Source organism: Aphis gossypii, chromosome 3, assembly GCF_020184175.1.
Source record: "Aphis gossypii isolate Hap1 chromosome 3, ASM2018417v2, whole genome shotgun sequence".
In the NCBI taxonomy this organism is placed as follows: domain Eukaryota; kingdom Metazoa; phylum Arthropoda; class Insecta; order Hemiptera; family Aphididae; genus Aphis; species Aphis gossypii.
In genome coordinates this window covers 42,423,815-43,362,879 of record NC_065532.1, presented here as the reverse complement: position 1 = coordinate 43,362,879, position 939,065 = coordinate 42,423,815, and the positions used below count along the sequence as shown (strand labels likewise).

Genomic DNA, 939,065 nt, shown 5'->3' with positions numbered 1-939,065 from the left:
TCTTTCTATTTTTTGTTATACTATCTCCCGGGCTTTGACACGACACTCATGGGAAATAGGTATAGCAGCGAAGTTTAAAGTTGTTTCCCGAGACTCATCCGTTCGTCAGTGAGGGATAATATAAAAATAATCATTGCGAGGAGAAAAAAATAAATGCATTAAAAAATGCTTTGTCCGTCGTTCTTCCTAATCGCTATAGAGATATATAATACTTGTGCGTTCGTTCGAAAGAAAGTTATTTATGACAACGGCAATTAAATATCAGATACTATTGACTTCTCCCCTCTCGTATAATATAATAGAAGAAAACTCGTAGCTTTACAGGTGTAGAGCATAACCGTACGCGGCGTGTTATTATATTATGTACTTAATAATATTGATGTACCTACCCGCAACTAATAAAGCGATTTGTAATTCTTGAACGCCACGCATAAATGTATTTCATATAACTCAATTCAATAGGTATACATATTTATTTATATTGCTTTCGTTTAAACGTTAATTGCCGTGCACGAGGACTTAAATGGAGACATCAATAATTATAATATTTTGTCACCACCAGTCACTTATCACGATTGATATATTAATAATAATAATATATTCAGCTTGTTGTATATGAATTTATCGAAAGTAAACGTGTCGAATTTCAAATTTAGTTCGCAGACGACGCTCCAAATTCAAAACAATATGTGTAACGTAACTCCTCTGTACCTACGAGAATCATAAATTAATATGCAAAATTAAAAATCCTCAATATAATTACTATTGTCTTACATGCGACCATAATGGATGATCTAATAGCTGGGGCGTTTCCATTCAATGTAAATTCATTAATTTATTGTTAACGTTAAGAAAGTTATAGTGTCACACGCATAGCTGATAGGTACATACTCGTAAACTAGACTGTAGGTATATTTATTAGTCGTTTGATTACCTTGAAGTTAGTAGAAGGATATTCAAATATTTTGTGTATTTGAAGACCGGAATTTCCAGACTTAAAACTTAAATCGAGTTTGAAATGTCGACAATCATAGAAGAATTATTATCACAGAAATAATAGATTATAATCAAATTAATTTAAAACCAAATAATAAAGGCGGTTATTTTTACAATAGATGATGTCAACTAAAAAATTAAGATATATAACTTCAAACTACTAACCACGCTCAAATAATTATGCAATCACTATAAATGCTTAATGCTCGTTTCGAAATCCCAAACTTTCAGCAATAACTAATAATTTAATGCATATTTCATTTTATATACAACCATTTTCTTATCTACTAGTAATTGATTATTATTTTTAATTTATATTCCAGACTCGGCGTATCCCAGATGTTTGATATCTACAATCTACATGTATAGTAGTATAGTTTAAAAGATTCAAAGAACTGTAAATGCAGATAAAAAGTTAATCTTTACAAACTTTTTAATATTTTTTGATTTGTTTTAAACTTATTTTAACAATACAAATATATATATATAAATAAAGAAAATAAATAAAAATGAAAAATAAGTTTATTCAAAGATTATTTTAAATGCATAATACATAATATTAGAACAATCTCGTCAACACTTGTTGTCAGACGATCACGTATTGTTTGACAAAATATAGAAATTCTTGGAAAACAGATTTAAATGTATAAAATTCAATTAAATTAGAAGATTCAAACTGAACAAAAAATATTACTGAGTAATGATGCACCACGATTAACATTTATCCTTCAAAATATTTGATAGTTAATTGATATCTGAAGGTTAGAAAATTGTTTCACTAAATTATAATCGAAAAAATTTAATATTTCAACGAATATTTATCTCAAAAATGTTATTATACATAAATTGTTGAAAATTATAATTATTACAAAACGAAATGAATACTACAGGCACCGAGAGTCAAAGGTAAAAATGCAGTTGTATGAATTCTAAAAATATGCAAAAATGTGTAAAATCCAAACATTAATTTTTAATATCCAAAAAGCAAAAAGATATTTCTATTTTGCTCGTTTTTACTACAAAAGAATATGCGAAATATTTTAACATTTTTATTAACGCCAGATGTTAAATAAATGATAAAGGATGCTGTGATCGCGGTTTTAAATTTTAATCGAACTCCAACAGACGACAGAGATCACAAATCACAATACACAGCAGTGTCTTGCATTTCGAATTTATTTTTAAAATCTCTAACAATACGTAAGAAAGTGACCTCATTGTAGTATTATGCAGGTTCATATTATGTAAATAATTTATTGAGATCATTAACCTAAATAATAACAATTAATTTGCCAATTATTAGAAAATATATAGAAAATACGAGTATATAATTAATATATATATATAAATATATATAATTATAATATTTCTATAATATAGAAAATACCCCAATAAAAATATGTTATCGTAATATACGTTTCTTTGACCCAACCACCACTTACTCTGATAATCACTACCACTTTACTACTCATTATTATTTTTCTGACGCTATCCCCACACCTGCGCTATAACTTACTGCAAAATAAGCAATTTCGAACACACATATCCAATAAGTCTCAGAGGTACCAACGCCGTCACTCACGAAATTCTATATTATCAAGACTCGCATTTATGGCGAAGTCATCTGAGGTAATTGACACGTTACGTATTCGTATAATATTATAGCTGGGTCAGAATCCGAGGAAAATATAATAATAATAACAACAACAACATAATAATAATCTAGACATTACGAGATGGCATATTATTACTATTATTATATCAAATGAGTAATCTGAAAAAAAAAACAATTACTCGACGACATATAAATAAGTAGACACAAACACGACACTTTATTAAGAAATTTTTATTTTTCAATACCATGGTTGTTTTATAACCAAGACACGTGCACGCACCAAAATGTAAAAGGTTGTCAAAAGCGTTAACATCGTTTAAAACGAAAATTTTACTCTGATTTATTTAAATTCTGAGTAGAACGTTCGACATTTTGTTTTTGGGTGACTTACATCACATTTAAAAGCAGTTAAACAATTTTCGATCTTCAACTTTGATAATAGTTTATGGTAAAAAAATGGATCAAGTCTAGTTAGTACATGAGAATGGGGAAGAGACAAAAGTATAAAATGTTGTTATTTTTCAAAATAATCGAATAAAGAAAATTATTTATGCGAAACCCCGCAGATATTCACAAAATTCGTCTTTTTGTTTTAATTTAATAATTAATTACCATAAACCTTCGAAATTTTCACAAAATAATAAAGTTTATATAATATAATAGAAATCTTCAAAATATTTTTGTTCTTTTAAGAAATTTAAAAAACATTTTAAAATAGTTTAGTTTTTTTCGATTTATGTTGATAAAATTACTTGTCAAAAACTATAAAATAAAATATTAATATTAAAAATATCTATTAAATATTATTTTATATAATAGTTTGAAGTTTAAATGTTTACGAAATATTTAACTAAAAATAACATTTTCCCCTCTAATAATTTTTAGTTATTTTATTTAATTTGAAAAATATTAATTCTTAAGGCTTTATAACTTAAAATCATTACGAATATTATTATTTTCTAAACAAAACTACATATTATAAACTATTTATACAATCATATCTCAAACCTATTCTATCCGTGCTAAAATATGTAAATACTTATAAGTTAAAACAGCAGTTACCTATGTCCTATATTATAATAATTAATAATATAATATACTAAATACTTATTTATACAAATGATGTTTTTAGCAAAAATTTATTCAACCTTCCGTTTAACTACCTGTAATAAACTAATGGAAGTATAAATTACTAATATTAATATAAATATGTTATAATATAATATTATATTACATTATATTATAATAGCCTTAGATGTAGAGACTGGCAAACTGTCTTTGCTCAGACTTGTTTTTTATATAATATTTTAAAATTAAATTCAAATTTAACACATCCATTACAATGACCTAGGTACTCAATGACGACCTATACTCGATATATTGCTTTATAGCAAAGTGACTTTCCCGGTTATTTATAATGATTATTTTCGTGTTTGAGAAACTGTCAGTTTACACAGTATACCAATACTCGGTGTTTATTTCCAACGTCATCATATTATTGTGTTCCACAATAAATTGCATTTTTTCTAAATTTTTCTACATATATTACAATATTGTAATATGTCCAGTAGTGAACTAATATACATAAATTAGACGTTTATACGAGTAAATAAGGGAATTAGCTAAATATGACTGTCTCACTAATGTACGGTACTAGTTACTACTCCACTAATACAAACTTTAAATACTAATATAAATAATAAAATATTTAGGGTTTAGTCGTTCAGTGTTCGACATATTTTATATACCAATGTGTTATAGACTATATGTAATATCAATATTCAATGGCGTAATTAAGAGGGATCAGAAGAGTTAGGCGCACCTGAGCTTATTCGCTAAGTGCTCCGAAGTAATACTTGATAGATTTAAACAAGTATTAACGCAATATGATATATTATATTATATAAAAATAATAATATTTTAACAATAATATTCCACCGACAACACTCAATTAAATAACAATATATAATATTTCTGTTTATTAATTCTACCTACCTCCACATTAGGACATAACATTAGTTATTTATTGAAAAATATTTCATTTGCTATAGTTGTTCTCAGTATTATATTATTGAGTTATTATACCATATAAATAATAATGTTATGGTGACTAGAAAAGAGAATTGTACCGACCGATGCATAAACGTAGACTAACTGGATACTGTACGGAAAGTAAAATTACAATTTTGTTAAATTCGCACCTCTGAATAACAAAATAATATTACATTACATTATTATTATTGTTATTATTATTACATATTTATTATATTACATATTAAGATGATTCATTAAAAAAAGTAACTCTCATTGTTTTCTTTAAAAATAGATTTATTCAAAATCTAACTTTTAGGTTTTTAGAAGATATAAGAACCATTTATAATAATTGAAGAATTTGAAAAATAAGATCTTTAAGCATACTTCTACTTAAAAATTCCAAAAATCAAAATTAAAATAAATAAATGTATAAGATATTAAAAAAATAAGAAATGCAGTAGTAAGTAATGAGTATATTACTAGTGAGTATAAAGTATAATATACTACACTGTATATTATAATCTGACTTAGGATTATAATAATACTGTATTATTATTATATTACAAAAACACACACACACACACGTTGTGGGTTTAAATTGTAATAGTACTAATAGTAATAACACGTGTCGCATAACAACCGTCGTTAGAATCTGCTGAGTCGTCATAGATAATTTTTACCTCCCGATCTTGGCGTTTCTAAACTTTGAATTTTAAACACTCGCATGTATGTGAAGGCGGTTAACACTCTTTACGTCACGACAACAATGGTACGATTGTTGCCCACCTGGACAAAATGGTTTACGGTAATGATATAGTATAAATATTGAACACTTTCAACAATTTTAACATGAAAACGAAAGTGAAATTTTTTCAAAAATCTATCATAAATTCTTAGGATTTTTAATACGTAGTTTCATTTATTTTTAGTAACAAACTGACTTAACCTATAAAAATTTTGAATTAGAAAAACAAATATTCTGTTTGATATAACAGTAAAATAATTTTGATCTCGAGAATACACCCGCGTTATTGTGTTCTATGTTGCACGATAAAGAGTGTACGTTTTTGCCATTTTAGTTTGCGAATTGCATCAGACTATGACTGAAGCTTGAGTATGCAGTAAACCAGCATAGAGTCGTAGAAAACTAACGAAACAAAATATATAAATCACAGACTTCTCCTTTCGATCCAAACACACGTACACTCACACACGAGCATACATCACATACATACAATATTGTGAACAAATTTGGTCCATTAATAATTATTACGAAAAAAAAAATGTCGATATCGATGGCGAGACATTGACACTCGGGCACAATAGGAGAGTTGCGTGAAAATGCGCAAGTATCCCTTTCCATCTCTTCCACTGCACTTCTCTCTCGCCCTGTCTTTCTATCCATCACTCTGACACCCTTTATGTATTATATAATATGTAAAATGTATATACATTTCTCGGTTTCTCTTTGGCCAATTGTAATCGAAAGCCCTGTAAATGTGATTCCCATTGTAGATGTGCATTTGCATTTATGTATAGGTATGCAAATTATTGTCTCGTACAACACTATAGTGCAACGTCGCATACTTAATAGTTAATACACATACTGTCGCTCTGCGCACAATATAATGTGAGTTTCTTCTATTAACTCACCACACTGCTGTCACATCTTTATTGCATGTGAGTGTATAAGCCACCCCAAAAATGGTTCTATCATAATTTTCCCGCTCCCTTCGGTCCGAACACTTTCGTCAGGTTAGAAGCGGCTTGCGACACTTAACGACAGCGGAAACATACAGCCTTAGGGAATAAATCTAAATCAAAATCGTCTAATGGAAAACGATATCAATATAAATAAAGCATATATTTTTAAATGTATTTTTTTTTTTTTTTTGTAATGATTTTAAAGCAATTTTATATTTTTCATTTCCTAAATCAAATAAACTTAAATATATACTTAAAACTCCGTATTATCTTTCGTTTTTTTATATTAGGTAATGGTTAAAATTGAATGCTACAGTTTGTTGATATTTTTAGATTATATTTCTTTTAAAACGTTTTCACTCACATATTAAATGAAAAATACCATAATAATTATTATTCGTTATAATTAATTCACTGTGTTTAACTTTAACCTAATTATTATGTACCTTCTAGTAAAATCAATTAGGTAACTTAATATTACGTACAAATGGTACAATTACCTTTCATATTTATATTAATAATGAATATGAAATATAAACAATAAAACAAAATATAAAATATACGTCAATGAAAGTACTTAGAAACAGTAAATCCCTTAATATCCCTTTGGTCTTACTATAAAGAAAAATATTATTCTTTTATTCTTTAAGCCTTAAGGTAATACTTATATTTATAAATTATTTCTTATATCAAAGTATTATATTGTTAAATATGATCTGAGATTTAAAATATTAAATCTGCCTATATACAAAACAAAAAAACGATTTTAAGGAACAAAATGTTTCAAAATGTGTGTTATCGTTCAAGCCTCATTAGACGTCCAAAATTATTCACATAAATCACGTGTATCTATTAAAATAAATTGTTCAGTCGTTTAGTCTTACAAATTACCTTGTCATATGGTACAAGTTGGAAAATTGGCAATGTTTTACGACCGTATATATTATGAAACAACGCCGGTTTTCGTAGTAGAACTTAAAGGCAATTTCCTATACCCACTAAAATAAACTAATCTACTTAGTTCTTATGTACGATTATAAACATTTCAAACAATACCGATTATTTTAATCCATAAATGTCATTATATTGGTCTTTAATCTTTTTTTATTTTCAATTTTATGATAATATAAAACTTAATCAAATATAATATTTATAATATATTACAAACATACAGAGCATTGTAATTATTCAGATACTACAAGTACTATAAATAATTCAAACTTCTAAAAAAACTAAGTTAATTTTTTCATGATTAATTATAATTATGTTAAAGTTAATTATAAACTATTAGCACAATTTTTAAAATTAGTTACAATAATAACTTTCTTAAAACTATATAATATGACTAAGCAAGTAACTAATAAATTATATTTCCCCGAAAAATAAATTTTAAATAAAATGTAACAAAACAAGTGTTAAAATTAAAATAATAATAACAAAACCATACTTTTTGGGGATTATTTTATTTATTTTTAAATTCTAAGTAAAACAAAAATAAATATTGGTTTTTAATAATATTTTTTTACACTATTTTGAATAAAAAGTTGCATTTTGCATCTTTATTCTCTATTGTACAAAAATTGAATCTGTAGAGTTCAATGAAATGATCACTTTTATCTTTCACTCTATTTGATGTAATTTTGTATACATTTTAAACTTAAAATAAAATTGTTTTAAATAATAATACTTTAAGATCTAAGTTCTAAGTTCTAATATATAAATTTAGTTATTTTATTTTTGCGCTGATAACCAGTAGAACAAATGTTATTAAAAAACTTAAACATTTTATTATAACTTAACTCGATATTTTCAAATTTTTCCTATTCTCTTTCCAAAAGAAACATTTTGCTATGTAATCACGACAAAAATATTTTAATAATTCTTGTTTCTTATGTAATATATTCTTCAACTATATTCTAATCACGTTTAACATGCATTGAGAATTAATTACTGTATATTATATTTAATTCGCACCTGTACTCTAAACTTACTGGAATGTTAATTATTTATAGATAAATGAAATATAAATATTTAATTAATTATTATTGTTTATTACCTATATTAAAATTTTATTTTATATTATTTTACTGATAGTTAATAATTAATATTTATAATAGTTACATAATTTTAATATTTAATTGCAGTTAATTACTTAACAATTTAAAAATTATTTACAACAGAAGTATTAAATTTAAATGTATAAAAGTATAAGCTTAAAATATATTACCAGTTTTAGAAATTAGAATTGTGAATGAAATTTAATACTGGGTTCTAACTATTAAACATTGTTTTGTAGTTTATAATTTACAATGCACTTTGAGTTGAAAATGGCTATGGATATAAAAATAAAATCGAATTAGATGTACAACTGTTTTGTGATAGTTTTAGGAATCGTAAAATAAACAATTATTGTAGTAATTTTTGGTTGTTCGTTTTGTTTTAAATCCATAATTCAGCGTATTAATAGTTTGCTACATTCAATACTTGTTTAGAATTGATAAAAAGTTTTTCTATAACGATTACGAAAACTTAGCTACTGCAAAGACCAACAGAACACTGAACGTGTAAAATGGGTGAAAACACGTATAAATCGGCTGGCGGTGTACTATAATAGAAACGAATGAAAGTGCGTATACAGCCGATCGGATAAAATTACTGTTGAAGAGAAATAAAACGGCTGACATTTACTGATATTAAAAAACAAATATACGTATATACTTATACATACACTATTATACTGATTAATTCGTTTAGGAATGAACACTCGTTATTCCGAAAAATATTAACTTTTATCGATTTTCCTTTATGAAAAATTGTATAAATACACTCATTGTATATCCCTTACTTCTTATCCGTCTTCAAATAGGTTAGTGATTCTATTCACGGGATACAAACCGAATATAGGGTGCTTGAGTATTACTCGTTCATAGACAAACGGACGTTTATCGTTGTTCGTTAAGTCGTGATTTTTACAAACATTTCCTCCGGCGAGTGTAGATAGATACCTACGTGGTTAAAATACGTATATTTAGTTTGTCGATAAAATCCTAAAAGCATCCATTCGGTGTGATCTCCGACTCCCAGTCCTTCGCATTTGGACTGGCATTGGATCGGATAATTCGTGCTGCACGGACGCGTGCATTGGTTTGATTCCTAACCAAACCAAAGAAATATGTCCAGAGATAAGTATTGTATCATAATAAAAATTGATAGAATTTATTGTGTAAATAAATGAAGACCACACGAAAAACCATAAATTAAGATATGGCATTCCATTAATCATTTTTAATCACTTTTATCAACGAAAAATTTAAAAAATGATTATAGCATTGTCTGTTTTTAATAATTTCCGCAAGTGTTTGTTTGTCTAAGCTTGAAATAAAAATATTACTGAAAATTTTAAAAATCGAACCATTCAATCCCGTAACATAATGTTCGAATAATTAACAAGTCAGTTACTAAATATCAGAGTTTAGACAAGATGCTGATAAAAGGAGGGTTTATAAAGAGCAAATGGATGTGTTTCGAAAGGGAAAAATACTGCAAGACACACGTGCATATTAAACTCATTTAATTACATTAGTACAGAGTATTTTCATATTATATTTTTAAATTATATATTCCTATAGGTAATAAAATACTCTTTACAAAAAAAAAAAAATATATGAATGTATATATTATATTAAAATCTTTTAAAGACGTAAATAATAATAATGATAAAGTAATAACTTAAAATAGCTATAAAATTATAATATATTGATAAGCATCATCATTTTTTTTTCCATTTATTCGTTCGTAGTTGAAATGTTACCGACAATCAATTGATCTCCCTACGCGTTATTTATACAGTGGATTATTAGTTTATGCCGTTTGGCGTTTTTCGCATCACCTTGGCCCTTGTAATATGATAATATTTCACCGTCGTCGTGAGGACGAGTTTCGGCCCAATCGCGTGCAGATGATCATCGCAAAAGGTCAAACCGAACAGCCTGCCGGAAATATTATGTACACGTCCGGTTAAGGGGTGTGCACAACGGCCAACCGATCAATCGCACACGTATATATTATAATATTATTATATTATGTTTATTGTGTTCTCGATCTGCGTGTAACGTTTGTCATAGCATTATTAATGATACGACAGTCATATTAATATATTATCGAGACGCGTCAAATGGGTTGGATTTACGACGTTGATATCGGAAATAATATTATCATTGGTCTAAAAAACAACTATACCGGCACCTCTGGTGGAATCGAGTCTGCCATAATAGTTATCTACATCGCATACATTCTAGTTTTTGTTTTTTTAACTCAAAACACAAAGGAAACCACTTTATCCTGTCGTACACACTAAATACGTCTTCTGTATTCCGGTCATTTGAAAAGTTAACATCATAATACAATATCACAAGTCAAGTATAGGTACCTATATATTATATAAATATCAGAGTCTTAGGCATTCGAACGGTTCGAGAGTTTTTGTTTAAAACTCTGTGACTATAGGATGTTAGGAGCGTTGGTCGTGAACAAGGATATTAAATCCGTCTACGGTCTTCTATGCACTAGAAAAATTTATCGTACTTGTTAAAGTTGCAAAATTCTGTCGTATACCAGACCTTCAGCCCATTTTACAACTTGCTTGTGTCATAAAGCGTGCAGATTCGGTAGGCGTAAAAATTCCTGCTGATTCGTTGTTTATTACATTTATTGAATTTTTATGCCAAACACGTATGGTATAACTGATGAGCAGTAGATATTAAAGGGCAAAGAAAATTATTTTATAGAACTGGAAATCAATATCAACTATCGATATCGTATCAAGCATTGTCCACGCAAAACTCAAAACTATCTCTTCGAATTAAAACTTTTAACACTTCAAAATCGTTCATTTCTACGGTAAAACAATATAATGTAGGCAATAGACAATAATACAATATAGTATATTATAATAATCAACGTATAATTAAATATTTTATCTTTTATGATAACATAATTATGATAGTTGTACAGGAAATATACCAAACACATTCGATTTAAAAAAAAAATCCAATTTTGTTTTAAAAATTTAGTCTGCATCTCATCACATCGAAGCAGTCCTTTTAATCTACCATAAATATTATATTAGGTATTATATGGTTATAATGGAATTAGTTGCCTGTATAAAGATACCACGGCGTGATATGTAGTTTTACAACAGATATGCTTGCGTAAAAAAAACGTTGCCTAATGGCGTGTAAAGTAGACCCGGACTATTAAACTGCAAGCCTTTGTTATAATAATAGTTTCAGGTACATTAATTCTACCTACAAACATTTCATCTGAAATTGGAGACGGTACACATTTTGTAATAATAATTAATATAATCGAAGGTAGAGTTTTTATGAAACGTTGCGCTTTAAATTGCTTAACGTCGACTCGATAAAACAACCATACAGGTAACTAGAATATTTAATTTTTTTTTGTAATTAAAAATGTTTGTTTTTTAAGTAGTTAGGTACGTATACCTACATAATTATTAAACTTCGAATCATATTTTAATAATAACTATTAATTTATTTATTTAAAACTTTTTACCATACGTTTAGTAGCTATGAACAAATATAACTGAAAAACTTAAAATTGAATATGCACTAAATCTGTATAATGTATATACATAAATATACACCAAGTAAATAAATTCATGGTTAATAAGTTATATAATATGTATTTTGTATATGCATATATATTTTTTAATTACCTAATACCTACACACAGTACTGTTATAAATACATTAAATAACTTGTTTGACGCGCAGAATATTCGTACAAGACTTAACCAAACAAAGTTTAGAGCTATAACTTCGGGGATAACTTATTTCTGCTTTTAGTTAAATTCACCATTGTTCATCCTTCCTCTAAATCCTTTATAAATCTACCCTATGCTTTCTTAGTCTGCGGTTTGTCAAATCGCTATTTTATTACCTATCTGTTCATATAGATGATAATTTTAAACCACTGAAACTCAATTTTATCAAATGTTTAAATAAATTGAATACATTTTATATTTTATATTCTGGTGATAACCACTCCAAAAATATAGTAATTTCTATTTTTTCCTAAAATGTATTTTATTTTTTATTTTTATTACCTCCCTTGACTTATAACAAGTGGTTAAACATTTAAAACTCAAAATAGCTTATTGATCTTAAGGTTGTAAGTAAATTTTCTTAGAATTATCGTCAACATTTCTTTTAAAAATATAAATACAACCTTTTTGAAAAAAAAATTAAACAATAGCCTTTGTTTGATAAAAAATAAAAATAAAGGTTAAATAAATACTTACTTAGAAGCCTCTTTTTTAAAGTTATTTAATATTTGATTATCGAAAAAATTAGAATACAAAGCAAATTCATAGGAATGGTTAAAAATTATAACTTATAAATGAAAGAAATAATATAATAAATAAAAACTATTTATTATATAAATTCTTGCCCATTGATATTATTCTTAATTGCTATACACACCTCATAAATTTTGAATTATTTTTATGACCACTATTACCTTGAATAGTTTAAAACTGTAATTCAAGTATTTTTAACTAAAATAATTAATTGCATTTAATCTATATTAAAAGGGTTCATTTCAAGTAATGTATATTATAGCCGTAAGTACTATAACTATACTTCTCATCAGATAAATTTTTTACGAAATTCAATTATTGGTCATTGTATATTTGTATAGGTAAATACATAAAAAGTAAACACGTTAAATAATACCTGATAAAATAAAATACAAAAAATAAAAAAATAAAAATGATACTATATTACTTAAGCTAATAAAAATTTAATAGCAAAATCTATTATAAATTTCTTATTACATTAGACAAATTTATCGCTATTGTAATGAATTTATTTATTTATTTATCGTATGGCATAGGTAAAGTAATGAATAAAATATTATATTATGTCTTTTGATATACTTTACTAGTATTACTAGTATGCGTAATGCACATCACAATAAAAGTATAAAGATTTTTTTTTTTTATTTAATGGGAGCTCAACCTACACACCTAAGCAATTCAATAATCATCACTTGATGCTTAATGAGAATAATAATATTATCATATAGCGTTATATAGATACTGCAAGATCGTTAAGAAAATACATATTTTTTAATTCATATTATTATTTAAACATAATGTTTAGGGTCGTCAATCGTGTAATATCAATTAACGTGTATACTGATTCCTGGATAAACGTTATAAAAATATTTTATTCGTAACTTTAAACATTTACTTTTGAACGATTTAAAATTCACGAGATATCACAATATTGCCATTATCGTGGAATAACTATACAGTAAATGTATACGACTAATATCATATTAGAATATTATATAGGTATGTGCGCAACTGCAAATTAAGAACACACCTGCATTGTTATCGTACAGGATCTTGTGTAGTACACACAAAATGATATACATTTCCTAGCAAATCCACGTACCTATACCATCCGCGTTTCGATTTCTTTTCCTTTATGCTCGGTGACTGTGTAGACGCGTTAATGTAATTCAAATCAACCTCTGACCCTTCTCTTCATTGTCGACGCGTGATTTATTACCCGCTATTTGCACATAATAAACGTACCTACAGATCAATTTCCAAAATATTATCTCCATTCTGTATAGATCATACTATTAGATAGTCAGTCTGTCACACGTGTATTACACCGGTCCGGCTGCACAACGCCATTACGACATAGGCTTCACGTCTTAGAGTGTAGTGACCTCTCCCTCGAGCGTCTGTAAAAAAAACCAATGGTTTTCCTATTATTCGATATTCCGTTGACTATTAATCACATTTCATACGTATTATACACATTGTCATCTTGTCAGATTTGCAAACATAACAATATGCAATATTAAAATCGTATGTCGTATTATAATTATTTCAATGTATTAAAATCTAAATAATGAAGCAATTATCGTTTTCTCTGAATGAAATTGTAATGTAAAAGGTGGTTTTGTAATTTTGTTGTCATACCTACTAATAAAAATGCACTCTTCTAATTATTGAACCAAGCTCCAAGTTAAATGTTTTGTATATTCACACGTTCCACTTAACATTATATAATATTTACTGTAACGTCAATATAATTGAAGTCAAGGACATTTTCATTTTTTGGTTGCTAGAAGACCAAATTTTTCTTGTATTAACTACAAATTACGACCATTTTAACTACCAAAAAAAATATTATTACTCAGTACTATTAATTTCCAATTGTTTTTTGAAAATTTCTTATTCAAAAATTGTAATTATTTTTCTGTTTTATGAAAATTGTATTTACTTATATCTGCAAGCGCTTTTTCTTTCAAATGGCAATTAATATTATGAAGTGAACGACAAAAGTAACAACATGATCATGTGTTTATATAGAGGATATTATGATGAAAAGGTTATTTCCATCCAAATATAAAGACAAGCTAATAGAAATACATTGATTTTAAATAAAAAATAAATTGAAACGATTCTTTGAGAGGAAAAAACATTGACATTTTAATCCAGCAGTTAGTTAGTTTTTTTGTTTTCGTTTTTAATTTGACAGAAAAAAAATAGCCCTCTGTAAAACAAACAACGAAATGAGTTATGGGATTTATTGATTCTAATTAAAAAAAAAAAAAAACAAAAAACAATGAAATGTATTGGTAATTGCCAATATAGTAAAACTCGGTGTAAATTTTACAACTATCGTTATAATATCATAAATATAGCCAATGATGTTTTAAAATAATTAAAATATAAACAATAATCAGACTCTATTTTCAAATTCAAAAACAAAAATATTATCATTGGTATTCATAAAATGGCTTAGACATGAATAACTCAAAAGTAAAATATAAAAGTTACTAGATTTGTGAGTTATAACTTTGATACAATTTCCCGTATTCATGATTTAGGACTTAAGGAGTATTACTATCAGATAATCTGAGTTTCACTGAACACATTAACTTAATTTGTAGTAAAGCTATTCAAAACTCGAGATTTACGAATCAAAATTGTATTACCTACTAATATTTAATTTATAATCGTATAGTCTACAACTTAATTAATAATTATTTATCTCATGTTGTATATAAATCTTTCCTAATATATTATTTATTTTATATTAAACGCATGCTGTAATTTTTATTGTCCTATATTACTATTATCTGTACTACGCATTAGTGTATTACTTTTTGAAGGGGTCTTATGAGAATAATTAATTAACATTGTAATTCCATCAACAAGAAATACGAGAACGAAATCTCGATAAAAATACAAATACAAATTTAATCGGATCAGTGGTTCCGGTAATGCTCAGTCGACCGCTATGGTACAAATGTAGCATATATCTAATAACTCATCGTCATAATGCGTATTATCTTCACCGTGCTTGACCTTGTATAACCTAATTTGTTTCCTATATTTAAACTTTAAAACGTAACTACCGAACTACTTGACGACTTTTAAAATATTTACATAAATCAATTCTAAAAAGTTGGCAATATATCTATAACAACGTAATTTATCTTCTTGGAAGTATGAAAATTGACGTATTCTTTTTTTATTTCAAGTGAGTTTAATAAACAAAAATATATTATTACAAGAAACCGCTGCAAGGTGGATCGGTTGCTGAGGTCATATACTACTATTGAATGAAATTTTATATGTATATCGTTCTTATATTTGTATACAATCATTAAAAAAAAAAAAAACCACGAATATAGATTTTTGCATTTTATAAACAAAGATTCCGAGGAAGAATCGTGGACGATCGTTCGGAGAAAGCACGGCGGAAGTACCGCTATATATTTACAACCATCGTGAGCATAGGCGATATAAATCGTGTATAGATTAGGTTAACAGTCAGGTTCAGTTAAGATGACAGAGTCCGCATTTCCGTTCATAAATATATATATAATGTATATGCCATACATATAATGTATAATGTATAAATTATAAAAAAATATGTATTATTATATAGATGACGATGATTATTATTATAGAATTTAATTGTTCCTAATTAATGTACATATCTGGAGTAAAATAACCATTTAAAAATAACTCGGATCAGTGTTAATTAAAAATTATTGAAGTGCTATCTTCTTTTTTTATAATTTTGTCAAAATAAAAATATAACCTAACCTTAAATACAGATACCTGATATGAAGGAAAATGGGTTAAGCTCATATATATCTTTAAAAAAAAGACACTTATAGATCACAGACCAAATTGTAGTCGTTACCTAATCTTTCGGGAAGCTTATTTCATAAATAACTGTCGATTCATTATAAAAAACCAACACGAATAAATATAAATCATCAAGTAAATTACAAAAAAAAAATGGTGGGTGTTTTACTTTAAATCATTTTACCAAAACTTGTGTTTCATTTCTGATTTGATCTGGATAAAAAATAATTCAACCTTTTATCTGCAATAATTGTGCAATAATATCAAAACATTTGAAATCCAAACATACGATTTAATTAAGATAACAGATTAGACAAGCAATAATTATTATAGCTAGTCTTAGCCATTTTAACTTAAAAAATTGGTTTATCGCAGAATTCAACTATTTGCTCAATTCAATTATTTCCCTTACACATATTTTTTCATGTCTCTGTTTACATTTCTTCACTGCGAGTGGCACAACTATTAAAATCAACAAATTAACTTACACTTCTCAGTCGGTGAACATTTCTGATTAAATTATCATAACTGCTTCAGTACTGAATTCAACAATTTAGCATAAGCTAATCAATAACGTTTTTTAAATTTGAAACTTTATTAATAATCTTAAGCACAACACATTGTTGATTTTTATAAAAAAAAATATTTCAGATGGAATTTGAAATAATAAGTGTATAACTAATGTATAGACACTGCATGACATGTATAATATTACTAGGTACAAACTACAAGTGCCTATATTATAACATAATATATTAATATCGTATCAGAATACGAAGGTAAATCAATAAGACTAAAAAATACGAAAAAAGACGTGAATACACTTTATTAAATATTTAATGTAAGTAGTTCAAGTTTAAGTATAATGTCCTCCGTTTGATTTTCAATGCATTTAGTACTGATAATATTAACATTTGATTTTTTTCTATTCAAAAATTTAAGAATTTTTCGTCTATGCTGTATTTTAAACATACAATATACCTCGTAATCTGTACTCAAAAAAATTTTTTCCACAATTATTTATTATTATCGTCATTATAATTACCCCAAAAACAGCTTTGCGAAATTGTATTTTGTCATTTTACGGCGATTAACATAATACTATTATATTTATATAGATGGTCGTGCTTAAAAAACCGTCTGGGTTCACACTGTTGTATTTGCCCAATTCGCTACGCTCAACCGGTTCAAAGGTCATTTTCGTTTTTAATTTTATCGCGCAGGACGATTTCCGTGTTTCGGACGAGTGTTACGTCATTCCACCAACGCGAAAAAACACGATTCCAAAACATTTCACGCATATATGTCTTGCGTACGACATTATCGTAAAGAAAAAGAAAATTCAAAGTTCAAACGGCGTGACAGCTAAAAAACGGTTCACACACACAGCGGCAGTCACACTTTTTCACCTTTTCCGAACCACCGTGACGCATTTTTTTTCATCGCTTTGTTCCCTTGTGTGCATGTGTCAGAAGTTATATATATTTCGAGAATTCGTCTTTTATCTACACACAGTTAAGTGTATATATATTATACGTGCATTTATATATATGATATATTCGACCCGGACAATTCTTTTCAAGAGATTTGCGCACGTCCCATTTGCTCGTCCCATGCTTCATTATTATATATATTTATATTATACAATACCTGCTATACACTGCAATTTTATATAAAACTTTTTTCATGAAACCGTTTTTTATTCTTATTTTTTTTTCTCCCTTCATAATAATTATGAGTAAAAACAAATACATAATAAATCAAGCGCCAAAGGATTCCACGACCAAACGAATGATGTACAAATTAAATCTTGGTACAACGATTTTTTGACTGATGCGAAACATTTGTAAAATTGCGTTTGAAATAAGTAATGATATTACATTAAACGAAACATCAAGTCTCAAGTGTAAACACTGCAACGGCGGTTTGTTGACAAAGAGTTGTTTTATCAATTATTATTTCATTAACAAAAACACAACTGTGAGAAATTAATAAATTTGAGTGGTGGTGGCGACTTGAAGTGGAAGTGACTGAAGCTCGATCTATTAATTCTATTTATTCCGATTTGTATCAAAACAGGAAAAATGCTCATAATAAATAAAATTTATTAAATGCTCTTATAGTTTACTCGTCCTAAGTTCGACAAACAAAAACTAAATCTTTCACCATTTCAAGTATGTATTTAATAATAAAACGCCGTGTTACAAAGCGTTGTTAATAGAATGGAAGCGAGCTTTTATCTGAATGATTCAATTAGTCTGTAGCAGAAAGAATAAATAAGGAAAAAAATACACAAGATTAAATTTCCAAGCACACTGCAAACAAAACGGCATTTGTGTATAATATTTTTGCTGCTCCACTCATACACCAACTATACCTACGTTTTTATTTCCCTTCTAATACGTTTGTCACAAAACATAATTTATCTTAAGCGCGCTTTCGATATTAATGTTGCGCCATGATGATTAAAATATCTGATCAAACACCGTTTATCTGATTTATGCATGAATAGACATTTATCGAAATAAATAAAAGACTCGACATCGAGTCCGTTGAGCTTATCCACGTTCAGCCTATACATTTTAAATAAATTTTTTTTAAGTTACGATCTGTAATGTTTTCCTGACGAATGAATAATTTTATGGACTGTAAACAGTAAGTCCGACCACGTACTATTTATCTTAAAACATTTTTATTGTGTTTCGTTTACAAATTATATTGTAATCAAATTATAACGATATGTATAGCATAATTAGTTAATTATGTTAGCCAGTCGTAAAAAATACCAAAACTTAACATAATACTAATGTTGTATAACTAGCTGTATTATATCTATGCAGTAATCGTTGTCCACTTGCATTATCATTTTGTTTTTATTTTAAATTTAGAAGTCGACATTAAAATACTAGGTACATATTATAATTGTTCTATTACATATAAAAGATATAATACAAAACCAAAATCATCTTTTCGTCCGTATATAATTAAGTACGATAATATAAAAAAAAAACTATTATGCACTTAGGTCATTTTATTTTTTTTTTATGATTACACTATATAGTTTTCTATTTTCTTAGACAATATTTTAGACTATTTTAGATTATATTTTTATAAAAACAAAATTAAAAAAATATATTTACTGATTAATTTTACTATACTCATTGAATTTATTATAATAATTATTACTTTCTGAACAGCTTGTCACGTGTGTCAGACATGCCTTTCTACGAGACTATACCTATTATGTACACATATTATAATAACCAATAAATATACTTTCGATCCATCCACCGATCTTTTTCACTTGCGGATTTCGAAATAAATTTCTAAAACCCATTTCTACCCCTTTCCAACGAAAATTAAACGTGTGGCGATTCGTTTAGTTTTCAGTAATTTTCATAGAACTATGGCCATTCTGCCCCGGGTGCTTCGGACGACAAGTTAAACCCGAACGGAAGGTATAAAAAAAAAAATTATAATAATAAAAATAAATATAGATAGAAAACTTATACACTGGCGCGGCGTCGACGTTTCTGGGTTAAGTGTAATTAGCGATAAGTTATACGCGTGCCGATTAATTAGGAAGAATAATAAGCTGTGTGCCCACGGAAAATTAGCCGACTGGAAATAACAACTTTTACTTTTCATTAATTTCACCGTTATTATAAAAGTTCGTGAATTTTCGTCACAGTTGACATTGATCCAACACACTGGCAGACCGACAAAATATAATAATATTATGTACCCGCCACAGTATTTATACCTACCGCAAATTACGCGTACCACTTATGCCTTAAATGTCAAGTTTACGACAGTGGCATAGCAAAATATAGTCACATAATAATAATTAATTTTTCCATTACCTACCACAAATCGTGCACGATCGGATCACAATAATTGATGTTTTTATCACGGTTATAAAATATGTATATTCAACGCTCTTCGCTCTAGTCACACGAAAATATACGCAGTAAACGCATACATGATTTATTTATGTGCATACTGTGACGTTAATTTATAATAACGCAACCCCGTAGACCAAACATTTTGACATAGGTAAAATAGTATAGTATTATTATTTTACACGTTAAGTGCGCTGATATCAAGTAACGAAGAGGTGTGACGATTTCTCGGAAAACTACTGTTCGACATTTTAACATAATAATAATATTATAATATCCTATACGAGACGATATTATAATTTTTATTTCGTGAATCTATACGAAAATCACACCGGTGGCACAATTTACTAAATACGAGGGCGATACGCCAAGTTCGGATCGATAGAGGGTAAAAGAATAAATAGAATGGAATTTCTGTGCAAACAAATCGTGTATAGGTATACCTATAATACTATTACACGAGGCATATATATATGTATACTCTCCGGCGGTGGTACAGACGTCCTTAAAATTAAAATAAAAAACACATATCTAAGCGATGCGATGGCGGTGATCGTACCAAGGTCTGTGCGACAGACAGTATTGCAAAGGTAAATATCCACCACCGGCAAGGTCTGGTCGGATAATACGATTGTAATGCTCTATTATTAATGCGCTATATAGCTCGTACGGCCGCCCCGAATTGAGACGACGGACTGCCGTAGCGGGACATTGGAAAATCGTAATTGTATTATGCTATAGTGAATAAATTATGTGTCTGTAGACGGTATATCACAATAACGTATTCTGCAATATTGTGTACCTATAATAAACGTATAAATTATAATTATATTATTTATCAATTTATATCTAATGGCCGTTTGTCTACAACAACGAAAACCAAAACTGCGCGCTCGTGATCCACATGCGGTAAAACGCCCACCGACTTAAAATCACTATACTAAAATAATAATATAAACGTATAACATGTACACATGTACACATATGTACATATGTATGTGCAACGTGCGTGTATAGGGTGATTCGAGAATCGTGATCACTCCCATTCTTTGATTTAAAAACGAAATATTAAATATACTCAAATCCGAAGAGTGCATTTTCTAATTCTTTGGAATTTTATTAGCTATTCAAAGAATGCGCTGTGATATAAACTGATGTTCTTCAAATAAAAACCTCCGTGTTTCACTGTAAACTATTTGGTGAATAATTGTCTTAAAAAAATATAAAATAAAATATGTAGTACCGGATCAGTATTTATTATACTTGGACCGTTTTTATAAATTATAAATATTATTAGACTAATATAAAAAATATTACTAACTTTTTCAAATTACCATAGCCCCTATGATCCATATCTTCCAAACCCATTACCATTACTTATTATCCTCGGTACACAAAAACCACTGATTATAATTTAGATTTTGATATGTCAACATTTTTAGAAAAATGATTTGCCGATACCATCTAAAAGGCGAGTTTTTCATTTGATAAACGGGACACACTCCCTCAGTAGTATAAAAATCTCATAGATATGTAAACGCATAGTCTTTAAGTACGCGGGTCTACTTAAAATTTTCAAAAATCAGATTTTGAATAACTTCGCCATTGAAGAAGAACGACGGTGAACATGCTTAGTGAATCATCCTGTACATGTAGTTATACAACGATATTATGATAATAATAACAACGACCGATGTTGTCTGTGGACCGTATTGCGTCATCGGCGGTGCAATTATGAATATAATTATTATTATCATCGTAATACCTACAGCAACTCAACCGAGTCGCACAGAAACGGTTCCCACAACCTGACACACACACTGTGTATCGTAACTTGCAGAAAAACGCATATTTTTACGCCGTTTCTCCTCGACGAACATCGCGATGTGTCCGATAAAAAATACCGCCGGGCGAACGCCGCACGAGCTCAACTTCGATCTCGTGTGTGCAATATGTTTAGAGAGGATAAGAACGGTCGATATTTATAATATTTTATATTATTGTGCATTATCCCATTACTTCGGAAAACACACACTCGACGTATATGAATAACAATTATTACGCGCATCTCAATCCACTCGAAGGCGGAGGTCGAGGACTGTCGAGAACATTATTTTCTCAGTCGTTATTATAATATACCATCGAATATAATAATAATAATATATTTGCGTCCAAAGACGGACCTCGAACAGACAGAAAGACTGTGATTGAATTAAGAATATTATATTGTCTCGGCAGGACTTTATTATATTACTGGATAAATTATTTTATATTATCATACCGGATAGCACCGGAAACTCGTCTAGAACGGAAGTATCCTCGAACCCATGCAGTCTCAGCCTCCTAAGATAATTTTTAATGTAATGATTAATGACTAATGATAATAATTTATTATTATACCAAAATTTTAGAATAATAATGAATTATTCGGTATTCAATACAAATGCAAAAACGTACGATTATCAATTGGTATAATATGCGGTGATTTTTTTCTTATGATCGGGCGCAATTTTCAACAGTCTTAACGACAATAAAATTTCAAAACTCCCGACAGCACTAGATGTTTGACAAATTCAAAACAACGTCAGTAAATATATAGAAACGGATTATAGGTGTTTCATTTAGAGATTATGGAGAATGGAGAGTCAATATATATATATATTTATATAATTCTTTAATAAAGTAGCTTATTAATATAAAACGGAATTATATTTCATTTTACATTTTCAAATCACTATTAAACAAACTTGAAAATATCACAATAAACAATTTAGTTTTTTATATTACTGTGTTATGTACTGTTTCAACTGGATCATTTTATTAATTAAAAGTAGGTAGGTACCTAACATTTTTTATTTTTATTATGATTATAAAACAGTTATACTTGCCGTTACTAGTTTGTAAATATTATTTCTTGGCTTTTTTTCTCTGTCCACAAAATCGATGTGATAAAAAACCTGCTGATGCTGAATCTGCTAGGTGGATTTTACAATGCAATTTTTACTTGTAAGAATATTACGTGTTTGCTTATTTTGCATAATATTAAATAATGTTTTTATAAAACAAACTAGTTTGTATGGTTGAAGAAATGTTATGTTTTATAAACTTATAAACGTATAATTCTATTATAGGTCTATTCTTATATTTAAATTGAAAATGGTTGCTGTAAATATTATAAATAATTATAAAAATCATAAAAAGAGTTCCAATTAACGTGATTTAATATCTGAAATAATAATGAGGGTTGCTATATATGTCAATAATATACTCTACCTATACCACGTTATATTTGGCTTTGTCAAAAACTTTTTTCTTATTCATATTATTAAAATACAATTCTGGAAAATTATTACTACATTTTATGGAAGAGGCACAATAAATTTGTATAATTTAACTCTATATACACTTTTGCTTTCTTATAAATAATTAAATAATTTATGTAAATATTTTAAAAATTGAATTATTAATAGACATTTAGTATTCAAATAGATGCTTAGATTTAAAGCTAAAACATATTATTAAGACAGGAAGATAGTATATAAATTATATAGTTGACTTGTGAATATGGTCGAAAACAAATAATGTATGTCGTAAAACCCTGATACCATCTGATTATAATATAAACTCGTATTTATTATTTATAATTGTAGGTTTATATTAAGTATGACAAGTTCAATAAAAAATTGTATTATTACCAAACATTTAAAAAGAACATAAACAATAATATTATAATTGAAGAAATTGAGCAAGTTATAAAACTAAAGACAATATTATCCGAAGAAAAACTTTCTTACTAAAAAAAAAAAAAAAAGAAAAAAATTAAAACCAAACTCACAATAATATATACGATAATATTATAATATAATTGTGTAAACGATACGACAGTTTCTGTTAAAATCTCGTTTAAAAACATGCTTGAAATGTAGTCAATTATTATGAAATCTGCGAATCGAAAATATTTTATCATAATAAAACAAATCGTCCGACATTGTATTATCCCCGATCGAAATGTTTCTCTGTGCACCGCTAACGAGCCGTATAAACGTATAATGATCGTCATCTCATTGTTGTACGCATCATTCAGTGGCCCATATAACTGCAGTGGTAAAAATTCAAACGATCACGGCCTGTGTGTTTGTGCGTCTTCGGTCGGCGAGGTCGTTCGTATAATCGTTATATTATTTCATTTTGTTTTTATTTCCACGACACTTATTATTATTATTATTATATAACCGGTACCGTGGTCAGACAAATGTTTGGAGAACTGTTAGTTACAAACACGCATCGCTTTGCGTTTTTCTTTTTGAACTTCGCCACCGCCGCTGAATACAAAACATAAACCTTAATGGCAACCTCAACGCCCGCCGTGTCATATAGCGTTTAATAACGATCGTGACGTCTTAGGATAAGTGCATTTGGACGCATATTGTGTGTAAATGCGTCTTTTCGGGTTACGTGCGTACCGTGTTTTTTGGTCATAGGAAGACCGATAATAATTCAAACGAGTTACTGCGAACCCGTGAAGTAACAAATTGATTGCTTTGAATATATTTACTGAATCGACAACGTATTTATACATATTTATTATTATTAATATAATTTCTTTTCGTTACGATACCTACTCGCATACCGTGTTTTTTATCCGTATTGTGTTTAAACAATCGTAAATACCTATATATACACATGTTTTTTTTTGTATATATTATCTATTATTACATGATATTGATAAATATTTATTATTATTATACGCTACGGCTATTAAATTTCGGTATTAACCGTCGACGGGACCTGTTGAACTCTCGTTCGAACAAACCCGTTGTCCGTTATTTCACAAAAATTATACTATTCCGTTCAACAAAATCATACTATCGTTTATTATGATTTAATAAAATCTATCCGTTTCGAAATGGTCAGGAGTTTTTCAACCAAGACAGACGCCGCGGCTATATATCTCATACCGTCGACGAACAGTAATTGTTATTCCACTCGTGACGCACGTGAAAGGTCTGCAGACTTGTGACTATTACATTATATACTCGCCTTCCATCGGTAAACCGCGTAATGATATGTAAGAATGATGGGGGATTCACCTTTGAGAACGTTGCACAATCCAATTTGCGAACGGAACCCTTCTACGAAAATGCGAGTATGAGAGTATAGGTAGCTGATACTTGCAGCGCCGACTAAAACAAAAAAACCCCAGTTGGCAAAATATTTCTCGATTCCATTGTTATCCAAAAAAAAAAATAAATAAAAAAAATACGTATATTTTCCAACTGCAAAAACCTAAAAACGATAGTATTATACTCAAATATTCTAGTATTGCAGTTGTTACATAATATTAGCTAATATTGCGCTGTCATCGTTCGTAGCCTCACAACGGGTTCGTTTTCTTCTCCCGTAATTCGGGTGAATGAACAAGTATATAATTATACAAACTGTAATATAACAATATTTATTGAGATGTATAAATACATACCAATAGGTACAGCGTTACGACTTAATAAAACGTAATTTTATAATTCGTCATTATACTGCGTGCGCACGTTATCTTATATTTACGTCGTCCGCCGTACGGAAATTGAAAATAATGTCAAAATGTTTAACTGCGTTGTATATTTCTCAAATGTAGATAGAATTCATATTTGTGCTCCGATAACCGTTCAATTATTTATTACTCATCAATCGAATTCCCGGACTGTCAATTAGCCATTCATTAATAAAACGTTCAAATTAAGCGATCAACAATAACTTATTCACAACTTTCACACCATCATAACAGTAATGGTACCTAATTGAAATCTATCATCATTTAGGATTTCACAAATAGTGTTTTCTTTCAGTAATTCGCAAGCACGGCATTTTAATTATACAATTACAATTTAATTTCTTATCAAAATTACGTCACGCTTATGATGTGTATACACTATATAGTATATATGCATCCAATAATCGTAATGCCGAGTGTTATGCAACAGATTTCATTAGTAAATTTTAGTGACAATAATAAAATATGATCAAGATTTAATAATATAATATATTACAGTGGCATAACTGCTGCTTAGTCTAAAATAGACTTTCTCCCAAATTCTTTTTTTTGATTTTCAATACACGATTTTTTTTTTTTACTACGTTCGGCCTGTTTTCCTCGGGGAAAATAGTATGCCCAAAGGACGTACTCGAATCCTTTTAAACTATACATTTCGATCGTTTTGTACATATCTTTTTTTGATTCCAATATCTCGTATTAAATTTCTGCGTATTTTAAAATAACCAAATCCTATATGCGACGCATATTTAAACAACTACGCCTATATTGGTTTTTGAGATTTACATCAAGTATACCTACATGATGATTTCGCAAAAAAATAACTTACAAGAGAACATATTATGATATTCAATTGAAACCCAATGACAATTGGATTTATAAAACGAATATTTGAAATTATAATGTTAACCAACAGCAGCAACAATATATAATATGATATTAATTTCATTAGGCTGACACTTATTACTCGACGACGGTTAAAGTTTAGATCACGGTCAATACTGTAACTACAGTAATGTTTACAGATCTGTTTGCAACCCTGCAGGGTTTAATAACGTCGTGGTCGGCATTTCTGGGATACAAATTCCAAACCCATATATAAATGCTATGTCCTTCCATGAGTGCGGTTGAATCAATATTTGGCCATAATTAATGTCAATCGCGGATCTGTACATTTGTACACCGCAGTGACTCTCCTAATTCGTATACAACGCGCCGTCGTTCGATAATGTTATACGTTATGGATGTATCTTATATATGCACAAACGGATCCGGTATGTACATACTAATACCAATACGTCGTTAACGCACAAAAGTGAACTGAAATATCGAAAACTGCAGTTGAACGAAGTTATTATATTATTAAATACTCTCAATTTAATGCATATCGAATTCGGACGCAAGTTTTTTCGATATACACCGTTGGTGCTTTTTCGCCAATTCCTCGAAATAAATGGCATGTTCATCCAGTCGGAAATCGCTGAAATCGCCCTGGAAAATAAAAACCACCGATATACAATATCAGTACGAAATTATCGTGGTTGTTTAAGTGTTAATTATTGTCTGTGAGATTTTTTTTTTAAATTTTTATATTCTAAATTATATACCTACAACCATGTAAGTAAATACATTTAAAACAAATGTTGATACAGTTGCTAATAATATATTTATTTATTTTAAAAGAAAGTTAGTTAATACTTTGGGGTCATATTGCTAATGAAAATATTAATATCATAGATTACATAACGATAAAATCGTATTATTGTTCAAATACATTTTGGTAAATTGATATTAAATGATGGCGCTTTGTTTTTAAACTCGAATGTCGACATATTTTGATCTCGTTTCCTCCTCATTTAAATACGCCAAACCGTATTCATGCATAAAAAATAGTACCTGGTAAACGGTATCGTGAAACCGGCCCTGGACGAACGCTTCCATCCACCGGCGCTTTTGAGCCGCGGCCAAACAGACGAAAAAGAACGCCTGATAGTCTACCGGGTTCACGACGATCAGACACAGCCAGCGGCAAATTTCGGACCAGTTCAGGCGGCCCCAGAAACAGTCGGATGCCCATCCGGAGCACAGAAGCCACCACGAGACGCCAGACATCTGTAACCGAATACGAGTTTTTAATATGACGTGATTTAGAACGCGATGATATTATTATAATGAATTATGCGAAACGAGCAATGATATGGCATTGACACACTCGGCGGATCGGACACAGTCGCGGTAATTATTATATTATCGTGTGTAATTTATATAATATGTGAAGTACCTACGTCTATATACGAACAATGATTGTCGTATCTCACTTATTACGGTGGTGAAACATATACTTACTACGAAACCACATAATATCGACTAGAAAAAAGTCATCAAAAGGTTAAACGTTCCATTGTTTGATTCGACCTCCCCGAGTCGTCATTATCATAATAATAATAATAATATAAATATTATGTTTTTTTTTCTTTTAATTTCTTGTCCCTACGCGATTCTGACATAAAAAAAAATGTAAAAAAAAAAAAAACCACTAATTAAGTTCGCATACGACTGTGTCGTAGTAGTGTGCGTATCGAGCCAAATGAACTTTTGTATTATAATATTGTAACATTATTGCGTGGAATAAACATACGTAAAGTATATAATAAAAATAACGCAACGCGCTTGGATACTAATTATAGGTCACAGTACTGATGTATCATCATGTGTCTCTAATATAATTTATTATAATATGTACATTTATATATATAATATACAAACGATTTAAGGCATGAGTACGTGTGTAGCGAGATTTATATGATTATAAATATTTTAATACTTAAATACAATATAATAGTAATTTATTTATAAACGTTACAATATAAAACGTTTTAAATTCAAAAAGCTATTACGTCAATGAAAATTAAACTCTGATAACTTTTAACGTCATAATAATGATATAAACTAATACTATGTAAAGTGCGCCGATATCAATTTTACAATATGAATAAAATAATCAAAATCAAATGAATTTGAAAACGATTATTTCATATTTGTACTAAAGTAGACTTAAGATTTCAATCCACTCGCGCGTATACTTGAATTGTTTTATTGTACAGAATTTTCAAATTAATTCGAAAACTGTTAAATTAATAAATAATATAATGTATTTAGTGAAGTTTGAGCCTCGGCCCTCGATTATTTCTCTAAATCGAATATTCATTCACGGCTTTGAAAACAATCTGCATAAATAATAATATCGGGACTAAAAATGATTGTGTAAAGGCCTAATGACTAATATGGATTTACATAATTTCTTTTAATTTTATAATACTGGAGTTAGCCTTGTGTTCACGATAATTATAGTCGTGTAAATTCCCATTTCCCAGAACTCTACTATTATAATACGAAGCTATAACGTTCCACTTTTACTCATCAGTATGACAGTATGTTTATGGTTTCATGAACGAATAAAAAGAGCTTATACTTTATGAAATAAATTTAAAATAATATTTATGCACTCTGCACTGCTTTAATACTTCACCGATTATCGTGCGCCGTATTTTTTTACCCATTCTTATTTTGAATGCAAATGCAATAACTGTTTTAAATCACACATACCGTACTTACTAACTAATAAATATGTTAATCTACGAGTATCTTTATAACTATAACCTATGATAAGATAGTGTACATAAACATTATTATTACATATTTTTATTGAGTTGTTACACCGACCGCATAATAAATATTTCCATTTTATTCATATTTTACGTTTTAAGTAATAACGACGTTGTGTCAAGCAAATATTATTTGATTTGTTATAAAATTAATATATTTTGACGTTTTTCAATATTCTACCCACTACAAGACCTGATCTAACATATAAGATTAAATGACATTATCCGTGGCCGAGAGAATCACTCATATAGTTTATAATTATACCTATTAATATTAATATACTTCATTTAATTTTAAACAACTGCCTTGAGCAATGAGCGATTATAATTGGAAACTGGAAACCGAGTGAAACGTAGGTTACTTGTACGCATAAATCACGACTATCAACGGGTCAATATCACGAGATAGGTACCTAGCTACTGATGAGCCAATTGAAAATTAACAGTAAAGCGCTGCTTATAACTACCGATCTTTTTTAATCTCGTATTCCTGTTTATATGATGGATATCGCGTATTTTATATACATTTTCCCTGCAGAGAACATAATGGCCCAATTAGTATGGCAGTATGAGAATTGGTTGTAAATAGTAACTACCACTCCCAATAAAAAGTCAACAGTTGACTAAAATTGTTTACCTATTTACTTTAAATATATATTTATTTTTCAGTTTTATCAAGGGATGAAATTATTACATAGTATTTGTTTTTAGAATTTAAATTTTAAATGTTCTATTTTGTAAATATACATATATAGACATTTTTTATATTATTAGCGAATCGGCATGAGCAGAAATTTTATAATTATAAAAATATATAAATTTGAAAATAAATTGATTTTTATTTGTTTTATATATTTAAGATAAAATTTATCTCGTTATATTTTAATAATGAATATTTTATTTCATTATCCTAGCCAAAAACTGAACAAAAAAAATGTTTAGTTACCTTACTAAGTTCTCACGTTTTAGTTTCTGAGCACGAATTTAGTGATTCTAAATTTTATACAACTTTCAATTTAATGGCTTTATGGCTTCATCTTGAAAATAAAAATATTAATAAAATATTATTCGTAAGTAGTTCTTATTGAAATCTAAAAAATTAAAAAAAATTATAATATGCAAAATTAAAATAAATATTTAAGTTAAAGTTGTTATTAAGTTAGGTATTTTAAAAGTAAAATAAAATTTTTACTATTTTGTTTAGTTATTTTTGTTTTCCAAAAATATTATTAGAAATTGTTATGTATATTATTATACGTTAATGAATTTACTATAAAAAAAATATTATTAAAAGATTTATGTTAATTTCCGTATTTATACCGTTTTATGTTAAGTCAATGTTGGCTCAAAAGTTAATAACAATAATGTAACATTGTTATATATGTATATTATGTATACAACTAAATAAGTATAGTTTATATACTACCTATTATAGTATTTAGGTAATTACTAATTACTCATACTAGTATGATAAATTCAATTTTTTTGAATTTAAAAAAATTAATTCAATATACCGTATCACTAATAATTGTAAAAATAATAAATAATAGAGATATTATTATAATATACAAATAGATCCGCTGATAGATCATTTCAGTTTAGAATTATTGTTTATCGTATTAAATAATTTACCATATCTACTACAATCGCACAATACACAGCATATAGCAGCCTCCCAATTATTTTTATTTTTTATTTACTAGAATTTCATTTTATTTTTGAAGTTATTTTTAACGAAATTAAATAAGTAAATTATAAATTCATTTAAAAGGTCTTATATTTATTCAGTTTAATATAATGGGTATATTACGTACTTATATTGCAATATGAATAATATTTATGATCAGTTCTTTAATCATAAAATATAACGTAATAAAAAAATAAAACTATTATGATTAATGATTAAAAGTTTATACTTCTATCTAACAAGACTCCCTTGACTTCCTTTTAAATCTATACTATAGATAAAACCGTACTAATGTTAAAAAAAATTGATTTTCGTCGTTCACTTTTTAACATGTGCATAATTTTTTATCACGCTCCACCCCCGCTACCCATATACTTATGCACGTAGCAATAAACCTATATTCTGCGCAATATTTCCTGACCTTAAACGCGTTGTATACTTCAGGTTGTTCTTGTTGTAACAACCCTTCGACCAGATGACCAAAAGCGGCCCTCCTGTCAGCGTCCTCGTCAAATGCCGGCGGCCAAACGTATCGTGTCGTTTCGTAGAGTCTGAGCAGTACGGCACATGCCTCAATACACCTTTATTACAAGCATAAATTTTATATAATTTTTTTTATAAAAACCTCTGCAGCCAACGCAGGTGTGTATCACAAACCCGTTTTTCGATCCTCTCGACGCTATAAACAACGTGCAAGTCATGCAATCGAATAGCCCCGAAGATCCTCGTCTTTCAACACTGCCGTATAGTTGTTCGAGCTCCGAGGACGTCACCGAATCTTCAGCCACCAACCCGACGCTTGACCCATACCTGCAACAAGAATAGTAATAATAATAATAATAATAACTAATATGTAGAGGAAAAAAAATTTCGTAACGGAGTAGTATATTATAATATTATAACGTGTTTTTGTAACCTCAGCGCAAATCGTATTCCGGTGACATCGAAATCGGTTAGGTTTAATTTATGATCGAACGCTCCCAGGTCGAGTTGGCCGTCGAAACGGCGGCGGCCAACCGAAGCTATTAAATCCATCGTCTCCGTTCCCTGCCAAAACGTGCCAGCTGTTATACAAACTCATAATACGCTTAAGTCGTTTCTATGACTTTTATATTACACCAAGCATACATACTCGCCCACGTCTTTTGATTATGCAATTATTTAAATTCTGATTTTTCAGAAACTATTAAAACGCTTACAACATATAATATTATTATTGCTACGTCGACGGGGATGAGCATGATAAGTGAATCAAACCTATAATTATCATGTACTAACGGTTATCTGGTCGGAACGGATTATTATAGAGCGGACCCTCTGTAACCAGACGCCGCCGTGATGGTGATTAGTGTTTGTCAAAAACCCAGCCAGAGCGCCAGGGGTAGACTCGGTGGAGCGCCGAGGGCCGTCCGACAGCAGAGGGCGTTGTAATTTTGTCAAAAGTTCGGTAGTTTCGTCGACGAAAACTATTTCATCTTCCGTGCGGCTCTCGGCGGACAGCTTTAATAATGTTTCCTGTCAGAAACACAAACAAAAAACCGCTCAAAAATAAACATTTCATAACATCACACACAACAAAACCCACGGGCGACCCTTCTCCGCTATCGACGGTTAAAACGAAACTTTTAGGAGTTACGGTTGCGCAACAAATTCAGTATTGACTTTCTATTCGGTTTCAAACAAACCGTACGGTATAATATATTATGGTATGTACACTGTGAGCTGCGCACACACGATCGCGTAACATTATTATTACGACTGGAGGGCAAAGACGATCATTATGATTAGTGATCGCTGCGCCGTCCAAACGGACCGAACTTTAAAACGGTACATTACCGTAAACGCATGCAGTTAGGTCATGAGTTATACGCGGTACACGAATAGCGTATCAATATTCTGTACGCGTACACTGTATTAAGTATGTTTATTTTTTTCATAACACTATCGTCGACCGTGGCTAACAACGGTAGGTACGATAAAAATTATTATTGTACGTTTATACTTGATATTTTAATTTTAAGTCCGCGTAAACACGTGAGCTGAACGTGTGAGTGGCCGCTTGTATTAACCGAAGCCACAGTATCACGAGAACATCTCTCGCAAAGGGATAGCCGTCAAAGTTTTTGAACGAAGCGTAATAAAGTTCGGTGAGTGTCACTATGCCGGTCACTGCGGCGTCCGGACCGTCGATTCGACGATGGTCGAGTACAACGTTTAACCCTGTAAAAAAAAAACCCCATAAATGGTAAAATTGAAATTCACACAACCGATATGAACTATCTATACGACATAATATGATGTTTAACAACGATTCCCAAATTATTTAAATATTTAAACGATGATGACCTACATATTTTGAATAAAAAATTCAGCCATAGTGCATGCTGTGAATAGGTACTATGAGGAACACAAATAATAAAAAAGCACTAGTTCTCTCATTGATATAACCGATTAAACTATAGATCGTCTTCGTAAAAATACCACCTATACAAGTATGAAAGTTGACTAAACTAACGTAGAAGTAAGAAGTCCCTAGAATTTGTGCATAATATAATGTCATCTATTTGCATTTGTTTTTGGTACTCATAAAAGGGAAAAACTATAAATATGCGTACGAGGTGAATATTTTAAATTGATAAATTTGGTCAAAACTACTAGACAGAATGAGGATGATATAATAATGACAATAAAGCTGACCTCCGGTGGACGCGCAACAGGAATAGGCGACGCGGACGATCGAGTCGAGGGACTTCCTATCGCCGTCCGGGTCCAAAGAGACTTCCGCTTGGCGCGAACGGTCCGCAACGAATCCGTCCAGAGAACCGAACGCGTTCGTCCGATGCAGCCAATGTCTGCCGGCGGCCGTGGTGCAGGCGACGCTCAGCATCAACAGGTGTCGCGGGTCCAACCAATCGAAGTCGTCCCGATCCGCGGCCGCGTCTTCCAGCTGCGGCGCGTCGTACAGGAGCGTGCCAAGAGGCGTGCCGCGCACGTTGGTCAAGAGCGACCGACGGTGTCCGCGGTCGGGACCGCGACGGGCGGCCGCGTCCTCCAAGAACGACATCCTCCTGGTGACCAGCCTCCAGATCTCGTCGTGACTTCTGTCGGTCAGCGCGGCCGCGACCGCCGTCAGGGAATCCGCGTCCGCGTCCGCGTCCTTCCAGCGCCTCTTCTCGAACAGCCCGTCCACCAGCTGTGGACGCGTGGCCAGCGCGTCTGAACGGTCCGCGACCTCGGCCAGTACGCGCAAGCCAAAAGCGTTGTCCGCGACCGAATCGAGCATCTCGGGATGGGACGCGGCGACGGCGGCCACCAGCAGGCAGAGGCCGTGCGCCAGCGTCCCGGGAACGTCCCGGCGGTTGGCCGACAGGAACCCGAGACAGTGGTTGGAAATGCCCGTGGAGTGGATCCGCACCGTCCGGGACACCTTGACGGGGAACATCGCCGCCGTGGCGCGGTACCTGAACATCTTGGCCAACAGGTGCGTGGCGTGCAGCGCGCGGGCGTACCGGACAACGGTCGCGATGTCCGCGTCGTCCGACCGTCGAGGGATCTCGGGTTCGACGATCCACTCGTGGAAACCGGAAACGACGGCCCGGAGCAACTTCCGGTCGCCGTCCAGGCACTGTGGTAAACAAAATATCGTACGGATCAATTGACGCAATATAGCCGTCAGTACCGTCAAGTACGCGCGTACTAAGAAGGTATAGCGGGCTACATATAGGCAAAAACGCAAGACTTATTATTCGTCCACGGTAGTATTATTAGGAATAACAGTTAGAACGTCATATCTAACGTGAACTTCAGAAATGAGTCACAATTTCTAAATGCTTTTTAAACAAAAAAAATAGGATATTACTCGAATGTATACAATACTGTTCTAAAAAAAAATTTTACAAAAGTCAATCTACCTATTCTTTAAGAACAGCGCGAAGAGATCACAATTGAATTTACAATAATAACTTAATAGTAGACTACTAAAAAAAAATAGAAAAAAAAACAGAAATATAGTAACGTAATAATTAATAACCATTAACAAATGTTTTAATTATTTTACTGACTGATATTTTTAGAGTACCATAGTAATTGATATTTTACTTCATAATTCATAAAGTCAAATATTGTACTCCCACGAGGTAGCTTATGGATTTTTGACAGCGGAATGAATTTGTGTAATTCATTTGAACTTCATAATCTATGCTTTGTCTTTTATTTTTATATTCAACTATATTATATCAAATATTTTTATTTTCAATCAATAACAACCTTTTTGTACACCGATTATACTGGTGTAATTCATTAAATTCATTATAATTGAACCTTCCATGTTTTGTTCATCCGCATAAATACAGATAATTTTATTTTGTTGAAATGATAATAGCTTGAAATTAATATCTTATGATTCACCACAGAATAAATAACTATATCAAAAAAACCGTATAATATAATGCTGTGTATTATATTTTAATCCGAAATATAATTATCATAATAATTTATTTTGATAATTACTAAATTAATTTAAAATAGATCAATTTTTCATGCATAATATATAAAAAGTATTTATCAATTAGTTTATTTCGAAAAATATATACGTCACAAAAAATAAATAATCAAATTTAACTCAAAATTCATGTAAATCAATTCAAGCCCAAATACCTGCACTAACCTAATAGATAACGACTGTATTAAAACATTCATAAAAAGAATAATTTAAATGAAGAATAATAATTTCGACGATGGCTAACCAACTGCAAACAACCTCAAACTAAAACAGTCAAGAATTTCTTTTTGCTTTTTACAGCACTTCATCGATCGTTTTGCACTTTAGCGTATACAGCCCTAACAGCGTTTAATCGTTTCAGAAGTCTGTTTCGCGCCTAACGTATACGAACCGTAATAGTGTAATATGTCAAATACTACCGTTTTAGTATATTTTATATTATAATATAGTTTTGTGGGATTTAACTAAATAGTTTGCCTGCAAACGTGCGATTTCGGCAGAGTAACCCCCCAAAACACCGCCGTAAAGAAACTTAAACTCCTGTGCAGAACGTGCGGTTCCGTAGAAAATAAATTTAATCTACAGACGATTCGACGGAGGAAAAGTGTAATAATAATATTATATACGATGCAGGTCACTCACCTGAAAAAATACCGATCGGGACGAGTGGTATTTAGAAACGGCGTCGAACCACGTGGCGGTGGGATCGGCGCAGCACAGGACGGCGTACGGGCCGCGGCCACCGGGGTCGGCGGCCACGGTGGCCACGAACTCGACGACGGCCGGTTTGACGGCCGCGCGACAGCCGGCGGCCCGGCCGCACACCGCGGACAGACATCGGACCGTCAGCGACACGGCCGACACAGTCTTGCCAAAGTCGCGACGCTGCCGCAACAGACAGCGCGCGTGAGCGGCCTCGCACAGCGAACAGAAACTCTCGGCCGCGGTCTCCGGGTCGGGCGCCGCGTCCACCAGCTTGGCGTACGCGCGGACCGCCAGCCCGAAGTGAACGTCGCCGGACAGGGCGCGAGACAGGCCGTCCGTCAGCCGCCGGAAGTACGGGCCCGCGTACGTGTCGTACGTGAACGGCAACCGGAGCAGCGCATTCAGGCTGCGGGCCGTGTCGCGGGCCGACCGACCGGGCCCGATGTCCACCAGGCCCGGCCACCGGCGGTCCACCAGCCGGCCGGCCGACCCGGTGGCCAGCAGACAGTCGCGCACCGCCGCGTCCAGCGCCCGGTCCACGTCGTCGGCGTTCTGCTCCAACAGCCGGTCGGCGATCCGTCGGGCGACCGAGTCGTCGTCCGCGTCGTCGTCCACGTCGCGGTCACCGCCGCCGTCCAAGTCGGACGACCAATCGGTCGAGCCGACGATCGACTCGGCCAACGAGTGCACGTCGTTAAACGCGCCGCTGTCCAACAGATACTCGTACAGCCGACCGTCCGGGTCGTCCGGGTCGTCGGCCGCCGCCGCCGAGTCCGGTCGCGCGTGGTCCATCGCGGTCACACCGACGTCGAGGTCGCGGTGATAATGGTTTTTTTTTTTGAAAAAGAAGAAAAAATTCGGTTTTTATTCTGTTCGGTAGATCGAGGTTTTTCGTACGATTCGCCGGCAATACGACGTGTTGTGTGTGATGTGTGTACCCGTTACTAAGGGGACGGCGCCGATCGATCGGATCAAAACGGCGCCGCGCGGTGGCGGTACAGCTGCACGCGTTATTTTTGGGGTTGGCGATTTGTCCATCGAGACCGCATTGTTATTATAATAGTCGAAATATGTTATCATCTGTGCGATAGACCTAAGTGATCAGTGCAGCGTTAAATTCAAAAGTCGGTAATGCCCCGACGCAGGTTTCTGTTTGATAACGCGACTTCAAAATATCGTATGTATACACATTAATACATTATAAGTAGCAAGCTGGTAACCTGCGCCGATCGTCACGAAACGATTTAATTCGCAACGCCGACAAATCGATCGCCATCTGTCACACTACAGTATATCGACATAAATTTAAAATGAAACTCTGTCTTTGATATACGTAATATACATATGCACACAATACGTATAAGATGTGACTTTGTGAAAGACGTTTGTTTTCACCATTATTATGATTATTTTAATTTTACTTTAAACAGACCGCATTAGACCACACCAACGATTAATGATGCGCGCTTATAATATAATTAAATACTCCTACGTACTCGGTGCTCATCTGTTGTGTTAACCACAATTTCTCGCATATAATTGGCATTTACATAATAATATTTACGTACATGATTTTACTGGTCGGAGCTGTTTTATTTGACCCTTTCTGACCTCTGCTGCCGTTAAATCGTCGTGTTGGATTTATACTTTTAGCTAATTTACAGTGCGTATAGTGCATTCATAATAGTAATGTACTGGCGATTGTGTTGCAGGCATACACATCAAATACGTTTCGTAATATTTTGCTACAGTGATTGTACATTTTAACAGCCGTTTCAAACACTGAATCTTCAAATCTGCTAAAAAAATATTTGTACGTAACAAGCAATAATAACAAATATTACGTGTTACGAAATTTAATTGACAAGTTAGTTTTCAATAGGTAACTTAATAGATGTACTATGCTTCAGTTGTTAATTATAAACCAATATGATATTACTGTGTATTAAGTCATAATATTATATAGTATAATTAAAAGTTTCCTTCCATTATAATTAAACTAAATTGTATATATACATAAATATTATATTAATTAGATAGATACTTTTGTTTACGATTTGTTTTTTGGTTTTGATTTATTTTTCATAAAAAATAATATACATTTATGAATTTGCCCTCTCCCCACACTTATTCTATAAGCTTAAAAATGCATGAATATCAAATTATAATTACAAAATATCTGTGCAATTTTTAAGTTTTTTGGATGAAATGAAAGGGAGAAACTTCATCGACATATTTTAATTTACTTAACTACCGCGTAAGGAACAACTTTTACATATAAAGCGCATTTTACTACAAGAAACAAGTTAATTTTAATTCGATTCAACATCATTTAAAATGTGTTGTAATAATTTACAAACATAACTAACACAAATACCTAACTAAAATTTTTAATATTTTTAATTTCGGATTCCATATTTTTTCTCTCAAATATTTTTACCATTTACGAATTAAATTCATTTAACAGATAAAAAGAACATTACGATATTCTAAGGGTTAAATATTTAACCCTCCATCGATTCAATGAAATAATCCATAAACCATATTATAGACGCCATGGTCATCATATTTCTCTCTCTTTAAATCATATAATCACTCATTATATTATTTTAAATTATAATATATACCTAAACAGAATTTATATATAATATGTAGATAAAGAGTTATAATATAAAACAACATAAACTTAATTAATAATGAAATCACAATATTATGTATTTATACTTGATAATCGGCTAATATATTTATAAATTATACAACGATTATTTGATATCAACTCCTTTGATTATGATATTTTGAAAACTATAATAAGGTATCTACATTATATGTACATAATATCATTGCATTGAGATTTGAAATGGACAAACATTCATAATAGACATAATTTTCTATTGAATTATTATTATGTATGTAATTAAATTCATATACATTGCACGCTTATTATTACATTAAAAAATAATGCATTTTTCAAAATATCTCTTCGACGTCTGTCGTAATAAAATTAAATGATAATAAAAATAAAAATATGACCTTCTTACACTAAATAGAAATCAACGTGGCATAGTTCAAGAATATAGACACTATATTAAAATTGAAAGCAATCATCACAAAAAATAAACGACTAAGAGTTGCACTTGGTTTACTAAAGTGGTTAAAATTTCGTCAACTTTAAATGTTTGTAAGAAATAACTTCTTAGAAATATTTTCAATTTATTTAACGTATGAATTAATATATTATATTATATTAAGTAATAATTGCCTTACAAAGACAGCGTTTAAATCCAAAAGTAAAGTAATTTTATCAATTTAACTATAGAAAAAATATATAAATAAAATATAGTGTCTTAATAATAATGTGTGGTGATGATCAATTTCATCATAATAATTCAGTCTTAAACACTCATAAAAATTAAACATTGAGATTGCAAAATACTATGATTAGGACAAAATATAGGCATCATTATATTAATTTTAAAATCATAGATATTCATCCAAAAATTATTGAATGATATTTTTAAATTACATATTATTTTTAAATCAATTCTGAATTAAAAATAGATAAATATTATCTTTTAAACTACTATTTTCTAATAATTACATTAAAATAACACAACTAGTTAATTTAAAACAATTTTCTCTCTTACACTTAAAAAATACTACCAAAATTAAAAAAATAATTCTCCAAAACACCTATCAGCTTAAGAATTTAATGTAACTATTTCTGAAGTAGATTACCGTAATATCTAATAAATAATAAAATATGACAATGACGTAGGTATTTAGTATTAGCAACACACGCTAGTTTGCTAGGGTCCAGGATATTTAAAATATTTAGTCCAATGGGAATGATAAATGATTAATTTCAGTTTTGGTGATTCGATAACTGTATTCCCATTACGATTTTGACTAATTACGGTTTATTATTATATGCACACTGCGATGTGACAATAAGTATCGATTATAAAGTGAATGGGTATATAAATATGCATAAATTATAGGTATAACAATTATATTTACGATACTTGATATTATCAACATTTAACTATCCGATATTTATTTATTTTTTCTAAAAATAAACCTATAAGAGTTTGATTCTACTCGAGTAAAAATTTAAAATTTAAATAAGAACTTTCGTTGTTAATGTAAAGCGGTTTTTAATGATTAAAATTTCTTTTACGGCTCTTAAGACTTTTTGTAGTACATATATAAGTTACCATTTACTAATTTCAAAGAGAAAATGTAAGCCTTAATATTTCATAATTTTAAAATCACAACAGGATACAAAGTTTTCCAATGCTTTTAATTGAGAGACTTCGTTCATTCCTATTCCAAGAACTTTTTGTCATTCCAAAAATGCACAACAAGTCGAGTATAACATAATTGAAAGTTTTATACGAAAAAAAAAGCTATGCTATTAATTTCATTTTTTAATACAATTTCAAATTAAAATGGAAGTTCGACTTATTATAATATAGAATTATTGAATTATCATAATATTATAACAATAAAAAAAACATATCGAAAAACCCTACCTATTTAACGATATTCTTTGTACAAATAGTATTCAATTTCCATGGAAAGTGTTTTTCGAGTCAGACAAAATAATTTAAATAGATCTAAGTTAATTTTAAAAATGTGTTAAAATAACATTTTGATTCAATACCTAATGTAGTAATATATTCAACCAATTATCACCACTGATATAAATACTGTAATTTATAATAGTGCTAAATTTTCAATATACTTATTGTTTTTTTTAAAATTCAAGTATAAACAATAATATTATATGAGATATTATCAAATTGAAATTAGTTTAGTCATAATTATTAAATATTCTAAAGACCACATTTTATTATTTAAGCAAAAAACAAAAGAACAGATAACTGAAATTTTCCCAACGTAACTGGTAACTATCGATATACCACTATATCATAATCTACATATATAATTTTGTCTGGTACACTGGATAGGGTATATTCAAAGTTGAATCTTAAAAGCAATAATATTACCAATATCAAAGTATTTAGAGAATTTATTCTGAAAAGAAATATCGATTTTTACTAACATATTGTATTTATTATTTTAAATTTTAAGTGGTCATAAAACAATTATGAGTAAATATTTTAGTATATTTTTTTCAATACTTAGGTTATAGACCTTAGAGTATAAAGTCAATGATTGAATATAATAATAAATAATATATTATCATAATAATATATCACGCGAGGAACCTTGTATTAAATTTAAACCGTAATTACATTATTTTTATTTAAAATTATATTCACAAAATTACTATATAGGTAATAATTTCATCATAATTTTTTTAATAAACACAGCTTTGCACCATAATTAAAAATTCAAACTTTAAAATTATACTATGTTTTAAATCGTATAAAATTATGGTTTTAATTTATAATTGTAGTGAATATACATATCCAGAGACTAGAAGTCTGCGGTCATTTACGTCTCAAGGATTATTGCTTATATTATTCTAAAAATAATTTAAACAATTTCCTCTTTAAAAAGTACCATCTGCAGTGTTCAGTTTCTGATCCATAGATGAGACTACTACCAAGTGATCGTGCAAACCATCTCGATAGTACCTAAAACAAGAAAATCCAGTTGCATTACCTACTTATTTTATTCACTAAAAACTCTGAGGACTTTACTATTATACCATACAAAATAATTTCATGTAAACATATCTTATTGCAAATTCTTATTATACTTCAAAAAAATATTTTTTTATTATTACATGAATGCCGATTTTTACAATTTTATATTGAAATTTGAAATCGATATTAATTGGTAAGCAATTGGAGTATTAATTATCAATACATTGGATCAATTAGTTTTACATTTTATATCTTACATTCATTCTAAAAGGTATTATTGGAATATTTGGAACTCATATTGTTAAGTTCATATCCATAGTTTGTAAGCAGTCGTTTTGCACTGACCGTAAATTACAAACATTATTCGTAAACCGTTCTTAACATTATATTCGGTTCGGACCGCTGAATTATAATTTAAAACGTTAAAATATAGGTACGCGTAAAATTTTATGGTATTCCAAAGAAAAGGAAACTCGTCGTGTTGTTTTGAATATTCGAAACATGCAAAAAACCGACCCACTCTTACCCTGCCATCACTTGACGCCAGAGTTGTGTGTATATATTTTCGCGTATACAGAATAACTCGTTGAATAAAATATAAAATTAGTTAATGGAAGCTTTTCACTCCGAGGGGCTTTATAAATTAAAAGCGCGGGTGTGTATTATATTCTTTTGTGACCCGGGGATTTTTTTTTTTTTACGGATGATATAGAACAGAAACGAATGAGCCTCATTGCAGCAATATATATTATATACCTACGTTTTAAGTACCTATACGCGCGCACAATACGCAAAGTGTATACTTTATATTTTAACATACGAATAATGTATATTTTTGTATACGGTGGTATAATAATTCGCATACACGATGTTTGAATAAGAAAAATCTTGAAACGCACAAAAACCACAGCAAAAAAAAAAATTAAAATATGTAACACGCACTATAAGTAAGTCCGTATAGACGCAAGCACGGATTATTGAGAAGTCTATAAATATAATAAGACTCGAATCTGTATTAATATTTCAATGTACCTATAAAAAAACATATATACCTAACACAAAATATAAATTTCATTAGAATATTAATTGTCTTTTGACTATAGGTACAATTTGGTATAGTTGCTACTGTACAAAATATGATCTAGCAAGTAGGTATAGTACCTGTCTATAGTATAAAATTGAAGAAACCGTGGTACGAACATAGATGTAGGTATTATTATACAACTTGCATACAAAATCGTGCAAAGTTCAAATTAAAAAAATATTACTAGCGTTTTCAAAAAATTGTTGCAAATGTAAACTCCCTTCGCCCTTCCTCATTAACAAAAAAAAATTGATGCCCCTGACGATGACGAACGTTTTTATTTACCGGGTATGGATACCTCACGTCCGGAAATTCGATATTTCGTTGTACTATTGTTATTACTATTATTTGTAGTAATAGATATCGCGTGATCGTATTTATATATGTGTCTATTAATGTTATATACCACCATCGTCTGTGCACACAAAATTATACACACTTTATCGTCAGAATGTATACCTATTATAAAATAAAGTATCGAATTCGAGCAATCAACAGACAATATTGATATGCGTCGTAATGTTATATACACATTGCGATCAAGTGGGTAGAAAACGAATGCACACGGTTATACGGACCATTGATTGACGTGTAATCGACGATGGACATTATCATTGTGTAATGTATATATATGTGCATGTGAAACCTTGAGCCATCAACCTTCCCTTGATAGTATTACAAAAATCATTTTTAATAGTAGTATTTTTATAAGCCCCACTCCTCCCAGAATTCAACCCTAAATCAACCACTAATGATAGTAACGATCTTAGATACATATTAATAAACTTAATAATAGTATATTATATGAGTGTTATTATGAACAAAGTACAAAATATATTAATAATTTATGCTTAATATTATTTTAATATAGTATAGTAATATTACAAACGAACTTTCGCGACTTGAACCTCACACCACGTCGGTAAGTCAAAAACTTCGACGACTCAAATGAACTGCTATAACTCGGTATTTTTTTTTTTTTTTACTTACTTATAGTCTCCTTCGGGTCTCTCGCGAATGATGGTGCGAATTATATTAGTACTTAACCATTGTTATTGTAGTGGTCCTGCGGTATTACAATGATTTATAACATAACAATATCGCCGTACCATCTATTCTCGAATTACTGAGTTCACGGTGCCAAAACAAATAAACATTGCAGCAGCCCACTGCAGTGGCCAGTACACCACAACCACAGTGGAGGACCGTCGAAACGGATTGTCGGCCGATTAGTTTTCATGTCCGGTGCCCAATTCCGCACACTCACGTACAGGTATATATAATATTACCTATTTATGATACCGCAGTGTAACGCCGTATTTATGTCTGCACTTGTACATTACGAATGTATGTGTGCTCACCTATACCTACGAATAACCCGAGGATAAAATTCTATGGCCAAGAACCCAAAAGTTATGAGACTAGGTTTTTTTCACGACACCTTTTTTATGCGCTCAATAACGTACATACCTGCGTGTATTATATCGTTCGGAAAAATGGATAATTATAAGTCCAAAAGCACTATTTATAATTGTGTTTTTAATTCAATTATTTCCCGTTGTATCTAAACACACATACTATACTTATAGGCTCGTGTTGTTTATAGTTAAATTACAAAATATAATAGTATAAGAACTTTAAAATATTTGCCGAAAACATCTATTTTGAACAAGTTATGTGTTACGTTCTCGATTTTTTTTTTCATTAATAATAAGTTATTATTTTATTTTCATTGTAATAGTCGTTAAAATACTGCACTTTCAAAAAATAAACGTTTTATATATGTATAATGACCAGTATAATAAATACCACTTGTATAATTGTTCAAGAAATGGCTAAAACATATACACTAAACGCAACGATTTGAATAATAATTGTGCAAAACGTGTATGATTACACGGTTTTATGTTTCATAAAATAACGCATAATACCGACAAACAAGGCAAGGTGAGGGTTTTAACATAATGTATTGTGTGGATGTGATCCCTCAGAGAATTTACAATGGTGGCCAAATGGCTAAAGCTCGTAGTGCTGCTCGTACCTACCATAGCTTACGCGTTGGTGACCGAAAGTTATGTACCTCAGCCATCACTACATATATTGTACAATGGTTTCGACTACATCGCGATAGCTGGAACATGCGTAGGTAACGACTTAAACAAACTTTGGTGTACTCACAAGTCGCGCCTGTAAAGAAATGAAAACTGACCCGAAAGAAACCATTTAGATACATCGTTATGACTCGTGATTTACAATGATTGCCGTCCCTTCTACAATGGCCGTGTATCTACAGTTATAGGTATAGATAGGTTCATACTTATACTCTCTTTTGGCAATCAGCACGATTATACTTTCAATCGAATACATTCAACGCTGTGTATTAATAATAATAATAATAATAATATTAGTGATAACAAGTAAGTAAGTAAATAACCAATATGAATAAGTCAGCAAGTAATCAAATGAACGAAGATGTACAATAATACTCGCTAAAGTATAATATATACTTATATCGACTTATGCATGATGCGTTAAAAAAATAACCAAATATATGTACGCCGTAAAATCAGACCCATTCTACAAATGTCAACAATCAACATCGTATTATAAATAATAATACCTTTTATATCAAATTACATCCGTCTAAGTCAACAACATACACTATAGCGGTGGCAGCATCGAAATCGTAAACAATAAACAAAATCTATATACTTCACATTTCCGTCCATTGATAGTGGTGACGTGAACATTTTTACCATTGAGAACTGAGAATCTATAATAGCGCAACTAGGCAAACTTACACTCCAACGTCACTTTTAATGAAATTTGTCAATCATAATAAGATCCTAACACATTTCATGATATCGAATTAATACCTATATATTTTGCTAAATTAAACAATAAATATTATTACCTGTCTGAATGTTTAGTTCTTTATTTAATCTATACTATAAAAGCTAGTTCCGATTTTTGTCACTCGTACAAATCTACACCGTTCAACGTATCGTCACCAATTTTTTTACAGTTATACCTGATAATCTGGAGATTTCAATACAACTTTTGTTTTATATTTTGAAATTTTCAGATTTTTACAAAAATATGTTATTTGTATCTAAACACACTATCTAGTGTGAAAAACGAAACAAATCTACAATCTACATGTCCTATAGTAACAGACAACAGTATCTTATAATTTCATTTATTTCGAAAAGGGAACAACAAATTATTATTATTTTTATTATTTTCATATATATTATAATAACCATATTATAATACATATACGTCGAAATTTAAATTTTACAGAAGAGACACAAAACTTATTTTGTGTAACTTATTATGTTCCCTTTTCAAAATAAATGAAATAAAGTTACACATATTTTTACTACGGTAACACGTAGATATGTTTCGTTTTCACACCAAATAGTGTGTTTAAAAACGAATAACATATTATTTCTGTAAAAATCTAAAAATGTCAAAGTATTGGACGTGTTCCCTAACAAAAGTGGTACTAAAACCTCCAGCAAACTGTCTGGTATAACAGTACCTAAACAATTTGTGTGACGATACATTGAACGGTGTGAATTTGTATGAGTGACCAAAAATCGGGACTTGCTCTTATAGTATAGATTATAATGTATTAAAATAATTTTTTAAAGCGTACCTATAGTTAAGCAATCGCCCAAGACTCACCACCCACCTCAGAATGTGAATATAGAATCGAATATGAATCAATTATTATTGTCGATGTATATGAGATGTAACAACGGCTCGGTGCTATGAACGGTCCTACGAGTTTGAAGTATAGATCACTGCGTTCTAACAACGACTGATTTGATCTTGAGACTCGAGTAGTTAAGATAAGTTAAAACACATCCAATAATAATAATAACCAATAGAAAAGTAGTATACTAAGTCAGTAGCGCGCTGATTGGCTGTATCAAGCTAAAACCCACAAAATGCCCAATGTTGTTTAATAATCATTATTATTGTTATTCATTCAACGAAATTATAAGATTAGGTATTATATAATATATTTTCTAAGTGTAAAAATAATTAATTAGTGTGAGAAATAAATCGTTTTTATTATCAATATTAAGTATATTTATGATAATTTACAAACACCTTAAGTTATTATTATTTTGCGTAGGTATAAGGTATGTACATTTATATATTAATTAAATATCGAATTAGGTATTGTAATAATGTAATAATGTACAGTTCATAGTACTTTACAAAGATGGTTTTAGATATTTTTTAAGTACTTTTCCAAAAAAAAATCTGAACAAAGTAAATGTATTTTTAGCTGTGTTAAAAGGTATTCTCCTTACAACTAAACGTTCAATTAATAAAAATTATGATAAATATCTTTATAAGGTACCTAGTTATTATTGTGAAAATGTAAAAATTTATTACTAAATAAATAATATAAATTTAACCTCTTTAACCTATTTTTTATCTTTTTTAATGGTAATCATTAATAGTAAACTTTATGAATTTTAGATATTTTATAGCCCTTTTTTTTATAAAACTATACATTTATATAAGTTTATGATACCCTGGTTACATAGTACCTATAGGCTACAGACCTACACTATACAAATTTGGTAGTTTTCATCATTATAATAGGAATATAGGATTCTCCTCTAAGTGGCTTACTTTCAAAGTCGGATTTAAAACAGGTGCCGCCCTTGGCCCTTTTAAATATACCGCCCCTATCCCAAGAAAAAAAATGTAGTAAATATTTATATAAATTTTTTTTCACTTCTTACAAATTTTGCCGCCCTCAAATAATTTCCGCCCTAGACGTAAATACGGCCCTGCTTGCTTTAAGTGTTGGTTGAGTAATAAAAAAAATGAATAAAATAGCAATAAAAAAACCTATGACAATAGATACACAATTATACTAAAATAAAAAACAACTATAATATTCAGTTTAAAATGTATATTATAATAAGTTATTATTATGTATAATTATGTCATATTATTTTTGGTAATTTTAGTATTTTAGTATTACATTATTTATGTAATGTGGACAACTGGACAAGTAATTTTTACTAATATTTAAAATACCTAATAATGTAATATCTATAATAATTTAGGTAACTCGGCTAAACAAGTAGGTAGTGATGAATATTATTGAATTGATTACAGTAAAAATTTTGGAAGTATCTTGTTAAACATCATATTTGTATAATATCAATTGTATTATATAAGTATGGTGTATTGATGCTGTAACATAACTTAAATTATTGTGTACCAATATTTTAAATAAAATGTACATTAAAATTAGTTGTGGATACAAAAATGTATTTTTATTTATTTAAAAAAAATGCATATGTAATTTACCTGTTTCAAAGTAAAGAGTTAATATTTAATAGTTCAAAAATTACGTAATGATTACTTTAAAAATATAATAATAATAGTAACTTTTTAAATTATGATAATTTCTAACCCGAAATATCCAAAATACCTACGTATCGACAAGTATACCTAGTTTAAATACATAATAATTGTATTGTATGATGTCATTACACTTTGAAACAGTTGTGTTAACATTCCGGTATTCCATATAGCAGTTGAAAATAATAATAATGTATAAAGACATCTAAAGAGTAATGATCATAATGAATTATTATTTTTTTCTGTAAAACCACGTGACTTACTATTTTAAAATATAATATAAGTAACTTAAGTATATCCCATTAATGAATTCTATAATGTTTATTCAAACTAATATTAATATTAATGTTTCTAAAATCGATAAAACAGTAAGCATACCTATTAGGTTACTAAATATATTTGATAAAGATAAAAATTGTAATGATAAATAAAAATCACAACTAATAACTGCTTAAAATTATCGTGCATAATAAATTTTACTTTTTTTTTCATCATTGAGTTGGTTTCTACTTCTCAGTCCATTGGATAAGTATAATATGTAGGTACTTATAAATTATAATATAGTATACATCCATATGCAGCACTAAAACAAAATGTCTAATAGTGTGTCCGTACGACCGTAACTATTTAAGCAAAGTAATAGGAAATAATATGTACTTAATTCGTTTTTGGCTCCGTAACATTGTTTCCGAAAAAAAATTACACTGCGTATATACATTATAACTCCTCCACTTAAACATATTCTATAGACTATATAGCTGACAAAATGTATTTGGCATTAGTACAAGTAAATAAAGATCATAAAATATATTATACAATTACGAATTACACATTTAATGATACTTGAACGAAATTAAGATAGAATATTATGCAATAGTACACCGAGCTCTGGAAAATCTGGATCCAAGCCCGGATTTTCGTTCGGGCCGTGCAAATGACTCTATATTATGGAAAAAAAAATACATCATAATAATATGCATCGACAACTAATAATTGCTTACCGTTAACTAATCGACAGCAACGTCTTATGTATTATTATTGATTATACTGATTATAGAATAGTCTGTTCTATAATCAATGGTATTAAGTATATTGTACATATATATATATACTCGTAATATGCTCATGAAATTACCATGTCTTTTTCAAACACGACGAGATATTAGACGACGCGACTGTCGAAATAAAAAATGTTTATTCTACACCGTTAAATCGGTGATGGCTATGACAGTGAAACAATCAGATCTGAAGTAGATTATAATTTATAACAAATACTACTTACGAAAATATACGACCGGTGTCGACTTAGTGCCAACGCCCAACTGAGAAAATTGCAGCGACTTCCGGACCCTGCTGGGTGTCACTATATACTATTGGCAAACGTTTCTGAGAAATAATTGACATCGTGAATAATTTATGTTGAAAAGGTTATTATGCCGTTAACATAGTGTTTAATACTAATGAAAATCCTTTGACATTCAAACCAGCCCCTCTTACTCGCGATTTATTTCTCTTTTTGTTTGATTCAAAAAATATTTCTAGTTTTGTTTTTTATTTTACTCTCATCTATTATTTAGTTTGTTCCACGGAATCAGTTACATACGTATTTACCGATTACCATCCCTTATTTTCCCTCCATCGTCATTCAAACTTCGCTAGTCTTACAAGAATAATAATCCTCCAATTAAATACCTATTATAATATTATGCCTATATACAATATACTGTACTGGGTATGGTCAGAAAAATGAAAAAAATGCATTTCATGAACATATAGGATTTACAAATGGACACATATTGTACATAGTATTATTATACATCAATAAAAACCAAAGAATGGTTAACGCTTCAAAAATTAATAAACGATAATGAGAGAGAAACGCTAGTTTTTAAGGGGAAAGGTGACCTAAAAATAATACGACCGATTATTTATACAAACATTTGTTCAAACTAATAGGTACTTTTAAGAATACGTAATAATATATTATGTAAGCAAACATAATTATATTAAGATTATTTAAGCTTCTTTAAAGGACTATTAGAAGAGTAACCAATAAAACTCCATTTCTTTAGTAAAATAAAATAAATCCAAAATTTTGATTATTAATCAAAAGTAAAACACACTTTTTCCTTTCATCGCCTAAAAATATGTCGACGATATTTTTATATATATATTATATAAATATTGAGATATTAAATATCTATTAATGATATAATAACGTAATATAACATTAATATAAAACATAAAAATAAATTCTAAATTGATCGTTAAATTATCTATGTTTATGCAGTTTTGATCAAGATATTTTATAATCCACAATTAAAGTAAATTAGTAGACATGCAAGACATAGATATTATGTTAATTTTTAATAATCAAAATCAAAATTACTTTTTTTAAATTAAGGAAATGGCAAGTTTAAATCAAATGACGAAATTGCAATCTTTTGGGACCCGAATATTTACCATTCTCCACAAATTGTGATAAATTTAGTCCCCCTCCTTAAATGTCTGTCTGCCAAGCTCTATCTAAGGCCTTCAATCATACATCATAATGATATATTTTGTGAGCGCTATTCCGCACCAGTGGTGGTCAAAATTGTATCTAGATAGTTATTCGAATAAATGTGTAATCGAATAAAAAAACAATTTAAATAATCTTCAATTATAATTTTTTGAATAAAAAGATGTTCGATTATTTTTAAACATAATTCTAATACTAAATAATGTATTATTTATTATTATTATTGTAGTACCTATAATTTATATTAATTATAATATTAGTTAATAAAAATTTTTTAAATTCTTCGTTGTGTAGTAAACTTACATATATGCCGTAATGATGTATGTACTTAGGTACCTTACTTTATGTATTGAATTCGTTATTATTATAATAAATAATCCTATCTAAAATAAATTAGTTATTTTGTTTTTAAATTCATATTAAATATTATTTTATTACATAGGTATTAAATTGAATAACATTTTTTAATAATTTATTTATCGGACATTGTGTTGAACTCATTTAATTCTCATCAATTTATTAGGTATATCTACAACTATAAAAAATTTACCAAATTGCAACTTACTATCAAATAACATATTTGAAAAAAAGTTATTTTTGAATTTAATTTAAAAGCTCTGTAGTGGGTATCTATATTGGTAGGCATTTGTAGTAATAATTATTTAATAATTTTTACTACTGTTTATTATTCTCATAATTACCTATTGGCTGTTACAAAATTGTATTGTTATAATTTATAATATATTAAAAGAATTTCTTTTATAGTTTTTATATGTTTTATTTGTAATATTTTTGCATTTATTCGGAATAAAATAGGTAACATTTTTAACTGTGTGATTTAAAATACAAAGCTAACTTATTATTTTTGAAATTCGTATGTTTAAAATTACAAACCATGAAATGTTTAATCTTTAATCAAATAAAAAAACAAATAATTATTCGAATAATTATGTTTAACATTAATCAAATAATTATATTTGTAAATTATTTAAATTGTTTTTTATTCGAATAAAACGTTATCTACATAATCATCTAAATACAATTTTATTCCAATATCGCTACTCTGTTCCGCGCAAATGGTGACCTATAAATTATTACACTTTAATATAGACTTATGGAAACGTATGTAACTATACGTAAGTAAAATAAATTTATTAACGAATTATTTTCATCGATGTGTCTACAATTGACTACCACATTATATGTATTATAATTTATAGTCGCTTGTTGAGTTTAAATAGTACCTTCTACCTATGTTCAATGTTTCGAAGTCTGATAGAATGACGTAAATTCAATAGTTATACGATAATATTTTATAATATTAAATATATATTATATATATAACGTGTAAAATATTGTATGTGCAACTGTACAAGTATAATTCTTCGTTGGAGTATAATATGTTTAAACTTGTAATAGGTGTAACTACGCAGTGTACGGAAATAGATATATTTCATTATGGTTACAGACACGAATTTAAAGTTGTTTTTTTTATTTCATCATAAGTTTTTATTGTTTTAACACGTCGATACTAAAATAAAAATGGTTCTTAATCAAACACGGTTCTGTAGTAGATGACGATATTGTATGCCTAGGTGTCAGATGCATTTCTATAAAATAAAACGTTTCTACAACTTTTTCAACGTTCGAATTAACTACGTAGCAATGATTTGTAGGTAGGTACACGTAATATGCCATATTATAATACACGATGTGCTATTGTGCTATAATGAATAATACAATTCTACAAAAAATCAACAGAATAGGTAGATTTTTAATAAAAACATAAGTACCTAATGCTAATACAAAAATTATTTTATCATCAATGATGTATAATGTATTTAAAGTCATATAAACATGTTATACTTATTTGTGCTGACAGTTAATATTTATCGAGACTTTATCATAACTTTTACTGACAGAGCATGCATGCCATAGTGGTGAGCACAAGCAATACAATGCTTGTTATCACTGTAAAATACTATTTATTCCGAATCTAAAAGCCTATTCCACTAGCAACTGCGATACTCACTACCCAGGGCATGTTCAATGCTCATTAAGTTGTGCTCAAGATTTGTATTACCTACTTACATTCGAATATATTATAATAATTTTTTTTATTATGGTTTTTTTTTTGCTATTTTTAATACTGTTTAGTTCTTAGTACTGTACCACTATGAATATAATATTAATGTATATATTGAAGAATTAATTGTATTCATAAATAAAAAAAATTTAAAAGTTACATACTTTGACTATCCTGATTAAAATTATTCAAGTATTGTGATAAATAAAAAATTATGTCTAGTATTATTGATTAATTATAAATAAAATAGAATTCATTTTTAAATTTACAGTAAAATCTCTTTTTTAAATATTTTTTCATAGGATAAATATGTAATACTATAACATACTATGCTAGATGAGCATGTCCATACTTCAGTCAACATTCACCACTGTTAAATTATCAGTTTTAAAGTACCTTGAAGTATTAATCATTATGCCTCAACACTAAGAAACAAGAATTAAAAATTGTTCTATAATTAATGATTTAAAATTTATAATATTATTAATATTTAGTTTTATTAGTTCTACTATTGACGCACAAAATGACACAATATTACTAATAATATAACTCCTGCAGTATCTTAACTGTGAAACTCCACTCCCATTGAGGATAACTTCAACCTAATAATAGATAGATGAATGTAGACATAAGCTACCAAAACTTAGAAAAACTAATGAAAGTAATAGCTATTAAATAAATTATTAGATAAAAAAAAGTTCAAAAATAACATATGCGAGAGCAGATATATTGCACTAATATGGTAAAATATAAACAGGTACAGATTTTTGATTCGCTTTTTTAACATTATCACATGAAAACACTATGGAACATAAAAACAAAACAGTTAGATAGCAATGTGCTAAGTACTAAAAATATTAGTCGGGTAATCCTTATATTTTAAGAATTGATGCAATTATATAAAAAGAAAACAAAACGAGAAACAAAAATCTATAAACCAAGATCTTCTAAAACACAAATCATTCGTTACAACTAATATCATACAAATAATAATTAAAAATACTTTAGTAAACTATCTTCGACTTTATATTATTTCTTATGACTTATTGGTAAATAACAATTTTACCAATATAAAAGGTGTTAATAATATTATAATTATTATGTAAAATAAACTTAAATTGAATTATAGTTTATACACAATATTACAGATATTGTTATAAATATATTATTGTTAGTGAATTAATTGCTGATAATTTAGCCTGACACAGGCATATCAGGCAAGTCTAAAATTTCAGACACAAATGATGCGACTAAAGCTGTTTGTGGTTGTTGGTGAGCAAGACAAAATGGATGGGCAAGTAGTTGGGAGTAATTTGGTCGACTCCGAAAATCTTTCTGTAAACTAAAAATATTGAAACAAATGAAAATTTATTTCAAATCAATCAGACTCAAAAAAGGTACAATTACAATAAATAATTAATTATTATAAAAGCTTACCATTGACAGATGAAATCCTCAAAGTATGATGTGAACATACCAGTAGATAGTCTCGGTGGTTCGTCTTTGACCACTTGTTTAAGTTGCTCAAAAGGAGTGCCCCACGTATCGTATGGAAACTTGCCTGTGGCAAGTTCCACAAGAGATATTCCTAAACTCCATATATCACTTCGAATATCATAATTTGATGGATTTCCGGTAGGATCTATTCGTTCAGGCTATAAATAAAAAATAAATATAAATCAATGTACTATTCATTTAAACATTAAGAAACAAATGTAATTACCGCCATGTACGGTTTACATCCTGCATCAATAGTCTTGGCCACAGAATCAACAAGATATCCAGATATACCAAAATCGCACATTTTTACATTGCCATTACGATTAATTAAAATATTTGATGGCTTGACATCACGATGTATTACTTTCAATTGAGAATGCAAATAGTGAAGGGCACTAACAACCTACAATAATAAAAAATTATTTAAAACTCAAATAAATCTATTGTTTATGAACACTAAACAAAAATGAGAAAAAGTATGAATTAAATTGATAATAATATTGTAACAATTATTATGATTAGCTTAACATTATAAGACATAGATATAGACATACAGCTATGGTATACTTAATAAAATTAGTTTTGAGTTTAGTTAAAAGAAAGTCACACCCACATGTGTTGTCTCCGGCTTACACACTTACGATAAAGTACCTACATTTTCAATAGTGTGCTTTTAAGTTTAAATATTATTAAGATATTTTAATTTTTAAGTGAGTTATTAACTTACAAGTAAGTTAAACATTTGAAAATTCACTTAAAAATTAAAATACCATGAAAAATCAATGATAAAACACAGATAATGTTCTTACCTTAACACTCTAATATAAAAACTAAAAGCATACAAATTGAAATTGGAGAATACAAATTAACTATGTAGAATGTATATAAGACGGCGACTACATATAAGGTTAAAACATCCTCTTAGTTAGGTATGTCTATGGAAATAGCAAATACATACAAACAAAACATAATTGAACAAATTGTTTTCTTTTTTGTTACCTACAATCCAAACTATATCATCAATTATTGTAAAATTTAATAAAAGCAAATTATTACCGCTACAGTAATAGGTCCAAGAATTTGTTCAGGAATCTTCCGTCCAAACTTGTACACTTTAGCATAGAACTTATCTAATGAAGTGTCCATTACTTCCATGCATATCCATACATCACCCTCCATGAATAGTGCCCCATAAAACTGCACTGTATGTGGACAAGCTGATGACCGCATGGATATATCCAGATCCATTAAAAGTCGTTTCTGCTCTTGGGTGTTGACTGTAGCTGCTATCCTCTGAAAAAGTGAGAAAAAACAGTACTCACATTGAACATATGTTTTGTAGATGCATATATCAAATACATAGCCATCAGTAAACTCACTTTGACAGCCATGATCGTGCCAGAAGGTATGTGCCGCATTTTTTCCACAATACCATAAGCACCACGTCCGAGATCACAAATTTTCTGCAGGTCACTCGCCTCAACTGTGGTTTCCTGGTCACCAATCGTGATAGTGGTGCGTTTGTCCAAGTTTCGAGGCAGGTTACTATGGGGAAAAAATAAAAGTCAAATTGCATTTAACGAACAATCATGAAACACGGATAGTTGTTTGTGTGGTGAACAAATAATAGAATAGGTAGGTATAACATATTATTAATCATGTTTATGTGCTTACACAACAGGCTGTTCTTCGGGTATCAGAACCCTCAGCGATGGTGGTCTCCTATTACTCCGGCCTAAAAACATAGTTTTACTATACTGCATCAATCAATCATTTAACTCTCAACAAGACAAATAAATAACAACGTTTCACTAACCAGACATTTTACAATATTATTTATGAAATAATATATTCAATAATACGTGCACCACAAACACGGGGGTAGCACGCGCTATTTCATGGTATCGGCGAAACACCGATAGTGCGAGGCTGAGCGAACTAGAAATTTGAAAAATATTCCCGATATTACAATCGTTTTCTTTTTTTTTTTTTGTTTTTAAGAATTTTTCACATTTTTGTCCTACGTTCGTCCTACGCACTGCTCTAACGACGTTGTACTGAACTTCAACATGCGACATGCGTAACGCATGCACACCGATCGTCTAACTTACGTGTAATTTATCAAAGCCGTGACAAATGACAATAATAATAATAATGCATTGTGCTGTACGCCACAACATGCTATGCACTTATAGTTGTATATATGTATAGTGTATACTCGTGAACGTTATCAGCGGATCAAACTTTATCAGCGAGCGGGCCCAATCAGATCTCACGAACAGTGTACAACGTCTTTGACTACGAAGTTTACACACCAGTCTACAACTTTGCACGCGACTATTTAAGGATATCCAAAAAATTAATTCCCACATAAATACAATGTTTATCCGCACGACTGCGTTCACGCTACACTAATCGTCTGTTCATTGAACCAAATAATTAAAAAAAAAAAAAAAACAATAGTAATTTATTGAAATTAAATAATATACTTGCAACTCACCAAACAATTGTTTAGGAAAAATAAATTTAAAAGGACAAATTTAAGTTATAACAATTTTTTATTATTAAGTTGATTATAAGATGAAATTTCGTTTCTCCTCGTGTCAAACTCCCGATAACGAGCACGCAAGGATGGCTAAACAATTAATTGATTTCGTTCCGATATAATTTTTCAATGTTAACAAAATTTATTGTACTTTGAACAGAGCAGTTGTAGGCCTACCAATGATAAATATAGTACCACAACAAATTCTTTAACTATAGTTTACTTACAAGAGTTACACGACAAACAGTTGTAACCAATTTTTCGCTTCAGCTCATTTTTTATAACTGTTTAAAAACAGAAATGATATAATAAAATAAAAAAAAAATTAAACCTACATACACAATGATTACAATTATATTTCATTAAAACAAATAAAATAATAAAATGTTAAAACAAGTTTTAGTTTGTTGTTGTTTTTTTTTTTAATGTGGGTATAGAGGGATTGACAAAACAATAAGTAAAAAAAAAATATATATACACATGAGAGGCAATAATGACGCAAAGGGCAGAAAATGAAAAAATAAAAATTCACCTTAAATCTAATACATATGTTTTATTATTAGACTAAATGTATTAAATAGATTTTGTATGATAAATATTTTAAATATTATCATTATAAAAGAAAATGCTTAAGAATGATTTAAGCATCAAAAAAAAAAAAAATTTATATAATTATGTAATAATGTGTAATACAAAAATTAGGTACCTAAATAATCTAGTCTAAATAATTGCGTTGAGTTCCAAGATCCAGATGTCATAAGCTGTCGCGATGCACTATTATTAAATATCAATCATAACAATTATAGGTACAATTAAGGTGTGATACAGACAGAATAACGACACATTTTAAATAAAAAATTTTAAAACTGAAAACTAGAGAAAAAAAATTACATTAAAATGTTCATTATTATTATTAATATGTATTTTATACCACCCGCACATGAATAAAAATAAAAGATTGATATCTTAAAAATACATTATTAAATATGTCCCATGATATTTGTACAATCTACAAAATGGATACATAAATTTCAAAGATACAGTCTTGCGCAAACTTGTATTTATATAATATAAATGGATGGATCAGCGGCGCCTGTAAACAAATTAAAAACAATGCATTGATGAATTTTCTCAGTAGTTATTGTTGACGGTGGTCATTTTAATCGGCTGCTTAATGATTGATGGACTTTTTCTAGGCAGACAGCAAACGCGCACAGATGGTCTCACACTTAAACACTAACTTAAACTATTATTTAAAAATCTTATGAATTTCATTAATAGTTATCATAATTAATTATGATAAAATCACATAACTCATTTTTATCTATTCTGGGGAAGATATTATATTAGTGAATTATTCAATTATATTAAAAAAAATTTCAATGATTAACATAATGTATTTTAATAAAACTTAAATGTCAGATTTATATTTGTAATATAAAATATAAATTAATACTTAATTTAAAAGTAATAAATAATACATTTTTTTATCTATCAAATATTAATAAAATGTATTTTCTATTTTTTTATATTATATATGATGTGCAAAAATACTTAGCCATTTTAACCAATATATATAGCGATGCAAAACCATACATAAATAATATTTCAGTAATTATTTAATTATATCTTAGGGATTTACTTTATCTCTGTTGAGAATTAGTTATTTCAAATTTTAAGCTAGTAATTAATAGTCTTAGATGTTATATACTTGTATTACTGTGCACAGTAACTTAAAAAATAAATTTAGGTGCTAACGCACAAATATCTTCTTACTTTATAACTATTCATTATTAATAACTCAGATGAGCCAAATACAAGGGTTTATATTAACAATATTGAAGTAAATGATTGAGAATACAATTTAAAATGTATTAATTAATACAATTTAACTAAATTAGTGAATTATATTTATTAATGTATAATTGTAAAAATACAATTTGTTTAAAATACAAATACTATTTCTAAAGCTATTTAAAAAATATACTTTATATTATAATTGTAAAAAGTTAACTTAACAACTAGTATTTTAAATATACCCAAATATATTATTCAAAAATTTTCAGAATTATAAAATGTATCATTTAATATAAATATATCTTAAAAAATTATTTAAAAATTTCAATGTTAGTGTATTTATATGAATGATGAATCAATACTTATATAGACATTATGATTGACAACCAACTTATTTTCTTTACAATATACTCAATACACATAGCTACTAAATGTTTCACACACTCAATAACCATGTTTTACTTCTCGAATAATAAATAATTCTAGGTACAGGAAAAACAAACACCAGGGACCAAACAAACAATATTCACAATAAAATATTGCACAATATCATAATTGTATTTTTTTAGAAATATTATCTTTCTTAAAAAAGTTATACCTTAAGTTCATTTGTATTGAAAATATTTTATCCAAAAATTGTTTTTTACAAAACTTTTACAAATCTAAATTAAAAACATACTCATTTTTACAAAATACTCTGAGAAACGGTCTAACCTGTTTAATATTTTGTATGTAAATAATCAGAAAAACCAAATTGATGATGTATATATACATATATATTAGATTGTAACTAAAAATAATAATAATTCCCCAAAAATTACTAGTTAATATTAAAAATTTGACTATGGTAACACTCAATTCAATAGTTTAAAGCATATTTTTCAATTACCACAAATTGAACTATTTTTTGTATTCACCATCAAAAATTATTTCTATTAGTTTAAAAACCTCATAACTATAAAATATTATTAATATCAAAAAATTATTTTAATATCGTCCCTGGAAACATAAAATAAATTATAGATTTATAAATTAAATATAATTCAATAATTGTATATAACATGTTTGGCTTACACCATCTTAATGTAAATATTTTTTTAATATTTCTATAAAGAAATAATTAAAAAACTAAAAATTAGTATCCTATTCAATTATTATTAAATAATGAATATGCTGCTTTAAGCAATATATAACAAAGCAAAATATAGTTCACATATGGGGAGAATTTGAATAATATAGAGAAATTGAAACCTATCCGATGAGTCAGTTGTCATGTTGGCTATTTAATCAATAGTTTCAGATATACTATTATTTTACATTTTATAAATACAGATGCAATATTATGTAACTACTACTAAATCAAATCAACCAATTAATTTAAAAAATTACTGTAGAAAATATAATGCCGTGATGGATAGTTGTTGAAACTTTTAAGCATATAAAAGATTTATAAAAAATTACCAATTATATTTAGAATTAGCGTGTTTGTCAATTACTTATTTTGACTGTTTTTAAATAGGTTTCCAAAAAATGATTGATTTGCACTACGCTTAAAACTTATAGAAAAATTTATTTTACTTTAAGTTAGAATAAAATTAGAAAACCTAATTTAAAATATATTGACTACTACAATAAAACATTCATTAACTTTTATATCAATGAAATTATAATTTTTTTGTTTACCCAACAAATGTTATATGATAACAATCCTAATATATTATTTACAAAATAGAAAAATGTTTAATCATTTTGAATTATTTATAGCTGTAATTTATCATACTAATACAACAAATTTGAATAGATTATCATGTAATGTTATTACTAATATTTCTTATTAATTAAAAAAGTTCCAAAGTATATGGTATGAAAAATGAAAATTAATTAAAAATAAATTTAAAAAAAATATGAGCACACTTGTCATTGAAAATTAATTTTGGATATCTAACGACAAAGATGAAATAAAAACCATGAAATTTAATCTGCAAGTGCAATGATACTATATAATTATATGAATGGTTTTGTGCAATTGGGTAAAATAATAGTACACAATATTTAAAATTTCCATATACTCAACAAAAGCCATCCTCTGAAAGTAATCTAATTCTTTATAAACTTATTGGAATGACCACCTTTAACAAGCTGTCCAGTTATATAACCAATAGTTCAGGTCCCTTTGATGACTGTTATACTGTTATATAGAAGTTTCACTGTATAATTTTGATGACAATAAATGTAACCAATAAAATATTGTTGATATTGATAAAAAGAACTCTTGCAAAAACTACTATGTAGTCTGCTTTTATGAAAAGTGATAACCAAGAATAGGAGTTTTATTGGTGTATAACCACAATCAACATTAATTATATAGAAGTATCTTCTAATATTTTCTTCAAAACATAATTATGTCTCAAAACAATAAAACTTGTTATTATTTCTTACCTAAACACAATCAGTCATTTTTTAGGGTTGGAGCAATAGCTAACAATAAAATTAAATATAAAGTATACCATTAAGATAATTGTTGATTAAAATATGTTAATTTTAAAAATATATAAAAATTATAAGTAGCAGCAATAAATGGACAAGATCTTAATCCTTAATACAATTGCAAAATATTTTAGTTCAGCACAAATTGTAAGATATACCATGTTGCTAATACCTCTAAGGATACACCAAAATATTACATCTTAATAAATTTACTCTTCAAAGTTTCCCTAAATACATTTTCTAGTATGTAGTGTGAAAACTAATATGGATAGAAAATCTTTCAATTTTAAAATAATTCATTATCAAACCAATATATTGTCAACTGTGAAAATAAAGGTAATCTGACAAAAAAAAAAAAAAAAAAAAATAGGTTTCTTACATTTATATATTGACTAGTAACAAAAATAATAGATATTATTCACATGAGATTATGTACATAAAGTAATTTTTATACATATTTATAAAATTATTGAATGCAAAATAGAGAACTTATTATGGACTGAACTTTTTTAAACATCGAAAAACGTTTGATGACAGAAATAATAATATTTTAAGTGCCTAAAACGGTAATCAAATAAATGTAATTCTTAGAATTAACAATCAAAATATATTTTTTAAATTTTGAAACATTCAATACAAAATTAAATACTTCACTATGCACTTAACACTTGTAGAGAAAAATAAATCATAAAAATGTTGATTTAATCATAGAAAAATATAATACATAAAAAGCTTCGTTTACTATGTATATTTATACAGTCAGTTTTATAAATGTATACTAAATATGTTAACCAATTGTAACAAATACAATTTAAACTAGACAATTATAACATAAACGAAGCTTTTAAAAACCTAATGAGGGTAAATAGCACATAAAAGAAACTCAAAGAATAAAAATATGTAGAAAATTATAAATTATAAAACTAGATAAAAAAAATTATATAAATACCAAATTATACCCTTTATGATATCTATCAATTAATGATAAGTTAAAAAAATATTTTCTTTGTTAAAAATAATGATAAAAAACATAATGATATTAATATTAAATGCACACAAGCATATTTTAAATAAAAATGTTTATCATATTAATTGTACTATCATTTTTAAAAGTAAACACTTAATATGTATAAATCTTATTCTACGCTTGATTTAAGTTTAACAAAAATTCATGCAAAAATTCTTAAATATACCTAATTCACTTGAATTTTATTTAGCATAACACATATTCCTAATACAACAATTATTTTTTCACAGATACACTATTATTAAATACAAAATTGTATTTAATGTTACATATTAAATATGTTATTTTTATCACAGCTCATATATCACAGCAATTGGTTAAAAAGGCTATATTCAATTATTATAGAAATGTATAAAAAGAAAATTGAATAAGCCTTTGCTTAATACTATTGAAGTATCTCTCATTTTATAAGTTTATAAACATTAAAATAATCATATATATGAATTAAGGAAAGACCATCAAACAAAACAAAAACTAAAATTAAAAACTAAAAATAAACTAATGAAAATTTAAAAAAAAAAAAGGATTGTGAAATTTGTATTATCTATACTAAAATTTAACAATCTAAATAAAACATCAATTGTCTAGTTTACAATACTTACAATAAAAAATACTTACCACAGATGTATTAATGTCTAGAACTACGATGTGAAGATTCAGCTCGGTCTTCCCTACGATCACGATCACGTTCAATATCTCTGTCTGCATCTACTGCCCTCCTACTAGATGTCGGTTCACGTTCTCGTTCACGTTCCCTATCACGTTCTCTATCTCTATCGCGTTCACGTTCTCTATAACGATCATCATAATACCTAAAACGATAAACAATTTAACAAAATGTAACAACATAGTACATAGCATAATTTACAAACAAGTCTATAGAATATTTATTATTATAATTATTATTATTATTATTATCATCATCAATTTTATTTTTTATTTTTGTTATTATTTATAGGAAACTTGATGAAAGGAAATGAAGATTGAGTGATATTACCTGGATTTAGAGGATACAGGAACAGACTCGGTTACGTCGGGCGGAGTGATTTTCCTATTTCGGCCGCTTGCTTTTACAGAACTGTTAAACAATAAACTTTACCCTCAACAAGTATGGATACTTTAAAAGCACAAATACTTCCAAGAAGAATTTTTCATGAATTTTAAAAATGATTCAAGAAACTTACCTGTCTTCTCGACTTCTCTCTCTGTATTCGCGATCCCTTTCTCTATCCCTATCCCTGTCACCGTCTCGTTCTGATGTATAATAACGGTCAACGTACCTGTTAACACATCTATGTTATGGCAACTTAATATATTTTTTTATACATATAGCCTTTATTAAGAGGATGATAAAAGGTATTCAATATCCATTATTATTGTATTAACAAAAATAATAATCTAGATTATCTTGAAATTATTATTAAAAACAAGGCTGAATTTAGACCACATACTATGTAATAATTAATTTAAAATAATAAAAAGCTATAGACTTGTTATAACTGAATAATAATACAAAATACTACAACATACTTGTCACGATCTCTTTCCCTATCACGATCACGTTCACGACTTCTGTCTCTATAGTCACGTTCACGAGATCTAGTGCGCTCACGCCTCGATCTTCTATGCAATCTATCACGAGGTGATCTAGACCTCTCTAAATAAAAACAAATATACGATAGAATACATATACTAAAAATGTTAAATCAATTAATAGTTACCTCTTCTTGAACTATAACTCTTGCTTTCGATTCCATGTAATGTATCGTGCAGAGAACTCACTAATATTTTACAGCGTTCATCACTAGCAACCTTAGATTGTTTTATTAATGATATTGCTGTAACCAACGTTTCAATAGCATTTGAGAATTCACCAGCTGCAGCATCGGCTACAGCTCGAGCAATAGCAGAACTAGAAACAGTTCTATTTCTACTCATAATTTCTTCCAATTCTTGTTCAGACATTCCCATATCATTATTCATATAAGGTCGAGAAGAAGGTCCATTAGGAGGACCATATCCTGGATGACCTGGAGGTCCCTGAGGTGCACCACTGGGCTGTTGGAAGAATGCCGGATTTACATGTGGAGCTGGTGCTTGACCCGGACCACCTGGCATCATTTGAACTGGTCCTAAAATTAACATTACAATGTTTAAATTATAAAGGTATATTAAAGATAATAACAATGTACTATAGTCGAGAGAACGAAAAGTATCCACTGATGTGAACACTTCCAGTGGTTGAGTTCTGTAACGGCTACCCAAAATAATGAGAAAAAAAACAGCGCGCAATTTATAATTATTAAGTATTATGTATTTAACTCAGTTTTAACCCCTGCTTATCAAGAAAAAAACTGTTGCTATCATATTTTCCAGCGGCCACTTTTCATTCTCTTGATTATAATACTTTTATCACATGAGACTTAGAAAACTAACCTTGGCCAGGTGGAGGACCTTGCATTGGCGGACCTTGTTGATGTGGAGGGAAACCAGAACCCGGTGGAGCCATTTGATGAGGTGCCATTCCAGGAGGACGATTCCAATCACCACGTGGACCTCCAGGTCCTGGTGGACCCTGAGGACCTTGTGGTGGCCCCATTCGTGGTGGACCTTGGCCTGGTGGAAACTACAAAAAATACAAATAAGTTTAAATTAAAAAAATAAATAACAACTATCATGATAATTACCATTCCTGGAGGTGGTCCTCTAGGCTGACCCACTGGTCCTTGAGGTTGCATCCCTGGTCTTGGAGGTCCTAAATAGTTTCAGATAACAAAATGGTTGAAAAATAATACAATAAATTAATAAAATATCATTTTTTTTTATACAATAATTACCCATTTGTTGGTTAATTCCATTCCACTGGTTTTGGTAACCAGGGGGAGGTGGACCTTGTTGATGGGGACCCATAGGACCTCCTGATTGCAATGGCATTCTATGTCCATTAGTCATTCCCATCGGTGGCTGCATACCTTGAGGAGGTTGTTGCATACCTTGCATTGGCATTCTATTTCTCATTCCTTGCTGTTGCATCATGGGTTGTTGTGGCATCATAGGACCACCACGCATAGGTTGCTGCATAACTTGACCAGGTGTTCTAGACATACCACCCATAGAAGGCATATTCTGATTGTTTGGTGGAGGCAATGGTCGAGTTTTGGATTGCGATTCAAACTAAACCAATAAAAATATATTAATAATTTCATACTAAACAAACATATTTAAAATTGTAATTACCTGTAAAAGGGCTTGTTTAGTTGGAAAAGTGACAACAGGTGATTGTCCATGTAGCTCTTTTTTTGGCAATCTATCCATAACCATCCGTAAACTATGCTCAGAGCCCAATGTAACAACACAAAATCCCTTCGATTGGCCATTTCCTCGATTTTCAAAAAATTTAACTTCAATGAAATCTGAGACACCTATGCTCGTAACACTATCTGTTATATCTTGATCAGTCGTCCACTATAAATTGGATTCATAAATACATTAAAACTTAATAAACGATTGTAAAACACTAACTAAAATTGATAAATACACTCATTTCACTTACCCATGTTAAATTACCAATATATAGTTGGTATCGGCGTCCTGTAGTAGAATTATTAGCGGAGCTATTAGTAGATGAACCATTTGTGACTAATGGTGTGCTATTTTGGTTATTCGCACTGGGAGGTCTATCTACTGGTTGTCTTGTCTGAGCACTATCGTTTGTTCCAGATATGACATCATCATACAAATCTACATTATCATTTCCAGCAAAATCCTCCTAAAATAATAGAAAACATATAATAAAATAACAATATAAATACTAATATCATGAATTTACAAAATATTGTAACTAACAATATTATTGTTTATGGCTAAATAATATAATGTCAATAAACTAGTCCTAGTAGCACAAATGTATTTACCACCTAACAAAATTTATCATAAATAGTTTCAAGTTATTCCAGAGACTTAGATATAAACAAATAGGTATAAACAGAAGTATATATTATAAGAAAAATTAAATTTATTTAAACTAACTTTAAATAGATAAATATTAGATACATTTCAAAATATAGTACCTACCTAACTAAATTTCTATATTTTTCATAACTATTGTAAAACATGAAATGAAAAATCATTAGTTTAAATGTTTCAACATGTTAACTTATGTTACTATTTTAGACTTCGAGAAAAACTATATATTCTTCTTCAACTTGGATTATTTTATCATACCTAGGCATAGGTATAGCTATATTTTTATTATACTTAATTAGATAGGTAATTACACATATGCCTATAACATAATATTTTATCAAAAAAATAAAAATAAAAACAAAGAAATAGGTAGATAGATAATTATATTATTTTTACTTTCTTATTTCCAAGATTGTACAATTAATATGCAATGTATCAATGCAAATACCATTAAAAAAAAAATGCTTAAATTTTTTTCATAATTATTATTTTAGCACCTATGTATTAATATACATTTTAGTTTGAGGCAGAAAAGCTATTAAGAACTATAAAAGATGAAATATAATAACTTGATTTTTTTTTTTACTACCTAGTAATTATTTTTCAAAACACAAAAAATACGTACACACTATCAACATCTTATATTTCTATTATTAATCAAATATTTAAAAGTAATAACATTATGCTTCAAATAATATGAGAAGTACCTAATTCAGTAGCATAATGTGTATGAGATAATAATTAAGATTTGTATGATTTAATTGTAATTTGTAAGGTAGTAAAACCTATAACCATATATTTAAAAATAGAGACTTAATTCACAAAACTTATTGAGTAAGCATGTTGGGTTTTGCAAATGAGAATGTGATAAAAAAATGTCATCAATGATGCGAGAGGTTTGGGAAAACTATCAACTACCAAAGTAACTTTAGTGACACCCTGGTCCATGATGACAAGGGTTAAATCACCAACACAAGAGGAATTATCGGACCCGAGAAACATGGCCTGGTATGTCCCCGATCAGTGAATTTGACATGGTCACGCGCGTTAGACATCACGTCTGGACTAGTGGCAAATGGGTGGGCTAATAGGTGAGAAAATGAAAGAATATGCAGAGAGAACGACAGCAACCGTGGAATGATGACATGCATAGGTCTCATGCAAAGGATGGTAGACAACTAAGTAACAGACTAATATTCCTATGAAGTTGTCGAATCCGGCAGAGGATAAATACGCTAGATCTACCGCCGCTACCGACCGGTAGACGCGCTAACAGTAAGTTCAGTAATGGAACTAATGGAAGACGCGCGTGCTTAACACAAGCACGACGTTGACGACGAATTCAAGTGGATTAGTAGTGTTTTACTGTCTTACCTGGGCGAAGTCTTGTTCCAAATCGTCGGCGTACAGATCGATGTCCACGCCGTCGGCCATTTTTGTCATATTATCCGGACCAGCGGATTATGGAGAACCTCGACAACGGCGGCTGTAGCGGACAGACACAGTCACACACACAGACGCGCCGCACGTACACTGCGCACGCGCAGAGTCCAAAAACTTGGTGGTGGGGGTGTTGGACGCCGAGCGAGGAGGTTTTTCGTTGTTTACGAGGGACGGCGCCGTGCCGCCGTTATTAGCTGCAGGATGCAGCCCAGCCCGCAAAAATATTATTTTGTTGTTAAATCGCGGCGGCATGCAGTGCGGTAATACCAGCGGGAGACGATTATTGTAACCGACACGGAATTATCTAACCGTTGGCCACACCGTCAATCACAAACAACAACAACAACGCGGTCATTTAAACACTGATAATAATTAATTAGTATTTTACTATTTAGTATTTACTATTTACCACGATTAAAAAATGCCTATACCAGTAACCAATTTAACTTGTTAAATTAATAAAATATATTTTAAATTGTGTTATTCACGCATAAATGTCAATAAATGATTAATAATAATATATCACGGAATACACTATAGACCGTAGTCCCCACTTCCCAGTCATGTTTTTACGTCTTTGACTTATTAATTATTTTAATAAATCTCAAACATATAATAATATAAATTACCTATTGTAAGTTTAGAATTATAATTGAGACTAAAGTATTCAGTCTACTTAATACTCCATTTGACAAATCAATTAATAAACGAAATAAGGTACCCTTGAAAACTATTACCATTGAGAGGAAGCTTCAGATCCAATAGAATAATATTACAGTATTACATATTTACATCCCTCCCAAAGTAGCTTTAACAGGCCAGACTTGACGTCTTATAATAATATGATGGTCAGAAAATTTGACTGAAATCAATGGCATTACATGTCAACAAAATGAAAGTACATTTTACAATTATTATAGGTAGTTATTGTAAATTTAGGCTCATTATAATTTTGATGGCAAGTAGGGTAAAAAGTGCTAAGACCTTTATTTTGAACTTCTGAGGAGGCTTAGTAAAATTTCTATCTATGGAGAAACACTTGTCTTTTTATCGGAAAGAAACGGCAACGTGGCAATAACGGACAAGAACATCATCGATAATAATGTTAATTGTTAACGTGTGACATGGTCACGTGGACTTTCTGACCATCCTGACAAAATGTCAGCATGCCGCAATGCATCATCTGATATCCCAATAATTTCTAACTTTAAGTTTTCTTTTCGGTGTCACACTATACATTTCTGTGATGTTTTGCAAGCTTAATTTTGAATTTTTTAATTACTTTTTCCACCTCAAAATCCAAAATTCACAAAATAAAACCCATGAATTAACCGGCCCCATGATTGGTTTACATTTGGTGAACAATTTATTTATCAAAGCGCATACGCGGGGACCAGGATTTTTTTCTTACAAACTACAGCGATACTAACGTTGTCAGTCGCTTGCTTTAGAGATGTCATATTGTCATTATGTCGTTCGCGAACGAACGGACCTAATTGAACGAATCAAAGTAGTGATATCAGTATATCACAGAACAAAATATGAACGATATGATTCAGATCGCCGAAACGAGGTGATCCGAATCACCTGATATTTTTTTTCGTTTTGGTTCACACTGTCTCTTCCTAATCCCGAACCGAGCGAATCACGAACGTGAATCACCGTGTTTGATCGAAACAGTAGAACTGAATATTCCGTTCAATAATTTTGATTCATTATAGGCTTGAAATAATCCATCAGATCGCGAATGGGTCTTTAAGCCGTATCTTTTTGATGATCTGAAAGATTCAGATAACTTAAATGAACCATAATCCCATCCCTAGGGCTCGCTTCGCTGCTCTTGGACAAATAAAACAAAAATATCCCTCGACTTGCTATGCAACACCATCTTGAGTTGGTTAATCACAGAAACACTTGTCTTTTTATCTGAAAGAAACGGCAACGTGGCATTAACGGGCAAGATCACCGTCGATAATAATATTATGTTAAAGTGTGACATGGTCACATGGACTATCTGACCGACTGACCATCTATTCTGACAGAATGTCAGCAATCAGCATGTCGAAATGCATCATCTGATATCCCAATAATTTCTAACTTTTAGTTTTCTTTTCGGTGTCACACTGACAACTTTCAACGACTATTTTCACGAACAAAAAGTCAAAAATTCAAAATGGGTTTGTTTCATTCTTCGTTGTTTTAATGTCAGTATGTCAGTTACTTAGTTAACGGTTCAAAGTTTAAACTTCAATTTAGTGTGGCCGTACTAATGCACTCTAGTGTTGTGTCTCATTCTAGTGCTTCTTAGTTCTTTTAGTTTTTTCTATTACAGCGGTAAACGAAGTTCGATCTTTGGTGGTTGGACAAATAAACGATTTTGGTGTTTACTGTTAATAATGTTAATACTATAGACGGCTCATTGTTTGACTCATTCAGTGACGTTCAATGGTTCAGTGGCTCAGTCGTTATCCATTGAGAAATCGAGTCTTCAATTCTTTATTATATTGCTCGAACATTGATGTGAATTTTTGTGTTTTATGCTCTAAGCCTCTAACCTTGTAGGAGAAGTGATTTTTTGGAGATAGTTTTCGATTGTGCGCTATAATACGTTATACGTCTATTATACTCCCACCTCCGTTTTTGTAATTGTGAATACGTACCTCCAACCTGTTCGATTACGTTGAACGAATAGGTACAATCATTATTAATATTTCTTATGCGTTTTGAACGATATCATAATGCGTTTTAAGAGATACCTACGAGTTTAACCGATACATTTGTACATTATTAATAGTGACAAACTGACAACTTATAATGTATGTGTATTGTTCATGAAGAAGTTGCAAATAATATTCCATAGACATAAATACAACTATATTTATATGCCTTTGTGATACATATACCAAATAATTACTAATTAGTCTTCGACGATTTCATTTCTACGCTTTCGTATTTTCGTCAATCATGATGGACGGTAAGTACCTATCTATTTAATTATACGAAATTATTTTTAGTACTTATAAAATTTTTAATGGATTTCGAAAAAGATAACATTTTATAATCAGTGTTTGATTCATATGTATATAGCATAGACCTATCAACTAGTTTATAGGACCATGGTATACCTATTTTACCTATATTTTTATTTAGTTTACAAAACCAAATGATTTAATGAATCTATTCCGATATATTATATTAAAGAATAATTGAATAACTTAGTTTTAGTAATTATTGAGCTATTACAGTTTAATACTAGTAGCTAATAAATAAAAAAATTTAAAAAACTTAGTTTTTTATGTAAATTTAAATTTTAAAGCATTTTTATGTTTATTTAAACATAAATATTACAAATTTATGCACTCCTAGTTTGTAGTAAATATATAAAATAGTAAACTTAACATAATTCTTATAATTCAAATAAAATTGATATTGCAATCAAAACATTTAAATAAATTGTTATTTCTGCAATCTGTTGATTCATTATGATCCCTACAATTTAATTTTGACTAGTAGGTACCTACTTATGCTGTACATAATTTTTAATATAATATTATGTATGTATATTTTTTTAAATTGTTGAATTTATATTTTATAAAAAATATTTAATTTATAATACACCAGGGATGGCCAAACTTTTTTTGGTCACAACTACTAAAAATATACTTAACTTTTGAGGATCGACTTCCATAGAAAAAATTTATTATTGAATAACTAATGATAAAAAAACATTTAGGGCGCGTGGCTCTAAAAATAAATTCTAACATAATTGACTTTGAAGTTATCCGTGATCGACTTTTTGGCCGCCCCTGTAATATATTAACATATTACAAGGTCCATGTAAATCTTAAAGGAAAAATATAATTTTTATTTGTTATTTGTGTTATCTATAATATATAGCTATAAAACAGAATTAAATTTTTTTATAAAAAGAATCCGATACATCAAAACAATAAATGTTTTTAAATTTTGATCATAGGTGCAATTAGCCTAATTTTTTGGGGTGACTAAAGCATGTATATTTAAAAAATATACAATATAATATATATTTAAAAAATATACATGCTTAGTACCACAGAATTTAAAAATTACTAGTAATTACTAGATTAAGGTCGGGGGGACTAAATACCATTTAACATTGAACATCGATGTTTAAAATATGGTCCTTAACTTAAATGCCTATTAAAGTACCTTAAAATTTCCAAAAAGGAAAGTTAATAAATGTTTATAATTATTTCTTAAAATCTAGTAATCCACTGTCTGTTTATTATAATGCATATTTTGTATTAGTTTAATATAATATATATTATAGTATCTACCTATAATAATAATTTATTATATTTTAGAAATTCAAACTTGGTGGGAAATACCAAGTATTGTGCATTTTTGTGAAGTTTTCACTCTTATCACTAAAGATGTCAGTCGAATAGATATTAATGTAAGTACAGAATGTTTTGTCAAAAATTATATTCAATTTAATGAAGAAAAAAAATTAACAGTACCTACTTAGTTTGAAATTATTTTATAAAAATTCATGGGACATGTTCATAATAATTAAATAAACATGATAGACTAAAATGTATATAACTAAATATCTTAGAAAACATTTAATCTTACACAATGAATATTCAACTAGATTTTATTATAAAAAAATAAAGTTACTATTTAAAAAAAATTTACAGGAATTTGAAAATGCAATTGAAGAGAATTCATATTTGTTGACTGATATGGCTATTCGATTTACTAAAATTTGTGGTTTTTATGACCCAGGCACAAATGAATGGTGGAGTATGATGAAAAAAATTTTTCAAAGAAAATGCATTGTAAGTGCCAACATATTAATATGTTATTAATTTTTAAACATTATTTAATAAATTAAATTGTTTCAAAACAGTGTATTGAAGTAGATTTTACACACTTTCATGTATATTTTTCATATAGTTAAATTCAATTTCTATTTTGTGCTTTTTTTTTTTTTTTTATCAAGTTTATTATTTTTATTATAAACTTAATTTTCTTTTATCTTTCTCAATTTCTCAAATTTTATGATTTTTTATTTGAAAAGCAAATAATTTGTTAAACACATAAAATATTTTAAAAATACACATAAGATGAAGGAAAGCAGTAGTTCTACATTTCTTATTATTAGATTATTGCTTATAAATTACTTGTTTAATCCACTTTTGCAATTGAATTAGTAATTTATAATTATGTGAATTGGGACCTTTTCCGTTAGTTCACTACCATTACTTTTTTTGGTTTTTTCGTTCATTCACTATCGTTAATCCACAAACATATTATTTAGATTTTGAGGGTATAAAGTGTGCTTTATGTGTATATATTTACTACCAATAACTATATGCGTTTTTGAGCACTCGTCGCTATGCTCCTCGGTGCCGTCACTCTGCTCCACACAAATCAAAAATATCCCTCGACTTTCTATGCAAATCCACCTCAAATCTAACTTTGTTCTCAACCAAGTAGCTATTCAGCATTGGTCGGTAAGTCCCCTGTTATCTACTTAAGATGGATTTGCTTAGCAAGTCGAGAGATATTTTCGATTTGTGCGTAGCGGAACGACGAGTGCCGAAACACGTGTGTGTAGTCATTGGTAGTGAATAAACGGAAAAGGTCCGTGAATTGTTTTAAATTTAAACAAATTTTAATGCCCAAAGATATATAGTTAAGTGTTTAAAGTCCCAGACCCTAGTTATATTATATGCTTGTAAAAGATATAAAATTATAAATTTATAATGATGTATTGAATGTATTTTCCAGCTCTACAACTTTAAATATTCACTGGATTCCGCAACATATTTTGATGATTTAACTCGCAAACAAAAAGTTGAAGCTCTATACATTTATTGTCATTTTATTCTTGATGTTAAGCATATTCAAGATAAAATATCTAATAAACCTAACATATTGCACTTGTTAAATGTAAAACCACTAGGATATGACCTAAATAAATCAGTGTATTGGTATTTTGGTAGCAATAAATTATATAGAGAAGACTTTGATAATATACACGATCTATCTTCTAACTTACCAGTAGAACATGTAAGTTAAATGGACTCCATAATATTTTGAATATTTATATCTCACATTTATATTATTTATTTAAAATTAATTACTGAAAAACTTGTATGTACTACTATATTTTTAGATTAACTAAAAAAAATTATTCAATTTTTGTTTTATAGAATATCAATGGAACAATTCCATTTGAACCTTATCCGTCGGGAGTTTATGGCTCAGGAAAATGGAATACAATATGTGATAATATTGACAATTGGTATTCATTAGCTGATATTACTGAATACAGTAAAAACATAAATATTAGATGTTTACATAAAGGAATTTGTAATATTATTATAAATCTTCCTAAAGTAAAGAGAAAAAAGTCTTACTATGTATATATAAAGCCTAATAGGCCTTTCAGAAGTACAAGAACTCTTCGATCAACAGATGTTCTATGTAATAAATCAAGTACAAATTCTGATGTTGATCTGCACGAACAAAGCTCACAAAATATTTTGGAAAACCAAATTAAACATAGGTATGATTCATCCATTTCTCGAAAAGATGCATCTAGAATTAATCTCAATGTACATCACCCAAACCAAAATATTTCAAACCCAATAAAAGTTTTCAAGGATGATATTAAGCAAATAGAAAAATGTAACAATAAAACACCATTAAAATTACAGTTACAAAGTAGTAATGTAAATGTGCTAAATAAATGTTTAAACAAAGTTACGGACTTTGACAGAGTTCTTCGTGTAAATATAGAACGCTTCGATCAAGAAAATGCTCATCATTATAATAATAACTTAAAACGTAAATTACGATCCTCAACAAACGGTACTGGAATACCGCCATTCAAAAATTTATTATTTTAAAATTATTACTCTCTATAAATGTAATGTCAACTCATAGTTTTGTATTTATTTTATTTTATCATATTTGTTCAATTTAATTTAACTTATAATGTTTTTTGAAGTGTTATATTTATTAAGATAATTATTATTAATGTAGATAGTTTCTTTAAAACAGAATATTTGTAATATACTTTAAAGTCTATAAGTAATAGTTTTACTTTTTTTTATAAATTAATTATGTATTAATATTTATATATATGTATGTATTAATTGCTCTCCCAATAAATATATAACAGAATTACCAATGATAAAATTTATTGTACTCCGGTTTATAATATCAAATATGAAGTGATAGGTACCTTTTTTTTGATTTGTGTGTATAATGTTGTAGAATATTTACACACCAATGTAGTAAACTTATAACTATTGTAACATATTCATTTAGAATTGTAAAAACTTTTTTTGTATTTTTAATTTTTCCAATTATTTAAACTTTTCAAAAAGTTAAAAACTATTAGAAGTGTATGAAATTCTTGTAGCCATTGTCTTGAATTTACTTTCAAACATTGGTAGCTTTACTTGATATGAAGATAAAGACAAATTTCAAAAATAAATCAAATTTACTTAAAAATATATTTTATACAATATTTCATACTTAATTAAATTTGTTAAATAACTTTATTTTTATTTTTAATAAATAGAGAATATCAATAATATATTGTTAACAATGTTAAATTTTGTAACATGAAAATATGACTCGTAACCACCATAATACCCATTTGTAGAGCGTGAAACTATTCTAGTTGCGGCACAAACCGTGTCTATACATTTTTGTTGGTATAAGGTGTAATTTATGGGCATATAATATTTTCAGTTTCGTTACCATTGTTCATTATAATAAAATTTCTGTCTGATTATGTTTAAATCATTTTCCAAGTCTTCGTTAAGAGTGTCAATCATCGTCATTATCCAATTCAAAGTTAATCTCATCTTAGTGTTATCGGACATGTTTTCCAACGCACATTGCATACTATCGCTAAAAGTAAACAGATCGTCATCAAGGGAACAGCGGTCCTTATGCGCCTGTGTACCCCACTTATACCATTTAACCAGATACTTAACAAATTTCATATCAGACTCAGGATGGACCTGAATCTGGTGGATATCTTGTAATATCGATCTAAATTCCATCGTGAAGCCCAGGCTTAACGTATGATTCGACATACTTTCGATCGCCGTGGCGATGGATTGAGCATTCCGGTTCCAGTAAATGGCGTAAGTACTTCGGAAATATTTACGAACATCGTCTCTATCCAATAACTCATCAATCATACTGACATCGTCATCGATAAAACACTCGGTAATCTCAAGTTTATTGATTTTGTCGTGGAGCGAGATGTAAATTTTGTTCTGATTGGTTTTCTGCAGTTTTTCGAACATTAACATTTCCATTACGTTTCTCGCACGCTCCCGGACTTTCAACACGTTTGCCGCTAACACGCGAATACTACAGTAACTCAGTTTTATTATAACATTTAAGTATGCCCAACACCGGCACCCAACTTTATTATCTACAAACGCGGTAAGTAGGTCCGTGGTCCCTTTAATCTGTTTTATTAGAACTGATGCGACTTTGTCAATCGACGTCGTTATCGGTTTGGCAGAGTCAGGCGCATAGACCACTATGGTCTCGTCGCCGATCAATTTCCAGATATAAGGATCGTAGTACTTGTTGAACGTATGGTAGAACACTAATGATACGTCATGAGACTTCCATAATAGCCGCTTGGGGTCGTTTACGAAAAAATATTTTATAAACAAAAATTGCAAATCTTTTTGTATAGCCATAGAGATCCTATCGATTTCTTCGACAAGCAGAAGAGTCGAATCGTAGTTGGACTCGATTATCCATTTCGTGTCTTCATTCTGAAAGACTGTTTTAGCGTCGACTTCAACGTAACATTCTGTCCTGTACATTTCCTTTACTTCGTCAAGAATCAATAACAACAATAAGTTACGATCAAACTCATTGGTAGTCATCGCTTTGTCTATTTTATACAAATTATGAAAACAATCTAGTTTTTGAATAAAAGGTAAAATGAGCTGAACTGTTGTTTTGATTTTTTTCAATATACTGCTGCTTGTTTCTGAAAATTCTCCCTTGTTTTGTTTTAATTTTTTCCTTAATAGTTTTTTGTTGGTTCTACTTCTATCACTTTTCATCGTTGATGTTTTTATTTGTTCAAGTTTTACTTCGATACTTGAAGTTTTATTATTTAAAATATCCGGCTTTTTTTTAAATAATTCGTTAATCATATTCATTCTACTGTTTTCGTTCTCTGTCGATCCATTTACGTTATTAATAAATATTCCATATATAATTATGGGTAATAAATGCCTTATACTTCTACAAACAATTGCTTTATTTTCTAAATTTAACAATGTTAGCAGACTAGATCGTATCTCGTTAATTTTTATGTTTATAACATCTTTCAAAGTTAAATAATCATCCTTTTCTTTCATAAGCCATCGGCAGTAATAAGTATCATAATATTTACCTGGTTTTTGATTATCGATTGAACACGTATATTGAATGATGTTCAAGTCATCGATAGTATTTAACGTTTCAAGAATTGTAGACGTATTCTGAGTGTCTGAAGTTTTCAAGTTTACTAACGGATTACATCGTATTACGCAAATAACCGCCAAACTGAACACCAATAGAGCATAGAACATTATAAGCTACTTATTTGATAGGTACCTATAATATCTACACTAAGTATAATGTATAGTATTTCATACTTCAATTAATGTTGCTTTTACTTGTGAATGAATTAATACGCGCGTGTTAAATGTATATACACTCGTGACATACTGCATAGTTAGTAGCCTTTTTACAGCGTAATATTTATAATAAATAATAATAATACAAACTTAAGCTTGGCCTATACGATTGTCGCACATATTTTTTTGGGATATGTGAGTCAGAATTTATTCATTTATCCAAGTGTGCATTATCCAATTCGTGTTTATTCCTATGTATATATATATATATATACATTATTATACACTTATATTCTTTAGCGAACGTTGTAGTCGCATGTGTTGTCTCCATCTCACGAACGTAAAACAGCAAATTTACGTTCAACGAAATCAATTGACAATTTTATGTTGTTAGCTTGTATGCTTTAATATTGTAGAGTCAATTTACCTCTTACTAAACTGTCTAAACTTAAAGGTGATATTATTATCTAGAGAATCTCATAGGATTTTATTGATTTTTTTAATTTTCAGTGAATTATATAGTTGTGTAAAATATTAGGTAAAACTTAAAATACTCGTAATCAAGTTAATTATTCAAGGACATGTTTGAGATTTTAAGAGGCCCGAACGTTGGGACATTTGCAGCCCCCTCCTCAATCTTTCGTATCTATTAGATTCATAAATGCATTAATACCTATTTAATCTGTTGAAAGTTTGTATAGTATTGTATTATAGTTTATAATAAATAAAGTCACATAGATAAATAAGGATATGATCATAGTTTAAATTTGTAACTTAGTAAAAAGTTTGTAATTATAATTGGTGTTCAATAAGAAGATATAGGAACATAAAAAATCTGTTTTTCTCTCCCCTTTCTTTAATTCAAAAATGTATGTTATATATTCCCTTACTGTGTTACTGTGTTAGTTATTAATTATAATGTTTAATAATGGTTATGTTGTTTTGGTATTATATAAACTATTATTCAATTAAATTGACAATATGCAAGCAGTGAACAAATTTATTATGATTAAAAATAAAATTTAAAAATACATTTACTTCTATAAATAAGGACCACCCTAATATACACATACATAGATTTCGAGTACACCTTGATATTGAGTAGTTCACATTCACTGCTGTAAGTATAAAGATGATTATGTTTAATTTGCATTCAAAAATATAAATCATTGAAAACAAAAAACGTTTCTGAGAGGAGGCATTTCATCTATTTCTAAAGATATATTTTTAATTATTTTTAAATTAAACTTCTATAATTAATTTAATACTTATTCATTGTTGTCAAAATTTGAACTTAAAATACTTATAAAAAAAAACGTATGGGTGTTTTCGATCATTTTAAATTATCGCACAAGAAATTTTGTATTGAATCTTCAAATATTTAAAAAAAATAGTTAAAGAAGAATCAAAATATTTGGTAAAAAATTATCATGTCTCTACAATTGTTCATTTTTGGAGTAGATACAACAAAAAACTAAATAAATAGATATTAAATTTTGTCAAAAAGTGGCGTCACCTAAATACTCTCGTTTTTCCTTAATTTATTTATAAATATTCCATTAGGTAAATTTAAAAAAATACTAACACAATGAGAAATTAATCTCAACATTGAAAATTAATAAACACAAAAATAAAATAATAGATGCTACGTTATTGTAAAACCACACATCATGCATACAACATACATCACTCTATTCAGTATCAAAAAACAATAATAATAATTTATAATTTTTTTCGTTTGTCTTAAGTATTTTTTTTAGAATTTATCATTTATTTTATTGAACATAAAAAATCTTCTTCGATAAAAAAAAAATCTTAAAATAAGAACGGTGACTATAGATATCTATTGTAGTATCAGTATGTAAACAATATATATTACTTCGATATATGTAGTCGAATCACTTTTATATAACCTAAGATAAATAGCTAGGTACATAAAATAATAAATGAATAAGTATGTCTATATTGTAAGACCTACAATGTAGATAGATGGTACCCAAATAATATTTTAATTAAACATTGGTCAATCAACAAAAACGAAATATAAAGATGCTTATATACCTGGTGGCTAGTATTATAGTGTACTGTACTCAATTATTACTATAATGATAATAAAAAAATGAGCAACAATTTTTTTAATTGTTTTTTTATAATTGTACATGTAATGCAGTATTCAATGAATGGGCATATAATATATCATTGTAAAAGTTATGTATTAACTATTTTTGTAACCGTAGGAGCTTGAACTGCGCAACCCCAAGCTCCAATATTTATATTATTATATTGTCATAAACGAGGACAACTAGTAGGGGTCAAGGATTCTACTTCACTTAAATATGCTAGTATCTAATTCTGTATTAAAATGTTATTTACTTATTCTTAATTGAATGTAGATAATATTTGTCCATAATGTTTTCATTTATAATCAGATAAACTATAAACATTATGGAAATACGGAGACTAGGAAGAAGAATACTCATAAATTACTAATTAATATGAATAATCAGGAAATGGGGTTATTAGACGCAATAAAAGAATCTAACAACCAAGGTCAGTCCTCGCCCACATAAGTGTAGTTGGAATAATTTAATGGTATTTACTTTTAATTTAATTGAATGATTCATTTGGGATTTTTCGTTATTTCTGATATCGCACCATCCACGTAAATGACCATTTAAATCAAGGACGACGAATTTCGATTTTGTCTTCCTGGTTTATTAAAAGATAGAATTTATTAATGATGTGTTTATAATATGGACTGTGTAACTATATGCAAGCGATTATAAGTATGGTCAGGAATTTTGAGTGACGAAAAGGTAAATTCTAAACACGACCCCAATTTTTCAAGCAAATGCAACAAATTTGCATTACATTATTACTAGGGCTGGGATTTTGATGCAAATGCATCTTTTTTTCAAGTGTTTCAAAACGTTGCTCCGTAAGTATAAAATGTGTTTTGAGTGATGCTGATTAATTTAAAATAATTTTTATTTTGCATTTTTTGAAGATTTTAGGGCATTTTCTAAGTTTTTAGAGCATTTTTCACAATTTGTTCATAAAATGAACGAAAATTGTTGCGATTAACAAGATATTTTGGCAAACTGCCGACGCTCGACGATACGATTTATAAATTATATAGCACGACAATCGATTATCGTCGATAACGATTTTATCATAGCTAGGACTTTCCGCTTAAATTATCGCCATTATATACCTATTGGCTATTATGTACTAACAAAAACAAATTAAAATATTAAACAATTTTTTTAATTTTTTTATTAAGCCATAATAAATATAAATGCATTTTTATATTGCATTTTTTGAGATTTTTCAGCGCATTAAAATCCCAGCACTAGTTATTACACTGTATTTTATACCTACAATAAATTATTATATATTAATATTATTATTATTATATATAAATTATATATTGTTTTATTTTCATTTTTAAAGGCTTAATAATATTCAATATAATTATTTTGTAATTTTTAATTAATCATTCGAGGGGAGATATCTTCTATTACTTACTTCGTTGTAAACTCAGTCCGTCAACATTAGATATAACAATTGACGAAAATGTACATTATTGTTATCTTGTATTTTCATTTACATGGAAAAATTTAAAAAAACGTCCAATTTAATTAAAAAATAACTAATTTATGAGGTCATACATGGTGATGAACACTATAATGGTAATGTATCGGTACATTTAAAAAAACAAAAGATGACCTTCAGTACTATAAATTTAAAATATAAAAACGTTTAATCCAAATAGATTTTCATTCGGAATAGAGTTAATTAAAAATAATTATTATTTCAATATTTCAATTATTTAATATAATAGTTATAGTTATAGTTTTATTTTTATTAGTTATTTTATTTTTTTAAATAACACCATAGTAAAGTAATTATACACTTACGGTAACTATTGTCCTAAACGAGAGTAATTCTTGATAGTTTACCTAAAATGGTTTTCTACTAAGTCTTAGATACCTAAATTATTAATTATTATTGTATCATATAGATACAAAAATATTATGAATAAAAGGAGTTATTGACCTAAGACGAGGCTATAATTTTAGAATTTAATAAATATGTATAACATATTATGTACCTAAAAATATGTCTAATAATAAAAAAAAAAAAAATGAGAAAAATACTATGTACGAGATTCACTTTGTATTAAACAATCAATATAAACATATGTTTAAAGACGTATAAGTATAAGTTACTTAATGTATTAATTAATCGTGTAAAACGTGCACCATACATATACATACCATACATACCATCAATGAATAATAATATTTTATTATTAGTTATTACATACCTATAGAGCTTATAGGTATTACCTATACGTATACCATAAAATGTATCATATTATATTATTTTAATATGATCGTGACGTCAAGCCGAATATTGATATTTTCTATGTACCTATTTTAAATAACAACGACGACCGGTTCGCGAATCGTAAATAATATGCCGTCAATAATACATGTTGTAATGTATACCATCATCATCATTATCCTTGAGCATCAAAAAAACCTTAATTACAGTTTGGTGGGAACATTATAAAACGACATGGTTTGCTTTGCCATGTTATAGTTTTCATTGTCATTCGACCACAGCACAACGTGCAAGTCTAGCTAGACCTAGGAGACTTCGACACGAAAACAAACTATAGGAAATAAAACATGTCTGCAACACAGAAAATGTTTACCTGCAGTGGCTTTATGCTCGTCGCCATGCTAGCGGTGTTCGCAAGAGCCGTACCTGTTCCGGTGCCCGAAGAAGCACAACCAGGTAAAATACAATACCTATAATAATTTATTAATAGGGCTCGGATTTTAAAGCATAATAAGCAACTAAAAAATCACACGCTTGTTTTAAAAAATCAAAAAAGAAGTATACTTATTTATTTTTTTAAAAATATGACTAAAAATTAACATGAACTAGTTATAAAAATTAAAAAGAAAATTTGAAAAATTAATTTAAATTAAAAAAAAGAATTAACTATCGTGTACTTCCATAGATTTTCAGTAGTGAAACTGACTACTTTCCGACAGAATATTTTTATACGTAGAAAATGAACTTTCTACATCCACTAAAGTGATCGGTACATACTTCGTACAAGAGGTTTCAAATTACAACCCTAAATCTTAAATTTTGAAATTGACGATATCGATGTTATAGGCGTACAGACCGTATAGAGTATAGACTATAGGTACTGCAGGCTATATGTAGATCGACATTCTATACGTTTAATATATTAAATAAACAACCCGATAACGAAAACAATAATAATCCAATATCCACATTCTGGGTTTTTACATCTCTTATTAATTTTTTTTTTTATTATTACAATAGCATAATAAACGTATAAAAAATCATTTACATAAGCAAAAATAAATTAGTTTATTTGGAATCAGAATGACGTGAAACGAATTTTATGTATAAAAATTAAACGTCGATCTTATATATAAAAAAAACAAGCATATGCTTTAAAATCCTAGCCCAATTTATTAATTATACTCATTTCTAAGTATATCAACATAAATCACCAGACCTTATTTTAAATAGGAGAAAAAATATGTCAGCAAAATAGTGCAAGTGACTTAAACGAATATTGGTAATATGATGGTCAGTTATAGAATAAAATAATATAAATGTATTATTTAATTTTCAAGATACCGCGCTTTGAAGTATAAAATATAATTTTTCAATAGGATTACCCATTATTGTCTCATAAAGCCATACATTTAATAAACTACCATTTTAGTATATACCCATATTACTTATTTTTAGTTTTTTTAGCACACTTTTCTGATAGGTATATACGTTATACGTATACCATTTACGCGAATATATTTTGGTAGTACCTATAAGTACCTACATTAAAAACATAGCCCTATATTAATATATTTTACTGATACGTGCATTTCAGTCGAATACAGACAATTCGTGTCTACCCAAGTGATGGCTGAGTCCGCCAACGAACCGGCACCGTCCGTATATCGAACTGTGCAAGTCGACCCCGCAGTGGTCAGGCCTGTCCGGTCAGCCAGTCCGTTCCTCGGCATCTTCGGTGGTTACGAAAAACCATACAAGTCCCAGCACCACCATCACCACTCTCATCACGAAGAGCAAGAGCACGAATACGAACATGAATACCACCATAGGCCCCAATACCATCATAAGCCACAACACCATCACCAGCAACAACCCCAACATCACGGTGGTAATAGCGGTGCGGGAAGTTTCGCATCGGCGGGAAGTTTCGCTGGTGGCCACGGTGGAGGTCACAGCCAAAGCGGAGCCAACAGCCAGTCCGCCAGTTTCGGGTTTGGTCCGTTCCAGGCCAGTTATTCGGCTAGTTCGGCGCACTCGGGCAGCCATTCTAACGGAGGGTAAGTTTCGATAGGACAACAATCATAATATATCTTATCGTAGAATTTAAAAATATCAATACGTACCTATGAAAAAATTATAAAAATAAATATAAATTATTACGAAATACAACTATGGTATAACTATACAGCAAAAATAATACAACTTCTAAATTATAAATCAAAATTTTACTAGAAAACTAGAAAATAACAATTCTTTATACCTATATATATATTATATATTATACCTACTATTTAATTTTTTTTTTTAATAATTTATATTGTATCGTATTATCTTATTTATAATACATAAAAATTAAAAAAATACCAAATGAAATGAAATAATAATAAAAAAAATATTTATTTATAATTTTTAAAAATTGAAACCGTAACTAACAATGAAAGTAATGGAACCGATTAAAAATAAAAAGTACCAGTTATTGATTCAAATATACGACATATTAAACAAAAAAATAAAAGGAAATAATTAAATAGCGAATTCCATTTTACACTTATTAGATTATCACCGGAGTCATCAGTTACATGCATTATCAAATAATAGATTAAACTAGTTAAAAAATTTGATATTTGATTTTATATAGGTAATAACTAATAATACACTAAATGTTTATACATATAATAATTTACATGTATATCTAAATTATTTTAACTATAATATTATTATTTTGTTATATTTCAGATATTCAGACTATTGATTACTACTTCCAATCAAGTTCATTTGAATTCTTAGCATGATAATTTAATAATTGTGATTTTTAATTTATTTGTTTATAATTTTTATATTACCTACTATTATATCTGTACTACCTACTATCTACTATGTATAATATTATGATGTATATATGGTGCCATCAAAAAATGTATTTAATTTGAATTTTATTATTAGCTTTTTGAATGGCTATAATAATAACGTATTATGCATTTTTAAATGATCTTCAATGAAATCTTTTATGGCATTAAATAATTTTTTTGATAAAAAATCGTCTATTTATTATTCAAAATTCATTCTAGTATTGTATTTATACTTGCACTAAGCACTTATATGGTAATTTAGTAATAAGTGGATTAAAATAAAAAGAGGATTATATATAATATTGAAATAGGAAACAAAAATTACACTTAAAATTTGAAAAGTTAAAATTTTTATAATAGCTACTTTCTGATGCGTTTTCTTACTTTCTTCGATATACCTAAAAAGTAAAAGCGGTTGTCTATTAATAATAGCTTAAAATTATATTAATACCTACTGAAATTAATTGAACAATCGCAAACATTTATTTATAAATTATAAGTTATAATACTAACTACTATAATGATAGTATATGATACTATTAGACATTTAAACTTCCGACTTCGTTAGTGTGTTACCTACTTACCAGTATATTTACACAAGATACATAACTGATATATAAGTTCATAATACTACGCTATTAATTTTTGGATAAATATGCATAATTCATATTATATATATTTATTTATATATTTGTGTACTTTGGTGAATAAATATAATCATAATATAGATACCAGAAAAATGGGCAAAAACCTACCATATATTATTAGTATTTTATAGTATACACAACAATTAATATGGTGATATGCCGATATGTATTCAATAAATTAGTTATAGCGAATTAATTTATGATTTGATAAATGACTCAATTAAATCAATTATTTTTACCTAAAAATTATATTTTATTGGTACAATTACCATTGTATAAAATTCAATTTTTTTTCTTATTTTAACATTATTGTGTTTCGAGTTCCTATTCAACAATTCCTAGTACTTACCTTCCTTTTATAATCGGAACAAAAAAAAAATTTACGCAAATCCAGTTTTTTTGTGGGGGGGGGTTAACCATTATAAATTAATAACATTAGATACTTGACATTTTTACAAAGTGTTTATGTAATCATTTCTATTACATGATAAAATGTTTATATAAAACTACACATAAGCTACGCAAATGTGATATGTATTTATTTGCATGCCAAATTTTCAATTTCTTTTTTTTTTGATTTTTTTCTTCAATTATTAAAATACCTCAAAATTACAAAAAATTACAAACTATGATATTGTTAAAAAATCATAAAAAATTTTCACTTTATAGGTATTTACTTAAATTTTTAAATTAAAATTGAACAAACCCATAAAAGTGACTACTTTACATCTATAATAAAAGCGGTATCCACTTGCCTAACTTTTTTATTTTAATATTTAATATTATTTTATTTTTTAATTTTTATTTGCAAATATATAAACTGTAATGATGGTTAAAATAACCACATACGCGCACAAGAAAAATAAGATATACATAACATAAAAGTTTGAGGAGCGACTGAACGTCTGAACGAATTACCCAGCAGTAAGTGATACTGTGATAGACTATGAAAAATAAAAATCGTATACGGCAGCGCTATCTAGTAGCTAAAGTGAACAAAGAAATCCTAAAGAGGTTTGGATTGAAGAGGGTTCAATACGAATTTGTATATCAGCTATTGACTATTCTGTATGGATAGAGACACAGAGTTTATTAATAACTTCCAACTTTTTATATAATAAATTGAATAAATCAGAAATTAATAGAAAATTTTGAAGTTTAAAATACTTCTTCAATTAGCTGCACGGGCGCACAGATAAAAACGTATTACTTATATTATTTATCCTCGGTCGCAATCATTTTAAGTCATTAATTACAGTTGTATATGTTTATCAGATAGTGCGTCGTGCTCACGATCACAATAATTAAAGATAATATTATAGTCAAGCACGATTTAAGATGTACCTTAATTATATATACATAGGTATTTATTTTTTTAAATCGTGTACTCGAGGTAGATCCACGAAAAATGAAAATTACGGATGGTTTAACCCAATCTATCTCTAGTCTTGACGGGTATATCGGTCTCACAGAGTAGCATAATATATTTTACATGTTTAACGTTTTTGTGTTATGTCGACAGTTGTAGTGTAAAAACTCAGAATAATATTAATATTAATTATTTGTATTCCGTAATGACTAATGAAACACTTTTCACTTTTCAGTTAAAAATTCACCATGGCTATTATCACTGTTATGGTGCCCTTATCATTTATCGTCAATAGATAATGTCAGATTCTGCCTACCAACAGGAAAATATGAAAACGAAAATATTATGTTTGCCAGCCTGACTTACCGACGGCTAATCGTCCCGTGTGCCGTGACGTTTTCCACGTCTGCAACTACAGCCGGCAACGTCATTAAGCCCATTGGCCACCGTGTGTGGACTCGTAACGATTAGGTGCTGTAGTTACTAATCGTTAGACGTGTCCGTTACTTTCATCCTGTCTTCATTCAGTGGTTGCGATTTCGAGGTTCCTATTTTGTTTTTCCCGTGCTAAGAAGTCCGATAACTCTAAGATGCAGCTCAAATGGATACTGCTGTGCTTGTCCCTGTTTGCAGCGTCCACAGGTATTTATACAGTAGTTGTATCTAATATTGTTTTGCTAATAAACCGATGACTAGTGTTCGGCCCATTTTATTTTAAAAAATTCTGACCCAAATACTTTGCGTGTTGTAGGTGTCGCGCGTGCCGAAGATGAGATCGACGCAGACGAAGAGATGATTGTCAGTGAGGACCAAGGATTAGTCGATTCAGATGGCGATGAGTCTACGCTCGAAGACTTGGAGCAGACAGACGCTGACACATACTTGCTGTTCACCAAACCAGTTTTCGAAGAAAAAGCTAGCATTGGTAAATTGAAAATCTCTTGTGCTCCTCTTGTATAGTGTTTGAAAATCAATATGTGCATAATATAGTGGTGTCTAAAACTACTAGATTGATAACATTGAGCCTATAATTATCTTAAGATACCTAGTTGTGCTCATTAAAACCCAACCATTATGTGTGATTATGTTATTTCTTAAATTTATTATACTGTATAATAATTTAGTCTACATTAATACTATAAATTTTTATTGACTTCCAAAAACTATATTAAAAAAATTTATGTATTATTCGAATTTCCTCCATTGGAGGGAGGCTTCTTCATTCTATAAAACACTTATTTTTTGCTCTCATCACATTCACTTATTTAAACAAATTGTAAAAAAAATAAGTTTTTGTGTCTTACGAGTTGTAATAATAATTGATTATCATTAATAATAGTATTGCTTAATCGTGAAAAATTCACCACATATATTATGATTAATAATACAATAATAAATCTTATATTTTCTTATTATTTATTCTTACTTATTTCTTATTTGTATCATTTATAATTTGTTTGATTTTGTTAAATTAGAATTGCCAGCTGGTCGTTTGTCTGAATTTCTTGTGGGATTTACGAATAAAGGATCTAATGATTTAGTCTTGGAAACTTTGGATGCTTCACTTCGTTACCCTATGGATTTCAATTTCCACATTCAAAATTTCACTACCGTCTTGTTAGAAAAAACTATTCCACCAGGATCTCAGGCAACTCTCGGCTATGCTTTCGTTCCAGCTGATGCATTTGCCGGACGTCCATTTGGACTCAGCATCAATCTTGCTTATAGAGACTATGTAAGATATTTGTTTTTTATAATATTAAAATTTTATTTCATAATCTTTTACCTATTTAGGAAGGAAAACAAATGATTAGTAAATTATACAACGATACTGTAAACATCATTGAAGTTGAAGAAGGTTTAGATGGTGAAACTCTGTTCTTGTATGTCTTAATGGCTGCTGCGTGCGTTCTTCTTTTGGTCGGTGGACAACAATTTTTATATTCGGTGGGCAAGAAACGTGTTGGTGGTGGTCTGCCGAGTCGCTCCAGAGCAAATTTGGAAACTGGAACAAAAAGCAGCAAACAAATTGATATGGACTGGGTTCCTAAGAATGTTATTAACCACCTAAGTAAGTTTTTAAAGATAAAATTAAGAAAATATTGTACTAAGGTTTGAATAACAAATAATAACTTGCACATTTTTTTTAACTTTAAGTAGTTCTTAAAATCCCATAAAAAGCAAATTGCCTATTTATGTTTATGACGAAAAATCGTCTGGTCTGCGCTGACGACAGCTAATGACCAATCAAAGTTTTCCTGACATTCGCCAGGGGGGTGAGACGACTGCCAGTGGCTCAGTTGCATGTGCGAAAGTGGGCAAGGTTATTCTGAATAGAGTATAGAAAGATAATTATTTCTACTTAATATTGTGAAGTTTTAATTGATGTTATTTAGTATAGTGTTTCATCCCTATAATTTTTTATTGCTTTTAAATTTAAAAAATGTACTACCCTATGATCTTGCCTACACATGTTGTCTGTATCTGTTGACCTTTTTCATAATGAATAAAAACATTTTTTTAATTATTATAGCTTTTATTATAATTTGATACCAAAGAATTCTTTATAAATTAGTGATATTGATCAATTGAATTATGAATACTACAGACATTTTTACTTAATAAATATTAATTATGTAAAATATAAATTTTTAATTGTTTTTTTTTTTTTTTTAATTCATTATAGATAAACAAAAGGCACAAAGTCCAAAGCAAAAACGTGTGAAAAAAACAGATTAATCGAGCAAAGAAAGACTTAAACTCATTCATTTTTCACCAATGAATGTGATCAATAATAAAATTCCTTCTTTAGAAGATTCTAAAAATGGCTGTTGTAATTCCATCTGACAACATTGTGAGATATAAGAATGCATTTCTAAAGTATTCTATTTTTGTTATGTAAATAGATACTAATTTAATTGGTCTACAATTGTAACTATTAAATGTATAGTTTTGTTTAAAATAATTAAAAAACAAAATTATACTTGTATGTTTAATGTTAAATTATGTTTTTGTATTGATCAATTTTGAAATAACATTTTATCATACAGATACATTAATAATTTTGTTTTCGTAGTTTATTAATTTTGTGAATACTATTATACAATTTTATATATTATAAATTATTCATACTTGTATAATACACTTATTTTAAAAATAAATGTGTTTGGAATAATTAAAATTAAATTTACATTATTTTTGTGTTTTGTAAAATATTATTTTTACTTTCATATTTCATTAAACTAGTGGTTCTTAAATTGTTTACAAGTTTTCTTACAATCTCACTTTGTAAAGTATTAAACTCAAACTTAGACATAGTTTTTTTGCTAAATTATTGGTGAAACCTTTATCTTAAACTTTAATAATATTCAAATCAATCAGTTTGTCAAAGAGGTTTATTTTTACCATTAATAATTATATGTGATAATAACTAATAAGGAAATAAAAACAATTATTACAAAACTTAATTGAGGCTAAAATTATTAAAATTTTCCAACTGAGTAGATAAATATAACTTAAATGAAGATAAATTGATATATTTTATAAAACCCACGGCTTTAGATCTAAAGCCGTGATAACACCTAAACTTTAAGGTTAATCACTCAAGTACACTTTTACGAGGAACAATTATTGATAAAACCTCTGCTAGTCGGCCTCGGAGTAGTAAATCATTGATAATTTGAAATTTCAATCAATTTTCAGATGGGTATATTATTAATATTTCATACTTGTCTTATCTGATATCTAGAGTCATTATAGTATTAAAATTAATATTATTTCATTGGTGATCAACAATTTTTTCTTATTTGTGCCAGTTATAACCTAGTAATCAAAATTACTAGTAAGTTGTTGGTTTGTCACTAGGTATTGCAATTTACTAATAAAATATCCAGGTATTTAAAATGGCCGTATAATAATCTAAGTCACAGGTGGGTAAATATTTTTTTTTTGGAATAGTTTCACTTGCAATAAGATTTTTTTTAAAGGTCCGAATTCTAAAGTATCTAATATGCAAACATTTAGTTCCTATAAGGCTATTCTCATCAATAATTTGTTTTCTTGACTAATGTGGAAAATAACAAGAAATTCTTTAAGTATCCATTAGTGAGAACAAAATATGAATTCAAATAAATCATGTACGTCGTATTGTTGTGTAACTGAAAAATTAAAACGTTACTATTTATTATTAAGTCATTTAAAAAAAAATTAAATTATAGTTAAATAAATTAAATTGGTTATAGAATGTTTTAAAAATGGAAAATGGATAATTGCATAGGTAACTTATAAATATACGTGTGTAAATATTTTTTGTAAGAAACTAATAAAATAATTTAAAGCAACTGTCAATGACGTTTATTATACGTCAAAGTACCTATTTTGCACATCATTCATCGATGCAACTGTTGCAAATTATCCCATTATTAGACACAAAATATTGAAAACTAAATTTTTATTAATTGTCAACAACTATTTTACATCGAATATTTTATTTTATTTTTTAAATTTTTGCTCACTTCTCAACCATTATTTTAAATCACTTAACAATAAATATTTCTCAACTAAACATTAGCAAAAATGTCAAGAATAAAAGAAAAATTTGATAAAAAATTCATATCATTTTTCAAAAATCTCATTGGAGAATTAAATAAATCGATATGATGACCATTGTTCATTGAACTTTAAAGCGGTTTCGCATGTGACAAATAGTGAGGTACTGAGATGTATAATAATTATGTGAATACGGAAGTTACACGTCATGAATTTATCATAGGTTATATGCACACTGCACAACCACTAATGTGATATTAGTAATCATTTACTAGTTACATAGCTTTACATAGCTCGTACACAGGTGGGTTACTTTGGTACCACTATGTTTGAATTTTTTTTTTTATTATTTTTAACCATTAATCGTACTATAATTTGTACCAACAATTTCAAAATTTGTGCCTAAATATTTCCACCGGAATAATCAATTTTTCCGCTGGGGTACCAGAGTAACGTTACCCCAGTACCTCTAAAATTAAATAATGTGCTTAATAATTTTTTTTTTTATTAATTGTACTTTAATTTGTACTACTTAGTACAACTATTTTCAAAATTTGTACCTAAAATTGGTACCTACAATAAACTATAATACAATTATTAATGGTTGAAAAAAAAAATAAAAAAATTCAAACATAGTGGAGCCAGGGCAACTCACCTCTCGTACACTCATATACTCGTTTTCTTCAGATTGCCTGTATGGCTATATTGAATCCTATAAAAACAAAATGTTTGGATATTAGAGTCTCCTTAAATATTATGTTTTGATGATAGTATGATACAATTCTTTTTACAGTACAGTAAATACTATTGTATCAACGTTTCGAATAGGAGTAAGTAAAAAATTTTTAATACTAGAACTCTAATCAAAAATAATGGGTAATTGATTAAATCAGGTTTTGTTAAAATAGTATAATTATTCATTATACTTTGTCACTTGTTTTTAGTTTGTTAATTCTAAGAATTCATTATAAATACTAGATATCATTATTAAATATATGTATATATTATTTGCAATATCGTACGAATTTGAATATAATACACTTATTGAATACTATTTTTAACTTTTATTACTAATTAATTTTGTTTTTTTAAGCTGTATTAAATATTTAGGCACTTATCAACATTAATATTACCATACCTAATTATTGAAATCACTGATAATCGTACCTACTTACATATCAATTATATAATTTATATAGGTATAATATAAGTAGGTATAAGTACACGTAATGTAGTAATGTACATTGTAATATTGTATACTAGTATACTGACTGAATCATAACATTAACATATATTTCTTAATCAGTAGAATGTTTATCTATTGTGGTGAACGGGCGGCACTTAAAATAGATCAAATTTGTTTTTAGTGACTAGTGTTGGTAAAATAATCTAAGCAAATCATAACATACACATTCATGAAATGAATAACCTTATATAAACTTTTGCTTATCAAAACATTATAGACAATTATGCATTTATACCTACCACGTTCAATGTACATAGTGCTCATACATTGTAAAATTAGGTAGGTAGGTATTTGTACAATTCTCACGATTCACGATACGTCGTACCTATATTATAAGTTATAACAGAGTTTGTGAATAATTAAAAATAGTTTTTATTGAACTGTTTGTTTATAACGTGATTTTATTCAATTAGTGAATTTCTCGTGTGCCCACTTAAAAATTATTAAGACTTCGTAAATGAACAGCACAACAAAAAGTAGATAATAAAATATCATTTTTTTTTTATACATTACTATTTTCATACAGTTTTTAACAATCTAACACCGTATGACTAAGTAGGCACGTTAAATTTGGAAATATCCACAATTATTTTTCAATTTAAACTTTGAAGAGTATTGCTAAAGTTTCAACTCTTGTGTAGGCGTGTATTAATCATATAAAACGTATTTTCACTAGATAGTTGATACATGGTGTGTAGGCCGTTAGCCATAAGGATAACAAATAACAAAATGTTTGCTATGGTTCACTAAGCACTAACCTGATTATAATTTATAATAAGATTTTTAATGTATAGGTAACCTATCCAAAACGATACTATTGACGCCAGTCCAACCATTAGAGTAATTAATTGTTTTATTATACTATCTAAGTATCGTATTTCACTATTTGTACAATTATTATCAATGACCATGTACGTCCATTTGTTCGTGGATATTTTTTCACTTGATATTCTTAGTCGAAGTCTATACTTACTCAAATTTCGATTTAGAATACATATAAATATCCAAAAAAAAAAAAAAATGTTCTGTTTAACTATTATTATATAGTAAAATTGTGTTGCTCGTTTGATAAGAAATTGATTATATCACTCTTATGACGACAGTGACGACACTCTTTAAATGACATAACAAATCTAAGTCATTGATAATATATACATGGTCTATAACTATAGGTATACCTACTGCTTGAAATTCCAAAAATCAAAATTTTAATAAATTTATAATTAAAGCAAATATTATATTGTGTGAGAATTGGGTCAAAGTAGGACGACCATTACTTGAGTTCTAATATAACACCAATATCATGGATTTGTATGATCCCGGTTAGTTATAGATTTGCTAACATTAGATATTTTTAAGTTTTTAACTGATTTTGTTACGAATGATTTATTATTTATTGTTTTTGAGTATTTATAAAGGCCAGTTAAATACATAAATATATTATAAGTACCTAATTAAACAGCAAGTATTATGTATACATTCAATTTCATTAAATAATTTCTATAGTTGTACAATATTTCAGTAAACAAGCTAGTATAAAAATAAAAACTGAATGCACAAATAATTGGAGTTCTTTAAAAAATATTTCATGAATAAAGAAACGTAAAATATTAATAATAATTGCATATTTTTTTAGGTAAGTAGCTGATAGGTCATAGCCTCATGTAGGTATATATATATAGTTTATTATGAATATTATTTCCTATCTTAGTTGCACTATTTGTTAATTGTTTATCTACTTATTGGTTTGAATATTATTCATTCCTAACCATTATAATAACCGTTTATCTTGGTTTGTAGAATAAAATAATTATTAATTATTTCAGTTTATAATTCATGAGTGAAACGTTGAATATTTTTCACGTAGGTGGATAATTAAATATTTCAATGAACTTGGGTATTATAAAACCGATAGGTACTGTAGCATTAAATAAATAACCTGATGGTGATGACGTGTCCAATTAAAAAAAAATAAATCATTAATATAGTATAGGTAAATAATGAAAAAAAAAATGAAACATGAAACATGATTTAAATATTTTATTTTAACATTTTAGAATACAGATATACTGTGTTTCCTGCAGTTACCGGTAATAAACAAATACCGGATTCCGGTAGGTATCAAAATTTAAATTCCTTGCTAGACCCTAGATTGTGTATATATAGTAGTGGCACTTCAGCACTTCACAAGCAGATGCCAACCCAGATTTAATATTTTTATAGGAGCGAATACAATACCTTATTTAACCAGTGTAATTCGCACTCTATATTATAACCGTGGTACAATTAAAAAAAAAAAAATACACTGAGTGGCGTATTAGATTCGCCAGAGGAGGCCGATACAATTTGCACTAGAGATGACTGACATCCAAGTTCAGCTTTAAGCGTTAATCTTCTTAACATACACAAACTATTTATCTCCTATAAAGTGTCAGGTAGTGACCACATATCAAAACACTTTTTTTTCACATTATTTTAACTGATATTAATATTTTAAATCGATTACGCCTATATTTTTTATTGATTAGATATAAGCAAACTATAAAACATTTACATAACATCTGTTTGTATAGAGACACAGATATTGTATACGATATAGTAAATATGATAGATTTGAATATGTCGCACGTGTTATAGTGAATTACTTGAACATATGTTTTACCTGTGTAGGAGTATTATAGGTTTAATATTATCAGTCAACAAAATTATTCGATCCTAATTGATTTAATTTTTTCTTTTATTACAATATACATATTTTTAAAAGTATATATATCTATAGAGCATGGGCACTATAAATAAATTGATGTTTATCAAGTTATGCGGGATTTGATAAAATACATACATAAAGTTATTTTCATAAAAAAAAAAAAAAAATGATGAATGTGCATTAATGAATATTTTAAAATGCCACCTATAATAATAAGCTCATAAACTTAAATATGTATATTGTACATGATAATATCATAACTCATAAATTAGTAGTACATAAAAAATTGTATTTACTGCAAGTATTTCACGTATAATATTTTACATAATGATTAATAATTTATTTTACATGCAAAGTACTCATTTTTATTAAAATAAAAAAGTATCATTACAATATTGACGTTTGACTTTGGTGTTTCTAAATAAATATTGATAAAAAGTAAATATGAAAAAAATATGCATGATAATAAATAATATTTATCGTATAATATTGGTAACAACTAATAGCAATAATGAGGAAACTTATATAACGATGATCATTAATCATATTCTATTATAATATATGTATATTGTATATACCTATGATTTCATGTGCAAAACCATGTTACTCCTGATGTTAACATTTTATATAATAGCTAGCTGATATTAAGTAATTACTGTGTATATATATATATATTATGAATTAATAACTATATGGCGGACCTGAATCTTAAGATTGGACTTAATCAATTATTTTTAGAAGGTTTATAAACATCCAAGAATCTTTGTACTTTGTATTTTTATTATCCATTTTTATGAATTTACTGATTCTTAATAACAAAAATTAAACTTATCAAAAAAATATGATGTGAATGGATATTGTATAAATTAATTGAATATTAAATTGTGTGTACATAGTGTATGCGGTGTGTGTACACCGTATAATCTACAGATTTATCAGAAATGTTACGTGGTTTAGTAGTTCATTACACTAAAAAAAAAAAATGTTGTGATAATTCCCACTAATTCTGACAGTTCAAATTATAATATTATGTTCGATAATTTTTAAATTATTTTTTACTGATTTTAATAATCACGAATTATGGTAGCTATGTTATAATAATACATCGTTGATTGACAAGATGGAACTAAGAACTTGGAATGAAGAAAACTTTGTTCAAAGCTTTAACGTGCATGGTGCACTAGTAAATAGAGAGACCTAAGACGCCTGACAGCAAGAGCATCGAAATTGGAAACTACACTATAGTGGTTCTTAGTCTCATTAGACTAGACCGCCCACCAAAAAAGTGTCCTATGTAGTACTAAAATATATAAGGATAAATATCGTTTGTTATAGTCATCCACCCACATTCCACCAAAATTTATCTTCGATAATTACACATTTACACCTATAGACAATTTATTACTATATATATAAATATAATAGGTATCTATTAGAAGTATAATACGGGGCAGTAATCAAAATTTGATGCATTTATAGTATATATCTATTATATTATAAATACATGGTAAAAATCTATAGTACCTATTTACAGTTATTAATTTTTGAATTATAATAATTTATAAAAAATTTAAAAAATCAATTTATTGAATACGAGAATTTAGTAATTATTATTACCATTTTTCCATAATTAATTTTTATATATTCTCAATTATTTTGAAAAAAAAGTAAGTACCTACTGTGAATTTTTTAATTCTCATTCCCTCATCTACATTTTGAGGCATTATTAAAAAAAATGCATACATCCCCTTAATATCAATATACTTATATTTATCTTTCCTTTCCTAATCTAAAATATATTAAAATACGCGAAGTTAGTGGAATATTCAGAGCACTAATTTCCGCTATATTAACATTGTTTGGTGGTAATAAATATTATTCAAAAAATTCTGATATGTGCAATATCGCATATTATACCTTAAATATTTTATTAATCTTTTTCTATACTGTTTTTTTAGCAAGAAAGTAATAGAAATGGGTATACTTAAATAGTTTATGCCACGCAAACACGCAGTCTCACGAGCAATTTGTTAGCTTATACAATTGTGTGGGCTTACATATAATTTGTCTAAAAATGTGTTGCAGAGGCCAAGCCTGCAGTGGGGAAAAAATTCCCATTTCATTTATTGGAATATAAATTTAGCCAGGGGTGGAGCTTCTGTCCCTAAGAATTTTAAACTTAACTGTGCGCATCTAATCCCAAGACATAGTATTTTTTTTTTATAGTCGTTTCGATGTCATTGTACGAGTAGTGTATTACATTATTACAGTATTAAAATAATTTAATGTGCACAATATAATAGGCATACCGCTTACACGATGATGTTAAAAAAAGAGTTCGGCAGTATATTATGGGCATACGAGACACGAACGCGTACGTATAAACGGGTTTTATCGAAATTCCGATGTCAGCTACGGTGTACGTACTACGCGCATGATACCGCGATGTAGTGATGCAAAGGGGAATTCGACGAATTCTCGTGTACAGCCCAAGTACCGGTACAGTGTTATAATTATTATATTATTACGTAGGTAGAGGTACTCGTAGTATTACAGTATTCCGGATCAGTACATTACCCGCGATCGTGTAGAAAAACTTCGAAAAAAAAAAAAAACAAAATCTATACTGTACGACTGCTGTCAGTATCGTTGCGGCAACGTTCGTTTGGAATAATAATAATTAAAATATATCCTAAACTGTCGGGAAAACGAAAAAAATAACCGATCGGATGCCAAAGATAAAATTAGAACGTGTATTTTAAAAAACGTGGGCATACGTTTTATGGGCCGTGGAATTTCTTTGTTTTTTTTTTTTTTTTTTATTTTATTTTATATAAATTATTATTTCTCGTCGTTTCTCTGCACTATTCCTTCGCCGCCACCGGTCAGGCTCCGGCGTACAATACATACACACACACTGCAGCGGTGTGATCTGTTATTTTTAAACTTTCACCCCACACCGAGACCGAGTGAAAGAAAGACGAGATCGAGAGAGAGAGAGAGAGTGAGAGAAACGCGTTGCAGTCTACTACGACGACTACGACGACGACGACGACGACGGACGGCGTGTGAGAGCCTTTTGTCCATTGGTCTTTGTTGTTGTATTTGTGCGTAGATGAAAGAAAAAAAAACTAAATATATATACATATATTAATATATATTATAAAACCGACGTAAACTGCTATCGTTCCAAACGATCGCATTGGTCGTTTTTGTTTAGTTCGCGCCGGAGCCGAAGACCGAACAGTAATAAAGTACACACACACACACACACACTGGCGAGTGCATTTGTATATATATATAATATATTATGTGTGAGTGTGTGAGTGTGTGTGTGTGTGTAATACTACTGCCCTAACCGCATTCTTTCGGGATAAAAAAAAAATAAATAATAATAATAAAACCGGACCCCTACCCCTCTCCCGAAAACGTATCTTCTTCGTTTTCCACTATCGTTATCATTACAATAATATGCGGTTCTTATTAAATTTCGTCGGGATCGATGCAGCAGGTCGACAGACGAGCGGCGGTAGACGTGTTACACAGCACCTATTCACCACGATATTATATTATTAAATACGCAGTCTCCGCCAGCGTTTTCATCGATATTTTGATTTTTTTTTTTTGCTATCAAATTTAATTATTCCGGCGCACTGCAGATTTCGTCCGAGGAGGATACTCGTTTTATCAGTGACGTCAACGAGAGTTTATAATTATTATAATTATTATTATATGTACGTATATTACAATATTATAGTAATATCGTCGTTGTGTTCACTTACAATAATAATATTATACATATACTACTACCGCCAGCACGGTCGGCGTGTGACGACGACGATGACTCACCGCCTTCGCTTCTACTTCTCTGTTCGGATTCTGGCGCGGGGAAACCGGTAGTCGTCGCCGTACACGCATATTATTTTCGTCGTTCCGTTCCGTCCGTTCTCACTCCGTCTCTGTCGGTCGTCTTTCTTATTATTTTTACTACGCCACACGTAGTATTATGTCTACCGTCGCTGAGCGGACGACTGCAGCGGGGGGGCGCATACCGGAGGAGGCGCCGCCACCGCAAGAGAGGTATACTACGCGCGCAAAGTCGTCTTCGTCGTCGTAGTAGTAGTAATAGTAAGTACGACCCCCACCCCATCACTGCCATCGATCCGACGACGACGTACTATAGTTAGTAAAATAATAGTTATAGGTACCGCTTACTACTATACACGTATATAAAATACTACTACGATACTACTATATATACGTATATAATACTACTACGATACTATACTATTATATATATATACTCTGTGTATAATATTACTACTGCACGGTGCGTATAGGTAGTATAATAAATAACAATACGTGTTTGGCCGACCGTACATGTTTCCGTAACGGCAACGCGAGTAACACGCTCAATTACGCGCGTGTGTATGGGTAATCTAGTTTTCATTCCGTCGTCTCGTTTTTTTTTTTTTTTTTTTATTTGTTAATTATTTTTTATCGTTTTCGTTTCGTCCACTGCTCGCCGGCTGCACTTTGCCGGAACCGCGGTCATCCGGAATCTGGTTTCAACGATCGTCGTTTCGGCGTAAATACGTCTTTTTAACGCTCCAGCAGCAGCCAAAACGTCGCGCGTTTACAGCCGATACGTCATTATAATGGGCAGCAAAAATAGTACCTAGCCAATAGTCGAACATAGCGCGCACTTACGCGATTCGTTGCATACGGTGCATAATATTATGGCCTTATTGACTATATTACAACGCGTATGTAATATAATATTATTTCATCTGCAGGTATAAGTACGACGTTTAACCTTGCATTCGTGTGTAGATGTCATCAACACGTTATAATAATACATATATATCTACGACCGTGGTAATGTGTAATATGTAAATTACTATTGAGAAATATTCTTAGGTAAGTCAGTCGGTGTATTGATCTATTCGATTTCATTAAATAGCACCGTCGAGTAAGTGTGTATATTATAATACTGCAGTATACATTATTATCATTGTACGTAAAAGGAACGTGTGTAGAACCGCAGCTAGCTAATATTGTGTCGGAAGTGCGATAGCGTGAATTCACCGAATTGTGAAAATTGTTCGAACAGCATTATAATATTGTATATTTTTATATTCGTTTAAAAAATATTGGTTACTCGTGACTGACTCCCCAATACTATCAGCATCTATCGTTATTATAATTATTACGCGTTCTAAACATATTATTATTATTACGATATAATTGCATCGTAAATAAAAGCTATTTACGTATAAATTAACACTATATTAGTGCGTATACTACTTTATTTTGTCGTGCAATGAATGGGATATCAGACATTATAAATCGTTTTCGTCGTCACAAGAACAATAATTTAAAAACGATAACTAGTATAATATTATTGACGCCTTTTATGGCAAGCACTTTTATACACATTAAACAGAGAATATATAAATATATAATAATAATAATAATAGTTTGGACGGAAAGTTTTATACTAAGATAAATATAAAATATTAGCATTTTATTTATGTTTATTCAATTGAATTAAGTGTTAACCCATTAACATTTTCACACATGGCCATACAAGATGTACTTATGTCAATGAGAAACGCACTAATTAACAAAAGTACCTAATCATTGCGATAAAAAAATAGCTGTTTTTTTTTTTAGTAACATTTATAAATATTCAAATCATATGTAATACATAATTATAATGAAATAAGTAATAATTACAAATATTACTTATGAGTTATGAATTATGATGTTTATGATAAAAATTCAATGTTTTAAAAATACAGACTATTTTTGTTGTTGTTTAATCTAAGTTTTAATTCAATTTGTAGAAACATATATGGAGGCCAAATTATGAAATTTAATAAAAAGCCATTTTTGTAGTATATTTATTCATAAGATTAATTTTAAAATAAATTGCTAAATAATTTGGTTGCCAATTTTATGTTGTACACATTTATTTATTAGTTTTCCTAGGTATACTAACTGTATTATAATTATACTTTAATTTGTTTAATATTATTATAATAAGATAATTAGGTGTTAGTCCTTCATATTGCATCATCTTTCATTAAATTAATTAAACTCGACATTAAATAAATATTAAACGATATCTACCTATTTACAATATTATTTATTGTATTGATTAAAAATCAACATAACCATTACAGATTTTGATTAAAAATTTAAAGTTTATCTTAAATCGAATAACACAGTTAATTAAAACAAATCTAGTACCTATACACTGAAATCGCTAATATTAATTAGTAAATATGAATCAATTGGTATTTATAGTTCTGTATTTTTGGATACCAATTATTAGTAATTATTAAAATACTCACCGTACAGTTCATACACAGTATTTATGTATCTATATTTCTATTAATAATATTTAAAACAGATTTGTTACTTCCCCATAGTCATTTTACAGCATCCTAATTAATTTTCTTCAAATTATGATACCTTTAATAGACTCACAGGGTACCTTGATTATTAAGCTTCCAATCATAATATTATAATAATATTTTTTTCTTCACACTCGTGCTCAGCAAATTTACTTTTTACGCTACGTTGGGATCTGAATCAATGAAAATAGATTTTCTCGATTATAATTATTACCTTTATCTTAGAAATACCATTTTTTTTTTACTTAATGACAAGTGATTCATAGTTTGATAATAATTTTATGAATAACTTTAAATTTGTCAACAACTAACTTTACATCAATATTTCTTTTTTTTTAATACCTCCCAATTTTTTTCTGAACATCATTATTTAAAATTATAAAATAAATAATTATAAACATTTTTTGACCAAGTATAAAAGTATTTAAGTTAACAATAAAAAAAGAAAAAAAGAAAAGTAGAAAAGTGAAATTGTTGATAAATTCAAATTGGTGTTTTGATTTATTATCTACCCATATTATGATGGACAAAAACAAAAATTTTAATTACACCCTTTTATTGAATAAAAACAAACGTTCTGCCACACTACTATACGTAATATGTGTGGCATGTGCCTATTCATGTTACTTATTATGACAGACAATAGGTAAAATATTATGCACACTACTGCACGACTGATGTTGCGAAAACACTCTTCATATTGCCTATATTTAACGCCTTAAAAACTGACTGGAAGTCTGGAACCCATATAAAGGTAATTGATCAACTATATCTTATTACAAAATCATATTATTATGATTTTTTTTTTTTTTGAAACAATAATATTAGTTCCGCCGGCCACTAATGATAACTTGGTTTTTACATTGTCAACAGAATTATCGCAGCTACATTATTTTACACTTACGAGTTACGTACTTATACGTTGAAAGTTTTGAAATGACAATGCCGCGATGGCCACTTAACTTTATGCTTGGATATGCGTTATTACCGATACGTGTGGAAAATGATATTATTATTTATTATGACTTGACCTAGATTCGTAGTTTTGATTACGATTTTTTTTTTATTTTGATTAAAATACTTTTTTATCCACATTCACATATGAGTATAGGTAATAAAATACTAAAATATAAGCGAATTTATCGTGGAAAAATTAGATAATGTAGGTTTAGTATGAGCATTTTAAATTTGTTTTTGTTTACATTATACAATATACAATTATGAGGACACCCGTAGTCATTAATATTCATTATAATATAATATTACAATTTACAATTACGATAAATAATGTATTATAATTTAGTCACGGCATAGATTATAATATCGTAAAATATATTAAAAAATTGTAATTGTTCCAAAAAAATGAATAAGAATAAAATGTTTACAATTATTCAAATTCAAATGGTTATTGTAAACACTATTATAACTATTATAGTTATTTTAATATAATATATATGTTTATGAAGATGAATACAAATATACAAAATGCCTTAATATACATATAAATGAAATAAATGAACCATATTTTCTGTAACTTGTAGCCAGTAGATACAAAAATAATAATTTATGATTCTAAATTTAAACTCTTATACAAAAAAAAAAGGTAAGCATAATAATATTATATTATAATTTGGAAGATTCAATTTACTTTTCTATATATTTTGATAATTACATCAAAACGATTTCTTTTGAATTGTTTAGTTTTATATTGTTGTTAAAACTGGTACCTAATCATAAACTTGAATACATGAAATACTGAAATATGCATAAATATATTTTTATGGACAATTAATTACGTCATTCAATCGTAACACAAACGTGTTATTATTTATTATAATAAAGTTTTTTATTCAAAATTTCAAAAAATATAACAATTTTTTTTTTTTAATTAACAGAATGTTATGCTAGTGGTATGATACTTTCTGTAAGTCCTAAACATAGAGAGAAAACTTGGCTTAGCCAATTGTTATTATTAGATATTTAAATATATTATGTAAATTCTTTCTGACTGCATCGTTCATTATTCTTAATCTCTCACGGGGCTGATGTTCAACATTTTTACCGTGAAAATAGTTACTACAGACTTTAAATAAACAGTGACATTTATTCATATTACAAAGTCTCATGGGTAATAAAAACATTTGTATTATAAAGAAATTTCTTGAATGAAATGAAATTAATTTGGTTCTCAAACGTACCTATTTCGTTAAACAAAAAATGTCGTTAAATAGAAGTTTGTTGTATAGAACTTTCACTGCGTTGTACATGCTTACAGTTCATACAGCTTTTAAACGTAGGGAAGTGGATACAGCTCTGTTGTACATAAAACATCAAGTGGAACTCGTTATTGAGTAGATCACTATTACAGTATTACTATACTTTGTTAAATTTGAATTCAATGCTAACCCATTGTATACGATGAAAAATGATTTCGACCTCAACCAACAGTATACATTTTGGTAGTTATGGTTATAAAACAATTTATTATATTAAAAATATTAATGGATTTGCTTAATAATTCACATTTTTTCTTGATTTTTATTTTATTTTATAGATTGTAAAAAATATATATAATTTCGACTTTTCTAAAATATAAATCATATCCATTTATCGACTTCTTATTGTATACACAGATAAAAAACTTATACATGCTCAATGCACATACATATTATTGTAAAATCAATAATTCATCACTTTGTTTAAAATCCAAAATCTAAAATCATGTATTGGAGTATCGTGTTAGGTGAAAAATAAAAAAAAATAAGTGTGGCATATTGTAATATTATAATGTGTTTACTTTCAACATTTTAAATTAAGTTAAGTTATTATGATAAATATATAATTATAGTTCTTTACAACTACTTTTTGTCCTATAAGCTGATCAGTTTTTAAATATCATCACAAACAGCCAACAGGAGTAAAATTGTATTCGTATAGAATATAGATTATAAATGTATAGTAAATGTGATAACACAGAAAACACAATTATAACTGAAAGCCATTTCCTGGTTTCTATTTTATATAACAAACTAAATAAACCGTTGTATTCTATTAGTACAAAATACTAGTTATAGATTATTTATTATTCTATATTCTATACCAGGGGTCTCCAAACTTATTTATTCGAGGGCCACATAAAATAAAAAAAAGCTTTTAGCGGGCCAAAATGTATGAACACATATCATTTTTAATTTTATAGAAATATATATATATTTTTTAAATATTTAAAAAATAATTCTTATAATATGCCTACTTAAACATACATAATTTTAATAATAATTTGTTGTTAATGAGAAGCATGAAATTGATGTTTTTCTGCCAATATATAATCAAATTCAGGTTTTGTGTTGATTGTTCCAATTTTCAAAATTGATTCCAAATGTTTGTCCGACATGAGTGATCTATATTTCGATTTAATATATTTCAATTTAGAAAATGTTTGTTCGCGCAAATAAGTAGTAGCAAATATATTGATATATATTCAATTGTAAATTTTTTTAAACTTAGATATTATGTATTCGGGAGAAATTTATAAAAATCAACCAAAGTCTCTTCGTTACATTTAATTTTTAATGCGCATCATTACATTGCAAATCAATCTTTTCCATTTGTAGGATGGGTGACAAATTTTCAATATCACAACTAAGTGGATTCTCAAAAATACTGATTTTTTCAGATTTGACGTCAAGGTCAGAAAAACGATATTGGGATTGAAATTCAAGTTCAGAAATTATTTTTTGAGCAAAGTTCATTGGAAATTAAGTTTTAGATTGTTCGTTAAATTATAATATTTATCATAAGCAAAAAAAAATGAGTAAAACAATTCTTTGAAATTTGTGTTTTAAATAAAATTAGTTTTTGAGTTTTATAGAATCTACACACACAATATACTGATAAATTAAAAATGAACGTCATTTTAACTTATGTGAATGTAATACTTTTCATTAAACATTTTAAATTTGATTATTAACGGACCAGAAAATTAATTTTATTAACTAAAATTATAATAAAAACAGGTTAGGGAATGAAGATCTTTAAAGGACTTTGGGATAGTACTTGATAAGTACTAACCCTATACGGGTGTAAAATTATTTACACATACAATTAGTACAATACACACGTGTACACCTCTATTCACTTTATACAATGTATTAGATAATTTGTTTGTATGATTGAAGTTTTATGTATTGATGACTAAGGTGAGTGATAATTATTAGTGATGACTAGAGTCACAACTTATGTATATAAAGATGATCCAAAAGTTGCCACTAAAAATAACTAAAGTTATCACCTAACAACTGTGGTCTAAGACGTATTATACTAAAGCTTTAAAGTTTAAACATTTGAATATTACATAATACATTAAAAACTATTTAATTGTATATTATTAATTATATATAATAATATTGTATTATTATTTATTACAATAATTTATATTCTATTCACAAACAAGATAACTCATAATAATTGATAGTCAAAATCATAATTTATGATAGATAATTTAAATAGGTATTTGAAAATAATCGAAATATATTTTAGGTATAATCAAATATTATTAATAAATTACCTATTAGGTATTCAAATGTTGGTGCTACATCATTGTCGGAATTTAGTTACAGCTATCGGGCAACAACATTTTTAAATACTTAAATAAATACAAACAATATTATATAACAGCAGATAATATTATAAAGTATTTAAGTTTTTTTTTTTTTTGTTTAGCTTGCATAGGTACCTATATCAATATTATAAGTATTAACTAATGTATACCTATTGTATATAAGCTAATATACGTTGTGATGATTAAATGTATTTTACTTATACGTATTTTAGATTTAGTTAAAATGTTTGAATATCGTTTAATTCCTTATAAGCTATTCTGATAAAAATATAAAAAGCTCTTTGCCCAATTTTTGCTAGTATACTTTACACATATAATTCGACGTAGATTGTAAAATATAGTATGCATATATTTTGACTACTTTTTTGTCGTATAAAATTAACAGGCATATGCACAATAGACAATAGTTGTAAAACGATATATTGTAAATCTTTGGATCTGCAGGATCCACCGACACAAACATTATTGAAAGCTTCAGTGGCGTTTGTGACCTAGCACCTATGACTATAGTATCGGCCACATTGTGTATGATACCCCTAACTATACATTATATTAATATATTATTATACAATTTAGGGTGGTCCTTTGTTCTTATTTATATAGGTTATTTTTTTTTTTAGTCGATTACTCTAAATTAGTTTCAATATGCTGAAAAATAAAGTATACATAATTTAATGTTGATTGGTTAATTTTAAATCGTGCCCCTAAGCGACCAAAGCCCTTAAAGTTCAAATTCATTTATTCTTTAAGAATATTTTTTTATTATTTTTTTCACAATTTTTCAATGCTGAAATTTTTTTTGTTGATCACCCTAAATTAGTTCCAATATGCATAACAATAAAGTATACAAAATTTCATGTCGATTGATTAAGTTTAACCCGTGCCCCAAAGCCCTTAAAGTTCAGAATCATTAAATCATGAATTTCCTTCAGAATAGCATTATTATTATTTTTTAGATTTTAATATTTAGTTAATATCTCATTTTAAACACTCCATATAATGTATTTTATATTATGTATAAAGCGATTGAATTAAATTTTAAATAAATGTTTTTAATATTTATATTTTAAAACAAGTTAAAAAGTAATTATTCTATTACAGTGTTATTATTACTATTAGATAATTTTTCCCGGTACTGTGCGACAACTTGAAGCGTATACTGTTTTTGTTCTTCGTTTTTTAAACCTATACAATTAAAATCTTCAATTAATTTAACATCTCGTTCCGCAATATAACTAACATCTTTTAATTTAAATGCTTTTTCATATCATTTTTTTTATTCTAAATTATTTTGCCATAAATTAGGTGATGATTAAATAAGATTAAAATTAATATTAAATTGTTTAAAAAAATTCTGGGTTTCACTCGAAATAAATTCTTCTATATTTTAACTTAAAATATTTGATACTTCACCAAATTTTAATTTTAAACGTTTTTTTTTATACTTTCATAATTTTCATCATCATTTATAACTCTCATTTTCAATATATTTCTTAAAGCTCAAGTCATTTTATTTTTTGTGTCGTCAGATATACCATCATCAAAAAATGATATTGCCACTGTTCCAAACATCAAATACCAAAAAAAGTTGACAAACTTTTTTAATGTTACTTATTTTTCGATATTCATAAAGATCGCGTAAAAATTGTAAATCCTGACGGGGAACAAAATAAGCTCCGAGAGCATTGAACCACGTTTTAAAATATAGACGAACAATAAAAATACATAAATCAATTATTGACTGGTATTCTCTTTTGTTCAAAAAACGAAGAATAATAACATTATACGCTTCAAGTTGTCGCACAGTACCGGGAAAAATTTTCTAATAGTAATAAAAACACTGTAATGGAATAATTATTTTTAACTTGTTTTAAAATAAATATTAAAAACATTTTTTAAATTATTTTTTTTCAATTTAGTTCAATCAACTTATACATTATATTATAAAGTAAATTATATGGAGTGTTTAAAATGAGATATTGACTAAATATTAAAATATAAAAAAAATAATAATGCTATTCTAAAGAAATACATTATTCTGAACTTTAAGAGCTTTGGGGCAAGGCTTAAAGTTAATCAATCGACATGAAATGTTGTACACTGTATTGTTATATATATATTATAAATATTCGTTATAACTTATAATATTGTTATCGCTGCTGCAGTGAATGTGATGGTAGGTATTACGCACGTCGTCACTTAATTCAATGTAATTTTTAGAAATATTATTAACCTGTAATGTTATATAACGCCATGATTTTAAGGGACCCAACAGAACACTAAAGTCGGTTTTGAAAGAGAATAATAATACGCCTATGCTCCACTTAAAAAAATCTCCGGAGCCTTTGTATGTGAGTTTACGTGATACTAACAAATAACAATCGTGAATCCTACAATAATAATAATAATAATATTATATAGGCAGAATGCACATATCAAATAATAATATAATATATATGCCCTTTAGCGTGAATGTGCATTTTTCCCGTATCTCGGACCAGCAACAACTCACGCGGTTGCCTCGCAACCGATGGTCGTCTCTTTCTGTTGTCGGTCCTGATCTCTTTTCTCTCTTAAAAACACGTTTTTACCTTCGAGAGGTGTCTGCGTAAAATATAATATACATATACATATACATACGCAGTATATTGTGTGCTGCATACGCAGCGGTGTTAAAAGATTTTCTTGGCCGTCATGCACATCGCGTTCCGGATGATGGGTCACAGATACTCCGGCACAATGTGCGTACGCACATAATATACTTTAATAATATTACTATCGTAGTAAATTATTAATAATAGTATGCGTATATATATATTGGTCCATGACCCCGACAGTGTCCGTCCGTCTAAGCTTTATATAAACACGAGAGTGAATCGAATTTACATGTGTTCGCCGTGTATATACATTAGATACATACAAATAATATTATATTGTCAAACCAGAGCTAATCGAATAAACGGCCATTGATTACATGCAATTTCTGCTTGCGATAATAATATACATGAGTAATATTTTACACATCGACTTACTATTTAACAATCTTAACACCGTAGCCACAATGTAATAATCTAGTTTTAGAAATAAACATTTACCGCATTGCAGCCACAGATTGCTGTTCTAGTGTACCTAAGCCATTAAATGTGGCGAGTGCTTAAAGAAAAAGATAGGGAAAATCAATTTACGATTTTTTAGATTTTAAGTCTTTTAAAAGTAAAAACGACGCCACGAAATTACTGCAACCTGTGATCAAAAAAAAAAAAAAAAATGTTTTCTTAAATAGATACTACATAGGTACTACATATATATACAGATATCATAGCATGGTGGTCGGTGGGAGAAACTTCATGTAAGTGTATCAAAACCTGTATGCTATAAAACTTACAGTTTTTTAATAAATATTTGGTACCTACAAAAAAATACATGTGCAGAATGCAGATATTGTATATACCTATAATATTATGTTGAACAATAAGTTGTAGAAATTTAAGAAATTAAATCTATAATATTAAAATATAATATGATAATCATTTGGAAAAATATTAAATTATGCACCAATAGATGAGATAAATCAATCTACTTTTATTTGATTTCCCAAAATGATCTATACACCGATCGCGACATACGAAAATATGATACGAGTAATTTATTACAGTTTAGTAGTTCATTTGTTAAAAAAATTGAACGTGGAGTTAAGTCTATAAAGAAATAAGGTTATCTTATAAAAACAAATTTATCAATTAACAAGACATACTAACCTAACAGCTGAATACAACTACAATGCAGACATGCAAGCTTTAAACGTATGCGTACAAAACTGTGATAATAACATATCGTCTGGTCTTAGGACTTGGGAGCTAAATAAGTATTACATAATATAATAATATTCTTATTAATTTGTATGACTCGTTTATGTATCTCTCTTTTTAATAGAAACTTACAAAGATTATACTTTAGATTATAGATACATAACTAAAATATATGTAAAGTTACAAAAAGCTAATCTCAGTCTCTTATTAGATCCCAAATCTATAATATAAAAGAATAGTAAAGTTATAAATGCACTACTTGTATAAATATTTAAATTTTTAAAAAACAATTATCATCAGGGTTTATAAATATATTTTTTTAATTTGCTCACATTTTTGACAATTGTTATTCTCAAATTGCAAACAAATGACTCGGAGTCTTCCACAATCCAAAAAGTAGCTACTATATTATAGGACATAGGTAGTTAAATAAAATTGCAATGGGCATCTGCTAAACATATGTGTGGTCGTTTATTGTTTGCAGGGGCCATGTGCCTTGGTCCATTTTATGATCTTGTCGCCTAAATTATAAGTTATAACTAAATAGTCAACAATTCGACATTGAATACAATATGACAGACGCAATGGAAACGAGTCGTCTGGAAATCTTTGAATATAATGTTGAAATAAGTGCTAATATCATATACATATATACTGTTATGAAAACCATTAAAAAAAACACGTACGTCAGACAGTATAATATAGAAACTTGGCGATGATGCATAAACAAATATAAAATTGCTCGTATATACTTTCAAGTAAAAATTATACAAATGACCAACTGAATATTTAAGCGACCTATTTAATACACTTGCATCTATATTATTATTATAGTACACAATACACATTAGGTAGTAGATACATTGCAATAATGCATAATTTATCAAAACTACGTGAATAATTCAATGCGATAAGAAAAATATTAAACAGTCTGAGTCCATATTAGGTATATATACCTACACCTATTCTTATTCTGCCATATTGCCATCGACATTAAATATGAGTTAATGTTTCCATTTGTATATGAATGTTTACTTATGATAATATTGTATAGTTTTTGACAAGCAAGAGTATAACACGAGAATAACAATGATGTTAATAGTATTATTGATTGAACGTTAATGTATTTTGCATGTCATTGATAATTTGCATGAATAATAAATAATTGATTCTGATTTTATTCTAATAGGTACATGTCATTTTTATTTAAACCCGCAATAGAGCTATATATGAATTTGAAATGTTCAGATATATTTATTAAAACAGTCTAAACAATATACGATGGAATAACGATTGCATAAAAAAACACTTGATAACATAATATTTCTCTCATGACTAATAAAACTCATAGTGGTTTCTTTTTAAATAAACGACAGAACAATGTCATTATATTACGTATAGGGGATATCATAGGCGTTTCAATTTTCTTTCTGGACTGATTTAATTCTAAATAACAAACTGAAACATTTAACTGAAACATTTAACTGAAACAAGTGTAATTGGTTACCGCTTATATGTGCCAGCAGTGTACGGCATTTGTTCGATATAAAATATTAAGTAAATATTGCAAATATGGAATTTATGCAGGTATAGAAACAGTGCACATGTATATTATAATAATATTTTATACTTATAATTGAATGGGGTCTCATGAATAGATATAGATGACTAATAAAATATGATAGGAATAAAGTGCATTACTCAATAGACGTAAGTTTTATAATTATTATATAGTACCTATTCAATGGTCGTATCCTGTAACTCTCATATCTGGTATAATCAATTTCAAAATGTTATTTGTGATATTGAACCTATATTATTTGTATACCTAACACAAAATATCAAACTATTTATTTCATAAATTATAGACATTTTGCTGTAAGTTAAAGTAGCAACTAGTATCGTGTTGTAACTTTGATGTTAATAAACTAGAATAGATATAAGATTTAACAAACTTGCAAAATGTGATGAAATTTGTAGTTCAAAATAACAACTTATAAGAAGATTACGAATAGAAACTATAATAAATCACTTTATCACTCATGTATAGTGAGTAAGAAGTAGGTAAAATATGTATAAATAGAAATAACTAATAGTATGTTTAACTCATAACTCATAAGTCAGAAGCCATAACCATTATTGTGCAAATATAGACCAAAATCATAAAAGACATAAAATAATGATTGTGTCAAGTATGACTTATTTAGTAAATATATTATTTATAATGTATTAGGTTTTAAATAATTAAACATTATAAATCAATTATGTATATTAACAATATTTCAATTGTACGTTATCTGCAGGCCATCTCCTTAAATAATTAATTTATCGATAATAAGATTATTTACATACTTTTACAACTACAAAAATTAGATTTTTTAAAATTTTTGTTTTTAGTTTTATATAAAAATGAAAATATGTCACAATTTTTAGTTAATTTTTTTATTATTTTATACGTTTATACCTACTTCATAAACATTTCATTTTAATTGACAAAAATAATAACTAATCATTTCATTGTAATTTTTAATATATTTTTTGAATTCATTTTTTGGACGACGAAAAACATTTTTTTATGAACATAATATAATTAAAGATGTATTTTATAAATCTTTAATTCACGTGAAAATATTAAATAGGCGTATCATATTATACTATACTGTATAGAGTATAGTATACCTACTACTTAGTATAGGTAGGTATGTACGAGTATTTGGTGACTTGTGCGGCATAAAGTTCACCTGTAAGTGTGCATGTATGTAGACATGTGGTGTATTGTATATGTGTAGTGTCTACAAATGAAAACGAAACGTCTGGATGAACATATTATAGTATGACGTACACGACTACGACGTAATTCTGTATAAAACAAAATTGTAGACAAAATCGATTCTCAGCTGATTCAACCGACCGGTCACTGCGCTGTCGGCGATTCATTCATTAAGAATAATACATAATGTAATTGAAATATCCTTAGATTTTAGATGTAGTTAGGTCATTCATTTTTTAATTACGATACTATATTATATTATAGATACATAACTATAAAATGTACCTATGTGTAAAATTAAAATAACCGTAAGTGTACATAAGTATCCATATTGATCTATTTAATCGAGTGGTGTGCGTGGATTGTTTTCCAACTATGTAGATACTATAGAACACCTAAATTATATAAACGTATACTTCAAAACCACCCGATAAAACTAAAAACAAGATGATATAGATATCTATTAACTCAAGAGAAAAAAGTCAAGGACCAATAGAGTCAATAGTTCAGTTATAAAAGGCCAGGAAAGTAGCTTTACTGTATGCTTGTATAGTAAGTATATCAAGTGTACATTGAATATAATATATAGGTCACTACTGTAATGGATATTTTAAATTTGAACTCAATAATAAATTATTACCTACAAAAAATGATTCTAAGCTAACCTTGTTAGCCTCTATTTCTATATATCTTCTTTAATAATTTATTTATATTACTATTTAAAATTTATTTTTGTATGAGTAGTAAAACACTAATACCTACATATTTTGGGTAAAAACATCACAATCTCTAAAATAATTAATTATTATAATACTATATTATATAACATTATTAACTATTTTTATTTATAAATACTTTTAAACTCTTAACTCAATATATAATACACATAGGTACTAGTAATTTCAAACACTAATAAAACAATTGTGCCTATGTATTTTTGATATTTTTTAATTGCTATATTTAAAGCTTTTCTATAGAACTAATCATTTTCAATCAAAATTTAGAAAAAATATTTAATTAAATTCAAAATTTCTAATACCAAAAAATATAAAATAAAATTACTTTGAATATTTTTAAAATTTCATTATGTATAAAAATAATAATTTAAATAATAGTGGAATGTTTAATGTTTTTACCATTACATTTTTTAAATAATAGTAAGAGCTGTTTGAGGTTATATTGTTTTAATATTATTCAAATATATACGTTTAAATATCTAATGCCATTAAAATGAAATTTAAATTTTAAAACATAAAAAAAAAATTAATTTTAAATTTCAGCCTTAAAACTTATAAGGAACCTTAAATTAAATTTTCAAGCCTTAGAAATTAAAATAATTAAAATTAAATTAAATTTCAAGTACAGAATAATTTATAATTTTTGTTTTGTTTTTTTTTTCTATTTGTTTATAAAGTACTGGGCATTTTTTGTTTTTTGGCCCCTTCAAAGCACCATCTAAATCCAATTTTCTATCTAAAGCCACATTTTAAGTTGAAAATTGAAACATTTTTACTTCTCCAAAATAAGGTGATGACAGACATATAAATATTTTATTTTTAAATCACACATTTTTAAAAAACCTATAGGTACATAGTATGTTATTTCGCTTACAATCTTAAATTAGTTATTAAAACAAACATTTTACAGATTTTATACTTAAAATTTAAAAATTATATTTAACGTATTGTATTTTAGTAATTCGTAATAATATGTTGTACGCTACTTCGAGCTCGAGAAATGCAAACTGAATACGTACAAGTCAAACAATTATATTATACCACAATATCATTGATCGTTTTAATAAGCGTAGGTACGCGGTGTGTTGATTGGATGCGTTTTGCGCACTTTCCGAGTATATTTCCCATTAGCAAATACATACAGTTCATAAATAGATATAACATAAATGGTTTCTCAAAAATCGAAGCATGTAAATAGTATACATACATATATATATATATACCCTTTCGTTCAGGCATTGGTCGGCGTCGTTCTCCTTCCCACTCTAAACCACTGGATCGGTCGTGTATTGTATTGCGCAGGGCCTCTCGTGGGCTCTATCGATTCACGGGAAACTCATCACTGGGAAACCATTTTCAGGGTCAAACACACACACACACATACACTTGAGCACGCGAACACGTACGCATACACGCAAGCGCGTGCAAGTATAACCCACTGCGCCACCACCGCCACCGCCACTCGTTTTACATTATACTTATTATATTTACTAGGTACCTAATTTTCTCTCGGCACAATATATATAATTTTTTACTGAGTTGTCCAGTTTCTTTCTTGAGCGAAAAATACTCATCAATTATTTGTATTATATTTTTACTATTTACTGTTTGAAATAGTTTAGGTTTTAGCTGTGTGACTGGAACAAGTATAGACAGTATAGTTTCAAGTTGTACCAAAATACATACATATTGTTATTATATTATTTTTCATTTTTACCTAAGTGCAAAATATTTTCTAGAAACTCTATCTGTACTATAGGTAGTATCTTATGTAATAGCTAATTTATCCTCAAAAGATTACAGCACAGTCAAACGTACAACTTATATTTTATAACTACGATCGTACACAAAAATGTATCGATTTCCTCGGCTACATAATTGAAATCCGGCGAAAACCCAAAACATATAGTTGATATCTATTTCGGGGATATATTAATTATTATTCGCTTTAACATAATACATTCTTAAATACTTAATTAACTTGAACTGATATATATATTGTATACTTATATAACACAATATTCTCAGTGTTATTAATAGTACGTCCTAAAGTTATTTTGTGTCGCTTTTCAGACAATTAATTTAAATGTTGCTTTAACTTCCAATTTACGAAAATATCTATTTCAAAGTTTTAAATAAACAAGTTTATTTTTTATAACATAAATAATAATTATTTATAATTTATAACACGAAATAAATTATAAAAACAATTTTGTTTTATATGTGATTGAAATTACAAATGAAAAAATTCAAATAAGCACAACCTTTAATGCTAAGAATAAAAACTGAATGTTATTTATTCTTCAACAGTTGAATTATACAACTGCCACTGTGATAGTTAAGAAAATTAGGTTGGCATAATAATTTATATGTTACTGACAATTTATTCTATAATTAGTATAATTGTATTCTGCAGTTAAGAAGATGACGTATTATCTTTGACTTACCGTTGCTATAGATACATAAATTAAAGTTATAAACCAAAAATATTATACAGAATCTAAATCCACGGTCTTACTAGTTTCTAACAAAATTACAAGAAAGTGGATTACATTTTGAGAATAAATTTTGCTACGTTGCAGGGTATTAGTAAAATGGACAGAACAGTATTGTATATACGGCTGTCGAATGTCGACTTCCTCTTAAATTTAAGATCATAAAAATTAACTTTTAATTTATAAATACTGCAGGACTCTTGTAAAAACAATATTAAAAAAAATATATATTTCAATAATTGTATGCTATTATTTTTTACCTTGTTTGTGTGTACAATAAACTTTTGGTATTATATACTCCTGCACATTCAGTGTATTTATTTGAGTGCTATTCATGTCGATTATTGTTGATTTTCTTGAATGATTATAACTTATAAGTTATAAGGTTCAAGGGTCTTAAATTGTTTTTACTTTTTAAATTTAGACCCTTTTCAGTACTAAATTTCAATGCTCCGCGGACATTAAACAATAAAACGGATCGTGATTTCGTTAATCCGTACCTATTACACGTATTATTATACCTACCTATTATACCTATTATACCTGCAGTTTAACTGTATACCACCTATATATTATAATATATATATATGTACAATGAGAGGACTGCTTTACTCAAATCGTATAAATATAATATATTATATATTTTGATCTTTTTTTTTCCAGACCACTCCCACGACTGCAGGGGGACAGGGTATTTCGGCAATAATACATATTATAAAATAATAATTGTTCTGTAAAACGTCGTTCGAACGATCGTTTTTCCCCCTTTGCCCGACTGGCTACATAAGTAATGTGGTTGGTTATAATAATAGTGTTTTCTTCCACGAAGACGGTCTTTGACGATCGGCGGTGGCGCATCCATCAACCGCCACTCCGTAGTTTCATTGTATACAATACACACTATATATAATATTATACTCCCCGTGGTGATCGAACCGGAGGAAGATTAAATATAATACAAGTATCAGCGGCAGCAGCGGTAAGATACTTATACTTATATAGTTATATATATGAGTTGGAGGCGGTGGTGTGTAATAAAATATTATATTATTGGGTATGTGTTTAATTAAAAGGTCCTTTATATACGCGTTTATTCGAGCCCCGAATCTTGTCGAATGCGCAGGCCCGCGAGGCTCAGTTTGCAGGAATGCGCGCGTCGTCCTTATTTTCGGGTACCATTGTACTAAACACCTATTCGAAAATATCCACTAATGCACGAAAAGATTGAGAAGTCTCGACGTAGGTATACATTACAAATTATAATACAGCATATGTTGGGTTAGGTCAAAGTGATGTATGATGAGGTACATACCACATATTATTGGTTGGTTTTTTTTTAATACAAAACGCTGACTTTCTCGGTCGATTTTTGTTTTGGAAAAAAAAACTTACACAAAAAACGTATTTTTATGTATAATTTAAACTTTAAAATATACTGATGTATCCATTATGTCTAAACAATTTTAAACGATTACTAATAAATAAAAGGTATACTTAATTACGTATTCTGAAAATGTTCGATATGTAGGTAAAACATCGAAGATTTAATCAATATTAGTTCTTATTATTAATTATAAGTGCTGAAAACGTTTCCATTAAATAATTTAAGACTTCAATTAAAGAAAATATTAGAATACCACTATGAGAAAAAAATTGTAATATTAATTTTCTTTTTACAAAAATGTAGTTTTATGAAGTTTTATAGTTATATTTTTTGTATACCGTAGTGAAATCGTATAAAAGTGTTTTTCTCCTATATAAAGGACAACATTGACTATCTGATAAAATGAGGGATTTATACGTTCAAAAAATCGCCATGATTATATTATATATTTGTACCGTAATACATGTAATGTATATATGCTATAAATTTTATTTTGTAAACATATTGTGTGTACTGGCATATAATACTACATGTATACAAGTGAAGTGTTGGACAGTATATCGTGAGCTGTTTTCAGGGGGGGAGAGGGGCGAGCCTCTCGCGCACAATACAACTGACAATGAATCGATGGCGCCAGTCCCGTTTCACAATGGGACCCGATGCTGCTCGGCGGAGAATGAAGCAAATTAGGTCCCCGTGGCGCGCGATACTGTGCTATTCAAGAAATAATAATATAATATAATACATATATATGTAAGTATAAATAAAAACCCCAAAGATGTACCTGTACACAATATAATATTATATTATCATACGCACTGCACAGGTATGTTATACACACTTGGCGCGTTATGTTGTGTACCGCACTACCCCTCCACTTTCACTGGCAGTCGGCAATAAGAATTATTGTTATACGACCGTATAGATCGAGTTCGTTTTTTGAAATAGTCGAAGGTTATAAGGCCCTTACACTTATATATTTGCGTCTCGGTTGAGACTGGAGACTTTCAGGTCACGACGAAGTAATAAACACGATCAACTATATATACAACGCGAAAATAGAGATTTTTATTTTCTTCTGCTCACTCTCATATTTTCACTCGCGAGTTTATACACATGGAGCAAAACAGTTCTGGAAGTTTATTACTATATTATGTAAAATTAGAGGCGTCATTGTCTAGCGGTCAACGAGATAATACATATTTCGGTCGAAATGACGATTAGAAAGGGGCACACACATACACACAAGAGATTGAGTAAATAATTTTATCTATTCGATTTTATTTTTTTTCTAACCAGCGGGGTCTTATTATATATACGCACATGCGACTTACACGTCATACAATAATGTAGTATTACGCAGCGGCAGCGCTCTGAAAAAACGGGTTCGCCTTTGTGATCGGAAAGTGGGTATAATATTATATATGTGTATATATTCTATACTCAGTTCTTTAGGAAAAAACACGTAAACAGGACGATTCATTAAGTAGGTATACGTCTGACCTATGTTGTGTATATAGAGCTATATATTATATATAGTTGTACACACAATACACATTTAATATACATCGTATATAGAAATTCCAATACCCACGTCCGACCAGTCGTCACTAAAAACCACATAATTATATTCATAAGAGCCAAAAGGTATTACATGAATATATGATTTATATACGTAGGTAGTATGTGTATTGTATACGAATGAGTGTATATAATAATATATTATTGTAATCAAAGCACCGAAAGACGGCCCGGGGAAGTGTGCTACAAATGGTTGCAATCCAGTAACCTCCCTAGATCTCTATTGCAAGTGAAAAGAGGGCTAAGTCGAAATAATGTAATATTAATATACATAATACTATATTAAATACCTATAGTATTTGTATTATACTATAATTATCTATAACGATAATGCTAAACATTAATAATAGTTAATTTATATTATAACACACACACACACGCATAATATATTGGTATACACATTACACATATACAATTATTTACATTTCAGGACAAAATAGAAGATTATAACCTATAAGGTTAACGAACCCTTCTGAAGGCAAGTGGCATGTTTAAGGAGATATTGGATGGATCATACCCCTTCAGCTCTTTGGGAGTAGATTTTGATTTTTTTTAGATATTTTTAACTGTAGATATCTATAATGATACTATTTCCTAATATAAATACAAAAGTACAAAATGAATATTACTGTTAAAAAATATTATGACTTCTAGGACTGTCGGAAGGGATGTTATTCATTTTATAAATATTACCTTAAAAATATTTGACTCAACTTAGCAGAGCTTCTGTAAATACGTCACTGTTAAGGACTGAGAACTGTAAAGTATTTAATAAATTTATAAAATGCAATAGTTATAGTTGAATATATTTAACTTGAATAAATGCTGGTGTAAACAATAAACAAAAAATATAAATAACATCATTGGTAGTATTATGATTTATGAATAACGAATTTATTACTTTAAATTCAATTAATTATAATATATAGTACCTACTTATTTATATACATATTATTGAAAGCTCAACATTAATCGAAAATTCTTCAAACGATTGCATTATTTTAATTCGTATAAAAAAAACATACCTAAGGGAAGAACATCGATGAAAAATGTCAAGTGTATATTGGTGAAAAAAATTGAAAATTTACGCCTGTGTATTACGTCGTTTTTTATGGAGCGTTGTACGAACACACTTACATTTTATAATGTAAACATTTTACGAAACACACGTTACCGGTATTGCTGCATCTATAATATTATAATTTATAGCGTCTGACGTATAATTTTTTACTCAATCATATGATTATACAAAACGGTTACCTATATATATACCAATGGTTATACTATTGTGTCGTTATATTAATATGTACATTATACAGCGGAATAGTTCACGTATATTTGCTGATTTTTTTTACGATGATGGTGGTATTTACTTATAAGTTATTTACTTAACTTATATTATATATTAAATCGTTTTCTTAAACAAATATATTTTCATTACTAAGTCTTAAATTAAAACCATCATTATATTATATACACTGTGACCAGAGTGTTAATTAATTAGAAAATCAGTAATGCTATAGTTGGAAATGTAGAACAAATATTTTAGTGCAGGTTTTTTCAATGTAATACATGACTCAGAGGATCCGCTATTTAGAGGTTTCACTGCATTTATCATAGTTATATATGCTATTTAATAGGTTTTATATTTGCCTCAACTACGACAACCCCTTTCCTACTAAGTAATATTAAGTATATCAATACAATATCATCATGTATACATAAATATTAAATATATAACATATAAGAACTTCGTACTTACAATACCAACATAAATTATAGTCAATGATTACAGAAATATATTATTATGAAAAAAAAAATGATAAAAATGTATAATTATCTTTTAATAGTGCCTAATATTATAATAAAATAAAAAAATTATAAACTAACATTTTTTTGAGTTTTAAATTTTTTAAACGTAGACTTCTAACCTAGATTTTTAACCTTTGTTTGATCAGCTAACTTATTACATAATACCACAACTGTTAGTTTATTAGTATTTTTTAAATATTGGACTTAAAATGTTTGTAACGAATAATCTCGACCTATAATAAATTCGAATATATTACATTAATTTGGCTAAATCCCTTTTCTCAATCCACCGTGAAAACATGTGAATTTTTATTAAAATGTCAAATTCTTTTTTATTAGTATAATTCTATTTTCAATTAATTTTCAAAAACCTATTGAATCATATTACTGTTTTTAATAAAAACTCATGTAATAATTTCCTTATATAAAGAATCTTCACTAAATCATATTTCATCAGTAAAGTAATAGAGTATTGGTGGTAATGTATATTTATTTAAAGTATGCATATAAATAAAAATAAAAAATCCTTCTACATTTTATTTCATGTGTTTACTTAGTAAAAAAAAAAAAACATAAATAAATTAACTTATCAAAAATTGATTTTAGTTTAAAAAGTTTAATCTTTCTTACTGGATTAAACCGAGTTGTTGAACATAGTATATTTTGTAAATTTAAATTTTCTAAGTTCTAACATGAACTTTCTGTTTTATTTTAAATGAATCAACATCTCTAAATGTATTTCCTCAACTTATTAGCACACAATAAAGTAATCGAATGACTTAATAATTCACGAAATAAATTTAACAATTCTTTAAGTACGTAACATACTAATGTTAAGTTTAATTCAAATTCTGAACTTCTCAATCGCTTACATAACCCAAGATGTATTATTTAGATCAAAATGTTTGATCTCTTTGGATATATATTTTGGAGAGTTGTGTAAGTGATTGTATAACGATGGAAAATTTTTCCATACGATTTCCACAGCTCTAATGATGGTTTTTTGATTATGGGAATCGATAAGATTTGTTCAGCATTTTTATTTATATATCAACTTGGTAGATTTATTAAAAGTATACGCCCATACTACATCCATACTTCGTATCACATATTATTTTATATATATTTTGTATAAGTAGATACTAATACTACTAAATACTAATGGAAAAACAGAGAAATGTATAATTACTCGTGTACACCCCCACTACACCAGTACATGTATATCAGTACATTACGTAAGTCAAGTATGTATATTTATTAATTAATAGTAATTGATAAATATTAACAACGTGTTTGAATAATATGTCATAACCTACTCATTAATCATCAATCATAATAATATGTTAATATTATTTATACATAAAACTCTATAATTAGAACAGTTTAATTATTAATAAAATCATTTAAGTAATTAACTTTTGTTTTTTAATAATGTAACATACATATTACTTGTCTCTAAATACATTTTAATCTTTATTGTTTATATATTAATCTGTTCAATAGAAAGAAGGAATACGATTCTGAAGTTCTATAATTTACCTATATAATTTATAATATTTAAAACCAATTATTTTAAGTCAGAAGTATAAACACATGATCATAGAGTGAAGGAAGTGATCACATGGTTTATCTCCTTTGCCCTCTCTCCACCTATTCCTTCCACTTGAATTATATATTTTAATGAATAAATTTTTAAGCTTTTGAGGTTTTAAACTTTTTTTAAAAAATCCTGTGTAAAGTATAATAAATAATAGTTACATACCCACACACATTTTTTATAATAAATATCATTATCTAATAGGTAATATGTAAGATAGAGCACCAACTAACGTATAATTAATTAGTATAAAAAAAAATAGGTAAATACATCCATATACGATACATATATTTATGTATATATAAATAATAAAAAGACACAACACTGGCACACTGCCACCAGTATCCTGCCACTATCGGAATCACTTGGTACATAAATATAATAACTTTAAAAAAAAAAGGAACTTAAACTGATGAAGAGCGATCGTGGCCTACAATATCTACACTACTACTGACTATATGAGCTATGGCTTAAGATAATAATAACAATAATAATAATGACAAACCGTTACAAATAACATATTTTTTAGAAAAAAAAAGACTTTTATGTAAATGTATACACTATACAGTATACTTATTAGGTAGGCACTTATTGACTAGTACATACCTATTAACATACACCATAGATGGAGCCAAGATATATGATGGCGTCCCTCCAAACAAACAAAAAGTTCTTTTCACATAGAATGAGTTATTGTGTATAATATATGACATTATATAATATTTAATATTTTTTATGAAGAGGGAAGGGTTATGATTTACAGAAATATTTGCATCCCCTGATTATGAAGGCTGGCACCGCCAATAACTTATACATATAATATATACTTAATAAACTTAGCTGTATTCGATACGATTATCTTCCAAGGCTCCATGCTGCATCGCACCCATCCTACACGGCCATATCTATGGAAGTAGCGATGACGGCCAATGATCCCATGATGCCAAATACGCTATTACTAATTCCGTTGCTTATACTCGAGTGGCTCGTCAAAAACTCTGGGAATTACTAAATATTGTGAGCTATAATGATGTAACGAACAATCGAATAACACAACGAATTTATTCATATAAGTTATTTAGAATAGTACTACACGTCACTATTAGGGCCTCGCGAATCTGAGTGCTGCAAATCGCAGGTGTACTTATAAATTAAAATACCCACTACAATATGTATTATGTACATGTATTTTATACTTGGAACGAAATAACGAATATTATATCACATGGTATTGTAATAGATACTGTAAAAATGATAGACTGGACGTATTTCGAATTTCAAACTTAATTTTATATCATAACCATAAATACATCTAAAATTATGTTGATGATAAATTTCAGATATAAAATTATGTAAGTATTTTTAAATAATTAAATATGTATTATTGACGTACCTATTGCGGATCTTCATTTATTCTCTTAGTGCCACTGAAACTTATGAATAATTAATAATTATTTATTCTGTATATCTCTAAAATATCTTTGGAACGATATTTAATACGATTAAGTATAAAAAAACTTTACTTGTGACTTTAAAGTAAACTATTTATTTAAAGAAAAAAAACCTTCGAGGAATTTTGTAATACATTTTCAAACCTTAAGTATTGAAATTAAAAATAAATGTTATGTGTCTTATTAACTATAAATATTAAACTATATTACCATATTTTTAACTAAAAATTAATAATAATACATCATTGTATCACCATTCACCATTTAACCAATATCTGCACCGTTTCGTTTAGAATAATCTAAAAATGAAAATAATACAAAATTATATTACATTTTGTAGATGACAGCTCCTTTTCCTATTATGTTAAAAATATTTACCCCTATAAAAATTTAGATGGTTATTTGATATTTCCACCTATTATAACACATTTAAATATTATTATGGTATCCCCATGATTTACTACACCCATTAATTACCTACTAATTATTATAAAAGTTATCAGTGATTTAACTCTGAATAACCGCAGATCAGTCTGATCTTGATATTATTTTAATAATTATATTAAAATATCCAGAATTTTTATCAATTTAAGTTAACGAATTAATTATTAGGATTATATAAACATATTGTATTGAATATTACATTAATATATATTATAATAATGATAATAATGTTGTGACTATGCAACATTCCTAAATCCAAAGGTTTTCAATTCATTGTCTGTGTAATTACACATATTAAGTGAACACTTAATATTGCAATTATATAGTACCATTAACTGTGTTGAATGAACAAATAATCTTTTTTATTAATTATCTGGTATTATTGTTTATTAATATGATTTAAAAATATTCCAAAAGTGAATAGGTTAAAATAACATAGTACAATAATCAATAGTACACTTAATTAAAAGCTACAAAATATTGATTTTACGGTTAAAAATAGAATTCCGATTTTTTTATTATTATTATTTAAAAGAGGTCTGGTGGACACTACACCTATCTAGGTTATAAAGGATATTTTTTCCTTGGATATTTTGACCTAGATATTATATAGGATATTATGACCCTGCAGTACATATTATCAAGTGGCCCACCCTGCTGCAACAGAGTGCAATGTAATTTGTATTATGTATACACACCGTGACGAATAACTGTGCGTATAGGGGGCAGTTTGTACCCATTGTACTTTTTGTACTCAAAAGACCGCCAATTTTGTATGTCCTCCCACGCACTGTACGTACACAAAAGAATACCGATAATGCTGCAGTGTATAATGTGCATACGTATAGCTATACGTATGTATACGAGTATATGGCGGTGTTAAGTATGTGTGGCTATTATGATAATACGAAATAATAAGAAATAATATAAGGGATTGGAAAAGAGAAGAATAGAACTGACATAGCGCCGGGACTGACCCTATACAACATGTACACATCTCAGTGCTCGCTATATATAAACGGCGCAGACGTATAAATATTAAACGACTACGTCACGCTGGGGTTGTTTCAAATAACAAAAACAAAATTTTTCATACCTGGAAAAGGGGAAAAAGTGATTTATCGAAGGGTCCCATGGATAATGGGAATCGTTTTTATCCCTATTATAATATATATATATATATGTGTGTGTGTGTGTAGTGCCTACCTCCTCTCTTTCTTTACATTTTCATGTTTCACTGTTTTAATGGACCGCCGCCGTCTATACTATAATATACCCAGCATCGTCTACGTCGAGATTTACATCTCAACTATTTTCACACGATTTTTTTACAAGTTTCAATCATTTTTCAATATATTTATTATAATGACGTTCAATATTTGTGTATTGTAGTATATTTTCTGTGTACCTATTGTTGTAGTGTTCATGTGTTTTCAGCATTTGTTCGATGTTCGCAACACGTTACTGAACTAAATGTATTATATTTAAGTATAAATGTTAAGTGTAAATATGTATACATATATATAAAAGTATTATTGTATTAAAACACTACATGATTTGTTTGTTATCTATAATTAATCATATTAGAGTAAAATTAAATTTGAAAAATATTAAATACTGTAACTGCAATGAACAATAATTCTAATAGTACCTAAATAGTAAATCATATTTTATGTTTACTTTAATTACAAAACGCTAGCCAATATTCTTTCATTAAATATGGTTTTTGTGTTTAAATTAATATTTATATATTTTGTAAATGATAACAGTTTTTCAATTTAGATGTATATCATCCTTGTAAAAGATTTCGGCGGACTCAGGTAGTTGGTAATAAACAGATAAGTGGAAGTTTAGCAGTATTTCACTTTCAAAGTCTTACCGTAAAGGTGTTTCTTTATAGGTATTCTTTTTTAATAGAACTTTTTGTTATGTTAACGAAATTAATCAAAATGAATGAATAGAATAAATAAAATATTTTACAAAACTGGAGTATTATATTTTTTAAGTTACCGTTAACCATAAATTATTGTGTATCTATAAATCACGGATAGTTTTTCTCAAATTTGTTAAAAACTATCGAGTATTTTGAAAAATTACCAAAGTAAAAACATATTATACGCTGACGAACTAATTAAAAGCTTGTATAGTAGTATTGTTATTGTGTAATTAAGGTTTCATTTTGTAGTTATGACCGTTTGGTTTTTCAATAATAGTCGATAAAAGATAAAAGCCGGTGTACATATATATATATATATTACGGACAAAGTATACAATTTGGGCATTTTCTTCAATGCCCGAGCGTTATATAAAATAGCTTTCGTATATTGAGCAATGTAAATGATAAAATATTTAATCGTTAAGTGTAGCCAAAATACCAGAGTCAGATTAGCTGCACTGATTATTATTTGTAGATTTGGATAAGTCAGTGTTTGTTCATTTGTTCTTATCGGCTTTTTTACAATGGGGCAGTCATTCTAAGCAAGTCCGCCTTTCAACTTTGTACAATTGAAATCAATTTGTAATTTTCAAACAAAGATTTCTGGAAGTCGATGATATGTCACAAACCAAAGTTTTACTCCGAGAGACAGTTGGAACATTTTCCAGTTTGGGTAGTCAGGACTACGACCAATGTAAGTGTGTACAAAAATATACAATAACTGCAAAGTGCAAAGCAGTTGACCGATATGCACATTAAAATACCACGGAAGTATAGACTATATAAGATTAGGGTAGCAGTATATGCGATAATAAATGATTATAAAAATAAAAATAAATTATTTTATTTTATAATAATATAGTGTAGTATAAATATATATTTATTATTCATTATATTTTGACTATACTTGACAATTAAATATTTTATTATCTATATTGCTTAATAACGGAAGCCATTTTATAGTTTATATAAAGCCCGGGCATTGTGGAAAACGCCTAAATTGTATACTTTGCCCGTAATGTGTATATTTGTATATGTGTGTGGAAGACTGACAGCGCCTAAGGGTGTGCACACAGTGTGAGCATAAATACTATTTTTTTTTATATACTTGAATCATTTGTTTATGAAATATATTGACAATAATTTGTTAGATTATGAATTTGTATAATATGCATTCTTCAAGTTTAATTTATAGATTTATAATAACTTGAATACTATTGAAAGTAGCTTGAATGGGAACAAGAGGAGAGTAGTTAAGACCTCAAGACATTAATAAGTGGTACGTCTTACAAGTTATATCACTGTTATACTAAATAGTCTAACCTACTAATCAATGTTTATTCTTTATTTAAATAATTGTTCCCTAGAAAAACGAAAAATATGAAAAAATGTATTATATTATATCGTTATGGAAATAATTTAAAATAGTTACAAATGTAACAATTGTATAGCGATTCAATCACTGATAAATGATAAATAGAGATAAAAACTACAATTATTTATGTTTTTAATTAAATTAATTGATTAGTATAATGCTTTGTAATACAATTATCAAATACAAGTCCTTTATTCAAAATATAACTGATATAAAGTGTAACATTAATATTGTATTTAACTTTGGTAATTAAAATGACAGAATCAATGATGTTTCTGTTTATATTATTACGGCAATTAATAACAAGTTATTATGTAGACTAATGAGACAATGAGTAAAGATAATTATTTAAACATTTTAAACATAATATTTACCAACAAACGGTATACTGTTTTTAAATTTATGATAATGATATATCCAGTTATTTTGGTTGCAATATTATTTAACTATTAATGTATAACATGACTAGTTTACTATATTTGACCTTGTATTATTATATAATTCGTGATTTAAACTCAAATTCTAACATTAATTTGCTAAAATAACGATGAATATGTTTACCGTTTATTTAAAATTTAAATGTCTAAATAATATCACAATTATTAAATTCACAATAAGCGTGTATAAATTAAACAAATAATAATACTGACATTCAAACATACATTTCCTTCTAAATAACGATCGTCTAATTTTACACGTGTCGCATACATTATTGTTGTATTATTCGATCACTTGTCAGGGTTAAATTTGATTAAATTAATATTATATTATTGTTAAATTCAATTACGATTTCCTATTAATGTACCGTCGAAATGATTAAAAAAAGCTGTCTGATGTTATAAGTTTTCGATTTTAAATTTCAAACTTTTATGTTTGGTAAACGTAGACGCTGTTACCTGCGACCTACCTATTATTTAATTATTATGGTCTATAATAATAAATGCAACTATAATATGCGCAAATGTGTAACGACAACTATAAGAAAAAAAAAAAATAACCGTCTACACCAAAAAAAAAAAGGTTGACCAGACGTAAGAACACGAGTGCGGCAGAATTAAAAAAAAAAACTCTATTTATTAGCATATTATGTAAGTCGTTATTATTATTGCTACTAAAATAGTTTAAAATTATTGTCGATCGAACACAAGATTATGTTGTCCGTCGAGTTTCTCGCGGCGGCGGGGATCGATGCTACTTTTGTTTTCATAATAACCGTAATATAAACAATAGCGGACTGCAGTCGGCGGAATTCCGGACAAGACGAAATAATCGTAAAACTTCGAGAAAACGCAATACAACGCGCGAACACGACGAGAAAACCTCGTATGTCGTGTACGCGTTTTGCATATTACGGTCGGGACTATACGACTACTACAGCGGCGCATAGCTCAACAGTCAGTCGACATATATACTACGACGTGGGAATAATTTTTATCAAAGGGTTTACGCGCGTAAAACGAGAACATCGTCCGAGGGGAGGGTGCCGCAGTGCCAATGCCAACTACACGCGACGATCCGGAGCCATCGATCTCCCCCCCGCGCGGGCGGCAGCGTGCAATAGTGAAAAATCGGGTGCGCCCGCGCTCCGCCGCCGTCGGGAAAATCGTCCGCGGCGCCCACCCCGCTCGCCGGCCCGAAACAAACAACCCGCACGCCGACACGTCGTCGACGGTGGGCGGGCGGGCTGGTGGAACTTCTCTCCGGAGTGTGAATGGACCGCGCCGACCAGAGCGCGGAGGGGGCAGGGGCGGCGCGCACACACACGGTATTTCGGTCACGGCGTATGGATCCACCTGCTGTACGGCCGAACCGTCGTGCCGGTTCGTAGTACACGGGTGTCGTCGTCGTCGTCGTCGTCGTCGCAGTCGGTCGGGGTCGGGGCCGGAGCACGACCAGGGCCGGGCGGGGCGCGCGGGTTACGACGATAGTGGAATGCCGTCGTAGTCGTCATACGCCACCGCCACCCCCCCGTCGAGGCTAGCGTGCGCGCGCACGCACGCACACGTAGTCGCGGTCCATTGTGCGTGTGCGCTTGTGTGTGTGCGTGTGCGTTTGTGTGAGCGCGCGCGCACGGTATATTCTCCGGCGGCGGCGTCCCATAGAAAAACATCGCCGCCGGCCGTCCTACCCGCCGACGCCTGATAAACGCGTGTGTATACACACCACCGTTCCCCGTGTGGTACGCTCGCCCCGTCCGCCGTCGTCGTCGTTATTTCGCATGCCTCGTCGTCACTGCGTCCCGGTGTATACACGGTGTCGGCGCGCGCCGCGCCCGCGCGTGTGTGCATGCGTGCGCGCGCGTATAATAATACACTTTGTTCAATCCGGGAGCGCGCGCCGCGTGTAAAGCGAGTGGTGTGCTCCGCGCCGTAGTGTGTAACGTAGTGCGTATATATAGTATATTATATCGTTGTAGTAGTGTAGTAGTAGTAGTAGTAGTATTGGTAGTATTAGTAGTAGTAGTAGTATTGGTAGTAGTAGTAGTAGTAGTAATAGTAGTAGTAGTAGTAATAATAGTAGTAGTGGTGGTGGTGGTAGTCGTCGCCGTCCACAACACATGGGAGCGCGCGTGTGTGTGTGTGTCTGCCGCGCGTCTTTCTCGCTCGCTCCTCGACGCGCGCGACCTTCTCTCCTCTCCCGGCGGCGCGAATATACCACACGTAAAACGTACTAACGTAACTCCGTAACCGCCGTCGCGCGAGTTAGTCGTTGACCGGCGTCGTAATTGTCGTGACGCGTGTGTGTTAGACGGAAAATGCTGATCGGCACCAGTGGCTGCACGACTATTATTATTATCATCGATAACGACTTGTCCGGTAAGTAGTATAGTGACGTTACGAACGGATATACAACGTTATTTATTATATATAATATTATTATATTTATTTATTTTATTTTTTTTTAAATTTTGTTTTTTACATAAAAAAATAATTTAGAATTTTTTTACCGTTGCGTATAAATTAAATTTTATCTCCGTTTTTTTGTTAAATAAAATAATTAAAAAGAACGAACATATTCCTCTCGGAACACCGGTTTACCGTGCGTCGACGAATCTTTCGATCCGTCCCGCACTTGTTGAACGCCGCGATCTCGTGCGCCTAAATCAGGTGTTACGGTTAAAAATAGCGCACAGGTGCGAAACGCGTCTCGCGGCTTTAGCCTTGGGACGTTCGGGGACTGGTTTCCGGCCACCACTCGAATTTCGTGGGCTCGTTACGGTGGTTTTTTTTTTAGGCGTTTAACGTCTTCTCGTGTTCTGCAAACCGCCGCCGTTCGAAAAACCAATGGAAATTCGCGAGTCTTGCGGCGTACTTTTGTGTGGTGTGTGTGGTGTGTCTGTCGTGCGTACGCGTGAGTTTCGCCCGTAGAAGAAACGAGCTCTCTAATCGTCGGCTTCATTGACACTTAACAACATTTCGCCGATGAGGTGTTGCGCGCTCGAGTTTTCGGCGGTTGGCTTTCGTTCCACCTCAAGGTCGTCACCGGTAGACGTGTGTGATGGTGCTGCCCCGTTTTGCTTGCCGATCGCGTATCGTTTACGGCGTCGTTCGTGTGAGTTTTCCGTTTTGCCCATAGCCCCGAAAATCGAAACCAAACGGCTCTAGATCGATCGCACTGCTCGCGAGCTGTGTATACGACGTACCTACCTCGGCTACCTCCTTTTAGTATCTGTATGTATATTAAAAAAAAATATTTGTTGTACGGCAGTGTAATATCTGTATCACAACATATTTTGTTATGCTGCTCTTTCCGGTGACGCAAACGACGGTTCTACTTGTTATTATTATAATAATTGTTTATTGGTACTAACACTCGAATTGCCGCGATGATGCAAAAACATAAAAAAAAAAATATACAAACGACCGCTCGAGTCGAATCTAATAATATGTACGATGTGCTTTTTTCGTTGATCGTCGTCCGTCCAATAAAATACGATTACATTTTATAAAACCAATGCGACGACAGAGGAGTGGAGCAGGCCTTTAGGCTTTAGTAAACGTAATACTATAATATAGAATCCGACACGTGGATTATGCCGTTTCCAAATACAGCACACACACACACACACCGTGTATTCTGTTTTTTAATTTATGATAACAATATTAATAATATATTATGATAATATCTTTGACGGGCGTTTGTCGTTTATTTATTTAGTATTCGCCAATAGTGTGCAATAAACAAATCGGGTGTAAAATAATTATATAATACACGGTTACAACGTGCCGGTGGTCGTATCGGCGCCGATGTGCGGCATATAATATAATATTACAATATATATTTTACTAAAACCATTAACCTTGCAACCGACAGTCCAGTGCATCTTTCATTAGTCATAATGTTAGAAGTCACATCGTACGTGCCTAGTGTCGGGTACGTTATCGTCAACGCGCGTTTATTATCTGCGCAACAGATTAGGTACAACTGTGTACGAGAGAAAAAACGCGTACGTACAATGTCGTTTATTGTAAATTACGCTCGCGGCTATCCGATTTCGCCCGCCGGAACTCGTCCCGAAGGAACGTACAGGAAGTCGGTCAGTATATATATACATAATACATATATATAGTGGGTGAGTGGCCGAGTACTTTTCGGGACGTTTGCGAGATTACCGGGTTTCTTCCGATAATATGCTCTTTTCGCGTTTCTCGATAAGTCGTCGTTATTATTATGGCATCGACGATAACAACGTGTAACACGTTAATAATAATCATCGAAATTATTTAATGAGTAAATGAGTGGTGTTGTTGACAGAGACCGCCGCGTCCCGGCATCGCCCATAAACGGAGGAATAAGCGCGCGCGGGTGTATACGCACGTCGTTTGCGTGCGTACAAAGGGCAATTATCTATCGGCGTCCTTATCGTAGATAAATTGGCCCGATTAATAATAATATAATCGTTTGAGTACGAATATTTTAAGTGCATGATGCATTTATTGTGGTATTTGCAAAATAATCTACTCGTTTCCGAGAACACAATTTTGCAGATAAGGCTCTTCGCTTTTATTGTATATTTTTTTTCTCCACGCCGCGCCGGGTATACAACATTTATAATATTAATATTATGTTCTCAACCCGCTGAACAAGCCTGTTTCGAACCTATTGTATGCGATGTTTTGTTGTGTACGGTTTTTTTTTTTCTATTAATTTTTTGCCGTTTATTTAAGATTTGTTTGAAACGAGATAAGCACGCCACACTGTTACTGTTGGCGTATTGTTCGAGAAACTGTGTGTACAAAAATTATCAGCACGCACGTGTCGAGTACGACTCTTTTTGTCTGTCCTTTTATTGTTGTGGTGTTTTACACTGCAGCGTGTCTCCGGTGTATACACATGATATTTATAAATATATACACATATATATATATACATGCATACGTTTAATAATGGAATATATTAAAATAATAATAATATAGTATAATGTTATGCCGAACTCGTTGAATGAAATTGTATTTTATCAGTAGGTACATGTTTGCGTGTGTGTCGAGACTCGAGAGGACAACAATCTCGTAACAATCGTGTATTGCTTTCTTTGTCTTCTTTTATGCGCGCGTGTAACAGAAAATTTACCGACTGCATATAATCAATATTATAATTTTATTATATATTTTTATTATTATTATTATTATATTGTTGATTTCTGAACGTTAGTTTTATAAATGTAATTTAATCATTCATTATATTTTTTTTAAAATTCTGTAGTGCTCGTGACGTAAATAAAAAAAATAAGAGCACCTATCACATATTATCTTCCAAAAAATCTACATTTATCTATATTTGTTTAAATTTAGCCCGTGCGGTTGCTGCAGGTTTTTAATTTTTTAAATATAATTTTAGCCGTTCTCGTTCTGATATTGTGAGCAAACTCATTTCACAATGATTTTGTAACACCTTACAATAATTGCATGTGTACTTCCCGGTTGGCAGAACCATGGCTTTTTTTTCAATTTCTATACGCGGCGACTACCGACGTTTGTCAAAAAATAAGTGAAAATAACAGAAACCACTTGTACGCACAACTCGGACCTCGAGTAATTGCCTACGGTTTTCATTGGCTTCTTTCGCAATTTATTATTATTGATATTTTATGGTTTGTCGCCTTCAGAGATACGCCCACGCCGTCAACATTCGCTTGCACACGTACACACAATGCATGTCCCGGGACAATAATTCCATTTTTGATATCGCTCGCAAGAGTTTCCGTTATGCAGCGGTCTTATCAATAAATATTTTAGTAAATAACACAGCGACGGCGTATAGGCTATAAAAAGTTGCGATTTCCTGACCGAAATTAAGTGTCAAGTCATAAACATGTATTCAAATTAGGTCAGAAATCGGGAATTTACTACAACGACGACGGTCGACAGTATTATCCTAATATCGTCATCGCATTAGTAGTTTTTCACAATTTTATTATCATAATAGTATATTAATATTTTTCCTATATTTGTTGTTTTTATTACTTATTAGATTATATAATTTCTAACTCGTGTGATTGGATTGTTTAGGTATTTCTCAACGATACGTGCAATGATCACCAGCGGTCTCGTGGTGGACGGCGTTAGCCACGGGCTCCAGGCTCATTTGCCGTACAACCACCAGGCTGTCCATAACCACCACCGTATGTCGTATGTGGAACCGTCGGCGTACATGAAGTCGGTGGGTCCGCCGCCGCCTTCGCCACAGCAACAACAACAGCAACAGCAACAGTCTTCCGAGCTGCCATCCACGCCAGAGTTCCTGCGGCCGTTGCCGAAACCGGCGCCCGTGAACCCTCTCAAGGCGCCCCGGGCGTCGTCAAAGTATTCGGTGGATTGCCGTCCGGTCAACCTGACGGCCCCGAAAGAACCGTTGCCGCCACCGTCGGTGGACCACCACATCAGATTGGACGACCGGCACCATCCGTACCCGGTGTACGGACACCCTCGGCTGTACGTTAGCGCGACGCCGTACCATCCGTACCATCCGATGCACCAGCCTGCACCGGCGCCGTACGGCGTGTACACTAGCCCGTACGCGCCCGTCATCCCGCGGGATACCAGGCACCATCTGATGCAGCCTCCGCAGGAACGGAGGTATCCGAGTCCGCCGAACAAGAGCAACGGCGTTAGCGTCGGCAATCGGACCAGTCCGTCGTCGTCGCCTCCCGAACAGTTCAAAGTTCCCAACGGTCGGGACAATAAACCACCCCTACAGCTGCAGCAGCAGCAAAGGATACTACCGCCTCCTCCTCCTCCTCAACCGGCCACTTCGGTAGCTACTGCCCCTGTCGCGGTCAACCACAATAACAACAACATCAACAACAACAATAACAACAACAACCACATAGGCGCCGCGGCGGAACCTTCGCCGAAGAAACTGCGACGCAACACGCCGGAACCGCTATCGCCGCCGGCGGCCAAGACGTCCAACTTCACCAAAGGTTCACTGATACGGTTGGCCAACGGCAATATAAAAAAAGTCGAAGACATGAGGACCGAAGACTTTTTGAACTCCGTGGAGAACAGCGACCTGCACAGGATCGATCCCAGCACGGTGGTGAGAATCGAACCGGATTCGGCGGTCAAAGGCAACATAAGGATCACGCTCAGCTACGGCGACCAAAGAAATCATCAGGTAAGCGGTATTTCGTTTATTATTATTATTATATGTTTTTTTATCGATAAGGAAGTCGTCGTAGTAGTTTTCGTAGTAATAGTCATAATAATAGTAATAACAGTAGTAGTATTATAGTAGTAGTATTAGTAGTATTTTCCACCGGCCGTACCTCTTCTTCTCTCCGTCGCTCCCACCACCACCACCACATTCGTCGTACACGCAAGACCGAAGCGGAATCTTACGTCGGTCGTACATTAAACGTTTACGTATAGTAAAATATATTATGGTCTCTTCTCGGGATCGGGTTTGGTGAAAGACCGGCCGCGGAGTAGGAGGTGACGACGACGACGACGAAGACTAAATACGAACATAGTAGGTGGACGAGACGCGGCCGCGGAGTAGGAGAACCATTAGCGCGGCGGTTTTAAAAACGAACCACTCGTCGCCGCCGCCGCCGCGGTGAATTCTGTTTGTAATAATAACTTCTGGAATGCAACCAAGACAATACGGGTTTTATTATTATTACTTTTTTTTATCACGACGACGGTGCGCTCGCGCAGTGGGTGTCGCGAGGCGGTCGGGTGGTGCGATGGGCATGTAATCTCGCTACGACCTTGGAAGTCCACGCGAGAGGAACGCGGCGGCGGCGGCGGCGGACCCCGTTCGACGTGGATAGTTGTAGTTGTTGTAGTGAGTAGTGACATTGTTCCGGACTGGTTCTAGTTCAAGAGGTGTGGAAAAACCCGGAGCTTGTGGAGGCGGCCATGTTGCGTGGCACGAGTTGGTCTTGGCGCGCGCGCGCCCGCGCGTGTGTGTGTGTGTACGTACGTACGTTTTAGTCGGTAGTGTTATTGTGTGCGAGCGTATAATAATATTATACTACGCGCGCGTCGGAATTCCTCGTCCTGGCCGACGACGACAAAAACGACGGTCGTTTTTGACTCGGTTTTAACCCCCCTTTTTGACGAGATTCGAGAGTAATACGATTATTACTATTAGGTAATTTAAACTTGTATCGCATGACGTGTCCGGTCGATGACGTACGATTTTCGAATTTAGTTTAAGGCCACAGATTTTTCCGACGCGTCCGACCGGTCGGTTTTGCCCATAGTTTATTGTTCTTGGTCCACGTGTACGTAGTATTCTCGTACGCAGGCTACCCACACACCACCGGACCACATCGTCGACCGTTGATTAACCGTTATCGCGTTTTTTTTTTTTATAAGTTTTCTCGTGAAAATCGAACACGACTATTGTGTGTCCCTTGTCGTTCGGCCGACGATGTCTGCTTGTGCGCGATTTGGAAATCGCTCACGTTTGATGTCACGTGTTCGGGGAGTTTATAGTACAATCATTGTGTAAGCACGATTCCCTGATACTTGAATGTCGAATCGTTGCCGGTTTTTATCCTCCACTGCGGCGGTGTTAATAATAATAATTGTCGTCATAATGAAACATAGTACTTTATACTCCTACTGCAGCTACAAAATATTATTTAATTAATAATTGTATATTGTTTTCGATTAATAACAATATTACTGTAGATCTAAATTATATGTACATAGTTTTGTTTAATTCTTAAAACTGTTGTATAATTAATAATTAAACATTATCGTGTCCTGAATAATTATGATGTCGTTAACACAGTCGTGTGGAAATTTACACTTCTATTATTGTACATAACTATGTCGATGCTCATTTTTTTTATATTTTATCAGTAACAGTGTAAAATACTCTAATTTTACTCCGCTCGCAACACAATTATTTCGAATACTTAAAACAATTGTAATAAAAATGATAGTTTGTAATTGTAAATATTAAGTAACAAATGGCAATATTGTTGTACGACTCTGTTCAATAAACACAAATGATTTATACTAAATTATTAATACCGGAATATCGTAAATGCATAAAGTGAAATATTGTACAAAACGATTTCTGCATGTGTGCAAACAAAACCATTCTATTTTTTATTTTATTATTTTTAAGTTTTGAAATATTATCGTTGTTATATTATTTGTAGTATCGTGACTCGCGCTGGTTACAAATTACTTCACTCGAATTTCAAATTAATACTGTCGCGTAGAATTGCATGCAAATTCATTTCAATTAATAATTTAATTTCTGTAGATCCGAGAACTCGGACGCTTTCGGAGAATAATCTAATGATATAGTATTTATGTTGTAATTGCATTGGTAAATATACCTACTAATATGATATTTATCTACGAATTGTCGAGTTTGTTGTATGTTTAAACCCATTCAAATGACATTATTAACTGCGCAACGGTCTTTGTTAAGACAAGTAACGTTGTTCGATTTAAATCGTGTTCATTGTCCAAAACAAGTTATAATACACAGTACACACGCTGCAGTATTATAAAAGTTTATCGATAACACGGTATTATTATAAAACCGAACGTTCGATTTCAAAATAATATAATATTTAATTAGTTCGGTCGTAGTATTATTATATTTTATTATTAGTGTCGTCGGAAACATTGTAATATTATTCGTAATGTCTTCTCGAAAAGTCTTTACTTGACATAATAACGGTTACCGACATTTTTTTTTTTTTACGTTTATTATCAACACGATAAAATCCAAATATATATATACAATATACATATAATGTACTTTCTCGTTTCGCGGAATTCTCTGTGCCGAGAATTAATAATAATGTGTATTTTTATACATCGGAATATCATATTGCATGTAATTTTTTTTTTTTTATCTAATGCGTAGTGCCCGTTTTCGCTGAGAATTCCTATTAAGCAATCAGGATCGTTTCCACTAACTCGTTCGAACCACACGACCGAGCGTTAAACCAAAGAAAATGTATTATTATTATTATTCATCATCATCGTGTAATGGATGTGTCTTTTTAACGGATAATTATCGCGTTAAAAAAATCCTTCTCCGCATATTTTGTTTTTGCGTTCCATTGTGTTTTTTCGATCTCGGGAGAAAAAAAATCGGTGTGCGCCGTTTTCAACGCAACACGTATACAATGTTATACGGATGTTTATCTCTGTGCATGCAGGCATATTGGCATGTGCAGTTTGCACCGTGGTTAGTAATGACTAATGAATAAAACGAATAATAATAATAATATGTGTCGACCGGGTTTGCCGCGGCGCGGCGGCGCGAGTGCTGCGAGCGTATACGCACGTAAAACGACTGGCACTGCGCGTACGGCTGAATCGTTGCCGCCGATGGGCGATAAATATAAAATTCATTCCTCGGCGAGCGTTTTATTATTATGAGAGAAAAAAAAATACACATTATCCAGTTCAAAGAGCAAAAAATTGATATCGTACGTTTTATTTTTTTCCACTCTTTTATTTTCGACGACGATGGCCGTGTGGCGCCGGTCGCGTTTCGCGTTACGTAACGCGTAATTTTTCGTGCTACGGTCTGCGGCGCTGTGCGTGTGTCGAGCGCGGCGGCAGTCGTCTCGTTATCGAAAACGCATAGATTTCATTCAACAACAGTAATATTATTAGCCGATATTACGCACGGGCGCGTTTTCGCGAGATACGGTCGATTTTTACCGGGTCGGTGTGGGTGGCTGGCGTGCGGGTGCGATCCGCCGCATAGGTGGCGATCGCGCGCGTCATTCCGTCGTCGTCCGTTTCTCCGGACGCGAGTCGCGCGCGCGGTCAACCCTTTTCCGCAGCAGCGTGTTCGGTCGTCTGCGTATTATACGTATTATATATTATGCGTACGTCCTCACCTCGCCGACCCCTTTGTTTTACTCGTCACAGCGTGTACGCTTTTTTTTTTCTCGCAAACTAGTTTCGAAAATGAACAAAAAAAAGATGCCTGAGAAAGGAAAGAACGAGTACACACACACACACACACACATAACGACGGCGGTGCACGTACACGTGTATATAGTGTGCGTAGAGAAAGAGAAGATGGCGAAAAAAAAGCTGATATCAAACACAATGCCAAAACGAACGCGTCGCCCCCTCTATCTATATAACTCCGCTCGCCATAACCCGATTCAGCGCTACGGAGAGTATTGTTTGTCAGTGTGCGTGTGCGTGTGTGTGACCTTTTTTTGTCTGAAGGTCGGAATGCAGACATCGATTGGAGATGCTAATACGGCGCCCCTTCCCGGCTCATCCCGCCCGTTGAGCGCACTGTGCTCGAGTGCACCCGTCGCGCATGTGCACCGAATAACCATCCCTGCCGACGAGGCAGTAAGTAGAAGGTGACTACGTGTGACCCTTTTCGCTCTTCCTCCCACCCGCGTACAGTCTTCGGAAATAGTAGTGAAAAATTATTCATCTTTGTTTACTGAATGAACCGATTTTAGTATTCTTCCTAACCGCTGCTGTGACTTATATTATTATACGTACCTACAACCTACTATGTTTATTCTACATAGGTACTATAATACTCCTACATGTACTTATATATCTTTATGTGTGCATTTGGATTTTATCCGATACACAAGGTCACGACTTGAACGCGTGTTCTACGTACTCGTAGCCCTACTATTGCCAATCATGCGTGTAAATTAAAAAAAAAAAAAAAAAAATGCAAAAACCCAGGGTCATAAATTTCAATCGATAATCATGACGGACAAATAAACGTGCAGCCTAACGTTTGGACGAGATCAAACTGCTCGATAGTCACCGTTGTTGCAGACTGTATAGTTGGGATTTTGGATTATCTTTACGGCATGATGGGTCAGGGTTATTCATGTCGGGAGAATAAGGGTTACATTGTAGGACTTGTTAAGAGTTTTAGACTAAATAATAGTATATACCATTGATTATAGAATAGAATTCTATAATCAATGTTATATACGTTAGGCTATTCTTTCGTTATTATACATCGATATCGCGAGTACAACAATAAATTTAAGTATTTCGAATCATTAATGGCTTCTATTATTGTATCCTATAGGCTATAGCTCAAGTATACCTTCTAAATTCTAATATCTTATAATTTGTAATTTAACATTACGAGATGGTTCTTAATCAATATCTCATGTTTTGCAATTAGTTTATAATAACTAATAACAATTTATAAATATAATATGATATAGGGAGAGAGGTAACCGGTATAGGTAATAATATTACTGTAATATTGTGTACTTATACGTCTTACATACATGTAATATTTAATAAATTTAATAAAATACCTACCTAAATACCTAATACTTATATACATATATATGTTTTTTTTTATTTACTTTTGATAGGTAAACCAATATACCATCATTAAATGTCATCGGATTGTAGACGAATCATAACGATAATGTACGACAATTGATAATACTTGATATTTATGTGCTATTGAATAATCTAATCTAATATAACATAATATAATGTTATCGGTTAGGATAGATACTAATCCTTACTTCTAGGCTCTAATATGGTAGTTGTAATTATAATTTAGCCTTTAATAATATACATCCATATGACTATATATATATTACTACTATATATTATATCAAGTAGTGATAATCGGAAATATTATTTTAAGTCTTGGTCACAAGTCACACACGGGAAGCGCCCTCTATTTCTGCCCACACTAAATAAGTACAAAAGGCTGTTCTATTATCTACTGATTAATATAAATCATAAGGTCAATGAGCGTTGTACTAAATGGACATGAGCCAGTTAGGCCTTAAATTAAATTTGAATTTTAGCCTTTAGGATCGGTGTATACCAATTGTGCTTCTTATATTTTACACTTTTACAGTCAGTTAGACAGTAAACCAATTGCGTTTTCCTTTTATTTTAACTTTCGAGCATAAAAAATATGTTTTTTCATAAGCGTGTTAGAAGTTTAGATTTTGACAAAAATCGTTAAAAGCATAAAAAATTACAAATTTTGAAACTTATTGCGACCTAATATGTTCTATTGTTATTTACACAAATACGAAAAACATAACTACTTAACTATGGTTCGTTCACGTATTATCTATTATCTTTCATCCCGCAATGAAGATGTCATCTGTAATAATGTATGTGTTTTACGACAAAGCAGAGTTTTCCAAGTCTTAAAAAAAATGTTCTTTGTAAGGAACTGAGTGAACACCAATACTCTGCCATTAAATCCAATATTTCGGTGGTTCTATTGGAACCACGTGTTTTTATTTCATATTTTAGTAGTTTAACGACATTTCTCCGTGCAAATCATATTTACCATGAGTATTGGCTACTGTTTTTGGTTTAATGAAGTGTCTAGCTGGTAATTTACTGTTTCAGATAGATAGCTGTGTTTGTTTAGGTTATTGAGGGGTATTTGAGGGGGTTCTATTCGTCTGAGTGAATTATGAATCTTAATTATGTTTCACGGTTAATAATGTGAAATAACATAGTTTTATATTTCTATTTTTTACTGTAAAAAATAACACACACGTCATTGTCTCACACCGTCAACGTCAGTTTCCGTCTGACTCGCAGATATCACCCAAGACCTAGGCGAGACGTAGATAACATACTATTCGATTAACGTTCGTATAGATAACATATCTATGCATGTTCATTATTTAGTAGTTTAAATTTTTTAATTTTAATACTCAAAGATTGAAAATGAAATTTAAGATTCCTCATAGTTTAATAGTTAATTTAACTATTGTATAGAATTGTATATTATTCTAACGTTAAAAACCAAAATTTTTACTCTAACTTTTTCAATATGATTTTTATTTTTTTCTTACTGCTGGTCCCAAACATGGAAACATGCCTTTCCGTTGTATGCGGAATAATCCTTATACACCACACACGTGATAATAATATCGTAGTAACAATGTATAACCGCATGGTGTACGGTCGCCGGCCGGCCTGTATACAATAATATGGAGCAATGTCAGTGTTTTGGTTGTAGGGGTGCGTGAGAGATGTGTTCTCACGTGACACATGGTTTTGACACAAACATCGCATGTGTTGATCGTAAAAACGAAAAGAAAAACACGGCGTTAGGGACACGATCGCGCTGCAGGGTTTTACTTTGCATTATATATGAACCTACTTATATATGTATTTAAAAACAATGACATGCTAGTTGTACATAATAGCAGTCATCACTTATATTGACGTTCGCGACGACTAGGCAATCATATGGTTTCACATGGTGGCTTATAAATAGTTATAATAAGTAATAATAACGGTTCGCGCGTAAACAAATACCTAAATCTACTATATATATATATATGGTTTTAGCTCATTATACACTATACAGAAACGTGTTTATCAATTCTAGTCTGTTTATGGTATTTTTGTTAAGGAAAAACATGTCAGCAAAATAGCTCTAGTCGTCAAAAATTCAAACAAATTTCGAAAATTTTAGCTCCCTCCGAAGACTGCGTGGCGCTCCGTGGGTTGACGGTGGTTGCGAAAGTTTCGTATGGCTTATGCGGCTATCCTTTGTTGTTCACTCTGCGATCCCGTCCGATCCCTGGCATTGCGCGCGCACGCACTTTGTTCCACGGAGCTTATGAATTGTGCAGGGGAATTCATTCATGTAACCCACCACCCGCGTGATTTTCGCGACGCCGCTGTCGGTGCCGGGTAGTCGTGACTCAATGGCGGCCGGGTGGCCGGCTACCGCGCTTGCGTCATTTTTATTATTGTGCCCGCCGTGGGTGCTTTTTCTAATAAAATATAAAGTGTAACGTTTTCCACTTTGCTTGGTTAACGTTTACTTTGATGTTTGAATATTTAAAACCATTATTTTTTTAAAAGAAAATTATAATAATATAATATGTAATAAATTTTATTTGAAGACACTGTTGACCTACGTCTAACGCTCACGCAACTCGATAAATATAATTTTCGTTAGTCGTTCATTATTGGCTATGGATCTAATCTATCATCAAATTTTCATTTACGAGTATTCACGCTGTCTGCACTGTTGCATTGTTGAACGGTGAACAATAAGTGTAAAGCAGTTTTTCTACATTTTTATCTTACGAGTTACGACCATGTTAATGAATAATGAAATATATTGTTAAATAATCAAAACATATTTTTTAAAATAAATTAAACTAAAAACCATAACAATACGAATGTAGTTTGATCAATTTTTAAACTAAGAATTCGAATTAAAGAGATAATGAATTAATCAACGTATTAATATTGACCTATAATGGCTATTATGGCTAAACGTAGTATTTTAAATTTTTCTACGAAACACCTTAAATAATATTCAATAATTCACATCATATACTGCAATATCTGTGTTCACATTTATATGAATTTCTGGTGTTTCAATACTTTTAATTGATTCTTCGAATTCAATGATCAAAAGGACAAAATACTAAATAGTAACAACAATCATAATAAACAATATTAGAGATAATACACCACTTGAAACGATCGACAACAATCTGATTAGTATATTATTACCGATTTTGTATTATTTCTATTTCAATATATTTTGTTTGTAGTTTCTCTTTAGTTCAGCATAGTAAAATTATTTACTATGTCGCAATCTAGAACAGTTAACAAATCCATATACCTAATTATATAATAATATAAATATTATAATATGTAATTGTAATAGGTACACAAACTCTATTTGGACGTCAGAAGTTATAAACGTGCACTATACATGTATAGTTTTGGTAAATATGATAATGATAAACGGGACTCATCAAAACTATGATTTAACTAAAGTGTAAACGATTGTATAAATGTTAGACAGAAAAAATGCTTAGATAAAACCGTGTCAGATATCAGATTAACAATAAACAATAAAAAACAAATAATGACCCGATGGAAAATTGAAACATCATAAACTGCGGTATGAACAACCAGTGAGGAGTCGTGCGTCGCGCCGCCGCTTCTCACCACATTGACCTCGGCATTGACGTTTTCTGCATAATCGGTCATTTACTGTCACACGTCATTCATAAAAAAAAAAAAACTATATATTATGCTCCTAAAACATTGTGTACAAATTCTACAACACACATATTATTATTATATTATAAGTACATTTTTCTGGTTATCAGCAGCACCCACTCGCGCGTGTGCTTGTTGTATAGTTCTTCTTTCTTTTTTCTCTTCGATACTGCAATGTTCAATATTTCGAGTAATTTTAAATTCGAGTTTTCAATTATCGAAATCTGATAATGTGGGTTTGCCAACAATTACTTAATAATTTGTTTTATTATTATTTCTTTCATAACGTGCTTAGATTACTTATTAATTATCTTCATATCAAATTCGTTTTTATCTGTGAAATGAACTCCATGAGTGCATACATTTATTAGCTATAGCCTATAACTTATAACTTATTACCTACTTACTATATACAATATACTATAATGTTTACCACTATAAAGTCAGTTTACAGATAATATTGATGTATTCCGTACATATAATATGCATAATATACATAATATATTTGGTAAACTATTTTATCAGACCTAACACTTGCGGAAGTCGTTTTCTTGGTGTTATATACCTAAATATTTTTGTTTTTGTCGTATAAAGAAAACCGGATTATTAATTATATTAAGTGTATACTAAACACATATTTTCAAGTCACATTTAGAATTTTTTTTTATTTATTAAGCGCATTGTTGAAGTCAAGCCAATTGGATATTACGTTAATTATTGATTATAATTTATAAATATCAAAAATATTAAATATAATATTAATAATCTATGGTTAAATGCAAATAATGCAATTTTTCTTTGTACTATATTACAACAACAATTTACCATTAGCGCGTAGGTCAGCTGTCTTTAAATTATTTTTTAAACAAACTGAGTATGCTTAAAACAACTATCTGCTATTCTGCTTGAATATACAATGAATCTGATTTGTAAGCATTCTAATGACAAGCTGTAGTGTGTGCATTATAAACTATAATAAATGAATTATTAAACATGAAAAGTATAATAACGATTTTATTTCGTATGTTCCATTAAAAACTATAGACGTGTCATGTATTCATGTGTATGTGTATAACGACTAATGACAATCGTAACAATAATAATTATTACTTATTAGTACGTCATAGTATACGTATGAATGAATTTGCGTTTTAAACACTATAATACCGAATAATATTTATTATCCTAAAATATAATAATAACGTCATAATTTGTTCCGTTTTCTAATTCGAGTATTGATTTCGTAACTGTGGAATTAAAATGTGTCATTTTTCTTTGTGTACAATTTCAAAATTTAAGTTTTACCATTTTTTTTTTTTTTATTATTATTTAGATATCATACACAATATAATATCATGTCTGCGTTTAGAAGTGTACGACTTGAAAAATATTTTATTGTCGTCAGGGTCGTATAGTCGTGAGTCGCGAGCGATGTCTGGACGTTAACGTTATTTGGACACGCTGTTATCGTAAGAATAAAAAAAAAAAAAAAAAACAAAAAAAATATACGATAATATAATAATATCAAATAAATGTTGTCGGTGAACACGATAATGTATTTATTATTTATTACTATATTATTGCAACGAGTGGCGGTATTATAGTGTGCAATGTGACAGCAGCGGGCGTCGGCATATATTATTATAATTATTATTACCATCCTGGCGAGGCCGCGTGTCCGAAATCGTAACGCCGTCGCACGCGTCGTCGTCGGCGTTCCCCGGTGCAACGTGGGCACGGTGCTGTATGCACATTTTCAAAAGCGTACTCTAAATATCTGCAGGGTTCAGGGAGCGTGCGCGAGTACATTATTTTAATTTGTTTTTTTTTTTAAATTCGCGTTTGTAACTCGACGCATATAGACATATATATAGTATAATAGGTATTCATAGTGCACGTCATCACTAGAGCGCGAGCAAACATCGTCGACCGGTGATGACGCGCGGCGGTGGGGGAATTTCGTCCTTGAGGCAAGGCAGGGTCATTACTATGTAGGCTAACGTAGTCGTTGTAGTAGGCTTAAAACATTATTATTATTATTATTATTATTACTATTATGTATCGGTCTCCCGTCCCCTCTCACCTGACCGTCCGTTCCCTCGCCGCCGCCACCGCCGACCGATTGATCACCTCTCCACCGCGCTCGCAGGTAACTCATCCATTCCCCTGGCCTTTTCCGAAGTCTACGCGTATAGTCGGACACACGCACGTCACGTATATATTAATAATAATAATGATAATACGATAGAATAATATGCTATTTTCCGTCGCCGTCGACCATCTCTCCGCGCGGCTACATCTCGCTCGCGCGTCGAGTTTGTTGACCTGTTGCACTCCCGACCACTGACCGACGTGCGATCGGGACGCCGGCCGAACGCATATTATTATTACACATGCGCGCCCATGGTTATTGCCAAAAAAAAAAAAAAGTAAAAAATAAAAAAATATAATAATAATAAATAAATAAAAGAAGTACAAATCCTGTTCGAAGAGTTGGCCTTGTTCGAGGACGAAGAAACGCGCGCGTACACACGTCACACATACATAATTCATACTCGCCGCACGCTCACCGATCCGCCGCGTTCGCGTTTCTTTCCACAACATTTACATAATCGGTTTTTGTTGTTATTATTTTTTCCATCCGTCTGGGCCCGCCGTCTGTATATAATAAATTGGTAGGCACCATTAGAGCAGCCACTCGACGACTGCGATGATGATAGTTTGTCTAAGTTTCGTCAAGGGCGTCCCCGAGTAGTCATATCGTAATGTTCGCGATATGCGCCGGATAACCGAAACGACGACGGAACGCGTTAGGGAGGCGTACGTTCATTATTCTGATGACATCCGTCATTCCTCTGTAGTGGTGGTGGTGGTGGTGCCCCGCATCGCATGTTACAAATTACAATTATAAACATCCGTGGGAGTGGTTGATGTCATTGTTCCCCATCACCCCTCATTCCACTCGCGCATACACTGCATCGTCACATGTTTATAATAATATAATGTCGTCGATACATATATTATAATGTAAATGCTAATGTGCGCGCGCATATATACGAGTACAATAGTCAATACTCGTAGGTGCGGATTTGAATATTATTGGCGTCCAAAAATATTTTACATTTAGGAAAACAAATCGTTAGGTTAGATCGTATTCTCAGATCGTAGGAGCTGCGTATAAGTATATAGTACACGCCTCAACATCTACTTATAATATTATAGTACCATATAACGATAATATAATAATATGTAAATTATCGTCACGATAGATTTATACAATTATATACGTATAACTAATCAACGTTTTCGCGTTTATATAGATCGGCAATGACAACAAAAAGGCGAATTCAGCGGCGGCCGTTGCGGCTGTGACGTCCAAGTCGCAACAGGTGGAAATGGAGAGCGGCGCCGAACACCCGTACTTCGTGTTTGGCCGTGGCTGGGCGTCGTGGAGTCCGGCTAAGACGCTGGCCAAGTACGGGTTGACGTGTCAGAGGTTGCAGGTGGGCGATGTGTGCGTGTCGCTGACAAAACGAGCTACGGCAGTAACCTCCGACTCGACGACAACGACAACGGCCACGACCACTACAACGCCACTGCACGGAAAACGACGGCAGCAGCAGCAGCACAACGTCTCTGCTACCGTACAACAGCAGCAACAGCAACAGCAACAGCACCACAATCATCAGCAACAACACCTCCACCATCTCCATCAACATCATTCGCCGGCCGTTCAAAAGGCTCAGCTGCAGCTGCAGCAGCAACAGTCTGCGATGGACGACGACAAGAACAGCAGGAACAAGAGACGGTGGTCGGCCCCTGATCCGGATCCCGCTACTTAAGAACACGATTTAAAAAGAAGACGACGACAAATCTCTGTGCCTAAATGTTTTTTTTTACCGCTTCTCGGTCTTTCTCAAATTTTATGAACGCGTAAACGACGACTATAATATATACGTTTACGCTATCGTGCTAACGTTATAGTCGTTCGTTTATTGTATATTTATCAATATATAAGATGATATTGGTACGCGTGAAATTTTTACGGGACAAAAACCACGTCAAAATAATCTTCTAGTCCCCTACCCCATCCTCCACATGTTTCCTTTCATCAATGACGTGATGATGTTTCGTTTGGTTTTTGTACATTTTTATATTTTTTGCCATGCCCGCCCGAATCGAATTGATCCCAGGTAGTCTCGTGGTGGTGTTTAGTTTGACATTTTTTAGGCCACCGTATGTGTGTTGGTACATGATGATTCTCGACTTCGCAGTTACTACTTTTACTTCAATAAAATGTGTAATCGTACAAAGACTGAAAATTCTTGGAAGGTTTTGAGAGATTGTATTTTGTATTTCGAATACTCGAGGTACAAAAGTATATCATATATCAATTATTATAACTATGCGATATATTTGACCAGCGAGGATTTGGGGAGGAAAATACTAAAAAAAAAAAAAAAAAACAAAACGTAATGATAAACTAAATAAGGATTCACTCGTTTTTTTTCTCAATATTATGAAATATATTAAAATATAATTTGTTATATGTAAAAATGAGTAATACCTATTTTTATCGTCGTTATTTTGTTAAAAACTCAAACAAAAATTTAGATTCATGTTATACATTCACTATTAAAAGTCTATAAAATGTATATTTTTTTCGGAAAAAACAATGTAAAAACACTTACCTATATTTCGTGTTTAATTATCTATAATAATATGTAAACCACCTTTTAATATTAATACGCTTAAAACTTAAATGCCATACATTATGTGTTATTATTATGTATAAGTTTGCAGTATTTCAAAAGCTCTAAATTTATTTCTGGATAGAATGATCTCATCGCGCGTAAATGAACAAATTTTTTTCAAAAAAATTTTAATTTCTCCTGTCTTTCAAAATTAAAATTTTTACGCATGTGATATTTTAAAAATGAGGTGGAAATGACCTTTTGATTTTATATTAAAATAATTATATAATAATATATATATAATATATTATAAAATAACTTAAAATAATATTACTATATACGAACATTTGACTCTCAAGACTATAGTTAAAAAATAATATATTTTTACTATGATTATTTTCTTTTAATTATTAATTATATACTTATAACTATTTTTGTTAAAAATCTGATAAGTTGAAGAGACTGACAAGTACATGATAATCGCGGTTGAGTTAAACCACTTCATTATTATATTTTTTCTATCAGGTCTTAAGACTGTAGATGTGAAATTCTTTTTACCTCTCAACGATATAATATTTATTTATTTATTTTTAGCCCATGCTTTTTCATGCACATATCCTCATATTGCTTAATGTATAAATTATAATATTTAAACGTATTGATGTATGATTGAAAATAAAAATTGCCAATTTGTATTTATTTTAATGTGTAAAGTGATACGAAAGTGGCAACAATACTTTGTGTTTACCAGAATGTTATTTTTATTTTTTTTTTTTTATTACATTATATATATATTATGTATGTATATTGTATACATGTTCATATTTTTTATGTTTTTGACTATATTTGATATTTTACATGTATCGGATAATAGTTACAAATTTACAATGTTTATTACCTTATAAAACGTGAAATTTGATTGTATTGTGTTAAAAAAATAATAATATTTTGTTGAGTCTATATTATGTACAAATCATACATATTGTTTTTCTTTTTTACACTCGTTTAGACCTGCATATATATATTTATTTATATTGTGTATAATTTAATTTATAAAGGTATTCTAATAATATATGCCATAGTTGTCTTACGGATGATTACATTATAATTTTAAAATTCATAACCATATGCGTTTGTTGTAAAACGTTTCGTAACATGGTTGAAATTTAAAACACGAATTTGCCCATTATTTGTCTTCTCTCTTTGACCCAAGTGCAACATATTATTTGCGTACAGCAGAACCAAATTCATTTGGTTACCTACCATTAATAATACAGTGAATTAACTTATTACACTTGAATATAGGATAATTGTCTGTGTTTTTACGTGGATTTCTTAGGAAATTGTTATACAAGTTATGAGTATGTAAAGTATTACGATTTAAAAATTTAAAAGTTGTAAATAGCCAGTGTATAAATACTTAATTGTAACTTTGAAATAATTTTGAATAAAGTTCAAAAAAAATAAATAAATTACTTAAATTACTTTAATATTATAACTAACAGTTAACGACAAAAATGGTTCTGCGAACGCAAATTTAACATTGCGTATGGATTAGAGACAGAAAATAAATAGTTTTGTTACATCGTCGTAAAGACGATGTTTTCTACCAATATTTTCAATTTACAGACCTGAGAGTTCTAATCGTTAAGTACATTCCTATTTTAACTATTGAAAATTTTTTCTTGCGTATACTTTGAAACTCTGATCTGTATAGAACTAATAGTTATGGAGCCTTTGCATGTATCTCAAATAAAATATTCAACCGTAAGACTTATTAATTTATAAGTTTAGTAAATACCTGCTCTTCAATTTTCAAATTATATAAAATTTTAAATGTTAAATTAGATAAAAGAGAAACTATATTTCATCCAAAGAAAATTGTTATTTTTAATGTCTTACTAAAAATTTAACTTCTCAAAAATACAATGATTAACTTATGCCTATTCGGTTTTAATTGTGTTTATTTAATAATTTATGGATATAATATTTGTCAAAATTAATAATTCAAAGAAGTATGTATTTGTAATATGTATATGAATGCTATTATAATTTATTATAATATATGTTTGTTATGTTATGTGACTTATAATTCACTTATTAGAGATTAAGTTTAATTGATAATAGACACTTATTATTATATTGCATACAAATTGATTATTATATTATTATAGTTTGCTAAATGAAAAAATGTTGTTTTCCAAATACAATATAAATGATTTTTAATAAATTGTTCGATGCATTATTTAAATTTTAGTCTTGTTAAATAATTGTATTTAATGACTTATTTTTATAATCGTTAAGGGGTTCCTATTAAATAGTTAAAATGTGTCATAACATATTTTATTTTTGGTTGTATACAAATCACAATTTTAAATTATTTGGTGTTCAACATAAATTATAGGAATATGAATAATATGAAGTATTGAGACCTAATTCATAGATAATTAGTAATAATACTTTTTAATTTTTATAAAACATTAATTATTAATTATCATTGATCTTATTGACCTTACTGGCTTACTGTGATAATAAAATTAAGTAAATATTTGGTAAATTGGTTGCCGATTGGGTATATACAAAAGTTGGTATCAACTTATACCAAGTGGAATTACTATATCCTAAGAATCATCGTACTTTTGTGGTAATAAGGTAAACACAATAATTTGAGGATACGTTTTAAATTATAATTTATCTAATTAAATTTGATTTTTCTAACAGTTTTGTAAATATTTATAATTTTAAATTATTTTTATTGTAGGTATATCAGTGGTAATTTCCGATTCGGGGCATAAACAGGTCAAATAGAAAAAAAGTGGGAAAAAACTTTGATCATCTGTCATATTATATTAAGTCAAAATAAAATTAACTTCATTGAAATCAGAATGATTCAAAACATATTAATATATAAAAATTATTTTTCTTTAGTGTAAATGGGTAATAGAATATAAAACACCTCCTTAGTAGCATTTGCTATAAAATCGAAGTTCTACTTATAAAAAACCGTATGTATTAAATATTCTACAAACCTAATGACATTTTTTTATGAATAAATAAAATTCTAAAAAAAAAAAAAAAAAAAAAAAATGAAATTACGAATGTCTCTAAGTAGTTTAACTAAATTTATAAATTTTTGAAAATTATATCATGTATAGTATAAATTGCTAAACATAAAAATTTAGTAAAAATGTCTAGTAGGTTTTTTCCTTATGAATTTCCGTTTTTCCTAAATTTTTTATTTCTGTTTCCAGGCATTTGTGAAAAATACTAAAAAATTTTAACTTTGACCACTTAAAAGTACAAAATAGATTAAATTTTTTATAAGAAAATACACTCAATGTTGAAAATCAAAAACATTTTTCTACTATTAATCGTATGTATTGCAAGTTATGTAAAAAATACATAATATATTTATTTTATTATTATTATTTTAATTAATATATACACAATCTGTACTATTTATCACAATCTCTAATCAGAGTATAAGATTACAGAACCAAAAAGTATTGAATATTTCGAATAAGAAGCAACCCATTACTCATTAGTGACACTTGAGTTGTTTGATTATCTAACTAAATTCATAAATTATGTATAATATATATAATTTTTCCTTTTTATATTAATTAGTTCCCTTACAAGCCACGGTACTTTTTTAGGTGACGCCTGGAGCTAATAGGTAACTGGTAAGGTATAGCCGTATGAATTGGTGGACAAGTTTTTTATGAGTAGATTTTGATGTCTTTGGAGACGAGTATGAAAGCTTTTATAGAAGTAGCGTGTATCTTCTTCTGTCACAGTTTTCATTAAAAGGTCATTATTATTATATAGATTATAGAGTATAATTAGATACAGTATAGGGCATTCTTTATCTTCTTAAGGGAAATATTTTGGAATTATTAGATTTTTTGGTGTTCGACCTTTTTGTAATACCACATAATTGAAAATCATATGTCCTTAATAGTTTAAATAAATGTTCATACATAAGAACTTTTTATCTGGAGTGTTTATTGTTTGAAAGTAATGTTCGTAGTATACAAAGACGTGCGTCAAGGCAAGTTATTTCTTGATACGAATAGGCTATTTCAAGTGAGTGGCTTTATCCAAGTTAAGTCCAAGGTATCTAGCAGTGTCAGATGTGGGAATACATATGTTATGTAGGTAAAGATTAGGGCAAATGGAGTAGCATAAAATACATGTTGTATGTAAGTACAAATTTATTTGGATTAGGCTTAATACGCCATTTTGTGTACCATTCAAACATTAAGTTAAAATGAGTTTGGGGATTTTAAAAGGTAGTAAGAAGGTTAAGAAGGTATTGTCAATTGACATTATGATGGAATTGTCATCCATGTAATCGCCTACAACAGTATTTTGGCAGGTAAGCTGGTCTGAGGTATAGATATTAAAAATAAATGGGGAAAGGATTCCACCCTACAGCGAACATTTTCTCAATATTTGATACTGAAGATCCAATCTGGATTTGAAAATGACGATCTTTTAAATAATATTTGAGTAATAAACATAAATATTAGTACCTACAAACTACAATGTAAAACATTATAATTATTCAATAGTAATATAATATAGGTAAACATTGGCACATCAAGTTTTGCCATCATGTGATTTTTAAAAATTTGACATACCAATTATATTAAAGATATATAAAAAAATATTAAATATCGTTTGAGGATAAATCATTATATATCTATCGTTATTTAAAATTCATATACTCTAAATGAAGATTCGAGTTTTCTATCGCCGGTTGTCATTTGCGCATTGCTATTGTTAATTTTCACCTTTTTTGTTGGACAGTTTAGCATCGTTCGATTTTTGAGTTATACTTATATATTATTTATCAATAGGACTAAAAAAATGTGTATATCCAAAAGTACTATTTGTTTTCTATCTTTGATCTTCAAATTCACACAACAACTTTTTAAATATTGAATAGATATTTCTGTTTTAATATATATAATTTGATATATTATGATTTATAATATGATTTTAAAGATTATATTCAAGAAAATTATTTATTCCTACCAGAGATGTGGGTAGAAAATCTATCAGATTTACCCAAAACTACTAATGGACCTAAGGCATTTCATTCATATTATAATGTAAGTATACAATTTATTTTTATTATAAGTGTAGAATAGTACCTATATTAATTGTATTTTAATTATGACTGTAATGTGCCAAAAATATATATATTTAAACAATTATGACTACAATTCAATTTATTTTAATTATTTGGATTTATTTATTACATATGATTTATAAAAATCATTAAATCTTCAATCAAAAACTATTTTTTATACAATTCTATTGTTCAGCATATTGATGTATGTCGTATGATATTTTGGTGCAGCTAAAATGGGTAATGCGTAAACAATAATTAGCGCTGATGCGCAAATGATATATACGGCCACGGTCGTTGTTTACTATCCGCGACCACCACTTAGGGTCACAGTCACACAGAGTGACTCGTTTGACTCACCCACTTTACCCGTTTGTTGGTGATGTGGGGGAGGAGGTGACCGAGCCGGTTGTGAACCGGTGGCAAAGGCCACGACTAGCCTTGGTGACGTCCTACGACTAACCAGGTCCGCGAAAAAAACGACTAACTATAAAAACTAAAATTATGAGTGACAGTATAAAATTAGTAATTCGATCTAATAATATCAAATATTATATTTATTACACAACCAATTTTGCATTTGATGTCAGATGTCTGTATTTTATCCTCACTTCTCACACAACACCAATTTTGACAGACAATGACTGAAGACTGAAGTCATCGCAATTCGCGTCAACATGTATTATTAATTAAAAGATTGAAACATTCCTCTTTCGATCAGAATTTGAAATATACGTAGCATAATATAAATACGGCCGATTAGTAAATTTTAATGACCATTTACATGAATATAAATAACTAATACTTACCATTTATATTTAAAAAAAAACTTGTCATCCTTAATCGAATAAAACGGTTCATATCTTGCTTTAAAATTTAAGTATCGTATTATCGTAATAAGGTATAATGTGAAAACAGTCAATTAACTCCAACAAAACTAATAAGTATTATTTAATATATAGGTATGTTTATATTTATATTTACCTAATTTTATATTTATGTATAGGTACTTATGTTTATTGTACATTTTTGTTAAAAATAAAATAAAAAGGTTAAAATATAAACATTTTATTGTATTAAATAATAATAATTTAGAGAAGTTGCACTACCTCTCTGTTCCAGAAATCTTTTTTTTTTTTTTTTTTGGTAGTACCGTATTATACTAAAATGTCTTATAAATTAGCTATATTATTAATACACATTAATATACTGCAGTTGTAAATTTATAATAAATAATTTAGAATTTGTATTTGTAAAATTTTTTTTGATTCATTTTTTAGTCATTCGTAATACCACAAATCATAATCTATAAATGCAAAATATTGATGATAATATTTAATAAAGAATTGAATCTAATAAGATACGAACTATAAGCTCGATATTATAATACATGTACCTATATATTCATGTAGATATTATTCTAGTATTGAAAAAACTGTAGAAAAAAATAATGGCCCAAATAAAAATAAGTCTAGATATATACAGCACTAAAAAGGAGTGTTGAGATGAGTTCTCATAACAAATTTACTTAACGTAAATTTCTCAACCCCTATCTCTAAAAATTTTAAATTTTATCGTGCACGTGTATGCATAATAATAAAAAAACACTGGCAAATAAAAAATTGACCGTTCGTGATTAGTGATCATTACAGAATACAGATATGATTTGCAATGTATGATCAAAAATAATATAATGTTTCGTTCATGTATTAAATATATTCTTTAATTCGAAAAATCAAAACCAATGTCAAATCCAATGAATATTGAATGTGTTTTATTATATAATAAGTATACCTATAGTATTATTTTATATTTTATCATATACGTGTGTATATATATGTACACAATTTCAAGGTTAACATACACACGCACGTAAGCTGTAAGTACCTACGTGGCTATACGTTTTGCTCGTACAACTGGTATGGTTAAATATCTAGACATCTGATATATATATATATAATATATATAATATATATTAAATTATTTAAACGTGTACGAAAACGCGGAAGAAATCGCGCTCATGTGTTGAGGATATCATTTAAAACCGACCTAACCAAACCGGACCGGTCTCTTCGAGATTTTAATTCAATATAGCATTTATATTATGTATTAAACGCTTGATGTCCGTGATCTCACGTCACTCAGTGCTCTGTAGTTAGTCGTCGTCGATCGTGTGATACTGTACCAAGACGAAGGTGTCTGAACGATTTATATTTTATAATATAGTACAATATTGCAGGTGTAATTGCTATATTGTATTTGGTAATATAGTCATTATCGTATTATTTGGATTTTCCTGACGTTTTTTTTGCGTCGAACCCGTATCGTTACACAACGGGTAAACCGAAAAATTTTACGTTGTTGACGCTGACGAAGGAATAACCATATTATACAGAATGACGACCAAAGTCGATTCAGTTACACAGTTTGTCGACAGATTCCTTGGATTGGGTATGAAAATTCTGGACGTGAAAGTAATTTTCAGCGCGCTCATGGAGACTTTGTTAGCTTTGTCCAGTAGTTGTTTCCCTGCAGGAATAGAAGCGTACGATGACGACGACGAAGACGAAGTTATGCAAACTAAACAAAATAAGGTAATGAAAAAATTATAATAAGCTAATATAAACCCCGTTTACACATTCTTCCACTGTCATAGTCCGTATTAAATAGTTTGTATAGGCATATACATCATATCGTATACGCTATATTTAGAGACCAAATCTTTCATCTTCATTTTGAGATCTTGTTATTGAAAAAATATAAAATTTTTTGTATCGTTAATTAGTAAAACTTGAAAAAGAATGTAGGCAATGCAAAAATAATACGTCCTATGCACAATTTAATGATTGTCTCTGTGCGTCATTTTTGGATTGTGTGATTTTTTTAACGTGAATCATTTGGCATTCAGTAATCTCCGTTCATTATTCTGTTAACATGTAGGTATGGGAAATATAATTTTACGGTAAGTTTGAACAAATTTTTGCTTATTTTAAGGTTTCTACATTTTTTTTAATGATAAAAAATTTCATAATCTGAAATAAAATAGGTACTTTATCAAAAAATTAGCATTAAAAAAGCCCATGTTCAAATAAATATTTCAAACAAATATATATGTATATTTTATACAGGGTGTAACATAAAATTGTGAATTTTTATACATGATATTTGGTATTTTTTAACTGATTTAAAAACTAATAATGATAAAAAGAAAAACTATTAAAACCTATTATTAACAATAAGAAAATATATGTATTTATCAGTGGCGTTTTCAAGAATTTTCAATTGGGGGGGGGGGCTCTGAAAATTTACTAAAATACAAAGAAGAGGGGTTCTGCCCCCCCACACACCCCGTTATCATAATAGTTCGTGTAATTAAATATTAATTATAACAACTGTAAATGCCTATAATATAAATAGCATAAAAATAAGCGAAATATTTTGAAAATTAAATCATGTAAAGTAAATGCCAATCTAAGTAACTGTTAAGATTTTCAACTTTTCAAGTGTCGACGACTTATACTTTTTGAATAATAACAAATATTTAAAATCGTTTGAGGATAATCGTTATCGTAACGTAATTTCGTAAAATTTTAAAATTCAAAAAATCATAAAATTTTTCCTATAATGATGTTTCGAGTTTTCTCTATAGCTATTTGAAGGAAAACTTATAGAATACTTAGTGTTGAATTTTTTAACCTTAGAAATGAACACAAACAATTTTATGATTTTTCAACTACAAAATTACTTGCAAATGTTCACGATTTTGATATATTTCGTAAAATATAAAAATTGTGATCAATGATTTAATTTTTTTATCGACATTTTAAAAATTAATAGTCTTTAAATAGCTCAAAAAAATTTAAAATATTTTGAAAATTTTACTGTATATAGGTGACACTAATATAAAGATTTGGTGAAAATTTCAAGTATTTACATTGATTAATTTTTGAGGTACAACCATTTAAAAAAATCGATTTAGTTGAAAACTATTTTTGAGTTAAAATTCCCGTTTTTTCGTCACTTTTATTTGTTTTTCTCGATTTTTTTAAAAACTGTTGGAAAATGTTTACTTTTAACCTCTATAATGCCATCGGAAACCACCTTCGAAGTTAAACCAATGAAACCTTTCATCATTTCGTTCAAACTCCATGACCCCCCTGTGAGTACTCCTCTTTTATCGGTAACAATCTAAAATAATAATAAAATGATGTAAACATTTTAAATGTTTATCAATAATAGCTTTAATGGAACAAAAATATTTTTTAAATTACACCATACTAAAAACGCTATTTTAAATAATTGTTGAACATTTTCAGTATTCGGTTAGTCAGTTTTGGAATCAAAACAAAAATAAATAAATTTATTTTAACAAAAACCAGTGTTTCATAAATAAATTAACATACCTATTTCCATTATTTTTATAATTTTGCAATGTATTAAGCTTTAGCTCAGTCGATTTTCATCTTATACAGTGGTTTATCCTTGAATTCAAGTTTAACGCATACATATTCATTACAAAAACAAAGTGTATTTTACACAATGCTATTTTTTAAATATTTAGATTAGTCGGTACTGACTACTGACTCAAAGTCAACATATAATAACAATATTCTATATTCCATTATAATATTATAAGTACCTATACCATATCAATATTATATTATTTAATATGATAATTATAACACCTATTAAAAATAAATGTACCTACCTTTACCTAATATTTTCTGCAATACTTAAATCAACCTATAGATTACTAGGTACCTAAAGGTAAAATAAATTATTGTGATGGCAATGTATTAAATATAGTTATTCATAGTAATTAAGCCTTCATTATTTCTATCAGGCTGACAGTACATCTCCGTTCAGAATCGTTTTACGAAAGCAATGATTTATAAATTATAATTATTGAACATAAATTTAATACATCGATTAGGTACATGAATGTATTCAATGACGAGGTGCATTCGATACCTACAACACAGTAAAATGGTTACCTATATACTTGTTTTTCTCAAGAATTGGGAAAAATCCAATTTGTTACTAAAAACCAAACTTAAGGTTAAAAATTGAATCGTTATTTTTACTGGTACCTATAGAAGGTGATTACAGTCCCATAAAAAAAAAACACTTATCATTGTAAAACCAATATATATTCATCAGAACAGATCGTTCAAAACCTAAATCGCACATCATTATTATAAATTCAAAAAACATTAGGTACTCGCTCCGCTCAGAATCTAAAAATGATGGTATTTAATCTATTTGATTTTTTGAATACAATTTTTCGTTGATCTATGTATTTATTATTTTATATTAATAGGTATGTATTAAAAAGTATACAAATATCACAATAATCAAAAAAATTGCAAAATACAATTTTAAATTATTCTGATAATTCTTTGTTTATCATGAAACAAATTTTAACCTAAATCTAGTATTTTATAAGCATCCTGCCATCCTATAAATAATACATAAATGCTTTAAAATCCCAACCATTTTTAATAATAATTATTTTTTTTCAACAAACAGTAACTAACCATCGTTAATTCGTTAGGTTAAGTTAGGTCAATACAATCAATATACGTTGAATATTACTTAATTAACTCTATTAGTTGTATACGATATAGGTAATATATATCATCACTATATAATTTATAAAATAAATGTTGTTGTAATTGTTACAGATTAAACAAAACTGAAAATTAACTTACAAAACCGGCTGACTAGAAAAGAAAAATGAAAAACTCTTCGATTGAATGAATAAAATCGATTGTTACCTACCCGTCCTGATTTACTATTTTTATTTATCTAGTTTTATGTGTATTTAAGGAAAACTCCTTTTTACAAGTATAATATTATGACGTACTTTTAATAAAGTATTAGTTATTATAAATTTGTTTTATTTTTCATGAAAATTACCTAATGCTTTTAGAAATACTTATACCTATAAGCATTTTCTAAGGTACTTGATTTACTTTAAAAATGCTTTATTGTAAAAAATTATATTCAATGCGTTTACCCTTTACTCTAAGTTTAATGATAACAATATTATGAAGTATATATTGATTTTAAATGGTTATTATCAATGGTAATATCATTAATTACCGATATATCATACTATCATAGGTGTATCGGATATAATATAATATAATATAATAATATATACACACATATTATATGGATGCATACCTACTTCTGGGTACTAATATAGAAATTAATTTTTGGGTAGTCTCAAAAATTTGTCTAAAACACTATTGCAGTTTAGAATATTTTATGTAACGTTGCCACATGAATGATGCCTTATTTTCACCTATTATTATGAAACCAAACTTTACGAGCCACAAATCATAAAATGAGCCCAGTTTTATTGACAATGTTATATCATATGTTAAAATATAATTTAACAAACGAGTGAAAGCTTGAAACTAATACTCAAAATTTAAAAATACCGAATCTTTACCTACTATTATAATTAAGTCAAATTCAAAACAGACACCAAGGTTGAAGATATATCAATTTAAAGACCGGATTTATATGAATTTTAAATTTTAAAATATGCATGCAAACAGGCACTAAAAAAAGTCAACATATGCAAAACATGCAAAATACAATTTAAATTTTTATAATATTTTATATTTAATTTTGCAGTCATAATTATTTATTAATTTTATTAAAATTTTCATAAACAAAAAGTTAGATGTATAATATAATAAATATCCAATACAAAAATGTGAAAAATATAATTTGTTAAATTGTAATTTAATTTTCAATCATTGATATATTGTAAAAATATTTTATTAAAACTAAATAGTAGATACATTGGTGATATATACTGATATAAATAGGAAAAAAGTATGAATAATTTAATGCAGTATGTTAACTGGAAAAGTAATGTACTAACCTATTTTAGCGTCCGTTTTTTTTCTCAACAACATTTTGGATCGTTATGTGTATATTTGTACGGATTTTTGTTCAAATATGTAAAAATATGTACATTAATATTTAATCAATCAAGAATAATGATTTGTGTCCACTCATTGACTGCATGTATATGATGTTGAAAATAGCAACATGCATTTTATGCAAAATCTAGTCTTTAATTGTTATTATTTATTACTATCAACAATTTTAATTTCACAATAATTGCAGTAACAAGTGATTAAATATTTTATAATTTTTATTATTATTAAACAGGTAAATTAACATATCAAACATACGTTACATACAAACATAAAATCGTATAATTTTTGAATTCGTACAGTATATTTTGTATTATCGTAATTATTTAAATTAATATTTTTTTTTATAATATAGTTCAAAATTGTAATCAAAAACACCACAATTCTTTATGTTTAATCGTGTAAGTTATCTTTTGTATTTGTATATTTTTTGATAAACTAAAAATGTTGGTCAATCGTGTTGTAAAAAAAGTTGTGTTCAATTATGTAAAAGCCATAAATTTAAGTATAAAAATAATACAGGTTAAATACTCGTTAAAAGGTAAAATTTAAATAAAGTATTAAAAATCAAGATCGTTGTTTTTAAAAATGTTTAGTGAGCTTCCCACCCACTGTATCCGAGCTTGCATACCTTACAATAGTATTACAAAGTACTTATCAATATTTCAATTTAATTATTATAATATCTAATGTAATGTATAAGAAATACATCTGCAGTGGCCAGTGAGTAACCTCCCGAGTCTACTATAATACTACCTGATGGAAACATGTTAACTCTCTCGGCATTTGTACTACTAATTTAGTTTAATAAAAATCATAAAACAAATCTAATATACTTACATTTAAGTTTCATTAAAAAATAGTCAATCCTATAATTTTGACAAGGGAAAGTTTACAATTCTTAAAAAAACGGAGTTTATCACCACCCTGAGTAAGTACTTATACTGGCTACTAGGTAAATCCGCCTAAGTAATAGTAGACTTATATTAAAATCAAAACAGCAATAAATAATTAAACTATTATGACATAAAATTTGGCCATATCACAATACATCGTATTAAAAATATTTGTTCAAATACATAATTTCTATTTGTAGCTAAGAGCATCACATTTTTTATAAGTTCAACAAATCCACCCAAATGAACTTTTAAAATTAAAAGGGTTCTTACCCACTTCACCAACGTCTCAATTTGTCAATAAATTGGTTTTATTCCATTTTAACAATATTCCCAATTCACCGACAAGTGACAATAATATTAACGATAATTGATATGACAATGATGTTAACACCGATAATGTTAAGTTATGTAGTAATATTTTTCTTCAAATAGAAAATATAAATTAAAATAGTATTATATAACAATGGTAATTTTAGTTTAGTTAATTTCTGCCATTTTTATTATGTATTACAACTATTATAGTTCAATAATTACTTAGTTAAGTGCTTATATCATATTCAATTTTACTTAATAATAAATTAAAACAGTACTGTGACATTCGAAAATATTCAAAAAATTTTGTTTCGTGATCTACTAACTCTCTATACAAAGTAGCAAATTCGCCTTCAATTTTTCTTTTTTTCCATAAATCATGAACCCAAATCCTTTTTTGTTTGTTGTTCTTTTTCTTTTCTTCATCCAGCAGCAAGGCAAGTACAGCTAGATCTTCTAGCGATTCTGCACTTTCAGTCATACTATAATTTTTTTCGAGTACCCAAAGCAACAGTGAAACACGGTATGTAAAACTCACGTCAGTAGATAGGTTCTAACAGCACTGAACGGGCACGAACAACGGATGCGGATCGGACACGGAACGGTATTGTGTAAATCCAAAGTACTGAAACTAAACGGACGGTACGGATACGGCACGGACACGGAACGGTTATGTGTAAATAGACCTTAATGGAATGGTTAATAATTAAATCTAAAAAAAAAATACCACAATTTATTAGTGGTGAATAATATTCATAGAATTAATGAAATTAGGGACAAAACTGAATACCTAATATAAATGCACACAAAATTATATATATTTTTTATATATCTATAGGTAGTTAGTTAGTTTAACCTCTATTTTTTTTCTTATTAGTGATAACAAATGTCTTAAATAATAATATATTTAATTATACATATAAGAATATATTATATTATATTTTAATTTTAATATTGATAGTCACTTATTAGTTATTGGTAGATTGGAAGTTGACAAATTTAGTTTTGTCGAAATTAGAAGACACCAGAAAAAGCCAACAGGTAATTTATATTATTTATAATTTGTATACCTAACTCAGATTTGCTGAGAATATAAATAAATGAGTCCTTAAACGTATTTTTACTTATTCATGTTTAAAATATATCCTTCTAGATATAAAGCATATTATTATATGCCATTATAATTTAAGATTTATTTTACCATATCAAACCACAATTATTATAATATATTCTTTACATAAATAGTACAATTAAAAATGTTTATACGAACAAAGAACAATAATGAATAGGTTTATACTCGTAGTATCTGTATTATATATAATGGAAATAATTTTATAAATAAAAATCGAAAAAAATTGCAACTTATGGATTTTACATTCAAAACTCATATTTATACTTTGGGCCGTATATTCCGGTTCGATTTGATAAAATATACAATAGATAATAATTATTATATTTGATCGTGTAATATAATAATATACTAATCGAATTTATGTGTATTATCGTGTGTTTAAACTTTAAAGTACTTACTGAATATTTCCACGTTAGTCGCTAGTTTATTTTCGTCATTCAAATGTCAAGACTGCAGGTTCACATTTTTTGTTTGTAAAAATAATAAATTACATTTTAGTTATTAAAATGTTTCAAAATAAATAGCGCAACATTTATATTAAATACAATTTTTTTGGGAATTTTTTATATTATAATATATTATTATTATATTTTACAATTAATACTCAATGACATTTTAAAAATATTTAACTATTTTTTATGTACACTATAAATTTATTTATTGCGTGAAACGGTAAATGATTATTGACACAAAAAGCTTAAAATAATAATATACCATGATATAAATGAAGAATAGAATTAATGCTATTATAATAAAAGCAATGTCTTTGCAATAATTAATTATACTTTCCGTAGTAAGTAGTAGGTAAAATAAAAATACAATAAAATATACTTAATAACATTGATTAGATTGATGTACTTACTGTTCCAAACGTATATAATAATTTTTCAATACACATCTATTACAGTTACCAGCTAAGAAGTAAGAGACCAAGTGCTTTTGACACATACAATTATATAGCAGAGCATGTTTCAAACTTTTTGTAGTCGAGTATATTTTTGTATGTATACCTACCTATAATTCAAAAATCTTAAACAATAATAAATTATATCCATTCATTGGATTACAATAATCTGCAATTCCACATCTACCTCATTCTTACTATATAAATGTTCCAATTATTTTATTAGAAAATGATCATCTTTAAGTTGTGAAATATCTAAAAAATATTCTTTGATACATTAATGTACCTATAGGGGCATTTTAACATGATTTCCATTAAAATTCTATAATTTTACAACTTATTAGAACCAATCCACAAATTAGTCATAGTTCTGTAACTATTTAGTTGTTTATTGGGTTTAAATGTGCATTAATTAATAGTGAAGACTCATTAGTCATTACAAACCATGTCAATTTTAGAACATTATTTAATTTGTATGTTTATTTAAGTCTTTAGAGCTGGATAAATTCTATTTTCATTAACTGAATAATGTATCAATTATTATAATGTATAAAATTAATACATTTCCAGAGAAAATTTATATTTTAAAATTTCAAACTTGCATCAAAGTTTCAGTATTTTATAGAAAATTGTCTAGGAAAAACCAGATTATATGAAAATATTTTGTTTGATTAAATCTTATTTAGGTATATTATGTACATTTTATCATATAACTAAGAATGTGTAAATAAACTAAAAGTTTATTTATAATATTTTTTTTAATAATTGTGAGAGGTCTGAAAGATAGTAAAAAATTACATTTTAAGATTTCTGAATAATTAACTTGTAAATTTAATATTGTTATTAATATAAAATAACTTATAGTCACATCACATATCACAGATAAATTAAGTAAATTTATAATACAATTACAATACCAAAATCATTCTTTTTTATGATTATAGACACAATATTATATTAAGCTGTGAAAAATGTATTATTTTGTATTAAATTAATAATCTGAGTATAAATTAAATTGTTGTTTATCCATAGAGCCAATAAATGTAATAAGAAGTTAGAACGAACTACATTTTGACAACATATATAATTATGTCACAAGTATGATTTACATAGTAAATTTAAGCTTTTAATGGCATTAATATTCATCTTAAAATAAATAATCAAGCATGTATTTTACAACTTACTGTAATCTTCTTAAAAATTCATAATAAATACAAAATATATTATAAACCAACAAAACAAAAAAAAAAAAAAAATATAAATCATTTTATTTTTGATAATATTTATTTTATATCACAACAGAATAATATATCAATAAAATAATATATTAATATGATATATTATGAAATATTAATACATTATATTGAAATAAAACTTAAATTAAAAGGTAACGCATGAATAAAAGTACTGCCAATGTGTTTAATTTGATTTCTAATAAAATAAGGAATTTGCCTTTTGTTACTATTAACCAGAAGAAAAAGAAATTTATAAGAATAATATCTGTGAATACTAAACTGTAATAATGTATTATAGATTATAAATATCACGCATACAAGCATACATGATATAATAATAGCTGGGAAAATACTCTGAATATAATATCTATATTTTATTATTTGTAATAATAAAAAATATACATGTAATTAAAGCAAAAGCCCAGGAAGGTCTGTATGTTATATACATACATTTGTATATTAATGCAAGTTTAAGTATATATTAGAATAGATTAGAATAGTATACTTGTGTGCTTTTTAATAAGCTCATTTTATAATTTTATATATCATTATAATGTAATTATACAAAAATAATTATTAAATGGCACACACAGGCATTTTTCAAAATATATAATTATGTATTTTTTTTCAAGGCAGTTACTTTCATCATATAGACATAATTATAAATATAAGATAAACTAAATATTTAAACAAAAACAAAAAAGTACATAAATTATGACTATCTCACTTGTTTTTTTAAAATTCTACAATAAAACATTAACAGTATAAATTTGTGCAATTATATTTGTTGTTTATATTCAGACTTCAAGTGTTAAAGTACATTTCAATTACACCAAATTTTCTGAAAGTCATAATTCACAAGAATCATTACAGATATGTGAACCATTTATCAGAATAGTTTGAATAAATTCTGTTTATATTTTTTGTATACATTAAGTACATTAAATAGTAAAGTTGTTAAAATTATTGCGGTTGGCCGGTTGTATGTGGTAAACTCGATGCGGACAAGCTCTGAATGTCACTTAACAAATTATTACCTGTAAAACAAAACCGTTATATTTTGAAGTTTTGTCGGTGTATCAACGACTGCCTTTCCCCTCCATTACTTTGCCTCACAACGGGTGGTTGCTGTAATTGTCAACTCGATTGGCGACTGGATGTCTGGGGCTGTCCATTGTTCGCAGTCTTATCATCATCTGATGCAGTTGGTGATATACGAATTGCCTGATACCATTGATTAGTTAAATCTGTCATCTGTGTTTTACAATCTTTCAATTCCTAAAATAATATTTTTTTTTTAGTTTTTAAAACAATTTTATACTTTACAGATTAATATTTTAATTATAATTTAATAACTAAAATTATTTTAAACTATACATGTAATAATGAGAAATTCATAATTAGTATAATTTTAATTTACTTCTTGTGTAAAACGTCTAGTGAAGAATGGTATGAAGTATTTTATGTCCATTTTAGCAAACCCACTAATTCTTGATTGGATAAAATTAACTTCCAATTCTTCTTCAGTTAGTTCTGATAAATGCTCAGAATCAATTGCTTGCCCCTAACATAAATGTGTACAAATAATTACTAACACACATAAATTTAAATGATTAATTAGTGTTTATTCTAATTACCCATTCTTTTGTTTTACTAAGAGATATAGCTTTGTCTTTTCTTCGACGGTGAGTGCTTCTCCCAGCTTTTGATGATTGTAAAATCTGGAAAAAAACACTTAAGTGGTATTGAATATTTTTTTTAAATTAGATAAATTACCTTCATTAGTGGCATTGTTGAACCACCAAACAACAAAGTTGTGACTAATATTATGCACAATGTAGTTGTGATAATCACATGTCTTGTTTCATTACTGAATTCTAAATGTAATGACAATGCATATGAAATAGCTCCTCTTAAACCTAAAACAAGTAATAATTTAATATTAATATTAACTTAAACAGTTATCTCTATAAAAAAAAAAATTAACTTGATTAGTTAAAATTTAACGATTATTGATGAGTTTTATTTTATACTTTATATTTCATTATTTTAGCAATCAATTATGCAACCATATAAATAATAATTTGTACACTACATATACATAAAAATACACAATATCTAATTAAAGTACAATTTTTAAGAAATCTTTATACTAGATAATTTAGCAAGGCAATAGGAACTCAGCTAAGATCTAACTCTTAACAAACATTGTTAATATATTTTATTTTTTGTTAAGGTTAAAAAATAATAAGACTTATGGTCGATGCATTAATATGGAATAATAGAACACCATAGTAATATTTAATTGTTATTCAATACTCCCAATCATGTACTGACATCTTAAATGTGAAATTATTAGAGAAACTAGGTAATTAACAATATATACAATATACTAATGATTTAAATAAAAGCAACACAGCTCATGTGATATATAGGGGGAGTAACCTACATATCTGATATTACCTACAGTTATCAGAGAAAAACATATCATGTTTAAGAAGGGAAATTAATTTCTAAAACTATATGCATTGTTTTAATGAAATTGAACTATTATTTAAAGTTTACTCTAAAAAAAAAGGATCTTTATATTGATGTGAAACATACCACTAAACCACATAATAAACATCATATGTTTTGTAATTTGATGTTCTCTGAATTTATTGCACAAATAAGCCAATGGGAATATATTGCAAGCACGTCCAATTAAACACAGAATTAAACTCCAAATGACTAAAGCTGGTTCAAAGTGTAATCTGAAACTGAATAATGCTAGTCCAAGATAAGCAAATACACACGTTTCTGCTATAAATGCCAATGTTCTCATTGTCTGTTGCATTGTAATTTGTGTGACTGTTGATAAATTGAAATGAGTGTAATGTGACATAACAATTCCGTTAAATAAAATAGCCATTATTCCTAAAAAAAAAAAATTATTTTTATTATACAGGCAAGGGACACAAATAAAAAGTGAAAACATGTGAGTATAAAAAATCAGGCAATAATTTACCTGATAAATGAATGCCTTCAGCCAAGACATAAGGTGCATAAGTGAATACCAACATCATAGCAAATTCTAATGAAGGTGTTTTCCTCAAGTCTACATATTTTAATAACAGTGCACTGATTAAGGCAAATATTACTCCAATACCAGCTGAAGCAAAAAACATCAAACAAAACTGCTTAATGCCAGTCAATACAGCTTCAGAAGTACTCATAGCTGGTCCATTGGACTGTAATACTGACGTAGTCAATACAATGGCAATCGCATCATTCAATATGCTTTCTCCAAATACCAACATATTCAACACAGGATCTACATCCAACGCATGGAAAATAGCTACTGTGGCTACGGGGTCAACAGCTGAAATTAATGATCCAAATGCAAAGCTTTCAACAAAACTTAATTTGTAAGCTACCTGAGCTAGACCAAGGACATAGATACCAGCACCAATAACTAAAGCCGATATAGTGGTGCCAATAATGGCAAACACTAGAATAGAACCGATGTTTTGAAAAAAGTTTCCTTTATGTAAATTGTAACCAGATTCAAATATAATCGGTGGTAACAGGACGAGGAAAAATGCTGTTGGAGAAAATGCTTCCTCGTTGCGCCAATTTGCAATATGCTGTTCCGACATGAGATTAATAATGAGACCAATAACAGCACCGAGAAACACTATCACTACACTTTCGGGTAAATACTGAAAATGCGTGGACAACATGAGATGAATGAGCAGTATGCCTAGGGCGAGAACGCTGAGCACGAAGAAAATGGCGATTGAACTGTTGCGTTCTTCTTCGGCCGATCCTTTTTTTGGCAATACTGGCTCACCGGGCGTGACTACTGTCGATTTTTCTGTCACATTGGTTATCGTCTCATTACTCGAGACCGTCGGAACTTCGGGGGCGGCTAATGTAGTATTACTTTTAACTTCGTTGTCTGCCACAGTAGGTTGAGTGGAACTCGACGGTACTGTTCCCTTGTTATCGCCGTTAATAAGTCCCGTGCCGCAAAGCACAAGAAATAGAATGCACACCGACGCCTTCATTTCAGATCTCTAGTATTCCTCAAACGATATTTTAAAATAATATATAATACAGCAACGCGAGGGCGAGACGTTCGGAAAACGGTGCCCGATCACATATGTGAAACTATTTTGTTGCGTCTGAGAATTAAGGCGGCGATTTCGACATCGTTCACAGTCGTGTATAAATCGGTCGACCGTTCATTTCGAGCATTGCGTATTACGAATTGCGATTTACAATTTTTTGAGCGGAAAAAATAAGCGCACAGTATAATGATTGTAATGTGTAAAAACGACAATGGGCCACGATAAAATATGATAATTGTTAATTGATAATGCGTCTGACCGTATAAAAAGTAAAAACTACAACCGGGCGCAAACTGCAAAATAAAAAAATTCATTCAACAGTCCTGAACAGAATGTAACTGGTGATAAGCGGAAACGGACCAAGTGATAAATGTTAAAATCTACAGAGTCGTGGACCAACGAGGACACGGTATTTCGAAGGAGGGAGGACAAGCTATTTCATTGGCTGCAAACTCAAATCATGGTCAAACGGCTTTTTCGTTAAATCGTTTATTTATTTATTTTTTTCATTATTATTATTATTTATTCAAATATTCAACCGTCGTCCGTTTATACTTTATAGTGGTTTCACAAATCACAATTCTCATTAATCGGACTATTTGGAGACAATTTCGGACTTCCACTTTCCACAAGAGCAAGTGTGCAAGACGTTACTACTTGAGCAGTGAGCACTATCATCATTCACTAATTTTTAACCACCTACTTACTGAGTAATGAGCTACAAGCGTGCGAATAGAACGTTGTGACAAAATCAACCTAAGAATCCGAAAATTCAAAGAAAGAAACACAAAGTATCTCACAATTTGACACAGGTACGATCTCGCTAAAATAAATTATAAGTATTTAGATATGAAACTATATCGACATAGGAAATTACAATTGTAGACATTTGTAGTTGATTGAGACCCTCTTAAAACTGTATGATAATTGTTTCTGAATCTACCTAGTCCAGAAAAAAAATATTATTATTCGCGTTATTGATTTTTGTGTTTTTCTATGATTAACTCTTCGAATCAGTGAAATAAATCATTACTGATTAAAAATCTAACACACTGTCTGTATTGGTTCAATGCTACTTTACTAGTTGCTTATCCAATAGTCATATTATCGGTGGTCAATGAATGCATTTTTCCAATATTAAGTATTCAATTACATATTTGAGAATTACATGGTTTTTTGTATTTTAAAAATATACATTAAAACGTATGTATTATGAATACTATTAAAAAATAATATTACATTTTACCAAATACCAAATTATCAATAAAATTTGAGTCTATAAATTTCAATGGAAAGAAAACCTTAAAATGTTTATAATTTTTTTCTGTAAAATGACAACACCTACCTAATTAAAATGCAGTTGAACATAATAAAACAAATTATTCCAAATAAGCTAAATAATATTGTATGTTTAATGGTTTTTTTATTCTTGTATAGCTTCCAATATCTAAAATTCTAAATTATACAGGTCAATGATTACAATATTGAATATTCATTAATTAAAAACTAGAAAATTAAAATATAATAATTAATCTTAAGAGTTTAATAGGCTGAAAACTACTAAATTTTCCCTGTTTACTTTTAATCATTGTTGAACATTATTTTATGACATAGATAGTAATTGTTTGTAATCAATTTATTTTTTGACTTAAATCTATATGACTGCTTAATTATTATTTACAATATTTAGTTCTTGGATTTAACAGATTATTTTTATTATTTCAGTTTGTATTTTTGTTAATCCTCAATTATATTATAATGGCTGTGGTTGGAGTAAACCATAAAATTGAATCTCAAAATGAAGTTGTCCAACACATAGAAAAAACTATGAAAGAAATTTATTCTAAACGACCAAAAAATCATCAGTGGAAACTAAGTGATTTTGAAATTGGAACACCTCTTGGTCGTGGGAAATTTGGTCGTGTATATCTTGCTCGAGAAAAAAATACAGAATATATGGTTGCTTTAAAAATGATGTTTAAATCAGAATTAGTAAAAGATCATATGGAACATCAAGTACGACGAGAAATTGAAATTCAAACACATCTTAGTCACCCCAATATTCTAAAAATGCTGACTTATTTTTGGGACGAGAAGAAAATATATTTGATTTTAGAATTTGCCCAAGAAGGTGAATTATTTAAAGTGTTGAACTCGCAGCCACGTAAACGGTTTGATGAACCAACAGCTGCATATTATTTACGACAAGTAGCTGATGCTTTAAGGTATTGTCATTCGCAAAGTGTTATTCATAGAGATATAAAACCAGAAAATCTCCTATTGTTTAGTCATCATGTTATTAAGTTGGCAGATTTTGGATGGTCTGTCCATGCACCATCCAAATGTCGAAACACAATGTGTGGCACTATAGATTATTTACCACCAGAGATGGTCGACTCTCAAACATATAATGAATATGTTGATAATTGGTGTTTAGGAGTGCTGTGCTATGAATTCTTGTGTGGGTCACCACCATTTGAGAGCTCAGAACAGGCAGAGACTTTTAGAAAAATTCGTGCTGTGATGTATGGTTTCAAACCTCATATGAGTGAAAGCGCTAGAAATTTAATTTCAAAGCTTCTAGTTAAAGTTCCAAAATCTAGATTACCACTAACTGATGTTATTGAACACCCGTGGATTAAAACAAATAGTGAAATATTTACTAAAACTAAACTACAATTAAAATAGTTTTACTAATTATTATTCAACATTTTATTGTATTTGTTTAATAAAAAAAAAGTAATATTATTTTCAAACTTATTAATATTAATTGTACATAGAATAATGTATTGATAACATCTGTTACTATTGTAAAAATTGTATATACATATTAATTTTATTACTACTATTTTTTTTTTTATGACGTCTATTTTGATACTTTAATAGTTAATTTAATTAAATTGTCCATTAAAATTATTGAAATTTCAATAAAAGTGTAATTGTCCACTTTAATTTTTATTCTATTTCTGTTCAAAATGTTTGAATATAGTGAAACCTTGAGAACTCAAAGGAATGCCTTATCCCCTGCTTTACAATACCTCTATATTTTATATATTTTCTGTGAGTTTGACTTTTCGATAACTCAAATTTTTTTTTTGCCCCCAACCGATTTGAGTTATTGAGGTTCCACTGTACATAGTTTTTGAGATAACCTAGCAATATGGTCCCATATGTGTTGGATTAACAAGACTTACCGTATTTTTTATAATATATTGCATTATATTATGAAATATTTTGTAATATTCAAGTGTTTTAATACATTTATAACAATTTAATATTTGTTTTAACTAATTTTGTATAAATATGTATGAAAATCGTACGTTATTTGTTTTATAAAATAACATTGATTACCCAAAAAAAAAAAATAAAACATTTAAATTACTAAAATATAAACAATGATTAGTTTTTTTATTTATTATCACAAATGTGATATTTGCTGGATACGAGTATGCACTTACATCTCATCAGCGCCCTAATTATATTTTAATGATAGAAGTAATTATTTTTAAATTTAAATTCTCCTCATAAATTTCTTAAATAGGACTTTATAGTTTGTTCTTTAAATTACTTATTAATTTGCTTATACTAAATCAGTTCAAATTTTTTTTTTAAAGGGGATTTAGATAATCGCTCTACTATACATAAGGTATTGAATTTAAAAAATAAAAAGTAAATTCATACAAATTTTTCAGTATGAACCTTAAATATTAGTTTAATAAATTGGACTTCACATTATTAAATATATCAACACTTTCCAAAAAAAATGATTATTTGATTATTTATTATATTTTTGATAAAGTTTGAAAAAAAATTCTTCTTTCTTTGTTATTTCTGTATTTAAATTTTATTTAAAGCCAAAAAAAAGTTCATCACTGACTTGTTGGTTTTCAATGAATCATTTCGATTCAATATAATGTATCTCATATCTATGCTTGTGCAAACGTGGGAATACATGTTCAGTGCATTCTTGTCACTTATTCATTATTGGATTCAATTTGATGTATCCATTACAGTTACCTATTCAATGTAAGCATACCTACTCAAGCATTTACTATACAGCAGAGTGGTCTTTTAATATAGGTTATTTCATCGTATATATTTTATAGCAAAACATTGAAATTTATTAGATAACAGATTAGAATTAGAATTGCAACATTTTAGTTTATAATAATATATGTAGTGGATTATATTTTTCAAAATATTGACAAATTTTATTTATTTCAGTATTAAATAATAAATATCACCTATTAATGTTTTGTACGCAGAATGCGCGATTAAATAATAGCTAATAGAAATAATAAAAAATTGTGGCAGTTTACACTTTATTTAGACAGCTGGTTAAATAAAAGGGATGTAAATTAAAACTTTAAAATCCTGTTTAAAAATATATTTTTATTTTATAGTTGTATGTGAATTTACAGTTTCTCTTTTTCGAAAACTAATAATATAAATATTGTTTTTTTATACATACTTAACTAAAAAATACATGATAGATAATTACTACTTTAGTAGTTACTAAAATATACAGAATTATTAATTTTTCATCATTAACAGAATTCATTGCTTATTTCAGATTCATCAAGTTTAATTTTACCTTCAAATGATTACACTACTGTTTACTGAATTATAAGACGATTCAAACAAAATTAATTCTTCCTTAATATTAGGATATTCGTTATTTCACAAAAATTGTTAAAAATAAATTCATTAGTCCCATCAATTTTGTTGTTACAACCATGAATCTATTTGCATCAAAAAATGTAAATGCATAATTTTTTAAAAATCTTATTTGTCAAATATTGTACAAAAGATATGCATTATAATATATAATTTTATAGTATAGAGTCAAACAACTTAATTATTTTGATTATTTGTCTGGCTTTCATTTTCAAATAATAGGTACTCTTTCAATGTTAACGTTTGTCAATACTCAATTATTAAGTTTTTGTTATCTATTACTTAAGCAAAATCTTTAATTTGTTCTTGAATTTCATTGAAATCATCACATATGCGTAAAATAATATATATTATTAAATAATTATAATTTTTATGTAAGAGTCAAAATGCTCAAGAGACCCAATTAATAGGTCAGTCTGCTATCACCGATCATGTCTTATTTTCTAGGAGTCTGCTAGTCTGCTGTAACTATATAATAACAAAATATGTAATACTAAAAACAACATTATATTACTTTATATTCATTTAAATAAAGCAAACTAATTTATAACATTTTTCAGTTGTACATAAAACAATTAATGCGATTACTTATAAGATGTAATGTATCAATTTTTTATGTCTATTTAATAAATATAATAATCATTGCCAACAACAACTAAACAAAACATTCAATCATCTAACAATTTTTTTAATTATAAATATCAGTAGCTAATAACAAATTATAAAAAAAATATTTTATATTAGTATACCAATTCAAATTAAGTTTTGGTCTATAATATGAGACTTTAAATATGAGTATTTTAAAAGCTCGGCAGTCTTTGCTATTTTATGTTTATTAAAAAAAATAATTGAATTGATATATAATAATTTCCTAGGAACTAATTGTTTTTTTTTTACCAAAGCAAGTAAATGTTGATCAGACAAAATTCCTAATTTATTGCAATAACAATTCTATTTTGTATGTTCCCCCTCATTTTTAATAATTTTCAAAAAGAAATAATGGATAAATAAGGAAAAACTTGTTTTTAAATAATTATTTTACATAAATGAGACTAAAAGCCAGAAAACCAGTATTCATAATCGTTGGGAATTATTATACAATATTTTTACAGACAATAAAAAAGTAATTTCAAATTTTAACAAACAACAAAACATTGGCTTTAGGTCTCATAATATTCAAAACAATAAAGGTTAAAAATAAAATGATCGCACATCAACTATTTTTTTTTTATACAAATTTCAGTCTTGTTCAGATAACTCACAACATAAATTTGTATAATGTGACAATAATAATAATAATAATAATTATAAAAAAAATAATAATAACTATAAACAAACAACAGTTCATTATACGAGGAAACAACAATTAACTAAAATCAATACTTTTACAATAATATTTTAAAGTTGGTATTTTTATAACATTGAATACTACTACTAGATAATACTAACTAACTACTAGTTGCCATATTTTCCCTTCTGTCCCATTCAAAGTGTTTAAAGACATAGATTCATTTCTACGATTTTGTACACAACAATGACTAATTATTCGCGCATGTGTTCATGTGTCTTTGATACATTGTGAGCTATGGGCGAGTCTGGTAAAATAATTTTCTAAAAAATATTCACTATATCAAAAATTTATGGCACTGATTTAGTGATATTGTTGTATAAACGTTTGATCCAATATGTGTCTAAATCAAATGCTTGAAAACCTAAAAAAAGTTAAAATCTGATAATAATTACAATTTTAATTTTAAGTAATTTTAATACCATTTAGAACTTCTGCAGTATTTTCAGGTTTGAAGTAAATTATTTTTTGTGAACCTAATAAAATAATAAAAAATAATATTACTTTATACAAATTTAATTGAATTCAAAACAATTAGTAAAATTAACATACTTTTAGATGATTCTTCATCTTCTATAACTGAATGCCAAGCTGAAATTTATAATTCATTAGTTAAAATAGTAAATAAAGGAAAATACAAATAACATCAAGTGTAAGATAAGAATTAAATTATTAATTTGTAAATATAATATTTTAAATCTTCAATATTATTAAGGCTTTAAATGCTACACTTTTTTTTTGTTTTATTCAATATCTGGTTTCAAAAGCAACATGTTGTGTTGAGAACTGACCATTGGATCAACATAATGGTATCGATATTCAGTTTTTTTTTTTCATCAGTGTGTTAAGAACCGATGAAAATGGATAGTGTGCTTACAGCTTACTGCTTACCACTAATATAGAAAACAATGTCTTTTCAAATTATTTATTATTGAAATATACAAAATATATAATTAACCTGCTGTATATTAATTGAGTCCCAGGTATAAAAGAGAAATATAACAATTAAGTTTGAGTATTTTGAGTATACATAATATAATAGTATAATATACATTATATAAAGATACCTATAATTTGATTTTTAAAATTTAATAAATTAAATACTATATTGATAAATCTATAAATCATAAACATGAAAAACAGAACGAATCATTAATTAAGTCAGAAAATTAACAATAAACTAAAACACAAAGCATTAAATGATTTAATTCAATTGATATCTTCAAAAATGAACCACAAACATCTTAGAGAGAATGATACGTAAACATTTAATACCTACAGTTTAAAATTAATTTGGAAAAATATAAATCATGCTAGAACATAGATAATGCCCAAATTACCAAAATACTTATTAGAATTACTTGCAGCTCTTTTTTATTTTAACACTAAAATGAAATATTTATATTGATCAATAATAAACTATAATTATAATAATATTTTCATTTGCCATCAATTAAATTCTTTTAATTATGTGTGATACATTATACATTGAAAGACTTTTAAGAACTGCCCAATATAATTTATTCAACTGTTTGCTGTCCACGGAATAAATAATAATTACTACATGCATTCAATATTTTGTTGACTTTTAGACAAAACTTCAGCGTATTGGACTTCTTATCAATTAATAATTTAAGAAAGTTAAAAACTTAATTTATATTTCAATCCCACAACTGTGTTTGCTGATTTTGAAAAAGCAATTCATATACCTAATAAGTATTAAGAAATAATACACTGTATTATGAAATAAGTTTAGTTCATAAATATTTCTAGATTTATAATTTAAACACAAGAATACAATATTATTCATTGTAGTTTGGTGGATGACCTACTGAAGAATAGAAAAATTTTCATCCGGTAACAGGTTCAGCTCAAGGGCTCAATGAGCAAGAATGAGCCCAGTTATAAACATAATTTTAAAAATAGAAAATTATACTTACAGTCATTGATATAGTGTATAAGTTTTTCGTGTTGGGGACTTAAAACATCTTGGGAAGATGGAGGACACTTGTTTAAAGCCTTGTGGCGGTGGCCATTAGAATGAAATACAGGCTTTGGTTCAGGACTTAAAGACATAACCAACAATCACATGAACAATCAACACATTTATCTGGCATTATAGTTTAAAATCTAATATTTAATTAATTAAGTAATAGGTACATACGATGGTAATTCTTCTTCTTCTGTCCCATTGACTTTTTTAAAATTTTCTCGAAAAGAATCGAGTCGATCAAAACTGTGGCGGATGCCTGGAACAAAAATGTAAACAAATGTTACATTTGAGTATGTAATTCATGTGATGCGTTATAAATAGGTAACCTTCTAGATCTATTATATAATAAAATTAACGCACCTCTTCTAGTTTTCGCTGTCATGTATTTACTGGGTGTTTTTACAGCGTACATTTCGTTGTGTATGATCGAACGTGTTAAAAATAATATTGATGAAATTGAAATAAAAATAAATGTTTCAAAAAAAGGTAAAGAAATTTAAATTAAAAGAAATTATTTGAATAACGAATTAAATTAAGTGCTTTAGAGTTAGGAACATGAAGTATGAAGTGTATGAACATCCCTCTATTCTTACTTCCTAGAATAGATAGTCGGTGAGAAAATTTTAAGTATTAACTAAGAAACGACATCTGATTAAAACCTATACGATTATTATATTGATGTTAGTAACAAATTATTCCATCATGTGATTACAATTTAGAGAAGATAAGATGATACCGCCCTTTGGCCTTATTTAAAAAAGAATTAAAAAATAAAACTTAAATTTTTCTTCAAATTTATAGAAATTATTATTTTGATTGTATTCCTTTATTAATTAATAAATAATACATTAATAAATACATTAAAATTGAATACATTTTTATGAAATAAATGGATTAGAAAATAATTGTTCTCGAAATTAAAATTTTTATTTTTAGCATTAGATCAACAATTAGTGTGATTGATGATTTCCATCATTCCCGATTCACCAATATTAATTTTGATAAATTCTGTAATTTTTGGTAATTTTTTAGAAAAAATAAAATTAATTATTTTGATATGTAATAAAATATATAAAAAAAAAAATTGGTATTCAGTATCAATATACTTAAGTACTTACTAACACAATGTTCACTGAGCACTGTTATAGTATTATTATTAAATGACATACAGGATAAATATAGATCCACATAGACGTAATATTACCATGTTTGAATAAGGGTATTACATTCTTGCTTTTTAAAAAATGTATATAAAAATTTAAAGGTAGGTAATTGTGCTTTGTGCACAGTCATTATTCTGACATAACCGTCTTAAAGCTAAAATTTTATGATGAGTACTTAACCTAGTAGGTATTATCTATTTATGTAATTTATATTTATACATGTCGCATCCACATAATATAGTGAAACCATTGATTTTATCATTGATATTTAATATTTATAATCAATGATTTTATAAACTGCAGGTAGTAAAATTTATCTAGATCGTGAATTTTGACGAAAATACATTAAATGAACATCCATTTCACGAAATGGACAATACGTTATGAACTTTGTGTAATTATTATTTGTTGTTATTTATCAATAGATGATATTTTATTACCTATATTTTAATTTATTTTACATAATCCCTACATATATTATTTATTATATGAATGACAATAACTCCAATATTATCTATCTATTAGCTATAATAAAAAAGTAATTTACTTATTATTTATTTTTGCATGACGGTTGATAATGACATCGATTATTACATAGCATGTAATTTTTAAAACATGCACACCTACTTAATTGGCAAGGCGTTTTTGCTTTACACGAATATGACAAAATTCTTTGACCTCCTGAATTTTTTTTAAATCATTTCTCGCACTGAAAATTCAACATTTTTGATTTTTATCAATTCAATCAGTAGGGATAAATTATATTGTTGATTTTTTCAAATATTTACTACTAAACCATATTTTATTCCAAGTTTATGCAATCCTAGTTGTTTTTATTCCGTGATCATACGAATTAAGTCGGGCGGATCAATACGTCCTTTATCAACTTTCGGTACTCTGAATAGGTACAACACATTGATTAATTTAAAATTCGTCTGCTCCTTTTTGTTAACCTGTTAAAATTAATTTAAATTAAGATCTAAAAGAACATTTTTACTATATTCCGTTATCTACCTTGATCACTTTCTCTGTAGCTATAATTTGTCTATTATGTCCATGTTCACATTGAATTTGTATTTTTTTTACTCAAATCACAGATGATTTCATTATTTTCATCAATCCCTGAAAATAACTTCAACTTCAACTTTACAAATGCTGCTGATAATTAATATAATAAAATGTATTGCTAAATATCAAAAAAATGTATTTATTGACATATTGTGCGTTTCATTAAACGGACATCCATTTAATGAATTTTTGTCAAAATTCACGATCTGGATATCTAGTTCAAAGAGAAATGAGTGGTTTCACTTTGTGGTCTTGTGGATGACACATTATATGCATTTATAATTTTTTTTATTTGTATTTTTGACTTTTATAACGGTTAGTAATATTAGATGAAATTAAATTTTAACAATTAAACTATATTTTACATATGTGGGTGTTTGCGTCGGAGTAAAACACGTTTTGGTTAGTACTAATCCCTTTTATTCAGCTAAAATAATTGCAATGAACTTAAATACCAAGTGCTATAATTATACGTGAACATCAATAATATTATTCACAACTTAGTACACTACAGTAATGTACCTATTTTGCCTATACTAGACGCCGGGCAACACTTAATGTTTGCACGAAGTATGTAGGTATACACTATGCAAGTATTAAACCATTTAACATTATTGGGTATAATACAATATTTAATATAATTGGTATTTATACATCTGGTATAAATATAAATTTTATATTTTTACCTTATGTACACGATACAGTCAATATACCTAATTTTTATTAGTATTTAAAACAATTATTAACATAGTCTGTAAATGTATTATATATTTTATTAAATTTTTTATTATAATATAATAATAAACATAAATATAAATTGGTTATTATCAAAACTCAGTGTTAGATTTAATAGGACAATAAGCACTAATAAGTCTAGAACAAAGATACAAACTATCCTTATAAAACATACCATCTTAATCTTATGGTCGTTTTCAGAAGTGGATAGAGATTAAACAATACTGTTACATCAGTTGCCAAATTGTCCCATCATATATTATAGTGTTACTATTCACACAAAGATCATAATATGATGTATTGAAAGTTTTAATATTATATAATAAATATTTACTACTAGTTATTCATTATATATCATCCGGCATCTGCTATTAATGACTTACAAATCATGAAGTATAATACAATTAATACTAATATATAATCATTCATTATATCTAAGACTGAAGAATATGATATGTATATTAATTAAGTAATGTATACACAATATATACGCTGATATAAAATAATATTTTATATCATATTATATTTATAATGAATAAAAACTAAAATTTTAAATTTACAAGGTTATAAGGGCCTAAAAAAGAAAAAAAAGAAAAAGAATCTTTCAATAGAAGGGAGGTAATTTAATGTAACAATATAAGTACATGGCTTTAATCAAGATATTTATTAGTATTTTAAATCAATTATTAAAATGCATGGTAGTGGAAAGGATGCACTATTATCAAAAATCATAGTTAAAATTTTTCATATTGTTTAAAGTTTAATTAAATTACTATAATAAATATTACTTAGAATTCCGGACAATTATAAAAGTTTCTAAATTAAAATTTGAAAAACAATGTTTTGTAATTTTTATTTATAAATAATATTTTAATATTTAATGCAACAATGCTATTGAATTTTCTAAATAAAAATTCATGAGATATTACAATAAAAACACGGAGTATAATAATATTATAAACAAAAATAGATATTTGAATAATCAAGAGTCAAGATCAGAGATGGTGAACCTATATCACGCGTGACACATGCAAGGTCTGTTTTTATCATTCAAGCCATGAATGTAGGCATTTTTAAGTTTAAAAAGGTCATCAAATTAGTTGACACACAAGAAAAATAAAACAGAATCAACATTTTTATTTGATTTGTGGATACAGAAAGGTTCGCCATCCCTGGTCAAGATAGTTAAGTTTGAACTATCCCTGTGCACAAATTCTAATAAACCTTAAGTTCTAAAAAATTAAAACATTTAAAAAAAAGGCCCAAAGCATCTGCACACATTTTATAAAATCACGGTGGCACAGTGAACACAATAAAATAGTTACATATATAGTATATTTATTAAATTTATACCTAAATTATATTTAGTTCCAAAATAAGTTAATAATCCCCATATCAATAAAGTGTATATGGTGCAACACAATACTTAATGCACTATAGGTATAATATAATATGACTTATATATTTTAAACAAATAAAAAATTTCAATATAAAGTGCATACAAGTGGTACATGGTTAACTAGTAAATGTTTAAAAATAAAATAAAATCAACAACAAATACATTTTTTTAATAAATAACAATTGGAATTCACAGGTATATAAAGATAAAAGAGGTAAGTTTTTAATAAAGAAAATGTAAATATTTCAACAAGTAACAACATACAACCAAATCACTAAATATCTAAGAATGTTGAAATCTTTTAGCGCAACAATAATTATTGTTTATAAATCTTAAAGAAAAATTAAACATAATACAGAAACTAAACTTACTATTTTTAGTTTTACGACAATGATAATAGTTTCAAAAATTAACCTATTGGAATAATGCAATGTTAAAATAATATTGTCAAAATGATCACTTATAGTCTACAGTGAAACAATGGAATGAAATTGTATACCTGTTATTGTAGTTAATTAACAATTAACAATTTGATAAAATTTATAAAAAATAATTGTGTATTATAAAAAAGTTAATATTATTCCTAATGTTTTGATTTACACAAGGAATTTGAAACAAAAATACAATTACAACCTTCTCTTAATATTGTACTTATATAAATATTTATTCCAATTGAAATATAATAGCTGGTAAAATATGTTTAGTAGTCCACAAGGAACAGTATTATTGAAAGAATAACTATATAGTTTTTAAAATAATTAATAAATAATTATTTTGGAAGTAAAAATTGAACTGATTTGGATGATTGGCTAAAACATATTATGGTTTCTCTTAATTCAGAATAAACTCTATAATATCGATTTACGCATTAACAAATGTATGATTAATATTCAATTACTGACTAAGAAATTAAATATTTCAAAATTATATGATAACACCTTACAAAGCAAACATGGTATCACCTTGTTTTTCTTTATTACGTCTTGGTTCATTTTCATTGTTTCCTGTGGGTAGATTTTCAGCAGCTGCTGCTCTTTCTGCAAGGAATCTCTCAAATTCACTGCTTGATAAAGATTCTTCAACTTCATTTCCAGTTCTTGTAGAACTTCCAGGCTAAAAAGTTTTTTAAAAAAAGTAGCCATTTAAAGAAATACATAAACACATTGATATTTAAATGAAAAAATTATAAATTAATTGTTCTGTTAAATTGATAACCTACTGGACTAATATAAAAACATTTTGAATATACTTAAAAGACAATAGTACAGGACTGCTATACCAATAGCAAAATCAAACCATTAAAAAGGAATTATAATATATTTTTATAAAAAAAATTAAACACAAATTATACTTAAATGAATACACTCAACAGCGCTAATACTCAATTCCAGTGAATTATAATTATGAAGTACAAAGTACAAACAACTTTACAAAAAATGTTTATAATTAAAACTTTATCTAATAAAATTAGCATTTTTCTAGTTATTTGACATAACTTTATCAGTTATTAAAAAATGTAATACTAATATATATTTATATTTTATTTACTTACATTTTCACTGAGCCAAGCTGCTATTTCATCAAAATCTTGTTCACTATGCATCTGAAATATTAAATCATATTTTTATAATACAATAAATATACCTAATAGTTTTATAAAATAAATTGTTAGAAATAATTAAATAATTAATCATAACATTTTACAAATAATAAACAGTTAAAAAGAAGCTTTATTTAATTATAATGTAGTTCTTTTAAACATTTAAATAAGTATATAAATTTCAAAACAATTAATGTATTAAGTAAGAAATTATACAAATATATTCAATATTTTTTTTATAATGGATAATATATAATATATAAAAAAAACAAAGTGTATTAACTATAAATTATTTATAATAGACTGTTAATTAGTAGGTGCACACATACTCAAATTAGAAGCATAGTTTTTAGATGAGTGCTCAAAATTGATTAAAGAATATATAATTATTATGTAGGTATTATTTTTATTTTCAAAAATATAATTAATTGCACTATATTAAAATAATAAAATATTTTAGGGAATTTATTTTATTTTATAACTCTTATTTAAATATATTTATTTTTAAGATTTTGTTGCATTGGTAGTGTTTGGTGTTTGTTAAATAAAACTGAAAAATAAAATTTTTACTAAAAATTGATAAAAAAAAAATAATTAGCATGCATTTCAATTAATACTGTAAGTATTGATACAAAAACATATGATGCATAATCTTAAAATAATGAGATAAATAATTGTTTTAATTTTGCATTACATACAAATCGAGATAGTCAGACAAAATTACTGATATAATATGTCAAGCAAACAATGTTAAAAATTATTATCAGGGCATAATTTCATTTTATAAACAATATACTCTTACCCTGATGACATCTTCATGAGCACAATCCTAAGGTCAGAACCCACACAATACACACACAAGTATTACAAAACATAATAACAATTGCATTATACAAACGTGATTTAAATTATAAAGAATATATAATCTATTAATTGTACATTAAAAAATTTAAATATGAATTATATAATAATGAAACTAAGAAATTTGAGATAGATACTTACATCTTTTGTTGTCACATTTTGTGATCGAGCTTGAGTCAAAGAAGCTAAACTGTTGACTTGATCTGGCTTTAAATTGGCATCATAACTACTTCCACTAAATATTTCATAATATTACTTTAATTTCTATGTCCAGAAATAAAATATTAGAATTATATTCAAATATTATTATTACCCAACTTTGGTGTTTTCATATGATACTGATCGAGATTGAGCAAACATATCAAAGTCATCTGTGTGGATACTAGTTAGCAAATCTGCAGGTGGATTTGGTTTGGCCTTTTCATTATTAACACCTAAGATTAATTAATTAATTATTAAACATAAAAATTGAATATTTTATAATTCATAACTAGTTAATAACTTATATGTTACATACAACAAAAGACAAAAGAGCTAACATGTTGCATTATTATTTTAAGTAAAAAAAATAGTTTTATCTTTTGGAGTAATAAAACATTTTAGTATTCAATAAGTCTATCTGCCAAATTTCTTTAAAACGTTCCCTGTGTACAACGCCAATTGGTGTCAATAGTGTCACTATCTTTGTGTAATTGACGATATTTCATATACTGGTTTTAATATGTTTATATTGCAGTTAAACAAATTTAAGATAAATTACGAGTATGTTTTGTTAATTTCTTTTATAGAATTCAGCCAGTAGGGACATATTATATCAAGTGAGTAGTTTTTCAATAGTGCTAATATGTCAAATGGCGTCGATGTAAATTTTATTTTGAAGATTGGGTATTCATCAAGGTAAGTGCTACTAAAATATTATATGCAGCGAATGTGTTATATAAAGCTAAGGTTGTAAGTAAAACATATATTTTTGACAAAATGTAAGCCAATGATCGGGTCAGTTATAGCAACACTGCCTAATAGAATGTATTATAGAATCTATGCCTTTATTTGTTGATAGTGAATCATAAACAATTTTATTATGTTACTGAATATAGAAAAGTGGTAAATATATTAGTATATTAGTAATAACTAATAACAAATATTAAGATTTAACTTTTATAGATAAATTATGGTGTTGTATTAAAAATTAGTATAATTACTTAGTTTTGAAAATTGATTTGAAGTTGTAGCAATTGGCTCATCAATAAAACCTTGAAGTAAATCAGTTGTTTTAATAGAAGGACCATCTACAGAAGTAGTACTACATCTTGCTTCTCTATTCTTTTCATATCTGCTATATCTATTTCAAAAAACATAAACTTTTTATTATATGTAATGCTTTTTAAAATGTTGAGTAATGTTAAAGCTAACCGTAGAAAAAGATTGTTTAAATCATCATTGACTAATAATAGCTGTTCAGTTAGTTCACCATCTGATAATTTAGCCAGGAGTTCAACAATTCTTTCTTGCATTGCTTTACATGTGGTGTACAAATCCTAAAAATAAAATGCTTTCATAAAATATTTTTAATATTTAACAATCATATCAAAATGTAAACAGTTCTGTTCAGAAACTTCTAATTTGTATTAACTATTTTTATTTTAATAAGATTTTACTGATAAAACAATTATTTAGAATAATATATATTAAGGAGGACGGCACACCTGATTAAGTTGCTCGGTCTTATAAACATAAAGTATAGCAAAATTTAGTTAAGTACCTAGCACCAATATTATATTTGAGTAATCAAATATTATCAAACATAAAGGTAAGATAATATGTTCTATTTTTTTTATGACATTTTAACATTTAAATGAGTATTTAATGGAGCATTTTGCTCTAATACTAAAAAAAAATTAAGTTAACAACACAAAATTAAAAATACTGGATACAAATTTGTTGTTTCCAAAATAAAGACCACATGCTTACGCGACATCCTCTTAGTTCAAATATTCTTAGTAATTGTATATATGCTAAATTTTAAACTACTTACAGTTAAAAGTTGTACATCTGATTCATCTTCTTTTCCTGGTACTAATTCTGAGAGCATTTCATTTAACACGGCCATATTGCCACGAACTAACTCCAAATCAGAATTCAGTTTATAAAATTGATCTGGTTTGTTTGACCGAATATTAGTTTGATCATTTGAATGTGAACTGACTACTGGTTTAGGCTCTTCAGAATAACTCTATTAAAAAGTATAGTATAGATAATTAACATTTAATTTTCATCTGTATAAAACTTACTTTATGTGGTGTATGTATAGGGGCCATAGTATCAAGATTTGTCATAGGAAATTCAATTCCTTTTTGGCGGAGTTCTCTATATACATGGTAAACTCCTTGTAAATCAGGTTGATTTCGAAAGGCATCTGCCCAACTTTGTATAAGACTTAAAACTTTTTCTTGAACAATAGTTGGTGGATCATTTTTTGGACCTATATTAGATCACATTTGATGTGAGTAAACAATTTATAAAAACAGTATTTAATTAGTTTACTTACCAATTAGTTTAATTAAATCTTGAGAAAATTCTTTGTTACAAACTAAAATATGAAATCGTTTACCACAATTTTTCACACATGTTTCCAAAACCTATAATTAATAAAATAATTTAAATCATCATAATCTATGATTTATAACAACAGATACTTACTGTTAAGGTATACATAATAATTTTATGATTTTTGCCTGCATTTTGAAGCAATCTTTTACGAATTGCTTTAACTGCATCTTTAGGGCCTTCTTCTGTATCATTAATCATATCACATATTTCCATATTAAGTGACCAGTTTTCAGAAGCCAAGCCCCCATCAGTTGCTAATTCTATTAATAAAAAATTAATATAATATTATAATTTAAAATAATTAGTTTAATTACATTCATACGAAATTGATTAATATTTTAAAAATAATATACTTTATAGGGATTATAAAAATTATGTTATTTCTGGTTTTTAAGATCTCAAAATGAAGTATAATGTATATTTAAAGTTAAAAACAATATTAAGTTAATTAAGACTAAGTTATACTGGCATCTATTGTCTTTTTAATGGATAACATAGCAAATTTAACATTCAGCAGAATTCATTTTTCTCAATTATTTTTAATATTAGAGTGAATTGATCTATTATCAAGTTTAAAGGTAAAAAAAAAATAGTCCAAGACAATTGGTACATTTTAATTTTTTACTTTAGTTATTAACCAAGATATGGACATTTTAAAAATTGTATAAATCATGCAATAGTCAGATGGAGATAATTCATATGATTATGTCTTTTAAACTAAATCCTTATTTTAGGCATTATTCATGGAAAATTTTAGGCATAAAAAGAATTACAAATAAAAAATGATTTTGTAAAGCACTACAGTATTATAACTTTAGAGGTATAAAAGGAAAATATTATAATTCATTTGAACATTAAGTACTAAATCAAATTTCAATTTTAAGATTTTATTCCCAATAACAGCAAATTAAATCAGGATTATTACATTATTATGATAGTAATTGTCAACAGTAAAACACTAAATTGTTGATAATTCCAATTGGTTAATTGACTATAAAATGATAAATTTGATGTTTTTGCCTAGATTCATGATTAATTACATAGTTAAATGATTATGTTCATCTACTTAGATGAACCAATTGACTATTTTTAATATTAAATTTAGATATTCTATAAAAGAAAAAACATTTATACTTTTTTATATTACGATGTTGCACTTGTTATGTAACAATTTAAAAAAAAAACCAAAAACCACTAATGATTTGTTTTGTTGTTATTCTCAGTAAAATATTACATATTATAAAGGATATGATAATAAAATGGTTGATTTTTGTTTTTAGATTGCTGATCCAATAATGCAATTACAATATTGTATTAATAATAAATTATAACACACACATTTATTGTAATTAATTTTAATATACTTTTAAATATATTTGAATAATCAAAATATAATGAAATGACCTAAAAGATTATAATTAGCATTATAAGCCACTGAAAACTATACGTATACATTTAGCGTAGGTGTGACGGTGTAAATTATTTTTAATATAAAATCCTTTGTAAAGATCTATATAGTTAATGCACTGTGAATGAAAACAGAAACTCACCAATTTTTTCACCCACAGGCGTTGAAAAAGGATTCAACGACACACCAAATATCGTAGCCATTCTTTTTTTTACTACGTATACGTTTAGACAAAGTAAATAATATAAAAACAACAAAATAATATTAGGTATTATAATGCAACTAAATGGCAAATGCTAAATAAATCCAATTTATAAGTCAGAATAGTTAATAGCCAATAGGTATGATTCTATTGGTACTACGGTGTTGACTCTAGGTAGATATAGATAAACATTAACAAAATTTGTTCAACCAAAACAAAATGTTACGTAATTTAAATTGGTTCTTAAAATGTGTGTTATTTTCATTTAATATCAATGGTGAAAACAGCCTGCAGTGTTCCCAACATCAGTACTCGGCGCCTGCGAATCACCGGCGTCAACGACAATAACGTTACTCGTTTGTAACTTCCAACTTAATGACGTTCTCAGATTCGGCGTTTTGACAAATGGCATCGGCAATCTTATATTTTTCTGTTTGACGTTTGTTATTGACTGTGCACCGAGGTGCTGATCAATATACATAATTTAATGCGTGTACAATTTTTTACACCGGAATCCGAATAAATATTTGAAAAATGATTTTTGTTTAGTGTTTAGAAGTATAACAATTGGGTTCAAACTACTCGTTTTACATGTAAGTAGTAACATTTTTGTTTCAATTACTTAATTTTAAAGTTTAAGGTGGTTTTGTTGTTGTTAGTTGTCAACATTACGTGTTAAAATTGTAAACGCTTTAAAAAAAATCATCAAAATGGCACATTATAAAGGGGCTGCTAGTGAAGCTGGCCGCGCTATGCAATTGATGAAGAAACGAGAGCTTGCTCAAGCAGAAATTGAGTTGCGTAAGAAAAAAATTGAAGAAGAAATGAAACTGTCAAATATTGAAAATAAGTTTGCAAAACATTATGACTCTTTGGAAGCACAACTCAAGAGCTCAACTATTGGTTTGGTGACTCTTGATGAAATGAAAGCTAAGCAAGAGACAGTTGTCCAAGAAAGAGCTAAGAGATTAGTACAAAAAGAAAAAGAAGTTGAATTTGAAAAGCAAAGACAATTAGAGGCAAAATTAGAAGAAAAAAGAAGACAGCAACGAAAGATTAAAGCGTTGTCATTTATTGAAGATATGTCTGAAGAAAGTGAAGTAGAAGAGAATATAGAAGAGGCAGAAGAAGAACCTTCTTTTCAACCTTTACCTAAAAAAATCAAAAAAAATCCTGATGTTGATACTAGCTTTTTACCAGATCGTGATAGAGAATCAGAAGAAAATTGTTTACGAGAAACATTAAGACAAGAATGGACTGATAAACAAAAATGCTTAAAAGAAGAAGAAATTAGTATTACATTCAGTTACTGGGATGGTTCAGGCCATAGACGTACAATTGTTATGAAAAAAGGTAATACAATTTATCAATTTTTACAAAAAGCACTTGAACAATTACGTCGAGAATTTGGAGAGCTTAAAACTATAATGGCTGACCAATTAATGTATGTTAAAGAAGATCTAATATTACCTCATCATTATTCATTTTATGATTTTATTGTTGCTAAAGCAAGAGGTAAAAGTGGTCCACTATTCACTTTTGGTGTACATGATGATATTCGAATGGTTAGTGATGCTAGTTTAGAGAAAGAAGACTCACATGCAGGCAAAGTTTTGCTAAGAAATTGGTACGAAAGAAACAAGCATATTTTTCCTGCAAGTCGATGGGAACCTTTTGATCCTTTAAAGACATTTGCAAAGTATACAATTAAAGATAAGACACAGAAACACGAAGCAACACAAAAAAATTAAAAATTGAATTAAAATAAATTGTAATATAAAATATGTAAATATAAAAGTTAACCAGTTTTATCAAATAGCTTCTTTGTTTTGATGTTTCAGGTATTAATCCAAATAAAATACAAATACAAGATTTTTTCAACTAGAAAATTTGGTCTCAGGTTTGTAAAAAATGATTTTGCTCCACTTATTTTTAGTGGCAATAACTGTTTCTACTACTTTTTCAATTGAAGTGAATCCTAAAATATTTATAAATAATGCTGAATGCTTAGTAGATTTAAGCACCCAATTAGTTAAAGGAGAATGTCGTCTATCTCTGGAAAATAATGATGACAAGCCAGTAAACTCTGTTTTGTATGCATTTGAACCTTCGATCAAAAGCCATGTTTCGTTCATTTCTGCTCATCAAGTATTTGAATCCAATCGCTTGAGTTTAAATGTGAAACCAGTGATATTATCTGGGCATGAAGATAAACAGTTTTATCAAATTGATTTTAATGCATCTCGGCCATTGCGATCAAAAGGTCGAGCACCACTAGTAGTTGAATATGTTTTAATTAATGCTTTGTATCCCCATCCTGAAGAAATAACCCAAAAAGATAGACAATTGATGATGTTTTATGGAAATGCTTATTTGTATTCACCATACAAAAGTCTTAAGTCTTCTGTTAAATTTCAAACTGGAACAAGACGGATAGAAGATTACACCAATATCAATCCGGTATCATTGAGTTCCGGTGATATAATTTATGGACCTTTTGGTTCATTAGAACCATTTGCATACACTCAAATCAGCTTACATTATGATAATAACACGCCATTTTTAAAAGTGACAAAATTAACTAGAACTATTGAATTATCTCATTGGGGAAATGTTGCTGTTACTGAAGTCATTGACCTTGTCCATCATGGTGCTAAATTAAAAGGTTCTTTTTCTCGTTATGATTACCAACGTGAAACTAATAGTGGAATATCGAGTGTAAAATCATTCAAAATGTACCTTCCAGCTTCAGCAACTAGTGTTTATTATAGAGATGTCATTGGTAACATATCTACATCAAATCAAAGAACGCTTTTAGACTCTGTTGAGTTAGATATTCGTCCAAGATTCCCTTTATTTGGTGGCTGGAAAACTCATTATACAATTGGTTATAATGTACCAGCTTACGAATATCTGTACAACAGTGGTGAAGATTATTTTTTAAAAATGCGTCTAGTTGATCATTTATATGACAATATGATAATTGAAGATGTAACAGTACGCATTATTCTTCCTGAAGGATCAGTCGATTTAGATTTAAAAACAACCCACCCAATTATACGTTTACCAGACAGCTTGCACTATACATACTTGGATACCATAGGTAGGCCAACTATACAATTGCAAATGTCAAATGTTGTAGAGAGTCATATTAGTGATTTTGAATTAAAATATAAATTCCCAAAAGTCTTTATGTTCCATGAACCATTGATAGTAATTATTGCCATTTATATTTTGTTTTTGACTGTAATTATTTGGGTTCGTTTGGACTTTTCAATTGCCAAGGATGGACAAAGTGAAACACGCCAACGCATATCTGGAATAATAAGTGCAATTATACATCATTTTGAAAGAAGAGCTTCCGTTTATAATTCTTGGGATGAGACTTTGAATAAATTGAAACATTCCAAAGACGTTAGTGCATATAACACTGCATCAAAACAAATTCAAGCTGATTATAAAAATGAATCAACTAGCATCAATGAATTGGCTACTAAGTTAAAAACCGAATCATCAGAATTATCAGATAAATTAAATGAAGTTCAAAAGGCAGAAAAAAATTTAAAAGAACTTTTTGGACAAACTCAATCTTTATACATTGATAAACTTATAACAGGTAAAGTTGGAAGAAATCAGTTTGTTGATTTGGATAGCGGTCTCAAACGAAAAAAAGATGAATGCCTAGAAAAAATCAATCAATTATTAAAATCATTAAATTAATAAAGTCCTGTTAATGCATATTTCAACTCATTGTCAAGTCATAAAATAATATTATCTTTTCATAACTTTCTAAAAACCAAGTTTATGTAATTATAATTTACTGTCAAAAATGCATATTATATTTCTTGCTGCACTTTTGTTAATAATATTTAATTGGTTTTAAAATTATATCTACTTAAGTTTTTAATACAAAATGAACACATTTTATTTATCTACATTAAAATAAATTTGAATTATAAAATGTATGCAGTAATGATGTAATATATATTTATTATTTATGTACAAATGTAATTTTGGAATTTACATTTTCATTACTTTTATTTATAGCTGGGTTACAATTATTTGGAATTTATAACTAAATTTGTTTGCATTTAGGTATATAATTTTATTAAATAAATAGTGTTTGTTTAATAATATAATATTCAATATTTATGTAATTAAAAAGTAATAAGTTATAAGTATATTTTTCTGTTGACTGATTATTTGCTTATATTCTGTTAAACCATTCTATAATCATAAATGAAATAATAAAATAAGTTTTGTATTAGTAAATAAAAGTATATCAATACATTAAGTGTGTAAACATTTCCATAAATATTAAACAAAAAATAGGATTATTCAACTTGTAGTTCTTTTAGTTGTCATTAAAATTATAAGTGTTTTTAAACCACTATTATTATTATTATTATTATATATAATTTTTTTCCATTTATTACTGTCTTTTTTTTCTTTTTTATGGTCCTTTAAATAAATACCAACTCATCCTAAGTTGAAGATTGGAGCTACAAAAAATATATATATATTGTTAAATCAGTATATTTATCTCAACATTTATTATAATCTATTTAAATGAATAAATATACATGTTATACTTGTTATATTATGTAAAGTACTAAAGTAATATATTAACATAACACTTATAGGCAGAAGTCTTGTAAAATTATTGGTAAATGATGGAGGAGGGAACTGATAAGTTAATTTTCCTTAACAGTTAACACGTTAAAAACATTGTATTGGTTCACTTGAAGGCACATTAATCATTATTACAATTTACAATTTTAATGATTTATTTATACATAACGGGAAGGGCCCAATTCATTATAAAATATTGTATTAACCCTTTCACTACCACATTCAATTTTAACTACAAAAAAAAAATGTTCATGAACATTATAAATACACTTATTAGATAACGAGTATCAATGAAGATAGGATAATTTGATAAGAAGTTAAAAGTTATAACTAGTAAGAGGTTGTAACTTGCAAAGTACATAGGTAGTCAGTACAATAAAATTTCATATTTATAAATATCCTTTTGGCTTTTTATATAATAAACGTTACTGTAAATAAATTGTAAATTATATAAAATATTCAAATAATATAATACTGATTGTGAACGATACTAGTTGCTCGACGACAGACACCATATATAAATAAAAAAATTTATAATAAAAAATATCATTAAATATTATTAGGGATGTGCCAGCTCTTAAAAAATGATCGGTTCCGGTTCCAAAATATACCCCTTCAATTCTCGATACCAACCGGTTCTTCTTTAAAATAATCTTAAGATTAAGAATTCATATTTTATGATTTCTGATTTATACTCCGAGTAATCAACGTTTGAAAATGCCGCAATTTCAAAATATTCAAACAAAATTTTTAGTTGTTAGGGGGGTGAAATTGGGGAAAATAAACTGACCGATCTCAAATAGACACAATAACAAATTCAAATTAGTTTAAAACAGTATTATCGCATTACTACATCGATCAGTATGATGGAATAAAAATTGGATGTTTTGGCTAAAATAACTATCCGCCACCGATCCCCTTAACTAGTATACTGTATAATACAATAATTTATAATAATATATAAATAATATAATAATATAATATAAATATCTATGATCGGAACCGACAAAAATTAGTACAAGAACTGAGGACCGGAACCGGCACATCCCTTATTATTATAAATGTATTTATGCGTGTAAAAAAAAAAAAGCATTCAGCATTGATAATAAATAATTTTAACTGTGAAAGTGTGAAGATAAGAAAAAACTAAGAAAGATATTTCTAAAGATAAATATAAAATAATATCGAGTTAATTATTGAACTATTTGAAATTTGAATTGACAACCCGTGGGTATTTCAATACCCACTAAGTTTATGATTAGCACCCACATAATCTAGTGGTCAGATTCTTCCAATTTATATTCAATCTTGCTATCAGGACACTGCCATATTACTACAATTTATTTAAACATCGAGTTATTTCTTAGTTAAGTGACACATAGGTACGTTACATCAAAAGACGTATAGTCAGAAAAAAAGAAAAGCACAAGAAACTTGAAATTTTTTTTTTTTAATTTAAGTTATATATTATTGCAACTTAATAGTATCACAGTTTTTAGCATTACCCAAAGACCTAAGATTAAATAATTAATAAATAAATAATTTAACTAATGCAGTAGCCAGTAACGCACATACTTAGTAAGTTATAGTCATAACTCATTAGTCATTAGTAAAAGTTAATCAAATAAAAATATTATATAATAATCAGAATAAACAAATAGACATTTATTTAACCTTAACAGACAAAATAATTAAAACAATTGATTAATAATAGTAAAAATGTATAATATTTTATTAGTGATTATTGATCCAGTAATCACTTTACGTTTACACAATATCTACCGATCGATCAACGACTCTATAATTGGCACAATACCTACATAATAATAATATGTCAAAATATGTTCAGTGTTTAGTTACTAAATTGCTCCTTATAAATTTAGTAAATGCAACTTAATATAATTAGTAACTGGTATCAAAGAACAAACTGGTATTAACCAATCTCTTATCAATGGTATAGAAGCACATTATGCAGCCATCCAGGAATTATCAACTTTGTCATGCTTCAAAACGAACGACACAAACTCACAGTTTTGAAGTTTTCAGTTAATACATTTATTATTTTACTACATAGTACATCATACTTCTCATTTTCTCAACGTTTAATGCTTGAATTTTTTAGAATATAGAGGTACATGTGAAGATATTAACCTCCAATTCTCAGATCATATTTTATTTTATTTTTAATGTAATTTTTAGTCTTACTTACATCAATTATGGATTCACAATCTTCTGGAGGAGCTTTTAAACGTAAACCAAAACGTATGTCAACTTACCAACGAGCCATGAAATTCTCCAAACGTGGAAAGTTTGGTCACGGTTTCCAAATTCAAGATGAAGACTTTCAATATTTCCTAAATATTCTCAAAGTATCAAAAGAAACTTTTGAAAGCAGCGATGATAAATGTAAGTATTATTTAAAATATCCAGTTGTTCAGGTGAATGGGGTTTCAAGTGTTTTAACATTCAGTCGCATAACTAGGACTACTCTGTGGGGGGTGATATAGTTATTTTTCATTTGTAAAAAAAAAAAAACATAGGTATCTCACAAATTATAATTCGTTATATTATAAAATAAAATGTCTATGTAATATATCACATACATCATCTCCCGTAGTTACGTCACTATTAACATTTGTCAGTACAATTTTGGTAAATATTCTCTGTGCTTATTTAATCAAAAATTAACAATATTGTTGTAGCTGAGTGGTTTCTACTGTCTCTGTTAGTCTGAGAACCAGCTTTTCTAGCAGAGAGTACTTATCTTTACTATAATTAACTTAAATGATCATATATTATCAACGGATATCTTCCCACACTTTATTATATTACATTTGTTAATAGCATGTTGTTACAAATTTTGTGCAAAACCACATTATTCCATTATCTAAAGATTATATAGGTACTCACGCTTACCTATTTTAAAGATATTTTATAGACTTACAGTCCCATTCATATAATTATTAATATGTTTATTTACTACATTTTTTATGTATATATTTATATATAAGTTACTACAGCTTGCTTCAGTTGAAATATTATATTAAATATATAAAAAAAAAATTTACAGGTATTTTTGTAGATAATGTGTTCAAACAATTGAATGGAAATGAAGTGAATTATTGTAGTAATCAAGTAGTATCTCGTGTAGTAGATGACTTATTACCTTCGGCTAGTGATCAGACTGTGTTAAATTTGATTAAACACTTTGAAATTGATCTGCGGCCTATATGCTGTGATCAGTTTGCTAGCCATGTGCTCCAACAACTATTACATGTTGCAATTTATAGAGCATATAAGGTATTTATATTTTTATAGCAATTAGTTTAGTAACTAATTATTAAAATATTTTTGTTATTCTTTATAAAAGGTCACCAATGACATAAATGAGACTACTAAAGAAAATTATTTCAATTTTATTAATAAACTGTGCAAATTTATAATTAACAATTTGGAAGAGTTTATATGGGATACATATGCTAATCATATAGTACGCAGTTGTATTGCTTGTTTATGTGGTCAACCATATTTATGTTCAAAAACTCCTCAGCAGAAAGGCGAAAGTATAGATATAAATAAAGATCATAAAGATTTATTAAAAAAATATTCCGACTGTATATTAAATATTCAACAATTCTCAGGTAAAAAATAAAAAATTATAACACTTCCAACTTATAACTGACTAACTTTTCTTTTCATTAAAATTATTTTCCGAATTATTATTTTTTAGAAATGCCTACAAATGATATTACTTCTGGATTATTACAAGTATTACTTAAATCAATTGCACCTATATCTAAAAAAAGATATAAAGCTTTAGTTGAAAAAATAATGAGCGAATGTTTTCCGAGTGATGAAAGTAGCTCCTTTGATAATGTTTCTTGGGCTCTTGAAAACAATTCATTTTCCAGGTACTTCTTAATTTTTATTTTTAAGCTTGTTAACAATTACTAGTTAGTAGCTGGTAGATAAAATTATGCATAATTTAAAATGTTTGTTTCAGACTTCTTGATGTTATAATTTCTGAATCACCAGATAAATTGAATAAATCATTATATGAAAAATATTTCCATAATAAACTTGCAAATTTATCAATTCATCACAATGGGAATTTCACTTTACAAAAAATTTTATCAACTACTGTAGATGCCACTAAAGTAATAACATAGTTAATGAAACAATTTAGGGGATCGAGTATTAACTACTCCTTCACATTATAAACATTAACCATTTATTAATTCTTATAACTTGTTTGCTTGGATAAAAATTTATTATAGTTATAATTTATATTTTTAGTTTGAAACAATGTTTGATGAAATAAAAGGAAAAATGTCAGAAATTATCAGCCTTGGTTATACTGGAGTGTTATTAGAATTATCTAATGCTTGTTTACGTTTAAAGTGTAAACAAGCTTTATTTTTTAAAGTAAATATAATAGTAAATAAATAAAACACTAGTTTTTATACATGGTTAATTTTCAATAGACATTATGTGAGTCATTAAAATGTAAAGAAGAAACTGAAGATGGCATTACTGTTTTAATACTTCTTGGGTTAAAAGTTGCCGACAATTTTGATAATTCATGTAAAGAACCAGCAATTAATATCCATGGATCTATGATAGTACAAAATATATTAAAATTTAATAAACCAATCAAAGTAAGATATTGTAGGGTTTGTATGCTTGAAAATAATTTATTATAATTGATTTATTTTGCAGATGGTAAATAATTTAAATAATTTAGATACTGAACGACTTGTTTATTTGCTTTGCAATGTAAAAGGCAGTTATATTGGAAATGCATATTTTGAAAGTGCATTTATTGGGGAAAGAAGTCGCGAAAAATTGATATGGAAATTAAAAGTAAATTAATAATTTGTTATTCAAAAATTCATAATATTAAGTACTTTTTAAAAAAAAAATTATTTGTTATTAGGATTATTATGTAACATTGGCAAAATCAAAAAGTGGTTCACGGGCTTTTGATTGTGTTTGGAAAGTGGCTGACTCAAAACAGCGAATTATGATAATGAATGAGTTTTTAAAACATGAATCTGATCTAATTAGCACACAATTTGGTTCTATTATTGCATCAAAATTAAATTTGGGTATGTTCAGACATAAAAAAGATGAATGGATAAAAGCTGATCAAGATAAACTACAGACTGTAAAAGTTTTTGAAATCAATAAATATTGTTGAATTTTTTATACAATTAGTAGTTTTATTTTACGAAAGTTACAAAAATAGTTTTTCAATTAAACATAAATATTCCAATTACTGCCATCTTCAGGCAAAAGTTGATTAGTGACTAACAAAATGACATCTAGTATCCACCAGACTCCACCACCTCCAAGTGTCAATAATTTTCCAACAGCTGTTCCAGTTTGTCCTAGACAAAACCGGTCCATACCAAGAAATCCAAGTAAAATTGAATATAGTAGAGTAGTTAGGAAATAATAGCCACCATATCTGTAATAATAATATTAATAATTAGTTGTTGTTTAACACATCATTTATCAAGAGGATAACATATTTTTAAAAGATGTCTCCATCCATCAAAAGCATAGCATATCAAATTTTACAATCAGAATAATACATTAAATTATTTTTAATAATGGAATGAACTTTACCAAAATATAGGTTTTTTTAATATTTTAGTTTTTAATTTGTGATGTTTTACATACTAATGTTTTGCTTGAAAATTAAAATATCAGGAAAAAACCAAATCTTAATTACAGATTATGCTCTTACCTTAAACTTTGATTATAGGTAAATTCACTCCAATATTAAAACTAATAATCAACTATGATAAATTAAAATTTGCAGTGTCGTAATTTTTAGGATAGACATGACATGTGCATAGGTAGTATTCTTTTAATAGTAAATTAAATAAAAATTCATTTGTACTTCACACAAGGAAATCCTTTCTTGTTGAATTTTCTATTACCGTGGCATTCTATACCAGGTAAAACCATGCATTGAACTGTTGTCTTTTCAACGTCTTCATATCTATAACTACCGCCATACTAAAATATAAAGTTATGATACATTATGTCTATATTTTTATGGTCCTAACTATGTTATACTTTTGAGCAGCCGCCTGTCATGGTATCATCTCTTGTCTTGTTTCCTTTTAAGTCAATTAGGTCTTCACATTCGATGAACTCCATTGGCCTAAATATTATTATTAAAACTATAGTAAATATTATGTTTTATTTAATTTGACATGTTGTAAGGCATAAGTTATAATTAAATATCAATGAGTATGCACAAAATTATTTACAAGAAAGAGCACATAACCAGCGGCCCAGATGGAACATAATTCAGTTCTGGATCGTTTTCCAACAATGAATCGTTTTTAAATCCTCCGCTGTCGCTTCTCGACATATTTGCATTCATTGCAGCATGACAACATAAAAGACTTGACACTAAATATATTAATATTGACCAACTATACTTGTCAGCCATTGTTAGTGATCATGACGAATATTAATACAACGTAAAATTTAAAGATTCTCACGTTTTCCTACCCAACAATATTTCCCAAATTATTATTATTTATTTAATGTAATCATTGTAATAAATTGACATTTGTTTTTTTATATGTTCATCTGATAACATTATCATATTATTAGTTCTTTATCAATAGTCGGTATTTACAGTGGTCATGGACTAGGTTACCATTGTGTACGTTCAGGTAACCCCGGTACAAAACAAAATTTATTAAGAAAATGGGAACTATTTTTTTTTTTTTCATATATATTTAACTCAACAAACATGAAATTGAATTATTGAAATAAGTCATAACCAGGCCCGGATAGACCCGGCGAGTTACCGAGTAAAACTCGGTGGGCCGCTTAAAATTTAGACCGACTTAGTAATATATAATCAAAAATATTTGAATACCCTAAACTCTGTTACTCTTAACAGCTCAAAAATGTATATAAATATGAATTAATGACTTTATATTATTGAAAAATGGGCCGCTAACATTTTTAGGGCTGGTTAAAATTCTAAAACTCGGTGGGCCGATACCTTCTCTATCCGGAGCTGGTCATAACTCACGTCTCATAGCGATTAACGAGTCGTACTTTATATAGAAGTCACCTAAGTACCCAGAGTAGCCTCCCAGCTCTCTAGTTTTGAAGTAAAAAAAAAAGAACAATTTTTTTACACATAATTTTTATGGAAATTGGAAATTTAATGTATATAAAAAAATAGAATAGTTTTAAACAAAATTTCGGTCAGAGAGAATTGCGTCTGCAGGTTTGCACAAAACATTTTGGTTATTATAAAAATGACTGCCTGGCAGCATCGATGTTTCAGTTGTTCGAGCAGTTCTAAACGGGGATTTTTTTCCTATGAATGTTGCTAGGGGCTTTTTTTTAGATTCCCTGACACTGCTATCAAATCTTATTCACGTTACTTTACAACTCATATTTAACTAAGCAAATATTCTAACAAAAAACCCAATTAAACTGATGATCTTTAACCCACCTACCCACCCACCTAAAAGAAAATGGTGTCACGACATACACTCATCTAGCACAACTCTGTAGTTTCAATTCAGAAGTATTCTCAGTAAACAACTCCATCTATATCAAGTCTCCTGTGGTCTGTACACAGTACACACCTAACATGTGTACGTCATTATAATTGTCAGTCTACACTATTTTTCCAAAAACTCGCACTCGACAACTCACAGTAAAATATTTTAAACAGAATGTAATATATTATTATATTCAATGAAGGTCAAGTTAGATTAGATTAAATAATCAGAGTAGATACCTATACCTATTCAATTTTATCGGTAAAAATATAATTAAGTCCACGACCTCTTTATTTGGAAGTAATATTGCCCGATAGAGTTTATAATTTATATTTCTTATATTAATCAAATTCTTAAAAAATTCTTATTGTATTATTTTTCGACTATCAAAATTTTACAAAATTTGTTATCGTTACAAAAAATTTACATTTTTATTTTGATGTGATCTCAGGATAAAAAAAAATTGTATGTAAGATTCCTCATAAATTGTGTTTATAATAAATTTAAAATAGTTTAATATTAATTAATTGTATTAAAATGATTAAATTAAATAATATTAAAAGTACCTACCTGCTACCTATTTTTATTTTATAGTATCAATAATAACCATACCTACCTATTTGTCCTTAAATTATAATTTTTTATATGCAATGCAATTTTAAAATTTTAGACTAATTTAAGCAATTTCTAGGCAAATTAAATTTTCAATATTTTTTGATTCTGTCTACAAATGTTGACAAAAAAACATTTTTATCAGACAAAAAATTAAAATTTTAAACTAGGTATGTCAATAAAATTAATTTTAACTGCTTCTAGAGAGATCTGTACATATTATTGTAAAACTATATTAGTTTGCTGTATATTAATTGCTTTACTCAGAATCTAAATTTTTCACTTTTCTACGTTAATCATTAACATATATTTAAAAAAATTATAATGAAAATGAAGAAAGCTCAGTTGTACTACCTATTATTAATAAATAAAAATAATGAATTAATATGATAAGAGAATTCTCGCTTGTCATCAAAACAAATATAATTAATTAAACTACAAAAAAAAAAAATGTGTTTTTTTTTTCAACACCCAAACACGAAAAACTAATAAAATATTAAAATAGGTAGTAATGAAACAACTTATTATTAAAGTTATTTAAGGTTTCTAAACATCCACAATTGTGAATTAATGTTAGTTAATAAGACTTGTAGTTGAAGGTATTAAGATTAAATAAAAATTACTATTAGATATTTAAAAAAACTAGAAATTGAATATTCTTTTGATTTCGATGTTTCATTAAAAACCATTTAGAAAAATGGTGTAAGGGGTAGGTAAAAGTTTTAAATCAAAAACAAACAGCTTATAAAACAACAGTCTTAAATAAATATAATTAAATTTCAAAAATAGAATAAGTATAATGAATTTAATTACTAATAAAATAAAATATAAGGCAATGATCGGTACATTTAAAATACAAATATCAAATCAAATAAATTTATAATTTTTTAATAATATTTGTAGATACATTTGGGTTTAGTAAACAAATATTATCAAATAACATGATAAAAATAGTTCGTCAAATAATATAAACAGGATACTTAAAATTTTAACATGACGTTTGAAAGTTAATATTTGTATCATTAACCTGAAATGTAAGCACACAACTATGGCGCATAAACATATTAACAGATGCCATAAATAAAAAAAAAAAAAACTCTGAAACTTAAATTGGGAGTGATTATGTGTACAATAGAAGGGAATGGAAAAGATATGATATTATAATAATTAGATTCATTGTTTAGAGCGATTTCTCAGAAGCCATGAAGTTCAATGCATTTGGATGCACCTTCAAGTAAATGAACAGCGTGATGAGAGCAAATATGACGGTCAAAGTGGGCAATACAACCGAAACAACATTTTTTTTGTTTTCCAAGAATTCCTTCTTTCTCTCCTTCTTCTGTTTGTTGGTCTCCTTTGGTTTGGCAGTACGTGAGTTCCTCATGTTTAATCAGACACTGTGACATAATAAAAAACAAATAATTATTGAACAAACATAGGTAAATACGTTAGGCACCTATTGTATAAACATTAAAAACGAGTCGATAAACAGTTGAATATCGTATTTTTTGTTTTTATACATATATATATATATTCAAGTTAAACACCATATTGTACAAACATAAAATGTGAATATCATTAAACAATACTATTTGCGGATTTTAAGGAATAGAATTTAGATATTGTCGGTAAATAACTTACACTAAAACGTCCAACGGTGCAGGGGAAATGGATTTTCCTGTTCGGGCGCGTCGAAAGATGACGGAATTTTCACAACAGTAAACTACGGAAAACAGTCGGTTGTTTACTGTGATACGGTCACTATTTTGTTTGCCACGAAAACAAAAAGTAGCCAAACACCACCAATACAACGACAGCACTAGTACACGACAGCACTAGTACACGACACACGTCTCCTCGGGGCTCGCGACTCGTACAGTTGTATTTGTTTACGTCAACCTCGTCGTCACTCAATGATAACAAATACAAATCATCGAGTACCTGTCCCGTCCTGTCCTATCAACTACGGGTAAGTTCGTGGCTCGAGTGAGTATCGATAATTATCGTTATGGTTTAAACGGGAAAGAACACGTAGTACACGATCGCAGTGTTGTATGCAGAGGTTTGTATCTGATATTAGGCCATACTGTAGGTTATCTAAAACCGATATCGTGTTCGTTTCGCATAATATTATTAATATATTCTGCAGTACTGCAGCTGTAGGTAAGTACTATATATATATAATATATATGTATATACCTAGTCGTAGCCGTTGTACCTGCTATTCTACATCGTTAATATTATTATTATTGATAAATAATTAATAATTAACATTTAATTATACAAGTTTAATGATTGGTGGTCATCCGTCTTAACTCTCGAGTTTTCACGTTTTGCGTTCAGCCCATGACCGGTACCGGAATTTGAACGTTATACCTTATACGTTTCGTGTTATTCGTCGTAGTTTTCAGCCAAGAGGAGACGTCACGTGCGCATAAGACCGGTCTCTCCAGCCTCACTCGACATTCGACATGCACAATCCTCTACTGGTAAGTTACCCAGACACAAAGCTATTACATAACGAACTCTAAGTCAAAACCCGATATTGTACGACTTTATCTGCCCGTAGTCATGTGGTTATACTTAATACGGAATTATATATATTGGTATTTGAGGAAAGTGATCAAATGGTTCTTGCGCCAGACCACTAAGCTCTGTGAACTCCAACGCATATGTTATGCGCAGCCGGTGGGTGCTCGTAGAACCTTGAATGTAGAACGATCTTTGCGCGATTCCAATAGGCCGCAAATACGCGGTCTGCTTACTGTGTTAGACGCTCGTGCGTCAGACCGAAGTTTCTACCTGGGACGATCCATTCAGATACCAAACGCCGTGTCGACAATCACACGTGTAAAGCGTATTGACCCGTGTGAGTATGAACGATTTAACAACGCTCTTGGACAATGTGTGAACAATATATGGTCATATATGCAACTAGTTGAAGAGATTAAGACGAGTGCAGCCATTCCATATGATTGTACTAACGATGTGCATGAAAAATCGTTGTTACTTTTATGGGATGAATTGATGCCAAATGATCGTCTAGAAAATAGAGTAACCAAACAGTGGCAGGACATTGGATTTCAAGGAGATGACCCAAAAACTGATTTTCGAGGAATGGGAACTTTAGGGCTGGATAATTTGGTATATTTTGCATCAAAATATACTCATTTGGCTAGATGTGCTTTATCACATTCAATGCATCCAATCCATGGATATGCTTTTGCAATTGTTGGAATAAATCTAACGAGTATGGCATTAGGACTGGTCGTTGATGGTTCAGCCAAGACTCATTTTTATAATAAGCGTAATGCACCTGAATATGAAGATTTCAACGAGTTCTATTGTTATTTATTTTGGAAGTTTGACAAATTTTGGTTGGACGCAAAACCAAAGGATCTCATGGAGTTTGCAATTCATCGTAAGCAATTTGAAACGATTATTAGACAAGAGCTGGAAAAAAGTGATACTGTTTTTCTTATTGATGTTCCTAATGATAATACAACTGATGTGTTAAATAGGTGAAATTATATTTTGTAAGTCTATTAAGTATACAATTAACTAGACTGCTACTTTAATTATATATTATACCTATCATTTGGCCATTTTTCTAAACATTTTAATAATTTATAAAAACAAAAAATGTATTATTATTGTTGTTTTGACATCATTCTTAACAATTAATGTATTAAAATTATTTAAAAATTATGATGTGAATAGTTTGTATTTTGTTAAACTCAAAAGTCAAAATATATTTCTTTTATACATTTTGATGTATTAAAACCTGATGTTTTTTTCATTTTAAAAGTATTATTATAAAGTTAGATAAATTAAACTAAATTATATTATAGTAGTTAGAAAACGTTTTAAATAAAAGAGATAATTAATTAATTATTCATATAATGCATTTTTCTAAAAATATTTAAAAAATAAAGTTTTTCCACTAGAACATAGATAAGTAAATCAAGGTACTAAAGTATCATATAAATTATTTATCAGATATTTCTTGATTTTTAATGCAAATTTTGTATTAAATGATAAATAGAAATTGGAAGTTCTTTTTGTTACTAAACAAGTTTCTGTTGGTAGATACTTTTTTTTTTGGTAATTTTTTAAGATTTGGAAGTTATAGACGACAATATAATATAGTATACAAAATTATTAATTATTACTTATATTATATTTTATTATTATTAAATAGCTATAATATTAATGAAATGTGGTGGAAAACTGTAATAATAATACATTGTTGTGACTTGTAACGCTTACTGATGTCAGACCATTACAAAAAGTTTTGTTATAGTGGATAAATTGGTGTTTTGGTACTTTACACAAATCTTTAGAAAGTCAAAAATATCTACATCAAACAATTAAGTATATAATACATAAAAATATATAAAAGTTAATACACTTTCTTGGTATAATTGACATTTGTGCAAAAAAATGTACTTCAAATTTTTGTTTTTAAATTAGTCATTATATAGAATGGATTCATAGATAAGTTAGTTGAAAATTTAGATCATATAATAGAAAAATATGCAACGCTCTTATAATTTCCAAGTCCTAGTCATTATTTATTTTATGTATGTACACAATGTGTATTAAATGTTATTTATTTTTAAGGTACAATTTTGTGATACTACTATTTAAATATGATGAATATATGACCAAATTGCTTGTTTTTGTTATTTGGGTGATAAACACGTGTACATAAGTAAATCCCAACATATTTTTTCTACCATGTTTTCAAAACTAATAAATGTAATATATTCAATACATGCTAAGCTTTTGGATCCTCAACATTTTTATTTTGCAAATATTCATAATAACTCATTTTAAAAAGAAATATAAGTTAAATATAAAATAATATTGGAATTTACATATGTTTGTAATTTATGTTGTCATTATAGGAATAATCACTACCTTAGATAATTTAGGTCTTAAAAATTTAATTCTATAGATAGGATAGTACATTTATTATTATTAAACATAATAATGAAGTTTAAACACTACATTTAAAATCTCTTAAATAATTAAAATTGTTTTATAATATTTAAATTTAAAATATGTACCTATGCATTTAATATATTACATAGTTATTAATTCTTATTTATAAAATCACAAATAAAAAGTAACTTAATCTGATAATAATTTTATTATTAAAAATAAGTGTTAAGCCGGTATGTTTTTATTAATAATAATTTACAATTTATTAATAAGGTACTGTGATGTAATAGGAAATTTGGATAACAATCCACATAAGATTAATTTTTTCATTAATTACAATATGAAAAATCAATTAATACCTATACAATAAAATCTATTAACTTCTAGTTTTTATTTATTCAAAAATAAAATATGATTTGCCTAAGTATAATAAATTCTCTAAAGGAATTTATTGTTTAATTGTATAGTTTATCAATTATAGTTGTTATCATAAAAGCCTATGTGTACACAATATACGTAGGCTAATGACGCAAGTGATATAAACTGTTAGTAATAAAACTACTAGCAGTAAAAAAGAATAACAAGTTATCAGTGGTCACTAGGCTTCAATCACAAGTCAGATTGTAATAGTCATTATCATTAATTATGACCTTTTAGACATTGATGTTACTTCCTATTTGTATCAACCGTTTCTAACCAATGTTTAAGGTTGATTTTTGGAATTAATAGAGAATCACAAGGTAGCAAATCATCTTCAGCAGATACAGGTTTAAAAAATACTCGTTGCTGCATCTTTGAGACATTGTCACTGTTGTCACAGAAGACTCTCGCAAGAGTCACTTTTCTGATTTCTGCCAGTTGATCTATGATTGAAAAATATTCATTTAAAATTAAAGTACATTCATCAAAAATAATTCAGTAATACTAACGTTTTTTGAATACTTTTGGCAAATCATAAAAATATCTATCTGCAGTTCTAGTTCTTATAAACTGTTCTCTGATGATACATCTCATTGTTGGGCCTACCATTGCATCGTCTTCGTGTTTTTCAAATAATGCACCAATCAATAAATCTATATCGTCCCAAGTTTTGTATTGTCTCAATAATTTATTAGTTGACTAAATATAACATACAAGAAGAGAATAATCAATACAGTACATTATTATGTATCATTTCACATTTTTTTAAACTTACGCCTTTAACCATAATTTGATTCAAATCTTGTACATTTTTTATGTCTTTTAGTCCACAGTATTTTCTAAACTGTGTGTAGCTGGGAATACCGTGATCACGACTTCTTTGTATATCTAAACTGACAATGTCCATCCCAAACATATTATCCGGATGACTGTTACTGTATAAGTAATTTGTTATCTAAAAAATGTAGGTAAACATAAAATATTATAAACATCTATATTGACGTCATCACAAATTATGTAAAAAAAAAAAAAATAGCCGTGTTATGACTGTCCCGATTATCTTAAAAAAAACATACCGTTTGCGTAAATAGCATATCGACTTTTTGTGTATTCTGCATGGATAGTCCTCTGACTAGGTGATCCATGTAGTTCATCTGTAAATCGGACGGTCGGTTATAGTGTTCCTTTAATGAAAGACTTTTGTTTGTCTTTCGATTTTCAAAGTATAAACTATGAATAAAAAAAGAGCACAAAAATTATAAGTTGCTTCAAGACTATAAGCCGCATTGTAATTTTATTACATTGGATGTTGGATGATTCTTTTAAATATTTGATATTTAATTAAATGTAAAATGAAAAATATAGATTGTTGTTTGATAAAAGTGAAACAAATAGAAAAAACATAATTACGTACGTACGTATTACGGCGTTTACGTAAGTATGTTCTTACTTCAAATTATGTTAGGTATATATTGGGATATCAAGCGTTGTGCTTAAAGTAATATATTTTTTTATTCGTGAGAAATTTGAAGTTTAGATCAGACGGTCGAAGTTTTGAGCGTACTAGGTTAACTCCCCAAAATGTGCAGTTGTGAACAACTCGAATAAAAACTAAATTCTTAAAAAGTAACGTGAACCTATAAGTGTTCATGAAAAATTCTACACCATATTACGAAATTAAAAATTTATAAATTTCCGTCCAAAATTCAAAAGCCTATTATACGTTCGGCTTTTATAATAACAACCGGTTAACACGAACCTGAGGGTCTCGTTGAACATGGAATTGACGAACGGCAGTATTGCGGTCGCGAAGCTATTGCTGACGGTCGGGTCGGCCGCCTCGTCGTACGCGTCGCTGTACCCCTTCGGCGACATTTCCAACCCGTTGCGCTTCGTGTACTTCTTGCCGAGCAGCGCCGGCAGCCACTCGCTGTACGTGATGTGCTGTATGGACGCCGTGACGATTTTCCTGGCCTCCTGGAACGCGCGCTCGTCGTCCCAGTGCGGGTTGATGACGGCCAGCAGACCGGCCACCCGGTTGTGTTCCCTCATCCACAGCGTGTGCATGGCCGTCAGATGGGGCTGAGCGTTCGCCCGGACGTCGCCGGCCGTGTAGCACGTGCCGGCGTAATCGCCGCCCGATTGGCACGCGTTCGATTCGCCGGCGGCCAGCGGCATGTACTGTGGCCGCAGCGGGTCGCCGTCGCTGTCGCTGTCGCTATCGCCGTCGCCGCCCACGTGCGTCAACATTTGACCGCGCGATTTGCTCCTCAGCGACCACGTCTGTTCCGCCGACGAGCCGTATATCATCGATCCGTCCAAATAGTGAGTGGCCTGGTTCAACTGCGAAACGTAAAATCGTCAAATAGACGGTACGAACACTATGAGTTTTCAAATCTGTAGTGTGTTTTTTCGGCGAATTCGTATACATATAACGTTAGTCTTAGTTAGACCGGAGAGGCGACTATTATCGAAAAGAAAACTCCCCCGTAGCGTTTTTCTACACGTTTTCATTTTTTTTTTGTTTAAATTCCTCGAATTCGAAGACAAATCAAAAAAAAAATCAACAAAACGTTCGTCGGTTATATAGTTTTTTAACATACTTTGCAATCTTTTTGTATACGTTTTTTTAGGGTCGTGCTCGTGTTTCCTATTCGCGATCATCCACTCCTATATTCATCCCCCCTCGAATCGGCTCACTCGCGGTTAACTATATACTTACATACACATGACTACCTATATTAATAATAATAATTTATGTTAAAATATTATATGACGGCTGTTACTTGTTCTCTGGGTCCGAATGTGCAATCGGTCCGCATCGCTGGCACCGAACGCACGTAGTTCATGCACGTGCGACGTAGAGGTGAAAAAAATTTATCGTCTTTCGGTATGATTATGGGCGCGCACGACGCGTGAGTGTACCGAGGCGATTGTTTCATTCCGTTCTCGTTACAACAGTCCACCGATTTGTTCGTTTGCACTATGGATTTTACATATACGTACGCATGCATTAATTACAATCAATTGGTTAGATTAGGTTATGTGTTAAATCCTACGCATGCTGGAAACAGCCGTGTGTGACAGGTCGTGACCTATGAAAATCGTCCAGTACGCCATCGCGATCGTTTTCACACTGTCGGGCGAGTTCTCGTCGTTGACAAGACCGGTGCTCAGTTCTCTAGAATTTGGCAGTTCTTTAATCGAGCTCAAACCTATATAGTAGTATATTTAAGATTAATGAAATCAAGTATAAGTAATCAGTAAATGCTATATAGGTACATGTGTTATACTATAATATTATATGTTGTACAGAATTCTAGTCCCGCAGGTGTAAATTGTCATGCAAATTATTTAAATAGCAGGGGGCACGTTCTATAGGATCGGTGTCGCGACCCCCCAACTAGGTATAAAATATGGTCACATCGCGATCTTCCTATCTATATTAAGTATATACTCTCAGGAATCACTAATTAATATTTTGTGCCTTTAGAGGGGTATTTTGGGAATTCAGAAAGTTTTTGGTGACTATCAAAATCTATATAGTGTAAAGGTACAAAATTAATTTCTTGTTTACGGGCTAGATAAAGTTCGTACACGGGTCAGGCCACTCGTCAGTCTAACCCATATCATATTGTGTTAAATAAAAATTACTATATACATTAGGTATGTTATATATGTATTGTATATTATGGAGGCGCGTATTATAAATACAATTTGGAAATATTACCATCTTTGTATACTGGAAATAGTAAACGTTTGTAAGCCGTGTTTGCCTTTCCCCAAAATGAATGTTTCAAGTTGTTACAAGAACCGTCTGCACTACGATACTTCAAGTTCTTTCCAACGCACGCTGTCTCGTTGAAATATTTGGATAAACACATCTCACCTAAAGAAGTCTGGTCTAGTTTCACTTTTGCTAAATCTTTGGCACATTGCATTTTACTAATCCCAGTGCTGAAATAATAGTTAAATTTATAAAATAAGTTATACGATTGAATTATTTAATTTTTTTTTTTCATTGAGATATTTGTTTGCTTTTACCCCAAACAGTGTTTGTTCATTATGTAATGTGAAGCTTTAATAACAATTTCAGCATTTCGAGATGCTAAATGCCCGTCTATTGAAGGCTTAGAATCGATCAGTTGTCCATGAGATGGGCTTCCAATTTTCACATGAACATCAGCATACGATAACGAATCCTCATGACGAGAAAGCATATTAATTTGTTGGGTACCATATTGAATTGCATTTTCTAGATCTTGGATTTTGAGATTTAGGAACTTGTTTGATGAGTCTATATCACCAGAAAAATGTTATATGATTTAATTATTGTAATCAACTTAAATATATAAAAAAAAATAAAACCAAAGTTAAAAATATAACTTATACCTTCTTTGTTTAATTCAGTTTCTCCACTTAAACACGATGGTATGAATACCACTATGCAAATCAACAATTTTATGGATATTGAGGAACTCATTTTGGTAATCAAAACTGTAATAATTTTTAAAATATATAATTATTAACAATAACTATATTATATATTTTTAAATTAATTTCATAGTTTTATAATAAATTATGGAGTTAAAATATATTTACACAAATAATATTCTTCGTGTATTAACCTTCAAAATATCAGCAGGTGTAATTTGTTTAAAGTTAACTATAAAGAAATTTCTAACAGTTAAAAAATAATTTTGTACATTAGCCTATAGTGAGTTCATTGATCTCAACTGGTTTCAGCTGCCAACTTTTAGATCCTGAGCTATAACCATTATTCATGTTATTTTATTTTATTATTTATTATTTATTTTTTAAATACATCTTACGTATTTAATTTTTTGGTTAAAAGAGTTCTAAACGTTTTGTGTAATAATATACTCTACAAATATTGGATAATTCTTATAAAAGTTATTCTCCATCTATCTAAAATATACATGATTGAAAATTCTTAGCTAAAGTGCAATATATTTTTGAATACCCAATAAAAAGTATTTAATGTGTATTATTAAATATTGTGTACATACCTAACTACTGATATTTGTTTCTAAAAAAAAAGAAGCTACGTGCTATGTAGCGATGACATAAACATTTTTCACCTATTTCGATAAATTAATTTATCAGTAAATTATTATGCACAATAATATTATATGCATATAGAAAAATGATTTGTTGTAATAACATTTTAATTTTTGATTCATTAGTATTATTTAATATTCATTTAATATTACCAATGATAGTAATAAACAATTATATTATGGAATTTATAGAAGATTAGTATTAGTAGAACACTAAAAAATAAAATAAAATAGATCATTAGTACTTGTTAAGATATTGCGGTTGTATATTAGTACCATATAATTGTTAAAGTATTGTTCAAATGAGTAATTAGGGGATATGTACCTATTAAAAATTAAAAATGTAATAATTGTTGACCAACTCAGATATCTACATAAAATGAAACATACGTATTTCCTTTTAACATAAATTGCATAATAGATTAATATTGACCTAACAATAAACTTATTCTGATATTCTGTATATTCTATAATATCTATCCAAAGTCTAGTATTTTAGCATTTCAAAACTAATTTATTAGAACGTGATTTTTCCTAACACAAGTGTGAGTCTAAACTATCAAATATCACCTGACCAATAATTTTAATCAAACAAGTTACAACTGAGTACCTATAATAACAGTATTAACTACCTAATTATAGTAATTATGATGTATGATGACATGCACGACTTCAAAAAACAGAATTAAATTGTTAAACGTTAATTCTTTACTTACATTATAAATTATTATAAATGATAACTATAAAAATATTCTTTTACTAGACATTCAAGACTAACTTTTGAATTAAAAAAAATAAACTTAACTAAAAAATAATTTTTAAGTAATAACATATATTCGAAATTCTCACTTTTGATCGAAAATATATTGTGAGCAGAATATATTTTTGTTTAGAAAATTTAAAACATATCATAGTTTCAAAAAGAAGGATCGAGTAAGTGCTTTGCTACATAGTAGATTTCGAATATACTTCATCGTTGAAAATTGAAATAAACACTATAGTAAATATTTTATAATATAAAGTTATAGTTCTGTAATGGATACAAATATTTTTAACAACAAAATAATTTTTTTATTTCTGTTATTTTAATGAAGTTCGTAAAAAATTAGCTTTAATGCTTATAAAAAATTGTGATTATATATTTTTAATACATTTCCAATTGGGGTATGAAAAACATTTTAAACCTTTTAATATATTTTCAAACTTTATTAGGTACTAACTAGCAAAAATGTTAACTAAAAAAGCAGAAAAATTAAAATGTCTATAAAGAGCACAAAAAGAGCCAAAATATTTAAAAAAATATAAATAGTATTAAAATAATGGTAATATCAATGAACTTTTTGTTAAATTTAAGTTTCTAAAAGTATTTATTTTTGAATTACTAAATAAATATATAACCTATATAGGTATAATGTTTTATATATTGTTTTATTATTTTATATATTTATTAAGACTCGGAACTTTAGGCATTTGTATATTTATTTAGAAAGTACATATTGAAACTCTGGATCAATACAAATTCGATCCGCGGTATCTAGATTTCAAATACGAAAATTTTTGTTACATAACTTTAAATATTTCATTATTTTTTAAGGAATTTGCATATTTTAGGTTTAAGAACTGCATATTTCATACAACTGTATAGTTCAACAAAAAAATATTAGATATATAACGACCAAAATTTTAAATTTGATATCCTTTTACGATTAAACTAATTCATTAACGGCTATTTCAGTACTGCTCCCAATGCACTTAACAATAATATTATAATTTCTATTGTATCATTTGTATCAAGAAATAGTATTAGTGACTTCCGACCGGTTCGTATTTATTTTTATTCAAATTTATAATACCTGCCATAATATTATAAATATTGATGATTTGATTTTTTAAAAATTTTGTTTTCGGTATCTAATTTATTCGATAAATTTCAAATTTTGTAATTTTTTACTACATATTATATGGTAATATGTATGCATATATTTGAGTATTTTAAAACGCATGAGGTTCTGAGCCTTATTCATTACCTATATAAAAGAAAAAAATAAATTTTTTTTATATCATACTCGATTGTATTGAGGAACAGATACCAAGAATTTTTTACTATAATTACCATAAGTACCACCAATTAGATAACATTTTCTAATAGAAACCGCCCTTTAAGTTGTGAATTGAATTAATTTAGCTGCTCTATATGGTAATGAAAAACAAAAGAAAATAATAATAATAAAAATATATAATTTTCCAATCATAACGGTTAGGTCATCAATCCACTCAAAATCTAGAATTATATATTTACAATTAATTATGTTAGGTTATTCTATATTACGCTTGGTACTGAATTCAAAAACATTAAATAATAATATAATTAATATACCAGTTTAACTTACTATACCAAAGTTCTAACAATATAATTTTATATGGAAATTACCCTTAAGCCTTAGTAAGTATATTATATTATGAATTATAATACAATAATGTATTAATGCTATTATTTTTTTTTAGTAAAAATATTTCTAAAAAAATGTGTTTAATTATTGTATTATCTGAAAAATAAAACAAATTTTAGCAGTCAACAATGACATTAAATTATTTATGTCGTGACATAAACATAACTAATTTTAAACTGTGGAATAATTGGTCTCTACAAGTATGCATCGAAATTTCCCTAATAAATAAAAATGTATCTATAACTACACTTTAGAATAAGGTCCGAACACCTTGTAATATTCAGATTGGTATTTTTATCAGTCCCCTCTTAAATTTTGAACTTTTGAATGCTTTAAATACGGTGCCCCAGATTTACACTTGTAAAGTACGTGTCCTTTAAGCCGTTGTTATAATTTATATATTATATTAATACAGTTTCATTATAATTCAAACTTAAGGTTTATGTATCTATTAATATATTTTTATAGAATTTATTATTATAATGTGTATTATATTTATTTAAATAATGTACAAGATTATTATCTTGTAAGTTAAGGGAAATTTTCAATACAATCTATGGCGATAGAATGTATAATTTTAAAAAGAAATGTCGCGCTACAAGACAAGTTTATAGAGAACTTTTATGTTTCACGTCATGTAGTTATTGCTACTAAAAAGTGTTATAAAATTATCATAATTATTTTGTTAAATTCAACATTCACTTCAGCTCTATGACAGTACTTTTTATATAATTTCCCTTAAAATATTATTATGAACTATTGTCTATTGTCATACTATTATTTTGATGACTATATTATTACTATAATATTACCAACATTTAAAATGTATAATTATTAAAAAAGAACCACTTTAATCATAAATCGTAATATTAAATAATAATAATTAGGGAATGCATAATATTATATAATGAATTATGTTCACTTATAAATAGTCAAATAGACAACAATAATTTCTTTTTAAAAATAACCTAATAAATAATTATTTAACAATCGCGTTTAGGTATACATTATTGTATAAATATCATGAAAATTATTTTAACTGTACTTAAAATAAATTATTATGTTGATTTCATATTTTTTTTTTCATATAGTTAAATCATATGTACTCGTTTATGAACCAAAACATTATTGATAATTAATAAAATAACTATAATATAAATTGCACCGGAGTTCATTAATATTTCATTTTGGCTTGTATAGTTAGCCTTAAATAAGTTGTTGTTTTTAGCCAATACCTAACCTTCACCTATTATTGAGCATTGAGCACATGCTGAGAATGTGATCACAAAGACAAAGATAAATAAACCTTTAGTTAGCATATATTAATAGATATAGTTATAGTTTTGTATCGAATATCGTGTACGAAACAAGTTGTTATTATGTTATTGTTACTTATAATAAAAGGTTCAAGTATTGAAGACAAAAAATAATGCTAATTATCCATGTCCGTAGTAGACGTAGTACGCAAAAAATATTATATAAATTACTTGTTTTGATGTATTATGTAAATTAATGTACAAAAATAATAATTTTATAAGTATCATAAATAATATATAATAATATATACGTATTATTTGCCTAACTGAACTCTGAAGGCTATAAAATAAAAATACGCATTATTTCATTATATGCCTTCTTGGTCTTAACGACGACAAAGATTGATATAAACAACAAACTAATAAAGACGTCGAAATAAAATATAAAATATTTTTTTAACGTTGGACGTGTTGGACGTGTTGGAAGCAGTGTGTTCCGCGAGTCTTAAACATTCGTTTCGACGTACATGCGTATATTTATATTATACTTATAGACTATAATATAGTATAAAAGCGTTTGTGCACACGCGTTAGTGTCGTTGTCCAAAGCTATTTTGTGAAATCGCCAGTACGATTTTGTAGCACTTTGCAACAATGTGTTTTAAATAGAGACGTGAAGATATTAATCTTACGCGATGCGAAAATAACGAAAAAATAAACGATCTGCGCGCGCGCGAGCCCGCGCTACATTATAGTACACACGATTTAACTTTATAAAAAAAAAAAAAAAAACCAAACGGGGTTGGCTACAATAGACTTAAATAGTAGTTAAGCGTACTCACTCAAAACGGACAAGTCGATGACCAATGGTGCTGGTGCACGTTAACGAACGCAAAAGAAACCATCGATATCGGTAGGTACGGTTACTGGTGGTGGCCGTCGCGGTATAATAACTATATTATAATATTGCAGCACGTCGTATTGCCCGGATAGCACTGAATGAAAATGCGTCTCGTCTTGAGCAAAACGCGGCAGCGTCTCCCTTCCCATGCGTAAAAAAAGATTCACCTTTGGCTTTGACAAAACCGCGAGTGGACAGCCGAGGCGGCGGCGGCGGCGGCGGCGTCTCTCGCCGTATTATATCGCGCGGCGGCGTCGACGGCGGCTGTACACAAACGGGATTTTGAACAAAGCGAGGGAAATTTTACCTGAAAGTTGACGGACGTCATTAATGAAAAAAAAAAAAAAATTATCATCTACTCGCGCGACACGTAAATATAAATCGTCGACAATAATATTATTATTATTTATCTCGGATAAGTGTGCGTTTTTTTTTTGTCTCGCGATTTTGACGCGCAGTATATACGCACGTTACACGCATACATACGCGCGCGCGAGCCGCACACACATGATATTATTACACACGTATACGCCGCTCATAGACGTGTACACACCTTACGTACACAATTTATCGGTACCGGAATAAATTTCTTCTGCTAACTCGAACGGCTCCGCCGCGTCGATTGAAATTATTATTATTATATATCGTCAAACCGGTTTCGATGTGATGTGCAACACTTCTTCGATTTGAGCGTAAAAAAAAAAAAAAAAAAGACGTGCTAAAATATACGTTTCATTGTGTTATTACTGTTTTTTTTTTTTATTTATATATACGTGTGCAGATCGCGATAAACGTTTATCGTCGACTTTACAATATAATATACAACGATGTATTGCTTTATCGGTACGATTGCGCTCACGTTTGCGGGTAGTGTATATAGGTATGCATCACGTGTTGCGTGCGAAACCCGCATATGCGGGCGTTTTTCGCGAAGCATGTTTTCGTACCCGCGTTACTCGCGCGAATCGGCGACGATTGTGTTGCGAACCACAACAAAATTCCTAATAATATTGCGAAACCGTATATACGATAATAATGTGACCGCGCGTAAACTCAGAGATGAACAAGCGGGTAAAAGCTGAAACGAAACAGTAAAAACACATTTCGTCGCTCGCGTGTACGTTTTTTACGTACGGGGATCAACGCACGCGACGATTAAAAAGAGAGAGTCATAGTCGATACGTATTTCAACGTGTTTTTAACGGCCGTTTTTCGCGTTTTTACGTGTTAATTTATTATGACGTTGAGACGTCTATTATAATTGCCCGCACCACTGCCGAATATAGTGGGAAGCGAGGAACGTCTTCCAATAGGTACACAAAAGCGAGATACGTATTTTATATTGCAATATAGTTGATAATCGCAATATATTACGACAATAATATTTGCCCGTCGGCTATAATATTATACTACAGTGCTATATACGTTTAAGTACCGGCTGTGTCAAAAAAATTAAGTTATCCGACCAATCGTCCTGCCCAAATGTTCCTATTACGAATGGCGGAGGGTTAAGTGATGTGTTATTACTTGTTATATGGACTACATAATATTATATATAATTATCAATTCAAGTGGCTGTGTTGTAAAATATTACGTATACTGTTATTGTATAGCTACGTGACTATGTGCATGTATTATTTATTATGTATATTGTAATTCTATTCATTTTTTTTGTTCAATGTTTCCTTATTATATTAATTTTTTCCTTTTAAAAAAAAATGCAGACTGCATTGATTAATACCTACACGGTTGGCGCGGCTATACAGTAAAAAATTAAACACGCTACATCAATTTTATTTTATGATAGGTACTTGTAAATGAAATAAAAATCGTATTTTAATTGTATATGTTTACAAATAACTGTACAACGTCAATTGATTTTGGTATAACTGTTTCAAGTAGTTGGCCAAATAATGTAGTTACTAATAGATAGGTATATCGTATACATGTATACATATAATTTTTTAATACTCTGTATTTATTTGTTTATTAATTTATTATAACGTGTCTACGCGAACTTGTAAATTTTTCGAATTTAATTTGTATTCTTTGACCGTCATCCACAAATGCGCCCTACTTAATCTGTAAAGTTAAAAATACATCTCAACCGGTATTTTGACATGCACGTACACACGCCACTGTGAGGAAGGCGAACAAGCCAAACACAACATAATAATATGCTTATACATGCGTATTATTAAAGCTTATAATCCCGCCGCGTGTTAACAAAAAATAACCATCTATGATCCATAGTATTATTTAATACATGTCAATCGATAAACACTTTAATCTTTATTCTTTAATGACTTATGAAATGTTGACGTGTCCATCGATCATATATTATGCAGATTGATCCCACATTTACACGATTACTATGATGTAATTATTTATATTTATATAGGAGTACCAATTATTACAGTGAAATAATATTAAACTTTTGCACTTTACTCATGAATCATTAACAATGGTATTTCCAAAAGAAAAACATGTATGGTTTCTACGAATTTAAATACTTAAAAGTAAATATTTAAATAATATACGAAAATTCCTAAGTTAATCATGTTTATGTATAAGTAATCATATTTATTACAAATAGGTAGTATACATCGTCACATCAATTGTACAATATACATGTACTTTTTATTAGTCTATTACTCAAATTAATTTTTACAGTGGTGTAGAAAGGGTAGTATTTAAACACCTCTCATCGACTGTATTCATGCAAAAATATTTGTATTATATAATAGATTTTTACAAAATATGTTGTCATTTATTATTATACTTCTATTTCATATTTAATATCATTAATATATGAATATTGAATATTGATGACTAATAATGAAGAACGTATACCTACCTACCGTATAAAACATTTGACAATTATAGTATTTAAATATAAAATAAAACACGTCCTTAAAAAAAACCCCAGGCCACGCCTTCGCGAGTGAGTTTTTAACATATATTAGGTAGGTACATAATTAATTAATTAATATATTATAATTATTAAACATTAAAGTAATTTAATTTGAAAAACGGTTACATTTTTGTATTGTATAATTTACGAAGGTAGGCTAACTTTCTGTTTATTTTTTTTACATAAATAGAAAACTTTTTTATTTTATAATTATTGATTATGGTCATCTTTTGAAGTTTTACCATACCATCTAAATTCATAAGCGGTTTTAAAAGAAAGTCAGAGAATTTCATTTGGCACTTAATAATGCATTTTAATTAATGTTTTAAATAGGTACCTATATCATATGAATACACAACTAATAAGTGTATTTAATCAAACTTTATGCTGTAGGTATGTTTTGTATTATTGTGTGGATTACAATATGCATATAGGTACCAAAATATATAAAATGTAAACATTACATACCTAAACCTAATATTTATTAACTATACAGCAACAGTATATAGCCTATAATTGTGTAAATGTATAGGTTTCTAATTTCTATGATTTTTGCTATATTAAAAGAAGCTATTCACCTGTACCATATATATCATCAGTGCCGCAACTATCGGGTGTGAAAAGTGTGCATTACACATCGGCCCCAAACCAATGTAGTATGTATATTATATATATATATATATATATATATATATAGGCCCCCAAATCGATGTGTTAAAAATGTTAAAATTATAAATAAGCCCTAAATTAAGGTTTGCACACCTATACTTCATAAAGCCGCATTCCAACGACTGGTGTACTTGCCAAATACGCTAATAATTGTACATTTGACCAGTGCACAATAATTACGGTGTTCACGCGACTGGCGTACTTGACAAGTAATACGAGTAATATTGACCGTTCCTTTGACTTGTGTTACATTTACCGACAACCCTCGGGAACGGCACCAGTTCCAAATATTGGCCAAGTACACCAGTCGTGGGAATGCGGCTTAATAATGTCTAGTTGCAGCACTGTATATAATGTATTAATATGCTATATTATGCATTATCATAGCAAAGGCATATCTATATATGAAAGATTAAAAACTGCTTTTGCAAAAACAAGGTACCATAAAAAGTTCCTAGGAAACAAAAATCGATCACTTATATGCAGGGTTGTCTGGTTTAAAGTTTTGCCTAATATTTTAATTTTTTAGTTTAAATCTTTTATGACCGACTTAAATAGTTACAAATTACAATATATTGTATAAATGTATAGTTAATTCTGTTCTAGACATTATTTCATATATTTTCAAACAAATAAGAATGATAGAAATTAATAAATTTTAATAGATTAATTAATCTTATATAATATAACTTGTTATATTAATTATGTTATATTTATGTAAGTGTGTATAATTATATTTTATATCTAGTAATTAGTATCAAGAATTTATAAATAATATGTGTATATAAATATTGGAAATGATGTGATACATTAATACTATTTACCTTTGTGTATTGGTTGTCTGCTTGTCTCGGTCTTATTTTATTTGCGTTACATATGGTATTTTATGATTTTAATTTTCATGGTAACTATGAACTTGATCAGTTTTTTTCTTTTTTCTTTGACCGTGTCAGAGGTTGGATAATATTCAAGGACAATACCTTCGAATTGGTTACAGATTTTTGATGTACCATTGTTATTATGAGAAGTTGCAATTTATAAGATAGTAATGATCGCGTAGTACAAGATATTCAATTTAAACCAGTTTCACACAACATTCACCAGGAAACCAGTTTTTTCTTGTTTAATAGTTTAATCTTTGATCAATTATCTCTAAGAATTTATATCTTCATAAATTTTATCTAATTTAGCGAACGAAATTATTAAAATAGAAAAAGTCACTAGATATAATAATAGATATTTAAGATACGATAGACAATACAACACCTATATAATTACCTACGTAAATTTTGTTTACCTATATACTTTATTATATTTTTAATTATATAATATTACTTATGTTTCTGTTGTTTTTTTCAACGTATATTAATTGTTAATACTCAAATGTATTGTAATCGTTGAGTTAGATTTGTAATAAAAAGCTAAATAAAAAAAAAATCACATGTTTTTGGTTTTTATCAATTTTATAAAAAATTAAAAATTAATTAATAATTATTAATGTTAAAGAATATTCACTTAAAATCAACTTGTTATAATATGGCTTATATTGATGATAGTTATATAGGCTTGAATGGGGCTTACAGCCAACAGTTATATTTGCAATAAACATAACCATTATAACTAGTAAACAAATATTAAAAAATAGTTTTACGATGTATTGTGCATTTGTGCCAAGCTAATGTTAGAAAAATTACAATTGGGGAAACTTGCAGTAACTAGTGCCAAAACAGACAAAAAATATAAATTTGAAAAATATCTTTCATATTACGACCTATTTATGAATAATAATGTACTTACTATAATATTATTTAACTTGTATTATTATAGACTTTATAATTTTTTCCGTTTTGTGCAAAACATTGGAGATAGTCTCTGCTTTCTGGTAACTAATTTGACGTAGTTGGTATATCGATGATCAACAGGGAAATTTCAGTACTTCATATTAGGAAATATCCGAATATAATAAAAACAGTAGAAAAAAAACATATGCAAACACTAATTTTTGAACAAATAGAATTAATTATTTTTTGTTACTCAGCAATGAATAATTAATTTTGACGAAATTGTATACTTAAATGAAAATAAAGTCCCATATTTTTCCTAAGTTATGTAAAAGAATTTTATTGTTGTTCGCAAAATATTATCTTAGAAACTTATATATAATCTGGACACAATAAAATAATATTTTGAGTGATATTGAACTATTTACAGTATTTATACAATAGACGTACTTTCCTTTTCTATGGTACATCTGAGTACTACCTTATACATGTTTTTTTTTGATAAAAAGTTAATTTAACCTACCAAATTAAGAAATAAAATATCCTCAGAAGTTTAGAATTATTGTTTTTTATAAACTATTGTTTGTTATTTTATACAACCAAATTCAAAATTTAACGCATTTTTAAAAGTAATCTACTCAAAACAACAACAGAAGAGAGTTCCATAGTTTTTATTCTTGACTAAACAGCAGGACCATGAAAAATATAACAAATGGTACATACTACATAACATAAAAAGACAATATAATATATCCAAATTTGAAATACGTTATTTAATTCTAAAATAATTGTTTCTGTAAGTAATAAATAATTATATATTTTTTTTTAAATTGGAAATACAAGTTTTACAAAAGTCAAGCAATACATTTGTTAAGGTTAAATGATAGAAAAAAAAACATATTTACTTATGGAATTACAATTTTGGGTTATACGAAAAAAAAAATAAGATGAAAAATAACATAACTATGAACCATATATTATTGATGAATAATGAAAAGAAAATGTAAAAAAAAAATCCAAAAGTAACTGAACTCCAGTATCATAACATATAAAATTATAAAATTGACGATTTCAAGAAACATCTAAAAGGAATAAGAAATAAATTAGAACATACAATTTTAAATATTAATAAATACATTTTTTATATAACATATTATATAATACTATTTAAACTAATAGATATGAGAAAGTATGGTGATAAGTTATATTAATAAAGATTAGATTTATGTTTTTGTGTATTGATATTGAATCTTTGTAGATATGTAGTCTTATGAGAGCAAAAATTATGAACGATTCATTTAATGCTGAGTTCATAAGAAATATATTTTTTTTTTGCATGTTTGAAAATATTTCACTTATTTAGCATATTTTGTAAATTAAGAAAAAAAATAATAATTTATAATTAATTTTATAATGGCATCGTTAAATTTATTTTTAAGGCATTTTTAATTTTTTATCATTTTGATAAAAACTGATCAGTGATGTCTTTAGTGTTTAACCAATATCAAACAAAACTTCAAGACACAAATTTAAATCTAATAAACTAAGTAGGTACCAAAAAAATGATTATATTAGAACATTTATCCCTTAGTAAAAATAATAAAATAAAATAAAGATATATATCATTAATATACTGATTTTTAAGTTCCAATTATTTTGATATACAATGTGCTATCACAATACCTTAGTCTGAAAATAAGAAATAAGTTCATTAACTCACATAAGAAGAATTATTATTTTCTTTCAAATCATCAATTGCGTCCTATTTATTGTTTAATGTCTAATTCATTTGTTTTTTCATTGGTATAGTTCTCAGATGATTGAGTACACAATGTAAATTTGTTATTTTCTTTTTTCCAATCTTCAAAGGTCAATATTTTGTCTTTGACTTCGTTACTTAATGTCGGTGTCACATTTGATTCCTAAATTGTTTGACTTTCATTTATATTTATATACAATATTATGATTAAAAAAAGCTAATTTTATTTACTTGATTAACAGGAAATTCACTGCCAGAAAAAGTGTTATTTGTCCAGTTACTAAAATTTTCATTAGTCTCAATTTTTTCAATTCTATTATCATAGTTTACAGAATTGACCAAACACAAATTTATATCGTTCAAAGTATTAGTAATATATGACGGAGGAGAAAAATAAGTAGTTCCTGAACTATCCATATAACCAATATTATTTATTTTACTTTCAGATGAAGTTGAATCTGACTTATTTTGTTCATTTGTCTGCGAGTTTACCTAAAATTGTATTATTAATAATTAGTAATTAAATTTGTTTATAATTTATAAATAAATTATGCTTATAATTAATACTTTAAGGAAAAGATCAAACAAATCCTTTATTTTATCAACAAGATGTTGAATAGTTTCCTCTTGTTGGCCAATAATAGCCTTCATATAAACCTCTTTAGACGAATTTAATGACTTATTAATAGATAAAGTGCAGTCATCATCTACTAGAGGAGAACTTTGTTTTTCTGGAAATTCTCTTACAACTGAAAACTAAACCATATAAATTAGATGTATTCATATTTAGTCTTATTATAATGTAAAATATTTTTATATTATTTACTAATGAGAACTGTTCTTATGAAAAATAATTAAAATTTACTTCTTGATCATGAGCCCAAAATGTTATCTTGCCGTCATTAACTAAGCCATCAACTAAATCATCAATGAATTTTTGAATATCACGTTTTTGTTGTGAAATGGCTGTGCTTAATTTAAATTGTTTATTAACTACTTCCAATGTATGAACCAAATCTTTTTCAAATGTCAATAAACGTTGCTCCATTACTTCATTATTTGTAGTTAAATCTTGAATCTAATTGAAAAAATTTGATTAAATTGTTTTTCTTGAAATAATTAATATTTTATATCTATACTTTTGCAAGATATGCACTTTCAAGTGCTGAAAAATTGGTTGGTGCATTACATTTAATACATTTATTTGCTGGCCATTGTTTTGATTTTAATTTATCACTTTTTCCAATACTATTTTGAGATTGAGGTCGATTTTTATAAAATGAACGTGGTGTTGGCGATTGTCTACGTAATGGTTTGTTGCTGCTAGAGGTTGACTAATAATTATACAAAATAAATAAATACAATGTTAGCAATATTTTTATGTATATAGCTTGTTAGATATGTAAGCAGTATTATTTATAATATGGTTATGTATTATATTTATTATAATAAATAATAAGTTTCATCAAAAGTTCATAAAAAAATAACTACAAGTTTACTTATTTTAAGACTTATGCCTTCTGCAGTCCCATCATTAAATGTTTGAATTCAAAATATTTATAATAATTTTTTTATTATTCAAATTCTAGTTATAATACAATTGTGTTAATATTCAAACAATTAAATTATTTTATATTGTACAATACAATAATTATAATTATTATAATTTTATACATTTCAGATTAAACATTGAAACGTGAAACAATCTAATAAAATGGATTTTTTAAACAATCTTGAAGGAATAGTTACTAAGAACGGGGACATGGTAACATTTATAGCAGAAGATTTGGAAAGCAAACTTAAACAGACCAGCCCAACAGTGCCTAACAGACCTTTAGGAAGATTTGTTTTAGATGCCAATTTACTAAATGATCTAGAGTTTGAAGCTAGAAACATTGCAGCATCTGTAGATACATTATCTGAATCTCTCTCAGGAGTTTTACATAGTATGTCTGCATTAACTGTTGACTGTTTGGAAATATACAGGGATGTGGTTTGTAAAACATGCGATTCAATTGATGCCAATATTAAATCTATGTATCAATTAATGGCTAAATGTGAAGAAGTCTCAAGAGAAATGGAACCTATATATAAATTGGCTCAACAAGTTAAAGATATAAAACATATTTTAGATTTATTTGAGAATGCAGTAAATTAATTTCATTTATAAAATGAGTCATTAAATTTCTTCTAACCTAACCTAACCTTGTTTTTGCTTTAATAAATAATATTATTACAATAACATTTATGGTTTTATAAATAATTAGTGTGTGTGTATTAAGAGATGGTTCTAAATACTTACAGATAATCTACTTTGCTTAAAATTATCTTTAGTTTCATTTTGTATTGAGGAAGAAATACAGTTGCAAGTTCCAGATTGATGAAGAAAAGTAAAGTATTCACTTCTTCCTAATATCTATTAATATAAGATATTAATTAAATACATATTAATATTATAATCATTATAAAATCTTACCTCTAAATATTGACTAATATACATAAGTTGATAATGTTTCCCACACTCAACAACATCTTGGAAACACTTTTTTTCCATTATAACTGATTTAATTGCTAAATTTGCCACATCACAATCACTATCAATAGTTTTATAAGCAACTTGTTCATCGACTCCAGACCACCCTTTAGGTATTAATGCTATCCAATCTTTAGGGGATACATTAATAAGAGCCTAAAAATAAAATAATAATTGTGAATTTATATTTTTTAACTTTCAAATAAATTTTAAACAAAAATTACTTCTTGTTCCACATTATAGTCAACAACCAAATCATTTTCTATGAAGTAACTTTGGTGTACAAAAATCTTGACTATTTGTTCCATATTGTCTATAATTAAAAAACATACTGTATCCAGTAATAAGTAGAATTAACAAGGGGGTTTAGCCCTCTAAAATATATGAACAAAGATATAGGTACCTAGTTATATAATTTATTAATAAATACTTTTCTAACAAGGGTAATATTATACAAATAAAATAAATTAATTTAAAAAAAAAAAAAAAAGTAAGTGATAGGGTATATAATAGGTCAAAAGCGTATGTATAAATAACCAGATAAGTTGGACTCTTCCCTACATTTAAAAGCGATGAAGAATAAACAAATAAATATTTAATTTACATTAATACCTTGAACCTTCCTCCTGATAATTAGAGGGCTCTTGAGGTAGTGTATTTGAGAATATGACCAAGTACACCTTAATATAAAATTGATATATAAATGATATTATGTTCATGCACTTTACCTAACTCACAGCTGTATAAATCTTATGCCATAGTTTAATTAGGTAACACAATTAAAAAAGCTTTAAACACTCGAATTCAAAAAAGTATACACTGATATATTTTGTTAGATTATAAGGCCCAGATGTCACTTACAAGATCTGGTGTGGTCAATATAGCTAGTGTGCATGCACTGATGAAAAATATGACAATCAGAAGGGCTGATGGCTTTATTTAAGGCTTCTGCGTTTTCAAGAAACTAGCTTTATTCTTGGTTGCAGAAACCCTTATTCAGCCAGCTTGTCACTGGCGGGCGGCGGCACACAGGTTGTGCGAGTCCCTACGTCACTTTTCTCAATTTCATCAGCGATGAAAGATTTTTATTTCATCATTATTTTTCTCTACTTATATTCATTAAAGGAAATATTATCTGTGTGCTATAACTTTTAGCAGTTTTTTATTAATTATACTCTTTAGAAGTGTTATGTGCAATGAATATATCAGTTTAATGTGGCATTTTACATATTGATTTAGTTATTAAGTTTCTATAAATATCTAATACATTTAAATATTTAATTAAATATATATCAGTTTAATTTTAATTTTTTTATTACATTTTATATTTTTATTATATTTTATTAAATTGTATACTTGTTTTACTATATATTACCTATGTACATAAATTATAAAATATATTTTATTCAAATTATTAGTTATTATTTTATGATCAAATTATGTTTAGCAACTTGATTTTAATTTTTTTATATGTTTTATTAAATAAATTAATATGGTCATAAATATTATGAATCATAATACTTTTGTGATAAAAATAATACATAGTTTTTTTTTTCAAATTTAATAATCACGGTAACCAAATAAATATAACTGGTGATAGACTAGCACAAAATCATTAAAATCAAAAAGTACCTAATTGTACATTGTTATAAAACTAGCTACATGGAAAAAAGAAAAAACAATAAAATAAATTTTTGAAAACATAATTTTCAGGTACTTAGGTAATAACTATTTATATACCAAATAAATACAAAAGTAAAAAAGACAATATAAGAGATACCTAGGTACTTGATTATTTATAAAAGCTATCCAATGGATTTCTAAAATATTAATATCAATACACTGTCAAAATGAGATAGGGATAAAAATATAAAATGTATAAGAATACAGTGTAAAATACATATTTATATTATATTTAAGAACCAAAACATTAGTTTATTTAATTTTCCTGTGCTCAGCATATTGATTAATCAATGATGCTAAAAAGTAAATTGTTAAAATCAATTCTAAAAATGTTTTTAACTCAAATGGGCACCTAATTAGAGTTTTATTACCTACTGCAGCAATTTGTAATAGAAGTTTAAGCAAATTTTTTTGCAAACCTACGTATGCAATAACCAATAAGTATCCATATTATATTATGTAATAATTAATAGCAAGTGAGACACTACGGTGTATGGCTCTGATAGTAATATAGACTTCGTCAGTGTATATTATTTTTTACTATGACTTACAATAGTTGTGATTTACTTACTGAGAAAATGCAAACGACAAAAAACCGCTTGAACAGTAGATAAACAATAAATGAAAAAATAAATAATACTACCTAATTGGCAAAATATATTAATCGAACGAATTATTGTTGGTATAACAAATGTTGACACCGTTGACGACGCACATAGTTACACTAACAGGACAAACATAGAATAAAGAATTGATATTGTAGTATTGTGTATAGCCGTAAGAGGTATATCAAATACTATTAATTATAAGTATTAAAAATAACGTATAGTACTAATATATTATAGGTACTCATTACTCAGTAACCGGGTAGGCACGTAGATAAACGTAATTCGCGTAATTGTTAATTGTAATTTCTGCATTTCTGCGAAATTTTCTTACGTATTAATATTTATATTTAGCTAAAACGGTTCAACATAAAAGCCTTTGTTAAACAGTCACTGAAAAATTCACCGTTGAACAGGTGACTCAAAGACGTTGTGCAAATATTATGAATTTCTCAACAATCTCCTGTTCCCGCCTTTTTGACGATATTTAAAAATCTCAAAAGTGCGGGATCTTTTCAAACTGACAAATGTCTTGACGTATTAGGATAATGAGCATTGGCCATCGGGTGTTAATTAGTTGAGTTAAATTGAAAAGTTAATTTTTTTAACGACTTGTTTAATTTGATTTCATAAAAAACTGGTTTTTTAGGTTGATTTAAAATTTAAAAAAAATTCATTTTGGGTTTTAATGGTTTCACATATTAATTACTGTAAGTCTGTAATACACAGTTTACACCAAGTTACGTTTTAACTTGTTTATAATAATATTTCAACGGATATTATGTCAAATGAGACGCCCATTACCTATTCCAGATAGAATTAACTATTTATTATTGTGTAATAATAATATAATGTAAAACTGTCAAATGTGGTATATAAAAAAATTCCAAGGAAGAAAAAACCCATAGATAATACATTATCTATGTAAAAATCACGGAAAAAATAATCAAAATAAAAAAACCAAAGGAAAAAAAACCAAAACGAAAATAATATAATCAGAGAATTAGTAGAATTAGTTAATTAGTTCAAATGCTAATAAAAAAAATGTGCCTATATGTATTCTTATAATTTTTCAATCATTATAAGAATAACTTATGAGGAACTTTGTATTCAATTTTCAAGTATTTTGACTCGGCCAAAAAATTTTTTATCGATATTTATAAAAAAAATAAACAAAAACGAATATTTCATATGCCTATTAATAGCATTAAAAATTAAAATAAGCGAAATATTTTGAAAATTAAATCACGTAAATAAAATTTCAATCTAAAAAACTGGTGAAATTTTCAAGTATCTACGACTTATACTTTTTGAATTATAACAAATATTTTATTTCGTTTGAAGATAAATCGTTATCGTTACACGATTTAGTAAACATTTCAAACTCAAACGCACATAACATTTTTTCTATTATGATGTTTCGAGTTTTCTCTGTAGCTATTTAAAGGAAATTTATGAAAAACTACGTGTTGAATTTTTTAACCCTAGATATAAACACAAAAAGTCTTATGATTTTTCAACCATAAAATTACTTGCAAATTTTCTTAACTTTAACATATTTCGTAATAATTTGAACTATAAACGCTTATAAAAAAAAATTGTGACCAACGATTTTTTTTTTAACTACAATAAGAATAACTCATTAGAAACCTTATATTAAATTTTCAAGTTTTTTTGGTTAACCAAAATTTTTGACAAATATAAAGATTTGGTGAAAATTTCAAGTATTTATAGTTATTAGTTTTTAAGTTACAACCATATAAAAAAAATCGATTTGGTCGAAAACTGGTTTTACGTAAAAATTTCCGTTTTTCCGTCACTTTTTTTGTGTTTTTCTTGATTTTTTTTTAAAACTGTTGGAAAATGTTTACTTTTGACCTCTATAATGCACTAAGGATATTCACTTTGCCATCGGAAACCACCACTGAAGTTTGAAATTGAAGCATTATTTCGACTAATTCAGCCGTACACAGACACCAAAAAACACACATCATTGTATAGAATCAATACTATATACTTCATCACTCTGTTCAGAATCTAAAATACAGTCATTTTTATTATAACTTTTATTTTATGTACGAAATTCATTTTTATTAGGTACAACTTTTATTTTATGAATTTTGTTTTTTTTCCGTTGGTTTTTTTTCCTGTTGGTTTTTTATTTTAGTTTATTTTTTACGTGGTTTTTTTTCCTTGGATATTTTTTCCGGGATTCGTCAAATGTACATCGTTATAAAACATGATTATAATTTATAGGCTATAAATACGATACAAATTATTGAAATCTAGCCATAAAATTTTCCTATTTAAAGTGTCCTGCACTTCCCGAATCGAAAGATTCACCAGTTCTCAAAAAAAATATTCGCTATTTGGAGGTGTCTATTAGGGTAAGTTTCACCGTACATAATATTATTTATTAAATAACACCATGTTGTATTTAACGTTATTATTTTTGCTTAATGTATATAAACACTAATCCTAAAATACGCGCAGTTTAGATAAAAATATAAAATGATCTTGCTCATAAAAATAACCTGCGTTGCACGGTTGAGGCACAAAACTGTATATAATGATCATATTATAGTTAACACTTAACATTAATATCTGACTTGATATGTACCTACCCACCCACATCTGCTGACAATTAATATCTTTATAATATGCTGCACGGTGCATAAGCGAACGCGTCGAGTATAGGTATACCTAATTAATTAATTAATCTATATTATTGCATAGGTCGCATCTACACCTGCAGGTGTCCTGACTCCCGATATACTATAAATACAGACATTTAGGTGACGCACATTCCAGAAATAATAAAATCGTCAAACCAGCCCGTCGTTGATTTTGGTTTTTACAACATTTCACTTTTCGAGGTGTAAATACATTTTATACATATAACGAAACGCGACAATATGAACCGCGGATTCGTATCTTCGGTGGAAGTCTGTGTACTCGTGTTGACCGCCTTTGCCGTCGTACACCACGCGAGTGCAGAGTGCTGGGACACGGGCTGTCAAATGGATTCGTGGCTGGTCAAGGGCTGCGAGAATTATGGCATGGCGGAGATCAAGCGCAAGCCGTGCGGCGGCGGACACGTGTACTCGTGCTGTCACCGTTCGAATTCGGAAGATTCTTCGAACGCGATCGAACGGCTGAACAAAAACGGAGACCTCACCTACTATAAGTTGGGGTTGACGGCGTGCGGCCAAGTGTACGCCGACAGCGACATGGTTGCGGCTATAGCTTTTGGCCATTTCACCGCGCCGAATCCCAATTCGGATCCCATGTGCGGCAGACGGGTGAAAATAATGGACCCGACCACGTCGAAATCCGTCGTGGTGACCGTGAGAGACAAATGCGAAGCCTGCAAGATGAACGATATCGACGTGTCTCCGTCTGCGTTTGAAAAACTTAAACCGAAGGCTGTTGGTAGATTCAAAGTGGTTTGGGATTTTATTTGATATTTTATTATTATATTATCGTATGCGTATATGTACGGTGTACTCGAGTGAACTTATTACAGCTTTTATTTAAAAGTATTTTATGATATTAATATATTATTGATTACTACCTATTATTTATATACAATATACATACCTACTTAAATACAGTAGGTCGTAGGTACCACCCATAGAGTAATATAAAAATATTACCTCCTATATATCTATAGATTTTTCAATTTTTGTACAATTATATACCTATGAAATTATTTATTAATATTTAATATAATATCAATAATAATAATGTATAATAATAATTATATTGTTCTGTGAGAGTGGCATCAATGCTTCATGGCGTTTATTGTAATCTATTTCGTTGAAAAACATTAAAATAACGTGTTAAATTGCTTAACATTGTATTATATTATATCTTACTGATTTTTGGATTTCATACTATCGTTTTAAATTATTAATGTTTAGTAATTAGTTAAATAATATATTATATAATATATAAAATATTGTTAGTATTATTGTGATAGTATTATTTTGCTTTTATATAATACATTTTATCTACCGATATAATATATAAAGTGTGTATTTAGAAATTGGCGATATCGCACTTTTACAATATATATTATATTTATACTGGCAATGTTAAGACTATATTATAATATTTAATAACTTAAAACCACTAACAAATACCCGAAGACAAAGAGAAAATTGTTACTATACCCGTCTATACTACAATTAGCAATAATTGCATATGCACTGCACCATACGCATTAAGTATTAAGTGGTATTACTTATTTATAGAATAGATTCTATATCTCTTTCCATTCTATAGTCAATGCCTATAGACAGTAAGTATACATCAGTATAGACGTTCGTCGAATTACGGACATTATATGGTATAGGAATTTTAATAAACACGAATATTGAGTAAGTAAGTACGTAAAACATGAACTATGTTCGAGCTTGGACATTACAATATGCAGGGCTGTCACCAAATTGAACTAAGTTTTTATTTAATTTCAGTAGAAACCAATGCATATTATTATACCTCATGATAATAAGTATGTAATTTATAAGTTTATAACGAACTAACTCCGTATTCGTATGATCAACACGAAGGTAAGATGGTTAACCAGGCAGATAAACATTTAAAATTTTGATAAACGACAAACCAATGAATGAAAATATATTTTGGGTAACACTGTGTATTTATAATGCTCAATATGAAAATAATAGTACCTACACTGAATAATAGTTAAATTTAAGTTAAATAAATCGCATTATTTTGAGTTGTGCAAAATCAATTACTCGCCTATTTTTTTTTTTTCATAATTTTCAATGTCATATTCACGAGGAGTTAAGGACCTGTTAGGCCAATAATTTATACAATTCATTGTTTGTTCGTTGTCGAATGGTTCAGGTTCATATTGTGTTAATCAATTTAGCACACAGTCATCGCGATTTATATCAAATTTATATATGCATTAAAAAAACAAAACAACTGAATATAAACGTACGTCATAGATATAGTTATAATAGTAACTAGTAGGTAAGTATACCTAAGCTTTTTATAATTTTTAGTTTTTACACCTTGAATACCAAGGCAATACATAATATGATATAATTGATAAAATTTAATAGTATAAATGTATAATAGTAAATAGTAAATACTATATCGATACTTTCTTAACCTAACCTAAAGTTCTATATAGGTAGTTATTTTATATTTATTCCCTATTTATGTAGTAATATTCAATTAAATTAATAACTATTAACTATATTATATAGGAAATAATAACTTTTTTTTTTGCTTAATGTAGCGTTATGAGTTGCAAATTGCATCTTAAATCCAATAATAACTTAAACCTATTCTAACGGTTCACTCAAAGAGGCGAATGAATAAATGAATTCATATTCATTCATGAGTTATGACCAATAAAACTTGGTAAATAATTTATAAAAAAAAAAAATAAAATAATTAAAATTAATTATAATAATGACAATCTAAACAACAAACGTTTAACATATTTTGTGATGTTGACATGTTTTATAGACACATTACAAACAGTAATATTAATAAAATATGCTATAGAATATGTATAGGTATACTAAAAAATAAAATAATTAAAATTAATTATAATAATGACAATCTAAACAACAAACGTTTAACATATTTTGTGATGTTGACATGTTTTATAGACATATTACAAACAGTAATATTAATAAAATATGCTATAGAATATGTATAGGTATACTAAAAAATAATATAATTAAAATAATCATTGAATGTAGAATTATATTATTTAATAGGTACTTTATTAATTTTAATATGCATAAATATGTATACATAATATGTATATAATATATATTCTATCAAGCTCTGGCGTTATTCGATGCACAATTACAAATTGCCAAAATATTATTATTGTATATCGATAGTTGATCGAAGAATAAAATACGTTAACCAAATTAGATAGATTTAGGTAACTAGAAGTATATAATATATAAACTATAAACCATAGGACACAACTCGTTACTTACCTATACTATAGTTTAATAATTGTAATTATTTTATATAAAACTATGACGGAAGTCACAATTATAAGTAAGTAAATACGAGAATGAAATTTTTTCATTATAACTTGCAGGGCTTGTGATTATTGTGAGTAACAGTCAAATTTTCATATTCCCCCTTTCAAAATTATCAAGCACGTATCTGAACCTATGAATTTATATATATTTGATATTGGTATACATTATATATCTACCATGACCTCATATAGTTACAAGATTACAAAATAAGTAGGCTGCGATGACTTAAGGGCAAAATATGACGTCATAATTGGTAGACGGGTTACCGCGACACGTAAACGTGCTGATCGTATTGTCGTAAGCGTAACTGTAAGCGTCCGGACAGGCTGCCTTGAAGTATGCAGGATAGTTTTTGAACCAAGAGCTGCTGTTGCAAGTCACTGAAGTATTATGGTAGCCTCGGCAGCAGTAAGTGTCTGTGTTGAACTTCGCACAGGCGCTCTTGCACGCCACCACACTGGAACCACCGGAAGTCCTGACTACCAGCTCGGACGGACATCTTTTGTTCAGATTGGACACACAACCGGCCGGCGTGCAGTCGTATTTGCCGTTTTTACTGCTCGTGAACTGCGCGGTCGGCAATATCCTGATTGGCAGGTTGTAGCCGTCCACCAACGACACGTCGTAGTAGTCCAATCCGCCAGGCCCGGTAAACGTCATCTCTGCTATGGATACTGGCGGCACGGCCCCGGTACCATTGCACTGGATCTTGTTCCCTGCATCATAAAATTATAACGCAATGAAATATACGCGCGATACCTATGGAATTGGCTAGAATTATTTGTAGATTATCATTGTTTTTTTTATTATTCGAATCTTAATATAAGTAGGTATTTATACTCGTATAATACATAATTATCATTATATATATTTCTTATAAGCTTAGCTTTAATAAGAGATAGAGGGAAATTAAAGTATTAAACTAAATTAAACCAGTTTTGTATGTATAAGTGGAAAATACCAAAAAATGAAAAACTTTTAAATAAATCTAAAAATAAACAATTATATAAATTTTATTTTTGAAATTACTTTGATTACAATGTATAATCAATGAAAGATTGACCTAATGATTTAAAAGCTTACTTTACAAGAATATTAAACTCAATTTGATCTTTTGTTTTCAAAAAATGGCGCTTACTATAATACTATACCTTTGATAAAATGTTAGGTTGTAAACATAAGATAGTTGATTTATTTTTTGTAAAAAAATTTTAATGAGTAGTGAGTAATTAAACATTTTCCTAATAATATTGTAAGAGTCGCAATAATAGCCTGTTACTATATTTAACCATAAGTCCATAACATAGACTTACCGCAATCGCCCGTTTCGCATTTTCCTTTGCTGTTGCATCTGGTCCTGCCCCAAATCCTGCCTGCCCAATCTTGAGGCGTATTAATTGTATGGATTTTTTGAGAGCCCTACAAAAATCCGCCATTTTCAAGATGACTGTGCTCTAAGATGCCTAGTATACCGGGCCAAACAGTAAACGGGCAGTTGTTTTTTATTGTAATCACGTGTGCCATAGCGATGGAAGCTGTTTGAATAAATAACAATATAAACTTTAAGTCCATCTTGAGAGTTGAGTCTGTGGGATTGTGATAAGTATAGCAGTAAGCGACAGAACCTGCAAGCTGAAGTGGCAATAACGTCGCACTTTATAATACTACGACTTGTTTTTATACTAACGCGGACCATTGAACAAAAATAATTTAGGATATACCTACATTGGCTATAGAACGTTTTTGGGAAGTGTACACGAAACATTGGCACGCCATCAACGAGTTTTTTCACCTATTTAGGTAGACGTACGGAAAGATTATTATAAAAATAATAAAATAATATGTGCTTACGGAAACTTTTATGTACAATTAAAATATATAATTTGTTTTTACTTCATACCTATATAAAACCTGTTACACGTTGTATATAATAGTACTATAATTTATTTATTAATTAATTAATATACTCAGGGCCGTATTTAGTATTTTGACACCCCAATAAACAATTTACAAAATTCATCTGTTTCAGTTTTCCCCTTCCAACTACACATTCACCCTCTGCAGAATTAAACAGACACCAATAATATAAATATATAAAAGTACAAAACCCTTACTTGCATTTTAATTTTTAATACATTTTGTAGTATAAATTATAATAGTAGGTACCATTTATAAATTTAACTAGGATTACTAGTAGGTACTCACTACTCTGTTAACTACCATGTACTTTTTCTATAAATTAAACATATTGAATATATTGTATATATATAATTAAATAAATACAAATTTTATTTCATGAAGACAGCTGTAGAGGAACAATTATCTATTATTAATGAATAGTGAAAAAGCTCGCCCAGCGCCCTAGTAGGTATATAATTATATAAAAATCAATTTATACACTCTCTTATTAGCAATAAATAAATAAATATTTTAATAAAAAAAAGAATATAATATATGATATGTATAATAGTTGAAAGTATACTATTATTAATTATTATACATTTATATGTAAGATAATGAGGAGGGCTTTCCTTACGTACTTTAGTACTTATCTATATAGATACAATGGGTACATGATTTGAGATACTAAACTATTGTCTATAGACAATATTTTATTGTTCCAATTTTGAGTTATCATAATTTATTGCAACAAAATTGTTGTAGTTATATTATAAACTTACATACGAGTAGATACTTTAAAGAAACAGTAATAAGTAAATTTTGATAGGTATTTTATTATTGGTTTATTACATACTTATATAGTGCGTCTTTAAAATTAAATATAAATACCTAGATAATCAAAACAATTAAAGATCATATTATTATAATTCATTATATATTATTATTTATTACAGACATAGTATCAGTGTGTAGCTATAGTATATAGCTGCATTACAAAAAAATCATTTTTGAGTTTTAATATGTGGCGTTGTTTAATTTACATAAAGGTACTATTTTAAGTATTTTTAACATATTTACGATTTTACAATCGTATCTTATAAGTTTTTATTTATTTATATTCATTTCTTAAACATTAACTTACAATATGATTTTTAGTGGTAGAAAATCGGATCTATAAATGGTACCAGTACCATCGAAAAACCAGATTTAATTAAAACCTTCTGAACAAATTTTGTTTATTTGCTGTAAAAACCTTGAAAATTTAATACGAGGTTCTTTTAAGCTGTTATTATAGATAATAAAGATAAAAAATTATATTTATGATTTATTATTATTGCAAACATTTAAGTTAAAACTTTAACGAATTTATAAGAATAACTTGTAAAAATGTTGTAATACAAAATTCTGTATTAATTATATATTTATTTAACACCTAAAGTGCTATAAAATCTAGATACCTGTTTGATCTAATGTGAAACTTACAGATAATTCTAAGATCTAAATAGACTATAATATTGTGTACAAAATTTAGGCTACCGCAGTAATACATTTATTATTATTTCACATCATGATAAATTGCTACAATAACGCCAATTTAAATTAGTACGATAATATATAAACAAAATGGATTTTGCTCTTGGATCAAAAGATAAGGTTGATAGTTTTTATTTGAACGTTTTAATTGCACATTTTTTTTAAATGCCATTGCTCTTCTACATTTTTTTAAAAAATTGTTTGCTCTAACAGGTTTTGCAATCATTAATTCTTTTTAAATTTAATTCGTAACACATTACTATTTTGTAAAAATTTAATAGATGTATTCGTGTTCGGTACGAAAACAATTACAGTTCTAAATTTTATAAGATTTGAGTCTGGGCAAGGCCCTGGTTCACGCCCGTGAATCATGCAGCGGTCGCTACTGCATGGCCGTGGAAACATTTGCGTGATCACGGATACGTGGTTGTAGGAAACCTGGGCTTAAATAAGATTATTTATCCGAATAAAATTACTTAAGTATCTTACATAAGTTTTTCTGTCTAAAATAATGGTATCAATAATACTTTAATGCTGATTTCATTAAGAAAAACTAGAAGTTTTACGCAAATCCAGTTGAAAAAATAACGATTTAATTAATTTGGTAAAACTAGAAACGAATAATCGTAAATACTTGAAATAATTAAAATCTAAACGCTTACCTGCATAAATTAATAATGTATTAATGTGACAATACCTACATTTTCAGTATTTTTTAATAATTTATAAGAAACTTTGTATTAAAGCATTTTCTCCGCAAGGTTACAAAGTCCCAACGAATAATTTTTTATCTACATATTATAAAGGATGGACATTTCAAATCATATATAACGACGAAGAAGATTTTATAAAATTATTAATTATACTTTACCTTTCTGCAGTTGTACTAATGTATGACGTATAATTTTTTTTTTTGAAGACTATTTAACTTTTTAAATTTGTAAAAACTGGATACGAAGATCAGTTTCTGCATAAAGACGGTTTTGGTAAATAGATTTTTTTTTATTTTATTTTGAGTATTGTAGTGCTCCCAAAATGAGCTAAAGGAATTGATGGATGGAATATGACAAGGCCTAGAAAAATTAGGAATGATTGAATAAGAACCAGGAGGCAAAAGTTAAGTATTTTGATATAAAAAATATCCCTCAATGGCATCAATAGATAATAAAATATCATTATTGCATGTGTATTAGTGCATTATAACATAACACTATGCCTCTTACATAATAGCTCATACAATCATGCAGCTCTTAGATTCCTCTTTTTAAAGAGAGGAAAGACGTATTTATTATAATATTATAAAAATTAAATACTCTTATAAATTCTTTTAAATTACACTTTAAAATTTAAATATACCTAATAATAATTCGATAACAGTCCATTATATGCACACATCCGCTTATGTTATCTCCTTGGCTTTTAATTTATAAACAATGCATAGACAATTTGTGTTGGTGAAACAGGACTAATAGGTACAAATATTATAAGTGCTCGGAGTACTTAATTAGTTTTCATATATTAAGATGACTTGACCTGTTATCAAAATTAAAGGTAAGAATATTATCAAAGTCATCTCGTAAGCGTTTTATGATATTTTTTTATCTTAAACTGAATTATAACTAGGTTTGTGAATAATAGATATTCGTCATCATAATATAGCTTTACAATTCTATAAGACTTTTAGTCACAACCAGTTTTTTCTGTATACTTATATTATTACATATCAAATTTAGGTTTGCAAGATATTCTATCAAGTTCAAGTGAGCAAAAAAAAATTTTTGGGAGGATGATATTATATACTAAAAAAGTAAAACATATGGGAAGGTATTAAGTTATTAAACATGTCATTCCTCTATACATGTAAATTGGTTTTAATTAAATCTAACATGATAAATTTAATAAAAATCGAACTTTTTTATTAACTACTAGAACAAATAATTCATGTTTTTATTTCCTGCTTAAGATTCGTACTCTTTTTGTTTTACCAAGGTCAGTAACCTGTTTCAAAGAATATTTCTATTAAAGTTATAAGTTGTAACAAATATACAATATACAATATACATACATATATATTAAATTAATACGATGATTATACTTAACGGTATTATCCGTACTTAATGTATATAATTCTAAAATATTCAATTAAGATAAAAATATAAAATAATGACCTTGCTAAAAGGATTGTTAGGTGACGGGTATCTAAAATAACCAGAAGTATGTCTAGCTATATGGCATAAAATTGTAAATTGTAATAATTAGTTATAACTCATAACACATACCATCATACTTTAATTTTAATAATTTAATATGACCTCATATATACTAACATATGCTTATAAAGTTATAAGTTATAACTGACACTTATATCATATGCTGCATAGTGTATATCCGAGTATATAATTTATTATATTATAATACCTATATTGTGTATTATGCGTCATACACCTACACCTGATAACATATAAGTATAGGTAGGTAATACATACTCCAGAAATGTTAAAATCTCCAAACCACGGTCCGTCGATGATTTTAATTTTTGTTATTTCATGTGCTCAATATTTCAAGGTAGGTACCTATAAAATTTTTTTAATAAAACAATAATATGATCCGCGGATTCGTGTCTTCCCCGTCGGTGGTGGTGTGCATACTCGTGCTGACCGTCTCCACCGGCGTACATCACACGAGTGCAGAGTGCTGGGACACGGGCTGTCAACTGGACTCGTGGCTGGTTAAGGGCTGCGAGCAGTACGACGGTATGACGGAGATAAAGCGCAAGCCGTGTGGCCGCGGCGGTAAGGGCGCGGGCCACGTGTATTCCTGCTGTTACCAGCGGAATTCGATCGATCCTTCTCAGCGGTTGTGCCGGGCCACAGGATGCGTATTGGATTCAGCAGGATCGGACGATCGCAATGCTACAGCAAGTAATGGCAGCGGTGGTTGCAGCAGCTCGTCGCAGTACCGGAACACGATCGAGGTGGAACGGTGGCCGTGCGACGGGGGCCACGTGTACTTTTGCTGCAACAGCACGAACGATCCCTCGGACGCGGTGCAACTGAACAAAATCGGGGACCTCACCTACTATAGTTTGGGATTGACGGCGTGCGGTCAAGTTTACGCCGACGACGACATGGTTGCGGCGATAGCGTTCGATCATTTTACCACTCCGAATCCCAATTTGGATCCCGTGTGCGGCAGACGTGCAAAAATAATCGATCCAACTACGTTGAAATCCATCGTAGTGACCGTGAGAGACAAATGCGAAGCCTGCAAGACAAATGATATCGACGTGTCTCCTTCTGCGTTTGAAAAACTTAAACCGAAAATTGTTGGTAGAATCAAAGTGGTTTGGGATTTTATTTGATGTTTACTATATTGTACCTGTATAATAATATGATGTACTCGTACAAAACAATATCTGATAGTATTAATTTATAGATTGTATAGTTTTCTATAAACTATAAACAATATTATACCTATGAAATTGTTTGTTAATATTATATCAATAATAATGTACCTATAGGTAATAATTAATAAGCACTGTGGCGTGACTTTTGTAATCTATTTCATTCGAAAAAATTACATTGCTTTATATTATATAAGTGTTTCTATATTTATTAATTTTTGATTATGTTATCATAAATTACCTATTAAATATAGTGTCACATTGGTTGTAAAAAGTTATAATATTTTTATCAAATCATTAAAGGAATAAAGTTCGCATCTCATAATGAAATTATTCATTGTTGTGCAATATTTTGATGTAAAAATGTGCTTTGAAAAATGAAAATTACATTTTAATATTTTATATTATACATTTATAATTTTATAAACCTATATTTTTTATTATTTACCTAAATATTTTTATTTACAATATACGTATATTAGGGCTAGGAACTTGATGATCTAAAAATATATAAAATACAACCTAACTTTCAATTGGATTATTTTGAAAAAAGTTGCATGATGAAATTAGCACAAACATACGAAGTTACGAATGTATAGCGTGAACTATATAAGACAGTTTAAAAACTGCAAAGCACGGTGGAAAAACAAAAATTTATAATCGAAAATAAAAATAATTTTGATGAAGAACTAAAGCATTTAAAATTAGACATGATAACCATTAAAAACAATTTGAACACGTTGATCACAAATATCAACGACCTGAGAACTAAATGATGTTTATAAAAAGTAATATTTAAATTATTGATACAATAAAGTAATATAATTTTTAATATAATAAATAAATTAAACATTTTTTTGACCAATAGGCAATAGGTAGTAAGTTTGATAAATTGAAAAATCGGATTGGAATCCTCGAAAGTAATTAGGAAAATATCAGATAATTATATTACCTAATTACTTATATGAGTTATAATATTTGTATCGTGTGTGTATGTGTAGAAGTGACAAAAAATTCAACTCATGAAATTGAAATAAATTACTCCTATCAGACATTGTTGTTTAATGCAAGAATAAATTTCGTCCTCGACATTTACGAATCTACCTAAAATTGTTATAATTTTGAAACTTAAAGGTTAGAAATTATAAACTTACGTACTCGGTACTCATCTCACGGGCTTCGGTAATATACTGCTCGCATGATCATAAGAAAATCTCGCGCAGTTACGGGCAACACCAAGTGTAATAGTTATAATATAACTTGACTAACTCACTGACCGATGAACGTAGAGGCTGAACAAGGATGGTAGATAGAAAATGTTCATTTTAAAGTGGTGCTTGCACAAGTTTTTGGGGTTTAAGATAGTCAATAAAAATATTATGTTTAGGTAACTAAAAATATATAAATCCATGGGACACAACTCATTACTTATACTATAGTTTAATAATTGTAATTATTTTGTATTAAATGCTGACAGTTTGACGGTAGTCACAGTTATAAGTACGTGAATAAAATTATTTTCATTATAATTTGAGCCTGAGTACTTATTATTGAGAATAAAAGACAAATTTTTATATTTCTCCAGCTCTCAAAATAACCGAGCACGTATCTGAACCTAGCAATTTATATATATTTTATATTGATGCATTATATATTTATATACCTACTTACCTACCCTGAACTCATTTATATATATATAGCTACAGTGCTACACGAATACAAAATAAACAGGCTGCGATGACTTAAGGACAAAATATGACGCCATAATTTGTAGAAGGGTTGCCGTATATAACACGTAAACGTGCTGGTCGTACGGGTCCGGACAGGCTGCCTTGAATAGAATGCAGGATAGTTTTTGGTCCAAGAGCTGCTCTTGCAAGTCTCTGTAGTGTTGTGGGAGCCTCGTCAGCAATAAGTGTCTGAGTTCTCCGCACAGGCGCTCTTGCACTTCACCACACTGGAGCCACCGGAAGTCCTGACTGCCAGCTCGGCCGGACATCTAATGTTCATATTGGACACATGACCGGCCGGCTTTCAGTCGTATTTGGCTTATTATTGTTTTGTGAACTGCTCGATCAGTAACGTTCTGATTGGCTGGTTGTAGCCGTCCACCAACGACACGTTAGAAGAAGAAGTCGCAAAAGTTCAATCACCGGTGAACGTCATCTCAGTTGAGAACGCATGCGGTTCCGTTACAATGAATCTTGTTCCCTGCGTCATAAAATCGTAACGTAACGATGTATAATTGGGTAGTATTTGCTATTTTGCTAAAATTCATGTAATTAAAAATATAATTTAAATAAAACTTCAATCAAAATCAAAAAGAAATGACACAATCCTGCAATCATATTATATACTGTTTAATGGTTTATCAGCCATTATTTGTTTTATTTTATTTTATTTTTTATGAACATTTAATATTTTCATGAATAATTTATTCGATATGACATCAAAAAAAAAAAAAATGTATATATATATAATACAATACAGCGAGAGCCGAGTACCTACTGAGTACCTAGTATATTTAATCAATGGTAATTATACCAGATACCTAGGTAACTATTTTTTTTTTGACCATGATGATGTCTACATGCGTTGTTGTTTTATCCAAGTAAATATTAGACATTTATTATAGTGTATTCTTTTCTGTTAATTTGGAAGTTGAGTGATAGCCGGTAGACAAATGTTAAATATTTAAATAACATATGATTAAATGATTAATGGTATTATGCTAATTTACTGAACAAATTCAAAATTAATGAGTAGCCGGGAGATCAGGAAAGGTATTTTCTCAGTTATAAATATTGGATATCTATTTTTGTACTGTTCATTATTAAAATTATCATAACTGTTTAGTAAAAAATTTAATTTGACAGTTGCGTAGAAAATAACTCCAAATTATTTTATTTTTTTCCAATTGATCTACGTATATGAATTTGTATAATAATATTTTTATTTTAACAGAAAAATGTGTAAGATTTATTATGAATTTATCCTTGTAAGTTGTTCATATCTCATTTAAAAAGTATTTATTTATATACATTAAATATATAAAGTTTAGTTGAGTGGCATGGTGTATGAGTGTCTAATATATTTATTTAAAATTTAATTTTTATAAATCGAAATTATATTCTGCTTCAAAATATGAAATTAAAAATGTTTGTTGTCATTTAAGTTTTTTCTAAAATTGTTGTTTTTATTTAAAAGTATCCAAAATAAATATTTTCAATAATGTTAGTGTTTTCTGAAAATATAATGAGTATCTTACCTTAAATGTATCACATCGTAATCATAAAAAATGTGAAAATATCAAATGTTTGAATCGCTTAAGCAAATTATCTCGTAAAGTCGTAAACCACTTATAGATAGTTAGGTATCCGAGTATCCGATTGTATTGTATTATTATTGTTTCTTTTAATGAAAAAGTGCACTCCCATCAACGAAGTATCAAGTGATAAAATAGGAAAATATCAGTGATGCCATCTACTGTTTAATGTTTTAGAAAATAAAATTTAAATTTAATACGAAATGAAAATTTTTCTTTGGCAATATTGAAAACAATACAGTTAGAAGAAATGTCAATATTGAATTTACTTACATTTTTTCTATCAATTTTAAAATAATTAAGTCATAAAAATCTATTAAAAAAAAATAATAAATTGTTAGTAAAATAGGTAGGTAGGTATACTATACCTATACATGATACGTCTAAGAGATACCTCTACCTAGTTATTGATGTAGCAGAAGCCCCATAAATAGGTTAGTTTGACGTAGATTTTAAGCGTATTTCCGATTCTATAAATTATTAACAATCGAGTACTTAATTAGTTTTTAAAATAATCGGCAAATATCACGCACATAAATGTATAAGAAATACGTCGCACCGTGTCGTCTGTAAACGATGAGAGTTGAATAAAGTTTGAATCATATATTATGTAAATTATGTACTTACCTGTGTTTCTGGAAAACTTAAAAAAAAAATTAGAATATAATATAATTGTTTTTACCATTTACCGAAGACTATTACATATAAGAAGAAACTGCTATAAAAAATATAGTAGGTAGGTTAGTTTCTGTATGACCTGACTACTGGCTGTATTTAAAATTTTTAAATTAGTTTAATGTTGTCAAATTCAACTCCTTTTTTTTCATCATTTATGGTATATAGGTACCGCAGAAACTGTGATCAGGTAATTTGAAGAGTAGAAAGATAAGATTGATAATTTTTATTAAATTTTTTTTTTTAATCCCATTGTCCTTAAACATTTAGTTTTATTTTTTTACTCATACTGCTTAAATAGGTTTTGTAATCATGAATGTTTTTTTTTTAAATTTAATTTGAAACAAATTATAATTTTGTAGAAATTGAATAGATAGTATTATAATATGTTGTCAGAAAATAATTCCAGTTTTGAATCTTGTATGATTTGAGTCCAGGTGAAAAAAATTACAAGGGTACCTCACATTTTTTTCTGGTAAAAATCATATATTTAAGTATTTGATTCTGTTAATTACTTTACAGTACATTAATCAAAAGCAAATATTTTGTATTTACTCAGAAATGTATAGAATATTTCAATACTTGTATATGTTTATTGAAGGAAATGAATAAAAAAAAAAAAAAAACAAATACAAATATAAATATTATAAATTATAGAGAAAATAGTAATACTATAAAAGTACAACACATATTTTTATGTATGGTATATTTAATTCAAATATATAATAATTTTACAGAAAACCATTCTCTTATTTCAAACAAATTTGTATAACATCAATTATTGATTTCATAAATAATTAAATAAAAAAACATTTGTTCAGATTTTTTTTTCGGTCAAATTATAACTTTTTATTTTATTTTGTAAATTATTTGAAAAATGATTATTTATATATATATATTATGAAATGAACATAAAAAACTAGTTACTTATTTTTTGATACAAAACAATATTATAAAAATAAGAAAAAATCAATATCCGAAGTAAATCAAAAATTGTTAATTTAATAAACAATTAAATGTTTAAATAATTAAATCAATGGTTACAAGTTCAAACAATAAAAAAAAATATTAATATCTGAATTGCACTTAAGAACTGAATCTCATACAGGTTTATTTTTGGTATTGGGTGGAGTCATTACAAGATCTTGTAGTTTGAATGATATATCTAGAAAGGAATTAAATTATATTTTATACATAAGAATTTAAATCTGATTAATGTATTTAAATACCATTGGATTCATCTTCTGAACAACTTTCATCCGGAGTAAACCGACATTCATTATTAAGATATGATTTAAGTTTGCCACTAGAAGCTAACATTAAACCTAAAAATGGAGGTGATGGTTTTAAAGGCCTGGTTAAATATTCTGGATGGAACTGTGTAGCTACATAGTACGGATGATCATCAAGTTCACATATTTCCATTCTAACTTTTTCTGTATCTGTTCCAACAAATTTTAAACCAGCTTTTTCTAAACGTTCTACATATTCAATGTTCACTTCATAACGATGACGATGCCTTTCTTCAATTGTTTCAAATCCTCCATAGAGTTTATCTAAATGTATACAAATTTAATTAGAATTATAACATTTACATTTAACCTTTAGTTTTACATACGTATAACAGATGAAATTCCTTTTTTGAATATAGTTGTTCTTTTACCAAGTCTCATTGTTCCACCTTTATTTTCAGGACAATGTTCAGGCATTTCAATTATTAATGGATCTTTGGCCTTTGAATTTATTTCAGTAGTATCAGCATTTTCCAAGTGTAATACATTTCTATGAATGTATAAGAATTTTTATGTTATTTAACATAACATTTTTAAATAATACAATTGCTTTACAAATTATCTACCTGGCAAATTCAATAACAGCAACTTGCAGACCAAGGCAAATTCCCAAAAATGGTTTACGATTTTCTCGACACCATTTACATGCTTCTATTTTACCTTCAACACCTCTTGTACCAAAACCTCCAGGTACAATTACACCACTAGTTAAGAAAAATAAAATAATATATAAATCTTTTGTTAAACGTGTAAGATTAATTAACTTACTCACTACGGCATAATTTCTGCCATGCCTCGTGATAATCAACTGGATTAGTTAATTTAGTTTCAATTTCAAGATTTGCAGCTTCAACATACTACAAATAACAGATACAATAAATAAAATTAATTGCTTAATATTGTTTTAAATAGGATATTAAGGTATAAAAAGTTATTACTGTAATAGCCACTTTATGGTTGATATGAGCAGCAGCATGAATCAAAGATCTAGAAACTGATGCATATGCATCAGTAAGTTGTGTGTATTTACCAACCAAAGCTATTTTTATTATTTTTTGAGAATTGTCAATTCTGAAAATAATTAAAAAAGTAAAATAACTAAATATTCAAATTATTTATATATATTGCATGATAGGTTCAAAAATTAATTACTCAATTTTAACCTCCTCCTCAATAAATATTGAAAAAATAAATTTTAAACATATTATGTTTTTAATTTTAAGTAACTTAGTAAAACTTAATTTATTTAAATATTTAACATATATTATAAAATAATATATAAAAATTATTAATATTTAATAATTAAAAAACAAAATATGTTCATCAGTTTTTTCAGAATCCAAAATAAAATATAGTATATTAATATACTGTAAAAATTAGTGCACATATTTTTAATATTTTTTAAGTTTATGAATTAGATGAAAAAAACTTTCAAAGTTCCAGTTTTAGAATAGAATTTATTTTATGTACGTTATAAATTATAATAAGATAAACTAATTGTGAATATAGTAATAATACAATGAATTATACTTGTCAGATAGTTTTTTCCACTGTTTCATAAAAATCCGATTATAAGCCACATTTATAGGGAAATTTAAACGATCTTGTAAAAATTCTAAAGCCCCTTGATTCTCCATAAATAAAGGCACTTTATATATTGAATCCAAATCATGCATAAACAGTACCTAAAAGAAATTACTATTTTAAGAATAAAAACAAATACTAATCAAATAGGTTAAACATACTTGTCTTGAAGCTACATCACAGAAAGTTGATATTTTCCTTTTAACTTGTTCAACATTAGAACATGGTTTTGTACTTCTACAAATAACAAGATCAGGTGTTAAACCTAAACCTCTTAATTCACGAACACTTGATTGAGTTGGTTTTGTTTTGTCATCCCCAGTTGCACCAGGCTATAAAACAAAATTTAATATAAATTAAAAATTTATCCTAATAGAATATTTATACTTACAAATAATATTATAATAAATAATAATAATTATATATTTACCTGGAGAATAAATGAAACATGGGCACACACAAAATTTTCTTTTTTTACTTTAAATTGAAATTGCCTAAAAGCTTCAACAAATGGCATACTTTCAATATCACCAATTGTGCCACCAAGTTCAACAACACAAACCTAATAACAAAATTAATATTAAGTATTCATCATTATTTAATACTACAAGCATATTCAGCAAAGTGGTGTTTGATATAGTGTCCAGTTAGTTACAACATTTTAGTTCAATTAAATATTTTAAAATCTCTAAAATCTAACTTTCTTCAACTTATAGTTACTACTTAATCTTGTATGCACGAGGATAAGTATCCATGTATATTTACTATTTATGCTTTGAGATGAAATGTATTGATAATTTATATGTAAATTATTACTTATTTAACAGATTACAGATAAATAAAAATATGTAATATACTAAACACTACAGGTAATTAAATATTATAAATAATCTTACATCGGGCTCTACTTTATCATCGCTTACTGGTTGTTTGGCCACACGTTCAACCCACTCTTGTATCGCATCTGTGATATGGGGTATAACTAAAAAAAATAAATATGAATAATCCTAATGTTTACGTAAAAATTATATTATTTAATACTTAAATAGAAAGAAATGGTGGAGAGCCAATTGCATAAAATATTATTGTTTTTAAAATCAAAGTTTATACAAATATTAAAAATTATTTGGATAAAGAATTGATTGTATTGCTGAAAATATTTTAAACATAATATTATATTTTATCCTTTTAGTATAAAGGAAGTAGCATTGAATAAACAATGTGTGTATATTGTTTATAATTATAAATACAATTGCCCAAATCAATACAACAATACTTATAACTAGGGCTCGGGAGTTGATGACCTTAAAAACTAAAAAAAAATATGTAAATGACATAAAAATGACCTTAAAAACTAGTGTGAAATCAGTAAAAATGACTAAAAATGTGGAAAAATTACTAAAAAGTAATAAACACCAAAAAATGCAAGATAAAAATTAGTTATTTAGATTCATGTACTAATAAAATACATTTTAAGTTCCAAAAAAAAGAAAAAAATGCATCAACTTCTGAGCGCTATTTATAACAAATACATTTAAGTATTTATTTATTAGAAATAGAGACATCTTAAATTAATTATTTAAAATCAAATTTACAATAAATATATCTTATAAATCTTATTCTAAATAGTTAAATTATACTTTTTAGAATTTTGAATTAACTTATATTAATATTATAATATATTTATAAATTATACTAATAGTTTGTCCTGAGTTCAATTTCATCAAAATAATGTGTTTTAAACTATGATAAAATACAACAATGGAAATCATTTATAGCAAAATATTGATTAGTACTAAGAATCAAATTAATTTGCCTCTATCATAACTATGACAGTCATAAACATAATTTATGGAATTATTTTATCATGATATATTCTATATAAAAATTAAGATTAGCCTATATAAATTTTAATTATATATATACAGAAACTATATCATATTTTATAGTATATTGTGTGGTGTGTAGAAATTGTCTTCCCACGCTAACTACACTACATATTCTATTTAATATCATAACTCTACATAATGAACTGTTATTGACATTCTTAGAATCTAAATTGATCAAGCTGTTATATAGAACAATATGGGAGTGAATAACATATCAGCAAGTATTTATTATAATAAATAAAACATTATTATGTTCATTTACATTATCCAATTTAGATACAAACTTATTTAGCAGAAATAAGTATCTATTTACTATCCCTTTCTACAGAAAATGGTCATTTTTCGACAGGTTAATGGACAACAAAAATTAAACTTTCAATACAGGAGTAACTAAAAAATACCATCCCGCACAAATTGACTCATGATGTTTACATAAATATATTCGGACAGTTAATTAAATTAGTGAGTTGTACCCATTAAGTAAAAATTTACAAAATATTATTATCGCTTTATTATTAAGCTGACCATAAATCTAGAATACCTTGGACTGTTTTTCCTAAGTAATCTCCACGTCTCTCTCGATTAATAACTTCCTGATATATTTTTCCAGTCGTAATGTTGTTCTGGCTATGCAAAGTAACATCTAGAAATCGTTCATAGTTGCCTAAATCCAAATCAACTTCACCACCATCATCCAACACATATACTTCACCTAGAAAGACAAAATTATAAATTTTTACTAGCACATAACACAAAGTAGTCAATCATTACAAAGGTATATTTATATTAGTAAGTTCTCTAAAATAGTCATGGAAAAGACATTTTAGTTTTAATCTAAGGGACATAAGTAAGAACCTAAATATTAAGAATATTTCTGTATTTTCAATTTTGAAAGTAAATAAAAAGATGAATTATAAATGCACATTTTTTCTAAAATTAAACTTGTACAGTATACATTCATGGAAAAAAATCAATTACCAATAATAAAGAGTATGATCACTTATTTTGGAAAATTTGATTATCTCGCTCAATTCGTCTAAGTCAATCTAAATTACATACTTTTCTATTTATGAAAGCTTGAAAAAAGTATTAATGCAATACAATTCGATATGATATGAAGGAGAGGGCTGAGGTATGAATTTCATAAATGTGTGAGCAAGAAAAAGTTGCAGTACAACCATAAACTTTAAGTATTAATATAAAAAACTATAAAATATTAGCATATAATGATTGTATTAAATTAACATAAAAGAGAACCGAAGTGTTCTTCTTGCACATTTTGAAGGTTCTTAGACAATCATTATTCGTTAGTTACATAAATTCGAAATGAGATCTATTACACCCACACACCGTGTTCGTAAGGCGAGAATGTCCCGGCGTCAATGTTCAGATACGGATCGATCTTAATGGACGTCACGTGGACACCACAGGACTTCAGGAGCGTGCCGATAGACGAGGCGATGATGCCTTTGCCCACGCCGCTCATGACACCGCCGGTGACCAAAATGTATTTCATGATTAAATATTTTTCGGGTCAAAAGGAATCGAAAAACGCCGAAAACGACCGGCGTGATAGTAAAATGTCACGGACGCGCGAACAAACACACTGAACGACCGAGGGTGGCAACAATATTAACGGGTATTATTATAGTATCGAAAATTGAAAAATAAAAATGTATCATAGAATGCAGACTACACACGACTAATTTAAACGAGGACGTTAGTAGTTATGACAGAAGATGACGTTGTGACGCACAACCGCGAAGTACCCACTATTGTCACCACCCAATGAGGACATCCACTAAGTGCAAGTCGCAACAGAGTATATAATAAGGATTACGGATTACGGAATGAGAAGTTGGCATTGTGTGCATGGCATTGTAAATACTATAATAAATAGTAATAATTTTAAATAGCAATTGGTGGTGGTGAGGGTGGTAGACGTTTGGTTGGCGTGCAAAAAGCGCGGAAAACCATAAACATACATTTTTAGGTTATTGTTGTTATCGTGGTTACTATCATTAATCGAACAACATATACCACGAACAAGGTGTAATATCAATACACCTTGACCACGAATGAATGCCGCGGTATTAACCTGTGGTAACATAATTCAAGATTATAAGATAATCAGTGATAACTGTACACTGATAATAATAATTTCTAGTATTTTTTTTACGAAATAAAAATATAGATCATGCATTAATTATTGCCATCTATGATTGAGTATTTGAGTATGATAAATTCATTTATTTTGTACCACACGGGCAAAGTCCTAGTTTCGTGCCGTTAAAATATTATAATTTATGGTGTAAAAATGTTGTACGATTTTTTTTCCTACAGGTGAATCATTCGTACCACTTCAAATTAGCTCACTGAAATTATCTCTATCACGAAGGTCAAGGACAAACGTGTATAAATGATAAGAAGTCCGATCAGCTTATTGAAATAATATTCAAACATTTTTTCACAATTTCTCCGCTACTTCCATATCTGCTTTAGTTTCACTTGACATCTTCTCGTTGACTAGTGACAGTAAGAAGTTTTTCTTCGTAACGTACCATATAATTCGTATTCCAAACATGTCGTCCAAACAAAAAGTATGCATTTTGGGATCTGGAAATTGGTATGTACCGTTGTTGCTTTAATGATTACCTATATACATTGAATGGATCGAAACATTCGAACCAATTAACTACTTTAGATTTATCCACCTTAACAACTTGTAAAAAACAGATCTGTTTTATAAAAAAAAAGTTTAGAGAATATTTTGCCCAGTCACTTAATAGTCTTCACAATTGATATTACTATTATTTTGGTTTTTTAGATTAAAATATTACTAAAAAATTGTATTGTTTTTCAATCATTGATACAGATAATGATCTGTATTTCGATTAAACTAATAATTAATATTCTAATGTTTTTTTTTAATTTAAATTGTTGATTACATTTCAATGCCATGCACATTATGAAAACATTATTAAAAGGTCATCAAAAGTTCATGAAAATCATTGTTTGACATACCTAGTAGTAGTATTCTGCATTAATGTTTGTGAAATAAATAATGATCTTTTATATACTTACAATACCTATATAAACTGAATTTTATGTTTTTATTTTAAGAGAACTGTTAAAATATTCTGCTTATTCTGCTAATTTTGAACCATGGATTTATCCCTACTTTATATTATTTAAAATATTTTAAGTAGGTATACATTTATCTTAAGTACCAAAATAGTTACCCAATATAAATTTAAGATAAATTATCTTTTAATTACATAACTTGTTTTTAATAAATCTAAACAAATAAAATTGTAATACTATTATTTTAAACTAATTTTTATTTGTTAAAAAAAAAATGGACAATTAGATAACCGTTATATTATATAGTAGATGTCCAGTCGTCCAGTATAATTCTTCCTGAAGTAGATCACTTAATAAAATTTGTAAAAATGTAATTAAATAATGATATATTACTAATTATTATATACTATTGAAAACAATTTGAGTAGTCAATTATCTGTCAGCCTAGGATGTATTATAGGATTATAGAGTGACTGGGTAGATTGAAAATAATAAGTACAAACTTAGTTTATATTTTATTTACAGACACTCATAAACAATGTATATTATACTAATATAGTATAAACTATAATATGTATTTTAAACATTTTTAAAACCCTAAAACTTATAAAATTAAAACAAAAAAAAAAAAAAAAAAATACATTTGATACTTTGCTCAGAGTATGCAATATTAAATCAATAATTTTATTTATTTTATGTGGTTAAAAAATTAATAAAATTGTTTTCTTAATAATATATTTTTATGTTGATAAATAATTGGTACATAGCATTTTTGAATTTAAATAAAAATACTATTATAAGGTATCTTATTCAATTTATAAATCATCTGCTCATTAGAAAAGTTATTTATGTAATTTCTACACAAATATTTTTTTGAAATAAAAATATTAAATAAAAATTGCAATCTATAACTATACATTAATTAAAGTGATTAATAAATCTATTGACTTGAATAAATATATATAATATATTATATTTGTGGTTTCTCTCACAAGAGAGATACCAAAAAAAAAAAAAAAATATTTGTAATAAAATGTGTGTAATAAGGGTGTTATAATTTGTCATTTATTTAATTTATAGGGGTTCATCGATTGCAAAAATAATTGGTACAAATGCTGCTCGTTTGGATTCATTCGATTCTTGTGTTAAAATGTGGGTTTATGAAGAAATGATAGATGGTAAAAAATTGACTGAAATAATTAATACTACTCATGAAAATGTGAAGTATTTACCTGGAAAAAAACTCCCTGAAAATGTGGTATGTTGTTGTTCATTTAATTATTATTATTTTATACTCCTTAAATCCCATTTATTTTTATTTATAGTCAAATTACACAAGACTAATAAATTTTCTTTCAAAAATAATAATAGACAACAATAGGTACTCAATATAAATAATTTATTGGCCATTACCCATTGAGTACTTCTGTTAACCTCTATAGTTAATATAAAAATAATAGAATATTGAGCAAATGTTTAAAGTAAGATTATACGGATAAAAAAAAAAAAAATATATTTATTTGATTAATTTGTACATTTAAATAGCAAACTGAATTATTGAATTATTAAATATGTATTTTTGTGTTAATACAATCACCTAATATTTATTTATATCATTGTAAGTATCAATTTTTTTAAAATTAAAACACCTATGTATAATTTATAAGACATAGTCAATATTCATCACAATTAAATAAGCAGATAATTACATTTTTGCAAATAGTGTAGAATTAATTTTAATTTTATATTTTAACGATAAGTATGTAAATATATGACAATGACATAGATTAAGGGCATTTAGTTATCTTCAATGTCATTTAATTTTTAACTCTCACATTTATTTGACTTACTGCCAATGTCTTGGCATTACAACATTAATCATGTAATGTAATGTAATTATTGTAAAAATTAAATTATATTACATAGCTTCTAAAAGAAATTATATTTACCAATTAATTATTTCAATTCATAAATTTTAAATGAAATATTTAGTTATACTATTTTGACAAAATTTATTATACTATTATTAACTATTTTTTTTTAATTGGAATTTTAACATTACTGTTAAATTTAATTTTGTTGTTATTAAAAATAAAATAATATACATTACTTATATTAAATATATATATATATCAGAGTAACTTGTTTTATTAGGTATTAATTAAGCCTTATTATATATAATAATTACAAAATAACTTTTTGTAATTATTATATATAATAATTACAAAATAACTTTTTGTAATAGCAACAATTAAGTTATATTTTACTTATTGGTAACAATTTTTACCTAAAATTTAATTAGGCTAGGTATAGCATTCCTCTATCAAACTTTACTTTATTAATCAACTTTTGAATATTATATCAAGTTAATAAAAAATAATAAACAATTTTAGGTTGCTGTACCTGATGCTGTTGAAGCAGCTAAAGATGCCGATATTTTAGTGTTTGTTGTTCCCCATCAATTCATACCAAAATTGTGTGCTAGCCTCGTTGGGTTCATTAAACCTTCTGCCACAGCACTTTCCTTAATTAAAGTATTGTCTAACAGTGATTGAAATGTATTATTCATAATTCTTTAATGCTATTTATATATTTAAAGGGATTTGATGTAGCTGAAGGTGGCGGAATAGCTTTGATTTCACAAATTATCCAAAAACAATTAAAAATTGATGTCTCAGTTCTAATGGGTGCTAATTTAGCCAATGAAATTGCTGATGAAAAATTCAGTGAAACCACTATTGGTAAATTTTTTTTATATGAATTTTCTGATTTACATAATCAAATTTTTTTTTTTTTAGGATGTAGAGATAAAAAAATTGGTCAAATCCTTAAAAATGTAATCCAGACTGACTATTTCCGTGTTTCTGTTGTTGATGATGTTGAAGCTGTTGAAGCGTGTGGTGCATTAAAAGTATTTAATTTAAGTTTATTGAATAAATCATTTTTATATTATAATATTTAAACATGTATGATGTTTTTTTTTTATGTGCATTTAGAACATCGTGGCTGTTGGAGCTGGTTTTGTTGATGGTTTGAAATTAGGAGACAACACTAAAGCAGCCATAATACGTATAGGTCTTATGGAAATGATTAAATTTGTTGAAACTTTTTACTCTGGTGCTCGACTTGGTACATTCCTAGAATCATGTGGTGTTGCCGATTTAATCACTACATGCTATGGTGGTCGTAATAGAAAAGTGTCCGAAGCTTATGTAACATCAGGAAAAGTAAGTAAAACCTATATGATTTATTTTATATCACAATTATAACTTTTAATTAAAGCTAAAAACAGTAAAAACCAATTTGATTTGGAAAATTATTTTGGTAAATAAATTTGTATGAGGTCTAATTTTCAATTATTTATAAAAACAATTTTTAATCATCTATCTAATATATTTATGAGTTTTATTCAGTATTTTTTGTCATAATATACTATTAATTTAATAATTTATAATTCTGATGACATGTTTTCTATAATTTTCACGTATCGTATTGTTTTGTCTTTTATAGTTAAATTATATGTTATTTAATCATAATTGTTTACCATATTCAAATGACCAAAGTCTGATGTGTTATGTAGTGCGTTTGAAAATTACAATGTCTGTTCTTTAAATTTTCAATAACATAATTTAATTTTTTTATCGACAATTGTTTTGATGATAGAAGTTTACTTTAATTGTTAATTTGTTTACAACAAAATGATTTTAATTAATAGTGATACACTGTAATGGTTATCTTGTTTTCAACAAAATATTTTAATGGTTTTTATTTGGAATTTGAATTTTATTCGAAAATCAATAATGAGTAATTAATAGTAGTCATTACCTCATATTGAACTAATATAATAAAATAAATATAATGCAGGTATTAAAAATATAATCCTAGATCATATCTATGTGTAAATGTTATTCCAATAATATTTAATAGATAATTTAAACTATTTATAAATGAGGAATAAAATGTATATTGAAAGAATACCTGGACAAACTTAATTGGAAAAATATTTAACTATGATTAAATTATTTATTACTAATTTTGAATGTGTTTTATGATTTATTAGTCAATTGAGGAACTTGAAAAAGAATTATTAAATGGACAAAAACTTCAAGGACCAATCACAGCTGCTGAAGTTAATTTTATGCTCAAAAATAAAAATATGGAAAATGAGTAAGATTAAACATTATGTTATTAAAAAAATTATTTATACCTTAATTTATTTTTCAGTTTCCCATTGTTTACAACTATCCATAAAATTTGTATTGGGGAATTAAAGCCTAGCGATTTAATTGAACAAATGAAATTAAATACCAACACGTAAGTTATTTATATACTATAGTCACCTAGCTATTAAAATTTAAATAAATATTATAGTGGTGTATTTATTAAAGATTATTAATAGAAAAGTATAAAGTATTGTTTAAAAATTATGAAAATAATATAATTGATTTTTATTTATACACAATGATTAAAAATATAAAAACTTGTATGTATAAGCAATAAACATGGCTCAATGAAGGAATCAATACCTTGCTATAAATACACCACTTATAAAATAAATATAATAATATGTATGTTACTAAATAGTTAATAAAATAATCATTAGTTTGATTTAAAAGTAAAATTCAATAATTTGTAGTAAATATTGTATTTGTTGAGCTTATGTAACAAAAGTAAAAGTAATTTTCATTGTAACTCTTAATTAGGTGTTTATTTTATAACTTAATATTCGAATAGATTTTTTATTTAATTGCATATTGTTAGAATAATTTAATTGTGGGATTTTAACTAATTTTTCTCATTTATAATTTATTGCATGTATATAAAATTTGTTTCAAATAATCTATTTTTATATTTTACTGCTTATAATGTAATTGTATGTATAATTAATAATTATTAATAATTATTGTTACTATATTTGCTTAATTATTTGTAATGTGAGCAGTACATTTTTATTTTGTTTTTGTATAATTTATTTTTCTGTAGAAAATTTTAATTTCTAATTCCCTAAAATCATGTTGTTGACATAAGTTAGTTATATTTCATGCATGCTATTCACTAGTTTAAAATAAACTACTAAGCATTTATATAATTTTACAGGTCTGACAAATTAAATCTGGATAAATGTAACCTGTAGGAATCATATTCATTTTTTTTGTTTAATTCAAATACAAATTTAAGTTATGTTTAATAAATTTTTATTGTTTTATTTTATTTTAGAAAAACTGAACAAGTTGATGGAGAATAAATGGGATAGTTGTTCCAACATTGTTAGGTTGTCATACAGTATGATTTTATTTCTGCAAGAGTTAGATACTATATTTATACAATATATACTCACAATTCACATCAATGTCAAACTGTTCCGAATCATTCTTGTTAAATTTATATAATGTAGGTATATTTATTTATGTCATATGTGTCATTTTTAATGTTAATGTCTGTTTTTGCACTACCTCAAACAAAAATGCACCAATTTTAAATGTTACCAAGTTTTATTGTATTAAAGCTATTCATAAAAATATAAATATATACATAGGTTTTATTAGTTAAAATAAATAAATGCCTATTACAGTAATGAAACAATTATCAACCCAGAGGTCACAATAATAACTAGTAACAATATTTCTTTAAAACTGCTTGGATCATCTGCATAGCGATTTTTGATGGTTAATCTTCGTTTTTTCATTTCAAATAATGGTATAATAATATTTAATATATCTGGTATCATCAAAAAGAGGTCTCTTATCACCTAAAAACAAAACTATTGTGAGTAATTTATAAACAATAAAATTAAATCTATTTAAAACATCAATCATTTTTTAGATAGTAAAGTAATGGCATTGGGATATTATTCAGAATAAATCAAAAGTTAAAAACAAATAAAACTAAAAAAAAGTATGCATCAACAAATTCAAAGAATAGTAAAAATATAGAGCTAGTTTTGCTTATAGAACATTTAATTTTAGCTAAAACTTGATTTCATAAGTATGCAAAATAAAAAATAAGTATCAAGTACAAATTCATAACTAAAACTGATAATACTGATAATTCATGACACGCTATGTATAAGTGTATAGCGTATTAACAGATAATATGTACCAAACATGATGTTTTCTTAGTATGAACTTGTATTCTAATGTATAATTAATAGAGTAGATTAATCACAGTTAAGCCGTATCATGTTGAACATTGAATGAGGTCATTTACTCGATACCAATAATAAATACTTAGTAAAGTTGATTAATTAACATACATTACAGATTAGATTAAATATAATACATCTATATTTTATTTTACTATATTTTAGGCTAACTTTTAATTAATTTGTAAAAAAATCTTACTTGATGTGCAAATCCACTTCCTCCAATTACATTAATAACAAACTGATCGAAGCCAGCAGCCAACATATGTATTAAGCCCACAGCAATGATAGAAAACAAATGGAATTTATTTATTTCTTTTCTGCGATCACATATTGTGTACAAAATACCAGTGGAATATAGTTCAGTAATGGTGAAGAATATCTGATGATTCCATTGCGAATAAAAATCGTCGTTCCAATAGTTGACAAACGACCACCTTGAAAATATTGCATTGTCAAAGCTTAGCAGCTAGTAAACACAGAAATTTATGCGAGCTGCGCATAACTAACCACGAGTAATAGTGAGAGAACATCGACAAAATAAACAACAACATCATGTTGTAGCGTATCTGCTTGTCGATGCACAGCCTGACAATGTTTTTCACGCTTTCGTACAGCACAATCGTGCATACAGCCGTAATCGCCCAGATTTTAAACATATTGTCTGTAGCGTTGAAGTACATATGTTTATATCTAGCAACACCTGCTTCGTAAGGACCTAAAACAAAAATTTCGTATTTGAAAACCAACAACCTATTCGTTTTAAAATCCTCTGTACAAATGTACGCAGAATTACCCATACCTTTGAACACAGTGTCCCAACAGGAACACGTACAGTGTTCCTTGTTGACGTTTACATTGAAGTCGCTCCAGAATTTTTCCAGAATCAGTATGTGGATTGCTGGTAAGAAGACGGGTACGAGGAGCGCTATGCATTGTGTTTTTTTTGACGGGACATTGGTCGGTGTGGTCAACATCATTGTCATTTATATAAAAAAAAAAATGACAACTTCCTACCTACTAATAGCCGCTACATACTGCGTTAAATATAAACATTAAGCGACTGGTCTGGAATTTTCCGAGTGATGGGTTTTTGTGTGACTATAACACAAAAACACACATTTACATTTGTTTGCGTTGTACACTTGTACACGCATTTGACGCATAAGTCATTACGCATGTCTCATATTGAATTTTTGGTTTATATTAGGTATATAAGCATAATCACGAAGGATCGACTGGCGACTAAATTCTGTTGACTGTCGTGATATCAGATATATTATTGTTTATAGGTAGTATAAACATGTCTGATAAGTGATAACCATTATCACACTTCATAACAGTCGTAGCTCGGAATGTCCGAGTCCGAGTACTCGTGTAACAAATATAGTGGAATGTGGATTCACACATTGTGACAAGTCAAAAGACAACAGTTACATAAATTTTACATAAACTAGTGAAAAATAACGTCGAACTACCAAATGATTGTAAAGGCTAAAGGTCGAAAACTCAAGTCTAGTGTTTAGTCAAATTTCTCTGAAAATAAAACTATTTAAAAGAGAATAACTAAGGATAGGAAATCTCAATTTAGACCTGTCTAAGGTTTTAGTGAATAAATGAACAAAAATTCTAAATTAAATTTTACATAATATTATTTATGCGTTCAAACATAACAATTAAACTTATGCGAATAGATATTTTTTGTAATATCTAAAATAATTTCCAGGCAGTTATTCAATTATTACAGTGGTTTAAAATTTAAACATTAAAATCGATTCTAATTATTTTAATCATAATCTGAAATAGACCAATATAAAAATTATTTTATAATATTTCCATTAATACTTTATAAAAACATCAATGAATTAATATGGTTCAGAGTTTCTGAGCCTATACAATTATACACTATATAGATAACATGATAATCACAATTTACAAAGATTGCATTGGGTGTTATAAATGTTTAGAGTAAATTTATCTCTATATAATAGAGAGTTAATTTTAAAATTTTAATTTTGTTGTTTTTTTTTTTCAGAAAAATGTAATACTATGCTGTAGATTAAAAAATAGTATTTACAAGTTTTCCTTCAAGTTTTGATATGACTGAATTTTAAGAATTAAAATTTTGTATAAAAATATTAGTAATTTATAAAAGTTTATATATTAAAATTTTGTTTGAAAAGAAGCATCTACATAATATTCAAAATCCTTATAGATTTTACCATAAAGCTATTTTGAACTTTTAGTTTAAATTAAAATAAAAAAAAAGTACAAACTTATAATTAAGTAATGATTAAAATTTGTTTTTATTATATTTAAATAAAATATAATAATAAATATGATTGTAATAATTAATATTGTATAATTTTAATAACAATTATTGCAATAGTCAATTTAATTTAAAAGATATCATATATAATATTATTTATAAAAATGTAATTAAATAATAGTTATACCATTAATTATACAAATAAAAAAAATAAATGTTTATTTGTGTACAATGTGCAATATTTTTAATTTAACACTTAACTTAAATAATATTAGTATATTTTTAAATTAATGCATGAAAATATTCCATACTAACGTGCAATTAAAATGAATAAAAGTAAAGAAATATTCAACAGGTCTATTTTACCAATTTATAATGATTCTATATCACTATATCATTCCCCATTAATTACGAATTGAATTAATTTATAGTTCATACATTAAATATAAAACACATGAAATATTATAGTCATTACACATACTAGATAATTATTGAAGAACACTCGCTGAAATAAAATATTTAATATTATAACTAATTTAAAATCTACTATCTTATCTTAATTAAATATTAAATACATAAATAATTCAAATTCAATTTTAAATTTAAACTTAAACTTATTTTGTTTATAGCTCTTTAATAAAAATGAACATGTTGTTATATTATATTATATATTGTAGTAATAATAAATTCATATTAAAGCTATTAATAATTTAGTATATGTAAACATGCTTTATTTACAGCCTTCAACATAATTTCCTGGGAATAAGCCTGTGATACCGTCCATTACACCTTCCCACCAACCATCATCATTTTTCTTTAAGACATAAATAACTGAATTTTCTTGAAAGCTTAATTCATCGTCTTTGTCAGCATAATAATCATAAATTGCAATTACTGAAATATAAATTATTTATTATAACTTAATATGTATAATATACATGACTAAGAAATTTCAAACTTACCTTTTTCCAAATAATTCTTAGGAACCCATCCAGGAAGATCAGGTTCTTGGGGCACAATTGGACCAGCAGCAATATGACCAAAATGATCTTCTGGAGGTGGTGGCAATGGTGGAGAAGCTGATGCTTGTCTAGTATGTTGTTGTTGAGGGGAAGTGACTACTGCAGATGAAGAATGATATTGAGATGAGTTTTTTAAAATACCTGGTAACTGTGAGGTATTTGCACGGTAGTGGTCAGTAGATGTTAGTTGGGGAATGTTCGAGCGATAATGATCTGTAGTTGGCTGTTGTGGGATATTTGAGCGATAATGATCAGTGGATGATTGTTGAGATAAATTTGAACGATAATGGTCAGTAGATGATAATTGCGATGTATTTGAGCGATAATGATCTGTTGATTGTTGAGATATATTTGAACGATAATGGTCTGTAGATGACTGTTGAGAATTATTTGAACGGTAGTGGTCAGTATTTGATGAAAAAGGAGCCTGATGGAGATGATGATCCAACAAATCTGGTCCAACTCCCATTCTTGTATTTAATGTATGAGGAGATGGCGGAGCTAAAATATAATAATGATTAATGATTATAGATTAGAGGTAAGATTCATAATACAAATTTAAAATTACGTACGAGGCATTGAGTTTAAAGATGAAGGCTGTTCAGATTGCTGCATTGGATGCACCATGCCAATGATTGGAGATGGTTGTATGCTACTAGACGAAGATGTGTGATGTAAAGGCAGAGTATTATAACCAGGTCCCTTTTCGCGTCTGACATGGCCAAGAGGATAATTAGGAGCATAATGACTGGGAACTTGAGGTGGAGCAACAGCAGGAGGTGTACGATATTCACGAGACCCCTTACTCAATGATCCAGTAGCTCGTATTACTGCTGGAGGAGTAGGTGGTTTGATTGTAGGAGCAGGACCAACAGATGACATATTAGTTGAAGCACTAGAACTGTTTGAAATTGGTTGACGAACCATACGGGGAGTATTACGAACACCATGGCCAATATCATCGAGTGCTAAAAAAATAAAATGAATACAAATTACATACAATTTGAAACAATTATTTTAAAAACTAAATTTTTCTGATGGTTTTGTTACTAGACAGTTTCTCCTTTCGTAACTTATGTAACTTATGATAAAAAAATGTTTGAACATTTGCTTATTTTACAAATAAATAATATTGATTATAAAGACTCTATTAATAATAATAATAAAAAATTTTTTAATTAGTTATGTCAGCTGGGTTTGTAAGTTCATGTTCTAAAAAATGACTAAATAAGCATGCGCTAATGCACTAAAAATCCAAAACCATGCATTTAAAATATGATTAAAAAAGAAAAAGAAATCATAAGTAATATTTTAATATTTTTTATTGATATTGATGAATTAAACAATACGTATACACACATCACAATAATGGCTGAAATAGTGAGACTCGAGAATAAACCACTGGAAAAAAATTGATTGACCAAATAAAAAAATGACTATAGTGTTATTTTTAAAAATTTTATACTGCGACAATTCCCATTTTATATTTTAGATAGAGCATTATTGTTTTTTTCATCAAATGTTGGCCAAAAATATACTAAATATATTTAATAAATAAAAAAACCTTAAATATGCAAAAAGAACTTAACCGTGGTACCTCAAAAAAGCTTTCTATCATCTAACATTAATATGGACTTAACAAGATTGATATGTAAATGCATGAACTCATGAGCCCTAGACTTATGTGGATTATATATTATATATTATTATTATTATGTTCTCAAAACAAAAAGTAATAGATACCTGTAAAATCGATTGGTTTTCTAACATATTTAATAGGCTTTTCTGGATTAGCTGGTGCAATGATTTTATACTGACGGTTGGTCGTTTTATTTGCTGTCAAAACACCAATTTCTCGTCTAGCAACTTTTTCTTTGTGAATCATTACATTCTAAAAAAAAATATATATTGATATAGTTTTTACGATTAGTATCTAAGTACTTATTATTCAACTCATACACATTATACATGTATATACTCAGGTCACAGAGTAGGTTTTACAAGAGACATGGGTTGGTTACTCCCTAAACCTTTTAAAGTGTAAACATATAGTGTAGTAACTATAATAGTGATTATAGACATCAAAATATAAAAACTATCATTATATAAGAAAAAAATATATATGTAATATAGAACATAAAATTACTTATCATGTACCTATAAAAAAAAAAAAGTGAGATGTATAAATGTAAAGTACATATTAAATATTTTCTCTCCACTCTTAGGATTGCCACAGTATCAGTAGGCATCTGGGACCTAGTATATATCATGTAAGGTAATCAAAATTGTTCATTACAAAAATAAAAAGATTCATGTAGTAAATAATTATTAACAATTTTTAATACAGATTTCTAATCATATAATATAATCACCACGTATTACATACAGGGTAATTCACCAATTATACTCAATTACTTAATTACTCAATTAGTTATTCAAAATTTGATTTTCGGAATTTTTAAAGACAATATTTTAAAATTCTTGAGATTTTTACCCTGTCTAGGAAATGTCTTGTGATGATACAAAATCTATTTTACAAATGAGTTAGTAACTTTCCTAAAGTAAATTATTTAACGGATATTTTTTTGTTGAAATTATTGATGTATTAAAATAAAATACTGAAAGAATAGCTTTTGAGTTATTTAACTTTGTATATTAAGGATAACAGATTCATTATATGATAAAGGGCTTAAAATACATGAAAGCTCTGAAGTTTTGAAGATTTTAATAATTAATAATAATCTATTAACATATTTTAAAATTGTAAAAATAGTTAATGTATAATTAACACTAGATCCTATATATTATTATATATTAAATTCAGTATTTAAAAATATATATATAATATATCTATGAAAAAAATTACTTGAGCAATGTGGTTGATTTGACTATCCATTTCAGATAGTTGAACTGTTTGAAGGTCCAATAATTGCAAAAAATTATAAGCTAGCGTATTTATTTGATATGCAACACTAGCTAACGACTGAGTAGTATAGTTTTTGGTTTCTTCTAAAGCTAATCGTTTATTCTCAGCTTGAAAATAGTTTCCTTCACAGTATTCAGCAACACGTTCTAAATTTACATGACTGTCTGACAAGCTGTTACGACCCTCCGGTATATCAGCTTGTAAAAGCTGTGCCAACTCAGCCATGTTATCAGAATCACTACCTAAACCAGATTCTCGACTTGGATCCGAAGTTCCTGGAAACAATATGAAAAAAATATTTATTATCATCATCTAAATCTATCAAAGAAAATAATACATTACAAATATTATAAACTATAACCTTTCTAATTCATTATTTAAATTAATTTTACAAAAAGTAAAAGAAAATGTAATATTTATAATAAAGAAAATATTACTTATGCTATTTTATTTTCATAAAAAATGTAAATAAAAAAATATATTAATATATTTATTATAAAATAGTATATGTTTATACAATAATCTGATAATAATTTATATGGATGCAGATTTATGCAGTTTTAGTAGTTATTTCGAGTTATTTTATAAGTCATCAACATCACCAGATGTTGTCTAAAAGTATAAGGTAATAATCATGGTATTGGGTTATGAGTTTATGACTGTAATGATAGTTATAATATAATATTATATAAGTATAATACTTATGTATAACGGATGAGAGTATTATAATTAATAAATTAAAATACAAAAAATTATAAGTCTGTGTAAATTTACAAATAAATTAAATTAACCAATTATTATTACCGACTTAAGTAAATAAAATTGGAACCGAAAAAACGCTTTAACAGTCAATATCAATATCAGTTACTGAGAAAATGAAAAAGAATTCTAGTTTTGATACTTTCAAAAGGTTTTAATTCTAATACCAGTATATTTAATTCTGAAGATACGTAGTTTCAAGACTTGGTTGATTGTTCAATAACACAGATAGGCAATTGATCTCTGTTTAGCGTGATCAGTGATTTATCCCTAGCACAGTTATAATTATTAATTATAACATCAAGTTTATAAAATATATTAAAATTTGTTCAACCTGAATTCGTAAATGTCGTCCACATTGCCATACTTCAATCACATCAACTTCTTAGAATTGATCAAGAACGAATAATTTAGAAATTTTTTTTATTATATTAAATAAATAATAAATTTCACATTGAAATATTAAACATAACTGATGAATCTGAGTATTTCGCACAAAGGCACAAATTAATTATTATTAATTTAATAGTCAAATTGATAGCAGATGACACCGCTACAATGTAAATGACAAGAATGACAAGAGTCAGGCGGGGCTTTTAGTTACAGACCTACAGTAATACCACTGACCTCGGTCTTGGAATATTATGGTATTCATGGTATAGTCGATGATAAGTTATCTTTGTCATTAATATTCAAAACTATAGGGCAACCTATGAAACCCAGGTTCTAATAATCCAAATTCCAAGGTTCTAAATTGTGTTGGGCCTCACATAATATTATAAGACTATGGTTGGGCTCATAGACAATATTTATAGATATTGTCTATTTATGTCTATAGTTGGGCTCTATATTACAATATAATATTATCCATAGTGCCCTAACCAGCTATAATAAATTGCTAACCATATAATAATAGGGCTGTACATCAGAGTTGCCAACCCATATTGTTAGTCGATAAATCGTATTAATTTCTTAAATTCGTAGAAACTAAAATATAATAATACATATAATATAATAGCAATAATAGGTATCACGATGTACTCGGTGCCGGTTTCAGACCTATCGTGCACTATGAAATGGGTAATACGTATTTAATATAAAATTTTCATTTTTCACTTTTCAATTTCGATAGGACAAATTCACAAATTAAAACGTATCCTGAAATCTTTGATTACAGGTATATAAACGTATTTTATGATACATAAATTCTAATTAATTTGTTTTATGAATGAGGTATTTTTTACCCGAAAACCACGAATTAAGATATTAAGGAATTTTCGTGCCAAAAGCCCAAAAACTAAAACTATTTCACTCGTCAATTTCCAGATGATAACTTAATTATTATATACCACAGAATTCCGTGTAAATACCTTTAAGGAGTTTCTTATCACATAAAGTGATAAATTGACGACACCTCCAATTCTTTGGTTTTCGAGTTGTATCTACAAACGTAGATCATGGCCATAATCAATGGTACAAAATATAAACAAACAAGTATTCTTTGATATTAGATTCAGATAGTACCTACTTTATACCATTAAGATTTAAATTTATTTGTTGATTTGTTCATTTCACAGTGACAGTTGTGTTCAATGCCCATTAGACATTACTCATAATTATTAATTACTCTTACATAGTTACATACTTAATATTTATTTGTTTTGATAATTTAATTTTAATGTCAAACACCCTAGTGTTATGAAACACCTCAATTTGTATTTCTTTTAATGTTTTGTTTTTTTTATTGTTTTTTAATAGTTGTTAGATAGTCTAAGTAGGCGTTATTTAGTAACAAATGTTACTGCATAATAAACGTCTTACATACTATTTCTTGGCAAGTTTTTCATTCATTCTAGGATGCACATTGACACTGTTTGTTTTGCATCCAATAGCATTAAAACCAAACTCTTCACCAAATGTACATAACATTAGGTTGCTTGTACTTGTCTTATCAGCTGTAAAAAATCTAAACCGTAGGGATGCTATACGTGAAACATGGGCTCAAACAAAAGAAGATGTTAAAATACTCTTTGTTGTATCAAAAGACAAATCTTTAAATGCTGAAAAGCTGGTACATGAAGACTTATTGGAGGTTGATGAAAAAGATGATTATAAATTACTCACTCATAAAATAATAGCATCATTTTCTAGTGTATATCACATTAACTTTGATTATCTGTTAAAATGTGATGATGACTCTTTTGTTAATATTCCATCAATTGTCAATGAACTAGAACATATGCCTAAAAATAGGTTCTATTGGGGATATTTTGATGGTAGTGCAAGCATTAAAAGAAAAGGGAAATTTAAAGAAACTCAATGGATAGCATGTGATAGATATTTGCCGTATGCCTTGGGAGGTGGCTATGTTTTATCCAAAGATCTTATCATCTATATAGTGAAGAATCGAGATTACCTAAGGTATGTTCAGTTGATCACAGCATAATAAAGTATTAATAATAAATAGTAAAAAATGTTGATATTAAGTTTAATAAAAAAAATCATTATACGATATCTAACCAACTATAACTATCTTATTTCAATTGTTAAATTTACTATTCTAATTCTTGTTGTCTATTTTTATTATTCAGTTTGTTCGCTAGTGAAGACGTTTCAGTTGGCGCTTGGTTAAGTCCATTAAATATTACTAGAAAACATGATCGACGATTTGACACAGAATGGTATAGTCGCGGTTGTCAAAATAACTATTTAGTAACACATAAACAAAGTCCTGAAATGATGAGACTGCACTGGTCACACATTATTCGGACGGGAAAAATGTGTGATAAAGAGTTCAAAAATATGGCTTCTTACGAATATAACTGGTCAGTAATGCCATCTAAATGTTGTGTCAGAAATTCGTCTTTAATTCCATAAATTAAGTTTTTAACATAAAAAGACTGTTGTAATTATTATTTTAATACATTTTATGAATGTATTTTGTTTTCAGTTTTGTATAAAATAAAATACACATGAATTAACAATATAGATTTAATATAGAAATTAAATTTTTATTATCATTTTACGTGTAATTCATGAAAATATTACAAATTACATTAATTTTAATCATTTGTTCTTACGCCGTAAGAAATATTAACATAACATTATACACTATATAATATAATATGTATGTATATATAAATTAAAAAAAGTTATTTCATTTTTAAGAAATCTTATTTTTTCTTTCTGTCTGTTATACATTTGGGACAGAACCATTTTCCTTTGGGCTTTGTAGTTAATTTGACACATGCAAAGTGGAACCATTCAATAGGACACTGAAATAATAAAAGCACACAATTAAAAAAAAATATATGATAGAAAACAATGAAAAAATAATATTTACAATAAAAATTAATGGTTTAAGTATAATAAATTCAAATTAATATTCTTACATCTGGATTATCACAGCCAATCATTTCACCATATGAAACTTGGTTGCATAAACAATATGTTGGTTCATTTGGATCAACCGGCATGTCTAACACTTCAGCCGAGTGTGCAACTCCAGCACCAACTAATGCACCAGTAAGGGAACTACTTTCTACTGCAACGCTGGTTATGCTATTCGTAGGGTTTGTTGGATTAGTGACAACATTGATTAAAGGTGTTTTACTCGGTGCTGTACTTGTCGTTTTTGTAACTCCTGAAAAATGTTGGTAATTATTATACGAAAAAATCAACTTAAATAAGGCTAAAATTATATTGTACACAAACCCTTTTTCAGTTGTTTCTTTTTAGAAGTTTTATTGGGAGCGGTTTCTTCTTCGCTTGATGCACTTTTCTTTTTAATTTCTTTATCTTTGGTCTTTTTACGTCCTCCTGAAAGTAATATGCATAAAGAAATAATCAAATACATATTGGCATCACAATACAATATATTGCAGAACACCTACGTTTTTGTGAATTTTCCTCTATATTTCTTGTCGCACTGATGGCTTTGTCTTGAATTTCTGCTTCAAAGCGTGCTAAATCTGAATCTAATTTCCTAATATGTTTATCTACCTGTAAAGTACAATGGAGTAGATTATTTTTAAGGTAACGCGAATAACTTATAATCAATTTACCAATTCATAAGTTTGTATAGCTAATTGAACTTTATCATCACCATATTCTTTTGCTTTATCAAACTGACGTTGTATGCTGGTTAAAGTTTCACCTTTTTTATCTGGTGCGTATCCTTTGCTATTTGATAAATAATCATCTGCCAATTTGTCAATGTTGCGCATCAGTTCTTGAGCTCTAGAATCGAGATCTCGCATCAGAGTAAAGTTCCGTTGCAACTCAACAGGAAGATTCTCTAAACCTGAAATATAACTCTGTTAGTAGGTACTTCGTTGAAATGCAAAATCGAAAGAAAACTTACTGTCCAAATAGTGTTCCAAGTAAAGCGCAGAAGTCATTGTTGTTATTTAAAGGTTTAGACGAGGGCTATACAAGAAATAAAAAAAAAGCGTAAGAGACTTGTAAACGACGGCCAACTGGAATTTTGTTGTACTTAATCGACTTTTAAAAATACGATATGTAGTAGATACCTATATATTCGCGCATCTTAAATTTTTTCTGTTGATATTGTTGATACTATCACAAAAAACAAAGTAAGGTAACACGATAGGACGTGATAGGACTACAAAACTGTCTGTTAAAAATTAACATACAAACAAATACACCAGTCTTGGCAACTGGCAACACTGTATAAATTCAAATTTTAAACATTTTTTAATTTTCAAATGAATCGATTATAAATTATAATAGGTATTCATTATTCAAGTAAAACGAGTAACGACATTTATTTTTTTATTTACTATGTAGACGGTGTATCGTCATTACATCCAATGGAATATAATTGAACATTTTAACGTTCGCTTGGTAATTCATATAAATATAAGTATAAAACAAATCAATCATAATTCATTGCATTATTAATGTAGTCATGGTTAGGTACTTATATTTTGTATACTAATTACTAACCTACTTTAAGTATTATACTTAGCCACGAGTACATTAAAAATATATAATATTAAAATGAACATTTATAAGAGCTGTTCAGGGTGGCTGAATTTTAAGGAAAGGCCAATACAAAGTTAAAAGTATATAAGGTTAGGTTGTCATGAAATTATCTTTAAGATCTTACCGGACTTACATCTTGTGACTTACAGTATTTTTCAAAAAACTCCTGTAAGGTGATATTGTACTTTTTTTAATCGTTAACTTCAAAAGTTTACACTTACAATAATAGTACTTAAATTTTTTTTATAAGCATTTTAAGTTCAATTTTTTACAAAATATGTTAAAATTACGAAAATTTGCAAGTAATTTTATAGTTGAAAATTCATAAAAATATTTGTACCTATTTATATCTAAGGTTAAAAAATTCAACCCCATGTTTTCTATAAGTTTTCTTTCAAATAGCTATAGGCCTATAGGCTATAGAGAAAACTCGAAGCGTCATTATAGGAAAACATTTTATGAGCGTCTGAATTTTAAATTTTTACCATAACGATAACGGTTTATTAACAAACGATTTTTAATATTTGTTATTAGGTATTTCAAAAGTATAAGTCGTAGATACTTGGTAAATTTCACTAGTTATTTAGATAGTTATTTTCTTTGCATAATTTAATTTTCAAAAAAATTCACTTACCTATTTTAAGGCTATTTACATTTTACAGGCACATTTGAAATACCTAGGTATATGTTTTTGCTTATTTTTTTTTTTTATAAACATCGATACAATTTTTTTGGCTAAGTCAAAATACTTGAAAATTTAATACAAAGTTTCTTTGAGTTAGTCTTGTAATGATTCAAAAATTATAAAAATATACATAGGCACAGTTTTTCTTTTATTAGGTAGCGTTTAAAGTTCAACTATTGAATGCAAAATTCGTCAAAATAATGAATGTCTGTAAGTTATTTTGTAGTTAAAAATGTATAAAAAAATATTGTATAAGTAGCTAAGAATCGAAAATTTAATACAACATTTTCCATAAGTTTGGCTTACAATAATTATGTACGAGGTCCACTCGATAACTACTGTACAACAGAGCGTTACCCACTTGACCACCCTTTTTATTTTATTTATTATTTTACTAATTATAACTATAAAAATGTAAATTTGTCACTATAATTTTTTAATCTTTACACTTTAATAGGTAATAGCCATTAGGTATACATATATACTTATTACCTACCTGTACCATTATACCAATGTAATGTTATGTTAAATGGCCATGTCATGGATAAATTATTAATAAAAAAAAATAAAAATTGAAACACTTACCATCTAAGACTAAGAGATATTATATATCAATAATATAAATACTTCTATACATGGGTTCGATGCGTTCACGGCCAATGGTACTGCTATCGAAATCATCGCTTATATCTCCGTGTATTAATTATCCACGCGCACGGGAATATTTTGTTATAGCACGTTCACGTGACCAAATTAAAGTCATAGGGAAAGGTATTAACTATTAATTTAGATATAAAAAAAGGGAAATAAATAAGACGATTTATTATGTAGATTGTGGATAAATATATATATAGGTACACGAGGAACACGCCCAATAAAAATATTTTTTTATCAACAAGCATATATCTGTTATATATTATAAAGGTATAATATATGGTGATCTCTGTTCAGCTGTGCAAATATGTATAGGTACAAGGTGGATACTGGGTAATGTATAATATATTTAGTGTGTTAATTAATTTTTTATGTATAGCCGTCACGGCGTCACATTATTATTATAGGTAAACTATAAAATCGGTTGTAACAATTAAAGCGATTTTTATATACACTCATGTAATTACATAACAATTAATAAATTCATTGTTTAATTATGTGTAACATTTTTCTATAAAAAACTTTTAAAAATATAAACTGCAGTTTTAAAAACAAAATTAACCAAATGATATATACATTAGTTTTTTTTTTTAATAATCGCGGTAACTTTTAATATCTAGTACCTACTTATTTACTTAGTTTTAAATTTTAATACAGGTAGCAGTGGCGTAGTTATGGGGGGGATATGGGGATAGATCCCCCCCAGAGCCTTTTTTTTTAATGTTTAAATCATTGACTTATTGAGCCCCCCACTTTATGTTTAACCAATAAATTATATATCCCCCCCAGAACAAAATCATAACTACGCCACTGACAGGTAGGTACTTTGGAAATAGTGTTTCTTCAGAGGCATCACATTTTAATTGTTAAGTGTTATACTGTATAGTGTATCAACATTTTGTTTAAACTGATTTTATAATTTATACCTACCAACTTTCCCTGTATAACATTTTCTCGTCCACGGGAAATTTATTAGGGAGGATAATAATAAAATCAATCATAAAAGTTAACACATTAAACAAATCTAAAAATAGAAAATTTATTTTAACAATAATAAAATTCAATATTTTCAAAATTATATTCTAAGTCCACAGGGGAGTAGGCAAATACCTAGTCTTGCCCCCCTCCGGGCACCCATATGACACGCGATGAACACCTGTACATTTTAATAAGAAAATTATATAAATTTGCGTAAAATAACATATTTCTATATTTTTTGGGTCCACATAATCTGCTTTAAAATGGCCTGTTTGGTTTTTATTTATGAATGGAACTCTTGATATGATTATTTTGATTGTGATTTGTGATCAAAAGACAACAATTTACCATATACCTGTCCTACCACAAGTCGACTTTTTTTTAAAGCGCAACATTTTTAGGTTCTTTAGGGACAGCGAGACACTTAGCTCGAAAGCGGGAATGTCCCAAACTCCCAAAGTATAAAGTATACACAATCTTAAACGGAAGAAAAAACTAAATGTTTCTCACCTCTTTCATTCACTTCATATTAAATATATTGGTGTTAATTCGGTATATACTTTTCATACATTGTTCATTGTTGTTTAGTTCAATATTTCATATTAATCTAATTTTAATATAGTATCTATCTTGTTATGATGTGAAAATTTTCTTTTCTTTTCTTTTCTTTTTTTTTTGATTTATATTATGTTTTAAATGTTTTCCAATAGATCGAGAAAAAAGTCAGTACTATCTTTGTAATTGTCTCCAGCTGTAACGATTGAAATGAAACTTTTAATGATTAACATTTTTTTAATAATTCACTTTTCTTGTTTAATCATGACCTTTCAATGCTTTATGACATTTGGTAACTTATTAAATGGTTGTATATAAAACCAAAACAATGGTTATCATTTACAGTATCAGTTTTAGTCTTTACAAAGATATAAAAAAAAAGGTATCATTGTTGAATTATTGGATTTATTCATGTCACATAGAACTATATAAAATAAAATAAAAATAAGAAACTTGATAATGAAAAATGAATTATTCATTTAGTCTTCATACAGAGGTGTATTATCGCCCATAGAAGATTCAATCATTGATCTAGGGCTATTAATGGTATGAGGAGTTGATCTACCAGACCGTGGAGTCCACCTTGAACCAGGTGATGCATACCTCAAGTCTGGATCATTTGCATCATTACGTCCTGAACGAGATGATGATGCATATACTCCAGGCGAGTCTTGCCCGGGATCCATTGTAAAAGGATCATATGGTGTACCAGAATTAGACGATGGACCTCGAGGTGATTTTGAGTTATGTGAAGAAGATGTATAATTATTTTTGTAGTTCTTTGATGGTGCTGGCGAATGATATCCGTACGACGAGGCACTTGGGGTTGGTGACGGAGCATCACTGCGAGGTGTACTAGATTCTCTTTCTCTATTCATACTGTATCGATGATTATTATACCTGAAATGTTAATAATCATTTTTGTTTTTACCTTGATTTTAATTATATATGAGATTTACTATAAGTTTTCAACTATACTTATGTAAATTTTTACAACATAGGTTATTAAACATATAATTATTATTTCTCCTCAAATAATTTTTGATATTTTGCAATATTTCATAAAAAAAAAAAAAAATATGGGCTGCATAGCACTAAAAACATGTATAAATATATATGTAGGCCAATAGAAAGTTTACATGGTAACTTTTAACTAGCTTGGCTTAAAACTGTTTGTGTTATGGCGATATATTTTTTAATACCAGTTTAAAAAATATTGGAACACACTAATATCCTAAGGATTATAAATCAGTAACAATAAAAAATGTTAAGTTAAATAAAGTAAAATAATAAATAATTTTATTTAAAATTATGTACATTAAGTAATAGATGTTTTATAGTTAACAAACATCATATTACAGTTTTATAATTTAAAATTTATTACTTAGTATCATGTTAACATCTTACCTGCTACGAGGTGTGTGTCGTCCCCCTCCATCTGACATGGGTGTAGAGTATCCTCCATCACCTCGTTGTTTAGCTTTGGCCCATTCTTCAGCCATTCGACGCCAATCACTTGGATCTGCTGATTGTACAGGTTGTCTAGAAGAAGATGGTTTTGGACTGCTTTGAACAATTGGCGTGAGAGAGCTAGGATGTAGAAATACACCATCATGAACTGGTGCTTGAGTAGAACCATAACGAGGAGTAGCATAATTGCCAATATAAGGAGTTTGCCCAGATGGTGTGTACGGCTAAAAAAAAAAATTAAACAAAATTTAATAAATATTTTATATAACTATGATTGTTAGACTATTAATTTACAGTGTTATATGCAGATGGTTGCATGTTGTTGTATGATGCATGTGGGGATTGCGAATATTGGGGTGTAATATTTGAATGGCTACTATGACTACGATTCATCGGTGAAGGTTCTAAAAATTAAAAGAATCAAATAAATAATGAATAATTTTAATATTTATTCATATTTAAAATATAGACATACCTGAATGCGGAGAAGGACCATAACTTTGTCCAGCAGAACGAGACGCTACTGGTGTTACATGAGGTGTAGCATCTCGGAAATGTTCTTTGTACCATCTGAATAAAGATCCAATAGAATCAAAATTTTGACTGCGGAAACGATAACCTTCCGGTGTAACAGTTATATATTCATGTTTTGATCTACGAGTAGGTAAACATGATAGAAGAAACTTTCCTGCATATTTCTGAAAACCAAAAAAATATAAATTAAAAATACATAAATAACTTTTTACTATATTACACTCTAAATATACTACAATACACTCATATATTATATAGTTTTATACACATATGGCCATGTCCACAGGGTCGGATTTTGGGGGACAGTTACTTCAGTGGTTAGGTTAGGTTAGTGAGCTACAACTTAGGGGCTCCCACAATTTCATGTTATTTTTATCAGTAAAATAATATATTTCTTATTTATGTATAAGGGGCCTCTATAATGCATTTCGCCCATGGGGCCACCCCATACCTAAATCTGCCCTTGCATATTATACTAGTATCCTAATTTAAGGAATACTTTATAATTTTGATTAATAATAAAACTCTAAAATAAAATAAATCCATAAATTAACATACCTGAGAGACAGATACTATGTAATGGATTTTTGAAGGATTATTATTTTTTTCATCTCGGAGAATTTGCTCAGCTTTTTCAATATTGCCTCCATCTGTATCTCGATAATACCTAAACCGTAATAATTCTCTAGCATTGCTTGCCATAGGAGTAATATGACGAGCAATTATTTCATCTAGGTCTTCAAATTCTTCAGTACCTATCCAAAGAGAACGCCCCAATGAAAAAGCATTGACTTTGCCTTTTTCTGTTATGTCAATGTGTTGGTAAACATTATCAGCAACTTTCCAAGTAACAGTCAAATGGTCAGCACCTTTACTTGATGGTCTAATAATAGCATCTCCTTGGTCAGAGTTATTCAATAATTTAACAGCTTCTGCAAATGATACATTGTGGAAACACGGATGTACAATTACACGTTTAATATATGTCTGAGCATTTTTTATTTTATTCTTGTCTAGTTCTGTTTTGCGTTGTCTGCTTTCAGTTTCATGGTCATAATAAGGATCTTTTTGGGGTCGCCATTGGTGTTCTTGATCTTTTAAATCTGAGCTTTTCGAAGTAGCTTCAAATGAGAATCTATCTGGTTCAATTTTAATAATTCTACAATGTATTGCCTGGTTAAAACGAACACGATCTTCAGGGTTGGCTACATGAGTATTCGATAAATTCTTCATTGCTATAAAGCCACTAATGCCATTATCTAATCTTATACGAATTCCTGATGCTTGACCAGGGCAACCACCAGCATCAAAATGGTTCCATACCTAAACATTTTTATAATCAAAATAAATAAAATTCATAAAATTAAGTTATTTTAAATGTAAAAAACATACATCTGATAATTCAAGGAAGTCATTCTTAAAACAAAATGGACATTGCCATAAACCACTTTCATCATTTCTCACTGGATTTGCTTTGTCAAGTTGATCATTTTGAGGTTTTCTACGTGCGATTCCAGTGACAGTAGCTAAAACCATTTTTCCAACAAAAAATGTTTCTTGGGTTTCCTTAGTTAATAGTTCAAAAACTTGAGCAGGATTTGGAGGCTTATATGACACTCTAATATCTTTATAACGATGATTTAACTCTTGGCGTATATCATAAAGCGTAATACTTTTATTACCAAAGCCCTAAAATATTTAAAAATTTAAAAAATTTAAATTTAATAAGAATATAAACGTAATATATATATATAACAATATCACAGCTTACCTGTCTTTCCAATTCTTCAGCAAATGCATCCAAATCCAAATCTTTAAGTCTTTCTGGAGCATCTAAAATTTCTTCTAGAGCTCCAGCTGGATTAGCTTCCTCATCATCATATTCTAGAGCATCTACAGCCATTTTTCTGGCCCATTCATATGTCTCTGGATGTACTCTAGATCCATCTAAAACTTCTACATATGCTTCAGTACTGTCACCCAAAGAGTTGGTATCAATTCTAATAAATCCAGCACAATTTATAAATATCTTAGGGCCCATATGGCATGCAGTAACTAATTGGGTTCGATTTTCTAATCGTTGATTTGTTTGTTTCATTAGTTTAATTAATGCAGTAGCTTTACGAGGTCCCAAACCACAAACAAATTGTAATAAGTTTGGTGCATAAACTCGCTGAACAACATCATTTATGTCAACACCCACTTCATTAGTACGATTAATAAATTCTTGGTATAAACCTTCCAGTAATTCTTCTTGACTCAAAACTTCCTGAAAGTAAAAAAATACAATTTTAAAGTAAGAATATTATGAGTTTTCTTATAAGTATTTTTTTTTTGGTATTTTAATGTGAAAGCGAGTTTTGAGTACTTTTAAATTTTGATAATTTTGATATTTTATTTGCTTGTTGAAATTTAAACAAAAATCAATTGAGTAAATTGGTCTATGTAGTTTGAATAAAAGGCTAGGCATGATTCTTTAAGAAGAGCAGCTTTTTTTTGTTGAGCATAGTATTTTTTCTATTAACGTTTATAAAATATAAAGAAAGGCAATAACTCTAATTGTCTATCAATTCATTTAAATAAGTCTTAATATTTTGAAAATGTTATTGTGTAATCAAAATGATAATTTAAGAACCAAATAGAATATTTTTAAGATTCAATAAGTAATATTTTTCAAATTACAATAAAGTATTAAAAAATGGTTTGAAGAATTATTATTTACTATGTGATTACAATATATGTAAAATTAAGTTTTAGATCTTTAAACACATTTTTGAAATAAGTGCACATATTTAGCTTAAAAATGATAAAACCAAAATAAATTAATGTTAATAATAATGTTGATAATTTGGATAATAAGTAAATGCACTATAATATTTAAACTAAGAACACAAAATAAGAATTACTGAAAGTTAATTTTAGTGTTATGTGGTAATAAAATGGAGACATAAGTAAATCCTAGTAATCACTAATCACCCATTAATTCAAAACTAAATATTTATGAGTTATTTTAATTCATTTAAATTATAAAAACAATTATCAAAAAAAAAAAAAAAAAATGGAGAATGAAATAAATACTTGATATTGATGATAGCGAAGACATAATATTTCATCATCTGTTGTACATAATTGAGAAAATTCAACTAAAGGATCTTGCATTCTACGTCCTAAAGAAATTGATTCACGTAGAAGTTGTGGATAATCTCTGAATTCATTCTAAAATAATAAAATAATTCTTTAATATTATAATTATTTTAAATTGAAATTTCAAACAAAAATGTACATACTTCGCCTTTAATAGAATTGGCATAAATTCTAGCTAGATGATTATCTAAGATTTCAACTTGTATCTGAGGAAATTGTTCATCAACAACTAGTTGGTCAACAACTGCTTTAATATCCCTAACTAGCCATAATGCATCTCTAGATTCTGCTCCAATTACTATGACATGGGGTTTTTTAAAAGTAATGAAGTTTCTTATATGATTAAAATCTCCATCTCTTTTTGCTTTTACATCATCATTGAATGGTCTTTTCATAATATATGGCAAACGTAAATGATCAACAACTTCACCATCAGTTGATAAAATACATGCAAATGATGCTTGTTCATGATCAGGCGAATAAGCTAATCCCATAACTCTAATGCCTTTACTTGTATCCCAATCATCATCATCTTCATCTACTTCTGGTTTATATGGACCTACCTATAACCATTAAATATTAATTAAATAATATTTAATATTAATAAATAATAATTAATTATAGTTACGCACAGCTATCCAATTTGATAATTTTTGTTTGCAAGATTTTAATATATGTTCTTTAGCTTCAGCCAGCAAAGAACGTCTGAGTTCTTTTACCATTTCAGGCATCAATAATTTTCTAAAAGCTAAATCAACACATTCACGCCTAACATCATTCCATTGTTGTACATTTGAACTAAATTCATCCTATGGATTAATAGGTTTATTTAATATCTAGTATCTAGTATAGTCTAGTATTTATCTAGTATCAGTTATAATATATATATATATATATTATATAACTTACTCTAATATAAAGCTGTTTAACTTCTTCTATATAAGGAAGGGAACCCAGACCATCTACTTCCTCATCAAATGAAATGGTTAGTAATTTATCATCTTCAGCCATTTGTAACTTTAAAAAGTCATCTCTTACTAAATCTCTTACTGGTTTACGACGAATGTACTTCATTCTACACCAAAATATAAATAATAAAGTAGTATTCTTCATTTTATATATAAATAATAAAATATGATAATTTTTTAGAATATAATTATTAAATAATGAAAATATATAAACTACTAACGAATAACAATTATGATTTTCATCAATTTCTTTGAGACCCCGTTTGGTTGGTACAATATTTATTTTAGCACGATCAAAGAAAGTCTCTCTCAAACATTTTCTTATGAGTGGTTCTCGAGATATTTGACAAGCTACCATATACTTGCCAGCCTTCAAAACTTCTTCAGGGGTTTTTAATAATCTGTAAATAATTGAATATAATTAAATATACATAATATGTAATTGGATTCATAATTATTGATACTTACTCATTGCAGTATTCACCAGCAAGCTTATAGGGATCGACAGATTCTTGATCTACTTCATGCCTTTGGTAGTTGTCACGAACATTTGCCGCAAAATGTTCAGGTTTTAAACCAAAACGTTTTGCAAACCCAGCTAGAAACATGAATATTTATACGTAGAATTCATTTATTTAATAAATATTTCATAATGACATACCGAGTCCTGATTTTAAGCACATTGTGTAAGGTCCTGAACTACTTGCAGGTTTAACTGTTTCAACGTTTGAATCCTCATCGTCTAAATTACCAGCATCTTCATCATCATCAGGAACTTCTTCACCAGCTTCTAAAGCAAGTTTTCTTCTTTCTTCTCTTAGTTCTCTAGCTTTTCTTTTCATTTCTCTTGATTTTTTTCTAGCACTTTCTTGCATAGCAGGGACATCACTGGCATAGTATAACATAAAATGACCTTGTATATCTTTAAGTTCTTCATTTGTTTGTACTGCACGCAACTTATCAATATCTTCATCTTTAATAATGCGAATATGATCTGGCATAGGAGCATTTGTATCCACCATTAACATTTCCATTTGATAATTTCGCATTTTTTCCAATAATTCAATCAACATAGTTTTGCGAGATTTCAATTGACACCACTAAATAAATAAAAAAAATGTTAATTTTTTAATAATTTATAGTTAATACCAGATTAAATATAAACTTACTTTAGCATCAAAATGGTAAACTCTCCATAACGCATTGATATCGAGTTCAGGTTCAACATATTCTTTTCTGTAGTATGCTAAAAATGGAACTTCAAAGTTTTGATTTCGCATAAAATCTAATGCTTTCTTAATTTTTCCAATTGTTTGAGGCCCTTTCTTGGATTGAAGTCGAGGATCAACACCACCTTTGTTTTCCTAAAAATATGAAAAATATTCATTATTATATAATTATGACATAAATAAGTTGTGAACTATTGTTCTTTAGATAATTAAAATGTATGATATTTAAGTACTCTTTAAACATGAATTTTTATTAAGCTAAGGCTAAGTATTAATATAAAATTATACTTGTGTAGTAATAGTTGGCTTGCAAAATGCTTGTTTGTAAATCCAGTCTGCTTCATCATCTAATTCATCAGAACCTTCGGGAACTGGTGTAACTGGAACTTCACGTAGTTGCATTCGTTCTGGTATATCATTATTACGAATCTAAATGAATAAACAATGTTTAAAGCTCATATAATATGATATTATAATAATTGTAGTATACTTGATTGTCTAAGTCCGTAAAATGACCTCTTTTCAACTCAATTGGTTCATATATTTCAAAAATTGATTTTCTAGTAGCTTTTCTACGTTTTTGAGGTTTTGGCCGTTGTCTTCTTTCACCATCTTCCTCATCTTCTAAATAGTCATCATCAGATACATCATCTTCATACTCGTCATCATATTTTTCAAACTCATCATAGTCAAAATCAACACCGAAAATGTCTTGTGCTTCTTGAAGGGCAGCATCATGATATATATGTTTACGTTTTTTCTTTTTCTCTTTAATTGGCCGCCCTTCATCATCTACAATAAATCCATCATCATCTTCATCAGAATATCCTTCTCCTTCTTCATCGCCTTCTACATCATAATTATCAACTCGTTCAGCTCTTGAAGAAACACGATCAGTTGTCCTTTCTTCTTCCTAAAAATTGTAAAAACAATTATAAACAATTTTTGTTATATATTACTTTAATTATATTACTTACATTGTCAGACATATCAAATAAAGTGTTAGCAATAGCTTCTCTATCTTCAGTAGCATTTTCACCAGTTCCTTCATCATCACTTTCTTCATCTTCTAAACGTCTTAATCTTTTAAATCGTTTCTAAAAATTATGTATTTATAATATAGTAATTTACCAAAATAAACAATAATAAAACATACTCTTCGTTCCACTTTAACGCCAAGATTTTCTTCAATAAGATCATAATCGTCTTCTTCCAATCGATCATCAAAGTCATCATCTGATTTTTTTCTCTTTTTTGAACCATCAGATTCATCACCAGAACCATCACTTTCTTCTATTGGATTATCGTCAATTAAGTCCTTTAGTTCTTCGCGAATTTTGTCTTCATCATCTACATAAATAGTTATTACAAATTATTCCAAAGATATAATATTAAAATATAATATCTTCATCTTAAAATATATTTTTTCTCAGATAATATTCAAGACATGTCATTCTCAATGTCTCAACAAATTCTCTAAGAATTTGGAAACAGAGAACGTTTCAGATTTGCGCAGTGATTAGTCATCATAGAAAAGTAAATGATTACTTAAAATAATTCTTAGCACGACAATTATAAATAAAAACTATACTACAACACTGATTAGTTAATCATGATTAAGTTTTTAAGTAATATACTATATTTATTGAACATTATAATAACTTACAGAAAATAAAAAGAATTTAAATACTTAAAATTATTTTATATACTAAGAAATAAGTAGTAAGTTATCTAAACTTTTTTCTCACACACACCACATATATATAAAGAGGGGTTGGGGTTAAAATTCCTTCTATTGATTTTACAACATGTTTTGTGTCTGTCATCACTTGTCTTTTTGAATTACCTAACAGTAAAAATGTTTGAATTTTCAACTTTGGAAGGAGTTACTGTTAGAAAATTGAATTTAGTTGATACCTTGGGATAGTCAAAAGTAAAAACAATTCTCATTATTTACTTAAAATAACTCAGAAAATCAATGTTATCATTACCTAGATTAATTTTAAGATATTATCTATTTATGCTATGAATCTATTTACACTAGTAAGGTGTTCATAACTATAATATATTAGGGAATTAATATATATTATTATAATAGATACCATTAATAATATTACAAATGTAATATTTTTCAGAAAAAATTAATTTGACCTACAGTAATACTTATAGTAAAACAATTTATTTTAATAGCTAGGTACTAGTTATAAGAAAAAATATAATGAAATATATTTATTTAGTGATATAGGTTCAGTTTGCAATCAATACATTAATATATCATTAAATTCAAATTTAACACATTCAATACAGTGACATATTATTTATTAATAATGTTCCTAATATATAATTATTTAAATACGGGTAAAATTGTTATAGAAATAAAGCATACCTTCATCATCGTCATCGTCACTTTCCATTGCTTTAATTTTCTTAGCTTTTTTCTTGTCAATTTCGTCCAACTCATCATCCTATAAACATTAAAAAAATGTTATACATTTAAAATTTATAAATATAATCAAAGATCAGACAATTAAACATTTATTTAAAAATAATATACAACATGAAATTGAATCTATAATAATTAAAATGATGACTAATACTTACTTCACTCTCCTCCGCTTCAGAATCTAGAAACTGAGACATTATTCTGTAAAAGTAAAATTTTTGTTCATTTAAAAATAAGTTCCAATTATTTTAAATTATAAGAGCTCAATAATAATTCCTATCATATTTGAATAAAAATGTAAAACATATTTGAATTCATTTGACTGAATATGTTAAAGACTTTTCTAATAGAATGGGATGGTAAAAGTAAAGATGGAAATGTGTATTTTCAAATATTATAAGATATGAGATGCCTTGAAGGTGACAAACTTTTATCTTATAAAATGAGACGCATTATAAGGTAATGGTTACACAGAAATGTTAATTAAAAATTATAATTAATAACCTACATAATATTGGGTTCAATTACCTAAAAATTCAAAATTGTATCTACCTGTGTAGGTTTCTTTACTTGATAAATAAAATTTGTAAAAATGAAATGTTTCAAATCTAAGTGGAATACCCGATACACTGTAGATATAAAAATTGTCACAGAAGATATAATTAGTAGTTAAAGGAATACATTTCAAAACTCAATCAATAAATAGTAAACAACCATTTATCTTTTTAATCACATATTATCGTAATTGTATTTGTTCAGGAATCATCATGGTTATTATTACACTACCTATCCTGTTACAGATCTATGAATGTTTTGGAGATATATATCATCTATTCGAGATCACGAAGTATGAATTAAGGTACAGACTATAGAGACCAAGGTAGACAGAGACAATATTTCTATTGCTACAAGCATTGATTTTATAATTAAATATCATTATAAAATCAATGCTACAAGTCTAGTGTTATCGGTAGGCGAATCAAGATGGAAAACCATGAATGATTTCGCGAACCATGTACTCAAAACGCGACCGATCGGATCACGTTTAGAGTGAGTAGGCACTACTGCACTAGGGCAGCATTACCAAAAAATCCCTAAAACAAAACACAAACCGGGCTTTCGAAAATACCCGGTTCGATGGAACGACACGTACGGAATGCGGCGTGGACGGCAGCCGTGCTCTTGGCGTTCTTGGTCGGTCGCGTATTACACGGTGGATTGCGGTCAGAGATAAAAAAAAAAAAAAAGTAGATTATATTATTGAGCAGCAAAAGTAGGTAGAAACTAGAAACAATAGTGTAGAAAATTGTTCGCCACTCGATGTTGTTATTTTCGTCGTCGCTACGACGGGCAACACCGAACGCCGTGTATAAAACGACAGGAGACGTAATCTCAGTAAATATTAATAATAATAATAATAAATAATAACATTGTTGTAAGGCAGTTCGTGGACGGCCATTTTGCCCAGTTATCATTCTCGAGCGATACGTTACAGAAGACGACGACGTCGATGACGATGACAGACAGTGTGACCGCCGGCACGTTTATACATAGACATATAAAATATATTTAAAATACATATATATATATATATATATTATCTATGATTTTTTTATAAAATGCTTAATATTATTATGTCTATAGATCAAGGTGGATATCCACCTTGCTATAGATTTAACCATTGATTTAATCAATGGTTTAACGGATTGGTGTACGGTTACTGCGATTATTCATTTATTACTATTTACCACGGACTAAAATATATCGATAGTGATGACGATCGTTCTGAATTTCTGATTACGGAACGAAGACGTAAATACTATAAATGCATAATCGTATATTCGTACGTCAATGGTCAATGGCCAATGGTCATCGTAGTCGTAACATCCCGCTGGGCGTAGAACGTAGTTAAAGTTTAACGATCGAAATTCTGGGATATTCTATGAAAAAGTTTTGAAAACAATATTTTACAGCTAATTCAGCTGTAAAATATAGAACACTAAGATTATGTTATTTAAAACGATGTATCATGTAGCCATGTAGGTACAACTTATTGCTTCTGAGTGCTGAAGACAGAAGGAGGGATTCAACCGTCTCTATAGTCTATACAGAATCTTTTTCCGTACTTAAGTATAGGTACAATGATTTACCCCCCCCCCCTTGGACCCGCCACTGCTATTATTTAGTATTGAATTCAATTTTACCATATCCATTATATTATAGTGGTATTAAATGACTAAGTAATCTTGATACTTCTCATAATAATTATCACTAAACTGAATATATATATATATATATATATATATACTATATATTCTAAATGTATTATTTGTTCAGTTCAGTTCAGTGACTGCTGCTATGTATCTAAGCGAAATTTTTGGCTTTTTTTGAATTTGCGTAAATTAATAAACATTATACCTAGGTACCTATAAAAGAAAAAATAACTAAATTGACTCATCGCACATTCGCACGTATATTAATTATTATGTTAATCGTAGTTTGTCAAGTAGGCAATTAAATGAGAATTATAAAAATATGGTTGTATAATATTTAATACATTTTTTCATATAATATTATACCTAATAAAAATTAAAAAAAAAAATAAAATTCCTAAGTGTATGGAAAATGTGTAATTTTGGTGTAACAAATAACTATAGAACTATGAATTTATTGCACTAATTAATTGGATAATAGTAGTTAAGCTATTAATATTTACAATTTGCGCGTTGAGTAAAAATTATTTTGGTACCTAGCTTAAAATGAACGTTTCAAATCTTAATTTAAAAAAGTAAACTGCCGGATTGAAATCTACTATAACCACCATTCGAATATGGCACGGTTATAGATAAAATAGCCAATATAAGTATTAACTATTAAATATTAATATAATATATGTACAGTAGAAACTGTTTATAATGACACCGGTTGTATAATGACATATTGGGTGTAATGACCTTAGATTGAAAGTCCCTGCAAAGCTCCTATATGGAGTTGTATAGAGTCCTATTATTGGTTATAATGACAAACGGTATAATGACCTATTTTCCTCGATCCCTTGAATGTGATTATAAACAGTTTCTACTGTATATATACATAATATATTATATTATCTATTACCGCGGAACGTGGGCAAAAGTAGTTACCACGATCTACCACGGTCGATGATCTTAAATAGTGGTTATACTACTACTAAATACTAATAACGGATGTTTTGAGAACGATGTACATACTATTATGTACAATGTACGCGAATACTCGGTGGATTTGGATTTGTCTTGATGATCTTCAATATTGATCTTTAACAATGTATTTAAATTGTATCAATTTTTCTTTAAAACGTGCTACTTATTAATACTAAATTTAAATTTAAAGAAAAAGTTAACAATAAAGTAATTAAAGATATGGGGTTTAAATAAAGATTTTGCCGCACGGCCCGCACCACAAAAGTTGCAACCTGGAGTAAATGCTCTTTTTATACACTTCGGTTATTGATGTTCTATAATGGTCAGTATAATATACCTATAATAATATTATTGATTATTGAGTAAAAAGTATTTCAAATATTATTTATTTTATATGCTAATTTTTTTTAAGAACATTCTAAGTATGTAAAAATGTAATTTTAATGTACCTATATCTATATAAAATTGTGAGTTTATTTTTATATTTTAAGAATAAGTTAAAACATAAAAAAAATAGTTTACGAAATGCGGTTAAATATGAGATATCGAGACTATTACAACACCTTTTTTAGTATCTATAAAATGTGAATACATTGTATATAGTGATAGTACGTGACCTAAGTACTAAAGTTATTTTGAATAAACTATAAGTATCTGAGTATGTGAAGTGAACTACTAACATTTAAAAAGGTAAATACATGCATTTTATTAGTTATTATTTATTACCCATTGATATTCGTCATTCGATTATAAGAATTTATTTCTCTTGTCTACAGAAACTCGGTACGTTGACGACGACAAATGTTTCGTTGTTTAATTTACACAATAAAATAAAAATAAATAATAATAATAAGTTTATAAATTTATCTATTATATGCAAACTTAAAAAAAAATAATAATATTGTAATTTTTAAATTTGTGAAGGATCACTATTTTTTTTATTTTTTATAGTTCAAACTATAAGTTCATATAGGGAGGTATACAATAGCTATAGCATAGGGTATAGTATATAAGTATATTGAAATTGAAATTCCATCATAGATTTGTCTCTATTAGCATACTGCGTCTTAAATATTGTGTTCAGTGTTGAGGTTTACAATGATGTAAATCGTAAATGTAATTGTTCGTATATGTATCATGTATCATGTATGTACTTATTTTTACCTTCAATTATTGAGGTATTTTTATTTTATTTGAAATGAAAGACTTACACTTAGGTATTTAATTTAAAAACACTAGTAAACACATTAAACATTTTTTTGTTTACGATAGAACGTTTTGTTTTCTGCAATTGATATAAAAATATTCTTTTAAATTAACATTTTCTTATATAAATACAAACAGGTAGGGGCACTGAAACGGCCGATTTTAAAAATAGATTTTCTCAGTAGTAAACTAGTAATTTAGTAATTAAGATAAGGTTTCTCATATTATAATATAATTATTGGTTCAAAGATAAAATATCATCGCCCATTTGGTGATTAGGCAATTAGAATAATTAGACCATTTTAGTAAACACCAAACACTGAACAGTGGAGTGGTGAGCATTGAGTCCATTGAGCACCGTGCTAATGCGATAAAGTTGATTACGTCTTAATAGTTCATTATAATCTTAAACGTCATGATTCGGTATCATGAGTTAAGGCTATCAAAATACGGACAACCAACTTTGAGGCCGGTGCCGCGGAACGTCCGCTGCGGAATAATCGCGACACGTAGCGCTTTTATTTTTTCCGTACGGAAATTTCGCTGTAATGTGTACAGTAGTATTTAAATGTATGAATTTCGATAATGCGAAAATTCCGCTGCGGATATTCCGCAAGTGTGACACCGGCCTGAAAAAACGGGTTCTGTATTTTAAAAAGAGGCCAGTACGAAGAAAAATTATTCGTACACCTAAAAAAGTCGCTGCTATCGGGGCTGCATCATAGAGTCCAAGACGTTCTGTACGAAAAAATGCGTTATCGTTAAATTTATCTATCATGTCTCGAGGACATGATTTTTAAAAAATAAATGGTAAGTTATGTACCTCATTTTAATAAATAATAACTAATTTTTATTCGTTTTTTTATTTTATAATTTATCTTTGAAACTCGTCCGTTTTAGTTCCCCTCCCTGTATAGTAGATAAATATTAAATTTTTTTACATGAATAAGAATTTATACATAAATACATTATCTAGAAAATTATTTACTACCATAATTCTTGAGTTTAGTGAATTATTAGTTATTACATTATGCATTATTATTATTATTATAATATCAATATATTAAATATATTTTATTATATTTGATCAATCAAAATAAGAAAGTTATATATTTGTAATATTGCGGGTTGGTTGGTATATCTACTTTACTGTAAAAACAATTACAACAGATAACAATAACAATAACAATGTCAACATCGAAAATTGAACGAATGTACAAGTAAAATTAATAATACAAACTTTGAAATGCTTTTTCTTTGTAAAAAAGGGGAAAGTAGAAGTAAAAAAAAAAAAATTTAAAACACTTAACAGCGATAAAACTACTTTATGAGCTAAACAAACATTTTTCGCCTATGCTATTTCTAGTGATAAGAACATCGTAAAATCTAACTTTTTCTTTGAGTTTGGTGCATGAAAGGAAAAATATTAAAAAAATGCGCGTAGATAAGTATGTTTTGTAATACTCATATTCATATACAATGTATGTTATGGTTTCTAAATGTTGTTTGTACTTGAACATTTTGTTTTAATTTATTTTTCCCAATAGAATCAAACTATAAAACAAAAAACATTCGTAAAAAACTAAAAAAGTAATAGCTGTTTGTCGTGGGTATATAATAGTAATAATACATATAACTGCATAAGTGTATAACTTAATGCGTGAAACCAACAATATTTTTCTGAAATAAAATAAACTACATATTTCCACCATATCTTACAGTTTTTATCACCGATTTAGAATACCAAGATATAAATCTAAATTAAACAATACATAGGAAAAACAATGTTTTTAATTTTATCTAAGTTATAACCTTAGTTGTGTTGTACATTAATTATTAATACAATTTTATAGTATATAATATACTAGTAATATTTTATTTAAATAATTTAAATTTCTTAAGTTACTTTAGGGGCGGTCAAACAGCCAATCGCGGACAATTTCAAAGTTGATCATGTTAAAATTTATTTTTAGGGCTATGTGCCCTGTATAATGTTTCTTAATAATTATAGTTATTCGATATTAAACATTTTTTTATGGAAGTCGATCCTCAAAGGTGAAGTATACTTTTAGTAGATCGAGATCAAATAAGTTTGGCCACCCTTTACTCCAACTGTGAGAGAGACTGCACAGTGCACAGTAGACTGTGATCAGTATAAAAAATTCCATTGAAAAATTGTTCATTCATCCCCCAAAAAATATTTTCTTATATTGGCATAAAAGTTAATACCAGCTAATGTATCACTGTGTCATAAAAAGGATTGATTAAGTGTATTATTGTCAATACCTGTTGTATTTAAATTGAGGTGATCTGTAACTAAAATTGTAAAATAAATAATAGAGTGTGGCGATTGGGTCACATCCTTTTCATGTCTTCCTGTTATTACACAATCACTGAGAGGTATTTTTATTATTAATTGTGTATATAATTACCAATTATAAAAAGATTACTTAATACATATTTATAAATAATATGGATTGAATTATTTATTTATTAATTAATTATGGTTAAATAACTTGATAAAAAAATAAATGAAGAAGAAGATAAATAGATAATCTTCACACGTTGGTTTGATAGTTTGGTTGAATATGTTAGTGATGTAGGATGGATGTATAATAAATAATAATATTAAGTCTGAAAGTGCTTATTATGATAGACAATCTGTGTAGTTTATTTTTTATTGAATTTAAGTACTATGAAGTTTTCAGAAGTTATGAAGATTGCATTTAATATGCGTAGGTATAAAGAACTTAGGAACACCTTTTTTTTTTTTTAATTTGACTCACATTTAGTATGTGGGACATTGGTTTATTTTGGTTTTTTTGTAATTTGTTATTTTATATTGCATTTATTAATATCACATTATCTAATATTGACTCATTCACTAATAGATTTATCATAGAAGTAATAATAAAAATATTACAACATGAACTTATTTGTATTAACTATTTATATTCATATTTAATTGTACTATCAAAAGTGTCTATCAATTTTATTGATAGCATCTTAAAGTGCAAACAATATATTATACATGGAATATTCTAGCGAATGTAAAATAATAATAATTATTAGAAAATATAATAGAAGTATGAATTAAGTTAATTTCTTATAAATATTTTCAGTATTCAATTTTTGTACTAATGATGTATTTTTTTTCGTATTCATTAGAAAATTTTATTTGCATTATTGTAAATATTATTTTAGTATAAAGTTTCTTTAATAAGGCTTTTTAAATTCTAAAGTTTTTAATTTAAAATAATTGTTTGAATATATTTAATTTTTACAAATTGATAGATAAAATTATAATTTGTAAAATGCATTTTTAATTTATTTATATAATTTATAAACATATAATGTACCATTAAGTAATTTCTGTAAGATTTTACCCTTAAAAATTAACCAAAAGTTTAATTTGTTAGCATCATAAAATTATTAATTATATTAAAAAATGAAAATATATCATAATTTCAACATTTCATAGTTTATAAAAATAAAATAACAATACAACTTTGTTTAGGTACACTTAAAATAATTTTTTTAATGTTTCATGTATCTTTTGACGTTTTGCAGTAGTTTTGAAAATGTTAATGACTCTTTAGAGTTAATATTATAATTTATAGGCCCGTTCTTGATAATTAAACATGGTTAAAACCACAAAATCTTTTTTACCCTACGCTACATTGCAATTTTGTCTTTACAATAGTAATAGTAATAACAGCTATAGGTTTTGAAAAGCTTCTTTCAATAGAACTAAGATTGGTTACCGGTATTGAAACAATAATCATAATGACATTAAAAGTGTAGATCAAAACTTGAAATATTTTTGAGTCTTCATAAATTTTATAAAAAAAGTATGTATTAAAAATTAAATACGGAAAAGTAAACAGAATTAGTAAATATCGTATAAGAGACTAGCCAATTGCATTTACTATGATTCCCGTTCACACGACTATGACTAAAACATTTATTTAGGTACAATAATCAGTTGATTAGGTAGTTTTTTTAAAATAGTTATTAAATATATGTTTTTTTATAAATATTAAAAGTAATTATATATATTACATGACTTACTAAATAGCTTTATTGCTTATAAAAGATTGATAATATTCCAAGTTAAATCTTATATTTCAGTTTATTTATTGAGACCAGATAGATGTCGCTCCTCGAATAACATGAAAATACGCGGGTGGCATCCCCAAGTCGGCAGTCTGTCGCCACCGTCCTTACTAAAAAGCCGGAAAACGTTCATTGTACTGCTTGTAATAATAACGGTATGTGTAAATATTTTTTTGTATAATGTTAAGTTCATACTATTTAAGTGTATGTTGAGTCATCTAGTCCAAATGAATAAGGTAAGTAAATTAATTTTACTAATATTTATTATCAATATAAATAGTTTTAACGCACAATTTAAGTTATTCACCGGCATTCTATATAGGAAATTATAATGTGCTTAAGTATATCAATAAATTATAATTATTTAAACATTATTATAATGGCCCCAAACAAAAAATAACACAATTAATTATTGATTTGATAAAACTTGTATTATACATTTTTAAAAAATGTTAAAAAAATGTTTAAATTATTAAGAAACGGTAGAATGGGATTACTTTGATATTGCAGGGCTACTTTGATAATTGAGGTATAGTCTATGTGATTTATTTTAAAAATGTATTATGAACTATAAAATATTTAATATTTATATAGTCATCAATTTTAAAATCAAATTTTTATTTTTATTTATCTAAAATTAAAAAAAAAAAATGAACTTAATTTTTAGATTTGTATTAGTGTTTTAACTATTTTTAAAAACTTATTATTTTGATTGGTACCTACCTATATCTATAAATATTTGTTGAATTGCATTAAAACTGCGAGTATAGTCATTATTTGAATTTATAATTAAGACATAACTAAAAACAATAACATAACTAATAATATTTTGTTTTTATTGTTATCTTTCTGCATATAATCATAAAATATGAGAATTCATAAATACAATGTTATTAGGTACCTACCTATATGAAAAATGTATCATATTGAATACGTATACTAGAAGTAATATTTATTCATGGAATTTAGTTGAACGAATATAAACTTAAACAGTTAAACCTGTAGACTTAAGCTAATGTCTAAATATATTAAATAATGTGACACATTTTCATAAAATTTAATTTTTAATTTATATGTGTTAATTTTGATTATTTTTCATAATGTGTTAGATAAAAATATTTTACTAAATTATTAAATTAAAATGATATATTTAAATTTAAAATTTAGGAACATTAGATTAAGTATATTGGTTATACAAGTATACAAAATAATATTCAAATGTTATTTTGTTTTAATTTTTCTAAAAAAAAAAAAATTAAAAAAATAATTTCGATAACTGATAATATAACAAATCTAACTATTATAAAGAATATCATCTAATTTAAAAAACCATAAACATTAATTTGCATATATATATACTTTATTAAACCATTCTAATAAGTCAATTTTAAATAAAGTTTATTTATTATAATACATACATTTTTTTCTTATTTATTTATTTTATTTCAACTATATTGTATAAAATAATACAATAAAAATACACAATTTAAATTAATTAGAAATACAGATACATGTATATTATGTAAAAATTAATTGCTCTTAAAAGATACCATTTTAAAATTATTTGAGGAAAATATACAGATACTTTAAAATACTTACAATTTGGTAACATAATATTTAATTTTACTTTGTAAAAGTAAACAGAATTTTTCAGAATTTTTATGTTTTACATTAATTTTATAAAGAATTTTACACTGTAGCATTTTATGTAACTTTAAATTACTCCATCTGTTTTCTTTGAAAATGTTTCTAAATTCTTGGTTGTTGTACATTTTCTTAAAACTAGTATAATATATTATTATAGGTATATAATAAGCATATGCTATATTATTATAGGTAAGAATTTCTAGTGTCCAGATATTCATAGGCAATAATTGTTTTTAAAAATAAACTATATCTGATAGTATTATGTATAAAATTATAATTCTGGTACATTTTGATATTTATATTTTTATATAGATTAAATTTTTTGACTTAAATTTATGCATACATTTAACATCTTTTTTTTTATTATTATTAAACGTGATTGAATTAAAAATAGAAAGCATTTAAACTAAAATGAAAACTAGTTGAAAATTAGTGAAAAAGATTTTAAATACAGATATTTTACGAAAATATTTAAAATAATTTTTCCAAGTGTTTTTTTAAAAGTATTTAAAATTTGAGTACTTATGAAGTTTTTGAATACTTTTACACAAGTGCTTTACAAGATTATCAGATTATGATGATGATAAGTAAAACATTTTGTAATGGGTGTGGTTTCTGTCAGCTATTTAGTTATAAGTGAAATAGTAGGTAGTTTTCATTATAAAATATTGATGAAAATAATATTGTGTTAATTTTATATTTTGTTATTTAAAAATATGTATAATTTCGTATTTATCGATTAAAATAATATTTGTGTTTTTATCGTAATATAGAATAAAACCATATAAAGTACAAAAAATATAAATTCATATTTTTATAAATGAGTACATTTTGATACGTTTTTAATCGAATAAAAAATACAATATTTGATTTTTTTTTAGAAAATACTATTCATGTGGTAAATATATCCTATCTATAATTTGTATAGCATACATATAATCGATCAAAAATTAAATGTACAAGTTGCTTTAGATATGTATAAGTTACAAAGTTCATAACATTTTTCAAATACAGTGGTATAGCTGATATAAGTTCAAATACTCATAATATATTGAGTTCCAATTACTGTCGACATTATATTATAATGATTGATCGTGTAGAAATTTCAATAAGCAACCCATTTTAAAAACACTAATTCAAGTTTTCTAAAATGTTATTTCTGTGAAAATCAATCTATAAAGAAATTTATTAAATCAAGCATTTAATCATAACTTCCTTATCATTGCTAGTAGGATGTTGCATCTACATTATACTTTATGTGGTTAATAGTGAAAAAAATATCTGGGGCTTTTTAGTTTAAAGGTAAATTTTTTACGAAATTTGTCAAATTATAAAAATATGTACCTAAATTATTTTGTAGTTTTAAATTTTAATTGCTAAATAGATAGACAATTGTATACAACGTTCTTTATACTTAGTTATTTTACATTATTTTTAATGTATAGAAAATACTTGTATATACATTATACATGCAAATTTGTTTTTATACATTTGTGTTCTATGATAAATCTTTGTTTAAGAAAAAAAGTTCTGAGGAAAGGTGGTGAGTAAATGTTCTATTTCTAAGATAGTGAATACTTTTTTTATATTATTATTATAAGTTTCTTAATTTAGTAGATTCAGTCATTTATTTTTTTCTAAGAACATTTCGCATGCAACTCTTAAGTTGGTACCGGTTTACTGGTTGTTACTGTTTTACTTAATAACAAAAATCGGGTAATTCTATAACTAATATATTCTGAATAATGTATGTTTTTGAAATAAAGTATCAATAATATTTAATTATCTGCAAAAAAGATCAAACGCACTTACAATGTGGAAAATTGAAGTTGTAATTATCTGCTCCAAAACGTTTAACATATATAAAACACATATTGTTGTAGAAACGAAATTCATTCCTTTTTCCATTCCAAATCTAAATTAAATCTAAGTTTAAAAAAAGAAGAAATATGCTCTTTGATTGAAATTAAATTATGAATCTCTATTTTGTTTCATTTAACATATAATGTACAAAAATAAAATAAATATGGATTAAATGTCTAAGAGTAATTTTATGTCTAAGGCATTTAACACTTAAGTGGTTTTTAAAGTTCTATTTAATTATTTTCTGTTTACCTCACTTTAATAACTTCGATTTTGATGAAAATTAGCCTTCATAATTTATTATCAAATAAATAATGTTCCAATTAATTTAGTTGTAAATACCATGGTTGTCTTTAAATGTAATTTTTAATTATTATAACCCTTAATTTATTAATACTTAAAATATGATGAAATCTTGAATTTATTATAAATCTATACATTTTAATCTTTTAATTATTTAGTGGAGATGTTACTCACGAGTACAGTTACAGTAATCTATACTGTTTAATTTTTTGTTAATAATTGATAATCTTATATTCTAACAACAGCTATTTAAATAATCCTAACTCCTATGATAGATGTTATGTATTTTAAGTGAATAATATTATGTTGTATGCTGTAGCCTGTAAGTCTTAAACTATAAAACAATAATGTGTAATAAAAATCCAGTGATTTAAAGAATACTCATTCTTTTTAAATTTTTAATTGATACCAATAAAGAAAAAAATTACTTGGAATTATTATTTTTATAAACTTAAAAGCCTTTATTTTTTTTTTTAATAATTTGAACTATCAAAACTATTTTTAGGAGTTATAGAAGGGAATTTATTTTTCTTGTGTTCTTTTTTAAAGTGTATGCATCTAAAAGTTTTGGTTGAGTATAAATACGACTTAGTTTTGGTAAAATTTGGATTTTGTAGGCAAAACTTAACTTTGTGTTTGAAAATTATGTAAGTAATTTCATGTAATGTTTATTTAAATTTCCTTGATCTTAATTATAAAAAAATATAAACCATATTATTTTTTTGGGTCAATGTTTATCAAGAATTAAAGTAAATCTGCTTGGAATAATATAGTCTACGGTGTTAGCGTTAAATAAGCAATAAATATTGTTGTTTAGGTCCTTTTTGTCGCACTAGAATTTATAGCTAAAATATATTTTATTACATTTCGGGTGCCCCAATCCCTTAAGTAATAGCCAATACGTTATACATTACAGAGTTTAACTTGTCAAAGATTTAAACCCTTTTCGAATATAATAGGTCATAATTGTTCTTAAATGCCCAGTTAATGAATTTATGTATTTTTCATATCATCCTATTAGAGACTTCATTTGTATTGTATATTGATAACAGATAATACATTTAATAAAGTTGAAGAATAAAATTATTTGAAACTCCAAATTACTTTAAAAACAAGTATATAATAAATAAAAAATACATTACTTAATTATTATGTAAAATAATTTTGTTGTTTAAAATATCTCAATTGTTTATGATTAATTTTATAGTATAAAATGCATTATAAATACTAAATATTACAGTAAAGGTAAATAATAATAAATATTATATAAATGTGTTAGATAAAACATAGCATACATTAGTCTCATCGAAAATAATTGTACAGATATATACAATATACATTATATTATATTATACGAGATGAAATCTAAAATCACATGAAAATCCGTGTTCGGTTTCACTGTATACTACTACTATACGTAGTATTTTTACAGAGGTATTTTGCAGTGGATTTATGGGGTCTTAAAGTTGTCTACTATCCTTGTATAATACTTGATCATTGGTGAGATATATTGTTGACTTAAAGACGATTGATGACACAATAGTGGCCTAAGTGTGTCGATGATTTTGAGATCAACGCCGTGTGTGATTTTTTCCTCGACTGATCGTATGGTACCATATAATATTACTAATATCGTGACGACCATGAATCTTTTTCTGTTCAAATTATTGCGATTTCACCAACCTGATTATCGTAGTGATTTACCGAAGTGTGATAATGCGTCTTTTATCCGTTCGTTTATGAGGCTAGACTTAGGGGGTAATTCGAGCGCTAGTTTCATATATATTGCATACCCGTCGCATACTATTCGATCGGTCTGACCAAAAACAAGACTGATGAGTGAGATTGGTCGGGGGACTAGTGAGGGGTGAAGAGTAGTGTACTGGAAGGCACGTATGAAAGGAAACGGATCGCATGCGTTAAATTGCCCACGCCAACTGCACGGGACGTGTGCTTCCACGTCGTAAATAACAATATTATGTATCGCGGCCGAAAATTCTACTGGTTGGTGTACTATATTATTATTATAATATAAATGAATTGCTGCATCCCTTTTCCAGTACCTCTCTTCCCACTGATCGAGGATAACGACAGTGTCGCACTAAGTCTATCCAAATGCGGTGGTGCATATTACATACCTAATATAAAATTACCACTTGTGTTGTATTGTGTCAAGTATCTGCGTGACGATTGGCTTTGTGTTCTGTAAGACCGTTTGGTATGCTTAGAAATCTTCATTGGATTGAACGTTATGATTATATAAGTTTTAGAGATAATATAAGAGCCGAACAACATTATTTTAATTTAGGTAATTTAGTTTATTTCATTTCTTCAGGGAAATGAATAACATTCTGATCTAGTTATTGATATTTTTAAGTAGATAACCACCCGTGATGTTGAGAAAACGACAGTTTTAGAGTTTAGAATACAGGAATCTTTAAAACAGATACGCTCCCTTGCTATCAATTGTCTGAAGTGAATAGTGATATTATAGTAGTTAGAAGTTATTGGTATATATATTGTTTTTGATGGTTGATATTAATTAGGTACCTATTCGTGAAAACTCGAAAATTCTAGTGGTAAATATTATACTGCATAGTAGGTAATAAATTAATATATTCTGTTAAAATGTATTTATTTTCTTATCAATTTGCATATTGATATCATGATTTTTTTTTTATTAGCATAAAGTATGTGCAAATGCGCTGAGGGTTTTTGATCTCAGCATAAAATTTAAAAACGTTTGCTCATTAATTATTTTATTAAGTCACTTAAAATTGGAATAATTTCCTGCTCAAAACTCATGCTACAAAAATCTTTTTTGTAAACTGTTTTAAATCAGCAATAATTGGTCACTGATTTAAATTGTTTAGTAATAATCGAATTTTTAACACAATTTATTATACTTGTAATATTATTAATTGAGATAGCAAATATTTTTAATTTTATTGGTAATATTAGAAGAACTTATGTTTGAAAATACTAATTATAGAGATTAATATTAATTAACCAATTTTACCATTTGTTACTTTAATCATATTCATAACAAACTCTTTGATCTAAGCTCACGTATAATCTAACATATAATATATCATAGGTATATAATAATTATACGTTTACTAATAAATTTTAGTATACTTATTGTGGTTACATATTGCTATACACTATGATGGTTCTTACTTCTTTTAAAGGTAGTCACTTATTTTCTCAAGAAGCTTTAACGTGTTTTTAAATATTTTTTTACATGATTTTAATTTATTATAAAATACCATTTTTGAAAAAAAAAATATTTTTCTTTAGTATTTTTTGTAACTATACTTTTTGATTATAAGATAAATTATTGTTATATATACATATATAATTATATATTATGTTTATATTGGCCTCTTCTGGTGAAAATTTCTGTGGGAACCATTGATGTTTTGTTTTTTTTTATTCTGATATCACTTTAAGGTGTCTTAGGTAAAAAATGATTTTCAACTGCGAGGCTAGTTTCTGGTATAAAATTGTAATTAGTTGAAACAATCGTAATTGAAAAATGAATAATTATAGGAATTTAAAATTTTCATCAAGTATTTTATGATATCACTTTTGAAACGTTAATGTAATATTTAATAATATGGTTTATGGTAACATATTAAAAATATTTAGGTTTTTATGATATTTAAATTTCTTTATTTTTACGATTTATGTATTATTCGATATTTATGTTAGATTAAAAATGTTTGAAAATGTAATACAAAGTTCCTTATAAATTTATAAATTTTATTATCCAATTAAAAAATATTAAAAATACACGGTAACAGTTTTTTTATAAGCGTTTGAAATTACAGTTTTTACAAAATTCGTAACAAAAATGAATGTATTATTTTGTTGTTGAAAATAATATGTTAACATTTTAATTTTAACACCAAAGGTTTGAAAATATATAGTATTTAATTCTTCAAAAATTTTTCTTGTTGCAATTAAAAATCTGAAAATATATTGGCATTATTTTTGTTCATAAGTTTTTGAAGTATATTATTATTTTGTATATTTTTATTATTTATTTGTTTGGTTCAATTGATTTTTCAATATATTTAGATTATTTTTAATCTCTTTATGATATTTATGCACCTATTTATATCGATCTACGATACGTAGATATAGGCTTATATTATGCAAGTCAAAAATAGTTATAGTTATATGTATAATATATGCGATTTGTTTTTGTAAAAATGAGTCAAATCTGGAGTGTTATAGAAAAATAAATTACTTATAGTACTTTAAATAAATAATAAAATACATTTAGAAATATAGAAGAAATATAGACTGACAGACCGTATCCACTCCGAATCGTTTTTTGTATGCAATAATTTATCATTGAATTCAAATTTAATACATCTACTCCTGCGGTGATTTACTCAATCTGAGAAACACTTAACATTTAAAATACAACAGTACAACTCCCTCGGTTTTTTTTAATGGAATTATAGAATCAGGTTTCAATAATTTAACGTTGTAGTATTAAAATTATGATATATTATTTTAAATATCAAACTAAAAAATTCTTTTATTATTTTTTGAAGTACCTATAATGAATACAAATATTAATATTTTAATTACATTTTCGACTTATTTAATTACATATATCATCTATGCGTTATGTTGTATTACTGTCTAAATTTTAAATGAAATAATGCAGTCGTATAATATAATATAATTATAACTATAGTTAAATAATTAAAAATTTAATTATTCATACGTCATTATATTTAATGAATGGAACTTATAATTTGCATACTATTACAATAGCTTTTTTTAGACCCTTAATTTGTGCTACTTATAAGCTAAACTACCTGAGGTGATACACATTATAGAATGTGAATAATAATATATTTGATATGAACAGTTTATTAATAATTAAATTACTACGAGTAGTTACTTTTATGTTATGGTATTATTCATGTTAAAATCACTTAAAGTATTTGCTAATTGTATATCATTTTTAAAATAAGTTACTAATATAGTTAAATATTAATGAAATAAGCACTAGAAACATTTATTTTTCTGTAGAAATTATCTTTGAAATTGAAAAGAAAACCGAATTGAAATAATCATTTTGTAGTATCCTATACATTTTTATAAGATGGCTTATGTCTTCTTTTTAAATTTAAAAATAAAAATAGAGGCAATTCTCGTGAGACTTCCACTGTGACAAATTATAATGTCAGTAACATATCAAACAGATAAAGAAAATGGTTATAATGATGAATACATTTTCAAAATTATTTATTCTTTGCAACATAAAAGCATATTTATATTATTGCATATCATATTATCAAAAAGTTATATTAATAATTTATCACTATCGAATCATTTTTAACAATTAAATTATAGGTATTTATTTTAATTATTATATTAGTCAAATATTATGTATCGACTAAAAAAGATACCTAATATTGTTTTTACAACTATTGTGTATTTGTTTTATTTTATGTTTAAAAAAATACTGTATTACAAAAATAAAATACATTTGTAAATTTGTACAGTTTGATAATTTTATTAGAAGACGTAGATTAAACATTTAGAGTTAATTATTAATACTAATTAAGATATTATGATAATTTAGTTCAATTTCAATGACATTATAAACATGTTACTTTTGTTAATTTGTAATTTTTATAGTTTATTGAAGTATTAGAAAAAATATATAAAACATGTTAACATGGTATAATGCAATATTTTTGCAATAATTTTGTTAAAAAGATATTTTTAGTATCGGTTAATTTTCTATAAAATCGTATGCTATACGATAATTTAAAATATTATTAAAAATTACAAGTAAACTTATTATTAAATACTTTAATCAATGTAATTTTATAATTCATTAACCTGATAATATTGTTTATTCAACTTATTCTATTTTCTTTAGACGTTGAAGTACTTATTAGTTTTTTCAGTTATAGATATTATTAAATTTACTCTAGGAAATTTAAATTAGAATACAGTATTGAGAAATTTGTCCAAAATCGTTACACGTCTTTAAGTGTTCATTTAGTAAAGTTTGTTTTGATTACACATGGGTCTTTAAGTTTAGTACATTTTCAGCAATCCTGATAAATTATTTGGTAAACGATTGAAAAAGACCAATCTTCCACGTTCTATTTTACAAAATTCTATTTCATTGTCATTTCAAATGATTATACTTATTTCATATTTTATTATGATGAACTAATAATAATAATAAATGTGGTCAAGTCGGTATTGTTCTGCTAAAAATTAGGTTGTCAAATAGGTGTTTTTAAATAAGATTTAAATGATTTAATAATAATATACCATTGTATCTATACGAATAATGATTTTACTATTAGTAGGTAGGTTGATTTAGTTTTTATCGAAAATATTGCATTTATTATATTATTAATATTTAATTATTATAATTATATGCTAATACCCTATTATATTATTGTCAATAACTTTTGAAATATCCCCATACCAGGATGAATATGTTCGTGTTATAAATAGATAATATCTTAACATGGATCTAAATATTTTTAAAATATCATTACGTATATATAGTTAGTTTAATAATTTATTATGTAAACATACCACGAAGTTACGAATAATGTTTTCGAATTATTTAAAATAATAAATATTGTTATTTATCTTTAAAATATTTAATTTCGTTCAAATTCGAATTTCAAAATATATTTACAAAAAAAATAATTACGTTTGTATACATATATTTTTTTAGATTTTTACACTAAAAAATGCTTGTAGTTGTAAAAGTTTTCGATTTTGAGAAATGTTGTAAAAATTTAAAATTTAAATGTATAAAAGAACAACTTATGTGGGATCTTGTATAAATATTCTATAATTTTGACTCTGTAAATAATGACTTATCGAAATTTAATAAAAAAAAGCTCAAAAAATATTTTGAAACTATATCCAGTGACGTATTTAGAGGGGCTAGGGAGGGGCTTGGGTTCCAAGCGGTAAATTTTGTAAAGCATTTTGATATAATACGGTACCTAGGTAATTTGGGTAGTGGCAAAAGTAATGGCACTCAGATAACCTGGGTCTCAAAATTCCTAAATACGTCTCTAATATAGTAGGAGTGTAGGAAACGTAATTATAAATATTCTATGAAAATTTTAAGTATCTAAAGTTATTGATTTTTAAGTTACACTAAATAAACAATCGATTGAGTCAAAAAATGATTTTACTTAAAAATTCTAGTTTTTCTTTAAGATTTTGTTTGTTTTTCTTGATTAATTTGACCTTTCCAAAAATTACCTATTAGAAATTTAAAATATATTTAAAGATCATATTATTAAATTCTCGAAATTTGTTGTATTAATTAAGGAGTGTGTATGGTGATACAAACTTCTATTTTTAAAATAATAACTACTCTATTTAGTTTATATATTATTAAACAAGTAATTTTTTTGAAACTTGAATGTATCTAAATCAAAACTCGAATGAGTAGTTTAGTTTATTGAACTTCATGTAGTTACTAAGAATATTAGTCCATGGTATTAGTCCGGCTATGGTTGTTTATAAAATTAATATGTATGCAAATTTAATATTTGTTTAGGCCATGTTCTTATTAGTTATTATTCAGAAAATTATTATAAATTATAAAATGCTAATAGATTAATATAGCTTACTTCCTATAATTTGTGAATCAATTAAAAACAAACAATATTTGTCTTTTCTATTCATAGAATTTCACATTAAACTTTTTTCGTAAATATGAACATATATTATAATTAGTACAGGTTTTATAACTAGGGAAATACTCGTCCGAATTTTAATTTAGATAAATAAACATTTTTAAAAATCATCAACTGAATAATTTTAAGTAAAAAAAGGATGGTTTTAATTTGATAAACAGAAGTTTATATCACCACAGGGCACCCCTTCAATTGAATAAAATATTTCAAGTATTTGAATATATTATAATCTTAAGTATATTTAAAAATTCCAAAATTCAGAGTTTTTGTAATCGCATTATTAAAGTAAAAAAATGGATAAGCATAATTGTGAATCACTTTGTAAATTTTTAAATTTATTTAGTGAAAACATATATAATATGTCTTATTATCATACATATTATAACTAATAAATATTGGAAATGTTTACTTGTAAGTCTATATTGTAAAATAATATTTTAAGTACGTTGTGCGAATATTTTTGTTTTATTTGGCATTGTTTGACTAGTGAAATGATATTTTAAAGAAATTGAAAAATAAATTTTTCTAAGATACTTCATTACAAGGTTTGTTTTATTTTAATAAAATATTGTTAATGCACATATTATATTTTATACATTTTAAAGATTTCATTGTTTTCATCGTAATAATTATTTTTTAAATAAAAGGGAGTGGGAGGATAAAAAAAAATATTTATATAAACTCAACAGCCTTTAAGTTATTTAGAACTTTAATAAATTTGGACAAAATATTTAATTTTAGTAGGTAAATCATGATTAAAAAAATTGTTACTGAAGAGGACATTTATATTTTGATGTATTTACAATTCCAAAATTATTATTACGGTAAACATAGATTAAACTAATAAGAAATTGTTAAAGCAAAATCTTAAGCTTTTGGATTACTTTTCTGAGTTTATAAGAAAGTCAATAAAATGTTACAAAAACTCCTTTATTAAGTGAAATACGTGCTTAGGATTTCTAGTATTTCATTTAGAATTAATTAAAAAAATAAAAAAAGTAATAAAAATAATAATGAAATAAAATACAAACCTTATAGTAAAATTAATTTTGTGTTTTAAATCTACGGAATGTTTTTGTTGTTGAAAAGTATAAGTTGTTTTGTTTACTAATTTTAATCACTCTAGTTGTTTAGTTTAATTTAATTTTAATCATAAAAATTATCACTATTTACTAGATGACTAACATCAACATTCATGTCATGAAGATACATAAATGTAGTATTTCTTTAGTATTCTTTCATTTATTTTTTACATTTGGTATCTACCACTCAATTATCTTAAGCTTATTATTTGTCATGGTTCTCTCTTATTCATTACTTTTACTCTTTGTAAAAAAACATAGTTATAGAAATATTTATAAAGGACAATTAATTTAATCTAATATATGGTATTTAATACCTATGGGATAGATATACCTACACTAATTTGAGTCATTTATATACCTGCAATATATTATGCGTATTAAATGTTAATGTGTAATAATTATACGCTATTAATTACCATTATCAGTAATTTGACTAGACGATTAATTTAATAAAACTTTATGATGTTACTATCTAGCATGTAATAATGTAATTTATTTAATGTAAGATAGTGAGTGTAATACTTGAACCATATATATATCTTCTTAACAAATATATTCTACCATCATCTCCTTATTATAAGAGGATTTCAGCTTAAAATGTGTTTTCTTTGTCCATTATGTTCATCACATATTATATGCAATGTGTATTGTATATATATATATCTACCTAGTACTACTATAGAAAAACCACTCTCTTCTCATTTCAAATTTAGTATCTAGCTAGTTAGAATAAGGGTAATATAACAACTACAGCCTACTATAATGAAGAGGACATCATCTAGTATTCAGATATTTTACGTATCCTTAAATAAAATTACGACTATGATAAAGCATTATGTAGAATATTAAATATGTTTTTTTAAATTTTTGTTTAATAGTATGTTATTTTACTATTTCCACGAGGTAAACGCATGTCTTCATAATAAAAAAATTTTTAAGTTTACAAATTATAGCAAATACTCTTTGATTTATAAAAAGTTAACTTTTACATCGATGCTTATAAATTCAAAAAATTCATAACTAGGTATATAAAAATGTGTCCAAATTTATATTTTATGCATAGATAATTCAATGTAAAAAAATATGAAGTTCATTTCACTTTAAATTATATTATACATTATCTAAAATTTTGACACCATTTAAATTTTGGTTGGCTTTAAATTTTATTAGCTATAGCTAAATACGAGTATAATATTATACTAAATTATACTTCAATACTTCCATGTGTTAAAGCTAATCATCGTTAAAATATAATATTACGAACTTAACTATATCTTATTATAAAAAGTTGAAAAATTGTTAATCGTTACTATGAATACTAATAGCAATATAAACTAGAAATGTCTTATTTTAATTCGAGCAGGTATTCCAATTCCATAACTGGAATCACACTAAGCGTACAGTCTTAAAATAATAAGTCAAGAATTATTTTTAAAATAATGTATATTTGATTGATGGAAACAAAAATTTCGATCGCATCATCATATATTATAGTTTTATGTATAATTTTATAGTTGACCTATAGTAGTTGATTGAAAGTTGTAAATGTTTCATTTTTATTCGAGTTGATACTCTGAAATATTTTGTATGATTTATATCCAAAGGTGAATGAAAATTGACATAATTTGGCAATTATTTGCACATTACGTTAGCGGGGGGGGGGGGATTGATTATGGGACTTAGATTGTTGATTTTTTAGTGCTCTGGCGGTGTGTGGTGACTACGGTGACTAGGTGTCTTAATCAAACTAAGTCCCTGTGGTACCACCAGAACCCGATATTGGATGGAACGTTTCAAGGTGGCTTTATGGTGAACATTAATTTAGTAATCAATTATAGATTATATATAAATAACAATACTTGGTAGTGTAACTGGTGCTATGAACACTGAACACGTTCAGTACAAAACTAGTTATAAATATAATTAAGGTAAGGTAAGACATTAACCGGCAGATTTTAGTTAACAAAAATATAAAACAAATACGCTATTTATATAATAATTATTACATTTTTTAAATATTGTAATAGTTTTTTTTTTTAATAAATTAAAATTTAAAATATATTTAAATAATTTATGCTATGCGATTGTTGTATATACATAGCATTGATTTTCATCCAACCATCTAATTCATAAAATAAAAAATAAATTTCTATAGATGCTATATAATTTATGACCAAGTCAAACATTTGATCAATTTGGAAATATTTTTAATAAAACAATATACTGCATTTTGTAGATTTATTCATGGTATATTTAAGGTATAACTCAAATCATTAATAACGTTTTTATTCAATATTTTTCTCTTCATTATAATGTGTTATCTTTTAACAAAATTTGATGGATGATTTTTTCTTTACTTGATTATTATTCCTTCAAAACTTTTATCAATTATATAATATTGAATATTCATTTAATTAATAAAAAAAATTTTTTTGTACTTTAGCTATTAATTAATTATAACATATCGAATAGCTATTAAAAGTAAACCTACGAGTGTGATTAAAATTGTAGTGTAATTCAATAGTTAAATTAGTTGTGAAAATCGTTAAAAAAAGTTAAAATAAAAGATAGGTATAAAAATATATAATACTTTTACTTTTCTGTATTGAAAAAACTTCAAATCTTAAATTTTGTTTAACTGGAAATTATTTATTGTTAAAATAAATGTTTAAACAAATTTGAGAAAACACATCCCTTCTCCCGTAGCTAGTTTATTCATTTGCTTGTTGGTATAGATGTTTTATGATTAAAGTAATATTATATTAGTTTACGAAATACTTTTTATTCAAGATTGTTTATGGTTCGGTATTTTAGACTAAAATTAGATCAAATTCGTTTACTAAAATAATGAGGTCATATGTGACTGTTCATGTTTTATTTGAATTTATTTATCTGGTTCCTGTTTGTTCCAATATTTTCCTATTTTTACATCATAAAATATACCCAATTAACTCACATAATTTTTTTAAGTTTAATACAAATCCTTATATTCTTTAACAAATCCTCAAAAACTGACTTTTTATTCACTTTTATGGTTTTTTTTTATTTAATTATGTTAATATTTTATTTAACGTCTTAAATCAAAAATAAGTACTATGTGTGTGTGTGTGTGTACATATGTATAAATTAAAATATACTAAATTATATTCGTATTAATAGTTTATTAAAAAACAAATTAATATTTTTGACTATTTTTATGAAAATTTAATGAACGTAAAGCTGATAATATGTAAAATGTCCAAGAAATGATGAAATTATTATTAAACTGAGCTAAACATCTTAAGTAATTTGCAAGCAACTTGCATTGTGTATCATTACAGTAACTGTACCCTTGGGTTGAGTTGGGTATAGTCTGATTGGTCCATGAAAAGTTTATCCCCAGAAGAAAATTATAATACAAGCAAATTTGAAACAGTCGCCAAAGGCACGGATAAGATTGATGTAATTTATCATGATATTATATTATGTAGGTATTTCTTATTCTAACCTGTATAGTGTATACATTTCAAAATAAAGATGTTTGCATAAATAAGATATTCAAAATTTTAAAATAAAATATCCAAAATATTTGTAAATTATAATAATTTATAATTTTAACGAATTTAATCACAAATTTACTTGCTTCATCGAAGAATATTGAAGCCTAAATTAACTTTTGTTCTATAAAATGTATCCTTTATGATTTATTATTAGATTAATATTTAACATATCCTTATTAAATTTATTTACTAAATGATGGGCTAAATATGAAATCTACTATACAGTAGAGTTACTTCACAGGATTTTCTATTATTTGGATGTTTATTTAGTAAAACAAATGAATATTCTATAATATGAAATCATATAAACTGTATTAATAAGAATACAAAAAATGTTTGTAATTATTGTTGATTGACGTTTGTCAAAAATGACTTTTATAACTGTTATTGATGACAGTTATGGATGTAATGTATCTATATTGTCTATATCGTGCACCGTCCAACATACTAATTATTGGTTTAATGTTTTAAATTTTGAGTTCTGCGAGGAATGTAATATATTCTTTTACTAGTTTATATTAATTTATTGTTTAAGCGTTAAGTTAGGTATTAATAAAATAGGTATTTTATTAACTTATCAATCTGTATTATTAAAATTTATAATATATCATAGTTGAAATCAGTTAAATTTTATTGAAGCCAAACTTTATACAGGTTTTGTGCAAGCCTTACTTAACTTTTGATACATAAAAAAAGCATGGTAAACCTTAAACAAGTTGATTACTAATTACATAAAGACAAGTAGTATTCTTATCCCATTGAATGTAAAAAAAAAATAACTATATACGGACTTAATTTATTTATTTTACTACTACAAGGAATTTATTGTTTATAATATACATGTATTCTATTAATTTTCTTTTTAAAGTATTTAGTAACAACCGTAGAAGTTAATTTAACTTAAAATACTTTTGGTATTGATATTATTTAATGAAAAACATCGGGAAAGTTGTTATAGTTTTGAGTGTACCTATTTCGTAATTAAAACTGATCAGTAATATATTTTCTAAAATTGAAATCAATGATAAATTATTGTATATAAAAAACGATTCTGAGTGGAAACAGTGAGCCGAAAATTAGATTCTATTTTTAAAAGTATTTTATAATCTACTTGTATTTATAAAACTTAAGTTATTTATGTTTTTACTATTGATATAGTATATATCGGATTAATATTTCTAAAAAATATCATATTAATCGTATTATTAACTATTATAATATTAATTTTATTAATTTATAATAGTTAAAAATATACTTTAAGATGTTGTGAATAGAATAATTGTGGTATAAGTAACTTAAAACTAATATGAATATTTTAAACATGTCATTGTCTATAGAAAATAATGATTTGTTTAATGAGTGGTAGTTTCAAATCTCTACAGCTAATATATTTTATATTTTAATAATATAATCAAAATTATTTCTTTTTGTTTAAATATCTAACTTTTCCAAAATTTAAAATTCAAATATTACATAAAAAAGTTGTACATAATATATATTTAAATATTTATAATTTGATTTAATATTAATAAATATATTATTATTCATTGATTTAATTTTAACTTCATATTTTTAAATTTTTATTAAAATAACTCATAATAATATAGGTCATAGAGAATTTTGTGTTACAAATTGTTTTGTAAAAAAAAACTGCATTTTGTAATTGTTTTGTCCGGTGATTTAAAAAAAAATTGGAATTTCTTATTTTTAAAACCTGATGTATAAGCTATATCTAATTTGTATTTTTGCTGTTTCAAAAGATAATGAAAATATTTTTGTTTTTTACATAAATATAATAGCATAAAATTTGAATATCAACAGATATATGTATGTATATTTATGGTTCCACTCAGCATTAAAAAAGGTAATACTTGTATAAAATTATGAAAGAAAAGTTTTTTATTTAAATTATAAATAAAGTATGCATTTAATATATGATGTCAGTGCACTATTTATTTTTATTTTCTGAGCCTCTGACCCATGAGCAATATGTAAAATTGGTGTCCAATAGAATCAATTTTGGGTTGTTATCTTTCTGATATAAAACTGAATTGATCTATTGTAAAACTTTAAGTTAGTTGAATAAAAGCATTATAGAAGTTTGTACGTTGGTTTTTTATAATATTTTATTTTTTTGCGATATACTTATAAAAGCATTTTTAAATGTTGATATTTTACATACATATAATTTGCATAAAAATTGAATTATGTTAAGAATCCAACGTACAAACTTATACAATGCTGTTAACTTTAATGTTAATAATAGTTAGTTAATATGTATAAATTAATTTCAATATTAAATCTTACAATAGAACTCACAAGATTAGATCAGTTGCTGAGTTTCTGAAAATTGTCCATGTTACAGATACAGGATCAGAGAAAGAAATCGAATAGTTCGCTGACATTTCCTTATACTAATTTTTGGTTCATGATTTGTATTTATGTATTTGAAATATCAATAATGATTTATGGTATTATTTATTATTCTAATATTTTTTTAAAAAAAATGGAACTACAAGAAAACAAATATCATTAATTTTCAAGAAAAATATTCTACATGCTTAAAATCGACTTTTGTATTTTATGATGTTTTTGTTTTTTTGGTATGAATATTTTCATTTATTTTTGTAGTTATATTTAAAACTTTATTAAAATAGCTTTACTTGTTTAATTTTCCCACGCTAATATTAAACTCAATCAATAAAAAACTACCAAGTAAATCTACATAGTTTCATTAAAGAAGTGTATTTACTTACGACGCAATATATAAATATATCACGGTTGAAATATTATTTAAAACGCGTTTTATTAGCAATATTTAATGTTTCGTTGTTAATAATATGTTTTTAATTATTTTATAGTAATAATGGGCCAATGATACTAAAAGTGACATATATATATATATATACTATTTTATTGAGAATATTTTTAATCTATCTTGTCAGGGATGGTCTGGGAAGAGTCTATCCCACTATTCTAAGTTCATTAGTTGTCCATATTATTAAAAGGCTAAGTCTCCTGCACTATAGAAAAAAAAACTCTAATTGTTTAGGCTGATAATATTTGCGGAAACAAAATATTTCAATTAATTTGTTTATAAATGTCTACAGCTTGTAAATTATTTGAAAGACAGTAGCTGTAATTCAAATTATAATGCAGTTACTGTATTGCAAATTGTTCAGTATAATAAATGACTAATACTATATCTTTCAACTGTATTAAATAAAATTCAAAATATTCATTTTGTTTGATTTATTTATTTGTAGTATGGAGAAAAAAACAATTTTGATATCGGTTGAATTTTGAATGAATGAAAGAAACTTTTTTTTAAAAAATACACCATCACAGTATTATTGTAAAATTGTATGGTTTTCACACTTTGGTAATTAAGAGTATTTAGGCTGTGGTATTTCACTGGCCAAAACATTATTTGTACTATGCTAATTTGAAGTATTTTTTGGATCTGTCTGGTTTTTAATTTTATCAACATTACCAGTAATTTGAAAACATTCTATTAATCTGTCTGAGCGTAGAAAAACATTGGTATTTTTTGTTGTGTAAATTGATAATAAATACTTATTTATGTGTAAGTTACTTACCAATATTACACTATTATATGATGTAGACCTTTCGGGATGTAGCTCATAAAATATTTTGGCAGTGACCTTTTGATTTTTATTATTTTTCAAAATAAATAAATACCATTTTTATGTACTCAAGAATAATAAATTTCATTTTATTAAATTTAAATTTTTGAACAAATTAAAAAACAATTTAAGTGGTTTTTGACTTTTTTTGACTTAAGATTATTTTAAAAGGTAAAATATTAATCATATATTACATTGAAAATGAATCGTGCTTCAATACCTGTATTATATTATGATCTAAATCTTCTGACTTTCCGATTAATTTATATTCTGTATTTTTATATTTTGTACCTATACTATGTGTAGTTTATAACGAGTAACGGTCGCCGCCATTCAATATGATAATATTATGTCATTATATAACATTAAACAAAAATGAAAAATGAAAAAAGGATAAATATTAAATTATATATATTTTATTGCTAGTGGCTCAAAACATATATTCTGGTAGCAGCCCACTGTTCTATGGAATAGTGGCACACCGGACTAGTCCACTACTGTATCTTGTATTGATGTTAGTTTTATGTCCATTATATATAATTGATGTATTGTAGTTGTACGTTTCCATGTATAATATACATTTAAATTTTAAATTAAAAACGAAAAATGTCTGATATTATAAATAATTTATAGGATTTATTTTGAATTATTGGAAGTTATAAAAATGTGTATTTTACATAGGAATTAGACTCGATCAGGGAAAATTAACTTAATAGAAAATAATTAAAGCAATCTTCTCTAGATAACCTAATATTAAATTTGTATAATTTAGTAATTTTAAGTTTTGTGTTTGAATACAAAATATATTTCAAACTTTAATCCGACAATTGCTACAATCGTTTATATATGTTAAGATTTACCATCCCTTTTGTAATGACCCAAATTATAATGATCATTCGGGTCGGCCGCATTGTTTGTGTATATAATATGTAAGGATTTATCAAGGTCATTAAATAAAAATACGATATTTTCTAAGAGTAGTTAGTAAAATTTGTTTTAATATAGTATTATATAATAAATAATAATTAAATTAAACACATTCAACCGTCTACTTAAAAAATATTAATTTTTATTAAGGAGATATAAGGGTATTTTTGATAAATGCTCTTTTACATATTAAAAACTATGGTATTAATTTATGAATAAAATTAATTTTTAAATATAACTAACTAGTTTTGTAAATGTAATTTTGTCTTTCGGTAGTAATTATAATTATTTAAGTTTAGTATTACATAGAATATGTCATTCAAAATATGTACTAATAATCTAAGTGAAACTTGTTTACTACTAAGTTTATCGTTATTGCTCACTTGAGGTTTAGTTGAAACTTTCTACCATATCATATTATATATTGTACAGTTTCTTATAATTATTAACACTATACTTCTACATTTTACTGACTTGTGAAGTTTTTAGTCTTAAAGTTTATTACCTATCTTTTATTTTAAAAATTTATTTTTACATTTATATCAAATTATTTAATAAAAACCAAGTACCAAGTAAAATTAAACCAATTTTCGTCAATTTTTTAATTCTAGTTTTCTATGAGATTCGTATTTATTTATTATGATAGGAAATATTCCAGTTTGTTGGTACATAGGTAGTTAAAGAATATATTTTTGTATTTTTGTTGGCAAGTATTCTTTTTTATTGTATTAAAATAGTAATACTTGTAATATTTATATTATTATACATAAGTCATTGATATTATTAATAATAATAATTAAAAACATGTTATGGTTATAATATTTATTAAAAATTTAAGTTTCAAGAATAACTATTAAATATTTAATTAAGTGTTTTATAGAACAAAAATATTCAGATAATTTAATTTTTAACTGAAAAATATAAGTTTATGTGTATAATTGATACAACTTGAAAGTGAAATAATATGTGCAATATTCACTTAACATCAGCGTTTTGTAAAAGGGTGTAACTATAAAACTGAATTAAAATTTTGAGAAAAAAATGTACATTTTTTTGTCATGGAAATTAATATAAATCAAGATTATAATCGTTTAAATTTATTTAATGTAAGTGCAATACAGCCTACACCATTCAATAACCAATAAAAATAAATAGCGAACATTTAAATTTATTTTATGTACAAATATTAACTATGTAATATATTAAGTATATTTTATTTCATCGAAAAATGAATGCTTCTAATTAGAAAATAGCGTTAACTACAAATACCATAATGTTGAATGATAATAAATATCATTTACAAATGCTTAAAAATATATAATGATAAACTTGACCAACATGTTTACTGCATTATTAATCTATGAATATTGAATGTGATATATTTTGAGATTAACCGATTTTGATTGAATCGTTTAACAACAAAATATTATGTTTTTTCTGAATAATTTTTATTATGTGGTTTATGTATACGTACACTTTTTACAAAATAAAAAATTTATAGTACTGCTCTAGTAATATTTTTGAATTTAAAATAAAAAAAGCTTACTCAATATTTATGATTTTGTGAACACTTATTTTATTTATTAATATTTTAATATGGGTGTCAAAACATTTAGATACGTCTTTAATTTAGATTTATGAACTGCGCTAATCGAAACGTATAAGAACTTAACGTAATGGTCCGTATAACTATTTAACCTGTTTACATATCACTAAATCTGTTAACTGTCATTCTCATATAATTTATGAAATGCATTTTTAAACGTCATAATAAAAAAAGACTATTAAAAGTAAGTTATACAATAAAATTAAGATAGGTAGGTTTGAAGTTATACTTATACTTCAATATATCTCGAATAGTAGAAGTATATAATTTATCAGTACCTACCTACTGATAAATTCGTTACGACTGGAATTACTTATTATTGAAGCATTAATATTCAAACAAATGAAATGTATTAAATTATTAAAATATAATTTTGGTTTTTGTAATTATATATCATAAATACTTCAAGATTTCTGCATTTGTTAACTCTATGGAAAATAAAAGTACTGTGTTGTTCTATAATCATAGAAAAAATAATGAATATAAATTAATACATATATCATATGTTTATGGTTTTCTTATCAAGGTGTTATTTTACAGGAGCTTAATTCAGTGATATACATTTATCGTGCTTTCTGTGTTAAAGAAGTTGTTAGAAACTATACATTTTGAATAAGTTTTGAAAACAAATGATGTGATGGCTTAAATAATGGTGACGACTATAATTAGCATTCGTTTTTGCTACATATTATATGTGCGTGATACATTGTTAATGAAGTTTGAAATTAAATTGGTTATGGATGCATTTAAACTGTATTAACTATCAAGTTTAGGCTTGTGGAATGTGTAATTAAAACCCATAAATTAGCTTTTAAACTTTCGTCTTCATTTTGGAATAACAAGCATATCTTGTTTATATGTTACTCAAATTGTGGGTTACTTGTCAAAAAATTACTCCGGGTCAATTATTATTATATATCTATTGACTTTAATTGAATTTTGTATAGATTATTCTGTTATTATTTACTCTTAATAACGATCCTTAATACCTTTTTATCCAATTGGAAACACAACTCGAGTATGTATTATTATTGTGATTAAATAAAACAACTATATAAGCAGAATACAATTATAGTAAATAACTTAATTCGAATTTAAACGAATTAATTTATTCTACTAATTATTGATAATGATTTTTAACTTAAAAATATGCCTTTTAAATATTATTATAATGTTATGAAATCAATTATTAATTAATTATATCTTAGTTTTTTAATGAAAATAATTATCAATTTTACAACCGTCTTGAAAATATGATACAGGAAATTCAAAATTGTTGGGAAAATAAAAAAGTTGTGTTTTGTGTATTACGATAAAATAATGTATAATATTATAGTCTAATGATTTTCTCTATACATTTTTTTCAAATAAATATATCATAATTTTAAAGTGGTTTAATTGAATTTTTATATTAATTAAATATCTTATGAGTATTGTGAGAATTGAAATAATATAGGGTATGTAAATTGTTTCTAGAATATTAATTTAATGTTTTTATTTTTAAAATATTATAGTCGGAAAATTTTATTTATGATGATTTAGAACTGTGTAATTCAAATTTTATAAGTAGATTAACATAACTTCAGAAAACATATTTTAATCTAAGAAAAAAAGCAAAAATATACTTAAAATTCTTTTAAAGTACTAGAATTTCTTAAAACATCCAAACTCTAGTTATAAATATTATATTAAGTTTTTTTTTTGTTCAAGTTTTTAAATAAATTGTTTTTTTTTTAGAATGGTACTAAAAATTACATTGTCTTTAAAAGGCAATGGTGTGATGCTATTCGTATTTACAATTTTTAAATTAAATTCTAAGTCTTAACTATTATCAAATTCTTTGTTATAAAATAATTGAAACTGTTACTATTGTGTAATAATAATTAAGTTTGTATGACTAAAAATTACCAAACAGAAGTATAGATTATAAAAACGTACATTTCAGAGGTAACGGGGTCTTGTGTATATTCGCATTATACAAGTTACATGTATTACGTGTAATATTGTATGGTTATAAATAAAACGAAGAGAATTATTTTATTATGCATACATATTACAAATTATGTATTATACCTGTGATACATATAAATTCTAACGCAAGGTACCTATAATAAAGCATTTATTAATATATATATATATATAATTTTATTTTATATATATTTTCGGTTAGTTAAATGTTTTATATTTTAAATACAAAAAGTAAAAAAAAAAAAATTAAAATATTAATGTCTAACAATAAAATTGATGTTGACAATTTGTATGGAAAGATTTTTAGTTTTCTAACTGTAGATATAATAATTAATTATTTATAACCCTGAAAGCTCTGCATGGTCCGCTTTTTTTATAGACCGGACCGGACTGATACATTTTAACAAAAACTAGGACCGGACCGGGTTGGACAAATAAAAAGGAACTCGGACCGGACCGGACTGATAACTTTTTACAAATAACAGGATTGGACAGGACCGAACCGAACCACATTAAATTTTAAACCACAAAGACGAAACGTGACAAACTATTTTGGTGTTCCAAAACAATTTAATCTAAATTAAAATAATATAACTAATATTATTATTATGTTATTTATTTTACTTCGTAATATAAAAAAATGTATACAATTAATATCACTAGACCAGACCATATAGACCGAATTTAAATTAAAGATGGATTGGACCGGACCGAACCGAACCACATTACATTTTAAACCACAACGTCCGCAGTCCAGTCCAGTCTGGTCTAGACCGTTCTAAATCGGACCATGCAAAGCTCTACGGTCTGAACGCTATAAAATTAATCGGTATAGTATAATTGTATGTATATTATCACAAGATTGATTTCACTTAATCTGTTATTATTATCTAAGACCAAATTCACAGAAATATGGATTTTTTTATTTTTACACACCGGTTAGAAAAGGCTATATTTTCATTATTTCTCATAGTAAATTAATTGTATTTCCATGATTTTTTAAAAATGCATTTAAATTAAATATCCAAGTATCGAGTTAAGAACTTTGTATGCATTATATTTTATTTATTTAGTTTTTAAGTTCAGAGAGAATAATAAACTATGTTAAAATCGTTTCATTTAATCTTCTGTTGGATTCGTAAAATTAATTAAAAAATAATAAAACACAAACATTCATGTATATAATGTATATATTTTTAAATAAAAATATAATTTGATTTATTATTCACACTACCCTTGTCTATTTCTGATAACTAAACTTTGTGATAGATCAACAGTTCTAGATCATTTTTTTCAGGAAAGAGAGGAAAGAGTGTGATATGCCAATGTTGAATAGAGGTATAAATGAATTCTACCGTGATTTTCAGCTGTTGTCTGACTAGGTATGATCACATGTGTGATTGGTTATTCGAAGACCTCATTATTTGCAGGACTGTGTTGAAAACACATTAACACAGCGGAGTGAGTACTCTACGCTGTTTTTACGATTTCCGACTGGTATTGTCTTGCTATACAGGACCATCAAATGTTACGTACTTGGACCTAATATTTTATCGTCTGTCGCAGAACCTGGGTGTGGGTTTTTTTACTATCAACTATACGTACTTTGGTGGACTTATCTGACACATTACCTAAAACGATGCTGTACTGTCAGTGTTATGACTCATGATTTTAAAAGAGGAGAGGAGAGAAATATATGAACTCGATTTGATTTGAAATTATTGACCATTCACAACTTTTGTTTTTAAGTGATAAACCCTAGAAACGTCTGTAATAACATTTTTTGGAGACTTTTTTACGTGTCGAATAAAAGTAAAGTTAGGAAGATGATGTTGGATTCAACTAAAAAATTTTGTCCTCTTCCGCCAAGAACAAATTAGTTTTAATCACCATTTCCATTAAACGATATTTCCGCCAAAAATATTTGAGGACGACAGAGAACATAAGGTAGTTTTTAATTACAAAAAATTAATTTTAAAATTTTTTTAGTAAAATTTATTATAATATGCACTGTGCAGGTATGATAGATGAACTATTATTGTATACTTAACCATATTATTTTTTTTCATGTGTTGATATAACGATTACCATTATTTAAGATACTTGATTTTATTTGATTAAATATAACTATTATTGTCATGATGGTACACTGATTTTTGACAGTTACTGTAGTATATCCTATAGATATAATAGGTAATAATAATGAAAATAAGACGTAATCGTCGAATAAATACGTGCTAATAAATAGTATTTAATATGTTAATGTGTGATTATTTTACAAACAATTTTATTCTTAAATTTATACCATTAGTTTGTTTAACTGTTGTTCATAAGTTTTATGTAAATATTTAATAACTTGTTTTTAAACATAATTCCTAACATTACCTCAAAGTTCATATTAAGCAATCTTAGTATTACAATTTAAATATATATTGTACCGTTTATTATGATATATCAAGCATGCTCATTTAATTTTTATCTGTTGATTATGTATTTATTCAAATTATAATTTTTTGAATTTTAAGTACACTTTAAGATCATATTTCTAAATAATCATATTGCTTATACCAATTAGGGAGTATTCCATGGAAATACAATTTATTTTTCAAATAAGTATAACCTTTTTTTAATGTTAATTGTTTTTTAGATAGGTATTTTTTTAAATGTTGATGCATTTAAATTTATAAATTCAGACAAGTTAGGTTGAAAGAATAATAGTCCAAATATATGAGTGATATGATGATTTAAATAATACTAAAGGCATGTTTAGTAGGTTTTAAGTTTATATTTGTTATACATGTTGAACAGATCATCCGATTAACTATTTACTCACTACTGTAGTCTGTGAGTAGTATCGGATAAGTAACAAAGGGAGATTTTATTAAAAAAAAAAAAAAAATAAGTTTTTTATTACTTCGTTAAATGGTATAAAAACTTAAGAGTTTGAAAATATATTGTTTAAGTGTACCTGAAAATTTGAATAAATGTATTATTAAAAAATAAAAAGAACGCCGAGCATGTTTGATGAATTTCTTCACATACTTTTTGTATTTGATTTTTATTAAATGTTCTTATTTTATGTGAATTCACGATTTTTATATTTATAAACTGTTACTAATATGGTTTTCAAATAATATATTTTGCTAGAAAGTTTTTTTACAAAAATATATTGTGATAAAAATAGAAATAGATCATGTATGTGACTGGTTTTTTGTCATAAAGGGCCAAGTCTGTTTGGCGTTTACCTCACAATAGTACTGTGTATTGGTCGGAGTTATCCTTCAAGCGTGGTCTGGGTTTATCGTTATCTAAGGTCGTCCACGATTCCGTTTCCGGTCGATATAGATTGTACACGTTATGTACGGTTAGTAGACACGAGTGGTAATATCCTTAGATCATTGTTTCAGCCTATATAATTAATATTATAATACGTTCGTAAGATTATAGTACGATCCTATTTTACCACTGTTGCGGAAGTATAGCTGTAATTTTGAAGTGCACAGTGTGTACGTATCTTAGTGTAGGTATGCGTCACGTTCCGCCGATCCTACAATTTCATCTCCCTGGGTGTTTTGATAAAATAGTGTGCGTTGGGTCACAAATTATCTCCAAATCAAGTAATGCAAATTGTCTGAGTGTCCGAAGTACATCCCTGAAACGATTCGTTTGCAGTAATTAAAATTATATACATTATAAATGAAGTACATGAACTGCCTAATAGTCGATATGTTCATGGCAAAACTCGCTTATTTTAACACATTGATGGACATTCTGAATTGTTGTGGTTTTTTTTGTGTAACTTTTGAAACGCAATTACATACTACTGCTATAGCAGTAGTAATTTGACTACTGTTATAACAGTAGTGTCCACCTACATAGTAATTATCATGTACGTATATCACTACTGCTATAGCAGTACCATCAAATAACTAAATATTATGACGAAACAATCGATAATTTATATAAATAAATAAATTATAAATAGTGAATTCAATATCTGATTGTTATTCGTTAAAATAAACAGCTGTCGTAAATAATTGTCAATAATATTACCGATAATATTATTATCATAAACAGCAAATACTAAAAATAGAAATAAGTGGTTTTAAAATACAGTGCCCAATGATCCGTTGAGTTGTAGTGGGGCAGTGGGAAATTCTCTACCGTATAAAACTATTGAAAATAGTACTGCTATAGCAGTAGTGAGTTTTAATAAACGAATATTGAACTACTGCAATAGCAGTAGTGATATACGTACATCAAATTTAAAAACTACTGCTATAGCAGTACTGTCCATCAATGTGTTAAGTATTGAAAAAATAATTTTATTTTTATAATCAATTCAAATAAGTTAATCGTGCAATTTTCACAATCTGTGACACATTCTACCACATTTAAAAAAGCAAATGAAATGATGCACATTAATTTGTGTAATGATAGAGAATAGGTCGGCAGACAAAAGACGGAGAAAAACGTTAGAAATAAAAGTCACTGCAAATTGCAAACCGTGAACAATTCGATAATTCGATCAAGCGAAATAGTCTCATGGGTCTTTTTAAATATAGCGGTGAGGAGGTGGCTATAGCTGTAGAGAGAGTTTTGTTTATGTATGTCTCTAGTGACCTACTTATATTGTTAGACTTTCTCAGAAACATTTTTGTTCAAAATTCTATATAAAAATGCTACATAAGTAATATTAAGTAGCATTATACAAGCATTTAAAAAAAAAAAATAAATTTCTAAAAGGCAGAAGAAATTTTTATATTTTTCATTTTTATTGTTTTTGTAAAAACAATATCATTTTAACTTTATTTTTTTCGACGCTACGTATTCATTTTTAGATGTTCCGTTAATCATTAAACAAATTAATGCGATTTGTCATAACAGTTTACGTGATTATGACTTTTTTATTTTTTATATTAAAATATTATTTTAAGTTTGATAATTTTTTCATTTGATTTTAACAAAAATATAGATGATGTAACAATATAATTTTGGATAAGTGAATTTTTAAAGCTGCAAATTTTATTAAATTTGGAAAGATGATATTATGTAGATATTATAAAAATTGTATTAAATATTAATACATTTTTGTAAACCTTAACTCTAGTATTTAAGACAGTAACATATATATGTGTATACTGTATACCCTTTCTTTCATAAGAAGATTTTCTATTATAATATATACTTATCTCCGAATACAATATGTAATAATATAATAGTATATTCAAAAAGTTTATAAATTCTTAAACGCGATTTAAACAAAATTAGTTATAAGTTATAACATTATATATTGAAAAGATGTATTATTAAAGATTTAATTTCTTTGTAAATATGATAGTCTTTATAAACTTCTACTAAACAAGACATCAAACAAATATTAAGAAAATAAATTCTTATAATTCATATTTTAATTAATAAAAAGGTTAGTTAATGTTAGATTATTTTATAGATTTTTAAATAAAGAATATGAAAAATGTTATTGAATTTTTAGATATATGATAATTTGGTTGCAAATAATAATTTAACATTAATTATTAAAATTAGGATTAATATTATAATTTTAACACATTAAATAAAGTCTGCGAAAATAATAAATTATAATATATTTTATTATGGCTATATTGGTGTGATTCTAATATTTTTTAATTTCATATGCTTAACTCATTTTAAATTATAATTGTGTGTTGTTATAAAAAACGATCTATGTAGATATACAATATTCATATTTTTTTTATTTCTGTTGTGCATTTTGACACATACCTACATAAGAAAGAAATCACTCATCAGTGACAGTTGTTTGTAAATATTTCAGTGAATTAAAAATATATAAGGTATTTAAAAATCATGCAAATATTATTTAAAATAAAAAAAATATTTTTGTTATTTTCAGATTGAAATTGACAAATAATTTAGATCAATCGATATTTCAGTGTTCCAGTAAAGGTAAGCAATTATGAATCAAGCTATATAATATTATTATACCAGCACTTAATATTAAACCACTTTGTTTTTATAATAATATCTATAAAAATTTAAAGTTTGATTTGGGCTACCAATGAAGTATGTAATGAGTTAAAACGGGGACATTAAATAAATGAACAATGTAGACTTAGTGTTTTTGGCATTTCGTTTTTGTTGGTATTAAAATGTTGATACTGCAGTTTAACTACTAGTTGAAGCATTCTACGTAAAACGTTTTGTGAATGTAAGAGCTACAAATTATTATTATCTTTAATGTGGCACGTCATTATTGTTTTGTAGAAGAATTAGTTTTTTTTATTTGAAAGAGATCTGTTAATGTTCGTTAACGATACAACCCATTTATGTTATTTTCCCCCGTAAAATGATCAAAAAATACCAATTTCCTTAGACGCACGTAAATATTTTGAAAATACATGGTAAGGTTTTATTTAATAAATAATATTGGTATGGCTTATTTTTATGTTCTATAATATGATATTCACTTGACAGATGTTTAGTATTTAATTTTTTCGTTTCATGTTAAGTGAAACTGTATTTTTTGAATGAAATATTTTTACATACTAGATGTATTGTGTATAGTTTATTCTTACAAAAGTAAATAATAACAATATTTTTTGTAGTCTAAATTATATAATTTTATGATGAAAATTAATGTCTGATTTTTTTATGTGATTTAAAAAAAATTATATTTATGAAAAAAACATTACAATGTGAACTTATTGTTAATGTGATATAACTGTTAATTAGAAACCTATAATAACATAATAGGTGATAGGTCAACATTAATTATTATTGATACTAAAATAGTTATAGTAGATTATCCCTATTGTAATTACAATGGGAAATTGGGAATTCACATAATTTATAGTTAATACATTATTTTTGATGGTCAATTTAATGATAATATTGTAAAGTTATTTTATGTATCATCTCGTTGTTCTAAAACATTTATTATTTAACTCGTATCATATAATGATATTATTGTAAACTAGACTATAATTCGCTGGTTTATAATTTGCTGTAGGTTATTGGAAGAATTTGTCAACTATATTTGACATTTAGGAAAAATTATGGTTTTGTGCTCATATATAATTGATAAAAATTTTAATTCAACAAAACAATAAATTATCAGTTAATCCTATAATAAATTAAATCAAAATTTTGTATATAATATGTACAGTGTGTATATTTTTTTATACCTTTAAAATAAAAACTATTCATTTTGAACATAAACATTGTAAGACTCACTTTCTTATCAACAATGTTGCTAGTTTACAGTTGTGTATAAAATATAATTTAACTATTGTAACTTCACAATATATTTCATAAAACGTATAATTTTATCTTTACTTACTTTAATAACTGCATACTAAATATTAAGTGGGTTATAACTTTGGTTGTCCATAGTCATGTTTGTATTTCCAAAGTTTAAATTAGGTACATTCCCCGAGTTAATAGAGCGATGGTGATCTAGAGTAGAAACTAGAAATGGCTTTGTAAAATTCAATCTGCCTTTTATAGTGGTAGTAGGCTATGCTTGTCGATGACTGTCCACTACGCGCTGTATATATATATATTATATTTATGCATATACATTTTGCACATAAGACCTATCGTGTTAGTTCCACATAACGTGACCAGAAATTGTCTTTCTGTTTTATTTTATTGGCCAACGCTTAGGGCACGTTCAGGGGCGGAGCTATCCAATTTTCCGCATCTGTTCTCGACGCGATTATTTGGATCGATATTTTCCCGCCGCCTGTTGTCGCCAAGGATGGTGGCGACGATGGCGTTATCGTTAGATAGTCTACAAAAAAGGTCTTTGGACCACTTCCAAGACTATCATCCATGATGGTTCTTTACCGGTGACGACCATTTACAAATTATCGCCATCAGGAGGTAGATTATATGCGTGGCAAAAGTCGAAAGTTTTTTCGGGGAAATAGCAATATATTAAATTGTGTACACGCTTTTGTAAAAATTGGCCAGTATTTTCCGAATTCATTGCCACTCAGCAGCGTTGTTTGAGTCTCATCTAATTGATATTCCATTAGCGTGAACCTGGAAAAAAAAAACAGTCAAGATAATTTTTTTGTCTGTTGTGTACTATCTTTTTTTTTAAGTATATATTTTTCTTTTACTTTAGAGCCTGAATGAAGTGAAGAAGCTATTGGTTTTAAAATAATGTATTTTTCAGAATAAACTTTTTGGTTCAGTAAAATCGTTAGGTACTAAAGTTGTGTATAAAGCCCTTATACGAATGGAAAGTGTACAATTGTGGTACTCTAAAGAGATCATTTTTATAACTGATTATTAGCTATTGAGAATAAAGTAAAATTAAATTTTTAATTTAAATAACATATTACACAATCCTTTGTAACTTCTTGTTTAATAAAATAAATGTATTTTGATTATTCATATTTGATTTTAATTGAAATTATAGTTTTAGATAAGTAATTTTTAATTTTCAATCAAATAGGTACCTACAACTGAATTTAAAAAAAATTAATTCTATCAATGCCAAATAAATTTAATATATTTCGATAATATTTAACTAATGTTAGTAATAAATATTGTTTTTATGAGAAAAACCATTAACTATTAGAGCTTGTTAACTGAGTTATACTTACTTAAAATTTTAATATTTTCGACCTGTATAATTATATGGAGTATATAGTTTGCATGTTGAGTTTTTTTTTTCATTTGGTTGGAACCAAACATAATAGTTTTCGCATATACAGTCAAAAGCTGTCTTGATAATTTCCTTAAGTATTATTAAAATCGAGAATATTGAAAAAAAAATATTCAGATTTTTGTAGTTAATTAAACTATATAATTTAATATAATTACATGTATTTTTCACAAATTCCTCTATATATTATGGTTCTTTTTTTTTTATCTTCTTCTTGTATATAATTTAAAATTATTCATTTTGACCATCTTAACTATGTAAGTTAATTTTAAAATTCCAAAGGACAATAATTTATGTTGTCATGGCTTTATCTTAATAAAAAAAAAAAAGTAAAATAATATATCACTTTCGATATAATATTAAGTATAAACAGAATAAAAATATATGCTCCTTTGTGATTTTTTTGAAAGGTTCATTATTTTAATTATCTATATTTTTTACAACCTAGTTATAAAGTTACGTTAAATTTCATCGTCATATTTTTTTCAGTACAATAAAAATACATACACACTATATATATCTATATAAAAAACACACATTAACACAGTTATAGTTTTTCTGTTTACTTGATGCACGAAGTATATTTATATGTTGAGTAATACAAACAAAGAGCATGTTTAAACATAAAGGGTTAATATGATTTTTATGCTGATCGGGAGGTTGCATTATTTATATAAAATGGTTTTGAAGAATAATCATTATACAATTATCATCAATGTGTATTGTGTATACATAAAACAAATGATTATACAATATAGGTTATATACTAGTTATTATTTACATACCCACATTAGAGTTATCATTATTAGTTAGAAAATTGACAGATTTTCTGCTTTATTCAGCGTGCCAGTGCACGAGTAATGTACTTGCAAAGTACTATTGAATCAAGTAATACTTAAATCGTGAATGCAATATTTATTCTTAACCTATTTTCGAAGTTCAATGCAATATTATAATAATCAAGTAAGTACGAATAGTGTAAAAGATTATGTTTTAGCTTAAAACGTGTCATCAAAATAAAGAAGTTAGCTTATAATCATTTAACAAAACAAATAGTAAACACATATAAAATCTATAATATAAAGGATTTACACACCATTTATGGAGATATTGCAAGTACATGAAAATGTTTGTAATTTACGACAAATTTAAGTTAATTAAATACGTATTATAATAACTGATGAAATTTAAATTAAAGAAAATAATAAGATTTAGGTTTATTTAATATATAAATAAGTATTTCTTAATTGTTGTCTTATTTTGACTTTTGTTTCTATAAATATATATATATATATCCTTTTTTGGAGCATAGAGTTGAACTTTGAACTTTTTTTCAGTCTGATTGGTAATTCTAAATGTAAATAAAAGGGTCCTTTCATTTTTGGTAATTTAAAAGGATACAGTTCCTACGATTTAACAGGTTTAGTATTTTGGAAATTTATTTATTGAGAAATATTAGAGTAAGCATCTGATATAAAAAATAAAAATCACAATTAAATACATTGAATATGAGTTTTCTAAAATATTTTATTATTTTACTTGTATGTGTTTTAATAAAAAAATACTCATATGTGTATGAAAGCGTTGATTTCAATTGTTTTTCAGACAAAACTTTTGAAGGTAGTAAAGTTTTCTAATATTTTTTCAGTACCTATATTTATTATAAAATGTAAATTTATGGAATTTTGTAAACATATTTTTTTTTTGTAATTTTGGATTTGAAAACATTTTTTGTTGAGTAAAAGTGCTCTAGAATGTTTACCTCGCATATCATTAAACTACACTAAGGAATATTTATGAATAAATTTCAAAATTTTGAATTCATACGTATTGAGATTCCCTACCATTGAAGTAGTTTGTTGTCTTTAAAGTGGCTCCGGGGAGTTGATCGGAGTAAAACCACAGTTTTCAGAAACATATGAGAATACGACATTTCAGTGTAAATTATACATTAACATGTGTGGCTTATATAAGTAAATTATACATCAAAAACTTTTAAATTTGGTAGATATAAGTAACACATATTTTCATGATAATTTAACATTTATATAACCTGAAAAACTAAAGTAGACTGAGATTATATCAGAACAAAAAAATGAAGTGAAGTGTTTTAAAAGAAAAAAAATGGTAGGTAATTAGTTTTGTAATACTGATTTGAATTAAAGCGATTGAAGTAAACCGAACATTAAATGTTCAGCATCTGCAACATAATTTGGAATGTGAATATTTACATACATAGGGATATAAATTATACACAATACACTATACTTTTGGGATATGAAAAATAGTAATTTATACTTGTTTAAAAAAAAATATATTTTATCTAATTTATCTTGTGTTTACAGAAAAATATGCATGTTGTACACTATACCTTTATTTATAAGCAATTTCATTTATTTGGTCTGATGTGAATTTTATTTCTCGAGCAAAACATTTGATAATAAAATAAATTTATTTTTCCCTGTAATATTAAAGTTATATATTTTACATGTTTTGTTTATTTTTAGTTGTATAATATAATCATTTTTGACACATAGTACATTAAAATCCAAGTTGAAAATTGTAATACTTAATTTAATTTGTGAAGGTAAAATATCGAATTTAAATTTTATATTTTATTTTTTCTTCAAACATTTCTTAATTGTGATCTTATGGTAAGACAAAGTTTAGTGAGTGTTACTTGTAGTTTGGTACTTATAATTTAATTAAATTTGGTACCCTTTAAGAGATATTTTTGTTAAAAGTTAAATTCATTGTTTTTATGTTTTTAGATTAAATAGGTAAACCCACAAAAATACAATATAATATATTCTAGACTAGACTAGATGTTTAAGAGTGATATTTTTATATACATATTGTATCATTTGTATTTTATAGTATTACAATATAATGTTTTGCATCGGACATATTATTATTATGTTTCAGTGTTTTTGATCGTTTCGTAATGTTTCTTAACTTATGAATTAATTCACTGAACAGTAATTGTTGCAGACATCTTAAGTTTTCTGTTAGAACATCATGGAATAATTTCATTTTCGTTAAAAAGAAACATATTTGTAACAAACTTTTACGAGATTAATGAAAGTGTTTTAATATTTCACTATGTGTATGACACTGGTTCCATTGATGATATTTTATTTTCAATGTTTATAGTTGAATATTAGTATTTAAGATTGCAGATTATATAATGGAAACGAGTTTATAATCTTCATAAAAATCATATTTAGTTAGGGAGGATTAAAATCTGTATGTAAAGTGTATTTTAGAATATATCGATCACGAAAATATTGCAAAGGTGATGTCATCGAAAATCATATAATTTCAAGTAAAATTTCTGGTCTCTTACTTACGCAGTATTTCACAGGATTATTATCATACAGCTTAGTTACTATCACCATATTTGGTTTATGTGTAGTGTGTACAAATTGTGACCCATTCATTTTTCTGTAGTCCGATCGATCATCATATTATTTGTCTATAACTATTTATTCGAATATATTACAATTTTTTTCACATGAGCTGGTATAAAAGTATAAAAGTTAGTTAGTATAAAAGTTTAATTTCAGATTCTAAGCGGAGCGATGAATGTATTGGATTTACAATAATGTGTTTTTGACATACCTCACATCACCTTTTGGGGCAATAAAAATGTTTCGATTTTAAACTTTGGGGTGGTTTCTAGTAGAAAATTGAATTTAGTTAATACTTAAAGAGATAATAAGTTAACAATTTTTTATACTTTATTTAGTGATTGGAAAAAAATATAAAATACAGGAGAAACCTGGAATTTTAATGAAAATCAGTTTTTATTATTTGTTATAATTTAAAAAGTAATAATCGTAGAAAATCAAAATGTTCACCAAGTATTTGTATTATAATTTATAAACATAATATTGTTTCAAAAATACTTAAGCTTATTTTTTATGTCAATAACAATGTTTTACTCTGTCACAAATCTTAAAAATTTAATACAAGGTTCCTCATAAATTGTTCAATGTTCATATACTAATTAAAAAATATTAAAGATAAATAGACATGAGTTTTTTTTTATAATCAGCTGTAGTTCATAATTTAACAAAATTTGTAATTTTTTTTCTGTAGTAAAAAATTAATGAAATCTTCAATTTGTATAGTTGACATTTGAGATAAAAGTTTATAAGTAGTTTATACTAAAATAAAAAAAGAAAATTAAATTAATCCAAGGAATATATAATCACAATTATCTTTTATAAATATTTGAAACACATAGGTATTAGGATGAAATTACAAATTTTAACTATGAATAATCATGTTAATTATTTTGTTATAATTTAATAAATCAAATTGACTCGAAATGTTAATGTGTGCTATGAATTGTACTACATTCAATTTATTTTCCTAAATATGTGAATTAATTTAAAGCTATTATAATTATTATTTATACTATAAACTTATTCAAACAGTTTTATGATTAGGTGGTATTTACTTAGAAGTCAATAATAATTATATAATATAGTATTAAGATTAAATATTAATAATTTAATAAATAAATGCATTGTTTACGAAAAAAATTAAATCAACCTATCGTTATACTATTAGCGAAATAGATTGCTTTAACATCAATATCAATAAACACATCATTTATACTTAGTGATGTAGGCTGATACACTGTCTTCGTTAAGAGTCGTTTTTATATAATAATGATACATCATTGAATATAAATTTAACGCATCCATTACAGTAACCTGCCGAACACCTATTGTACGGCAGAGTGGAAACAACTAACCTCTCATTTTAACTACTATTTCCTATATTTTCTTTAAGAAATTTTCTTTTCATTTTTAAACTTTCACCTGGTATGTAATTATTGTTTTTAACTTAATTCCAGATTATTTTTTTTAAATTGGTAAATAATAATAGTGAACACATTAATTATATATTTTTTATAGTATTTGTATTAGTTCAGAAAATAAAAATAAAGAAGAATATTCAATATTTATACTGTATACCTCAAGGTTAGGTATGAAGTTCTTATTGGATAAGGGTATCTCAGGGGACACGGGTGTTTCTTTCACGGTACATGGGTGTTTTCAACATACCTCCACTATATGGGCAGAGCCACTAGCCCTCGATGCAGTCACTGCACTTGCTTGTTGGATTCCGCTGTGCGCATGCTGTTCCGATGCCCACACTGGGATGGCCTAACATAAGTTTGGTTACTTCCCCCTCCTTCACCCAAATACTTAACATTCTGTATTGTCGTGTCTTTGAAGAGCTTCTGGTTAATCACACAGAGAGAGCCAAAGTACTCAAGGAAGCTGATGAGTAGTTCAGGATCTTCTATAAAATGTTAGAGGATATCCTGACTCTCAAAGAGAAGGGAGAACATATGTTTCTATCAGCTAAGGCAATTCTTGCATAGTTAAGCACGATACTTTAAGAACGGTGGGCTAAACCGTGAAGGGGACCTCCTGTGGCATAGGCCAGTTGAATTAATTAACTTAACAGCCTATTCTCAGGTCAACTGGAGCCTACATACACCGATAATTGCCGTGGAAAGTAGTTTTCTGTTTTCTGAGTGTTTTGTTATTGTTGTATTGTAATTGATTTATTAATTTCGTAAACGATGGCGGCATTGTAAAAGTAAAGCGCAAGCAGTTCCGGTAGTGTTGATACCACCAAAAAAAAGTAGGTATGTACAGAGTAACATAGTTTGGGTATATTTTATTTTATTGTGCATAAGCAATAGTTTCGTTCATAACGCCATGGTAACATTCTTAGTGTGGCGCACAAATTTTGAGAGTGATTCTCCAGTCATAACACAAAAAATATGTCACATAGCCATGTCAATATTATAATCAGTATATCATCTGAAACACATTTCCTATTTCTAGAGAAATATTTTTATACAACAGAAACATAAAAATATTAAATTTAAGTTTCAAATATATTACAATAATTGATATTATACAGATTCGAAAATGTCAGTGTATAATTTTAATGTGAATATATTTCCTGTATTTAAAATAGTTTAGTAGTGTTGAAAATACCAAACAGTTTGAACGCATACATATCATAATAATGAGTATAAAATATTATTAGGTAGTTTACTAAAAAATGCTAATTTTTTTCACAATGACCATAACAACTGATTACCAGAATAGAAGTATTTTAATCTTTTCATATTCATTATATTATATGATAGGTTAACCTAGTTATATATGATAACTAATCCTAAATTTGTGATGTGTAATAACTAACGACTTCAAACTTTAATACGTTAAAATAAGTTTTGTTTTTAACCTATAGCTTAAAATTTTAAATAATATTTATTTCTTACAAAAGACACATTTATCAATTTAGTTTTAATTTAAAAATACTTACTAAAGATTAAGTACTATTATTGTATTATAGTGAAATAAATTTATACATGAACCTATTAATATTTTTACTATGAAAATTTAACAGAGATTCACGGCAAACAAAAATATTTTGATTTACTAAATCTTTGCACTCCTATGTTAAATATTTAAGATAAATTCCTTATCCTCATATTTCCTAGAATTTAATTCTAACAATGTCAAGATTTCATACTCGAAATATTACAAAATTTATTTCATATTTATTAATATTAATAATAACAATAAAATAAAATGTAAATAATTTTGTTTAAAATAAAATTTTTTGATTTAAATTCTATGGAATTGAGTAAACTTTGACGAAGACAAAGCTAACATACTTCCAAACTATCGTGCTGATAGATTTATACCAAATAATATTATCCTCTTTCTAGATAAAATTAATATAGTTGAACAATTTTTTAACTCGCTATTAAAAAATGTCTTTCCCTCCAAGACATAACCTGTCTTTTTGAGGTTATTAGGTCAAGTTCACAATATTTAAACTTCTTCGGAAAAAATCTCTTGGCTATGATCTAATAACTTCAAAAATACTCAATCAACTTTTAAAAATAGTTCTTATATTTCTAATCTACACATTTAACTTAGTGTTTTGATTATCTTACTATGGAAGTATTCTACTGCCATAATCATTCTAAAAAAAATCCTAAATATTATTGAAGAAACGAAAATCTTACTGTATTGGTTAGGTTTCTGTATCAATAATTTCACAATCCATCAAATTTACTGAATAGTAGATAAAATATAATTTTCTCTAGATGAAAAATATTATTAAATAATATAATTAATACGTTTAGACTTTCTCAATCGTTCGAGTTTGGCACCCATGTTTTTGTGTTCAAATTGAAACTCATTCTATCATCTAGTTCAAACTTTATACTTAAGTCCTACTATACAAGATAGTATCTTCTCGGTACGTTATAGTTTATCTACCTCTTCATCAAAATCAATTAATAGTTACTGCTCCTCTGCTATATAACATGTTCATGTATGATCAATCTACTTACCTACTAGTCTTATCGGTGACTTTGCCGATGATAAAGCTCGTTCTTATAGGCAGTATATATGACCCAATTGTTGTTTCTTCATACACCCTAGAGCATCAATCCTTTCTTGAAAAATTATATTAGGAGTGGGGAGTGAAAATGAATATCACTCTCAGAAAGGGGAAAGCCTACTTATGACCTTAAATGAGGAAATTTAGCTAACCGCGCAGTGCATTCGCTACTTCGCTATCATTGATCAAATTTTTACCATGTCTTTGGAATAAACTTCTATTTTTAAACGATCGGTTTCATTTTCTTCGCTCTTTTCTAACCACCAGTCATATAAAATTACCAACAAAACTATTAATATATAAACTTTATCTCAAACTAATGTGAACGTACGGAATCTAATTATTTGGCTATTCAAAAATTTCAAACATCAACCGTATTCAGCGATTTCAATCCAAAACACTTCGAGCTATAAATAAATCATACATCAAATTGTTGCTCTTTTTATTTAACTTAAATTAATTTAAATTAATTTAACTTAAATCACAAAATCCTTTAATCAAAGGACTTGAGTTAGTAAATATACTCGATAATCCCAGAAAAATACGGTGATTGTCGGGACCTTCTAACTTAGCTATACCCGAATTATATTTATAATAAGTATTGCAAAGTATAGAAACTACAAATAATTGACAAAGTGCATTCACTGGAAGGTTTCTTAAATCTGTCATTAAAGCCATAAAATCGATCATTACTTTTACTTATTGTTTTATTTGTGATAGATTGTAGATAAAACTGTGAATAGAAAAAATATTCTAAGCAGATTAAAAATTAAAGTTTGATGAAATTATTATCTGGAAATGTTTTATGAAGCATTTATGATAATCGGGATATTAAGTTACTTTAGATAAAGAATTGTTCGGTTCTTACAGCATGTTATTTAAAAAGAAAAGTAACAAGAGTCAGGAAGTTCAGTAAAAAAGTTCAGTGGAAGTTCAATAGTATCTTGAGGTATATACGTTTCTAACAAAATTAATTTGATTAAATTGTCGTTATTAATAAAATAATAATTCTTTATTCTATATAGGTATATATGTATATATATATATATATATATATATATATATATATATATTATTGACCAAATGCTTGTTTAAATCTTATTTAAATACACAAAAAATTAAAATTAATTAATAAGTGTTCGGAATAAATAAAAATAATATTATTTGTTTTATTTATTTTTAAACGTGAAAATAATTGTTAGTACCAATGCCTGTAAGTTAATTAAAAAATGTAGGACTGAAATGAAAATTAATAATTTCAACATAATATGTTTAAGTAGGAGCAAGTAATTATTAACAAAAGCGTTAACCAAGATAAAAAAGGTATCAAGAAATTATAGTAAACTAATTAAAAATTTTATATATTTTTTAATTTAACGTGTGAGGTAAAATAAAATTTACTTATTTTCCTAGAGTATTGAATTTAAATATCATCCAAGTTTGTTTATGTGTAAAATATTCGAATATTGAATAAATAGATTTGTATAATTCAATTTAAAAAATTTAGAGTATTTGTTCATATGAAGCTAATTGTTTATTGTTTTTATAAGCTATTTATCTAATTTTTTTATGTTTTACTTAGAAAAAAATATTCAAATTTATTTGAATTGTCACGCAATGTGTTATAATATGTACTTGGAATAAAAATTATATTTAAAGACTAATTATTATAGTATTTCGTAATAATTAATAATTTTTGTATTTATTTAATTTATATTACAATCATTAAATTTGATTATTATTTTTTCTTGTATTTTCATAGTAAATATTACCCCCCGTACACTTCGTTGCTCGTATAAAATGTACCCGGGTTAAATTTAGTCACCTTACGCTAACATTTAGTGTAACGAATGTAGATAAATAATATTTTTGATTTTCTGATTTGGTGTACGTCTAGGCGTATAGTTGATATTTCTTACTTATCAATTGAACATATTGCTGTCCCGCTCAGCGTTTATTGTTTTGACTAGGTATTTAAAAATTCAAATTTTGGTTTTCCAATTTTCCAATTTTTGCAAAGTTTTCCTAATTGTTTGTGTTTAACCTTCTACGAAGTATTAGAAAATAGAACGAATAAAATTGGTAAAGGCGTTCTCAAGTTATAGTATGACCAAAAAAAATAGAGATTTATTTTTATATGTATAATAAATAATATAACAATATAGATTATAATCATACATCATATTTAATTTAAATGTTGACTAATTTTAGTGATTTTTAAAATCAGAGTTTGAAACAATTTAGCTTTTCGAAGTGTACCAATGTTTTGAAACCGAGAACAATAAAATCCATTAAAAGGGTTGGAAATGTCAAAATTTTGGCAATGAAAACAATGCATTTCATATTAACTCAATGGATGCTATAGTTTATAACACTTTATTTTGTATTTCATATTTTAAACTAAACTAAAGCCAAAATTTAATTGTCCAATAAAAGTTCATAAATATCTAAGATTATTTTCCAAACTAAATCTACGCCATGTACAATATAATTTAGTACAATGTGTTTAAAATATAAAGTAAAACCTATTGTTATGGGATTTAGCGTTCAAAGCCTTAAGATTGTAAATTTGATAATTTAATTCTTCGTACTATACAGACGGAAAAATACTATATTTTAAATTTCCAATTTGCTTATGATGGCGTAAAGTAGTTAGGTTAGCAGGATATTATTGCCCCAAGGTGCAATAGTAGTCTTACGAGTACCGTTCAATCGAGTTATGTGAGCCCTTTAGTGCGTGTGTGCGAAAATAGAGCGATTATATTGCGGTCGAAAGATTCTCGCGTTTTAAAAGAGGCGACAGGGGAGAAAAACGCGGCCAAGTAATTTACGACTTAGTTATTGGCAACGAAAGTAAATTGACATAGAATACGATAACTGTAGTACAGTATATACCATACAGGTATAAGATGAATAACGAATTGTGAGTGAAGATATTTTTCTTTCATTTTTACTTATACGAATGTATTATTATACTTTTTTTTCCTTTTGAAATATATACTTTTTCCAATATTTTTAAACATTTAGATTACATGTTAAACAATATGCGATCCACGGTTTGTTTGACTTTGGAAATATAATGAACACGACTCCTTGTTTAGAAGACGTATTAAATAACTCAAACTTTTTCTCATATTTTTCACTTAGAATGTACGTTAATGGTGGATTATTATCGCTCGGAAAGAATATATGATAGACGATTGTTATTTGGTTAAAAGCATCATTGAGTGTTTTAGTATAAGCTTCCATAAAATAGTAAACCATTTATAAGTCATTTTTTTCCCTAATCGAATTTTAATGTTGTATGTCGAGTGCATTCATTTTTTAAAAACATTTAATTATGTTTATAAATTGTACATGTTTAGTTTTCCTACTAATAAAGAAATAATTGTAATATGAATGAATTTTGATTTATAATGGAAGAATATTTTGTGATTTGTATATTTTAAAATATGATTATTATTTTTCTTTATTTGACATTGTAGGTATAAAGTTATAGAATTAGGAATAACAATTTTCATTGTTTACTTTTCAAAAGATAATCATGACATTTACGTTAGTCCAAATTAGTTTATGTTTATATATTTTTATTTACAACAAATGTCGAATTAATAGAAATAAGTGTTTCCCTGTGGTACACCTTCATTAAACCTATGTCCTCTTGAGATAATCCTCATACATAGTTTTAAGTTTATTTTGATAATGTCGAGATATATTAAACACTAATTTTAGCTCTAAACGTTTTGACTCATTAAACTCACTAGAAATATTGTTCAAGCATAAAAAACTAAAATTAATTATTTTAATAATACATTTAAAAATGGTGTATGTATTATTATTTTATGAGCTTATTAAAAATTGTTTTTAAATTTGAGGAAGGTTTATGCTCAATAATAAACATAAAATAATTATATTTTAGTGTAATTTAAATTAATAATATAAAGTATCAAATTTATTTTGTAATATTATTCATTAAAGGTATCTATAAAGTAAAATTAATTATTATTTTTTTTATGAAGTTTTTATTTATAAACAAAAATATATTGGATATTTTTTAGGATTTATAGTATTTATACACTATATAATGTAGCTTTTTTCCAAAAATGTTCGAAGAAAAACATTTTTTATTTCTAGAAACAATCGAAAAATAACCTTCAATAATTTATATAATATATTGCAATTTTCCTTTTTAAAACAACAAAGTTTTCATAGGAAATTATGAAATTAATATGACGTGACTTAGGTTTTAAAACAATCACCTATTTCACCTTAAATTCATTTTTTTTATGATTTAGTAATATATTATTTGTGTTAGTTTCACGACTACATGTACAGGAACTTGTTTTATTTTATACAAAACTTTATTTTAATTTTAAAATATAATTCTATATAAGTACCTATACTGTTCTTAAGTTTTTTTCATAGAATAAGCTTTTATTATTTATTGAAATAGTGGTAAGGTATACAGATACTAATATGTTGATGATTACTCTGTTGCAAAGGTGTCATCTTTTAGCAATGGTCACGTTCGTTAGTCGGGATATGATGCTGAGGACCGTGATTTAAGGTTTGGTCTGGAGGAGGACAGGGGATAATTCGGTGTCAGTATAACGTGCGCTTCCGAATTAAAAGTCAAATTGTTTTCCACCCAGTAAAAGCTCATTGTAAGGGTTCGAAGCTATAAATCATTCCCTTCCCGCATTACCAGGCCTTCGTTCACCACCTACTACTGTCGCTATGCTGGCTAGGATTTTGCTTTAGTCACCGCTGCCCTCCACATAGTGGCCGTGTCACATTTTCAGTTTAGGTCAACCAGTGAATTCGACTTGTGATATCTTTCATACAACGTTGTACCCGTACTCTGCCTAGCGTACGCATTATTCTCGCGAGTTCTACACACCACAACCCTCTGTTTCGTTTCATCGAATACTTTTCCTTGCCTGTTAAGATAAATCGTCTGACCTTGGCAGTTTTAATCTAGTTTTAACCACCTCGTGTATGTAGTTATGCGCATGTATATAACAGAGCAGGGGCAATATTATAGAGAAGAGAGAAATGGTAAAGTTTTAACGTGACAAACAAGATTAGGAACTAGAACGTGACGATTATTCATCACGGTCTTTTGGAATTCGGTTAAACAATGGGACTACACATAAGTGATATTCTCCTTAGGAAAAAAATTGTAACTCACATGATTCATATGCCAAGAGCATTTTGAATAACGCATTGGGATGGTTACACATTCAACATTTTACATATCGCCTTTTTTTTTTATACTTTTTTGTTTACGAAATCTAATTGATCAATATTCCTTTCGAAATCATCGTGTATATATTTGATCTGATTGACAATATCTTATATATTATGTAGATTGAAGACCAATACTTAAACAGCCTTTTTTCGAATAAGATTATTATTCTCCATTTTTTATAGCTCACATCTATATAAATGTAAATACAATAAGCTTGATTGAAATGAATAAAAAAATTCCAAAATCATAAAATATATTTTGTTTGTATTTGTCGAACAGACTATGTAACTAACTAAAAAATATAATACGTGTATTTGATGGACATTTATGCACTAAAAGATCAGTACCTAAACTAAGGATAATTGTTAAATATTTGAAAATAATTATTTCTTTATATCGTTTATAATTGAGTTGCCTAATATTAATGAACATGCAAAATACTACATTTTTCAAACGATACTATAAATCTCTTACAATTAAAAAATTATAATAAATTATAAACCAAAGCCAATAAAGTCTTTAGGTCTATAAATTTATAAATTCGTGATTAATTCGTGATAAATATTTAAAAACAATAACTGAGAGTTATATATTATTGCGTATAAATATTATATCATTTGTATTTGTGAAATACATATGATGTCTACAATTGAATTATCATGAACAAAATGATAAGTTTTATTTTAAAATTATTTATTTTACTGACACTGATTTTATATAATGTACAATTTATAAACTGCTCAATATAAACAAATATTTACTAGTATGTAATTAATAAATATATATTATATAAATTTGAATTTACCGATTTGTTCGAAAAAGTTGCCTAAATAGTGCAATAATGCTTTGTGTTGGTAAATACATCATAATATTACGAATACATATAAATCGTCACACTATCTTTAATCTGTTTAAATGTCAAATAATATGTAGAATCAATATTTAGTTTGACATATCAATACCTTCAATACAAGTAGTCATTTAAAAAAAATGTGAATAATTGTAAATGCGCTTATAATTAGTCTATATTTGTTTAAAATGTTGATACTTAATATTATTTAATTAAAATAAAATTTATTCAATGACATACTTAATATAAATTTTAAATTGACTTAAATTGTTAAAAAAAAAAAAATGGTTTTTTAAATTTTTTATTTATTATAATTAAAAGTTCATAGTAAAAAAATTACCCGTTTTTTATTATTTTAATTTCGTTTGTATTTTATATTATTACAATTATTAACTATTTGCTTAAAAACTCTTGAACTTACTAAAACTCTAACTTTTAAGTACTTTAAACTTTTAAACTGAAAGACTACAATTGAGAAACGTGTTTTTTTGAATATAACTTAATAAAAATGTTTTAAATGTATTTTTATTTGATTATGTTTGCAGTTCGTTATTTATTATTTTTATGATATCTTGTAAAGTCTAACACGTGTATAATATAGTACACCTATTTTGAAAATTCTTATATTTATTAAAACATCTAACGTTTATAATTTATAAGCCTATATGAACTATACTAACATAGACAATACAAATTATATAAAAACAAGAATAATCACTGTGTAAATATATCGTGTCATCTTATCTGCATTATTAAATCAGATTATAAAATATCATATTAAAAGAAAGTTATTTTAAAATTTAATTCAGTTTCTTCATCATTGTTGATAACTATTAATAGTTTTTCCTTATGCTTGAAAAAATACTAATAAAATTTATAGTCAGGATGATGGTAAAACTATCTATTTATTCCAAATTTGTTATCATGAACATACTATTATACTTAGTAGGTATACAAAGTTAAATAAATTAAAACTACTAATTTGAATTTAAATTTATAAATATCAAAAATTAAATTAAAAAATAAATTACTTATAATTTTGCAATTTAAAATAAGAATGATTTTCATTTAAAAGAAAGACTTTGGAATTTCCATAGGAAATTATTTAAATAGTATATAAAAAAATCTTAATATTTCAAACTATGGTCTTCATTATCACGAGTACATAAACATGTCAAAAACAAGAATTTAAATAAAACCATTAAAAAAAAATAAAAAATAAAATTAGGGAAAGCGGCATTGAAGAATTTTTCTGTGTTTATATCGTATAATAATTACAGAATCGAAAAAAGTGGTTCATTTCTTTCACACACGTATACTTATATAATATTTTGTACGCATATTTATATTTGTGGGTTTATTATGATTTACGACCTTTATGCACTATGTATTATAAATGTATTTGAGTATTTCACGTGATGATATGATGCTGTCATTGAAACTCTTTTCAGTAATTTCTCTTGATAAGTACCTACTAAATACATAGTAAAATATTATATTATTGCATTTGTCAGTCGTTTCCAGTGTATTAGGTGTGTTAATTCAAATAATTAATTTGACACATTTGAAATTAATGTTATTGTGTTTGTTAAGTATACGTATTATTTAGATTTTATACTGTTTGTGCATTTGAATGTTTATACAAAGTATTTAAATTATGCATCATAGTTATTTAATAGAATCAAACTTAAAATTATTACATTGTTATTATTATATTGTGAATCTAATATCATCATGGGTGTTTTGTTTGCCACATAATACATTAAAAAGTTATTTTTTATATTCTTATATTTTAACCATGATTAATGTAGTAATAATTTAAAAGATTATTTAGTGATGAATAATATAGGTAGGTAAGAAACAGCCTCCACGTGAAAATCCCTAGGCAATGCAGTGTTTGATTGGTACGAACATTATTGACGTACTTCATCAACATGTAGACGGCTAATCTTTCAGCGATTGGTCGACAAGACTTACCTATAGGGTCCTTCTCAAGATCAATTTTAGTGATGATATCACTTAATATTGAGGGATTAACATAAAAAATGAGAAAATAATTTAGAATATAGCAAAAGAAAAGAATGTAGACATGCTGTGTCTACTGGAAACTCACCAAAAAAGCTTGGACTACCTATAATCCATCCAAAACGTATATGAAAATAACAGGTCGATGGCCACACAGCAAAAATGGTAGCACAATTTTTATCAGAAACAAACTGGATGTTAAATTAATACACATAACAGATGAGAATGTAATAGAAATAATTACCATTGATTTGGGTAAAATCACAATATTCTCAATACATAAGACACCTAAAATATGGTTTAATTTATCAATTGTTGCGAGTTAATAGTTAAATTTAATCAAATTGTTTATTACTATAAGACGTTACTAATACTTTGTAATTTACCAATACAATAATTATTTTTCTATACATTGTAGACAAATGTAAAACAGACTAGTGGTCTGTTTAGTTTTAAATAAATAAATAATGTATAATTTATTTTGTATACATACATAATAAATGTCGGAAAATACAGTTTATTATTTTTTTTTTTAATGTTTGCGTTTTATATCGTGAAGGGGCTTGCAATAAATCAAGTTTTCAAGGATACAAAAACACATAAATATAGAATGTAAAAGTATTTTGAGTTGATTAAGAATAAGAGATATGTATTTTTAGCTAAAATAACACCAAAATATGCATTACAATTATTTAATAAATGAATAATATAATATATTATATCTAATGATAATAAATAAATAATCAATGTTTAATAAATTATAAACTAGCGTTACATTGAGTCACGATGGTTATTTTAATTTAATCAAACTTATGAATAGCTACGTCTATTATCGGAAAGTAAATTTTTGAAGCGTGAAAAACTTTGTTCATCATCTACTATAGCCATTGGAGTATATTTTGAAGAATGTAAGATCCTCAACTTTTAAATCTTATAACGTTATAATATTCATGGCACTACTCATAAACTTGCTACATTTGTTTTCGTAGTCTGTGGTAATAGTGACAACGGTGTTGGACGATGTTGCTTTAGAACTCCTTGGGTGTCTACTATCTAATGACGATATTAGCTGGTTGTGACTGTATTGGACAAATTAATCGACACTTAACGGTGACTTTGAATTACTTTTAATTAGTAGTGACAAACATTAAATCTTTATTTAATATAATATTATACTATATATACTTATATGATAGAATTAGCTTATTTTATAGTTAACTTAAAAAAGAAAATAATGGAATCAATATTTAATATTAATTATTTATTATTTGATTGTAATTTAAATTTAAAATACAAATATACAATGTGTGTTAAAAATCGTTTAATATAGTTCAATAGTTCAATATGTTATAGAGTACTATTACTGGTTAAATAATAATATGTGGTTAACACATTTCAACTGTACTTTATTCAGTTTACTTTTTATACTTTATTTGTCAGTTGAAATTAATGTTTTCACCATTAGATTATTTTTTTTTTTTGGAATGTACAGTTAGGGAAAAGCTGTTAATCTGAATGTCTAGCAGTCTTTTATTGAAACACGTTATACACATGGTACAACGATGTAAAATGCTAAAACTTTAGTAAGCATTGTTAATATTTGTAGACAGTTTTTAGTAGTAATAATATTGGAAATGTAAAATTTCATAATTTTTCTAATAACGTTAAGTAGTTTTAACTGTGAATTAAAAATCTGCTTAGTATTTTGTATAATTTTATATAATATCAAGAAAAAAGTTTTTAAAGTACAGAAAACATATCAGCGTATAACTTTTTTTTTTTTATGAAATTAATTGGTAAGAGTATGAAAAAAATACTATTTTTTCGACAGAATACATAACAATTTGTTGTATTATCATTTCAAAAAATGTATGGTAGAAAGTGTTTTGATTGAATGATTTTTATTTTATTAAAGATTGTAACATTTATAAATTAGTGCAGTGAAAAAAAAAATAAAGACCAGTAAAATTATCCTTTGAATATAAAATATACATATATAATTATATTGTTCAGAATTTAAATAAATATAATACGCTTTAGATAATGGTTCATTATTAACAAGCCTTTACTAATGTATTATATTTCAATTTCATTTTCAAAGATATAGAATAACAAATTTTATCATAAAAGGTGAAATTATTTTAAAAACGTTTTTTGTTATTTTAGTTGAAAATTATTAGTTAGAAGGATTTTGCTATTACAGATCTCTAGGGAAGTAAAACTTCTTTTGTGACGGAAAAATAAAATAGACTTTTTTTAATGTAAATTAATTAATACGTACATAAAAGTCCAATACGAAATCGCACTTACAAAAATATCACTACAATTTACAATACGTTAGACCACGTTAGACACTCACGAATGTATATATCGATGATACATCGCATATTATATCGACTACCTCAATGAACAGAAAAATAACTCGAATTTTATAATTTTTCACTTTTTGATGAAATCATTAAAATACGATAACGGAATTTTTTCTCTATTTTCTACGAAAACGACATTAACTTTACTATTTCAAAGAGGTTAGAAAACATAGTATTGAAATATATTTATAATCTCCTATGATAATGTCTCGGCGAAAAAAGACGTATCTTGTTGCTTTTATTTTTAAATCTACATTCCCCGAGATAATGGAAGTAACTCATTTTTTTTTTTAAATACATTAATATTAATAAATTTATTGTTAATTTAAACACTTATTTTATTGTTTTAAATGATAGCAACGATTATAGTATTGTTATCTAAGTAATAATATAAATAATAATACGATTTATAATCTTACTAAACTCGTGACTGTTTTTTCGTGTTTTATTAATTATAATACTGTCTTCTTTTCGTTATTAAAACTTTTCGCTGTTGCTTGCTGAACTTAATATTTTAAATTTAATATTTAACTACAAACCAATAGTATTAATAATCGTGGCCAACAAAAAAAGTGAGTCATTTGATTTTATAATATATATTATTATTTTATAAACATTGGACGGAAATAAAAATAATATAAACTAGCATTGAATAGTAGCAACAAATAATTATTGATAATTTAATTACATTATTTGCTCTGTCATGATCATACCAATACAATATTCATACGCTTGATTTTTTTCGTGGTCCTAAACTGAAACGTCACGATCCTCCCCCACGATAAAATCTATCGTAGCAGTCTAGCGTAATGAAATTTTTAGGAGTTCCACCCTCGCAAAAGAAGTTTTACTTCAAAAATAATAATAAATAAATTAGTATATCTACATTTATTTGTATAACTATAGATTATAGAATGTTTAGAAGATATAAGTATAAGCTTAATAACGGTATCCTTTAGACTATAATATTATATGTTGCAAGGAAAGTATTGGTTTTTAATAATGATTTTTTTTTGTATAAGTTAGTTGAGTAGGTTTACATTTTTTTTTTAATAATTTTATTAGAGAATATATAATACATATTATATACCCAAAGGCATAATAAGAATATGTGCTTTATTATATTACAAAACGTGAATAAAGTGAGGGAAGAAACCATCCAGTGATCGCATTTCATTTTGCTTAAATATATGTGTAACTATATTTTTTTTAATTATTATTATCAATTTTAGTTTAGTAGGTGTTCATTTTTTCGAATAAGATCCCCTAAAATTTTCAGTTGAGCTATTTCTCAGTTGAAATTATTTTTATGTTGAATTTATTATTTTTTGAGTTTCTAATGACAAATGAGCTTCGTTATGAATAAAAATATTTTTTTATAAAGATTCATGGAATTCGGTCTTAAAACGTTGGTTTCTAGAGATTTATTTTCATTGAACTCAGTTTTATGTATTCAAATATGACATTTCAATACTTAATAATTCATTTTGATACATTTATATTGAACAGTATCTTAAATGCAGTCATACAAAAGATAGTTAGGTATTATATTATGAACGGAATCATAGTTTTTTTTCAAATAAAATGATTTACGATTGCATTCAAATTTATACAATAAAGTACTAATGTAAATTAAGGGAGACAAGTGACTAACATGCTTGCTTTTTGTAATTTATAGTTATATTCTTCTTGTGATTTTCATCATAGTGGCTTTATACTTTTTGTTTTTTTATAGAATTAATCTTATAATTTTTAATACCTATATATTTTTAAAATAATCAAAATTAACAAAATAAGATTAAAATTAAATAAAAACAAAATTTGATTGTATACTTATTAAACTAATTTAAAGTCAGCTTTATTGCACTACACTGCTTTTTTTTTTTAGAAAGTGTAATTTAATAAAATTTACTTTGATTAATTTACCAAAAAACGTTATATTGTATTATTTTTTATTAAACTGCCAACACTTATTTCATCAAATAAAGTATGGATGAATTGTATACATATATATTTATTTAAACATATACCTAATGTAGTTTTGGATAATTTCTTTGTCTTGAGATTTAAGTAAAATTCTTCTGATCCAACATGATTCTATTGCGTTGTATATGTATATTGTATATGTAATATGTATAATACATCAAGTGGCCAACACACACTTCTTATTGTGTTGGTTATTTTATATATAAGTGAAGAAAAACGAAAAATAAAAGTTACCTACCTTTATGAATATATTTTGTGAATCCGACGTAAAATTGACTTGCTATGTTTTCAATCGTTGCTCTTTCTATGTAGGTAGATAGAATGCGTGTACATTACATGCATATTATTTTCGGTCTTTCATGTAGCTCATTTTTCTATCAACTTTTTTGAACTGTCAAATTCCCATCAATCGTTTACTGAGAAATAACAATTCTGACAAGATTTTCTAATTTCAGATTTTTTTTTACAATAATAAGTAATAGTAATAACTACGATAGAAACTTATTTACAAACTATAAAAATGCATAAATATTATACAAATATATCAATATCATCTTTCATAAAGTTTTTAAAGGTTTACTTACTAATGTACCTAAAATATTTCTATTTATTTATTTTTACATTCATGCTTGAGTGTTGTATTAAGTTCATTTTATTAAAGGGTTTTTTATATAAATAAATATATATATATATATAAGACGCGCTTTTAAATGTCACATCAAACAAAATGGGTTAGAAAAATTAATTGAATTCGTACTTATTCATACGTATGATGTGTATTAATTTGTTAGACTGCTCTCATAAAAATATTATTAAAAATAAAAATAAAAATATTTGAATAATTTCGTCGAGATATACGAGCATGAAACTATTACCACATAATATTAGATAACACAAAGAACACACATTTTAGATAATTTGATGGTGATCACGAAAGATAACTATGAAATGTTGTTTATTTTTTTTACCCATCTAATGGCCAAAATCTTTAGAGAGAAAAAACGAAAAAATAGAATGACTGAATTAAAATGAGTTTTTAATTATTGTTTTAAGTACTTACTAATTTAGTTTTAGTTGAATTATGATTAAATTATTAACTGATCAACATTTTATGTATATGGTTTAAATTAATTGTACTTAAAACTAGGTATATAATTAAATATTTGTATTAAATTATTAGAAGTGTAACTAACGGTTTTAGTTATAATTAACTAGGGATTTTTGTTGTTGTAGTATTTTGACATTCAACTACAGTAGTTATTAGCTATAATTGTAATATAATAATAATAATATTATATTATATAATTGGTAATTCCTATAACTCGAATTTTCTAAAATATTAAAATAGATTTATTTCAAGTATTTATATTTTTAGTTTTTTTTTTTTAAATTAAATCTATAAAATAATGATTATTGACATTTTTCATTTAGATAGGTACTTATTCAATATATATAATATATAATCATTAAACGATAATCTTATTTTTAATTAAACTATTTATAAAAATACACACATTGAAATATTTTTGGTTTTTGTCCCCTCCCCACGGTGGCTTTTGTGACATTTGTGAATGTTCTATAATAAATATAAAAGCTACTTAGAATCCTTTCATTCGTATTATTGTGACAATAAATTAAACGTGATTTATTCATGTAAAAAGCTTAATATAAAAAATAACAATAAATTATATATTTATATTTCAACATTAAATTATTATCAAAAATGTTATTTAGTAACTTTATATTTAAAAGTATGATCTTATATTAATAATTAAGTTCAGGTTTTTAACCATTTTCTCTAATAAATAATAATATATTATAATACAATTTTGTAGTAACTTAAAACATATACGATATACTTACTTAAACCAAATTAATTAAATTAATACACATATGTTTTACTAATGTATTAAATTAAAATGACTTTCAAATATTTAGAATCATGTCTGATTTATTACTTTCTATAAATATTTGAGATCTTAAATAAGTTTTTACTATATTTGAGTTTAATAAAAATATGATAAAATGATTATTTTATACAATTGACCATACAGGGTAAACTATAACTAATATAATTTACATGGTTTATTTTTAGTTATCGTTATAACGTATGAGCTATTAAAAAAATGTGTTATTTAATTATTTTTCTATACTTAACAGAAAAAACAGGGTGTGGTATTATGTATATATCTTATTTATCAAGTTCTAATTTCTATAGTACCTATGTAATCCACACTATTTTCGTTGTATACAATTTAAATATATTTTAGATTCTGAACGGGGCAATGAATGTATTAATTTTACAATGATATATGTTTTTTTTTTGTTTATGAGTACATGGTTTATAAAAGAAAAAATGCTTTGACATTAAACTTCGTGGTTGCGTTCATCTAAAAAATTGGACCTAGTTAGTAGTGTTATTGTATTCCAACGATTTTATTTTTATAAAGCATTTGTAGTATTTATTTTAACAAAATTCTTCAAAACTACGATTTATTTTGTAATTAAAAATGTATATAAATTTAAATTTATATAGTTAAGGCTTTTAAATTTGAAACTAGATTCCATGTAAGTACTTAATTTTGAATTCAGAAGATCTATAAAGTATTTAACGTATTTTTTTTATAGTCATTGAATATTCAAATTTGGATGAAAAATAAAAATTTTCATTTTTTCACAAATCAAAAATATTATTTGTGGACTCTTTAACGTTTACATATATTATTAAATTTTATATTCAAATGAATTTTTGACATCAAGTTGTCAGTTTTCAGAATCATTTTTTAAATGTAATGATTTATTATTTAATTTAAATTTAAAATATACATTATCGTAGTGACTTAGATCAGTTACTTACTTTTTTCTTTTTTTTTTTATAAATATGTTTTTCTTTTACTAAAACTAAACATGATAATGTGTATAGTTGTTTGGTGACAGACATTTAATGTGAATTTACTTGAAATATAATTTTTTGATCCTATTTAAGAGGTATTAAGTTTTTATTCCTTGAAAACTATACTTTTTACTACCTACTTAATTTCTAGAATATAGACTCACCTACATGCATATACATAAATACATTATACGCATGTATAGTCTGATGGCAGAAAACGGAAAAGTCGATGGCTCTTATAAATGTATTAAGTTATCTGAACTTTGCGCTTTATGTTCCACGGACATAATTTCTTTGAGCACGTGTTTATTCGTGTCACAAGCATATGATCAACCAAGAATACTTTAGCCAAAAGTTAGAAACATTCCTTGAGTCTATTCCATCGTATTTTAAAGAACCTTTTTCGGAGAAACTTGTAATGATTAGTGTTTCATTTGCAATGTTTCATGTTATATTTTGAAATATTAAATATTATTTGTTTGAAATAATAATTTTACATAATCAAATTTTACAAGATAATATTATATAGTGATGATTAAAACAAGACCAAGACCAATGCTTTCAAAATCTTGGTCTTGGTCTTGCGGACCCGGTCTTGGTCTTGGTCTTGGTATTGCAAACTCAGTCTTGGTCTTGGTCTAGGTCTTGTGCAAGACTCTTGCTATTTTCACAAAATATAAAAAAAACTAAATATCTACCTGTTATAGCTGTTTAGGTTTTTTATTTAAGTAGTTAAGTCCAATATATTATATAGTTTATTGATAATATAAAACAATCAAACAATTTAATTTTTGTTACAGGTACTAGTTTAAAACTTTGCATTTTAAAATATTATGTTTATACTATTTTATTTGTATTTGTATTTGATGAATCAATTTACCAGCATAATTAACTTTATAAGTTCCTATTACATTTATAATAAATATCAATAGATAATTACTAATTACTTATGTTTATATTAACATTAGTTTAAGTACCTACCTACATAATGTCTCTAGTACGGAAAAATCACACAAACTACGAACTAAAATATCAAAATGATACCTATCTACCCATAGTTCGTAATGACTTCCAGCAATTATTAGTACATTCGATTCAAAGTAAAGGTGTATTATGGACATAAGTCATACATTTTTCTATGAGCAAGACAACTTTCGGTGTTTTCATTGATTTTGGGAAAAAAAAAATTTTTTTAGTAATTACAAAGTATGAAACAAGTATCAACTATATTATGTTATTTTGTAATATTAATTCCAATTATTTCTAATCATTTTTTCAATAATTCGACATTTGAATGAATACTGATCAAATTTTATAACAATACAAATTATTTCTTATTATTTTCGTTATAGCTAATGAAATCTAGATAGTAGATAACTAATGTTTTCGGGGAAAAAAAAATTTGCAAGACTGCAAGAGTCTTGCAATGATGGTCTTGTTTTGGTCTTGGTCTTGCAGCTTCGGTATTGGTTTGGTCTTGTTCTTGTAAGCCTGATCTTGGTTTTGGTCTTGCTCGACCAGTACCGTCTAGGTCTTGATCTTGGTATTGGTATTGCAGCAAGAGTCTTGCGAGACCGCAAGACCAAAACCAAATTTGATCATCACTAATATTATAACTGAAAATTCTATCGATAAATTAGTTTCATTCAATTCAATGAGTTATACCAACAAATATCAAATGGAAAATAAATAATATGTTTATGAATTATTATATATAGGTAATGCATATAAATAGAATATATCAAATAATGTATCCATTATTTTGTCTTAGATTATTAATGTTATTTTTTAAAGTGAAAATTGAAAATTTTATTTTTGTACTAATATGCTAATTATTCATTATTTATTTTTTAAAACTTTATTCTGCTAAAAATAGTAATAGACTTGGCTGAATTGTTATTTATTTGATGGCTGAGGCGTCAATTATATGATGACGATAATACGATGTACAATTTGGATAAAAAAAGGATTTTTAATTATTTTTATAATAATAAATGTGTACAATGAACTACATTTTTTTTTATTAATTAAGGTTCATTTTAAAGTGTTTACAATTTGAGTTGTCTTACATTTTAATAATAATATAGAATAATATATAATATAATGTTTTAAATTAAACTCTTAGGTACTAAAAAAAATATGATAAGCTAAAAATTAAAATATTACATTTAAAAACATTTTAAAATATTACCAGAAATATTTTATTGGGGGTTTATGTTTAGTTGATATGACTAAAACTTTTTTTATCAATTTATCATAAATAAAAACACAGAACGGAAACGTTCAATAATAAAAATCTTGGTAAAAAATTAAATAATATCTTCTTTTTTTTCCGAATGATAAAATACGCAATTCTAACTTACAAGCAACACGAAAAAAGAATATTTTAAAAATTCAGTTAAAATACATCATAAACTATTCATATGATTTTTACTTGTCCCTAAGTCTCTTTGTTATAAATCTTAAGTTTAGTTAAGAGAAAATTGTGATTTTTTAAAATGGTTTTCAAATAAAATTAATTTTTTTTTATATATTTTAGACGATTAAATTATTTCATTTTATATTTATTGAGTAGTATTTTAGTTTATTTAGATTAAATAAATAGTTTATTATATTTTAATATAAATATTATTGTATTAAGTAAATTGGTCGTGGTATAACATTACATTATTAAACATAATAATTAACATTAGTAATGATAGGTACTTATAATAATTTAATTCTATTCACTTGTTAAATTTATAATATATTAATTATGAATATAAATAATGGTTAACTTAAAATAACAGTATAATTAAAAATGTAATAACAAAAAATATATTTAATTTGTACACGATTACGAATTTGAATTTGATTATTCGCTGTGAGTATATAAAACCATATTTTGTTGGAAATAAAAAAAAAAATCTTCAATGTGTGAAAATCAGTGTAGTTACTCATGCCCAAAGGTAATTCACATTCTATGTTTCATGTGCGAGTACACTACTTAGTTGATAGGCCATTATTGCGGAACAATAATATTAATATACGAATCGCAAACTTCAAACTATTCTGTACCTGATTAAAACAATTAACTTGAAACATATATGTTAATTGATAGTGATATTTTACGAGTGTTATTTATAGTGTTTCTCTCCATTATAATAGACATTTTAAATTTGTGGATACAAATTATTTGGGTATTTTTTTTTGTTCTTAAAATCCTTCTGTTTTTAATTTATTTTTATTTGAGTATAAATTTTAATATTTTATTCCCTAAAAATCAGTCAAATTCGATGAATTATACAGCAACAGTAATTATGAATGCAATATTTCATTGTTTCTTTTATTAAAGTTTACTATGTTTACGCGGGTACCTGTGTCCTGTATAATATCATATCGTATAGCAGTCCTTTTTATCGTTTGCGATATGACACAATTTATTTATATGGAAATTCATACTTTATTATCCAACATCTACGAATGAAATATGTGTTGTGCGAATGTGGATTTTTAAATAAATGCAATTTTATTCTATGGCAGTGATACATTTTTTTTTAAAATATGAACTTCATTTTAGGGTAATAAGTTAAATTACGTTATGAAATTAATTGTTATTTTTTACGTGTTCGTTATGCTATAAGATATATAACAACGAGTAAGGTTTTGATTAAAACCACGTATGTAAATTGCAAAAGATAGTTATCTGTAAATACTGTTCATACTCATGCATATTTCATGAATTTCGCTTTTTATCATTAGGAATCACATTATACAAAAAGGACAGGAATAGATCAAATGTTTGAGTAGACAAAATTTGTCTGACAATTTGTTATAGTCATTGAAGTTAACATTTGTTGAATAATTTTATTTTGGAAAAAAATTATTTATTCTTTTTTGAAACTATTTTTATACATTACATTATATTATACCTGCTGAGTTTTAAACAACAAGTTAAATTTATTTAATTTTAATATTATTTGTAGTTCATATAAATGATAAATAATTAAGTTTAAGAATTAATTTTCTTTGAATGCATTTAGATACAAAATTAAATGCGTATTTTGACTCAATTCATGTAAACTGAACTATGAAAAATGTATTGAAATATAAGAATTATGTATTAGAACGATCGGTGAAATTTAGAAATATGATATATATTTTTATTTATAAATAAGAATATGTCTTAAGTGTCGCGATCGAGTGATCTAATTAATAGTTGTATCCTAATTTAATATGTAATAGGATACACACACACAAAATCATTATTTATAAGTATAGCTAAATTGATTTTCGTGTAATTGTGTAAAATTATATTATAATATATTATTTTTATTTTGTTTAACTATCTGTGTTAATTCACATAATATCGAGTGATGTAATTTCTGGTAAACGAAAACACTGATGTCATAAGAGTTCTGACTCAAAGTTGGGTGTTTATACCTGTTAAATATTGAATTAAAAAAACTATTTTGTATAGAGGTTTGAAAAAAATTATATTTAGGTAGGTACTGACTGACATTTTAAAGTTAAAAATCTTGTTTACACTTGTTCTTAAAAAAATGTTAACTGCTATTGGTATAGTTTTTTATCACATTTAGAGAAATTATATTAACAGAATAAATATTAAAAATTACTTTTTCAAAGTATCGGCTCAATTTAAATTTTATTATTTAAAAAGGTTACATGCAACTTGTTGATTTATTCTTTTATTTAAAAATAAGCTCTTAGAATAGGATAACAAAAAAAAAAAAAATGTTCTTGTATAATTAATGTTTCTTGCTTTTCATTCATTTAAAAAATCTTTAGTTAAAACTCAATATCTTAGTAATATGTAACTTCAATATTAACTTTGATTATTAAAGAAATGTTATATGATATTACATTTAATATTTTAACATTGAGATATGAATTTATTTGTAAAAGATATGAAAGAAAAATTCTTTACTTAGAAATTCCAGTAATTTCATTAGATTTATATTCAAGTATTCCTTGTTTTAAAAAATGAATAGTTGTTCTTTTTACATTAATCTATAAGGTTTTTTTTAATCTAACATTTCTTTTATTCTTTTAAAAATAATTTTGAATATATTATGCTCCTGGTTGTTTCTGAATTTCTTATTGTTTAGTTTTTGTATTTATAAATTTATAATACATATTAACGTCCTTTAGTTAAAATACCATTTTCGATAGATATTTGAAGTAAAATCAATAAAAAGAAATTTATCAAAAGATTTTTCGAACATAATTTTATTTATTTTTTTTTTTGGTTTGTTAAATAGGTAATGAATTAATTATTCTAGTCAGATTGAAAATTTTCATTTATTTAGGCTAATTTGAGTTGACTATTTTAATCAATTGATTATTCGAAATGGTATTTTTGGACTGTGTATCTTTGTCACTAGATGTGTCATCTAAAGATATCTAATACCAGGATATTTTATTCCAGTCACTCATCTCAGTGAAGGTTTATGATAAGACGATTGTAATTTTCGCAAGGCTTTGTTAGGACAGTGACTAATGATGTTAAGGTCTTATATGCGAATTCGCTAAATTAACAATAGTTGATACGTGACATCTTTAATATAAGTATGGAGAGTTAATTAATTTTTATTTTATCTATAAAATAATGATTATTCAATACAAAATTATATTAACACAATGCTAGACTGATGTTGTTGGTTAGTAGATATAAAAAAGGTCTTATTATTACGAATAGATATTATGTCAAAGAAATATTCTTTTTATGGATTTTCATTTAACTACGGTCTACGATATATTTTTATAATACAAGTATACAACGCAACAATACTTTAAGTAAGATTATTTTTTTAAATATTAAATGTATTAAAATGATAAAATAGACATTAATTAAATTATACAGTCCATGATTTACGTCCTACGTGTAGTTATAATAGATTTTTTTCTTATTAGGATAAATGTACATAGTGTTTTTTTTATTAATATGTATTATTGTTATATGTTACACCTTATATATTGTTAGTAAAAAGTATGTATCACTGTCGTTAAAGATATTATTAAAAAATATTACCTCTGCCAAAAAAAGCTTTAAAATATTTGAAAACAAAGGATGTCGCTTTGATGTATAGTAGGTTTTGAGTAGGTATATTTTTATCATTGATTATGTAACTGTATGGATGTGTTGAATTTAAATTTAATAGTACCTAAATAATAAAATTTGAAAAACGATTCTTAGAAGATACTATGTTTCAGTCTCTGTATTTAAGGATATTTTATTATTTATTTATATTTTTATTAGCAATAGAGAAGATTGAACTAGTATTTTCAAATACATCGCTTGTATAATATAATATTATGGTTAAAAACGTTTGAGTTAATTGATAGTACTTACTTATAATACCGACTTAATAAAAAACGCGTAGTTTTATAAGAATAGATTTTGTTATAAACAATTTGCAAAATGCAAATAGTCTTAATATCTTGAAAATTTCATTAAAAATATTAATATACGATTTGGACTTGTTATAAATTATACAATTAAGCTTAACATCTGGGTCGCTAGATTCAAATTATTTACAATTTGATGATTATATAGTTTTATTTAACTCTTAAGTGTGTGTAAATTAGATAGGTCATCGATTCCTTAAGTTTGTTTTAGCCTATAATATTTTTTGTAGCTTATTAGTTATTGTCAATACATTTGCTGTCTCGGACTGATATTACGATTACTGTTAGATTGAACGTATGTGGTGTAATCGTATATAATAATTACTGCATAATATAATGTGAAAATACAATGTTCAATAATTATTATGGTTTGATAGTTTGTGATCAAAAAATTATCTAAAAAAATGATCAAGATTTGTTTATCGCCAATAATTAACATCGTTAACATAGTTAATTTTTATAATCCAAGCCAGTAATACGAGTATTTGTAAAGTTTTTCTCATACGCCTGATGAAACCGAGAAGTATACGTTTAATTAAATTAAGAACACTACTTTATTAAATTGGATAAAATAAGGTGTATCTAAATATCCGGGAGAAATGACATTTTATGTTTTTTTGTTAACTATTCGTTATTATTGTTTACTGCTGTAATGTTTATTTAGTTAATATCGTTTAGCTTATAAACTTTCATTATTTTTTAAAAGTAATATTTGTGTGTAAAGTTTTTCGAATTTCACGGGTGCTTTTGAAACAGCTGTTAATCCTAATATGCTTTCAAATGCTTTTTATTTATTATACACAATATAATAATGTATATATATGTTACATGGTGCTAAACAGCTCCAAATTTTATATTCTAAAGTAAATTTGTATGATGAATATACATAATATTTTAACAAAAAAAGTATGACGTGTTACTGTATATTAATTATATTTTATAGAATTTACTAGTTTTATTATACAGCTGAATTATAAACTAATATCGTTTTATCTATCAATAAATAGTCTTAAAAATCATCTTCACTTTATATTGAATAATATGAAATATGTTAAGTCATAATTTTTAGTAAATCAAAATTATGCATTTATTTATTTATTTTATCAATATTATTCATAATATTTCTTTTGTTTTTGACATATTTTTAAAAACTGAGTATTATATACCTAACAAACTATAATTCGGACACCAGCTAAAAAAATTACAACAGATATAAAGGGTCTTGGTTTTGGTACGTCATAAAGAAAAGTATCCATATTTTATTTCATGGTTAAGTACTCAGTAGGTACTATAAAAATGATGAAAAATCCCACAGACGATACTAAATGAACCGTTAAGTCTGTCTGTATTTCAGTTACCGTTTTACGTTTTATCCGGAAGTATATTCTATGTTTGCCCGTTCAGTCCTGTATACCCATACATATATAGAGTCCAATCAATCGGATATAATATAGTTTTAGAAACCTTAGTTTACACAGTTCACAGTGTTGGAACAAAAAATATTTTGAAAATAGGAGTGAAATAGTTAGGAGTACTTTTTGAAATGATTTTTGTTGTTCTATTTTACTTGCCAATAATTTTATAAAAATATTTTGCTTCGACATAAAATTAAAAATATAGTGATTATTACTTATATAATATATATATTATATACCTAGGAATACAAGTGTAAAAATTTATGGTATCACCTATAAAACATTACATTTGTATGTATTTTAATTTTTCTAAAAAATGTAATTGTTTTTGAAATAATAACTGATTAATCTTGAAGTTATCAGTCTGATTGGTTTATGTTTCAATTAACATTGATTTTAAATTATTAGCATAAATAAAAATTAAGACTTAATATTATTTATAAATTTCACTATTTAAAAGTTTGGAACTAATATAAGTTATATTATAACATAATATGGCATTAGTAGGTACGAGTACATTACCTATATGAAAGTAGTAATTAAAATTGAATTACGAAAATATGATTTAATATTTTATTAATAAGTAGATTAAAAGTTCTGTTGTTCTATTTTTTAACTGTTATTACTTAAATAAATAACATCTAATATCATTATCATAGATTTAATATGATTTCACAAAATTCTCTGTTATTATACAAATCGATGAAATACTTACAATTGGCAATATAAATAGTAAATTGTAATATTTTTCTTTTACAATTATATATTTTAATATTCAATAATATTTAAGATCAATATTAGGGATATTGTATTTGAGATTTAAATTTCTTTGTATATAATGATGCATTATTGATATTTAATCTGTAATAGTTGCATCGTGGAGTGTAATGTTTTGAGAAAAATGTTATGTTATATTTATTTTCATACTCACCAAATCCAGTATCATATTCAAACCCGTATTTAACTATATTAAATAAATCATACATTTGGTATATTATATTTATTATCCACATTATACTTTGAATTTCTATTTGCTTCATCCTGGTAAAAAAAAAACATTATTATGAATATTTTTATTTCTTTTATGGTTAAAAATAAATGTAATGTATGTAATTCAAATATTAATGTAATATTTTTTTACAAATACATCTGTTTGGTTAATTTTTATTTAGATACAAATTAGTTAAATATATTATTTTAAATTCTGAATGAAGTGATGACTGTATTGATTTTACAATGATGTGTGTTTATTTTTTGTCTGTGTATAGCATAACTTGTCGAAATAATGCTGAAATTTAAAACTTTATGGGTGAATTTTGATGAAAAATTGTATATATTTTGTGCATTATAGAGGTCAGATTAGAAGTTTCCAGTAGTTTTCAAAAAATTCGGAAAAACAAAAAAAAAGTGACGGAAAAATGGGAATTTTCACGCAAAACCAGTATTCGACAAAATTGATTTTTTTTATAAAGTTATAACTCAAAAACTAATCAATATAAATACTTGAAATTTTAATAAAATGTTTATATTACTGTTATCTATATACAGTTATATTTTTTTGAAGAGTCGATAAAAATATTTTGGATGCCCAATAAAACTTGAAAATTTAATATATGGTTTCTTATTATTTGTTCTTATTGCAGTTAAAATAAATCAAAAATCGTAAGTCACATTTTTTTTTTATAAGCGTTTAAAATTCAAATTTTTACGTAGTATTTTTTTTATATTTTAGTATGTCAAAATTGCAAAACTTGCATGTCATTTTGTAGTGGAAAATCATAATATTTTTTGCATTTATATCTAAGATTAAAAAATTGGCATTTTATGTACAAAATTTAATTTTGAGGAATTTAGGCCATTAAAAATAAGCCACCTTTTTCCCTACCCACTGAAAAATATATCTTAGGCTGACAAATCATTTCCATTCAGAATCGTTTTTTGTGTACAATGATACAAATCATTGTATTCAAATTTAACACAACCATTTTAGTTACCTACTATACAGCAGAGCGTTACTCACTCGACCACCCTTTATTTTATTTTTTAAATTTTTATTAGCTTTTACTAAAAGTTGTTATAATAAAATATTTAATTAGTTATATCGAAAAGTAGTTTTATCATAAAACGGATCATATTCTAATGTATTAAGTTTTGTTTATTTGTAATAATATGGATATCGCTAGTAATTATTTTTCTAACCCAAGATTAGCAACCAGTATATTTATTTATAAAGTTTTCTCTATATTTGATAAAAACAGTTAAATAAGCCGTATCTAAATATCTTGGAGAATACCATTTTCTATATCTTTAAATAATAATTGGTATTATTGCTCATTGTTGTATTGTTAATTTAGTTTTTATTGTTTAAATTTAAACTTTCGTTAATATTATTATTTTAAACCTGTTCAATAAAACTTATGTGTCGCGATTTAACGTTCAAAGTCATATTAAATCTACAATTTTAACTTTTGTTATTGAGTATTGAGTGGTTAATATTTATCTTAATAATATACTGTTAAAATAAATTACCTATTTAAATCCTTGTATATTGTAACTGTTTATAAACTATGCAGTATTGTGATGTTTATGAAATGTTCTCAAATGTGAGCTTATGTATTTAGTTGAAGTTATATTTATAACCTATGTATAATATTTGCTTGCCAAAGGGACAATTATTGAATGGATATCATAAACTGTTTAATTATTGAGACCTTTGAATTGCACCATACTACGTTGTGTTACTAATGTTATTTTGGTATGCATTAACCAAGGACCTTCTGTGAGTTGTAATGAGTTAATTATAATAAGTAAATCTGATATTAAATCAATGGTTTATTAATATCCTAATATCGTTCTATGTTGTTTATAATTAATCAAACTAGACTTATGACCCACATGATAACAAAATATAATAGGAAGTAGGTTTGCCATTAGAGTAGATATAGATAGATAGAATAGATAGGGAAAGATATATAACAATATTGTAACAGAATGTACGTCATTAAATTGTTGTCATATGATTTTATAATTACTAAACAATTATGTACAGTTATTTTCTTTTTTTTAAAAAAAAATATTGCATTCAATATTTTTTGAAAAAAACTTAGATAATAATAAGACAATAAAGATCGCTATATAAGAATTTATCCTTTGTAAATGTTGTATTTTAGTTTTTATAAAGGTAGCTAAATAATTGGCATAGTTTGAATATTATAGTATGTACAGTGTACACCGCGAATACTTTATATTTATTAAAACTAAATTTGTTTCTCGTCAAAGAAAAGTTTATTATTTTTTATAATATTTAAAATCAGTATGATTCATGAGTTTCGTTTTAGTATAAGAAGCTAAATAAATGTAACGCTTTCACAATGATTTGAACATTGGATTGTATTTAAAAAAAAACCTTTTGAGAATTGGAAACTTAAGTTTAAACATTTAAAAAAGTAACATTCATTTTTTTTAAAGCGTAACTGGTATATTACTGTAAGATATTAAACATAGGTTAATCTCAATGTTTTCATATTGATTGATATTGATTAACCATAATATAATGATTTAAGTTAACTATTGTTTTTGCTTTAAAAACTTTCACAATGTATTTTCTTAAATAATTGATTTTAACTATTATGGTATATATATAATATATATAATATATATATTTATAATATTTTTATTAGTCTTGAGAATAGAAAATGCTTAAAGATGTATATTTAATTTTAAAATATGTTAAAGAAAGTTTTTATACATTATATTTTATACAAGCTAATTTATATTTTTATAAAGACATCTTGTTTTTCATTTTGAACATTATATCCTTCAAAGTGTTGTCATGCAAACAGAGTTGTTATCACTACATAATTCAATGAGAAATATAATATGTACTAGTATATGCTATTACCAGTACTTATTGTTGGTTATGTTTATCAGAGTAATATTCGCAAATATCCCTTGAATAAATAAAATGCTAGGTTTATAGTTTAAAAAACGTAAGCGTTATTTTTAATTGAACAAAAATAAATTAGAAAGAATATAATCAAGTTTTGTCGATACTATTATATACGTGTTTGTAAAGTGGCATTTTGATACTCATGATTTTCCAATTGTCTGATTAAGGAAGAATGAATGTAATGAAATTTGTTCTTTTTTTCGGGAAGTGATTTTATACTTATAAACACACAACAGATACACATATAAGTAATGTGTACTTATATGTACACAAACACATACTCAAGTTTTTGTTTCAATTAAAATGTTACGCCTCCGAACAATAAATCTGAGTTAATTGCTTCCTTTTGTAAGACCGTTACTCCTACAACCACCACTGCCGTTGCTGACGATTTCGTTTGGAGAGTCCATTTACAATCTGAAACAATAGAAAATAAGAGGGGGTAGAGAAAGAGAGAAAGTGAAATAGCGAATGAGTGGTAGCCGCCAGTGTAAAGTTTTCGATAAGTTCTGAGCTGGGTTTCAAAAATGTCTGACATTCTCTCGACCATCCATACAGCTTTACTTTACCTCCACCAAACAACTATCGGTAGCTGGAACGGGGTAGAGGTAACGACACCCGTTGCCCCGGTTCGCCACCATTGTAATATTTATTATTTGGACTCCGGAGCCAAGAACCGTAATAATAAATGGTTTTTCTGCCGTCCTACATTTACTTGGCAACCGGGAAAGATAAAGTTTGTTTTTCTTTCTTCCAGTACTCTTCGACCATTACCTATCTACCACTATAATCCTGGTTAGTCACACCGTCACCGGTGAAAATGTTTATTATTCTAACATGTACATTTTCAAGTTTCATTACCGCGTATTGTGGCAAATACTAAGACATCACGTCACTTGATCCCGTAGCCCGGAGGGCTTTGATCTTAACAAAATGCAGATAAATACCAAATACTTTTTTTTCATAATGTAGTAAACGGTGCACACTACAAAATTGTTCGTATTTTATAATATTAGCTTAACTAATGTGCATATAATTTCATAATTCACAATATTTTATTATTTGTTTTTAATTGTTTGATAATATTTTAACACAATATGCCAAATTCAAGAATATTTATTTGAAATTTTAAAATAATATAGGTTTATTCACCATCAATTTGTAATTTGAATACTATATTTTTTATTTCAGGTCGTGAAGTTTTTGATTAATTATATAAGTATTTATAATACGATTTCGTTATTATACTTACTCACGTTATTATTGTAAATATGAAAGTACAAATCTGCATTAAAAAAAATTAAAATTAACTATTTTATTATTCAATGTACATATTATACTGATATTTAAAAATAATGATTTTTGATTTTTTCAGAAATATGTTTTGTCCATAAATATTTTGGATTGAAGACTTGAAATATTATTCATTTGGGTAAGTCTTATATATTATAAATACTATAGTTAAATTTCAGGAAGAAATTATATAATAAACTAAGTAAAATTTAGTAACTCGAAATTTGATTAAAAATATTAAATTATTAATTTATAAAATATTAATACTATTAAAGTGAATTAAAAATAGAAATTGTAATAATTTAAGTTTTTAAGATGAGTTGAAAAAACAATATTTTAAATGAAAATTCGTATTTTATTTTCAAATGAAAAGTATAAAATGATTGATTGCGTTTTTTGCAAATAGGAACCCTTATCGTTTACCAAGCTTACATTTTATGTCAACCTATTTCAACCTTTAAAAATTGATAATTATTTTTACGGATACAATTTAAAAGATTTTTAAAATTAATTTATAAAAGTAAACCATAAACACATTTTAAATCTTGTAATAATTATTAAATTTATTTTAAAACTTTAATACTGTGAATAAAAATATAAATATATGACAATATTAAAACATTAAATATTCTAAATTATAACTTCTTTGGAAAGTACAAGTTTTACGTTTTAGTTGTTTTTCCTGCAATATTTTGTTGTTATTTTTCTCTAAAATTGTATAAAATGTTTAAAGTAGTTAATATTATACTGTATAAAACTTTATTGTTGAAAAATGTTATATATTAGGTAAAGCATTATACAAAGCAATTTCTTTTTATAGTTATATATGTTATTTGAATAGAGAACTGTTTCAGAACTATTTCACTTTAGATTATAAAAGTGTGAATTATAATGGCGCCTACAAAAATATGTATATAATAAAATATAATAATTATTTATTGCAAATATCACTATTTGTGTAACGAAAATTACGAATTTACTTGAATGAAACAAGCGATTCGTGAATATTTAAAAATGGCTAAATTAATTACAATTTTAAACATTGAATCTCTATTTATAAAAACAAATTTTATATATTTTTATTATATCAAATTAAAAAATATGGTTCGATTTTCTTTAAAATAAGTTAGTGCTATAAATTATAAATCCATTATTTTTTCAAAACCTCCAAGCTATAAAATTAAGTAAACAAGATAGTTTTACAAAATTTTTCACAAAATAACAAATTGTTATGTGGAAATTAAGTAAAATTATTTATGAAAATAATTTTATATATTTTTTTTTAATATTAAGAAAAATTTACTTATCTCGAACTTGAGATGCTAATAATAAATTTAAGTTATAAGTTATTTGTATGTTAGTATGTATACATTATTGACTTGTGGCGGTTAATTTTATATGATTTCATATTTAAATTTGTACCATGTTGTTAAATAATGAATTTATTCAAATAATAATAATAATTAACAAACGTACATGTGTGTATAACGATAAGCATTGTGGTACACAAACTAAGAAATCAATTTCAAAATATATTTTCTTACAATCGATAATTAACGTCTTATTGAAATGTTCGAAGTAGCTGCACTTGTCTTCGAACTCTGAGTTGTCACCTTTCTATTTTATTTATGGGCTTTTCTGTCAAACACTTGTGCTAATGGTGGTTTGATTATATATTTCGACTATTCTTAATAAATTTGTTTCAACTGAATTGTCAGTTGACAGCAATACATGTACACTGCAGTACATTAGTAATATTAATACAAATACGGTTGTATTAAATCATTTTCCGTATCGTATTAGGATTTATAAATAAATACAATTATTTTAGTTAATTATATTAACTGATGATAAATTAGACAAAATATTTGTTTATAAAAAGTTATCAGTCAAATTCAAACTTTCGATATAGAAAAATTGACTATATGTTATCTATGATTATTAGTTTTTTTTTGTGTGACATTAATATAAATAATTAATGCCGTGATGATTTTATACATCTATAGAAACATTGTATAAATATAATAAAAATCAAATAAATAATAATTTATATATACAATTAATGTTTCTGAGTATTCTTAAAGTCTATGGGTTATAGAGAAAATTTGATATAATGATGTTAACCTAATTACTATGGTAGAGATTTTTAAAGGTATCTTGATTCTTACTTTCATACTAAGCATATTTTTGTATATCTTCTTTTTAATAGAAAGTCAAGTTTTAATTTATACGATATTAGATTACAGTAAGTTAACGATAATATTAAGAAATTATAAATGAAAATAGAGATAATTATTTGATTATTTTAATGAAAAATATTTATTTTATACTAGAATACGATTGAGCACGTTTGAAAGCTTATAATTTTATATGATATTGACAAACTCTCTCACGTATACAGAATAATATACTATATAGTATATACCAGAGACTACACTTTTGACGTAGTTCTTGAAAATAATGATTATTGGATAGTAAGCTTATGATTTTCTAATTATTTGATAATTTATCGTTAAATATTTTTCTTAAAAATAATTTTACATTAGGTATAACACAACATGTTTGTATTTAAAACTGAAATACTAATATTATAAAAATAAAATTTCAAAATATTAATTTTTTTTGTTCAAACGAATATTTTTGTTTCTTTTATGGTTAAAAATAAATGTAATGTATGTAATTTAAATATTAATGTAATATCTTCTTACAAATACATCTGTTTGGTTAATTTCTATTTAGATACAAATTAATATATTATTTTAAATTCTGAACGGAGTGAGAAATGTATTGATTTTACAATGATGTGTGTGTATTTTTTTTGTCTGTGTACAGTATAATTTTTCGAATTAATGCTTCAATTTAAAATTTCATGGGTGAATTTTGATGGAAAATTGTATACCTTTTGTACATTATAGAGGTCAAAAGTAAGAAGCTTCTAGCAGTTTTCAAAAAAATTGGTAAAAACAAAAAAAAAAATGTGACGGAAAAACGGAAATTTTTACGCAAAACAAGTTTTTGACAAAACTTTGTCGTTTAAAAATTGATTTTATTATATGGTTATAGCCCAAAAACGAATCACTGTAAATACTTGAAATTTTCACTAAATATTTATATTACTGTTGTCTATACACGGTTTTATTTTTAAAATATTATGGCATTTTTCGAGATATTTAAAGACGTTGACATTTTCGATTTTAAAAAGTCGATAAAAAAATTTTTTGTGCCCAAAAATACTTGAAGTTTAATACAAGGTTTCTTACAAGTTTCCCTTATTGTAGTTAAAAATAAATTTTACATTTTTAATTATTTTATTTTTATAAAATTATATATTATAAATTATGTCATCTTAAATAAAAAAATGTACAATACATAACCATAATACAAATTAAAATATTATAGTTAAAGTTAAGTTGTCACAAAATATTTAAGTGGTATAATATAAGAGTCATAATATGTAATATAAATCTACGTAATTTTATTAATTTAAATATACGTAGATATATAAATCAAAAAATAACATATGTATAATATCAGTTCCTAATTATTAAAATGTGTGATTATTTTAAAGTCCTTAAACGTCATAAAAACTATAATATTATATTATTAAAGTATCATTTGTACCAAAAATAAAAAACGGTTGTTATCGAATCATATAAAATGTAATAAGACACGGCTCTACCATTATTATCGTTTCCATGACATTCTCTAAATCAAGTTTTTATGTTCTACACTCTACAATCAAAACGTTGAGCACGTACAATGATACGTTTGACTCGATCAGCAATCCCATTTCCCTATCCAACGGTTGACGTTGTCGGACCTTATGATGAAACGACATATATCCCTCTAGTCCTTTGGCTATAAAGACTTAATAACTTGTGGGTTTCAAACATATATTTCTACAAGATAATAGCCTTCAAATGCGTCTAAATCCTAAAAGCACCACTTCGATCACCATTCTCTCCTACCATTCAGTAAACACAGCCGCTTTCACAGTGAGCGTTTTATTTGTCCTGAATAGCCAATTTTTAGCTATAACACAAACAGCCTACAAAATGGAAACAGTGCATTATATATGAATAGAGAACGGTAGGGGTCGTTTAAAATAGCAATGGAAGATTTTTCTTGAACAGAAATCGGGTCATCAATCATGTGTCGACATCGCCCAATGTTCCAATGCTTAGATTAGGCGCGTATCGATTAAACGTAAGTGAAAATAAATGTATGTTTATAAAATATAATACATACAAAAAAAAAACAGTAGTTTTAAATTAATTTATTTAGTTTTTGTTGGTGTAATACTAAACGATCATTCTGTTAAATGTGAGGAAAAATACTTTAAACAATTCCTTGATTATTGAGACACCGTACTATCGTACTATTCAGACGGTGATTTATTAATACTTATCTTTATTTTTTCTTTTAATAATACATTTTTTAAATTTGTGATTTGAAATGCATAAATATAAACAGTATATAAAATATTCAGATTTGTTATGACATTTAAGTAGCATCTTGTGGAAATATCAACTTATTTTTTCAAGTCACACTTTTTTTCGTGTAAACCGTTAAGAAAATGACGCTTTGAAAATGTTGATTTATCTATATTAAAATTCAAACGAGTAGTTTTCAAATTATTTAACTTTGCGCATTAAGAATTAATGGGTCTCTGATAATACATTTGGAAGATATGAAGGTTTTAATTATTTGTAAATTATAGTAGAAACCTAATTAATATTAATCTATATATTAATTACTGTTATCGCTAATATGTTCAATTTAATGATGTAAAAACTACTAGTTCGACTTTTGATTTAGATATAATCCGTTTAATAGTTTATATAAAAATAAAATATTGTTTCTGGTTTGAAAAAAAAGTTTTTACCACTCCCATTAAATAGCATAAAAAAATGTTATTATTTTAAAATTTAGTCTTAAAGTAGCCATACTTAAAAATCTCAGAAATTAAAGGAAAATATTGTGGCGAGAGCGCTTGGTAAATCATCCTATTAAGTTATTTTGTGCACATTATTTCATTATTTTCCCGAACAAACGATTTTACTCAAATATTTTTAATAAATTAGAAAGCAACATTCTTTATAATTTTTGGTCTACTACACGTATAGTGTTAATTTATATACTTCCACACACACACCCATCCCGCCTCTTGATTTATTAATACAAGATAACTATTTACACCTCAGTTAAGATTGCGTATATATATACGAATTTAGTTCCAAAGGGTTTTAATTGAAAAAGTTCATTGAAAACTCGGACAACGGGTTTGCAATTTAGTTGAATTATCGTATGATCGAGCTGACTGAGATTCATATACTAGTAAATATGTGCAGTTGTTCCAAAATATTATAGCGTATTGGTTAGTGATAAAGTAAACAATAACGTATTTCAACTATTGTATTTTAGAAATCCTTTTTAGAATAGACACTCGTAAAGGAAGCGTCGTATTGTATTATTATGCATTCATACTTTGAGTTCAGAAAAAAAAAAAAATACAACTCGTGAATACCAATGACTTGAATAAAATAGGACCAACAACGTCCCATGACAATTAACTTATCTCTGTACCTTTCGTTTTATTATACGCACACTGAACAGTGCTCTAATAATAGAATGTAGTTTTTCATTTATACTCAAGAATAAAAAGATTGTACGGACAGTAGTGTAGTTAAATGGTGATTTTTGACATTTTAGTTAACAAGCTTATAAGATAGTTACTTGTTACAATTTCTAATTTCAAATAAAAATAATACAATTATTATGTGAGTAATATCAAAAGTCAATCTTTTTTTTTATAATATAATTTAATATTATGATACACTTCTACTAAAATTAATTAATAATAAGTATATAGGTACCTACTTATAGCTTATAAATACTATAAATATTTTATAATATTATTAACATGTAACAGTCTTAAAGATTTATAGATTTGTAAAATTAGTAAAAATATTTAAAGTTTGTACTATCCATATTAATATAATACAAATAATTTCAATTGTATCTATGTCCTGTAGAATTTTAATATTTAAGTATAATAGTAAGGAAACAAGTACAATAAATTTAAAATAGAGATTAAAATAAAGGATTAGAGAAAAATGACATTTCTGACATTAAAAAAATTTAGGGCATACAACTTCTCCCGTTACTATGTAATATAGCAATAAATTAAATTAATTTTTTTAAATCTTCAAAAGTTTTTAATAGAGCTTACAGTAATCAGTTTTTTGTCTAATACATTTTTAATCGTGTTTTTTAGTTTATCACGAATTATTAATAAGCTTTTTTTTTTTATAATTTTATGAAAAATTATTTCAGATAGGTAATTTAATTTAGAATAATATACTGTATTTAAACATTATTATAATATTACTACTTCTCTAATTTTATTTTAAGTTTTATGTAAACGAATTCTATTCAATGCATAGGATTAAAATTGTAATAATTACTATTTTAATTTTTAATTTTTGTCATTGCTTCATCAACAAACTTAAATCATTAGTTGGAATCAAGTTGAAGCTCGTAGTTGTATGATAACTTAAAATTAAAATCAAGAATAAATTAAAATAAGGTTTTTACGTTAAATGTATGCATAAACTATTAAATTATTCTTTTATACGAGATTCATTGTTAATACTGAATAAAAAAAGTGAAAATTCATATACTATACTATATGATATCTTAATATTTTAGTATTTGATATAACCTATAATGAAAGTCAACAATGATGACATATCTTGAAATACTTTCTCAACTTATTATCAGTGAATAGAACTTTCTTTCTCAATTAAATGTTCCATAATATCTTAAAATGTATGTTAAATATGAATATTATTTTTTCTCCTATACGTCAATATCCTTATCGAAAATGTTATTTATTGTATACATTTACTAACAAAATATAAGAAGGTATCTAAATCCGAACAGTATTTCTAGTACTTATATTTATATATAATAAATAACATACATTTTATAGCGTATCCGTTTTTCTTGCTATATTCAAACTTATTTGAGCAAAATAATTTTTCATCAATCCCTAAAAGACTTTTTAACTCCAATAAAAAAGATAAGACCAATATCATACATTTTAAAGTTTTTAAATAAGATAGTTTAATATTAACTTTCTACTTACAGTAATTATACTTCACTTTCTTTAAATGATTTTGTTGGAATTGTTTTATTTAACAGTTCATCATTGCAGACAAAAGACCAAAATAGTTAAGTCAATTTAACAATTAAATTTATTCTTAGAAATCAATTACTTTATTACTTTATTATATTATTAATTTATAATAATATTATAACTGCAGGTTTTTGAAATCCTTTGAAACAAGAGAAATTATGAAATACATTTAGGCCTGCACTTTACCTTGAACATTTACTTTAATTGATATTGATGTATTTTTTAATATCCACTAATACTTATTGTTCTTTGTAAAATTATTTTTGACAAATCTTATAAAAAACTAAAACTACTTCTACTAATACTACTACTACTGCAAAAAAAGAAATTGATAAATGAACTTCGTTTTACTCAATATTGAGACTTATATATTTACAAAATGAACAATGATGTTATATCCCACTCTAATTTATAAAAGTATACAAACCATAAAATGTGTAACGTATCTATTATTAATATTGTGACAATACTGTTTTAAGATTTTATAAAAATTTCAAATTCTCATTTACAAAATATGTAAGTAAATTATAATATACATTTTTTTCTTTATATATATATATAATTATTAATATTGTAGGTAATAGTAAAAATTGGTGATATAAATTAAATATATTTTATTTTAAATAACCATAATAATATTTATATTTTAAGAAAATGGAGGTATTTTTTAAAGAAACAGATCTGATTTCCTGATGACATTTATTATTAGGTAAAAAGAAAAAACTAATAACAACAATAATAATAAATATGATAAAATGTCATAACTTGTTTGTAAAAGTCTAATTGATACTACCCAAGTTAAATTATGGTTGTATGTATAAGAAACTTATCATGGATTCTTGGATCAGGTGGCCATATTATCATGGGATATTTTTCATTTCTTTTATATTTCCGGGTATTTTTAATTTTTTACACATTTTTTTTTTTATAGTCTACGATTCGTGCTTTCCGTTCAACGATACCGATTTAAAAAAATATACACAAGACGTGGACAAATACGTTGGGTTATATTATAACCTAGTAGTTAATTTTTATTTTTTTATCAAGCTTTTTATTTAAATCATGATTTTTGATTCGTTAAACAACTACATTTTGGTTTTTGAACAATTAATTTGATGCGTTTAAATAAGAAGTAATGATAGTAACTTGGACATTTCGAAAATTTGTGATTTACTATTTGCTAATCTAAAATATTGAATCTCACTCGTATTTATAAGAAAATAATTTCCACAAATAAAATAAATGATAAATATCATTATTAAAGTAATTAAAATACCCCCAAAAAAAAAAAAAAATGGTTTGTGTTATATAAGATTATTAATGATATAATTTTACCGACTATAAATCAAAGTTATTAATAATGATTTTGTTAATGAATAATTTAGAATTATATCAATACATTTTAAGAACTTCAATTTTCTCTTATATTATTAATTAACTAAATAAATAATATAATAGAAAGAAAAGTTTTCATGTAATCATAAGATATTCAATTTTACACAATTTATACAAATACACGATGATTTTTTTATCAATTTATAGTGATTTAGTATTATCGAACAATTAAATATTATAATATTAAATGTTCAAAGTGAGTAAATATTGATAAGTTTTTGTTTAATTTTTAAAATAAAAAAATATTATTTGGAAAATCGTAATTAGTAAATATTTTTTTTTTTTTTTTAAGTTTAGTTCAATGTAAATAATGTTTATGAATCACGAGCATTATGTAGATATTGTATATACTACATTTTAAAAATAATAAAAATATAAATTATGTTTCTTTTTAATTTCATAATTAAAAATAATAATAATAATAATAATAATATCTATATGATTGTTTTATCAATAATTTTGAAAAAGCTCATAACATCGATAAATTGATTATATAATCTTATTATTCATTTAATATTTCATAGTATGAAATATGAGTGATAAATTTAAAGGAAACTTTTAAATTATTCGTTCTAGAATTTATGAATCTTATAATTTTCGTTAATATTTAGTAGTAATTTGTTTATAACGTCGTTACTCATTAATATATTTGTTAGCGTTATAATGTATTTAATAAATCAGTCTTTAATGATAACCAATAAATTATTATTTTAATGTTCATTTCTTATCGGTTATAATAAAAACCATACAATTTTATTTTTAATTAATATTTGATAAAGAAACATTATCGCATATTCAGTATAAATTAGATAACTTTGAAAATTCCATTTTTATGTGAAATGTATTTTAGAGGATTTTTATTTTTTTTAAATATTAAAAATAATAATACTATTCATGCTATCAAAATTTAATTATAGCTCAATCTCAAAAATGTAAGTATTATTATTTAAAAAACTAATTATTAGAGGGGTTTGATAGAAAGTATTATGGAAAATTGATTTAAAAGTTAAATAAAAAAGTATAAACATATTATATTATAAACGAATAGAAATAAATTAAGAGTAGTAAAGTTTTCATAATGACTGCGTTATAATATTCTTTTAACTTTTTTTTTTATTAACAATTTAATAAATTACATGTTTTTTATTGAGCTTACTTATATTAATAAAAATATAGATATTTATAAAAGTCTAAACACTTTTTATTAAAAATTTTAATTTACTTTAACAAACGTAAGGACTTTATATTTGATTTAAAATTTCAGTATAAGACAAACAATGTTTTTCATAGTTGTGTTGAATTCTATAAATATTAAGTATAAGTAAATAAATTAATTGCATTGATTGAGCTAAAACCACTTTAGTAAATAAATATTTTGATAACTTCTACCAAACTAATTTTAAGTTATTTTTAGTTTTGTTTAAGAAATAAATCTATTTTTTTTTTTAATTTTTCAATATACTAAATGTAATTTTATTTTCATTTAAAATTTACTAAATTTGAATGAGTTTAAAAACTTTTAAAATTTCATTTGAGACTTTCACGAATTAAATCCGTTTTAAAAAAAAATAATCAAATAACCCTTTTATTGGTGTTCACATTAATAATAGATTCATGAATTATACAAGGAGATTACACTAATTTAAATGTCTTTGTATATGCTATATAATAAGTAAGTTTCACCTTGACGGAAATTGTCTTTGTCAATTTGTAATGAAAAAAAAAAAAAAAAAAAAGAAAGAAAAAACAATAAAAGTTTTGTTCATGCGTAAAAAATAATTTAATCCGCAGTGTTTTCGTGTCACCATTATATCGATTAAACGGGTCCCGTTGTACAATACACTCGTGTTTGATAATGGTCACTTCTTTATTTTTTATTCATAGAATTTATAATAAATACAACAGTATTACGATATCAATGTATATGCTACACAAACAGTGTGATAGGATATCGTACAGATAATAATATAAGAATTGGTGTTGACCAGACGCTGTGAAATAGATCAAACTATTTACTTACAGTCACCGCGTACGAATAGCACAGAAGAGCCGCCGTCCCTCGCCGTGGTTAGCACGGCGTACTGAATAGACAATATCGCTACATTCCGGTGTAGAAGGTCTGCTATGTATATAATAATAATGACAATATGACGTAATAACAGCGCTTAAAGCTAATTGTACTAAATACGTCTCGTATAGGCTTAAACTGTCTAGGCCTACACCATTCTCATTAAACTGCCCAGTAAATCTTTTATCAGTGATATATATCAACGGCATGACTTTAAATTAATCCCTTCGCTAATGATTTTCAATTTTAGACTTTCTACGTTGTAATGTCTTGATTTTTAATTTACCGTTTAATATTACTATTATACTGCTATGCAACGGCAATAATAATCGAATATGTTTGGCTAGGCTGAAATATGGTGTTTAATGAGATTAAGAACACGAAATGCCACCAACAAATTTCTAAATGATAAAATTACATATTACATGTATGTTACTTACTTTTGAAATATTATATGATGACAATTTATGACATGTTATCTTTTTAATTGCCATTTTACAACGGTGCAGAAAAGTGTAACGTTACATCAAATTAAGAAGATTATGCATCTATTTTGAAAGCGTATTACTAACATTATGAACTAAATTAATAATACATTCCCTAAAAAAATCATAGTAAAAAATACAATTTATCGAGTATTAAGAAAAGTATTCATCTAACTATAGGTAATACGTCTTCTAATATCCTATGCAAACTACACGATTTACTATATGTTATTGTAATTAGTGACTTATTTTTTCATCTATGAATAAATTTTATCAATCAATTATAGCCAAATCTTCTTTTAAAGCGTTACCATTGAATGACTGATTTTTTTATGTGTGTCCAAGTTATAATGTATATCCGTATATATATGGTTATTGTAATGGTTTTAAATACCTACTTGGTTATTGGTTTTATGATAATTAATTAAGTTAAAAAAAATGAATCAGCAAATAATAGTTATAAATGTGATACAAGGTTGAATTTAATTAAATATCTTCGTCCACTTATTATATATTAGGTATAAAAATTTAATACTTAGTATTAACACACATTTATTAGTACAGTTTTATTTAAATGCAATTATATAATGATTTTTTTTGTTTTAACTATATATTTTCTATACTCTGTTAGATACCTACTTAAATGATTCCTGTGTATAGTTGTCATATGATAGAAATATGATAGGGATTTATGTATTAAAAACCATCACACAATAGTTTTATTTTTTTTTTTAATTTAAGAGCTGGCTTTCAATTATTTATGACTTTTGTCTCTCTTTTTATGTTTCAAATGGAAATAACAATACAAAGTCGGAAGCAAAAACTCATCGAAGAATAAATATGCGTTTGGTAGTTGGTAATAATTCGTATGGGGGCATGGGTCATGACAAAATAAAAACAAATTCTCTAGCGTTAATAATAACTTTTTTTCAACATATTGTTTTTAACAAATTATAAATATGAAACATACTGTATAGTATGTTTATTGTTTTATTTTTACCAAGTTCCCCTTTTTTGAAATCATATTTAAACACAATATTATAACAAAGGTTAACATTACGTGATGATTTATTATTAATTTCAAATTATTATTATTTTTTTTTTTTATATAAAATTAAAAATGGGTTTATATTGTGATAAATGTACATATATAATATTGAATTTTGAATATTGAATATTTCCTTGTTAACATTTTTTATTACCTATGTATTGTATTTTACAGTAACATGAAACTTCGTGGCCTCAGGCCACATAGTGGTGGTCCTTTAAACATGGAAATTAAATTATTAAATACTAATGTTAGAAGCTAATAAATAAACTAATTATAATAATATAATTGTTTTCTTACTTATATATTTATATGAAACATTAACACTGAACACTTAAAAATAATTTATTTAAGACTTCTTTTGATATGAAAATATATTTAAAAAAAAATGATTTCCCAGTGGTTTTATTATTGTCATAATAATAGTATTGTGACACGTTAACTTAGACATACCTTTGGGGGCCTCCTAGGCTCTGGCCTAAATACATCACTGTATTTATGTAAATATAAATAATAATTTATAATAGGTGTAAGTAGATAATGACGTACCTAAACTTCTAAGTTTTTATCATTATAACCGAAGTATAGATAGTCAATGGCTTAGAAATAGAATATTCTTCAAATATTGATGCTACAATTACTGCGAATAAGTTATGATCATATCTAAGTTATTTGATAGTTTATTGTTATAACTAACTACCCGTTTAAAAGACTAATGACGTATGTAAAATGATAAATGCCACCTTTGTACATTTACTTATTTTTTTTGTATTTTTAACGTAAATTTACTGAAATAACAAATAAAATATTTTCAGTTGTATTTTTTATAAATGCAATAATAAAGGTTCTACCCCCCTCCCCCCAATGAGTACATATCTTGGAGACCGGTTTATTCTGTTCTAAACATGCCAATGGTATTTGGTATTCTCTTGATAAATTAGAAATTATAGATCAATAACAGATTAAACATTTTGTCATAAACTTAAATACATGTTTTACATATTAATATCACCAATAACAATTATTTTAATGGTTTTATTTCAAATTAAAATGCAAACGCGATGATCTTATTAGAATTTAATTTTGTTATATCATTGTATTTTCTTATTGAATGTTATATTGTACTATACTATGAGAATACAGACAATGACGAGTACATATAATTTAAGTAAATACAATTTGCATACAATTTAGAATTGAAAAAAGATATTGTTTATAATGTGTTCTCCATTTGTTCAATATTATACCTACATTTTTGAATGCAGAATATGAATGCATCATATATTTCTTATACAAATAAAAATTGAAATAAAAAAAATCTAAATAATATGAAATATTTGTATATTCTTGTTCCTTTTCTTAAGAATTCTCTTTATTGGAGATGAATTATTCTTCTCTAAAAAGGTATATAATACTCTACATCATCCTTACATACAATTTATAGTTAATTTAAATGAAGTATAATAATAAATATTTAATTGTGATCCACAAACAAACATCTTATAAAATATTGTACGAAATTATATTATCTTTTTGAACAGAAGATACAAAACAGTTATAATGCATACACGTTGTGAAGATAATTTTATAATTAAATAGTTTTGAGTTGTATTTGTATTTGTACTTCACAATATCATTTATTAATGATTAAAAAATAACTTAAACATTTATTATGTAATATTTGAAATTACATTTTAATATAGTTACAAAGTGTATTTGTTTTTTTATTAAAAGATTAATTTTTAAATTATACAATAGAATAGTTTTTTTTTTATGGAACCAAGCTTTATTAAATAGGTTTTTTCATTTTTGTTGGTGTGAAAACAATAATCGAAACGATTATTGAGACGTGATTAAATTTTAGAATAGAATTGGAAAAAAATTAAATTGAATCTCGGTATAAAAGTATAGTTTAAATTAACTTAGCGTTAAGTCTTGCAGTGTACTTTCAAAAACATTGATTTTTCAAAAGAATACTTTTTCACTTCTTATGAATCAAAAATTGGAAATAAAAATGCATTATACTCATATGTAAGTCAATTTATGGAATAACAATAAAATATATTTGTTGAAAAATCAAAATATAATATAAATTTATTTCACAATATTATTCAGAGCTCAAGCATTCTTTGTAGATTTATATGCTTATAATCAAATGATTAATTTATATTATATTATTAATATAAATGGTATTCATAAAAACATTCTCAAAGTTTATAAATTCTTATTGAGTATTTAAAATATAATGTAAATCTATATAATATTCTATTACAATATTTTTATAATTAAAATTTTCAACTAAAATAGATTTGTTTTAATAAAATAAAACGTAAAGTCTGACGTGTTTTTTTTTAATTTAATTGATTATATTATATTATGAATCTGTTATCGAAATATTTGTACTTTTAGATTTTGTTTTTTTTTTTTTTTTAAGAAAAAATCACACTTGAATTTTAATATTAATCAATTGTTTTTCTGCAAAATAAAATTATTTCTTAAGAAACTTTTGTTCGACAAAAATATTTATTTATTTATTTAAATGTATATGATTTATTGTTATTGACGGTAAACCGTTGCCATTCATCGTTTCAGAAAAATCACCAAACTTTTCACAAGCATTTCTACTCAAAGGTTTTTACTGATGGAAAAGCGTGAATTTACAGTTTCATTTACATGTGGCCCAGAGACTGTTCAGGTCATGTAATTTTACTACCATTCCCAAGTGATCGCATTCAACTATATTCTATGATTTATTACTAACACTATAAGAATAACAAACATTCTGAACTTGTGATCGTGATGAAATCGATATCCTCTGAAAATGACGTGTGGTTGAAAAAAAAATTTGACTTTTTCTTATACTTGTCACATACCTCAGCTACAATCGGGTATTGCACCATAGAGATTTGGATATCGTTCAAACAAAATTGATACTTGGTTCAGTGGAGACATACACAAGTGCAAAGCTACTAAACACAGTAACCAAATATTTAAATTTTTTTAGATACTAACTTTTGAAACTGGTCGAGACATGTGTACTTCAAAGTGGGTTTTCATATAGTCTGGTTATACGCATATTATCATGTATAGAATAAACACGTCGAGGGCATTGCAACAAAGTGATATATTTAATGAAAAGGGTGTGATATTGGTAGACGGTTGGTGTAGTTGAAAAAAATACGTTGGTAAGAACACAATTTATTATGGAGCAGGCAAGAGAACTAAAAAGAAAGACAAATAACAGCAAAAAGGCTATTTCAACGAGCTCTTTTTTTTATTAGGCTCCGTTAAACTATGAATTACACAACAAAAAGGTCTAGAAAATAAGATGCACAGCCGGTGGAAGTATTCAATTTGACAATGGTCAGAGGTCGGAATATATATATATTTTTTAACCTAAGTTTTGTAACAAAGATATTCGATTCAAAGATATTTGTTTGTATGTCATTGTTATGTAACATAAAAAAATTTATAAACATATACGAGTACACAAAGAACACATTGAAAATTACTTTTATTTTTATTTTAATAGATAGATTAAATTTGGAGATATATTTTTAGTAGTTGCTCCATTTTTTTCATAATAATATTAAGTATATTATTCGATTTTAGATTGTCATTTTGAGTTTAAATAGTTAGTAATGCTAATTTTGTAATTAATTTATATACTGTGGCATACCGCGACTGGTGAGATTGTTAGAAAAATGCATTTGATATAATCGTATCAAGATTCAAGATGATATATCTGTTTGCTTTGAAAGCTTTGGTTAAGAAAATTACCTCATCCATGTTAACTATGCAGCTTTTCCATTTCACGTCGGATTACTACCCTATCGTTATCTTTTGCCACATTCCAATTTATAAACATAATCTTAGTTTTCCGGCACCACCTTTTGTTCCTTAAACCAATTTTATTTTATTTTATGTCTTATCTTATAAAAAACACGAGTTTCGTTTTAAAATGTTTTTGGCGTGAATTGTAATGGAAAACTACTATTGAAATAATAAAAATAAATTATTTTAGTTTTATGTACTAGACATTTTATTCCCTACGGTAATATAAAAAAATTCAAATATTCATATGTTATTGCCCCTTTTAGTAAATACCAATACTTTTTAAAATTATTTATGAGTAAATTAAGACTTTAGTCGTTTATAAAAAAAAAAAAATGTCACGAGTCGATTTATTTCCAAACAAATGTTTATAGATACTTAATTTTCTTAACTTAATGTTTAATAAAAATCTTTAAAAAACGACTTTACGAATGAATACTTAAAAGAGTTATAATTACCTGTGAATTTTTTTAGTTTTTTTTATACATTTTAGATTATGAATAATTCCAATGATCTTTTAACCTATAGGTATTGTATTAATATTATATTATATACAATAAACATAATAAGAAAATTAATTTTTATGTACACTTAATTAAAGTTCGTCTTTGAAAATTAGTTAATAATATCATACTACTGGTTAAATTTGCTATAGTATATTATATTACTTTCATATTTATAAAATAAGTGATATATTATATTTTATAACGTTTTATATTAGTTATAATACCAAATCGTTAGTTTATATATGTATATATTTTGAATATTTATAAATAAAACGCTACTTTAAATAAAAGGTTTAATTTCAAATTTATTCTTAAGAATATATTTAAGAATATTAGTATACGTATATAATTTCAGTGATAAAACTTTTCTAAATAGAAGTTCGTTTCTTTTCTAAAAATATTGCGCATAGGTGAACACGAAAGTGAGAATTTATTTAAATAAATACGTGAGAAACATGGAATTGTTTGGATTTCCGAAACCATTTTTTTTTGTTTCAATTATATACATTACACAACGGCTTATAAATATTTATTTTAACTAGAAAGTTTTTAACGTGTTGTTTTCTACTGCTTTGAGTTAGCATTTGAAATATTTCATTTAACTTATATTGTTATCAATAACAACGTCGATTATAAATATGTATATTCAATTTGGATAATTCACAATAATTATTAAATAATAATATTTAGTTTTTATGTAGTTGAAACTTTTTAATAAATTAAATTGTATTTCCATTTTTTTAGATTCTGAACGAAGTGATGAATGTATTGATTTTACAATGATGTGTGTGATTTTTTTTTTTTGTCTGTGTACAGCATAACTTGTCAAAATAATGCTGCAATTTAAAACTTCGATTTACGATAGCAATGTGAATATCCTAGGTGCATTATAAAGGTCAAAAGTAAACATTTTCTAGTATTTTTCAAAAAAAAAAGAGACGGAAAATCGGAAATTTTTATGCAAAACCAGTTTTCGACCAAATCAATTTTTTTATTTGGTTGTAACTCAAAAACTAATCACTGTAAATACTTGAAATTTTCACCAAATGTTTATATTAGTGGTATCTATATTATACAGTTAAATGTTTAAGCTATTTATAGTCAACTGAAATTTTCTATTTTTCTGAGAAATTTTTATTGAAAAGTCGATAAAAAAATTTTGGGTTTCCAAAAACATTTAAACATTTAATACAAGGTTCCTTATGAGTAATTCTTATTGTAATTAAAAAAAAAAATCTAAAATCATTTGTTACAATTTTATTTAAGTATGTTTGAATTTTTAATTTTCACAAAATTGCGTAACAATATCGATTTATCCTCAAACTATTTTAAATATTTGTTACTATTCAAAAGTATAAGTCATAGATACTTAATACATAATTATGAATATTTGCAAATTATTTTGTATTTTTAGTTCATGAAAATGTTTGTATAAGTAACTAAGAATTGAAAATTTAATACAAGATATTCCATAAGTTTAGCTAACAATAATCATAAAAGAACTTCAATTTTGATATTCAGGCCATTAAAAAAGAAACCACCTTTTTCACCAACCACTGGAAATTATATCCTAGGCTGACAAATCATCTCCGTTCAGAATAGTTTTTCGTATACAATGATATCTACCATTGGATTCAAATTTTATATATCCATTATAGTGACCTACTATACAGCAGAGCGTGACTCACTTGACCATTCTTCTTTAAATATATGTATAGTGTATACTGTGTAAAATATAATAAAAATTTTGTTTTTTTCCAGATATCTTTCATAAACCTGATTTTGTTAACATTGAAGGTATATTTTTATAGGTTTAGATAATTTGATTCAATTTTCCTGTAGTCGTATACATTTCACACATAATTTAATTTGGAAAAAACTAAAAAAAAAGTTCTTTTGTTTAACGTTATAAATTCTAATGATTTTTTTCAGCATGAATGAATTCTATATATAGTCTATAATTATTTAATTTTCTGTGATATTGCTTGTGACGCTTGTAATAATATTAATTGAAACCTGTTTTTAAACATAAATTAACATAAATGAACCTACACTGAACTGTGTCTGTTTTACAGTATTCATTGATTTGTAGAGAATGATTAAAAACGTTTCCTATAGTGTTAAATAATAATTGTATACAGCTGTAAGTCGTTCAGGTATTACGAAGGTTTGATACTAAGTAAATATGAAAAAATAATAACCGGAAAGTTAGTTAACTCCATCTATAATAAGAGTAGTTAAAATACGTGGAAAATGTAATAAGTTATAACATTTTCAACGAAGTTTAATAATAATCTTCGACTAATAATCTATCTTTGTAAAACTAAATACTATTTAATACAATTATTATATTTACCTAATACCTACCTATATTTTAATAAGAAATTGATAATATTTAAAAAAACTAATGCTAATTATTTTTTATTTATTATTTATTTTAGTTCTAAAATATTGATAAATACATCAATTTATGTTATGGTTGATTTGAAATAATTTATTTTTAACATTCCAATAATTAATAAAAAAAACTCATTAATCTTATTTTAAAAGGTATGGAAATTAAAATAGTACAAAATAATACAACAAAATACTTAAGAAAAAACTTAATTCAATTTTGATAATAAATTAATTATGTATACCTATTTATAAACGCTGAAATATAAATCATTTAAATTTTTTTATAAACTTGGAGTTTTATTTCTTTATTTAGTCACACATTTTGACTTTTAAGTTATTAGAATCATTGGCATAGCTAAGTTTACACTTAGAAGTGAGTGGACATTTCTCAAAGTATGACGAATATTTATTTTACTTGCATGTATGCTGAAATAAATTATTTTATTGAAAAGGTTACAAATAACATAATGTATTAATTAATTGATTTCATTTTTTAATTAACAAAATATAATATAACACAAATACTCTTTTAATGTACACGTTGATATCATAATGTTTTTAAAAATGTATTTTTTAATGAAATTCAGTTATCTTGTATAGACAACTAATTTTTTGTTAGATAGTTAAATTTGAAAAAATAAATGTGTAAGATTAATATTGAGCATAATTTATGTATACTTTAAAAAATCTTATTTCATGAAAAAGTATTTAAAAAAAACTTGCATTATAATGATTTTATTTTTTGATCGAGTACAACAAATTTGAAAACATTCTATAGATAAAAGATGCTACTATATTTTCTCACCAGATATCACGCTAGGGGTTTATTTATATAACAGTATTCCGTCATAAACTATTTATTTTGTAAACGAATTGTATAATCTTTGTTTTAATTTTACAGATGTAAGTGTAATGATTAATAATTTATTTCTAGTTATTTAGTGGTTATGCATCAATTCGTTTTAAAGTTATTTCCTTGGATATTTGTAATATTTAACTGTTTTAGAAATAAACCCATGATATAAAATAGGTTGAATATAAGTTGCGTGTACCAATATAATTTAAGGACAGAGAAAAAAAACTGAAGCATTTATGTATGTATATTATTTTTTTAATCTCTGTTAAATTGTACGTATTATTGTAATTATAATAGATTATACAGACCATTATATTTAAGATAACCAATTTTCCTGTGCAGCGAAGTACACCCAAACCGAGTTGAACCATAACTCAGAGGCGACAGACAATAATGAGCCACTCAAAATTAACGTTTAACTTAACAGCTGTAAAAACTAGGTATAATATAATATATAAACACAATAAAAACAGCATTGTATTACATCGCATAAAATAGTAATTAGGTATGAAAATATAATTGTTTTAAATTATAAGTTTTGTAGTAGACTAATCATTGACATTTGGCAGACTTGCTGCACTCATAATTCTCATTAAAAAGCGTCGAAAATACGGGTTATTTTGATTGACGATGATAAAAAAAATTGGTATTTTCCGGTAAGTTATTGGTATTGATTATATAATATAATTTTATAAATTTTATAATTATACATGAATAATTCGGCTGATCTATTATTATAGCAAAAAATATTTTTTTATAACTGCGCTCCATGCTATTGCAGTCTACGATATCCGTTTAATTTAAGCACCTATGAACGTGTGCAATGCGTATATTGCAATATGTCATATTAAAATATTATTATGCACATTCAAATCGATCAGTTATGCAGTTTCTATCGCATATATGCTTATAATAATACTTATTGCATACATCATACTTCATATTATTTTTCATTTTTTCTCTCTCGTCGATTGAGATACGTGTCTTATTATTTGGTTATAATTGCCATTATCATCATTATTATTATTATTGTTTTATCTTTCAGCAATATTTTTATGTATTTTGCAGTGAGCGAGACAAAATATTTTATTCGTGCATTATTCACCGACTGTTATAGGTATCGATAAATTTATGGGACACAGATAGGATATGTCGCTGTATAGTATGCTGACAGATAGTGAGTAAACCGCACTGCAGTCGCGAGGTTAACTATTATTGGAATATGTTTAAATATAAATTATATTATAGATAATGAATAATTTTGAGAAATATTAAATATCTTGAGAAAGTTTTAAAATACCTAAAATTATTCGTTTATATGGCAATAATTAATATTATTATTATTCTCGCTTTCCGTGTAATATATTATCATATCAATAATATATTAGAATATTTGAATATATTAATTTTGAGTATCAATTATTAATTATTTCAATGGTTTCTGTTTAAAAGCAACTTAAACTTTGTTTACATTATTGAATTTCATGATATGACTTTAAAAAAGGTTTAGTACCAATATTTGTGTATACAAAACACAATAGTGTAAAAAATTAAGGCCCCTAGTCATTGCCTTCCTAAAAGTTGCTACTGATTTAAGTGTAATATTAGTATTATATTTTAAGATGATTTAAGTATTATAATATTATTTATACATTTTTCATTTCACACGAATACTGACTAGAGTTACATATAATTCGATACGTATATAACCTCACGAGTCACATATTTTATGCAATTGAGGTATTAGTAAAAACGTATACCTACTAGTCATGTGTTTCTATGCGTTGAGTGTAAAAATGTCTTTAGTTGTATAATAAGTATATTATATATTTTAATGAGTGTTTATTTTTAAATTATATTTTTAAAAAATAATTTATATTATACAGTTTTTATCAATTATCCAAAAGTTTTAAATAATTGACTCATGACATTTTGGCAACCATCGATTCAGTTGTCTTTTATCTCAATTATATTTTAATTTTTTCAAATACCGATATTAAAATTAGTTAAATAATTAAAAATAATTTTTTCTATTATAATTTACATATTCTCAAAGTGTATAATTACATGTTTAAAAAATTGTTTTCAAAATTCCAGCGAGTTTTTGTGAAGAGACGCTGAAATAGTGTTAAAAATCATCATTGCATTTAAATCATTGAAATATAGACTGGAGTCTTTGATATAATAATAATTAATAAGTTATGAAAAATGGTGAATGGTGAGATTCATTTGAAAAAAGTACCTGCCATGAAAATATTGTGACCTATTACAGTATTTTATCAATAGTTCGTGTGCAAAAAAAGTAGGTAAATTTATCAATTTCGTTTTGCCTGACCAAATATACTTACAATATTTAATGACGCATGATCAGTGTTCCATCATTGTTCTAAAGTAATGCGGAGTACGTTTATTTTGAGTTGTATAACATAATATATCATGTTGAATATAATAGTTTATTAATTTGTATAATATTTTTGTGATTTAAAAATAGTTAATTTATATAAATTCTTCATTCATTATTTTAGAGAGATTCTAAGCAAAAATATTTTCATATCTACTAATAAGTAGGTAGGTATTATAACGTTATATGTAATAATATTAATATTAATATTATTATAATATAGTAAAAGTTATAATGCTGTATAAATATTAAATCATAATACCATAAATCTTGTACTTATACTCCATGAGGATTAAACCATATTATCATATTAAAAATATATATTTTGCTTTTTTTAATTTGAAAATTTATAATTAAGTAGTTCCTTTTAAAATTATTATATAAAATTTATACAATTTATATTAATATTATATAAAATGTTAAATACAGAGCAGTGTTATACTACTTATACTATATAACAAGGTTTTAACACAATATAAAACGGTCATATTCAAGATTACCAAACAATGAAACACAATCAGTACAACAATTTACCAAATCAGTAACCCTTGTTATGAAAACTAGCAAGAATGAGGAATCTAAAGGGAAATACACATTATTTAAAGGTTTTGCACGACCAATAAAAGTATTTACTGATATAGACCACTGTATCTTGGAATAAACTGAAATAAACCAGTCGTTCAAGAAGAAGATATTTTTATATTAGACGTAATTTAAATTTCAAGTACGAATTTTTTTTTCAAAGTGGAGTCCTCTTTCGACAAGTCTTACCTTTATGATTCTGCAACATACACTTTCTCTATCCCCTTAAAAAAAATACCAAAAGTAATCTGCTTCGCTTTTTGAGTATCTACCACTTCGTCAGTCGTATATAGTCCATCTACCAGTATATAATGAGCATTTTGGCGTTTAAATATTGTCTATCTGTGTATGGTGCACCCATATTTATACGTCATACTTCTCCGTTTTAGTCGTTAGTGCTGGCTGTTTATCGAGAGTGATTTAGACAAGTGAGTATGTACCATTTACCAAATTATTACAATATTTATTCATGGTTCTTTGTCGATTTTTGAGCTCATTGTCAATATAGAACTGTATAGTAGAATGGTTGTATTGGAATGTGATTTTTTTTTTTTTTGATTAGCTCACATTTTTTTCGCTTAATTTTTATGTTGTACTTGTAGGATTTATTCTCTGTTATAAAACTTGAATGTAAAATCCTATTTTTTTTTCTGTTTTAAGGCATGTAAATTTTATATTAATAATTATGGTATTTGTAATAACCAAACGTTATACATAGTGATAGTTAAATTCAAAAATAAATTATATTTAATAAATTGAATTGTGATAAAAGTAAAAAAAAAGGAATTATCTCCCCAAAAAATATATATTATTCTTATTTAGATACATTTTTTTCTCGCTTGGAGCGTACTCACTAAATATAAAAATAACTTTTTTTTGGCGAGAAAATTTAACGATATACACCAGTTAAATAAATGGTTGTACGCACTTAACGAGTTAATACATTATAAAGGATAATATGTAAATTTTTTACTTCCTTCGTACTATACACATATTTTATATCTTATGAACTATTTTAGTTAACCATCTAAATATAATACACAGGATAATTCAGATTATTTCGTACAGACTTTGAAAATGATATAATATTAATTCAGTGAATGGAATGGAAAAACCATTTTTAGTTTTGTGTGGGTTTAAGTGTATACTTGCAATATTTATCTTATAATATTTCAAGCGTATAGCAATTACACATCCACCACGATAATTTTAATCCCAAAAAACAACTATTTTGATATATTATTCGATCTTTTTTTTTTTTTAGAATTCATTCTAATTTGGAATTATGATATAATTGGCATATTAATCTGGTAATACTTAAAAAATTTAATTGAACGCCTATGTGTGGTGTATGATATTGGGGTTTTTTTTTGAGTGAGAGGTGGAAGGAGAAATATTTTTTAATCTTAAATCAAGTAATAGTAACATAATAAAAAATTTTAAATGGTGGAATTCTACTTCAATAGCAAGGTGGATTAACAAATGTTGTAATATCTATAATAGTATGAATAGTAAACGATCTTTATTAAAGAAAATATGTCTTCTAACTTTTTTCATTAATTAGGTGTAGACTAGTCATGAAACATTTTCAGTAATAACTTATAATATTTCATATTAACTGAATTGTATTACTTAGATTAACGAAGAGTATTAACTCAGTCATCGTTTGTCACATATGTATACATAAATAATTATTATGTATTTTACATTATACTCATTACAAAATGGTGTTGCGATTTATAATAATAATTAAGCTCATAAATCTTAATACTAGTCATAATACTTATAACGTATGGATATGACACGCCTGTTCACAATATAATAACTCACCAATCATAAACCAATCTCTGTAAACTTTTGATGTATACAATATAATATATTATACATTTTAATTTGTCTAAACTACACATTTTTTTTTATAATATAAAATAATAATAGTATGGAAAGTATCTTATAGGTATTGTTTTAGGAGATAATTTTTTATCAGAATTACGTAAATTTGCATATAAATTATTTATTTATAATAAATTACGATTGTCCAGTCCTTTATAGTTTTATATAGCACTTATAATATAATATGAAAATGCTATATTTATTAATATAACTTTCATACTTAGTGACCCGAAAATATTTTCTATATTTTTCTGAGCGTACTTTTTTTAAAACAATCTTATATTAAAACTAAATAGGTTAAGAGGTTTCGTATTCGGTGTTAAAAAATAGTCAAGTGCAATCCCAGGTGTCATTGTTATACGCTATACTTATTTTTTGAAAATTATTTTTACGTGTTAAAATATTCTTAAAACGATTAAAATTGTTTATTTCAAGTTTATTTTTTCGAGAAGGTATTGGATTTATTATAGAGTGCCACTATTATATATTTTAAGAAGCGCAATGAAAGTATTGATTTTACTATAATGTATGTGTTTATTTTGTTTGTCGTCGTTTTCTGGAGTAAGGGCAAAAATTAACATAATAAAAAAATTAAGTTAAAATTGGAAAATTTTTTTTAAACTATTTTTAACAGCTTTCGGCAAATTCTAATTTCTTATTTTTGCCTAAATCACTTGTCAAGTATTTAGCTTAAATATTTTTAACTTTTTTTGTTAATAAAAATGATACAGATATGCTATTGATTTTTTTGTTTAATTAATTATTTTAATATTTAATAGTAAAATGTATTTAGTTATAAAATTAAATCAGACAAATAAAAATCATGACAAAATTACCAAGAAATACATTTGTAAGTTTTGGTGATATTGGAAATTGTCCAAAATCGATTAAAGTCTATAACATAAATTAGATTATAGGTACTTAATATTTATTTGTTATACGGAATACCAGTCTAACCTAGTTTATTTAGGAAATGTAATAAGGTCGTCACTATATTATTATAAGTATTGATCTTACTAAATAACAAAATACTAATTTACAAACAAATACTACGTCTGGTAATGACAAATGGAATCCAACTTTGGAGAACCTCAACAAATTCAAACCTAACCAAACTTCAAGAGTTCCAATCAATAACTCTTTGTATCCTTTCTAATACTCTGTGGTACTTCAGCAATCATGACTTTAACATACCAATAATATTCACACTTGTTTTCTATTACAAAAATTAATATCACTATAAATTATAATACCTATAATAAAACAATTTTACAGAAATATAAAATTACTCAAACATAAGGCTTATAAATTACGAGCGTTCATAATTAATTACGATGTTAACTACTTGAGTGTAATGTGTTAGAGAGAATATCTTTTTTACTCGCATAAATGTGTTTGGGTGAGCATAACACAATGTGTATGGCGAAGAGAAATTGTATTTCATGACCGGAAATATGTATTAATATTTATAGATTTATCAAATATTATATGGTTTTAAATTGTATCAGTGAATAACATGTATGATATATACACGACTACTGAAAACTTGAAGTCATTATAATATTATATTGGTATTATTCACTAAGTGTAGACTATGTTAGATATCTTGTTACATTTGTTTAATAGATGATATTATTTTTTATATTAATTTATTAGTTCATTAACCGAATTATGTTCATATTAAATATTATAGACTCCAAGGTGTTTATTAATCAACATAAAATAAGTAAATACTATTAGTGTTATTAGGTGTAGTGTACTATATTACTGGAATTTATCAAGTAATCAATAGGTAAGTGATACATAACAATAAGTTCAAATAGAAAACAACACAAAATATAATGCTATAAATAAAAATACGTATAACTTTTATTGAAATATTTTATTAGATAAAATATTACTCAAACACATTATAATTTGTTATAATGAAGACAGATTATTACGATCCCTACTTAAAAATCATTTGTTCAAACGCATTATGCTAAATTTCCCAGGCGTATTGAAATGTTTACAAACTCGTTCAAATACAAACCACCTTACTACTATCGTTTTAAAAATTATAATTAGTAGGAAAGTCGCATTAGAATAAAAAAGGTTCAGAAAAGGTTAGGTTGTGATGTATCCTACTAGTGGCCTTTTTTGATGTCCGTACGTGTATTTCTTAGGCGATTGTTTAAGTGAAACCCAACCGATCATAACTTATGTAAAATAATTATAATAATTAAAAATCAAATTAATTATTCATAAATTAAATTTAAAATTTTTGAGGTGAAAATTTTAAGAAAACTGTCTTTAAATATTTTATAGGTGTGAAAGTCCAATTAACGTTGTCATACATAGTTTTCCAAGTTTTTATTTTTATTTTTTATTTACTGGTAAATTTTCTTGTATTAGGATTACTATAAAATGTAATATATTTAAATTATAAATTGAGCATTTATATTTTGTAGAAATAATACAAAAATATGATTTTTTATTGCAAAATATTGCTTAAAAATGAAAATTTGAACTTTATATATATATATTTTATGCTTTTTTTAGTGACAGAACAGAACAGAAACGGGAATCAAATCAGTACCAGACAATTTTAAAAATAGAATAAAAGTAATCATATTTTTTTGATTCCAATTACTATAATTTTTCAAAAAATAATCACGATGACATGATACTATGATTTGTAGTAAAATTGTTATAAAAAAAAGGCGAGACAATATGTACCATTCTGATGTACAGTAAGGGTCATATTATGGTGATTGTTGTAATGTATATAAAGTACGTGTGTACATATATATAGTATATATCTATATTAATTTTCGAGTTATACAAAAAAAAAAAAAAAATTGATATTTATCAAAAACTTGATTTGTTTAAAAAATTTCGTTTTTCCTTAATTTTTTTATTTATTTCTCTTATTTCTCCATAACTAAGAAAAGTACTAAACATTTTTTACTTTTGACCCTTTTCCTTAAAATACCAACTATCATATCCAATTTTCTACCAGATACTAACCCTATAATTGAAAATTGAATCATCAAAAAGTTTGAATGTATTTTTGTAGTAACTAAAAAGTTAATAATAATAATAATATAATGTCGTAACAATTTTCATGAATAATATTTATTATACTCATACCAAATCAAATCGTTATAAAAATATAAAATATTATAAAATGAGCGTGGTTGAAATTTAAAATAGATAAGTAATTTCAAGATGTCGAATTTGAAATATCATTACCTACATATTTTGCAGAATCCTCGTTTGTTTTTCTTAACATAATCTATTTTTTTAATGTATCCGAGAGTTTATGTACGCAACTTTGACACGGTCCATTTTGTTCTCAATCTCTTCTCATCATCCACGTAATGCCAAATACCGCCTGCACGTGACGAATGACGACGACTACTCGCGGCGCGGGGGATGTCGCCGTTGCACGGCCCATCTATCATTGCCGCCGAACGACTGGCAGTCTGGTTTACGTGTTCGAGTCGCTCGAAACTCGGCGGCGCCCGTTTCGCGAGCACCCGGCTGTAACGGCCGCTGGCTCTTCTTTTAAAAACGTTTTTCCATTATGCCCGCACGACACTATAACCGCTATGTTATTTTTCAGTGTATAATAAAACACTCGCGTTCGTTCTCACCACGATGTTTTTTTAACTCCATAACTGAGTATTCTCTTCTGAATAACCAATAAACTATAGCGTTTGACGGAATTCCGTTTTTTTTTTTTTTTTTTTTGGCTAGGCGTAACCGTGTGAGTGTCACACTTTTTCGAACAACGCGTCGGCTTACGGAAAATGCTTGTAAAAATAAAAAGTGTCAATTTATAGGTCTTATATTTCTACTGCATTCCGCGACAAACGACTATATCAGCTCATCGATATGTGATATAATATGTGTATGTCCATCACATAACACGTGTTATGGGTATAGCCGATTTGCGCACCGACAATACTATCAGGTTAATTTCCCTTTTTTCGAGGGTACAAGTACCAGCAGTATGCAGCGCACAGTTTAATGTCACGGATCAATAAAGCTGCCTATAAGTTATCGATAAATCCTTATACTCAACTGTATTACTATTCTTGAAAAATATTATCTACTCATTTTTTTCTCACGTATATTTATGTTGTATGATGTCTGTACGTATAATATAGAAAATGAATTTGAAGTATTCAAAAACCGCACACTGGAATAATATTTAAATAATTTGTTATACCTATGTATTAGATACACCCCGTGTGTATCCTTATAATATAGAAGTTGTGCAAAAAATATAGTGTGTACTATGTAGTATGTTTACAAAGTGACTGCTGTGAATCAAGTGAGTGTACGATAAACGCATTGCGGTGTGAACAAAGTGATGAAAAAAAAAAAGAAAAAAAAATCAAACACAATATTCTGAGAGCGAATGGGAGTTTCCACTGTGTACGGGAAATGAAGAACGTGCTGACGAATTTTAACGTTTGTTTCGGTAGCGCATACGTACGACAAACAAATCGATTTGTTTTCACTGCACCAAATCGATTTGTTTTCACTGCACGTTTAACCGTATTCACCAACAGCGAACGAGTAACTGTTGGTACATATACGCATATAATAATAATTAACGTTTAATATAATTATTTTTATTCGCAGAGATATATTATTGTTATGTCTGAACTGATTCTTTGAAACGTAGCTACCGTGTTTCCGAGATTCATGAAACATCCGTATATAATGGTGTGGTAAACAATTTATAGAACATAATAGGTGTACTATAATATTATAGCATCAACATCGTTAGACAAGGCAATAAACTACGGAAAACCGTCTGGCCGAAGTCAATTAATAAATAGGTAGGTGCTCGAAAATGTGTAGCCTGAAAATTCTAATAGCGACTATGTTATATAATATAATAAAACGCGTCATTACTCATTAATATTCTCTTTCAGCACTATAAGTGGATCAAATTATGTATTGTTGTGTCCGTTTATTCGTTGAAATATGAATTTATTACAAATATTTATTGCCGTTGAGTTTCGAAATTATTTTTTATTTTTATAAAATGTTCATACAATATTGCATTGGAGTGCAAATAGTAGTAATAGTATATTGAAGAAAAAAATTCCAACACTTAAATAATTTATTATTGCATATTGTTACACTGCAGATGTGAAAAAGCTTATATTACTGTAGTTTATAAACTTTGCAAAATAAAGGAACGCAATGTCGTAAAAGTGTACACAATCGTTTTCTATGGATTTTTCGATACTAAAGACAATAATATAGGTATTTGGAAAATTTTACACCATAACCATAATAGCACACAATAATTATGCTGATATTTGTTTTATAGATAACTCACAACTATGCTGGAATTTTTCAGAATCTGACAATAGATACTCACTTTTTACTAATATAACGTATACATTTATAGTAAGTACATTTTTTTTATCACAAATATACCTATTTCTTATAAAGGGTTGTCTCAAATTATTATTTGAAGAAATTTTTTTTTTTTGGAAATAAGTGTCTACAACAAAATGTATTTTTGAATTCTTACAAATTCCTTTAAAATTAAAATATAAAAAAAACTTTATTTAATTTATTCCTAACGAAATAATGTCTTATGTCTTAAGACGGAGAAAACATTTACGGATATCACGTTCTCTCTTAAACTATAACTGGATTTTTTTTTTTTTTTAATGGTCATCAGAAATACCATCTTAATTTTACATTTATCTTTTATACGGAGTACCTATACAGGTATAAAATACCGTCATAATATTATTAATATTAATGATGATAAATGTATCATAATTTATTACGTATACTATAATATTATTTTCATATTACATGGCAATATTATCGTAAGAAGTAAGAAGTCACCGGACTTAGCTTTAAGTTCGACGGATTTCGATAGAAGTCAGCAAGACGTATACTCTTTGTTCTTTGAAAAACTAGGTTAAACTTGTCTTATAATGTTATTTGTCGATGATGTATTGTAATTACTATTCAATGATTTAAACTTGAGATTTTCATGAAGTTCTCTGGTTGTTTGACGGTATTTCAAGTAGATTTCGTTGGACATGATGTACATACTAATGAAACTAGATAAAATCCTTATTGTTGTCGAATATTATCGGGCGAGTGGTGTATGGTAGACATTTTCAAATGACTCATTTTAATATTCTACTCGCCGAATGTTGAAATGGAGTTGGTTATCATAAAGCCGAACGATATTTCACAAAACTAATTAGTATATTAATTCTGATCGTCAGATACAAACTACGTCTAAAACGCAACTTTGTGTATATGAAGACTGATTCTATTATTTTGTAAACTTATACACTCCGTAAGATGGTGTATACGTAATAAATCTCTGTTTTTATCTTTTCCGTATGCTCCCTTATTGTATTTTCTATCAACTAGATATATAACTAGAATCTTATTTATAGGTTTTTTTTATTGTTAACTTGAAAACAATTATATAGAAAACTTATAACAAAAAAGTTTCCGAACCAAACAAAATTGAATAAAAATCTTTGGTTTGACAATTTTTTTTTACCACATAACCGTGTACACATCACATTGATTATACAATTTGACAGTTATGCTGACATAAATCAACATCCCGAAATAAAAAAAAATATAGTTTAGAAATATTTAAAAAAAGTTATTGGTATTATAGTTAATAATAGATGTGTAACTCTACGAAAACTGTGTTGTTGTTATTGTTGTTTTTTAGTATAAAATAGAATTTAACCTAACCAACCGCTACATTTTTGATTTGGTGAGTACTACTCATTAGTATTCAGAATATAAAGCAATTCACTAAGCTTTCTCACTCCTCTTTATCCTTAAATAGCTTATTTATTTAAATTCTGATTTTTAAAATTTATAAGAATACTTAACGACCGTATTTTCAAAAACCTAGAATTTTCATACCAAGAGTCTTACTTTCTTATGGTGATACATACTCGTTTTTATTTTTCAAACGGAAATCACTTTTTTTTTATTGTATATTGTTAATTAGATGTTTTTTTTTTTTTTTTAGATATTTAATTGCATAAAAATCAAAAATTAAATAAGTTATTATGATTTATGATTGATTATTACAAAATATTCAAAAAAATCATTTTTTTCACAATTTATATAAAAAGAGTTTATATTATAGTAATAATACATTCCTTAAACTACATAGATGTTAATCTGGTTAATTTAGTATTTTTTTTCAAGTGAATTACAATAAATAAATATTAACAATCAATATAGGTATTAACGATAAACATATTTATAAAATATTTTTAACTTTTATATATTTTTTTTTATACCGATTATACTTATATAGAAATATTGCCTATGTAGTGAGTTTTGAAGGGGTCATAAATTAGTGACGTATATCCATTATCAAATGGTCAATTGTCGGTGGGTTAGATCGTCAATTGATGTTCAATTGAAACGATATGTCGTATACTGGATGGCGGAGGACACTCGGAGTGATAAATTTGAAAAATTCTATTGTGTGTTGATATTTTCCAACGTTTCAAAAATATTGTGATTGTTCCCGTCACAATGGGGTGCGTGCGTGATAATTACTACACGGTTGTCGACTGTAGTTTTAATGAAACAAAATTCGCGTACATTTGGAAAACACTCATTGTGGTTAGCTGCTCAACACCCAATGGGTTACAAACGGTGAAATTATAATGTAAAGCTTTTTATCTGAGGTCCTCTGCGACCCGATCGATACGTTATTGCAACGATTGTTATAATGTTGAGATAAAAACCAACGTATCGTTACCGGATAACAACATATATCGTTCTTTACGTGCCAGATAATATTATAATATTCTAACAGTCATTCGTAGTTTGAAACATGTTTCACACAAAATTTAAATAATCCCGCTGTATTATAATACTTGCAAACTTTTTATAAAAGGTTTGACAAATATTGTTTGATCTTAAATATAAATGTAAATATTTTTTCATCTTTAAGTAGAAATATCTGCTTTTTAGTTTTGAAAATTTGTGAATAAATTATTTTTTATAAGTAGGTAGCCGTAAAGTATTAAATATCGGTCAAAAACTTTTTGAGCATTTAATACAAGGTTCCCATAGCTGTTTTTACTAAAATTAAAAATATAGAACATTATTTTTTCAATCGTTAAAAATTCAAATATTGGCGAAATTTTTCAAAATCACGTTTGAAAATTATTCGGCTCTTTGCCCTATCATTAGAGTAAAATGTTAGGTCACTATGATAATCTCCAAAAGCAATAATCTTGTAATTATTCATAATATTTAGAATTTGAAATTGTATAAATTAAATTAATAACTATACAACTCACATATTATCTGGAGGATATAGAAAAATGTATTCACTTATAAAAATATCAAATTTATTTTATATGAGTTTGTTTTTCTTAGATAGTAATAATTATTATTACGATTTTTTAGATTTCTATATTATAAAAATTAAAGTCAGTATAATATGGCCACTGAAAATAGTAAATAAAATAAATTTTTAGTCGTCTACTGGCTGCTGGAGCTATTTGAATAATTTAACTTTTTATATTTTTGATGCAATTCAAACAATCAAATATTTTACCAAATATTGTAGGTTAAATAGTGAACATTTTGTTAATATAAAAAAATATTTTATTGTTTTTAATGTTAGTTTCTGTAATAATAATTGTAAAAAATAAAACTTCGATACATTATGTTAACTATCCGTATAAATTATTAATGTAAAATAATCGACAGATAATAATTATTCAAATGTTTGTAATACGAACCTATTTTTTTTTTGTTTTTATATCAAACATTTTACTAATAAACGGACCGATAAAATCGATAAAATCGGAATTTAGTTGAATATATAAAATATATTATACAGTAATAGTATTATTATAAATTTCATTGCCGATTCATAGTTTACTGCGACGGTTTATAATGTTTACAAACATTATTATTTAATATATGCGCGTGGCCATCAGACTAAAATGTCGTCACTAAAATTGTTTAATGGTTCAAATTATTCATCGTCATTAGTTATTCACTACAAAGAATGCGCATTTTGTTTAAAACACTCGTTGTACACCGTACATTTCCTTAAATGTTTCGAAAAAAAATATTTTAATAATAATTTTGAAAACGAAAAAAATATTTCATTCTGATGTAATATAAACAGAATAAAAGGTAGAAGTTACGGTAAAAATAATACAAAGCTAGTAAAAAGTGTCTTATTCAATAGCTCGGTAGTAAGAATTCGTGGTAGGTAAGTAAGAAATGCGTTACTTAGGAAAGAATGTAATAACATAACTTATGACCATTAACAATGATTGTATAATATTATATCAATAGTATGTAATGAACTAGTTTACTAGTCCTTAAACTGTAAATATGAGCAAATTAAATTAATGGCAATTACAAAAATATCGAAAATGTAGTTGAAAGCGATTATAAAAATATTAAATATTTTATTTTAATTACAATTACATGCGATTATATCTTTTAAAAATTTCAAAGTGTAAATAATAAATAAATATGAAGTATAATTTTGAATGTAAATAAAAAATGAAAGTATAATATTTACACTTGCAAATTAAAATTATATGCAATACTTTTCAATAAGTTCATTGTGTTATTCGTGTTAAATAAATTTACCATAATATAATTTTTTCATTCGCTTATACATTTCCAGAACGTTCGTTGGTGTGAATCTACAATACAAAAATAGATTGAATATAAAAAAAAAAATCAATAATTAACTTGTCATACGTAATAAATAATAATGTATTGTATATGTTATAATAGATCGTCGTCGTCAATATAATACTAATATCAATATATAATTATCTCGAAAACTGTAATTACTTTTATTACCTCCGTAGCTCGATTTGTGGTCGTCGTTTTACCGTCGCTTTAATGGCTTCGTTCTTTTCATCTCGACCCAAGTTGTGGTTTTGAATTTTAAAACACTTTACTAAGCTGATGCTCATTATCAAGTTTCTATCGCCATGTCCACTGTTTATTTTATTATCGTTTGGACAATGCTGATGAGGTTTAACAATAAATTACATATCATCTCGTACAGAATTTTGTAAAATGTCAATCATTGGATTATATTGAATATAAATATTTTTTAACTGTTCTTAGAATTCTTCGTGTATTTATATTTTGGGAATTTGTGTTATATTGTAAATATTTCGATCTAATGAACACTCTAGCGGGGAGGCATGTAGACCTTTATTATAAAAGAGGGGCTTCCACGTTACACGTTTACTGAATATAACACATGAAGCATGCAGTAACATTGTTTAAGTGCTTCCTAGTTATTTATGTCATTAACTTAGGGTAATATGAAGTACTGAAACACATAGAAAAATGCACTATGCTTTCGATCGTATGCAATACTTATAATATTACTAATAATATACGATCAATATTTTAAACTTACTTAATTTACACTTAAAATGTTTAAAATTTCTCGCTCATACAAGGTTAAGTCTTCTTTTCAGTTCATCAACATGAATTACAACCAATTATTTTTTTTTTTTTAATGTCAGTGACATATTTATTCGTAATAAATAAACGTAATTTAATATTAATTTTGTATTTAATATTTATATTATGTATATTATAATACGTTATTATTATGTATTAGCTACTTTTTTGTTCTTATGACGTGAATTTAAAATAGATATTCATGTCATTGATCATTTAGCTAGACATTTTAAATTCTGAGAGGAATGATAAATGTATTTATTTTACAATAGTGTGTATTTTTTTTTTGTGTATCTGTCACCTTCGGAGCAGTAGAAATGCTTCAATAATTCAACACCAATATATTTTATAATAAGAAAGTGAATATAGTTAGTATTTTGGTGAAGGAAAATAATGTAATTACATTTTTTGAATTATTTTTATAATAATTAGAAAAACAACAATTTATACATATAAATATGTATGAGAAGTTTAAATTTTGCTAAAATTGTATATTTAAATCAAGTATATAACTTGTTTTTACAAAAGATAATACAATGTAATAATGTTTATTGTATTTACTAATTTTACCACCGAAATCAATATCGATTTTCAATTATTTCATAATTTAACTGAAAAATTACATTGATGTTCACTGATTTCTTTGAACTGTTTATCCACTCACAAAAGCTTAAAACAGTCTTAAAATATTAAAACATAATTAATTAAATAAATAACGGTACTGATGTATTATTGTTAATAAATTAAAAATCATTAAAAAAAAAAAAAGAAAAAAAGTACTACATACTTATAAATAAACTGGAATTATTCTTTTACTATAAAGTTATTTATTTATAAATGTAAATTTATTCAATGGTTTATTCGCCTGTTACTGATTGAGGGAACATATTTTAAAAATACAAGATAGCCAATGTATGTTATGACATGTTACGACCATATTAAAACATAAAAGTATAATAATTATTATATGTTTTTTTTAAAGTAGGAATATTAAGTAAATAGAAACATCTTGAAAAAACAAAACTTTGATAACGGTGTTCATCCTGTACAAGTATACTAACAAAAGACCAGTGCTCAAAAAGTATTGTACAATTTTTGAGGAAACTTTTATTTGGTTGAATAAGAAATCAAAATAAATCAATAAGAATAACAAGTTCTCTAAATAGAAACCTCAATAGTCAATAGTAACCTTGTAGAATATAAAAGAAATACTGAACTATGTAATCAAAATATGTTAAAAGCAAGAAAAAAGAAATAATTTCATCAAGTAAGTCATCACTGCAACGAATGTGTTAAATTTGTATTCAATGATAAATAATTGCATAAGATAATAAAAAAAATTCAGATTATAAGCGAAAACGGTCAGTCAGCCTAGCTATATTTTTTAGATAATATGTTTCAAAAACATACTTTACTATTAGTAATAGGAAATACAATTATACATATCGGTAAATTGAATATATATTTGTAGACAAAATTGTATTTCAAAATGTGATTATGTGTATCTTATTAAAAAAAAAGATAAAATTTTCAAATGTCTACAGAAAATATGTATATTAAAACAAAATAACTAAAATCTTTATAATTTATTTATCAAACTTTGTTCAAATTTCAACTTTAATTTTCTAAAAAAAAACTTTATTTATAATTTTTTTTTGATTTTTGGTCGTAGTATGAAAAAAAAATAGGACGAACCGTGTATTAAATTATCAATCTCTATCTATACAAATTAAAATTGTATACAATTCCTAAAAGATTATTGTAGGTTCCACAAATACTGTCAAAATTATGAAATCATATTATTTTACATTTTTAAGCATTCTGATCTGGCGAATTATTTAATTTATGTTTGTCACCAATGTACAGACACTAATATAATAAAAAAAATGTCAAATGTGTGTATATACATATATACATATATCAAAAAGAATTATTTTTTTTATTATTTATACTATGCCTATAATAAAATGCTACTTATTATAAACAATTCTTGCAGATATTTAGTATCTACAGACTTTTTTTATTTTTACTTACAGCCAAATGAGATATTTGATTTTGTTTAAAACTGGTTTTGCATAAAAATTACTGATTTTCTCTTTGTTTTTTCAACAAATCATTAAGAAAAAGTACTGCGAATTTTTTACTTTTGATCCCTTAATGTACCAATTAAATTCTGTTTACAACCATAAAAAATGCTCAATTTAAAAACAAAAACTATACATTTTTTCCTCTATAAAAAAAATACACTATCGTAAAAGCATTGCATCGCTCTGCTTGGAATTTATAATAGATATCTTAACTGTACTAATAATACAATATTATTGTTTTAGATATTGTTCTATTTGCAAACAATATTGTCTGTATATAAAAATATGTGTACGATATACATTTAAATGAGTAGAAGTAAAACGCTAAGGAAAACACGAAAAGTGATATTCGTCAACATTAACGGATATTAAATATGTATCACCTTCATACATCATATTATAAATATGTTACTTTGCGATTCATCTCAGACTGAGTGTGATCCGCTGACAGTTAAGCTTACTATAGGTGAGATTTTACTTTACTGAATTCCGTACGCATAGTTCTTGGTTATACTGATGATTTATCCGTTAAAACCGTCAAATTTTAAAACGGCGGACTATCATACGAATGATTGATAAATCGCTATATCTGAAATGTGAATATTATGATAATTTACACAATATAGGTATGTATTTATAAAATAATAATAATAATATATCGTTTTAGGTTTTAAAATGTTATAAATTCAGTCATGTAACATTGTTTAATTCGGTTCGCAGCTAATTATGGTACAACATAAGCCCACCGTCCTGGCGTTTTGGTCTAGTGGTTCTAATTAAAGCTTGTTTGAAGGGTTAATTACTATATAATGTTAAAGTTATGGAAGATAATATGATCTAAATTGAAGGTATCTGCATTTTCATTTATACGACTCCACACATTATATTGTCTCACTCAATCTAAAAACAATTATAAAGCATAAGACTATACTGACGTTCATAAAAATACCTTACCTTTTCAACTAATACGAATTCAAAATTTTGCATTTTATAAGTATATAACACATCAAAGATACTAATTTAAAACTATTTACGTATTTATTGAACGCGAAAAGGCTTTTTATTTTTTCTAATTAACTGCAGCCTGCAATATTAATTTTTTAACGGATAACTATGACGGTTACTTGAATATTATAATTATTTTTAAAACAGACATTTTTTATTTTAAATTGTTATGGATGTTTTTACAAATTATTCATTTAGCTTTTATGCTAATTATATTTGTAATCTTAATTGTTATAAAAATTACTTAATAAACCTATTAAAATCCAATATACGCAATACATTAATAATTACAAGCTATCTTAAGTTCATAAGTTCCGACCAATCATAATCTATCGGTCAAAACAACAACTTATCCACTTAATAAGTGTCTTCATTATTTAATTATCAATTATTTGTGTATTTAATTCTGTTACGAATATATTAAGTGTCTATCATTGATTAACTGGAATTTTTCTTAGAATATTTGGCGTGTTAAATTTTATACATATTTATTTTTATAAAAGCCTTCAAATATTCTATACAAATACATATGATCATAGGAATAACATATTATTATTTCATATCAATTCTGTTTCAATTTTAAAATTTAAAGTAGTTATTAGTTATGTTACAAAATAGTACATATCTAAAAGTATTTTAAGCTATAAATATTTATAATTAAATCATTATTTAGTTTCAACAATTAATATTATATTATGTTAAAGTTAAAATGTATACTTTAATTTATAATATTATTTGTGAAGTACGTATGGTTATATAGAATATTTTATTTCATAATAAATTTCGTGGAAAACAATCAATGGTGTAATCTCGTCATGTTTGATGTTTGTGTTGAAGGTGATGGGATTCACAATTTTTTTTTTTTAATTTTTACTATAACTCGATAAAATTATAATTGCATACATCATAATCAGCTCTCAATACAAAAATTATCATACATATATATAATATGAGTACATGTGTAAATTTATGTACAGATGAAAAAAAAAATAATTACATTGATACAATTGACCATTGCCAAAACTCCATTAAAATGTTAGGGTGGTTAATATTTTAGCATTGCCTCACATCCTATTGCAGACCAAAAAAAAAAAAAAATGTAAACAGTTTATAAAGCATGTTTTTGTATTACTTTCACATATCGGAATACAATTATAATAATTATAGGTAGGTAAAAGTTTTTTAATTAAATTAAATCGCATTCGTTTTAATGTTGTTGTTCTGTTTTCTTTCAGAAAATGTATCAATAATTTTTGTGTTTTCAATATCGTTTGAAAGCTGTTTTTTTTTAATATTAAAGGTTGATAGAGTATTGAAACGATTTAAGACAATAACATTTCCAGCAATATTTTATCCGTCTCATTGCAGAGAAGCTTCCACCACAAGTATCTAAGCTGATGGTAATGTTACCATAAGTTGTAACAGTTAACATAAATTCGGAAATATTATTCATAATAATACAAGTCATAGGTAGGTAATAAAAAAACCATATGACGCAACTCACCATAATCATTATACCAAGTAATATACGTAGTAAATATAATAAAATTACCATGGTAGTGTTGTAATAATAGTCTAATACCAAGAACTTGATAAAAGTACAATTTGAGATACATTTAAATAGATATCATAAATCGTGGATAAAAGACAAAAATCTGTGGTAACTTATAAGTTTAATATATTAGTTATTAATTATTAGTAATAACGTTAAATATTTTAACAAAAATGTGATTAAATATTCGACGTATCCCAAACGGTATCTGCCGAAAAAGGTTTTATGAACAGGTAAATTCCTAAACGGTTCCATCGAAAAATATTGAAAATTAAATTAAAACTAGAATTTATGTCAATACATCTAAATCTTAAAAAGACAGGAGCTTATTAGAAACATCATTGAACAATTTTCATCGAGTAAAATAACATATATTGTTTATATAAAAAAATTATGCCTAAATAATTTACCAAATGTATGATTTTTTTTATATTCTTATATATGCATACATTTTTTTTTCATTTTTTAACTCTAAAATTTAATTCACAATAATATATGACTTTTTAATGTAATTTGTATAATTTATATAGTATATACCAACACATATTTAATCATACCTCTTTTGAAACAGTCCTAAACTTTTACGTTTGTATGAAATTAAAAGAAAATTATTTTTAAAAAACCGGAGCCGTTTGGGAATTTAGCTGTTCGTTAAATCTTTTTTGATTTGTTACCTTTTAGTAGTTTGTACAAAAGTTATTAAAGTCACTGCTTAAAGTTGAACTAGATATAATTTATAATACACCTATACATTATTAAGGAAATATCTAAGACTTAATTAATTCTTCACAAACTATTTTCATTAGTATCTGAATATATTTTTATAAAAATAATACTAAATGAAAAGCTTTGATTATTTGGAAACTTTTTATTTGTGGTTTGAAACTCCTCTCTAGAACAATATTGATGAGAAAAGTAATACATTCATATAATTTGACCTTAGATAAAACTAGGTGAAAATTAAATAGTTAGTTGATCTAAATATATAATATTTTATTTAAATAACATTTTTATCACGAATGTATACACGCGCATAAGGTTTTTTTTTCCTTAAAAGTTTTAAGACAATTTAAAATTTTTTAAAACATTACCTGAAACTTGAACTTTTATCCATCTACTAACAACTTGAAATTCTGAACTTAGCAGGATTGTATTGGATTTACAATAATATTTTTTTTCTCAGTACCTATCGCCAACTTTTGAAGCAGTAAAATGCTTAGATTTTCAACTTAAAAGATAAATTCTAATAAAAAAATTAGATCTAGTTGTACTGCGTGGAGTCAAAAATATAGTATTATTATTTCAAATATCAACGAAGGGAGAAAACTAAGGATAATTGTTACTAATAGTTTTTAACAAAATAGTTAAGCGTATTTTGGAGTAATTCAAAAACGAATAATCATTGATAGGTACTCGCAGTTTTCACTAAATGTTTATTTATTAATATTTTCTATTTATGGTATGTTTTTCAAAATATTTTGATTCTTTTTGATCAATTTATAGATGTTTGACATTTCAGATTTTTTGAATTATTTCTTTTCTATAAATATTAATAAAATAATTTTAACTCGTTCAAAAAATACGAAAACTAAATACAAAAAGTACTCATAATTATTGAATAATTATTTAAAATAAGAATAAAGTTTTTAGCTATTTTGTTGTATTTCAAAAATACTTCTCGTGGATATATGGAACTTTTAACGTAAATTATCATATTTTATATTCATAATGATATTTTCAAATGTAATTATTTCGGAAAAATTAATTTTACCTACCGTATTACTAATTGTGTAAATAAATACCTAGATTAAAATAGTATATTTAAATTACACAGTATATTTAAATCTCAGATACCACGTATGTTCACTCAAAATCATTTTTCGTATCTAATAATTTATCATTAAATTAAAATTTGACACATACATTACATTGTCTTCCTCAAACATGATATACCTACTGGCTGTGTGTACAACATACCAGTTACCAACATTCCCCTTTTCTTTGTTTTAATATGTGTGTTTTGGTATTCATATATTATTATATTTAAAACGAATTGCTTTCAACTCATTTAAATAATTATAACAAAATTATGTTTTAAAATGACTTTATCATCTGCATTAAATAAAAATAATTCTTTATATTTAAAAAATGTGTAAAAGTAATATACATTTCATAGTTAACACATATTAGAATGAAGTATAGTTTATAGAAATAATATTTTTTATAATTTTAAATATTGTGTGAAAATCCAATAAAACTAAATATTGTTAATACTACTATGAAGATAGAATTGTTAATGAAAAGGTCAATAGCTAAATAAATAATAATAATAATAGTAAAAAAAAAAACACGTTGATACAAATATTATGATAATAATACTATATTCATAAATATGATGTTGTAATGTGTCAAACGTCAATGGCCATGTAATCAATATGCACTCATTATTCATAAAAAAAACCACGTGTAACGTGCTGAAAATCTAAAGGCTTAATAATTGTATTTCAATAAATTATTTACAAATATTTAGAGATAAATATTTGCTATCGTTGTATTTCTGTAAAATTGTGATTAATATGTGTTTTAAATTTAGGTGTTTAATTAATATAAATTAACTCAAAAAAAAAATGTAGGAAGTACAATAAAAACATCTTTGCCTTTTTTGCCGTTCAGAACCCTTTATGTAGTTATTATTCCATGCACACAGACTATGTATACCATTAAACTATTATAATATAATTAATAGTTTTCATTAATTATTTATAATATATGCAGTAAATTCTGGTTTAACAAAAACTCGAAACCGAGCTTTAATCTATACTACGTCAAAAACAACGGATTTAAAAATAGGCAAACGAATGAGTTATTGATGATAAAGCTATAAAAGTCAATCGAATGTATGCGTTTTATCATTAAATTTCATATGATTTTAACGTATTATTATTAATAATATACATAATGGGAAAATGAAACCATTGAATTAGAAATATAAAATGCAATATTGATCGAATAAAATTAAATAAATAGTTAGTGTTTGGGTATTTTTAAGTTTTACAGAAATTATTTTTATAATTTTGATTTTTAAAATTTAAATATTACCACATCATAAACGTTAAAAATATAATAAATATAATAATATAATATAAATATGATGATAACCGTATATTTAAATCAAATTAATATTTTTAGTAGAAAAAATACCTTAACCTAGTTTAATTTACCTAACAATTAAATAATTTTAATATATATGTTCTCTTTTTAATTCATGTACTTAAATCAACAGTAAAATCGTTTGTACATCGGGTAATATTAAACCTAAACCAAATTCGGAGTGTTTAAGATATTGTTATCAGAAATAAAAATCGTTTGAAATTAATCTTTTATAGTTCAGATGTTGTAGATATTAAAAATATAATATCTATTATTAGTTCAATGTACTAGCTGAATCAGCTATACATTTTTTCATAATGTACGAGATTATTACACTCAATTTTATTTTACTTCTTTAGAATTTATTTATATTTTAATGCTCTTTGTTCTTTTCTCTTTTGATTTGTGTTCTTATAGTTTTTTGTCGGTTGTTATTATTTTGTTTTATACATTTGAAATATTTAAAAAGTTAATATATTATATAATTCCCACAGGAATGTATTAAATATATTTTATACTATTATGTTTAATTTTTCGATGTGATACAGATAAGAAATGTCATGTCGTAAACTTGTAATATTACACATTTTAAAAGTATTCAGTTTTTTTTCTTTTTTTTAGTCAACCGTTGTGTCTTGTCACGATTGTACTCTTTGCTTTATATAATTTAAGTTTATTGTTTGTTTAATTTTATTTTTTTCAGAATAATTCTCAAAGTAAAAATGTATTATTTAGTACAGTTACATGATCTAGTTAAGGAATTTTGGGAATATATTTTATTTTTACTTGCAATAGCTTAGCATATTTTAAACAATTATTGGATGTTTGGTACTTATTTTTGAAATATTTAATGTTTTAATGGTTTTTAAATATTTTAAAGTTACATCATCTGAACTTTAGTTATATGGATATAAATAGTTAAAATAATGGTAATGTCTACTTTGGTTGAATCGATTATACCCATATCTTAGATGCCAGACGGATTCGACAAAATAGTCAGATAACTCTGATATTGGTTAGCGGTTTAGGTGATGTCTAGTGAATGTCATTTTTAACGTATCAACGTAACCCCTTGAGATATTGATGGTCACTAATGACAATTTCAGAGCAGTAGATAGAACATCAAATGGGTTTCTCGAGGTTTATTTTCGCAAATCACGTCACTAGACACAGATGGCGAAGATATACTTCAATTTCACTGTTATTAACGTCAAATATAATATTTCATCAATTGCGTAACTGTTTATTAATGTATTATAAATGATTTTCTATACTACTTAAAATTGCATTATTTATTTATTTTTTTTTTGTTTTACCAACTCATTCAAAACTGACCCGTAACATATTAAACACAAATAATAACGTGAATTGAATATTTATATAGTCGTTTCTTAGTAATTCAGACCTCGATAACGAGAAATTCTCGATATCTTGAAAAAATAAATCCAATTCAAACTTTTACAACGCTTTAAAGTTTGTTTCATTAACTGGGGTTTCTTGGAAATTCGTATTTCCTCAAATCTTTCCGAACTTATCGGGTTACCGATATATATATTCAATACGTGTATGTCTTATAAATTATAATATATTCTTTAATTTTAAAAAGATTTATAGTAAAACAATATTATTATTGCCTGTATTATACTTACAATTATTATTCGTATTTTGGGTCAGGATTTTTTAGTTTTGCTATCTACACGTTTATTTATCAACGAAGTTGATAGCTATTAGACATTAAGCGATAATTTATGTAATGGTGTTTTTGTGGATTATAACAACGTAATATTTTCGGAGTTACGAGTGTCCTCGGGGATCCTCGCAGCTTATGAACAATAACATTATAATTTTTACAATACATAAAAATCATATATTATTTTTTGTATTTTGTGAGAGTATATTTTTTTTTGTGACGTGAATTTTTATAGTAGACATTTCCGTGTACATAAATTGTGAAACTCAAATTGTATTACAATATATTACAGGAGGTCGGAAGTTAATGCGTGTGAGATTTTTACGAGCGTTTGGTTAATTTAATGCAGTATTTTACTAAACCTGCCAACCAACTTAATACATAGTTAGTTCTCTATTTACGAACAGTTTTAATAGTATTTTTTTGTTCTATATGTGAAACTAATTCGTTTTTTTTTTTTGCAATTTAAAACATCGAAATATTGAGTACCTACCGTAGTCCGTATTATATTACATAAAGGTGTTCTCATTGCTCGACGATATCACACATTTGATTAAAATTTACGATTAAATAAAATAAATTATAGTTAATTTAATCTTTTGTATAACATATTTACACAATTTGAAGTCTATAAAATGCAAATTACACGCATTCATTATCCTATAAAACTCTTGTCATTATTATTTTTTTTTTAATCTGTACAACATATTTTAATTTGAAAATGATAATTAGGTACCTATATTAATTTGATTTATCTCTCCTATATACTATCGATTTATTTATATTGTATTTTAATGTTTTATTTTAACGTATACCATACGTATCAAATAGATAATAAAATGTAATTGGTAAAAATATAATGTGTTTATATCATGGAATTCTTTTTATTTAAATTGGAGAATAAATGTCAGAATAATATCATACTTGTTTATTTATCTTTTACTAAAACAACGCATAATAAGTCACATTTATTCTTCATTAAATATTGTATTATAGGTGAAGCGAAAACTGTATACGTTTTTCAGTGATATTTTTATTATTTTTAATGTAATGTGTTTTTTTTTTTTTTTGTACAAGAGTGAAAAAAGATTCATATGTGTTGCAAAAATCCAAATAATTCTAAATCATTTTAAATAATGCAATGCCTTACTATTAATTATTATGTTATATTTAATATATTACCTCAACTTTATTCTGTGAAGAGGTGAATGAAGGAAAATGAGCACATAAACCCCGGGTTTTGTTAACTTTTTGGCTTTTAAAATTTAATATTACGATTATTCATAAACTTCAATATTCTAAACTTAAACCAAATATGAAATAGATTGATGATAATTGTTTATATTAAAACTTTTACTGGATTTATAAATATATATTATGTTACAAGTGTTATTGTTCGAAACGATATCAGTAAAAACTTATAATAACGCGTCAAGGATAAACATTGTAAAATAAACTCACGAAAATTTTACTCAGGTCTGATAACAAAAAATATGACAAGCATCAATGATATTGTCACAAGAAACTTTACTTAGCTTAAATTTACCATATTTTAATATAAATACCTATATCAAACGTGTATCATGATATTGTAATATAGGTAATATAATAATTTTAAGTTATGTATAAATAGTTATGAAAATAAATTTAAATTATGTTTAATGTATTATACGATTCTAAGTAAAGACATATCGCATCCTAATCTATTTTGAGTAATCCTTTGTCGGTTACTAGACGATTAAAGTACACATATTTTCGTAATCTTTAAAATTTAAATAAATAAAAACATATGTTTAATAAAAAAAACAATAACTATAATAATTTTAATTTAACTAGGTAATTCACTAATTAATTTCAAATTGGTAGCCTTTTTCAACATAATAGTTATCTATATCAATTTTTTTTAAAACATTTTCATATATATCTATTCACAATTTTAATATGATTTTATAAATAAAAAAATACAATTAATTTAATCGAAATAACGAATATAATTCACTACGATGCTATTTTTTATTATTATACTCTTTTGAAGACTTTTTTTCCCATAAAAAATGTTAACAAAAAAGTTACAAATAGAATCATTCAAGATCAGAAATCGTGCCTTAGTGGTATTTCGAAAAGGACTTTTTCATTTTCTCAATAATTTATCCAAGTGCAAGAAATATTACTATCGACACCATCGTAATATGTTGAAACATGTGAGCTAGGTTAGTGTAAGTCAAGTTCTGCACAAAATCATTTATTGATTGCTTTTAAATTCAATATCGCAGCACCCTGCAATTTCGTGAAGTGAGCGAAGCGAGACGAGTGCTCAAAACTCGGTTTGTGTTTTTTTTTTTGTTTCTTTATATGATAAAAAATAAACTATATTTATCGAAGGACTAGCATGTTTTTATAAATTATATTTTAACAAGTTGGTTAGCAAACGTTATATAGTACAATTAAGACTGTAAATTGTTGTATTTGTATAATATACAATTATGATGTTAGTTTTAAGTCAGCAAAAGTTATTCACATCGTTTCACTACTATAATAATACTACTTATGCCAAGTTGCATAAAAATTTGATTAGTTTGATAGTTTACTTCAATGTAACATAATAATGTTTAATGAGTCATTAAGATCACTATTGGTTTATTAAATGTTTAATGATTGTTTATGTAACCCGGAATAAGTAGTTTTAGGTACTACACATTGAATATGAGTAATTGCAAGTATGGTAGGTACCTATTTTTGAAATAACTGTAACATAACTATTTCCAGAAATATTTAAAATGTTGCAGATAACTTGGCTTAATTCTGCGTTTCTGTTTCTTTATTGGAATATTTTTAATAAACATCTTATAGTATCGAATCCATCAACAATATTAATTCTACTTAAGTGTGCAATATTAATTTAATATTTTAATATTAACTTAAAACTTTTAGAAACAAATTTATTGTTTATATTAATATTAAAGTATTAACATTATAGTTTAATTTATCTATGTTGATTTAACTGACTGAGTGTTCATTTTCTGTTTTAATAACTACCTCTATCCCAAATAAATAATATATTTTAATGACACCCAATAGACACAGCAACTGTTTCTATTAAGTATTCAATGAATTATTGTAATGCATAAATCAGTAAGGTACCAATCAAACAATACATTGTTCCTCAAACGAATACAACTGTTGAAATGTGTATATCATAACATGTCATACGAGCATAATACATAATATTTTTTGTGAATTATAAAATTAAAAAGAAAACATAATTTTAAAATTATAACACAATATATTCTGTTAAATTTGTATCGATAACATGATTTTGTATTGAGTGTGTACGTAAATACATAAATGCGTATCTATCTACATTATATTATCGAATATTTGAATAATAATTATTATGTTGACCTTCTTAATTAATTTGATGAAGTATCTATTAAATAGGTTTAATATATTCTTAAATTTATAGCAGCATTTTCAATCATTATATTTATATAATTCAGAATTTCTTTTCGACATTTTATCGAAATGTATTTAAAATGTCCTCGAGATAAAATCAATCATCGGGTTAAGTATAGTTTTACTCTAAATTTACAATACAAATTTAATAATATCGCTGAATTCAATAACTAAGAATCGATGCACTTATACTTATTACTTACTAACCGCCTATCATTTAATATTAATTTGTTTATCGTATACATTTTTAAATTGCAATACATTGCCAATAAAAACATAACTCTTGTCAAAAAAGTTTATTAAAAAAAAAATTTATTTGTTTTCTATTAGGTACGAATGTTTCCAAACTGAAAAATATAATGGACATAGCTTCCATTACTTTTTTGTTATACACACAATTATTTAATATTCCGAATTGATGTTCCATAGGATGATATATATTTAAATTTTTAGTAATATAATGTATAAAAACTTTAAAACTTGTCGTCTTGGAACATATTATTACATGGATTTTTTCGTACAATAATTCAATAACTGGTAAATCATTTTTGCTATTTATTACATTAATTGTACGTGTAAATTAGTTAGGAGATTTATAAAAACGTGTTCTAATACAATTGTAATTTAGTTAAATTCACTAAAATTGTCTTAGACGTGTATTTGTTCTTATATATATATATATATATATATATTTTTTTTTATCAGAAATGTACAATATGTATACTATGGCACAATAATAATAGTAGAGAATATGTGCTACAACCAAAACAAACATGAAAAAAAAATTGATGTAAGAAGCCATCTAGTAATAGCACTAATGCACTATCCACTAACCTTTTGTGTCTTCAAAAATATCTATTTATGTATATATTATATAAGTATGTACATCTTAATTTTGTATTTAATTATTTAAAAAAATAATTTGTAGTAATAATTCAATTTCAATTTCCATAAATTCAATACCGTAGACGAAATATGGTTTATTTTAGTATTTATAGTTTTATTTTTACTTTTTGGTTTCCAAATACTAATTATAATTAAAATGACACTATTTTATCGGGAAAAATATGTTTTTCTGATGTTTAATTTATTTTTCGGCCTTCCTCCAGCAGTATAAATAACCAATTCAAGTGAAAATTCGTTATTTATAGCGGAAGAATCTTTATTTTAACAGTTCTGAACATAAATAAATGAAAATTACTACACATCGATTAATGAAAATTCGGTGAACAATGATTACTGCAACATGACAGTGTTAATTAATTAATATCGACACATTTTGGTTGGAATATTATGTATTATAAAGGAATTAATACCTGGAGTTTCGTTAACGGTCAACGTCCTGCAGGCCAGCGATTGCATTTTGAGTAATAAAAAGTATACATTACCATTCCCAGTAAGTTAAGTCTATCGAATATATATCATTTAATACTGAAGGTAAATTATTATAAATAATTGATACTCGAATGCTCGATAATAAAGTTAATAAAAAAGGAAATATATGTTCAAGTTTTCATAATTGCCAGTTTTGTAAAACTGTTAATTGGATATTTTATATCATTAGTTCCAACTTTAAGTTGAACGCATCATAAATACATTTCAACAGTTAAAGTAATAATTCGTTTTATTTTTAATAGTGCTTACCACCATTTTAACACGTTTTCACACCTACTTTCAGTTAATTTATTACTATTGATGGGTATAAAACATTCAAGACTAATCAAACTTACATTACAAAAACATCTTACAGCCGAAAACTTAATTTGAATTTGTTAATCCATCTACAACTACACAGTCTGTAATAGTGGTCAAGGATATATTAAATATATGTCAACCAGCGACTAGTATTACTATATAATAACTTACTGTAGTTATGGTAATATTAATTTGTCCACTGCATTTAATTGTGACCAAAAGGACTTAAAAAGTTATATAATCTAGTGATAAAATATAGTTTTATGTGTCTATGGTAGTGTGCATATAATATTATACTACAACAATAATTACTTCAAACCAGTAGTACAATAAAGACATGTCACAAAAGGTTATGGTAAGAATAATATATAAAATAATGTATTTTATCAATATTATAAGCGTTGATAAATTATGTTTATTTAACCGTTTAATATGTATTTTAATCTGAGTTTAAAAAAGGGTTAGCATGCATAGATTATATATATACATGGATGGATTATACTATGTATTCAAATGTGATTGAAGTGCATATAAGGTATCAAAGTGGTTGTATATAATTAAGGTATATTGTAATAAATGATAACACAAACGCAACTCAGAATTTTATTACTGCCTAATGAAATCAAAAATTAGGAAAATAATATTTTTTTTTACATATTAGTTGTATAACGTATAATCAGTTACATTATTGGTTTTCAAATAGCAATAATTCGACGTACTAAAATCTATAGTTTTTAATTATTTATTTATTTTTATAATTAATTAGAAGTTAATTAGAATAATAGTAAACTATAAGAAATACCTTATATTTAAAATAATTATTTAATATCGTATTGATAAATAAATGCTTTATTATATAGGTAGATTCCTACATGTATTACTACATATAGCTAAACTATGATAGCTAGAAGACTTATTAGTAGTATGTTCATGTGTTTATTATTATTTATAATTCCATGACTTAGTAAACGGCCATTATACGTAAAGAAAAATTTACCGTAATATGCCCGTCATTTATCGCGAGTTTCACTCGTATCGTTATAAACATAAATTGTTGATTATATCTGTAAGCATTAAAAAAAAAAAACAAATTAAGTCTACTCTCCAAACCATATTATTGTCTCTTATTCTCTTGTATAGTATGTGGTCTTAATCATATTACAGAAATAATCAAATAATATGGAGAGATTAATTTTTCCTCTATTCAGCACTATCCGCATATTATTTGATTATTTCTTACATAATATATTTTGTACGACATGTTTTTAGTAAAGTAAACTTAATTTTTATAACAGTAATTTAATAATCACAATTTAATATTATATCTGAATTGTATAGTAAAATTAATAAGAATTATACCATCGTGAATTTGTACCACGTGCAATCTAAATTTAAGTCAAAAAATATGTATAATATCATTATTATATAATATGTAGTCAACTAATAACGAGACAGGAAAAACATGGTAATAAAAATTTTAGTGGGTAGCTGATATGTTATATTTTATTATACGATTATTGTTTTGGTGTGAATTACAACAAGCACTGTAACTTATTGATACATACTTTACAAACTACATAATATATCTGAAAGCTTCATTTATTATTAATATTTTAATATACTAATATAGTTATTAGTTATTACTTGTTTGTTTCACAGAAGGATATAAAATTTAGATTAAGTTTAAAACGAATGTTAATAAATAGAACTCGTAGCACGGAATATATGTTTAGTCCGTGATCAGAAGTATTATTGAATAGAGTACAGTTTAATCTTTAACTTCCGTATAAAGAGTATACATCGGACTCAATATTATAATCATTTATTAATAAGTGCACTTGGTCGGGTTTTAGATAAAATATGTATGGTTTAAATGATTTAAACAAAAATGTTGAACGAAAAAACCTAAAAAAGTCTAAGTCCTTTGCCAAGATAGATGAGAAATAGATGATAGTATTTTTACGATTTTTTTTTATGATTGGCTTTTACTTACATTGATCGTAATGTGATTTCTGAATTGTTCGAGGTTTATTTCTAGGAATAACAAAGATAAAAACTTAATAGTAACAGAAGGTATTAATTAGATAATATATAATCTCACTGATGTTAAACATAATGGCGTGTAGTTCCAAAACCAGCTAAGAACAACAAAAAATCAAAAAGCTTAAAATTCATTCTACTCTATTGTTTTTGTAATATATATGTAATTAAAAGTTTAAAGTTTACACACATTGTATGAATCACATTGTGTATGAATATTTATTTTATATAAAAATCATTAAAGAAGTTATATGCATTTACATTTTTGATATAGCTGGTTTTGTTGTAAATTTCATTGTATAGTTATTTTTAAAATTGACTGCGATATAGGTGGTTTTCAAACTAACATTGAAACATTTAAGAAAATAAAACTATAATATTTATGTCAAACTATTGATGATATTAAAACTTTTTATTTTTTTTATATTAAAACTTTATTTGATTATTATTATTAACAACATAAAAATGTATACATTTTGTCATGCCTTATACAATATTAAAACTTTGTTCAATTATTTTACCGCGAAAAAACATGTGTTTGATGATAGATAATTTTGAAATAAACATAGTTTGCAACCATTGATTGATTTTGAAACTAACTACAATTTTTCCATTATCAGTTTAACCATTTATAGCATTTTTATAGATACTAAATATTTTTATAGGAGTTTTAATATACAGTGTGACCATTAATAAAATACAAAAAAAAATCTTTTTAGCTGGTTTTGAAACTACACGTACTTTGTATGCTGTTCTTACTTTGGTAAGGTGGTATAGTATTTTTACTTTATGCTCACACCAATTATGTCTGAGATGAGAATCTGTTTCACAAGGTCAACAATGCATATAATATGCAGAACATATGTAAAGTATAATGTATATACATCGTGTATATAGCAGATAACACATTTTTGAAATATCGAAATAGTAGCTGTTGTGAATATTTAAACTATATAGGATTCTTATTTTTGACTATGATAAGCTATTTCTTTATTTTAGTATTGGTATTTTTAATAAAGTACATTTTATTACACATACTTGATTTATATATAGTTTTTAATATATTTAGTCTATGCCATTTAAAACTATATGTAACATAAAATAAAATATAGTCAAGAAATTTACGTTTTAAAACTATCTTATTTACTCGATTTATGTTCTATAAAATTGCTATCTAAATGAAACTTTTCAAGTAACTTCAAGCACACAAAATATTTAATAAAAATTAAAAGAAAAAACATCATTGTAAAACCAATACACTTCTCATGCATTTAGAATAAAAAAGTAAAGGACATAACATGATATAAACCATTTTTTACGGTCTTCATGTTTAAACTGTTTAAAATATTTCACAGTTCTTTGTACCTATATTGAAATTCAATACACCCTAACATAAAATTGAGTTGTGCATGTCACTATCTTAATGTAATTGACTGATTGATCGGTACTAGTATAACATGATATCCGTTAAAAGGTAAATCGAACTTAGAAAAGCTTTACGTCGTAGGACCTATAGCAGTAATCACTACAATCACGTTAAATAATTATTAGCATTCGATTAATTTTGTTATCCTTTCTATAAACAAACGATTAAAGTAGCAGTTAAAATCTAAAAATAGTTGGTACTATAATATTGGAAGCTTACTTAATATTTTATTCTTTGTAGCTTAAAGATTGAACTGCCATGGCCTGAGCCCACACTCTCTCTTACCGATCAATCGGTCATAAGAATACCATTGCACTAATATCTAATAATACTATATTGTTTTAATCTATAATATTATAGAATAATTTTGTGATCAATACACAGGAACACGTGACACTTATGTTGAGACATTAACATAGCTGCATGTTCAAATATTTCCCCATAGAGAGGAAAATACACTCCTTTTCCTATAACGATCACGTTAGACAATTATCTTTCCAAACAAGTTTTTCGAAACTCAAGTCTCCCTTGCCATGATAATATATCGACGACTGTGAGATTTTATGATATTTATATTTCGAAAGTAAAAATATTAATACATAGCCAAAGGTCTATTTTTCTATAAGCCCATCAATATATAGCATAATAATATTATGATATTATTATTTTGTCGTACGTAATAATTTCGTTCGTCTCAGGATGATCAATGACGGCCGACAATTTATCGGCGGTCTATCTTCATTATTCTGTTGCCCCGTTTGTAGACTTTAATTGTTAGTTCGCTGGAACTATCACGGAAACTAACGAGAATATCTATAATATTAACAATTTGGTACGACTTTAAACAAAATAATGAAAAATGAGTGACACAGAGACATTCAATTAAATTTTTGAATAACTGCGTGGAAAAAAATTGCGTGGAAAAAAGTTCAATAGTATCGTTAGAACGTGGTACATAAAAAAGCTTCTTTTTATGTATATATTATAAAAATAAATAATTATAGTTTAGTTCAATATTGCACATATTTATATTCAACAGTCAATAAAGTAGTACTGTTAAAGTTATTAATTAATTTTGGGTATCAAATCAGAATGGTTCTATATATTACTTACTACCTAATTAATTATATTTGATTATTTCAATAATATTTAGTCATATAATTAATAAAATATATTAACCACGATACTGATATATAACGACAATATTTAAATAAAATGCAGTCGCTTGTGATGGATAACAGATGAGGTGGAATCGGTATAGTTACAATTATTTGAAGTAGATAACTATAAAGTAGTATTATAATTTTTCATAATACGAAACGATTGCAATTAAATAGCAATTAATTTTTGATTTCTGCAAAGCAAATTAGGTACTTAAATGACATTGTGGCTGATAAAATGTATATTACCTACCTATTTAAAGTTTGAACGCTACGGATGAATGATTACGATACAATTTATTTACCTGTGTTTATAGAAACCTTATTGAATATGTGTTCATTGCACGTGTATGCGAATGCATTAATTCCGATGGTTACTCGATTTACTCGATTGTAAGTACTGAAGTTATATTCTATCAATAAAGTTTTGTTGAATGGGGCTTTTAAAATTAACGATTAAATGAGATAGCACTCGATGAAGGTTTATATACACCGATGTGAGGCGTTTGCCGATGTATAATGGTTTTTGTGATGTATAAGTAATTTTGCATTGCACAGTGTTTACATAATATACAACTCATACAATCTCCAGGGTACACAATAATATCAATGCAAATGCATTGATAACAGAAGTATTCTCAACACTGCGTGACGCTCTATAAATAATATATTAGGTCCCGAACCACAGTTGAACCAAAGACTATGTAAAATACCACTCTTGACTTGAATATGATCTCACAGTTGTAAATAAAAACTAACAAATTAAGTTACCGTACGGGAAAAGCCCAACAGGCGTAAAATTTGGTTAAATGAAATGTAACACAGATGCAAAAAGGAGATGAATACCGTCGCAGCAGACTTTGCTCCCGTGACATTATTTCGTTAAACAAAGCGTTGATTGTCTATATGTGTATCATAATACATACAATAAACCATTATATGATGTGGGTTTGTACATTTTGAATGTTAATACATTTTATTTAATTATTCGGTAAATGCACCTAATGATTCTATTCAAGCAAGAGTTAGTCGTACTCACATAATATATGTTGTGTATTCGACTTACTAATGCATATAATATGCTGAAATTTATGCTCAGAAGTTACAATTTTACGAGGCTAGCTTAAATATTGGATTGGATTGTTATATTATGCAACATGAAGGTAAGAATACGTTATTCGTGTTATCTCTTGTCTCGATGGTTTTTTACAATATTTTAATTTTTAAGTAAATTTTGAGAATTATTAAATTTTAATGATTTAAAATAATACTGCTGGGAACTTAAAATTCGCTATTTTATATGCTTTCCTTATGCATAGGACAGAGATAGCAGGCGTTGTTATTACAGCAGATTAGTTGTTGGGTAATTTAATCAATTCATTTTGTTATTAGGGTAAAATAATATATTACTTTTTTTTAGCATTTACTACAACTAAAGTAGAAAAGTAAAAATTCTTCTTTAATTTATATAACAACTAAATAATACAGTGAATATAAAACAGCTATCCACTATTTTTTTTTTGTAAACGATAAATTATATAAAATAATAGATATTATGTTAATATAGTAAAATTTAATAATTAAATTATTATAAAAATTGTTGTCCCCTGGAAGAAATAATCATGGGTGAAACCAATATTACTCTTTCATCAGCTGTTAAATTGTATGTTTTATTATAGGTACTTAATGTTTTCTTAGTATGATTGGATGCACTGTATTTTGTTCTGTATAATAATCTTTATACCAATATGTTTGTTAAATTTTGTTTTATTTATTTTACATAAATGAAGTTTTATGATACACTCATGATATAAGATTTTTTTAAGATTGTTTTTTTAATTCATATTTGAATTTAAATTGTGACTATTATTTACTTGATTTTTAAATTTTTAATTTATGTTAATAGTTAATACATTAAAATTTAGTGATGTAAATAAATTGATTTTTTTTCAAATTGAGTGCTAAAGAATTATTAAAAATAATATACCAATTTATAAATTAATTAAATTAATTTATGTATTTAATGTTAAATAAATTGTATGTTTTCACAGTGTTCTGTTGTGAATTTATAATGTTTATTGCTTATTATTTTGACGTTTTAAACCACTTCGGTTAATATTTAACAACTAATAAACATAAAACTTATTTAACTACCTATAAATAACTATAATAATACTTCGTCTGTAGTAATATGATATTTGATACCTACCTTAATGAATTATCAAACTATAGCAGTATTTTAAATTGATAGCAGGCTGGGATACTTGCCTAATTTAATTATTGATGACAGACATAATATCTATGATATGTTTCAAAGTTCACGTATTTAATCAGCAGTGCGTGGTGAAATCAGAATATTAATAAATATAATATGGTAATAATATTATAATCTTCGGTATAATTTTAACATTATATAACGAATATATGTCATGGTTGTAACAGTTGGTATTATAATCACCAACATGGCACCGAATATTAATAAAGTAATTCAAAAATTATACAGTACATACTGAGGAAAATTATGAAGAGCCTACGAAAGAGTTGGACAGGAAAATATCATCTCAGTCGTTCATGAACTGCATAATACTTTGAAAGAGATCAGAACCACACAGAAAAATAAGCGCATTACGTCACTATAATGATTGCTCAACATATTATACTAAAAACCAATTTAAGCATTTTACTGTCATTGCTGTTTTTGGAATTTACGAAATTGTATTTATATATATATTTGAAACTCTAAGAATCAGTTACTTTTTCGATCAATTACCAATTATCAATCAACCGGATACTATAGTCACGATGTTCTTTTGTCTTCAATTGCAATACGATGATATTCAAGTTTGTAAGTTTTTTTCATGGTAATATTACATATTACATCGTTGTTAGACAGATACTTTTAATCTATACGTGTTATGTTAATATATAATAGTATAAGGGTAAACTAATAAAATAATGAATTGTTCATTGGAAAACTTAATTGATTTTTAAGGTTAATACAATTTAATTATTGCATTTAAATAATGATTGCTACCACCTTGCCTCAGTTGTCGTCGGTGCAAACATAGTTGTTGTCGGAGAGACGACTGGTGAATTATTAACAATATGCATTAATACAGTATGTGTATTATGTATCATGCATGACCAACTGTTCCCAAATCCCATTTGGATGCTAACTAATAATAATTAAATAATACAATTTAATGATGAATTTGATATTTTTTTTTATCAAATTGTATTTCTATTTAATATTATACTTTAGTCATGTTATTATTTCTATATAGCTTCAAAATAAACTTATTTTATTTATAATTTCTATTAAAAATATTTTTAATTTATATTATCCATATTTCAGTATTTTAATATTTATATTTACCAAAAACCACAAGTCACCAAATATTAGTTATTTCAAAATTATATAAAGTATCTGTAGTTATTCAGTATCTGTTTTATAGTCAGGGAAGTACACAATATAATAATACATGTAATAGAAGTATCAAAGAAAACTTTTTTCATATTAAACTTATATGCATTTTTTGAACTTAGCTTTATGACTTTAAATTAATAATACCTACATTAAATCCCATTTACCATTTGGCAAAATGAACATTTAGAAATTGAAATATCAACTTCTAAATTGTTTCTCGATTAATTTGTTATAATAAAGACAAAACAAAATATCAGTAAATAAAGAAAAACAATATTTGTTCAAAACGCAAAACAAATAAAAACACAGAAAATAAACTTAAAAATTATACAACATTCGTATAAGACAATTAAATTAATGAACCATACAACAAATGCAAGAATGCTAGTCCTTATGTATTGGTATATTTATTTGTTTATACTTTATCGTATTTTAAGTTTATGGTGTGATTACAATTTATGATTTGAAAATGTTTTCTATTATACAAATTGAAATAGAAGTACTTACTTGCTTACAATTTTTTACGGCACTTTAAAATGTTTATAATGATTTTAGGAAAACCTAATTTATGCTAATATTTACCAATCCAATAATGAATCAACCTATGGCTACTTGTATATTTTTTATTTTAAAATAATATTTTGATAATCATCACATATTGTCGAATTATTTAATAAAATAAATTCATGAAATTCTGAATTACAACAACTACGAAAAAAAAACCAAAAATAGATTTTATAAAATATGTTGTTTTGACTTTTTAATTACGTACCAAACATTGATACTTTGAAATATCCTAATTGATATGTATTGGTTTTCACAATGAATGATAATTAAACATCAAACCATAGCATTGCAAATATGATTCAGGTCGTCTGATTTATAATTTGTATAATATTGCATTCAACGATTCTATAATAATGAATTTATTAATACAAATCAATACAAATGTGTTGAAGTGCCAATTTAGCTGTCTAACATAAAATATCGTTACATGATTAGTTTACACTTCTATCTTGAGGTAAAAGTGTTTAAAAATATTATATAAAAAGATCAACTCATTAGCTATATTTATACTTTAAAGTTGTTTTATATTTTATTACTATTTACACTTTTTTTTTTAGTGGTTCAGGTGACAAATTAATAATTTATAAGTTATAACATCAACACTAAATTAACGTGTTGTTCACACTGGATCAGGTGTTCGTAGAAAAGTACTGTGAGATGGTATATAGTTTTTATTTGTATCTTGAACTTGGCAATAATTTTTTTGGTTCATGCTTTATGTATTTTTATTTTAAACATCCAAAAATGAGCGTATTTAATTTCCAAATAAATTAATAATTGTGTATGTAATTTATAAAAATAGTGTTAGCCTACTTACTATGTTTATTTGTACTTAAAGCTATACACAAAGTAATATTAAAAGTAAAGTTAAAGTACACAATGTTAACATAGGTAATAATATATTTTATATCTATTGATCGTAAAAAATCAAATATCTTGTTGTCTCTGTTTTGAACACGACATCACATAGAGTCATTTCAAATTTACGTTCGTTATTTCCAATACAATATTATTAATTTCGCTATTATATTAAATATATTTACTAATCATTTAACTTAAAGACAATTATGTTACAATGTCCGAGCTGTTTCGATTGTTTTTTGGTATTTTAATCTTGAATTGAACTATAAACACTTTAAATCTGTTTCACGAGTATATTCGAGATACGAACATATGCCTAGGGCCGATTAAAACGTATGTTATTTTATTCATCACCACAAAATAATCCCTAGCAAGTCCTTAAAAGCCTGCAGTGGCGGATCTAGGATTTTCTCATTGGAGAGGATATAAAATATTTTCGTACATAACATGTATAGGTATATACGCTTTATTCTACTAAATTTACTAAACAAGATTTAATTTCCACGGCCACGGGGGAATCTACCCCCCATATCCCCTCTTCGTAGATCCACCACTGTAAGCCTGTAGTATGGTTTCAGCAGTAACAGCTCACCATCCGCAGTGCTAGTTGAATGAAGTAATGTATTCCGAAATTTTTGATTTCAGGACAGATCGGAGGATGGTACTTACAGGAGCAGTGCGGTTTTGGTGGTGGTCTGCACTGATCCTCGCTCTGGTCGCCACCGACACTCGTGGCTGGACACCTCGGAACGGGTCGCGTATACAGATAAACAGCCGGCCGGTGGACGTGTCACAGACGGTGTTCGGTCATGGCCGGGGCCAGAGCTCTATCAAGCTGGGAGTGCTCAAGAATCGGCTCAAGGAACCGGTGCAGTTGTCCACCACGCCGGTGGCAACCACCACCAGCACGGAGCGATTTCGTCGTCAGCAGCCCACCGTGCCACGGATCATGGCACGTCGCCAGCACCAGAATTTGACTGTCGGCCTAGTGCTTCCGTATAAATCGTTCGACACACGAGTCTATACCAAGGCGTTCACGTCGGCCATAAGTGGGTTGCAGCGTAACTTCAAGTCAAGGAAAACCAACATATTTAAGAACTACGAAATCCATCACACCATCGACATGAAACAGCTGACGCCCACGCCTACAGGTCAGTCATAGTGTAGTGCATATTATTAATCGTACCTTAACCTGGTGGACTAATTACAGGCATCGATTTTATGATATTAAATTGAATGAAACTAAAGAAATAGTATTTTTCCATATTATAATATTTTGATTCTCTCTATCTCTCTCTCTTTAATATGAGTAATTAAAATAGAGATTAATTAAACAGTAGAAAAGAATAATATGATATTTAATTAATATATTATATACTAAGATAATATTATATACCTAATATAATCTAACTGAAAATAAATATAAATAAATAGGTAAGATATTGCACTTGGTTCATGTTATTATAAATAGATGCGGATGTTGAAATCTCATTAAATCATAATACATATATTTAGAATTTTAATTGTATTTTTTTCTGTTAATAATTAATACTTTAACTGAAAGTTTAGACAGTTATTTTTTCTAGTAAGTTTCAGATAAAAATGTTTGCATAAACTTATTTTTATTACAGTATCAACAATTTTCAAAGTATTTATTATTAATATTTATTATAAAACTATCCTGCAAATCGATTTTCAGTTATTTTATCTCCAACTATCTCTAATTAATTTTGTATACACAGTAAGATTTGATTTATTTCATTTTTTCTTCAAAGCATTTAGCAACAAAGTTTGTAATTTATGGAGAAAATGAATTATATTTTTAAATTACAATGATATTATATGAGTGCAAATGTACAACTATATAATATGTAATATTAAGTGTATACAAATGATTTATGAAGTACAACAAAAATTATATTATTTAAACATTATTTATTTTTTACCAGACATAGAATATCTATTATTAAGAATTATTTTTTATGATATGTATACAATCTATGATTTTAATGCAATAATATTAGTAAACAAAATGTTCTCTCTGATTAATTGAGTTATAAAAAAAATTAGTGGAATATAATTATATCAAAAGTATAAAATATACATATTTACATCTATATAATAATATCTAACATAACCGTCATCACCATTAGGTACCTAAAAATATATAAAATCAAAAACTTAATTATTTTTAACTATGTAACCATTATATAATTAAAAAATATTCTACATTTTCTATATATATAGAAACTAATAACCTTTGTAGATGTTTTTTTAAGTTAATAAAAAAAAAAAATTCCGTATATTATTTTTATAAACATTTCTTTTCTTTACCAAACACCTATATATAACCTATATATAATAAAATATATACATAATGTATTTTCAATATTTTAGACAGATTTTACTATAGTTTTTTATTTTATATATAATAATATATTTATATATTTCCAACAAAAAAAGGAATTTCAATTAATTTATTTATTTCTAAGAAAATGATTAGCTTAACAAAGAGTTACTAAAATATTAAAGATCTATCTCAATATACTCTTTAGTTAATTTTTTTATTTTAAATAATAATATCATATAATTATGAACTATTTTAAGAAGAAAAAATATTTGATAGCTTTTATGTAAAATGTCTTAAACATCATGATTCATCTTAACTTTAATAAAAAGTTTTTTCTCTGACAAAAAAATAAACACGGAATATGAAAACATCTGGAGATTCTCATTTGTATTATATACATATGTTTATTCCAATTTATTACTCATGTATAAAATATTTAAAATATACTAGGTCTCAATTGAGTACAGTAAGTAAATTGTACAAAATATTTTACTAGGCCATATTGCTTACAACAATAATATGTTGTAAAATAATCAGTTTTAGAGAATTCGAGTTTTTGATTTTTTCAAGAAATTTATCATTCTTGGGAAATTCTACTTAAACGTTATTCAGCTTAAAGTAAATATCTATCAGAAAGATTAGAGACGTTGAAAACCCGAATGTTGTGACAAATACGGCATTTGTATATTTAGCTATAGTCGATAAAACTGTTAGATAGCATGCGAGATGTAATCTATGTGAAGGACACTGTATATGTTCAAGCATGAAATATATTTAGTTATTTATTGTGACTATGAATCGCGTAACAATGTAGAGTAGTTGTTTTTTTAGTTTATTTTATGGTTTCGAAGAAAAACAAATTACTACGGAAGTAAAATAAACAATGTTTGTTCTTCTTAATTTAAACTCGATGACTAGAAGTTTAAGTTTTAAAATGCATGTAAACAATTTATTAGTTTTATTAAATACTTAAATTGGATTATTTAAATATTTAAAAACATTTTAAGAACAATTCTTTAAGTATAATAAAAGTTACAACTATACATGATTAATTAACTAAGTATAACGAAATACCTGAATTCCTATATTGACCATCTTACATTCATAATGGTTCACTTACTTCAAATTGGTACGCATAGAAAAATATACTTGACAAAATGTCTAATGGGCTATAGTGCACTATAATGCAATAGTGGGGAAGTAAACGTTTCAATTAGGTAATTATAAATTTTAGTTAGATTAGATAAAATAAACATAATTATTGTTATATACAAAATTTGTGTAAAATAATTTATACTTCAAGTCATCAATAATAAAATAAAGTAAATTCGTAAACTATTTTATTTTTATTGAGAAACTCTGTTAACACAATTTTAATGATTCAAGTTTTTTATATAGCCAATACATATGAACTATATTATATTAATTTTTTTTAAGTAATTCTTAATGTTTAATTAAATATCATAATATAAACTATCGGTTAATAATAATAAAAAAATAAAAACAAAAAAAATAAAAGAAGTTTGAAAAATTATACTATCGACTAAATTATTGGAATACATAACACATTTAAATATATTTATATTGTAATTTATTAAATTAAAAATTATTAAATATTGTTACATCCCACACGTGATGTTACTGAATTCGTGAATCATAAAATAAATAATTCATTCAAAAACAAGCCATTTTATGAATTGGGAAAAAATAATATACATTTTATAAAGCAGGCTGTGATAAAATGTATTATTCGGTTTAGGAATAACAGAGTTGTAAGTTTTAATGCTACAGTATAACGTAATGAAATATGTCAATTTTTAACAGCAATAACGTATGTTTATATTTAAGTTTCTCACGACAGCAGTAGACAATTGTAACTGCTATTGAGAGTAATTTACAGATATTTATTTTTTTACAGTTTGATTGTATAAAAAAAAATTAATACATTTATACACATATGGCATATTACAAAAATACTGAATGATCAGTTAAGAGACAGTTACTAATGTTTGTTCAAATTATCAGTTACAACAAATTATTTAATAGCGCTGAAAGTGGTGGAGTAGGAGTCGGAATCCTATTAGAGTGATTTGCATAATGGTTCCGAGAGTTTGGAATTGTCTATTACGATTAGCAATTTCCAATATAATTATCGTAATAAAAAATATTCGTATTATGTAAATATGGTTTTTTATGTAAGTTTAAAAGTTAGTTTAATAATACAATAGTTTAAAAAGCCTACTTGAAGGCGCGTCTATTACTAATTTCATAAATCATCTGAATTTAGTGTGTTTTGGTCTCTCTTATATCATATGGCTACTCCCTGTGTCTCCGTTCCTACACCACACAGTAGGTTATCTGGAACAGCTGTGTTATTTCTACTGTTAAGTATTCGTTTCCACGAATTACTAGAATAGCGTTATCTTATAAGTTATTACTAGATGTCAATCTGAATTTTTATAGATATTGTATAGGCGTTCAATTCATAATAATAATTTACTTATAACTATTTCTTAGAAAAATCTAGACGCGTGGACGCGAGATTTGTATCTGAAAACATTTTTGAATAATATGATAAGGTCTAAGGTTTAAAATATTTTGTGCAAATGTGTAATATACTCTTAACTATGAATAATATTCTTTATGTCTAAAAAAAAAATCAAAGTTTCTAAAATATACGTGAACTGAGCACTAAATCCATGATGCAAATTTTTTAGCCATTATATAATCTAATACTACTATATATTATAGTATATTATACTGCGTCGTTGCGACTTAGTATGAGGATTATGATCCCTATCATATGCACATTGATACTGATATAAATTCCACTGCAAGTATACTGATTGATATTTGGGGTTACAATATTGGTTATTCATAAGAAAATATCTTTTATAATATCCATAGTACAATTATATACGCATGTTCTTAATTTAATAGTAAATATTATTATCAGTGTACAGTAACTACTGTAGTACTACAGTCTTATTTAGATGTTTTCCAAAATCATTAAGTAATCATTACAATATATTTTATCAAGACAAAAACTATCGCTGTGCAATGTACCTATAGGTTCATTGTTTTTTATGAGACTAAAAATATTTTGTATAATATGTTTAATAACCATTAGATGACACACGTAATATATATATGTATATGCACGTAATGTTTTATAACGTTGTTGTATATTAAACATATATGTACAAAAACCAAAAAAAAAAAAAAAAAATGGTCTTTTATGTAATTTTGCATATGTCATGGCGGTCGATTTTGGGTGAACACATTGTGATAATAATGAATAATGGGCTTACATTTTTATTATGTATATTTTTTTGTTTTTATTATTATTATAATTCAGAAATATTCAAATGAAATACTATAATTAATTAAGAATAAACTTTAAATACCATTCTTTTAACATATTTTATAAATATTGATAACCATTTACGAATTTGTCAGTGTTATTAATTGGGAATAAATTCCAGCGAACAATGAAGTATTATACATATTGCATAATATTAGAAATTTAATTGTTTATTAATACTCTACAGCTACAGTTTTAGTCGTGACCTCTTTTTTTGTACTAAAATTGGTACCAAAAAGTATATTTAGTTGATATTTTAATATTGCATTTAATAATCATTTGAATATTAAAACGAAATTTTATAAGAAGTTTAGTCCAATTTAAAAAGATATTGTATAATTAATATTCATATTATGTTTTTATTTGAAAGGAGCAATGGATGTATTGATTTTAGTGATTTCACAATAATGTATGTGTCTTTAATTAAATTGTTGAACAATAAAGAGTATGACTTACATTTATAATTTTGAGGGGGATTTTTGTTAATAAATCAGATTTTGTGCTTTGTGTGGTTCAAAAGTAAAAAAATCATAAATAATTTTAAAAATAATTGAAAAAATATGATATTTTGTCAATAATATTAAATGTCTATAAAATGAATAGCTCAAAATATTTTTAAAGTCATACCTTACCTAGAAAATTGTATACACGTTTTTAGATAAAATTCAAATACAGTAGTCTCTTATACCTAATCCATAAGATTTTGGTATCAACACTAACTTATAAGTTATAACTGAATGAATCTGATAAGTGGAATGGGGAAAAAACATACAAAACTCTTAGTTAATTTTTAATTTTATTTTCCTTTCATTATATACTACATATTTCTAAACTTTTATTGTTATTTTAATTTATTATAAATTAAATCAGATGATTAGGTATTGTAGATTATAAAAATTAATACGATTTTAATTTTATTATTTTTTTTAATTTATAGTTTTATTAATAATATATATTTATTAATTATGAAAAAATGAATGATTATTTTTTATTTTCATTTAGTATTCCGGAAATATGCTGCTATATTGTATATTAAAATAAGTAAAAAATTTTGGTTTTAAAAATTAATAAATTTTTTAATTTTATTAAAACAATTTCATTAATAAATTTTTCTTATAAAATTTCAATTTTATAACTGATTTTTTTTTAATGTACTTGGATAAGTCCAGATCGTTCCAGGTAACTCTAAGTCTAATAAGTGACTGAATATTATATGAATGAGTTTTATAAGCATCTTCTGTATTAGTATTTAAATTACAGCAAAATAATACATTTAATTTTTTTCTTCAAAAATTTGTGTCATGTTTTAATTCATATTTTTCAGTAATTTTATTTAGATTTCCTCTATTGTTTAGAATTGATAGGGGATATTGTACCTTTTTACTTCCTCCCCACATCAAAATAAATATAATTTATACATGTACCAAATAAATAATTTGCATATAGTAACCTTCCTCGAAATTAAAGACAAAACATTTTTTCTATTGTAAAAATGTTGTTATAAGAATCTAAAACTCAATTATTATCTTTAAACAATATCACCACTTGGCTTAAAAATGAAAAATAAATTTATCTAACGCTTCTTAAAGTGCCAAAAATTTATGACCTCAAAAAATATAGCGATATCTAACGTATTTATACAGAAAACTGAGGAGCTATAGACTAAAACAAAAGAGATGACCCAGTTAAGTAGGTATCTTAACGAAAAAATTACTTGAAAATTTATATCAACTAAAAATTCCCTGATGACCTATGCCAGAGTGATAACTCTTTATCTCTACTAACTAACATTATGAGTATAAATAAAATAAATAAATAAATAAATCATAATAAAATCATTATTTTTACTATAAATATACCTCAATAATTCAACCAACCTACACATGTCCTCAATTTTATAAACATTTAAAAATAACCCCAAAACTTTCATTACAGATGCTTAAATATGAGTTCAATGGCCCCAAGATTCATGATTAAATAGGGAGATCCATAATTATTGAACACTTGTAGGGATACCCCTTAACAATTAAAAATTTAAACACAATTTAAAAACTTTCATCAGAAACTATTAATATTCGAAAGAGCTTGATATACAACCTAGGAACCAAAACATGAAACTATATAGACACGTACGACCTCAGCTATCACTTGACATACTATCCAATGACACTGACAGCAACTTTTTGTGAGGAAGAGTTATATATTATACAAACTTTATCCTATATATTTAATCTTATATTCATTGCAGCTAACTTAAACACATTCTTTCTTGTTGTTTCTCAAATTGTTGATATTGTGTTATATGCCCATATGTATTACGTACTAATATTATATATCGCTTAGGTACTATAACATGTTATATTATATTAATATATTTTAAATTTAACGAATAAGAATAAATAAATAAAAAGTCTGAAGCTTTTCAAAGTGAATTTAGATCATGATGATATTTAGTATGTTATTGGCTCTTCATACAAATTATAAATAAATCATTTATAAGTGTTATATAGTTTTATAGTTTTAATAGCAGAATCCTCATAAAGATCGGTAACAAAATGTATTAAAGAAAAAAATAAATCAATCGATAAACAATCTATAGTTCTCGTTTATTATTAGCAAATAATACCTACTTATTACGACATTATAATACTTAGCCTTAAAATTAATTTTATCATTTAATTATTTATATAAATATATTATTGGTTAATTAAATTTTCTAAATGTATATATATATATACTAAATATCGGTTGCTGAAAATAGAGTAGTCGTTATGCTATGATTATTGATTATACATATTTTTAAATAATTTTGTTTTATAATCCAACTCTCAAAAATACTCTGACATGAGCAACGATGTGAATTCAATGTGCATTGGTCCGAATTTCACGATAAAAAAATATACATGTATATTAAGCATCGAAAAGAGTTTCAAGTGTATATTTTTACTTCCCACGAAATTAATTTTTTTCCATTGAAAGTTAATCTGTCGTGCATTGTTTTATACAATAAATTATTAAGACAATTTATAAATTTGTAATACACGATAAATCAACGCGATACTTTTAAAGATAAATTTTTATTAATTTAAAATTATACTTTCCACTCCAAGAACAAAGAATATTAGAAAATAATAATTATAAGATAATACCTATAACAGATTATTGTTTATTAACTCATTACTACTTTTATTATCATCCGTACCAAATAAATTTCGATTTTTAGAGTAGGTACTATTATGTATTGTTATTCTACATTTTTACTATTCACTTGTCTTTTATACTTATATTACAAAAGAATTTTCGAGATGTAAGTAATAATTTCTGATTGGAATCTGAATAATAAAAAAATATAAAAATCATAATATTATCTTTTATTAAAACTACTTATCTATTCATAAGATGCTATAAATTTGGAGTAAAACTCAAATTATTATTGATATATATTTTTTTTTCTTTTAATAATTAAATTAAAATTAAATATCATTATGTCTACTACCTATATGTTATTTTTACATCAATGAAAAAAAAAAATAAAAATCATAATAATATTATGCTGTATGTCCCATGAGGAGGTACTTACTAAATTAAAATTAGATTAAATAATTCTATACATATTTACTCTCCGTACATTAAATGTATTATTGAATGATTCATTAGATTAGTAGGTATATATTACGACGATTTTTAATCTTGACCTATAATACAAAAGCATATAGATGACGTAATAATTTAAATAACAACTAAATTACATTTAATGTATATTACAGATTAAAAAATTGTGTTTCTGTATATTTTTTATGATATATATTAATTTCATTAATACATAGGTAAATAATATACGTCTTATACTGTAATTTTAGTATTTTTTTTTCTATTTCCAAAACTAAATTTTAGTTAATAAAAACATAATACATTTACAGTAGAGTTTTGTTTTAAACAATATACATGTTATATGTATTACATTTTTATCATATTATAAATACTAATAGTGTACAATGCTTATGCATATAACATAAAAGTATAGAGTTATTTCATAAATAATGTTTTATAGGTTGATAATTTTCTTTTGGCAATTGTGAATGTAGATAATATATTAAATTGATGATCTAATTAGAATGATTGAAAAGCTTGGCTGGTTAATTCTTTGCCAAAGACACGGTTTATACAATATATAATAATAATTATTATTGACAATTTTATTTAGCTAAATCAACACAGGAGTTCAATTTTTTTTTTTTAATAGCAGGTATTAGGATATGTACTTGCATGGCGCCCCTTGTAATTTTTCACTATTATTGACTTGGGTATTAATTGATAGATCGAAGGGCTTTGGCATTTAAGTTAAAATATTAAATTTGTATTATACATATTATACACGTTATAAATGTTAATATTTGTATAGTGTGTATATTATATTTAATTTCTGTATACCCGTTTTTTTATCATATTTTTTTTTTATTCAGAATACAATATTTATATATTTATACAAATATTAGGTAGATATAGTTTAACATGTATTCCTGTTTCAATTTTATATTATATAGATATAAAGGTATAGATATATTTTAAATATAATGTACTTATGTTTAAATTAGATAAGAATGTTCTCTATTAAAAAATGCGATATTTTTAAACAATGATTGTCCTGATAGAAAGAAATTGGCTTCATAAATTATTTACACCCCCTTATAAGAATCTGAAATGACGCACCTGAATCAACGGCTATATTTCACTTAAATCAATACCATAATATTAGAGTTTGTGTATGGAACATAAATTTTAAAGACACATTAACAATATTATACAATATTTTTCGTACGTAAAAAATAAATGTTGATGAAATTGACTAAAATGTGTGCCCATTGTTCAACCGAAAAATTCGTTACTGGCGAATAGTAGTATGGACAACAATCTGCAGCGTAGATTGTTGAAAATATCTAAAAAAGCATAATAATTGACAATTGGACGTAAAATAACCGATATAAAGTTTAGTGGGTCCTAATTAAACAGGTCGGGTATAAAATATGAATCGTGTAAATACTTCTTTAATCAATTTAGTAAATTGTTTAATCATAATCAACCGATTTCGATTGTGATTGATAGGACAATTTAAATTAACATTTTGTATATTTAACGCTAATAATCTTGAAAATGCATACATATTTATCACATTTAAAGTGCATATAAGTATAACATATATGTACCTTAATTATTGTAAACATGAAAATTAAAAAATTAATAACCTTGGTATTTTGTTATAAAACTTTTATCAAAACTATTTTTTAGATGATTCTATTTAGTTATGTGTAATGAGGAAGTTTATTTATATACTGATAAAATTTAAAAATGTAAGGGTTGTATTGGATAGACAATTAGATATAGTTTAAAATTTAAAAAATTAAATTTTTAGTACTTAAGAAGCAGACAAAAAATTAAGAAAAAACGGTGATTTTTATCTAAATCTAATGTATCATTAAAAAAAATATTTTGTGACAATGGTTAGCATAGTTTAGACAGTTTTCGATCACTATCGTTTTTCATCATATATAATAGGTTATCATGGAATTCAAATTTAACAAAATTTATTATAGAGCTCTATTTGACACTTAATTTAAGTAGAGAGGTGGTACCTACTCACTTGTCACGATTTTTTTTGATTTTAATATATTTTTGTATACTTCATAACATTTTATTACTTATAAAAAACGTACATAATTAAATTACGTATGTCTACCAATAATACGTTCATTAAACTCAATACGAAACACTTATCATAATAAAATAAAAATATTTAAAACTCTATTTTTAATTTAATTTATAGTTTTTTTTTTTTTTTATAATTTGTTTAGGTATAGAATAAAACGGCGTATAGCAGTAAAATGATAAAAAAAAAAAAAACAGTTTAATTGTACAATACAAATCTAATCTATTTATTCATTCATTTTTTATAATACTTTTTTTTTTAATGAACAATAATTGTTCATAAGACTTATTTTTAATGAACAATTATTAGACTTAATTCTTTTTGAATTACTTGAATCCAATTATCTTTTGGAGTGTACTTGATGTCTATAGGAAAAAAGTGATTGATTATGATCATCTTATATAAAAAAAAAAATGTATTCACAGACTCCCAGAAACAGTTTTTTTTTTTATTTTTATCAACCTAAACGAAAAATAAGACCTCCACTCTATCAATACATGTATGTATTATTCATTGTTGGCCACTAGGGATTTATTGTGTATACGTCAGAGGCAATCTAGACAAATATTCGCTGAAAAATTTTAACGCCAACATAAGCATTATTTGCAATATTTTACGTTACACGACGTTCACTGGTGAAATAAGACATTTTTTTGGCATAGGTACCCACCAATTATTTTACACTATACTTCGCGATTACGTTTATAATGTATAAAAAAATATGTATCATAAAGATTATATAAAGTGTTATTTAATATTTTATACAAATAAAACATAGAAAAAAAATTAAACTTGATTAAATTTCCAAACAATTTATAAGTAATTACTCAGAAAAATATCGTTTTATTTTCGGAAAACATTGCAAAAAGTTACTTTTGTTTGCCTAGCGCTTGTGCGTTTGTGTGTAAGTGAATCACATTTTAACTTTTCTGCATTCTTTTCAGGATAAACCCGGTGGTAAGCAAACGCCTTTTATGAATCTAATATATGATACATTAAGGAGATTTTGGGTTTCTAGAAAGTTTCCGTTTCCTCTCTGCGAGTCTTACATTAGGATGAGCATATATATATATATACGGTGGTAAACACATGACCTAGTTTAACGTATTTATATTTCTTAAATACACAACTTTAATAAAAGTCTAGATAGTAGTATAGCGAACATATGTTATTATATAAAATTAAGGGTCGAGAAATCAAAGATTGAATACATATATACATTGTTATTTATTTTATATTTTACCAAATTACGTGTATTATACATATATAACACATTAAAATCCATTCAGAGGATAGTTCTCTCATCGTATACTGAACCCCATTTTTTTTTTTAACTAACGCAACGGTTATCAAACTGTTTTTGCGTACCACTTAGGAGTATTATTAATCAGTCATATACGTATGACTAAAAATAGAACGAATTCAACGATCCAAATTTTACAATTAAATACTTTACTTTTTAGATAAATACATTTATTTAAAATAACAAGGCAGTAAAATATTACAGTATAATTTATTATTTTTATCTATTAGTGCTTTTAAAATAAGATTTGAATTAAATAACTAATTTTCAATAAGATCAGAGTCGAATCTTTATTCCGCTCTACCACCATGCGAGCCTTTCATCACTTCACGTACCACATTTTGAGAACCGCTGAACTAACCTATTGTGGTATGTGATCGCTCATTTGCAGTAAAAGAGAGCAGCTGTTAAACTTTGAAAAATAATTAAACACTTTATTATTATCTGGTTAATTTGCATTAAGAATGCAATTAACTTCGTTTCTTAATTTTGTACTACCAAAAAGTGATTTTTTTTTAACAAAAAAAATAATTTGTGTATAAAAGCTAGTATTTAAGACCAAGCTTACAACGAGTTCATGTAATTCTCTGATCTCTACTAAATGTTACAAAAATGCATATTATGTATTTTAATAGTATTACTATTTGCGTTAATTACAGACTTCCAGTAACTATTTACTGTTGTTACTTCTGTCTTTAAGTTGAATTATAAAAGGTTTAATGTAATTCTGTATTTTCCTCGTGTATTTAATTAATAGTATAGTTTGTATGAAATTTCTTTCGTTAAAATAGCAAAAACTGAATGTATATTGTGTATAATAGATATTATATTTATATTCATTTACAGTTTTAATGTATAAATGAACTATTCAACGTTTTGAATAATTGCACAAATAAAATTATTATATTCAATGGACCATCTAATTTTTTCAAAATCAAAGTATTCAGTTACTATAGTTAATATGTTTAGATAATTTGTATAATATTCCAAATTTAAATTATCGTCATTTTACTTCTATAATTTTAATGTTTGAATACCTGTACTTAAAGATATTTTAGTAATTTATTATTGTGATTTATAAATTTCACACTATAAATAAATATTATAACGATATTAAATCGGCTAGTAAACTGATTCTTATTTTAATCAATTAATAATATGTGTGCAATATGTACAATTTTACTTAAATTTAACTACGAATTAAAGTTGAAAGTTGAAAAAATATTTATGTCACTTTAAACATCTCCATCTGCATAACCTAACTCTGTTATAGTTTATACTTATTTTTATACTCGAAATTCTCATTTATTCTGGGTCCTTGCTGTTACTTATCTGTACAAACGATCCTTGTGACAATTCATTATCTTCATAATAATTTAAAAAATCATTTTTTTCTATATTTATAACATAAATTGTGCAATCCTTTACTTGAATTACAATAATTTATTATATAATATTATTCTTGAGTTTTATTTGTTAATGATGATCACTTTTAATTTAAAAACATTTATCCTCGTCAATAACTATCGTTATGTGTAATCAAATTTAAATTTATGAGTAAAAACTGTAATATTATTGATTTTTATACTTATTTTCTTTGCTTTTGTGTAATTATGGGTATGATAACATCAATATTGCCTGATTATTAATAACTACAGTTATTCAAAATACGTTTTCAAGTATTCAATCAAAACCAATAATAATATTTAACGTAAATATAATTATTTTTACGATTATTTTTCAATTTATGATGGATATTGTATTTTACATTTGACTGTCAGTGGTTATTTACTTATTTAGTTGTTCTTATTGATATAATAAATTAATATTTCGTTGTTGTTTATCAGTCGAAAAATATTAGCATACATTATTATTAGCATAATATATTTATCCATCTTTTTATAATTTATATAATATCTAATATATATTTAATTGTTTTAGTGGTTAAAATTCATGTTATTTTTGTATTCGGTTTTCCATTTTTAATTCATCTAGGATTAAAGCATATTATTCATTTTTTTATCTTTATAAATTTACTCAAACAGCATAATATGATATGATTAGTAATTACTTATTATTAACTAGAGATACCTTTTAAGGGAATTGAATACATACATTTTAATTCTTCCATTTGTCTCAGCTTACACTAATTTGTATAGGTATGAACTGAATTACAAATGTCTTTATTTATTTATATCAACTAATATAATATTTAAAAATTTTTGTTTGGCAAAAAACTTCATAAAAAATGTATTTTATTTGTTTTGTTTGTTTGCTTCAAGTAAAATAAACAAATATCTTGATTCCTAAAATATAGGATGCATAAACTTTCATGAATTTAGTTGGTTACAAAAATAGCGCACAAAGCGAATATATTACAGGTCATTGTATTTAATACACTCTAAGTGAAATCCTCTGGGAACTCTTAAATGAAAAAAAAAAACAGAAACTAAAAAAATCTCTTTTTTATTGGCCTTTTAATTAAAACGATAAAACCCAGGTACTTCAAACCCCATATTGCTTCCAGAAGAATCGTTTTAAAACGCATGTGTTTATTTTATTATCTTATTATTTTATTATGACTATTATCTTATTAAAAATTCTTATTCAAATTACCTATAATTAATTATGTACTTACAATTATAACTGCAATAAGCTAACTAGTATATTCTATATTATATTACATTTTTTACGATGATACATTATAATTATTTATTTTAATTTTATAAACTTCTAATACAGAAAATTAAGTGGCTACTAAGTAATAAGTAATAAGTAATAATATAAGGCGTGTTACATATACATTTTGTTGTAATATTAAATTTAAGTAATGATAATTAATAAGAGCGTGTTCAAAATACGATCATGAACTAATAACAAATAATTCTACGTTTTCATTAAAAAAATAATAAATATTTTTGCATAATACATAAATTTTTTATATTAAATCAAATATAATAATGAATATTACCTATTTATTTTTACATTTTTAAACCGTTTTAATGAATATTTAGAAATAAAAACATAATCATAATTAAATGATTTTTTTTTGTTTTTACAAAAGTACAGATTTAAATTAAACTAATTGTAGAAAAAGTAATTAAATAATTATCTTTATATCTTGTTTTATTATCTATATTATATTTTTGTATATATAAATTAAAAACTATCAAGTAAAAATTGAATGCGTAATTATTGTAATACTTCACTATGAAGTGAAATCTTCAACTATTTTTCAACGAGAACAATTTCCTTGAGTTCAGAGATTTTTAATAGAAAACAGTTCATATCTTCATTAAAAATGCCTAAATGAATTTGAATCCATGATTAGTACGTTATTTTTAATATCTAATTGATTGAATTAATATATATATAATCTGTGAAAAGTCATCTAGTAGTTTATTTTACTGTAAAGTATATTTATTTCATTGACTATAAAAAATTGACTTTGAAATAAAATTTTTAACTGTAGTACTTAATTATCTTTAATAAATGATAGAATATTTAATGTAACTTAAAAAAAAAATAATTTATTAATCAGTCATATTAAATATTACTTTTAGGTACTAATATTCTATCAATAGTGGAATAATACTTAAATATTAATACCTAGATTACCTGATATAAACCAAAACAAATTTCGCTTATGAATAAACCCGTTAAGTTTAGACTTTAGGTGAAAGAGGATTAAAGTGACCAGAAGAGCAAAATATACTTCAGTAATCTCTCACAGCTAAGTTACCAAGTCTATGGAATACTAATAATAAAGTGGAAAAAAGTCGATTCCTATTTTAAGATGTTTATTGAATGCATAAAGTGTGTTATATTATAGTACATTTATAGTACATAATATATAAAATAGGTAGTCGTTCTGCTGCTGTACATTATGTATAATATTCAGTATGAGTATGTCATGATAATGGATGTGTTAAATTCATATTTAATGATAAATAATTGTACCTGCGTACAATTTGCTGTACAATGAAATATATTTTCATCGTACAAATAAGGATTATATTGTTTTTAATTTTTACTGTACATATATGCAAATTTTAATAGTTAAATCTTTAAGTATTTAATAGAATATATTTTTGAGGATTATGGTTTTAAAAATAAATATCACAGTATATACTCGCGTTTTTGAGTATTTCAAAACTAACATTTAGTAGTTCACATTATACTGATTCTAAGTATGAACACCAATAGAGAACTAAAAATATTTAAATAGTTTTCAAGACCATATCGCATAACATTCAAAATCGAATTGAACCAGATGTAATTTTTTTTTTCAGTTAAGACGATAATAATATTATCATTTTTAAATTTTATTCGACTGTGGCTTTTTATTTTAAATATGTAATTCATAATTATTATTTTTAGCAAAGCATTATCAATCTTTTTAATTTCGATTTATTTTTTTTTCATAAAAAGCGTATTAAAACAGTTCTAAATTCAATATTGCAGTTATTTATATTTAAAAAAAAATAGTTATTAATAATTAGTGCTTATAATACTTTGTCTAATAATTTGTCAAGCACTTGGACCAAACCCACAGGACGAAAAAAACCTAATTTTATTCTTAAAAAAAAACAGAATTGTACAATTTAATTTAATGTAATCATGTAAATACTAATACTAACAATGTAACCAAAAAATCTTGTACTAATGGCCTAGTTGTCGATGTATATATTTTAGATCAATAATAAAAAAAAAAAAAAAATACTTTAATTTGTATTTATAATTTATTACAGCTTCTAGATGTTGAATAATAATTAAACAAATTATATTTTTCTGAACTTAATTTATGGTATTGTAAATAAGTTATTATAATGCATTATATTAAGTCTTTTAGTCCATATTTAACATAAACAGAGTAGGTATGGTATCGTTTGATAATATAACTTAATTTGCCCATCTACCAAAATTGACTATTCACTACGTCGACCAATGTACATAGTAAATATAGACAATAATATTGTTAAGCTGCTTAGTGCACACTGCACATATAGAATATGTTATAACAACATTATTTTTTAAACGTTTCATTTTTATGAGGTACAATCTTATTTTGGTTTCATGTATAATACAAGTACACGGTTAATTAAATAAATTCATATTTGTTAACATTATGGCGTTATTTACTTAGTTAAAATGACAGTGCGAGTTCAAGAATTTCCAATATACACAGCAAGAGATCTTAATAATTTTATAAATACCACAAACATACTTTTAGAAGTTTATTAATTATAGTATTAGGATAACTTAAATTTCAGAGTAACTATATATAAAACAATAATATACCTCGTGTTGAACAATTTCATTATAACAACGTTTATATTACTTAATAATCCCCCATTTTGATATTACAGTTCTAAAACTTAACTTATAGATTAACCCAAAACAGTAACCATACAGTTTGTTAGTTGAATAAAAAAAATCAAATAGAAACTATTATATAACTTTTAATATCATTATTATATTTTAATTTACAAGTAAAAATAACTGTATAGTTGTATAATATTATACTTTCAATCGTTCAATTTTCAAGTAAAAATTAACTATTACTAAAAATGTGTGATAATTAAATAATTTGTAAGATACTTAGTGATTATTATTATTTATATACATATGTATATAAATATTTAGCAATTTTGTGTGTTTTATTTAAGATTTTGACAACAATTGTATTTGATTGTCTGATTATTTAGTTAAAATTAAAAAAAAACGAACGTACATCTACAATCGTAACATATTTTTGAAAGTATAATATACAATTTAAACTAATTATGTATAGAAAGTAAACTTTATAAAAATGTGTCAAATAATAAAACACTGAAAGGCATCACGTATACTAATGTACATTCTGAACGTGAATATATTGTGTAAATGTACTTATATTTTATTTTTATTTTTACAGTAAAAGGTCTCTTTCCCATTTCTTTTTGTTTACATTGAGCATTGTTAGATTGGGTGTTGGTTCAGGGTTTTTATACAAAAAAAGTAATATTGGTATAAGTAAAATATTTTGATGTTTGATCAAAGGTCTAGATTTTAAAGTATTTGTATCGATTTAAATTTTAAAAATAACAGAAATCTGAATATAATCAGTCAACGTTTAAATTCAGTAATAACTGTCTAGTATTACAATTATTCACATGGCTATTATTCATATTATACTTATGTACTATATGGCATATGAGAATTTCCACATAAGTCTGAGTATAGGTTTATAAATTATTCTTTATTTTTCCATGTGCTTTAGATATTTTGATAGTTACAAGTGAAAGATTAAAAGTTAGTGAAAACATTAGTGCTCATTCTATGCAATAAATTTTCAATCGATGGTAACATTTATATTTATCGATAAATACTCCAGATTTTAAAAACCTATACCTAATGCACTATAAATTTTCACTTTAATGTTTTACACTTTCACTTACACACACTTTAAAATTAAGGTGCAAACTAAATGATTTCTATAACAATGCGAGTATAACTTTTTTGAAAAACTCATAGTTTTGTCGATGTGTAATAAATTTAAAACTTTAATAATTAATATAAAAATAATGTGACTTAAATTTCATTTTAAAATATGTTTTTAGACTTTTCGTAGAGATCAAATAAATAACTTATTGTTATATATATATAATATAATATATTATAATTCAACAATGTAGACCATGAAAATAAATGTTAATTGGGGTGATCATTATACACAAATCAGCTGATACGGTTCCAGTAATACTAAAATAAATATAATTGGTTATATTTTGTATAATTATTTATTTATGCATTATAGGTATTGATAAAATAAATAAAATAATAGTAACTTTAAAGAAATTGTTAGTGACCCATTTATAATAATATTCAGTTAATAGGCAGATAATTCAACTTCCCCTGATCGATGATATATTTTATAAACAAGTATAAATATACGTAGTATAGGAAAAGATAATTTTTATAGATATTTTCACATGATAGTGACTTTAATTTTCATATAAATGAATGCGGTTGGAGCAATGCGTCTTAAACGTAGTAAGATGACCTATAAAATATATCTTTTTCCTACCTATTATTATATATATATGTAGTTTATAAAATGATAACTTTGACAAATTAATCATTATCGTTTAACGTCGACAAGTTTAAAAGTATTTGTTGACGACGTATTCGTGTAAGTATCACGTAGAATAACAACACTGACAAGTATTATTATACAGCTGAATCACGGTGGATGATTTTATCGTGTTAAGCAATTTTATTGTGGTTCAAATTCATTCAATGGTTCACAATTTATTTGTACACAACTTTCCTACGTGTGAAACCGACAACATCAGCCTTAACCACAAAATAAGATTAAAATGGTCAACGACGTTATTACAACTTGAAATCCCGTTGACTTAATATCCATTTGGAAAACAATTGAAACGGACTTTCTAAAATGTTACTACCCCTACAGTATTATTGTAATGAACATTAAAATATATTTTTGTCGTGCTCATAGTTAATATTCTTGTAACGGAGCTGTTTTTAATATAATATTTTTTAGCACAAATGCATTTACGTAAATGTCCTATTTATTAGTTTGTTTATTTGACGCAATTTTATCCTATTTATTTTTCAATCAATGTAATACTTACCTGTATTTAAGTTATTCATATTATTATTTTTGACTTATAAATCAAATTCTATTATTAATAGATTATTTTATATCACGACTACTATTATTTTTCCCAAAAAAACATTAACCAGCCATATTATTACTTTATACAAAATTGAAAATATACGTAGAACAAATGTTTAAAAATAAGATATACCAACAATTGTTACATTTTATAATGTATACAATGTAATTATTACGATTTTTGGCTGTACAAATTAACCAAACTCAAATAGCACTTAAATGCTACCTTTCATGGTTGGTACTTATTTAAACTTATTATCGTTTATAGTTGCAATATTAATTATCACCATAGCAATCTTCTAAGTTTAATGGTTAATAGCTTCCGAAAGCATATTGATCTTGTAACGCTTAATATTATAATATGATTCGTAGGTACTACGAAATGATTTTTCATTATTTTTTTTTTATGAAAACGTGCAGTATAAAATGTGGATTTAACTTTTTAAGATAATATGATACATAGATATTTTACATCTTAATAAATCGAGGCATATACATTGTATTTAAAATTATGTATATAATATGTGTTGTGTAATATTGTTTTTTTTCGTTAGTTAAATATTCTACCTAATAGAAAAAATTTCATTAAATATTATAAAAGTTATAAATAAATTTTCTATAAATTGATTGAAAATCAGTATACCTTGTTAATATACTTTAAAAGGGCATTTATGAATTTCTCTTACGATTACCAAGAATTTTTATGCTAATGAAACTAATGAAAATTGTAAAAAAAAAAGTGCTAACATTTACAAGGGACCAGTTTTCACTTGACCAAAGTTAATTTTCTTTTACATAATAACAATAATTTATTCTAGATACCTAACTTATTTAAAATATCACCAATTTATTGTTTATATTTTAAAATTTTGAATCATTAAAAATACATAAAATAATTGTTATTTATTTTAATCATTAAACTGTTTAATATTTCTCATTTCGAAGGATCTAAATGAAACAAGTAGATTACCGTATATTAAGTATTTTAATTGTTACAATAGTAATTGCTTACACTGAAAGCTAAACATTTTGAATTGTGTCCAACTTGGATAGTTTTCATGAAAAGTACGATATTTTTTCTAAATATTTGCTTTAAATAGATACTTTAAGTAATTTTTACTCTAAGAACAAAATAGTTAATTTAGCTAATTAAAGGTTATAATAAATAAATATAAATTATAAATCTCGTCAATAATAGTTTTTTTTTTTACTTATTTAAGTTTATTTAATGAAAATGATATTTTTTAGATTTATTTTAATTGGATTTTCTACTTAAAATAATATAAATGTTGATATTTTAATACAGGTTAATTTTTAATTTAATTTGTAGGAATAATAAGACTTTATAAGTTTATTTAATTTTGCATAATACCTGTTAATTGATTATACGCACCTTTTATCAATATTAAAATCTGTTTTAAAACTTAACTATTTAACGATATTATATTATTACACTGAATCATCACTAAAAATCAGTTAGCCTATGTTATTATCTCGGTTTATATTCTATTTTAATGCGTATTAAGAAAGAAAGTGAGTATCACTCTGCTGTATAGTAGGTATACGGTGGATCACTTTAGAATGTGTGTTTTAAATTTAAATTCAATAATGTATCAGACATGATGTTATTTATGCAATGCCTACATCATTAAATACATTTCGTAACTATAAATTAATTTATTTTAATATTAGTATTAAAGTAGATTAATTTGATTTTCGTCAAAAATATTTCATAATATATACCTAATAACAATATATAAACACAATCAATTCAAATCGTCTTTTATTTAAAAAAAAAAAATAGGTATGAATGTAAAAAAAATGTAACTTCAAAATTATTTGTTTATATATAGCTTATGTATAGCTTATGTATAGTTTATGTATATTTATAGCTTAGTGAAAAATTATAATATTTAACTGAATTTTTTTTTAAATGTATTCCTAAATAAATTAATTGGTTTAAAGAAATATCAATCTCTATGTTTATACATTTTTTTGATTATCCTTCTTACTTATACTATTAAATAAAACTATAAATAGATAATATGTTATCTTAATATTTGATTAATCTAACTTTCTTAATAAAAAAATAGATAGGGTTAAATATTTGTAATGTAATATGATAAAGATCAATTTTGCACGTTAAGATGTACTCAACACCCTAAACTTAATCATAATATATGTTAACTATATGTACGCAATACACATATTATATTACTAAGTGTGTTCTTATCTCAATTAATTATTATTTAAATTGAAATCATAAGGTATATCCACTATCCAGTAATCCTGTTGCAGACTAGAATTCAATTATTTTCAAATATTTCTTGATAATCACAAACAAATATCTTTAACTAAATTAAAAAAAAAAAGCTTCTAACATAAATCAAAGTTAAATTTGAAATGTCTAACCGTCTGTTTTTCTTTTAGACCATGGACGTTTTTGCATGAAGATTAAAATTTATTTTATTTTATTTTGTTCAATTCTTACATGACCCCAAAAAAAAAAATCTGTCAAATTAAGCTTAAAAAATGCAATAAGTAAACATAGAAGCAATATATAAACGAGCACGTGTATATGTTAAATTCAAATTGACACTCGAGGGACTTTTGTTCAAATATTTCACTATATTATATTAATTTTAAATAAAATTACCATTATCTTTATTATATTGTTGGGATGAAATATGTATATACATACTAAATGTATATTATTTTTCCATCAGAGTTACACAAAATATTTCTTAATGATTGAATGTTATGAATTAATGTAGAAGGATTACCCCTTTCCGCTGATATCTCTATGGTGGAAGTCGGAGACGTGTTGTGTATGAGAACTAAAATTATTTATATAGTTTTTCTTTTTTTTTTTAATATATCCTGTTTATGTGTACAGTTTTTAAGAATAAAAGATTTTCATGAACTGAAAATAAAAATTAAATAATAAATAAATACGTTTAAAGAAAAAAATCTTTTTAACAATATTATTTATTATTTTTAAAATTAATCACCATCCTATAAATATAAAAAGTATCTGCTAATTGTAGTAGTAATAAAAAAAGAATCCTATTATAATTAAATATAGTACTAGTCGCCGTTTAAAACTCAAGATTAATAGTGGATGATTAAGTATTTTTGAGATATAAACTACTAAAAGCCATTGCCCATTAGGGTATTGTTAATATCACGGAAATACGAATGGCTATAGAAATGATCGGTCATTAAAATTATAATTAATTTGGTTTTAATGGTAAATGAAAAGTAAAATAAAATAATACTGGATAACAAAGTTCTAATAAACTGTAACAATTATTTCGATTACTTTTTTAGTTTCCGTAATAATCGAATCTATTTAAAACCACCAATAATGCATTCGAATTAAAAATAATATAATAACATTAAAAAAAAAAACAACATTGTTACAGTTGTATTACTTCTTTACTTAATGCATTGTTATGAAACACAATTTACTTATTGCAAACCGTCTCATGTTATAATAAAAAAAATAAAAATACTCCGAATGTCGCAATAAATAAGTAAAATATCGAAGAGACAGCAAAATATGAATTATTCTTTGACCAATATGGCATTTTAATTTGATTTGTTCGTGAATTAGTGTATTTAATTATTGATAACACCCATGAGCCTCCGTAGGTGATCGAATTTTCATAATCTTATGTTAAATTTAATGAGCTAATTATTTTGAAAATTTATCTACTTACATTCAATGTTGTTACCTACCAACTCAAAATTTACATTGTTAAACAATAACACATTTATCGCGCAGAAAATCAAAACATGAGGTACTACGTAGAAGTAATATTTAGTCTCAAAAATAGTTTTGATTTATGCATATCAATATTATATTATATTAGATAGATGCGTCTTACCTATAACTACATATAACGTTATTACAACTTACAACTTAGATTTACTAATTAATAATATCTTATTCTATAATTTTGGTTGAAAATTGAAAATTTGGTTCACAATTATTATAATAGTACTAATTTCTTTAGAACTGTCTGCACAAATATATTTATTATTATTCTATAGTATAATAATTGGTCACAATATTATTAGTTAGACACATAGTTTGTTATAAATTGTAATACCTATATTACAAAATGATGATAAATTAAATACATTGTATAAAACCAGCACAATGAAATACAAGTAAAAAAATAAATACTGACAGACTTCAGAAGAAACTAGTCTTATGCCATATAATTAAAAATATAAATAAATAATAACTATTCCATAATTTAAACAAATTAAATTATTATTCATAAATATTATAATCGTGGTAAAAAAAATGTATACATTGCGATGCTAAAATTAAATAAACATCAATGTATTTTATAATTGATTTTTTTTTTTTTAGTACCAATTATTTTTCTAATAAACATAATGGGGATTTTTTTGTAACGCAATGTTGGTTCTTTTCTTAAGAATACAAAAAAAAGTGAACTATTTATTGTTTTTTTCTTTAATTAGGAAGAAGGACAGTTAAAGTGTAATTAAGATGTAGGAAAGTAATAAGTATAGTTGTGAACAGCTTGGCAAATGCTGATTTAAAATATTTTTATAATTAAAAAAAAAAAACATTGTTACAGTTGTATTACTTCTTTACTTAATGCATTGTTATGAAACACAATTTACTTATTGCAAACCGTCTCATGTTATAATAAAAAAAATAAAAATACTCCGAATGTCGCAATAAATAAGTAAAATATCGAAGAGACAGCAAAATATGAATTATTCTTTGACCAATATGGCATTTTAATTTGATTTGTTCGTGAATTAGTGTATTTAATTATTGATAACACCCATGAGCCTCCGTAGGTGATCGAATTTTCATAATCTTATGTTAAATTTAATGAGCTAATTATTTTGAAAATTTATCTACTTACATTCAATGTTGTTACCTACCAACTCAAAATTTACATTGTTAAACAATAACACATTTATCGCGCAGAAAATCAAAACATGAGGTACTACGTAGAAGTAATATTTAGTCTCAAAAATAGTTTTGATTTATGCATATCAATATTATATTATATTAGATAGATGCGTCTTACCTATAACTACATATAACGTTATTACAACTTACAACTTAGATTTACTAATTAATAATATCTTATTCTATAATTTTGGTTGAAAATTGAAAATTTGGTTCACAATTATTATAATAGTACTAATTTCTTTAGAACTGTCTGCACAAATATATTTATTATTATTCTATAGTATAATAATTGGTCACAATATTATTAGTTAGACACATAGTTTGTTATAAATTGTAATACCTATATTACAAAATGATGATAAATTAAATACATTGTATAAAACCAGCACAATGAAATACAAGTAAAAAAATAAATACTGACAGACTTCAGAAGAAACTAGTCTTATGCCATATAATTAAAAATATAAATAAATAATAACTATTCCATAATTTAAACAAATTAAATTATTATTCATAAATATTATAATCGTGGTAAAAAAAATGTATACATTGCGATGCTAAAATTAAATAAACATCAATGTATTTTATAATTGATTTTTTTTTTTTTAGTACCAATTATTTTTCTAATAAACATAATGGGGATTTTTTTGTAACGCAATGTTGGTTCTTTTCTTAAGAATACAAAAAAAAGTGAACTATTTATTGTTTTTTTCTTTAATTAGGAAGAAGGACAGTTAAAGTGTAATTAAGATGTAGGAAAGTAATAAGTATAGTTGTGAACAGCTTGGCAAATGCTGATTTAAAATATTTTTATAATTAAAAAAAAAAAAACAGAAAACAAATGTTTGAAGACTCGCAATTAGTTTTTTTTCTTTTACACTTCTCTTCAGGGCCCATTTGTGAGTACAGCCATTCAAACTATATGGTAGTAAATTGAAAATTTTTATCTTAGGATTTTGTTTAAAATTATTTTACACATAAATACAATTCAGATTTGTAGCAGAGAGATGAATCTAATGATTTTACATTGAATGGTTTTGATAATGATGAGCTGAATGTGTATTCTCCAACGAATTCACAAAGAGCAGTTCTTTTATGAAGTGTAAATTGCAAAAACACCTATGTTATTTTCATCTAAACCATTAACTACGTACTTATTTATTCTATAGATTTATGAAAACTATTCCCTATTCCGGTTTTAGTTCACAGAATATTTATGACATATTTTTTTAAGACCATTAGACAACACTATTTTAGGTATTATCGATATTATCGGTTATTTTGATTATTTCTGAATAATGCATTTATAATAATTAATATTGTTATTGCATGTTAATAGTTAGTGCTTTGTTATTAGATTTAAAATTGTAAGGAAAAAAAACTAATATGATAAATAAATTTTACCTCATTACATTTTTTATTTTATCGTTATTTATTTATAGTAAATGTATGTATTTGCTATAGAATCATCTTAAAACCATAATAAATTAAGTTGGTTCATGTTTTACTTGAATATAATGTATTGTTTATTATGTACCATTTAAGTTTTACATGAAATAATAAATTACAATGACTATGGTGTGAGTACATACAAACAATTAAATAGGCATAAGCAGTCATCACAGTTTGTAAGGCAATAATAAATCCTAAAATAAACACAAAACTAAAACTAAAATACAGAACTTAAACATTCTACTATAATAATACCTACCATTATAAAAATATAGTTTATGAAACTGAATATAATATAACATTGGTAGTTTATCACATATATGTACTTAAAACCAAAAACTGTAATATTAATGTATCATTATAATAAATTAATGAAAAGTTGAAAATTGTTTATGTTGATCTATAGCACAGTTAAATGTAACTAAATAGATCAAAATAAAGTGTTTAAAAATTATATGATGTATTCAAATTTTCAGATATATTGTGCATTTATAATTTAGTTAATTTGTTATGTAATCGTAAAATAATAAAACAATTAAAAAAACAAAAAATTATGTCGTCAATTACCTATATGTAATATGCATAAATAATATAACTTATAGTATTTATATACTATACCAAGTGTAGCACAAAAGTAATATCATTATTTTATTAAAAATTATAAAATAAGGTATCCACTATTATTTAAGTAGTTTATTTATGAACCTACAATGCCGAAAACGCTGTTTCCACAATCTTTAGAACTGATAGAACTCGTTCATTGAAATTACTTTGAGCTGGTAAATTACGGCTTTATGGTTATTATTTACTGAAATCGTTCATATAAGGAGGCATATTAAACTTAGGCAATACTATATTGTTTTCAAAATTTCTTCACGTCTATCTAAAAGTTCTTTTTGACGCTTGGAAACTTATGATTTTGATTGTGCAACCCCTCCAAACTGGTTTTATCTTTTTAATTTTTTAGATTAATTTATAATATGTATATGTTGGTTCTATCCTCTGCCTATATACTTATTGTGCCTAATGGGTACAGATTGTATATTTTAAATAAAGGGAAAAAAAATGATTAATTTAATGCCGAGCTTTAGAAAAACCTTAACTACTATCATTAAAAGTATAAAAACAATCATCAGAAATACGTAGCTAGTGAACATAATAATTTATTATTAATTAAACATCAATGACATGTTGATAACTTATTAATTGAACTAGTGTTGCAAAGTCCTTTATGTCATGTTACATTTCTGCCAAATCTCAAATCATACATATATAAATATATCACACTAATAATAGGTGTAAAAGCACTTTTATATTGTTAACACTCACGAGTTATTATGTTTTAGCTTCTCTATAGTTTTTAAAAAAGCTTATAGCGTCTCTTTTTTACTTTTCAACATCGAGTGTTTTTTGATGGACAATTTAAGCGTGTTGATTCATCGGGGATCAAAAGTAAGAACACACCTCATACATCATTGCGCCAGAAATTACAGGTAAGGAAAAAAAATTATGGGATTCAAAAAGGTTATACTACTTATACATCAACTGCGCCCGGATGATATTGAGGTACAAAAAAGGTTAAACGTTAATTGTGCCGGCGATACTAAAGTTTAAAAATAAACGATATTGTTTTGACATAATTTTGTGCATATAATATGTTCTCTATCTATACACGTGATAAAATTTACCAATAAATTGGTCAAAACGAAATATCTAGCAATAAAAATTATATAAGATAATAATATTATAATATGAAGATAAGAAATTATTTTACTTTTTTCCAAATGATCAATATCGTTTCTTCGTTCGTATGAATTGGTCGACGTTCGGTGTCGTGAAATAGTAAATAGCAATAAAAATTTCGTATAATATTATAATGAAGTAATTTTGACTTTATGCAATTGATGTGTACCTAATCAATTTGTGATAAATTTACTGGCGCAAAAGATGTATAGATTTTAGGGAGTCTAGAAAAATCTGCGCAATTGACAAACATCGAAAAGTAAAATATCCGATAACTTTTAAAAAATTAACCATTTCTTTTTTTTTTATTATCATTCAAAAATAAACATTTATAGATGAGTGATTTTTTTTCTAATCATTCAAATTATAATTTACTAAACATAATTTAGTTTTTAAAATACTTTGCATTTTTGACTAGATATTTTTAGTTATTTAAATGTTCTTTTTTTAAAAAATGTTTCCGATTTAAATATCATGAAATCTTTGTCTGTTGCTTATAACACATAACTAACCTGTCTAACCTTATCCAATTAATTTTTAGATAAACATTTCATAAAATTTTTTATTTAACACTTTAAGTTTAAAAATGTCAAAATGAAGTTTAAACATAAAGCTAAAATAGCTACTTACATTTTTATAAGTGATGAAATCTTAAATGTTAAAGACACATCTATACAATGAACAATTTATTTTTTATTTTTTTGAGTAGATACCTAATATAATATAAGAAAATCAAAAAATTATTTAATTACTTAAATAATAATTATAATTCAATCTATACAAATCTACGCTATAATTGATCTATTATCATTTCTTTTTAATACACTAAGTTATAAATAACTTAAAAAGTACTTCTTCGAGTTTTGATTTTGGTACGTTAACATTTTCTGAAAACTTAACTTTTTTATAATTTATAGTAGAAAAATAGAGAGGAATTTATTTGAAAAATAGAATTTCATATCTCCACAAGACAGTCATTAAGTAGTACAAAACAACCCATGAATTTAAAAATGTCTAAAATCTGATTTTGAATAACTGCATTATCGATAAAAAAAAAAAATTGGTGTGCAAAGCTCACACTGTGCGTGCTTGATGATTCAACGTATAAATGCGATTTGTTTTTAAAAAAGTTAGTTCAATCTACCGTATTTCCAAAAATAAGAAATTAAATTACTCAATGCATCCCTAGAATGTCAGTGTCCATTCAGAGCAGTTTTTGTATGCACTGATTTATTATTGAATTCAAACCTTACACATCTATAGAAATAACCTACTCAATAAATAATATAACTATGATAAAATGTGAGTTTTCCCGTTTAAATTGCTTCTACGTTAAAATATGAGTATATTGATCCTGAAATTATGTTCATAGTATAATGATTGGATTTTATATGTAAATCATGTGTATAACTTTATTTAAAATATTATGATGAATCTAATAAAAAATTCTAATTTTTAATAGTGCAGGTATAGTGTTAAGTACATTTATTATTTAATCGGTTTATTAATTATGCTTTTTACGTGACATAATGGCAAATACGTTGTTTTATTTTGATAATGTGATTTTTAAAATGGATAATATTTTTATAATATTATAATAACAGTCATTGATTTTATTTTAGTCAATTAAAAAATTTAAGCTTTTCTTTGTGGTATTCTAGTGAGAATTGTTAGATTATATTACTTGTTTTATCACTGTTGTTGTAGAAATTATCTTCGCATCTTATGTTTTTATATTTTATTGTTAATGGTACATTTAACGGCGCGTCAAGCATCATAATATTGTCATTCAGCAGTAGGTATTATGCAAACGTATAATATGCTGCAGTTATACGGTTTTTTGAAGTCCATGTTTTGACATTTCGAATTAGTAAGAATTATAAGGAACGATTTGTTTTATTGAGACAATTAATGTTTAATGTTTGTCTAGATTTTTCATTGGTGTATGCTAAATAAATATATCATAAAATAGTAGTAACGATATAGTTAATAATTTAATAATAATAATAAAAATTATATATATTTTTTTAAATTTTTTCTAAAAAAATTATGATGCGAAGAATGTAAAGAAAAAAGAACCGAATAAGTACTGAAATAATTTTACTTTGCCTACCTTATAGATTTTAATTAATATAAATTATTAATTTAAATTCAACTTATTATGTATTGTCTGTATATTTTAAATTTACTTAAATGTACTTTAATAAAATATGTTCTGTGTAGATATCATATATTTTTCCGTTTTTTTATGAAGTTTATTCTTAAACTTATAATTAAGTAATATATATTATATTTACAATCGTTATACTGCAATTCTTATGGTAATCAGAAAAATCTAATAATAATAAAAAATATAGGTATTATTCATTAAAATAGGAATTCACAAAATAATTGATTTATTTATTTAATAAATAATTTAATTTAATAATATTGTACATTTTATTTGATTGAATATTAAACAATTATAATATATATTAACTAAATTTACTTAGGCAACTGATTATATAGTTAGAAATGTTTGATCGTTAGAGAATATTTTCAAATGTTGAAAATGAATTTGATTTGCAAATTATCGTATTGATTTATGGAAATAAATGTAAATAGTGTACAAACATAAGTTTTACAACAGACATACTATTCAAATACATCATAATATAATCTTAGTTGTACACATTTACGGTCGAACACTATCGCTGCGCTACATCAGTTATCGTATATATTGTCTACAGTAGTATAACTTGTATTACAGCCAATTATTTCAAATGAATATGAAGTTTGTATCAAGTCCAGTCATTATGAAATTTAAGTTAAATCACAAAGCTTCCCAATGCACTTATACGATGACAAGGTTTTTCGCAATCATTTCCATGAACGTGACTTATTGTCTAAACGCAATGTTGCTGCTTGACTAAAATATCTATTTTAAAATGTTGAAGTTTTTCAATTTATTTTTGGTAGTTTTCTTCGTGATCTATAATTTTAGTTATTTTACTCGACTTGTTTTCACTAGTTTTGTAAAAAAAAAATTGCAAACTTCTTGATAAATTGTGTATTTCAGATAACTTGTTAATTTGTACGCAGTGTATCTGTACGGAATATATACCATTTTCCTAGCTCATTTGCTATATGTAACTGAGATAGCAAATTACTATAGAGAGATCAGAAGATATTTACACTCTTTCATTTGAAGTCGAGTAAAATTAAATGCAAACATTTAATTCTCATTTCAAAAGGTCTTTTGCTCACTTTTCATCTCTAAAAGTCAATTAGAAACTTTTTGTAAATAGCTTATTACGTATTTAATAATAAAAAAAAAAAAACTATAAGTTCAAGTACAAGTCTACAAGTCAAAGTTAAATTAGTGATTATCACACAGAATGATTAATTAACCAATTACTTTGTAATTCATAAAAAAATAACAGTACATTTTTATGCAGTGTAGCTAAAACCCAAGGATTATATATTTTTTTTGTTACAATGTTTAAAATTTCATTATAAATAAATATCCATTATAGACTCTACACTCTATAGATATTGTATATTATTTATAATATACATAATCCATTGATAAATTGAATTGTTTGTACATTTACTAATAGAAATATACTTTTTTTATATTTCGGTGATCAAAAAAAAATAAAAAATAAAAAATTTGAACTTATACTCTAGCTTGCAGCGATTATCTTATTTTTTCATGAATTATGGTGCTATAAACACAAATGAGTCACAAATTAAACTTTTGGTTTTATTTTTAGGCAACAAAAAATTGTGGATCTGCGTTGTTTTGACGCTTGGAATTTATACACATTAAACAATTAATGGACAGTCTTAGTTTCAGAGATAATCCAAATGCATATTAAATATCTCATTGCAAAAATTAATTATGTAGAAAGATTTATATTCTTACATTTGTAATAAATATTAATAACGTTTCAGATAAAAACGTGATTAAGTAGAACTATTAAAAATGTAATTATTTCACACAATATATTTTTATTAGTGTATGAGGAAGGAATCAATATAGTTGTTTATGCCAAATTTCCAAATATGAAATAAGCGTTAAAATAAACTAAACCAAAAACTGAAACTAAATAATCATAATCGAGGAAAGTTACGGAATTCGATTAGTTTCGTTTGTTAAAACTTTTATATTAATAACAATTTTATGCATATAAGCAAATAATTATAAACAGATATTTTTCATAGTATTTATATGATATTAAATTCTTCAAGAATAGTGTGTAGTCACTGAAAACTAAACAATTAGAAGAATTATTAAAAACGAGACATTTTTGTAGATTTTCTTGGAAGTTTTAATTTTTACAATAGAAGTTTTTTTTAATAAGCTACAAAGAGTGAACTCTAATACTGTATAATGTTAAAGTTTCTTAGAAAATTGTATTATTTTAATATCAATCTATTTATTCATTTTGAAAGAAAACGTATTTACAATTTTTCTAAAATTCGTGAATATAATTTTTAAAAACAGGGAACGTTGTTCTTCTTATTTAATCAACTCGGGGTGCGCAGTAATTTGAAATCTGTAAATTTAAATAAAAAAAAATCGCTCTACGAAAGAATCAAACGATCTCCATTCCTGGAACCATGTCAACGAGCTTTTTGTAATCGTAGCACGCGATTAAATTTTATTTCGTCTAGCAATAACCCCGTGGGACGATCCTAAGGTTGCTTTGTGATGGAAATTCAACGGCGTCGTTATCAGATGCTCATATCTGTGTGGAATATCAGGGGAAGTTTGCGCGAAATATAAAACGAACGCACATGCATTGACCTCGACAAAGTCGGTTGAAACGTCAATCTTAATTTTATTGCGATATTAATAAACGAATCGCACGATTTCGTAGCGATCGTTATAAGATTTATGTTATTGTATATTACAATATTATATATATTTGACACGGAGCGCGGAGTGGATAATATTATCATAAATATCTGCAGTTATGTCTTCACCTTACAAACGTCCATATATACATATATACGAAATAGTAATATCGAATAAAACGAAAAGGAGTTCTGGAGACGATTTCGTGTTTTATCACGGATTATTCATTTAATACACTATATACGCGTGTAGTATCGTTTTTTGGGGTTCATCAATCACGGCGGAACACTGTAAAAGATAATATATTTAACGACCGACGTCTGTCGACAGTGTCATCCGAAAACCGTGCTTATAATATCGTTGTGTAGAAAGTTATTTGGATTTTCTCAAAAAATGTCTGTTTAATCGGTATACGCGTTGCTAAAGTTGGGCTCTCTGTTTATAGATTGTACACCGCGCTGCTGCTGCATGCGGTCGTATAAACTATACAATATGAACGTCTCGCCCCCCCCCCCCAACGACACGTCAAAATAAACACTAAATATAAATGTATATTATGTATGTATATGTCGTATAGTCGAAATAATAATATTATGCGTGCCGGTGCCAAAAACCCAATGGAAATATCGCTTTCCGGTGCCATTCCCGCGCACCTTTGCTCGCGTATAACGATTGAAAAGCCGGAAACGGATATGCGCACGTACCTATATACGCGTGTATAATAGTCACCGTGACGGAAAACGCGGCGAAGTCGGGTTCTCTTTTTTCCGCGACTACGATAGATAACGCCGAAGACGTCGCGTACTCGAATTTATGAGACTCAATACACCGAAATATTATTACTATATTATTATTATTATTATTGTTATGTCGATCGATCGACATTTTTTACGCCGTCGTTTAAACGAACCGAATTTCGAGTGTTGTCGAACTCGGGCAGCGTATATGACAATATTATTATTATCTATCACGTGCACACACATCCACAACGCGAATCTCGTTAAACTATATGGCCTTTGTACATCGCATAAAGGAAGGTAGGTTGTATATTATGTATTAACACTGTCGATCGAAACGTTTCTCCCGTTTTTATTTTATTTTGTCGATGGTGGGCGAGGAAGAGTGTGTGATGTAAAGGGAAAAGGAAAACGGCGACTGTACGGCAACTGTGCAGCTCTTATTGTTCGTCGTCGTCGTCGTCGTCGTCGTCGTCGTCATCGTTATCCAATGCGTTCTGTTTGGCAAACACTGTACACGAGACATCGTATAGGCGCCGCCACAGAGCTCTCGCAGAGAGGACGTGGTGCTTTAATGAGAGGGATGGAACGATATTAAACGTTTCTCGGGTGTATAGAGAACATAGGTAGGTAGATATATAATTATATAAATATATGATATACGAGTATATATATACCTACTTTATTCTCTTATAAATTACAACATCCGACAATAATATCTTTATGTACCCTGCTGTCCAAATACGAGCAAATACGTTTTACAAAACCCAGCAGAGTGATGTTTGTTTTTCTCTTATTTCTATTTGTTTTTTTTTTTTTTTTATCTGTTCACATTAATTTGCATTCCGTTTTTAAAAAGGAAAATTACTACGTTATTTTCGACGGGTTATAGATTGTATGAACATTAAACATATTTCTTTCTTTACTTCTTTGTTTTTATTTTTTATTATTATTATTATTTCATTTATTTCATTTAATTAAATTGCAAAAGTAATATATTTTGTTAGTTATCGGCGTCGTTATCTCAGATTTGTATTTTTTACGATTCGTTTAAAAAATAGGTAATACAAAATAGTTAAAAATCATTATAATTATAATGTTAAATAATAAAAGTTAGTCTTGGTAGTTAAAAAAAATAACTTTAGAATGATTTTGTTTTTTTATTCGTTTTCAATAAACGTAACTAGACCTTTTTATGCCTTCAGACTTATTTAAAATTGTTACATTAATATTGATAATAATATTGATCTACTTTATTTATTTCAAATACCTATTTTATTTATTTATTTTTTCAAATAATAAATTATAAAATCTATAATAATATTTCCTTTATTCTTTAATCTTCCTTAATCTATCCGTTGCATTTTGAAATTTACATTTTTTGTCGCCAGTGATCTGAACTTAGATCATACATTCGTACACGAAAATCGTGCATATTATTAGGTATATTATTATTTTAATTATTTTTTACAATATTAATATATATATAGTATATCTAAATTCTTATATTTAAATATATAAAATCCGAACGAATACAGATTATTGAAAGTAAATTTCATAAGCTATTCAGATGTATAATATTTTGAGGATTTCCAAATAACATATTTATTGCTGCCAAAATAAAAAAAAATAAAAAAGTTCTTCTTAGAAACTTTAAATTCGTATAAGAATATATTTATAATTTAGTAATAATAGTGGTATGGCCATTATAGCAGATCAACTATCGATCGTTATTTGAACCGTTTATAGAAGTGTAGAATGTGTAACAATGTGTGGTTATAAATATAATAATAATAACAATAAAAAATAGATTATAAAATACTTTTATTGTAAGATTAAAATAAATGCAAATTAAACATTAGGTAAAATATTAAAATAACGAATAAATAAAAAACGATAACTCTAAGATGTAAAAATAATTTTTGTTTTATGGTTTGTATTTGTAAATTGATTAATCAAGATAATGTGATTCGTTAAATGCTGATAAGATTTTTATCTTAACGTGTATTTGGCATAACTATTTGCATATCCAGTTATTGTAAATATATAGATTTAATTTATATTTTATATAAGAAGCCAAAACAAATTTATGATTTTTAAACTAGCTTAAATTTAAATAAATGATTTGATAATTATATAAATTAAGGCGTACAATTATATTGTTTTTTTTTTTTTTTAATTTAATAGTTGACAAATCAGGACGCTGATACAATATTTTTACTTTATTTTATTGACAAACGTCAACAATCAATTAATAATCTCTCATCTCTACCATTGAATTGCTTATATATTTCTGACAGCTGTGTTGAGTACCGACAATACTAAACTTTCAATCGTTTGTCATTAATCACAGTTTTCAGATATCCTATAAGCGTTAACCTACCATTCTATCATCGTTTTACGTATATACAATTAATACTATAATACCTATTAGTTACGGCTTATTGTTTTGTATACTGCGTATTTAGTATCACGAAAACACCAACTTATTATTTTACATAGGTAATTTATAATAGTAAAGAAAGTAATAAAAACATTTAATATTTTAAAAATTTATTTTTTTCATATAAAAAATAATTTCAAAATTTATTTAGTGTATAAAAACATATAGGTATACCTATTATTTGAATAAATGAATAAATACAATTGAAAGTAAGTAAATATTTACTTCTATGGTTTATTTATAAAGTTTTTTAATTCATTGAATTATAAGATAGGTATTTTTTTTTTATATAGGAATGTAAAAAAAAGTTAAAATAAAACTCACATTATATAGGTAATAATAAAACGATTTTTGAAACTTATTTTCAAGTATTGAGTGGATAACAATTAATTAACTATTTGTGTAAGAGGGATAGCAATAAAGTGTACTGAAAAAGGCTATACATCGATTGCAAAAAAGAACTCAATACTAACCACATGCCAATTTTTTTTTTTAATTTAAGTTGTTACCCAAAATTCTAAAATACTTAAGTTTATTATAACATAAACTTTTTCAATTGATAGTATTACAGGGTATTATGTTATAATAGTGCTCGTGGTGTATAATTACATAATTTTTATTAATATTCTTTCCCTCAAGTTTTATAATTTAAAGTGTGATTTATTTTAATGTGTTTTAGAACTATTTAAGTATAGCATTTAAACGATTGAAATACTCATTACTTTAATAATAATTACAAACGTGCAGTTCAGCTGTTTTAGGAACTCGAGAATAATAGCTGGTATATTCAGGACTTGTATAAATTAATTTACGGTGGTTATATGTGAAGGAAACACTGGTAAGTCAGTTATTACGCCAACTGGAAATGCGTGTTCAAATCATCTTCTAAAGTTACAAATTTATTTAACACAATGATAACCACAAGCGACAAGACAGATAAAGCAAATTTAATTCCGCAAGTATGATTTCACGGGTATAGAAATAAAATAGTTTAAATTGTTTTATTATTTTGTTAGAATCATGAAAATGGTTTAATTACTAAAGAAAGTATTTTCCATAAAAAAAAAAAACTTTTTGTGTTATTTTTTCATTGATTTATCACATTGTTTTCTAAATAATTTTTAACGCCGTTCCAGTAAAACATTACTCATAAATTATATTTACAAAAATGGTATTTTTCTTTTTAAATAACGTTATTGTTGTACTGCTTTATCATGGTACATTATATTTTTCCTACAAATATAATACTGTAATACTAATACGATATATAACTGTGTATAGTTAATTTTAAGCTATATGGAAAATATAATATTTTAAAATTACATAAATAGATGTCTGATTTTTTAATGATCTTATATATCTATTTAATGAAAATAAAAATAATTATTATTTAAAGTAAAGACTGGTTAGATTTGAATGTTATCATGTTCTATTTTGTTTAAATTATGTTTTAATATTTGTAAAAAAAAACTTAGTTTATGAATTCTAAAATATTGTTACAATAATAGCTGTTGAATCTATATGTATACAAAATATACTATAATTTTTACTGAAAACTATATAGTTCAGAATTCAATGAATTAAGTAATTAAGTAGTTCAATGTTAAGTTCTTAAACTTTATCATAATAATTTTTTTTTTTTAAACACTGACAAGAAATGCTTTAATTACTAACATGTATATTATTATACATTTTACTAATAAAATTACAAACATTAATGTATTTAATTTTTCACATTAATCAACTGATATTACTGAAAACCAGTAACGGATTCAAAGGTGGGAGGCAGCCCCTCCTTGAAAGTTATACTATATTTTGTAAGGTCTAACAACAAATCCTAAATATTCTGTTTTTACTGATTTTAGCCTCCTCCCTAAAAAATTCAATATCCACCAATGCTGAAAACATCATATATAAAGGATAGGATACGGGATATCTATATTATATTATATTTATTATTTTTATATTTATAGGATATTTTTATCTACTTGATAAAAATAAATGTATTGCTACCACAAAATAAATCTTTGAAACAAATTGTTAATTGTATTGTTCATTTAATGGTCAGGAATGTTATTTACAAAACAGTTAAAATATGCTCATTTCAAGCTACTATAAATTGTTTTAAGCAGTTAGACTACTAAATGTATTTTTACTTCTGATCGTATAACACGATAACCACAGTACGAATTATATGAAATTGTCCTAAACGTTTAAAGAATAATAATTAATGTGGGTAAAACGTAATTAAGAAGATAAAAAGCACAAACAAGTGTCAAGGGTCTGTTACAAAACAAATGAATTATTCCAAAACGCGTAATTAATGGTTATGTTTTATAACATCATATAATATGTATAACATTTTATACACAAACATTCAGTTTGTTTGTTCAGAACTCGAGTAATTTTGTTTCGATATCTAACTAGAACATATTATTATGATACGAGATAATATACCCAACTGAATATAATTAAATATGATATAGTAACAATAGTATTGTTTATTTATTCTTTTTAAATATTTATATACATCGTAAATAAAAAGAAATTCACAGGTAACGGTATCTATTTCAAATTTTCAAATTAAGTAGATATTTATGAAAAAGAACATTAATTATTTTATCACTTTTTATTTATACTTAAATTGAATACATTGAAATATCTATAACACTATATGGCCTTATTAAAAATAAAGTTAGAATATTTAATATATTTTGAAAAGCTAACATAAACGTTTTTATCGTATTTTTATTTATTTATTTATTTTTTTTATTCATACGAAACTTCAGCTACATAGGTCATTAATTTTACATTTGTATACGAATTTTAAATTATATTGAATTACATTATTGTTTTATATTGTATGTAGTTTACTTGTATGTAATATGAATATTTGGAAAAATGAGGGCTTAAATTTTGTTTTGTTCAATCCAGTCTCTTCCACGAAGACAAATATTAATTTCTAGACAACGTTTTATTCATTAAAAAAGTCTTAATTTATATATAACTAGTTCATATTGAATTAATAATGTTACGTTTACGTTCTCTTTAAACTTACAATATAATATTGATTCTTATGAATGATTTGATATTATCTACCATTAAATTTTAGAAATTTGTATTATCATGAATTATTTGAATATTTATACACTTGCTAATCCATTTGTTTATTTTGAATACCAATTCCACATTTTTGTTGGATTAAATAAAGTGTAGGTACGTGGAAAACATAAAGTTATTGTACACATGAATACTGCTATAAATTTTGCATTGCAAAATATACCACCTTCTCTCAGTACTGTAGTATTGTTGGCATTAACCAAACGCACGTACAGTTTGTGAATATTAAAACTACAATAATTTAAGTCCACCTAATATCTATACCAACGGTAGTAGCATATTGACGCGAGTAACTAAAATCTAAGTTGAATATAAAAACAAAAACTTTCCGACCTATATTGAATGAATATTTTGTACTCGTGTTAGCTGTTGTGTACAACTTAAATATAAACGCAACCTAACCTACACAATAGTATAGTATTTTGAGATATTTTGTTTCTCGTACCCATTAAATTCTTGAAATACTAAGATCTATGACATAAGTGTTTTCTATACGAAAAACTTCGAATGGAATCCGAAACATTTTTGAATTATTTTAAGTATAAAGAATGTTTAAATAAAAATTATGGGTAAGCTAAATATAAAATATGTATTTATATGGTGTGCATTATATTTAAATGATTTGAATGTAACATATCTGAATGGTGTAATGGTGTAAGCATATACAAATAATAATTCAATGCATGTTGTAAGTATATGTCATTATATGGTTGTTTTTAATGTCCGTACAAGTGTAAATAACGGTGAGAAACGCAACTATTGAAATATTTATTATATAAAATATTGTGACCAAAACTAATATTATTTATAAATTTATAATGTTTATATATGTTACTGTGAAAGTTAGAAGAAACATTTATACATATATATTATTTATTTATATATGTACCTACATACTTTAAATTAATGATAGTAGACAGTAATAAATAAATAATTTTTACACATTAAATTCTACATTGTATTTACTTTCTGAAACTTTGGCAACAAAATACAATTTATTTTGAAGTTATTTTTTTTATGTTAATGGAGTTTCGTTTAGTTTATGGGTCCGAAAATTAGTGAAAAAAAAATTCATACAATACTTCATCTTTATGTTTTGAATTTACTTTAATTTTTATTTAACACCTATAAATAATTTTGGTTAGGCAATAGTTTTATTTTAATTATAATCATTCACTCTTAGATGTGTTTTAGATTTTAAACAGATCAAGGAGTGTATTGGATTTGCATTGGTTTGTGTGTGAGTTTTTTTTCAATTTTTTGTACGTATGCGTACTATGTACGATATACATATCTATTGATTGTGGTATGCACCAACTTAATTATGTGCAAGGGATTATGCTCTACATTTATTTTCATGATTCCTTTTATTAATATTGAAAATTAATTTCAGGCGTCAGGTGGTTCTTTAGAAAGGTATATTTTAGAATTTTATTAAATATTGTTTAAAAAAGCATTAAAAAAAATAAATAAATAAAAAAAAAAAACCAGAAATTAAACTGAATAAAAAAAATATGTAAACACCACACAAAATTATGATAATTTTATTTAAATTACTATTGTCTCGGGATCAGTCGTATTCGGAAGCGATAAGTATCACAATTAAAATTCAAAATAATATTTATTATCACATTGACAAATTAGATAAAATTACTGGCCAAAAAAATAAAACATTGTTGAGAGAATCTTAACAACTTTATAACATCACACGATATAATATATAAAATTATTTATCAATAATTTAAATTATTATCAGTTCTTAGATTAATTATAAGATGTAAATAAACTTTAAACTTAAATTGAATTACTTACTTTTTAAACATTATTGTTACGTACTAAATATCTATTAAGGGATATAGTATTTATGTATGAGTTATTAGTTATTTTTTATGTTGTCAAGTTTGTTCCTTATGAAAATGTTAAATGTTTTCATTCAGAGCCGTAATAATGTTCATCCCTGATTTTTATTTTAAATTAAAATTTATTCTACTTTGTTTTTTGATAATTATAAGTAGATATAATACTATAATACTTTTTATACCATTTAAGATATTTATTGTAGTGATACAATTGATATAACCTATCTACACAGTAAAATGAGGAAATATTTTTTGTATCGGGAATTATTAGCAGATTATCTTTTTTTTAATCTTGACATATTTAAATCAGTATTTGGTAAAGAAGTTTTTTATTTATTATAATTAATTATTATCCATAAAGGTTTTTATTAGATATACGGATAATGACGATTTTAAAAATTTATTATAATAATTATTAACCAATAATCAATTTTTAAATAAAAACATTTGTTTTATCATTATTAAAAATTATTTATTATTTATTTCAGTTTTTGAAGTTATAAAAAAAGTAATGTTCACATTTTTTTTCAATAAAAATGACTAAAAATAACAAAATTGATTAAATAAGTTACATAGTAACTTTTATTTATGGTATACTTTTTAAAATAGTCTTTATTATTATTTTTTTTTTCATAGGTAGTTATTTTTAAAAAATATTTGGTATATTTATTTATATATATCATTTAAATTGTTAATAACATAATATTAGATGAGTACTTGTATTAATATAAAATAAAGATATAAACGTAACAATCATCACGTTGTTATTATAATATTATTTACTAACATAGGTTATGTTTAAAAAGCTAAAAACGAAAATTCAATTCCTATTGAAATATGCGTAAGTACTACATATTTTTATGGCAGTATAGAATATTAAGAATTTAGAACGTTTTATGGATCATTACAATACTTGATATATCTATTTTCAATAAATATTTGTTTTTATGCTTTGAATCAGCATAATATTTGTTCAAATGACAAACACAGTCATACAGACGGTTGATGATTTGTTTGAAAATAACAAAAAAAAAAAAAAAATCATAAATATTTACAAAATGATGTAATGATGTAATTTTGTTCTCAAATTCTTAAATATCATCTTTTTAAACGAAAAACTTTTTTACGAGTAAGAGAAAAACTAAATAAAAGAGTTTTTAAGGAAATACAAATTTTTATACATAATAAAAATAATACAAAGCACGGATATATATATTTATATCTTCAAATACATTTCTACTTAAATCTATGACATTCATTTTATTTATTATATTCAATATAATAGTATATACTGTATATACATATAACTTAATAAAAAAATATGTTATCAAAGTTGAATTAAAAAAAAAAAAACCGTGGATAATGTATAACTATATCACATATTTATAAAAAATGGAGAAATTAGTTTGAGCTATCATTTATTTACCAAAATTATAATAATTATACTTCATTTTATTACATAAAAAAAAAAAAAAAAAACGGAATTATAATTATCTTTCCAAATTATTTTGTGTTGGTAATATTATTATACAAACATAATTTATATAATTATTATTTCATATATTTATATATCAAATTCTAATAAAATAATAATAAATAATAATAATCTAAACATCTAACAATAATATTATTTAACAGTAAATCTATCATTGTAATAATAATATTATAATGATGCATTCGTTAAAGTTTGATATAAAAAAAAAACCGGAAATTTTTTTCTATTGAAATATGATTTTTTAGTCTCAAATCAAAAAAATAAAATAATTGTATACAAGTTTGTACCAAACCGTGTAGTTTATGTAAAGGAAAATAACTCAATGTTTGAAACGAGTTAACAATCTGCGAATAATTAATAATTAAGGATTGTAACAAAATACAATTTAATATCCGTATGACCTTATCACAAGAGTTTCACACAACATTGTATTGTATTTTTTACTAGTGAGCTAAGTCTACTTATCAATCTTTCTACATTTTGCCCTAGAAATAAATTTAAAATAAAATAAGAGAGTATAACATAAGTATTAAATATTAACATTAAAAATAGCAAAATTTATTATCGTTCAACAATTAAATATGTGTATTAGTTTGTTTTAACAAACATTTTTTTTTTTAACTATTGTTTTATAACAGTAATAAGTATACATATTATTATATTTTATTTTATTAGATGAACATTTTATTACGACCGCGTGTTATTAAGAACATTATGATTTATGCATAAATAAATGCGCTTTTCTTGGAGTTCTTTTTTTAAAAATAATTTGTTTATTTTTGAACATTAAATTAATATCATACTCATCAAGTGGTTATTACTCGGTTTTTTAGATACCTTTCATTTTTTTATTTATAAATACGAATTGCTATAACAACGTCCTCCAGTAAACACTTAACATAATTATTTAAATTACATTTATTAAAAAATTATATTATTATTTTCTATAAACAGTACATTTTATTATACATCACGAGTTAATCTTTAAGCAAATATGATTTTTGTATCATTTATGTCTGTAATTCTTGTTAAATGTTTCGTGAAATTGTTATAAAGATTCATTGGTTGAGATTTCGATAACAAAAGGTTATATTTCAAATAATATTCATATTATATTATATCTGGTGTTTTTAAGGATGAAAACTGATTTAATACGAAACATTTTGGTTTAATACGTCATGTTGAGGTAAAGGTTATTTTTGAATATAAATTGTTATTTGAAGTATCGTTTTTTATTTTTATTTTTATGATGGACGTTGAACAATTTTCGTTATCGGATTATTTCAGTAACTTTGAGTCTATATTATTGTATTTGCGATTGGTACTTATTCATGTTGAACATAATATTATGAAATATTCTTTGGTTTTTCGACTAATGTGTATAAATCGACGAATTAATTCACGTCATACTCATACAGCATATTATGGTCACGTATACGAAAAGTAGAGCTGGGAAAATTATGTATTTTTCAAATCACGATCACTGTAAAATGCGTATAAAACGTATTTAAATAAAAAAATAAAGGGAAAAAACACGGGATTATCTATAACTCATAACCTTTCGGATATACGAATGCATTGTAATATAAACATACGGATATCCGGTTGAAAATTCATAAATACATATAAATGATAAAATCAAAACTCTTGTCAAGGAATTTATTAAACAGCTTGTTTTACCTTAACGTTTCAACATATTATGTATTTACGAATATATTATATTATATACTATGTACATTGTACATAATGTACCTATATACAAAAAACCATAATGTATAATATTATGTACATATCATGAATTATTTATTAATTACTATAGTTTTGCTAACACGCAAAATCTAATTCATCACGTATTCGTGGTTAGGTATCAAATAATATATTTAGTGTATTGGTTATTGATTCTATAAAAACGGGTATCTTTAAAATACCATAAGCTTCTTTGGTAAATATAAATACAACGTTAATATTATATTCTTAACGTACCATAAAATATACTTATTTTCAATACTTATAGCACTCTCAATTTTTGATAAAATCTAATACCAACAAAAAAAAAAAACCCTCGTTGTAATATTTATTATTAATCATTTAACACCATAATGTAATTTATGAAACAATTTTCAAAGGAATCATTTCGTTATTTTCATTTTTATTTTTCCATAACATATCAAACTTAATCATACAACTAGATGAATTATTAATATTGTATTAACTTTAAACTGTCGGTTAATTTTAAAATAATGATTGTAAAAATATATTTAAAAAAAATTAATCGTTTGTCAGTGAACTAATAGATACACTTTAAAACCGAGATACCGAGAAAAACGAGATGTAGAATATCGTCCGTTAGTTTGGGCGGAGAAGGTTTTAATTTCTAAGGTTTTTATATTCTGATTCTATAACTTAATTAACAAACAACTAGGTTTTTCATTTTTAAAATAATCGTTAAATACGCATATTAAAATATAAGAGGAACGCCGGGTTGTCTGTGAACGACCAAGTAAATAACAAATTGAACAAAATTTAAACTACGTAAAAGACGCAATAATCTTAATGGAAAACGAAGTGTACGAAGATAATTGCTATGTTGCTTGCTCTCTTGTAAACTCAGAAAACAATTTATACATACATGACCCTGGTTATAAAAACGTATAATATAGTTTACAAAGAAATATTAGAAAATCGATAGAAACTTTGAAAAATATTTTTAAAAAACAATATCTAGTTTGACATCGGTCAGACGAGCAAAATACAGTTTTTAAAAATGTTACTTTTAAACGGCCTAAAAAATGTACACGGCAAAAGGTCATTACACGGGAAAAACTTACATTCAAATGTATGCTTATTTACATATTCAGTTATAGTTAATTTTTTTTAGTAATCTATAAAATATTGTACATTGTTTAGATTTTGAACTGTTTGAGTAAACTTTAACTCTTATTTTTCGATTATTAAACGTGTAACTGTTTATAGAGGTTGTTTATGTGTAATAAATGTAATTGATTTAAAGGGGAGTAGTGATGCGGGACTTAATAAATATCAGGGATTTATTCGACCGGGTCTAAGCAAATTATTAAGTTATATCTGTTCGAAATGCAAAATCAAATGTCGTGTATAAAAACAACGGTGGTATTACAATAGTGTTCTACCATTGTTTTTCTCTTTGGCAGCGATTATTCTCAAGAGGTACTACTCTTGATTTATCTTTGGGTGTTTTCACAAACCAATGTTCTAATAAAGGTCCAAATAAACATCGCAGAACATATAGTAAAATAATACTCGTTATTACATTACACAGGGCCAAATATGTGCGGACAACGATGTACGGTATTCAGGTCGATTTGAAATTATAGCTGCATCCAGTTACCGACCCTTGATGGCATTTGCAAGTTAAACGATTTCTGGATTTTCTTCGCGGACACTAGACATGCGTGTCGTTCACGTGTGGAATTTGCGGTCCTTTATCGATAAAATTTGAAAAGATTTATCGGCTGAGTAAACTCCTTCCTTTTATTCCGTATGCATGAAACGTATCAATATTCTATCCACACAGCCCACACACCACATACACACACACACACCCCTCACACCACTCACCACTCGGATTGGCACTGAAATTATGTTTTTGACAAGTTTTATACAATACATACGTGCGTTTTTATGTACGATACGGATTTTTATAATATAAATACGTTAAAAGGTTTTTTACGAAAGAAGAACGGAAACAAAAAAGTGTACGTCAAAATCAAATCCACTTAAATTTTTTTGAGAAAGCACGTGAATCGTTGAAATTCCCCGAGGATAGCTTTTTGTGAAATTCCCATTGAGACAAAGTGCTGCGAACAAACGCTTAAGAACGCAAAATACTATTAGATCCCGTGGGCTTCTGCGTTTTTGGATAAACTCGCAAGCGTTAGTTGATGATGGAAACAATTAAGATCCCCATTAAAGGAGGAATGTAAGGAAATCTAAAATTTGCTACGAACCGTTTAATGTTAAAAGACATATTAAAAAAAAATGTTTTAAGTTTTATCGTTTGAATACACAATATACATTTAAACATCAATCATTTTAATGTTTATTTTAAATTTTTAAGAAAATAGATGAACACTAATGAAAGTAAAATGATTGAATACTATGCAATAAATATTAGTCACTCTAGTTTACTAAACTATATTTAAGTACCTATATAATTTATCGGCTTAAATATATTTTTTGTTTTATTGTTTTAATAGTATTATCGACAAAGTTAAACAGTATGTATATATTTTTTTATTTAAATACAAAAGAAAATTACTAATGAGAGAATCAAAATACATAACTGTTTATAAATACATATGAGTTATATTCTATTGAATTCATTGTTTTCTACAAAAATTGTATATTTAAACTTTATCTATAAGTAAATAATATGTTTTAATCAGTTTTAAGTCGGGGAAAAAAATGTTTTTTCATTCAATGACTTACGATTATGTATACTTGTTAGTTTATGATACTACAGTAAAATCATTTCACAATTGAGCTTAAAAACGAACGATATATTTCAGCATATTGTATAATGCTTAAGACCTAAAATTGATTTACTTTTACTTTTGATCTTATGAAATAATAGCTGTTTTAAAAAAAAATAGCTTTGTATAAAACTGCTCTTTTAAGTAACTTTACAAATATTAAATTCATCTGATATTTTTGAAGGATTATTTCTGAATAAGAATTAATGATTGTGTTTATTGTGCAATGTATATGTTTTGTAATGTTTAACAAAATATTCGGTTGAAATATTATTGATTAATTTGTCCATAAATAAGTATGAGTATGTTATACATATATTATTCTCTTGAAAGTGTGTGTTAATTTAGAATAAATATTAAAATGTGTTTAAACGTTTAAATCAAATAAAAATAGTTTTCACGCGTTGAGAGCCTTTAAAAAATAGTCACTGCTTACTAAACTGTAGTTGTACACATAGGTAGTTTATTATTTCTTTTCTATAATAGTTATATATATAAAAAAAAAAACAGTCATATAATTTACTATTTTATGCCAAAAATAGTATGTTTACGAAATTTGATGGTAAAGTATTATTTCTATTTATTTTGATGTCACATTTCATTAAAATTAAATTTTCTATACTAAAAGCCTATAACAGCTGTTTTAAATTATCTTCAATTATTATAATATAATAATATTAATATAATTATGTATAAGTTTCGAAATAGCTATAGCAAGTAATGATTACAATTAATTATAATACGAGTGTTTCTATTGTAACAATATTTACATAAATATCAAATGGTGTTCACAAATCTAACACAGGTGTACGAAAAAAAAAATACATAACACTTTAATAATGTGAATATAGCTGGATTAATATGCCAATAAGCAATAAATCAATTTACATAATATACAAAACGTATTCTTAGTTTTATACTATCCATACCATTTTAAATTTCATAAAAGTGTTTACTTTTTAATGTTTAACTATATAATTCTTATATTGTTATAAATAAAATAAAACCCGCATTTTAAATGATATTTATATCATAAGCAATATTTTATATTGTATAAAATGTCCAAACACTCACTACTATAATACCTACCTATATATAATATTATATACTTATTTTTCATAGTGTTTCAAGTTTTTAAATAATTTTATTATCAATAAGAATTAAGTTTATACTTAAATAAGAAATATTGAGACTACATGTCAGTATTTTTATTGTACAACTTGTATGATACATTCCTATATTAGTTTTTTTTTTATTAAAATGTATAAATAATTACAATTAAATTTAAGATAACTAAATGATTTTCAAAACTTCTTATTTTGTATCAAGAGTTTTTAATTGAAAATTCTTCTAATGTGAATTCATAATTATTTGACTTTTACTACATTGAAATTTAACTTAACCTTATTACGTTGAAATAAGTAATATTAATGAACTTTGGATGACAGATATAAACTGAAGGTTAGGATATTAATCTAAATTTTTAATGACTCAAAATAGGTGACTTGTCAACTTAGATGACTTTAACGTATGGTACACAAATATATTATTAGACAGATGTACTTGAAAATCAGCCATAAACATTTTATTGATATGGCTTTACGATACAATGTAGAAACGTAAAAATGTAGATTGTATTTTATAAACCAACTTTGTTCTAATTTAAAATTGAACAATTTTATTTGTTAACATTATGTTTATGTGTAAATTAAACGAAAAAGCATTATTTAGTATGTTTTTAATAGTGACAATCTAAGTATTTAAATACTGTTGTAAAGTTGTTTCACAATCAAGTAACTCAAAATAACGATATTTGCTTTAAATATTCCAATTGAACATTCTGATAGTTGCTAGATACCTAAATTTGAATAATACGTTAACTTTGAAAATACAATTTTAATGGTGACTCAAAAGTTTATAATATAACTTATTGTTTAATTCAAAATTGTACTAATAATACAAAAAATTACGATTGTTTTACCAATTCCTGTTAGAACACATGCTACAGATGTCACAACTGTAAATAACAATTTTAGTGATTTTAATTCAATTAATTTTGTTCTATATTTTTGTAATAAAGTTGTCATTTAATTGAACAAATTATTAATAATAGTTCAATTCATTGAGAATGTTTTAGGTATTTATTTATTGAATATTATAATATACAAATACATAACTGAAACACTAGTGTTTGATATGTATCGAGGGTATCTGATACAAATCAATTTTTATTGATAGAATTGTATTAACAAAAACGTTTCATTATTATTTAGTAAGTTATGAATATTGTTAAAAAAAATCTAATACTAATAAAATAAAAACGAATTTTCTCATTTTAAATTACTAATTTTCTTTCCTTTTTATCAAACCACTCTTCATATAAAGACCTATAGATCAAAATTACGACATAAGAAGCTTCATTTACAACGTTTCTATATTCTTCTTCAAAGCCTATACATATCACACTAATAAATTATCTTTACCCTTACTTCATACTAGGTCCCATTTCTTGGATAAGATTATATTTCATATCATTATCATGTTATTTTTTTATGTTTCAGGTAACTATTTTTGAATATTGCAGTGTACTACTTAATAAATGTAATATTTATAAGACAAACCGTACGTATAACATCATTTTTTTTTTTTTTTTTATATATATATAAGTGCTAGTATAATATAATATGATACATTTTAGCCTCAAAGCGCCATATGCTTAGATACGGTAGTTTAATATCTATTTTAATAATACATATTATTCTAAAATTAATAAAAATATTTCGACTATTTCAAATATCTATATTCACTAATCAAATGGATTTTTTTTTATTTCTTTAATTTATTTTGAATCTATTCAGAGAACATGTTGTATTATAGTTTTTATTTATGTATAATACAATGTTTGTCATAGCGTAAACAAAATTGAAAACTGAATACAATATAACGAAATTCTCTATATTTTATTAATTATCTAAATAAAAAATATTGAATACGTATACATAATATAGTTATAATTTTTTTTTTTTATATAATTTGTGTACCTGTAGTAGTGTAGTTCGTGTGATATTTGTAAAATATCATCTGGTTAAAAATTAATTTTGTTTTTAATTTCATCATTCAAAGTTTGAAAAGTTAATTCAACATTCTCCATAAGTTTTTATGCTTAAAAATTATAAAAAAACAGTTTATGTAAAGCCATAATATTTTTCATGGGTGATTTAAGTTCAAATTTGGATAATATTCGAGCGCACAATAACGGTTTTATACTTTATTAAGAAAAAAAAAAATCATTATCTTAGAAATTTGAAACATTCTGTAATAAAATAAATTACTATTTTCTATACTCAGAAAAATAATAATTAGACAAATTTTAAATTTAAATTTATTTGTATACATTTTAACGATTTGTCTTAGTTATTTTTTTTTTAATGATGATAACATGTCTTAATCTATGAAAAATACTTGTTAATTGAATAATAAATTCATACCACATAAGAAAGCAATTTAAAAAAATATTACAATAAACATTTTTCTTGTGGTAATACAACTAAGTTTTGAATCACTAACGTTTTATTTTCTACTTCAATAGCATCGTTTATTGTACAATAGTCAATAATAACTGGCAAGTTAAACAAAATTATCTTCATAACAATACATGATTAGTGATGTCCGGAGTCTACATCTAAGATATACATACATAATATTATTATGATATAATAAAATAATGACAAGTTACACTCTTAACTTACTGTAGGGGTAATTATTTCTCCGTATATATTTAAATCTTCTCATGATTGGGTTAAAAATAAACCGTTTATAAAGAACTGAAAGTAATTATTCATTGGGTTTTAAATAAAATTGTTTACAAATTAATATGGTATTAAATTGTAAACATAATTATATATATATACATATATATAACTCTTATATTATTGTTGTTTAATTTATTGCACTGTAATAATATGATAAGAACTTGAATAATTCTATGAATTTTAATGGTCGAATATCATAGATTCTAGTAATAGTTAAAATACAGCGAATGGTGCAATTATTGTGATAGAATATTAACTTTTCAAGGTAAATATTATTTAAAATGATTTAGTGACGATAAAATAACTACGAATTGATTATTTATAGTTTTCCAGTAAAATGAATATTCAAGTACGATTTCCAAAAAATTATGTTTGTGGATATTTACAAAGAAAAGCCTATTATTATTATTTAAAACAAAATGAACTTAATATAGCTTCAAACAAACTTAATATAAAGATTAAAATGTTTAGTATTTATTTGAGAAGTCTCAGTTCCATTGTTTGTTGAATATCATTACGCCAGTTATTTATAACACATCCGACAAAATTTACCATCATAAAATGGCAAAAGAAGAATATTAATAACCATGGATTTTCATATTATTATCAGATCGTTCATAATTCTACTAAATTTCATAATGGTAAACACGAACCTCCGTTATCGTTGCCGATTTTCAACAAAGAGATAAATTTAAATTGAAGATTATATAAACAAACAGACCGCGAAAGCCTCAGGCCCGAAGACAGTCCTAAGCTCTCCTGGGAACAGGTTAACTAGATCCAGGATTAATTGGGTCAAGATAAGTAGTCTGCGGTGAGTGGACCGCGACATGACTCCATTCCGAAATTTTGGAAGCATACAGCCACGCGCCAGGCATTGGGTATAGTACTCCGTTGGTCAGCAATGTTTATTATAGCATTCATAACCATTGTTTATTTCCCGGAAATTATTTTCGAGTTTACAATTAGAACATCATAATGAGTTTGGGTAGAAAGACATTATCTTTTAAGATATATTATTTCGACATGCTGTGTGGATTATTTGATACTTAGAATTTTGAATTATTATTTGATAATAATAAAACATATTAAACATTTTTAATACATTCTGAAAATTCTAGTTATGATAAAAATATAAAGGTTACCTATTATTTTTCTTAAACAATAACTGTTATTAATATATTTTCCTTGAAATCTCTATCATTTATTTACAAGGATTAGTTGGTTTAATTAATTCTAGAAAACAATTTACTAGATAGGTTAAATTTGAATTCAATTATAATATATTGATATAGGTACAATAATTGTACTTATATGAAACACGATTTCGAGTGAAGACGTAGGTACTACAGAGCTTATATTTCTAAGAATATTTTTAATGTTTATTTATATGAAAATTATTAATATGTTTTTCTATTAGTAATACGGCGTAGGTTGAACAGATTTTTGCCAAATCTCAATAACCAAACATTTGTTTTCGTGTAATATTTTACTAGGTATATTGATACGCTTGTATAATGGTCTAAATATTTTTGTGGTATAGAAACTTAAAACTAATCCAACTATTTTATACGTTTATTTTTGCATAAAAATTAATTTAAGTTGTGGTGTCAAGTATCAAGTTGCTTCGAATGGTATTTTTTCAATTACAATGATTGAAATTGTTACTTTTCGTTTACATATTTAATTTTATAATAAATGCAATTGTTCATGATCAAATACTGTTATCAAAATTTTAACTTAAAAAGACCAATTTAACTTCTTTTAACTTCCTTTTTAATTTTAGAAAAAAAAGTATAATCTTATTTTACATTTAAAAAAACGAATTAAACCAAAAATTAATTAATTTCAAAATTTTAAAATTTTTAAGTACAAAAAAATATTTTACCATGTATTTTCGATATTTTTTAAATTCTATACTAAAATTTAAACTAAAAAGGAAAAATGTATATCTATAAATAGCACAAAAAGTTCTAAATTTCTTTTATAGTACAGTTATCAATTTTTACGTGGTTTTTCAAAATTTCAACAAATAAACAATTTTTAAAATTTTTTTTTTATAAAAAACTGGTTTGAAATAATAATTCAAAGATGAAGTATTATTCTACAACAGCGTTTCTTAAACTTTTTTATTCATGGAACCCTTTTTTATGTTCATTTTAATCGTGGAACCCCTACGTTTTTTTAGATTTTAGCTACTTATATTAAACTTCAACAATAAGTTATTACCGTTCGATAGTTAAACTCTGTACTTTGTTTCAATAGTTGTAACGCGTAAAACATTTTTCTCTGCTAGTCGTTAATCTTTAGTAAGATTTTTGAACATTTTGAAAAAAAGCACTTTAGTTTTGCGGAACCTTGAAATGATCTTCGCGGAACACAGTTTAAGAAACGCTGTTCTACAACAACGAGTATACATAAATAAAAGAAAAAACATATAGATAGTTGTATTATTCTAAATTTAATACACCTATCGGTTCATTAAAAATCTAAAATTAAAAATACACATCATTGTAGAATAATTAATACATTCATCGTTCCATTCAGAATTGAAATTGATTTTTTTCATGTGGTCCAAAAATATTATGAATAATAATAAATGTAATTTTATATTACAAAATGTTTTTTTTTCAAAAATTATACTTAAACGAATTATTGACAGTGATAAAAAAAAGGAGATACCTTTTATATGGGAGCAGGTGTTAGTATATAAACCTCAATATTGCAAACGAAAAATATTTAAATTAGACTCTACAAATACGCAGACTAGAATGAAATTGTGTTTACATTTTAATTAAATCAACAAATATCCCATGTAAATGTTTTTATGAATTTATTATGATTTTCATTTTTTAATTCAATTCAAATGGTGAAATTATCTTATTCTTTGAATTATATAGGTATTTGTAATTATTTTTAGTATTGAAATTTAAATTGTGTTGGCTTAAACTATATGAATGGTTTTTGTAATACCTATTGCATTATGGTATCGAGTTTATATCATAATATCAATTAAAGTTTTAGGTTTTGAAGATTTAAAATATTATTAATAATATAATATTGTTATATTGAACTTATTGCACGATACGAGTAATTAGATTATTGTAAATTAATTTATATAACGTTCAAAAGAACGTAAAACATAATATGATATATTCAATATATTGATTATATTTATGAAATGTCCATACAATTTTAAATGTCTGTAAATTGGTATAGACGATTTTATTTTATTTAAATATTAAACCAATATTATCAACTGTATATCATATGTATTTATATATATGTATATTATAATTCATCTTTATCGGATTTATAAAGAATGGTCGAGAATAAGTTTAATATTCAGGGGCACGTATTTTTATCTAGTCTAAAGTTCCATATATTCCGTATTCTCTGTTTTGCGATCAGTTTTGGTATTACACACACGTAAACTGTGAGTCATTCGTCACTGCTTTTGGGCTTATGGAGAACATTCAAGTTTTCAGCCCCACCCAAGCTACACGAGATGAGAAATCTAGGAAATTGATGTGACTAATAATTTTTGGTTATTTTTTTTTTATTAAACTGTATGTAGTATCACGAAAATTGTCTAAAAAAAAAATGCCATTCTGACAAACACGCATTACGTGTATATTTTCATCACGTAGCACGGCAATGAAAAATACAATTATTTAAGTCCACCGTTCAATGCGATTACTCTATAATTTGTTTTTTGCGTCGAAACAAAGAGTGGTTTTTTCAAAGTATCCAATCAAATGAGATAGTTAACAAATTATTATCAAAACCTATGTGCCGAGAATTTTTATAATCATCAAATAGTTTAAATTGAGCAAATACATAATATGAAACTAGGTATACCATTATTGAATTATAAAGTGTATAATACATGAATAGATTTTTTTTTTTATTATAAATGGTATTTTATAATTTCTAGTGTTTCCAAAAGACATTATGATGGATTGCTTTTTATCTTGTGAATAAATCAAAATAACTATATAAATAATAGGTTTGTATAATATACAAACACGCATAATATTTATTTTATTAAATTTATCATAACATTCATTCTCAAAAGAAATAAAGAAATCTAAAATACCACCTGAGATATTTTATAGTTGAAGGAAAAATAGTTTATAATATTACACGATATAATATTATACATACCTCGTGAAACGTAATATTTTTGGACGGTCGGTTATTCGATTAAGGTAACGAGAAAACCAGACGTTCGTTTTAGACACCAATTCCGTGGATCATAATAGGAATGTAATTAATAGTAAAATGATCAAGTAGATATCGAGTAACTAATACAACATCATATTATAGTATTTGGTGTTGTATAAATGGGTTCGTTGTTGGCCTGTCTTTACTAAGTAACAAAATAGTCGTTGAAATTAAATTTGATATTTTGGACCTTATTTATAACTGGACGTGCTTAAATAATTTTTCATAGCTTATTGCGGAAGCTTTCTCATCGGTTTTTACCAACAATATAACTTACTCATTTGTCTTGTGTTATTTTTATAAAATTACCGCTGCATAAAAATTATTTTCTTTTTTTCTATTGCTTACTACACAATTACACTATGAATTTAACAACTATTACGCTTATATAATATATAGTTAAAAAACATATTTTCTATAATACAATTATATGGGTCGGACTGGTTCATAATTTGTGATTAGAATTAATAAAAACTTCAAAATAAATTTAAAACAAAATCAACTTATTTTGCAGTTTGGGCACGAATATTTTCACCGCGAAAGTAAGATGTATTTTAAGCCTTCTAGCTTTAGAGATCATTCGTCTATTAAAAGGTCCGCTTACAAATTGCGCCATATCCGGGGTAGGATATAATCAATTTAAAAGCCAATGAGGTAGGTACGGTAGATCGGTAACAGTGACGTGACACGTCACGTTTAAGTGGTGCCAAACGTTACTAACACGAATTGGTCACTTCTAAAGTATTACAGTAGTTTGTTGAGTCTTATTTATCATAGTAAAAATCTAAGCTCAAATATAATATAATATGTATAATGTTCAATATTATAATCTATAGTTATGTTTCTATTTATTCAATTTTCTTTCAAATATATTATTATTTTAAATCCGTAGGTATAACTTCGTAAAATATTAAAATGATGTAAAAATGTTTGAGTATAGTTAGTCATTAGAAATAAGTTAACTGTCCAATAATAAATTACAAATTGTATTATTAATAATAAATATCAAAATAATTAAAGTGTATAAATTTGGTAGTTATTTCTATTAACTATATTAGTATAGTTACAAGATAGTATTATTTAAAATAGCAATGACATCTCTATATAATACAATACAGTATTCATCTTCTAGACTCAAATGTTTTTTCTTTTTTTTTTATTATTATTCGATAAAGTTCAATATTTATTAAGTATATGTCATAGTGTCATGTATATTAATTTAATATAGCACACTGATGAAATAATATGATACTTAGTATCACATACATAAGTATCTCGTAACGTATCATATTGAAAACTATGTTAGACAATATATTATTTCGATCGTTGAATACAATTACATTCATTTTACTGAATAAATTATTAAACAATAACATTATAAGAATTTAAAATTAAGAAAAGTCAAGGTATAATAAATAACTAAATATAATTTTAAAAACCACATTATTTAAAATGGCGTTATAAACTTTCACAAAATATTAATTAAAGTTGGATAAAATGAAGTAAAGTTAGAAGTAAACAAAGTTTTTAAATAAAAAACAAGTAAGTATCCGATGTTTTACTTCGATTTAATAACAGCGAGACATAATTTTCTTCAATCTTTCTTTAACATTAATAACTTTACTTATTAAGGTAAATTATATTATGTTATTAAGTAAAGGTGTGGATAAGTAATTTAATGGTTATAGTGGTATTCGAATGTATAGTGTCTTTTGAAAGAAAATGGCTAACAATGTTTTTTCGAATATTAAATTATATCTTTAACACAAGACTAAAATTAATATTTTTGTAACAGTTTTTAACGAGTATTTTAAGTTTTGATGAGCGGAGAAGTTGACCAACAATTTTTAGGGTAATCATGCCTCACTGTGGGGTAACTCAACCCCACTCATCAAAACTCTATAATATTGTTATACGGAAATAGTGTATATTATGCTCTAAACTCACGCTGTACAGCAATAGTTATTAGTTAGTGTTCGTAATCTGTTTACAAAATGTGATTTTAATTTCATATTCTTGTAGTGAAGTTAACACTATTTCCACACAATTATATTATTATTATATAAGACAATACATAGTACTTAAATATTGTATTACTATAACGCTATATAACTGTAGTTTTAAAATTAAATTAAAAAAAAATATTCACATTTTTACCTTTTAAATTTCTCATATTTTGTAGAAAATCTAAAGATCTACATAATTTTATTTTGACCCATTTACCATAGTAACTGCAGTTAATTGAGAAAACACTAGTAAAATGTTTGGATTCCGAGTAAAGCATTACATTTATTTGTTTCATGATGAAGTTTTCTTTATTTACTTTTTTATTTATGAATTATGTATACCAATACATAAATTGTTTCAGAAAAAAGTCTATACAAAACTTACAATACATTTGTTTCTTTCATAATTTATAGTTCCCATCATAACTGTTCGATAAAAATATGAAATATTCAGGATTTTTTTTTTTTTAATTTATAAGCTTTTTACAAATAAATAAGAAAAATTTATAAATATTTAAAAAAAAAGAATAAAATAAATTTGAGATTTACAATTAAGTATTTATTATATACTTATTACTTACCTATTTTTAACGAAATCGTTAATCATTCAAATTAATATTATAATTTAAAATTATAATAATTTAATTGTGCCCTTAAAATTCGAGTTTTAAAAAATATTGAACGATTTAAAAAGTACTTATTGCTTTTTAATCTACTTACAATAAGATTAATGTTTAGTATTCTAATCATGCGTAAAATTATAAAAATAAAATTCTTATTTAAAATATATATAAAGAATAATATGGTAAGACTATATTCGGTTTATGAGTGTTCTAATGTCTTATCAGTATAAACATGGACATATAATTAAGTTTTGTGATACATTACTTATCTATGTTGCAAACAAAATTCAAAAATATTTGAAAGACTTTTGCCCCTTAGGACTACTGAGCCTTGAAATGCAAAACAAAATTGATTTGTTTTTAGCGTGTAGATTTAAAAATTTCAAAAATCATAATTATTTTATTTGGAGAATTGCATATTTTAAGTATCTAACTGAGTGTTTAGCTTGCGTAAAAAGTCATCTAGTTTACTATGGATACGTATTTAGGATGACATGCTAGAGTTAATGGTAATAGCACAGGGAGTTACTTTTTGTTTTTTATAGGTACTTGTTTCTTTTATAATTCTTTGTAACAAGTATCTTTTAATCTCGTCGAAAAACTTTTTATTTTATCTATCTCGTTTTTGTAAACTGACAAGTGCTACAACAACAAACGGGAAAGCACTGTGTTCTGTGTGATTCTATTGTGTTCATTGATAGTAAAACGTTGACATTTATATAAAATGGGTGAAGTGGAAATAAAATAGAAGCCGGGTGAAAATATTTCTATAGTAAGTCTCTGAAAACTTATTATGGGTGTATAGTTAAATATACAGCCGAGTACGTATACGCGTTTTGCAGGGATCAACAATTTAAATATTAGCGAACTCGATCAAATATTTTATTATTATTGAAAATATACCGTTGACTAAATGGTTGTACGTAATTTAAATACATGTGACAATATATACGTGGTACGTTTATGTCCGTAATGACGTTAACGAGCGTCGTTCGTGGCCTGAAGTCAATATAGAAACTCCGTGAACAGCTTACGGTTGATATGTCTCACAGGCCGCTCTACGATTGAACTCAAGTCATTACTATCTGTGATAAATAAAACAACAATAAACTGTAAATTTTGTCTGGAACAAAACGTGGTATCGAACGAGAATGTGACGATTCGTTGAAAATTCTTATAAAAACCGACTGTCTTACAATCCGTACAATATACATACTCGTAATGTTCAATAATTTTACTACTACGCAGGAATTGTAGAGCTATATTTATTTTTTAAACTCGTCGCTTTTCTTTAAGCTCAAATCGATATCCTATAAGTATATTCTTATGTTTTGTATAACACAATTTAAAAAAAAAAAAAAATGCGTATTATAATCGGAGATCTCAGTTTATAAATTTGAGTTCGTCGTGTGTCGGACCACCTGCACCTTCGGTAGTTGTGGCACTGATATTGATCCGTATGGTTTTCAATATAACTCCACGTTGTTTCAAATTTCGATTGCTTTCTTCCGATTGTTCTCTACTACAGTGCATGGTATTCACTCTCAATCGAATAGTTGTTTCTCATTGTTTTAGGGTTTGGGTATTGTCACTTATTATAGTACCGTCAAGGCAGGTATGTCGGTTTGGGTTATAATTTTTGTTAAGGTTTTATGATTGTATTAGTTTAAATACAAAATTATTAATAACCAAAACGAATCAATGACAAAAAGTAATATACAAAAAATATAAATTAATAATTATAAAGACAGCATTATGTTTAATTATATCATGTTTGGTAATTTTTAATATTACTCGTAACATGCAATTATTCAATAGTCTTATGTTAAGAACAAAAAAATAAATTTTCAATTTTAATATTGAATCTCTGGTTTTGTCGTTTTTTTTTTTTAACAGAAAAATTGGTTTTAATTTATAATAATGCAGATTTTGTTTAATAAATAGAATTTATATACATCAGCCCATCTTGTCGCGTCATCTGCAATCTAGTGCCTACCTGATAAATACCGCCTGTGTTAATTAAACACGAATCCGTTTGTTGACAAGGGTTATACAAACACACATATATCATTTTGTTTTTTTTTTTTTTGAGATATATTCCACGACTTGAAACAAATTCGAATTTTAGGCAATCTTTTTGATATAATTTTCATCTATTATAACCGTTGTATAAAATGTGTACATGATCACTTCACGTAATAATTATTTTCGTTTTAAAATAAATTATATATATAATATTATAATATACTATTTTCACGATTTAAAAATTTGAACTTTCTGTAGATATTTTGAATTGGTTCTATTGGTTTTTTGTATTGTGCGTCATCAAATCCATTTTAAAATATTATGTTAAATTATTGTTGTGAAATTCAATTTGAATAACAGATGATTTCGTTCTCAGTTGAATATACAAATAATGTACAAAAATAATTTGTATTTTCAAATTAGAAATATTATTCGTTTAATCGTTATTATTTATATTGAATAATAACTATGTTTTTTAATTGTATTTGCACGCGTTCCTAACAAACATATAATATGTAAATTGTAAATACACCTACGTATTATCGTTTGAACGTTATAGCTGTCCAAAATAATATTCATGAAATAGTATGTTATTTCTGTTTCTCTAACCATTATCTGTACTAATTGGTTAAATGGTATAACAATCGTAATAACATTCTTCTGTCAAGACCGAACGCAAAGGGTGACTCATAAATTAGCTTTTGAAAGTGTTGGTGTTGGCAAGAAGCAACCAAACACACCCTCAAGTATTTTCGGTATACTTCAATGAAATGGATTATAATTATAATAATACCTTTAGAATAATTATTTGGTTAGTTCTTTGAGTATTGAAAATTGAAATATAATAATGTGAATCAGATAGTTCAACTATAAACTGTTTGTTATAATAACAATTATCTAAAATATAATTTAGTGCGTCTTATGACGTATGAAAAATCTGAAAAATAATAGTTTTTAGAAATTATTAAAATACATCAGGAATTTGTTTAAAAAAATACTTATTCTTATTAAAATGAAACAATTAATTAATCTAGTAGATAACTATATTTTAGTTGAATTGCAAAATGATTCGCAAAAATAATACATAATATAATATTTAATATAATATAATACAGAACAATTAAATCTAAATTTCGTATAATTTAATTATTTATATAATTTTAACTTGACATATTTTCACGATAAATTGTAAATTATATACTAAATTAAATTTTTACAATCAAATGAACTAAATAAATAAAAACTCTTCAAAAGAATGTATTCCACAATTGTTCAATTTTAAATTTAAACAATTATTTATTTGTTTCATTACGCACATTGAATAGAGAATTGTTTATTATTGCAGTATTGTAAATGTTTAATAATTATAAAATATTGGCTTAGGACAAAATAAATTTTACAATTATTCAGATTTAAAATTCAAGAGGAAATTATTTGCGTACCATTATATGAAATGGAACACTGCAATTATATATTAATAATAACAAACATATAATTTATATATAAAAATAGAGTAATAAGCTGTAAAAATATATAAAAGTATATGTATTTCCAAATTTCTAAGTAGTTTTAAGTAGTAAAAAACTTTTTTAAACGATCAACAGCTCACGGCTATGTACGGTTTGTACATGAAGTTTTTATATTTTCTGTACATCATAAAACATTTGGTATAGAATTATTGATAAACTCGATGCACTGAGCTGAATATATGGAACTCGTATATTACTAAAAACGAAATATACCTGCCAATATGAGAGCCACCGTTTTGATTCTGAGCCATAGTTATATGGAATGGATAAAATCTTTTCCCAATAGTTATTTACTGATTCGATAGTAATTTATATGCTTAGGAAATAAAATGGCAGCAAACATTGGGTCACAATTTTTCTTGTATGTAAGCTATACTCAATCCTTGTACGATATTCAGTTCAGTGATTCGATGCCAGTAAACTTTAATTGCCGTAGAGAAATAAATAAATAAATAAATAATAAAATACTTTTGTATAAGACATTTTAAATAAAATGCATAATAAATTAGACATTGAAGTATATGGTATAAATGTAATATAATAAAAAAGTATCAGTCATGTTGTATAATAAGACTATTTTTAAATTTAAATACTATGTATTTTTTAATTGTTATTTTATTTACATTAACAAAAGCTATTTTTATAATATTTAAAATGTATAATATTGTAAAATAAATATTAAAAGTAGATTCTTCTATAATTTAATTCTAAATTTGTTTTATTTTAGCTAAGCTCTAACATTAATAGTGAAAGTTGTCTGTACTTAAAAATACACATTCTAAAACGGTTATCATTAATATTTTTAATTTTTTAATGCATGATCTAAAAATGATTAAATTAATTAATTTTACACAAGTTAAATTACATTTGATTCTATTTTATATTTTAAATTTTTAAATTCAATATAAAATGTAAAATTCATAATACGAGTATATGTATATATGGTACATTAACTATTTATGCATTTAAAATAAAAGATAACTAGATAGGCAACTCATTTCATATTCTAAACTTACATTGTATTTATTTGTTTAATAAATCTTTATATTTAGAGCAATATCTTAAAACCATGTATAGATAGGTACACCTTATATTTTATGACATGCTATAATGTTTTGTTACTACTTTTCGTACAGGATAATTCAAACATCATAAATGATGGCAATGTTATCACACAAAATTAAATATGTTTTATATTTTTTATTTAATTTCAAATATTGGTTGATTTGACTTTTAAAGTTTTAAAATATTTACTTGTTAATTTATATTATGATTCATAGTATTTTTTTTTATTTTTATAAACACTTAATTTCATTGAAAAAAACTGTTTAAAAGTTTTGAAAAATATTATAGTGAATACAATTTCAATACAATTGAAAAAGGACAAACATTTTGGACGACTAAGAAAACCTTCAAATATATAATACCGTTTTATATAACAATGAAATATATTTTTTACTTGCCAACCATTGTAGATGAAGTTCTAAATAAAATATATACGTATATTGTCATCGGGTTGTTAGCGCGTGCCTCGTTTGTCACATTAGAATATTCGAGAATGAACTATTATCCCATAGTTTCACGTTTGAATAGGCACAAAATGATAGTCTTTTTGAAGATCGAGAATGTATATTCAATTTGGCACTTATACAAATACGCAATAACAACTTAATGTTGAGAAAAATTTAATACTATAGTTGTGCGTTAATTTAAAAAAAAAATTATCATAATGCATTTGAAATTGTACCATGTTTAATATTTAAATTATGACAGAAAATTGTTCTCAAATGTCATTTAAAGATATAATATAACGGTGAATAGTAAATTGTATATTTTAAAATATTTAAATCGATTTAAGTTAAAAAAAAAAAAAAACCAAAAACAAATAACAACGACTACAGGATTTTAAATTACCTGTAATGTTTTATGTATTAAATTATTATCACACTTCTTTTTAACGATATCTAGCAAAATATATTTGTATATAACATTTTCAAAAATATTACCATTAAATTTAACGTATAATGTTTAAAAGGTATATATTTTGTAAGTAAATTTAAATACCTCTGGGTCTGAATATTTTTGAATAGAAATCATTCCCTCCAATATATTTAACAGAGATTAACGAAAAAAAAAGTAAAGTAAAATAATAATGTTATACAGTTTAATATAAAATCATTAGGTAAACGACTCGAATATTTTTAGTGTATAAAATAAAAACTTGTAGTATTCTATCACTATACAAAATCATAAGTTTATATGTTCCGATAACACATCATCCTATTAGGAATTTTTCAGTCATATTATTGACACACGTACATGAGTCACGTAGTTTTACTGGTACTTGTAATAGAATTACTCTTTTATTGTACCACGCAGGAAACGATTTAGTTATATATATAATAATATAAATTGTATGCTACAAAATCAGAAATATTGCAATGTTCTTAACTACATTAGTCTTGGTGTTCTACATCTTATCGAGTGGACTGTAATTGTTGATGTAGTTCCTTCGTTATCGTCAGATTCTCCAAGTTTATTTGCTTGCTTCTACGACTGTACTGACTAAATTGCCTATCCGCGCCAGTATGTACGTAGTTAAAGTCGTTCTGTGTTTCGCGTCGATATCGCTGCGCAGGCTCAAAGTAGCTTTATATAATATGGCGTTTTATCAAACCATTGGCATCGGTAGCCCAACCGACTGTGTTTGATAGCTCATTCACCACACAATAGTATCTCGGCCAAGGACCCCAAACCAGGATTAAAATGTATTTTAAACAAGTATTTTTTATTTAAAACATAAATGGTTAAAAAAAAAACAAAAGCTAATGATGGTATTTATCATTTATATTGTATTGGGATGTATATTAATTTATAGAAAAATATTGTATAACTGCGCGAATATTTTTGAAAATTAATTTAAAAACCAAAATCCATTATTTTAAAACGCGAAATGTTTAGAACAATGGTATTTATTTAACAATAATTACTAAGTTATAATAGGTAATAATAATAATAATTATTTTTTTGTTAATCGATTCGTATTGTAGTAAAATAATTGTTTTTGTTTAAGCATAATAAACTTAAACTAATATAATAGGTATAGTATTTAAACTTCGAGACAGGTATACGATGGACATCTACAATTTAAAAATCACGATCCATGTCTAATTAAATTTATGGATTTTATGTTGACGTTTATAATCTATTACTGAATGTTATTAATGAGTATTTTATTGTTTAATAATGAAAAGGAAGTTAGTTTATACTAAATTAATTAACATAATAATTACGTGAGATGTACGTTAGTATATTAACATTTAATTAGCATTATCTACTTAATAACACTATTTGCACTTCAATGGTTGTACCGAATTATTATATTATCTTCAGTATTCAGTCCATGATCAATCAATTTGATGTTTATTAAGTATTGACCACATATCGACATCATATAAAATATGATATTGTTTTTATTTTTTAAAATTTCTTACCGTTGTATCAACATAACCATTCTTCCTGTTCACAATAAATGATTTTTATTTTTTAATTTTGTAGATTTTGTGTGTAACTTTAATACTTACTCGAACCATTTATTCCTCGTGTTGGCCTTGTTGAGAATATTGAAACCTAAAATAGTCATTTCCATTGGTTATGATAACAATCAAAGAGATCGATAAAAAAAAAAAAAACGTACAAAAGGCGAGTATAGCTATTATTTTGTAAAATTGACGAACCTACGTTTTAATTACATTATGTTTGAAAATTTTTTTATAATAAATAATCGATTATATCTACACATAAACGGGTGACCGTCTGTATGTGACATCATTCTAGCACTGTTTGTAATTCGGTCATTTTAATACAATTTAATGTGTCTTCAAATTCGCCACCGAGCTACGTACACAATATCTGCATGTTTTGCACAGGCTTAGTTATTTACACTGCGCGTATCTATTATTAGAAACATATATAATCTTTAATAAACAAATATCAAAGCACATTATTCGTAGTGCATTCCATTGTCACTTTCGCTTTGAATGAATTAATTTTATAGCATAAGCATTTTATTGTCAAATACTTATTACACGTATGTGTGACGTACCTCTATGCTAATATAGTTTGCACTGCAATATGAGTTTTCGCGATTTACAAAATATATACATGTATCTCATAACCTTTTATTGTATTATACTATATTATAATAAATATATATATATATTATGTCAATATCCGGTAGCGAGTTATACACTTGCGTGTAACAAATATAACGACGTTAATATTGTACAATCTAATATTACATCTCAAACATGAATATATATTATATATATATTCCCTAAATCTATTTATTTTTATTTTTTTTCATTCACTTTTCTCTATTCACCACGTTTTAGATTAATGGTTTTAATGTTATACTCGTTTTATTCCGCCAGCATACATATGTATCATCTGTTCGAAGTTATGTTATATTTAGTATCTAAGCAACGTCATCAATTTTATATCCGTTGAAAAAAGTTGTCTTATTTTATTCTCTCGATATGCTATTATAGTAATATCACATCAGCGTTACGCACGTTTCGGCGAGGGGAAACAAATATTTTGTTGTTATTATTATTATTCAACGTGCAGGCGTTAAATAGAGAATTGTTTTTGTTATATTTCCCTATTGTTACATATTTGTTTTGAGGTAACCATTACCTATAAACCCCCCATGGCGAAAAACATAATAATAAACACATTGTTATGACTATGAGTTGTGAATGTTTTTATTTTATTTATTTATAATACCCGTTTAATATCGAGGTAAACATGTGGATTTACTTAAGTAATATAATAAAAAATATAAATACACATAATTTAAGTTAACAAAAACTATACAATAAATAAGTGGATATCTTATAAAAAACAATATTTTTAAGTTATCTTATTGTTGTTTTTGTTTTTTTTTTCGGAAAAAAAATATTTTGAAGAGTAAATAAAACTATATTTACTTAATTAATGGTTTCTCCATTGAATTGGAATCAAATACAAACTGAAGTTTACACAAACTGTTATTATAATCATATTCAAGGAAAATTGTAAAGAAATAATTATCACGAAATAATTTAATCTGTAATAATTAATAATGACTAATGATTAAAGGTTTTTTTTTGAAACAAAACCCATTTTACATTTTTAAGTACAATTATTTTTGCTTAAAATATATTTTTTTTTTTTTACAACGTCACAATGAAACGTTTTCTTTTAATTATAAATAGTTGTAGAAACAAAAATGAACTGAATGACTGACATGGAATTCTAGAAATATCTACTATTTACTAACTTTTTACTCTGAGCAGTGTGATGAGTGTATTGATTGTACAATGATGTGTGAGTGTTATTTTTTTTTTTGTACTTATGAATACATGAAAAATGAAGTCTAAAAAATGTTTTCATTTTTAACTTTTAGAGTGGTTTTGGATAATAAATTTTGTCTGGATTATATTTAGATTATTGATCTGGCCACATAATATGTGTAAATATCGAATGTAACACTAATAAACCAATTAAGGTATTTTATTATAAAATGTTATTGATATTATAGTAATTTGAAATTTCTTTTACTAGTTTTAATACGGTAGGTTTTTTTATTTCTACTAGGTATATATAATCTGTGTCTAGCCCCTATGATACAATGATAAATATGTGCTGATACCGTATTGCATATAAACATTTGAAGGAAGAAGCTTCCTAGTGCTTATACTATACCAGTTGATTTGTAAATACAGTTAAGTTGGTTAGATTATCTTTATATATAAATGAAGGGTTGAATTAACGCGCAGCCAAAACTACTGAACCGATTTATTTGAATTTTTCAGTTAATGTATTTATTACTATGTATAGGCGCACTAAGAAAGGATTTTTCGAAATTCGCATTTTAAAGGGTAAAAAGAGTATAAAATCAACAGACATTTTGAGATTTACGATGGAAATTTTTGTTTATATAGATGGTTGCTATTAGTTTCAATAATAATAATCTGTCCATAGGTCTAATATATCTCTGTACCACACTTCTTCGCAATAAGTCTAGCCGTTTAGGAATGCATAAAGAACAAACTAACAGACAAACAGAAATCCAACGAATTTAATACACAGTTTGAGACATATAATAGGTAGGATTTTTAATGGAATACGAAGTGCACGGGTTTAGCTAGTTTTTTATAAAAGTATCACATTTGTTATCAATTATAATAATAGAATAAATATTTATAATTTCATATTTTATAGATTATAGTTTGTTATTAATCCGTCACTGGTTACGCGGGGTAAATAATCTCTCAGGTCTCAGTGTATATATAAATATGTGTTTTCCCGTAATTATCTGCAATACGGATTTTTTATTCCGTTTAGCTTATCAAAGTGATAATGGCATTTATTTTATCGAAAATGATTCTAGTTTGTTCGGTACACGCGTGCCGAGAACACGTTTATCCATTTGGAGAATATTCGCTCCGCTCGACTGAAAAGTAATTTATTATTTTAAATTTTTTTCAATTTCATTTTCTCATTTTTATTCGTAAGTACATAAATGTACTTTAAATAATATAATTATTTGTGTGCATTAATTATAAATATTGTTATAGTTACAAAGGTTAGTTATAAAGTACCAACTAAAAGTAATATTTTAAGTGTAATTCATAGTATGGACAATTTTTCACCTGTTCGATCAAAAGTAAAAAAAAAATTACAAGACCAGTGATCGAGTCAATACCAACTTATTGTAGAATAGTAAGCATAGGCTCGTAGTATAAAATATAGACTGCAGCTTACAATAAATCTTAGTGTTTTGGAAATGCAATTATTTGCAAAAGTATAAAAGTATAATAAAATATGTCGGTATCAACTATCATATATAATAATTTGTAAATTATTGTGAATTTGATCAATATTTTAACTTAAATACAGATAAAAAAAATCATTCTTATTTATTTAACTAATGTGAAATATTTTATTCAATTTTTAAGTTTTTTGACCGAAAATCGTATCATTTTAACATAAAATCTAAAAAAATTTAGAAATTTAAAATCATAAAATATGCCTATACAATATAACTTAGATTTATTTGAAATTTTATGATGTATAGAAAATGGTTATTTTTAGATATTAAAATATTTCAAGCTTTTAAAATTTATACCTTTTGAATAAAAAACAAAAAAAATAAATTCGGTTTGATCTCAGTGATTTCAGAAACTCATAAAAACAATTCTTCAAATTAAAATATTGAAATTTTTATTATCAAGGCTATTATTAGTGCTTGTATTATACTTTCAAATCTTAGGTATGAATAAATTAATAACACTATATTACTTTTTAAATAATTTTAAAACTTTCGCAATTTTTATGAATTTCATACAAAATCTAACGTCAAACGAATAAATGATCATAAAAAATATTGTAGATTGAAGTATAACTTGTTTTTAATACCAGTATAAATAATTTATGAGAATCCTTGTACTAAAATCTTAAGCTTTTTGAACAACCGAAAATATTTTTATTGATATTCACAAAAAATAAAAAATAAAAACATTTTAAGTATCTACGAGTAGTGCAAAAAGATAATTATACCATCAATAGAAAATTATAATATAAGGTTATTGAAAATTTAAATTTTCTAAGATTCGTTTTTATAATACAACAAAAGAACAAATTTAATTTCAAAAACTTGCTTGTATAATATCATCCTTTTGTATAATTTGATTTTGTATTTCCGAATTAATAATAAAAAAAAATTGGACAAACAGCTGATGAAATCATTTTAGTGCTCTTTTTTGTTCATTTAAAGGGTGTCCCTAGATTGATAATAACTTCTTTTTTGAACTTCTCAATGTTATTAATTGTACATTAATACCTATTAAAAAAATAATAATAATAAAATGCATTTATTTTAATAATTACAAAAATCAACAAAGGTAAACGCATGTGGAAATTTCTATGATCCAACAATATAGGGAAAAATGTGAAACGTATAGGATCACTTAAAATTTGACATTTGCTTAAATTACCTAAATAATTTTTACGCGATTTATTCCTTTCTTTTATTCAAAATGTATAAAACACTAACACAGATGGTTTGAAATTGAAATGGAAGTTCTAAATAATTTCTGCATTTACGTTAAGGTTGCCACCTAGTGGCAGGAAAGATATTTAGCATACAGTTTCCGAATGTAGATATGAGATAGCGCCACCAAAAATACTTTTTCGCTTTATTTGTAATAAATCGTTATGTATAATGTATATTGAAGCCAAATATTACAAATATTAAAAACAACAAACTCGTAATTTTTTCTACAAAAACTATTTAGTATAAACCTTTTGTATGATATTATTTGTCCCTTAAAATTCAAAAATGTTATTTGTTTAAATACCTTAAATAATTTCACGCTGTATTCTTAGAAATACTTTATTTTACTCTGTCAAAATATAGTTTTTATTATAATATTTAAATATTATTTGTGTTCTTACTTGTCAAATAATACTGGAAATCATTATTTGTAAAATTTGATTAATATTTAAATATATTATGCACATCATTTCTTTTTTAATTTAGTGATTAAAAAACTCATTATAATTTACATATTATATAGATTACATTTTAGTCGTATATTTTGTGTAGGTATCTATCGTATAAATTCTAAATTTAAATTTATCGAATTCAAATGTTAATTGATGTATAACATAAAACACATAAAACATAACTAGGAAAAATATGGAATTTATTATATTTCACGAGCATATATAATATAAACACTGTAATATATACTTAACAAAAGTTTTGACCAAAAAATTTTAAATATTTTAGCAAACTTTATTAAATTGTAAAATATTTCTTATTTCATTTTTGTACTAGATGTCTTTATCTTGTTTTAAAATAGCACAAGTCTTGGTTTTATCTTAATGATTCATTATTCACCTACTCTTAGATTAAAAAATGTGTATAAAAATGTTATTAGTTAAACACGGGTGGACTTATAATTATTTTAATATAATACAAGTATATTATATTATTTCTTATTCCTATCTTTTAAGAGCATTTTTAATGAATTAAAAACAAAGCCTTAGTTGTAATAAATAAAAAAAGAATATTTAAAAATAAGGCCATAATAATCTTAATTAATATTTTAAACAAAGTCGTACCTAATTTATTATTTTTGATTATTTGTATTTCAGCCAATGTTATAATTTATATAAACTTATAAGAATATTTTTTATTTACACTTCAATTTTAAAAAAGTTATGATATCAAAACACTAAATATTAAAAATATATATATTTAAATTTAAGAATATCTCAAATATGTAAAATAAACTTAGTATACTTATTGTATATAAATGAAAAATTGATTTTTAGCACCAGTCTATGACTTATCTATCAGGGTTTATTTCTAATAAAAAAAAACATTATTCGTAAACTTAGGAATATTTTGGAACTATAATAAATTTAACCAATGTATATGTTGTGTAGGAAAAAAAATTGGATCAATAAAACACATCAAAATCTGTTGCTTATAGGCCATAATTTGTATATATTATAATAGACTTTGGGGTTGAGCCTTTTTTTTTTTTTGATAAAAAAAAATGTATAGACACTCTTAACTTATAATAGTAAACATTTTATCCTATAATAAAATATATTGATCAAAATATGAAAAATAGGTAGTCAGTTTTTTTAAACTTAATATATTAATTTATACAAAATAGTTATTTTTATAAAAATTATATATATTTTTTTAAGGACTGGAAATTGTTATAATGTATAAGGTAGCTGTTTGTTAATTGCTGGACCAGGTACCTACTAAAAATCAAATAATAGTTTATAATAATATTTTTATATAAATCCAATACAAGTTTCACATTTATTTAATTTAAAAAACAAATTACTATTTTACAACACATTTAAAACTAAAATTTTTATTATTTATCTATTTACTGTTGACATTTTTATAAATAATGCATCTCTGATAGTTAGCAAGATGATTATCATTGCATAGCTCACAAATGGCAAGAGACTTGCGTGGTTTGGTACAAGATGCTTTGAAACGATTTCCACCACATTGGACACATCAAGGGGAATGAAAGCAGTAGATTTAATGTGATCATAAGATTGACACTTTATACACCGGGGAATTTATCGTTGCTTGTATGGCTCTTTTATTTTTTTTATGGTATGAAGTATTGGAGTTGTATCAAAAATATTATTGTTGTTTCTATCGCGCTCAAGGTCTACGAAAAACAGGAGTAGGTACTGAACTTTTAGCTTGGTATTGCAGGATATTAGTTACTTTTCTAAAGGAGTGGTGAATTTTTTCTAATAATTAACTAATTTAGGAAACAAGAGTCGATAAAAATTTCTTACTAATTTAAAATATTTAAGATGGACATATTGAAAACAAGGACTATTAAAATGTATTAAAATAAAATATAATATGAATTATAATTATTTTATAGTAAAATTATTCATTCTTTATATAACATAATAATAAAATTGTTATTTAAAAAAACAAAAATAAAATAAAATAAAAAATATTTATAATATAAGATACGTATTTTAATTATATACATAATACATTTTATTACTGTTGTTTCACTTAGTTATTTTTCTGAACTTTGATTAATTTAAAGCTGTTTATAATATTATAGAGTATATCATTATGAAATGTTAAACTAAATTTTAAAATTAAATTATTATCAAAATGTCAACCTAATTAAATAGTGATTGAATATTAAATCTAATTAGATACTAAAACCTTTTATTTAATTATTATTTAATAACAATAATAGTAATATATATTTTTTTATGAATTCCTTATTTGGAACCTGGTGAAGGTCTTATAAAAATTGTTGTTTATGAATACTATTTATGCGATCACTAATCTATTAAAATCAAATAGGTATTTACAATTCATAATATGTTATATTTTATTATACATATTTTTTTTTAAAAGTAGAAATAAACTCAATAATAATAAATTCACTATTTTTTACTAAAATATGAAATCGCTCAATAAAGAATATATTAATATTATCAAAGATGTAACATAGGCTATGTTCATATAAATTTAATTTATAATTCATTATGGTATTCAAATGTATAACTGTATATAGTATAACATATACTAGCCAGTAGGTTTTATATTTTTTATTGTACTCATTGATATAAAAAAATGTAAGCAAAAGTTTGCATTTGACTTAGATATAACATCATTGAATTTATTATATAACTTATTTTTTAGTTTCAGCTAAAATAATTATATGATCTCTATAAAGTTAAATAAATATTATATCATATTTCTTTTTTTTTTTTTGGAGTAAAGCCAATACAATAAAAACAAACAATTGCTTTTTTAGTTTTATTTATTTTTTGAAATAATAAAAAGTCGGTATAATTTTAAATATATTTAAATATTTATAATTTATTGTCATTCCCATCATGTTTTTTACAGCTAATATTTTAGTATAGTCAAATTAACTAAAATAGAATTGTTGAAAAGTATAGAATAGAAAAGTTTGCCAACATAAAATGTATTATTAAAAAATATTATAAAATATAATTTAGATTTGATAAAAAAAAGCGGGCAAGTGAGTACCGCTCTGCTGTACATTAGGTGCCGTATGGATCATTATTATATATTATAGGAGTGTTAAATTTGAATCCAATGATAGTTATCATTGTATACGAAAAACGATTCTGAACGAAGATGATTTGTCAGCCTAGGATATAATTTCCAGTTGTTGGTGAAAAAGGTGGTTTATGTTTTAATGGCCTGAATACACCAAAATTTAAGTTCTTTTATAATTATTGTAAGCTAAACTTATGAAAAATCTTGTATTAAATTTTCAACTCTTAGCTACCTATACAAACATTTTTATGAATTATACCTACAAAATAATTTGCAAATATTCATAATTTTGACGAATTTTCGTCAAAATTTGAACTTCAAATGCTAATAAAAAAAAATTGTGCCTATGTATTCTTATAATTTTTTAATCACTATAAGAATAACATATGAGGAACTTTGTATAAAATTTTCAAGTATTTTGATAGGGCCAAAAAAATTTTATCGACCCTTCAAAAAAAAATTTTCAGAAAAATTGACAATGTCAGTTGTCTATAAATAGCTCAAAAAAACTCAAAATATTTTGAAAATTAAATCAAGTAAATAAAATGCCAATCTAAATAACTGGTAAAATTTTCAAGTATCTACGACTTATACTTTTTGAATTATAACAAATATCAAAAATCGTTTGAGGCTAAACCGTTATTTAACGCGGTTTTGTAAAAATTTTTTGTCTGAATCCGGTAGAGTTTTTTTTACAGATATTTGAAGAAAAATGTATGGAGAACTTTGTACCAAATTTTCAAAACTTAGTTATAAAAGAAAAAAATTTTATGATTTTTCAACTTCAAAATTACTTGCAAATTTTCGCGTTTTCGACAGATTTCGTAAAAATTTGAACTATTAACTCTTATAAAAAAAAATTGTGACTAACGATTTTTAATTTTTTTTAGATACAATAAAAAAAACTCATAAGGAACCTTGTATTAATTTTCAAAACTTTTTGGTCATCCAAAAATTTTTTATCGACACTTTAAAAAAAATTTCTCAAAAAAATCGAAAATTTCAGTGGTCTATAAATAACTCAAAAAAAGTCAAAATTTTTTGAAAATTTAACTATATACAGATACCACTGACATTAACATTTGGTGAAAATTTCAAGTATTTTCAGTGATTAGTTTTTGAATTACAACCATAAAAAAAAATCGATTTGGTCGAAAACTGGTTTTGCGGAAAAATTGCCGTTTTTCCGTCATTTTTTTTTGTTTTTCTCGATTTTTTTGAAAACTGTTGGAAAATGTTAACTTTTTACCTCTATAATGCACCAAGGATATTCACTTTTACATCGGAAACCACCCCCATAGTTTGAAATTGGAGCATTATTTCGACTAGTTATGCTGTACACAGACACAAAAAAAAAAAAAAAAAAACACACATCATTGTAAAATCAATACATTCATCACTTCGTTCAGCATCTAAAACAATTTATCAATTAATTTTATTTACTTGTTTATTTGTTTATAATCTTTTAAAAATAAAAATGTTCGAAAAAAAAATTATAATTAATATATCCAACTATTCATCAATTTCAGTTAATAACTATTGCATATTTGTCTTCTCGAATGCAAAAATAAATAATTCAAATAAAGAAATATTATTATATCGGATAATACAAAGTATGTGAGTTAAGTAAATCTATTATTATTATATTAAATATATCTAAGGGCCCATTATTATATAAATTAAAAGTTATTTTACATTTCATTATTTTTGCCAATAAATGATATTCCTTATAGATCAATTTATTTTTCGCTGACATGCGAGAAACGTCTTGAACAGTTCCCCGGAGTACTTTAAGGTACAAATATCGTTACCTAGAATAAGCTAAATTGGTTGCAATACCCTTCCATATTATAGCGAGCACGATGTTGTTCCATACTCTTTTGTTAGACTGTCAATGCGTGCTGTGAATTATACGTCTGATCGTATTTTGTACCGTATAATACGAGCAGCCTACGCCTTACTTATACTTGATCGTGTACAACATTTTGAGTATAAATTGAAAATGAAATAATTTATGTTTTTAATGAAGCATTGTAAATATTATTGTAATGCAATTAATATTATTGAAGTTTATACCTATCCAACACAATCAGCAGGTTAGTAAGAAAGTGATTGTTTATGAAAAATTGTAAAAATCCAATAACATTTTCATTGGTTTATTCTTAAACATTTAAAATTATTTAACTGTATTTATTAGTATATAATATTAAACTCAGCATTCATTATGTATGTTGTTTTTTTTTTTTTTTTTACTACAATTGGCAATACACATACTCATTGAATATATAAATATATATTATGCAATGTAGAAAAGTCAGATATGTTTCATACATACAAATAAATAGTGATTAATTTTTATATATATTATGTTTATTTTAAATATATTATAGTTTTTAAATATAATATATAAATGTTCTATACTTATTTTAGAAATGGTGTTATATAATATCACTATAAACCTTATAGCTTTTTCTAGAACAAAAGTATATTTAACTTTGTTTAAACCCCTAAGTGGTTATTCATCCAGGATGTTGTAACTTTTATGTGGCTAAATGAAACCCTAGACGTTTAATCAAATGATGATATGATATAATATGATACATCAGCCCAAATTGACCTTTGCAGTTTTAATCATATCAAAAATATGTTCTCTCTAAAACTTTAAATTTCCAAGAAACCATAATAAATCTCATATTTGAAAATCATTCCTCTGAATACCAAATATTTATTTTAACTTTTTATAAAATATTTAAATTTTAGTGTAATTTTAAAACTTGATCTTAAATTTATTTAGATTGACTTTTTAAGCTTTAAAAACACGTTGGACTTATTCACTTTTGACTATAATTAAAGTTGATGAGGGTACTGTTATAATTTATTTCAAATTAATTTACTTTAATCGTTGACAAATATAAGTGATTGTAAGTGATAAAATCTTCTTTAAAGATTGAAATATATTATCAAATACTATAATATAGTGATATTAGCTATTCATAAAAAAAAAAAAAAACTGTTTGTAAGTTTCGTGATTATTTTTCTAATAATTTAAAGGTACAAATGATAATTCATAGTATAATAAATTTAATTTTTTTGGCAAAAATTATTTTAGTTTATATTATTCTATTATTTCTATAATAACAATAAAATATAAGCCATGACTAATGTTAATCTTTCACTGTCTAACGATTAAAATCATTTTTGATATTTAAATTATCATTAAATATAAATTTACACATACATAGCAGTTAAACTATTTACTCAATGAATAAGTACATTATATTAGTTGTTTTACAACAAAGTGGTCATATTATATTTGGCCACTTTTTTCGTTATGAAACTATTTTTCGCAATAAATTTCTTTATTTACGATTAGATATAATATAATTTATACAATTTTTGTTAAACATTTATCATTTTTTAAGAAATCACAGGAAATTAAAAATAGTTATCTAGTTCATAGATACATTTTTTACATAACAATATTCTCTATATTATATTCTTCACTTTAATAATAAAACTATAGATTTGATAAAGTCTTATAAAAGAATAATTATTTTATAAAGAATGTTTTAAAAGAAGATAAATAATTTAGTCCAATCAATGATGCAAAGAAATTTCTGTCTGGTATAAAAAGGAATTAGTTTTATACTTTATAAGATAAAAGTAAAAATGTAGTGTACGACTCCGCTATAGTGAGAATCCACTTCTTAGTAACACCACATTCTGTAATGTTTGACTTTTAAATTAGCTTTACATTTTATCCAAATGCGAAACAAAACCAGAAATTAAATTTTAACAAGTCATATTTTAAGCTTAATATTGTTTGCTATCAAATTCAAACAATTATAAACATATTTCCATGTTATGCGTTTATTTAATTGTTTCATTTTGTACTGTTAATTCAAATTATTTTCAGATGTTTTATTTGTTTTTTCCCAAACTATAACATATATTTATTAGATTTAAAATAATATTTAAGAAAGTTAACTTTGATGACATTATGTTTATTTTCAAAAAAGGTTGTAATTTATCAGATATTGAATAATATAATATACGTGAACATAGATTCCATGTTTTGAGTATTTTATAAAAATAAATATTAAATACTAAGATAAAAATAGACTAGTCTTTTTTTTAAATGTATTCCAATCTTCTTATTGAAGATTATTATTACATAAAATTATGTAGTTATAATTTAAAACGGATGAAACATTTTTTTCAAAAATATATTGATCAATTATTTATATCATCGTTTAGAATTACAATGTATACCTAGTTAAAATATAATATTATTTAGAGCAAATATGACATATTCTTATTGATTTTAATATAAATTGTTTATACATTAATATATATATATTATATAGGTTATCGATTTATTTAGTATCTAGATTTAAAGTATCAACATACTGTTTGAACTTACCTCCATTTTGGATATTATTATAGCATTATGTTGGAAATGTCGTTATTATGGATTTAGACGCCATGACGGAAAATGCATTGGCTCACAGGCAAAGTATCCATGACTACTGATAGTGTAAAACTATATTATAGCATAAACTCGAGCAACGGCTAACAAACAGATCAATCTTATCTATTTCAGTGTATGACCACAGTGACTACAGTGCTCTTTGATACTTGAGGACAAACAACCGTATACCTTTTATAACATATTATATAATGTGGTATATTTTAGAAAATCTAAATCGTATAAAAATTTTACATTTTAATTTATATATAGATAACTAGCATTTTGAGTATTTTAAAAAGAAATTAAAATTATGATCAGAAAAAAAAACATTAGCATTAATAGAAAAGTAACACTCGTGTATAATTGATACATCGTAAACTAACGATAATTTTAATAATAATCAGTAAAATTAGGTAAAATTATAACTGTAATATAATTATAATACAATCTAAATGTAGGTATAGTATATAGGGCTAAAAAGGCAAAATTATTTGATGTAAAATAAAGATCAATAATAAAAAAGACGGTAGTTTTTAATGTTATAATATTATATAGTGCACTGGTGACTACGATAAAATTATATTTACTTTTAATTATATTTAGATTGAATAGAATTTATACTTTTATAACTCCTTGTCGTGTGTCATTATTTATTTATAGTTTTTAGCTTTGTTATGATACTGGAAAAAGTACAAACCGCAGACGTTAAAATAACAACGTTATGATGATACAGAACAAACCATACTAAAACAAAACGATTGTAATAAAAAAAAAAAAAAAAAAAACGAAATCTTTCAAAAATATCGTACTTATTATTAATTGTACAACACAAACATAGAGAATGTGGAATCTGAAAAATAATGTAAAAAGAAGAATTCTTGATAATGTACTAGCTAGGTCTGGAAAAAGGGTCGAAAAGTTTTTTGACCGGCTCTGTGACCGACATAACTTCGGTCCCTCTTTCGAGCATATATATATCCAGTGTACTGGCAGTAGCTATATATATATATATATATATATATATAGTGTAGTGTATAATATAATGTATATATATATACATACACACACGCACACATACTCGTATAATCGGAATTTCGTACGTTTTCGTTTTTCCACACACGCATGGTTTGCCATCCATGTTTACCAAATTCGTTTAAAGCCGAATCAGTATAGGACGCTCGTCACGTACGGCTATAACGAGTTCTTATATACGTATATGTATATAACGTACACATATGCATTACTATTGTGTCGCAGTTACCATATGACTAATGTCTGTCGATATGCAATGAATACCTATACATATATATATAAATATATGTATTACCTGCGCTATGATATACCTACGTATATATAATAACGTGTGTATATATTATGCAAAACTCATCACATCTATATGTATATGTATATTAAAGCTCCACGGTACGACGAACGGGAAATTCAATTTAATAACATTTAAACGGCGAGAACTTTGAAAACATCTAACGAAAACGTAATAATATCATGTATCCGTTTTGCCACGTTGGAGCGTAGTAAATATTCGTTTTTATTTACGTTTTTTTAAAGCAAAGCTGTACGGCGGTGACTTAATAATTGTATACTTTTTTTTTTTTTTTAATAATAGGTTATTCGATATACGGAGAGTAAGATTTATCCGACCGACTCGGTATTATAATAATATTATATTTGATGTTATAATTAAAACACGGATTGAACTTACTATATACCGTCAACCGCCACCGCATTCTTTCATAACTATAACGTCGTTTTTGATATAACTAAAAGATGGTAGAGCCAGTGTACAGATAAACTGTAATTTATGATTACCTTACCCTCTAGCATTATTTGTTCAACCGACTACAGGATTGTGTTGTTATAAACGCAAGAATTTGTTCAAAAATATACACAATATACATATTATATATTTTATAATATATTTAATACAAAGTAACACGAAACTGTCATGTTAACAGTAAGTATACGTATTTTGATGTTTTAATATAAACGCTATACAAAGCTCATTTAAATACTACCATGGTATTAACTATACCTATATAATACTGTACCTGTCATATCTATAATCTATATTATATGTATATCGTTGCTTCTATCGAATTACATTTATCAGTGAAATTAAAAATAAAACAATATAATTTACTGATCTTTAATTATTATAAAATAAATAAAGTGTAATATATTTTTATACTCATTTCCAACAATTATGTTCTTTTGTCTGAACTTTTTTCACAAATATATTTTGGTTTTTAAATTCCAGTTTATGTTTGTATCAATTATTCATCCAGAACTGTGCTTGTGTATATATAATTTTTTAAACCGAAAATTCTTTATCACTTTATGTTTATTATATGTATTATTTAAAACAATGGCAAGTGCGATGTCCAATAAATTGTTCAAAGTGTCATTTAAATATACACCTAGTATAATCTCTATACATATAGCTCAGCATTTATATTTTTTATGTTTTATTCCAAATTTCAGAATCTTTAGTAATTATTTTAATTAATGACATCGATCTTGAGTTGTCGCTCATGTTTTTATTTCAAATAATAAAACATTTATCAATAATAAAATAACTACTGTTGAAACATTTACACGTCATGTTAAATTAATTATAAAAGGTTGAACAATAATTTTTTAGGTTGTAATTTACGATAGATAGTATTTGATTTTTTTTATAACACCGACTATAAAATATATGGTTGATGAATAACGATGTATGTACATTGTACATTAATACAACATGACGGTTTAAATAATGATACAAAAAAAAAATATATATATATATATATATAATAATAATAATAATAATAATAATAAACTATTAACATAGATTATAGATAATTGGGCTTATTTGACAATTATATAATTATGACGATAACCTTGTAGAAGTAGTAACAACTTATTTCATAAGTGGCATTAAATTTAACTATATATTACGTGTTACAAAATACGATTAATAAAATAGTAATTTATCATCCAATGTACTGTGACAAAATTAATTTAATGAGTTAAAAAAATTCAACCACAATTTTATTTATGTGTAAATCTAAAATGGTTACAATAAAATAACCAACATTTTATATAAAAATTAAATTAAAATTTTTATTTCCATATTCTCTTTCCAACTGTTAAATATATTCAAATTACCAAAACTATAATATTTCTACAGCAAATAAATAATTAAGTATTTTGACGATTTACTTTGAAAATAAAAATTATTGATTTATAAGAAATGGTAATGAGAAGAGATACTCCATCAAATATTTAAAAATTAAAAAATAAGTATCACCTTAATAATGAGATCCCATATTGATTTTTTTTTTTTTTGTTATACGTATTTTGTATAGTATAGGCAACAATCATCAAACAATCTTTCACTTGGTTTTCTATAATATGCTCTATAAGTCTTTGTTGACGTGGTTCTTAAAGATGAAGCCGTTTCTTAGTAAAAGTAAACCACCATCTAATTACTGTTTATCAAGTCCAAACCCGCATTTTTTGAGAATCACCGGTGACTGATTAAAAAATAAATCATCAAAAACACGACTACAAATCTTAGTAAAACTAAGCTCTTAAACTTGATCTTCTTGATGATAGGTGAAACAAATATGGAATGGGTTCGTTCGAGAACTTATCTAATATGTAGTTTGATCTTGTTCATAAACTACTAGTGTCACTTAATTTTTAAATTTACAGCAATACCAGGTTTCAGAATTTTTTTTCATTCTACTAATACCAACTCATCTCTATGAAATAATATAAAAATAATACTTATATTTTGTAATTAGACTTTTAGATTTTTTTTTTTAGTTAGTATGCAGTTGTATAATAATAGTTTATTATACTAGTCTGTCATTTTTCATATGGTGTAATATTATGCTGTGTTATAATTGTTAAAAAGTAAATGTCTATAATTATATTAAAAAATGCACAAATAAATAAATATCAAATACAATTATAATACAAAAAATATATAGTAGTAGGTACATAATTAATTACCTATAATATTATAATAATTTATTTTAAAACCACTTAGAAACGTATAAGAGCACAATTATTAAAATATTATTATATTTTTGAATCAAATTTTATTAAATATAAAGAAACAAAAGATCACATAGGTCATTGTTTTTCGAATATAAAAATTAGCTAACTTAATAACCATTTTAGAACACATACCTTAAACATTATTTATTATCTAATGCACTTTTCAACAATAGCTTAATGTATATATTATAATAGCTATAATTATAATATAACACTGGTTATGGCCACTTGAAACTAAGTATAGATATAGGTATTAAGACTTAAGTATACAATTTTTCAACAATATTTTTATCTTAAGTATTTAAAAGATGTATTATGATTTATGATAATCAAATAAATATGATACTAACACACAGTTTGAATTAAAACGTGATGTATCTATTCTTGACTATATTATAAAGTCATTAATTAAAAATATTTCATTCTTTAAGCAATAAAACTAAAAGTTGAACTAAAACATGAAACTTTCATTAAACCAAAATATCAAGTTACACAGCACAGTATTGACTAATTAATTCTGCATTAGACATTATTAGGACTAAAGAATTTTTAAAGATTTAATACTGATAAAATACAATTTTAATAGAGCTTTACAGTATTTTTAAGTAAGCCTTTTTTTTATCGATTTCACTTATTAAATAGATACATAGATTTTTTTTAGTAAAAATTGTTATAGAGATCTATTATAAATTAAACATAATTTATTATGTACTACTTATTTAAAAAAATATAAAATTTGAAATAATCAATAAATAAAAATGTACAATGATGAAATGATATAATAAATATATGTGGTAATGGTGTTTTTTAAAATCATAATCGTTTTTATTTTACGACTAATTGTTTATATTTTATGATTTATATAATATTTTATTTTATTATATAATTTTCAATGTGAAAAAATATGATTAATTAATTCTAGTTTGATTATTAAAACAAGACACTAAATAGAATAAAATCGCATTAAATATATTATTTATAATACGTAAATTGCATAATATATTATTATGTCTCAATTTGATGTTCTAACAAAAGTGTATAATAGACAGCCATACAATATTTGGGAATTATTATATTTAATACTTAAGTAAATAAGGCCAAAACCAATATTAATCCATTAAACTAATCGCTCGGGTCATAATGACTAGAAAGGTAACAAAAATATTTATTCAATATAAAAACCACGGAAGACAGATTTAAGCTCAATTATCTGATGCGCACGTTGTACTGTCAAAATTAATACAGTACAGATTAACACAAACTCATAAGGTTTTCAATTGTTATGCTTAATACGTAAGTGCAGGAACATGTAAGCCATATTTGTTATATAACAAATGAAATGATTTGCATTATCTAATAGAAGTGTTCGCCTACACTACACCGAACCGGTGAAAAAGATGTTTTTTGTTAACCTGTTTATGTCTTTGTAATTGCATTGTAGACTGCCTTTGTCACGTAGTTATTCGTCAATCACACGAAAACGCGAAAGGGAAAGAAGTGAAAAAAAAAACATTAGACCATTAGACCATTACCCACCGTGAAACCTTAATCCAGTCGAATTCTGTCGTATTCTCACTGTAATGTTTTCAAAAGACTCAATGTTTAATCTCTTCGTGTACGGTAACAAGAATAATAAAGAATCCCGTCACCATGTTTTCGCAATTTTCCTTTACTGGATAGATATCGTTGCGAGATTATTTTTATCGCCTGTCACACTTCGCCATGTTACACTGTTAATTTGTAGGGGGATTAAAAAATATGAACACACTACAGGGCGCAGGCTTAACAGATATTCGGTATGAACCTATACTCTATTTTAGTTTTTATAAAGTACAGTCATAATTTTTTAACACTGTTGTCTTTGGCAGTGATATAATCTGTATATATTTTTTATTAGAGGGAGGAGGGTCAAAATGCAATCATGTTTTTTAAACGTCTAAAAAAGTATAGCGATATTCCTGGAATTGTTTTTAAACGCTACACTAATAAATAATATAAATATTCAATTACGGTATTTTTATTAGATGATTATATTCTATAAATATACTAGAGAAATAAAGAAATTGATAAATTCCATATTATAAAATTTTTATTTGAAATGTATGAACTATATTATTACTATCACGATGATTAAAATAATTTATTTAAAATATCTATAAATTATTACTTCACGAAATAATATAATTATTATACCATTAACACAAATTATCAAAACTTCCAAATTATAAACGTTTATTGAATTTGTGTAATATCGACAGATAACTGTGGGAGTTATAGGTTTTTCATCGTAATTTGTTTAATATTAGCTCATAAAAAACCTTATAATTAGTATATATTATCAGTTTTACATTTTACCATTTTGAGTACAAAATTAGACATTTAACATCGTCTCTCCCATCTACTAAAGAATATTATATTATCTTTTTACTCTTAAATTAATTATAATAATCATTTATAATATTAAATAAAATACACAACCATGTTTTTTTCATGAAAAACAAAGTATAAACTAGATTACCTTTTTATAAAGTCATTTAGTTTTGTTATAGTAAGTCTATAAGTCTATATTAAGACTAAATCTCTATAATACTACTTAACTGTACAGTGCAACTAAAACGGTCATTCCATTTTGGCGCTATTGAAATTGGTAAATTTTTCGTCGTCTGGTGTTAAATGGTGGTTACGTGCGTCTTTGTGGATAGTTGGAACGTTACTGTCGTCGTTACTATAAAATACATTCGTTTATTAAATTCGTTTACCGGCTTACGATAATACAGAGCGGAGATACCATTACGTAGATGTACCGAAATTGCCTATACACAGCGCCGGTTAACAGATGTTAATACTATTATTATAAAGAAATTTTACAAATAGGTTTTGAAAGTAACAAAAAATATTTTTTAACCATAGTTCGTTCAGCGCTAACGTTTTAAATTTAATATAACACAATACGTGAATATTATAATTTATTATAAATTATACGAGTGCACATTGTTCTTTCATCAGAATACCTTATTGCATTTTTTTTTTTTTTTTAATAATGAAATATATATATAAAAAAAAATACTCAATTTGTCGGTAGACGTTGCATTCGATATTGTATCTTTTACAAAAACTCTTGATTGAAAAAATTTCACAAAGTTCTATTTAACGTAAACATAATATAATATATAATATATACGTAGGTTTTGAAGTGTACAACGATTATAAAAGTTATTGTGAACTAGAATTAATTATTTTTACATTGCGGTTTATTAAAATTTTATTGAGGATATTTTGTTTAATTATTTTCTCAGATATTCACTCAATAATAAATATTATAACATACAATAGAACAATTTTATTTATTGTTAACTTTAATCTGAGTAAAACAAAATAAAAATAAGCATATATAAATTGTATATACTTGCCTGATATTAACCACCAGTAAATACAATAATAATTATCATGCTTATGTTTTATAATTTTAAACTCACATAAAAGAAAAAACAAAATTAATAAAAGTACATTGTAGGATTATGACTTGTTAGCTAACTATATCAATGTGGTTTCAACCATAATATTTGAAATTAACATAATTTTAAAACTAGTCTTTACATTTATTTTTCTGAATAAAAGTTATAATTTACTTTGATATAAAATCTAACTTATTATAATCTGTACTGAACCAATAATTCATAGTAATATATAATATATTTTGATCATTAAATGTAATCAACAGTTAAATCTGTGGACAATGTTCAATTAAATTGAGTTAGCAGTTATTATGTCATAATAAAACAAAAACTGATAATTATACATGATATCCCTGGTTTTATGACTCAACTTTTTGTATGAACTCATTTTATCAAGTGAAATCGCAAACCTATTTATAATTTCCCCAATTTCAGTTCAGATGAATTTGATACCATTTACATCTAAATTGTATTATATTAAAAAAATACTATTTGAACTAGATAAAGTAAGAAAAATTATAAAAACTAAAACATGATAAACTTACCAAAAAATTGTATATTTTGATAAATTATGATTTTTAAATTTTAAAAATGTATGGTTGTCTTTTTGGTCGGTTATAATCACAAAAAATCATATAAACATTTGTATCTCAATGAAGTACATGTCAAAAAATATTGTACTTAAAACTATTCTGTAATAAGTAAATTGAGTAAATTGAGTACTGTATATATATAACAGTCAAAATATTCCTGGTTTGAAAAATAATGAAAACACGAGTTAATTATATCTTTGCTTTAAAACCAATTTGAAATATTTGTATTTTTGTATTTTTGTTTGTGTGAAATCTATGTATTCTGTATTATTTTTGGAGTTATTTGTCTTCTCAGTATAACTATACAAAATTAAAAAATAATAACATTTATTATTTATTTGTGGAAATCTATATTTTACATAGTAAGAGAGTGTCAAATAAACTTTGATTTAAAAAATATATTTTAAGTAAAATAGTGATAAATAGGCGTATTATTTAGTTATATTTATATATATAACCTAATTAGGGTACAACTTAAACTATAGTTATAATATTATCAATAATATGTTTTATTTTAAACTTCAAAATAGTTTTGAACAAAAATAATAACTTACAGCTTGAAAAATATATAAATAATGTTTTCCTTTTTTTCTGGAAACACTAATGTATAAATTGGTAAATTTGTTATGTATATTATATTATATTGTTTATTACAAGATTGTAATATTCTATGCGAAGAATGAATAGATCCCTAACAAACCTATTTTTGTTATATTAAGTAATTTTATGTAAGTATCTATATATTTTACATTTATAATAATGTATTTATAGCATAATTATAAAATGAAAATAATCTTTTAAAAAAATATTTAAAAATTCGTCAATAAAAAATGAATAAGTTTTCAATTTTCTGATAGAAATTTAAATATTTAGTTTCCAACTGAAGACTTTTATGCTTGTATATTTCACTGAATTTCATAAACGTTCGATTCAATATTATGCATTATTAATAAAGATTTTAAAATATGTTCACTATGCATATTATTAAACATTTACTAGAAAATAATAATAGGGTATAAAGGATCATTATTTTACACACAATACTTACATAAATTAAAAATGTTAAAATAAGCTGTAAAAACTTTTGAACATATTAAATCTACTTTACATTCTTATGAATTATCTGAATACGTATTTTAAATTTTAATTAAATTTAAGATTAATTTTTAAATCCTCTTGAATAAAAAATGAATTAATTGCATATTCAAATAATTCAATATTTATTATTTAACATATAGTTTCTATTACTAATAAATAACTAAAATGTCTTTTTTAGGAATTTTCTCAATTATAATTGTGTGAATATATTGTTTATTAATTTTTAAAAATAAAATATACGTACAGGTATACCAATATAGTATAACACATTATGCTGATTCAAAATTTTAAAATAATTACAATTTGGATTAATTTATAAATAATAGTTTAGAGTTGTTTCAATATATTTATATATTTTAAATTATAATTAGGTATCATAACATTTTTAATAACATAGTGATTTTAGATTTGGATTGAAGCGATATTTGTTTGTATTTCAAAATAGTATTAATTTAAAAATTTTAATTATGAAATCTGCCAACCTAATATTATATTGATACCTCACTTAGCACTAATTTTCTTCGTAAAACGTCGTAAAATGAATTGTAAAATTTCGATCCAGTCTTTGGGAGAAGGTTTACAATTACAATGCTCTTAAAACTTTATGATCTAGCCAATACATGTGAATAGCACTAAGAACACACTAGTATTGATTTTGCCTGAACATTTCAAGAACAAAACTTTGCTTTAATTATGCATAATGTAATAAACTTGAAAGAAGATATTTTATTATCACTTTAATATCCATGCAAAATTAAATACATATATGATTAAAAGTGCCAAATTTTCAGTAACAATTCCCTTTAAAGCTAATATATTGACTACATAATACTTATTATACATTTTAATAAAACACAACTAAATTTGAACTCGATAAATATATTTATAAATGAAAAAAAAGTGCTGGGACTTGGGAATAGGTGTTATTTTTTAGTTTTTTTTTTCATCTGATGCTCTTTTAAACATTATTTGGATCACTTGCCTTGCTATAAAAATATATACGGCTTGAAATATTATTAATGGTTCAACCTAAATGTTTAAATAACGTAAATTTATAACCACTGATATAAACCAATTAAAAGTATTTTTATTATTAGTCTATAAGAATTAAGTACTTGAATAGTTAAAATAAAAAAATAAAAGAAGAGTATAAATATTTATTCCTGGTCAGGTTTTTTTTTTAAGTTAATTATTTAATATATTTTTAAAATCTTAAGACAATCGTATATTTAGATATTTTATTAAAAATCTTATGTATATATACTTAAATTTTATTCATGTGTTTTTGAATAATTAAAATAAATTAAAAAAAATAATTTTGATACAATATTTTAAGTACCAATAATTCTAGTTTTCGTCTTCAAAATATGTACTTAACAGTTTTTTTTTTTAGTAAAATATTACCTATATTCCTATTTATTTTAAATAAACGAATGCGTAGAAATTAAATATGAGTTTTTTCTTGATAGTTGGTACTACAAAAATTAGTCTTTATCCATCATATTATAAAAAAAAAAACAAATTATGAAAAACAAGCACTTAACTTTTAAATATCTAAACTACCTATATGACATAGTGTCTTTTTCACACCGCTAATCAAACAACATAACAAAAACTGTACAAGTTTATTGTATTTCATTTATGTTATGCATTCAAAAGCATTATTTGAATAAAGTAATTTCAAGGAAATCGAATTGAACTTTGTTTCGTTCGAATGCTAATTGAAATGAAAATAAAATATTAAAATATGCGGAACATCACAACGTTTTACGACACAGCTAGTGAGATTTATTTTTGCATAGTTAAAATGCGCACACCGATTAATGCTAAAAAGTAAAATTTAAACTTTCTCTTTGAAACGGGTTCAGTTTATGCGTAGTTGAGAAAATACCTGCAACATGGTTCGTTAAATATTATCGACTCAGAGGCTTCACCACCCTTTGGAATTTTCACCAATACAATTGAAAGTTGTCAGTCGGAAAGTGGGAAAGTGGGATGTTTCACGGTCTATTGTTATAGCATTATAATATGCAATTCTAAACCATATTATTTAATCTGCGAGTGACGTGATGAATTGAAAAACCAAGTATAATATACATACATAAATACGTTTATAATAATATGTGGGGAAAAAAAATATTAAAAACAAGTTTATAAAATAAATAAATCGCAGCTATGCCATTGGTAGAGATTAACTAGTGGACAAAAAAATCCACCAAATATTCCAAAAAAACCATGAATAGGTTAACGTTTAATCGGCTTATATAACAAGCCTATACGGGGAATGTTGTAAATCTCCCACCCAGTATATTAGAATTATCGCTAATCAGAGAGACTGAAACTGGGTAAGTTAGGTAGTGGGAAGGGGGAGAATCTAATGGTTGCGTACATTAATAAATTAAGCTCTGAGTCTCTGAGGTATTTGTGTTTTTTTATTTTTTTTTTTTTTTGATAAAAATGTGTTTTTGTGTCGCGTCAGTATGTAAGTATCGCATTAATGTTTTTACACAAATAGCAGCAATAATAATAAAATTATATATTATTTTTAAAACAGACAGTGAAATTTTAATATAATTAATTTTATTTTATGTACTACCATGATATTGCAAAAATAATACCCAAACTGTCAAATTTTATTAGTAAATTAGTAGTCCTAATATATTTATTTTCATAATAAGACGTATTTTTTGAATCATGTTGAGTTTCGAAAATGTACTCAATATCTATATATGTACAAATTTGATGAATTAATGTTATAGAACATAAGATTTTTGCTAGGCATTTTAAATTAAGCCATGTAAATAATAACCAATTGTAAATTATTCAAAAGTTGCTAAAATAATTATTAGGATAAAATAAAATAGCGACCAATAGTATAAGAAAAATTTATCAAATATCTTTTTTGATCTTTTTTTTTTAATAATATTAATTTATGTGATAAATATTTTTCAATGAGTATTTCTCAAACTATGGCTTTAACTCAAAATTGAGTTTCAAAATATTAAGTTAATAATATTGATATACGATTTAGGTACATTAAATAGTCATGTATTTAAAAAAAAAAGAGTTATAAATGAATATAATGATAATTACAATAAAGTGGTTATTTGTTATATGTTATTATATTGTTATATTATTAGATTGCGTCATAATTAACAACTATTTGATAAAACATTGGATGTCTTAAATCGTCATTAATAATATCAATTAATTTAGATATTTTTAATTATTTTTAAAACCTAAATGCTATCAAAATTTGTTGAAAATTATAATGCATTGACAATATTATATTTCTTTAACACTCTTTCTAGCCAATAAAGTGATTCCAATAAAAATTTTCATTTTTATCGTTTTTTTCCAACCATAAAATATTTATTTTACTGTACAATTTTCAAACAAATATAATGCAACAGAAATAAATGGTATAAAATATTATAGAATAGAATCATATATTATTTCATTTTATTATTTTGTCGGTTTATTTAAAGTTATCAAAGCTAAATAGGTATCTAACATAACCTATTTATTATTTTAACCATATAAATTATAAGCTTTAAGCTGATGAACACTGATATGTAATTATAATTAAACTCTTGAAAATAAAGTTACATTTTTAATTATAATTTATATGAACCTTATTTTACTACTGGTATCATAAATCTAAATGTATATTATAACTTATTCAAAAAATGAAAAAAAAAAATGTTTTTCTTTAGATAATAGGGGAACCCTTTGGTATGTGATTTAAATGTCCTTTTTAAATTTGTATGCCAGAAAAATAAATGAAAAATCAAAAGATGTGAAATTTATGTTTTAATAAAATAAGCTGGCTTTAATGGAGTATATAAATTAATGGTATTTAAATAATTAATAATAATTAGGAACTAATTTATAACAAATAATATGATACAATTAATTAGCAGAAAATGTTATCTTTCTATTAAACAATATTTTTTATTTTATTTTAAAGAAAAATTAAAATTGTTGTTCCTATTTTCTTATCAAAATACTCAAATTTTGAGATAAAAGTTATTTTATTTTATTTAAACAATGTTACTACAGGCATGTAAGTTTATTTTTTCTTATTTGTTTTAAAAAATTTCAATATTTTCAGGGTTGGGAAAGAATTCATTTATTATTCAACTAATATTTTTATCAATGCTTTCAATACATTCATTAAATAATATGAATGATGAATGTAAATGCGTTCAATTTTTCATGAGTGTGCAATATGTTTTTTTTAACTATGCATTCATTCTTGTATCTACTAATTATATTTATTAGGAACAAATATTAATTTAGAAATGAATAACTTGTCAATTGATACTTATTTGTTATCATTAAGTATAGTAATATATCGTAAAAATTTATGTGAATATGAGTGAATTATTTTATTTGTAAATCAATGATAAATATAATTTGTTAATTTTAGTTTAGAACGAATGTCCAAAATTTGTAATGGATATAATTGCATTTGTTAGTTCAACTTACGTTTCCAAGAGTGCAACTATCTGTCAACAACATGTTGTTAATATTTACTGTACTTATTTAAGTTATATTAAATTAGTACGTAGGTATTTAATGTAATGTTCTAGGGGTTTGTCCATACTTATTGAATTATGATTAGTTGCGAAATAGGTATATTATTCATTTTTTGTTATTTAATAATATTTTCAATGTGAACTATTTTTATACATAATATAATGTTTTATTTTTACTACTTATATCCTAAAAAAATGTACATCAACAATAAAAGTCGAGTTCATAATTGTTTGATGCATTATTCTCGATATAGTCAATTTATTTACACTTTTATACTTTTAAATACTGATGACGTCATGTTTAAAGTAAGCTCTCACGACTATATTATAATCGTATAAGTGTTTCCGTTTGAAACTGAATTCCACTTTATGTAGATTCAGTTTTCAGTACTTTTCACCCTTCAGTATTCATATAATATAACTTAAACGTCTTTAGTAATTATAAAAAAACACGTACACATAATAGTCGCAAGTGTCCTTTTTAAAAATATGACCTTTTAACCATATTAATTAAAACTTAGAAAAAAGTTCCTGGTTTATAAACAAACTATATTAAAGCTAATGCATTCCTAAGATGTTGTGAACTTAACGGTTTATATTTGGAAAATTGTATCCACAGTCCACACCTTATACAGTCTGCCTATATATACGTAATCTAGTAATATAATATTCCTGGTTAAAATATGCATTATTATTAATTTTACTTTCAAATGTTATTTATCGTTTTAATACGTCATCTCTCCTCGTCAAAATTAATCGCGCTTGGCATCTACTGCAATTCGCAAACGAACGAAATCAAGAGGTCAGATAGTCCACCGTTTGTTTAGGTAAACAATACTTAAATTCAATATGAACCATCCCGGGGAGCGAAAAATTGTTTGTACAGCGTGAGAAGTCGACCGCTTCGCCCGGAATTCAACACCAATCACCTGGCGTGAATCTGAAGGTTCGTAATTCATGTTTATCTTTAAATGCCACCACATACACAAACAAACCAAAGGCCGGATCCTGTTTTGAGTGAACATGTGGAAAATATAATAAACTCTCGTACGCAATATAGAATAATAAAATAACAGTATCTCCGTGTCGCTCGTCACCGAATTACTGTCGTCACCGTTCACATTTTACACTCGCGAGACACGTTTGGCACTCGAAACGAAATACAAACTCGTATCAATTTGACGGGGTCTAATGTATAATAATAATAATAATAATAATAATGTATACGACTACAGCAGAGAATAGCGATAAGAGAAAATGGAGAAAGCAGAAAAAAAATACGACACGACACGATAATAAACACGCACACACACGACATATGATCGAGAGTAACGCGTAATTGCGTTGTACATGTGCGGGCATACCTACGAAGACGTGTGTGGGTACGTGTGCGTGTGTGGGTGTGCGTGTGCGTGGCGAAACGAGGTAGGTATATAACGACGACGACGACGACGACGACGTCGACGACGACAGTCACTCGAGCAGTCGACCCGCAGAGTAATAATTGACAGCGGTGTCGATATAGTGATGTGTTCGCGGAGAGGGTTAGGAGAGCGGATGCGTACGCGGAATGTACACATCCGGTTCGGGCGGCATTATATGGGGTGCGTCTTTCCGCCGGACGGGGGGTATTTCCGTCGGGCGGAGGTGGCTATTTCAAACGTCGGCCGCCTAACCCAACCCCGAACCACCGACGTACCAAACTCCACCGCCGCCGCCACCGCGGAACGCACTCCAAATTCGACGACGGCGGCGGCGGCGGCGGTGGGACTTACACTCGCCGCCCGCGGAACGGAGCGGCAGTAGCAGCAGCGGCCGCCGCGCCAACGCCACTGCCGCCGCCACCTCGTACGGTTGTCAAGGCGACGGCTTGAGAAAGGTGCTGAAATCGCTTCGCTCTCGTTTTCCACCCCGGGTCCAGTAGCTCGTCACGCGCGAGCATCGCACCACACGATTGTTACGCGAACGCACGTGGTGTGTGTTACGCCGTCACGTTCGCGTGGTCATCCCCCATGTGGTGGTCATCGTCCTTTTGGTGCCGAGTGGCCGTCGCCTTCCTCCTGCTGATGTGCCGCTGCGGCCGATATCCGCCGTCGACCGGCGGTGGTCGGGCAGACGCCTTGGCTGTCCGGTCCGGTGGCGGCGGCGGCGGCGGTGGCGGAGACGAAAAGGACGGTGCGACGGCCGGCGGAGGCAGTCGGTGGAAGCACAAGGGCGTGGGCATCGGACTCGGCAGCGGCGGCGGCGGCGGAGGCTCGTCTCACAGATGGCCGAACGCGGCCGGCAGACGAACCGAGATGGACCTGAACGTCGGCCTGCTGATGCCCAAGACCAGCTTCAAGGTGCGCGGTTACTTGCGCGCCATACACGACGCCATACAAGTCATCAACAAGGCGTACAAGAAGAACCGCACGACCAATTTCAGCAAGATCTACGACTTTGAGGAGCGGAACGTCAGGTCCCAGATGATGTCGCTGACTCCTAGTCCCACAGGTCGGTGCGATCGAATAATAACCTACTTGCTACTATGTGTGTGTGTGTGTGTGTGTGTGTTTGTTTGGGGGGAGGACGATTACCGAATTATATTCACTGAGCACTCGTGTTTTTTTTTAAAAATAAATTCGTCCGTGATAAATTGGCCGTAGCTCGGTGTGAATTACTACACCGTCTGTTGGTATACACAAAAAACTGTTGTCGACATTTTCGAAATATAATAATAAAAAAAAATAATAATATTAATACACGAATAGTTGGTAATTAGTAACAGTTAACCATAAAGCGATTTTGGTTTGTATGTGGTTAACCGTTTGGTGGCGATAACCCATTACAATACAGTGACGGCAGCCAAAAAATTGATAGCATGCCTCAAAAATTAAAATTAATTACAATCATCATAGTGGTATTCATCATAACGTTTTCAACGGCAAAATGCAACTAAAACGCACGGTAGATTTTATTACCAGAAAATTTGACCTTATATTATATTTATCGAACTCGCGTATCTCTATAAACACTATAACTTTTATGCCGCGGTCTACTTTACTCTACTATATATAATCCGTTTGACGTAAGCACGTATAATACTATACGGACATTTAAACTCAATAACTCATACTGACGTACTGATAAGGAAATCAAAATAATATAATACATTGTACATCACGTTTAAAAAAATTTAATAAATCGTCATGTTATTAAGATGGTTTAGGCCTCAAATCCACAACACTACTTTAATCACCACCGTACTTTTAAATGTATACGATTGCACGTGGATCTAGTATTTATTGATGGAGGCCAGGTTAGGGTAGTCGCATATATCATAAATATCGTGCAGTGATCTCCCGTTAAGTACGGACTCGGTTTCCGCTACGACATCGTACTCGCGACGTATTAACAACCCGCCCAGGACACCCGGATCTCTGTCCTTGACCACAACGGCTACTCGAGTTTAATCTACAATCGCCGTCCAGCGCGCATAGTATTTGTACTCCTGCTGCAGTCGTGCTTGTTGTGTTCGTGTCCAGTAATGTTGACGGAAATTACGATATTAATATTGTTATTACGAGACAATGTGCATGTATAGGTGCAATCAAATACGAAATATTATCTTTTTATATTATTATTACAGTTACCGCGTAATACTTAATACCTACGACCTTAATCCTGCCCCGTGGGTAATCGTAAGAGTCCTTACCCCGAGAAGATATCGTAACAAGCTTTCAATGGGTTTTGTAGTAAAACATAATATTTATGTGTGTGTGTGTGTGTGTGTGTGCGTGTTTGGGTAAACCGTGTCGTGTGTTGTGCACATATAGCTCACACTATCTACAGCGTCGGACTATATTTTTAATACAATTTGTCTAAACCATATCATTATTAATTATATAAACGACCGTTTGAAATATTTATTTGTAATGACAGTTGTATCTGTTTGTTAGTGTATTAGCGCCGTTTCGGTACGGGTGAGTTATAAGCGTGATGAACGCAAAAACTAATGCAAATATATGTAATTGAATTGTTGCGCACACACGTTTTGCGTTTTCTGATGTCTGATTATTAGCGTGACGTATTAACATAATATCTCTGTAATTTATCATCAGTGGCAGGCTATTAGTCATTAGATAATATTATATAACAATACCGTTTCATACATAATATATATTATTAAGAATTACTTACGAGGTAAAAACAATATTTTTTATTTAGAAACGTATTAGCGTTTTCTACTTTTTTTTTGTATACGAAAACAAATAGTTAACCTACTAATTTCAAAATAAATGAGGATTAATCAGTTATATATCGGTATTTAAAAAGCGATGATCTCACGCTAATTTTCCATAAAGACCACTGAAGCTATGTAGTGTCAACGGTTGAAATGTTTTTTTAATTGATATAAAAAATAGGATAAAGGTCGAAATTTATACAAATGTGAAAACGACAATAATTAATACGATTTTCTGAATAAAATATAATCGTGGCTTGTTTTTTCCAATGTATGACAATGGAAAATTATAATTGATCATCACGTAACATAATTACTGCTAAAGGAATATAAAAAATATTACTACAATAGGCACTAAAATACATTGCAGGTTTATTGAAAAGTGATTAAATTTAATTGTAATTATATAAAAACAGAATACTTGCTGTGAAACTAACACAAGCTGATAAAATTACTCTTCTATTTCAACTAACAATTTATTTTCAACTATTGAATTATTATCTGCATTAAGATAAATTAATAATATTATTTGACACAATCTATTTGTAACATAATCGTATAATATCTACAAACAATTTTAAAGAAGCTTGGGGGGGAGTGGTTACTATTACTACGTAATATTATAATATGATAATTAAAATATTATATTATGTTCTCTTTATTAAATTATAGGTCAACACCGAAGTACGCGTCATTTTCATGGTGCAGATAGGATCGTAGCATAAACCATAAACTTTAAATAGAGAAAATAAATTATAAATAATTTAAAACAAGATCTAATTCACTACCAAAAATCCACTCAAAGTTGAAAATTGAAAACCTTTTACTGCTTAACAGGTATAAAGTCTAATTATACAAACAGTACCAAAAAAAAAAAAAAAAAAACATCCATACATCGTTGTAAGACCAATACTTTTATTACTCGTCCGTTTTAAAACTAATTCAAAGAATAATTCAATTGCTTATCTATATATTTTGTAATATTTATTCCTTTGGTGGTGTAACGAATAATTCGAATTGCAAAAACTTTCCAGGAGATAATTTATTTAAATTTTAGTTTAAAGTCTTCGTGAAATCATCTGTATTAAAAGTTTAAATTAGACATCGGCTACATTTTGGCTTTGATGAACACCAGCTCTCTGACAGCTGATGAAAACAAATCATGCATAAAATGTCAATAAGTCGATTATTGAGAAAGCCCCACAGAATGTATTCTAAATTATCGGCAAGAGTCACGTAAGTCATTGGGATCTAGTTAGATGTTAGCCAAAGCTATACTATTGTGAATATTTATAATTAGGTAGATCATCAAAACATACAAGTTTATAATAGAAACGCCATCAGTGAACATTTTAAAATATCAATTTTTTATAACACACACTACATTTGATTGATTTAATAAGTCTTTGAAGTATAAAAAAAAAGTTAGGTAAAAATATATAATATTATGTTTCGTCAATAATAATATGATAATAACAAAAAAATATTATTTTATATCAATATTTTTTCTATACATACATAGTTTTTAAAATAAACTATAACCTTGTTATTTTTAAAAATCAGCATTATGTATTTCTACACAGAAAGCATAGTTTTTTTATATATAATTTAAGTAGAAAAAAGTAGTCAAATGGATACTGAACTACTGTACATTATATATGGTCGAGTGGGTCACTATTATCGGTGTGTTAAATTTGAATTCAATGTTACATAATTATATACGAAAAAAGATTCTAGTATTGTCAGCTTTTATCACTTAGTATATTTGGATTTATTTTTTCTTTGATATAGATAATGAAGTCATTTATTTTACTTTAAATATTACAGTAGGTTAATATTTTTTTTTGTATAGGTAATATGGTATTTAATTATTATTAAAATATAAATTTATACCATATCATATAAATTAATATAACTCGAAATATTTCATTTTATATTTTTGCAAATATCGTAAAACAGCAAAAATAGATTTATAATATAATTAAATAATACCTCAAAATAAACAAAATATATTAAAAACGAGTATTAAAATTCATAATAATATAATATACATAAAAGTTACATACCCTAACCCTCTGTCCCCGCGAATAGTATAGGTAGGTATTTAAATTATGATGAAATGATGAAAATCGTCATTTATTGTTTAAACTATAAATAAAAAGTAATTTCATCCAAATTTAAACTTAAAATGCCTATAAAAATAATTATCTTTATATATTTCTAAAATGTTATAGTTAATATGAACTTCTTATAAGGAATTTCACAATAAATTTAAAAAAAAATTAGATATAAATTGAAAATAATGAATTTTTAACTACATAAAAGTTAGAAATATTTTGCAATTTTGACGAATATCATCAAAATTTTAATATTATATATATATAAAAAAAAATATATATATATTCCTATGTATTTTTTCTATTTATATAGAAATATAAGAATGACTTTTATAGGATCTTTAATTACATTTTTAAGAATTTTTACTCAATGAATAATTTTTCATCGACATTAATAGAAATACAATTTTTGTGTCTATAAATAGCTAAAAACAATTATAAAAAAATGTAGAAAATTTTATCGTATCATGAAAATAATAATATAACCATTTGATAAAACTTGTAAGTATCTATATTAATATAAATCTTTTTTAATATTTTGAAATTTCATAAATTGTTTAAGAAGAAATAATTATTTAACGGGTGAATATCGAATGTTGTAAAAAGTTAAATTTCAAAAAAAAAAAACTCGAAATGCTCATAAAAAATGTATTTGGCTTTCCCGTAGAAATGTTTTCATATAAAGGTTTAAAAACTTATAAAGTGCTATGTATTAAATTTTCAAATCTTAGGTATAATACCAAATATTTTTTTGAATTCCGAACTTTGAAATAATTTATTAATTATTCCAATTCTTATGAAATTCGTAAAAATTTTAATTTCAAATGCATATAAAAAAAATATTATTATAATTGTATTTTCGATATTTTTATTTGAAAAATTAATAACTTATTAGAAGAATTTGATTAAATTTTCAAAAATTCTACCCGGTGAGTATTTTTTAATAATTTATGCATTAAAAAAAAAAAAAAAAACTAAAAAAGTTGAGCATTTCTGAACTACCTTATTTTAGAAAATCGAAACGTTTTATATTCTAGGCATTGCACACTTATACGCTGAAAAAATAACACGTCATTGTAAAATAAATACATTCATCGATCCACTCAGAATCAATAACATCGGTAATTTAAAATTAAAGTATCTGTTTCTATAATTTAATTTTTTATTATTTGTATAGTACGAGTATTTTAAAATATTTTAGTTAAATATCGTTATTTTTTTTTTGTTTTGTTATAAAATTGTTTTGTGATCGGATTTTGTAGTGTGTAAATTAATTTTATTCATAAATAAATTAAAAATGAATTTATTAATACTATTACTATGATAATGCATAATAATGCCTACATCAAGGTTGCATTTTATTTACAAATATTTTTTCTTTTAAAATATTATAAAATACAAGCAACTATCTTAGGGTTTCGTCTTTAATTGTATCTAACAAAATTGTTTTATTATGCCACTAAAATAATTATGGTAGTTAATGCTTACAAGAGAAATGATCATAAATTTTAATAAGTTGACCGTAAACAATGGTCAACTTCTACTAATCTATATTTTCTTGTCACTACCTATATTGTGTAAACTTTGTTAACCAGTATTAGACCTTGCATGAAACCTAAACATGGTACGATTTATACAAACAGTCAATTTCAATAAAATATGTAGGAGGTAAAATATAATATCCATTTGATAACAATGTACCGTGAGAAATGTATTTTAACGTTTATGTAATCTAAAATACTTTTTAAAGGAGTAATATTATATCATTTTATGCTCACTCGCAGTTTATAGTGACGTTGATTTAGATGAACACAATCAATCACGATATAATTTTAATTGTGTGTTTTGGAAACGTGAAATATATTATAGAAGGTATTGTAGTAAAATAAAACTATTGTCAACATTTTTTTATCAAACACTCGTATTGTTTACGATTGGTTTTTACTTTGTTTTATGTATTTAACAAAATATAGAAAATCGATCAATAGTGGCTATTTGTATTGATTTTATATAATATTTAAACACTACCACTCAAAACAACGCTCGTACCTGTTGTGTATTAGTTAATCTTCGATGATATTTTATTCATTATAGGTAGTTTCAAAATGATTTATATGCGTTTAAAATTGTTTGCGATAGAATCACGTATTTATAGAAATCGTGTGGCGTATCCAATTAATCTTGTATGCTAAATTTGAAGGAAATCAGGGTGTGTTTAGTGTTACATTTAGTGTCATCCGGCTTTCTGGGAAGCCATCTAATTATGTCCATTATAATACTTGGTTGTGTTGTACCTACTTGCAATTATTATACTGTCCCTAAAACCACTTAATTTAGTATGCAAATAGTTAGAATGCTAAGATGTATAACTGGAGGTTACCATATTATATTGTAGAAAATGCACAATTTAATAATTACTTAACAATTTTTAATTATTTGAGAATTTATTATTACTAAAATTAAAAAACACATAAATATTAGTAATTATTATATGATGAAAATTAAAGACATAATTTATCGACCATAATTAAAATAATAAATAAATATGTTTTCAATAATATGCTATTAATTAATAACTATAACTTAAGACTACTGAATTTGTATTATATTACTTAATTAAGAAGTTTAAAAGTTTTGTGCCAAATCGAATAATTTAATTTTCATATTCCATAATTAAACTATAATAATCGATGATTCACTTGATAATTGAATAAAATGATCGCCAAAAGTAAAATAAATCATTTAGATGAAAATTTTCCCGTTAAATATAATATATAAATATATATATATGTTTCAAAATACCAAAACGAATGTGTAGAAATTGATTTTTATACATCTTAGAATAATGTTGTTCCAGAATGTTCTACGAAGTAACATTCAACTTGATAAGTAAATTTTAGCACCCTACATTTTGTACTGCAAGTAACTTCCTTCTTCGTTCCCCTCAATTACCACTCTTTTATAAATTAATCACAAGATATGGCGTAATAATTGCGAAGGACTCTTAAGTTTTTTCTTGAAAGAATATTTTTTTTTTTTTAATAAAAAATAGCTCAGGGGTGTCAATGTGATACGACCATTTTTTAATTGTTTATAACAAACCCTCGGCAATAATAATCTTTCTTAATGCTAAAAACCACTTGAATATTAAACTTTTTAAAAAATATATTCTTATCATCTTAGATTCTTTACAAGGTAATATATATATATATATATCATTTTTTATAATAATGTTCCCATAACATTATTTATAATTGATATAAAATGTATAAATGCAGAATTCATGTAAAACTAAAAAGTATTTTTTTAAATAGGGTATCTTAGTTTCAACAACGAACCATTTTATATATTTTAAATATACTTTTTACATGTATATATTCAAATATTAAATACATTTTTATGTATTAATATGTTTGAAAACATTTAGTTTTTATTTTAAAATGTAATTTAATTGTAATTAAACCTATAAGTATAATGTATTTAAAATTATTTTTCGTACATGGTTAGGTCTAATTACAATAATGACATTCTCCGAAAATAACTTCACTCGGTACATGAATTAATGATTCATAATTTCACTCAGTTTTTATATGATATTTATAGCCTAAGTTATAAAAATGACTGCATTATTAAAAACATACTAAAAAATATGGTTTTTATTGCCGTTTTACAATGATAAGTTTGTGGTACATTAAAAGAAAAAAATATTCACGATCCTTTTAGCTTTAAACTAAGAATTGAAGTTAAGTCAAAAGTACCGTAATACATAAACAACATCAACATAATATGATTAAAATACCATTAAGCCGTACATATTTGAAATTATTGATTAATTTGTATTTGTTCTCTAATGTAAATGTATTATTATCTGTGATTTTTTGATAATCTTGTGTGTATGCGGGAATTATTTCATATTACATAAACAATATGAGTACGTTGTCCAAAATGAAATAACCAGAGCTTAAAATTTACAAATGACAGTGAAAATGGAGACTAAATAATAAAAATAAAAGCTATATATATATATATATATGAATTTATTCTGAACAAAGAAGGACAACGAAACGATTCGTTTAAGTATTCTAATTTATTCTCCGGTATTAAAATGAAGAATTGAATATCACTTTTTAAAAGAAAAATGCGACAAGGCTTTCAGGTAAGAGTATCTGTAGATTTTTTAATAATTTTCCACGGTTCAAAACGGATTTCCCTTGTTTATATTACTGGGATGAAAGAATATGGTGCACTTTATAACGCAAATTTCCATAAACAGTGAACTCTATACAGTAATGATGTTCTAAATTAATATTCTTTGTGTAGTGACACCAGCGTGGCTAAAGATTTAACGTAAAATAATTTTATATAATACTTAAATGGTGTTTTTCTTATTGTATTCATAAGTTTTATTTTAATTCCAATAAATGTTTTGGATGTCAATGGAAAATAGATTATATACATTTAAATTATCAGATGGTGAAATTAAATTATATCGAGTATTGTGACAGAAATACATTTAGAGATCTTATATTTCTGAATGAATCAAATTTAAAACATATAATGTAAATGAAATGGAATGAGTAAAGTGATTGGATAATATAAAGGATAATCAAATAAAATTTAACTTGAAAATACAATTTTTAACAATTATGTAATACATTAATTATTTGTAGTTAATAATCTACAAAGACTTTAATGTTATAACTGCTGATAGACAAAATAAAATAAAGGTAACCATTTAATTTATCAAAGTATAACCGAATTAACGTAATTAATAACAATAAGGTACAAATACAAAAATATTGGTTTTAATGTGTGATTATATTATGCAGAACATTATGTATTTACATTTCGATTGCATTTGATTAATAATGTACGTAAACCATATCCATAACTAATGAGAATGCATTAATCATACAATATAATATTTATTTATAATCTACATTATAGTATTTAATGAACATAATAATATTTTAAGCAGTTAAATTATACTACCCTGAGAACATATTTATTCTCATTAAAACTAATATTTTGTCATACAGTATCACAACAAAAACCAAACCATCTGTTTTTCTCCCACTATATGCAAACATTACCAAAGTTCTTGAATCTTGATTAATACTAAGACGTATGTTTTTCGTTTCCCATATCTGAACATTGAATAATAATCTACCAAGTTTGCAATTCGCAAACGTAACAATTATTCAATTAAGTATACTAACATAAGACTTTAGCTTGAGCAATATTTTAGTAACATTTCCATAAAGTTAATATTGTTATTTCAGAGACTAGTAATACGATTAACATTTTGAATAAATCAGAAAAACTAAAAATTGTACTTATAAATACCATAGTTTCAAAACTTTAATATAATCGATGAGTAAAAAATTAAAAACTTCTGCAAATAATCAAATATAAAAATAAAATATTGAGAGTGGACAACAAACGAGTAATTGATTAAATCAGACAAACAAATCATGTTTAAGTAGTACAATAGCTACATTTTAAATATTACTACATCATTAAAATGTATAATTGAATAATATATTATTATGTCTAACTTTTACTTAAAAATGTTATTATTGTGCTGATTATTACACTTGCAATGATCAATAAAGATAATTTTCCAACTTTGTCGCACACAAACTTAGGTATTAATAATCATATAAACTTTGATAATAATAAAAAAAATCCATGTACCTAATGAAAATTATCTAGATAAAACACAAATAAAAAGTATAAATTTGAGACTGTATAATATTAGTCTAAATCTCAAACACATTTCCATATTTCTATGTTTCCGTTAGAAATTTTAAAGCTATTTGAACACTATTTGTTAAGAATGTTTTAATCTTATTTATAAATGTATTAATATCAAATTTAATATTATAATAAACACATAGATAGGTACACTATAAGAATATTAATATTATAACAGATTTAATTCTAAAATAAGTGCAATAATAATATGATTTGCTGGATTGATACAGAATATTTTATTCATTTTAAGATATGACACATATTCTAGTATACATTTATTACATGATAAATAAAAAATTGTCACATATTTAGCAATTATTAATTATTTTATTTTATTTATATGCTATATTTAACACTTTCAGAATCGTATCATACGAAATATTGGAAAGAATTATTTCATAATGACATTTTCAGATAGAAATTATTGATCAAAACCATTGTTGGATATATGATTTCTAACGTACCTATATTCTATTTGTGAATATAACATAGATACTATACAAGTGATGACACTAAATCAAATAACTATATTTTATAAAATTGAAAATAAATTTCATATCAATGAGATTTTATAAATATGAGGTGATATTGTGAGTATTTTTTATTGATGTTACTAAATATCTGTAATTTTTAATTGTGTGTACAGTTATAAAATATTATATCTATTGAAAAATATTTTATGTTAAAACGAATTCTGATATCTCAATAATAATAATAATAATACGAACTCTAGATGTATCAATATAATAAAAAAGAAACATTTTCCAGTAATATGTTTTTTTTTTTATACTCAGAATATTTTGAATAAAAACATTTTTTTTACACAAAATAATCATTTCATATTCGAGAAAACGATATGGTTCACATTCACCATTTAGCTTCTTCTTCTTTTTTTTTCATTAAGTCTGTGATCACGTTTTGAAGAAAAAAATGATTATCAAATAAATAAAAAAAGCTGAACATAGCCCATTCTTTAGGTAGTAAATTGGGTACAATGTAAGTTTAAAAATGTTATAAGTAATTGGAATTTCTTAATAATTTTATAAGAATAATAGGAAAAATCAGTGAAATGTTCAACATACCGTTATACCGTTTAGAAATAATTTACTGGCATATGATTATGTTGAGAAATCTCTATGACTATTCATTAAATATAAAATGTTTGAAAATATATTTTATTTCAAATAGTATAACAATATTTTAATGTTTAGTACATCAAATACATTGTTATTAAATTTAATTAATGTAATAGATTTATGTTTATTTTATGGAGATTAATAATGAGTATGTATTTTAAAACTAACTTTAATATTATTATAGCAAAAATATATAATTTTTGATAATTTAAATATTTATTTGATTTTCATAGTTTATTACATCTAGCGTATTTTGTTTGTATCAAAATGTAAACAATTCCTATATTTTCAGAGTAAAATTATTATATAGATATTGATAATATGATAGATTTACATACTTTTTGGGTACACAAGTGATTCCGAGTTAAATTAACTGAATTATCCGGCTTTGTAAATAAAAATTTAGCAACAAAAAACGTGCAATTATTAAAATTCCTCACTAGAAAACTGGTACATTTACTATACTACATTGTAATATAATATGTATATCCTTCTTTTCATTATTTAAGTATTCAATAGATAAAATCCAGACACCTTTTCTTGTTAAATTATTATTTTCATTGATGATAATAAACTCTAAATAATAATAAACGGAATGCGTGATTGATTAATAATTTATGTATTTAAGTACTTATTTAGTAAAATTTCAATTTAAAAAGTATAAAATCTGAAAAAACACAATCTGGTGACATTGAAAACCAATTAATATTTTTTTATGCATACAAACATTCCAAACAACATTATTATCAATGAAAAATGCTATGGTATGCAACTTTAAGGAGAACCATTTTCGTATGAAGTCGTTTAAATGTAAATAATATGCTCCAATGACGTAAAAATTTAAATCGTTTTTTATATTTTGCAAAACAAAAAAAATTCTGATCCTAAATTATGATATGCTACTAAATCAGACGTGGAGGGATGTATATATATATTTCAGTTAAGCTATTGGCCGCTATACTTGGAAATCTATAAAAGACCAGGATAGCTTTGCTCGCACAAACATTTAAGGATTATTTTTGAAATGTTTGATTTAGGTTTTTGTACATTCCTTCCATGTTTCTCACAAATTCCCCAGAAATTATATATAAGCTAAAAAAATAGTATATCAATCAATCCATTTAGTTTTTAATCTGGAAACTCAAGAAACTGATGGAATATACCAATTGTATACTTAAAAAAATACCAAAACAATAAAATATAACGGTACACTATTTAAACCATGCTTATGTATTTTATGTGTTATAACTTATATGACTTAGACTTTGTTCAATATCGTGACCCACAAAACATTAATCGTTTTGTATGTGGCATGTTATTTTATTTTTTCAATATTTATAATATACATTATGTTTTGTATCTAGATTTATTTACATTTTGTCATAATCGTTGGACTGTGTAGACTCTAAACATATAATTCACCTGCTTGCTCACATTTGACTTTTGATATTTATTAAAATCTTTATATACTAACATCCCTAGATTAATATCTGTATATGATATCGCAATAATTTATTTTGTTTAATAAGATATTATATTATAAGGTTATGTTTTTATTTCATTCTATCCATTGTAGATAACTTTAATTTATTAGTTTTTCAAAAAACATTACACAATATATGAAAGATAAGTATTATTTAAACTAAGAGCCAATATTGCTTTGGTCGATATCTTTGATCTCCATCTACTACTAAACATAAAAACAACTGCAATTTAAAAAAAAAAAAATAATAATAATATATATTTAGAAGATTTAAGTTGTCAAAATGTAAGAAAAAACATCCATCATTAATTTAATAATTACATAGCTATGCTCAGAACCTTAAATATTAAATTGATTTATATATATTATTTTAAACATCGACTTTAATAGTCGTTTTATAAAACTAATTAGCTACTTTCTTAAAATAATTAAATTTAAAATGTAATTATACTTTAATTATATATCATAATATATAAAAGGATGACAACAGATTAACACAATAATAAAATATACATACCAACAATAAACACGTGAATTGAAGACAACTCATTTTTAATATGATAATAAAATATTCAAATAAACCTAATAATTTATATACAATGTAATATTAATAACAAAAGCCGTAATTAATACGTATTTTATTTGTTATTCATGTTGTTATATATTTTTTTTTTATTGTTTTATTTAATTTTATTCAGTATTCCACATAAAATATATTATTTTTTATTTCTAAAATCGATCTAGAAAAAGATAATATTTCATGGAGATAATATTATAATTAATTTAATATTTTCAATTAAATAAAAATCATCGTCTTTTACTGCTTAGTGTTTGTAGTTCCTAAATTCAACTTCAACAATAGGGTAAACCCTTAAGTTAAAAGTTTAATAACGATTTAATATGCATGTTGTATAACTATTAATTAGTTTTAATAATATTATGTTAAATACTCTTTTTGATGTCCGATCGAAACAAATTAGCATGGTAATATAAACCTCGATGGTTCAATGTTAAAATGAAAACATTTTATAGCATTTTACACGTGGTACTTCAATAAAACAATTAATTTAACCTTAAAATATGAGACGCCACGTAATACTTAAAATTGCATTTATATTTCATAATATAAATTTAATATAACGAATTAAGTTCAAACAAATCGCCAATGTACAACCTAAATCTTGTTCAATTAATAAGCATATAGGTATTAATATTCTAACTTAGTATTTTATTTTATTAAATTTTTTTCTGAAAAAAAAAAATCAAATGACAAAATAAATAATTTAACATCATAAATTATATATTGCAGTATAAAATTATATTTATTCGTATTTTACAGACATAATTCAATATTAAATTTACCATAGATATTTTAAACTTACAATGAGGGTCAAAATATAAAAGCCGATGAAAGACTTCAAGACAAAAACGTGCACTTATGATCACTTGCGTAATTTTTATTTTATATACACTCTGCTCTAGACATAAATAAAAAAACACACAAACACTTAAATCAATACTTATTAACCTGTGAATGACATAAATTCCCCATTATAAATAACCAGAGAATTTATTGTCTCATATCATAATACTATATAAATAATAAATTGAATAATATTTATAGAATAATAGCATTAGTTTTTAAAACATGTTTAAAATTATTATACATTGGTCGAATGAAAAAAGAACACTATAATAAAATATGTAAGTTCTTTACATGTCAACTCCAAAGAGTGACTACTACACAATGTATAAGACATACATTTTGGTTATATCAATGTATTATTGAATACGAGTAAAATATTATGGCACTATATTTACTCTGATGTATGCTAAATACTTATAACTAATATATTTTAAACGTAGGAAGTTGTTTATTAGTTATCAAAAAGAGTTCAACGAAACATTATGTTACAAAAATGGTCAATATGAGATAAATTTATTCTTAAACGAACATGTGGAGAACCAGATTTATCATACGATGCTACCTAAATTATATGCAAACGTGTCAGTTTTCAAACCCGGGTTATAAATTATCTTATAAATAAGGGTACTACTAATAATATATCAATTCTTTACTAAAATGTATATAGATAAAGTATATTATTTAGTGTATACTATTTTAGGTTTAAATAATTTTAATAATTACCTATTTAAATGTTTGTAGATGGGTGGGAAACGTTTAAATATATATATATATATATTTAAATTTTTATACACACATATATATATATATATATATATACATATAATTTATCGTGTATAGTATTATATAGCTTAATACATTTCATTTAAATACTTTCTTTAAAATTATAACTGGTTCCTCATATAATATCTAAAGAATGAATAGTTTTATCGATTTAAACAATGATTATATTTTGGTTTGATCTGATTTTAATGAATCAAATGTTTCAAATTTTCATGATAAAAAATGTTAGTAGAATTTCAAATATTAAATTTACATTTTATTATCATTATTATTATAATATATTTTTTTTTTTTTTTATATAGTATTTTAAAGGATAACAAACATAATTCTTTATTTGTGCATTTTAATTTTTATTAAAAATATTTATGACAGTAACTGATATTACAATATTATTATAGTTTAATAAAAAATGGATCGTTCTTTTATAAAAGTTAAATCATTTTTCTCTAAAGTTAAAATATTTAATCAAAACATGTATCCATTAAAAGTTAGTAAAACTCATTTCAGGCTATATTATAACAAACATCGATAAAGATTAGTACATGTTAGCTACCTTATCGTTTGTTATTTTATGAGATGCACGAAATCTTTTTAATTATCATCACATGAATTAATGTAGGTACATTTTACTTTCTACTAAAATCTAAATCTACAAACATAAATAGAATATAAAAGTACAACAGACGAAGTTGACGTTATGATTGTAAATTCATCTCACGAATAATATATATGTTACAGTAAAAGTACGAATACCGGTGAAACCTAGGATTTACCGGAAAATCCAAGTTTCACTGACTGCTGTCAGTAAAACCTAGGTTATACAATATTGTTAGGTCAAACTCCGAAGGAATCGAGTAAATTTGGTAAATATTAGAATTTAAAACAAACAATCAGTTTTTATGAGTCCAACATTTTTTATCAACTACCTATATGATATTTTCCTCTTAATTTGTACCTGTATATTAATTAAAATAATAAACGTTAACTTAATAATTATAATTATAATTATTTAAGAGTATTGGATACTACATTAGCTATTACTGTTAAAATTTAAAATATTGTACAAAGTAAGTGAAATTTTACTGCGATCCACTTAGGGAATTTTTATTTCAACTTAAATATAAATCACGATAAAGAAATACATTGACACATGTACATCATACGATCAATAAATTAGTCAAAAAGATACTTATTTGATAAAAGGTGGGTGTACTTACCACTATGTTGTACACACTATTTAGTTTATGATACGGAACAGATTCGATAATAGATATCTAGACCTTTTGGAAATAATTTTACAAGCAGTATCCTTTTTTTAATTTTCGTGTGGGTATTAAAATAATGATATGAATTGTATCTAATTAAAAAGTGATAGCTAATCAATTTACTATATATACAATATATTTTAATTAATATACATGGACAAATTAAGGAAAAAGAAATCACACAATAATTTGTAAACAATTTTAGGTTTTTACCAACACTTATTGTTTATCTTAATATTTATTTAATCTTATTTGTTTAAGTCCAAGTAGCAAAAAATAAAAATCATTCGAAGTTTGATCGGAATATACAGTGTAACCTAAGTTTCATCAGTATTCGTACTTTTATCGCAACACACATATTATATGTGTGTGTGTATATTTTTTTTTATCGTAATAAAATATAGAGAGACATGATCACAACTTGTTTGATACGCATACCACTTTCAAAATTGTCTCCTCATTTCACCTTTTATCTATAACATAGTTTTCCACTTCTTATTGAATATCATGAGAATGATTTTTTTCGTGAAGAATAACAACTTTTATATAAATGTATATACCTAAATATCGACCAACAGCGTCTGTTGTCTCATTTATTAAAAATCAAATCATCCCATCACCGATTTCTGAACAAATGCGAGAAATAGTACTTTCACAAACTATCGAAACGTAATTTCTGACAATTGAAGACTAGCTTAGAACACATTTACCAGTATATTTTTCTAAAAAATTCTTAGATGATGGATGATTTAGCTTCAATAAAATTATATCAAATTTTAAAAGTGCTTGACATAAATCCAGAGAAAGGTTGCTTGTTTATTTTGGTTTTCTAATATATTTTTGATGAATGACTGTTTAGACATAGCTTTTAAATTAGAATTGTGTATATGCTTGCCAGTATTTAAATGTTGTACTGGCTGAAAATGTTTAGTTACTGCCTCACTACCATAGTTTAATCGAAAATAATGCAATATAATATTTTATCGTCTGCTTTAAAAACTTCAGTGCAAAATTGTGTGCATCAAGAATATTTAATGAGGAAAACTACATTTAATGCTCGTGTAAGAATTGTGTTAACTGTAAAATTATTAATTTAATACGAATGATACTGATCATACTTCCTATTTATGTTGTCATGGTTTTTTTAACTATCTATCTTAATTATAATTATCATCGCATTTAATTTTTGAACTATATAATAATTATAATATATATTATGTGTTTATGTATAAGCTACCATATTACAGTACTGTAAATAATATATATTATTTTAATTATTCATTTATATAATTAATAAATAGTATTTATTATATACCTATGTACATATTATTTGTCAAAATATTAATATATTAATTAAAATAATGATACTAAATCACAAAACACTAATGAGACCAAATTAAAAATATAGAATACAGGATCAATGAAAAAAAAAATAATAAACTTGTATTATAAAAAAAATAATTATTATTTTATTTTTATTTTTTTATTCTTGGTACAGAATCAACAGCTAAGGCTATTAGTTTACAAACATAATAAAAATTAGCTACATATGGACAAATACACAGGATTAATTATTATTTAAATTATTATTTTTTGAATATTAATCCTACTATATTTGAATTATGTTACTATATTTAAAATTATCAAATAAATTTTATTTTTGAATTTTTGATAGAAAATTTTACTTTATCTTTATATCTGACGTATAAAAATCTAGGTAGGATTATAGAGGAATGGTACTCAATGTGCCATTTCAAGTTACTCAAGAGGTAGCATACTTTACAATAGAAGTATATTGATGTTGTATTGAATAACCCTTAAGTAAGAGTGATTTTTTTCGATATAAACCGAACACAATTTCAAGATATCATACTATTTTTTTTATTAAATCCACTTAGTGTCAAGTTATACTCATATCAGTAATATATTTTTTATAATATATATGTGTATACGAGTATAATGGCTGTAATAAAAACATATGTACTGAATTCATGATTTGCGTATTAGGTTCATTATCATTCTATCATATATGTTATCAAAGTTATTAAAATAATACTAGTAAGTATTGCAGACAAGATTATTTTGACTTTAGTAATAATAATTGTAATATTATTACAAAAATGAATGTTTGTTTATATTTAAAAATAATAATATGAATATAACTATACTAAATTAAGATTTTAATTTTAATTACATTTTTATTTAATGACAATTATTTCCATGATACTTTGTTAAAATGTCCAATTTCAAAGTTTCAAACACTTAAAATCTGATGTCAACATACATATTTATATTAATATAAATAACTAATATTATGTAGAAAAATCTCAAACAAAACAAAAAATGAACGTTCATATAATTAAAAATCAACGAACTAAGGTTTGTATTTCATTAATTTTCCATTATATTTTCAATAAATAATAAATATTTTTTTATACACACAAATCATTTTATAAAATATTTCTGAAAATAATATTGATATAAAATTATTGCGAGGATAAATTAATATTTATATAGCATGTGCAGCGTATATCACTCTGTTTTTATTCCCATCAATAATTTTTAAAAATGATGTTCTTTCTTTTTTATTAGATATTTCCATTTATTAAAATTTATATGTTTGCATTAAAAATAAAAACAAAATAAAAACTTAGTTGTTTGTGTGTTTCTTAAAAATCTGAAATAACAAATTTATGTAAATATTGTAATAGCTTAATTATTAATTTATTAATTTCTATTGTTTACTTATACATCAAATAGATGTATAAGTTCTAACGATTTGTCAGGATATCGGTTGAAAGATATACATACTCGGCATACTGTTATTTACTCGGAAAAACTCACGAATTTCCTATATTGTTTAAACAAATATTTACTATTTCACTCAAAAATTAAACAAATAAAATGAATTTCTGTATTTTAAAAACATAATGACTTCCAATATACTCAGTTTTAGAATATTTCAATTTTTTTTCATACATCCCATAAGCAATATTTAATTCACGCGGTGAAATAAAATCGTTACTTTTCAGACCGATTGTTTGACAATATATTTACATTCTCCGATTTTTTTCTTTTACAGTCATCGTTTGGCGAAAGTTTCGAACGTAAAACACTAAATTTTACATTTCGGCCGTCTATTCAATATTCTATACTCGAATAGATCTAAAACGACAGAATATAATAATAATAATAATACATTCAGCTTAAGTTTAAACCACGTCGAGCGGATGCCGTGGCGTCACTCATTGTAGTCGAAGACGAAAACGATTAGAATACATTACCAAATAATTATAATTTGATCGCAAACACACCATAACGAGTATTCGTGTAATCGGAGAACACAATAAGTGGATTAATTACTGTTCTACGCCGTCTTCTCTCGTCGTACGATATGCAGATCCCGACACAAGGTATAGTTTTTAATGGCTTGTCGCGGTAATGTGGTTACTGGTTACTATTCGTGATAATTTTTTTTCCCCCGTACCGTCCGAATAACGTGACCAATTGTAACCACGACCCGAAATCAACCGGCTCGTTGTTTTAAAATAAACCTCGCGCTCATAATTATTCACGTCGGCGTGTAACAACTATACCTACGTAATTACTGCAGTTTTGGATTTTTACCATTGTACTTATTCTTTTATATACATATTTTTAATGTGCTTGTATAACAAATCCCTTTTCGACTATACGACATAATGTATACCTACCTATCTACAGCACGTAGTAACGTAGGTGTGTGTCAGATAATAATACATATTATTATTATTATGTACGTATACATATTATAAAACAAAGAGCTTTACTTTACTCCGGGTTCCCTGTATATTATATACGCAACGGACTATATTCTAAAACACGTTTTACACATTTTGTCATCGTCTAAATGTGTTTAATGCGCCGGAAAATCGACCAAGATTCGCTAGCAGTGATAATAACAAGCTTGCCTTCGTGTCATGATGCGTTGCGTTAGGATTACACGACGAATAAACACAGACGCGATCACACACAGACACACACACAACACGCACGCGCGCCCGTGCACACGCAAACAATACTTAACGAACGAGTGTGCGTGAACGGCACATAACGCAAAAGTCAAGTGCACGATGTTGTCGAATTGATTTAATTCCACAGTAATACGGTTTTAGTGATATTATTATTCAGACCCCTAGTAATCTCGGAATGGTGATAGTTTTACACGCGAAACGTATATAATAAATGAATGGAACACCACCACACACACACACACAATCGCGTTTAAGTACACCTCTGCGCGATATCTTTGTCTACATAATATTATTGTCTCTACACTGTCAACGACGGTCGTAGGTGTAACGGAAAATTGTGGATCATCGGAAGGTACGAATGATCTCGACGAACCCTCGTGCGAATTAAAGCGCGCGTTAAAAATAATGAATTCGTCGAACGGAAGTATAACGGAAGGGGGACGTTTCTACGCTGTATATTATCGAGTTATGGTTGTATGCGCGTTAAATTGTCTCTGCGATTATTGTTAAAATGCTCGTGTGTTCTACCTTCGGCGATCGACGACTACAACGCCGGAGAGACGGTTACAACGATAATATTACTTTAAGACCGTGTTTTCTTTTCGACGGAAATCCAAATGTTATAATAAGATGCGCTGTGTGGTTTTAAAGTTTTACAAAACTGCCCGTCTGCACCATGCGTGTTTCGTATACTCGTTATGTACGTGTAACGTTCTTTGCAAATATATCGTCACCGAACACAATACTGCGCCTTACAGTGACACTATACAGTTTTAAATATCACGTTCGACCATTCCTCATTATCGTACTCGTATAACAAGCTGCACGTGAATCGGACTTAGGCTTACCCTCTCGTCTCGCCCATCGGCGAGTAATCGTATAACGTCAAATCGATATGTCCGGAAAAAATAAAACTAAAACCGTAGACAGTTCCAGATGAAAATAATTTTTTTTTTTATCCAATTCATTCGCAGAAAAACAAAGAAATTATTATGCGCAGTGGGTATAGGTTTTTTCACACTAACAGCCCTGTGTGTATTTGCCGCGCCCCACGTCAAAAACAGCGATCGAAATAGTTTGCCGAAGTTAACACGCGCAACACATAGAATACATAAAAACATAAAATTCTTTACCGTTGGCCCAAAAAAGATATCACTTCATACTTCAGAAATATGGCCATGAACTAGGTATACTTTCGTGGTAATCGTGATACCTGTTATATAGTTGGATATTTCATAGCGATATTATGTACATTAACATCATAAATATAATATACAATACTATACGACCGACCTATCCGCTTAATGATTGTATATTATGTTCTAAAATTATATACCTCCCCCATGAACGATGATAATGAATGCCATAGCAATTTGGTTTGTATTCTAGGCATACAGTCATATTATTATACGGACATTGATAAATAATAGATTATATTTTTATTTTAACACACCGTTATTTCGTCCAGAAATTTAATAAATAAATAATGAAGTTGCATGTAAATGAAACTAACGCTATTGTTATCAGTACTGTTTTGGTTTGAAAATGTTTTTATGGACAGTAAATGACAAGTGTAAAATAAATGTGTTTCGGTAGAAAATTAAATACAGAAATGTCTGTACTTTAACAAAGGTTTTTTTTTCGATTTTCTCTGTAATTCCAAAAATGTACTAAAAAATTTCGAAAAACCTATGAATAATTTAAGGAAAAATATAAACAAGGTTGTTTTTTACATTATATTAAATATTTTTAAGGGCAAACTAAGCTGTCTTTAGTATCGTTTTATTGAATGTAATGATTTATTGAGCTTTTAAATGTAGAAACGCCCTAAACAGTCGCCAATCTGACTTCAGCATAAACACTTTTTTTATAGTTTTAGTTGTGTATATTTTTATAATTATTTTAATCATAACATTTTTTAATCGATGGTTCATATTATTTACGAGATCTTACAGCCTCCAAATAAATTTCAAAGAGTGTAACCCAAAAGACTAAGAATAAGCTGTAGTGTGAAAACTTAATTTCTTCCTTAATGAACCACATAAGTAGTTCCAACAATTGAACTTTTCATTTCTCTCAATACTATTTCTTTAAACACACGATAATTGCTTTTTCTACTATTGACACATACATAGAAAAAATAAAATAGACGATCGTTTTAAGTAAACATGGTCAATATTCATATTTGGAACTTAAAGCTATGTATATAAAAACGAATCCCTATTTCTCATGGTTACGCCATAATGCCTTTATCAATTTCATTCTTATGTTTTTATTAAGTTTTCTGCTACTTTGTAGAAGATTCTTACCCAAAGAAAAATTAAGAAAGTTGTATAGAAAATTAGAAAATTTCAAAAAACTTAACGACTATATTTTAACTTAATAATCTGTGGTAGAAAAATCAAGGACACTAAAATATAATATAATATGTATTACACTTTTATATATATTTTTTTTAGTGTGACCAAGGGAAATAAGGATTCATTTTATGTATACATATATATTATATATTTATAGATAATTTTACTAAATAATTATATTAACATTATAAAGAGGTAAAGTTTGTTTGTAGGAAGTAATCTTTGGAACTACTAAACCGATTTTCATTCTTTCACCAAAAGAAAGCTACATTATTCCTGAGTGATATAGTCTATATTTGACTCTGGTTTGTAATATTTTTTTATGTGAAATAACAATATTGACCAATCAATTCCGAGAAAAACGGGTTGATGCAGCGATGCGTTTATTTATCAGCGTACACTGACTATAGACGAATATTCAAGAATATTTTTCATTAATATTTCTATTCAATACTCCACAGCACTACATATCTATATATATTATATACATAAATATGAACATGGAAATCTTTGTCATGCATATTCTTTAAAACTACTCATCCGATTATCTTGATTTTTTTTTTTTTTAATGAATGAGTTCATTGTGAATCAGGTTTCTAAGCCTACGTTTTATTTTGTAAGTTCATGAAAAATTAAGTGAAATATATGCATAAAGATATTTTTTTTTTTATTTGTGTTTTACCAATTATTAGTTATTATTAAAAATTATCGTTTTAGTGAATAGTTGATATAGTATAACTATTACTATAAATGACTTTTTCGTTGTTTTTGATTCACACTATGTGAGTTGTTGATTTTTTTGTCTAAATGAAAATAAAACAAAATTTTTGTTATTCAACAAAAAAAAAAGAAAAATTGTTTTAAAAAATGATGTTTTTAAATGGTCAATACTGAGAAATGCAAGGCAGGACAACTATGTTAAGTTTTTATGTCGGAAATATCATCTATACACCAAATTATAAAACCAAAAATATTATTTATCCACGCTCGTTACTCTAAATGTTAGCATTAGGCAACCAAATTTAACTCAGATGCATTTTATACGGGCTACAAAGTGCATAGAAGATAGCTAGTAGTTTTAAAAAGTAATATTATTCAGTTTTTCTTTTATTGTAATTAATATTTTGTATATTTTATATATAAAATTGAATACATGTAATTCATTATTATGTCTATGGTACAATACCATATTATATTAATAATTCATAGTTCTATATTTATTCAATTGTTTGGTTCAATGTTTAAAACTTTTTATTAGTTATGAGTGTGTGATATAATAATATGAATCATTTTTAAATGAATTTCCTTTACAATTTTTTATAAAAATATGTTAACTTAACTTACAATAATAATTTCATATACGTCTTTATTTTTCAAGTCTTATTTTTTTGCAAGAGTAGCAGCTTATTTGTAAATAAAAATATTTATGATGTTTTTATAATAGTTTTTTTTCTTATTTAACTTATAATTATATAGAATTTTGATATTTTTAACTTTATCCATAAAGCGCATAATTTAATATTACGTAAAACATCTTAGGTATTTCACACAGAATATTTTCGGCTGTATAAATAAGTAAACGATGTATTACATTTTATCTCAGTACCAAGAAAAATGTATTATCTCTTTAAGATAAAAGTTTTCCAAGAATAATATTTTGTGTTTGTAACAAAATATAAAATAATATTATTGGATAGTACAATATATTGTAATGTTATTGACATTATTTTAATACATACATAGTCAATGAAAAAATAAATATTTTAAAAGAAGCTACCAGCCAGACTAGATTTCTGATCGTTCTAAATATTAAATTATAGTTTTTGAATGTAAAAAAAATAAGTATAAAATCATCTATATTAATTTTATTTTATTTACAAGATCAATTTTTAATATTATTGTTTATTCATCAAATGATGTTCATTTTTTTTTTTAAATGCATATTTAATGATAATACCTAATTTAAATATACATGACATTAATGGGCAAGTTCTTAAACTAGGAGAAAATAATATGCAGAAAAACTTGACAAATGAAAACTTATTGTAAAATAAATTCACTTTCTTGATATCCAAAAACTCGAAACTACTTGGTTCAATACCTTAATAGTTAAATATTTCCAAATATGATTCAATAAATGATTCATTTGATAAAAAATATAAATTTAACTGAATTGAACAGCTCGCTGAAATACAAAACAATCGAATCGAACTCTTTAGACCAAATAAAAAAAAATGTTCCATTAAATGAAATTTGGATTCATACTTAATAAATGCTCGTTAAAATAGGAGAAAATTGGGGAAAATATTAATGCAATTTTTGACGTCATATAAATGTGAACAGGGATTTTCCACCCTTGTGCACATAATAACAAATAAACGAATGAAAATGGAAAGTTCATTGAAGAAGAAATGAGAATATGTCTTTCATCTATTCGACCACGAATAAAAAAGATTTGTGTAAAAAAAAAAACAAGCCCGAGTGTGACATTAGTTCTATAAGTTATCTAATTTTGAATTAATCTTAATATATAATAATACTATACAATGATAATTAGTTAAAAAAAATATTTAGTTAATGTTCAATGTAAATTATTTGTTTCATAAAATATAATATACGTATGTATACACTATTTTTGTTTATAGGCACTTGGCTTAATAAAACCTAAGTCACAAAGTATAAATATAAATACATGATACATTACCATTGAGTGAAAAATAAAGGGTGGTTTCGGATTTTTAGAAAATAATAAGGATGGCGCGAGTTAAAAAAGGTTGGGAACCTCTAACCTAACTGAATACATTCCACGTTTCATCAGAATATACGTAGTATGTATGGTTAAAATTATTAAGGACGGGTGAATAGTTTATTTGATAATAATATAAAAAAAAAAAAAAACTGATAAACTGATTTGTGAGAAGTAATGATAGACTTTGGTTTTAAAATATATTATAAAGATAATTTATAAAGTATAAATAATAGCATTTGCAGGCCTATCAAATGTGATCGTATTTATATTTCATTCAACAATGGGGTCATTTCAACAATTCACTATCTTAATATACCTACCTTTCAGTTAAAGAAGGTAGAAGTTAGTATGCTTGGTAAATCGTTCTGTATATAACACGTTGACTACCGTAATATTCACGAGTGCTTCATACCCGCCATGCCATTATGTACCAGAAATAATTTTGATCGTCATTATCACTGTACCGTGTGAATAACGGCTGACTCTCAGGTGTTTCGTTTTTTTTTTGTTTTTAAGGTTATTTAGAATTCAATATCAAAGAAAACGTATATTTTCCCGCGTAAATAACAGCTGACAACGTTACCAACATATTATATTATTATTTGCGTAGCGCATCATCGATGACTTTCATTTTTAGATAAACATTTCAAAGAATGAAACCTTAGTATACAAAGAATTGTTTTTAAATAAAGGCTATGGTACAACCGTTAAGAAATGGTGTGAGACACGGGCGATACTCATGGTATGTAATGATACAATATTGTCTCGATAAAAAATTGTATGATTTTGATTTAAAAAAAAAAAACTTCGTTTATATTGCTTTTGGTCATCATAATTTTTCATTATAGAATCTTTGATTATACGTTTTTGATTTTGAATAAGGTACCTATAATCTAATAGTGTATATAAAATCAATGAACGCGTCAAAATATATTAACAACCCGTGTGATAAATTTAATGTTCTTTGTCATTATTGCTGAGGCCAATATGAGAAGGAAAGTGAAACAAAAATACGTGATGTGAGTAAATAATCGTTCTTTGTAATATGTTAGAGTGACATTTATTCTACTCAAGAATCCCGTCGATCGCATTTAACGTATAATTAAAGATTTGGTGTTAGATGCTCTAGTTGAGTTGACGAGTAATAAAAAATATCTCTAGAGATTTTATTCAAATTTTTTATTTTAATGATATAACTTTCAATGCAATTTAAAATAAATTAATATTTCTTAAACTATTAAATTTAATTTATAATATGTAAATAAGGAAATCTATAAAAATGTTAAGCTTATGTATAAGAATAACCACATAAATATATTACAACATTTGTTTTTATACTTTAGCGTTTTTTACACAAATGTTCACGAATTCGTTAGTCACCCACAAAATATGTAAGTTATTTGTAATATGATGTACAAGAATTTAAAAATATTTTATATATGATTTTAATTTCAACACCTAAGGTTTTTTAAATTGTTAACACAATTTTTAATAAGTTTTTATTTTGACATTGAAAAAAAAAAAAAAAAATAGTTTAAATCTACATACACAATAATTTTGGTGAGTAATTGAAGTTTGAATTTTTACATTAGATCATTTAAGTATAATTATTTGTTCTCGAATAATTTTTGTTGATTGATTATTATTCAGAAAAATTTAATAACTTGAAGTATCCCACTATTACTTAAACTATAATTTTCTATATTCAATGAATTTTTTAAATTTGTTTTGTCACAAATGTTGATTACAATTTTTGGTGCTTGTTCAAAAAGCCTTATAAATAAAAACAAAATTTATATCGTCAAAATCACGAGTAATTGCGAATTATTTTGTGTTAAAAAATGTATACTATTTTAAATTTTAAAAGCTTAAGTCTGACAATTTAATTCGAGATTGTACATAAGTTTTTTTTTTTGTGAAAAACCTGAAAATATCAAAACTTATATCCAAATTAAATTTTTTTTTTTGTAATTATTTTTAGTTCAAATGTCAACGAAACTTGATATTGTATCGAAAACTAATGATTTTAATTATTTAATTATAATTTAATATTAATTTAGTTGCTAGTACTTGGAAATTTACACCACTGGATATGTTATTATTTACTATACAAATTAAATGTGCAAAATATTTAGATTAGTTGTAAGCTATTTATTCCATGAATCATATTTAATACTCATTCATTCTAACCTACGGACTTAAAAGTTAATAAAAACTAGTAATATTAAAAAATAAGTATTATTATTATATTATATATGCGGTAATGTATACATCTTGTTTTTAGAAAAAAATTACTTCGATTTATCAAATTATTAAGAACACATTTACTAATTAAATAAATAATAAAATAACATTTGAGTTATAGATTGACAGACTGTCTCCGCTCAGAATAATTTTTCGTATGCATTAACTTTGATTTATCATTGAGCTCAAATTAACACATTATTTATAACAGTGACCTATAAAATAACAAATTATACACCCCAAACCTGTTGTACGAAGAAGTAATTTCTCCGGTATTATTTTTCTTGATTTGGATGTAAATTAAAGTAGTGTTCATGGATGAAAATACAAAAGCATTACTAGGGAATGATTTAAATGGGCTAAATTCTTAATTTCTTTCATCTTCATTGCACCCTTGGTATTCGGAATATTCAGTGTTTGGTATTTGAATTTTATTAAATTGTTAAATTGTTGTTTTCATTACCCTTATTATAAATATTTTGTAATTTTTTTATCTTAAGTTTACAAGTTTTTGTTCAAAAACATTTTAGATTAAATGAGTTATAAATAAACATTTTTTCCAGAATTAATATTTTATATTTACAATCACAGCTCTCTAATATTATACTGAATCTATTTAATCCCGTGATAATTACTACTATTAATTCTAATGATCTAAATAGATAGGTTTAGTCAACCAATATTAACTAAAATTTTATTTCATATATTAAACAATCAAAATTATTTTTTTTTAAGTTTATTCACGAATATTTTTTGGATTCAACAAAGATACTAAAAGATATAGGATTAAGTATAATTACATATTTACAATAAGATTGGTGTTTATATAAATAATAATAACAATATATCATCATTATTTATTATGTTTAATATTATCAATACTATCAATTTATTAATTACTTATTTATACTTTTTAAAATTTTAAATAACTGAATAATTGTGTTATTTTAATTTTTTAGATTTGAGTCTAAAATGTTTCTATAATAAGAAGTCTTGTATTGAGTTCCATACTCTTTTCTTTGAATAATTTGCACTCATAAATATAAGTTTGAATATTAAAGTGGATTGTACATTTGCTATTATGGGTCATGAAAGTTATATTTTTTAATATTCTATATAATAATATAAGTTGGAAGTTGGCATAATGAAAAAATGTTTTGTTTTTTGACATCGGTGAATGCAGAAATGTTAGTGAATTACTATAACTTTGCTGAGATTAGATAACATGTAGTGTCCACTTGTAATAACAAAAGATTTAATGATTTCTAACTCACTAGGCTTAACATTTATTTGTACTTGTAAAATGCTTGTTTGATTTTATATTTTATTTTACTTATATTTCCATGTGTTTAACTTTTTTTCTAAATACACTTTGATTCGATATTAAGTGATTTGAGTTTTTAATTAAATATTTCCTGAAATTTAATAGTATTTACTCGCGCAAATTTTGAAAGCCATATTATAGTACATGTTTCTATGTTTTAGAAGTCTAAAGTATATTTTGTATTGAAAAATGAATAGTATGAAAACAAATTTATAATACTGATAATTTTACCTAAATTGGCTTAAAGCTCATACCTTTTTCTAATTAATCAATGTCTTTATTTATAAATTTAACTAAAATAGTTTCATTTCAACTATAACCTATCCAAATTATATCTATATTAATAATATATTTTAATTATTTTACAAAAAGCTGTTTGTTAACCTTAACGTTAACATTTTAATACTGTGCTTGCGTGTATATGAATGTGTGTTTAAAATATATACTCGTTAAATATAAATTATTTAACTCCAAATATTAATGTCATTAAATTGTATCTTAAATTATTATCTCCACAAACATTAATTTTAATCCCAACTACAAAAAAACCACATATTGTTCAAAAAGGTATTAATGACAGAAAATATATTATATAAACACATAACCTTCAATATTGGTTTAAATGATTTCTTTTTCCAAATTAAAAAACTAAGGTATATCAAAACATATTATATTCCCGAATAATAATTGATCTAGAATAAGACTTTTATATGTTCATTATCTATCTTATCATTGTTATTGTTAACTTAATGAATACTAATATCATTAAATATTTTAATAAATTTAATTCGTAAAAAGTAATTTATAATTTTTTTTCTATGTTACAGCTATATTAGATTCCTTGTGCAAAGAGTTTCTTAACATGAACGTGTCTGCAATTTTATACCTGATGAACTACGAAAAATATGGTCGAAGTACAGCGTCAGCGCAGTATTTTTTACAGCTAGCCGGATACTTGGGAATACCAGTAATAGCATGGAATGCCGACAACTCAGGACTTGAACGGGTAATAACATTTGGGTACATAGTTTAAAAACGGATGAAATCGTTAGATCATTTATAAAGTAAAAATCTTATATACGAAATAAAACTCAGGAACTGTAACTTTGAAAGCTAACTCTTATTTATAGTTTTTACTAAAAATATTAAAGTTTACGTGCCATATTAAAACACTGTGTACAATAAGTATACCTATATTTTTATCAAATTTATTAGTGCTTATTATTATTATCTTATACTTATTAACTATAATAATAGATTTTAATCAATTCATATTATGAACTATTTCGCATGCTAAGAATAATACATCCAAGTTAATATATTTGGAAGATAATATATGGGAGTAATTTGGTGAATGTATTATACTATTATAGAATAATGATATAATTTGAATAATATGTATTATTAATAATTAATCCATCGACATTTATAATTTGTAAGAATGGTTCAAGTACTACCTATAATCATTATATCCAATATTACATGTATTTTATATTTTTTCAAAACCTTTTTAAGGTCTATTATCTTTAGTATAATCGTAAGGATTTTAAAATATGATGTTTAGGTTTATTTAAAAATTCGAATCATTAGAATTTGAATAAAACCATTATAAAAGAAAAAAAGGCATGAGCAAACTTGGTGAATCATTCTGGTTATAATTATTTATTTTAGATTACGAAGATTAATATTTTAATAAAACATTAAATGTGTTACAAAATAAATGTGCAAAATGTATAGGTAATTAATAACTTTAGATTCTGAGTGGAACGATGAATGTATTGATTTTAAAATGAATTGTGTTTATATAGATATATATATTTCCTTAACTATTGTTTTTTATTATGTCTGATATTTATACTTTTACTATATTCACTATATTCACTTTAGTAAACTAAAAATGTATCATTAAAGATTTTCTTAATTTATTGTAAAAATGTTGTTCGTGGTAATTTGAATCGTTGACGCATATTATTTTATATACCTAATGTCATTTTAAAAATATTAAGATTAATTTTCGTATAATACCGTCTATATAATATAATTGATTCTGTATTAACCATTGTAAAACGAACTACTATAATAGGCAATATACTAAGCAATATATTAATTATATGCTAATAATCTGACAGACCATATCCGATCGGAATTGTTTTTCATATACAATGATTTATCATTGAATTCAAATTTATCATATTCATTTACAATGACTTATTTAATAATGAGTTACGCTTCATTTTGACTTCCTGAACTGTAGAATAGAGTGGTTACCAATTTTTCCACTTTTTAACTTTTGTGTGATATCTATCTTACTTTAAATTCATATTTTATTATAAGTTTATAATTTGTAATATTTATTTATTTTTTATTTTTTGTAATGTATATTAGTTTTTTAAATGATAATATAAACAAAATACTATTTATATAGGTAGGTGCATTTTTTCAAAACAACTAACACTTTTTTATCTTTCTGTTAAAATTAAAATTTCCGTTTATAAAAACATCGATTATCGTATAAATTATATATTCCTGAATTACTTACTGTCTGGTTGATCATTGAGACATAATATCAACTTATAGAAAGCTCATAAAACGAGTATCACGCAAATTCAAATGAAAACAAATTATAAAAATAAAGTTTAATTTATAGCAGTCGCCAGTCACTATACCTACAACATTTTATGATTTGCCCAAATGTTTCGATGTATAAAAAATAACAATAAAAAAAAAAAAATGTCGTTATCCCGATACGATAACATGTTAAGACAAAAATAAATAAATTCTAAACAATACTGAAAAAAAATGATATAATATAGGGTACCTATAAATATTAAATATCAAATATTCGAAGTTAGCGTGGCAGAGCACGACAGTCATATTTGCGGATACATCATTGAACATAATATTAGAATATCGTCGATAGTTGGTACGCCAAAGTAGCCAACTTCAGACTTTAGTCGTGCAATGTAATGCTTTCAACGTACAAAAGGTCGTAATATATTATCATCGTAATGTTCTCTAGAGAACAATTTGTCATAGTGTTAAATGTTCCAAATGTCATTCTCTCTACTGAATTTTATTTGTAAGTACGTATACTATTACGTAAATAGTATCTATCTATACTATATACTACTACATTAGAGCTACCAGATTATTATGACTCAAAACTAGGATATATTTAAAAATAAATAATTATAATAACAAATTATACTTAATTTAAATCTAAAACTTGTATATAATATATAATCTTCTAACCTATCTATATATTATTATATTATCTATCGCTTAACGTGTAATAAAATATAGTATAATATACGGTAATACACTAAAACCAATAATAAACTACCGTGGGAAATTCTAATCTGAAAATAAAACAAAATTATTGACGAATCATCGAGTAAGATTATATTATAGGTGACATGTAAATTATATATTGTAGTTTAAAAACCAATCGTTTACGCTGATCATCACGTATTTTTATGACAATTTATACTTGTTAATTATTTTGCTATGCATTTAACCAAAATCAGCATTTTTAAACTAAAAACTTAATCTGCAATATTTTTACGATCTGAGACTTCTATTCGGGACACCGAAACAAGTTACAAAACCGGTAGTCTACTAGCAAATCCGAAACATATGGCAACCTTAAATAGTATGTACCTATACTATTTTAATATGCATCTCGTATCGTCTTACAAAACATTATAAAAACATTATAATGACGTTGAAAACAATTATTATTGATATTGTATATCTAAGTTATAATTTACAGTTAACTATTGTAGTTTGGTTAAAACAAATAGAAAAAAAAAACTATTATAAGAAAATCATATGCCATTTATTTGTTTTTCATCATAATTAAAATTACTATAGAAAATACTGACTACTGTGTGATAATTTTAATCAGTAAATAATCAATCGTTATTTTGAAAATTATTGGATTTAGCATATTTCGGAAATACTATACTTATTAAAATATAAGATATTCAGTTTTAATTTTATATAGTAATTATTTAATATTTATTAATTTTATCAATTTTAATTTTTGATTTCATAATCAGAATTTAAAATACTTATTTTAAAATGTTTATGTAGATACCTATAAGAGTATAAGACTATAAATACTGGATATCTAGGTATTGAACGAATAGTTTTATATACATATACATATACACATATATATATATATAATCATTCAAAGTTTAGTTGAGCGGACTAGCGGAGTTTAGTTGTCCAAACATTTATTGAGGTAGGAACAACTTGACATTTTGTTTCTACGGTTTACTACACTTCGTACAACTAAATATAAATTGTAAACACAATTATTGTATAATTTATAAGTTAAGATTTCTAAAATTCCAAGTATTTTTTTTTTTTTTTAATTAAATCGTATTCATTTTTTTCAAGTATATTTTTCACATGGATGTGCTTATTCAGTTCTTACTAAGAAAATATTATTTTGTAGTTTAAAATTTAGTCGATCAACCTTAATGTATAACCCTCGGGACCTAATACCTATATACGTATGTTTATGACGTATAAAATAAGCATTAATAATGTATGTGATCTAGCGAATGAATATTGTATGAGCTTTATATTTAACTATGGTCATAGTGTACAGCATACAGTAAGTTTCCGATGATATCTAATTAATCCAATTAATATTTCTGGTGTAGTGAAGTGGGAATAACACGTAATTTTCGCTATGAAATTAAAGTATAGGTACCTGTAGATAATTTATCACGTAAATCTGTTGAAATACCAATATTTTTTAATATTATGGAAAAGCTTTATATTAAAACTTTTATATGTTTCGTTTGTTTTAAAAACAATCAATATTTAATTAATTTTGGAATATTTATTTCTTGAATTTGAAATATTTTTAATTCATTTGTATTTTTGCATAGTAATTATTTTGAATACTTAAGTCGAAACAATATACGTGTACTTTCATGAAAAATTATTTATAAAATTAGAATTAAATTTTATTTGTGCTTATTTGTAGGTACATAATTTAAAATTACGATTTTAACAAATAAGGGACTGCGTCTTGTTAGACTCAATAATCGTCTTAACCTTCATAGATTTTGCTAACCAAGATATTTAATTTGAAATATGTTTACATGTATAAATAAATCATAATAAAAATTATTTTAGATGATCAAACTGTTTTTTTATATTAATTCATCACATCATTATTATTATTATATGCCTTTAATATTCAATGGTGATTAACAAAGATGATACTTATCTGTTCTGAATCTATATCTAATTTAAACTATTAATACGTATATTCAACATAAACTCTAGGATAAGATATAAGAAAAACAAAACATTTTGCGCTTTACACATTTAATAAATTCATCACATTCTTTTGAATCGATGCGTTTTCAAGACCAAAAACACATATATTTTCACTCTATTTCTAAAATAAAAAAAAAAACAAAATGACATCTAAAAAGACCATTAACATTTATACTGAATTCACTAAAATAATGAAAAAATATTTAACCTAAAAGCATTTCCATTAAATTCAACTGAAAGTAAAACGTATTACATTTGGTATTATGAAAAATGGAAAATAGTATTGAAATTAAAGTTGTCTTAGAAACACTAAATAAGCTCATTAAATACTGTCCATCGTTCGTCTGGCGTCCATTGACATTAAAACTAATATAAATAATTATTAGTTATTATTAATATTGTTTATTAGTTAGATAATGTGTACCTATTACATTTTATTAAGTTCTTATAAAAACTAACCTAAAAGATTTTTATTTAATTGAAATTCGACATACATTTATGTATTATTCTATTACTAGGTATATTGTTAAATATTATGATCTGTTGACACAAAATATACATTATGAAAAATAAAATATATTGATCAGATAGCAATACCTACCTGATGGTTTTGGGAGATGATAGTAATTTATTGTTCTAAATTAATTGTTCATGTTCTTAGATCAAACTGACAATATTATATAATGAATGTTTTAGATTACGATTATTGTTAAATAGTTTTGTATCCAAAAATATATGAAATTGAAACCATTAATATACTTTAACAAAATATAACTCCACATTTTAACTTATATTTAATGATATATCTAAATATTAAAATATTTGTTGAACTAAAAAACTTTAATCTGTATTATATATATAAAAAAAATCATGCATAGAATTTCGTATTAAGGTTCTACAACATCGAATAAAAGGAGAAATGCATTTCATCTTTCCACTCCAAAATTCACTTTCATACGAAATTGTTGAATGCGACTGACAGATAACATTTTTCTAAAATATTTCCTCCAACTTAATACCAATATTTTTATACATACACATCACCATAAACTCAAACATATTATACACTGTATAATATACAGCATATTGAAAGGTAAAAAATTAACTTTATTTCAGAGAGCTTCACGATCAAGTCTACAACTTCAATTAGCACCGTCGTTAGAACATCAGACAGCTGCTATGTTGAGTATATTGGAAAGGTATAAGTGGCATCAGTTTTCAGTTGTAACTTCACAAATTGCCGGACATGACGATTTCATTCAAGCAGTTAGAGAACGAGTTGCAGATATGCAAGACAAATTTAAGTAAGTTATACATGTTTAAGGAAATAATAATCCATTTTCAAATTTATCCAAATTAAATAAATTTATACGTTTTTTATGGAACTATCTCTTGAATCTAAACATTTCAATTAAATTAAAAATATAAATAAAAATGTCAATTTTACTAAATTAAGAGTGAATAAAATACTACTTTCTAAATGTATAAATTATGATAATACTAATACAGAATACATTTTAAATATATATATTTTTTTTACTCCAATTGACAAACACATAGGCGTATATATTAGAATATATATTTATTTTAACTTTTTGTTTATGATTACATTAATTATACTTACAAATTAATCAAGTCCTGCAAAAAACTATAATACGGTTTGAAATAGTTTATTGGTATGATACCTATATGTAAGTTAAAATAATTCTTTTAAAACTTATCTAAAAGGTATAATTGAAAATATTCATTATTTAATTTATTTTAATCATTGTATCAAAAATTCAAAATATATTGAAATAACTTAGATACTAATATATTTTAAATATTAATTAACTTATAACGAATGGAACATCAGTCATATATTTGCATGAACTTACTCATGTAAATTTATTCAAATTGTTCAAATAAAAGTTTATTTAAAGTTCGTCACACAAATAATTATTGTAGAAAGACATATCATTTACGCACTACACTGAATACTTACACTTTAAGGACTTTCAATGAAGTGAAAAAGCTATTGTTTTAATGTTTATTGCTATGAATTTATTAAAGATATTTAATTTAATTTTTTTTTTTTTTTGCTTTTTATAATAGTTAAAAATACATAAACGTTTATATCACGTTGAAAGTCTCAAAAGAAAATGTAATAAGACACGAATGGTATTTCGACATACTATATTTATTTTACTATCAATTATGGAAAATTATGGAAAATACAAGAGTAGAAACCCATGTTTTGAAACTGTTTTTGTTAGAAACTCTTCGAAGTTCCTAATTTTAGCATATTAAACGAAAAAGTTTCTTTGTTTTAATATTCTCCATGTACATTTTTATATATTTTTCCCATTTAAAATTTTATCATTTTAAGTAATAAAAGTAATGTTGATGCACTTACGCATAGGTAGATTGTCAAATATTCGATATTTTATGACAATTTTCCATTAATAGCCTAATTTTTTTTTTTGTATTATTATATATTCTATTCTATTTTTATACAATAGGTAAATAACATTTCATGGATAAATAAAATATTTATTAAAAGATACATTTATTTTTATTATTTCAAGATAGTATATACAATCTATATACATTAAATATAGTACATTAGTACATAATAAGTATATGTGATAAAAAGGAAACAAAATTGAGGTTGTGTCTTGTATGAAAAAAGAAGCATATGAAATTTTTTTTTAATCTTTTAAAATCAAAGTTGAATTTAATAATATGATGTTTTGATATTAGTTAAGAATCATTATTTTCTCTTTTTTGTTTTTGTACATAATAGACACTTTGTTGCGTTTTAAATCATGTATAAAATATATCAAAACAACAAATGTATTGCACTAGTAATACCCAATGTATAAAAAAAATTTGATAAAAATAACACAAATGTTTTCTAAAACTTAAACAAAGTATCTCCTTTCGACCAAATAAAACAATTATGAGCTACGATCACTTAACGCGTCACCAGTCAAACTAGAATCCAATTAAACACTAAAATATATTTTGACTGCTTGATTTAGCTACTATTGCGCACTTTAAAACTTTATACACTGAATATTTGTCTGTGTAAATGATTAGTGTCATCATGACTGCAGTATTTTGATTAAATCGTAATGAACTAACTATAAGTTGTTGAAGTTATGTATCGTATCAAAAACTGAACAATGCTAAAGTTGCGCGAAATAATTAATAACTTAATTGTTTAAAATTAAAGTTTAATACATTATTCTATTCAAACTCTGTTCATTTACTATAATGGAATAATTATTGATTTTTGACTTTATACTCAAATACCTTAGTGTTCATTTAAATAAAACGCTCAAAAAAATAACTATAGACAAAATAAATAAAATAAAAAGACACATGACTAATGTATAAGCTATTAAAATATTGTATCATATATAAATTATTCTTACATTATGTATTAAACTTCTTGATGCATTTATAATATTTATTTAGTTTTAGAACAATAAAATAAACATTTTTTATTATATTAATTTGATATCAATATAATATTATATAGATATACCGGTTTATAGTAAAAATAATATTGTATGTATAATAAACATTTATTGTATATAAATAATATGTGATTTTCAAGGATGTTTAATAATAATATATGTAATTTCTATATTATATATTACGTATATTTTTTAAATATGGTTTTTGGATTTAATTAAATTAGTACGATAAACGAAGTATAAAATATAAATAGGTAAATTAATATTAGAATAAATCGATGAGTAAAAATACTAAAACAATATGAGATTCAGAACTATAGTAAGCTTCTTGATCAATCTTTAAGTCTCAAAAAATGAAACGTAAATCGCGTCAACAAAATAACTTTGATTATACGAATAGCTGCCTAAAAATATAAAGAAAATTGTCATTTTATAATTATATCTCTATAATATACATCATAGTTATATAATAAAAGAAATTAACATTACAATATGCCATAAAAAGAATAATTAAATAATTACAGATAATATACATTATTTTTATATATTATTTTCTATAAAATTATTTAACAATTTATAAATATTAAAACACTTTTTCATTTTAAATAATTTTGATTTAAAAGTAATTTTATTACCTATTTAAAATTGCAAATTTTCTAGGTTTAACAAAAACTATATAGGTACATTTAATTTAAACTGTATTTTTATAAATATAAAAAATTATATTTAAACATTTTTTTCATAATATCCAGTCTTCAACAACATAGTTCAATAGATTTATAATATAGCTAGTATAACTAAAGCGAGTTCCTCAATTTGATTTTTTATTTGAATTAGTATACTTATTATTTTTATTATTTTTTCGAAATACGTAGTTAAACAAAATAAAATATTCATAATATTTGTAGAATAAAAATACTTGGGAACACGTTAAAATTAAAATTGTTTTTTAAAATGGTATTTTAGTCATATTATATTACTCAACAGAATAAAATAAATGTTAGTAAAAACAGTATTGCTACTTTATTTGATTATTTTATATCTTTATGATTATTTGTTTTCCAATCAACCAGTTTAAATAAAGCTGTATCATAAATTGTTTACTGTTGTTTTTAGAATATATACCTGCCTCGTTTTCTAGAAAAAATAATACGTCTTACTGAAAATTTGACATTTTAGTTAGTCTCTCTTGCAATCTACTCACATAATAATGATTACAAACAAAAACTTACAGTTTGATGAGTTTAAAAGAAAAATACTACTTTAGTACATACATGAAAAAGTTGTTAAAAGTTAAATAATATAAAGGATTACTAAGTAAAGAATGTTTAACACAAAAAGTATTTATCAATTAAAAGTTTCTTGGTTTGAAGAAACATAATCAATTTATTTCACCTCTGCAGATTGACAGTGTAATATTGCATGGCAAAATGTATTATTTCGAATTTATATTTATTATTAATTGTATTGCTCACGTTAGTTATCATTTTTTAGTAAATATGAATTTAATCAAAGGTTCTATATTAAATTATAGATTTACAATACTGAGTTCGGTGTTGGTCACCAAAAACTCAGACTTACAACAATTAGTAACATCAGAGTCACGAGTTATGTTGTTATACTGTACAAGGGAAGAAGCACTTAGAATATTACAGGCGGCAAGAAATTTTAAAATCACTGGTGAAAATTATGTATGGGTAGTAACTCAGAGTGTGATGGAAAATCTACAAGCACCTCAATTGTTTCCTGTCGGAATGTTGGGTTAGTATATTATATATAAATAAATACTTTTTGAATAAATTATAAGATAGATTTTAATGTTTTAATAATTTAAGATATTAATTTTGGATATTATCTTAGTTAATTATAAGTGTTATATTAAGATTCATAGAAAATGAAAAAATAATTTTCAGATAGGCACTAGGTATATATAGTTATTTTAAATAATATTTTATAGTGTGGTAGTATTTTTTGGTTTTTGACTATAATGGTTGGAGTTTCCAAAAGTATACGTACCTTTTACTTTCATCGTGACTTTCATTTGATAATTATTTTCTTAGTTATGTCAGTTTGAAATGTATACATATATTATGGACAATATTATAAAATCAGTATAACTAATATTGTTAAAAGTTTATTTGTTAAGACTTATAATAACATGACATAATATAAAAACCTAAGACGTTTAATTAAAATTTAAGATGAACGTGTATTATATTATACAACTTATTTCCTCATTCAATGATTCTTTGACTATTATATTAAAAATAATTGTATATGATAATATTAATCGATCAATTCTTATTTTAAATAAAACTTATCTCTTGTCAGTTAGTCACCCACATTTTATATTATTGGATGAAATATATTATTTATATCTCAATGAAAAATATAGTTAACAATAGTTATTATTTCTTTATTATAATACCTAGTTAAAATGTCATAAAATTTGATCGTTTTCGATCATTTTTAACTATTTATAAAATACTTATACATAAGCAGAAGTCAATGTTTGGATTTTAATCAAATTAAGCTTACAATCATTATATTGGAGTTAGTGTTTTTCGTAATTTATATGTAATGCATAATTTTAGTATTATTCAATGTATGGTTTAGGGTTAGGATTAAATATCACGTCATGACATACAAAAATAATTAAAATCTATCAGTTTGTTAAGGTTCGTTTGTTCGGATAAAATTAATTTGCGCAGCTCTATTTTCATCAAAAAAGGACTTGCTTGATTAACCACCACCCATAACGTAAACTATAATGATATGTCAGGGTTATATTACGCTAAAGTTAATTATAAATATTGTTATGATGATAATTCATATTTATCAAAATAGCATATTAGTGATTTATATATGTAAGAGTCATATTAAAAAAAAAGTAGGGAAGTTGGAACAGCTCTATTATTTATTATCTGTTGAGTGAGTCACTTATATGGGTTTGTTAAATGTAAATTCAATAATACAAGTATATTATCGTCGTATACGAAAAACGATTTTAAACGAAGATTTATATTAACCTATAACACTAAGTATATTTTGTGATATATTGTGTCAACTGTATTATTAGTATTTAATTATTATAATATATATATATATATATACCATATTATATCAATCGATATAAATCAAAATAAAATCTTTCTGTAAATACCATAAAACAGAAATATTATAAATAGATAATGGTTTCTTAAAATGAATCAAAAAAGAACGTCATTTTGGATAAAAAAATGCCTAACTTATAACAATATAATATTAGTAAAAGTTTTAAATTCCCCCGAATAATGTTTTTAAATTATAACGAAAAATTAATTTGGCTTTCCTGTAGAATTTTTTTTTAAATATAGCTTGTAAAACTTATAAATAACTTCGTATTCAATTTTTAAATCTTAGATACAAACAGGCATCTTTTAATTAATTTTTTAACTAAAAAATAACTTGTTGCTTTTAAGATTTTTACAAATTTTGTCAAAAATCTAAATTTAAATGGTTATTAAAAAGTTATTGTGACATAAATTTCGGATATTTTTTTAATTGGAAACTGATATATTTATTAGGATACTTGTATTACATTTTCAAACACTTTTATAATATTTATACATTTTTAATTGACCTTTACAAAAAAAAAAAAAAAAAAATTAAAAGAAATCGAAAATTTCAATAGACATCTACCTATAGACTAGATATAAATAGGTTATTCAAAAAAAGTCAAAAAAAAAAAAAAAATACTATATAATAATATATTTTACAATATAAAGTAAATAATAATATAAATGTTTGTTGAAAATTTTAAGTTTTTGTGGTTTTTCATTTTTTAATCATAAGAAAATAAAATATAAATTTAGTTAAAATTTGTAGTAAGTAATTTCTACATCTAGTAAGTACAAAATAAATCCAATTTCCAATCAAAAACCACCTCAAAGTTTAAAATTGAAAAATTTTATCGAAAATTTATTGTGTACTTATGTCTTATACACAAGAAAACACGTCATTGTAAAATCAATACATTCATCGCTTTACTCAGAATCTTAAAGTTAATAGTATAACTATAAAATCATATATTATTATATAATCTCAATCTATAAAATTTTGAAATATACCCGATAAAAATGTTGTGGCTTAAAAAATATCTTATAACGTGATCGTTATCAAATACATAAATTTAAAAAATATAACATACATAATATATAATTCAATACCATTTTCCATGCATCAGAGAAAATATCAAGTAATATGCTTCATTTCTATCGTTCTTATTGATTTTAATATATACTATAATAATATTCCGATAATAATTTATATTTAATATAAAATATTTTAGTGTATGTGATTTTTGGAGAATCTCTCAAAAGTATTTTTTGTTTTGAATTTTGAATTAAATGGAAAATACGTATAAGTTAATCATTTTAATCCTCAATTAAAATTATCAAAAATTTAAAACTATTAACTAATTTTTCAAACATCTAAATCATAATACTAATCTAATATAACTATTTATTACCTTTAAGGTGTACATTATACTGAATATATTTGAAAAAACACACAGTTTCACAGTTGTTTAGTAGTACATTTTATCATAGACTTGAAAAAAAAAAAATAATAATAATAATAAATAATATTTTTCTAGCAACCGTTACACCTACATATGATATGAAAACTGTAAATAATAATGAATTGAAAATTTTCAATTTTATAAAAATGTTCATTTAAAAGTATAGAAAATATTCGGTTAGATTTGATACAAATCTAGTAACGAATATAGAAAACAAAACAAAAAATAAATAAATAAATAAATACAATTTCAATTTCAATTTACTACTTGATATCCCAAAAGTATTTTAAATTGACAGATAAAAAAATAACGGATTCAACGAACCAAACCTAAAATACACACTAAAAAGTTTAGAAAAATTAATTAAGAAAAAACAATTGAAACTGAATATAATTTTACTTAAGTATAATATATTTAATACCATTGAATACTAAACAATTATAGAACAATACACATCAGTTATTTATATATTTAAAGTTTAAATTTAAAGAAAAAAGTTTTAATTATAATAATAATTTAAAAAAAAAAATAATAATTAATAAGCTAAACAACAGATATTAAATTTAGAATATATTTTAATCAAACAGAACTTGGTATATGGTTTCCAGATTATTGGCTCCTGGTATATTGAATTGTTTAGCATAGTTCTAGATTTACTTTGAATGTTTAAGTTTAAGTTTAGTTTGTAATGTTACATATCATTTAGAGACAACTTCATTTATAGTTTTAATAGTTAGATTATAAATAAAGTGTTTCACCGAAAAAGTTAAAAGAGATGAAGCCTTAGTAATATTTTAGAGGTAGATGAATAGAAAAGCTTAAATAGTTTGGTATTTGAAGGATTATAGAATTCCAAAATGATAGTGCTATGGAGCGTGTGATTAGTCTAGATTGGCATAGTGCTATTACTATTACAATAGATCTATTTCTAAATACATTTTGGATCAGTAACTTCGCATTAAAGTTTTTATTTGATTTATATGAGATTGATTTTTGTAAGGAATGCTGTTAAATTTTTATATAATGTATTAAATATGGTTTATATAAGTGTAATAAAAATTACACCTAATATGGCTATTTGACCATTCGTGCAGAATGTCATATTTGCCACATGTGTGTATAGCTTTAGTTTGAATAATTTAATTTTTTTAGAGAGAATGATAAACTTTTGATTATATGACTTAAATATACTTTAATAATACTAATGTATATTTTATATTTTATAGTTTTTAAAGAAAGCATAAAATAATCATTAGTGTAATATTATCTTTGCTATGACACGTACTTTGTTATTTATCAGTTTTTCATTTCACTGAATTTATATTTTTGTCGAATAAATAATATTATACATTTAGGCTATAAATTAATAAAAATTTGCTTAATGGTATTTATTAAATTATAATAAATACACTAAATAATAATTTAACTTAAAAACTATTAAGCTATAACTATTATATAGGTATTATATCGGTATATGTAATATGTATAGTAGGTATTACGTAGGTACTTAGTTGATTGTTATTTATGAAGTTTCCATTACGTTCGTGACATAACGTTAACATAAATGTTGATTATTTTAATTATTAACCACCTACTAAAACTCTTCAAACATAGTTTGTTTGTATTTAACAGTATTCTTTTTAGGCAAAAATAGTGTTATCAAATCTACAACATTTTTACCATAGTCACATTATATTGGATTAGTTTTCAATAATTAATGTATGACAAAGATATATCTATATTGTTTAAAAAAATAATGTTTAACTCTAAGTATTTATATATAGAAAATTACTATAAAAGTAGCCTACTCGTTACCGCCGACATACCCTTCAATAGATATTTTTAAAAATACTAACATACTATCAATCTATAAATTATACATTAAACAAATACTTATAAAAGCAATTCAAATGCAAATACTGAATAATACAGATATAATAGACAGTAGAACAGGTAATAACATAAAATTACCTTATATATCACTATCCAGTACAAAAAGTGCTCCCGATATATGGCCAAAACTATATTCAACAATTTAGGAAATGATGTAAAGAGTCTAATAAAGTATGAATGTGAAAATCAGTCTAATAAAACCAATGAAAAAAATATAATTAACAAAAATCGTATAAAAAATGTAATTACTAAAATAGTAAATGACCTAGATGAGAATGTGTGTAAAATCAATTATTAAAAAGTATCTATGTGTAAATATAAATGATTATCTATTAGCATCGTTTAGTTATATAATTATAAGATAATGTTATTTAGAGTAGTAAAATACATCATTCTCAATTGTATAAGACATTGTATAAGACACATGACACTTTATTTTTATAATATTATATAAGTATTATGTATAGGAACTCCGTATACCAGAAACGAGCTTGCTCAGTTGGTATACGTATCAGCTCTTATCACTATTACTGTAGTAATTTAATTTAATTTTTGTAATTTAATTTTTGTGATTTTGCTGAAATAAATAAATAAATAAATAAATATATCAATTATTTCATTAAAATATGAGTAGATAATGTGACTATGTTACTTGATACATTAATATCTATTATTTTTTAGAACATTTATGTAAATTGTATCTTAATTATACACAAGTCTATCATTAATAAGTATAGTATTGTAAATTATAGTATGCACCTCTTCACACCGCAATATTAATTGAACAATGCAAATTAGAAAGTAACAGAACTAAATATAATATGTATTATTACTTTTATGTCTTTTGTCTATATATTAAAGTACATCTCATTGTATACTATGATTTTAATCAAAAAATACTTACAACTTAAATACTATAGTATTAGATTATTACTATATTTTATTTAAATTTTCTTGTTCTTATTAAATATTTTAACATTTGTAATTAAAAAAATACAAGAATATTAGAATATGAATATGTTAATTTAAAACAAATCTTATATAAAATCAATATTTTGTTTTAAATTATAGGAGTCCACTTTGATACCAGTAGTGAAAGTTTAGTAAAAGAAATCACGACAGCTATAAGAGTATTTGCACATGGCGTAGAAGACTTCGTTAACGACCCCGATAATATAAATGAAACTCTTACAACGCAATTGTCATGTGAGGGTGAAGGTGAATCACGTTGGGTCACCGGTGAAAAATTTTACAAGTAAGTATAACTTAAATAAAAAAATAATAAACAATAACCATTTCATGTGTATATTATATAAATTACCGTTACACATCAGAATTCATTATAGTCTTCTTTTTTATTTTAAAATATTATTTTAATTATTTTAATATGCTCATCATGTTAAATGCATGCATATAACAAGATCACAAAAAATTTCCTAACAAATTTAAATTAAAAAAAAAAAAAAATTGTGATTCAGTTGTAACGACTAAAATTTAACCCGTATCCGTTACATTCACTCACGAGGACAATAAATTATACCATCTAAGACTTGTCGTTAAATGTACCTTCACTGACATTTTTTTTCAATATTTTCTAGTGATATCAAAATAAGTAATAACAATTAAATAGTTATGTACCTACAATTTACAGATGTGATTTAAAGAATATTTAAAATTTTTTATTAAAAACATTCAAAATATACCTACATATAAATTTAGTTCCGTAATTCAAAAACATATGCGCATACACGTACTCGCGCGCGCATACACACACACACGCACGCACGCACACACACACACATATATATATATTATACTATTAATGATAATAGTTAACTCGTTTAAATTATATTCCAAAAAGTGTGTGTGTGTTTAGCAAATAAATACATTATCAACCAGGCTTCAAATCATAATTTTGTTTAGGTATTTAAGAAACGTTAGTGTCGAACATACAGAACCAGCCAAACCGAAAGTTGAGTTCACTCCTGATGGTGTTCTAAAATCTGCAGAATTGAAAATCATGAATTTAAGACCTGGAGTAGGAAACTCACTTGTTTGGGAAGAGGTAAATAAATAAATATATTTATTAATCTTAATATGTATACTCTAAACAAATTAAGTACCTATTTGATTTTTATATCAAGTTCGTGTTACGTCATGAATTCTTTATTTGTTTATTAAAATATAATGCTTAACAATTATAAATATTTAAGGATAGCATTATTATAATTATTATTCATAAATTATTTTTAGAATAGAATTTAAAAATTAATTTATCATTTTCTACGTTGTATTAGTGAGCACTCGAGTGATTACAAATAATATAATTATAAATTAATACATTACATATTTTAATAAAAAGATGCGAACGATTAAATACAATTTATACTATAATAATATATATCATTATTACATTAAAAAAATCTTTTAATTAATTTTTAAAGAAATTCAAAGCAGTAATCTTAGTAATCTACATATTTATAAATTTAAAATTGTCAAATCATTATGAAAAATGGATTTAATTCTAAATTGTTATTATTGTGGAAAATAATACGTAAATGTTAACAAGCTACTGTCAGTATCTGTTCTTGTTTGAAATACAATCTTAAAGAAACAACGTACTAGAATAATATAACAGTCTACTATTATAAATAAGCTCAAATTACAAATTAAAATATATAATATACAATATTAATATTTTAAATCGTCCTTAATTAAGTTATTTACAATATAAATTAATATATACAACTAATAGCTAGGTACCTAATGCGTTTTTGATGGAATTTAAGTAAATATTATAAGTACATTAAATAAATAAACGGATTCTATACTGCACACGTTTTTATTTTATTGAATACATTTTGAGAAAGTCAAATGTATAGATTAAAGATATTAATAGTGGTTGGGGGTTTTTATTTAAATTAATAAAATAAAACAAAACATTTTATAGATTGGAGTTTGGAAATCATGGGAGCGTGAAGGCCTTTACATTAAAGATATTGTATGGCCAGGAGATAGTCATACTCCACCTCAAGGAGTACCAGAAAAGTTTAACTTAAGAATTACATTTTTGGAAGAAGCTCCTTATATAACACTTGCACCACCAGACCCAATAACTGGAAAATGTAGCATGAATAGGGGTGTTCGATGCCGGATCGCTAAAGAAAAAGATACAGAAGGGTATATAAAGTTTAATAAAACCATATCATGTTCATAATGTGCTATGAATACGAATATAAAATTAGTAATATTTAAATTAAATTATAGGTTAGTAGATGATGAAATCAAACGTAACAGTAGTTATTACCAATGCTGTTCAGGATTTTGTATCGATTTGTTAGAAAAATTTGCTGAAGACTTGGGTTTTACATATGAACTTGTTAGGGTGGAAGACGGTAAATGGGGAACTCTTGAAGTAAGTAACATTTTTAATAAAATCATTTTCACTTTATATGTTTTATTGTTTTTCTTTTTTTAGAATGGAAAATGGAATGGTTTAATATCAGAATTAGTAAATAGAAAAACTGATATGGTGATGACTTCATTAATGATAAATTCGGATCGAGAATCAGTAGTCGATTTCAGTCTACCGTTTATGGAGACTGGCATATCTATAGCCGTTACCAAGCGAACTGGTATCATTTCACCTACAGCGTTTTTGGGTATATAATATATTTATTATATTTTTATATATTTTAATACATTTAATATATTTAATGTTATGATTATTTTACACACAAATATAACACTATACATTTTAAACTAGAACCATTTGACACTGCGTCGTGGATGTTGGTTGGAGTAGTTGCGATACAAGCTGCCACATTTTCAATATTTGCTTTCGAGTGGATGAGTCCGTCTGGTTTTGATATGAAAGTATGTTTTTTGTTAATCATTCAAGTGCATTTTTTAAAACTACCTATTTTTTTTTTAAATTTCAGTCCGTTTCACAAGCTCCAAATCACAGATTTTCACTATTCAGAACATACTGGCTTATATGGGCAGTGCTTTTTCAAGCAGCGGTACAAGTGGATATACCAAAGGGTATAACATCTAGGTATGACCAAATATAAATAAAAAATAACTCTTTAATCTCATGTCATAATTTTTTATAATAATTATTTATGACAAATATTAAAATATAAATTATTTATAGAGTTACTTTAGGTATAGAAAATATAATAATATTTATTAATTACTTATATTTTACTTTAGGTTTATGACAAATATATGGGCTATGTTTGCTGTAGTGTTTTTGGCTATATATACTGCTAATTTAGCTGCGTTCATGATTACTCGAGAAGAATATTATGATTTTATTGGAATCGATGATTATAGAGTAAGTAATTAGTTTATTCGGCTCATATGTATACAACAGAAATCCTGATAACTAATTATTGAACTGTAATAAATTATTTTCAGCTCAGTAAACCTCATAGCCACAAGCCTATGTTTAAATTCGGTACAGTGCCTCATTCTCATATTGATTCAACTATTCATAAATACTTTCCAGAAATGTTTGGTTACATGAAAAGTTTTAATAGATCAACAGTACAAGAAGGACTTAGCTCATTATTAACTGCGTAAGTAATTTAAACACATTTTCAACTTTTCATAGTAACAACGCATATTATTTATTTATTATTATTTAATCGGGCTAAAAGCCCAATACATATTGTATAATATGTGTAATAAAATAGGTGAGATATATCTAATATATAACCAATTTTTAACTAATGGTAAATAAAATTGCAATCATGAAATATTAATATAAATGTTTTTACTTAAAACTACTACTACTAAAACCACTACTACCAAGAAATAATAAAAATAATAATAAATGTATATAATAGAATAATAAAAATATTGATTCAAGAACCATCAATAATGTATACTTAGTTTAATTTTGCTTGTATAATTCTAGGGAACTTGATGCTTTTATCTATGATGGCACCGTACTTGACTATTTGGTAACACAAGATGATGATTGCCGTTTATTAACCGTCGGTTCATGGTATGCAAAAACAGGTTATGCTATAGCATTCCAAAGAAACTCAAAATATGTGCAAATGTTTAATAAGAGACTTCTAGATTTTCGTGAAAATGGTAAACAAAGTCAAAAAATGAATGAAATTGGCAATTATTTAAAAATATATATTTTCAGGTGATCTTGAAAGATTACAAAGATTTTGGATGACTGGCACATGTAAACCAGATGATCACGATCAGAATGCTACTAGTGATCCCTTAGCCTTAGAACAGTTTTTATCGGCATTTCTATTGTTAATGGGTGGTACATTGTTGGCAGCTCTAATATTACTATTGGAATGTTTATATTTCAACTTCTTTAGAAAAAAGTTAGCAAAAACTGATCAAGGAGGATGTTGTGCTCTCATAAGTTTGGTAATATTGTATATTACTTAAATATTTATAAATTCAGGAATTTGAACAGGTAACTAAAATGTATAGGTATTTTACAGAGCATGGGCAAATCGTTAACATTTCGTGGTGCTGTGTATGAAGCTCAAGACTTTCTAAAGTTTCGTCGTTGTAAAGATGCCGTTTGTGACTCACAATATCAGTTACTCAGAAATCAGTTAATGAGCACATATTCAAAAATGAAACAGTTGGAAAAGGAGCTAGAGTTAAGAAAACTGAAGTCTGAAAAAAGGTAAAAATATATTTTTTTAAGTCATCAGGACATTTTGAACAAAATTAAACTTATGTCGTCAGGAGGAAGAAAGCGATGTCACCTTCCGCTAGGCTATTTCAGTGTATCACTGAAAACCACGATAAATACCCGGATAAAAAACAGTAAGAAATAATAAAAAAAAAAAAAAATTAGGATGGGTAGACGATCATCGAAATCGCTTTGCAGCGCTAAATATTAGTATAGGCAATGATGGGATAAGATAATTATTGAAACCGAAGCTTTTAATCAAAGCTTATAGATTTCTAGAACCGGGTAGTTAGGTGGCCCAATTCATCATAAAAGAAATATATTATAATGAGCCTAGTTGATAACACTATACTATTAAACTGCTTGACGCGCTAAATAGATCGACTAATAATATTATTTAAATGTAAATAGTTAGAAGCATGTGCGTTAATATTATGTAAAGAGTAAAGACAAATCTAACATTGAACAATTAGCTACCTACCACATATGTATGCTTATTTTTTTCAATCAATATTTTATCTAACTATCTACATTTTTTTTTTTTTTAAAGATGTCAATTTTCACCAGCATCACCACTAAGACAACGTGACATAGTGAGACCAAGTATTATTTCAACAGAATACACAAATAGATATGATCATGAACCGGTCAGGTAAAATTTTTTTAAATTTATCTACATTATAAAGCATACCATAACAACGGTACATTGGTACCTTATATTGGGTAATTGGAAAATAATTAATTTAAAATCAATTGAACAATGCAAAAATGAACTTATTAATTATAATAATATAACCTCCCCTCCCCTCGAAAAAAAAATATATCCTAGGTTTGCACTACATATAATATTATATGTAGTGGCAAACCTAAGATATATTTTTTTTCGAGGGGAGGGGAGGCTTAAGTTGCTTATATTAATTTTGTGAACACGATAGTAATTAATTTGTGTTAGGACTTTAAATAAAGTAAGTTAAATTGTTATTTATAATAATTTATAAAAAAAAGTCTGAAACAGTTAAAATATTTTAAAATAAAGAAAAATAAATTAAAATGATTGTTGTTTAAAAAAGTGATCTAAAAAATTTTTTGGTATAATATTAATTTTTTTGTGAATATCCAATTTAATTTAAACGATTTATTCCATTGCATACCTAAAGTATGTTTTTATACGTTTTGAAAATTCGTAGAAAATTATCATATCATTTACATGACGTGCATGTTGTAATTGGCAGATTATATTACAAACAAGTATCAATATTAACCTATTAATTGGCCATAACACAATTTGAATGACGATTTATAATCATTATCAACTTAATTTATTACAACAATAAATATAATATAACTGTCAAGAGGTACCAATCCCCTCCCCCTCCTAAGTCTGCCACTGCTTATGTATTGCTTTAAATAAAAATATATTAATATAAATAACCAATATAAAAATTTAAGATTATATACCACGAAATAAGATAAATATAAATAATTATCTTTATTCATAGGTTATACACATCTTACTACGAGCATCCAATGATGTTTAACTCAAAATAGTTCTTTAATATATTATTATTTATTTAGTCCTTAGTTTTTTAAACACAATAATCATGGTTATAACCTTATAAATAACTGCTTTTATTTTTAAAATTTTAATATAATAAATCCATCAATTTATGCATATATATATATTATAAAATACAGTGATATAACTTAATACCGGGCAGTTTCTTTGAAATTGTGTCTTCTGATAGGAGGTATTCGCTATTCAGAATGCTCAATTTCTAAAATAAATTTGTAGTATATTTACAAAAGAATTTTAATTTTTCTATGTCTAACCAGTAACCATACTATGGTTAATGTGTCTAAAATAATTAAGGGCTATATAAACTAAATATATGTACATACATTATGTATACATGTTTGATAAAAGTTGTATTAGTTATTTTAATATTATCAAAATTATTATTTCAATTTTACTATCAACTGTAAACCATATTTTCAGGACAGAAATCGCCGAAATGGAGACAGTTCTGTGATTTTGTTCGACGTGTAATTTCATCCACAAAATATCTGATTTCATTAATAGATTTAGAATCAATATTGTGAAATTAAAATAAGGTTATATTTAAGTTTATAATGTAAGTATTAATAATACTATTATTATTTTGCGTCGTTGTCAAAAGCGTACGGAGAGAAATAGAAACTGAAACTTTACATTGAAAAAAAGCTCAATATCGAAAAAACTAAATAGAAATAATATTATTTTTTAACCGTTTTCAAAAGACAATAATATAATACAATATAATATAATAGTCATTCATTTAATATTCATTTTGAATGTTATTCTCACTATTAATTTTTGTTCTTATATTTACTTATTGATATAATACAATTCCTCTTTTACGTGTATTAAAAACTAAGCCCTTTTCACATAATATACACTAATACACATACATTGAATGAGAAGTAAACCATTATAGTCCAACTGCAATTTTATCACAATAATAATATATTGATCGCTCAACATAACATAAACATCATTTATTTAATGTTAATTATTGATTACCTATTTTGAGATCGTATAATATTGTAAATTTATTTAAAATTCTTGTTCTATTTCTCTATTAAATACTGTGTAAATATATCTATTATTAACTATATAAGTTTAAAATATCAACTTTACTATCAAACTAGTTATTTCATTAGATAAATACAACAACAATAAAAACATGAGTGAAAATTAGTTGTTTATAATAATACAATATTATAATACAAATGTGTACTTATGTATAATTATTTATTTTATACTATTTTATTTAAAGTATTTAAATAAAAATATTAATTAATAAAAACCAGTAACATGTTCTGTAGTTAGGCTTTAATGAAAAGCAATTAATATGAATAAGTATTTAGTTTCCAACAAATGACATCTTTAATATAATATATTATGCAAAAACAAGTGCGTATTATTTAACTAAATTCCTAGATATTTAGAGTATTTTTTTATTTTTAACGCTTACGTAAAACTAAAAAGAGATTGTTGTTTGTTGAGTATTTGAAACATTTAACAGTGCATATTACTATAATTATTCCAATTAAAAATATTATGAATAAAGTTTTCAATATACATTAAAACTTCATTTTATTTAAAGTTGAGATACATAATATATTTAATTATAATATGTCATGTGTATATAATAATGGCTATTAATCTTTTAGCTTCTAAATTGTTTAATTTAATTGATTAATATAAGTTTATTATTGTCTAATTATATTAAATATGTGTTATGAAAAAAAATGAATAAAACAGATTGATTTGAAAAAATATCAACACTCAAAAAAAAAAATATGATATTATTATTAAGAATAACATTTGTATATTATATCAATTGAAATGAGTAAGTATATAATATTATATCCACTACATTTTTTAAATATTATACTAATCAATATTATAAATTTATAACCAACACATAAAATTGTAGTGAAAAAAGTTAAATGTCCAATTTTATTTTCATTAATAAATTATAGCGACTTAGCTTAAAGCAAATTTTAGTTTTTTGTTTGTATACAAATATCTGCTGGTGCTTTTAAATAATACCAATTTTTATAAAAGTATAATATTATACCAATATTATGTTGTTGTTTATTTTAACTCTAAAAAAAAAAAAATAAAAATAAACATATATTCACATAAAATTATATAATATGCGTATAATTTAAATATGTAGTAAAATTGTTAATTATTATGTGCAACTTAGTAATATATAGAAGTTCTACACAAAAATGTATTTAACGTTAAGAAAAAAATATGTTATATAATAAAATATGACTCATGTGTTTTTGTTAAGTTCATATTGTTGTATTTCAATTAAGTTTACAATATTAGTAATATTTTAAAATTTAAATATTTATATAAATTGTTCAATTTGAATTATTTATAGATAAATAATAATAATAACAGCATTAGGCTATTAAGAACGTGATTTGTATAAATATGCTAATTTGTTGTGTTATTGTTTTGTTGTTTTTTTATTAAATGTATAATCTATAAATAATAAATATATTCACTGTAATTTATACAGTACACAAAATGAGTTATTAAAGATAAAATATTTACCACGTCTATAGATTATTATTACGCATATAATTTCCACAAAATACAATTTGGTTTATTTAAAGAAAGTGTATCAATACAAAAAGTTTATTTCATAAGTAATTCAATTCCAACCATAAGGACAATTTAATTACTTTTTATGTATTAGATACATTCAATCAAGTTGTAGAGAAATAATAAAATATAAATTATCAATGTTTTTTTTATGTTAAGATTCTTAAAATCTGTATGGAGTATTTAAATTTATTTATGTAGAAATAGCAAATGCTATGAAACCTGATTATAATTTATACTTATATCATATCATATTTATGATTGATAATCATTAAAAAAATAAATGATGTTAGTATTTTATTATGAATATACTTAGTATAAGATTATTTAATTTAAGAAAACTTTTTTAAAACTAATTTACCTACCTATAATCCGAGTCAAGTTTTTCTTTGAATCAATACATTGAATTCGCCAGTTGACTCAAGAGTTTAGATTTTAGTATTTATGAAATCCAGGGTAAAGGTCTTGTGTGACATTTACATATTGGTTTTGCATAGTAACAAAAACAGCAGTGTAAGACAAAAATACGTTTTATGCTATGACAAAGCTAGTTTTGTAATTTTGTTTTGCATATGAATGCATATTTTTAAGTTGTTTTGATTTTAGGGTGATTTCTTATATTTTATACCTTTAGATAAATATTTAAATTATTTAATAATTTTATCAATATTTTCTCCATCAACATTTTATTTCATTCAATATACAACCAAAATTATTGGTTCCTACACCTCGGTAGTTGAATTTATTAGCAGACGACAAAATCATTTTTACTTCCAATGACAATCATTTTGTCTAAATGGATTAAATGGAAAAACAAAATAAATAATGAAAAATCTTTACATATAACTTTTACACTTAGGGATTTTAAATCGAATATTTGGTGACTTTTTGGAGCCTGAAGTTCTCTGCTTTAACTTATATCGAATGGAAACAATTAAAAGGAGGGCTTGGAAACCTACATATAAAGTTTTGGGCGCATGTTAACTCCGCCACAAGTACCTTTTTTTACTATAAGCTCCACCAGAAAAAAAACAGGTAAAATTGAATTCATGTAAACTCCGCCAGTGAAGAAAATCAAGTAGTAGTATAAAATTAATATGATATAGTATTTAAAAAAAATTACAATATAATACAATAAAATAATAATATAATCATATCGTACACATTAAATATTTAAATCATAGTAAAAAAATCATAATACCTAAATAATCGTTATACCTAATAATGTAAAATCATATTTTTCATAATAATAATTAATAATCGTCCACATTAAATATTTTTTTAGTTTACAATGGCCCAAAGTTTTTATTTAATATAGATTTACTTTTAATCGATTCAAAAATTGAGAATTTATATTTTATATAAAAGATAATTTTCAAATATTTTATATATTTTCTAATAGCACTTTTTAAAATTATTAATACCTAATTATTAATTCTCATTATTGATCCAAATAATAATATTATGTGATATAATAACAATAATAATTTATACCATTAAGTTTAATAACACAATATTATTTTAAATTTATTTATATACGTATTTTTATTAATTTTATAAGCATAATTAATTTTTCTTTTCTGATAAGATTTAATGTTAAAACTGAAAATAGAAACTGATGAAGTCAAAGAAAACAAATAGGTAGTGTGAACTCAACTAAACTACTTTTATTATATGAATTATATCAGAGTACTTTGTCTTATTTTATTGATATATTTTTGTAGTAAGTATGAGGTACATATTACATTAAATTATATGATAAAACTTGTAAATGTAAATAATGATAAGTATTCATAACAAGTCATAAATGTATACAATGTTTAGGAAGTATTAATTTTTGCAGGAATGTATGACTCTACAAATGTCCATAATCAGTCAATAAAAATAAATTATTTATTATTAATATTTTAAGTAATTAATACTCAAAAGATGTATGCAATTTATAACACAAAAAGTTATGGTAAGTACTTGATATTACTCCTATGATATTATAATGATTTATAAGATCTCTATCTTTATTAAATTTATTTAACAGAATATTAACAATATATTTTTTTTTTTTTTTGTAACTATGTACTAAGTCTAATAGAAGTGTGGGATAAGTCGAATAACCAGTAACTTTTATTTAAAAATTTAGTTATGTTGTAATAAAAAAAAATAAAAATAAATATAAAATAATTGTATTTAAAAAAGTGGGCATGTATAAGTAGATTAATTAAATGTAATTTACAATTAAGTAAGTAACTTTGACCAATTTGTTAAAATATACGATATAAATTATATCAAAAAAAAAAAATAATAATAATAATCATAATATTATAACGATTCTGAGTGACGAATAACAACAAAATATTATTATTAAATACATAATTTAATTAATGAAATATAGTGAATTTAATCAATCACTTATATATATTAAAACAGTAATGAAAAAAGCTAATATCAAATTTCTTAATAACGGTGTAATAAATCCGTTGTATAAATAGCTTAAAACTAATCTAAATATTTTGAAAATTATAATAAAAAAATTTATAAATCCTAACGAATAATACTTTTGAAATATAAAAAAAACTTGAATCATTTGTCTTTATTGTTAAAATATCATATCATTCATAACTAATCTTTAAGTTAAAATATTTTAATACAACTTTGTACAATGGTAGTTAATATAGGATTATTAGTATCTATAGTTAGGTAATATAGCATGAATATCAGTATAAATTCAAGTACCTATAAAACTTCTACCTCCGTGTTCAAATACAGCGGTTCCCAATCTTTTTAGTTGTGCGGACCATCAATTTTATAAAAATTATCTTTAAGGAACACTAATAGCACACCTTTTTTGATATCACATTATCACATTATTATAATATATAATAGATATTATGTGCATGTATGTTATAAGATAAAACTACATTCAAAAGTTCGATACCGTTAATCGTATACTTAATGTACACTTTTGTAAAATTGAATTAATATTATTATAACCAGGAATATTATTAGGTATATAACAAAAATATTTAATAGTATATGCTTCACGGCCAAGTTATTACGCAGCTTGCGGCCCATGGTTGGGAACCGCTGGTCTAATACATTAATAATCAAATAATTGTTGTAAAGATAACACCACATATTATATTAGCCATGTAATAAATATGTATAATTTTTCGAAATACTGACTTAATTTTGAAGAGGTTGTACTTCAAACGTTTTATGTGTCATCAATTCTTAACAATATCCTAAAAAGATTAAAAACAGTCTATTGTAGGTCACTATTCTATCAATAATGTAAAATATTATTTTCAAATCAAACCAATAATTTTAAAAACAGAATTAATCCTCAAAATGTAATCAAGAAGTGTCACAAACTATAAATAATAAATTCTATTATATAATAAAAACTTTGAATACAATTTATATTAAATTAAACAATATAATATTCTTGACAGTAAGTGAATTTAACAAGTGTTTAATTGATTTCCGTGTAATATTATGTTGAAATAAATTTAATCATATCATACTATACTAACAGTAAGTTAATATTTTGAAAAAAAAAATTATTTTATTAACTATGTTATAAGCTTAAAAATAAACATGCATTAATGTTACTTTTTTATTTTATTTTATGTACATAATTATATCAAGGAAGTTACAAATCAAAATAGTAATAAATAACTTTTTTTTTGTTATCTATTGAAAATTATAATTCACTTAACATTATGTACAGGTTAGTTATAGAATTTCTATTTTTATGGACTATTTTAAATTGTTAGTGTGATTGCTATATTAAAATTATAATTTTTTAGAGTAATAGCGGATGCAGATAATAAAGTAAAACGACCTCAAAATCCAAGAAAAAATGCAAATATTTTTGAAATTATTTCATTTAGGTAAATTGAATTGTATTAATTAAAATATACTTAATATTATTTCTTAATGCAACACGGTTTCATAGTTCTAAAGGGCGTGTGTAAGTTAATTTTACTATTATATCACTCCCTGTGTATAATACACTAATATATTGCAAATGTGATTTTAATTCAATACGTTTTAATTCACTTACATTGCTCATAGTACATATAATTATGGTCATAGGGAGGTCTATCGAATCGCTGAATTCGAATTGTCGACTATTAAAATATCGAAAACGAAATATTATCGACAAACCAAAATGTATAATTATAATTAAACATTGACAAATTAAAATGTATTATAAAAAATTTTGATGGTAAAAATAATCGTGTATTAAAATAATATAAGGTTAAAATAAAAAAAAAAAACTAAAATGTTTATAAAAACAAATTTTTCTTTTCTTTTTCTTTTAAATACCGTGGTACAATCAAAGTTATTATTATTAATAGAGTTATAAGTTATTTTATGCATATTAATGATTTACTATTGAATTAATAAAAGATGTATTTGCTATCAAAATATAAAATTATAGATTTATATTTTTTTTTCAACAGTAATTTGTATTATTATTTTTTTCATTAAAAAAATAATAATTAACTACAATTTGGTTTATACGTAAATATTAAAATGAAGGTCAATATTTCAACTGTCGAAATTTTAATCTGTCAACATATTTTTTATTGACGACTTTTTGTACCACGTTGAGTTCTATGAACGGTTCACTACGATACACTCGTATTTATAATATCTTTATTTATTTAGCTTGTACCTTTATGTATTGAAGTATTGAGATTACTGGAAAATAAATAAAAATGTTAGGTGTGCACTAATTTACGTATTAGTATATTGTTGTAAAGAATATTAAGGTAGAAGAAACACCGTCTATTCGTGTTGTTATGAGATCCAATATTATAGAAATTTAAATATGTAGTTTGTTAAATTTCTATAATAAGTGAAGAATATCACCTAACTTTATATATAAATTTAAACATGTAAATATAAATGTATGTATGTTTACGTATGAAGGTGTAACATAAACATTGCTAATAGAGCATGATAAGTTTGTTCGTATATTATGTGTGTATAGACTTACGTGTACTTAATATAATATATTGTGTTATTTGACAATCTGGATGGGCGTGGTCTGTATCAACTATTTTATATTATTACTTAAATATACCATATTACACGTTTTTTTTTATTATTTAATACTTAAAAGTTAATATATGACATAATAATTTTCGAATATTTTGTTAAATATGTATAATTATGCTTAAAGTCCACCAAAACATTTATGAATACATTTTAATAACAAATTAAAAACATTAAAATATTTAAAATACAAAACAATAATTTTTCTTTGAAAGTTATCTAGTCTAGATTTTATTTAAAAAAAAAAAAACATGAAATGTGCACTTTACAGAATATTTTCATACAATTAAATATATGCATATATATTATATATATACTTATTTTAATTTTAATGTTGGCAACCATAGTTGAAAACCATATTCAACGGAAAAAATATTCCTATTTTCCTAAATACTTAAATTATAATTTTTTTTTTTTTTATCGTATAGCTGGTTATTAAACATATATAAGACAGGACAAAGAAGGGACTTAGAAGAAGATGACTTATATATGACATTAGACGATCACAGTTCGTCAATGTTGGGAAATGAACTAGAAAAGTTAGTTTTGAAATCAATAATTATAATGTTTGTGTATATTAATATTTGTGTTAAGTTTTGCTATATATTTTTAATAAAGAAAATGGAGATTAGAAATAGCGAATGCATATAAGACAAATCGAGAACCTAGTCTATTGCGAACTTTGATTGGAATATTTGGATATAAGTTTATGTTATATGGATGTTTACTATTCGTTGATAAAGTTATTTTAAAGTAAGAATTATGAAATAAATTATTATTTTTATATTATAATTATTAACACTCATTTGAAATCCGATCTTTTTAGGATTTAAATAAGTTCAATAACTATAACATTTTTATGCTATTATTTTATACATTTTTTTTTTTTATTGTAGATTAACTCAACCTTTACTTATTGGTGGAATATTATTATATTTTAACTCAGATGGTTCTAACAAAACGAATTTGGAAAATGCATTACTTTGTGCATTTGGTTTAATCTTTAGCATGTTCATTTCAATATTTTTGTACCATTCAGCACAAATTGAAATCCTTCATTGTGCAATGAAAGCTCGAGTTGCTTGTTGTTCGATTATATATAGAAAGGTATAATATTCTGTCCTGCGGGTGTATAATATTGATGGCAGAGTCAAACGCATTAAGAAACTAAATACTTGAATAAAACAATGACAATATTATTGCAATTATTTAATACTAAATTACGTTTTTTAAAGTATTTATCAAATATTTAAATATAAATTATCTATTTTAATATTTCAAAATTGCAAAATTAGTTCTAGCAAGAATATTAATAAAATTATATGCCCTTCAGCAAAACATTTAATCATAATAAAAATTTTTTTTTCAAAAATGCTTATAAGATATAATAAAAATATATTTGTACCTTACAGTCATTACGCCTAGGATGCACAGTTATTGGTAAGACTACGGTTGGCCAAGTGATAAATTTGTTATCAAATGATGTAAGTCGATTTGATAAATCGGCTACATTTCTACACTACTCATGGATTACTCCATTGCAAATTATTGTGGTCACGTATTTCTTGTGGCAGGAAATTGGCGTATCTTCATTATTAATCATAGCTATACTATGTTTTAATATTCCGATGCAAAGTTTGTAGATTATTGGACTAGAAAATTAATGTAGTTTGATAATATTGTTTTATTTACAGCATGGTGTGGGAATAAAATGAAGGAACATCGAAAGAAGACAGCTACAATTACTGACAAACGAATACGTTTAATAAATGAAATAATTTCTGGCATAAAAGTAATCAAAATGTACACTTGGGAAATACCTTTTGGAAAACTAATTGAATATATGAGAAAGTACCTACCAATCATAAAATTTTATCAAACGATTAATACAAATATTTATATAATTTTAGGATGGAAATTCGACATATAAGAATATCGATGCATTACAGAAATGCTGTTTATATGTTAACATTAATTCAATTAAGGTTACAACTATTTTTTTGTATTTTATCATTCGTATTACTAGGAAATTATATATCAGCCCAAAAAGTAACAAATAATAAAATTATTATTATTATTATTATGGCATTATTACAATATTATATTTACTTGTTTTTATTCTAATAGGTATATACCGTATTATCTTTGTTGCAAGTAATATACCCTTGCATACTTTTGTTTTGCCAATCTATACCAGAAATATTCGAATTGCAAGTTTCAATGAAACGTATACAGGTATATATTATTAGTAATAGAGTTATATATATTAATTTTTTAATAAATACAATTTTCATATCATTATTCAAAAAATAAAATCATTAATTGTCATCAATAGGATTTCTTATTATACGAAGAAAAGGATAATCGATTACCGAATAAATTAAAATCTACTGAATCAAAAAATAGTCTAGACAAACATATTAAAAACGGGGAAGGTGGGTTAAGAAAAAACATTGAACTTTCAAATATCCATAGCATAGTATTTTCAAAAGCAACTGCTAAATGGACAGATGATCAAACTTGTAACACTCTAGAGAACATAAATATTTCTGTGTCATCTAGCCAATTGATTGCAATTATTGGGCCTGTGGGTGCTGGAAAAGTATGCAAAAATAGTTATTAACTTATTTTAATATGTCATTACTTTAAAAAGTTTATTATAGAGTTCGCTATTGCAAGCTATTCTACAAGAATTACCACTTTCTGAAGGCTTCTTAGACGTACATGGTGTAATTTCTTATGCATCGCAAGAGCCATGGATATTTTCTAGTTCTATAAAACAAAATATTATATTCAATTCACCAATAGATGAAGATCGTTACAAACAAGTAAAATATACAAGTTTAAATTTGATTACTATAAAATAGTATAAATGTGATTTTCTTGTTGGTTATTAAAATAGGTATTAAAAGTATGTGCATTGAAAAATGATTTCGAACAGTTTCCACATGGCGATAAAACAATTGTGGGAGAAAGAGGAGTTACTTTAAGTGGTGGACAAAAATCAAGAATAAATTTAGCTAGGTAAAATAATAAATACAATCATTTATAAAATACATGATTGTTATATTTTTTTTTCAGAGCCATCTATAAAAAAGCAAATATTTATTTATTGGACGACCCTCTTTCAGCTGTAGACCCACACGTTAGCAGTCATTTATTTGATGAATGCATTAAAGGTTATCCTAAATAATTTTAAACTTTATAATACATGATTTTTTTAAATTATTATTTTATAGGTTTCCTCAAAGGAAAAACATGTTTATTAGTTACACATCAAATACAATACTTGGCTAAGGTTGATAAAATTCTTCACATAGATAATGTAAACAATATGTTATATTACGTTAAATAGAATTACTTTGTAAATATTTAAATGAAAAATATCAATTTTTATAGGAAAATGTAGTAGCTGTGCGCACTTATGAAGAAATTCAAGCGTCTGATTTGAGCTTTTTAAAATATCTTCAATCCCCCGTCACACCCGATAATCTTATTGATAATGATTGTGATTATAGTGTTGGCAAAACGTCTACATTAGATCGAAAAATATCTATAACGAGTAACGTATCGTTATTGTGTGAAAGTAAAGAAAATATAAATCATGAAGAACAAGTGGAAAATGTTGAAATGCGATCTTCAGGAAATATTTCATGGGATACATATTTGGCATATTTTATGGATGGAAGGAAAAAAAGCAAACTAGTATATTTAATATTTGCATGTGTTTTGTCTCAAATTGTAGCATCTAGTGGAGATTTATGGATTTCATATTGGTAACTTTAATATACATTTTAAAGGCAGTAATATTCATTGTTAGACTAATATTATATGTTACCAAATATTTTATAAAGGGTAAATCTAGAAGAAACAGTATTTCAAAAAGCGAATTTATCTTCACCAAACATAAAAAACTCAATCACAATTGGTTGGTGGTCAATAAATCGAGAAACGTGTATTTATATTTTTACTGCTATTACTCTCCTTGTAGTAATAACAACCAGCTTTAAGTCATTAATTTCTGTATCGGTATTTATAAAGGCTTCCATAAATTTACACAAAAATATGTTCAACGCTTTGATCAGAGCTAAAATGAATTTCTTCAATACAAATTTGTCTGGTTAGTACTATTTTAATATTTTAATTAAGTATTTGTAGTATTTTTATTAACTTGCTTTTTTTTTTTTTTTTTTTTTTAATTCATTTAGGTTCTATTCTTAATCGCTTTTCTAAGGACATGGGCGCTATTGATGAGATTTTACCACAAATCATAATTGATTTTGTTTATGTAATATAATTTTTTAAATATATTTTAACGGTTGTTTATTTATTATACATTTTTAAAATAGCTTGCCTTAAATTTAGTAGCAGTTGTGATCATTGTTGTTTATGTTAACATTTATTTAATACTACCCACTGCCATCATTGCGTTTGTCTTGTACAAGATGACAGTATTTTATTTATCATTGTCTCGCAGTGTAAAACGGTTGGAAGGAACAAGTAAGTAGTTTAGTAATAGTATCATGCACATATGTGTTAAACAATATTATATTTTGAAATAATTGTAATTCAAATATTATAGCTCGTAGTCCTATTTTTACTCATTTGAATGCTAGTTTTCAAGGTTTAACAACTATTAGAGCATTCAGAGCAGAAAACATTTTATCAAACGAATTTGATGTTCATCAAGTTAGTTATACAAATTAATATTAATTAGTGTGTATTCATATAGTTGTAATTTTACAGGATTTACATTCTTCAGCGTGGTATTTATTTTTAACAACAAGTAGATCATTTGGACTTTGGTTAGATTTTACTTGCTTTATCTATACATCCATAGTTGCGTTAAGTTTCTTAGTAGTAAGCAATAGTAAGCTCCAATGTTGTTTAAATTTTATTAAACTTTTTTTTTTTTTTTAATATTATTTAATTCAATTCAACTCAAACAATCATGCTCAGGTATATTTGGAGGAAAGGTTGGTCTTGCTATTACACAATCTTATGGACTATCTGGTATTATGCAATGGGTGATGAGACAAGTGGCTGAATTAGAAAACCACATGACGTCAGTTGAAAGAGTACTAGAATACACAAATATTCCACAAGAAAGTTCTATTGAATCATGCTCAGGTAAGTTAAAATAAATAACTGTTTACTGTGAAAAATCAAAATGCATAACAAATATCAGTAATTAGCTAATTTGTTTTTAACCATTTAATTAGATAAAAAGCCACCATTAAAATGGCCTTCAAATGGACAAATTTCATTTATAAACTTTAAACTACGATATGAACCGAATTCACGATGGGTTATAAACCATCTTAATTTAAACATCGAATCAATGCAAAAAGTATATTTAAAATTACAACTTAAATAAGAATGATTTATTAAGGTTTTAAATTTTTCTATTTTTTAATTAGATAGGAATTGTTGGTAGAACTGGTGCAGGAAAATCGTCTTTAGTTGGATCATTATTTAGATTAGGTTTTCATGAAGGTAATATCATCATTGATGGTATAGAAATTCATGAAATTGATCTGTATGAGTTACGGTCTAAGCTCACTATCATTCCTCAACAACCAGTATTGTTTTCTGGTACAATTCGAAAAAATTTGGATCCTTTAGAAGAATACTCTGATTGTATAATTTGGAACGCATTAGATGACGTAATCATCTACGATTTTCAATATTTTACTTAAAATTATCTTATTACTAGCTAATTATATTATTTTATGTTAGGTTGAGCTTAAAGTTGTTGTTGAAAACTTACCTGACGGTCTTAACTCAAAAATGTCGGAAGATGGTACCAATTTTAGTGTTGGTCAACGGCAATTAATATGTCTTGCTAGAGCTATTATTCGAAATACTAAAATTCTTATACTGGATGAAGCCACTGCTAATGTTGATCAACAGTATTATACTTGATAATATATATTCGATAATAATTATTGTACTTAAATAAAAAACAGCTCTGTTAATTACAATTTTGATTTGCGTTTTTAGAACAGATTTATTGATTCAAAGAACTATCAGAAATAAATTCCAAACATGTACTGTCTTAACGATTGCTCATCGGTTGAATACTGTTATTGATTCTGACAAGGTGCTTGTTATGGATGAAGGAACAATGGTCGAATTTGATCATCCTCATAATTTATTACAAAACAAAGAAGGAGTTTTTTACAAAATGGTGGAACAAACAGGACTAGATGCTGCTGATTTATTACATAGATTAGCTGCAGAGGTATAAGTTCATAACTTCTATTTATAGTAATATTTTTACACTAAAATTTTTAATACTCTAATTTATTGATTTACTGTTTTAGAATTATAAAACAATGAATTTAAATATTGAACCTTAATGAAAATCATTCATTCAGAATGTAGATAAATCTTGAAGAAAAACTCATTAGTATAAAAATTAAGTTAATGTTTATAGTTCACATTGAAGATAATTAGATTTGACATTTAAGCAATGGTTTTAAATCGATGTTATTAAATAATAAAATATTATTAAAATATTAAATCATTAAAATAAACTGTAGAATGTTGAATTATGCGTCATTTTCTTAATTACTGCTGATATATTGATGAAATTTACTTAATAATCTTTAATTATAGATATGTTTATAAATGTTAGATACTAATTCATTATATTAATTTTTAATAAAACAATATAACTCTGTTTTGTTTATTGATATACCTATGTTAATGTTCGTAATAAATTAAATATATTATACATTTGAAATAAAATAGGTAAGTGGGTACTACCTCGCTGTATATTAGGTGTCGATTGGGTCACTATTAAAATAGGTGAGTTGAATTTAAATCCAATAATATTTCATTGTACACGAAATCAAACTATATCATCATATGTTATGTTTTTTTTTTTTATATATATAGCTAATAAAGTCATTAATTTTACTTTTAGTATTATAAATTGATATGATTTTATTACTAGTAGGTATTTCATTATCATAATAATATATAGGTAACTTATATAGCCCAGAATATGATAAATTGATAACGTATTTTTATTATTACCGTAAACTTGTAAAAATAGATTTATAGTACCTAGAATAAAATAATATTTTTAAATAAATTAATAATATTATTTTGTTATTAAATGCATAATAATACAAAATTTATAAAAGCTTAAATTCTCACGAATAATATTTTTGAATCAGAACAAAATAAACAATATCGTTATTTATCGTTTAAATAGGTTTTCGAGTTATACAAAAAAAAAATATATATATATATATAAAAAACAAATTAATCTATTTTTTTTTCAAAAATTGAATTTGCGTAATAATTTTCGTTTTCCCTTATATTTTTTCCTCAACTATAAAAATAATTTCTGAAAATTCTTATGTTTAACATATTCAGTGTACCTACAGAAAAAAAAATATTTTATTGTAAAATCAATACATTTATCGCTCCATTCAGAATCTAAAATTCATTTATAATATATTATATACATTTATTTTTTATGGAGTATATATTTATTAAATAAACTTCTATCACATTGCAATCATAAATGTTTTTTTATCAATTTAACCATCACACCATTTTAGTGACTCATTATAGTTGTACAAATTAACATGGTTATTTAATTATAATTACTTTAATTGCTCAATCTAAAATCATAATATTATTATCTTATACGAGTATCAATTTTAAATATTTTCTTTGTATATACCTTCAAAGAACTTATATTTTTTTTATTAACAATAATTGAAATATCATATAGATACCTAACCACATTGTATGATATTATAATTAATATATAATATAATATTTATAGTTCAGCAAAAAAAAAAATAATAATAATAATAATAATAAATGACGAGAGTCCAATGCACATTTTCTACACAATTACTTGCATCAATAACGTTAATTGTATTGTATAATAATCTCGTCTTCATACATTATTATATCAGTTTCGTCATCTCTTACGCTGAGCTATCATGGCTCTGACAGTACAGTAACATACGCTGGCCCGGTGCTCAACAGTATTATGCGTGAAACGTTATAACATAAAATAGTCAAAATAATCACGAACTTTAAGGCCAAAAGTCTAGAATTCAGGGTTACTTAACGAGTTATTCATACGAAATCATCGTTGAGAAGTAAGTAAATATAAATATATGGTTTGTACTTAAGTATGAAAACGAAATTGTAAATTGTCTAAACACTTCTTTTTAGCAAATGATAATGTAGCTAACCAACATTTTTACTTAATATTATAAAGTAATAATGAGATATATTTAATTATACAAAAAAATTATGATAATAGTAGGAATTCGGAAAATTACTCGAGTTCAGTATGAGTAAACGGAAACCGGTTGATTAATCAAATATTTTAAAGAAGCCCGTTACAAGATTGCTAATATAATAGCAATAAATAGAAAAAAATAATATACAAAAATTTACTTCAATAGCAGATGGTCTGATATTTATAAATAATATATTTTTAAATATACATAAAATTGGAAAATAAATATCGCAAATGGTAATAATTGTTTAAAAATCAAATTAATAATAAACGAAATTGAAAAAATTAATTTTAAGATGAGAAAATAAATATAACTCTAACTGTTGTTAAAACTTAACTATACATATTTACACCCCAATAAAACTATACTATTGTGAATAAACAACTATATCAAATTGTATGTGTTAATTTTTTTCAGTATCAAAAAATAATATGAACAGCATAGACAGTTTTATAGGAAAATGAAAATATAATGCATTACAGTATAATAAATAAGAAACTATTATTGGATAAAAATAATAATAATAAAAAAACAAAAACTGAAAAGATAAGGAAATAAATCAAAGCCTCGATTTTTCTGGTATTGAATTCAAGATCAGTAATTAATTAATATATCTATACAGAAAAAAAAGATACGGATGTAAAAAATATAATTTGCATTCAAATCAAATCAATTAATGACGTACCTATAATGTAAAAATATGATAAATACAATAACGAGATTAAAATCATTTATTATATTATGTAATGAACATGTTGTAATTTAAATTATTAAACGTCTTATCTTTTTTCAGCTAATCAGTTAATATTTAGACATGTATATATTTTTTTATTCGGAGATAAACACTTCAAAATAAAAATAACTAAACAGTTATTTAAAAATATAGTTATCAAAAGTACCATCATACGAAATATATTATGTATAGGTAATATTTTTGAGTACTCATTTTTATATTTTTTACAAAAAAATCATTAATATTTTTTATATATTTTAGTTTAATAACAGATGCTGATAAAAAAATAGAACGTCCTCAGCATCCAAGAAACAATGCGAATATTTTTGAAATTATTTCATACAGGTAAATTGATACATTTAAAGTATATTATAATTTAGATAATATATTATGAAATATAATATTATTTCAATACACTTTCAACCGATATTTGAATATTATAATTAAAGTAAAGACAATTGTAAGTCGGCACTCTATTTATCACACTTAAAATAAAATATTTTAACACTGCAAGTAGAATACATTATATTATAATGTGAATATTTGATGCGGGATTGAGTAGGTACTTATCAACTATAGTTATTATCTTAACGAAGTGTAAACAAAGTTGTAAATCCTGATAATAATAATAATACGCTTTGTATAAATATTAAATTGTATGACAAAATCATTATTTTAACAATAATATTAAAAATATAGTAATCTCTCGACCACTAATGTCAATAAATGGAATCAAATTTTGTATTTTTCCAGTTTAAATTTAAGTTTGAATTATTATGAATTCATTTTTTTTTCTAGTATCATATGCTAACTTAATTAGAATGGACACAAAAAACTTAAAAAAAAAACACTCAATCATATTAATGTAAAAAATCAATTAATGAATACGATTAAATGCATTTTATTTTTTTTTTCAATCGTACGTTAACGTTCTTACTTTATTATGTAATATAACATCTAACAATTAATACTACAATATGTATTAATGTTTTTTTATTTTCTCTGCTCAGTAATTTAGTTGCATAAATTATCTAGTAAATAATTAAAATAAAAGTATAATATTTAACACTTTATTCATATGCATGTATATAATATAATATTATGCTTAATGTAACACTAGTTAATTTTATAGGATAAAGAAAATTAGAAAAAAAGATTCAATCAGTATTCAAATAAAAGAAATGCATTAAAACTTATTTACAGCTACTTAATATATTTTATTTTTAATTATATTTTAAATCTATTTTTATACAGCTGGCTGTTAAACCTATTTAAAACAGGACGGAAAAGAGATTTAGAAGAAAATGATTTGTATATAACATTAAGCGATCACACTTCATCATTATTGGGAAACGAATTAGAAAAGTAATTCAATAAATACAAAACAGTTATCTATAATTATAATTTATAATTTATTAAAAATTCAATTATTTTTGTCTTAGAAAATGGAAATTAGAACTAGCAAGTGCATTTAAACTGAAACGAAAACCTAGTTTGATGAGAGCTTTGATTCGAATGTCTGCTACTGAGTATATGTTTTATGGTTTTTTATTGTCCGTTGATAAAATCATATTGAAGTAAGAATTACATGATAACATTTTATGGTATTTTAGTTAATAAACAACTTAATACACTTTAATCATTAGGATTTCGGCAGTTTATCAATGATTAATAACATAAAAAATAACATTGATTTTTTTTTTCAAATGCAATATTTAAAAGTTTCAAATACATATTGATAATAATGCAATAATATTTTAGTATAATAAAAGTATTTACAAAATAATTTTGGTATTTTTGTTTATTATCATAATGATAATTAAATAATTTTTAAACTAAAGGACCTATATCACCTATTAATTATTCAACTCAAATTTAAAGGTACCAGTACTATAAATATAATTAATTGGTAATTAAATATAAAAATAATTCAAGGTTTTAAAATTATAATAATATGTTTAGTATGTTATCAGTTATTCATAAATTTAAATTTACCTATGTAAAATAATATATAGAAACAAATTTGTTTCTGTTTATGAATAATTACCCATACAAATTAAATACACTTAGAAAATAATTAAGAAACTCAAAATTATCGATATAATATAATGTAAATTGAAAAATGAGGTATTTTTACTTATTTGTGAATATTTTATAGAAAAGTATTAAAAAGTTGTTAGTATATAACTATAGAATATTTTGTATGTGTGTGTGTGTGTGTGTATACTTTTAGAATGTCTCAACCATTATTCATTGGAGGAGTATTATCATATTTCAATCCAAATGAAACCGAAAAAGCTGACTTAGGATATGCATACATGTGTGCATTTGGCCTAGTATTTAGCATGTTTACTTCAATGGTCTTGCAAAATGTAACGCTTATAGAAATATTACATTGTGGTATGAAGATGCGAATCGCCTGTTGTTCGATGATATTTAGAAAAGTATGTACATATAAGAGTTATACAACAAATAAATTTGTGTCTAATATATTATGTTGTATATAACAGAATAATATGTAAAACCGTTTATTTAAAATGCATATACAGTATACACGTTATTTGATGTTCTAATTATACTATAAAGAGAAATTAAATAAATAAATGTAAATTATTAAGTATACAATGTTGATTGTACGCGATATACGTTTTTATATTAGATAAAACAATTCAATCATCGATTTATTTAGATCCATAATATATACCAATACCGAAGCCAAATACTTATCCATAAGTGGATAATTGGTCACATTCGTAGAGAGCTTAACGTACTTATCTTATCCATGTAATCACATATTTTTAGACGTTTCAACCGTCTAGTGTGGCATGTTTTGGGGAGGAGGCTTAAGCCCCTTACTCCCCCCCCCAATAACCACCTATGTACTTATCTATTTTTTCATAACTAATAACGAGTACTTTAAATTTTAATTCAAATATTATTTTATTAAATTCTGAAAGCTAGTTTAATAATAAGAATAACTAATAATCTTAAATAAATTATATTTTATTAAACTTGTAATACAGAAAAATACTGTAATCAACTGAAATCCTTTAACCTGGTTGTAAAAACAGCTATTTATTGTTTACATTTTTTTTTAAATTATTATTCAACTGCAATGTTTTTTGTTAAATTAATACTTACTAAAAGGTTACCTGAAAAATCTATATATTTTTTTTTTTTTTTATCAAATCATATAATTTTATATTTCACAATATTATAAGTATTTAATTGGAACTAGAATTAAATTGAATTTATAATTTTAAGCAGGGTTATGAATTAATTATTTTTTTGTTTTATTCCTTACAGTCATTATGTCTGAGTAACACTGCTACTGGTAAAACCACAGTAGGTCAAGTGATAAACTTATTATCCAATGATGTAAATCGGTTCGATAGAGCAGCAACATTTCTTCACTATTTATGGATCGGTCCCCTACAATCAATTGTGGTCACATATTTTTTGTGGCAGGAAATAGGAGTTTCTTCATTGTTGAGCATAGTTATTATGATTTTAATAATTCCATTTCAAGGTTTGTTTAATGTGAACAATTCAAACTTAACTAAAAAAGTTATATAGATACGTCAAACATGATTGTTACATTTCTAGGATGGCTTAGTAAAAAACTTTCAAAAACTCGATTGAAAACAGCCAAAAAAACTGACGAAAGAATACGTTTAATGAATGAAATAATTTCTGGCATAAAAGTAATTAAAATGTACACCTGGGAAAATTTCTTTTCAAAATTAGTTGTATATATAAGAAAGTATGTTTTTATAAGTTAATATCAAATAATATTGATAAGTACATGTATAAATGTTGATATAATTGTAGAAAAGAAATTGAACATGTAAAAATATCAGCATACATCAGAGATACTTTGACATCATTAGCAATAATTCAAACAAGGTTTCAACTATTTATTAGTATTTTATCATACGTTTTACTGGGAAATTATATCTCCGTTCAAAAAGTAATAAATACACAAACAACACTATTATAATATGAAATAATACAAGAAACTTATAATACTTTTAGATTTTTGTCATAACCACATACTACAGTATACTAATGCCGACAATGACTTTTTTTTTCTGTCAAGGTCTGGGACAAATTTCAGAACTGCAAGTATCAATAAAACGCATACAGGTATTTAAATGATGAAAATAAGTTATGCTAATTAACTATTTAGTAACAAGAACTTAAAAATTAAAAATAATACTATCTTAAATTATAGGATTTTTTGTTACATGAAGAAAAAGATGATAAACATATACCAATCCAATATATTTCTGATAAACAGACGATTACTAGTTATAACGAATTAATAATGTATCCAAATAAAAAAAATGCTGATAAAAAATATAACATCGAACTTTTGAATACTTTTTGTGTGGACATTTCGAAAGCTACTGCTAAGTGGATAGATAATCAAACCAGTAATGCTTTAGAAAATATATCTCTGACCATAAAATCTGGTAATTTGGTCGCAATCGTTGGTACTGTAGGAGCAGGAAAAGTTTGTAATTCTTAAATATTTATTTTCAACGTTTTTTTTTATAAAGTTACCACTATAACAGTTTTATTATAGAGTTCATTGATTCAAGCTATTTTACAAGAACTACCACTTTCTAAAGGTTCCATACACGTACGTGGTGTAATTTCTTACGCATCTCAAGAACCGTGGATATTTGCTGGATCTGTTCAACAGAATATTGTATTTAACTCACCAATGGATAAGGATCGTTATAATCAGGTTAATACTTGTAAATAACTAATGTAATATTCATACACAATTTAATTATCTAATTTGGTTCTAAAATAGGTTGTACAAATGTGTAAATTGAAAAGTGATTTTGAACAGTTTCCTTACGGCGATAGAACAATTGTGGGAGAAAGAGGGGCTACTCTAAGTGGTGGACAAAGAGTAAGAATAAATTTAGCTAGGTAAGAATGCATATAAATACAATAGATTAAATATTTATTATTTTTGTTTATGGGATTTTTTTTTTCTTTCAGAGCTTTATACAAACAAGCCGATATTTATTTATTGGATGACCCTATTTCAGCGGTTGACCCAAACGTAGGAAATCATTTATTTGAAAAATGCATTAAAGGTAATCATGCAAAAAAAATATTTGCTAAATATTATTTGATTTAAATAAATCTTACATTTTATAGGTTTCCTCAAAGAAAAAACTTGTATACTTGTCACTCATCAAATGCAATGTTTAACCGGTGTAGATCAAATTGTAGTTATGGAAAACGTAAATATAAACATTTTAACTATAATCACTGATACAATTAGCCAATTTCTTTTTTTTTAGGCGAAAATATTAGCCAAAGGTACATATGAAGAACTTTGTGCGTCCAATATAGACTTGACAAATTATATTCAAGCTTTTGAGTTACCCAATGATAAAGATATAAATAATGACGAAAACGCCGAACAAAAGTCTACTTTTAAACGGCATGCATCTGTGACAAGTACATCGTCAAGCGAAAAAAGTAACCACAGTGAAGATCTAGTAGAGCCTACTGGAATTATTGAAACCCGAAGTTCTGGGAATATTTCATGTGCCGTCTATTTGTCGTATTTATTGGCTGGTGGAAAGAAGTGCAAAATATTATTTTTTATTTTTATCTGTATTATCACTCAAGCATTGACTTCTTTTGGAGATTTCTGGATAACTTATTGGTAATATATAATATCAAATATGCTCAGATCGCTTGTTAAAAATACTATATTTAATTTTTTATAATTTAGGGTAAATTTAGAAGAACACGTTTTTCAAAATAAAGGAAATGCGTCTACATTAACATTTCATGATTCATTAAGTGATGTTGTTTGGTGGATGACCATTTCTAGACAAACATGTATATATGTTTTTGGCGGTATCACTTTTTTTTTAATTTTTTTTACAAGCATCAGATTAATTACATTTGTATCAATCAGTATGAGTGCTTCTATAAATTTACACAATAACATGTTCAATACTTTAATCAGAGCCACAACATATTTTTTTAATACACATTTATCAGGTAATAGTTATTTTAAAATAGTTATATGATTTTGTTGAAGTTTAATTCAATTTATTTGTTAAGGATCTATTCTTAATCGATTTTCAAAGGACATAGGAACTATTGATGAGATGTTACCTGTATCATTGTTGGACTGTATACACGTAATTCTACAGTAAACTTTATAGAAAATATACATAGCTACGTAACAGAATAATAATCTATTTTAATATAAATTATTATACCTAGAATGGACTGAACCTTTTGGGAGTATTAATCGTTGTTGGAATTATAAACATATATCTTATGATTCCAGCTATCATCTTGGCAGTTATTTTTTACAAAATAACAGTTTTTTATTTGTCATTATCGCGAAGTGTAAAACGATTGGAAGGAAGTAGTAAGTAGAGATAATCAAGTAAAAATTATTATAAATATTTTTTTAAATTCTATAACATTTTATTCATTTTGCGGTTTTTGTAATCAAAAACAAATAGCACGTAGTCCTGTATTCACTCATTTAAATGCAACTATTCAGGGCTTAACAACAATAAGGGCATTTGAAGCGGAAAATATATTGGCAAAAGAATTTGATAATCATCAAGTATAAGTGATAAGTATTAAATTAATCATATAATATAATATGTAAAAATATTATAGGACTTACATTCTTCGGCGTGGTATTTATTTATATCGTCAAGCAGAGCATTTGCTTTTTGGTTGGATTTAATATGCTTTATATATACAAGTATAGTTACATTCAGCTTCATAGTTATCAGCAACAGTAAGATAATACATTAATATGTGTACAATGATAATTTTTTCAATAATATATTCACAAATTAATAACAATTAAAAATCGTTCTCAGCAACATTTGGAGGAAATGTTGGTCTTGCTATTTCACAAACTTGTGGACTGGCTGGCTTGGTTCAATTTGGCATGCGACAAACCGCAGAATTGGAAAATCATATGACGTCAGTTGAAAGAGTTCTAGAATATACAAACGCTCCACAAGAATCCTCGGTTGTATCATTGACAGGTAAGTTTGCTATATTAATTGCGTTAAAAGGGGTAAAAGTTTTAATGGGTAATTGACGCTAAGTAGTAATAGTTTCATTTATTCTACGTTCTATCAAATAAAATATTCTTATTTGACTTCAAGTAATGTAATTCTATATTTATTTTTCAATCTCATCGAGTATTTTTTATTTTTATTTTAAATTCTGAATCAAAAAATATAGCAGACATTTTGATATTTGTAGTATACAAAATAAAATTGTATGGATTATGTATGGATAAATTGAACGAACTGAATAACTCAATATGATGTTAAATATGTTATTTAAATATGTTCAAACACCGCATAAAAAAAAAATGCTCAAGAATTAAAAAAAAAAAAAGGTTAATATATTTACTAAGCCAATAATTGTTTTGCTTCATAGTACAATAAGTAGTAAGATATTATATTATATTTATTATTAGATATAATATAATAGATATATATATGCATATTTAAGTTATAATATATTAATATAACTAAAAATACTAAAATCTAAACTAAAAAAACTTTGACATGTTTGTTTATGTATACCTAAAAGATTTCAAGAATATTTTCATACGATAATCTGTATTTTATTTTTATTTTTAGATAAATTGAATTCCTTAAAATGGCCATCAAACGGAAGTATTTCATTCGAAAAATTCTATTTACGATATGGTCCAAAATTGTCATATGCAATAAATAATCTCAATGTTACCATTGAACCAATGCAAAAAGTAAATCTTGTTAATAATTTAATCGTATAATAAAATAAATAATTGAAATTTAAACATTTTACTTACAGGTTGGAATTGTTGGTAGAACTGGAGCAGGAAAGTCGTCTTTAATCTCTGCCTTATTTAGATTAGCTTATAATGAAGGTAAAATCATTATTGATGGAATAGAAATACACGAATTGGAATTAAGTGACTTGCGATCAAAAATTTCCATCATTCCTCAAGAACCATTATTGTTCTCTGGAACAATGCGAGCTAATTTAGATCCATTTAATGAATATTCTGATCATATTCTTTTGAATGCATTAGATGAAGTAATAATCATATCATTCAACATTTCATTTAAATCGAATAATTCCAAAATGTCTATTCATATGCACACACACACAAAATGTGAATAATTTCCAATGTGTTTAAATTGTTTATTAGGTTGAACTTAAAGATGTTGTTGAAAATTTAAAAGATGGTCTTTACTCAAAAATGTCAGAAGGTGGTTCTAATTTCAGTGTTGGCCAAAGGCAATTGATATGTCTGGCTCGAGCTATTATTCAAAATAATAAAATTCTTATGCTGGATGAAGCTACTGCTAACGTCGATCCACAGTACAATATTAAAATATACATTTTTAATTTATCAATGACCAAAAAATCAAAAATTTAATTTTAATTTAAAATTTTAGTACAGATGCATTGATTCAAAAGACGATCAGAAACAAATTCCAAACATCTACTGTCTTAACAATTGCACATCGTTTAAACACTGTTATAGATTCTGATAAGATACTTGTTATGGATAAAGGTACAATGGTCGAGTTTGACCATCCATATACTTTATTGCAAAATAAAGAAGGAGCTTTTCACAAAATGGTGGAACAAATGGGATCGGATACTGTTGATTTACTATATAGATTAGCCACAGAGGTAAATTACTCATAATAATATATTTACTATTAAATATATTTTAATATCAATTTATTAACTGTATTTTTATATTGTTGTAGAATTACCATAATATTTATTCGGTGACGAAACAAACATCAAAATCACATGTCAATGATGCAGATAGAATTTCAAAAAAAAATGTGTAGTAATCGTTTTGTAGAGTCGAACAATATAATATACTTATTTACTAGTTTAATCTAAAATCATAAAATATATTGGTGAATGTATAATAAAAGTGTACGATTTAGCTTAATTATTATTAAAATCTTTGTACATAATTTTTTTTTTTATTCGCTATATTTATTTAATTATTAAGCATATTAACATCATTAATTTACTATCATTATTAACTTGTTTAATATAAAAAATAACAATAAAAATAACTTTAACTCTTAATACATCCATAGTATTGTCAATTAGTTTATATAATTTGTAATTTTATATACCTAATGCTGCTATTATACTTATTTTTTTATTATTATCAATAATTAAAAATAATTATATATTATAATAAATTAAATATTTGTAACATATAAATAAATTTTAAAATCTATTTAAAATGTAATTATAAAGTATTAAATATTTTATTTTATAATAATTGAGACATACATTTGATTTAAGATATTAACATTCGAAATACAATTTTGTATACCAATTATTACAAATATTTTTTTTTGAGTCAAGATTTATGTATTATGTATTGTTCTTTCATTATTATTACAATTACCTTTGATTTTATACGTTTAACATAATTTTCAAAAACATTTTTGAATCTTTTTCTTTTATAAAGCTTTGAAATTTTAGACTGTTTTTGATTAAAATAATATGTTTGTTTGTTATCCAATGCAGATACGCACATTTTTATGAATAATCAAAGTTTTAATAATAGAAAAAAAAACAGTTAAAAACAAATCCTCAATTTTAGCGATGTTTAAACGAATTAATACTAAATTATGACATTATAAAAATTTTAAAGAATATTTGTTACTAATTGGGTAATACGAAAAATAATCATCAGCACTGCATTTACTTTTGGTGTTTCATGTAATACTTAATTCCTACAAATTGTGTTATTTTCACCTCAAATATAGGCTATATATTATAAAAGATCTAAAATATATTGTGAAACATTATTACATCTATCTAGAATTTAAGAACCTTTGATAATATATTAGTATTTATATTTTATATGTCTTCAAAATATATTGTAATTCAAGTTTTATTATACTCATATATAATAAACTCGTAAATATATGTGAAAATATACAGCTTTGTCACGTATAGTTCTCTGATATTAAGCCTATTTCTTATTCTATAAGTTAATAAAAAATTGAGTTGGTAATTTTTAAAACAATATGCACATTAAGATATTTTTCTTTCATCTATTTTACCAATTATTAGTTATTATTAGAAATTATTATTTTATTGAATAGTTTGTGTAGTTAAACAATACAAAACTGTTTCATTGTTTTAGGTTCAAACTTAATGAATTGTTAGTTTTTGGTCTTGTAAAGAAAATTAGATATGTGTCGTTCGAAGAAAAAAAAGAAAAATAATTTTTAAAAAATGCTCCTGTTCAATGGTCAGTTATAATTTTTTGAAAATTTGAAATATCCTAACACCAAGTCAGAAAACCAAAAATAATTCACACGTTGTTACGCTAATTGATGTAAACATTGAGAAACCAAATCTTACACGGATACATTTGGTACGGACTACGAAGTGCACTCAGATAGCAAGTATTATAGGTACGAGCATGTCAGTAATAATTCATAACAACAATGTAGATCTATATAATCTTACAGTAGGTCATTAAAAATTATCACATATTATTAGATATGACTTTAATAAGTATATAAGTACTTGTAAATATTTAATTTTAAATACCAACACCGTGATTATAATTATTGTATAGTAATTATTATACACATAATGAGAATAACTTTTCATTAGTTTAAAATGGTTAGGTCTATGTTTTAAAAATAACGACATAATTAACAGCGACGAGTTTAGACTTATACAATATACCATTATTGTTTTAATTTAGTCTTTTAATAATACTTTAGATAGATGTTATATTTATTTATAATTATAATGATTGCTCTACATTATGTTATGTAAAAATGTATGTTTGTTACATACGTTCATTTATTAGTGAACAAAAATGTTATTGATTAAACACAGTTAGGTGATTTCTTGTATATTTAATAAAATATCTTTTATTTACTTATCGATGTTAGTTTAGTTCGTATAGATTTTTTAAATAATATATCAATATAGTGATATAGATAAATTATATTTACAAGTACAATATATAAATACGTATATTGTTTATAATGTATACATATTTTATCTTTTATCAATACGTGAGCTAAATTATATTGCTTATACATATTAAATTGTTGATCGATATTATGCCTACAATATACACTACACAGTAAAAACACAAATAATCGATTAGTTTGGAGACACGAATGTTATAGAAAACTCAATTCTTAAATAAGTAAGTAGTTATATTTTAATATTTACTTTTGTTATAAAATCTGTGTGTAAAACAAAAAAAAAAATTCAATACGAAAGTTATTATTAAATTACAAATATTAAGTATATCATGATTGACTTTAAAAGTATTTATCTGCAAATAAGTTTAAATAATTTCATTCATTTTTGTTCTTACTACTTAAAATTTATTAATTTTAATCCTATTAATATAATTAACACTTAGGTAAATATTTATAAAAATATTCCTGGTTAATAAATGTTATTTTTTAATGTTTCAATGTAGTATAGATTCTATGGAATAAGAAAAGAGATTAAATAATTGATTTATCTCGTTTATACAACTCATAATGTATATTTTTAATGTCCAGAAGTATTCCAAAAAATTTACTTGACTAATAATATTATCTAATGGAATTTAAATCTATTTTGTAATTAATTATTATTTTATTGTATCATGACATTTGTTAAAACAAAGATTGTGAAATAATTTTTATTTTCAATAAAATATATTTTAATTATTTTCTGAGCTATTTATAGAACATTAAAACTTTAATATTTTTAAAAGTTAACAAAATTATCTGATAAACCAATTGTTTCATAGTTTTTCGTCATTCCAGGTAAAAAAGAAAATGGATTCTAATTATAAATTTCATCGGTCTAAACATCCAAGGGCCAACGCGAACATCTTTGAGATCATCACGTTTGGGTAAAACAATTAATTAATTAGTATACAAAATATAAAGAATTATTGTTTAAGTACTTACATAAAACGATAGTTTAATAAATGGTTTGCTTTTGCTATGTATATGTCTTTATGTATGTACAATGTACATATTACATATATTAATATTGTGTTAAAAGTTCTTATACATTGTCAATTTCCTTATCAATATCCTTTTCAAAATCTTATTTTATACTTTTATAATACTTTTTCTGATAACTTAAAAAAATTGATTTTATCATCAAAAAATAAATATTTGATAGAATTAACTATACTTCGATTATTTTTATTTTATTCAGTTGGATGTTGGACATATTCAAAATATCATGCAAAAGAGACTTAGAAATAACTGATATGTATGTACCTTTAAATGAACACCTGTCATCAACATTAGGAAATGATTTAGAAAAGTAAATCCCTTAAAATCAAAAACGAAAAACTTCTTTTTATTAAATGTTTTTATAAATTAACAATTCAAGGAAATGGGGACTAGAACTAGTTCTTGCAAAAAATGGAAAACGAAAGCCTAATTTGTTGAAAGTCTTAATCATTTCGTACGGAACTAAAATTATGTTTTGTGGATTAACTCTCGTTATCAGCGAAATAATAAAGTAAGTATTTAAAAATTGATAAATAGTTTTTTTATCATAGTTGAGTGTTTAAATATTTATTGAACATAATAATATTACGAATTATGATTAATTTATCTTTGTACTAGTAAAATCACGGAAACGATATAAGACAGAAAATTTCTATTTGGTATATTTTAGACTAAAATGTGAATTAATAACATTTTTTGCTTTTTTAATATTATCATAAAGATATATAATTAATTTATTAAAAATTAAAAATTAGTAAAATTAGTTATAAATCATTATAATTTAATAGTTTAATCTTTTTAGTGCTTTAGTATATACCAATTACAATTGTAACACCAATTAAAATTATCACGTATAAATATCCAATTAATTTTCGAAGATTTTAAAGTATCAATGTTAAACAACACTTATAACAGTATCTAAAATATTGGATATTTTATATAATATTATTCCAGTATAAATTAAGTCTTGATTTCGAATAATCAACCTTTCATCAACAATCATGAATGATAAATAATTTTAGTTATTTCAATATTTTCAATTAACTCACTAAAATATTAAATTACATGGTATGTAAGAACATAATTGTGTCACGATTTAAAAAAATATAATATTTTGGATTAACAGCAAAGTATACTATATTAATAATTATGTTTATTTGGTATTTTATCTAATCTATGGCATTTATTTTTCTTATGAAGTCCGTGACTATAAATTATTAATGATAAATAAATATATATTAGTTTTTAATAATTTTCAAGAATGTATGAGACTCAAAATATACTATCAAAGTTTTCTGCTTCATAAAAACTGAAAATGAGCAAAAAATTAATTATTATCAACTTCTGTCAATGTTTATACACATATTTACATTATAAATTTCAAAAATTCAAAATCATATTCACCATAATATTATAAGCAATTCAAATTGTATGACAATCACATTTTAAGATTTTCAAAAAAGTTTAAACACAATCATTTTTATTTTGTTATTTATAAAGTATGTTTTTATACACAAATTGTCTATTATTAAGTGGTGAAACCACGGGCGTAACTTGGCTCTTTTTATGAGGGGAGGAACTTTATTTTATGTCGATATAACGTGTATACTTAAAGATAATTAAAGACTAAATATACCTTATAAATACATTTTACAAAATATCAAGGGGGCAGTTTTCCCCTCTTGCCCCCCTCCCCAGTTTACGCCTATGAATGGAACTACCTTTTTGAATCATAGTATTATAGTATGTAACATGTGTGCATAATTATAGGATGTGCCAGCCTATATTGATTGGCAAACTACTGGCATATTTCAATACCAAAGGACAGAATAAAACTGATTTAGAACATGCATACTTTTACGCCGCTTGGTTAACAATAAATATGTTAATTTTCATAGTTTTGTATCATTTGACACAAATAGATATGGTTCACTATGGGATGAAGATGCGGATTGCTTGCTGTTCAGTAATATTCAGAAAGGTATATGACTTTTAAGTAAAAAACTTATAGTAATAATAAATGAAAATAAATTATGTTTTTATATGTAGGTATAGCTCCTGTAAAGTATAATATGAATTATTTATTTATTTATCAAAATTAACGATCTTTTTGAGTCAAAAAATTATTATTACATTTCAGATTTAAAAAATTATTAAAATTAAAAATAACATACATATTACAATTGTCTCGTCTAGGCTACACGATTAAGTAATGCATCGTTAGGTGAAACATCGGTTGGTCGAGTGATTAATTTATTATCAAATGACGTACAGCGGTTTGATGGAGCACTATTTTATCTGCACTATTTGTGGCTTAGTCCCTTGCATACAATAGTCATAACATGCTTATTATGGCAAGAAATAGGCGTATCATCAATATTTGGAGTTGCAATATTGATAACGTTCATTCCTTTGCAAGGTTTTGTAAAACAATTTCAATAAGAATTATTGAGTATAAAGCATACGACATACATAATATACCATTAATAATTATAATAAATGTTATACAATTTTAGTGTGGCTTGGAAAAAAAATTTCCGAATTCAGACTAAAGACCGCCAATAGAACTGATCATAGAGTGCATTTGATGAACGAAATAATTGCAGGTATTCAAGTTATTAAAATGTATACGTGGGAAAAACCATTCGAGTATTTAGTACAATATGCAAGAAAGTATGAATTAATCTTTAATAAATCTATTATTAAAATAATAATGAAAATTATAAAAACAACTTTAATTAATTATATTTATAGGATGGAAATGCAACAGATTCGAGGATCGTCATATATTAGAGCAGTATTCTTATCCTTAATGGTATTTCATACGAGGATCGCTTTATTTTTTAGTATACTTGCATATGTCGTACTTGGAAACTATATAACCGCCCAAAAAGTAAAAACATTTTATGGATTAAAACATATTATAGGTAGCTGAATATTGAGGTACAGATAATTTGTAATTAAATATTTAAATGTTTAGGTGTTTGTTGTAGCAGCATATTACAATATATTACGAGTGTCGCTGACAATATTTTTTCCCCATGCCATTACACAAACAGCTGAATTATTAATGACTATTAAACGAATTGAGGTAAAAATATGTTTTTATAGAAATTATAAAAAAAAAAGGTAGGCAAGTGAGTATCTATCTGCTACTTGAACAAATATAAATTCCTACACAAGATCTATCAAGTCATAAACACATATTATGTAAGTTCCTACTAGGTAAAAAAAGTACGTATAATATTAGCATCTTATATGGGGAACAATTTTGATAATAATTCATAATTGTATCTAAGTAGATATAGAATAAGTCTCTGTAATAAATGTGTCAAATAGAATTCAATGCTAGGTATATCATTGTATATGAAAAATGAGTATGAGCGTCCCGCTATATATTTGTATTTTAAAATGTCATTGTGTGTATAAAATTAATATATAATAATAAACGTTAATTGTTTATCTCCCCCACTAAATAATATTTTTGAAATATATTAAGAAAATAATTAATATTGTTATTTATAGTTTAAATACATAATTAAGTCCAAAAGCATACTTATACATATATTTTTAATGTTTTGGTTTCAACATAAACTACTTATAATAAAAACTATATATAAAATTTTCAAATATTTTAACTTAGTAAGTATTTTTTATTGATATTTATAAAACAAAACAAAAAAAAAAAAAAAATTAAAATATCTTCATACAACTAAGAATTAAAATATTTTGAAAAGGTTATAATTCACACAAAAAGAAAATTATCATAATAACATTCAATATAACATTTAGTTATCTACGGTTATTCGTTTTTAAGTTAAACTAAAATACAAAGTCGATTTTAACAAAAACTGGATTAGAGTAAAAAATTCCATTTTTCTTTGTTTTATTTTTTTTCACTTATTTTGGTAAATGTTAGAAATGTTTACTTTTTTAAAGTACAAACTAGATTCAATTTCCTATCCAAAATCACCCTCAAAAGTTAAAAATCAAAGCATTTTTTTGATGTGAGGTTATTTGATGTGAGGCTCTGCTCGAAATCTAAAATTAGAGTAAATTATTTATAAATTTAATGATTATATTTAATGTTTTTCAAAGAATTTTTTATCATACGAAGAAAAAAATAGTGAAGCGGTAAATCATTCAAAATTGGAAAACATACCCAATAATGGTGGTGAAAAACCTATCATTAATCCTGTATCAATTACTACAAATAATAACAATGGCACGCAGCAATCAAATAATTTAAGAATAAATATTTCAAATGTAACGGCTAAATGGATTCAAGATGAAATTGAAAACACTTTACGGCGTATTAATCTAACAGTAAAATCTGGTCAACTAGTTGCAGTTATTGGACCTGTAGGAGCAGGAAAAGTATATACAATAATTATTAATCATTATATTTTTAACTACTCAATAACTATTAGTTTAACATGAAAAAAAAATAAATAGAGTTCATTGATGCAAGCGATTTTACGAGAATTACCATTATCCGAAGGAAGAATTTCAGTGCATGGTGTAATTTCTTATGCATCCCAAGAACCATGGTTATTTGTAGGTTCTATCCAAAATAATATATTATTTGGTTCTCCAATGGATAAACATCGTTATAAACAAGTAAACGTTTTGAATATTGTTTACGCAATATTATCTTATACTTTAAAAAGTTACATGTTCTGAAATGATTATACAATAGGTAATAAAAGTATGTGCGTTAAAAAGTGATTTTGAACAGTTTTCATATGGTGATAAAACAATTGTTGGAGAAAGAGGAGTAACTCTCAGCGGTGGTCAAAGGGCAAGAATAAATTTAGCTAGGTAAGTTATAATTTATAACTTATAAATAAAACTGATAAAAGATAATAGGTAGGTATTATAATTGTTTTTATGGAATTATTTTTTTAGAGCCATATATAAACAAGCGGATATTTATTTGTTGGACGATACTCTTTCAGCTGTTGACACACATGTTGGCAGTCATTTGTTTGAAAAATGCATAAAAGGTTATTCTGAAAAAAAAAACAGTTAAAATATCAGACTGGTCCTCTATTTTATTTATTTTATAGGTTTCCTCAAAGAAAAAACTGTTATTCTGGTCACACATCAATTACAGTACTTAACAAGTGTAGATAAAATTGTTGTAATGGAAAATGTAAAAATAGAATATAATATAATTATAACACTTGGAATATAATTTAATGATACTTGTTTTTAGGCAAGCATTTTATCAGAAGGTACATATGAAGAACTTCAAACCTCTAATTTAGACTTTGCAAAATTACTACATTCTTCAGAAGAGATGATATCCGAAACTGATGATACACTTAATGCAAATAATAAAATCGATCAAAATTTAATTTTCGATCGTCGAGTGTCTGAAGCGAGTGTAACGCCATCTATTGATGAAAGTAAATTTCATAAGGATAAATTAGAACCCACTGAAGTAGTTGAAACTCGTTCTTCGGGGAATATTTCACATACTGTTTATTTGTCCTATTTATTTTCCGGTGGTAGAAAGTGCAAAATTTTATTTTTTATACTGATCTGCATTTTTACCCAAGTATTTTCGTCTCTTAGTGACTTTTGGATAAGTTATTGGTATGGTATTTAAAATGTGTAATGTGTATCAACATTTTTTATTTTAAATACCTATTTTTGTTTAATATAGGGTGAACATGGAGGAACACGTTTTTTGTAATGTTCATCATTACATACCTTATTCGTCTACAGCAGTTTCTGAAAATGAATTGAATACATTTGAATGGTGGTCAATTTCTAGACAAACATGCATAACTGTTTTTGCCACCCTAACTTTAATTATAATAATTTTAGCTGCAATTAGATCAGTCTTATTTGTGTCTGTCCACATGAAAGCTTCAATGACTTTACACAACAATATGTTTAATGCTTTAATTAAGGCAACAATATATTTCTTTAATACAAATTCTTCTGGTAATTATAGTTATAAATGGTTATAAAGAAATGTCACCTTAAAATTTATTGTATATTTTGTTTAGGACGTATTCTTAACCGTTTTTCAAAGGACATGGGCACTGTTGATGAATTAGTACCAATAGCCTTGATAGATTGCATACACGTAATATATTTTACATTATCACATTTTTAAATACTGTGACTTTAAAACTAATTTAATACTTTAAAAAATCTACCTTTTATATATATACATTTGTACCAATTATTTAGTTATAAATTATCCATGCCTAATTAGAGCTCATAAACAAAAATTAGTGCATTGTCTAAAGATTTATTCAAAATCATAAAGGTCTAAAACCACACAGTTTAAAAATGTATTATTTAATCGTTTTTTAAATAAAACTTTTAGATTCTTAACTATAAAGTTTTATCTACATATTAAAATAAATTATTGGTAACTAAAAAGTACTTATTTTCTCATGTTCCTGTTAATTTAATAAATGCTATACACAATAATACTATGTATCATATTTTATTTCGATTTATACATTAAGTTTTATTTAGCTAAATTCTTCTCAGAGAACAAAGGTTTAAATAAGAACAATATTAAGTACTAACTTTAAGTGAAAAATATATTTACAAGCAAATGATTTTATTATAAAACTTGTTAATTCTTAACTGAAAATCATCGTTTTTCCAGTTGTATTTTACTCAAAAAAAACTAAGCCCTTGAGATATTATTACCTTCATTTTTATAAACATATATATTTTTAATTTAACAATAATTAAATAAAACATTATTTGTCACGAAAAATTTGTAACAGTTAAAAATGATTTTCTGGACAATTAATATTTTTAAATAGAACCTTTAAGTTTTAAGTCTATTATATATAAACTACTGTATGTTAATTAAAAATATATTGACTAGAATGGATTAATGGTTTTGGGAATACTAGTCGTTATTGGAATTGTTAACGTATATATGATAATAGCCGCCATCGTTTTGATTTTTGTCTTTTACAAAGTAATGATTTGTTATTTATCGTTATCACGCAGTATTAAACGGTTAGACGGAACTAGTAAGTGACAATATAAAAGTCTAAACTACAGTATATGTGTACACAAGTTAGTCATTTTTTTTTAGCACGAAGCCCCGTATTTACACATTTGAATGCGACTTTACAAGGTCTAACAACAATTAGAGCTTTTAAAGCAGAACAAATACTGACAAGAGAATTCGATAGCCACCAAGTTAGTGATTAAATTAATATATTTTATTCAATTATTTAGCTTTTCATTTATTTAATATTTTCAATATAATTATAATATTTTAGTTGATCTACTTTATAACGAATATATAACTTAAAATAAAGCGTTATTACATCAAATTAGTAATTAATAATTATACATTATTATCCAATATGTCTTTACATATTATGTTTAAATATTACAGGACTTACATTCTTCAGTTTGGTATTTATTTATAACAGCAAGTAGAGGTTTTGGACTTTGGTTAGACATTATTTGTCTTGTATACGTAAGCGCAGTTACATTCAGTTTCGTTACAATTGGCAATGGTAATCTTATTAAAAATATTTTTTTTTTTTTTTTGATAATAATATTAAATATTATAATCAAAAAAAAGTAAATTTTATTAACTCTTGATCGTAATACAGATGTATTTGGAGGAAATGTCGGTCTTGCCATTTCTCAAGCTTTTGCATTACAAGGAACGCTGCAGTGGGGTTTGAGACAAGCGGCAGAATTAGAGAACAATATGACAGCTGTTGAAAGAGTATTAGAATATACAAATGTTACACAAGAAGATGCTCTTGAATCAAAAGGTAGTGTCGTTTAATTCAAAATTTAGTGTAATGACTTAGAGTAATAAATATAAATAAATAATAAAAGCAATGCTGATTATATTTAATAATAAAATTATTATTAACACTCAACGATAATTCACTGCGATACACTGTGATAAATAATAAATAGGACTCGGATTTTAAAGCATATGCTTCTTTTTTTATACATGAGATAGAAATCTGATTTTTATACATGAATTCGTTTCACGTCATTCTGATTCCAAATAAACAGATTTTTTATTTTTTTGTCTTTTTTCAATTATTCCAGCTTGGAATTTTTTATGTTAATTATTAGGTATATTCGTTATCGGCTTGTTTATTAAATGTATTAAACGTATAGATTATTGATCTATACAAAGCTTTCAGTGCCTATACGGTAAGTATATGCCTATAAAATCCATATAGACCGTTTTAAAATTTAAGATTTAGTGTTGTCATTTGAAACCTCATGTATGAAGTATTCACCGATCACTTCAGTAGATGTAGGGAGTTTGTTTTCTAGAGTTTAAAAATATTCTGTCAGACAATAGAGTTAATTTCACCCCTGAAAATCTAGAGAAATACATGGTAGTTAATTATTTTTTTTTGATTTAAATTAATATTTTAAAAATTTTCAATTCATTTTTATAACTAGTTCATGTTAATTTTTAGTCATGATTTTTTTTTAGATTCTGAACGAAGTGATGAATGTATTGATTTTACAATGGTGTGTGTTTTTTTTTTTTTTTTTTTTTTTTTTTGTTTTTGTGTCTGTGTACAGCATAACTAGTCGAAATAATGCTCTAATTTCAAACTATGGGGGTGGTTTCCGATGTAAAAGTGAATATCCTTGGTGCATTATAGAGGTAAAAAGTTAACATTTTCCAACAGTTTTCAAAAAAATCGAGAAAAACAAAAAAAAAATGACGGAAAAACGGGAATTTTTACGCAAATCCAGTTTTCGACCAAATCGATTTTTTTTTATGGTTGTAATTCAAAAACTAATCGCTGAAAATACTTGAAATTTTCACCAAATGTTAATGTCAGTGGTATCTAGATATAGTTAAATTTTCAAAAAATTTTGACTTTTTTTGAGTTATTTATAGACCACTGAAATTTTCGATTTTTTTTAGAAATTTTTTTTAAAGTGTCGATAAAAAATGTTTGGATGACCAAAAAGTTTTGAAAATTTAATACAAGGTTCCTTATGAGTTGTTTTTATTGTAGTTAAAAAAAATTAAAAATCGTTAGTCACAATTTTTTTTTATAAGCGTTTTTAGTTCAAATTTTTACGAAATCTGTCGAAAACGCGAAAATTTGAAAGTAATTTTGAAGTTGAAAAATCATAAAATTTTTTTCCTTTATAACTAAGTTTTGAAAATTTGGTACAAGGTTCTCCATACATTTTTCTTCAAATATCTGTAAAAAAAACTCTACCGGATTCAGACAAAAAATTTTTATGAGTGTTTGAAATTTAAATTTTTACAAAACCACGTTAAATAACGGTTTAACCTCAAACGATTTTTGATATTTGTTATAATTCAAAAAGTATAAGTCGTAGATACTTGAAAATTTTACCAGTTATTTAGATTGGCATTTTATTTACTTGATTTAATTTTCAAAATATTTTGACTTTTTTTGAGCTATTTATAGACAACTGAAATTTTCAATTTTTCTGAAAAATTTTTTTTGAAGGGTCGATAAAATCTTTTTGGCCCTATCAAAATACTTGAAAATTTAATACAAAAATCCTCATAAGTTATTATTATAGTGATTAAAAAATTATAAGAATACATAGGCACAATTTTTTTTTATTAGCATTTGAAGTTCAAATATTGACAAAAATTCGTCAAAACTATGAATACTTGTAAATTATTTTGTAGGTATATTTCATAAAATTTTTTGTATAAGTAGCTAAGAGTTGAAAATTTAATACAAGATTTTTCATAAGTTTAGCTTACAATAATTATAAAAGAACTTAAATGTTGGTGTGTTCAGCCCATTAAAACATAAACCACCTTTTTCACCAACCACTGGAAATTATATCCTAGGCTGACAAATCATCTTCGTTCAGAATCGTTTTTCGTATACAATGATAACTATCATTGGATTCAAATTTAACACTCCTATAATATATAATAATGACCCATACGACACCTAATGTACAGCAGAGCGGTACTCACTTGCCCGCTTTTTTTTTTTTTTGCTTTTTTTAAAACAATCGTGTTTTTTTAATTACTCATTATACTTTAAAATTCATGCTCTAATAATAAGTATAAAATATTATAAACACAATCTTATGAATATTATTGATTCATATTATACATTATGTTAAACGAAATGAAGTAATCATAGTTGTATGTATATAAAAAAAAACATAACGCTTCTTTAAATTTATAAAAATATTACAATTTTTTTTTATATCTATAGCTGATGTCATATAATTTTTTTTTTATTAGAAAAAAAACAATTTCCCAAATGGCCTTCAAAAGGACAAATTATATTCAAAAATTTTTATCTGCGATATGGTCCAGATCCAGTATATGTTTTAAATAACCTTAACATAACTATAGAATCAATGCAAAAGGTAATGTAGATATATGATTAAATAGATTACACATTTAATTTTGTGTATTATTTTTCTTTTTGTGCATTTAGATTGGTATAGTTGGCAGGACTGGAGCAGGAAAATCTTCTTTAATTTCAGCCTTATATAGATTAGCTTATAATGAAGGTAAAATCATTATTGATGGTATTGATATTCATGAACTTGGATTAAACGAGTTGAGGTCTAACCTGTCTATAATTCCTCAAAAACCAGTCTTGTTTTCGGGAACTATGCGAAAAAATTTAGATCCATTTAATGAATACTCTGATCATGTACTTTGGAATGCATTAGATGAAGTAATTGACTCTATCCTTTAATATTAAATTTAAATCAAATTATTTGAAAACTCTAAACACAATAAAATTATAATAATTATCATTATGTAGGTTGAACTTAAAAACGTTATTGAAGACTTACCTGATGCTCTTAACACAAAAATGTATGAAAATGGTTCCAATTTTAGTGTTGGTCAGAGACAATTAGTATGTCTTGCTAGAGCTATAATCCGAAACAATAAAATACTCATCTTGGACGAAGCCACAGCTAATATCGATCCAAAGTATTAAATTAATACTTTTTTTTTAAATTTATCCATGGATAAAAATACAGAAATTTTATTTTTAATTTCTAGGACAGATGAAATGATTCAAAAGACCATCAGAATTAAATTCCGAACATGTACTGTCTTAACAATTGCTCATCGGTTGAACACTGTTATTGATTCGGATAAAGTGCTTGTTATGGATGCAGGAACAGTGGTCGAATTTGACCATCCACATAATTTATTGAAAAATAAAAAAGGAGTTTTTTACAAAATGGTAGAACAAACGGGACCGGATACTACTGATTTATTACATAGATTAGCCGCTGAGGTAAACTACGCATAATAATATTTTTACTACTGAATAATGTAGTTTAATATGAAGTTATTAACTGCATTTATATATTGTTTTAGAGTTATCATTCTGTAACATTCAAATCATTTGTCAACAATGAAGATAATGAAAGCATGTCAAGGAAAAATATATAATTACCCTCTTGTTATGTTACATAGTATTACTTATTAACCATAAAGTAGTATAGCTTAAAATTATAGCATTTATTGTTATAAACATTAGCTTACTAACGAAATGTGTTTTAGGCAAATTATGTATGACTTCGTTTTATATTATTATTATTATTTTAATTTTTAATTCATTTTAACTAATAAGCATAATATCAAATTGTTATCAATCAATACAAAAATCTTTTCTTTTTTTTATTTATTTATTTTTTAAATGTCATGTTTAGAAAGATATCCTTTCGTCATCTATAATTAGTGTCATAGGTTTCTTAAAATTATCAAATCTAAAAAGGTAGGTAAGTGAGTACCATTCTGTTGTACATTAGGTATCGAATGGATTACTATTATAAGTGAGTTGAATTTGAACTCAACGATATATCATTGTCTACAAAAAACGAAAAAAAAACAAATGTTTATTTGATATAGATATGTTAAAGTCATTTATATTTTTTTTAGTACAACTATAGTAAGTTGATAGGTTTTTTTCTGAAAATATTGCATTTTTATATTATTAGTATTTAATTTTTATCATAAAATATATTTATAATATAATATAATATATCAATGTATATAACACAAAATCAAATAACATCTTTCTATAAATACCGAAAAACTGTGAAAATAGATTCATAGCATAAATCGATAATAGTATCTAAAAATAAATCAATATGTTAATTTCATAATATTATAGTATACGTAAAAGTTTTAAGTTTACACAATAATTAATGTTTCTAAACTATCACAAAATACAATATAATGTCGTGTTATTTATCTTTAAATAAATTATTTCTTTTTAAATTGAGTTCTAAATATTTATAAATAATAATTTATTGTCTTTATGTATTTCTTAGATTTATAGTTTCAGCATGACAAATTTTATCGAAATTCAAACTTCTAATGCATATAAAAAAAATAGATTTGTGACAATGTATTTTTTTATATTTTCATACAGATTTAAGAAAAACTTATACGGGATCTTGTACTAAATTTTCAAGAATTTTGTCCCAGCAAATAATTTTTTCTCAACAATAAAATTGAAAATTCTACATATGACTATAAATAGCTCAAAAACGGTAAAATGTTTTAAAAATGTTATTATATTATTATATAATGCATTAAAAATGGTAATACAAACATTTAGTGAACATTTTAGTATTGCATGTTATAATTTTTTTCAAGAACAACAAAATTTCAAAAATTATTTGAGGAAAACTCATTATTTTACAGATGAAGATCATAAAAATTAAAAATGTCTTGTGCAATAAGTTTATCTGATAACACTTTTATACATTGTTTTTGATGTATTAACATCTTTACGCGCGTAAGTGTGAGTAAAAAAATGGATCTAGAGTGAATTGGTATGAATTCGATGTCACGAAAAATTGTAATGGAAGTTTAATAGTTTCCATGGTTGCACACCTATAATTAATTACAATATAATATCTTTTTAATACAATTTTATATTGTAACGGAAGTTAAATGGTTGCCATGGTTGCCCATGTATACGTGCCACGCTAAATTTAACAGAAAAATTGTGCTACAGTGAATCTGTGAAAACTGAATGTCACGAAAAAGTGTAACGGTAAAAAATGGCTAAAATTAGCTTAGAAAGGGTAAAGGCATTTCGGGAGCGTCAACGCACAAAAAATAAGACTAGCCCTAAAAAAAAGAAATCTCCGTAGAGTGCTGCACAGCGGAAAAAAAACGACGAGCCTTTATTTATATATAAACACAGCAATATTGAACGTCAGATACAAACTCTGACACACACATTTTTTTTTTTAATTTTCTTCCGATATAGGTACTTACTAAATATCTACTAACGTAGTAGGTCAATTTACCTGAATAATAGTGGTTTTTTTTAACACCAAAACGTTTGTTTACATTTTTTTATTCCAGTGTTTAAACATCCGAACACATCCACTTCCTAACACTCAAAACTCAGAATAAATTATAATGGTGTAAAGCCTCAGTTGTAACTGATTATTTTTTTCTTTACATTTTAAATTAATATTTATCATTTCTAATAATAGTTATTTGGAAGAAGTGTCGATTGATTTTCCCTTTCCTTACGTTTTTAAACTATAGTATGCTAACTATTAACTTAATTACTCATTGTGTTATATATAGCGTAGGTATATATAGATTGTAAATATCTTTTATAAATTTTAACAAAACCATGGTTGTCTACAGGTACAGATAACAGCGGTCCACAATTTTAAATTGCTTTTAATACTCACAATAATTGACGAAAAAAACTTGTCGATTTATAGATAATATTTTAAAATAAATTGAGAATATCTATTTAATAGTATAAAATATTTTAGAAACATCGTTACGTCAGAATTTATTAATTTATTTTTATCATTGATTTCATAATGGAACGAAAAATGTCAAGAGCCATACAGTGAATTAACAATAAAAAAAATATTACATATATATGTGTAAAAGTCCACTAAAGTATTGCCATTATTATTAGATAATTGGATCATTACAACTATAAATTCCCACCATTCTTTTTGACACGGTCGTTGATAAACGATAATACCAAATTTATAGTCTAGACAATTAACTTCAACCAGTAACCATTAGGTTTGGGCTTATTTATAAGCACTTGAGTTGCTCATATTTAAATTTAAAATCACTATTCATATAATATATTATATTGCTTAGTACCTACCTACACTCAATGACAACATTGATTAAAATATAAAATAATAAACTGATAATTTTGTTATAGTGTTATAATAGAATAACACTCAAAAGAAAAAAACTAAAATGTTAAGCACATAGTTAAATTTTAGTCATAGGTATATATAGTATATACATATTCATTTTCGTTCTAAAGTGATATATTATTAGTTTTATACTACCTACTAATAGTCTTCAACGTGTGTAACTTCTAATTCATTTATAATCAAACTATTCAAGTTATTTAATTATTGTTTGGCTTTTTACATAAGTCTGTGCAACACTGAAGTCTATATAATATTATATTTAAATTATTAGCTACTTATATGCAATTTGGTGAGTGTTTTGATCTAATTAATTATGTTACCAATTGCTTAATTTTAATTATTGGGAGTATCTAGTTTGATCAAATATTGTGAATATATAAATTTTACCAAAAAAAAATATATTTAATAAGTTTAATATTTTTTGTCATACCTAAGTACAAAAAAACTAATAATAATAAATTAGTACATCTATGTAATATCAAATTACTTAGAATATTCATAAGAGTATTTACCATAATTCAAAGGGTTCTTTGTGTATAATAATCATTAAATTTTAATAACTATTATTTATATAATATAAAAAAAAGAATAGAATAATTAATCACAGTAAACAAAAAATGTGTCTTTAATAATTTAAATTAAATGTTTAAATTTTTTTAGGTAAGCATAGGTACTTTTAGTTTTTATGGTCTTACAATATTAAGTTTTTATTATAATTGATTATACCTTAAATTAGTTCTAAATTTAAACTTAAGTTGTAATAGTATACAATTATTATAAACGCAATATAGTATCAATATGGTCTATTTAATACATAATTTATGTTCATACTTTTGGAAACATATCAATGATTGCATCGTTTAAAATTTTATTTTATTACATTATTTTAATTTAAAAATATAACTCTTGTCACCAACTAACAATAATTTTACCTATTATTTTAGGTTAAATATGGACTCTGGTAATAAACAAAAACTGCCTTCACATCCTAGAGTCAATGCAAATATTCTTGAAATCCTCACGTTTGGGTAAATCTTATAAAATGAAACGATACAACATGTATTTTCAGTTAGCTATATTAATATAGTTGTGTTTAATAATATCTAATATTTATATTATTATGGTATTTACTACCTAAAATTAAGATAAATATGTATTGAGCTGAAATTTATACCTACTACCTAATTAGATTATTTATATGCAATGCATTTTTTTAAATTTAATTTAGATGGATTTACAAACTTTTCAAAACTGGAAATAAAAGAGATTTAGAAGTAAATGATTTGTATACAACACTAAATGATGACTTATCATCATCATTAGGCAATGAATTAGAAGAGTAATTATATTTATTCAATAAATATTATTATTAGTTATTATTAATTATGTGTAGAAATATTTTTTAATTAATTTGATTTAAGAAAATGGAAAATTGAGCTCGCTAATGCAAAAAAGGTGAATCGGTCGCCAAGCTTAACAAAAGCTTTGATCAGAACATTTGGATTAAAGTTTATGTTATATGGATTTTTTCAATTAATCGTCGAACTTGTTCTAAGGTAAATGTTTTATTTTATATTTAACGACTTTTATAAATGTCGATTACTGCAGATTTAAAGTTTAAACCTTATAAAACGAAACATAATTTAAAAATATGAAATACAATAGTAGCATTTAGGACTAAATTAAAAACATAATAATTATTTTTCTATAGTGATCACATCTTTATCAAGCTCTTCTTTTATAGGTGTTTATCTTTTATTGAATATCGTATAAAGAATAACAATTATATTTTTTTAATTCTTCTATTTGCATTTTTGACCAGTGTGTAATCAATTTTCGGGTTTTTAAAAAAGGTCAAAAATTTCTTTGTTTTTTTAAAATTGAAATATTATTAAATTAATAATGTACCTTTATATATTTTATTATTTGTGTTAATGTTTTCTTATATAGAATGTTACAACCATTATTCATTGGTGGACTGTTATCATATTTTAACCCCAATAATCTTTCCAACAACACACATAATATAGACTATGCGTACATGTATGCAACATTTTTGTCATTAAACATGCTAGTTACACTAGTTATGTATCATGCAATACAAATAGAAATTTTACATAGCGGAATGAAAATGCGTATCGCCTGCTGTTCAATGATATTTAAAAAGGTAAATGTATTTTTAAAAATAAAAAAATGGGATTTATATAAATTAATCTCTACTGATCTACAAACATCAATTTTTATTTTTAAATAAGCATAAATTAATAATTTCAAAAACGTGGATACAACATAAGTTTTTTTTTCACTCGACCAATTATAACACTAAAACTATATGATAAGTAGGTACTAATTTTGACAAACATTTTATTTTACCAAGGCATTGCGGCTAAGTAAAACGGCTCTTGGTGAAACTACTGCTGGCCAAGTAGTAAATTTGTTATCAAATGATGTAAATCGGTTCGATTCTGTAGTAATATTTCTCCATTACCTATGGATAGGTCCTTTACAAACACTTATAATCACATATTTTTTGTGGCAAGAAATTGGAGTGTCATCAATAGTTGGAGTAGCGACATTACTTTTGGTCATTCCATTACAAGGTTTGTATAAAATATATTTTCACAAAAGTTTTATTTACTTTTACTTTTATTATCTATCAATGTAAAATGAACAAACAAATATTATACTAATTTTCAGGTTGGATAGGAAAGAAAATTTCTGAATATCGATTAAATACAGCCAATAGGACCGATGAGAGAGTACGTTTGATGAATGAAATAATTTCAGGAATTCAAGTAATTAAAATGTACACTTGGGAAAAACCTTTCGCAAGCTTCGTAGAATATGCAAGAAGGTTCGGTCTAGAAACTAATTGATAATATATTTAAATTAATAATAAATAATTATAACTATTGTTCTAGAAAAGAAATAAACGAGATTAAAGGATCATCGTACTGCAGAGCAGTGATGGTATCTTTTGCGTCTTTCCATACTAGGATTGCATTAGTATTCAGTATATTTTCATATGTGTTACTTGGAAATTATATATCTGCCCAACAGGTAAAATAAATTATGTAAATAAATACAAAGAGTGAAAAACGTTTTTTATAAATAATTGTTTCAAAACTTTTAGGTATTTGTAATAACGTCATATTATAATTTATTACGGACAACGATGACAGGTTTTTTTCCACTTGGTCTTTCAGTAGTGGCGGAAACGTTAATATCCATTAAACGACTTCAGGTAATAATAATTTATATGAAAAATAAATAAATAAATTTATTATTATTATACTATAAAAAATAAATTGTCTAAAAATATATCAGATGTTTTATAGAATATTATGTATTGTTTAAGAAATTTTTATTGTACGAAGAAAAACAAGATCAAACAGTTTATCACTCAAAATCTGATAATACAAATGCTAATGGTGACAGAAAAGTCATATATACTAATGATAATTTGGCACCGGTTGATATAAAATCTAATGACAATGAAGTTCCTCAATTAAATAACATTGGAATTGTTGTAACCAATGCCACAGCTAAGTGGTTAGATTCTCAAACTGAAAACTCACTAGAAAATATTAACCTAAATGTAATACCTGGTCGATTAGTTGGAGTAATTGGCCCAGTGGGATCAGGAAAAGTACATAAGTTCATACATTTTTTATTTTAATAGATTTTAAATATTAAAAATTGCATATTATTATAAAAATTGCAGAGTTCATTATTACAAGCAATTTTACGAGAATTACCATTATCCAAAGGAAAAATTACAGTTAACGGTGTAGTTTCTTACGCATCACAAGAACCATGGTTATTTGCTGGTTCTGTAAAACAAAATATACTATTTGGTTCAGCAATGGATCATGAACGTTATGAAAAAGTAAGCATCTGTAATAACTATTTAAATTTACTAATTTATAACTTAATCTATTATTATTTCCTTATTTAAAATAGGTTATACAAGTTTGTGCATTGAAAACTGACTTGAAACAGTTTCCATATGGCGATAAAACGATTGTGGGAGAAAGAGGAGTTTCTCTCAGTGGTGGACAAAGGGCGAGAATAAATTTAGCACGGTAAAAAGAAAATTGATTTTTTTATCCTTTTAATTATAAGTAAATTAAAAATAATTTTTTTTTTTACTATCATAATACCAGAGCTATATACAAACAAGCGGATATTTATTTATTAGATGATCCTCTATCAGCTGTAGATACTCATGTTGGCAGGCATTTATTTAGAAAATGTATAAAAGGTAATACAATAAAAAATACTGTAGTATTATTTATTAATATTTTACTTCCATTTATAGGATATCTTAGAGATAAAACTTGTATTCTTATTACCCACCAAATACAATACTTGAGTAGTGTTGATCAAATTATTCTAATGGATAAAGTAAATATAATATACATTGCATTTGATTTTTTTTAGTAATTCGTATTTAACATAATAATTGATCTTCCAGGGAAATGTATTAATTGAGGGATCGTATGATGAACTTCAGAAATCGGATTTAAACTTTACGAAAATGCTTGGATCACCAATAGAAACAACGATTGTATCTCGTAATGAAAGTATTAAAAACAATACAAATACTAACAATCGCCGAATAGGTTATAATCGACAAGTGTCTATACAAAGTGTCACATCATCAATTGAAGAATTCCAATTCAATGAAGTTCAAGAACAACCTGTCGAGGTATCCGAAAATCGAACTTCTGGAAGTGTATCAAAAAGTGTTTATTCGTCGTATTTCTTTGCTAGTGGAAATTCTTGTAAAATATTTTTTTTCTTTATCATATGTATTTTGACACAAGTACTGGTATCAAGTGGGGATTTTTGGTTGACCTATTGGTATAATAACATGATTCTAATTTGTTGAAGAATATTATAGTATTACATATTTTTTAGGGTTAATCTAGAAGAACGTGTTTTTTATAGAATGAGAACCGCATCCGATACTGATGAACCGAAATTCTTGTGGTGGTCAATTTCTCGAGATACGTGTTTCATTGTTTTCATTGTTTTAACTTTGATTATGATAGTTGCGATTATCATCAGGTCCATTTCATTCGTATCAGTTTGTATGAAATCTTCAATGATATTACACAATAAAATGTTCACTGCTATCACAAGAGCTACAATGTATTTTTTTAATACAAATCAATCAGGTAATAAACCAATCAAAATATAATTTATATATTTTTTACAATAAATTGTTTATTTTATTTTAATTAAGGACGTATTCTTAACCGATTTTCAAAAGACATGGGAGCTATTGATGAATTGCTACCAGTAACATTAATGGATTGCCTACAAGTAATACATTCTGAAACTTTAATTTATCTTTAAACGTTAAAACGTGTATATTTATATTATAATTAATATTCATTGTTTTAATATAGATTGGGTTAGTATTAATAGCAATTGTAATTGTTATTGGAATTATAAACTTTTACCTTATGGTACCTACTTTTATCATTGCAATAATATTTTACAAATTTCGAGTATTCTATTTGTCAACTTCCCGCAGTATCAAACGATTGGAAGGAGTTAGTAAGTGCATAGAAACATTTTAATACGATTATTTATATTATATAAGTATATAATAGTAGTTTTCAAACTTTTTATTTTTGCAAATTCCTTAAGTCGCAATAAAATATCTAAAAAACACCAAAAACTAGAAATATCAATTAAAAATATATATAAAATTATTATTTAATTTAGATTTAGTCTTTGAAGCTTCTAAATCAATTTTATAATTATTCTTAATCTCTATGGAATATAGTTTGAGAACCAATGTCATAATTCATAACATAAAGTATTTTAAAACAATCATTTTTTTTTTTTTTTTTGTTAATGTTTAGCAAGAAGTCCAGTATTTACCCATTTGAACGCATCGCTTCAAGGTTTAACCACAATAAGAGCATATGGAGCTGAAAAACTTTTATGTGATGAATTTGATAACCATCAAGTTTGTGATGAATATTTAAACATTTTTTTTAGTGTAACTATATAATATACTATGTATATTTTACTATATAATTTTAGGACCTACATTCTTCGGCTTGGTATATATTTATTTCTTCAAGTAGAGCATTTGGTTTATGGTTGGACATAATATGTTTTATCTATATAGTAATTGTAACATATAGCTTCTTGATAATCGGAAATAGTAAGTTTAAAATAATACATACTTATTGGATATTACCTATATGTGTAATTAAATAAATAAATAAATACCTACTAAAGAATAATGTATAATTTTGATAAAAGATAAAATTTAATAATTTATTACAAAAAACTTTACTTTAAACAAAAGAAATAATGTTGTATAAACAAAATAACAAAAATAAATTTTCTTTTATAAATTAGATAAATAGCTAAGTAAATATTAAAACTAGTTAATTGCACCCACGTATCTAGCGATGTTTTTAATAGAAAAAAAAATAAGTAACTATATAAAATAAACAATTTTTTTAAAATTTTATTTTAGCCACATATGGAGGAAATATTGGTCTAGCTATTACACAAGCAATTAGCTTGGCCGGAATGTTCCAATGGGGAATGAGACAATCAGCTGAATTAGAGAACCAAATGACTTCAGTTGAAAGAGTAGTTGAATACACGAATGCTCCACAAGAAGATGCGCTTGAATCATCACCAGGTAATAATAATCAATTTTAATATATTTTTATCATAAAAATATGTAATTAATTTTTTAAACTAATAATTTTACTTAGAAAAAAAACCTTCTGCGGAATGGCCTATGCATGGGAAGATAACTTTCCAACACTTTTATCTTCGATATAGCATAGATAGTCCATTTGTAATCAAAAACCTTAATATAAATATCAAACCAATGGAAAAAGTACGAACCAAAATAAGTAACTAACAATATAAAATGAATACCTACTACTAATTATTAATTTATTCTTTAAGGTTGGAATCGTAGGAAGGACTGGTGCTGGAAAGTCATCATTAATTGGAGCATTATTTAGATTAGCTATTAATGAAGGAAATATCATCATTGACGATATAGAAATACACGATATAGGACTTCATGATTTGAGATCTAAACTTTCTATCATTCCGCAAGAACCCATTTTGTTTTCTGGAACAATGCGAACTAATTTACATCCGTTTAATGAATATCCAGATCATGTTCTTTGGAATGCTTTAGATGAAGTAACAATTTAATTTATATAATATGTGTTATATATTAATAAAATGTCTTACTTGTTTATTTTATAGGTGGAACTCAGACAAATTGTTGAAAAATTACCTGATGGTCTAAACTCTAAAATGTCAGAAGGTGGTTCCAATTTTAGTGTCGGCCAAAGGCAGTTAGTATGTTTAGCTAGAGCTATTATTCGAAATAATAAGATTCTTGTAATGGATGAAGCCACTGCTAATGTTGATCCACAGTAAGAATATAAAATATAAACATATATAATATACAACACACACACACACACACACACACACACACACACACACATTTAGTAATTTCCGTAGTATAATAAATTATTACCAAAATATATATATATATATATTTTTTTTTTTTTTTTGAAGAACTGATGCATTTATCCAAAACACTATAAGAAATAAATTCCGAATGTGTACGGTGCTAACAATTGCTCATCGTTTAAATACAGTAATAGATTCAGATAAGGTACTTGTGATGGATGCAGGTACAATGGTTGAATTCGATCATCCATATAATTTATTGAAAGATAAAAATGGATTCTTTTATAAAATGGTGGAACAAACTGATCCAGCCAATGTACAATTGTTACATAATATAGCATCGGAGGTATTTAAAATTTACATCTGATATAACCTTCTCTATACAAGTTCAGATGTATTTTATTTTTTTGTATGTATTTTTTTTTCAGAGCTATAACAGTATGATTTTAACAAAAGAACACCTTATTAAATCATGAAAAAAAGATGTTATTGATCTACATATTTTCAAAAACCAATGGTTCCTTATTAATCTGTACGAAATGAATATAGATTATAGCATGAATCAGATATTATTCTAGTTAATAGTGCTTTTTGAAAGCACTGATAGAATATAATTGTATATATTAAATTTAGATTATATAGGAAATATTTATTAAATTTCCACTGTAAACTTAAACATTAATTTTGAAATTATGTTATAATACATTTATTATAAATTCACAAGACTTCATTATTTTTATTCATCTGCTAAAAAAAATATTCTTAATTAAAACTTAAAAGTTTTTCATAGTGAATAATATTATTATTGCAGCTGAAAAAAAAAAAACAATACCAGATTCAAATCATTTATGATCCAATGTTGGTTCATCGATTGAAAAATAAAAATTATCAAAACCCAATCATCACTTTTAACTTATTCTTTATATCTAGGGGTAAATACGCCAGTCAAACTAAGCAGTTACACAATTCTCACAGTATCTGAAGTAAATTAGCTAAGTTTAAATTTTGACAAGTTCCTAACTTGATTATGACTAACTACGCACCTGTTTCATTCTTTTATTCGATTTAAACTTTCAACTAACTGCAAACTCACAAAACAGACTTTTCAAGACTCAAAAGGCTTTAAGCTTTTCAGTTCATTTACTTTCGTCAAATTGTACCAGATTTGGTACCAACTTCGCCAATTAACTCAAAATTCATACATATTTTAATGTGCTTTCAAATACAAAAATAAATAAAATAAGACTAAAAATTAATGCATCGTATTCCACACCTAAATCATTTTTAGATAGGTAGCCAAGTAGGTACTTCATATTCACTAAGTATAGTACCTACCTATTATCTATGTGACATCAACAGTATAATTAATATTTTTATTATGTTTTGAACAAACTACACTACAATAATAAAAATATTTATTGCATAACTATGCAAACCTATCACATTAATAATAAATATTTATATTGTATTTTTGCATACTATTGCATCAAATCTAATTCAACTATTAGTCGGTTTGTACGTTTTAAACTTATAATTTAATTCACAATATTTTTTAAGTTTGTAACCAATATCAATGTTTTTATTAACAGAGGGTTTCAAGCGTCTTATAAAAATGATAAACTAATCGCAGATTTTAAGTACACATTCTCGACGTAATATAATAAATAATAATTTATTTTAACATAATTTTATACCTAGTAATTAAAATAATAATGTAATTATATATTAATATTATTATTCTTTCTTTAAATATCCAATTTCATCAAAATTTGAACTTCATAAGTTTTATAAAGTTATGTCTATGAAAAAAAAAAAAAATTGTAACAATATATTTTTTGGTGTCCGTTTTCAGAGTTATAAATACTTATGAGTAATTTTGTGTCAAATTTTTTATAAAGAATAAAAAACGATTTCTATAAAAACGTGTTATAAAAAAAAAATACATTTGATTTAATTTGTACAATACTGAATTAATTACTGAACCCCAAAAATAAATTGTAATCTATAAAAATAATATAAGCATTTCATTATTATGTTATTGAACAGGTAGTTTACTAATACTAAAACAATCGCTGTTCAAACCCAATAATTTATTGGAATATTCTCAACAATTGCTTTAAGGATTATTACTTAATATTATTATTTGCTAACGATAATAATCCTTTTCAATCAATATACAAGTGTTCATAATGGCGAATGGTTTAATTTCCGATAAGATTCTTAACAAAATCAACAGTTAAATGTATATTTTTGTTTATATATAGTATTGAATATCGGATAAACACTAATGCTATAGATTTAACTTCAGTTGGTTCAAATTAATTCAAATATTAAACGAAGAAAAAACCAAATGTCGTCGTAAAATCAATACATTCATCGCTCTACTCAGAATCTAAAATTTACTAATTTAATAAAAATATGTGGTGGTATGAATGAGCAATGTGCATACTATATACTAAGAAGAAATTGAAAATAGGCAAGAGCAAATATAATAAGTACGTTAACAAAAAAAAAATTATATTAATTAAGAGCCCAACAACATTGACTTATGATTAAAAAACATATTACAGTGGAATCAAATCAAAAAGCTATTAAAACGCTCATGATAATAACGAGCTATTTATCATGAGAAATGGTATTAATATCTCTAGTTTTAAAACGTAAGTAAGTTTATAATTTCTAACCCTTAAATTTCAAAGTTATATCACTTTTTTTTTTTATTCGATCCAACCTACGGTAGATTAGATATAATAATATTCTATCTCAATATTATGCAACTCAATATACTGGCATACACATTAAAAATAAAATCACTAATCACATGTGCCGTGGTGTTATAGATAAAGTGTTTTCAGTTTTAACTTTAACAAACAGGTTTAATAAAGATTTAATCTTTATGATATAGCTAGTATTAACAATAATTACTTAAATCATTTTTGCAAATTTCTATAAAAATATAGCCAAATTTTTTCCAAGGTGCAAATAAAAGTCAATTTTGTTTACCCCTTTTAACCTTTGTATGGGTTGAATTTTGAAAAATCATTTTTTTAATATGTGTCTACTGTCTATATCACAAAACAAAACTACTGTCCAAATACCATACTCATAGCTTCAGCAGTTCAAACTAGGTGAAGATGAATCACTTAGGACAAATAATAAAGGGAGATTATTTTTTTAAACATTTCAAACAATTGATAAAAAAATAATCAGAAATATTCTAAACTATAACTAATCAGCATTCAATAACCATTTACTTTAGCATAATACTTACTACTTCTACCAAAACTCTTTTTAAAAATATATAAAAATAAATAAAAATTTATTTTTAGATAAAATTAACTGGAATATATTACTATTATTTTATCATGTGGAATATAATCAAAATGTATTATAATTTTATGATATTATATTATGTGGAAAACGACTATAAATATAATTATGCATAAATAATAATAAATAATTAAATTAAAGTAAAATTAAATAAAAAAAATATAACGAAGAAAAAATATAACTTAGTCGAGTGGCCTCGGAATATTATTATTATACTTCTAATATATATTTCATAAAATGTCATCACTTCATTATTCTTCAACTTACCTATGTACTTGGGACTACAATTATTTTATCGTGTTAGGGAATCACATTATTAAAGAAGCATAATATAAAACATCTACACATTATTTACTATTGGTTATGAATAATGATATCTATGCAGCACTTGAATTATCTGCTATACTAATATACATTAGAAGTAGGTATTAACTTTTAGTTACTATCGTGTACACTGTACAGTAATATAATATTATTACCAAACAAGCAGTAATTATGAATATTTAAGTAACAACAAATAAAAATATATTTCTTAAAAGTTCTCAACAAAGTAGGTAATATTTTTTAGCAAAACATAGTTTTTCAAAATATTTTTCAAAACATGTATTTTTGAAAAATGAGTAATTCATATTTGATATTTTATTGTAACCAATAAACGTAAAAATACATTAAACAATATTGAGTTCAATATCAATTTATTATTAATTCAATACAAATTAGACTTAAATAGTTGTATTATTTAGTTTTTAAATTATTATTCATTACTTAATCATGGCAATAATATATACAATCATTTTACATACACTAAAATAGTTATTCTTTGTAAATGAATAAATAAATAATTGTATTTATAATGTAAACACATATTGTACATTGTATTATTTTTTATTATTTAGACTTAAAATGGATGCGACATTCAAAGAAGAAATACCACCAAATCCAAGATCAAAAGCTAATGTTTTTGAAATTATTACATATAGGTAAATTTAATAACATTTAACACAACTTTATTATTTAAGTATATCGTGTAAAATAAATAAATAAATAAATAAATAGAGATCTTGATTTAAATTATTTTCATGTAGATACTCTAATTTTAATTTATTATTATAATATGGTTTCCTTACAATATCAAAGAGTACTCATATGGAAAATTTTTAAATTGAAAAATATAGGGTTTTAACAGGAAAAGCTATTAGCATTTTAACGTAAGTAAAGTAAATATTAAATAGGTAACTATATATTGCTTATTTTAATAAACTAAACTAATTTTTAAACTTATCATTTTTTATTTTTATTGTTAGGTATTTAAATTATAAAATATTTTAAAAAATAAATTTAAACTCAATAGAAATAAAATATATTTTATGAGAAGCTATTTTTAGCTATCAGTTATTTATATTACATTCTTTATAACAATGTAAATTTTAATCTCCAAGTTTTAAAAAAAAAAATATTTTTGAATATTTTATTTTTATTTTTATTTTTTTTAATTTTTTTTTTTATATATTTTTTTTTTTTTTATTTTTTTTTTTTTATCCATCACATTTATTCTAGCAGAAGACCACTAAAAAGCTATATTCTCTCCTTATACTATAATTTAATTTATACCCAGAAAATTTATTTTGCAGTAAATAAAACAATAAAATAAGATACACTAAACAATATATGCAAATTATGTTAAACGTTACTAAAAACATCGTTTTTCATCAAAATTTTTATAACTAGTTCGTTTAATTATTAGACATGTTTTTTTTTTTTAAATTATTATACTAATTTTTTACTTTTTTAAAACAATCATGTGCTTTTTTAGTTGCTTATTATGCTTTAAAACCCAAGCCCTAATTATAATAATATTGAAATTCTATTGAAATCCAAACTTAACGTACCTATAAAAAAATTAACTATGAGATTATATTTTTAAATTTATACTATAACAAATTGTAAGAAATCTTATATTACGTAAAAATGTTAATTAACATTTATCAAAAATATTAATACGTAATATGAACACTTAAAATATTAGTCTAAATATTTTTAAAATATCAATGTGTATAGTGTATACCAAATAATAATTAAAATTAAAATGACATTTTTTGAAATGCTGAGTTCAAAATCTTATAATTAAATAGGCCATTTATAATTTAACTATAGATAGTCTCTCTAAAAATTAAAATTGTATTGAATCATTTAAGTGTCTATATAATATTATTTACAAAAGTGTTTTTATAATTTTAAGGTGGATTTTAAAATTTATCAAAAAAGCATTAAACAAAGAATTAGATTTTAATGATTTATATAACGTTTTGGATGGTGATTCGTCTGAATTATTGGGAAATAAATTACAAAAGTAAATAGTTGTGCACGTATTTATACATAAATTCCAATCAATATTAGAAAGTATATAAATTTTATATTTATTTTATGTTTTTTATAGATTTTGGGATGATGAATTAATATATGCAAAAAATAATAAACGAAAGCCTTGTTTGGTTAAGACGCTATTTAAAATGTTTGGCTCAAATTTTATGCTTAGTTCAACTTATTTAACTGTATTTCAGATTATTTTAAGGTGATATTTAAAAAAAATAGTTTATTTCATAAAGGACAATAATGGACAATAATTAATAATAATAATACGATACCCTTTATTTTTGTAAATAGCATAGGCATATCAACTATGGTAGGACTAATAGTCAATCATTTTGAAACTAACACATATTTTGATCAAAATCCAGTCGGAGTATATTTAGCAATTGGACTAGTTTCACTTTTGTTAATAAGGGCAATTATTTATAACATCGTCAGCATGTCAAATGCACATTTATCGATGCAAATGCGAGTGGCGACATGTGATCTCATTTATAATAAGGTAATTTATGTAATATTGAACCTAATTAATAAATGCCTAGGAAATATAATGTCAACAATTATTCATAAAATTAATGTTTGTATTTTGAGATATACTTTTTTTTAAATATACGTAATAGTCATTTTTACGTTTACATTATAGGACATATAAGCAACAATAGTAATACATACACTAAATACTTATTGATATCATTCTCATTTATATTAATAAATACATACGTTATATATATAAATTTAAAGTTTAAACTAAGACGCCTACCATAAAATTAAATATCGGAGTATTACAACATTTTTTATCATACTCAAAATACGATAATTAAATTACGCTAGTATATTGTAGTTAATAATATAAATATAAAAAATATTTTTATGGGTATCTAAATGCGTAGTAGAAAATATAATTAATAATTACAGCCATTTTGTTTGATTATTATTTTGCTTTTCTTTAAAATACCTATTATATATTTATGGTATTTAATTAAAATGTTAATGACTTTTGTAAAATAATAAATTGTTTGTTTTTTATAGTAATTTATAAACTATTTAAATAAATTTTAAATTGTATGTATTCAAATTTGATTCAGCACTAAATAGTTATTATAGATTATTTATCTAAAAAAATTATTTTGATTATAATATTCTAAATTTATTGACTGCGGCAACTTTTTTCTTTTTGATATATTGTTATGATTTATAATAATTTATGATTATAATCAACATTGTTTATTGTTTATTATTTTTATGTAAACATAGAATCATATATTTTAATATTTTACAATATAATTGATTTTATTAGACTCTGCGGCTCAAAATAAATTCACTAGACCCGACTACAACTGGTCATATAATAAATTTAATGTCGAACGACGTTAACCGATTTGATGTGTCTTTAATGTATTTACCTTTCTTATGGATTGGACCTTTGGAAACATTTGTTACGATTTATTTTTTGTGGCAAGAAGTAGGCGTGTCATCAGTAATAGGAGTAATGACATTACTCATCTTTATACCATTACAAAGTTAGTAGAGAAATAATATGTGTTATTATTATTATTATTAACTGTTATTTTTTATTTATTTAATTTTTTTTTTTTGGTATTTTAGTTTGGTTGGCGTCAATAACTTCTAATATTCGATTAAAAATAGCCGAAAAAACCGACAAGAGAGTTCATTTAATGAATGAAATAATATCGGGATTACAAACAATCAAGATGTATACTTGGGAACCATTTTTTGATAATCTTACAAAACAACTAAGAAAGTAATTTGTTAAAATTTGTAAAAAAAAAAGCGGGCAAGTGGGTATCGTTCTGCTGTACATTAGGGGGTGGGGTTGACCTCGGACTAGGGTAGGTTAAATTTGAATGCAATGATAGGTATCATTGTATACGAAAAACGATTCTGAACGAAGATGATTTGTCAGCCTAGGATATAATTTCTAGTGGTTGGTGAAAAAGGTGGTTTATGTTTTAATGGCCTGAACACACCAAAATTTAAGTTCTTTTATAATTATTGTAAGCTAAACTTATGAAAAATCTTGTATTAAATTTTCAACTCTTAGCTACCTATACAAACATTTTTATGAATTAAACCTACAAAATAATTTTACAAATATTCATGGTTTTGACGAATTTTCGTCAAAATTTGAACTTCAAATGCTAATAAAAAAAAATTGTGCCTATGTATTCTTATAATTTTTTAATCACTATAAGAATAACATATGAGGAATTTTGTATAAAATTTTAAAGTATTTTGATAGGGCCAAAAAGATTTTATCGACACATAAAAAAACAGTTTTCAGAAAAATTGAAAATTTCAGTTGTCTATAAATAGCTCAAAAAAAGTCAAAATATTTTGAAAATTTAACTATATACAGATACCACTGACATTAACATTTGGTGAAAATTTCAAGTATTTTCAGTGATTAGTTTTTGAATTACAACCATAAAAAAAATCGATTTGGTCGAAAACTGGTTTTGCGTAAAAATTGCCGTTTTTCCGTCATTTTTAGATTCTGAACGAAGTGATGAATGTATTGATTTTACAATGATGTGTGTTTTTTTTTTTTTTTTTTTGTGTCTGTCACCACGTTTTGAAGCAGTAAAAGTGCTCCGATTTTAAAAAATGGACCCTGTTTCAGATAGGAAAGTGAATGTAGTTTGTACTTTGGGAGGTCAAAAGTAAAAAATTTCCAATAGTTTTCAAAAGCGCCGGGAAAAACCAAAAAAAAAATGTCCGAAAAACGGGAATTTTTACGCAAAACCAGTTTTCGACCAAATCGATTTTTTTTTATGGTTGTAATTCAAAAACTAATCACTGAAAATACTTGAAATTTTCACCAAATGTTAATGTCAGTGGTATCCGTATACAGTTAAATTTTCAAAAAATTTTGACTTTTTTTGAGTTATTTTTAGACCACTGAAATATTCGATTTTTTTGAGAAATTTTTTTTAAAGTGTCGAAAAAAAATTTTTGGATAACCAAAAAGTTTTGAAAATTTAATACAAGGTTCCTTATGAGTTGTTTTTAATGTAGCTAAAAAAAATTAAAAATCGTTAGTCACAATTTTTTTTTATAAGCGTTTTTAGTTCAAATTTTTACGAAATCTGTCAAAAACGCGAAAATTTGCAAGTAATTTTGAAGTTGAAAAATCATAAAATTTTTTTCTTTTATAACTAAGTTTTGAAAATTTGGTACAAGGTTCTCCATAAATTTTTCTTCAAATATCTGTAAAAAAAACTCTACCGGATTCAGACAAAAAATTTTTATGAGTGTTTGAATTTTAAATTTTTATGAAATTGCGTAACGATAACGATTTATCCTCAAACGATTTTAAATATTTGTTATTATTCAAAAAGTATAAGTCGTAGATACTTGAAAATTTTACCAGTTATTAAGATTCGCGTTTTCTTTACGTGATTTAAATTTCAAAATATTTTGACTTTTTTTGAGCTATTTATAGACAACTGAAATTTTCAATTTTTCTGAAAACTGTTTTTTTATGTGTCGATAAAATCTTTTTGGCCCTATCAAAATACTTTAAAATTTTATACAAAATTCCTCATATGTTATTCTTATAGTGATTAAAAAATTATAAGAATACATAGGCACAATTTTTTTTTATTATCATTTGAAGTTCAAATTTTGACGAAAATTCGTCAAAACCATGAATATTTGCAAATTATTTTGTATAAAAATGTTTGTATAAGTAGCTAAGAGTTGAAAATTTAATACAAGGTTTTTCATAAGATTAACTTACAATTATTATAAAAGAACTTAAATTTTCTTGTATTCAGGCCATTAAAACATAAACCACCTTTTTCACCAACCACTAGAAATTATATCCTAGGCTGACAAATCATCTTCGTTCAGAATCGTTTTTCGTATACAATGATAACTATCATTGGATTCAAATTTAACACTCCTATAATATATAATAATGATCCATACGGCACCTAATGTACAGCAGAGCGGTACTCACTTGCCCGCTTTTTTTTTGTTTTTCTCGATTTTTTTGAAAACTATATTCACTTTTACATCGGAAACCACCCCCATAGTTTGAAATTGGAGCATTATTTCGACTAGTTATGCTGTACACAGACACAAAAAAAAAAAAAAAACACATCATTGTAAAATCAATACATTCATCACTTCGATCAGAATCTAAAAAAATAAAATTCTAACTAAAAAATATTGGTTTATTATAGGAACGAAATGACCAAAATCATCGAAGCATCGTACATAAAACGTATTTTAACGTCTTTTTTTTTATTTAACACAAGAATAGCATTGTTTGTTAACATATTTGCATACGTTTTACTTGGAAATTACATAACCGCATCAAAAGTAATGTAGTGTAAAGCATGTAAATTATTGTATCAATAGATAATTAAACTTCCAATAACATTTGCCAAAAAATAAATATTCATAATATTATTACTTAATTTTATAATATATTATGTATTTATTTTTATGCAATTGCTAATTAATTATCATATCATATTATTTAAAATAATACAACTCATATTCTTGAATAAATACTTTTTATAAAATTAAGGTATTTGTTATAACGTCGTACTATAACATTTTGCGGTCGTCACTAACATTACTTTTCCCACCAGGAGTAAATCTAGCTTCTGAATTACTAGTTTCAATTCAACGAATTGAGGTATGAAGGAATATAATATAAGTATTAATTATATAAAGTATTATATTAAATAATAATTATAGATTGATTTATATAGCATTTCCTTTTACGCGAAGAAAAAGATAAACAATCAAAAACCAAAAATGGGTTTGAAAAATCAAATAATCATAGTTCAGTTCTAAATGATAACGATATCAATCGAAATGATACCGAACAATTAAATAATTTTGGTATAGTCATTTCGAACGCTACTGCTAAGTGGTCAGACTCTCAAATCGAAAATACTTTAGACAATATTAATTTAATAATAAGACCTGGTCGATTGGCTGCAATAATAGGACCAGTAGGAGCTGGAAAAGTACAACTAGCCTAACCAATTATTGAAATATTTTAAAATCAGTCAATAATAATTCTTTTCTTTAGAGTTCATTAATACAAGCAATTTTACAAGAGTTACCACTTTCTGAAGGAAATATCTCAGTGCATGGAATAGTGTCGTACGCGTCACAAGAACCATGGTTATTTGCAGGTTCTATAAGACAAAATATTTTATTTGGTTCAACAATGGATAAAGAACGATATAAAAGGGTAAACAGTTTTTAAAATTAAAACAAAAATAATAGTTTGTTATTTATTATTTTATTTAATTGTGACTAAGGTTATACAAGTATGTGCATTAAAAACTGATTTAGAACAATTGACGTACGGTGATAAAACAATAGTAGGGGAAAGAGGAGTTTCTCTAAGTGGTGGACAGAGAGCAAGAGTTAATTTAGCAAGGTATACTGATATTGTCAGTTTTTCGAAAAAATTACTTGAATACTTTTATAATATGTCTTATTATAGAGCAATTTACAAACAAGCAGATATTTACTTATTAGATGATCCTTTATCAGCAGTCGACATTCGTGTTGGAAAGCATTTATACGAAAAATGCATAAAAAGTATTTAAATATTTTAAATCGTATTTAAAATTAATATCATATTTAATTATTTTATAACACACAGATTTCCTTAAAGAAAAGACTTGTTTACTCGTAACTCATCAAACTCAATATTTAACTAATGTTGATCAAATTGTTTTGATGGAAAATGTAAGTATGTATAGTAATATTACATATTAAGTAAAAAGAAAAAATATTTACATTTGTATCACTTCTTGTATTAGGCAAAGGTGGTGACAGAAGGTTCCTATCATAAACTTCAAACTTCTGGTTTAGATTTCACTAAATTGTTCAAACCGTCTACTGAAATAGAAGTTTTGCCCGATAATGAGCATAAAATGGATAAGTCTTACAACAATAATATAGCACATCCTACATCATATATTCGACAAGAGTCTATCTTAAGTGTTTCATCATCGATAGATGAAAACAAATTTAATGATACTATCACCGAACCTGTTGAAATAGCTGAAACTCGTTCTTCGGGAAATACATCATTTAATGTTTATTTTTCATACATTTTGGCTGGTGGTCATGTGTGCAAAGCTATATGTTTAATATTTGTTTGTTGTTTAACACAAGTCCTTGCATCAGGTGGAGATTATTGGATAACTTATTGGTATTTAATTTTTTTCATAAATGTATAAATTAACATAATACATACTGGTATAAAGTTCTTGTGTTTTATTTTTAGGGTAAATTTAGAAGAGCATATTTTTAGTACAACCAAACCTTTGACGCCTATCAGTAACGGTACTTCGACTACAGTTGATCCTTCTGTAGAATTGATACCGTGGATTGTATCAAGAAAAACTTGTGTTATTGTATTTGCTGCAATAACTTTCTCAATCATATTAGCTACATTAGCTGAATCCATTTTATTAGTATCTGTATGCACTACAGCATCAACGAGTTTGCACAACCAAATGTTTAATGCTATCACAAGATCAACAATAAATTTTTTAAATACAAATTCATCAGGTTAAAAATATATAATTTTTAAAATGGTTCTTTTACATTAATTCCAACTTTTTTTTATTTTAGGGAGAATTCTCAATCGTTTTTCAAAAGATATTGGACTTATTGATGAAATATTGCCTAATATTTTAGTTGACGTTATACAAGTAAAATATAATGATATAAATTTTAAATATATTAATTATATATTTATTACACTTTATTAGATTGGTTTAATGGTGATTGGGATGTACGTAGTTGTTGGAATCGTCAATCCTTATTTAATCATACCAACAATCATTTTAGTGATAGTTTTTTTCAAAATGAGAAATATTTATATGACTTCAACTCGTAGCATTAAACGTCTGGAAGGAGTCAGTAAGTATTATAAATAACTAAATCTTCATGGACATTTAAGCATTGAATTAACTGTTATTTTTATATTAAATATACTTCTCAGAAATCATAATATAATATGTAGATTACATATAAAATCAAATAAATTTATTGTGTTTAAAATTTAGCCCGGAGTCCTATATATACCCATGTGAATGCATCTATTCAAGGACTGACGACAATAAGATCATTTAGATTAGAGCAAATTCTTTGCAAAGAGTTTGCCATCCACCAAGTAATAATATATCAGACTAAAATATTTCAAATTTTTCAATACTTATTAAGTAAATAATACTTTTAGAATTTACATTCTTCAGCGTGGTATTTATTTATTGCTTTAAATAGAGCATTTGGATTTTGGCTGGATTTGATTTGCATATTATTTATAAGTACTGTAACATTTTTCTTCATCTTTATTGACAATGGTATGTATAAGAGTGAAAAAAGGTACCTATTTAGAATTAGAATTTAATAAAAAAAAAAAAAAATACTTTTATATAAGTACCGTGATTATTTTATTGAAGAACAGTTATGTTCAAAATCTATTCATTAATAAAAACAATTATTATGTATAAATGTATAATATACAAGTCGTTACAAAAGCACATTTTTAGAAAACAATTTATAATTTTTACCGTTATGAATTTAATAATTTTATACTTTTTGAACGGGTAGTTTATGATGAGCTACAAATATTTTAAGTTAAGGTGATCAGACTGGCATAAGGAATACATTAAAAATTTTGATCCACAATTCCAATTGTATAATCTTAAAATTTATTGTTATAAGGTATAATTAATTAACTACTCATCTAATTTTAATTTTTTTTCTATTGATATACTACGAATATTATTTTGCTTCGAAATATGCAATTAAAATACACATTTTCATTAAAAAAGTAAAAACATAACAAACTATAATGTTACATAATAGTTAAAATAAATTTTTTTCAAGTCTACTTATTATTAAATAAATGTTATGACTAACAATTATATAAAAAAAAAAAAAAAAATATCATTAATCCATGTTCTTCGATAAAATAAAAATCACATGGTTTAATGATAGAAACCAAAATTAAATTTATCATATTATTCAACTTTCTTTAAGACTTTATTGTTTACATAATTTGAACATAGTAAAATTATAGATAACTATGGTGGAAATGTCGGGCTGGCAATTACGCAAGCAATTGGATTAACTAGTTTGTTTCAATGGGTAGTTAGACAATCTGCGGAATTGGAAAACCAAATGACATCAGTGGAAAGAGTTTTAGAATACACAAATATACCACAAGAATCACCTCTTGAATCGGCTCCAGGTAATAACTGTTTGTACACTAATATATTATATGCTGAAAAAAATATATCAACAACTTAATAAAATGTGTAAAATTATTTTAGACAAGAAGCCATCAAAAATATGGCCACGTGAAGGTCAAATTACATTCAAACAATTTTATCTACGTTATGATCCAGATGCACCGTTTGTTTTGAATGCTCTAAATTTTAACATAGCACCGGCAGAAAAAGTAATATAATAAATTAGATAATAATGTAATGAAAAATTGAATAACAGATAACGTGTTTGGTTATTTATTATCTTAAAATTATAAACTAATATTTCTACAGCCTACAACCCAAATCTGTATAAAAGTATAGAATCGTAGTCAAGTGGTTAACGCTCTGCTATGTACAGTTGAAGGTATCAAATGAACCTCGGACATAGAGTAGGTAACTAGGTATTATTGAATACGAAAAATGATTCTGAACTGAGATTATTTATCAGAATTTTATGAATTTTCAACGAAAAAATTACTTGAAAATGTTCTCGATTTTTAAATATAAATATATAGATAATAAGTTTGTTTGTAAAATGGCATACCTACTATAAGTTAAGGCCCCTCTAAAATCTATAAATCAATAAATAGGTACATACACTTTAACGTATTATAAATTATATTAGTTAAGTAAATTTAAATTGTGTTTTTTAGATAGGAATTGTCGGAAGAACTGGTGCGGGAAAATCATCTTTGATTTCAGCATTGTTTAGATTAGCTTTTAACGAAGGTCAAATCTTCATCGATGACATAGAAATTCACGAATTGGGATTACATGACTTGCGATCCAAAATTTCCATTATACCTCAAGAACCAGTTTTGTTTTCAGGAACAATGAGAAACAATTTAGATCCATTTAATGAATACCCAGATCATGTTCTTTGGAATGCTTTAGAAGAAGTAAATGTGTTATTACGAGATTATTACCACCATTCAGTGAATACTGCAATAAAAAAAAAAATATATTTTTAATGAATATGCTTACAATTACATAACTAATATTTACAGGTAGAACTCAAAAACGTTGTAGAAGATTTGTCTGATGGCCTAAATTCGAAAATATCAGAAGGTGGATCTAATTTCAGTGTTGGACAAAGACAATTAGTATGTTTGGCTAGAGCAATTATACGAAATAATAAAATACTCGTGTTAGACGAAGCCACTGCAAATGTTGATGCACAGTAAATAATCTAATTAAAAAATATTACAAATTGTAAATTATTTATAACTATTAAAGTTATGTTCCTTATTTCTACTTTTAGAACCGACTCTTTAATTCAAAACACTATTAGAAATAAATTTCGTGAGTGTACAGTGTTAACGATTGCTCATCGGTTGAATACAGTGATGGATTCTGACAAAATACTTGTGATGAACGCTGGCACGGTAGTCGAATTTGATCATCCATACATTCTATTGAAAAATAAAGATGGATACTTCTACAAAATGATAGAACAAACTGGAAAAAACAATGCTCAATCATTAAAGAATTTAGCTTATGAAGTATTTATCTTTCATATATATTTTTTTTGGTTTAGAAAAGTATTTCACTTTTTAAATATATATTTTTAATAACTGTTAAAGAGTTACAGTAAAGGAGTGATGCCAAATGAACAAAAACGATTGTCAAGTGTTAATGAAGACGAAGATTGAATTAAATTATGAATTTATTACAGTTATTTTCGTATAACTTAATAAATATTAGATGAATATTGTATATTTAGATGAATTAAACAATTATAAAAATAGTTTAAAATTTTATTTTTTATTTTATAAATACCAATTAAAATTTCATGATTTTATTATTTTTCATAAATATATAATTTATAAAATAATATCAACATAACATATATTATGTAATGGTGCATTACTGAATTCAAATTCAACACACCCCTGTGACCTAATTAACTTGAAATTGTATGAGGCATACTTAACGATTTGATACCACATACATAACCTTCACAGTTACTTAATTATAATATATTATATCATTAAAATAGGTGATAAATGTAAAATTAAGGTTGTCTCAAATGTAATATAATTTAATCATATATTTAGATAATCAAAAGATATTTATAAATTTTTCTATAAAATAGTGAAACTGACTGATCACAACACGTCGCGTAAGTTATATTCAATATTTTATTTTATAATATTTTATATTATAAATGCATTATTTTAATGACCAATTAATCAAAATTTATGTTTTTAAGAATAAATACAATCTTGAAATAGATAAAATATAACTATACCTACTACAATTTTTATTTATATTCTTTTCGAGTATTTTATACCAAACGCTTCTAGTGCTATTACATTTCACTCAGTTACATTTTATACTACTTATTAATAAAACAGTAGGTATTCAATATTGTTATGTTTATGTGTTGTATGATTAAATCAAAGTATAGAATATTTATTAGTATTTCATAATATTATCATTTATGTTACCTACCTATATAATATTATATAATAATATTACGAATATGTGTGCTTGAGTTTTGTTTTTTATTAATATTATTATAGATTCTGAGTATGAAACTATGATAACGCTATAGTTACACTTTTTATTTATAATATGTAAAAAATGACAAAAAAAATACAAAATATACAAAATTTAAAATATTAAACGTTTGTACATCATTAGTAAATATATTTACTACAAAAATTTAACTAAGTAGTATACTGAAACGGTACACAGCAGTTTCGAGTATAGCGTACAAGCGTATTATCTACGCTTGCCCTTATAATATCATCCACTTGTAATATGTAAAATTATGATGTATATTATAATATATAATATATTTATATATTAATGTCTGAATCCGATTTAACTACAGTGAATTATAAATAAACAAATGCATATATATCTATATCAAATATAATGAGTAAAATAATTTGTAATATTACAAAACTTAAGCACTATTTTCTTAACCCCGATTTAGTAACTCAATTACTCAATTTAGATTATCCCATGCATACACGACACTGGTAGCCATGAAATATTTGTGTTGTGTTCAAAATTTGGTATTGCATAAGTGTCTGGAACCAATTTAGGAGTATTTTATTGAATTTTTAAATCATAAAAAAAAAAACTGGTATTTCTACTGGGATCGTCACATTGAGACAAAAGATCAACGCTTTTTTTCCGGTTCTCCCACCATAACATTAACCGATCACATGAAGATAGGATGAAGGTCTAACTGTCTGCATATAGGTGCTGACTAGCCGAAAAGGCTGCGACTTGAATAACTGACGTCCTATGAATAGCCAAGTGAATCAAGAGAGTATGAACGAGTGTAATTCGTAACAGAATGTCGATCTAATAAAATTAGATAACTATTGAATAATATATTATACTTTGAATTTGGTTTTGTATTTTATCATCACTTCTCACAAAGCACAAATTTTGAGCATAAAACAACGAACAACGACCGGATTGAAGTCATAGCAGTAGATGTTAAATTAATTCCCTGCATAAAGATCACCTAGTCTGAAAAAGAGTAAGTTATGTCTTTTTAAGTTTATCCGTACTTCGTATTATTGCTTATAAGTCATATTTATATTTAATTTATTTAGCTAATTAACAATAGGAGTGTTTTATCGGTTAGCCAAAATATTTTTAAGTCAGAATTACGTAACACGTGTCTGGTACACAAAATAAGATCGTGTGAGAAAAAAATGACAAGTCAGGAAGCATAGTTATGCAACAAGCTACCATTTCGCTCGCCGCTTCACTATTGGCGATATTATAACAATAAAAGACGCTGACCGGTCGTCGTATACGCACCGACATCGTCGTCGCCGCGTTATATTAATGATATAGTATGTCTATCGAATATTTTATCAAAATTTACATGAAAATACAGTTCGCAGTATAAATATAAATTTCGAATGTAGCCCACAAGTTATAGAAGGTTGAACACGCTTGCCATAAATGATAAGGGTATTTTTATCAAGATTGTAAATTTTTAATCGCATGTTTTATGATTTCTATGAACTTGACTTTTGATTTTAATTACTTACGTCATTATTATTCTAATTAATTTTGTTTAACAATCGGAAGGATACATCGACAGTTGAAGCAATTACTATTATACAAATATAAGAATTTAATATCTACATTTTAAAAAACCTAATGTATACGGTTTGAGTTATTATAAATTAGCTTATTTATACTACGTATATACACAAAATTTTATCTAAGATTTTTTATTAACGATTTATTTATTTCAAGGAAGTATATAAAGTGTACACAAATAATCAAAAATCCTAGAGAATCTTTTTTATGTATTATATGATTATACTGAGACCAGTTGTGTATGAACTTTTTGAGTTAGAAGTAAATAAAAATTATTGTTACCTATAATATATTAAATAATAATATATGTTTTTTGTTTTAAGTAACAATTAATATTTAACTTTAATAAATTATTTAAACAGACATTATTAATATGCTCACTGATAAGTTTTTTCAATTCCTTGCATTATGAAATTTTCCCATTAAAACACACATAATAATTGTGTGTATAATATAACGTACGATAAATGAATTTAATTATTATCAAGATCATTTTTTTTTTTTAATTACATGTATGGTTTCAATAAACTTGACTTGAGATTTTTATTTTTTTAGTTATGTCATTGTTATAATAATAGTTTTTTTGCTGAACGGGATGAAGTATCGATAGCTTAGAGTCTAAGCTTTAGACCATTAGTGTAGTATAAATATAAATAAAAGGTTAATTTTTGTTTAAAAACGTTTTCTTTATTTTTACCGAGCCATAAATAATAGTATAATAACATATATTATATATATATAACTTATTTTAATTTACACGTATATAGTTTATATTTTTACTATTTTTTTTACTTATTCTTATTCTTTTATTATTATATTTAATGACGATAAAAATATTTTTAACCAATTTTTAGCGATTTAATATTAATACTATTTATTTAATTTTGCTATTGACAGTCCAAAGTCTGTATTAAATGGTAAAGAAAATAATGTACTGACATCGGACGCAATTAGTATAGTTGTTAAATATTATGGGGTGGTCGAAATTGGTATGAAAAAGGGATGTTAGATGCAATTCATGTGCACCGGTTTAAAAACAATCGCACTTAGGAAATTCACGGACCATAAATGTTAAGGTTATCTTTACTTTTTATAAACTAAAAACAATCAAATACAATTTACGTCCCTATAATTACCTAATAAATAACAACTACAAACTTATTAAAAAACATTTTATATCGTAATATTATGATTATTTACAAAAGGGCATAATAATATATTGATTACCCCAATTTTATATCTATTCAGCCTGCTACTACTTATAATATCTGCATATAGATTCCGACGGACACTATTTCTATAGGGGAGAACAGCAGTTGTCCGAAAATTGATAACAGCTCTGACCAAAAAATGGTGGCGTCGAATCTATTGCCTACATCGAAACTTTAAAAACATTTGTTAAAACAATTATTGTTTCTTTTAGTGGTATCACTAGTTTGAAACTTTAAAATAAAAGAATTAATATACCACGAATTAAGATATACCTTAATTCGTATTAATCGTATATCTTAATTCGTGTAATATACTATTATGCTATTTATATTATGGTTATTGCCTTATTGGTAACCCGATTTTCATTCACTAATCACTTATGTCTTATTAATAGCTGACAAAATAGATCTATTTTAATTTAATAATACGACCATTAAATAGATTAAATTTAACTATTTATATTCCTTAATACAACTACACTGTATAAAGACATACTATTATAATATAATATAATATCCTAATAATTTGAAATATTAATAAATCTAATATGAAAGTGGTCTCTACTTCTCTCTCTCTCTAGTTTAGACACTATAGACGTATTTCCTGTGACATATTTTGTCGTATAGTCGACTATTATTACTCGTATAGTCGTATGGGCTGATCACTCGCTCTGATGCACTACACAATTAAATGTAAGTTTTTTCTATAGAACCCCCTCCCCCATCACGTTTGTATATATATATTTGATTATATATAATGTTATATAATATATATATTAATAAAAACTTAAAAGTATAAAATAATAAAAACCTAACCGGTGGAATCGACGTGTAAATATATTATAGACAGTAGGCGGTGGAGTTAATACAAAAATATTTCTTAAACGGGTAGTTTTGGCAGAGTCAATAATTCCCCTAGTAAGAGACATACCTAATGCACATTTTAACTATTTTAGATCTAACATGGATGCAACGAATAAAGAAGAAAAACAACACAATCCTAGATCAGAAGCTAACATACTTGGAATAATTACATTTAGGTAAACATAACAATTTATAATAATACACCAATTATACCTTTTAATTATTTGATCATCATGAAAAGGAAATTAAAAAAATAATAATAATAATTAAATAAACTTCATAATATATAAGTATACTACACAGACTAGATAGTGTTTTATTTTATTTTTTTCACGATGTATTTGTTACCTGAGTAATTATCAACAATTAATTCCATTTTTTGATAATTGAAAGCTTTGTTAAAAATCTAGAAATAAAAATTCATTAAACTTTGATATTTTGTTAAACTATAAAATATTATAGATTACTTTAGATTAGAGAAATAATTTTTTATACTGCAGGAAAAGCTTAGAAAATATATTATCAATAATATAAAATTGATGGTAATATTATTTTATAATTATTATAATGAGTACACATAACAAAACTATTTATAAAAATTCAAAATACCTACCATTATATTTAAGACTTTAAGAGAAACTAAATTATTTTAAAAACCATAATCTTATTGTACTATTATTTTAAATGTTGTTAGTACAGGACATAATCAGTAATAAATTTATACTAACTTACAATTGAAATTAAAACTATATTATACTGTTATGTGACGATATAAGTAATTTAATTCATTTTACCTTTTCAAGTTGGATTTTTGAAATTGTCAAAAAAGGATTAAAACAAGATTTAAATTTCATCGATTTATACAAAAATTTGAATGAAGACTCTTCAGAGTTATTGGGAAACAAATTACAAAAGTATCTAATTATTTATTGTATGTATAAAATAGTAAATATATTGTACTAAGTGATTTTTTAATTCTAGACTATGGAATAATGAGTTGATAAACTCTGAGAAAAAAAACCAAAAGCCAAGTTTTTTGAATACGTTATTTAAAATGTTTGGATCAACATTCATGTTTTGGGGAATTTATATAACAATAATGGAAATTATTTTGAGGTCAATTTAAAGTAATAACTTAATACATAAAAACTGCATAAAACAATTAATACAAAACGGTTGACAATATAAGAACAATGTGTATTCGTAAATTTACATTATAATGAAAAATCAAAATTAACTTTAACATAGTATTTTTCGAACAATAATTGTAATACATTTTTTTTCTTTGAACAGCTTAAGCATAGCAATTATTGTTGGACATATTATTGCACATTTTGAAACTAATCTAGCAGATAACTCAAACGGGATATATTTATTGATTGGTTTAGTCATAGTTCTAGTTTTAAGGATAATTGTTTTTTGTGGTCACGATATGGTAACTGCACATCTCGGTATGAAAATTAGGATAGCAACGTGTAATCTAATTTACAAGAAGGTATACATCCCATATAACGTTTGTATTTCACCTATTATGTCTTATTACACATAAAATTACAATAATATTATATACTATGTTATTTAAGGCACTTCGACTCAAAGTAAATGATTTGGATCAAACCTCTAATGGTCAAATATTAAACTTAATTTCAAACGATGTAAATCGATTTGATGAGTCGATTGTATGTTTACCATTTTTATGGATTGGGCCAATAGAAGCAGCTGTAGTGACGTACTTCATGTGGCAAGAAGTTAGTGTGTCATCATTACTTGGTATAGCCACATTGATTATGTTCATACCATTACAATGTAAATATAGTATAGAATAATAGTGATAAAATAATATCTATTACTAAAATTTATTTTAATTGATCTTTAAGTATGGTTAGGATCAAAAATATCTGAGATTCGATTAACAACTGCCAAAAAAACGGACGAGAGAGTTAATCTAATGAACGAAATAATTTCGGCTTTACAAATGATAAAAATGTATACGTGGGAATCATTTTTTGACAGTATTGCAAAATATTCTAGAAAGTAAGAAATAATAATAAATATACAATAAATATCAATAAGTTAAAATAATCATATTATTTTAATTTATAGAAAAGAAATCAAAGCGATTAAAAAATCATCGTATATCAATAGAATTTTATCTGCGTTTTTTTATTTTAACACGAGATTAGTATTGTTTGTGACTCTATTCACATACATATTACTTGGAAATTATATAACTGCATCAAAAGTAAATATTTTGTAAAAAAGAAATTTCAATTTAATATTAAATTTTTATAACTGGTTGTAGGTATTTATAATAACTTCGTATTATGACATTTTGAAAAGAGGATTGATAGTAACTATTCCAGTGGCCATAAGTTCAGGTGCTGAATTACTAGTTACAGTTAAAAGAATCGAGGTGTGTAAATTTTTTATATTTTAATTAAAATAATTGACAGAAAATTGTTTAGGATTTTCTTTTAAAAGAAGAAAAAAATAGACAACCAAACAACTTTATGAAAGCAACAGCTGGTACTACAAACAAAACTATTAATGAGAAGATTAACGATGAAAATGGCACTGAACAGTTAAGTCGTTTCGGAGTAACATTTATTAATGTTTCTGCCAAGTGGACAGCCTCTCAAGCAAACAACACTTTAGAAAATATACATTTAATCATAAAACCCAATCGATTAGTTGCAATAGTTGGTCAAGTTGGAGCCGGGAAAGTATAACATAATATATAACAATGAATGTTTTCCAAAGATTGTATTCTACACATAAATTTTCTTTTCATAGAGTTCATTATTACAAGCCATTCTATAAGAATTACCACTAATAAAAGGCAGTATATCTGTACGTGGAGTAGTATCATACGCGTCGCAAGAACCGTGGTTATTTGCAGGTTCCGTTAAACAAAATATTTTATTTGGATCTCCTATGGACAAAAAACGATATGATAAAGTAAATCCATTATAATATGTTCTATTATAGATTACAGATTTAGCTTGCGCCTAAATTATAATATATTATATATATATATCAATACTAATTGGCGTGATAAGTGACATTGCACCCAAGATTATAGTTTATTATTACAATTATATTACCTAAAAAGAAATGGTTAAATTGCACTTGAGTTAAAAATAGATAATGGTCAAACTGCACTTGGGATCAAAAGAGTATTTCAACAAAAATATCACGCAGTTGAAGGGGTTAAACATTAAGAAAACACTCGTTCGACTATTAGCTTTTTTAAACCTAAGTGCAATTAAACTAAAAAAAGTGCAATTCAATTATACCCGTTGAACCCACCAACCCAACCACCCGCCAATCAAGCCAGCAATATAGATCAGCGGTCTATACTCGACACACACGCATACACAAATACACTTTATCGGTTTTATTAATGTATTTTTTTTCCCCGTAATTACTATACTTATATACTATCTTTATTTAATATTTATAATGGTCATCGTAAATTATTATATAATATGTTGAAATCACGTTGAAATTTTGCGATGGCCTATATTATATTATTATAATAGGTATAAGTTCTTATATAGTTAGATTTCTGTAAAACCTCCGTCGTGACTTCTGCTCCATCCTCAACGATATGTTAGGTTATAACGTGACTTATATATATAGACAATATAATTCAATTTAACATTAAATAACTTTTTAATTGAGATAGGTTATAGAAGTGTGTGCTTTAAAGCTAGACTTGGAGCAGTTTTCTCATGGTGATAGAACAATTGTTGGTGAGAAGGGCATTTCTCTTAGTGGTGGTCAAAAATCAAGAATAAATTTAGCAAGGTAGGTATTATAAGCAATAATGTATTTCATAATAAACATGGTAGATAGATTAACCATAGATTTACAATTGTTTCAATTACAGCTATTGTCTAGTTATCTTTTTTACAAAGTAAAATGTACTCAACCAAATTGTAAAAGAAGTGAATGATATGATAAAATTCATTCTGTAACCGTTAAACTTGGTGTACCTATATTAAATATTTGATATCGTTGATATAATTGTACATTTTTAAACAAATTTCAAATATTAAAATTAAATTAAATTATAGTATTGCCTTTAATAGCTTTTTCATAAATATAATAATTTTGTAAATAGTAATAATTCAAAATATCCTACATTAGGGCAATATACAAACAAGCAGATATTTATTTATTGGATGATCCTTTATCAGCAGTAGACACAGAAGTGGGAAAACATTTATTTGAAAAATGCATAAATGGTAACGTTAAACGGTAATTAAATTGAATTTTAAAATTTTACGATTTCTGTTTTTTTACTTTATAGATTATCTTAAAGAAAAGACATGCATACTCATAACTCATCAAATACAATACTTAATAAATGTAGAGCATATTGTCATAATGGAAAACGTAATTATAAAAAAAAACTTAATCATTCAACAGACAGTTGTTTAAGAATTTGTTTCATAAGTCAATCGTTATTTTTATAAGGCAAAAATATTGGCAGAAGGTTCATATAAACAACTGCGGGAATCAGGTTCATACTTCACAAAAAATATTGAATATTCATCAGAAACGTCAATTTTAAGTAATGTGATTGATAAAACCAGTGCCGATATCGTAGTAAAATATTCTACGAATGAAGGCTCTCAAAAGCAAAATTTAAATCCAGTCACTTCATCTATAAAAGAAATCAAAACAATTAATAAAGAACACACGTCGCAACTGGTTGAATTAGTGGAAACGCATTCTACTAAAAATAATGCGTTGGGTGTTTTTTTTAAGTATATTTTTTCGGGTGGAAACTATTTTAAAGTATTAGCTTTAATTTCGTTTTGCATTCTCACACAAGTACTATCGTCAGGTGCAGATTACTGGATAACTGATTGGTAAAGTTTTAAACATTCAATAAATACATCTTTGCAGTAGAATATTGGTAAAAAATATGTGATTTGTTTAGGATTCATTTGGAAGAAAACGTTTTTCAAACGATAAATTCTTCGAAGTCAATCAATTCATCTGCAACCGTTTTATCTGATGAATTATTAACATCGTTTAGTGCATCGAGAAAATCATGTATTATCATTTTTGTTGTGCTGACATTCTCGATTATAATTACTGCAGTAGTCCAATCCACTTTATTTGTATCCGTATGTACTGAGGCATCTATGTCTTTGCATAACCGTATGTTCATTTCAATAACTAGAGCAACAATGGATTTTCTGAGTAAAACACCAACGGGTAATAAAATAACTTACCATTATCTTTTTTTTTAATTCTATAAAATAAAAATCAATTTATATTATTATGTCAGGGCGTATTCTCAATAGATTTTCAAAAGATTTAGGTCTTGTCGATGAAATGTTACCTTCTATATTAGTTCGTTTTTTACAAGTATGCTTTTTCTTTTATACATTTTCAGTACCTATATCCTGATTCATATTTATATTTGTTATTTTCATAATATTATATTTTATTAGATTGGAATGAGTACGATAGGAATAGTAACAGTAATTGGAATTGTAAATCCCTATTTGATACTACCGTCAATTGTTTTTGTAATATTTTTTTTAAAAATAAAAAAATATTTTATGAAAACAATTCAAAATATAACACGTTTAGAAGGTGTTGGTGAGTATATATTTTATGTATTTTATTAAACATTTAATGTAATCAAACTTTCACTCATAATTTACTTATTTAATGTCAAGCACGAAGTCCTATGTACACTCATGTTACTTCATCGCTTCAAGGATTAGCAACAATAAGAGCGTTTAATGTAGAAGAAACTCTAATCCAAGAGTTTACCATCCATCAAGTGAGTAAAAATAATTAAATTTATTATTGAATAGTTTTCTTAATACACTATTGCAATAAATATATAACAACGATTTCAGGATTTACATTCATCGGCTTGGTATTTGTTTGTGGCTTTAAATAGGGCGTTTGGTTTTTGGTTGAATATGGGTGGCATGATCTATACAAGTATTGTTATATTTTCTCTTTTACTGCTTAGCAATGGTAAGTAAATAAAATATAAATTTTTATTTAAAATTTAATTACCGTATAAACTAGTCATTCTATTTTACATTTATAACAACGATGAGATGATAAAACAGGTCTCCTCTTTTCCAACTTTTATTTTAGCAGGAAATGGAAGATATGTTGGACTGACTATCACACAAGTAATCGTATTGTCAGGTTTGTTTCAATGGGTAATGAGGGTTGCAACAGACTTGGAAAACCAAATGACGTCAGTAGAAAGAGTTTTAGAATATTCAGATGTTCCACAAGAATCAGCTTTTGAAACAAATCCCGGTAAAAACTGTTTAATAGCATAATCAGAAAGCCCATGTACATACAGTATAATATTATAATATGTGTGAATAACAAAATAATAATAATAATAATAAATTTGTTTTAAAAAATTATTGAATATAATTTATTTTTTAGATAAATTACCTCCAATAGACTGGCCGAGCCATGGCCAAATTATTTTCAAAAGATTTTATTTACGTTATGCTTGCGACGCGACATTAGTTTTAAATAATCTCAACATCAACATTGAAGGAGCCGAAAAAGTAATATTATTAAATTTCAATAATTTAAAATTAAATTATTTTACTGCATATTATACAAATCAATTTTTAACGCATGATAAACTACTATGTATATAATTAAGTTTACTGTAGATTAAACTTTTTTGAATGAAATTTGTGCACGTCTACTTATAATACGAATAGAACTTACTGAAATGTGATGAGTTTTATACACTAAATAATTTCTGAATTAGAAATTTCTAAAATTTAAATTTCCTACTTTACTCGTATATATTACATAGAATACGGGATATAATTTTACTTTATAGCTACTGGTTGTAGGTTTCTTTTTATAACAGATTAACACGTCATATTTAATACGAAAGAACTTATACTATTCAGTTTCACTCCACTCTTATTCCAAACCATCTTGTGATGGTTATTAGTTAAATTATTTTCCAGAATTATGATTCAGTATTTTTAATTTTACAATAAATGTACCTTTACCTATATTATATTATCTTAATAAGTTTCCTTTTGATGTCTCATTCCTAATATTTCCTAAATAAATTCACATCCTGTTCACCTGAGATATAGGGTACTTATTTAAAAAGAGTACATTTATAATATTATTGAATACATGATTTTACTAAATTTTTAATTGAAATTTAACTTTATAAAAATATTAAAAATATAAAAGCACCAAGCGCGATTTGTATAGACATTTTCAATTCAAATTTGGACAAAATTAGTTTTATAAATTTAAAAAAAAAAACTATAATAGTTAAATATTCTAGTTCATCGCTACCAAGTATTTAATTTACGTCAACTACATTTCACTAAGTTAATTAGTATAAAATATCATACATTTTATTAATATTTTATATTCATAGAAACATATTAAATAGCATGCATATTTGTAATAATTAAAGTTGTGTTTTTTTAGATTGGAATCGTTGGAAGAACTGGTGCAGGAAAATCATCGTTGATTTCAGCTTTGTTTAGATTAGCTTTTAATGAAGGTCAAGTCTTCATTGATGATATAGAAATTCACGAATTGGGATTACATGACTTGCGATCCAAAATGTCCATAATACCTCAAGAACCACTTTTATTTTCAGGAACAATAAGAAACAATTTAGATCCATTTAATGAATACCCAGATCATATTCTTTGGAAATCATTAGATGAAGTAAAATTATTATTATTATATTACCGCGCAAAAGTGTATAATATAATATATTATTAATTAATATACTTACATTACTAATATTTAAAGGTAGAACTCAAAAACGTTGTAGAAGATTTGTCTGATGGCCTAAATTCGAAAATATCAGAAGGTGGATCTAATTTCAGTGTTGGACAAAGACAATTAGTATGTTTGGCTAGAGCAATTATACGAAATAATAAAATACTCGTGTTAGACGAAGCCACTGCAAATGTTGATGCACAGTAAATAATCTAATTCAAAAATATTACAAATTGTAAATTATTTATAACTATTAAAGTTATGTTCCTTATTTCTACTTTTAGAACCGACTCTTTAATTCAAAACACTATTAGAAATAAATTTCGCGAGTGTACAGTGTTAACGATTGCTCATCGGTTGAATACAGTGATTGATTCTGACAAAATACTTGTAATGAATGCTGGCACGGTTGTCGAATTTGATCATCCATATATTCTATTGAAAAATAAAGATGGATATTTCCACAAATTAGTTGAACAAACTGGACAAAGCACTGCTCAATCATTAATGACTTTGGCTTATGAAGTATTTATCATTCATATATTTATTTTCACTTAGAAGGGTATTTCACTTTACAAATATATATTTTTAATAATTTTTAAAGAGTTACTGTAAAGGACAGATGCCAAACGGACAACAATTGTCAAGTATTAACGAAGACGAAGATTAAATCAAATTATGAATATTTTACAGTAATTTTTGTATAATCTAATAGATATTAGATAATGATTGTATATTTAGGTGAATTAAACATTTAAAAAATTGTTTTTTATGTATTTAATAAGAAGTTGGAATTTGTGAGTTTGTTGTTTTAGATTCTGAGTGAAGTGATGAATTATACACATTTTACAATGTTTTTTTTTTGTGCCTATACACCATAACTTGTCGAAAGAATGCTTCAATTTAAAACTACAGGGGTGATATCTGAAGTAAACATAATGATAATTGATCACGCGACATTTTGGAAAATAATTAAAAAATAAAATATCTGCACGAAATTTAAAATATTAAAATTTGTGCTACATTATTAGTAAACATACCTCTTACAAATTTTGAATAATGAATTATCTCGTTAATACCACGATGACACGGTATACAGCAGTCGCGAGTACAAAGTACAATCGTATTCTTTATATTTGTTACCATATCAACCAGCCTTAACATGTAACATTTTAAATTACGTATATTATAAAGTATAATTTATAATATATGTTTATAACTTTATAATAAGTTGTATATCTTAATTGATATGTAGGATAAATCTATGATATAACAGTGAATTAAAAATAAATAAACGCATAATCTATATAAAATATAATCGGTTCAATAAGCGGAGCATTAGGTTAAAATATTATTAAAAGTCAGAATTACGTAACAAGTGTCTAGTAAGTAGTAGTCTGGCACATAGAAAAAATCACGTGATCTAAATATAACAAATTGTGTAACAATAAAGTATCTCCTCGCTCACCGCATCACTACTTGCGATTTGGTGACGCAAAGCGCTGACGGTCATCGTGTACGCACCGAAATCGACCACGTCCGCCACTTTTTATATTATTATTTATTTAAAATGTAAATAAAAAATACAATAGAGTAATTGGTGGTGGTTAATTATTATGAAATCAGGTTAGGTTAATACAAACGTCTACAAAATGAAATGAAAAATAAGTATCGTGGTTTCATCGAGAATTTTGAGAAAATTATTAAGATAGTTGGCTGGCGATTTAAGAATATGGAATAGGGTACCTGGATGAATGAGTAGCAAGATTTATCGATATTAAAAGAGCTACGAGTTTGAGGGAGTCGGTTTACCGATTAGAGATTTGGACAGAAATCTGATGTTTTTTGCATGTCTACAACAATCGGTAAGGAATGCGAATTTGTAGTTTTAAATGTTGAAAACTAACTAGCGACTAGCGTGAAAATATTCAGTACTTTAAACACACGATAAGAGTCGTAAATTCGATTAGTATTATTAATATTATTATATTATATGATATAATATGTCTACTGAATATTTTATCAAAATAAACAGGTACATACGGCTCGCAGTATGAAATATATAACTTTCGATTGTAGCCCACAAGTTATTAAAGGTTGAGCACTCTTACCATAAATGATAAGCATATTCTTATCGAGATTGTAATTTTTTTAATGGTATGTAATATGTATTATGATTTCTATAAACTTGACATTTGATTTTTAATACTTACGTCATTATTATTCTACAGTTATATTTACTGATTGGAAGGATGTATAGACAGCTGATGTCATTTCTAATATATAAATATAAGAATTTAATATTTACAGTTAGTATTTATTTATTATTTACATTTTAAAAACTAATTTATACAGTATAAGTTATTATTAATCGGCTTAATTATATTATTATATATTCTACTTACAATATAATCTATTATTCGGATTAACGATTTTTTATTTCCAGGAAGTATTTAAAATATACAAATAATTACAAAACCGAGAGAAGCTTTTTTATGTATGGTAAGATTATACTGAGGTCAGTTGTACTATAAATATTGTTTAAAATAAATACAAAATGTAAGTTCAGTCGCAGTGGCAAACCCAGGGGGGTGGACCCAAATGTCTGGACCCCCCCCCTTGGCTCATGCAATAGTATTTATTTTTATTTTATATTTTTAAAATTACCCAGAAAACAGAAAAATAATATATAATAAATAAAAAAATTTTCTGGACCCCCCTCCTTGAATAAATCCCGGTTGCGCCACTGGTTCATTGAAATTTATTGAAGAATGATCTTTATCTATCTCCGTCTCTTTTTAAAAATAATTACTTCTAAATTGATAAACTATTTAACGAATTATTACCATACTATGATAAGGTTCGTAATCTTAGCATTATACCAATTAATCCATTATTTTGCCTAAATTTATACCATACAACATTTTAATCATTAAAATTTAATGAATTATCAACAAAAAAAAAATCAGTGTTTCTACCCGTGTCGCCAAATTGAAACAAATAGGTACAGCGTTTTCCCTTTGACTCTCCCACTATAAGATTAACTGAACACATGAATAGTAGGATGAAGGTCAAACTTAATATATGCATAGGTACTGATTTGCAAAAATACATCTTGACTTACCGATGTTCTATGAATAAGTAACCAAGTGAATCAAGAGAACATGAACAAGTGTAATTCGTAACAGTATATTATGGATCTAATAAAATCAAATAATTATTAAATAGATAATTAATAAATTAAATTCTGATTTTGGTTCTGTGTTTTATCATCACTTTTCACAAAACATAAATTTTGAGCGTACAACAACGAACAACGACCGGATTGAAGTCATAACAGTCGATGTTTAATTAATTACCTGCATAAGAATCACATATAGTCAGAAAAAAAGTAAGTTATGTCTAGGGCCTGGAACTTGATACATTTGAGTCTTTTTTTCTAATGCTCACATTTAATACTCGTCTATACAGAAATGTAATTAGTATAGAATTTAATGGTACAATTTTTATTTTGCATTTTTTGAATTTTTAGAGAATTTTATGCTTAACCGTCGTTTTTTAGTATTTTTGATGCATTTTATTCATTTTAGTACTTTTTTTACATATATTTGCATTTTTCTTGTTAAAAGTTACATTTTAATGTAACATATGCAGATTCTATTAGCTTGTAGATTATCAACGTTCATTATTTTTTTTTTTTTTGTCGTGATCTACGATTATTTAATAATCTGTAGTATTTAAAAGTAGTATTTTTTAATATATAGTTTTATTTAGTTAAATACTCGTAAAAATAATTTTATAATAAATAATAAAATAATAATATAATATAATAGTTTTAATATTTTAATTTTTGTATCAAAACAATACCTATTTATCAATTTTTACAGTAAACTATACATTTTTATTATCATTTTTTAAATTTTTTATGTCATTTTATGCATTTTATTTTGTGCATTTTTATATATTTTTAGATCATTAATTAATAGAACAAAATTAAAAACAAGGGTAGTATGGTATACTCATAAATTTATTGTGAAACTATTGTTAAGATTGTTAGCTGGTGATATAGGAATATGGAATAGAGCACGTGAATGAATAAAACGGCAAAATTTATTGAAATTATAACAGCTACGGGTGCGAGGAAGTAGGTTTACTGATTATCAATATGGACAGAAATTGTTGCATTTCTGTGATCGATAAGACTTAGAGATTTGACGATCCGTGCTTACTCTCTAAACACTATTATTAACTCATAAACAAGTGTTATAACATGGGTCGTTAATTTAGAGACTATTTGATTTATTAGTAATTAAAAGCCAGTAATAAAATATGCTATATTTTTTTAGCAACAATTAATCCTACAATTCTATAATGGTAAATTATTTAACTATTACTATTACGATGATAAGATTCGTAATTTTTGCATTATGATTTATGAGTTTTAAACAATATTTTGCTTCAATTTATAATATAACTATACCATAAATAAGACGTGCCAACCCGTGGCCAGTGGATATCATCCAACCATCTAGGACGGTTTTATAAAACTCTATAGATATAAATAAAAATGAAAATTATAGTTATAAAAAATATTACAATTCTTTAATTTTAACGAAAAAAAATATATATTTTAAAATATTTAATTGAAATAAATTAAAATGAAATATGGGCTTATTTTTCTTTAACCAATCATATTCAGTAAACGATGTTTAGTCATAATTTTGAGGTTTTTAATAAGATATTTTTATAATTAAAATTTAATGTTTTTATTTTTAAAAGCAAGAAATGGTAGTCTGTAGTTTTAAATGTCGAAAATTAACGAGCGACTATCGCGAAAATATTCAGTACTTTAAATACACAAAAAAAGTCATAAATTCGATTAGTGTTATTAATATTATTATATTATACGATGTAATATAATGTCTATTAAACATATTATCAAAATGAACCGGTATGTACGGCTCACGGTACATATTATAAATATAAATTTCGAATGAAGCTCAGAAGTTGAAAAATGTTCAGCACGCCTGCCATGAATGTTAGCATTCTTATCAAGATTGTTATATTTTTTAATTGCATTTAGGTATTATGATTTCTATAAACTTGACTTTTGATATTAATTAGTCTCATCATTATTATTCTAATCATTTGTTTACTTATCGTAAGGATATCGACAATTGATGCTATTAGTATTATATAATTAATATAAGAATTTAATATTTACAGTTAGTATTTATTTACTATTTACATTTTAAAAATATAGAATGATTTTTATCTATCTCCACCCCCTTATTATATAGTAAAATTCGTTAATATTGATAGTTAATATAAACAATAGGTATATTGATTAGAGCTTACAGTTCTGTTGTTAACAATAACCGTCTGATATTTATTAGTTAGAAAGAATGCAGCATAAAATATATATGATTCCGGACCATTTCTAAAACAATTAAATTACCGTTTCGCGGTAATCTTTAATTGTTTATTAATATTAAAAATAAAATCAAATTCAATTTACATCCCTTTAATTTCATACACTTGAAATACATTTTTCAACGAAATAATTTGCAATTTTTCACGATATCAGTCAATTTTAAAACTACAACTAGAAACCGTTGTAAAAAAAAAAAAAATAAGAAAATATTATTCACATTTTACTTGTAAAAATTAAAATGTAATGACTACAAACATAATGAAAACATTATATTATTATCTATATAATTGTTTTCCAACAATATTTTCTAATATTCTACGAATTTTAAATCGACGAACCGTTATAGGTACCTAGACCAAAATATATTTTAGAAGACATGAAAATTCAAAATTAACTTAGTTGGTACCTAAAATTAAAAATTAGAAGTCGATTTTAAGTTTACGGAGATATAAATGAGTTAGGTTAAAGTTAAGTTAATCAAAACAGCGAACTAGTAAGTTAAGTTAATAGGTAAAAATCAATTTAATTTTTAACTTTTTAACTCGTTAATGCCCCAGCCTTGAGTAAACCAGTAAACCATTGACAACCTAACGGATTCGAGTACAGTACACGAATGTCGAACTATACTCTACGTCCTACAGTACTACTGTAAGGACCGAACTAGTGTAAATTAAATATGAAGGTTATATGGGTAGTCGATTATAAACTGATGCGCCTCTCCTGAATACGCTACGCAGTTTGCCTAAAATCGGCCAAATGACGTGACAACTAGCTTTTACAGCGTTATCCGATCTAACTATCCAGCGCCTTGTAGCGGCACCCGATAATTACCGCACCACCGAAAAACCGGCCAGTGAGCAATCTTTAGTATTTATAATCAATGCTAATACATTATTAAATTATTGTAGATTCAACATGGATGCAACGAATAAAGAAGAAAAACAACACAATCCTAGATCAGAAGCTAACATTTTCGGAATAATTACTTTTAGGTAATTATAAAAAATCATAATAATACACTAATTATACCTTTTAATTATTTTATCATTGGAATAAGAAATAATTTTAAAAAAAATAATAATTAAAAATAAAAATCATAATCTATAAGTATACAAAATATAGGTAGATTAGATAGTATTTTATTTTATGTTTTTCACAATATACCTATTTGTTATAAAAGTAATTATCAACAATTAATTTAATTTTTTGAGAAATCTATAGCTGCAATATCTTTTTTGAAAATGTATAGAAAAAAAATTCGTTAAACTCTGATATTTTTTTAGACTATAAATTATAGATTGCTTTAGATTAGAGAAATAATATTTTGTTATTCTCTAGAACAAGTTTAAAAAATATACAATTGATAATATTAAAAATTGATGGTAATATTATAATGTTTAGAATTATAATAAGTACAGTTAGTACACATTACAATCCAGTGTATAACATTCAAAATAAAACTGCATTTAAGAGAAACTTAATTGTTTTTAAAGATCATAGCTAGTCCTAATTGTACTATAATTTCAAATTTTGTAAGTACACGACATAATTAATAATAAATTGATGATTACTTACTGTTGAAATTAAAACTATATACTGTTATGTGAGTATGTGACGATATAAGTAATTTAATTCATTTTACCTTTTCAAGTTGGATTTTTGAAATTGTCAAAAAAGGATTAAAACAAGATTTAAATTTCATCGATTTATACAAGAATTTGAATGAAGACTCTTCAGAGTTATTGGGAAATAAATTACAAAAGTATCTAATTATTTATTATATGTATAAAATAGTAAATATATTGTACTAAGTGATTTTTTTAATTCTAGACTATGGAATAATGAGTTGATAAACTCTGAGAAAAAAAACCAAAAGCCAAGTTTTTTGAATACGTTATTTAAAATGTTTGGATCAACATTCATGTTTTGGGGAATTTATATAGCAATACTAGAAATTAGTTTAAAGTAATATTCAAATAATAACTTAATCCATAAAAATGACATGAAAAAATTAATACAAAACGGTTCACGTTTTAAGAACAATATGTATTCGTAAATTTACTTTACAATAAAAATCCAAATTAACTATTATATAAAATTGTATTTTGTGAACAGTGATTTAATTAATTATTATTTTTTTTTTTTAAACAGCATTAGCATCGGAACTATCGTTGGACATATTATCTCACATTTTGAAAGTAGTTCAGCAGATAACTCAATAAGGATGTATTTATTGATTGGTCTAGTCATACTTCTAGTAATGAGAATAGTTACTTTTTGTATTTACGAAATGGCAGCTGCACATCTAGGCATGAAAATTAGAATAGCAACGTCCAATCTAATTTACAAGAAGGTATGGAACCCATAATATAGTATTTGTATTTCTCTTATTGCAGTAAGTATAGGTTAAATCCTTGTACTTTGCTTCCACACTCCCTCACTAATAACAATATTACCTTCAATAGTTATTATCTACTTAATTACCAACTAAAAAATAAAACTACGAAACAACAACACATAATATACACTTTGAAAAAATAAATTTATAATAATATTTATATATTGTAATAGTAAATTATTATAATGACAATATTTTGGAATGTGTATCTGAATATTTTATACAATTTAGACTATACATTTTAATATTTTATAATATATTCACAAAACGTATTAATTAGAATACACATTTTAATTTTGAATTATACATTTATACAACTATTATTATAATTTTATACAATTTAGACTATACATTGTATGTACTGTATGTTTTAAAACACATATAAATAAGGGGGGGATTGAACAGTGTCCGGCAGAATCGACACAAAACTTTTTCTTAAACAGCTAGTTTCGGCGGAATCAATTCCCCGATGCAAATAAGCTATTTTGATTGACATAAAATAAAAACTACCAAAGTAATTTGTACTCCAAAATCGCCTTTTTTTATCGATACCCATTTGTTCAATGAAACTTCTGCTATCGCCTATACAGTTTTCGCATAAATGCATAAAATTACTATTACGTATTATTTTATTATACAAATTAATTAATTTATGATTAATATGGCAACCAAACGTTTGGTTTTGCTTTCTATGATCGAGAGTATCAAAAAAAAAAAAAAAAAAAAAATCGGAAAACTATACTATTTCTACAAAAATTGAAATTCTAAAATATTCTGAACCCAGTGAGCGAACAGTGGATATTTCTAACCATTATTATACATTAACTACCGTCTGAACTATTAAAAGTTATGCTGAAAAAAATAGTTATAAATAATATATACATAATTGTTATTTATTGGCATTAACCCATTACAAAAAAGTGTTTCAGTTAATGTATTTTCGGTTAACGTCCTGTCTTATAGTAACTTAACTACTTAAGCTTGACTTTAAACGAGGACTTAATGTACATCTTATTAGACATGCAATTACGATAATCTATACTATGATAATATTTAAGGCACTTCGACTCAAAGTAAGTTCTATGAACCAAATCTCTACTGGCCAAATATTAAACTTAATTTCAAACGATTTAAGTCGATTTGACTTTGGAATTATACTTTTATCATTTTTGTGGATTGGACCGATAGAAACTGCTGTAGTGACGTACTTTTTGTGGCAAGAAGTTAGTGTCTCATCATTATTTGGAGTATCCACATTGGTTATGTTTATACCATTACAATGTCAGTATAGAATATATAAATAGTAACAAAATAACATCTATTAATTTATTGTCATTTCAATTGAAATTTAAGTATGGTTAGGATCAAAAAAGTCTGAAATTATATTAAAATCTGCCAAAAGAACTGACGAACGAGTTCATCTCATGAATGAAATAATTTTAGGCTTACGAGCGATAAAAATGTATACATGGGAACCATTTTTTGACAATATTGCAAAATCTTATAGGAAGTAAGAAATACTAATAAATATATATATATCAACAAATTTAAATAATAATATTACTTTTATTTTATAGAAAAGAAATCAACGAGATTAAAAAATCATTTTATATCAACGGAATATCATACTCGTTTATTATTTTTAACACTAGACTAGCATTGTTTGTAACATTGTTTGCATACATATTAATTGGAAATAATTTAACTGCATCAAAAGTAATGTTTTTTTAATGTTTTATAAAATAATAATTCAATTTAATTATTTTCATAATTTTGGTTTTAGGTATTTGTAATAACTTCGTATTATTATATTTTGCAAAGATTGATACAACTCTTTCTACCGTCCATAGGTGTTAGTGCTGAATCACTTGTCTCAGTTAAAAGAATCGAGGTGTGTATATATTTTATATTTCGATTAAAATAATTGACAGAAAATTGTTTAGGATTTTCTTTTAAAAGAAGAAAAGAATAGACAACCAAACAACATTATAAAAACAACAGCTGGTACTACACACAAAACTATTAATGAGAAGATTAACGATGAAAATGGCACTGAACAGTTAAGTCGTTTCGGAGTAACATTTATTAATGTTTCTGCCAAGTGGACAGCCTCTCAAGCAAACAACACTTTAGAAAATATACATTTAACTATAAAACCTAATCGATTAGTCGCAATAGTTGGTCCAGTTGGAGCCGGAAAAGTATAACATAATATATAACAATGAATGTTTTCCAAAAATTGTATTCTACACACAAATTTTCTTTTCATAGAGTTCATTATTACAAGCCATTCTACAAGAATTACCACTAATAAAAGGCAGTATATCTGTACGTGGAGTAGTATCATACGCGTCGCAAGAACCGTGGTTATTTGCAGGTTCCGTTAAACAAAATATTCTATTTGGATCTCCTATGGACAAAAAACGATATGATAAAGTAAATCCATTATAATATGTTCTATTATAGATTACAGATTTAGCTTGCGCCTAAATTATAATATATTATATATATATATCAATACTAATTGGCGTGATAAGTGACATTGCACCCAAGATTATAGTTTATTATTACAATTATATTACTTAAAAAGAAATGGTTAAATTGCACTTGAGTTAAAAATAGATAATGGTCAAACTGCACTTGGGATCAAAAGAGTATTTCAACAAAAATATCACGCAGTTGAAGGGGTTAAACATTAAGAAAACACTCGTTCGACTATTAGCTTTTTAAACCTAAGTGCAATTCAACTAAAAAAAGTGCAATTCAACCATACCCGTTGAACCCACCAACCCAACCACCCACCAATCAAGCCAGCAATATAGATCAGCGGTCTATACTCGACACACACGCATACACAAATACACTTTATCGGTTTTATTAATGTATTTTTTTTCCCCGTAATTATATGTATTACTTATATTATGTTATCTTTGTTTAGTATTTATATTTTTAGCCGTAAATTATTATATAATATGTTAAAATGTTTGATCCGTTACCGGACAATATTAGTTAGGTTATATTATATTTATACCATAGGTATAAGTTTCTATATAGTTAATTTTCTGTAAAACCTCCGTCTAGACTTCTGCTCCGTCCTGAGCTCCGTTTTTATAATATTATAGTATAATGTTTATTGTGTGGGCGCTAATCGCCGCCGATTTACATTACATTATGTCTGTATATACCGTGTGTGCAAATCCAGTCTAAACTCCACAACTGTGAGTTATATTTTGTATTATTGATTATAAATTGTATCTATTATTATGTCAAAAAAGTCATATATATATTATTTTTTTTATTTGTTGGGTCAAAAAGCACTATCCTTATTTTTTGTTTTTTTGTTTAGTTACACTTCACTTTATTACTTACTACAATATTATACAAAAAATTTATATTTTCATGTTATTTATAAGAGTTAACTATTCATTAGTTTAAAGTATACACATTTACGGGTACCATCCACACACTAGTTTTGTTCGTAAACATAGTCCGCTTCTTGCTGAATGTTAAATACAAATGTACACACAAATGTACACAAGTCGGTAGGTGTGTGGTGGAACAAAAAATATTTTGGTGACCGGAAGCGTGTATTAATATTATATGCTCGAGGCCCACAACGATTTATATATAATTTTTTTAACTGTAATAGGTTATAGAAGTGTGTGCTTTAATGCTAGATTTGGAGCAGTTTCCTCATGGCGATAGAACAATTGTTGGTGAGAAGGGCATTTCTCTTAGTGGAGGTCAAAAATCAAGAATAAATTTAGCAAGGTAGGTATTATTATAAGCAATAATGTTTATTATAATAACCATGGTATACGTAATACATAAGCGTTAATAGGTGATGTAACATAGTTTTGTAAAATGTACTCAAATAAAACTATTATAGTGCATCTAGTCTTGTTAACTAATCGTATTACCGGATACGTGTCCAGATTAGTATCTAACCTCCGGACATTGCTCAGTCAGTCAGGATAGCTATCCATAGATTGACAATTGCTTCAATTACAACTATTGTCTCGTTATCTTTTTTACAAAGTAAAATGTACTCAACTAAATAGTAAAAGAAGTGAATGACATGATAAAATTCATTCTGTAACCGTTAAACTTGGTGTACCTATATTAAATATTTGATATCTTCGATATAATTGTACATTTTAAAACAAATTTCAAATATTAAAATTTAATTTAATTATAGTATTGCCTTTAATAGCTATTTCATAAATATAATAATTTTGTAAATAGTAATAATTCAAAATATCCTACATCAGGGCAATATACAAACAAGCAGATATTTATTTATTGGATGATCCTTTATCAGCAGTAGACACAGAAGTGGGAAAACATTTATTTGAAAAATGCATAAATGGTAACGTTAAACGGTAATTAAATTGAATTTTAAAATTTTACGATTTCTGTTTTTTGACTTTATAGATTATCTTAAAGAAAAGACATGCATACTCATAACTCATCAAATACAATACTTAATAAATGTAGAGCATATTGTCATAATGGAAAACGTAATTATAAAAAAAAACTTAATCATTCAACAGACAGTTGTTTAAAAATTTGTTTCATAAGTCAATCGTTATTTTTATAAGGCAAAAATATTGGCAGAAGGTTCATATAAACAACTGCGGGAATCAGGTTCATACTTCACAAAAAATATTGAATATTCATCAGAAACGTCAATTTTAAGTAGTGTGATTGATAAAACCAGTGCCGATATCGTAGTAAAATATTCTACGAATGAAGGCTCTCAAAAGCAAAATTTAAATCCAGTCACTTCATCTATAAAAGAAATCAAAACAATTAATAAAGAACACACGTCGCAACCGGTCGAATTAGTGGAAACGCATTCTACTAAAAATAATGCGTTGGGTGTTTTTTTTAAGTATATTTTTTCGGGTGGAAACTATTTTAAAGTATTAGCTTTAATTTTGTTTTGCATTCTCACACAAGTACTATCGTCAGGTGCAGATTACTGGATAACTGATTGGTAAAGTTTTAAACATTCAATAAATACATCTTTGCAGTAGAATATTGGTAAAAATATGTGATTTGTTTAGGATTCATTTGGAAGAAAACGTTTTTCAAACGATAAATTCTTCGAAGTCAATCAATTCATCTGCAACCGTTTTATCTGATGAATCATTGACATCGTTTAATGCATCGAGAAAATCATGTGTTATCATATTTGCAGGGCTGATATTCTTGATTATAATTATTGCATTCCTCCAATCAGCTTTATTTGTATCCGTATGCACTGAAGCATCTATGACTTTGCATAATCGCATGTTCTTTTCGATAACTAGAGCAACAATGGATTTTCTGAGTAAAACACCAACGGGTAATAACATGATACCTAGGTATCTACATTTTTTTTTAATTTCTATAAAATTATATTTTAATATTAGGACGAATACTCAATCGATTTTCAAAGGATATAGGATCCATTGATGAAAATTACCTTTTTCTCTCACTAATTGTATACAAGTAAACTATTCCTTTCATACATTATGTTATATGCTGGTTTATGTATACTTGTCTCATTTTTGTAATTTTATATTTTTTTAGATTATATTGTTGACGATAGGAAATATAACTGTAGTTGGAATTGTAAATCCCTATCTGATACTACCGTCAATCGTTTTAGTAATATTTTTTTTTAAAATAAAAAAATATTTTATGAAAACAATTCAAAATATAACACGTTTAGAAGGTGTTGGTGAGTATATAATTTATGTATTTTATTAAACATTTAATGCAATCAAACTTTCACTCATAATTTACTTATTTAATGTCAAGCGCGAAGTCCTATATACACTCATGTTACTTCATCGCTTCAAGGATTAGCAACAATAAGAGCGTTTAATGTAGAAGAAACTCTAATCCAAGAATTTACCATTCATCAAGTGAGTAAAAATAACTAAATTTATTACTGAATAGTTTTCTTAATACACTACTGCAATAAATATGTAATAACGATTTCAGGATTTACATTCATCGGCTTGGTATTTGTTTCTGGCTTTAAGTAGGGCGTTTGGTTTTTGGTTGAATATAGGTGGCATGATCTATATAAGTGTTGTAATATTTTTTCTTATACTGCTTAGCGATGGTAAGATAATGGAATATAAATTTTATTTTACTTTTAATAATCATGAGATGATAAAATAGTTTAATAGTTTAATAACATTAATTTAGATACAAATAAGAGATATGTTGGACTGACCGTCTCACAAGTCATCTTAATGTCGACCATGTTCCAATGGGTAATGCGGCATACAGCAGACTTGGAAAATCATATGACGTATGTAGAAAGAGTTCTAGAATATACAAATGTGCCACAAGAAGCAGTCTTTGAAACAACTCCGGTAAGAACTGTTTAATAGTCTAATAACCAGAATTGCCATGTACATAATATAATATGTATATATATTATGGGTAAATAACAAAAAAAAAAATTAAAATAAAAAATTTTTTTATCGATTTATTAAATATAATTTATTATTGTTTAGATAAATTACCGTCAATAGACTGGCCTAGTCATGGTAAAATTATTTTCAAAAGATTTTATCTACGTTATTCTTGCAACTCGCCATTTGTTTTAAATAATCTCAACATCGAAATTAAAGCAGCTGAAAAAGTAATATTTCAAACCCATTTTAAACCACGATGTATAAAACTATGCTTATTGTAGATACACTTTTGATAAGGATAGAACTTACATAATTATGAATAATTTTACTTATTTAATAAAAATTAATAATTTAGAATTTAGATATTTTTAAAATTTAAATTTTCTACCGTGTATATTACAAATGCCTGATCTATTTTAACTTTATAGCAACACATTAACACTAGTCTAACTAAATACGAGTGAATTGGTACTATTCGTTTAAATACCACACTAGCACGTGTTTTGAAAGTTGATTATTAAATTATTATTCATTAAGTATAGGTAATTATATTTTACGAATAATGATTTATGTAAATAGTTTACTTTTGAACGAAACCATACCATATAAACCAAAAGGTAATAAAATAAAGGTCGCATTGACTATTTTAAAAAGATGTCAGACTCCTATAATTCACATTTTATCTAAATAGTATTTATTAGTATATATTCAACTGCATTATTATATTATATAAAACTTTATTAATATCCTATGATCATAGAAATTATACGTTTGTTTGTAAAATTACATACCTACTATAAGTTAAGGCCCATTTAAAATCTATAAATCAATAAGTAGGTACATACTCTTTAACGTATTATAAATTATATTAGTTAAGTAAATTTAAGTTTTATTTTTTAGATAGGAATTGTCGGAAGAACTGGTGCGGGAAAATCATCTTTGATTTCAGCATTGTTTAGATTAGCTTTTAACGAAGGTCAAATCTTCATCGATGACATAGAAATTCACGAATTGGGATTACATGACTTGCGATCCAAAATTTCCATTATACCTCAAGAACCAGTTTTGTTTTCAGGAACAATGAGAAACAATTTAGATCCATTTAATGAATACCCAGATCATGTTCTTTGGAATGCTTTAGATGAAGTAAATGTGTTATTACGAGATTATTACCACCATTCAGTGAATACTGCAATAAAAAAAAATATTTTTAATGAATATACTTACATTTCCATAACTAATATTTACAGGTAGAACTCAAAAACGTTGTGGAAGATTTTTCTGATGGCCTAAACACAAAAATATCAGAAGGTGGAACTAATTTCAGTGTTGGACAAAGACAATTAGTATGTTTGGCTAGAGCAATTATACGAAATAATAAAATACTCGTGTTAGACGAAGCCACTGCAAATGTTGATGTTCAGTAAATAATCTAATTCAAAAATATTTCAAATTTTAAATTATTTATAACTATTAAAGTTATGTTCCTTATTTCTACTTTTAGAACCGACTCTTTAATTCAAAACACTATTAGAAATAAATTCCGTGAGTGTACCGTATTAACGATTGCACATCGGTTGAATACAGTGATTGATTCTGACAAAATACTTGTTATGAATACTGGCATGGTTGTCGAATTTGATCATCCATATATTCTATTGAAAAATAAAGATGGATATTTCCACAAATTAGTTGAACAAACTGGACAAAGCACTGCTCAATCATTAAAGACTTTGGCTTATGAAGTATTTATCTTTCATATATTTATTTTCACTTAGAAGGGTATTTCACTTTACAAATATATATTTTTAATAATTTTTAAAGAGTTACTGTAAAGGACAGATGCCAAACGGACAACAATTGTCAAGTATTAACGAAGACGAAGATTAAATCAAATTATGAATATTTTACAGTAATTTTTGTATAATCTAATAGATATTAGATAATTATTGTGTATTTAGGTGAATTAAAAAATTATTTAAAATTGTTTTTTATGTATTCTATAAAAAGTTGGAATTTGTGAGTTTGTTGTTTTAGATTCTGAATGAAATGATGAATTTATTGATTTTATAATGTGTTTTTTTTTTGTCTGTACACCATAACTTGTCGAAATTATGCTTCAATTTAAAACTGCAGGAATGATATCTGAGTAAACATAATGATAATTGATCACGCGACATTTTGGAAAATAATTAAAAAATAAAATATCTACACAACATTTAAAATATTAAAATTTATGCTACATGATTAGTAAACTTACCCCTTATTTTATTAAATAATTTTCAAGAGTGTACACTATTAACGATTGCTCATCGATTGAATTAAGTGATGGATTCTGACAAAATACTTGTAATGAACGCTGCCACAGTTGTCGAATTTGATCATCCATATATTCTATTGAAAAATAAAGATGAATATTTGCACAAAATGGTAGTATAAATAGGATAAAGAAATGCTCAATCTTTTAAGGTTTTAGCTTTTGAGGTATTTATCTTTCATAATCATATACCTATTTATTTTCCTTAAAAGTATGTTTATTTTTTAAATATATATTTTTAATAATTTTTAAAGAGTTACAGTAAAGTACTGATGCCAAACGGACAACAACGATTGTCAAATATTAACAAAGACGAAAATTAAATCCAATTATGAATATTTTATTTTTATAGTTATTTTATTATAATCTAATAGATATTAGATAATTATTGTAGAATAAGCGAGTTAAACAATTATAAACGTTGTTTAAAATTTCTCTTTATTTATTCTATTAATAGTTGAATATTTTTTGAGTTTGTTATTTTTTTTTAAATATATATTAAAAAAAATTTTCAACTGAAAAACTAGACACTGGTTGGCCAATTATTTATTACTTAATTCAAATTGGACACATCCCTTTACCTAAGTGACTTGAAATTATATGAGTTATACTTTACAACTATTATATTATCATACACACAACCTTCACAGTTATTTAATAAATAATAGGAAAAATAGGAATCCAAAACACAAAATTTTAACAAATTTTAAAATTAAGATCGTTTTAACTGTAGCATAATGTTACAATACATACATGCGTATTTTTTTTATTACTATAAAAACACTTGCATATTTATTATGCATACGTTTTTATAAATATATTTATCAAGATAATAGATATCGATAAGGAATAACGAAGATTTAGGTTAATCTCAGTTAATAAGTAGGTAAATAATATTTTATATAATGAATAAAATATTTTAATTTGTTAGTATTAAAGATATTCAAAACTATAATCTATTATTTATTAATTAATTTTACAATGATTGAACATTTTACATATTACTATTGAAGCAAGAGTTTTTTTATTTATATTTTTAAATGTTTTTGGTTTATTTTAATAGTATTATTCTATATTTTTTAGTTGATTATTTTTATCTATTGTTGTATGTGTTTAGTTCATTATAGCTCTGCAGTGATTTATTAGTTTCAAATTATCTATTTATAATTTATTTATTTCACAGCACTTAAAAAGTAAAATTTATGTTTTCTATAATTTAATGAAAAGAAGAGATGCATGTTATGATGTAACTTTCAATTTTCATAGAAATTGTCTGAATAAATACCACTCGTAAACATGAGGAGTCACTGTCTATAGATAGGAGTTTTCACATTATTTGTTTACTTTATAAATTTAACTATTATAAAGTTATTTATTAATTCATAGTAGATTGGTAGATCAGCTCATTAATGTATAAATATTAAACACTTACCTATAACATAAATTAAGTATAGGTATATTTAAATTATAATTTTAATAACTAAACGACGTCTATAAAAATCACTTGATATAAATACAATTAAATAAACAGAATATTTGTATTCAATAATTGAATGTATTAGAAATATATTCGATTTAGTTAGAATATAAGGAAATACAATTAAAAATCTTATTAGTTATTGATAATGTATTTTAAATACTGGGGTTACAAACTGATCGAAAAAAAATACAAAAAAATATAAAAACTTAAACTGAAAACAGTTCCAAATAATTTAGTTCAAGACTTGATTAATTAATCAGAATAAATAGTAAATTACATGAAAAAGTATAATAATATATAAGTGGTTTATTATTATAGTGAATATAATATTTTATCATATTTTCTGTCTTGATGTTTTTCGTTTGAAATTAAATTTTGATTTATTTTTTTTTCAAAATGCAATTAAATGTTGTTAGGTATTATTCGTCCCTAAAAAATTATTAATAAATGTTGACATATGAAAATGTTCAAGGTTTTTTTAAAATTTACAATGTGCTTAGTTAAATATTACAATTGTATTTTGTCTCTGTGATTACCTATAGTAGTTATCAGTTTTTCCTTCTAAAAACATTAGTGAAAATTAACCTTGGTTTATAAATGTAATTGAATAGTCTAGTTATTATAAGTCCTTATAAACAATGTGGTTTGTTTGATTTAATTGATGACGAGTACCATAGTTTTAAAATTATTTATTTCCTTATCATAAGTGTATAAACTATTTACTTAAGATTTTTTTATTCTTCATACCAAGATTTTAGATAGGCACTTAAAAAAATTAAAAAAATACTATTTCATTGTTCATCAACCGATGCAGTTGATTAATAGTTTTCAATTTAACATTCAGTATTATTTAAAATGGCACTATAATTTACTAAATAATTAACTTCGTAATTATGTATATTTTCTTAAAGATCACGTTTATTGATGAGAATAAAAATATAATACTTTTTTAATTTAGTACAGCTCTAGTACAGTCTTACTATATCAGAGGTCTAATCCAACTTTCTAAATTCGAAGGTAAGATAAATTATTCGCTTAAATACATTTTTTTTTTATTCATACAAGTTTAGCATAAATTACATGAATAAGTAAGTAAAATAAAAATACAAGACGTGTCAGCGAAAACAAAACGGAACGAAGTTTCTAGATTAATGTAAAAATGAAAAGTGGACATTAACATTTGGCACATCATACTAATAATTGGATTGTTTGAACCAAAATTAGTGGTACACGTACGAATAGCAAAAGTGGTGATAGAACGGATCAGACTAGGAAGGACTCGAAAGTCGACGAGAGAAAGTAGCGCAGATGCGTCGGCAGAACTGTCGATGAGGTTTCGAGAGAACTTCAAGTTCTATTGTCAACTAACTTATAAGATAGCGTTTAAAGAACAAGCTCGACAGAAAACTTGTGAGTAATCATACAACGAGTGGGGGATATTCAACACATGGTGGGCATAGAATAGAAAATGCATATGAACTCGTTCGATAATTGCAGACTTAAAGTAGATATTCCACAAAACTGAATCAAACTTGAGACATTATTAGGACCAATAGAGAGCCTTTAGCAGAGAGGTAAACTTAAAATCAGACGATATTCGCTTTACAAACCCAAGTGCCTTACATGCAATAAGACTTTTGAAATAATCAAACAGTTTGATATTTAGATGTTTTATAAAATATTTGTTTACCATTGAAAGTGTTTACGTAAATAATAACAAAAAACATATTGAAAAAACATTCAATAGAAAATGTATACATTCCTTTTTTAAAGTTTAAAATTGTTCAAAATGATTTTTAAATTTTCTGAATGATTATAGATATACGATGAAACATTTTTATTAATTTCATTTATCGTATATATTTTAAAGCCTTTAAAATTAAAATAAGAAGCGAATTTTATTAAATATAAATAATAGACTGATATTAAGTCTATTAATTTAATTTTTTTTCAAATTTTTTTTATTTATTTCTACAAAATAAAATATTTAAATATATATAATGTAAGTAATTAACTAATATTCATATTTAGGACAAAACTGTATGCATTTCAGCTTCTTCAGCAAACCCCTCCATCATACTTTATATAATCAGTCCGTGCATATTATATTTAACATGCAGCTTATTTGCTAACTTAACTTCTAAAGATATCAATTTTTATAAATAAATAATACATAACATGATGTCCTTAAATAGTGATCGTATCATCTTTTAAATTTATAAAAACAGTGTAAAAGTCTGCAGTTACTGCAAGATGATTTAATAAATGTAAATTGAATTTAAACTTGATTTCAAATGCATTGCACATCAAAATACTAAAACCATAACATTATTGTTATATTAATAGATAATTATAATGATAAAGACACTAAAAATAGAAAATACATTTAATACCTTTATTGATCAGTGAAAAATTTTGATTAATAAATGATGTTTTTATATTGATGCTTAAATTAAATTAGAATTCATACATAAATCTAATTATGCTTAGTTCTATATTTTTTTCAGTACAATTATTAATTTCCATTTTTAAGTCTCAAAATATTATATAAGTACTTTATAATTTTTTTTTTTTTTTTTAATTTTGTTTAACTAATTTTTATAGATACTAATATTTTTTATATTAGATATGGATGCTAATAATAAAGAAGAGAGACCAATAAATCCAAGATCCAAAGCTAATATCTTTGAAATTATCACTTTCAGGTAAAAATGAAAAATATACACTGAACTTATTATTTATTACTCGATAATGTTGTTTATTTTATATTTTATTATTATTATTTCATATAATTTATATATTAAATATAATACCTTGGCCGTTAATTGATTTGATCGATTGATTTATATGTATATATATATATATTTTTTATTTACATATAAATATAATAACTATAAAAGCTCATTACATATTTTAAATATTATAAAATAAAATAACACTATTTAACTTAAAATTAACTATATAATAATATTTAAACCTTGTTGGTAATAAGTTTAAAAATACAAAAACTGTATTGTTTTGTAATTTTTGTTTAAATTAATTCATATGCAACAATTTTATTGTTTGTATAAAAAGTTTTACACTCTGATTAATTTTAAAAATGCTCATACTTCACATTTTATACGCTTAAATTCTATATTTAGTACTTATTAATAGTTATTGTAATTTTTATATTTGGCATTTATTTGTCATTGAGTTAAGAGTGTATATTATGCTGTTCAACTTATTCTAATTCAGATGATTCACGATTTTTACTTCTAGCTATTTATTTGATTTATTTGATTTTAAATAATAAATTATACAGAGTATTTCATCCAAAGTCTAAAATGTTATAATTTTAAAACTTAAATTTATTTATAATTTTATCTACTGAATAAAAAATGTTATAAGCTACGAACATACAACCAATTTTCCTGGATGATTCTTTTGTCACTAACTTGACTAAAATATATATTATTACAATATAAAATATTGCATTCGTTTTCATATTGTATTTGAATAAGAATACATTTTAATGTTTCATTTAATCTAAAACACTTTCATAAAAATTGTATGTACCTTATTATATTCTGTATTTTTGTGTACACAGTGCCATATTCAAATGCAATATTTTCAATGTCATAATGTAAAAAACTTATGAATATAAAGATTGTATCAAAATTACGATAATAATGAAATATTTAATGTCCAACATTTTAAGCACTATTTTTATAACAAAATATAATTTATGATCGTTTTATATTTTAGTTGGATTTTAAAACTTGTTCGAAAAGGATTGAAAAAAGAATTAGATGTAATTGATTTGTATACAATTCTAGATGAAGATTCGTCTGCTTTACTGGGATCAAAATTAAAAACGTAAACAAATAAAAAATATGTATGAATACTCTAATGATTATTTTTTTTTTTTACAGATTATGGAGTAAAGAGCTGGGAAACTCAATAAAGCAAAATAAGAAACCTAGTTTTTTGAAGGCACTGTTTCAAATGTTTGGGTCAAAACTAATTATTCACGGAATTTATTTAGCAATAACTGACATGGTATTTAGGTAAGTATGTATATTTAAAGATAATACAATACAAATAGTTAGTCATGTAGAGAAATAAAAACTATTACAATATTATTTTCAATTTTAAATATACCAACAATAAATTATATAAGAGAAGTACCTAATTACTATTTAAGTACCTATTTTGTATTTAGTGTTATACACATATTCATAAAATTTATATTAGAATTTAGTAGGTATTAACTAAATATGAAAAAAATAATTGGTAATTAATTTTTTGATTAAATAAATATTGTTAATTTTAATGATAAAAAAAAGAAAGTTATATTTTCTAAACAGAACTAGAACAAAACTTATCTTGTTTTTTCATCATATTTTATCTGTTTAATTATTAAATAAATGAAGTTTTTTTAATTTATAATATGTAATATTTCACTGTAGTTATTTTTACTATATGTATACAATAATAATTTATAATTAACTATTTTCAACTATAATTTATAAATATTAAATATCTAATTGTTTTGTGGTTACCTTTTTATTTATTTAGTATAATCCAAACGATTTTTGTGGGAAAAATAATCTCACACTTTGAATTAAAAAATACAAAAAACCAATTTCATCTTGTAGTCTATTATGCTGTTGGTTTAATAATAACTTGTTCATTAAAAGCATTCAGTTCAAACAGTTACAATATGATGAGTTCACATTTAGCAATGAAAATGCGAGTAGCAACATGTGATCTTGTTTATAATAAGGTATGTATGTAAATTATACGATTTCTTCAAGAATAATAAATCAATAACAATATTAAATACTTAATGAGACAATTGTAAATAATTTATCGTAATGTATCAGTATTAATGAATTATTATTATTCTATTTCCAATTTTCAAAATATATATCAATAAATATATGGTAAATATTTAATAATAATTATTATAAACACAATATCTCTTTATAGGCATTACGACTAAAACCCAATTCTCTCGAAACTACCACAGGCCGAATAATTAACTTGATGTCAAATGACGTGATCCGATTTGATTTAACACTTGTATATTTAGGTTATGTATTCATTGGTCCTATGGAAACCATTATAGTAACGTACTTCTTATGGAAAGAAGTAGGCGTGGCATCAATACTTGGTGTAGCAACATTTATTATTTTTATACCATTGCAAGGTTTACAAATAAATAATAATAATAATAATAATAATAATGCAACTATTAATTGTTTTTTTTTTATTATTATCTTCAAGTATGGTTGGGTTCAATTGTATCAAATTATCGACTGAAAACGGCTAATAGAACAGATGCCAGAGTAAGTTTAATGAATGAAATAATTACTGGCATACAAGTAATTAAAATGTATACTTGGGAACATTTTTTTACCAAACTAATTGAATTTTCCAGAAAGTAAGAATTTAATAACTCACAAATACATAAATAATGCATAAGTATATTTTAATTTAACCACCAAAAACATTTATATTGTAAAATACAGGAAAGAAATTAATCAAATTACTAAAACAGCGTGCATCAAATCTACATTATTATCATTTTCTGTGTTCAACACAAGACTTGCTTTGTTTTTAAGTATTTTTCTATATGTAATACTCGGAAACTATATAACTGCATCAAAAGTAAAATAATATTCATGCATAATATATTTTAACCTTTAACACAATAAAATAAAATATATTGTGAAATATTTAGGTTTTTATAATAACATCGTATTATAATATTTTGAGAGTGTCTATGGCGGTTACTTTTCCAGTTGGAATGGGTTTGATTGCTGAATTACTAGTCTCGATCAAAAGAATCGAAGTACGCATAAATACTTATGATAATATACATTTTGTTTTATTTAAACGATTAATAATATGGTGTAACTTAGGATTTTCTTTTACGAGAAGAAAAAGATGAACAATCGATACTCCAAATGAAAACCAAAAATGGTTATGAAAAATCAAGATATAACGCTGACAGTACAGTACCAAATAATATTAGCAATCAAGACGAAACTGAACAATCAAGTGATTTTAGCATAGTTATTTCAAACGTTACTGCTAAGTGGACAGACACTCAAACTGATAATACTATAGAAAATATAAATTTAACCGTGAAACCTGGTCATTTGACTGCAATAATAGGTCCAGTAGGAGCCGGAAAAGTATGATTAATATACACTGCAATAAAAATATTTTAAATAGTCTACATTTTGATAGTTTTATTTCACAGAGTTCGTTGATACATGCCATCTTGCGAGAATTATCACTGTCCGAAGGAAGTATTTTAGTACATGGTGTAGTGTCATACGCATCACAACAACCATGGTTATTTGCAGGTTCCGTTCAACGAAATATTCTATTTGGCTTACCAATGGATAAAAAACGTTACAATAAAGTAAGGTAGTCGTACATAATATCAATATGAAATATGTTCCGTTATGTTTATAATTAAAATAAATTATTTCCTCGATAAATAGGTTCTAGAAGTGTGTGCGTTAAAAACAGACATAGAGCAATTTCCATACGGCGATAGAACAATTGTGGGAGAAAGAGGAATTTCTCTTAGCGGTGGACAAAGAGCAAGAATAAATTTGGCGAGGTATGAAATAAATACGATTTATTAAATAAATTTTGATGTTTTGAAATATTTTACAGAGCTATATACAAAGAAGCAGATATTTATTTATTGGACGATCCTCTGTCAGCTGTTGACACTCATGTTGGCAAACACTTATTTTCAAAATGTATTAAAGGTAATTATATTGTGATGTCTAATTAATGATGTTTAATATTGTGATACCTAATATATTATCTATATTAACATTACAGAGTACCTCAAAGAAAAAACATGTATCCTTATTACACATCAATTACAATACTTAACGAATATAGAACAAATAGTATTGATGGAAAATGTAATTATTTTAATATTATAATTAATAATAATAATACATCATATCCTACGGATTACAGTATGTATTAAATTAATTATTTGTTGTTTTTAAATAACAGGGGAAAAAAATAGCAGAAGATTCGTACAAAAACCTTCAAGAATCCGAATTAAATTTTACAAAAATGTTTGGGTCTCCAATAGAAACTACAATGACGTCTGATAATGAATCCATTACGAAAAGTACAAGGCCAAATTTTCGAAGTCAAAACTCCATTTATACTCGACAATTGTCTGTATTGAGTGTTACGTCAACTGCCGAAGAAAATAATTATAACGATGTTCAAGTAGAAGTTGTAGAAGTTGTTGAACCAAAAGAAGTAGCAGAAACTAGTGCTTATGGAAATTCTGGATTCAGCATCTACTCATCATATTTCTCTGCTGGTGGACACAATTGCAAAATACTATTATTTTTATTGATATGTATCTTTACTCAAGTACTATCTTCAAGTGGTGATTATTGGATAACTTACTGGTAATATTTAAAATTCATTGTACTTTAAAAATAATCCAACACGTTTTTATTTAAAAAAAAAAATTAATTAATGTTTTATAGGATAAATTTAGAAGAACATGTTTTTCTATCAAATTTACAAAACAAAAATAATAATAGTCCATTGCCAAGCAATCCATCTAATACATTAATTCCATGGACAGTATCTCGTAAAACATGTATTATCGTGTTTACTGTGATTACATTATCTATTATAATATCCACATTAGTTAGATCAGCTTTATTTGTATCAGTATGCACAACATCTTCTACAAATCTACATCATCGTATGTTAAAGTCAATCATAAGAGCTACAATGAATTTTTTCAATAAAAATCCATCAGGTAAGTGATAATAGTTACAAAGACAAAATAACTACTTAAAATTATAAAGTCAAATAATACTGAAACCAATCACTTAACATTTTAGGACGAATACTTAATCGTTTTTCAAAAGATATAGGTTCTATTGATGAAATGTTACCCTTCGTATTGATGGATGTAATACAAGTAATATAAATATAATATTATGTTATAACAAGCTAAATATAACAAAATATAAATGTTTATGATTTAAAACATTTCAGATTGGATTGTTTGTGATTGGAATATTAATAATTGTAGGAATAACGAATCCCTACCTTATTCTACCAACATTAATCATAGTATTCATATTTTTCAAAATAAGAAATGTTTATAAGACAATATCACAAAGTATTAAACGTTTAGAAGGAGTCAGTAAGCAAAAAAAAAAAAAACTTTAACGTACTTTCATGAAATAAATAATTTATAAAAATTAATTATATAATATAATTTGTATACAAATTAGCAAGAAGTCCCGTGTTTACTCATTTAAACGCATCACTTCAAGGAATAACAACTATAAGAGCATTTGAAGCTGAACAAATTCTTTCAACGGAGTTTTCTATCCATCAAGTGACTGCTCTAATTTTCCAAATTTACAATTTCATCAATAATTATTATGATTACCTAAATTCCAGGATTTACATTCTTCGGCTTGGTATTTATTTATTTCTTCAAACAGAGCATTTGGATTTTGGTTGGATTTAACCTGCCTTATATATATAAGTATCGTGACCTTCTGTTTGTTACTCATTAGCAATGGTAAATATCAATTACTTACACCATATTTTATTTAAAAAAGTTTATAAAACATTTTAAGTAATTTAATTTTACTTAAGACACATATAGTGGAAATATTGGTCTTGCTATAACTCAGTCAATAGGACTAATTGGTTTGTTTCAATGGGGAATGAGACGATCGGTGGAGCTGGACAATCAAATGGCATCTGTTGAAAGAGTAGTCGAGTACACAGCTTTACCCCAAGAACCAGCACTAGAATCACCTCAATGTAATATCGATTAAATTAATTTAAAGACAAATTATATTCTTAAGTTAAAAAACAAATTAAATAACTATATGTAATTTTACAAAAACTTTTTCAGATAAAAAACCACCAAAGAAATGGCCTGACAAAGGCCGAATAACATTTAATAACTTTTTTCTACGATATGACATAGGTATGCCTTATGTTTTAAGCAATCTCAACATAACTATTGAACCTATGGAAAAAGTAATATTAAACAATGGTGTAAATTTTTAGAAACTTTATAAAAATTATATTTTGTAAATATAGATTGGAATTGTCGGTAGAACTGGTGCAGGTAAATCATCGTTAATTGGGGCTTTGTTTAGATTAGCTCTAAATGAAGGCAATATTACTATCGACAATTTTGAAATACATGAGTTGGGACTACATGAATTACGGTCCAAGCTTACTTTTATTCCTCAAGAACCAGTTTTATTTTCAGGAACCATACGCAATAATTTAGACTTGTATGATGAATATTCCGATCATGAAATTTGGAGTGTATTAAATGAAGTAAATTTATATCGACTTGGTATTATTAATTGTAATTAAAATAAATATGGTTTCAATTTAGTATTAAAAGATAAACAATATGTATATCATATATTATGTAATTATGAAACCAGCTATATTATATTAGTATTAAGTATACTACTGTTCTGAATAGAGAGATAATAGCATAATACTTAAGGGGCCCGGTGTCAGATTTTCAAATTTTCTAGAATCCTATAAAATTTTAAAATTAAATTTTGTATTTTAGTTACCACTTACCACTTTAATTATAACACTTTTCCCTTAATTTACTACCTGATACCTATTTAAGGAGGATTAATATGTTTATTATATCGAAAAAAATTATTTCACGGGAATAATTCTCAGGTCTTCATAAATTTTAGGATTTCGGTAACTATATTTTTATTTAAAAGAAGAAGATTTCCTACAGGCCGCATCGAACTCCGACCTTTATTTTATTAAAAATAATAGTAAAATATAATTTATAAAAAGTTGCTTAAAATTGTATTATTTTTGAAGACAGATTATAAAGTTTGAGATTAAAATATTGAAAAACAGAGATCGATGCGGCCTGTAGAATACTACTCTCTATTAGTTAAAAAATTATCAAATTTGGTTTATTCTACAGAACATGATGCCTATTCCCGCAGAGCGTATTTTTGTGTACAAAATCGCTTTGGCGCCGGGCGCCTTAAATACTACAATAAATTATTTTCATCGTATTTATTTCTTATATTATATAAAATAGTAATAACTAATAAAACTTATTAAAACCGAGCTAATCTTTTTATTAAATTTTAATTTAACTTATTTTATTATTAAAAGGAATTCATATAACTTAGGGTACCTACACGTTATTCTATAGATTTTTTCCACTCCAAAAGTATATATAAAATATTTTGGTAAAAGACATACATTTTTTGTATCAGGCATGGATAATAATAAAAATATAAATAAAATAAAAATAGTCATATTTAAAATAGTATAGAGAGTATTGTTAAAACTACAAATTCTAAACATTCTAGGTGAAAAAAAAATGTGCATAAATGTATGGTTATAAAATAAATAGAATTTGTTTTATTAAACAATTATTTATTCATTACAATTATTAATTAATAAATAATAATTTTCTCAACTTTTAAAATTAATTTATGATAATTTTTCTTAGTAGTCAAAACCAAGAAGAGCTATATTCTCAAAACTATATTTATATAAAAACGTTATAATATTCGTACTCAATTTTAATCCAGCTCTTACGTTAATTGTATATTTACCATAGTAAAAATTATTACAAATTAATTGATTTTTAATGCTTTTTTTAATGAAATTTTAGGTAGAACTTAAGGATGTTGTGGATGATTTACCAAATGGTCTAAACTCGAAAATGTCCGATGGTGGATCAAACTTTAGTGTTGGTCAAAGACAATTACTATGTTTGGCTAGAGCAATTTTGAAAAACAATAAAATTCTTGTCTTGGATGAAGTAACAGCAAATGTTGATCATCGGTACCTATTGATTAATAAATATTATGTCGATATATAAATAATATTCCATTATCAAATCTGACAATATTATTATTGTATTATAGAACAGATGCATTAATCCAAAACACGATTAAAAATAAATTTCGAATGTGTACAGTATTAACAATTGCTCATCGTTTAAATACTGTAATGGACTCTGACAAGATACTTGTAATGGACGGTGGAACTGTAGTAGAATTTGATCATCCATTTAGATTGTTAAAAAACCCTAACGGATATTTCTATAAAATGGTGAAACAAAGTGATTACAATACAGCGCGTTTGTTATACAAAACGGTTGCAGAGGTATGGTTCCTTCATTATTCTAATTTACATATTACTTTCTTAGTGTATTTTAATAAACTAAAAATTAAAATGTTATGTTTTAAAGAACTACAAGAATATTGATATACGAAGAATAAAGCATCAATAATTAAGTTTGAAGAAAATATAATAGTTATACATGCAATGAGAATGTATTATTTTAAGTATAGGTCTTATGTTATCCACGACTAGAGTACTACATTTCTTTAACTGTACGCAATACGTTAAAATTATATTTTACACAATTTATAAGTTACATTTTTATATTTATGTATAATATGCTTATGGGATAATACAGAATAATTATTAGTATTTAATAATAATATTATCAACTGTATTAGCTTTATAGTATTATACAATATTATGTGTGCTTAATTATTGTTTTTTTATTATTATTATTATTATTATTATTATCAATGTTATTATTATATTTCTTATAGTATAATAACTCTACAGTTCTACTACAAAGAACTTTTTTTTAACAACAATTACTTCTACATTGATAAACTATTTAACGTATTATTGCCATTCGATGATAAGGTTTGTAATCTTAGAATTATACCATTTAACTATTATTTTGCTTAGGTTTATATAATACACCATTTTTATCATTAAAATGTAATGTATTATTTTTGCAAACAAGAAATTGTTACGAAAACCGACAACTAACTAGCGACAAGCATGGACATTTTCAGTACTATAATCACCCAATATAAGGGTCGTAAATTCAATAAGTATTATTAATATTATTATATTATATGAATGATAATATATAAATATATAAGTGTGTGTGTGAATGTAAATTATGACAAAGAATACGATGTAATATTGATATAAAATATAATGATAATAGTACGCGATATCTAGGTATAACATAATATGATAATCAACCACGTGACATTTTGGATCATAGTTAAAAAATAAAATTAAAAATATTTAGATTTTGTGCTACATAATTACTAATGTGTAATGTTTTTCCTACAAAATTTACCATGATAAGTGATGACACGGACCACAGCAATCGCGAGTACTAAGTAGTAAATACCTACAAGCATTGCAGTTTATCATCTATGCTAATTACTATATAAACCAGCCGCGTAATATATAAAATTACGTGTAGTATAATTTATAAATGTATAATATATGATTACATGTATATATCTTAATTGATATGTATGTTATAAATGTTATATTAACAATGAATTAAAAATAAATAAATGCATATATATATATCTGTATAAAATATAATCGGTACAATAATCTGTAATTGCAAAACTTAAGCACTACTTTCCCAACCCCATTGCAATTTGGAAGCTCTAATGACTGGATGTCGAGTGACCCACACATACATTGGTGTCAATTTAATAATTGTTTTGTATTCATAATTTGATATTAGTTTAGTATCTGGCACCAATTCAAAAATATTTTATTTAATTTTAATATCACCAAAAAACCAGTATTTCTATACCCGTGCCGTCAAATTGAAATAAAAACAGCGTTTTTCCTCAGACTCTCCCACTATAATATTAACCGATCACATGAAAGGTAGGACGAAGGTCGAACTTAATATTATATGCATAGGTAAGTACTGATTTGCAAAACTACAACTTTACTTACTGATGTTCTATGAATAGATAACCAATAGTGAGTCAATAGAGTATGAACGAGTATAATTCGTAACAGTATGTCGATCTAATAACATCAAATAATTATTAAATCTGTTATAAATTAAATTCTGAATTTGGTTCTGTGTTTTATCATCACTTCTCACAAAGCACAAATTTTGAACGTACAACAACGAACAACAACCGGATTGAAGTCATAGCAGTCGGTGATTAATTAATTCCCCGCATAAAGATCACCTATTTAAAAAAAAAAGTAAGTTATGTCTTTTTACGTAAATCCGTACTTCATATTATTGCTTGTAAGTTATATTTATATTTAATATACTTTAATAAATTTAGCTAATTAACAATAGGAGTGTTTTATCGGTTAGCTAGAATATTAATAAAATTTATCAGAATTACCTACATAACACGTGTCTGATAAAATGGGCGCCCTATCTTGTCCCCCCCATCTCAATAGGCGCCCATGTCCGGTACACAGAGAAAAATCAAGTGACAGAAAAATAACAAGATGGGAAGTCTAGTTACGTAAAAAAGCTATGCTCACCGAATCACTAGTGGCGATATAGTTATTCAGATCGCTGAATATCGTCGTGTACGCACAGATATCGTGGTAACCACCGCCTACACCGCCGCATACATTTTATTTTATACGTAAATATAGGATAAGACCAAAAATTAATATTTATAGAAACAAGATAAATAGGGACATACAAACATTATATATTAACAAAATTAAAAACTAGGGTAGTATGGTATCATCATGAATTTATTATGAAACTATTGTTAAGATTGTTAGCTGGTGATATAGAAATATGGAATAGAGTACGTGAATGGATAAAGCGGCGAAATTCATTGATATTATAACAGCTACAAGTGCGAGGGAATAAGTTTTCCGGTTAGCAATTTGGACAAAAATTGTTGCATTTCTATGATCGATAAGACTTGAGAGATGGAGGAAATCACAAGCTTATCAGTATTAAGCAACGACCACGCAATTATTGAAAATGGTTTCAACGATGTGTGACAAATTTCCTAAATTGTTTTTGTCATTGTAATCTCATTCGACGATCCGTGCTTACTCTCTAAACACTATTATTAACTCATAAACACGTGTTTTAACACGACGGTTCGTTAATATTTACTATTTTATTTATAAGTTATTAAAAGCCAATAATAAAATATGTTATTTATTTTTAGCAACAATTAACTTCTACAATTCTACAATGATAAATTATTTAACTAATTATTACCATTACTATGATAAGATTCATAATTTTTGCATAATGAGTTTTAAACAATATTTTCCTTCAATTTATAACATAACTACAGTACTACACCATAAATAAGACGTGCCAACCCGTTTCCAGCGGATATCATCCAACTGGCTGGGATGGTTATATAAAACTCTATAGGTATAAATAAAAATAAATATTATAGCTACAAAATATATTACAACATTTTAATGTTAACGGAAAAAAATTATACTTTAAAATTTTTATTCAGTACATTATGTTCAGTTATAAGTTTGAGTTTTTTTATTAAGAGATTTTTATAATTAAAAATTAATGTTTTAATTTTTGCAAGCAAGAAATGCTAGTCTGTAGTTTTAAATGTCGAAAATTAACGAGCGACTAGCGTGAAAATATTTAGTACTTTAAACACACGATAAGAGTCATAAATTCGATTAATATTATTATATTATACGATCAATGTCTATTGAACATATTATTATCAAAATGAACCGGTATGTACGGCTCATGGTATCTATTAATATAAATTTAGAATGAAGCCCGGAAGTTGAAAAATGTTTAGCACGTCTGCCATAAATGTTAGCATTCTTATCAAAATTGTTATAGTTTTTAATTGTAAGTAGGTATTACGATTTCTATAAAAGTATAAACTTTACTTTTGATTTTGATTACATACATCATTATTATTCTAATTATATTTTTACTAGTCGTAAGGATACATAGACAGTTGATGCCATTACTATTATTTAAAGTTAAAAATTTATTATTTACATTTTAAAAACTAAGTTTCTACAGTTTGAGGTATTATTAATCAGCTTATATTATATTATATATACATACAATATAATGTAAAATTTCCGATTAACGACTTTATTTCCATGGGGCAGGAAGTATATAAAACATACAAATTATCACAAAACCAAGAAAAGCTGTTTTGATGTATGGTAAGATTATATTGAGATAACTGGTGTACCTAATAATTATGTTAAAAATAAATGCAAAAGGTAAGTTCAGTGACGTGTTTTAGAATTATCTTTATCTATATCCACCCCTTATTATAGTAAAATCCGTTAATATAGACAATAAACTGATTTGAGCATATGGATCTGTTGTTAACAATATAACCATATAACATTTGTTAGTTAGAAAGAATGCAGCATTAATATATGATTGCGGACCAATTCTAAAACAATAAAATTACCGTTAATTTCAAGGTAATCTTTAATTTTTAATTGATTAAAAAAAAATCAAATACAATTTACATCCCTTTAATTTCATACGCTTGAAATAAATTTTTCAACGAAATAATTTGCAATTTTTCACGATATCATTAAATTTTAAAACTACAACTAGAAACCGTTGTAAAAAAAAAAAAAAAAATATGAAAATATTATACACATTTTACTTGTAAAAATTAATATGTAATGACTACAAACGTAATGAAAACATTAACTTTGATAAGAAACACACCTAATGCATATTTTAACTATTGTAGATTTAACATGGATGCAACGAACAAAGAAGAAAAACAACCCAATCCTAGATCAGAAGCTAACATTTTTGGAGTAATTACATTTAGGTAAACATAACAAACCATAATAATAGGAATCGACATACAAGGATATTTCTCCCCCCCCCTCCATTTGTTTTCAAAGTTTAATATTTTATAATATAATATTATTTATTGTTTAATATGAAATTATTTTTTTGTTTTTCATTAATATAATACATTATATGTATAAATTCATTGAAGCACTTCAGAAATCAAATTCCCAAGCAATTATTAAATTGTTGAATTTCAAATCTGGTACGGTTTTAAAAAAAAATATACAAATAGGTATGCCGAAAGGCTAAAAAAATTATATTTAAAATAAAATATCAAAAAAATCAGAGATCAAATGTTTTTTTTTTATAGAATGTATGATTTTTATACATTTTTATAAGTTATTAATTAGATTTTATGTAAACAATCTTATAACTACCTATTATATTTATATAAAATTACGTTTATAATTATTTAAAATTTATTAAATTTATGAGAAAAAAAATTGAATATTAAATAATAAATACTATTATAATATTATATTATTAAATAGTTAATATTAAAAAAATTGATGGGGGGAGGGGGAAAATTTCTGCATGGAAAATATATTGTGGGGGAAATGTCCTACACGAAAAGGAGTCGGCGGGAAATTTCCAGAAGAAAATTGTCCATTTATCAATTATAAATATAACGCTCTTTTTAATTTTTGTTAGACTATAAACGTTTGTTTGCTTTGGACTAGAAAAATAATTTGTTTTAATTTAGAATAATGTTAGAAAAAATACAATGAAAAATATAAAACGGATGATAATATTAAGTTTAGAATGATAATGATTCCACATAACGAACCAGTGTATAAAATTTAAAATACAATTACATTTAAGAGAAACTAAATTATTTTTAAAAACCATAGCTAGTCTATTTTGTATAATTATTTTAAACTTTATTAGTGCACCAATACACGACATAATCAATTATATATTGATAATTACTCAATGTTGAAATTAATACTATACTATTACGTGGCTATATATATTAGGAATTAAATTCATTTTACCTTTTCAAGTTGGATTTTTGAAATTGTCAAAAAAGGATTAAAACAAGATTTAAATTTTATTGATTTATACAAGAATTTGAATGAAGACTCGTCTGAGTTATTGGGAACCAAATTACAAAAGTATGTTATTATTTATTGTGTACATAAAATAAATATATTATGAAATGTGACCTTTAAATTTTAGACTATGGAATAATGAATTTCAAAACTCTGAGAAAAAACACCAAAGGCCGAGCTTTTTGAAAACGTTATTTAACATGTTTGGATCAACATTCATGTTTTTGGGAATCTATTATACAATAGCGGAGCTTGTTTTAAGGTGAAATTAAGCATAATTTAATTCATAAGAATATGAGTTGATTGACATTTTAAATTATTTATTAAAAGTTTTATAACGCCCAGGTGGGCAGAGAGTAGATACGGGATATAAATTAATTATCACTAATACCAACGAATAGCTTAATAATATAAAAACAATATGAATCATAATTTTACATTATAATATTAAATAAAAATTAACAATTATTATAATATAATATAATATTTGACGAACAATAATTCATTTAATTATTTTTTTTTTTTTTTTTTTAACAGCATAAGCCTTGTAACTATCATTGGACATATTATCACACATTTTGAAACTAATTCACCGGATAATTCAACTCGGAAATACTTATTAATTGGTCTAGTCATAGTTCTATTATTGAGGACTATTACTTTTTGTGGTTACGAAATGGCAATTGTACATTTGGGTATGAAAATTAGAATAGCAACGTCCAATCTGATTTACAAGAAGGTATACAACTCATAAAACTTTTGTACATTTCTTAATAATATGTCATACAATTATAATAATCTATAATATGTTTTTAAGGCACTTCGACTCAAAGTAAATTCTATGAACCAAACCTTTACAGGCCAAATATTAAACTTAATTTCAAACGACGTAGACCGATTTAATTATGTAATTTTATTTTTACCTTTTTTGTGGATTGGACCTATAGAAACTACTGTAGTAACGTACTTTTTGTGGCAAGAAGTTAGTGCCTCATCATTATTTGGTGTAGCCACGTTGGTTATGTTTATACCATTACAATGTCTGTATAGAATATAAAAACCATGATAAAATTATAGATGTAAATAAATTGTTATTTCAATAAATTTTTTAGTATGGTTAGGATCAAAAAAGTCTAAGATTCAGTTAAAATCTGCCAAAAGGACGGACGAGAGGGTTCATCTAATGAATGAAATAATTTCGGCCTTACAAGTGATAAAAATGTATACGTGGGAATCATTTTTTGACAATATTGCAAAATCTTCTAGAGAGTAAGAAATAATAATAAATATCAACAACTTTAAATAATAATATTACTTTTATATAATAGAAAAGAAATCAATGCGATTAAAAAAACATCTTACATCAACAGAATTTTATCTACATTTTTTTATTTTAACACGAAACTAGCATTGTTTGTGACTCTATTCACATACATATTACTTGGAAATTATATAACTGCATCAAAAGTATGTAAATGTTTTATAAAAAAAATTTCAATTTAATTATTTTCATAATTGGTTGTAGGTATTTATAATAACTTCGTATTATAACATTTTGCAAACAGGATTGATACTAACTTTTATACCGGGCATAAGTTTAGGTGCTGAATTACTAGTCTCAGTTAAAAGGATCGAGGTGTGTATATTTTTTAAACTTCGATTAAAATAATTTATAGAAATTTTTTTAGGATTTTCTTTTAAATGAAGAAAAGAACAGGCAACCAAATAACTTTATGAAAGCAACAGATACTAAAAACAAAACTATTGATGAGGAAAAAGCATCAAATATTGCAATTGATGACGAAAGTGCCACCGAGCAATTAAAAAATTTCGGAGTAGCATTGTTTAATGTTTCTGCTAAATGGACAGACTCTCAACCAAACAACACTTTAGATAATATAAATTTAATCACAAACCCCAATCGATTAGTCGCAATAGTCGGTCCAGTTGGAGCCGGAAAAGTATAATATTAAAATACATAACAATGAATTTAATCAAACGATTGTATAGTATACATAAAGTTTTCTTTTCGTAGAGTTCACTATTATATGCTATTCTACAAGAATTACCACTAATAAAAGGTAGTATTTCCGTGCGTGGTGTAATATCATACGCGTCGCAAGAACCGTGAGTTTTTGCAGGTTCCGTTAAACAAAATATTTTATTTGGATCAACTATGGACGAAACACGATATAATAAAGTAAATTCATTACAATTTTATGTTCCGTTATGGTACAGATTCATATGCAGAAAATATTATTAAATTTAACCTTAAACATATCTTCTTTAATTGAAATAGGTTATAGAAGTGTGTGCGTTAAATCTAGACTTGGAGCGACTTCCGTTTGGCGATAGAACAATCGTTGGTGAAAAAGGTATTTCTCTTAGTGGTGGTCAAAAATCAAGAATAAATTTAGCAAGGTACTATAATTATTATAGACAAATTTATTTTATAAATAATCATGTTAAGGTTATTTCAAAAATAGTTTAGTTGTATTTTCTTTAAAAAAATATACAAAAAAATACTTCGATAAAAATAAAAAAATAAATAAAAATATTCTATATCAGAGCAATATACAAACAAGCAGATATTTATTTATTGGATGATCCTTTATCAGCAGTAGACACAGAAGTGGGAAAACATTTATTTGAAAAATGCATAAGTGGTAACGTTAAACAGTAATTAAATTAAATTTTAAAATTATATGATTTCTATTCTTTTGTTTTTATAGATTATCTTAAAGAAAAAACATGCATACTCATAACCCATCAAATACAATACTTAATAAATGTAGAGCATATTGTCATAATGGAAAACGTAATTATAAAAAAAACTTAATCATTCAACAGACAGTTGTTTAAGAATTTGTTTCATAAGTCAATCGTTATTTTTATAAGGCAAAAATATTGGCAGAAGGTTCATATAAACAACTGCGGGAATCAGGTTCATACTTCACCAAACATCTTGAATATTCACCAGAAGCGGCAATTTTTAATGTGATTGAAAAAAACAGTGCCGATATCGTAGTAAAATATTGTACGATAGAAGGCTCCCAAAAACAAAATTTAAATCCAGTTAACACATCTATTAAACAAATCAAAACAATAAACAAAGAACACACGTCGGAGCCGGTCGAAATAGTGGAAACGCATTCTACTGAAAATGTTGCGTTGGGTGTTTTTTTTAAGTATATTTTTTCGGGTGGAAACTCTTTTAAAGTGTTAGCTTTAATTTTGTTTTGCATTCTCACACAAGTACTATCGTCAGGTGCAGATTACTGGATAACTGATTGGTAAAGTTTTAAACATTCAATAAATACATCTTTGCAGTAGAATATTGGTAAAAAATATGTGATTTGTTTAGGATTCATTTGGAAGAAAACGTTTTTCAAACGATAAATTCTTCGAAGTCAATCAATTCATCTGCAACCGTTTTACCTGATGAATTATTGACATCGTTAAATGCATCAAGAAAATCATGTATTATCATTTTTGCTGGGCTGATATTCTTGATTATAATTATTGCATTCCTCCAATCAGCTTTATTTGTATCCGTATGCACTGAAGCATCTATGACTTTGCATAATCGCATGTTCTTTTCGATAACTAGAGCAACAATGGATTTTCTGAGTAAAACACCATCGGGTAATAACACAACACCTACCTACGTTTTTTTTTTTTTTAATTACTTTAAAATTAGATTTTAATACTAGGACGAATACTCAATCGATTTTCAAAGGATATAGGATCCATTGATGAAATGATACCGGCTTTATTATTCTATGTTAAACAAGTGACTTTTGCTTTCATATTTTTTTAGTATATGCTGAATATGTATACTTATGCATTTTTTAATATTGTATTTTGTTAGGCTGTTTTGATAACGATAGGACCAGTTATAGTAATGGTAATTGTTAATCCCTATCTGACACTACCATCAATCGCTTTATTAATATTTTTTTTTAAAATGAAAAAAATTTTTATGAAAACAACTCAAAATATAAAGCGTTTAGAAGGTGTCGGTGAGTATATATTTTATTTATCGTATTGAATAAATCAAGCCTTTTTTCATTATTATGTATTTAATGTTCAGCACGAAGTCCTGTATACACTCATGTTAATTCATCGCTTCAGGGATTAGCAACAATAAGAGCGTTTAATGTAGAAGAAATTCTAATCCAAGAGTTTACCATCCATCAAGTGAGTAAAAGACTAGAAAACTAGGTACATAACTAAATGTATATTACCAAATAGTTTACACTACCTACTGCAATAACATGTAATTATATGATTTCAGGATTTACATTCATCGGCTTGGTATTTGTTTATGGCTTTAAATAGAGCGTTTGGATTTTGGTTAAATATAGGTTGCTTGATCTATACAATTGTTGTAATAATTTCTCTTATGCTGATTAGCGATGGTAATATTATAAAATATAATTTTTTTTACTTTTGATAACGATCAGATGATAGTATAGTTCTCCTAACATTAATTTTAGCAACAAATGGGAGATATGTTGGACTGATCATTACACAAGCAATCCTATTATCGACCATGTTCCAATGGGTAATGCGGCATACAGCAGATTTAGAAAACGAAATGACGTCTGTAGAAAGAGTTCTAGAATATACGGATGTGCCACAAGAATCAGCTTTTGAAACCACTCCCAGTAAGAACTGTTTAATAGCATAACCAGACTTCCCATAGAAAATAATAATAATAATAGGTACATTTCTTTTAACAATTTAGTAAATATAATTTATATTTTAGATAAATTACCTCCAAAAGATTGGCCTAGTCGTGGTCAAATTATTTTCAAAAAATTTTATCTACGTTATGCTTGTGACTCACCATTCGTTTTAAATAATCTCAACATCAACATTAAAGCAGCTGAAAAAGTAATATTATTAAATTTCAATAATTTTAATTTTAATTATTTTACTGTATCTTATACAGATTAATTTTTAAAGCACAATAAACTGATATATATATAAATGTTTATATTGTAATCTATTGGTCAAAAATTTTAAATTTAAGCACGTCCACTTTTGATACGAACAAAACTTACATAAATGTGTTGAATTTTTTTATATATTTAATGTTAAATGAATAATTTTTGAATAAGAAGTTATTAAAAATTAAACTTCCTACTGCATATATTACTCACAACAGATATGACATAAATAATAGCTAATAGTCGTAGGTAGGTATATTTTTTAAAGATTAACATGTCATATATTTATTAAATGTGAACTTATACATTGTTCAATTTAACTCTACCCTAGTACCCACCCATCTTGTGTGGTTAAATTATTTTTCCAAAATTTTTACCTAAATGTATATATTATAATATGTTAATAAGTTTCTTTTTGATCTCTAATTCTCAAAAATGCATACATGAATCAATATCCTGTTCAACATAAAATGTAGACTACTTATTTAAATCTAAGTAGTACCTATATTTCTAGTATTATGGAATACCTACACGATTCTACAAAGTTATTAATTTAACTTTATAAAAATATTAAAAAATTATAAGCAACAAGCACAATTTTTATAGACATTTTAATAATAATAATATGGGCTTGCCGTTTTTTTTGGAGATTTCTTTTTTTTAGGGTTAGTCTTATTTTTTGTGCGTTGACGCTCCCAATATGCCTTTACCCTTTTTAAGCTAGTTTTAGCCATTTTTTACCGTTACACTTTTTCGTAACATTCAGTTTTCACAGATTCACTGTAGCTCAGTTTTCTGTTAAATTTCGCTTGACACGTATACGCAACCATGGCAACCATTAAACTTCCGTTACAATTTTTCGTGACATCGAATTTATACCAATTCACTCAAGACCCATTTTTTACACCCAATCTTTTCTTTTTTTTGGGGGGGGGGGGGCGCATAAAGATGTTAACACATTAAAACTGTTTTAATTAAATACTCTAATTCATTGCTAATAAGTATTCTATTTACAACAACTTTATTTCACTAATTAATTACTAATTAGTATAAAATATTATTCATTAATCATTTTATTAATATTTAATATTCATAGGACACATATATAATGTCTTATAAATGTTTCTATAGAAACATAAGTACCTAGCATGCATATTTGTAATAATCAGGTACCACCTATACCTAGACACCTAGTAATGCATAATATTAGTTAAGTAAATTAAAGTTGTGTTTTTTTAGATTGGAATTGTTGGAAGAACTGGCGCAGGAAAATCATCATTGATTTCAGCATTGTTTAGATTAGCTTTTAACGAAGGTCTCGTCATCATTGATGACATAGAAATTCATGAATTGGGATTACATGACTTGCGATCCAAAATTTCCATAATACCTCAAGAACCAGTTTTATTTTCAGGAACAATGAGAAACAATTTAGATCCATTTAATGAATACTCAGATCATGTTCTTTGGAAAGCTTTAGATGAAGTAAAATTATTATTATTATATTACCGCGCAAAAGTGTATAATATAATATTTTATTAATTAATATACTTACATAACTAATATTTACAGGTAGAACTCAAAAACGTTGTAGAAGATTTGTCTGATGGCCTAAACACAAAAATACCAGAAGGTGGATCTAATTTCAGTGTTGGACAAAGACAATTAGTGTGTTTGGCTAGAGCAATTATACGAAATAACAAAATTCTTGTGTTAGACGAAGCCACTGCAAATGTTGATGCGCAGTAAATAATCTAATTAAAAAATATTACAAATTGTAAATTATTTATAAGTATTAAAGTTATGTTCCTTATTTCTACTTTTAGAACAGACTCTTTAATTCAAAACACTATTAGAAATAAATTTCATGAGTGTACAGTATTAACGATTGCACATCGGTTGAATACAGTAATGGATTCTGACAAAATACTTGTGATGAACGCTGGCACGATTGTCGAATTTGACCACCCATATATTCTATTGAAAAATAAAGATGGATATTTGCACAAAATAATAGAACAAACAGGAAAAAACAATGCTCAATCATTACATAATTTAGCTGATGAGGTATTTATGTTTCATACCTACATTTAATGTCTCTTAGAATTAATATATTTAGGTAATTGTATAAATATATTTTTTTTAATTTTTAAAGAGCTACAATAAACGACAAATGCTAAGCAATCATCAATTGCTAAGTATTAACAAAGATGAAGATTGAATTAGATAATGAATACATGTACATTAATGCCCAGCACTTAAATTAGTTAAGATGTTATAAGATGTAAAATCTAATGTTAACCTATATTTGGATTATATATTAATAATAATCGCATTAATTGAAGTTTGATATATGTTTATTAGTTACATAAATAAAAATGTAAGTACTTGTGTATCTATATATTAGGTAGATATGTTATTACTAAAGTTTTACAGCATTTAAATTTTAGTTGTATTAAATAGTTTTATTTTTAATTATTCTAATATTGGAGGATCCATCATTCTCAAATACCTGTTTTTTTTTCATTACACATCTGCAGTATATCATACACATTTTCTTTAGTACCTATAGAATTATGAAATAGATTATGTAATAAAAAAATTTTAAATTTAAAAATGTTATCTCAAGTTATTTTATTCTATTTTTTTTTTTTAAGTTTTCCTGACAATATCATCTGAATTTGCTAAATTAGGTACTATATTAATTATAGATATAGACACATAATAAGTATTAAATAATAATATTACTCACCGGAGATGGCCAGTCTACCAGGTTGAGATAATATGTTAGATACACCTAATAATAATAGAACAACAAATACCTACAATATAATATAATATAAAACAGACAACTGCTCGTACCTACAAGATATTATAATATGCTAAGGAGGTTTATGGTATGAAGGCTGAACTGCAACAGTTTGGAGGGGACGAATGAACCGTGTATAAAGTAGATATAAACTACGCAGGTCCGGCTCAAGAGGTAGGCGACATAGGCCCACGCCTAGGGTGGTATTTAACATTTTTGTATTATAGATAAAAAAAAATATTTCAAATAGTATGTAAGGGGCGGTAAAACTTAAGTATGCCTAGGTGCGTTTAAATACTTGAGCCGGTCCTGAAACCACGAGATTTGAAGCCGAACTGACTGGAATACTGGGCTGTCTCAATGAACTTGACGTGAACAACACCCCAGATGAACGTGAGGTTCCACGCGTCGTAGAACTGCAGACGATATATTTAAAAAAAAAATTTTAAAGTTTAATAAATTACCAACAGAAATAATAAATATTTTAACAAAAATATTATATACCTACTATATTATATAGACACCTATACTCTATACTCTGTTCCAAATAAGAAGACAGGTGTTCGTGCATGGGGGGGGGGCGTGACTAACGAGTCGCACGTCCTATCAGCTGACGAGACGACCGCCTCACGGTGCCATTTATTGGCAGACGATCTACTCTGATAGGTTAAGAACGTAATTTTGGCGTTCGCGCACAAGTCTTTTCTTATTTGAATTTATGAAAAGAGTATACAGAGGACTTCACACTCAGACACTCAGTTGTACTTACATTGCCGCATCGGGTGCATCGTCTATTCGACCGAAACCCATCAACAACTTTATGTCGTATCTACCTACAAAGTACAAACCTACCTTTTTAATTTATATATTTATATTAGTATTATAATATAGATATCATCACTGAGTATTGAGTGCTGTGAAAGAACACCCGTTGTACGACTTAACAATTAGTTTTATATTTCAGGTAAATAATTTTACTTTTAAGTTTTTAAAATCGTTTGGTACGATTATAATATTATGTATTACCCCTCCCCAATTATCTCAAATTAATTTAACTAGGTAGGTACCTGATCGGCCATGGACCGGAAATAAGACGTATAGACGTATAGTTTCAACAATTTGTATTCGACAATAGGTATAGCGATTATTTCAAAACCATTTACCTACTTTAGGGTCTAGGGTCTCTCGTTCACAACTGAATTTTAATTTGTTTTTGCATCTTGATCATCCATATACGTAGGTATAAATTAATTTGCAATCTACGAGAATTCAAATATCCCGCCCGAAGAATGATAACTAAATTTAGTAAATTTGTGCTAAACCTGCAATGACCGTTTCGAATTCAAAATCTCATTTCAAATTTACGTAGATGTAATAATAATAATATAATATAGGTAGTCAATGAACTGCAGACGTAGGTACAGTGTGTAAAATTATAAATACATTATAAAATTTGGTACCTACTAACAGATAAAAAAAACATTTTGAATATTTTAATTAGCAAATTTTCTGAGTAGCCAGTAGGTAAACTGTAAATAATTATTAATATAGTTGAAACGTTATATATTATAAAACACACCATTGAGTAAACATATATTTTAGTGTGGATTATTACGAATATTATCATTAGTATAAATTCAGAGCCGTGTCAAGTAATTCAGTGCACCGGGGCAAAATTTCATTTGGGGCCACAGGTAGCAATGTAGCATATCAAACACAAATAAAGGCGACCCCTTACTTTTATAAAATTAAGGTGCCAGGGGGCAATTGACCCCTTTGCCTCCCACATAACACGGCAGCTCTGGGTATAATACTTGAATACAGTGTACATTATTTATTTATTTTTTGTTAAATTATTTAGTAGTTTTTATACAATTGTTGGTAAGAGTGGATGAGATATCTTACATTTATTCGTTTATTCATAAACGGCAACACTGCATTATTCATCGCGTCTATCAAAATATTACTATATCACATAATATTATCGTAAATAATAGAATGATTTTTACTTTTAAAAATTGAAATTAGTAATTACCTACTCAAATATATCACGAGTAAATTTCCACCGATTGTTATTACGTCGAGATCCGTGTGTTCAATTCGCATACTGCATTACTGCATAGGTATTAGAGATACGCCATACAGTTAATTGTTGTCCTTTACCGACAGTGATGTTTGTTTTTATGTGTTATTAATTAGGTAAATATTATAATTAACTTTTGTCCATGTATGTTAAGGTAAAAATGGAAAACATGCAGCAAAGTTCCAATGGATCTTTCAATGATTATAACGACGTCAATTTGACTATAAGGATTCTATTTCATGGCCGAGTATGTTGTATATTTTTTTGATTTGTGTAACTTAAGTATACACTAGGTATATATGCATTTGTTTGTATCTATTAACGTTTCATATTTTCATTAAGTAGTTTTGTTTTTAATACTCAGTAAATTAATCTATTACTAAACTTTTAAGACAATAATATTTTATTATACCGTCTGATGGTATACGGTGACCACGAGAGCCTAGATAATGTTATTGTTTTAAATTTGATATTGGTAAACGTATTTAATAAAGCAAAGATACTTCAGTATTAAATAATTAATAAAACAGCCAGAACCTAAATGTTTGTATACGATGCATGCGTTTGGCATAAACTATCTACTGCAATTGTGTTGTATGATGTGTTTTTAAGAATAATCATAAATAAATAAATGGGTTTTGGTTCATTATCTTTTATTAATTTTGTTTTTCAATGTATTATAATACAAAATATTGATTAACTTATTTAATACTTTTTTAAATTACATTTCTGATTATTAGGTAGGTAATTATAAATAATTATAAGATTGTAAAGTGTCTTTTAGAAATGTAGCTAGCTTACTGTATACTAGATGTATGCATGTCATTTATATATAGATGACGAGTAATGTTAACATTTGGATAATGTTGACATTTAAATGTCATTTAACTGTTATTATTACTCGTCATGAATATTATTAAATGTTGCTAGTATTAACATTAACCAGATAATATGATGTTAGTCAAGAACTTTTGGATAAAGTCTCAACAAATATAAAAATGTATCATGCATGAGATAAAAATATAAAACCATTTTGAATTATTGATAATATTTATTTATATATCAATATCAATCAAGATAAATATTAAGCTCATATATATTGTTCACTTGTTTTTATCTGTAAGATAACTGCCTAACTTGGTTATAGATTATGATATTATACTCTGGCAGTCTGACGCTTTGTTATTGTATGCTAACAAAAACTCTATATAGTCTATTTAATATATTATTTTTAACATTATCCGTAACATATAAATGTAATATGTATACGTTTTTATTTAACTTTAGGAAGTTGGAAATGTGATTGGTAAAGGAGGTGAAACTGTAAAAAATATAAGAGACCAGGTAAATAGTTAAGTTGTTCAATCTATTTATATTATTAAATAATTTATTGTTTTAATAGTCTGGTGCTAGAGTTTTAATCTCTGATGGTTCAACTCCAGAACGTATTGTGACCATTACTGGAACTACAAATGCAATTTGTAAAGCTACAGAACTTATTGGACTAAGAGTTGAAGAAGTAAGAACTTTTATGAAAATCAATTTGTAAAAATGAATTGATTAACTTTCTTTTCAGTTTTTTGAGAGACAAAATGGTGACTGGAATGGCCCTAAAGCACCTTTGACTTTTAAGCTAATTGTGCCAGCATCTCAATGTGGTTTCATAATTGGCAAAGGTGGATGTAAAATAAAAGAAATTAGAGAATCGAGTGGAGCTGCCATACAAGTAGCATCAGATATGTTACCCAATTCAACTGAACGATTAGTATCAATTACTGGTACTACAGGCACAATATCTCAATGTGTTTATCAAGTGTGCAATGTACTACTAGATGTAAGAAAATATAGAATATTAATTATTTCCGGTGTCAAGTAAATTATATAGTTAAAAGTATGGTATTTTGAGGGAGGGATAGAGGCACATAGAATTTTCCATAGATATTAACATTATTAAAGTATTTAAATTTATTTTACGACAATGATTCTGGTTAAATTAGCCAGTTAATCATATTTTTTTTTACAAAATACTTATGGCAAATATATAAAGACTCATTATTAAAATCTGGAAATTAGTTAATTCTGGATTACTCAATTTTTTTCTTGCCTTTTGAAATGTTTATAAAATATATTGAGGTATATAAAAAAATACGTAACTCAAATTTATATCATAATATGTTCCTCTTGAGATTAATATTATTGAGACTACTATATTATTATATATTGGTGCTTAGGTTGCTTACTTTTATTGTTCAGCATGTTTTAATTACTAAAATTATTGTATGTTTTAATCTCGGTTTTAATATAATATTAATATCAAAGAGTGTATGTACATTTTCAGTCACCGCCACGCAGTGCAACAATCCCTTATGATCCTCGTAGTAAAACTTCAGGATTTGCTAGTAATGCAGTTGGTAATGATGTAAGTTTCCTATTACCAATTCAGATCTATTAATAATATAAACTTTGTTTGATTATGTTAATACTTTTATAGTTTGGAAGACAGCGCACTAATCCTTTGGCCAGTCTTGCAGCTCTTGGGTTAGGAACTGCATCAACTGGAGGCATCAATCCAGCTGGTATGTACAAAAAATATTTTTTTTTTAGTTTTTTATAGTAGTGAAAAAGCTCAATCTTATAATAATTGATATTTCTAACTATTTGTATATAGTTAAATCTTTTAGGGGAAGGTAGCTGATAAATTAATAAACCAAATAAAGTGTAGATAATACTCTGAACTGTAAATTTGATTTATGAGTCAATTCACTTCAAAACTTACAATTTGATATGTTATGAACTTATAAGATTGATTTAACAGATTAAGATATAATGTCGGATGTCCTCTTATGTTAAGGGAACATTATATATTTATATCTCATTTTAATTAAGACATTTTTTAATGAAATGTAAGATAAAAATGATTAATCTTAAATATACTTAACATAATATTAATTTCCACGAGAATCATTTTTGTCTCTCAATGTCATATTTAAAGGGATTGGTGAAGGTGTTTACAATTATATGTTTAGCCTTAGCTGCATTAGCTGGAAGTCAGTTAAGAACAGGAAATCGTCAAAACCGAAATGGTAGTGGGGAACACAAAAATCAAAATTCTAATTCAAACACTGAGACTATATCAATGACTGTACCTAATGACTTAATCGGATGTGTCATTGGTAGAAGAGGAAGTAAAATTGCAGAAATTCGGTAAGTAGTAACTAACATAATATTCTACTCAATGTAAAAATAAATATATTTTCTTAAATTGATTGGTTTATTTTAATTTGTAAATATATATATATTATATAATATACAAACATAAAAAAAAAAAACCATTTATCAGTTTGGTTATAATAATTGTTTACAGTGAATAAAATTTCCAACACTTCTATTTCTGAAGTTAATGTTTCTGATATAAAATTATTTATTCACTAAATTTTTATTTCAAATTCTTACTCAATATTCATAAAAGCTTAAATTTATAAAATCAAATATTTTATTTTTGATAAAAAATTTGCTTGTATTATTAATTAATATTTAGAATAAATGTTTTACTAAAATACTTTTGATCTAGAGTTTATATCATTTAATTGTGATAACATTGATTGATTTATCTAAAAAAAATAATAATAATAAATAGTAAATATACTATGTATGTATTTTGTATAGACAAATAAGTGGTGCTTTAGTGCATATAGCTAAAGGTGAAGGAACTCATGAAAATGGCGAGAATGAAGATCGACATATAACAATTACAGGAAATAAAGATTCTATTTCAGTTGCCAAGTATTTAATTGAAATGAGGTACAACTTTATTATTATACTTAAGACAATATTCGTAGGATCATAGTTGAGAATCCTATTGTTATCATTAAATCCCTCATATTTTATTATATGTCCTTTTTTATCACTAATCCCAATTTCTTCTTTAGCGTGGAACTGCAGAAAGCCAATCTTGAGGGGGCTAACTCATCCTCTAGTCCTGATGATGGGTCCAGCTCAACCTTGCCCACTCCTCCGACGGTGGCCGCATCTCCTTTGTCGTCCGCCATCCCGTTGGCTCAACTATTTGCCAAGCCGGGTGCCATTAATGCCCTATCCAGCTTATCTGCTCTTGGCGGCCTAACTGACCTCTTGGGAGCCTTATCTGGCGCCAATCAATCCCCTCCGATACAGACCACAGGTGTCCATCGTCCGAAAAATTATTTCCAGAGAAACCGCAGTCCTTCAGGCGAAAAAACTAAAGCAGACAGGACCAAGTTTGCTCCTTACTGAATGCTAATTGATCCAAAATCCCCCAATTATTGATATTCATACTAATGTTTTATCCTACCCATCTTGATTTTCTATTTTTAAGTAGTTTTTTTCATTATTTTATAATTATTTAAGTACTCATTAAGGAAACTTCTAATTTTTGAAAGTCTGAAAACAATTCTAAAAAAACATCTTATTTGTTTTTAAATTATTTAACATAATTGATTTAGTTTATGGATTTAAACTTTAAAAATTAGATATCTACAAATCTCTTTCATGGGTGGAATTATTGCATTTTAAGGTTTTTATTTAATATATTTTATTGTGTCCAATTTTTGTTTCACTTTTTAGTTTAGATTGTTTCCAATCACTACTTATAGCCTATATTTTTAGTTCTTACATTATATTTTTTTTTAGATCTTATTGATAACATATCTTGTATTCCTTATTTTATTTCATAATTTTTAACATATTAGTACGGTATCCAATAAATAAAATCTGCTTTGTTTACAATTGTTGATATTATATTTTTTACAATAATAAAATGATGTAAAAATGAGCTTACAACAATTAATAAGATAATAACTTGCTGCATTCGTGTAGCAGGTGACCTACCGCAGTAGAGTGATGTGTACATTTAGAACACAAATTATATTTTTGAATATGTCATATCATACATATTTTTGTGAAGTACAAAACATAAAAAATAAAAAAATAAATAGTCCAATATAAAACAAAATTCAAGTATAGTAAACATTCTTAGTATTAATTCAAATGTATATGCATTTTAAATTTTAAAATATACATACAAACATGCACTAAAAAAAAGTCAAAATATGCAAGAAAAAGATGCAAAATAAAATTTCAATTTTTATTACACTTTATATTTGATTTTAATTTTGCAGTGATAATTATTATTTATTAGTTGTATTAAAATGTGCATAAACAAAAAGTAAAATGTATAATATGACAAATATGTAATACGATAATGTAATTTAATTTTTAATCATTGATATATTGTAAAATATATTTTATTAAAATCAAATAGTAGATTTGTCCTTTTTAAAAATAATGTTAATTCTAAATTAATTTTCTTAAATTTTGTCATATTGTAATACAACTCTCCCCATCCCATCTTCAAATAAAGAATATCAAACAAGTCTTATGTTGAAAAATGTTTATGTTATTTTTGTAAATAATATACTAAATAATAAATTTAAATATGTGATGGATTGCATATTGAAATAGTACTGCAAAGTTGAAAAATCCACGTGGTAATGTTTTTCATTTATAATATTAATACTCTGATATTTATATATATTTCACCCAAAATTATCTTTTAAAAAAATGTCATCAAATATTAAAGAAAAATGAGGATATGAGATATTGAAAAATTGTTGAGGTTTTGAATAATAGTATTGCAATCAATTATGATACAATGTTATTTATTATACATTATATTATACTTATACTGTGATATTGAATTATTACATCTTACATGTATGTCGTATTCATGTACATAATATTATAATCACAATTGCACCAAATAATTGTTTAAATTTACTTTTAAGCTCACATCCCAACTAAGCAACTAAAAAAGTTTTTAGAATATTAATAATGATAAATAATGGAATTTTTCATGTTTACCCAACTTCTTCTTTCACTTAAAATGTCAAATAAATAATAATTAATACATTTTTATTTAAAATTATAATAAAACTAAAAAATTAATTATACCCTCAGAGGAATTGAGTTAATTATTTTATTTGTATTTAATATATTGAAGTTTAAAGATGGCTTTTAATTGAAACTGATAGTATTATTTATTTTATAAAATATATTTACTTTTCTGACTAGTCTGCTTTGTGTTCAAATTTAAAAATAATCACCTTGTATTCATAAATGTAAAAGTATAGTAATAAAATAATTACCTAATATATATTTTAATTTCATTTTAAATTGTAATATTATAATCTTAGTAATATATTTACATTCATAATAAAATAAAATTTAAATTCAAATAATAGACTTGTATATTTTTTTTTTTTTTAGTTGTATTATGAAATTTTATTTTTACTTTTAGATATAAAAAATAATCTGAATCAATTTTTCCTGAATCCTACATTGTGGTCTTTTTCTATACATAATTTTACTCTTCGATTATACTCACTACCAAAGTATAAGCTACTTAAAATCTTTCACAACATTTGTACTATCTAATATATGATCAACTACTTTTACGATTACCATCTATCAATGATCCTTATTGATGATTATTTAATATGATCTATAGCTTCAAGAAAGCTATTTTTTTCCTGAAAAATCCATCAAGATAACAAACTCAATGGGTAACTTATATTTAAATTCTATGTTTAAATAAATTATTGTTTCTAATTTTATTTTTTGAGTCTATCATTATTTTCCTTTTTTATTTTACTGATAATGTAATCCACCTTTTACAATCATTAATCATTAAGCTGTTTTGGATTTTTGGATTTATATTTAAATATGCTAATCGTATTTGTTTTGTTTATTTATTTTTAGAAACATTGGTCAAATTGTTGATGTGTTTTAAATGTGAGTATTTTTAAGCATTTTTAAATTGTATTATTTTAAATATTCTGAACATTCTCTAAAATTAAAATATTGTAATACAATCCAGGTATAAACACAGATAATATTTTTAACTTTAAGTTTGATAGTATATCAAATCACTTATTTCTAGAACTAACTATTTAGTGCTGGTTCTGCAGAACATAAATTTTTCCATGTTTTACATGGTGCAAAAAAAGAAAACAAATAAGATAAAGATTACACACTCAGATAATGTAGTTATTTTATTTTGCAGACATTTTATTAATATTCATTATTTACTAAGTGATATTCTTTAGTCCTTACATGTTTGATGTTTTAATTGCCAAAATATTTTAAAAGTAAATAATAAGAAAAAGTTGGTTGATTATAAATTATTGTAAATTTTAATCAAAAACTACAGTTATGTTTTAATTGTTGAGTATTTGCCAATTGAATTTTCTTCTTTATTTAAATAAATAAATAAATAATAATAATAATAAATTATAACAATATTATAAAATGTATAAAAATTAGCATAATGGCCTGGGCAAATTACCTTTTACTCGCATAAAATACAACGTGTTTAGATGGTAGAGAATTTTATTTTATGACTTGAAATGTTGACTAATATTCATCAATTTATCAATAGTTATAATAGGGTTGAACTATTTATCAGTGAATTAATAATTATTGATTGTTCATGTATGTAGTTTCTAAGCAATTAATATTATAGTATCATTAAAAGTTAATTCTTTTCTTAATATAATTCCACAATTTTAAAATATATTTTATTTTTGCAAATAACTATTGTTTTTATAAAAAAAAATTTATATTTTACACTTTGTATGTTATTAGATGTAGATTAAAATGATTTGTATTATTCAGTTTAATAAGTAATACTTATTTTTTTTAGGTATTGATATTTAATATATTTTGGATGATATATATACTACCTTTGCCCATCTATTACAAGGTGTTAATAAAACTATTTTGAATTGTTGGCTTATTTAACACTGATGGTCATTTAAGGAGGATGTTACAACGTATGATGTTTATAATATTATCTTTTTAGTTGGGTATTCAGTCAATTATTATTTTTAAATTTTAATGTTTATTAATGTATTATTCTTAGTAACAAATTAATGTATTTATTTTTCCTTAGCATATTAAAAGACTGGAGAAGTTTGCCAAATCATGAATTACTTCTATAAATATTTCATCATCTAATTTACAAAGAAGAAGATTTCAGCAATCCATAATAATAAACAGAGTACTTATAATTTGATTCACAAGATTTTTATCAAATTATATACCTATAGGATATGCTTTAATTCACTTGAATTATAACTAATATGAAAATGATAACAAATTAAGTACATTGTACTCTCGATTATCCGTGTTGTGGATTATACGTTGCCTCCCGCGGAATCATCTATATACATATCAGTATACAAAAAAAAAAAAGTTGTACATCATTATCGGTTTAATTGGGTTGTGATAGTTGATTACTTGATAACAACATACATTTGTTTAATAATAATAATGTTTTTTGGCAATTGTTGATATGTTTAATGAAAAATATATTATTTGTGGATGCCCTGCCACTGTATTCCGCGAATAATCGAGAGTACACGATTACACTGTATTTGTGTAATTATTTTGAAGGATGTTGATGATTGCATATATATTAAATTCTGTTGACTGGTGTTTCCAAATAAATATTTTTAATGATTATAATTAATTTTGTTTATTTACTCTTCAATCTTATCATATAAAATATTGTATTTTTAAATTCTGAGTGGAGTGATGAATATTTCAATATTAATTTTACAATTGTATCTTGTCACCTATTAGGGCAGTAAAGATAATTTGATTTTTAACCTTGAGAGTAAATACCTGAATGCAGTCAGTACTTAGGGAGATGGGCTAAAAGCAAAAAATTCCCAGTATTTTTCAATATAATCGGTAAGTATAAAAAAATGTACTAAGAAAAAACAAGAATTTTTACATTAAACTGATATTTTATAAAATCGATTCTATTTTTTGGTATAACTGTAGACAGTGTAGGTACTTAAAATTATCACCAAATGTTTATATTAGAATTTTCTGTGCATGATAAAATTGTCTACATAGTTCGATTCTTTTGAAAGTGCTATGTAGAAAATATATTCATTTTGAGATTGTTATGAGTTTGAAACAGTATCTAAACTAATGTATATTATATTGTATGATATGTTATATACTCCTACATGTTAATATTAATATATTATGAAGTACCAATTTTTACTATACTGAATGTGTATGTTAGAAAATATAAAAGAAAGATCATGATATAAAGTCAAACTCATATACTTATTGTAAATTTGATAAGACATATAACAAATAATAATATTAAAACTGCACTTAGTATGATAGGATATTTCATGAGTTCATTGTCTTGACCAACTGAGTAGTGATACCTTCCTCGGCTATTAAATATGACATACTATTACATATGGTTTGTCTTATGTATCTTAAGTAGTAGTGATCTACCTTAAATATATATTGCCTCATGAAGTAAAAAAGTTTAATGACACCACTGGCTGTACCCATGAAACATTAAATTTAAGTAGTTACATGGTATATGAATTATGCAATCGCATGAATCACACATAAGTGCATACTACTATTGATTTTACTGTGCAAGACACATTTTTATATCTGTACATAACAAAATATAATTATAAAACCAAGTTCAAAACCAGTAAGTTGTATGTATTAAATATATATTTAGTCGAATTTGTATAACAATAAAATTAATTTAACAATATTATTTTAAGCATTGGCATTATTATATAAATGATAGACGGCGCTTTGCTTAGGCAATCTAAGGCCACTATTTTTTTGTTCATCATTATTGATATTGTAATGATAATATTACTACATCATGTGATTGAATATACATTTTTATTAGGGCGGAAAAAATGATTAATACAATTGATAAATAGATAATCATATATGTATATATATTATATTTACAAAATTAAAAGTTTCTTTACGTGTATACAATATACATATCAAACATTCGGATCTAAAGTCATATCCTGTTGGGACAATAAAAATATGTTTATATTAATTCGAAATCAAAAATAAAATATAAGTAATGCAAATTCTCTACATTTACTTGATCGTATAGATAGTAGATACTAACTACCTGGGATTTATAAATAAATAAAAAATTGTGATTTTTATAATATTCTTTTAGTTATGTGTAGTTTCAGGTATTCGGTTAATATTAATATTAATAATAATCATAATAATTTACTACCACGGATACTTGAATACCCTATTGGTTTATATAATAATGTTTTTTCAAAAAAAAAAATATATATAAATAGGTATTATTTTTATTTAACTTTGATGATAACAATGTTTAAATAATATTAATATATTTATAAAGCTAAAATAGCAGAAACAAAATCATAAAATACAATAGTTGTAGCTTCAGTTAGAACTTTAACATTATTGAATTGACTGAATATGAATAACTAATATTTTAAATTTTAAAAGTATAACAACTATAAACATTTTAATAAAAACAAAAACCAAAGATTAGAATACAATACTTCTTAAAAAATCTTATAAATAATTGTACATACATATTATTTATATTAATATTTCCAATAATTGGTGAGACCAACTGTATTATATGTTTAATATTTATATGGTAAAAAAAACACGTTGAATAAAGTGTGTATTTAATTATATAAAATAAATAAAATTATAATAAACCTATTTGTCCTATTTATAAATATAAAATAAGTGATGGTAACTTGTAGTAGAGTAAGGTCCTACCAATTAACACGACAACGTAGTTAGTTAACCGTTATTACAACATGCCTATTCGTATTTAAGATAAAAATACATAACCCGTTTTATTATAATAAGGACATCTGTTTTTAGACCAACATTTAATTTTATTGTTTAGTATTCAATAAATAAAAAATAAAAAACATGTAATAAATTGTTACACTCACGCAGACTACAGCGAGCTATCAAGTATTACATATTATTTACTACAGTTAAAAATCTATTTAAATGAATAAAACACATGTGTATTTAATTATTTATTTATTTGTTATAGATAAAAATATTTTTTTGGATGTTGGACAGAGTATATGAAGCAGTGTTCAAGAATTATCATAATATTAAGGATATATTCGTATGTATACACTATACATATTACATACTATATAAGAACAATATCTATTGCTAACGTAAATTGAGTAAAGTCGATACAGTGGAAAGTTAATTTTTCAGTTTGTGATTAATTTCCCGAGGTGCATAATTTATTATATTAATGTTTTGTTTTAATTTCTAAGCCAAAGTCTTTAATTTCGTTTCTATAAGCTAGCACGTGTCTACACCAGTAATTTTTGAAGGAATTTTTTTTTCAATATTAATGGTAGGCATTACGTGTTAATTTGGTAATACTTACTATACTCATGTATCGTTTTTATGAACTTGAAAAAAAACGGAAGACAACAGTCATGCGAAACGTAGTATTTTCGAAGCAGGTACTTCTAAAAATGTCATCTTTAAATTTTTTGCAAGTAGTTAGTTATGAAATTAAAAAAATATATCCGAACGATCTGAACAATACATTAGTACGATATGTCTATAAAACAATATAATTTGATATTTCGACATGAAAACCGTTAAATTCTAGCTAAAACTACCTACTCTGTTTTATTTATTCTTATAAATTATAATATTTATATTTATATAATAATAATACACATACAAGTACTCAGTACCTATATAATGTTTAATTTTATCGGTGTAAATTATGTACAGTTGATTGAGTTATTTAACTTTGAATGCTAAGGATAATATGTTTGGAACACATAGGAGCTATGACATTTTAAAATTCTAGTACCTATGATTTATATTGATTTATCTATATTTCATAATTTTTATAAAAGTTATTCGAATATGATAAATTTAATACTAGATCTAATATTATTCATATCTTATGAAACTATTTAAAGACTATCATTATTAGAATAATAAGATATACATTTTAATAAAATAAGAAACTACACGTTGAATTTTGATTTAAAATATATTATATTGAAATGTTTTTAAAAACCATTTGATTAGCAATTGGTGGGAAAGAAATGGGCTTTCGTCGTTTGAAAAAAAACCGAAGTTTTTACCTTAAATGGTATAAAAAATGTAAGTATTTAAAAATAATCTTTAATGTAAAATGCTTTAAATGTTAGTTGTAATAATTTTATGTGATTTAATGTATTTAAAAGTTTCAAAAATCAAATGGGCGAGCAATGAGCGTGTTTGATGAATGACGGTGAATCATTCTAGGCCTAGATATTCTATATTATCATGACGTGTAGTAGGTACACTAGTACCTATATAGACAGTTGATATAATAAAATTGTATAGTGTTACGTCGGACAAATTATTCGTCAATTATTAACATCAAAATCATTTGGGAAACAACCGTTAAACATATTTTAAAATGAAAATATGTATTAACTACAACAATAGTAATTACTTAGTGTACACATAGCATTAGAATTTGAATCAGTCGGCGCGTTCCAATTATATAATACATCTACATAAACAAGATTTGTATGTTTTTATTATTTATTATACACACCCATATTACCTATATATTATACAGAGAAGGAGATCTCAATTAAATCACAAACGGCGGCCCATGTCGTGGCTTATAATACCCACATAATATTATTATATAACAAACGATATAGAGTAGAATGAGTATATAGGTGAAGAAATCAGGTGGGTAGTCTTGTTACTGGGTGAGCTGATCGTGATGACCGAAAAAGACCGTTAACCACACGTACGCGCGTGATGTGTGTATTATTATTTCGAAAGAAAATGTTATTTTTCCCTTTTGAACTTTTTTTTGATTTAGTTATGTATATAAATCTCGTACACGTGTATATTATCACCTGTATACGAGCTATATATAGCTGCTACCTATATATGTATATATATATTACAGTGTACACATTTATTATACATATATACATAATGTGTAGTGTGCGCCCACTTGTCATGTAAATACAATACCAATAATAACACAACTGCAGTGATGTAATTACGTATACCAGCTCGAAGGGCTATTTTTTTCAAACCGCTTTTACACGAAGAAAAAAAAACAGGAAAGACGAAGGATAATAATAATAAAAACATATATTTCTCACCGACGACGACAGCTAGGAGACGCACTCGGGCGACGGTGGTTGTGGCCGCGGCGGCGTTCCGAAACCAGTTGACCAAAGTACATCAGCTCCGTACGCGTTTAATGGATAGGTACCTAATTCAAAAAAATGATGATTTCATTTTGGGGTACCTACCTACCGCACTCTCCTCCGAGAATGTAAATTTACCATTAACCAAACCAGTCCCGGTCGTTATTAGTTTTTTGTATTTCTTACTTCTCTCCACTCGGGATTTTTTTCTTACCCTATTATTAAAACAACAGTAATTTATATAATATATTATACGCGGCGTCTCACTCTCACTCATATCTATCTCTCTCACGTCATATATATATATATATATTATACGTGTGTACACACGCGCACGAATATACTTGCACTGCGCATCTGCAGGTGCAGGACGAGCCGTCAACATATAATTCGTAGGGTTAGGCTTTACAGTGGAATATATCATACTTTATATTATAGGTGCCGACCAGCGTAATAATATTATGCACGTCCCGACAGTAATGATATTCACGTATATTATAATACCAAACGTACGGTCTAGGTACTGGATATAAGCGAATACCGGTCGGATTTTATTCGATTATAATACTATCGTTGTTTTTATACAATCAAATTATAAAATGAATTATTTATACGATTATAATAGAGTCATGTGCGTGTATGCAAAATGTGTGCTCGCGTGTCGTGTATTGTCCAAATGAAAATAACAAAATCGGAGAGCTGAGTGGACGGATATGATTTTTCGGAAACTAAAAAAGGAAACTGAAGAAATCATTACGAGCTGTGCAAAAAACAAAATTATGGGACGTGTAGTATAATTGTGGTCAGAGTGTCACCGAGTGTTAGTAATCATGTAGGTATATTATGCATAATCGATTTATAAACAGTAGTTAATCCTCATATTTTAAATTTTAAATAATACCGTTCAAAAGAGAATTCATATTAACAAGGATATATTTTGAGACGGCATACCTAATGAATTATGTATAATTTAAAATTAATTTGAAAAATATTGTGATTTAAGATATTCAATACGCTGTTTAGAAAATCTAGAATTAAATAATTATATTATAGTATAACTATATAAATATTACTTTGGTCATTGCTATCAATGGTGTTTTAAAATATATAGTAATCCGACTACTCGAGCATGTGATAAATAATTTGTATTTATCTTATTAATAATATATCATATTTTATAATATGAGCAATAAATGTTAAAAATATTTAAATCATTCGATTAAAATATTTTTTATTCTTCAAAATCGCTAAATTATTAAAATTCCAATCCACTACGCATCACGCAGGTATAGGTACTTATTTTTCATTTATATGTAACCGTACCTATATAATAATAATATGGTGATAGGTCTTTCATGTTTTTCAACTTTCATTATGATAATATTTTAGTAAACGGCGTACAGTCGTTTTTTAATTTATTGTACAATAATTTTTATTATTTTAATATTTTATTCAAAGTCATAAAAACCAATGTACGATTGTCCTATAGTGATATCTGTATATCTATTTATTCATATAGAATATGCAAATATGATATGACGTATTTTCTTTCAAGCGCAATATTGCGATATGATACAACAAAAATAGTAACGATATGCACGATTATTAAAAGCGTTTAATTTAAACAGTATATACTTCATAATATTTTATTTATTGTTAGATTACTGTCCGGACTTAAATGTATTCAAATAGCAGTGTGAGTATACTATTAGTGTGGTAGGTAACGTAGTATTATATATTTAAAGATAGATAGAAAATATACATAAATCATTTTAACAGTACTCGTTATCGGTTTTTAAAAATAATAAAAAGATTTCCAAAAAATAATTTTAGGATTTGTTTACGTTGTAATAAATATGATTAGGTACTCAGCTGTTTGACAATTTTTGATTAAAATTATTTTTAATTCGGAATATTATATACATTTTTTTAGCTCAAAGTAAAACAATGTCGGGTACAAGAACAATAGTATAATCTATTGGTAATACTAATGTAAATTTTATAAAAGTTGTATAGGTAGGCACTTGCAGTTCAAACTTAAGTTAAAAGTATTTTTTATTTATTTTAGTTTTCGGTAATAATTTTGTATATTATTCGCTTTCGAGTTATATAATTTTTTAATCATTATGTTAATATATTCAAAATTGTAGTGACAGAAAAAATAAAATAAATAATTTATTACCCGGGTCGTATCCAGAAATAGAATGTTGTGCTATACTCTGGATCACGAGTAAACAATTTCGCGCATACAGATTGACAACAGCGACCTGTATAAATTGACCACCAACACCAACGTTCTTGATAAATTAAATTGGTAAAGTCAACTCAGACTCGTTTTGGTTGGGACACGGTTTAAGTAAATCTCTCTTGGGTTGAATTATAGTGCAGAATTTAACGAACTGCATATCGAATAAATTGTATATAAACATAAAAACTATAATCACTGTTCAACTTTCGGTCACTTTTAAATTTAACAACAAATGTATTACATTTTTAAAGTATTATTTTTCAACTTTGGAAATATTCAAGATACATTTTAATTAATTTCATTTTATCCTAATGATACCTATATTTAAAAATGATTATCTAAATTAAGTATGTCATCATGACATCATCACTGACGTCTTACAACAAACAATTATTTTAATTTTAAAAATTTAAAGTGGTGATTGAAATAGTTTACTGATCACAAAAAGATAGGTATTACTACAGAATATTTGAAAACGACTACGTTCATCAATGTTATTTAACATTTTTTATTTTATATACCTACTTAAAAATAAATGAAAAGTGAGCATTAGAGGTGTGAGTTGTTTTTGTTTGTTTGTTTGTTTATCGTATCTAAATATCAATGGACGTGAGTAGATATAGGTGATTTGTCATTAAATACGTGGTTCATTAAAATTTAGTTTGGACTTAAGATGATAAGTTAATCTCAAGTTTGTTTACAAAAAAATAAAAAATTACCCAACTCCCTTTCTAACAAATCCCGTTGCATTAATCTTATTATTTTTCTTATTATTTTTTTATTCATCTTTCTAAATCTATTTTATTTATTTTTTTATAGCTCTTACACTATAGCTATAGTGAACTGACTTTAAAAAGAGCTGTTTTTTTACACACGCACATACATACGTTATTAGACTCTTCGAGGAGTTCCTGTAGAAAAAAAAATAAAAAATAGTTATTAAACAATTCAGGAATGCGGTAGAACCACAAAGTCAGTTCGGAGTGTTCGGACGAAATGCGCGTGTACTTATACGCATATGTGACCAAGACGAGGGGAAATGGGAGAAAATAAACGTACCCTTATTATAGGTATATATATATTATACTATAGGTAATACTGCCTATTCGTCGATCTCGTTTTAATTCCTGTTTCCACTGAAGTGGATAATTATTATCCGTTTCGGGTTCGTGTTTGATGCACCGACACCGTACATCTTCTTCTCGTAACCCTCGTAACCCTCGTCTTCATCCTCTGGGTGTACGGGTGAACTAGGCAGTAGGACTGCCTCTACCATCTTACCCGTGCCTATATAAATAGGGTTGGTATCGTCCGAAACGAGTCTTTGGTCACAATTCACGTCATGTATTCCAACGGCGAACACGTCGCCCCTACGGTACGTAGACTTGTATATTTTTAGAGTTTGGTTACATTATAAATACATATTATTATGTATATTATTTTGTCGTTTTTAATGTAATAAATGTGCATTTTATATGCACTTCTCGTGCATCACGTTGACGATATAATATTTTAGTTACTTTAATAAATAAATATATTTATTATAATATTATATTATTATGTAGCTATAATACGACACACTACGCAACAAAAGTTAAAGTTTCCTTACACATTTCGTTTAAACGTCATAATATAACAATAATTGTACTAAGTATATTATATTTCTCGTTACACAGGCGGTCCTGATCCTAATCCTGTGCGTCTTGAGCACGGATCAAACGCTGTTTTCCCGGAAAAAATCAACTACACCAGCTACCGCTTTAGATAATGTCGCCCTTCAATCAGAGTAAGTGACTGTTTTTTTTTTTTTAATTATTGACCTAATCTAACGTATAAAATATTATAATTTATAATAAAAATTACATATACGTATAGCATACAAAACATTATTTTTAAGTTAAAAAAAATCTGTATAAGTAAAATAGAAGCAATAAATAACCTAGCAAAAAAGGTTTTGGTTGTTTTTTACATAATAAAATATGGTAATATAATTTACATTTACATACTTAGTGGAATATACCTAGTATTGACAGTAGGCATGTATCGGTGACCAGTGACAATTATTTAAATCTTACAATTATACATTTTCATTGATTAATTTAGTATATTTCACCCACAGGCCAGTTCCCCAAAAAGAAACATCGCATTGGTGGCAAAGGAAGAATAAACCGGCTAAAACTAATGAAAATCCTGTACCAAATCAAGTAGCTGTGGCAGTACCAGTACCAATACATCAAAAGGTAATAATTATAATATTATTTTTTATTAATAATTTAAGTTAAAAGCTAAGAAAGTATTTAAAATTTAAATGCACTTAATAACAAATTTGTTCAGCATTTAATAATATTATATTAAATTCAAAAGTCTGTTTGTAATTATTATAATTAACTCAAGAAACTCTTAAAAGTTTGACAAAGTTTACACAGTTTTAAAGAACTTTTTATAGCTTAATCTCTTCATTAATTTCATTTTATTACAATTCAAAGCCTTGATTTATTATGTTTTTCCCAATAAACCTATAAATAGTATTTTTTAGATATTTTTAATTTTATTAGGTATATGACTTAATTAAAATATATAAGATAACTAAATAAAATGAATTAGTATTTAAAATTTAAAATTTATTTATCGGCCATCAAAATTTATAATTTGCACCGTTATAATTTCTTCTCATTATTAGTCGATTAAGTTCCTTAATATGTAGGTGTATTATGTGTTGGCAGTCTAATAGTTTACAGTAATATACAATACCTATACATCTTTTACACATAATATTACTTTCTTGTCATTTACGAATGTTCGTAATTGTATGCATTTCATGTTAAGTGAATTTACATTTTAATTTAAATGGACCAAGTCATCGAATAATAAGTTGTTAAAATGTTTTGTCATTCATTAATTTTAAGCATCTAATTTAATTCAATTTTGACTTTGGTTAGTCGTGCGTATAAATCATGCGTGTATCACGTGAAAATTAACTGCCGACTATTAATTACGTTCTGAGTAATGAGCCAGTAATATATGAATAAGCGCGTGTAGGCTGTATATAGATTTAAGTAAACTAACCATTATAATAGTTCAGAGTTGAAACTGTTATTTAAAGTATTTTCAAATACCGTAAATTGTGCAATATACATTATGCATGATATACAACTATATAGTTCATACATATCGTATATAATTTATTTTCGAAGTCTGTGTTAGTGATCCATATAATAATTATTGTCCATTCTTGGATATTTTTTACCCAGCGAATATTGCAGAATTGTTTTTAAGTCTATATTAGTACGGTACAGCAAAACTAAAATTTTATTTTATTTATAAGTAATAACAGTTATTTTGCAATAATCATAATCACTATACTATACAATATTTAAAATGATAAATAATATTGTAATAGCCCTTTAAGTTTAAGCTTATTCAGAGAGAGTCGTTCTTATCAACTAATTAAACACATAAGATAAAAACAAAATTTAAGTCATAAAGTATAAACTCATTTAATCATAAAGTCATAACAATATACGGATCAATATATTATGTAAGAGTAATATAGACTAATGTTGAAAGATCAATATTATCGGCAAAACAATCTTGAAATCTAATTGAAAAATTGAAAAGGTAAGCACTTTGTAAAAAAATCGTTATCAGTTTTAAAATATTATTAATATGAAAAAATATTCATTTATTTTCTTGTTATTTTTGAACAACTCTGACAATTCATATAGATTACATGAAACAATGTAATATATTAACCTTATATGCACGATTTTTTATGAAAAAAAAAATATATATGGATAATTTTAAGCCGTATATTAAGGTAAAAATAGAAGAAACTTTGTTTTAATATTTTCGTGGGAAATTAAAATTTTCAGATTGTCGTATATTTGCAACATTGGGCGTTAGAATAGTATAATATTTATAACTCTGAACTCATTATAATTAGCTTAGAGTTAACAATTTGTTTTTTTCTTTACAAAAACAATTAATTTATCTTTTATTTTCAATATATACTTAATTACCTATTTAATTTAACACATTATAAAATATATTGTATATGAACCTATAATACCTATTACACACTACGTATATGTATCAATTACAATCCGCGTAGGTATTCAAATACTTCAAAAAAATAATTATTTTATTTACCTTTGGGAGAAAATCAAACATGGAGAACTAACAAAATACATAACTGAAATCTAATTTTATGAAATAAATATTAAATGAGATCATAAAATCATATACTTATATGATGTATGATCATTTTTTTTCAAGGAAATTCAAGATCGTCCGAATAAAGAGTATAATATGCCGAGAAACAAACTCGTCGTTAAATCAATTTTACACAATCGAATTGACTATCAGTGTGAAATTGATTTAATCGACAAGGAGTTAAATTCAGACAATGATTTCAAATTAATTATGGTTTATGAAGATACTCACACTAAATTTGTAATTAATCGTCCTCTACGATGTAAGCGTGATCAACATTTTTTTTTCATATTTAATGTAATTAGATCATTAAGAATGTGATATAAAATTAGTATAATACATTTTTCATATCTAACTATTTTAGGTAGAATGTAAATAGTATTGATAAAAGATCGATTAAAATACCGTTTCAAGCTTTAACAAATCCCAAGTGTACATCTAAAGTTCAACTAGTTAATCCCGGATTTACAGGCAATCAGACTCAGTCGAAGAACAAAATTCACAACATACGTTTTCGTCTAGTTTTCGTATTTTATTATATCGCCATTATAATCCGTCAAACCAATTATTTAATCACGTCTATTTGTACGCTAAAACTATAGGTAGGTAACATCATATGCGTCTATTAGTCTATTAGGTATCGTCCAATTATAATATTATGCATAATATTATCTTATAAAATCCTATTTGCGTTTCGTTTATAACAATGTCGTCGTGTAAAAACGCATTTCGAAAATCTCATTCAATTATATTTATCGGTCGTCCGTGTTTAACCGTCGCGTCCTGCAGTACACGTGTTATAAAATATAGTGATATTGCACTGCCATCGTCGTCATCTCGTCTGTCGGGGTGCTCCGTTCGCGTTCTCATGCCCGTCGTACCCGTGTAATAAGCTCTCGATACGTGAACGCCGTGGGTACGTAGGCAGTTTATCGAGTTCGAGGATCGCGAGGACGGCAAAAAAAAAAAACGGACAACGGAATGAAAAAGCTGAAAGAGGTTTTCTATAATGCGCCTATTATATATACGCGTACCCATAGCATATGTGCATATACGCGTGTACGTATAATATATATATGTATACCTGTATTATATTCATACGTAGGTATAGGTAAATTTTTTTCTTCTTCCGTACCTTACTTATATGATATTATTATACACACTACGCGTATTATTTTAAACCGTTTCCGAAGCCCCCGCGTGTGCGGCGTGCACATTATAATATAATATTATGTGTGCGTACGCGCTGTTGTGTCCGATCGTGGCGCGTTCGTGATCGAAGAAAGTGACACCGAAGGTCAAACCCCGAGATCGCGGGTATATGCTTGTATATCATGAGTGTTTTGAACGACCAGAGAGAGAAATCGACGACGAGCACGACCGGCGGCGAGCCGCGTATGACATGTACACGCGGTATCTTCTCGTCCGTGCGAGTACAACAAGCGTACAGGTATATACCCGACTTATACCAGCTCGTACCTATATATACATATCTATCTGTATCTGCGCGTAATGCCTCCACGTATACGCGAGTATTATATTTTCCAACGCCGATAGCGCGCGCGGATGTGCCGATTGTAACCGTGAGATTTATAGTCGCGTAAGAATAGGTATTATATAGGTATAAGTACAATAAAGAACGAAGAGGGGCGTTTTTTTTCGCCCAATAATGTATAGGTATAATGTACCTGGTATATACGTTTAATGTTTATCGTCACATTCATTCGTTTGTCATAAATCTACTGGTTTTTGCTCGTTTGCGCCAAATAGCGGAGTGCTGAAGACCGTTTCGGATGCTGCGCATCCGCGTGCGAGCGTCCTCGTTTTCAGGGATGTCATTTGCCCCATTAAATCGTCGCCTCTAGTCGTTGTTCTCGGTGCGAAAAACAATCATCCGCATACCTATTTAAATCGCTGTATAACAATATAAAACAATAATATAGTAGCAGTGTTTACAAAAACACAAATCGTTACGATATTCGGTTAAAATTATTTTAAATTTTAATGTAAAACGCACAAGTCGCGAATACAATATAGAGATACGTCGTATACCCGCCGTATCATAGGCTATATCGGATTAAAACACCTACAATCTACATAAATACCTTTCAATACGTTATTAGTTTTTATACGTTTTGAAATTCTCCTTGTATAAATAATAATTGAAAAAAAATCGAACGTTTACTTTGCGGAGTTATAATGAATTTTTGCCATCCGACTGTAGCGTTTCATGTTATGTCTGTGAGTGTATAAAAATTAATTTAGTTTAGTAACTATTTGTAAATTATTCACAGAGGATGTTTTCGAACTCGAAAGTTATACAAAATAGCAATATGATTAAATTTTCGGGCCATTTATCAAAACATTTTATTTTGATTTATAGTAACACTTTAAAACTATATAAGTTCTTTTCGTGTGCATTAAAATAATTAGGTACGTGTATGTTATACACTTTTAAAAAACCAGCAATGGTTATCGATTTTCTTACTATATAATTCATCATAAAATAATAATTATGCCCGCAGCGTATTTATAAATGAATAATGTTATTAATACCCATTTACGAGCGTTTGAACCATAGGAGGGGGTATGATAAATCATTAAATCGTCAGGAACGCTAATTTCGATTGTCTATACAGACAATCTATGATATCATTCACATTTTTTTCCGACTCGAGCACTATATTATATAGGTAAATATAGTGTATTTATATTAACTATTATATATTAATATTTAATTTTTGTATTACCTATGTGTAAATAATATCTGCTCTACGGTTTACTAGAGAATCGTTTGGACACGTGAAATGTCAAATAAAAAATAACATGCAATTATCGAATACAACGTTACATACGTCGAATTTGTCGACTCGGCCGTCACAGGCACACGCTACACATATCTATTATTTGTGTTCTAAGAAAATCATAAACGTGTGTGGTTTTCATTCCTTTGAAAAAAAAATCGTCCCATACACGCGACGTTACTATAACGACGTTGTTGACTATAGTCGTTGTCGTAACATATCCACTACACAGTCACTGCATTACATTTTACGAGATCTTTACAATTCTCATCGTACCTATATCGTACATACTGAGCACACTTAACCGCGTTATGACAGTCGTAAATTGATACACTCGAAGCAGCATCGCGTGTCTCGTAATAATGGTATATACCTATATACTGTATTGTAGATACTAGTGTACATCGATTTATTATCGAGTTTTCCCTCCAGAATTTCACGTCACAATGTCCGCTCGTAACGACTTAGACCATAACTCGAGTGTATAATTTACCTGTACGACTCTATATGAACGGGTTGTGTACGCGGCAATGCACCGTAATGGATTCAGTAGACCGAAATATATTTATGTGGGTTTCTGTAATAGTAGTATTTATATATATGTGTGTGCGTGTGTGTGTGTATACGTTGTGATTATTATATTATAGGTATTCTCCGTCATTCCACTTGTACAAAAGTCGTTTGCGCGGGATTTTTTCAACTTACTTTTTTAATTCTTTCCCCCTCCTCCCAAAATAATAACTATCAATGCGAGAACCATGCCTTTCTTCGGTATACGTTTTTTTTATCGTATTGCCTACACTTGCGTTTGTGCGTAACTACGCTTTAAAAAAAAAAAAAAATTGACACGAGCGTGTTCTAACCTTTGCGCGACGAGATGGCTATCTCTTTAATAATATAATATCGTCCGTTAAAGTCACCGCTACCAAACGATAATCCCGCCTATTGATTCCATAAGGTACGCTGTTGTTGTACCTATTTGTATGGCCGTATTGGTTATTTATTTTTCTCCGAACAACACCTGCGATCTCTATCGACAAACTTTTATTTTTTTTCATTTACCTACTTTTTACCACTTTTTTTCAGTGACATTGAAAAACTGTGAGCTTCTTAAAGAAAGCGTGATTTCCATAGTTGTCGTGCAAAGTACGCATTTATTAGAATGTCTACGTTATAGAATATAGGATATTATTATAATAATATGTATGTGTACGTTTAATAGGCATTGTCAGAAGTACGGATATGTAAATAGTCATGGTAGCCATTTTCACAATTTCTCCGTTAATTGTTTTTATATTTATAGATAAATTGCAATTATTTTAACTGTCGAGGTGCTTTCTGTCTGTAAAGAATGTAAGATTATAATAATATTATGTTTAAGGTCTTTTTTTGTTGTTGTCGTTGTTGTTTAATCATTTCGAATAATTTATTTGCATCACGATTAAATAATAAATACATAGGTGTAAGTGGTACTTAGGTATCCTTCTTGGAAGTTCACGGCACCATATTTATAGGTTATTTAAAAGTTTAATTGCGTGACCTGCATTATTATTACCGTAATAGTTGTTAGTTGAGGTCTATATCATTATAACAATCGTCCAGTTTATTGTACTAAAGTCTGTTGTATTTTTTTCAGTTGCAATCTATCTTTGAAACCCATTTCAGCTCCGACGTGAAATGGGTACCGTGCCTGTGCCCAGTGCGTAAAGGTGAACATCAACAACAGCATCAACAGCCTCAACAACAACAGCAGCCTCAATCACAACAACCTCAACCACAACAGCCTCAACCACAACAACGACCACAATACCAACAACCACAAAAACCACAACAATACGGGCCTTCCACCCAAGCACCGTCTGACAATGACGTAGCGCGTTTCTACTTCTCAAACCACCCAGTTGAGGCTTGAGAAAATATTTTTTTTCTAATTGTAACTTGATCATTTAATTCATTTTAATCGAAACATTAGATTATTTATTTATTCACAATGATGATCTTTTTATTTTTTACCCCTTATAATTAATATATTTCACAATCTGTAAACGAAAGTAATGTGGTTATTTGGTTTTACGCGGAGAATCCATCCATTGACGAAGTATCATGACATGCGGTTGTATTTATTTTATTCATATAGTGATCGTAACACAATTTTCAATTTAGTCGTTTTCCGGAATCACTGGAATGACAATAAGAACAGATTATTCGAAGATGAAACGATTATGACGGTTGTGGAGACGTTTTTTAAAAGGTCTTATCTACATGTTATACATTTTAAATTGAGAATATCGTTTTTTTAATTACAATAATCACTATATACAATACACATACATCAATTATTAGTCATCAGTAATAATTTATAAGTTATTAATCAGTGATTATTGCAATAAAAATATTATTATTGAAAAAAAAAAAAAAAACAAAAACTTTTAATGATAATTTAAAAATAGGTATTAATACTATTAAGAAAAATAAATATTCAAAATAAAGTATGAAATACGACCACAATATATTATGTTTCTAAATTTAAAAAAAAAAATTTTACATACCTAGTACCTATTATAAAATACTATAATTCACTAAATAACATAATATTATTCATCTAATTTACATTTGATACCTAAATTGAAAATTGTTTAGCGTACTTAGTGTAATATGATTTATAATACTAAATTATTTTTAAAATTTGACTTAATATATATTATTATATTATATCTGCTATTAAAAAAAAGAGATAATCTTTAAGCCAATAAATTATATTTTCCTGTTTACTTTTGAAATTTTTATAAAACGTTGTTAAATTATTGTCGTGTTTATGCAACTATACTCGAGAAGTCGAAATCAGCAATCTCACCAATAACAAACGTAGATGCGTGTAATGTAGTACCTATTTGGCTATATTATACGGTAGTTGTCAACCTAAAAAAAAAAAAAATAAAAAAAAAATTAATAACAAATTATATACTCACATACTCACTATAGTTATAGTCACTAGATATTCCTATTTTATGTACCTATACTATACACTTAATAAATTAATAACATTATTCAAACAACCGTACACAAACGTTTCGGGGAATGTTGCGCGTAGACAATGAGAGACGCACAATTTTTTGGCTATATTATAATAAATTATAATAGATAGGTATATACATGAGTAAATAGGTCCTACCGAAAAACAAAATAAAGTCGTGACTCGTTTGGAGAATATTTACGTATTTTTCAGTTCCGGAATAGGTACGCATCGTATAGCAACTACGGCAGTACTATACGATATTCGCGCGTGTTTATTTACGAACACGTACTTGCAGATAAAAATTTATATTGGTGGGTACCTCGCTCGGGCGTTATGATCGTATTAATCGGCCATACGCCAACCATATCATTAAACTTAGGTACCGATGTAATGTAATATATACGCATATATACACACCGTGCACTCACGTGCAGTATTATTTTACGAGTATAAAATCGGCGTTTCGGGCGACGATATTGAAATGATTATAGCGTCGTAAAAAGTAATCGAAGGATTAAAAAAACCGACGACTACATAAACAACAACAGAATAAAAATAAGAAAAAAAACGCAGTTACCGTCGTTCGCGCGTCCGAAGCAATTAATCACCGCGGTGCGCGTACGGAGCGCATCGGAGAAAGATAACACACGCCGGAGAGACGTTTATGTATGAAAAAATATAAAAAAAAAAACGTATAAATGAAATAAAATAAAATAAAAAATACAATCGTTTACGCGCGCGCGCGTACATCTCTCGCAGGGGGACAGCGAAAGCGGTACCGGTAACGGCCTCGCTCCGGGCGACAGGCACGCCAATTAATAATATAATATTATACATTATAATATCGCTGGTACACGTGTGTGTATGAAATATAAAAAACTTTATATGCGAAGGTACACATAATACGAGAATCCAAAAACTCGGAGAAACGACAATCGACGTTTGCTGCGGCGATCGTCGCCGTCGGGACGAAAAAGAAAATACCCATGACGACGACGATAATAATAATAATAATAATAAAATAAACCCGGCGCGCGCGAAGAAGTGAAATAAAAGAGTAAAAAAGTAAAAGAGTGTTTGCAGTTTTTTTATTTTTATTTATTTACGTAACAATCGATCCGGCAGAGGTCGAATGTCGCGTATTCGCTCGCCGCGCCGTCGCGGTCTCCGTGCAGAAGCGACGATGATGACCGTTCCGTATCGGGAAACGTGATCGGAATGCGCGTGACGTGCAGCTGCATCGGCGGCAACGGTAGTGTGTGGTTTTATATGCACCGCGTATACCGCAGTCGTGGTATGTGTGTATATAATACCTATAGGTGCATTTAAGTATACAGGTACAATGTAGGTACCTGGTACATGCAGCGTGTGCACGCCGCATCGCACACAATGTTATAGCTTATATAGAGTCATAACGTATATATTATTATGTACTCGTACCCATCCCATGATCTATACAGTGTATATAGTATACACACACACTACCATAAGACTTGGACACAATATAATATCTTATATCCCACCCACATGTGTACATAAGTGCACCGTCGTAACTATATACGCGATGATAAGTATGGTCCATCACTATTATTTTATGCTATAGGATGTAATGATACATGGAAGGTATATTATAGGTTTTATCGTATAGTCACCGGAACTTTTACCAGAGACGATGATTGTTATTTTCTTTTTTCTTAAAAAAAAAAAAAAAAACAACACATTATTGATATTGGTTATAATGATAGGCTTATGATAGATGATTGCATTACTCGAAAGACACTATTAGAATTAAAAAAAGTTGTTTACATTACGTATACGATATACAGATATAAATATAAATATATAATAAAATATAAATAGTAATACCGAATCAAAACTATTAAGTTAGATATGATTTAAACGATTTGAAGAGTTCTAGTTTTTTTTTCTTGTATTATATATAGATCAAGTCTCAACGTTTCATGCAGATTGACGGACATTTTCAATTATTGGCGTTGTTTTTTAGTTGAATTTGTATACTAAAGGTATCTATAATTTCTATTTTGAGCGTATATAACAGTATAGCTTTATTATAAAAGTTGATTTTTTTTTAATATTATTAAAATACATATATATATATGTATAATATCTTGTAGGTTTTTAAGTTTTTCACTTTTTCAATGATATAAAATGTGTTTTTAATTTTATCTAAAGCAGATTATTTTATTGAAACATTTTGATACATAAATATTGTATTTAACGGATAATTTATTAATTATAACTTAAATTATAAGTAGGTATTTATCTAAGTTTTAGTGTGGAGAAGTTGACTAAAATTTTACAAGATTCTTGTAATGTGCACCCACGTTCCACAGGTAAAACATTTTTCTACTTTGGATTATGAAATTAAAATTAAATATGTTATATTGATAACATAAAAAAGTTAAAACTCAATAAACCGTAACGAAAAAATATTAATTTATATAAATAAATATTAAGTACACTATTATTGCATAAATGCATCCACATTGTATAAAATAATGTTTAACGTTATAATATTATTAAGAACAAAAGTTACTTAAAAATAATTATTTAACAAAACGATAAAATATAATAATCATAAAATATATTTTATTTATATAATATTACGATACATTTATTCTGTTTTTGAATTATAGTCGATAAATAAAAATAATCATGTGCAATAGAAAAAAACCACTCTTAATTGTAAAACCAATACAGCGCTCGATCACTTAGAGTATGAAAGATTGTTGTGAGTAATAAAAGATAATTTTAATGTTATAAAATCGATCTGCAAACACAATTAGCGCGAGTTGCATCCCATGCAATTATGGGCGTATATAATTATAATAAATAATAACTATATAAAGACTTTATACGTACGTAAAATAAAATATTCAAAGTTGTTGTTGTTGTACGGATTACTTCTCTATCCATGTTAGTAGTCATCGAAGTTTTCACCGATAATCGATGTAATTATTTTTAGATTATTATGTTTCATTTGTACCGAGTAAATAATGTATATAATATCATATACATCTACGGATCTTATTCGGCCATTTGAGACTTTCATCGGCGTTCACTTAAACTATAGAGGGTAGTATTAAATACTAATCAAAATAATAATCGTGCATGACGATATTCAAATGAGGGTAGAAACACTGCATCAGTGAATTTCGCAAATCCGTTGACCTTCGGTTTGCTATATTATTATTTTTTATATAAGCGTATACCAATAAATAGATATCTTTACTGTCTATATTATCATATATAGGCTCTGTTATATAAGATCTCCATAAATAATATTTACTATCATCGACTAGTATAGCGTTTGTGTCTGCAACTTGACTTCAATAGTCTCACCGTCTACTCTTATGTCTAAACACCCGAGGACTAGATTATATAGGTATCTAATCACCAAGTATGGTTTGTACTTTTCTAGAAAACAACTAAAATATCTCTTTTATGGTACATTGTTGTGTTCAAATTTTAATCTATAAGTAATACGCTGCATAAAACTTTTAAGCTATTCACTGAAAATATTAAAATACTTACTGCGAGAACGGAAAAATTGCTTTAATTATAAACCAGTGTTGTTCTTTTTTTTCTACTAACATCATTGTTTGGAAGTTTAGAACTTTTCTGAACACCTTCTGAACTTCTGAAGGATATTGTTTTTCTGCCGATTCCGATACAGTCTATTTTGTTAGTGATTTGATGTTTCTGCCGGAGGAGGAATTTTCCCACAAATATTAATTATAATAATTTAATATTTCTCGTTATGTAACGTGTTTAGATTCAAATTGTCTGATATTCTGATAATAACATAGCATTATACGTCATTTTCATATAGGTAATACCTATCTACTTACTTATGCAATATTATGAATGTAAAATACTGAAATATATTATAATATGTAGAAAGTTTTAAATACTGATATTTTAAAATATTGTATAGAAAATAGAGAATGAAAGTTGTGAACACGGTATTTCGAGTTTCATAAAAATAGAATTGCCATTCTTTTTTGAAATCAGTAAATACGATTCTTGAGTTATTTTAACTTACATTTTGGAGATAAATTGTTTTATACAATGTAAGCTTTAAGTATTTTTATTTTTTTCAATAATGTAACTTAAATATAATTTTATCGACTATAAATCTACTAGGTTAGGTTTACTAACCTACCTATGATAGGACATTGAGAAATTCTTACGAGTCAAAAGAATAAATGGTATTTTTATTATAATATCATATTCAATATTTTATCTTCCGCATCATCGGGATTTTATCTAAAAACCGTAAAGCAATTGCGTACGCTTGTAGTTCAGTATTGTCGTGCAGGATGTGAGTCTCACTGACGGGAGATCAAATTTCAATATAATAGCCTACAGTACTGTTAAATATATTTAGATTATTTCTTTATGACTGTAGAGTGCTGCAGGTATCGATTATAATATACTCGTCTTCAATGCCCCGCCATGTGTAACGTCAAGATTAATAAAAATAAAACGACAACACGATAACAGTTCAATTATGATGTTAAAGTAATGCTTTAAATACTTATTTTAAGAACTTTATGTACAGTTTATAATTTATTTTTATTTTTTGCTGTACATTTATAGTCTTGATCGTATGATTATTATATACTTTAAATGGATTAAGAAGAAAAAATCGCTCTATAGAAAAGTCTTAATCCGTATAATTGTTAGTGTAGGTTTTTTTATTTACAATTTATATGGTCAATGGTCATAATGTGTTTTTTTTTTACAAGTCGTAGAAACGGAAATAAAATATAGATATCAAATCATCTATTTAAATGGACAATATGAGAATATATAGTTTTTTTTTAAAAAACATTTATCTTAGAATAAATAACTCCACAGGAGGTTAGGAGGCATGTCCATAATCGAATCACTGATATACTGAATTGGAATAATTGGGCGAACTGGAGAAATTAATCCGATATCAAACTAACAATTTGTATGTTTTTAATTTAAAGGATATTGAAACGTTATAATAAAATACGTGATTTTAGACTTTTTTGAACAAATGCATTTTTTTATATTTTATATAACAAACTTAGAAGTTTAAAAAGTTTAAATTTTGTTTAAAAATTAATCCATTGCCATGTTCGAATATAAATTTAAGAAACAGCATACATATAGCATAACATGTTCATTCAAAATGACGTAGTACATAATGAAAGTACATTTAGACCATTTTTTATTCGTAGAAAACATTGTTTTTAAATTCACATCATATTCTTGCGTTTGATTTAATCCAATTTTTATTTTTTTTTAAATCAGCTATCATACATCAGCTTTCACGACCAATAGACATTATGTTTTGAAAATAGACACGAAATGAAAACATAAACAAAAAGTAACTACTTTTGTTTTGTCAATGCGAACATTATAATCCACGTTATCTGGTGTATAGTCAGCATTGTTAAGTAGAAAATATATTATATTTTACGTGGTTAAAATGATAATAAGTTATCGTGACGCTGATGGTATCCGCGCGGGTGTTAGATTTGGTTTTGATTTTATTTTTGTTTCGTGCTGTACCGGTAAAATGTAATAAGTAAAAAGTGAGAATTAAATAATTTTTCCTTTTACTATACGACTCGTGTTTTGATGTCGACCGATCGAAGTTAAATGATACTGTAAATTCAGATAACACTAAACTCAATACTTGGAACTTAAATATCATATTTTTTCATCTTTTCGCAAAACGTAATTCATATAGACACACTATTTTTTCTTTGGTATATTCGTAGTATTTCATACATTTGGAAATTTATGTATATAGACACATAGGTGTGGTACCCATAATTTTAATGTCAGTGCTGACTATCCTATGTGGAGGATTAAGATTAATGATAATTGTTTGTTTGTATAATAATATATATCTACACCATCAATTTATAATAATATGCAATATGTGTATATTATTTTTATTTTCGTAGTGACACTAGCATCAACTTTCTATAAAATAAAGGTAAAAAATATTCTACTATTTAGGCATTAATATTATACTATCATAATACACAATACCTATCCGTAATGATATATTTAAAAATTGAAATTAATATATATTTCAGAACAAGTAATTCGACGAGTACTTGCAAGCCATCAAATGCTTTATCTATTTATTTATTAAAAAAAAAAAAAGCATTTATTTTTATAAGTAGGTACCTATGTTTATGAAGTGAATTAATAATATTAATAGGTAATTGTTGAACGGCTAGGAACGAATAATAAAGTTTGTTCCGGAATCAAACTTATTCCCACGCCTTCGCGAATTATTTCAATTTAAATGTTTTAGGCAATAGGTACTCACATTATTACATTAGTCAATATTTAACAGTATTTTGAATAATTTAATTAAAGTTAAACAAAACATAAAAAGAAATTAAATTGGCTAGTACTTATTAATGAATATTAATTTCTAAAACACGATTCGAATTAAAAAAATATAGATTCTTAAAACGAGATAAACAAATAATATTTTCGATTAACCATAGTCCGTTTCACTTCACTACCTATATTATTATTATTATGGTTCTACAATTCATGCACTTATGGATTTTTTAAATATTTAATTTTTTAAAGCTCGCTTAAGCATACTAGCTGGTATATAGATTATTCATATTAATTGTTAGGCCTATTTCGAGAGCAGAATCTATTAATATAGCTTTAATAAAATCGTGAAGATAAATGTTGACACGTGATGATTATTTGAGAGTTTGAACACCCTAGGTAATAAATTGGTCTTGTTTGACGAGTACACAGCTGCCTACGGTACAAAATACTATGAACAAAAATGAAGAATACGCGTGTTTCTTTTTAATAAAATTCGTGACATACAATTATACGCGTTCACTTCCGGCGATAACTACTCGATAAGTGAATATATTATAAAAAGGAGAGTTTTTCGTATTTACCTATTTGTTTAATATTTCCTACTACTTAGAAGAATTTATTTAACTTTATATTTTCATTTTGATTCTTAAAACAGTATCGAATTTAAATTTTTAATGCCCAACACTAATTGTTAAAAATATTATGGAAGGACTATGACATGAGCACATGACAGGTGTAAAAAGAATTTTTATCACTGCGAATACATTTTTTTTTTTTTCATAATATTATGCATTACTATATTCCTCCGCATTATTATTATATTGCTAATCAAACGATAACTCGCATAAAAATGTTTTCTGAAATATATTTTTACCCAAAACAAATTTGATGTAGGGCTTACTCGCACTAAGCATCGTTTAATCGTTTAGGGGTCGGTTAGCAAATAATTATCTCACATAAGAATATGATGCCCAACGTCACTCAACGAATAAATAAATAATAAAAAGTTAGGTGAGGTAACATTGAATTTCGTTTCAAACGCGTATAATAATATGTTAACGGTCATAATAATATTAATGTATTTTGACGTACGGCACGTAGTGTCATATTTTGACAACCGCAGTCTATGATGTGTCCTGTCGTAACCGAAAATTATAAGAATCCTATATAATCTGCACAGACTATATTCGCCTACACACAATAATAATTAATAATAGTACAAATACGATAATTAAGACGATCTAAGTATCCGCCTGTATCACGTTTAGGCATTTATCACGTACGATAATAATATTAATACACTAATATATGTTATATGCCTATTTGTGCGCATTCCGCGGATGTGAAATGGGAGAAATTTGTGGCGTCGGACGCGCGGCTATTGAATTCACATATAATAGATGCGCGTGTACGCGATCCGTGCGATTTGTGGAAAGCCTGCGCGCCAGTGTCGTAGCCACTGTAACCAGACAGTTAGGTAGGTATACTGTCGGTATATACCTATAATACCATACTTGCACGTCGGCGGAATATACGCACACTCTGCGATGCGTTCGCACTCCCTCCAACGACTCCCTCGCAACCGGTCTCCTAGAAGCTTATAAAAGATCGTAATTAGAGGTCATCGTGCGTCTTGGTTTCAATGCCATTGCACAAACACGGTCAGACTGCACATTTCTACGATGCGATTTTCGTTCGATTTCGGGTAGTATTGTGTCGATATTTGATCACAGTTAAAATATTTTTTACGCGAATTCAACAACAACAATAATAATATACATATATATATATATATAAATACGGTTTAGAATTTCGAGTATTAAAAAGAAGTTGCAACACATTTCGAAGATGCGCCGTACGCGGTTCGCTTAGGATTACTATACGCGTGCACTATATGCAATTATAATTTACGAATAATATAACTACTGTCGTAGAACTAATCGAATCGATCGACGGCTGTGGATTTATTTACCTAACCATGAAAACGGATAACAAAATGGTGAGTAAACCTGCAAATATTAAAGACATTTATTTGACCTATCCTAGGTAGAACGGCTAATAATAATTATTCGTTACGCCTATTAAATACTATTTATTGCATGCTTTATTTTCGTAAACTTTTTTATTCAAATTACCAGATTATTGGAACGAACTTTTTTTTTTGTTTAGTCTACAAAATTAAATCGAAATGGTACATTCTTTTCTTGTTTTATTTCCATTATCATTATTTTTTACGAAGAACTATTTGGATTTATATGGTTATAACTTATAATAATAATGTTTTATTACGTTTAACGCAATCGTAGAGTGAATATATGAAATTTAAAATAATGTAAATCTCAGAACATAATATGTTTTCTACGAAAAATGAAATAGTTTTTTATGATATATATATATATATATTTCCATAAATTTGTTAATATAAATCGTATGTTGACTGAAATTAAATTTAAAAGCTTATATTCGTTCAAGCGCTTTACGTATTACAAATAATTTATTTTTTAAAAATGCATAAATATATGGGTATCTAACTTGCAAAATATTATTCCGCTAAACTTGAAATACATCTATTAGTTTATAAACTTAATTACAACTAATTAAATACTGATTCGAAATTCGTATTTTATGTACCTACATATTTAAAGTAGTATTCTATTTGGAGTATGAAATTAAAAATGTATGTTGTTGTAAAAACGATGAAAATTTTGAAAATTATAACGATAGAAATTGTAAAATTTATTTTTTATAATTATATCGAATAAAATATTATGTACAAATAATATTTACAAAAATATAAAGTTTTTCGAAATAATGAGTTGAGTGAGTGTAAACTTAAATGGATCACACATTATATATGAATCTTACTTTATGTATTATCATTTTTATTTTAATTCCTAAATTATATTTTCATCAAAATAGTAGGCATTAAAATATTGGGAATAATGGTAATAATGTATTTAAAATAATTTTTTGACAAAATCATAGGTAATTTTTTTTTTAAACTTATGTTTATTGTCATAGATTTTTAAATAAATTGAATTATAGTCAAAGTTAAGAAGTGACCATTTTTTTTTACCATTAAATTTTGCTTATTTTTTAATATTTTGCATATTTACAATATTTAGGTACACTTTAAATAAAAGTATATAATTATACTATAATATTATAATTATCTAAAAAAAAAAAAATAATAACAAATTTATAAATTTTGTTCAATTTCCCTGACAAGATTTATTTTTAAATAAAATCCAGATATTTTGATTTTGGGATGAATTATAATTTATGTGAACTTTCCTATTTATTTGATGATTCTAGTGATAAATTTTACAATTAAGTGTGATTATACATTATTTTTTACCGAATTCAGCTGAAAACCACGAACTTATATAATTTATTTTCAACTTAGTTTTTATTTTTAATGTAAATTGAGTTTTTATTCGAATTAGAAGTATAAAAACCCCGATCCACTATGATTTACTAATTTTCTACTTTAGCTTAAAGTTTGTACTGTTTTCGTTATTTTGAGCATTTAATATACTTATAAATCTTATTATACAACACTTTACCAGTAATATATAGGTATATGGATATATATTATATTATTAATAATGCATTGATCGTTATAATAATTGCAGTAAGTATTAACTAAAAAGCTCATAACTACATCTCAATACATCTTATACAATATTCGAATTTTTTAAATATTGATTTCATAAATGTATGACTTATTTATACAGTACAACTCAACCAAATAACTTATAGGTTATATTTATAATAAATATAAATAAACTATAAAAAACTAATATTATATAATATTACTTATGAATTTCAGGTGCTGATTTTTCTTTCATTTCTGGCTGTCGCTCGTTGCACGTAAGTTAATTCAAATTTAATAAAATACATACAATTATCTGTTATTGATTATAAAATAATAATCAATTGACTTTCGATAAAATAAAATAAAATCAAAAATTTTTCCCCCAGCTACATATCACTTGACAGACGACATATTATTATAGTTTGTATAAGTGTAACTTATATTTACTTTTGAAACGGAGAGGGGTATAAAAAATAATAAATATTTTTTACCTATCATTGTGTCTATTACAGTGGGGGAGAATAATAGCATGGCATTTTTTTACTTTTAAAATAATTTATCTTTAAAAAAATATATACTTCTGTAAATACTATATTATAATAAGCAGTCATTGAAGTTTTGTAAATTAGTATAATTATATCGAGTTGCCATCATAATTTTATAGGTATTAAAATAAGCACAACTTTAAGTATAGTACTTATACAATATAAAAATATTTTATTTATCAATTAATTTTACTCATTGCACAGGCCATTAGTATTACGTAAAATTTACACAGAAATAATTTTGAAACTCAAGTGTAATGTTTTTTTTTTTTTTTTATTGTCGTAATATATAATTTATTATGTACGATAAATTAAATTTTTAAACGATCGTTTGCTTCCCTCCCATTATAAAAGTAATTGTTAGAGGGTTTACCTACAGCCTCAGACCAGATACGCCTATGGTAATTACATATAGGTATTAATTAAGTTATATATTATAATATGTATTATTACTTTTACTACTCATCCCCTAACCTAACCTAACGCAGTGTACATTTTGAAATTCGATATAATAATAAATTATAATATTAAAATATCGTTTATCACAGATTCACAGCGGGTTATATAGGTACCTATATTAAATGTTATGAATTAATTTCATGGATATTATTAGGGTTATTAGTAATTATTTTATTGGTCCTTTAGGCGGGTATAATAATAATAATAATAATAATAATAATGAATACAAATCCTGAAATATAGAAATACCGTACAAATAATACCGATACGGATAGCCTGTCCGGGACCGTATAGAAAAACCAGTTGTTTAACGGATATGCGCGTATCGGGATACCTTGCGACCGACGAGTACCCGAGGCGATCGCTGTGAGGATAATAGGAACATACAAAAAGGAAGATGCGCGTCCTCCTTATTATTATAGGTAGTAAATACTTACGTATCGTATATTCCAGTTATTCTCAACCACGTCTTCGCGTTAAACGCTATATTTTGATGATTTTCGTTTTTTTTTTCTATTCTCTAATGATTTTTTTTTCATAAAACGTGTTTGCTGCCTTATAATACATAAATCGATAATAATCATACTATTATAATAATACAAGCACAATGAAGCAACCGTTTTAAACAATTTAAGAACAACTTACTACAAACGATACTATATCATTATTTATTCCGTGAAAGATGAATATTAACCGATAATATAGGTATAAAATCGACCTATCAACCTAAGAATGTAAAATATCATATATTTTTCATAACTGTAATCACTGCCAACTAGGTATTTAAGACTGGATTCAATAATAAAATAACTAAAATTTACACTACCACAGACAATTTTTGAGAAATAACGATATTGATAATAGGTACAGTAAAAAAAAAAATGTATATGTTTAAATACAATTGAAAGTTAACACTATAGTATACGCTATACGATAATTTTAATATAAAATTATGGTTAATTAAAAAAAAAAAGTATGTGTTGTTCAGTAAGTTATACTTAGTTGTGAATAGATAAATATAGAAAGCTGTGTAATATATAGTATATAGGTGTATATTTTTCTCCTATACATATATTATAAATTACGGTAAAAGTACAAATACTGGAAAAACCTAGAATACACAAAATTGTTTGATCAAACCCTGAATGATTTTTGTGGTTCAGACTTATACAAACGAGATTTAGAAAATCTTAGAATAAACTCAATAAACGACCAGCATTGGTAAAAGTTCTTAACTTTTTTTTAAATATCATATAATTCATAAAAAAAATTTGGATTTTCGCCAATGCTGGTTGTTAATTCTAAGATTTACCATATTTCATTTGTAAAAGTCCGAACCATAAAAATCATTTGGGTTTTGATTAAACAAATTTGTATTTTTATGTATCTTAGGTTTTACCGGTATTCGTACTTTTAATGTAACATTTATATATATATATATATAACAGGGGTGGCCAAACTTTTTTTGGTTATGATCTATACTAAAAATATACTTCACCTTTGAGGATCAACTTCCATATTTTTATTTTTTATTATTGAATAACCATAATTATTAAAAAACATATAGAGCGCGTGGCAATAAAAATAAATTCTAACATGATCGACTTTGAAATTGTCCGAGATCGACTGTTTGGCCGCCCCTGATATATATATTATATATAAATATAAATTTAACACAAACACGCATTAAACGAGTAACTTATAATATTATACACCACGAACTTACAGTTTAATTTTTCAGTTTCAAACGGTCATAGTATAAGTACAAATTAAAGCAATATTCTAAGGGTTAATGGTAAGGGAAGCAATATACTTTATAGGCATTATGAATCTAATATCCTATTCGGACAGGTTTCCCGCTCAATTATGATATTTGTAAATGATATTTCCTCCACCCCCTCCCCTTCACACACACACAAAAGGAACAATCGAGAACATTCAAAATATATGTGATTTAATCGAAAATCCGGTCTACGATCCGGGTATTAAAAAAATGCGAATTTTCGAACGCGTCTCTCACACTCGCGTTTTATTATAATAACATGTTCCTACTGATATTTGTAAATATGTTTTGAACTCGGTCTTGAAAATATTTCTCGTTGCAATATTCGGATCGATTGACACACGCGACCTGCGCGGAAATAGCTGGTTTAATGCTTAGACTGGATATTCGATCAAATCGCGTATTATAACAATAAGTACATAATAATATAAACTGTGTACCGATAACATGAGCGTAGCAATTTCGTTTGACGATAATATTATAATATTATTATTATTATTGGCATCACGCTCGACAGGGACCTGCAACCGTTGGCGAGCAGCGACGAAGAAAACCGACTGGAGCCGACCGCGGGCGTCGTTGACGGCGGCGACCCGCAACACCCCGAAACGATCGTCGCCGAGTCCACCACGACAGCGGCCGCCGTCGACGGCCACCGGTCTGGCCGACAGTTTTACCAACAGCCGTTCGCGTACCAGCCGTACCCGCAGCGCAGGGCGTACCACAAGAGCCCGGGACACTCGAAGAAACGGCTGAACAAGTACAGGACGAAACCGGGCGGCGGCGGCGGTAGACGGGGGCTGAGGCCGCGGCGCCGGCCGTCCATGTCCGGGCCCCCCCTGTCCATGTCCGGACCGCCGACCATGTCGGGGCCGCCGCCGCAGTCCATGGCCACCGGTTCGCGGTACAGACGGTTACCGGGGCTGGCGCCCGTGATGCGCCCGCAGCACGTCAACTACATCGACGCGGCGGGCGGCGCAGACTACGACGACGGTTTCGAGCCGGCGCCGCTGCTGCCCGTGCCGTCGTTCGACTACGGCGAGTTCGACCACGAATCGGCCAATAATTTCGCTTACGGCCCGCAAACGGTCGCCGCCGGCGGCGGTCGGTCGCGCAAACGTCCCGTCGCCGCCGCCGCCTCCGCCGTAGGTTACGCCGACGAAACGCGTCCGACGGCGATCGTGCACGTTCCGGTGCGAGTCGTCCGGCCCGTCGCCTTGCCGACGCCGTCGACCACTGCCGCCGCGGAAGTGACTACCGATCCGATGGAAAAGCTCAGACGGTTGGTGCACGAGGCCATGGACGAGCACTTTGCCAACCGTCACCAGGAACTGTACGGCGAAGGTTTCGGCAAACAGCAACAGCACCAGTCGAACTCGCAGCAGGTGTACAGCGCCAAGTACAAACGGCAACAGGCGGAGAAACACAATCAGCCGCAGTGGTCGGCGGCCGACGCGGTCAGGCCGGCCGCGGCGACGCAGTCGCCGTCCGCCGCCGTCAAGACGGCAAAGGACGCGGACGTGGACGCCGACGGTTCGGACGACCGTCTGACGCTGGCCGAGATATCGGCGTACATGGGCGCCAAACCGGCCGAGACGGTGCTGAGCGCCGGCGGTCACCGTTACGTGCTGTCCGACGCCCTGCAGCAGAGTTACCGGCACCAACAGCAACAGCACCACCAGCAGCAGCAGCAGCAGCAGCAACAGTACGACGGCGGCGAGGACCGTCATCAGTCGCAGTACTTGCGTTACGTTTCGCCGTTCGAGGCGCTTTACGAGTTGCCGGCCGCGCGGTGGACGTACAAGTAAGAGAACGTAACCGTACGCGGTAGACACGTGTGCGCATAAATTTTCCAGCGAATCGTGAACATTATAATACTTAGCTGATTCTGATCGTTCGTCGTGATCCTATTACTCACTGATATACGTACTGTTATAAGCGTTGCATTATAGAAGAGGACCAAAAACAAAAAAACTAAAAAAAAAAAATACCAAAAATAAAAATGATATATACAGTTCATTTCCTAAGTAATTATCTAAAATAATTTTTTAAAACAATACAAAATGTATACAGATTAATGGTTATTAAAATCAGTACTCAACACACGCCTATATATTATATAGTAGCCTAATTCCTTAAATAATTCTTTTCCACAGTAGTTATATTCTATTTTCCTAGATTAAATGTAGGCGTTGGAAATTAAATATAACTACATATATAGATTATTAAACTTACTTAGACTATATATTAAAACTTCGTCTATAAAATACCATCTATTGAAATTTTTACCAAATATTTATTGTACATTTATTTTTATTGAAAATTTGTTTTATTTTTTTACGATTATAGATTTTTATTATATTTTACGTTGATTAAATTTTCATAGTTATTGGTACTGTTCGGCCCACGTCGCACGTACGACTTGCTTAAATATTATTATTATTTATTATTTATAAATTTTTTTTTATTATGTACATAAAGCGCATTATGAATATATAATAATATGTATTAACTAGATTTTTGTGAAAATGTCTATATATTATTGTGTTAAATTATAATATTATTATCTATTTCAACATCGTGACTTTCTTATTTGCCAATTGGTTCCGACACAAACGCATGTGAGCAGTAACTGGTAAGTACGACTAGTACGAGAATGAAAACAATATCGGATATTTTATCCATGGATCACTAACAAAATTACAGGCTTCCACATTCACATAATAACATATAATACCTATCCATTCCGTTTGTAAATAGGTACGTAGGTATTCGGGTCTCGAGTAGTTCACATGCAATTTTGTTGGAGTGGAATTTACAGTTTCGTAGACATTTGTGTAAGTGGCATATTATTATTATTATGATTGGGATTTAGTACGTGTCCACTGTCTAGCTTATCCTATAATAGTTGTATCGTTTATTTTTTTATTCGATAGACACGCTACCATATAAATAATATTATGTTGTTACGAAGAATAATAGTAATAGTAGCAATAAAAAACATCAAAAGTCACATTGTTTTAAAGTTACGATTACCTATAAACAATATTGTCTGACATTTTAATCGCATGTAATAATTTGTATAAACTATATTATGAATATTTAGCGTTAATGTTAGAGTATTATAATATATACTTTGTAATTAAAACAATAAATAATAATGTTTTATACTTAAGTATTGACTTTTTTGTTATGACCGACACGTCAATAATATCTCAATATAAGATTGTAAAAGTGTGTATTTCCTGTCATAATAATGTAAATTAAATAAGCGTTAAGAAATAAAACATTTAGTAAAATTAATGGTTACGATAACGTGAAAAATAAATAATAATGATTAATGATAAACTTAAGATTAAAGCGGCTCGGCACTCTATATTATTATCATATATTATAATATTACACATGCTGTGATGCTTGAAGAAAATTTATTAAAGGTAATTTAATTCTAAAAGTATACAGTACATTTAAATAATTGGAAATTTTTCATTTCTAGTATAACTAATCAGTGTAATTTTATAAATTTAAGATGTTAAGTATACATGTTTAAAATTTAAATACCTATTTGTATTTAGTAAACTAATAAGAAACCAAAAATATAAAAGTAAAGATAAATTAATAGCATCTTTTCATAATTTAAAATTATTTTGAAATAATTATAAATATTTTTCAATTAGATATACTATGAAATTATATACCTATTAAATATAAAACCTTATAACGATTAATTTAAAATTATTATCATTATTATTAGTTAAATTAAAATTAAAAAAAAAAATGAAATCTTTTGAATTGTATGGTAGTAATACCTATTACAATTTTATAGTTGGTAGGTCTTATTGTAGGCGAATTATTTAAACTAAAGTAAATTTCATAATAATAATATTATGAAATTTACCGATGTTTAAAAACATATTATATTGTATGCTTATATATTATAATTAATTACTTAAATCTAAATGACTCGTTAAAAAATAGCGTATACCGTATACTTATAACAAAAAAAAAAAAAAAAATAGCGTAGAAAGGTTTATTTTAGTCATTCGCTGCGCTTCGTGTATGAAAGAAATTCTGTACCGTTGTTAAATTATATAGAGTTTGTTTAATGGTTTATGAATATTGTTTCATTGAAATTTAAAAAAGTAATATACTTTTATTTCCAGAAAAATAAATTTAATACTCGGTATACGGTTGTACCTAATACAGCAATCTACCTACACGATATACGTGTCAGTTATTGTTATTTGCCATATGAAAATCGACAGACATAGACAATTCGAAAATACGGGTAATATAATAGGTACCTATTCAATATTATGTTATTACAAGTGAGACACAAAAGAATAAAAAAAATATTGTTATATAAAATAGAAATATTAGCGTTTCGTGAATAAACGATCTAGACATTTTGTAACATAGGTATGTGTTTCATATATTATTATAACACACATATACAACAAGAATATATAATATTAGTCAATTTTTTCACCGAACCATAGGCGCATAACAAATTGAAGTTAAACGCCGCCGCAGTGTGAAATGTGTATAAAACATTTTATATTAGTAGTGTATAATAATATAGTAACCAATTACTGCAACAATTAATCCGTGGAACGGCCAAAACACATAGTTTGCATTTTATTTTATTTGACGTATGGCCGTGAACGTTATCACCACATTAAACACTGTTGAGCGTGTCAAGAAACTGAAAATCCGCGTTGAGTTGCACATTAATCGTACGCACCGTACACATCATTCTATGTGTACACTGTACAGGGTAATTCATCATGCCTGGCTCGCCCTTAAATTTCATCTAATAATTAATTTCAATAAATCATGATTTTTGGAATGTTTAAATCGACCTAAAATAGATAATAATATGCTTAAAGAAAATACGTTCAAATTTTTAGCTTATTTTATTCCATTTAAGACGTGTCCTGCAGTATCTACGACTGTGACGATACCTATTATTATTTTTTCAAAATATTATCACTCATTTACCCATCGAAAATCAAAGTAAAATGATAAACGATATTCATACGTTATTTATCTCGCTATAATACTATATTCTACGTACGACCGCCGGCGTTGAAAAGTATTTACACAAACGTAATTAATTTTCGAATACTGCAAATACGTCCAAAACAGTATTTAAAATACTTTCCAAAAAATTAATTTACAAAAATTAGTCACTTAGTCAAATCTCAAATATATACTTAGCAATAACACTGCGTTGGATGCAATTATCGTAATCTATGAGTTTTGTCCACTGTTTCGACTTCAACTACGCTCGATAGATCGCTGATCGATTGATCATGCGATTATAATAAGCACCTACTCGATAACGCCGCATAATCTTCAGCTGCGCGTACGCTACCTAAATTATAATTGATTTATTTGACTGTTAAGTGGACACACGCGAATACCGATAACGATAATATGTCGGATCTTTGAATCCCAGTTGGGTTTCGAGATTCTTATAATAATGAGATTTCGGTTTTATCCGCATCGTAATATTATATCGTGGGCACGCAAACGCAATCACGTCGTGCAATTAATTCGAGTCGATAGAGAAAAATCCAAATATCTTTAGAAAGTTGTGGTGTAACCGTGTAAAAGTATACCCATATATACTGAATTTCATAGAGATTTCATTAAAATAATATTATCATGTAGGTACCTGCGCGAGTTGTACATCTGCAATCTGCATATTTGTGACCTCTGAGGCCGTCCGCCAACGCTGCGCGGGTTTCGTTGTCGTAGTACACAAAATCGATTTCATGAAAATAAACATCAATAATTTTCAGAGCTATTTGAAAATCAAAATAATATACACACAATATAATACCTATCGTGTTTACGACTTAATTGAAATTTTTATTATCAAAACATTTTATGACATGTTTGTGATTCTATTTTTTAAGCGTAATTTTTAACATAACACAATGGGTACGATCAATGTCAGATGGTAAATACCTAAATCGTCTATTAAGTCGTTAATCTATTGTTTGTAATTTATATAATCAATGTTTATGTTTGCTCGTGATCAAGTACAGTATTACGAGTGCCTAGTAGAAACCAGAACTGAATATGTTTATAGAAGTGCTTCTATCTATTTTTTATTTTTATATATTAATGCAATAATTTGTTTTATAGTACTTACTCTATCAAAATAAAATCTTGCGGTCGTAAAATAACAATTACTATGTTAGTCGTAAATCGTAATGTTTGTTTTCTGTAAAGAAAGAATTTATAATTCATGGCATAAATAATAGATACATCATCAACCATCATGTGTATAAGACTATACTATATATACTACTATACACACGTCTACATATTAATACGAACATATATGGTATGTACGTCTGATAGATAGTACACGTGAGCATATTAAAATAATAAGACTGTTTTAGGTAAGTATATAAAAGAAATCTTTCAAAAACATAATAATCCCATATAGAGGAACAATTCAGTTTTTACGATTAAAATAATACTATATGAATGAAAACGGATGAAATCAAATCAAAGTCACATAATATGCATATTATAGTTATTGGAGAATAATAATATAATATATTAATTGATTGATTTCTCGGCCACGTTATATCTACACAACACGTCGTATTATAACAGTCAAGGCATCTATTTAATTATAAATAAATCTAACATAATGTATAATACTTTTAAAGTAAAACAATCACGTGAATAACATTAATATTGACGATATTTTAATAAGTGCAGGTACGACGCGTATAAGATGAACGTAGGTGTTGAAAAAACGTAGTCATAATTAATATTGTGCAAAAACTGACGATTTCGGAAAAAGAGCGTTGTGTGTAATGAACATTGAACACGATGTCATGTCATACCTATAATAATTCTAATATATAGAAACACTGACATTGTTGGCCTACTGAAGAATGCTTAAAATACCATACCGAACCATACGATTTAAATCGTGTCCGACGCTTCTCTAGCGCGCGGGAGGAGTTTCCGGTGTAATGTAATGTAATTATTTTATCGGTTGATTTGGGCGTAACATACGCATATATAATGCGAGTATGTATAATAATACAGCTATAATATTCCGAAACTACTTTGTAATTGACTACTTGTATGCTAGTGGCATAATTACAGGTAGAGATACGTATAATATGCATGCCATAACCCCCCAAAACCCGCGTGACCTTTTCTGTGTTTAGTGTAAACGATGTAGTATTTCTTTTTTTTTTTTTTAAAAAAAATTAACAATAAAAATACGAATGAATCGTTATTAATGTTTATGAGTGTGTGCATGTACCTATTTTTCTGGACAATATTTGTTTTTCCGGACGTCTTAACGTTTTTCTATCACCACGGTTGCTCCCGGCGGTACTCCAAAAATATAATTAAAAATGTTTTCATTGTCCATAATTATAGTGTCATATATTCACGTATGATTTTCAGGTTGACACGAGATGAACACAAATAACCGAGTGATTCACGTATAGTGAATGGGCTCACTGGATTCGGGAAAAATATACATTTTAACATTATATTCAATTATTGTTTTATCTATTTAATAATAATAAACAACATTTTTTATTACTTGTCTTCTCACAGTGTGTGCCATCGTCGTGTACTCGTATTTACCCATATATACTCGTATATGACGAATAAAAACAAAACTAAAAAATATTTATTCAGTCGCTTAAATTAATATGACAGTACCTACATAAATTTTTAGTTCTCATTTTTTTTTTAATATTTCAGTGTTTTTTTTTGATAAATTATTATTTAATAAATATGTAATTTATTAATATTTTTTCATCATTTATTCCTACGTAGTTTTTGTTTTTATATTCATATAAATAAGTTTTGGTAAATAGGTAGTAGATTACTTACGAATTACGACACTGTTAAATGGCTGTAGTAGAAAACATACTTCCAAATTTTTTGGTTTTATTTTTCAACGGAGAACCATTTTAAAGCCAAAAACATACATCGTAAATTTGTAGTTTTCGTTTTATCTGTTAAACGTTTTAAATGGTACAACGGAAAATATTGCAGATTTTTTAAAACATTATATATTTTTTAATAAAGTTTTTTTCATAAATCTGCGTTACGATTTTATACAATAGTTAATTCAAACGTTCTAAATGTAGAAGTTTGTGGCAAACAAATACATGGAGAAAAACATACGACTAAAATATTATATAATATAGTATAAAATATATTATTATATTAATATAATATATCCGTACGTAAAGTATAGTAAGTTATACAACGACAAATAATACAACACTACATAATAAAAACAAAATAAAAGCAAAAATAGTAACAAAAACAAATAATTTATACGTAAAAAAAAAAAATCGAAGAAACTACAAAACTAATTTAACAATATAACAATCTCATAAAACTCGGTTATGGTGTTGACTGTTGGAGGTTATTATATTATCAGAACTGTAAACTGTACGCCTGACTGTAGGCGTTGTTGCCGCCGCCGCCGCCGCCGTCGGAGGGTTCGTCGGCCGAGGGTTCCTTGAACGACTCGTCCACCTCCTCCTCGTCCTGTTCCTGGGCGGCGGAAAAGTCACCGGATCCTGAACCACCGTCCATCGCCAGCCTGTAACCCTCGCCGAACCGGTAACCGACGTCTTCCAGCAACAACTCGCCGCCCACGTCCTCGTCGTCCGTCTGCGCGTCGAACTCGTCCTCGACATTTGCCGGGGCCACCGCTCGCCCGTGTCCGATCACCTTGTTGTACTGCGTCACCGACTGCACACACACAAAAACACAGTACCGACAAATTGTTTTTTTTTAAATTCCCAGCCCGTCCGGCCTCAGAACAAAAACATATTTTAGTCCTAACACGGCGTAAGTACCAGGATATGTCAATATCAATTCAAAACTTAAATCTTTATTATGGAAGTTGTTATTATAAGTACAATAATCGATCATCAATCATTGTATCTTTATTTTGGTGATCACGTGTTATTTGTTATTTTGATAATGGTATTATCGCGTGTGTCGTAAACTAGTCGGCTTAACTAGGTACTTATTATAATTTACGAGTACTTGTGTAATGTCGTTGTATAGAATGAACGGTTATTTCATTTATATATTTTAATTTTATAAAAAACCGTAATAGAGTCGCTAATTATATTACCTATTAATCAATTATTATTATAATAGTATGAAATCTCAGTTCGTTCTACGGTAGTTTTTATTTGTAACCGATGCCGTTAAATAGTCAATCTGTGATTCGACTTTAATGATCGCATCGGAATGTATAAGACATTCTATTTTTACAACCATTAAAATTTAAAATATAAAATTTTAACATACCGTTTACAATATTATTACGATTATTATTTGTTACAGGAAATTTAAGTTATTTCCGATTTCTTTTTATATAAATGCAATTTATTGAAACAAATTGAAATTTTATAGTTTTGAAAAGTATGATAAATAAACGTCGTAATAGTTTACACGCATTTTATCAAAATTCACCATATCATAAAATAATATAATAGTTCATAATTATTGGTCATACTATTTGTATTATGGAAATATTTTTTTTTTAATTATATATTCATTGACTATCATTCTTTAGAGTTTACTTAAGAAAATTTTGTTTATTAAAAGTTCACAGTGATTATTTAAATTGTATTTGTTTATTTACACGTTTATTTTTAGAAGCTATTATACGTTAAAGTTGAAATTATTTATCATTATTTTTCAGGCTTATTGATTATGAAATAATATATTATTTGCAATAAACTTATTCTAATATAATTATAATTATTTTATTTTTTTATTCAGTATTCTATTAAATACAAAGGTTTTAGGATATTTACGATTGTTATTTGTTAATAGTATTAATGTTTAAAATATACCTATAATCATTTAAAAATATTTTTTAAAAAGAAAAACTGAAAGAATTAATTATATAACGATATTTTCAAAAGGTTTTAAATTCTCCTATTGATAGTATTTTAATTATACTTAAATTTACCTATATTGTTCATATAACTTACTGTAAAAGCGTTTGAACGTGAATTTCAAATATTTGTTGGTACGCTATTATACTATATGTTCGTATGTATGCCGTACTGAATATATAAGGACTAAATATTTAATGAATTAAAATACTATTAATTTAGTGAGTTAATGGTCCTTAAACATGACTTAGTGATCCACGGTTGGTCCATATTATAGTTTTAGTGATCCACTAAACCACTAAATTAATCGATGATTTTTTATGCGACCCGCGGAAATAATATTTTTAAATAAGTATATATTCTAAGTGCTAACACGCGTAATCTTTAATAACATAGTCTCTAACACGTTCCTGGTGTAAATAGCAACATGAAGCTATTTTTCTAACGATCAGAGCAATCATTTCGCACTGGTATATGCATGTATTATACAGAGACGCGATAGATACATTCGTGCAGATTTGCAAAAATTGGTCGTGACGGAATGCGTATTTGAAATTGTATTATTATGGAAAATCACACACACGTGACTTGTGGGCTTTCTTAAAAATTACAATGTTGGATTCTCAAACATCGTGTCCAAGTCGACAATTTGCCCCATCCGGACGCGTACCGGAAACGCGTTTGTTATAAAGTAGGTATAAGTACTGTGAGCGTCTGGGATAATAACATAACAAAAAGAACAACAAATTGGTTGTAAAAAAATTTTACTGTATGAAACAAAAAAGAGCCAGCTAGCAATTGTGTACAGTATTCAGTGTATATAATATCAAGTAAACGTATAGATATTTAATAGGTATTATGTCATCGGCTTATTTGGATCTATGCTCTATGCACGATACAAGATCTATATATATTTTTTTATGCGGTCTCTTCTGTCACGGATTATGCGATATCTGAAAGCTGTGCGTAGAGTGGCTTGGAAAACGTTGGGTAAACGAATTTGGCGTACGCTGAAAGAAAAACAAAATTAACTAAACAACCGCAAGTACTACAGAGAAATAATAAACCTTTCGGTTTAAATTAATTTATTGCGTACGGACAATAGCGTTTTATGTTTTCGAGCGATTTTTCTAAGTGTTTTATTTGGTATAATAGCATACAATAATAACAATAATAAAGTTAAAGAATGCCGTATATTATGTATGTATATATATTAAAAAAAAAAAATCTAATATGAATAATAAGTAATATATCTATACGAATGACAAGACATAAAGATCGGTTGTAATTATGATTTTATTGACTACGGCCATGAAGAAAACGAATGCTCAGTAGGTATGTTTTACATATAAAATAGGCTTTTACGAGTAGGTACCAAATAACCCAAACTATAATATTATATTATGCATATATATATATTCTTATAATCTTATGTATACCTTAAACGTTAGATATGTATAGTATTTACCTATATATTGTTGCTGAGAGTATTATAAATTATAATACACGAAAAACGAGTCTTTAGATAGCTGTCAAAATGATAATAATACTGTGATGCTATTGTGCAGTGTATATACTTATGTTTTATTTGTGAGTGCGTGATAAAAGCTGAAGTAGAAAAATAGGATACTTAACATTTGTTTAGTAGATTGCATATCATTTAATGTACAGTGGAACCTCAATAACTGGAATTAGTCTGGGGCCAAAAAAAAAAATTTGGTACTTGTGCGTTATCGCGACTACCGCGGGCTTAATTTAGTTAAGTATCGAAAATATTTTTTTATACAACAAAACAACTTTGTTTATAATTTTATTTATTTATTTATTCCATGTTTAACCGTGCCTTTATCAAGCATTATTAAGTAAAGATTAATAAAATTAATCGGTTTTCGATTAAGATTATCGTTATTTATGCACATTTACACTGATTATACCCACAGGTAATACATATGTACATATAAAACAACAGTCGATACCTTGATTTTAAGTTAAATGAAATTCCAAAACGTATTAAAAATAATTGAAAATTTGGATATGGCCGTAGTATATTATTAATATAGGTATACGAATCTAAAAGTACAAGAAAGTGTGTATGGTTCAATGTTGGTTTTTTTCTTTTTCAATCGACAGAAAAAACGATTTAATGCCTTTTAACAAATCATCTACGAATTTTTATGTTTTCCGTTATAGAATATGTATAGGGTTTTTTCTTGTGAAAATTCTAACTATATAGGAAGCAAACTCATCAAATGTTTTTTTAACAACATAAAATAAAGAGTAATTCATTTAACATAAGGCACTCGTTATTTCAGAAAACACTATCGTTTTTAAAAATAATTATTTTGAATTTTAAGTCGTTACAAAACAATATTTATTTTTTAATAAATTAGCTATATTTTTTTCTATTTTCTATTTTTAAGTTTTTTCTCTTTTGAATGACAATATACGTTTCTATAATTTTCTATAATTCAATTTTATACATAAAAATAGTATAAAAAATATTTCGCTTTGTAATAAGGAATTACAAATACGTATTGGCATATTGCCACTAAAAAAGTGAAAATAAAAATAAAAAGTGGTAACGATAAAAAAAAATAGTAAAATATAAATTCGTTTTTAGAAAAATGTTGTTTTTTAACGACTCAAAATCGTGTAAAATAAATATTTTTAAAAAATCTCGGTAAGTGATTAACACGAGTCCACTTGTCCCGTCGTGACAGCAGTGAATCGAGTAGGTACTATAATATTGTGTATAATTTATTTCAAATAAATTTTCTTAACCCACCTTGAAATTAGCTGTGACTGGCTGCTGCTTTTCGCTGGTCTGCAGTTTGGCCACGTTGTTGACCAAATCGATGTCCACGTGCTTGATGACGTTCGGTTCTTGGTGATCGGGCACCCGCAACTGTATCACGTTGTACGCGGGCGGCGGTGCGCTACGGCCACCGCCGTCGACGCTCTCGTCGTCGTCGTATTCCGCGTACTGTTGCTGTTGCTGCTGCTGCTGATACTGCTGCTGCTGCTGATGCTGCTGATGTTGCAACTGCTGCTGATGCTGCTGGTGTTGCAACTGTTGTTGTTGCAACTGCTGCTGTTGTTGGACGACGGCGCCGTGCTGCACGTACTGTTGGATCTCCGCGGGCATGAACGATCCCAGGCCCCGCGGCTTGGACGACGGCACGAACTGTACGCGACCGCCGCCGGAAGCGGGCCTACGTCCGCCCGCCTGCAGCACGCCGCTACTTCCGCCCGCCGCGCCGTGCTGCTGCACCAGATAGTCGCCGGCCTGCAGCAGCTGCTGCTGGTGCAGTTGCTGCTGGTGCTGGTGCTGCAAGTGCAGCTGGTGGGCGGCGTTGTGCAGATGCAGCGGATGGTGGTGATGGTGGCCGCGGTTGTGGTGATGGTCGAGCGACGACTTGTGCGGCGGCGGCTGCGGCTGCGGGGCCGCGGGTTTTTGCCCAACGACGCCCAAGCTGCCGAAGTGCTTGTGTCCCAAGTAGCCAAGGTGCTTGTGCTGGTGGCCGTACGCGCCGGCGTGCTTGTGACTGTGAGCGGATTTGCCCACGTGCCCGTGATCGTGAGCCACCTTGCCGCTGTGCTTGTGGTCGTGCACCACTTTGCCCGAGTGGATCAGCGGTATTCCCTTTCCGGCCAGCTTGTACGTGTGCACGTGGTTCACGTGCTGCGGCATTTCTTTGGGCACCACGATGATGATCCTGTGGTGTCTGTGCGAAACGACAGAACGTCCGATTGATTATCGTACAGTAAAATAAATGCGTATAGGCCTAAATAATATAGGGTGTCCGCGAACGTTTGATATACGGACGACCTTTATTTTTGAAGGATTATATAATGACACTATTTAATTATCTTGGTTTTAAGTAGATTCGTTAAAGATTATTATTACGGAAAAAAATCGAATTATTTAAAATACAAATATTTTTGAACCTCCCGAGATACAATGTATAATAATATACATCATTATCCATATCCATTCATTTCATAGTGCTAAAACTAATACATATTTTTCAAACACGCGATTTACAAGCGCCTAACCAAATGATAAACAATATTATATTATGCACCATCATGGCGGTGTTTACAATAGTTTTGTTCTAATGGTAATGGATAGTACCAAATACGATAGCGGCAACTTTAACGCACGCTTTCCTTTAATCCGTACTGAAATGACGAGTTAGTAATTTATTTTTACTCGCTGAACTACAGTGTTTTCTAATTATTAATGTCTTTAAAAATTTTAAGACTTAAACGTTTGATTGAATATACTAAGGACCGAGGTATTTTGCTCGCTTTAAATATTATTGTATAAACTATAAATCAACTTTAGCAATATTTTCATGTTATATTATCATAACATGTGAATACGATAATTGAAAGTTACTATTTCGTTCAGTCTCAAATAATCTCAAAAATACAGTTTTCACTTAAAAATAATAATAGTAATAATACAATAATACAATAATATTATTTAAGCACAAATATAATACTTTCACTCTTATCTCAAAAACATGTTTATGGAAAAAATATGTAAATATTCGACTTACTCGTGATCTTCGGCAGCGGTGATTTCGTCTTGATATTCATCGGACTTTGGAACAACTCGACGTGGTATCGTGTCTTCCGAACTGCACACCGTCACCGTGAAGATACAACCAATCAACAAACCATGCCAAAATTGCTCCTAACACGCAATAACATCGATTACAGAAATATAATTGTTTTAATTGAAATTTGTTGTTTCAAAACTAAAATAATCACGTCGATACGATGACGAGTGACGACATCTTATTTAAATTATTGTTAAATTGATGTAAAATTTAAGTCGGCACATTATGTACGTTATAACTATAGATTCAGTAAACGGATTCATGTTGTTGCGAAATGTCACAAAAGTGGGTAAGTGGGAAACAGATTTAAGGGAAACTGCACGGCGGCATCTAATTGGATGTGATTATTATACGCGAAATAAAAAAAAATAGCGTTCTCCGACGAAGCGTTTGGATCTAGAAAATGACCGTCGTAAACAATAATATCGATCGATCGATAGTTTGGTATCAAAATAAATACGTTCCATAACGATAATAATATTGTGTAACATTATAATAACGTTATGTGTATTTAAGTAATTCCTACGAGGAAACTATTGTAATAATTGGTTGTAAACTACGTCGAAGTGCGAAACAGCACACGACATAAATTCGTGAAATCATAGCAATGTATATAATATACCGCCTACATCGAATTATTATAATTTTAATATTAAAGCAATAACGTAACTTCTGACGATCTGAAACAAAACGTGGTGGCCGTACCATGTGCACGTTTAAAAAAAACCCCGATGAATATTTTTAGATTTCTAAATGTTATAATCGGACCGCCTCGAGAGTTGAAGGGAAAAACTATAGGCCTTATACATATTATATTATATACTCGTAAACTCGTGCATTAAGGTATTATATATTATACAAGACACACGTGCCAGGTACTCCATGCACGTTCACCCTGGATCCGATTTCGACACATTTCTCAGGACGATTGTAGGAAAAAAACTAACCGTGGATAATCAACAAAGTGATTATAGGTCCAGCGTTCCGGTTCCTAATCAATAACCCCGCGGAAAACTAATATAAGTTTGCAAACCGAATTCGACGACAACATCGAATGTGTGTAAAACTCGTAGACGCAGGACCTACAGTAATGTCATAATAAATTTGTTTTATTTTTATTGTTTGAAATGAAATCAAGAAGACAACAATAATCATATTGAGTACCTATTATAACTCAAAAATACTTCGACAAACAACAGTTTGAAACGTTGCCGTTGGTATAATATAACGATCGCAATTCCTTGGTCATAAGTGACCTGTCAAGAACAACTCCATTTATCTGTCTGAAAGTATTTATTTTTGGGAAGCTTCTTGTATGTAATCAGTTCTCCGCCCTTACATAACAAATAAGTTTTAACTTTTGGGTGTTAACAGGTCGCTATGGCCTATGCGTATGTTATATTTTTATCCAAATATGAATGGCCATTGATATCTTAAGGTGGCTACCATTGTGATGTTTAATATTATTATAAATAAGAAAACGACTACCTATTGAAACAATAATACTGTAACATACAGTTATTATAAATACTAAGATATAAAATTAATGAAGGATAAAAGGTACCTATAAGCTACTGTTTGCGGAAAATTAACTTTACCATAGAAAAAACTCATTCGGGAACTTAATTTACAAAGTTACTCTACGCGATAAACCAATGAATTTAACACGAATATATCGGCTATTGATGCATATACCTAATCATGTAGTGACATGCGACGAGCAAGATGATGAGCAGCAGAAAAATATCTTTTTTAATTTTAATCAAAATTAAATGAAAAATAGTTATTTTTACCCAAAATAAATGTTGATTTATACAATTATGTATCGTGCTGTTTATTTACTCTCTAACTTGTCAAAAATTTTCAAATTAAATAGTGATTTACTATAAGAAAGCGGATAACAAAATATAAAATTCATTTTTTTTTGCTGCTGATCATATAAAACGATAATGATTGGTAATATTGATAGCATTGACTCATTCATTAGTACAGTAGTACCTACATAAATATAAATTGATGCATATCAATAATTATGTCATCTATGTTAATCATTTGTCTATAACTTTTATAAAAAGTGCAATTCACATAATGATGCATTTCCGCACGTGTTAGGTACATAATATATTATTAATTATTATAGGTAATTTAACCTGCATACTTTCAACAGGTAACAGAATACATAATATACGCATTATAATACTCATACAGTCACGCATTATATTGAAATTGGTACTTTGTGTCTAGAAACTAGAAAGTATTGAAATCTTAGATTTGTGGTGTAGGTAACGTATGACGATAACGTTCAACGATCTAATAGATAACCGTGACACTATTAACCTCAACTACCGAAGTATACATACATCAAAGGCGATTTCTACCACCAGACCGGATTTAATAGTTCCGTTGATGATCAATCATCCTACACAAATAATAATATTATATAATACACGTTTTGTACGCGGAAAGGTCGCCGGAATTATCGTCTTGTCCGTCGCGTGTTATACGCGAAAATCTCGGTTCCGATATTATAATATTGTTTTTATGTGAATTATGAAAGCATCAAAGACGGTATGCATACGAATATTATATAGATCATACAGATGTATCACTCTTACTTTTAAAATAATGGTACCTATCAAAAAAATCGTATGTTTTATCCAGAGAATTCAACCCTCCAAACCTATACTGTATTATCATTTTTAAATATATAATATTAAAATTAAACGTATATACTTTACCATTGTATAAGTTTGTGTCAACTATAATGCATATACGACGACGTGGTCTTCAATCAATTATCTACTATACTATTTTCAGTATTGTTGTGTATACGAATAAGTAAGCTTTAATCACGTTATTGAAAATACATTTTATCTGACGGCGACGCACTGGGTGCACGGCATTATTACCAAAAAATCAATGAAAATCACGATGACGACGAAAAAAACACCACCGAATCGAGTATAGGTGTATATTATTGAAATTTTATATCGTTAAACAGTTACACACAAGTATCACGAATTTAATAGATTTTAATGTACTATATTCTATTCTATACGCGTGTTTAGGTCCGGTCGAACGGATAGAATACATGTGACCTGAAGTAGCCGGCGTTTTCACTTTTAATCACGATGGTGGTTTTCGCTATTAGCTCGAGTCAGCGGGGGGAAACGCACGCGCCTTCAGCGGGAGTTTTCCCGCAAAACCGTCTTGGAAAAACGGTTGCGCAAACACCGCGGAAAATCGTAACCACTGCCGCGGCAGCGCACTGTCGATCGCGACGTATTATTACATTTTTATGATATACCATAAATGATATGTGTATCATATATGTGTAACATAAGGTGCCAGGAGGCAGAGACCAGGATATTCACCTAAAACCGCTTGAGACGATGTCGGATATGTATTTTATATTATATTTTCATATTTTCGGACGAAGTGTGCGGATTGTTCGATTGGATTTTTATAAGCATGTACACAAACATTAGAATCATACACGCTTTAAATTTATAAAATAATATACAGGTAAAGACTTAAACATAATATTATCATGATATTGTCGTTAATATGTTGGTCATCTGGTATATATTTATCTAAAATCTATTTGTTGGTTTAATATTAATATAATAAATCGTAGTCGACTGTCTAAATCTCCACATATATATTACATAGGCATATTATGTAATCTTATTTGGAACAAAATTTATCGTAATATACCAACAAATATTAAAAAAAAAACCTAAGGATCAGTCATACGTAGAAACATCGTCCACTTTATTTAAATATTATGTGTACACGATATAGATACTTAATAATATATTATATTTACTTATAAACTACCTAAGTATATTATCCGACTCCGGTGTTCCGGAACAAATACGCTGTAGATATGCTTATTTTTCGGTGCTGTCGAAAAAATTTACATTGATTATAGATTTCTCGTATAGATAAAATATGCATAACAATAATAATAATATTTATTCCAGTAGTCGGGTGGTCGGGGTGTACATGACACAACATATATTACCTATATATAAATATATTATTGAATTTCCGTCATTATATACATATATTTATTTATAATGCATATATTATATTATTATTTTTGGTACACGGTGTATAATAAATTCTGCTATCTATATAGGTATATCCTTACAAACGCCACGTGTGCCAAATAATATGTGTTATGAATATTATGATTGCAGTCAAAATAAACGGAATAGATACCCCAGACTATATTATTTTAGGATTACGTTGTAAACACACAACAGCATACCTATTATAATATAACACACGATATTGTAGCGGTTCACAAGCCAATATTATATACATATATAACCGTTTTTTAGGTTACACACACGTTAAACACAGCGGATCATTTCTCTCTCTCGATGCAATGCAACACAATAATATAATGCGTGTGTGTAACGCGTTTATATGAGCGAATGTGCAGGCCACTGTACGCGGATTATTATAAGACTAGTGTATACCTGTATAAATATGTACGAGTCGGAGGTTGTTAGGAAATTTTGTTTTGAGTTTCTGTGTGTACAGAAGCACCGATATTTAATCAATATAATATTATAGATACCTATAAATTGATATGTACGCCAGAGGCCCAAAACTATTAACGTATGTCAAAAGATACATATAAGTACTTATTACTCACGCATTATACATTTTATTATGCGATATTATTTAATAATTTACTCCGTAAATAGAACAATTTTATTTGATATCAGAGAATTTATGATCGGCGTTTAAATTCTATTGCATTTTATCCAAATAACCGTATATATAGGTATATATACGGTGTATTTATAATTATGTGGGTAGGTACTCGTGAACATAGACAAATAATCATTATATTATGTAAAATTACTAAAATATGGAATACATCGTAATATATATTAAAAACAAAATAATATATGCAATACGCATTACATATAATGTATAAGTATATATTTAAAAAATAACATACACATTATTGATACCATTCACCGGTATTATTAAGACACGCACGTTAAAGGTACACATGTCTAATATATGCGATGCCCTATTATACATTATAATATTATAATATATTATGTGGCATACTGGATGGATTAAAATTTAAAAGGTGTGATAATTATTGATCTTTAAATCTAAACTCTTAAGAGTGCCAAAGGAATTTAGCCGGGTTATAAATTCTGTAACTGTTTTGTTTAAATTTTTTACTACATAGTACATGTAAATATTTTAAGTTTGAAAATTGGGTATTTTAATACTTAATATTTTAAATTTTTATAAAAATAAAAATTGAATCTACCTTAACTATCTTCCGGTACATGCAAAACTCTCAAAACTCTTTTTTCTATCGTCCACATCATAATCATCCACTACTTAAAATATTTTACTTCGTGCTGTTTCAATAAAAATCCATCATTTTCAGAAGAAGTCCTCACTCCTAGATCTATACAACATCAAGAACATTTTTAAATTTTTTAACAAATAGATTTAGAAAAATAATCTATAATTGAATCATACCTATATAACTTGTGCTTTTAGCTAATAATCATAGAAATTGAAGCTTTTTATTAATAAAAAGAAAAAACAATTGAATTTGTATACTGAAATAATATTTTTAGCTTAAAGAAAAAATAAAACAGCAACTGTTACCTGGATTGAGTAAAAACTAAAAAGCATAATTAATATTGATAGAAAAGAGAAGATACGATTGTCGATTTTGGTGAAAAGAGAAATATTCATTTTTTTTAATAAAATAATCTATTTCACAGGTGGGAATTCGAAAAAAAACTTCGCTCACCCCTCCTTCATCTCGCGACATATTACAAGCGGATTAAGCAGAGTCTATTGAAAATGCTTACAACAAGTCAAAATATTGATATAACGCTATTTAAATAATATTTTCTGTACAATAGGTAAGCAATAATCGATTTTTAAGAATTACATAATATTATTTATCATATATACCTGCATCACAATTTTTTATGATTTTTGTTTAATTTTACATAACATACGAAAAGAAATCGTTAAAGTGTTATTAATAATAATATTATGAATCTTAGGTGCAATTAATTTTATTTCAATATTAACTGAAGCATATTATAAAGTATAAAAATATTACAATATATTAGATATTAGCATTTAGTAGATACCTATATGTTTAGTACAAAATACGTAAATTCTAGACACTGTCACTTGACCATGAACCGTATATCATAATGGCATAGTATAATAAATTTGTATTAAAAAAATAGATCTACATAAATACACCTACTTATAATATCGTTTAGATTGTTGTGTATGGTTTTTTATTTACTTTAAATTGACAGCTACAAATAAATGACCTTGGGCCGTAACCAGAGTACCTACCTATGTATATAATATAATAACATTATAAAAGGTGTATACACGAAAATTCGAAACAATAATAACCGGAAAAACGACGTTTTAGTGTGATGAAAGTAAACGTATTTACTTGTCAATTTGCAATCAAATAAGATTTACGCTTACAGCCGTATAAGCCGTAAACGCTGACACGCACACTGCCCAAGACTTCGCAATATAACAATAAACGCACATATAGGTAAAATATAAAAAAACAAAATATACGTGTACATTGTATAGTGTATAATTAGATACATTATACAGGGTGGAAAAAAATTATAATTCGTATAAATACTCAGTAAACCTCATTCATAGTGATATTTTTTTTCTATTTTCAAAATTGAAAAAAAGATTTATTTATTGAACACGTTTTAATGATAATTAAAAACTATTAGCTTTTGGAAACCGGCAGTAGGCTACCCACTATTATTTCTTTACTATTTTTCTAAAGTCCATTAAATTAAATCATATTATACTTTTCCATACTTTACCAGTTACCATACTTGTCGACGATTTACTTAATTGTATTTAATAGTATTGGTCGATGAATTAAAACTAAGACTAATCTGCAGTGTCCGTCGTTCTTCATTAATTTTTGTATTATTATTATTTATGTCCAAAGAAAAGATTATTTTATTTTACGTACTTCTTTAATAAAGATCTTTATAGATTGCAGCAGTCTCTGTCATATAAAACAAAATTTAGTTAAAACTACAAAACTCAGTCATTTTATTTTTTTGATTTTCAAAATACGTTTGCATCAGGGAATTTGGGGATTTCTTCCTATTTTTTTATGTTAAACATTAGTTGGTTCAAATTAATTATAGGTAGACTTCTAAAAAATAAAATAATATCAATCCATAATTGGAATCACAAATAAAGTAATTAAAATCAATTAATTTTAATTTAATCATAATATTAGTTAAGCCAAAAAGCATTATTATTTTTAATAACATCAAACTAATTTACCATTAACATCAATTAATCGCCAATTTTATTTTAATTGAAAATTCTTTCTAGATACCATTTTATGGATACAAAATAATAATGAACCTCATAGCAAAATAAATAATAATATAATATACTATTACATATTTATGATTGTAGTTTCATATTTATCTTCGTCAGGAAAGCATTCTGTACATTATCGATTATTAAAACTCTTTAAAAATATAAAAAAAAAACATTATTTACAAATAATAATTAATATAATGTAAAAATAAACTATGAAAATATTTGATTTTACCTCAGTAGCTACACTATGTAACAATTTTATGTTATTTGGGCCTGTTTGTTCTACCATTTTATACAAATATCCATTTTTGTTTTTCAACAAAGTAAATGGATGGTCAAATTCAACTATTTGACCAGCGTCCATTACAAGTATTCTGTCAGAATCCATAACTGTGTTTAAGCGATGAGCAATTGTTAATACTGTGCATGTTCGAAATTTATTTCTGATTGTATTTTGTATCAAACCGTCAGTTCTTAAAATTAAAAAAAATACATAAATTATAAGTAAATATTCTATAAAAATATTATTTGCTATCGAATTTTTAATATTAAATATATATATTTTTATTACTGTGGGTCCACATTGGCAGTGGCTTCATCTAATACAAGAATTTTATTATTTTGTACAATAGCTCTAGCCAAGCATACTAATTGTCTTTGACCGACACTCAAATTAGATCCACCTTCAGATATTTTTGAGTTCAGCCCATCAGATAAATCTTCCACGACATCTTTAAGTTCCACCTAAAAATAAATGAATTATAACAATTTTTATTTTGTAGTATTATCTACTTGATTATATTAATCAATTAAACTAATTACACTTACTTCATCTAAAGCTTTCCAAAGAATATGATCTGAATATTTATCAAATGGGTCCAAGTTTTTTCTCATTGTTCCTGAAAACAAAACTGGTTCTTGTGGTATGATAGAAATTTTGGATCGTAAGTCATGTAATCCCAATTCATGAATTTCAACTCCATCAATAATGATCCTACCCTCGTTAAGAGCTAATCTGAATAATGCTCCAATCAAAGATGATTTACCAGCACCAGTTCTTCCAACAACTCCTATCTATAAAATATAAAATGACCATTAACTATACAATAATATACCTAGTAATACCATTTGTAACTATGGAACCCTCGTAATTACATGATAGAATTACATTCAATTAGAACAGATATCATTTTTAAATATTCATACTTACTCCTAACTATGAGTTATTATAAGTATTAAGTATCAATTCTTAAAAATATAAGTGTCTACTTTAATTTTATGATATATTATTATATAGGTTTTTACCTACTAGTTACTACCTACATAATAATATTATCCTATACAAATATTAAGCAAAAATATTACATCATTTAACCAAATTTTTTTTTTATATAATTTAGTAAACATAACGTTATTTAAAATTAATTTAATAGTTAATTTTTAATTTTTGAAAAATATGAGTTCAGTATAAGCCATAATAGTAGGTTAGGACTTTAGGTTAAATAAGGTAAAACTTTATTATCACTATTTTCTCACCTGAAGTTTAACTTAAATTATGTAGGTGTATTACTAATATTATAATCTAATTTAATAAATAAATCGTTATTACCTTTTCCATAGCCTCAATTTCAACACTGATATTTTTTAAAACAAATGGTGAGTCTGAATCGTAACGCATAGATAATTTGTTGAATGTGATGTTTCCTTTATTTGGCCATTCTTCGGGCGGTTTTTTGTCTAAAATAATTAACAAAAACAATGTACTTACTGATAGATTTTTTTTAGTTTAATTTACTATAGAACAATCTTTAACAGTCGTTACTTGGAGCTGATTCGAGAGCTGGTTCTTGTGGTACATTTGTATATTCTAGAACTCTTTCAACAGACGTCATTTGATTTTCTAATTCCGCAGACAGTCTTACTACCCATTGGAACATACCAGTTAATCCAATTGCTTGTGTAATAGCTAGACCAACATTCCCGCCTTGTGTATCTAAAATAATATAATGATTAAATAAATATAATCAAATAGTTATAAGTTGACTTAAATTGTATTATTACTAAACACTTACCATTAACAATAAATATGAAAAAAAACATTATGAGACTTGTATAAAAAATACAAATAATATCTAACCAAAACCCAAATGCTCTACTTAAACTCAGAAATAAAAACCAAGCTGAAGAATGTAAATCCTAGAATTTTTATAATATTACAATATAATTAATACGCATTGTATACCTACTCAAATTTATGTTATCATATAATAAATTTCTATATACTTACTTGATGGCTTGCAAACTCTTGGAAAAGTATTTGTTCTACTTCAAATGCTCTTATTGTTGTCAGTCCTTGAAGTGAAGAATTTACATGAGTAAACATTGGACTTCGTGCTATATTGATGAATTTAAAAGATTTTTACCATAATAGCATATTAATTTGAAAATTAATAATGTCTTTGAAAATTAAAATCATTTATAAAACTCACCAACACCTTCTAGACGTTTTACATTACGAGTTGCTATCATGTATATGTTTCTAACTTTGAAAAAAACTACCACTATAACAAATGTTGGTAGGATTAAATAAGCATTAACAATCCCCACCACTATTAAAGTTCCAATCACCATCAACCCGATCTAATAAAATGAAAATATAAAACATAGGTGATTAATATTAAATAATACCAAGTACATAAATATTCAGAATTAAAATTAATTTTATATTTTACTTGAACAACATCAATAAATATTGGAGGCAACGTTTCGTCAATAACTCCAATGTCTTTTGAAAAACGATTTAGAATTCGACCTAATATAAAAAACGCAATTAAAATTTGATTGGAAAAATAAGATAAAAAAAGATTTATTATTTACCTGATGGATTTTTATTCAAAAATGCCATCGTTGCTCTTGTAATTGAATTATACATTCTATTATAAAGGTTTGAGGATGCTGTGGTGCATATAGATACCAAAAACACTATTTCGGTAAAGGCAGATATGATAATTAAAAGAGTAAGTATAGTAAATACAATGATACAAGTTTTTCTCGATACAATCCACGGGATTGATTCATCAATGGGTTGGATTGTTGTGAACGTATCATTTTTGGTGCCAACTAATTGCTCAGTTAAACCAAAATAATGGTCTTCTAGATTAACCCTATAAAGAGATAATAAATCACATATTAAGTCTTATAGTTTTCTTGGGTAGCAAATTCTTAGAGTATAGTTAGGTAGAACAATTTAAGTGTTATTATTTTTTAAATTTTTAAGAAGACTTTTCTATTTTCTTGATTATGTCACGGTGGTCATGGTTATATATTATTGATTTCAGAAATAGTATTTTGTTGCATGCACAATATTATACCATTTATACCATCTAGCACCACATCAATAACAAGTGAGTATGCGATTACCTTATTCTTAATCTCTATTAGTATGTCGTATTTCTATTTTTTGTACTAATTCTGGATTTAAATTATATAAATTTGTACCACTATACTATTTTAAACATCCACAATTTTTATGTTATCATGTTTGAAAATGAATATAAAAGTAGGTTAAGATATAGGTACGCATTTTATATTACCAATAAGTTATCCAGCAATCACTGCCAGACGCAAGTATTTGAGTAAAAATGCAGGCTGACAATAAACACAGTACTTTGCAAAAATGGCCACCGGCAAAAACATACGACGAATAGATACTAAATCCGATATTCCCCGAAGAACGCGTTTCAGCCATGTCAAATGGTCCAGCTTGAACACCATTGATCTCGGTTTCTTTGACAGATGACGTGACAATAGAAACGGATGACTTTTGAGCAATATGTGCAGAATGTGATTCAGAACTTTCGATACTGGATTTTGTATCGTTATATTCCTTTTCGGTCGAAATTGCTGTTTCCGTTGAAGATCCTAGTAGTTTTGTAAAGTCTAAACCAGAGTTTTGAAGCTCTTGATATGTACCTTCCACTGTAACTTTCGCCTAAAATACAAAAAAAAAATAATTTTTTAGTATTTGTAGGTATGTTTGTAATTTAAATGTACGGAGTAATCTAGTTAAACACTGATTATTTCAGGAAACAATAACATTTTTGAAAATATTTCATTTATATAATTTCCAGTAGTTAATAAAAATATTTTTTACTATAGTTTAACTTTTTACTCATTCAATGACAACATACATTTCTATTTTATTTTTTTATTTCATATTTTTTAACAGAATATTATATTTAGAGTATTTTGATACATTTTGAACAAGTAGTTTATTTATTGTAAGTAGTTATATAAAGTTTAGATAAGCGCAATAGTAGACCAACATTTTGTGGGGTAGTACCACTCTATCCCACTGAATTAAATTTCAAATAAATATAATACATACAAAACTAATCGCTTAAAATTTGATTTTTATGTATTATTGAAATACCTACTTCAAAAAATATTCTGCTTTAGAATACGGAAATAAAAATGCATGTTGTCGTCAAAATGTAAAAATAATTTTAAAAATATGTTTTAACCACTTCAAATTATGTAAAAAAAAAACATAGTTAGTTTTTTTAAATAATAACTATTAAGTATATCTTACGTACACAATTATTATTATTGTACTTACGTTTTCCATTAAAACAATTTGATCTACACTAATCAAGTATTGAATTTGATGGGTTATCAGTATACAAGTCTTTTCTTTGAGATACTCTATGAATGAAAATAAAAATGGGCAAAAATCAGTAATAGGTTATTACAGTTTTTAAAACATATACTACACACGCAACATATTTAATATCTACCTTTAATACACTTTTCAAATAAATGCTTGCCGACACGTGTGTCAACTGCCGATAAAGGATCATCCAATAAATAAATATCCGCTTGTTTATATATGGCTCTAGCACACAATGTTTTAAAACGTTATTATAATAAAACAATTTTATAAAAATCAAACGCATTAAGTTACCTAGCTAAATTTATCCTTGCACGTTGTCCACCACTGAGGGATAATCCTTTTTCTCCTACAATCGTCTGATCGCCGTACCGAAACTGCTCTAAATCTGTTTTTAACGCACATACATCTATTACCTAAATTCCATAACCATAGGTTTATGTTAACAATCATCAATCGGTACATAATACTGTAACTGAATTAATAGACGATGGAAAAAACGTCATGATGTTTAAAAACGAAATATTTATTCGTACCAACCCTTCTAATATTATATGCTAATCAATAAGATATATTTTTAGGTAGGCACATTTTTTTTACATTTATCACTTACTTTGTTATAACGGTCTTTGTTCATTGGTGAACCAAAAATAATATTTTGTTTAATAGAACCTGGGAATAACCACGGTTCTTGTGATGCATATGACACTATACCACGTACGGAAATACTTCCACCTGAAAGTGGTAGTTCTTGTAAAATAGCTTGTATTAACGAGCTCTGCAATAAAAATAATAAAAAAAAACAATAATCGCTATGATATAATATTTATTAATTATATCGTTAGATGTAACTATTATACATTAATTAATATACTTTTCCTGCTCCTACTCGACCAATTATTGCAACCAATCGACCGGGCGTTACGGTTAAATTGATATTTTCTAAGGTATTGTCAATTTGACCATCTGTCCACTTGGCCGAAGCGTTTGACATGACTATGCCGAAATTAGTCGACTGAATTCCAATATTGATTTGATTACTCCCATTACTCAACACTACACCGTTGTTTATAGTTTTTCTACAAATATCTGTTGGTTTTATTTGGTTTGTCGTTATTTGTTTATCTTTTTCTTCATATAAAAGGAAATCCTGAAAAATTATTTTGTTTCTTTTTTAAACAGAAAAAAAATAATAGTATTTATTATGTTTAATGAATATAAACCTCAATTCGTTTTATTGACACAAGTAATTCAGCAGATAGACCAATGCCCGGAGGAAAACCTACAGTCAATGTTCCTCGTAAAATGTTATAATACGAAGTGATTACAAATACCTTAGCCCAAATATAAAATTATTAATAATTTCAAAATAAAATAATATACTATTTAAACTAAAATATTACTTTTGATGAGATTATATTGTTTCCAAGTAATACGAATGCTAATAAATTCACAAATAATGCGATTCTTGTGTTAAATAAAAAAAACGATGACAAAATTCCTTTGATATACACTGATTTTATAATTTTATTCATTTCTTTCCTATATTATAAAAAATTATAGTTATTCATATTTAAACTAATCTACATATTTTATAAAGTAGGTACTTATTTTGAATAATCATATAATTTACTCGTAATCATTCTTACTTTCTGGCAAATGTTGTAAGATTGTTAAAAAATGGTTCCCAAGTGTACATTTTTATTATTTGTAAGCTCGAAATTATTTCGTTCATTAAATGTACTCTTTTGTCCGTTCTTTTGGCTGTTTTTAATCGATTTTCGGACGTTTTTGACCCCAACCATACTTAAATGTCAAACAGAATAATCATTTTTAATTAAACATCAATTGTGCTCTATTTTCATGTATACATTTTATGTTATAAAATTAATTGGTTTTAATTTCCATGCTATACATATTAAACCAAATTTAAAAATCATGTACATAAAAAACGTTGGTTTTAAACGTACTGGTTGCGATTAAAATAATACGAAGAAAAAGAGTGATAAATAATAGAGATGTTATAAATATGTATTTTAGATGATAGAAATAACTTAAAAGTTTATTTTTTTTTTAAATATATTAATAACTTTATAATTATAATTATATAATTTATAAAGCATAATATGTTAATTAAAATTACTCCAATTTATAAGATGTCTACTAACTTTGTAATGGTATAAATACAAATAATGTAGCCACGCCAAGTACTGATGACACCCCTACTTCTTGCCACAAAAAATAAGTCACTACAATTGTTTGTAAAACACCCAACAACAGATATGGCACGTATATAATCGATATATCAAATCGATTTACGTCGTTTGACATAAGGTTTATTATTTGTCCGGTCGTTGTTTGATCTTCAGAATTAGTTTTAAGTCGCAACGACTAAAAATAATAATAAAATACAATAACGTTATACATTATTTATTAAATCATTTACTTAAATCATTAGGTACCTATATCTATATTTATAATTTACAATACAGTTACTATTATTACATATTCTCATAATATTTATTGTTTGTATATTAAATATATAAAATTACATACAAAAATTTACCTTTTTGTAAATAATATTGCAAGTCGCAATCCGAAGTTTCATCGCAGTATGAGATAAAATCATATCGAAAGTGTTAAAATTAATTGACCTCATTAATAAAACTGCAATTAGGCAAACTGCTAAATAAATTCCATCTTGTTTTTGATTGGTTGGTTTATAAGTTTCAAAATAGCTTACTATTTTTCCAACAATAGTCGATAAACCAATGCTATTCAAATGAATGAAAAAAAATGTATTTGTACAATAATACCGTTTTGTTAAATTTAATCAGTTGTATGTTTCCATTTAAAGGTTACGCGAAATATTTCAATATAGTGACTTTCAATTAATATGGGTTTTCTAGGAGGAAATACGGAATACAAAAATATATATTTACAAAACTTGTTTACATTTATATATATTTAACCTTTCTAGTAATTCCAATCAATCTGGGGTAACTGGACTGAAATATTTTGTGTTACCGTTAAAATAAAACACACTATATAGTAATGTGGGTAATTATAAGTTCTTAAATGAGTAACAAGTACAATTTGTATAGATACATTAATTCCTATAAACGATGTGTAAAAATTAATACATAAATTTAAAAATGAGGTTTGCGTAAGTTAATGGAGAAAAAAGTGATATGTGTGAATTCCTTTACGGTAAAAAATTACTTACCTACTGTAATAGTTACTGTTTACCTACGTCCTACGTTAATTTATAGACTATAACTATTGGAATATAATAGTGGAATATGATAATACTTTCGCACTTGTTCCAATCGTTATGTATGGTGCCAAATACTTAATAGTTAATTTGTAACGATAGCTTATCGATAAAACTGAGAAAACATACATTCAATTTTTTGACACAAAATGTTTACAATTTTTCATTATTGATTGAATAATAAATAATAGATACAGAACATTTGATATGTTGGTTTGATAATAATTATAATAACTATAAACTTTACACACAATAATTTTCATATTATGTACATTGTCACATTATGAAAATATGTACTATATAATATTATTATTTTTTTTAAGACAATATCAATTTGATAAAATAAAACATATAAATTAATAATATAGTACATATTTTTTTTAAATTATAGAATTATGATATGTATGTAGTTCATTAGAATTGTATTGTATATTTGTATAAAATATATAGTATATATTATATATTATATACGTAATATAATAACAGATAAACGATTAGTGTAAGAACTTACATACGCACCTTTTTTTACCGTGTAGAAATTTACACGTATAATTTTTCTACCATGTGGAAACTAACATATGTATTTTTATCTACTAGATTGTTTAGGGACTTACATTCACCCAGTAATGTACTAATGTACTTAATACTACAATAATAATACAATTATACATAAAGTATAGATAATAACAAATTATTAATATTTCTAATACCTAATTATTAATTAATGCAATACTGCGGTACATATAGGTACACCAGTTACCTAACCTAAATTGTACCTACCTTATGCAAGTTTCTAATATTGTTAATATAATCGTAATACAAATAAGCTGTGTTCCATACATTCGAAATAGTGTCCTTAAAAGACTGGGATTTCGATTTTTCTTTTTTGAATTTATCAACTCTTCCTTCCATAACCTAGGAAAAATTATAAATAGGTATAATGTATACATATAGTACATATAATATTGTATTTGTATTCGTCACATGCGTGATGGATTATTTACTTTTCTAATTTGTTACCCAGTAATGCAGATGAATCTTCTTCCAAAATTGTGTATAAATCAATTAAATCTAATTCTTTTTTTAATCCTTTTTTAATAAGTTTTAAAATCCAACTTAAAAAAAAAAAATCACCAATTAGTTAATATTTAGTAAAATAATTATATTATTTTTATTATTATATACCTAAAGCAAAAAAAGGTTTCAAAATAGGTAGGTAAAATATGATTTGCATGCATTTTGAATTTTTGAAAATACACAACACATATCATTTAAATAATCAATGTAAAATGATGCCGATAACTAAAATCGCAAATTGCACGATTTTTCAAATCACTCAAAAGTACAAAACTGATTTTGGCTTATTTACCATTACAATAGGTTAAATACAAAAAGTTTATTTTTATTATCTATTACCTTTAATAGGTAATTAAAATCAATTGTTTACTAATTTCAATAGATGTGCAAAAGCGTGTGTTCACTTAATAATAATTTTTTAACATAATGATTAAAAACATTAGTTAAGTACTTTTAATATTTAACTGTATAAGTACACAGCGTCCAATAGGACACCTAAAAATAGTCATACTTATTATAAGCTATAGATTATATGAAATTGTCACTATTTATATGCATATTAATAATACTATTATAGTTTTTCATATTATAATGTAATAAAATTACCTAAAAGTAACAATTTCAAAAATATTTGCTTTACTTCTTGGATTGAGTGGTTTTTCTTCTTTGAAAGTTGCGTCCATATTTATAATCTAAAATTGTAAAAAATATTCACTGTACGTGATGCTATATATTATCTTGTATAATTATTTTATCAACAATCATAATTACAATAAATCACGTCTATATTTTATTAATCATTCGTTATTAGTATCTAAATAATCTACATCAGTTAAAACAAAAAACAAAACAATATTATTAATGATAAGTAGTATAAGTGCATTACAATCTAATAAATATATAAAGATATCTATCAAAAATAATAAGAATAAGTAAACATAAACCATTTTAATATCGTTTAAAATTTCTGATGCATCAAAATTCAAGAATATGCAGATAGATATGATTCATAAATAATAAACTAGGTATTACTTTTAAAATTTTCCCCCTGTAAACATCGGTACAACGTTTTTTCTTTTGAACTTTAATGATAAAACAAACAAATTGTAATTAAATATATTAATACGATGATATAAGCCATGAGGTATAATACTTTAAAAATATTAGAGAATGTTAGATGGTATAAATTTAAAATACAATAAATACTATGATTTTATGATTTTAACAAAAATCAAAGTAGGTACTTAATATTTGACGATTATACTTAAATAGATACTATTTCACTTATATTAAAATAACTTTATTAGATACAATCCACAGATCATAAATAATATAATGTATTAAAGTTAAAGCTCTCGAATTGTTTTCATATAAATTTCAATAGTAATTGTTAGTTAATGCCTACATTATACAATTAGAAGTTATATAGTTATTTGAGAATTATTTTATAAAAATATACTAGGTAGGGTAGATAATAAGTATCCAAAATATTGTATAAATAAAAAACTTACATTTTCGGATGTTTTAATTTAATCAACTCTTGTAATTATTTGTTTATGTTCTATAAATATATATATATATATACTAATTAAACAGAATGTAAACTGAAACTAGTCATGAGACGCTCTCAACTACAAATCAATTGATCAACAATTGCTGTAAAAAAAATACTTATTGTCATTAATAAAAATCATAAACACTATACACTTGATGATGTAGTGGGAATCTTAATAAGTGTAAGGACACTGCGCAATAATATATATTCATTGCAAGCTACTGTAATGTTTATAAAAATATTCCAATATACAGAATGGTTCATCAAACATACACTAACCCCCACTTTGAATTTAATAATACATTTTTCAGATTTTAATTTTTGAATGTTTTAATAGACATCTTAAATACTTATTTTCAAATTTTGAGATTTTTATCAAACCTTTTTTATAAAACGATTATCACACATCTATTATCTTATTTAGTACACAAAGTTAATTAATTCAAAAACTACTCATTCGAAGCAATTGATATTAAATATAGGAGTTTATATTATATCCACAGGACACTCTTTAAAGAATACAAAAAAAAAATATGAATAATCTGTTCTTAAAAAATACTTCCAAAATTCAAATTTTGAATAACTACACTAGGTATTTAAGAAAAAATAAGATATGCATGCTTGTGAAATACTCTTGTGTGTGGTATTTTATAATATTATGATTACAATAAACTTTGTACTTTGGTTTCTGTAAAAATGTATTTTATCTTATATACGCGCGTTTTGGAAATAAGTTTTATTTACATATGTCATACACATTTTCATTGTAATATAAACATTACAAACATAGTAAGTACTTATAATAATATTATATGCAGGCGTGTAAACAGGAGAAGAGTTCATAAAGTATAGACCTTCGTAAATTTTTAAGGACCTTTCTATAGAGTCATGTTTCTTAGTATTACAATAATAAAAATAAACCTTTTTTACGATCCCAGTAGCAAGCTCAAGATTTTTTTTCGAAGAAGCTTATTCTAATAATAATTTTTTCTTTGTTACATACTTTATTGATACTACCTACTAGGTATGAGTTTTATTTTATAGAAATACATTTTCATAAAGAAGAACATTGGACTCGATGAAGTAGAAACTAGGTAAAATGATATTTTTAAGAGTAAGTATGTATCTACATATTTTGATTTCATATATATATATATACATCTAATTCGTATAGTAAATAACTTTTTTATTAGCATTTTTAATTCTTTGATGGAATTATGATGATACGATATTATGTATTATGAAACGAATCATATATGTATCAGGTTTGCTTTTCATACAATTTCTAACGATTCGCAGTGCTTCGACATACCTCAAAGACCCTGTAACTTAACCCATAGTAGGTAATGCAGTAGGACATTATAGGTATACACATTTCTACGATATTTTAAGTAAAAAAATATAACACAATAATATACGTTATTACTTATTATGACATTAATGTAATGGATTACCTAAGCCTTGTAACCTACCTATACTTGACGAATATCGGTATCATCAGAGAGAGGTTTAAATTTATAGATAGACACTATTGTATGTTGAAGTGGTATTCGTTCAGAATTCATTTTAACTCAAGAAGTCATTACCCATGTAGAATGCCAGTATATTTATTTAATTTATAACTATTAAGATATCACATATCTATATCTTTTATATACTTACTTATTAAACATCGTAAAGATTAAACTTGAGCCTATTTAAAGTATTTATATATTATGATTAATAAACATTATGTATACAGTATTAACTTCCCTCACTTAACAGACACATTTATTTAAATTATAAAAGCGGACGTCTCCATAATCCAAATGTGTTTTATTAGGACTCATCAGGTAAAGGGCATACGCAAATAGATTGTTTCTATTGAGATTTATAATGGGTACTTCGTTGTTTTCTAAAACAATAAAATTTAAAAATGACTTTTTCAAATAGGTATTAGTTTTTTACTTTTATTTACATTTTTATAATTTAAATAATAAATACGAATATTCAATGTACACATGTCATGATGTAATTAGGTAAATAATTTTAAATTTTAATATAGGTACATACAATAGGTATATACTTATAAATGTAAATATATATAATTTTTTCCGTTCTGTTCCATCCCTTCCCCCTTTAAATAGGAGACATCTCCAAATAGATGAAAAAATTTCGGTCACCGAGAATATCCAATATTTAGATGTCTTACTATAATAATACTTATGTAAATATTATATAGGAAAAAATTTGAGGTTTGTTACAGTGTACAATCAAAAAAATAAAACGATCTTGAGTTTAAAATATTTAAAACATAATAACAAAATGATATAGGTAATATAGTTATTGCCGTGTTTGTAATAAGGGTATAATATACTATACGCCTTAAGGTAAGTTGTTTTGCATAACTATTTAAAAATTGTATACGGTTCGTAGGTTCACACGAATAAATCGATATTTTAATTGTACACATAATATTATAATATACTGTTTTTTTTTATGGACTATTTAATTTAACATTAGCGTACTATAGGGGAGAGCGCTCTAGTTTTTCAAGTCCAATGCAGAAAGTTCAAAAGCCCTCTCAAAAACTAAGGTGGATTATTTGAAACAATTTAATAATGTAGTATTTGCAAAAACATATTAGTAATATTAGTATTACCATTTACCCGTAGGTAAACCTTTATGAATTAAATAATAATCATAATAATTAATATACCAAAAATGAGTCATTGAGTAAAAAATACTTTTCAAGCCATTGGAGTTTCCAAATTGAAAGGCAAGATTAAACTCTGGGTCGGATGGTCATAATCATAAATCATAACATGAGGATTAATGGGTTATTCATTTTTTTTGAGATACTTTTTCACAAATAACCATGCAACAACTTATAGTTCCCTTTTCACTAAACATAAACTTCTAAAATAACGAATGATTAAAATTAAAAAAATATAAATTAAAATACGATCGGTGATCGATGTATAGGTAAGCGAAAACAAATTTATATAGGTAGGTACGAATATAAAATGACAATGTGGTTTTCTAGCTGTACAGTGCTCACTAATATTATTATCAGAAGTACATACGAATATACGATACATACGATTTGAACATAATAAAGCGAATATGAGTAAGTAATAAGTATACCTATCTCCCTCGTTAACTTATCGATCAGCGATAATTGTCTAAACTTCCAATAGGTAATCTATTGTTGCTATAGAGAGAAGATAAATTTATATTTTATACTACCTATCTAGTATCTAATTTATATTTTGTACCAATAATACCTATTGAAAATAAAATTAAAACTGTAACACTTACACATAGTATCTAGATTTGGTACTTTCAAAACTTACATTATTAATTATTATTGATTAGGTTATGTATTATATTTTATAACACTTTTGATAGCATTCGCTTAATGGAAAAATATATACCTAGGTACCTATTTATTTTTAATTGTAGGTATATTCCTCTTATTTTGAATAAATTGAAAAATTCTTCTCTTAACCAATTAATAGGTATTTGTAGTACACTATACCTAAACAGTGGATCTCAATCCTTTTTTGATTCACGACACCCTTATAACCACTAGATTCAAACACTGCGAATTACTTTATAAAAAAACATATACAGTAGGTAGCTACACTACATACTTATTTGAGTTATCACTTGTTGGGTTCATTAAACATTGACACTATAAACTTTAAATTGGCAAATAAAAAAAAAATGAAAAAATGATTTTTACCTTCAAATTTAATGAGATTGTTGACTGTAGTTTTTACGAAATTGGGAAATTCCCAACATTTTTTTCCTTTTCTCGTGTAGATTTCATATCACAACAAAGTTGGGTCCATCGTCCATGTTACCTCGGTTGAAAACCACTGTTATACACTAACAAATCGTACATTAATTTTATCTTTCAGTTCTAAAATTGTTTTAAATATTATAAAGGTAAGTATAGTACTGTTGGCTTTATTTCAATGAAAAACGTTATTAGAGAATAATAAGTTTAGCTTAAGGCGCTATAACCTAGAAGTTATAGATAAACCAAGTAAAACAAAAAAAAATCTAGTACAAAAACCTATACTTTGAAATTGCAAAGTTATTATTATAATCCAAAAATTTAGTAAAAGTTGAGTATTCAGTTTTAAACTTCTTCTAATTTAAAACCCTTTATAGGGCTTAAGCAGAAAATAATATTTTAAAGTGTTTAGCAAGTAGCTAAATAGAGAAATAATAATAAAAAAATGCTATATTATAGCATACAAATTTCTGGGTTTAGTGATTTATTGACATTTGCTTTGGCGCACTCTATTAATGAATTACTGAAACAGAACTTACAACATTTTAAATTTTTCGTCGGGAAATTATTTCCAATTGCCCTATTACCCTATAAAATTGACATAGGAACTTAATTGCTAAACAAAAATTGGTTTACTTTTCACTAATTTTAGTGAAAATTTTTTCAATATAGATTTGTTTATCTAGAACATGAACTCTAACCCATAGGCAGTTTCCACAAATTCTAGAAATAGATTCCAGTTAATTTATTCCTTATTTTATTAATTAAATTTAAATTATATAAAATTGTAACAGAATATCAACTGCATGATTATAATACTGGCTTTCATAGATTTTTATGTACATTTAAATCCAGTAATCTTCCAAGAAAACTATTAATTATATTTACCATGTATGTAATTTATTTTCATTCTTTAATTGAAGATTTGTATAAAATCATTACCTATTAACTTGAAAATTTAATACAAGGCTTACTATAAATAATATGTGGTTCTTATAGTGATCTAAAAATGCATTATATGTATTTTTTTTTTACCCAAATTCCAAATTTATACAATAAAATAATTTTGTTGTTATTTATTACATGAATTTGAAGCTGAAAAAAAATGTTATGAAATATAGATCAACTTATCAATAGTGAAGTTTGAACAAACACACAGATAGAAGAATAAATTAGTCATTCAAATCAAATTTAATAAATCCATTAATGAATAATAATTATTATTCTATGATAAAATACACTTAACCTACAGAACGACTTCCCAGATTTTTTAGTTTTTTATTGATAATAAAATTTGTTGACCAATTTAATTTCTAACAAACAAATGTCAATATTTTTTCATTAACTTTTAACATACAGTTTTAAGTTAATTCATATTACATATTTTGGCACTAATGCCGCATAATATATGATCTACTTGCATAAAATGCATGCAGTCAGATAAATGTATATATTGGAAATTATAACCTTTACACATAAACTTGTTTAAAATTTTTAAATCATGTTCATGAGCTGACGTCCTAATTTTATCTTAACATAAGGTTTAACTATTAGATAATTAATATTATTTATTAATAATAAGATGTCAATTAGATTTATTAAATTTTCAATACTCTTTAAATATTATACCTAATATTCTTTAAGAAATTGTTTATATTTAGTATGGCGAGATGTTGAATATTATCATACTGTATAAGGGCCCATATTTGATATATCTAATTTTAATATGCTTAAATTGTGAATAACAATTTTAGGCTTGACATAATATTATAGCAGTATTAGAATATACTTAAGAATTAATATATTTCTTCAATAATACCTCAAATAATTTTATTAATTTATAGCATTTATTAGAAGTTAATGTTACGTGCTTTTAAGTGTATGGATGGAAATTTAAAATAGAAAACAATATCATAGTAATTATCAATAGAAAAAAAAGTTTTATATTGTAAAAACTAGATTTTTAAGCAATAGAATTATTTAATACAATCGAAACATTAAATAGCATATTAAAATGTAATATTGTTTAAATTGTATGATTAATGAGTTATTATATATAATATACTTAGTCGCCTATTTATTCAAAAAGTATTAAGTATATAATATAGGTAAGAAAAAAAAACATTAGTTTTTTGAACGACTTGAACAATATTTACTATAATACGTAATATAAAGGTAAATAATATAAAATGCTGCTACTGCCGTTCAAAACAATTCTCTTTAAATGAACATTAGCTTATAATTAAATATGTATAAAAAAAAAATAAGGTTTCCTACAAATTAATATTACACACACACACACACATTGATAGTAATAGCTAGTTTAATTTTTTTTTTCGAAAAAAAAAAAAATGTATATATGTATAAAGATAACCCAGGAAATTTGTCAAACGAAAAAAAAATACACTTGAGAGGAATGTAATGGATGAATTAGGCTCTTTCACCACGAATACGTCTGGCCAACTGAATATCTTTAGGCATAATGGTGACACGTTTGGCGTGGATAGCGCATAAATTGGTGTCTTCAAACAAACCGACCAAGTATGCTTCGCTGGCTTCCTGAAATATTTACAATTTGGACATGAGAAAATGTTTTATAAATGTAATCGGTGATATCAGTAATATTGTTTAGTAGAATAATTATGTGAAATGGTAACACATAAAAATTTTAATTGTCAACTACCTACACAAAATCAATACCAAAATAGAATTTATTGAAAAAATTAAGAAATAAAAATTATTAAACATTCCTTATAATAATTAACCTACGTTATGAAAAAGATTTATAAAATAAAGTTACTTGTAAAGCTCCAATAGCCGCACTTTGGAAACGCAAATCTGTTTTGAAATCCTGGGCAATTTCTCTGACCAAACGTTGGAACGGCAACTTACGGATCAGCAATTCAGTAGACTTCTGGTAACGACGGATCTCACGAAGAGCGACGGTACCGGGACGATAACGATGAGGTTTCTTCACTCCTCCAGTGGAGGGTGCGCTTTTGCGGGCGGCTTTGGTGGCCAACTGTTTACGGGGAGCCTTACCTCCGGTAGATTTACGAGCGGTCTGCTTAGTACGAGCCATGGTTCAACTAAAACAAATTCGAAAATCAACACCAATCTGCATTCAAACGTTTCAGACATCAACACTCAAGGTGGAAGGGGACAGTGAGACGAGCGCCAAAAGTTTGGTTTGGCTGGGCTGCTGGTCGAGCACCAAAAATCTGACGGCCCGACGGACATCGCGTTATTGCGAATTGACGGAAGACTCATAGTTATGGAATTAAAATAGTCCTACGGTACTTACAACGAGTACGAGATGTATGGAGAAGTCAAAAAATAAAATCCAACGACTGGTGAACGACGAAAGTGAACGGACGACGTCGGAGAGCGGAGACAAACAACAACACGGCAATGAACTGCACTAGCGATTAGACAATGGCGACGGTTTGTTTGTGGTAGAGAGATCTACGTCATTGATCACGGCAGCGGTAGACGGGTAACAGTAACGGGGTCGTTGATTGGCCAACGGAGTGTCTAACAGGCGACACGATTGGCGATAATAACGACGACGGCGATTGGACGGCGTCCGTATGCGCACCGTTGCCAACATAATGTTACCGCGTTTTTTTATCCACCGTCGTCTTTGGCGCCAAAACCGACGAACACTGTAATCGTTTGAAAACGACAATCATTCAGCTGCTGAACTGCAGCCCGCCAACCCGGGTAACAATTCAAATATTTACAATAAGAGGTACACTCAAAACACAAGTGTTTTATCTTTCATCGGAAAATTACAAGATGCGTAAACTTTTTTTTTTTTAATACAATCAATGATTTAAGTATATTAAAGAACAATAAATTAAGACTCACAGTATAACAGTATACGTTTAATTTGACACGTCTATTTGGTATGTACAATATGACAGTACCAAACCTAAATGCAACATATTATGTTTGCTATGCTTCAATAAATCTTGCAGAATTAAATTGTAATTTGGACCACCTACAAAAAAAAGTAGTTGTATAATAGGTACAACTTTATAATATGAATTATCATTATAAGTTGCTATTTTAATATAATTATTAATTTATAAATTAAGTAGAATCATATTTACATGCATTTATTTTACAAAAGAAATGCACTAATAAATGAATGAAGAAAAATAACTTAATTATTAAAATACTTTAATCAAAATCTTTTAATTGGTAAGATTTAAATGAAATTAATGATTCATAAGTTTATATTATACATTAAGAGAATGTTGTACCTGCATATTGTGTTGTCTCCGTCTTACACACATATGACAAAGTAAATTTTTGTTTACCAGTTTCAAAAGTATGCTGTTAGTATTGATATTAGAGTGAATTGACCTATAATAAAATTTAAAGGAAAAATTATTATCTAAGACCCCGTGTAGCTTTTTATTATAATTATTAATTTTAAATAAGTTATGACCTTTTTGAAACTCAACATTTTAAAATGATCATAACTAAGGCTCGGAAGTTTTAAGAGCTGAAAAAGGCAAAATATGCATACAAATATGCACAAAAAAATTGTAAGATATGTAAACAAAATTAACCAGCTTGATGAAGTCTGTGACAGAACAAGGGACCGGCATCGCGTAATCGCCGAAGGGTCACATGACCATCTGATCAGTATCTAGTCTTTTACCGGCATTGTAGTAATACCCAACAAGGACAGACTTACGTAGTGCAAGTAAACGAAGACCTCTTAGCTGAGACATTGTTGGACGAGTGAGTGATACAATAGTTGGAATATTCCGGAATTGTATCGGACCTCGCACTGTTTACAATTCAATGGGGCAATAGTCAGAGCCCCGTTCTACCCAGGCTTCCCCTAGTGCCTGACAGTGTGTTTGCCGCAAGTAATTTTATTAGAAGAAAACATCAATCAAGTATAGAAATCTCACGAAAATTGAGAAATATGCACATTTTTCTAAATTTGACAAAATATGCAAAAAAAAAAAATAAAAATGCATTTTTTAATTTTGTATTTATACTCATCAATGTATTGAAAGGATTTTTAGCTTGGTCTGCTATAAATTGAGAGCATACAAAAAATTATGCAACTCCTACAACTTCCAAGCCCAAATCATAACTTATTTTAAAATAATATTAATAAAAACCTACATAGGGTCCTAGATAATAATTTTTTCTTTAAATTTTATAATAGGTCAATTCACTCTAATATTAAAACTAACAGCATACTTTTGAAACTGGTAAATGAAAATTTACTGTCATATGTGTGTAAAACAAAGACAACACATCCGGGTACAACATCCTCTTAATAAAAAAATCATTAACAATAGTTAATCTAGGAATAATTATATGGCAATATGCTACCTAAATTGATAAAATTATAATAATGTTCTATACTAATACATTTTTTATAATTCATTTAATTGGTACAAACACATTTTTAAAGTAAAATTCAGCAAGTATTATTATTACGTACAAGTTTAAAGAATTAGGTTTAAACTTACAATAGTCCACAATGTTATAATTTTTTCAAACAATTAGAATATTAGAATATTATTTTTTATTTTCTTTCAATTGTTCTCCAAATGAATTCAATGTATTTAATAAAGATTCTTTAGAAATCAAATTATTTTTCATTGCTAATGTGTAATCTTTAATTGCCTTCTTGAAATAATTAGGATTTGATGTAAATTGTTGCAAAATTCTTTCATTAACTGCATCATAATCAGACATTAATTGGTTTAGTTCACTTTCATTATTATCACATAACAAACTTTGGATATGCACATTTTCAACTAAAATATATTTATCATATTCTTCAGATAATTCAAAATTATCATTCTCAATGGGCTCAATTATTTTATTATTATCTATTTCAAGTTTTTTTTCAGTTTTATTCAATGTAGATAGCTTTTTATCTAGTTCTGTTGTACTATCTGTTGTACTAGTATTAATTATATTATTTTTGATAGATACTTGTGAATTACTTAATGTTGTATTTTGCTGTGTACTGTTAAACTCGTCAAAATGCATTATACTTAATTCGTTTTCTGTTGTGTGATCTTCCACAGAGGTATCTTTACACTGTATTTCTTTTATTTTTTTTAGTTTCTCATTTTCTACCAGCATATGATTATGAAAATGATTGAGTGTCACAATTGCTTTAAGAGGAATCATTATCACATTATTATCAGCCATTGTATTTTTAACAGATCTAAAATGAATTTAAAAAAATAATTAAACTTAAATTAATTGTAATTATACTTATTTAAAAATTAATACTTACAAAGCTTCACTACATATTTTTATTCTTACAGTTAATGTGGCTTGGCATCCTGTGTGCTTCGGATGAGGGTTTCGATACTTATTGGGAAATGTATTATGAATGCATCTATATACTTTCTGAAAATAATTATGTATGTAAAAAATAAATATTAATAAGTTGTTGAATATTTACATTAAATATAATTTTCGAGCTCGGTGACTTAGTAAATGATTTCACTCTGTAGGTAACTTTAGTTTTTTTCTCTAATTCTGAAAACCACCCAAAAAATACATCCACAGCACAATCAGCAATTTCAAATGTTGATTTCAATCCATTATTTTCAAACTGTTGATAGCAAGTCACTTTGTAAACATAATTTATAGGTACTAATTCCTAGAATAATAAACATTAATTATTAGTATTGATATACCATAAATATAATATCATGATAATGATATTTTAAGTTGTATAACATTTCAAAATTTCAAACCAAACTAAACTAAATTTGGAGTGTATAGTTTAATTTGAACATTGACTAATGAAATTAATAACATACATGATACATTAATCCAACACGTATTTCTATTTAATATTTTATTAATAATTATTTAAATTTTGTATGCATTTTGATTTATATAGCTCATTGTATACTTAATTTTTTAAATTTAAATGTCATCTGAGAGTGGACCATTTTCAAAACTAAACTTTTCTATAAATAATACTTATGAGTTATGTTTGTATTCCTAAAATATTTGCAGTTTTATTAATTAAAAACAAACAATGTTATTATTTATGCACTTTAGGGTTTTAAAAATATTTTATAGTCATTTTTACTAAGTTTATAGAGTTTGTTTTTGGTAAATTTGGTATAAAATCATTAATTTAGATTTTTGAAAATAGGAGAGAAGAGATTTATGGTGAGATGTCTCTAAATTAAAGTGATAAAATGAGAGACTTTTTCAAGTTTTTTTTTAATGTTGCTCAAAAATCAGACCAGAATATTATACTCTGTAGATTGGAGGACAGTACAAGGGGAACATTTTGTTAGTAAGTTAAATAGAATGTTTCAAGTTGAATGTTGTAAAAATTTAAATTTTGGTAAACAAAGCATAACACAATTAACCTATTATACAATTTAAAGGTAAGAATATTATCTAGGGTATATTCTAGGTTTTTAATGTTTTTATTGATACTCAAATATTTAAGCATATTAAAATGTTATTATTTTATTTAATAATAACTCATTTTAAAACTAATTTTAAAAAGAAATATATATTCTCTAATTAATAAAAAACTACTACCGTTTATAGTAGATGTTATATAGGAATTTTGTTTAATATTCTTTTCTAATTTTTAATTTTATGGTAGTCTAATATTAAGAGAACAAGTAACAACATATGTTGGTACATTTAAATAGTAGCATTTATATATTTATTAGCTTAAAATATTTAACAGTTAAAATAAATGTTTATCAAATTATGTATTAAAGAATGAATAATACCTTTAGTAATGGAAAATCATCTAAATTGCTGGGCTCGAATGTTATGCAATCAATAGATCTAAAAATAAAATAAATTACTAATTGTTTTATTTTATTTATACCTGTATAACCTTACATAAAATTATTATACGTACAAATAGATTTATAGATGTACAAAAAATTAAAGTATGCCTAACACATCAACTGCCATATGACTGCCGGCGGTCTTCTGTAAATCTCTATTGTACATATTTGTAAACCGGCGCCCATAGTTGATCATTACTACCCTACCACATGACCGCCAACGACTATAAATGCATTTGGTTCAATATTATTAACTTTTCTATGGCGCTACAATAATGCACTAAAATAAGAACAATGGTATAGTGGGAATCATTAAAAATTTTTTGATGTAATACATTTTTTTAATATTTTTAAATGCTTTTTCAAATACATAGTGCATTATATAAATTTTGAAGACATTGAAAAAATGCCATACTACCGCCAGTGATCGTATGGCAGTCAATGTGTTAAGAAATAATAATAGTGATCAGATAATTTTTTTTCAGAAAGAATAATTCAAACAACGTATAATATTGATGACTTACCTTAAATACTATAAAAATAAAGTATACCTTCAATGTACTCACTTTTTGATCCTTATGGGAGCTGTGATGTTGACTTGATGTTTTGACCTTTCGTGTCGTCTAAGTGAACTTCTTTCAACAAATGCTAGTTTACATAGAGGACATTTGTGTTTGGATTCTTTAGTAGTTATGTTAGGCTTCGAAATAGAAGGTACTTTATGTACATTTACCATGTGTCTTTTTAAATTTTTTCCGAGACTAAATTCTTTGCAACATACATCACACTTAGGCATGGTAAATATTGATAATTAAAACTGGATAACCTAGTCAAAAACAAAAAAAAAAAATTGATTAATTGGTAACATATAATTAATTATTATAAACATAAAATACTACATTGATTCATTGATATTTTTTTTTTTTTATGTACCTAGGTATATTATTCAGCAAATTATATAATATATATAATATCATTAATATAAAAATAAGTCATTTAAAATAAATATCCACCAATGTTTAGTATGTTTTTTTTTTCTATTTACAACAAAATAATTTGATACAATTTTTAACATCTTCATTGTTAAGTTAAATTGGGTTTGCTTAAACAAATTTGATTTGATTTTATTAAATAATAAATAATTTAGACATGATAGGTACCTAAAACAAAGAAGATTTGTATAAAGTTTGATACTTTGATGTAGCTGCAAACCAATTAATAATGGAGTAGGTAGAGATAAGTTATAATTACTTATAAGTTTTAAAATATGAAAATAGTTATACTACACACATTTTTTCAGTAATTAAATTACAGTTGAATATATTATACGAGTAGGTTTAATGAAACATAAATATACAATAAAAGTTCAAAATAATTATTTTGTCATACTTCAAAGAGTTGAAAGTGAGCCGGATCCACCTGCACTCAAATCCCAAACTTTACACTTGTAACTTACTTAGTCAATTATCAGTTATCAGTTTATCACTTATCGTTATTCGTTAATCACGGGGCCGAAATGTACCTACTGGCTACAGTTACAAGATGGTTGATAATGTTGTTAACGGTAGATTACAATTTATAGTATTTGCCTCTATAGCACGGCCTTAGACTATTAGCTCTATAGTATAATATATTCTTTACTCTATAATTTGCCCATATTATATTCCCTAAATACCGTGTGTCCCACGAAACAAGGTAGTAAGGTACACTTTATCACTCATTATCCTTTTAATATTTTTCAATTCTGTTGGTGGGACATTAAACTATACTTATAGATCATAAATTCTTGAGTCAAATTTTTTTTAACTTAAGTATTGCGCACACGCGTAACAAAACTTAATTTTTTTTAAATGGCCATCCCTACCTTAAATATCATTTTCGGATCGATCGATTTTTTTCAAGTGATTTTGATGTATTAACTTTTATTGTAAACTCTAAATTATCTAAATTAGAGCTATAAGTATAATTTTAAAATCGTATTAAATTTGAAAACATTTTTTTTTAAGTGTATGTATTATTTCTTTCTAAACACCGTGATGTAATAAAAATAATTTTTATTAAAAAAATAGATTATTTACTCTTTATGAAAAATTATTTCATTTTATTGTTACGCACATTATGAAATAATATAATTTTAACATGTATATTTAGGAAATAAAATTCTAAATTCCTATTTCATTTTATTTAACAATACTATACAATTCAATTTACAGAAATCACATCATTTACTATTCAATAAAAATGTTCAAGTCATTATTATTAAAATAGATACCTAATTCTAATTTAGAATTAGAAATAAAATAAATGTTCAAATGTTTAAATATAAATTTGATACTTACGATTCTACACAATGGAGGGACTTTCGAACAATTTATTACATTCATAATAATAATCAATGGTTTTATACATAAAAAAATTCTACCAAAAAGCTAAATTGTTTAAAATTACAAGCATTTTAAGTTTAAATTTTTACAACATTCAATATTCACCCATAAAATAATTATTTATCCTCAAAAATTTTTTTATATTTTGTTGTATTCCAAAAATGAACAATAAATATTTAAAATGTTCATACACTGCTTATATTGTCATTTTCATTATATTATTATAACATTTCAAAATATTTTGAGTTGTATATTTAAAGGCATAAGAAATAAAAAAAATATTTCTATTAATGTCAATTAAAAATTATTCACTGGATTAAAATTTTAAAAATTAATACAAATTCCAACAACATAAGTTTTTTTTATATTTATATAAAACTAAAAAAATACATATTCAATATATTTTTTTATATGCATTTGATTTGAAGTTGGTGTTTTACAAAATTCAACATAATCACAAAAAATTGGAAACTATTATGTAGATAAACATTCACTAAAACTTTTTTCAGTGTTGTTTCTGTTTCATTTTAATTTATAGGGAATTACTCAAACTAGTGTGTAATATAATAACAATATATAATAATACAATATAATAATATGTTAATTATAAACAATATTTTAAAATGCTTTTAAAAAAAAATATTGTATGATATTATATTTTTAGAAGAATCCAGTTATAATTAATAATAATTATGTAAATGTCTAAACTTATTTTTATTTTATGTATAAAAACATTTAATAGGTATTTTTATTATTTTTTGTAATTTCTTTAATAAGTATATCCTAATACAAATCTTAATTTATAATAGCACATAAATAAATAGTAGAAAAACAAACATATTTTTAAAAGTATCACTTCAACATAATAATTGTTTATCAAAGAACACAAATAAACCATTTATAATATAATATATTAATGACAAAATTTGTTACAAAATATAAATAAAAACCTTAATAAATCAATGAAAAAATGAAAAGTAATGATAATCAATATGTATTAATGAGATTCTATTAATGCTGAAATAGGATATTCAAAAATAAATGTTAATCTTTTTTTTTTGATGGGCTGTTTAAAACAGCAGAAGGACAAGTTGTTTTGTTTAAGCAAGAAGCACAATGAGGTCCTATGGGTCGGCATATAGTCTGACCAAATCCGACCAACATGTGATTAACTTCACGCCAAAGATCTTTAGGTAACCAAGATTCTAATTCTATACGTGTATTTTCTGGTGTCTTGGTAGTTTTCTTTACCCATCCTAAACGATTACTTATCCTGTGCACATGAGTGTCTACACCTGTAATATTTAAAAATCATATTAAATTTAATGTGACAAGAATAAATTTAGTATAAAAGTTATACCATACCGATTCCAGTAACTTCATTCCAAGCACAACTCATACAGAGATGAGCCATTTTAGGTCCTACGCCAGGCAACTGACATAGGTCTTTTATTGTGCTTGGTATATCACCATTATATGTGTCCTTTAATATACGAGTTGTACGCTTGATATACTCAACTTTCCTCTAATGAAAAATAAAATCAATACATAACATAATTTAGTTCTATGACAAAAACAGAAATTAACAAGTTATAAATTGTGTAGAGATAAATATTCAAAATATTACCTTCCAAAATCCAACAGGATAAATAAGTTCTCCTAAATTTTTGTCTGAAATTTCTAAAATTTTATCAACAGTCAGGCCATGCTGTTTCAAACGTTGCATGGCTGCAAAATTAACTTCATCTTTTGTTTGACTCGATAACATCAATGATATTAGTACATGATATCTAATCACCTAAAGTATTGATAATTAAAACATACAAATATGTTAAAAATATTCACAAAACTAATGAGTATAGAAAATAATTATTATTAACAATAAATTAAAAAAAAAAAATAATTAAATAAAATAACTCAGTAATTAAAATATTTGACAACAAACTCAACAAGAATATCATTAATTTATTACAAGCTTTTGATCTTAATTAAGTATTTCACTTCGATAAATTTGTTAAAAAATATTATCTAGTATAGGGGTTCATACTTCAGGTGATTCATTTAGATCTGCAGCTTGATCACATCCCATATTGTCTACGGGTGCAACATTATCTTTACGCATTTTTCTTATGTTATCCAATGTCTTTTCCCAATTTGGTGGCTTCCAATCAGAATTTGAAGTATTTTCATTAGCATCAGATTTGATTGTCAAATGTTTTCTTTTCTTGGTGACTTGTGCATTATTTTCAACTTTGTTAGAACCAATTTTATCGGTCAAAGAACGTTTATTTCTCAAAGACATTCTAATCAAAATGAAATGCTAAATAAACAAAAAAAATTACTAAGAGAAAATATAGAAAATAATAAGTAAATACATTACACATTTGTTATATCTATTATGATTTTAGAACTGATACTTAGTTTCTTTTGATGTATTATTTAGTGTAATTGATGAAGTACTAATATATAAATAGGTAAGTAATTATTTCAAAATAAATTGATAAAACACGAATCAAAATTACTACTGAACAATAATACCTTATTCTCATAAAACCTTACTTATATGAGAATTAATTTATTTGTAACATTATTTGAAAAAGAATTTTAATTTATAAAAAAAATTGTTGTTTTTCATTTATTTGGTGTATTAAATTTTGAATTTTATTTTAATTATCTCTTATCACTCATCAGCTTATCACCGGTATAGAGAAAACAAATCGACCAACAAGCACGTGCGAACGGCTATTTTATACCCGGGTTATACCTAATATTAGTGCTAGCAAGTGCTAGTCAGCTAGTGTATCGTGTATCTCTCAAAGTAATAATAGGTATATTGTGTATCTACAATTAACCCATAGACCTGTTAACTATTATTAGTTAATAGGTCTATGAATTTACCATTAAAAAGGCGACTATAATTATGATTTAGACGGTTAGACAAAAACAACTGTTGATTAACTTAGAAATTATTAAATTAGTATCTCACCAAAACATACATGTAAAATGATAGCCAAGTTCAATACTATAATATATGCCCTGGTTGTTGACTTCAACGACAAAAGAAGTGAGATCTAAATGGATGCCAAGTTCAATGTTCAGTCCAGAAATTTATTTATAACAACATAACATATAATTCTTCTTATCACTTAGAATAATGTTTTGAAGCCTAAGGTCTGACTTGGCTGGTTGTCATATATGAATTATACAACTAAAACAGTCATGCAAGAGCACTATGTTCCATAGCTAGTTTCTACCAGCAAGTCAAATTTTAGAAGGATAAAAAAGAACTCACAACTTTAGAATTTGCGAAGGCTATAACATAATTCGTATATGGAAACCAGCCAAGTCAGACCTTAGGCTTCAAAACATTATTCTAAGTGATAAGAAGAAATTATATGTTATGTTGTTATAAATAAATTTCTGGACTGAACATTGAACTTGGCATCCATTTAGATCTCACTTCTTTTGTCGTTGAAGTCAACAACCAGGGCATATATTATAGTATTGAACTTGGCTATCATTTTACATGTATGTTTTGGTGAGATATCATTACTTTTTGTTTGTAAATTATTAATTGCTACTTATTCACGATCAAATTTTTTGTTAAAAATGGATACGACTCATTGTACAATACACAAAAATATAATATGTAATAAAAAATATGTATTTATTATAAAATATTTTCTGTTGTATACAGAGTATAATACTATAATATATGTAAAGTTAATATAAAATTATTTTATCTTCTTTTGAGTATATTATTTTTAATTATCATAATTTTATTTACTATAATTTCTACTGATGGGTGGATAATTCATAATTGTAAGATTAATTATTTAATTATGGCGCGCGGGTCCCCAATATCGACACGACGACACATATCGACTGGACGTATTTTTGGAGCCGCGATTTAAAAATTTTCAAGTTTCTGATTTTTACCTTTATAATAACCTAACTACCTATTTGTATGCCAAATTTGAACTTTCTAGGTCATCTGGAAGTGGGTTAGAATTTTGATCTATAGGTGAGTCAGTGATAAAAATGACGATTTTGGGACGTTAATATCTAAATAACGGTTTGAGATATGTTTATGAAATTTGGAAAACATATGTATCTAGTAAGTCTCAATATATGAGCCAAATTTGACATGTTTATGTGGAATAGTTTTTGAGTTATGAAGGGGTCAAAAGTGGCTCCAAATGGTTCGTGTAATATTACACACGGTGCTGCTCGCCAGTTCTGTTAGCTAGAACTTGGCTTGACACGCTACCGCGTGTCTAGATAGCTGTATAGCCCGTATAGCTATGTATTGTAACACAATGTTATATATGGTGTACTTTTGTATAGGTAATTTAATAATGTGAAATAGTGTACAATGTGGAAGTTTAACTAATAGGCGCAATTTCAGTTTTTGACTTGGGGCTGTATAACAAATTTTGTATTTATATCATTTATTGATTTCTTAATAAGCTTTGTCTGGATATATTTTTTTTTAGGGGGAAGGGGGCTATGACTTAGTTTAGTGGGGCTAAGCGTCCCCCCTATTTGCACCACATTGGCATTGTACTAAAAAAATGGTATTGCAGCATACTATCATAGAATATAGACGATCACTGATCAATGATCAGTGGCAATGTGCATTGTGTAGCAACTATAACATTATCTAATAATAATTGTAATCGACATTCAAAAGTATCGAAAAACCACCACCTTTATTATTTCATTCGCTTTATTACTGCTGGGACTTTTCCCTCATATACCTCCTTGTTGTTTAAAAATAAATATATTTCAACTTATGGAAAACAGTGCGTTAATCATATGACGTGCAGCTTTCCGCCTTTCCCTATGACATACATAATATCATTAATATCTACTTCTTCCGAATATTGTTATATTATATAATATATAGATAGGTAGTTATATTTTATAGTTACGGACAGAAGGATCAGAAGCTAAGAATATAAGGTTCTAACTTTTAAGTCACTCATTCGGATCCAATTACGCTGTCAGTGTCGATGTGAGGATGTGACTCATGACTGAATCTTTGACTCAGTCTTTTTTAAAGAGCTCTAACTCTCAAGTTCCAATATAAACTTTCATATTTTTATAAAATAAAAAAATTTTAATTCCTCAAATTATTGCATCTACTTAAGTCATGTACTTCTCGTTTCACCTGTTGTATAATTTGTTGACGTATTATAAACGTTATAGCTTTATTTGAGTACCTACCTAACAGAAACTAAATAGTAAATATAATCTAATATTATTGAGTTTGAAAATTAATTCACCATAAAACAATATAATGTAATACATTAATATATTTTATTTTTTATTCGTGTTGTATTACTTGTATTGCTTAATTTTAGATTAAGTAAAACGACTTCAGTAGTAAGTTATTGTTGTTAATATTCTTCGATGATTTTTATGTACAGATTATAATGAATAATGATTATATTATTTTTAATTTTACAATCAATATAATGTAATTTGTTACAATAGTCATTTGTCACAGAATTTTCACTTGAACAAAAAAAAATATACACTAATTACTTAATGTTACGCATGTCCATCAGGTTATTATGCAGATTATGGCCGCGGGATCAATTCGGAAAAAATAACAAATTGAAAGGTAGTGTTAAAATGTTGCTATACGAGCTATAGAAGACTGACACCAGTTCCAACCACAGGTTAGGTTAGATTAGATTTCGCAATGATCACCATGGCCCAAATCCATACGAATATCATTTACACAATACATCGAATGACGAGATTATGGTTAGGTAAACTTACCTATAGTGATCTGAAACGTGTGTTTCTAGAATTGGGGATTAAATCAATATTAAACAAATTTATTGTTTGTATATCTAATATAATAGTAATCATCAGCGGAAATAATTTAGTAGTTCAATAAAATACAACGTTGTGTTTAAAAATAGGCAATCATTTTAATTTTTAATTTTAATAAGACACAATAGCCAACAATGAAATAAAAGCAAAATGGTTTTTATGTCGAGCAGAAAAACAACATATTTTTAAGCACTACATTGAATAAACTAAACAAAACAATGAGGTAAATAATTGAGAGAAATAATAACAATAAATATTATTTTACATGGTAAAAAAGAGATTTATGTTTACGGTTCACGACTTATATTATAATTATATTACAAAAATAAACTGTAGATCTTGAATTTTTGAACGTTTTTAACTTTTAAAAATTATTATTATTAGTCTTTTCAATACCAATGACTGTCATAATGATCATCGTGGTGGTCATAATGGTCATCGTGGTGGTAGTGATCGACTGTCTTGTATACATAGACGGGCTTGTGAATGTACACGGGTTCTTTGATGTAAACTGGTACTTTGTGTACATGGTATGGTACGTGGATAACATGGTGTTCGCTAAAAATCATAAACAATGGTTAATACTTGATAAAACAAATGTTTTTAATGGTTAATTGATTTATTAACATAGACATTACAAGTTATCTAAGGATTTCAATTTTAATGCAGTATATAATAATATATTTTATGATATATAATCTTGAGAGGGTAAGGAATTATAGTCAATTTTTAGACAAGTTATAGAAAATTCGTATTGTGCGCACTTAAGTAATTTATTAGGTACTGTGCATATTCATAGAGATTTATTAAATTGGTAATAAACTATGATTGATGATATTGTTATATTTGTTTTTTTTTTCAAAATAAAATTAGATTTATTTGTGTATAGAATTATCGCGATTTTACAATAAACAATTCGGTTTTCTAATGAGATCTCATCGAGCATAGTACCATACAAGTTCATCATTTTTATATATTTTTAGACTCATATAAAAAATAATGGAAATTTAAGATTTTTTTTAAGTATTAAAATAGGATTTTAGCTATTTCTATAAAAATGAAAAAAAAATATTATGTTGATTCAAATTACAATAAAGGACATAATATGCGTTTCAAATATAATATATATATATATATAATATAATATAAAAATCAAATAATTTATTTTTCTTTTTATAAAATAGTACTACTAGACTTTAATAGTTGTCTAATTTCAAAACCAAAAATATAAACATCATATACAATTTACGATAATTATGTGTATATTGTATATCTGTATGTGTTTTTAGGTACCTACATACTACTCGTATATTTATACAAGCAGTATTCAAGTACTTCAGTATATTTAAATTACCTATTTCTCAATTTATATAGAAATATATAACGTGAAAATTGTAAAATTGTTTAATTGCTTTTTTCATAATAACGTATGATAAAAAATTGTCAAGTTAAAAGTTTTACAATAAACGTGCACATTGAGATTTATTGATAGATATTAATTTATTGTTTGGAAATAATTTATAATCAAATAAAATATATAATGTGTATTTTACTTACTGATGTTTTGGTCCGAAGAACAGAGGAGTAGCAGCAGCCATCGAGATAATGGTCAAAAGAATAGCAACCTTAAATAATATTATAATAAAGGTACATTAAATTATGAACAATAAATTCAATTTTAAATTAATTTTTGTGATATTTAATAAACTACCGGACATACCAGCTAATCGTATAGAATATGTTACGTATTTGTGGTTTATTTTTAATTAAAATACTGTAGACGAAAAATCTTTGATAATTGGTAAGTCGTACTCAAATAAAATATATTAAGATAATTTATATTGATATTAAACTGGAAATGTTAACAATAATATTATATTGTAAATATATGATAATTTGTTTGTAGTCAATATCCAATATTTTGATTGAATTTTGAATTATTGTAGGATGTGTTAAGTGGCAAACGTATAGTGTTGGGGTTTGTCAATTTGTTTCCGATGATCGTACACACGTTTTTGCACTAGCTTTATCCTCAATTATTAATTCTCTCCAAAAAAATATTTATTATTATAAAGCGAAGCATAACTACGTTTGTTCGTAGTAAACTGCAAAAAATTCGAGCAGACCACGTAAATAACTAACGAATCGAAGCTCAAAAGAATACGGACGAAACCGCCGTCCGTCGCGGTCAAGACGGATTTAATAACAATATCGTTAAAGTCTCTAAGACGGTCAGGTTGTATTTAAAGGATGTTAATATATATTTCAAAGGTCGCGAAAAAAAAAACGTCAAACAAATATCAATAAACGAAGGTACTCACTGAGGTTTTCATTTTTGCGGCTGGTATCGTGCGGAGTCACGTAGATATTTATATATTTAATATAATATTATATTATGTATGTTATAGACCCGATCGGATACGTTCTCGTTCACGATTACTGGCGTACAAGTTGTCACGTTCAAATCACGCACGATTATATATAGGTGGCCAGCGGTAACCACCTGCTACCCACCCGTGGAAGTGCGCGGTACCATTTCACGCATATTATGATATATTCTACTCGGACGGACTAGGACGGGCGCCCGGGTTATTATTATTACTGTTTGTCTTAAGCGCAGTTATCGCCCGTAAGAAGGGTTGACCCGCGAACTGCAGATGTGCAGTGTATTATAGATATATACAATACGCGGTTGCATGTGTGTGCCTATATTATGCGCCGTGTTATGCAACGAGTCGCTCGGTATATTATTTTGCCGTTTCCCTCACCGTCAAAGTCGGCACTCGGCAGACAGGCCACGAGATCACGCACGGGTGTATCGTAATGGCCAACAGGCATAATATAAAAATAATATTATGTAGGTATATATTATATTACTCGGGCATTAGGTCCGATACAGTTGTATAATGGTAATAATAATACGCCGCCGCCGCGGCCGATGAAACGGGTTTTTTTTTAGATTTATGTACACACATTGAGGTATCGTTATTATGAGTGTAAACCGATAAAAAAAATCTCGTGAACTATTGTTTCGTTAATTTTTTTCCGTCCTCTTTAAAACGGTTATGACGATACAATAACGATAATTATTACGATACTCGTAGTCCGCGCGTATTACATTACTATTATAGGTATATAGTTCGCAGCAGTAACGATGATAATCGATCGTGTTTTAAAAACATCTCGAATTTCCTCATTGTATTATTATTATTACTATTATTCGCGCTCTTAATGCCATGCACATGATATTAATATTACACTTGTTACTATATATACGCCGTGCGATCTAAAAACGACTGTTGCATATAGGCACATAATATTATAATCATACGATATACGTAATAAATAATTATGGTATCGTGTGTAAATATTTCGTTCTTCACTTTGAGTATGCAATATTGAACCTCTAATAATAATTTTTACGCTATTTACGTGTAATTTGAAACCTAGTATTTGATTTTCAAAATTTTAGTAACCGACAGAAAAACAAACTCCTAACCACTATATTATAGTACCTATTTAATTTGATTTCATATTATAATCCTCTAGCATATTTGAAGTTTCGTTTTATTATGTATTTTCGTATGATTGTTGCACTATTAAACGTTAATATAAAATATATGTATACCATGTACCTACGTAATTTAATATTTGTTTTTAAATTGTATATTTAGTTCACGTGAAAATAATTTAAAAACAATAAAATTATAAAATATTTTACATTAATAAGGGTTTGAGGTAAAAAATGACAGATTGTTTGTTTCTATAAAATAAAAAGAATGCTTAGTACCTATTACGAAATAAACGTGTTTGTTATATTACTAATTTTTACAAGTTAGAATAATTAGATGTATAATTTAAATTAGAGACGTGGCGAACTTGAACTTTTTAAGAAACTATAGGTAGTCTAATATTCCATCAACTCAAAATATAACAAATTAATTTTCTTTCATATTTTTAACTATCAATCATAGTAAATACTAAAATAATAATTAGTACTAAATTATTATTACTTGGCCATTAGTACTACTTACACTTATACAACCTTTAAAAAAACTCAAATACGGCCAAATTTTGATCATCCTTTTGCTGTCACGGTCAATCGATTCAAATAAATATTGTTTGATCAATTATTATTGTGTGTTCTATAAAACGCATAAAAAATGCGTATTTTATAAAAATGATAGATTGGAACAATAAAATGGTGATTATTGGTTATTTGTTTATAATATGAATGTATAAGAATTGTACACATATAGTATTACATATTCGTACATGTGCACTGTTATAAAACTTACCTACTAATTAATATTTATATAAGTCTTTATTATAAATTATAGGTAATGTTTTTACTGAATCTTAATCATTTTACTTAGGCTGAATATATCTGTACCATAAAATATATTGTAAACCATGTAAAATAAAATGCACTTCTTTAATCACTTAAGCTATGTAAAAAAAACCCGTTAGTCTAGATGCTCTAACTTTTAAAAGTAGATTAAAAACCACGCCCCCCAAACACATAATTGCATACACGGAAAGCACAAATATTGATCCTATAGTTAATTATTGCAATCCAGTTTTTAGTGTATTTTACTTGCGAATTAAAGCCATAAACTTGTTGTTGCATTTTATATTATGTAACGGAAATGTATGACTGAAAGATAATTTATAAAATCAATGATATGTACGTATTGTGTGTTATAATACACTCTAATAATACATTTTAAATTATATAAACGTATATGATAATATACTTAGTTCCTTTGTAGTTTATAGTGTAATCATAGACCATCAACGTTAAGTAATATTTCGTTAAGTGATCCAAGATAATGGTTTAATAATTTAACAATAAACAATTAATTCAACTACATCTTGAAAATGTTAGTTTTTGGAATTTAGTTATTAAGTATCTACTTATAAACATATAATAAGTACAGTATTAAAAAAAACTAATATACATTTTGTAATGATTCTATAACATATTTGGTCTTGTATTGGCGAGCGTTTCTTTAAATTTATGATTATTTATTATATTTTGTCATATTTTATAATTTTAAATAATTTTGTATTTGTTTATTATTTTTTTTAATCATAGCTAGTAAAAATGGAGCATTGCAATTGATTAATGTTATTAAAAAGTAAAAGTCTGAATTTGTATTGAAATATCAATTATAAGATGGACAAATGGACATAGCAATTTATTTTTGAATGCCAAATAAATTCATAAAACTTACGTAAACAAAAATAATGGAAAACCTTGCATTACATTTCAAGTTTTTTGACCATGATATATAAGCCGTAACAACATCAATCAATAAATAAATAAAGAAAAAATAAGAATTCTTATGTAAAACTAGATTTTGGTGAAATAGATTTATTTTATGGTTGTATTTTTTTAATATTGATCAACAATTTTAAGTTTTTTCAAAATCGTATACATTTAACACAAAATTCTACATAATAGTTGTACTTATAATAATTTAAAATAAGCATTTTTATTAAGTTTTAAGTCTAATGTTAACAAAATTCTTCAAAATTACAATTGCAATTACGATTGCATTTAAATTTCCATATTATTTTGTAATTAAAAATGTATATAATTTTAAGTGTTCAATACTAGGCTTGAAAATTGAATACAAGGTTCCTCATAATTTATTCATATGCTTAAAGCTGGTAAGTTTTTTTGTTGATAATAAGTGATTTCCCTTGACTTCATCGTTAATTCAGTTAGTATGATCAGTACCTAATTATGGTCTGTATGTTATAAATGCATAGCTTTTTTTTCTAAATTGAGGTTATAGGTACCACCTTGAAAAAATATAATTTATAAATTAAATGATCATCATCTAATTATATAATTATGACTACATTAATACAAATGTTTGTAATAGTAACTCATAGTGATATATATACATTAATACCAAGTCCATAATGTCTGGAGTATAGATCTAGGGTATCAGCGGTATCTACTCCTACAGTAATATTTTAATGAATTAAAGTATACATTTTATTTATTATTTGAAAATAAACAAATTCAATTATCTTCCCTTAAAAATAAAATAAAGTTGGTATTTACAGTTTCAGTTTATAACTCATTATAAATATTAATACAATTTTGTTTCATTAGACTGAAAAATGATAATATATGATTATTATACCTTAATGATGGAACGTATCAGTTTTAATATCAAAATGAAAATTTTGGGTATACCATGAATAAATTCACTAGTTAAAAAACTAGGTATGAGGTACTTATATAGTTATATATATATATAGATATTATACAGTTAAGGTAAAATTAAATTGTAAGTTAAACTAAATTATTTATTTTATAAAATAATATTGGTGCTATACTTATGTGTTATTTTATAGAGTGTAAATCGTATGTAATTAATTTAATATGATATTTTCACTACAGACATGCGATTTATTCTCAATATTTTTTAACTTATAATATAAGTGCTTATCCAGAATAGCATACTTCAGATGATTACATTTCTGTTTTAAATTTTGTTGGTTGTATTTTTTGGCTTCTGTTTTAGGTAATTTACGACAAGAAATCAGTGATAAATTAAAAGGTATATATATGGATAGGATATTTTTGACCAATTAGAAAATTTTAAGAAAGACTCTTACATGATAAAAGTAGCTCGCTTCACTCTCTAGAGTATAATTACTTATAAATACAATATTATATTTTGTTGATTATTGATTATAACAAAACAAATATTATAAAATCATTCATTTATTTTTAATTTTAAAATAATATTTATGCAATAACGAACTTTTAGTTCATATTTCTTATTATATTTTTCATTTTTTAAGATTCGATTTTGTTTAAAATATATTTTTTATCTTTGTTGATATTCATTAACAATAGACTCTTAAATATATGTTGACTTATGGTATTTCTTAAATTATTTTTGACAAATTTAAATTTAAAAAAATGCATCTATGCATAATGTGTATTTTTTTGATCCTTGCTTCAATAATTTTTGAGATGAAAATGTTACGGAGAGCCGATAAGAAATCTTTTTTGTGTAATATTCTAAACTGACTAAATTAAATCTTTTTTCTAATTTTTATTTCATATTGTTATTAATTATAACATTACGATTGTGTTATAGATACTGTCGTATAATAGTTACTAATTCATATTCTTTAAAAACTATAATACTATAAGTCCTTGCATATTATTCAACCGTCAAAATTTAATTTATTTTCCTTAAACGATGAAAAAGAGATCCATTACCCTAATTTGAAGAAGTTTACCACCGGTAGTCCTATCCTAACCCATGCTTATTTATAATATAGGTACGTATTATGATTAGGTTATGATTTTTAAGTCATCAGAATACCAGATCCATGTTTTATAAAATATCATTAGGTAATTTAGCAATATATTTTATCAATTTTATTCACTTAAAATTAATTAATTATTTTACATTAATTGTTTTTTTCAGTTAGAATAATATTTCCCAGTATAACATTGGTCGTAAATAAATTCAAACATGTTTTTTTTTCTAAGTTTTAAGGCTTTTATAGTTACACATATTATAAATTATCTACAAATCAAATGTTATTTTTAATTTATCATTTCATTACATTTCATTACAAAAACCATATTGATATATGATAATAATATGTGATGTGTTTATTCGTGTTTTCTCGAGCAGTTGTGTACATAACTTATTAACTTATACATAAATGATAAATCTAGCTCTTTATATTATTATTTTGATTTTTTTTGGTAAAAGTTGTTTGTTCTCGTATCTTCTAGACCATACGGTTTCCATTAATTATTAATAATTTTCGTGAAGTTTGGTTTTAGCCGCAGGCCCCTTTAGCCTTATGAATGCCGTGACCTGAAAATAGGACATCACCGAGTTCTTTGCGCTGTGAAGTAATTTTATACAAATCTGCTTTAGGGCTATTTCGGCATTGCTATCGCCTACTACTTTGACTATAAACGCTACAAAAAGAACATTTATGACTTAAGTTATCAGTTTTTTTTTTTTGCGATAACTGGTTTTCAATCGACGTTCACTCTTACAATCATATATTTATGAATGTAACACAAACATGGGCATTTATTAGTTTCTCAGTGTCGAAAACTGCAGTTGATTCTATTTTTGTTGAAACTATAATATTATATAAAAAAATTATACTTAAATGATGATATTAATATTATTATACTTAAATAAGTATAGTTAATTGTTTGGATAATTTATTAAAATTAGCAAGAAAAAAAATATTAAACTTAAAACTAATCATGTATTTTATCACCGTAAAACTAATCTGAACGAATCGCATATTGAATGTGATTGCTTTTGCGTACATCATTCCAGATTTTTTTTTATAGTTTTTCTATAATTTTCCCTTATAATAAATTTCAAAATAATCTATCAATAGCCTTGGAGATTTCCAATACTGGTACTAATTTAAGATAAAAAAATTTTAATCTTTTTTTTTCTAAACAAAAAATGCCTTTATTTTCACATTTCAATTCTTTGTAAAACCAAAAAAACCCACTTATTTATAAAAATAAAATTTTATCCTTTTATAAACCTTTTTATTTAAGATTGAAATATATTGATTATTTATAAAACCATTAACTTAACTGTATGTAGGCAGTAGGTACACGTTATATAATTGGTTTGAACAAATAATGGGTTTCTATAAACTGTGTCATTTAACATTTGTAACAAATAACTTATGAAACATTATTTTTGATTATAATTTATAACTCACGTAACGTTAATACTATATTTATTAATGAGCAATATAATATATGATAATGCATTAATACTTTAATTTACTTATTTGCAAAGGTAGTATAAAGAAGTTATACAATTAACGTTTTAATCATATAATCTAACAGGCAGTTTATATTATTTTTATGTAATTTAAATCTTAGTGTGAATTTGAATACCTTGGTATAAAGATTGTTTTCTACAGTTTTTCTACATTCTCTCTTCAAATTACATAACAAATATTAATAATATCAAGAGCCTAGATATGACCATATTTATTTGTATACACTTCTATTTGTCCTATTTACATTTTCATATGGTAAATGGTAATTTTACAATAATAATTTCAAACTTTTAAGATTCAATTGAAAAGAAAACATCATCATTTTATCCCATACTGCTTGCATTGCTTGTAATATATTATTACATCTAATATATAATTAGGCACACATCAAATGATAAATGTTAAATACACAAAGACTTTAACATAATACCATTCCACGCACTTGGTTTAACATTGTAAACATTTCTACCGGAAAATATCAAATATCTATACGCCCCTAATTTGTCGTTACATTTAGATATTTAACATCTGAGAGATTATATTTTTAGGTTGGTATACGTATTATTTTATGAATAATCTGTTTTAGTTTGTATTTATAAGTTATTATTTAATTAAGTAAGTTATGATGGAGATATTATTATATTTAATATTACATTTATACATATATGAAATGTCGTTACGAGGTATATAATAATATTTAAAATAGAATATAGAACTTTCAAATTTATTCATACGGTGTACAATTTTACACTATATTATTTTTTTAATTGTGAAAGTACTTAGCATAAAAATCATACATGCAACTTGTTAGTACACGTTTGTTATGGTGATTATGTTTTCAATAGGTAAAAATTGCTAACAAAAATTAAATTAGTTTCTTAAATGTTGATGATGATTTTTTAGTTAACTATTATTTTGTTTACAAATATTATTGAGTTAATTACTCCTAGTTTTACTTTCGGGGATGGACGTTGATATCATATTATTAAATATCGAGTAGTTAAAATACTTTCAATTACTTAGTTTTGATGTTATATTTGATTCGAATGTAAATTATACGAATCGTACTACATGAATACATGATTGATCTATGTTTCAAATGAAAAATATATTATTTTAACAAAATTAATTTAAAATATACTCATATTTTATTTAATATTTATAATGTATATTGTAAAATATTATAGTTTATTTAATTTGAATTATTAAAAGATCATAGTAATTAATAGTAAAATGTTCATTTAAATAAATGGTCTTGTTTTGTGTACCATAGTCTACCAATACTCAAGCATTATATGAAATGAAGTTTCAAATGAATTATTTATTTTGAAATATTTAATGAATACAAAATTTTGAACTAGGATATATGTTTGGAGTTTCGCCAATATGTTTTTACTTACAGAATGTCACAATAAAATAATTTTAAAAACTAAAAGCGTAGTGTTATTTTAAAAATGAAAAGTGAAATGAATGAGTTATTATTGCCAATTTTAATAGTAATAGTTACGTATATCTAAAGAAGATAAATAACTAATAATTTATAATATAGTGTGATTTAAAAATGATGGTATAATTTATCTATTTCAATGCAAATATACAACTTGTATAACATTATTTAATAGTTTTATAAAAGTTGTATAATATGTTAATAAATTATACCTATGCATCAAAATATTTCAACAGAAACATTTGATTAATTATAATTTATTATTCGATTAGTTAAAACATTTTATTTTTATTACATTTTGTATACATTTGTTGAAGTGTTAATTCAAATTAATTAATATTTTTTTAATAACTCCGCTTTATATTTTGATCTTTTCATTGGTTATATATTGATATAAATATTTTAATTTTTAAATAATTTGGTTTGAAAATATTATTTTAGTTATCTTCTAAAATATTAGAATTAATAGTTTGATTCTTTTACAAGGTTTTAATCATAATTTCATAGATTCAACTTCTGTACCTGTATAATTTAGCGATGAAATAAGAATACACCTGTGTATTATATTAATTTTTACAGCGAATAATTTTTAATTTTTTTTATACTTGCACTTAAAAACAATTGTTAGCTTTTTAGGTAAAACACCTACACATAAACATATTTAATTATGAAACTAAATAACTTCAAGTTATTCATTATAAGTATTAAGTGTAATTACTTAAACTTAAATAGGTACACTCTATAATTATTGTATTCAATACGCTCGATGTAATTGGAAATCAATCTTGGTTAAATGTGTGCACAAAGCGAGGTATACAGATGCGGACTTGCCTATATTCACTTAAATCAAAATACATACGTTTTTTTGTAAGCCTAAAATTTGTAAGTATAAATTTTGCAAAGTTCATTGTTGAATTCAAATTTAACTTATCATTAAGCTATTACAATGTCATAATCATAACTTCCCCAGTTTTTAATTTTAAATTCCAAAGAAGCAGATTTTTTAAGTATTTCAATGTATATAAATCAAATTTTGAATTAATTAGGCATAACTAGGGCTAGGATTTACAAACAAAAATATGTTTATTTGCAACTTTTATTATTGCTTTTGTCAGTAATGTCCACGAAATATCTCATGATGATTTAAATGATGGTGTTTTTATTTTGTATGTGTTTGCATATTCTGAATAAAATGAATATTATTGCATTTTTCGGCTATAAAAATGCAAAAATGCATGATTTATGGTGAATTTCGTTGCTAGACATTTTTGAGTCATGTGATCATGTCGAACGGAATTTAAGTAAACATAAGTATAAATCAAGATCTAACAGAAGATCGTTTATTCACGTAATTGTTTTATGTAATACATTTGAATATTCTTAACAGTTAAGAATAATATTTTATTAATTTTAAAACGTGTTATTTTTTTTTTTTTAGTATATAATATTTCATATTTTTGGTATTTATAATATTAATTGCATATTTTACAATTTTTTATTGTATATAAATCCTAGCCTTAATTTATAACAAATAGTCACTTAAATATGGTATCGCACACAGTTGTATACTTGTATTTTATTCGTATTTATAATTAAAAAAAGTAGAGTGGAAAAATAGAAGTACTTACCTCACAAAATATTGTTCCACTTCATCAAATTATTAAATACTGAGAAAATATTCTCTTTACTACTAAGTTATAATTAATTAGTCACTCGTTTGAATTTTATACATCAAATTACTCAAAGAAATATTATTCTTCGAAATGTGAATAATAATAATAATATGTAATAATACATAAAAATGATATTTTCCTTCAAAAGTGGTAAATAACTTAAAAAATAATAATGGTGAGAAAAAGAAAAAAATACTTTTTTATGACTTTAAATATGTAAACAAACAATTTTAAAACACGTTAAATAGTTTTTGAAATATTGAATGTCTTACGATAAAAAAAAATCATCCTGTATATTATTAAGTAGAGAGATTTCGATTGGTTTTATGTTCTATTTCAATTATACCTTGTTGTTAAAATAGTCTATTATAACACATTTGTTAAAATTATTATAAATAATTGCATATAAAAAACAATTCCGAAGCGAAAATTGCACATGCTTGTTCATTTAAATAATCTACCTTTTTAGATTATTAAATTAAGTATGTCTAGATTGTTGGATTTTTCAAATACATTTTAATATATTTTATATATCCAATTTTATAAAAATTTTAATTTTAAATGGCTGAAGAATTATGATATTTAATTTAGATAATTTTAAATTATTGTAATTCTTACTTATAACTTATGGGGAACCATGTATTAAATTTTCAATTTAATTGACCAAGAAATTTTTTTATCAACATCTAGAAAAAAAATAACTTAAACACCCGGGACAATCATTTTGCTATAAGCCTATAAATAAGTTGGCGATTGTAACTAGTCAATGTGAAGGTCATTTTCATGTATTTGATAAATTTGAATAAAAATAGTTAAATCATCCCATACGATAATTGATTATGAATTGTAAGTCTGTTAGATATTTTTAAGGATATATTATTATTATGCATTTATATTGCTAGATAAGTATTTTTTATTATTAGTTTTAAGGTAGGCCGAATTGATTTTGTTAAAAACAAATCACATAATTAGTTATATTATAATAACTATATTTTTAGTTTTTTTAAAAGAAAATTTATGAGAAACCTTAACGGCCGTGTATTATATACTCAATCCGTAGTTATTAGAATTGTAAATATTATCAACGTTTGAACTACTTACAAATGTTTATAAAAGATTGTGCCTACGTATTTCCAATAATTTTAAATTGCTATAAAAAAAACATAGTGTGGTATCTTGAATTAAATTCATAATACGTAATACTTACATTTTTAATAAAACTTCTAAAATAAATTTATTAAAAAATTCCAAAATAAAAAATTAATGTAAAAAAACAAAAAGAGTTGAACAATTTTAAAAGTTAGATCATGTCTATAAATGCTATCGGAAATATTTGATAAAAATTCAGTCTCTAAGCTTATTTATTTTTAAATTATAACAAGAATAAAAAAAAACCCGATTTCGTCGAAAACTGATATTGAATATTAGTAGTGTAAGTATTCTCGTTATTTCATATTAGTTTTTAACGATTATTTTGTAAAGTACTGGAATTTTTTATACTTTTGACTTCTCAAAGTACTAACTGAATTATTTGCTACCCAAAACTATCATTAAATAGTTGCAAGGGAAATAACTGAAGCATTTTAACAACATCAAAGGACAATGAAAAATACATACAGAAAAAGAAATATATTACTTATTATAAAACGAATCGCTTCATTTAAATGCTAATACAATATAGTTAAGTAAGCATTTAATAATATTATTGGTATCTATTGAAAATAGTCAAAGAATGGTTGTAAAACTAAAAACTATTATTTAAAATACCTTGTATATTAATTTAATAATTATTTAAAATTTTTGTAATTTTTGAGTAGTAGAATAATATATTATCACTTGAGCCACGTTTATTTTAATATGTGATACAATATTATTAATCTTAATTTATATAAATATTTGATAATTTATAATTCATAGTTATGTTCTATATTTTATGTATACCTAAACACATTTTAGAACGTCGTACAATGCAATGAATATTGTAATAGATAACTTAGACAGTCCACATTTTGAAGGCTATTATTAGTCAGAGCTAGTTATTTTACTTTTCAGAAATTTCTGTTTCGTGATCAGTGTTACATAGGTACTTACAATTTACTGATGCGTACTATGTGAATTATTGTTATTATATTACACAACTTTAGTTTTGTAATTATAAGCTATAATTAAACATAGATTTAGTTGCTTAGATACGTTTATAAAACGTTTTATCGTTATCCATTATATAATTGGATATATTATATTTTAGAGTAAAAAACAAAATAACTCATTTAGGTACTTAGTCAAAACTGGATGTGGAATGTAGAAAGGGAATCGATAAGATAAAAAATATTGGTCTAATGATAATTAAATAGAAACTATATTCATTACTAAATATATAAAAATATATAGGTAACATTGCAATTTATTAAGTTTAAGTCATTCAATCAGTTCACAATCTTGTACTAATGTAGTTTAATATAAAATAAATGTATTGAAATAAAAAAAAAAACACCGTCTTAAATTGTTAGTTATAAACACATTTCATAACTTAATATCAATAACAATAATGGTTAAGTTTAAATGTAGTTACTTAACATGTATACTATAACAACAATCATAGTGTCAAGTTAAGCATAATATTATATTTGATATACCTTCTTTTAATGATTTACAACTATACAAATTATGTATACTAAGGATAGGTATAAATGCATGTATTTATTATAATATTTTGTGCATTATATATATATATTATATGTGCATATACTTAGTTCATCAATAAAAATAGTTAAATATAATTATAATCAAATTTAGTCAATAATTGGGTATTTTATTTTTAATTTTATAATGTATATAGTTTAGTTTTCAATACCAGTAACTATGATATCGATGTATAAATTTTCTGGTTTTTTTAATTTTATGTCTGGGTGGTTTTATAATTTTCCGATGATGATGATGGACGTAATGTACCAACAGAGGAACGTGAATGACATGTTTTTCACTGTAAACAAAATTGTAAAATATTATATTAACTACAATTATATTAAAATATTAATTAAATAAAATTAGTATAAATAATAAATATATCGAAACTCTTTAATTTATATAATCATAATTTTTATTTTCAGTTTTCAACCAATCAACCAAATAAAAAAATACATTCATTTAACTTAAAAGTTGTTTACTATAATAATAATTATTATTTATTAGTATTTTTTTTTTTAATTTTTGTATTATTGTTACATAGGTACACAATAGTTGGTTATTACATTATCAGCTTAACAAAACAAAACAAACAAAAAAAAAATATATTATAAAATAAATGTTGATGTTGCATTTTTTGTATGTGTACCTAACTTTAATGTATAATGTGTATAAAATAATGAAAAAAAAAATATTTAATAGGATATATTTTAAATTGTTCTTCGTCGAGTAAAGAGCTTCATAATTAATATTATTAAACACTACCCGCCAACTAAAACCATAATTATACATTAAACTATACAGTAATAAAATAAAAAATAATTATCTATTTATTTTGAATTTGTATGAAAAACAAACTAAAAAAAATTTTAAATAAAATGAATTTATTCATTAAATATTTTTGAAATATGTACTAAGTATGTTTTAAACTATTGTATACAATATGTACAATTATTGATTAATGCTGTTTTAATAGGTATAATCTATATAAATACGCATGTTCATGAATAATTTTAGTATATGTATTTTCGAAGCAAATACAAAAGATTTAATTAAAAAATTGCATTTTAAGGTTTTATTTGAGATAGAAAAAGATACAAAATGATATGCAATAATAAAATGAACATTCTATGTGATATTTATGTGATGGAAATGAAATTAACTAATATTATTTATTTCTTGTTTTTACATATTTTTATATTGACTAATACATTTTGACGGTCACAAACTTTTTTATATCCACTCAATGACAGAAGTTTAATTACTTGAAACCACTGTAGGGCAATGTTTTCACTGTTTTGAAATGGTACAGCAGAGTTTTTATAATACGATGCATAAATGTATAAAATTGTGATCAGTGAATTGTCCAGTTATTGTATAATATAAACAGGTGATTAAAACTGTGATCAATACGCAATATTTATAATAGCGGTAGGTAACACTTCGTTGAGTCATATCCATTGCAGTATATTTATTTTTAATTCGTTCGATTTTATTACATATTTTTTTGTTTTATTAATAAAAAAATCGAATTTAGTTTATTTTGTTTAATACAAAACGGAATTCATTTTTTCTTAAAATAGTACATAATATTTATTCACTTGGATGTTTTTGTAAAATTTTGGAAGTATAGTTTTATTGCATGCTGTTTATAATTGTGTCACGCCGTCTATATACTAGCGATGGTATTCTATAAAAATTACATATTTATTATTTAATAAGTATTCATTTTTATGAGAAGTAATCAAACGTAAAAGGTAATTTTTAAAGTTATTACGAAAAACAGTAAATAATTTACGAATAGGTTAGTAATATTTTTAACGGACGTTTTCACGAATATCGATCACATCAATACCGCGACGAAAAAATAAATTTGATTCCAACTATATTATATTATACACTATTATTCTCCGATTGAGTCTAAATAAAATATATCACGGTAAATAATAACATGGCTAATTTTCTTGTAAAGGAAATTTCGTTAAATGAACATTATGACACTTCTGGAGTATCATGTGAATAGTTTGCGGATCCATTTGACGTAAGACATATTTTGTCACAAGCGTATATTTTCGAATCAAATTAATCATCGTGTAAAGGATACACTATTAGAAAATAATGTCGTAATACACACAACTATGTGTGACCAATCAATGCACTCTAGTTCAATATAATTCAAAATACGGAATGCGTACTTAAGTTTTTTTTTTTTTTTACTGTAAGTGTATATAAATTATCAATTTTTGAGCGTGTTTGTAAAATCGTAAATTAATTTTAGTATAGTATTGTAATTATCTTTCAATTTTATTATAACAAGTTGAAAGTCGTTTTACGCGCTCGAATAATAATTATATGTATAATTATTATTTTTTGAGAAAAAATAGTATAATATAAGTTTTGTTCAACGATTTTTTACATAAAAAATAATAAACAATAACCATTTCAGAATTAAAAATATAACATAATATTATATTACCTAAGTGTCTACTGTTTTCACACATATTCTCCTGTAAAATTAAATTCTAGTACCAATAGGTAATTATATTTATTTTTACATAATTTGAGAATACAACAATATGATATTATATATTATAATTACACTCAACATTTGAACTGTGAAACACAGTATCCAACAGTAGGTAGGTATCTAAGATTTAATTTTTTAAAACTAAAATTGTAATTAAGTAAAATTATATTTTCTTACTGTATAGTATGCGCCGCTGTAAAGGAAATGACTAGAACTGCGAGCAGTGAAATTATACTGAGAACCTGAAACAGATTATTACAGTGAATGCATTACATAACTAAAATTATTACAGTGAGTGAAGTTAAACGTTTATTATTTGTAAAGAACTGATTTTCCGTTTATTCGTCAATACGATGCTACAATTTTTGGTACAAAAACGTTACGTTGTATCATTGTGAAATCTGTTTTGTTTTGTGTGTGTACAGGAAATAATTTAATAGCGTTTATATGCTCTACATTGGTAATAAAATGAATTTGATTTAGTATAAATAATGTGAAACATAATAATACATATATGGAAAAATCGATTCCGGTATCCAATAGAGGAAATCTATAATGTTAGATAACCAATATTTTGTCGACATATTTGATTGGTATGATAATTTATATATTATATTAAACACAGTACATAGTAATATAAATATAATATGTGAAGTATGCTGTATATAAAGAGAAATAAATAAAATGTAATCCGTTTCACAACAGTGCACAACAATGCAAACGAGATGTAACGACACATCGCGAATCAATAATTTTGTTTTTTTTAAATTTTTTCCTATCATTATCCGATATTTTTTCTGTTCACGTACATTATCAATATTATACCTAGGTATAGGTGAACTAACGAAAACAAATATTTTATGCTCCAAGCGTGTCACGTTAGACCATGACGAACGTTACACGTATATGTAAGTCCAGGCATGTAGCCAGGATTTTAATTTTTGATTTTTGAGGGGTAGCTTGATTAGGAGGGGGTCTAAACATGGTTTTTATTCTCTCAGTCAAACATTAGAATAAATTATACTTTATAGTAATACTTAATAAATAATTTTACAATTTTCATAAATTCATAATAATTAATTAATTAGGTATAATAATTTTAAATGATAAAAAATTAGAAACGATTAATAACCAAGCTCATGTTTAATATTTTATATCACACGAAAAACAATAGTACCTAATTATTGCTATTCAAAATTTCAATAACGATTACAATGATTTTAGTTTTTTTGGGGGCACATAATTTTGTTAGTTATTTTATAATTTATATAATAGTTATATAATATTGTAGTCATGCCGGTCTGAACCATTGTAATCACGCATCCTAGTTGATCATATAGTTGCTCATTATGTTTTACAATACATTTTAGGGTGTTTTTTTTTTTATCTCAAACCATTCATTATTATTAATATTTTTTAATATTTTTTATTGTAATACATTTTAAAGTTATTTTAGTTTTAAAAATGAACAAACATTCTTAGTTTCATATTCCAAAGCAGAAAATTACTAAGAGTACTGCTATATTATATTTAAATCCGACTTTGGACGAGTAGTTAATGATTTATGGATATTTAAAGATTAGATGAGTGAATATAGTTGATCAAAGTTTTTCGGGGTTCCCCTCCATATACCTAACCTATGCCATCACACTTCGCTCATCAAAATTTTCAATTCTCATAAACTACTCGTCCAGAGTATGCAAATCGAAATACTTTGAATATTTTTTCTACTAAAAAATATGAAACTAAACATATAATTGTCATATATGTTATCTTGTAAAAAGTAAACCAACTTAACAAATGTTCTTGTAGAAAATTTTTGTCTTTTTATTACTGAAGATTATATAAATTAAATATTTCCAAAAATGTTAATTTGTCAAATTAAAAAGTTAATTATAAAATAATCACTTGGTACGATATTTTTGTAATTTCATATCACTAAATAGTAAATAGTGTACGTCGTGTAACAGTAAAATGTTTTTAATTTCAATGTATTTAATTTTAATTTATGCGATTTCAAGAATAACGATTCTATGAAGAGGACCTTAAAATATTTCTGGGAGTGGTTAAGAAACTGTGGATACATTCTATAGATACGTGAGTACCTAAAACTAAATAAACACATTATTCTTCGTGGTATTTAAAATGAATCAAAATATCGTAGAGTAATTATAATTTTAATTACACTCTGTGCATCATTAGGCAAAAAGTTATTTTTACTATATACAAAGTGCATATATAGTTCAAATTATTTGAAATTTTCTATGGGTACTGTTTGCTTACGACGTTAGGACTCGTACATCTTGTGTATGGAATGGCAATTATAGAGTATACAATATTATAATACTATCGTTATTTCATGAAAGACTTATATGTTATTTTCAAAATTACGTTTCTATTATGAAAGGATAACCACAATACTACCGCATTGGAGTTCACTGATAAAACCACTATTATGTCCAACTATAATATTTTGAAAATATGAAAACCTAAATTATTAGAATAATAAAATTGGATTGCATAATTTATCTAATATTTATGTGTATATATATATTTTTTTTTTAAAGAAGCCGCATCTGTTTTTTTTTTGTCAATCACCCTCGTAGTGTATGTTCTTTAAATATTGCGATATTATTCAAACTATATATTGAGCAAAAATTACGAACAAAAAATTATTTAAAATTTTGTTGTGATAGATTCCAACTATGGGCGATAGTATAGAATGCCTAATGGATATTTCACAAAAATATAATAATAGACACGGTTATTTGTGACTCCTTAGGCGAGAAGGGTTTTTTTGCAAATACAAAAATAAATTATTATTAGTTAAAAGTTACAAATTACTAATAATTAATAAATAATTATTACCTATATTAATACCTTTAATGATATTGTTTATTCTCCTCCAAAAATTCTAAAGCTTTAAAATTTTAAATATTTAAAAATTGAAATACATTTTTTGAAAAAATATTAAAATAAAAGTACTTTTATCATTAATATAGGTAGTTACAATGTTTTAAATTTTATATTATTACAGATATAGACTACATAATTTCCAATACTTAAAATTCTCTTTTGATAATATTTTATAAGTACGTGATCTACAATCAAAATTAGTGTGGATGTAACTTACACAAATATAGTAAATAGTTGTACTCTGTCAAAATAGGTACATAAGTTTAGGGAAAATAATTAAACAATTAGATATACACAGCAATTTGAAATATTGATTTTGAAAAAGAAAAATCTTATCACAAATAGTCAAATTTTATCTGATGTTATAGAAAAGTATTCACGTTCTTCGTGAGCTCATATTGTAATTAATATTCTAGAAATAGTTAGATTATTCGACATTAAATATCTACAGACGAAAAGTTTGAATTTATTTAAATATAATTTAATTACGCCCCAAACTGTTTTCCTAATAGTAGATATATGTGTATTAATAATATTGAAGATATTTAAAAAATTATTATATTTACATAAACATTATAACAAAACAACCAATTAAGAATTATTTATCAAAGCCAATTTATTTTATTACATTTTTTAAACTAATAATGTGGTAATTTACTATAGGTACGTATCATTGAAATGTTAAAATATTAAATAAAAATTAAATATTAATTTTCACTAGGCTACATAGTATTATTAATAATATAATAATTACAAATTGCACCACAACATCAATTATTAAGTAGGTACAAAAATATAGGTTGAATACAACTTTTTTTTTAAATATATGTTTACATAACTATAGTTTTGCGCGCACTTACTATTATCGAGTGTTATTTCCTACTGAATTTGAATAATGATAATACCTATACTTTTTTAATTGGGTTTATTGCTCTCGGGGGAAATTCATTAAAAAACGAGTTCATTAAATTTTACCTAGTGCAATATCTCGATTCTCAAGTACTTATTCAATGATCTACAATATTCGATATTTTCTGAGTATACCTTATTACGTATAATAATATATACTGCCAACAAATGACAATGCTTTAAAAAATACCACTTTTTACGTTATTGAATCTCGGTTACATATCATTATATGTGGCTAAATTACCAATGTGTGTTATTAGCTATAATAGATTTCGATACAAGTTGTGAAAAAAGTTTGTTTAAAAATCGACTATGGAGTATAAATTAATGAAATTTTACAACAATTTATAAGAAGCTCGTGACCGCGTTGCATTGGCCGATAACATACAATCCGCCGAAAGTCGTTTGAAAACATAATGTGCACGTTTTTTGGATATTGTTAAATTTATATTAGTACCGTTAAAACTAACTAACTAATTAATCAATTAATTAAATCCCGAATACTCACGCTCTTGTTGACCATTTTTGAATACGGATGTGCGCACAAAAACACCTTGAAACAAACAAAAACAATAATAATAATAGTTAGGTAAGAACAAACGATAATACACCGCGAGGTCTATATATTCACATATATGAATGACGTAAAATTGCAATATCGTAGAACAATGTCACACGTTTGTCGATGCACGTCGGAAAACTAATAGATACCAATCTATACCAATATCATCAGTATGTTATTGCGAACACGTGCGAATGAAAATAACAGTAGTGGCGATCGTGAATCGTTTTTATAAGGCATTTCCCGCCTCTCGGTTTTCACTCGCAGAAATTCCGGCAGGTTTTCCGAAGGAAATTTCGACATAATTTGTGTATAAAATAATATAGAGTAGGTAAATAATTATACTTCAATAACTAATATAATATTACCATCTATATGACATTGTAGTATTACAATATTGCATACATATTTATACGATAGTAAATAATGATATTATATCACACAGGGAGATTCGTTCATCATTATATTTTACAGTCATTTTTTGTAACATATTACGTTCAATGTATTTAGCAATATTCAACAGTTAAATACTATACATTCGTCATAACAATGTTGTTAGTGTGTTTATTGTCATTAATTTTAACTTACATTTTTAATTGAAGGGCTTGGAACAACAACCAGGTAAATGCACTTTTTTCGAAAATGCAGTTTTTCGTAAATTATTGTGTAGGATTATGTATTTACATATATTTGGGTTCAACAACTAGATAAATTAGATAAATATTTTACCAGACAAAAATTGTATTTTGTTGTTGTGGATAAAATACATTTTATGTCACTTGTTTCGTTATACCTAACTCAATTTAAAACCTTAGTTATAAAATTCAAATTTTCAATTTTTTTGCAAATTTTTTGAAAACTACTATGAGTAATGAATATAGTAGTTACGCTCAAAAAAACAATACTAAAACAATACAACCAGATAAATCCATAGGTTTCATAATTTTGAACAACTTTTGTCTAAAGAAAAAAAAGTTAGCTAAATTCTAAGTCCACAGTATTATTTTTCATCATATGATTAATAGAAAAATTTAACTGTAACCTAACATGGAATGAAACGGTTTTTTATCAGCCTTGAACAATTTCAAAAAATGGAATTACCTGGATGTTGTTCCAAGCCCTTCAATTTTCTGAAAATGTTTATGACCCTAAAAATTGTAATATCGAATAACGCATGTTATTGTTATTGTCATTTAAGAATTAAAATATAATAACGATAAAAAATGTTAGAAAAAACATTTTTTTCTTTTTTTTTTGTGTTGTGTTACAAAACTTAAAATTTTGAAAAATAAATTGCTTTTCTAATAAATTATTTTATCGAAAAAATTACTCAATTATGATAATTTGTGATTCATCAATTAGTATAGTGCTTGTATATAAAAATATATATAAATATATTTTGGAATGTTTTAGTGCTCAATTATTAAGTTTTTCAAAAAGACAGTGACTTATGATGTAATAAACTTGAAAGGTTTATTTAAACTAAATCTCACTTAAAATATTAAAATAATTAAATCCGATCAGTGTATATAATGCATTTCAATGCACGATGAGTGTATAATATTTTGATGTATGATTGTTAATGGTTTGCTTAGAATGTTTTATTTATTGGTATGTGTAATCCAGAAAGTCAGATAAATATGTTTTGACTCTTAGAGATATTTTTGTTTAAATTTATGCTTATATTATTATCTGTCTGCTAAATATAAAGACGGTCTACTGTCTAGTTCGGATAACTTGTTTGATTACATGTTCAGAATGAATTACACATTATATAGGTACGTAGATATATGGTTTTTTCGAAGTAATCATTATTAGCAGTTTTGTTATACACATGACATCCCACTTACGTTTCTATGTTTAAGCTATCAGTCACGTCAAATACGTATAATGTAATAATACGAGATATAAAAATATGTACGTTTGTGTATATATATCATTCAACGATCGTGTTACTATTATACATCGTTACATAATTTATTTTATTTTTAAAAAATATTTCCGAGATTATAAGCATAGTATTATAATATTATACACTTTAATGTATAATCATATTTATTATATTATACAATCGCAGATTACGAGATACATCCGAAACGTTGTTATAAATGTGATATATGAATGATAATATAACATATAGTATCATATCATATTACAATCAGGATTATTGAAGTTGTCAAAGTAATAATTATCGTGACAATTTCTAAAATGTATTCTTTTCATTATTATTTTTCACGACGTCTACTACAGTGCGTAATAGAAATGTAAAACATTTGTTGACAGACAGTTTTCGATCGGGCAAACCAAGATATATTCAATTTTATATTTGAGGATTTACTTTCAATGATACTTTCTAGTAATTTTTCGTTATTGAATATAGAAATATAGAAATATAAATCTAATATATATATATATATCTAAGAAAAAATAAAAGGTGAGAATTCGATAGTTGTGTCAAGGCTACAAAATTAAAAATACACACACATATATTATACATATTGTATAGGTTTCACATAAAAAAATCTACTTCCTCAAAAGAAATATTTATATTATTACGATTACTTACTTTTTTTTTTTAATATAATATTTTAAGTGGTTTTTGGCTGTATACAAAAATGTTCAACGAATTGTACATATTATTTTGGAATTTTTATATTATATAATAATATTAAGATTTTTATGTATTAGTACATCAAGTTCTCATCAGATAGCAAAGAAAGTAACACGTAATCGAATTCGCCTTTATTCTTTAATCAACCAATTATGCGGTTACTCGGTAAAAACAACATATTATAGTTCATTTGCATTAGAAATATATAGATCTCCGCCCCCGATATAAACTATAGTCGTTGCTCATTGAATGTTCATTATGAAGATACTTTAATGCAATAACTGCTGGTCCGTGTCCAGCGATAGCCGTATCGATTAGGAGCGTCGTGCTACTGACCGAGATTAGCAATTTTGTAATTTTTATAACCCCATGGTTCCAACGCCCACTCCTTTTTTATTTGTTTATAGGCGCTGGTTATCGAGTGTGTGTTCCGTCTTAAATTGAGTAAGTCACTGTAATGCATATGTAATAACTTAAAATTCAATAGGTAATAATAAATTATTGCATACGAATAACAAAACGGTTTGTGAGCCTATACAATGTATCATTAAGTTATACTTAATATGTATATTTTATTATTTATTTATCTTGCTAATAGGTAGTTATTTATTTTACCATTACAGTAATATGATAGCTGAATTAATATACAACTAAAACATTTTATTTATAACATAATATATTACTGCAGTTATTAATATTTAAATCAATACCGATTTACCGTAAAACGGTGTGAATTTATTCGTGGTATGAATAGGCAATAACTTAAAATTAATCCGAATATTTTTAAAAGGTAATTTTGTGTAATAAGTAGACGTTTAATAAAATACAATATGAAAACATTTAAAATTTCCGACCATTTTTTTAAATTACGTGAAATGAATTTTAATATTAAAATAACAAACTTGTGATTTTAATGAATTTATTCAAATTTAAATGCGTATAAATAATAAATAATGACTATGAATTTCCAATATTTTTTTATTGTCGTAAGAATAATTTAAAAAGAATTGTATACTTAAATTAAGTTTTTTTTTTACTAAAAAAAAAACAAAACTTGAATCTTACGTCAATGATAAATCAAAAAATAATCATTGATGTGATTGGCCGGCATACAGAAGTTAAATTTATAAATACATGCGTATATATTTGAATAAATCTCACAATTTATATAAATGAGCCACGTAACTACTTATTACTGTCTGTGTCTGATAATCAGATAATTTCCGATCTTCTTATTTATTACTTTGACATATCTGGTCTTATAGAATTGTCATTTGAGGACTTGGAGTAGGTGCGGCCAAATCGTTTAACTCCATGACTTTGAATTATAAATCTTCGCATGACTCTCGATATCTCACGATATGAAATCAAATCTCTTTTACATAACTAACTACGAATAAATCTCATGATAAGACAAACGTCTCCCATATTCTATACTTATGTCTTCATTTGAAAATGGAACATATTTTTATCAATAGCCCATTGCTTAGCTCAGTTGTAATAAACTGTTAATCCAGTAATCAATCGGAAGCCACATAACCATCCGATATCTTTCTAATGTTTAATACGTAATATTTAAATTCTATATTTCTATATTTTATTCTTTTTTTTTTTTTTTTTAACATTTATTTGAATACATACAATCTGTAAACGTAATTACAATAAGCATATGAGCTGAAAGGTACAGTTGACAGTGAAAAATCGTGAGGGGAGTAGCTACCCAGCAGTAACACTCGACGTGATGTTTGTTTGGCTATTTTACATTTTATTCTTAATTTTAATTTTTAACAATGTTTTTTCCAAACAATAATTATAAAATAATTAATATAATTATTTTACACTACTTTGATATTAAATAAATCTAAAATGGCTCTATATTTTATATCGGGTCCCTGTACTAATGAAACTAATATTTTAACCGGCATCAAAAATTATGGTTTATACGCCTAAGTTCTTAATCGTATTTAGACCAAAAATATTCTACACATTTTAATGGTCGATAAGGTTGTTACAAGTAAATGCTTGTGTCATGTTAAATAATATTTGATAATGTTTATGCGATAATTCATTTTTATTACGCGTACTGTGTATTACGATTGATGTAGATTTAGTTGCCTATCCTAATAAGAACACACGATTTTTTTTTCTAATTTATTCATGATATAAGTTTTGTTTTTTGGTAAAAAAAAATTGAAAATTTAGTTTTTCTTACAAATATAAAAATAATAAGACAAATAGTCTCATTATTTGGTTTTTAGTTGTACTATCTTTATGAATTCCCCAGAATCTTAATATTTCATAAATTATTTTGTAGGTTTCTAAAACTTTTGTTTTAAATGATTTAATACTTATCGTTTAAATATCTAACATAAGATTTTTCATAGTTTTTATAAATAGAAATTTAAAAAATATTTAGCTAAAAATAATATATAATAACATATTTCGTATGAGCGATTAAAGTTATTATATTAGAGATGTTATTTGTTTTTGACAAAAATTAATTCAACTTATCATACTATAGCTACTGATAAAAAAAAAAACTATATAAACATAAAATTATAAAAATATGTTTTTAAAAACACAGAATAATTAATAACTGACTATTTTCGACAAAATAATTTTTTGTATGTTATAATTCATGATTGATTTCAAGTTTAACACTTGTCTTCCATTTCATTAACTTATTGAATGACTAGATACACACGCGATAAATACAATTCATGGACTACTTAAACCTCAAAAGCTGTTAATTGTAGAAAAAAAAAGAAATATTCCTATGCACATATCAATCCGTTCTGTTTGTGATTTAGTCGTATCAATAGTTTAAATGTTTAGACCTTACGGTGGAAACGAAAAAAATCTAAAGCATACACATAAATATTATATGTAGTATGAAACCCCGATGTGATGTTGTCAATTTTTTTTTAGTTTCCAGAATAAAAATCTATAAAACAAGAAAAATCTCTAAAGGGGACCGATTGTTAGGTAATGGTTGTTTTATATTTTGATTATTATTTTTTACACAATACATTGTTATTTATAGTTAACAAGCAAGTTTAATGTTTCAACCTCTGTGTTTCTCGACTCGGTTGTATTTGCTACTCGATCGATTTATTCTTCGATTTAACTTCCACGTGGCCTTATTACTGTAAAAAAATATATTTGGATCAACTCGTGTTCCATGTTATAAATAATACAGTTATTGTGTATCTATAAGTGGAGCTATAACTGTATAATTATTATTTGTATAAAACTAAAAATGTTTTTAAAAAATGATGGAATCAGGTAAATTCTTACATTAAATCATCGGTTTAATTTTTAATATAATTCAAATAATAAAAGTAATTGATGTAGTTTATAAATTTGCATTCAAAGCTTCAATCGCATAAGAAAAATTGAGTGAGCTATATATATTTACTTATATATATATATATATATATATTATTTAGCTATTTAATTAATGATTAAGTTCAACATTGAAATTGCTATCTAAACGTGCCAATAACGAATATCAAAAGACGAGTAGATCGGTTTTTAATTAAAATTATAAAATTGAATATTCTATGTATTTTTAATAATTTGAGCTTACCTATAGCTCATTTAGAGATACACTTCCGATATAATAAAACAAGTTTTACACGCGACAGAATTGAATTCAAAGATTTTAATTAAAAATCAAATAAAAATGCATGTATTTTTAAAATTTCAAACTGAAACAAGGTCAAACATATATTTTATATATAAAATAAATATCACGGTTATCATCATTGCTTGTCAATATTATAGTTTAGCTTTATAGAATAAATATTATAATAGTAACGGGACATTAATAATTGGCTTCCGCATTGCAGTGATGTACCTCTATTGCCTATTCATTAAGCCGTGTAATAAACAAATCTAAGATAAGAGTATCATTTTACGTACTTTATTCACGTGTTCACTTCACGGATTACACATTGCAGTGTTGTTATAAATAATAAAAGAGTAAAATAATTATTTCTCTATCATTGTGTAATATTATTAATATTCACTACAGTTTGGCTATACTCATATTATGCATCGCTGTTATAGGTATTTTATGATGAGTATTACTATTAATCAAAGTGTATTGTTTTGCTGTCATATGTAAAGGTAAAAGTATATTAATGGTTTTAATGGTTAAAACTTTTTACATTTGAATATGTTTGGGTTTTCAATATTTTAATGATTGGCGATTGTTTTAGTTTATAACTTTTATTGACGATGACAATGGGTGAACATATGATGAAGTTCTTAGAAAACTATGTAATGGAAATATGAAAGGTTTGCCATTAAATTTAGAAAAATGAAATGTGTAAGTATATATTTAATAAAGCAATAATATTATAGTCAAGTAATTAGCAGTTTAAAGGAATTTATTATAATTGATATTATATTTAATTAATAACTCATATAATAAAAATAAAAATATATATATTTATATTTACATAAAATCAAATCATATTGTAATATTTATAGGTATTTAAATATTTAATAGTTTCTTTTATACATGAATGTTATTCCATGTTGTTAATTTTTTAAGTGATTTCATTTTCAATTTCATTGTTTTGTAGTCGTACAAAAAATATTAAAATTATCATAAAAACTCGACATACGTTAATACTTAAATTATCATTTGATGAATTTCGATGATATTTTAAAAGTTTTTTTACTAATTTTATGGGTTATATATATTCTCGTATATTTAGACAATCATTAGTATTATTTTATAAAATATATTATGTGGAAATAGTTTGGGTTAGTAAGTAACTTAAGTAGTTTAAACCGATTAAGAAAAATGTGCTGAGATAGCAACACATTTACCATTTATAACCCAGACTTCGCACGTGCAGGCATGGAGAGTCCGTTTCTTTTATGTGTACGAGTACGACAATGACGAAGGTATCGTAGTATGCATATGTCATTATCGTGACTTAAATAATAACTTTTATATGCTTTGTGTGTTTATTTGTTTCATAATGAAAGTGTGTTTTTGACAACTATATTTTGTGTTATACCGTTGTTAGCCGTTCGACGTCCTTATCTTGATAAGTTCTTATAGTGCCGAAATATACATATCGTATGGTCATAAGGTCGTTAAATAATGAACGTTTACAATTGTACTTCAGTTTAAGGTGACAGTGCTGGCTGAATTTGTTTTCAGATAGGGTCATTATTGCCTTGGAGCGATCTAGGACAAGACGTCTCAAGTGTTAACACGCTTTACTGGTGTAAGTGATACGAATGGTGGGAAAATATTAAAAGCATTTGATATTTTCAAATAATTTTTATTTTTTGATAAAAATTACACGAATTAGATAAACCAAAACTTGAAAAATTAACTCGAGCTCCATTTAAGTTGTTCTTAAAAAAAAATTAAAAATATAAAAGCATAATTTTTTTTATCGTTCTACGTTAGGTGACATTGCTTGATAGGTTGAAAACATATAGTAAACTATCTAAAAGAATACTATTATATTCACTAATATACAATAAAAAATGTTTAATATTTTTAGAAAAATATAAGGTGACAGATCATCTCCATCCCAAATCATTGTACATTATTATATTCAATAAGTAATAATTTAACATTGAATTTGAATTTAACCACATCTATTAAAGTAACTCAATAATAAAATACTCTCAACACCATTGGATAATTATTTTTTTTTGTATTGTTGTAGGCATATATCATATTATATATTATGTAATAATCAACTTATATACCTACATATTAAAAGTGACTTTATTGATGTTATCTGCAATGGACAACGAATAGTGATCATAAATTGCAATGATACTTGTAAAATCATATTTATTGAAGCCATAAACTGTTGTACAAAATGTTGGTATACTAAAAGTTATAATTGCTTAGTAGATTAATACCTACAACATAAAACTTTTAAAAGAAAATTGATTTACACGAAATAAAGATTTTCTGTTTACTTAATTTGATGAATAATATATTAAAAATGAAAGATTGCTGATAACAATTATACTTATTTTATCTAACTTTGCCATTTGCATTGAATAATTTATGTTTCTAATACATTTAGAATCTTAAACATTTTAATTTGTTTAGTACACGAGTTGTAAAATAATTATAACTGAAGTACAAGTGATGTTTGTACGGATATACAGTGGGAGTTGGATTGATTGTGGGAGGATGAAAACACTTCCTATTAAAGTCACTTCAGCGTGGGTAATATAAAATGTCTGACCCTTGAAATCATAAAATGAGTATTTAATAGTATATTTAAAAAAAACTTGAAATAACGTTATATATTTTAATAGTTTAGTTTTGATTATCAAAAAATTATAATATAATTTAGGTTTATAACTGTTGTCAATCGGCTATAAAATTATAATGATTTACACTGTCTAGTACTCAAGTTTTTGATAAAAGAGAGCGGAAAAAAGTAATTTAACAGGTATTAATGTTGAAATAAAATATGTTAATGATTATAAAGTTGGTGTAAATATACTATTTTAAAAGTAATTAACGCACAAATTCTCATTAACATACGTTAATGCATGGATAATTACAACGCAAAATAGCGAAATAAATATAATTTTTCGTAGAATATGCGTAGAATGCAAATAAGAAATGTTAAAACACTTTTAAATTTAACGTTATTTTTATTTTTTTTATAACAAAATAATATATGCCCTTACTGATATTCGTCAAATGGGCCCGAATTAACTGTTTGTTATATTATCAGTTATACTCATACACGAAAAGATCGTGCGGGCAGCATATACACTGATCTTAGTGAGGGCTTTATTTGAGTATTCAAAGAAGTTGGCGTATGTAATTTCAACATTTACTTTGATTAGTATTTAGTCGTAATTCGTAAATAGAAGTTTGTGTGGAACACACTATTCCTCTAGTGTCATGAGAGACGATTCATAAAGTATCGATCGGAATACTCGAGTTTCATCTTGGCACAGTTTCCATTTTCCAAGTACCTATAAACGTCGTACAATGTAAATTTATGCGGTCAAAGCAATTATTTGTACAACAGAACAAAGCGCTTTCAATTTTCATATATGTCAGTCAGTTTATAGAATAAATATGTTGGGTCATCATTTTATCAATGATTTTGTTGTAATTTAAAGAAAATGTTCGGGTTTTAAGTCAACCGTTTGACTACTGTCAAGCTCGTTTTCCAGAAATATTTCTGCTCGTATGATGACAAAGATAATTTATTACAATTTATTATCCACTTTATTTTGTCTGAAAACTGAAGATTGAACGGTATTCAATGGTGTATTAATATTGTTAAAATATTAGGTTTGTACGGAGATATGATATAGGCAACATAGTTATCATTAATGTCCAGTTTTGGTTAACACTATTTTACAGGCGTTTACTAAAATTGTTGCAAATCATTAATCAATATGAATGATACCTTCTACAATTCTTTTGGTTTAAAACAAGAGAAATAAAAACAATTATTGGAAAAATTGATCGTTATATATGATAGACGATAGTAACTGTTAATAGTTTACTAAAAGTTACGTAGTAAATATCTATACATAAAGACATTTTCGTATATTTTTATGTTGTTTTTGTATAATTGGTTATCCGTGTGGTGGTAGGTGGTAACAACACAGTGGGAGCTGTTAAGAATTGATAATTTGTTTCATAAATCGTATTCGAAAATCGTAAATGATCTATGACCACATAAAAGTTTAAGTGATAAAAACAATTAAATGATAAAAAAAAAAGTTGTCAATATTATTATGTAATTTTTTTTTTCGGTTAGGTTAGAATTTATAGCACCTAAATTCTTTGCCAGTGCAGTTACTGCTATGTTTTATAATGATATAAATTGTTCACCAGGTATTATCTATAAACTACGACGATAAAATGTATATTTCCTGTGAAACCCTTGTACGTCACATAAATGAATACCGATGCTTTTTTTTAATGGAAATTTCTTTGAAAAGTAATCGACGTCACGCGACTCAGAAAAAAATAAAGTAAGTCGCCATACACAACAAATATTCTACTAAAATCAATTATTTTTCATAACATTTTTTGACAGCTTTGACGTAGTTTAAGATTTTAAGTTAATCGTAAACATTACATTACATTTAATATAATATTAATTATTATGTTATATATTAGATATATTATAACCAATACAATTTTAAGTACAATATTTAGCATATGTTTGTATATATATTTAAAGTGTGACTAAATACAAAAAAAAAAAACATTCATTATTAAAAAATAAGTTAAAGATTGTATTTAGATAAAAAAAAAATACAGATAAGTACTACTGATTTCCGATTTTGTAATTTTACTGCGGAACTAACTAAATTATTTGAACATGATTATTGACTAGAGAGGTGATGAAGCTAATGATTGTAGGATATTCGTCATATAATACATTAAGGAAACAATGATCTGCATAATCATCATGCGAGAATAAAAAAATAATTTATCTATAAGTTATTATCTATACTGGACATTACTGGTACATTCTAATCTGCGCCTTTTACTTACTTAATTTGTTATCAGATATTTATGTTCTACGGAAACTATAATGTTAGAGACGTTAATTTAATGGTTTTTAATTCCGATCGCTCATGTAGGATTTTGATTAAATAAACGTTAACAGTACACCATATAGAAAGTTTGGAAATATTAAAACTGTTATAAAATACGTATGTGATAATATCCGTCAATTCAATTAATTAACGATTAATTAAATTTCATAAATCTTTTATGGTAATTTATTTTATTCGTTGTATTTTCATACGTGATTGCCGCTACAAATTTAGAGTTTTTAATAATTCAAGTATACATATAACATAACAATGATTTATGACTTTATATAAAAATAGTTACTGTGTTACTTATTTATTATGTCATTAGTCATGACACGTTTAAATTTAGCTTAAAATTAATGTTTTTGTGGTTTTGTAGGATTATAAACTTATATGACTTATGAACTATAATTAAAACTTAAAAGCTTATTATTCTTAATTTTTAACAATTTATTATTATAAATATTAGTTTTTTAATATTATAGATCATGGTTATATTAAATTTAAATGGATTGGCTATAAATTTAAGTTAATTCACAATCAAATCATTTAATGTCTATTATTTCACGAATAACGGAGCGTTAAAAAATGTCTGTTCACTAATCACAAAGTTAATTATTGATAAAATTACAGATAGTTGTACAAATAAAGACTTAAAAAAAATTGTACAACTAAAAACATATTAATCATATCATATATACTTGTTGTAACAAAATAAACTTCAGTCTAAATAGAAAATTTATGAATATCTTTTGAATTAATTTTACACAGATTGTAGCAAAATAGTATAAGTTCCAACTACATTATATAATACGCATACTTTTTAATACCTTATTTAAATAATGTGAAATACAAGCACATGCGAAATGAGTTTAAAATAATATTATGTAGTTGACTAAATTAGTTAAAATAGTTAAGACAATAAATCGTAGTATTTATAATAATATAATATATTTTATTATAAATAATATTTTTATTATATATTTATAATACATACTGGATTTTATTCAGTCAATATAGTAATATTATACATATTTAAATATGTAGGGAATAATGATAAATATCACCAGTAATATACATAAGGCGTTACGCTATAATGGAAGGACGAATATTCAGTTCATTCAAATTATCGCAGTATAATTTTGGTATATTGACAAATGAAAGTAGTGTTATCATGAAAATGCTATATTTAATATTGTTATGCTAACATATATCTAATAACAAAACATAAAATATACAATTATTTTATCTAATAATTTGGTTATACTAAAAGTACCTTGATCACTATTTTGTACAACAAAAAGATTAGTCATACAAAATAATTATTCTATATTTATATAATATTAAAGCGTCGTCTTAGATAAAAACTGTTGAAAATATAAAAATTCACTTTAAGCAAAATGATTAAAGTTTTAAAATGTTTATATAATATTGTATCAGATAACTATATCTGAATTGCCCATCGTTGGGAAATAAAATATAGTAAAAAATCATTGTATACATATATTATGTAATATGTATGTGTCTAAACGGTTATGAGTCTCGTATAATAGTACTATTTATATAATATAATACATCAACATGTGTATATTTAATCGCTTCTTGGCTTATCTTTATAACTTATATCCAACTATATACTTTAATACTTAATAAAAATCAGTACATAAAAAAAATCTTATAGCTATGATATATAAGTATTATTAGTATTAAGAACATACTATTTAAAAATGTAAATGAATTTACCAGTTAATTATACCTAATGCATCTGTTTAATAAAGTTTTATTAAAATTTAATTAATACAAACAACGGATTATTATTACTTAATATTATTTTTTTTCAGCATAAACCTTTGCGTTTGAGTCAATGATTGACAAAATTATTTAATTGTTAGAGATTGTAATTAGTTTGTATACTAATAATATTAGAAAAAATAACAAATAAAAATACAATGAATTCTAATAAAATGTGTTTATTTTTAAATTTATTATTAAAAACAGATAAGTCAGTCTTAGTAAACGGAAACATTTAACATTGTTTCCATATTAGATACAAATCAATAGCAATAAAGTATGTAACAATATAACAAAATTAAAATTAAATTCATGTTAAAAAATAAAGTATTCATTTTGAAATTTCAGTGGCTTATTTTTTAGTATAAGGAAAACTTTCCCCTGGTGGTCCATAGCTATCCTGTCCTGGGGCTGAGTAGGTGTCTCCACCATGGCCTCCAGAGCTGGAACCATGGTCACTACCCGAGTAGCCTCCAAAACCTCCCGAACTTCCTCCATATCCTCCAGAACTTCCTCCGTGTCCTCCAAATGAACTACCACCATATCCTCCTGATGAACTTCCTCCGAATCCTCCGAATGAACTTCCACCATATCCTCCAGATGAACTTCCTCCAAGTCCTCCGAATGAACTTCCACCATATCCTCCAGATGAACTTCCTCCATGACCTCCAAATGAACTACCTCCGTATCCACCGGATGAACTTCCACCGTATCCACCTAATGAACTACCTCCATATCCACCAGATGAACTACCTCCGTGTCCACCGAATGAACTACCTCCGTATCCACCAGATGAACTACCTCCGTATCCACCGGATGAACTTCCTCCGTGTCCACCGAATGAACTACCTCCGTATCCACCGGATGAACTACCTCCGTATCCACCGGATGAACTTCCTCCGTGTCCACCGAATGAACTACCTCCGTATCCACCAGATGAACTACCTCCGTATCCACCGGATGAACTACCTCCGTATCCACCGGATGAACTTCCTCCGTGTCCACCAGATGATCCTTTGTGATTGCTAGCAGAATAGCCACTGAATAAAATTCCACTTGAAGAACCGCCATAACCTCCAGATGAACTTCCATAGCTTCCTAGGGAACCACTGTAGCCTCCTGACGAACCTCCATGACCACCGGAAGATCCACCATATCCTCCTGATGAACCACCATATCCACCAGAAGATATACCGAATCCTCCTGATGAGCCACCATGACCGCTTGAAGATCCACTGTATCCTCCCGATGAACCACCAAATCCACCGGAAGATCCACTGTAGCCTCCTGATGAACCTCCATGACCACCAGAAGATCCACCATATCCTCCCGATGAACCACCATAACCACCAGAAGATCCGCTATATCCTCCTGATCCATGATCGCTGGAAATATATTCATCGGACGAACCATCGTCATAGCTACTACCACCATGTCCACTTGATCCAGAATCATAAATACCAGAAGATCCATGACCTGAAATAATATATCAATTTATTGCATAAATAAATATGTTGTACAAGGTAATTTATTAAGTTCACATTTATTTTTATTATGCTCTTACCACTATACGAGTCATCTCCGCCACTACCATAACTACTAGAAGATCCTCCATAACCACCAGATGAACTACCATGATCACTGTGGCCAGAATAATGGTCATCGTGGTGTTCGTAATGGTGAACTGGTTTTTTTACATAAACTTCTTTCACGATGGTTGGCACATGCACACGAATATGTACACTACAAATTTAGTTTGAATATTATGATTAATATACCTACAATTGGTCTTTGAAGTTGTTTAACAAAATGTGTTTAAAATATTTCATTTAAAATAATGAAATGAAAATGTTATAAATTATAGCAATGGAAATTTTAATATAAATTAAAATAAAAAAATATAGTTTTAGTTTGATTATCTTTATTTTTTAATTTTTAGGTAAATACTAAATATGGTTTAAAAAGTAATGAATCTTTAGTTCCGGGTTGCATAAAAATATTGATTTATTTAGTGGACGGCTAAAGTATAATGGACAAACCATGTTTAAGGATCTATTTTAGCATACTTTTAACTCATAAAAGTGTTTAGTTATTGTTTATGCTACCCGTCTTAAAATATCTTATTTAAAACCGTGTGTAATGTAATATTGAGGATGAATGGACAATTATTATACTCACTGTTCTTTGCCGCCAAATGTTGCACATGTGGTGTCGAATATGCTGGCGGTTGCAAGGAAACAAAAGACCTGAAAAATACGGTGTAAAGTTATATTCTTGTGTTATATATAATATTGTGTTTATGCAGATAATATTATGTGTCGGTGTTCCGAATACGAGAAAACGGTTATATAATTACACGACGATGTGTGTGTCGTAGGCGTGAGAACGTATTTTGTTTTACTTTATCGGCACAGGAAGAAGAACTAGTTTTAAGGAAGAGCGTATTTTTATCGCCCGTCGGTCACTCCAGCCGGGTCATCGCGTGCGGCCGGTGAAAGGTTTCCAGCATTCGGGCAGGTCGCTGCTGAGTGAAAGTGATAATTCTGATGATAATAATTGTGCGTGCCATTTTATTATTAATAATTTGGAATAGCCCGTAGGTCAATAGTTCTATACGAAAATAATATTAAAAAATATAATATTTAATATATGGAAGGCTTTCATCAAATTCGGGTAGATCAGACTCATGCGTGATGTATCATCACTTTCCCTGGCGAGGGTGGATGAATAATTATTGCATGTTTCCGGAAGTAACGTTATAGTATCGTGATGATCGAAAATAATAATATTATCATAATATAATATGTCTGGAATGTTAGTCATGATTTGCCATATGCGATTATTGCGATTGTATAAATATACATAATACTATTTTCTATTTTACTAAACACTGAACAATTCCATACTCGTTACGTAAGTACTTAGAGATGATTTTTTTATTTTAATGTTATTAATACCTACATAAATTATTCTAACCTGTAATTGATTAAAAGTTAAGTGAATTTTCTACTATGGTTTAAAATCGATAAATGTATCATTCAGAGGGTATAGATAAAAGCTGTATTTTGGGTATACAGTGGAAGTTAATTTAAATTAATATAATAGACTCATATCTACGATGATTACAAGAAAATTCTTGTTTAGATGCTTTTGAATTGGCTGTAAAAGCTTTATGTAGGTATCAGAAAAATTTCAATATGAAAAATTGCTTCACGGCAATGACAAAATTCTTTCGAAAAAATTTAATTTTCTATTAGTTTTACTGTCGAAAACCATAACACACTGTGTTTCGCTCTGAATCGTTTATAGAATGTGACAATGGTTAATAACTTTTGGATTGAAAACTAAAACACACTCCCAACACATCTAGATGAATGATTTATACCAAAAATCAATTCCCGCGAGACTAAATCCTTACCGTAAACATTGAAGCGTAACGAGTTAACGTCACCGAAATCACAATTCTAGAATTTTAACGAGGCGAGACAAAAATAAAACAAGAAAATTAAACAAGTTGGTAATTAAATCTTAGTTTAAATATTTAGACTCATTTTTAATTGCATTTTATTTTGTCTATTTAAATAATATATTGCATGTCGTATAAGTTACTTGTATAACGAGTAGATACTTAACTATCTTTGATTCATTACATGAGTATAATAGGTATAATAAGTGTAATAGGTATATATCATAAATAAGTTAAATTTAAATATTTTTAGCAATATTGATAGAAGTATATTTTTTTTAAATTAAATAAATACCAATTATTGAAGTTTTTAAAAACCATTATTATTTATTTTATAATAACACATAATATGCATACCTATAGTTAAGCAACAATGTATGTCTTAGACTAATATAATCATTGAATATACTATTTCGTGTAATACAAATAAGCCATACTTTTAGAAAAGAAATAGCTCGAAGAGTCGTATTTAAAGTATACTATGGAACTTGTAAATCAGTATTTACTGATCACATTTATATTATACCTACGAAGACAAATACTACATTTTGGATAAGTACCTATATACGAAGATTTTACCCCTAGCATGTATGTAGAACTCAGCAATAGGTACAAACATTTATAATATTTTTATACTAATTATTAATTAATTATTTTGCTAGTTTTATAGTAATCTCTTATTGTTTATTATAAACTGTACATTTCTTTTGTAAATCCCAATGGACTTTACTAGGTACCAAAAATTATTTTAAATTTAAAAAAATATATATTTATGACTTTATATAGTTTAAAGTTTTTTTTAGGAAAGACTATTGTCTTGTGGTTCGTTAATGTTTAACTTATTTTGAAATTGTTAAGAAACCTCAGTCAATTTTCGATTAGATAATAAGATTATTGTGAATATAATCTAAAGTAGGTCGAAATTGGATCATTAGTTTTGTCGTAACGTTTTCAAATAGTTTCGGAGAATATAGGTATATAGTATCTAATATATACTTAACTCCAATATAAATTTCATTCATATGTATATGCTATTAAGCTATAAAAATGTTCATACTATAAAGTATAAATAATTAACAATATTAAAAGAATGATAAAAAATTAGTGTTTTATTAGACTTAATTTACAAATCAAAAAGCACTTTAATCTTAACAAATTATTCATTTTATAAATAACTTTAATATAAAATAATAAACACCATTTTGATATTTTATTATTCTTAAAGCATACTTATTACCATTAATTTTAAAATATATTATATTTTAAATCGTTCATAAAATTGTAAATGTATACAATAAATAGTTTTATTATTTAAATATCGCAAATTATAAAAAAAATTGAATTTAAGATTTGTTTTTTCCAGTTTAAAAAAAAATAATAATATATAATTTCAAAATAATTTAGTAGGTATTTTAAATATTATGTTTAGTAATTGATTACAAACTCGATATGTTTTACAAAATTAAATTAAATTAAAATATTAATTGTTTAAATATTATTTAAAATGTATTCTATTAAAATGTTAGTAATACTCATAAAACAAATTAAATTTATTTTGATTCAAATAAATATAGTTTGTTTTTAATTAAGTAATAATAAGTATAAAACAATAAATAAGAAAATTTAAAATAATATTATTTTAGTAAATTATTGAATAATAAAATAACTAGTATCAATATCATAATATTATGTTGCATTTAATGATTGATTTAATAGTTAAAAGACTTAAATTATACTTTAAAAATGTGGTAAAATTAATATAAATAAGAAATTTAAAAAGAAATACCTATTAATTAGTTAAAAATAGCTTTAAATGTTGAAAAAATCATTAAACTTATTGTAATAGTAAACGACACTGTACGCATAAAGTATAAATATTTGATAATATATTTTTATGCACTTTGAATGTATTCCAAGTAAAAGAATGATATAGTCGATAATATTGTTAAAGTTTTAAAAGCATCACACGATGGTCTAGTAAAAACATGTTATATATTGTGTTGTTTACTTACTGCGATTGATAAAGTGCCCATGTTGAATACAATAATATTATGATCGGATGGCAGCAACGTCTCAATAGATATTATTAGCTTATACTTCGTATATGGCAATAAAATCTACACTGACCGCCGTAACGTATAATAGATATTTTAAAGGGTACTTGTGGTTATCAAAATCACCGACGAACATGTGAGTAAACCCAACTGGCGTCCGGCGTTTTTATATCTGAAAGTCGCCAACCGTAAAGTCGAATGTCTGGTGGGGCTCCCGGTGCCGGGTAATTGTCGTGTACCAGCGGCGGCGTCGTCAGAATACAAGACGCTTAGGTGTAGGTAAAGGTAGGAAAGTACTGCAGCTACGATAAAATAATGCTACTGGGTGGGTGGACAGAGGTTATGGACAAAATGTTTTCCAATAATAATTATACAGTACAGTAACAATATTATTAAAATTTTTTTATTAAATAGCTAAAATTTGTAGGTACGAATTCAAATTTAGAAAATAATGTTTCCCTTTTTTTCTTTATTGTGCGTACACGACATTTTTAATTTATTACACATGAATAGTAATTCATGCAATTAAAAGTAACAATAGAACACAATACGTTGTATGGTAAGGTATTTATCGTATAGAAATCGACTAATTAAATATTCTATGTTATTTTAAGATTAAATAAGATTAGGTAATTGATTTATTGATAGATAAACGATGAATGATTATAATATTTTTAGTAGCAATGTGACAATATGGGTGAACATAATGTAACTTGAGAACGCATGACTTGAGAAAATCTATGGTTTAAGAAACAAACTAATGTATTAAATTTATTTTACAAATAAATGTAAAAGTATAACAAAATTTATCCATAAGTAAAACTGAAAATCCATTAGAGTGCATATATAATTTGTATTGGATTATGCATGATGAAAATTGAAAAGAGAACGACGAATACCTTTCATTTTCATATATTTTAAAACTATAAAACTTACATATTACGTGGAATTACTGATAATTATTTATATTGATAAAAGTAAAAGTAAAATAAAAATCAGGAAATTCACTATGCTGTTTTGTAGGCGTCGATGACTTCTTTATTGATTAAATAAATTTATTGGCCATGTTAAGTTTGAATTCAATGTTAAATCATCGCAAAACATTTCTGTTAGTATTTTTTTCAAAAGGATTTTACTATATTTTTATTACTGTGAGTGGTCCATTTTTTTATTACGTATTATTTTGAACTAATTTTTGCCCAAAACAAACTGAGTATATTAACTGTAACTGCTAAGCACTAATTTAGTACTTCATATAACACTACTAGTTGTTGTCTATAGATCTATAGAGTATAGACATTAACAAAATGTTGTTAGTTGGTATGGGAATAATTTCAAAACGGATGAATCAATTAGACTCATTTTTAAGTAAATAATAATATAAAATATTCCAAGTAATGAAGCAATGAATAATTTATTTAGAATTATAAAAAAATGACATTTAAATAATATTTAATCAATATTAAACTTTAAAAACCTTTTTTTTATTGTTGAGATTTTAAGGTTTCTATAAAAATAAAGTATAAAAACTTTTTATTATGTTTTCAATATTATATAAGCTATTGAAATTTTAAATTTTTTAAATTTTTAAGTACCAAAAAATAATAAGCAAAATATTGATGTGATTTTTGTTAGTTTTTCAAAATTTTTACTATTATAAACACTTGTAAAAAAAATTGTGACAACATATTTTCTTTATTTCTAATTAGAGTACCTATGAACAGTTTATGAGAAAACTTATATTTAATTTTCAAGATTTTTTACTTAAAATCCAAAAGCTGTAGCATATTATATTAAATAATTAAATCGAAAAAAATCGAAAATTTCAAATTTTATCATTTTTTATTATTAACTGTAGGTTCATTTGATTACCAGAAATTATTCTCAAAATTGAAAAGTGATTAATTTTTATTGCTCCTCTAAAAGTAACATAATAAAAACATATCATAGAATATCATTGTAAAACAAATTCATTCATAATTTCCTCCAGAATCATAAGTGAAACACGCATTGGCAAATAATATACAAGAAATTTCAAGTGTATTTATTATTGTTATTATTGTCAAATAAATTGAAGAAAAAAGAATAAAGAAAAGCTGATACAATGATATCAACAAAATTATTAAAAAATGAAAATAATAGACCTCGGGGGTAAGACAAAAAGGTTTTTGTATTTAAATAGTATATTTTATGTTTCGATAGACTTTAACTGTTCAAATTGGATGTCATTCAAGGATTATGGGGAATCTACGTGCACTATAGAGGACACATGTAATTATTTTTCGCTTGTGGGAATATTCAATTTAAAATTGAAAGATTATTAGTTATTATCTTATAGTTATTTGAGGTCAATGTGATTTTGGTAAAACCATTTCATTAATTTATTTTTGTGTGAAATTACCTTCGAAGTAAGTAAATTATTTTTTTTTTTTTATCTATGTGGTTAATAAAAATTATATTCATTGTGTTAAGTCATATGATAATACATGGAGTATAAAAGACGTATGCATAGTAAAGTTCATATTAATATATATAAATTCAAATTTATTTTAAATAAAAGAGTTTATAAATTAGATAAATAAAATAAAAATGAAAATCGTTCAAATTTTTATTTTTATTTTTTATTTAAATGTTCTATGATTTCATAAGCATATTAAATTTTAATTAATAAGGTTATGACTACTTGTAATCTACATTAGAAAACAAAGTTATACGAAACTTATTTTGCTTAGCCAGTTTAAGTTTATTTCTTAAGTATATAAATTTGATGTAAGAATAAGTATGACAACTGAATTCAGGGTAGAAAAAACGTTTCGTTTGTTAAAAAACTTTTGAAATTTTTTTTTAATATTTTAAACTTGTTTTAAAAAATGTATAGTTTTTTTTTTTTAATTTACAACAATGTTTTGTATCAAGTGTAATATTTACGTAAATACATCATAAAATAACATCATTCTTATATTATCTACACGCTGGACTTATATACCGTGATTTACAAACAAAATGTGTACTTCATAGAAAAAATTATGATAAATTGTATATTTATAATTTTAAAGTTTTAATTTCATTTGTGTACAAAATATTTTAAACAAAACCAATTTTTAAAACATTTTAAAGTCATCAACCCTACAACTGGTATATCATATTACAATTTAATATAAATTATAACAATCATGTTAAATTATATAAATGATATTATCAAATTATATTGAATATGTATAATGTATATTGTATATATTAAGTATATTATGTGTTTTAAAATACATTATTATTTATTAATTGTTTTACACTATTAGTGTTTTAACACTTTATTGCTTTTATGCATAATATCGTCTAACACTTTATTTGATAACATACAATCGTCAACGACTTTGTATTATATTGTAAGATCTCTTAAATCTCTGTACTTTGTTTCATTGCTGATTACTGTTTTGTAATTTTTAATTACAAATCGCTATTAAATCGAATGAAATCTTACATGTTCACGCAGGTATTTTATTTGAAAATAATAGGAAGAGTTCGTAAATATTTCACACTAATTAAACAATGAACGTCAAAGTTGGAATACGAACAATGTGAAAACCTTCCCGGAAATAAAATATGCCGTAAGTGTTTTGTATTATACGCTTTTGTGTATTTTGCACACGAAAATACATAGAAAATATTATGTTTTAATCATTATATATAATTGGTCAACAATATCGAATACCTAATATTTACAGATATTTCATAGAAAACATGTCCTTTAAGGTTTCTATTAGATATATAAAAGGTATACCTATAGGAAATTGGTTCATTAGCTTTTATTATAAGAACATAGGTGTGTGTGTGTCAGTAATGTTAACGTTTTGCTTTTAAAAAACCAGTGTATGTCAATAATATAATAATAATACATTTATTTAATTTAAAAAAAATTAAATGAAATTGATAGAATCATTAACAAATAATAAAAACCAATTCATTTGCTTAAAATAAAAAATATATACATATAATTTCAGATAGACAATATCAAAATAATAAATTATTTTATTGCTTTATTTTTTTTTTTTAATGTAAGTAGAGGGTTTTTAAGGAAATTAAATTTATTCTAGACATTTTTCAAATTATTATTTTTAAACTTTTTAACAAATTAAAAAATATATATATTATTATTAATCAAAGAATCTATTATTCAAAATTAATCTTTTGTATCATATTTTTTAAATATTGATTACTATTATTATTATAACACAATACATAATAGAGACATTACCTTCACAAGTATAGTACCTATATCAATTATTTGTTATATGTATAATTTAAAATTGAAAACAACAATTTTATTTCATCACAATGATTTTCAATTTAATATTCTATAAATAAGTATTTTCAATTCAAATATTAACTATCTTATAATATACATTCGTCACATTCATGGCCATTTTATTAAGTTAATATTTAAAACTAAAATTTTTGGAATTAATTATAACATACCTATATTTAATTATAATTATTTCATAACAGAGTTAAAAATATAATAATTTGATTCGCATCTACGAAATCATCATAAAACTTGAAAATTTAAATTTTTAAATTAAAATATTAACTTTTGAACTCACGAAGTCACTCGTACTTTCCACATTATATTATGTTAAAACACTGCCGCGTAAAATATTTTAATATATTATAATCGATTTATTTATTTTTAATTAATATTATTAGCTATTAATAAATTAATTTAATTTCATATTCTCATCTTCGAACTTAGATCTAATGCAAATTAATTCTTAATAGTTATTAATAAAATGATAATACACAAAAAATATATGCTTAGGTACTATATTGTGTATAAATCAAATTATGATTTCATTTTTAAGTTTTAATTTTTATACTTTAATGCACCTACTTTTTTTTGGTTTAATATTATCAAGTAAATTAATTATTTATACTAAGTTAAGGTAAACCTATTGGCAGAATTTTGAAGATCAAACTATTTTTTCTGGAAATTGATAGAAAATCAATAAGAAAATAATTTCTCAATTATCAATTAATCTTAATTTACATTAATTCCGGTGTTCATAGGATGTTATCAAAATATATTGAATTAGCCGTACAATCATATTTTGAATATTGTATAATAATTTGTAAAATGTATATTTTTGTGCACTTTAAAATATTATGCAATATTATGAAATTTTTATGTTTGATTACAAAATCAAACCTCCTTAAAACTTGTGAACACATAGATTATCAAATATTATACATACCTATAAAGCTATAAAAGAAACGGTCTTTCAATTTAATTTTTCAAAATAAATTAAACTACATTTGTTTCCATGTATGTTGATAGTTGTGCTGATTGAATAACGATATACTGAGTACTGATATGTCTATTACAACGTAACATAATAAAAGGTTTACAACCACATAAAACACATAAAATTATTATATGTTATACCTACGTTGTAAAATTGGTGGCAATAAATATGTCGTAATATGCCAAATTCGTCAAATTATTTTTTATAAAATAATAAATGCACATGCATTTGGCTAAATACAAATTTGCTTCGAGTCTAAAGCATATTATATAGTTTATTTGGTATTTTGGTGTAATTTCATGTAGCTTTTCACGTACCACAATTTGAAAACTTTTATTTTGACCACAATTAGTGGTCAAATATATAACTGGATTTTAAATTGATTTCACGTATTAAACAAATAATAAATTTAAAAAATCATATTATCTCTACAGCTCCAGATGACTGTATAGTGTACACGTTATATCAATGTATAATGAGATATTATTGATTAACTACACACATGTAGTTCAAAATTTACAATCGATATTAATGTTTTAGAACACATAATTTATAAAGATACTTCACAAAAGATATTTTATTGTCGGTTTTCTTTTTAAATTGTTATGTTGTGTAATATTTTATAACCTTTGCATCTCATAGACCTGCAAAAGTAGAAGAAAAACAACAAAACGTCTGCGCTTGTTGAATACTAAAAACATCGTTCATTATCGTCTATTTTATTCATCACGATTACGATCTATATACGAGGGATAACAACAATAGTAGTCAAGTATCGTACTGGAATTTTTTTTCTCTACACACCCAGTCGATAGTTTTCGTTAACTGTGTAGACGAATTGTGTACACATACACACAATACGTTATATATAAATTATGTATTTGTGTGTATGCATTGTTATACATAACAATATTATGAATATAAGACCGCGGACATTATGCGCTCTTGTAAAATACATAATTATCGCATGATGGACCCGCTTATAACGATGCGCCTATACGTATACGACGTGCTAGGATATGGTTTTTTGACAGAGACCGAAAGAAATTATTGACGAAACCGAATAAACATAATATATCATAACAATATTATATTCATTAAAACGATGATGTATGTGGCATATAATATATACATGTCGAAAAGTGAATATTTATATATTATATAGTCGAAAGTGATTTGGCGACGTTGTGTGCAAATTTATCGAAAATTTTTACACCGAATACATATATATGTATATTGTATATGGTATAAATACTTAATGTTTAATAATTGTATGCACGTGGTGGACGTATTCTACTGGCGGAGTTGGAAAAGAAAACGAAACTATACAACAATTACAATAATAATAATAACAATAATACCAAGAACGGTGAATAAAAAAAAAACCGAAAGCGCAAGAGAAAAAACGTTGTCGACGGGGGAGAAAACCATGGCAAGTTTTCAATAATGTGTCGTCAAACCGTCCACATAATATTATACAATATATTTAGTGAGTACATTTAAAGTGATTCATCAAGTATGCAATAACTCCCTTATTTTTTTTCAGATCAATAATGAAAAATCTGATGTTTTTAAATATCTTAACAGTTAAGGTATAAGATTATAAGAGTTACTCTTAAGATCAGATTTTTAAATTTTGAGATTTTTTTTAACTGTTTATATTCATAAAAAATGTTTTATGAAAATATAAACTTTTTTTTTTTTTAATGAAAACCCCCGTTTTCTATGAAATATCGGGGTTAAAGTGATTAGGTAGAAAATTTTAACAACATTAAAATTATCCATCAACATTATAATTTCTAAAAAAAAATCCAAGTAAAATATAAACTAGATCCAATTTATATTTATATAAAACCGTCGTTAAGAATTATTATTCTTACTATATTCATTTCAATAACTGTAAAACTATACTTGTTCGAATTTTGAATTAAGTATAATATCAAAGTTTTTAGAAAAATTATCTGCCAAATGATTGACAGTAGAAAAGAGTGAGGTTCTTGTTTGAAAAACAGAAGTTTGTTTAGGACACTCCTCATCATTTGCAAGTAATTCGAAAATATCTCAATAATTTAAAAATTGTGTTAATTTGGTGTACTTAAAAATTCTTAAAATCTGAATTCAAGAAACATGTCGTCAAATATTAAACTGAGGGTGATCGCGATCGCTGAATCATCTTGTACATTTCTTAGGCATCGCATACGACAACGGTGTGTCAATCATCCACAAAACGACGCGTAGGAGCTTCTTATGCAGTCGCAAGCACGTTCCCGCGGCCGTAGTATATATATATAAGTCATCCAGACTGTTACGATAATAATAATATTATCGTAGTGTGTATGGCATTATACGGGCGCACACACATACGCATAGTAATGAAGATGATGGCAGCTGCTTGTCCTTTCACCTCGCCACCGCGTATATACCGTGGTAACAAATAACAATATATAATAGGCATAATCATTGCCCGACGGTACAACTATGCTTGTTACAATAATATATTATAACAGTTAGACGTAGGTACTATATTATAATAATAATATGTTTTGATATGACAACGGTTCGCGAGATGGAAGAAACGACAAAATCTTTTTTTCCGTCTAAAATATCCAAAATAATAATAATGATAACATTATGCAACTGTTGCTGCAGCGGGCGGGAAGCTAAACATACCATCACGAGTTTAATAATAATAATAATGTTATTATCGTCGTCGTCATCGCCGCCGTCGCGAATCGTAACCGTACCAATACGGATGTGAATCCGCAATACATCACATAGCGCGTATTCTATTACACTACGGCGGACCGGACGAAGACTCTGCGTGCAGTGATGACGTTGATAATAATACGGTAACGACGACGTAATGATGTAATGTGCGACGGTTATATAGTATTATTTAAATCGTAAAACTTAGGTTTTTTTTTTCGTTTTTGTAGCCCGAAGGGACGCCGCCGCCGGGCCGGAGAGGCTGCGAACCGACGCACGTGGTTGCGCGCATCACGATTCCGCGGGCTTACGTATAACGGTCCGTATAATAATAATACAACCGGTCGTATTATACTAATACGCCCGCGAGTCGTGTAATAATAATATAAAGAATATCGTAAAAAAAAAAAAAGAAACCGATTGCGATCGAATAGCTTTTTTTTTCTCTCCGATCACTCATCCTTACGTTTTCTCTCTAGTCAATTTAATAATGCCATATGATGTGGTAGGTAATAATGTGCGTATATGGTTGTAAAATATTATATTAAATTAATTTTTGTACATAACATTAGATATTTTATATAATATGGCACTATCGGCACACACGTAGGTATTCGATTTATCGGTAGATATACCAATAAAAGTGCATGACGTGTAGGTATATTATAATATTTACTACCGATCGCCACAAAAATATTTTAGAGTATCTTGCAAAGTATATACAATAAAATAAACACGAATAAAGATGCGATAATGGCGATTATCGAACTGCACTCTATTTACATACACCAAAACGTTTAAACAACACTCTGAACATAAAAAAGTTATGTCCGATTATTTTCATAGGATCCGATAATCATTCTATAGAACTTATAAACATTCGTTTTGAAAAAGAACAAAACAGTATTGCATTAAATAGTTTATGCATTTTGAAAAAAACTACTACTCATTTTGCCTTTTGAATTAAAAAAAAAAAAAAATACTTAAATCTAGATACTCAAGCAGGGTGACATTATTAATATTAAATTATATAAATATTTATTTTTCGGATAGAGAAAAACGCACTTCAATAATAACCATTTTGATTTAGTTTTCTCGTTTGTTATACCAACAGTCTTGATTTATTTATCGTAACATACCTTTATCGTTTTATATAATAATAGTTTTCAAGAATATTTAATATAATTTTTAAATTAAATTTATTTAAATTAATTTTATTTGTGTAGTATTGTATATTATCATTCATATTATGTTTTTATTTATTATTATCTAGTAGTAATCATAACTCCCCATCTTCAACACAAACTGCTTAAGATTACAGGAGGTAAGTTAATGAAATCTGTAACTAAGTACCTATAATATCTAATCTATATTATTTTTTTGATTTTTTTCTAATAATAATATATATATATATAATGTATAATATTGTGGTTTATTGACTTTAAAAACAATGTAGTATTTTATTTAAATTATTATTTTAAAATTGTAGCTGTGTAATATTATCATTTTAAATACAATCATCTTTATGTATTAAAAATTCACGTAATACTAATACTTGCTAATACTCGTAAATCGATTTTATGTAGTTAATGATTGGAATGAGAGCAATTTGAACATTTAATCTTTTACCTTTTTCTGTCTTAAATAGAATTCAACCTTACCTTTGACAACCTTCCTAAGTCCCAAATCTTATTAGATAACGGTATTATTTTCGTTAAATGGAACACATATTTATTATATATAATATATATTAGTATATAAATATAGGTTATGTCAACAGTAAGTTTTATCGCTTGTTTGATGAGGATCTTGTAGATTTCTGAGGTCATTAAATCGGTTTCAAACGATGTACTGTTACTTAATAGCGACTGAAAGATATAAAAATAAATATTGTGCACGGCAGAAAAACACGTACTATAGGAGTGTACATAGGCACAACAAGCTTTTGGCGGTAAAGCAGCTACGTTTATTGTATGCCATCCCACTTGTTTATCGTATAATTAATAATCGTATTTAATTGCCAAACGAAAACATGGATGGGTCGTTAGAAATGTTCAGTTTTTGTTGAAACTCCTTCACGAGCTACATCTCTGGCGCGGCGGCAGATGGTGGCACCGCGAGTAAACCAAAGTATTGGTATCTGGTGCTTATGTAATAAAGGTATTATACACAACGTGTATAAAGTATGTATTGTATAAAATGTTAGTATTGTCGGGGATATATTTTAATGTATCCCCAACGAATATTAATATTACACTTTTCATTCATGATTGAAATTCTTTAATATTTTTCTGCACATTTAATGTTCGTATTATATATTTCAATAATATTAAAATCTTTTCGATTAATAAATGAAAACCGTTTAGAAATTAAAAAAAAATTCAATTTTTTTTTTAAATATTATAAAAAACGAACATAATAAAATACAGTATTATATAATACAACATCTGTGATCCATCTGTTCTGACTATTATATGAATTCATATACAAAAATCAATTTTTTCCGACTTCTTTCTTGTACAATAATATATGTACCACAATATTATATTATTTGTATTTATAAGAGAAGAAGTCATGACTGCGACTGATTCATAATTAACATACAGCTAAAATTATAATACCTAGTTAAAGATTTGACGTTTTAATAATACCTTCATGGTTTTACGTAAGGATACGCCGAAAAAGGATTTGTGTGAAATTTTTATTTCAAAAAGAAATTCACACAAGTATCTGTGGGTGCTTACCATATTTTTTTTTATATTAGGTTGCTATCGCAAAATACAAAAAATAAAATAGTTATTGTGATTAGATAGAATATTGAATCTGTATTGTATAGGTATATTATTTAGTTGAAACCAACTTAATTACTGTTAAACATTTGTGTAGTTAACATTTAACGAAGTTTAAGTATTTACGGGTAACACTATGCAGAATAACTAGTATAATAATAAATCTTTGTATTTAATACACGTAATAACGGTACTGCGAAGAATTCGGAACTGTAAGGAACTATATTTTATTTGTTGAATAAGCAATTTTCTTAAACAATTAAACATCATAATAATGCATTGGTATGTTATATATTATATTGTTGACAAATTACGTATCATAAAATCTTAAGACTTGATTTTAGACCTATCAGACCGGCTCAAACAACTATACATCTACAGTTAAGTATAGTTGCGGCACTAAGCGTAGTACGCAACCGTGTACAACTAGCAGACGTATTGTGAACGGCAATCGATAGACGTGAACAGACGCAAATCCAGATCGAAGAGAAAGAAAAAAACAGTCGATTGTCATGCCACTGTCGTCGTCATGTATGTTTTTGACAGTTATATAGGAATGTTAAAATCTGTAAGCTCATATACGGTTTTAATTTACAGCATAATATTATTATAATAAGCATTTTGTGTTCATATTTTTTTAGATAATTTTGATTTTATTAATCGATTGATTTAATAATATATTATATATTTTAAACATCTATTAATATAATCTATTAATACCCAAATAAGTGATCATAGAGTATAAGCGGAACTCACTATATTATTATAAAAAACTACGCCTATAATAATTATCATTGATATCGTATATTAATATTTTTTTTTTTTTTGTATTATCTATACACAATTTTCTAGTATATACGTGCGCGGTGATGCATCCGGGGTGAAAGACAGGTGGATAGATCCTGTCATTATTTAGTTATGCAATCGAAGAGTTTATTTGAAAGTTGCCCGGATCGTTTTCCTCAATCCGTAAATGTGTGGTATGTTAACGCACAGATGATGATGACCATGTATACGCGCCCGATGATCAAATGGTAACTATAAATAATCGTTGTCGGTATAGGACGTGAACGTGTTGTAACGAGTGTTCGCAACGAACGCGTACACATCGCATCATTTTTATTATTAATAATAACATTATTCGGTATGTAGGCTGCAGATGCAGAGCGTCAATTATTAGATTGATACGCTCAGGAGCGTGAAATCTATTCGCTAATGGACGAGTTTAGATGAAAATATATAATCCATGTAGGTACATATACTATATTATGATCTAACGATTTTGCGTGACCCATACACGCGTCGACATTTATTATAGTATATCAGCATATTATTATTATACAAAGCGATTCATTTAAGTCGGTTTAGCACACGTTGTTTCCAACCATATTTTTACATACCTAATTTGATAAATGTTAGAAAATATTTCATGACTTTTTATCATATCTTGCAATTTTAAAATTATTTTGTTTTTTTTTTTTTTGATCTTGACCTAATTTTTCTTGAAAATCAAATATTGCGTAACATTTTTTTTTTGCATTGATTCATACGTTAGTTATAATAATAAGTGTTCTGTGTTTAAAATATTTTCTTCATCTACAGAAGATAGTTCATGTAGATTTATATCAATAATTTATTATTATTGAACGTTATTAATTTCTGAGGTTCGCTTAAAAGGTAAAAGTTAGACAGACACTCCACAATAGGGTATATTGTTATAATATTGACACCTACATAGCTTAAAAGAGAGACCTTTATATTTTATTAGTATGTAACCTAACCTGATTTATTTAATTATAAATAACAATATTAATAATAATTATGATTATGGTATAATGAAAAAATATAGTTTTAACATAGATATTTATGTTATATTTTCGATATTTTAATTGTTAAAAATTATTTCAATTTTATAATTTCACGTTTCAAGACTAGGTTCTCAAAAACAACAAATAAATAATAAATTGCGTTATCATAATAAATGGACCCACAAAATCAAGATAAGGATTTTATTTTTTGTGATATGATTTGGCTTAAGTTTGGGTAAACCTACTCTTATCTAACCAATGCATAGTATAAGTATATTACGTTAAAATTATAATTTTAAAAACATATCTCTGATTTAATGTTTATTTCGTGGAGCGAAGAAAATATTAGGTAGCACTCAACGGCCTACGGTAACTACCGATTTTGTTTTTAGAAAAGTTGCTCGAGGCATCAAAGATGTAAGTGCTAAAGAATAAAAATTGAAGTATATATGATGGTATGTACGTCAAGGTGAATTATAATCGAACTTTTGCCCGTAGGTGCGAAAAAATATAATCCTTTTATGAAAACATTAGTAATAATGTGCACATTACATGACAAAGAATTAGGAAGTATTATAAAAACATGTAAAAAATAATCATTTGTTGTAGTATCACTGCATAGAGTCCTATATAATATAAATATATTATTAATAATTTTAGCTATAATATTTACACACGTACATCGGCTGGATAACAAAACAATGTTAAAAACCATTAAAAAAAACCGATATCACAGTAATGTTTTTTCAGGGACTGTATTTCATCAGATAAGTAATATTACACTTATATATATACGAGTAGGTATCTAAAAAACTGAGGGAAACAATTTTATATTAAACTACAAAAGTATTTCATATAGTTGTTATCACAAGATTTAACGTGAGAATTGTAAATGTTTATGTTTAAATGTAAATTCGAATTGACTTTCTCTGGAAATAATTTGACGATGAACGATTACTATTTATTATCATAATATGATATTACGATGAATAATAATAATGTATGATATTTTTATTGTGAAAGTAATAAAAAATAATGTTTAAATAAATACATACAGTCCTTGGCCAAATTACTAGAATTGCCAAAATATGTAGTTATCAACATTTTAATTATTGGCCATTGACGAATAATTAATTTTACAATATTAAAATATTCATATAAATGTTATATAAGTTAACAGTTAACTAACATATTCGATTGATTTATTAGAAATTATTATAATGTTATGTTCAATATCATGGTATCATGGTTTGAAACTAATATTCTGAAAATTGAAAACTTTATCTAAGTAAAGATGCACGAAGTTCCAATGTCATATATTTGTATGAAATAACTAATTTGAAACATGTGTATGTTTTACAATATAAATTGTAATATTAATATCAAATTTATTTAAAAGTAAAATATACTATTTACATTTTAAAGTGAATTAAAATTACTGTGCATATACTATAAATACATTTACATATAAAATATAACTATCCTTTATATTCTTAGTAACAGTTTTAGGTTAGTAAATAGTTAGTTATTTACAGCGTTATAAATTATCAGCAAATAAATAATAATTATATATTGATACTTAAGTATACAGTAAATGTAAGAATAAATAGTGTTAAGCATGTAATTAAATACTTGGATAATGATCTTAAAATAAATATTTTAAAATACATTTTGATAATAGATTATTCTAAATTAAATTGCTTAGATAGAACTGCGATGATTTAAAAATAACTGTTGCTGTTTGCTGATCGATTATACAAAATTAATAATAAACTAAGATTCTTGAAATTTATATTTTATATTTTAAGTATTAAACATTATAATATATAAGTAGATAATAATTGATAAACTATCGACTTTAAACATTATATACAATAGGAATCTATACTTACTAAAAATGTAATATATATTATAATAATATATTATATGATAATCACACACCACTGTGTCGGTCATTAATATTTGTCAATTATATTATTTCTTTGTCGACTTTAAAGATAATTTTTTTTTTCAAAAATTCTTATCGTCGAACCAACTATTTCTTTGTGGTGTCCGAATCTAACTGCTTATAATAAAAAAATCTCTCAACTGGTACTAATTAATGGGGATTATAATATAGTACCAATTATATTTTTAAAATAATATGTGTTTTAAATTGTTGGATGTTATTGATTTAATTAATTTTGAATTCTACATTTTTTTCAATCCAAAAAAAAAAAAATACCATTTGTTTTTTTGTTTGCTGTAGTTGCTATTGATATTAATGATACTTGATAATTGGTATAATACTATAATGCTTTAAAAATAATCTCAACATATTTTATAATTAGTGATTTAGTTTGATTGTGTATTTTTTATTTATGTATTTTATGTAGTTATCATGAAGCATACAGCATCATAACTTGTAAGAATAGTTTTATAATGTTATTTTTAATATAATAACAGTATAGTTATTATTGTACCTTATATTTACTTACCTTAATATCGTGTACATAAAACATTAAAATCATGCTAACAACACACGAATAATAATTAGTAAAACATTGTAAGGAAAAACTGTATAATATATATATATATACTGACATTTTAGTAAAAAATTGTGTAAATAAAAGTTTTTATTTTCTAGATAATATTATAAAGATATAAATCTTTCAAAAATTATTTAGATTAAATAAAATATACGATAAAAGAAACAAAATAATGCCAAATACCTAACATAATTAAATATATATTATTGTCTGTTTAAGCAAATATAATGGATTACCTGCATATTTAGTACATATTAAAATTAACAGTTTAATATAATATATTATAATTATCATATTATTTTTATGTACTTTCTGCAACTAAAACACGTATTTTAGAGTACCTATGCTATAATGTTATTTGATTTGGTTCAAAATTATCCTGTTTTTTTTTTTTTGTTTTATAATAATATTTTACAAAGTCTTATCAAATTTTACTTCTTTTACTATTTTTTTTAAATTTAAAACATGCATTGACCATTTTGTTCTTATACATGCGTATGGTTTTTATCAAAGATTTATTTTTAATTTAATTTTTTTTAAAAAATCTATTTTTACGTTGACTCCCGCAGTCTAAAATTCTAACATCTAACGGCACCAAATGAGCGTTTTAACATTAATAGTATAATGTTATGCTATTCTGAATTTAATAATTACTAGTTTTTAGTTATTACATTGTTTCCAAATGAATTTAAATTAATCATAAATCAAATGAATCTTAAATTAAGTATTTTGATCGAAAACAAGTCAAAATCAGGAACCTTACTGTAGAAATTTGGAGTTTGAGTAATTTGAAAATTATAATTGGTTCCATAATAATTGAAGTATATTAACTTACTTAATAGTAAGTTAATATTATAGATGAAGCATATTTGCATTTAAAATAATGGCAAAAAAACAATTCCTTTCATGAAATTTATCTTTAAACTATTTTGGATGTAGTAAAAACACTGTTGAATATTCCCCAAAAACATTTTTAAAATAGACATTACCTCTATTTACTTCCCATAAAAAAAAACCAAACAAATTATTTGAATATGAAATTATTTTTTATTTTGTCTAATAACGTATACATTTATCTTTCTGTGTAATAAAATAAAACAGAATAAATTTCCAAATACTTGTATGAATATAATTTAATAATTAATGAATAGGTTCTTTAGATATCAATGATACCAAATACAAACATACAATACTATACCTAAGTTAAAAATATTGTAGTAATTATAATACTTATTTTAAACATTATTTATTATTTATTTATTTTTTTAATATTATTATCAATTTTAATTAAAATATACATATTATTTAAAAAAATATTTGGAAATGTATTCTACTTAATTTTATTATTACATAAAATTTGACATTTCTTCTTAAAAAAAATTTATAAAAAATACGTGGTGAAAATTTCATACTGAACAAAAAATAGCTGGGGGCAAATAGTGTTACCTTCTACAATAATAATATAGTATGCACCATGTCGTATCATTACTTTTAAACAAATTAAATTGTACACAAATTGAGTTTTCTCATTACCAAATTTTAGCCAACGCAAGCGTCTTCGTAACATAATGATAATCTTTAAAATGAATTTGTGCAACATTTTATATTGGTATTAATATTTTTTAGTTTAAACGTAATATTAACAGAGAATTATTAAAAAATAATAGTCGTTTCAATTATTACATTTCGCAATGTTTTTAAACGTGTATTTAATAATACGTATAATATTTGATACAACAGTTATTTATACTATATATTATATATACCTATATCTGACGGGTCAAAGATTAAACCAAGAGTTTAAAACATATTCTTCATTTCGCTGTTTTTGAAATAAATTAATTAAAACTGTATAAATACGTTTCACAGACGGCAAAATATTATATTATTTATATAGGTTTATAAATTATGTGTACGTATCTACCTACATAAAATTACACATGCATATTAATTATTAATACGGTGTACTTTTTCAGTATAATAATATTATTCTTGCGATAATCTTAATTTGATTTACTTATAATTTAAACATTCTAAAATTATTAAGATTGAAATTAATGACGATCTTGATGACGAATGACGATCAACATAATAATAAATCGTGGTTTAACTACCGAGCCACATGCACATTATAATTATACAATATATATTCTCATTTTTCGTTTCGTCCAATTAGGCAATGTTGATATTGTTAAACAAACATGTTATAGTATTACATTATCTGCATATCGTATAATATTATATATTATTATTATTCGAATAATAAAAATAATAATAAAAAAAAAAAAACTATACAGTATGAAATATCATATGACAGTAGCAATACTCGCGGTCTATACGGTACCGTACTCGCTCGACATCATAATGACACGAATGACGGACAGATGTTTCTTATTAAACCGTTTAAAAGACACGCGTAATTTAAACTCAATAATAACTACGTGTGATTTGAACAATATTTCGAATAGGGCTGTGGTTTTTCGTCCGATTATTACACGTCGCACTTATACTACTACATTACTTAAACAATTTTATTTTGAAAAATTGTACAATATATTATGTTCGTTATACAACTGCGTGGGATTAATGTATAATAATAATATTATGATAAACATAATACATACGTGAAAAAAAGAAATTAGCGGTTATAATAGGTCAATTATATTTACAATTTTTTTTTTACGTTACTGCGTGGTGTGATTTCTTATAATGTTGTGACTTAAACACATTTATAACCATAACATTATCTTAATTTATATCTAACCCCAGATTCAGACGGCCAGTTCAACAATTATTATTGTGCATCGTTAAATAATACTATTGTTATTATGCATTTTTCACTCCGGCGTGTTCGCATTTCGCTCACTGCAGTATACTATCCTTTCGGCGTTTCCCCATCATATTCATACATCCTTATGGTGATTTATAATATTTATGTACATTTGTATATTTTTTACAATTATTATTGTCCAATTCAAACAATACTAAGATCGATCAATATTAGACATGATTAATTATAGTATTTTTTTTTTTTTTTTATAGATTACAATTTATTTCAAAATGTTTTAATCTATCGCCGTATACACGTATTTATAGATATATGCAATACATAGGTACCTGTATAACACAGCATTCCCCGTCTTGGAGGTCGTTCATAGACTTGTAATTTTTATAATCAGAACAAATTGTTAATCATTAATCTGTCCCGAAATATTTCTTAATAGTTTGTCTGGAAAATATTTGGAGCGTAAACAGTGTATATTTGTTAAATTTAACATTTCTTAAGAAGTCTAATACAGCAGTTGTCAGTTGTAGCAGTATGCATCGACATTTGTTACATTCACCTTTCGTGTTCATAAAAGAAAAACTTTTAGCGTTAATTTGTTCTTATTTATAATTAAACCTATTAAGTAACTGTTTTAGTCTAACTAATTGTAAAATAAACATTTATTAAAATGAAAATATCTTAATAAGATATTCTGTGTAAAGCCAACATAAAACAGCTGTTGGATAAAATTTTTTATTGCACTAATTGAAAAAAGATGATGATTGGTAAGTATTAAAAAACGAATAACGTTTCGCCTATTATAGTGCTTCCTACAGATTAATATATTTAATTTACGAGTCTATAGTGGAAGTCGAATAGAACCAACAGTTATTAATTTTTATTACCTATAATCATGTTCATAATATTAATATCGACACATCACTCAAACAGTAAACACGTACAAGACATGAGCAATACGATGTGAAAAATATTGTACACGAGAGTATATACGGTGATGTATACGAAACAAAAGTGAAATTAATCTCAGTCATTTCGAAAACCACGACCAACGGTATGTGTGCTATACATATTATCATTTACATCAACTTTTTGTTTTTAAAACGTTTTTTTATAATATGCTATATGAAAATTCTAGAAATATTCCGGTTTTAAAAGACTTACAATTTAACTGATTGGCGATTGCGCTTTTGATTTAAAATTAAAACAGAACATCACGACGATATTATAACTTGGGCGTAGTACCTATATCGTTAAACATAACATCATTTTAATTTCCCTACTTTTGTATTATTATTGACTTTCACATATTTAACTATTCATTTTTCAAGTTGCATCATGTCAGTTAAATTAATTAGAGAACTTTTACTCGTTTATATTGCTCTCCTGACAAACATCAAACACCAAAAACTTGGACGTGAAACTTAACTATATGTAGCCATTATTGACGACTGCAGTTGAAAAAGCATATTGTGTAAAAAATAAAACCCGAGTCGACTGATCTAAAATTAATCGTTTTTACTCGTCCGACCTATATATTATGTCATACGTGTTCATTTTAAACTTCGTTACGGACTCGTATTAACAGAGTGTGTGTCTTCATTGTATTCACGCGCAGTATTCTGGATACAAAGGAAATGGATGAATGTATCTCACAAAGTACGATGACTCCCGCACAAGTAATTAAAATAATTATACTATATAGGTACAGCATTTATATATTGTTGACGCATATTATTCCCAAATTATAGACATAATAACATTGTTATAACACTGTATTTCTGGGTAATCCTATGCTTTCTTCCTGTTCATCAATATTATATATTATATACATATATCATTCAGTATATTTGTATGTTGTTGTTATGACGTACCTATGCATTGTATAGCCAACGGTGGTCGATCCAACGTGTAATTACATTGCCTAATAATCTTGTAATACAAAGATTTGACTATTCTATACAAGCATATCATGTGTATACCTACCTAATATAACTATACGCGTGCGAGGATCCTCTCTCTTTACTCTGGTCGGAAACGGACGCTATTCTTATGCAATATAAACTTTTTCGTTTAAACTCGGAAAGAATATTATAATGATTCACTTTTTAGTTTTTCGAATTCAAAATGAAATTTTATCTTCAAAAACTTTGACCAACATTATTACGTACTTATATTATTTGACATACATTTCTATTATGTATATTTAACGATTTATTTAGAAACGATTGTAGTAAATAATTTGATATTGTATTTAAATTTTAAATGCATAGGTACACCTATACTACGATTTAAACGAAAAAAAATGTCCATCGTAAACGTTTCAAATGTATAACCTCATTATATCTTTAGAAAATCGCAATTTTTTGAAAAAAAACATATTTTCTGACCAGCATAATATCTTTATTGGTTCTTGTAAAATTAATAAATTATGCGTTTGCTGCTACTCTTGCAGTCGGTGACGGATATTTATATTTTTTATTAGGTTCATAATATGTACTTATATATTATTATATTATATACATTATTTTATTCACTTTTGACAATTCAATATAGTCCTTAATCAAAAATTTTGCCACATTACCCGTTATAGGTAATATATTAATATATGATATAATAAAAAATGTATAGTGTCAAAATGGCTATTGGCTATGTACATAGGTATCTACTACAGAGACAGAAAGAAAGGTAGTTCAGCCACAGTTACATAGTTAACTTAGATATATTATACAATAATACAATTTTTATGCTCGAAATATTTTAATATATCATGTTCTCTTAGTGAGAGTAATTAATATGAAACGTTGACGTACGTATATTAACGTATAGAAGTTCCGTTAGGTAAGACAAAACACTACTACGGAGACAAAGCATACAATAAATATATAAATTATATTATATTGCACCATTTGTGGAGTAATCGTCTGGTACATTTAGTATATGCCTGTTAACTTTTTATGGCACAACGCAATTCATTTGAACAATTTATTTTAGCGAGGTAGGTACCAATATATAATTGGTCAAAAATCAATAATTTTCGTTCTTATTTTTTTTCTACGCATCTTTGTAAATTTTTAATAATCTGCGAATTCGTGATGGTACTAAACTGTTATTATGTTTTTCCTAATTTATCATGCATAAATGCATAATAAATAATAATATATTATCGTTAAATTCGTCTTTCGTGTAAACCGTGCCACGATCTCGTAATCTCAAATACTGGTTAGTGGCAGTATATTATTTAATTTCATCACTGATCCCATTCTTCGCCGAATCAATTCCCTTTGAAATGTTTACGATAATAATAAAACAATAATAAACAGGAAACGTGTAAAGTTGAAAGGTGCAGTAGAGTAACGGTAGTTTTCGTTACGCAATATAATATAATTTTAGAAAAACGATGGATCGTAACATGATATATATATTATTGTATTATTATTATACCCATTAACTAAAAACGCACACAACAAACCATTATAGTATTATTTACAGATTTATTCTCGGCCGGTAAACAAAACGGTCTCAGTATAAATATTATTTCATTAAAATTACATCCATTTTAGTTTATTACACATCACTACATCAGTTACATCAAGTAGAGTTTTACAATTCAGATATATGGAACTATTAAGGGATGACCGACGAGTAAACCTTGGATATTGAGTGTATGTAAAAATAATCTTGTACTATCAACTGATAAAATATATTTAGATGAGAAGAAAACGCTAACTATGTATATGTTGTCTCGGTATTTAAAGTATAATACACATTCAATTTTATTTCAATAGACATATAATAATGTTTTTAGATTAGCTTAAATAGTAAAGTTAATCGATGTATCGAACTCAAAAATAAGAATATGATCAGTAATTAAGCATTGGATTTTTCGATATTTTAATTTTAAGCAAGATATGAGAATGTGAAGTATCACAAATTAAAAATGCTTAATAATTTTAATAAATCCTTGATAATTTTCCTAACTTTAAGTTTGATAATAGCTAGGTCAATTTACTAAGCTAACAACATAATATTCGTTCTGCTGAATTACAATTTAATATGTTTAATGTTTGTAAGATAAAAACATGTAGACAAGACGTGCATAGGTAGCGTCTTCTTAATAATGTGTTACTACATGATATTATGTTAACACTTAACCGTTAATTGGTTACTAATACTTAATATTATAGGCGTATCGTGACGTTAAAAAACATTACATCGAATAACTTTTTGAATTATAAATTGTCTGTTTAGCTGCTGTATAATACACGAAGAACTTAGTTGATACGTGCTAACCAGCCGTATAATAATATTATTATTATGATTACTATTATTATTAAAAGCTATGTTATTAACGTTGGTCATCCCTGAAATAATCGGATTGTAAATAACTTGATTTGTAGCATCAATGGTTAAATATGTTTACTTACACACACCAAATATTATACCTGCAGTATCACATAAGTATACACATGGTTATTCAAGTATAAGTAAAATTTTAAAAGCTATAAACCGTCCTTATTGTAAAAATATTCGCAAGCAGAGAATTTTTCCACTGTCGGCTAGTTTGTCTAAAGATAACATAGTCATCATAATTTATTTGCACTTTTAATCTTGGTCGATTTGTTGAATTCTCTCGTTTAAACTCATTCTAAAACCATCTTCAAAAGCTATGAAGGATGTGTGTACAATGTGATGGGATTCAAACGGAACGACTCTTGTTGTACCTGTACCTACGTCCTACGTGTTTGTAAGTCAAACTTTTCTTGTTTTTCATGAAAAGCTAAGATTTTAATAAGAATCTAATAATAATTATATTTATTATTATCATATAGTAATATAATAAAATTCATATATGTCATTATGAACAAGTGATGGTCCTACAAAGGAATAAAGACTCCCGAGGCGTTCGGACCACATAGCCACCTTCCTCAAAATAGGTACGGTACCTACCTACGTTTCACTCGTTGCGATATTGACATAGCGATAAATGGCTGACTAATTTTATATTATATTATGATATAATAACATTAATACAATGCACTTCCTTTTAGATTCTTAACTCGGACCGTAATATTTCATTATCGTCATCCGCATATTATTTCAATCGCGTTCCGATGACTGTCCATGCAGACACATTGTGCGCCGCCCATCGAACCACATCGTCACGATCTCGCTGTTTGCGTTAATTAAATTATTATTATATATCATCATGTGTGAGCGCGCTTATGTGTATATATAATATATATATATACATACATACAAATCACGAAATTCAATCCTCTCTCTCGCACGCCTAGTCAATTAGAATTATGTATATTCATAATACTATGTGTATGCAATATACATATAATATGTGTACTAAAATATTACAATCATATTTTTAAATCATTGATGCATTAAAATCTATAGATACACATATTATGTTTATCACCAGATTTTGAATAGATTTTTGATTGGATGTGAACCAAAAATATTGCTCTACGGCATGCAGAATTATTGACAAGATTATTGTGTAATAAACTAATGACAACTAAGTACAGATACAAGACATACTTTCAAAACAAGTAATTAAAAATTGAATAACGATATTACATTAACATCAGGTATTTATTTAAATAATTACAAGATTATTTCAAATTATCTTCTTCTTCTTGTCGTGTCGGTCTTCATAATAATTCCTTCCCTTCTCATTTAAAAAAATAATTATAATTAGTATCAACAGAAAAAAGAAATCAATTTTGTGTTTGACTTCTTTTAAAATCTCTAACTTCAAAATGATAACACTTTTAAAAATCTTTAACTAAATAACTAGTTAAATATTAAACAAAATATTATCAATAATAAAACAAATTAAATTTTATACCTATACTCGGTCAAATAATATAATTTGTAATACACTTTAAACTTAAATTATCTACATTTGGAAGAATATTTAATTTTGTTTGTGTTGTGAATTTTGTTGTTATAATTTCATCAGTAATGTTATAAAACATTGATAAGAGATTGAAAATCTTCGTTTTAATGACTTACGAGTATAATAACTAATATAATATTTGGAATATGTAGAAAACATTACTCTTAAATACGCATATTATAAAAATAAGAGATATTTCGATCCCTCCATCCAAATTCAAACACTTTATAATAATCTTATTGTATACACATTATAGAATATAAATCATTGAACTTATCTGGAAGCTCATTTGTCACATAACCCCAATGACTGGCGGCCAATAGTCTTTCTCTTCTTACCCAACGTCGATTTTTAATCCACGTTATTCCGGCGCCAATAATAGCCATTTCCCTGCTCTCATCTCAATTTTCCATGGGTCTATACGACGCCTTGTTTGACAACTATTATAGAGTTCAAGCGACTATCCATTGAATCTAATATAACTGTAGTCTAGTGAAAACATTTATATAGTATAGTACCTACATACACTTCATTAATCGGTTATTTGCATTCACATATGCAACATCATTAATGTTCAAAAAAAACAACATGCAACTGTGATAATTATTTCAGGCATCGACTACGTGATTATACAAACCGGCGATTACGATATTTACATTGCTCAACTGCTTTATTTCTTGCATTTCTATGCAGCATACATAGTCAACATATTTTCCAAGAACCCACAAATAAAAAATACTCTTTAAAGTAATATAAGTGGTTTTTTGAGGTTTAATTAATAAAATATATACCCGTATAAATCATTCTGGAACACTATCGGTTTGATTATTGTGCATTTATTACTCACATGCATTAAGTGTTTAAGAACATGGATTTCTAACCTTAAATTAGAAATCTTTACAGCCAGTAAACGTACATTATTAGTAAGTAATAGCATAATATTATTAAACTTACTATTTTGGATCTAGATCAAAAACTAATTACAAATAATGAATAATGAAATCGTTTAACACTGTGTCTAATGAACTATAATATTATTGCAAATAACTTCTATCATTGATTGAATATATCTAGATAGCCCTGTAAAAGAGAAATCGGTGGTAATAGAATCCCAAAAATAGTAGTTTGGTAGCCTGAATTTAGATAACGCTTAAGTAATTTTCGACACTATTACAACTACAGAGATAATCATGGTTGCTGTGTTAGTATGTATCATTTACATAATAATTACGATAATTTATTATATTTAATTTAACTAACAACATAATACCCCCGACTACTTCACTGTCAATGATACTATTCATCTGTAAATTTGAAGTTTATTTAATCGATGTTACAACCTATATTACAATTATTATTGAGTATTTTAAAGGCGGGCAATGATTTTAAGATAAAGTTAGTAAAATATTATTACATAACTTTACACTATCAGTTCATTAAAATTGCCCGTATTACACATATATATAGCTGCGATTAAATCTATTTTTACAACTTATGTAATAAAAAGACGTGTATGAATAATATATTTTAAAAATGTGCACTTAGTTACATTCTAAAAGTAATTGACCCTAGAAAAATGTTATACTTACTAGCAACGTAAAATATTATGTTATTTATTAGTACGATAAAAACACAATTTAATGCGATTATGACTTTATTCTTACATATAAATATTTTTTCCAAATAAAATATTCACTTTAATCCTTTTTAGTTTATAATAAAAAAAGGTTATTGATTTTTTTCCTAGTTGATAAAGAAAAATGTATTATCTTCAAATATATAGCAATTTGATTTTTAAAATAAATTTAATCTTTATAAAAGAAAAACGGTTGGTACTTGTTTCTACTAAAAGGTACACTATCTTTTCCTTTTCCAGAAATTGACTTGTAGACACCAAATGAGTTATTGACCGATTTTACGTTTCCACCAAAACAATTTTTAAACTTATAAAAGTTGTTACTCACTACTCAGTAATCCCTTCACTTATTCGTCCTCACCTTGTATATGCTAGACACATGAAACTGGGATTAACTCATTGAAATTAAATTGAGCAAAATAAATACAAAATAAAATTCTCTGGTTTATTTTATATAAATGTATAATTTATAGATAATATAATATCATAATATACAAAATAACTGCTCCATTTACTATATCATAAAAACAAAAATACGTTTTAAGAAGTATATATTTTCTTTTTTTGATAAAACACACAAACTTAATAAATACCATATTATGTTTAAAAATTATTGACCGAATTGGTTTTGTGTTAAATGTTAATGAAAATGTTTAATTTTTTTTTTAGTCATAATGATAATAACACGGACTATGAGCAAAATAATAAGGTATTTTATTTTAATTACTTTAATTTTCACAATATTCAACTTATCATTATTTTTCATGTATAAAATATTACTTTCTAAAACAAATTTAATACAATAAAATATAAAAATTAAAAAAAAAACGTACGTAAAATTTTAAGAAAACTGATCAAACAAATAATGTATACATATTAATTAAACATAAAAAAATATTAATAATAAATGAGATTGATTGTATGATTATAATATTACAAGAGACATTAGAAATTCAAATATATCTCTAAACTTAATCTACTTAAGCAGCTTATTACAACAGCTTTTATTTACTATAATCACAACAAATTAATATAGATTTATGAGTTTTATTTTTAAAATCACAGACTTCATAAACCTAAAATTGTATAGCATTACACCATACATTTTACCATTGAGTCTTTTCTAATTTTATTTTGAATTGTTTTTCATCGGGATAACCTATAAAAAAAATCGTTTCATTAATTTGCGACATCTATTTTTAGTATGTTTGAGTCTTACGAAATAAGGCCAATAAATGAAATACTGATAAGAAATATTATAACATAAAAAATGTCTAACTAACAGATGTTTCATAAAAAGTGGTCTATATTGAAATGATTTTAGTTTTGTTAGAATTAGAATGCTGATAAATTAAATTTGTTTGACCTTATCTGTTAAGATTGTGGTGTGCATTTAAACTTATTTTTAATACTTACGTATTGTCTGAGTATTTGTTGTAGTGGCCAATTCCAATTGAATATGAGGTTTAGGTAAAATATTATTTTTGGACCAATGTTTCTACATAAAAAGAAAATAAATAATAATTAGTGCTTATTTTTCAACAAACGATATTATAGACTATACATTTATTATAATTTCAACGAATAGACACAATATTAAAAACATTTTCATTTTAGATAATTAATATGTGTTTCATTTTCATTTTGAACGTAACTCACCGAAGATGGTTGTGGTGAATGGTTTTTTACGTGTTTTCTTAGTGAACTCGGATCAGTGTACCGTTTGTTACATCCACTTGCTGTACACGCGTATGGTTTCTGTAAAGTAAGTAATAAAATAATATTATAAATCTAATTTAAAATGTAGTCATTGAAAGAACTTGATTCGGTTTTTCATAAATTCTTGTCGTTTATTTAATGTGATCTTTAAAATTAAATTATCTGTTGAGAGGATTCTTTGCAGTCGTTTGAGAAAATTTGAATTATTATTATAAATTATCATGGTATTATTATTCTCAAAAAATTAGAATATCTTAACTTTTAGATAAGATTTTTAGTACAAAAATTCTATTTAAATCTGTTTTATTTAATTTAAATTTATGAGTATATTATAAAATGAACATATTTTAAGAAGGTAATCAATTTTTTTAAATGATTTAATTTAATTAATTTAATTGTTTCCAATAATATTGTAAATATTTCAAAAAACAAGTATTATTAACAATTAATATGACTTATACTATGGTTACAACTTTGGGCTAAAGACATGTTTTAAAAAGTATTAATTGTATTTGAAGACGGCATTATGTATATGCAATTTATTAGCATACATGTGTATAAAATTATAATAGGTATTTCGTATTTTTATTTTTATATTAGATTTATAGATCACGGAGGTCGATCGCAGACGATTTTAAAGTTATCATGTAAGAATTTATTTTTAGGCCACATGCACGAAATGAATCTTGGTGAAAGTTTACAACATATTTTATCAGAACTTTTTTATGGGAGCCGTTTTTCAAAGGTGAAGTATATTTTCAGTAGAAAAAAAGTTTGGTTGGCAATTGGTATAGAATAATACTAAATGGTTCTATATTATTTTAATAACTAATGATATGAAAAATGCTGAATTAATACTAATACTATGTGTTTATTTAATTTTTAAAAATGTATTGTATGGTACATTTTAAATACCTTAAAGTGAAAAATGAGAATAATACACGACTAATATCGAACGTGATTAGCTGATGACTGATAATATTAGTGAAAGTTTAGTCGATAAAAATAGAACAGAAACACTGTTAATATAATCATATAGTTTTAAAACGTACATTATTATTCATACATAATTTTGTCTTCCTTAAAATAATACATTATTTTTACATTATAATATCTATTTACACCAAGTTCACATTTTGATGTGATGGTTATTATATTATTATACTGAACCATAAAAGCGATGGTGAATTTTATCTCTACTAGACTGAATATAGTTTATAGTTACATAATAATTCGCCGTTGTTATACAATTATATTGCTCTTGATATAGAAAATGGTAATCGAAAAAAATCACGACCTCAAAATAATAAGCTATTCTTATTGTTCGTGACTTTCATTCGAGAAAGTTTTATAACTTCGATATAATTTATATTTTATATTTCTCTCGTATAACTGTTGATATAAGTTTTATTTGTTAACATAATGTACTGCGTTTGATGATGTTTTCTCCACATTCATAAGGTCGAAAATAATTTATTCTACACAACTTTTCATGTATCAAATTTAAAATATTTATAAGATACGTGTAATATTATTTATTATTATGTATTCAAAAATAAAATAAAAATATTTTGCATATTTAAGTTAAATAGTAAAAAATAAAAATGGTATAATAGGTATAATCGTGTTTTCAATTTTATACCATTACCGATATTTTTTAATTGCTTGTAAAAGTATTATCACTACTTAAATTTTAAATAATGTAATCATAATAAATTACCTGTTCGAAATGAGTTCTTTGATGTTTTGCTCGATCCGAACTGTTACTGAACGCTTTTGAGCAACCCAAAAATTGACATGAATACGGTTTTTCACCGGTGTGTGACCGTTGATGAATTTTTAAATTCTCTAGTCTAGAGAATGCTTTTGGACAGCCAGCAAACTGTTGATAAATACATAAAATATATCTAATTAGTTTTTCTGATTGAAATTCCTAGTAAATAAGAAAATAATATTGTCATAAACATGATACACGAATTGCATAATTAAAACTGAGCATAATGACATATCCACCATATAATGTCTATATACAGTCCTTAAATTTAAGGGTGACGAGAGAGGATGGAGTTTCCTTCTTTTTTGAAAAAAATATGCGTACCCTTTCTAATTTTAACTTAATCAATAATAGACATTTCATTACTAACTAAGCCTTAAGTATACAACTTATTTTTAAATTTTTAGTCAACATATATTTTTTTTTTTAATACAAGCACTCTAAATAAGTGTATTATTTCATACTTAATTAACGTTTATTATTATTAAATGCATATTTTATGAAAATAAATCCACAAGGGTATAGGGATTATAAATTATAATAAGCACATACATTATTTTAAGACTTAATAATGTTGCTGTGGTAAAGAAGCATAATATTTTGCAAATTATATCAATTATGAAAAGGAATAATAAATTGAATTTTTAATAATTTATGTTTTGAGGATAATTTTTGTTGTTGACGTCATTGCAAATTGTTTTGGATTGATTGATTTTTAAGACGTGTTTCGATAACGCACGTCGAGTGAATCTAATATAACGCATAAATGGATGACACGTCAACATAATGTTTAATATGTTATATTGTGTAACCGGGTTGCGGATATAAGACGATGTATCTACATACAAATTGTACATAGAGTGTTGCACATAAAAAAAACCCCCCATATCACCCATAATATTTTTATATTTTTTCTCGAGGAAACGTCATCACAAAAAAACGCATTATTCCTTCGTTAAAATATATAGTTGTCATTTTATCAAAGATCACGTCGATCGGACATGATATTATAAAAACATATTTTATCAACGTGTGTACACGGTATGCATTGTTGTATTGTGTATCAACACGCCGCGAGCAGATTATCGGTCTATGCGCGTGTGCACTCGATTTTATTAGGACTCTTTGACGGCGATGGATGCTGCGTATACTGTGTAACATTATACGTCACACTGCGCTGAGTGCAGCGGTGTATAGATATTATTTATAAAAATATCACTATTGCCGGTAATATTAAATACGCGTCGTGATACTATATAAACGGTGGTTAAAACTATTATTATAACGTACAAGTTGGTCGCGTTACACGCCCGTGACGCACAGCACAGAGTTTATTATGATATCGTATGATTTGACGCGTTGAAATTTCAACGTACGTCTATTATATATTATACTCTCTGTGCGGAAAATAATAGTGTAACAACATCAGCACTGTTGTGAACGTGTCTAGTGACGGCGGCAGTAGCGGGAAAATCGATAAAATAAACTACGACGTGTACGGTGGAAATTTTAAATCAACTGTTCTCGCATTTCTTTAAAATTAAAAACACACTACGTAGTTATTGCAGTTTCGTACGAGTTATATAGGAATATTATTAGTTCTTTGATACCGATACATATAGACACCAAATGTACCGTTTTATAACACGAACGTGACGTTTTCCAGCACATTATTTACTTTATAGTAAAATTATCGTTTAACTGCTAGGTACTAACACGTATTATTCTCGCCGTCACTTATACTCTTTATATTTTACGATCAATCGGTTTATTTATTGTAAGTAGGTATTTTCCTCTATTATCAAAGAGAGGATGTTGACGTCTGATATTTTGATGGACGATGAAGGGATCATTTTTAATATCAAAAAATATTTACTTTATAGTTTGTTTTATATTATATTATTTTATACGCGTACTAATACGTTATACGGTATGCAAATATAAGAATATTACGGGAAACGTTATGAATGAAAAATTGTACTGTCCTTCGATTTCTGAATTCTACCGTTCGTTAGAAAATTTGAAATAAGGCCTACATTTTAAATTAATTTATCTGACAGTTGTACGCAATATTTCAATAAAAATAATAACAATAGTTAATTAATTAATTATTATAGTTTAAACACTATTATACAGTTCCGATAATTTTGGAGAAATCTCGTGCATCTCGATATATGAACAGAAACATTCAAGTTTTCGGTTTGTTTTTATGTATGAAAAACTTGTCTTCGGATCAGTGACATCATTGGATACTGAAAAGAACGATACCTATTACATATTACCTACGTTCTATACCTATAATATATGATGCGTATTCTATCGTAAAAAATCGTGTACCTATAATGATTTTGTATATTATAACGACCGATGAGACGATATTACTCTACGCGCCTACCGTATTATAAAAACTGGCTCGTAAATATTGTGTAATGCGACGTTTTAACGTCACGACGTCGATGAAAACGCACTCGGACCGCACAACAATAATATATTATATTATATTACATTTTTTGAACGCCGCGATATTGGTCCATTTATATTCGTGTGTATACTTTTATTATAGCATGCATTATATTATGTTTGTAGGAGGCGTTTACCGTGCATTTGTTGGGCTTGTCACCCGAATGCACTCGCATGTGTATGAGCAGCTTGTACCGGGCGTTGAACGGACGCACGCGCCTGGGGCAGCCTCGCCACTGGCACGTGTACTGCGCGCAGGCGCCTCGGGGAGCGGTGTCCACGTGCAGTTTTTCGATGTGCCGTACCAGCGGTTCTTGACCTGGCCCATCGACTTTTACCGTGCACCCTTCCCATTCGCACGCCAATACTCCGTCGCAGGGATTGCCTGCAAAAACGACAGAAAATTATATATATATATGATCCGGCCGTATAATATTATTATAATATTATGCAGTTGTACAACTGCATAAAAACCTAGTGAGGGGGAGCAAAATAAATTGTTTCCCATAGTCTAACAGTCGTTTGTTTTTACACAATTCTTAAAGAGCGGCTTAGAAACAAATCGTAGATGCCCATTTTATCGTCAAATAATATTAAATATAGGTAAATTACAGTTCATTAAAAAAGGGTACTATGATTTGTTTGAAAAAAAATAACGTGACTATATAACCCCGTATTTCAATAGCTTCATTTTTAGTACAGTATAACACACTTGGAAGATATGATATTTATTTATTCATTTTTTTATTTGGCAGAATAATAAAATCGACTAATAAAATGTTATTGAGGAAAAACGAACTTTTTATAAAAGACGATCAAGGTCAAAAAAGAATGTGGTAGTATAAAATGTATATGCGTGAACATAGGACAACTTGTATTCTAGTAAACCGAATAATTTATAGGGATAGTTGTTGGCAAGAGACCGATTTTATTATCGCGGGCTAGAGGAGGAGAGATTGTACTTATAAAGAGCAATTTTTAAAAAGACTTTGAACCGAGGTTGCTATGGGTGAGCATAAATCAGTATACATATATGTGGTAGAGTATGGGTGCGGAATGGAAAATTATAGTTACGGAGTTTTATATATATGTTGTCGCATATTATACTCGGCGTTTATAGATAGCGTATCGAAGTGGAGCGAACGCGATGCGACATTACGACGACAGCGAATCGCGTGCGCCGACCGACGATAGGAAAAAAAATAACAATCGTTACCGCAGAAAAGCACTCTAAGGGTCAAAGACCCCGAGCATGGCTGATGCGCCCACCCCCTCGTGTAATTGGCCCGGGTTTTCTAGGGTATATACGCGCGCATATAAATACGTAAACCTATATAGAGCTTTTATCCCCCTCCTCGTTTCCGACCAGTGGCACATTCTCTGAAACCCTCCCCTACCCCATAACCGACCACCCCTCGGAGCCACCGGGACCGTCCTATCTATCGCCAACCATCACCCCAGTTACTGTCGACAGCGTAGTACTATTTAGGTTACGAGTCCCGCGTCTAGGTTTTCATATTCCCAGTTGTGCGTACGTGCAACGATGGACATGTACTATACAGTGTACACTGCACACGGGGTTCGCGCATAAATAAGTAATATAATAGAGTACCGCACGCTCGTACGTGCGTTCCCAGAAAGGAAATCGATAGTTCGTTTTCATCTACTAGCGAAAAATCCAATGTAATATTTGAGCTAGTATAATCGTTCCTATTTCTATTGACATGCGACGTATTTTAAACTACCAATTATTTTTGCGTGTGTGTTTGTATAATTTAAACGTTTTTCATATCGATTTATAATATGTGCACTGAGTAGTTTGCCGGTGCGTGGGAGACTTTCCGTTCTAGGTACCCACCATTTTTCATAAATTAGCTGAATCGTTTTATACTATAATGTAAAAGATTTTTTTAAAGATATATGTATATTAAATAATTCAGAATCATTCATAAATTTAATAATATACTGTAAAAATGCTGAAGAGAATAAATAACAAAATTGTTAAAGGTAAATCGTAAGTTCATTTAGGCATGTGGTTTTGTTTTTAAAAAGCAATGCAGAAACTAGGACTCATAAATATTAAAATTATAAAATACAAATCGGCTAATCGTGAAAATTCACACAAAAAGCAAACTAAATTATGGAGTTGTAAAAATACCAGAATTTATTATTGCATTTTTAAGTAATTTAAGTTTATTTTGATACTAGAAAATATAATTTATTATATAGTTTATTTTTATTTTTACGATTTTAAATGATGGCATCTATTAAAAATAAAAGTTTAATAGGAAGTATAAAATATTTTTTAGTGTATAGGTTTTTGGAATTTAAGAATATAATATATGATTAAATGATTATTTATACATGATAGTAAGTAAATTAAATTTTATTTGAATAAAATTGTTATAGGTTTACCTTGGTATAGTGGCTCTAAGAATGTGTCGAACATTATAGCATCACAATCGTCTTTGGCCATCACCACCTTAAACAACAAAATTCTAATATATAACAACTGATAAAAATATAATACAATGTTATTATAATTCATAACAATACACTATCAGGCGATGGCTAAATCTATATCATAAAGCAATAAATTACATATATGATGTAATTGAAACACACGCATATCTTCGTAATTTGTATATTGATATTCAGGTCAGTATCGATAATATCAGTAGTAAGTACTGATACTACTTGAACACTTCCATAGCCCAACAACTCCTTAATCGGGTTTTTTCGTGTCATTATCTATTCTATCTATCCATCTCTTATTATATCTCTTATTGTATCTCTTCACCCCTTCCTTGGCTCTCCTTCTACATATTTTATTTATGCAGTCGCTCTCACGTCTTCTTCCGAGTTACCTATCCTCATAACATAATCAAGCCATCAAAATTAATTAACCTTTTTTTTTGTCTACAATATTTGTAATACTTTTATACTATCATTAAATACTATATTATGTATTTTTTTACTGGGTTCACAACTGGTCAATAAAATCTATCCATTAATTACAACAATAACACTCTCTATCGCCTTTAAAAAAAAATTATAATACAATTTTTATGTCTATACGAACCTGATTATCTGAAGGTAGAAACGATTTTTCAACCTGGTCGTTTGTTAAAAATGGTATGTCAAAACAAACTTCCTCATCGGCTATTATTGTGTGTCCAAATGAATCAAAGTCTTGGACTTCCTGAAATATCACATCACATCAATATTATATCAATAAATTTAAAAAAATATTTTGTTTTAAACTTTATAGTATAATATTTATGATGTTCTCGTTTTTAGTAAATGTATTATCATTATTTAATAATCAGTTTGGCACAACGGTAAACAAATGTATACATTTTCGACGAAAATATTTAATATATTTTATTTAGAACACTATAGTGATTTCAAACAAATTACAATTACTCATCATTGTGATAAATTATAAATTATAAATTTTTAAACTATATCGATTTGTCTAATATGGGTATAGAATTTATTATATGTTTGAATGTTTCACGTAATGGTAATAATTTTTGCGAACATTTTTTAACAAATTAATCTACTCGTAATTATAAAAAAAAAATAATAATAATAATAATAAAAATAGTGAGTTATTTATATACGTAAATATTAAATAACCAGAAATTCCTTTACCAAAAGGTTTTTCATTTATTTTTTCACCCCTCTCAGACCTTAAAAAAATATATTATTTTTTAGTTTTACCAATATAGATAGGTACTGGCGATTGTAAACTGTGCGCACAATGAGCAGGTAGTAAAAATTGTATAGTAGGTAAATAATTGTATCTGGTATTTGTTAAGTATAAATTTATATGTAGTAAATTGTGACCTATCTAAGTGACCTTGAATTAATCGATTTCGGTTTTAAAAACGTTTACACATTTATTGGTGTAAAAACCGAACTTTTATATCGCTTTAATGATCTTTACCGTTACGGTATAATATTAATGATATCAAAGCCTTTACGTATATTACGACTACTGATATTTTAGTTAGTTTTCTTTGCACGACACAACAACATGAATTTGTGAATTACATTTAATCAGAAAGAAAATGAAATCATAGGTAATCTTCAAAAATTATAAATTTTCAAAATTAAAACGCAAATTGTTTTCAGGTGAAGCAAAGTGGTGATGTAGTGTAAAAATATGTACCAAAGGTATTTTTGAAAATGATGAGAGTAAACAATAATATTACAGAAAAAATGTAAATCATAATCATGAAATTGATTTTCAAAAATTACAACGGAGACAGTGATAAACACTTCCTTGTAGTATCTTCTGGGTAATGCCAAATAACTATCATAAAAATAATATTTCTATTTGGCGCAATTTATTATATAGAAATTTATGCCTAAAAAATACCGGTCGCAATTTAAAATTGTTTTCCCTTAGTTGGGCATAATTTACGTTTGTTCGTAAATACATATTAGCTGTATGATAATTAAACCTATGACGTTTCATTTGTATAAAACTCTTAAAACAAACTTAAGTGCACTCGGTTGTTTGTTCATTTTACAGGAAAAAACCATACCTTCAAGAATAAAAACAATTGTTTGATATTATGTATACATTATTACATGTCATGTTAAGTGATACAAAAAATACTTTATTTATTATTACTTTGTTTGTGTATTACATTGTTTTTGAATTATTATTACTTGTGCAGACTAAAAGTTCCTATATGAATATAACATCAAATATATTATATTTATGCACATAACGCAAAAACATACACAATCCTTTTAATAATGGAAAAATTGTATCTTACTACCAATTATTTGTAAAAAACATTAATTAAAATATTATATTTTATTTTATATTTTACTGGCTACATAAGTGTCAATTATTACATTTCAATTACTTTTTAAAAATATTTTTATGATACTAAACTAAGCAAATACTTTTACTTTGAACTTTAACCAATTTTATAACGATAAAAAGATATAAAAATAAGTGTAATGTACTAATTTTATGTTAAAAATATCTCACCAATAATCCAGATGATGTTGAGGTAGATGGTGGTGATCCTAAAGCATATGGTTTCCGGATCCTGTGCAGTTGGTCAGAAAAACTCCTGGTGCCAGGTATCATGGGTGGCAAAACGGGCGGTGGTAACGAATCGTCTTCATCGTTATCGTCCCCGGAATCGGTTAACTGTTGATTTTGTTGGATAAGCCATGCAGATGACTCAATGGTATATGACGGGTAACTACCACGGTATCTCCGGTGGTCAACATCGTCTTCCGTAGCCATGGATCGTGACACCGGTGCCGTCGGTGTGGGCGATTCGGGTCTACCCAACAGTTCCTCGTCAAACCAATCAAGCCCCACGTCCTTCATCCAATCCTGCGGCTCAGGTCCCAAACAGTCGGCAAACCACATATAAGGATCTGCGTCGTTTTCGATCTTCATCGTGAATCTTTCGGCGATCTTTTCAATATTTACGCGACGAACGAATTTTAAATAAAAGTGTAGTCACACAGCGACTTTTCAAAGCAACGGTATGTTTATGACTTTATGGTATTTAATTGTCAAGAAACACTGACTTAAATAATGTAAACGTCGATCGACTATTTTCACGATATTTTAAAATTATAGAAATAATAACACAGTATAATATCTTAAAGTAGATATCACGTATTCTGTGGCGTCGGTCTTAGATGTTTGATTACATGCGTACGCGTTCGTTCCGTGTTCTGTGCAAGACTGGCTCCTCATCATCTCGGAGAGCACATCATAGGTTTGAAGGGATATTTCTTTTTTTATTCCTCTGGTATATTAATCACCAAGTCGGCACACGTGATTTTCACCTCCTCCGCATCCCCATGTCCACCGTCTTTGTGTACAACGCCTCGATCCCTGTCGCCATTACTGAGTGTTTAGCTCGCGTTTTAGACGTCATGTTTGTTTTTTTTTTACACTTTATTTTTTATTTTTTTATTTATTTTTTTTTTTTTTTTTTTGTCATCTTTCAATCGGATAATAATAGTTGATGAATATTATTGTATTATTAATTATTATTATTATTATATATACACATGTGTGTGTGTGTGTGTGTGTGTGTGTGTGTATGTGTGTGTTTGTATGTATGTGTGTGCTTACGGCGAATAACCATCATAAGACGACGACAATAACTGTAAAAAAAAAAGTTTTAATATTCTGTTGAAAAAAAAGCCAAGTGCTACCATACCGTATGTACACAAACATGTGTACGCCATCGATGGTCGTCCCCTTTTTTGTTTTTTACTACTATGCAACTATATTATATTATATACTGTACATAATAATTAATAATAATACCTCCTCAACCGCGCAACATGTCAATTAAACGGGACGAAGTACATTTGGTGACCACAAATGAATATAATAATATTATATTATATACGAGCACGTAACGTTTTTTCTTTCTATTTTTTTTTTTTTTTTTACAGACTTTTTCTTCTTGTATTTCGATATCTTCGAAGTCTGAACGCCGTTTTGTAATGAGGCGGCAAAATAATGTTGCGAGGAAAACGCGATGGGACGCGTATATTACACGCACACACACATTTACGCATATTATCGATGTTAATATTATTAGATGTTTATATTTTCTAAATCCAAAAAGGTATCATTTGATTGAATGTAGAATTTCGACAATTCGACTAGATTAAAACACAATATTAATAAAATAACATGTTTAATATGAAAATCTTTATCACGTTGATTGTATGTATTTCCTTACAGCATTCAATATTGCAAGATTCGAGCTTGGTTGATCCAAAAAATTTAAATTCAAAATTACATTTAATTATTATTTTATTTCAATATTAAACATTAATATTTAGTTTTTCTTTGAAAATGTATACATCTAAGTAAATATTTTACACACGAATGACAATTATTTAATATTTACAATTTACATATACGATACATATGAATATGATTTTTAAAAATAACAACATATCAAAATACATAATATATAGATATGTTAATAATTAAATAGCTCTACAAATTGTAAATATAAATATATAACATATTATTACATTGCAATTTACAAAAGAGAATTTCATATTAAAACTTAGTTATATAATATGTCATAAAAATATGTAATAGATTAAAAATACCATATATTTTGTTTATGCATAAATTAATAATACATAAACATTTTTGTTATGGATATAATATTATTACGTTTTTAAATTATTAAAAAAAAATTCAACTTTAAAATGTTTACAAAACTTTAAAATATGCATTGTATCTCATTCAAATGAATTTTCAATGAATCTAATAAGAAGTTTTTAATTTTTTGTGTAAGTTTAAATATTTAGCAAAAAATAAATGTTTCACGAACGCTATTATACGGGCGAAAATACTGTATTGAAAACGGTATCGTTAAATGAATGTGATATAGTTATATATTGTGTCCTAACACAATAATATTTATTATTTATTTTAACGATTATTTGTTGAAAAGTAAATAAATACGTTTTTCAAAAATTAATAACCTATTTTTTAGGAATTAGATATGACGACAATTCATACAAATATTTATAAACATTTAAGTACATAATTTATCACCAAATAAATAATAATAAAGAAATCAACCAATTTATATTAAATATAAAAAAAGCAAAATGTGCTTTGCTATTTTATATTTGTTTGTCTATAAAATTTTAACTACTATTTTTTTCTTATTATATTATGTAAAAAATATATTTATTTTAATATTGTTCTGTTTTATGTTGTATTAAAAAATGTTTTAATACAATTCAAATCCCTCTATAAAATATATTTGCTTTGGGTTTGTTTAAACATGACAAAGATCATATTATTCTATTTAATAATATTACATTAATTTATAATAATTTTACAATATTCAATTCTGTTATTAATAAAAAAATGTTTAGTATCATTAAAACGAAAACAACGAAATTTTCAGTACAGTGTATTATGAAAATAAATAAATAAAGAACTAACAAAAAAATGGACTTACAAATTTTGATTTTGTAATAATGTATTAGTATTTTATAATTGAAAATCGGACAGTTTAAAATGTCAAGTATATAAATACGGTTATGTTTAAAATTTAAACGTAAAAAGTCAAAACCATAAGTGAAAGTTAAAATTAATTAACTATAGTCTATAATGATTGAGTATAATATTCGAACTATATATTTTTTTATACGTTTTAAATAATATGGTAGTTATTATAGATTGAAAATCGATGTCGTACAATTTCACAAGTCACAGTTTTCTCATTACACATATTGCCAGACATTCAAATCGATTATTAAGATTAAACGGACCGTTAAGCAACTAATCGTGTTAGCGGTACATTAAAAATCGTCCAATATTAATATAAGTGTTATTTAAATCCAGTCAAACTATAGTAATTTTGAAAATGTATGGATTATAAAACTATTATCTTTATATTCTAATAATATCGTATATACCTATTATAATCTTACATAAAATCCAATAACTTAAATAAACAACTTTTTAAGGGTAGAGGTCACTATAGTACCTAGACTTCAACTGTAAGAGAAATATTTTTACCTTTTATGGTAATAATTAATAAGTACGATAACAAATAGTAAATAATATATTATCATTAAAATATTGTACTTTTTGATTTAAATAACTTAGGTGACTAGGTAATAGTAATTGATAAACCATATAATGTATTGTAATTTTTAATACCAATAAATAAATAACAAAACAATTAAATCGAAATATGTTAAGCATAATAAAATGCAATGTAAAATTCCAATATCAAAAAGTTCTAACATTCCAAAATATTTTACTGAGAAAATATTAATCAATGGCACTCCATAAATCGTTAACCATTTAAAATTCATTACGATCTGAAATTTAAAACTGTTCATTAAGAATCTAAACTATTTCACAAATTCTTCTGTAATAATCTATTTTTCTGCCAATTAGTGTTTACCGCTTGTTAAAAATTTAGCAACCCCCATAATTACTTTTTTTTGTCGAAGACGTTTCAAAAGCAAATGATGTCATGATATACTTGATACTTATACAAATTAAAAATTAAGTATATAGATTTATAGAACCATAAAGGTAGGTAGGTAGGTACTCAAATAAAATGATAAAAAAAACTATTCTGTAAGTTTCATTAATGGCTTCTTTCTTTAAGTTTGACCACTTGTTTTAATATTTTTATTATTAAGTTCATAAGTTTATTTTTTCTTTTAAATATCTTATCCATATCTTATGTTCATACTTAATATGCCTTTAAGTTTAGACGGAATATTTCTTGTAAATTATTATTAAAAAAGACAAATAATATTAATAGTGTCTTCAATAATTTAAGATTTTTAATGATACAAAACGTTATAAAAATCGGCTCACTTTTGATTTGAAAATAGATTTCTTAAGTCTTGCTACAACATTGAATGTTTTAAATAAGAATGTATTAAATATTATAAAAATATGGTCTGCAAATTATTATAATCAAACATATGTTTTATGACATTTAAGAACACGTGCCAAGACACTTATTAATATTTGTTCTATAATTGAACTAGAATGAAAAATAATATGTCATGAAAAAATACGTATATTGTAATCGTTTCTTTTGTTTATTTATTTTTTTTATTTTTATTATTATTATTATTTCGAGCTAGAAAAAAATAATTTTTTTGAAGACACGTGTCCGTTAAAACACAGCAGGAGATTTAGCTGTGGATGAAGGTGAATTGTTTAAGATGACCAGTATACGTTTGTAGTTACTAGTTTGTATGGAGAGTTAAATGAGTTAAATGAATATTATACTAAAAATAAATAAGTATTTTTTATTTATCAGTTTTATAAGTCATTCATAAAGAAGAGTAATTTTAAGGTAATTCTACTGAAAATGTGTATATAGGTAAAAACAAAAAATAATAAAATGAATAGTATAGTATCTACATTTAGATTGGTTTTAGAGCCAGCATCGGTAATAACAATTTAAAATACCAAATAATTTCGTTTGAGCTTTGGTTTGCATAAACCTGTTTATTGAATTTAATTCTTTTCATTGATGCAATTTAATTAAATCAAAGCTTAAAATTATAAAATAAGTTTTCAAAAAATACATATTTTGAATATTTTAATATTTTAATCATAATGTATGAAGCGTCAAATAAATTTTCATTAGAATAATAATATGTACCGTAGTTTTCATATTGTTTAAGAATAATATATTTCTGAATTGAACATAGTTTTTAAAACAAAATCATGTTTCAAAAATATTTATAATATTGGATATAATATGCATATTATAGCGCCCTATCTAAATTCTTCAGAAATACAGTTCATTGGTGTTAATACTGTTTGCACAGCGCTCGGACAGACACTATTTGGCCCTCAACCATCGAGGTTAAGGTACTTATCGATCATTATGCCACTAAACACACACCCACACACATACGCATATATACACGTACTCACATATCACTAAAATCAAGAAGGCGCCAAGCTGGGGACTTTTTCTTATTATATAATTAACCCCAGAAGGCGAATGACATATGTAAACGATGGCGTTTTTTGGAGACCGTGACTATACTATAATACTGCTCCGTACGTGACGGAATTTAATCGGTTTCTTGTACGGCTAATTGAGTTATGTATTTTTTATTATTTATGACGATGTCGTATTATTATGACCTCCCCGAAAATTTCAACCCGAGACACAGCCGACCGATCAGGGCCGTCGTCGATAACCCATCGGAGCTGTAAGACGGCCAAGCGCAGTCCATATTATAATACGAGTATAATGATATTATTATCGTAATAACACGATTATTGTTATAATAACCTTTTGTTTATAATATTATGTTATTGTTGTCACGGTTAATTGGGAGGGTGAGCGGACGTCGACGACTTATCACAGCCGTCTTGCCACCACTATATGATAGATTATTATATACGTACACGTCTTTTTTACGTTACTATCTATATTATAATTTACATATTGCTCGTATACCTATGTAGTAGTGCGTATACCTATGTAGTAGTGCCGCGTGAAGTTATTGTGTACGGTGTATTTTACCATATAATAATATACGAAACAGACGAATCAGAATTCAGTATTGAATCAGTTTAAATGAATAGCCAATCAATATTGAAAATGTACTGCAGATAAAATAACAAGGCGCGTGACAACCATTCACGAGAATCACTGTTGTTCACTAGAAATTTGCAACTTCTCTCACTGGCAGGAGAATAATTTCAGTGAACGAGCACTGTATAATTTTATACACACTTACATTATACTGATAAATAGTCCTTCCTAGAATTTCTGATGGAAATAGTTTTTTTCGTTATTGTTATTGTTATTGTTATACTTGTTTGTAATAATTGGGTTTAGCGGGGCTGTACGTTTTTTTTATTTTTTATCAATAGATTTTTAAACAATGTCGTAAGGAAAAAACTTTACTATAAAACAAAAAAAAAATTATTTTATTATTTATTTAACATTTTAATATAATTTAATTTTCTTGAAATCGAATACTAATATTTTTTTGCAGTTAACAACGACTTTCTTTTTAGCATTTTATTTATTTTTGTTTATATTATATTCACGCGTGTGTGAATGATTGAAATTTATTAGAAACATCAATAAGAAATAGTATTATAGTTTATTATAATAAATAATTCAGTAGAAAAATTTTGTATCTAAAGAAATTATCTTATGTGCATTAAAACATATTACGTTTAATATAGGTATAAATAAAGGCAAATATAATACCTTAAAGAAGCCAAATAGAAATCCTAAACTTTATTTTTATTAAATTTTACTATAAAAAATTGATTTATGGTATAATAAATGTAAGTTAAATATATTATCTGATAGTCTTGGTCTATATAACTGCCCAAAACTATACTATGCCTAAAGACTTTTATTACTCAAGATAAATTATAGTTCCGTACACGTCCACCATAATAGTTTTGAACACACAAATAGCGTTCTATTAATTCGTCTCTCATAGGTAACTCATAATTCATAATAATATCGTATAATAAACAATAAAAATGTAAAAATTAACAACAATTTTAGGAGTATCCGGACGACCATTAATATTGGTACTTAGATGTATCTACTTTCATACTAATTGCATTTACTATACAATAGATTGATGCACGAGAACAACTTATTATTAAAAAATGACTACGATAATTTTATAATTTTTATATAATTTTACTCTAAGATTTTTCATAAAAAAATAAATAAATAAATAGGAACTGTATTTTAATTAAGCATCAAAACAATAGTTATTTAGTTATAGTTATTTAACTTATATTATATTATTGTTTATTATGTATATAATTATTTTATTTAATTCTATATTCAATATTAAAACGTATCTACTAATATATAAATACGTGAACTATTATAAATTATTCTATAAATACATTTAAATATATTTTAATTGTTAAATCAAATTTTTTAGAATTTTAGAAATTGCCTATTTAATGCTCCTTAGAAATGAATGTAAGATGTCATATTAAAGCTCTAAAATAATACAACGTTTGAACAAAGATAGTATTCAAGTGAATTTAATATAACTATAACTCATATTATAATAATTATAAAACAGAGTAAATTCTTCACCTCTGAAGTCACTTGTTTGGTGGAGTGAGAGATTTCCGCCTCGATCAAATTCATAATTACTGCTCTTATCAAAAATCATCATTTAGTATTCAAGTGGCCTAATAGTAACTCATAATGTAACATTTTCTTAAATTAAACTAACCAATAGCCTCTGTTGTCGTATATTTATTTAATAAAAAATATACTTTAACGAAAATCAAAATAAATTGTGTAGAATAATTAAATATTTTATGAAATAAATGGTTAAAGTTTAATAAATTATTTTTTCATGCACAATTTTATACTTTAACTGACATTTGTATTTAGTTCATAAACTACTTATTTACTTCATAAAATAACAGAATTTCTACTTTATCTGTATATAATATATATATACAAAACTAAATTGTAAATTATGAAAAAAATCAATAAGGATTATTATTATAATCAACTTATCAACTCGATTTAATTTTTGTTTATTCTTTGTATTATTATTGTGTAATAATTTATAAAAGGTTTCTTTTAAAATTGTTATTATTATGTACTTAAAAAAAGTTTTTTATAAACTATGTTTAAAAAAAATGATAAAACATTGACGATTGAGAAGGGAGAGAAGTTGAAGATGACAAGACCTCTCGCGAGTCTGTTAATGATTATTATTAATTAGGCTTCCCCTTCCATCAAAACAACACACAACTGCTATAAATTGGATCAAATTAATATTGTTTAAAAAAGTATATATTATTATATTAATGTACTATACAGTGATTTACCAAGCATGTTCACCACATTTATTCATTTTCTGATTTTTATAACTTTTAAATTTATTCAAGAACTGAATTTTCAAATACTTTAATATTTTATTGTGCCATTAAGGATTGTACTGGAACCTAATAATTTAGTAATTTAGATGGTGGTAAAATATTAAAAAAAAATATTATTGTCTTTAGAATTATAAGACTGGATTAATTGTGTATTATTTATTACTTATTAATTTATAACTTACTATTATCAGTTATAACGTTATCAATATTAGTGTAAGTCATACAACATAAATATTTTTACCATGGGTATTTTAATATTATGATATACTTACTTAAACTTAATAATCAAATAATTTCTTTCAAGTTTTGATCTATCTATTATGTTTACATGCGTTCATTAATTCAAATTAATTTGATCACATTGAATCAATGCAAATAGCTTGTTTTATTAATAATAAATAAGGCTCAGATTATAAAGCATATGCTTCTTTTTTTATATGTGAGATGGAAATCTAACTTGTATACATAAATTCGTTTCACGTCATTCTGATCAAATAAACCAATTTATTTTTGCTTTTTTAGCTTTTTTTTTGTATACATATATAAATGCTTTTATTGCTTTTTTCAGTTGTTTCAGCTGTAAATGTTTATTATGCCACTACCTATAGTAATAATAAAAAAATTGAATTAAAAAGAAACGTAAAAACCCAGAATACGGACTACAATATGTTTATATTGGATTATTATTGTTTTTGTTATCGGGTTGTTTATTAAAAATATTAAATGTATAGATTGTTGATCTACATATTTTAGCCAGCAGTATGCATACGGTCAGTATGCCAATAACATCGATATCGACCATTTCAAAATTTAAGATTTAATGTTGTAATTTGAAATCTCTTATATGAAGTATACACCGATCACTTCAGTGGATGTAGAGAGTTCGTTTTCTTTGTTAAATATTCTGTCGGACAATATAGCGTCAGTTTCACTTCCGCAAATCAAGGGAAATACATGGTAATTAATTCTTTTTTTAATTTAAATTAATTTTTATAACTAGTTCACGTTAATTTTTGGTCATCTTTTTTTTTTGTTTTTTTTTTTTTTGTTTATAAATTAAATATACTTCTTTTTTACTTTTTTAAAACAATCGTGTGCTTTTTTAGTTGCTTATTATGCTTTGAAATCCGAGCCCTAATAAATTATTGGGATAAGAATAATAATTAGTATTAATAACTAACAATAGTATACATTAACATATAGGTTTGACAATATTAGGTAATAACATATAATAATAATAATAATTAATAATATGATGTAGACATAATTTTTCTATAATATAATACACCTTTTATGAGCTACATTTTGTGTGTGTTTGTGAGTTTAAATAATTAAGTCATTGAAACGTCCTCGTTTTAAGCGGCGTTAGAGTGGTGGTCCTATGTTGAGATGAGTTGATATTTCATAGAAATGTTGAACTTGTTGACTTGTGAATGGATTTAAGAAATGTATAATAAAGACTTGGAGTTTTGATATTTCGAGGTCCTTGTGTATAATATTAAGATTTCTTTTATAAATTACGAAGAAATATTATTATTATTAAGATTTTATTTGCAAATATTTGCATTTTTTTGATTGGGTTTGTCTACATTTGCGCCAAATAGAACAAACATATTAGGTATAATATAAACTGTGAGAATAGTATTTTACTTGCTTATAGAAGCTTATGCACGTATAGTGTATAGTGTACCTACATGACTAAAATCGCATCAATTGGTAATACGCTTCCCCTAAACCAGTTTATCTACGCTAATCAATTTCTTATTGCAGTACCGCAACCTCGATACGGCTGTAACTTGTAATAGTATTTTCCGTTTACATACGTTTTGCAACTTTTCATTTTCGAAGTTACACCAATTGTGAATTAACTAAACCGTTTTATAGATAATCAAGATTCTTATTAAACAGATTTGACAGCCGATTATCTGCATTCAATTCCAAGTGTATATACTATTTATAAATTAAGGTATAAATTATTTACTGTGATTTAAGATATACTGGAGGATATATAATAAAAAGGGTAGGAGGGTGCTCAAACCAATTTAAGTTTTAGCTAAGCGACAAGCGTCCATGGCTCCATACTATTTGGAAACTATTTATCTATACTATCAGTTAATCTTAGTATCATAGATACATATGTGCATTTATAATATTTAGTTTCACAATGTTTTAGATTTACTTGTACAAATTTCATATAAAATAATTGATTGGATACATTTATGTTTTTTAAGTTTTTTTTTTATTTGTAATTGATCTTATTTCTACAATAGGTAGATAAATTACCCGACTTCAATCGTTTACTAATAATTTCAATTATTACTTATTCATTAGGATTATATAGTATATTAATAGTATTATCGAAAAAAAATTTTATGACTAAATGATATACCTTAGTAAAAATCACTGAAAAAAAATGTAGGTATGTTTACCTACCTGTATTTGTAAAAATGAGTAAATCAATAAAATTATTGCTATTGTGTAAGTTTGAACTTAGACCTATTGATACTCAGTTGGACATGTGTGCAAATTTACAAGCGATATGTACTAAGACAGTAATGCTGTGTGAATTTATACATACAAATTATAGATGACATTTTAACCTTTCATTTTTCAAGTGCAGTAAATATAAAATGTTTATATACATACGTACAAACCTGATCGTATAAGTGTGTTTCCACACATATTGCGTACACTTTTTTCCCGTGTACAACGTATATACCATTAAAATAATTAAATAAAATGTAAAGTCATTTTTTTTTTTTTTTTTATTGTTTAACCTTATAATGTTATACTATTACTTTTTTTTACATAAGAAAAAACCTCAAGTCGGTCTGTACCAAACACGTGGTATTATATGGTGATATCGACTGGAATGCCATGTGACTGTGAGTGTAATTAGACACCGAGTAGTCAAGTTCAATAGCCCTCGACCCCATAATTTATTTTTCATCCCATACGCACGTACACACATAATACGCATACATAATATGTGTAAACGCAGGGGCACGATATTGTAATAGGTTAGTATAATATACAATAATAATATAATATACTAACACTTACACCTCACACATCATCGTCGTAATATACTACAAGTCACAACCCTCTTGGATAATATTAACTAAGACGGCGTATCATATATAGACATCGTTTCTTTACACGTATATGTGTGTGTGTGTGTACATTATTGTAACAATACATGATATAATGGCGTTTAACTCTCTTGGTGTACAGTATATACGTCAATCTCTTTAAAATAACATTATCATTCACACCCTTCTCGAGCAGTCGGGCAGGCTATTATTATTTATTATTAATATCTAATATTAACTATATTATGTTTAACTAACTACTTTTTCGTATAAAATTATGTGATGTGGCAGTAGAATTTTATTATGGTTGTATAATAAGTTCTCTAGTCTCATATTGTACGGTTTAGAAAAAAATATATAGCATCGTCACATTATTGATAGAAATTACATATGACAACCCGTACGATGTCTGTCACAAAGTGACATTTAAAATGAAAAATTAATTTAAAATATTATGCATGTTACATGTGTATATAAAGACGTTACTGCTTAATGTGCTTCATCGATTAATTTAAACATAAATGGAAACTAATGGTATATACAATTATAATACTATATTATATAGCCGGTTACGATAAAAGAGTTGGTGAAATATATTTTATTGACTTGTCTAGGACGCTATATGATTACAAATTGTATTTTTTACATAAAATTACTGTAAACCCGGATATCGTAATACGAAAAATATATATTTAACATTATATAGTAAGTATAAAATATATTCATTTAAAATCATGGTTTACATTTATCTGGAAAACATGAATGTCTCGTTTTAGAATATTGTACTATAATAATATTCTTATTATGAACACGTAGTATACATATTAATTATTAATTATTATTATACACACACTGGTAGTTGTATTTTGTACGTCATCGTCATTCGTAATGGAAGTGTCATCGGGCCATCTAATTTTTAAAAAAAGTATAACTAATTAAAAAAGTATAACTAATTTTGTTTTTATTTTATTATTATTTAAAATTCAATATAATTATTGATTATAATAGTTAAAATTATTGACTAAAAATTGAATTATTACTCAACAGATCATAAAATGTTTATAAACAGGAACAATTTAGTAGGTAGTTATGTTTTGCGTAGGTTTTTATACAGTACCTTTACCTATTGCATAATTTTGTTCAATCAATATAATAATTTATTTTTACATAATATAACCAATATTTGCAGATAAATACTTTATCAAGTAGGTATTTGATTATATCTGAAAACTTATCAGCTGATGCAATACAAATCTGATTAATTTTGTTACTGCGTTCCTGTGGATGAACACTTTTTATTACAATAAAGGTATGAGAAGATGTTGTAACATCCTTTTTACTTAAAAATTAAAATCGAGTTTGATTAGATTCATAAACATGACTGTCAATGATTATAAATATGATTTTATTATTATAGGCACAAATAGCTTTGTGGCTGGGTGGCTAAGCATCCTAACTTAAATAAAATCTATTTATCCTCTTCCCCTTACACAATGATGATTTCACATTTATAAAAAAATGTTAGGGATATTTTTAATATAAAAAAATGTTTCAATAAGCGATGCTGCGATGGTATGAACTTCTAACCTCCTTCCCAAAAAAATAAATCGTGCTCTATTTACGTTTATTGCTATTATATTTATTACTCAAACGAGATAATTTATTTATCATTCATTTATAATATTCATAGCTAACATTTCATTTTGTAATATTAAAATAAATATACTCATACACTCACTTTTATATAATAGATAGTTACTAGGTAGTATACCTACTCTTATTTTGCGAATTATTATCGGAATTTCTATATACGATGAAAGACAATTAACTATTCAAATCTTTGTGGTGGAGACGAGAGAATATAAGTTACCGCACATCATTTAAACATTTTTCACCCCGTAACCTTTCATAAATTAAAATATTTAGTTATATATAATATTTTATAATATTATATATTATTATTATATTATATTATATTATTCCGTTTCACAGAGTTCATAGAGAAAGTACTATAAATAACATGCGCTTGGACATTACGAATGGATTGTAAAAAATTTAATACACACACACAACACACACACACACACAAAGTGCAAGAGGCTTGTTAAAGATGGAAAGTTTTAGAAATATAATATGCAGTATAACTTATGATTTATTTCATTCGTTTACACTTGGATATTAACTAAAGTTTTTTTTTATTAATTTTTAAAATCACCAATAACCAATAAGTAGTTAGGTGTACCTAAATTATTTTCAATAAATTACAATATATTTATTTTTTCCATTGCATTTTACGATGCAACAATATTATTACGTGTGTACGTGATTGAATTATAGATGATAAAATTTATCGTAACGACGTGACATCTGCAATCCATATGTGGTTTTAATAGGCATACTTCACAAATTCAATTATATCTATTTATTTATTGGTATTTTGTTTCACCTATTTAAATTATTATATATTATACCATTGTTATGATAATATTTACTCATTTTGTACAACATAGACACATTCATAGTAAACATTACAACTTATAATAATTGTACCTATTTTGATGTTGAGACAAGCAAATATATATTTAAATTTCTGTTTTTAATGAAACAAATTGACCTATTATTATTATTATTATTATTATTACTAAGGCTAAGCACTTTATGCATGGATATAGCTGAATATGATATTATTCATAATTTTTTTAATCAAATAAATACATCACAAACAACCATAATTTTTTTATTAACAGAAAGATAGATTAAGCAATTAATTTTAATTGATTAACATGTAATTTTTGTACTGTAAACTTGTTCACTCACAATTATTTTAGAATTATAATTAGGGGGAGTAAATACCCAAACTTATTTTTTTTCAGAGAAAGAGAGAACATTTTAGCGGGAACTTGTCAAAAAATGTTTTTATTATATATTTTATGGAATGATCAATAGTAAAAATAAAACATACAGATATAATGCATGTGAATAATGATGAATTAGTAGAAACATTTTAGCAATTTCTTGTTAACCTAAAACTCAAAAAATGTCACATTTTTAATATATCTTTCATGAATTTATCTATTTTTGTGGTCGTTTAAAAGATTTTTCAGATATTCATAAACAAATCTAGTAATATAATTGTGTAAGATACTGAAATATCATAACTTATCTAACAATTTATTAATTCATTAATACTATGTATTGCATGTTTTTGTATAGCCCTACATAAAATACTTCATCGAAACTCTCTGTAGCGCAAACTGCCATGACTTCGGTCGTTGTTTTGTCCTTATTCTGTTAAAATATTGGTGTATGAAAAGTGATGATAACATATAGACACCAAATACAAAAATAAAATGTAAGTGTGTACAATATTATAATTGCTGTGGATCGCATCAGCTCATTAAGTACTCTTTAAATAGTTAACTCACATCTTCGATCATACACGAAAGACAGTTTGATGGAATTGGCTATAAATAAATAAATAAATACTAAATGAAACTATTTACTTAATACTTTATAGTATTTGTATTATTTTTATATATAATTTAGTGATCAGTACTTATCACAATATATTGTAGTATGACCATAGTAATATGTTATACGGTCCTAGTTCTAGCTGACCCTATCTTAAAACAGATAAAAAAAAATCATAATTTAAATTGACCAAGCTATTCAAGCTACTGGAAACTTTCAGTTAATGAATTGAGAACACCATTTATAAACTTTGTTTTAATTTTGTATGAATAGTCATATTAATATTTATGTATATTATATACATAATTGCATTGTCTAAATTACGCGAGTATTTTATATTTTGATATCTGAACTAAATCAATATCAACATAATATATTGAAATAATTAAGACAATAGCCTTTATTATGAAATTACTATTGTCACATCCCACTGCTAATCCTATGTACCTACTACTGCGACAATCGACAAAATTGCCAATATATAATGGGTTTATTATACGGTTATTAGCCAATTCGAACGGGCATTTTCGACTGTATTCGTGTAAATCTGTATAATTCTACTGAAATTAGCAGAAGACGATTGTACACCGTGTGTACAGTCTAATAATTACTTGACGATAACCAATTCACTATTACACATTAACAGTTAAACTGGACAAAGCGATTCAATATCATATAATATTATCTATTGCGATTATCCCACGTATATAATAAAGATTGAATGCATATCGTGTGCATACCAAGCGCACTATATTATAGTATAGTATTATTATACAGAGTTATTTACCAAGCATGTTTATCCCTTAGTAATTATAATTGTACAGTATTTATATTTTATTAATATAATTACCTAATATCAATCCTTTTTCCAAAACCTAACAGGTCGGTGGCTTTTAAATATAACATAATATATTATCAAACTTGAAACTAAATAACTAGCACTATGCAAATCCCAACTTATTATCTCGTAATCAATATCAATTAAAATCTTTTCATCATACCTAATCGAAATTTCAACTAAAACTAATAAACCCAACATTTCTCTAAATATTATACAGAGCGCCTTAAAGCATCAAATGCTACTCCACTACTTATTAATCTGACTCAAATCAATCAACAAAAATTATAAAATGTACCAATTCATATTTGGCTTCTCCAAAAAAAAAGAGAACCTTCTCATTTTATAACTAACAGATACGCCTCAATCGAAATAGATGATGTCCTTGACTCGGAAAGTGTCAAAAAACTCCTGAATTGGAGAAACTCAGGTAACTAAATAGTTTTAAATACGCAGTTCACTGATTAAAAAATCTAAATTGAAATATTATTAAATCAATATAAAATATTAGGTCACAATACCTATGTCAAGGTAAAGTTTTTTTAATTTATATATAATATGTATTATTTAAATCTTATAAAATATAAAATATAAATCCAATATGAATTTTTCATAATAAAGCCTAGATATTTTTAAAACTATTTCATCATGAGATAATAATCGTTGAATTTAATTATTGATAATTATTAAATATTAATTTTTTTTTTACTCGTTCTTAATTCCAACGGACTACGACTATTATAGCTTTATAACGGTGGGAATAAAAAAATATTTTTTGTTCAGGATATTGAATATTTTTCCACTTAACCAAATTATATTAGGTACTCGCTAGAGATTGTTTTTTATTTCTTAATACTTAATAGTAATTTTAGTATATTATTTAAAAAATATTAAAATAGGTATAACTTTGTAAAAATTATACTTGTTTTTTCATAATTTAATTAAAAATGCATGGTTTCACAATAGTGACATCGTGCTTTACATGATTCAGTGTATCATATGTTGCCTATACTGGTTAACCACATTTTTGGTCCTGTATTTTTCAGTAATTTAATAAAACGTACTTACGGCCAGTGATTATTTTAGTGGGGTAACTAAGGAAGGGAGTAATAACCCCTTGAATATTTACGATCAACATATTCATCAAAACAACACTACAACTCACAATTTACAAACCAACAACATTTCTAAACTACTAGTTTTCAAACAAAACAAAATTAATTTAACTTCAATGTATTAGTTTATAATGTAACAGTGGCGTATTTACGGAAGGAAATGAGGGAGATGTATCACCCGTCTTGACCTTTTTTGTTAGCTTATATCACTGCATTAGCTTGTATGAAAATATTAAAAACATATTTAAGAAATTATATGAAGGAGGTAAATATTCCCTAATCACTAATGAAATATTTTATGTGTTTATTAATTATTTAAATTTTGAATATTATTTTAATTTTATACCAGATAGAATAGGCTTATAAAGCTTTGCATTCATAGCAACATAAAATTGGATGTTGAACAAATTATTGACGAAAAAGCTAAAAAACATAGAATACTACAGTTTGTTTTGTAAATGGTAAATAAATAAATGATTCATAATTTAATATGCTATATATTATAATTATAAGGTTTATGCACCTACTATGAACATATTATATAATTAGGGCTCAAATTTTAAATCATATGCTTCTCTTTTATATACAAGATAAAGATCTAATTTTTATACATAAATTCGTTTCACGTCATTCGTCATTCTGATTCCAAATAAACAAATTTTTTTTGTTGCTTTTTAATATATAAATGCTTTTATTGCTTTTTTTAGTTATTTCAAATGTAGAATTTTTATATATTTATTATGTCACTATAGTAATAATAAAAAATTGAATTAATAAGAAACGTAAAAACCCAGAATGCGGACTAAATGTTTATATTTAATTATTATTGTTTTCGTTATCGGCTTGATTATTAAATGTATATATTGTCGATCTACATATAGCCTGCAGTACCTGTATCTTCAGTATGCCTATAACATGGATATCGATCGTTTCAAAATTTAAGTTTTAGTGTTGTAATTTGAAATCTCTAGTATGCAGTATGCACCGATCGGCGATCACCTCAGTGGATTTAGAGAGTTCGTTTTATATGTATAAAAATATTCTGTCTGACAATAGTCAGTTCCACTTCTGGTAAATAATTCTTTTTTAATTTAAATTAATTTTTAAAATTTTTTTGTTAATTTTTGGTCACGTTTTTTTTTTACTTTTTTAAAATAAATATGCTCCTTTTTGTATTTTTAAAACAATCGTGTGCTTTTTTAGTTGCTTATTATGCTTTAAAATCCGTGTTCTATAATAATATATATTAGGTATGAAGTTATAATAAATTGATAGTATCTTCATGTATTTCAAGTGGAGGTAGAAAAATTATTTTTAGACATATATCCTCCCTCAAATAAATCCTAAATAGGTACATCACTGTAATGTAATATTTTAATTATAATACATTATTACACGATAACAATGAAGTATATTATAGACATTGTTTTATTTTATTTTCATCTTTAAATGTTATAATATTATTTTGGTAGGTACCTACAAATTTTAAATTTAAAGTCCAGTTATGGTTCACTTTTAAATTTTTATATACCCATAATTCAATATTTTATGTTATAAAACTTCATGTTGAATGAATATTTTTTTTTTGTATGTAGGTATAGTAACCGCGATTATTTGATTAGCATAACATTGCAATTTCTTAAATTTGTAAGTTCCTATTTTATATATCTTCTGATTAGTTATTATTTATTGTTACCAGAGCTTAAAATACTATACGTATACTTGAGTATGTTTATTTTAACTAAAGAGAGATCAAAACAGATTATTATATTGTTCGTGCTATTATAGAGGTACACGTACTTTAGTGCTCGTATATTTATTATTTATAAGTCAAAGCTTATAATATCGTCCTATAATTTGTTGCCTTTTTGTAGTATAACGATAAATAATAGGTACGAGTTTCAAATTTCCAAGAACGAAAACAATTTGGATTATTCATTTTTTTGGGGTTTTATGCATTCGTGGATTTTTAGTTTACATATGCTACAATTGTTAACATAAATTCTAATCATATCCCAAAAAGTATAAATAAATAATAAAAACAAAAATATTTAGGTTCAATGAAATTTTAGATGACCATTTTAATTTTTTTTTAAAATTAAAATCATTCTTAAAGAACAGAAGAGACGTACATTATGATTAAATTTTAAACGTAAATTATTATGAGACAGGTTTCAAAAATATATATACATTATGTTGCCTAAACGTGAATTTTTACGGCGTTCTTTATTATTATTACGTTTTCAAATAAAACTATTCCCATGTTTTATTAGATTTTCTATGAAAAAAAAAAAACCAGAAAAATATAATTTAAATCATGAAATAATTTCATAAGTATTTTGGAATGCTAAATTTGTTATTTATGATTCATTGAGTATTCTAATTTTTAATGGCTATTTTGGCCATATAAATTTTTAATTTATCGGATCTTATAAAGATAAACAATTCCTTGTAGTCACTAAAAATATTGTTGAATACACCATAAACGTAAAACTTTAAGTCTAAAGAAATTAAACTTAATTCTTATCGACAATTTAAGAGCTAATCGATTTAATACAGAACATTTTAAATGTTGTAGATGCATTCATTATATACTGAGGCATACCAATATTCTCAATTATTGTTAGTTGTTATTATATTTTCTGAGTTTCTACATTAGCTATAAAATCACATTTTCATATTTCCTCGTTATAGTATAATAGTGATTTGAGAACTGAGAAATGATCTTATTTTCGTAAAATTATCAGAATTGTATTTTTATTAGAAATAAGTGAACTTTATCTATGTTTTGCTGATCCATACATTTTTTGATTGCATTTAAAAATGTGATAGTTTTTGTTTTTTTAGAAATAAATTATACAAGATTTAATGCTCATAAAAATTACTGATTAAACTAGATAAAATTATTTTTCAGTTTAACAAACACTAAAAATTGATCTATAAATATTCATTGAGGCACGATTTATGAAATACGAAAACATGTTTTTGAATAATTAATATCACAACTAGTATACCAATGGCTAATTGATAATATCAGATAGATATTAATCCAGATTAAATATTTATAGTTGTCCAGTTATTCCAGACTCTAAATATTACGTTTGTAGTATTTGTACCATTTAAATAAATATATTAATAATAATAAGACTAACAACTAATTTAATAATTTAGTATTGTAATAATATTTTACCTTTACTATTATAAATTAGTTAAACAAAGATATAATAATTATTGTCATGGTGATTGCAGATTGTAGCAATCATCATAGAAACGAATAATATTTTAGACGTTTAAACATTAATAAGTAATAGGTATAAAATATTGTTATCTCACGTCAAGAGGTCAAAAATACTTAATATAAATTAATAATTGAATATATATTAATATTATTAATGATTGATTATAATTCAATAATTACAAATTAAGTAATACTATAGACTTCATTCAAGTACATAATTCTGAACTCCCGTATTCACTAATTTACAAACTTTATCATATGAATATTTTTTATTTTATTTGTTTAAACTTCTTTTAAACGTACCTAGCCATTAAAAAAGATGTTTGTAGAAAGAAATAGGGACTGTGATCGTGATTCTATCCTCTTATTTAGTTAGATTGGTTTAATTGGATGTTATGAATTCAGTGGTCGAAGCGGGGGGCGTACGGGCAGTGGAGTAACCAGGGGGGGTTTTAAGTGTTCACCCCCCCACCCTTGGCCTTAAAAAAGTATTGTTATAATAATGTATATAAATTTATAGTTTTGTTAACTGTTATACTTATGTATGAAATGCATTATTCAATAAACGTACAACTCAGTACATTTTACCGCTTCTGGACAATATATTTTAGAGGTGAGCAAAAAAAAAAGATCATTAAACCCCCCCTAGGAGTAATTCCTAGTCACGCCATTGATACGGGACATGGCATCCCACCAGTTGCTATAAACTAAATTTTTTATCCCTTCACTTATAATGATAGGTATAAGGTATAAAACATTAATCTAACAATACTATAAAAGTTTAAGCATCCCTCTACTTAATATCCCTATGATATTAAAGAGATCCAATTTTATTATATTATGCAGGTAGGTAGGTACTAAGTTAGGTAGGTTAGGTACCAACTATAATAAAATATAGGCACCTACCTAAAAACAATAACCTGTTTTTTTTTTTTTTCATAGTTCGTTAAAACTTAAATAAATTTCATAATAATTTTCTATAATAAGACGTGATTAAGAATGGCGGTCCTCGGGGATTGGCAATAATAAGCATAAAAATACCTATTAGGAGGTATTTGTTATAATACGAGTCAATAGATGATTCATAACATCAAACCGCAACGAGAAATGAATTGATATTATTACATTTTTATAATATATATAGGCCAGCAATAATAACAACAGAACAATAGTTTATATTGTTTATGACTAAGCATTGAACAATGAAAAAGTGTCAGCAGTAACACCTTGGCATTACTTTACTGTAATATGTATTGCATAATACATGATTTTTCGTTTTTTATTTCGTTTGATTTTTTCTTCTATGATCGACTGAGTGATAATGGGACCATCAACAACAAACATGGCGTCTGAATTGATGGGTCGGGTCGGGTTTGTTGTCGTTCGTATGTAATCGTAAAATAATAATTGAAATAATAATAACAATAATAGTAGCAATTAGAAATAGTTATTACTTATTAGTCTTACTTTATACTGTTACGGTAATCACGAATAACTATATCGTTTAACCTATTTCTACGTTGTTTCGTCTCGGTGCTGGTGCATCTCGTTTGGATGACAATTCGCTTGGTATTTCGGTGTGTGTGCGGGTCTCATATATGATTTCGTTATTATTGACGGTTCGACACAAAGTGGCTATAATGACGTGTAGTGTACGATCGAGGAACGATCAGTTATGTCGATCTGTTGCAGGACTTATGGGCAGATGTGCGACAAACGTTTTTTAGACGTGTCGTAAACGGACGACCACCTCGAAACAAAATAGTTCAATTGGCGCATACATGAGCCGCACGATAAGACTGCACTACAAGACTGAACATCATCGCTTATAAGACTGACGGAAAAGCAATTTGTACAAGTATGTATAAGTCTTATGTGTTATGTATGTATATATTATATACATGTACAGTATAATATAATATAATATACTAATGAAAGTTGTGTGCCTCAGTGTTTTCCTCTGTACTGTTACGATGTAACGTCGGCAAGTAGTGATGGTGTTTTGCTGTGTATCATAATAGTCAACATTAACATTCTATCTACTTAGATTATGTTATTTAAAATTCCACGTTTTTTTTAGCGCATCACTTACTTATATCCATTATTAAGAATGAAATATTTAACAAATAAGTATTCAAATACTTTGATAGGTACTTGCCTAACAATGTTATCAACATATATTCTGATCAGACATAGACTAGAACACCTAGTTAGAATAATGTTTATGTATCTAGATGGTGTTTTTTAAGTTTTGTTATACTTATTTTCATGTTTTTCTTTAGGTAGTACTATTTAAAAGACTAGCAACAATTTTAATTTTAAATAACACAAAAAATAACTGATAGTAAGGTCTAACATAGCCGATATTATACATAATTTATTGATAGGTTGGTAGGTAGGTTAATACTTTTTAAGCGGTTATTATTTTTTCAATCCAGTTAAAGAAAATATCAATTGTTTTATTGAAAGAAGGCACTTATTATACTCTGATCAATATAGTATTATATTAATACATTATTTTTTTATTATTCTTTAATCATCTGTACCTGTTTGTGCAAAACATTTTTATAAATAGTGTTATTTTTAAGAATTTCAACTACTATCACTTTTTACAGCACATTCTATATTTTACAAATTATTTTTTTTATGAATTCTACAACATGCTAAATTTCTTTTACATTAGCATTAAGCTCACATTAAGGTTAATAAACCAATTATCTTAGATTGTTTTGTAGACACAAATTCTATTGAACAATATTTTTATCAACATTAATAATATTGTATAACTGGGTAATTATTATATTATGTTGATACATGATAGTAGTTAAAAATAATTTTAATAATATGTAGAGTTATATTTTATGAAATTATTTCTTATGCTATTATATACATATTACTTAAACTAAAGAATTTTTTTTTATTAGGCAATTTCTAATACCTAACTATATTCTTAAAGATAAAATTAACAGTTTATTTTAACACTGTTTGAATTTTTAGTATTACAATATGTACCATTTTTCTATTAATAAATCAAGGTTAATTTTATAATTTATAGTACCTATTTAACATTTTTGGATAGTATTTATTTTGGGCGGTACCTATTCATTTATTTAAAAGTGTAGTTTTTTCTATAAATTTTTTTTATTTATGTGTTTAAATAATATTATGTTATTTTGTGCTTCTAAAATATATCATCTAGTCCAATTACCATCTATAATATTTTATTTATATGGATAGTGATTTATATTCTATACTATATTGATCAACAGAAAATGTTTATCTAGTGCTAATATGGTTTTATTTATCTAACTACTTGTAGTTACTTATACTTTATAGTATACCTTTATCGACTTTATCATATTGAATTGGTATCACTGGACACCTCTTCACCCATGTTTTAATAAACTATTTAGATACTTTTATAGTGAAGATCTGCCAGATCTTATTGTAATAATATGTAACAGATTAATTTATCAAAAAAAAAAAAAAAAAAACAAAATAATATAATATATAGTATGCTTACTTGAAATATTTTTATATTTTAATAAAAAAAAATATTTGCGATTAACTAATGTTTATTAAATAAATAACATAATTTCTAAATTCAAAATTATTTGTTTTGATTCTTAACATACACAAAATTCCCTAAAATGATTTTTATTTTGTTTAACTTTTGTACCTGTGTACTTATATTTTTGTTTGACTGTTTCTCTTATATATTATGTTTTTCTATGAAAGATTACCTGCTGGCAACGATAATATTAAATGTCTATATTTATTTATAGTTCTCATTAAAAAAAATTTTAATTTAATCAATGGAACAAATTTATTATTTTATTATAATAGAAAAATACATATTTATAAAGCAATTTGAAACTTCTACTAAATATAGGTATTATCTATTTTGTAGATATGGTATATTTTTAAGGGTATTTTCAAAATAATTTGGTTGTTTTAAGTTGTTAATCATTATGAATTATGATATTTAAAAATAATTTTAAACTTTGTTTTTCAATCAAAAAGGCATAATGATATTAAAATAATTATAACTACAATTTTTTTTTTTTTTTAATGAAAATATTGATAACATGATTATCTTTCATATCTAAAAATAAAGTAATATATTAGAATGGACGGTCTTGTATTATCATTTTTTATGTTATCTAGTTCTTGTGTCGAATTATTTTATTTGTCCTTGTAAATTTATAGTTTTTAAATTTTTCTTACTCGGGAATTATTTATTTTCTATTTGTCTAATATCGATATTTCCGAAATTATATGATAATTATGTTTAGGATTATGTTCATATTATACTTGATCAACAATTTTTGTTAGTGTATAAACCGATATCGAATATCTCCATACTTTTTAAGTACTCTATATTTCCTATATTTATGGCTATTTACTAAAATACATGGATTAACTTTTTTAATCTCAATTTTTTTTTTTTTTTTTAATACCTAGATAAATCCATTTTTCAATTCTTGTTTATTATATTATGACACATTTTACAAAACATGGTAAGGACTAAATTAATATTTTGTACGAAATACGTTAAAGCAGTGGAAATAGCATATCGATATTGGATTTCTAATAAAATTGATAAAATATAAGTATGTTATATTAGATAGCCAGTTATCATATAGAATTCCGGTCTTGGTTTTTTTTTTAATAACATTTAGGTACATAGGTAATATAGCATCTATTCATCAAGTTATCTGTATATTGTTACAATAATGTCTTTATTTTTTTTATTTTTTTAATAACTCAAAGTAACAACTACAATTATTATATTTTTCAATATGAATATATTATACAAATCATAATTAAAATGTGTTCTTTTAGAATATTTAGTCAAGTTTACAATTTAATTTTGTTGTCGATATTGTAAATATAAATTATAATTTAAAAATTATACGTAAAAAAAATTAATAAATTGGATTTTTGTTAAAATCTACTTTTTTATTTTTATACTTTTTTTTGATGCGCAATAATGTTATATTTGCGGTAGGTGTAAAAGGACCACAAATATCTTTTGGTTCTCAATCCCTTTATAATTTTTTAAATTTTTTGAAAATAATAAGTAAAGTTCAAAAGTGCACAATCCTACTTCATTAATTTTAGTCATCAATATATATGGTTATTTGACGAAGGTTTCCTAATTGAAAATAATCTCATCGTATTTATAGGTACTTGAAAATTATAATTTCATGAAACAATCATATTGTATTCGTTTATAATTTATATATACCTAACAATTTAATCTTATATTATATTATTTTAAAATTCATAATCATTGTTATTTTTGCTTTAGTTCTATAAGTGTATACTTTTAGTATCTTTCATGATATATAACACTATTCTAGACTTTTGTGCTGGTCTAAATAGGTCAACAGCTATCGTTACTGACGCCAAATTCGTTCGATCAATAGTGTGTTCAGATTGCGCAGTGTATACTTGATGCACCAGTCCTCGCTTGGAAAGCCGTCTTTTAACTTGATGCGTTACTTTTAACATGCACTTCTAATAGGTATCGTGAAATCGCGACGTTTATGAATTTGTTGTATCCACAATAAAGATTAACGTACTTATTTTAACACTTATGGTTACCTTACTGTGTTTATTCATTTTTAATGCTTGAGATGTATATTATAAATTCTTCTAATTCTTCTTCATATTCGCCTTGTCTATCTAAGGACAATTTAGATTCATCTATCTAATTTTTTGAGATACTTAGTTCTCTAAAATATTTAGTACCTAACTTAAGATAATAAAGACTTGTTATTAATATATTTTCTGCTACATTATTATTATATTTTAGGTCATTAAAGTCTTCCAGTTATAATAATACGTGTTTGTTATTTATAATTTTTATGCATTATGATTATCATAGATTATTAATTATGTGAGACTTATTGATAGGGATCTACTTTAATATTGATATCCGTTAGATAATATACTACTGTTTCTTATGTCTTGTTAAGTTTATCATATTACCTATCTATTATTCATTGTTTATATTTAATAGCTGTTTGGCGTATGTATTTAAAATAAAATATCTACTAACGACTGCATAAACTGCGCCCGTATAAAATTTTAAAAACGAATACCTATATATATTTTTGCAAAATTTAACGAAATTACTTATCTATAATTTATACTTAATTTTCTACAGCCATATTCCTAATATGAATAATTAGTTAAATTAACTTAAAAATTAAAAATAAATAATTTAGGATTACAATACTAGGATAAATAATAACATATTTTTTATAAAATTTTTACAAATACCACGGTTTTGGACAAAAATACAATTTTAATAAGTTTAATTTCAAATGTACACAATTATAGAGACTTAAATAAATTAAAAGTTTTGTATAATTTACAAATACTGGGCACAGTAAAAGTTAAACCTTTTTAACATGGATCAAAAATCAGGTGCACATTACGTATGTCCTCTACTGTTAGAGGGCATACAATATCTATACATTATGATATTCATACGTATATCTACTGGTAATCAAAACTGATATTATTAATCATAAAAATATTAGTAACTTTGTTATAATTTTTTTAACAAAATTAATATACACTTACCTTACACCTATAGAAAAATTTGTGTAAGTTCACTTATAATTTATTTGTACATTTATCGAATTTTTTTAAGAGTAAAATGCTCAATACGCTCATTAGTCATTACTAGGTACTATTGTGGTTTATGTACACTAATCATAAACAGATACATGATGTTTTGAAGGCTTGATTTTTTTTTATGTATGATAATCATAATTTTTTTATTGATAGGTATTTAAAAAAAAATGTTTATCACAAAGCCATTTACATTTTTTATGAGAGCCAAAAACTCTAGTCAACGCATTATAATATCTAATTTTAAAATTCTGTGGCCTAAATAATTAATTAAGTAAAATTATACATCTTATTATAATTACATCTTTGTTATTACCTTCCCTTTAACTTTTACTTATAGCAGATAGGTATATTCTCTTGGTGTTTTTATTGTAAATTCGATAAAATATTTTTTTGGAATTAGGTAATGATAGTTTTTAAATACAGTATTTTAGATTAATTAAATTTTATAAATATTAACTACGTATCATCTAATTTTTTAGTAAGTAATCCAGCTATAGAATTTTAATCTTTGAATGTCGTATATTTGCACACGCGCGCAGTAAAATGTATAAAATTGATATTTCCTCTTTACATCTTTACTATTCACTATCAGCAAATTACTTTTGTAAATCAATGAATATTATTGTGATTTGTTTCTTTATGCATTTATAAATGGTGTGTGAAATCTTTTGAAAATATGAACGTAAATGATAAAACCTTATTAACAAAGATGACTTTGTTTGAAATATTAAATCTCAATTTTCTATTATCTTCGTTTACCGTTTAATATTATTATTAACTTAAATCTGCTTTATAATCTATTGTTTTATTCATTTTTACTACCAAGTTTAAACGTTTTTGTGTGATTTCTAACTACAAAAGTATTTATTATTACTTTTATTCTCATAGGTAAATCAAAATCGATATTTAACTTAATCACGTGTGATTTAATAATTTACAGTTCTTTTTTAAGTTGCGTATTTTTTTATTTTTAGTATAAAATATACATGACTACAATATTATTAATAATTATTATGACTTATAAACTGCGCGTAGGTATAAGCAATAGAAATATTTGTGAAAATATCTGAAAAGTACATTTTATTATTCTATTTTAAAAATTGCACTTTAAAAAAGATACCATGTAATAAATAAAAATAAATTATAAAGTAAAATGTGTATTATGGTCGTTATATTTAAAATAATTATTTTTTAGTAATAATATAAAATTAAAAAAATATAACTCGTATTAAGTAAACTAATTTATTTATACCTATCGACTAGTAGATAATTCAAATGAATGATTTTTTAAAGTTTGTATTTGAAAAAATATTTAGGACTTAATTATTTATTTTACTAAGAATTCAACGACGGGTTTTATTTTCTATTTATAAATAATTTTCTTATGTTAGTGCCTAAAAGATAACGTAAACAACAGAAATAATTTTAATTCTAAAAAATAATACATTATTATAATTTATACAGCGTGTAAAACATTAGTGTTGAATTATAAACACTAACATCATAATTATGTTCCATTCTCGGTATTCTTAATAAGTTTATCACGTATAAATAATTTATCACTTTTTATGAACTAACATCTTGGTGTCCAACCAACAATTATTTAACTTATACTCGGACTTATACTATTTATTGAATATTCTCTAGGTATAGCAGTCATGGGGGACAATAGCAACTCGTCTCGTGATGGCGAAGAAGAAGATCGAGAGCAAGGAATAGACGATAAAAAGTCTACTTCATCCCGAAATAGTGCAGAAGGAACTGTATGCTCAAATCCACCAAGGTAAGGAAATATTATTTTACATTTAGTTGTTTAAAATATAAATCCTTTTAAGTTTAAACACAAAATAAGATTTTATTTTTATATAAATATTAAATTCATATTTTTCACAATGAAAAATGAAAACATATTAATGGAACATTATTAGGTAGATTGTAAGATTTAATAAGGATATTGTATTAGTATTGATAGTGTGGTCAGCTAATTTATAACTTATCATTTAATCGTTTTGATATTTTGGTTAAAGCCACTTCATAAAAAAAAGGAAAATTAGGTAACCACTTTACTATACTATAGGCCTAGAATGGACCTCGTCGTCGAGTAAGTCTCTGTAGTATATATATTAAATTTGAATTTGATTTAAATAACGATTCTCGGCGAAAACGGTCATTCTTTTTTATATTACTTATAATTATATTTTGATACTACTATTAAAGTAATTTATTTTACCATTAGTATTACGAAAAAAAAGTATTAAAATTATTTTATTTTAATTTTCCTGAAACAGCATTTATTTTACTATTTTAATAGTATATACTATATACCTAATTTTCATATAATTTATTATTGTTATTAACTTGTATTACATTTTTAAGCTTTTGGAGCAAGCTAAAATTGTTTATTAAAAATTATTGAAAACGCCATACGGTTGAGCACGCTATATTATTTTTACTTTTAAATAACGTTGTCAAGTATATAAGCGCACGGTAAATCCTAATAGAACGTTACTATAGTACCAGATAAACTCTTCATCATTAAGAAGTAATTGGTTATAAATTATAATATTTTAGATCATATTTTTATATTGCATCAGAATTACCATCGTTACTGTAAATTCCCATATACATGTAAAAATATACCTAACTATAATTGTGCATGATAATTTTAAGTCTATAGTGTCTATGCCTATTTAATATTTACTGTCAGTTAAGTTCGTGATTCAGCTGGGTCAGCTTACGTATATTTTTTTGCAGTGTTAACATTTTATATTTATTTTTTAAAATGGAAAATTAAATTCTCCATATAAGTTCAGAAAGGTGGAATGATTTGTTAATAGCGAATGTACACACATTTTGATTTATTAGACATTGGGCAGATAGATAGATATTAGGTGGAGGTTCTGTAAAAAACAGTGTATATCTATAGTATTAATTGATAATTCCATTTTAAAAGTGCTAATGAGGATTACTACTCTACAGATTCAATTAAATGTAAATTGTTTACGTTTTTGAATTATTTACATTTGAGTATTTGTATCGTTTTTAAATATTAAAAATAATAAAGAAATAATTAAAATTTGTTATTAACGAATTGGCAACGTCGCATCCAATTTTACGCTCAATCATAATATATGCCTTTGAATAGTCAAAATCATGTTCTTTGTTATTCCAACACTGTACGTAATCATCTTATTATACACATCAAAGTAAAGTGCGAGCATTCGTACCCCGCTGTTAGAAAATAAACTTAACCGAACAAAAACTTTCAAATATTTATAAATTGGTCTAAAAATTCACAATATTTTGAAGATTATAATATCATCCATATAGAAGTATTAATATAAATGTTTAGTGAACATTTTCAGTTACTACTTGTATGGTTATTTGTTTTTAAATAACAACAAAATTAAAAATCCGACTGTCGAAAATTGGTTTGCTTACAAATTTTTGGTTTTCCATTTTTACTAATTTTTATTTTTTTTTCAGTTATTAAAAAAGGTATTTGTAAATTTTTATTTTAAACCCCACTAAAGTACCAATAAGATTAACTTTCTCACCAGAAAAGATACTGAAATTAAAAATCTAAACATGTTTACAACTCTGAAAGATGATGACAGATAAGCAATGTCATACATCCATTGTATATTCATCACATTGATCGCTAAAATCTAAAATAATGGATCTAAATATCTAGATTTTATTACGTTAATCTATTTTAATTTTAATTTATGTTAATAGTAAAATAATTCTTTCTACAACGTATTAGATAGGTTAAATTGCACTTGCTAACTGTAGTGTACCTAGAATAAATATGGAATAACTGTGATTTTATTTTATATTTATGTTATTAATGTACAGTATAAACTTACATTGAAAATGTACGTTTGAACCTTAAAATTCAGAATAGAAAATTTTTATTTAGTCGGACATAAATCAAATATATGTTTGGATTCAATCACCATTAATAATACATTTTTTCATTTACGTAGAAATTCGGAAATTCGAATTTTTTCATCCCAATACATTAGTTTATTTTAAAATTAAAATGTATAATAGGTCATTTATAAGTTATAATAGGTATGCCATTATATTTTGCATTATAAAGAGGCGTAGTGGGACGCTTGTTCATCAACTGGTTTTTATTTCCTGTTCTAATTTTTAAACGTAGGTATTCATGTAACAAATTAAAATAATTTTAAATTACATAATTAAGCTAATTTACCTGTATCTAGTATACAAGTATATTTACATCCTACGTATAGCAATTTCTTTATTTTGCTATAACTTTGCATTTCATGTACTTAAATGGATTGCTGAATAATACTTTTTATTTTTCTTAGTAATATCGTTAAATTCTATTCATTTCTTTTTATCTTAACTTAATTTATTGTATTTGTGACATAGATGTACATTCTCTAGCGAGTTTTCAATTGTTGCGCAAAGTTCAATATAATATAAATAAATATATTTTCCAATTTGTTAAAAAAAATTACTGCTACATAATTTAACAAATTTGTTTGAAATTTAATTTTAAATATACTGTATTTCAAATGTTTCAATAATGCAATTTTTTATGTTATACATTGTATTTGTAAAAAAAAGTTCACACGACGTTGTGTAAGATGATACTAACATTCTACTTGTTGATATACTTGCTACTATATAGCTGATAAGTTAAATCGGTAAAAAAAACATGGTGCGTGCGCTAGGAAATTATAAAATGTATTAATTTTGTTACATACAAACATTTATATTCTACTGAAGGTCAGCGGTGTGCTAATATTTAAATGTTAACATAATATACATTTATCTTCATGTAATAACGAAATGTAAGCGTTTTCTGCATATAGTAACACTTTGCAATTTAAACGATATCATAAATGATTACTTGGTTATTGTCCGTCCGGGTCAAAAATAAAAAACCTCCCCGTCGCAAGACATATTATATACCCGGGGTGGCCAAACTTTTTTTGGTCACTATCTATTAAATATGTACTCCATCTTTGAGGATCGACTTCCATATAGAAAATTTTTTTTATTATTGAATAACTAATTATTATTAAGAAACATAATATAGAGCACGTGGCCCTAAAAATAAATTCTAACACGATCGACTTTGAAATTGTCCGCGATTGACTTGTTTGGTCGCCCCTGCCAAGTATATACCTATACTTTATCATACCGATTTGGCGGCGATATCTCTTTTCGCGGAAACGTATAATAATATGATAATAGTTATTAATGAACTTTGTTTTGAATGATTATTGAAAAAAACACGCAAACCTCCAGTCCCTACAGCCACAATACGGCGATAACTTACAAATTACCGTCACAACAACACTGCAATATTTAACGAGTCGAAAACCATAATATTTATAATATTATATTATTATTATTATACAATGGGTATGGGTCAGTATCGCGATCGGTGGTGTATCCTTCCTCCGGGTCGCCGTAGACCCTGACCTCGGGTCACGAGAATTGCATAGTTACCGTCGGCGGCGCGGCGGTGCACCGGCGGAAACCCGTCGGCCGTCTCGCGCGGGCGCGACGCGCGCGATGCACAAAACGCTGCGTCACTCGCACCCAGAGCACCGCCGAGCGACCGGTGCAGTGTTGCCGCCGCGGGAGACGGGCCGAGTGAGTGAGCGCGCGCACGCCCGCCGCCCGCGATGTTACGGTGCGCAAGCCCGGCTGCACTGCAGGACCGGACCACTCGCGCATACGCAGCGGCACGACCCACCGGCGGAGGCGGTCCGCGTGCCCGCGATTTTTTCCCTTTCTTCAATGTGTCAATGTCGAGCGATTCGCCACGGTCGCCAGAAGTAGTCGCCGAGTCGGAAGCAACATGTGCTGTACACGCGATTCCGAGTTGAGTGCGGTTAGGGTTTTTGACGCTCGTGCCGCCGACGACGAAGCCGTTACCGCGCTCTGCCGCTAACTGTCGCCGGTGATATTATATTATCGCTATCATTATTATATTAGTGTCCTGACCGTTTTGTCGTTCGAAAGTCTCTCGCCGCTTCCGGTCATCGCGTACGTCGTTAATTATATATAACGGTATAATATTATAATATACTTATTGTCGTTTCGTGATTTTTTTTTCCGTTCGTTTTTCCGCGTTTCGCGCCCGCCGCCGCGAAAGGATAATAATTACGGCCTTATCGAACCTTTGGATCGAAAAATCCAAAACCTGGCGCATCGGTACGACGACGATCTTTACGGCGACGTCATGTTTCCGGGCGGCTGTTGCGACGATCCCGCGGCCGTACCGTCGTCCATGTACACCGCCGGCGGCACGATGATGCCTCTAGCCGTGACCGGTTTCGCGCCGGCCGCGGTAGACCGTCATCGTCACTCGTACGCGCCACATCTTCAGCAGCAGCAGCAGCAGCACCATCACCTCCAACAACAACAACACGGAAATCCGCAGTTGTCGTACCACCAACTGTGCGACTCGCCCGCGATGCAGCGCCGCAACCACAGAATCTGTGCGCCGCGATGTCGCCGGTCACGTCGCTGGACAACGGCTACCGGTCCGTGTCTTCGTCGTCGCTGTCGCCGCCCATGTCCTCGTCGTCGTCGATGTCGCCCGTGTCGTACCAGCCCGTCTACTCGCCCAACCAACCGTCGTACGACTGTCACGGCGTGCCCGCTCATCCGTCGGTGGCCGACTTTCCGCCGCCGCAGCCGCACAACCAATATTACATCCCTTACGACAGCAATCATCCCCCGATGGGCGGTCTGAACGACGCTCAAGTGCCGGTGCCCGCGATGTTGCCGAACCACTCTTTACACAATAACAACAACAACAATTATTACCATAGCAGTAACAACAACAATAACAGCTATAACAACAACAACAACAACAACTATAACAACGTCAAATACAACAACATCAACAATAACAACAACCCTTATACCGATCGCTGCGAATACCGGAACGTGATCGCCGATAAACCCACCACGAACAAGTAATAATAATAATAATAATAAATAATATTATGTTATGGGAATTTTATCGTCTGCCTTCTGCTTTGTTGTTTAAACGTACGCGGGATTCTCATATAGATAACGGCAGCAGCCAGTCGGAGTTAAGTGTTTTCAAATCATAACATTGAGAGATAACATTTGATGTGTGAACTTATATATGCTTATGATCTTGTTAGGTTTATCATGCAATACATTTTTTTCCCGCCGTATTCGACTCTCAGTGTTTCAATGAAATTAATAATATAATTAGGTACTGCAGTGAGTATAGGTAGGTACTTCGATTTTCTTTGAAATACATTGAAATAATTCGATGTAATTTTTGTCTACTATTCCTGTCCTCGTGGTATTTCGGCGTAAGCCGTTATAGGCGTGTTATGCATATAGGAAGTTTTAAATTCCGATAATGGTAGATTTTTGGACTCTATTCTTCTCTGTGATTTTATTTCTATTTAATGTGTATAAGCTATTCTAAATACGTCGGGGATATATGTCACTTAAACCGCATAGGTAGTCAAATCTCTAGCAATTCTCAGTAAAATACAAAAATTACGATTTGTTGTTAATTTTGTGCGATCGAAAGAAATTCAGTAATTCACACATGTTATTATTCGCATCAGCTATGATTTTTATCGTATACATTTTGTTCAAAAGTTTTAGTCTTTATTCCATTCTCTAATTTAGGCTCTAACAACTTTCAAAGATAGACAACATATCTATTATATTATATTCAATATTTAGTAAATTGAAAACTGTTTTTTACAGAGTTTTTTACGTAATACTTTTTAAAATTATGTTAGCCAATAAAGTTAATTATTTATTTTTATTAATTAATTTTAATTAGCAAATAGGTTATTAACCGGTTAACTTTAACGTTGCACTTTTTAAATAGCTCGTACAATTTATGTAATGTTTTTGAATTAAGTGATTTCTTATGTTTTTGAAAACGTCTATTGAAGTAATAAATCTGGTTGTTGTGTCGTTGTATATAATTGTATACATATAACTTATGAACTAAATTTAACTTTCTATGTGTCCGCTAAATAAAAACAATTCTTATTTAATGAATAAGTGTTGCATTCTTAGATGAATTATGGATATTAAAACAAAATTAGTAATTTTACTATAACATAGAATTCATTCTAAAATTTGTTTTTCAATTTTAATCGGCTACTTATCACACTACTGTATGTATTTGTACCATTATTGACATTTTTACATCATAACAATTGTAAGTTAGTGCATTGATAAAGTTGAAAAAAATATTTTGCAACCGTCAAATATTTATTTAAGTGATATGAATATAATGATCGTCTAATAATTTTTTCGATATAAAAAATTAAGTTAATCTGGAATCGTATATTCAATGTTTTATTTGACCTATTATTTTATGTTTACTAGTAATAGATCCTTTGTTGTAAACTTTTGATGTGTGTACCTACTAGTTAAACAATAAAACAACCATAAACAAACTCTAGAAGTAATCATTTTACTTTTTATAGTTTTAAATATCTGCAGTATTATTTTGAACAATTTATTTCTATATTTAATTACGAAAAATAAACTTAGTATGGTTGGTAACATTGTAAGTGCTCGATAAATGTTAAAATTATCTAATTTTATTACCTATTTATTTTAAAAGTTTTTATGTAATAATATCTATGGGAAGTCTTTTAAATATACTAAAGTTCATATAAAAATATTAAGTTATTCTAAACATTATTAATGGACAAATAAGTGACATTTATATATCGTATTTATATTTTACTAAAATATATAGTAAAATAATTTATTTTACCTATATTTTTCGGTTGAAAGTTCATTATTTATTTTATATTATATATTATACGTAAAAGAAAAGTTATTTTCAACAGCATTTTAAGCCAATAATAATTACCTATCTAATAATATTTGTTCATGTAGGTATACCTTCGTTTTAATGTTGAGTATTTTACCTAATTGGTTCAACCTAACAAAATATCCAACGTGTGTGTTTCACGTTTTATATTCTATGCACAATAAAATTGTATTAAATGTTTACGTGGTGACCTAACGACTAGTTTTATGATCCGTATCGGTAAATTGTAATAAGTATTAATACTTATTTATATATCTATTTGTGTTTGGGAAAAATTTATGAATACATTTTAATATATATTTAATCTAAACTCTTGTTTCTAATGAAGAACTTGTATTGGAATTGAATATAATGTGGACAAAATATTCCTGGAAAGTATGAATAGATCCTACGCGCTGTCTCGTTAAAAGGGAACAGAACAATTTTTCGATACAAATATAAAATTACAAGCTTTTATTTGGAAACAAGTCATTTTTAAAAATACGTTTCTTTGAAATAAGTTATATAAAATTATTTTCTTCAATAATATACTAACGTACCTATATTACCTATTCAATGTATTAACATTTTCTCTTTAAATTATATTCCATCTTTATTATGGTTCTTTTTTTTTGTATAATATATAACTAGGTACATAAAACTGATTTTAGTTAGTGTTTCCAACATCGATTATAAAACTATTTTCAATGATTTTTGTTTTCTATATTATAGATATTTATAATATCTAATGAAATATAAAAATAAATCGATTGTCTCGATTGTCCATTGTGAAAAGTTGAAAAGTTGAATGAAGATGAAAAGTTTTAAACATTATAAAGTTGAAAATAACACAATGTTATCAGGACTTATTAAAATTGTATTCAACAATCAACAATTAATCAAAAACTATCTATGTTTAATTTAAGAGACGTTCGTTTTAAAAATAAATATGAAGGTTAGAATTACCTACCTATATTATATTATTATAATCAAAATATCTCATAAAATATTGACGGTAAAATTGTTAATATAATAATTTAAAAAGTTTAAAATTTTAATATTTTGAGTGTAATTTAGTGAGCCTATACAAAAGGTATTTAAACATTTTTATTTTATCATAAGTTTTGTGGTTATTATTTGGGTAATCGAAAAATGGGTCTTGAACTGTCCGTTTGAGTTATTTAGTTATTTTTTATTTTATTTTCGGTACATTACAAAGCTACAAAAAACAGTTCTTTGTGTTTTAGCTATAAAATTACCTATAAATTTTGCCCTTGTCTAGATATTATGTATATTATATAATATACAGTATACACTCCTTAACTTTTTATTAGATGTTGTGGTTTTAGTTGACTAATCTAAATTGTTATTGTGTTAGGAACAAATGTGCGGCTATAGGTACATTATTAATGGATTTTCAAAAATAATTTATATTATCAAATAGTATTATATTTTAAATTATTTTTACTAGATAATAAGTACCAGTTCAACTAAAATTATTAATATTTCTAGGGATTGTGCATTTAAAGTTACATTTGTAAATATGTTGTTTATATTATTATCTTTTAGAGTGCCTTATTAAATATCTCAATTTTTCCAACTAGGTAGTAACAAACGTGTTATCTGTACGATGTCAATCGTCTATATTTTATAATATAAATAAATTACCTAATTATAATTAAATTAAATATCAATTTATTATAAAATTATAACTTAAAAGTTTATTGATATTAATGTACAATATTTGAGAACGACAGTCTATGAGTATAATATCATGTATTATGTAGTTACAATATGAATCGTAATAGGTATAATAATTCTAATAGTTTTTATAATATTATGTTCTATTATTATATGCATCTATTTATTTGTTAATTGAATTTGAAATAACTTAATCAAATATTAATTATTTTAAAAATAATAATAACATACCTTTCTTTTTAGAATTTTAGATTTTTTACTTAAAAAATTATTAGAAATAGATGTTTAATGAGCTATACAATTTTGAAAATACTCAATTTACCATAACGCCTATAATTTTTTAATGCCTCTGAGATTTTTCCGATAGTTAAACTTTATTTATTCGTAGAATTATTTTTAATGAATTTAAATATAATATAAAAATTGAGTTTCATAAGCTTTAGAGTGCGCATTAGAAATATAACAAAACTACAAAATACAAATAGTATAGGTAACTACATGTTATATAATTTTTGACTTGACGCCAAATACACATTTATTGATCAAAAATAAAAATAAATAAAATGCTTGACTTATGTAATAGTATTATACCTTATATACCTAATAAATAAACTTGTTCTATCGAATACTGAGAAAAATCGATATGTCATCTATGGGTTATAGTGAATTTTATAGTTTTTTTGTTTTATTGTTATTATTTTTAAGATTAACATTGGTAGTTTTATTATATACTCTTTTAAAGGAACATTTTATCAAAAATAATGTTTTTTTACTTTATATTTTTGAATTGGCGTTTTACTAAACATAACTATTTTAGGTATACCGTATGCACAATATATTATAATATTATGTAGTTTTCGATACAAACTTAAGTAAATATTTAAAGACAAAACTAAGTGTAACAACTGTATTGCTTAAAATTTTAAATTATTTCAGTAGGTAAATGGTAGATCTTATTTATTAATTATAATTGTAATACAAACCACACAAATGTGTTAATATTTCTACTTAAATCAAAATTGTTTTAATCACGTCTAGCAGTAATCCTTCAAATATCATTCCCCTTGTTGTAATAAACTGTCGACAAACGTTATGTATGATAAATAATTTTGTAACTATTGATAAGCGTGTTTTGCACGATATTGTTAAACCAATTTTTGTAATTTTCATTTATTTTATCTTACCTATCGAATAATCGACGTATATATGTATTATGGCGTGATAAAATACCAAAGCAAATAAATAGCATACAAATTCTTAATACATTAGGAAACCATTCAATCCATTTAACTCACATGATTACTTAGCTGGTCATAATATAATTATTATATTATTAAATATACATGTAAAATGTATCTATATGTATAGTTTAAATATTTAAATACTCGGTATATTTTCAAACAATAAAGCCCGTGAAGCTCATAGCATATTTAATTTTATAATTTTATTAAAAAAAATAATGATTACAATAAATTGTATAATTTAATTTACAATTTAATACATAAGAAGTAAAAATTAAATATTGATTAACTATTCACTTTGTTTACAATCAACTTAAAAATAATTGCACTTTGTTTACAATTAACTTAAAAATAATTGCACTTTATTAAGCAATTATTATAACAAGTATTAAAATTGATTTGAAACTAAAACCACCTAATAATTGTCAGTAGAAAATCTTGATAAATGTAACTTTTGTGAAGAATAATTATGTTAGATATTAAAAATATTTCGCCTAATTTCAAATTCTTATTTTTATATAGTTTTTAGGAATAGATTCATATTTGATACATAAAATAAAATAATAATGTTTCAAATTTAATTAACGGTAAATATTTATAAATGTTCTACTTGGCTTTCTTTGGTCACACAAATAACAAAAAGTATTAACGTTATAAATTGAAATATTTGTGTTTTTTTTTTATGAAACCTACACTTTTCTATTTCTAAGCATAATTTTCCTGAGAATTTGAATTTATTAATTAGTTATACTACTTAAAGTTTTGATGAGGTTTTGATGTCGAGTATATCAACATTTAGTGGTTCCTTTGTGGGCCAATTTACCATCTTAACTTTATTTTATTTTTTTAACACTATTATACGATCTAGGTAATATAACTAGGTAATTAACAACTTGTTCAAAATTGTATTATGTGAATAGAAATTATCAAAGTAACATTCTATTTACTAGTATTATTATTATTATATTATGTATATGTGTGTATTGTGTATCAAAAAATCGTTAATAATTTTCAAGAAATAAATTATTATCGTTTACCTTTAACATAATTATCTTGTATATTTTTATCCATTTTTTTCTTTTAATTTCCATTACTTACCATAATATAAAAATAAATCTTATATACATTCTTATAAATTACTCACTTGAACACTACTTTGATTTCAAAAAAATGTTCAGTTATTTCATGGCACTTGTCCCAATCGCATCTGACGTCGTAAAAAGCTGTTCTCGATCTTACTGAATTAACTTCTTAAGTATCCGTAGTATTCATTACGTGGCAAATAAAGTTTACTTAGAGGGCAAACTAAATGTCATTGATCATTATGCTGGACTATAATACGACGTAAACAATTGAAAAATCTTCTTTTGTCTATTTTATTAATAGTTTCTTTTATTTTGTATAATGTCTTGTTAATATTACTAGGTACAATGGAATTGAAAATTTTAATGTTTTTATTTTTTTAATCAAGAACAATGACACTTAGGTAACTCCTCTATTAATCTAAGATTAATAAATGTTATAATATTGTTCAATTTAAACGTCGTTTTTCTTGTTGAGAATATAGTTATACACTTATATATTAATATATTTAATAACACCTTATTATTCATTTGAATTTAATATTTATAATAAAATTGCTCTAGTTTCTATTAAATTTTTAGCTTTACCTTTATATTTACTTACAATGAATTTAAAAAAAAAATCAAAGATAATAATGCATAATTATTAAAAAAAATTACTATTCTTAATTAGGAAGTCTTAATATTTAATAATATAATAAGATGCTTTAGGTATTAACAATTTTTTTTTAATCAAAGTTCGTTTTAATTTTATTCTTACGAAATGCTTTTACTATTTGTTTTTATGAAACATGCACCACATGTGTCTGATTTTTAGTGTAACTTAGGTAATCATCAAGTGTATAATCAACAACTTATCTTTTGTTTTCGTAGTCTGAAATTACAGAGATTAAAAAATTTAACTCGTCTTTTTTTAAACGAGACTATAGATAAATATTGTAAAAATATTGTATTGTAAATTGACAAATATAAATCCATTTTTATTGGTGTTTTATTATTATAATTATAATAAAAGTATTTTATTACAAAACAGGCAAATATTATATTTTTCTTTGTGCAGTGCAAAGGTTCTTCAAAAATGTAATCAATTAAATATACAAAACTTATCAAAGGTCATTCAATAAAATGTTGATTTTATGTGATTTACATTTTCTCATATTTACTTATTGATATTATTAGCTTAAAATGTGTAACAAAAAGTTAAAATGTAAAAACTTATAACTTATAACAGTATAATAAAAAATACTGTTTTTACTGCCATTTTAAATGTGAATTAGAATTTAATCAACGGTTATATGGGTGAGCTAATCATTATTTATTTTAATATATTTTGTATGAAATTTTAAATCTAGATTAATTAATATGAAACAAATATACCTCGTATTGTTTTTGTCATTAATTAACATCAACAAACACTAAATATTATAATTTATCGATTAGGTACGATATTAAGTTATGTAGGTACATGTGTCGAGTGATTAACATATTATCTAGTTTTGTATCACCTTCAATATTTTAAATACTAAGATTTATAATATATGTATGTATGATTGTAAGTACCGATGAGATTTTCCAAGTGCGTGCATAAACAAAAGTTGAAATCGTTTTATTATTATGTTATTATCATTCGTCTAGTTTGGTTTACGCAATTAAATTATATCATGTATTCGATTGAATGGTTTATCCATAATATGCAACCTGACGCCATATCGTTGCAATTATATGTACATGCATTTTAATCACTATATGCACATTCAACTACAACTTATGCATAATAATACATATGTCTGCGTACTTTGTGTATAATATGTATAACTATATATACATGCAGGGTCATTTAAATTTTTATCTACAGAAATTTATAGGTAGGGATTACATAAGATTCTTTAACATGTGCAATCTCCCCCTTAGTTTCGCGTAACTTGTAGGTTAGATGCAACTGTATAGGTGAGCGCATAATATACATGATCGCATATAATGTATAATATACTATTATAATATTTTATATTATTATTTTGAACGTGTACCTATGCATTCTCTTTATAAAAAAAAAATATAGTGCACTAAAATAATCCTTCAATGTTCGTTTTTATATTAACCTTGATATTATTTCACTAATTCTACCAAACATTTTCTATATTGTTTCCATTTTTATCATTATGTATGCACATAGCACACACTCACATATATACACTCGTATTTACATTGGTTTCATCATATGTAAATTGATTCTATCTAACTTTGTCTCGCTTCGGCGTTTCTCCCACTTAATCACTTAAATATATTTACAATGTATGATTATGCAATCAAAACAAATGCACACGTATACGTTTCTACATTTCATTATTGTCTAAAGTGCGTCTAATGCACATTATACAACCGATTGAAGTTGTTATACATGTATATTAATAATTTAAGATAATAACTAAAATAACGTTTTAGATTTTTATTTGTTTTCGGACTAAACGTGATTTTCGCTTAGTGCGTGCGAATTAAGGAAATTGTAAATTCTGTCTAATTAATTAATCGTATTTCTTTACGCTGAATTGCGCCTGGAATTAAATTAATATTATTTTTATATAATAGACACTTAGTATGGAAGGAGGATACCAAGAGTATGTGATGTTCTCTGTGATACCTCGAAAATAGCTTTTTTGTTTTTCTGTTAAAATGAAAAATGTTAATCAGTTTGTATAATAGTGTACAATCAAAATTTAATATCAATCTATACACTTACATTTTTGTGTAAATAAAACAATAATTTGTACGAAATAAAATATATTTTAAATCTATATTGAGTTAAGGTACATTGGTGAAAAAACTAGAGTAATGGCTAAAATAAAAACGAATAAAAATATCTAAATTGTTAAATTAGGAGTTTCTTTAAATAAAATTGTAACTAACTCGTTACATAATAGTAAGCCTACTTATTTCTTTTTTTGTACTCCATAGTGTTTTTATACATTAAAATTATCGTGTTTTTAAATTATTTAAAACTCATCTATCCGAGCATCTATCTTATTGATAAGGTTTTTAAAAGAGACGTCATAGAGGCCTCCCTCTTCCATAAATACTCTACTGGACATGAGTTAAACAATAAATAAGTTTTTTATTAGTTGTAAAAGCATTTTCTATCATTGTTAATTAGTTTCAATAGTACTTAGTAGTGTTTATATAAATATTTTTTTTTTTTTATGAAATTTCAGATATTTAAGACCAGATAATATTTTATTTTAAAAATGCCACATTTTTTATTTATACCTATTTAATAAAAAAAAGTAAATATTTCATTATGGCCTTATTTTAATTTCGTAGTTTCTTGAAATGTCTTGAAAATGTGAATCTTTTTTCCAAATAAAATGAATTTATTTTATTAATGTAAAAAGTATTTTTCACTTTTAATACTAGCTGATTCTTCACTGTAATGGAATCCTCAGAAAGATAAAAAATATAAATTACTAATTTATTACAAGTTATATGTTTTTATAAACGTTTATTTCGTCCAAATTTTCCAAAAGAAGAAATTATGATTATATAATATAACTTGTAGTATTTTTTGTAAATTGTATACAAATAATTTACAATGTAATTATACAAATAGTACGTCATAGAATATAGCCGCCTTACCCTATTATGGTTTTGTACGTATCAATAATTAAGCAATGTTATTTATAAATTTTAGGGTGATGAAATTTGAATTGTTCGTTTATAAAATAACATAGGATACCTATATAAAATAATATGTATAAACTATATAACATATTGGTTGCCAAAGATAATAAGTCAAAAGTCAAATTGGCAAACTTAGTAAATTTATCTGCGCTGTTTTTCTGACGTATTATTTTTAAGCAACGCTTGAATGGAATCACTGACCGTAAAAAAAATGTACCTATTGATAACGAAAATGTGTAAGTTAAAACAATAAATCTTGCATTTTTTATTATGATAGTTATTTGTCGTATATTTTGCGGGTAAAAAGTTTATCATTTGTATTTATTCAATAAATTATTGTTATGTATGTATAGGATCACAATCATACAAATTGAGAGTTAAATAATATGGTTCATTTATATTGTAATACATATAGTGTAAATTCTCAATTTGATAGTAATTTCAATAATATTTTAACATTTTTAAATAAACTTATTTTTTACTTATTTACATAAGTTTAAAAAATTATTATTTGTTTATTTATTTGTGTTTGTGTTTTATCACGCTCACTTTGTATTGACAAATCATAATTTAAATTCCTCGTGCAAAGTTTTATATTTTAAAATATAACATCGGTTTATCATAAATTAATTTCTAAAGACTAAATTGAATGCAGATGACGGTGGAATTTGAGAAATAAAACATTATGTCAATATGTTAATAATTATCTTATTTTTATATAGGCTAATCTGCAACGCTGTGTAGGTACACTTATATTTAATTATATTTTTTGAAATTATTTACGTAACTAGGTATCAAATGTTCATACAATTTAATGAATTTAATAGTCAAATGAATTTTACATTGGTTATTATTTTTAAATGGTGGATGCAAATAAACATTTTCAATTAAATAAATTATTCGATGTTTTCATTGTTGTAATTGGACAAATGATTTATTGTTTTTTTTTAGAGTCTGCTGTCTGAACATTTCCCCCACTACCCTATATTGTCGTAGCTTCATCATCAAAATTTACTTAAACAATCTTATCTTTTTTTATACTTCCAATATTCGTTCTGACACAAATTAAAACTACGTGATCAAATAAAAATTATATTAACCGGGAGGGGAGGGAGGCAACTATTCCCTATAAAATTGTCACTGTAAGCACATGATTACTTAGCTTAAAATATGCATACGACCACTAGGAATTTGCTACGTATATAGTAAACTGAAATATTGATTTTTTTTTTTTTTGTTTTAAACGAAATCTTACTTTATTTTTATGTGAGGGTTATAACTGTTCAATTTCAATGTTTAGTTCGCTTTATTTTGCAACTGGTACATGGAATATTTTTAGAGATTACAACTATACTGACAAACAGAAGTGCGCAGTTAAAAATACAAATAAAATTACTTGCAACTAGAACATTCTTAAAATTGTTAAGATGCTTAGTTCAATTTGTTTTACAATAGTGGAAACAAAGATCTATAGAACACGGAGCAAATAATAATTTACACCTGAGTACTTGATGCACATCGACATCGCACTGTTAATAATAATAATAATAATCATACTCGTATACGTTTTCTACTGTATGACTTTTTGGTTTCCAGACACATGTTTGTACATTTTATATCACAATTGTGTCCAACTGTATATCTAGTCAAATTACTACGTTGTTTTAGTTACCAATATTGTAAACCAATTAAGATGTTTAATTTAATGATGTCTCTATATGAAATAGGTAAATAAGTATATTATAGAAAACAAATCGTTTAAACATCGTTAATAGAATTATACTGTACCTAATACTCTATTGTTTAAAATACATTTTAAAACTGGGTAGGTATTTAGTACGTTTACAGAGACTACATTCCTTACTTGTTTACATCTTGAATGATTTTTTGCATTGCATTTTTTATTTTTTCGTTTAAAAACATAATCATTCTTATTTACCCAATAGATTTAATTTCATAAATATTTATGGACATTTTAATTAACTATAATACCTAATCTATAACGTTAATAGCTAAATCTTCACGACTTATTTTATATTTTTTGCAAGCCTAGTAGAAAATATAACAGTTGATACCAATAACTCGATAAGAGTAAAGTTTAAATATGTGTATTCTAACAACACAAATATATTCAGATTGTAATCAAGTAACCATTATTGTGAACAATAGTATTTGAAGTTCTCCAACATACGTTTATGTTTTATGCAAACTAACTAAATAAATAGCTGAACAAAAATTCCACACACACGCGCTGCTCTCACCCTATTACATTGTATACTGTTTATAATATAGATACACCTTCATAATGGTATAATGCTATCAAAGTTTGACGAATAGGTAAATTTTATGCTCTTCTAATAATAACAAAAGTGAGGATTGATTTTTATCTCTTAAGTGTATTCCATAGACAAATATCTCTGTCATCCATAGGCCTCGTATAGTCATAGTCTCAATATCGAGATGTTAGTGAGATTTTTGTTTCATTTTATATGAATATATATGCTTAAAATACGTGTTTAATACTTAAATGCTTTCTGTTGAATCGTTGCTCTTTTTACGCACGTATTATAATTAATTTGTAACAATACTTGCATAATATGTGCAGGCGATGCCTACAGCCTACTTATACTTGTTTAGTCTTATTATCTAGCCAATAATGTGTGTATAATTATGTCTAATGTTATCAGTACATTATAGTCATTGATACAAAGTCCACATAAATATAAAACAACGTATATGATCCAGCTAGCCGCCGAATGAAATCTTTGTGTCGGTTAAGTGCTTGACCCTTTATACCTTTACCTCATGGTAAATAGTCGCCAATGATAGACACAGATACAAACTATACCGTGTGTAAAAACGACACACGTCACGACGTATTATATTATTATTTATTTTTAATTCATTCATTCATTTTTTTTTTTTTTTTTTTTTTTTTAGTAGGTATATAATGATAATAATATATTAATATGTAATATTAATGACTAAAGCCAAGTCGTGCAAGTCGTGTAAAACATTACCACCCGTATATTTAGATATGTCTGTATCACTGGACAGTATAGACGCACAGTAGTCACCTACTCACCTCAGTTTCAATCGGTGATGATAATTGATAAAACTGTATATATATAAATGCTTACATAATATAATTATTATTCTTATGAAGTACAGGCATGTAATATATACCATGTATATGACGTGTATCTTTAAAAAATGCTATTAAGGTGCGTTGTCATTTTTATTATCGAATATTTTTTTGTTTTTGTGTTAGTTATTTTAATGGATCGTAATCGTTTTTACGGTAAACATTGTTATATATGTGTATCGGAATAGTAAGCATGTAAAACAAACCCATTATTTTTTTTCAAAATGTTGTTTTCTTTAATTACAACGTGTCGTCTAAAATATATTTGTTTTCAAATATTATAAATAAATTTAAAATTTGAGATCTAATCAAAACCATTGATTTTAATTTTGACTCGATAAATTGATTTATTTAGTTTTAAGAAATTAGGTTTTTAAAAAGCATTTAAATAGTTTTACTAAATACGGCAATCCTGATTTTAGGTTTAAAACACTCTTTATTTATATAGGCCTTCATAGAATCTCAGCTGTATTTAGTTCATACCAAAGATTTTATTTCTTTTGTTAATCATTTTTTCAATAAATAGTAGTTTATCTATGATGTATTCTTAATATATCTAATTAAATAACAGTTTTCTTAAGCATTAATGTGAGATGTTAATATAGTTGTTGTAAAAAAATTATATGCAGTCTTAAATTATAAACAAACATGCGTGCTTACAAGTCAATTGTACTTTATTAAGTTAGTTACATTTATACTTATACTAAAATAAAGTTATTGTATTTTGTCGATCAAATATCATAATAAACTATCCTTTGGAATTTGATTAATTAGTATAGTTAATTTGTTTAATTGATCGATTTGTAAACTCAATAGTGTAAATGATTTATTGATAAATATGTATGGTGAGAAGTATTATACTCAAATAATTTAAAATTTAGATTTAACGTCTTCTTTCTTCCAACAAATAGTTTGTATTCATTGTTCTAATTTAAACCATTTAATTAATTTGATTTTAGTTTTATACAAAAAATATTACAAAATATTACAATCAATACAATTTATTTTAAAATTATTAGTATTTGATTTAATATACTGGTCTAAATTTGTAATTACCTATATGTTATGCATTAAAAAAATTAAAATATACTGACTTAGACGGCTGTTATATTTTACGTAGGTATTTAAATTGCTTTAATAGATGTAATAATTTTAAAATTAAATTTGTTAAACGTCAAACGCAAATATTATTAAAATTTAACTTACCCATATACAAAATAATAAAGTACTATAGAGTACAACAATTAAGTAGATAATAACATGATGTACCTAACTTTATCCAAGCAAGTATTATAGTTTAAAAGGTTCAATCTTAATTTTAAACATATTTGCTTTGTAGTATAGACATTTCGACCTTAATTTACTATTAAGTTAATCGTATTATGTTGGTACGTATAATATATCAGCTAGATAATTTATATGAATGTTGTTGACCTCAAAATGTTTAATAGCACGGACTATAAATTCCAGTTTTTTCCCTTTATATACGTTAAAGGTATTTTTCTTTAAGAAGAAACAAATTAAACCGTATATGATTTACACTTGTTAGGTATTGTTAATCATATAACTAAGATTGGTATACTAGAAACTTACCAGTTTAGCTTTTCACTATATACTCGTATCTGCGAAGAGAATTGTCCACGCATATAGATTTACACTAATTATACTAAAATTGTATTTCTGGAGAAATTTTTATTCATTAGTCTACGTCTATACATCTATATTATTCACTGTTTTATCGTCTAGATGTCAGTTTCTTACTGTCCCAGAAAAAAATTGCCTTACAGTATTCTATCTTGGATGACATATAAGTAATAATTTATGTACCTATGATTGATTAACCTACATACTTTGAAATATATAAGAATAATAATATATTGACGGAATATAAATAAAAAAACTGACATGATCTATTTAATTTCTACTTAAACAACTATTTAATTTTGTTTTTCCATATCCTAAAACTTAAATATAAAATGATATATGGAAATAATAAACAAGCAGGATTTATGAATTAAGCCGTACCCATGAAGAGACTTTTTTTTTTAAATCCATCCGTTTGTAAAATACTTAGAACTTCATATTATATATACATACATGGTCCACAAACGGCATTATAATTAAATTTATTGTTGTATCATGTTTTCATTATAACTGACATTATCCGTTTACATGGTTATCTATATAGCTGCTGTTATAATATAGAAAAATCTCGTTAATCTAATTTCTTTAAATATTTACAAGATCAACGATATAGGTGCTATATTATAATCATCATTATTTAAGAAAAAAATCTAACATAAAAAACTGATTCGTCTTCAACATGGAAATAATAACTATATTATAATATATACATTTTGCTTGACATATATGTATGTAACTTGTGTGTGTGTGCGTGTATCGTAAAAATAAGTACTTGTCGGTAAAAATATAAGAGAAAAACACGCAAACAGTTCTTCGTGTTATTCAAATGTATATGCACATTTAATATACCTTGCGATGCATTTCAATTGATGATGATAGGAGGGCTTAACGCTTAGTTCGAGTGAGAAAACTGTGATGCAATTTGCAATGGCGTTTTAACATAGTAGATAGCAAAAATAGAATATCGTAAAAATCAACTCTGTTGTGTTTTACGTATAAACCAAAAACAAACCGTGTATCCCTTCTCCTATCCCACTCAGCACTCTGAAAGTTAGTCCCAATCCAAGGCCAATGTATGCAATTTACTGCCAAATTCGATAATTATGTCTCGTACTTTATAGTTTATTTACTTTATTAAGTCTTAACTGATATAGAAACATATTATGCAGTCGGGGTACGCTTCGATATTCTATTGTTGCCGAGTTCCGGAAGATATATATTTTTTATCACATAGTTTGAGTTCAGAAAACATAGAAGTGTTGTGTAGGTAGATACTTGTATCACACAAGCTGTGTGTATGTAGTAACACAAAATAATGTTATGTGATTTTATTTTATTGTAATCGACATAAATTTGTGGTAAGCTTATATAGATCCAACGGAGAATAGCCGCTATACAATACAACTAACTCAGTAGAGGCTGATGTTTAATTTAATATACAAAATTATGTATGACTATCATTCAATAAACGATTATAAGTCCACGTAGTTGGTTAAACCTTCCCACTTAAACTTCTTTAATTCTTTCAATACTTCAATACTTCAATACTGTGGATATATCATAATTGTTATATTTTCTGTTCGAAACTTGTTAATCTATTTTAGCTTTTACTATGCGTAATTAATAATTTGTAAAAATATATTTTATGTTGTAAAATACAACAAGAATTATGCTTGGATAGCTTTCGGAAAGAGCCCTAAAACAATAATCTCGTCACATTTTTTTTTATAACATGAAACCCACTAAAACCCTTTTTGGAAGCTTTATCAAAGCTCTTATTAGCTCCTTTTGCACCAAAAACTATTCAAGTGTTTTTTAAAAAAACTTGCGTTCACTGTAAGATTAATATAATTGTCATTTCGCTCAGTCTAAAAAAGCCTATACAGCTATTTTACATTCAACCCAAAATTGAATTTTAGATTCATATTACTTTATAATAATATATTTAATCATAAAAAAATGTTAAACTATAATTTAAGAGATTGGTAGTAATATATATATACATTATAATCTACCTTAGCAATTAAAACTTTTAAAATAGATTTGAAACTGTCGTATACGAAAAATTTTAATCTGTTTTTAAGAATACTGATCGGTTTACTAAATTAATCAGTATTTTGGAAATATAAATGTATGTCTCAACTCCTATTTTATGTGCGTAGAATGCTTCTGATACCCTTAAAATAAATGTTCAAAAAAAATATATTATGCAAATAGTTCGTAGATTATTGATGTACTTTAATTTCAGTTCTAGCCGACAAAGTCGAAATCTGGCAGAAAAACAACGACGAGAGAAGTTGAATAATTTTATCGCAGAACTTACAAAACTTGTTCCATTGATATCAAATGCTTCTAAGAAAATAGAGAAAACTAGTGTTCTTAGACTCAGTGCTGCATATCTTCGGTTGAATCGATGTAAGTTAACCGATTGAATGTAATATATTCTTTCAATTAAAAATTGAATTATTTTCCAGTCTTAGTCGGCCTAAAAGAAAAACGTAAAGAACTGCCAGTTTATATAAAGGAGGTTAACGTGGCTGATCTTCTGTTGGACGTATGTATCCGTATTTATATTATTCTATTTAAGTATAATAATTAATTATCAGAGTATGTTGCTTTTGAAAAAAAAAATCGTTGTTCCTTTTATAAACAACCAAGTTGTTCACTTGCTCTATAAGAGATATCGGTTTAATATAGGCCGCAATGTGACTATTAACATGGATTAAATATAAGTAGTTAATATATTTTACTAAAACAGAACACACAAAACCTAACAAATAATTTATTGCTTCAGATTACTAATAAAAATAATTATGCTTTAGGTATATCGAAAATGATATTACGAATATCAAATATTAATAGTTGAGTAAATAATATATTGTACATTTAAATTTTATCACTTTCTTTTATTCTAAATATATTATTTATAATTTTAACAATTTAAAAATATTATTACAACTATTTAAATTATTACCTATACTTGTAGTATATTTATGTTGATAGAGATCTGCCTGAAGAACAAAATATACACTAAAATTATATTTTTCGATACTGCTGTATTTAATAAATTTAATGTTTATTTATTATTTAATGATGTTCATTATGCGACATGCTATGCCAAAAGTTCGTTTACTAAAAACTTAACATAATGTTGTTATATAATATTATATCGAGGAGAGAGCCCTATAATATATATATTATAATATGCTTATATTCGAATATTGCAGATATTTATATTACATTTTACATAGCATTGGCAGTTACCTCTAAAAATTATAAAGTTATAAACAGATGAAATATGTGAAAAGTTTAAAAAATAGCATGGCAAACCTTCTTTCTGATTATTACTAATGTCATATCAGCTACTTATTAAAAATCACTTAAACTATTTCGGATATTGTTTTTAAACTCTTTTGAACTACCTATAGTCTCTACTATATTATGTTATATAACATAATAGTTCAATTCTTTTCATAGCTATAATGTTATTATTATTATTTTCTTTTTGTTCTCAGGATAACGATATATACCTGATGGTCACATCGGCTGGAAAAATAGTGTTTGTTTCCCATTCCGTGGAGAATATATTAGGCTATTCACAGGTAAGTCTATTTTTTTCACTAACCATAGAATAAAATTTAGTTTTTTATTTTATTTTTATTTATTTTATGGGCTGTACGTATTTTAATATTGCATGCACATTTATGGTTAGCTATGTACAATATTATAAATGTCTTATACATAATAGAAAGTTCTAAAGCTAATTTGTATTATAACGTTTATGTAACAAGATAATTGCATTTTATTTATTATAGATGTGTACCTATATTGCATTTATTATTATATTATGTATAAATCTTTTATTTAAATAAAATTGTCCGGTTTACTCGTCTCGTACACAGTACTGAAAAAGAATGAAACTGTACCGCATTCATTTAAATAATAATTTAAATCGATTGAGATGTAGTATTAAATTAAATTAAAAGTTAAGACAATGATGAAGACGAATCATTCTTATACATTCATTGTTGTTTGTGTTAAACAAACGGTGTTCACGGTTCAAGTTAGAAATATGTGCTCTATAAATATTTGTAATGTTCAAGTTAATAATCTAATACTTAAATAATACATTAAAAAGCAATAATATGCTTATTATTATTAAATTGCATCAATTGGTAGTAATTTTACCTTGAATGTTTGTTTGTGTTTAGTTAAAACACTAATAAGAGTCCAGAGTCGGTAAAAATAAAGTGATTTTATACAGAATATTTCTAATCATTTACATTTTAAAATAATAAATCGTATTATCGTTTCTGCATTGAATTTACATAGTTACATATTATGGTATACAGTTAACGCTAGATACACCATTATTTATGTAGTCACATACGGTATTTATTGTATTTTTTCTGAACGTCGTAGTATTATTATAATATACTGTGTGAGAATGATTATGAATGCCTTAAGCTTTACTTATTACGCTAAAAGTTGCAGATCATTATTTATTTTTATCGTTTTACATAGCTACTGCTGTTTAAATCACTTAAGATATAAATGCATTTATATATTTATTTTCAATATCACAATCATATTTATGCATAGTTAAAACGTAATTATTATACTAACCTTGTATGTAGATATTTATTTGTATTTAAATTTGCTTAACTGTATTTCGAATTATAGGAAATTCCGTCATTTTTAACTTGTAATTTAAAATGTGAATAATATTAAGTATATAATAACAGATGCACACTTATATAACAGTATAAAATATTACCCATTTACTGCAATGTATAACACATTTCAGAAAACTAATTACACTATGAAGAATAGAGTATTTACCATTATAATATATACCTAAACAGTGACTTATCCTCTTTTTATTCTCATCAAAGTTAATAGAACTAATGCAAAAATATAATGGCTCGTTTCGATCATTATATTGTTGTATTAGTCCGACGAGCATGCGATAAAGACGGGTATGGTTACCATTTGCAGTATTTACAGATTTTTCCTACTTTGTTTGACAGAAAACGCATACCGCATACATAATAATAAATAATAATATTATTGTTATTGTCGCAATGCATTTTTATCGTTGTCGATTTTATTAAATATGCGCCGTGTTCGAACTTATAGAGAAGCAATCGTTTTATCTCTTCACCATCGCTCCCACACGACGTATGTCGTCCGTCCCGAGTATTTCCGCGATTTGCGCAGTACGCAGTCGCATTAGACGAAGTTTATTTTTATTTTTTATTTGTCCGTCTCTCTCTCTCTCCCTCGCGTATTTAATCGCACGTAAAACTAAAGTGCGTTGTACGTTCTTACCGTTCGTTGTGTATCTGCCGTTATTGCGAAAGTTTACATAATTAATTATAACACTTAATAGTTATAAACTATAATATAATATTAAACAACGGCGTGATTCATTTTATTGTCATTATTTTCAGTCCACGTAAAACCCACCCCGATCATTTGCCGGATATATTTTAACTCGCAACACGTCTTATTACAATATTATTGCACCAGCGTCGGTTGCACGCGCCGTGTCATTGTTGTTTTATCATTCAGTAGTAGAATAAAATATTTTGTTTTTTTAATAAAAATAATTTCTCTTACCTTGATTTCATATCGTGGACGCGATGCATATAACACTATTGATTTCCCCTCTCACCCACATCAATCCCCACCACCTCAACCCGCGCAGCCGTCATATGCACCGGCCAAGGACACCGTTCTTATATTATTATTATCGTTGCCCGAACGATAAACACATTTGTGTACATGGGTTACCCGCACTGCATCCGTTTTATGTTTTAACCTTATTATTATTTGTACGTGTATAATAATATCATAATGCATTGCATATCCTTGAAAATTGCATTCAACCACAAGCATTTAATTACAAATTTATCACAAAGCCCATCATTGTACTATAACATTAATTCGTAAATAAAACCACGGAAGGGTTTTTGAGTTGAAATTTACCCGAGCCCATTATAATGTTATGCCACTACTGCAGTTCTGCAATTACTTAAAAGTCTCATGCATGCACATTATATCAAGGTCGACCGATCATTATTTCTTCTTTGCTTCGTGCTTTGAATTTGCATTATACACGTACAGTTCTTTTTAAAATTATAGTACAGTTTTTCTTATTATTAGATTTTAATTGATCACGTGTGGACTGGTGGCTCGTTCTCTGTAAATACAAACCTACATATTTTTCACATTACATATTATATATCGTAATATTAATAAACATTTACGAACTTCGTTTATGTAAAAACTGAGATATTTAGCTTTATTTTTAATCAATTTATTTATTTATTTAACTTAAATTATTATTAATAAAATAATTTATCTGTGTCGATAATATTAAGTGTACACTCGGACAAGCTGAACAAATATTTCAAAATCTTTGATTCGTTTTACTTTTGAACCAAATTTTTTTTTTAATCTAACATACCTAATCTATTATAGTAATTTAAAAATAACCTTTAGTATTTTTAAAATAATATTTCTTTTTTATATAATTTATCCTACAACCTATATGCTTTCTATTGTATTGTGAAGTACTCTTCTGCGATCCAAATATTTTATAATAATAAACCAACTCGCACTGAACAATATAATATTTAACTATAAAATGTTATCTTTTAGACCAAATATCTCCAGATCTTAGCTCTTATCTCAATTAAAACAAATATTATCCATCATCTTAAAACTATAATAACTTTAGTTATTATTGTTATTTGTTATATTGTTTTTTACAACTACTTATTCCCAACAACCTATGAAACCATGAGTTACAATAAAAACAAATACTTACCTAAACTAATTGTTAATATTTTGTGGATTAATTTTTTTTTTTTTGTTTTTGTCTATAATCGAGTTTCTTCTCATATTCACTGTAGATTTGAAATAATATCCGCATGCCAACCGTATCATTTGTCGCATAATCAATGTGCGTTGCTTAAAAATCAAGTTATATTCTTATTATATTTCATAATTCCTATTATAAATTATGCTTAAAGAATCTCAGACCTATATTTGGTCATAGTTTAATAGTTATGATTCTTAAGACGTCACTTTTTATTCCTATTTAAGCAATCGTTCTTTTTTCACGTTGACTTAGGTTTTTAATTTTTTCTTATTTTACATTTTACCATTGTCTTCATAAGGATCTCCCCCTCCGAAAAAAAATTCACAAATGAGTTATTAGACATTTTTGTGTATTTAAGGACATTGTCAATTAAAACTTACTTACAGTAGTTATTCATTTTAATAATATATTAAGATGTACGATAATGTATGTTAAATCAATACGGTGTCAGAACTAAAATATTTGTATAGTATATAAGATAGAAGTTACGATTAAGAAGGTTTTATGTTATTAATATGTATGTATGTATGATTATTATTCATTGTATTTTCCTGCACTTTTCAATTTTTGATTTATGACTTATAAAAAATATATTATTGTAAAACATGATAATTTTTGTTATGCAAAAAATTAATGTAATCTTTTACTCATTACGATAAACGCCGCGTAATTGGAGACAACTTAAAGAATTCAAACAGTTGATAAAATTATTATAATATATCTCTATTTATAGGCAATTCTCACATTTCGGGGAATTTAGAATGTCAAAATTGTATGTATTATTTCACGCGTAAAATAAATATGATTGTGAGATGGATTAATATTGTATTAGTATATTTATTGCTACTAATTTTTTGTGTGATGTAACCAGGGATATAACCTAGGGGTGTTAAAGACTAAGAACTGACAATTGAAAATCTGCCAATAGCTTTTAATAAAGTAAATTTGTGCATGTTAGTCCCACATGAGATATATATATAAGAAAATGTCGATTTATTCAAATTTCCACATATTCGATTGTTATTCGAAAAATGACTTACAATTTACATATTACCATATTTGAATTTATAATACTCGTATGTATGTGTGATTATAGAAATAATAAATTTTTGTTCTTTTAATTGTAGATTGATCTCATGGGCCAATCGCTTTTTAATATTGCCAATCCCAAAGATCACGATGAACTTAAAAAAAACCTGAAGTATCATCAAGATGAAACCTCAAACGACACCAGTATCAGTAAGTTTATTGTTCATTTTCTGAATTTACGCAACATGTAATTTTTAGATATACAAATAAATTATAAATGTATAATTCAATCAACATAATGTGTAATTATACTATTCCATAACCTGTTTAATATTTATCATAACTCATAAACATAAATATAATAATATTATATTATGTTTATAGTTATAAACTTATAACTAATAAGAGTCAAGCAATGAACGTATTTATGAGTAAAGCAATATATATATAATATGTATTGGTATAACAACAATGTTAGTTGATTTTTCTGTTATATATTTTTTTATGGAGACTTATTCGGATAGGAGTGCTTTATTGAATGGAAATCAAGAGGACTTTGTATAGGTCGATTTTTTCATTTTTCAAAAAATATCTATCAATTTATTTCCGCATTCCTAACTGACATTATTTTATATCAGAAACTTTGAATTTATAAATGTGAAACTTTTATATTCGTGGAATGGAAAAAACCTACTAAAGATATGTTATGAAGTCCTTATTACAAAAGATAATTATAATAATTATTATTCCGATGATATATTACTCCTCGACGATAAAAAAAATATTATTTGTGGTGGTATTTAAGGGTACCTTACTAAATTAAATTTGCGCAGAGACTACTAGCTTCGTTTAAACAACGGTTTGCACTCGAAATAATGAATCAAAATTGGTATTTGAATTTTCAAAATTGAATTGGGTGTTTTAAAAGCATCCAAAAATGTTTTGGATATAATTTTATGTTTAAAAAGAACTAACTTTAAATTTTACTGTTTACGCTGTGATTTAGAAAAAAACATTAAAATAATGTTTCTATCTTTTTCCTGTATTATATTATATTATCATACCAAATAGCAAATATGAACAATTATTAATGAGTTTATTAAAGGTTATTATAAATATTAACATATTGTTCGTGACATTATTGAAATAATAAAAAATAATAAATTATATTTGTAGTTAGTTATTACTTTTTATGAATACTGGTTTTTGACATAGTTTTAATTTCAAGTTTTGTTGGATATCGATTATTGTCATGACTCTGTACTCATCATTATATTGAATATTTTCACGATATCGATTATCGAGAGTAATTCGGATGTAAATCACTGGACTACTACTAATAATATAATATATATTATACTACTTTACTACTTGTATTTTATTTATTATTTATTGAGTGATAAGAATAATAAAGCCTTTACAATTTTGGTTAGGATAGAGAAATTAATGAGTCTTACACGATTACGCGTTCAATGAATTATGCAATGTCTATAAAAGTGGCTGTACAATATTTTTTTATTTTAGTTAAGTTATTTATAACTCTTATTAACCTTTTTGTTTCAGTTCCGAATGATGACTCTTCGCTGAATGTTAAACAAAATAGTAATGAAAATTATAAAATACAACGTCGATCATTTTATTTACGGTTAATCAAGAAAGTTGTTTCTCGTGATGAACAACCCGAGTTGGAGTTGGTACATGTGATGGGGACATTAATGGTTCAAAATTCCGGAAATAAAAGTAATATTATGACAGTTTTATTTAAAATATTTAATTTAATTTAAAATTGTATATTTTTTTTATAGATAATGAAATTGGTGAAAATGATGTAGTATTGAATGCAGTAGTCAGGCCATTCAATGAACGACGTGTAACTGAAGTATCAATGTTAGAAGCAACTCGTGAAGAATATATAACCAGACATCAAATTGATGGTCGTATAATATATGTAGATCACAGGTAAGCATTTATTTAATTTATTGTTTATTTAGTGAACAGAAAAAATATAAATAACTAGGTATTGAATTTCATCAATATTACTTTTATTAACATACCTTTTTAATAACAAATATTTTACTCACTAACAAATAACAATTATTGTATTAATAAAGTATACTATGGATTATTTAATGATTATCGTCAATAGTTTATTTTGTTAGTCTCAAAATTATAGCCCCCGCCATTCACATCTAGTTCACTGACAAGTGTTTTTATGGACTTAAAATACTATTTATTTATTTGACTTTAGAAAATAATCCAAAAATGAACTATTTATATTATCTTGTTTTTTTTTTTTTTTTTTTATGAAGTATTAAGTACTCGTTTAATATAATATATGTATATAATAGTTGTACGTTCAAAACGTCAGTACATTTTTTGTTTTTAGAGAAAACAGTATACTAAATTTAAATTATTTTTTCACAACGATGGCGTGCTATAGCAACCATCAAAACCTTGCAATTATATTCTAACTTAAACATTTCTTAATTAATAAACTTTAGTTATCATTAATTTTGAATTTAAATAAATAAAAAAAAAAACTAAATCATAATAATTTTAATTTTATTACAGTTATAGGTTTCTAAAATTATATTGTTTAAAATAATAAAAAAATAATTGTAGACTAGAATAAACACTGTAAGATATTTTATTAAAGCGAAAGTTGTACTCATATGTGCTGTCTTCATCTTACTTACGTATACTATACCAAATTTGAGTTCAACAGAAAGCATTTCATACTGTTTGCTTTAATAGTAGAGTAAATTTACTTATTATTCAACTTAAAGGTAAAAATATTGCCAGGGCATCACTTAGGCTGTTATTGATATTTTAATTTTAAACTGAATTATAGCTATGTAAAATATTAAAATTTTAAAATATCAATAACAATAAAAGTAGTGTCCTAGATAATATTTGTACTTTTTAATTTGTTTATAGTTAATTGACTAATATTAAAGCAAATAGCAAATAATGGATTCTCCTGAACTCACATTTACTATATTGTATATTAGTAAGTCGGTGACAACACATGCAGGTATGTCATCCTCTATTATATTGGGATTATTTTGTAATTATTTTATTTAATTTAAAATGAGAAAAAAATTGGTACAAAAAGAGCTTTTATTCTCCATTAAAACTTAAAGATTTTTCCATTTTTTTTTTTTGTACGTAACTATACACTATTTCATATAAAAGTAACCTCAGATAGTAAGCTTTTATGTACAGTAGTGACATGAGGTAGGTTAAAGTATGTTGAGTGATTGCTAAGATCTCATGGCCAGACTTATCATCAGAAATAAAAGATTACGTCAAAAGTGATAAAAACCAATTAGTCTGATCAAACCAAATGAAAATCAATCTCTGTCTGTGCCTTATATGAAACAGCGTATACATATATCATTGATTATTATAAATACTGTTGTATTTGTAATCAATGATATTATTTTTAATGTGTTTTTAAAATAATACTGATTATATCTAACTATGTATAATGTATTTTTAGAATATCTATTGTATCTGGATTTATGCCTCAAGAAGTATCTGGACAACTGGCATTCAAATATATGCATAGAGATGATGTACGTTGGGTGATGATCGCTCTAAGACAAAGTATTTATTTTCAATAACATACCTAAAATGTATGTAATGTTTGTAATAATTATTTGCTTTCTTAGTGTATTTTAAGGGTCAAAGTTTTGGAAGTAGTTGCTATAGATTGTTGTCGAAAAATGGAGAATTTGTGTATATGAGAACACATGGTTTTTTGCAATTGAATCCAAATGAGGATACAATTGAATCGTTTATCTGCGTTAATACCTTAGTGCCCCCAGAACAAGGAAAAAAAGAAATAATCGAAATGAAAAAACGGTTTACACCATTAATAGTCGCTGCATCTGAACCTGGTATTGCTGCAATAACTAACAATCAATTTGTAAGTATTATTATTGTTATATCATAAGTCAAATTGCTTATTGGCCTATATTATTACAGATGGAAAAAGAATCTACTGCGACATTAGAAGATGTTACCGAAGATCTGAAAACACTAGACAAGGTGGTCGAACAAATGATTCAAAATATTCCTGAACCAGCAATGGACAATTTTAAAGTTACTGCAAAGAATCCTGGACCTTTACCAGATAACCAGGAGTATATGAGAGTTGCCCTTTTGTCTAAGTCAATACCACCAGTTTCAGTAGCATCTAATGCACCAAAAATTTATAAACGATCATCTTTATCCCCTCAGTCCAATGTTAAGCCAGTTGTAACTCAGGATCGACCATCTGTTCTTCGAGTGGCACCACCAATTTCTCGACAACCTGTACTAGTTTACAATCATCAAACTTATGACAAAACCACAGAGAAAGACAGAGCTTATTTAGAGCGTAGGGGTGGCATATTTGTCTTACCTAAGAGACAAAACGATTCTCATGTAATACCAGATAACTTGCCAAAAAAAGCAAAAATGGTTCTAGAGCCACAAGTTGAATCACCTGCTTGTAGCAATTACAGCAATCAAGCAAATTTACAGTCTGACAATCAGCTAAGCACTAAAGGATGTATTGACAATTTTTCTAATTTTCAAGCTACTCCAATTCAACTAATTTCACACAGCATCAATGAACATAATATTGGTAATGATTATTTTCAAATACTTGGTAGTTACATATAATAAGTTTTTATAAATTTCAGATATATTATATATATATATATATATATATATATATCATTTAAAAATAATTTATTATTCTTTGGAAAAATGATTGACATAATTCAAAATATTTTTTTTTGTTTTCCTCAGATCCTATAATTGATGATGTGACGGATATTGAACATTTTTCGGTAAGATTTTCTCAAATAATTTTATTTAAAGCATTTAGTTTTGATATAAACTTAACATCCAAGTATAACTATTGTTTCTTTAATTAATTAATTTGTTTTAATTAAATATTAATAAATAAGTACATTTAAATACTTTAGAAAGAAATTAAATAAATTTAGTAATTGTATAGTGCCCCCTACATTTGAGCGTGGATAATTGAAAAAAGTCGATTAAAATGAGTTTTTAAATATTTCATTGAATTATGAATAAGTCAAGATCAAACAACTTTAGTAAATTTATTACTTGTAACTTGTAAACTTTCTCCCCCCTCACCTACTCTGCTATCACTTAGAAAAAATAAAAATATTATGAAACACCATAAAGAATTAAAAAGTTACGTATACAATTTGAATATAAAAATATTTTAAAAGTATTTAATTTTATATCTGTGACATGATTTAGTACAGAATGTATATATTTTTATTCTTTCTTATTGACTATTAAATTTTTTATAATTTATAAATTATGTTAGTACACATAACTATGTATGACTAGTGTTATTTATTTTTTGATAATACTCATATGTATCATTATTCATTAATATATAAATTTATTCAACTAAAATTTATAATTATTTTTTATTTATTTTATAATTTATGTATACTATACACTATTTATTTTATTATTATAGCATATTCAGATTACTAATTAAATATAACAATATGTCCATTAAACTTTAGTAGGTACCAAACCAATTGTCTTCATATTATAATCTTTATTTTATTTAGTATATTTTTTAGAGTAAAAACTATTCTAATATATTTTGAATTAATAAATCTTGAGTTTACATATAGATGTAATTTTTATCTTTACAATTTCAAAACAATTAATTAATTTCTTAGTGTTGATAAATTAATATAGAGATACATTAATAAAACAATTCCAGTCATACTTTGTTTTATACTTAGCCAATTATGGTTGAAACTAAACTTAAAGTTTTAAATAACATTATTTTAATTTAATAATTATAATACTAATAATTTACTGAGTATAAAATAAAAAGTGTTTCATAATTATTTTGTGTGTTTTAGAAAACAATTGACGATAATGATTTGTTCTTGGGACCAGATAGTTATGATTCATTTGTTAATGGTATTATAACATTTAATTAGAAAAATTATTATGCAATACTATAAATATCAAATATTTGATTACAGGTGTTTATGATGAAGTAAATCCAATAGATATCATTGAAGATCCTGTATGTTTTATTTAATATTATTATTTAGCAGTAGCAAGGCTTGAGTCTTATAATCAAATTATGTAGTTTAAAATATTATTAATTTATTAAAACCAGTAAACATGACAGTATTATAACAAATTTTCTGCAAACATGGACACTATGTACAACTATACTATTACACGACAATTACTGCAAACAAATTAAAATAAAACAAAAAAATTTTGAACGGCAAGACATTTCATAACGAAACAATAATTCTCACTAACTTTTAAATTCTCCAAGTACACTATGCTCAGAAAACCTAGACGACATCATCTTAGATTTATTTTTATACTATATTTTCCTCATGTTCACGGCTCGTAACTAGTCTTCTTTATTTCTATAAACTATAATGGTATATAAGTAGTATAAAGTATATAACAAAAAAAAAAAACAAAAAAGTTTATTTTAGTATTGAAACATATGTATATAATATAATATATTTTTTTATGACATTCAGAATTGTGAAGTAAATATTTTATCAAATGTATTATTTAAAATTTATTTGTTCGTATTCTAAGTTGGTAGACAATGTTTTTTGGTTTCCTATGTAGCCTTGCCACTGTTATTTATTATTTGTAATCAATTTTACTCTAGAATATAATATTCATTTATATTTTAGTTAATTCATAATCTGCAATACAACCGGAGTTTAGAAAGTGCATTACTTGAGAAAAAGCAAAACACACTAAAGACAAAAATGGACCAACAACAAGGTCAACTGAAAGAAATCCAGACAGAGTTAAATTCGCTTTCTTCAAATGCTAACACTCATTATCTAGCTACAGATTTTTCTCACTTAAAGGTATATTATATTATTATTTTTCTGAATTCATTGATAATAATTAATACTGTATATTTTAATGTTTATTTAGGCTGAACATGAGCATCAACAGCAAGTGTTACGTGAACTACAAGGTGTCCACCAAAACATCGGAGTGTGACTATCAATGCAATATTATGTAACTTAATATTTCACTTGGCACGTATGAGTGAGTATCTAACCATATAAAAATTGATGATCTCTATAAATTGCAGTAAGACCTCTTGTAGTTCACAATAGACAGGGCATAAATATTTTACTCCATCATTACAGCTCTAATGATAAAATAATATTTATTCTGGCACAATTGGTGTCATGTTTCACCTCATAATTTTTGCTAACAGTTGTATACAATAAATGCAGTTGATCAGAGCATTGTGAACTTGCAATGCCACTAGTCTAATTTCTATATATCTAAACAAATAAAATAAATTCTATGATTTATCAATTGTTTGCTTTTCCTTACCTATTTGATATAATTTTTTTTTTTTTAATTAGGTACAGTTATATTTACTATTTCACTAACAATATTATGTTTTAACTTGTTTTATTTGGATTATCCATAAATAATTTGATTTCTATTAAAATTTTAGTAGGGCGAGTGTACCCCTTATCACAAGCCACCCCTAAGAATCATATTATCTGTAACTAGCTAACATGTTAGTTCAATTAAAAATCAAAAATATCCAAAACATAGTTTTTTTTCTTTTGCATTACGTCATATCCAACTAATGAAATTATACTCAAGCATTTAAAATAAAAGTTTAAATTATATTTTCTTGATTTCTGCATTAAAAATATAAATTGTAAATTATTTAAACTTGAAAAATAATGTATTATATTATAATGTATGTGGTATTTTAATTATTTTCTATTATGTTTTTTTTTTCAGTTGGCTTGATATATTTATATTCTTATTGATCCTGGTTTTAGAAAAATACAAATTAAACATACAACGTCATAACCAAATTAAAACTGTAAATTGTAAACTACTTGTTAATTTGTATTTATATATAAACATATATATATATATATATTCTTTTAACTTAAATTTATTTAGTGTCATTTGTCTTATTTCCTAAGTTATCTATTTGTTATAGTTATAGTTATTATTACTATTATTATTATTATTATTATTATTATTATTATTATTATTATTATTATCGTTACCTAGTATTTGTATGACACTACTATAAGTAGTTACAAAGACTCCTAAGTTTCTTTACCTTTTGTTGTTTTGTTTTACATTCTTTTATATGGCAGATGCTCAAAAAATTTAATAGTGACTGACTCGTGTTCATTATTATACATTTTTATTAATTTTTTTTTTTTTTTTTGTAATATTTTAATAAAGTTATCAACAAATTCAAACATATATTTTTATAGCATCGCAAATACAATTTTATTCAATATACCTCCTAAACAGGTGGTTAAACTATAAACAATTTTTTAAATAACAATTTTTTGTCAGTGCCATGAGTTTTCCCAATGTCAACATGAAATGATCTTTAAATTATATGTTACCACAATATTATCCTTTCCATTTATAATTTTAAATTATATACTGTATTTACTATATTAGATTTGTAACAAGTTAGTTATAAATTTAATTAACTATTTTGTATTTTTAAAAATTTGATAATAATATATACTATAAACGTGTGTGTGTGTGTGTATTTATATACTATGTATAAGTGTTCTATAATTTATAATTTTCTCTAAATACATTGAGCATTTTAATACAAAAAGAATTAATAATTTATGTCCAATGATTTATATATTTATATATACTTATGTACAAACATATTTATATATACATATATACATATACATATTATATTTTATTTTTAATTATTATTTTAATATAACTATTATTATTTGTTTATTATTATTTTTATTTTTTCTATGTGAAGACTGAAAAGCAAAACATTAAATGTTATAAATTATAATATTAGTTTAATGTGTGTCAAAACATAAGTTTTAAATTACATTGTTTTCTATATTGCTTCTTTTAATTTGTATGTGTCACGATATTATTTAATATCAAATACATTCTATATATATATATATTCATATATTATACACAATAAACAATAAAATTGTATTTGTTTATATCTCTTACAGTCTTACCACAAGCAATATTTATGTACAACAATACTAATTCATAACAAAATACCGAGTGGAACCAAAATATTAATTAATTATTTTGAATCATAGTCTAATCCATAATTACTTATACTAAATAATAATTAGTGTTTATACTAAGGAATTTTTTCTATATTATTATTCTGAATCGAGCATTCTAACTTTATATTAACAATTAATGTTGAGCGTTGGTTGCATAAATGCTATTTTTTTTCTATAAATTAATCTACAATCTATTTAAATAAAAAAAACTATTTTTATTTATTCCTAATATATATATATATTATTTATTTACAATACGATCTTCCTAGCTTGCGCTTGTTAACTGCAATATCTAAATGTAGTTGAATTTTTGGTTAAGTGATAATAACTTAAAGTTAGAGACTTAAGATTAAATTAGAATGTTTCTTGAAAAACTAGGTCATGCGGGCATCCACGTTGAAGGTTATGCTGTGGATCTGGTCTGATGTTGAGGTGGTAGTACATTGAGCCTGTTGACTTGTGGAAACATTTGAAGAAGTCCACAGCCAAGTGTCTGATATGGTCTTGGAGGTATGGAATTTTGAGGTTTTAATGTATGTTTAGGATTCTTACAAACCATGGCACGTTTGTTATCGTTCTTAATACTTTGTTTTGGATTGTTTCCTAATATATTTAATTTTTGTAAAAGTAAAATAATTTACTATTAACTTATTATACAAAATCATTTTCAGAAAGAAATAATATGCAATATGAACAACATATATGTTGTTTATAAATGTTAACATTTTTAAATATAATATAATATATTAAATATTTTAACCACAATTCATATTACAATTTAATATTAAATATTAATATTGGTTTAGAGATTCTTGTATAATCTTTAATTTGTAATTTTTGACCAGATTCGATTCCCCAATGAATGTCTGGCATCAAACACAGCTTTTCAAATAAAATACGTTTTCCATGGAACATGACCTTTCACATATGGATTACTAGACGATCAATCATTGAAAAACTTATTTCTTTAAGTACCATAACACTATTTTATTTGTGATTAGTAAATTGGGGTAATGGTATGTTATTATTAATTATTACTTATGTTGTTAATATTTTTAAAGTTCATTCAATATACATTTGTATGTAAACATTGCATTTCACACATAACATTTTTTTATCCATAATTTAAATTTTAAATAGTTTAGTAGATAGTTCACATTTCATAATATTACTATTCTTGATAGATATTAAGTAGAGCCCATTTCAAACGCGGTGATTTTATTATGGGGGGAGAACTTTTTAGATTCTAAAACAGCGCATTCTAAGTACATAACTCGATTCATGTTTCCCGACATCAAAATTGTAACTTTTATTAGTATTTTTTATTATTTTTTCAACTTTCAGAGCAATATTTTATCATTTTTTGATATTTAGTTTGTTTTAAGTGTCTATTTCTAAATTGATCGTGTTTGGACCCCTTGAAGTGTAAAAGTAAGTAATTTAAAATACTATTTCAAAAAAATGTTGATGATCACCATTTATCAAGTATAAAATGTTTTAATTTAGAATCAGCATAACAAAATATGTTATGCTTAGTTGTATATCTTTTACATGTTTATAATGAATAGTACAACCTTAAAGTGATGTAACTTGTAACAAAAAAAAAAAAAAAAAAATCATCACTAATGAATCATTTCTAATTTTTTAAAAGAATTATTTTATTGGCTCTATCCAAAATTCAATTTGGCCAACACTTAACTTATGTGAAATAGAATGGCATACACTTATTGTTTTATGGCCATTATTTTTAAGACATCGATGATTTTAATACTCTATTAAATGAAATTAATATTCCAGCTCAATCCAGTCTTCAAAGGTAAGTCAAATAAAGGCAAGAAAATTGTTAACACAATAATTAATGGTTTTAAACACTTTTATTACATTGAAACATTTTAAACTAACATATTATATAATCTATAATAATAATTGTACACTGTTGATGTTCGTATAATAGTCATTCACCTTTTCGTGTACGACCATCCCAAATTCCATCCAAAATCAGCAACTGAACAGCATACACACACGAGATGGTGAAGTTATATAACAAAATATTAGTACATTCTTTCATCTTATTTTGCTACTCGAGCCCTACCTATACTTATGTCAGTGACTTACATGCAAAAATATATATTATAATATTGTGAATTTTTGTATCAGTGTTATATACATACTATATTATAATGTTAATAGCTATCTATAATAAACTACAAAATAGACTGTAGGTTCGTTGAAATAATATTCATTAACACAAATAAATCAATTCCATGCTTTTTGTCCAAAAACATTAATTGTCTAGTATAAAATACTGAAAGAAGCCACTAAATTGCCTATCCAAAACGCCGTTTTGACAAACTAAAACTATAATATTATATTATTTTGTTACATAATTAATAATTATTATTATTAATCCAGAGATGACGAACTTTTTTTACCAGCGTATCAAATAAAAAATTCTGTTGGATTTTTTTTCCTGTTAACTTAACTGTTACTTATATCGGTGATTTTTCTTTTTTTAATTTCTTCATACATCTTCCACGTTCCATCAGGTAAAATCTCAACTTCATTAGTACAGTCTTTAAGGGTTGGACTTGAAACGATGTCTAAAAAGTAATTTTCTACTAGTAAATCATTATATAAACAAGGCTTGTTGCATGTTGGGCACCTCCAAGTTTGCCTCTTTTCATTCATTAAAATGAATATACTTGCATCGAAACATTGTAAGTGATCACAATGAATGGATTTAGCAGGAATTTTCATCCTCATCATACTTAATGGACACACCAAAGAAAAACGATATGTAGACGTAGTAGCTAATTCTGGATCATCATTTATTAATTTTTTAATTATAATGTTTTTTGTTTCTTCTATAGTTCTCCCGCCTTTGTCTTGAAGTTTTTTTACTAAAGTCTCTGTCGTTAATTTCTTTACAAGAAACATCGAAAAAACGTATTTTTTATCATCTGGTGTCCAATTAATAGTGATGTCGTTGCAATTGATTGGAGAAAGTTTGACATATTCAGTGCAATCGATAGGGCCTGCAGATCGTCTACATTCAAGTCTGCGTGTCAGGGTCAATTCTGGTCGAGTATTAAGAGGAATTAGTGGTAATTGACATTCTATCATATTAACTCGTATGCGTAGTCCAAGAGGCATATAATCTGGTGACTCATTAGGTACAGGCTCTACAAACTGACAGATTCGAATTTGATACTGATAAGGATATTCAAATTTTTCATGAGAAATTTTTCGATTCCCGGCTACGAAATTGACTTGTTTGGATGACAGAACAAATTTGAATATAGCTTCTTTCATACCTGAAATAAAATAGATATTATGGACATAGTTAAAATAAAAAAATAATCATAAAATATTACTACCTTCAGGGAATTGTGCTAATGTACAAATGTTCGTGCCAGTTAGAAGAGTTGGCTTAATGACTTCATCAATAACTTCATAAAACGGCAAATTTTTGTATTTGATTCGGGATACAGTTTCAATAGATGGCGTGTTAGAATTATTTCCGCTAGCCATTGTTCCTAATCTTAATGCATCTTGTTCTATAATACTCATTTCTTGATTTGGAGGTAATGGATATGACATTATAGACAAAAACCTGTAAATATAAAAATATTAATATTAATATTATTACAAATATTTGAAAGCTTGTCCCAGTACGAATCAATTTGATTTTTTCGGATACTAGATGTCTAGATAGCTAAAAAAACAAACTTATGTGTTAGTTAATGAGTTGTTCTTTTCTTCAAGTTTACTAAAATACCATAATTATATTACTAATTGGCGTATACGGGTTCTTGTCTCTGTTATATACATTAAGTTTTGACACAAATTGTTTAAGGGGCAGTTAGATGATAAGTATTTTTTGTGAACTCATTTTTCTCGTTTAAATTTATTTTGTTTATACTTCATGTGACGATTATTTTGACGAACTGAATGGAATATACCAATTAAAAATTTCTTAAATTCTCGATTTTTCGATAATGGTGCATTTACGATCGCCATAAGCTTTTTGGAATTTACAATTTAAAGTCAAGATTACAAATTGCAAACAATTGATTAAAAGTTGAGTTCTAACAACTATTGGTCAAACAGTAGGTACTCGAATAAGTAAAACCATAGTTAAATAAAAATAAAAAATATTTCAATACAATTGTTATGGTAACAATATTATATTATGCATAGTTTGCTAGAGAAAATCTTAAGAACTATATTTATTATTATTAAACTATGATAATTGGGTCTGAATTTATGCATCCATTTATATCATAAATATGCAAAATTATTTTGTTTTTTATAAATTAAAAACTAAAAATTAACGATTTTGAGTAAAAATTTACAAAATCTAAGTAGGTATATATATTATCCAAAAATGTTTATTAAAAATTTCAAAATAATATTATTTTTGAGAAATTGTGTTTAAAAATATTTGGTGTACTATTTATATTAGATTATTATTATTATGTAACGAGTAGGTACTACCTAGCATGAGGTAATAAAATTCGATTTCAAGTTTACGAATTGAAAACTTATGCAATTATCTCAGAATACACTTTTTTTTACTTGGAAATTTTCTTTTAATGTCACAATATGATACAATTGGTACATATTTAAAACTAGATAAATCTTCGACTAATAGTTCATGTTTTTGTCACAGTTTGTTACCTTGCTCAATAATAGTATTGAATATTAATTTTTTAATAAAACATTAATTGTAAGTTTTGATCTAGAAAAATCTATCCCTGACCCCTTTTTCTTCAAACTTATTTTTACTATTTATTTTTATTTTTTTGTCATCCGTCAATAGCTTATTGATGTACATGTTAATGTGTTATTTACGATCAACAGTAGCTATTCGTACAGATGTAATTATGATTATTTGAATGAATATAAAAATATGATTATAATGAATACAAAGATTATTGTAAAATACGCGAAAAAAAATTATAACCACGAAAATGAGCATTGGCCACGGAACAGAGTTTATGCGCCTTACTGCCATGACTCCAAAAAGTCGTACATTAAAATACTTATAGAAAATGCTAAATAATTACCCGAATCGGTATATTTTTTTCCTTTAAATCGGGTTGTACGTCAAAATCAATAATTGGAAAGATGTGCACGACGGTGGCGATTGTCGTCGTCGAATCTTACAGCTGATCCTATTATGACGCGCCGATTACCATGTGTGTCCGCGTTGTTTCACACAATGGCAACTGGCGAATAATGGTTTTGGCGTGATGCTGCGGTCCTGTCGTTTTGCGTTCGCCGACCGTCCTAGTCGCCGTGCAGACGATGAACGATAATCGACAGCGATCGGCCAAAAATCAAACGACAACAGTTTAATGCACACACTTTAGACTCGGCTAAAAAAGAGACGCAATGTCGATACGACGCGTTGTATGCCGATTGTCGTGTACGCGAAAAATGACATCGTCACGTTCGTCCGACGCCATCATAGACATTTGTAAAAACGACGCTAACTTTGTTTATTACCTCCAAACACCGATTTTTACTTTGGTCAAACTGCAATGAGACCGAACACGAGCCAAGCATCCTCCGACGACTGCCTCCGACAGCCTGTTGGCGGCAAAGGCCATTTGAACGATGTGCTGTCTGCGCATGCGCGTCACTGCATGCTCCCTGGAAATGTTACATTTGAATTTTAGAATCCCGCGCTTTTATTCATATGAAATAAATATGTAACGAAGCGTGTACAGATAGTACGTGGCAAACTCGACGAGAGACTCTTCGCTTATAACGATAATAATTAATTGTTTGTTACGCATATTACGTTCCAGTCACTGCAGTATCTAGCGGATCGATTTTTCTAATTATTAACCCGAGAACTCTGTCGGTATTCACTAATCGCTATTAAAATAGTCAGTATGGGTATGTACCGTAGACTTATAATAATTATAAGTGTTTACGGTGTTTACTATGATACATATTAAGTACTTTGTCGATAACATCGGCTCGTTGTCGAGTAGGCGGGCCATTATTAAAAATGTGTGCGAAAAATTCGAATTCAATAATATTAATTAGTGAGAAATCAATGAATTTGATAAACTGAGCAACTAACCATAGCCCCTGTCCTAGTCTATGAACTAATTAAGAATTTCGTATTTTTCTAGAAAATAATAATATAAATATTTTATATTTTTATGGAAACGTTCAAGTCCACAATCGTTCGTTATTGAATTACGACATAAAAAAATCGACTGTTGAAATTTTGTTTTGTATAAAAATGTCTTTTTTTTCTTTTACCTTTCGAACAACTTATGGTCATCAGCTGCAGTATCTTGTCTGACTTGGTGTAGTTGATATTAAATAATCAGAAGAAAAAGAGGTATATTGAAATATTATAATAAACAAATCGAAAGATAGAGTTACAGAAAATTGCATTTATTACATTTATGAAAATCAACAGAAAAATAGAATATTTATTGAGAAAGTGTTAGGTCAGTGACTGAGACTGTAGATGTTAATAATATGATGGTTGATTATCATTAAACAAATGATAATTTTTCCATCAAACAACTAAACTAAATGGCCGAAAATAAAAATAAAAATATTTTTTTGAAAGCAACTAATATTTATTTTTTCAAGTCTTTGATTAATTTTGTTGAAGTTTTTTTTACGCGGGTATACGCCGTACACCGCATATACCCTCCAATTACTTGGAAACATCGGATTTGAAGGCTAAAGCCTTTTATTAAATAATAATAATAGAAAAATAATTTTTATATACAAAATTGTTTTATTTTATATCTAAGATGATAGATATAGTTTTTTGTTGGCTTTTTTGTTTATGAGATCTGATAGTTTTATACACAACATATACGTACTAAAGATACAAATCGATAAGTACTTGTGAAAACGGCCACAAGAAATGTTGTAAAAATGTGTAACTTGGAACGTTAGGTTTTTTTCTGGCGCAGATTCAATCTGGTGAATTATTTCTTATAATATTGCCCTCCGAGATTGTTTAAGTAGTTGCCTATTTTACTCCTTGAAATTTTCTTGAAAACAAATTAATTTGGAACACCAAAATATTCTATAATATATTAATATGATTATAGTTTTTATTGGATATACCATATATCTAATATAATATTTTTAATTCAAAACATATTATTATATTACTTATATGTTTTATTTTTTTCAGAATAATTTTACAACACAAATTAAAATGTGAAATTATAACATAAGTGCTTAAAACAAATAATACTTAATACATACCTAATAATAACAATTTATCATTTTTAACAAACAGTGTACACAAACATGAACTACTTTTTTCGACTTTTTATTTTTGAACATTTATACTGGTTAATTAAACCATTGAATTTCTTCACATGTCAATATTAATACTTACGTTTAAGAATTTATCTAAAAATTGTGTATGCAGTATTTTGCATATACTTAATGAGTACCTATACCTTTTACCAACGTGGCTTGTTATTAGTTTAAGATCCTTGTGCAAATTAAATTTTTTTTTTTTTTTTAGAATAAGGTCTTCAATTTTTGCATGAAAGAATGCAGTTACAAGTTTACTGAACTCTAATATTTCAACAAGAAGATAAAGTAAACTATAGTCTTCATATTCTTTTATACCAATTACCAATGTGTGTATTTATCAAGATCAAGTTTTGTATTAGTATTGTAGTAGTAATAAGTGATTCTATTTATAAAACAAACACGATGTTGAATGATAACACTATTATAATATTATTTATTATTTATTAATACTAATATATTAATTTCTTAAGAAAAATAATTTATTATAATATGAGTTATGATTTATTTAATTTCTATAAAGTGTAAATGAGTTTGCTATTATACGTTATATGGTATATATATTACATTGGAGTACTCAAGATATTTTATTATTATCATAATTTTTTTTGTTTCATTAAATTATTGGTTTTTTGTAAAAATTTGAAAGTAATTTAATATTTAAGTGTATATTTTATATTTTTACGTGGGAGGGGGGGGGGGCAAATACCCAAACAAATCTCCCTAAAATACGCCCTAGAAGGAGGGGCGGTGAACCATTTAATTTGTACCGCGGGGCGCAAAATCTTAAATGCGGCCCTGGGGACATGTGATTGTGTATACGATATAACATCGGTCGTTATTCCATAATGTTATGAATTTATGATATATATATATTAATTTTTTGTTTTTTTTTTTACAATATAGCAATGACGATACTGTAGAAGATCAAATATTACATACATCACGCACGCCAGTGTCGTAATACGGCGGCGTGTTTGCACAACAAAAAAGCCTTGCTGATGGTGAACAATATATACCTATATGATGCTATATAATATATCCGTTTAAACAATATGTGTACCATGTATAACACTGTTCAGTTGTTTCGGTGTCGAGTGCACGGGTACGTATTACAATCTGTATTTTTACGTCATCGATATACACAAAGTCAACAAAACGATGTACAGCGAATATCCAAACACATCGTTCGCTTATATTTCAACTCACTAGAAATATTTCTTTCTAATCCTATACGATACCTGCGTGTATTACTGCACGTTAAATTAATTATATGTACCCATATCATATTATTAGGTATATATATTTCATAATACCTAATAGTCACGTTGTATAATATTATCCACTGTTGATCCATAACGATGTCTTTATAGCAGCTAGGTATAGTTATTGTAATCGCGGTGGTCCGGATAAAGTTTTTCGGTTTTTCTCTATCTTCTGCAGCTGTTTGAAAACAACGAATATTGACACATATTGTTGTCTTAAACAATATTAGTCGACTGCGATTTCTAAATAAAGTGGCTTGCTGTATTATAATAATACGTACAAAAACACTACGGTAAATAATGAATATAGGTAATATGTCATTATTGTTCAGTCGGTACGCATTCAAATAAACCTGTAGTTAGATATTCAAAACCGGTAACTATAAGTTAAAAGTCATACTGATCATTAGACTTTCCTAAAATAGTACTTGTAAATTTTTTTCTATTCGTAATAGGTATATAACTGCAGCGAGTGTTTAAAATCGAATTTATTTCATAATGGCATTTTTGAATAGCCTGCAGATTCTCAATGTTTTTCTTTGAATATTAATTCTATGATTTTATGTAAAATGTGTTTCGAAAAACTAATTTAATACCAATTTGAATATTTTATTTAAAGCAGATAGCGTACACTTGTTTTCAATAGTTAATATCATTGCTAATTATTAATTATGTATATAGAACGTAGGAGGTTACGTGGGTTTTATGATTAGTTCAGAGCGGGAAAATTTTTAAGTGGATTTTTAACCTATCCCTGTATATAGGTTTATTTACATTAACATTATCAAGTTTGTATAACGTACCTACAAAGAAATTTAGGAAATATTCTCCACTCTCCGCTGTAAATCGTGTACCTAATATAATATAATATTATCATCGCTCGACTGTAAACTTTTTTAGAGTTTTTTTGAACCGACGGTGAACATCGTATGGATAGGTTGGTCGTACAACTAACGTACTATGTAAGTAGGTACGCGTACAGCAGATTGTAAAATTACAAAATAGGACTCATAGTGTATATATTGGCATACAGCCATATCGGTATGCTTACCTAGTCGACTATAGTCCCAAAACAAATAATACGAACGATGTATAAATAAGTTCGTATACAACCGTATACATTATGTCCGAAGGATGATTTTATAATTATTTTCCAAACGCGTTGCCGAAAGTCAAATATCGTACTGGCGTTATGTTTGACAACAATTAATTATATCGCCATATCGGTTAAATATTGTCGCAGTAAAACCAATACCTATACATATTACATATAGGTAGGTACCTAAGTATTGAAAGTATACCGAGCTGGGTACGGATATAATATTATTATTATATATTACTAGCTATATTATTATATTATTATTATATTACTTAAAATAATACACTTATTAAATAATAGTCAGTATAATAAATTGTTTAATTAACTTTCTAGGTATACCATCACGTCTTCATATTATTACTATATCTCCTCTAGCGCTCCCAGTGATAACTATAGCGTCTATTATATTTTTGTGCAGAGCTTTAACTTGCAATCTTGGTTCCTTTCTAATCCAAATTTTTCATACAGTTCATCATTGAGGTACACCTCAATAAATACCAAAAATAATTGTCCGGCTGCCACCAGCTCACATTCGACAATCATATTAATTAGTTTTTATTAATTTGTAAGAATTTAAACAATTTTAGATAAGAATTAGAAATAACCGTACATAAACTGGGGTGCGTAAATGAAGACGCATTAATCTCTAAATAAAAAGGAAAGTGTACTTTACCAATAATCAACGCAAAGCCGAACCTATGCGTAGGGTATTTTGCGGCTTCGTGTTATCATGTTTTTATACATAATAATTAGCTGTAATAATAAAGTGATAAATGTGTTAACATATAAATCAGGTTGTTATAGCAACCATTTATAAACAAAAATTATAAACAAAATTTCCATCGTAAATCTCAAAATTCCCGTTTGAGCAACCCTTTAAATTCAAAATTTCGAAAAATCCTTTCTTAGCGGATGCCTACGCCATAATAGCTATCTGTTTGCCAAATTTCAGTCCAATCCGTCCAATGATTTGAGCTGTGCGTTGATAGCAGTCAATCAGCTTACTGTTTTATATACCTATACAGAACTAGCTGACCCGACACGGCGTTCCCCGTGTGTTACTTTCTTTTTTTGCATTTTCGTATGTTGTGTGTTAGTTTTTAATTTAATTGTATTGATAGTGCTAATATAACGTCGAATTCACAATTTAATTTTATGTTTGTGCGGGTGTTTTAATTGTTATAGCACTATTAGCTTCATTGGAAACATACATTTATAGGCCGTGAATATTATTATAATGTATCTATATTTTTATCTTTAATTTTATCTAAATAATATTATAATATCTATAATGACTATAATTGTTTTAGTTTTGTTTTTCTAGAATTATTATATACACGTCTTTTTCATCTTTCTTTATTTTTATTTTTTTTATATTTGGCCGGTCGGCACGACAACGCGAGAAGCGGCCGCCGTGATTCCAGATTTCAATATAATTTTTTATTAAAAATGTTTCACGTTTCCTTTAATAACTTAATTTCTAACTGTACGGTTTTTATGATTTTTACAAAAGGATCATATGCATGATTTTCCTCATGTTTTGCAATTTACTAGGTATAAATTGATTCAGTAGATAATTAATTATCTTATCTGACAAAAAACACCGAAATTTACCCGGTTTTAATGGGAAACTCCTGCTTAGAGATAGGTAATATACACTGTCGTGCAGCCGCTTTTATTTTTTTTACTTAGATCGCGCCACGATCGTGCTGGATATTTTTTTTTATTATTATTAGCACCTACTTATTTACTACATTGGTTGTTCTTCCACTTGCGGCAAGAATGACTAAATGTAAATGTATCAATACATAAATCAGGTTGTTATAGTAACAATTTTATAAACAAAAATTATAAACGTAAAATTCCATCGTAAATCACAAAATCCCCAATTAAGCAACCCTTTAAAATGCGAATTTTAAAAAATCCTTTCTTAGTGCGCCGCTATACATTGCTTAAGGAACTTCTGTACAAAATTTGAAGTCTCTATACCCAGCGGTTTGGTCTGGACGTTGATGAGTGAATCGGAGCGTTCTCCTATATGTATATAAATAATATAATATGATATTATATATCTTTTTCACGTCGCTTTTCAAACAGTTTTCCCAGTGACTTCGTACTAGTTAGTTAACTATACAAAAAATTGAACCTATTTTAGCTGCCTCTTTTTTTTTAGTCTCTTGAAAGTCATTTTTAACAACTGATTTATAATTTATACATACTCAAAAATACGAAATAAAAAGAACAATTATTTGTATAAAACAATATATTTTAACAAGTATTAAATATATAATAATACGTCATAATACACCTATAATATTATATAATATAACAACAAAACACGTATGAAAAATATATACGAAAAACGAATAATTCTCACACGACACTGATAAATAAAATAATGGCATCTAAAAAACCCGTCATCGATAACGCCGTCGCGTTCGCACAGTTATTCGAAACCATTATTGCATACGTTAACTACAACAACAACAACACAACAACAACAACAACAACAACAAACAAACTGCGGACGAGATGTTACCAAAAATCCACTCGTACGTCGAAAACGACGATGGCGTCTCACAGAACCGATGGCCTTAAAAGAGGTCGTCTACAAAGTGGCGTTATTGGTGCGGTGATGGTCGTCCGCGATCGCGTTCCATGTGTCGCTCCAGCACCGGCGATCAGAACCGTTTCAGCGCCTGTCGACCGAGAGACTTGCGACGTTCCAGAGCCGGCGCTGGAAACGACGACAGCGATGCCGCAAGCTCGATCAGTCGTACTCGTCGAGACGTTAAGACCCGCACGCAGAGGGCGGTTCGCGGGAGCGTCGAGCTTGCCGCTTTGCAAACGATTCCGCCCCGACCGGTACGACGACGGCGCGCGTCGGTACCATCACTATATATAGTCATACTCGTCGCCGTCTTTGTCTTCGTTCCACGCGACACGAAACCAGCCTCGACCGAGCTCGCGAAGACCGCGAATCCTCCGTCGTCGCGCGCCGGTGGCCAAGAGAACGCGCTCGAGCACCGTCCGTGCCTTTGCCCTGCGTCGCCGTGCCAGAGGTCTTCGGCAGTGGGGGCTGGAACGATGGTAGTTTCTGCTCGAACGCCGTCTCGAGCACAAGCGCAAAGCGGCACGCTTGACGCTCTTCCACCCGACCGCGAACCGTCCTCCGCGCGGTCTTAACGTCTCGACGAGTACGACTGATCTATAGCTCAACACCGCTGCCGTCGTTTCCAGCGCCGGCTCTGGAACGTCGCAATAGTCTCGCGGTAGCTCGATCGACAAGCACTGCAACGGTTCTGATCGCCGGTGCTGGAGCGACACATGGAATGCGATCGCGGACGACCGTCATCGCCACCGATAGCACTTTGTAGACGTCCTCTTTTACGGCCGTCAGTCCGGCGACGCCACCATATTGTTCTCGGCGTACGAGTCGATTTTGCGGAACATCTCGTCCAAAGTGTGTAAATCTTTAGCGTTGTTGTTGTTGTTGTTATAGGTAATGTATACGCAAGAATGGTATCGAATAACTGTGCGAACGCGACAGCGTTATCCGCGATGACGGGTTTTTCAGATGCCATTTTATTTATTAGTGTCGTGTGAAAATATTTGTAAAAATGAAAATGAATGTACAAATTAAACGGGCGGGTCAGACTTAAAAATGCAACCGAATTCAAACGACACTTCGTCCGACTCCGTGGCCGAAAATATTGAAAATTTCCAAAATGACAGGTATAACGTTGTTTGTATTACTAGCCAGCTATACCTATTAGGTACGGGTTTATCATTCTAATCAGCCAACATCAGGATTTTGCGAACCCGTTCATTTTTCCAAACACCTTTATTACAATAATAATTGATAATATATTATATATTAAAATCTACTTAAACACTATAATATATACATATACATAGGTAAAATGTTGGGTATATAATATATATAATATACCTATTGTGTTATTGAGAAATATAAAATATTACACTATTTTGTAAATTATTACGTAAATATATAAGTACGTATAGACGAGAAAACTGTAAAATTTGAAATAGTATCTATATGATGACGACTTGGGGATTCAGCCCCAACGCGTCTTCCGGTCCTTCCCATCATACCCGCCCGCGCATAGATGTATAATACGCAACTATAACGACAATAATATTATACGTGGTGTACATCCTGTTGATATCGGTACATCATATTAATATTATAATAGCATCGTTGTAGCAAGGACACGTCATATGTACGCAAAATGTAGACGATACGTATTGCTCACATACTATGTAGGAATAGTGAGTAGTAGGCGACTTTTGCAGTTTCGCACACATTTGTCAGAGGAAATGATTACGTGTCGTAGGAACGTGGTACGGCGAATATATAATACGCGCAGACTTGTGATCTATCCGTATAAGACATTTAAACAAGCGTCAATAATAATATAATTTTATATTGTACGAAAACGTGCAAAATAAAAATTGAACTATTTTAATCGGGATAATATTCCATTTGGACGTAGCAAAAAAAAAAAACACGCTGTTGCATACCAATCTTAGCCCCGCTGTGATGACTGAAATACTAAATTATAATTTATTTCAGTGCATATACTCGAATGATACGAAAACGCATTAATTTATGCCAATTACTACGAAAAATATATATGTATTGTATTAAAATATTAAACGGACAATAATTCTTAATTCAAGATATTTAATATTATGAATAAAACTAAAAGCTGTATAATATACATTATACAGTGTATATAACAATATAATTTATATCCATCCTGCAAATATATATATTATATGTATTCTGTTCTAACGAGTTGTGTATTTACACAAAATTAAATTTAAAATCGTTCATGTGATAGTTTAAAAAAAAAATATATTTCCATTACAAAATTATAAACATCTGTTATCGTTGCTATGGGCTGCAACTACATACTTAGAAATAAACATGATATGAATGCTTTCGCGTGCCGGTCAAAAAATATGTCATTCCTCATTCAACTTTCAACAGTGTAACAGCTACCTTTAGCATCAGAAATACAGAAATTACGTTATAATATATTTTGATTTATAATCATTATGTCATATCCTTTAAAAATTATGGATATTCCGAATTGTCTACCATTCTTTTTTGTTCACGACCGAACTATGTTCGGAATGAAAATGATGAGAAAAGAAAGAACAAATGGACACATGGTATATGACTACTATCCATTAAAAAAGGTGCGTATCTAATTATTCTATCATTGAATTAATCAACTTTAATAGCTTTATTTTAATATATTTATTTTAAGAAATTGAATTATCTTTAATAATGACGTATGCATTTGTATTTTTCATGTAAAGGAAGATGCTGACAACAAAGTTAAAGAACAAATAGAAAAAAACGGTAATGTTCATTTAATATATTATTTAACAGTAAAACATCGTCGTCAATAGAAAAAATACACATTTTAGATCCTGAACGAAGTGATGAATGTATTAATTTTACAATGATTTATGTATTTATTATTTTTTTTTGTGTGTGTCTGACGTCTGTGCACGGTATAATTAGTCGAAATAATGCTTCAATTTCAAAATTCGGGGGTGGTTTCCGATGGCAAAGTGAATATTCTTGGTGAATTATACAGGTTAAAAGTAAAAATGTTCCAACAGTTTCAATAAAATCGAAAAAAAACAAAAAAAAAGTGACGGACAAACGGGAATTTTTATACAAAATCAGTTTTTGACCAACTCGATTTTTTTATATAATTGTAACTCATAAACTAATCACTGTAAATACTTCAAATTTTCACCACATGTTTATATTAGCGTTATCTATATACACGATTAAATTTTCAAAATACTTTGACTTATTGGAGCTAGATATTTAAAGATAAATGAAATTTAAAAAAAAAATTCTTTGAAGTGTTAATAAAAAAATGTTGGGTTCCCAAAAAAACTTTTAAAAACATTTGATACAAAGTTCCTCATAAGTTAGTCTTATGGTGATTTAAAAATTATATATATATATGCACCTTTTTTTTTTTTATCAACATTTTAAATTCAAATATTGACAAAAATTTGTTAAAATCATGGATATTTGCAAATTATTTTGTAGGTATAATTCATAATAATTTTAAACTTTAAATTTTAGAATTTCCAGTATTTCCACCGGGTCCGCCCACAATATACGTCCGAAAAAACTTGAAAAAAAAATTCGTGTTCAAATCGGTATCATATAACGAACAAACAGGATATTTTACTTTTGTGTATTACCCAATGGACATGGTGCGTACCTAATAAATCTATCATTAAATTAATCGACTTTAATAGCTTTATATTAATATATTTATTGAATATTATATATCATTTTAGTTTATCATTCTAATTGGCAAACATCAGGATTTTGCGAACCCGTTCATTTTTCCAAACACCTTTATTACAATTAATAATAATATATTATGTACCTATAACCTAACTAAAAGCTGTATAATATACAGTGTATATAACAATATAATTTATATCCATCCTGCAAACATATATATTAAGTTATAATTAGTTTACTTGATTTTACATTTACATATTATAAACATGCAGAACATTACATCCGAAAACGACGAGAACGACAAGACTCTGCAGTCTTCGTCCCCATCGACGGCCTCGACTTCCGAACCAATAATGAAACCGCAAGACGGACAAACAGAAAAAGTCTCGACTTGTGAAAATTTATCGACTGTAAAACGACCTTACGGGTCAATGCCAAATTTAACGGCGTCTATAACAACCGATGATGACACTGCAGCCGCGGTCCAAGCGCCGACTGCTGTTGCGGTACAGCAAGTTTCCGCAGAACCGCCCGAGTCAGAAAACTACTCCGAACCGCAAATGGGGCAAAACATCGGGTTGGTGAACGCGGCAGTGATGGTGTCACCAACAGCTGCCGCTGAAGAAGACGTGATCCGATCACCGTCGGTCACGTCCGATCGGAAGGTTTCTGAAGGACCAAAACACGACGGATCGGGCGAACTGCAGGATGCCAAGACGAGCCGAGACGTCGCCGTTCGTCTGCCGGGGAGATTATGGTATTCAATGCCAAACATAGCGATCCATGATACGGATAAAGTTTTTTACGAGACTACCGAAATCGATTGCATTGCACCGACGCCAGTTTCCCGTGATTCGTTGGCAACTGCGACAGAGCCCGCAGACGAGATTACGCCGGTAAAAATCAAACGTCGCTCGATGTGGAAGCGGGCGAGGAAATTAGTTCGTCGCGTTTTTTGTTGCGCTGCGTGATGTGTGACTTTATAAAATTAAGTCGCTTTTTTTTGCCCGGGCTAATCTAAACCTTCCGACGGAAGTTCCTTGCGACACGTTGAAGGTAGTGCCGGCTAAACGACGGTCATTATGGAAACTGACAAAAAGATTTGTCCGTCTTATGTTTTGTTGCGGTTTGTAATAGTAGTTCACAATTTTCGTGACTGCTTGTAAAGATTTTCGGTATATGTCTAATTATTACCAAATATAAGTAGATACCTGATTTTTTAAAATTTAATTCAATCGTGCAGTTGCAACGACGGGTTCTTATATTCTTATACAGATACCGATAATCGTATTTGTTTATATAAAATGTATATGTTGTTGTTATGTTATATTTAATAAATTGGTTTTTGTTTATGATATATATTATATTTATTAATCAACGCCAACACGTAATAATCGTAAAATTAATCTGTGTGCGGCTTGTGAAAATTGTGACTTTATCGTACTTATAGATATTTTCGTTTTACGAATCAATTGTATCAATATAATGGTTAAGGGGAAATTAATTTTGCTATAATATACATAATAATGAAAATAACAGAATAATAATAATAATAACAGAATAATGAGGATGTGGTATGGCCATGACGTATGTTTGGCCACAGCGACTGATTATAGTATTGTCGTTATGCAGTCAGTCGTTGCTAGTTCTCGAATGGCCCGGATGGGTGACCACTGACTTATACTGAGAATAACCCGTAGAATGATGTGCGGCATAGAACTGAACTAGCCAGGTTTCGAGTTGTACAGGTTGGAAGCTTAAATCCGGACACGATAAAGCATCTCCGGAGCTCTAAAGTATTTTAAGGAGAGCATAAAAAAATGATTTTCTATACGACGTGAAGAACGAGAAAAATAAGGTAAATAAAAAAGGTAAATAAGGTAAATTATACGGCATAGGGCGTATTCGCAATAAGTCATATCATCACATTCTATTGATTTAGGCCCCGAAATAATTTCATACACTTTTAATTAATTCAAATAGGTATAATTTATTTTGTCTTATAAATTATATAAAATAAAAAAATAATAAAAACATAAAATCATATAAATCGTATTTAACTCATAAAGATTGCTTTCATATTATTATTATATTTTAATAATATTACTTGCGATCGTATAAACGAAAACGACGATGACGTTTTATTATTATATGAATTTCTTTTCGATTGTGTACGCTATACCTTTTACTCGGGTGAATATTAACATAT

The 939,065-nt window shown here is 26.4% G+C and overlaps 54 protein-coding genes and 3 long non-coding RNA genes across 146 annotated transcripts; 30 read left to right on the top strand and 27 right to left on the bottom strand.

Annotated features, from left to right (window-relative positions):
* Window positions 1–26,928: 26,928 nt before the first annotated feature.
* Window positions 26,929–37,620, bottom strand: LOC114129809 (uncharacterized). Of its 2 annotated transcripts, XM_050204193.1 has the most exons (10): window positions 36,504–37,620; window positions 34,058–34,985; window positions 33,363–33,580; window positions 32,639–32,875; window positions 32,277–32,407; window positions 32,018–32,170; window positions 31,782–31,941; window positions 27,905–28,120; window positions 27,379–27,499; window positions 26,929–27,328 (listed from the first exon to the last, which is right to left on the bottom strand). In XM_050204193.1, the coding sequence occupies exons 1-9, from the start codon at window positions 37,356–37,358 to the stop codon at window positions 27,386–27,388; spliced, it is 3,012 nt and encodes a 1,003-aa protein (XP_050060150.1). In that variant the 5' UTR covers window positions 37,359–37,620; the 3' UTR covers window positions 26,929–27,328; window positions 27,379–27,385. The 2 variants fall into 2 exon arrangements, with proteins under 2 accessions (XP_050060150.1, XP_050060149.1); XM_050204192.1 differs by lacking the exon at window positions 26,929–27,328 and having other exon boundaries at window positions 27,349–27,499.
* A 16,363-nt stretch (window positions 37,621–53,983) lies between these two features.
* Window positions 53,984–57,707, bottom strand: LOC114129813 (dual specificity mitogen-activated protein kinase kinase 6). 2 transcript variants are annotated; one of them, XM_050204923.1, is made up of 8 exons: window positions 56,784–57,707; window positions 56,589–56,710; window positions 56,447–56,507; window positions 56,152–56,317; window positions 55,829–56,065; window positions 54,996–55,175; window positions 54,710–54,927; window positions 53,984–54,614 (listed from the first exon to the last, which is right to left on the bottom strand). In XM_050204923.1, exons 2-8 carry the CDS (start codon window positions 56,593–56,595, stop codon window positions 54,467–54,469), a joined length of 1,017 nt encoding a protein of 338 aa, XP_050060880.1. In that variant the 5' UTR covers window positions 56,596–56,710; window positions 56,784–57,707; the 3' UTR covers window positions 53,984–54,466. The 2 variants fall into 2 exon arrangements, with proteins under 2 accessions (XP_050060880.1, XP_027850458.1); XM_027994657.2 differs by lacking the exons at window positions 56,589–56,710; window positions 56,784–57,707 and having other exon boundaries at window positions 56,447–56,550.
* A 143-nt stretch (window positions 57,708–57,850) lies between these two features.
* On the bottom strand, window positions 57,851–68,178 carry LOC114129808 (cleavage and polyadenylation specificity factor subunit 6-like). Of its 5 annotated transcripts, none has more exons than XM_027994649.2 (12): window positions 67,969–68,178; window positions 66,182–66,397; window positions 65,866–66,093; window positions 65,466–65,802; window positions 65,316–65,383; window positions 65,065–65,254; window positions 64,350–64,760; window positions 64,159–64,285; window positions 63,813–63,920; window positions 63,626–63,706; window positions 63,247–63,440; window positions 57,851–58,410 (listed from the first exon to the last, which is right to left on the bottom strand). In XM_027994649.2, the coding sequence occupies exons 1-11, from the start codon at window positions 68,035–68,037 to the stop codon at window positions 63,257–63,259; spliced, it is 2,019 nt and encodes a 672-aa protein (XP_027850450.2). In that variant the 5' UTR covers window positions 68,038–68,178; the 3' UTR covers window positions 57,851–58,410; window positions 63,247–63,256. The 5 variants fall into 5 exon arrangements, with proteins under 5 accessions (XP_027850450.2, XP_027850451.2, XP_027850452.2 ...); XM_027994650.2 differs by having other exon boundaries at window positions 63,813–63,908; window positions 67,969–68,169; XM_027994651.2 differs by lacking the exon at window positions 63,626–63,706 and having other exon boundaries at window positions 67,969–68,177.
* Window positions 68,179–70,015: 1,837 nt separating this feature from the next.
* LOC114129814 (uncharacterized) lies at window positions 70,016–75,120 on the top strand. Its single transcript, XM_027994659.2, has 5 exons — window positions 70,016–71,011; window positions 72,381–72,472; window positions 72,717–72,857; window positions 73,813–74,094; window positions 74,238–75,120. Exons 1-5 carry the CDS (start codon window positions 71,002–71,004, stop codon window positions 74,934–74,936), a joined length of 1,224 nt encoding a protein of 407 aa, XP_027850460.2. The 5' UTR covers window positions 70,016–71,001; the 3' UTR covers window positions 74,937–75,120.
* Window positions 75,121–82,288: 7,168 nt separating this feature from the next.
* LOC126550829 (polyadenylate-binding protein 1-B-like) lies at window positions 82,289–85,089 on the top strand. The gene is made up of 3 exons (XM_050203141.1): window positions 82,289–82,505; window positions 83,647–84,109; window positions 84,789–85,089. Exons 1-3 carry the CDS (start codon window positions 82,397–82,399, stop codon window positions 84,802–84,804), a joined length of 588 nt encoding a protein of 195 aa, XP_050059098.1. The 5' UTR covers window positions 82,289–82,396; the 3' UTR covers window positions 84,805–85,089.
* A 2,235-nt stretch (window positions 85,090–87,324) lies between these two features.
* LOC114128876 (translocon-associated protein subunit alpha) lies at window positions 87,325–90,112 on the top strand. Its single transcript, XM_027993481.2, has 5 exons — window positions 87,325–87,559; window positions 87,669–87,842; window positions 88,393–88,652; window positions 88,712–88,988; window positions 89,604–90,112. The coding sequence occupies exons 1-5, from the start codon at window positions 87,508–87,510 to the stop codon at window positions 89,654–89,656; spliced, it is 816 nt and encodes a 271-aa protein (XP_027849282.2). The 5' UTR covers window positions 87,325–87,507; the 3' UTR covers window positions 89,657–90,112.
* A 39,629-nt stretch (window positions 90,113–129,741) lies between these two features.
* Window positions 129,742–148,792, top strand: LOC114128848 (uncharacterized). Its single transcript, XM_050202687.1, has 3 exons — window positions 129,742–130,668; window positions 134,362–135,469; window positions 147,642–148,792. The coding sequence occupies exons 2-3, from the start codon at window positions 134,384–134,386 to the stop codon at window positions 148,161–148,163; spliced, it is 1,608 nt and encodes a 535-aa protein (XP_050058644.1). The 5' UTR covers window positions 129,742–130,668; window positions 134,362–134,383; the 3' UTR covers window positions 148,164–148,792.
* Window positions 148,793–156,017: 7,225 nt separating this feature from the next.
* LOC114128862 (uncharacterized) lies at window positions 156,018–160,045 on the top strand. The gene is made up of 2 exons (XR_003592788.2): window positions 156,018–156,746; window positions 159,837–160,045. It is a non-coding gene; the product is annotated as an uncharacterized LOC114128862 (long non-coding RNA).
* A 6,210-nt stretch (window positions 160,046–166,255) lies between these two features.
* Window positions 166,256–170,006, bottom strand: LOC114128849 (sodium/hydrogen exchanger 8). The gene is made up of 7 exons (XM_027993439.2): window positions 168,601–170,006; window positions 168,198–168,509; window positions 167,370–167,512; window positions 167,231–167,314; window positions 167,014–167,157; window positions 166,700–166,871; window positions 166,256–166,630 (listed from the first exon to the last, which is right to left on the bottom strand). Exons 1-6 carry the CDS (start codon window positions 169,640–169,642, stop codon window positions 166,731–166,733), a joined length of 1,866 nt encoding a protein of 621 aa, XP_027849240.2. The 5' UTR covers window positions 169,643–170,006; the 3' UTR covers window positions 166,256–166,630; window positions 166,700–166,730.
* Window positions 170,007–170,147: 141 nt separating this feature from the next.
* LOC114128850 (aurora kinase C-like) lies at window positions 170,148–173,092 on the top strand. The gene is made up of 2 exons (XM_027993440.2): window positions 170,148–170,517; window positions 171,431–173,092. The coding sequence occupies exon 2, from the start codon at window positions 171,464–171,466 to the stop codon at window positions 172,391–172,393; it is 930 nt and encodes a 309-aa protein (XP_027849241.1). The 5' UTR covers window positions 170,148–170,517; window positions 171,431–171,463; the 3' UTR covers window positions 172,394–173,092.
* Window positions 173,093–174,870: 1,778 nt separating this feature from the next.
* Window positions 174,871–178,340, bottom strand: LOC114128879 (uncharacterized). The gene is made up of 6 exons (XM_027993484.2): window positions 178,084–178,340; window positions 177,895–177,979; window positions 177,671–177,795; window positions 176,283–176,321; window positions 176,153–176,206; window positions 174,871–176,094 (listed from the first exon to the last, which is right to left on the bottom strand). Exons 1-6 carry the CDS (start codon window positions 178,133–178,135, stop codon window positions 176,021–176,023), a joined length of 429 nt encoding a protein of 142 aa, XP_027849285.1. The 5' UTR covers window positions 178,136–178,340; the 3' UTR covers window positions 174,871–176,020.
* A 3,170-nt stretch (window positions 178,341–181,510) lies between these two features.
* On the bottom strand, window positions 181,511–188,959 carry LOC114128874 (TOM1-like protein 2). The gene is made up of 12 exons (XM_027993476.2): window positions 188,710–188,959; window positions 187,250–187,419; window positions 187,098–187,188; window positions 186,841–187,031; window positions 186,585–186,782; window positions 185,963–186,087; window positions 185,752–185,891; window positions 184,863–184,983; window positions 184,691–184,784; window positions 184,491–184,517; window positions 183,641–183,691; window positions 181,511–183,201 (listed from the first exon to the last, which is right to left on the bottom strand). The coding sequence occupies exons 1-12, from the start codon at window positions 188,768–188,770 to the stop codon at window positions 183,028–183,030; spliced, it is 1,443 nt and encodes a 480-aa protein (XP_027849277.2). The 5' UTR covers window positions 188,771–188,959; the 3' UTR covers window positions 181,511–183,027.
* A 254-nt stretch (window positions 188,960–189,213) lies between these two features.
* On the top strand, window positions 189,214–190,520 carry LOC114128854 (protein FAM50 homolog). Of its 2 annotated transcripts, none has more exons than XM_027993448.2 (2): window positions 189,214–189,362; window positions 189,429–190,520. In XM_027993448.2, the coding sequence occupies exon 2, from the start codon at window positions 189,480–189,482 to the stop codon at window positions 190,518–190,520; it is 1,041 nt and encodes a 346-aa protein (XP_027849249.1). In that variant the 5' UTR covers window positions 189,214–189,362; window positions 189,429–189,479. The 2 variants fall into 2 exon arrangements, with proteins under 2 accessions (XP_027849249.1, XP_027849248.1); XM_027993447.2 differs by having other exon boundaries at window positions 189,215–189,362; window positions 189,410–190,520.
* Window positions 190,521–190,680: 160 nt separating this feature from the next.
* LOC114128853 (dolichyl-diphosphooligosaccharide--protein glycosyltransferase subunit 1) lies at window positions 190,681–193,201 on the top strand. The gene has a single exon (XM_027993446.2). It carries the CDS (start codon window positions 190,681–190,683, stop codon window positions 192,487–192,489), a length of 1,809 nt encoding a protein of 602 aa, XP_027849247.1. The 3' UTR covers window positions 192,490–193,201.
* Window positions 193,202–195,363: 2,162 nt separating this feature from the next.
* On the top strand, window positions 195,364–198,614 carry LOC114128872 (uncharacterized). Its single transcript, XM_027993474.2, has 10 exons — window positions 195,364–195,532; window positions 195,601–195,807; window positions 196,472–196,701; window positions 196,772–197,042; window positions 197,132–197,312; window positions 197,405–197,558; window positions 197,698–197,826; window positions 197,886–198,059; window positions 198,121–198,264; window positions 198,338–198,614. Exons 2-10 carry the CDS (start codon window positions 195,618–195,620, stop codon window positions 198,599–198,601), a joined length of 1,737 nt encoding a protein of 578 aa, XP_027849275.2. The 5' UTR covers window positions 195,364–195,532; window positions 195,601–195,617; the 3' UTR covers window positions 198,602–198,614.
* On the bottom strand, window positions 198,603–199,999 carry LOC114128873 (TM2 domain-containing protein CG11103). Its single transcript, XM_027993475.2, has 4 exons — window positions 199,686–199,999; window positions 199,489–199,576; window positions 199,310–199,428; window positions 198,603–198,871 (listed from the first exon to the last, which is right to left on the bottom strand). Exons 1-4 carry the CDS (start codon window positions 199,868–199,870, stop codon window positions 198,658–198,660), a joined length of 606 nt encoding a protein of 201 aa, XP_027849276.1. The 5' UTR covers window positions 199,871–199,999; the 3' UTR covers window positions 198,603–198,657.
* A 2,306-nt stretch (window positions 200,000–202,305) lies between these two features.
* On the bottom strand, window positions 202,306–203,418 carry LOC114128860 (single-pass membrane and coiled-coil domain-containing protein 4). Its single transcript, XM_027993455.2, has 2 exons — window positions 203,205–203,418; window positions 202,306–202,960 (listed from the first exon to the last, which is right to left on the bottom strand). The coding sequence occupies exon 2, from the start codon at window positions 202,945–202,947 to the stop codon at window positions 202,744–202,746; it is 204 nt and encodes a 67-aa protein (XP_027849256.1). The 5' UTR covers window positions 202,948–202,960; window positions 203,205–203,418; the 3' UTR covers window positions 202,306–202,743.
* On the top strand, window positions 203,391–225,948 carry LOC114128859 (BLOC-1-related complex subunit 6). 3 transcript variants are annotated; one of them, XM_050202663.1, is made up of 2 exons: window positions 203,391–203,532; window positions 225,423–225,948. In XM_050202663.1, the coding sequence occupies exon 2, from the start codon at window positions 225,456–225,458 to the stop codon at window positions 225,897–225,899; it is 444 nt and encodes a 147-aa protein (XP_050058620.1). In that variant the 5' UTR covers window positions 203,391–203,532; window positions 225,423–225,455; the 3' UTR covers window positions 225,900–225,948. The 3 variants fall into 3 exon arrangements, with proteins under 3 accessions (XP_050058620.1, XP_027849255.1, XP_050058619.1); XM_027993454.2 differs by lacking the exon at window positions 203,391–203,532 and adding an exon at window positions 203,752–204,052 and having other exon boundaries at window positions 225,423–225,936; XM_050202662.1 differs by lacking the exon at window positions 203,391–203,532 and adding an exon at window positions 216,493–216,630 and having other exon boundaries at window positions 225,423–225,947.
* Window positions 204,047–205,160, top strand: LOC114128858 (ELMO domain-containing protein 2). The gene has a single exon (XM_027993452.2). The coding sequence runs from the start codon at window positions 204,135–204,137 to the stop codon at window positions 205,086–205,088; it is 954 nt and encodes a 317-aa protein (XP_027849253.1). The 5' UTR covers window positions 204,047–204,134; the 3' UTR covers window positions 205,089–205,160.
* On the bottom strand, window positions 206,523–216,706 carry LOC114128855 (peroxidase-like). Its single transcript, XM_027993449.2, has 11 exons — window positions 216,560–216,706; window positions 211,323–211,427; window positions 210,975–211,227; window positions 210,661–210,887; window positions 209,990–210,145; window positions 209,717–209,913; window positions 208,690–209,273; window positions 208,007–208,160; window positions 207,706–207,885; window positions 207,440–207,629; window positions 206,523–207,373 (listed from the first exon to the last, which is right to left on the bottom strand). Exons 2-11 carry the CDS (start codon window positions 211,411–211,413, stop codon window positions 207,177–207,179), a joined length of 2,229 nt encoding a protein of 742 aa, XP_027849250.2. The 5' UTR covers window positions 211,414–211,427; window positions 216,560–216,706; the 3' UTR covers window positions 206,523–207,176.
* On the bottom strand, window positions 222,859–266,527 carry LOC114128857 (uncharacterized). 3 transcript variants are annotated; one of them, XM_027993451.2, is made up of 10 exons: window positions 228,529–228,697; window positions 226,499–226,605; window positions 226,218–226,430; window positions 226,044–226,157; window positions 224,881–225,075; window positions 224,607–224,819; window positions 224,309–224,497; window positions 223,973–224,233; window positions 223,703–223,904; window positions 222,859–223,064 (listed from the first exon to the last, which is right to left on the bottom strand). In XM_027993451.2, exons 2-9 carry the CDS (start codon window positions 226,580–226,582, stop codon window positions 223,749–223,751), a joined length of 1,425 nt encoding a protein of 474 aa, XP_027849252.2. In that variant the 5' UTR covers window positions 226,583–226,605; window positions 228,529–228,697; the 3' UTR covers window positions 222,859–223,064; window positions 223,703–223,748. The 3 variants fall into 3 exon arrangements, with proteins under 3 accessions (XP_027849252.2, XP_050058614.1, XP_027849251.2); XM_050202657.1 differs by lacking the exon at window positions 228,529–228,697 and adding an exon at window positions 266,524–266,527 and having other exon boundaries at window positions 222,860–223,064; window positions 226,499–226,587; XM_027993450.2 differs by having other exon boundaries at window positions 222,860–223,064; window positions 226,499–226,587; window positions 228,529–228,696.
* Window positions 230,307–232,458, top strand: LOC114128890 (papain inhibitor-like). The gene is made up of 2 exons (XM_027993495.2): window positions 230,307–230,949; window positions 231,299–232,458. Exon 2 carries the CDS (start codon window positions 231,478–231,480, stop codon window positions 232,024–232,026), a length of 549 nt encoding a protein of 182 aa, XP_027849296.2. The 5' UTR covers window positions 230,307–230,949; window positions 231,299–231,477; the 3' UTR covers window positions 232,027–232,458.
* On the bottom strand, window positions 234,205–236,903 carry LOC114128868 (uncharacterized). Its single transcript, XM_027993469.2, is given in 2 exon segments — window positions 234,205–235,325; window positions 235,923–236,903. Coding segments are annotated over 2 exon segments (750 nt in total). The 5' UTR covers window positions 236,182–236,903; the 3' UTR covers window positions 234,205–234,834.
* Window positions 238,769–241,591, top strand: LOC114128871 (uncharacterized). Its single transcript, XM_050202661.1, has one exon. It carries the CDS (start codon window positions 240,647–240,649, stop codon window positions 241,403–241,405), a length of 759 nt encoding a protein of 252 aa, XP_050058618.1. The 5' UTR covers window positions 238,769–240,646; the 3' UTR covers window positions 241,406–241,591.
* Window positions 246,270–252,170, bottom strand: LOC114128870 (CTP synthase 2). Its single transcript, XM_027993471.2, has 12 exons — window positions 251,563–252,170; window positions 250,754–250,924; window positions 249,220–249,305; window positions 248,754–248,885; window positions 248,485–248,655; window positions 248,270–248,424; window positions 247,678–247,810; window positions 247,508–247,596; window positions 247,306–247,443; window positions 247,066–247,229; window positions 246,677–247,003; window positions 246,270–246,612 (listed from the first exon to the last, which is right to left on the bottom strand). Exons 1-12 carry the CDS (start codon window positions 251,726–251,728, stop codon window positions 246,548–246,550), a joined length of 1,797 nt encoding a protein of 598 aa, XP_027849272.1. The 5' UTR covers window positions 251,729–252,170; the 3' UTR covers window positions 246,270–246,547.
* Window positions 252,390–258,856, top strand: LOC114128881 (glycerol-3-phosphate dehydrogenase [NAD(+)], cytoplasmic). Of its 2 annotated transcripts, XM_050202658.1 has the most exons (10): window positions 252,390–252,838; window positions 254,377–254,554; window positions 255,690–255,830; window positions 255,896–256,037; window positions 256,095–256,207; window positions 256,293–256,523; window positions 257,357–257,463; window positions 257,521–257,610; window positions 258,394–258,426; window positions 258,514–258,856. In XM_050202658.1, the coding sequence occupies exons 1-10, from the start codon at window positions 252,795–252,797 to the stop codon at window positions 258,539–258,541; spliced, it is 1,107 nt and encodes a 368-aa protein (XP_050058615.1). In that variant the 5' UTR covers window positions 252,390–252,794; the 3' UTR covers window positions 258,542–258,856. The 2 variants fall into 2 exon arrangements, with proteins under 2 accessions (XP_050058615.1, XP_050058616.1); XM_050202659.1 differs by lacking the exon at window positions 258,394–258,426.
* LOC114128885 (uncharacterized) lies at window positions 258,770–260,674 on the bottom strand. The gene is made up of 4 exons (XM_027993489.2): window positions 260,241–260,674; window positions 259,949–260,156; window positions 259,638–259,875; window positions 258,770–259,045 (listed from the first exon to the last, which is right to left on the bottom strand). The coding sequence occupies exons 1-4, from the start codon at window positions 260,422–260,424 to the stop codon at window positions 258,863–258,865; spliced, it is 813 nt and encodes a 270-aa protein (XP_027849290.2). The 5' UTR covers window positions 260,425–260,674; the 3' UTR covers window positions 258,770–258,862.
* Window positions 261,721–266,991, bottom strand: LOC114128875 (abl interactor 1). Of its 2 annotated transcripts, XM_027993479.2 has the most exons (7): window positions 266,749–266,990; window positions 266,582–266,684; window positions 265,596–265,930; window positions 264,473–264,620; window positions 263,302–263,697; window positions 262,670–263,230; window positions 261,721–262,601 (listed from the first exon to the last, which is right to left on the bottom strand). In XM_027993479.2, exons 3-7 carry the CDS (start codon window positions 265,878–265,880, stop codon window positions 262,438–262,440), a joined length of 1,554 nt encoding a protein of 517 aa, XP_027849280.1. In that variant the 5' UTR covers window positions 265,881–265,930; window positions 266,582–266,684; window positions 266,749–266,990; the 3' UTR covers window positions 261,721–262,437. The 2 variants fall into 2 exon arrangements, with proteins under 2 accessions (XP_027849280.1, XP_027849279.1); XM_027993478.2 differs by lacking the exon at window positions 266,582–266,684 and having other exon boundaries at window positions 266,749–266,991.
* Window positions 266,992–267,894: 903 nt separating this feature from the next.
* Window positions 267,895–269,291, top strand: LOC114128883 (beta-1,3-galactosyltransferase 6). Its single transcript, XM_027993487.2, has 2 exons — window positions 267,895–268,835; window positions 269,006–269,291. The coding sequence occupies exons 1-2, from the start codon at window positions 268,210–268,212 to the stop codon at window positions 269,289–269,291; spliced, it is 912 nt and encodes a 303-aa protein (XP_027849288.2). The 5' UTR covers window positions 267,895–268,209.
* A 109-nt stretch (window positions 269,292–269,400) lies between these two features.
* LOC114128888 (inhibitor of growth protein 4-like) lies at window positions 269,401–272,710 on the bottom strand. Of its 2 annotated transcripts, XM_050202660.1 has the most exons (7): window positions 272,692–272,710; window positions 270,778–270,842; window positions 270,479–270,717; window positions 270,308–270,416; window positions 270,129–270,233; window positions 269,807–270,057; window positions 269,401–269,689 (listed from the first exon to the last, which is right to left on the bottom strand). In XM_050202660.1, exons 2-7 carry the CDS (start codon window positions 270,812–270,814, stop codon window positions 269,588–269,590), a joined length of 843 nt encoding a protein of 280 aa, XP_050058617.1. In that variant the 5' UTR covers window positions 270,815–270,842; window positions 272,692–272,710; the 3' UTR covers window positions 269,401–269,587. The 2 variants fall into 2 exon arrangements, with proteins under 2 accessions (XP_050058617.1, XP_027849293.1); XM_027993492.2 differs by lacking the exon at window positions 272,692–272,710 and having other exon boundaries at window positions 270,778–271,115.
* A 1,968-nt stretch (window positions 272,711–274,678) lies between these two features.
* On the bottom strand, window positions 274,679–285,540 carry LOC114128877 (transcription elongation factor SPT6). The gene is made up of 22 exons (XM_027993482.2): window positions 285,235–285,540; window positions 284,240–284,282; window positions 284,025–284,103; window positions 282,795–282,988; window positions 282,616–282,735; window positions 282,129–282,551; window positions 281,927–282,067; window positions 281,579–281,773; window positions 281,071–281,509; window positions 280,878–281,007; window positions 280,631–280,810; window positions 280,351–280,516; window positions 280,074–280,250; window positions 279,585–280,004; window positions 279,376–279,513; window positions 278,069–278,566; window positions 277,690–277,986; window positions 276,856–277,620; window positions 276,239–276,461; window positions 276,058–276,167; window positions 275,701–275,987; window positions 274,679–275,193 (listed from the first exon to the last, which is right to left on the bottom strand). Exons 2-22 carry the CDS (start codon window positions 284,276–284,278, stop codon window positions 274,773–274,775), a joined length of 5,442 nt encoding a protein of 1,813 aa, XP_027849283.2. The 5' UTR covers window positions 284,279–284,282; window positions 285,235–285,540; the 3' UTR covers window positions 274,679–274,772.
* A 3,424-nt stretch (window positions 285,541–288,964) lies between these two features.
* LOC114128867 (glutamate receptor ionotropic, NMDA 2B) lies at window positions 288,965–567,971 on the top strand. 2 transcript variants are annotated; one of them, XM_027993467.2, is made up of 23 exons: window positions 288,965–289,279; window positions 292,601–292,821; window positions 322,782–322,834; window positions 361,542–361,598; window positions 421,372–421,877; window positions 544,111–544,289; window positions 549,704–549,891; window positions 553,586–553,812; window positions 559,577–559,760; window positions 560,429–560,570; window positions 561,456–561,685; window positions 561,773–561,920; window positions 561,984–562,167; window positions 562,272–562,381; window positions 562,447–562,562; window positions 562,721–562,844; window positions 562,928–563,088; window positions 563,430–563,611; window positions 563,670–563,908; window positions 563,986–564,176; window positions 564,239–564,319; window positions 564,736–564,837; window positions 566,187–567,968. In XM_027993467.2, the coding sequence occupies exons 5-23, from the start codon at window positions 421,385–421,387 to the stop codon at window positions 566,230–566,232; spliced, it is 3,327 nt and encodes a 1,108-aa protein (XP_027849268.2). In that variant the 5' UTR covers window positions 288,965–289,279; window positions 292,601–292,821; window positions 322,782–322,834; window positions 361,542–361,598; window positions 421,372–421,384; the 3' UTR covers window positions 566,233–567,968. The 2 variants fall into 2 exon arrangements, with proteins under 2 accessions (XP_027849268.2, XP_050058637.1); XM_050202680.1 differs by lacking the exons at window positions 288,965–289,279; window positions 292,601–292,821; window positions 322,782–322,834; window positions 361,542–361,598; window positions 421,372–421,877 and adding an exon at window positions 514,228–514,897 and having other exon boundaries at window positions 566,187–567,971.
* Window positions 567,972–571,620: 3,649 nt separating this feature from the next.
* LOC126550863 (ATP-binding cassette sub-family C member 4-like) lies at window positions 571,621–579,968 on the top strand. Of its 2 annotated transcripts, XM_050203370.1 has the most exons (27): window positions 571,629–571,881; window positions 571,996–572,077; window positions 572,157–572,240; window positions 573,843–573,953; window positions 574,033–574,167; window positions 574,311–574,521; window positions 574,827–575,049; window positions 575,109–575,265; window positions 575,325–575,463; window positions 575,542–575,649; window positions 575,750–576,016; window positions 576,078–576,242; window positions 576,317–576,438; window positions 576,496–576,593; window positions 576,654–576,739; window positions 576,814–577,190; window positions 577,269–577,534; window positions 577,623–577,702; window positions 577,764–577,914; window positions 577,997–578,103; window positions 578,161–578,284; window positions 578,374–578,544; window positions 578,637–578,764; window positions 578,835–579,080; window positions 579,154–579,326; window positions 579,418–579,658; window positions 579,741–579,968. In XM_050203370.1, exons 2-27 carry the CDS (start codon window positions 572,070–572,072, stop codon window positions 579,774–579,776), a joined length of 4,014 nt encoding a protein of 1,337 aa, XP_050059327.1. In that variant the 5' UTR covers window positions 571,629–571,881; window positions 571,996–572,069; the 3' UTR covers window positions 579,777–579,968. The 2 variants fall into 2 exon arrangements, with proteins under 2 accessions (XP_050059328.1, XP_050059327.1); XM_050203371.1 differs by lacking the exons at window positions 579,154–579,326; window positions 579,418–579,658; window positions 579,741–579,968 and having other exon boundaries at window positions 571,621–571,881; window positions 578,839–579,018.
* A 1,247-nt stretch (window positions 579,969–581,215) lies between these two features.
* On the top strand, window positions 581,216–591,560 carry LOC114128846 (probable multidrug resistance-associated protein lethal(2)03659). 5 transcript variants are annotated; one of them, XM_050203364.1, is made up of 28 exons: window positions 581,232–581,546; window positions 582,111–582,272; window positions 582,487–582,618; window positions 582,688–582,771; window positions 583,681–583,791; window positions 583,869–584,003; window positions 584,660–584,870; window positions 585,733–585,955; window positions 586,033–586,189; window positions 586,258–586,396; window positions 586,462–586,572; window positions 586,661–586,942; window positions 587,015–587,179; window positions 587,249–587,370; window positions 587,443–587,540; window positions 587,605–587,690; window positions 587,751–588,121; window positions 588,191–588,465; window positions 588,529–588,608; window positions 588,694–588,844; window positions 588,942–589,048; window positions 589,105–589,228; window positions 589,314–589,484; window positions 590,094–590,221; window positions 590,290–590,535; window positions 590,651–590,823; window positions 590,901–591,141; window positions 591,222–591,560. In XM_050203364.1, exons 3-28 carry the CDS (start codon window positions 582,611–582,613, stop codon window positions 591,306–591,308), a joined length of 4,086 nt encoding a protein of 1,361 aa, XP_050059321.1. In that variant the 5' UTR covers window positions 581,232–581,546; window positions 582,111–582,272; window positions 582,487–582,610; the 3' UTR covers window positions 591,309–591,560. The 5 variants fall into 5 exon arrangements, 4 of the variants coding, with proteins under 4 accessions (XP_050059323.1, XP_050059321.1, XP_050059320.1 ...); XM_050203363.1 differs by lacking the exon at window positions 582,111–582,272; XM_050203366.1 differs by lacking the exons at window positions 582,111–582,272; window positions 590,901–591,141; window positions 591,222–591,560 and having other exon boundaries at window positions 581,221–581,546; window positions 590,290–590,365; window positions 590,651–590,784.
* Window positions 591,561–593,348: 1,788 nt separating this feature from the next.
* LOC114128869 (ATP-binding cassette sub-family C member 4-like) lies at window positions 593,349–606,135 on the top strand. The gene is made up of 27 exons (XM_050203367.1): window positions 593,349–593,565; window positions 593,622–593,665; window positions 594,282–594,370; window positions 594,685–594,795; window positions 594,865–594,996; window positions 596,256–596,466; window positions 596,682–596,904; window positions 597,002–597,158; window positions 597,240–597,378; window positions 597,466–597,576; window positions 598,584–598,862; window positions 598,941–599,105; window positions 599,185–599,306; window positions 599,394–599,491; window positions 599,555–599,640; window positions 599,704–600,086; window positions 600,157–600,440; window positions 600,506–600,585; window positions 601,351–601,501; window positions 601,567–601,673; window positions 601,876–601,999; window positions 602,099–602,266; window positions 604,726–604,853; window positions 604,925–605,170; window positions 605,261–605,433; window positions 605,506–605,746; window positions 605,830–606,135. Exons 3-27 carry the CDS (start codon window positions 594,294–594,296, stop codon window positions 605,902–605,904), a joined length of 4,071 nt encoding a protein of 1,356 aa, XP_050059324.1. The 5' UTR covers window positions 593,349–593,565; window positions 593,622–593,665; window positions 594,282–594,293; the 3' UTR covers window positions 605,905–606,135.
* A 2,641-nt stretch (window positions 606,136–608,776) lies between these two features.
* On the top strand, window positions 608,777–616,882 carry LOC114128836 (ATP-binding cassette sub-family C member 4-like). Its single transcript, XM_027993427.2, has 26 exons — window positions 608,777–608,964; window positions 609,620–609,703; window positions 609,904–610,014; window positions 610,097–610,231; window positions 610,626–610,842; window positions 611,053–611,275; window positions 611,373–611,529; window positions 611,597–611,735; window positions 611,809–611,919; window positions 612,034–612,324; window positions 612,400–612,564; window positions 612,639–612,760; window positions 612,842–612,939; window positions 612,997–613,082; window positions 613,153–613,541; window positions 613,599–613,858; window positions 613,927–614,006; window positions 614,093–614,243; window positions 614,555–614,661; window positions 614,739–614,862; window positions 615,184–615,354; window positions 615,431–615,558; window positions 615,630–615,875; window positions 615,942–616,114; window positions 616,263–616,503; window positions 616,586–616,882. Exons 2-26 carry the CDS (start codon window positions 609,627–609,629, stop codon window positions 616,631–616,633), a joined length of 4,050 nt encoding a protein of 1,349 aa, XP_027849228.2. The 5' UTR covers window positions 608,777–608,964; window positions 609,620–609,626; the 3' UTR covers window positions 616,634–616,882.
* Window positions 616,883–618,493: 1,611 nt separating this feature from the next.
* Window positions 618,494–631,988, top strand: LOC114128842 (ATP-binding cassette sub-family C member 4-like). Of its 5 annotated transcripts, none has more exons than XM_050203360.1 (26): window positions 618,748–618,817; window positions 620,384–620,467; window positions 621,727–621,837; window positions 621,925–622,059; window positions 622,152–622,359; window positions 623,155–623,377; window positions 623,463–623,619; window positions 626,066–626,204; window positions 626,416–626,526; window positions 626,603–626,863; window positions 626,929–627,093; window positions 627,164–627,285; window positions 627,352–627,449; window positions 627,514–627,599; window positions 627,674–628,068; window positions 628,144–628,430; window positions 628,494–628,573; window positions 628,634–628,784; window positions 628,931–629,037; window positions 629,104–629,227; window positions 629,950–630,120; window positions 630,203–630,330; window positions 630,793–631,038; window positions 631,147–631,319; window positions 631,401–631,641; window positions 631,723–631,988. In XM_050203360.1, the coding sequence occupies exons 1-26, from the start codon at window positions 618,783–618,785 to the stop codon at window positions 631,789–631,791; spliced, it is 4,107 nt and encodes a 1,368-aa protein (XP_050059317.1). In that variant the 5' UTR covers window positions 618,748–618,782; the 3' UTR covers window positions 631,792–631,988. The 5 variants fall into 5 exon arrangements, 3 of the variants coding, with proteins under 3 accessions (XP_050059317.1, XP_050059318.1, XP_050059319.1); XM_050203361.1 differs by lacking the exon at window positions 618,748–618,817 and adding an exon at window positions 619,916–620,037; XM_050203362.1 differs by lacking the exon at window positions 618,748–618,817 and adding an exon at window positions 619,927–620,041.
* A 1,302-nt stretch (window positions 631,989–633,290) lies between these two features.
* On the top strand, window positions 633,291–644,917 carry LOC114128839 (ATP-binding cassette sub-family C member 4-like). The gene is given in 26 exon segments (XM_050203369.1): window positions 633,291–633,641; window positions 636,387–636,470; window positions 637,098–637,208; window positions 637,276–637,410; window positions 637,588–637,789; window positions 637,878–638,100; window positions 638,172–638,328; window positions 638,398–638,536; window positions 638,597–638,707; window positions 638,760–639,017; window positions 639,088–639,252; window positions 639,983–640,104; window positions 640,447–640,544; window positions 640,610–640,695; window positions 640,777–641,174; window positions 641,246–641,526; window positions 641,600–641,679; window positions 641,766–641,916; window positions 641,997–642,103; window positions 642,183–642,306; window positions 642,433–642,603; window positions 642,739–642,866; window positions 643,771–644,016; window positions 644,104–644,276; window positions 644,358–644,598; window positions 644,678–644,917. Coding segments are annotated over 25 exon segments (4,050 nt in total). The 5' UTR covers window positions 633,291–633,641; window positions 636,387–636,393; the 3' UTR covers window positions 644,744–644,917.
* Window positions 644,918–649,890: 4,973 nt separating this feature from the next.
* LOC114128845 (ATP-binding cassette sub-family C member 4-like) lies at window positions 649,891–660,397 on the top strand. The gene is given in 26 exon segments (XM_050203372.1): window positions 649,891–650,499; window positions 651,159–651,269; window positions 651,338–651,472; window positions 651,659–651,860; window positions 652,964–653,186; window positions 653,259–653,415; window positions 653,483–653,621; window positions 653,689–653,796; window positions 653,849–654,106; window positions 654,177–654,341; window positions 655,555–655,676; window positions 656,177–656,274; window positions 656,340–656,425; window positions 656,507–656,904; window positions 656,975–657,255; window positions 657,323–657,367; window positions 657,370–657,401; window positions 657,483–657,633; window positions 657,714–657,820; window positions 657,900–658,023; window positions 658,110–658,278; window positions 658,422–658,551; window positions 659,225–659,470; window positions 659,575–659,747; window positions 659,829–660,069; window positions 660,149–660,397. Coding segments are annotated over 26 exon segments (4,044 nt in total). The 5' UTR covers window positions 649,891–650,422; the 3' UTR covers window positions 660,215–660,397.
* A 2,514-nt stretch (window positions 660,398–662,911) lies between these two features.
* LOC114128838 (probable multidrug resistance-associated protein lethal(2)03659) lies at window positions 662,912–673,714 on the top strand. Of its 3 annotated transcripts, XM_050203357.1 has the most exons (27): window positions 662,912–663,138; window positions 663,346–663,531; window positions 664,748–664,826; window positions 665,869–665,979; window positions 666,036–666,170; window positions 666,682–666,889; window positions 667,096–667,315; window positions 667,393–667,549; window positions 667,638–667,776; window positions 667,850–667,960; window positions 668,031–668,306; window positions 668,375–668,539; window positions 668,622–668,743; window positions 668,800–668,897; window positions 668,974–669,059; window positions 669,157–669,569; window positions 669,651–669,931; window positions 670,017–670,096; window positions 670,174–670,324; window positions 670,416–670,522; window positions 670,588–670,711; window positions 670,789–670,959; window positions 671,054–671,181; window positions 671,245–671,490; window positions 672,824–672,996; window positions 673,080–673,320; window positions 673,406–673,714. In XM_050203357.1, the coding sequence occupies exons 2-27, from the start codon at window positions 663,450–663,452 to the stop codon at window positions 673,445–673,447; spliced, it is 4,146 nt and encodes a 1,381-aa protein (XP_050059314.1). In that variant the 5' UTR covers window positions 662,912–663,138; window positions 663,346–663,449; the 3' UTR covers window positions 673,448–673,714. The 3 variants fall into 3 exon arrangements, with proteins under 3 accessions (XP_050059314.1, XP_050059315.1, XP_050059316.1); XM_050203358.1 differs by lacking the exon at window positions 663,346–663,531; XM_050203359.1 differs by lacking the exon at window positions 663,346–663,531 and having other exon boundaries at window positions 664,726–664,826.
* Window positions 673,715–674,944: 1,230 nt separating this feature from the next.
* LOC114128844 (ATP-binding cassette sub-family C member 4-like) lies at window positions 674,945–686,163 on the top strand. The gene is given in 26 exon segments (XM_050203368.1): window positions 674,945–675,216; window positions 677,712–677,795; window positions 678,826–678,936; window positions 679,001–679,135; window positions 679,411–679,612; window positions 679,691–679,913; window positions 679,986–680,142; window positions 680,202–680,340; window positions 680,399–680,509; window positions 680,562–680,834; window positions 680,909–681,073; window positions 681,173–681,294; window positions 681,442–681,539; window positions 681,606–681,691; window positions 681,772–682,166; window positions 682,238–682,518; window positions 682,587–682,666; window positions 682,745–682,895; window positions 682,967–683,073; window positions 683,171–683,294; window positions 683,373–683,543; window positions 683,645–683,772; window positions 685,068–685,313; window positions 685,401–685,573; window positions 685,655–685,895; window positions 685,984–686,163. Coding segments are annotated over 25 exon segments (4,062 nt in total). The 5' UTR covers window positions 674,945–675,216; window positions 677,712–677,718; the 3' UTR covers window positions 686,050–686,163.
* Window positions 686,164–688,599: 2,436 nt separating this feature from the next.
* Window positions 688,600–697,282, top strand: LOC114128840 (poly(rC)-binding protein 3-like). Its single transcript, XM_027993431.2, has 13 exons — window positions 688,600–688,760; window positions 688,875–688,967; window positions 690,008–690,064; window positions 690,123–690,239; window positions 690,297–690,554; window positions 691,059–691,139; window positions 691,212–691,296; window positions 691,747–691,924; window positions 692,387–692,521; window positions 692,650–695,319; window positions 695,516–695,548; window positions 696,459–696,588; window positions 696,708–697,282. The coding sequence occupies exons 2-10, from the start codon at window positions 688,881–688,883 to the stop codon at window positions 692,990–692,992; spliced, it is 1,341 nt and encodes a 446-aa protein (XP_027849232.1). The 5' UTR covers window positions 688,600–688,760; window positions 688,875–688,880; the 3' UTR covers window positions 692,993–695,319; window positions 695,516–695,548; window positions 696,459–696,588; window positions 696,708–697,282.
* Window positions 697,283–705,261: 7,979 nt separating this feature from the next.
* On the top strand, window positions 705,262–713,078 carry LOC114128841 (activating signal cointegrator 1 complex subunit 2 homolog). Of its 3 annotated transcripts, none has more exons than XM_050202919.1 (5): window positions 705,262–705,446; window positions 705,748–705,857; window positions 706,191–706,311; window positions 708,347–708,545; window positions 712,724–712,795. In XM_050202919.1, the coding sequence occupies exons 1-5, from the start codon at window positions 705,414–705,416 to the stop codon at window positions 712,738–712,740; spliced, it is 480 nt and encodes a 159-aa protein (XP_050058876.1). In that variant the 5' UTR covers window positions 705,262–705,413; the 3' UTR covers window positions 712,741–712,795. The 3 variants fall into 3 exon arrangements, with proteins under 3 accessions (XP_050058876.1, XP_050058877.1, XP_027849233.2); XM_050202920.1 differs by having other exon boundaries at window positions 708,648–712,795; XM_027993432.2 differs by lacking the exon at window positions 708,347–708,545 and having other exon boundaries at window positions 705,280–705,446; window positions 712,724–713,078.
* Window positions 713,079–721,988: 8,910 nt separating this feature from the next.
* On the top strand, window positions 721,989–729,770 carry LOC126550784 (box A-binding factor-like). Its single transcript, XM_050202918.1, has 3 exons — window positions 721,989–722,468; window positions 724,302–724,342; window positions 727,372–729,770. Exons 1-3 carry the CDS (start codon window positions 722,448–722,450, stop codon window positions 728,660–728,662), a joined length of 1,353 nt encoding a protein of 450 aa, XP_050058875.1. The 5' UTR covers window positions 721,989–722,447; the 3' UTR covers window positions 728,663–729,770.
* Window positions 729,771–734,786: 5,016 nt separating this feature from the next.
* Window positions 734,787–747,490, bottom strand: LOC114128863 (putative mediator of RNA polymerase II transcription subunit 26). Of its 3 annotated transcripts, none has more exons than XM_027993457.2 (4): window positions 746,720–746,954; window positions 741,349–741,485; window positions 739,569–740,508; window positions 734,787–735,617 (listed from the first exon to the last, which is right to left on the bottom strand). In XM_027993457.2, exons 1-4 carry the CDS (start codon window positions 746,738–746,740, stop codon window positions 735,297–735,299), a joined length of 1,419 nt encoding a protein of 472 aa, XP_027849258.2. In that variant the 5' UTR covers window positions 746,741–746,954; the 3' UTR covers window positions 734,787–735,296. The 3 variants fall into 3 exon arrangements, with proteins under 3 accessions (XP_027849258.2, XP_027849259.2, XP_027849260.2); XM_027993458.2 differs by lacking the exon at window positions 746,720–746,954 and adding an exon at window positions 744,150–744,632; XM_027993459.2 differs by lacking the exon at window positions 734,787–735,617 and adding an exon at window positions 737,531–737,793 and having other exon boundaries at window positions 746,720–747,490.
* Window positions 747,491–748,351: 861 nt separating this feature from the next.
* Window positions 748,352–763,136, bottom strand: LOC114128866 (probable multidrug resistance-associated protein lethal(2)03659). Of its 5 annotated transcripts, XR_007605353.1 has the most exons (27): window positions 759,347–759,497; window positions 758,442–758,527; window positions 757,763–757,873; window positions 757,539–757,673; window positions 756,051–756,258; window positions 755,653–755,875; window positions 755,134–755,290; window positions 754,888–755,026; window positions 754,708–754,818; window positions 754,359–754,634; window positions 754,098–754,262; window positions 753,779–753,900; window positions 753,612–753,709; window positions 753,434–753,519; window positions 752,409–752,806; window positions 751,693–751,979; window positions 751,548–751,627; window positions 751,305–751,455; window positions 751,103–751,209; window positions 750,888–751,011; window positions 750,638–750,808; window positions 750,425–750,552; window positions 749,644–749,889; window positions 749,387–749,559; window positions 749,048–749,288; window positions 748,771–748,963; window positions 748,352–748,483 (listed from the first exon to the last, which is right to left on the bottom strand). XR_007605353.1 is itself a non-coding variant. In XM_050204743.1 (26 exons), the coding sequence occupies exons 2-26, from the start codon at window positions 758,516–758,518 to the stop codon at window positions 748,946–748,948; spliced, it is 4,032 nt and encodes a 1,343-aa protein (XP_050060700.1). In that variant the 5' UTR covers window positions 758,519–758,527; window positions 763,118–763,136; the 3' UTR covers window positions 748,687–748,945. The 5 variants fall into 5 exon arrangements, 4 of the variants coding, with proteins under 4 accessions (XP_050060700.1, XP_027849264.2, XP_050060699.1 ...); XM_050204743.1 differs by lacking the exons at window positions 748,352–748,483; window positions 759,347–759,497 and adding an exon at window positions 763,118–763,136 and having other exon boundaries at window positions 748,687–748,963; XM_027993463.2 differs by lacking the exon at window positions 748,352–748,483 and having other exon boundaries at window positions 748,687–748,963.
* A 2,343-nt stretch (window positions 763,137–765,479) lies between these two features.
* Window positions 765,480–766,637, bottom strand: LOC114128852 (histone H3.3A). Of its 2 annotated transcripts, none has more exons than XM_027993444.2 (3): window positions 766,479–766,637; window positions 765,975–766,263; window positions 765,480–765,733 (listed from the first exon to the last, which is right to left on the bottom strand). In XM_027993444.2, the coding sequence occupies exons 2-3, from the start codon at window positions 766,254–766,256 to the stop codon at window positions 765,605–765,607; spliced, it is 411 nt and encodes a 136-aa protein (XP_027849245.1). In that variant the 5' UTR covers window positions 766,257–766,263; window positions 766,479–766,637; the 3' UTR covers window positions 765,480–765,604. The 2 variants fall into 2 exon arrangements, with proteins under 2 accessions (XP_027849245.1, XP_027849246.1); XM_027993445.2 differs by having other exon boundaries at window positions 766,482–766,630.
* On the bottom strand, window positions 766,501–772,497 carry LOC114128851 (uncharacterized). 4 transcript variants are annotated; one of them, XM_027993442.2, is made up of 7 exons: window positions 772,393–772,497; window positions 771,570–771,829; window positions 770,941–770,998; window positions 769,632–769,832; window positions 769,461–769,576; window positions 768,679–769,388; window positions 766,501–767,177 (listed from the first exon to the last, which is right to left on the bottom strand). In XM_027993442.2, exons 2-6 carry the CDS (start codon window positions 771,797–771,799, stop codon window positions 768,728–768,730), a joined length of 1,266 nt encoding a protein of 421 aa, XP_027849243.2. In that variant the 5' UTR covers window positions 771,800–771,829; window positions 772,393–772,497; the 3' UTR covers window positions 766,501–767,177; window positions 768,679–768,727. The 4 variants fall into 4 exon arrangements, with proteins under 4 accessions (XP_027849243.2, XP_050060703.1, XP_050060704.1 ...); XM_050204746.1 differs by having other exon boundaries at window positions 772,255–772,475; XM_050204747.1 differs by having other exon boundaries at window positions 772,294–772,475.
* A 1,780-nt stretch (window positions 772,498–774,277) lies between these two features.
* On the bottom strand, window positions 774,278–776,037 carry LOC114128864 (endonuclease III-like protein 1). 2 transcript variants are annotated; one of them, XM_027993460.2, is made up of 5 exons: window positions 775,763–776,037; window positions 775,435–775,707; window positions 775,015–775,185; window positions 774,753–774,912; window positions 774,278–774,682 (listed from the first exon to the last, which is right to left on the bottom strand). In XM_027993460.2, exons 1-5 carry the CDS (start codon window positions 775,769–775,771, stop codon window positions 774,432–774,434), a joined length of 864 nt encoding a protein of 287 aa, XP_027849261.2. In that variant the 5' UTR covers window positions 775,772–776,037; the 3' UTR covers window positions 774,278–774,431. The 2 variants fall into 2 exon arrangements, with proteins under 2 accessions (XP_027849261.2, XP_027849263.2); XM_027993462.2 differs by having other exon boundaries at window positions 775,435–775,690; window positions 775,768–776,036.
* Window positions 776,038–779,307: 3,270 nt separating this feature from the next.
* LOC114128880 (uncharacterized protein DDB_G0272718-like) lies at window positions 779,308–781,726 on the bottom strand. Its single transcript, XM_027993485.2, has 3 exons — window positions 781,556–781,726; window positions 780,792–780,859; window positions 779,308–779,792 (listed from the first exon to the last, which is right to left on the bottom strand). Exons 1-3 carry the CDS (start codon window positions 781,565–781,567, stop codon window positions 779,624–779,626), a joined length of 249 nt encoding a protein of 82 aa, XP_027849286.1. The 5' UTR covers window positions 781,568–781,726; the 3' UTR covers window positions 779,308–779,623.
* Window positions 781,727–793,599: 11,873 nt separating this feature from the next.
* Window positions 793,600–800,959, bottom strand: LOC126551375 (uncharacterized). Its single transcript, XR_007605268.1, has 3 exons — window positions 800,720–800,959; window positions 796,564–796,628; window positions 793,600–794,157 (listed from the first exon to the last, which is right to left on the bottom strand). It is a non-coding gene; the product is annotated as an uncharacterized LOC126551375 (long non-coding RNA).
* A 12,956-nt stretch (window positions 800,960–813,915) lies between these two features.
* Window positions 813,916–819,423, bottom strand: LOC114128878 (uncharacterized). 48 transcript variants are annotated; one of them, XM_050203295.1, is made up of 7 exons: window positions 819,231–819,423; window positions 815,931–815,998; window positions 815,317–815,495; window positions 814,698–815,228; window positions 814,602–814,649; window positions 814,530–814,553; window positions 813,916–814,481 (listed from the first exon to the last, which is right to left on the bottom strand). In XM_050203295.1, exons 1-7 carry the CDS (start codon window positions 819,249–819,251, stop codon window positions 814,105–814,107), a joined length of 1,248 nt encoding a protein of 415 aa, XP_050059252.1. In that variant the 5' UTR covers window positions 819,252–819,423; the 3' UTR covers window positions 813,916–814,104. The 48 variants fall into 48 exon arrangements, with proteins under 48 accessions (XP_050059252.1, XP_050059258.1, XP_050059234.1 ...); XM_050203301.1 differs by having other exon boundaries at window positions 814,722–815,228; XM_050203277.1 differs by having other exon boundaries at window positions 814,602–815,228.
* A 17,615-nt stretch (window positions 819,424–837,038) lies between these two features.
* Window positions 837,039–837,613, bottom strand: LOC126551196 (uncharacterized). The gene is made up of 2 exons (XR_007605065.1): window positions 837,518–837,613; window positions 837,039–837,312 (listed from the first exon to the last, which is right to left on the bottom strand). It is a non-coding gene; the product is annotated as an uncharacterized LOC126551196 (long non-coding RNA).
* A 7,780-nt stretch (window positions 837,614–845,393) lies between these two features.
* LOC114128892 (transcriptional activator GLI3-like) lies at window positions 845,394–856,636 on the bottom strand. The gene is made up of 8 exons (XM_027993497.2): window positions 855,703–856,636; window positions 853,771–853,890; window positions 853,104–853,170; window positions 850,826–851,073; window positions 848,175–848,336; window positions 846,395–846,493; window positions 846,152–846,233; window positions 845,394–845,894 (listed from the first exon to the last, which is right to left on the bottom strand). Exons 1-8 carry the CDS (start codon window positions 856,123–856,125, stop codon window positions 845,842–845,844), a joined length of 1,254 nt encoding a protein of 417 aa, XP_027849298.2. The 5' UTR covers window positions 856,126–856,636; the 3' UTR covers window positions 845,394–845,841.
* A 31,521-nt stretch (window positions 856,637–888,157) lies between these two features.
* Window positions 888,158–920,563, top strand: LOC114128861 (uncharacterized). The gene is given in 17 exon segments (XM_050202772.1): window positions 888,158–889,004; window positions 889,007–889,496; window positions 906,083–906,249; window positions 906,309–906,388; window positions 907,350–907,436; window positions 911,851–911,962; window positions 913,316–913,492; window positions 913,558–913,711; window positions 915,255–915,361; window positions 915,427–915,683; window positions 915,743–916,385; window positions 916,553–916,593; window positions 917,665–917,725; window positions 917,791–917,834; window positions 918,478–918,660; window positions 918,731–918,847; window positions 919,571–920,563. Coding segments are annotated over 16 exon segments (2,922 nt in total). The 5' UTR covers window positions 888,158–888,754; the 3' UTR covers window positions 918,800–918,847; window positions 919,571–920,563.
* Window positions 920,564–923,207: 2,644 nt separating this feature from the next.
* LOC126550725 (E3 SUMO-protein ligase PIAS1-like) lies at window positions 923,208–926,751 on the bottom strand. 4 transcript variants are annotated; one of them, XM_050202774.1, is made up of 3 exons: window positions 925,935–926,751; window positions 924,243–924,478; window positions 923,208–924,179 (listed from the first exon to the last, which is right to left on the bottom strand). In XM_050202774.1, the coding sequence occupies exons 2-3, from the start codon at window positions 924,463–924,465 to the stop codon at window positions 923,344–923,346; spliced, it is 1,059 nt and encodes a 352-aa protein (XP_050058731.1). In that variant the 5' UTR covers window positions 924,466–924,478; window positions 925,935–926,751; the 3' UTR covers window positions 923,208–923,343. The 4 variants fall into 4 exon arrangements, with proteins under 4 accessions (XP_050058731.1, XP_050058730.1, XP_050058732.1 ...); XM_050202773.1 differs by lacking the exon at window positions 925,935–926,751 and adding an exon at window positions 924,595–924,920; XM_050202775.1 differs by lacking the exon at window positions 925,935–926,751 and adding an exon at window positions 924,644–924,920 and having other exon boundaries at window positions 924,243–924,580.
* Window positions 926,752–935,438: 8,687 nt separating this feature from the next.
* On the top strand, window positions 935,439–938,213 carry LOC126551372 (uncharacterized). Its single transcript, XM_050204488.1, has 4 exons — window positions 935,439–935,772; window positions 935,896–935,938; window positions 936,686–936,819; window positions 937,129–938,213. The coding sequence occupies exons 1-4, from the start codon at window positions 935,629–935,631 to the stop codon at window positions 937,825–937,827; spliced, it is 1,020 nt and encodes a 339-aa protein (XP_050060445.1). The 5' UTR covers window positions 935,439–935,628; the 3' UTR covers window positions 937,828–938,213.
* The last annotated feature ends 852 nt before the right edge of the window (window positions 938,214–939,065 follow it).

What these genes read in the sequence shown, in the direction of transcription:
- LOC114128876 (XM_027993481.2), top strand. Translation starts at nt 87,508, where the DNA reads ATGCAGCTCAAATGGATACTGCTGTGCTTGTCCCTGTTTGCAGCGTCC. An exon ending in CCTGTTTGCAGCGTCCACAG is followed by an intron (nt 87,560 to 87,668) that starts GTATTTATACAG and finishes TGCGTGTTGTAG; the next exon opens with GTGTCGCGCGTGCCGAAGAT. An exon ending in GAATGTTATTAACCACCTAA is followed by an intron (nt 88,989 to 89,603) that starts GTAAGTTTTTAA and finishes AATTCATTATAG; the next exon opens with ATAAACAAAAGGCACAAAGT.
- LOC114128842 (XM_050203360.1), top strand. Translation starts at nt 618,783, where the DNA reads ATGAGAAATGGTATTAATATCTCTAGTTTTAAAAC. An exon ending in GTGATCTCATTTATAATAAG is followed by an intron (nt 622,360 to 623,154) that starts GTAATTTATGTA and finishes TGATTTTATTAG; the next exon opens with ACTCTGCGGCTCAAAATAAA. An exon ending in ACCTCTTGAATCGGCTCCAG is followed by an intron (nt 630,121 to 630,202) that starts GTAATAACTGTT and finishes AAATTATTTTAG; the next exon opens with ACAAGAAGCCATCAAAAATA.
- LOC114128870 (XM_027993471.2), bottom strand. Translation starts at nt 251,728, where the DNA reads ATGAAATACATTTTGGTCACCGGCGGTGTCATGAGCGGCGTGGGCAAA. An exon ending in AGGAATTTCATCTGTTATAC is followed by an intron (nt 247,004 to 247,065) that starts GTATGTAAAACT and finishes GTATACATTTAG; the next exon opens with ATAAACTCTATGGAGGATTT. An exon ending in TTCAGAAGATGAATCCAATG is followed by an intron (nt 246,613 to 246,676) that starts GTATTTAAATAC and finishes ATTCCTTTCTAG; the next exon opens with ATATATCATTCAAACTACAA.
- LOC126550863 (XM_050203370.1), top strand. An exon ending in GTTCGATTATATATAGAAAG is followed by an intron (nt 574,522 to 574,826) that starts GTATAATATTCT and finishes TGTACCTTACAG; the next exon opens with TCATTACGCCTAGGATGCAC. An exon ending in TCAAGAATAAATTTAGCTAG is followed by an intron (nt 576,439 to 576,495) that starts GTAAAATAATAA and finishes TTTTTTTTTCAG; the next exon opens with AGCCATCTATAAAAAAGCAA.
- LOC114128857 (XM_050202657.1), bottom strand. Translation starts at nt 226,582, where the DNA reads ATGGAACAAATAGTCAAGATTTTTGTACACCAAAGTTACTTCATAGAA. An exon ending in ACTATAATGTGGAACAAGAA is followed by an intron (nt 226,431 to 226,498) that starts GTAATTTTTGTT and finishes TTTTATTTTTAG; the next exon opens with GCTCTTATTAATGTATCCCC. An exon ending in AAAGTGCATATCTTGCAAAA is followed by an intron (nt 224,820 to 224,880) that starts GTATAGATATAA and finishes TTTTTCAATTAG; the next exon opens with ATTCAAGATTTAACTACAAA.
- LOC126550829 (XM_050203141.1), top strand. Translation starts at nt 82,397, where the DNA reads ATGTCTGCAACACAGAAAATGTTTACCTGCAGTGGCTTTATGCTCGTC. An exon ending in GCCCGAAGAAGCACAACCAG is followed by an intron (nt 82,506 to 83,646) that starts GTAAAATACAAT and finishes CGTGCATTTCAG; the next exon opens with TCGAATACAGACAATTCGTG.
- LOC114129808 (XM_027994649.2), bottom strand. Translation starts at nt 68,037, where the DNA reads ATGACAAAAATGGCCGACGGCGTGGACATCGATCTGTACGCCGACGAT. An exon ending in CTAAACAAGCCCTTTTACAG is followed by an intron (nt 65,803 to 65,865) that starts GTAATTACAATT and finishes TTATTGGTTTAG; the next exon opens with TTTGAATCGCAATCCAAAAC. An exon ending in GAGGACCACCTCCAGGAATG is followed by an intron (nt 65,255 to 65,315) that starts GTAATTATCATG and finishes TATTTTTTGTAG; the next exon opens with TTTCCACCAGGCCAAGGTCC.
- LOC114128860 (XM_027993455.2), bottom strand. Translation starts at nt 202,947, where the DNA reads ATGAGGAACTCACGTACTGCCAAACCAAAGGAGACCAACAAACAGAAG.
- LOC114128841 (XM_027993432.2), top strand. Translation starts at nt 705,414, where the DNA reads ATGTATTCCAACGGCGAACACGTCGCCCCTACG. An exon ending in GCGAACACGTCGCCCCTACG is followed by an intron (nt 705,447 to 705,747) that starts GTACGTAGACTT and finishes CTCGTTACACAG; the next exon opens with GCGGTCCTGATCCTAATCCT. An exon ending in AATGTCGCCCTTCAATCAGA is followed by an intron (nt 705,858 to 706,190) that starts GTAAGTGACTGT and finishes TTTCACCCACAG; the next exon opens with GCCAGTTCCCCAAAAAGAAA.
- LOC114128855 (XM_027993449.2), bottom strand. Translation starts at nt 211,413, where the DNA reads ATGAGTTCCTCAATATCCATAAAATTGTTGATTTGCATAGTGGTATTC. An exon ending in CATTCGGACCCAGAGAACAA is followed by an intron (nt 209,274 to 209,716) that starts GTAACAGCCGTC and finishes TACGTTTCGCAG; the next exon opens with TTGAACCAGGCCACTCACTA. An exon ending in ATCAAATTATGGTTAAAGGC is followed by an intron (nt 207,630 to 207,705) that starts GTAAGTTTAAAA and finishes TGTTATATTTAG; the next exon opens with TCAACTAATAAATTATTGAG.
- LOC114128892 (XM_027993497.2), bottom strand. Translation starts at nt 856,125, where the DNA reads ATGAAGATCGAAAACGACGCAGATCCTTATATGTGGTTTGCCGACTGT. An exon ending in ACAAGCCCAACAAATGCACG is followed by an intron (nt 848,337 to 850,825) that starts GTAAACGCCTCC and finishes ATTTATCAACAG; the next exon opens with TTTGCTGGCTGTCCAAAAGC. An exon ending in AAAGAACTCATTTCGAACAG is followed by an intron (nt 846,494 to 848,174) that starts GTAATTTATTAT and finishes CTTACTTTACAG; the next exon opens with AAACCATACGCGTGTACAGC.
- LOC114128869 (XM_050203367.1), top strand. Translation starts at nt 594,294, where the DNA reads ATGGATTCTAATTATAAATTTCATCGGTCTAAACATCCAAGGGCCAAC. An exon ending in AAATTGTTGTAATGGAAAAT is followed by an intron (nt 599,641 to 599,703) that starts GTAAAAATAGAA and finishes ACTTGTTTTTAG; the next exon opens with GCAAGCATTTTATCAGAAGG. An exon ending in CCTTGATAGATTGCATACAC is followed by an intron (nt 600,586 to 601,350) that starts GTAATATATTTT and finishes TATATTGACTAG; the next exon opens with AATGGATTAATGGTTTTGGG.
- LOC114128871 (XM_050202661.1), top strand. Translation starts at nt 240,647, where the DNA reads ATGATCCGCGGATTCGTGTCTTCCCCGTCGGTGGTGGTGTGCATACTC.
- LOC114128838 (XM_050203357.1), top strand. Translation starts at nt 663,450, where the DNA reads ATGAGGTTTCGAGAGAACTTCAAGTTCTATTGTCAACTAACTTATAAG. An exon ending in ACAAGCTCGACAGAAAACTT is followed by an intron (nt 663,532 to 664,747) that starts GTGAGTAATCAT and finishes TTTTTATATTAG; the next exon opens with ATATGGATGCTAATAATAAA. An exon ending in CGGAGTTTTCTATCCATCAA is followed by an intron (nt 670,523 to 670,587) that starts GTGACTGCTCTA and finishes CCTAAATTCCAG; the next exon opens with GATTTACATTCTTCGGCTTG.
- LOC114128879 (XM_027993484.2), bottom strand. Translation starts at nt 178,135, where the DNA reads ATGTACGCTGTAAAAACACCCAGTAAATACATGACAGCGAAAACTAGA. An exon ending in TATACACTATATCAATGACT is followed by an intron (nt 176,322 to 177,670) that starts GTAAGTATAATT and finishes TATAAATTTCAG; the next exon opens with CTTGGCATTCAGTTATAGAA. An exon ending in AGATGAAGAATCATCTAAAA is followed by an intron (nt 176,207 to 176,282) that starts GTATGTTAATTT and finishes TTATTTTATTAG; the next exon opens with GTTCACAAAAAATAATTTAC.
- LOC114128867 (XM_027993467.2), top strand. Translation starts at nt 421,385, where the DNA reads ATGGTACTTACAGGAGCAGTGCGGTTTTGGTGGTGGTCTGCACTGATC. An exon ending in GATATGCAAGACAAATTTAA is followed by an intron (nt 549,892 to 553,585) that starts GTAAGTTATACA and finishes ATTAAATTATAG; the next exon opens with ATTTACAATACTGAGTTCGG. An exon ending in CTTAGCTCATTATTAACTGC is followed by an intron (nt 563,089 to 563,429) that starts GTAAGTAATTTA and finishes GTATAATTCTAG; the next exon opens with GGAACTTGATGCTTTTATCT.
- LOC114128849 (XM_027993439.2), bottom strand. Translation starts at nt 169,642, where the DNA reads ATGAAGGCGTCGGTGTGCATTCTATTTCTTGTGCTTTGCGGCACGGGA. An exon ending in GTTTATTATGTGGTTTAGTG is followed by an intron (nt 167,513 to 168,197) that starts GTATGTTTCACA and finishes TACTTGTTTTAG; the next exon opens with GTTTAAGAGGAGCTATTTCA. An exon ending in TTAGTAAAACAAAAGAATGG is followed by an intron (nt 167,158 to 167,230) that starts GTAATTAGAATA and finishes CATTTATGTTAG; the next exon opens with GGGCAAGCAATTGATTCTGA.
- LOC126550725 (XM_050202774.1), bottom strand. Translation starts at nt 924,465, where the DNA reads ATGTCATATCCATTACCTCCAAATCAAGAAATGAGTATTATAGAACAA. An exon ending in ATTAGCACAATTCCCTGAAG is followed by an intron (nt 924,180 to 924,242) that starts GTAGTAATATTT and finishes ATTTTATTTCAG; the next exon opens with GTATGAAAGAAGCTATATTC.
- LOC114128846 (XM_050203363.1), top strand. An exon ending in GTTGATAAAATCATATTGAA is followed by an intron (nt 584,004 to 584,659) that starts GTAAGAATTACA and finishes GTATACTTTTAG; the next exon opens with AATGTCTCAACCATTATTCA. An exon ending in TATATAGATTAGCCACAGAG is followed by an intron (nt 591,142 to 591,221) that starts GTAAATTACTCA and finishes ATATTGTTGTAG; the next exon opens with AATTACCATAATATTTATTC.
- LOC114128877 (XM_027993482.2), bottom strand. Translation starts at nt 284,278, where the DNA reads ATGTCTCAGTTTCTAGATTCTGAAGCGGAGGAGAGTGAA. An exon ending in TATTTGATATGTCTGACAAT is followed by an intron (nt 282,552 to 282,615) that starts GTAAGTAATATA and finishes TACAATTTTTAG; the next exon opens with GAAGAAGAAAGGACAACTGA. An exon ending in GCTGGTGAATACTGCAATGA is followed by an intron (nt 280,811 to 280,877) that starts GTAAGTATCAAT and finishes AATTATTTACAG; the next exon opens with ATTATTAAAAACCCCTGAAG.
- LOC114129813 (XM_027994657.2), bottom strand. Translation starts at nt 56,535, where the DNA reads ATGCAGTATAGTAAAACTATGTTTTTAGGCCGGAGTAATAGGAGACCA. An exon ending in TTGGACCTATTACTGTAGCG is followed by an intron (nt 55,176 to 55,828) that starts GTAATAATTTGC and finishes TTATTATTGTAG; the next exon opens with GTTGTTAGTGCCCTTCACTA. An exon ending in GATGTAAACCGTACATGGCG is followed by an intron (nt 54,928 to 54,995) that starts GTAATTACATTT and finishes TTTTATTTATAG; the next exon opens with CCTGAACGAATAGATCCTAC.
- LOC114128888 (XM_050202660.1), bottom strand. Translation starts at nt 270,814, where the DNA reads ATGACTTCTGCGCTTTACTTGGAACACTATTTGGACA. An exon ending in CTTGGAACACTATTTGGACA is followed by an intron (nt 270,718 to 270,777) that starts GTAAGTTTTCTT and finishes GTTATATTTCAG; the next exon opens with GTTTAGAGAATCTTCCTGTT. An exon ending in AAAGAAACAACTGAAAAAGG is followed by an intron (nt 270,058 to 270,128) that starts GTTTGTGTACAA and finishes AACATTTTTCAG; the next exon opens with GAGTTACAAAAACGACAAGT.
- LOC114128850 (XM_027993440.2), top strand. Translation starts at nt 171,464, where the DNA reads ATGGCTGTGGTTGGAGTAAACCATAAAATTGAATCTCAAAATGAAGTT.
- LOC114128866 (XM_050204743.1), bottom strand. Translation starts at nt 758,518, where the DNA reads ATGGACGCAACTTTCAAAGAAGAAAAACCACTCAATCCAAGAAGTAAA. An exon ending in GTCGAGTAGGAGCAGGAAAA is followed by an intron (nt 754,263 to 754,358) that starts GTATATTAATTA and finishes TTTTTATTGCAG; the next exon opens with AGCTCGTTAATACAAGCTAT. An exon ending in ACAAAGACCGTTATAACAAA is followed by an intron (nt 753,901 to 754,097) that starts GTAAGTGATAAA and finishes TATGGAATTTAG; the next exon opens with GTAATAGATGTATGTGCGTT.
- LOC114128874 (XM_027993476.2), bottom strand. Translation starts at nt 188,770, where the DNA reads ATGGCTACGATATTTGGTGTGTCGTTGAATCCTTTTTCAACGCCTGTG. An exon ending in CTATACATACACCACATAAA is followed by an intron (nt 186,783 to 186,840) that starts GTAAGTTTTATA and finishes ACTTTTTAATAG; the next exon opens with AGTTATTCTGAAGAGCCTAA. An exon ending in CTCATGAAGATGTCATCAGG is followed by an intron (nt 183,692 to 184,490) that starts GTAAGAGTATAT and finishes TTAATATTTCAG; the next exon opens with ATGCATAGTGAACAAGATTT.
- LOC114128885 (XM_027993489.2), bottom strand. Translation starts at nt 260,424, where the DNA reads ATGACAATGATGTTGACCACACCGACCAATGTCCCGTCAAAAAAAACA. An exon ending in TTCTCTCACTATTACTCGTG is followed by an intron (nt 259,876 to 259,948) that starts GTTAGTTATGCG and finishes AATATTTTCAAG; the next exon opens with GTGGTCGTTTGTCAACTATT. An exon ending in GAAGTGGATTTGCACATCAA is followed by an intron (nt 259,046 to 259,637) that starts GTAAGATTTTTT and finishes TTTTGTTTTTAG; the next exon opens with GTGATAAGAGACCTCTTTTT.
- LOC114128853 (XM_027993446.2), top strand. Translation starts at nt 190,681, where the DNA reads ATGATTTTGCTCCACTTATTTTTAGTGGCAATAACTGTTTCTACTACT.
- LOC114128859 (XM_050202663.1), top strand. Translation starts at nt 225,456, where the DNA reads ATGGATTTTTTAAACAATCTTGAAGGAATAGTTACTAAGAACGGGGAC.
- LOC114128875 (XM_027993478.2), bottom strand. Translation starts at nt 266,779, where the DNA reads ATGGCAATGTGGACGACATTTACGAATTCAG. An exon ending in ATCTTTAAACTCAATGCCTC is followed by an intron (nt 263,231 to 263,301) that starts GTACGTAATTTT and finishes ATTATATTTTAG; the next exon opens with CTCCGCCATCTCCTCATACA. An exon ending in TAAGAATTATTTGGAAAAAG is followed by an intron (nt 262,602 to 262,669) that starts GTAAGTTTGAAA and finishes TTTATATTTCAG; the next exon opens with TAATTGCAATTTATGATTAT.
- LOC114128878 (XM_050203262.1), bottom strand. Translation starts at nt 819,251, where the DNA reads ATGGGCACTTTATCAATCGCA. An exon ending in TGGGCACTTTATCAATCGCA is followed by an intron (nt 815,999 to 819,230) that starts GTAAGTAAACAA and finishes CGTATTTTTCAG; the next exon opens with GTCTTTTGTTTCCTTGCAAC. An exon ending in CGGAGATGACTCGTATAGTG is followed by an intron (nt 815,229 to 815,316) that starts GTAAGAGCATAA and finishes ATATTATTTCAG; the next exon opens with GTCATGGATCTTCTGGTATT.
- LOC114128864 (XM_027993460.2), bottom strand. An exon ending in ATCTAAATGAATCACCTGAA is followed by an intron (nt 775,186 to 775,434) that starts GTATGAACCCCT and finishes TCAATACTTTAG; the next exon opens with GTGATTAGATATCATGTACT. An exon ending in ATCCTGTTGGATTTTGGAAG is followed by an intron (nt 774,913 to 775,014) that starts GTAATATTTTGA and finishes ATTTTTCATTAG; the next exon opens with AGGAAAGTTGAGTATATCAA.
- LOC114129809 (XM_050204193.1), bottom strand. Translation starts at nt 37,358, where the DNA reads ATGGACCACGCGCGACCGGACTCGGCGGCGGCGGCCGACGACCCGGAC. An exon ending in ACTTAAAATTAAAATATCAA is followed by an intron (nt 32,876 to 33,362) that starts GTATAAACGTAC and finishes TGTTTCTGACAG; the next exon opens with GAAACATTATTAAAGCTGTC. An exon ending in GGAATACGATTTGCGCTGAG is followed by an intron (nt 32,171 to 32,276) that starts GTTACAAAAACA and finishes TTCTTGTTGCAG; the next exon opens with GTATGGGTCAAGCGTCGGGT.
- LOC114129814 (XM_027994659.2), top strand. An exon ending in TCAGTCGAATAGATATTAAT is followed by an intron (nt 72,473 to 72,716) that starts GTAAGTACAGAA and finishes AAAAATTTACAG; the next exon opens with GAATTTGAAAATGCAATTGA. An exon ending in TTTTTCAAAGAAAATGCATT is followed by an intron (nt 72,858 to 73,812) that starts GTAAGTGCCAAC and finishes TGTATTTTCCAG; the next exon opens with CTCTACAACTTTAAATATTC.
- LOC114128854 (XM_027993448.2), top strand. Translation starts at nt 189,480, where the DNA reads ATGGCACATTATAAAGGGGCTGCTAGTGAAGCTGGCCGCGCTATGCAA.
- LOC114128840 (XM_027993431.2), top strand. Translation starts at nt 688,881, where the DNA reads ATGGAAAACATGCAGCAAAGTTCCAATGGATCTTTCAATGATTATAAC. An exon ending in GTAATGCAGTTGGTAATGAT is followed by an intron (nt 691,140 to 691,211) that starts GTAAGTTTCCTA and finishes ATACTTTTATAG; the next exon opens with TTTGGAAGACAGCGCACTAA. An exon ending in AAGTATTTAATTGAAATGAG is followed by an intron (nt 692,522 to 692,649) that starts GTACAACTTTAT and finishes TTTCTTCTTTAG; the next exon opens with CGTGGAACTGCAGAAAGCCA.
- LOC114128848 (XM_050202687.1), top strand. Translation starts at nt 134,384, where the DNA reads ATGATCACCAGCGGTCTCGTGGTGGACGGCGTTAGCCACGGGCTCCAG. An exon ending in GCGACCAAAGAAATCATCAG is followed by an intron (nt 135,470 to 147,641) that starts GTAAGCGGTATT and finishes GCGTTTATATAG; the next exon opens with ATCGGCAATGACAACAAAAA.
- LOC114128836 (XM_027993427.2), top strand. Translation starts at nt 609,627, where the DNA reads ATGGACTCTGGTAATAAACAAAAACTGCCTTCACATCCTAGAGTCAAT. An exon ending in TTAGGCAATGAATTAGAAGA is followed by an intron (nt 610,015 to 610,096) that starts GTAATTATATTT and finishes ATTTGATTTAAG; the next exon opens with AAAATGGAAAATTGAGCTCG. An exon ending in CATTAATGGATTGCCTACAA is followed by an intron (nt 614,007 to 614,092) that starts GTAATACATTCT and finishes GTTTTAATATAG; the next exon opens with ATTGGGTTAGTATTAATAGC.
- LOC126550784 (XM_050202918.1), top strand. Translation starts at nt 722,448, where the DNA reads ATGAAAACGGATAACAAAATG. An exon ending in TGAAAACGGATAACAAAATG is followed by an intron (nt 722,469 to 724,301) that starts GTGAGTAAACCT and finishes TATGAATTTCAG; the next exon opens with GTGCTGATTTTTCTTTCATT. An exon ending in CTGGCTGTCGCTCGTTGCAC is followed by an intron (nt 724,343 to 727,371) that starts GTAAGTTAATTC and finishes CACGCTCGACAG; the next exon opens with GGACCTGCAACCGTTGGCGA.
- LOC114128880 (XM_027993485.2), bottom strand. An exon ending in TTCTTCGGACCAAAACATCA is followed by an intron (nt 779,793 to 780,791) that starts GTAAGTAAAATA and finishes TATGATTTTTAG; the next exon opens with CGAACACCATGTTATCCACG.
- LOC114128851 (XM_027993442.2), bottom strand. Translation starts at nt 771,799, where the DNA reads ATGCCTAAGTGTGATGTATGTTGCAAAGAATTTAGTCTCGGAAAAAAT. An exon ending in GCTCGAAAATTATATTTAAT is followed by an intron (nt 769,577 to 769,631) that starts GTAAATATTCAA and finishes AATTATTTTCAG; the next exon opens with AAAGTATATAGATGCATTCA. An exon ending in AAAATATGTAGTGAAGCTTT is followed by an intron (nt 769,389 to 769,460) that starts GTAAGTATTAAT and finishes AATTCATTTTAG; the next exon opens with ATCTGTTAAAAATACAATGG.
- LOC114128890 (XM_027993495.2), top strand. Translation starts at nt 231,478, where the DNA reads ATGAACCGCGGATTCGTATCTTCGGTGGAAGTCTGTGTACTCGTGTTG.
- LOC114128872 (XM_027993474.2), top strand. Translation starts at nt 195,618, where the DNA reads ATGGATTCACAATCTTCTGGAGGAGCTTTTAAACGTAAACCAAAACGT. An exon ending in TGAAAGCAGCGATGATAAAT is followed by an intron (nt 195,808 to 196,471) that starts GTAAGTATTATT and finishes AAAAATTTACAG; the next exon opens with GTATTTTTGTAGATAATGTG. An exon ending in AATTTAATAAACCAATCAAA is followed by an intron (nt 198,060 to 198,120) that starts GTAAGATATTGT and finishes TTTATTTTGCAG; the next exon opens with ATGGTAAATAATTTAAATAA.
- LOC114128858 (XM_027993452.2), top strand. Translation starts at nt 204,135, where the DNA reads ATGTGGTTATACTTAATACGGAATTATATATATTGGTATTTGAGGAAA.
- LOC114128883 (XM_027993487.2), top strand. Translation starts at nt 268,210, where the DNA reads ATGTTACTGCATAATAAACGTCTTACATACTATTTCTTGGCAAGTTTT. An exon ending in AAGAATCGAGATTACCTAAG is followed by an intron (nt 268,836 to 269,005) that starts GTATGTTCAGTT and finishes TTTATTATTCAG; the next exon opens with TTTGTTCGCTAGTGAAGACG.
- LOC126551372 (XM_050204488.1), top strand. Translation starts at nt 935,629, where the DNA reads ATGTCATATCCTTTAAAAATTATGGATATTCCGAATTGTCTACCATTC. An exon ending in AGAACAAATAGAAAAAAACG is followed by an intron (nt 935,939 to 936,685) that starts GTAATGTTCATT and finishes TTTAAATTTTAG; the next exon opens with AATTTCCAGTATTTCCACCG. An exon ending in TGTATTACCCAATGGACATG is followed by an intron (nt 936,820 to 937,128) that starts GTGCGTACCTAA and finishes ATAAACATGCAG; the next exon opens with AACATTACATCCGAAAACGA.
- LOC114128852 (XM_027993444.2), bottom strand. Translation starts at nt 766,256, where the DNA reads ATGGCTCGTACTAAGCAGACCGCTCGTAAATCTACCGGAGGTAAGGCT. An exon ending in CGGCTATTGGAGCTTTACAA is followed by an intron (nt 765,734 to 765,974) that starts GTAACTTTATTT and finishes TAAATATTTCAG; the next exon opens with GAAGCCAGCGAAGCATACTT.
- LOC114128863 (XM_027993457.2), bottom strand. Translation starts at nt 746,740, where the DNA reads ATGTACCGGAAGATAGTTAAG. An exon ending in ACCGCTGCCGAAGATCACGA is followed by an intron (nt 740,509 to 741,348) that starts GTAAGTCGAATA and finishes CGTTTCGCACAG; the next exon opens with ACACCACAGGATCATCATCG. An exon ending in CAGTCACAGCTAATTTCAAG is followed by an intron (nt 735,618 to 739,568) that starts GTGGGTTAAGAA and finishes GTGTGTGTGCAG; the next exon opens with TCGGTGACGCAGTACAACAA.
- LOC114128881 (XM_050202658.1), top strand. Translation starts at nt 252,795, where the DNA reads ATGTCGTCCAAACAAAAAGTATGCATTTTGGGATCTGGAAATTG. An exon ending in CAGCACTTTCCTTAATTAAA is followed by an intron (nt 255,831 to 255,895) that starts GTATTGTCTAAC and finishes ATATATTTAAAG; the next exon opens with GGATTTGATGTAGCTGAAGG. An exon ending in CTTATGTAACATCAGGAAAA is followed by an intron (nt 256,524 to 257,356) that starts GTAAGTAAAACC and finishes ATGATTTATTAG; the next exon opens with TCAATTGAGGAACTTGAAAA.
- LOC114128873 (XM_027993475.2), bottom strand. Translation starts at nt 199,870, where the DNA reads ATGGCTGACAAGTATAGTTGGTCAATATTAATATATTTAGTGTCAAGT. An exon ending in TGACAGGCGGCTGCTCAAAA is followed by an intron (nt 199,429 to 199,488) that starts GTATAACATAGT and finishes TTTATATTTTAG; the next exon opens with TATGGCGGTAGTTATAGATA. An exon ending in AAAGGATTTCCTTGTGTGAA is followed by an intron (nt 198,872 to 199,309) that starts GTACAAATGAAT and finishes TTATTATTACAG; the next exon opens with ATATGGTGGCTATTATTTCC.